This window comes from Chiloscyllium plagiosum, unplaced genomic scaffold, assembly GCF_037043375.1.
Source record: "Chiloscyllium plagiosum isolate Xiang-an unplaced genomic scaffold, Cpla_swu_hap1 HiC_scaffold_42, whole genome shotgun sequence".
Taxonomy (NCBI): Eukaryota; Metazoa; Chordata; class Chondrichthyes; order Orectolobiformes; family Hemiscylliidae; genus Chiloscyllium; species Chiloscyllium plagiosum.
Window position 1 is genome coordinate 19,153,711 of NW_028270180.1, and position 999,570 is coordinate 20,153,280.

General features: G+C 44.1%; 3 protein-coding genes across 4 annotated transcripts in view; all 3 read left to right on the plus strand.

The window, feature by feature from the left end:
- The first annotated feature begins 13,428 nt into the window (after positions 1–13,428).
- Positions 13,429–18,354, plus strand: LOC122542437 (maestro heat-like repeat-containing protein family member 1). The gene has a single exon (XM_043680128.2). The coding sequence runs from the start codon at positions 13,429–13,431 to the stop codon at positions 18,352–18,354; it is 4,926 nt and encodes a 1,641-aa protein (XP_043536063.2).
- An 82,650-nt stretch (positions 18,355–101,004) lies between these two features.
- On the plus strand, positions 101,005–974,422 carry LOC122542619 (nuclear receptor ROR-alpha A). 2 transcript variants are annotated; one of them, XM_087982159.1, is made up of 11 exons: positions 101,005–101,316; positions 555,101–555,130; positions 887,993–888,078; positions 914,717–914,858; positions 938,003–938,389; positions 945,630–945,751; positions 945,860–945,992; positions 950,271–950,378; positions 956,756–956,866; positions 964,990–965,102; positions 965,893–974,422. In XM_087982159.1, the coding sequence occupies exons 1-11, from the start codon at positions 101,163–101,165 to the stop codon at positions 966,055–966,057; spliced, it is 1,551 nt and encodes a 516-aa protein (XP_087838285.1). In that variant the 5' UTR covers positions 101,005–101,162; the 3' UTR covers positions 966,058–974,422. The 2 variants fall into 2 exon arrangements, with proteins under 2 accessions (XP_087838285.1, XP_087838286.1); XM_087982160.1 differs by lacking the exons at positions 101,005–101,316; positions 555,101–555,130 and adding an exon at positions 782,184–782,301.
- Positions 974,423–995,159: 20,737 nt separating this feature from the next.
- Positions 995,160–999,570, plus strand: part of ice2 (interactor of little elongator complex ELL subunit 2) — a 166,322-nt gene continuing 161,911 nt past the window's right edge. The window contains exon 1 of the mRNA XM_043680584.2: positions 995,160–995,200. Coding sequence (XP_043536519.2) covers positions 995,187–995,200 — 14 coding nt within the window. The 5' untranslated portion in view covers positions 995,160–995,186. The remainder of the gene's footprint in view (positions 995,201–999,570) is intronic.

Consider the following 999,570-nt stretch of genomic DNA (forward strand, 5'->3'; position numbering starts at 1 on the left):
CTCTTCCCACTCCTGAATCCTTTATCAGCAGCACCCCCACACCTACCCCCAGTCCTGAAGAAGAGTTACACCTGAAATGTTGACTTCTCTACCTCCTGATGCTGCCTGGCTTGCTGTGTTCTTCCAGCCTCGAGCTTGTCTACCTAGAAGGAAGATGAAGCAGTCAGCTTGGCAGAAAGGTTCTATCTTTTTGAATCTTCCAAACTAAGAGAGAGTAGTAATTAGAACTTACAAAGTTTAGGCTCAGATCTATGACAAGATCAGTATGGTCGATTTGGAAAGGAAATGTCCCCACAGTCTACTGTAAAGAAACTGGAAGTGGTTCTGTTAAGGAGAAACCAAACTGGACTGTAGGCTCTGTTTGTTTTTATTTCTTCTTTGATGTGATAAAGATTGGCCCGAACATTGAAAATAATCCGCAGACCCATGTGAATATGCTACACTGACTTCATTAACCAAACAAAAAAATCTGTCAAGCCTCAACAATTGTTCCTTGTCCTCTTCCTAATAGCATACAAATAAATCAGGTTCCATAGGCACTTCCCATGAATGAGTGCATCCCCGATAATTCGACTCATTGCAATTATTACTGAGCTCTTGCATGGACAGCCATACTAAATAGCCTTTCTCTATCTCATCTTATGACGCAACAATTATCCAATCATTGGCTTCGATCATAAAGCCAAGGATAAGGTTTACAATAAATGCCCCTACAATTGCCGTGTTGCGATTCCCTGGCTACTAAAGGGCCCAAGGGTCTCCACCACTGCTCAAATATCAGGAAAGTGGGTAGCTAATCATGTCATTCCATGCAAAACCTGCCTACCACCCAATTCCCAAGGTAGGGAATATGATATTCAACCTTTGAGGTTTACTATTCAGTACCTATTTCCTTACACACCTCTCCACATTAAGGAAGAAATTGCATTTGTGTTGCACCTTCAGATCATTGGTACCTCTCACGTTGTTTCAGTGCTTCTTTCCTGTAGGTTCAAGATGGCGGCAATGGAGTAGGCAGCAGCATGGGGCAAGAGAGACCTCATGTGGAAATACACCAGTGTGGAGTGATTACAGGCTGTAGGAGGCCCCAGTGTGGAGCGATTACAGGCTGTAGAAGGCCCTGGTGTGGAGCGATTACAGGCTGTAGAAGGCCCTGGTGTGGAGCGATTACAGGCTGTAGAAGGCCCTGGTGTGGAGCGATTACAGGCTATAGAAGATCCCAGTGTGGAGCGATTACAGTCTATAGGATGTCCCAGTTTGTAACGATTACAGGCTGTAGAAGGTCCCAGTGTGGAGCGATTACAGTCTATAGGAAGCCCCAATGTGGAGCGATTACAGGCTATAGAAGGCCCCAGTGTGGAGTGATTACAGGCTATAGGAGGTCCCATTGTGGAGCGGTTACAGTCTATAGGAGGTCGCAGTGTGGAGCGATTACAGGCTATAGGAAGCCCCAATGTGGAGCGATTACAGGCTATAGGAGGTCCCAGTGTGGAGCAATTACAGGCTATAGGAAGCCCCAGTGTGGAGCGATTACAGGCTATAGGAAGCCCTAGTGTGGAGCAATTGCAGGCTAAAGAAGGTCCCAGTGTGGAGCGATTACAGGCTATAGGAAGCCCCAGTGTGCAACGATTACAGGCTATAGGAAGCCCTAGTGTGGAGCAATTGCAGGCTAAAGAAGGTCCCAGTGTGGAGCGATTACAGGCTATAGGAAGCCCCAGTGTGGGGCGATTACAGGCTATAGGAAGCCCCAGTGTGGAGCAATTACAGGCTATAGGAAGCCCCAGTGTGGGGCGATTACAGGCTATAGGAAGCCCCAGTGTGGGGCGATTACAGGCTATAGGAAGCCCCAGTGTGGGGCGATTACAGGCTATAGGAAGCCCCAGTGTGGGGCGATTACAGGCTATAGGAAGCCCCAGTGTGGGGCGATTACAGGCTATAGGAAGCCCCAGTGTGGGGCTATTACAGGCTATAGGAAGCCCCAGTGTGGGGCGATTACAGGCTATAGGAGGACTGTAAGATTTATCTTTTAACTCTATTTCTTCATTTTCCCAATGTATACTGTGAAGAACGGTAATGTAAAACTTGTACCTTTTTGTTTTATTTCTCTATTTTTGTACCTGATTTATTTTTGTATTCAGGATTTGTAACGCGGTACTTTGTAGCTAAGGTTGTGCTGTGTGTTGGCGACACTGTACACTTTTCATTGTGCTCCTGTATTTGAGTACACGTGACAATAAAACCAAATTTTAATTCTACTGCACTGAATTGTCACTTTAGATTTGTTACAGTGGACCATCAAGGGTTGTTTTCTGATCTGATTTCAAGTTTGTTTGGAAATTGTAGATTATCTGTACAGCTCCCTTGAATTCAAGGGTCTTCTGACTCAGAGGGGGAAATTGATCCATGGCTTACAAGTTAGATTTCATCAGACAGCCTTCCAAATTACTACCTTTTCCTGCGTTCAGTGATAGCCTCCTTCACAGTTAAGCACACTCACCATTTTCTGCAGGTTTTGCTGTTGTGTTTGTGTTCCTGTCATTGACATATATTGAATGAGAACTGGTCCCAACACTGACCCCTGGGGGACATTGTTTGCATCCCCGCAGTCTGAATTAGCCACGAGTATCTGTTTCTGTGCTTGCATCAAATTCCTATTCATGCTACCACATGGCATTATGTTCAGTGCATATTCAGTTTATCAACAAATCGACAATGTAGTGCATCAATAAATACTTCCCAAAAATGTTTCCAGGCAGAAGATGCTAGGGGATATGGCATGGGACTCAATGATGCAGATTCTGTATTCAGACTTAAATAGTAATCAGATTAAAAGCCATCACTGGAGTATAAGACTTCTACTTACGCTCCATACTTTGTACAAAATTCAAATGTTGGTGCCATCCAAAGTTGATGGACTGTCAATTTTTGCAAACTACAGTGCACTGGTTAAAAAGTTAACAGCAAACCTCTGCATGTCACAAAGTAATTCTTCATTATTCTACTCCCATCGTCTATTTAAAGAATAAAGCTGTGAATCATCAGTCAGCTGATAGAAATAAAATCACAGACAAAACTTGTATTGATAAAGCACCTTGCTATCCGCAGCCCATTGTCTTTTTGAAACCTAGCCATCCACTCTCCAGGTAAAGAAATTTCTCTTCATCTCAGTCCTCAATACCCTGTATCTTAATCTATGACGCCTGGTTCTGGACTCACCGTTCATTAGAAACATTTACCTTGTTTAATCATAGAATCATACAGCATGGGAACAGACCCTTTGGTCCAACCAGTCCATGTCAAACATAATCCCAAACTAAACTAGTCCCACCTGCCTGTGCCTGCTTTGTATCCCACCAAAACCTTTCCTATTCCTGTACTTAACCAAACTTCTTTCAAATGTTGCAATTCTACCCGCACCCTCAGGAAGTTTATTCCACATGTAAAACACTCTCTATGTAAAAGATATGCCCCTCATCTCTTCTTTAAATCTCTCTCCTCTTACTTAAAAATGTGTCTCCTGGTCTTGAAATTCCCCCATCCTTAGGAAAAGACAACTACCATTAATTCTATCTATACTCCTCATTATTTTATAAACTTCTTGCAGGTCGCCTCTCAACATCCTATGCTTCAGTGTAAAACCTCAGCCTATCCAGTCAGAATCAAAACTTCCATACCCGGCAAAATCTTGGTAAATTGCTTCTGAACCCTCTCCAGCTTAATAATATCCTTCCTGTCAGATTTTATAGGTTCATATGAGATCCCCTCTCATTCTGCTAAACTTCATCGCATATAGTTCTAACAGTTCAGTTTCTCTTCATATGTCATTGAGTCATTCGGCACGGAAATGGACCCTTGGGTCCAACGGGCTCACACTAAACAGGTATCTCAATCTGACCGAGTCCCATTTGCCAGCATTTGGTCCATATCCCTCTAAACCTTTCCTATACATATACCCATCCAGACACCTTTTAAATGTTGTAATTGTATCAACCTCCATTATTTCCTCTGACAACTCATTCCATACACACTCCACCCTCTGCGTGAAAAAGTTGCCCCTCAGGTCCTTTTTAAATCTTTCCCCTCTCACCTTAAATCTATGGTCTCTAGCTTTGGACTCCTCCACCCTCGGAAAAATCCCTTGGCTATTTATCTTATCCATGCCCCTCATAATTTTTTAAACCTCTATAAGGTCACCCGTCAGCCTCCGATGCTCAAGGGAAAATAGCCCTAGCCTATTCAGCCTCTCCCTATAGCTTAAACCCTCCAGTCCTGTAGAAACCTTTTCACAAGCAGCTAAGAACTGAAGAGGTTGTGGTAAAATAAGACAGAAGATTGTGTGGTTTATGGGTAAGAAGTGCATCTGACATTCAGAAGAAAAACTCGAGAGGACACCACTGAGCAAAGTCCCCTCCTACCGAGAGAATCAAGATGGAATCACCAACTCTGCTTCAAGATTGTAGTTATGCATAATCTGGGATTTGGGTTGGAATATATTGGAGTTTTAAAAAATATAATGCTGGTTCTTCTCTTCTCTCAGGGGCAGTATGTTATCTATGGGTGGCGTGGTGGCTCGGTGGTTAGCACTGCTGCCTGACAGATCCAGGGGCCCAGGTTCGATCCCAGTCTTGAGTTTGCATGATCTTCTGGTTTCCCCCCATAGTCCAAAGATGTGCAGGTTAGCTGGATTGGCCAAGCTAATTTATCCAAGGATTTGAAGGCTAGGTGGATTAGCCATGGTAAATGTGGCATTATCAGGATGGGGTTGGAGGTCTAGGTGGATGCAGACTTGATGGGCTGAATGGCCTCTTTCTGCATTCTATAGTTTTGGGGCATTCTATAGTTTTGGGGGGAGGTATGGATAGAAGATCACATTACTAAGAGAAAAGATGAGGTCTCAAGGCAACACTTCATCTGAAAATATTCTGAATGGTTTTGGTCCCCATGTCCAAGGGGTCCAGAGAAAGTTCACTCAGCTGATCCCAGAAGGCGTGGAGGAATTGTCTTTTGAGGAGAGGTTAAGTAGTTTTGGCCTCTACTTGTTGGAGTTTAGAAGAATGAGAGGTGATCTTATTTAAAACATGCAAATGTCTTAGCAGGCTTCACAGGGTAGATGTGGAAAGATTGTTTCCCCTTGTGGGTGAGTCCATGGCCAGAGGAGATCATCTCAGACCAAGGAGTTACACATTTAAGATAGAGAAGAGAAGGAAGGTTGTGAATCAGTCGAGGCTAAGTCATTAAACGTAGAAACATTGAAGATAGGAGAAAGGGAAGGCCGTTTGGCCCTTCGGGCCTGCTCTGCCATTCATCACCATCATGGCTCATGGTCCAACTCAATAGCCTAATCCTGCTTTCTCCCCATAACCTTTGATCCCATTTGCCCCAAGTGCTAGATCTAGCCGCCTCTCAAATACATTCAGTGTTTTGGCATCAGCTACTTCCTGTGATAATGAATTCCACAGGCTCCACACTCTTTGGGTGAAGAAATGTCTCCACACCTCAGTCCTAAATGGCCTCCCCCAAATCCTCAGACTGTGAACCCTGTTTCTGGACACACCCACCAATGAGAATATCCTCCCTGCATCTACCCTGTCTAGTCCTGTTAGAAATTTATAAGTGTCTATGAGATCCCCCCTCATTTATCTGAACTCCAGTTAAAGCAATCCTAACCTTGTCAATCTCTCCTCATCCGTCAGTGCTGCCATCCCTTGAATCAGCCTGGGTAACCTTCGCTGCACTCCCTTGAGAGCAAGAGCATCCTTCCTCAGAAAAAGAGATCAAAACTGTACACAATATTCCAGCAGTGGCCTCACCAAGGCCCTGTTTACCTGCAATAACACATCCCTGCTCCTGTCCTCGATACCTTTCACAGTGAAGGCCAACATGGGTGGCATGGTGGCACAGTGGTTGGGCGGCATGGTGGCACAGTGGTTAGCACTGCTGCCTCACAGCTCCAGAGACCCGGGTTCAATTCCCGCCTCAGGCAACTGGCTGTATGGAGTTTGCACGTTCTCACCGTGTCTGCGTGGGTTTCTTCCAGGTGCTCCGGTTTCCTCCCACAGTCCAAAAATGTGCAGGTTAAGTAAATTTGCCATGCTAAATTGCCCGTGGTAAATGTAGGGAAATGGGTCTGGGTGAGTTGCTCTTCGGAGGGTCGGTGTGGACTTGTTGGGCCGAAGGGCCCGTTTCCACACTGTAAGTAATCCAATCTAATCTAATCTAATCTAGCATACCAGTCACTGAAGGTAGGCGTGCAGGTGCAGCAGGTGGTAAAGAAGATAATGTGCACAAGGACACCCAGCTCCCACTTCACACTCCCTTCTCCCAATGTACAGCCATTTAGGTGTATTAAAGGCTGGGATAGACACTTATTCACACCCCAGACACCTTGCCATGCAATCGCAGGACGTGTAACACGTGCCCATTTACTTCCTCCATCCTCACTATCCAAGGTCCCAGACACGCCTTCCAGGTGAAACAGCAATTTACCCACTTCACTCGATCCATTATAATTATGGATGGCACCGTGGCTGAGTGGTTAGCACTGCTGCCTCACAGCGCTAGGGACCTGGGTTTGATTCCAGTCTTGGGTGACTGTCTGTGTGGAGTTTTCACGTTCTCCCCACGTCTGCTTTGGTTTCCTCCCACAGTCCAAAGATGTGCAGGTTCGGTGAATTGGCTGTGCCAAATTGCCAATAGTGTTCAGGGATGTGTAAGTTAGGTGCATGTATCGAGGGTAAATATAGGGGAATGAGTCTGGGTGGGATGCTCTTGGGAGGGTCTGTGTGGACTTCTTCAGCCGAAGAGCTTGTTTCCACACAGTGGTGATTCTAATTCAAGTCTACTGCATTCGCTACTCATAACGTGGTCTCTTCTACACTGGGGAGATGAAACGCAGGCTGGGTGACCACTTTGTGGAGCACCTATGTTTTGTTTGAAAAAGTCACCACCAGCTTCCAGTTGCCTGCCACTTCAACACACCGCCCTGTACCCCTGACCAATGTCTCTGTCTCAGGCTTGCTGCAGTGCTCCAGCGAAGCTCAGCACAAGTTGGAAGAACAACATCTTAGTTTCCGTTTAGGGACCCTGCAGCCTTCAGGACTCAATGTTGATTCAGTAATTTTAGAGTCTGATTATCTTCTCCCATGAACTGTACCCGTGCCCACACCTCAGGCTCTGGGCTGCTTTCAGCACAGCCAACCCACTCCCACCCAGTCATGGCCCCCATTTACAGGTCTTTTTCCCCCGGTTTACCATTATCCATTCCTTTGCTCAGCTGTCTTTCCCTCCCTCTAGCCTTATCTCCACTGATTACTTATTCCTTTAGCCTTCCTGTTAAAGTACAGATTTGAGATGGCCCAGGGAATCCCTTGTGGACTCAACCAGTAAGCCTCTCTTGGTTCATCCCTCAGATCGTACTTTTGGTAACCTGGAATAAAAAAACCCCTTACAGACATTTTAGTTTAATTTTAGTCATCCCCTTTATTTACTAATAGCATCACTGTTACAACATAGCACTGATACCTATAAGCTAAACTAACTGGGTTATAATAACCCAGGAGAGTAGGATATCAGTTCTTCAAGAGCCCTGTCGGGCTACTCTGTTATACTATCACAGACTGAGTTCCTTTATACAAAAGGTTTACAAAAGCTGTACTATCACAAGCAGGCTTTCTTTATCCAAAACGTTAACAAAAGCACTGCAAGTTCTGAACTAGACAGATAACAGTGAAGCACAATAATTCGGGAGAGAAGTTAATTGATGCTGAGTTTTGTTTCGTGGTCAGAATGAAACACTGTTACTAATTTCACAAAGGAACAGCCCTGAATATTATCATTCGGTGTCCTGTTTACGGATTCACTGATGTTAAGGTAAATGTTCTTTAATTGCCTTACCCTCCCTGATTGTCTATTTTCTACTGTGCAGCAAATGAGTTCTATAATTCAACATTACATTTTAGTCTAAATGTTTAAGGACAAGTTTTAAGGTTATAGACTTTCTAATTCCTCCCCACCCCTGTCATAGATTCATATGGCACAGAAAAAGCCCTTTGACCCATTGAGTCTACACCAACGTAACTACCACAAAGCATGCTCTAATCCCAATTTCCTGCACTGGTCCCATATCCTTGAATGTTATATTTGAAGTACTCATCCAAATGTCGTCACCATGTAGACCACCTCCTCCTGGTTTCTACTAGTTCCGATGAAGGGTCACTGGACCCAGAACGTTAACTCTGCTTTCTTTTCACAGATCTGCTAAACTTCTCCAGCAACTTCTGGTTTTGATTCAGATTTTTAATCAGTAAGGAAATCAAGAGTTGTATGAGAAGGCAGGGGAATGGAGTTGAGGATTAATTGACTCATTGACTGACCAAGCAGACTCAGTGGCCTCCTATCCCTTAAAGAAGGTATGTCTGACTGTGCGGGACTTCCTCACTGCTGCTCTCGGTGTGTCAAGCTAGATTATTTGCTCACGTACCTGGAGGGTGACTGGAATTCTTTGAATGTAGTGTGTGCAGTGCATCCCATTTGCACGGGGAGTTGCAATGGTCCAGATCATCTGGGTCAGGATAGTGGAGGAAATATCCGTGTCCAGACCTCTTGAAAGTTCTGACAAACTGACTGTGTGGTAATTACTCAGGAAGTTGTAACTTCCATTTGGCAATTACCTGGCATCTGGAATCCAACCCGGGTGCCCAAGCCAGAGGTAGAACTGGAAACTTCAAGGCCTTTTGACTGACATAGAGTGTAGTTTGCTGGGGGCAGTTCAAGGATCTAGCTCCTTGGTCAACTACAAAACTCAACAGAGATGTTGCTTCAACTTTTAGATCTGTTCATAGCATTGAGCAATTCAAACTTATTCTAATGTAAAATTAGAAAAAAAGTGTTTGTTTTCAAACACCAGAGCAGAGCGAGGGATAATGAGGCAGACAGCAGAGTGAGGCAATGAGCAGTCAGCCAAGTGCCAGAGTGAGCAAGGATTGGTGAGACAGACCCCAGAGTGAGGGCAAGGGGCAATGAGCTAGACCCCTGTTGCGTCTACCACACAATGTGTTTGAACCGTTACATCTAGCGAATAAACTGTGAGTCATAAAATCTCCACAGTGTGGAAACAGGCCATTTGGCCCAACAAGTTCACATCGACCCTCCGAAGAGTAACCCACCCAGACCCATTCTCCTACATTTCCCCTGACTTATGCACCTTTCCCACACATCTCTGAACACTATGGGCAATTCAGCTTGGCCAATCCACCTAACCTGCACCTCTTTGGACTGTGGGAGGAAATTGAAGCACCTGGAGGAAACCCACACAGAGACAGTCACCTGAGGATGGAATTGAACCTGGGTCCCAGATGCTGTGAGGCAGCAGTGCTAACCACTGTGCCACCCTAAATTCAATTCTTAATAATAGTAAAGCAATAATTTTTGCTTATTTGACACAATTAATATTAGAACAAGAAATACACTATAAACTAACAATATACACCAATCTTAATTTTATGATTGTATACCCCCACACTAGAACTTGGCCAGGCTCCCTGTGCTGATGTCGCCTGGTCTTCCAATGGTTTCAGAGGTGCCTTCAGGTTCAGTCACCCACATCGATCAGACCCAACCAGATGTTGCCAAATTGATGGCAGGGTGGTCCTTAAGTGTCCATTACTGGAGGTGCTGGGTGCACGTAGCCTCCTTCAAATAAGTGTGCGAGGGGCTTCCGTGTCTGGTACACACCTTGATGTTTCCGATTGGTCCCGAGGACGATATGCCATTGTCCCATTCAAACCCAAATTTGGGCGTGTATTGTAGGGTCTGCTGCTGTCAAGTTTGTTTGCCGACTGTCTGTGGGCAACTGCAGCCTGTCTGGATTCTGCAGCACGAGGATTGACACAGTCACTTCAGTCAAGACTGGCTTCCATTTCCCAGCATGCTTTAGTCCTTGTCCACTTTATTAAATTCATCATACATTTTTCATTTTGAGTGGCCTGTCTGGCCACACCCCAGAGTGGGGGGCAAAGGGTAATGAGACAGACCGCAGGGTGAGGGCCAATCGGAGTGAGGCACTCTGGGTTAAATTCCTGTAACTCCTTCCCTCCCCTCCAACAGCATTATGGGTATCCTTACACCCTTGGGACTGCTCCAGTTTTAGAAGACAACTGATCCCTGCAAGCACAATTAGGGAATAAATGTTGAGTCAGACAGTGAATAAAAATTGAAAAAAAAGAAGCAAAAATGACAAAAAAAACCTACCAAGCACAGGGGGCAGCATGGTGCCTCAGTGGTTAGCACTGCTGCCTCTCTGCACCAAGGACCCGGGTTCAAGTCCAGCCTCGGGCGACTGTCTGTGTGGAGTTTGCACGTTCTCCCCGTGTCTGCTTGGGTTTCCTCTGGGTGGTCTGGTTCCCTTCCACAGCCCAAAGATGCACAGGTCAGGTGGATTGGTCATGCTAAATTGCCCATATATTCAGGGATGTGTGGGTTAGGCGCATTAGACAGAGGAAATGTAGAGTAATAGGGCATGGGTTTGGGTGGGATACTCTTCAAAAGATCGGTGTGGACCTGAAGGGCCTGTTTCCACACAGTAAGGATTCGATGATTCACAGGCCACAGCCATAGTGTTTGGTAATCAGAAGATATGATATTCTATCAGCATGGTACCTGAGTGTACAGCACAGTGACGAGTGGTTCTATTTTATCCTTAAGGAAACACTGATTGAAGACAAGTAAGTCAGCGCTGGATCCAAGACCTTGACATCCTAATTCCAAAAGTGCAGTGATCTTTTAAATTATTAGCATAACTTTATTGAATATTTGAGGCAATTACCCCTTTTTAAAAAATATGCAATGTGTGACTGAGTGACCCGTACCAGATGCAAACCATCTCCTTTTCCTGTGTTCTTTGTGAACTGTTGATTTATTCAGATATATGATTTAAGGTAAAGACGTTCTGTGTGGATATAAAGAGGTGACGAGATCATAAGATGATACTGTTGAATTGCTTCCCTGTGATTCACAAAAAACTTCAAAGTGGAAGTTGGAAAAGTAAAAGCAATACATTTATCTTCAATTCACATTGTTTTTGATTTGATTTATTCGTGTCACATGTACCTAGGTACAGTGAAAGGTTTTGTTCCGCGTGCAGTACAGATAGATCATACCATTCAAAGTGCATTAGAGTAATAGAATAGAGCGAGGAATACAATGTTACGGCTGCAGAGAAAGTGCTCAAAGAGTGAGATCAAAGTTAGATTTAAAATGTGAGAGTTCCATTTGTACGTCTGATAACAGCGTGGAAGAAGCTGTTATTGAATCCCTTGGTATGTGTGTTTAAGCTTTTGTATCGTCTGCCTGAGGGAAAAGTTGGAAGAGATTAGAATCAGGGTGAGAGGGGTCTTTGATGATGTTGGCTGCCTTTCTGAGGCAGTGAGAAAGGTAGATGGAGTCGATGGATGGAAAGTTGGCTTGAGTGATAGAGACAATAAAACTGCAGATGCTGGAATCCAATGTAGAGAAGCAGGGGCCTGGATGAACACAGCAAGGGTTATACTTGAAACGTCGACGCCTCCACCTCCTGATCGCTGTGTCCTTCCAGACCTTTGTTTGTCTAGTTTGCCTGATGACTGAGCTGTATTCACAACTCTCTGTAATTTCTCACAGCTCTTTGTCATTGGTGTAACCAGACATTTGATAATTCAGGAAATATTCCAGGGACCCGTGTTCAAATCTTGCCAAAGCAGACAGTGCGATTTAAAACAAAAAGAAATCTGGAATGAAGAGTCTAGTGATGATTATGAAACTGTTGTTGATTGTCATTAAATCCCATCCGGTTCACTAATGTCCTTTAGGGAAGGAAACTACTGTCCTTACCCGGTGTGACTCTAGACCCACAGTAACGTGGTTGAATCTTATCTGCCCTCTGGGCAATTAGGAATGGACAATAAATGTTGGCCTAGTCAGCAACACCCACATCCCATGAATGAGGAACAAACGGTTAACCAGTATGTGGAAAGTCATCACATCAAACTCGATTATCATTTTGGTCAACAGAGGCATAGCAGAAACAGCTTCCCCCCCCCCCCGCCATCTGAAAAGTAGAACGTTCCTATGAAACCTTTTGTAAGTTGAAATGGCATGAAGCGAAGACGGGAAAAATTTTGCTTTTTTTTCGGAAAAGTGAAAATACTTTTCGGATTTCTTTCAGTTAGAGAAAACAGGAACAAGTGTAGGCATTTTGTAAAAGCAAAATGGCGTAAAGCAAACGTTCGGATAATGGGGGATATCTGTAATGGTCCTTTATATAGCTTCACATTCCATTAACAACGTTTTCCAAACCAAACAGAGGCAGTAGGAGTCTTCCAGCTGTACAATTCTACTTCTGAGTTTCAGACCATGTTGACTTGTAACGTTACCGCCTCTGTCACTGGATTGTTCGAAGTATATTTCAAAGACAACTTTTACAAACCACCCACAATAGCATGAGCTGGTCAAGCTGAAGGGTGTCCTCACCAGTGAGGTCATTAATCTGATAGGTCATGTGACAGCTTGAGTCACAAGACATCACAATGAGATTCATGACTGCACGAAGACTCCATTTTGTCAGGCACAATGGCCTTTTTAAATAAAGGCGTTGATCGCTTGGACATCCAGCAATTCAACTTTGTGTTTGATCATGAAGAGAGTGAGGAAGAGTTTCTTCAATTGAAATCCTTCAAGATAATCCACAGTATTCAAAATTGAAAACATCAAGTCCTTTCATAACTCTCAGAATCAGAATCTGTAAGCGTAAGTCTGTGCAGGAATAGCAACCTAATCTTAACCCTAACCCTAACCCTAACCCTAACCTTATTGCAGAATCTCCCCCAGTAGGAGATGTGTTTCGGCTAACAACAAAACAGGAGCAGTCTTTTGAAAACTTGATGTGTGACACGGGCGCATGTTTATCGCCTGGAGATTCCATCCCAAAACGCTCCCCAGCAGATTTAATCTCTCTTGAACTAAATCTCGAGGAAAGTCACAATCCATAGGTAAATATACTTCTTGCTTAAGAAGAAATCATCACAAGTTCAAATATTGAACTGAAAGAGATGCAAATAATTCATCAAGATGGAAAAAAAATCTGCCAGTCTAACCATTTTATAACATCAGAATTGCGATTTGTAATTAATTCAATTCCCAAATTCTTTCATAGCAAAGGTGATCATTACTATTAGGAAGCACATTGGAAATTTGGCTTTGAAAAGGATTCAGGAAATAAACAAAACATTGATTCTTCGAAAATTCTACAGCCACAGTTGATAAAATAATTAAACAATGGCAATTATTTAGAAGTAGCCGAAGAATTCGATGAGCATTTCAGAAATACATTCAGCAGTGAGGTGTGTGCACACTTTGGTTTGTGAGTGTGTTTCTTATAGAAAGAAACTAGTGATTATGAGGTTGGAATCTTGGATGCGTGTGATCCTGGGCTTGTGTTCTGATAGCAGTGAGCTGGTTAGGCTGAGAGTGATCGATTCCTTACAGGAACTGGGCCACACCAAAAGAAAAAGAGTTCTACTTTTCCTTCGCAAGTTTCTAACCGAGCACCAATGTTTGCCATTGTTCCAGCGCATCACTCTACTGAAGAGCATCTTCGTGATAGCCAAGGACAGCTCTGTACACTTAGGTCGGCCACTGTCAAAAAAGCTCATCTCTTTGGCTTTGACAGAAATGACCAAATTATCAAACGTTACTGATGGACACAGGGAAACTGCCAGTAACCTCCTGCTTATTCTGGGCTGTAGTTTCCCCACTGAAGTTTTCACTGAGCTGCAGACAATGATCCATCGACAGATCCCAGCTAATTTTTACGTGATACTAACACTTGCAAACTTAAGTTGTGAGAACGTGTATTGCATTGTCCCATTGCTGAAACCTTTGATGGAAAAAATTCTCTTCATGCTGCAAATCGAGACATGCGAACGAATAAAGTGGGTGTTCTGCTATGCCTTCAGTCTTTTCAGCAAGAGCATCCTCACTTACATTTCAGACTCAGAGAAGACCCCACACCCTCCGCTGAGGAAGAATGCCTTCTACAATGAGTTTTCTGCTGCTTATGACGTTTTTTTCCATTACTGGTTGAAAGTGAAGGAATCCAAGGTGAACGTGGCGGTGGTTGAAGCAATTGGCCAGATTTCCTATCTGCTTCCTAACGACAAAGTGGAGAATGAGCTACCTGCACTAATTCCAACCATTTTATCCATGTACCAGAAAACAGTGAGTGATCTTTCTGTCACTAAGGCCATGTGTGGCATATTGCAAACTACCATGGAAAGGGATAGTAAAATGCTGGTGGCGCATCTGGATTGTCTACTGATGATTTTACATCAGCAGGTCTGTATTACTATGAATCAACCCACCAGCCCGTTATCTGAAGCCCAAAGAAATAAACTCCTTTGCTGCTTCAAACTCTTAACTCCAGCCTTCATTGACCAGTTACTAACATTCCTTTTCCTGGAATTGGAAATCAGCGATGAGCAGATTCTGTTGGGAGCATTGGCGATAATGAACTACCTGATCAGTAACATCCCTTCATGCCTGGAAAGTCAGAGGAGTCAGATCCTGATGAGTCTGGCGCTGCCGATGACAATGAGAAGTAACAGAGTGAAGGGAATACTTGCTCAGGTAATACACACCATGGCCACTCAAGGTTACCTGGAACTGAACAGGGGAGTGGAACTGATTGAGTTTATAATTGAACAGTGTGCGCTGCCCACTGTGGAGGACAAGAAAGGTATTAGCATCGGTGAAAGGAGAGAGGATTTCAGCAATGTTATTATAGACAGAGATGTAAAGAGGCAGTATGAAAAATTGGTGGAAGAACTGACCACAACTCTGAACATTGATAATCTTCTCTGGCCATTGCTATTGGAGTTTGTGATCCCAGTAAGGTACACCAATGCCTTAGCTCTTGTCTGTGGTTCCTTGGTGTACCTTGGAAAGAAGAAACAGGAAGCCGGAGCAACAGAGTTTGTTCTAAATTATGAGGAGCACGTGAACCTTCCAAATTGCCAGGCGTTACTCACACGGCTGTTGACCGTGGCTTCATCTCCTTATGAAGGGAATGGTCAAGGAATCCCAGCTCTGTCTTTACTGCAAGTCCTGGGTATTAACATTCATCCTGCGGCAGTGAAGGTCTGGGACAAAGAACTCCCAATTCTAACGAATTACCTTCAAGAATTTCCAGGGAATCAGCTGCTTCAGAATCAATGGGAAGAAAAATTGTTACACGTTTTGTGCCAAACGCTGGAGGAGATAGAAGATGAAGTGTGGATTGTCCAGCTGAGTGAAATGATGAGCAAATACCTTTATAGATTTTACCCTACCCCACAGCAGAAGGGGTTTCTCTATAAGTGTTTGGGGATAGTGTTGCAACTGACCCAGAACCAGGAAGTGGTGAAGAAGAAACTTCATGAGATGTTCCAGATTGTCTGTCATGGTGAAGATTTAGAAAGGGAGGGTGCAGCTATTGGAATTGGCCAGTGTTCCCACATCCACTTGGATATCAGCCTAACTATGTTGAAAAATTGTTCAAGGCTGAATATTTTTAAGAAGACTGCAAGCTTCTATCAGATAATGAAAGACCAAGGTAGCATTGAAGTAATGAAAGTGAAAAGCACGCTCATTTTAAGCTATGGATATGTAATATGGTTTTCGCAAAAGGAGCTCATCTTACCAAGATTAGAGACTGACATTCTACAAAATGTCCTTAACCATTTCAACATGAAGATTTTGGGAATGAAGGTTCAAGTCAAGGACACAACAATGAAGTTGAGTCTGATAAAGGCTATAACCCTCATGGCCAAGGTGATCCTACCAGTGAAAGACGAAGCTAGCTACAAGTTGGCCAGGAAAGTTGAGCTGGTGAGCTATCTGCAAGACTTCATCAAGGCTGAGCCTAGGGACACCATGAGAACGTCCATTCGGAAGGCTGCCATAGACGCTTGTGCAGTTCTTGTGATTGTGGAGCCTTTATTAAGTGACCATACAGAATTGGTTAGAGTGTGTTTGAATAGTGTTTTCAGCCTTCCATATATGAATGGCATCAATGCCAATGAAAGTAAGGACATGAACATAGCCAAGAAGCAGGAGCTTTACAATGAGACATTGGCATCACTTGAGAATTTTCTGAAGCAATTTCTAATTTTCCGCTTGTCACCTGACGGTCTTCAGTTTCTGTTCAAGAACATGATGTTTTGGATTGAGTCCAAAAAGAACTATGAACGAGAAAAATCACTGGAGATGGCCTTACACCTCTTGAACTTTTATCTGGAAGAAACTGACATTAATGACAAACCTCCATCTCACAACTTGGCCGCTGTAACTGGATATATTGTGCTTCGGTGTTCAGATCCATCAATAATTGTGAGGGAAAAAGCCATTGAATGTTTGTATCTATTGCTTCAAATACAGTTACAATTGGAAAGATTGCCTAGAAATCAGACAGATGAAGAGGTGAAACATCTGAAAGCTATCAAAGATGGATTAAAAGACACCAGCAGTGATGCCCTCTATTGTGTGTGCACCGATATTGGTAAAGTCCTGTCCAGATGTATGCCTCACAATCATGTAGACACTCTACTCTTCAGTCTTTCGGAAGGACTCAGTGACGAGCAGTTAAATGGCTCGTTTGTGGCTTCTATTGTTATGAACGTTCTCATAAGGAAGTGTGGAGCCATCCTTAATGACATCCCTGGGATAATCAAGGTTTTGTATGATCAGCTGCAATCCATCACAGAACCTCGGATAATTCGTGCGGTGATGCACATTATCTCGATTCTGGCTTCACAGAATGTGCTGATGATTTTGCCCTTTCTTCTCAAATACCAAATTCCATTCCATACGTACAATGGTGAGGTATGGCAATCTCTGCTGAATGACAATGTAGTTGCAAAGACTTCTGTGAAGTATCTGCTGGATAACTTAAAACTGCTGTATGACGATAGGAAAGAGCGCTTTGTTCAAAAGACAACACGATCAATAACCCAACAGCCATTTGTTGTTATGAGTGCTCTACATGCAATGATATGCAGTCCAAAATCAGAAAGTGTGATAAACATCCTGTACCCACAGTTGTTCTGCACCATTCTAATTTATCTCAGTTCCAGTGTGCAGATCTGGTACCCCAGCGAATTTCCAGGAATGCCAAAGGATTGGGAAACCTTCAGCCAGTTGGACGAGCCTGGCGGCAATGACGTCTTTAAATACGCTGTTGAGATACTGCAAGCCCTCCTGAAACATGGAAAGACCGAAGGTTCAAATGTTGCAAAGATGGGAAGTTGGGGCCTCATAAAGAGTCCAGAGAAGCACCACAAGGGAGTTATGCTGCTGGCCAGTGCAATGGCTACATGTGCTGTCCCTCACCTGATCAGCATTGTGGAGCAACTCATCCCTTTCCTTGCTAATGTCCATGAGAAACACCGGATCACCATAGCTGCCTTCTTTGCAGAGCTCTTAAATCACCCCGTGATGTTGGAACTGTCCCTCACTGACACTCTCGTGACCAGCTTGCTTCGAAGCTTGATTGATACGTCTCCCACTGTCCAGTGTCTGGCTCTGAAAGGTTTAGGAAATGTTGGAGCCTCTCAGAAGGTAGAAAAATATTCGACCAAATTGTTGTCTGCAATGATCGCAATGATACACAAGTACTCCGAAACCAACAAATTCATAACAGTTGAGGCAATGTCAAGCATTTCAAAGATCCTAGATCAGCTGCAGGGAAGTCTTGCAGATTCTATTCTGGTGGATGTGGCACTTACAATCCAGCCTCTCTTTGAACACAAGCAGGACCAACTGAGAACGACTGCGTTTAAAGTCCACGAGAAAATAATCCAATTCATCAAAGTTCAGCCTGACCCTGCATTAATGGAACACCTCCATTCAACCCTGATCAGCTTGTTGCTACATCTCAACGATGACAGCCAGGATGTGCGGAAAGCCTGCAAATCAGTGCTGCATTCGATGGGACCAATCATGGCAACAGAGGGCCCAAGCACTATGCTTCAAGAGCTCTCACTGGAGGAACCTGCACTGGATTATGAGGCATATTTAAGCGAGATCGCCAAGCAGATTAGCAAAGAATTGCCCGACAAGGTCACCTTCTACATAGCGAGCTGTGCTGCCTTTTTCAAAAGTGTACAACCAGAGATAAGAGAAAATGCTGTCACCTTGATAGGTTTGCTCATGTACAATGCAGCGCCAGATTATTCCACGTTCTCCGTCGACCCCATTTGTGAGGAGATCAATACTCTCCTGTTTGATCCAGTGAAAAGCGTCCGACTCAAAGCAGCTGAGGCTGTACAATACCTCTACATGTACTGAGGATCAAGCTCTGTGAGGTGTGATATCAAAAATGGCTGACAGGAAGACATCATTGCTATGGAAATAGCTTGGGCTGTTCTGTAGACAAGTTAAAGTCCCAGGTGGAAAGCTGCGAGTTTTTTTTTAACTACTTGAACCTCTGTAAAGGACATCACATGTGATAATCTGTAAAATCATTTACCAAAAGAACGATCTGAATTTATTTTAAATAATATTTTTGGATTAAATTATAAATTTATATTTTACTTCCTGCCTTTTAAAAACTGCTTGTCTCTCTTGGTTGAACTCCAGAGTTGGAGGGCATAGGTTTAAGGTGAGAGGGGAAAGATATAAAAAGGACCTAAGGGGCAACCTTTTCCCGCAGATGTTGGTACGTGTGTGGAATGAGCTGCCAGAGGAAATGGTGGAGGCTGGTACAATTGCAACATTTAAAAGGCATTTGGATGGGTCTATAAATAGGAAGGGTTTGGAGGGACATGGGCCAGGTACTGGCAGATGAGACTAGATTGGGTTGGGATATCTGGTCGGCATGGATGGGTTGGACCAAAGGGTCTGTCTCCATGCTGTACATATCTATGACTGTATGACTCTATTTATAGTTTTTTAAGTCCCTTCTTGGATCCTTCTCCCATTACATTCCAACATCCCTCGATTTCCTCCCTTCTGATCACGTGTTTGTATCAATCTTCAGTTTTGCCTCACAGGTAGTTTGCTCTCCTCCTTCCTGCCTCAGTCCATCGTTGTTACTTCCACTTCACACTCTGCAAGAGCTGTCCAGTTTGTTTTCTGCTTTGGCCACACAACCCTGCAGTTATTTCTCCCCTTCAAGCGGTGATCCAATTCACCTCATTCCAAATTATTGTGGAATCTGCATCTTCCTCCCTTTCCTGTGGATGGAAAAATGAAATCTCCTCATTTCTCCCCTCTGGTACTTTGGCAGATTATTTAACATCTGTGTTTTCTGGTTATATAACCTTTAATCATTTTTGCTCCTATCCAATTTTTCAAAACCATCTGTGATTTTTGCATGGTTCTGTTAGGTCTTCCATAACCTTCTCTGCTGCAAGGAGAAAATAAGATCCCAGGTGCCTCAGACATTACACATTATTAAAATCTCTTATCCGTAGATCTATTCTAATAAATCTCCCAAAAGGAAATGCAGTAAACTTTTTATTATCCAGTACCTATCGGACCAGCAATGTGTGAATTGATCAAATGTTCTGGATAATCAAGAGGCCCGCATAATCAATGTGAAAATCCATGCTTAGTAATGGAAGGTAATGCAGGGGTATACACACCACTGTTATACTTGATTTACACCTTAATAATAATGGAACTTTGCTTTAACTAAAACTTACCGGCAGAGAGCATTCTCACTCACACCCTCAACTGACTATTCCAACATTGCAGTGTTTGAAAGAAATTGACTCGAAATTGAATCAATCGTTGATATTTCAAGTAGCCATTCAATTGAACAAGTATACTTACATTGAGGTAATTAAATTTTAAAAAGGAAAATAATACATTAAACTTTACGGTCTTGGGGGTATATAACTTTTTGTCAGTTTATCAAGAGTGCCAGTTCATAAGGTACCAATTAAAACAAAGTTTGCTGGACCAATAAAACTTAGAAATGACGCTAACTGGTCCGACCAGTATTGTATCCCTCAGGTACAACCGACATGTTAATTTCAATTTCTTACTGTATCAATCTGATTCTTCCCTCTGGACTCCCTTAAATTTCTGCCATCTAAATCTTTACTGTCCTTTAGGCAAACCTGCAGTTGCCCTCTGTCTCTTGATATTATCTAAAGGACTAATTCTAACTCCTGTACCTGCCTGAATAAGAGTATCAATCCCAAAGGTGACACCCTCAACTCTCCAACTTGACTGTTCAACTTGGGCTCCGTGGGGTAACCCTTGAAAATCATCCAAAGCCACTTTCCCCTCGACTCTTGCAGTTATCTACTGGTTTACTCCCAAATGTACCCAGAATGTTTACTTGTAAACAAGGCCTCTGCTATTTGTTGAATAAAGACAACACAAATTTCCAATCACCTCGCATTTGCTCATATGTGCCCACATCCTGGTGAATCTATGCTCCTTCTCTCTCTTTTGTTCAACAACCTTCCTATAATGGCAAACGTTCCACAGTCGTATACCAATGATATATTACACCGGCTCTGATTCACTATGTTTTTTTATCGAGTTTATGAACCATTCATCACCTCAATTATTTCAATCATTATGTCATTTTACTTTGTTGTCTCTCCTCTGATTTAATTCCTGTGCTCGAATTTCTATCCCAATATTATTCATAATCTTTGCTGATGGAGTTGCCAAGCTTTGGACTTCTCAATCATGGAGAACTGTGGACTATCAGCTAATTGCATTCGAAGCTGTGATTGATAGATTTCCAGGCATTAGGAGAATTAAACAAATTAAGTGAATGTAATACAGGATTGCTTCACACAGAATGCATGAAAGTTCCAGTACAGTCATCCTTTAATCCACTGGGATCAAACTTATAATTAGATTCATTGAAAAGTTAACCTTAAAAAAAAGAGCTTTTTACAATGGACAGCTGTGGCCCAATGTTCCAGACATAGGAAAATACTGTGAGTTCCATACTATTCCTAGTACTACTAAAGAATATTTACAGAGTCTGCTGATATAAGGAATAAATTAACTGTATTTAAGAAACATCTTACTGTGGCTTCATCTTGTCACAAGGCTGCCGAAGCAAAGTCTTCTCACTGTGTCTCACTCCCAATGATGATGTAAGCTGTGTTGTATTATCATATCTCATAGACAAAGTTATCCCCTTATATACAATACCTCCTCCCAAGTCCGTTATACTACATGCTCCCCAAGTCTCTGACTCAGTTTCCTATATACAGCGACAACAATGATAGCAGTTTCACTCATTTACCCAAATCAATTTGGGACAGTGCAGTGACTCAGTGGTTGGCACTGCTACCTCACCTCAACAAGGACCTGGGTTCGATTCCTGCCTTAGGCGACTGTCTGTATAGAGTTTGCACATTCTCCCTGTGCCTGTGTGTGTGTGCTCTGGTTTCCTCCCGCAATCCAAAGATGGGCAGCTTAGGTGGGTCGGTCATGTTAAGTTACCATGTAGTGTCCAGGGACTTGCAGGCTAGGTGGAGGAGTTGTGCAATTGGCAGGGTTATGTGGGGTGGGTTACTCTTTGGAGAGTTGGTGTGGACTTGATGAGCCGAATGGCCTGCTCACACACTGTAGGGATTCTATTCTATTAATTTTAACTATCCTCAGCTTTTTTTGAAGAGATTGGGAATTTGAGTCCTCCATGTAGCCTGTTGGATTCTGCTGGGCAGAAGGAGAATTGACAGTTGACTTTGGTTCAGCAATCAGATTGTCATCTGCACCTCTTCACCAATGCGGTATTTCTCATCTGCTTGATAGTCCTGATGACTGCTTTGTCTATTTGGATGGTTGCTTATGGGTAGGACCTAATGTGTGTCTGCTTCCACCACATTGCACCATTTTTGATTTGAAGAAAGTAAAATCATAGGTTTGTTGGCCCAACTCTTTCTCAGACTCTCCTGCTCCTCAGATGCTGCCTGACCTACTGTGCCACACTTTTTGACTCTGACTCTCCAGCAACTGCAGTCCTCACTTTCTCTCATGTGTAGGATATGTCATAGCTGTGAATCTGATAGGAATCCCCTTTCTCCCTCACGGTTTGAAGTCATCATCCTGTCCACACGCCTCCCGAGAGAGTAGGGAATTTAATTTCTAGTCTTCCAACAATGCAGGGTTCACATGGAACTAAGGTTTTCTGGAGTGGAGTTGGACAATCGATCAGAATTGCTCTTCTTCAGCAATCCTTTCCCTGTAATGAATCCTCTTTCAGCTTCTACATTGGCTTGTGGGTAGAGACTCATCAGAATTTGCAGGAGGCCATTCAGCCTTTTCTATCCTGATGACACCACCATAGTCAGTCAAATCTCAGATGGTGATGAGACAGACTACAGATGGGAGATGGAAGACTTGGAAAGATGATGTACTGAGAACAACCTAGCTCTCAATGCTGGCAAAACCAAAGAACTCAATACTGACTTTTAGCAGGATGTTACTCATGCCCCTCTACACATTAACAGTGCAGAGGTGGAAAGAGTGGAGTCTGTCAACCTCCTGGGAGTGGTCATCCACACTAGTCAACAAAGATCTGACTATACTAATCCAATTTTCCAGCTTTGGTCCATAGCCCTAGAGGCTACTGTAACACATACTGCTCAAATGTGAGTTCTAGTCTCCCAGTGAGTGAAAGAATTTCACCTCTGAGCCTTTTACCCCTTATCTTAAATCTATACCCCCTGGTCATTGACCCTACTACTGAAGAAAAAAGTGCCCTTTTACCCATCTGTGCCCTATACCCCTCTTAATCGTATACACCTCAATCAGGTCTGATCTCAACCTTCACTGCTCCAGGGAAACAACCTCAGCCTATCCAATCTTTCCTCATATCTCAGGCCAGTCACCATGTTGTTAAATCGAAAGTGTAATTCCATCCTTCTTTATAAAGCAGTGACCAGAACTGCATGTAATTATGTCCTAATCAGTGTTTTATGTATTTTCAGCAAAACCTCCCTGCTGTTGTATTCTGTGCCTCAGCTAACATTTTTCACTGTTTTTGTAACAAGATACATGAGACAATAAATAAATCAAATAAAGGCACTTACACCTTCTTATGCCTTCTTAACCATTTTATCTACTTACCCTCTGCAATCTGTAGATATGCGCACCAAATTCCCTCTGATCTTCAGTGCTTTCCAGAGTCCTACCCTTATTCGGTTAATTGCTTATCTTGTTATCTTGTTAATCCCCAAGTGCATTAATTACCTCACACTTTTCCAGGTTGAATTTCATTTACCACTGCTATGCTGAGCAGACCAGTCAATGGGCATCATTGGTGAGATGGTAATTCGGACAAATCCATATGATCCGTGAATACCTTGAACTACTCATTGGCAAACTGTGGTCCAGTAACTGAGGTAACAAGGTCCAGAATTCCATTTTGTTGCAAAGATCTCCTTCAATGAAGTAACCACTGCTTCAATCTATGACGCTGCATATTTTTGCCTTCTATCCATCTAGTGTAGTGCTGAGGTACGACCAATAAGTTCATTTACAAGTACTGTATTATTGTATCAATCTGATTTTTCCTTCTGGGCTCCCTGAAATTTCTGCAATCTAAGTCTTTATTATCCTTTAGGCAAGACCATAATTACCCTCTGTCTCTTAATATTACCTAAAGGACTTACTTGAACTGCAAAGCCGCAGGCGGTACAGCTTCATATAATCTTTTCCAGTCAGGCACGGTGGCTCAGTGGTTAGCACTGCTGCCTCACAGTGCCAGGAACCCGGGTTTGATTCTGGTCTTAGGCAACTGTCTGTGTGGAGTTTGCATGTTCTCGCTGTGTCTGCGTGGGTTTCCTCCAGGTGCTCTGGTTTCCTCCCACAGTCCAAAGATGTGCAGGTTAGGTGAATTGGGCATGCTAAGTTACCATGTAGTGTTCAGGGATGTGTGGGTTGGGTACATCAGTTAGGGGGAATGGGTCTTGGTGGGGTACTCTTGGGGGATGGTGTGGACTTGTTGGGCTGAATGGCCTGTTTCCACACTGTAGGGGTTCTATGGATAACAACGTTGAGAGAGCTGGCCCGTTGAACAGAATATCTTGCTCTGGCTTGACTTTTTGTGATATATTTCAGGATTGTCAGAATGGAAGTGTGTCTCCACATCTCTGAGGGAGACCCTGAGCAGAATCTCCTGTCAGAAATCTGGAGCTCCCTTATTGCATTAAAAGAAAGACAAGGTGGGGTCATAAATTATGTGAGATTGCCATTCTTCAGAAAATAAACAGAAAGTGGAAGAAAATACCAGCAGGAGTGACGGTGGATAAATTATCAGGGTCAGATGGATTGCAGCTTGTACTGTTAGAGAACATAGAACAATACAGCGCAGAACAGGCCTTTTATCCCTCGATGTTGTGCTGGCCTGTGAACTAATCTAAGCCCATCCTTCCACACTATCCTACCATCATCCATGTGCTTCTCCAAGGATTGTTTAAATCTCCCTAATGTGGCTGAGTTGACTACATTGGCAGGCAGGGCATTCCACACCCTTACCACTCTCTGAGTAAAGAACCTGCCTCTGACATCTGTCTTTAAGCTATCACCCCTCGATTTGTAGTTATGCCCCCTCGTACAAGCCGACGTCATCATCCTAGGAAAAAGACTCTCACTGTCCATCCTATCTAATTCTCTGATCATCTTATATGTCTCTATCAAATCTCCTCTTAGCCTTCTTCTCTCCAATAAGAACAGACTCAAGTCCCTCAACCTTTCCTCATAAGACCTTCCCTCCAGACCAGGCAACATCCTGGTAAATCTCCTCTGCACATTTTCCAATGCTTCCACATCCTTCCTATAATGGGGCGAGCAGAACTATCCACAATATTCCAAGTGTGGCGACACTAGTGTTTTGTACAGTGGCAGCATGATATTACAGCTCTGGAACTCAATCCCTCTACCAATGAAACCTAATGCACTGTATGCCTTCTTCACAGCACTATCAACATGGGTAGCCAGGGAAGAAATAGTGGATGCTCTTCCAATCCTTACTAGACAGAGGTAAAGTACCAGATGATTGTAAGTCTGCAAATGTCCTGCCATTATTTTAAATGGCTGCAAATAATATGTTAAATAAATAGAGATTGGTCAATCTACCTCCAAATTATTCAAAACAATTCTGAAAGATTAGAGGAACTGTCACTTAGAAAGGCACCGATTAATCATGGCTAGGCAGCATCATTTTGTTCAGGGAAGGTCATGTCTTACCAACCTAATTTTTTGAGGAAGTAACTAAGGGAGTTGAGGACAGTGAGAGTTGAAAGTGGGTATATGAATTTTACTAAGGGATTTGACAAGGTCCTGGAGGACAGACTGATCAGAAAGAAGAAAACCCATGGGATGAATGGTGGACTGGTGAATTGATAATTGCCATTGTGACAGAAATAAAAAAACAGTAATGGTCAATGGATGTTTTTTCAAACAGAAAGGTGTTTGCAATGGCATTCCACAGGGCTCTAAGCTGGGTAACTCATTGTTTGTTGTATATATTAATGACTTGGACCTAAGGATTCAGTTTAAGGATATGGGATCAGCCATTTAGGACTGAGATAATTTTGACCTGATTTGTTATTACCGCATGTATTGAGATAGAGTGAAAAATATTGTTTTGATTGCTAGCCTACCTTACCTAAGTACATCAGGGTAATGCAGAATATAAAGGTACAGCTACAGAGAAAGTGCAGAGAAAGATCAACTCTGATATATAAGAGGACCATTTATAAGCCTGACAACAACAGGGAAGAAGCTGTTCTTGAATCTGTCGGTACTAGTTTTCAATCTTTAGTATCTTCTGCCCAATGGAAGAGAGTATAACTGGATGGGATGGGTCTTTAATGATATTTCCTGAGTGGGAAGCATGGATGGAGCCAATGGATGGAAGGCTGGTTTGTGTGATGGACCAGGCTGTGTCCACAACTCTTTGTAATTTCCTGTAGTCTTGGGCAGAGCTGTTGCTATATCAAGCTGTGATACATCCAGGTAGGATGCTTTCTGTGGTTCATCCATAAAAATTGATAAGAGTTGTTGTGAATGTGCTGAATTTCCTTAGCCTCCTGAGGAAGCAGAGATGTTGGTGCGCTTTCGTGACCGTTATGTTGATGTGGATGGACCAGGGCAGATCGATGGTGATATTTACTCCGAGGAACATGAAGCTCTCTCCACCTCAGCACCATTGATACATTCAGATTAGGAGAAATTTCTTCAGTGAGAGTGGGGTGTCTGTGGAATTCTCTGCCCACAGGAAACAGTTAAGGCCAAAATATTGAAAGTTTTCGGGAAGGAATTAGGGCTTCCCGAAAGGAACTAATTAGGAATTAGTTCTTAGGGCTAAAAGGGGAGAAAGCCGGAACAAGGAACTGAATTGGATGATCAGCCATGATCATATTGAATGACAAAGCAGGTTCTATGAGGCAAATAGCCTACTGCTACTCCTATTTTCTTTGTTAAATGTGTGAGACATAATTAGGAAATTTGCAGATAATAAAACGATTGGTCCTGTAGTTGATGGTGATGAATGTCATGTTAATGGAGTGCTGTACTGTCAGAGGTTCTGTCTTTCCAATGAGGCACTGAAGTAAGGTACTCAGATTGGTGTGAAAGATGCCATGGTTTCAACGATGAACCTAGGTATTTTCTCCAGTATCTCGGACAATATATATTTCTTAAGCAACATCACTGAAATAGAAATGATTATCTGGTCTTTGTCACATTGTTGTTTATGGGAGCCTGCAGTGTATAAATTGGGAGGTATGTTTCCTATATTACCCCAGCTTGGCCCATATCCCTCAAAACATTTCCTATTCATTTACTTAATCAAATGCCTATTAAGTGTTGTAACTGTACTTGCATCTGCCACTGGACATCCTGATGTTGTTGAAAAGGGCAATGTAGGTGCAGGCCTATCTTTATAGCACGGAGGTAGCCTCAGCCCTTGTACAATATTGGCAGGTCACCTTGACTTGCATTGTCTACAGTGATTGAATGTCCAGAGCAGATGGTGTGCTCATTCTATGTGTACAGCACCTCTTGCCTTGCCTTAGGGAGAGAATCTGGAGGCACAAGACTGATGCCAAAGACAATATCTGAAAGAATAAAACAGGACATAAATCTTAAGGAGTAGAGGTACCTGGGCATCAGTCCCCGATCTTAGGGTGTGGTATGGATGCTCAAAACAGCGACACATGGAATTAGTAGTATGATCGGAAACGTGATCTGCTGACACAACACAAGGTGATCTTAGGTTGATCCCCAATTTTCAATGTGGGCAGAATCACATGATTTCACTGCTAGTCTTGGCTTAATGCCTCGAAGTGGGGGGAGAAATATCTAGCCTGCATCTTTTATTAAGGGGAGCCAACTCCAAGATGGCATTCTTACCCGAATGAGGTAGTGGACTGACGGGTTCGAGTCCCACCACCAGGAACTGAGCACAGAATTGGAGGTGAGATTTCGGTGCAGTATTGAGAGAATGATACACTGTCGATGGGTGCAGATGGGAGTTTGAACTGAGGCTGCATTTTCTGTTTCCAGTGGATGTTAACGATCCTGTGACACAGATGGAAACATAGGAGAATCTTTTTTTGGTGGTCTGACCAATATTTATCCCTCAAGCAACATCACCGAAATGGTTAATCCAGTCGGTAACAGTTTGCAGGCACTTGCTTTTATGTTTCTGACATCACAAGGATAAATAAAAGCACTGAAATGTTTATGCATTGATGAAGCTGCTTTGTTCTAGCTGTGACAAATTTAAATATCTGTGTCAATCAAAGGGTAGCAGCCAATTACCGTGGTGCAACTGCCTTCATAGTTCTAATACGAAAGATTGCCCAAAAATGTCAAAACAAAAGGTGGAACTTGAAAGACAGAAGCTCAGCAAATGTCTACACTGTGTTTTCAATTCAGTCCTCAGTCAAAGAGTTGTGAGTTCAAGGCATGCTCCAGAGATGAGTCTATAATCTAGATTGCCTCTTCATTAAGCAAGGCCTTGGCTCATGGATTGGACCAGGCTGCATCTCCAGGTTCTTGGTTTGGTCTCAGAGAACTCACTTACCCAGAGTCCACCTGGATACCTACAGTATCACTGCCTTGCTTGGTTTGCTGTGAATTTGTGTGCTTTGCACTCCCCCATCCCTGCCCCGGGCAGAGAGGAATGTGCCTTTGCAAAGGAAAGAGATGCAGTGGATTTTGTCCAGGTTCATCCCAAGCAGCTCCATGATACAGTGCTCTACGATCTGTTCCCCAAGACAAGACGCACACCAAGACAAACATCGACTCCACCTGGAGGGCCATCAACTGGGTAAAGACACTCTTTGGTTCTGCCCAAAACTTGTTGGTTTTCCAGAGCAAGGAGTAGAACTCAACTGAGTGTAGCAGACTGACATGTTTCAAGGTCCAGGGCTATATGCTGAGGGATGCACTACAGCTTGGGGCACTGCTGCTAAGGCTCAGTGGAGAAAGACCACTGTCTGAGGTCTTCCTGCTGAAGTTAAAAGGGGATCTGTTCAGTTGTCAGACCCTCCCAGTGCCTAGAACATATGTAAATATAATCTTGCATAGTAGGAAATGTCTTTTATTGCTTGCTGGATAAATTCAAGCTCCAATGTTTGTTTCTTCATATTCTACCAGACAGAATGTAACTGCTTTAGTCACTATGTGTGTGTATATAAACATATTTTTTATAAAATACAGTATACTCTTGATATAAAAGAAAGAGATACCTGGCTTTCAGTACTGCCATTCAATGCAGACACAAAGCCAGGAAGTTTGTTCTGGTTATCTGCAGATCTCAGTCATGTCAAGGGAGAAGATAATCTTCAGCCAGGAGTCCTCCTACTGTAAGTCAATGGTAGCCTCTGATACCATTCTTGAGGGGTTGGACATGGGTCAGTCAGCAACTCAGGCCAGTCAGAGTCAGGATGCTCTCCACAAAAGAGGTGAGACAGCTTACCACCCATCTTAACGCTTTCTTTTTGGCTTCTTTTGTAGAATGAGCAAGGCAGGGAAGACTGGAGATAAATGTGGGTGGTACCAGTTTGCCAACTCAGGAGCAATTGGCAAGAATCATGCAGTGTGGCTCTGGATTGGCAGAGCTTTGTTTGTGTCCACAACATGCTGTTAAAGATGGCAAGGGTACAAGGCATGCTGGTAAATTCCAGAAGGTGGCGTGCTGTTTCAGGAACAGTGAGTGGTAAGATGTAGCTGGAATTGGCTTTGAGGAATGCCATTGGGGCAGGATAGGTAGTTAATGAGGTGAGCTTGGCAAGATATGGTCAGGTCTCACAGCAGAAAGCCCCAACTCAATTTGTACTTCACCAATAAAAAAGATAAGATTCAGCCCACCAATTGTGTTTCTCTCTTCACAGATACTCCCTGGCCAGTTGGACATTTCCAGTATTTTCTGTTTTTATTTCAGATTTCCAGCATATGTGGTGTTTTGCTTATGTGCTAACTGATGTACTATTCGGAGTGGAGAACCAGAAATGGTCCATGAGAAATTGTAAGACTTTCTGACATTAGTGCAGCTAATGTTGCATTTAGGTTTAGTTACATTCTACTGGAATCACAAAGAACAAAGAAACTTTACAGCCCAGGAACTGGCCCTTCGACCGTCTAAGCCTGAGCCAATCCAAATCTACAGTCTAAAGCTGTCGCCCAATTCCTAAGCATCTGTATCCCTCTGCTCCCCACCTACTCATGAATTTGTCCAGAAGCATCTTAAATGAATCTGCCGTACCTGCCTCTACTACCTCTGCTGGCAACACGTTCTAGGCACCTACTACCCTCCGTGTGAAGTACTTGCCACATGCAAGGAATCAATTAGGGAGATATGCAATTATAGGCTATGGGGTCTCAGTGGTTAGCACTGCTGCCTCACTGCACTAAGTACCTGGGTTCAATTCCAGCCTCGGGCGACTGTCTGACTGGAGTTTGCACATTCTGCCCGTGTCTGTGTGGGTTTCCTCCCACAGTCCAAAGAAGCACAGTTTAGGTGGATTGGCCATGGGAAATGCAGATTAGAGGGATAGAATGGGTCTTGGTGGGGTGCTCTTTGGAGGGGCTGAATGGCCTGCTTTCACACTATAGGGATTCTATAATGTCAATGTAATATCTTACTTTAAGATGAGTTTCCAACCAAATATCATCTAGACCTCCTACTTTCCTAACATCACCTGATTCCGATTCTGCTAAATCTCACATACTGATGAAACCTTTTTACATGCTTTTGCTATCTCTACACTCAGCTATTCCCCTACCTAGAGAAGATGAGGACTGCAAGTGCTGGAGATCAGAGTCGAAGAGTGTGGCACTGGAAAAGCACAGCAGGTCAGGCAGCATCCGAGGAGCAGGAGAGTCAACGCTGCAGGCGTCAGATCCTGACGAAGGGCTTATGCCTGAAATGTCGATTCTCCTGCTCCTCGAATGCTGCCTGACCTGCTGTGCTTTTCCAGCGCCACACTTTTTGACTCTATTTCACTACCTGTCTGGGATAATCCCGAGAAACCTTTTAAGATCCACCCTCCATAAAACTGAGTTCATCCAAACCTCTACCGCTTCTATTCTAATTCATATCAAATCCCATTTGCCCTTCTGCTTGTTGACCTATATTGGAACCCAGTCCTGCAGTTTTCAATTTTAAATTTCTTACTATTGTTCACCAATATCTGTCTGCCGTATTCCCCAGTTTGACAGCTTTCAGTAATGACTGCTCTCCTTCAACTCTGCCCTCCCTAAGTAATCACTCCACTGATGGACAGTGTGATTTAAGCTTGCCTAAGTCTTGAATAGCCTCCCCACACCTCTCCGTCTCTTTGCCTCACCTTCCTTCTTTCTTCCTTAAAACCTACTTCTGTGATTAAACACCAGCCCTCCTACCTTCCTAACTGGATCAGATTACACTCCCGTGAAGTACCTTGCAATTTTCTGCTGCATTTAAGGCCTCACATAAAGGCAAGGTGTTGGAGCAGTTTCTCATTTAAATCTCCTTTACTTTCTAAAGTAATTTCATTTTAAAAAGCAGAAGAATTGATATTTCACCATTTCCAAGACCTTAATTCATTTTATTTGGATAGTGTTTCTCTTTTATTCACTCACAGGATGTTAGCCAGCCAACATTTACTGCCATCCCTAGCCACCCTTGGGAAGATGCTCTTGAACTGCTGCAGTCCATGTGCTGTAGGTCAACCCACAATGCCCTTTGGGGAGGGAATTCCAGGATTTTGACTCAGCGACCCTGAAGGAACGGCGATATATTTCCAAGTCAGGCTAGTGAATGGCTTGGAGGGGAACTGGTAATCAATAATCTTCCCATACAGATCATTCTGCTATAACACACGTTTCATTAACTCTAATTCACTGTAACGTGAATGATGAATTGGGGACACTGTTTTTAAAGTGGGTGTTGGCTGTATCGTGATTACATTGCCAACACTTTAAGCGCTGAATCTAAACTGTGATTTTCCTATAATGTGGGATGGCACAAGAACACAACCATCATGTTATAAAAGAACTACCAGTAAATCTGCTGTCCTTGTCCTTCTAGATGGAAATGGTTGTGAATTTGGTGCAGTCTAAGAATCTTTGGTGAATTTCAACAGTGCATATACTGTCGCTACTGAGCATTGGTGTTGGAGTGTTTGTGGATGTGGTGCTAATCAAGCGGGCTGCTTTGTCCTGGGTGGTGTTGAACTTCTTGAGTGTTGTTGGAGCTGCACCTATCCCGGCAAGTTGGGGGGGAATATTCTATCACACTCCTGACCTGTGCCTTGTAGGTAGTGGACAGTCTTTGAGGAGTATGGGAGTTATAGCTGCAGGATTCCTAATCAAAAATTATTGGTCAAAGTCTGTGAATTTAACATTCTTTTGATGATTGTCTACAGATGCATTTTGAGAATCTGCACATCGAAATGTGCTGTGATCACAGGTAAACAAAAGAGAACAGCAGCCAGGTACCTTATCCTTAGAAGTAACTATACTTAGGGAGTATAATTAACTCTGTGTGCATTAACTCATTGCCAAGTTGATAAACAGTAAAGTGAAAGTTCCACCAAACTATAGTAACAGATACAGAAACAGAAAGTGGTGCAGAAACTCAGCAGGTCTGATTTTTTTCTTCGGATGCCAATGGAGTTCCTCCAGCACTTTCCAATTTTGTTTCAGATCTCCAATGTGTGTAATTCTTTGTTTTATTATAGAAGGAGAGATGGCCGTGTATCTGCATTACTAACCAGGTTTGGTGGGTGAACTTAAAATGAGCTCAATCGCATTGCCATCTCTGATTCGGGTATCACAGTGTCGGAATCTCTCCTTGCTTTATTAACAGTGTAATTAATTGGCTGCTTCACAACACCCAGATAATTGAGATAGCTGCAGGCAGATCCAAATTAGAACTGAATCAATCATCTAGTTTTCCTCTGTGTAGACCTTTTTTTTTTAATGATCTACATTTAACTGTCTATTAACCAATAAATGCATTCTGGTATGTAGACTGACTAGTTCAGGAAAAGAGCATTAAAGATAGTATTCCCCACAGAAATCATTCTTAATCATTACCATCAAGCTGAATGTGAAAATAATATCAGGCCTAGGGATTTTCATTCTCAGTAATGCACAGGTCAATTCCAGATTGGTTTTGCATAATCTAAATTAAACTGTGATATCTCTACAGTAATATGCTAATTTAGATGTGTGTCCCACTGTAAAGAGGTTATTGTATTATACCCATAAACAGTCTTGAATATTTTATAGACTTAATAGTTCAAAAGGACATATGATAGGGTAAGGAGTTATGTTGGAATGCAGAATAATTGGGGTCTCAATTTTAAATTTCTTGTCTTTGCACTCAAGTTGCTAAATCTGTAACCTGCTCCAATGCTACAACCTTCTGAGATCTCTACAGGCCTCCAGTTCTGAATCATGAACATCTCTGGTATTAATCACTTCACCACTGGAGGCTGTGTCTATGCTTGCCTGGATCCTAACCCCTGGAGACCCTCCATAAAGCTCAACGTCTCTCCTCCTTTGAGAAACTTCCCCCACCACCAAGGTTTTGCTCAGAAGTCTTAATGTCTCTTTACTGTCTGGTCATGCTTTTTTATATTCTTTTACATAATGTCACGGAGTTCTTTTACTATGGAGTCATATAGCACGGAAACTGATCCTTCAGTCCAGTGCCGAACAGAATCCCAAATTAAACTAGTCCCACCTGCCTGTTCCTGGCCTACATTCCTCCAAACCCTTCTAATTCATGTACTTATCCAAGTGTCTTTTTAATGTTGTAACTGTGTCTGTGTCCACCAGTTCCTCTGGAAGTTCATTCCACACATGAACCAACCTCTGTGTGAAAAGGTTGTCCTTCATGTCTTTATTAAATCTCTCTCCTCTCACCTTGAAAATATACTACCAGTCTTGAAATCCCCCATCGTAGGGGAAAACACACCTACTATTAACCCTATGTTAAAGGATGCGCTATAAATGCATTTGAAGGAGATAATGCTGGACAGAAGAGAGTATAAATGCCTATGGGAAATGTGAGAAAAGTGCCAAGAATTGCAGGATGAGAGAAAATATTTGTTAACTGTTATTATTTAAGTAGAACTTCTCTTATCCGTAAAAATGTACCTGGAAATCTATTGTCGGGCTGTAATGTTGCGGCTAAACAAGACATTGATGAGGCTCCATCTGGAGTACTGAGTACAGTTCTGGTCATCCTGCTATAGGGAGGATGTTATTACATTGGAAAGGGTCCCAAAAAGATTTGCAAGGATGTGACCAGGACTGGAAGGTTTGAATTATAAGGAGAAACTGGATAGGCTGGAGCATTTTTCCCTGGAGCATCGGATACTTATAGAGGTTTATAAAATCATGAGGAGCATGGATGGGATGAATAGCCAAGGACTTCTCTCTAGGGTGGGGTAGGCTGAAACTGGAGGGTGTAGGTTTAAGATGAGGAGGGAATAGATTCAAAAGGGACCTGAGAGACAACTGTTTCACACATGGATTGGTCCATACATGGAACAAGCTGCCAGAGGAAGTGGTAGAGATGGGTACAGTTACAACATTTAAAAGACATTTGGTCAGGTACTTGGATAGGAAAGTATAGGATAGTTTAGAGGGATATGGGCCAAATGCAGATAAATGGGACTAATTCAGTTTCAGAAACCTGGTAGGCATGGACACATTGGGTTAAAGGGTCTGTTTCTGTGCTGCATGACTCTATAGCTCTCTGCAATTTTATCTGAGAGAAGACAAAGGCCTTCAAATCAGGTCCAGCACAAGTTGACAGAATATATGGTAGAGCCTCCAAGATGAAACACCTTACTCCCAAAGAATAACTAGCAGTTAATTAGAATGGCCTCAATTTTACTCTAGTACCTAATGCAGTAATGTCCCAGCCAATGAGGCAAAGAAAATAATGTCTGATTCTCGGGCAATAAAGTTAGTCAAAATAGAACAAAAAGAAATGTAAATTGAGAATAAAGATTGGGCTGCTATTCCCAGTGTACTATGAAGGGTGTGCTGCATTGTTAGATGTTCTGTCGTTCAGGGGAGACAGCAAACCAAGTGTAGAGGATGCTATGGCAATATTTCACAAAATTGTAAGGGAGAGCTCCAAGGCCATATATCAATGTTTGTCCCCCCTCAAAACTATCATTAACATCGATGATCTGATTAATCTCACTTTGGATGGAATCTTATAGAGACCTAAAGCAAACCGATTGCAGCAAGATTTGTGGCAGAACTATGCGAGAAGTCATTGAGTGCCATTTTAACTTTGGGAGTAATTTCCTGCATCACTTACATGTTTGTCGAGCAGTGAGGCACGTTTCTGGCTGAAGTTTTAACATGAGTTTAAAATTAAGGAGGATTAAAACTTATTAAGCACCTTATTAGTTTGCATCATTACTATTCAGCTTCCTACCTTACTAAATGCATTGAACTAGTGAATTGTTGAGAGTGTTTAACAAGGAAGTCAAAACAGGTACTTGGCTACTACAGTTTGCTGTGAGCTATGAACCTCCACATTGGATATCACACAGCAACAATTTCATCTGCACCCTCTCCAGTGCAATCCCATCCTTCTGATTGTGTGGCAACCAGAACTGCACACAGTATTCCATCTGTGACTGAATCAATATTTTGCAGAGTAGTAACAAGACTTGCTTGCTCCTATATTCTACGTGCCAGCTAATGAAGGCAAGTTTCCTATATGCCTTCTTCACCACCTACTTGTACTGATGTGGAGGTGCCGGTGTTGGACTTGGGTGGACAAAGTTAAAAATCACACAATGCCAGGTTATAGTCCAACAGGTTTGTTTGGAAGCACTAGCTTTCGAAGCTCTGCTCGTTCATCAGGTGGTTGTGATTCTGTGTCTTATAATCCTGTTTTGCAACCACCTGATGGAGGAGCAGCACTTTGAAAGCTAGTAGCTCCAAATAAACCTGTTGGACTAGAACCTGGTGTTGTGTGATTTTTACCAGTACTGACACCTTGAGGGATCTCTGGACTTGTACACTCATGTTCATTTGTTCCTCAGTACTCCTGAGGAGCCAACCATTCAATGTGATTTTCCACCCCCTATTAGACCTCCCAAAATACATTACCTCACACTCATCAGGATTAAATTCCATCTGCCATTGTTCTGCCCAATTTACCAGCACATTATTGTCAGCCTGAGATCATCCTCCTCACTATCAACAACATCAATTTTTGTGGCATCTGCAAACTTGCTAATTATAGCTTTCGCATTCACATCCAAGCCTTCAACATGCATAAGAAATAGCAAGGGTCCCAGCATCAATGCCTGTGGTATACCGCTGTCGCAGGATTCCAATTAGCCATCCTCCAGTCATTTGCCACTTCACCTGTAGGTGGCGAAATACTAAATATCTCTTCCAGGCCCCCAACAATCTCTTCCCTGCTTCCCATAGCAGTCTGGGATACATCCCATCCGGTCCAGGGGATTAATGTACTTTGTGCCCACTAAAATGTCTAATACTTCCTCCTTATTAATCCTATCATGCTCTAGAATTTCACCATCTCAGCTGAAATCTCTAGCTACACTGTCTCTCTCCTTTGTGAATACAGATGAGAAATATTCATTTCAGGCCTCACCCCATGTCCTCTGGCTCCAAGTATAGATGCTCCTTTGGTCTTTAATAGGCTCCAGGCATTCCCTGGTAATCCTCCTACTCTTAGTGCAATTATAAAATGCCTTGGGGACTTTTCCTTGACACTGGCTGCTAAAGATATTTTGTGACCCCGCCTTGCCCTTTTAATTTCTTTTGAAACACGCCATACACTCATTACGCCCCTGAACAACCTCCCCTGTTTTTAATGCATTATACCTGACACACACTTCTTTCTTTTTCTTTATCAAACATTTGATATCCCTTGACATTCAGAATTCCCTGGATTTGCTGCCCTTGCCCATCACTCTTAGAAGAACACACTGGCCCTGAATTCTTTTGTACTACCTTTAAAAGAATCCCACTTTCCAAATGTTGTTATCTGCCAGTAACTGCTCCCAGTCTATGTTTGCCAGGTCCTGCCTAATAATTTTGAGATTGGCCTTCCCCCATCTTAGACACTTAACTTCTGCACTATCCTCATCCCTTTCCATCATGACTTTAAAACTTACAGAGTTATGATCACTATTCCTGAAATGCTAGCCATTTGACACTTCGACCACTTGACCGGATTCATTCCCTAAGATAAGGTCTAGTGCTGCCCCATCTCGAATAGCCATGAGGTGGATGTGCCGGTGTTGGACTGGGGTGGACAAAGTTAAACATCACGCACCACCAGGTTATAGTCCAATTGGTTTATTTGGAAGTACAAGCTTTCATGGCACTGCTCCTTCAGCAGGTAACTAGTGGCACAGGGTCATAAGACATAGAACTTACTATAAACTGTTTACTGTTACTATGATTCTGGACCACTAGCTACTCAACAAAGGAGCAGCACTCTGAAAGCTTGACTTCAAATAAACCCGTTGGACTATCACCTGGTGTTGTGTGATTTTTAACCATCTCTTTTAGGAAGATTTACGTACTGGCACAAAAACCTCCACTGGATGCACTTTAAATATTCCACCCTGTCTAATGTTTTCACACTAAGGTGGTCCTACTTAATGTCAGCAAAGTTGAAATGCCCTTCGGCCACAACCCTACTTTGCTCACATTATGTTATCGTTTGCCTCCATATCTGCTCCTCTATCTCCCTCTGACTGTTGGGAGGCCTGCAGTATAATCTCAGCAAAGTAATTGCCTTTCCTTTATTTCTCAGCTCTACCCAGATGGCCTCATTTGAAGAACCTTCAAGGTTATCCTCCTTATTTACTGGAGCGATGGTTTCTGTTATCAATAATGCAATCCCCAATCTCTCGTATATGGCCGTTCCCTCCTGCCTGAATGTTCTATACCTTGGAATGTTGAGCTGCCAGTCCTTTGCTTCCTTCCTTCCTTCAGTGGCTGTAACAGTATCATATTCCCATGTGCTGATCAGTGCTATAAGTTCTCCGGCCTAACCAGGCAGGCTCCTTACATTAAAATTGATACAGTTTAGCTCTCTGGTCCTCCCATGTGTTTTATCCTGCTCGTGTGCTCCTTGCCTACTGGACTGTTCTGGTATTCCTTCTGTAAGTGATTGGACCTCGCTCCTGACTTTACATCTACTCTGTGCCCTATTCCCCTGCTGGGTCAGTTTAAAACCTCCCTGACTGTATCAGCAAACCTTTCAGCAAAGTATTGAAGCCATTCTGGTTCAGGTGAAATCCATCCAGCTTATGAAAGTCCCACCTACCCTAGGCACTGTCCCAGTGATCAAAAAATGTAAGCCCCTCTCTTCAATACCATCCCTTTAACCATGCTTTCTGTCTTCTTATTCCAATACTCAGGAGAATGTGGCATTGGAAGTAATCTGGAGATTACAACCTTAGTAATCTTTCTCATTAATCTAACTCTCTAAACTCCTGTTGCAGGACTTAGTGTCATAGAAATGTACAGCATGGAAACAGACCCTTTGATCCAACCCGTCCATGCTGACCAGATATCCAAACCCAACCTAGTCCCACCTGCCAGCACCCGGCCCATATCCCTCCAAATCCTTCCTATTCATATACCCATTCAAATGCCTCTTAAATTTTGCAATTGTACCAACCTCCACCACTTCCTCTGGCAGTTCATTCCATACACGTACCAGCCTCTGTGTGAAAAAGTTGCCCCTTAGGTCTCTTTTATATCTTTCCCCTTTCACCCTAAACCTATGCCCTCTAGTTCTGGACTCCCATGCCCCTCATAATTTTGTAAACCTCTATAAGGTCACCCCTCAGCCTCTGACACTCCAGGGAAAACAGCCCCAGCCTGTTCAGCCTCTCCCTGTAGCTCAAATCCTCCAACCCTGGCAACATCCTTGTAAATCTTTTCATTTTCCTTTTTGCCTCATGTCGTTCATACCCGACTGCTGGCTGTTCACCTTCCCCCTTCAGAACGTCCTCCAGTTCTCTGAGACGTCGCTAACATTGGCAGCAGGGGAGCAACATACTAATTCAGAGTCTCGTTTGCTGCTACAGAATTGCCTGTCAGTTCTCCTTACAAACAAGTCCCCTATTGACAAAGCGCTCCCAGTTTTTATCTGCCCCTGCTGTGGATCACAATGGCTGTGGCTGCTGAAGGGCCACGGACACTATCCAACATGGTCTATCGGTTTGAGAGGGGAATGCCCATAGGGGCATCCTCCACTGCTCGCCCAGTTTTGCTGATGGTCACCCAACGTTTTTCTGTAGTCGTACTGGTGGAACGACCAGCTCACTAACCATGCAATCCATAGTGTTCCCAGCCTCAGGGATGCTCCATAGTGAGTCCATCTGCAGCTCCGCCCCTGCATACATTGTCACCATGGAGACTGGAAGTATCTCTCATTGTCCACAGATTGCAGGAGCATTCCATGGAACCAGGTTCTCTGCCATTGTGAACCTTAACAAGTACAAACAATAAACTCGGAAGCAATTACTCAATTTTACCCATTCCTCACCAAATCGCATGTCCTGCTCTTTCTCTCTCTCCCTAAACTAGCTAGAACAACAAATAGTAAGGACCTTAATCTCTCTCCCTCCCAGAACTACCTCACTTCATCCCTAAAGCTGGAGCCTAAACAGCCAATCCTCTTGCATTGCCTCACTTTTTGAGTCCGGATGTCACCTCAGGAGCTCTGCCTCTGGATTCAGTGGAGGATTGCTCTGCTCTGCTCCCATTGCTGCCCTGACTGAGCTTCATATGAGCCCTGCCCCTTCAGGCTTTTATCTGAAGCTGTGCTGTCACTGTTCACCCCCAAGTGCTCCAACTTGTTGTAGAGTCATAGAGATGTTCAGCACAGAAACAGACCCTTCAGTCCAACCTGCCCATGCTGACCAATATCCTAAATTAATTTAGTCCCATTTGCCAGCACTTGGCCCATATCCCTCTAAACCCTTCCTATTCATATCCCATCCAGACGCCTTTTAAATGTTGTAATTGTACCAGCCTCCACCACTACCTCTGGCAGCTTATTCCAGACACACACCATCCTCTGCATGAAAAGGTTGCCCCTTAGGTCCATTTTATATCTTTCCCCTCTCACTTTAAACCTACGCCCTCTACATTTGGGCTCCCTTACCCTGGGGAAAAAGTCTTGACTATTTACCCTAGCCATGCCCCTCATGATTTTATAAAGCTCTATCAGGACACCTCTACCTCCAATGTTCCAGGGCTTGTTCAGCTTCTCCCTATAGCTCAAATTTTCCAACCCTGGCTTGGAGATGCCGGTGTTGGACTGGGGTGTACAAAGTTAAAAATCACACAACACCAGGTTATAGTCCAACAAGTTTAATTGGAAGCACATGATGAAGGAGCAGCGCTCCGAAAGCTAGTGCTTCCAATTAAACCTGTTGGACTATAACCTGGTGTTGTGTGATTTTTTAACTTTGTCCAAACCTGGCAACATCCTTGTAAATGCTTTCTCACACCTTTTCAGGTTTCACAACATCCTTCCTACAGCAGGGAAATCATAATTGAGTGCAGTATTCCAAAGGCGGCTTAAGCAATGTCCTATAAGCCACAAAATGATATTCTGCATCCTATACTTAATGGACTGGTCACTAAAGACAAGTATATCAAATGCTTTCTTCACTACCCTGTCTATCTGTGACTCCACTTTCAAGGAACGAAGAACCCCTTGTTCTTCTGGGTGGTAGAAACCAAGGATTTGAAAGATGCTGTGAACAGAGTCTTGCTAAATTACTGCAATGCCTCTCCTAGATGATACACACAGCTGACCCTGTGCATTGGTGGGGAAGACAGCGAAGATTTATTATGGTGGATGGGGTGACAATCAGGCTACTTTGTCCTGCACTGGGTGGAGGGTTGCTGGAGATGCATTCATCTGGCACGTGGGGAGAATTCCTTTACCATCTTGACTTGTGCCTTGTGTTCAGGCTGAGAAAGTGAGTTACTGTGGGCAGCATTCCTAGCTCTTGTAGTTATAGTATTTATATAGCTAGTCCAAATCAGTTTCTGACTGCGGACGTTGATTGGAACAAAAAGACCAGCATGGATAAGTTAGGCTGAATGGTCTGTTCTTGTGTAATGCAAATTCTGCATATATCATTTCTATCAGATTCCTTCTCCTCTACCTTCCTTCACTGACAGTGTAAGTTGGATACCTTTCCCTCACTTGCTGCATTCACTGTGCCTGTCAAAGGATCCTTGCTACAAGTCTCAACCTTGGGATTAATGAGAGTGATTCACACACAGACCTTAATTATTCCCTGATTTTAACCACTGTTTGCTCCAGATGGAAATATTTGGTACGGGCGCCTGCTCTCCTGATGAAGGGCTTTTGCCCGAAACGTCGATTTCAAAGCTCCTTGGATGCTGCCTGAACTGCTGTGCTCTTCCAGCACCACTAATCCAGAATAAGATTTGCAGTTAACGTGTTACCTGGTTTTCAGAACACTGGGTGGCATTGTTTACTGTTAGAGCCAGGTTTTGAAGAGAACGACCTTAACAGCACAGGCTGTAAGATCTATGCAGCAAAAGTCATAACAGTGAGAGACATGTATATTTGCTCCACATGCAACAATAAGAATGGGGCAGAGAATTCTAAACGTTTGGGTTCAGTAGCAACATTTTAATTGTGCACTCCTTTATGGTATCTGAGAGCTGGTTGCTATCCCCCATGGCTTAGAACATAAGAACCAAAAGCAGGCCTAGGCAATTCAGAGCTGAAAATGTGTTGCTGTAAAAGTGCAGCAGGTCAGGCAGCATCCAAGGAGCAGGAGAATCGACGTTTCGGGCATGAGCCCTTCTTCAGGAAACATTCCTGAAGAAGGGCTCATTCCCGAAACGTCGATTCTCCTGCTCCTTGGATGCTGCCTGACCTGCTGCGCTTTTACAGCAACACATTTTCAGCTCTGATCTCCAGCATCTGCAGTCCTCACTTTCTCCTAGGCAATTCGGCCCCTCAATTCTGTCCCTCCATCTGATATGATTATGGCTGATCTCATCTCGGCTTCAACTCCACTTTCCTGACCACTCTCCAAAACCCTTCAACCCATTACTAATTAAACGTCTGTCTATCTCCTCCTTGACTTTACTCAAATGCCCACCACATTCTGGACAAGTGAATTCCACAGATTTATGACCATTTTAACAATAATAAATCAAATCAAATCAAATGTAAAAAATTGTAACATTTACATTTGCTACATAAATTTTAAAAATGGTGTTAGAGCGATCAACAGCGCAGATAAAGGCCCTTAAACCCATCGGACCAGCGAGACTTACGGATGTCTAGCTCTCTCGCGCTGCATAGTAGGATCGGAAGCTGCATATTAATGAGGTGAGATGTGCTGTTGATGAACCGATCAAAAGCCATAGCCCCCATTGCCAGGCATCTCACTGCTGTCTTAGTGAGAGTCTTGTCTCAACATCCGTAACGTTGTTGGAAAATGCAACGTGTTGCTCTCGATGTTGAGAATGGTCTCCCTCGACTTCTCACGCATTTGTCCCAATTTCCTCCATAGCATCATAGCATGCTGACCCTTCTCACCCTACTCATTCACCAAGGAAAACTACAAAATCTACACATTCGGTCTGTTTAGTACGAGTACATAGAATGCGATGAATTGTTCAATTTCAATTATTGCAGTTGGTCCCTCGTAACACTACGAATATCAAAATGAGTGTGTGGGATAAAGTATGTTGTTCTGTGCCAGATAATTTGCTCTTACAAATGTTAAATTAAAAAAAAACCTGTTCTAAGCAAGCTCTAATTGGGGGAGTTGGATACTCCAGTGTTGAAACACAATTCGTTGGCAAATAGTGCAAATGACAGCTTTCAAGTTTTGAGGCTAAACGTATTCGATGATCTATTCTTGGTTGGGACATGACTATTCAATAGACCAGATGTCCTTAAAAAAAACAACTTGTTTTTTTTGCAACAAAATATGCTTTTCACAGTTTGGCAGGATTATCACTTTAGTTAGCAAGATTTAAGTTAGTCGTCCCTCATTTCAAGAAGATATATTAAAGACCATCCAAATAATACTGTCAGTTTACAGGGGAACCCCACTCTGAACCTTGGCTGACTCGAATTTTCTCTCATGTCAATGACTATCATTGCTGTTACTCCTACTTTTTATCTGTCCCAGTGGAGATGTAATCGATTGCTGAATATAAACTCTCTGGAAGGAGTTCATGTGCCGCACTAGTAGTGACACTATTTCTGAGCTACAAGGCCTATGCTCTAGTTGCACCTGTTCCATAAGTGAAACAGCAACTCTGGGCAGATTGATTAGAAAATGTCTATAATGTCTCTGAGTTAGATTAGATTGAACATTTATTCAGTTGAGGGCTCAGGTTTGGATTGAAACGTATACCTGGTTAAGAGCTTATGATCTCAGGCTGACGTTTATCGCTTGGCCTGATAGTTAGAAGAGTCCAAAGTTAGAGGGCATGCGTTTAAGGTGAGAGGGGAAAGATTTACAAGGGAGCTAAGGGGTAACATTTTCACACAGAGGGTGGTGTGTGTATGGAATGAGCTGCCAGAGGACATGGTGCAGCCTGGTGGGCATCTCGGATGGGTGTTTGAATTGGATGAGTTTGGCCCAAATGCTGGCAAATAAGAGTAGATTTATTTGGGATATCTGGTCGGCGTGGCTGAGTTGGACCGAAGAGTCTGTTTCAGTGCTGTACATCTCAATGACTCTATAACCGCTTCAGCTGAAGATTAAAGTCAGTTGAATGTTAGGATCAGATCCTGGAGTGAGGGCAAGTATCTTGGTAGTGTTTTGGAGTCACCTACCCTTGTTCTTTTTTAAGTAGGGAATTACATCCGTTGATGCTCCACATTTAAATGTGGTGGTGAGGAGAAAGAATAGAAATGGAATTGATGCTTTCATTTTTCTATCAAATGCATAATTTCTAAATCTAGAGAACTTTAACAAATATGACCAATGTCAAAGAGCGTTTTGCATTTGGAAAGCACTTTTCAAAAGCTTGGTATATCCCAAATGTTTAGTCTCCTTGTAGCTGGTACTCAGCAACTCTTACTGCAGATGGATGTGAAGACTTCCTGATGGATGTTGAGGAGACTTCAAACTCTCAAAGGCAAATGCAACTTTGTTCAGGGCCAGGCTGAAAATATCACTGTACGAAGTTTCAGTAACACCACAATCCCTCTTGAAAGCTCCTTCAGGCTGCAGATTCCAAAGTGAAGATGGTCGACACAGACTCAAGTGACACTGAAACTGGTACAACTGTTTAATTGTGTTCCACTTTGTGTAATTGTTTGTTCATTATTAAACCTAGTGACTATAACATGGGATCACCTTTAACCTAATCCATCTGTCAGAAAGCTGATAGGATTGATTACTTTATTGACCATACATCTGCCTTGCTTTCAATGGAGAGTAAAATCCGAAAGACTGTAACATCAGCACGCATTCAATCCTGCAGGTTTACAGAATGCTGAATCAGGTTAAAATTATTCCTTACACTGCAACACTGTTCATTCTCATTTGCATATGTTGGAATGAGCTTCTAGCATCCTTGAAGAACTCACATGAAAGACTCTGATCACATCAGGTTAAACCACACAGTCATTACAAGTGGAAATTAATTGGAAATAGACCCTATCTGAAGATCCACTCTACAAATTACTAGCCCACTAGTTGGACTGCTGAAATTTGCCAAAACAGACAGAGCTACTTTGGACCAACAAACTGTAAATCCCTCAAACTTTCTTAACCCTGACTAATGCACTTAACCCCATCCCTGAATACTATGGGCAATTTAGCATGGCCAATTCACCTAACCTGCACATCTTAGGAGCAGCCAAAGGAAGCCCAGGCAGACATGGGGAGAATGTACAAATTCCACACAGACAGTCACCCGAGGCTGGAATTGAACCCAGATCACTGGCGCTGTGAGGCAGCAGAGCTAACCACTGAGCCACCGTGCTGCCATCTTTAGACTGTGGAAGGAAACCGGAGCACCTGGAGGAAAACCACACAATGTGCAAACTCTGCACACAGTCCCCTGAGGGTGGAATTGAAACTTGGTCCCTAGCATTGTGAACAATGTTATTATTGTATAAATCAGACAGCACTGCTAATCACTGAGCCACCATCCTGCCTAATCTATACTGATATGTTTGCCTTTTTAAAAATTCATTCATGGGATGAGGGTGTCACTGGTTTGGCCACCATTCATGATGAAGAGTTTTTGCCCGAAACGTTGATTCTCCTGCTCCTCGGATGCTGCCTGATGTGCTGTGCTTTTCCAGCACCATTCTAATCTCCAGTATCTGCAGTACCCACTTCCACTCAGCATTTATTGCCCATCCCTAATGGCCCAGAGGGCAGTTAAGAGCCAACCACATTGCTGTGCGTCTGGAGTCACATGTAGGTCAGACATTCCCTTCCCGAAATGATATTAGTAAACGGATAGTTTTTTTTTCCAAAAATCGATTCGTGGTTATCATTAGACTCTTAATTCCAAATACTTTTTGAATTCAAATTCCACCATCTGCTGTAGTAGGATTTGAGCCAGGTCCACAGAATATTGCCTGATTCTCCAGATTAATAGTCCAAGCATAATACCATGAGGCCATCACCTACCCTTTTCTCCAATGCTCCCCTTCCAAACCATGGAACCTCCATTAGACTGCTTCATGCTTATGGGCCAGGCCTTGTAGTGATTTGCCATTGCCTTCTGCAGGATGGCTGACTCTCCTGTTCTTGCTATTTATACTGACCCAATTCTCGCTCCCAGGTCACATAGTTTCCAATTGCCTCCCCCCTACTACCTCTGCAGTACCATAACTTATTTTTCCTAACCATGATTCCTGCTGGTTAACCAACTTTCTAATCATGCTGCTACATTTTCTCTTGCACTCCAGGCCTGAATATTTAAAACAAACACTTGTGGGAAACCTTCTATTGAAAGTCTTCTGAAAGCCCATAGACTCTCCACTTATCTGTGTGGGTGCAGCCCCATCAATATGCAGAAGCACAAACCAGGACAAATCAGCTTGCTTGATTGGTATATTATCATTGCAGTGACATCACCGAGTATCATCTACAAGATTACCAAAGCTTTTCCAACAGCATCTTCCAAACCCATGAACTGTACCATGACCTATAGGTACACATGAACACCACCACCAGCAAATTCCCCTCCAAAACACACCTCATCCTGACTTGGAAAGATATTGCTGTTCCTTCACTGTCGCTGAGTAAAATCCTGGGACTCCCTCCCTAATAATTGGCACTACTACACCTTACGTACTGCCAGAAGATTAATGGAGGCAGATCACCACCACCTTGTCCAGGGCAATTAACAACTGGCCAGAAATGCCAACCCAGCCAGCTAATTAGCCATCTCTTTTTTTAAAAAAAAAATGCTGTTAAAATCGATAAACTTGGGTTTAGGATGAAATGATTTCGGTGTTGACTGGATGTATTAGTTGGGTTGAGGGAGAATCGAGTACAGGATCAATTTGTATTCATGACACTGCCAAGAATCAACAACGGTTTAATATTGATGGGTATAGGGTTCCCTGCAAACTTCAGATGGCTGAAATTAATAAGGCCCAACAGCTCATAATGGCCTCAACAGGTCTATGTGCAGCAAGCTCAGAAACTAAGCAAACGCCAAAAATTTACTCTTTTTATGCAAAAATCATGGAGTCATAGAGATGTACAGCATGGAAACAGACCCTTCAGTTCAACCTGTCCACGCTGAGCAGATATCCTAAATTAATCTTGTCCCATTTGCCAGCACCCGGCCCATATCCCTCCAAACCCTTCCTATTCATATACTCATCCAGATGCATTTTAAATGTTGCAATTGTACCAGCATCCACCACTTCCTCTGGCAGCTCATTCCATGCACGTGCCACGTTCTGTGTGAACAAGTTGCCCCTTAGGCCCTTTTTAAATCTTTCCCCTCTCACCATAAACCTATGTCCTCTAGTTCTGGGCTCCCCCACCCCAGGGAAAAGAACTTGTCTACTTACCCTTTTCATGCCTCTCATGCTTTTATAAACTTCTATAAGGTCACCCCTCAGTCTCTGTCACTCCTGGGAAAACAGTCCCATACTGTTCAGCCTTTCCCTTTAGCTCAAATAATCTAACCCTAGCAACATCCTTGTACATCTATTCTGAAAGCTTTCAAGTTTCTCAATATCCTTCCTTTAGCAGGGAGACCAGAATTGCACACAATATTCCAAAAGTAGCCCAACCAATATCCTTTATAGCCACAGCAAGACCTCCCAACTTCTGTACTCAATGCTCTGACCAATAAAGGAAAGCACACCAAACATCTTCTTCACTGTCCTATCTACCTGCATCTCCACTTTAGCATAAAAAGTTAAGGAATCTCAGTCCATCAGAAGGGTACAGCCCCATGTCAAAATTAGTAGACTTTACAACACAAGAACGAGCCAGTGAACCAAATTGTCCATGTTTTCCATTAGCACAAGCAGGTAGGGTACTCATTGGAGCTTCCACGAATGAGAGGCAACCTTATTGAAAGATATGAGATTCTTAGGCATCTTCACAGGGTAGATGCTGAAACACCTTTTCTTCTTGTGGGAGAGTCTAGGAACCAGAGGGTCCATTTTCCTAGGGCGAGAGGGGAAAGATTTAAAAAGGACCTAAGGGGCAAATTTTTCACACAGAAAGTGATGCATTTATGGAATGAGCTGCCAGAGGAAGTGGTGGAAGCTGGTGCAATTAAAAGGCATCTGGATGGGTAAATGATTAGGAATGGTTTGGAGGGATATGGGCCAAGTGCTGGCAAATGGAAGAAGATTAATATAGGATATATGGTCAGCATGGACAGGTTGGACCAAAGGGTCTGTTTCTGTGCACATTTAAGACTGAAATGTGGATGAATTTCTTCTCTCAGAGGGTTGTGAATCTGTGAAATTCTTTACCACAGAGGGCTGTCAAAGCTGGGTCATAGAAGGCTGTTTGAATGGAGTTTTTATCAGAAAGAGAATCATGGGTTCTGAGTAAAGGCAGGAAACCGGAACTGAGGTCTATCAGATCAGTCGTGACCTCATGAACTGGCAGAATGGATTCAATGGACTGAATGATTGACTTCTACTTGTAAATTTTATAATCATCGCATCTAGCCACCTGTTTCCATACACCTTGCATCTGTCTTGATCGACAAATTTGCTTTAATTTCTGTCTCAACTGCTAACCCTGAAACTGAATTCTCTCGCCTCACAAGTCTCCAGCTTGTTCTAAATTGCTCATATTTAATCTGGTACCAATGATACTTTTGTTGTAGACAAATCGCCTCTTCCTAAACCCTTTCATGCATTTAAACATCTCTGTCACATCACTTGGTCGTCTGCATTGTTCAAAAGATGAAGGACTCGGCTTTTTAAAAAGCACAATACATCAGATGCTGAAGATCTCAAAGAGAAACAGCAAATCCTTGAAACTTTCAATAGGTTCGGTAGCATCCGCAGAGAGCAGTGGGTGAGGTTAACATTTCAGATTTACAGAGTTTTCCAGTATTGATTTTATATTTCTATTTCCCATGTTACAAAATGTTAATTGCACACCTCTACCCTCTCACACCAGTGACCATGCTCTACATCCTTTGCAGAGCCTCCGAGGGAACATTGCTTCCGATATATATTAGTTCAATGAAGGCAAGCGATGAAGGACAGAGGCAGCAGAGAAGGAAAGAAAATGAAGCAAATCCTGCATTCCAATTTCCACTCCTCCTGTCCCAGTGACTCACAGATTCGTGGGTCACAAAATAGCCTGTTCATGAAGACCCATGTCAGGAAATGAAGACCCAGAGTAGAAGTCACCCTCAAATTATGGTATAGCTATGACAAAAGCCAGGAAATTACACTAATCTATTATAAATACCAAGTTACTCCCCAGTGGAATTATTAGGCAGGCTTTTCCAGTTCAGGATGTAGCAGGGCCTAAGCTGGGAAGGTAATGTAATTAGGCAGGGATTGTGGCATTCCAGAATCCCACTGCCCTTCCACCTTCACCTGAATTCATTTCTGCGTCACTTTCCACTGTGAGACGAAACCAGAGCACCCAGAGGGAACCCACACAGACATGGGGAGAATGTGCAAACTCCACACAGACAATCGCCTGAGGCTGGAATTGAACCTGGGTTTGTGGCACTGTAAGGCTGCAGTGCTAACCACTGAGCCACTGTGCCACCCAGTGAGTAGCGACCCAGAGACCTCAAACATTCCTCTCATGTTAAACCTATCACACCTGGGACCATTCTCATGAACCTGCTCTGAACACGCTCTGAACACAGTACAGCCTTCCTGAGATATGGGGCCCAAAACTGCACACTATAATCCAAATGTTGTCTGACCAGTGCTTTATCGAGCCTCATAAGTGCATCCCTACTTTTATATTCAACTCCTCTCAAAATATATGCCATCATTGGAATTGCCTTCCTAACTACTGACTCAACCTGCAAATTTACCTTGAGAGAATCCCGGACTAGAACTCCTAAGTCCCTTTGCATTTCAGACTTTTGAATTTTCTCTCCATTTAGAAAATAGTCCATGCCTCTATTCTTCCCGCCAAAGTGCATGACCTCACACTTTCCCATGTTGTACTCCATCTATCACGTCTTTGCCCACTCTCCTAACCTGTCCAAATCCTTCTGCAACCTCCCTGCCTCCTCAATGCTACCTGTCTCTCTACCTATCTTTGTATCATCTGCAAACCTAGCCCTCAGTTCCTACATCTAGATCATTGATGTTTAGGGTGTAGGTTTGCTCGCTGAGCTGTAGGTTTGATATCCAGACGTTTCATTACCTGGCTAGGTAACATCATCAGTGGCGACCTCCAAGTGAAGCGAAGTTGTTGTCTCCTGCTTTCTATTTATATGTTTGTCCTGGATGGGGTTCCTGGGGTTTGTGGTGATGTCATTTCCTGTTCATTTTCTGAGGGGCTGATAGATGGTATTTAGATCTATGTGTTTGTTTACGGTGTTGTGGTTGGAATGCCAGGCCTCTAGGAATTCTCTGGCATGTCTTTGCTTAGCCTGTCCCAACCTCAACCCTAAACCTCAACCTGAGCTACAAACCTTCACAAACCTTGCAAAAATCATTGATGTATAAAGTGAAAAGTTGTGGCTCAAACACTGAGCCTTGCAGAACACCATTTGTCACTGGCTGCCATTTTGAGATGGACCCTTTAATCCCCACTCTCTGCTTTCTTGTTTTACAAGAGTGTTACCAGAGATGGAGGATACTAGAGAAGCTGCAATGTTCACCATAGAGCAGAGAAATATTATAGGGTGTTCAAAATCATATATAGTTTCGATATAGTAGATAAGGAGAAAATGTTTTGAGTGCCGATAAAGTAAATAAACAGAGAACACAGAAGTAAAGCCAAATAAAAAAGGTGAGATGAGAAACGTTGTGTTTTATTCTAGGCAGAAAATGTTTGCAATTTGGAGTGGGCCTGAAAAAGCAATGGAATAGTTTAATGCTACCATTGTTAGCGACTTGACGAGGAAGAATTTGCAGGGCTAGGGTAAAAGAACTGGAGTGTGGGACTAAATGGAAAGCTCCAAAGAGCAAGCAAGATTAAGGGGTGACCTTATAAATGCTTACAAAGTCATGAAGGGTATAGACAGAGTTAATGGTAGGGGTCTTTTTCCCAAGGACAGGAGGTTTCAAGATGGGGGTGGGGGGACATTTTTAAGGTGAGAGGAGAGAGATTTAAAAAAGGCCTGATGACCAATTTTTTTTTACACAGCGTGTGGTTTGCGTGTGGAATGAACTTCCTGAGGAAGTGGTGGATGTGGGCGCAATACATGAATAGAAAAGGTTTGGAGAGCCAGGAGCAGGCAGGTGGGACTAGTTTAATTTGGGATTAAGTTTGGCATGCACCGGTCGGACCGAAGGGTCAGTTTCCACGCTGTATGACTCTATCACTCTATGATCTCTGTGGGATAAAAGAATTCTTTCATCATCATAAGATTTGGTGATTTAATTTGCCAACACCACCCTGAATAATTCTGCTGTTTCTCCAAATGAAGGTCCATTATTTGCCTTTGAGTGTGCAGTTTTATTGATTAGATTAGATTACATTACAGTGTGGAAACAGGCCCTTCGGCCCAACAAGTCCACACCGACCCGCCGAAGCACAACCCGACCCATACCCCTACATTTACCCCTTACCTAACACTACGGGCAATTTAGCATGGCCAATTCACCTGACCTGCACATCTTTGGACTGTGGGAGGAAACCGGAGCACCCGGAGGAAACTCACGCAGACACGGGGAGAACGTGCAAACTCCACACAGTCAGTCGCCTGACTAATAAATGACATGTACCAGTTAATGTGCTTTGGTAATTGTGATATTCTCATTATACAGTTTTGATAATTGCCTTGTAAGGGAATGTATCTTTGTATTGTTTTAGTTCTGATGGCTGTATGATTTGGAACAAGGTAAAATGATTGAGCTGCAGCAGGTGTTGGAAACAGCTGCTCAACTCAAGCATTAAGAATACCAGCGATGTGCTGAGAGTGAACGCCCCCTTGGCGGTTGTATGTTCTGGTTAACTTATCAAAACTGGGTAACTTTTTGACTTTTCATCCTGTGGAAACTTTATCTGACAGACTCGATGATTGATGTTAGTTTGGCTCGTGTTTTCCAGCCTCACCTCAGACATGTCCTAGTATCTGTGTAACTTCCTGCGTATTTTATCGAGTTGAAATATTGTCTTCCACAGTAAAGAAGAAAAATGGCTTACCGGCACATTCCATAGCTGTTGTCAGGATAATCAATCATTTTAAATACGGGGAAGAAGGAAGCACAACCACTTTATACCAAATCTTTCTTGTACTTGCAGGCTATGCATAGTAGCATAATATATTATAGTTGTTACACGATAACTTTCATTTTTAAGTGGAGCTTTGCTTTTGTGTTTTACTGCAGGGAGCTGTTATTTCAAAAGCCTACTTTTTATTCCACCTACTTTTCTATAATGCATAATAAATCACAAACTTGGCTCAAGTCAAAGCTCTCAACTTGGAAAGTCCCACTAATGGTTATTTGTTTCTTTTAACACTTTTTTTTCATCTCGGGAAGTAGAAACAAAACCATTGTAATGGCAGCAAGCGTATTTCTGGTGTGGCGTGTTACAGTTCACATAGTCTGTGGAAATGCGTATTTTTACATGCATATTATGTGCTGCACTGTTCTACATTGCAGTTTGGAGCACTGGGTAGTGAAAGCAGGAGATCCAACTTTCTTTCCATCATATAATTGACCAGGGGACACTCCCACACATTGGAAGAGTTTGCAGGTTAATGCTTAGCCTATTTGGCCACATCATATGCATCATCCTTTGTCATTAAGTGGTTGGGTATGTGACAATACTATGGCTTTAAGAGGTGGATTTTATCCTAGGTTTTTTAAAGGGAGGTTTTAAGGCAGGGGTCTATTTGGAAAGCCAGTAAAGTAAACAGCTTGTGAGGTCTTGGGTTTCTTTAAAAGTTGGAACAATAGAAGCAGCCTGAATGGGTGGGGTCAAGCTCCCACAGAACAAGGAGTCTTAGTTTTAGGCTTTCAGCAGTTATTGCTGGGGTCTCAGCAGGGTTTGGAAGCTGCAATTCATCTCTCTCTGCTAGCTTCTCTTGCAGTTTTCTCTTGATGTTTTTCCTCCTGGGCTGCTGGAGTTGCATGTGAGACAATCTATTTTACTGACTTTGCATTTGCCAAGGGTGTGTTTATGGAATGTTACTATATTGGAACAGTTAATTAGCAATAATTACTGTATCTATTCTTTTGTTAAGCATTTCAATAGAGTTACAGCTAAGCCAATTCTTTCCTTTTCTTTTTTCTTTTGTTGTATTTTAACTGGGAATAAATTGTGTTTTGCTTAATATCAAGTAGTTTGACCATACAAATTCCATCTGGAATGCAACACCTTACACTTAACTTTAAAATAAGAAAAAATTATGATGTGGAGGTGCTGGTGTTGGACTGGGGTGGACAAGGTCAGAAGTCACGCGACACCAGGTTATAATCCAACAGGTATATTTGAAACCACAAGCTTTCGGAGCACTGTTCCTTTATCAGGTAAAGTCAAAGTCGGTATCTTGGATACCATCTTTATATATTGAGGGGGTTTGGTCTGGTCCATGACTTTGGGATGCTAATCTGGAGGTTGTAGTTCAGAGGAAAGGACACTACCAAGTGCGCCACAAAACCTTGGGATGTTTCTGAGTAGCTGCGTCCAATTTAGTTTTAATCAGTCCCTAAAATGTCCCACATAAAAGTACATACACCGCAATAAACCAGAAGGTGCTGAACACAGCTAGCAGGTCAGTCTGTTTACTGTACTTGAGAGACCATAGAAATTAAACTTTCTGAAATATTTGCTATTTGTTTGAAATAAAAGAATTGCATCATAGTGTTCTTGCTTGGGTGAAATCAAATTCTCTTGAAATCACGTAACCAGTTGAAAAGATTGTAGAATGTCACACTCAGAATTCAACTGTATTCAATCTTTCATTTATTGATTTAAAAACAGACACCTGGAATTTTCCCTATCCACAGAAATATCCATGTCGTACTGAATCAATTCGATCCAATAGGGAATTTTCACTAGTTGTGCTCATTCGTGGATCTTTGAGAAGGTTGCAAAGATTAAGATGGTTCTGGGTGTAAGGATATCAATAGTCGAATTTCAAAGCTTTGGGATGTTCATTCTGTTATAATTTGCCAATAAGTTGACTAATGCAATGGGTAGAAAGCCCTGTGTATGTTTCAGAAGTAGTTCCCAGTTAAATAAAACTAGGTTGCAAATGGGGAATGCTAAAGTGGAACCTTCTTGGGAACTGGACATGGGTAAAAATGTTGGGAAAATTCAGTGAGATGGCCAACAAGGAGCTTTTTGATGTAAAGAGGAAAAGGTACCTTTATCCAAGCAAGTGTTGAACTGCACGATGGGATTTCCACTAATGAGTAATGGGAGGCCTATTTTCATGTATTAGTATTATCTCATCATTACATAACCTCACCTTGTTAATATACACCTTCCAACCGGCAGAAAGGAACTAAATGCTAACAGTTTGCAACATGAAAATTAGGGCAGCTGCCTGGTGACTCAGACTGGCCACTTGTTTTTTTAGTCCTCCATTTTAGACAACAGTTACCGACATCTCAGGGCACACTTCCTGGGCACTAGATACACCCAAACCTCATACAAGGACCTTGGTATCAAATATGTGCCAGCCTCATTGCATCAACATGGAACATTTTCAATCCACTTTCAATATGCCTCTGCACTTGGGCGGCACAGTGGTTCAGTGGTTAGCACTGCTGCTTCCCAGCGCCAGGGGTCCAGGTTTGAATCCACCCTCGGGTGAATGCCTGTGTGGAGTTTGTATATTCTCCCTGTGTCTGTATGGGTTTGTTCCCACAGTCCAAAGATGTGCAGGTTTGGTGGGTTGGCCATGCTAAGTTACCCTGTCATGGCCAAAGATGTGTAGGCCAAGTGGAAAGCCGTGGGAAAGTGCTAAGTTACAGGTATTGGGTGAAATGCTCTTTAGAGGGTTGGCATGGACACAATGGGATAGGCATCATGTTGTGTGGCGGTATGCTACATCAATCTTACAGTGTCACCAGTCAGGGGAGTGGGTCACTCTCAATTCTCCAGCCTAAATGCAAACAGTCCACAATGGGCTGAATGGCCTGCTTCCAAATTCTATGTTTCATTGCTATACTTTGGAGCGCACTATCGCTTCCCAGTATAATGCCTCTGCCCGGACACTTTGTAAACAGGGACAGACATCAATTGCACCAGGTTGCAACGCAGGGCTCCTTGCTTACTCTCTTAGCACTCACTCACTTTGCTGACAGCATCTCTGTCTTGCCTTGCTTTTTTGTGCTTTTCCCCCTCAGCCAAAGACTCACTGTATGTCTGTGCTGCTCTACAGACACAAAGCCCCAGGCAACTTGTGGTCATGCAATGGGGTGGGTATCATGTTGTGTGGCAGTATGCTACATCAATCTTACAGTGGCACCAGTCAGGGGAGTGGGTCACTGTCAATTCTCCAGACCCAATGCAAACAGTCCTGGGGTTTGTGTTAATTAGCTGGGAGCTACACACCATTTAGTCAGGGGTCTGATCACTTGGCAGTCAGGGCTGTCCGTCGCTGTCAGTCCTGGGGATCAGTTCAATGCAAGTCCAGTGGGGTCATCGGGTCCACTGTTGTGGTCAGGAGATTGGGAAATCGATTGTGGGGATTGGAGGGCAGCATGCTGGGAGTCAGAAGGGGCAACAATTGTGAGGTGGGGGAGCTGCATTGGATACCATGAGGTGGGGGTGAGCGACAACCCCCCCTCCTCCCCCCCTCCCACCATGATAGGCATTCCTCAACTGTAGGGCCGGCCCTTAGGGGAGACCTAAAGATGGAAGTCCATGTGATGTGAGGGATCCAATGGAGGGTCAGTATTAAAACATTCCTGAAGAAGGGCTCATGCCCGAAACGTCGATTCTCCTGCTCCTTGGATGCTGCCTGACCTGCTGCGCTTTTCCAGCAACACATTTTCAGCTCATTATTCTTGGGCTGGTCAGAGAGTCCCATGAGATAAAGGGACAAGGAGATATGTTGTTGGGGAGGGTGCTTGTTTACCAGACTGAACCTATGACTCTCTGTGTCAAACACAACCTGCCTTCCACGCTCGTGCGACATGTCAATGTCCACTACATACGGAAAATGGCTGTGACCACGATGAGAGTGGATGGAGTCAGTATTTGTTTAATGTCTCAGCCCACAGGCTGTAGTCATGAGTGATGTGAGGTGCTCCAATGGGCAATTGCATTAATCAAGCACTGACACAGAACAAATTGAACTCATCTGTAATTACAGCTTTGTGCATGTGAAACTCGTGCATTAAGCAATTGTGTGGGGTAACAAATGCTGGTCACAGCAATCTAGACCACGTCTTTGCCATTGCAGATTGGAAATGGTCATCTCTGTGAGGCAGAAGTGATCACAGGAAACCTCAAAACTGGCAGCTGCCAGCCACAAAGATAAAACAAGATCTCAAAGCTAGCACAGACACAGAACTGATTCCTACTGACCGTCACAATATCCCACATTCTGCACAAAGGTTTCTCACTTTATTATGATGGACTTAGATTTTTAATTTTCACCTCCTGATTGGAATGAGGTCAGTCTCACAGAATATGAGTTCCTTGATTGGGACTGTGAATCTGACCCAATCAAGGAGCCCTGGCTGACAGATATAAAGAGGAGTGTCATGGGCTCTGCTCACTCTAGGAGCTGGCTATGAGCTAGCTGGATCAGTGTCATGTACTATGCACATGTAAATAAAGGGTGGCTTTACGATGACTCAGTGGTCAGCACTGCTGCCTCACAGCGCCAGAGACCCAGATTCAATTCCAGCCTTCGGCACCTGTCTGTGTGGAGTTGCACATTCTCCCCGTGTCTGTGTGGGTTTCCTCCGGGTGCTCCGGTTTCCTCCCACAGTCCAAAAATGTGCAGGTTAGGTGAATTGCCTGTAGTGTTAGGTGAAGGGGTAAATGTAGGGGAATGGGTCTGGGTGGATTGCTCTTTGGAGGGTCAGTGTGGACTTGTTGGGCCGAAGGGCCTGTTTCCACACAGTAAATAATCTAATCTAATTACCCAGAGGGCAGTTAGGGGCTAATCACATTGCTGTGGGTCACATGTAGACCAGAACAGGTAAGGACAGCAGTCTTCTGCCCTAAAGGAAGCTAGTGAATCAGACAGTTATTCCTTCACTATCAACAACAGTTATCATTAAACTAATAATTGCAGAAGTTTTCTTTATTGAATTCAAATTCAATTATGTCGGGATTTGAACCCCGATAGCCAGACCATTACCTCGCTCTCTGGATGAATAGCTTCTTGATAATACCACCAGACCATCCTCTCTCTCTGAGATGGGAAGAGGCCAAGGATGGGTGAGCTGTGTGGCTTCCTCCTTAAGTAGGAATCGATGTAAGAATGGGTGCCTGTATCTGCGTTGAAGTGTCAGCTGTGCCACCTGTGTGCCCTAGGAAGCTTTGGTTTGTGGTTGATCTCCCACTGTGTGCATAGTGAAGGGTAACCCCAGACCTGCAGTGTCTGACCAGGTGTATTGCTGGGCTTTAAGGATGGCCAAGCCTCCTGAGACATCCAGGCAGGGGCAGGTTTGTCCACCTGCAGTAAGTGGTAAAATATGAGGAATGGGCATAAAATATGGTGAATAGGAAATAAAACAAGTTAGGAATAATAGCATGAAAAATCCCAACAATTCCAGCACAGGGAAACCCTCTATGAAAGTCAGTAAAATTGGCACTGAGCTGATTTCTGGTAAAGTTCAGCCTCTGATTTCAAATGCACACTTTTTGCAAAAAATGCCGTTCTCATCTTTAGTCAAACCGCATCTGATTGTCTCTTTTAATCATAAATGATTATAATGCAAATTGTTCAAAAGGAATTGTGTTTTAAATACTGGCAATTGCACTGGTTCATGCAAAATTTTGCATTTGTTACTATGCAAATAAGTTTAAGAGGAAGCTTTTTGAAGATATTTCTCACAACTATTGCAATTTTAACCACAAGTTTTGCAGGAATCATCCAATGCACTGATGGTTATGAGGTTATCTGTCAAACGGAATGGTCTTTCATTCACGCCCAGAAAGCTGAGAAGGATTTGGGAGGGTGAATGGAAGGTAAGTAGCTGGTGTAAAGAATACCCCAAGATCCCACCCCTCAGATTAGAGAAGAAAGTACTGAGGGCAGAAATGAAAATCAAAGTCCATTGCAATAAAGCAGGATACCTTTGTTCAGAATGTGGGAATCAGTGAGGGAACCACAAAGTGATTGGAAAGCAGTCAACCAGGTGTACCGCATAGAATATGAGTTCCCTGATTGGGGCTGTTAATCTGGTCCGATCAGGGAGCCCTGGCTGACAGATATAAACAGGAGTGTCTGAGGTTCTGCTCACTCTGAGAGCTGGCTCTGAGCAAACTGGATCAGTGTCAAGTACTAGGCATGTGTGAATAAAGGGTGACTTGGTGATGGGTTACAGGTCTCTGTGGAGTTATGTCAAACCACATGGGGTTTGTTGGGCTTCTTAAGAATGAGTCCAAAAAGGGAACTCAAATGGAAAATACCACAGAGTTAATTCTAGCTTTAACTACGACTGGTGATCCAGTGGTAAAGAACTCATGGTGAGGTGAATAGGATAGATGAAAGATACAAAGGGGTTTCGTCGAAAGGGATAAGTCACTCAATTTGATTCAACTAAGGCAGTTGAACACATAACTATATAAAGGCTCACAAGAACTAGTCAAATTCTTTTACTGAAGGAGGATTTAGCTTTCTGTTCAGAGAGTTCATTGAAAGCCAAAGTGTTAGTAACTGGAATAGGTAGAGAGCATATCCCAATTCCATTGTACAAAGTGCAATTGGAAAGTGACTTGTTATCAGACAGGGCTAGCTAATATAAAAAAAAAAATCCTGTGAATGGAATGGACTTACCCTTGGGTAATAGTTTGGTAGAAGTGAAGTTTTCCCAAGATCACCGAAAACCCGAAGGATGTCAAAGAGACAGAACAGCTACAAGGCTTTTCATTCACCATGTGTGGTTACCAGAGCTATAGCTAAACAAAATCCGTCACAGAGTCAAAGTAATACCATCAGGAGAAAGTGAGGACTGCAGATGCTGGAGATCAGAGCTGAAAATGTGTTGCTGGAAGAGCGCAGCAGGTCAGGCAGCATCCAGGGAACAGGAGAATCGACGTTTCGGGCACAAGCCCTTCTTCTGAAGAAGGGCTTGTGCCCGAAACGTTGATTCTCCTGTTCCCTGGATGCTGCCTGACCTGCTGCGCTCTTCCAGAACACATTTTCAGCAAAGTAATACCATGGGCAGACGTTCGAGCAGCTGAAACTTTTCTTGAAGATGAGGACAATTTAAAGTAAGCATTTGACATGTCTTCGTTAATTGAAACTTAGAAAGCAGATCCTGCATTACAGTGTGGAATCATGCCCTTCGGCACAACAAGTCCACACCGACCCGTCAAAGTGCAACCCACCCATACCCCTACATTTACTCCTTACCTAACACTACGGACAATTTAGCGTGGCCAATTCACCTGACCTGCACATCTTTGGACTGTGGGAGGAAACCGGAGCACCCGGAGGAAACCCACGCAGACACGGGGAGAACGTGCAAACTCCACACAGACAGTCGCCCGAGGCGGGAATGAGGTCGAGCTGGGCTGAGGCTGAAGGAGTTCCATTGTGAAAGTTGAATTTTAAGAAGGAAGTGGAGACATTTTCACAAATCTACAGACAAAGAATGAATAGTTGTTCATCAGTGTTACTTAACAGATATCAGAAGAAGATATTGTGAGCAGCACATGAAATTCCTATCACATGACATGTAGGAATATTGAAACCTCAACCATTGATTAAGAGGCATTTTATCTGGCTCAGCATACATGAGGATATGGTGCAGTACTGTAAAATATGTCATACAATTTAGAGATTAAGGAAACCTCAACATATAATCAAGCTGGCACCTTTAATAATCGTGCCAGGTTTTGATGAACTATTCACCTGGGTCAATTCAGGAGAAAATTTGAAATGTAATAAAGAAATCACAATTTAAGCAAAGGACAAAGGTAATCGGAAGTTCTAATGCAGGAGTGTGGAATGCATTACCCTGCCATAACAAAAGGTAGGCAAGCAAAATCTGTTCAGTTCAAACAAAAAGTGACATGAATGTTCAGTATCCAACTGGATATTCATCGAAACCATTGGGTGTAAATTTTGATTCAAGACTAGAGTGGTGCTGGAAAAGCACAGCAGGTTAGGCAGCATTCAAGGAGAGCGAAAATCAACGTTTCGGACAAAGGCCCTTCATCAGGAATTTGCCCGAAACGTCAATTTTCCTGCTCCTCGGATGCTGCTTGACCTGCTGTGCTTTTCTAGCAACACTCTAATCTTGACTCCTGATCAGGGTACACCTGATCAGGTGTACCCGAGAACTCTGTGGGAATCTAGAGAAGTGATTGCTGGGCCTTTTGCTGAGATATTTGTATCATCGATAGTCACAGGTGAGGTGCCGGAAGACTAGTGGTTGGCAAACGTGGTGCCACTGTTTAAGAAGGGCGGTAAAGACAAGCCAGGGAACTATAGACCGGTGAGCCTGACCTCAGTGGTGGGCAAGTTGTTGGAGGGAATCCTGAGGGACAGGATGTACATGTATTTGGAAAGGCAAGGACTGATTCGGGATAGTCAGCATGGCTTTGTGCGTGGGAAATCATGTCTCACAAACTTGATTGAGTTTTTTGAAGAAGTAACAAAGAGGATTGATAAGGGCAGAGCAGTAGACGTGATCTATATCGACTTCAGTAAGACGTTCCACAAGGTTTCCCATGGGAGACTGATTAGCAAGCTTAGATCTCATGGAATCTCAGGGACAACTAGCCATTTGGATACTGAACTGGCTCAAAGGTAGAAGACAGAGGGTGGTGGTGGAGGGTTGTTTTTCAGACTGGAGGCCTGTGACCAGTGAAGTGCGACAAGGATCGGTGCTGGGGCCTCTACTTTTTGTCATTTACATAAATGATTTGGATGCGAGCATAAGAGGTACAGTTAGTAATTTTGCAGATGACACCAAAATTGGAGGTATAATGGACAGCAAAGAGGGTTACCTCAGATTACAACAGGATCTGGACCAAATGTTCCAATGGGCTGAGAAGTGGCAGATGGAGTTTAATTCAGATAAATGTGACATGCTGCATTTTGGGAAAGCAAATCTTAGCAGGACTTATACACTTAATGGTAAGGTCCTAGGGAGTGTTGCTGAACAAAGAGACCTTGGAGTGCAGGTTCCTAGCTCCTTGAAAGTGGAGTCGCAGGTAGATAGGATAGTGAAGAAGGCGTTTGGTATGCTTTCCTTTATTGGTCAGAGTATTGAGTACAGGAGTTGGGAGGTCATGTTGCGACTGTACAGGACATTGGTTAGGCCACTGTAGGAGTATTGCGTGCAATTCTGGTCTCCTTCCTATTGGAAAGATGTTGTGAAACTTGAAATGGTTCAGAAGAGATTTACAAGGATGTTGCCAGGGTTGGAGGATCTGAGTTACAGGGAGAGGCTGAACAGGCTGGGGCTGTTTTCCCTGGAATGTCGGAGGCTGAGGGGTGACATTTTAGAGGTTTACAAAATTATGAGGGGCATGGATAGGATAAATAGACAGTCTTTTCCCTGGGGTCAGGGAGTCCAGTACTAGAGGGCATAGGTTTAGGGTGAGAGGGGAAAGATATAAAAGATACCTAAGGGGCAACATTTTCACCCAAAGGGTGGTACGTGTATGGAATGAGCTACCAGAGGATGTGGTGGAGGCTGGTACAATTGCAACATTTAAGAGGCATTTGGATGGGTATATGAATAGGAAGGGTTTGGAGGGATATGGGTCGGTTGCTGGCAGGACTAGATTGGGTTGGGATATCTGGTCGGCATGGACAGGTTGGACTGAAGGATCTGTTTCCATGCAGTACATCTCTATGACTCTATGACTCTGATCTCCAGCATCAGCAGTACTCACTTTCACCTATAAATTTTGATTGCTGTACTCAGGAAGTAGTAATGTTGTACTATGTACTAAACGTACAAGGAAATTCAGATGCATTCTGTACAACTAACTGAAGTCAATATCCTTTACAGTGTCCACAGTAGCATCAGGTCCAAACCTTTCAAACTGTGCTCTGGAGATTACAATATTGTCCAGTGAAGGGGAGAGGAAGACAAAACAAACAGCCCCTGTACAGCTAAAAAAATACAAAATGGTTATTGAACCTCCTTTAGGATCCAATGTGGATCAGTCTAAGAAAATGCCAGTGTTTCTCAGAGTGTTTGATGCAGGTTTTGAAGTGAGGATCTGGACCTACATTCAAATAAAGTAGGAAATCCATTGAATGTAAGGTGCAGGAAATTAATATGCAAGTAGAATGATCATAGAATTCCTACTGTGCAGACAGAGACCATTGCCAACTCTCCACCTTATCCCGGCATATTCCATGGCTTACCCACATAGCCTGCACATCTTTGGACTGTGGGATGAAACCAGAGCAAACTCACACAGACATGAGGAGAGTGTATAAACTCCACTCAGACAGCTACTGAAGGCTGGAATTGAGCCTGGGTCCCTGTCACTGTGAGGCAGCAGTGCTAACCACTGAGCCACCATACTGCCCAAGCCTGAATATGGATCCTGGGAATCAAATTCCTCACCCTGATTGTTGCTTTGATATTCAGTTTAATGGGAAAAAATGATTTGATAGATTTTGATAAAGTCAAAGGGTTAGAAGTTTTAAATTCTGTTGCTTCAAAGAAATGAATTTATTAGCTCAAAACAACAACTAGAAAATGGGCCTTTGAAAATAGATTTTGGAGTCTGATGTGATGATTCTGAATAATAGATGTGCCACTGAATCATAGAACCCTACAGCGTGGAAGCAAGCCAGTCAGCCCAACAAGTCCACGTCGACCTTCCAAAGAGCCACTAACCAGACCCACACCCCTAGCCTATCACTGCTAACCCACTTAGCCTGGGTACTATGGGCAATTTAGCACAGCCAATTCACCTAACCTGCATAATTTGGACTGGGGAAGGAAACCGACACAGATACAGGGAGAACGTGCAGACTTCAGACAGTTACCTGACAAGTGGAATTGAACCCGGGTCCCTGGCACTGTGAGGTAGCAGTGCTAACCACTGAGCCATCGTGCCAGCCCAAGATGTGTTTTTTAACCCAAATACTGATAAGCTGCTTGAAGCAATCAGTCTTCTAATCTGAGCAAGCAGACCTCAGTGAAAGCTGTGACAGGACCAGCTTAAAGTAGGGAAATGGGCCTGAAGGCAGATGTGAAGTAAAATGTTTCTAGTTCATATCTTGGCTATGGCTTTATTGATGTAGGAATGCTAAAGTATTTACATGAGTTAAAATCATAGGAAGAATCCAATTACTTTAATCCAAGAGCATTGATCTGGGACCCAGGAAAACTCAACTAATTTTAAACACTGAACAGTGGAATTCACTGCCGAACCAAATTAGTTATTTTTTTACCATTTCACGTGCAGATTTGGATATAGATATTGAGTGTTGGTTTATTAGATTAATGTTATTTTTATTTGGACCATATGCATTGACTAGATAGAAACTTTTCTTTTTGAGGAAATGTTTGAAAATTTGAAACTTAAGTTGTAAGATTGTTCAGGTAGATTCTATTGCTTTAACCAGTCACCGTAACAAGTGCTTGCATTGCTGGCAAAAATAATGAGCTAGTATATACTTTGCCCTGAAGGCAAAATCATAGAATCCCTACAGTGCAGAAATAGTCCATTCAGCCCATCAAGTCTGCACCGACCCTATGAAAAGCATTCCACCCAGAATCTACCCTTCCCTTGGCTAACCCACCTAATCTGCACATTCCTACACAGAGTGGGCAATTTTAAATGGCCAATCCACTAAACCTGCACATCTTTGGATTGTGAGAAGAGACTAGAAGCACCTGGAGAAAACTCATGCAGACGCAGGGAGAGTGTACGAACTCCACACAGTCACTGGAGGCTGGAATCAAACTCAGGTCTCTGGCACCGTGAGGCAGCAGTGCTAACCACTGAGCCACCGTGTAAAACATCAAGGACTTTAGAGTTGATAAAAGATTCTTAGACTTGTACAAGGGAGGGTAAGCGTGAATGGATGTAATTATTATTACGTTTTGCTTTCTGTGCGTCATGTATTAGTTGATGAAAACATGTTTTTTGAAATAATACTCAATGTTTCCCAAGGATGGAGACATGTAAAGAGCATATCTTTTATTTTCTTTATTTTAGCACTGTGGATTAATAAAGGAACATACTGCTTTAAGCCAAGGAGAAAGGAGAAAAAGCTGCTGTTTCAAAAATCATATTCCATGGAGCATATAGTAAGTTGTTTAAAATGTTGCATTTTTCTGGAGCAATGAGAGCTGAGAGAGATGCCAATTTGTAAGCGGTGCAAATTTTTTCTAATTTTATAAAATTATCACTTGATTTGATTTGATTTGATTTATTATTGTTGCATGTACCTGGGTACAGTGAAAAGTTTTGTTTTGCATGCGGTACAAGCAGATCATATCATACAAAGTGCATCAGGGTAATAGAACAGAGCGAGGAATACAGTGTTTCAGTTTTAGAGAAGATGCAGAGAGAGAGATCAACATTAGGTTTGAAATTTGCGTGGTCCATTCAGACAGCTAATAACAGCGGGGAAGAAGCTGTTGGTCCATGTGTTTAAACTTCTGTATCTGCTGCCCAATGGAAGAGGTTGGAGGAGATTATAACCGGGGTGGGAGGGGTCTTTGATGATGTTGGCTGCCTTCCCGAGGCAGCGAGAAGTGTAGATGGAGCCAATGGATGGAAGGTTGGCGTGCATGGTGGACTGGGCTTTGGGATGAGGTATTGACGTGCTTTAAGTGAAAGGCAAAGCTGTGGTGATTGTCATAAATCCCAATGTCCAAGTTACAAGTTTATGTACAATAAGCATTCAATCCACGTGGAGTAATTGTAATGGCAAATTCAAAATGATCTTGCCAAGGTCTTTATGTTTGTTTTAATTCCCTTTTTGGATATGGTTAATGACAAGGCCAACATTTATTGTCCATCCTCAGCTTCCTGAGAAGGTAATGGTGAATCAACTCCATCACCATTTTCGAGGGCAGCTAGAGTTAACTGTTTTGGTAAAGACTCTGTTAGCTTTACAGCCTATTTGCAAGGCAGAGTGACACTAACAGTGGGAGTTTTATTCCCACACTGGTTAAGGTTACTGTGAAGAACTCTGCTTCTTAACCACTCTCCTTGCCTGTAGTGCAGTGACCCTCAGATTAAAACATCACCAGTCACCTCTCAGTAAGGGGCCAGTCCTTTGTTCCCAGATTCTGGATTAGTGGTGCGGGGAAGAGCACAGCATATCAGGCAGCATTTCACTGCTCCTCGGATGCTGCCTGAACTGCTGTGCTCTTCCAGCACCACTAATCCAGAATCTGGTTTCCAGCATCTGCAGTCATTGTTTTTACCTTTGTTCCCATATAGCTATGGTACTTGTACATTTAGAGCTGAAGTTAGGTTTATATTAGCATGGGTAAATATGGAAAGTTGAGCTGAAAATGTGTTGCTGGAAAAGCGCAGCAGGTCAGGCAGCATCCAGGGAACAGGAGAATCGACGTTTCGGGCATAAGCCCTTCTTCAGGAATGAGGAAAGTTTGTCCAGCAGGCTAAGATAAAAGGTAGGGAGGAGGGACTTGGGGGAGGGGCGTCGGAAATGTGATAGGTGGAAAGAGGTCAAGGTGAGGGTGATAGGTCAGACTGGGGTGACCTATCCCACTGGGGCGGAGAGGTCAGGAAGAAGATTGCAGGTTAGGAAGGCGGTGCTGAATTCGATGGATTTGACTGAGACCAGGTGGGGTGAGGGGGAATGAGGAAACTGGTGAAATCCGAGTTCATCCCTTGTGGTTGGAGGGTTCCTAGGCGGAACCCCAGTCACCCCAGTGGGATAGGTCACCCCAGTCTGACCTATCACCTTCACCTTGACCTCTTTCCACCTATCACATTTCCGACGCCCCTCCCCCAAGTCCCTCCTCCCTACCTTTTATCTTAGCCTGCTGGACAAACTTTCCTCATTCCTGAAGAAGGGCTTATGCCCGAAACGTCGATTCTCCTGTTCCCTGGATGCTGCCTGACCTGCTGCGCTTTTCCAGCAACACATTTTCAGCTCTGATCTCCAGCATCTGCAGACCTCACTTTCTCCTTAAATATGGAAGGTTCACCTGTAAAGGGTTGCAATCTGATATCTTCATGGTCACTTGCACCAAGGTTTAATTCATCGCTTTTTCAGAGGATTGAATCCAAATTCTCAAATTTTCCTCTTGGGCTTGTTCTTTGGATTATAAGAGAAGGTTTCTGAACTGCCAGGAAAACAGCACAGCCACTATACATCGTACACTTGGTCTAATATAGGAATCTGCTGCTCAATCTCGGGCAGTCTTTTGGGACTCAGAATGTCTTATTTCCACTCTGGGTCAATGGCTGATGAGTCCAGGTATGTCCTATGCTCAAAAAGCAGGCCAAACCATTCCAGCCAATTCCATCAGTCTACTATTGATCATCAGCAAAGCATCATTGCCTGTGCTATCAAGCAGCACTAACCTAGCAATAACCTGCTCACTGATCAATTTGGGCTACTTGGCTCCTGACCTTATTAAAATATTGGCCCAAACATGTTCAAAAGAGTTTAAATCAAGGGGTGATATTGGAGTGATTGCCTTTGCCAGCATTTAACTGGGTGTGACATCAGAGAACCCTAGCAAAACTAGAGTTGAAGGAAATCAGGGAAAACATCCATGATAGAAAGTTGTTGTGGTCATTACCTGTCAATCATCTCTGTCCCAGTACATTGCTGCAGAATCGTGTTCTAGATCTAACCATCTTAAGCTCTTTAATCAATCATAGAATCATAGAATCCCTATAGCAGGCCATTCGGCCTATTGAGTTCACACTGACCCTCTGAAGAGCATTCTACCCAGACCCCCCGCCCCCTTGCCACCCTATTTCTGTGACCCTATGTTCCCCATGGCTAGTCCACCTAGCCTGGACACTTTTGACCAATTTAGCATGGCCAATCCACCTAACCTGCACATCTTTGGACTACCTTCCAATGTTAGGAAAGAATTGATAAGACTTGCTGATGATAGCACAATGTCCCAGCACTGAAGATGTCCATGTCTATCATTATAGAGGTCTACGACACAGGAAAAAGGCCTTTGATCCATTGAGTCTGTACCAGAAAAAATAACCATCACACTATTTGAATCCCATTTTCCAGCACTTGGCCCACAGCCTTGATTACTTTCACGGGTGCACATTTGAACACTTCTTCAATGTTATGGGGGTATCTGCTGCCACCACCCTTACAGGAAGAGTTCCAGGTTCCAACTGCCCTCTGGATGAAAGCATTTTCCCTCACATCCTCTCTAAACCTTCTGCCCCTTCCCTTAAATCCCCGGTCATTGATCCCTCCACCAAAGGGAAATGTTCCTTCCTGTCCACCCTCACAATTGTACACATCTCAATCATGTCCCACCTCAATGTCCTTTGCTCTAAGGAATACAACTCTGGTCTGTCCAATCTCTCTCCATAAGAGAAATGCTCCAGCCCAGGTAAATCTCCTTGGTACCCCCTCCAGTGGGATTGCATCCTTCCTATAATGTGGATTCCAGAATGGCACACAATACTCTGGCTGTATGTAGCAGCAAGACCCGGGCAGCATTTGTAGCAAGAAACGATTGCACCACACAAATGTCAGTCAATGACCATCAGATGCATTGGGACACTACCAATTGTAAGTTTTCCCCTCAGCCGCTCACCTGTCCCAACTTGGAGCTTTATCGCTTTTCCTTCATAGATCCAAGCTCAAAATCCTGGAACTTCCTTCCAAGTAGCACTACGGGTCCAGCTATAACCAGATGGACTGCGGCTATTCAAGAAGATATCTCACCACCACATTAATGAGGGCAATGAGGGAAGGGCAACAGACACTAGCTTAGCTAACAATGCCCACAACCCATGGAAGAATGAAAGAAATGCCCAACCAAACAGCATTGGTCTTGATTGATATGAGGCTCAACGTTTGGCGCGTTGGTTTGATAGGGCTCAATGGCTCTTTTGGCAATAGATTTGGATTAGCTAGTGAAGGCACCACTGATGGTACTTTTGTAGTGCTTTGAGGTGTCTGCTGCAGGTTGTCCAATCTCTGAAGCATCTAGCAATGCTGGGTAACTGATGCGTGATAGACCATAAACCTAGTCTCGTTTCGAGACCCTGATCCTCAAATGCTATCTCCTTGAGGTAGCTAAAGTCTGGGCTGGCACTTTGGAGGTTTTTGGGGAATTTCGTCATCTCTGCCTGCCTCCATCGATTTTGATCCTGAGCCAACAAAGGAATAGTGATAAATCTCCAAGTCAGGAGGATGTGCGGCTTTGAGGGTACCTTACAAGTGGTAGTGCTTCTGAGGATTAAAAATTAGTCCACAGTTTCCAAGACCTTGTCAATGATCTCAATCCACAGAGAGAGGTGTTGGAGCTGGTTGGAAGAATCATAGAGTCATAGATTTGTATAGCACAGAAACAGATCCTTCAGTCCAACTCGCCCATGCTGACCAGATATTCTACATTAGTCTAGTCCCACTTGCCAGTACTTTGCTCATGTCCCTCTAAACTCTTCCTATTCATGTGCCTATCCAGATGCCTTTTAAATGTTGTAATTGTACCAACCTCCACTCCTTCCTCTGGCAACTCATTCCATACACGTGAAAGTTTTACCCCTTAGGTCCCTTTTAAATCTTATTCCCTCTCACTTTAAACCTATGCCCTATAGTTTTGGACCCCTCTATCCTGGGGAAAAAGACCTCCATATTCAAACCTCTAACATTCCAGGGAAAATAGCCCCAGCATATTCAGCTCAAACTGTCCAATCCTGGAAACAGAATTGAATGCAGTATTTCAAAAGTGGCCTAACCAACGAGGTTTCTAATTGTCTAGATAATTATTGAAAGGCCCATTTTCCCAAAAGCTTTGAAAAAGGAGTCAACATTGACTTCAAGCTCGGTTTCTGGGTGAATACTGACACACGTTTTGCAGGCATGCAATCAGAAACTCAAAGAATGACACTGGAGTGAAGTTGGTTTTGGAATGAAGCTAGCCTAGGTTGTAGAGTGTCCCATCTATTTTCTTGATTATTTCTACGTCTAAGAATATTTTTCTGTGAGGTGAATTGCAAGATTGTAGCAAGGCAAAAGGAGCTGAAGGAATCACTAGCTTTCGGAGTGCTGCTTCTTCATCGGGTGGTTGTCCTGATCAATGGCGCTCCGAAAGCTAGTGCTTCCAATTAAACCTGTTGGACTATAACCTGATGTTGTATGATTTTTAGCTTTGTACACCCCAGTCCAACACTGGCATCTCCAAACCAGAAGCAGTTGGCAGAGATAAAAGCTTTTGTGAGGTGGAGAAATGGTTTTCAGAGCATTTGATGCAGCTCCTTATATTTCTCTTGGGTTTGCCACACAGTGAAGGTCTTGTTCCTCTTGATGTGTGTGAACATGCAAATGTGAAAGGACCTCTCTGATCACTGGGAGGAGGGAAAGCTGCTTGAGGACTATCCTTGCAATGATATTCCACCCTGCAAACAACAGGAAGGCACCTCCGCAGTGACAGCGATCTCTTTCTGAATATATTCATGATCACAGTATCCACAAGAGATTTCAGCATGTGTTTCTCTTTCCAGTGAATGGATGTAAGGTTGTGTAGGAATATATCTTCTTCATTGTAAGAAGAAGGAAAGGAAATAAACCATCAAACTGTCTGTGACCTTAATCTAATTAAGTCAAATCTTGTTTGGTCAGGCTCTGTGCGAGGTGAGATTGTTTACACTGGTGGATTTCCTTTGTCTCTGTTTTTGCCACTGCAGGAAGTATTTCAAAGTAGGTCAGCTTTAATTAATCGAGAATCATGTCTTCTTATAATCTGTCTGCTAGCTGGGACATTAAACAAGTGTATAACAAGGCTGGGACCCAAAGTTCTTCACTTTTCATATGTCACAATGATGTGTGTTAAGGGTTTCTTGGTCTTCATGAAGTTTCCTCTTCATAACGTTTCCAGAAACTGTGATGTCTTGAAATATGGAATGATGAAGATGTCCTTTCTCAATCATGGAGAGCTCCGCAAGAAATAATTCTACAGCAGAAGGTTAATAAGCTAATCGATCAAATCAGATTTCATGGCAGCATATCCCTCCATGAATTTCGCATAGAGTTGCAGGATTTTCCCAAGTGCTGACTAGTGGAGGCAATGGTGAGACAGTTGGGAACTGCCAAAATTCCCAACGTCCAGAATTCGTTTCTTCCCAACTTTATGCCGTAAGGTTCAAGCAATGATATCTGAATCTCATGAACAAGCAGTGACAACACACTACTTATGTGCATTTGTGTCTCTTTAATAATTAAGCTCACTTCATTTCCATGCGTTCCCCACTCTCCCCAACTTCCCCAAGAAACTATATCGAGCCAGTTTACAAGGTGAAAGTCAGACCACTTACTTGGTGGTGACAGCTCTCCACTTTGATCTCCAGCTCCGTCATCTCCTGCACCTTTCATGGGCACCATCACCTTCTACCTTTCCTCCTCACAATTGGGAACTGCCAAACCACCAGCCTCGCTACATCATCGTGGCTGCTTCCAGAATAGCAAGCTATGGCAGATGGAGTTCAACCTGGATAAATGCGAAGTGATATATTTTGGAAGGTCAAATTCGAATGCTGAATATAGGATTAAAGGCAGGATTCTTGGCAGTGTGGAGGAACAGAGGGATCTGGGTGTGCAAGTACATAGATCCCTCAAAATTGCCACCCAAGTGGATAGGGTTGTTAAGAACGCATATAGTGTTTTGGCTTTCATTAACAAGGGGTCAAGTTTAAGAGCCACGAGGTTTTGCTGCAGCTCTACAAGTCCCTGGTGAGACCACACTTGGAATATTCTGTCCAGTTCTGGTCGCCTGACTATAGGAAAGATACATAGGCTTTGGAGAGGGTGCAAAGAAGGTTTACCAGGATGCTGCCTGGACTGGAGGGCTTGCCTTACGAAGAGAGGTTGAATAAGCTCGGACTTTTCTCTCTGGAGAGAAGGAGGAAGAGAGGAGACCTGATCGAGGTGTACAAAATAATGAGAGGAATAGATAAATCAATAGCCAGAGACTTTTCCCCAGGGCAGGATTGACTGGTACGAGAAGTCATAGTTTGAAGATATTAGGAGGAAGGTATAAAGGAGACGTCAGAGGTAGGTTCTTTACGCAGAGAGTTGTGAATGCATGGAATGCGTTGCCAGCTGTGCTGGTGGAAGCAGAATCATTGGGGACATTTAAGCAACTGCTGAACATGCACGTGGATAGGGGAGCGTAGGTTAAGTTACTATATTTGACATTAGGATTAAATCTCGGTATAACATCGTGGGCCAAAGGGCCTGTTTTGTGCTGTATTTTTCTATTTTCTATATTCTATTTCAGCCCTTCAGCACTTCAGATTGCTTTATTAATTATCATTTGCTCACTTTCCAGTTCCATTGAAATTCACACCAACTCTGGCTTGCATTGCCTTTTGGTGCATCGGATACTCAGTGGAAACTTCCAGGCATGTTGCACTTGCACTGGCTGTTAGCAAAGAGAAAGGCAGGCAGTCGCATATTGCAACACTGAACAGTCAAGGGACAGAATCATTGCTGTACAGTTCCATGTTACATCAATTTCACACCCTCCAACATGCGCCAGTGGCTAATGCAGCTGACACACTGCATGTGCTTTAACCACTGGCCATGCCTGCAAATTATATGGGATCAGTACTTAATGGGGTCAACGCAAACTATTCTCAGTCACAGTTTATTACCACTGTCGGTCAAGGAGCTTTTCAAGTGTGGTCCAGGGAATCGGCCATTGGCAGTCCTATTGCTGTCCAGTATTCACTGTCTCTGCTCTCTGGATTTGGGCTATGGCAAGTTCTGCAGGTCAGGTCCAACCAGTTCAGATATTACAGCTAATTCAGTCAAGGGGTTGCAGAGACATCAACCTAGGGGTTGGGCCATGTTCAGTCCTGGTTATTTGAGCAATAATGGTCAGGGACTTTTTAAAATTCAGTCTTGGGATGTGGGCATTGCTGTCCAGCTGGCATTTATTACCCGCCCCTAGTTGCCCTTGAGAAGGTGGTGTTGAGCTGCCTTCTTGAACCCCTGTTGTCTACATAGTGTAGGTTGGCCCAAAATGCCCTTAGGAAGGGAATTTCAGGACTTTGACCCAGCGACAGTAAAGGATCGGCAATATATTTCCAAGTCAGGATGGTAAGTAACTTGAAGCGGAATTTGCAGGGGGTGGTGTTCTCATGTATATGCTGCCCTTGTCCTTCTAGATGGAAGTGGTCTTGGTTTGGAAGGTGCTATCTGAGGATCTTTGGTGAATATCTGCAGCGCATCTTGAAGATAGTACACACTGTTGATACTGAGTGTTGCTGGTGGAGAGAGTGGATTTTTGTAGATGTGGTATGGGCTGCTTTGTCGTAGATGGTGTCAAACTCCTAGAGTGTTGTTGGAGCAGCAATCATTCAGGCAAGTGGGGAATATTCCATCACATTCCTGACTTGTGCCTTGTAGATGGTGGACAGGCTGCGGGGAGTCAGGAGGGAGTTACTTGCTGCATCTGACCTGTTCTTGCAGCCACTGTGTTTATGTGGTGAGTCCAATTGAGTTTCTGGTCAATGGTAACTCCCAGGATGTTGATAGTAGGGGATTCAGTGGTGGCAACACCATTGAATGTCATAGGGTGGTGGTTAGATTGTACCGTATTGGTGATGGTCATAGTCTGGCATTTGTGTGGCATGAACGTTACTGCCTATTTGTCAACCCATCCATGGATATCTCCCAGATATTGTTTAATTTGAACATGGACTACTACAATGTCTGAGGAGTGATGCTGACCATACTGCAATCACTTCTGACCTTATGATGGAGGGAAGGTCATTGATGAAGCTGCTGAAGATGGTTGGGCTTAGGACTCTATCCCAAGAAACTCCTGCAGAGATGTCCTGGAGCTGAGATGACTGACCTCCAACAATCACAACGATTTTCCTATGTGCCAAGTATAATGCCAACCAGCAGAGAGTTGCCTCCACTACCCATTGCTAGGGCTCTTTGATGCCACAAGCGGTTGAATTAGACTAGATTACTTACAGTGTGGAAACAGGCCCTTCGGCCCAACAAGATCCACACCAACCCGTTGAAGCGCAACCCACCCATGCCCCTACATTTACCCTTTTGCCTAACACTACGGGCAATTTAGCATGGCCAATTCACCTACCCTGCACATCTTTGGACTGTGGGAGGAAACCCACGCAGACAATGTGCAAACTCCACACAGTCAGTCGCCTGAGTCGGGAATTGAACCCGGGTCTCTGGCACTGTGAGGCAGCAGTGCTAACCACTGTGCCACCGTGCCACCCACAAGGTGAATGCAGCCTTGATGTCAAGGATTGTCACTTGCACCTCACCTCCAGAATTCAGATCTTCTGTCCATGTTCGAAACATGTTGTGAGGTCAGGAGTTGAATGACTCTGACAGAACACAAACTGGGTGTCACCGAGCAGGTTATTGCTGAGCAAGTGCTTCTTGTTAGCACTGTTGATGACACCTTCCATCACTTTACTGATGATCAAGAGGGGACTGACGGGGCAGTAACTGGCCGGATTGGATTTGTCCTGCTTTCTGAGTGCAAGACAAAACAGGGCAATTTTCCACATTGTTGGGTAGGTGCCAATGTCGTAACTAATAAAAGGATTGGATATGAATATGGGAAGCCTGAAAGCTGATGGTGCTGATTGGGACAGCCACACAGAGCACACATGTAAATTGGAAGGGAGGGGGTTTAATCCTGACTCTCATTTAGAACCTGCAACTCACTCACAAGAGCACAAACTGGATAATGTGCCATTTTCAACAATCATCAACTGCATTACAGAGGAGAAAATTGACGGCCGAAATACTCACAATTGTCTTGAATGATTTTAATTTTGGTTTTCAGGGGCAGGAAGGACATGTTCACAATGTGATGCCTTGTTAGAGGCAATTGCGTTGATCAGGGATTCATGGAGTCAGTGATGAGACATATCTGCCATCAAACTACACTCGAAGTGTAGCTCATGCATTGACCAACAATGTACAATAAAAATCTTGGCCTCAGGCTGTTGTCGCTATGTTAATCATAATTGAATCTGGTCATCTCTTTGAAACTGATGTGATCATGGGTGAACTTAGAAGTGCAGTCTGTGGTCGCCAATTCATAAATATATACCACAGGCCTCATTGATGCACAGTGCCTCAGAGCTGCTACCATTATCCATTGAACTGTAAATATGTAAGAATATAATCGAATATAGTCAATGGCACATTTCTTGGTTGTTGTTGGTGGTGAGGGGGAAATGGTATCTATGAGGGTGTAATCCTGCAAGACATATATTTTCTTCGTGTTGTTTGGTAAAAATGTCTTACACTACAAACATCAGAATAAAGTAAAATTACTTAGAGGACCACATACCTTTTATTCACTCACGGGTTATGAGCATCATTGCTTGGGCCAGCATTTATTGCCCACCATAATTGCTTTTGAGAAGGTGGCGATGAGCTGCCTCTTGAACTGCTTTAGTCCATGTGTTATAGGTTGACCTACAATGCCCTTAGGAGGGACTTCCAGGATTTTTCCTCATTGATGCTGAAGGAACACAGGAGCATTACATTAGATCCTTCTGGTTGATACTTACCCTGGTGGGGTGCAGAAGAACATTGGCTCTTGCCCGCCCTGCTGCAAGTTTTGTTTTCCTTGAAATAGGGTGTAAACCAGCGCTGCTATCCAAGGCTAGGCCAGGTGGGTCTTGTAGTGAGGCCTTATAGACTGTTCTGCATGATAGAGGAAAGTCTTCCTCTCCACCACCCTGTCCACCAGTACCTCCAGGTCACTGTCCAAAAAGCAGGACTGTCCAAAAAGCAACTTTCTATTTTGGGCCATGTCCTCAGTAATTATAGCTAAGTACCACAGTGTGACAACCAGCTCCTGACTTGCACCTTTAAATATTTTGCCAGTGGTGCGAAGAACACCCATGACTACCTCATGACTACATGCGCCAGGCATCAATGAGGCTGTGTGGATAATGAGAATCGATGTTTCAGGCAAAAGCCCTTCAGATTATGTTGCCTGACCTGCTGTGTTTTTCCAGCACCACACTCTTGACTCTAATCTGCAGCATCAGCAGTCCTCACTTTTGCCTGTGTGGATAATGCATGAGCTGAAGAGTAGACAATGATGTGAAAAAGTTAACATGGACCATGTTGGGACTTTCAACATGAATCTCACTTAAAATGACACTTTGTCAATAAATGGGAGAACTCACCCCATAAAGTCATTATAACCAACTTGGTATTTTGACAATATTAAGAACAATGAAATGATCCGATGTTTTGGAGTATAAATAATAATCAAATTGAACAGTTGGGGGAGAACTGCCAAGCCACCAACACATGCAGACTGCCTGGAGAGTAGCTCTCTTAAAGGTACCTTTATCTATAATGTGCCCTGTGAAACAGAAACCCAGGAAGAAGAAAAGAAGACTGAGGAAGATAGAAAGAGAAGATTCGACAGCTGGCTGGTTTTAAAATTTGAATTTTTGGTAAATCACAATCGGGAGTTTTATTGGATCAGTATTGTCGAGGGGGATAGTAAATGATAGGTTAGGGAAAGGAGTTGTCAGTAGATGTTAGTTAATTATTCTCTGTTAGACTTAAAGAATAAAGTTCTTACATTTTTGTACATTGGGGAAAGTTCTTTGCCTCTGGAATTTTCACTGATAACAGCATGGGGTGAATGACTTAGGAGTCCATAGGACTATAAGATTTAGAAACAGAATTAAGCTGTTTGGCCAACTGAGTCCGGTCAACCATCCATTCATGGCTGATATATTTCTCAACCCCATTCTCCTGCTTTCTCCTCATAACGCTTGATCCCTTTACTGATTAAGAATCTATCTCCGTCTTAAAGACACTTAATGACTTGGTCTACACAGCCTTCTGCGGCATTGAGTTCCACAGACTTACCACCCTCTGGCTGAAGAAATTGCTCCTCATCTCAGTTCTAAATTGTTATCCCTTCACTTTGAGGTTGTGCCCTTTGGTCTTCATCTCTCCTCAAAAGTTTGAAGCCTTTCTCCCTTTGGAATATGCCTCTATTCCTCCTACCAAAGGACATAACCTCATACTTTCTCACATTGTCTTCCATCCGCACTTCTTTTCCCACTCTCCTAGCCGATCCAAGTCCTTTTGCAATCTTTCCCTCCTCAACACCATCTGCCCATCCATCTATCTTTGTGTCATTTACAAACCTATCAATAATGCCTTCAGTTCCTTCATCCAGATTGTTAATGTATAATTTGAGTAGCTGTAGTCCCAACATTGACCCCCTGCAGGACTCCACTAGTACCAGCTGCCATCTTGAAAAATACCCCTTTATCCGTACTCTCTGCTATGTCCCAGTCAACCAATCTTCCATCCATGGCTATACCCTGCCCCTAACACCATGGGCTCTTATCTTATTTAGCAGCTTCCTGTGTGACATCTTTTCAAAGGCCTCCCAGAAATTCAATTAGATCATACCCATTACTTGCCATTTGTCTAACCTTCTCAAAGACTTTGAACAGTTTTGTCAAGCTCAACCTCCCCTTGACAAAGCCGTGCTGACTCAGCCCTATTCCCTATTTTACCATGCACTTCCAAGTACTTTGCAATCTCATCATTAATATTGGAATCTAAAATCTTAATAGCTGCAACACTTATCTCTGCCCCATGACTCTTTTGAAGTCATGGTATGCTACTGGTGTCTTCCAACCTGAAGACTGATACAAAGTACCTGTTCAGTTCCTCTGCCATTTCTTTGTTGCCACTATTACTTTTCAGCCTCATTTTCCAGTGGCCCAGTATCCAATCTTGCCTCTGTGATGATGTTATGGCTTTAAGATGTGTATTTTGTTCTGGTTTTTTGATGAAGAGAAGTTGAGACAAAGGTGATGAGTGGCACATTCCAAGCCAATCCAGTAAACAGCTTGTGTGGCCTTGGATTCCTTTTTAAAAGTTGAAACAATAGAAGCAGTAAAACCAGGATTTTAATTTAGAGGTTTGCTATATATCTCTCCCTGCTACAGAAAAATGTTTGGGTTCTCTCTCTCTCTCTGAGTTTTCTCTTGATGGTCTTTCCTCCTGGACTGGAGAATTGCATGTGAGACAATCTATTTTACTGAATTTGCCTTACCAAGGGTGTGTTTATCGGATGTTACTGTATTGGAACAGTTGCTGTTTCGTAATTAAATCATCTATTATTTTGTTAAGTTTTCCAATACAGTTAAGGTATTCCAATTTTTCTTTCTTTTGCTTGTATTTTAATTATAGTGTAAGATTAAAAGTGTGTTTTGCTTCAAGCCTGGCAGTTTGACTAAACAAATTGCATCCAAACACAATGCCTTACACTTGTCTTTAAAAATAAGAAAAAATTGGGGTTTAGTCTATCTTCTTAATATATTTTGAGGAATATTTATTCTGGACCATAACACCTTTCATAAATCTGAAAAGAAACTCTTGCCAACTTCTTTTATATTACAAGCTAACTTACCCTCATACTTCATCTTCTATCGCTTTATTGATTTTTAGAATTATCCTCTGCTGGTTTTTAAAGGCTTCCCAATCCTCTAGTTTCCCACTACTCTTCACCCCATTGTATTTTTTTTTCTTTTGTTTTTATGCTGTCCCTGACTCCCTTTGTCAGCCTTGGTTGCCTCATCCTCCGCTGAGTCTATTTCTTCTTCCTTGGGTTGAATTTCTGCTGAGCATCCCGAGTTATCCCCCAGAAGCTTCTGCCACTGCTGCTCCATCATCTTCCCTGCTAGACTCCCCTTCCCGTCAACTCTGGCTAGCTCCTACTTCATGGAGTTCAATCTGGATAAATATGAAGTGATTAATTTTGGAAGGTCAAATTTGGATGCTGATAGCAAAGTTAAAGTTAGGATTCTTGGCAGTGTGGGGGAACAGCAGGATCTTGGGGTCCATGTCCATAGATCCCTCAAAATTGCCACCCAAGTTGATAGCGTTGTTAAGAAGGTGTATGGTGTTTTTGCTTTCATTAACAGCGGAATTGAGTTTAAGAGCTGTGAGGTTTTGCTGCAGCTCTATAAACCCTAGTTAGACCATGCTTGGAATATTATATCCAGTTCTGGTCGCCTCATTATAGGAAGGATGTAGATGCTTCAGAGAGGATGCAGAGGAGGTTTACCAGGATGCTGCCTGGATTGGAGGGCTTCTGTTATGAAGAGAGGTTGAGTGAGCTCGAGCTTTTCACACTGGAGAGAAAAAGGAAGCAAGGTGACTTGATAGAGGTGTACAAGGTAATGAGAGACATAGATAGAGTAGATTAGATTAGATTCCCTACAGTGTGGAAGCAGGCTCTTCAGCCCAACAAGTCCACACCAACCCTCCGAAGAGTAACCCACCCAGACCCATTTCCCTCTGACAAATGCACCTAACACTATGGGCAGTTTAGCATGGCCAATTCACCTGATCTGCACATCTTTGGACTGTGGGAGGAAACCAGAGCACCCAGAGGAAACCCACGCAGACACAGGGAGAATGTGCAAACTCCACACAGACAGTCACCCAAGGCTGGAATCGAACCTGGAACTCTGGTGCTGTGAGGCAGCAGTGCTAACCCCCCACTGAGCCACCGTGCCACCCCAAGAGACTTTTTCCTCAGGACAGAAATGGCTGACATGAGGGGGCATAATTTTAAGGTGATTGGAGGAAGGTATGGGGGAGATGTCAGAGGTAGGTTATTTATGCAGGGAGTGGTATGTGTGTGGAATGCACTGCCAGCAGTGGTAGTAGAATCAGAGACATTAGAGATATTTAAGCAACTGCTGGACAAGCACATGGATGGCAGTAAATTGATGGGTGCGTAGGTTGGGTTGACCTTAGATTAAGATAAATGATCAGCTCAATATTGTGGGCCAAAGGGCCTGTACCGTTCTTTGTTCTCTATGTTCTGTGCTCTATGTCCTTCCTCATCCATGAATCGCAAAATGCTAGCATCCAAGTTCAGTGGGTAATAGGGATGACAAATGGAATGTAGGCCTTTATTTCAAAAGGAATGGAGTGTAGTGGTTGGGAAGTTTCGCTAAAACTATATGAGGCTCTAATCAGACCTCAGCATGCTGTTAGCAATGTTGTGTCCCCTACCTAAGGAAAGATGTACTGGTATTGAAGGCCGTCCAGAGAAGGATCATTCGGCTGATAGAAGGCATGGACTGCATATTAGGTGAGCTGGAGTAGTTTGGGCCTATAATTATTGGAGTCCAAAAGAATGAGAAGCAACCTCATTTAAGTATACAAGATTTTTTTTGAGGACTTCACAGCGTAGATGTTTCCAGGATTGGAGGGTTTGACCTATAGGGAGAAGCTGAATAGGCTGGGGCTAATTTCCCGAGAGCATTCGAGGCTGAGGGGAACCTTATAGAAGTTTATAAAATCGTGAGGGGCACGGATGGTATGAACAGGCAAGGTCTTTTCCCCAGGATGAGGAAAGTCCAAAACTAGAGGGCATGAGTTTAAGGTGAGAGGGGAAAGATTTGGAAGGAGACAAAAGGGCAGTTTTTTCACACAGAGACTGGTGTGTATCTGGAATGAGCTGCCAGAAGAAGTGGTGGAGGCTGGTACAATTACAACATTTAAAAGGCATTTGGATGGGTATCTGAATAGGAAGGGTTTAGAGGGATGTGGGCCAAATGCTGGTAAATGGGAGGAGATTAATTTAGGATATCTGGTCGGCATGACCAAGTTGGACTTAAGGGTCTGTTTCTGTGCTGTACATCTCTATGTCTGTGTGACTCTATGCAGAAAGGCTGAGGGGTCACACATTAAAGACCGAGATGAGGAGCTATTTCTTCTTCCAGAGGGTGGGGAATCCGCGGAATTCCAAATTGCAGATGGCTTTTGAAATTGGGTTATTAAGTATATTCAAGGCTGAGATAGATAGGTTCTTTTCAGTAAAGGAATCAAGCATTTAGGGAAAAGGCCAGAAAGTGGAATTGAGGCTTTTCAGATCAGTCTTGATCTCATTGAATGATGGAACAGATGTAATGGGCTGAGTGGCCCCCTTCTGCTCCTATGTTGGATGGTCTTGGGTGCACCCACCTTTCTAACGCCCACTGTGATTACTAGCCTGCAATCAGAATCCTTATCAGCTTGCAGCATCTAAAGAAAATGAAAGAATATATTGGGGTGTGGGGTAAATGAAAAATGGACCAGGACTTTGTAGTAGAAATTGCCCTTTCAGAAAGCTGAAAGCGGAGGAACTGTTGGATTTTGTCGTGGCAAAGCAGTAGAAATAATAGTCGATGGAGTGTAAATGTGGAAGGCTATAATAAGCAAAAAGCATTGAGGTTCTGAGACGGTGGTGGATGGGTGAGGCTATAATTACTGACAAGGTGATGGAGACAGTTGATGATCTGATGATTGGAGTGTGTTGGAGTCCCAGGTGAAATAAGGGAAGATGTATGGGAAGCACTACTGAGAAGATATCACAACAGATGCAACTGTGATAAAGGAACTAGGGGAACCAAATTGGGTCCTTGCAGGAAATGTGTGGAAGAAAGTATAATCAAGCTAATTGTGAAACTCAAAGAGCATATTTTAAATAATGGTGTACATTATCTCGATGGTGAGAGGTTGCATAGGTCTGAGATGCAGAGGGATCCGGGTGCATGAATTGCAAGAGAGTTTAATTTCAGATAGTTTGAGTAATCAGGAAGGCTAATAGAATGGTTATGGCTTATTGTGAGGGGAATTGAATGGAAGCGTAGGGAAGTTGTACTTCAGTTTTCACAGTGAATTGTTAAGACCACAATTGGAGTACTGTGTGCAGTACTGGTCAGAATATCAGTGAAAATATGTTTCTAGTCTAGCTTGAAGGTGGTGGTGGAGTTTCTACAAGGAATGGAGAGCCATGTGGTGGTGGTAATTGAGATTAGATTAGATTCCCTACACTATGGAAACAGGTCCTTCAGCCCAACAAGTCCACACCAACTCTCTGAAGAGTAACCTACCCAGACCCATTCCCCATATTCACCCCTGACTAAGGGCAATTTAGCATGATCAATTCACCTAACCTGCACATCTTTGGATTGTGGGAGGAAACCGGAGCACCTGGAGGAAACCCATGGAGACACGGGGAGAATGTGCAAACTCCAAACAGACAGTCACCCGAGGCTGGAATCGAACCTGGGATCCTGGTGCTGTGAGGCAGCAGTGCTAACCACTGTACCACAGTGCCGAGATGGCGGTGAGACACACAGTGTGATTGGTCCTAGTTGGGATGGGAGTAAGGAGTACAACCATTAGAAATAGGAGTAGACCATTCAGGTCTTCAAACCATCTCCACCATTCAATACAACCATGGCTGATTTGATGACCTTCCTCTGGTAGGTACAGGGAATGCTGGAAGACTAAAGAAATTGAGGGTTTGGTTAAGAAAAAGAAGGAAGCATATGTCAGGTATAGACAGGATAGATCAAGTGAATCCTTTGACGAGTATAAAGGAAGTAGGAGTATACTTAAGAGGGAAATCAGGAGGGCAAAAAGGGGACATTAGATAGCTTTGGCAAATAGAATTAAGGAGAATTCAAAGATTTTTTACAAATACATTCAGGACAAAAGGTTAACTAGGGAGAGAATAGGGCCCCTCAAAGATCAGCAAGGCGACTTTTGTGTAGAGCTGCAGAAAATGAGGGAGGTACTAAATGAGTATTTTGCATCAGTATTTACTGTCGAAAAGGATATGGAAGATATAGAATGCAGGGAAATAGATGGTGACATCTTGCAAAATGTCCAGATTACAGAGGAGGAAGTGCTGGATGTCTTGAAATGGTTAAAGGTGGATAAATCCCCTGGACGTGATCAGGTGTACCCGAGAACTCTGTGGGAAGCCAGAGAAGTGATTGCTGGGCCTCTTGCTGAGATATTTGTATCATCGATAGTCACAGGTGAAGTGCTGGAAGACTGGAGGTTTGCAAACGTGGTGCCACTGTTTAAGAAGGGTGGTAAGGACAAGCCAGGGAACTATAGACTGGTGAGCCTGACCTCAGTGGTGGGCAAGTTGTTGGAGGGAATCCTGAGGGACAGGATGTACATGTATTTGGAAAGGCAAGGACTGATTAGGGATAGTCAACATGGCTTTGTGCGTGGGAAATCATGTCTCACAAACTTGATTGAGTTTTTTGAAGAAGTAACAAAGAGGATTGATGAGGGCAGAGCAGTAGATGTGATCTATATGGACTTCAGTAAGACATTCCACAAGGTTCCCCATGGGAGACTGATTAGCAAGGTTAGATCTCATGGAATACAGGGAGAACTAGCCATTTGGATACAGAACTGGCTCAAAGGTAGAAGACAGAGGGTGGTGATGGAGGGTTGTTTTTCAGACTGGAGGCCTGTGACCAGTGGAGTGTCACAAGGATCGGTGCTGGGCCCTCTACTTTTTGTCATTTACATAAATTATTTGGATGCGAGCATAAGAGGTACAGTTAGTAAGTTTGCAGATGACACCAAAATTGGAGGTATAGTAGATAGTGAAGAGGGTTACCTCAGAATACAACAGGATCATGACCAGATGGGCCAATGGGTTGATAAATTGCAGATGGAGTTTAATTCAGATAAATGTGAGGTGCTGCATTTTGGGAAAGCAAATCTTAGCAGGACTTATACACTTAATGGTAAGGTCTTAGGTAATGTTGCTGAACAAAGAGACCTTGGAGTGCAGGCTCTTTGAAAATGGAGTCGCAGGTAGATAGGATAGTGAAGAAGGTGTTTGGTATGCTTTCCTTTATTGGTCAGAGTACTGAGTACAGGAGTTGGGAGGTCATGTTGCGGCTGTACAGGACATTGGTTAGGCCACTGTTGGAATATTATGTGCAATTCTGGTCTCCTTCCTATCGGAAAGATGTTGTGAAACTTGAAAGGGTTCAGAAAAGATTTACAAAGATGTGTCCAGGGTTGGAGGATTTGAGCTATAGGGAGAGGCTGAACAGGCTGGGGCTGTTTTTTCTGGAGCGTCAGAGGCTGAGGGGTGAAGTTATAGAGGTTTATAAAATTACGAAGGGCATGGATGGGATAAATACGCAAGGTCTTTTCCCTGGGTTCAGGGAGTCCAGAACTAGAGGGCATAGGTTTAGGGTGAGAGGGGGAAAATATAAAAGAAACCTAAGGGGCAACTTTTTCGCGCAGAGGGTGGTACGTGTATGGAATGAGCTACCAGAGGAAGTCGTGGAGGCTGGTAAAATTACAACAATTAAGAGGTATTTGGATGGGTACATGAATAGGAAGGGTTTGGTGGGATATGGGCCGGGTGCTGGCAGGTGGGACTAGATTGGGTTGGGATATCTGGTCGGCATGGACGGGTTGGACCGAAAGGTCTGTTTCCATGCTGTACATCTCTATGATTCTATGGCTCTACTTTCCTAACTTCTCTTCATAACCCTTGATTTCCCAATAGATCAAGGATCTATCTATTTCAGTCTTAATATGTGAAATGCCTTTAAGGGGCATGCTTATCATGTCTTCGCCACATCATCACTTGTGAACTAAAAGTATATGTGTGTTATGATCAAGGCCAGACCACTCAAAACATTCTTAAGCAGGCAGTAAGTGTACAGCGAAAATTACTCAGGGTAAGCTAGCTAGGTGGACTACTAGATTGTGAAACAGACAAAAATCTATTCACAATATCACGCAATGAAACACAAAGAACAGAATAAGGAACCCCCTACAGAACTCAACCTATCCAACTAGACTGAATTATGCTGTTCCAAATATACACAACAGTCCCAATGAGCAAACTCCCTTTAAAAACCAGTATAAATGGAACTCGTGCTGACAGGTTGAAGTTGAAGGGCAGAAAATAGAGAGAGTTTTCGCACAGCTCCCTGTTGAACTTCCCAGTTCAAGACTGAACTAAAACTGCTTAGCTCAAGTCTAGCTAAAGAGCTAAGTGGACGGCACGGTGGCACAGTGGTTAGCACTGCTGCCTCACAGCGTCAGAGACCGGGGTTCAATTCCCGACTCAGGCGACTGACTGTGTGGAGTTTGCACATTCTCCCCGTGTCTGCGTGGGTTTGCTCCGGTTTCCTCCCACAGTCCAAAGATGTGCAGGTCAGGTGAATTGGCCATGCTAAATTGCCCGTAGTGTTAGGTAAAGGGGTAAATGTAGGGGAATGGGTAGGTTGTGCTTTGGCGGGTTGGTGTGGACTTGTTGGGCCGAAAGGCCTGTTTCCACACTGTAAGTAATCTAATCTGACTACTCCTGTCTCTTTATAGAGGTCACTTCTAAAAAAAAATGACCACTTTGGCCTGAAGTCTCATCTGTTTACATATAAGCAAAAGGCCTCTCAAAAACATTTTCATCTCTGTACCAAACCAAACTGATCGGAGCCCGGCCTGGTTTATTACCCCTCTGAAACAAATCAAAGACAGAGTCTCCTTGAGCCAAGGAACAGCTTTTAGAAAAATAAAGGAACTAGCTTTGTGACACAGGTCTCAGTCACGGTCTTACTGACTCCACTTGCAGCATGTCACACTGAGGGAAGTATGATATAATACATCCAAACTGCATAACTTGAGCCGAGACTGTGCCTGTGTGTTAGTATACATACGCAGGTACAAGTTGTTCTTAGAAAAGTTAATCGAATCCTTCAGAACTATATGACTTATGTCCTTTTCATTAAATATCACATTCTGATAGTCAAAGATTATCAGCGATCAGGATATATCATTTGATTGCAGTGGTACTGCTCCAAACACCAATATCTACTTATTAAAGAATCCTCACTGGAGGTTATCCAGCCCTTAAACTTAAAACAAACTAAAGGGTCGGGGATAGACTTATCTTATTTCTATTTATAGTTCAAGATGTATCAAGCAAGAAGACTTCTATCAATGTTATGAAAGTCAAAAAATAAGTTTTAGCCAGTTTCCTGGCATAGAAGTTGAGGTGTAGCGGTTAAAAGATGTTTTCTTTATTTAAAAGACAAATTATTTGCTAAATTCTTCATTAGACTTTAAACTAAAGATGGATAGCACTAATTTAACACACCCTTTCTGTTTGAAAGTGTAGTGTTTTAAGTGCTAAAAAGAGATGTTATAGCCTTAAGAAGCTTACTTGTGTGCAGTGGTCAGTTGGTTTGGTCAGTCAGCTTGGATTCTTGAAATCGTCTATTTGATGGATAGTGATGATCCAGCAGTTGCAGGATTTCAAGTTTGCATAGAACTTAACATTGTAACCATTCTTGAGATTCAACACCATCCCTCTCCCCATCTGGTAAAAATTAATCATAGAATCTCTACAACGTGGAAGCAGACCATTTGGTCCATTGGGTCCACAACACCCCTTTGAAGAGCATCCCACCCAGACCCACACCCCATCCTTAGAACCCTGCATTTCCCATGGCCAATCCACCAAGCCTGCACATCCCTGGACACTATGGGCAATTTAGCATGGTCAATCCACCTGACCTGCACATCGTTTGGACAGTGGGAGGAAACCAAAGCACCCAGAGGAAACCCACGCAGACACAGGGAGAATGTCCAAACTGCACACAGACAGTCACCCAAGAGTGGAATTGAACCCAGGTCCCTGGTGCTGTGAGGCAGCAGTGTTTTAACTGAGCCACTATGAGAATGAAAGGTAATGAAATATCTCTTCAAACATAGAAGAGAAAGGGAAAGATACACAGCCAATGAGCAGGTAAAGATCTGCTAAAATTAGTCACTGGACAGAGACTGTGAGTCAGATATCCAGTTCCTAAAAACAACAAATGCTGGAGATCACAGCGGGTCAGGCAGCATCCATGGAGAGAGAGCAAGCTACTGTTTCGAATCTAGATGACTCTTCATCAGAGCTGAAGTGAAGTATGGAGGGGATAGTATTTATGCTACAGTTGGGTGGAGGGGAGGGTGGGGTGAGTGTGTGGGTGGTGGCTGAAAAGTGCTGGGAGAGAAAAGATGTTGATGGTTCAGATTAAGTGATTGGAACGTGAGAATGGCAGAACAATGGTAACTACCAGACTGGAAACAACAGACAGTCCCTCAGGTGTTTGGGGGGCGGGGGGGGGGGGGGGGGGGGGGGGGGGGGAGGGGAGAGAGAACACATGTTGACAGAGAATGTAACAAATAAAACTGAAACCAAGGTAAGAAATGGGAGGTGGCTTACAATCTGAAGGGTTTGAACTCCATATTAAATCCAGAAGGCCGTCAAGTGCCTGGTCTGACGATGCGTTGTTGTTCATCCAGTTTGTGTTATGATTCACTGGAACATTGCAGCATGCCGAGGACGGACAAATCCTGGATACCAACAAAGATTCCTAAGATATACCGCCAGCTTAGATTGGACAATGTCATTATAAATTGCAGTACTACATTGTGAAGGAATGCAGAGGCCAATGCAGAGCAATGTATTACAGGCCAACCACGTACACAGGAGGATAACTCCAACAATGATGATTAAAGGATGAAGCTGAGGGACAGCAACCTGTAACAAATCAAACAAGTTGTCAGAATAACTCTCACCTCTCCTGATCAGCAGAATGTATTGTCAAACCTCCAAGCTGTTATCAAAGTTCAAATTATTAATCTCATTTACTCTGTTTTACATATTGACATGACTGCTGAAGTAATGACATGTGCCTATGTACAACAATGTGTAATAGTTTGATTAGATTAGATTCCTTATAGTGTGGAAACAGGCTCTTCAGCCCAACCAGTCCACACCAACCCTCCGAAGTGTAACCCATCCAGACCCATTTCCCCTCTGATAAGTTAGCATGGCCAATGCACCTGACATCTTTGGACTGTGGGAGGAAACCGAAGCACCCGGAGGAAACCCACGCAGACACGGGGAGAATGTGCAAACTCCACACAGTTGTCCAAAGCTGGAATCGAATCTGGGACCCTGGTGCTATGAGGCAGCAGTGCTAACCACTGAGCCACTGTGGGATTTCTTTACTTTGGAAATGGGAGAATGTGGTGTTATGGCTCATAGCAGATATGTAATATGACTTTAATGGACATGTTTGTAATGTTATCACTATATCATGGCATGTGGCGTAAAGCTCTCAGTTTCCATCCTACTGAATCCTCTTGCAGAATGACATACTGAGGTAAGTTTGTTGCAGTACATTCAAATTGCCTAACTTGAGCCCAAACAGACAATTTCTGTGATTGTAATGCACATATGTAGATGATTTGATTTATTGTAGTCACATGTACCTAAGTACAATGAAAAGTTTTATTTTGTGAGCAGTACAGGCAGATCTGAGCAAATTGGCACATACTGATCATAGAGTGCTTAGACAAGGTTAGAACTGCTCAGGTGCGCAAAGCAAGACCAACATTAGCAAGATAGTTTGAAGTTATTCACCAGTCTATTAACGGTGGGGAAGAGGCTGCTCTTGAACTTATTGGTGCATGTGTTCAAGCTTCTGTAACTTCTGCCTGATGGAAGAGGTTGTAGGAGAGCATTACCAGGGTGTGATGGGGCTTTGATGATGTTGGCAGCCTTTCCACAACAAGGAGAATTGTAAATGGAGTCCATGGGTGAGAGGTTAGTTTCCGTGATGGTCTGGGCTGTGCTGTACTGGGAACTGTAAAAGAAGTTAATTAAAAGACAACATAAATTAGTGGAAACAACTCTAAAGAGATACAGGAGCAGAGGGATCTGAGTGCGTATGTATAGAGATCATTGTAAGTGGCAGGACAGATAAAGAAAGTAATAATTAAAGCATACAGTACCCTCAGCTTCACTAATGGAGCATAGAGTACAAGATCAAAGAGGTGATATTGAATTGTATGTGACACTTGTTGGACCTCAGTTACAGTAGTCTGTACAGTGCTGGGCACCACACTATAAGAAGGATGTGAAAGCATTGGAGAAATTGTAGAAGTTATTTACAAGAATGGTTCCAGGTATGTGGAACTTCAATGATGAGAATAGATTGAAGAAGTTAGAATTGTTCTCCTCAGAGAGAGAAAGGCTAAGGGGAGATCTGAGAGAGATAGAATGGTATGTAGCGATATAGGAAAAAAAAGCAGGAGATTGGCACTATGTAATGATGCACATTTTATGAACTAGTGCTGGCACAATAGGCTGGCTGGATTCCTTCTACACTTAAACATTTCTGAGATTCTCTGACTTAATTCATAGAGATGTTTAGCACGGAAACAGACTCTTCACTCCAACTTGTCCAAGTTGACCAGATATCCTAACCTAATCGAAGCCCATTTATCAGCATTTGACCCATATCCCTCTAAATGTTTCCTATTCATGTCATCCAGATGCCTTTTAAATGTTATAATTGTAACAGCCTTCACTACTTCCTCTGGCAGCTCATTCGAATCACAGAACTGGAATCCGGGTTTGATTCCAGCTTTGGGGGACTGTCTGTGTGGAGTTTGCAAGTTCTCCCTGTGTCTGTGTGGATGTGCTCTATTTTCCTCCCACAGTCCAAAGATGTGCAGGTCAGATGAATTGGCCATGCTAAGTTACCCATAGTGTCCAGGAATGTTAGGTGCATTAGTTAAAGGAAATATCGAGTAATAGAGTAGGGAATGAGTCTGAGTGGGATACTCTTTGGAGGGTTGGTGTTGACTTGTTGGGCCAAAAGGCTTATTTCCACACTGTAGGGATTCTGTGAAACCCTCCAGCCCTGACAACATCCTTGTAAATCTTTTCTGAACCCTCACAAGACTGCTTCAGGACTCTACCTGAGACATGTCGCCTTTGTACGTTACAAGTACATATGGCAATGGATCAGAACTCTGAAGTATTCATCAATTACTTTTTAATTCCTTAATATGTTGTTTTTAAAGGGAGGACTGCTACTGAAAAAATAAAGCCACAGATTTGAATTCAGTGACTTTCTGGTAAAGTTCTATTTGAATACCATGGAAGCCTTAAACAAGGAAATTTGAAAAGGTCACGGGAGAGGCTCACTGCCTCTCCCCTCACGGCATAAATCTTTTGTAATCATTCTAGACTCCAAAAATACACATGGACAGGGGTTAAAATGTCAGTTTCAACTCTACTGCAGTATACTAGTGAATTATCTCATGAGCACTTGGCTGGGTTTGAGCATTAGCTTGCCGTGAGGGTTACATTAAAAGAACTATCTCCTAGGTTCCTCCCCCCAGTGTGTTGTAGGTTAAGACCATCTCTAACTTTGTGAGAAGATTTGTAGCTCGGGTGCTTGTTGTTGTGGTTCTGTTCGCCGAGCTGGAAGTTTTTGTTGCAAACGTTTCGTCCCCTGGCTAGGCGACATCATCAGTGCTTGGGAGCCTCCTGCGAAGCGCTTCTTTGATGTTTCCTCCGGTGTTTATAGTGGTCTGTCCCTGCCGCTTCCGGTTGTCAGTTTCAGCTGTCCGCTGTAGTGGTTGGTATATTGGGTCCAGGTCGATGTGTTTGTTGATGGAGTTTGTGGATGAATGCCATGCCTCTAGGAATTCCCTGGCTGTTCTCTGTCTGGCTTGCCCTATGATAGTAGTGTTGTCCCAGTCGAATTCATGTTGCTTGTTGTCTGCGTGTGTGGCTACTAAGGATAGCTGGTTGTGTCGTTTCGTGGCTAGTTGAGGGCTCCCAAGCACTGATGATGTCGCCTAGCCAGGGGACGAAACGTTTGCAACAAAAACTTCCAGCTCGGCGAACAGAATCATCTCTAACACTGTGCTGCAAACCATTTTCAACAGGGATCAGGACAAAGGAACTTTAGACAGACACCAAAATCAAGGATCTCAAAGATTGTCTGTTCAACTTGCAATGCGACCTGAAACCTCCACCACAACAACAGTTTGGAAGTGAAACTGATCCATATATCTGTTTTTAAAATTCATTTTTCAAAGGTTCCATACAATGTGGAAACAGCCCGTTTGGTCCCTTGAGTCTACACTGAACCACCAACTCCCTACCCCATCTCTGTAACTCTGCATTTTCCATGGCTAATCCATCTAGTCTGCACATCCCTTGACACTATGGGGAATTTAGCAGAACCTAACCTGCATATCTTTGGACTGCAGAAGGAAACCCAGATGGAACGATAACAGACACAGGGAGAATGTGCAAACTCCACACAGGCAGTCACCCGAGAGTGGAATCAAGCCCGGGCCCCTGGTGCTGTGAAGCAGCAGTGCTAATGACTGAGCCACTATGCCACCCTTATCATGTCAAGCTCACCTGTTATCTGTTCATGTGCTTTGTTGGTATTTCGTCTCATGTTTAGTAATTTGGGTCTGGGAAAAGATTTCCAGAAGGGAAATCTCATCCCCTCATCCTTTGCCATTCCAATGATAAAAGGCCTAGCACTCTCAACCTATCCTCGTACAACCTATTCTCCATTCCAGGCAACATCCTGGTAAATCTCCTCTGCACCCTCTCCAAAGCTTCCACATCTTGCCTAAAATGAGGCAGCCAGAACTGCACACACTACTCCAGCTGTACAGGACCTTGGTAAGGCCACATTTGGAGTTTACCAGGATGTTGCCTGGAATGGAGAATAGGTCGTACGAGGAAAGGTTGAGAGTGCTAGGCCTTTTCTCATTGGAACGGCGAAGGATGAGGTGTGACTTGATAGAGGTTTATAAGATGATCAGGGGAATAGATAGAGTAGACAGTCAGAGACGTTTTCCCCGGGTACAACAGAGTGTTACAAGGGGACATAAATTTAAGGATGGAAGGTATAGGGGGGATGTCAGGGGTAGGTTCTTTACCCAGAGAGTGGTGGGGACATGGAATGCGCTGCCTGTGGGAGTGGCAGAGTCAGAAACATTGGTGACCTTTAAGCGGCAATTGGATAGGTACATGGATAGGTGCTTAAGCTAGGACAAATGTTCGGCACAACATCGTGGGCCGAAAGGCCTGTTCTGTGCTGTATTGTTCTATGTTCAATGTTCTAAGGGAAGGGATTATTTTCTAAGTTAACTATTCGACAACCAACTGAAGGGTTGGTTGAATAAGGAAGATGAACCTGGGGGTTCAGCAGCCTGGGGCTTCCCATCTGGAACTGTAGCCAATTGGGGAAACTCACCCACAGTCTTGGTAACAAGAGAGCTAATGTCATCAGCTATCCTGCTGATATTGGTCTGTATATCAGGAAAATCCACAGGTCCTCCCTGAAACAATGCCATGGGATCTTTTATAGAGTCCCTGCCGAATCATAGAATCCCTACAGTGTGAAAATATGCCTTTCGGCCCAAGTTCACACTGAGCCTCAGAAGTGTATCCCACCCATGCCCATTCCCCTAAATTTACCCCTGACTAATGCACCTAACCTACACATCCCTGAATACTATGGGCAATTTAACATGGCAAATTCACCCTAACCTGCACATCTTTGGATTGTGGAAGGAAACCGGACCACCCGGAGGAAACCCACACAGACACGGGACAAATGTGCAAGCGCCACACAGACAGTCACCCAAGGCTGGAATCATACCCAGGTCCTGTGAGGCAGCAGTGCTAGCCACTGAGCTACCATGCCACCCCTATCACTGTGTTTGAGACTAATGAGACTCTAGGTGGATCCTAGAATGCTGAACATGTCCACTTGTCAAACATATTAGTTCAGAAATTGTAACTTCAGATATTTCAAGCTTTGCTACATTCATAATTTTCAGTTAAGATGCATCTTGCATATTGATATTGTTTCTGATGGGCTACATCATAGACTCAGAACCCAGGATGTAAATTGGAGGCTTAAGCATTTACTGTGTGCAAATTGCTGGCATTAATTTTCCCAGCAATTAGAGACTGGGAGATATGAATTAGAGTTTTAAAATGACTTTCTTTTGATTCCTAACTACATCAACTGAAAATAAATAACAACGTTATGTCAATAAAAACCAAATGAATGATAGATGCTGTAAATCAGAAACAGTGTTCTCAGGAGAGGTGACTCAATCCAAAACATTAACTCTGATTTCTTTCCACAGATGCTGCCAGACCAGCTGAGCTTTTCCAGCAATATCTATTTTTGTTAATTCTATGTCAATGTTTTCTGTCATGGGTGCCACAGCTGTACATACACAGGTGTAATTCTGTAGTGGAACTGCGTATGTCCAGATGGATCACAGTGGTCGTTTTAAATGGCAACATCTTTCACCTGAATTGGGAGCACACATGCTGACCTATTATGTCCACCTAAGCAAGGAAGTGGCACCTCACTTCATGTCCAAATAAAATACTTATTTTGGCATTCAAAATGAGACTTAAACCCTGAACACTGATTGAAATGTGAGTTCAATGGCTGTTAGACCCCATTATTTCCGCACACTGTATTAATGTGTGTTTAAGGTACAGGATATGATGATGACTTACTTTTAGCTGGTAACGAATATCGTCCAGAACTAGAGGTTTCGGGTGACAGGGGATAGATATAAAAGAGACCTCAGGGTCATCTTTTTTCACGCAGAGGGTGGCTTGTGTATGGAATGAGCTGCCAAAGGAAGTGGGGGAGGCTGGTACACTTACAACATTTAAAAGGCATCTGGATGGGTATATGAATAGGAAAGGTTTGGAGGGATATGGGCCAGGTTCTGGCAGGTGGGACTACATTGGGTTGGGATAACTGGTCAGCATGGGCAAGTTGGACCGAAGGGTCTGTTTCCGTGCTGTACATCTCTATGACTCTATTGTTACTCAAATGCAAGAATCATACCCACTAAGCTATAGCCATTAAGATACAAAGTTAGAGCAGAGGTGAACTCCTTTACCCTTCTCTGTCATTCAATGAGATCGTTGCTGATCCATTTTTATTTCAACCTCCATATTCCCATCTGCACTGATAATTTTAATATGCTTGGGCCCTACCAGGAATCCATTCATTTCTGTCTTAAATATATTTAATGATCCTATCTCTGAGACAGACAGTCACTCAACCTTCTGAGGGAGAAAAAGATTCTCCTCATCTCTGCTCTAAATAGGTGACCTCAAATTTGAAAATAGTGCCCCCTAGGTCTGGACTTAACCACATGAGGAAACATTATTTCCACATCCACTTTGCCAAGATCATTCAGGATCCTGTACACTTCAATCAAGTCATCCCTCACTCTTCTAAACTCCAGTATAAGTAATAAGCCTGAAACGTCGATTCTCCAGCTCCTTGGATGCTGCCTGACCTGCTGCGCTTTTCCAGCAACACATTTTTCAGCTCTGATCTCCAGCATCTGCAGTCCTCACTTTCTTCCAGTATAAGTAAGCCCAGTGTGACCAATCTTTCCTCATAAGACAACCTACTCATTCCAGGTATCGATCTCGTAAACCTGTTCTGAACCGGCTCCAATGCGTTTGCAGAAACAGAAATTGCTGGAAAAGCTCAGCAGGTCTGGCAGCATCTATGGAGAGAAATCAGAGTTAATGTTTCGGATTGAGTGCCCTCCCTCAGAACCAAAGTGTTTACATCCTACCTTAAATATGATGATCAAAACTACACACAGTCTTCAAATGTCGTCTCACCAATGCGCTGTATAACTAAAGTATAACATCCTTACTTATAAGTTTAATTCCTCTCATAATAAAGGATAACATCCCATTAGCCTTCTTGATTACATACTAAACCTGCACTATGTGACATCTGCACTAGAACACATGGATACTTCTACACTTCAGAATTCCACAGTTGTTCCTCAATTATACAATACTCTGCATTTTTATTGTTCCTGTAAAGTGAATCACCTATCAAGTTTTTGTCCACTTACTCAACCCATCTATATTTTTTCTTCACAACATATTTTCCTAACTATCTTGGCATGGTCTGTTAATTTAACTACCATTCCTTCACTCCCTTCATCTAGATTATTGATGTAAATTGTAAAAGGTTCAGATCCTAGCACAGACCCCTCTTTAACTCCAGTTATCTTGTGTGGTCAATCTATATGAAGATCCAATGCTGCACACTCCCTGTTTACTGACAGCCAGCCAAGTAGATATCTATGCTAATATTTTACAATCTATACCATGAGTTTCTATTTTCTTATCAAATGTTTTCTGAAAATCCAAGTACAGTATGTCTACATATTCCCCTTTATCCAAAGTGTGTGGTACTCTGTCAAAGAACTCCAATAAGTTGATTAAACATGATTTCTCTTTTACAAAACATGAAGGGAAAAGGTTTAGAGGGATACGCACCAAATGCTGGCAAATGGGTCTAGATTTATTTCGAACATCTGTTCAGCATGGACAAGTTGGAGTAAAGGATCTATTTCCATGCTGTCTTGTCCTGATTACCTTGAAGTTTTCTAATTCTGCTGCTATAATTTCTTTAATGATTGCTTCTCAACACTTTCTCCAGTCAGACATCAAGTTATCTGGCCTATGTTTTTTTCCTGCCTTTCAGATAGAGGGATTTAAACTTGGTATGTTCCAGTCTGATAAACCTTCCTTGAATCAAGGATATTTTGTAAAATTTAACACCAACGCATCTACTAACTCATTTAGCCACCTCTTTTAAGATCACAGGATGATGTCCATTAGGATAGGTGACTTGTTAGCTTGCAGCACCATCAACTGTCTTAGTATCACTTCCCTCATAATTGTATCTTCACCAAGTTCCTCACTTCACCAGCAACCTCCCCACCCTCCCCCTCTGATCTACAGCTATTACTGGAATGTTTTTATATCATCTATAGTGAACGCAGAAGTAAGATATTTATTCATTTCATCTGTCATTTCATTTCCTGATTATCTATTGTTAATACACCACTCTCACTCTTCGGAAGACTAACACTCTTACTTTTATCCTGCTTCATGGAGAAACGCTTGCTGTTTTAACATTCTCATATTCAAACTGCTACCTTCTAATTAACATTTCAGCCATTCTCTGAGCTGACACTGTTATCACTGAAGTATCTTCTCCAAGGTTGGCTGCAACATAGGTTAAAGAGCCCCACACACAATTTATGATGGAGAGTGACCTTTCCAGACATCAACAAGTATTGTTCTTTGATACTATCTTCTGAGATGGCAAGAGCTATGGGTTAAGGAACATTGCCGAGAGTGTGGTGCTCGAAAAGCACAGCAAGTCAGGCTGCATCCAAGGAGGAGGACAATTGACGTTTCGGGATATCGCAGTAATATTGTCGAGAGTGGGATGCTGTAGCCCTTTGGGCTTATGCCCGAAACATTGATTCTCCTGCTCCTCAGATGCTGCCTGACCTGCTGTGGTTTTCCAGCAGCCACTCTCGACTCTGATCAGCATCTGCAGTCCTCACTTTCTCCTTACTACAGTAATATTTTTTAACGGGCCAAAATATGAAGGGTGGAACTTAAGTTGAAATTCAGCTGGGATGATAAAAGGGTTGCTGGCACAAGAATAAAAGGGGCTGATAACAGGAGAAGTAAGAACAAAAGATAGGTCATAGAGGTGTACAGCACGGAAACAGACTCTTCGGTCCAACTCATCCATGCCGACCATGGAACATATAACGTTACAGTGCAGTACAGGCCCTTCAGCCCTTGATGTTGCACCAAGCTGTGAAATTAATCTGATGCCCATCTAATCTACACCATTCCATTATTATCCATATATATGTCCAATGCCCTTTAAACATCGGCGAATCTATTACTGTTGCAGGCAAGCCGTTCCACACCCCTATTACTCTCTGAATCAAGAAACTACCTCTGATATGCGTCCTAAATCTATCACCTCTTAATTTAAAGCTATGTCCCCTTGTGTTAGCCTTCACCATCCGAAGAAAAAGGCTCTCACTGTCCACCCTATCTAACTCTCTGATTATCTTATACATCTCAATTAAGTCACCTCCCAACCGTCTTCTATCCAATGAAAACAGCCTCAGTTTCTACAGCCTTTCCTTGTAAGATCTTCTTTCCATACCAGGCCACATTCTAGTAAATCTTTTCTGAACCCTTTCCAAAGGTCCCACATCCTTCCTGTAATGCAGTGACCAGAACTGCATACTCCAGGTGCGGCCTTACCAGTGTCTTGTACAGCTGAAGCATGACCATGTGGCTCTGAAACTTAATCCCCCTAATCAATAAATGCCAACACATCATATGCCTTCTTAGCAACCCTATCAACCTGGGTGGCAACTTGCAGGGACTCATGCACCAGGACACCAAGATCTTTCTGTTCATCTACAGTGCCAAGAATTTGACCATTAGCCCAGTAATCTGTATTCCTGTTACTTCCTCTGAAGGACCAGATATCCTAAATTAAACTAGTCCCATTTGCCAGCATTTGGCCCATATCCCTCTACACCCTTCCTACTCATATACCCATCCAGATGCCTGTTAAATGTTGTAATTGTACCAGTCTCCACCACTTTTTCTGGCATCTCATTCCATACACACACCACGCTCTGTGTGAAGAAGTTGCACCTTAGGTCCCTTTAAAATCTTTCCCCTCTCACCCTAAGCTTAGGCCTTGTAGTTTAGGGCTTTCCTACTCTGGGTGAAAAACTTTGGCTATTCGCCCTATCAATGCCTCTCATGATTTTATGATCCTTTACAAGGTCAACATCCAACACTCCTGGGAAAATAGGCCCAGATTATTCAGCCTCTCCCTATACCTCAAGTGTTTCAACCCCAACAAATCTTGTAAGTCTTTTCTGAATCCTTTCAAGTTTAACAACATTTTTCCTATAGCTGGGAGACCAGAACTAAATGCAGTATTCCAAAAGTGGCCTAGCATGACATCCCAACTCCTATACTCAGTGCACTGACTAATGAAGGCAAGCGTACCAAATGCCTTTTACACTACACTGCCTATCTGTGACTTCATTTTGAACCTGCACCCTAAGGTCTCTCTGTTCGGCAACACTCCTCAGGACCCTACCATTAAATTTATAAGTCCTGCCCTGATTGGCTGACCAAAATGCCATTCTAACTGAATTTCAACTTAAATTTCACCCTTCTTATTTCGGCCCGTAAAACAATATTACCATGATATCCAATGTTCATTCACCCACAGCTCTTGCCATCTCATAAGATAGCACCAGAGTTTAATATTAGTTGATGTCTAGAACGGGCACTCCCCATCATAAATTGTGTGTAGAGCTCTTGAACCAATGTTGCAGCCTTGGAGAAGATGCTTCAGTGATAAAAGTCATGAGCAAAGTAATGAGAAATCACCATCATTTTTCTTCCATTATAAGTGGTTCAATTGCAGTAACATGCATTTCCATGGAATCATGGAATCCTACAGTGTGGAAGCAGGGTATTTGGCCAAACGAGTCCTCACCAACCCTCCAAAGAGCATCCCACCCAGACCCACCCCCCCATACCCTATAACCCTCTATTTCCCATGGATACTATGGGTAATTTTGCATGGCCAATCCACCTAGCCTGCACATCTTGGGATTGTAGGAAGAAACTGGAGCACCCGGAGGAAACCCATGCTGAAAATGCAAACTTCACACAGACAGCCTCCCAACTGTGGGATCAAAGCCACAACCCTGGTGCCGTGAGGCAGCAATGCTAACCATTGAACCACTGTGCCACCCCCTACAATTCTATACTTTCTTCATGTTCATAAAACACCCCAAATAACTTTGCTTGAAATTATGAAATGAAATTTGACACTGATCCACACAAGGAGAAGTTAATGATCAACGAACTAAGAGTTTGGCTTCAAAGAGCATTGTAAAGGAAGGGAAGGAGGTGAAAAGGTTCGTGGATGGACTTACAGAGGTAATTGCTTGTGGTTCCAATAGATGGAGACACCATGTTCTCTAGGTGGAATATTTAAAACACACATAAGGCAAGTTGAAAAATTACAAGCTTTGGAGGAAGTCCAATGAAGGTTCATAAGGTTGATCCGAGGTATGGAGGGATTTCCTTATGAGGGGATGTTCAGTATGTTGGGCTTAAACTCATTGGAGTTGTGAATAATGAGAGGTGATATTATTAATACATAGAATTCTGGTCTCCCTCCTGTTGGAAGAATGTTGAAAGGGTTCAGAAAAGATGTTGCCAGAGTTGGAGGGTTTGATCTATAGTGACAGGATGGGGCTGTTTTTCCTGGAGCGTTGGAGGCTGAGGGGTGACCTTATAGAGGTTTATAAAATCATGAGGGGTATGGATAGAGTGAACAGTTAAGGTCTTTTCCTCAGTGAGAGGAGTCCAAAACTAGAGGACATAGGTTTAAGATGAGAGGGGAAAGATGTAAAAGGGACCTAAAAGGCAACTTTTTCACACAGAGGGTGGTGCGTGTATGGAATGAGCTGCCAGAGGAAGTGGTGGAGGCTGGTACAATTGCAACATTTAAAAGGCACCTGGATAGATATATGAATAGGAAGGGTTTAGAAGGATGGTGCCAAGTGCTGGCAAATGGGACAAGATTAATTTCAGATATCTGATTGTCTTAGCTGAGTTGGACCGAAGGGTCTGCTTCCGTGCTGTATCTCTCTATGACTCGATGAGTCTAAGTTTCTCAGGGAAGCTCCCCCAGGACGGTTTTGAAGAGATTGTTTCCCCTTGTGGGAGAGGCTAGAAACAGACAGCATCATCACAGGGTACAGGAAAAATAGATATAATTAGATTACTTATAGTGTGGAAACAGGCCCTTCAGCCCAACAAGTCCACACCGACCCACAACCCACCCCCCTACATTTACCCCTGCCCCTAACACTACGGGCAATTTAACATGGCTAATTCACCCAACCTGCACATTTTTGGACTGTGGGAGGAAACCCACACAGAAACAGGGAGAATGTGCAAACTCCACACAGACAGTCACCTGAGGCAGGAATTGAACCTGGATCTCTGGCACTGTGAGGCAGTAGTGCTAACCACTGTGCCACCGTGCTGCCCAGAGAAGAATAGCTAATCTGTGGAATTCTTTATAGCTGGGGTCTGTCAGGGTAGTGTTAAGTATATTCAAAATTAAGATAGATTTTTCATCAGTAAGTGAATCGAGGATTATGGTGTAAAGGCAGGACAGTGGAGTTAAGGATTGTCAGATCAGCATTGGTCCCATAAATAGTGGAGCATAGTTGATGGGCTAACACTCCTATATCTAATAAAGGAGCAGAAATCTCAGAGGATTGTAGGGCTAGAAGAGGTTTCAGAGACAGCGAGATACCAGAACATTGGGAGATTTGGAAACAAGGATGAGAAGTTTAAAAGCAAGAATCTTATTTCTGAGACTTTAGTTAGAACCTTCCAATCAAACTCTGCCTCATAAACGTTTGTTGCAAGATGACATGCCAGAAAAATTTAAATTAATTAATTGGAGTTTTTTAAAAAATCATCAAATCCATTCCAAATGGACCAGAAACATTGAATAAATGATAGGGGAAGCTTTACCAACTGTAATTGTGCCTATTGTTAAATTGTCAGTATGAAAATTTCATCGATTTCAATGATGATAATATTAAAGTACATCTGATGAGAATTTACAATAATTCATGCACTCAGTTTTAGTGCTGAAAGATGGTAAACTATTTTAAAATGATTCATGCAAGGGATCAAATTCAATTGTTACTGAGAATACTGGAGGAACTCCAGCAGGTCTGGCACCATCTGCTGAGAGAGAAACAGAGTTAACATTTTGGTGCTATTATGGGGCAGCACGGTGGCTCAGTGGTTAGCATTGCTGCCTCATAGTGCCAGGGACTAGTGTTCAGTTCAACCTTATATTATATTCCCCTTATATCTGTGTGGGTTTCCTCTCACAAAGATGTGGGGCAAGGGTGCATTGGCCAAAGGAAATCACCCAGAGTGTCCAGGGATGTGCAGGCTAGGGTGGATTGGCTAGAGGAAATCACCAATAGTGTCCAGAGATGTGCAGGCTAGGTGGATTGGTCTTAGGAAATCACCTATAGTGTCCAGGAATGTGCAGGCTAGGATGGATTAGCTATAGGAAATTGCCCATTGTGTCCAGGGATGTGCAGGCTAAGTGGATTAGCCATGGGGAATGCAGGGATAGAGTAGGGTGGCAGGTTTGGATGCGATGTTCTTTGGAGGGTCGGTGTGGCCTTGATGGGCCAAATGGCCTACTTCCATGCTGTAAGGATTCTATGAACTGCAGGTTCCAAAGAAGAGTCATACTGGATTCTCTCTCCACAGCTGCTGCCTGACCCATTGAGTTTCTCCAGCATTATACAGTTGTGCAGCACGTTCTCTGTGTTTGACACAGTCCTGCTGTATCTTGCTTTCAAGACTTGGCATTTTGTGTGGAGAGTCCCATTGTTTTACAAGCAGCTAAAAGTGAGACATAAATCTTCATCCTGAGATCCTGTAAAGTTGTTGCATTTGGTAGAAATCTGTCTGACCAAAGGACGGCGAGTGATGAACTAATTGGGATTATTATCATAAGGTATGTGTGTGTGTATATATATCCTTTGTATTACTTGAAAATTAAGTCAATTGACATTTATACATTTAATCAAGTAATTTCAATTCAGGCTTTCACATTATGTATTCATGAGGATTTCTTTCCTCTCTGTGTATTTTCTATTTAAAACGACTTTTCCAGAATGTCACGCACCTGAGACAGGTAAGTCTCAGGTGTTCCACAGCTATTGGTGGGGTGACACTGTTTCCCATTCCATTCCAGCTCAGGAACCAACACTGCATATGTCCAAACCAGGCCAAAATAAAAAACCCTGCAGATGCCCGAATACAAAGTAGACAAGCGGGAGGCTGGCAGAACAACGCTACCTGTCTTGCTTTAGTCTTCCACCTTCCTACTTTGCATATATCCAAAAAAAAGCAGAGAAGGCTGGGGAGACTTCAGGAAAGTGTCCGGGCGACTCGGCCCCTTTAATACACACAACTTTATTTTTGTTTTTAAAAATGCATTAAAGCTCGCCAGCAGCTTTGCGTTATTTTGACTTGGGGTTCGCTCTATGTTCTGAAAGTCGCTCAGAATCGCACACCCAGGTGCAACTATCCCAGAAGAACGGCCAGCAATGTTACCGCTGGTACAAGCAATATTTCAACAGATGTTTCTTGTTAATTATTCCTATCGTGTATGAGAGAGAATACCGCTTCATTTTCAATCCCTGAAGAGGCTTTAGCGCAGATCACAGGTCCAGGCTTAAGCAGGCGCAAGTCTGAGCTGAATTTGAACTGAGAGTACCACTTTGAGAGAGTTCCTGAGGCTGGGTCGCTGAACTGAGAGAGAGAGAGAGTGGGACTGACAACTGGAAGAAAGAAGCCTTAAGTGGAAACCTGAGCTCAGTTTCCCACCTCCCCTAACCACACAGAGTTTGTGTGTTTGTATTCGAGAAGGGGAAAGCTTTGTTTTCAAAAAAAAGAGGAGGGGTCGGTGTGATTAGAAGGTTGGCAAGATGAAGCCTTGTCTCAAACTGATAAAATGAACTATAATGTTAAGAAAATAGTTTAACTCCAAGAGGGAACAGACCCTGACACACGTTGTGGAAGTAATTGCATTTTTAAAAATATTGTTATGAAATGCCCCTTTGGTTTCATTTTCTCTCTGCTACTTGGAGGGGGGGTTAGAGTCTGCGGGATGATTTTGTTTTAAATGGAGCAGATTTTGTATTGCGTGCCTTTCACCCAGTGAGTCGAGATGACGTGTTCCTGGTGCCTATGTAATGCTTTGCTGAGTGCTCTCAGTCTGTTTCTGTAACCACTGTTCCCTCTGCCTGCTCCTACCTGTCAGTCCCCCTCTCTCCCTGCTGTATATAGTCAGGCTGGGAGAAGATTGGGAGACTCCAGTCCACCCACTCCCCTCCTGCGTCCTGTCCTTCCCTCCCCCCCCCCACCCCACCACCATCAACATCTCCCGGTGACTCCCAGGCTTTATCACCGCGCCTCAGCAGCGACCTGCAAACCGCACACCCAATAAAACTACAACATGGAGACCGTCCAGCCAGCACCAGCACCAGCCACAGCCGCCGCCGCCAGCCCCGAGTCGGCCGGCTCCAGAGGCGGACACAGCGTTCCGAGAGGCGGCGGCGGTGAGCACGGAGCGCCCGCCCGCCGCCACAGCTGCTCCAGCACCAACCGAGGTAACCGAGCCCCCTCCCCCAGCCACCCCCGGGGGAAGTGGGGGGTGGTCCCCGCATTGAGGGAGGGACAGGAGGGAATCCTAGCCTCCCCACCAACCCAGCTCCTGCAGCATGGGGGGAAGGGGGGAGTTCTGTAGGGCGGAGTATACAGGTTCTGGATCATTGGGGAGGGGGGCTGGGCTGGGCTGGGTGTATAGGGGAAGGTGAGGGGGGGGAAACAGAGGTGAAGGGTAAAGTGAGGGGGGTAGGGTAAAGTGGGGAGGGGGTCAGGTGCAGAGTCCTGATTTGGGATGGATGCAGGACCCTGGGTAGTGGAGTGGGTGAGGGGGTGCAGGGTCCCTGAGTAGTGGGGTGGGTGAGGGGGGGTGCAGGGTCACTGGGTAGTGGGGTGGGTGAGGGGGGGTGCAGGGTCACTGGGTAGTGGGGTGGGTGAGGGAGGTGCAGGGTCACTGGGTAGTGGGGTGGGTGAGGGGGGTGCAGGGTCCCTGGGTAGTGGGGTGGGTGAGGGGGTGCAGGGTCCCTGGGTAGTGGGGTGGGTGAGGGGGTGCAGGGTCCCTGGGTAGTGGGGTGGGTGAGGGGGGTGCAGGGTCCCTGGGTAGTGGGGTGAGTGAGGGGGGTGCTGGGTCACTGGGTAGTGGGGTGAGTGAGGGGGGTGGAGGGTCACTGGGAAGTGGGGTGGGTGAGGGGGGTGCTGGGTCACTGGTTAGTGGGGTGGGTGAGGGGGGTGCTGGGTCACTGGGTAGTGGGGTGGGTGAGGGGGTGCTGGGTCACTGGGTAGTGGGGTGGGTGAGGGGGTGCTGGGTCACTGGGTAGTGGGGTGGGTGAGGGGGTGCTGGGTCACTGGGTAGTGGGGTTGCAGGGTCCCTGGGTAGTGGAGTGGGTGAGGGGGTGCAGGGTTATTGGGTAGTGGGTGTGGGGGTGCAGGGTCATTGGGTAGTGGGGTGGGTGTGGGGGTGCTGGGTCACTGGGTAGTGGGGTGGGTGTGGGGGTGCTGGGTCACTGGGTAGTGGGGTGGGTGTGGGGGTGCTGGGTCACTGGGTAGTGGGGTGGGTGAAGGGGCTGCAGGGTCACTGGGTAGTGGGGTGGGTGAGGGGGTGCAGGATCCCTGGGTAGTGGGGTGGGTGAGGGGGTGCAGGGTCCCTGGGTAGTGGAGTGGGTGAGGGGGTGCTGGGTCACTGGGTAGTGGGGTGGGTGAGGGGGTGCAGGGTCCCTGGGTAGTGGAGTGGGTGAGGGGGTGCAGGGTCCCTGGGTAGTGGAGTGGGTGAGGGGGTGCTGGGTCACTGGGTAGTGGTGTGGGTGAGGGGGTGCCGGGTCACTGGGCAGTGGGTGGGTGAGGGGGTGCAGGGTCCCTGGGTAGTGGAGTGGGTGAGGGGGTGCAGGGTCCCTGGGTAGTGGAGTGGGTGAGGGGGTGCAGGGTCCCTGGGTAGTGGAGTGGGTGAGGGGGTGCCGGGTCACTGGGTAGTGGTGTGGGTGAGGGGGTGCCGGTCACTGGGTAGTGGGGTGGGTGAAGGGGTTCCGGGACTAGTTTGGGGTGGGAGTGGGGTATAGGGTGGGTATTGTTTGGGCTAAGAGACCCCCTGGAGAAGGGGGTATGTGTCCCGGGTCATGGTGGGAGGAGGGGGGGTATGGGGTGTCGCAGTTGGGGAGTGGGTGCTGTCTGGGATTTGGGGTGAAGGGGGTGGGGAGTGTCAGGTTATGTCTCTCATTTCCCAGCCCCCTCGGGTACTGCCCGTCTGCAGAGACGCCCCCCTCCTCAGCGCCCATCCCGGGGAGAGAGGGTGGTGTGTGTGGGCAGAATCTATCCCGGATCAAGTGGAGAAGCCCCCTTGACACTCAGTGAAGGGGCAGCGGTGCGGCCCTCCCTCTGTGTCCGGTGGAGTGGCCCCGAGTCCCGGGCACTGAGCGGCCCCAGGGAGGGAGGAGCAGCAGCCGGGTTCAGGTTGTACAATGACAGCGGGGGGAACGGCGCTAGCGGAGCCCGCTTCGAACACATCCCTCTGCCCCCCCTGCTGTTTGTTGCATCTGGCGGGTGGGGGGTGATGGCTGAGGTTTATTTACATTGTGGTTAACGTCGGGGAGATGAGTGACAACTCATTGCGATTCCGGCTCCCAGAACTGAAACCTCTCACAGCCATGGGAGTCCTGGGTTGGTCCTAAATCGGAGCCCGGGCCATTCAATGCAAACTATTTGGGCTGCACCTTGCATTGTCACTGAATATCCTTCACCCGGCAGCCGACACTCTTCACTTTAAAATCTGTTGATTGCAAATTGATGGGGCGATTTGTCTGCAAATGTAATGCTGTTTATAACTCACTTGCCATTCTCAAAGCGGCTGACTGAGAGTTGACTTGGATGCTGCTGTGTTTTGAGCGGTAAACAATGATATTAATTGAGACCGGGCACTACCCCCTCTCTCTTCATGGGGCGTGTGTTTGATGCCGTGATTTTACTGAAAAGTCTACATGCACTTTCTGACATACGCTCCCTTTGTAAATTGTGTATTAGCTGTTTTATTATAAAGTTGCATTTTGCTGATGATTGTTTACAATAACTGCCATTGGAAGGTTGTGGTAATCTTGGGATGTCTTTGTGGATCTGTTTGGGATATGAACATTGTTTTTGATGTGTTGGGGAGTGAAAGCATTGGGGGTCTGGATCGACGTAAAGTCGGTCCCTCTTTCATTTCAACGTTTTTCAAACAAATTACCTGTGCCCACAATGTGATGGCGTTCTAGAATAAGTTGAAATACTAAAGGATAAGATTTTGAAACTGTTAGGTAGTTAAGTAATAACTAACTGAAGGACTAACAAGAACACAGCATTCAAGATATTGAAACTGTATAATAAAATGTTTTAAGCAAATAAATTACAGGATAAAGATTGTTTAGGTTGTGAAGTTGATATGTTGTTTTAAATTCTCTGCGGAATATGTGCTAATGTTGTGACTGGGATTGAGGGCCTGATATTTGTCAGTATCCTGAATATTCTAAAATTCAGGTCGACCAGTGATTGCAGGTCACAACGTTTGTTCCCCCATCTGAGACAACTCCTATTCAACCCCTGCAAATAAAGGCTTTGCATAGGGAACGGGGTTTTGAGTACTGGAGAGGGTGCAGAGGAGATTTACCAGGATGTTGCCTGGGCTGGACAGTCTCACTTATAGAGAGGTTGGACAGACTGAAGTCGTTTTATTTAGAGCAGAGGAGATTGAGATGGGGTATGACTGAGATGTAGGAAATGATGAGGGGCACAGACAGGAATAAACATTTCCCCTTGCTGGAGGGATCACTGACCAGGGGATATAGATTTAAGGTAAGGAGTTCTGTCACTCTGTGACAGAGGCTTAGAGGGGATGTAGGGAATAACTTTCTCACCTAGGATGGTGGGAATCTGGAACTGACTGCCTGTAACGGGTGGGAGAGGCGGAAACCCTCATGTCATTGAAGAAGCATTTAGATGTGCACTTGCAATGCCAGGACACAAGGCTATGGGCCAAGTTCTGGCAAATGGGATATTTAGCTGGTTGGTTTTGACCCGCGAGGACATTAAGAGCGCTTTCTGTGCAGTAGATCTCTATGACACTGCTGTTAGGACCCGTGTAGCAGAGTAGTAATGCTCGCACCTCTAGACCAGGAGGCCACCTGCTGCAGAGGTGTGCAATGACATCTCTGAACAGGTCGTTCAGGAAATATCTGGAACACTGTTGTTGGCGGTGGAAGTTAGTCAATGCCTCTATGAGGAAGTTGTTAGCACGTTAGTCTATACAGGTGAAGTAGGGGCTAATACCATATACACTGGATGGGTTAAAATCAGACCCCCAAGCGAAGTAAGGTGATCTATTTACGGGAGAAAAAACCTCGGGTTTCTGCAATTAATACGATCTCTTCATCAGCTGTTTCATAGAATTTGGATATTGCCAAGTGCATACGAAATTACTCGGCTCCCACTCGAAGCGCTACCTCATAGCCATCTCCCGACAAAACGAGCAAGTGTACAAGATTATCGCTGGCCACACTTCGATGACTAGCAACTTTTCATTTAGTAAGATCCAAGCAAACGCCTACAATTGCGACACAAGCCTGTATTTGCGGCAATGAATCCATTAATCTCAATTATTCCACAAGTCAGTGGGGGTAGAACGGGGTTTGCATCTTTAAATCTTGGAGCCACTTTTGCACAGCGGGGCCCCTCTGATAAGCGGCGGCGCGAGTAATGCGTACCAGGCTGGTAGCTAATGTGTGCTGCAGCATTTGCTGGGGGTCTATTTACAATTAGCGGTTTGTAAACACTGCTATCTCCAAAGGACATAAAGTCACAGTTTGGAGCCTCAGGTTGAAGGGGATTTTAAGAACATCTATGCGCTGGGAGTGTCCCACTCAGTTGTTCTGTTCACTCGGATAAGTTTTAGCTCAGTCGAATACAGAGGACGAAGTTTAAAAGTCACACAACACCAGGTTATATAATTTAACTTTTTTTTTTAAAAAAAATTGTTCACCCCAGTCCAACACCTACACCCCCACATCATGCATTAGAGAGGAAATAGTGAAGAGAACTATGTACTGTGTAAATCGATCGATTTAACGCAGCGTGATGTTTTAATTTCTTCCTGGGATGAGTTTGACGGATTTCTGTTTTGACGCACTCTGTGAATATAAACATTTTATTCGCACGATTTCGGGCATTTCATCCTCTAGTCAGCTTTTTCTAGAGGGGCGTTTTTATGGATTCTGAATCCCACCTTTCTAATCTCTCTTTCTCTTTGAAACCCAGGAAGGTTTCTGGTGGCCTGTTTGGCTACATTTATACAGAGCAACATGAGACCAAGATGTGAAGGGAAGGTCGGTCCAGGGGATATTGTAGGGTCAACACTTGTGCCCTGATTTTAAAGAAAACTGAATAATTCTGACAACCAGGGAAATCCACCGAACCCAAATAAAACCACTCGTTTCTTAATTCTGCATATTTAAATTTATGAAGAATCTGTTTAGTAACCAGAGCTTTACGTTCTTTTCAACCTCAGGTGATGCTTTAATGTGAAACTGATCTAAAAAAAATACGTTTGCTGACAATATTGTTGATATATTGGCGGGGAGGGAAATAATGTTTGCTTTTGAAAAATCGATTCCTTGAGGTAAACACTTGGTGTAAATTATTATGGTCTTTCTCTGGAGCTGTTTGCAAACCGCGAGCTGCTCTCTCCGTGGCTCTGTTTCTGTGATATCTGTTGCATTATGTAAGTCTTCACTTCCAAATAATTATTTTCAAACTAATGAACTGGTCCTGACATCTAAAAAGAAGTTTTAATTGACAGGCAGAAGAACATAATTGAGAAACACAGAGAGAGAGAGAGTCCGCTTGCTTTGTGATAACGGCACAAGGTGTTGGCTGTAGTTTGAAACAAGTTAAAAATGGAGAATTGAAAGATCTGCGGATACTGTAACTAAAACAAAAACAGAAATTGCTGCAAAAGCTCAGCAGGTCTGGCAGCAGTTGTGGAGAGAAATCAGAAATCAGTTTTGCAGCAATTTCTGATTTCTCTCCACAGATTTCCTGGAACGTCAGAGGCCGAGGGGTGACCTTATAGAGGTTTATAAAATCATGAGGAGCATGGATAGGGTAAATAGGCAAGGTCTTTCCCTGGGGTGGGGGAGTCCAGAACTAGAGGGCATGGGTTTAGGGCGAGAGGGGAAAGATATAAAAGCGACATAAGGGACAACGTTTTTTTCATGCAGAGGGTGGTGAGTGTATGGAATGAACTGCCAGAGGAAATGATGGAGGCTGGTACAACTACAACATTTAAAAGGCATCTGGATGGGGACGTGAACAGGAAGGATTTAGAGGGATATGGGCCGGGTGCTGGCAGGTGGAACTAGATTAGGTTGGGGTATCTGGTCAGCATGGACTAGTTGGATTGAAGGGTCTGCTTCCATGCTGTACAATCTCTATGACTCTATGCTGCCGGACCTGCTGAGCTTTTGCAACAATTTCTGTTTTTGTTTAAGAATTAAGCCTGTCGGTCCTGTTCAGAGAGTCCCCTTTCTCCTCAGAGTGTAATTCCTAACCATACTGAAGTGTTCTAGTTTGCCTTTCTGCACTAGTTCCATCGCAAATCATTTATCTCTTAACAGTTCCTCTCACTGGGATAGACTGGGTGAGATCTTATTGGTAAATTTATTTGAAATTTATAAGTTTGACATAAAAATGACAACCAGATTGGTGCTTAATAACAAGAGGAGACTAAATATGCAATATTTATGTTAGATTCTACAATGTTTGACATGTTAATCGGAAAGAATAAAAAGGCATTTTATTGAATACACATGATGTGACAGTGAGTCCATTGATATAAAGAGCAAGTTTCATCTTGCAGTTTATTTCTGATGTTTTGTAATCTCTACACAACGTGCAGCAATTGCTGCAATGAATTTTAACTCCAGATTATTTTCTACCACTCAGTCGTTAGCACTTTCAGCCGTGAGGGAGGAAAAGGGCTGCGGCCTTTTTCTTTGTTCTTAAAACATGGATGATGAGCCAATATTTAAAGAAAAAACGACCCGCACTTATTAAGAAAACCATTTTACACTTTATTTAGTGCCTTTCCTGATCACTGGATATTTCAGTAGCCACTGAGATGCTTTTGAAGTGTGAAGTGGAAAGTAATATATGTACACTACAAACATCAATAAGCAGTGATATTTTGTGTGGCTTTTGCTTTATATATTAGTAGTGGTCAGAATGCTTGAGATGTCTCCTCTGTGCCTTTAAAATTGTGCTGTGGGAGCTTTCATATCCCACTGCGAGGGCAAACATTGTTTAATGTCCTCGTCTGAGAGATGTATCTCTGACAGTGCCAGAGCACTGTTGTGGACCGTCAGCTGTGAATTTGTGCCCCAGTATCTGGAGTGGGGCCAGAATTCAAGGAGCACGAGGAGAGATTAAAGTCTGTTTGCAAGTGGAGAACAAGTGTGGGGAAGGATTTCTAAGCAGTGGGAACATCTCACCTCTGAGTCAGAAGGGTTTGAGGTCAGCTGAGAGAACAGATAACGGATGTCATTTTAACATCCCATTCAAAACACAGCATCCGTCTCGTACGGTTTTGGTGGAGTTTGGCACTAGGGTGTCGGCCTTACTTTTAACATCCAAAACCTGGATTTGAATTTTGAGCCCGCACTCTTCCAACATGAAGGTGAGAGTGCTGTCCGTTTGGATACGGAGGGAGGGGAAGGCCTTAATTCATGACACTGGCTGGCAAGTGAAAGATCGCTTGCTTGTCATTCATTTAAGGTGGACTTCAGTCAGGCTTTGAGGCCCTCCCCAGTTAAGCTGGCTACAGGAGTGGGTGGAGGTGGCCCAATCTAGATGTGTCTCCTCTACATTGGCCCGTCAATTGTGAGCATTTCTTCAATTGAAAAGAGTTTAATTTGCTAAGAGGACATCTCTTTATCTGCAATGGTGCTGTGTACCGGAATGGGGAGGCCTTCTGTTTGGTTTCCCCTTTCGAGCGTCCTCGTAATCTAATTTAGGGAAAGTTACTGCTACCTATCTGCTCCATTTCTATTTGACATCGATGATAGGGTCCCAACCCAAAATCCTTGTATCTTATTTATTTATGACTTCAGGACTTCCCAAAGCACTTCACAGTTGAGTTCTGTCAAAGTGCAGTCATAAATTTGAAATGTGACAGCCAATTTATGTATATTAAAATCTCATGAATCAGAATATAACAAATTCCCAAAAGGGGATTCAAAAAGTAGACATAGAGAGGGGACAAGGGAAATGCAGGGTAACAGGGATAGGGTGGGGGTGGGAGGGGGGTGGGATGCCTCTTTGGAGGGTAGATGTGGATCTGGATGTAAATTTGCTCACTGAGCTGGAAGGTTCGTGTTTAGACATTTCTTTACCATACGAGGTAACATCATCAGTGAACCTCTGGTTTAGGTTTCCTAGGGCTGGTGATGCCATTTCCTGTGTTGGTGATGTCACTTCCTGTTGTTTTTCCCAAAGGGTAGTAAACGGGGTTCAAGTTTGTTGATGGAGTTCCAGTTGGAATGCCATGCTTTGAGGAATTCTCGTGTGTGTCTCTGTTTGGCTTGTCCTCGGATGGATGTGTTGTCCCAGTCAAAATGGTGTCCTTCCTCATCTGTATGTAGGGATACTCTTCTCCAAACTCTGTACGTGTGGACTGTGGGCAGAATGGCCTGCTTCCACATTGTAGGGATTCCATGTGGGGCAATCTAGAATGAGAGGTCATGGTTATAGGATGAGGGGGTAACAGAACTCAAACAGAAATGAGGAGAAATTACTTTTCTCAAAGGGTGTAAAGCTGTGAAATTCACTATCCCAGAGCGTGATGGATGCTGAGACATTGAGTAAGTCAAGGAGGAGATAAACACATTTTAAATTCATAAAATGAAGGATAATGGTGAGTGGGCAGGAAAGTGGAGTTGAGGGGATCAGTCATGATCAATGGTAGAGCAGGTTCAAACAGCTGAATTGCCTAATCTCACTCTCATTCTTACATTCTAAATGATTAACTAAAGTACTCCACCTAGATTCTGAGCTTGAGTCTTTTGGAGTGGGATATAATCATCTACCTCTGAGACCAGAGAACAGCAGGTGAGCATCGATTGACAGCCATGTAGTACTTATCCTGAGAGCATTCGTCAGCTGTTTGTTCAGCAACATAACCAGCATACTATGGGATGTGATGATCATGTAATCTACATGCCATTTTCGTGCAATATAGAGAGAGTGCTAAATGGCTAGAGGTACTATTCTTTAAGGGTGAGCTATTCAATGTAGGCAGTATCTGCTGACTTAGATTGACATTGCTTAAGCAGGGGAGTTCTCTTGAAATGCAAAAATTGATTCATAATCTTCATCTCATTGCAAACAACCAGCTCCATAAACAGCATCATAGCTACCTAGTGTGCTCACACAACACCATATGTCAAAAAGTAATTGACCATAAAGTGCCATTGGACATTCTGAGGATATGAAAGTTCTCTCTTTCACTCTAATTATAAGTGCTGCAGTTGGTACCAGTTTTTAAAAGTGGTGTAAATAGATAGCACTGAGTGATAGTGGTTGCAGGTACTGCTGACTGGCCTTTGGTTGTTGAATATTTGTCAAGTTAGATGAGAGCTCATTGTTGTATCAGTTCTTTTAATTGATGGACCTTAAAGGTGATTCAGTTCACTGCTGTACTATTTTTAAACTTGTACCATGTTGACTTGTCTTAGACTGCAGTCGGTGTGCAGCGGCACTGGTGTCAGAAGGCCTCCACTGCAGGATAAGCTTTGCATTGGAGTAATTGTAATGAAATACACTATGTGACATGCTGATGGAATGTGAAAGATGCGCTTTCTACTTGGGAGACAATTGGTAAAAGTTGGAGTAGTGAGGACTGCGGATGCTGGAGAATCAGTTGTGGATAAAACGTGGAGCTGGAAAAAACGACCTGATGAAAGGTTCCGACCTGAAACATCGACTCCCACTCTCCGCTGATGCTGCTTGACCTGCTGTGCTTTTCCAGCTCCACTCTTTATCCACTATAATTGGTAACATTTGCCCAGATTGGGTTATATACTGTGTTTTTTTTTACAATGAAATTACACTCAAGTTTCTATTCCCATTCATTAATGTGCATCTAAATCTTCAATCTTCCATAAAGTAGCACAGATGAGAAACCTGTTTGGTTGGTGACTGTACTTGGCATCGGAGGAGTGGGAGATATTTCTGAATAGGCTGAGTAGAAAATGATTTGGAGGAGCTGGTGTTGGACTGGGGTGTACAAAGTTAAAAAACACACATTGGAAGCTAGAAAACCTGTTGGACTATAACCTTGTGCTGTGTGATTTTTAACTGTGTTCAGAAATGTTGCTACAAATCTCTGGAGTAGATGGGACCCAGCTTTAGACATAGAATCCCTTGAGTCCAGGCTCCCTGGCTCAGAGATAGGAACACTGCCACTGCATCATAAAAGCCCTTTTCACAGAGGAGTGGGAAGCAAGTTGTACTTATAACTGGCTGATTGAATGCTCATTGTCTTTTCAATTAACCTCAATTGAAGGCTTTATCTGCTCTTAGTACATAAGGCATGTGAAATGCAATCAATTGAAGTCCAACAGATAAGTCCTTTTCTGGTTGTAACACACTGAATTTGAAATTATTCAATCCATATTCAAAGAATGTGCAGCAGCAGTTGAAGCAGCCCTGCATTGTGCTTCGATTTACCGTAGGTACAGGTGATTAATACAGGATTTATGTGACCATGCGTTCAGTGCATGAGTAGTTTTGAGTGCAATTTGAGAAGTGTACTGAGTAAGCTCAGTTGGCTGAAAGACGACAGCAAATTGACTCTGAATTATCTTCTGAAATGGTCTAGTGATAAACTGGCTGAAAAAAGGGAGATGGGCAGCACAGTGACTCAGTTAGCACTGCTGCCTCATGGTGTCAGGGCCCTGGGTTCAATTCCAGCCTCGGGCAACTGTCTATATGGAGTTTCCACATTCTCCCTGTGTCTGTGTGGGTTTCCTCCAGTTGCTCCAGTTTCATCCCACAGTCCAAAGATGTGCAGGTTAGGTGAATTAGCCATGCTAAATTACCCTTAGTGTTCAGGGATGTGAAGGTTAGGTGGATTAGCCAGGGGTAAACATCGGGTAATAGAGTAGGGGAGTGGGTCTGGGTGGGTTACTCTTTGGAGGGTTGGTGTGGACGTGTTGGGCTGAATGGCCTGTTTCCACACTGTAGGGATTCCATGAGAAAAGATTTACAAGATTGAATTTTTGCAGTGCCTCTCTTCTACATCTCTCCCTCTTTTGATGGTCCACATTGACCTTAATGGGCTTTGCATATAAATTAATCAGTTGAAAAACCAGTGTGATGCAATGGTGAAAATTGCCACAGGTGATTTGGTGATGGGGAAAGCCATTCAGTTGTGTGTAGCAGCACTTCCAGATATTTGAAAACCAATATAAAATTGCAAGGACAGTCTGCATGGACCTAGGCATTAGAAGAACAAATGCATATCCTGCCCTGTCAACGCAGAAAAGTCCTCCTTACGAACATTCAGGCATTTGTGGCTAAATTGGGAGTGTTTTCTCACAGACTGGTCAAGAAACATTCTGATATATTCACCAAGTTGTATCTTATTGTTCATGTATTAGGCTGCTTTATTGTAATCCCTGGGTATGTCTACTCCCAATGTCAGCACTGATCCACCAGACCTGGCAGCAGAATGGTAGACAGTCAGGAGGAGGTGGTCCTGGGGGAGTCTACAATGTTCACAGCCGACCCTTCAAAATCTCATGTGGGCAAGGAAACCACCTGTTCATTGCCACGTACCACCTTCCCTCAGCTTGTGAATGAATACTCCTCCGTGTTGAACAGCACTCGGATGAGGAACTTGAGCGATGCACGAGGGCAGAATGTTCAGAACTGAACTTCAATACCCATTCCCCACAGTGGCTTGGGGGTACCACTTTTAGCAGAGCTGACCCAAGTCGAGAAGAATATATCTTCCAGACTGGGCCTGTGTCAGGTGGGGAGAAGAGGAAAGAATGACCTTTTCCTGACCATCTACCTATCATAGATTCATCTGTCCATGACAGTATTGGTAGGAGTAACCACAGCACAGTCCTTGTGGATCTGAAGTCCATTGTCACACTGCAGACTATTGATCATGTTAGATGTGTTAAATGGAACAGAATCTGTACGGAACGAAGTGACCTCACAGCCAATAGATCAGGTGGTAGCCTAGTATTTTCACTGGACTGGCAATCCAGGGGACATAGATTCCAACCCCACCATGGCAGATGGTGAAATTTGAATCCAGTGAAAATCTGGAATTAAAATGCTATCCTAATGGTGATCATTGAATCACTGTCAATTATCCTTAAAAACCCATCTGGTTCAGTAAGGCTGTTTAGGGAAGGAAATGTGCTGTCCTTATCTTGTCTGACCTGCATGTAACTCCAGACCCATGGTGAAGTGGTCTCCTCACAGCCATCTGGACAATTCAGGATTGGTTCATTGCACTGTCAAACGCTTTGCTTTGAAATAATCATTGATTAAAAACGCCAAACTTTACAGGTTACTAATTTAAACCAAAGTATAAAGTGGAAATCCACTTTTGAAGGTCTAGTTAGCTAAGAGTAAAAAAGGGGAGGTTGCCATAATCCCAATGGACCTTGAGTTGCTTTCTCATTAGAGAGAGACAACTGGTGGTGGATTAACCTGAGGGTCACTGTGCCCCAGGCGAGGGGAGAGGCTGAGAAGGAGAGCCCTTCATGGTAACCTCAGCTGGTGTGGGAATTGCACCCACACTGTTGGCATTATTCTGCATTGCAAACCAACCATTCAGCCAACTGTCCTAACAGCAATCTTTATGGAATGTATCTCTAATTCAGGTTTCATGTTGATTGTCAATTTCCTTTGCTCCATCATAAATGTCATGACTTTGACTATCCAAGTGCAAAGCTCTATAAAACTCTCCACTTCTCTCACAATCTCCCTTCTTTAAGACACTTCTTAAACCCCACCTCTCAGTGGCCAATAATGTTTCCATTGAAGTAACTTGGGATGTTTTCCCACACTAAAGGTTCTATATAAATGAAAGGTGTTCTTGTTGTAATTTGCAAACAGTGTGCCACTGAGAGACCCAGCAATTATTCTGCCCTTTTTTTTTCCTAAAAGGGACCTGAGGGACAACATTTTCACACAGAGGGGGTTGCGTATATGGAATGAGCTGCCAAAGGAATTGGTAGCGGTGGGTGCAGTTACAACGTTTTAAACGACATTTTGAAAAGGCACATGGATAAGAAAGATTTAGAGGGATAAGGGCCAAAAGCAGGCAAATGGGACCAGTTCAGTTTAGGAAAACCTGGTCAACATGGATGAGTTGGACCAAAGGGTCTGTTCCTATGCGGTATGACTCTATGAAATATAATGCTGCATTGTTGTGCACTTTTACAAAGCAAAGTGCTCCGTTTCTTTTTAAGAAAAGTTGTCATAATTAGTTTTCAGATTTAATTAGAGTCTAAGTCTCAGTCGTGTTGACCCAGTAAATAAAATAGAAAAGGGGAAAAAAAAACAAACTGCACACCTTTCCTCCTAAAGGAGACCAAGTCCAACCTATTCCTGACGAAGGGCTTTTGCCCGAAATGTCGATTTTCCTGCTCCTTGGATGCTGCCTGACCTGCTGTGCTTTTCCAGCACCACTCTAATCCAGACTCTGGTTTCCAGCATCTGCAGTCCTCGTTTTTACCAACTTCATACTGTACCGCTGTACAATATTTTTAAGAGCATTTGGTGTCGGCATTAGTGCTAGTTTTTCAACAGAGGCCATGCACTGCGATCTAATTACCTGGCTCCTCACCCCGAAATTTAGATTTTAAAAATGTGTAAGAAGCAAGTGCTTTTTGAAAGAAATGTATTGTTATGTGTGAGGGGTGAAGGTGGGTGGAATAATCATTTAAACGTCCTCCTAAATTCGGGGGACAAGAATGCCTGGCAGGAAGCCTTTACTCTTGCGTCTGAATCCGATGTGTGAATGGATCTGCACTCCCCAGGTTGAGGATTTCTACATCATTTCTGCACAGGGACCAGCAAAATTTGGATAAAGTATGACACAAGCAACATATTTTAGAATGGAAAAAATCATAAAAGTTTGAAGTGCAAGTGAGTAACACCCATGTCATTTTAGGTAAAAAACAATGACTGCAGATGCTGGAAACCAGATTCTGGATTATTGATGCTGGAAGAGCACAGTAGTTCAGGCAGCATCCGAGGAGCGGTAAAATCGACATTTCGGGCAAAAGCCCTTCATCAGGAATAAAGGCAGAGAGCCTGAAGTGTGGAGAGATAAGCTAGAGGAAGGTGGGGGTGGGGAGAAAGTAGCTTAGAGTACAATGGGTGATCAGTGTGGACTTCAACAGTTTCCTCATTTCCCCTTCCCCCACCTCACCCCAGTTCCAAACTTCCAGCTCAGCACTGTCCCCCCATGACTTGTCCTACCTGCCTATCTTCTTTTCCATCTATCCACTCCACCCTCCTCCCTGACCTCTCACCTTCACCCCCTCCCCCACTCACCCATTGTACTCTAAGCTACTTTCTCCCCACCCCCACCCACCTCTAGCTAATCTCTCCACGCTTCAGGCTCTCTGCCTTTATTCCTGATGAATCCAGCTTCTCGGATGCTGCCTAAACTGCTATGCTCTTCCAGCACCACTAATCCAGACCCATGTCATTTTAGCTTGCCTGTGAGCTGTTACACTAAGTCAAAATTCTATTTAAGAGAAGTGATCTCATGCCCATGGGTTGAATATTTTTATTGTTTGTTCATGGATTCTGGGCATCACTGGGTTGGCCGAGTACGCATGGTGAAATCTGCCCCTCTGTCAGTATGGTCTAAGGTGGTCCTGTGCACCAGAATGACCAGTATTATCAAGCCACCTTATTGGCATTTGTTCAAGTCGCTGATACCAAATTGTGAAAGATGCCAATGCAAAGTCTTTGGCACAAAATTGCGTTGATATGGGTAAACAGCTTAGGTTTATTATGTACTATTTAATAGCTTGTTTTATGGCATCTGAGTTACGTGGTGGTCTTTCTGAGACATCAGACTTACACTTGACAATACTGTTAGCTACATAGACTGGAACAACAATTTAGAGAACACATTGGTTAACTCCTGCCAGGCTCAGTATTTTTTAAAATATCCATTGGCAGAGCATATCTGATGGTATTACTTATTTAAGTGATAATTGATTTATGCACAAGGTCAGTGTTTATTGCTTGTCACCCAACTGCTCTCAAGAAGTTAAAAATCTCACAACACCAGGTTATAGTTCAACAGGTTTAATTGGAAGCACACTAGCTTTCGGAGCGACGCTCCTTCATCAGGTGATTGTGGAGGGCTCGATCGTAATGCAGAATTTATAGCAAAAATTTGCAGTGTGATGTAACTGAAATTATACATTGAAAAATTGATTGTCTGTTAAGCCTTTCATCTGTTAGAATACAGTGATAGTTTCACTTCTTTCATGTGTAAATCACAAAACCCTTTTTTTTTAAAGTTGCATTCTCGGGTTAGCTGTTAACAATGGTGATAGCTAGACAATATGTTGAAGGTGTTAGCCCCCTGTGTTCCCTGTCTATGACCTGATGTTTAGATTGATTCCAATCTAAAAAGGTGAGATAACAGAGTTTTACATAAATTCATGCAGTTTTTGAGCTCATAATTCTACATGAATGTATGTGGTTTTTGAGCAAAGTGCAATGTAACTCTGAAAGTACCAAAAAAAATATTCACCACACAAAATATGTCTGTGCATGTGGGTCTTTGTCTGTCTGTGTGTGTGTCTGTCTGGGGTGGGGTGTGTGTGTGTGTGTGTGTGTGTAGTGAGTGCAGAGTGTCTTAAGTCTGTGAGGGGGTGCATGTGTGGGAATCGGTGTGTATGCGCGTCTGTGTGTATCTGTGTCCGTGTGTGTGTGTAGGTGTGTTTGTAGGTGTAGTGCAATGATGATCACCTGTAATGTGACATGAACCCAAGGTCCCGGTTGAGGCCCTCCCTATGGGTAACAAACTTAGCTATCAGCCTCTGCTCGGCCACTTTCCTCTGCTGCCTGTCCCGAAGTCCACCTTGGAGGATGGTCACCCGAAGGTCCGAGGCTGAATGCCCTGGACCACTGAAGTGTTCCCCAACTGGGTGGGAACCCTCCTGTCTGTTGATTGAATGGGCACCGCACAACATCCGTTGTCGTAGCCTTTGCTCGGTTTCCCCAATGTATCATGCCTCCGGGCATCCCTGCCTGCAACGTATAAGATAGACAATGTTGGCTGAGTCACATAAGTACCTGACATGTACACGGTGGGAGGTGTTCCCACGCGTAATAGTGGTATCTATGTCCACAATCTGACACGTTTTGCAGTGTCCACCATGACAGGGTTGTATGGAGTTGTCCTGAGAGCCAGGCAGTTTGCTACGGAAGACCTTTAAAGAACCGCCAAACCTCAAACAGATCATTGTTCGTAGCAAACTGCCCGGCTCTCAGGACAACTCCATAATACCCTGTCATGGTGGACGCTGCAAAACGTGTCAGAGTGTGGACATAGATACCACTATTACACGTGGGAACACCTCCCACCGTGTACATGGCAGGTACTCATGTGACTCAGCCAACATTGTCGATCTTATACGTTGCAGGCAGGGATGCCCGGAGGCATGGTACATTGGGAAAACCGAGCAAAGGCTACGACAACGGATGTTGTGCGGTGCCATTCAATCAACAGACAGGAGGGTTCCCTCCCAGTTGGGGAACACTTCAGTGGTCCAGGACATTCAGTCTCGGACCTTCGGGTGACCATCCTCCAAGGTGGACTTCGGGACAGGCAGCAGAGGAAAGTGGCCGAGTAGAGGCTGATAGCTAAGTTCGGTACCCATAGGGAGGGCCTCATGTCACATTACAGGTGATCACCATTGCACCACACTCACACACTCACACTCACACTCACACTCACACTCACACTCACTCACACACTCACCCCAGACAGACACTCACACACTCACCCCAGACAGACACTCACACACTCACCCCAGACAGACACTCACACAGACAGATAAAGACCCACATGCACACACACATTTTGTGTGATGAATCTTTTTGGTACTTTCAGAGTTACATTGCACTTTGCTCAAAAACCACATACATTCATGTAGAACTCTGAGCTCAAAAACTGCATGAATTTATGTAAAACTCTGTTATCTCACTTTTTAGATTGGAATCAATCTAAACATCAGGTCATAGACAGAGAACACAGGGGGCTAACACCTTCAACATATTGTCTAGCTATCACCATTGTTAACAGCTAACCCGAGAATGCAACTTTAAAAAAAAAGGGTTTTGTGATTTACACATGAAAGAAGTGAAACTTTCACTGTATTCTAACAGATGAAAGGCTTAATAGACAATCAATTCTTCAATGTATAATTTCAGTTACATCGCACTGCAAATTTTTGCTATAAATTCTGCATTACGATTGAGCCCTCCACAATCACCTGATGAAGGAGCGTCGCTCCGAAAGCTTCCAATTTAAACCTGTTGGACTATAACCTGGTGTTATGTGATTTTTAACTTTGTACACCCCAGTCCAACACCAGCATCTCCGAATCATGGCTCTCAAGAAGGTGATGGTGAATGCTAGTGCTGAAAGGAGCAACTTCCAGGAATTTGACTCAGTGATAGTGAGAGAATGGTGATAGGATCCAAACACGTGGTATTGTTCTTTTAAAAATGTTTTCATGGGATGTTTGCTTAAGACAGCATTTATTAGTGCATTTCACTGCCAAGCCCTTTGCTTTGGAATTATCGTTGTGCAAAGCATTGCTCCTTAGCTGACCTTCAGGTTGATATGCAGCACAGACTGTTTGGATGGATATCTCTTCTGTTTATTTGGTAGTGGAGCTTAAGCTTGGAGCACTGAATACGTTGACCATCTTCCTCAGAAGCCTTGAGGTTGTTCATGGTGTTTAGGTGTGTTACAGTGGCATCATGGATAGTCGTGAATTCAGATATGTTTTAAGGGCAGGTCATCGACTGCAGATTTGGGTTAGTGGCTGAATTTGAGTTCTCAAGACAGAGAATGTTCTGTTTTGTGAGCACAGAATAGTCAGGAAAGTGGAGAGGGTTAAAATGTCAAGCATCCTTCATTAGTACAAAGGGGATGCAGATAGAATGGCATGACCATGCAGATCCATTTGGTCCTGGTCTGATTTAATTATGAAGGGGCTGAATGGCCACCTAAAAATCTAATGTTCCTGTCCACTGCATGTTATTCTTGAGTTGATGTCCCGTGTGAATAAAGTGAGAATAATTTTACTACCTCAAGACTTTGTGTTTGATTGCACCATTCTGCTTTTTTCATCTGCAGCCAGGTGTGGAGAAGGTGGGATGGAGTTGGTGGATTTTTACAATGGACACTGCATCACTTGAGATTGAAATTTCTGCTAAGGAGACTGGAGTCTTGAGCTCACTTGAATAGAATTGAATACCCACAATGTGGGAGCAGGCCATTCAGCCTATCGAGTCCACACTGACCCTCCGAACAGCATCCCTTCCAGAGCCACCGCACACCTGTAACCCTGCATTTCCCATTGCTAACCCACCTAGCCTGCACATTGTGTGCAATTTAGCGCGGTCAATTCACCTAACCTGCACATCTTTGGACTGTGGGAGGAAACCGAGTACCGGGAGGAAACCGAGCACCAGGAGGAAACCCACGCAGACACGGGGAGAATGTGCAAACTCCACATAGACAGTCGCCCAAGGGTGGATTCAAACCGGGGTCCCTGGCTCTGTAAGGCAGCAGTGCTAACCACTGAGCCACTGTGCCACCTCAAAATTATTTGTGTCAAAACTGTTTCTGAAATTGTTCGGATCAGTAATTGTTAATGTGAATTGGAGTCTGCATTTCCACAGGCTTCTCATGCTTATGTGCTATTGAATAAATAATTGGATGAAATAGAAGATACGAGATAGATATGAAGACAAAAAAAAACAGAAGCATAAAAGGCATTGAAAGGTTGAGATGGGGTGAAAATGCAATTATATTGATCTTGGAAAGCTGGAAGTAGTGGGTTTATTGTATCTGGGGCACCAATCCCAAATAAATACTCAGATGTCCAGCAGTACAGAAAAGTAATGTATGGTCTAGAAGTGGAAGTTATCCAGGGATCAATGTGCTGGCCCTTAACCCTCGGATTAATGGTATAGTAATTCAAGACTGAACCGAATTCTGTGAAGATTCTGATGTGTTAATGCCCTGGTTTAAGTTAATACTTTTGGGTACTGTATGTTTTTCATTGGAGCAATCAGTAGAAATTTCTAGTAGGTTAATATTAAAATGGTTTCTATAATAAGAAATATGATTCTAAGTAGTATCTCTGCAGATTCCCAGACATTCTTCATGTAAGCATTGCAAGTCTATACAATTACCTCTATTTGAATCTAAGTCTGAATTTGCAGAGTCACATGATTCTCAGATTCTTTTCTACGTAAAACCTGCAGAATGATGCAGGAGTGTTTTATATTGGACGAGGACACATCAGTTCTGGTGTGGGGCAAAGACTGAAAAGCAACAGAGGTGAGTCTATTGACGACATGTAGTTACAGATCGTGGACTGCTCCAATTTCATAGAATCCGGCAATAGTGTGGAAACCGGCGATTTGGCCCATTTGAGTCCACACTAACCCTTCAAAGAGCATCCCACCTCCTTACCCCTGTATTTACCATGGCTAATCCACCTAGCCTGCATATCCCTGGACACTGTGGGCAATTTAGCATGGCCAATCCACCTAACCTGTATGTCTTCGGACAGTGGTAGGAAATGGAGCACCCGGAGGAAACCCAAGCAGAGGTGGAAGAAGGTTTGTGTGGAGTTTGCACAGTCACCCCGAGGGTGGAATCGAACCCGGGTCACTGGTGCTGTGAGGCAACACTGCTAACCACTGGGCGACCCAAGCTAGCTGAGATGGGCGAAGAACAAACCTATGATTCTTTCAATGTTGAAATACTGCTTTGGAGAAAATCCTAAATTTTGTTTCAGACATTCCAACTAGATTCGGTTCTGCAGAGTTAATGAGGCATGCACTATTCAGTACAATTCTGGTCGAATTAATGCCAGATTTAGGTGCGTTGTAAGCAGCCAGGTTTTTAGGTGAGTATAAATGGTTTAGTATGCTGGAGTGGACCTATATTGATAAAGTGCTTAGCCATGGTAAAATAATTCTCATTTGTATATTGCCTTTAATGAATTACAATTTAGGGCGGCACAGTGGCTCAGTGGTTAGCACTGCTGCCTCGCAGCACCAGGGTCCCAGGTTCGATTTCCGGCCTCGGGTGACTGTCTGTGAGGAGTTTGCACGTTCTCCCTGTGTCTGCGTGGGTTTCTTCCCACAGCCCAAAGATGTGCAGGTCAAGTGAATTGGCCATGCTAAATTGTCCATAGTGTTAGGTGCATTGGTTAGAGTGAAATGGGTCGGGGTGGGTTACTCTTCGGAGGGTCGGTGTGGACTGGTTGGGCCGAGGGGCCTGTTTCCACACGGTAGGGAATCTAATCTTAAATATTCCATCATGCTTCATAGGAGCATTATCAAAATACATTGAACACTGCATCTTACGAGGAGATATTTTTTACAGACAGCTGATGCTTGGTCAAAGAAATAGCTTTTATGTGATACCTTGAAGTAGGATAGAGGGGTGGAGATGTGGTGAGATTTAGGATGAGAATTCTTGAACTTAGGTCTAACAGTTAAAACTTGTCAGGTAGAGAAGAAAAATGATGGAAATTGTGAATATACAAGAATCCTCTTCACAAAAGAAGACACAAGTTACATACCAGAAATCGAGAGTAACCAAGGGAACTAAAAAGCAAAGCAATTAGTTAATATCAGCAGAGAAAATGTGTTAGAGGAACTTATAAGTATGAAAATATGTGACAAAAATCTGATACCTGACTTAGTGTCCTTAAAATCCTCTAGATTCGAGAATGGTCCTACCTGATTAGAAAATTTTTAAATTTGCTGTTCAAGAAAGAAGAGAGAGAAATCAGTAGCTACAAATCAGACATCCTGACATCTGTTGTCAGCAAAAAGGCTTAAATCTGCTATTAAGGAAATCTTAACAATGCACTTTGAAAAACAAAGCGTGATCGAGCAATGTCAACATGGTTTTGTGGAGGAGAAATCGTGTTTCACAAATTTATTCAGTTATTTTTGAGGAAAATGTATAACTGTAGAAAGGTCAATAAAGGGAGATGCTGTAGTCTTGGATTTCCAAAAGGAGCATTCTACACAAAAGGGCAATTTACGAGGTAAGAGGCGAGCGGTGATGCTGGTGCTGGTCAGGCAACATCTGAAGAGCAGGGTTTAGAGGGATATGGGCCAAGTGCTGGCAAATGGGACTAGATTAGGTTAGGATATCTGGTCAGCATGGACAAGTTGGACTGAAGAGTCTGTTTCTGTGCTGTACATCTCTATGATTCTATGACCCTATGACTGATAAAGACAGGCTAAGTGAATGGGCCACAAGTGAGTAGTTGGAGCATTATGTAGGAATTCTGAGGTTATTTTCTTTTTGATAAGAATAGAAAAGCAGGAAACTTTTAAAAACTGCAGTCATAGAGCACTGAAACAGAGAGTCCATGCCGACCACAATCCCAAACTTAACTAGTCCTATCTGCCTGCGCTTGGCCCATATCCCTTCAAACCATTTCCTATTCATGACCTTATCCAAATGTCTTTTAAATGTTGTAACTGTACCTGCATCCATCACTTTCTCTGGCAATTCATTCCACACGTGAATCACCCTCTGTGTAAACAAAAAAGTTGCAATTTATGTCCTTTTTAAACCTTTTTCCTCTCACCTTAAAACTGTGTCCCCTAGTCTTGAAAAAGGCCATTGCCAATCGCCTTACCTACATCCCTCATGATTTTATAAACCTCTATAAGGTCGCTGCTGAACCTTCTATGCTCCAGTGTGGGAAAAAAAAAACCCAGGCTATTTTTATATCTCAAACCCTCCATTCCCAGCGACACCTTGGTCAATCTCTTCTGAGCCCTCTCCAACTTAATAATATCCTTTCTATAACAGGGTGACCAGTACTCCAGAAGAGGCCTCACTAACGTCCTGTATAACCTCAACATGACGTGCTAGCTCTTACATTCAAAGGTCTGAGCAATGAAAGCAAGCATGCTAAATGTCTTCTTACCCACCTTGTCTACATGTGATGCAAATTTCAAAGGATTATGTACCTGAACCCCTGGTTCTCTCTGTTCTACAGTATGTTATGCAGTTATACGTTATCCTGAAAAAACTTTGTCAAATACAGTTTCTCCTCTGATCAACTTTGGTAGCCCCTAGACATAACTTTAAATTGAGGGGTGATAGATATAGGATAGATGTCAAAGGTAGTTTCCTTACTCAGTGAGTAGTAGGGGATTGGAATGCACTGCCCACAATAGTAGTAGACTCACCAACATTAAGGGCATTTAAATGTTCATTGGATTGACAATTGATGAAAATGGAATAGTATAGGTTAGATGGGCTTCAGGTTGATTCCACAGGTTGGCGCAACATTGAGGGCCGAAGTACTGCGTTGTTATGTTCTGTGTTCTAGACATGAAGGACTTGACCTCTGCAGTCATGGAGCTGCAAAAACAGTGATGACCCCATAGAGCTGACCAGTGTCCCCTCCCTGGAGTGTAGTTGGGAATATTCACTGACTGTGACTGGTCCAACTATACTATTCATTGTGGCCAAGCCCCTGGACTTAGTGGAGTATGTCTGGAACTGGATGCCAGTGTCCTTGGATGATAGCGCCCTTGGATTGTACCCTGACATACTGTTGGGTGGTGATCAACACTGAAGCACTTTGCAAGCTGAAGTTGCCAGGTACCTGCTCAGACTTCCAAATCAAGAATTTTCAACTTCCAGTTTACTCTGAGCGGGTGGCCTGTTAGGAAGCTGCGTATTAGCAAGGTGAGATGTGCAGCTAATAAAGTTGTTCACAAGCAAGAATCCCATTTAATAGGCGACTTGCTGCTGCCGAGTGAGAATCTCACCCCAATGCCTGGAATGTAATTATTCAACGAAGTGAGTTGCTCTCAAAGTCATTTTGGTTTGGTGATAGCTCAGTGGTTAGCACTGCTGCCTCACAGCGTCAGGAACCTGGGTTCAATTCCAGCCTCAGGCAACTATCTGTATGGAGTTTGCACATTCTCCCTGTGTCTGCGTGGATTTCCTTCCAAAATCCAAAGGTGTGCAGGTTTGGGTGGTTAGGCCATGCTAAATTGTCCCAGAGGGATGTCTAGGTTCAGTGGATTAGCCATGAGAAGTATGGGGTTATGGGGATTGGGACTGGGATGCTCTTTGGAGGATTGGTGCAGACCCAATGGGTCAAATGGCCTCTTTCTGCACTATACGATAATGATGATGTCAAAGTAGCTCTCACTTAGACTTCTCACACAATTCTACCACATTTTCTACCAATGTCCTCATCATTCAGGCTCCTATAAGTATTCGCCCATTGTCAAATTAACTTATGACTTTTGCTGTTCGAGGGAATGAGAAGTGAGGTTATTTGTGCGAGAAAGGGTGAGGCCATGAAGATATTTGAGAATGAGGATGGGAACTTTAAAATTAAATTGTTCACTGGACTCCAAGGTACACTAATTACAAAGCTTCAAGATGATGGATGAATTAAAGGGACCCGCGGGTCAACTTTTTCATGCAGAGGGTAGTGTGTATATGGAATGAGCTGCCAGAGGAGGTAGAGGAGCTGCCAGAGGAGGTACAATTACAGCATTTAAAAGGCATCTGGACGGGTAGGATTTAGAGGCCAAATGCTGGCAAATGGGACTAGATTAATTTCGAATATCTGGTCGGCATGAACGAGTTAGACTGAAGGCTCTGTTTCCGTGCTGTACGTCTCTATGACTCTAACCGGACTCAGTGCAAATTAGGAGTTGAGGAGCAGTGTCTTGGATAAGTTAAATTATGACCTGGAGGTGAGTTATCAAGAAATCTCTGATGAACGTACCATCAGCTGATTGGAGAATCCTGTAGGAACCTAGGAACAGACAACTGCACTTTCACTTTCAGTCTGTGTCTGGTGGTACATGGAGCTTTAAATCATTTTTTAAATCCTGTTTTGCAAAAGAAAACCCTTATTTTAAGGGGTTATACATTCAGCAATTACTTTTGTGCAATGCTTTAAGTTTGTTTTATTTACAGTCCAGTCGAAAACCTTAAAATAATTGGTCGGTCAGTTGAGGAGTAGGAAGAGATCCTCTGGTGCCATCATTGGCAGGAATGTGTAATTACAATGACATGGATTTGGCCAGTTCCCATAATAAACGTGGGTGTAGGAATTTATCACCCTCAAGTTGACAAAAAAAATGTAACAACTGCAAAAAAAAAAGCTCTCATAGGTGGGACGTGTACCCAGACACACTTTCTCTTGTATATACACTGACAGATTTCCTGTTGTGTTTTGGATGATGAGTCAGAAAATGTGTTAAACTGTGAAGCTTGAAATGTTACAGGAAGTACTTGTCCTGTTTACAAAAAATTCACACTGTGCAAACCGTTCAATACATCTAGCAGCTCTTTCAAGGTGTTCTATCCAATTCTGATGATGCTCTGTTATGTAAGGGATAGGAGAGTTCCAGCCTGCCACGCACAATGTGCTACTCTGCTACAATTCCATTTTGCTATCTAGGTCTAATTGTTATGGTAATTGGCATATATATGTTACTTAGGTTTTAATAGTTGTTTGGACACAGTTTAGATTGGCACATGCCTGTCAGATACAAGATCGAGTTAGAAGTGTGGCTGAGGTGTACGGTAGTTTGACATCTTTATTTCAAGATATACTTTAATTCATAAAACAATATATAAATACAGTAGTGCCTCGACATATGAATGACCCCATTCACGAACAAATCGGTTTATGAACAGGATTGTACGTAAAATTTTGCTTCAACGTACGTATGAAATTCAAGGTATGAACGAAGGTAAGAACGCAAAAAGCCCGTGTGTGACCAAGTGGTTTCATTGTTTTGCTTTGCTTGTTGAATGCAAAAGCTCTTGGGCCCTCATTCAGGGCCCTTGATCTCATTCAGTTCGTCTTTGGCGCGTGCGCTGTGAACAGCCGTCCAAGCATTCTTACGCCATCCGAACAATGGGGAAAAACTGATTCAGTTCGCGAACTTTTCGGTTCGCGAACTGGGTCCCAGAACTGATTAAGTTCGTAAGTTGAGGCGCTACTGCACATAGTCACTAAAGCAGTTCAGTTCTGTACAGTAGCATATGAAGAAAACAAACAAACATTGAAGTTTGCCTTTATCCAACAAACAAACCAAAGGCATCTCTTACTTGTGCAAGGTTATATTTATATATAATTGAAGTACCTGGAGGGTCCAATACCTGAATAGACTCCCATTTAACTTCAGCAGAATGACCTCAGACAGTGGTCTTTCCCCACTGAGCCTTGGCAGCAGCTGCCTCAAGCTTTAGTTGCGTCCCTCAGCACGTAGACCTGGACCTTGGAAAGTGCCAGTCTGCAGCACTGTTTTGAGGTCTAATAGGGAAGTGATGTTCTCACTGGATACAATACTGGTTAAGCCACAGTGGAAGTGCTGTGTACAGTTCTGGTCACAACACTACAAGAAAGATCTGATTGAACTAGAATAGGCACAGAGGAGATTCATGAGGATATCGCCTGGATTGGAGAATTTTAGATATTAGGAAAGATCGGACAGGCTAGAATTGTTGTCCATGGAACAGAAGAGTTTGAGGGGAAATTTTAATTGATGTGTCCACATTGAGTAGTCCATAATTCTATCATGGAGGATAGAATATATCTACTTGGTAGCAAATGAGCTTGAGAGGAATTTCTTTAACAAAGATTGCTAGGGATCTGGAATCAGAACCAGACCCTCTACTAATGTTAAGTACTATAATACTTTAATATTACTAATAGTAAAGTACAATAAGTACTCATAAATGCTTGATGCGCTGTGATTTACAGAACTCCAAGATCCTGCTGGGGAATAGGCTGTGGAAGCAATGAAAATGAGTATTCATCACTTGGGAAAGCATGAATCTTTAAAGTTTCAGCCCTGGGACAGTGAAACAACCATTTCTTGCCTCAACATAGGAAGTAAATAATCTCTGAACCTCTGCTGTTGCAAAAATACATCTAATTTAGATCTTCACACTACACATGCATATTTATTAATTCTGGTAGAATAATATTAGGGGAATTGAGAGGATGAATCTATAATGGTGGCTCAGTGGTTAGCACTGCTGCCTCACAGCACCAGGGACTCGGGTTTGATTCCAGCCTTGGGTGACTGTCAGTCTGTGTGGAGTTTGCATGTTCTCCCTGTGTCTGTGTGGGGGTCCTCCCACAGTCCAATGGTGTACAGGTTAGGTGAGTTGGCTGTGCTAAATTATGCCATAGTATTCAGGGATGTGTGGGTTGGGTGCATTAGTCAGGGGTAAATGTAGAGTAATGGAATAGGGTATTGGGTCAGGATGGATTAATCTTCAGAGGGTCGGTGTGGACTTATTGGGCCAAGTGGTCCGTTTCCACACTGTAGGGGTTCTATCGGAAATAATTAAAGGCTTGTTTTATTGTAAAAGAGAAAACTGGAGGAAGACCTGATGTCCCTGAATCCAGGAGGACACTTGCCATGCAAGTAGATGTGTGTGTGTGTGTGTGTAAGCCATTCTGCTGGAGTCACCATGAGGCTCTGGTTGATCACAGACTCTGCTTCTTGTACCATTAGCTGTGTCATGTCTGACCATGTTCACCTTCCAAGGCTACCAGTCCTGGAGAGAGTCTCAAACCTGGAGCTTTGGACTCCGAGGCACAACTCTGCCATTTTGAATATGATAAAGGAGTTTGATTATGTGGGTATGGAGAAATTGTGTTCTCTTTCTAGTAGGTCTAGACAAATAAATATCAGATGGACACTTTTGGCTCAAGTAAAGGCAGTAGAAAGAGCTTGCAAGGAACGGTGAGAATATGTTACTGGCTGCTACAAGCAATGGTTGAAATGATATAAGGAGAGGCTGGGTGTACAAATAGGGAGAAAAATAGAGACAAGGGAGACAGACAGCAAGATAGAAATAGAATAGGAGGAGGCTCATGTGGAATCGAAATGCTAGCAGATTAGGTGAGCACAATGGTCTTTTAATATGCTTTAGATGCTCCATAACCAATCATTTATTTTATTTTTGTGGCAAAGACCCTCTGATCATCCTCTCCCTCCCTTCTGTCTCACTCTGAATGAGCGTTTTCTCTTTTTGCAAGTGAAAGTTTGAGTAAAACCTCGTCACAGCCTGTGGGAGAACACGTTTTGACTTTTCGGCTGGAAAAATAATTGCATGTTTGTAAAAGTCATTATTCTTTTTGAAGGTGTGTAATAAACAGAATAGAACACACCTGCTATAATAATTGCCCTTTGATTCAATTCTTTCTGTGAGAGGTTGACCCCTCGCTCCCTCAAGTATAAAAGAACAATTTTCTATTTTGCTTTGTAATTTTACCTCAAATAGTTGTATATTTCAGCCTCCATTTCGTTTTCAATCATTTATGAAATCAAATTCATGAATATTGTTAAGAAAAGCCGAGAGTATAGGGAAATTCGGGTCTGGCAGCGTTTGTGGAGAGAAAAAACAGTGTTTAAGTTTCGGGTCCAATGTGATTCTTCCATTCCAACGGTGCAGTCAGAAATCATCCCATCTGAATATCTCACAGCTTGGTCGGGCAACTGCTCTGCACAAGACCACAAGAAATTAGCCCAGTCCATCTCACAAACCAACCTTCTATCCATTGACTCTGTCAACACTTCCCGCTGCCTTGAGAAAGCAGCTAACATAATCAAAGACCCCTTCCAACCAGTTATGACATTGTCCATTGGGCAGAATTTACAAAAGTTTGAAAATATGTACCAACAGATTCAAGAACAGCTTCTTCCCTGCTGTTACCAGACTTATGGTCCTCTCATATATTAGAAGTGACATTTCTCTGCACCTTCTCTGTAGCTGTAATTGTATTCTGTTCTATTACTCTTATGTAAGGTATCATTTGTTTTGATAGCACATAGAACAAAACTTTTCACTGTATCTCGTTACATGTGGCAATAATAAATCAAATCAATTTCTGCTGAGACTTCTTTTACCATCAGTTCTTAATTTGGATTTTCAGCATCTGCAGATGCTGGGGACCAGAAGGTCATAGTGAGATGGGGAATTGAAGTGACAGGAGGTCTGGAAGCTCAGGGTCGCATTCACAGCCTCAGCTGACGCATCTGCAGTGTTCTGATGTTGTTGATAAATGTTGTTCCAGCTTGCCCAAGTTTGCACTGAGCAGATAATCCAGATGTACAGTGATTTTCCACACTCTCTCTCTTTTATTTTAAGAAACGGAACTCCTGTTTTTCATGATCTCTGGGTGTTCTGCTATCCTTCAAGGTCAATGACGTACAGTCGCTGTTCCAATTTGGGTAACCTCCATATAGGCTCAGATGCAGCAATCGGGTAATGATAGTGGCTGGTGAGTCAATGATCGCGGGTGCACCCCCTTTCTAGTTATTTGAAAAATCCTTTGTATTTTTGGTAGCACTTCAGCCCCATGCTCCTGATCGTGGGTATCGGGTGTGGGCAGATTGGAAGACCTCCTCATGGGTTTGCTCCTGGGCCTGGTCAGGCTGGCTACAGACAGGTTCAGGCAGTGGGCTGTGCAGGGGGTCATCTCTGCCAACTGTCTGTCCCTGTTCCATGGTTTAAGTTTGTGCCTGGCTGTCATTTGGAGAGGGAGCTTGTGGTGTGCATCAATGCTGTCAATGCTTTTACAGAGATTTGTGGACGGAGTCGGGGGATACATTGCTTTATTTCCCCATCCTACAGCGTCTTGATTTTGTCCCTTCCTGTTCTCCCTGCCCTTGCCCTCATCTTTGTTGGATTGTTTAATGGCATTGATGTAAATATTCAGTTTACTACACTGGTGATTTACCGGTGCTTACCAGTTTCTATTTAATTCATTGGTGGGATGTGGGTGTCACTGGCTGGGCCGAGCATTTATTGCCCGTCCCTAGTTGCCCCTTGAGAACGTGGGGGTGAGCTGCCCTTTGAACCACTGCTGTGGGTTGACTCACAATGCCCTTAAGGAGGGAATCCCAGGATTTTGACCCAACGATAGTGAAGGAACGGCGATGTATTTCCTAGTCAATATGCTAAGTGGCTTGGAGGGGAACTTTGAAGATGATGGTATTCCCTGCTGTATCTGCTGCCCTTGTTCTTCTGGATGGAAGTGATTGTAGGTTTGGAAAGTGCTGCCTGAAGGTCTTGGTGAATTTCTGCAACACATCTTGGAGATGGTGGCAGCAGTGTGTACTAAGCGTCGGTGGCGGAGGGAGTGGATACTTGTGAACATAGTGCCAATCAAGCGGGCTGCTTTGTCCTAGGTGGTGTCAAGCTTCTTGAGTGTTGTTGGGGCTGCACCCATCCAGGCAAGTGGGGAGTATTCCATCACACTCCTGACTCGTGCCTTGGAGATGGTGGATGGGCGCTGGGGAGTCAGGAACTGAATAACTTGCTGCAGGATTGCTAGCCTCTGAACTGCTCTTGTAGCCTCTGTGTTGGTGTGATGAGTCCAGTTGTGTTTCTGGTCAATGGTAACCTCCGGAATATTGATCTTAAAAACAAGAAAAGAAAGTAACAGTGATTTTGATGGTGGGACGTTCTCTGCTGTGTGAGATAACATTTCTGGGTAGAGAAACCAGAATAATCAGGGGGTGCTGATTTAAGGTGATTGGTAAGCAAGCAAAAAGCTACGTGAGAAAAAAAAACATATTCATGCCAAGAGTGGTTAGGATTTGGAATGCATTGTCTGTTCGGGGAGTGGACACAGATTCAGGAGCAGCCTTCAAAGGTAATTGAAGTCATTTTAATCAACCTGTTCAGAGACAAATAAAGGGAAAGTACTGTGGATGCTGGAAATCTGAAACAAATACAGAATGCTGGAGGAACTCAGCATATGTGGAGAATGAAACAGAATTAAAGTTTTGAATCAATCTTCAATCAGTCATTCAATGAATCAAACATTATTCTTTGATTCAATGAAACAAACTTAATTCATACATTTAATGAATCAAACTGCATTTATTCAGTCATTGAATCAAAAATCATTCATTCATTCAATGAATCAATCTGCATTCTTTCATTCATTCATTCATTCAACATTTCTTCTTCGGAACTCATGCAATGGGGACTTGAACCTGGAGGTACTGGTACTACCCCTGCTATTGAAGGAGAGCACTTGCATAAGTAAATTGTGGGGATTGATTGGATTGTTCTTTGAAAGAGTTTGAGCAGACTTGACAGGTTGAGTAGTTTCCGTGTTTGTGTGCTACCGTCTTAATAAAGAAACAAAAGATGTGTCTTCAGGAGTTGTAAAGGGCAATAGCAAAATCAAACCAATTGTAACAAAGGGAGGGAATGGCCCAGTAGTCTTATTGCTGACCTATTAATCCAAAGACCCGGGAATGTTCTGGGGGCAAAAGCAGAAATTGCTGGAAAAGCTCAGCAGGTCTGGCAGCATCTGTGGAGAGAAATCAAAGTTAGTGTTTCGGGTCTAGTGACCCTTCCCCAGAATGTTCTGGGGACCTGGCTTTGAATCTCACCATGGCAGATGGTGAAACATGATTTCAATAAAAATCTGGAATCCGAATGAATCCATTGTCAGAAAAAAAAAGCCATCTAGTTCACTGATGTCCTATTAGGCAAGGAAACTGCCATCCTTACCTGGTATGACCTACATGTGACTCCAGACCCACTGCAATGTGGTTGACTCTTAATTACCTGGGAGAAAGTGAGCACTGCTGATGAAGGGCTTATGCTCGAAACATCGATTCTCTCGCTCCTCGGATGCTGCCTGACCAATGATGCTTTTTCAGCGCCACACTCTTCGACTCTGACCCTTAATTAATCTTTAGGATGGGTAATAAATGCTAGTCTAGTCAGTGACACTCCCATCCCATGGATTAAAAAAAATTCTGAAAAACAAATGGCTTTCTTCTGAAATTGCTGGACTCTACAACCTGCCACAGACAACTTCCAGTTCCCAATCGAAAGATGAAGTGCTGTTCTTTGAGTTTCTATTGAGCTTTAGTGGAATAATTTAAAAAGCTGTGACTGGGAGGCCACATGAGATGGACAATTCAAGTGACAAGGGACTGGTTGCTCAGGGGAACACCTACAAGATTCAGCCACTGCATTGGGCAAAATGATCACTCAAGCTGCTTTTTGACCATCCCAGTGTGGAGAGCACCACATTGGGAGCAGCCAATGCAGCACATTTAACTGAAAGAAGCAGGAAAGTTGCTGCTTCATCTGTATGGAGATTGTTGGGTAGGAAGACAGATAAGTGTCACATTTCCACAGGTTGCACAGGATGTGCTGAGGGTAGTGGTTATGTTATTGGGAGTGATAGATGAGTATCCCCTCATCTACTCTTCCATGGGTGAACATTACGAAGGAGCGTGGGTTGGATAATTGTGTGACATTTTCAATTGCCAGTATTGTGTCCAGCAGCTTTTAACTTGGACACAAGTCTAGCTCTTTCCCACAGTATAATATGCCATCAGTAATAAATAAAAGTATCCAGCAATCTGCAATTTTATAAACAAAAGGCAGGAAACAGCATCTATGACCAGAAAAAGCGACCAATGCTTCATCAGGATTGTTGCAAGCTCTGAGTTCAGATTGGTGGCAGCAGTATGATTTAATCTCTAACATACATATGACACGAAGGCTCTTTAGATTGTGACTGGTGCAGTGAAACAGCTGTGAGTGAACTGAATTTAAGAATGAGTGTGTGTTCACAGCTAGTTTATAACATGAACAGCTGTGGGATCTATTTATATATGCCTGAGTTTTTTTTGTTGAAAAGTTACTGTTTGATCCGTTTTGCAATTAAATTGATCTAGGTTTGTAGTTTAACTTTTCTCTTCCAGTATTCAGCACCTCGAGTTTGTACCGTCTTACAGCACAGGTAAAGAACTCTATGCATGCATTTGAAAGAATGATCCAAAAGTCCCACTCTTCCGTCTTTCCCCCCCTTTTTTAAAGTGTTTAATCCAGATTGAAAATTACTACTGAAACTATTTTCACTGTTATTACAACTCTCTTGCAGCCCATCACAAACCACCTTACATCTCAAAGATGAAGACTGTAGGGAAATAGATGGTGACATCTTGCAAAATGTCCAGTTTACAGAGGAGGAAGTGCTAGATGTCTTGAAACGGTTAAAAGTGGAAAAATCCCCAGGACCTGATCGGGTGTACCAAGCTATAGAAGTGATTGTTGGGCCTCTTGCTGAGATATTTGTATCATCGATAGTCACAGATGAGATGTCGGAAGACTGGAGGTTGGCAAACATGGTGCCACTGTTTAAGAAAGGTGGTAAAGACAAATCAGGGAACTATAGACTGTGAGCCTGACCTCCGTGGTGGGCAAGTTGTTGGAGGGAATCCTGAGGGACAGGATGTACATGTATTTGGAAAGGCAAGGACTGATTCGGGATAGTCAACATGGCTTTGTGCATGGGAAATCATGTCTCACAAACTTGATTGAGTATTTTGAAGAAGTGACAAAGAAGATTGAGAGCAGAGCAGTAGATGTGATCTATATGGACTTCAGTAAGGCGTTCGGCAAAGTTCCCCATGGGAGACTGATTAGCAAGCTTAGATCTCATGGAATACAGGGAGAGCTAGCCATTTGCATACAGACCTGGCTCAAAGGTAGAAGACAGAGGGTGGTGGTGGAGGGTTGTTTTTCAGACTGGAGGCCTGTGACCAGTGGAGTGCCCCAAGGATCGGTGCTGGGCCGTCTACTTTTTGTCATTTACATAAATGATTTGGATGCGAGCATAAGAGGTACAGTTAGTAAGTTTGCAGATGACACCAAAATTGGAGGTGTAGTGGACAGCGAAGAGGGTTACCTCAGATTACAACAGGATCATGACCAGATGGGCCAATGGGCTGAGAAGTGGCAGATAGAGTTTAATTCCAATAAATGCGAGGTGCTGCATTTTGGGAAAGCAAATCTGTTGGAATATTGCGTGCAATTCTGGTCTCCTTCCTATTGGAAAGATGTTGTGAAACTTGAAAGGGTTCAGAAAAGATTTACAAGGATGTGTCCAGGGTTGGAGGATCTGAGCTACAGGGAGAGACTGAACAGGCTGGGGCTGTTTTCCCTGGAGCTCGGAGGCTGAGGGGTGACCTTATAGAGGTTTACAAAATTATGAGGGGCATGGATAGGATAAATAGGCAATGTCTTTTCCCTAGGGTCAGGATGTCCAGAACTAGAGGGCATAGGTTTAGGGTGAGAGGGGAAAGATATAAAAGACACCTGAGGTGCAACTTTTTCACGCAGAGGGTGGTACATGTATGGAATGAGCTGCCAGAGGATGTGATGGACGCTGGTACAATTGCAACATTTAAGAGGCATTTGGATGGGTATATGAATAGGAAGGGTTTGGAGGGATATGGGCCGGGTGCTGGCAGGTGGGACTAGATTGGGTTGGGATATCTGGTCGAGATGGACGGGTTGGACCGAAGGGTCTGTTTCCATGCTGTACATCTCTATGACTCTATGAATGGTGCTTTTCACAATCTATCTTCCAGTTTGCACAGTTTTTAACCTATCATGTGCTGGATTGATCGGTGTGGAATAAGGATTTGAAAAAAAACCCATTGTCTTTGTGAATTGAAACTTTGCCCAGGGTTACTACAAGAAGTGTCAGTGTACAGAGTTGCTCACAGTGATAAGGAGAAGAATAAAGACTTTGGAACTGAAGAAATGCGGGCATCATTGAGTCGCAGAGATGTACAGCACAAAGGCAGCCCCTTCAGTCCAACTCGTCCATGCCAAAGGTATCCCAAATTAATCCGGACCCATTTGCCAGCATTTGGTCCATATCCCTCCAAGCCCTTCCTATTCATATACCGGTCCAGATGCCTTTTAAACGCTTTAATTGTGCCAGCCACCACCACTTTCTCTGACAGCTTATTCCATACACTCATCACCTTCTGCATGAAAAAGTTGCCTCTCAGATCCCAAATATATCTTTCCCCTCTCACCTTAAATCTATGTTGCTCTAGTTGTGGACTCCCCCACTCTGGGGAAAAAGACCTTGTCTATTCACCCAACCCATGTCCCTCATGATTTTATAAACTTCTATAAGGTCACCCCTCAGCCTCTGATGCTCCAGGAAAAACAACCCCAGCCTATTCAGCCTCTCCCTTTAGCTCAAAACCTCCAACCCTTGTAACATCCTTGTAAATATTTTCTGCACCCTTTCAAGTTTAGCAACATCTTTTACTACAGCAGGGAGACCAGAATTGAATGCAGTATTCCAAAAGTGGCCTAACCAATGTCCTGTACAGCTGTAACATGACACCCCCAACTCTTATAGAGGTTTGACTTTAGAAGTGAACCAAGCATATTGCTTAAACGGTGACACACCAGCAGTTTCCTCAGACCCCTTCTCACTGGGAAAGTATCTCATCAGTTAGTTGGGGTGTGTGGGGTGGGGGGGAGGGGGGGTGGTGGAGGTGAGTCTGGGGATTGGGATTTTCTGTCTTTTACTGGATGGAAATTAGGCAGTTCTTCATTGAGGCCTACTTGACCATGCAACATGATCATGTCTGATCATCCAACTCAGTCCCATGGTCCCAATTTCACCTCCCCCCCCCCCCCCCCCCCCCCATAGCCTTTGATCCCTTTAGCTCAAAGAACCATATCTAATCGTTTCTTGAGAACAATCAATGTTTTATCCTCAACTGCTTTCTGTAACAAAGAATTCTCCCCCGATCTCCAGGTGAAGAAATTTCTCCCCACCTCAGTCCGAAATGGCTGACCTGCTATCCTTAGACTGTGATCCTTGATTCTGGACTAGCCAGCCACTGGGAACATCCATCCTCTGTTTCGGCTGTTTGATCCTGTTATTGGGCCTTCCTAATTGCTCTTTATTAAAAAAAAATTCACTTGTGGGACTTGGGTGTCGCTGCCTGGCCAGCATTGATAGCCCATCCCTAGTTGCCCCTTGAGAAGGTGGTGGTGAGCTGCCGCCTTGAATCGCTGCAGTCCACTTGTGGGTTGACCCATAATGCCGGTAGGGAGAGGATTCCAGGATTTTGACCCAATGACTGTGAAGGAATGGTGGTATGTTTCTATGTCAGGATGGTGAGTGGCTTGGAGGGGCACTTGCCCTTGTCCTTCTAGATGGAAGTAGTCCTGGGTTTGGAAGGTGCTGTCTAAGTATCTTTGGTGAATTTCTTGGGAAGATACTGTGCATCATCACAGCAATCTGTGGTCAAGTTGGCACACCCAAAATGTTGTTAAGGAGATTGTAGCAGGATCAAAATCCTGAAACTGTGAAGAAATAGTCCAGATCAGGACAGTGTGCCAATTATATAGCATTGACAACAGGGAGATTCCACTTGACCCAACTTACCATCTATTTTTTATGTTTCACAGATGCTAGCTGATCATAGAGTCATACAGTACAGAAGAGGCCTTTCTGCCCATCAAATCTGTACCATCAAAAATGTACTACTATCTATCCTGGTCCTATCGTCTTGAATGTCATGACACTTCAAGTGCTCATCCAAGTACCCTTCAAGGTTGTGAGGCTCCTGCCTGAATGACCCTCACCAGGCAGTGCATTCCAGACCCCAAAAACCCTCCTAGATGGAAAAGATTTTCCTCAAATCCCCTCTAAACCTCCTCCTTTTCGCTTCAATATTTAGGCCCCCATGTTATTGACTCTTCGATTAAAGGGAACGGCTGCTTTCTGTTCACCTTGTCTGTTCCCATTATAATTTTATACCCCTCAATCAGGTTTTCCCCCTCAACCTTCTCTGCTTTAAAGAAAACAATGAGTTTATCCAGTCTCTCTCCATATCTAAAGTGCTCCATTTCAAATGACATCCTGGGAATCTCTTGGGCACTCCCTCCCAGTCCAACACATCTTCACTGTAGCGTGGTGACCAGAACTACAGCTGTGGTGTAACCAAAGTCCTATACATCTCCAACATTATCTCTCTGCTCTTATAAACTCCACCATGACTGACAAAGGAAAGTCCCCCATCATGCCATCTTAACCACCCTATTTACCAGTTCTGCCATCTTCAGGGATCTATAGCTGAATACCCTTATGTTCCTCTGAGCTTCCTAATGTCCTGCCATTAATCGAGTACCTTGTTTTCTTCCTTCTTTCAAAGTGCACTATAGAGTCATAGAGATGTACAGCACGGAAACAGACCCTTCGGTCCAACCTGTCCATGCCGACCAGATATCCCAACCCAATCTAGTCCCACCTGCCAGCACACAGTCCATATCCCTCCAAACCCGTCCTAATCATATACCCATCCACATGCCTTTTAAATGTTGCAGTTGTACTCGCCTCCACCACTTCCATACACGTACCACCCTCTGCATGAAAAAGTTGCCCCTTAGGTCTCTTTTATATCTTGCCCCTCTCCCCCTAAACCTATACCCTCTAGTTCTGGGCCCTCCCATCCCAGGGAAAATACTTTGCCTATTTATCCTAACCATGCCCCTCATGATTTTATAAACCTGAATAAGGTCAGCCCTCAGCCTCCAACGCTCCAAGGAAAACAGCCCTAGCCTAGTCAACCTCTCCCTACAGCTTAAATCCTCCAACACTGGCAACATCTTTGTAAATCCTTTCTGAACCCTTTCAAGTTTCAGAAAGTCTTTGCGATAGGAAGGAGACTAGAATTGCACGCAATATTCCAAAAATGGCCTTACCAATGTCCTATACAGCTGCAACATGACCTCCCAACTTCTGTACTCAATACTCTGACCAATAAAGCATACCAAACGCCGCCTTCACTATCCTATCTATCTGCAACTCACTTTCAAGGAGCTATGAACCTGCACTTCACCTTACATTTATGAGGGTTATATTCCATCTGCTACTGATCTGCCTATCTAACTAGTCTGTTTGCATTCTGCTATAATCTAATACCTTCCTCCTCACTGTCAACAAACATGGCCAATCTTTGTGTCATCTACAAACTGTGAGCTTTCTCTCTCCTCCTTAATCTCCTCCTATCACCATAGTCTTCTGTTACTTTCTCCATCAAATATTCATCGACTTCCTTCCAAATATACCTATGCTATTAGATGTGATTTACAATAAGGTATTTTATCTAATGTTGCAATGCTGATGTTACATAAGCAGCATAAGAAACTAGATATGGACAACGTGGTATTGAAAAATCCAACAGATGGATGGCTATTAGCAGGCATATCAGTGCCTGGTCTAATATTAAGCTACTACATTACATCAGAACAGTATGTTTTCAATAATGTTTCTGCTTCAAGTGATTACCCAGAGTTGGATGAAATCTGAGATCCCTAAATCCTCGGTCATACGCTGTGGTACAGTAATAATGTCATGACCGGGTCTATTTCTTTTGAATTCCCTATTACCTGTTGATTTTTTTTTCACCCTAGCTTACTCTCCAATCGCTCTGCTGTAGCTTTCTGCAGTCTTTCTACATTTAAATAATATTCAGTTCCTCTATTCTTCCTGTCAATGTGCTTCACATTTCCCACATTATAGTCCATCTACCAAGTTTTTTATCCACTCACTTAACCTGTCTGTATCCCTCTGCAGACTCTTTGAGTCATTATCACCACTTGCCTTCCCACCTGTTATTGTGTAATCTACAAACTTGGCTTGTGGACATTTACTTTCTTCATGAATGTGTATTTTCATGTGTTGCCATTAACTTCAGCCCCAACACTAATCCTTGTGACACTCCATTAGTTATAGGTTACCATCCTGAAAAGGCTCTCTTGACTCAACTCTATCTTCTCTCCGTTAGTCAATCCTCTAATATTCTACTGCTATAGTTGCAGGTTCTCATTGAGTAGCCTAATATATGTTACCTTATCAAATGTCTTCAGAAAACCCAAATATATTTCCTTTTCACTTTACTTATACTACTTAAGAACTCTAAGAACATAAGGAATAGGAGCAGGAGTAGGCTTCTGGCCCATTCAGCCTGCTCTCCCGTTCAATAAGATGATGGCTGATTTTTTTTTTCTCTTGGACTCAGCTCCACTTACTCGCCTGCTCAGCATAACCCTTAATTCCTTTTACTGTTCAAAACTCTATATCTATCTTTTCCTTAAGAGCATTCCACGAAGTAGCCTCAACTGCTTCACTGGGCGGGGAATTCCACAGATTCACAACCCTTTGGGTGAAGAAGTTCCTCCTCTACTCGGTCCTTAATCTGCTCCCTCTTATTTTGAGGCTCTGTTCCCTTGTTCTAGTTTCACCCACCAGTGGAAACAACTTCCTTACTTCCATTTTACCTATTCCCTTCATTATTTTATATGTTTCTATAAGACTTCTCTCCCCCCCCCCCCCCCCCCACCCCAACACTACCACTTCTAAATTCCAATGAGTATTGTCTCAGTCTACTCAATCTCTCCTCATAAGCCAACACTCTCAATTCTGGAGTCAGCATAGTGAACCTCCTCTGCATCCCTTTCAGTATCAAGAATATTTGGGATTATTTCCCTTTCATGAAGCAATATTAACTCTGCTGGTTCATCTTAGATATCTCTAAATTCTCTGCTTAGATTCTTTATAATAGACACCAGCATCTTCCCAATAACAGTTGTTAAGCTAACTGGTCTGTAGTTACTTGCTTTCTTTTCTCCTTTCCTTTTTAGTGTTACTTTGGCAAATCTTGGGGACTTTTCCAGCATCTAAGAATACTTGGGAGATCACTATCAGTGCAACCAGTATCTCTGTAGCTACTGCATTTAATATCCGAGGATACAGGTCCAGACTTATCAGTCTTTAGCCCCACTAGTTTCTTTAGCACTTTTTCTCGAGTGATAATTATTTCCTCTCCTTTTATGTCCTTGATCACTTAGTAATTTTGGAATGCTATTATTATCTTCTATTGTGAAGACTGGTGCCAAGTATTTATTCAACTCCTCTGCAATTTTCTGCTTCCCCATTATTATTTCTCTATCTTCAGTCTCCAAAGGGTCTTTGTTAGCTTTGTCATCTCTCTTCCTTTTTATGTAATTGAAGAAACCTTTTCTGTCTGTCTTGAGATTACCTTCAGGTTATAGATTCTAACACCCTCCTCGTCAGGTAGAGGATATAAAAGTTTGAATACGTGTGCAATCAGATTCAAGAACAGCTTCTTCATCGCTGTTATCAGACTTTTGAACAGAGCTCTCAAATGTTAATGTAGATCTCTCTCTTTGCATCTTCTCTGCAACTGTAGCACTGTATTCTGCACTCTGTAAATTAAACAAAATTTTGCGTAAAGTTTACCTTTAAAGTTTATTTTCTCTCTTTATTTTCTTTGGTCATCCTTTGTAGCCTTTTAAAAAATGTTCCAATCTTCTAGTTTACCACTAATCTTTGCCTCACTGTATAATTTTCCTTTCAATTTCATGCTACCCTTTAACTTTCTGGTTAAATATGCTTAGATAATCCTCTTCCTAGAAATCTTCCTCACTCAGGAATATATCTTTGCTTTGAGCCATGATTTGTTAACGTTGAATGTCTGCTATTGTTCCTCAACTTCTTCTTCAGTCCTCTCCAGCCTGCAGTATTCTCATTCCTTTGTAATTATCCTTAATAAAGTTTAGCACAGTTGTTTTCAACCCAAATTTCTCCCTCTCAAACTAAATACTAAATTCGACCATGTTATGGTCACTCTTTCCTCGGGGGTTGTTTACTCTGGCATCACTTATTAAACCTGCCTCATTACATATCATCAGCTCCAAAATAGACTGATCCCTGGTTGGATCTTCAATGTATTGTTTGAGAAAAATATCCTGAATATGGTTGGGTATCCTTCCTCTTTGCTTCCTCTATCAATCTGACCATTCCAATCTACATGAAAGTTAAAGTCACCAATGATTAATGTATTGCTTTTGTTACATAATCTCATTATCTCCTGATTTATTCTCTGATCCACCATATAGCTAATGTTAAGGAGCCTATACACTCCTCTTAACAGTGTCATCTCCCCCTCTTTATTTCTTATTTCTGCCCATCTAGAACCTACATCTTCTCAACCAAGACCATTTAATCTTATCATACTTATTTTGACCCATACTAATAAAGCTACCCCACCACCTTTCTTTCCTGCCTGTCCTTCTGAAAATTCACATGTGTAGCTTTGACCTTGTAACTAATCTCTAGTGATTATAAGATCATACTCATTAAACTGTACTTGTATTGCTAATTAATCTGCTTTATTTGTGTCATTAATTCATTTATACCATGCACATTCAAGTTAACAGACTTTATTTTTGCAGTTTAAGCACTTCGTCCCTTTTTGACCCTATTTCCTGCTATTTTTCGATGTTTATATACTCTGTCCCTTGCAGTCCCACACTGGGTATCATTATCCAAATAGCTGTCCTGTAATACTGTCTTTTTCTTTGTAATATATAAATATGCCCCCTTGTCTTGAAATCCCCCACCCTAGGGAAAATACATCTACCATTCACCTTATCTATACTCATTATTTTATAAACCTCAAAAAGTCACTCCTCAACTTCCTACACTCCAGGGAAAACAGTCCAAGCCTATCCAGCCTCTCCTTATAACTGGTAGCATCCTGGGAAATTTCTGCTGAAGCCTCTCCAGTGTAATCGTATCCCTACTATAACAGGGTGACCAGAACTGGACACTGCACTGCAGAAGAGGCCTCATCGATGTCTTGTACAACCTCAATATAACATCCCAAACCCGATACTCAAAGGTCTGAGTAGTGAAGGCAAGCATGCTAAACACCATCTTAACCATCCTATCTATATGTGCTGCAAACCTCAAAGAGTTATGGATCTGAACCCTTAGGTTCCACAGCAATGCCTGAGGCCCTACTTTTAAGTGAATAAATCTTGCCTTTGTTTGTTTTACATTTAGAGAATGCAATTATCTTGCATTTAGAGAAATTGAACTCCTTCTGCTAGTCTTCAGCCAATTGACACAATTGATCAAGAGATCTTTGTGATCTTGGAAAGCTTCTTCACTACCACCAATCTTTGTGTTATTCATAAACCTGTTAACCATGCTTTCTATATTCTCATCTAAATAATTTATAATTTTAAAGACTCCTTTGACTTCACTTTCCTCAAGAATTTCAGTCTCTTTCTTTCCTGATAGTTAACATTCCTCAATTTACGCAGATGACACCAGAACTATCTCATTTTGTCCCAGTTTTTCTAGTATCCAAAGATGTGCAGGTTAGGTGAATTGGCCATGCTAAATTGTCCATAAGTCTTCAGGGTTGTGTAGGTTAGGTGCATTAATCTGGGGTAATGGTAGAGGAAGGAGTAGGGTAAGGGAATGGGTCTTAATGAGTTACTCTTCGGAGGGTTGGTGTGCACTTGTCAGGCTGAATGGCCTGTTTCCACACTGGGGATTCTAGGATTCTATGATACGATGAGTACCTCTGTACCTTTCTGTAAGATGGAGATCCGAACCGAGAAGACCTTGCTAATTTGAATGCTTCAATGCATGACAAGCTGGTGTGTGGGGGGAGCCGGGTGAATATGTGATCTCAGCTGGCTGGAAAGCTAGTTTGCAATGGAGAAAGTGAGGACTGCAGAGGCTGGAGATCAGAGTAGAGTGTGTAGTATTGGAAAAGCACAGCAGGTCAAGTAGCATCCGAGGAGCAGGACAATCGACATTTTGGGCAAGAGCCCTTAATCAGGAATGAGGCTTTTGAGCTGAGGGGGTGGTGAGATAAATGGGAGGGGTATGGGGCTGGGGGGGATCGTAGCTGAGAGTGTCCTGGGTAAATGGAGGTGAGGGTGATGGTGATAGGTAAGAGAGGCGGTTAGAATTGATAGGTGGGAAGGAAGATGGACAGGTAGGACGGTCATGAGGGTGGTGCTGAGCTGGAAGGTTGGAACTGGGATAAGGTGGGGGGAGGGGAAAATGAGGAAACTGGTGAAATCCACATTGATGCCGTGTGGTTGGAGGGTCCCAAGGCAGAAAATTAGGCCTTCTTCCTCCAGGCACTGTGTGGTGAGGGTGGGGCGATGGAGGAGGCCCCGGACCTTCATGTCCTTGGTGGAGTGGGAGGGGGAGTTGAAGTGTGGCAGCCATGAGGTGCTGGGGTTGGTTGGCGTGGATGTCCCGGAGATGTTCTCTGAAGCGCTCTGCAAGTGGGCGTCCTGTCTCTCCAATGTAGAGGAGACCGCATCGGGAGCAACGGATACAATAAATGAAATGTGGAAGTGCAGGTCAAACTCTGATGGATGTGGAAGGCTCCTTTGGGGCCGTGGATGCAGATGAGGGGGGAGATGTGGACACAGGTTTTGCAATTCCTGTGGTGGCAGGGGAAGGTGCCGGTGTGAGAGGGTGGGTTGTTGGGGGGGGGGGAATGGCGTGAACCTGACAAGAGAGCTGCGGTGGAAACAGTCTTTTTGGAAAACGGGATAAGGTTTGGGAGGGAAATATATCTCTGGTGGTGGGGTCCATTTGTAGGTGGCGGACATGGCGGAGGATGATGCAATGTATATGGAGGTTGGTGGGGTGGAGCTTGAGGTCCAGGGGGGTTCTGTCCTTGTTGCAGTTGGAGGGGTGGGGTTCGAGGGTGGAGGTGCGGGAAGTGGATGAGATGCGTTGGAGGGCATCATCGAACACGTGAGAGGGGAAATTGTCGTCATTAAAGAAGGAGGCCATCTGGTGTGTTCTGCGGTGGAATTGGTCCTCCTGGGAGCAGCTGTGGTGGAGGTGGAGGAATTGGGAATAAGGGATAGCAACACCAACAGCTGAGGTTCAATTTGGCTGAAGGTCCCTCTCCCCTCACCTGAGGCTTGGTGACCCTTGGGTTAAACCACCACCGATTTTTTTTTTTTCTCTCTCTCTCTCTCTCTCTCTCTCTCTCTCTCTCTCTCACACACACTCTCCAGTAACGTATTGTCTGGTAAGACAATGGTGACTACACCTTTTATTTTACAGGATGGAGAGCTGGTGGAGGGAAAATGTATCAATTCTGTCTTGTGGTCCTTACTTTTATTTTAATGTGGAGAATCAGAATGTGGACGTTGTACAGAGTTGCCAGAGTAGGATGTGAGAGACTTTGCACTTCTGTGTATTGAATTGGGATTGATGCTTAAAAACAAAGACCTGACAATACCAAATGTTGTAGATATGTGACTGAGCTCATCCCTTCATCCTTCATCCTTTCAGGGGGAGGTAATGGCCTAGTGGTATTGTTGCTGAACAATGAACTTAGAGACCCAGTAATGTTCTGGGGATCTGGGTTTGATTCCCACCAAGGCAGATGGTGGAATTTGAATGGAGACCATGTATTTTAAAAAAATTCATTCACACATATGGGCATCACTGGCTAGGCCAGCATTTATTGCCATTCCTAATTGTCCAGAGGGCAGTTGAGAGTCAACCACATTGTTGTGGGTCTGGAGTCTCACGTAAGTTAAGAATGGCAGATTTCCTTTCCTAAAGGACATTAATGAACCAGTTAGGTTTTCCCAACAATTGACGATGGAGACTCGGTCATCATTAGATTCATAATTCCAGATTTTAAAAAAATTATTGACTTCAAATTCCACCATCTGCCATGGCAGGATTGGAGCCTAGATCATCCAAATTTTAGCTGGGTCCCTGGAATTAATAGTACCTCCAAGTCATTGCCTCCCCTTTCTGTAATACATATCTCTGGCCTGAACTTAACGCTTCAGTTGCTGAGACTCTCAGCTGTGCCTTGGAAAATCCTGTGCTTCACTGTTCCAATGCTCTGCCATCCTATACATCTTATAAACATCAGCTGGTCAAAACTCTGCTGCCATACATTAAGCAGAATCTCAGTCTCACTCGCACTCTGTCATGACAACACTATGTTCCTTTTCCCATAAGAAGAAGGCCATTCAGCCCAACCTTCCCATTCAGTGAGATCATGGCTGATCCGGTAATCCTCAAATCCCCACTTTCCTGCTTTTCCCCCTTGTGCATCTCCCTCATCTCTCCCTTGGTGCTTTTACTTCAGCATCCACACCTCTAATGCTCTCTGTTTCCTTTTGTTTTGTAAGTGGGCGGCACGGTGGTACAGTGGTTAGCACTGCTGCCTCACAGTGCCAGAGACCAGGGTTCACTTCCCGCCTCTGGCGACTCTCTGTGTGGAGTTTGCACATTCTCCCCGTGTCTGCATGGGGGTGCTCCAGTTTCCTCCGGGTGCTCCGGTTTCCTCCCACAGTCCAAAGATGTGCAGGTCAGGTGAATTGGCCATGCTAAATTGCCTGTAGTGTTAGGTGAAGAGGTAAATGTAGGCGAATGCGTCTGGGTGGGTTCCGCTTCGGCAGGTCGGTGTGGACTTGTTGGGCCGAAGGGCCTGTTTCCACACTGTAAGTAATCTAATCTAATCTAATCTAAGACCTTCTTAAAAATTAATGTGTGGCGCTGGAAAAGCACAGCCTGTCAGACAGCATCCAAGGAGCAGGAGAGTCAACATTTAGAGCATAAGCTCTTCATTAGGAATGTCAGCCTGACCAGCTGTACTTTGCCAGCGCTACATGTTTTGATTCTGTTCTGTAGCCTCACTTTCACCTGGACCTTCCTAAAAGCCAACTTCTTGGGCTAAACCTTTGATCACCCTTCCTAGGTTTGGGCTCTGTTTCTCTGACTGCTACTCTCAGATACCCATAGGAACAAATTTTAATGTTCAAAATGGTGCATAACCTCATGGTGTTTACTTAACTGTTGATATTAGTTGATAAAACTTTTATTTATCTTACTAATGCTGTGATCGGTAATTGTTCAGACAGTTTATTCTGCTGGATACTGGTTTTCCTTTAAATGTTTCACTGCCACGTTCACAATGAACAAAGAGGCTGCTGCCTGCAACTCACTGTTCAGTTCTGGACACAACAGCTCAGTCATTTATCACTAAGCTGGGTTACGTACCCAGAGGTGGAAAAGATAGCTGTTATTTTCAGAGCCATTTGTCGTTGCTTTTTTTTTGTGAAAAGGGGTTGAGTTGCCAATTTTGAGAGTCCTTGAGCAAGTACTTTGCAAAAACAAAAATGAAGGAAGAGCCTTACTGGTGAAGGGGAATTGCTTTAATCATCCCTCATTCCTCGTTTTAACAAAGACAGCTGCATGCGGTTAAAGGAATAATGTATTTTGAATGAAGGGACTTTCATTTCTGTGGCAGATTTCACAACACATGTATCATTAAACAAAAACACTTGTCCATTGTACGGACTGTTGGGAATGTGGAGATATGAGATGGCTGATTGTGGGATCTTGCTGTGTCAGATTGACAGGTGGTAAGCAATCAGATTATTTTATTGCCTCTGGCTTGCTGCAGTCCTCCAGCAAGGCTTAGTGCAAGCTGGAAGGACGTCATTTCATTTTCTGCTTTCAGATTCGATATCAAGTTCAATAATTTTAGGGCCTGAACACCATCTCCCATGTCCTTTTACCCACCTAACACCTCAGGCCCTGTCATGACATGGGGTCATTGCAGTACGGCCACCCCATTTTCACCTACTCATTGTCCCCATTATCAGCTCTTCTCCTTCCCTGGCTTACCAGCATCTATCATTTTATCTGCCAAACTGTCTTTCCCTCTCTGGGCTCCATCTCCCTACTCCCTACTCCCATCACAACGTTTGTCATTAGCATATCTCCCAAATTTTCCTCAATATTATCACTTCTGAAAGAGGGGCTGCTGGACTGAAATGTTAACACTGTTTTCTGTCCATAGAATTTCTCCACAACAATGTTTTTGTTTCAGAATGCACGGTGGCACAGTAGTTAGCACTGCTGCCTCACAGTGCCAGAGACCTGGGTTCAATTCCTGCCTCAGGCAACTCTGTGTGTGGAGTTTGCACATTCTCCCCGTGTCTGCGTGGGTTTCCTCCGGGTGCTCCGGTTCCCTCCCACAATCCAAAAATGTGCAGGTTAGGTGGATTAGCCATGCTAAATTGCCCATAGTGTTAGGTGAAGGGGTGAATGTAGGGGAATGGGTCTGGTTGGGTTGCACTTTGGCCGGTTGGTGTGGACTTGTTGGGCCAAAGGGCCTGTTTCCGCACTGTAAGTAATCTAATCTAAAATAGTGTTATTGAGCAATGAAAATTGGCCTCAACATGTGGAGAGAAAGTTTTTGCTCTTCTTTGAATTATGGTATGGATCCTTTGCATGACCTGAAGGTCAGGACCTTGGTTAAAGTCCTCTCTGATTTAAAAATGTACCTCTCGTGTAGTGCACTCCCTGCACTGTCCTGAAGTGAACCCATGACCTTCTACAATGTAAAACCTCCTGCAACAGCGAACCCCCTCTCCCAAAGTCATAGGGGCAGCACGGTGGCTCAGTGGTTAGCACCAGGGTCCCAGGTTCGATTCCAGCCTCGGGCGACTGCCTGTGTGGAGTTTGCACATTCTCCCCGTGTCTGCGTGGGTTTCTTCCGGGTGCTTCGGTTTCCTCCCACAGTCCAAAGATGTGCAGGTCAGGTGAATTGGCCGTGCTAAATTGCCCATAGTGTTAGGTACATTAGTCAGAGGGAAATGGGTCTGGGTGGGTTACTCTTTGGAAGGTCGGTGTGGATTTGTTGGGCCGAAGGGCCTGTTTCCACACTGTAGGTAATCTAATCAGAAATACAACATGGAAACAGATTCTTCGGTCCAACTCGTCCTTGCCAATCAGTTATCCTAACCTAATCTAGTCCCATTTACCAGCATTTGACTCCTATCCCTCTAAACCCTTCCTATTCATCTACCCATCCAGATGCCTTTTAAATGTTGTAATTGTACCAGCCTCCACCACTTCCTCTGGCAGCTCATTCCATACACGTACCACCCTCTGTGTGAAAAAGTTGCTCCTTAGGTCCATTTTATATCTTTCCCCTCTCACCCTAAACCTATACCCTCTAGTTCTAGACTCACCCACTCCAGGGAAAAGACTTTGTCTATTTATTCTATGCATGTCCCTCATGATTTTATAAACCTCTGTAAGCCATAGAGTTGTACAGCATGGAAACAGACCCCTCGGTCCAACTCATCCATGCCAACCAAAATTAATCCAGTCCCATTTGCCACCATTTGGCACATTTCCCTCTAAACCCTTCCTAGTCATATACCCATCCAGATGTCATTTAAATGTTGTAATTGTGTCGGTCTCCACCACTTCCTCTGGCAGTTCCCAAGGATAATTAAACAGATTTTATTCATGTAAGAGTCCCGTGCAATGTGCGAGGCGTTAGAGGTCTGTTGGATTGAGAAGCCATCAGTTTTGTCCAGTTGCACAGAACATTAGGAAGGTATTTGCACAGTAATTAAAGAATTGAAAGACCAATTCAGGCACTGGAGACCAGCTCTTCTCCAGTAAACAGACTAGATCACTGACACATTACTGATTTACAAATAGTCCGATAGCCACTGAAAATGTATCATTGGACTGATTGGAAAATATATAAAGTATGTTGCATTAAACTAAGGATAGATTTTCAGCAGGACTAATTCTATTTATATATAGAGTTATAGGGGCATAGAGATGTACAGCATGGAAACAGATCCTTTGGTCCAATTCGTTCATGCTGACCAGATATCCCAACCCAATCTAGTCCCACCTGCCAGCACTTGGCCCATATCCCTCCAAACCCTTCCTATTCATTATACCCATCCTGATGCCTTTTAAATGTTGTAATTGTACCAGCCTCCACCACTTCCTCTGGCAGCTCATTCCATACACGTACCACCCTCTGTGTGAAAGGTTGCCCCTTAGGTCCCTTTTATATCTTTCCCCTCTCACCCTAAACCTATACGCTCGAGTTCTGGACTCCCCCACACCAGGGAAAAGACTTTGCCTATTTACCCTATCCATGCCCCTCATGATTTTGTAAACCTCTATAATGTCACCCCTCAGCCTCCAACACACCAGGGAAAACAGCCCCAGCCTGTTCAACCTCTCCCTTCAACCCTGGCAACATCCTTGTAATCCTTTTTTTCATTGATTCATGTGATTTTGGCCAATCACGAAATTAGCTCTATTCAACCAGTTGGACAACAGCAGAGATTGTGTTGATGTTGTCTTTTTATCATTTTGTTTGCCAGCTCTGCTTTTTCTCTCTTTCTCCCCCGACCCCCACACCTCTCTCCAGGAAAAAAAGTGCTTAGAAGATTATGATCAACAAACCCTTTCCATGAAGTCCCTGTTCCACTGAATGTGACAATGAGGCAGCACAATCTGCAAACCTATCCATTAATGATGTGAAAGCGCACCCCCCCCCCTTCTCCCAGTTTGCTGCTGAGGTGAATGAGTTGGTTGTGTGGCTGGGGATGGTTAGCAATGCTGTCACTGACCAGACTGCCAAGGGCTTTTGCTGCCTTTGTGCCTAATGAAGTTGCCATAGGAACAAGGCTGCGATTAAATAGGAAGTTTGAAGTGAATGGAATGCTCTTTTTTTTTAAACCAAGTGTAAAGCTAGCCAAAATAAAGTATTGAGTATGATGTTACCTGTGGTACTGGCAAGGAGTGTAACAGAAGGAGTTGTAAGCGCTGATTTCAGGTAGAACTGTTTATAGGAGAAAGTGAAGTCTGCAGATGCTGGAGATCAGAGCTGGAAATGTGTTGCTGGAAAAGCGCAGCAGGTCAGACAGCATCCAGGGAACAGGAGAATCGACGTTTCGGGCATAAGCCCTTCTTCAGGAATGGGGAAAGTTTGTCCAGCAGGCTAAGATAAAAGGTAGGGAGGAGGGACTTGGGGGAGGGGCGTCGGAAATGTGATAGGTGGAAAGAGGTCAAGGTGAGGGTGATAGGTCAGACTGGGGTGGGGGCGGAGAGGTCGGGACCTTCCCGACCTCTCTGCCCCCACCCCAGTCTGACCTATCACCCTCACCTTGACCTCTTTCCACCTATCACATTTCCGACGCCCCTCCCCCAAGTCCCTCCTCCCTACCTTTTATCTTAGCCTGCTGGACAAACTTTCCCCATTCCTGAAGAAGGGCTTATGCCCGAAACGTCGATTCTCCTGTTCCCTGGATGCTGTCTGACCTGCTGCGCTTTTCCAGCAACACATTTCCAGAACTGTTTATACGTTGAGTCATAGTGTTGTACAGCACAGGAACAGACCCCTCAGTCCAACTCGTCCATGCTGACCAGAAATACTAAATTAGTCTAGTCCCATTTGCCAGGACCTGGCCCAAGTCCCTCTAACCCCTTCCTATTCATATACCCATCCAGATGCCTTTTAAATGTAACTGTACCAGCCTCAAGGCATCAGTATATTATATAGCCAACCCATTTACACATCCTTATGGTCCCCATTTTCAGCTTCCCTGGCTCACCTACATCCACAGTGGCTCAGTGGTTAACACTGCTGCCTCTCAGCGCCAGGGACCTGGGTTCAATTCCAGCCTCTAGTGACTGTGTGGAGTTTGCACGTTCTGCCTGTGCCTGCGTGGGTTTCCTCCAAAGATGTGCAGTTTAGGTGAGTTGGTTGTGTTAAATTGCCCATAGTATTAGGGATGTGTAGGTTAGGGGAAATGTAGAGGAATGGTTCTGGGTGGGTAACTCTTCAAAGGGTTAGTGTGGACTTGTTGGGCCTAATGCCCTGTTTCCACACTGTGGGGATTCTATAACATCCCTTTGTCTCCCAAACTGTCATTCCCTCTGTCTGGGCTCCATCTCTGCCCATCTGCTCACTTGCCTTATCCCCTCAACAAGCCCCTGTCTTCAGGATATATGCCACAGTTTCCTAGCTACTATCAACTCTGAAGCATGGTCACTGGACTTAAAAATGTTAACTCTGCTTTCTTTCCTCAGATGCTACCAGACCTGCCGAATTTCTCCAGCAATTTCTGTTTTTGTGTCAAGATGTCATTCCTGGGTAAATAAAACAAATGTCCATCAAGCTTCCTGACTTCAGCTGGTAACTCTAATGTTTGTGTTCAGATTGCCGAATTTGCATCTCAGCTCTGCCGGAAACATATCCACCCCAATCCGGTACGAGAAATTCGGTTAGCTCAGATGGTTACAGGTGTGGTGCTATTAATGCCACGGACGTGGGTCCAGTCCCCATACTGGCCAGGTCTGTGGCTGCAATTTGAAAGTTATGGATTCACACTTGCAGTGTGCGCATTTGTGGCACAGTGGCTCAGTGGTTAACATTGCTGTCTGACAGCGCCACGGACCTGGGTTCAGTTCTAGCCTCGGGTGACTGTCTGTCTGGAGTTTGTACATTCTCCCCGTGTCTGCATGGGTTTACTCCGGTTTCCTCCCACGGTCCAAAGATGTGTAGGTTCGGGTGAATTGGCCATGCTAAATTGCCCATAGTGTTCAGGGATGTGTCGGTTAGGTGCATTAGTCAGGGGTAAATGTAGAGTAGTCGGGTAAGGGAATGGGTCTGAGTGTGATACTATTTGGAGGGTTGGTGTGGACTTGTTGGGTTGACTGTTGACTGTTTCCACACTAAGGGATTCTATGATAAGACCACATGTTACAATGATATCACATTTAGTGACTCTTGTTATGAATAACTCTGACTTGCTCTTATGCACTGAACAACTTTTCATTAATAGAATTGGAATGGCTCAGAGGAGGCCAGTCATCCCATCATACTGCGGCAGTTCGCTTACTAGTGCCAATCTTCTGCCTGTTTCCCATAATGTGCACACCATTTCTATCCAAATACTCATACACTGCCTCCCTCACCTTTCCATCTGCTCAATCTTTGATACATGGTCACACACACCAGCATTTCAACACGTCGTGCCATGCTTCTACCTTCAGGATAGATAACGTGGGTGCCACATCATAGGAAAAATGTGAAATCATTGGACAGAGTGCAGATAGGATTTACAAGAATGGCTCGAGGAATGAGAACCTTCAGTTATGTGGATAGTTTGAAGAAGATTATTAGTTTGTCAAAGTGTATAAAATACTGATGGGTATAGATAGTTAGTGGTAGTTGTCTCTTCCCTAGGATTGGGGATTTCAAAAGTAGGGGGCACATTTTTAGAGTGAGAGACAAAAGATTTTAAAAAAGACATGAGCAGATTTTTACACCGAGGGTGGTGCACGTGTGGAATGCATTTCCTGAGGAAGTGGTGGATGTGTGTTCAATTGCAACATTTATAAGACGTTTGGATAAGTACATGAATATGAAAGGCTTGGAGGGACGTGGGCCAGGAGCAGGCATTTGAGACTCGTTTAGTTTGGGATTATGTTCAGCATGGACTGGTTGCACTGAAGGGTCTTTTTTCATGCTGTGTGACTCTAAGGTGAGATTCCTCCTTGGAACGAAGAAGGCTGAGAGATTTGATAGATCCAGGAAGAAACCGCTTCCACTTGTAAAATGAGAGGACATAGACACATAGAAAGCCCATGACTGGGTGGCACGGTGGCTCAGTGGTTAGCACTGCTGTCTTGAGGTGCCAGGGAGCTGGGTTCAATTCCAGCCTCGGGCGACTGTCTGTGTGGAGTTTGCACATTCTCCTCGTGTCTGCGTGGGTTTCCTCCGGGTGTTCCGGTTTCCTCCCACAGTCACAAAGGTGTGCAGGTCAGGTGAATAGGCCATGTTAAATTGCCCATAGTGTCTAGGGATGCGTAGGCTAGGTGCATTAGTCAGGGGTTAATGTAGAGTAAAAGAATTGGGGAAATGGGTCTGGATGGGTTACTCTTCGGAGGGTCAGTGTGGACTTGTTGGGCTGAAGGGTCTGTTTCCACACCTTAATGATTCTAATTCTAATTTTAAATACAGAGAAAACAAGGGTGATGTGATGTAAAGCTTTTCACCTGGAATGTAGTTAGGGTCTAGAACATACTGCCTGGAAATTGAGGCATTCAAGAGAGCATTGGATGATTATTTGGCTAGAAATGTGGTGTGCAGGGATCTTGGGGGAAAAGCCAGGAGATTGGCACTACAGAATAAAGCTGTTGCAGTTGCTTATGGGCTGAATGGCCTCCTCCCGTACTGTGACAGTTCTAATAGTTACCTGACGAAGGAGCAGCACTCTGAAAGCTTGTACTTTGAAATAAACCTGTTGGATGATAACTTGGTGTTGTGAGATTTTTAACTTTGATTAAAGAGAGTCAAGTTGTTCAGTGTATACAAACAAGAAGTCATATGTATATTCATAAAAGTGATCGCATTATGACATCAAGTCTTATTTGGATCATATTGGCAAAGCATTAACTATGCCAGTTCCCCTTGAGGAAAGATGTGATCATGTCTGTATTGCTGCAACCTCCTAATGATGGAGCTCTCTCAATACTGTTAGGTAGGGGCTGTTGATCGAGTGATGGGGAACATGTAATCAGTGTGTAGGAGTTTTGTGGTGTGTAAGTTTAAACAAAACTCTAATAACAAAGGATGTGCTTAGACCAGCATTTAAACTTTAGCGATTAATGATGACATCGCGTACACTTTATCTATTATATTTCAACACTTTACAAATAATTCTCAAGTTGTTTTTATTCATTTAGTGGTTCTACACAAATGGAAAGTGCTGCTATCATTGGCTTAGTGAAGTGATATTTCTAGAGAATTCACTTAAGGTAATTTCCTTATCTTGTTCCATCACCATCTTGTAGACATATCTCACTGATCTTTGTAAAGTGTTGCAATATAATAGATAAAGTGTCATCATTAATCACTAAACTTTAAATGTTGGTCAGACAGAATCCAAGAACATCGTTTGTCATCAGAATCTTGTTTAAACTTTCACACCATGAAACTCCTGCACGCTGATGACTTGTTCCCCATCTACATTATAGGTCCAATTTCCACCTGATTTCTTTTTATATTTTGTAACCAACTTGTCCAGTGATGGTATTGTACACCTATGGGTGTGTGGGACTTAAACCAGGATTCCTGGTATAGAAGTAGGGACACTAGCACTGCGCCAAAAAGCCTATCAAAAATGCACTATTTTTAAAATCACAAACCACAGCTCATAATGTTTGGAAGGATTTGAACACGAGTCACCAGAACATTACCTGGGTCTCTGGATTAATAGCCCAGTGATGATACCACCAGACCATTGCCTCCCTCTCATACAGTTGGCCCGCCCTTAACATAAAACCATCACCCTACCTCCCCCCTATTATTTGGCTTTTGGCACACCTGGCAGACCTTACTCAATGATAACAGCCAAGGGACTCTCTGTGCGCATTCATAAACACACAAGATAATCCAGTGATCTTCAGGCTGGCTAGAATCCCAAACATAAATGAAGAATCTAACATATTGAAGAAGAGAGATGAAGAATGGAGCAGAAATGCATTATGACAGGATGAATGAACAGATAGAAAAACTTGACCATGAGGGGTAAAAGTGGCCCCACGCATTGACTTGTTCAAATACACTGAAAGATAACCTTGCACTCTTTCATAATCAAAATGCTTTGGATTATTTCCAGCTATCCTTACCTTTAGTTGACACCACAATCAGAAAGTCTCAGAGCAGGTGTGCAAAATCTGGAAAGAATGAGTTTGTAATTTTGTGTTGCACAACCCGATGCAGAGACCTATAAACTGTGCAACAGACATCAACACGCTCTGATATTTTTTTATAGATCTCTCCCAGGTTCAAATTGCAGGTTTCTGTCACTGAAATACCGCCACAAAGGTTGCAAATATATTCTGCTCAAGCATCTTTGTCTATATTCCTTTATCTTATGGAAATATCATTTCACTAAGCCATTGATAACAGCAATTTTCATTTGCATAGCACCATTTAACAAATAAAACTGATTTAGGAACTCGTTGTCACTCCGTCAATCACCCCTGCCTAACAGTGCTGTGGAAGCTCCATCATTAATAGATTGCAGCAATACACCAGCTGATCTCATTTTTCTCAAGGGGAGCAAACATAGTCAGTGCTTTCCCAGCATGTCCCAAATACAACTTTATGTATCTCAATAGTAACACATTTGTGGATACTTTTACCGAATAAATTTGATTTAAGAGACCAGGGCTGTTGCGTATCAATGTTGTAGCTGGACCTAGACTCTGGTTGGTATGGAGGATTTGAAAGAGGATACCAATTGGGTAACATGTTGGCTAACAGTCGCTTGATGGGTACTTGTGCCAAAGGCACTTGGCACAGCTTCTGCCTTTACTATGAAGCACAGTTCAGTTCTCGATGACTCCCATCCTTCATGTTAATGAAGCAGTCCAGGCAGGAATGCATCCTTTGCTAGCAAGAAATTTAGACAATGTGATAGGAGCCCAAAGTTTGCAACACTTGTCAGTGCGTGTTTCATGAAAATTGATGGGACCCACAGGCAGCAGTGCTAATTTTAGCAAAAAAAAATTACCTAAGTGATTTTGTTCATTTACTGGTTTCCCCAGATGCTTCCTTCGGTGTAGCATAAAGATGTCTCGATTTGAATTGAACAAGAGTATATTTTGTGAATACCCTGAATATGAAAGGACTGTATAAGAAATAGGTTTTATGACAAAAAGGAAATGGTGAGATTAACAATGGTGAGCAGTTTACAGGCCGAACTGGAATGCTTAAAAGTCATTTTATACCACGTTGTTTCCTTTTAAAGATTATTCCAGGATAATCCACCAGGGAACAGTAATATCATCCCAGAATTAAATGGATAGAAAGGAAGACAGCAACACTTTCTGTAGTAATTTTAAACCAATCAAAAAAAGCTTGTAAATTTAGATTCCAAGATTGGAGGCTGGTATAATGCATGGGGAGTAATGATTATTTGTACCTTCCCCTTCCGAGGATAAGTTGTCCTATACTTTGCCAGTCAATGCTGACCTTTGGCTTCTGTTTAAGGCAGAACTGCAGGTCGATCTGTCTGATAGGTTTTACATCTTTTAAACATACTGTAGGGACCAAATGTTTAGTCTCTTGATACAACCTGGCTGGACAGAAAAGTGATTGCTTAACTACATTAGCATTCACAGAGTTATACAGCACAGAAACAGACCCTTCGGTCCAACTTGTCTGTGACAACGTGATATCTTAACCTGATCTGCCAGCATTTGGCCCATATCCCTCTTAAACCCTTCCTATTCATATACCCATCCCTATGCCTTTTAAATGTTGCAATTGTACCAGCCTCCACCACTTCCTCTGGCAGCTCATTCTGCACGATAAAGTTGCCCCTTAGATCCCTTTAAATCTTTCCCCTCGCCTTAAACCTATGCCCTCTAGTTTTGGACTCCCCTACCCTGGGAAAAAAAATACCTTGACTATTCACTTTATCAATGCCCCTCATGATTTTACAATTCATAAATTATAATATAACCCCTCAGCCTCTGCTACAGGGAAAATAGCTCCAGCCTATTCAGCTTTTCCCTATAACTCAAACCCTCCAACCCTGGCGATATTCCTTGTAAATCTGTCAAGTTTAACAACATCTTTCCTGTAGCAGGGAGACCACAATTGAATGCAGTATTTCAAAAGTGCTTCAGCGAGGTATTGTCACAATAAAAACGCTTCCTTTTCAATTTCAAAGTACACCAAGGTTGAAGCACAAAATCCAGGCTGATGCTTTAGTGATATAGTGTGGAAATGTTGAATCCAACTGATTAACCCAAAAAGCAACCATTGAACCAAAGCCCTTCTTTTCTCTGAGGTAGATCTTTGAAGGAAATCAAGGTTGCTAAAGAGAGGCAGTGGTGATGTCACAGGATTAGCATTCCAGGACCCCCCCAGGCCAATGTTCAGGAGGAATGCGTTTGAATACTACCATGGCAGATGGTTAAAGTTTGAATTCAGTGAAAACAAGAAGTCCCAAGTTTGTCCAATGGTTATTGTTAAAAATCCAACTGGCTCCTTATGAAGGGAAGGAAACCTGTTGTCTTTACCTGGTCTGGCCTATATGTGACTCTAAACCCACAACGGTATATTTGACTCTCAACTGCCCTCTAAGGAAGTAGGGTTTTGCAGTACATGTTGACCTGGGCTTATTGTGCTGCAATGGTAGTGTCACTACTTCTGGACCTGGAGACCTGGTTTGAATTCCACCTACTCCAGAGATGTATCAGAGCATCTCTGAAAAGGATGTTTAGAAAATAAATAAATGTTAATCTAGCCTTCAGCATCCACACCTCATGAATGAATTGAAACAAGATTCTCGCCAACCTTTGTCCTTTAACCAATAAATGATAAAAAGACATGTGCATGGTATCGTTTGCTGTTTGTGGAATCTTGCTGTGTGAAAATGGCTGCTCTTGTTGCCCACCACTACGGCAATGACTGCACTCAAATGTGTAAACCTCAAGTCGTCCTGAGAGCTCCTTCAAGACCGTTTCATTGGAGGATAGACAAAGGAAGGAAAATCAAAAATGTCAATAGATGATGAGGATTTCGAATGGAGCCACAGACCATGAGGTGATCTCCATTGACAGAAATATTGTCCTTCATAAATCAAAAGAAATCAGATGTTCATCGCATTTAAAGGTGTGACGGGAACATTGTCCTGATTTAAGGTTTACAGGTTAAGAACATTGCCATGATGATGATCCAAAATCTGAGGGGGAAATGACAAATAATAAAACTTAGGTAAAGCATGCAAAACATGAAAGTATATAAAATGTACACTCTAGTTGAACTCACATATTAGACTACCAGACTTGGCATTAGAGGAACTGATTATATCAGTGAATAGACAGTAACCCTGATTAGACCCTGATTGGTCCCTTCCCACAACTGCTTTATTGGTACATCGATGGCAACCAGCAGCACCTGATTTAGATCCAACTTGGAATATTGTGAGCAGACCACACCTTATGTTGGCCTTGGAGGGAGTACAATGTGGGTTTAGAGGTGATATCTGGACTTTGGGTGTTAGAGGAGATATTATACAAATTAGGCCTGCTTTCTATAGAAATTACAAGGCTAAAGGGTGATCTGATCAAAGCCTTCAAGATATTAACAGATAAAGACAGGGTAGATAAAGATAAACTATTTCCACTGGTTGGGGATTCAAGAACTGTGGGGGCATAGTCTCAGAATTAGGGCCAGATCATTCAGGAGGGATGTTCGGAGTCACTTGTACACTTAGAGGTTGGGAGGGGTTTGGAACACTCTTTCACAAATGGCAGTGGCTGAATCAGTTATTTATTTCAAATCTGGGATAGATACTGTGACGATACTGTGACCTTAAGATTTGGAGGAGCCAGTGTTGGACTGAGATCGGCTTAAAAATGTGTTGTTGGAAAAGCGCAGCAGGTCAGGCAGCATCAAAAGAACAGGAGAATCGACGTTTCGGGCATAAGCCCTTTTTCAGGAATGTTGGACTGAGGTGGACAAAGTTAAAAATCACTCAACACCAGGTAATGGTCCAACAGATTTATTTGGAAGCACTAACTTTCAAAGCAATCACCTGATGAAGAAGCAGCCCTTGAAAGCTAGTGATTCAATATAAACCTATTGGACTATAAAATGGTGTTGCTTGTGACTTTAAGAGGGATGTTTTGTCTTGGTTTCTTTGAGAGAGGGGTTGGGGACAGGTGGAAAGCAGTCTATGATAATTTGAGGGGCCCTGGGTTTTTAAAACAAAATTGGAATAGTAGAAGCAGCCTGAGTGGGTGTGGTCAACCTCCCATGGAGCCAGGATTTTTAGTTTAGCTTTCAGTAGTTGCTTATTGTGGTCTTGAAGTGGAAGCTATTTTTTGCCTCTTTTGGTTATGGTTAGAGGCTGGCAGTTCTCTTATTAGGCTGCTGTTTGCATGTAAGACAAAATTTGTTCTCTGAATTTGTCTTTTCGCCAAAGGGTGTGTTTATGGGATGCTACTACATTGGAACAGTTAACAGTTACTATATCTATTCTGTTCAGTTTTTCCATAGATTTAAATTATTCTAAGTTCTTCTTTTATTTTTGTTGCGTTTTAAATATAGTGTTTGAATAAGTTATGTTTTGCTTGAAGTCTTGTTTGGCCAATCGAATTGCACCTGGAACACAGCACTTTATTTTGCCTTTAAAATAAGAAAATGTTAGGATCTAGGCTACCTTCTTAAAATACTTTGATGTGGTCTGGTCTGGTCCATAACAATACATTTTCATTAAGTAAGGGTATTAATGGATATGGAACAAAGGCAGGTATATGGAGTTAGGCCACAGATCAGCCATGATCTCATTGACAGGCAGAGCAGGCTTGAGGGTCTGAATGGTCTACTTATGTTCCTATATTCCTAACCCATGGCTTTTATTCTGGGCGTCCTTTGAAAAAAAATCATCTTCTCTGCTTCACTGGGCAAAATACAAGAGCAAGAAAATTATGGCAGAACTGCATTTAATGTTAGTTCAGCCATTGCTAGAGTACTGTGTACAGTGCCCTACAGCTAGAGGATGAATGGTGGGAAGGAGATTCTTCAGGAAGTCCCCTAAGCTGAAATGGTTCAACTATGAAGAGAGACTAGATAGGCTGGGGTTGTTTTTGTTGGAGCCATGTACAATGGCCAAATGGCCTTTTCTGTGCTGTAAAAACTTTGACTCTATTCCATCTTTCTAAGAATCTGAAATAAAAAAAATTGTGTGAAACGTACAGTAATTCTAAACTCAGCCGAGGATTGAGGGTTCTGAGTAGTAGAGTCATAGAGATGTACTGCAATCACGAATCATGAATCAAATAACCAATGAGTCGGTTAAGAGAGCATAGGAGACATTCGTCCAATATAAATGATGACAGAAGTAGGTAATAATAGATGATGTGGGACGGGAAGATTCAGGGATGCAATTAGCAAGTACCTTTACGAACAGTTTAAATAAAAGGTAAGAGCCTTTTCGATGTCCAATAGCTAGTCATCTGTAGTGAACTGCAGCAAATTTTCTTCCTTTGTGGCATATCAGCATTGTAGGCTGGGCCAACATTTATTGCCCATCCCTAACCACCCCTGAGAAGGTGAAGAGCTGCCTGCTTCAATTGCTGGAGTCCATGTGCTACAAGTAGACCCACAGTGTAGTTCGGGAGGGAGTTATAGGATTTTGACCCAGCGACACTGAAGGAATGATGATATATTTCCATGTCAGGACGGTGAGTGACTCTGTGATGCTGGAGTCATACAGCATGGAAGCAGACCCAACCAGTCCATGCTGATGATAAACCCAATCCAAACTTGTCCCACCTGTCTGAGCTTGGTCCATATTCCTCCAAACATTTCCTGTTCATGTACTTATCCAAATGTCTTTTAAACATTGTAACTGTACCAACACCTGACACTTCTTCTGGAAATTCATTCCATATATGGACCACTCTCTGTGTTTTTAAAAAAAAGGTGCTCCCATGTCCTTTTTAAATCTTTCTCCTCTCACCTTAGAGGGGAATTTGTAGGCAGTGGTGTTCCCATGTATCTGCTACCCCCTTGTCCTTCGAGATCAAAGTGATTGTGTGTTTGGAAGGTGCTGTCTAAGGAGTCATAGAGTCATAGAGATGTACAGCATGGAAACAGACCCTTCGGTCCAACCCGTCCATGCCGACCAGATATCCCAACCCAATCTAGTCCCACCTGCCAGCACCTGGCCCATATCCCTCCAAACCCTTCCTATTCATACACCCATCCAAATGCCTTTTAAATGTTGTAATTGTACCAGCCTCCACCACATCCTCTGGCAGCTCATTCCATACACGTACCACCCTCTGTGTGAAAGGTTGCCCCTTAGGTCCCTTTTATATCTTTCCCCTCTCACCCTAAACTAATGCCCCTCTAGTTCTGGACTCCCCCACCCCAGGGAAAAGACTTTGCCTACTTATCCTATCCATGCCCCTCATAATTTTGTAAACCTCTATGAGGTCACCCCTCAGCCTCCGACGCTCCAGGGAAAACAGCCCCAGCCTGTTCAGCCTCTCCCTGTAGCTCAAATCCTCCAACCCTGGCAACATCCTTGTGAATCTTTTCTGAACCCCTTCAAGTTTCACAACATCTTTCCGATAGGGAGGAGACCAGAATTGCATGCAATATTCCAGCAGTGGCCTAACCAATGTCCTGTACAGCCGCAACATGACCTCCCAACTCCCGTACTCAATACTGTGACCAATAAAGGAAAGCATACCAAACGCCGCCTTCACTATCCTATCTACCTACGACTCCACTTTCAAGGAGCTCTGAACCTGCACTCCAAGGTCTCTTTGTTCAGCAACACTCCCTAGGACCTTACCATTAAGTGTATAAGTCCTGCTAAGATTTGCTTTCCCAAAATACAGCACCTGACATTTATCTGAATTAAACTCCATCTGCCACTTCTCAGCCCACTGGCCCATCTGGTCCGGATCCTGTTGTAATCTGAGGTAACCCTCTTCGCTGTCCACTACACTTCCATCTGCAAACTTACTAACTGTACCTCTTATGCTCGCATCCAAATCATTTATGTAAATGATGAAAAGTAGAGGGCCCAGCACCAATCCTTGTGGCACTCCCCTGGTCACATGCCTGTGGAACAATCCTTGTTCCAATCCTAATTACTTTGTCGTCTGTTGCTAGTCTAGAGAAAAAGAAATGACTATCGAGCTATCAAATAGCCTTCAGCACATCGAATCTCTCTGTCCAAAGCGTGTTGTTCAAAAGAAAAGTATAATTGAATTTTCGGTGTATTGTTGTGTGTTGTTCAATATTACCCTTTGGTGACATGTCAGGATAAAGTTCTAATCTTCTATCATTGTGAAGTCTTGGTGAATTTCTGCGGTGCAGCTTGTGAAAAGCACACACTGCCACTACTGAATGTATGGGAATGAATGTTTGTAGATGTCGCGCCAATCAAGTGGGCAGCTTTGTCCTGAATGCTGTCAAACTTCTTGAGTGTTGTTAGAGTTGCACACATCCAAGTGACGAGTGTTGCGTCACACTCCTAATTTGTGGACAGGTTTTGGAGATTCAAAGATCAGTTACTTGTTGCAGAATTCCTGTCATCTGACCTACTTTTGTAGGCACAGCGTTTATGTGGTAAGTCCAGTTCAGTTCTTGGTCAATGGGCACCTGCAGGATGTTGATAGTAGAGGCTTCAGTGATGGTCATGAAATTTAATGTCAAGGAGCATTGATTAAATTGTCAGTCCGTGGAGATGGTCACTGCCTGGTAATTGATTGGTATGAATATTACTTGCCACTTGTCAGCCCAGACCTGGATATTGTCCAGATCTTGTTGCATTTGGATATGGACTGCTTTAGTAGCTGAGGAATCGTGAATGGTGCTGAACACTTGCAATCATCGGCAAACATCCCCACTTCTGACCTAATGATGAAGGGAAGGTCATTGATGAAGTAGCTGAAGATGGTTGAGCCTAGGACAATACCCTGAAAAATGGCGCTCTTGTGGGGCAGTAATAGTGTCCCTACCTCTAGACTAGAAGGCCTGAGTTCATGTTCCAGCCTGCACCTGAGGCGTGTAATAACATCTTTGAACAGATTGATTATAAAGCGTTTTTAATTGCAAATTATACTTCATTCATAATAAAAATCTTGATGTACGTACACAGTACAAAAGCAGTTCTATACAGACTTTGCTGAAAAGAAAAACCAAACTTAGGAATTTGATCTTTCCCTGAAGTTCCAAATACGAAGACGTTTCCTACTCGTGCAGGATGCTAATACGTACATCAAGACAGTGAGCGGATCTGATGACTGAATGGACCCTTGTTGGACTTTGGCAGAAAGACCTCAGACAGTGATCTTTCCCCACCTTGCCTTCAGCAGCAGCTGCTCTAAGCTTCACTGTGTCCTTCAGCGCATTGTCCTGGACCTTGGCATGTGCCAGTCTGCAACACTCGGTTGGGGTCAACTCCTTTCTCTGGAAGACCAATAGGCAGACCAAAGAGGGTCTTTCACTGAGTTGATGGTCCTCAAGGGTCAGTTGATGTTTGTCTCAGTGTACGTCCTGGGGAACAGACCGTGGAACACAGAGTCCCATGTCTCGGTGCTGCTGGGGACGAACCTCTACAAAAAAAACACTGCGTCTCCCTCCAGACTTCCTTTACAAAAGGCACGTTCGAGAAGGAGATGTGTGACAGTCTCTACCCTCTTCAAGGGCGTCTGATGGTGCAAGAGAGTGTGGGCATGCATGAAGGATGTCACAGGTAGTACGTTTCTTTAAAATTCTGCCTTGGTGCTTGTTGGAGAGGTCTGGTGTTGAAGGAATTTTGCCAAATGATTTTGACAATAAGGTTAATTATGAGGTGTTTAAGAATCAACAGGACTGTATTTGCTATTATTGGCACACAGGTAGTCTTGTGTAGTGGCTTCACCAGATTGGCACCTGATGAAGGACTTTTGCCCAGAACGTCGATTTTCCTGCTCCTCGGATGCTGCCTGACTTGCTGTGCTTTTCCAGCACCACCCCCTCGACTCTGATCCCCAGCATCTGCAGTCCTCACTTTTGCCTTATTTTTAGGTATGCCTGGTGTCGCTCCTGGCATTCCCTCCTGCACTCTCTCTTGAACCAGTGCTGATTCAGTGGCATGATGGTGATGGTAAAGTAGGGGATATGCCGGGCCATGAGCTTACAGGTTGTATTGGAGTACAATTCAGCTGCCGCTGATGGCCCACAATGCCGCTTGGTTGCCCAGTCTTGAGTTTTTAGATCTGTTCGAAGTTTATCCCATTTAGCACAGGGATAGTGCCACACAACACGATGGAGAACATTCTCAATGTGAAGATGGGTCATAGAATCATAGAGATTTACAGCATTGAAGCAGACCCTTCGGTCCAACTCGTTCATGCCGATCAGATATCCCAACCCAATCTAGTCTCACCTGCCAGCACCCGGCCCATATCCCTCCAAACCCTTCCTATTCATATACCCATTGAAATGCCTCTTAAATGTTGCAATTATACCAGCCTCCACCACATCCTCTGGCAGCTCATTCCATACCCGTACCACCCTCTGTGTGGAAAAAGTTGCCCCTCAGGTCTCTCTCTTATATCTTTCCCCTCTCACCCTAAACCTATGCCCTCTAGTTCTGAACTCCCCCACCCCAGAGAAAAGACTTTGCCTATTTACCCTATCCATGCCCCTCATAATTTTGTAAACCCCTAAGGTCACCCCTCAGCCTCAGACGCTCCAGGGAAAACAGCCCCAGCCTGTTCAGCCTCTCCCTATAGCTCAAATATTCCAACCCTGGCAACATCCTTGTGAATCTTTTCTGAACCCTTTCAATTTTCACAACATCTTTCTGATAGGAAGGAGATCAGATTTGCACGCAATATTCCAACAGTGGCCTAACCAATGTCCTGTACAGCCGCAACATGCCCTCCCAACTCCTGTACTCAATACTCTGACCAATAAAAGAAAGCATACCAAACGCCTTCGACTGAGGAACAGCTATGTGGTGGTCGCTCAGTGATAGGTGCCTCTGTGGCAGGCAGATTGGATAGGATCAGGCTAGAGTCTAAGAGTGTGGCACTGGAAGTGCACAGCCAGTCAGGCAGCATCCAAGGAGCATTCTTCAGTATTCTCCGGCTGTGCTTTTCCAGCGCCACGCTCTTCAACTCTGGCCTCCAGCATTTGCAGTCCTCACTTTCTCCGAGGATCAGGTTAGGTAAGTTTTTTTCCCCTTTTGTGGCAGATCCACAGGCCCAGTTATGCAGAGTAGTCCATTAAGACCCGACCAGTTTGGCCAATAGTAGTGGACGCTGAAATCCCCCACCCAGAGTACATAATGTGTCCTTTCCACCCTTAGCGCCGCCTCTAGGTGAACACAGAGTAGTACTGATTAATCAGCCATGGGGATAGAGGAAACAGTGTAGTGGCATGTGGTATTTAGTGAGAGGTTTCCTTGTCTATATTTGACCTGAAGCCATTAGTCTTCATTGGCTCTAAAGTCCATGTTGAGGATTTCTTCCTCACTCTACAATACTGTGTTGTCTCCTCTGGGATTTTGATGGCATTGTCATGGACAATGGTGTGGAAGGTATGTGAATATGAGTATGTCAGGCTGTTGCTTGACTAGTCTGTGAGACAGCTTTCCCATCTGGGGTCTATTGTAAAGAGGAGTTGCCTGATGTCCAGTTTCATTCCTTTATACTTTCCTAGCGGTTGCATGTGTGAGTGACTTGCTCGGTTATTTCAGAGCACAGACTCAACAATGCTGTGGGTTTGGAGTCACTTGTAGGACAGATGGCGAAAGGCTGATGGCTTTTCTTTCCTTAATGAGAATTGCCAGTGAGCGATTTACGACAAGATCATCATTTGCCTTTTCAAAGCCTTAGTACAATTTGAATTCCATAAAAAAACTATCTGCAGCAATGTGATTTGAACCTGGATCCTCAGGATATTACCTGGGTTCTCTGGATTATGAATCCAGTGCCAATACCCATGTGCCCTCAGCTGTGGAATTCTGTATCCCAGACTGTGGTGGACACTGGAACATCGAATACATTTAAGGAGGAGGTAGACAGATTTTTAATTAGTAACGGGGTGGAAGGGTTATGGGAAGCGGGCAGGAAAGTGGAGTTGAAACAGAGATGAGATCAGCCATGATCAGATGAAATGGTGGAGTGGGCTTGAGGGGTGGAACTGCCTATTCTTGCCCCTAGTTGTTATGATGGTGGTCGAAGTATATGTTTTATATCGGAAATTTGACCCTCCAATCTATCTGTTCCTTATCCCCTTCTAATCTGCTGGATCGCACACTCTGTCTTTACACTTTGGTACTGTTCAGTGTTCCTGAAGTTCTGTGAAAGGCTCCATCCAGAGCTTACCTTTGCTTGGTTCATGAACAAAAAAGGGAATTACCTTCCTGACTGCTAAACCAACCCTCCTGTGTGGCTACACCCAGTAACCACCACGGCTGCAAAATACACTGATGCCAACATTCAACAAACCCAGGAATAATTGGATTATGGACGAGAGGACAAAGAGGAGGGGGCCATGTTGCCTCTTGGCATTTCCCTTCCGCCATCCTCTAATCAACATTCAAGAGATTGAGTTGAGGAGGAACTCATCAATGATGGTAACAGCGGGTTCACCACACTCTCAGAAATCTTTCATAAACACAACGCAACGGCATACAAGTAAACAAAACTCATTTTTGTCTGACAATCCAGCGAGCCTGTGTATTGAAGTGTGACATCTCCAGAAGAAACAATTAAAACTTTTGGAATGGAGAAAAGCCATAATTGTTGCTAGCAGGCATCTCAGTCAATGCCAACTTGTCTTGCCTTAAGCATTGCCAGAGCATCTTTTATCAGATGAGTGGTGTAATCTGCAAAACTTAGAACGCGTGCTGAATCTTACAGATCCTGTTCATGAATAGCCCTATCTGCTTTGCCCATCTAGAAGACCTTCAGTACTCTAAACCTACCTCGATGGCCAAATGGTGACATCTACCTTTGTGCTCTCTCCACAGAACAATCTGAAACGTCAGGACTTGAGAGCACCCCGAACCAAACTCCCTGGATGTATATGAAAGTTCCCAGTCACTGCCACTGTATCAGGCGGCAGCACAGAGACAGAGCCAACTGACCCATCTCAATCCAGTCAGATCCCTAAGTGGAAACAAAAGAAGGAATTACCACTGACTGAATGTGGTTAGAAAAGAGGTTGAACAGTGGGTGTGGTGGGTATGAAGATCACTGGGTTTAACTGAGGGCCTGGAACACCATGTGCAGAATGTTGAGAGACCATGTCGGTTAAGAATTGGTGATGGGGATATATTCATCGCCAAGAAGAGGTCTCTACCTCACATTCCTAATGCGATGGAGCAAAAAAGGTTGTCTGGATATTTGTTGAAGAGTCAACAAATTTGTTGGGTCGCTTTATATGATAGTTTAGATCAGAGTGGTGCTGGAAAAGCACAACGGGTCAGACAGCATCCGAGGAGCAGGAAAATCGACATTTCAGGCAAAAGTCTTTCATCATCAGGAATGATGAAGGGCTTTTGCCTGAAACATCACGTTTCCTGGTCCTCAGATGCTGCCTGACCCGCTGTGCTTTTCCAGCACCACTCTGATCTAAACTCTGGTTTCCAGCATCTGCAGTCCTCACTTTTGCCTCGCTTTAAATAGTATATTAGTCCCTGGATCCAGAAGCTATGTTGTAAGTTTCCTGACTACTGCTTGCCTGATATCTAGAGAGTGTGGCGCTGGAAAAGCACAGCAGGTCAGACGGCATCCAGGGAGCAGGAGAGTCAACACCGAATCAGGCTTATGCCCGAATCGTCGACTGTCCAGCTCCTCGGATGCTGCCTGACCTGCTGTGCTTTTCCAGCACCACACTCTCGACTCTGATCTCCAATATCTGCAGCCCTCACTTTCTCCTAGCCTGATATGTAGTCAGTCATCGTGTAATCTTGGACTGAGGACAGTTAACCATAATGCAGGTCTTTCTTTATTGGCAATGTCATGTAGCTGCCTTAAGTTTGAATTGTCGCCCAAAATCTGCCATTCTTTGTCTGTCTCTCTCATCTTTTTAAGCTTTTAGCCCTACTGTCATGGCCCACCCTGTTCCAAATGCTTCTTAATGGCCTTCACAATAATGGAAAGTTTAACTTCGGAAACATTCCTGGTTGTCAGGTTGGGTACAGTTGTGGCGTAAGGGGTTGAAGTTTGACCACATAATGTGTTATAATGGGGCACAGGATATGTCATCACAGGAAGTGATGCAATGTCACATGATCTTGTTCCCTTCCATAGCCGCCTGGTAAGTTGACGCTACAGTAGGATGTTTCTTTCAAGAAAGCTAATGTTTTCCTTAGCTCGATCAACATGTTCTGTAAGCATTCTTCAGAAATGTTCTTTAGCAGCCTTGTGAGACCAATAATACGATGAGAATGTGGACCAGTTTCCTGGTCTCCTACTTCCATTCATCCCAAGCCCCGGACATTAACTGGATAGTAAAATCATCATCTGTGGTGTTAGTAAGACCCTGTCCCTTGGAAAATCCTGCTTCCCAGGAGGTTGAAAATGAGAGCTGGCTCATAGCCCAGAATTGAACTTGTCTCCTAATTCCCACTCCCATGTGTTTGACATTTGCCAATGGGGAATCCCCAGTGTGCAGCGAGTATTGATCAGATTGTGTCCTCGCTCTGAATTCATATTCACTGCACAAGATTGTCTTGTATATCTGTCCTGAAGAAGGGTTACACCCGAAACACCGACTTCTCCAACTCCTGATGCAGCCTGGCTTGCTGTGTTCTTCCAGCCTCCTGCCTGTCAACTTTGTTTATCAGGGTAAGCTGCAAGTCTAGATTAGAGTGGTGCTGGAAAAGCACAGCAGGTCAGGCAGTATCCGAGGAGCACGAAAATCGACATTTCGGGCAAAAGCCCTTCATCAGTAATTGACGTCTCCCTTCATTAGGAAGGGCTTTTGCCTGAAATGTCAATTTTCCTGCTCCTTGGATGCTGCCTGACCTGCTGTGCTTTTCCAGCACCACTCTAATCTAGACTCTGATCTCCACCATCTGCAGTACCCACTTTTTCCTAGGGTAAGCTACAAGTTCAGCCTTGAATCACACGTGGCTTACTCAACTTTCTATTGAGTCATCAGAAAAGTTGGGTGGTGCAGTGTCTAATATTTTGACAAGTTCCCAAGAAGGCAATGTGGTAACCAAAACTCATTGCTGCTTCTTGGTGCTCGTACTGGAATTTCTTCTCACTGTGCCAGTGAAACTTCTTAATTCACAAAACAGTTGCTTCATAACAGGAAAAGGCTTATCTAGATTTCTGCTGAGTTCCCTTAATGAATTTCTAAGGGCGTTTTGTTCCATTTATTGACCAGAGCATACCCAGTGCCTGATAAAGGCAAAATATTGCAGATGCTGGAAATCTGAAACAAGCACAACGAATACTGGAGAAACTCAGCAGGTCTGGCAACATCCGTGGAGAGAGAAACAGAGATAATGTTTCAAGTCCAATTCTTCTTCAGAATGGGTAGTTCTAAAGAAAGCTCATATATCTAGTGCCTGTTGACTTTGGTGAGTCATGTTGCGACCACTTTGAATATGTTCTAACTTTCACTACACTTAGAGCTTCTTGCGTGTAGAGTTCAACATGGAGGCAAAGCATATGGTAGTATTCAGGAGGAGTTTTCCTCGCCAATGTTTGATTCCATGTGACATCATGGAGTCAAATGTACACTTCCAGCACCTTATCTACCTTGCATGAATGAAGCAGATGAGGCTTTTACAACATTCTTGTATTTTAGTTGTCACTCCACTGAGACTCTTTTTTTTTAAATTCCAGTTTTATTAATATCAAATCAGAGAATGGTTATATACAAAAGAAGACCATTCAGCCCACTGCCATGGTAGGATATCAACTTGTGTCTCAGACTGTTTGAATGCTAGTCCAGTAACATCGTCACCATGCCATCATTCCCATGGTTTATTCAGATTAAAAATCCTAACCTTCCCCGATTTATCTCAAAATGACAGTCAGAATCCTGAACAAGAGCAGAAAACTCAGCAGGTCTGGCAGCATTTGTTGGAGGGAAGGCAAAGTTAATGTTTCCAGTCCAATGACCCTTCTTCAGGACTAGACAGGCTCTTCTTTGTGCTCGGCACAAGATTTCTGCAGAGGATGATCTTCTGAAAGAGATGCCATTAGCCTTTACGTTGAAGTAAAAGACATTTAAGAGCATGGGAAGTAGTGATTGTGTCAGTATTCTCTGTGGACCTCATTAGCTACTCAATTTTTTTGAGGGTTGTACTGACATGGTAGAAGAGAGAAATTAAAACATTTGGATTTCGGCATGCATTTTCGAAAACATAACACTTTCCCCCAATATATTGAAGCCTGTTAAAATTCTGCTAACCAAAAACAAATTACTGCCAGAGGGAATCAAATTATTTGAAATGAGAGCTCCAAGTATAGACTTCAGGGCAACTTTACAGAGTAATGTTTAAAATCAACACATTAGCATCTCTTCCTGTGAAAATTTTGTTAGGGGAAATGGTAAAAGAGTGGCAACATTGCACTGTTTCCAAGATCAGCAATTGTGATGCTTATTTTGTCTAAGTACTGGATGATTTCTTCCCAGGATATACAAACAAGCAGAGAAAACATCACATTCGTGTCACAGCCAAAGTTTTCTTGATTTGAGAACCAGGTTCTTGTTTGGAAGGTTATCATTAAAGAATGGCTGACTATACCTGGAGATTACAGATCAATAAAAGCAAAACGCTGTGGATGCTGGAAATCTGAAACCTGAAACAGGTACAAAGTGCTGGAGAAACGCAGCAGGTCTGGCAGCATCGATGAAGAAAGAAACAGAGATTCAAGTCTGGTATGACTGCTGAGGAAGTGAACAGTTTTGGAATTTTTTTAGTTAGAAATCACACAACACCAGGTTACAGTCCAACAGGTTTGTTTCGAAGCACTAGCTTTCGGAGCGCTGCTTCGTCATCAGGTGGTTGTGGAGTGTAAGACACAGAATTTATAGCAAACGTTTACAGTGTGATGTAACTGAAATGATATATTGAATGGATTGTTTGTTAAGTCTCTCATCTTTTAGAATGACCATGTCGGTTTCATAAGTAAATTCCAGAACTTTTTTTAAAGTCACATTCTCAAGATATCTTTAACAATAGGTGCCATGTCAGCTCAGATAATACATTGGAGGTGTGGGGTTATAGTCAATCTGTCTGCGCCCCAATGTTCAGACTGATCCTATTTCTAGAAAAGGGATTTGTAGAATCTTACATGGATTCATGCAGTTTTTTAACGGACTTTTGACAGTGGCAAAAGTCTAGTGCAAAAGACAAAGTGATTGTTAATGTGGAGAAAAAGAGAGAGATATGAAATGGACGTCAAAGAGAGAGATCCTCCCTACTGTCAGTAAAGTAAAGAAACAAGCATAACAAGACTGAGGACAGGGGTAAGGAGGAAACAATGTCAGAGAAACAGAGAACAGACACAGTGTGGTCAATTTCTGAAGTTATGGAATTCAATATTGAAGCTGTAGGTACGTAAAAGGGAAATTAGGTATCGTTCCTTGAACTTCCTTTGTGCTTAATTAGAACAATGTAGCAAGCTTAGGACAGGAATGTTAGCAAAAGAGCAAAGTGGTTTATTGAAATGATAAACAACTGGGAGGTCAGGGACATACCTACAGACAGAACAGAGGAGTTCTGCAAAGCTGTCTCCCACATTTACAGATCAGTCTGATCATCATAATTTGTGAAAAAGATACTGAAGATCTGAAACATAGTAACTTTGAGCTGATCAGAGTGAACATAGATTTGCGAAGAGTAGGTCGGGTGTGATTATAGAGTTGATATCTCAATCCTGAAAGTAACTATCTCTTTCTCTTCATTTTCCATTCAATTCTGTCTGTCCATCTTTTTCTCCTTTATTACTTTTCGTAGTAACTTTAACATTTCAAGGCACCGCTAGATATCTTGAAAAGTCAGGACCAAAGGACTTGTGTAACTCCCATTGCTGGATGAAGGGGGCAGAGATTTTTAAATGGTTCTTCAGACTTTGAAAATAAACTGCAAATTGGACTTAGCTGATGGGGCTACCTTTTGCTAACCAGAATGGAGGAAATTCCCTCTGCAATGGTATCGATTTGGGATCTGTTGGTTCACTCCCAATTTGGTCTAATGGTGAATTATTAACCTTGGAAATCAGTGGTGTTAAAATAAAACAATTTGTTTTAACCTTTTTAATGTTTTTCAACAATTCATTCAACTAACAGTTTAAACGTCATATACAGATATTGTTTTAAGCTTCTAACAGTAAACGTTCAGCTGGCTGAAAAGAGTATATTTTCCCTTTTCCTGGCTACCGTCAGTTCTGAAGAAGGGTCACTGGGCTGGAAACCTTAACTTTGCTTTCTATCCACAGATACTGCCAGACCCTAGTGTGTTTCTCCAACAATTTGTGTTTTCGTTTCAGGTTTCTAACATCCGCAGTTCATTGTTTAGGTTTTTAGTGTTTAAGTCACCGTGACATCTCTCCCAGATATGCCCCGTTGGAGAAGTAGTAATGTAGCTCCTCTGATTTATTTGGTATCTCTTGGTGTTTTATGTAGATGTAAACATTCTTTGGCACTATTTAAAGAAAGTGTTTAATTCTCTATTCTGTGTGGGATGTTTTTCTGCTCAAATGGCTGTCATGTTTGGTACATTACAACTGTGCCTGCACTTCAAACATTTTCGTTTAGAGTCATAAATCATACAATTGTGTAGCATGGAAACAGACCCTTTTTGGTCCAACCTGTCCATGCCAACCAGAAATCCTGAATTAATCTAGTCCCATTTGCCAGCATTTGGCCCATTTCCCTCTAAACCCTTCCTATTCATATACCCATCCAGATCCCTTTTAAATGCTGTAATTGTACCGGCCTCCACCACTTTCTCTGGCAACTCATTCCATACCCCACTACCCTCTGCGTGAAAAAGCTGCCTCTTAGGTCCCTTTTAAATCTTTCCCCTCTCACCTTCAACTTATGTCCTCTCGTTTTGGACTCCCCTATCCTGGGGAAAAGACCTTGGTTATTCACTCTAGCCACGCCCCTTATTATTTCATAAAGCTCCATGTTGTCATCCCTCAGCCTCCAATGCTCCACGGAAAACTGCTCCAGCCTATTCAGTCACTCCCTGTCGCTCAAATCCTCCAACCCTGGCAACATGCTTGTAACTCTTTTCTGTACCCTTTAAATTTAAAAATATCTTTCCTATAGCAGGGAGACCTGAATTGCATGCAGTATTTCAAAAGTGGCCGAATCAATGTCATGTACAGCTGCAACATGACCTCCCAACTTCTATACTCAGTGTCAATAAAGACAGGCACACCAAACGCCACCTTCATTACCCTATCTACCTGTGACGCCACCTTCAAGGAACTATGAACCTGCACCCCAAGGTCTCTTTGCTCAGCAACACTCCCCAGGGTCCTACAATTAGGTGTATAATGGCACAGAGTTCTTTTGTGCATCCTGAGGATGTGAAATGTGCTGTACAATTGTAAATTCTTTGAGTTTATCTCCTCACATTATTTTTCAGAAATTGAAGTTATGATGAGTGGGTAGGGAAAGAAAGACCCTATACAGACAAAAAGCAAAACTAATGTCATTTACAAAATACTTTGCAAGAACTATAACAAACACTACATTGGACAAATAGGCAGAAAACTAGCCACCAGGATACATGAACATCAACTCGCCACAAAATGACATGACCCACTCTCACTCGTATTCTTACACATAAATGAGGAAGGACCCCACTTCGTCTGGGACAACACATCCATCCTAGGACAAGCCAAATAGAGCCACGCATGAGAATTCCTGGAAGCATGGCATTCCAACCGGAACTCTATCAACAAACACATTGACTTGAGTCCCATTTACCACCCGCTGAGAAAAAGAACAGGAAATGACATTACGAACCCAAGCAAACCTAAACACACAAATAGAAAGCGAGCTACAGCACCAGTGCTTCATTCGGAGGCTCACTGATGATGTTACCCAGTATGGTGATGAAACGTCTGAAAATGAACCTTCCAGCTCAGCGAGCAAACCTACATTCACAGATAGACCTATCTAAAATCTAAATGTAAGAACATTTTAGATGTGGTGTTCCAGCTGCTGGATCAAACATAAGGAAATTGAGACTATACAATTCATGAATGCTCATCTGTTGCATTCAGAAACTCATGACCTGTGAATGGACGAAGCTTCTGATCTGACAGTTGGGCTTCATGTGCCTGTACCCAGCTACATTTTTCCAGTAGTACACTATAAAACTATATTAAGGGCTGATAAGTATGGGCTCCTTTGGACTAGTACAAGGGCCCAAGAATTGCGAAACATAGCAACCAGATTTTATTCGTGCAAGTGGTAATCTAATCAAACCTGGACATGACTATGGAAAGCACAAGGCGAACCTTCTCGGTTTTATCTGCTTTAATGGATCAACAAAGAGTTCAAGAAATTGATTGCACCGGTAATCACGTGGGGTGTTTCCAGGGAAGTTTTGTTTTAAATTGGTGGAGTTGCAGAATTATACAATAAATGGCAGAACCCTTCGGGGCATTGAGGTACAGAGGGATCTGAGCGTACATGTCCACAGATCCCTGAAGGTGACAACACAGATGGATAAAGTGGTCAAGAAGGCATACTTGCCTTCATCAGTTGGGGCATTGTATATAAAAGTTGGCAAGTTATGTTACAGCTGTACAAAACTTCACTTGGGCCTCATTTGGAATATTGCATACAGTATTGGGCACCACACTACTAAAAGGACGTGGATGCTTTGGAGAGAGTGCAGAGAAGGGTTACCTGGATGTTGCCTGGTCTAGAGGGTGTTAGTTATGAGGAGAGGTTGGATAAATTCATTGTTTTCACTGGAAAGGTGGAGACTGTGAGAGGTGACCTGATAGAGGTATACAAAATTATGAGATGCAGTGATAGGGTGGATAATCAGAGGCTTTTTCCCAGGGTGGAAAGGTCAACAACAAAAGGGCACAGGTTCAAGGTGAGAGTCATAGAATCATATAGAAGTACAGCACAGGAGCAGACCCTTTGGTTCAACCTGTCCATGCCGACCAGATATCCTAACCTAATCTCGTCCCATTTGCCAGCACTTGGCCCATATCCCTCTAAACTTTTTCAATTCATATACTCATCAAGATGCATCTTAAATGCTGTAATTGTACCAGCCTCCACCACTACTTCTGACAGCTCATTCCATACGTGCATCATCCACTGTGTGAAAAAGTTGTCCCCTAGGTCCCTTTTATATCTTACCCCTCTCAACCTAAACCAATGTTCTTTAGCTCTGGATTCCCCCACGCCAAGGAAAAGACCTTGTCTATTTTTCCTATCCATGCTCCTCATGATATTATAAACCTCTATAAGGTCACCCCTCAGCCTCCGACGCTCCAGGGAAAACAGTCCCAGCCTATTCAGCCTCTCTCTATTGCTCAAACCCTCCAACCCTGGCAACATCCTTGCAAATCTTTTCTGAACCCATTCAAGTTTCACAACATCCTTCTGAGAGGAAGGAGACCAGAATTCCAAAAGTGCCCTCACCAATGTAACCTGGGGGCGGGGGGGGAGGGGAGTTACAGCACAGTGAGTAATCTGAAAGTTGCGTAACATTTCAGAGAACATCTCCGGGACACATGCACCAATCAACCCCACCACCCTGTGGCCAAACACTTCAACTCCCCCTCCCACTCTGCCAAGGACATGCAATTCCTGGGCCTCCTCCATCGCCAAATTCTAGCCTGGAGGAACAGCACTTCTTCTGCCTTGGGACCCTCCAACCACACGGGATCAATGTCGATTTCACCAGTTTGCTGATCTCTGCTCCCTCCACCTTATCCCAGATCCAACCCTCCAATTTGGCACTCCCCTCTTGACATTCCTACCTGTTCATCTTCTGTCCAACCTATCAGCATCACCCCCATCTTCATTTACCAATTGCATTCCTAGCTACCTCCCCCGGCCCTACCACTCTCCCATTTATCTTTTGCTCCCCCACCCAGGCCCTCCCCACCTTCCTGAGAGGGAGAGGTTTACGGGAGAAATGTTGGGTAAGTCTTTCATACAGAGGCGGGTGGGTGGGTCCTTGGAACTCACTGCCAGTGGAGGTGGTGGAAGCAGGCATGTTAGTAATGTTTAAGGCATATCTTGATAGACAAGTGAACAAGATGCAGGCAGAGAGATTGCGCATGGGCAATAAGGAGCGGTTCTAAATAAGGAACAGGAATTGATGCAGGCTTGGTGGGCCTATTCCTTTGCTGTTTCACACATTGCAATGGTCAATACACTTTTGCAAAACATTTCATTGGTTGCAAAGCACTTGAAGTTGCAATAGATGTCAGAACTTGCATTTGTGTCTTTCTGTCTTTTTCTGCCTAGCATTTTCTCTTGCCACTTTCTGTTTCCCTTTTTTTTCTTTCTTTGCTCTCTTTTTCTCTTTCTTTCTCCTGAAAGTCACCATTCATTTCTTTTCCTCCAGTACAGATTTGTCGATATTAGCTAAAGCTGGTTTCTCATTGAGCGCAATGCGCTGGCCAGGTTAATTCGGATTCCCTGAATGAAGCTGATCAAAAACTGTGAACATTTGTCAGTTTTCCTCACGTGTTTGAATGTAAGCAGAAGAACAGAGTCCTAAAAATGCACGTTAGTTTGAGTTGCATTTAACTGAGAAATGAATTTTCATAAATGCAACATTTAGTGGTTCTTTGCCTAATGCTGAGTGTTGCCAACAACGTGGGTTCAATTCTCGCACTACACTCTCCTCCTTAACCTTGCCTGGAGGTGTGGTGACCCTCTGGTTAAACGAACACCAGTTATTGCTCTCATGAGAGAGCAGTTCTGTGGTCTGGTGGCTTTACCTAATGCCAGCAGACTATAAACTCTGTTTCGCACCATTTGAGGATCTTTGGTAAAAGCCAATTATGTTGTTTTAGATCTGTGTGTATAATGGGGAAAGGTCAGGTGAAGTATATGTGCCTACAAAGTGTTACTTATCATGATCCCTGTGCAGATCTATAAACCAAATGTTTCAACTGACCCCCAAACAAACAAATTATTGAACCAGATTTCACTTCTTGCAACTTTAGATTAACACTTAGATGAGATTAGATTCCCTACAGTGTGGAAACAGGCCTTCGGCCCAACAAATCCACACCGACCTTCTGAAGGGTAACCCACCCAGACCCATTTCCCTCTGACTAATGCATCTAACACTATGGACAATTTAGCATAGCCAATCCACCTGCACATCTTTGGATTGTGGGAGGAAACCAGAGCATTCAGAGGAAACCCACGCAGACACAGGAAGAATGTGCAAACTCCACACAATCGCCCAAGGCTTGAATTGAACCTGGGTCACTGGTGCTGTGAGGCAGCAGTGCTAATCACTGAGCCGCCGTGCCGCCCATTAATGGTAAAGGCCTGGGGAGTGTTGCTGAACAAAGAGACCTTGGAGTGCAGGTTCCCATTTCCATGAAAGTAGAGTCACAGGTCGATAGGATAGTGAAGAAGGTGTTTGGTATGCTTTCCATTATTGGTCAGAGCTTTGAGAATAGGAGTTGGGAGGTCATGTTGCAATTGTGCAGGACATTGGTTAGGCCAGTTTTGGTGCAATATTGAATGCAGTTCTTGCCTCCTTCCTATCGGAAGGCTATTGTGAAACCTGAAAGGGTTTAGAAAAGGTTTACAAGGGTTGGAGGATTTGAGTAAGGAAGAGGCTGAATAGGCTGGGGCTCTTTTCAATGGAGCTTTGGAGGCTGAGGGGTGATCTTCTCGCGTTTTATAAAATCAAGAGGGGCATGTATAGGATAATCAACAGACAAGGTCTTTCCCCTGGGGTGGGGGAGTCTAGAAGTAGAGGGCATAGGTTCAGAGTGAGAGGGGAATGATATAAAAGGGACCTAAGGGGCACCATTTTCATGCAGAAGGTGGTATGTTTTTGAAATGAGCTCCCAGAGGAAGTGGTGGAGGCTGGTACAATACAACATTTAAAAGGCATCTGGATGGGTATATGTTTAGGAAGGGTTTTGTGTGATATGGGCCAAGTGCTGGCAAATGGTGCAAGATTAGGTTATGATGTCTGATCTGCATGGATGAGTCAGACTGCAGGGTCTGTTTCTGTGCTGTACATCTCTATGACTCTGTGACTAATCGCAATTAAACATAAATTAACAAGCGAATCACAAACTATAAATTGCTCATGGAATAGCAGGCAGCAAACAGTAAATCTCATTGATCTTTTTGTGTCAACTTGAGTCACAGGGTTCTTCTGAGCTCAGACCTTCATCGGGCACAATTCCAGCCCCTTTCCTTCAGGAATCTAAACTCTGGGATGTCTGCCTAATTATTGCACACCTTAATTTAGCTGGAGTAAGACTGTAGTCTCGCATGTTTCTATTCTGATTGTCAGATACTTGAAGGTAGTCAAATACTTAATACACTTTCATGATACTAATGTTGTCCATTATTGTGAGAGAATTGACCACCTCAAATTTCTCAGGTGGCATGGTGGCTCAGTGGTTAGCACTACTGCCTCACAGTGCCAGTGCTGAATTCAATTCCAGCCTCGGGTGACTGTCTGTGTGGAGTATGCACATTCTTCCCGTGTCTGCGTGGGTTTCCTCCGGGTGCTCTGGTTTCCTCCCACAATCCTAAGATGTGCAGGTCAGGTGGATTGGATGTGCTAGATCGCCCATTGTGTAAAGGGATATGCAGGCTAGGTTGATTTACCATGCGAAATGCAGAATGATGGGGTGGGTCTGGGTGGGATGCTCTTCAGAGGGTTGGTGTGGACTTGATGAGCCGAATGGGCTACCTTCATACTGTCGGGATTCTATGATTTGTGCTGACTCTTCACTGAATATAGAGAACAGTGGACTATCATTTCAATATGCTCAGTGTTCATTAAAACCTAAGCTTCGGTCATCTCGATTTTGGTATCGTTATTAATGTGGGGTGGAATTTCCCTCATTGTAGTGTGGTGTGAGCAAAGGTAGGAACATTGGAAAATTATTGAAAGAATGAAAAAAATTTAGGATCTCAACACTGAGAAAGCGTGTTTGTAAGCCTTACATTTCAAAATCCTGCTGTTGGGCAACTATTTTATTTCTGCACATCTGCACCTTGTAATTTCCCAACTCCCCTTATTTATCCAATTCTCCTCCCCATCTCCCAAGAAACAGACTCCCAATGTGTAAGTTAGAACAGATCTCTGGCAGGGCGAACGGGAGGACTGCAGATGCAGGAGATTAGAGCCCTCATTCCTAATGAAGGAGTTTTAACGAAACGTTGACTTTCCTGCTTCTTGGATGCTGCCTGATCTGCTGTGCTTTTCCAGCACTGCACTCGACAGATATCTGGCAACCCAGCTTTCCCATTGCTTGTTCTTGTTACCTAGCGGTGTCATCGGCACAATCTCCCTGCATGGTTCGTGGGCATAATGCACTCCTCCTCATCACGAGGTAAGAGAAATGAGCAGTCAAGAGGGTGAACATGTTGCTGCAAGGTCCTGTGCAGCATCAGTGTCACCACTAGGTGGCAGCAAGAATGACGGCAGTGGTAGGGGCCAATTCTCAGTAGAAAGCTAAGCCATTGTGGACAATAGGAGGGCATTGGGATTTCGCAACGGAGAGGTCTTGCAGATAACAATCACTCTGACCTCTCCATGGGGAGCATGTAGGCATAGGAATTTCCTGGGATAAAATGGGCATGTTTTTGAAGGAAGTGAGAATAGAGCTTTCACCAACTTTCAATCTGCTCTAGACTCTGGGGAGGTGTCAGAAGGCTGGAAAACTGCAAATATTACAGGCTTGGGCAAGAAGGATCTTTCGGTTTAACTTCAGTGGTGGGGAAGCTTCTAAAAGCAATTATTCTGCAAAGAACTGGTAGTCACCGGGAAAAAGGTGAGTTCATTAGGCTGGACTTCCAAAGGGGACCTTGTATTTAACTAATTTACTGGAGTATTTTGAAGAAGTAACAGAGAGGATAGATGAGGGTAATGCTATGGATCTGGTGTACACGGACTTCAAGAGGCATGTAATTTAAAAAATCCATTTGTGGGACTTGGGTGTCACTGGCTGGCCAGCATTGATAGCCCGTCCCTAGTTGCCCCTTGAGAAGGTGGTGGTGAGCTGCCTTCTTGAATCGCTGCAGTCCACCTGCTGGGGGTTGACCCACAATGCTCTGAGGGAGGGAATTCCAGGATTTTGACCCAATGATTGTGAAGGAACGGCGGTATATGTCCAAGTCAGGGTGGTGAGTGGCATGGAGGGAAACTTGCAGGTGGTGGTGTTCCTTCTAGATGGAAGTGGTCGTGGGTTTGGAAGGTGCTATCTGAGGATTTTTGGTGAAATTCTGCAGTGCATCTTGTAGATAGTGCATTCTGCTGCTACTGAGCGCTGGTGTTGGAGGGTTTGAATACATTGGTTTAATACAGTGCCATACACTGGCCTTGAGGAAGGTTATAGGTCATTGATATAAAAGTGACAGTAGCAGCTTGTGCAAGCTACCCTTCACCCCTCTCACTAGTCACTTCCATTATTGATAGTGGATATTAGAAGTTAGTTTTATTTCTGTATTAGTACATGGCCTGTAATTAGCCCTTGACAGGTCTGTAGCTGAGCAATTACTGTATTGATCATTAGTTATGTTAGAGGTGGTGTGTTTCATGCAGGTATTTTGGACTTGCCATCGAGGGCATTTTGTGATATTGGTTAGCAGCAGGTATTACACAGTCAGCTGCTCACTTGGTGCCTGACTTCATTGTTCACAGACAACAAACACAGACATCGCTGGAAAAGCGCAGTAGATCTGGCAGCATCTGTAATTCTGAACTCATTCTATTGGGGAAAGAAGTAGACTGCCTTTTTCATCATTCTCTGTGCGGACTGTATATCTGATATCATTTATATCAGCATATATATGTACATAATGTTAATTTATACATTATCTATGCACACTGCATATCAACCAAACAGTTCTGAAGAAGAATTGTAACAGACGCCAAATGTTAACTCTGTTTTTCTCTCTCCACAGATGCTGAGTTTCTCCAGTGCTTTGTTTGTTTTTGTTCACCACCAATGCTTACACATTTTGTACTGTCCAGTATTGCATGTTCATTGTCTCTGATGCACTATATCTGTGTGCAATGTGTTCTGTTTGTGCACTTGTGCTGTATATATTCTATATTTTGTATGGTTTTATATGTACAAATTTTTGTTTGTGATTAATTCTGTACATGCTTACAGGGGTGGCACGGTGGCTCAGTGGTTAACACTTTTGCCTCACAGCACCAGGGATCCAGGTTCAATTCCATCTTCAGGCGACTGTTTGTGTGCAGTTTGTACATTCTCCCCGTGTCTATGTGGATTTCCTCCAGGTGCTCCGGTTTCCTCCCACAGTCCAAAGATGTGCACATTAGGTGGATTGGCCATGCTAAATTGCCCATGGTGTTCAGGGGTGTGCAGGCTAGGTGGGTTTGCCATAGGAAATGCAGGGTTATAGGGGTAAGGTGGAGTGGGATGGGGGAGTTGGTCTGGATGGGATGCCCTTTGGAAGGTCTGTGTGGACTCAATGGGCCAAATGGCCTGGTCCCACAGTTCAGGGATGGTGAGAGAAGAATCCACAAAGATAAAAGATCCTAAGGGGTGTATTGCAGACTATCAAATAGCAGAAGGGAATTGGAGGACAGTAAAGTGAGCAGTAGTCTCAGTATGTTAATTGTGGATGACATCAACTCCTTCCAAATAAACTAGAAGGAAGAATTCAGACAAGGAAGAAAAGATGTTGAGTTTTTGCAGTGCAGGCAGGACTGGATCCTCACTCAGCCTGCTAAAGAATCCCCGCCACATCTTTGAGTAGTGCATCATAATAGAGATTCAGGGGCGGTATTTAACTCTCTCACAGTGATGTAACAGCCAGGATCTTCCCCACTGACTGTGACACTAACTAAACTTGATTCGGAGATGGTGGACTATAACCTGGTGTTGTGTGATTTTTAACTAAGTAAACTTGGTGTGACAATGCTGTGGCTTTAAGAGGTGTATTTTGTTCTGCTGTTCTTTTAAGAGAGAAATTAAGCAGTGAGTAACAACAAAAACAGCTTGTGAGGCCTTAGGTTTTTTTTAAAAAATTGAAACAATAGAAGCAGCCTGGATGGGTGTGGCCAGCTCCCACAGACGAGGGTTTTTTTTTAAGCTTTTGTATTTTGCAAGCTGCTGGAATCCTGAAGAAGTGGAAGCTATTTCCCTCCCTCTCAGTTACAGCTGGAAGCTGGGGTTTCTATTCCTATTGCAGACTGCATGTGAGAAAATCTGATTTCTGAATTGCCTTTTTACTAATGGGTGTGTTGATGGGATGTTACTATATGGAACAGTTAATTAGTAATAGTTACTGTAGCTATTATTTGGTTATGTTTTCCAATTGAGTTAAGTTATTATAAGTTGTCCTTTCTTTCATTGTATTTTAACTTTGGTGTTTGAATAAACTGTGTTTTGCTTAATGTCGAGTAATTTAACAAATCACATTACATCTGGAACACAGCACTTTACACTCGCCTTTAAAATAAGAAAATTTTCGAGTCTAGGCTACTTTCTTAATATATTTTGAGTGGATCTGGTCTGGTCCATTGTGCCACATGAATGCAATCAGTCCTGACAACAATGAACATTGATGGTCAATAGAAAGTAAATCACATTGGACAAGAGCCATCGTATTCCAGGTAATAGATTAATGTGGTGATAGAAGATTGGCTAACTAATAGGAGAGAGAATTGGGATAAGGAAGGCATGTTGTTCAATCAATAAGCACATCGACCTGGACCCAATATACCGATCACTGCAACGGACAGCTGGAACTGACAACCGGAAGCAACCGATTCAAACCACTACAAATGTCAGAGGAAAGATCACAGAAGCGCATCACAGGAGGCTCCCAAGCACTGAGGATGTCACCTAGAAACGTCTGCAACACAAATTCCCAGTTCGGCGAACAGAACCACAACAACGAGCACCCGAGCTACAAATCTCCTCACAAACTTTGAATTGTTCTATATTCTTAGAAAATCATTATTGTATTTAAAAGCCTGTTGGATTCAACTATTGAATAAGGTTTGGATAAAGGAGAATGAACTGTGCGAATGGAAGGTGGCATTTTTTTTTAACAGAAATCAGATAAACTTTTTCGTAATATCAATACCCGTTTATTACAATAGTGTAACCCGGGGAATGGTTTGAATGGGATACAACACAGCGTATGAATTTTAAACTCTTCTCCTTGATCAAACTAACCAGAGAGGTGTGAAGAAGCCTTTAAGATGCTTGCTTTCATCGGTAAAGGCGTCGAGTATAGGGGATGGGATGTCTTGTTGCAGCTGTACAGTGAGGCTACCTTTGAAATACTGCGTGCAGTTCTGGGCACCCTATTATGCAAAGGATATTCTTGACCTAGAGAGAAGTTAGAAAAGACTTACCTGGATGCTACCTGGACTGAAAAGTTTGAGTTATTAGGCGAGGTTCGATAGGCTCGTACTTTTTTCCCTGGAGCGTAGCAGACTGAGGGTAACCTTTTAGAGGTTTACAAAATCGTGAAAGGCATAAATAAGGTAGACAGCCAACAGCTTTTCCCCCATTTTAGGGGAGTCGAAAACCGAAGGGCAGAGGTTTAAGGGGAGAGGGGAGAGATACAACAGGGTCCAGAAGGGCAATTGTTTCACACAGAGGGTGGTGAGTGTCTGGAACGGGCTGCTCGAGGTAGTCAGAGCGTCATAGAGATGTACAGCACGGAATCAGACCTTTCAGTCCAACTTTTCTATGCCAACCAGATATCCCAACCCAATCTAGTCCCATCTGCCAGCACCCAGCCCATATCCCTCCAAACCCCTCCTCTTCATATACCCATCCAAATGCCTCTTAAACGTTGTAATTGTACCAGCCTCCACCACTTCCTCTGGCATCTATTTCCATACATGTACCACCCTTTGCATGAAAAGGTTGCCCCTTAGGTCTCTTTTATATCTTTCCCCTCTCAACCTAAACCTATGCCCTTTATTTTCAACCCCAGGGAAAAGACTTTGTCTATTTGCCCTATCCATACCCCTCATAATTTTGTAAACCTCTATAAGGTCGCCCCTCAACCTCCGCCACTCCAGGGAAAACAGCCCCAGCCTGTTCAGCCTCTCCCTATAGCTCAAATCCTCCAACCTTGGCAACATCCTTGTAAATCTTTTCTGAACCCTTTCAAGTTTCACAACATCTTTCCGATAGGAAGGAGACCAGAATTGCATGCAATATTCCAACAGTGGCCTAACCGATGTACAGTGGTGGAGCCAAATACAATTTAGTCATTTCAGAAACATTTAGACAAGTGCATGGATGGGATAGGTGTGGAGGGATATGGAGCGAATGCCACAGGCAAATGGGACTAGTTTAATTGTCCTGGCGCTGTGACCCTTCTTCAGAACACTCACGTGAACAGAAACATCTCCAATTCAGGATGATCGGGAAACTGCCTAAATCTATAAGTGAACTCTGATTGTCCAAAATACGCCGGTTCAGAATCTTTCTTCCAAGTTTTAGGATTTTAAAATAAAACCAAGCTGTTTGAGATATAATGACACTCCTCTGCAGAACATGGGACTTGAACCAATGTCTCCTGGCTGAGGTCTCCGGGAGACCTTCTTTGAAACTTTGCTTATATTTTGAGCTCTGCTTTTATGTATAGTTATGAGGGTTAGATGTAACTCAATCGCAGCATGTTATTATAAATCATACCAAGTTATTCCTCTGAGAGTGTAGCCAGTAATCGTGAAACTGTTCAGCCCTCCGATAATAACGAAATAACATGTTTAAGCAAAAAACCACAGAACTTTGTTATTACTAACATTCTTACAAAAGTCTGTTTAAAGGGATACAAATTGTTAATGGAAGTGCTTCATTTAAAGGTACATTTGTCTTTGTTAATAAATTCAATTAAAATGACTCCAGATTCTGTGAATGCTTTCATTAAAGGCAAATTAGGTAGTTGCCTCTTGTAATTAGAGTCATAGAGTCATACAGCATGGAAACCTTTGGTCAAACCAATCCATGCCAAACATAATCCCAAACTAACCTAATCCCACTTGCCTGGTCTGGCCCATATCCCTCCAAACCGTTTCCATTATCTACTTACCGAATTGCCTTTTAAACATTGTAACTGTACCCACATCCACCACTTTCTCAGGAAGTTCTATCTTCATGTGAACCACCCTCTGTGTAAACAAAAATTGTTCACATGTCTTTTTTAAGTCTTTTTCTCTCACCTTAAAAGTATGCCCCCTGGTCTTGAAATCCTCACCATAGTGAAAAGGCACCTACCAATAACCCTAACTATTACCGCTCATGATTTTATAATAGGAGGGACTTAGATTAATTTAGAATATCTGGTCGGTATGGACGTGTTGGACTGAAGGGTCGGTTTCTGCGCTATACAACCTTATGACTCTATAAGGTCACTTGTCAACCTCCTACGCTCCACATTGTCAATAAAACATTGTCCTTTTTAAGGAGACACCAGGTTCTGCCAGTAAAACATGAGGAGACTGATCACCAGGTTCACTTCCTGCTCCCACACTGTTGCCTCTCATTGCTCTTGAAGAATCTATCCTTGGTCCCTTTTTTGGTTTTCCCAACATTTGGTTGAAGAGAAGCTCTTGTTATCCAGTATCTGATGTCAATCAGTCTGCCAATAGAGATGGTGGTGAGCCACCAGTAAACATGGGGATGTAATGGTATTGTTGCGAGACTATCAATCTAGAGACCCAGGTGTAATGCTCTGTGGAACCGTGTTCAAATCCTGTCATGATGGAACTTTAACTCAATAAAAGAAATCTGGAATTCAGAGTCTAATGATAACCATGAAACCATTGCTGAATATCAGGGATAACCCGTCTAGTTCACTAATGTCTGTTTAGGGAAGGAAACTGCCATCTTTGCCTGTCTTGGCCTACTGTGATTCCAAAACCCACATTGATGTCATCTGGGCACTTAGGGGTAGGCAATGAGAAATAGGAGCAGGAGTAGGCCATCTGGCCTGTTGAGCCTGCTCTGCCATTCAATAAGTTCATGGCTGGTCTTTTTGTGGACTTAGCTCCACTTACCCACCCTCTCACCATAACCCTTAATTCCTTTACTGTTCAGAAATCTATCTTTGACTTCAAAACATTCAAAAAGGTAGCCTCACTGGGCAGAGAATTCCACAGATTCACAACCTTTAGGGTAATGAAGAAGTGCGAGCCTAGGTAGTGATACCCATATTGTGTGAATCAATAAAGGGGACATTATATAAATGAAGAAATAGAAGGACTAAGGATAGATTCTCCAAGAGATATCAGAAGCAATGATGTGAAGAAGGATGTGAACCATTTTTTGTCTTTATTCATTCACGGGATGTGGATGTCACTGGGTAGGCCAGCATTTATTGCCCATCCCTAATTGCCCAGAGGGCAGTTCAGAGTCAACCACATTGCAGTGGGTCTGGAGTCATATGTAGGTCAGACCTGGTAAGGATGGCAGTTTCCTTCCCCAAAGGACATTAGTGAACTAGATGGGTTTTTCCAAAAATCAACAGTGGTCTCATTGTCATCATTACATGCTTAATTCTAGATTTGTTTAAAATTGAATTCAATTTTGAACCAAGGTCCCTGGAACATTAGCTGGGTCTCCTCATGTTTTAATAACGAAATCTGGTGCTCATTCAACTGGGCTGTTTCTTAGTGACCAAACCCAGAACCCCTTTAAACTTTTACAAATGCAGTCTAGTGCCAATTTAAACTACATTATCATTGAATAACAGTCAGTTTTTGGTGAATTACTGTGCTTCGAGCACCAAGTGTTATTCAGCACTGTTTGGCAAACTCTCTGAAAGACGAGTCATGCTTGGCCAAACTTGTAGAATTCACTTGAGGAATAGTTGAGGATATTTACAAGAAATAGAGTACATGTGGTTTATGTGGATTTTCAAATAGTGCTTGTGAAATTAATACGTAAAGAGGCAATGATTATAAAAAGGGCACAGGTTATTAAGGGAAAGGTTGAACTTGTAGAAGACTTTATTAAGGTTGCAGATTTTGAGTGATAAATGGTCTGCTTACATTCTGTAGCATTTTAGAATTCATTTACTGCATGAGACTTCAACGTGAAATAAGTGCAGTAAAAACTGAAAGAATTGCGGATGGTGTAAATCAGAAACAAAACCAGAAATTGCTGGAAAAGGGTAACCCTTCCTCAGTTCTGAGTTCTGAGTTCATAAACATTAACTCTGATTTCTCTCCACAGATGCTGTGGGACCTGTTGAGTTCTTCCAGCAATTTCTGGTTTTGTTTCTAAAATAATTGCATTGTTTTAAAGCCATAAATCCCTCTCATAGAGTCCTACAGCACAGAGACAGGCCATTTGACCCAAACTGGTCCATGCTGACCAAAATGTCCGTCCTCATTAATCTAATTTTCCTGCACTTGGCCCATATCCTTCTAAATCTTTCCTACCCATGGATTTGTCCAAATGCATTTTAAATGTTGTTAAAGTACCCGCCTGAACCACTTCCGCTTCCAGCTCATTTAATATGCGTGCCACCCTCTGTGTAAGTAATGTTGCCCCCCAGGTTCCCTTTTATTCATTTCCCCCCAACTTTAAACTGATACCCTCTAGTCCTCTTCCCCAACCCTGGGAAAAAGACTGAGTGCATTCACTCTATCTATACCTCTCATGATCTTATACATTTCTATAAGATCCCCCCTTAGTCTCCTATACTCGAAAGAACAATTCCTAGCTTGTCCAATCTCATCCTATTACTCAGGCCCTTGAGTCCTGGCAACATCCTTGTGAATTTCTTCTGCACTCTTTCCAGTTTAATAACATCCTTCCTATAGCAAGTTGACAAAAACTGAACACAATACTCCAAGAGCAGCCTCATCAATGTCCTGTACAATTGCAACATAACTTCCCAACGTCTATACTCAATACCCGGACTGATGAAGGCCAGTGTGCCAAAAGCCTTCTTCACTGCCTTGTCCACCTGTGACCGCACTTTCAGAGAACTGTGAACCTGAACTCCAAGATCCCTCTGTTTCACTATATTCCTTAAGGCCCTACCATTCACCATGAAACTCCTACCTTGTTTAGGCTTTCCTAAATGCAAGACCTCACACTTATCTATTAAACTCCATTTACCATTTCTTGGCCCACTCTCCCAGCTGCTCAAGGTCCTGCTGCAATTTCTGATAACCTTCCTCACTGTCCACGATGTCGCCTACTTTAGTGCCATCAGCAAACTTACTAATCATGCCTTCTACATTCTCATCCAAATCATGGATATAGATAACAAACAGCGCTGGGCCCAGCACCAACCCTGAGGCACTCCACGAGTCACAAGCCTCCAGTGCGACAACATCCTTCCACTATTACCCTCTGCTTCCTACCATCAAGCCCATTGTGTTTCCAATTTGCCAGCTCTCCCTGGATTCCATGCAAAATAACTTTCCAGAACAGCCTACATGTGGAACCTTACTGAAATCCATATAGACTGTGTCCACCCTCGACCTGCCTCGTCAACCTTCCTGGTCACGCCATCAAAGAATGTTCCTCAGACACCAACTCCTGCCATCTCAGACAACCCTCTGATTCTGAAGCACTGAGATGAGTTTCTAATTCTATATCCATACTGTCTCTATGGCTATCTACTCTACCTTACTTACCCAACTCTGTCCATGCCTTAGTTTATCTCCAGCTGACTCCCTTATTTCTGGCTTTTGTTATCTTTGGTTTGAGGTTATCTGCGATTCTGCTGCCTTTGTCCTAACCTGCACCAAATCCTGTACACCCGTCACTCATCTGCTCAGTGACATACATTAGCTCCCATTTAAGCAAAACATCCATTCTGAAATTCTCATCCATGCTTTCAAATCCCTCCACGGCTATACTCTCCCTGTATATGCAATCTCCTCTAGCCACAACCCTCTGCGATCCACACTTTCCTAATACTAGCCTCTTGACCATCTCTGTTTCTAATAGCTCCATCACTGGTGGTAGCCTCTGTGGTCCTAAACTCTAGGATTACCTCACTACGCCTTGCTTCCCATCTTCAAAATGCTCCTTTAAGCTTCCCTCCTCAACCAAGCATTTGACTGTCTGCCCTCCTTATGAGGCTCGATGTCATCCTTGGTCTTAATGCACATGAGAAATGCCTTAAAGCATCTTATTATATGAAAGATGCTATTTGAATGTAATTGTTGTTAATTTGATAGACCCTGAAACATGACGAATCGCCTCCCAATGATTCACCGTGACAGCATGCCAATTTTGTACCATTCATTTCAATGGTTTCAATGAACTCCGTGCACTAACCACAGCATTGACAGGCTGCCTGTAACTACTCAGACCTTCCTAAAAGGGGGACTATATCATGGCTTGGAGCTGGGAAACAATAACGAGCAGAACAATACAGCAAGAATATGTTCCAAGATTTTTAGAGTGTTGGACTGGAGGAACCATAGACTCCCTACTGTGTGGAAGCAGGCCATTCAGCCTCATTGAGTCTGCGCTGACTCTCTGAAGAGCATCCCACCCAGTGCCAACCCATTCCTGTAATCCTGCGATTTCCCATGGCTAGCCCCCACCTAGTCTGCTCACCCCTGGACACTGTGGGCCAGTTAACATGACCAATCCACCTAGCCTGCACAACTTTGGACTGTGGGAGGAAACCCACACAGACACGAGAGAATGTTCAAACTCCACACAGACTGTCGCCTGAGGTTGGAGTTTTACCTGGGTCCCTGTACTGTGAGGCAACAGTGCTAACCACTGAGCCACCATGCATTAGAGGATGTGGAAAGGAGGAGGTGGATGCAGGGAGTAAGGAGACCTTCCAGACACACATTCAGAAAGGAATGGGTGCAGATAGCAGTGAGGGTCACACAGAAATCATACCCCAAAAGCCTGAATGCAGTGCAGCAAGAATTACAATGACCTCCTATGAATGGCCAAGATTTAATTATTACATCTAATCAACCATACCCCAAATCTCATACTGCTCATAGTCACCACCAGCTCCTCACTCACCAATTGGCAATCTACATTACTCAGGACTTATGCCCACCATTCAGGTTTTGACCAACCCTCACAGATGTTGTTGGCAAGTGCATCTGCATGGGAGGGGGTTCTGCTGGCCATTATTGCAGTGGGCAATACACCAAGAGTGCAGCTGTATTCATCAGAGATGATAGTGCCCATGTGCCTAATCTTATTTCTCATGGTCTACCTCTCCCTCATCCCACGCTGCTGTCTGGTATGGAAGCTGCCATAGCGTCACCATGAACCTCTTACTTTCCCTGGAACTAGGACCACAACCTGACCCTTGTGTTTTGTCCGCCTTCCAGATGCTTGAGAGGTACAGCCTAGCCAGGTGCTGGTGGAGCTACAGCTATAAGGTTATGATGACGACCCTGTGGCGCTGTCAGAATGTCATACTAAAGAAATTGAGGGTTTACTAAAGAAATTGAGGATTTGGTTAAGAAAAAGAAGGAAGCATATGTCAGGTATAGACAGGATAGATCGAGTGAATCCTTAGAAGAGTATAATCGAAGTAGGAGTATACTGAAGAAGGAAATAAGGAGGGCAAAAAGGGGACATGAGATAGCTTTGGCAAATAGAATTAAGGAGAATCCAAAGGGGTTTTACAAATATATTAATGACAAAAGGGTAACTATGGAGAGAATAGGGCCCCTCAAAGATCCTTTCCTGAAGAAGGGCTTATGCCCGAAACGTCGATTCTCCTGTTCCCTGGATGCTGCCTGACCTGCTGCGCTTTTCCAGCAACACATTTCCAGCTCTGATCTCCAGCATCTGCAGTCCTCACTTTCTCCCCTCAAAGATCAGCAAGGCGGCCTTTGTGTGGAGCCACAGAAAATGGGGGAGATACTAAATGAATATTTTGCATCAGTATTTACTGTGGAAAAGTATATGGAAGATATAGACTGTAGGGAAATAGATGGTGACATCTTGCAAAATGTCCAGATTACAGAGGAGGAAGTGCTGGATATCTTGAAATGGTTAAAGGTAGATAAATCCCCAGGACCTGATCAGGTGTACCGGAGACCTCTGGGGGAAGCCAGAGAAGTGATTGCTGGGCCTCCTGCTGAGATATTTCTATCATCGATAGTTACCAGTGATGTGCCAGAAGACTGGAGGTTGGCAAACGTGGTGCCACTGTTTAAGAAGAGTGGTAAAGACAAGCCAGGGAACTATAGACTGGTGAGCCTGACCTCGGTGGTGGGCAAGTTGTTGGAGGGAATCCTGAGGAACAGAATGTATTTGGAAAGGCAAGGACTGATTCAGGATAGTCAACATGGCTTTGTGCGTGGGAAATCATGTCTCACAAACTTGATTGAGCTTTTTGGAGAAGTGACAAAGAAGATTGATGAGGGCAGAGCAGTAGGTCTCATGGAATACAGGGAGAACTAGCCATTTGGATACAAAACTGGGTCAAAGGTAGAAGACAGAGTGTGGTGGTGGAGGGTTGTTTTTCAGACTGGAGGCCTGTGACCAGTGGAGTGCCACAAGGATCGGTGCAGGGTCCTCTATTTTTTGTCATTTACATAAATGATTTGGATGCGAGCATAAGAGGTACAGTTAGTATGTTTGCAGATGACACCAAAATTGGAGGTGTAGTGGACAGCGAAGAGGGTTACCTCAGATTACAACAGGATCTGGATCAGATGGGCCAATGGGCTGAGAAGTGGCAGATGGAGTTTAATTCAGATAAATGTGAGGTGCTGCATTTTGGGAAAGCAAATCTTAGCAGGACTTATACACTTAATGGTAAGGTCTTAGGGAATGTTGCTGAACAAAGAGACCTTGGAGTGCAGGTTCCTAGCTCCTTAAAAGTGGAGTTGCAGGTAGATAGGCATTTGGTATGCTTTCCTTTATTGGTCAGAGTATTGAGTACAGGAGTTGGGAGGTCATGTTGCGGCTGTACAGGACATTGGTTAGGCCACTGTTGGAATATTGCGTGCAATTCTGGTCTCCTTCTTATCAGAAGGATGTTGTGAAACTTGAAAGGGTTCAGAAAAGATTTACAAGGATGTTGCCAGGGTTGGAGGATGTGAGCTACAGGGAGAGGCTGAACAGGCTGGGGCTGTTTTCCCTGGAGCATTGGAGGCTGAGGGGTGACCTTATAGAGGTTTACAAAATTATGAGGGGCATGGATAGGATAAATAGGCAAAATCTTTTCCCTGGGGTCGGGGAGTCCAGAACTAGAGGGGATGGGTTTAGGGTGAGAAGGGAAAGATATAAAAGAGACCTAAGGGGCAACTTTTTCACGCAGAGGGTGGTACATGTATAGAACGAGCTGTCAGAGGATGTGGTGGAGGCTGGTACAATTGCAACATTGAAGAGGCATTTGGATGGGTATATGAATAGGAAGGGTTTGGAGGGATATGGGCCAGGTGTTGGCAGGTGGGACTAGATTGGGTTGGGATATCTGGTCGGCATGGACGGGTTCGACCGAAGGGTCTGTTTCCATGCTGTACATCTCTATGACTCTATGGATGTCAGCCCTAACTCACTCTCTCAGCCATCAGTTTGTGTGCTGACATTAACTTAGAGGGTAGCATGGAGGTAGGATTTGCACCAATCGTAGGTTCTGGAGGACAGTTCACATGAGTTCTGATGCAGAGGGTTCTGCCTTTTAGTCCCTACTGCTGCCCGTTGGACTGATGAATTCAGACTACTGCTGTCCAAAGCCCTTGATGGTGTAGTCTGCAGCCTGGACTCTCAGGGCGAGAGCTGTTTCAGGTCATCCTCTAATAACATCCTCCACTTCCTTTGTCAGAGGCAGCTATCCAGAACCTGTGCTGGGTAACACTGCGTAGATTAGATTACCTACAGTATAGAAACAGGCCCTTTGGCCCAACCTGCCCACTCCGACCCTCCGAAGAGTAACCCATCCAGAACCATTCCCTTCCCTATATTTACCCCTGGCTATGGGCAATTTAGCATGGTCCATTCAACTAACCTGCACATGTTAGATTAGATTAGATTACATTACAATGTGGAAACAGGCCCTTCGGCCCAACAAGTCCACGCCGACCCGCCGAAGCGCAACCCACCCATACCCCTACATTTACCCCTTACCTAACACTACGGGCAATTTAGCATGGCCAATTCACCTGACCTGCACATCTTTGGACTGTGGGAGGAAATCGGAGCACTCAGAGGAAACCCACACAGACACGGGGAGAATGTGCAAACTCCACACAGACAGTTGCCTGAGGCAGGAATCAAACCCGGGTCCCTGGCGCTGTGAGATAATAGTACTAACTACTGAGCCACCATGCCACCATGCATAGGAACACTAGCACAGGTAAGGGGGCAAATGCTGAGGGAATGCACAAGGGTGAAAAGTTAACTTTTCTTCAATGCAATTTGACACAACTTCATTTACAAGCCTGGTCCAGAATGTTCATTTTATGGTGGCTTTCATATTTGCATTGTGACCAAGTGGATGTGGTAAGTTGTCAAAATTAGGAGAGCAGGTAAGATATGGGTGAAGAGGGAATTGGGATGGTGGTTGCTGAGTGATGCTTGGATACATTCTTTACTGATGTTCCAACCAGAGAAGAATGTCTCCCCTCCCTTTATCTTCTTCCTCAGTGCTGAGCCAGTGGCAATAGGTGTCTGCTTAACATGGGGATGTGCAACAGATCTCTGTGAATATTGACTCTTGTTCAGCCATGTAAAGTCATCATAGTCCCACTCTCCTGTTAGAGAGAGAGAAAGAGAGAAGAATTCTTAAGATTGTGAAAGATAAGTGTCTTGAAGTCAGTATGCAATTGTGATACACATTTGGTTTGATTTTTCTACAATTGGCACTGACTGCGGTAAAATGTATTCCATTTAGAATTCTCTCTACAATTGAAGGTGTCCCAGCTAATGTGGGCTTTAATAGAATGAGAGATGATTTCATTGAAACATGTCTGATTTTTAAGGGTCTTGACAGGGTCAACGCTGAGAGGATGGTTCCCCTCATACGAGGGTCCAGGACCAGAGGGCACAGTCTCAGAATAAAGGGACACCAATTTCTGACTGAGATGAGGAGGAATTTCTTCTCTCAGAGGGTTGAGAATCTTTGGAGCTTGTTGCCAAAAAGGCCTGTGGGGGCAGAGTCCTTGCACATATTTAAGGCTGAGATCGATTCTTGATCAGTTGGGGAGTCAAGCGTTTCAGGGAGAAGAGGGTAAAGTAGCTGAAAGGATTGCCGGATCAGCTATGATTCTACTGAATAGTAATGCAGACTTGAGGGGCCAAATGGTCTACTCCTCTTCCTTTTTCCAGTAGTCTATGGTCTTATTGTTGCAGAAATCTCTAATTTCAGCCTGGAAAGAAACAACAGACGCTATAATCCTCTTCGTAGTCACTGGCAATGCGATCTATCCTCTGCTGCCACACAGCAGATGGGAGATTTCAGTAAAGATGTTCTTATTAGAGTAGATATTTTGTGTACATTATTTAGATAGGAAAATTATCCCTTAAAAACACTGGCTGAAAATGGTCTCTTAGTGAGAACCTTCATCTTCTGCTTCCCCACTTTTCCAGCAGCTTTTTGTCCTAATGTATAGAGTCATAGAGTCAAACAGCATGGAAACAGACCCTTGGGTCCAACCAGTCCATGCTGAACATAATCCCCAACTAAACTAGTCCCACCTGCCTGCGCATGGCCCAGATCCCGCTAAACATTTCCTATTCATGTACTTATCCAAATGGCTTTTAAACATTGTAATTGTACCCGCATCCATCACATCCTCTGGTAGTTTATTCCACATATGAGCCACACTCGGTGTAAAAAAAAATGTCCCTCATGTCGTTTTTGAAATCTCTCTACTCTCACCTTAAAAATATGGAGAAAATGAGGACTGCAGATGCTGGAGAGTCAGAGTTGGAGAGTGTGGTGCTGGAAAAGCACAGCAGGCCAGGCAGCATCTGAGGAGCAGGAAAGTCGACGTTTCGGGCTTAAGCCCTTCATCAGGAATGAGGCTTGTGGGCCAAGGGGGCTGAGAGATAAATGGGAGGGGGATGGGACTGTGGGGAAGGCAATAGGTAGATGAAGGTAAGTGGGAAGGTGATAGGTCGGAGAGAAGGGTGGAGCACATAGGTGGGAAGGAAGATGGACAGGTAGGACAGTTCAAGAGGGTGGCCTGAATTGCAAGGTTGATACAGGGATAAGGTGGGGGGAGGGGAAATGGGCAAACTGGTGAAATCCACATTGATTCCATGTGGTTGGAGGGTCCCAAGGCGGAAGATGAGGTATTCTTCCTCCAGGCATAGAGTGGTAAGGGTGTGGCGATGGAGAAGGCCCAGGACTTGCATGTCCTTGGTGGAGTGGGAGGGGGAGTTGAAATGTTCAGCCACGGGGCGGTGGGGTTGTGTCAGTGTCCCAGTGGGGTTAGTGCGAGTGTCCCAGAGATAGTCTCTGAAACGATCTGCAAGTTGACGTCCTGTCTCCCCAGTGTAGAGGAGACTACATCGGGTGCAACAGATACAGTAGATGGTAGGACAGATAAATTTCTGTCAGGAACTTTAAAAACCTTAAAAATATGCCCTCTAGTCTTGATATCCCCCCTTCAACTTATCCATGCCCTCATGATTTTATAAACCTCTATAAGGTCATCCTTCAAACTCCTACACACCACTGAAAACAGTCCCAGCCTATCCGGCCTCCCCTTATAACTCAAACCCTCCATTCCCGCCCACATCATGGTAAATCTCTTCTGAATTCTCTCCAGCTTAATAGTGTCCTTCTTCTAACGGGCGACCAGAACTGCACACTACCCCAGAGGAGGCCTCACCAATGTGGTCATGCTACATTCTAAAGAGGGACTGATCTGTACCCATGAGGTCACTTGCATCTCTTGCAAAATCATTCCCTGTAAACAGTCGCAAAATTAAAACCTACAAAGCACCAAATACTTACAGAATCTTTGCATCAGCCAGACAAAACTTAAAACATGATGAAGGGGGACTCACCTGTGGGCAGTTAAATGATCACTTTAAGTCGGATTAGTGGAGTTCAATGCTGAAGTTTAGAGAGGACATCAGATTGAACGGTCAATTCGAAAGTGGCACAGCTGGCATAAGACCAGCTAGATAGGGCTGCGCGGTGGTGCAGTGGTTAGCATTGCTGCATCACAGCCCCAGGGACCCGGCTTCAATTCCAGCCTCAGGCGACTGTCTGTATGGAGTTTGCACATTCTCCTCGTGTCTGTGTGGTTTTGCTCCGGTTTCCTCCCACAGACTAGAAGATGTGCAGGTCAGGTGAAGTGGCCGTGCTAAATTGCCCATAGTGTTAGGCACATTAGCCCGAGGGAAATGGGTCTGGGTGGGTTACTCTTCGGAGGGTCGGTGTGGACTTGTTGGGCCAAAAGGCCTACTTCCACACTGTAGGCAATCTAATCAGATATTTTGATTTCCTGCTCTGGATGATTGTTATGCACGTCATGCTTTCATCACCATTTCACCCACGTGGTGTACCTGAGCTGCAGACCAAACTTTAATGGCACTTGATTTGATTTATTGTCCCGCACACCGAAGTACAGTGAAAAGCTTTGTTTACGAGCCGTGCAGGCAGATCATCGTCAGCAAGGGCATATAGATGATAAGGTGAAAAAGAAACTTGGACAGAGGCATGCAGGTTACACTGCGCAGGGTGGACGCCAGGCAAGAACAACATGTGCAAGGTGCGAGGAGCCAGTGTTGGGCTGGGTTGGACAAGGTCAAAGATCACACGACACCAGGTTATCATCCGAAAGGTTTAGTTGGACAATAACCTGGTATTGTGTGATTTTTAACATTAACAAGATCAGCATTATTTGAAGTTAGGGAGTCCATTAGTCAGTCTGGTAATGGCAGGGAAGAAGCTGCTCTTGAACCTGTTGGTGCATGTGTTCAAGCTTTTGTATTTTCTGCCTGATGGGAAGAGGTTGTAGGAGAGCATTATCGGGGTATGATGGCTCTTTGATGATATTGGCAGCCTTTTCCGTGGCAGTGAGTCATGTAGGTGGAGTCCATGGATGGGAGGTTGGCTTCAGTGATGGCCTGGTCTGTGCACACCACCTTCTCTAGTCTCTTACAGTCCTAGGAAGAGCAGTTGCCGTACCATGGACAGTATGCTTTCAATGGTGCAGCTGTAAAACTTGATGAGGGTCCTTATGGACATGCCAAATTTCCCGAGAAAGAAGAGGCATTGTTGTGCCTTCTTGACCATTGCATCTGGATTGTCAAGTCCAGGTCAGGTTGTCAGTTATTGTCATTCCAAGGAACTTGACGCTCTCCACCTTCTCCACTTCAGTTCTGTTGGTGTAGATGGAGGGGTGGGGGGGGGGCGTGTTCTCCTAATTTCTTTCCAAAGTCAATGATTAGTTCTTTAGTTTTGCCGACATTGAGAGAGAGGTTGTTCTCATCGCACCACAACACCAAGCCATCTATCTCCTTTCTACATTCTGACCCAATAAAACATGTATCTAAGAGAGATCCTGTTCACTTAAATAACAGGTAATACCTTTTACAAAGAATGTCTTGCTCACCCAAAAGCCCTGTTTTGCAAGACATAAGATTGTACTTTTAATACAAAAAGGAAGTTAAACAAATGGTAGAAATATAAAATTAAATTGAAAATTCTGGAAATACTCAGCAGTTCAGGCAGCATCTGGTGACAGAGAGCAATTAACAATCCAGATTAATCGTCTTTAGTTAGAAGTGGAAAACATTGGGAGATGTGGTAGATTTTAACAAAGTATTGGGATAGCGATGGAAGGGTTGCAGAAGAATAAAAGGTGGGGGGGGGAACAATTGTGTGAAAGACAGGCAAGATTAAAGAACAAAACAAAAAGGATGATTTTACGAGGTAAATAAGACCATAAGAAAGAGTAACAACAGTAGGCCATTCAGCCCCTTGAGCCTGTTCTGCCATTTTATTTTGGGATCAGGAATGATCCGACTTCCCTCACCACCACTTTCCCAATAATCCGTGATTCCCCAATTGATCGAGAATCTATCTCAGCTTTGAATTTCCACAAGGACTCTGCCCCCATAGCTCTCTGTGGCAAGGAGATCCAAAGATTCACAACCCTCCTCCTTTTCTCAGCCTTAAATTGGTGCCCCTTTATTCTGAGACTATGCCCTCTGGTCCTAGACTCGCCCATGAGGGGAAGCACCTTGTCAAACCCCTTAAGAACCCTGTACGTTTCAATGAAATTACCTCTCATTTATCTAAACTCCAGATAGTGGTGTTCCAACCTACTCATAAGACAATCCCTCCATAACAGGGATCAGCCTGGTAAACCTTCTCTGAACTGCCTCCAATGAAATAAATTGTTACAGCACAGAAAAAGCCAGTTGTTGCATTGTGCCTGCCTCTTATATAACTTAGTGCCAATTTCCTGTCTTTTCCCCAAATCCTCTGCACACCATCTTTATCTGAATAACCATCCACTGCGCTATTGAATGCTTCAAATGAACCAACCTCCACACATTTCCATTTCCATAACTTAACTATTCCTTGTGTAAACATTTTTCTTTCCTCATATCACCCTTGGTGCCTCTGCACTTTGCTCTAAATCTATGCCACTTTTGTTCTTGTTTCTTTTTATGAGTGGGAACAGCTTCGCCCTGTCAACTCTATCCTGCCCACTCATGATTTTGAAAACCTCTCTCAGATCTCCCCCTTAGCCTTCTTTGCTCCAAGGAGAACAGTCCCAACGTCTTCAATCTAGCCTCATCACTGAAGTTCCTCATCCGTGGAACCATTCTTGTAAAGCCCTTCTGCTTTGTTTCCAATGCTTTCATGTTCTTCCTATAATGTGGTGCTTAGAACTGTACACAATACTCCAGCTGAGGTTGAACAAGGGTCTTGTAGACGTTCAACATCACCCCCTGCTCTTGTACTCTATGCCCCTATTTATAAAGCGGAGAAGACTGTCTGCTCTCTCTAACCATCTGGCCTCATGCCTAACTGTGTGATTGTTCTGCTTTTTAATTCATTAGTTTTAACCATGTGACCTCATTTGATCCACTTTCTACAATATCATCTTACTTTTATTGGTGTAATCCCTCCTCCATTATTATACCCTTCGCCATCTCTTCTGAAAGCCTTGTAACCAGAAATATGTAACCATATTTTCACTAATAGCTATGATAGCATATAAAAAAAACACACACACAGAACTGCGGATGCTGGAAACTGAAACAAAAACAGTAATGGGAAGGTGGGAGGGGTCACAGGGACATGTTGGGGGTGAAGGAGGAGTGGAGAGTGCTGGAAAAGCACAGCAGGTCATGCAGTATCCGAGGAGCAGGAGAATCGACGTTTCGGGCAGGAGCCCTTCATCAGGAAAGGAGGAGTGGAACAGGGTGTCCTGGAGTGAACAGTCCCTGTGGAAGGCTGACAAGGGAAGACAGGGGAATAAGTGCCTGGTGGTGGCATCCAGCTGGAGGTGGTGGAAATAGCAGCTAATGATCCTTTGGATGTGGGTGCTGGTGAGGTGGTAAGTGAGGACACGAGAGACCCTATCAGTGTATGTGGGAGGGAAGAGAAGGGGTGAGGGCCAAAGTATGGAAGATGGGTAGGACATGGCAGAGAAGCCCATTTAACAACGGCGGTGGGGAATCCTCAGTTGAGGAAGAAGGTGAACGTTATGGAGGCCCTCCTTATATAAACTTGCATCATTGGAATAGATGTGACAGAGTCAGAGACAGAGAAACTAGCAGAAGCAAACAGAGTCCTTACAGGGGGCATTATGAGAATGGATACTCAAGGTAACTGCGGGAGTCAGGGGATTTGTAGTAGAGATTGGTGACCAGCCTATTCCCAGAAATGGGTGCCAAGGAAGGGAAGGGAGGAGTAGAAGATGGACCAGGTGAAGGTGAGAGCGGGGTGGAAATTTGAAGCTGACTAGATAAACTTTTCCAATTCCGAACGAGAGAGAGGAGACCAGCACCGATGATGTCATTCGATGCACCAGAGAAAGAGTTGTGGGGAGCTTTCAAAAGCGAATTTGACAAAAAACTTGAAGGCGATATCAGGACAGACGTAGAGAGAGTGGAACTAACTTGATTGTTCTTTTTAACAGCCAGCACGTACTCAATAGGCTGCATCCCTCTGTTTGTTCTGTGATATTCTATGTTTTGAAATGGATGCTGATACTAATACTGTCAACAGCTTGGGCCTCTTTTCAAAGGAAAGATATAATGGCAGTGAAGGCAGTTGAGAGATAGTTCACCAGGAAGGGAGGGATTTTCATATGAGGAAAGATTGAGTAGATTGGTCCCATGCTGACTGGGATTAAGAAGAACGAGACGTAACTTTATTGAGACATGCAAGATTCTTAGTGGACTTGACAAGGTAGATGTGGAAAGATTGGTTCCCCTGTGGGGAGTATAGGACCAGAGTGCATAATCTCAGATTAATGGGTTGCACATTGAAGACAGAGATGAGGAAGTTTTCTTTTCTCAGAGGGTCGAGAATCTGTGAAACTTTCACTGCAGAGAGCTGCTGAGGCTGGGTCGTTAAGTATATTCAAGGCTGAGACAGAGGCAAGTTTTAATCAGGAAGGGAATCAAGGGTTATAGGGAAAAGGCAGGAGAGTGAAGTTGGAGATGATCAAAACAGCCACGACTTCATTGCATGGCGGAGCAGGCTCAGTGGACTGAAGGTCCTACTCCTGCTCTTACATATTACGGCCTTATGGAAGGGACACTGGTCTTGCCAACTCAACACTTACTGCATTTATATGTTGACACTGTAAGCCCTTCACAGAGAAAGTGTGAAAGAAAATGTGACACTGGGACAAAGGAGAGATTAGGATGGGTGACCAAAATCTTGGTCAAGGAGGTAGGCTTTGGTAGGATGAGGTTTATTGTCACATGTACTCACATGAGCACAGTAAAAAGTTTACAAGTCGTCACTTATGGCACCATCTTAGGTTCAAAGGTATGGAATTAAGGAACACCTTGAATGGAGAAGTGGAAAGCTTTTAGGATGAGAATTCTGGAATGTAAGATGTGGGCTGCTCGTAATAAAGTCCGTCAGTGATGGGGTAGACGGGGGAGGATACAGAGGCTCTTCAAGAGGCCCCAGAGTTGGACTAATGTGGAGTCTTTGGAGGGTTGGAGGGTTGTAAGGATGGAGGACGTTACAGAGATTATAGGGTGGGGAAATGCTGTGGAATAACATATCATAATTAAACAGCTGAAAATCCCATGAACAAATGTTTCTCTATTTAGCGGATTGTATTCAATATACTATTTATAATCTTTATGGCTGTCATTGAAGATGCAACATTGCCAGAAGTTGCTAAAAGATGGCAGCTAATGATGTTAAACAATATGCAATTAACTAAAAATATTGATGGCAGCTAAAATACCAATTATTTCCAGATTTCTTACGCATATAGCAGTGTAAACTCACTGCTATATTTTTCATTGAGATGCTCAACGTATAATTTTCATAGAATCATAGAATCCCTACAGTGTGGAAACAGGCCTTTTGGCCCAACAAATATTATTTTGTTCTGACTGGATTGGGACTCTGTAGCATGTACTAATGAGTCACACTGATCACATTGAAGAAATGCAATCATTCCCAGTGGACTGCGGTCTGATAATGAGAGAAGTGACTATAGCAAATTGAACCAGTTATCTCCTGTATCTGAGCAACATTTCTTCGTGAGAGACCCAAAGCAAATTCTGTCTATAATAATTGTTGCATTCTCCTGATGTTTTTCAGTGTTACATTGTATATTTTCCTCAGCTCCAATAGCCTACACTGGACTTATTGGTGAATCCTCAATATCTATTAAATATCTATTAAATTAGAGAAACAGGAGCATAAAATTCAGCTGTAGGTTTTGATGCCACATTGAGTTTGCTTGCTCCTTGACCAGTCAGTCTCAAACCCACAGTCATGTGACAAAAAAGCTAAAATCAAATGGACTGTCTTTGGGAAGGCAGTCAACATCATCAAAGAACCCCCTCCTACCCTGGTTATAAGCTCTTCCTACCTCTTCAGTCTGGCAGAAGCTATGAATACTTAAACACATGTCATCACTATTATTAGACTTCTGAATGGACCTCTCACATTCTAAACTTAATGTTGACCTCGCTCAAAATAGGCTCACTGTTGAAGAAAGTGTGGGAAGCACTGTGTTAGACCTTACATTATTTCGGACTTCAAAGCAGAAATTGCTGGAGAAACCCAGCAGGTCTGGCAGCATCTGCAGAGAGAGAAAAATGTGGTTAACGTTTCAACTTTTTGTGAGAACTTCTATTCTGATGAAGGGTCACTAGACTCAAAACGGTAACTCTGTGAGACCTGTTGAGTTTATCTCACAATTTCTGTGGTTGTTCCCAATTTCTAGCGTCTGTAGTTCTTCATTTTATTTCATTACATCAGCCTTATTGAACCATAAACAGATAAATGAGAAGTAATAAAAAATGTTTTGAGTAATTTTAGATTTCACTATATCTCTTCAGTTTACAGCAAATAACACATTTCTTCTCCTTTGCGAATGTTTGATGTTAATCTAAAGCTAGAAACATGAAATAAACTCATTTAGACGTATGTGTCACTATGCTTTTTATGGAGAAACTGAACTGTGTCCACCTCCGATGGTTTTAGAGTGACAGTTGATTTAGAATAGATGTAAGTCACGATGTGGAAACAAATTGTTTGACCCTGTTCCACATCAATGCTAAATTTGTAAGCAAATGAACACATATATTTGCACTTTCACAAATCCTTTCATTATCAAAGTTAAAAATCACACAACACCAGGTTATCGTCCAATAGGTTTATTTGGAAGCACATGCTTTTGGAGCACCATTCCTTCATCAAGTGGTTGCAACCACCTAATGAAGGAGCAGTGCTCTGAAAGCTAGTGTTTCCAAATAAACTTGTTGGACTATAACCTGGTGTTGTGTGATTTTTAACTTTGTACACCCCAGTCTGACACCAGCACCTCCAAAGCATACCTTTCATTATCAGTTGCTTTATACTAAGGCTAGCTGATTTCAAAAGAGGAGACAGTCATAAATTTATGTTTCCTTTGTTACTATAATGAAATAAAATTAGCATTGTGTGTTTCTGCTACTTGCACTGTCACAGCCCCATCAAAGATCTGAATTTAGTGAGCCCTATTAGGCCACTTTTTAGTTTTTCAAATAACCTAACATCATAACAACCTACAAGCAAAGCGTTATTCTTGAACAGGATAATGGCTAGTTTATTACACAACAATTGCTAGGGATTACTGAGCAAAGTGATATGGTTTAGTTTGCCTGTTCCCCATATCTCTGCTCACCATTTTGAACAAAATAATCATCCAATCCCCTCTTGCTGGTCCTCACCCTTAACAATTTCTCCTTCGAATCCTCCCACTTCCTCCAGACCAAAGGGGTAGCCATGGGCACCCGTATGAATATCTGCAAAGACCGTTCCCTCTGTGACTACCTGGTCAGGTCCACGCCCCCCTTCAACCCACCCTCCCATCCTGGCACTTTCCCCTGCCACCGCAGGAATTGCAAAACCTGCGCCCACACCTCCTCCTGAGCCTTCCACGTCCATCAAAGTTTTACCTGCACATCCACCAATATAATTTATTGTATCCGTTGCTCCCGATGCAGTCTCCTCTACATTGGGGAGACTGGACGTCTCCTAGCAGAGCGCTTGAGAGAACATCTCTGGGACACCCGCACCAATCAACCACACCGCCCTGTGGCCCAACATTTCAACTCTCCCTCCCACTCTGCCGAGGACATGGAGGTCCTGGGCCTCCTTCACCACTGCTCCCTCACCACCAGGCGCCTGGAGGAAGAACGCCTCATCTTCCGCCTCGGAACACTTCAACCCCAGGGCATCAATGTGGACTTCAACAGTTTCCTCATTTCCCCTTCCCCCACCTCACCCCAGTTCCAAACTTCCAGCTCAGCACTGACCCCATGACTTGTCCTGACATGTCCTACCTGCCTATCTTCTTTTCCACCTATCCACTCCACCCTCCCCCCCGCCCCTGACCTATTACCTTCATCCCCTCCCCCACTCGCCTATTGTACTCTATGCTACTTTCTCCTCACCCCACCCTCCTCTCACTTATCTCTCCACCCTTCAAGCTCTCTGCTTGTATTCCTGAAGAAGGGCTTTTGCCCGAAACGTCGATTTTATTGCTCCTTGGATGCTGCCTGAACTGCTGTGCTCTTCCAGCACCACTAATCCAGAATCTGGTTTCCAGCATCTGCAGTCATCGTTTTTACCTCAATTGAACCTGCCTCCACCACATTATCCAGGCAGTACATTCCACACCTTAACTACTCGCTGAGTAAAAAGGTTTGCCTCACATCACCCTTGCTCCATTTGTGCATCACTCTAAATCAATGACCTCTTAGTTTTGTTATGTTTATGAGTGGGAACAGCTTCTCCCAATCTACTCTATCCAGTCTGCTCATGATTTTGAAAACCTCCATCAAATCTCCTCTCAGCTTTCTTTTCTCCAAAAATAACAGTCCCAACTTCTTAAATCTATCTTTATTACTGAACCTCATCCCAAGACCCATTCTTGTAAATCACTTCTGCACTGTCTCCAAAACATTCACATCCTTCTTATGATGTGATGTCCACAGTTGTATACAATGTTCTAGCTGAGGTCTAACAAGTGTCTTATCCAAGTCCAATATCTCCTCTTTGCTTTTGCACATTGTGCCTCTGATGAAAAAAATTGCCCAATATGCTAGAGATCTCCCTGCCTTCATTCCTGATGAAGGACTTTTGCCTGAAACATCGATTTTCCTGCTCCTTAGATGCTGCCTGACCTGCTGTGCTTTTCCAGCACCACTCTAATCTAGATTCTGATTTCCTGCATCTGCAGTCCTCACTTTTGCCTAGAGATCACAAAACACAGCTCGAAGTGAAATTGACAAATAGTTTATTGCAAGCGATATCACTGGAAGAGAAACTGACTGGACTGACACAGAACTGACTGTAGAGGTAGATCAGATTTCTCTTCCCAGAGCTGAGGATGAGACCAGTTTTATAGTAATGCGCACAATGAGGCTGATTAAGAAATGGGAAACTACAATGTATCTGGTAATGGAGTAATCGAGTTACAAGGATGCAAAGTGGAAAACAGCTATTGGATGAATGCCCTGTTCCTTCACACAATGCAACATCCTGACAGTATCATGGTTCCATTCCTCTTCACCGGTAGGTGTTAATATCTCATCTGAAGTGGTGAGGTGCTTCCATTGCCCTGTTCCTGGAGCATGTCCTTGCTGGTGCCTCTCTGTCTGACCTGCTCTTTGTGTGGCTTTGGTGTTACTAGGTTGTGAAACTGCCCTTGGGGCTTTGAGGTATCTGTGGTGCTTTGTCATTGTCAGTGAGCTTAAAATGTATTCTTGTGTCTGCGTGGGCTGTCTGATTTGGCTTGTGAGTCTGTTTGGGAATCCTGGGTGTTTTTGGTACAGTTTGGCCAATTTGCTTTTGTGGGCCTATCGTGGGTTAAATGATCTTTTCCCACAGCTCCCTATTAATAAAGCCATCATACCTCTGATTATGAGTTGGGACATCATGTTGAGGTTGTACAGGATGTTGGTGAGGCCTCTTCTGGAGTTCTGGTCGCCCAGTTATAGAAAGGATATTATTAAATTGGAGGGGATTCAGAAAAGATTTACCGGTATATTGCCAGGGTGAGAGGGTTTGAGATCTAAAAATAGATGAGGACTTTTCTCACTGGAACGTAGGAGGTTGAGGGGTGACCTTATTACGGTTTATAAAATCATGAGGTGTGTAGATAAGGTGAATGACAAGGGTCTTTTCCCTAGGGTGGGAGAGTTCAAATTTAGGGGGAATATTAGCAATTTTTGAGAAGATTTGTAGCACAGGTTGATGATACGTAGGTAAGTTAGCTCGCTGAGCTTGGAAAAAAGAACCAGAACTGACATCACCTATCTTAAGAAACCAAGACCTATAAATAGAGAGGTGGGGCATACCACCAGCACTTCACCGGAGACTGTCACTGATGATATTACCTAGTTATGGTGACGAAACGTCTGAAAATAAACCTTCCAGCTCAGTGAGCTAACTTCCATACTTAGGTGGAATATTTTTTAAGTGAGAGGATAAAAGTTTTGAAAAGGATATGAGGGGCAACATTTTTTTGAACTCTGGGAGTGGTTTGTGTGTGGAATGAGATGCCAGAGAAAGTGATGGATGCATGTACAGTTACAACATTTAAAAGACATTTGGATAAGTTCATGAACAGGAAAGGTTTGGAAGGATATGGGCCCAAGTGTGGGAAAATGGAACTAGTTTAGTTTGGGAACATAGTGGACTGGTTGGACCGAAGGGTCTGTTTCTGTGTTATATGACTCTATGACTGCTCTCTCCACCTGTCCTGCCACCTTCAATAGTCTGTGCACATAAATGATTAAAATTTCAGTCATGGCAATGCTCAAGTGTGGCCCTTCTATTGAACCTGTTAGTTTCAAGCATTTTTCTTGTAAACCAACAAAGTTAATAAGTCGTTCTGTATAATTTCTATTTCTTTAAAATCCATTAATTATTGGAAATACAGTTACTTTTGGGTGATGAACCAGATATTCTTATTAAATATGCTTATTTAGTCATGAAGTTTTTGATAATAGTGATAAACTCATTTTCAGCTAGATTAACAAAACTGTGTAAAATATAAATCTCAAATATTTCAAGGAATCTTCTTTAACATTAAAACATCTTGAAATGTTGCTTCTTGCACTGGATCATAAATGATTGTATGTTGGGAGTATCCAAATAAATGTCAGTAAAAATGCAAAACCATAACTTCATTTTAATAAAATAGTGCAATTTTGAGTGAAGTTTGTTCCAGATGATCAATGTGTACAAAGTAGAAACCTACAGCAAGCATTATTCTTAAACAGGTTAATGCTTAGTTTATTGCACAACTATTGCTAGGGATTACTGAGTATAAAATTCTGTGTGGGTTTCCTCCGCGTGCTTCGGTTTTGCCCCGCAGTCCAAAGATTTGCAGGTTGGGTGGACTGGCCATGCTAAATTGCCCCATAGTGTTCAGGGATGTGTAGGTTGGGTGCGCTGACCATGGAGGTGCAAGGTTGCAGGATCTGGGTGGCACGCTCTTTAGGAGGAACAGTGTGAACTCATTGGGCTGAGTGGCCTGTTTCCACCCTAGAGATTCTATTGCTTTTAATCGCTTTGGCTGCTTCTTCAAGAGAAGGTTTAATTCATTTTAAACATGTATGTTAACCATTCTCTTAGAAGCAGGGGACTAGACAGAAATGCAATAATTATACATAAAAAGCAAACACAGATATGATTAATATGTTGGAAATCTTAATGTTTCGAAGTCTGGATTCAATGTAAATTACATTTTATAATTCATTAAAATGCTCCCAAATTTTCTTTAATTGGTGAGTGGAGAGAGTGGTGTGTTAATTTAGTCAGAGGAGTGTGAATTTTAAATAATGCAGTGATAGCTCGTGGCATGGTTTGTGTCACTGTTCCTTATGTTTACAAACAAACCAGCAAGTACTTGCTGAGTAGTTTGTCATTTTGCCTCTGAAATTGTTATTTTCCTTGTTCATTCCAGGATTGTATGCATTGGTGACAAGGTCAGCATTTACCATCTGTCTCGGCACATCCTTGATGTGGTGGTGGTGGGAACACTGAGTCAACTTCTTGAACTGCTGGAGATATACTTGCCATTCTGCTGAGAATGCACTGAGGGAGAAAAATGTATATCCAGATCCCAGATAGTGTAAAACATGGGCGTGCTGTTGGTCCTATGTACTCACTGTCCATGTTCTTCTGGATGGGAGAGGTCACAAGCTTTTCAGAGGGGGTATCACTGAGGCACTACCAGATCAGTACTGCTGGTCAGGAATTAAAGAACAAGGGCTGTTTGGAGACCTCTCTAAGGTCTGGAAATGATGACAGAAGATATTTGTACCTGGATACAACTGTAAGATATGGGAGCAGAATTAGGTCATTCAGCCCATAGAGTCTACTCTGCCTTCTATCATAGCTGATATATTTCTCAACCAATCTCCTGCCTTCCCTCCCATAACCCTAGATCTCCTAACTCATCAACAACTTATCTATCTTTGTCTTAAATGTACTTTGTGACTTAATCTCCACAGTTTTCTGAGTTCCACAGATTCACCAGCATCTGGTTGAAGAAATCCTCCCCATTTCAGTTCTAAAGGGTTGTCCCTTCACTCTCAGGCCTTTTCCTTGGATCCTAGTCTCTCCTCTTAACAGAAATGTCTCCATGTCCACTCTATTCAGGCCTCTCAGTGTTCTATAAGTTTCAATGAGATTCTCCCTCATCCTTTTAAACTGAATTGGGTACAGACCCAGAGTCCTCAACCACTCCTCATATGCCAGGATCGTTGTTGTAAACCTCCCCTGGATCCCTTCCAACATTAACACATTCCTCCTTAGATACGGGGCCCAAAACTGCTCACAATATCCCAAATGTGAAATTTGTACCACTTTGACAGAATGCAGAACTGGGCTGAAAAGTGGCAGATGGAGTTCAATCTGGAAAAGTGTGAAATGATTCATCTTGGAAGGTGGAATTTGAATGCAGAATACAGGGTTAAAGGCAGGATTCTTGGCAGTGTGGAGGATCTTGGGGTCCACATCCATAGATCCCTCAAAGTTGCCAGCCAAGTTGATAGAGTTGTTAAGAAGGCATATGGTGTGTTGGCTATCATTAGCAAGGGATTGAGTTTAAGAGCCACAAGGTTATGCTGCAGCTCTATAAAACACTGGTTAGACCACACCTGGAATATTGTGTTCAGCTCTGGTCACTTCATTATGGGAAGGATATGGAAGCTTTAGAGAGAGTGCAGAGGAGATTTACCAGGATGCTGTCTGGAATGGCAGGTCTTATGAAGAAAGGTTGAGGGAGCTAGGGCTTTTCTCATTGGAGTGAAGAAGGATGAGAGGTGACTTGATAGAGGGTACAAGATGATGAGAGGCATAAATAGGGTGGATAGCCAGAGACTATTTCCCAGGGCAGAAATGGCTATCATGAGGGGCCATAGTTATAAGGTGATTGGAGGAAGGCTTAGGGGAGATGTCAGAGGTAGATTCTTAAACAGAGAGTGGTGGGTGCACGGATTGCACTGACAGCGGTGGTGATAGAGTCAGAGATATTAGGGACATTTAAGTGACTCTTGAATAGGCGCATGGATGATAGTAAAATGAAGGGTTATATCGGTTAGTTTGATCTTAGAGTAGGATAAAACATTGAAATCCGAAGGGTACTGTACTGTGCTGTACTGTTCTCTGTTCTATCTTCACTATTGTCACGACTAAGTATGGAAACAAATCAGAACTTGTGTTTTAAGCAGATGCTCATAGGAAACCCTCATCTGTCACTTTCAGGTTTGGCTATTTTGAAGCTCTTCTGGGTGATCTCCCATTCTCCATCTCCCATTAACCTCAACCCACCTAACAGTCTGCTGCCTGCATTCGATCTCAATATCGGGTTAGGGTTAGTCTGTCAGGGTTATTTTGCTCCCGTGAAATCTGCAATCTAAAATTCCTGCCACTTGAAACACCTTCAAAACCTTATCACGTCTCTAATATCCTACTGACTCCCACCATTGAATGCATCATTCATCTAACTCTGGCTCGGTGTTCACACTTTCACCACTAATGGCCGTTCCTTTGCATCCCTCGGTCTTGTAGAATATCCTCAAGACTTTCCTTGAAGACTAGAGTAGCGCACTGTGGTGGCATGTAACCCATGATGTTTGACTGTAAGGTTTGCACCATCCTGTGCTCCACACTCTTGCCAATGGACATTTTTCAAGCTTACCCAATCCAATTAGAAAGCGAATAATTATTTTTTCATGATCACAGAAGGCTGTGGAGGCTGGGTTGCTGAGTATATTCAAGAAACAGACTGATGCGTTTTTACACGTTCAAAGGATGACCAAGAGAAAGTATGCTGTTGAGGTAGAGGATCAGCCATACTCATACTGAACAGTGGAGCAGATTGGATAGACCCAGTAGCCTACTCCTGCTCCTCATTTCAATGATTCTATGGAAAACTAAAGTTCTCCGTAAAATTATGGACTTGAACTCTGTTCAAAAACCAGTTTTCTTACATGTAACACTCGAACCATGGTAACGTGGTTGACCTTTAAGTGCTCTGTGAAAGGGTTTAGCAAGATGTACCAAGTTGCTCCAAATGCCAGCTGAATAGCAACAGTTCAACTGGGTGACTGACTGACACCTTCAGTTAGTAATGGGTAACAAATACTGGGCTTGCCAGCAAAGCCCACATCCCACACTAAGAATTGGAAAGATAAAGGAAGTTAAAAACATTTAATTTGTATCAGATTTCTGAGAAGCAATTGCATTTTCTTCTGGAAACTGGATTCCAGCCCCATGCTTTACTGAAGATGGTGGCTTCTCCTTCGGGTCCAGAGCAGCTTGAACCCTGCCAGTGTGTGGAGCTGGAACAGCTGTTCAAGTTTGCTTGGGGACATTTGGAGATGATGGATTAATCAATGTTGCGAACGGAATCTATGGGGTTTTTATATTGTAATTGACTTGCATAGTGTCACCTGAAACCAATCTGTGAAAAATGTAAAGGTTGGTACAGCTGGAAAGACACAGCTGTTCATTTTCACCCCATTCCTGCTCCTTGTGTGTTTCCCCTTAATTCATTTTCATTTCTTTGGTGCATTTTTAAAAAAAATCCCCATTTTTTTGTCAGATTCCCAGTGTACCAGGCTGATGATACTCCATCCTTGATGCACTGCAGATTGATGCCTTTCCTCTTCCATGTCTTTCCCATTTCCCATTCTACTCCCAAATTGATCCCTCACTATCTTCCACAGTTGGTAAAAGTCCAACCAACTACATTTCATTGACATTATTAACTGTCACCTTCCCTTGATCACTGTATTGGCATTGTCAAGTAATGAAGTGATTATTGTAATACTTAACATTATGGCTTGACTGAACTTGACTAACATTGAAAGTTAATTATAGGAGAGGCTATCATTAATTTGCCTTGTCTTATGCTGTCTACCTCTCTTAGACTTCCATCCGTTAGTCTCTCTCTCTTCCATAGTTTCACACTGTCTCTCTTTTCCTGGCATGATCTCTTGTGGTGGCTTACTCTCCTAGCTTGTCAATGATGTCTTTCTCTATTACACTCATTCTATCTTGCTCACTCTCTTTTTCTCTCTTTGTGTCAAAAGTGTCATGCACCTCTTTGCTTTCTTTTTGTTCATTCGTGAATGTGGGCATCGCTGGCCGGGCCAGCATTTATTGCCTAACCTGAGTTGCCCCTTGAGAAGGTGGGGGGTGAGCTGCTTTCTTGAACCGCTGCAGTTCACCTGCAATGGGCTGACCCACAATGCCCTGAGGCAGGGAATCCCAGGATGTTGACCCAGCGACACAGAACAACCGGTGATATATTTCCAAGTCAGGTTGGCATGCGTGTTGGAAGGGAACTTGCAGGTGGTGATCTTCCTGTATATCTGCTGCCCTTGTCCTTCTAGATGATAGTGGTTGTGGGTTTGAAAAGTGCTGTGTAGGGAGCCTTGCTGATTTTCTGCAGTGCATCTTGTAGGTGGCAGATTGGCAGGAACAAGTGAAGAAAATGAAACATGTGTCCAGAGGAAATGTGAATCCCTGCATTGGCAACTATCCAAATTCAAAATAATTGAACAAAGAAAGAAACGAGCAAAAACAAGAACAAAAATGAACAAGAGTGAATCTAAATGGAAGCAGAAATTGCTGATTCTATCTTCAGTCTACTCTCAGTCATCTGTGTGGTGATAGAGGCATCATCAACGGTGCTAACAAGTACTACTCTGGTCACCCTGTTATAGGAAGGTTTTATTATATTGGAGAGGGTTCAGAAAAGATTTACCAGAATGTTGCCATGAATGGGAGGGCTTGAGTTGTAAGGGTAAGCTGGATAGGTTGGAACTCTTTTCATTGGCGCGTAGGAGTTTGAGGGGTGACCTTATAGAGGTTTATAAAATCGTGACGGGTATAGATAAGGTGAACAGCAAAGGTCGTTTTCCTATGGTGGGGGATCTCAAAACTAGGGGGTATATTTTTAAGTAAGAGGAAAAAGAGTTAAAAAGGGACCTGAGGGACAATGTTTTCATACAGAGGGTGGATTGTATGTGGAATGAGCTGCCAGGGGAAGTGGTAGGTGCAGGTACAGTTACAACATTTCGAAGACATTTGGACAAGTACCTGAATATGAAAGGTTTAGAAAGATAGGCCAAATGCAGCAAGTGGGACAAGTTTAGTTTGGGAAACTTGGTCGGCATGGAGGAGTTGGACCGACGCGCCAGTTTCTGTGACGGTAAAGTTGAAAAAAGCTAGGTTTTGAGGTTCAATGTAGCAGGTCAAGGTGGAAAATGGAAATGATAAGTGACAGGAAACTCAGGATGAAACTAATGGCAGGAAAGGTGGTGTTCTGCAAAGTGATCACAGGGTCTACATTTGGTCTCCCCACTGTGGAAGGGGCCATAATGTGAACAGCGGGTACGGTACACTAAATTGAAACAAGTATTAGTAAATAGCTTAAATGCAAAATGTTGTGGATGCTGGCAATCTGAAACAAATAATGCAGGAGACACTCAGAAGATCTGGCATTGTTTGTGGAGAGAGAAACAGAGTTAATGGTTTGAGTCCAATGTGATTCTTCACCTTCAAGCTGTAAATTGCTCTTTCACTTGGCATGGTGGCTCAGTGGTTAGCTCTGTTACCTCATAGTACCAAGAACCTGGGTTCAATTCCTGCCACGGGTGACTGTCCGCATGGAGTTTGCACATTCTCTCCGTGTCTGCGTGGATTTCCTCCGGGTGCTCCGGTTTCCTCCCACAGTCCAAAAATGTACAGGTCAGGTGAATTGGCCATGCTAAATTGCCCGTAGTGTTAGGTGAAGGGGTAAATGTAGGGGAATGGGTCTGGGTGGGTTGCGCTTCGGAAGATCGGTGTGGACTTGTTGGGCCAAAGGGCCTATTTTCACACTGTAAGTAATCTAATCTAATCTAAAAGCAGGTCAGAGGTGAGGAATCCTGCAGCTGGTAACACACCTCTGATTCCCCAAAGCCTGTCTACCATCTCCAAGGCACAAGTCAGGAGTGTGATGGAATACTCCCTGGAAGGGTGCAGCTCCATCAACACTCAAGAAACAAGGCATCATCCAGGGCAAAGCAACCTGCCTGATTGGTACCACAACCTCAAACATTCATCCATCTATCACCCACGCTAATCAGCAGCAGTGTGCACCATCTACAATACACACTGTCGAAATTTACACAATCTCATGAGATAGCACCTTCCAAACACATGACCACTTCCATCCAGCAGATGCATGGGAACACCACCACCTGAGAGTTCTCCTCCAAACCACACTCAATCCTAACTCGGAAATATATCATCATTGCAATATATTGTCATTCCTTCACTGTCACTGGCTTAAACTCCGGGAGCTCCCTCCCTAACAGCACTGTGGGTGTCTCTGCACCAAATGCACTGCAGCGCTTCAAGAAGGCAGCTCACTACCACCTTCTCAACAGTAACTCGGAACAGACAATAACTACTGGTCTAGCCAGTGATACCCACGTCCCACAAATAAAAATAAACTTCTTAAAACCTACTTCTTTAATCAAGCTTTAGGTCACCTGCCATAATAGCTCCTTATTGGCTCGTTGCCATATTTTGATTTATGTTTCAGTGGAGTGCTTTGGGACTTTGTATTGGTTACAAGTGTTGCATACGTACAAATGGTTGTTGAGCTTCAGTCTCCATGTTGAGCAAAGGCTGAGGAGAAGACTGGATGGACAGACCAGCCTGTGGCTCTTTCTGAGAGGTATTGCCGCAGGCCTGTGCGCGGTTAGTCAACTTCCAGTTTTCAATCACAGGCTGCACATAACCTGAGGAACTGGTGGCATTGAAGGGGAGGGGGTTGGATCAAAGGATTGAAGGGTACCTGATTTCATTCTGTTTATAACAAACCAAATGATGATGTCTTCCAGGCTAATTACACAGTACAGCTTCGATAAGCAACACATTCCTTACCAATGTTAGAAAGACATTTGTACTGTGCTTTATTTCGAGGATGATGTGACAGCATCCTGTGTGAGAGGAACAGGGCTACAGATGACAGCAAGTGTCATTTAATGATGTTTCGAATTCTGTTCAATATCTTGTTGGATGGAACATTGATGAGTCAGGAACGCAATCTGAAAGGCCATGTTCAGTTCACTCAAAGACAGCCCCAGGTGCATCCATTTCATTCAAAACAATGATATGAATGACCCAAGCGCACTTTCCAGGTTAAGCCGCACTTTATCTGCACTTCACTCAATCTCGTCTACTGCATTCGCTGCCTACCATGTGGCCTCCTCTACATTGGGAAGACAAAGTGTAGACTGGGTGACCGCCTCACAGGACACCTACATTCTGTCCACAGAAGAAAGACCCTGAACTTCCAGTTGCCTGCCACTTTAAGACCCCACCCTGTTCCCCTGACCAATGCCTGTGTCTCAGGCTTGGTGCAGTGCTCCAGCGAAGCTCAGCACAAGTTGGAAGAACAGTACCTCATTTCCCACCCTGCAGCCGTTTGGACTCAATATCACGTTCAATAATGTTAGGGCTTAATCCCCCTTCTCCCATGTCCTTACCCCAACCCCACACACCAGGCTTTATCATCACATGGTCTGCAATTACACACAACCCATTGTTAGCCGCTAATTGTCCCCACTCATTCTCCCAGGCTGATTGTTATTGATTGCTTTGTCTGTCCAACTGTTCATCTCTCTCTTTGGGGTCTGTCTCCACCTATCATTTACTCCTACCCCTTCCCTCCCACCCTATCTTCTGCTTAAAAAACAATGTTTTCCCAGCTCCCATCAGTTTGAGCAAGAGTCAGTAGACCTGAAACGTTAACTCTGATTTCTCTCCCTAGACCTGCTGAGCTTTTCCAGCAATTTCTGTCTTTGTAATTAAATTGCTCAATTGAAGATATGAAGATTCTCTTTGAAATCCAGAAGGTATCTGTTGTCAGTAGGAAAAGAGGTAGCAGAGATTCTCTTCACTGTCCTTAGTTTCTCTTTGTACCAATATAGGTACCTGCAAAAGATGAAAATCCAAATTTCTTTCTGGTACTTCCACAATTTTCAGGACAGAGTGCAAGGCCAAACTGAATAAATGTATCATACGGATGCAGGAAGGTCTAACAAATTCATTTATTTAAAGAGGCAGCATGGTGGCTCAGTGGTTAGCACTGCTGCCTCACGGCACCAAGGTCCCAGGTTCGATCCTACCCTCGGGCGACTGTCTGTGTGGAGTTTGCACATTCTCCCTGTGTCTGTGTGGGGGTGCTCCGGTTTCCTCCCACAGTCCAAAAATGTGCATGTCAGGTGAATTGACCACGCTAAATTGCCCATAGTGTTAGGTGCACTAGTGAGAGGGAAATGGGTCTGGGTGGGTGACTCTTCGGAGGGTCAGTGTGGACTTGTTCGGCTGAAGGGCCTGTTTCCACACTGTAGAGAATCTAATCTAATCTTATTCGGTTGTCAAAGTAAAATTGAGAAAGGTCAGCCAGTACAGATACTGTTCCAGTCAAGATGGGCTTTAGCAGGATAAACGATCCAAGAAAAATTGGTTACGCTATTGAAAGGTTCAATAATCTTAATAATCTCAAACGAACCAACAATATCAATTAGAAAAGGAATGTTAATTCACCCCTGTTGTTCTTGAGGACATGATATTGTGTAAACACCACAAACTGGCATTAATATATTGAAAGGAACAGAGTAGAATGGAATAGCCTTTATTGTCACATGTACTCAATGAGTATAATGAAAAGTTTATAAGTCACCAATTCTAACGCTGACGTAGATACAGAAGGGCGGCACGGTGGCACAGTGGTTAGCACTGCTGCCTCACAGCGCCAGGGACCCGGGTTCAATTCCCGACTCAGGCGACTGACTGTGTGGAATTTGCACGTTCTCCCCGTGTCTGCGTGGGTTTCCTCCGGGTGCTCCGGTTTCCTCCCACAGTCCAAAGATGTGCAGATCAGGTGAATTGGCCATGCTAAATTGCCCTTAGTGTTAGGTAATAAGGGGTAAATGTAGGGGTATGGGTGGGTTGCGCTTTGGCGGGTCGGTGTGGACTTGTTGGGCCGAAGGGCCTGTTTCCACACTGTAAGTAATCTAATCTAAAGTACTTAGACACAGCTTCTTTAGTTTCAAGATCTTAGGCAATAGAGAAGTAACATATCCAGCTTTACAGAAATAAAAATATAGTCCAACAGAGCACACTTTGGTGCAAGTGGTTGTCAATCAAAGTGACTGTTGTTTTTGAGCTGCATGACGTGTGGTGAGGACTACTCTTGAGATACTGGCCGTGTTACAGTGTGACAAACTCTAAGTACTTTTGTACTTATACCAGCATCTTTCACAATGGATTATTGCCAGAAAGTAACGTCATCAATGTTAATAATAATCTGATAATCAGAGACCTCTTAAAAGTTGAATTACCATGGTGTAATTTAATCTTTGTTACTTAGTTTGTTAAGTAATTCTGTCCATTAATTGTTATAGAAACTGCCTGATAACCCTGACTACATCTATTTATATCCATCATCGCTCAGGCAGTCAACATACCTTATTAGTTTGTTGACAATTTTTACAGTCCAAAGATGTGCAGGTTAGGTGAATTGGCCATGCTAAATTGCCCATAGTGTTAGGTGCATTAGTCAGAGGGGAAGTGAGCCTGTGTAGGTTAGTCTTCGGAGGATCGGTTTGGACTGATTGGGCCGAAGGGCCTGTTTCCACAGTGTAGGGAATCTAATCTAATCCTTGTTCATCTGGGCAAGTTGCAAGAGGCATACAAACAGTGTACACTGATTGGTAGGTTAAGTAAGTGTAGATTAGAGTGGCGTTGGAAAAGCACAGCAGATCAGGCAGCATCCAAGGATCAGGAAAATCGATGTTTCAGGCAAAATCCTTTTGACCTGGGCAAGGAGTTGGCAAATGGAGTATAATGTGGGAAAATGTGAAGTTGTTTATTTTGGAAAGGAGAACAAAAGAACTTAAATGGGAAAAAAAACCTGCAGCATGTGACATCACAAAGGGACTTGGGGGAACTCATGCACGAAACACAAAGATCGCACGCATGCAGCAGATAATCAGGAAGGCTAATGAAATATTGGTCCTTATTTCAAGGGGCTTGGAGTCGAAGTGTAGGGAAGTCTGACTGCAACTGTACAAGGTGCTGGTAAGACCACATCTGGAGTACCGTGAGCAGTTTTGAGCCCCTAATCGAAGGAAAAATATTATTTCATTGAAGGCAAGGTTCAGAGAAGGTTCACTTGGCTGATTCCAGGTTCTGGAGTAATTGTCTTCTGAGGAGAGGTAGAGTAAGTTAGGCCTGTACGCATTGGAGTTTCGAAGAATGAGAGGCAACCTTATTAAAACATCCAGGATTCCTAGGGATTTGATAGAGTAGATTCTGAAAGGATGTCTCCTCCTGTGGGAGAGTCTAGGACCTGAAGGCATAATCTCAGAGCAAGCGATTGCCCAGTTGGGATAGGGATGAGGGAGAATTTCCTCTGACAGAGGGTGATGAATCTTACCACCGAGAGCTGTCAAGGCTGCGTTATTAAGGCTGTCGAAGGCTGGGATAGACAGATTTTCAAGCAGTAAAGGAATCAAGGGTTATGGAGAAAAGGCAGGGAACGTTGAACTGAGGGTTGAGATCAGCGATGATCTCAGTGAATGGCATAGCAGATTCAATGGGCTGAATGGCCTATTTCTGCTACATGTTATGGTCTCATCCCACCATAGTGGCGGGTAGAATTTAAGTTCATTGAATAAACCTGGAATACGAAGCACTAGTTCCAGTGATCGTTCCCGTGACAACTACTGAAAATTATAAAAACCCATCTGGTTCCATAATGTTGCAGAGGGGAAGGAATCTGCTATCCTTACTCAGACCGGCCTACGTGTGACTGTAGACCCACGACAGTCAGGTTGACTATAAACTGCCCTCCGAAATGGTGTTTCAAGGCCCCTAGGACAATTGGGGATGGGCAACACAAGCTGTACTTACCAGTGCTACCTATGTCCCATGAAAGAATACATTTTTAAAAAAGAGTTATTATTGTTAGAACTTGGTTAAGCTCTGCCTTAAGGATTCAGCAAGAAAGGTTTATAGTGTTTTCTATCTGTTTCCTTTTTATGATAATTCCTGGGAAGAATGCTTAAGGGCTCCAAATGACTCACATAATTCGGGAGACACCATTTACAATGATCATTAGATGGATAGATACAAATGTTTTGTTGCTTGTATTTGTGAAAATACAGTAAAATGTGCACAAGTCACCACAAAAACAGCGGCATTTAATTGCACAATTTGTACGTAAAGAAGAATGAGCAAAGTTAAGGCAAATGTTATTTTTTTGTTCATTCCATGGCCTCTTGATCCCGCTGCTGAGGACAGGGGTCTGTCGAAACTGCTGAGGACCGGGGGTCAATCGAAACTGCCGAGGACTGAGGTAATTGAAACTGCCGAGAACCGGGGCCAGTCGAAACCACTGAGGACTTGGGGCCTTCGAAACTGCAGAGGACTGGGGCCATCAAAATGGCTGAGGACTGGGGTCGCCGAAACTGCTGAGGACTGGGGGGGCCTTCGAAGCTGCAGAGGACTGGGGCCATCGAAATGGCTGAGGACTGGGATCGCCGAAACTGCTGAGGATGGGGGGGCCTTCGAAGCTGTGGAGGACTGGGGGGGCCTTCGAAGCTGCGGAGGACTGGGGTCACCGAAACTGCTGAGGACAGGGGGGGGGGGGGGCCTTCGAAACTGCGGAGGACTGGGGTCACCGAAACTACTGAGGACGGGGTTGGGGGGGGGGGGCGGCCTTCGAAGCTGCAGAGGACCAGGGGCCATCAAAACTGCTGAGGACTTGAGGCCTTCGAAGCTGCAGAGGACCAGGGGCCATCAAAACTGCCATTGGATAGTCAAATTTCTCTGTGCATGGGAAATCATGTCTCACAAACTTGATTGAGTTTTTTGAAGAAGTAACAAAGACGATTGATGAGGGCAGAGCGGTAGACGTGATCTATATGGACTTCAGCAAGGCTTTCGACAAGGTTCCCCATGGGAGACTAGTTAGCAAAGTTAGACCTCGTGGAATACAGGGAAAACTAGCCATTTGGATACAGAAGTGGCTCAAAGATAGAAGGCAGAGTGTGGTGGTGGAGGGTTGCTTTTCAGACTGGAGGCCTGTGACCAGTGGAGTGCCACAAGGATCAGTGCTGGGTCCATTGCTTTTCGTCATTAATATAAATGATTTGGGTGTGAGCATAAGAGATATAGTTAGTACGTTTGCAGATGACACCAAAATTGGAGGTGTAGTGGACAGTGAAGAAGGTTACCTCAAATTACAATAGGATCTTGATCAGATGGTTGAATGGGCTGAGGAGTGGCAGATGGAGTTTAATTTAGATAAATGTGAAGTGCTGCATTTTGGGAAAGCAAACCTTAGCAGGACTTATACACTTAATGGTAAGGTCTTAGGGAGTGTTGCTGAACAAAGAGACATTGGAGTACAATTTCATAGCTCCTTGAAAGTCGCAGGTAGATAGGATAGTGAAGAAGACATTTGGTATACTTTCCTTTATTAGTCAGAGTATTGACTACAGGAGTTGGGAGGTAATGTTGCGGCTGTACAGGACATTGGTTAGGCTACTTTTGGAATATTGTGTACAATTCTGGTGTCCTTCCTATCAGAAGGATGTTGTGAAACTTAAAAGGGTTCAGAAAAGATTTACAAGGATGTTGCCAAGGTTGGAGGATTTGAGCTATAGGGAGAGGCTGAACAGGGTGAGGCTGTTTTCTCTGGAGTGTCAGAGGCTGAGGGTGATCTTATAGAGGTTTACAAAATCATGAAGGGCATGGATAGGATAAATAGACAAAGTCTTTTCCTTGGGGTGGGGGAGTCCAGAACTAGAGGGGAAAGGTTTAGGGTGAGAGGGGAAAGATATAAAAGAGACCTAAGGGGCAACTTATTCATGCAGCTGCTGGTGCGTGTATGGAATGAGCTGCCAGAGGAAGTGGTGGAGGCTGGTACAATTTCAACATTTTAAAAGCGTCTGGATGGGTATATGAATAGGAAGGGTTTGGAGGGATATGGGCCGGATGCTGGCAGGTGGGACTAGATTGAGTTAGGATATATGGTCGGCATGGGCGAGTTGGACCGAAGGGTCTGTTTCCGTGCAGTACATCTCTATGACTCTATGACTGGGTGACTGTCGAAACTGCTGAGGACCAGGGGCTGTTAAAACTGCTGAGGACGGGGGGGGGGTCTGTTGAAACCGCTGAGGACTGGGGCCTGTCCAACTGCAACTGCCACGCTTCAGCCATAGAAAAAAGAAATGATGAATTTGATATAAAAAGTGAAATTAAGAAATAATAATAATAAAAAAGGATGTGGCTAGTTAGTGGAAAGAAAGTTGACAGGCCAAGGGCTTGAATACTACTTAACCTGTCTTCTCCGCCATCTTGAAAAAGAATGTTGATTTGAAACTATTCTGTGGGAACTTCCAAGTGAGAAGAAAAGATCTAGAGAAGATTCTAGAAATTTCTTCCAATAGCAAGCATCACTGGTTTAAGGTAACAATGACGATGTCACTGAGCAATGCAGGATCTATGTCTGAAGGTGAAATGAAACCATAAGTAACCTTTGTTGGCCTTTCACATCTCAGAAGGAACAACATCTCACTCTGTGATATGATATTTGTGTCATAGAAACAGCAAAGATGATTTCATCAGGGAATTAATTTGCTTTGAATATGCTGAGAGACTGTTAGGTCACAGTTATGGTATTCAGGGACGTTTACAATCCCTTGAACGAAATAAGATGGTGGCACGCTACCAGACATTTCATCCTTTCTTTACCCTCAACAGCTGAGGAATTTAGACTTTTTGCATTTTAGACACTAAAAGGTAAAGGAATGCTGAACACCCAACAAAAGGTGAGTGGCGGTGCATTTCGGGAGAAGAACGTTGAAAGACAATGTTCTAGAGCAATGTATATGTGTGCAGATCATGGTAAGAGACAGGATGGGTAGAGAGAGCAGTAAGCAAAGCATACAGTGCCCTTGACTTTATTTGTAGGGCATAGAGTACAAGAGCAAGGAGGTTATCTTGAACTTGTATTAGACACTTGTTAAACTTCAGTTGGAGTATTGTATACAGTTCTGGACTCCATATTGTAGGAAAGATGGGAACACGTTGGAGAGAGAGCAGAAGCGGTTTACAAAAATGATTCCAGAAGTGATGAACTTCAGCGATGTTGATAGGTTGAAGAAGTTAGGACTGTTCAACTTGGAGAAATGAAGGCTGAGAGGAGATCTGACAGATGTTTTCAAAGTCATAAGCAGGCTGGATAGAGCAGACAGGGAGAAACTGTTCCCACTCGGAAAAGGAACTAAAATGCGAGGAGCATAGATTTAGAGTGATGGGAAAAAGGACCAAGGTGAAGTAAGGAAAAACATTTTCACTCAGTGAGTAGTTAGACTATGGAATATTGTGTCTGGAAATGAGGAGGGTGCAGGTACAGTCGAGGCATCAAATAATCTTGGATAAAAATGATACATGAAGGTATGGGGGAAACATGGGAGATTGGTAATGATGCTCATTTAATGATGCTGGTTATAGAGTTATAGAGTCTGACAGCACAGAGACAGGCCCTTTGGCCCAAACTGGTCCATGCTGACCAAAATGTCCATCCATTTCCCTGCACTTAGTCCATACCCTTCTAATCATTTCCTATCCATTTATTTATCCAAATGCCCTTTAAATGTTGTTAATGTACCTGCCTCAACCACTGGCAGCTCATCCCATATGCATACCACCCTCTGGGTAAAAAAGTTGCTCCTCAAGTTCCCTTTTCTTCTTTCCCCTCTAACCTTAAGCTGATGCCCTCTAATCCTCAATTTCCCAACCCTGGGAAAAAGACTGAGTGCATTCACCCTACCCATTGCCTCTCATGATCTTACACACTTCTATAAGATAACCCCTCAGTCTCCTACACTCTAAAGAAAAAGTCCGACTTTTCCCAATAACTCAGACCCATGAGTCTTGGCAACATTCTTGTAAATTTCCTCTGCACTCTTTCCAGTTTAATAACATCCTTCCTATATCAAAGTGTCCAAACCTGAACAGAATACTCCAACTGCGGCCTCACCAATATCCTGTACAAATCCAACATAACTTCCCAACTTCTATACTCAATGCCCTGACTGAAGGCCAGCGTGCCAAAAGCCTTCTTCACTGCCCTGTCTACCTGGGACTCCACTTTCAGAGAACAGTGCATCTGAACTCCAAGATCCCTCTGTTCCACTACACTCCTTGAGGCCCTACCATTTACCATGAAACTCTGACTTTGATTTGACTTTTCAAAATGCAAGACCTCATACTTATCTATCAAACTCCATTTGCCATTTCTCAGCTCACTCCCCCAGCTGCTCAAGGTGCTGCTACAGTTTCTGATAACCTTCCTCATTGTCCACGATGCCGCCTATTTTAGTGTCATCAGCAAACTTACTAAACATGCCATGTACATTCTCATCCAAATCATTGATATAGATAATGAACAGCAATGGGCCCAGCACTGACCCCTGAGTGACACCACTAGTCACAGGCCTCCAGTCCGACAAGCATCCTTCCACTATTACCCACTGCTTCCTACCGTCAGGCTAATTGTGTATCCACTGCTCAGCCCCCACCCCTCCCCCACACCACCGGATTCCATGCAATCTAACCTTCCGGTGCAGCCTACCATGTGGAACTTTATCAAAGGCCTTACTGAAATCCATTTGCCCTCATCACGTCATCAAAGAATGTAACAAATCTTTGAGGCATGGTCTCCCACTCACAAAGCCATGCAGACTATTCCTAATCAAACCCTGTCTTTTCAAATGCATGTATATCTTATCTCTCAGAACCTTCTCAAGTAATTTACCTATCACAGATGTTCGGCTTACTGGTCTATTGTTCCCAGGTTTTCCTTTGCAGCTCTTCTTGAATAAGGGCACAACATTCCCTACCCTCCAATCTTCTGAGACCTCACCTGTGGCTAATGATGATGCAAAAATATCAGCCAGGGTCCCTGAAATTCCTTCTCTAGCCTCTTGCAGTGTTCTTGGATATATCTGGTCAGGACCAGGATTTATCCACCTTCCTGCATTCTAATACATCCAACTCCTCCTCTACTGTGATATGGACTGTCTCCAAGATATCACCATTAACTTCCCAAGTCTTTATGTCTTTCTTCATGGTAAACACAGAGGAGAAATATTCATTGAGGGCCTTGCCCATCGCCTGCATTTCAGCACATTCTTGAGGGGTCCTACTCTCTCTCTAAATATTCTTTTTCCTTTAATATACTTAAAGATCCTCTTTGGATTCACCCTAACATTCAGCTCCCTTTTTGCCCTCCTGATTTCCGTCTGGTGCAGGCATGATGGAGTGAACGATCTTTTTCTGTACTGCAACATTTCCATTCTTCTGTGATTTTCTTTGTAGACTTAAAAATGGATACGTTTGCAAAATATCTGATACGTAGCTTTATTGCATGTTCAGCAAAGAAATTTGGATGCCCATAAAGAATCTTAGCAAATTGTATACATGCATCATACAAAGCATGCATCATGGCTTGATATGGCAACTGCTCTGCTCAGAACCGTAACTACAGAGAGTTGTGAACACAGCCCAGTCCATCACGCAAACCAACCTTCCATCCATTGACTCTATCTACACCTTTCACTGCCTCAGGAAGGCAGCCAACATCATCAAAGATCCCTCCTACCCTGGTTGTAACCCCTTCCAACTTCTTCCGTCAGGCAGAAGATGCATAAGCCTAAACACGTACCAACAGATTCAAGAACAGCTTCTTCCACATGATTATTACTCTTCTGACTGAACCTCTCACATTTTAAATCTAACGTTGATCTTGCCCTTTCTGCACCTTCTCTGCAGCTGTAACATTGAATTCCTCGCTCTGTTCTATTACCCTGATGCACTTTGTATGGTATGATCTGCTTGTACTGCATGCAAAACAAAACTTTTCACTGTACCCAGGTACATGCAACAATAATAAATCAAATCAAGATAAAATAAAACTTTTGGGGTTGATCTTAATCCTGTTCAGATCCTTCATTGGGATGATGTGAACTTTGGAGTATAGCTAATAGGTTTGATTCAGCGTTAGCTCACACATCATGCTCAACAATGCTTGCCAAAAGGCTTGGCACTTTGATTTATATTAGTTGCTGGTATTTAATGCTAAAGTAGGTCTTGAATGAAGCAATAGTGTTTCCTGCTGTTATCAGCTGAATGTCATTACCTCAGGTAGTACAATAGGTCAGAAAAAAGTATTTGCAAGTCTCCTGTGAGTTTACCAATGGGAGCCTGTGCAGTAAAACTCTCTTCTCAAGCATCTTAGGGACTGGCAGCATGTGCTCCTACACAGACAGACACCCCTTTTGGAACTGTCTCACTTGCTTCCCTCAGAACCATTGGGGCTGCGGTCTAGAGGCAGGCAGCGGTGAAGCCTAGATAAGCTGCACTGCAGTCTACCCAGTGCAGCCTGTAAAGGAAAACACTTTTGTTAAATTGTTTGAAGCTTCGATAACTGTATATAAACAGATTAAATTGTTAGAATTTTCGATAACTGTAAATAAACAGGGGTTGATGATTCCCTGAGGCGAGAGAGAAGCATAGTGGAAATGATCGGCAGCGCTAAACCCTGTTGTACTGAGTGCCCCCTCAGAAGGACAGCTACTGGATTTGCTATGCTGTATGGAAAAACTCTTGAAGCACAGATGGGAGAGCTGAGGTGCTAGAAAGGAGAACAGTGGAATCCTATCATCCAGATTTAACAAACTAGACTTTTTGGGAGACAGTCATCATTCCAATGTAGAGCATCATGACCTTTCAGAGTACCCCAGACTCCAAACGAATTGCCTAGGAAGTTGAATTTTCTGCTGGGAAATTTCCTGTGTCTAGAACCCTCCAAACATCTCTATTGTAAATGGATATATTCTGATGAACATAACAAAAATAGTGGCTTAGAAAATGCTGAAATATTAAACACTTTGTCGAACTCCTGAGTAGATGTTCAACATCTCATTCTTAATGCGTACATCCCCACCGACACCACCCCCAGTATTCACACTTCCCATCCATGTCGATTTATGTCCGATTTTCCAATCTTTGCATGTATGCGTTGCTGGATTTGGTGTGATTTAGAGTGAGTTAGTTCTGATTTTCATTAAATGCTGCTTATTATTTATTTGAATATTTGGGGACATCCACAGTGCTGTTTGGAGGGAGTTCCAGGATTTTAACCCAATGACATTGAAGGAAAGGTGATATATTTCCTGAAGAAGGGCCTGTGCCCGAAACGTCGAATCTCCTGTTCCCTGGATGCTGCCTGACCTGCTGTGCTGTTCCAGCAATAAAGTTTCAACTTTGATCTCCAGCATCTGCAGACCTCACTTTCTCCTCGATATATTTCCAAGTCAGGATGGTGAGTGGCTTGGAGGGGAATTTCCAGGTGGTAGTGTTTCCATGTATCTGCTGCCCTTTTTCTTGGAAAGTGCAGCCACAGCAGCTTCCCTTCACGTTACGTACTTTGGAATTCCAGCATGATGGAAGGAAATGGCAAGTGGGACCGATCACTGAGAACTGCCTTGGTCAGTGACTGCACCAACAGGCGTAGCAAGGCAGGACTGCGGTGAGGGTGCAAGTGGGTGGTAAATGAATGGACACAGCAAGCAAGCAAGGAGTCCTCAGGTTGTGGTCCTTCCAACGCCAGCTGCAATGTAAGTCTGTACTTCCTAAATGACCTACCAGGTGTGATGATGCCACTCCTTTAACAAGATTATGTTGTCATTTTATTTTTTATTCAGAGAGGCCAATTTGATTATAACTAATGGATACTGCCTCAGGCAAAAGGCTTTCGAGTTTAAAAAAAGCACTTGTACAATGAAAAGGGGAATGGCCAGTTCTCCCGGCTCAGCTTTTCTCTGTTTTGGTTTGGTTTCAGCAGGCAGTCAGTTCATAAAAGCTGCTGGTCCAAGGAACAGCTCCATGGAAGAAGGTGTTCCATGCTGAATCCCTCTGTCATCTCTCTCTCTCTCTCTTCTGTAAAACCCTGTGTTTGATTTTACATTTTTTGCCAAGGGGTGTTTATGGGGATTGTTGCAGGGGTTTGGTACAGCATCATTAAGTTAGGATGATCTGTCGGGTTTTCGAATAGGTTGAGTTATTCTGTTCTCTTTTGCTTGTGTTCATTCGGTAATCTTGCAAATAAATTCTGTTTTGTTTAAAGCTAAGTGGTTGAGCCAGCTGCATCCCTCCTGGAATATCCGCGTTACACCTGCTTAAAACAACAAGCAAAGTTAGAGTCTGGGCTACTTTCTTGAGATTTTGAGGGGGGCTGGCCTGGTTCTTAATACAGCAGTTTGAAGCGTTGGCATGATGGTCTCCAGGGGTTTGCAGGTGTCAGATGCCAATGTCCATGGATGAGCGGCGTTTGTGACTGGAGTCCCTGGATATATCCCTGACCTTGTAGTGTTGGCTATTTGCAGGTATTCCCCAGGTATCCAATTTGATTTCCATATCAAGGTTTCTTAATGCCTGTGCTGTTTGACATGTTTGGTCAGGTTGAAAGCTTGATATTAATGGAATGGATTGTGGCATTATCGAGGGTTATTACATTAGATTAGATTACTTACAGTGTGGAAACAGGCCCTTTGGCCCAACAAGTCCACAGATACACCCCATCTTAGAGATACAACTGTTCCTTGTAATACTGTGTTGAAAACATGCACACAACAAATAAGATAATTAGAAATAGGAACAGGAGGAGGCCATTTGGCCCCTCAAGCCGAAGCGTAACCCACCCAGACCCATTCTCCTACATTTACCCCTTCACCTAACACTACGGGCAATTTAGCATGGCCAATTCACCTAACCTGCACATTTTTGGATTGTGGAAGGAAACCGGAGCACCTGGAGGAAACCCACATAGACATGGGGAGAATGTGCAAACTCCACACAGACAGTCGCCTGAGGCAGGAATTGAACTCAGGTCTCTGGCGCTGTGAGGCAGCAGTGCTAACCACTGAGCCACCGTGCCGCCCACCAGCTTCAATCCCTGTCAATTGCCGATTTGCTGATGCCTAGCGAGAATCTTGTCTCACCACTTGGCAAATGCATAAAAGATGCAACAAAATGCTCTGGACACTGAGATAGGCCTCACTAGACTTCTCGGACAATTCAGCTGCCATCACCTATGTTGCTCATTCTCCTTTAACAATTCTGTTATCTGTTTCTGCCATATATCTTGGACTGTGTCTGTATTCTTGTTGTGAATTGTTACTTTCTCAAATTACTTCAGTTCTATCAGTCCTCTTCAGAATGTTTATCTTCAGACCATGACATTTTTGAAGTCAGTACACAATGTATTTGGGTTTGATTTTTCAACAATTGCTACTGACTGCAGTATAATTGATTTTATTTAGAAATCTCCTGACGATTGAAGGTGTCACACCTAACGTGGAGTTTAGAAGAATGAAAGGTGATCTCATTGAACATGCCAGATTCTTACGGGATTTGACAGGGTAAAGCCTGAGAGGATGTCTGCCCTCCTGGGAGAGTCCAGGACCAGAGGGCATAGTCTCAGAATAACCGGGTGTCAATTTCAGTCTGAGATGAGGAGGAATTTCTTCTCTCAGAGGGTTGTGAGTCTCTGGAATTCCTTCCCACAGGGAACTGTGGGGGCAGAGATGTGGTGTATATTTAAGGCTAAGATAGATTCTTGCTCAGTCAGGGAATCAAGAATCTAGAGGAAAATGGAGGAACGTGGGTGTGAGGGATATCAGGTCAACCGTGGTAGAGCAGGCTTGAGGGGCCAAATGGCCTCCTCCTGTTCCTATTTCTAATTGTCTTATTTGTTGTGTACTCTGTTTTCAACACAGTATTACAAGGATCAGTTGCATCTCTAAGATGGGGTATATCTGTAGTTGCACTTTCACACTGCAAGATATAATTTCCCAGTGGGAAGCCAAAGTTAAATAGATCCAACTGAAATTATTACTTTTCACTCTGTATTCATACTGCAAATGCGAATGCATATTCAGAGCCTTCTGGTTCTAAACAGCGTTTATTTACTTTCCTGGGCTTTAGCTGGACAATAAAGTTCTTGTATTAATCTGGAACGATTCATTCTTTGCACCTACACTTAGATAAGCTCGTGGTCACTCTGTGAGAAGTGGCTCTGCCAGTTTTCAGGGAATATCCTCGAAAGTCCTGGAGCTCATAGCATGCCGTTCCTTTCTGGAAATCAATCATTACCGATTTATTTCTTGGTAGAGTTTGGGGTTGTCCAATACAGTGTGAGTTCAATGTGGCCACAGGCCAACAGTTTGCAACATTCGGGCTACACTGTTCAATAACCTTTAAAAAGCGGGTTTAAGATTTGTGATAAATTTGTGACAGTAGGCAGTATACAAACATTGGGGTGTCTGAGGTTAAGATAAAAGTGTTGTGGAGTAGCTGCACGGGAGGGGTCGCAGATTGGGAAAAGATAAAACACCACAAACATCGACAATGTATAAAAGATCAGTCAGGCTGTCTGAGGGTGAAAGGATCAGTCGCTGTTTCAGCCCATGCACTCAATGGGCGATCCATCTTTTGTCTTTACAGATGTACACTGATCTGCCATGTATTTCGCGTGGTTCAGTAGCACAACAGTCTGTTTCCAGACAAGTAATCCAGAGCCTTAAACCAATGATACAGACATATGAGTTCAAAGTGCACCATGATGTTCAATTGCTAATCAACAGGGGGGTCAGTTAGCTGGACAGCTGCATTGGAAACGGTGCAGAAGAGACTTACCAGGATGTTGCCTGGTCTGGAGGGAAGGTCTTATGAGGAAAGGCTGAGAGACTTGGGTCTGTTCTCATTGAAGAGAAGAAGGCTAAGAGGAGATTTAATAGAGACATACAAGACGATCAGAGGATTAGATCGGGTGGACAGTGAGAGTCTTTTTCCTAGGATGATGACGTCAGCTTGTATGAGGGGACATAGCTGCAAATTGAGGGGTGATAGATTTAAGACAGATGTCAGAGACAAGTTCTTTACTCAGAGAGTGGTAAGAGTGTGGAATGCCCTGCCTGCCAATGTAGTTAACACAGCCACATTAGGAGCATTAAAACAGTACTTGGATAAGCACATGGATGATGATGGGATTGTGGAGGAGAATGGACTTAGATTAGTTCACAGGTCGGTGCAACATTGAGGGCCGAAGGGCCTGTCCTGCGCCGTATTATTCCATGTTCTATAGCATGTTTGAAATGCAGCTTGATGCCAACATCATGGGTTCACTTCCCACACCAGCTGAGATTACCATGAATGACTCTCCTTCTCAAACTTTCCCCTCACCTGAGGTGTAGTGACTCTCAGGTTAAACTTAACACAATACGTCTCTCTCTCTCTCTAATGTGAGAGCAGCCTAGGGTCTGGTAGGATTATGGTGATGTTACCTTTAATTAAATAATAGCTTGTGTCAGTATTGTTGTCTATGAAACTACCAGATTGCAACAAGAAAAACCTATCTGATTTACTAATGCCCTTTAGGAAACTAAATCAAGCGTATTTGTGAATCCAGACCCAGAACAGTCTGATTGACCCTTAAGTGCCCTGTATAACGGCCAAGTTAGCCTCAGTTATATTCCAGGAAGTGAATCAATGCTACTTTCTCAAGGATAATTCCGGAAGGACTATTAATACTGCCCTTATTGTTACACACACGTATGTAAATAGCAAGCTCTCCACTGATTGGGTTCATTACTTATACAAAGGTAGTTGGTTGTGATGTTTGGAGACCAATCATCTCAGTCTCAGGACACCACTGCAGGAGTTTCCCAGGGTAGATATTTTCCAAATCCAGAGATATTCTTACACAGCTCTAGGACAGTGCAATTTGAATATAGGACTCCTGTCTCAGAGATAGGGATTTACTGCTCCACCTCAGGCACCTCTTAGAGTTACTCAAGATATTGCTATCTTATACTCAGTCTGTTCAGAGATGTTATAACATATGTTATGGAACAGGTGTGATTTAAATCCAGACCTTCTGGCGCAAAGGTAGGGTCACTACTGTGAGAATCCCTAAGATTTACTTAAGGTAAGATATTGGTCTCAACCATCTTCAACTGATTCATCAATTACCTTTCTTCATTCATAAAATCGGAAGTAGGTATATTTGCACATGATTGAGTCATGTTGTGTGTATTCATATCCCCTTAAGAAATGGAGCACCATACAACCATGTGCATGAGGATCTTGTGGTGCAGAGGTAGTGTCCTTATCTCTAGGCCAGAAGGCACGGAGTCAAGTCCATCCTGTCCTGAATGTGTGTCATAACATATTTGAATAGGTTAATTAACAATCATTACAACCATGTGCAGCAAGACTTGGATAATTTTCAGGAGAAATTGAGGTCTGCAGATGCTGGAGATCAGAGTCGAGAATGCGTTGCTGGAAAAGCACAGCAGGTCAGACAGCATCCGAGGAGCAGGAGAATCAACGTTTCGGGCCAGAGCCCTTCATCAGGAATGAGGGCTTTGGCCCAAAACGTCATTCTTAATAAAGGGCTCTGACCCGAAACATCAATTCGCCTGCTCCTCAGATGCTGCCTGACCTGCTGTGCTTTTCCAGCATCACATTCTCGACTTGGATAGTATTCAGCCTTGGGCTAATAATGGACCAGTAATTCATGCCACACAATTGCAAGGCATCTCTAAAAAGATAGAGTTTAATCAACTCCCCTTGACATTTCATAGTATTATCATCGCTGAAATCTTCACTGCAAACAATCTCGGGTCACCATTGTTCAGAAATCCAACTGGACCAGCAGTCAAAACACTGTGGTGACAGCAGTAGCTCAGCAATTGGGATTTCAACCACAAATAATTAATCTCCTGACTCCTCAAACACTGTCAACCATCTACAAGGCAGAATCAGAATGCGATGGAAAACTCCTCACTGCTTTGAGTGCAGCTCGAACAACACTCAAGAAGCTGAACACTATCTAGGCTAATAGCATTGCGAGAAATAAGTCCATGGCATTGTGAATCACATGTGCCTTGTATCCAGGTAGAAATTCTGATGGCTAAGAACTTTCTTTTATTTTGGAAGGAAGTGGACAGTTTAAATCACAATTATTTACAACCTGACATGCTCAACCCCTTCCTGGGACTTTGGGGACCTGCAGTCTAACCATCATTTAACAATGAATGATGCTGTTGCCATTGGCTCCACGTGTGAACACATAGCAACGTGTTTCTGCAAACAACTGGACCTCCTCTAACATCATTTCATCCAGGCCTGCCATTTGGCAGGCTTTGACACAGCTCAAATGACTCCCTTGATGTTGTCCTAAATTAAAGATGCCGTCCAAAACGTAACAATCTTATAAGCCTCACCTTTACAATAATTATTCACAGATGATTAGAAATAAAGAGAAAACATGGAATCCCTACAGTGTGGAAGCATGCCATTTGGCCCATTAAATCCATACTGACCCACCCACCCCATATTTCCCTGGACAATGCGGACAGTTTGGTAAAGTCAATCCACATAACCTTCCCATCTTTGGACTGTGGGAGGAAACCCACACAGGCACAGGGAGAATGTACAAACTCCATACAGAAGTTGTCTGACGCTGGAATTGAACCCAGTTCCCTGGCACTGTGAGGCAGCAATGTTAACCGCTGAGCCAACATGAGTGAGGGAGCTGTATACAGGTGTATGTAGTAAGAGAAACACATGAGAGACAAAATAGTAATATAACACATTTCCACCCAAGTTATTACAGTACAATATAATTACCATTTCAGGCTGATCACCATCCCAGCTTTGACAGATAGAAATTAGAATAGGGTGAATGTTTAAACATAAAAGTATTTTAAGCACCCATCAATTTCCTATAATGTTTTTATATCAAATATACTCTTGCTATGGTTAGCTGAATCACCGACTTTTTGCAAAAGAATTGACTAATTTCTACAAAACCAAACACTTTGCCGGATCAAAACAGACATGATTGACAGCAAAGTAAGCAGCTTCCAGCAAGTAACAAGCAAATATTACACAAAAGCACCAGACCGACCAAAATAAAAAATCCAGCCTTTTAAGTTATTCTGTCGTTCAGTGAGATCATGGTTAATTTGTGCATCAATTTCATTTACCTGACCTTGATGCCCTTTCATAACAAATTGCATTGAACTTCAATTGACCCAGTGGATCTCGAATATCTTTGGACAATATGTACCATACTGTACATGTGCTGTGGGGGCCATGAATGATGTGCACTATGGTAAGAAATCTGGGAGAGTCCCATGAGAAGTGAAGGGTAACTTTGGGACATTGTAACATTGGGAAAAATGCAGCCAGTTATTCCCAGAGTTCCAGTTGTTGAGAGGGGATTCTTTCTAGGCAGCGGGAAGATACCCATTAACAGGGATTACTGCTTATTATCAACCTCATTAACTGGATGTACGTTTGCTCGCTGAGCTGGAAGGTTCATTTTCAGATGTTTCGTCACCATATGAGGTAACATCTTCAGTAAGCCTCCGGATGAGGCACTGCTGATGTTTCCTGCTTTCTGTTCATATGTTTGGGTTCCTTGGGATTGGTAATGTAATTTTCTATTGTGATTTATTTCCTGTTCTTTTTCTCATAGGGTGGTAAATGGGGTCCAAGTCAATGTGTTTGTTGATAGAATTGCAGTTGGAATGCCATGCTTCTAGGAATTCTCGTGCGTGTCTCTGTTGGGCTTGTCCTAGGATAGATATGTTGTCCCAGTCGAAGTGGTGTCCTTCTTATCTATATGTAAAGATATTAGTGAGACAGGGTCATGTTGTTTTATGGCTAGTTGATGTTCATATATCCTGGTGGTTAGTTGTCTGCCTGTTTGTCCAATGTAGTGTTTGTTACAGTTCTTCCACAGTATTTTGTAAATGACATTAATTTAGCTTGTTGTCTGTATAGTGTCTTTCAAGTTCATTAGCTTTGTTTTAGTATGATGGTCGGTTTGTGGGCTACCATAATGCCAAGAGGTCTGAGTAGTCTGGCAGTCATTTCCAAGATGTCCTTGATGTAGGGGAGAGTGGCTAGGGTTTCTGGACATGTTTTGTCTGTTTGTTTGGGTTTGTTGCTGAGAAATCTGTGGACTGTGTTCATTGGGTACCCATTCGTTTTGAATACACTGTATAGGTGATTTACCTCTACTCTGCATAGTTCCTCTGTGCTGCAGTGTGTGGTGGCTCATTGAAATAATGTTCTAATGCAGCTTTGTTTGTGGATGTTGGGATGATTGCTTCTGTAGTTCAATATTTGGTCCGTGTGTGTTGTTTTTCTGTAGACACTGGTTTGACGTTCCCCATTGGCTGTTTGCTCTACTATGACATCTAGGAATGATGTTGTTCTGATTTGGAGATGCCGGTGTTTGACTGGAGTGTACAAAGTTAAAAATCACACAACACCAGGTTATAGTCCAACAGGTTTAATTAGAAGCACTAGTTTTTGGTTCCACAACTACTTGGTGATGGAGCAGCGCTCCGAAAGCTAGTGCTTCCAATTAAACCTGTTGGACTATAACCTGGAGTTGTGTGATTTTTAACTCAGTTTGTTGTTGTTTTCCTCCTCTTTAGTGAATTTTATGCCGGTAAGGGTATTATTGATGGTCTTGAAGGTTTCCTCTAATTTGTTTTGTGAAGTGATGACAAAGGTGCCATCCATGTAGCAGACCCAAAGTTTGGCTTGGATGTTTGGCAGAGCTGTTTGTTCAAGTCTCTGCATTACTGTCTTTGCTAAGAACCCTGAGATCGGAGGTCCCATGGGTGTTCCGTTAGTTTGTCTGTAGGTTTGTTGTTGAAGGTGAAGTGGGGGATAAGGCATAGGTCCACAATTGACAATACTATCCTTGCAGATGAAGCTGGTGGTGTCTGGTGTATGTGTCTTTGGGTCTTGTAATAGTGGAGTCAGTGTTTCCTTGGCCAGGCTGATGTTAATGGATGTCAACAGGGCTGTAACATCAACGGAGACCATTATTTCATTCTTTTCTATCTTAGTGTCTTTGACAGTCTTCAGGAATTCTTGGGTGGAGTGGATGGAGTGGCGTGAGTCTTCTACTAAGTGTTTTAGTCTTTGGTGTAGCTCCTTGGCTAATCTGTAAGTTGGTGTTCCAGGTAGTGAGACTATGGGTCTGAAGGGATTCCTGGTTTGTGAATTTTGGGTAATCCATTGAAGCGTCGTGGGTTGGATCCATCTGGTTTCATTTTTTAGAAGAGGAAATTAATGAATTTGATAAGTGTGACCTTTCCTATTGAATGTTACCCATATGTGGTTTTGATGCCCCTTTATTTTTGTTATTTTCTTTTTACCTGTTTATGTAGCTCTATCAATGTGAGGTGGCACGATGGCACACAGCACCAGGATCCTAGGTTTGGTTCCAGCCCCAGGCGACTGTCTGTGTGGAGTTTGCACATTCTCGCGTGGCTGTGTGGCTTTCTTCCGGGTGCTCTGGTTTCCTCCCACAGTCTAAAGATGTGCAGGTTAGGTGGGTTGGTCATGCTAAATTGTCCATAGTGTTAGGTGTGTTGGTCAGAGGAAAATGGGTCTGGGTGGGTTGCTCTTCAGAGGGTAGGTGTGGACTGGTTGGGCCGGTGGTGGGGTGGAGGGGGGGGGCGGGGTGGTGGTGGGAGGGAGGCCTGTTTCCACACCCTCGGGAATCTAATCTAATCTAATTGGCTGGATTCCCACTTTTTCTTGCATTTTTACGAGACTTTCATTTTAGTTTAATACCTTATCTTGTTTGTTGGCTATGACTGTTTAAATATACAAGTAAGACTTTTTCTCGAAATAGGTTTATACAATTGCAGTACGGTACTGCGGTCAATTTATTTGTCATTGCTTTGAAGTTTTTCTTACTTAAATTTCAAAGGCTTAGTCTGAATGCGAAAAATAAAACACTCAGTGGAGCAGTTGCATGCATCATACTGGGGGTATTAATGTAATATTAATACAGAGAACGCTGGAGAAACTCAGCAGGTCTGGCAGCAGCTGTGAAGAGAAAAGCAAAGTTAACGTTTCGGATCCAGTGTGACTCTCTTCTTCACATTCCTGAAGCGTTCACGTCTGTGAACTTGCATATGCTTTTGGCAATCTTTCTGGAAACTGGAATGTGTAATTTGAGGAAGTCTTATGAGGCCATAACCTTTTTTTTTCAATGAATTGAAGTAGATTCCTTCCTTCATGTTCATAGACTCAAAGGGACTGAAAACCAAGTTGACTCATTAGCTCTGCCACTAATGGAAATAATAAAATTAAAATTCCCTTATTTTAGTCCTCAGGATATTCAAGCAATAAGCTCTAATAATAGCTTTTAAAGTTTGAAGGTCTTTCCAATTCCCTCTGAGACCGTAACTGGTATGTAGATGATTTAATTTGCTTTATCTTGAAACTGCTTTATTATATTCTTTAAGCTAATAACTGCTATCAGTGTGTTCAGAAACTTGTCTTTACTATCCCCAGGCTGTTGGATGTGTACATATATACTGTCCCTGAGGTTGTAGGTTCTTTATCTCTAAGTTAGGCTCTTCCCTACTCGAAACACTCTTTTATTTACATCTGGACATTTCTGGTTACTAAATACAGCTCTCTAGTGTCATGTCTAAGGTCTTTCCCGTATCATGCTTCCTCTTCTGTTCTGGTATCTTCAGTTGATGCCAGAACCTCGTCATAAGTACCAGAATTTGTGCATATCCTTATGTTACAGTAACTACTCACCGCCTTTTGAAATGATGGGTAAGTTGATCTCTGTCAGAGTGAATCTCTCTGGGATAATCTGTATCTGGTGAAAACCTGAATGGAGGTTCAGATACTATCTTTGCACTCATTTTCCTTAAAGTAGTTACTTCAGGGAATCAGGTAGACAAATCCAGGAGGTTTAAATGATAATAGTACTCCATTTTAATTTTTGCATCTCTCATAATCCATTAGAATCCTACTTAAAAGGCTCATCTAAAGCAGACATTAAGATCATTGGAGCTGGTTTCGAGAGCTTCCTAACCACTCGACATGAATCTTACATAACTCGTTCATAATCCTGGCCAATAAAAGTGCCTCATTAATTTAGCTTGAGGCTTGTTTATTCCAAAACCAAAAGTAACCAGCTCTAAATCTCAATTCTTAAAATTTCTTTCTGGTAGCCAGGAGGAACAGCAACATAGCAGTCCACCGTCCCCTCCTCATTCACTGGCCTCGGATGAAATCTCCCCTTTCCCATCAATGTATCATTTTTAGGTAATAATATTCAGGGACTCTTACTGACTTTGCCTCATCTCACGCCCCCAAAACCGAAAGAACTACGGATGCTGGAAATCAGGAACAGAAATTGCTGGAAAAGTTCAGTGGTCTGGCAGCATCTGTGGACAGAAATCAGAGTTAACGTTTCGTTCCAGTCACCCTTCATTAGAACTGATTGCCATCAGTTGTGAGAAAGGGTCACTGGACTCGAAACGTTAACTCTGATTGCTGTCTATCTGCTGAACTCCTCCAGCGATTTCTGCATATTAGGGTCTGCTTCAGTATACAAGGCTTTCCCTAATAAATCTACCTCACTATTTATGTGGCATGGCTGAAAAAAGACACATTCATATTGTCTTGTCTTGTACTCATCAGGACAATTTGCTAGAATGCCAATGCAAAGGTGAATAACATTGTCTGAGAGAAATCAACTGGTTGCTTGGCAAGTGGACTTTGATTAGTAGATCATTGCCATGGAGAATGCACCAGTTGAATAATTACTGACAGTTAATTGCTGAGCTTGATTTAAATTTAAAGCAGGTAGTTTAACTCTGTCTGGTCAACCCTGAGAAATGAAACAGAAATTAATTGTCAGTTAAATAGGGCAGAGTGTATGAAAATATTCCTCTGGCCTGACTGTGTATTTAATATATGTGACATCCTGCACAAACAAATGAATCACCCTTTGAGCCCTACTGACAATCTTCAATTTGTTGTTCACACAATCAGGGCAATCTAGTAAGTGTTGTCCAGTTGTGGAATCACAGATAATGTTAGGCATTATGTTCAGAATTTTGCAAGTACAGACTGGTTGGGTATAGTTAGCCAGGAGCTTGCCTATTGTGAATAGCTAAAGGGTCATGCCTTTTGATAAGATTCACCAGTCTTTGGGACGTATGGCCTACTAGGAGTTGAGGGATTGGCTTAGGAGGAGAGATTGAGTAGACTGGGATTATATTTATTGGAATTTAGATGAATGAGAGGTAGATCTTATGGAAGCATATAAATTAATGAAGGGAATAGATAAGTAGAAAGGATGTTTCCACTGGCAGGTGAAACTAAGACAAGAGGGCATAGTCTCAGAATTTGGGGGAACAGATTTAAGACTGAATTGAGAAGAACTTCTTCACCCAGAATCTGTGGAATTCCCTGCCCAAGAAGTGGTCGAGACTTCGTCATTGAATGTTTTTAAAGCTAAGATAGATTTGTTTTGAACAATAAACAATTAAGGGATACAGTGAGAGATCGGGTAAGTGGAGCTGAGGCCACAACAAGATCAGCCATGATCTAATTGAATGGTAGAGCAGATTCAAAGGGACAGGTGGCCTACTCCTGCTCTTAGTTCTTATGTTCTTACTATGTTCTTATATCTGATGTAGTGATTGCAGTGAGGTCAACCAGGTGGGCCTCATAGAATATGATTTCCCTGATTGGGGCGTTAACCTGGTCCAATCAGGGAGCCCTGGCTGACAGATATAAAGACAACTGTAGCCGGAACGTGTGTAGGGGCGGGCTGCCTTAGAGTGGCCGGAAGGTGGGAGGGACGGGGGCTTGCTGGGTCTGTATTGTATGCACTGTTTATGTAATCGGATTAGCTTTTTATGTACAAATGTCATTGTCGGTGTCTTTTGTATGTGGAACTGGGATTTGAGGTTTGTCCTCATCTCCCTGTAAACTGGTTGAGCGGTAGGGTTTGGGGCCTAGCTTTGCTCCTCCTCTCCCTTGTAAAATTGCTTGTTTGTATACAGCTGTAAACGTTAGCTGTTTTTTTTTGTAAACTGTTTTGTAATTTGTTTAATAAAATATTATAAAGACAACTGTCAGAGGTTCTGTTCACTCTAAGAGCTGGCTCTGAGGACACCAGGCCAGTGTCAAGTACTGTGCATGTGTAAAAAAAGGCTGACTTGGTGATGGGACTAAAATTCCTCTATCACATTACCCATTTGTGTGAATGGCAGTTTGGCTGGTCAGTAGTATTGTGTTATTGGGGAGCATGGCTGGTGTTGCTCCTATATCGTAGCAGTGTGAAACAGTTTGCTTCACCTGTAGAGTGAAGGATAAGATATCTAAAAGAAGTGAGCAACAGTTCAAAGAACAAGGTGGTAGATATACCTTCTTCTGGAATAAGTTAAAAATCATGCACCACCAGCTTATAGTCCAACAGGTTTATTTGGAAGTGCTAGCTAGTTAGCTACCTGATGAAGGAGCAGTGCTCTGAAAGCTAGTGCTTCAAAATAAACCTGTTGGACTATAACCTGCTGTTGTGTGATTTCTAACTTTGTCCACCCCAGCCCAACACCAGCACCTTCACATCATTCTTCTGGCAAGGTAAGCTCGAAGAACAGCAGTGACTCCATGGGGTTGTCTTAGCCATACAAAAAAAAGAGTTGTCTAATCTCTGCAAGCCCCTTGTGGGATAAATTAGTGCCTCATGACTCTAACACAGAAGCAGTGGGCCAGCCTCAACTCTTGAAGTATTGATGAGACCAACAAGGCATCCGACTTCCCCCTTGGTCAGTCACTGTCATGTGTCCGAAAGGGAGAGAAATTGATTCTCCTTGGTGACTCACCATAGAAACGTGTGGAAAGGTGTGATTGACCAAGGAAGTGTTCGGAAAGAAAATATTAATGGCGTCCTCCTCAGGCCAAAAGCCTTGAATGTGGTCGGGTCATAGCAACCACCCTATTTCATTAGAGAGACAAATATAAGCCACCCTTACTTCAAATACTGGCACCTGTTTGGCCAAGTCAGATCTGCCTCAGGAAATTCAATGTCTATGGACTCAAAGACTCTGGGATGAAAGACCTACTCAGTCAGTGTATCACTGTCAAGTTGATGAAGTTCAACGAACAGGAGCCATAGAATGTCCACAGCCTGTGCTCTGCCCTTAAATCCATCATCAACAACGCTTGAGCGGAAACTCTTGGTTTCTGCACCAGGCAACACTAAGAATCAGGAGATCGGAGAGCTCTGAACTCGCAAGGTCAAGTTGAAATATCACCGAGACTGGAAAGAAGGCAGATCCGCAGACAAATGAAGGCTAACGTCCAACAAAAGCACCTGGATCTGAAAAAAAAACAGATAATGAGTGGAAAGAGCAGAGAAAACCACTATCCACTGACAGCCAAAACGTGTGGGCTTTCCCCAGCACACTCAAGACCACCTATAATCCAAGGACTTGATCCACTGAGAACTAAGAATTAGTTCTTGATGTGAATGCCTTTAAGCTTATTTCAATGTGGTTGACTCTAAACTGCCCTCTGGGCAATTAGGGATGGGCAATAAATTCTAGCCTAGCCAGTGATATTCTCATCCCATTAATAAATAAAGGATATTATTGTAGCTACCACCATCACAGCACAACACCAGCCCAACAAGAAATTTACGAGGCCATCCCAAGAGGTGAAATCCATCAAGGTCACCAGTACAGACTTAATCTGTGCCAAAGTACTGAAGTAAGGCAGAGAAGTATTTGCCGCAAAAACATATGACCTCATTTCTCCCACCTGGAAGGTGGAGAGCATGTGTGTGTACAGAGTGAGGTGCCAGAGGAAGTGCTGGAGATTGGCATAATTACAACATTTAAAAGGCATCTGAATGGGTATATGAATAGGAAGGTTTTAGAGGGACATGGGCCAAGTGCTGGAAAATGGGACTAAGATTAGGTTAGGATATCTGGTCGGCACGGATGAGTTGGACTGAAGGGTCTGTTTTTGTGCTGTACAGGTCTATGACTGTCATGCTCTGACCAGTGGTTGAAGAGCTCCTCCCAGAGTTACAGTGTTGATTCCATCCATCAAGACACAATGGGCACAATCTTCACAGAAAGACAGGTCCCAGGAAAATGGAGAGAGTGCACTTGCAAACTCAAAACATGGCCTTCCATGACCTTGCAAAGAAGGTTAACACTGTAAACCAGCGTGGATTATGGAGTGTGCTCCACAAATTTAACTGCCAATAAAAATTTGTCACTGTCTTCTGCTTGTTGAACAACGACAAGCAAGCCACCATCCTCACCAACAGTTCCACCATAAACCCCCAAAACGAGTGCGATTGGGTCAAGCAAGGCTGTGTCATCGCTACCAACACTATTCTCTGACCTCCACACTGCAACACTCCAGCCCACCTCCATGAAACTTCGCACTTCAAGCCCCCTCAGGAGTGGAGTGTCTCTGGAACGTGAGTGGAAAATTGCTCAACTTAACGTTGCCACAATTCCAGATCCAAGACTACCCCAAGCTCTGTCATTGAGCTTCAGATGATACCTTTGTGTGTACCCAGTCAAAGATGGAGCTCCAAACCTTCATCACTGAGACTTATAAAACAATGGGCCTTCGGCTATACATCCAAAAGACAAAAGTATTCAATGATGGATAAGCCCAACGTACGTGGCTCAGTGGTTAGCACCGCTGCCTCACAGAGCCAGGGACCCGCGTTTGATTCCATCCTCGGGTAACTGTCTGTGTGGAGTTTGCACATTCTCCCTGTGTCTGCGTGGGTTTCCTCTGGATGCTTCGGTTTCCTCCCACAGTCCAAAGATGTGCAGGTCAGGTGAATTGCCCATGCTAAATTGTCCATAGTGTTAGGTGTAGGGGAATGGGTCTGGGTGGGTTGCTCTTTGGAGGGTCAGCGTGGACTTGTTGGGCCAAACAGCCAGTTTCCACACTGTAAGGACGCTAATATAATATCAATGTAAAAGCATTCGCAGCAATCTTCTTCCAGACTCCTAAATAGATGATCCATTTCGACCTCCTCCAGTGGTGCCCAGCATCACAGATACCAGTCTGTAGACTATTCAATTCACTCCACAATGACACTCAGTTTGGGTTCCACCAAGGCCACTCAGCTCCTGCCCTCTTTACAGCCTTGGTTCAAACATGGCAGAACAGTTGAATTCCAGAGGTGAGATGAGAGTGATAGCCTTTGACGTCAAGGCTACATTTGACCGAGTGTTGCATCAAGGAGCCCTAGCAAAATTGGAATCAATGGGTATTGGGGACAAACTCTCTGCTGGGTAGAGTCATACCTGGCAGGTAGGAAGATATTTGTAGTTGTTGAAGGTCAGACATTTTCGGCTGCGGGACATCTCAACAAGAGTTCCTCAGGGTAGTGTCCTTCAGCCATCTTCAGCTGCTTCATCGATGACCTTCCTTCCACTATAAGGTGAGAAGTGGGGATCTTCGCCGAAGATTGCACAATGTTCAGCACCATTTGCAATTTTTTTAAAAACTGAAACAGTCCATGTTCAATTAGATCAAGATCTGGACAATATCCAGACTTTGACTAACCGGTGGCTCAAGTCTGATGGAATACTCTGATACTTCCATCAGAGTTGGATTCCAACTCTGATGGAATACTCCCACTTGCCTGGATGGGTACAGCTCTAGCCACACTCAAGACACTTGACACCATCCAATACCTCATTCCTGATGAAGGGCTTTTGCCCAAAACATCGATTTTCCTGCTCCTCGGATGCTGCCTGACCTGCTGTGCTTTCCAGCACCACTCTATTCTTGACTCTAATCTCTAGCATCTGCAGTACCCCCACTTCTGCCACCATGCAATACAGCCCTCTTGATTGGCACCACACCCACAAATATTCATCCCTCCACCACTGAGGCACAGTAGCAAGTGTATTATATCCAAGATGCACTGCAAAAATTCACCAAAGATTCTTAGATAGCAGCTTCCAAACCCACGACCACTTCCATTTCGAAGGACAAGGGCAGCAGATACATAGAGATACCATCACGTGCAAGTTCCCGTCCAAGCCCAGTTGATGGATGTTGCAGGTTACAGAAGGACATAGATAAGCTGCAGAGCTGGGCTGAGAGGTAGCAAATGGAGTTTAATGCGGAAAAGTGTGAGGTGATTCACTTTGGAAGGAGTAATAGGAATACAGAGTACTGGACTAATGATAAGATTCTTGATAGTGTGGATGAGCAGAGAGATCTTGGTGTCCATGTGCATAGATCCCTGAAAGTTGCCACCCAGGTTGATGGGCTTGTTAAGGAAGCATATGGTGTGTTCACTTTATTGGTAGAGGGATTGAGTTTCGGAGCCATGAGGTCATGTCGCAGCTGTACAAAACTCTGGTGCGGCTGCACTTGGAGTATTGCATACAGTTCTGGTTGCCATGTTATCGGAAGGATTAGATTTGCTACATGTGCAAACAGGCCCTTCGGCCCAACAAGTCAACACTGACCCTCTGAAGAGCAACCCACCCCCCTGTGCCTAATGCACCCTACACTATGGGCAATTTAACATGGCCAATTCACCTGACTTGCACATCTTTGGACTGTGGGAGGAAACCGGAGCACCCGGAGGAAAACCACACAGACACGGGAAGAATGTGCAAACTCCACACAGACAGTCACCCAAGGCTGGAATTGAACCTGGGACCCTGGTGTTCTGAGGCAGCAGTGCTAACCAGTGAGCCACCATGTTGCCCCCAAAACCTTTCTCTTTTTAGTCCATAGTTGCTTACATATTTACCTACAAGTTTTCACAACTCTCTTATTATTGCTTTTCCTGCTTTATCTAGTGCTCTCACCTTTAAAATGTGCCCCATGAGTCTTGAAATCCCCCATCCCAGGGAGAAGAAATCTACCATTAACTCTATCTATACCCCTCATGATTTTCCAAACCTCTACTTCTCCAATTCAATATTTTGTGCTGTCACCTCAGGTACAACTGTGTTTTTAATCCTTGCTGTTAACTCTACCTTCAGCTTTCATGCTAATGTTAGTAACCTAACCTTCATTAATAGTTGCAAGCCACTCAGGAATAAATCTCCTCTCAAGGAAAAGACTCAGCAAGTAACAAAGTCACTCTGCTTTTCGATAGATACCAGTAAAATTCACCATGAAATGCAATTAGTCTAAACTGTAGTGAATTCTAGCACCATTTGTGGATTCAAAATCTCACAATTTTATTATGCTGTTGGTCAAGACCAGTCACCAATTTATTTTAAAGGTCAAAAAATGTGAAAACCCATTTATTTACTGAGAGAAAGAAGCCATAAGATATTACATTCTAAACGGAAAGAGTTTAAGAAACAAAGCAAACACAAAATGCTATTTTTGATAACCATCTATTTTCCGAAAACCCAGGGTTGACATAAGCTGGTAAAAGTTGACATGAATTGATAGGCAAATTGCGGTCAATTGTACAGTCCAAATTAAAAGGCATATAAAATTAAAATAGATCTTGCAAATTGGCTCCAGCAATTCTCTCAACTTACATGTCATCAATCTCAGTCACAAAGTCCTTCAAAACTATGACATCCCCATGAAGAATTTCTGCTCCTCTCCTTTTAAGACTAATACTATCTCTATTTTCTTTACCAAAGGGGAGACTTGAAACATTAACCTTGTTTTTCTCATCACCGATGCTGCCAGACATGTTGAGTTTCTTCAGCACTTTGTTTTTGTGTGCTTTCTCAGTTTACCTATTTAATGTCCCTTTCCTGTCAAAGTATACAAGCTTTGAAATTGCACATCCCATCACAATTCACAATGTAAATTAAACCAGTTATTTTTAAAACAGTTTGTACTGTCATACAGCATGGAAGCAGACCCTTCAGTCCAACTCGTCCATGCCGACCAAGTTTCCCAACTAAATCAGTCCCACTTGACTGCGTTTAGCCTATATACCTCTAAATCTTTCCTATTCATGAACCCATCCAAATGTCTTTTAAATAATGCAACTGCGCCTGCAGTTCCACTTCCTCTGGCAGTTAATTCCACATACGGGCTACTGTCTGTGTGAAAAAAGTTGCCCCTCATGTCTCTTTTAAATCTTTCTCCTGCCATCTTAAAAATATGCCCCCTAGTTTTGAACTCCCCCACCCTAGGGAAAGGTCCTTGGCTATCCACCTTATCTCTGCCCCTTGTGATTTTACAAACCTCCTTAAGATCAGTCCTCAGCCTTCTATTCTCCGGTGAAAAATGTCCCAGCCTATCCAGAATATTTTTAAGAAGCCATGGGTGGGTTGGAGGTGTAATGGGGGAAATATAAACCGAGAGCCAAAGAAGATAATGTTTGGGTGAAATGACTAAACTTTCAATTATAGGACGTTGGAAGGATCTTAAAGCTAAAGAATGCCAAAGGACAGGATTTGGTGTGATTTTTGATTTGATTTATTTTTGTCACATGCATCTGGATACAGTGAAAAGTTTTGTTTTGCATGCAGTACAGGCAAATCATACCATACAAAATGTGTTAGGGTAGTTTGCAAGGCTCAATGTTGGGACCACAATTTTTCACTTTATGCATAATGATCTAAATGAAGGAACTGAGGGTATTCTGGCTAAGTTTGCAGACTATACAAAGATAGGTAGAGGGACAGGTAGCATTGAGGAGGCAGGGAGACTGTAGAAGCATTTGGACAGGTTAAGAGAGTGAGCAAAGAAGTGGCAGATGGAGTATAACGTGGGAAAGTGTTAGGTCACAAACTTTGATAGGAACAATAGAACTATGGACTATTTTCTAAATGGGGAGAAAATTCAAAAGTCTGAAGAGCAAAGAGAGTTGGGAGTTCTAGTCCAGGACTCTCTCAAGGCAAACTTACAGGTTGAGTTAGTGGTTAGGAAGGCAAATGCAATGATGTTATTTATTTTGAAAGGGCTTGAATATAAAACCAGGGAAGTACTTCTGAAACTCTGTGAGGCTCTGGTTAGTCTACATTTGGAATATTGTGCACAGTTTTGGGCCCCATATTTCAGGAAGGATGTATTGGCCCGAGAGTGTATTCAGAGGAGGCTCATGAGAATGATCCCAGGAGTGAAAAACTGAACATATGAGGAACATTTGAGGACTCTGGGTCTATATTGGATGAACTTTAAAAGGATGAGGAGGATCCAATTGAAACATAGAGAATACTGAATGGCCTGGACAGAGTAGATGTTGGGAAGATGTTTTCATTGGTAGGAGAGACTGGGACCCGAGGGCATAGCCTTAGGAGGTAAAGGGAAGACCTTTTAAAATGGAGATAAGTAGAAACATCTTCAGCCAGAGCGTGGTGAATCTATGGAATTTATTGCAACTGAAGGCTGTGGAGGCCAGGTCATTGAGTATATTTAAGACTGAGATAGATGGGTTCTTGATTGTCAATGGGATCAAGGGTTATGGGGAGAAGGCGGGAGAATGGGGTTGAGAAACATATCAGCCATGACTGAATGGCGGAGCAGACTTGATGGGCTGAATGGTCTATTTTCTGCTCCTTTGTTTTATGGTAACAGAACAGAGCAAGGAATACAATGTTATGGCTGCAGAGAAGGTGCACAAAGAGCAAAATCAACATTAAATTAAAAGATTTGGGAGGTCCATTCTGAAGTCTAATAACAGTGGGGAAGAAGCTGTGCTTGAATCTGTTGGAAAGTGTATTTAAGCTTTTGTATCTTGCAGATGAGGTTGGAAGAGAGTATAACCAGGGTGGGACGGATCTTTGATGATGTTGGCTGCTTTCCTGAGACAATGGGAATGGAGTCAATGGACGGAAGGTTGACTTGTGTGTTGGACTGGGCTGTGTTCACACCTCTCTGTAGTTTCTTATGGTCCCGGGCAGAGCAGTTGCCATACCAAGCTGTGATGATTGCGGATCCGCTGCTTTCTATAGTGCATCTATAAAAAATGGTAAGATTCTTTATGGACATGTCAGATTTCCTGAGGAAGTAGAAGAAGCATTGATGTGCTTTCTTGACTGTAATGTCAACTTGGACAGGTGAGTGCAGAGACGCAGGTTCTGGAACCAAGGAATCTCTGAAACAGCACAAACAACTCCTACCCACTTGAATGACTTTCTAGATTGCTGGACTCCATCTGACAAAGTATGTTTACAGAATGGGAATCTATGGGTTCACCAGTTGGAAAACGTCTTGAAATGATTTTCCGCTGAGGTTTCTACTTGCCTATGTGTTTTATCAAGTGCTGCAGCTTATTAATCAGGCCCAGCAGGTAAATGTAGTGATTGTTGTCACCATATCAGTGGGTGAAGCAGGGTTAGGGTAAACTGCTTGATTTGTACTTTGCAATGAGTCCTGCCTCTCTCCCGTTGGGCACTAAAACAACAAGAAATGTTTTAAAAATATTTCCAGCAAGCGACTAGGAATGCTATTTATTGCAAGTACAGAAGTAATCAAACTTTGCTTCAACTAACCTTGGCTACATTCTATTGGATCAGTGTCTAGTTTGGTTTACTTACCTCAGGAAAGAACTAATGATACAGAGCATGTGAAATGCATGTTCACCTGAATGTTCCATGGGGTGGCAGGATAATCTATCTTATGAGGAGAAATTCGTAAATCTAACCATGTATTTTCTAGACGTTCAAAAAGTGACAGGAGATCTCATTGAAACCTACAGAATATTTGCATGTAGGTGGACAGGGTAGATGCAGGTAAGATGTCTCCCTTGCTGAGGAATCTACAACCAGGGGACACAATTTCAAAATGAGGGAGATGAGGAGCAGATTACTGCGGATGCTGGAATCAGTACTGGAAACAACAAATACTGGAGATCACAGCAAATCAGGCATCATCTGTGGAGAGAGAGCAAGCTAACATTTCCAGGCCAGATGACACTTTTAGACTCAAAACGTTAGCTTGCTCTCTCCCTCTGGATGCTGCCTGACCCACTATGAATTCCAGCATTTGTTGCTTCCAGTCAAGGGAGGAGATTCCTTTTTTGACTTGTAGAGTTGCAAATCTTTGGAATTTTATACCCCCTCGGGCTGTGGAAGCTTATTCATTGAGTACGTTTTAAGTAGAGATTGAGACATTTCTAAATATTAGTAACATGAAGGGAAATGGGGTTAGTGTGGGAAAAAAGGCATTGAAATGAATTTTCAGTCACAATTGTGATGATTGACAGATCAAGCTCAATGGGCTGATCATTGTGTTATACAATCCCTACAGTGTGGAAGCAGACCATTTGGCTCATCAAGTCCACATCAACCATCCCACCCAGACCCTGTATTTCCCATGGCTAATCCACCTAGCCTGCACATCCTTGAACACTGTAGGCAATTTCCCAAGGTCAGTCCACCTAACCTTTGGATTGTGGGAAGAAACTGGAGCAAACCCACACAGACACGGGGAGAATGTACAAACTCCACACAGAGTCGCCTGAGGCAGGAATCGAACCTGGTCCCTGATGCTGTGAAGCAGTGCAAACTACTGAGCCACGGTGCCGCCTGTAATGGCCTCCTCCTCCTCCTGGTCCAATATACATAACGTAATCATCAACGTTTACAGCAACAGTGGGAAGCCATTCAGCTTAGTGTGTCCATATCATCAACAAAGATCCTAATACAGTAATCTCATTGTATAGCTCTTGGCCCACAACCCTGGAGGCTAGTTAGCTTAGTTGGGTGGATGGCTGGCTTGCAGCGCAGTATGATACCAACACCATGGGTCCAATTCCTGTACTCAAGAGATTATCATGAAGGACTCTCCTTCTCAGCTTCTCCCCTCACCTAAGGTTTCGGATCCTTAGAATAAACTACCAGCAGTCATGTCTCTCTCTCACTCCCACTCGAATGAGAGAGCAGCCCTATAGTCCAGTAGGATTATGGTATCTTTATAATATGTATGTACTCTTCTGTGACTTGGAATAAGATTTTTACAGCAGCTCCACATTCTAATAAGTTTGGCTGCAGATTGGCAATGTGGTTCAGCCTGATTTTAACTCCTGGTGCTGAGCTGGAGGCCCATTGGATTCTCATTGGCAGTCCTCACGTGAAAGTTGCCACTCAGTCACTTGCCCATCTTGAATGGAATGGCTGACAGAATGCTGGTCTGAAATTACACTACTGGCATGGAGAGACAAGACTGCCAACTTCAAGGAGAGCTTGGGAGGGGGTGATTTTACAAGAGTCTCAATGCTGGAGTGAGAGGAAGGTTCTGGGAATTTCCTTGTGTTCACAAGGGCTGAGTAGAACCTTTCAGTTTCACTAAGAAAACCTTTCTTCACTTCTGTTGTTCAATAGAATTTTCCCAACAATTAATCTAATGGGAATAGCATTCACTTGGACCTCAGTCAGGAATGGATTAAAACCTAAATCCTGGAGAATTCCTCATCAACTTCCAACAGCAGCACTGTTTACACAAAAGGCATGTGGCAATGGCTGGGAAAATGCTGCTGCTGTATTTTAATAATTTTCCACTTCCAGCTTTTTCCGAAGAGTACACTTCCCAGTTTCCTACATGGGAGTAAGTCATGGGGGAGTGAATAAGGAGTGAAATCCAAAATTGTATCTCCAGTTTTGAAAATCAGATGTGGTTGCCAGATAAAGATGGATTATATTGTTTCATCAATATTGAAATATATCCAATTGTCCGAAATAATTAAACAAACTTCTATTTTAATCTTTTTTTTTAACATAAGCAGTCCATGAAATTGTTTAAAACAAATACTGTTTTTTATTAATTCGCCCTCTTTGTTCCATTATCGCTTGTCCACTGGTCTTTTCAGACTCTCCTTAAAGATTGATCCGATTAATCAAGCCTTTCAGTCATCTCTTCCTTTGGCCTGGTAGAAATGTTTTGTCCAATTACACTTCATGTGAAAATGCCTTATGTATTAACAAAGCTAAAGGCACTACATGAATGCAAATTGCTGTTGTTAGAAGCTGTACTTGCTTGTGAGAAATGTGTTTAGTCACTGCTGTTCTTGTGGTGGAAGAAACTAAATTACTGCATTAAATCTGCAGTCACCTCTCGGAATGTGTTTCTCCTATTGCAGTGCAACCAAACACTGAGCCACAGTTCGACCATCCTTAGCGTGGCACTGCCAACCAACCTGTGTCCACAGCAAGTGAGGGATTGTACCAAGTGTTTAAACAACGATTACTGTGTCCAGGAGTCATTGTGTGGTTGACATGCGTGCCTCAGATTAGAATGACAAATAATAAACAAGGTAGCAGAATTACAGCAAAGAGCATATGCTACTAATTTACCAGAATGTCTGGCCTTGTTATTACACTCATTAACTTTCCTCGCTTCACCACTATCCACCCTTAAAGGAAAATTGAGTTAATTAACACCTTACGTTTTAAGAGAAAAAAACATTAAAAGGTTCACTGTTACTACTGAAGCTAGTTAGTTGAAAGTCTGTCATAAGCATTGCCAGTGACACTATGACGGATCGATTCTTAACTACTGTAGACAGTGACTGATGAGCACTAAATCCACATATGCCCCATGCTTTTCTAAAGGAATTCTGCTTACCTTTATTCCTGTAGAAACATTAAAGATGGACATATACCCCCTCTCTCTCTCTCCCTCTCCCTCTATCCCCTCCTCTCTCTCTCTCTCCCCCCCTCTATCCCCCCTTCTCAATCTCCCTCGATCCCCCCTTCTCTCTATCGCCCCCTCTCTCTCTCCCTCAACCTCCGCCCCGCCCCCCCCCCCCCCCTCTCTCTCCTTCTATACATTCTTTTTGTACTTATTCATTTGCAGGATGTTGGTGGAGCTGGCTGGGCTATCATTTATTACCCGTTCCTAGTTGCCCCTTGAGAAGGTGGTGGTGAGCTGCCTTTTTGAACTGCTGCAGTCCACCAGCTGTGGGTTGACCCATTAAGGAGGGAATTCCAGGATTTTTCACCCAGCGACAGTGAAGGAACAGCAATGTATTTCCAGGTCAAATTGGTGAGTGGCTTGGAGGGGAATTTGAAGGTTGTGGTGTTCCCATACATCTGCTACCCTTGTCCTTATAGATGGAAGTGGGCCTGGGTTTAGGTGGGATAGTACAGAGGCAGAGCTGAGTGAAAAAGAGGCAAGGGGGTGAATATATGCTCCTGGTTAACGGCCTTTGAAATGGAGAAAATAGGTCGGTCCTGTTAATTATGAGGTATGAACGCACAAATAACCTTCTCCCTGATACTCAGTTTAGCTTTCGGCAGGATCACTTGATGCCAAATGTGACCAAAAGAGCTGAGTTCCAGAAGTGAGGGGTGAGTGGCTGCCTTGGACATGAAGGCAACATTTCATTGACTGTGGAATCAAGGAGCCTGCTAAAAATTTTGAAGTCAAGAGATTCAGGGACAAAAGCCATTCTCTAGATGGACTCTTGTCATACACAGGGGAAGATGGTTGGTGGGTATTGGAGACCAATCATTTCAGCTCCAAGGCATCCCTAGAGAAGTTCCTCAGGGTAATGTTCCCAACCTGTTGTCAACTGCTTCATCAATTACTCTCCCTCCATCATAAGGTCAGAAATGGAATATTTGCTGATGTCCAGTAGCATTCACAACTTCTGAGGTACTGTATCTATCCCTGAAGGCAGCAAGATGTGGATAACGTTTAGGCTTGAGCAGATTAGTGATGAGTAATATTTACGCCACATGTCAGCCTAATGATGTCTCGAACAAAAGAAAGAATCTAATCTTGTCTCCTTGGTGTTCAATGACATTGCTTTCACCGAATCCCCATCAGCAACCTGGTGGACTTCAGAAACATAATTGAACTAGCCTGATAAATCCTCTGGCTGTGGAATAATGAAAGGCTGGAAATCTCTGGTGATTCTTCAAAGCCTATTTGACATTTACAAATAAATGCTCTCTATTTGCCTGGATGAGTGCAGCTCCAACAACACTCAGGAAGCTTGACACCATTCGGGACAAAGCAGAGTGTCAGAAATGTGCAGCATTGAGAACATGCAATAACTTACCAGCCCCCTTCGACAGCACCTTCCAAACTTGCAACTCCATTACTTTGAAGGAGAAGAGCAAAAGATCCATTAGAACATATGCAACTTCCTCTTCAAACCACATACCACTCAGTCCTGGAATTCTACTGCTATTCCCTCACTGAAACTGGGTCAGAATCCAGGACTTCCCTCCCTGACAGCACCGTGGGTGTATCCTCTCCACGCGGATTGCAGCAATTTAAGAAGGCAGCTCATCGCCACCTTCTCAAGGGTAATTTATTTGAGTTTATGTACAAGCCAAATGCGAATTTACATTTATTGCAGACCTAAAAATCATTTCAGGTGCCTGGTGACATGTCCTGGATCTTTCAATATTCAGTCCCACTGAGAGTCAGAATTTGTAAAGCTAACCTTGAAATTCTGTGTGGCGACAGGATAAATGAAACCAGAATGTTGTGTTAGGATGTGTTGAAGCTCCAGCGGGATCCATATTTCTAAATGCATATTGTTCCTTCTTGTAGCTCACTCTGTGTAATACTCCAGGTCATTTGTTATAGCCTTTAACAGCAAGATTTACTCACATGGGCTTGCAATGTACAGACACTGTGCACCACCTAGCTAACGGCCTGCCTGGGAATTCAGATCACTGAATCACAGTTCAGCTCCATTAATCAAACTTTTAGAGTCTTAGTAAGCAAGAGAGGCTGGGTAGGCTGGGGCTTCCTTCCCTGGAGTGTAGGAGGCTGAGGGGTGACCTTATAGTGGTTTATAAAATCATATGGTAGATAGCCAAAAGCTTTTCCCCATGGTAAGGGAGTCTAAAACTAAAGGCCATAAGTTTAAGGTGAGAGAGGAGAGATACAAAAGGGTTCAGAGGGGCAATTTTTTTCACACAGAGGATGGAATGGACTGCCAAGGTAGTGGTGGAGGCGAGTACAATTTTGCCAATTAAGAAACAATTGGTACGTGGATGGGATGGGTAGAGAGGGATATGGACCAAACACAGGTAAATGGGGCTGGATTAATTGTGAAAACCGGATGGCATGGGCAAGTTGGACTGAAGGGCCTCTTTCCATACTGTAAACCTCTCTGACTGTAATAATTGAGCCACCTGACCAACATACAACATGGACTTTCCCCTTCCAGCCATAAACCCCTCCCTCCCGCCTTCGTAGCAATTTCCTGGGCACGCATGTGTGTTCCAGGACACCGGACCTGACTGTTCTGAAGGACGCTGACTAAGAAGCCCCTGTCTGGAGCACCATTCAAATAGGAACTGGGAGGAGCCTGTGGGCAGGGGAGACTGACTCAGAACACTCGAAGTGAAGAACAGCACCCAGCTCACTCTGCCCGCTGCTATGCTGCTGCCGAGGTGGAGGGAGAAGGAGAGGCAGCCAGAGGCAGGAGGTGTCATACTGACAATGAAAATGGCAGCCAGTTTCCCATGCTTAGCTCTCTCTGATCAATCCAGTTGGCAAAGCAAACAATTCCAAGCATTTGCAAATTGGCCCATTGAATCCAGATTGTGGATCAGTCTAAACAGTATCAAATTTCACCTCTGTCCCTATAGCCTAGCAACTTTATTTCTCTCATGTCTATCTGAAATCCTTTTTGAAATCAGATGATAGGCTTAGATGAAGTAAGACCATAAGACGTAGGAACAGATATTAAACCATTTGGCCCATCGAGTCTGCTCCACCATTCAATCGTGGCTGATAACTTTCTCAAGCCCATTCTCCCCAGAACCTTTGATTCCCTTGACAATCAGGAACCTATCTTTGTCTTACATATACTCAAAAACCTGGCCTCCACAGCCTTCTTTGGCAATGAATTCCATAGATTCACCACTCTCTAGCTGAAGAAGTTTCATCTCCATTCTAAAGGGTCTTCCCTTCACACTAAGGCTGTCCCCTCAGGTCCTCGTCTCTCCTGCAATGGAAAGATCTTCCCAACATCCACTCTGTCCAGGCCATTCAGTATTCTGTATGTTTTAATTAGATCCCCCTCATCCTTATAAACTCCATCGAGTGTAAACCCAGAGTTCTCAAATGTTCCTCATATGTTAAGCCAATCATGAGTGGCATGGTGGCTCAGTGGTTAGCATTACTCCCTCACAGCACCAGGGACCCAGGTTTGATTCCAGCCTCGGGTAACTGTATGGAGTGTGCAAATACTCCCTATGTTTGTGTGGATTTCCTCCAGGTGCTCCGGTTTCCTCCCACAATCCAAAGACGTGCAGGTTAGGTGAATTGGCCATGCTAAATTGCCCATAGTGTTCGGGGATATGTAGGTTAGATGCATTAGTCAGTAGAAATGTAAAGTAGTAGGGGAATGAATCTGGGTGGGATACTCTTTGCAGGGTTGGTATGGACTTGTTGGGCCAAATGGCCTGTTTCCACACGTAGTGATTCTGGGATCATTCTTGTGAGCCTGTTCCAGGGCCAGTACACCCTTTCTGATGTATGGGGCCCCAAAATTGCTCACAAATTTCTTAACATGATCTGACCAGAACCTTATAAAGCCTCAGAAGTACTTCTAGTCTGCTCAAAATAAATGCCAACATTGTTTTTGCCTTCCTAACTACCAGCTCAACCTGCAAGTTTACCTTAAGAGAATCCTGGACTAGGAGTCCCAAGTCCCTTTGCACTTCAGATTTCTGAATTTTCTCCCCACTTAGAAAATAGTCTATGCCTCTTCTTCTTCTTACCAAAGTGCATGACCTCACACTTTCCCATGTTGTAGTCCTTCTGCTACTTCTTTGCCCATTCTCCTAACCTGTCTAAATCCTTCTGCAGTCTTCCTATTTCCTCAATACTACCTGTCCCTTCACCTATCTTGGTATCAACTGCAAATTTAGCCAGAATGGACAATAGACAATAGACAATAGACAATAGGTGCAGGAGTAGGCCATTCTGCCCTTCGAGCCTGCACCACCATTCAATATGATCATGGCTGATCATCCTTAATCAGTATCCTGTTCCTGCCTTATCTCCATAACCCTTGATTCCACTATCCTTGAGAGCTCTATTCAACTCTTTCTTAAATGAATCCAGAGACTAGGCCTCCACTGCCCTCTGGGGCAGAACATTCCACACAGCTACCACTCTCTGGGTGAAGACGTTTCTCCTCATTTCTGTCCTAAATGGTCTACCCCGTATTTTAAAGCTGTGTCCTCTGGTTCGGCACTCACCCATCAGCGGAAACATGTTTCCTGCCTCCAGAGTGTCCAATCCTTTCATAATCTTATATGTCTCAATCAGTTCCCCTCTCTGTCTTCTAAACCCAAGGATATACATGTCAAGTCGCTCCAGTCTTTCAGCGTAAGGTAATCCCACCATTTCAGGAATTGACCATGTGAACCTACGCTGCACTTCCTCAATAGCCAGAATGTCTTTCCTCAAATTTGGAGACCAGAACTGCACACAGTATTCCAGATGTGGTCTCACCAGGGCCCTGTACAGCTGCAGAAGAACCTCTTTGCTTCTATACTCAATCTCTCTTGTTATGAAGGCCAGCATGCTATTAGCCTTCTTCACTACCTGCTGTACCTGCATGCTTGCCTTCATTGACTGGTGTACAAGAACACCCAGATCTCTTTGTACTGCCCCTTTACCTAAATTGATTCCATTTCGGTAGTAATCTGCCTTCCTGTTCTTGCCACCAAAGTGGATAACCGTACATTTATCCACATTAAACTGCATCTGCCATGCATCTGACCACTCACCTAACCTGTCCAGGTAACCCTATAATCTCCTAACATCCTCCTCACATTTCACCCTGCCACCCAGCTTAGTATCATATGCCCTCAGTTCCTTCATCTATATCATTAATCTGGATGAGCAACACTCCAAAAGCTTGTGATTTTAAATAAACCTGTTGGACTATAACCTAGTGTCGTATGACTGCTAACATTTATAGTGTATGAGAGGTGTGTGGTTGACTGGCATATAGTATGTGAGGTAGGGATGTTGCCATGGTAAGTGCACTAGCTAATGATGGTTGACAGTTAACTGCCAAGCTTTGTTTGAAGTTCAAACCAAGCTTGTTGCCCCAAATCAAGGCATTATGCTGAGAATATCACAAATTGATCAGCTCCTTTTCGGGACATACCACACCTCTGACCAAAATACCTTCATAGCAGTACAGTTGAGATGAAGAACTCTATATACAGTGGCTCAGTGGTTAGCACTGCTGCCTCACAGCACCAGGGTCCCAGGTTCGACTCCAGTCTCAGGTGACTGTGTGGAGTTTGCATGTTCTCCCTGTGTCTGTGTGGGTTTCCTCCGGGTGCTCTGGTTTCCTCCCACAGTCCAAAGATGTGCAGGTTAGGTGAATTGGCCATGCTAAATTGCCCCAGAGGTTTAGGTACATTTGTCAGAGGGAAAAGGGTCTGGGCGGGTTACTCTTCGGCGGGTCGGTGTGGACTGGTTGGGCTGAAGGACTTGTTTCCACACTGTGGGGGATCTAATCTAATCTATATCTCAGGAATGACACAGTTGAATAGACACACTTATTTCAATTGAAATGTCATAGTGCCAATCCGTTTTTAAAAAAAGGCACTTGGGTAAAACTGTCATGAGGCATTCCTTCCATGAATTTTATCTCATTCAAAGTGGTTGAATTGACCATAGCTTGCATTGCTACCTGTGTTTGTGAGTGTTTGATATTATCCGCTCCTGTGACAAGAGTTAGAGGACTACTGACCTGTGTGCTGCCTCCTGTTCTGTGGCTTCACATTTTTTGTGTTTCAAAAAATTCACTTTATTCACAAAGAGAAATCTCTTTGTCACAAATGCAGTTCGGTTCTGCACAGTCTGTTTATTGGCCTTACGTTCGGTCTACAGTGCTGCGAGTTTCAGAACAGATTTCACGACTGTTAATTGTGACTCTGCGTTGATACGGGCAGCTTTAAGGGAAGTGCAAATAATTTTTACGCAGCAATTTGTAAGAGTTTGTGTGGAAGTGGATGCGGTCGTAATTGCTGACACGCTGCCAAAGCTTTTCGCCTTGCCCTCAGGACAAATGCAAGAATGCCAAATTTAAACAATGGCAACCAATTATGCTACAGGAGAAAAGGGTGCTGATAGGCTGGCAAGTCAAGTCTAATTGCTTTCTCCATGGTGATGCCTCAGCCAACGGAGAACTGTATGCTCCCTACGTTCCCTAGTAATATAAAAAGAAAGTTGTAAGGTTTGAACATATTCCTATTGTACCCAGAGAAGGGGCCCTTGCTTGCAAAATGTATGTTATTTCAAGCAGACATTAATGAACCTTGCTATGATTTCAACTGATTCACCCATATTATACATTTTTGCCATTGTTTGAAACTATAAGACCACGTGATATAAGAGCAGAATTTGGTCTGTTAAGTCCACTATGCCATTCATGGCTGATATGTTTCTCAACTCTATTCTCCTGCCTTCACCCCATAACCTTTGATCCCCTTTTGAATCAAGAATCTATCTATCTCTGCCTGAAATACACTCAGTGACTTGCCCTCCACAGCCTCCTGTGGCAATGCTGAAGAAATTCCTCCTCATCTCAGTTCTAAAGAGTAATCCCTTCACACTAAGGCTTTATAACTGCCAACAAATTAACCATAAGAGAGTCCTGAACTGAGATTCCCAAGATCCTTTGTGCTTCAGATTTCCAAAGCCTTTCCACAACTAGAAAACAGCCTCTGTTGTTCCTACCAAAGTGCATAACCTCACATGTTCCTGCATTGTATTCCATCTGCCACTCCTTTTCCACTATTCAGGCCTGTCCAAATCCTTCTGCAGCCTCCTGGCTTCCTTAACACTACCTGTCACCTCACCTACCTTTGCATCATCTGCAGATTTAGCAACAATGACCTTAGCTCCATCATTCAGATCGTGAATGCATAACATGAATAGATGTGGTCCCAACGCTGACTCCTGCGGAACTCCACTAGTCACCAGTTGCAGTCCTGAAAAAGACCCCTTTATCCCCACTCTCTGCCTTCTGCCAGTCAGCCAATCCTCTATCCATGCCAGTACCTTAACCCTCACAGTATGGACCCTGTTATTATTTAGTAGCCTCCTATGCAGCAACTTGTCAAAACCTAACGTCCTTGCGTTTGTCTTGGAGGAGGGTAAGCCAAAAGGTTTTAGCAACCTGTCTGTTCAGCAATATATCAGTATTTAAGTTCTGTAACACCAGGTGACTATTCAATAGTAACTTTTAAAAGAAGATAATTGAAGGTGGTCACCTCTTGAGTTTGTTATTTTCCATATATAAATGGGTATAGTACAGTCATTCAAATTGCAAATTTTAAATCTTAGAAATCAGCCATCCCAACACAAAGCCCTGAGACATTCTAATTAGCATATTTTACCATTATGACTGGGTTCCATTCTTGTATGTGTTCATAAATTAACTTGTATGCAATTTGGAACTCAATGCAGTAAATGTAAACTAGCCATTCATAAGTTTGAGCAAATATTTGCATGTTGGATCTTTAAAGTTAATATTAATACTTTTAAGTAATTCATAATTACACATGTTCATAAGTTAGATGTTCATAAGTCAAGGCCTTCCTGTACATTCACCAATACTGACATAGTTTGAAGAAATATCCAATGTATTTCTATCCTTTAACTGATCTCTTGTTCTCAGTAAAGTCCGTTGCCAGGAGAAATCGTTCAGTGAAGTGCTAAAGCATTGCAGTCATAGAGATGTACAGCATGGAAACAGATCCTTCGGTTCAACTTATCCATGCCGACCAGATATCCTAAATTAATCTAGTCTCATTTGCCAGCATTTGACCCATATCCCTCTCATCCCTTGCTATTCATATACCCATCCAGATTCCTTTTAAATGCTGTAATTGTATCAGCCTCCACCACTTCCTTTGGCAGCTCATTCCATATACACACCACTCTCTGTGTGAAAATGTTACTCCTTTCGGTCCCTTTTAAATCTTTCCCTCTCACCCTAAACCTATCCTCCCTAGTTTTGGTGTCTTTGATCACAGGGAAAAGACTTTGTCTATTTACCCAATCCATGACCCTCATGATTTTGTAAAGCTCTAGAAAGTCACCCCTCAGCCTCTAACACTCTCTCAAATTCTTATTGTTCGTTGTTGCGGTTCTGTTCGCCGAGCTGGGAATTTGTGTTGCAGACGTTTCGTCCCCTGTCTAGGTGACATCCTCAGTGCTTGGGAGCCTCCTGTGAAGCGCTTCTGTGATCTTTCCTCTGGCATTTATAGTGGCATTTATATCCACCACTATAAATGCCCGGAGGAAACATCACAGAAGCGCTTCACAGGAGGCTCCCAAGCACTGAGGATGTCACCTAGATAGGGGACGAAACGTCTGCAACACAAATTCCCAGCTCGGCGAACAGAACCACAACAATGAGCACCCGAGCTACAAATCTTCTCACAAACTTACTGTTCTTTTTCTGCAGGCAAATGCAAATTACTTTCCATGCTTGTGTTGTGCAGTAGGATTGCAGACGTTCTTCCCATAAACACATTAGTAAATCAGATGGGTTTTATTTATGACAATAGGTATAGTCCCTGAAATAACTCTTCAGAAGGTGCCATTCCGTCACCAATCACCTGTTATTTACAAATGCATAGCCTTTGACAGTAGCACTGCCCCTCACCGAGTCAGGCATTCAGGGCTCAATATCCCTGACATTCATCTTCCTTTGTCAGCCAGAGATCGCTGATTGGATCAGCCCCAAACAGGGAACTCATATACTATGAGACCCAACTGGCTGGTCACATTGTGGACAGGATGCTTAGACTTGGTTATTATTCCCAAATCCACAAGTGCTGAAGTCCAGAAGGAAGAGGAGCAACAGGCGCATGGGAACACCATTACCTGCAGTTTCCCCTCCAAGTCCTACATCAACCTGACTTGGAATTATATTATTATTCTTGGGAAACTGTCTTTCAATTCCACATTTAGATACTTTAAATCAACCTTTTCAGAGACATTATGACAACTCTTCTGGAGTTGGTGTGTCTTGAACCCAGGTCTCTTTGACCAGAGGTAGAGACAGTACCACTGTGCCACAAATCCCTCAACAATTCAGAACTTATTGATTGATGCCAGCTTTCACCAGCTGATCTAGTAGGTTTTACTATTAACCTGGACCTTTGGATTACTAGTTCACTGACATTAATACCTGCATAACAGCCATAGGTGCCTGGTATTGTAAGGTTTGCTGACACACTTATAAGAGTCATGCAGCACAGAAACAGACCCTTTGTTCCAACCAGTCCATGCCAACCATAATCCCAAATTAAACTGGTCCCACCTGCCTGCTCCTGGCCCATATCCTCCCAAACATTTCTTATTCATTTCCTTATCCAAATGTCTTTTAAACATTATAACTACACCCACGTCCATCACTTTCTCTGGAAGTTCATTCCACACACACGAACCGCTTTCTATGTAAAAAAAGTTGCCCCTCATGTCTTTCTTTAATATCTTTCTCCTCTCACCTTAAAAATATGCCCCCTCATCTTGAAATCCCCCACCCTAGGGAAAAGATACTGTCATTCACCTTATCTATACCCCTCATGATTTTATAAACCTGTGTAAGGTCACCCCTCAACCTCCTATGCTCCAGCAAAAAAACTCCCAGTCTCTCCTTATAGTACAAACCCTCTGTACCCAGCAACATCCTGGTAAATCTTTTCTGATGGATTGAGTTTGATTTGATTTATTGCTGTCACATGTACCTAAGTACAGTGAAAAGTTTTGTTTTGCAAGCAGTACAGGCAGGTCCTAGCAAACAAAGACATACAGATCATAGGGTGCTTAGACAGAGTGAGGCGTACAAGGTTACGGCTGCACAGGAGGTGCACAAAGCAAGATTAACATTGATCTTGCGAGAGAGGACCATTCATCAGTTTAATATCAGCAGGGAAGAAGCTGTTCTTCAACCTGTTGGTACATGTGTTTAAGCTTCTGTATCTTCTGCCTGATGGAAGAGGTTGGAAGAGAGGAGTGCCAGGGTGAGAGGGGTCTTTGATGATGTTGGTAGCCTTTCCATGGCAACAAGAAGTGAAAATGGTGTCCATTTGTATTTCAATGGCTCTTCTCCACCAGTTGTCTCTGCTAAACCCCACTTACTGACTATATTCATCTTTACTGTGATGGTCATTGACACAATGTAGACTGGAAGGTAAAAATTAGTACTTTTACATATTTGTTTTTCAATGGTGCTCATCAATCATTTAGCAACCTAAACAAAATTAACATAAAGTATGTTTATTGATGAGAAATAACATTGTACAATGGCAGGAGAAGTTTAAAGATCATGAATAAAAACATGCACCTGCTAACAAACTAAATTTTTACATTTCTGTCAATTATAGAACATTGAATATTACAGTGAAGTACAGGCCCTTCGGCCCTCGATGTTAAGCCAACCTGTGAAATCAATCTGAAGCCCATCTAACCTACATTATTTCATTCTTGTCCATATGCCTATACAATGACCATTTAAATGCCTGTAAAGTTGGCCAGTCTACCACTGTTGCAGGGACTGCATTCCCTGCCCCTACTACTCTCTGAGTAAAGAACCTACCTCTAATATCTAACCTATATCTATCATCCCTCAATTTAAAGCTATGTCCCCTCATGCTAGCCATCACCATCTGAGGAAAAAGGCTCTCACTGTCCACCCTATCTAGCCCCCTGATTATCTTATATGTCTCAATTAAATCACCTCTCAACCTTCTTCTCTTTAATGAAAACAGCCTCAAATCCCTCAGCCTTTCCTTGTAAGACCTTCCATCCATACTCGGCAACATCCTCGTAAATCTCCTCTGAGCACGGTGGCTCAGTGGTTAGCATTGCTGCCTCATAGCACCAGGGTCCCAGGTTCAATTCCAGCCTCAGGTGACTGACTGTGTGGAGTTTGCACATTCTCCCTGGGTCTGCGTGGGTTTCCTCCGGGTGCTCTGGTTTCCTCCCAAAGATGTACAGGCCAGGTGAATTGGCCACACTAAATTGCCCATAGTGTTAGGTATGTTAGTCAGAGGGAAATGGGTCTGGGTGGGTTACTCTTCGGAGGGTCGGGTTGGGCTGAAGGGCCTGTTTCCACACTGTAGGGAATCTAATCTATAATGAGGTGACCAGAACTGTATGCAGTACTCCAAGTGTGGCTGCACCAGAGTTTTGTACAGCTGCAGCATGACTTAATGGTTCCAAAATTCAATCCCTCTACCAATAAAATCCTAATGCGCTGAATTCCTCTTTTTTCTTTAACCAATAACTTACTGGGTATTAATTGTTTATTCATGCAAAGTGACAAATTCCTATACCAATGCTCTGTTAATGCCAAGATCCCAATTCACCTTGCCATAATGATCTTTGATGTGAACTACATACATGTTAAATCAGAGTAACATTACACTTCAAATGTAGGCAGATGTGAGTGATCAAAGCATAGAATCCCTATCATGTGGAAGCAGGCCATTCAGCCCATTGAATGTACACTGATCCTCTGAAAAGCCAGACTCAACCCATCCTATAACTCTATATTTCCCATGGTTAACCTACCTACCCTACACATCCATGGACACTATGGGCAATTTAGCATGGCCAATTCATCTAACCTGCACATCTTTAGATTGTGGGAGGAAACTAGAGCACCTGGAGGAACCCCACTCCTTGGGAGTTAGGAGATGCAGGCACACCTACCTTGAGCCACCATGCCACCCTTGATGATATACAAATTGATATGTTAAAAGGTCCTTGCATTGCAATATTGGGAGCTCCACAGGGGGCAACACTAAATACTTCCTCCTGCTGATGGGGGTGATCTGATTGTAGTCACCACATGCTATAAGTTGATTTGGTGTCAAAGGGATTCTTTAACTTCTATCTGCATTGATGCATCCAGCCACCATAGCCTTGAGCAAGATATCATTTATCATCTATAGGCAGAGTCGGTGAGTTAAAATTAACTTACTTTAACTGACATCCGATGAATTGATGAGTGTTAGTCTGCAAGGGGCATGAAAATGTAAATGAAGATTTTTTTAATTAGCGAAGATCTGTCTGCTGTAAATTGGGTTCATCGAAGACCCTTTTTAATCGGATGCCATTTTTGGTTTTCACCTTTCTAATCAAGCTTGCTGACAGCGGGAGAAAACACCGTCAGTAATTTGAAAGAAATTAACAGACAAAGCCTCCACTGAAAGTATTAGAGCAATCTCTCTCTCTCTCCCTTTCTCTCTCCGTTCCTATTGTTTGAATACACAGAGGCTTTACATTAGATCAGGTGTCTCATTCATTGATCCGACTCATAATTCATATTTTTCTGGTCTTCACATGAATAATACATAGGCACCTCAGTATGTTATTTTTAGAATGTTAAACTTCTGGAATGCATAAGTAATGAGGTGGGAAAATCCTACTGAATAATGACTGTGTCTTATTGAATGGCCAATTGCATCATACCTGCCCAAAGTAGATTAGCAGGAAGTTATAAAGTCATAGAGATATACAGCACGGAAACAGACCCTTTGGTCCAACTCGTCCATGCCGACCAGATATCGTAACCTAATCTATTCCCATTTGCTAGCACTTGGCCCATATCCTTCTAAACCCTTCCTCTTCATATACCCATCCAGATGCCTTTTAAATGCTGTAATTGTACCAGCCTCCACCATTTCCTCTGGCAACTCATTCCATACACGTACCACCCTCTGCGTGAAAACTTTGCTCCTTAGGTCCCTTTTATATCTTACTCCTCTCACCCTGAACCTATGCCCACTAGTGCTGGACTCCCCCACCCCAGGGAAGGACCTTGTCTGTTTCTCCTATCCATGCCCTTAATAAACCTCTATAAGGTCATCCCTCAGCCTCTGATGTTCCAGGGAAAATAGCCCTAGCTTATTCAACCTCTCCCTATAGCTGAAACCATCCAACCCTGATCACACAGCACAGAATATGGCCACTATGAGCATTTTGGCTGTGGGGTGTTCGCCCATTCTCCCCATATCTGCATGGGTTTCCTCCAGGTGCTCCGGTTTCCTTTGATGGTCCAAAGATGTGGAGGTTAGGTGGATTGGCCATGGGATAGTGTCCAGGGATGTGTAGATTAGGTGGATTAGCCAGGGGATATGCAGGGTTATAGGGTAGGGGGTGTATCTGGGTGGGATGCTCTTTCAGGTTTCACAACACCCTTCTGATAAAAAGGATTGCACACAAATTCCAAAAGTGGCCAAACCAATGTCCTGTAGAGCCGGAATATAAAGAACAAAGAACAAAGAAAATTACAGCACATGACCTCCCAACTCCTGTACTCAATACTCTGACCAATAAAGGAAAGCATACCAAACACCTTCTTCACGATCCGATCTACCTGTGACTCTGCTTGCAAGGAGCTATGAACCTGCACTCCAAGGTCTCTTTGTTCAGCAACACTCCCCAGGACCTTACCATTAAGTGTGTAAGGTGAAAGTGAGTACTGCAGATGCTGGAGTAAAAAATGGTTAGTGTGGACCCGGGCTGATTGGCCTGTTTCTACACTGTAGGGATTCTGTGATACCCTGTGCAATTTACTTGGGCTAAACATCCTACTCTGTCCTCCTGATGTCAGATTCTTTCCTTCCCCATCTCTCATCCAATGTCTACCATTTTGTTTTCCCTCCACCTCCTGTATTTAAACCACAATTTCTGAGTTTGTTTTATTCATTCAACCTTTACATGATCCTGAATGACTGTTATTACACCTTTGTCCATTCTGCACCCCATACCCCCCCGCCCCCCCCCCACCCCTATCTAGACATTTATTATTTTTAAGCAGCTGTGGTTGGTGATTCCTCTTTTCTGTCAGGACTCTCATCCACAATGGCATCAGGTGGTGCCCATCGTAAATGTTTGGAAAGGGTGGTTTCTTACTCCAAATCGCTTGGTTTCTTATACCCTGTGCAGTGTGCTTCATAACTACACCATTTTGACCCTGCAACACTCAACCAGTTTGAGAATCAGAAAATGTCTACAGTGAGGAATCAGGCCATTCAGCCCATTGAGTCCACACCGACTCTCCAAAGAGCATCCCATCCAGCCCCATACCATATCCCTGTATATCCCATGGCTAACCTATCTAGCCTGCATATTCAGCAAGGCCAATTCACCTAGCCTGCCCATCTTTGTGGGAGGAAACCAGAGCACCGAGAGGAAACCCACACAGACACGGGGAGGATGTGCAAACTCCATACAGACAGTGTGCCCGAGAGTGGAACTGAACCTGGGTCCCTGGTGCTATGAGGCAGCAGTGCTAGCCACCATGCTAGTCTGGAGCAAGTTATCCAGATAATCCTTCTGTACCGATGTGGCTAACTCGGATGATTCTTCACTGTGGATATACATGGCAGAGATTTCTAGTGTTGATATGTTTACCTGGGACAGACATACTCTGACTGTAAAACCTGGCAGTTTAGACATACAATCTTCTGCTGTTTGTGATATAACTTATCATGTGACAGACAGCTGAGCTGCTCGAGGGCGCAACAAAACTCAAGGCCATTAAACCATGTCTTCCAGTCACGTTTAAAGACTTGCACTAAAAACTGGAGCTCAGGAATTATATGGTGTGTCTTTCGCAACATGTAATCAAAGAAAAATATTCACTGGCAGTTTGATGCAGATCCTTCAGCCTCAACAGCCGTAGTGTTCCATTTTTTCTTGAAGTATGGGCATTGTTGCCCATTCCCAATGGCCCTGTGAAATGGATGGCTTGCCATTCAGAGGGCAGTTGAATGCCAATCACATTGCTGTACATCGAGAGCCACATGTGAGCCAGACGGGGTAAGATTAGATTAGATTAGATTAGATCAGATCAGATTCCCTACAGTGTGGAAACAGGCCCTTCAGCCCAACAGGTCCACACTGATCCTCAGAAGAGTAACACCCAGGCGCATTTTCCTCTGACTAATGTACCTAACACTATGGGCAATTTAACGTGGCCAATTCACCTGACCTGCACATCTTTGGACTGTGGGAGGAAACCGGAGCACCTGGAGGAAACCCACGCAGACACGGGGAGAATGTACAAACTCCCCACAGACAGTCGCCTGAGGCTGGAATCGGACCCGGATCCCTGGGACCCTGGCGCTGTGAGGCAGCAGTAATAACCACTGAGCCACCGTGCCACCCCAAAAGGGTGAGGATGGCAGATTTCCCTGCCTAAAGGAAGGGCATAGTGAACCCGGCAGGTTTTTAACAAGTATTGAAAGAGGCCAGCTTTGTGTTTGGATTTGATGATTGCATTCAAATGCCGTGATGGAATTTGAACCAATATCCCCAGAAGCACGAGCGAATGGCTTTGACGTAAAAGTTACTGGTCTGGTGACACTACCAACTTGCCACCATCTTCTCAGTATTCTGGGTTTGACAGAATAATGCGGGTACCTGAGGTTTAATGGATCATTCACGTTTGGCCCCGTGATTAACTCCTGCTGTGACGTCCCTGAGATGAGTGACCTCCATCAACCCGAACCATCGCACTTTCTACTTTTGGGGGTCGGGTATAACTCCATTGTTTGCACGGCTGGTCTGTGATGCCAATAGCGTGGGTTCAATTCCCACAGTGGCCAGGGTTACCAAGAAAATCTCAGTTTCTCAACCTCTCCCTCGCCTGAGGTATGGTGACTCTCAGGTTAAAACACCAGCTCTCTAATAGGAGCGGACCCTCTGGGACTGTGGTACCTTTACTTTTTACTAAGTTTGACTCCACTGAATGGAAAGTTTTCCTCCAATTCCCATTTTTAAAAAAAGTCTTCATTTTGTGGGATGTGGGTGTTGCTGGATGGCCAGCATTTATTGCCTGTCCCTAGCTGCCTTGAGAAGGAGATGGTGAGCTACCTTCTTGAACTGCTGCAGTCCACCTGCTGTGGGTTGACCCACAATGTCATTAGGAGGGGAATTTTAGGATTTTGACTCAGAGACAGTGAAGGAACGGCAATACATTTCTAAGTCAGGATGGTGAGTGGCTTGGAGGGAAACTTGAAGGTGGTGGTGTTCCCATGTATCTGATGCCTTGTCCTTCTAGATGGAAGTAGTCGTGGGTTTGGAAGGTGCCATCTGAGGATCTTTGGTGAATTCCTGCAGTGCATCATGTAGATAGTACACACTGCTGCTACTGAGTGTCAGTGGTGGATGGAGTGGATGTTTGTGGATGTGCTGTCAGTCAAGTGGGCTGCTTTGTCCTAGATGGTGTCAAGCTTCTTGAGTGTTGTTGGGGCTGCGCCCATTCAGGCAAATGAGGAGTATTCTGCCTTGTGCCTTGTAGATGGTGAACAGGCATTGAGGAGTCAGAAGGTGAGTTACTCGCTGCAGTATTCCTAGCTTCTGTTCTGGTCTTGGAGCCACAGGGTTTATGTGAGGAGTCCAGTTAAGTGGGGGATTCAGTGATGGCAACACCATTGAATGTCAAGGGGTGGTGGTTAGATTGTCTCTTATTCATGATTGTTGTCTGGTATTTATGTGGCATGGCTGTTACTTGCCACTTGTTAGCCCAACCTAGATATTGTCCAGATCTTGTTGTCTTCAGATTTGCTGGAGCATAATGATGCTATGCTCAATTGAATGCTCCTTTTAATATCAAGAGCAGTGATTCTTAACGTACCTCTACTGGAGTACTTTGGTTGTGGTGATGTAGTAATGGTACATAACAAAATCAGGACCGAGTGTGGACTTGAACTCCCAGCCTCAGTGTGGACTAGAAATCCCGGCCTCAATGTGGACTTGGACTCCTGGCCTCAGCATGGACTCGAACTCCCGGCCTCAGTGTGAACTCAAACTCCCGGCCTCAGTGTGGACTCAAACTCCTGGCCTCAGTATGGACTCAAACTCCCGGCCTCAGTGTGGACTCAAACTCCTGGCCTCAGTGTGAACTCAAACTCCCGGCCTCAGTGTGGGCTCAAACTCCCGGCCTCAGTGTGGACTCAAACTCCGGGCCTCAGTGTGGACTCGAACTCCCGGCCTCAGTGTGGACTCGGACTCCTGGCCTCAGTGTGGACTCGGACTCCTGGCCTCAGTGTGGACTCAGACTCCTGGCCTCAGGGTGGACTCAAACTCCCGGCCTCAGTGTGGACTCAAACTCCCGGCCTCAGTGTGCACTCATACTCCTAGCCTCAGTGTGGACTCAGACTCCTGGCCTCAGGGTGGTCTCGGACTCCTGGCCTCAGTGTGGACTCGGACTCCTGGCCTCAGTGTGGACTCAGACTCCTGGCCTCAGTGTGGACTCAAACTCTTGGCCTCAGCATGGACTCAAACTCCCAGCCTCAGGATGGACTCAAACTCTCGGCCTCAGTGTGGACTCAAACTCCCGGCCTCAGGGTGGACTCAAACTCTCGGCCTCAGTGTGGATTCAGACTCCCGGCCTCAGTGTGCACTCAGACTCCCGGCCTCAGTGTGGACTCAAACTCCTGACCTCAGTGTGGACTCAGACTCCTGGCCTCAGTGTGGACTCAGACCCCCAGCCTCAGTGTGGACTCAAACTCCTGACCTCAGTGTGGACTCAAACTCCTGGCCTCAGGGTGGACTCGGACTCCTGGCCTCAGTGTGGACTCAGACTCCCGGCCTCAGTGTGGACTCAAACTCTCGGCCTCAATGTGGACTCAAACTCCCGGCCTCAGTGTGGACTCGAACTCCGGCCTCAGTGTGGACTCAAACTCCTGGCCTCAGCGTGGACTCAATCTCTCGGCCTCAGTGTGGACTCAAACCCCTGGCCTCAGTGTGGACTCAAACTCCTGGCCTCAGTGTGGACTCGAACTCCTGGCCTCAGTGTGGACTCGAACTCCTGGCCTCAGTGTGGACTTGGACTCCTGGCCTCAGTGTGGACTTGGACTCCTGGCCTCAGTGTGCACTCAGACTCCTGGCCTCAGTGTGGACTCAAACTCCTGGCCTCAGTGTGGACTCAAACTCCCGGCCTCAGTATGAACCCAAACTCCTGGCCTCAGTATGAACTCAAACTCCCGGCCTCAGTGTGGACTCAGACTCCTGGCCTCAAGGTGAATCCTGGTTTGGTCTGAGTTGGAAAGACCATAATTCTGAATTCTTTTTCTCCATTTTTCTAATTTATTGTTGGACCTTTCATTTCTTAATTTTTCTAATTCTTTCCTTAAGAATCTGTACCTAGCTATCTTTGTGCCTAAGTTGCCTGAGGTAAGTGGTGATTTGTAACCTTTCACTGTACTCATTTGAGTACATGTGACAATAAAGCTAATTGTAATTCTCCTTGGAAGTGTATTGATGGTCAATACAGGATGCTACTGTTGTGACTGGTCTTAGATAATGGCAGCTGAGAGGGAAGCAATGGTGACTAGGGAATAATGATTGAAAAGGATGATATTAATCTTCTTGATATTTAAGTTTTGAAATGAATGATGATTCAGCGCTGATGAGCAGAATGATGAGGGGGTCAAGAGTGTTGGTGGTGAGATGGAACAGGATGTTTTCAACATCATGTTACATGGTGCTTTTTGATAGCGTCACTGAGGAGATATATACAGATCAGAGTCAGGAGTGGAACAAGAATAAGTTCTGATGCATTAAACACAGTGAGTGACTGATGAATCAGTTAGTACTCACATTTTCTAGTCCATTGTATAACAATAGGGGCAGCACATAGCTATATAAAAGTTGAATCAATGCTGGGAAGGACACAGACAGACTGTGAGATATGTTGCTGTAGGTCACCAGCGCATTTGTTTTCCAAACTCTGCAAGCAGAAAAGAGACAATGGTCTGTCCAAGATCCATTCCAAAGTGTTCTGGAGTTGTAGCATACTGTGTGTGACTTTGCAGATCCTTGTCAATTATAGATCATCAGGTGCACCTTCATTGATGGATGATCAATGGTGGGAGAATCATCATCAATGGGTGATCAATGGAAGGAGCGCCCTTATTGATGGGTGACCAATTAAGGGTGCACCGTTATTGAAGTGTGATCAATGGAGGGAGCACCGTTATTGATGGGTGACCAATTAAGGGAGCACTGTTATTGATGGGTGATCAATGGAGGGAGCACCGTTATTGATGGGTGACCAATTAAAGGTGCACCGTTATTGAAGTGTGATCAATGGAGGGAGCACCTTCATTGATGAGTGATCAATAGAGGGAGCACCCTTACTGATGGGTGATCAATGGAGCGAGCCCCCTTGTTTATGAATGATCAATGGAGCGAGCACCCTTATTGATGGGTGATCAATGGACGGAGCACCTTATTGATGGATGATTAGTGAAGGGAGCACCCTTATTGATGGTGATCAATGGACGGAGCACCCTTATGAATGGGTGATCAAAAGACGGAGCACCCTTTTGATGGGTGATCAGTGGAGTGAGGACCCTTAATGATGGGTTTTCAATGGATGGAGCACTTTCAATGATGGATGGCCAAAGGATGGAGAACTTTCATTGCTCAGTAGGCCATCCTGGCCAGTGGTGTTGGTGCCTTGAGAATGAGGCATGCCTTTCTATGATTGGCACTGCCAGGCACAAACCTGATTGCACAAAACTTTAGCACCCCACATATTAGCACTGCCAAACCAAGGCAGGGAATGAAACATTCCTCAAAGTGTCTTTGGGTAAAGAGACAAACCAGTTACATAAGAATTGCACGTGGTATCATCCTTTACAAAGTACATGCATCATCCAAAAGCAAAATATTATGGACACAGGATCTGTGAAACAAAAAGAGAAAGTACAATGTTTTTCCAGCACGTTCTGCTCAGAAGTCATACTAACTCATGTTGGCAGGTTTGCTTGAGATGGAAGTGAATGTGTGCCATGTGCAGTTGGCCACAGTGATATTGTGCATTATACTCTGCCTTGTCATGAGGCCATAAACTACTTTGCAATGAGTCTGTGCAGCATCCCAGGGACACTGCCTTTTCTCCCAGTTAACCTTAAGACTGCTTCTGGCTTCTAAAGGTCTCGAGTGCACTGTTTGATCAAAACAAAAAAACTTTCTGCCATTAGCTCTGTTAAAGCACTTTAAGCCCAACTGCTGTTCAGACCATCATCGTCTAGTTTGGCTGTTCCTCCAGCTGACAGTTCTTACAGTTTGTCATAATGAGATTACCAAGTTAGCAGAGACTTCAGGGCACTTTTGTGACCTAACCTGCCCTTGTCCACTGGGAGCTGTCAAAATGAAATTTGGGTTATTAGTAAGACAGATCGGCAAAGCTTTACCTTGTCTGTCAGAGCGGGAATATTACTGATGTATGAGAGATGACTATAGACTGCTCCAACTCATTTCTTCATAGTGTACTTCTCTATATAGAAGGCAATCACATACTGTCCTATGTCTCCAGAGAGAAAAATTTTCAATACAATCTCTTGCATTTGTGTTTGAAATGTGTAAATGGGCCATTTGCTACAGCTGTCAGGCTCCCAGATCTCAACTGGCACAGACAAGTTTGTTTTGAGCATTTGATTTGCAACTGTTTCTACCTTCTCAGAGTAGGATTCATTGAAACGTTGCATGGAGACTTGTTGATGGGCCAGAGGTTTTATCAGAACACTCTGGCAAGCCACTGAGAGGGGCCTACACTGGCTTTCAGTGAGGAAAGCTCAACCTGCCAATGGGATAGTAGCAGGTATTAAGATTCTCTTATCCATTACAGTCTGATGCCAACAACTCTAATACACTGTCAGTGGAAGAGCACTCCATGAGTGCTGTGGGTCCAACTTTAATGTATGTGATCACAGGAGGACCCAGTGTGAATGTGAGTGACCACTACATTCCCTACAGCAGTGGAAACAGGCTATTCAGCCCATCGAGTCCACACCGACCCTCCGAAGAGCCATCCCACCCAGATCCATCCAATTCCTGTAACCCTGCATTTCCCCAGGGCTCACCCACCCAGCCTGCGCACGATGGGCAATTTAGCATGGCCAATCCACCCTAATCTGGATTGAGAGAGAAAATCGGAGCACCCGGAGGAAGTCCACGCAAACACGCGGAGAATGCGCAAACTCCACACAGACAGCCACCCGAGGCTGGAATCGAACATGGGTCCCTCTCACTGTGAGGCAGCAGTGCTAACCACTGAGCCACTGTGCCACCCCACCCCATGATGGGGCGAGGGAGACGGGATTTTGAGGATTGAGCGCTCGCAGAAAGAGGGCATGTGTAAGTGAAAAGTATAAACCTCTGCCCAGGATTCAGTTGCACCCTTCCCTGAGGTGACAGGCTGCTGACAGAGTGAGCACATAAGGTTACAGACACGCCTGCAGCTGGCTTAATCATAAAGTCATGCGGCACCAATGCAAACCCTTTGCTCCAACCAGTCCATGCCGAACGGAATTCCAGACTAAACTAATCCCACCCGCCTAATCCTGGCCCATTTCCCTCCAAACCTTTCCTATTCTTGTACCTTTCCAAATGGCTTTTAAATGTTGTAATTCTGCCTACATCCACTGCTTCCTCAGGAAGTTCATTTTACATGCTAACCACCCTCTATGTGAAAAAATGAATGCCCCTCATGTCTTTTTTAAATCCTTCTCCTCTCACCTTAAAGGTGTGCCCCTAGTTTAGAAATACCTCATCCTCGGGAAAAGACAACTATCATTAACCTTATCTATACACCTCATTGTTTTAGAAACATTCATAAGATCACAGACACTTAGGTTCTTCATTGCTGACTTAAAGTCCTTAGTGTGTGCCAGGGTGAGAAGGTCAACCTGGGGCATCCTGCCCGGAATGTAATTCTGATGGAAATCTGTTTGAGTTACGTGTGCCACCTCTTCATTTATTTATGTTCAGCTTGTCACCTCCGGGCTCACCATCTCCAGGAATGGCAGACTCCGGCCGTAGTGTGAATTGATGAAGGTTAAACCCAATTAGTCAAATCAAGGCATTTCCCCATTACACTTCCACACTCTCAACAATCACGACCACTTAAATAATTCATCACGGGTTTGTGTTACTGAATGCTTTGGTGGAGAGGTTTTCTTTAGTATGCCAGTCGACAGAACATTAGAGCTGGATGGCAGATTCCTGTTGTGAATAAATTCACAAGTGTCTTACCTTGTTCAATTTTCTGTTGACTGTTGGAAAGCTTAGTATGATGGTCATTCACCAACTCCAGATTATCACTTAGTAATCTGTCTGGATTTATGTCATGGTTGGAAATGCATGAATCTAAATATCGCAGTGAGGTAACTGAAGCAGCGTGATACCTAATACCTGTCTCGATGTATCCTGACACCTGCCACAGCCGAAAGCACAACAAGATCAAATGAAATACTCTAATTAATTGTATATCATGCAACTAGAAGCTGTCTCTCTAGCCTGACATACCCTTCAAAATATCCCCGACACAGCAAATGATGTGAGCGAAAAATACTAATGGGGTAAAGTTACGATTGATTTGGAAACATTACCCAGAAGATATCAGTGTTCACTAGCTGATGGTGAACAATGCTGATAGGCCAGACTATGAACATACAGGGCGAGAAATGAGAGCTGGAACTTTCCTAGTTTAACTTTGTGTTTTGTAAAATGAGATTCACCTGATCTGACACAGCAAGCATTGTTTAATGTGCACCTCTTTGGCTCTCAGTAGTGCATACCTTACTCACCTCATTCTCCTGAACCACTAACCCTTCCAGCCCTCTCTGCTTCCTCCTCACTAAGTGGGGGCACTTCCTCGTCTCTCCTGCTCCTGCGTTACCACTAACTGCTTTGTCTGACTGGAGGAAAGTTGGGCTCCCCCTGCCCACTACTCCTGGACTGATGTCTCCACATCCCCTTGACTGAGCGACTTGCAACCCCGGACTGGTTGTACTTGGTCTGCATGGGTGGCTCAGTCCCCAGTCTGCTAGGGCATGGAGATCCGGACTGTGGTAGGAGCAAGAATCTGGTGAAGTGTGGCCATTCCAATGGAGTGGGTGGAGGTGAATCTCCTTCACTGACCCTCGGACTGGCTATTTCCTCCTACTCTTCACCTCACTAAGTTCTTTGACGTCCACTCGTAAATTGCATTGCACGCAGTGTGTTTTCTGCAAGGTGTAGCGTTGACATAGCAAGCTGCTCGTACAGTGTTTCCGACCATGGCAAGCTGCCTGCCCCTTCTTCCAGTGCAAGCCACAGAGACTCTGACAGTGATGTGACCCGCACAGAAGCGGGCAACTTGTGAGGCAAAGCTGCAGTTATCGAATGCCCAGAGAGAAAGTGGTATGAAGCTGACAGAGGCTGGCTCCCTCCAAGTAACGAGACAAAAAAAAAACTGTACATGCTTGAATCCAAAGTAGACAGGCAGGAGGCTGGAAGAACACAGCAAGCCAGGCAGCAGCAGGAGGTGGAGAAGTCGACATTTCGGGTGTAACCCTTCTTCAAGTAAACACAGGGTGAGTGACATCTCAGAATGCCAGCTCAGATTGATAAGGTGCAATGTGGCCCTTCACACACAGGCAGTCTGGCAGAAGGATGCCAGTGGTAAGTGAAGGAACATGTCAGAGGCTGGCATCCCCTCACAAAAGGGTGATTCTTCGCTTCTTCTTAATCTTCTTCCCACCTTTGTCGCAATTGCTCTCACTAAACCAGACGTTTCAAGCATAAGATCTTCATCAGGAGCTTACGCCCGAAACGTGGACCCTCCTGCTCCTCAGATGCTGCCTGAGCTTTTCCAGCACCACACTCTCGACTCTGACCTCCAGCATCTGCAGTCCTCACTTTCTCCCAGAGAGGGGACAGTCCACTCCAACACAAAACAGGACAACCTAGCAATCAAAAGGCAGTAAAACAACCTCTCCAATTAACAAGCTGAAAAACACAACCCAATAAAGACTATTCACTAGACAGAAAAGATAGCACCAATCCACAAATATTAGTAATTTGAGGAAACAGAGGTGGCATAAAGTCCCTCAGTGAAAGTGTAGAAAACTTTGATGAAGAGGAAATTGAGCAGTTCAGGCCTGGACTCGCTAGAGCTGAACAGGATGAGAATAGGAGTTGGGATGTCATGTTGAGGTTGTACAGGACATTGGTGAGGCTTCCTCTGGAATACTGTGTCCAGTTCTGGTCGCTCGGTTATAGGAAGGACGTTATCAACCTGGAGAGGGTTCAGAAAAGATTTACCAGGATGTTGCCAGGAATGGAGGGTTTGAGATATGAAAATAGGCTGGAAAGACTTGGGACTTTTTTCACCAGAGCATAGGAGGGTGAGGGGTGATCTTATAGAGGTTTATAAAATCATGGGGGGTATAGACAGAGCGAATGACAAAGGTCTCTTCCCTAGGGTGGGGCAGTTGAAAACTGGAGAGCATATTTTTAAGGTGGGAGGGGAAAGATTTAATAAAGGCACGAGGGGCAACATTTTTACACAGAGAGTGGTTCGTGTGTGGAATGAACTGTCAGAAAAAGTGATGAATGCAGATACAGTTGCAACTTTTAAAAGACATTTGGGTAAGTTCATGAATAGGGAAGGTTGGAGGAATATGGACCAAGCACAGGCAGGTGGGACTGGTTTAGTTTGATGAGGTGGTCATTGTGAAATTGTTGGACTAAAGGGTTTGTTTCTGTGCTGTACGACTCTGTCTAACTGAGGTAGATGCTAAAGGGGGTTGACTAAGTAGACATAAAGAGGATGTTTCCTCATGTGGAAAAATCTAGAACAAGAGGTCATAGGTTTCCACTAAGGGATGAAATCTAAAACTAAGATGAGGAGAAATTATTTCTCTCAAAATTACACAACACTGGGTAAATTTAAGGAGGAGAGAGACAGATTTTTAATTTGTAAGGTAAGGGAAGGATGGGCAGGAAATTGGAGTGCAGGCCGAGATTAGATCAATCACGACCATATGAAATGGTGGAGCAGGGTTGAGGGGCAAAAGTAACCCGCTCTTGATTCTGATGTTCTTATTTACAAAATACATCTGGTGTTTTTCTTGTTTTTTCATTAAGCCTGAGGTATGTGATTACAAATTGAAGATTGGAACTCTCAAATGTAAAAGGATACATTACAGGCAAGGCAGCAGTTGCAGTTAGAGGGCCAGAGAATCTAGAGATCAAGAGTTCAAATCACAAATTAAGAAATTACACACGAAATATAGCCTAACAGAACAGTCAGCCAGAGCAGTCCATGCCAGTGTTTGTTTATTTATTTGTTCAAGAGATCTGAGTGTTGATGGCAAGCCCGGTATTTGTTGTCGATCTGTCAATGCTGTTGGGAGCAGTTAACAATCAACCACATTCTAATGGTTCTGCAGGCCAGATCAGATATAGATGGGACTGAACCAAGTCTTTTATTGCAACTGTCAATGATAATTTCATGGTTAGCATTCCAGATTTTTTTATTAATGAATTTGAATTTAAATTCTATAAGTTGCTTTTTATGTGGGATTCAAATGTATTCCCAAAGTTCTGCATTGGTCCTAACCTTAACCCTCTCACATTGTTAGTCCAGCTTTAACATTACATCATATCCGTTTTTTTTTATTCATTCATGGGATGTGGGCATCGCTGGCTAGACCAGCATTTATTGCCCTTCCCTCATTACCCAAGGGGCAATTAAGAGTCAACAGTATTGCTGTGGGTCTGGAGTCGCATGGAGGCCAGACCAGATAAGGATGGCAGCTTCCTTCCCTGAAGAATATTAATAAATCAGATTGGCTTTTCCAACAATTGGTATTGTTATCAGTAGACTCCAAATTCCAGATTCTTTATTGAATTCACATTCCACTATCTGCTTGGCAGGATTCAAATCCAGGTCCCCAGAACATTACCTGGATCTCTGGATTAACAGTCCCACGATAATACCACTAGGCCATCATCACCCATCTTTATGTTCCATTTTATGTTCTTCCTAGCTTTCCTAATTTAAATCTACCATCATACCATGTCTTTCCTCCTTTCAATGCTTGTCTAGTCCTTTAAATGCATTTGTACCATTTGCTGTAATTATGCTCTGTGATAATGAGTTGCAAATCTCCACCTCCTCTGGCTAAAGAGAATCCTTTGGACTTCCCCAGTAGGTTTCTTGAGGACTGTCCTCCATTGAACTATCGAATTCATGTATGAGCTTTCATCACAAACATTCAGTGTGAAATATGGCAAATTTTCATTGGAACTTATTAAATTTGACAATACTGCTCAGAAATGGAGTCTGTCCCTTCAACCAGTCTCGCGGCAGCCCCACACAATGGAAATGGACTTTTAGCGCTTTCTCATATTCCAGCCTTGGGCAACTGGCGGTGTGGAGTTTGCACATTCTCCCCGTGTCTGCGTGGGTTTCCTCTGGGTGCTCCGGTTTCCTCCCACACTCCAAAAGATGTGCAGGTCAGGGTGGATTGGCTTTCCTAAATTGCCCATAGTGTTAGGTGCATTAGTCAGAGGGAAATGGGTCCTGGTGGATTACTCTTCAGAGGGTCGGTATGGACTTGTTGGGCCGAAGGGCCTGTTTGCACACTGTAAGGAATCTAATCTACTAAACTGCTCAGTGTAAGCAAAGAAGGATTACTCTGGGAGGTGGTTCTCCAACATAATCTTCGCTAAGTAACCAGGGATGGTCAATGAATATGTTATTGACGGCGACACAAACTAATGAAAAGAATCTGATGTGCTTTGGCATGTTTTTCTATAGTCTTACTCTGAGTGGAATGTGTGCTGAGCATCTCTGTGCAAATTGTATTTGTCAGATGAAGCTTGGACCTGATAGTAAACATGTAACCTTTGACCCAGTTGTGTCTGCCGCTGATAAAGCTGAATTTTCCTGTTTTTCCTGGCAGGAGCCTTCAAGCATGAGTGGAATATTGATTTCAGCAGCGCTCGCATTGTTTCTGTTTTGGATCTCTTTTACTCTGAACTGAGATCTGATCGCACTCACCAGCTCAGGCAAATCCATGAGAAAGATCAAGGCCATATGTTCCAAGGCACATTGTCATAAAATGCAGTTTTATTCACAGGCTTTTGAGGTTTACATCACAGTTATCCCATTTGCCTGTCATTGTGGATTGTGTTTTAGTTTCTTTAAGACCATAAGACACAGGGATAGAAGTAGGCCATTCAGCCCATCGAGTCTGCTCTGCCATTCAATAAGATCACAACTGATCTGACAATCCTCAACTCACTCTCCTCTCTTTTCCTTATAATTTTTCCTCATTCCTTTACAAATTAAAAATCTCTCAGCTTTGAATCACGTAATCACTCAGCGTCAACAGTCCTCCAGGAAAAAGAATTTCAAAGATCCACTATCCTCTGAGAGAAGAACTTCCTCCTCATCTCTGTCTAAAATGTAGAACATAGAACAATACAGACCCTTCGGCCCTCCATGTTTGTGCCAGCCTGTTATCCTACTCTACGCTCAAAATATGCAACATATTATTCTGAGATTGTCCTCTGGTCCCAAACTCTACCACAGGGGAAACAACTTTTATCATCTCCTCTGTCATGTTCTCTTCACGGTACTCCAGCTGTGACCGGATTAGTGCCCAGTATAATTTTAACAAACCTTCCTGATGAAGGGTTACAGCCCAAAATGTCGATTTTCCTGCTCCTCGGATGCTGCCCGACCTGCTGTTAATTTCCAGCAACACACTCTCAACTCCCTATGTTGATATTCCATTTCCTTTTGAAATGAAGGTGAACCTTCCATTTGCCTTCCCTTTTACTTGCTGAACTTAGCTTTTGACTCCCATATCCTTCTGCTCTGTTGCTTTCTGCAGTCTTTCTCCATTCAAATAAAGTTCCATTCTATTCTTCCTGCCAGAGTGCATAACCTCACATTTCCCCATATTATAATCCATCTTGCTCACTCACTGAACCATCTATATCCCTCTATAGACTTTCTGTGTCAACCTCACTACTCCATTTACCAGCTATCTTTGTGTCACCCGCAAACTTGATTATAGTTTCTTTGGCTTTGTTACTCTTTTATTACTCTATATCTTGTTGTGTCATACATCCCGCGACCAAAGGCTGAAATCACGGGTCCCAGTGCCTCATCTTTCTGGGGTCCCTGAATCAAGCCTACCCCGCCACTGTCATCGACAAGAGTAAGTAGCCTTACTTTGATACAAAGTTCCATGGCCAGTGGCTCACTGGTTAGCATTGCTACCTCACAGCACCAGGGACTTGGGTTTGATTCCACCCTGGGGCGACTGTCTGTGTGGAGTTTGCACATTCTCTCCATGCCTGTGTGGGTTTCCCGCAGGTGCTCTGGTTTCCTCCCACAGTCCAAAAATGTGCAGGTTAGGTGGTTTGGCCATGCTAAGTTGTCCAGAGATATATAGGTTAGGTGGATTACCCATGGAAAATGCAGGAGTTATAAGGTAGAGGGAATGAGTCTGGGTGAGATGCTCTTCAGAGGGTCAGTGTAATCTCGATGGGCCAAATGGCCTGCTTCTACACTGTAGGGATTCTAAGATGATTATCTTTTGTTATTGTCAGGCACTGCCTCTGAATCATCATAAATAACATGAACATCGGGATTACAAAAAGGCCTGGACACACCTGGTTCACCTTTGACCATCCAGTTTATAGATAGATAGATGACTAATCAATTGCTATCCGTTATTTCTATGTAGTTAATGATTGTGATATGCACTGCCTGAATGACTGGGAAAGCAAATGCAATGGTCATTTTAAGGGCAATTGAAACATAAATATTTTCAGAGAATATACAGAGTGGGATTAATTAGAAAGCTTTTACAAGGTATTGGTGCAGGCAATGAGATCCAAACTGAATTAGGATTAAGAATCCCTACAGGGTTGAAGCAGGTCATTCAGCCCATTGAGTCCAAAGGACAGCCCACCCTGACACCCCCCCGACCTGTAACCCTGCATTACCTATGGCCAATCCACTTAGACTGTACATCTCTGGACATTATGGATTATTCCCATGGCCAATCCACACTAGCCTGAACATCTTTGGACTGTGGGAGGGAACCAGAGCACCCAGAGGAAACCAATGCAGGCACAGGGAGAATGTGCAAACTCCAAACAGACAGTCGTCCAAGGGTGGAATTGAACCCAGGTCCCATGAGGCAGCAGTGCTAAACACTGAGCCACCGTGCCACTCTTGAGTTAAAATAAATTAGCACTACAATAAATCCTCGGTATCTGCAAAATCATGAATTAGACAATCCACGCCAAGCAAAGCTTTGTGTATCCGTGATTTTAACCTATTTTTAACTTAAATGAGCTCTGCGCCCGGACCTTCCATCATTTGCGAGGGTTCTCAGGAAAAGAACCCTCATGGATATTAAGGAATCCCTATTGACCTGTGTTGCATAATTCTATGACAATTGGTTTTCACAGATCAAGACAGGGACGGAACAAAATCCACATGGCGGAATGTTTGTAGGTCATTAATGTACCACCTTCGTTGGGCTCCTAACTCTAATTCATAAGGTTCTGAATCCAAGTCCCTCTCAAGAAATTGATGGCAAATACCACTGTTTGCAGTCCAGGGGTGTGTTTTCACAGCAGAGTTAATTAGGTTCCTCAGATGGACATAAAATATCCCACGTGAAGAAGCATTGTAGTGTTTTTCTCAACATGACAAGGAAACAAATGGTCCGGTAAATGTTACTTTGCTGTTTGTGGAAGCTTACTTCGGTCTCAAACCTACAGCAATGACTGCTCTTTGTACATTCTTCACTTGGTTTAAAGTGCATTGTGATGTCCCCATTAGACGTGACAAGTGAAATAACTGCAGAGAGGCCTGTATCCCATCCCTAAGTCAGCCTTTATTTACACGTGCAGAGTACATGACACTAACCCAGCTAGCTCCTGGCTAGTCTTAGAGTGAACAGAACCTCTGACATTGCTGGGTTGTTTTTCATTTTCCCCACACTTCCGCCTAAGAGTGGTAATGCTTATTTTTCCCCAGTACCCATGTCGTGTGTGTGTGGGTGTGGGACACAGTGAAGAACAAACAACTGAATAAATTGTTACTCATGTTCCACCACCAGGAAGAAAGGAAACACCAGAGTGGCCAGTCACAAGTAGTGCCCTTCACATCGAAGGGGACACTCCTATTTATATTCTTTCTCTTTGTTTCTTTTTTTAACCAAAAAGCAGAAACCAACAGTATCAGTAACACACTGACTGTAGCACCAGCCAGCACAGAGTCAGTCCCCTAAACTGAGAAGACTCTAAATCTCCTGTTTTTTTTTTAAACTCTATATCTCCTGGTTGTATGTATTTTTCTTTTCTTTTTTTCCTATTTTTCTCTTACGTTACCCGCACACTACCACCTAACAGTGGTAGTGCTTATTTTTCCCCAGCACCCATGTCGTGTGTGTGCAGGCGTGGGACACACTGAAGAACAAACAAGTGTATAAATCTTTATTTATATTCCACCACGAGGAAGAAAGGAAACACCAGAGTGGCCAATGTTAAGCTGTGCCCCTCTCGACAAAGGGGACATTCCTGGGTTTTTTTCCTGGTTATATTATGTTTTATTAAACAATTACAAGAACAGTTTACATAATAGTTTACAAAAAAGTTAACATTTACAGCTGTACACGAAGAAACAGCAATTTTACAAGGGAGAAGAGCACCAAAGCCAGACCCCAAACCCGACCGTTCAACCAGTTTACAGGGAAATAAGGACAAACCTCAAATCCCAGTTTCAAACATTACAAGACAACAACAATGGCATTTGTACATAAGGCAATCCAGTTACACAAAAAAAAAGTGCATACAATACAGGCCCAGCAAGCCCCCGTCCCTCCCACCTTCCGGTCACTCTAAGGCAGCCCGCCCCTACACACCTTCCAGCTCTCGGTCCACCCCATGCCCCTTCCAGTTCTCGGTCCGTCCTGACACACCTTTCGATCACCTCTAGGACAGCCCGCCCCGGTATCCGCCCGGGGTGACAGCGGTCAGGACGGCCTACCCACCTTCCGGCTTCACTAACCACCCTCAGCACCTTTCGACCACCTCTGGGGCAGCTCACCCCAGTATCTGCCCGGGGTGACAGCGCTGAGGACGGCTACCCGCCTTCTGGCTCTCCATCTGCCCCTATGTACCATTGGGCTCTCACCCACCCCAATGCGCCGTCCGGCCAGTGGGCTACCCTGATACACCTTCCAACCACCTCTAGGACAGCCCGTCCCCTTCCCCAGGGATGACAGCGTGTAGGGTAGCCCACACGCCTTCCAGATCTCAGCCTGCCCCTACGCGCCTTCTGGCTCTCGGCTGCTCTGACACACCTTCCGACCACCTCTAGGACAGCCCATCCCGATTACCCCTTCTTGGGACGACAGCACTCAGAACAGCCTTCCCACTATCCGGCTCTCAGGGCGACAACTTTCAGGACAACCCATGAGCCTCCCAGCTCACAGTTAGACCTCCAGACCCAGGGACACACAAGATAGTGCAGGTGATAACCCAACAAGAAACATGATAGAGTTAATTGTAAACAAACAGAGTGCTTTCTGGCACACAGAGTCCAAATAGAGTCTTTAGAAAATATAGAGTCCACTCCAGTTTACGACATGCGTTGTCAGAAGTGGAGTCCACTACAATTGCAGAGTCAATCGCTAAAAACAGGGTACATAACCAAGGGCAGAGTCCAATCCCAAAGGCAGCAAATGCACACCCCACAGCACACAGGTGTTCAGTCTCCATGGAGCCCTGGCACATCCTTGGAGAGCCAGGGCCACTCACAGTACATTTTAAAGGTGGTTAACTCACAGGGGTTTTGGTCCACTCCTGAAGGCAAAGTCTTCTCCCAAACTCCAGGATACAGCAAGTGCTCACCTCCCAGCACACACACACATACATACATACATACATACATACATACATACATACATACACAGGTGTTCAATCTTCAGAGGCCCAGTCCCAAGGCTAGGCCTCCCCACAGGAACAGCTCCTCTGCTGAAAAGTATGTCTTCCACAAGGGCTCAGTCCAAACATCAAAAAGTGAAGACACATACAAAAAACAAAGAAAACTAGAGTCCAAGCCCTACCACAAAAATCAACATTTGTCCTTTTCTCAAAAAGTAAAAAAAAGAGTAACACACAGGCTGTAACCAGCCAATGAAACAATTCCCTAATGAAAACTGAGTCACACCTGAAACACATTGTGTGCATCAGGAGTTTAACAATCAGTCCTCACTAAAGGAATACCAGTTAACAAACTGGCTAAATAATTCAGTCAGTTCAGGAATCAGGTTTTCCCCCTCCAAAAAATAGGGAAGCGGAAACCAACAATAACACACTGACTTTGGCCCAGAGAGCACAGAGTCAGTCCCCTAAACTGAGGAGACTCTAAATCTCCAGGTTTTATTTACTCTAAATCTCCTGGTTGTATGTCTTTTTCTTTTTTTTTTTCCTATTTGTTCTCTTACGTTACCCCCACACTACCGCCTAACAGCAGTAGTGCTTATTTTTCCCCAGCACCCATGTCGTGTGTATGCAGGCGTGGGACACAGTGAAGAACAAACAAGTGCATAAATCTTTATTTGTATTCCACCACGAGGAAGAAGGGAGGACCAATGACAAGCAGTGCCCCTCTCAACAAAGGGGACATTCCTGTTTCTTTTGTTTTTCTTTTCTCTTTTTCTTTTTTTTTCTGAACCCCCACACTACCGCCTAACTGCGGTAGTGCTTATTTTTTCCCCAGCACCCATGGTGTGTGTGTGCAGGTGTGAGACACAGACATTCCTGTTTCTTTTTTTTTCTTTTTTTTTTCTATTTTGTTTTTTATTTAACCCCCACACTACCACCTAAGTGCAGTAGTGCTTATTTTATCCCCAGCACCCATGGTGTGTGTGTGCAGGTGTGAGACACAGACATTCCTGTTTCTTTTTTTTTTTTTTTCTTTTTTTCTTTTTATTTAACCCCCACACTACCACCTAAGTGCGGTAGTGCTTATTTTATCCCCAGCACCCATGGTGTGTGTGTGCAGGTGTGAGACACAGACATTCCTGTTTCTTTTTTTTTTTTCTTTTTTTTTCTTTTTTTATTTTTTGTTTTTTTTTTTCTTTTTTTTTCCCCTTTAACCCCCACACTACCACCTAAGTGCGGTAGCATCCAAGTTTATATATATATTTTTTTTTTTTCTTTTTATTTAACCCCCACACTACCACCTAAGTGCGGTAGTGCTTATTTTATCCCCAGCACCCATGGTGTGTGTGTGCAGGTGTGAGACACAGACATTCCTGTTTCTATCTGTCAGCCAGGGCTCCCTGATTGGACCAGGTTAACAGCCCCAATCAGGGAACCCATATTCTATGAGGTCCTCCTAGCTGACCTCATTCCATTCACTACAACCAACACTGCATAAGTACAAATCTTTTCCACTTCCAAGCTCACTAGGCTTACCATAAATCCAGTTTCAAATCACTCCTACGGTATCTCAATTTTTTTTTCATAGAAGCAAATTTATTGAAGGTTCATTTGACTGAATCAATATGAGCTGAAGGAGTCGATTGTATCATCTTATCATTCAGTCACTGACATCACGTGTGCCTCCTGTAAACTAGTGAGTTAAAAATCACACACACCAGGTTATAGTCCAACTGGTTTATTTGAAAGTAGAAGCTTTCAGAGCGCTGCTCCTTCGTCAGGTAGCTCGTGAGGGTATTCAGGGAAACAAGTCTGAGGAAGTGTTTATACCTGCTAATGAATTATAAAGATTGTCTTTGTGACCTTGTGAGCAGGAACAACTGAACTGCATTCTCAGTCTCTCCCTCCACCCTCCACTTGGGCAGCACGGTGGCTCAGTAGTTAGCACTGCTGCCTCACAGCACCAGGGACCTAGGTTTGATTCCTCCTTCGGGCGACGGTGTGTGGTTTGCACGTTCTCTCCATGCCTGTATGGGCTTCCTGTGTGTGTGCTCCAATTTCCTCCGACAAAGATGTGCACATTAGGTAGATTAGTGGTAATAAATTGTCCATAACGTCCAGGGATGTGTACGTTAGGTGGGTTAGTTATGGGAAATGCAGGGTTGCAGGGATAGGTGAGTCTGGGGTGGGATGCTCTTTGGAGGGTCCGTGTGGACTTGATGAGCCAAATGGCCTGTTTCCACACTGTAGGGGCTCTATGATTAAAGTGTCACAATTTAGGAATGGGACTGTGATTTGCTTGCACGTTTACGGAGCTCCTAATCTTACTTGCCAGCTCATTTTCCATACTCACGTCAATTGACTTTTTTTGTCAACCTTCTCACAATTCATAGTCCTAACATAGTCCTTTGCAACAATTCCTTATTTTCCATACTCCTAAATTCAGAACTGGCATTATCTCTCTTCATAGAAATAATCCATTATCTCTGTAAACCATCAGTGAATTTCCATTTCACTGGTTCCATTAATTTACTATTTTTCCAATAATGATGTCGTCTGACCTGTAACCAGTGCTCCGAATGCCAGATATTGTCTGTTTACGGTTAATATTATCTGCTTGTTTACTCTTCTGTGCTACATAATATAAACTGCAAAAGCAAGGACTTTATTTGCTTTAATGCTGTTATCTACATATGCTCCCACCTTTCATAACACATACCCCCTACAGCAAGCACTCAACTAATTGAGCGTTATTAGCTCATTTGTTATCTCGTCAATTTTAAATGTTACTGCATAAACTAAACGCTGCTCTGTTCTTTAACAACACAATTCTTCTGCAACTGAAGTGAGCGGCACGGTCGCACAGTTGTTAGCACTGCTGCCTCACAGCGCCTGAGACCCGGGTTCAATTCCCGACTCAGGCGACTGACTGTGTGGAGTTTGCACATTCTCCCCGTGTCTGCGTGGGTTTCCTCCGGGTGCTCCGGTTTCCTCCCACAGTTCAAAGATGTGCAGGTCAGGTGAATTGGCCATGCTAAATTGCCCGTAGTGTTAGGTAAAGGGGTAAATGTCGGGGTATGGGTGGGTTGCGCTTTGGCAGGTCGGTGTGGACTTGTTGGGCCGAAGGGCCTGTTTCCACACTGTAAGTAATCTAATCTAATCATATCCAGAAACAAGATTGCTACCCTGTGAATGCACTTCTCTTCCTGCAGACTCTCACAATTTTCATCAGGTTACTGTCTCCAGGTGCCTAGGGTGGTGTCATCATCAAGTTTCAATACATTCCTAAGTCTGGATCCATTACCGACAGGGCTGCGTTTGTGCTAGTGACTGTACCCCGGCTTCAGTTCACAGATGTTAATGCAATGGGTTTGGAGAACACAGCTTGGGAGAATGAGGGGATAGGAAAGGCTGTGGGGGAGTGGGAGTGTGGGGAGGGGGTGTGAGAGTGGGGGCAGGGGGTGATAGGATTGTGCAAATGTCAGGGAGGGTAAGAGTGTAGGGAGGGAGGGTGAGAGTGGGGAGGGGGATAGGTCTGGGGGAAGGGGGTGATCGTGGAGGGGGAGAAGGGCTGAAATTGTGGGGAGGAAGGTGACCGGTTGAGAGTGAGGGGAGGGGGCTGAGAGTGTGGGGGTGAGGGGATGAGAGAATGGAGGTGAGAGTGTGCAGGTGAGGGGATAAGAGTGTGAGGTGAGGGGATGAGAGAATGGGGGTGAGGGGATGAGAATGTGGGGGTGCGGAGATGAGAGAGTGGGGTGAGGGAGATGAGAGTGTCTGGTGAGGGGAAGGGAGTATGGGGCTTGGGTTGAGAGTTTGGGGAGTGAGAGTGTGAGGAGGAGTGTGAGAGTTTGGGGAGGGGTGTGCGAATGTCAGGGGAGGGTAAGAGTGTGGTGAGGGAGGGTGAGCATGGTGGGGAGAGGGCTGAGATTGTGGAGTAGAAGATGAGAGTGTGGCGTGAAAGGCGACAGTGGGGAGGATGGTGAGAGTGTGGGGTGAGGGGTTGAGAAAGCATGGGGAGTGTGTTGAAGAGGATGGGAGAATGTGGGGAGTGAGGGTTGAGATTGTGGGGGTGAGGAGTTGAGAGATTGTGGATAGATGGGTGAGAGCATGCGGAGTGGGGTGAGAGCGCGTGGGGAGCAGGGTTGGGAGTGGGGTTGGGAATGTGGGGAGGAAGGTGAGAGAGTTTGGGGACAGGGGTGAGAGGGTGGGGCCGAGGGTTTGAGAGTGTTAAGGGGGGTGAGAGAACGTAGAAGGGAGGAAAGGCAGGTGCTTTCTAGGTCTCTGTCCCACACCCTTACACCCTCACTCCAGCGAATGTACTCACTTCTCGCTGCTGAGCCTCATTTCAAAATTGCGCATCTACTCTGCACATGTGCAAATGACATCATTGAAATTTTACATTGGATGTAAAGGGTCTTGGAATTGTGTGCATACGCATTTCTGGATTAAATCGCGCGTGCAGTTACACCTGCATTGTGAGTGTCAGCAGATGCTGTCTCACATTGATGGTAAATAAGGGCAGATCCTGATGTACAACCAGCCTCTGATAAATCTCTGTTCACCCATTCTGCCTTTTGTCCATAACCATCCATTTTGTTAGATGTTTCCTAATGGTGTGCACCACAATTGCTGCCACAATCCATAATCATTGACTGTCTCTCGCAGAAGGAGCTCTTTGATATTGGCTGTTGAAAGTAGCAAAAAGTTGGGAAATTTCACTGGTTACTTGAAACAAACATTTTGATGATGACGGTACAAGTGTTCATGAAATCTTCTAACCCCCAAAATCAAAGAAAATGTTTGTTGTTCTGTCTGAGCCTGTCATCACTCACTGACACTGAGAGATGCATGAGGCAAATTCTGTCTCTCCTCACCATTATCCAGCACAGGAGGGGTCACCGCATCTATTCTGTCTGGAGAAACATCACTCGCTGGCTTAGTCTTCTAGGACATATTGATGTACAAGGATATCACTATCATAGAGTCTTGGAGTCATAGAGATGTACAGCATGGAAACAGACCCCTCGGTCCAATTCGTCCATGCCAGCCAGATATCCTAAACTAATCTCGTCCCATTTGCCAGCACTTGGCCCATATCCCTCTCAACCCTTCCCATTCATATACCTATCCAGATGCCTTTTAAATGTTGTAATTGTACCAGCCTCTACCACTTCCTCTAGAGGCTCATGCCACACACACGTACCACCCTTTGTGTGAAAAAGTTGCCCCTTAGGTCTCTTTTAAATCTTTGCCCCCTCAACCTAAATCTATGCCCTCTAGTTTTGGTCTTCCCTACCCTAGTGAAAAGATCTTGACTATTCACCCTGTCCATGCCCCTCATCATTTTATAAATCTCTATAAGGTCACTCCTCAGCCTCTGATGCTCCAGGGGAAATAGCCCTGGCCTATTCAACCTCTCCCTGTAGTTCAAATCCTCCAACCCTGGCAACATCCTTGTAAATCTTTTCTGCACCCTTTCAAATTTCCCAACGTCTTTCTTATAGCAGGGAGACCAGAAGTGAATGCAATATTCCAAAAGTGGCCTAACCAGTGTCCTGTACAGATGCTACATTCAATGCTCTGACCGATTTTACACAATGCGAATACCTTGTCCCACTCCAAATCCAAAACCACAGAACACCCTTCCTTAAAGTTTCATTGAATGGTTGCCAGATATATTCTGAGCATGTGGTGTGTTTCCTGCTGCTCGAACCGACACCCTTAAATCCTTGCAAAATATGGTGTGTTCCCCTCGTGAAAATTTCTGGAGGAAACACAAAATGACAGCTCAATGAAACTCTGAACTGTACATTAATAATTATATATGACTCAGACCTTTCGGCTAGTTTAAGTTGCAGACTTAGGTTTGTCAGATATAATTCTGAAAATATCCGATTTCCTGATAGCATAGTGAACAGGATTGTTCACGTTTGGAAAATTACGATATGGATTATGTTCTAATACCTGATTTGTGTTGCTTTATATTGGTCATGTGCACATATGCTGCCATTCACCTTTGGGTGGCGCAGTGGCTCAGTGGTTAGCACTGTTGCCTCACAGCACCAGGGTCCCAGGTTTGATTCCAGCCTCGGGTGACTGTCGAGTTTGCGTATTCTCCCCGTGTCTGCATGGGTTTCCTCCGGGTGCTCTGGTTTCCTCCCACAGTCCAAAGATGTGCAGGTCAGGTGAATTGACCATGCTAAATTGCCCATAGTGTTAGGTGCATTAATCAGAGGGAAATGGATCTGTGTGGGTTACTCTTTGGAGGGTCGGTGTGGACTGGTTGGGCCTGTTTCCACGCTGTAGGGAATCGAATCAAATCTAAAATTTCAACCACTATGGGAGTAATCTAACCATTCTATTAAAAAACGTTCCCTGTCTAGTGTTTTCAGCTATTGCTGCATTTTCTCACCTAAACCATGAGTCAGGTGATGAGTGGTGCCAACAAACTAGTCTCATGTTCCTCTGAACCCATGGGTTGGCTTTATTTCCTTGATATAACTAAATACCCGAGGGTACTTGGCAACCATGTTGGCTTATGAATTTCTCTTCTATGCTAAACGTGTGTTCCAGTTCAATTTCAGTATTTTTAACCAGTGCCTTCTAAGCAAGGCTATTTCCTCTGTCTCTCACGAAGACGATAGAGAATTTTGCCCAGATTTGTTTTGCAGGTGAATACCACACTACCCCTACTGAGGACGTTCCCTCCTCCACAACTTCTGAATGCTACGGTGACTTAGGTTTTGACAGTATGGAGATTCATGAATCACATTGACGGATGCAACAACTGGGGCTCCACAACGTGCAACTTAGACTGCAATGCTCCGTGAACTTACGTTCAATATCCTTGTCCTTCTCGTCATAAAGATTTGAACTGACCCCTTATTTACCAGTCGCTATTCATCAACCATATACTGTGACTGTCGTTTCCTTCCATCCATTTCTTCTCCGCAAGCTTTGGCATCTTATTTTTCTGTTTATCATCTTCCAACATGACTTGGTAGGATGATTCCTCCTCTATAAGCTGGAGAACTTTGCCTAGACAAATGGGCCACTCAATACCCAAATGCTGAATTAAGTACCAGTATAAGGATTCCGTATCTGCCTTTGTTGGAGTATTTGGCTTATTCAACTACAGTTTGATTTACTCCATCAATGACTGATGGTTGTAAACTTTCATCCATTTTAGTCATGTTCCATCATATCGATCATTCAATGGTGGGTTGACAAGCTATGTCAAGAGTTAGCAGTGACAGCAACTTTGTGTTCTTCTTAAATCGCACATGAATCTCTCCTTTAATCCTGCAAAATTACAATGGATGCACAGCTTTCACAAAACCACAATAAAATCTCCAGCATCCTCAATGGGCAACATTACTAGTAACTTTCCTGTGATCTCGAATGACTAGGAGCTGTAGCGTTGCTCAAGCTTGCACAAGAGTAAAAGTCATTAATAGGGTCGTACAGGACGGAAACAGGCCCTTTGGTCCAACTAGTCCATGTCGATCATGTTCCCAAACTAAACTAGTTCCATTGCCTGTGTTTGGCCCATATTCCTCCAAACCTTTCCTAATCATGTCCTTATCCAAATATCTGTTAAATGTAACTATATCCACATCCATCACTTCCTCTGCCAGTTAATCCCACACACGAAACAATCTCTGTGTAAAAACATTGCCCCTCTTTCTTCTCTAACCTTAAAAACATGCCCCATAGTTTTGAGCTCCCCTACCCTAGGGAAACAACTCTTGCTATTCTCCTTATCTGTACCTCTCATGATTTTATAAACTTCTATAAGGTCACCCCTCAACCTCGTATGCTCCAGTGTAAAAGTCCCAGCCTATCCAGCCTCTCCTTATAACTCAATCCCTCCATTCCCAGAAACATCCTGGTAGATCTTTTCTGAACCCGCTCCACTCTAATAATATCCTTCCTATAGCAGGGTGACCAGAACTGGACACAGTATTCCAGAAGATTCTACTAGTAATACCTTCTGATGCAGCAATCTTTGTAGCTCAGTCCACCCACATGTGCAAACCACAGAAATGGGACTAAAACTATTTATCAGCAGAAAATAAATCCCAATTTTTCCAGTGCTTTGCCGAAAGGCTCTCACCAACAGTGAGATCTTTGCAGGACTGACATTAGACACAGTATATACAGCACCTCGGAAGTCAACCCCTAACTATGATCAGGAGGGAGCTGAAAGTATTCAAGCTGAAAGTAGCTGGCCCATGACTCCTATTTATTTTAACTTTCAAGGAAGCTTTTGACTTCTTTCTTAAACTTTAAAGAAAACAGGCGTTTGGTTCATGTAAAAACATGTCGTCCAACTTAACAGAATTCAGCTATAACGTGCGTTTCGTTAACGCAAATTCGCTGTAACGCAGTCGACGAATTGGGGACACTCTCTAAAGCGCAAACTTTTAAAACGTGTGTTGGCGGTAACGCGATTACATCTTTAAGCACTGCTTCTAAAGCGCGATTTTTCTATCAAGTGGGTTGCACGAGAATGAAACCATCACCTTACAGAAGGACTATCTGTACCTTGGAATGACATAAAATAAACATAAATATAACAGCAGCCACAGAAGGGTGTTACTACGGTTAGCAAAGCACATAGGATCCTTTGGCTCCTCCAACAGAGGGATTCAGAAGAAAGATAAGAAACTTCAGCTGAATCTTTGCTAAATTCTATTTCAGCCACAACTAGAATACTGCATCCAGTTCTGGTCACCACATGTTTTGGAAGGATGAGGGTCCTTGAGACTATGGAGGAGAGTTGTGTTCAGAGTCCCTTCTGAGTTGCACAGCTACTTGGAGGTATCGCATATGGCGATCAAAATGCTGACCAATTGACATCTGCTTCCAGAAGCCACTGTCCCGCACAGTCCTCAGAGATCAGTGCAGTGTTGAGAATAATTAGGGAATATAGGTTGTGTGATGTCATGGAGCTGCTGTGCAATGCACCTTTAAGAAACATGATTGTCATATCCTCGCTGTTATAGCATGTGACCCACAGATGTAAAGGTCTCCATCTTCATCTGGGCCACTTGAAGCCTGACATCTTGTTGTGCTACTGTTTGTCACTGAAAGCTTGGTATCAGCCCAGATGCTGAAGTGCTTGTCTCTGTAATGCTACGAGCCGTAATAAACATCAATTAAATCTTTCAGTATGAAGTTATCTTTGTATAGTCCTTATGTAATGGCAGCAAATGTACAAATATCTTGCTAGTATCAATAACTGACATCATGGTTACAGATCATAATGGCAGCACATTGGTAAACAGCTGTGGCTTCTTATAGAAAAATCAATGGCAGATACTTGGAATCCTCACTGAAGATCAGATAGCCTTGAATTTAAAGCATCCCAATTTCAGTGAGTACAGATCTACAAATTAAAATAAATTAAATCAGTGGCAGATACTTGGAATCCTCACTGAAGATCAGACGGCCTTGAAATTAAAGCATCCCAATTTTAGTGAGTACAGATCTACAAATTAAGCACCTAAAGGGCTTCCTGCTTAAAATATGAATTCTGTTAAGCTGGAAGACGTTTTCACAGGAAGAAAATGCTTGTTTTCTTTCTTAAAGTTTAAAAAACAAGTCAAAAGCATCCTTGAAAGTTAAAATAAATAGCAGTCATAGGCCAGCTGCTTTCAGCTTAATTATAGAGCTTTCCTGATCATAGTTACAGCTTTGAAAATGAACTTTTCTGACCTCAGGCATGTTACCTGTAGACAGAGGTCAGTTGGTTCTGTTACCTTGTCTCTCTACAACTCAGCACCAGTACAGAGGGAACCCTGCGTGAGTTCACTATATTTACCTGGTGTGAATATTGTTTGGTGGTACAAAAGAGGGGAAAATAAAAGTACAAAAGAGAAGAAAATAAGCCCTATGTTCTACTAAATTAAAAAAAAGGCAAAGACCTTCAATAAGAAATGAAGGGCAAATATTTAATTATAGAATAGGCAGCAAGTGATCTCTTTACTGAATTAAAGCACCAAGTGCAGCTTTAATTTGTAGATAACCTGATGTGTTCCAAGAACAGATCTCTGTAAATCTTACTTGCTAGCAGCAAGGAGGGGCTTTGCAGAATTAATGCATCCAGCCTTTCCACAGAAGGTCAGAGCCATCAGAAAAGATTTGGAGTACTCAAAGACCTGCTCAAGTTACAAATTAACTTCAGCATTAACAGACTCCAGCTCATGCCTACTTACAGAATGCTTCAGAGAACATCTCCAGGACACATGTATATCCGCGTTCCATAAAGACCGTTCCCTCCGTGACTCTAGTGTCAGGTCCACGTCCCAAACCAGCCCGTCCTCCCCTCCTGGCACCTTCCCCTGCCACCACAAGAAGTGCAAAGCCTGCGTCCACACCTCCCCCCTCACCTCCATCCAAGGCTCCAAAGGAGCCTTCCACATCCATCAGAGTTTCACCTGTACTCCCACATATGTCATTTACTGTATCTGTTGCTCCTGATGTGGTGTCCTCTACATTGGGGAGACAGGACGCCTAATTCCGAAACACTTCAGAGAACACCTCCGAGACACCCGCACCAACCAACCCCACTGCCCCGTGACCGAACACTTCTACTCTCCCTCTCACTCCCCCAAGGACATGTAAGTCCTGGGCCTCTTCCATCGCCAAACCCTAACAACCCGGTGCCTGGAGGAAGAGCGCCTCATCTTCTGCCTTGGGACACTGCAACCATATGGGATCAATGTGAATTTCACCAGTTTCTTCATCTCCCCTCCCTCCACCTTAGCCAGTTCCAACCTTCCAAATCAGCACCACCCTCTTGAACTGTCCCACCTGTCCATCTTCCTTCCCACCTATCTGCTCCGCCCTCCTCTCCAACCTATCACCTTCATCTCCACTTTCATCTACCTATAGCATTCTCAGCTACCTTCCCCCCACAACCACCCCACCCCCCCTCCCATTTATCTCTCTGTTCCCTTGGCCTACAAGCCTCATTCCTGATGAAAGGCATGTGCTCGAAACGCTGATTCTCCTTGGATGCTGCTTGACTGGCTGTGCTTTCCCAACGCCACACTCCCAACCCCAGCTCATATTTAACAGAAATCGTATAGATGGGTTTTTCACAAGATACTACAACAAAAGGTTGTGACACACTGTGAAGAGCTCTCAGAGGCTATTGAATAGATAATCACTTCTTCGCCAAATGAAACCTTCAGGAAGGATCTTCAGGGTAAAAGGGCCATTGACACCTCGAAGATACATGGCATTGTGAGGCCATTCTGGCAGGTCAGCAACAATTATGTGCATGAGGTGCATCAAGCAGAAAGGTACACAGAAAGGTAATGGATGTGTTTTGTTGTATCTATCCAAATACTGTCCAGCTTTCTCTTCACCAACTGCAAAGCGTGTGGCAGCAAAAGACATTGGGCATGTGTAAGAAAACCAGTTCGAAAGGCAAAGCCAGGTTCCAGAATGAAACACAGGTGCCCCACAAGACAATGCAACACCCACAACACTGGCAGCAAGGCAAATCCTAAGAGTTACACAAATACAACCATGTGCAAAGTCAACTGAGCAGGAAGCAATTTTCGGAACATGACGCAGTTCACCATACTGTCAGCCTCACACATGATGTCAATGGTATAAGGTGATTAGGGGTTTTTACAACCATTAACATCATCTGCCCCGAAAAAGCAGGCAGATACATAATAAAAACTAAAATCAACATAGGAATTAGGTGAAAGTGAGGTCTGCAGATGCTGGAGATTAGAGTCGAGAGTGTGGTGCTGGAAAAGCACAACAGGTCAGGCAGCATCCGAGGAGCAGGAAAATCAACCTTTCAGGCAAAAGCCTTCATCAGGAAAGGGACTGGGAGCCTCGGAGGGGTGGAGAGATAAATGGGAAGGGGTTGGAGCTGGGGGGAAGGTAGCTGAGAATGCAATAGGTGGATGGAGATGGGTGTAAAGGTGATAGGTCAGAGGGGAGGGTGGAGTGGATAAGTGCGAAGGAAGATGGACAGGTGGGGCAGGTCATGAGGACGGTGCTGAGCTGGAGGGTTGTAACTGGGGTAAGGTGGGGGGAGGGGAAATGAGGAAACTGGTGAAGTCCACATTAATGCCCTGGGGTTGAAGTGTTCCGAGGCAGAAGATGAGGCGTTCTTTCTTCAGGAATCGGGTGATGAGGGAATGGCAGTGGAGGAGGCCCAGGATCTGCATGTCCTTGGCAGAGTGGGAGGGGGAGTTGAAATGTTCAGCCACCAGGCGGTGGGGTCAATTGGTGCAGGTGTCCCGAAGATGTTCTCTAAAGCACTCTGCAAGGAGGTGTCCTGTCTCCCTAATGTAGAGGAGACCGCATCGGGAGCAACGGATACAGTAAATGACGTGTGGATGTGCATGTGAAACTTTAATGGATGTGGAAGGCTCCTTTTGGGCCTTGGATGGAGGTGAGTGGGGAGATGTGGGCGCAGGTTTTGTAATTCCTGCGGTGGCAGGGGAGGGTGCTGGGCGGGAAGGTGGGGGGCGTGGAACTGACGAGGTCGTCACAGAGGGAACGGTCTTTATGGAAAGCGGATAGGAGTGGGGAGGGAAAATATATCTCTGGTGGTGGGGTCTGTTTGTAGGTGGCGGTAATGGCGGAGGATGATGAATCTATATGGAGGTTGGTGCGGTGGAAGGTGAGGACCGGGGGGCTTCTGTCCTTGTTGCAGTTGGAGGGGTGAGGTTCGAGTGCGGAGGTGCAGGACGTGGATGAGATGTGTTGGAGGGTATCATCATCCACATGGGAGGGGAAATTGCGTTCTTTAAAGAAGGAGGCCATCTGGTGTGTACTGTGGTGGAACTGGTCCTCCTGGGAGCAGATGCAGAGGAATTGGGATTGCGGGGTAGTGTTTTTGCATGAGGTAAGGTGGGAAGAGGTGTAATCCAGGTAGCTGTGAGAGTCGGTGAATTTGTAAAAAATGTCAGTGACAAGTTGGATTCATTAATGCAGATGGAGAGGTCCAGGAAGAGGAGGGAGGTGTCAGAGATGGTCCAGGTGAATTTAAGGTTGGGGTGGAATGTGCTGGTGAAGTTGATGAACTGCTCAACCTCCTCATGGGAGCATGAGGTGGCGCCAATGCAGTCATCAATGTAGCGGAGGAAAAGGTGGGGAGTGATGCTGGTGTAACTCCGGAAGTTAGACTGTTCCACGTAACTGACAAAGAGACAGGCATAGCTGGGGCCTATGCGGGTGCCCATGGCTATCCCTTTCATCTAGAGAAAATGGGAGGATTTGAAGGAGAAATTGTTGAGGGTGGGGACCAGTTCAGCCAAACAAATGAGAGTGTCAGTGAAAGGGTACTGGTGGGAACGTTAGGAGAGGAAGAAACAGAGGGCTTGGAGGCCTTGGTCATGTGGATGGACATGTAGAGGGACTGGATGTCCATGTTGAAGATGAGGCATTGAGGGTCAGGGAAACGGAAGTCTTGGAGGAGGTGGAGGGCGTGTGTAGTGTCCTTAACATATGTGGGAGTACCTGGACCAGAGGAATAGGATAGTATTGAGCGAGGTGGAGATGAAATCAATGGAGCAAGAGCAGGCTAAGACGAATGGTTGGCCAGGATAGTCAGGCCTGTGGATCTTGGGTAGGAGGTAGAACGGGTAGTGTGCGGGGTTCCTGAACTATGAGGTTGGAAGCTGTGGGTGGGAGATTCCTTGAGGTGATGAGGTTGTGTATAGTTTGGGAGATGTTGGTTTGGTGATGGGAGATGAGGTCATGGTCGAAGGGGCAGTAGGAGGAGGCGTCTTCAAGTTGGCAACTGGCTTCAGCGGTGTAGAGGTCAGCATGCTAATCTACCACTGCACCCCTCCCCCCTTGTCCACTGGTTTGATGGTGAGGTTGGGGTTGGAGCAGATGGAGTGGAGGGATGCACGTTGTGAGTTCACTGATTTGATGGAATTAGTGCCAGCTAGCATCCTGAAAGACATGTCACTCTGCAAGTACTCAAGAAACAGTCTGTCAGTGTAAAATGAGGCACTAATTCTGTGCAATGGTACATTCAGGCCATAGCACCAATCCACAAGCTTAGCATGGCTTCATAAAATCCTCTGTCCTTGTGGATCCCAACAATCCAGCAGCAGCAAGGCCAGTAGTATCCAAAGATCTTGGTACAGTAACTCCAGGTTCAAACCACATTTACTGTGGTGGAACTGAGCACCTGGATCACAACTGAATCAGGCTCTGCTTTGTCTGGCTTGCTCGTCACCTCCTCAAAGAATCCTGACAGATGTGTCACGCATGACCTTCCCTTGATGAAGCCGTGTTGACTCAGCCCCAGATTACCATGCACTTCCAAGTACTCTGCAATCTTGTACCACTCATTCTCCTGTAACATGCAATTTGTTAATGCGAACTCGGTGTAACACGATTGATGAATTGGGGATGCTGTTTCTAAAGCACAAACTTTTGAAGCGTGTGTTGGTGGCAACGCAATTACATCACCAACACTTTAAGCACTATTTCTAAAGCGTGATGCTCCTACAATGAGGGATTGCTCAAAAACACAACCATTGCGTTATAGAAGGATTACCTGTACTTAATCTTAGTAACGATTGAGGTCAGCCTTACCAGCCTATAGGTTCCTGTTTTCTGTCTCTCTCCCTTCTGATAGAAGGTTGTTACATTAGCCATTTTCCAGTCTCCAGGGTCCCTCCCTCGCTGACTCCAATGATTCCATTGGCGGTGAGCAGCAGATGTGATCTACTTGGTTTTCCAAAAGACCTTTGACAAGGTGCCACACAGGAGGCAGCAAGATAAGAATCCATGGTATTAGGGAGAAATATATGGCATACAGCAGAGAGTGGGAATAGGAGAAAGTGAGGATTGCAGATGCTGGAGATCAGAGTCGAGAATGTGGTGCTGGAAAAGCACAGCAGGTCAGGCAGCATCCAAGGAGCAGGAGAATCGACGTTTCGGGCATACGCTCTTCATCAGGAAATTGGGAATAAAGGGGTCGTTTTCAAAATGGCATCCAATGGCTGGTGGAGTTCCGTAAAGGTTAGTATTGGGATTATAGCTATTCATGTTATATAGTAATGATCTGGGCTAAAGGAACTGAAGGCCTTTTTGCTAAGCTTGCAGATGACACAAAGATAGGTGGAGGGACAGGTAGTGTTGGGGAAGCAGGGAGGCTGCAGGAGGACTTGGACAGCAACGAACCACACCACAAATTGGAGGAACAACACCTCATCTTCCACCTTGGCAGCCTATAGCCTGGAGGAATCAACATTGAGTTCTCCAATTTTAAATAACCTCCCATACCATCCCCCGACTCCCTTCCCAGCCCCTCCCTCTCCCTTCCACACCTCCCAGCTACCTACTGGATTCATTCCTCCCATTAACCAACCAGGTCATACCCTCTACCTGTCTTCACCTATCCCCACTTCACCACCCTGCCTACCCCTCACTTCCCCTACACCCACCCCCAGTCCTGAGGAAGGGTTGCAACTGAAACATCAGCTTCTCCAACTCCTGATGCTGCCTGGTTTGCTGTCTTCTCCCAGCCTCCTGCTTGTCTACAAAGTACTTGGACAGGCTGGGAGAGTTGATAAAGAAGTGGTGGATGGAATACAATGTGGGGAAGTGTGAGGTTATGCACTTTGAAGGGAAGAATAAAGGTGCACATTGCCTTCTAAATGGGGAAAAGCTTTCAACATCTGGTATACAAAGGGACTTGGGAGCCCTGGTTCAGGATTTGCTTAGGGTTAACGTGTAGATTCAGTTGGTAGTTAGGAAAGCAAATTCAATGTTAGTATTCATCTTGAGTGGGTGAGAATACAGGAGCAGAGATGTACTGCTGAGGCTGTATCAGGCACTGGTCATATCGCTTTTGGAATATTGTGAGCAGGTTTGGGCCCCATATCTAAGGAAAGATGTCCTCTTCAGAGTGCATTTACAGGATTGATCCTGGGACTGAAAGACTTGTCATATGAGGAGCGGTTTAGGACTTGTACTCAATGGAGTTTGGAAGGGTGAGGGAAGATCTCACTGAAATTTATAGAACACAGAGAGGCCTGGATAGAATGGACATGACAAAGATGTTTCCACTAATCGGAGAGACTAGGACCCAAGGACGCAGCCTCAGAGTGAAGGAATGGCCCTTTAGAACTGAGTTGAGGAGTAATTTCTTCAGCCGGGGGGAGGGGGGGGTGTGATCCTATGGAATTCATGGTCACAGAAGGCTGTGGAGAATATTTTAGACAGAGATAGATGGATTGTTGATTGGTAAAGGGATCAAGGGTAAAAGGGAGAAAGCAGGAGATTGGAATTGAGAAACATATCAGCCATGATCCAAATGGTGGAGCAGACTCAATGGGCTGAATGGCCTCATTCTGCTGCTATATCTTACGGTCTTTTAGGTAAACTTGAATGTGATTTTAAGGTTAATCTGTGACACTTTGGCAAGTGTGATCAGTTGTACTCAGCACTACTACAGGTGAACAACTGTAAGAATTGCAAAAGACTGTAATTCAGGGATGCGCTAACAGTATTAAAGGAGTACTTGAGAACATTCATTTATTTTGCATGTGAGGCACGTCAAACATAACCGCTTCAGCAGTGGAGTCTCTCCTGGTACACAATGTTCCATCCAATCATTGGACAAAAATAGCAACAGACCTATTCACTCTGTACAGTGAAGATGACATCTTCAAATTTCCTTTTGTTCAATGAGTACAGCCATTGCTGACACGATGAGTGCTATTTTTGGTTCACTCGACGTAGCAGAACAGATAGCGAGTGATAAGAGACTGCAATTTAGTGTCAAACTGTTTCAAGGTTTCTACTAATTGGAGATTGACCCCAAATGGTCTAGGATTATTTAATCTATGGAGAAAGTGAGGACTGCAGATGCTGGATTATCTAATCAATGATCATTGAGTGTTGAGCAACAAAGCGAGATTTTCACATTGCATTGCTAAGCTTACACCAATGGGAAAGGAACACCGTCTCCAGCGTCATTTTTGCTCAGATGTCAAGTGCGAATGCTCCTGCCCAGCATGCAATTGCCTAACCGTTCAAAACCACGTTTTGTTCTTGTTCAACAACAGGAGAATAAAAGGCCAAGGAGCAGCTACAGCACTATCATAACTGTGCACTGGGCAGATTGTGAGTCAGTTGCAAATTTTTGGATGCCAATAAAGGTTTCCAGAATATGTAACCAACCCAAATTGTACAAAGCCATTCCTGATGATGGTGCTGCATTGTGGGAAATGGGAACAGAAGCTACTCAGACCAGTGTAAGAGACACCAATCGTGCACAGATAGAGTGAGGTCAAATGCTGTGGTGGTGATGATTGTGCGATGATGTTGAGTGACAGCAACCAACAGCAAGTTCCCCATTTGTGGGCGGCACCGTGGCACAGTGGTTAGCACTGCTGCCTCACAGCGCCAGAGACCCGGGTTCAATTCCTGCCTCGGGCGACTCTCTGTGTGGAGTTTGCACATTCTCCCAGTGTCTGCGTGGGTTTCCTCCGGGTGCTCCGGTTTCTTCCCACAGTCCAAAAATGTGCAGGTTAGACGAATTAGCCATGCTAAATTGCCCGTAGTGTTAGGTGAAGGGGTAAATGTAGGGGAATGGGTCTGGGTGGGTTGCGCTTCGGCGGGTCGGTGTGGACTTGTTGGGCCGAAAGGCCTTTTTCCACACTGTAAGTAATCTAAAAGAAAGACACCAAGTTGTCAAATACATGTAACAGAGAATCACACATACTCCTTCAGATGGTATGTACAATCGCCAGATCAGTTGTCTCCAAAGCATTATATTGAAATTTGAATTATTAATCTTGTTCCCCATTTGTATAGTTATCAAGTTGAACAACATGTGGTTATTACATATCTGTTTGTGATATTTATTTTTCTTCAGAAAGGGAAGAATGTTGTGTTCTGTCTCACAGCTCGTAAGTCAACATCACTTTAAGAGACATGCTCGTCACTGATTCACAGTATGTGACCCAAGAATATAAAGGTCTCCAACTCCATCTTTGCTAGGACCCACCTGAAACATGGCATATTGATGGAAGTGTGCTCACTGTTTGTGACTCCATGCCTTAGTGTTAGCCCAGACACCGAAGTGCCTGTGTCTGTAATATGTGTATATATTAGGAGCTGTAGTTAACACCAATTGAATCTTTTAGTGCTACATTATCCACATCTAGTTCCTGTGCTACAAGAACAAATGTATGTGTTACTTTATCAGGTTTCAGAAGTCCATGACACAGTGGTGGATTTACCACAAATGAGGGATTTTAGCTTCAAGTTTAGGTTGGAGAAAACCATGGGTTGGATAGTTTGTTAGAAACTATGGCAGTCATTGATGTGGTAGACACAGAAGGGTTGTTCCCATTAGCTGATAATAAAACGACAAGGGAACACAGGCTACATTAAGACAAAACATACAGAGACAGTGGTGGGAGGTGGACAGGGTGCTATGAGAGAGATCTTATTTTTATGCCGTGAATAAGAATGATTTGGAAGCCACTGCCATCTAGAATGGTGGAGGTGGAGATGATTAATGACTACAAAATGAAATTAGGGAAGTCACTTGAAGGAAATTACCTTGCCGGGCTATGAGGATAAAATGTGGGAGTAGGGCTCGCTCGATTGCTCTCCAGAGAGGCTGATTGTCCTCCTGCCCTGTATCGACTCTAGAGGTGACGCACTGGGGCCAGCTTGAGAATGTAGAGTGAGGGGTCTGGGGTTGAGATGTAGGTGAACGCACCATCCTTCTCAGCTAGTTTTCGCTATGAGACTTTGAGCTGCTTCTCACATGGTATCCAGGAGGTGGTGCCACACTCCTGCTGCTGATCTCTTGTGCCACCTGTAGTGACCACACTTCCTCAGCCAACTCTTTTCAACAGTTGACATTCCCTTGGGAGCTCAGCACATCCAAGGCGGCTGTTGTAAAAGTCTAATGCAGCTGATCACCTCCTGTTGCAACTTAAGTTGCTTAAGTATATATTTGACTAGTGGGTTTAAAACTGCACAATACAGATGGGTCATCACACCCATGGACCGCCAAGTTACGTAAGCTGTGTCACAGACAAAAATGCTTCTCATATTATTGACTTTTCCATACATTCTTGCCCTCTACTGTGCTGCCAGAACATTTGAATGTGAAAATCCAAGGCACATACTCCTTGGTGTTCTGACCAATATTTGTCCCTCAACTAGTGCCATGAAAGACAAATTATCTCATCATTAGCTCGTTGCTCTTTGCTGGACCTTCCGCACTTCCTTAGTTCAGAAGTTCTCTCATTGGCAGCACATTTCTTTGGGATGCCTGCTATGACTTACTTGCTACAGAAATACAAATTCAGCTTTTGTTCAGCCCTGCTGTTCTTGCTTCTTTCTTAGGGATTGGACCTCCATGAGTACATTCCACAAAAACACACACCTGACTTGGACTCTCATTTGACAGTTCACAGAATCATACATGACAGATGAGGTCCCTTGCCCTTTGGGTCTGTGCCTACACTGGTCCCATGTTCCCACACCAGTCCTGTAAGCTTGCAATCCCTACAGCGTGGAAGCAGCCATTAGGCCCATCGAGTCCACACCGGCCATCTGGAGATCATCCCCCTCAGACCCAGTCCCGTACCTTACCAATGGCTAACCCACCTAGCCTACCCATCCTTGAACACCAAGGGCAATTTAGCATGGCCAATTCCCCTAACCTGCATTTCTTTGGACTGTGGGAGGAAACTGGAGCACCCAGAGAAAGCTCTCATAGACATGGGGAGAATGTGCAAACTCCATTCCGGTAGTTGCCCTCGGCTGGAATTGAACCAGGTCCCTGATGCTGTCAGGCAGCAGAGTTAGCCACTGAGCTACTGTGCTGCCCAGTTGGATAATGTTGGATGAAAACATGCTGGTCTCGCTGCCTGTGTCACAGATATGATCCTGATTTTTAGATATTCATTGTAGCTTTCTCTACATACTCTGTAAGATTGAAGGGGGTGTCAGTTAGTTGGGTGACCAATTCGTTATGCCAACAATGTGGGTTCAATTCCCACACTGTCTGAAATTACCATGAAGGAATCTCCTTTACAACCTCTCCCCTTACCTGCGGCATGGTGACCCTGGGGTTAAACCCCACCAGGTGTCTCTCTCCAATGAGAGAGCAGCCCTATGATCTGCTATGACTGTGGTGACTTTGCCTGTTAGAAATCAGCTACATTTTCTTGCGGGGCATTTTGACAGCCTTTTTATTAATAATCCAGAACAAGAAATAGCTGCTGGAGAAGATAACCTAACGGAAACTTTCCTGCACATTTTTAAAGTCTTTCTTTACAGAGGCACACATTGCAAACATAAACAAACCCAACAACCACAGTTTGAGTCTGTGTCTGTTTACAGGCAGCAGTAAGTTTCCCAGTTAATGCCAACCACCCACACAGAATGAAACTCAATTAATAGATTCCCTTTTCCCTCTTTCAATCAAAATGAGAGGTCACATTACAGCCAAAATTACAAACTGAACAAAACCGTGCACACTCCATATTTTATGCAAAGCATTAACTTTTGAGATATCCCTCCCTCCATAAACCCTGGTGATTTCTTTATAAACACATTTGCTTTTGTAAAAGGATGACTTGCCTGTAATAATTTAATTTGAGAGTTTTCCTCACTCCAGAATTTGTTTCAAGCCAACGAGGGCATCCGTAACGTTTTCTTATTCACACTTTTTGCAGCTTGCACACTATCCCACAATGATCATAATGGTTGTTTATGTATGCCTGTGTGCAAAATCTCCCTTCATATTTTTTGACACAGTGGATTGCCTGTACAAGAGCCTGAGTTTTAGCCAGAAAGGTGTTTTGAACAAATGTGCCTTGTATTATTTTCTTAGCCTCCCAAGCTGAAGGACAACGTTTTCCGTTCAGAAATAATTTGTAACCAGCTGCAATAAAATAGTAGGAAGATTAGCATGGGAAGCATAGAACATAAAACATAGAACATAGAAGAATACAGCGCAGTACAGGCCCTTCGGCCCTCGATGTTGCGCCGATCCAAGCCCACCTAACCTACACTAGCCCACTATCGTCCATATGCCTATCCAATGCCCGCTTAAATGCCCATAATGAGGGAGAGTCCACCACTGCTACTGGCAGGGCATTCCATGAACTCACGACTCGCTGAGTAAAGAACCTACCCCTAACATCTGTCCTATACCTACCCCCCCTTAATTTAAAGCTATGCCCCCTCGTAATAGCTGACTCCATACATGGAAAAAGATTCTCACTGTCGACCCTATCTAAACCCCTAATCATCTTGTACACCTCTATCAAGTCACCCCTAAACCTTCTTTTCTCCAATGAAAACAACCCCAAGTGCCTCAGCCTTTCCTCATACGATCTTTCTACCATACCAGGCAACATCCTGGTAAACCTCCTCTGCACCCGTTCCAGTGCCTCCACATCCTTCCTATAGTATGGCGACCAAAACTGCACACAATACTCCAGATGTGGCCGCACCAGAGTCTTATACAACTGCAACATGACCTCAGTACTCCGGAACTCAATTCCTCTACCAATAAAAGCCAGTACGCCATATGCCTTCTTCACCGCACTATTTACCTGGGTGGCAACTTTCAAAGATTTGTGTACATGGACACCAAGATCCCTCTGCTCATCCACACTACCAAGTATCCGACCGTTAGCGCAGTACCCCATCTTTTTATTACTCTTACCAAAGTGAATCACCTCACACTTAGCTACATTGAACTCCATTTGCCACCTTTCTGCCCAGTTCTGCAGCTTATCTATATCCCGCTGTAACCTGCCACATCCTTCCTCACTGTCAACAACTCCTCCGACTTTCGTATCATCCGCAAACTTGCTCACCCAACCTTCTAACCCCTCCTCCAGGTCATTTATAAAAATGACAAACAGCAATGGTCCCAAAACAGATCCTTGCGGAACACCGCTAGTGACAGCACTCCAAGATGAACCTTTGCCATCCACTACTACCCTCTGTCTTCTTCCAGCCAGCCAACTCCTAATCCAAACCTCCAACTCACCCTCAATGCCATACCTCCGTATTTTTTGCAGTAGTCTACCATGGGGAACCTTATCAAACGCCTTACTAAAATCCATATATGTTATAGACCAGATTGAATCCCCTCAAAATATATCAAGGAGATAACCTAAACCCTAAATTTTATCTTATTTAAAGGCAAGTGTAAGGTCCTGTGTTCCGGAGGTGATTTATTTGCCAAACAACCAGGCTTTAAGTAAACACACACTTTATTCTTACACTACAGTCAAAATACAAATGCAAAAAGAAGAATTAGCATCACGTTAATTCTATTAAGAGGCTTAATAAAATAATTTATTATTTAATGCTCATCAACTGCTCCAATATAGCGCATCCCATAAACACATCCTTGGCAAAGGCAAATTCAGCAAAACACATTAACCTCACTTGTCATCTCCTCCAGATCAGGAGGACAAACACCAAAAAAATGAATCGAGCAGCACAGAGAGAACTCAAGTTTTTTGCAGCAGCAGCAGAGAGAGCTGCATCTAGCAGCTCTGAAAAACCCCAACTACAATAACTGAAAGCAAAAACTAAAACCCTGGGTCTGTGAGAGCATCACTCTGCCCATTTATGCTTCTTCTGTCTAATTTGTTTAAAAACCCCTAAACTTTTTTTTCTGCTTTCCATGGAGCAGACACCTCAGCATCAGATGGATTATGCCGCTTTTCAAGAGAAACAAGACAGAACAAACCCCCTCTTAAAGACACATTTTGTCACTAAAAAGGACTCATTTATTATGGATGGGCACTGAAGTCTGCATTTTCTGGGTATAATTTTTCTAACCTTTCCTTTACCCTGAAAATATTATTGATTTTAAGGTGCTTCATCATATAATGTCAATCAAAACCAGCATTTGGATTAGTCTGGAGCCCAAGCAGCTCAAATGATCAATCAAGCCTTTCAATTGCCCGGTCTTTTTCTTGGTAATAACTTCATTTTTTTTTTCTCTGTGGTGAGGAATGGTTTGGATATAATGGAGATTCAATTCCCCCACAATATGGGGGTGTAAGCAAAATTAGAAATCACTGGATGCTAAATGTATAGAATATATATATAATATATATGATAAAAGTGAGTAAGATGAAGCAGATAAGAAGTTAAAAATCAAACAACACCAGGTTATAGTCCAACAGGTTTATTTGGAAGCACTAGCTTTCGGAGCGTTGATTCTTCATCAAGTAGCTGTGGAGTAGGACCGCAAGACACCGAATTTATCGCAAAAGGTACAGTGTCATGTAGTTGAAATATATTAAACAAACTTAGATTAAGTTTTCATCTTTTAGAATGGTTTTGCTCATTTTGGTTCTTTAATATGTAAATCCCAGAACTCCTTTCAAGTCACATTCTCAAGATAATTTCAGGTTTTCTAAATGTGCCATCTCAGATCTGAAGAAAACCTGAAGTTATCTTGAGAATGTGACTTAAAAAGAGTCCTTGGATTTACATATTAAGAACTGAACCAGCAAAGTCAGTCTAAAAGATGAAAGACTTAAGCTAAGTTTGTTTAATGTATTTCAGCCACATGACACCGTAACGTTTTGCTATAAGTTCTGTGTCTTATGGTCCAACTCCACAACCACCTGATGAAGGAGCGCCGATCCGAAAGCTAGTGCTTCCAAATAAACCTGTTGGACTATAACCTGGTGTTGTGTGATTTTTAACTTTGTACACCCCATTCCAACACCGGCTCCTCCAAATCAGATAAAACGTGCTCATGAGCGATGTCAGGTTGATAAAACAAATGAAATGTTGAATGTACAATGGCAGGGCATCGGTTTAGCTCCATTGATTGGGTCATTGGCTTACAGAGTGGTGTGATGCCAACAGCATGAGTTCAATTCCCATCACCAGTTTGAGGTTACCATGAAAGACTCTCCTCAACTTCTTAGGCAAAAGTGAGGACTGCAGATGCTGGAAACCAGAGTCTAGATTAGAGTGTTGCTGGAAAAGCACAGCAGGTCAGGCAGCATCCGAGGAGCAAGAAAATTGAAGTTTCAGGCAAAAGCCCTTCATCAGGAATCCTCAATCTCTCCTCAACCTCTTCCCTTGCTTGAGGTCTGGTGGGCCCTCAGGTTGAATCACCACCAGTTGCTTCTCTCTCTAATGAGAGAGCAGTCCCTATGGTCTGGTAAGACTATGGCAACACAACTACAACTTGGGGAAAGTGAAAATGGAAATAAGAGAATCGAAGAGTTGGAGTAAAGAAAATCTGGCAGCTAGCATCAAAGGAAATTCTAAAGTCTCCTATAGGCATATAGAAAGTAAGAGAAGCCAGCTGTGGACCATAAAGGAGAGACATTGAGGTAGAGAATGAGGCTACAGTAGCAAATGCAATTTGCTTCATCAAGGAAGAAGATGCTTTTGGGGACATCATGAAAGAGGAGATAGTGAACACACTGGATGGGCTAAAAATCAATAAAGGAGAGTGATTAAAAAGGCTGGTTGTAATTGAAGTGGATCGGTCACCAGGATTGTGTGGAATGCATCCAAAGTTATTGAGGGAAGTAAAGACGAAATTTTGGATGCCATAACCAGCCATAATTTTACAATCCTCTTTAGATGCAGAGGGCTGAAGAATTTATGTTATGCCTTTATTCAAAAAAAACCATTGTAAGGATAAATTAATGAAATGATGGGCTTCAGTGAACTGAAAACCCATGACCACCTGCATTTAGGCCTTGATGCCTGAAAGGTTCCATAGAGCTATCTGAATTGATCGCCTACTGAAATTGAATTTCTTCTGTTGCTTTTGTCTCTGTACCCACTTTGGCCAGGAGTCCTCTCCCTGCCACGTGGAGCTTTTAATCCATCTCCAAAACTCTCCCTGCACCTACACCCACTCCCTCTACCTTTAATCTGCACTTGATCTCTTCAAAAAACTTTCCAATCTGATAGGAGCCACTCTAATGTCTCTGTCTAAGATGTCTCCCCTTGTCTTTGCTACTCTCCATTCTCTCGGATCTAACCCCGATCATATGAGCAAACCTGCTGATAAGGGAGGGTGCTGTTGTCACCTGGCCAGTCAGACTGTACCTGGCAGAGGCTGAGTTCCAACTCTCAGACACTTCTTCCTATCTCTCCCTGGATCGTGACCCTACCATTGAACGATACGTTGTCCATTCCAGGACCTGATCTCTGGAGATCTCCCTCGATACCATTGCATCTCATGCTCCCCCACCCCCCCCACAGCCTGCTTCTGCCTTCTTCCCAAGCTCACAAACAGGGACGCACTGGCAGACTCATTATCTCAGCCTCTTCCTGCCCCACTGGACATTTTCCTTCCAAATTCAATGTGATATTCCCCCTTTGTTCAGTCTCTATCTACTTTGTGATTCTTTTGATGTTTACGATGGCTCTACGATTTCTGGTCCGAGCCTCCTCCTCTTCACCATGGATATCTAAGCCCTGTGGATGTCCAGCCCCATTAGGATAGACTGAAGACTGTCCACTTTTAGAGTCATAGAGATGTACAGCACGGAAACAGACCCTTTGATCCAAGCCGACCAGATACCCTAACCCAATCCAGTCCCCTTTCCCAGCACCTGGCCCATATCCCTCCAAACCCTTCCTATTCATATACCCATCCAAATACGTTTAAATGTTGCAATTGTACTAGCCTCCACCACTTCCTCTCGCAGTTCATTCCATACACGCACCACCCTCTACTTGAAAATGTTGCCTCTTGGGTCTCATTTATATTTTTGCCCTCTCACCCTATGAGGGTGAACAATAGGGTAAACCTATGCCCTCTAGTTCTGGACTCCCCCACCCCAGGGAAAAAACTTTATCTATTCACCCTGTCCATGCCCCTCATGATTTTATAAACCTCTATAAAGTCACCCCTCAGCCTCTGATGCTCCAGGGAAACACAGTCCCAGCCTGTTCAGCCTCTCCCTGTAGCTCAAATCCTCCAACCCTGGCAACATCCTTGTAAATCTTTTCTGAACCCTTCCAAGTTTCACAACATCTTTCCGATAGGAAGGAGACCAGAATTGCACGCAATATTCCAACAGTGGCCTAACCAATGTCCTGGACAGCCGCAACATGACCTCCCAACTCCTGTACTCAATACTCTGACCAATAAAGGAAAGCATACCAAACACCTTCTTCACTATCCTATCTACCTGCGACTCCACTTTCAAGGAACTGTGAACCTGCACTCCAAGGTCTCTTTGTTCAGCAACACTCCCCAGGACCTTACCATTAAGTGTCTCAGACCTGCTAGAGACCTGCACAGTCTCCATCCACCACTTGCCTCCTCCACTTGTTCTCGCTTTCAGCCTCAGCATGGATTACATCCTGGACAGCACCTTCACCACTCTGCTCCCACCCCAGGCCTAAAACACCCAGACATTCCTGGAGCTTCCTCTTCCCCTGACCTCTCCTGGCTAACAGATGGATTTTGCATCCGTAAGGGAATCTCAAAGGTTTTGGGGAAAAGACAGTAAAGTGAACTCGAGGATATATAAGGTATTGGTGAGGCTGCACCTGGAATATTGTACGCAGTTCTGATCTCTTTACTCGAGGAAGGATATACTGGCTTTGGAGATGGTGCAGAGGAGGGGTCATCAGGTTAATTCTGGAGATGAGGGAGTTACCCCATGAGGAGATGTTGTGCTGCCTGAGACCGTACTTGCTAGAATTTAGAAGAATTGGAGGGGATCTGATATAAACATATAAAATTATGAAAGGGATAGAAAAAATAGAGGCAGGCAAGTTGTTTCCACTGGTGGGTGAGGCTAGGATTAGGGGACATGGCCTCAAGATTAGGGGGAGTGGATTCCAGACAGAGGTGAGGTGAAACTGCTTTTCTCAGAGAGTAGTGAATGTGTGGAATTCTCTGCCCAAGGAAGCAGTAGGGACAGCTTCATTAATATACTCAAGACACAGTTGGAAGGGTTTTTGCATGGTAGGGGAATGAAGGATTATGGGTATAATGCTGGTAGGAAGAGCTGAGACGATGGATAGATCAGCCATGATCTTAATGACTGGGGGAGCAGGCTCGATGGGCCAAATGGCCTACTCTTGCTTAGCTATGATGTGATTGAATGGTGGAGCTGAGCTCAATGGGCTGAATGGCCTACTTCTGCTCCTATGTCTTGTGGTCTTATCCTTCATCCCTTCACTGCTTCTGTGGTTCCTTCCCAGTCAGTAAGTGCCTTTCCCTGTTTCCTGCTTTCACAGCTCTATGTGGTACCAACATAAGGAACTCCCATTTGTATGAAAACTTGCCCTTCAGCCATTAGCTAGGAGAAAGTGAGGACTGCCGATCAGAGTCAAGCGTGTGGTACTGGAAAAGCACAGCAGGTCAGGAATCAACTTTTCGGGCGTAGGCCCTTCATCAGGAATCAGGCTTATGCCCAAAATGTTGATTCTCCTGCTCCTAGGATGCTGCCTGACCTGCTGTGCTTTTCCAGCACCAAACTATCGACTTTGGCCATTAGCTGCCCCAATCCGGTGGGTGTGCCAAATGGGGTCGTGAGATGGCCCAAGGGCACAGGCTGCCTTGGCCCACATGCCTGGAGAACTGTGATTGGAGACCTGGCAGTAAACATCAAAAAATCCATGCCAGTGAGTATAGCACGTACTAACTCCCACGTGGATAAAGACGTCAACTCACTAGCTCTGCCTCTTCTTTTTTTTGAGTTTCTGAATCATTGAGGTCTTCGATGTGGGATAGAAGGGGAGTTAAGTGCAGCAAGCTCTGGCATTTCTGAGTCACAAGTATAGACAGGTAGGCCTCCTGCCACCTGGCAATATGTTACTTCACCTCAGCTGAATGGGAAGAGTTCAATTGCTGACATTTATCTCAATGGAAAGAATCTGATTCTCTTTTTGGGTCTTGCCTGATTAATTTCACCCGCCAACCATTCCTCTCTCCATAAAGAGTTTTGGAAGAGTCTGCCTATGGATACAAGGTTGGCTGAGTGACAGGGAACGGAATGTGTATGGGCATGCTTGATTTTTGACAGGAGAATAACAATAAATGAGACTCCTCCGCAGGGAGCAGTGCAAGGATCACTGATTTTCTTCACTTGTGTTAGTGACCTTGACAAGAGTGAGTATGGCCCAATTTCAAAGTTTGTCAACGTTCCAGTGCTTGGAAATATAGTGAATCATAGAATTCCTGCAGCGTGGAAGACAGACATTCAGCCGATCAAATCCACACTGACACTCCTAAGAGCACTCCAACCCCAGACCCAACCCACCCTATCCCCGTATTTCTCATGACTAATCCAGCTAACCTGCACATCTTTGTACTGTGGGAGAAAGCCTGCGCAGACACAGAGAGAATGTGCAAACTCCACACAGACAGTCACCTGAGGTTGGAATTGAACCTGGGACCTGGCGCTGTGAGGTAGCAGTGCTCACCACTGTGCCGCCAGTGAACTTGGGGAAAAGTTATGAGGGGACATTGTGAGGCTGGTGGGATGGGTGGATGAAATTTTAATGCAGGAAAGTGTGAAATAATACTTTGCATTTGGGAGAAGAATACAAAATAAAGGATCCAATTGTAAAGGGGTCCGGGCATAGAGGGATTTGGAGATGGATATGCACAAATGATTGTAGGTCAGGTTGAGGATGCAGTTTAAAAAAAGTATGTTGGACCTTCCTTGCACAGGTAGAGATGTGCAATACAAAAAGAAGGAAGTTCAATTTGTGTTTCGTTAGGGAACCAAAAATTACAAAGGCGTGTGTGTGTGTCTCTCCAAAACTTCCCAATGATTCCCATGAACAGCTCCAGGGATGAGGGACTTACGTTATCTGGATCAATTGGAAATGCTGGGGTTCTTCTCAATGAAGATTGCAAGGAAATTTGATAAGACATGTTTGTAATTGAAAAGCTTTCAGACAGACTCGACAGACGGAATCTGTCCCTGTTAGCAAAAGTATCAAGAAGCAGAGGTGAACACAATGGACGACATGGTGGCTCAGTGGTTAGCACTGTTGCCTCACAATGCCAGGGACCTGGGTTTGATTCCAGCCTTGGGTGACTGTCTGTGTGGAGTTTGCACATTCTCCCCGTGTCTGTGTGGGTTTTCTCTGGTGCTCTGACTTCCTCTCACGATCCAGAGATGTTCAGTTTAGGTGGATTGGCCAAGCTAAGTTGCCCATTGTGTTCAGGGATGTGTAAGTTAGGTACATTAGTCAGGGGTAAATGTTGAGTAATAGTGTAGGGAATGGGTCTGGGTGTGATGGTCTTCGGAGCATCGGTGTGGATGTGTTTGGCATAAAGGCCTGTTTCCACGCTGTAGGGGTTCTATTTTTTTTTTAAAAAGGCTGAATAGTAAAGAAACAATGGGGAAGTGCATTTAAAAAAAAACTTCCTTACATGGCGAATGGTTCAGATCTGGAATGCATTGCCAGATTCAGCAATGGCTTTCAAAAAAGATTTGGAGAGGCAGTTGGAGAGAAAAGAAGCTTGAGGAAAAGAAGTGGGACCAATGATTTGTACTTCCAGAGAACCCGCATGGGACAAGATGGGCTGATTGGCCTCCTTATATACAAAAACCATTCCATAATTCCAATGACAACGTAATTAGAGCTGTTGGCATCAGACTGGCGTTGCCTGTAGTGTCCCGGGATGTACAGGCTTGGTAGATTGACCATGCTATATTTCCTTAGGCGGCACAGTGGCACAGTGGTTAGCACTGCTGCCTCACAGCGCCAGAGACCCGGGTTCAATTCCCAACTCAGGCGACTGACTGTGTGGAGTTTGCACATTCTCCCCGTGTCTGCGTGGGTTTCCTCCAGGTCCTCCAGTTTCCTCCCACAGTCCAAAGATGTGCAGGTTAGGTGAATTGGCCATGCTAAATTCCCCGTAGTGTAAGGTAAAGGAGTAAATGAAAGGGAATGGGTGGGTTGCGCTTCGGCGGGTCGGTGTGGACTTGTTGGGCCGAAGGGCCTGTTTCCACGCTGTAAGCAATCTAATCTAATCTAATCTAATCTTTGAATTCCATTGATGTGCTGGTTAGGTGGATTAGCCGTGGGAAATGCAGGGTTACAGAAATAGGATAGGGTGCTAGGTCTGGGTGGGGTGCTCTTCGCAGGGTCGGTGTAGACTTGACTGGCTAAATGGCCTGCTTTCACACTGTAAGGATTCTATGCCCTCAGTTTCTCTCTATCTACTCGGGACCATCCCCTCATATTCTTGAATACTTGATCAAATCTCCTGCCAATCTTCACTTCCCCAGGAGAATAGTCTCAATGTCTCCAGTTAGCTAAAACCTCTCAGTACAGGAACTATTCTGATGGATCTCATCCCTTCGGTAGTTTCACAACCTTCTAAAAAAATAATAAAAGTTGAGGCTAAACCACTGTCACATAAAAACTTAGCATAGCCTCCTTGATTTTCTACTCTATGCCCCTATTGATAAAGCTCAGAATGCTGTATGATTTATTAACTACACTCTCTACCTGGCCTGCCACCTTCAATGATTTATGTGCATTCTCATCCAGGTCCCACTGCTACTGAATTCCCTTTAGAATTGTACCTTTTTAATATATCGTCCATGATCTACCAACCAAAATGAATTACTTTGTATTTAGAGTTATAGTTTTACAGTAAAGGAAGAGGTCCTTCATCCCACTGAGTCTGCAGTGGTCATCAATTTACCAAATATCCGCATCTACCTACTCTAGTCCCACTTTCCAACTCATGGCTCTTGACCCTTGACCTTTTATGTTATGGCATTTCATGTGTTCATCTAAATGCTTCTTCAAAATTGTGTTTGTTCCCACCTCAGTCATGATCAAATGGCACAGCAGACTTGATGGGCCAAATAGCCTAATTCTGCTTTTATATTTTATGTTATGATTTGTTCCAATCTATTATTATCCTCTGCCTCAGAATTCTCTTCACACTTCATTTCAAAGGCTCTGCCTCCCTACTTTGAGAAATTCATCACTTTGAGAAAATCATACTTCAAGTACAAATTTACTTCTCCACAGGAATTCCTGGGATTTGCCTATTATTTCTATTCCAATTCTATCTTGTACTTCAACAGAGACATCTTATCTTGTTCTCATTCTCCCTGTGTTTAACATCTGGGCTATTTTATAACCTGGCAGTCACTGAGTCCTCTATTCTTGGTGTCACCCCACAGGATGTCCCGTTGTTCCATTAAGTTTTTTTTTAAAGATTAGATTAGAATCTGCCTCCAACACTACCCTGACACCTACCACTCCCTGTGTAAAAGAACTTGCTCCTCACAGTTCCATGAGTTGTAGGTTTCACTGGCATTTGCTCTCTATTTCTAATTATCCTTGATGTGAGTTCCTTGCTTGGCATTTCAGAGGGCAGCTGTTGAGAGTTAAATCCATTGCTGTGGATCTGGAGTCACATGGAGCTCTTACCAGCTAGGGATGGGAGATTTCCTTCTCTGAGGGCATTAGTTTGGTTGCCCTGTTATAGGAAGGATGTTATTAAATCGGAGGGGATTCAGAAAAAGATTTGCCAGGTTTCTTTGGTTCCCTTATTTAAGGGAAGGTATAAATGCATCTGAGGTGGTCGAGAATAGGTTGAGTACTCATACCTGGAATAAGTGTGTTGTCTTTTGAGGAACAGTTGGACAAACTGGGGTTGTTTATACTGGTGTTTAGAAGAGTGAGGGGTGACTTTATTAAAGTGTATAAGAAGCTAAACGTGATAGCATGGATTTGGAAAGGACTTTTCTGCTTGCGGATCATTCCAGGACTAGGGGGCACTGTATTAAAATTAACATTTGCCTGTGTCGGGCGGAGATGAGATTTGTTTTTCCTGGCAGACAGTTATGTGACTTTGGAACTCTCTGCCTCACAGGGCAATGGAGGAGGGGCATCAAATTAGTAAGGTGCTTTGATTTGTGTTAGGCAGAGGAATCAAGGACCACAGACCCACCATGATCTTGTTGAATGGTACAACATGCTCAAGAGTCCAAATGGCCTACCTCTGTTCCTGTTTAGTCTATTCCGAGTTTTATTGGATTTATTAATGACCACCTCACCAGGAATCTTGAAAATGCATTTTGCCCGAAACATCGATTTTCCTGCTCCTCGGATGCTGCCTGAACTGCTGTGCTTTTCCAGCACCGCTCTAACCCAGATCCTGGTGAATTAAGGAAGCCTGGATTTCACACTAGCTTCCCTTGCTTGCTCCTCACAGAAATGTAGGATTTTCTATCTCAGAGGATTTACAGTTTAAAGGGGGGGTACCACAACAGCTGAATAGAACACCGATAGGTAGGAACATATGTTATGGACCAGGTCAGACCCCCCTCAAAATGTTTTAAGAAGATAGCCTAGAGTGTAACTTCTTTTTAGGAAGGTGTGTAGTGGATATCTCAGGAGTGATGCAGCTGGTCAAACCACTCAGTTTTAAACAAAACAGAATTTATTTAAACATTACGGATGAAACACAAACAAAAGAAAACAGAATTTAGAATAACTTAACTTATTTGATAACCGAACTGACACAATATCGCATCTTAACAAAGCTGTTCCAATCTCTGCAACATCCCATAAACACACCCCTTGGCAAAAGGTAAATTCAAGCACAGGGTCTTACTGACAGGAGAGGTTTCAGAGGGAAAGACCAGGCAAGACCACTGTTGAAACATGGAGCCTCGTTTCACTGTAGCTACTCCTCTGGGTCCCCAGCAGGTTTTCTTGACTGCCTGCTGAACTAAACCAAACTAGAAAGAAAAATTCCTGAACTGGGAGAACTGACCACTCTGCTGCCATTGTTTTCAAGAAGATATTTCCAGACAAATCGGAACCTCTGTCTTTACGACCCCTCTCGAAAATAACCAAGGACAACATAACCTTGTTAAAGGGGCAGCACCGTCACACATACAGACTGCACTAAAGCTGTTACTCCCATCACTGGTCATCCAAAGATCTTTGTGGTTTAAAGGAGGAAATTAAATGTGGGTTAAACATCTTCTACTGTAATTTAAGTGTGTACAGAGTAGATTATTAATCACAGGACTGGGTTCAAGTGTATAATTTTGTCCTAGAGTGATAAAAGTCTTTTTCATACCCACAGTGTCTCTCCAAATATTGACATTACCGAACAGTGGTTTCCGATTGCAATGCTTTTGAAATATCCATTGCATCAGAATAATCATTATTCAGTCTTCACAAATTCCATTACTAGCACAGCAAGGTAGTGGTGATGGAAATGTAATTCTCAATAGCTGGAGCATGGCAGAAATAGAGCTACAAAATTGGGAGAGGTGACAGCCACATCAAAGTCACAGTACACCAGTGGCATCCAGGAGCCATGGCAGAATTTAAGTCAATGAGCGAAACGGGGTAGTCCCCACCAGTTGGAGCCATACCTCATGCAAAGGATGACTGTTGTGATTGTTCAAGATCAATTATCTCAGTCCAAATAACATTGCTGTGGAAGTTCCTCAGGGTGTAAATTTTTTTATCTGCCTCTTCAGTGATGCTGTTACATGCCTCTGGAGCAGGTGGGTCTTGACCCCAGGCCTCAGTTCCTCAGAGTAAAGCGCAAGGCCCAGCCTTCTTTGGCTGCTCCACCAGAAGGTCAGACCTGAGGATGTTTATTGATTATTGCACAATGTTCAACACCATTCAAATACTGAGGTAGTCTGTGCCCATATAGACAAAGACCTGGACGTTATTCAATCTTAAGCTAAAATGTGAGAGGTAATCTTTGAATCACACAAGAGTCAAGTAATGACCATCTTCAAATGAAGTGAATATAATTTCCGATTGGTTTTCAATAGCATTGCCATCACTGAATCCCCAATATTAACAGCCTGAGGACTACCATTGACTAGAAGCTCAACTGGGCTGTACACATAAGTGGGCCCTTTGATGCAGTGTTAGAGTTTCTAAGACTCTGAGCTACAAGTCATGGGTTCAAGTTCTATCTACTCCAGAAATGTGTAACAACATCTCCGAACAGGTTGATTAGAAAATATCTATAAGTAACGACGTGAACCAGTCAGAAACTGTGAACTCTGTGGTCAGGAGCTCAGTGCCTGACTCCTAAAAATCTGTTCACCAATCACAAGGCAGGAGTCAGGACTGTGATGGAATATTTACCACAGACTGGGGTGAGTATTTTTCTAAGAAGCCCAACAAAATCTAGGTTAAAAATGCAAATTGCTGGGAAAACCCAGCAGGTCTGGCAGCATCAGTGGACAGAAAGTAGAATTAATGTTCTGGATCCACCAACCCTTCTTCAGAAATCAATCTTGATCAAAATTGATAATTTGGTCAGCCCATTGTACATGACACATTAAATGCTTTTAGTCTGAGTCCATGCATACACTTTTCAATTGAAGTTTTATTTCAATAAAAACATACCCAATTTCAGTCTGACTCTTCTCCATATATATTTTGATAATTAACTAATTGGTTTGCTGCAACTTTGCCTTGTTAATTTTACTTTTAGGTACATTTAGTTCTCCTATACTTTGTAAATGCGATTTGGCTGTTATGCACTTTGTGAATTGTGGTTTTCTTGCTGTTACGCGATTCCATCCCCCTGTATTACATGCCGGCTGTGATTTATTCTGTTGCCACATCTATTGCAAGAGGTTGTCTGTCATCTGTGTGTGTGTATTTTTTTTGCTTCTCTCTGCAGCCAGGACGTGTGTTGAACTGGTGTGGACAAAGTTAAAAATCACACAACACCAACTTATAGTCCAACAGGTGTATTTGGAAGCACTAGCTTTCGGATCGCTGCTCCTTCATCAGGACTATAACCTGGTGTTGTGTGATTTTTGACTCTGCAACTAAGGTACAGGAAGCAAACATTGGAATATTTAGCTGGAATGCTTACTGGGATCATGCATGGAGTTGGGGAGAAGTTGCAAGGTGACCTTATAGAGATTTATAAACTCATGAAGTGTATGGAGAATGTGAATGGCAGGTGTCTTTTCCCTAGGATGGGAGATTTTGAGACAAGGCGGATAGTTTTAAGATGAGAGGAGAAAGATTTTTAAAAGACATGGGGCAATTTTTTTTATATAGACAGTAGTTTATGTGTAGAATGAACTTCCAGAGAAAGTGATGGATGCAGGTACAGTTACAACATTTAAAAGATATTTAGATAAGTACATGAATAGGAAATGTTTGCATGGTCAGCATGGATGAGTTGAACCAAAGGGTCTGTTTCCGTGCTGTATGACTCAATGACTCTTAACTGCCCTCTGAAATAACCAAACAATTGTATTCAATTCAAGGACAGTGAACCTCGAATCCCATGAAGCAATAAAAAAAGTCTACTTTGGCCAGATTAATTGACTTGTTTTAATGTATTCTCACCATGGCTGTGTTTCTGGTTAAAACAGTATATCCACATCTTCCCTTGAAAAGATAATAAAGTAATGACTCCAAAACTCTACAGTGTGTTATTCAATCCCATTCCTTCCAGGACAGGCCGGTTTCCATTCCATCAACTGCACTTATTTAAAGGTGACACCAACGTACTGTGCTCAATAGTCAGGAATATATTTACAATGTGTTGAGATATGTGTGAGGGAGACCACTGTAGTAATATCCTTTCCTCCTGAATGTGAGGTTAACTATAATTATGTAAAGCACATATACGGTGTAGCAGTGAGTCTGAATTCAGCAGAATATGCACTGAAGGACTAACACTGCAAGTGGTTATGAAGAAAAATATTCCAGGTTGAAGCTCGCTCTGTAATGCATAGAAATTCACCAATGAACCACTAAATCTTTTAGCAATAAAAATATTTTCCTCCTTGATTAATTCTATCTGGCAATTCTCGCAGCACTGTCTGCTTTATCATTAAACTCCTGCTGATTCACCCTCTTATCCACTTAAAGGAAGAAAGATTAAGCCTCAGAACTTTAATGTTTTCATGTTATACTTTCCAGAGTCACAGTTGAGCCAGTGCACCTGGCACGTTGACAATTTCTTTTAAAATAAAAATCAGCCAATTTTAGCTGGTCGTTAGTAGTCCAAGCACAGCGTCGCAGATAAATGACTGTCTACCTTAAGTGTGGCAGCAGATCTTCGTGCAACATTCCTGAGAGACTGCAGCACTACAACAAACCTTAGCAATCACAGGGAAGAACAGCAGTCTTTCCATCAGCCCTGACCAACATCAAGGTCACCTTCAAAACAAACGCCTCTTTCTTGCTCTCTCCTCCACACCACTCCATCTCTTCCTAAGCTTGTCTACCGTATGACTGCTCTTACTGAAAAAGTGAAGTTCAGCACCTGTGGTGTAAATGGTCCTGCTTCGAGAGTCATCGGACTGCGAGCCAGATATACAATCTAAGCTTTGTCCAATAAAGCTCCCAAAATAATTACCTCATCTGTTTCTGCGACCGTTACACTACAAATAACCTTAGAATCCTCATACTGAACTATCATAATACTTTGAATACAAATACTGTTACAATCCTTGCTTTACAAAGCTAAGCTTCATTTTAGACATTGAAGACTTTGTAGACTTTGAAGAAAGAATTGATAAAATTTTTCAGAAAGAATGCTCCAGTCTGAAAAGTCGAATCTCTTGCTCCTCAGATGCTGCCTGACCTGCTGTGCGTTTCCAGCACCATGCTTTATCCACTCTGACTCTCCAGCATCTGCAGTCCTCACTTTCTCCTCGACTTTGAAGAAAACCAATGGAACGTGATGGCCTGGTATTATTATCACTGGACTGTTAATCCAGGGGCCAGATAGTGTTCTGGGGACTCAGGTTTCAATCCTGCCATGGTAGATAGTGGAATTTGAATTCAATAATAAAAAAAACTGGTATTAATAGTCTAACTGTTGGAAAAACACATCTGGTTCACTAGTACCATTTAGGGAAGGAAGCTGCCATCCTTACGTGGCCTGGCCTACATGTGACTCCAAACCCACAGCAATGTGGTTGACTCTTAACTGCCTTCTGGGCAATTAGGGATGGGCAATAAATGCTGACCTAGCTAGTGATGCCCACATCCTGTGAATGAATAAAGTCAAAAAAAGCACTTTGTAGTTGTTGGAGTTGGAGCCTATTGTCTTGTACTCATCAGGACACTTAGCAAGAACACCAATTTTAGGGGAAAATTAGAACTTATAATCTATGTGAGAAAGGTGTTGATTGAAAGGCATTTTACTTGAACCTGTACTTGAGGTAGGAACTACTGAAAGGTGAGAAAAAATTGGTTAGATATTTGAAACATGGGACGGTACAGGACGATGAACGCAAAGAGGACAATGAAATTGGTTTCAAGTTAATACAGTAAAGATTAAAATAAAATGGGTAAAGTGGCCTCTTTCTGTGCTAGGGTTCTATGGCTCTTGTAATTCAAGCATGTACAAATACTAATTCAATAAAAGATTTGGCTTAGCAACACACATTTTCAAGGCCATTTGTGTTGCAAAATCATAGTCCTGAACAGGCTCAAGGTTAGAAAAGTTGTGAAGATAGAAGCTCTGGTTTGTGCTAAGAACGACAGAGAGAAGAAAGTGAGATAATAAGAAAAAAGAGTAAGCCCCTTTGGGAAACCGCCAGACAGTTAAGGTCTGGCCAGGCTTTCTGTCAACTATTGATTACCCATCTATTATTCACACCAAAGTTCCCTGTTAAAGTACAAATGAGCTATCTCAGTGAAAGCAAGTCGAACTATCACCTGCATAGGACATCCATTCTAAAACAAAACAAAACACATCAAAGATTCTGCCTGATAGATTCTTGACCGACCACTCTTTTTTTCCAATATACAAAAGAAAAAAACAATCAACAAAGGAGAGCCAAGAATATATTTATGAACTGCCTATCTTTAAAATGCATACGGAAACTTTTCAAGGTTTTGAGATAATTTTAAAAATGAGTTTGACAGCAGAGGAATTAAAGTTTGAGAAAACAGGATATACAAAATAATCGTGTGGTATTTGAGAACTTGAGTATTGCTGAAAAAACAGTGACTTTGTCAAAGCTTTTTGTCTTGCACTGATCAAGACAATTCACAGGAAATACCGAGGTAAAGATTGAACTGATGTTTATTCTGTGTGAGAGGAATGTGCAAATTAGATGGCCGGTGGACTCCAAATGGTGGAGGCAATGCCATGGAGATGTGCTAGTTGATGGTGATTGATAGTCAACAACCAGGTTTTGTTTAAATTTTAATCCCTGCAGGTTGACTCCCAATGGTGAAGGCTTTGTCCAGCAAAATGAACCAGAAAATGGCTGCCACCAATTTTATTGAAGTTGAAATAAGGGCACTGTGTGGATAAGCTCTTTCTGACTGCAATGCACAGGGCCTTGTATGTCAATTTACAAACACTCTGATATATGTAAGCACTACAAACCTGACTGATGGTCCTAAGTTGGTTGTCAGTGTAGTACTTTACAGTCACAGGGTTATCCAGTAAATGCTGTGATTGCAGATTCTCATCGAATGTTGCAGGTTTTGCATTCGGCTGATTATGTATGACTAACATCTTGCTTGTTACAAACAGCCAAAATTTCTATTTGAAGTTAACCTCTAATCTTTGGGGCAGACAGCCTACATACATGATATCAAGCCAACAATGACATTCATACACCCCATGTCTGTCATTTCTGTGATAGGTAGAGCATCTTTTGCCTTGCATGCTGTTACAGGCCACGACTACTGTGCAGTAACAGAGTGCAGCAACGAGCTTCACCTGTTTCTCGAATGTTTGAGACATCTTACCCCTCAGAGTCTCTGAGGTAGACCAAGCAATTTTCAGGACAAAAGATGACAGTCCGAGTTATACAGTTTGGGTGATGCACAACAAGACACGATCTGATCAGAAAAGAAAAACAAGGAACTGTGGATGCTGGAAGCACCACCAGGAGTTGCTGGATTGAGTCAGCAGGATTGGCAGCAAGTGTGGCAAAAAAGCCGAGTAAGCATTTCAGGTCCAGTGACCATTCTTTTGAACCGAATGATATCCATTACCCTGAGGAATGGCTTTGATGCACCTCTTTCAGCAGCAAGTTTGTAAACTCAACAAATGTCATTAAGGCCAATCTTAAAGGAGATTTAGGAATCTCAGCTTGTATACTAAACAGTGAGGGTAGATTGGCAGGAGACAGGATTAGAGAACCTCTTGATTAATTTCTCAACTAAAGGATTGAGGGAAGGGAGCTGAATTGACTGCTCCACTTTAAATGAGCGTAGGATGGAGCCCATTAAGATCCACCACTATGTTCATGCCCAGATGCAATTGGAAAGGGAGCACATAGTGTATCTGGCACACTAACCCTGGTTGTTAATAAGATGATTGGGTTCATTTTAAAATAAAACCATACAGCTTCTTGCTAGGGTGCATCAATTCTTCCTCCAACGCCATCTTGATTTAGACCCACTCGTCTCTCCCACTTGTGTTGTTCATGTAACACTGTCCCTGGCTCACAGTTTTGTCAATTGGGGATTTGGTGTTTGCGTTTATTTATAAAAATACAGCTGGGTTCCTCTCCACTGGGTGGAAGGCTCTTAGGCAGAAAAGGGGTCGAGAAGGGGAAGATGGAAACTGGTGTTTGAGGTAAACTATAGATTTACAAGAAAACACTTGAAAGTCGTTGGTTTCCTTAGTCAGCATGGGGATATCGGTCAGTTAAAGATGGTAGCAGATGATTAACTTTAATTCTTCAGATAAAGAAAGCAGAAGGTAATTCCTTTATCAAACAGAAGCAAAGCACCTGCGGACTATTTAAACTGACATGGTTGAGTCATGGTGAATGATCATGAATTATGATTATTCACAGAGTTTTCTCGGTTGAAGCAACATGGGTAGTGCAACAATGGGATTGAAATGCAGGCTCAGGTCATTTTCCAAAGGAAGGAAAATGCAAGGTATGACTTTGGCTTTATCCTTAACCAAGAAAGAGTCAAGTATTTGAATCAATATTTCTGAGGGTGAATATATGTGACAATGCTGTCACTTTAAGAGGTTATTTTGTCCTTTTTTTGGAAGAGAAGTTGTTAGGCAGAGGTACTGAGCTGTATAGAACATAGAACATAACTGCGCCTTCGGCCCTCAATGTTGCGCCAACCTGTGAAATCAATCTACAGCCCATCTAACCCATACTGTTCCATAACATGAGTGCTTCACTGGAGGATTGCTAATGATGTCACCTAGTATGGTGACGAAACGTCTGAAAACAAACCTTCCAGCTCAGCGAGCAAATTTACATCCAGTCGAGTAGCTTGACCAATCATATTGCATCTGGAACACAGCACTTCACACCTACCTGTAAAATAAGAAAATGGTAGGTTCTGGGCTGTCTTCTTAAAATTTTTTGAGGGGTTCTGGTCTGGTCCATAACAAATGATAAAGATGAAGAGCAAGAAAATATTGTGTTCGGAGTGAAGACTTGAGTCGGTCCAGGAGTATTTTATTTGTTGATTCATTGAACTGTCCAATATTAGATAGTGACTGCACTTCAACACTGTGTGGCATTGATTGGCTTGAATAGTTATTTGGAAATCTGGACAAAGCAAATAAACATAGCACCAAGGAACATGCAAGCACCACCTGTCTTCGATTCAGGGCTGAATTTTTGTTGCTGTCTTTAGTGAGAGCTGTGCACTCCTATGAAATTGCAGGACTGTGTCATTTCACAAACTTAATGACATCCAAAGTGACATCCCATAATTACTAAGTAAGTCTTCAAACAAAAGGGTGAAATGCAATTGGATGTGAAGAGTGATAAAGTGCATGTATTCTTAGAGTCATAGATTTGTGGGCATCTATGTATTTATGGGTGGCACATAGTTCAGTGGCTAGCACTGCTGCCTCGCAGTGCTGTGGACCTGGGGACCTGGCCGCAACCCAAAGGACTAGCCACACTACCATACATCAAGACCATTTCTGAACTGACAGCCAGACTACTGCGACCACTAGGACTCAGAACAGCACACAAAGCAACAGCCACTCTCAGACAACAACTCACCAGAACGAAGGACCCGATACCCAGCATGAGCAAAACTAATGTAGTGTACAAAATCCCATGCAAGGACTGCACAAAACACTATATAGGACAAACAGGAAGACAGCTAACGATCCGCATCCATGAACACCAATTAGCCACGAAACAACACGACCAGCTATCCTTAGTAGCCACACACGCAGATGACAAGCAATATGAATTCGACTGGGACAACACTACTATTATAGGACAAGCCAAACAGAGAACAGCCAGGGAATTCCTAGAGGCATGGCACTCATCCACAGATTCAATCAATAAGCACATCGAGCTGGACCCAATATATCGACCACTGCAACGGACAGCTGGAACTGACAACCGGAAGCGGCAGATTCAAACCACTACAAATGCTGGAGGAAAGATCACAGAAGCGCTTCACAGGAGGCTCCCAAGCACTGAGGATGTCACCTAGACAGGGGACGAAATGTCTGCAACACAAATTCCCAGCTCGCCAAACAGAACCACAACAACGAGCACCCGAGCTACAAACCTTCTCCCAAACTTTGAACACCTACGGGCGAGAGACGCTAAGACAAGCCAGGAAATGGGAATCCTGTGCCAACCGCCTAAGCGCCACATACGAACAACTCCGGTTCCTGCATGAATGCCGAAAGAATCGAATCCTTCCACCATGTGTCAGATACAGACCACCATGTGTCAGATACAGACCACCAGTCAACAACCCACAAGCCAGGGACACAGCCAGACAGAACGGATTCAGGATGATCCAGGTAATGATTACAGACGCACACAACAGACTTCACAAATACAGACAAGAAATTGCGCGCCAAAAATCGTTAATTTCAGAAACCACCAATCAGGAATGGACCCGGACCATAGAACAGGCCGTCACCATAGGACAGAACAGGACCACACACCGCACTAAACGGCACTAAAAGAAAAAATGGCCAAACTAACACACAACAGAGAGGACACCACAACACACACCTGGGTTAGAAACCTCTCCCACAGACAGCTCACAGACACGGAAAGAACAATACTGGCCAAGGGACTCAACTACAACCACAGGGACGCCAAGACAGCAGACTTCCTAGCAGCACTAGAATGCACACTCAGGAACAATGGACTGACAGAAGAGACACAACAAACAGTGAGACAAAGTATTGTACCCCTGATAACAAGGAAAAGACAAACACATAGCCTCAACACCAAGGAGAGGGAAGCACTAAAATTACTAAGAAACGATAAGAACATAATCATACTACCAGCAGACAAAGGCAGAATGACGGTCATCCTGGACAAAGCAGACTACATCCAGAAAGCACAACAACTGCTTGCAGATACCAACACCTACCAAAAGAGGGAGTTTGACCCCACCCCACAGCTCACCAATAGGATAAACAACACACTGAGGAACCTACAAAAAAACGGACAGATAACCAGGTTTGTGCACAAACCAGGCATCCCACTCAGACCCATAGTATCACTCCCAGGGACACCATCACACAAACTGGCTAAAGAACTACAGCAGAAACTGAAACACCTGATCAGTGGATCCAGACACTCTATACAGTCAACACAGGAATTCTTGGACATCATCAGAGATATACACATAGACAAGGAAGAAACAATGGTCTCATTCGATGTAACAGCACTGTTCACCTCTATCGACAAAACCCTAGCCAGAGAAACAATAGCCAACCTGCTGGACATACAGAACAGACAATAAGACGGGGAACCTATCAACAAAGAGGGCACACTCAAACTACTGGACCTGTGCCTCACATCACACTTCACATTCAACAACCAAATAGATGAACAAATCAACGGCACACCCATCTCTGGACTCATAGCAGAAGCGGTAATGCAAACGTTAGAACAATCAGTCTTACCGCAAATTCAACCCAAACTCTGGGTCAGATATGTGGATGACACCTTTGTAATAATTAAAAACACAGAAATAGAGAACACACACCGGATCATCAACGCCACACTCACAGGAATCCGATTCACTAGAGAGGAAGAAAAGGACAACCAACGCCCATTCCTAGACGTGATGGTACAGAGAACACCGAACGGAGAATTCACCACAAAGGTATACAGGAAAGCCACACACACAGACCAAGTCCTGAACTACGAAAGCAACCACCCCAACATACACAAAAGAAGTTGCATCAAGACACGATTCAAAAGGGCCACAACACACTGCAGTACACCAGAACTGCAAAAAGAGGAAGAAGAACATCTCTTCAATGTATTCCCCAAAAATGAATACCCGCGCAATTTCATCAACAGATGCCAAAGGGAAAGACAACGGAACAAGGACATGCCACAACCCAAAGGACTAGCCACACTACCATACATCAAGAGCATTTCCGAACTGACAGCCAGACTACTGCGACCACTAGGACTCAGAACAGCACACAAAGCAACAGCCACTCTCAGACAACAACTCACCAGAACGAAGGACCCGATACCCAGCATGAGCAAAACCAATGTAGTGTACAAAATCCCATGCAAGGACTGCACAAAACACTACATAGGACAAACAGGAAGACAGCTAACGATCCGCATCCATGAACACCAACTAGCCACGAAACAACACGACCAGCTATCCTTAGTAGCCACACACGCAGATGACAAGCAACATGAATTCAACTGGGACAACACTACTATTATAGGACAAGCCAAACAGAGAACAGCCAGGGAATTCCGAGAGGCATGGCACTCATCCACAGATTCAATCAATAAGCACATCGACCTGGACCTAATATACCGACCACTGCAACGGACAGCTGGAACTGACAACCGGAAGCAGCAGATTCAAACCACTACAAATGTCAGAGGAAAGATCACAGAAGCGCATCACAGGAGGCTCCCAAGCACTGAGGATGTCACCCAGACAGGGGACGAAACGTCTGCAACACAAATTCCCAGCTCGGCGAACAGAACCACAACAATGAGCACCCGAGCTACAAATCTTCTCACAAACCTTGAACCTGGGCTCGATCGCAGCCTCGGGCAACTGTGTGGAATTTGCACATTTACCTTGCATCTGTGTTGGCCTCCTCTGGGTGCTCCAGTTTCCTCCAACAGTCCAAAGATGTGTAGGTTAGGTGAATCGGCCATGCTAAATTGTCCATGGTGTTCAGGGATGTTTATGTTAGGTGCATTAGTCAGGGGTAAATATAGGATGATAGGGTTGGGAATGGGTGTTGGTGGATCATTGTTCGGAGAGTCGGTGAGGAATTGTTGGGCCAAATGGCCTGTTTCTACACTGTAGAGATTCTATGTACAACACAGAAACAGACCTTTTGATTCAACTCATCCACACATAAACTTGTATTCCCGAGATCTGGACATTATCTGTGAAGGACTAGGTGAGTTTCTCGTCAAGAAATTTGAGCAGTATTACAGGTCAGTTAGCTCAGTTGGCTGGAAGGCTGATTTATGATGCTTATAGAGTAGATTCAATTCCTACTACTTGTTGAGGTTACCATGAGGATCCCACCTTCTCAACTTTGCCGTTTGCCTGAGGTAGAGTGACCCACCAGCTCCGTGTAATGAGAGAACAACTCAATGATCTGGAAAGCCAGTGCTGACTTTACCTTTTATAGACCTCTGCTGATGGCTGATAAGAAGGGGATTATGTGCTGTTAATCTTGTGAAATAACTCCATATAGGCCAGTATCCCGTCACCAAGTCACCCTTTATTTACTAGTGCACAGTACACTGGCCAAGGCCAGAAAATTCTTCATTCCTGAAGAAGGGCCTGTGCCCGAAACGTCGAATCTCCTGTTCCCTGGATGCTGCCTGACCTGCTGTGCTGTTCCAGCAATAAAGTTTCAACTTTGATCTCCAGCATCTGCAGACCTTACTTTCTCCCAGAAAATTCTGAGTCAGTCCATAACTGAGGAGATTCAAATCTCCTGGTTATGGGTATATTTTCTTCCTTTTTTTCTTTTTTTTTTGTCGTGATGGTTGTGGCTGCTTGTGCAGCTGAATACAGCCCAATGAAACAAACCAAAATCACAAAACAAAGGAAGGCAATGTCTCCTAGTCAAGAGGACTTTTCCCCAAAGTAACACTGGCTGTGGCCAGCCAGCTCTGAGTCAGTCCTCAACTGAGGAGATTCTAATAAGGAAACTGACAACCTTATCTGGTCTGGGCTATGGATAACTCCAGACCCACAGCAATGTGGTGGACTCTGACCTGCCCCCTAGGCAATTAGGGGTGGGCCTCATCCTGTGAATGAATTTTAAGAAAGGTATTTTATTCTAGATAGCTCCTTGTCTGCCCTTTTCCACAGCCAACTCAAAGATATTATGCTCACTGATCCCTAATGTTCCACAAGTGACACTTGATGAGTTTGCCCCACCTCATTCTCCAGAACTGGAACTTTATTGAAAATTCATTTTTGTGGGATGTGGGCCTCGCTGGCTGGCCAGCATTTATTGTTCATCCCTAGTTTCCCTTGATGATGTCAAGAAATCTCTGCAAATGACTAAAAATATCTCCTTTGTTACTGGACCAGAAACATCCCGATCGAGAAAACTTCCTGACTATAGCTCTCCCCTCTCTTGCCTTTTAACCCAACATAATCTGGCGAGTACTGTTTTGTGTTACCTTCGAGGAGAAAGTGAGGACTGCAGATGCTGGAGATCAGAATCGAAGAGTGTGGTGGAACAGCACAGCCGGTCAGGCAGCATCCAAGGAGCAGCAGAGTTGACGTTTCAAGCATCCCTGATGAAGGGCTTACGCTCGAAATGTCAACTGTCCTGCTCCTCAGATGCAGCCTGACTGCTGTGCTTTTCCAGCACCACACTCTTCGACTGTGTCACCTTCTGTCAGATGAAGAGATTATAGGGAATAAATCAGAAAAATCAGGGTTTTCCCTGGCCAATACTCAGCCTTCAATAAACAGATACTGATCAAATATCTCATTATTGTTTGTGGGTCCTTTCTGAACACCAATTGGCTGCCACGTCTCCTTCTGTTATGGACCAGGCCAGACCCCCTCAAAAGGTTTTAACAAGGTAGGCCAGGCTCAAACATTTTATTTTTTTTAGGCAGGTGTAAACTGGAGTGATACAGCTAGTCAAATCGCTCAGCTTGAAACAAAACAGAACTTATTTAAACATTACAGATGAAACACAAACAAAAGACAACAGAATTTAGAATAACTTACCTTATTTGATAACTCAACCGACACGATATCGCAACTTAACGAAGTTGTTCCAATCCACGCCACATCCCATAAACACACCCCTTGGCAAAAGGTAAATTCAAACACAGGGTCTTCTGGACAGGAGAGGATTCAGAGGGAAAGTTCAGGCAAGAAACATCTGTTTTGCATGGAACCTCTTTTCACTGTAGTTGCTTCTCTAGGTCCCCAGCAGCTTTCTGACTGCCTGATAAAACTAAACGAAGCTAGAAATAAATCTGAGCTGGGAGAACTGGCCACTCCCCTGCCATTGTTCAACCATTTCCAGACAAATCCGCGCCTCTGCCATTACAACCCCTCTGGAAAAAAAACAAGGACAATATAACCTTGATAAAGGGGCAGCATCATCACACTTACAAAGCCATAAAGTCGACATTTCAAAAATAACTCATTGCAACATGTGATGGGATACCCTGAGAAAGTGAAAAATATTTTCTGAATTAGAAATTTGTCCGTCAGACACGGTTTAAAAAAATAGTCACTACCCTTATTAAATATGCTTGTCGTTGATTTAGAAATTGATGCAATTCTCTGCTCAGATATCTTTCCCCCAATCAAACTGTTTAGAGATATTATTACAAACCTCTTGAGCAGGTGGGACTGAATTCAGGTCTCCTAGCCCAGAGGTAGAAACACCACCAGTCCTTTGTTAAATAAACTTTGACCAGAAACTCAACTGGAACCTCTCCCCCCCAAAGAAATCACAGTGTCCACAATAGCAGGTCAGAGACAAGGAAGTCTGTAGTGAGTAATTCACCTCCTGACTCCCCAAGCCAGGTATCATCCTGACTTGGAAATATTTTTTAAGTGGATTCCCAACAGTGTGGAAACAGGCCCTTCGGCCCAACCAGTCCACACTGACCCTCCAAAGAGTAACCCACCCAGACCCGTTTCCCTCTGACTAATGCACCTATCCCTCTGGGCAATTTAGCATGGCCAATTCACCTGACCTGCGCATCTTTGGAATATGGGGGGAAACCGGAGCACCCGGAGGAAACCCACACAGACACAGGGAGAATGTGCAAACTCTACACAGACAGTCACCTGAGGCTGGAATTGAACCTGGGACCCTGGTGCTGTGAGGCAGCAGTGCTCACCACTGAGCCACTGTGCCACCCCACATATATCACTGTTCCTTCACTGTCACTGGGTCAAAATCCAGGAATTCCCTCCCCTATGTAGGTCAACCCACAGCAGATGGACTGCAGTGGTTCAAGAAGGCAGCTCACCCCCACCTTCTCAAGGGGCAACTAGGGACGGGTCGCCCTCAACATCCTGCAAAAATGAATTTTTAAGAAGTGGTCAGCTTAAAAAGTAGTCAATTTTCAGAGGAGATATTTCACTATCTCAGGAGCCCCTGGATGTCGATATTTTCCCTAACCAAGTTGTTCAGAAGTTTTATTGTACACCTCTGAAGTCGGTTGGAGTTGTTACTGGCAAAAAAACATAGAAATTGCTGGAAAAGCTCAGCAGGTCTGGCAGTATCTGTGAGAGAAATCAGACTTAATGTTTCATATCGAGTGACGCTTCCTCAGAGGTTGGGAGTTGAACCTGGGTTTGTTGGTTCGGAAGTAGAGACAATGTTGCTTCACCACTAGAGCCACTTCTAGACCCCAGTTCAATGTCTCAGTCGGGTATTGCTCTCAACTGCTGTGAGTTTTGAGAGACCATACTTTTAAATGTGAATGTACTCCAGCTGCTATGTTTACTTGCAGCCCTCTTACATGTGATTCCTTTTTCTGTCTCCCTACCAGTTTTATACAACATTTATTGAAAGAGAGGAGAAAAGAGAGAGAGAAACACCAGCAAGGCAGGTGCCTGACTCACCAGCAGTTGCTATTTATTACAAGTAATTATTTTCATTGAACATTTCAGGCTAAAAATCGCTGCTCTGGGACAGAGTGTAACCATGGCACTTCAGCAGGATTTTCTAAAGTACAATAGCGCCCATTGGTGGAATGTATAATATCGTTCAAGGACAGAGGATGATATAACTCAAGAGTCAGTCTGGGACACGTAGCCTCTAAATTTTGCCGCAAAATGTCTCTTTAACAAGGCACACGGTAAAAAAAAAACAATTGAATTAAACAGAAGCAGGAGGAGGCCATTCAGCCCTTTCATCCCTGCACCACAATTCAATATGACTGTAGCTGATAATTCTATCTCAGTGCCATAAATTGGAGAGCGTAATAACGTAAGTTTTTTTGCAAACAAAGTAACAAACTGCTGTTAGAATGTAACCGTTGTGGTAGAAAGGTTAAGTGTGGCAGTGAATGTAAGGATGCGTTACAGGTTTTAGATTATCAATCCCTGAAAACTTTCATCTGATACCATATCTATGAGACACGTCCCTCTTGCCTTCCTGAAATTAGCTGTTTATTTACTGTCACCCTCCCGACCTGCAGTACACATGCTGTCTCACCTTCTTTAAACAAAATAAAGATTTTTTAGCCAAGCTATTCAGATGTTTTGGATCAGAATAACAGCATTGTAATGAGAATTACTGGTTCAGCGTTGATGTGCAGAGTGTGCTGTAAGTGTATCAGAGATGTGGCATGAGGGGTCCTGTGGACTGGCACACTCCATGGGCATTTGATATATTATTGTCACAGGTACCTCGGTACAGTGAAAATTTTGTTTTGCATGCAATATGGGCAGTCCTGGAGAAACTCAGCAAGTCTGGCGTCACCCGTGGAGAGAGAAACAGAGTTAATGTTTCAAGTCCAATGAAGTTTAATGCAGTGAAGTCTCCATCTTATGATCAGGTTAGAAAAACAGGAGGTGGAGGAAGTGAAGGATAGCTCAGGTAGGGGAGTGTAGGGCTGTAACCTGGAGAGGCATGTAAAGTAAAGTCTTAGCTGAGTAGGTCAATGGACTTTTTTTTTCTGCTGTGTTGAATATACAGCAGGAATAATAGCATTGGAGTAGACTTGCCAATGCTGGTAACTCATTTAATTTGACCATTGAAAGGTAAAAAATCACTTTTCCTGTTCTAATATGGTCTGTTAAAATCAGAACATCTGAGGGGTCTGGATATGATGCTTACCAACAGCAAAAATTGAATTCCAATAATCATCCTTCCATTCTCTCCCCTTTATTGTTACTTAGATTGCATTTCTTCAGTGTCGTGACTGTAACAAGGGCAGCCAGGTAGACCTCATAGAGTATGAGTTCCTTGCTAATTAACAAAGTCAACAAGATCAGGTTACACCCGTTGGAAGGTAAAGGGAGGGCAATCAAAGGTGCCCTGATTCCCATGGCTGTACCAGAGCTTAGCTCTTTCCTTGTGCTGGTGATTTATCATGGACAGTTTGTACATAGCTGAAAAATGTGTTGCTGGAAAATTGCAGCAGGTCAGGCAGCATCCAAGGAGCAGGAGAATCGACGTTTCGGGCATGAGCCCTTCTCCAGACTTATGCCCGAAACGTCGATTCTCCTGCACCTTGGATGCTGCTTGACCTGCTGCGCTTTTCCAGCAACACATTTTTCAGCTCTGATCTCCAGTATCTGCAGTCCTCACTTTCTCCCAGTTTGTACATAGCCTGGTCTCCAACCTGGCACCTTTGCATCAACTCTTTATAGAGGGTCAGCCTTGGAAAATGTCACATTGCCAAGCCATAGCTTTCAGGGAAATGAAGAAACAACTATCATCCTCTCAGGTGTTGGCACACTATGACCCCGAATGAGACCTGGTATTGACATGCAATGCCTCCCTGTAGCATTAGCCTATAGGTGTTCCAATGGAGAGGAATGCCCAATAGTGAATGCATTCAGGACTTTGGCTAATGCAAAGCGTAAATATGGTCAGATAGAGAAGGAATATTTGGCAGTCAAGATGTTCCACCAATACTTTTACAGATGTAAATGTTATAACAGTAATGCACCACAAACCCCTGCTGAGTCTACTTAAAGATAGCAAGGTATTGCTGCCTATAGCTATACGCTGAATTGGGCTGTAATACTAAGTGTGTTTAATTACAAGTTGGAACACCTTCCAGGAGGCCAACTCACGAATGTGGATGCATTGAGCCACCTCCCACTGGCAGATACACCCCCAGGGGAACCACCATGGGAAGAGTCCGTAATGGCTTTACATTTTCTGGACACACTTCCAGTCACAGCTGACAATATCAGACTTTGGAAGATCCAGTCCTGGCAAAACTAGAGCAGCTGGTGGTGATGGAGGAAACCAAAAGGCCATCACAACCAGAATTGAAACATTTTGCACCCGGAGAGACCAGGTCACCGTAGAGGATGGTATATTACTATGGGGAGCAAGAGTGATTGTCCTGAGCAAAGGTCACTGCCAGATACTGGCTGAACTCCATCAGGGTCATCCAGGGGTCTCCAAACTGAAGACATTGGTGAGACCTGGCCAGGATTGGATGCAGAAATAGCTGCATTGGTTGGCCAGTACCTCGAGTGTCAACAAGGATAAAAATTACCTCCAGCAGCTTTCCCACATTCTTGGGAATGGCTGAGTAAACCCTGGAATCAGTTACACCTCGACTATGCAGGTGCTTTCATAGGCTCAATGTTCTTAGTCATTGTGTATACTCACTCAAAGCTGTTGGAGTACATAGAGTCCACTTGTCAAACACAGGGATAACAATAGAAAAACTGCAAGCATCTCTTGCAATACACAGACTCCTGGAAGTGTTGGTCACAGATAACTGGCCATCGTGTACCAGCAAAGAAATCTGAGTATTTCCTAAGGTAGAATGATATTCATCAAAAAAGGACAGCTTCCTACCATCCATCATCCAATGGTTTGGTAAACTTTGAAGGCAGACTTAAAGAGCCAGCCAACAGCCTCACTAGAAATCAAACTGTCCCAGTTTCTGTCTGATTATAGGACCACCCCTTATGCAACTATAGGAATAGTCCCAGCAGAATTGCTATTTGGGCAAAGATTCCACACAGGGTTAAGTCTGATTTTCTTGAACCTGAGGGGGAAGATGAAATGGCATCAGCAATGCCAATGCCAGACAGCAGACTCTGCTGAGCTGGAGAAACAGTTTACTACAGGGGACGAAGTTTGGTGTAGGAACCATGGGAATGGCCCTGCATGGGTACGAGGCGTGGTCAATGCAAGGTCAGGTCCAGTGACATACAAAGTCTAGATCGGTGTGACGGTCCTGAACAAACACTTGGACAATATGAAAGCTGCAAACTCACAAATGGGGCTGGAGTAATGCGTGCCCGGCTCCTCGACAGCCTTTCCTGGCTGTTCCAGTACCTGTGGGTTCTCCTTCTCCATCAAGCATTGAAGAAACCTCGGAATCTGAGATGGACACAGCAGATGTCGCCACTTTAATGTTTTGGCTGCCTGAAGAGGAGAGTACATTTCTGGTTGTGAGTTTGCTCGCTGGGCTGGAAGGTTTGTTTTCAGACATTTTGTCACCATGCAAGGTAACATCATCGTCAGAGGCTCAGTGATGACATTACCTAATATGGCGATGAAACATTTGAAAACAAACCTTCCAGCTCAGCGAGCAAACTTACTACCTGAACCTCAACCTGAGCTACAAATCTTCTCAAAGATTGCAAATGAATTATTTCCGGGATGCTCCAGGTGCAAGAGGGGAGCTACTGTGTGTTACATGTGGCCTGTATCAGAGGCAAAGTTGGAGGAACATAACGCCCCATGAGGAGCTATAAAAAAAACCCAGCCCTTGTCCATGGACTCAGAGGGGGAAGGATGTAGTGGCTGTAATGAAGTCAGCTATCTGGATCTCATAGAATATGGGTTCCCTGATTGGAGCTGTTAAACTGATCCAATCAGGGGGCCCTGGCTGACAGATACAAACAGGAGTATCAGAGGTTCTGTTCACTCTGAGAGCCAGCTCTGAGGGAGCTGGATCAGGGTCAAGGACTCTCCCCTTGTAAATAAAGGGTGACTGGGTGATGGGATACTGACCTCTGTGTAGTTATGTCAATCAGTATCTACATCTTTCCAGTCAGTGAGTCACCCGTATAGAACACAAGGTTAGCACAGCAACTATATTTAGTGAAACCTAACCATAAGCCCAGTTAAAACGTCCTGCCTACTGCAGTGAATGGGAAAAGCAAGAAGCCGACACATCACCTCTGATTTAGACCTCACATGCAAATCGCTCCATAATAAAGTGTTACAGCCACCCTCAGACATCGTAGTGATTGTAAAGATATTACAATCAGTCAGGGCTGTTGTGATCTTCACAATTTCATATGTATCAGTGTCTGTAAGCCACCTGGTAGTGAGAAGTGAGCTTTCTTGCAGGGGCATGTGATGCAATGGTAATGTTGCCAAGTTAATAACCCAAAGGTGTCGGCTGTTGCTGTGGGACCATGGGTTCAAATCCCTTGGAAGCTTATAGATTATAATTTCTGCTAATATGCCTGGAATTGGAAGATTGTCTCAGGAATGGTGCTGTGAGCCTATCTATTGGGGCAGCACAGTGCCTCACTGTTTAGCACTGCTGTCTCACAACGCTGGCTCCATGTGGAGTTTGCACATTCTCCTTGTGTCTGCGTGGGCTTCCTCTGGGTGCTCCTGTTTCCTCTCACAGTCTAAAGATGGGTGCTGATTGGTTGGGTCATCGTTGGCATGCAGATGTGGCAGGAATAGTTAACTGGCAGGGTGGGTTGGCCATGCTAAATTGCTTATGGCATCCAGGGATGTGCAGGCTAGGTGGATTAGCCATGGGAAATGCAGGGTTACAGGGATACGATAGAGGGGGTGTGTCCAAATAAGATGCCCAGTGCAGACTCAATGGGCCACATGGCCTGCTTCTACGCTCGGGGGGGGGGGTTCCATGATTCTATTCTATTCTATGACTTGTAGATTGTTGAAAAATCCAACTGGTTTAGTAATAGAATACATGTGACGACAGGCCCATAGTAATCTGTTGACTCTTCAATGTCCTCTGAAATGCCCTAAAAAACCATTTGGTTCAAGGGCACTTAGGGATAGGCAGATGAGATACCCACAGCCCACACAAGTGAAGAAACATTCACATATGAAGTTGCGGACACAGATATTTGATTATAACTTCCTTAGAATGATTTTAAGCAGCTAAAACAGCAGCCTACATGGATGTGGCACTTTCAAGATAGTGAATAGCAAAATCAGTTAATGGAAGAGACAAGGACTCAAAGCAGGAATAGGATGGATCCTTAAAACACAGCTGAAAACAGAGCTTTTCAAGGAATGCAGAGAGCTGGCAAGGTCAAAGAAATCGCAATTTGCAAAATGCGAAGAGAAAGAGCAAGAGGAGGAAAGAAGGAAAAAATGCTTATCGTTCATGTCCTTGGAACATCCTAACGCACTTCTCATCCAGTGAACGTTGTCTGAAGTGTGATGACTGGGTAGAAATGCGGCTGGCACTTTGTAAATGAAATGCAAGGTCTATGTAATGTACAACTGACAAGCAGCAGACTCATGCTGCAGCAACCTGCGGGCGTGGGTCTCAGGTTAACATGTCCAACTTAACGTGGTCCAATTTGAATCTGCTCTTGGACAACATTTATCAAATAATCCCGACTGTATTAAGCCATTTGAAGATTAGCAGTTGGTCTTGTCTTATGCAGATTCCAAAAGCCAAGTGTAATATCACAAAACATAATGTCAGTAAAAGAAACCAAAACAATATTATCTCCATTTCATTGGGAATAAAGGGATTGTGGAGAATGCTAATTTGCTGCATTTCAAGAAACACCCTGAATACCTGCTTGGGCTCAATAAAATTAAAAATCACACAATACCCGGTTATAGTCCAACAGGTGTATTTGGAGGTACAAGCTTTCAGAGCGCTGCTCCTTCATCAGGAGGGTAACTCACTGTGAGGTGGGTAACTCACTGCAGGAGGGTAACCTGGTGTTGTGTGATGTTTAACTTGTCCATCCCAGTCGAACACCGGCACCTCCACATCATGGTTTAAGTAAGATTGACAGTTAACTATTCCTGCCACATCTGCATGCCAACGATGACCCAACCAATCAGCACCTAATTCTCCCTTTGTAAGTGATTGGTTGCACAATGTTCTGCACCGTTTGTCACTCCTCAGGTACTAAAGCAGTTCATGTCCAAGCAGAATAAGTTCTGGCTAATATCCAGGTTTGGACTGACACGGAGCAAGGAACATTCATGCCACACAAATGCCAGCCAATGAGTATATCCAACAAGAGTGAACCTAACTATCGTCCCACTACCAACATCCTGGGGGTTACCTTTGGCCAGAAACTAAACTCAATCAGCCATATAAATACTGCACTGCGAGAGCAGGTCAGAGACTGGGAAGCCTGCAGTGAGTTACCCACCTCACAGTGAGTTACCCTCCTGCAGCGAGTTACCCACCTCACAGTGAGTTACCCTCCTGCAGCGAGTTACCCACCTCACAGTGAGTTACCCTCCTGCAGTGAGTTACCCACCTCACAGTGAGTTACCCTCCTGCAGTGAGTTACCCACCTCACAGTGAGTTACCCTCCTGCAGCGAGTTACCCTCCTCACAGTGAGTTACTCTCCTGCAGTGAGTTACCCACCTCACAGTGAGTTACCCTCCTGCAGCGAGTTACCCTCCTCACAGTGAGTTACCCTCCTGCAGTGAGTTACCCTCCTCACAGTGAGTTACCCTCCTGCAGTGAGTTACCCCCTCACAGTGAGTTACCCTCCTGCAGTAAGTTACCCACCTCACAGTGAGTTGCCCTCCTGCAGTGAGTTACCCACCTCACGTTTTCCCAAAGCCAGCCCACCATCTACAAGGCGCAAGTCAGGAGTGTGATGGAATATTTCCCATTTGCCTGGAAGAGTGTAGTTTCAACGACACTTGAAAAGTTGAATACCATTCGGGACAAAGCAGTCCATTTGATTGGTAGAACATTCACAAAAATCTATTCCATCCACCGTTAATGCACAGTGGCCACAGCGTGGAGGACGTACAAGATGCACTGCAGAAATTCACCGAAGATCCTCAGACAGCACCTTCCAAACCCATGACCACATCCCATCAAGAAGGACAAGGACAACAGATACCTGGGAACATCACCACCTGCAGGATCCCCTCCGTGTCACTCACAGGAAATAAATTACCATTCCTTCACTGTCGCTGGGTCAAAATTATGCAATACTTTCCCTAACGGCATTGTGGGTCTCTCTCCAGCCAATAGACTGCAGCGATTCAAGAAGAAAGCTCACCACAACCTTCTTAAGGGGCAACTAGGGACGTGCAATAAATGCTGGCCCAGATAGCAATGCCAATGTCCCATGAGAGATTTTTTTAAAAAATCTGGTGCTTTGCTTCCTTGTCTTAATGAGTTGAAAGCAAAATGCTTCGATTTTTGCATCTTCTTTTCATAAAGTTTAAATTCTGTACTGCAAAGCAATTTATTAAAGTGAAGAAACCATTTCTAAGCTTTGGTTATTTTCTTTTTAACAAGAGATTACAATTCCTGCTGTTTAACTTTACCTCTCTGACTGACTGTTCTCTATTCTTTCTCCGCACTTTCATTTTAATATGGGAGTACCTCCTGGCGATACTGCAAGTTGCACCGCTGGGAGCTGAGATTCCAAGAAACCATCAGATACTTCCTTTAGCCTGGAACATTAAACAGAATAGGGAGACAAAAGAATAAAACCGAGTGGCAGGGTATTTTAAATCTCAGTTCAATGAAATCTTTGAAGTGATTGCTCAGTTTATCTGCTCCCATTCCTTGTGGGAAAGTGTCAGAAGTGAGCAGAGACCTGAACTGGAAAAGCACATCAGTCTTTAGTTGCTTACGGAATCCATTTTCTTAAATGTTTTTGAGTTCCTCCCCTTGAAGGAAACAAAAAGGAGCCATGTATAATTCGACTTTTGAAGGAACTCCATATTGTTTCCATTGTATTCACATTCTCTATTGTAGTGCTGTACATTATGGTAGTGGATTTCCATCCTGTAATGTGCAGCAACTGCATGAGGATAGTAAGTGCCTGGACATTGCCTGCAACTCCATCAAACCAATGGTATTACTTACTCAACCTACTCAATGGATAACACACTGTCCCCTGAATGAGAAGGGGACCATCATCCAGACTGAGGCTCCAGTCCCATGCTGAAGGAGTGCAGCATTTTCAGAGGCGTTGGCTTTTGGATGAGCATTTTAGAAACTGAGATCCCATACCATTGCAAGTCAAATAAAGGATTTCAGCGTTATTTGAAAATAAACTGGGCAGCTTTCCTGTGATCTGACCACTGTGTTATTCTTCAGCTGAAGTCACACAACACCAGGTTAGATTAGATTCCCTACAGTGTGGAAACAGGCCCTTTGGCCCAACAAGTCCACACCCACCCTCTGAAGAGTAACCCACCCAGACCCATTTCTCTATGACTAATGCACCTAACACTACAGGCAATTTAGCACGGCCAATTCACCTGACCTGCACATCTTTGGACTGTGGGAGGAAACCGGAGCACCTGGTGGAAACCCACGCAGACACGGGGAGAATGTGCAAACTCCACACAGACAGTCTGGAATTGAACCTGGGACCCTGGTGCGGTGAGGCAGCAGTGCTAACCACTGAGCCACCGTGCCAGCCCAAGTCCAGCAGGTTTATTTAAAATCACAAGCTATCGGAGCACTGCTCTCTCGTCCACTCCACCATTCCTTCAGTGTCGCTCAGTCACACTGGCAAAGGGTGATCCTTTGAATGTGGAGACTAGTGGGTAGACAGCAAAGACAATGGGAACCCTATCCTTGTATCCAGAAGGTGGCACAGTGGCTCAGAGACAGAAACTGGGAGGATGGAATGCAATCCTCGCAGGAAGCAGGGTGTCAGAAGGTGTAGTAGAGGTAACTGTGGGAGTCAGTGTGTTTTGTAATAGATATTTGGTGGGCAGCCTGTCTCCAGAAAGAGAAATAGTGAAGTCAAGGCAGGGAAGGGAAGAGTCAGAGATGGACCAGATGAAGGTGAGAGAAATGGAGGCAAAACTCTTGAATTTTTCCAATTCTGAACGAGAGCCGGAAACAGCACCAAAGACATCGTGAATGTATCGGAGAAAGAGCTGTGAGTGAGGGCCCATGTAGTACTGGAGCAAGAATTGCTCGACATATTGTTTAAGTCCTGCCCTGCTTTGCCTTACTGATTCTATGACTCTATATCCCACAAGGACCAGGCATGGCTGGGACCCATGTGCGTACACGTGGCCACATCTTTGACTTGGAGAAAGTGAAATGAGTTAAATGAGAAGTTGTTCAAAACAGGAGCAAGTTCGGACTGCAGATGCTGGAGATCAGAGTCAAAACGTATGGTGTTGGAAAAGGACAGCCTGTCAGGCAGCATCTGAAGAGCAAGAGAGTCAATGTTTTGAACATACACTCTTCATCAGGAACTTGGGGGGTGGGGACCAAGGGGACTGAGAGATAAATAGGAGGGGGAGTGGGACTGGGGGGAAGGTAGCTGGGAATGCGATGGGTCGATGAAGGTGGGAGGGGTGATGGTGATAGGTCGGAGAGGAGGGTGGAGAGGATAGGTGGAAAGGAAGATGGACAGGTGGGGACAGTTCAAGAGGGTGGTACTGAGTTGGAAGGTTGGACCTGGGATGAGGTGGGGGGAGAGGAGATGAGGAAATTGATGAAATCGACTTTGGTTCCATGTGTTTGGAGGGTCCCAAGGTGGAAGATGAGGCATTTTTCCTCCAGTCATCAGGTGGTGGTGGAGGAGGCCCAGGACTTGCTTGTCCTTGGTGGAGTGAGAGGGGAGTTGAAGTGATCGGCAGTGGGGTCGTTTGGTGCGTGTGTCCCAGAGATTATCTCTGTAATGTTCTGCAAGTTGGTGACCTGTCTCCCCAATGTAGAGGAGATCACATTGAGAGCAAGTTCAGCCAAGCGAAAGAAGGTGTTGTTCGAGGCTGTGCATGTACACATGTACTCGGCTAGAAATTACTTTGGGATGACCTGACATCAGATAAATCTAAAAGTAAAAACTGTATTTTTTTAAAAATCAACCAACATTTTACAAAGACACTTTAGATACAACAGAAGCATCTGGGGTAAAATCCAAGCTATGTCCTCGAGTTTGATTTTCAATTTCTAGCTCCTTGTTGTGGAGGAGCTGGTGTTGAATGGGGTGGACAAAGTTAAAAATCACACAACACCAGGTTATAGTTCAACAGGTTTGAGATGACCTGTTGGATTATAACCTTGTTGTGTGTGAGTTTTAGCCATCTCCCTGTTGTAAGTCAGAACGTCAATTGAAAGGTTCTACCTATTATGGGCTGTGTATTCTACAGATAAGGGGTGGTGTCACATCACAGGATTGTTTGTAAAATGAGACCAAGAAACTCGAAGGGAGAAAAAGCAATGGAATTGCAAATGTTGGAAATGCACAGCAGGAGTTCATGTTCTGTAATGTGGTGGAATCAGTCGACGTAGAGTCAGAGATGTACAGCACAGAAACAGACCCTTCGGTCCAACTCGTCCATGCCGACCAGATATCCCAACCCAATCTAGTCCCACCTGTCAGCACCTGGCCCATGTCTCTCCAAGACCTTCCTATTCATATGCCCATCCAGATGCCTTTTAAATGATGCAATTGTACCAGCCTCCACCACTTCCTCTGGCAGCTGGTTCCATACACGTGCCACCCTCTGCATGAAACTGTTGCCCCTTAGGTCCTTTTACATCTTTCCCCTCTCACCCTAAACCTATGTCCTCTAGTTCTGGACTCCCCAGCCCCAGGGAAAAGACCTTGTCTATTTATCCTATCCATGCCCCTCATAATTTTATGAACATCTATCAGGTCACCTCTCAGCCTCCGATGCTCCAGAGAAAACAGCCCCAGCCTGTTCAATCTCTCAGCTCAAATCCTCCAACCCTGGCAACATCCTTGTAAAACTTTTCTGAACCCTTTCAAGTTTCACAACATCCTTCCGATAGGTCTCAAATGTAAATTCCTTCTTATGAGGAAAGGTAAAAATAATCAGCAATTTTCATGCTAGTTTGAGTTATTTTTAAAATTTGTTTATGGCGGTGAATAGAATGTACATCAAGCAGCTGCTTGAGCTGAGATGGTATCAAGATTCCTGAGCTGAAAATGTGTTGCTGGAAAAGCGCAGCAGGTCAGGCAGCATCCAGGGAACAGGAGAATCGACGTTTCGGGCATAAGCCCTTCTTCATTTCCTGAAGACGGGCTTATGCCCAAAACGTCGATTCTCCTGTTCCCTGGATGCTGCCTAACCTGCTGCGCTTTTCCAGCAACACATTTTCAGCTCTGATCTCCAGCATCTGCAGTCCTCACTTTCTCCTCAAGATTCCTGAGGGTTGTTGGAGGTGCATCTAAGGAAGCAAGTGGTGAGTATTTCATCACAGTCTTCACTGGATGGACAGGCATTGGAGAGAGAGGAGGTGGGTACGTGCTACAGAAATATTACTCTCTGACCTGCTCTTGCAGCCACAAGTGTTTGGGAGGTTGATCCAGTTCAGTTTCGGGTCACCTCCAAGAATTTGTTGGTGTCGGATTCAGTGATGGTAGTGCAATTGATTGCCACGAGGCAATCATTACATAAAAACCGAAAGACTTGTAAATCAGAAACCAAAGCAGAAGTTGCTGGAAAGTCTCAGCAGGTCTGGCAGCATCTGTGGAGAGAAATCAGAGTTAACCTTTCGGGTCTGCAGACTCTTCCTCAGAACTGATGTGGCTAGGGAAATGTTGGTTTATATGTAGAAGATAGGATAGGAGAGGGGATAAGGAGTAAACAATAGGGGGGTGGAATAGAGCCCAAAGAGGGAGAATAGCAGTTGGACAGACAAAGGAGTCGATAACAATCTGGGAAAGTGAATAGTTGTTAATAAGGACTGTTACTGACTAATAATAGGTGGTGTGTAATGGCAGACTGTGTGATAACAAGGCCTGGTGTATGGGGTACGGGGTCAGAACATGGGAGAGTTCAGGCACTAAAATTATTGAACTCGATATTGAGTCGGGAGGGCCAAAAATAAGGTGTTGTTCTTCCAACTTGCGCTGAGCTTTGTTGGGATCCAGCTTGCCCTGTAGCAAGCCTGAGGCAGTGGTGTTGGCCAGGGAACAGGGTGATGTGTTGAAGTGCCAGGCAACTGGAAGTTCAGGTCTTTTTTGTAGATGTTCTGCGAAGTGGTCACCCAGTCCAAGCTTTGTTTCCTCAACGTAAAGGAGACCACATTGTGAGCAGCGAACGCAGTAGAATGTGGGAACTGCTGCTTCACCTGGAAGGTATATTCAATATCCAAGAGCCCAAACATACCTTCCAGGTGAAGCAGCACTTTACCTGCACTTCTCATATTGTAGCCTACTGCATTCACTGCTCACAATGTGGTCTCCTCTACAATCATCGATTAACATCCCCAACTCTGACATTATGATGGAGGGAAGATCATTGATGAAGGTGGTTGGGACGAGGAGCCTACCCCGAGGAACTCCTGCAGAGCTGTCCTGGAGCTGAAATTACTAACCTCCAACAACCACAATCATCTTATTTTAGATTAGGTGCGACTCCAGTCAGTGGACAGCTTCTCCACTGATTTTCATTGACTCCAGTCTTGCTTGGGCTCCTTGATATTACACTCAGTCAAAATGCTGCCTTGATTTCCTACCTCTGGAATCCAGCTGTTTTATCCACACTTGGACCTAGCCTGTAATCTAGTCAGGTGCTAGTTAGTCCATACTGAGCATCAGTAAGCAGGTTATCTCTCTTTAAACATCAGTTGATAGCACTGTCAACATGCCTTATATCATTTTGCTAATGATTGAGAATCGATTGATAGGATGTTAAGTGGCAAGGTTGAATTTGCCCTGCTTTGTGGACAGGACATACCTGGACATTTTTCCCCACTGTTGGGTAAATATCAGTGTTGTAACTGTGTTGGAACAACTTCGCTAGGAGCATTATCATCATCACTATCATCGCCATCATCATCATCACCAGTCCCTCGCTGATGGGGTGTGACTCTCTCCCACTCTCGGGTGAGTCTGTAGGTGGCTGTACAGCCCGATGCAGCTACCCCAGGCTCTGTTACACTGGGGACAGAAGGTGTCATGGGAAGGGGGTGGGTGGGGCTCCTTTTGCTGTTGCCCTGCCCCGGATTCCGCTTTTTCCCGATGGTGAGTCTCGAGGAGCTCGACGCCTTCCCGGATGCTCCTCCCTGACTTTGGGACGGTCTGAGGCCAGTGATTCCAAGGTGTCTGTGGGAATGCTGCACTTCCCCAGTGAGGCCTTGAGGATATCCTTGAGGCCTTTCCTCTGTCCCACCTGGGGCTGGCCTGCCGTTTCGGAGCTGGGAGGAGAGCACCTGCTCGGGGAGCCTCGTGTCGATCATGGGGACGGCGTACCCAGCCTGTCGCAGACGATTGAGGGAGGGGTCAGTGCCTCGATGGTGGGGATGTTGGCCTGGTTGAGGACTCTGGTGTTGGTGCGTCCCAGTGGATTGTCAGGATCTTGCTCAGGCAGAGTTGGTGGGACTGCTCCAGCACCTTGAGGTCCCTGCTGTAGACAGTCCACATCTCAGAGCCATACAGGAGGCTGGGAACCACCACAGCTCTGTACACCATCAGATTGGTGTTGGATCTGATATTGTCCTTGGACACCCAAAGGCAGCCGAAGGCTACACTAAAACACTGAGGCACCTCTTCATCAGCAGCTGCTTTGGTTGACAGGACATTCCTGAGGTATTGGAAGTAGCTAGGGGCATAAGGGACAGCACGTCTTCAGTACAATTGCTGGAATATTGTCAGAGCCCATATACTTGGCAACATCCCGTGCTTTCAGCCATTTCTTGATGTCATGTAGAGTGAATCGAGTTAGGTTACATATTAGGATTTGTTAAAAATAGTCATTTCGCGTTACTGAAGGGTTTAATTGTGAGCAAGATGTCTGAACCTTTATCATTGTCTCAATGCTTTCTCTCACTGACAATTTTAAAAAGAAAGAGCAGGGTTAATGGTAGCCATTACTTTGCTCGTTCATTCTTTTGGAATGAGATCCTTCTGCCAAAACATGTTTTTTTATGCATCCTCCTCTAAAACAAATGTTTTAAATTATTTTAACAGGGTCTTTATCAAACATAGGAGCTAACTGTTAAAATAGCAACAGTATTCATTGTAACTCAGTTGATTTTCATGTCATGCATTTTTAGTTCGGATGAAGTATTTACTTGTATTGTTAGAGAAACATTGTTAATCACCGTATTGGCTTACCTGCTGTTTTGAAAAGCATTATCTTAATTTATCCACAGCCTTGGCATATAATTGCATAGTTTTCACTTTGAAAAAGATTCTTACTTTGTCAACTTGCCATTTTGTCAGGAGAAGTTAAGGATTAAGATATCTGATTTATACATTTTTTTTCTTCTTCACAATGAAAACAGTCAAATTTTTCAAGGACATAGCTCAACTGTAGTTGAGAATTATTTCCTCTGTCCCTAAGTCATGACTGATGTTCTGTCATTTGCCTACAGGGTACTATATACGATGTCACTGTTAAATTGGGACCAGCACAAATTGATCTTCTGTGACATTCAGTCTTGGCAGTTACTCCAGTGAAACTGTGAAACAATTAAACAGAGGTCAGATATTTCAGGCTTTAATGATCTGCTTCTTGGGTGGCTGGAGTGACATAGACAGATAATATTGTTCTCAATTGTAGATTTACTGGGGTGCGGGGCAACTTTTAAGGTGTGATTCACTTTGCAAATGTGATTAGGTTAGCACACCATTGTAAATAATATCCTGGAAGCTGGTGTGTGACGCTTGAGAGAAGCAGGGTATTGGAACTTGGCAAAGAAAATGCTTCCTCTGGATTGTCACTCAGTCTTGTACAATGATGAATGACAATAGCCTGGATTGACAGATCAGTGTCAGTGCTGAGCACGCTGGTGTTGCCTGTGAAGATTTCCAGGACCTGATCTTAGTGTAATTTTTTAAGCTCTATCTTCCAATTCTGGCTGAAGCTTCCAAAGGTCAACATAGGGTGGTGATGGGAAGATCATTGAGCAAGAAGAGACAGAAGATGAGAGGACATTTTCATGATAATAGCTGCTGTATTCAGGTAAGTTTATAAAGGTCCAACCTACAGCAATGAGTTATTGGATGGATGGAACTGGGTATCAATAGGTTCTATCTGGCTTGTAGAACCCCCCAACATGGCTGGAACTCTATCATGGACAAGGACAGCTTTCTGCTCCCCTCATTGTCCTCCTCAGAACATTGCTCCCACTTCCCCAGTTCGTCAACATCTAACACATCCCCTCATTGCCATCCTCCAATTGTGAAAAGCACAGCCACCACCACTCCCCCCCACCCCCCACTCCCACTACCACCACCACCACCCAGGACCAGTCCAAGCAATGGAACTGCATCTTCAGCAGCCCAATCAGCTGACCCACGATGGCCTGGTCCAGGTATGGGTAGCATTGTATCGGTACTCTGCATCATCTAAGAAGTTGTGCAGTGGTGTCATCAGGCCTGGTGGCAGTGGGTAGCCCTTTTTCCCCAATAACCAGGCTTGTCAGGCACCTGGACCCTAAAGCACACTGGGTACACGAGGGTGCTCCAGGGTATAGGAGCCGTGGCAGCTGCCAAGGTAGCAGACACATAACTTCAGGCGATCACAGATGACCTGAACATTTAAGGATTGGAGCCCCCCCCCCCCCTCCTGCTGTGGTAAGGCCCTCTCAGTGCCCTCTGTCTGCACCTGGGACAAGACAGCTATGTTTCTGAATCCCACTGTCCAGGGTACAGCATTGACCTTGCCATTGAGAAACAAAATGAACTGCAGTGATCTAGCACAAATCAATCCCTGGCTTAATGCACGGCTGAGAGATGCCCCACAGCTCCCCCCACCACTCCCTGGAAGGAGCCAGTCACAGAGACGTTCAGAGATGCTATCACCATCACAGCCGCTGGGAGAGGGTGACCTCCCAACACCTGCAGGCCTCAGGCCTCACCCCGGTAACCAGCACAGTTCTGTCACAGCGTCCCAGAAAATATGGACCCGGCACTGACTACACTTTGGTAATCCCAAGGGAATGGAGTCAGGACTGAAGAGCTTTGGCAGAGCCATGCTTCCTGATGTACCATGTCAGTGTGATGTCTTCCTGGGCTGGGTGCCTCTCACCCTTTCTGGGTGCTGCTCTGGGCTTGATGTTGGCCCTGAAAGTCCGTGGTAGCCTGTGAAATCCTGGTCTCTTATAAAGTAATATTGATACGTTTGATCTAGTCCATTTTAAACCTAGTTTCTCTGCCATTTTAATCTCTGCACAGCAACCACTTTAATTTTAGCTAACAGTCCCTTATGCAAAACCGTATGAGTATCTTTGGAGAGCCTGTACAAAAAGATAGTGCCTTTGCTAATTTTACATTTGCTTTTATTTCTCTTTGTGTTATAGCAATTTAAATATTTCATTTTGCCTGTTATGTGAAAAAGTATAAATCAATTTTGATGCAGTTGTCACTGAACTGATGAATTGTGACTGGCCTTAAGGCCTTGCAAAAGCAAAAATGTAAATGCAGGATATCTGAAGTACAAAAAGAAGCCCTCAGAAATTTCTGGAACTACTCAGCAGGTCTGGCAGCATCTGGGGAGAGAGAAACACAGTTAACATTCCTAACTTGTGATCTATCGGCTGTGCAATGTTCAGTTTCAACAATAAAGCTCTGCGTACTGCAGAGAACTTCAATTAAGCTTACATCAGGTTCTGCGGGAAATATTTCTGTCTACATTTTACCTTCAGATACGAGATTTGTAAGGAATGGTGGAGTTTTTAATCAGAGGTAACGTCTGAAATGGAAAGCATCACTCTTGTTAGTTGGTAATAAAACATGACTCTTAAATTCTGATTTCTTCAAACTGTTAGAAGTATACAGCACTTCTAACAGTGAAACTAGATGCTCAATGAGAATGGTTAACATGATTGTCAGAAAAATTCTTTATTCATTTTTTTAAACGTCAGGTTTTGAATACAAGTGCCTGCCTGAAAAACTCTGCAGCTTGATGACGTTGGATATTTCAGGAGCTCGATTTCATGGAATTAGAAACAGGCTGAAACATCTGAAATGGAAACAGAAAGTGCTGGAAAAACTCAGCAGATCTGGCAACTTTTGAGGACGGAGAGGAAATCCAAGTTAGTGTTTGACTCCTCCTTGGAAGAGGAGTCTGGCTGGACTCGGAACATTACCTCTGTTTTTTCTCTTTGTTCACGGACGCTGCCAGATCTGTTGAGTTTCTCCAGCACTTCCATTCCTTTTTAAGAAACAGGTATCTACAAATTTGTCACTGTAATGAAAAATGCATAATTATATTAGAGGGGGGCACAGTGGCTCTGTGGTTAGCACTGCTGCCTCACAGTGCCAGAGACCCAGGTTCGATTCCAGCCTCGGGTGACCGTCTGTGTGGAGTTTGCACATTCTCCCCGTGAGTGTGTGGGTTTCCTCCGGGTGCTCTGGTTTCCTCCCACAGATTTGCAGGTTAGGTGGATTGTCCATGGGATATGCAGGGTTACAGGAATGGTTGGGAGGGTGGTTCTGGGTGGGAGGGTTGATGTGGAATGGGCAGTCTGGCCTGCTTCCATGCTGTAGGAATTCTATGAGATCAATGTTGAATGATATATAAAATTTGACTCTGAAATGTAATTATCATGTAAAGGGAGTGTGGAAAGGATATAAAGTGGGTGTTGGAACAGATACCGCTCATAATTCAGTCAAGGATTGATCAGCATGTGTGTTGAGCTCAGAAAAGGAGCCCAGAGTTTTGTTGTAAGTGTCACTGTTCATGTATGTATATGCAAAATCTGTGACCACTAACACTCAATATTCTAAGCCCATTCATGGTAATTTAAGGAGTAAACTATATACAGTAGCAATTATGTATATTCCTTCACTCCACTTCACTAACTTGCAGATACATAGTGCCCTCAATGTAGTATTTTGAACTAAAGTTCTTCACAAGAGTGTAAACAAGAAACATTGAAACTGAGATGTTCAAGGAGACATTTGGATAATGAATAAAGATTACTGTCAAAAGGTAGATCTTAAGTATTTTAAGCATTGTCTTAAGCAAGAGCTCAACGTGGAAAAGTTAAGCCAGGAAATTTCAGAACCTAGAGACAGAGTAAGTGAAGGCATGCCAACAGCCTGGTGAGTGAAGGTAACTAAGGATAGGGCAGAATTGGAGGAGTGCATAATTCACAGAAGGATATAGGGCTGGAGGAGGGTTCAGAAACAAGGAAAGGCTTTAAACATCAGGATGAGAATTTTAAAGTCAAACTTTTAGTGGACTGGTAACCAAAGTAGATCAGTCAGCACAGGAGTGAGGAGCGAGCAGAGCGCTTTACAAGTCAGGACCTGGCCAACAGAGTTTTGTATGAGTTTAACTTTAAAATGGGAGGCTAGTTGAGAGACGATCGGAAGTCTGGAAGTAATAAAAGCTTGCTGTGAGATTTAAGTGGGATGAGACTAGGATGGAAAGGGTTGACACTTTCAGATATTGCATGATAGCAGCTGCAGTATTGTGATCAGGAAATAACTGGGAACGCCTAACGCACCTACATACTTGCCAATGTCTAGTTGTTGAGTAGCATGTATAATATCTTTTGGAAATCACGATTCAAAAAATGATTGCCATCAGACAACTTAGGATCCTTGTTAAAAAAAACTGTGGATGCGGTAAATCAGAAACAAAAAACAAAATTGCTGGAAAAGCTCAGCAGGTCTGGCTGCATCTGCTTTTCCTCTTTGTTCACGGACGCTGCCAGATCTGTTAAGTTTCTCCAGCACTTCCATTCCTTTTTAAGAAACAGGTATCTACAAATTTGTCACTGCAATGAAAAATGCATAATAATATTGGAGGGGGGCACAGTGGCTCTGTGGTTAGCACTGCTGCCCACCCAGGTTTGACTCCAGCCTCGGGCAACTGTCTGTGTGGAGTCCTCAGAATTGGGTCGATGATAACCTTCTATCCCGTACTGAGGTACAAATGGAAGTTTGAGGTTTACTTGGGTAAGAGGTCAATCTTTGGTTTCATTAAAGCAGTATAAAGCATTCCTGGTGAAAAACAATGTTGTGAAAACGGGTGACAGTTCCCCAGATCTTTTATTAAGTATTGTTCAGTGTATTAGAACAGATGCAATGGTGCTCCATCTTAATATCTTGTGAAGAACTATGAGTGTAATGTAGATGAAGCTATCAAATCTGCCCTTTCTGTAACGCAGAATGAATACACTTGCATCATATTTCAAAGTCTCTATTTTTGGTTGGTGTCTCTTCCATTTTTTGTATTATTTTATGATCCAGCACTAGTATTCAAAGCTCATTTGTCAAACAGCTTTCCCCATGAGGATTCCTATTCAAGATGAATTTTATTGTGAATAAGACAGGAAAACATTTTAAATGTAAATGTATGGTTGTGACTGCACATTCTCCTCACATGAACTGTTCCCGTGAAAGGTATGATAAATGATAAATTATACCCTTTGTTGACATGTTCATTGGGTTATTTATGGCTCATTAATTGAATTGAAAGGCTTTGTTGGCACAGCAGGGATCTGGTACTCTGTTTGCTTTACTGTGAATGAGGACAGTTTGTACCAGTTTGGGCTTATCTGTTCAGGCACTTTGCTGGGATGAAATTGCACCTTCAAATGAAATTGTGCCTTTTGCTAAAAGTAAGGCAGGATTTTCCGAACTTCAGGATGCTTTGACGGTTATAATGGTTTTGTTTACATACAACATGCAATATGGTAATAGGGAGTGGGAAAGTAGTACAAATATCAGCTGATGTGAGGGTTAATGCTCAAGTAAGGATTCACGTTAAAGATATGATTGGGAATGGACTTAGTGTGAGAGTTTGGGTTGAAGTTGGGTTCGAGTTAGGTCTGTGGTTCATTTGAGAACTGGGACCTGGTTATGGTAAAGGCTAGGATTAGCGCTGTGGTTCGAGTTGGGGCTGAGGTTAGAGATTATATTTGGTCCAGGTTTAGCTCAGTAAGTTACCTGAGTCTGTTATATTTTGACAAATGGTGAGGTTTGCTGCTCTTGAATTCCAGAACATGTCAACAAGCCACAAAACTTGTCATTTATCAAACCTTTCACAGAAGCCGTTCATGTGAGAAGAACAAGCAATTTATATTTAAAATGCACTCCTGTCTTTATATTTACACTAAAATTCATTATTGCAGGGCTGTGGTGAGGGCAGTGGCGTGGAACTAATCGAATTGCTCTTTCAACATGGTGGCATAGGTAAGATGGGCTGAATGTCCTCCTTCTGTGCTACATGACTTTTGTATTGACTGATGTAACCCAATTTTTAGTTAAAATGCTGGAATACAAACTAGCATGCAAAAGTTTCAGACAATACATATTTTGTTTCCAATGTGATGACTCTGGAAGCAGTGGACCTTTATCTAAATCTATGAACAAATGTATTGTCTCATGGACTCAAGAACAGAAATACAGGGGTGCAGTGAAAAGTGTATAATGTTGCCACACAAGGTGCCATTTTAGATACAAAGGTACCCAGGTACAAAAAAATCTCAATACAATGGAGTAAGAGAATCAGAGTTAAAAAGTTAAACATAGCCTTTGTAGAAACATAAAGTGACAAGGTAATAGTTAACATTAAAGTCCTTCTTAATTTAAACTGGAAAGATAAAGTAATTTCGTTAAATGTTCAGCAATCTTTGATGAGTCCTCTGCTTGTCTCACTCGCCAGGAGACCTCAGCTGCCTGTTCTGATATTTCTCGGGTTGGTAGTTACTCTTGCTCTGAGGTGATCGAGGGGTAATTCGGGATTTAAAAAAATCAAGCCAGACTGCTTTTGAGGCTGGCATAGCACACTCTGGAGACAAAGCAGAGCAAAAGATTGATGAATACCATAAATTAGAGGGTGGACCTCAGTAGGCCTTTGCAGTCTGTGTCGGAAAGAGATTGGACATATCAAAGTGAGAGCCAACTACTTAAGGCAAGGAAAGTAGGGCAATGGAGGAATATATCATAGAATCATTCAGTATAGAATGGCCCATCAAATCAGCACCAACAAAATCTACTGTAGCCCCACTTTCCATCACTTATAGAGTCCCTAGAGATGGAAACAGACCCTTCGGTCCAACCCGTCCATGCCGACCAGTTATCCCATCCCAATCTAGTCCCACCTGCCAGCACCCGGCCCATATCCCTCCAAACCCTTCCTATTCATATACCCATCCAAATGCCTCTTAAATGTTGCAATTGTACAGCCCACAGCCTTGAATGTTACAAAATTTCAAATACTCATCCAAGTACTGTATAATAGCTTTGAGGATTCCCAGGCAGTTCATTCCAGATTCCCACCATTCTCTGGGTGAGAACGTTTTCCTCAAATGCTCTCTAAGTCAACTGCCTTTCAACTTAAAATTATTATTCACCCTTCAATGAAACTGTTTCCTACCCACTCTGTCCATGCCCTCATTGTGTTGTACACATCAATCACATCCCTCCTCAGCCTTCTCTGCTCTGAAGAAAACAACCTGAGCTTATCCAGTCTCTCTTCATCGCTAACTGTTCCAGCCAACAGCAGGTGAATCTCCTCTGTACCCACTTCATAGCATCACAGTGTTTTGCAGCCTTCCAGATTCAACATCTAGTTTAGACATTTTAAATCATACCCTATGTCCCTCAATATTTTTGTCAGACAGAACAATTCCTTTTCTGAATGCTTCTGTATTCTCAATCCAAGGTGGCGTTACCAGCCTGGTAGGTGGCGTTCAGGGTCCTGAGCCTGTCTGCTCCAGGTTGGCCACATCCTTTCTCTTCTCTTTTTGTCTTCTTTCTGATTTTGATTCGTCATCTTCATCTTCCTGTTGGCAGTGGAGGAGGGGTCATCACAGGGGAGGCTGGAGCAGGACTCATGGTGAAGGCTGTGACTGCAGTGGTTGCTCATGGTTCAGATAGGCCTGGAGGAAGGATTGGGCAGCTTTGGCTGTGTGGAGGGCCTGGATTCAGATTCCTAGTGATGCTCAGCCTGGATTGAGATTCCTAGTGATGCTCAGCCCGGATTGGGACTCCTAGTGATGCTCAGCCCGGATTGGGACTCCTCGTGATGCTCGGCCCGGATTGAGATTCCGAGTGATGCTCAGCCCGGATTGGGACTCCTAGTGATGTTCGGCCCGGATTAGGACTCCTAGTGATACTGGGCCTGGATTGGGACTCCTAGTGATGTTGGGCCCGGATTGGGACTCCTAGTGATGCTTGGCCCGGATTGGGACTCCTAGTGATGTTGGGCCCGGATTGGGACCCCAAATGATGTTGGGCCCGGATTGGGACTCCTAGTGATGTTGGGCCCGGATTGGGACTCCTAGTGATGCTGGGCCCGGATTGGGACTCCTAGTGATGCTGGGCCCGGATTGGGACTCCTAGTGATGCTGGGCCTGGATTGGGACTCCTAGTGATGTTGGGCCCGGATTGGGACCCCGAATGATGTTGGGCCCGGATTGGGCTCGTAGTGATGTTGAGCCCGGATTGGGACTCCTCGTGATGTTGGGCCCGGATTGGGACCCCGAATGATGTTGGGCCCGGATTGGGACCCTGAATGATGTTGAGCCCGGATTGGGACTCCGAGTGATGCTGGGCCTGTATTGGGACTCCTAGTGATGCTGGGCCTGTATTGGGACTCCTAATGATGTTGGGCCCGGATTGCGGCTCCTAATGATGTTGGGCCTGGATTGGGACTTCCTAGTGATGTCAGTGAGACAGGGGCTGCAGTTTTGGCTGCATGCTGGGCACGGATCAAGACTCCTAACAATGTCTGTCTGACTGTGGGAGCAGAGCCAGGAATTCATGGAGGATCAGCTGGACCCAGAATGAGGATTCATTGTGGCTTGGAGACTGGAACACTTCACAGAAACCCCAGAGATCTTAAGGAAACCCGGAGCTGAGCTGTAAAGTTAAACATTATTGCTTATTTTTCTGCTTTTATATTTTTCTGTCAGTTGAACATAAGTTGAAGATCTATTGACGCAATTTCTTTTTGTTCACTTTGTATTCCAAAATTATGGTGACAAAACACTTTTCACTGTATTTTCTAAAATACATGTCACAATGAAATCATTCAAATTCAAATCCTTCCGACAATGCGGTGACCGGAAATGCACACCGCACTCCTGCTGTCGCCCAACCAAAGTTTTGTATAAAACTCCAACATCACCTCCTTGCTTTTATAATCTGTGACACGGCTGATAAAGGCAAGTGCAGAGAATGTAGGAACATAGGAATTGGAGTAGGCCATTCAGCCCCTCAAACTTGTTCCATCACTCAATGAGATGGTGGCTGATCTGTGGCCTAACTCCGTAAACTTGCTTTTGGCCGATGTCGTTTTGGTTGACAAAGACATTACCCATCTCAGATTTAAAACTAACAGCTGATCCAGCATCCACTGAGATTTGTGGAAGATCTACCAACTTTTATGTCTGGAAATGCTCCCTAACATATCTTCTGAAAGGTCTGGACCTAATTTTCAGATTATACCCCTAGATCTAGAATCCCCAAGCAGAGGAAACAGTGCATCTTTTCTGTCTTTCCTGAACGTACCTTGTCTGTTCCTGTTGCTATCTTAGTTAAAGCTTCGTAGCTTCTTGAGCAGTGCTTTGAAAGCTAGTGCTTCCAAATAAATCCTGTTGGACTATAACGTGGTGTTGTGTGATTTTTAATTCCCCAGTCTAACACCGCCACCTCCTTATCATGTTCTTATCTTGAAGTCTTTGATAAGATCACCCCTTAACCTTCAAAATTCTAGAGAAAGCAGACCTAATTTGTATCATCTCTCGCATAACCTGACCCCCTGAAGTCCAGCTATCATTCTTGTAAACCTACATTGCACACCTTCCTAAGGTGTGCTGCCCCGATCTGCTCAGAGTTACCAAGTGGGGTCTAACCAGGCTTTTGTATAAGTGCAATGTAACTTCTGCATCAGTTCTGAGGAAAGGTCACTCAATCAGAGACATTAACTCTGATTTCTCTCCACAGATGCTGCCAGTGCTGAGCTTTTCCAGCAATTTTTGTTTTTGTTTCTGATTTACAGCATGTCCAGTTCTTTCAGCTTTTGTAACTTCTGCATCTGTGTACTCCAGCCCTTGAGATATGAAGTCCAGCATTCCATGAGCTTTCTTGATTATTTTCTGTACCTGTTTGTAACATTTTAATGACCTAGGAATCTGAGCCTCCAACCTCCATTGTATTTAACTTTATACCATCTGGTAAGAACTCTGATCTATCCCTTTATCAATCCAAAACGAATAACCCCACATTTGCTTACATTGAGCTTACCTTGAGCTTCACCTGCCATAGTTTTGCCCATTCACTTTGTCTATCAACATCCCTTTGTAACTTTACACTATTGTCGACGCTGTCTACAATGCTGCTGAACTTCCAAAGACACTCGTAATGAGTCAAAGGACTTATAACTTAATGGTAGGGTCTTCAGTAGTGTTGGTGAACAAAGAGATGTTGGAGTGCAGGTTCATAGCTCCTTGAAAGTAGAGTCGCAGGTAGATAGAATAGTGAAGAAGGTGTTTGGTATGCTTTCCTTTATTGGTCAGAGTATTGAGTATCGGAGTTGGGAGGTCATGTTGCGGCTGTACAGGACATTGGTTAGGCTACTTTTGGAATTTTGCATGCAGTTCTGGTGTCCTTCCTATCAGAAAGATGTTGTGAAACTTGAAAGGTTTACAAGGATGTTGCCAGAGTTGGAGGATTTGAGCTACAGGGAAAGGCTGAACAGGCTGGGACTGTTTTCCTCAGAGCGTTGGAGACTAAGGGGTGACCTTATGTAGGTTCATAAGGTCATGAGGGTCATGGATAGGATAAGTAGACAAACTCTTTTCCCTGGCGTGGGGGAGTCCTGAACTGGACGGAATTGGTTTAGGGTGAGAGGGGAAAGATATAAAAGGGACCTAAGCAACAACTTTTTCATGCAGAGGATGGTATATGTATGGAATGAGCTGCGAGAGAACTGGTGGCGGCTGGTACAATTACAGCATTTAAAAGGCATTTGGATGGGTATATGAATAGGAAGAGTTTGGAGAGATATGGGCCGGGTGCTGGCAGGTGGGGCTAGATTGGGTTGGGATATCTGGTCGAAATGGACGAGTTGGACTGAAGGGTCTGTTTCCGTGCTGTATATCTCTATGACTATGACTCTGACTTTATTTGGTGCAGTTCTGCAAAAAGAGACCGTTGGATACAATTAAAACTCATGGATTTGAAGGCAAATTGTTGACCTGGTTAGGAGATTGGTTGGAGGGTAAAAGACAACAGAGAGATTGCATATGTACTCAAATTGGAAGAAAGTCGTGTCCCACAAGTACCTGTGTTGGGACCTTAATGATTCACTACATTTATTAATGACTTTAGATAACACAGTAGAGGGACATATATTCATGTGTGCTGATGACAAAAAGATTGGTGGCTTATAAATACTACAGACAGAAACATAACATTACAGAGTCATTGATAGATGATGTGAGGAGACAAAACTGTAGCTGATGGATTTCAGTACCGTTAGGCATGAAGGCATTTATTTTGCTCGAAAAGTAACAGATCTGAGTAATTTTTAATGTTCAGAATCAGAACACTGGACTTCCAGAGGTACTTAGCGGTCCATTGTACACAGATTATTAAAAAGTACTGGTCAGGACAGAAGTAAAATCAAAAATCCTTCTCAGATATAAAATGGAGGAAGTGTTCCTTTGGCTATGTAAAGCTCTGATTTGAACGTTTCTCATATTTTTGGGCATTTCACTTTAAGGACATACTGACCATGTGAGGAGTAAAATGTTGATTCATCGCAATGTAAGTTATGAGGAGAGTTCATATAAACATATTTCATTTTCAGATAGCCCAAGGTACTTCATAGGAGACTTAACAAGCAACATTTAAGCCGATCCACCTAATGTAATATTCTGGATGAGTAATTGGAAGCTTGGTAAAAGAGGTAGGCTTTAAGGGGTGTTTTAAAAGAGAAGAGTGAGTTCTAAAGGAGAGCAGGTTTAGAGTAAAGTCCAGAATTACAGAGAGAAAGGGCAGAGTGTGGTTATTCGTGAAGGGGGACGAAAAACACACACACATACACACACACTCGCGCACACAAACGCAGACACACACACAAACGCAGACACACGCGCGCGCGCACACAAACACACACACACACGAAAACACATACACACAGGCAGCCAGGAGTCACATGACACCAGGTTGTAGTCCAACAGGTTTATTTGAAATCACAAGCTTTCGGAATGTTGCTCCTTCGTCAGGTGAAACCTGGTGTTGTGTGGCTTCTGATTTTGTCCACCCCGGTCCAACACTGGCACCTCCACATCTCTCTCACACACACGCAGACAAACACATAGACACTCACACAAACACATACTCAATCTCGCAGACACACACGTGCACACACTCTCACAGACACACACACAGAGAAACAATCACAGACATACATAAACACACACTCATACAGACACACACACTTACACAGACACACATACACTTACATGCACATAAACACAGACACCCACATACACTCACCCAGACACACACTCATACGCAGGCATTGCATTCTGTGGTCAAGCTATCCATTTCATAGCAAAATACACTTTATTCATATACAATAATTAAAATACAACAAAAGAAAGAAGAAATTGGAATTACTTAACTCTACTGGAAAATTTATCACAGCGATAGGTTATTTAACTACTAAACAGTAATTGTTTCAATATAGTCACATCCCATAAATATACCCTTGGTAAGGCAAATTCAATAAAATAGATTTTCTCATGGGCAATTCTCCAGTCCAGGAGGCATCAAGAGAAAAGACTGAGAGAGAGAGAGAGAGTAGCAGGGGGCTTCCACACCCGGCTTCAAGTCCCCAGCAACTACTACTGATAAACTAAAGTAAATAACCCTGGGTTCAGTGGGAGCAGGCCACACCCATTCAGTCTGCTTCTATTGTTCCAATTTTAAAAAACCTTAAGGCCTCACAAGCTGTTTACTTTATTTGAATCAAATAGACAGCTCCCCTCATATGTCTTAAACCCTCTCTTCAAAACATTCAAATCTCTCATCGAAAACATTACTAGACATACAGATAACATCTTTATAGATAACTTTTGTCAATCAAATGAATGCAGGTGCAAAATGGGGAGATTGGGGATTCAGCTCATGGTACAACTGGTTAATCAATACGGCTATATGTGTTGCTATTATTTTAGTTGGTCTTTTTGTTGGTATTGCTGTTGTTAAATGTATCATTGCTAAAATATTAGCTTCAATTGACAACATTGATTCCACTCAGAAAATCCTTCTTCTCCATTTAAATGAAGACGAGGAAACACCATTGCCTGCCCTGTGGTCCCTCCTGGGAGAAGGAAGAAGAGCTATGGCAGTCTTTGGCTGCCAGTGAATTGGATTAATTCAATCCATGCGTTCGCATTTATGATGTGGTCATGGAATGACCAAAGTGGGGAGATGAGGATTCAAATTTTGGATCCTCGCTGTTGTCAGAAGAAACAAATATGTGTAGGTTTTTATTAACGACAAAATGGCTTTTCAGTTTAAAATAACACAACAAAATGGCTTCAAGTTATGATTTGACAATTGTGAACCGGTACTGCTGCTTTGCTGAATTAGCTGAAATAGAAGATAAGGCAAACAATGGAGTTTTCATAAAATGATTATGAGCCATTAATTGACCACTCAAACTAACCTTGAACTGTTAGCATGAAATGACGATTTATGTAAAACAAGAACCGTTTCCCAGGAAATATCATTGGATTAGCCTGTTGTCAATCGTGTCATCATATTACAGTTGATTGGTCTTTTCCTGTAATTAAGGCTGTAAAGTCTCTCAAAAAACATATACAAATATTTACTGTTCAATTGTAATTGTGCAATTTTGCCATGGAGCACAGAAGTTTTAACTTTTGTGTTGCTGGACAGAATTGCGTCAGGCTGCCTTACTTTATTAAACTAATGACCTTGTTTCGTACAGATCGCATTTTGTTGATTCTTTTGACCAATTTTGAAACCAAGAGGCCCTCTGGAGGGGTCCATATCTTCACCCACAAATGTCTTAAAGCCTCTCTTCAAAAAAAGGAGAAAATACATCTTTTAAAGCCATAGAATCTTGACCACTCACACGCACACTCATACCCTCACACATACACAACCACACACTCGCACACTCACACACATTCATCTCCACACACACACTCACACTCATACACGTGCACACACTCATACACACATATTAACACTCAAACACACACAGAAACACACACACTTAAAAACACACAGACACACACACACTTATACACACGCACTGTCTGTCTGTCTGTCTGTCTGTCTCTCTCTCTCAGGAACCCCACCATCCTATCTAATTAGGATTAGAAGATTCTGCCCCAATGATTGGCATGTGGGAACCATTTGCCCAGGATCAGAAGAAACTGCAGCGAGTTGTGAACACAGCCCAGTCCCTCACACAAGCCAACCTTCCATCTATTGACTCCATCTACACTTCCCACTGCCTCAGGAAGGCAGCCAACATCATCAAAGACCCCTCCCACCCCAGTTTTACTCTCTCCCAACCCTCTTCCATTGGGCAGAAGGGACAAAAACTTAAACACATGTATCAACAGATTCAAGAACAGCTTCTTCCCTGCTGTTATTAGATTTCAGAATGGACCTCTCAAATTTTAAATTTAAATGTTGATCTTGCCCTTTATGCACCATCTCTACAGCCATAACATTGTATTCCTCGCTCTGTTCTATTACCCTGATGCACTTTGTATAGTATGATCAGCCCGAAATGCAAACAAAACAAAACTTTTCACTGTACCTAGGTGCATGTGACAATAATAAATCAAATCAAATCAAAACATCAACCTAAGTCCTCTCAGAATCTCGTATGTTTCAAGAAGATACATTGCAAACTTTAAAATGTCATTGCACATAGACCAAACCCTACTCAACATTCCCTCATAGCACAACCTTTTCATTCAAGGAACCAGTCGAGGGAACATTCTCTGAAGTACTTCTGTTGCAAGTAAGTAAAACTGCACATAGGATGCTAAATGCAATTTCACTAATGCCCTAAACCTCCTTATTTTTAATACTCCAACCCACTTCCAGCAATGATATTTGCAAATACATTGTGCATTTTTTGAGCAAAATACAATCTGCAGGCAGCTGACACATGTAATATTTCATACATCCCACTTAGGAAATAGAACCAGTCTGACTCAGGATTGCGTTACAGGCAGACTCTGACTTCACACCTTTAGTAAATTGTCTGAGCTGACATGTCACCTTTTGTTATACAACCTTAAGTTATCCCGCAAAGGACATGGATAAGCACACGGATGATGATGGGATAGTGTCGGGGGACAAGCTGAGAAAATTTCATGGGTTGGCGCAACATTGAGGACTGAAGGGAAGATTCTGCGCTGTATTGTCCTATGTTCTAAAGAGCAATATTCCATTTCACTTCCTAATTACTTGTTGTACACACGAGTATTTTTTGATTCGTGATTAACACCCAAATCCCTCTGCTCTGCAGCATTCTGCAGTATCTCACCATTTATGTAATATCCTGCTTTTACGTTCTTCCTGCTAAAGTGACGAACCTCACATTTTCCCACGTGATATTTCTGCCAGATGTCTCTCTACTCCTTTAACCTAATTGTATCCATTTATCAACTCTTTGTATCTTTTTTTCACAATTTACTGTCACACGCATATGCAAAGCAGTAGCAAATTTGGCTATGATGCAGTTGGCCCCTTCATCTTTGTCATTCAGAAAGATTGTGGTCCTAGCACTAATCCCTGTGGCACGCAACTAGTTAGAGTTTGCTAATCTGAAAATGATCCATTTATTTGGTTTGCTGTTTGTTAGCCAATCTTCAATCCATGCGAATATATCACCCCAACATCATTGGTTCTTAGTCAATAGATGTGGAGCTGAAAAGCACAGCAGGTTAGACAGCATCGGGCCAAAACCCTGGACTCTCCGGCCCCTTGGATGCTGTCTAACCTGCTGTGCTTTTCCAGTTCCACATCTGGCATGGTGGCTCAGTGGTTAGCACTGCTGCCTCACCGCACCAGGGTCCCAGGTTGGATTCCAGCCTCGGGCGACTGTCTGTGTGGAGTTTGCACATTCTCCCTGTGTCTGCATGTGTTTCCTCCCACAGTCCAAAGATGTGCGGGTCAAGTGAATTGGCCATTCTAAGTTGCCTGTAGTGTTAGGTGCATTAGTCAGACGGAAATGGGAATGGGTGGGTTACTCTTCGGAGGGTCGGTGTGGACTTGTTGGGCCGAAGGGCCTGTTTCCACACTGTAAGGAATCCAGTTATCTCTTGACTCTGAGTTCCAGCATCTGCAGTCTTTAGTGTCTCCAAATCATGAGTTCCTATCTTCTACGGAAAGCCTTTTATGTGGCATTTTGTTGGATGCCAAAAGGGATCGAAAGATTTGGGGAGAAAGCAGAAACACAAAACTGTGTCGGAGGATCAGCCATGATCACATTGAATGGCGACTGGCCTTGAGGGCTGAATGACCTCCTCCAGCTTCTATTTTCTTTCTGCCTTCACTCGGGTAGGTGTCCTGCCCTCAGGAACTGCTAGCCAATCTGATTGGCTGACAGGTCCACCACTCAAGGCATCACCAAAGCTCAATCCTAGCACTGCTGGTAGTGTAGGAGGAGTCCTGAAGAGAGTCACTGCTGTGGACAAAGGTAATTCTGAGGGTTTTATGTTTGGGACAGATACAAGGGGCTGAGGGGTGGGCAGCTTCTTTCAGGTAGGAGTTACAGAAGCAAAGCTGAAATGGCATCTTATGATCCCCCCCCCTAGCCCCCAGTGCACCCTGAATAAGCTGCCCCTTTACCCTGCTTCGTCCCATAGGTATTCAAAGCATGGCTGCGTAGCCAGGTTCCACTGCCTGTGACTGTCATATTGTAACATGAGCAGCATGTTTTCAGAGTCAGTCTTTGGCTTTGGGATATTTGGTTACGTATGGTGAATGATTGCCAATTCTAGCAGCTCTCTACCATAGAATGCCTACAGCATGCAATGAGGCAATTTGGCACATTAAGTTTGCACCAAAGACCATTTCACAACCCACCTCCCTCACCCTATCCCTGTAACCCTGCATTCCCTATAGCTAATTCACCTAACCCAGGGCAGCACAGGCAACTTCCCATCGCCAATCCACCCAGCCTGCACATCCCTGGTCACTATGCGGCAATTTCCCATGTCAAATCCATCTAGCCTGCACACCTGTGGGAGGAAACTGGAGCACCCACACGGACACGGGGTGAATGTGCCAACTCCACACAGACAGTCACCTGAGGCTGGAATCGAACCTGGGACCCTGATGCTGCAAGGTGCTTGTTGTGACCAATGCTAACTCAATAGACTGCAAGGTCTTTCTCTTTTCTGTTGATCTCAATGACTATGACACTGCATAAAGGAGAAAGGAATAGATGAATATGTTGATGGGGTAAACTGAAGGATGGGTGGATTTTCAGTTGAAGCATGAGCACCAGTATTAGCCTGTTGGGCTGAGTGGCCTTTATCTGTGATATGAATACCATACTATACGACAAGGAGTTGGGACAAGATGGAGTTTTGGACGTGGGTGGTGGTTCGCAAATATGATATTTTGAAAGTAAGATAAACTTGCAATTTATGGAGTACCTTTCACAACCTTTGTATTTCACAGCTAAGAAAGTGCTTTTGAAGTGAAGCCATAAGAAATACTGCAGCAAATTTGCCAACATCCAAAGCGCGTAAACATCAGTGTGATAATGACCTGGTGATCTGGTTTTGTGATGTTGGTTGAGAGATGGACACTGATCAGAACATCAGGGATAAGCTGCTTCATCAAAATGCCACAAGGGGATTTTTTTTACCTCCACCAGACACAGCAGACAGCCCCTCGGTTTAGTGGTTCAGCTGAAGACAGGGCCTCCAACTATGCAGTGTGCCCTCAGTGGAGTGTCAGTGAGATGTTTGTTCTCAAGGATCTGGAGTGGGACATGAAGTGGGGCTCTGTGTGGAGTTTGCACATTCTCCCCATGTCTGCGTGGGTTTCCTCCGGGTGCTCCGGTTTCCTCCCACAGTCCAAAGTTGTGCAGGTTAGGTAGATTGGCCATGCTAAATTGCCCATAGTGTTAGGTGCATTAGACAGAGAGACATGGGTCTGGGTTACCATTCGGAGGGTCAGTGTGGACTTGTTGGACCAAAGGGCCTGTTTCCACACTGTAGGGAATCTAATGTAAAAAAAGAGTCAGTGTACACATATATCAGTTAAAATAGGTGCCAAAAGGGACAGGTAGATGTGACTGACTCATTTAAGCACAGGAGGACTTTGTTTCTCTTGCACTTTGTTGGAAATAAGGGCATGGAAGTAGAGGGTTGGTCTCATGAATGAAAGTGGATTCAGAGAGGGTATGAGGTGAGTATGAGGAGGTGATAATGAAGCTGGGTAACTGAACATTCCTTCCCCAAGTAGTTAAACTGGTGAACATCTACTCCAAGGAGGCGATAGTGCATTGAACAATGTACTGCCTGGAGGGGCTTCTATTTGGTACAGGAATCAGACAGTACACCCACACGGTGGTACGACCTGAGGCAATGATTATAGAATGTGAGAATGTTGTGCAGGTAAACGCGTATGACAAGATTTGTCCATTGGTAAGGCCTCTTCTGGAATACTGTGTCCAGTTCTGGTCACCCTGTTATAGGAAGAATATTATTAAGTTGGAGAGGATTCAGAAGACATTGACCAGGCTGTTCCTGGGTGTGGAAGATTTAAGTTATAAAGGAAGGCTGGATAGGATGGGATTTTTTTCACTGGAGCGTAGGAGGTTAAGAGGTGACCTGAGAGAAGTTTAAAAAAGGGGTATTGATAGCATGGATGATAGGTGTCTTTTGCCTTGGATGGAGGATTTCAAGAGTAGAGGGCTAAGGTGAGAGGAGAGAGATTTACAAAAACAAACATGAGGGGCAAATATTTTACACAGAGAGTGATTCATGTGTAGAAGGATCTTTCTGAGGAAGTGATGGATGTAGGTACAATGACATCATTGAAAAGACATTCAGATAAGTACAAAGATAGGAAAGAGGGATATGAGCCAGGAGCAGGCAGGTGGGACTGGTTTAGTCTGGGATTATGTTGGGCATGGACTGGCTGGATCGAAGAGTTTGTTTCCGTGCTTTATGACTCTATAGCTCTATAACAGAGTCAGTTCCATGCAATTGAAGTGCTGCGGCTGTGCAGATGCTGCAGCTGGTGAAGAAGGCAAATGGAATGTTGGCCTTCATTGTGAGAGGATTCAAATCCAGGAGTAGGGATGCTTGCTGAAATTGCACTGGGCCTTAGTGAGACCCCACCTGAAATATTGTGTCTCCTCATCTGAGGAAGGGTGTTCTGGTTGAGGAGAGAATGCACTGAAGGTTTACCTGATGGATCCCTGGGATGCTAGGACTGACATAGGAAGAGAGACTGGATTGGTTTGGACCACGTTCGCTAGAGTTTGGAAGAATGAGGTGGGGAATCTCAGAGAAACATATAAATTTCTAACAGGACTGGACAGGGTAAATGCAGGAGGATGTTTCCGATGACTGGGGAGTCCACAACCAGGGGTCACAGTCTAAGGATATGGGTCGGGCTATTTCAGACTGAGATAAGGAGAAATATCTTCATCTAGATAGTGGGGTGCCTGTGGAATTCTCTGCCACAGAAAGCAGTTGAGACCAAAGCATTGAATGTTTTCAAGAAGGTAAATATAGTTCTTCGGGTTAAAGGCATCAAAGGATACATAGAACGTAGAACATTATAACGTAGTACAGGCCCTTCGGCCCTCGATGTTGCGCCCGTCCGAGAAACCAATCTGAAGCCCAATTATCTTACAATATTCCATTATCATCCTTTTGTTTATCCAATGACTATTTAAATGCCCGTAATGTCGGCAAGTCCAGTGTTGTTGCAGGCAAAGCATTCCACACCCTTACTACTCTCTGAGTAAAGAACCTACCTCTGACATCTGTCCTACATCTATCACCCCTCGATTTAAAGCTATGTCCCCTCATGCTAGCCATCACCATCCCAGGAAAAAGGCTGTCACTGTCCACCCGATCTAATCTTCTGATCATCTTGTATGCCTCTATTTAGTCACCTCCTAACCTTCTTCTCTCTAACGAAAACAGCCTCAAGCTCCTCAGCCTTTCCTCATAAGACTTTCCCTCCATAACAGGCAGCATCCTAGTAAATCTCCTCTGAACTGTTTCCGATGCTTCCACATCCTGCCTAGAATGCAGCAACCAGAATTGTACACAATACTCCAAGTGTGGCCGCACCAGAGTCCAGCTGCAACGTGACCTCATGGCTCTGAAATCCAATCCCTCCACCAATAAAAGCTAACACACTGTATGCCTTCTTAACAACCCTATCGACCTGTGTGGCAACTTTCAGGGACCTGTGTGCACATGGACACCAATATCTCTCTACTCATCCACTCTACCAAGAATCTATGGGGGAGAAAGCGGGAACAGGGGACTGAGTTGGATGATCAGCCAGAATCATTTTGAATGGTGGAGCATGCTCGAAGGGCTGAATGGCCTACTCCTATCTTTTATGTTTCTGTGCCATTAGCTCTGTGCAGCTGGAGCCCACAAGCACCAATTGTCTGCGCGAGAGCAGGGAGCGTGCTGGTGATTAGACACACCATGGTGCTGTGCTAACCTAACACAACACAGTCTCAGGAAGAGAGATTAAGCAGCTGGAAGGTGAGCAGTCACTGGTGCCTGTTAGAGTCCAGCCCTGTTACCTGAGAACCACTTGCAGACAAAAGAAAAAACAGGAAGGCTTCCAGGATGATTAGAAGCTGCTGTTGCCCTCCAAGCTAAATCCCATTCGAAATTTTAACTATATCGCTATTCCTTTACTGTGGTTGGATCAAAATTGTGAAACTCCCCTCCTAACAGCGCACAAATCTGTATACCCAATGAACTGCAGTAGTTCACCACACTCCCTTTGGAAGGACAAGTACAGTTGGGTAACAGACGTTGATTTTCCCATCAGTGCTATCATCACTTAAAAGCACAATTATGGAATCCCTACAGTGTGGAAGCAGGCCATTCGGTCCATTGAGTCCACACTGTTCCTCCAAACAGCATTCCCTTGACTATCCCCACCTAACCTGAACACTCTGGGTAATTTAGCATGACCAATCCACCTAACCTGCACATCTTTGGACCCTGGGAAGAAATCAGGGCACCCAGAGAAACCCCACAAAGACACAAGGAGAATGTGCGAACTCCACATCTGCATAAAGTGGCACGATGGCTCAGTGGTTAGCACAGCTGCCTCACAGCACCACGGTTCAACTCCAGCCTCGGGCGACTGTCTGTGTGGAGTTTGCACATTCTCCCCGTGTCTGCGTGGGTTTCCTCTGGGTGCTCCGGTTTCCTCTCACAATCCAAAGATGTGCAGGTCAGGCGGATTCATCAGGGGAAATATAGAGTAATAGGTTAAGGGAATGGGTGGGTTACTCTTCGGAGTGTTGGTGTAGACTTGTTGGGCCAAATGGTCTGTTTCCACACTGTAGGGATTCTATGATCCCACACGGAGGCTGGAATTGAACCCGGGTCTCTGGAGCTGTGAGGCAGCAGTGCTAACCACTGTCACCCTACCTAAATCAGAACCCATTAATTTTAGCAGTGTATATCGCAAGAGGGGTTAGCAGTCACTGAGTTTCAGAGATGGAATGATATTCCCTAAGGGAGGCACTTTCATCCATGAGATGGATAATTCAAGTTGGGTCCTAAGGATTCCTCCAGGCACTATCCCAATGCAGCAATGTCCATTTGTCACTGACAAATGGAGATAGATTAGAGTCAGAACTGCAGCTTTTCAAAAAGTGGGGTGGATATTGAGGTGGGCAGATTAGAAGACATGAGCTGAAAATGTGTTGCTGGAAAAGCGCAGCAGGTCAGGCAGCATCCAGGGAACAGGAGAATCGACGTTTCGGGCATAAGCCCTTCTTCATTCCTGAAGAAGGGCTCATGCCCGAAACGTCGATTCTCCTGTTCCCTGGATGCTGCCTGACCTGCTGCGCTTTTCCAGCAACACATTTTCAGCTCTGATCTCCAGCATCTGCAGACCTCACTTTCTCCTCAAAGATTAGAAGACATGTCCACTGGGATGTTAGTCCAATTCTATATATATCTCTCACTCCTTATCCCACCCAGCCCTGTGTCCTTCATATCCACAAATGAGTCCTACATCACTCTTGCCTACTTACCCAGTACCAAAAATTGACAGGATTTATGAGCCATTTAATAACATTAGCCATTGTTTGAGATGGCCATGAAACTGTCACAATAGACAATCATTCACTTTCCAATTGGAAAAAGAACCTGTTCCACTTCGGCATAAAGCTGTCAATCCAACACACAACCCATATACATTCCACAGGAGTTACTAAGTAATCATAAAACTGTCAAAATCATCAAAATAGGGATTCAAAAAGCCTCCTCAAAAATAATCTTCTTTGCAGCTCGTAAAACTATGAATCAAAATGAAGGTCACTGCTTTCTTGACAGTGGTATCTCCAACTCCTGCTGAATTGATGGGGTTTGGAGCTCAGCCAAATATTCATAATGAAATTCCATGGCAAAATTGTGTCAACAATTAAAGCCTCCAAAGTAGTGGCACAGATGGTCATTTATTGCATGACTTCAAAGGCTAAATGGATGGCTGATCTGACAGTAAATTTAAAAAAAAAATATTAAAACAGAGTTGAATTGACAGGGGAGATCTGAAGATCAATATAGCTTAATGCAGAAGTGCACCTTATCCAATGGACAACATACTTTAATTTATCTCAAGATTTTTCCACTTCCACAATGCCGAGCCATTTAATGATAGCCCACTTTTTCTAGGCAAATCACGAGTTAATTATCATGCAGGATTGCATTATGATCTTTAATTTCATGCTTCTATCTCTTTTAAACGGGCTTTAAAAATGTAGGTGGAGACCCAATTCTGGGAGTTCAATACCATTCCCATGGCCATATCTTTTCGAACTTACCTCTCAAAAGGTTCCAAACTGCCTATTATTATTCCCATACAGTTCACAACTCCTCTGAAAAGCCTGAATCTCATTGTCTACTCAATGGAGATAGTGTGAACTGCAGATGCTGGAGCAGTCAGTTGATAAAGTGTGGTGCTGGAAAAGCACAACAGGTCAGGCAGCATCCAAGGAGCAGGAGAGTCGATGTTTCAGGCTTAACCCTTCATCAGGACTTGACTACTCAATGCGCCCATTTCCATGAACATGGCAGTTTGGAGTTAGTCGAGAACTCTAGTTGTAAAGGGTCTTGCATTGTTCAGATTGCCGCTTGTAGGTCTGATACTGACCTTTCTGATGCTAGGGGTAGCTGGCCATGGGAATGGAATTGAAATCCCAGAATTGGGTCTTTGCCTGCATTTTTAAAGCCCATTTAAAAGAGACAGAAGCATGAAAACCTGGTCCTAAGTGTATGATAAGGGGACAACATTTACTGAGTATCACAGGAGGAGGAGCAGTCATCTGTACATGCCAGTTGGAGATTTCATACATTGTGAAAACAGAAGGGTGAAACAGCTTTGACCATCACAATATTAGGCTTCTTTTATCTGTCAGTGACATGATGTAATCAGATTTCTTTCCAATGTGCAAAAAAAATTAACCTAACAGAACGTGGATTCTTAGTAAATTTTAATAGAAATTATTTATATGAATTAGATTACAAAGTAATAATAACAATAGATCATTTATCTTTCAGCTTCACCATATTGTTCTCAAACTTAAACAGTTCAATTATTTGAATTATACAGTGCCTGGATATAGAAAATCCTACCAAAAATACAATAAACTTTAAAGTTATGTATTATATAGAGTTAATGAGCAGAGATGATAATGTTATAAAAACAGCCAACAATATTATATAAATCATATCAGACAATTTGGTCTGTGGTCTTGAGGATAACAAGGGCTCATGTTTTTGTTTCATTTCATTAGTTATGTTGGTGTGATCTAACCAGAATCGGCCTTAGTTGTGTGAAAATTAAGGCAATTTTAGACCTGTGAGTTACACCCAAAACCACGCGCATTCATGTTTTAAATGATTCACTCCGCCTTTTCTTTAAAAACGTTTTCAGGAAGTATAGAATGGGTTGTTCACAGATAGAGGAATGGATGGACTTATTAAAAATACTTGCGCTTGCTCATTAAGCTATTTTTAGCTCTTCTAATAAAACTGTACCCAGCAATTACTCTTGAATATATCAATGAATATTATTATGAGACAAAAATAAACTGTTACATTCTATTATGTTGCCTGACTGCCTTGGAGACTTCATATTAACTTATACAAATACATTTTAGTAGAAATCTGAGGCTTAACCTAATCAATTTAATTTAAAGTGCATTTGGACGCAACTAGAAAATTAATTTTGAAGTCAAAACTCTGCCCACAATGTTTCTTACTGTCTGATGCTCTTCCTCTTTGTCTCAAGAAAAAACAACAATAATTTCGTAGCTGGTTCAGAAAAAAATCTATCTGTGAATGTTTCTTTCTTATGTAAAAGGTAGTGCAAGATGAGAAATCTGCTGATAAAGACAGAGATTGTATTTATAAAAGCAAAGGTTATGTTGCCATAATCCCGGAGCACCATAGGGCTGCTCTCGCATGAGAGAGACATGACTGGTGATGGTTTAATCTGAGGGTCGTCGAACCTCAGGCAAGGGGAGAGGTTGAGAAAGAGAATTCTTCAGAACAGAAATAACTGGAGTAACTGAGCAGCATCTATAGACAGAAAAACAAGAGTTAATGGTTTTGCCGTTTTGTCAGAACTTGACTTGAAACGTTACGTCTGTTTCTCTCTCCTGCTGGACTTGCTGATTTTCTTCAGCATTTTCTGTTTTTGTTTCAGACCTCCAGTGTCTGCAGTTCTTTGATTTTTTTTTTCGATTTACGGGGCGGCACGTGGCTCAGTGGTCAGCACTGCTGCTTCACAGCGCCAGGGTCCCAGGTTCGATTCCAGTCTTGGGCAACTGTCTGTGTGGAGTTTGCACGTTCTCCCCGTGTCTGCGTGGGTTTGCTCTGGTTCCTCCCACATTCCAAAGACGTGTAGGTCAGGTGAATTGGTCATGTTAAATTGTCCACAGTGTTAGGTGCATTAGTCAGAGGGAAATGGGACTGGGTGGGTTACTCTTTGGAGGGTCAGTGTGGACTTGTTGGGCCAAAGGACCTGTTTCCACACTGTAGGGAAGCTAACCTATATAAAGTCCCATCAGATATACAGCCTCTCGCAAAGTACTTTTGAGACAGTTTTGTTTTCTTGGAAAACTTAAAGTTGAGTCACTACTTCTGGTCATTCATGTTTGTAGATATCAACATTGGCACTTTATTGACTCAGAAAGACTCAAAGAACTGAATTAGCTATGAATTAGTGCGTGCTGGCTAACAGGCCTGTCTCTCATCTCATCCTTTGAAATTGAAAATGATAACGTAGGAAAACAAATACGGTTCATAGTGTATTACATCTATTTAACAATTTTCTAAATTGCTCTAGGTTAGGGACCCGGGCTGACTTGCTCACGCAAACATGTGTGTATTAAGGGATTTTTACTTGCTTTCCAATTAAAGTCTGCTTTAATAGAAATACTGCCTTTCAAATGACATTTTGCATTTCAGGGATCTATATTCCCTCAATATTAAGAAAGACTGGTTAGCTGTCAGCAAAGTCAAGGGGATCCACGGGGAAATTGAGGAGAAATTCAGGCGGGTGAAGAAGAATGGAAAAAAACGATCTTAGATTTATATAGCGACACTCACAACCTAATGACATCCCAAGGGGCTTTGCAGTCATTAAATAAGTATGTTTGAAGGGTGCGAGATTACAGCTTTACGTCTCAACCATGCTGTACCTGAGCTGAGAGCAATTCATAGTTTCAATGTCAGATAATGTAATCATTCAATATTTGATGGGTGCAGTTGTTCTCTTTATTATTCCTGGCATATAGGTGTTGCTGACTAAATTTGTTGCCCTTATTGGATTGTCCTTGAGAACATGATGCTGCGTCACCTTCTTGAAGTACATACACATTGGATAATGCACCAAATATAACGATTGAATTCCTCTCTGCATCCCTAGGGGAGAACACATCGCTAGAGAAAGTAGGAAGGCGAGCAGAGTATGTATGGATCCTGCAGGAGTCGGTATTGTTGTGCTGCTGTTGCAGTGGAATTGGTGAGGCCACATTTGGAGTGCAGTTTTGGTCTCCTTATCTAAGGATGTTCTTGCTACAGAGGGAGTACAGTGAAGATTTGCCAAATTGGTCTGGGATGGGCAGGACTGATGTATGAGGTTAGGATTGAGATTGATGTATGAGATTGAGTCGGTTAGGATTGTATTCTCTGGTGTTCAGAAGAATGAAGGGGTATCTCACTGTACAAAAGGACCAGACAGGTTAGATGAGGAAGGATGATGGGGAAGTCCAGATCCATGATAGTTTAAGGGTAAAGAATAAACCTTTTAGGGCACAGATGAGGAGAAATTTCTTCACCCAGAGAATTAGTATTAGCTTTATTGTCACATATATTGTGACATGAGTAAAGTGAAAAGTTTACAAGTCGTCACTTGCGGGGCCATCTTAGGTACGAAGGTACCAAGGTACAGATTCTTAAGGAAAATATTAGAAGAATAAACAAGTATAAATCCCAGCAATAAATTAGGAAAATAAAGAAATAAGAGTTCAGAATAACAGTCCTTTCAACCCAAACTGCGCCAGGCTTCACCTCAAGGCCGGGAGTTCAGGGCTACACAGAGGCCGGGAGTTTGAGTCCACACTGAGGCCCAAAGTTTGAGTCCAAGCTGAGGCTGGGAGTTTGAGTCCACACTGAGGCCGGGAGTCCGAGTCTACATTGAGGCCGAGAGTCCGAGTCCACATTGAGGCCAGGAGTTCGAGTACACACTGAGGCTGGGAGTCTGAGTCCACACTGAGGCCGGGAGTTTGAGTCCATGCTGAGCTGGGAGTTCAAGACCATGCTGAGGTCGGAGGTCTGAGTCCACGCTGAGGCCGGGAGTTCGAGTCATCACTGAGGCTGGGAGTCTGCGGTGGCTTTCACCCTGAACGTCACTGATACCACCTGACGATGGGAGGTAAAAAGAAATAAAAAGCAAAAACACAAAAAGAGATAGAAAGAAAGAAAAGAATTGGACTGAGTGAACGTGCTCTGGCTCAGGAGTCCTACTAAGCCACATCATGGAAGAGACATTGGTAATACGCCACCATCATTGGTAAGCCTGTGGAAATCATCACTACAGAATGTGGGAGAGGTCAAAACAGGGATCAAGGGATATTGGGGGGAGGGCACGGTTAGGAAATTAAGCTCGATGATCAGGCATCATCATATTGAATGGAGTAGCAGGCTCAAAAGGTTGAATGGCCTACTCCTGCTGCTATCTTCTACGTTAACTTCCCACTCCATCAAATGAGTCCATGCTTAAGAAAGCGAATGTAATGTTGTCGTTTATCTCAAGAGGGTTGGAATATAAAAGCAGCGATGTGCTTCTGAGACTTTATAAAGCTCTAGTTAGGCCCTATTTAGAATTCTGTGTCCAATTTTGAGCCCCACACCTCAGGAAGACATACTGGCACTGCAGCGTGTCCAGCGGAGATTCCACGGATGATAGGCCTAACATATGATGAACAGCTGAGGATTCTGGGATTGTATTCATTAGAGTTTAAAAGGTTGAGGGGAGATCTAATATAAACTTACAATATAATGCATGGCTTAGAAAGGGTGGACGTTGGGAAGTTGTTTCCGTTAGGCGGGGAGACTAGGACCAGTGGGCACAACCTTAGAATTAGAGGGGTTCAATTTAGAACAGAAATGAGGAGGTATTTCTTCAGCCAGAGAGCGGTGGGCCTGTGGAATTCTTTGCCATGGATCGCAGTGGAGGCTGGGACATTAAATGTCTTCAAGGCAGAGATTGATAGATTTTTGATCTCACAAGGAATTAAGGGTGACGGGGAGAGTGCGGGTAAGTGGAGTTGAAATGCCCCATCAGCCATGATTAAATGGCGGAGTGCATTTGATGGGCTGAATGGCCTTACTTCCATTCCAATGTCTTATGGTCTTATGGCCTAGTACAGGGAACTGATCCATACCTGGGAAGTATACTTTGCTTTGGGTGATACGCTTCAAATCACCAAAATTGCTGTCTGGATAATTGAGGAAAAATAAAATTGCAGAGGTTTGTGGTTTGCCTGGCTCAGCCTCAGTTTTTGCATTGTCATTGGTATTTACATGTTTATCATTACCATTGGCTGTCTTTACACAGCATTTATTTACACTCAGCTCATGGGTAAACAATGAAAACAGGATAACGGTTATTATTAGGCATTAGGAGCAACAAGCTCCTCTGGAGATTGTACAGGCGAGACCTGAAACAGGGACTCAAATGTGAATAGATGGACTTCTGAAAAACAGCAGCTCCCTCTAGCGAGTGCTATTTTTTAACAGAGCCAGAATACCTTCAGCCTGGATTCAAAATCTAAACTTTGCTCCCCTGAATCAAAAGCTCCAGATTTCTGTGTTGATCTTGATGCATCACAACTGCAAAATATTTACAGCACAGAAAGAGGCAACAAGGTACCTTCTGTTCTTATTGAGCCCAGCTACGGTCACTGGGCTGTAAATTCTGTACCAAAAAAGAATCAAATCGATAATCTGACCCAGAGACTCAGAGGCTGCATTGGATTCACAGTGGGTTACTGCTGTGGAGCTTGTGGTACAATCTCTCAGTGAAGTTTGGATCCAGCCTGCTGGATTGTTTCCAGTGTACTCTGATTAAGGGCCCATTGTGTAATTTGAGGAAATCACCAATGAAAGATTAATTTGCGTGTGATAAATTGATCTTGGAGTTACAGGGAAAGCACCGTAACCAAAGTAATAGCATTACGCCTCTTGTCAGATTTTAAAAACTGAAGGCTTTGGAGATTGAACTGTGTGCTAAAGGATTTTAGATCTCCAGGGACTGAGAATAAATTTACCTCAGACTACATTTATCCTTCTCTCAGCCCATCCTAACTGTTAAAGTGTTCAAGATGTTTAGCAGTGCAAATCCATCCATAAATCTTCCCTCCTTTCTACTTATAAGTATTTCATAAAAACAAACCTCTTTGACCAAACTTAATGTCTCCTTCTGTAACTTCACGTCAAATGGCATCACATAAGTGCTTGGGATTGCTTTATGGTGTTGAAGGGGCTATTCAAATGCAAGTTGTTGCTGCAAGTGACATGGCTATCGCAGTCTGCCAAATTGTTCTTACCAGTTCTGATCCTCAGCCCATACTTCATGAGAAGTTGGCAGATAGTTGGTGACCATGTCTAGACAACATAATCACTCCCACGGAAGGGAGATACGTGTGCAGCCTGAAGTGCTCCGTCAGGCTGATATTAAAATATAGTGCTGAGGTTTATCAGTCCCCCACATCTGGTGTACCTGTCCTTAGAATTTGGTGGGATGGTCTCAGAAACAGCTTGACTTCACATTTAGCCTTTTGCTGTTCCTGTCCTGAGAAAATTTAATGGTCTCCTCAGTCTGTAACAAACCCATTCTGAATATTGTTTGGGGATGTCCAATGGAACAGTTTGTGGGGATTTGTACTGGGTCTATTTTGCGTTGCATCTTTGCTGGGAAAGACTTATTTTGACTTATTCATTCATGGGATGTGGGCACTGCTGGCTGGGCCAGCAATTATTGCCAAATCCTAGTTTGATTGACAGCTCCATTTGGTTATACTTTGTGGTTATACATTGTTCATCCCTGGATACCTTGAGAAAGTGGTGGTGCTGTCTTGAACTGTTGCAGTCTATTTGGTGCATTCACAACATCATGGAGAGGGAATTCTAGAAATTGACCCAGCAACACTACAGGAAAGAGAGAGAGAGAGAAAGATACAGAGTTACAGAGGAAAGTAGTTATTGAGAGATAGAGAGATACAGTGGGAGATAGTTATTGAGTAATAGAGAGAGAGAGATACTGAGGGGGATAGTTATTGAGTGATAGAGAGAGAAATACAAAGGGAGGTAGATATTGAGTGATAGAGAGAGTTACAGAGGGAGGTAGTTATTGAGTGATAGGTACAGAGGGAGATAGTTAATGAGTGATAGAGAGAGAAATACAGAGGGAGGTAGATATTGAGAAATAGAGAGAGAGAGTTACAGAGGGAGAAAGTTATTGAGTGATAGAGGAGAGTTACACAGCAAAATATTATTGAGCAATAGAGAGATAGTTACAGAGTGAGATAATTATCGAGAGACAAAGACTCTGGATGGTGCGTCACTTGGAGGGGAACTTGCAGGGGGTGGTGTTCCCATGTATCTGCTGCACTTGTCCTTCTAGATGGAAGTGGTCATGGGTTTGAAATGTGCTGCTGAAGGAGCTTTATGGAAGAGTTGAGAAAGTGTTGCTCTGTATTTAATCTGACAGTTTAGTTAGATCACCAGACCATACTTCAGCTTCACAGAGTGATTATGGCACAGAAAGTAGCCATTCAGCCCATTGAGCTAATGCTAACTCCTTGTTGAGTAATCCAGTCTGCCCTATATTCACACTCTACCTCTACAATCGCGCAAGTTCATTCTCCCAAGTGTACATCCAATTTCCTTCTAAAATCTTCTTGGCTTGCACCTTCCTTGTGGGCAAAGGAAGTTCAAAGTCATTATCACTCAGTGTTAAAAAAACTTCTTCCTCGCAATCCTCACGTATCTCATTGCTGGTTTTCTGTGACATAAAATTTAAAGAATCCTTTGTAGGATCAAACTAAAGCAGAGAACTGTGGATGCCAAAGATCTGAAACAAAACTAGAAATGGCTGGAGAAACTCAGCAGATCTGGCAGCATCTGTGGAGAGAGAAACACAAAGTTAACATTTAGGTCCTTCTTCAGAACTTAGAGTAGCTAGAAACAGTGGAGTTGGTGCTGACATGAGAGGGTCAGTGGGGTGTGGTGGGAATAGGGAGTGAGCAGATAGGTGGAAACAGGGTTCAGAGAAAGAAAGAAAAAAAATCAGGAAGACAAAACAATGAGTGATAGCAAGCCAGGGAAAAAGAAAAGTTGAAAGTGGGAACCATGATTAGGTGAGAGTGTGTTGGCTGTGCTCAAACCAGCCTATGTCATGACAGGGCCTGGGGGTTAGTGAAGAGCATAGAATCTCTACAGGGGAAAGGTGAGGGTTGCAGATCAGAGTCGAGAGTGTGGTGCTGGAAAAGCACAGCAGGTCAGGCAACATTCGAGGAGCAGAAGAGTCGACGTTTCAGTCAGAAATCCCTACTGTGTGGAAGCAGGCCGTTCTGCCCATAGATTTTACACCAACCCTCTGAAGAGCATCCCACCCATACCCATGCCACTACTTTATCCATGCATTTCCCATGACCGATCCACAAAACCTTTGGACGGTGGGAAGGAAGCTGGAATACTCAGAGGGGACCCACACAGACACAGGGAGAGCATGTAAAGTCCACACAGACAGTCTCCCTGAAGCTGGAATTGAACCCAGGTGGCTGGCACTGTGAGGCAGTAGTGCTAACCACTGAGCCACCGTGCATCCCTGATATAATTATGTATTTTTCTTTACAATGACAAATTTGTAAATACCTGTTTCTTAAATAGTGCTGGAGAAACTCAGCAGATCTGGCAGCATCTGTGGAGAGAGGGAAAGAGGAGGTCATGTTGCGACTGTACAGGACATTGGTTAGGCCACTGATGGAGTATTGCGTGCAATTCTGGTCTCCTTCCTATTGGAAAGATGTTGTGAAACTTGAAAGGGTTCAGAAAAAATTTACAAGGATGTTGCCAGAGTTGGAGGATTTGAGCTACAGGGAGAGGCTGAACAGGCTGGGGCTGTTTTCCCTGGGGCATCGGAGACTGAGGGATGATCTTATAGAGGTTTACAAAATCATGAGGGACATGGATAGGGTAAATAGGCATAGGTTTAGGGTGAGAGGGAAAGATATAAAAGAGATCTAAGGGGCAACGTTTTCACGCAGAGGGTGGTACGTGTATGGAATGAGCTGCCAGAGGAAGTGGTGGAGGCTGGTACAATTACAACATTTAAGAGGCATTTGGATGGGTATATGAATAGGAAGGGTTTGGAGGGATATGGGCCGGGTGCTGGCAGGTGGGATGAGATTGGGTTGGGATATCTGGTCGGCATAGATGGATTGGACCGAAGGGTCTGTTTCCATGCTGTACATCTCTATGACTCATGACTCTATGACAGAGGTAATGTTCGGAGTCCAGCAAGTCCTCTTCCAAACCCCAAAGTCTCTCCAAGGAAGAGTCCAGCTGGATTTGAAACGCTAACTCAGATTTTCTCTCCTCAAAAGCTGCCAGTTCTGCTGAGTTACCCCAGTGCTAGCCACTGAGCCACTGTGCTGCCCATGACACGGACAAAGGCGTTCACGTTGTTTGGAAGATTGCATTCTTCACAAGATGATAAACATTAGATCATTTTGAACTGTCAATGACTTGAGTTGTTATTTGGCAGCTGGGTATTTCTCTTCCCTTGTTAAACTGGTGAGTGATGATCAATAATTGCTGTCAGTGGCAGGTGGATCCCTGGAAAAAAACACAGCTTCCCCCCTTCAAATCCTCTCAACAGTCACACTTCATTTTGCCACAACCACCACAAAGAAGAAGAGTTAGCTAATTGTCTTTTTACAAAAAACTAAAGCTAATTGCAGTCTATGTGTGGAGCCTGAGTTCTGACACCCACGTTTAGATGCAAAAAGCTTAAACAGAAGTGTTTCATATTCCATATGTATTCCTGAAGAAGGGCTTATGCCCGAAACGTCGATTCTCCTGCTCCTTAGATGCTGCCTGACCTGCTGTATTTTTCCAGCACCACATTTTTCAACTCTGGTACTCCAGCATCTGCAGTCCTCACTTTCTCCTATATTCAATACGTACTCCGGACACAGATGGTTATAGCTGCACATGAGCTACACATAATGGAAATTATATAATGCAAGGTTCATTTTGGATAAATGCGAGGTATTGCACCTTGCTACAACAAATAGGGACAGGACATTCACAATTAATGATAGAGCCTTGGGTAGTGTTGTAGAACAGCAGGTGAGAGTGTGTTGGCTGTGCTCAAAGCAGCCTATGTCATGACAGGGCCTGGGGGATAGTAAAGAGCATAGTGTCCCTACAGGGAGAAAATGAGGCCTGCAGATGCTGGAGATCAGAGGGGTCTGGGGGTACATTAGATAAGTGTTTGACGTTTGTGTCACATGTAAACAGGGCAGCTACGAAAACATTTAACACACTTGCCTCCATAGCTCAATTACTCTGAGTACAGGAGTTGGAACGTCACGTTGAGGTTATGCAGGATGTTAGTAAGGCCTCTTCTGGCCTACTGTGTGCAGTTCTGGTCGCCCTGTTATAGGAAGGATTTTATTAAACTGGAGAGAGTTCAGAAAAGATTTACCAGGATGTTGCCAAGTATGTAAAGTTTGAGTTATAAAGAAAGGCTGAATAGGCTGGGACCTTTTTCACTGGGGTGTAGGAGGTTGAGAGGTAACCTTATAGAGGTTTATCAAATTGTGAGAGGTATAGATAGGGTTAATGGTAGGTGCCTTTCCCTAGGATGGGGGAATTTCAAGACTAGGGGGCATATTTTTAACGTGAGAGGAAAGATTTTAAAAAGACATGAGGGGCAAATGTTTTACACAGAGGATGATTGGCATGTGGATTGAACTTCCAGAGGAAGTGGTGGATGCAGGCACAATAATGACATTTAAAAGACACTTAGATAAGTACATGAATAGGAAGGGTTCAGAGGGAAATGGTCCAGGTGCAGGCAGGTGGGACTAGTTAAGTTTGGGAAAATGTTCGCTGTGGACTGGTTGTACTGAAGGGTCTGCTTCTGTGCTGTGTGAGTCTATGACTGGGTTTGAATTGGATCATCTTCCACATTTATCTGGTGTTCTCGATACACTTGGCATTCCCAACCTGTCATCGGAGACTTTAAATGCTTGCAACTGTAATTTACATTGACTTCACATAAGAATGAGAAATAGGACGAGACAGTTCACCCACATCTCTGGGCATGCTGTTATGGACCAGAACAAACCTCCTCAAAATATTCAGCAGATAGTCTAGACCCTAACCTTTCCTTATTTTAAGGGTAAATGTAAAGTCTTGCATTCCTGATGCAATTTGATTGGTCCAACTACCAGGTCTGAAGCAAAGCACACTTTATTCATCCACTATAATTTAAAAAATCAAAAGAAAGTAGCAATTGGAATAACTAACTCTATTGGAAATCTTAACAGAATAATAGATACAGTAACTATTACTAATTAACTGTTCCAAAACATCCCATAAACGAACCTTGACCAAAAGCAAATTCAGACACATGCAAATCCTGTAGCAGCAGGACAACCTCCAGGTTATGGCTGTAACTGAGAGAGGGGAAAAATAGCTTCCACTTCTTCAAGACCCCAACAGTAACTGCTGAAAGCTAAACTATAAACCCTGGTTTTGTGCAAGTGCGACTGCACCCATTCAGGCTGCTTCTATTGTTTCAATTTGGTAAAAAACCCCAAGACCTTACAAGCTGTTTACTTTTCTAGTCCTGGAGAAGGGTTATCCCTGAAGCATTGACGTCTCCACCTCCTGGCTGCTGCCTGGCATGTTGTGTTCTTCCAGCCAGCTGTTTATTTACTTTCTTACTGACTGCTCAGTACCTCTCATTCAATCTCTCTTTTAAAAAAAAGCCAGGATAAAATAAGCTCTTAAAGCCACAGCATTGTTACAATACTCCACATACACACTACAACCACAGACACAGGCACACGAGACATACCAGTATCTCAGATACCCACATGGTGCATCTGCTCTCCTTTTACATGCCTCTGCTTTCTGCACCTCAATGCTACTCGAGTGGGGGGGATACTTACCTTCTTCCTAGACATTCCTTCAAACAGCTGAGACTGTGGTGAGCTCAGACCGGGCTGAGCAGGGCTGGTGTCCCAGCCTCCTGGGGGAAGAGGAAGTCCTACTTCTGTGCCACCCCTTTCCCACAAAGCAGGGCACTGATCTCCCCAGGTCAGGGGGCAAATGTCAGGAGCCGTGCACTCCAGACTGACAGTGCTTGACCGGGTGCACTGCGGGCTTTTCAAGTTGGGGTGGGAGTAAGGGATGAGGTGAATTCTGGGTAAATGCTGAGTGTCAAGTTGTTTTGGAACTGGCATGTAGTAAGTTGGGGATGGAATTGGGGTACGTAAGGATGGGATAGGTAGTTAATGAGATGCTTTTGGTGAGAGGTTTACAAAATTATGAGGGTCATGGATAGGATAAATAGACAAAGTCTTTTCCCTGGGGTCAGGGAGTCCAGAACTAGAGGGCATAGGTTTAGGGTGAGAGGGGAAAGATATAAAAGAGACCTAAGGGGCAGCTGTTTCACGCAGAAGGTGGTACGTGCATGGAATGAGCTGCCAGAGGATGTGGTGGAGGCTGGTACAATTGCAACATTTAAGAGGCATTTGGATGGGTATATGAATAGGAAGGATATGGGCTGGGTGCTGGCAGGTGGGACTAGATTGGGTTGGGATATCTGGTCGGCATGGACGGGTTGGACTGAAGGGTCTGTTTCCATGCTGTACATCTCTATGACTCTATAAACCCACCAAAAAGACTCAACGCACTCCAGACTTTGCCAAAACAAATTAGATTCAACCCACTATTTCCTGTCTGCTAACCAACCCTCAATTCATTCTGCTATATTTCTAACATCCCCTTTGCCTTTGCATGGTAACATTAAATGGGGCTTTATCAAAGCTTTGTGAAAAATCCAAATATTCAGTATCCTATCTGAGGTTCCCCCTCATCTATTCTAGTTGCTATGTCCTCAAAACTCCAGTACACTGTCAAAGAGTGCAGCATTTGCCCTCCTGTGGATGTTAGGTTAATCAGTTGACAGTTCCCCATTTTCTCCCTCCTTTTTTTTATTCAACAATAGAATTACATTTGCCACCCTCCCATCGGCTGGGGATTTTCCAAAAAGTATGGAATTTTGGAAGATGACCACCAAACATTGATTAATTTCTTTACATTTCTCCTTCTCAAAATGAAAGATTAGTGAAGACAGTGTAGGCCCCTTATTGACTAAATTGCTGATGGAGAACAATTAAGCAATTACCCTTGGAGAGAGAAACTGGGTTAATATTTTGAGACAGAGATCTTTCTTCAAGACTGCACTTGCTGGACCTGAAATGTTAGCTCTGTTTCTCTCTCTGTCAGACTCACTATGTTTCTCCAGAAATTTCCATTTTTGTGAAGACAGAACATGAGCAGTTGTTTAAATAAACAAAGAACTGCAGATGCAAGGATAGTTGTTTAATTGTTCTCACATCTTTGTTCTCTATTACCAATTTAGTCTATAAGGGGCTTACATTGTCTTCACTAACCTTTCTTCTCATAAACTTTCTGAAGCTCATATATTTCTTGCAAGTTTATATTTTTTCCGGTATGAATTAACCTCTCGGTTCTCCTTTACTGAATTTGAACATGCTCCCTGTTCTGAGGCTTACTACTTTTTAAAGCAATCTTGTATGATTCTTCTTTGGATTGAATGCAATCCTTGATTACTTATGTTAATCATGGTGGGGCCTTTGTTTCCAGTTGTGTTCTTTCACCAAAAAGGAATGTGCAAACTGTTACAGTGTTAGCATTCATTCCGTCAGTATTAACCATTGCCTATCCACTGGAATGGATTTAATGAATATGGAATGTGGAATTCATTGCCGCAGAGTGCAGTGGAGGCCAGGACGCTAAATTTCTTCAAGGCAGAGATTGATAAATTCTTGATGTCACAAGGAATTAAGGGCTACGGGGAGAATGCGGATAAGTGGAGTTGAAATGCCCATCAGCCATGATTGAATGGCGGAGTGGACTCGATGGGCCGAATGGCCTTACTTCCACTCCTATGTCTTCTGGTCTTATGGTCTAAGTCACCCAGTCTATCATACACAACGTATCCCTTATACATTCAAAGTTTGCTTTGTTTGGATTTATCTTTGGATCAGACTTCACTTTCTATCCCAATGAAGAATTCTAACATGTTATGATCACTTCTTTCCTAAAGGATTTCTTGCAGCAAGGTTATTAACTAACCCCTTCTCATTGCACAAGACAAGATCAAGGAAGGCCTGTTCCTGAGCTGGTTCTCAATGTACTAGTCTTTAAAAGAACTCTGTATGCACTCCATTCATCTACTACTATTATTGTAAATGTAGGGTAGAAAGCAGAGTTAGTATTTCAAGTCTTCTTCTGCTTTCTCTGCACAGATGCTGCCAGACCCGCTGAGTTTCTCCAGCAATTTCTGTTTTTGTTCCCGATTTCCAGCGACCACAGTTCTCTGCTTTGTTTAAGTGTTTGAGAATCATGAGAGACATTAACTAGAGAAGATAAGATCAAGGGAATGCAAACAGTTACTGGAAAGAACCCAAGTACAGCAGCCAACTGAACAAGGAAACCAAAAGTAGAAACTGGGTAAATCTTCATTGAGGCTTGAGATAATTTCAGAAATCAGGCGTGTTGAATGATTACTGCTGATAGCTGTGATAAGACCATTTCAAATAGTTTATACATAGTGGAAAATAGTTTGATTATTGTTTTCCTTTTTGTGTGTAATATGTTCAGTTACTCATTGTGACAGTAAACAAACTGTAAAAAAGTAAAATTTATGGTCTTTCAGGATGGCTTTCACTCTGGCATCTGACTTGTTTGGTCAACTGCGTTCATGACAAATTGATGGTTCATTTCTTTCTTTGACATCCATTCAATTTAAGAGCAATATCCAAATCATTAAAAGCGAGTACAGAGGAACCTCGATTATCTGAAGTACAGGGGCGGGGAATATTTCGTTCAGTTAATCGAATGCCGGATAACCTCGTTTAGCCGAGTATCAGAACCTTGTGGTCTCTCCGGATAATCCAAAACTTGGATAATTGCATGCCGGATAATCGAGGTTCCTCTGTATATGAAAGCGCTGAGCCTAAAAACAGTGCAGGATACTAGATGGGTTGGAATTTCAAAAATACTTTTGACTATGAGATCAAAGGACCGCAAGAAATAGGAACAGGAGTGGGCCATTTGGCCCCTCGAGCCGGCTCCACCATTCAATAGGATCATGGCTGATCCAATAGTCCGCATGTCCACTTTCCTTGATTCCCCTAGTGACCAAGGAATCTATCTATCTCAGACTTAAATACACAAAAGGACTATACCCCCACAGCTCTCTGTAGTAAGGAATTCCAAAGAGTCACAACAATCTGAAAGAAGAAATTGTTACTCATCTCAGTTTTAAATTGGCACCCCTTACTCCTGAGATTATGCCTCTCTGGTCCTAGATTCGCTCATGAGGGGAAAGCAGTTACCCTGTCAAGTCTTTTAAGGATCACCTCTTATTCTCCTAAACTCTGGACAGTAGAGACGCAACCTTTTCTCATAAGACAATCCCTCCATACCAGGGATCATCCTCAAGAGCGTTCTCTGAACTGCTTCCAATGACATGATATTTTTCCTTAAATAACGGAACCAGAACTGCTCACAGTACTCCAGATGGGGTCTAACCAGCACCTTAGACAGTTGAAGCATGACTTCCCTACTCTTATACTCCAACCCTCTTGAAATAAGGACCAACATTCTATTCGCCTTCCTAGCTTTTGGAGCACTGCTTTTTCATCAACCACCTGATGAAGGGGCAGCGCTCCGATAGCTTGTGCTTCCAAATAAACCTGTCGGATTATAACCTGGTGTTGTGTGATTTTTAACTTTATTTTTGTGTCATTTGCAAACTTGACTGCATTCACTTCCTTCCTCCAAGTCATTAATATATATTGTAAACAGCTGTGGACCCTGCAGTGATCTCTGTGGAAGCCCACTGGTTACAGCTTACCAACCTGAAAAAGAACCTCTTATTTCCACTCACTGTTCCATGCTAATTAGCCCAATTTTCTATCCATGCCAGTATACTATCTCAAACACCATCGGTTCTTGGCCCTTTGTGAAATACTGTCTGGAATGCTTTCTGGAGGTCCAAATACAATGAATCTAATGGGTCCCCTCTATCCACTCTGGTAGAGATTCCTTGGAAAACTCGACTAATTTTGTCAGAGATGATTTCCCATTCATGAGGCCACGCTGGAATTAGCAAGAAATAGGTGGAAATGTTTTGGACTTGGTCTTTGGAGAATGAAATACCCCTTAAGGGACAAACAGAGGGAACTTTTCTGTTGTTTTAAAAGTTAAACTGGGGACCTTTTCTCTAGTTTAGAATACATGTTGCCAACACAATAATGTTTACAGAATGTCACTATGAGTTTACTTGTCATGCAAGTTGAAGTTTTATTGTGTGATCCTTCTAGACGATCACTGGAAGTGTTTGCTAAGTTACTGGTCTCAAGCTGCATTCTAACAGCTACAAATACTCCTCTAAATTACACAACCCTCCAGGTACACACACCCTGACCTGGAACTGTACTGCTATTCCTTCATTGTTATTGGGTCAAATTCCTGGAATCTACTTCCTAATGGCACTGTGAGCACATTTGCTCCAGATGGACAATTGTTTTTCAAAATGGTAATTTAACACAAATTTCGCAAGGTAATCATGACTTGAAGATGCCGGTGTTGGACTGGGATGTACAATGTTAAAAATCACACAGCACCAGGCTATAGTCCAGCAGGTTCAATTGGAAGCACTAGCTTTCGGAGCACTGCTCCTTCATCATCCTGATAAAGGAGCGGTGCTCCGAAAGCTAGTGTGCTTCCAATTGAACCTGTTGCACTATAACCTGGTGTTGTGTGCTTTTTAACTTCTCAAGGCAAATTAGGAATGGACGAAAAAGCTTTGCTTGCCAACAATAATTACATTTCAAGAATAAACAAAAAGATATAAAAAGCAGGGAAGTGGGATCAATTGGAGAACTCTATCAAAGTTTGGCACAGGGACAATATGTTGAAAGACCTCCTGCATTGTATCATGATGGATATGTTCACAGTTATTAGGAACTCTGTTAGATTTTGCTCACTTCAATTTTACCTTTTTACCTTTTCAAATGAGGTGAAATACCTTTCAACTCCATCCTCTGTAAATGTAGGCATTAATTGTAGATTTCTATTTTAAAATAACCCTTATTGAGGTCAGAACCATCCTCTTAACTATGACCTCACTTCCTTCTTTTTCCCTGAGCTTCTGTCCAGACTAGTATTGTTATCGGATTTCCCTCTCTCTTTGGGTTTCAACATTTTTAAAATTCCATTTCCATTTCCATTTTCTTTTCCATCTCTTTTCATTTCTTTCCATTTTTCTTTCTGCTTTTGTGCCAATTCAAACTTTTACATTTCTGATTATACTTTCCTTTATTTCTCCTTTTTTTCGGTTCAGTCTCTACTTTTCCGACTTCTCCTTCTTCTCTTCTAATTAAAGTTTTTTTCTCTCATTTTCACTTATTTCTTGTTAATTCCAATAATAATGCACCAATTCAGATCTCCCCCCCCCTTTCATCTCTAAATGCTGGGCGAATATTTCAAGCTTCTCGTCCTTGCAAGACTTGTTTCTGCCTGAAATTTGTTTGCTAACTTTGTCAGTTTAATCTAAGTAAAAGATTTCTAATAAGCCACTACTGCTAGAAAACTCTTATCAATAGTAAAAGGAGGAAAGAACACATAAGGTTCTAATGGCTCACTTCCTTTTCCCTTTTCCAGCTCAGCAATGTTTAATCTCCAAATGCCTTTCCTGGAGAGTGTTGTCCTCCAGAACATCCCCATAGACAAAGCTAGCTGAATCTTCCAGTCTTGAGTAAAGCCTCATGAACATGGTCTCTTCAATCCAATTGTAAACTCTGTGATGATGCGGCTCAAAGTCATGTTGTCCTCGGTATTTTTTTCACAAGGTTGTAAAAGCATAGGTTCTGATAGTCTGGAGTTGAAGGGTTCGTTTGATTATAGCTAGCAGATACTGCCTCAGGCAAAAGGATTTAAAGTTTTTTTTAAAAAAAACACTTCTACAATGAAAGGGGAGTGGCTAGTTCTCCCAGCTCAGCTTTCCTCTGGTTTGATTTGGTATTTGGCGGTCTGGCTACTCACTGACAGCAGTCAGGGAGTTTTAAAGCTACTGGACCAAGAAGCAGGTCCATGCTGATCCTCCCTGTCTTTGATTTCTCTCTTGTAAGATCCTGTGTTTGATTTTACCTTTTGTGCCAAGGGGTGTTTATGAGGATTCTTGCAAGTATTTGGAACAGCATCATTAAGTTGGGATAATCTGTTGGGTTTTCGGATAGTTTAAGTTATTCACTCTTTTGTTTGTGTTTCATGTGGTAATCTTTGAAATAAGTTCTGTTTTGTTGAAAACTAAGTGGTGTGACCAGCTGCATCCCTCCTGGAATATCCGCGTTACACCTGCTTGAAACAACTAACAAAGTTAGGGTCTGGGCTCCTTTCTTGAAATATTTTGAGGGGGTCTGGCCTGGTCCACAATAGATCCCATCCACATTCTGAATGGTGAACTATCAAGTTTGTTACATTTAACTCTTTCTCTCTCTCTCTCTGTCAGATTGTTGTAAACAGATTGTCCCTGTAAGGTTCAGGATCCCTTAAGCAGCCTGTAACCTGATCGTACAACACTTCTCTTCCCAAAACCATCCATTCTTAGAATTAGAATTAGATTCTATTGTCATGTGTACTCAGGTTTAGGAATACATGAGTGCAGTGAAAATCTTAGAACCTTAGAATCTCTACAGGGTGGAAACAGGCCCTTCGGCCCAACAAGTCCAACCTACCCGGACCTATTCCTCTACCCTATTATTCTATATTTACCCCTGACTAATGGACCTAATCTATACATCCCTGAACACTATGGGCAATTTAGCATGGCTGATTCACCTAAACTGCACATCTTTGGACTGTGGGAGGAAACCGGAGCACCCGGAGGAAACCCACACAGACATGGGGAGAATGTGCAAACTCCACACAGACAGTCACCTGAGGTTGGAATCGAACCCGGGTCCCTCGTGCTGTGAGGCAGCAGTGTTAACCACTGAGCCACAGAGGCAACCCCTAAAAGTGTCAAAGTTGCCATTCTTCGATGCCATCTTAGTTTCAAAATTGCAATTATAGAAACAACGGTAGAAGTAAAGGAAAACTAAGAGGTGGAAAATCCATCCAGCTATCAAAGTCTAAGTCTTATCTCCATAAAGGTGTTTGGAATGCTCAGCCACTAACGCAGGCACTTGGGCCTAGCATAGACTGCCTCATTATCTGAGGAGTTACAATTGGAGCTCAACACTAGAGCAATTATCAGCAGACATTCCCATTTCTGAACTTAAGATAGAGGGCAGGTCATTGACAAAGCAACTCTGTAAATGTAAAGGGCTCTTGTGACACAGTGGTAGTGTCCCTAGCTCTGAGAACTCAGTTGAATTCCACCTGCCATAGTGGTGTATAGTGACATCTCTGAACAGGTTGATTAGAAACAAGAGTGTGATGCTGGAAAAGCACAGCAGGTCAGGCAGCATCCGAGGAGCAGGAGAATCAACATTTTGGGCATGAGCCCTTCATCAGAAATGAGGCTCATTCCTGATGAAGGGCTTTTGCCCGAAACGTCGATTCTCCTGCTCCTCGGATGCTGCCGGGCCGGCTGTTTTTTTCCAGCACCACACACTCGACTCTGATCTGCAGCATCTGCAGTCCTCACTTTGTCCAGGTTGATGAGAAAAAAACAGGTTAATAAAAAAAAGACATCTCTAAACAGATGGATGAGGAAAATATGTATTCTGTAAATCTAAGCTTGTATAATTATCAGGGGATCAGCTGCAGATTTTATTCATTGTGAATGTCGGTAGATACAAAGGACACTTATGTGATATGAATTCGGCCGTGTTTTTTTTCTGAACAGGCAATGAGAGCAGTTGGGAAGTGGAATATGTTCCGACACTGAGATATTCTTTTTTAAAAAAACAGAAATTACTGGAAGGGCTGAGCAGGTCTAGCAGTGTGTGTGGAGAGAAATCAGAGTTAATCTTTCAGGTCCAGTGACCCTTCCTCAGAACTGGTGGTACATAGGAAGCTGATGGTAACTAGGTTCCCTCTGGAACACCCTGGTTCACTCTTCCTTCACTCCCAACACCCCTCCTTCCCCCAGCCCCATGCATCTTGCCCTGCAACCACATAAGGTGTGGCACCTGTCTGTTTACCTCCTCCCTCCTCTGTATCCAAGAGCCCAAACACACCTTCCAGGTGAAGCAGCATTTCACCAACACTTCCCACAATCTAGTCTACTGCATTCGCTGCTCACAATGTGGTTGGCTCTACTTTGGGGAAATGAAGCCATAGACTGGGTGACCACTTTGCAGAACATCTACGTTCTGTCTGCAAAAGAGACCCTGCGCTTCCAGTTGCCTGCCTCTTCAACACCCCACCCTGTTCCCCGGCCAATATCTCTGTCTCAGGCTTGCTGCAGTGCTTCAGCGGAGGTCAGCGCAAGCTGGTAGAGCAACATCTCATTTTCCACTTGAGAACTCTACAGTCCTCCAGACTCAATATCGAGTTCAACAATCTTAGGGCTTGAGGCACCTTCTCCCATTGTCTTACCTCAAACCCCACAGACCAGGCCTTGTTATCACATACTCAGCTGTTACACAACAGCCTCCATTAACAGCTATTCACCCTCTTAGCCAGATTGTTATCCACTCCTTTGTCGGTCCAACTGTTATAGAATCGTAGATTCCCTACAGTATGGAAACAGGCCCTTTGGCCCAACACGTCCACACCGACCCTCCAAAGAGTAACCTACCCAGACACATTCCCCTACCCTATTATCCTACATTTACCCCTGACTAATACAAACTAAACTATACATCCCTGAACAATTTAGCATGACTAATTCTCCTAATGTGCACTTCTTTGGATGCTTCTGTTGCTTTGGGCTCTGTCTCCACTTGTCATTTATTTCTTACCCCTTCCCCCCCACCCCATCTTCTCTATAGAAACCAACATTTTTCTAGCTACCATCAGTTCTGAGGAAGGGTTATCGGATCCGAAAGGTTAACTCTGATTTCTCTCCACAAATGCTGCCAGACCTGCTGAACCTTTCTAGTAATTCCTGCTTTTTTTTCCGCCGAATCCTAGCATCTGCAGTTCTTTCAGTTTTTTTAAAAAAATACCCCTCCCATTGGACTAAGTGTGGACAGGACTGATACATTCCGTGTGTTAAAAGTTCTACAATTGCATCTGATGAACCTTCATGACAGTGTAGTGTTTTTGTTGACATGAGTCCCTAATATTAGATTAAATTACCAACAGTGAGGAAACAGGCCCTTTGGCCCAATGCTTCCACGCCGACGTCCAAAGAGTAACCTACTCAGACTCATTTCTCTACATTTACCCCTGACTAATGCACCCAACACTATGGGCAATTTTTTAGTATGGCCAATTCACCTGACCTGCACATCTTTTTGGAATGTGGGAGGAAACTGGAGCAGATCCGCTCAGAGAATGTGCAAACTCCACACAGTTGACCGAGGCAAGAATTGAACCCGGGTCCCTGACACTGTGAGGCAGCAGTACAAGATTAGATTAGATTCCCTACAGTGTTGAAACAGGCCCTTTGACCCAACAAGTCCACACACCCAGACCCCTTTTCCTCTCACTAAGCACCTAACACTACGGACCATTTAGCATGGCCAATTCACCTGACCTGCACATCTTTGGACTGTAAGAGGAAACCGGAGCACCCCCGCACAGACACGGGGAGAACGTGCAAACACCACACAGATAGTCACCCGAGCTGGAATCGAACCCGGGTCCCTGGTACTGTGAGACTGCAGTGCTAACCACTGAGCCACCACGTATGTGTAACAGTAAAGCAGCAAACAACTTGATTTCAAAGTTTCAAAGTTAGTGAAAGAACCTTTTCTCTAGGATTGTTTTCTCAAGGTACATCACCAGCCACAGGTAAAGGTGTAGTTCTCTCTACAGCAATATTAATGCAGTTTGAAACCTTTAAATTTAGAATTCCTAATTATATTTGAAAGGAAGATGAAAGTGAAGAGGAATGCATTATCAATCCTCTTATTTAATTAGAATTTCATCTTTCACACACCACTTGAGCAGAGGCTCAGTGGTGATAAATGTACCAACCCATTTTGCTCAATATCCAATCGCATTGTCTAGCAGGTCCCCTGCTGCTTCAGGTAAAAAATGACTGAAATGGAGAAGGATAATTAGCAGAAAGGTATTTTTAAAACCCTTCAAATCCAGTGCAGGCCACCATGGTACAGAACTGAAATCAACTCTGCCAATCCGTCCTCAATCCTGCCGGTTAGGGCAGTCAACTCAATGACCTTCCTGTCTTCTGCCCTCAAAAGGGAAGAGTTGGATTGATGTAATGCCTTTCAGAACATCAGCATGTCCCAAAGTGACTTACAGTCAATGATCTACTTCTGGAGCGGAGTCAGTGCTGTAATCGTGAAAACGTGGCAGTCAGTTTGCCCGTGACAAACTCCCACAAGCAGCCATGCGATAATCACCGGATCTGTTGCGTTGACATTGGTTTAAGAATAAATGTTGGTCAGAACACTTGGGAATAATCTTTTTCCCTGCTTTGAGCCTGTGCTGGGGGTTCTTGTACATCGACTTGATAAGGCTCTAATTTAGTATCTCGTTTGAGGACAGCACTTCAGACAGGTGCAGTTTTCCTCCAGTTTTATTCATTCACAGGACACTGGCTGGGCCAGCATTTATTGCCCATCCCTAAGAGCAGTTAAGAGTCAACCACAATGCTGTGGGTCTGGAGTCACATGTAAGCCAGACCAGGTAAGGATGGCAGTTTCCTTCCCTGAATGACATTAGTGAACCAGATGCGTTTTTCTGACAATCAACTCATGGCCATTATTAGATTCTTAATTCCAGATTTTTATTGATTTCAAATTCCACCATCTGTAGTGGCAGGATTCAAACCGGGGTCCTCAGAACACTACTTGTGTCTCTGGATTAACAGTCCAATGATAATACCACCAGCCTATCACCTCCCCAGTGCTCCCCAAGTAATGCATTGAAGAGACTGCCTAGATTATGTGTTTATGTTCATGGAATGAGACTTGAACTCACAGCTCTCTGACCCAGAAGTAATGGTGCATCTTTCTGAAATCGAGGATAATTGAATTCTGGATTTCCTCAAGTTCAACCGTAACTTTAGAGGTTAACCATTAACAATAGCTTGATGCATGGATAGTGCAAAGAAGCATCGCAAACTGCCTCACAGGAAAGTTAGAGAAGAAATTATTACACCGAGCCCCTTGAAGACTTATTCGGTCAAACGGCTGAAAGCTTGGATAAAGAGAATAGACTTTAAGAGAACACAAAGTGGAGAATGTCGAGAGACCACCAATGGAGAATGATTCAGAGCTGGCACAAATGGCCAACATTAAATGAGCTTCAATATCTTGGAGGGTTGAGGGATTGGAGAAAATATTTGCAACCTATCACAGTTTGATATCCACTGTTATGGGAGGATGGTCACTGAGGCTGTCTGTTGAATCAGAGTTAACTACTAATATGGGCTAGACCAAACCCCCTCAACATATATTAAGAAGACAGTCTCGAACCAAGCTTTTTCTTATTTTAAAGGTAGATTGTGGGTGCTACAATCCCAATGCAATTTGATTGGTCAAACTGTCAGATTTGAAGCAAAACACACTTAATTCATACACTATTGTTAAAAAAATAAAAAAAAGGTATAAAGGAATTGGAATACCTTAGCTCAATTGGAAAACCTAACAGAATAAAAGATGATTTAACAGCTAAACAGTAACAGTTCCAATGTTGTAACATTGCATAAACACACCCGTGGCAAAGTCAAATTCAGAAAAACAAGATTGTCTCACACACAACTTCAGCAGTAGGAAGAGAACCCCAAGCTTTCAGCTGTAACCAAGAGAAGGAAACAAAAAACAGCTTCCCCATCTTCAAAACCTCTTGAAGAGCAACTGCTATTGAAAAACTAAAAAAACTAAAAATCTAGGTTCTGTGGGAGCTGGTATCACCCATTCAGGCTGCTTCTATTGTTCCAATTATAAAAAAAGATCCATGGTCTCACAAGCTGTTACATTAAGGGTTTTCCATAACAGCACAGTACATCTGACTTAAAACCTCTGACCAACAAAAAGACCAAGGACAAAATGCATGTCTTAAAGCCATAGTATTGTCACAATACATTTCCCTTTTGCCAATGTATCAGTGGCCTTGCATCAGTGCGAGACCCAAATCTTTTAGTGGTTTTCAACGAGGTAATCAAGAGAATAGTTGAGGGTAGCTCAGTGGAAGTTGTCTGTATGGACTTTAGTAAGGCATTTGACAAGGCTAGTCTTGAAGGTTAGGTTGCATGGGATCCAGGGAGCGCTCGCTAATTAGATTCAAAATTAGCTTGGTGGTAGGAAGCAGAGGATGATGGTTGAAAGTTGTTTCTCAGATTGGAGGCCTGTGACTAGTGGTGTACCACAGGGGTCAGTGCTGGAACCTTTGTTATTTGTTATTTATATAAATGATCTGGATGTGAATGTAAAAGGAATGATTAGTATGCTTGCCAATGATAATAGACAATAGACAATAGACAATAGGCCATTCAGCCCTTCGAGCCTGCACCACCATTCAATATGATCATGGCTGATCATTCCTAATCAGTATCCTCTTCCTGCCTTATCTCCATAACCCTTGATTCCACTATCTTTGAGAGCTCTATCCAACTCTTTCTTAAATGAATCCAGAGACTGGGCCTCCACTGCCCTCTGGGGCAGAGCATTCCACACAGCCACCACTCTCTGGGTGAAGAAGTTTCTCCTCATCTCTGTCCTAAATGGTCTACCCCATATTTTTAAGCTGTGTCCTCTGGTTCAGCACTCACCCGTCAGCGGAAACATGTTTCCTGCTGCCAGAGTGTCCAATCCTTTCATAATCTTATATGTCTCAATCAGATCCCCTCTCAGTCTTCTAAACCCAAGGGTATACAAGCCCAGTCGCTCCAGTCTTTCAGTGTAAGGTAATCCCGCCATTCCAGGAATTGACCTTGTGAACCTACACTGCACTCCCTCAATAGCCAGAATGTCTTTCCTCAAATTTGGAGACCAGAACTGCACACAGTACTCCAGGTGTGGTCACACCAGGGCCCTGTACAGCTGCAGAAGCACCTCTTTGCTTCTATACACAATTCCTCTTGTTATGAAGGCCAGCATGCTATTAGCCTTCTTCACTACCTGCTGTACCTGCATGCTTACCATCATTGATTGGTGTACAAGAACACCCAGATCTCTCTGTACTGCCCCTTTACCTAAATTGATTCCATTGAGGTAGTAATCTGCCTTCCTGTTCTTGCCACCAAAGTGGATAACCATACATTTATCCACATTAAACTGCATCTGCCGTGCATCTGCCCACTCACCTAACCTGTCCGGGTCACCCTGTAATCTCCTAACATCCTCATCACATTTCACCCTGCCACCCAGCTTTGTATCATCAGCAAATTTGCTAATGTTATTGCTGATACCATCTTCTATATCATTAACATATATTGTAAAAAGCTGCGGTCCCAGCACGGATCCCTGCGGTACCCCACTGGTCACTGCCTGCCATTCCGAAATGGAGCCGTTTATCACTACCCTTTGTTTCCTATCAGTCAACCAATTTTCAATCCAATCTAGTACTTTGCCCCCAAAACCATGTGCCCTAATTTTACTCACTAACCTCCTGTGTGGGACTTTATCAAAAGCTTTCTGAAAGTCCAGGTACACTACATCTACTGGATCTCCCTCGTCCATCTTCAGAGTTACATCCTCAAAAAATTCAAGAAGATTAGTCAAGCATGATTTCCCCTTCATAAATCCATGCTGACTCTGTCCTATCCTGTTACTACTATCCAGATGTGCTGTAATTTCATCCTTTATTATGGACTCCAGCATCTTTCCCACCACTGAGGTCAGACTAACTGGTGTATAATTTCCTGCTTTCTCTCTCCCACTTTCTTAAAAAGTGGTATAACATTAGCCACCCTCCAATACTCAGGAACCGACCCCGAATCTATCAAACTCTGGAAAATAATCACCAACGCATCCACGATTTCTCGAGCCACCTCCTTCAGTATCCTGGGATGTAGACCAGGAGGCCCCGGTGACTTATCAACCTTCAGACCTAACAGTCTCTCCAACACCAAATCCTGGTAAATATAAATTCCCTTAAGTTCAGGTCCTTCAGCCACTGTTACCTCAGGGAGATTGCTTGCGTCTTCCCCAGTGAACACAGATCTGAAGTACCCATTTAATTCTTCTGCCATTTCTTTGTTCCCTGTAATATATTCCCCTGTTTCTGTCTTCAAGGGCCCAATTTTAGTCCTAACCATTTTTTTGCCTTGCACATACTTAAAAAAGCTTTTACTATCCTCCTTTATATTTTTGGCCAGTTTACCTTTGTACCTCATTTTTCCTCTGCGTATTTCCTTCTTCGTAATCCTCTGTTGCTCTTTAAAAGCTTCCCAGTCCTCAGTTTTCCCACTTATCTTTGCTATGTTATACTTTTTCTCTTTTAACTTTATATGTTTCTTTACTTCCCTCGTCAGCCACGGCCACCCCTGCCTCCTCCTGGGATCTTTCTTCCTTTTTGGAATGAACTGATCCTGCAACTTCTGCATTATACACAGAAATATCTGCCATTGTTCCTCCACTGTCATCCCTGCTAAGATATTGCACCATTGAACTTTGGCCAGCTCCTCCCTCATAGCTCCATAGTTCCCTTTATTCAACAGAAGTACTGTCACTTCCGACTGTACCCTCTCCCTCTCAAATTGCAGATTGGAGCTTAATGTATTATGATCACTACTTCCCAATGGCTTCTTCACTTCGAGGTCTCTGACCAATTCTGGTTCGTTACACAATACCAGATCCAGAATTGCCTTCTCCCTGGTCGGCTCCAGCACCAGCTGCTCTAAGAATCCATCTCTGAGGCACTCCACAAAGTCTCTTTCTTGAGGTCCAATACCATCCTGATTCTCCCAGTCTACCTGCATGTTAAAATCCCCCATAACAACTGTAGTGACATCTTTGCGACAGGCCAATTTCAGCTCCTGATTTAACTTACATCCGACATCCAGACTACTGTTTGGGGGCCTGTAGATGACTCCCAAGAGGGTCTTTTTACCCTTAGTATTTCGCAGCTCTATCCACACTGACTCTACATCCCCTGACTCTAGGTCCCCCCTGCGCAAGGGACTGAATATCCTCCCTTACCAACAAGGCCACCCCACCCCCTCTGCCCGTCAGTCTGTCCTTACGATAGCACGTGAAGCCTTGAATATTCATCTCCCAGGCCCTGTCCACTTGAAGCCATGTCTCAGTTATCCCCACAATATCGTATCTGCTAATTTCCAAAAGAGCATCAAGCTCATCCATCTTATGTCTAATGCTTCGTGCATTCATGTATAGTATTTTTAATTTGTTACTGCTCTCACCCTTCCCATCAACCCTTATTTCACTCAACCTTACAGCATGATCCCTTTCCGAGTTTTCTGCCTCATTGGTACAGTTGTCTTTCTTGACTTCTCTTGTTCTAACTTTCCCTTCAATTTCCTTTTTAAACATCCAGTTTGTCCCCTCCCCCCTGCTACTTAGTTTAAATATAGCGGTGTTGCAGTAGAAAACCTGCCTGCCAGAATGCTGGTCTTTAACCTATTAAGGTGCAAACCATCTCTCTTGCAGAATTTACGCTTACCACAAAATGCACCCCAGTGATCCAAGAACTTAAATCCTTGCTTCCTGCACCAGTTCCCCAACCACACGTTCAAGTCCATTATCTCCCTGTTTCTGGCCACACCAGCCCGAGGAACTGGAAGCAAACCGGAGATAACCACCTTGGACGTCCTGCTTTTCAGCCTTCTTCCTAGTTCTCCGAAGTCCCGCTGTAATATGTTCCTCCTCTCCTTCCCGACATCATTTGTGCCGACATGTACCACCACCTCTGGCTCTTCACCCTCGTCCTTGAGGATTTCCTGCACTCTGTCCGCGATGTCTTTCACTCTGGCACCAGGAAGGCAACACACCATCCTTAAATCCCGTCTGTTGCCACAAAAACCCCAGTCAGTTCCTCTCACGATGGAGTCCCCTTTTACCACGGCTCCGTGCGATGTCCGACTCTTCCGCTCTGCCTCTGCGCCAACTTTTGATTGACAGACCTGGCCGCCTTGCGAACTGGCAGTGTCATCAGCCTCTACTGTTTCCAAAAGCTTCAAATTGTTCCTGAAGTACCTGTCAGGGTCTCTTGCACCTGTCTCCTCTCTGCCTTCCTCATCGTCTGCTCTCTTCTGCTCTCTTCTGGCATGATTGGTGTAATAACCTCGCTGAAGGTCTTGTCCAGAAAGATCTCGTTCTCTCGGATGAGCCTAAGGTCCTCGAGTTCTTTCATCAGCGCTGCAATATGCTCGGTCAATAGCTGAATATGCACACACTTTCCACACATATTCGAGCCACTCTAATAGCAATCACTTACCTTCCCGACCGGCTTTGCGCTCCGCCTGAACTTCCACCCAGCTCCCGCCGCTCTCTGCTGAGGAGGTATTATTAGAAAGGAAGGTCATCAAAAATCACAAAGGGATCTTGATCAGATGGGGAAGTGGACTTGTAATTGGTAAATGCAATTGAATACAGATAAGTGTGAGGTATTGCACTTTCAAAAGCCAAACCAAGGTAAGACTTGTACAGCAAACGGCAAGGTCCTGAGGAATGTTGTGGAACAGAGGGACCAAGGAGTACAAGTACATCGTTCTTTGAAAGCAGTATCAGAGGTAGACAGGCTGGTGAAGAAGGCATTTAACATGCTGGCCTTCATCGGTTAAGGTATTATGTATAGGAGTTGGGATGTTATGTAACAGTTGTGTAAGTCATTGGTAAGCTACATTTAGAGTACTGTGTACAATGTTGGTCACCCTGTTATAGGAAAGACATAGTTAAACTGGAAAGAGTGCATAGAAGATTTACAACGATGTTGCCAGGACTAGTAGGCCTGAGTTATAGGGAGAGGTTGGCCAGGAAAGGACTTTATTCCTTAGAACGTAGGGGAATGAGGGGTGACCTTATTGAGGTGTGTAAAATCAGGAGGGGCATAAAGAGGATGAATGCATAAAGTCTTTTTCCCCTGAGAGGGTAAATTGAAAAATAGAGTGCATCAGTTTAAGATGAGAGGGGAAAGATTTAGGAAGGACCTTAGGGGCAACTTCTTCACGCAGAGAGTGGTGCGTATGTGGGAATGGGCTGCCAGGGGAAGTGTTTGAGGCAGGTACAATAGCAACATTTTAAAAACATTTGGGTAGGTGCATGGATGGGAAGGGTTTTGAGGGATATGGACCAAATGCAGGCATTGGCAACATGGTCAGCATGGACCTGTTTGGGCTAAAGGGCCTGTTTCCATGCTGTGTGACTCTATGACTCAATGAGCTTGTCTTCTCCATGGCACATTGCTCCAATCACTGTGTCTACTTTGATTTCTGCGCAGCACATGCCAACTCTGCCCCACACTGCAACGAAAGCAACTCCAGTCCCTCAGTTGCAGTGTTACTGATTCATAAAGTGAGTGTGTGGCATTCCTAGCAGAAGACACAACACCTTCAGTCTGGAGAGGTTGCTGTGACAAGTAATCTCAACTTGCCATTGGAAAAGCAAAGGGTAGCAACGGAGCACCGAGGGGTCTCTGTTAAGGGTGTGGCTGATGCCTCTGGTGTGCGACCCATGCATGTGAGCACAGCATCCTTATAGTACAGTCCCGCTGCCTCACAATAGTGATAGAGTTGGACCAACTCCTCCCGTCTGTGGAACTCAGTGAGGTGGAGGTGGGTAGATCTGGGGACTCGGGAACACAGTTACCCAGCATTTGTAAGGAACTTTCAGATGGTTTGCTTTTAAAGTCTGTTAAGGATCAACAGTTTCGATAGGGTAAATTAGTTCATTGGACAGAAAACTTCCATTTACATATAGAAGTGGCGGAGGCAGCAATTTGTCTCCAGCTGAAGAGTTCCTTGGGACCCATTCCTCCTCACCTGGGCCATGTCCCATCTAAAAGAGCCAGATGATTGGTGAGCACTGCCACCAGGTAAGGGCTACTCACAATTTCACTCTCTGTGTCAACATAACCTAGTTCTAGGGACTGGTACTTCATGCAATTTCAACCATCCATTTGAATCATTCGAGCCAATGAGAACTCCAAATTTCAAAATGATGTCACCCCCTTGTTCACGCCCAGCTCGAGGTCAGCTAACACTGTGTAAGAATAGACCCCTGCTGCATTTCCTACACAGTTTGGGGCAGCAGGCAGTTGGTAGCCTTGTAACCGTGAACATTAATTTGGCTTTTTTGTCCTTGTTCGGGATTGTTTATGTGAGAGGTTCAGAGCTGTCCCAGCTAAATTTGTTAAAAATGTCAAACTTGGCCGTTCTCCTCATGAGGGTCCCCCAGTTCTGGAATAGCCTCCTGTACGCTGCACAAACTGTCAATCATCAGGGAAACGGCCCCTACCTTCAACTATATAACAAGCAGAAAAGAAAGGCAGAAAGCAACCTAAAAACAACTCTTCTCGCAAGAAAGAGCTTTTCCAAATACTATTACATGCAACCCCGATTCTTTATGCACCCACCACTTATCATTCATAGAATCCCTACAGTGTGGAAGCAGGCCATTCAGTCCATCAAATCCACACTGACGTTCCAAAGAGCATTTTCTGGTTTAGTGGTGCTGGAAGAGCACAGCAGTTCAGGCAGCATCCAATTTTGAAGCTCCTCGGATGCTGCCTGAATTGCTGGGCTCTTCCAGCACCACTGATCCAGAATCTGGTTTCCAGCATCTGCAGTCATTGTTTTTACCTCGTTCCAAAGAGCATCCTACCCAAACCCCACCTGCCCCCACCCTATCTCTGCATTTTCCATCCACTCCAGTGATACTCAGTAGCAGCAGTGTGTACTGTCTGTGAGATGTACTGCAGAAGTTCACCCATGCTCATTACACAGCACCCGCCAAATCCGTGATCACTTACATCTCAAAGGACAAGGGAGGCAGAGTAATGGGAACACCACCACCTGAAGGTTTCCCTCCAAGCCACTCACCATTCTGACTTGGAAATATATTGCCGTTCCTTCAGTGTCACTGGGTCAGAATCCTGGAATTGCATCCCTCAGGGCATTGTGGGTCAACCTTTAGCTTTTGGATGCAACAGTTCAGGAAGGCAGATCACCACCACCTTCTCAAGGGCAACAATAGATGGACGACAAAAGCTCGCCCAGCCAGCAATGCCCATGCCCCCCATGAGTAAATGTCAAACAATGCTACAAACCTTGGATGGCAGACAGTGTGTCATGATTGGTTCTACACTGTGTGAAGATTTGCCAGAAATTCCCTGGATGGAACCAGGCTCTGTCTGATGTCATGTGCCTGGCTGGTGTTGGACTCTCTCTTGCTCCATCTGTGGATCACACACTTTCTGCTGAACTTTCCAATGGACCCAGCATTTTGCTGTGCAAACCTAACAGCATTCTGCTATACGCTGCCCCTAACACTCTGAGCTCTGTGTTACTAAAACAGTGTGTAATCTCAGGCAGGCAAAAGTGAGGGCTGCAGATGCTGGAAACCAGAGTCTAGATTAGAATGGTGCTGGAAAAACACAGCAGGTCAGGCAGCATCTAAGGAGCAGGAAAATCGACGTTTCGGGCAAAAGCCCTTCATCAGGAATGGAGGCCTCCAGCACCACCCTAACCTAGACTCTGGTTTCCAGCATCTGCAGTCCTCACTTTTGCCTCGTGTGTAACCTCACCCTAAGGAAAGCCGTCTCTTGCTGTCCTCGCTTCCTGGCCTGCCCTGCGGTCACTGTGTACCTCAGCTCTCTCCTTGGGCATGCACACTGCGTCAGTGTCTGAGCCGGGAGCTGTGAGTGTGAAGTCCAAAGGCTGGGGCTGGGTCTTCAGCATGTTACTCCATCACCTGGCCAGGTTGTAGATCTTGTGTATCTGAATGGAAAAACGATACTAGTGTACGGTTTCGGTGCAAGAAGATGTGGTAAGATGATCATTTTTTTGAGGTTTTTGCAGGTTATGTATCAGACGAGAGCATGTGGCCAGGGGATGTGGGAAATGAAAAGGAGGCTGATGTCTTAGGATATTGTCTCCTTCAGTTATTCCAGCCAAATGACTGTTCATAGCCTCAGCAATGGGTATCCCAGCACTGACCCACACTGCCTTCCCATAGAATCCCTATGGTGTGAAGCAGGCCATTCGGGCGTTGCGTCCATACCCACCCTCCAAAGAGCGATCCCACCCAGATTCACCCTACTCCCCTATCCCTTTCACCCTCCATTCCCCATGGCTAACACACCTTGCTTGCATATCCATGGATACTATGGGTAATTTCCCATGGCCAATCCACCTAACCTGAACACCTTTGAGCTGTGGGAGGAAATGGAGGAAATTGTATGTCATTCTGTCCTGTCTGAGATGGGGAAGCAGAACACTGAGTGTGGTGAAATGTTTCTGGCTAATGTGCCTGTGGTTGACCCAAGCTGTGAGATGTAGCTAAGTCTGTGAAGGGGAGTTGCTGGATGTGAATGTTAGACTTGATTTTAGGTAGTTGTGGTGATTGCTGTTCGGTGAGTAATGCGGGAGTTGTGATTAGAACAGTGCCTGAGGTGGGTGGCACGGTTGGTAAGACATGGCATTTGAAGATGCATTCACTAACCTTGGCCACGTGTGTGAAGTTATTGTATTTCTGTGGAACTGCATTGCGGTCCTCTGTGGAGTAAGTGAGGACTGCAGATGCCGGAGATCAGAGTCGAGACTGTGGTGCTGGAAAAGCACAGCAGGTCAGGCAGCATCTGAGGAGTAGGAAAATCGGCATTTCAGGCATAAGCTCTTCATCTTCTGCTCCTCGGATGCTGCCTGACCTGCTGTGCTTTTTCAGCACCACACTCTCGACCTTGACGTCCTCTATGTTTGACACCTGGCACTGCCAACCATGCCTATCTGGTGCCACTACCTTTTGAGCCCTTACCTGGCCCAGAGTGGACACAGTTCCTACATTCTGCATTAGAATCCACAGCCTCCCATACTATTGCTTCTCTTCATTCACAGGATTTGGGCATCACTTGCTAGGCTAGCATTTTGGGCAATTCAGAGTCTTGTCAGGACTTATGCAATTGAATGTATGGCCTTGCCTAGTACTGTAGAACACAGAGACCTCGGTTCAGGTGCATAATTCTTTGAGGTTTGTGTCATACATTGATACGGTGGTTAAGAAAGCATTTAGAATGCTTGCCATCGCTGCTTAGACCTTTAAGTACAGGAGTTGGGATTTTGGTGAGGTCTCTTCTGGAGTACTGTGTCCTGTTCTGGTCACCCTGTTATAGAAAGGATAGTATTATGGATGTAGGTTTGCTCGCTGCGCGGCAAGGTTCATTTCCAGATGTTTCAATACTCTACTAGGTAACATCTTCAGTGGGCCTCAGGCGAAGCAATGCTGAAAATTCCTGCTCTCTATTATATGTTTGGGTTTTTTTGGGTTGGTGATGTCATTTCCTGTGGCGATGTTATTTCGTGTGGTGAAGTCACTTCCTGTTCCTTTTCGCAGGGGGTGATAGGTGGGGTCTAACTCGATGTGTTTGTTGATAAAGTTGTTGGAATGCCATGCTTCTAGGAATTCTTGTGCGTGTCTTTGTTTGGCTTGTCCTAGGATGGGTGTGTTGTCCCAGTCGAATAGTGCAGTGCTATTCTGTTTATTTTCCTGACATAGGATTCACTTGCTGGATGCCACCTCATCCCTGCTCCAGCTACAATATTCCTCTCCTTTTGAGGTACTATCCAGTTTTGAGTAGTGACTAACTTTAACTGGTCCTCAAAAATCATGGCATTGGGCCCCCTGCTCATACACCCTCGGGCGGACTGTCTGTGTGGAGTTTGCACATTCTCCCCGTGTCTGCGTGGGTTTCCTCCGGGTGCTCCAGTTTCCTCCCACAGTCCAAAGTTGTGCAGGTTAGGTGGATTGACCATGGGAAATGACCTACAGTGTCAGGGAAGTGCAGGGTTTTAGGGATGGGGTAGATGGGAAGGGGCTAGGTGGGAGGGTTGGTGCAGACTCAATGGACTGAATAGCCTGCTTCCACACTGCAGGGATTCTATGATAAATACGGTCAATGAGCAGCAGAGTGCTGACTCCACACAGCAATTATTCAAGCGAGCAACCAGCACAAAGCTAGTTAAAATCTGGAATTGAGCGTCTAATGATGACCATGAATCTGTTGTCGATTGTCGGGAAAAATCCACCCATCACTCATGTCCTTCAGGGAAGGAAGCTGTTGTCCTTACCGTCCCTACATGTGACTCCAGACCCACAGCAACGTGATTGACTCCCAACTGCCATCTGGGCTATTAAGGATGGGTAATAAATGTTGGCCCTGACCAGTCATCGCCTGCATGTTATGAATGAATAGAATAAAGGCAACAACAGGTAACTGCTTCACACAAATAAGAACACTTTACGATTGTAATATATACACGCATCGGTTTCTGGAGACAATCTCGATTAAATCGCACACAGTTTGTTGATCCGTTGCTTCCCTAGTCTACCGTGATAAATTCGTATTGCTAATATTTTGTTTTTGACAAATATTAATCAAATTAGCACATCCACTGCCTGCATGCTCCAGCTCTTATCAGCCTTTGTGGTAGCTGAAAACATGACCTCTTTATTTTTATCATACAACCGTTTCGATCTTTTGTTGAAAAACACCACAGCTGTGGTTTTTCACGAGGGTTTCTGTTCCTTTGCGTCCTTGATCATTTACAGTTAAGGCGATATGCTGCACTTATGAAACAATTTTCATGTATTCGAGGAGGAGGCCCTGAATGCAGATACAGAAACAGATCTATAGGTTGTGAGCGTGATATGATCTGCTCAAGTTCATTATCTTCAGTTCAGCAACACTCACATGGGCGGCACGGTAGCACAGCAGTTAGCACTGCTGCCTCATAGCGTCAGAGACCTGGGTTCAATTCTCGCCTCAGACGACTCTCTGTGTGGAGTTTGCACATTCTCCCCGTGTCTGCGTGGGTTTCCTCCGGGTGCTCCGGTTTCCTCCCACAGTCCAAAAATGTGCAGGTCAGGGTGAATTGGCCATGCTAAGTTGCCCGTAGTGTTAGGTGTAGGGGAATGGGTCTGGGTGGGTTGCGCTTCGGTGGGTCGGTGTGGACTTGTTGGGACGAAGGGCCTGTTTCCACACTGTAAGTAATCTAAGTAACTGAAAAGCCTTTCACAGAGGAAAAATCTCCAGCAAGTATCCTGTCAGCCTCCTCCCCCTCTTTCTGCAGGAGTTGAAAACAGCCTCTGGCTGCACATTAGGCCTATACCTGTAATTAGACAAACATGGTGGCTCAATGGTCAGCACTGCTACCTCACAGCGCTAAGCACCCGGGTTCAATTCCAGCCTTGGGCAACTGTCTGTGTAGAGTTTGCATGTTCTCCGTGTGTCTGTGTGGGTTTCCTCCCACAGTCCAAAGATGCGCAGGTTATGTGGATTGGCCATGCTAAATTGTCCATAGTATGCAGGATAAGTGCATTCGTCAGGGGTAAATATGTAGGGGAATAGGTCTGGGTGGGTTACTTTTCGGAGGGTTGGTGTGGAATTGTTGGGCTGAAGGGCCTTTTTTCCACACAGTAAGGATTCTTTGACCATCTCCAACAGGATCCCAGCTGAACTTTCAAAGGTCTTAAGCTCAGTTTTAGCCTGACCATGACTGCCTCAACTAACAGCAGAGAAACAGAAGAGAGAATATAGTGTGAGGAGAAACATTACAGCATTCCACGTGGAGAAGATTATAAAGGCCGTGCTCACCAACACCAAGAGAAAACTTCTCTGCCATAAGGTCTGGTTAGACCAGGAAAGCAGTGCACTAGGTTTGATTTTTCCTCAATTTCTTTGAGCTCATTTAAGCTCATGGAGTTATTTAGCACGGAAACAGACCCTTCAGCCCAACTTATCCATGCTGACCAGATATCTGAAATGAATCCAATCCCATTTCCCAGCATTTGACCACAATATCCCTCGAAACACTTCCTGTTCATATATTCATCCCGAAGCTTTTTAAATGTTGTAATTGTTCAGCCTGTTCCTCTCACTCAAACCCTCCAACACTGGCAACATTCTTGTAAATCTTTTCTGAACACTTTCAAGTCTCACAACATCTTTCCTGTAGGATGGAGAACAGAACTGCGTGCAGTATTCGAAAAATTGGCCTAATCAACATCCTGTACAGTCACAACATGACCTCCCAACTCCTATACTCAATGCTTATCATACCCAATGACTCACCGTAAACAATTTCCAATCCTCCTCGCTCTTGTGATGTTGCTTCCTCAAAAACATATAAAGTAGGCCATTCAGCCCTTTGAGCCTGCTCCACTATTCAATATTATCATGGCTGATCATCTTATTCAGTCCGCTGTTCCTGCTTTCACCCTTTTAATCCCTTCGGCCCTACGAACTATACCTAACCCTTTCTTGAAAGCCTACAATGTTCTGGTGTCAACCACTTTCTGTGGCAGAGAACGCCACAGGTTCACCACTGGCTGAGTGAAGAAACTTCTCATCTCAATTCTAAATGTCCTCCTTTGTATCCTTAGACTGCAAACTCTGGATTTGGACTCTCTGCTCATCGGAGAGTCCTTCACAAAATGTCCAAGAGATTGGTCAGGCAGAATCTTACAGAAAATTTACAGGTAATAGCATAAGCAGATAAGCCATGAAAAACACACACACAAGCTTAGTTATTGGTTCTGAACCAGGAGACACATTGTGATGGGTAAGGCTGCTATGATACTATTGGGTTGGAAGGTTGTTCTATCATTAAATAGAGAGTTGACTAGTGGTGGTTTAACCTGAGGGTCACCATGCCTCAGGCAAGGGGACAGGTTGAGAAGGAGAGTTCTTCATGGTAACCTTAGCTGTGTGGGAATTGAACCACACTGATAGCATCACTAACCAACCAACTGAGCTAACCAAACCCTATTGGGCTCATGCCCGAAACATTGATTCTCCTGCTCCTCGTATACTGCCTGACCCACTGTGCTTTTCCAGCACCACACTCTCAACTCTGATCTCCAGCATCTGCAGTCATCACTTCCTCCCCCTTGAGGTGACAGAACCCTTCGACAACATCTCAGTTAGGCCTCAGGTATATTGTGGACATTTCAAAGTTCAGGAATGATATAAAAAACATTCATCTAAAATTCATTCTTGGGATAAGGGCTTCACTGGCTAGGCCAACATTTATTGCTCATCCCCAACTGCCCAGAGGATAGTTAAGAGTCAACCACATTGCTGTGCGTCTGGAGTCACATGGAGACCAGACCAGGTAAGGATGGCAGTTTCCTTCTCTAAAGGACATTAGTGAACATGATGTTGTTTTTAATAGAACAAACAATTGACAGTAGTTACACAATCAACAATGGATTAATTAGACTCTTACTTTCAGATTTTTATTGAATTCACATTTCACCATCTGCCACAGCGAGGTTCAAACCTGGGTCCCCAGGATATTAAAAATGTGTTGCTGGAAAAGCGCAGCAGGTCAGGCAGCATCCACGGAACAGGAGAATCGACGTTTCGGGCATAAGCCCTTCGTCGATTCTCCTGTTCCCTGGATGCTGCCTGATCTGCTGCGCTTTTCCAGCAACACATTTTCAGCTCTGATCTCCAGCATCTGCAGACCTCACTTTCTCCCCAGGATATTACCTGGATCTCTGGATTAACAGCCCAGCGATAATACAATTGGACCAGCATCTCCCCACATGCATTACAAAGTCACTTGGTTGATGGGGAGGTGAACAGTTACAATTTTGGACACCTATTGAGGAGTTGGAGGTTCTTCTACCTCAGAATATTGCAAGATTATGACAATATACATAGTGATACTTCGCTTCCACATTGGAAGATTGGAGGGTATATTTTTAAGAAAATATTGGAATGAAGCGAAAGTGATGCGATGGAATATTTCTCCACGGAATGTGGAATTGTGTGTCACAAAGCTGTGGTATTTACTGACACTCAGTAACAAATTGTAAGTGCAATACTCAAGGATTGCCAGCGCTGTGCAATATAACCCAGCAGGAATTGAGAGACACAAGGAAAACATTGTCAGAATAACGTCCTTTAGTTCCGAAGAATTGGCTGGATTTGCCGCATCAACTCCCGCTAGCCTTTAATATAATTTTTTTTGACATTTTCTTTTCGAATGCTTACATTTTACTTTCCGTTGTCTCAAGTGTTCCAAAATCTCAATCACAGAATGGTTTGTTGAAATAACATCATTCACATTTCATTGGACTCGAGGGCACAGCTTTAGGGTGAGAGGGGAAAGACATAAAAGGGACCTAAGCGACAACTATTTCACGCAGAGGGTGGTGCGTGTATGGAATGAGGTGCCAGAGGAAGTGGTGGAGACTGATACATTACAGCATTTAAAAGGCATCTGGATGGGCATATGAATAGGAAGGTTTTAGAGGGATATGGGCCAAATGCTGTCAAACGGGAGTAGATTAGGTTAGGATATCTGGTCGGCATGGACAAGTTGGACCAAAGAGTCTGTTTCCGTGCTGTACATCACTATGACTCTATGACTCTTAACTGAGCCTTTCAAAAGGAGAATATGTGTGTGTCTGTATGTGGGTGGGTGTGATTGTGTGTGTATAAGTGTGTGTGTCTGTGTGTGTGTGGGTGTGGGTGTGTCTGTGTGTGTGGGTGTGTCTGTATGTGTGGGTGGGTCTGTGTGTGTGGGTGTGGTTGGTGTGTATGTGTGTGTGTGAGTGTGTGTGGGTGTGTCTGTGTGTGTGTGAGTGTGTAGATGTGGGTGTGTCTGTGTGTGTGTGCGTGCGTGGGTGTGGGTGTGTCTGTATGTGTGTGTGGGTATGTGTGTGTGGGTGTCTGTGGATGTGTGGGTGTCTGTGTGTGGGGGGTGTGTGTGCAGTGTGGGTGTGGGTGTGTGTTAGGTGTGTGTTGTGTGTGTGGGCATGTGTGGATGTGTGTGGGGGGTGTGTCTGTCTGTGTGTTTGCGTGTGGGTGTGTCTGGGTGTGTGTGGGTGTGTCTGTATGTGTGAGTGTGTGTGTGGGTGTGCCTGTGTGTGTGTGTATGTCGGTGTGCATGTGTGACTGTGTGTGGGTGTGGGTGTGTCTGGGTTTGTGGGGGTGTGGGTCTGGGTGTGGGCATTTGGGGTGTGTGTGTGTGTGTGTGTGGGTGGGTGTTGGTGTGGGTCTGTGTGTGGGTGTGAATGTGTGTGTCGGTATGTGTGGGTGTGGGTGTATGTGTCAGTATGTGTGTGTGTGTGTGGGTGTAGGTGTGTGTTTGTGCAGGTGTGGGTGTGTGTGGAAGTGGCTCAATGTTACTCATCAAGAGGAAATCTCTGTGCGATGAAAAAACCTGATGAAGATTCTGACATTTCCAATTTAATTTAGGCTTGTGTTAAATTATTCATAGCAGTATTTCTGCATTTTAGAGGATTGTGTTAGATAGCAGAAAATTGAATTGAATTGAATTTATTGTCATGTGTACCGAGGCACAGTGGAAAGCTTTGTCTTGCGAGCAATATAGGCAGATCACATAGTTAAATAGCATAGATAGTAAATAATAGGTTAACAGCGGCAAAAACAAAAACACAGGTATAGGCGAATGGTAAGAGTTTGTGAGTCCATTCAGTATTCTAACAACAGTAGGGTAGAAACTGTTTTGAAACCGGCTGGTGTGTGTGTTCAGGCTTCTGTACCTCCTCCCCGATGGTAGAGGTTGTAGAAAAGCATTGCCAGGGTGGGATGGATCTTTGAGAATGCTGGCGGCCTTTCCTTGACAGTGGGCCTGGTAGATGGATTCTGTAGATGGGAGGTTGGCCTTTGTGATTGTCTGGGCCGAGCTCACCACTCTCTGTAACCGTCTCCGATCTTGAATAGTACAGTTGCCATAACAGGTAGTGATACATCCAGACAGAATGCTCTCGATGGCGCACGTATAAAAATTGGCAAGGATATTCACCATCATGCCAAATTTCCTCAGCTGCCTGAAGAAAATGAGGAATACACTAATTTCTGCAACTATTGTCTTTTTCCCATTTCTTCTTCTGTCTAAATCAATTGCTTGCTTTGAGCACATTCTCCTCATTGATCCTCTGTATAAACCCCCATACGATTCATGTGCCAGTCATTATTGTACATTATCCCCCTGCCTATACATTCACTGTGGCTTTTGAAATTCTCATCCTCGTTTTCAAATTAGCCAATGGCTGTCACCCCACATTGTCCTCACAAGTCTTCCCGCTCCAAGATATCTGTGCTCTGCCAATGCTGGCCCCTTGCATTTCACCGATTTTTGTTTCTTCACCATCAGGGTTCCAGCCTCAGCCTACCAGGCCCCAAGCCTCTGGAGATTCCTCCCTACATCTTTCCATCCACCTGTCTCTCCTCCTCCGAGACACTCCTTAAAACCTACCTGTAAGTTGTTTGCCAGTTGAGAAATCTCCTTCGGGTTCTACATGACCCTTTCCAGCTGGCTATAAGACCATAAGGTAGAGGAGCAGCATTAGACCATTCAGCCCATCGAGTCTGCTCCGCCAATGGATCAGGGCTGATAGGTTTCTCAACCCTATTCTCCTGCCTTCTCCCCGTAACCCTTGATACCCTTTACCAATCAAGGACCTTCCTATCTCTGTGACTTGGCCTCTACAGCCTTTGGCCGCAATGAGGTCCATAGATTCACCAACATCCAGCTGAAAAAATTCCTCCTCATCTCAGTTCTAAGGTGTTTCCTTTCACTCTGAGACTGTGCCCTCAGGCCCTGGTCTCTTCTCCTAGTGGAGACATTTTCTCCACTCTATCCAAGCCTCTCACTATTCTGTAAGTTTCAAGAAGCATTGATCTACTGTGTTAAGTTCTGGTCTCCCTGCTGTAGGAAGGATATTGTGTAACTTGAAAGGGTTCAGAAAAGATTGACAAGGAAGGTTTGGAGGGTTTGAGCTACACGGAGAGGCTGCATAGGCTGGGGCTGTTTTCCCTGGAGCGTTGGAGGCTGAGGGGTGACCGTATGGAAGTTTATAAAATCATGAGGGACATTGATAGGGTGAATAGACAAGGTCTTTTCCCCAGGGTAGGGAAATCCAAAAGTAGAGGGCATAGGTTTAAGGTGAGAGAGGAAAGATTTAAATGGGACCTAAGGGGCAAGCTTTTGACAGAGGGTGGTATGTGTATGGAATGAGCTGCCAGAGGAAGTGGTGGAGGCTGGTACAATTATAACATTTAAAAGGGATCTGGATGGGTACATGAATAGGAAGAGTTTAGAAGGAAATGGGCCAAATGCTGGCAACAGGGACTGGATTAATTTATGATATCTGATCAGTATGGACAAGTTGGACCAAAGGTTCTGTTTCCGTGCTATACATCTCTATAACTCGACAATACTTCCAAAACAACAGATGTATACTTCAGAAAAATTTGGAAAAGTCCACTAACCATCTGTTTTGTCCTGCTGAGGCTCTTCTGGCTTCGTATTGTGACTCAACTATTCTTGAACTAATGCAACAAAAAGTAGTAGATGAGTCAACTGAAAAACACTGTTATGAATGCAAGTTGTTTTTTTTTAAATTCATTTGCGGGAAGTGCATATCACTTCCTTGGCCATTGTTTTACCCATCCCAGAGGGCAGTCAATTGCGGTGGGTCTGGAGTCACGTGCAGGTCAATCCAGGTAAAATGTCTTCCCTAAAGGACATTAGTGTCCCAGGTGGGATTTTCCTGACAGTCAATACTAAATTCTGTTGAAACTAAACAATTGATGACAGTTTCATGCTCATCATTAGACAGTTAATTCCAGATGTTTATTGAATTTGAATTTCACCATCTGCTGTGGATTAACAGTCCCATGAAAATGCCAGTAGACCATTACCTCCCATTTTGGCTGGGTTACCCAACTTGTGCTGCTGGAGAGAGGCATAGCTCAGTGATGTATGCACCTTTGACTGTTTTATCCATTTTGATTTTTTTTCCCCAAGTATTGTCCTTATACATTTGTGTGTCAACAAAATCTCAAGTTATTGGCCGGGGCAATTGATCTCGATGGATGATGTCAGTGAGCTGAATGACAACACTTGTTAGTCCTGGTCGTGATTAATTTTAATTGAATCTTTGGCATTTTCAAACTCAGCAGCATTGTGGAGCTTAACCCTCCCACTGTGCATCCTACTATTCACATTCATCCATTAAATAAAAAACAGACAGAAAATGACTTTAATTGAGAATAAATCTCATAATTCCCCATTTATACTTCTTTGTGACTATTACCACCTCTCTAATCTTAACCTCAATTCTTTATGACAAATCGGGTACATACTTTGAAATTAATTTAATCTTAGATAGGTTTAATCTAAGAAAAACTGAGGGACAAGGTGTAATGTGATAATTAAATATAATTTACCGCGAGATGGAGAAAAGAGCCTGTATTTATTTCTTTATACTTTTCAGGATATCCTTAAATCCTTTACAGTTGAAAACACTATTGAAGTGTAATTACATTGTATTGGCTCAACTGCTCTCCGCTGTAGGAAAGCTGTTGTGAAACTTGAAAGGATGCAGAAAAGATTTACAAGGATGTTGCCAGGGTTGGAGGGTTTGAGCTATAGGGAGAGGATGGGGCTGTTTTCCCTGGAGCATTGGAGGCTGAGGGGTGACCTTATAGAGGTTTATAAAATCATGGGGGGGCATGGATAGGGTGAATAGTCAAGGTCTTTTCCCTGGGGTGGGTGAGTCCAAAACTAGAGGGCATAGGTTTATGGTGAGAGAGGGCAGATTTAAAAGGGACCTAAGGGGCAACTTTTTCACGCAGAGGTTGGTGCATGTATGGAATGAGCTGCCAGAGGAAGTGGTGGAGGCTGGTACAATTACAACATTTAAAAGGTACCTGGATGGATATATGAATAGCAAGGGTTTAGAGGGATATGGGCCAAATGCTGGCAAATGGAACTAGATTAATTTAGGATATCTGGTTGTTAAGGATGAGTTGTACGAAAGGGTTTGTTTCCATACATGATTGTATGCTTTATGCTCTAGTTCAGATATGAAGTCTGACAAGGCGTTTATTAATCTGTGATCTCATAACATGTAAAGGCTATTCTGAAGGCATGGTATGAGAAATATCCTGAAATATCCTGAGGTGATAGAATTGGATAGCACCAAGATGGTGGTTTTACAGTCATAGAGATGTACAGCATGGAAACAGATCCTTCCGTCCCACTCATCCATGCCAATCAGATATCCTAAACCAATCTGGTTTCATTTGCCAGCATTTGGCCCACATTCATATACCCATCCAGATGCCCTTTAAACATTGTAATTGTACCAGCCTCCACCACTTCCTGTGGCAGCTCATTCAATACAAGCACCACTCTGTGCGTGAAAACATTGTCGCTTAAGTCCCTTTGAAATCTTTCCCCTCTCATCCTAAACCTATGCCCTCAAGTTCCAGACTCCCCCACCCCAGGGAAAAGACAATGTCTATTTACCCTATCCATGCTCCTCATGGTACTATAAACCTTTATAACGGCACTCCTCAGCCTCCGAAGCTCCAGGGAAAACAGCCCCAGCCTGTTCAACTTCAGTTTGGAAAGTGCTCCCAAGAGAGCCTTGATGAGTTATCGCCATGCATCTTGTAGATGGTGTACACTGCTGCTACTGTGCAGGAGGGAAAGATTAAGGTGGCTCATGGAGTGTCTAAGAGTAGGACTATTTTACCTGAAAAAGGTGTCAAGCTTCTTGAGAATTCCTGATGCTTTGCTCATCCAGGCAAGTGGAGTGCATTCCACACACTGCTGCATTGGGATTTGTAAATGGTGGACTGGCTTTGAAAGTCAGGAAGGAAGTTACTTGGGGCAGAATTCCTAACTCTGACTTGTCACCACAGTATTTATTTGGATGGTCCAGTACAATTTCTAGTCAATAGGACCTTAGATGCTGGAAGTGGAGGATTCAGCAATGGTAACACCATTGAATGTTAAGGACAAAAAGAATCGCAGGTGCTACAATGTGGAAGCAGGTTATTCAGCCCATTGAGTTCACATCAACACATGGTGGCTCAGTGGTTAGCACTGCTGCCTCACAGCACAGGGACCCAGGTTTGATTCCAGCCTTGGGCGACTGTCCGTGTGGAGTTTGTACAGTGTGTCTGTGTGGGTTTCCTCCCACAATTCAAAGATGTATAGGTTAGGTGAATTGGCTATGCTAAATTGCCAATAGTATTCAGGGATGTGTAGGTTAGGTGCATTAGTCAGTGGTAAATGTAGAGGTATGGGTTTGAGTGGGATACTCTGAGGGTTGGTGTGGACTTGTTGGGCTGAAGGGCCTGTTTCCACACTGTAGGAATTCTCAGAGCATCCCATCCAGTCCCACCCCCATTACCTTATCCCTATAACCCTGCATTTCTCATGGCTAACCCATCTTGCCTGCCAATTCCTGGAAACTATCGGCAATTTAACATGGTAATTTCACCTAACCTGTACATCTTCAGACTGTGGGAGGAAGCCAGATGAGTCCCACATGGTTGCAGAAAGAATGTGCAAACTCCACGCAATCACCTGAGGCTAGAATCAAACCCAGGTCCCTGGTGCTGGGAGGCAGCAGTGCTAACCATTAAGCCAATGAACCGTGCTACAATCTTTTTTTTTAAATGAGCACTCAAATGGTGCAAATATTACTTTGGCAACGATCATTGTCACTATTCTTTCCAAATTAATGTAAAGGCAGTTCTCAGATTGCCAATGGGTTCTGTTCTGGAACTACAGGAAACATTGGTGTGTTGGGTCTTTAAAATCCTGCATGGGATCACTTCTATAAATATGAATGTTCTTAAGTCAGACGTCTATAAATCGGGGACCTATGTACAGGAGAGAAACCTACAGCAGCAGATTGATCCCAGTTCGATCTCACAGTACACAATGAGATATTCAATCATTGATTTTACAGCATAGAAAAAGATCAGGCAGGCCATTGTTTCTATTGCCAGCTCTTTGAAGGAGTTATCTGTTTTCAACCACTCTATGCTTTTCCCATATCTGTCACACCATCGTTAAATCATGTGATGTGTTGTGAATAGTCATTATCTTTAACAACAGTTAAAAGGTACAGAATGTTATCTGATTCAATTTACTGCTTAGATTACACAGAACAAAGCAGTTATCGCATAGAGATACACAGTCAAGAAATTGTCAGGGCTGCAGAAAGGTTAAAATGATGATAGTTAAGGCTTAATACATTTCTGAAAGTGCTGTGTGCAATTAAACAAAGCATGGGTCCAATGGATAGCTAGGTGCTGGGGCAATGGCTGTGGGAGCATGATGAGGGAATTTTATGGACCCTGCAAGAGTAGGAAATTTGGCAGGGTGACTGATAGACACGGAGATTTAATTTCCCCAATTGGGGGTTAAGGTACAGAGATGTAGGCAGTGGCATGTCTTGGCTCAGGGAAACCTGCAGTCAGTTCCTACGGTGTAATACATATGCCTGATCCTTATTTTCAAAAGCTATTGGAATACCTGTCCTAGTTTCATGATCAAGTCATCAGTGCATGAAAGCCTGATGGCATCTGGTTCTCATACATCTGAAGATGGCCTACACCAGTTGACTTTGTATGGTTTGGAGGTGGAGAAGGCTGGAGGGGCTGAATGGTCTACATCTGTTCCAGTATTCTACGTGGCAGTGTTCAGTGGTTTTCCTTTTTGGATTCTGCGGCAGAGCAGAAGAATGGCGACACGCAAGGAAGTCCATTGTCACTGAGAGTGACCTCAGGACTGAGACTGAGAATGATCAATGCCCTTCACAATGCATCACCGCGAACATAAGAAATGATAAGAACAGAATGAATAGGAGCAGGAGTAGGCCATTTGGCCCATCGACCCTGCTGCGCCATTCAATGAGATCATGGCTGACCTTTATGTGGACTCAGCTCCACCTACCCACCCGCTCACCCTTCATTCCTTTGCTGTTCAAACATCTATCTTTGCCTTAAAAGCGTTCAACGAGGTGCCTCAACTGCTTCCTTGCGTAGGGAATTCCATAGATTCACAACCCTTGGGTGAAGAAGTTCCTCCTCAACTTGGTCCTAAATCTGCTCCCCCTTAGTTTGAGCCTATGCCCCCTAGTTTTGGTTTCACCTGCCAGTGGGAACAACCTCCCTGTTTCAATTTTATCTATTCCCTTCCTAATTTTAGATGTTTCTATGAGAAACATTCTTCTAAACTGGGAATAAACTGGCAAAGAAGAAAGCGAGGGCTGCAGATGCTGGAGATCAGAGTCGAGAGTGTGGTGCTGGAAAAGCACAGTGGGTCAGGCAGCATCCGAGGAGCAGGAGAATCACCGCTTCAAGCATAAGCCCTTCATCCGGAATGTGGGGTGGCCCCAAGGGGGCTGAGAGATAAATGGGAGGGAAGTGGGGCTGGGGGGAAGGTGTCCCACCCAGTTGGTGAGTACAAGACTGGACATTGACATGGTCATTCAACATAGAATGGACACAAAAACACAGCATTGTCTCTTCCAAATGATAGAATGTTCCGGACTCACCCAGAACCATCAATAAGCTGAGGTGTGCTGGTATGTGTAACTCTCTGACTGAGCTCACCACAACAAAAAAATACTATGGTGCACACAGGAATCAAGTGAAGCCAAAGTAAGAGGAAATATTGATAAGTGAAATTTAAAATTTAAAAATACCCATTGTGTTGCCAATGAGTATTAGTCAATAGCAATGGCTGGCCATGATTAAGAGACTCTTTACTTGTTCAAGAGACCCTTTAATTGCCCCTCAACCTAGTACCTGTTGAATTGTCAGTTGAAGGTAAATTTCATCATTGAAAATCCTACCTCATCTCAAAATTGCATTTCAGCCAACATTTTAATTATAATCTCATGGGAATCACTATGAGAGTGAAAAAGGTTCGCACTCCTATTTCTACCAATAGGAATGGCACCCCATTGTTAAAATTCTGCCCAATATTTCTGCTTCAAAAGTAATGTCAATTCTTCACAAGGAAAATTGTTGAGAAAGGTTGAAAGGTGACCTTATAGAGGTTGATAAAATCATGGGGATACAGATAAGGTGAATGGCAGGTGTCTTTTCCCTAGAGTGGGGATTTTTAAGTTGAGAGGAAAAAGATTTTACAAAGTCACGAGGGGCAAATATTTTAGCCCAAAGAGTGTTTCATTCATGGAGTGAATTTCCAGGGGAAGGGGTGGCTGCAGGTACAGATTAGATTCCCTACAGTGTGGAAACAGGCCCTTCAGCCCAGCCAGTCCACACTGACCCTCTGAAGAGTAACCCACCCAGACCTATTCCCTTCTTACTAATGCACCTAACACTATGGGTAATTTCGCATGGCCAATTCACCTGACCTGCACATCTTTGGACTGTGGGAGGAAACCAGAGCACCCAGACACAGGGAGAATGTGCAAACTCCACAAAGACAGTCACCCAAGGCTGGAATCAAACCTGGGACCCTGGTGCTGTGAGGCAGTAGTGCTAACCACTGAGCCACCCTGCCGTCATTTACCAAGTTTAAAATACGTTTGGATAAGTAGATGAATAGGAAAGGTTTGGACAAATATGGGCCAAGCACAGGCAGATGGAACTAGATTAGTTTGGGATTATGGTCAGCCTGGACTGACTGGACCAAAGAGCCTGTTTCCTTGCTGTATGACTCTATGAGTTCAAAGATGTGCAGGTTAAGTGGGTTGGCCATGCTAAACTGCCCACAGTGGAGACAGTGAGGTCTGCAGATGCTGGAGATCAGAGCTGAGAGTGTGTTGCTGGAAAAGCACAGCAGGTCAGGCAGCATCGGAAGAGCAGGAGAGTCGATGTTTCGGGCCAGAGCCCTTCGTCAGGAAGGACTGAAGAACGGCTCCGGCCCAAAACGTCAACTTTCCTGCTCCTCAGATGCTGCCCAACCTGTTGTGCTTTTCCAGCAACACACTCTCTAAACTGCCTATGGTGCCTAGGGATGTGCAGGCTCGGCGGATTAGCCATGGGAAATGCAGGGTTACAGGGCTAGGATAGAGGAGTGGACTTGAGCTAAAAGGCCTGCTTCCAAACTGTAAGGATCCTATGATTCTATGAAGGCTTCATTTTATCCAGTTTTTGATTAACTGTGGACTTTTATAACTTCTTGTTGATGCAGTCACTGACGTGTAGCAACACTTACAATAGAACAACGTCTGCACTGCACAATTCTGATGAGGGATTATACTAGATTTGAAACATTACCTCTGTTTCGCTCTGCACGAATGCTGCTAGACCTGCTGAGTTTCTCAAGTGTTCTCTGTGTTTGCTGCAGTAGACCTAATCTTTTCATATCAGCTCAAAATCCTGAAATCCGCACAAAGTAACTGACTTTTGACCTTACTGTTCGAAAGTAATAAAATATTCTCACTCTCAAGTCGGGAGCTACCTCTTGATCTCGATTTTCATTAAAGGCAAGAATTATTGAAACTTTATTAAGTTAAGGAACAGCTGGCCCAGGAACAACGTGTTGAAGGACAGATTTCTGAGAAAACCCTTATCTGTGGCAGAACCTAAACAAAAAAAATCAGAATCCATTTAGAATTAGAGTTAATCTTCACTGTCACATATACTCAATGAGTACATTGAAAAGTTTATATGTCGCCACTCATAGTACCATCTTTGGTACAAACGTACCTAGATACACTCTTTAGTTACTAGATCTTAGACAATAGAGAAATAAATTGAGATTACTTAGATTTCATTAGATTACTTACAGTGTGGAAACAGGCCCTTTGGCCCGACAAGTCCACACCGACCCGCCGAAGCGCAACCCATCCATACCCCTACATTTACCCCTTTACCTAACACTGGTCAATTCACCTGACCCTGCACATCTTTGGACTGTGGGAGGAAACCGGAGCACCCGGAGGAAACCCACGCAGACACGGGGAGAACGTGCAAACTCCACGCAGTCAGTCGCCTGAGGCGGGAATTGAACCCAGGTCTCTGGCGCTGTGAGGCAGCAGTACTAACCACCTTAGGTTGGCATAAAACAATTGTTTCATATAATCAGTAAGGTGGGAACCTGTGATTATACTGAATTGGCAAGAAAATGCAACCGTATACAAACATGAATGCTTCAAGGGAACAGCTTCTGTCTTTTTGTTCAGTTTTCCTCCCTATCCTAGTGGATTCCACTCACCAATCAGCAGGATTTCCTCTGTCAGTGTCTCTGATCATAGCGAAAGTGCTCAGTGATCAGTTGTGAGAAGTCATAGATGAATCGAGTGGTCACCTACTTTACCATCGAGAGTGTGCTGCTGGAAAAGCACAGCAGATCAGGCAGCATCCCAGGTGCAGGAAAATCGACGTTTCGGGCAAAAGCCCTTCATCGAGAATGAGACCTCTATTCCTGATGAAAGGCTTTTGCCCGAAACGCCGATTTTCCTGCTCCTCGGATGCTGCCTGACCTGCTGTGCTTTTCCAGCACCACATTCTCAACGCTAATCTCCAGCATGTGCAGCCCTCACTTTCACCTACTTTACCATGGCTGGTGCAGTGTTCTGTGTGAGATCAGCGAACCCCATTCTCCACAGTCAGCCCAAAAATCCAACTCTCATCGTTGATGCGTAAACCGTTTCCCAGGATGGGAAACTGGAAAAAGGAAAAAATGTTGAGTTACTTATCGAATCCTGTCACGGGCTATCGTAACCATTAATCAAGCCTTTGCAGAAGTATTCCCCTGGACAAATATGGAAAACTGGAATATTTGATTTGATAAATTAAAGGGTATTGTGGCTTTAAAAATGTTACGTTGCTGTCATTTTTCACGGTTCCTGTGAGAACATCTGACAGACTCTGCAGTGAATATAACCTAGAAATGGATTAGACTCTGAAAAATGACACAAAGTCAACCAATCCACCCACTGCCTCCTATTGCATGGGAATTAACATGTGGTTGACCTGGGGTCACAATCCACTAATGGACCATTTAGATAGGTGCAGATTTAAATATTTTACATGCATTTTTTCAGCCTTGACATCGTTGTTGGTACTCTAACCTCTCTGTCAAAAGGAACAAAACTGTACTGTAGTACAGTATCGAGGGCACTGGCTTAGGGACAGACTTTGTGATGAGATGCTAACTCAAGGACCAAAATAAGTTTAAACGAAGCAGATTATCTGGCCATTATTATATTGCTATTACTGGGAGCTTACTAATTTCAAATTGTCAACTGCACTTCCTATGTTACAAGAATGACAATATTTCCATTTTATTTTGTGGGATGTGAAGTACTTTGGGATTCCCTGAGATTGTGGACAGTATTATATGAGTCTTTTTTTTAAGAGATAGATTGGATTCGGTTGGATCAAAGTGTCCAATGCTGCTTGGGGATATTCAGTCTGTGTACATGGATAGCTGTCTTGTTGGTCTGCAAATGATAGCCATTCATTTTGATTGTCACATTGTATCTGCTGAGCCTATCCATGGTCAGTAGGTGGAATGCAATTGTAAAAACATATTGTTTATTTTCTCTTGATTTCCACTGAAAGAACAGTGTTACATTTGCAAGTGGTCAGTGGCTTGGAGGGTACCCTGCAGGGGGTGGGGTTACCATATATCTGCTGCCCTCATCCTTCCGGATGGTAGAAGTTGTGGGTTTGGAAAATGCTGAGTTACTACAGTGCATCTTGCTGACAATTAATTGGTGATAAAGAGAATGAATGTTGAAGGTGGTGGATAGTTGCACCAATCAAACAGCTGTTTTGTTCTGGATTGATGTCAAGCTTCTTGAATATTGTTGGAGTTCCGATGAGCCAGGCTATTGGAGAATATTCCACCACACCCATGACTTGTACCTTATAGGTGGTGGACAAATACTGGATAGACAGGAGATAGAACAAAGAACAAAGAAAATTTACACCCCAGGAACAGGCCCTTCAGCCCTCTAAGCATGAGCCGATCTAACTGTACTGTCTAAACCTGTCGGTCAATTCCGAAGCATCTGTTTCCTCTGCTCCCCACCTACTCATGCATCTGTCCAGAAGCATCTTAAATGAATCTACCGTGCCTGTCTCTACCACCTCTGCAGAATTCCTGGCTTCTGACTTCCTTTTGTAGCCAATGTTGGTTCATATCAGTTTCCAGTCACTATTAATGTCAGGATGTTGGTAGTGAGTGATTAGGTAATAGTAATGTCATCGAACAGCAAGGGGTGATGGTTCAATTTACTCTCGTTGGAGATGGTCATTACCTGGTGCTTGTGTGGCATAAGTGCTACTTGCCACTTATCAGCCCAAGACTGGATGTTGTCCAGAGCTTGCTGCGTATAAACACAGACTACTTCTGAGGAGTTACAAACAAAGCTAAACACTGCACAATACTCAGAGAACATCCCCGCTTCTGACCTTACAGGAAGGTCATTGATGAAGCAGCTGAAGATGGCTGAGCCTAGGAACCACCCTGTGGAACGCCGGAAGTTTCCTAGGGTTGAGAAAATTGACCTTCTACACCGCGACCATTTTCCTTTGTGGTTGGTAAAACATCAACCAGTGACAGTTTTACCAACTGTCCATTGTTGGTAAAACATTCCAGTCCAACACCGGCATCTCCAAATCATAGATTAGGTTAGGCTATCTGGTCAGCATGGACCGACACGTCTGCTTCCATGCTGCACATCTCTATGACTCTATGCCCTCTAGATTTGGACTCCCCCACCCCAGGGAAAAGACCTTGTCTATTTATCCTATCTATGCCCCCCGTGATTTTACAAACCTCTAGAAGGTCACCCCTCAGCCTCCAATGTGCCAGTGAAAATCATCCCAACCTATTAAGCCTCTGCACATAACTCAAACCTTCCAGCCTTAGTAACATTCTTGTAAACCTGTTTTGCACCCTTTCAAGTTTAATAACATCCTCCCTATAGCAGGGCAACCAGAATTGTACACAGTACTCCAAATGTGGCCTCACCAATATCTTGTACAGTTGTAAAGCCGCATTTGGAGTACTCCTTATAATTCTGGTCGTCTTGCTCCAGGGAGGGTGTTTTTAAACTGTAAAGGGTGGAAAGATTCAGTTTAATCAAACTTCAGGCAGGACAGTGGGGTAATTAAGACAGTGCAATTTTTGTCAATGTATCCCAATTTAAACGGTCTGTAATGGGATTTTAAAAATGGGCATTTTGATAGTAGTTTTATGCATTCAGTCAGCCACTCCAGTGTCTGAGGCAGTGAAAGATGTACATTCATGCAAGTTTGTTCTATCTTTATATCGGAGGAAAAGATTAAGTAATCTTTTACACTTCAACCAGCCACAAACATTTGCAGCAAAGCCAGACTTGAAAATAAGTTGGTACTCCAAGTGTTAGCATTGTTGGATGCATGATAATAGTTTTTTGGTGTAGTTTTTCCGTTGGTTTTTTAATATTTCTGTATTTTAATAAAATATCGTACCTTGGTGTGCTTTATCATTCAAAATTTAAGGACCTTATTGAATTCTGCAAGGCTTGCCTTCAATTCAACCCTATGGCTGCTATTTTTTGCCAGTTCCTCCTTGCTCATGACAATGTGTTGAACAGAGCAAGATAAGAATTGTGGGCAACATGATCAGTTTGTTATTGCTGTGCAGAGGGGTGTGTCTTTCGATGAACAATTGTTTGTGCAAAAGTTAAATATTTCACTGCAGTATGTGATTGAGGAAAGTGTTAGAAATAATGATGAAATGTGCTAATGTGGCTATTTTTGTACAGTATGTTGAAGCTGAGCTGATTCAAGCTGAAAGCTCCTTTTTGACACTTCTTTATGTAATAACATTTGAATTGTGTGTGAAATAGGAAGTCAGATGAGTAGCACAAACACAGGATTTCTTAGAATATTAGTGCTTTGTTTTCAATGGGTGATGTGATGGAGCATTATTATTCACAAGGGAATTGAATAAATATTTAAATGTGTAGCATTCAAAAAGATGCAGAAATAGGAAAGGATTGCATCGGTGTAAAACTGGAATCTCCAAAAGAGCAGATGAATTGCTTTTGAATTGCAGACATCATTGTTCTGCTATAGCTCTGGTTGAAATGCCAACAGAAGTGGGCATGGTAGTTCAGTGGTTTGCACTGCTGCCTCACGGCACCGGGGGCCCAGGTTCAATTCCAGCCTCGGCTGACTGTCTGTGTGGTGTTTGCACGTTCTCCCCGTGTCTGCGTGGGTTTCCTCCGGGTGCTCCAAGCATCTAGAGGTTATGTGGATTGGCCATGCTAAATTGTCCAGGGATGTGCATGCTAGATGGATTAGAGGTGGGAAATACAGGGGTACAGGAATGGCAGTGGGTGTGATGCTTTTTGGAAGGTCAGTGTGGGCTGAATGGCCTGCTTCCACATTGCAGGGATTCTATATGAAACACGAAAGCATGAGTGGCCTTCTCCTGTAAACTAATTTCCATTTTTTGTTTCATGTCCACTTCATCTGTCTTGCCTGCTATCAGTGCTATCAAAAAACTTTGCCTAGCGCTGCTGTTGTGGTTCCCGATGAGTTGTTGCAATGACGAGGGCTGGAAGTCAAACTGCTTTCCAAGTGGAGGTGACACAGGATCACTGGGGAAAAATTACATGCATCGAGAATGTGGTGCTGGGAAAGCGCAGCATCTGAGGAGCAGGAGAGTCAATGTTTCAGGCAAGAGCCAGTACTCCACTGATGAACTCCAACATGGCCAATCCGTGATCAGAACCATATTATTAATACACCAGGCCATGTTCTTTGCACACAGAAAGGATTTGTACCACACACTACACCTGTTTCAACTCAACAGGATACTTGACAGCCGGTGCCTGGTTCATTTCTTAGGACATTGCCCTGAACATACAGAGTTAACCTGCATGGTTTAAAATTTAAACAAAGTCTGACAGTTAACTGTCAATCATCATCAGTTGGTGCATTCTCCATGCCAACGCCTCTGCTCATCAAAGTCCAACCAAACAGTACTCTTCTCTTGTACAGTGTAAATGTTGGGTTTCCCATTGAATTGGTATCCTTGTGAATTGACCTGATGATCACAAGACCAACAGCTTTGACAAAATGTTTTCTTTTAGCAATGCTCAAATCTATTGATCTCTGTCTTTAAATGTTCAAAGACCTGGCCTCCGCTGAATTCCAAGGGAAGACAGTTCCGCAGTCTCACAAGCCTCACAGAGAAAGAAATTCTCCTCAGCTCCAGTTAAAATGCTCATTGCAAAAGTGTCTCCTATTTCGAGTGACTTCGACAAGGGGAATATCTTTTTAGCATCCATCCTATAAAGTCCCCTCAGGATCTTATGTGTTTCAATGAAATCACCTCTCATTCTTCTAAATTCCAAATGGGTACAGACCCAATCGATCCTGTAAGTCTCTTGGTTGTCATGTCAATGCACACATTCCTGGTTATTTAACTCTACTCCATCGAATGTCCACCTCTCCTCCTCAACTTTTAACATCATCATTCCTTGAATGCTTTCATGCCTCTCAAACTCTTCAGAAACATTTTACCATTTCTCTCCTCGTTCACAAGTGCATCAAAGCATAATCCTACATAACAGCGGTGATGACGATTCTGAAATGCCCTGTACTCCACTGGTGGAAAAGGACTTTATTATAAACATATGAACAAGAAGCAAGACTAGGCCATTTGATCTTTCAACGAGGTAAAAACAATGACTGCAGATGCTGGAAACCAGATTCTGGATCAGTGGTGCTGGAAGAGCACAGCAATTCAGGCAGCATCCGAGGACAGGCAAAATCGACGTTTCGGGCAAAAGCCCTTCATCAGGAATAAAGGCAGAGAGCCTGAAGCGTGGAGAGATAAGCTAGAGGAGGGTGGGGGTGGAGATAGAGTAGCATAGAGTACAATAGGTCAGTGGGGGAGGAGATGAAGGTGATAGGTCAGGGAGGAGAGGGTGGAGTGGATAGGTGGAAAAGGAGCTGGGCAGGTCGGACAAGTCCGGACAAGTCAAGGGGATCATGTTGCTGGAGGTTAGAAACTAGGATGAGGTGGGGGAAGGGGAAATGAGGAAACTGTTGAAATCCACATTGATGCCCTGGGGTTGAAATGTTCCGAGGTGGAAGATGAGGCGTTCTTCTTCCATGCGTCTGGTGGTGAGGGAGCGGCGGTGGAGGCGGCCCAGGGCCTCCATATCCTCGGCAGAGTGGGAGGGGGAGTTGAAATGTTGAGCCACGGGGCGGTGTGGTTGATTGGTGCGGGTGTCCCGGAGATGTTCCCTAAAGCGCTCTGCTAGGAGGCGCCCAGTCTCCCCAATGTAGAGGAGACCGCATCGGGAGCAACGGATACAATAAATGATATTAGTGGATGTGCAGGTAAAACTTTGATGGATGTGGAAGGCTCCTTTAGGGCCTTGGATAGAGGTGAGGGAGGAGGTGTGGGCACAGGTTTTACAGTTCCTGCGGTGGCAGGGGAAAGTGCCAGGATGGGAGGGTGGGTCGTAGGGGGGCGTGGACCTGACCAGGTAGTCATGGAGGGAACGGTCTTTGCGGAAGGCGGAGAGGGGTAGGGAAGGAAATATATCCCTGATGGTGGGGTCTGTTTGGAGGTGGCAGAAATGTCGGCGGATGATTTGGTTTATGCAAAGGTTGGTAGGGTGGAAGGTGAGCACCAGGGGCGTTCTGTCCTTGTTGCGGTTGGAGGGGTTGAGTCTGAGGACGGAGGTGCGGGATGTGGACGAGATGCATTGGAGGGCATCTTTAACCACGTGGGAAAGGAAATTGCGGTCTCTAAAGAAGGAGGCCATCTGGTGTGTTCTATGGTGGAACTGCTCCTCCTGGGAGCAGATACGGCGGAGGCGGAGGAATTGGGAATACGGGATGGCATTTTTGCAAGAGGTAGGGTGGGAAGAGGTGTAATCCAGGTAGCTGTGGGAGTCGGTGGGTTTGTAGAAAATGTCAGTGTCAAGTCGGTCGTCACTGATGGAGATGGAGAGGTCCAGGAAGGGGAGGGAGGTGTCAGAGATGGTCCAGGTAAATTTAAGGTCAGGGTGGAATGTGTTGGTATTTCCCCCTTTCAAAAAGATCATGGTTGATCTGATTCTAACCATGACTCTACAAGTCTTTTCCCTGGAGTCGGGGAGTCCAGAACTAGAGGGCATAAGTTTAGGGTGAGAGGGAAGAGATATAAAAAGACCTAAGGGGCAACCTTTTCACACAGAGGGTGGTATGGGAATGGAATGAGCTGCCAGCGGATGTGGTGGAGGCTGGTACAATTGCAACATTTAAAAGGCATCTGGATGGGTATATGAATAGGAAGGGTTTGGAGGGATATGGGCCGGGTGCTGGCAGGTGGGACTAGATTGGGTTGGGATATCTGGTCGGCATGGACGGGTTGGACTGAAGAGTCTGTTTCCGTGCTGTACATCTCTATGACTCTAATCCTGTTTTTAATTCATTCATGGGATGTGGGTATCACTGGCTAGGCCAGCATTTATAGCCCATCCCAGAGGGCACTTGCGAGTCAACCACATTGCTGTGGGTCTGGAGTCACATGTAGGCCAGACCAGGTAGATTCCTTCCCTAAAGGACATTAGTGAAGCAGAAGGGATTTTCCTGACAATTAACAATGGAATAATGGTCTTTATCAGACTCTTAATTGCAGATACCTATTGAATTAAAATGTTCTGTTATGAGCTGATCAAAGGCAGTCGAGAAATGCAAATCTGTTTTTGTGCTTTCATTGACGAAGTGTCCGATCGCCATCCTTTATCAGTTTCCCACTTCCTGCTGTCCTTCTTGAACATTTCGCTTGCTGAGAAACACAATACAATGTGAGTTATTTGGGTTAACTAGCACACCGCTTCTGAAGTCTCCTCTACATTTTTGGGAATACGCAACATCACTTGCTAATATTAGTCCGTCCCAGAGTCCCTGCAGTGATGTGATCCTACTTGGTGGTGCAGTGCAGTACTTCGTGAACATCGGGAGATGCAGATTCTCTTCCACACATCTGTTGAGTCTGGGACCTCAGCCAGATAGTGGGGGGGGGGGGGGGGGGGGCGGTCCCCTGAGACGCCTTCCACACCCAATGGGGGAAGAATTAACAACACAATAATGTTTCATTATATCTATCCCACTCCTAGCTCTCAGACAGCAAAATGATTGTATCTTGGACTGATTATTGTTGCTAATGCCCTCCAGTATTACAGGGCTACTTAGAACCTATAGATTGGCTAGCCATTTGTTATTGAAGCAGTTTATTTGTTTATTTGTCAAAGCGATGTTGGTGAAGCTGGAAAGGGTACATGTGGGCATCATGATGGCTCAGTGATTAGCACTGCTGCCTCACAGAGTCAGGGACCTGGGATTGATGCCACCCTCAGAAGACTGACTGTGTAGAGTTTTCACGTTCTCCCCGTGTCTGCAATGGGTTTCCTCTGGGTGTTCCGGTTTCCTCCCACAGTCCGAAGATGTGCAGGTTCGGTGAATTGGCCATGCTAAATTGCCCATAGTGTTCAGGGATGTGCAGGCGAGGTGGGTTGGCTGTGGGAAACGTTAGGTTAAGGGAATTGGGTGGGGGGGGGGCTGGGTCTGGATAGGATGCCAGTCGGAGGGTCAATGCAAACTCAATGGGCTGATTGGCCTCTGCCTGCTCTCTCGGGTTTCCATGATTCCATCCCAATCTCAATTACTTTTCTAAATGAGTGGCTTTCAGGGTCATTTTGAATGGTATTCAGACAATCAAATGGGAATCTAATATTTACGGTACCTGTCTAATGGTCCAGAGGTTGCGAATTGGGTAGTTTGTTTCGTGATTATCAGTGAAATAACCTGGAAAACTGTCGGATTGTTTTAGTTGGACCAGGATACTATGTTGCTAGGAGGAGCTGGCACAGTTTCTGAGTTTGTCTGAAGAACAAGTATAGACTTATAATTTTTATCAATATCCTTGGGGATGTGGGCCTTGCTGTGCAGCCACAGATATCCACAGCACAGAAAAAAGGCCCATCAAAGCTGTACTGCTGAAAAGCAACCACCTAACTATTCTAATCCCATTTTCCAGCACTTGGCCTCATAGCCTTGTGTGTCTTGGTATTGCGAATGCACATCTGAATACACCTTCAAAGATCGGAGGGATCCTGCCTGCTCCAACTTTAGCAGTGAGTCCCAGTGAGTCATATTGCTAGTTTTTATTGTCCATCCCAATGCTTTTGAGAAGATGATGAGGCATCTCATTGAACTGCTGCAGTCCATCCTCATGTAGTTACACCCACAGTGTCTTTAGGGAGAGAAATCCTGGATTTTGACCCAATAGAATCTGCCTCATTAGGAGCTCAAACATTTTAGACCACTGCTCCACCACTGTGAAAGAGGCCTACTGCTCCATCTCCCATCCTCATTTTGGGAACTGCGACCACAATGCCGTGCTTCTTCTCCCGGCTTACAGGCAAAAGCTCAAGCAGGAGACCCCCCTCGCGGATATAGGTCCAGTGCTGGTCGGAGGAGGCAGAGGATCAACTCCGGTGCTGTCTGGAATCGGCTGATTGGACCATGTTCAAACAGTCTGCAGGTGCCTTGGACAAGTACTCCACCACCATCACAGAATTTATCAGCAAGTGTGTGGAGGACTGCATACTGAGGCAGTCAACCCGGGTGTTCCCCAACAGGAAACTCTGGATGAATCAGGACATACAGAACCTGCTAAAAACCAGGCGTGAGGCCTTCAGATCAGGAGACCCACTCAAATATAGGGAATTCAAGTATGACCTCCGCAGAGCCATTAAGACAGCCAAGGACCAATACCGATCCAAACTAGAGACCCAGACAGACATCTGGCAAATACAGCAAGGACTGAATTACATCACAGGTTCTAAAAAGAGACAGTGCAAGATAGTAGACGATGACACACCCCTCCCAGATCATCTCGATGCCTTCAATGCTCACTTTGAGCAGAATTTCGGCGGAGAGGTAACACCTATTCTGACAAGTCCTTACGAACCTATCCCAATACTCACTGCATCAGAGTCAGGTCAGTTTTCCTTCGTGTGAATTCAAGGAAAGTGATGGGACCAGACAGAGTACCAGGCTGTGCACTCAGAGCATGCACAGATCAACTGGCAGAGGTCTTCTCGGACATTTCCAACCTCTCCCTGTAGCTGTCCCTGCCTGTTTCAAGATGCCAACATCATCCCTGTGCCTAAGAAGGCTCATGCAGCATGTCTCAATGACTACCACTCAGTGGCCCTAAGTTCGGTGGTCGTGACGTGCTTTGAAAGGCTGGTCACGGCATTAATTAACTCCAGCCTCCCCACTACTCTTGTCCCACTCCAATTTGCCTATCAGACCAACAAATCCATGTCAGATGCCATATCACTTGCCCTTCACTCCTCCCTAGAACATCTTGACACCAAGAACAGCTGCATAAGAATCCTACTCATTGACTACAGTTCAGCCTTCAACACTATTATCCCCTCGAGAGTGATTACTGAATTTAGTGATCTCGGACTAAGCCCCACTCTCTGCAACTGGATCCTCAGTTTCCTGACCCACAGGCCACAATCAGTGAAGACTGGGGACAATATTTCATCATCACTAACAGGCAACACTGGAAACCCCCAGGGGTGCATATTCAGCCCTCTACTGTACTCACTGTATACCCATGACTGCGTCGCCAAACACCAGACTAATGCCATTTACAGGTTCGCTGATGACACCACCATAGTTGGTCGAATCTCAGATGGCGATGAAACAGACTATAGACAGAAGGTGGAAGATCTGGAAAAATGACGCACTGAGAACCTAGCTCTCAATGCCATCAAAACCAAGGAACTCATTATTGACATTTGGCAGGATGTTACTCATGCCCCCCTACATAGTAACAGCACAGAGGTGGAACAAGTGGAGAGTGTCAAGCTCCTGAGAGTGGTCATCCACAACAAGCTTTCTTGGACTCTTCACATGGATGCACTGGTTACAAAGGCCCAACAATGTCTCTTCTTCCTCAGGCAGCTGAGGAAATTTGGCATGATGGTGAATATCCTTGCCAATTTTTATACGTGCGCCATCGAGAGCATTCTGTCTGGATGTATCACTACCTGTTATGGCAACTGTACCATTCAAGTTCGGAGACGGTTACAGAGAGTGGTGAACTCGGCCCGGACAATCACAAAGGCCAACCTCCCATCTACAGAATCCATCTACCAGGCTCGCTGTCAAGGAAAGGCCACCAGCATTCTCAAACATCCATCTCACCCTGGCAATGTTTTTCTACATCCTCTACCATCGGGGAGAAGGTACAGAAGCCTGAACACACGCACCAGCTGGTTTCATAACAGTTTCTACCCTACTGTTGTTAGAATATTGAATGGACTCTCAACCTCTTACCATTCGCCTGTACCTGTGTTTTTGTTTTTGCCGCTGTTTGCCTATTATTTACTATCTATGCTACTTAACTCTGTGCTCTCAAGACAAAGCTTTTCACTGTGCCTCGGTACACGTGACAATAAATTCAATTCAATTCAATTCAATTCCACAAAGCTCTGAGTCAGGATTGTGTGGGAATTGAAGGGGAATTTGCTGGTGGCATTCCCATGCACCTCATGCCATTGGCCTCCTTGGCATTGGAGGGACATATCAGATTCACACCAGTGACATATCAGGTCAGGCAAAGTGGCTGGAGGCTGTTGCCTGACGGTAAAGAACCAATCATACTTGCTATGGAGGATGGGCAGCTTGGTTGGCTGGAAAGCTGGCTTATGATGCAGAGTGATGCCGACTGTGTAGGTTCAATTCCTGCACTGGCTGAAGGACTCTACTTCTCAACCTCTTCCCTTGCCTGAGTGAGGTGACCTTGGGCTGTTGGTGGCCAAGTGGTGGTGTTGTTGCTGTACAATTCATCAAGAAACTCAACTAATGTCCTGAAGTCAAATCCGTTTGAGTTCATATGTGGGATGTGGGAGTCGTTGGTTGTGCCAAAATTTATTGCCCATCCCTAGTTGCTCTTGAGCAGATAGTGGTAGGCTGCCTGCTTGAACCACTGCATCCCATGTGCGCTAGGTAGACCCATAATGCCCTTAGGGAGGGAAATTCCAGAATTTTGAGCCAGTGACAGGAAGAACCAGCGATATATTTCCAAGGTGAGTGGCTTGGAGGGGAACTTGCAGATGGTGGTGTTCCCATGTACCTTGCTGCCCTTGTCCTTCTAGATAGAAGTGATCATGGGTTTGGAAAGTGCTGTCTCAGGCTCTATGGTGAATTTCAGTAGAATAGAATAGCCTTACAATAAATAATTTGGAATTAAAAGTCGAATGATGACTATGCAGTCATTGTTGATTGTCAGAAAAAGCCATCTGACACACTAATGTCCTTCAGGGAAGGAAATCCGCTTCTTATTTTACCAAATGAGCTTGGCATTGAGAGAACTTGACATGGAAACCAGAGCGGGTACCTGGCAGATTTAGCTTACTGCTTACTCGGAATGACCTTCATGTTGCTATTGGCCAAACCCTAGCCCAGAGTGTGATCCATGGGCACCAGCCATGCACACACACACTCCACACACATCAGCATGCAACATCTGGCAACCTTTCATGCTGACACCTCTCCGATGCACTGATTGAGCATTCTGGAAGCACAGATATGCACTGGAAGACACATTGACAGCCAGCATTGGGAGACTGCAGCAGGAACACTTTGTATACAAGGGACTGACACCAGGCTGGCGGATTGGACCAGGCTTGCTGCCTTAGCGCTCGCTCACTTAGTGCTTACCAATGTGAATGCCTTGCCGTGCCATTTGGCAAATCAGCAACCAAGGCAGCTTCCTTGCTGGTCAGGTCATAGGGGGTGGACATCTGGCTGTAGGGCAGTCTGCTACACCAATCTGACACCCACACTATGTGCCAGAACCTTATGCAGTCATCTCAAGGGTGTCTTAAGAGGAGACCTCTGAGGGACGTATGTGGGCTTCCTCCTGAGGCCTCCTGGCACTGCCCTCTCTCCTCCTGGGGATGGGGCTCTGGTCTGGGGTCAAGTATCCTTGGCCCCTTTCACCATACCATTAGTCCTCAGTGGCTTGGGAAATGGAGGGTAGGAGTGTAACACATCTCCAGCATCCCTGGATGGTGCTGGGCCTGGTCTCTATAGCTGCTGCCAATCTACCCGCCGCATGATTTACAGCACTCTGCTGCTTCCAGACAATGAGGGGGCCATTGTGTCCCAGATGCATGTCAGGCACGCTACTCCCTTCTCTACATTCAGATAAAATCTCTGACTGATCCCACAGGACCCTCTCCTGACAGGCACCTAGTGTCTGTAGGATTGTAATGAGGGCAGCCTGCTGGAAGTCATAGAATATGAGGTGGCGGCACAGTGGATCAGTGATTAGCACTGCTGCCACACAGCACCAAGGAACTGGGTTCAATTCCACCCTCAGCTGACTGTCTGTATGGAGTTTGCACATTCTCCCCGTGTTTGTGTGGGTTTCCTCCGGGTGCTCCGGTTTCCTCCCACTGTCCAAACAGTGCAGGTTAGGTGGATTGGCCACTGGAAATTGTCCAGTGTCCAGGGATATGCAGGCTAGTTGGATTAGCCATAGGAAATGCTGGGTTGTGGGGATAGGGTGGGTCTGGGTTGAGATGCTGTTCACAGGATCAATTTGGACTTGATGGGCTGAATGGCCTGTATCCATACAATAGGAATTCTATGATTAAAATGTGAGTTCCCTGATAGGAACTGTTAGTCTGGTCCAATCAGGGAGCCCAGGCTGACAGATAAAAAGGATGAGTGTCAGAGATACTGAACCTCTGAAACCTGTCTCTGTACAAGGCAGTCATAGTCAAGGACTGTTTATATGTAAATAAATATTGACTTGGTGATGAGGTACCAGCCTCTTGGGAGTTATCTCAGTTTCCGACAGATTTCCGAGTCCCAGCTGCCTGGACTGTTTCTTCCTCAGCCGGCGTCCCTACCTCCGAGCTAGGAAGCCTGGATTGAAGGTTTGGATCTGCTCCAAAGGTGTGTAATATCCTCTCTGAACAGCTTGGGCAGAAAATATATTTAAAAAAGAAAGGAAACCTACCACCTTTACCAGATCTGTCCCGAAAACCAGAACCACAGAAATGTGGGCAACTCTGAACTGCCCTCTGAGAATGGCCTAGAAAGTCACTCAGTTCAAAGGGAAATTAGGGATGAACAACTAGTTGTCAGCAAAGCCCACATCCCATGAAAGTAATCTTTAAACAGTGGAGAATATAGCTTTCTCACTTAACATAGAAGATCATTCAGGGTGCATCAAATGATTGAGACTGAACACCACTGATTGAAATGGGAGTTCAATGGCTGTTAGACCCCATTATTTCCGCACACTGTATTAATGTGTGTTTAAGGTACAGGATATGATGATGACTCACTTTCAGCTGGTAATGAATATCGTCCAGAACTAGAGGTTTTGGGTGACAGGAGATAGTTATAAAAGAGACCTCAGGGACATCTTTTTTCACGCAGAGTGTGGTGTGTGTATGGAATGCGCTGCCAGGGAAGTGGTGGAAGCTGGTACAAATACAACGTTTAAAAGGCATCTGGATGGGTAAATGAATAGGAAGAGTTTAGAGGGATATGGGCCAGGTGCTGGCAGGTGGGACTACATTGGGTTGGGATATCTGGTCAGCATGGACGAGTTGGACTGAAGGGTCTGTTTCCGTGCTGTACATCTCTATGACTCTATCTGCTTCTTGCCCACAAAATTGGAGTGTGGTTATCTGTTTAACATCAGAGAAGTGAACCCATCCTCATTGAATTTGGGGGGCCATAATATTTTTAAGTTTCCTGCCTTTGTTTCCGAGACAATATCTAAGTAAAGGGAGAATTTTGATCGCTACATGTTTAATTGTAATACCAACACATTGCCTCAACTGATTTGATTAATGTTCTGCTGAATTAGTTCACAAGACACCATTTTTGCTTTGTAGGATCTTTATGTCTTCGGCTTCCTGCGTGCCATGCGGAGGGTGTGTTTTGTTAAGTCCCAATGACTGCATAATCTCCAGTGCCTGAAGAGCACATCACTTTTGGTTCAGCAAATAATAAAAGTTGTTGAATTTGCAATTTACTTCACCAGCTATCGTAGACGGATGATACTGTCAAAGGGCATCTGTCGAGTTGACTGGGGTTTCCCACATTGTCGTATGTTGAGTCTTGTGGTGAGATCTCTTATCTTTAATAACTGTGCTTCTAGTTGCAGTGCACTTTAAATTGGAGTGTGTGTGTGTGAGATGTGTGAAAACTTAGTATGGTCACAGGCAAATTGGGTTACATTCAAGTGACATGGGTTCTTTCAAACTAGCTCCCATCTCAAGCCTTATTTTTGCTATGACTGTGCATCCAGGTTTGAGCTTCTGGGAAGTTAAGACAGGTTGAAACGACAGCTCAATTTGAGAAAGGGAAGTCGAGAATGGTTGTAGTTCATATTTCAGCGTGTCGAACTCAATAAACTTGTCCTAACCGGAAACTCTGTTACCTGCTCACACCTCGAAAAAATTGGCTGATGCGGGTCGGAACATCTCAGAAAGCAAAGATTAAGTGAGCAGGTTAAGAGTTATTGTCTAACTTCGTTGACTGCTGACTACACTGCTGGTCGCTGCAGTGCTGTCCACTCAGAACCTTACCAACAGTTATATTTACCGAAGTTTAGACTGCATGTTTCACACAGCCTTTGTGCAAGTGCAGAGAAAGCAATTTTTAAAGCTACCTTACATCTCCTGAGCACTAGGCAGCAGACAGTATTATGCAGATCATGACCACTGCCTGTTGCAGTGTAGTTAGTGCCTCAAGGTTTTATACAATAGAATGGATATATCACCATGTGGTATGGCAACTGCTCTGCCCAGGACCGGAAGAAACTACAGAGAGTTGCGAACACAGCCCAGTCCATCACACAAGCCAACCTTCCATCCAGTGACTCCATCTACACTTCCCACTGCCTGGGGAAGGCAGCCAACATCATCAAAGAGCCCTCCCATCCGGTTATAACCTCTTCAGTCAGGCAGAAGGTACAAAAGCTTAAACAGGCTCAAGAACAGCTTCTTCCCCGCTGATATTAGACCTCTCAACGGACATCGCACATTTCAAATCTAATGTTGATCTTGCTTTTCGTGCACCTTCTCTGCAGCTATAACTTTGTATGCCTCGCTCCGTTCAATGATCTTTGTGTGGTGTGATCTGCCTGTACTGCACAGTATCTAGCTACATGTGACAATAATAGATCAAATCAAATCAAGAACACAGATGCAGATAATACCAGGACTCAGACTGCTTGGTATGAACCTGCTTCAGATCAGGGAGCAATCTGTTGAGGCCTTTTTCTGGAGAGGGAAAGATAGAATCATCATACAGAAAACTTACTGTCCAGACATGAAGTTTTTAAACAGCAAATCTGCAGCAGCAGAAAAATATTAAAATAAAGAACTGCGAATGCTAGAGATCTAAAAAGAACAAAAAACAGAAACTGGAGATCTGGCAGTACCTGCGGAGAGAAAACAGAATTAAAGTTTCCAGTCCTGTGAGTTGTCACTTCCTGAAGAAGGGGTCACTGGATTCAAAATTTTTCTCTCTCTCCACAGACACTGCCGGACCTGCTGAGTTTCTCCAGCACTTTCTGTTTTTGTTTGGGTTTGATAATGTCAACTATACTTCTTGGTCTGACCAAGAGAAGAGATGAGAGATAAAGGAAGATAACATTGTATTCCATCCATATAACATTGCACCCAGTGGGCCAGTGGACACTGCTAGTACTCAGACCCATCTTGTTAATTCCCCCACCCAGGTTCTACACACATGAACATTCCTGTCAGGTCTCTAGCTGAGCCTGCAACTCGATCTTCCTTTACAGCAATATACACACAAAGTTCTGAATTCTATACACAAACCCTATCAATGGCCATCAGTGCTATACAAAGCTTTCAAAATGGAAGCCATTGAACAAAACTGGGGCACTCACTTGCTTGTAATTTCCTGTCAACTGTTAGTTAAACCACTTGTCAATGACCAAACTTAGAAGCCAGTGTTCAGTTTGCTGTATAGTCATAGGAAAATATAACCCTCTTCATTTTCATTTTGAGTAAAACCGATGTACCAGCAGCCTTTTCCAGTGACACAGCTAGTTTCAGTCACGACCAAACAGTACTGAGATGATTGAAAGGATACTTCTCATCTTCATGATCGATGCTCAAGGGAGGTTTAATTCCGGGCAAAAACCGATGAAAAAAAAAATCTCCATGCTGACAGGAAGGAGCTGTTGTCAAACAGCTGGCATGAAATCTGTTTCAGTGCATGCAGCAAATAGGTTTCATTCAGTTCCTTGCATAGGCTTCTCGCATTTTTAGAAGCAGTTCATTCTGTGATGGGACAGTGACAAGACTGTTAAGCTGAATGGCACCAAACCCTAATTTGGGGCGTATTCTCAAGTCAATGGTTAATGTACTCAACCGTGGAGTCACAGAGGTGTGTTGAGTGGGCACCGAGGTGCTTCAATTCCTGTTGGTTTTTTCTTCGAGGGGTAAAGCTTCCAGGAGTTACTTAGGAAATAACAGTGATGCTGGGTGGAAAAGAAAGGGGGTGAAAAGTCGCCTGAAGATACGGAGAGTCATAGAGATGTACAGCACGGATGTTTGGTTTGAGGAAGGGGGAAGAGAAGTTGTAAGGGTAGGGGTTTTTAGAACTGGTATGGCCCAGATCAATGACAGGAGAGCAATTTTTCCCCATTTGTACCAATTCAGATTGAATTTGCAACGGTTGGTCCCGGACATTCACTGGCCAAGTCTAAATACAGGCCATTCAGCCACTCACTTAATCAAATGACACACTAAAAGGTTCACATCTTATTTGTAACTGCTCGGATTAAATTGAACGCCTCTCCTCGACTTTTCAGTTGCTGCCACCATGTGTGTCTCAAACACGCATGTAAGGCTTTCGATTTGCTGATGGTACAGGAAATTTACTGTGGCTGGCCATTGAGTCGAGGAGAGAGAGAGAGAGGTTCTGCGAGAAATGACAAAACACAAATGCTTACACGACGGTTTAAATCGTCAGTTGGCTTCTGAAAATGCAGAGCTTCATGCAGGCTGAGAATTGCTTCAGCACCCGCCTTAAATGCGTAACGTTTCTGCTACAGGAGGCATGAAGAGAAATATTCCATTTGCAGTCGTGGGCCTCTCTTAAAACTCTGTATGGCCCCATGGGAAAAAGTACCATGATCAGAACACTGGCCCATGATAGAATAGAATCCCCACAGTGTGAAAACGGGCCCTTCAGCCCAACAAGACCACACCAAGCCTCCGAAGAGCATCCCACCCACAGCCATTCCCCTACGTTTACCCCTGACTAATGCACCTGATCTACACATCCCTGAACATTATGGGACAATTTAGCATCGCCAATTCACCTAATCTGCACATCTTTAGACTGTGAGAGGAGACCCACACTGAGACAGGGAGAATGTGCAAACTCCACACAGACCATTGTCCAAGACTGGAATCGAACCCAGCTCCCCTAGTGCAGTGAGGCAGTAGTGCTCACCACTGAGCCACCGTGATGTATAGAGCATTGTGCATTCACACTGAGTGGAGGTTTTTCTCACAAGCCTGGCAGTGATTGGGTTGTGGGGAAAGTGAGGGCTGCAGATGCTGGAGATCAGAGTCGAAAAATGTGGCGCTGGAAAAGCACAGCAGGTCAGGCATTGTGTACACAGTAGCCATAGCCACATTTGGTACGTTGAAGGTTTTGTTCCAGGGTTTGGGAGTTATTACTGAATTTGTGCCAGCGAGCTCTGGGCATGTGAGTTGAATTAGTGCCCTAATGGACCATCGTTTCTTTTTAATACTCAGATCTTTCAGCCAGACAACATGTACTCTAAAAATGTCGAGCAAGCTCCACTGAGTGCGCTGTTTGATTTCAGAGCATTGTAAAATTGTAATATTCTGCAAATTAAACCCAACTGTGAATTGTTCCATCTTGCATAATGATTAAATCTTTCTGTGGTACAAAGCAACCTTCTCAGAAAAATACAGATAACGATCTGAAACATAGAGAGGAATGCCAAAGACAGAACGTTTTTTTTAATGATTCTGTGCACGCAGCTATAATGATAGCTATCAAGATGGACCACAGAGGGTACATGCACAGCTGACCATCATCGAGCTGGCCACTCCAGATCTGTCTGCTCACATGTGTCTGTCTATCATGATGGTTATATAGTTCTGATATGGTTAACTCTGTCTATATAGCTTGCCATTATTCATGGCTCCTTCATGACCATCATTGATTCATGGGTATTACCTCAGTTATCATTATTGCCCTGTTAGAATCATAGAATCTCTACAGTGTGGAAGCAGGCCATTCACTTCATTGAATCCACACCAACCCTCCAAAGAACATCCAACTAAGATTCACCCCATCCCTGGAATTTCCCATGGCTAACCCACCCAATTTGTACATCCATGGACACTATGGGCAATTAGCATGGCCAATCAGCTAACCTACACATATTTAGACCATTCTTATTCTGAAATTTCTTTTCCTTTAGGTACGTGGTTTTAACTTTGCACTTAAGTTAGTGCATCAGCCTCTTCAATCGCCACTTTATAATTATGCAGAGAGCAAAACAAAGGCAGGTGCTATCTCAACCAATGTATTCTATGTAAATTACCAAAGTCTTACCAGACAGCAGGGCTGCTCTGTCATTGTAGAAGGGGATAACTGGTGGTGGTTTAACCTGAGGGTCATTATGTCTCAGGCCAGGGGACATGGTGAGAAGGAGGACCGAACCCACATTGTTGGTATTATGCTTATCAATCCCTGTCCCTGAGTAGAGCTAATCAAATCAAATTATCAGCAGCAATTTTGATGGAGACTCACATTTATATTACAGCCCAGGACAAGATCATGTAGATCTTATAGCCCAGGACAAGATCATATAGATCTTATACCCCAGGACAAGATCATGTAGATCGAACAGCCCAGGACAAGATCATGTAGATCTTATAGCCCAGGACAAGATCATGTAGATCTTATAGCCCAGGACAAGATCATGTAGATCTTATAGCCCAGGACAAGATCATATAGATCTTATACCCCAGGACAAGATCATGTAGATCGAACAGCCCAGGACAAGATCATGTAGATCTTATAGCCCAGGACAAGATCACGTAGATTTTATAGCCCAGGACAAGATCACGTAGATTTTATAGCCCAGGACAAGATCACGTAGATATTACAGCCGAGGACTCCCTCCTCCCTCCTCCCTCCTCCCTCCTCCCTCCCTCCTTCCTCTCTTTCCTTTGTTAGTCTTAGAGCAGGGAGGCTGTTGTCCTTTGTGCAGCAGTTTTTTGAAAGGCATGATTGAATGTTTTTAGTGTTCTCCTTGAGTGGCAGGGCAGGCTTGAAGGGCTGAGTGGCCTACCTTTGTTCACATGAATTAGTCAGCCTACCTGATGGAACAGATGCCTGTGAATGGTCCTGTTCCTGAGGCAGACTCTGCTGACTGGCAGCAGTACCTCAGGCTGGAGGCACTCACCTTCCAGGGCAGCTCCTTTTACAAAGCTGAGGGGGAAACTGGCTGCCACGTCCCCTGACCTGAGATGAGGTGAGCTCTGCTCTGCATCTACAAAGTGCTGTTTCCTCTGTTTACACGATAATTTTCAAGCTTTTGGAAGATTGTGGCCGAAACCTTTGTGTGATCCCACAACCCCAGTGCACCATTTGGATGTTGTCACGAAGTGTTGGAGCTCAGCCCATGATGGAGAGTGGTAATGGAACAAAACACCAAGCAGCAGCAGTCTGGAGATAAAGTGTAAGCACACTAAACCTGAAAGGGTTCAGAAAAGATTAACAAAGATATTGTCAGGGTATGGAGAGGCTGAACAGGCTGGGGCTATTTTCCTGGAGTGTCAGAGGATGAGAGGTGACCTTGTAGAAGTTTGTACAATGGATAGGGTAAATCGACAAGGTCTTTTCCCCGGGGTGGGGGGGGGAGTCCAAAACTAGAGGGTGAAGGTTTAAGGCGAGAGCGGAAAGATTTAAAAGGGACGTAAGGGGTAACTTTTTCATGCAGAGGGTGGTGTGTGTATGGAATGAGCTGCCAGAGGAAGTGGTGGAGGCTGGTACCATCACAACATTTAAAAGGCATCTGGAAGGGTATATGAATAGGAAGGGTTTAGAGGGATGTGGGCCAAATGCTGAAAAATGGGTTTAGATTAATTTAGAATGTCTGATCGGCATGGATGAGTTGGACCAAAGGGGGATCTGTTTCATTCTGTACATCTCTATGACTCTGTTACAGTGGACTTATTCCAACACGTGCAAAGTTGGCTTTAATGTCACTCATATTCCTGTCATTTTAGGATTCGTTCCATTGTATATTTTGATGAGAACCATGTTGGAGAGATGTATTTTTGCACACATTTAAGAATTCTATTGCAAATGGGACTGTTAGTGCTTCCCTTACAAAGGCAAAATGCCCTGGGTGCTGAAATCAGAAGTAAAAGCAGAAAACGCTGGAAGCATTCAACAGGTTGGGTAGAATCCGTGGAGAGAGAAATAAAGTTAAGCCAATGACATTTTCACCCAACAGTTATGACCTTCTGAATATTTCCAGCACTTTCTGTTTTCAGTTCATTAATGTTGCTGTCCAGCTTGAGATTTCATTGGCTACAGAGATCGATTGGACCAAACCTCAGTCATTGAATAAATTGTGCTTGGGAATATTGCCTCCTTGTTTTCCCCAAAATATATGAAAGCACAGTAGCAGTGATATCTTGGGAAAAATGTCACAAAATCCTGTGCCCCATCTGGCTGACCAAACTGGGATACATAACAGACCTTAGCAAAGTAGCTGCAAGACAGTGTAATGTATGGAATTGTACCAACCAACAACGGAATAGTCATATTACTATCTGACTCAGAATGTTAGGTGTTGCATTTAGGTAAGGCAAACCAGGGCAGGACTTACACAGTCATGGTAGGGCTCAGGGGAGTGTTGCTGAACAAAGAAACCAAAGATACATAGCTACTTGAAAGTGGAGTCGGAGGTAGACAGGCCAGTGAAGAAGACATTCAGCATGCTTGCCTTTATTGGTAAGAGCATTGAGTAGAGGAGTTGGGAGGTCACGTTGAGGCTGGACAGGACATTGGTTCGGCCACTTTTAGAATACTGCATACAATTCTGGTCACCCTGTTAAAGGAAGGATGTTGAAAGGGTGAAGAAAGAATCGATAAGGATGTTGCTGGGGTTGGAGGGTTTGAGCTGTAGGGAGAGGCTGAATAGGCTGTGGCTGTTTTCCCTGGAGCGTCGAAGGCTGAGGGGTGACCTTGTAGAGGTTTAAAAAAATCACGAGGGGCATGGATAGGATAGCCAGACAAAATCTTTTCCCCAAGGTAGGAGAGTCCAAATCTGGAATACTGCATACAGTTCTAGTTGCCACATTACCAAAAGGATGTGGATGCTTTGGAAAGGGTGCAGAGGGATGTTCACCAGGATGTTGCCTGGTATGGAGGGTGGTAGCTGTGAAGAGAGTTTGAGTAGGTTTTCATTGGAAAGATGGAGGTTGAGGGGGACCTAATGCGGTCTACCAAATCATGAGAGGTATAGACAGGGTGGATAGCAAGAAGCTTTTTCCCCAGAGTGGGGGATTCAATTACTAGGGGTCACGAGTTCAAAGTGAGAGGGGAAAAGTTTAGGGGAGATATGCGTGGAAAGTTCTTTACACAGAGGTTGGTGGGTGCCTGGAATGCGTTGCCAGCGGAGGTGGTAGGGGCAGGAACAATAGCGTCGTTTAAGATGTATCTAGACAAATACATGAATGGGCAGGGAGCAGAGGGGTACAGATCCTTAGAAAATAGGCGGCAGGTTTAGATAGAGGATCTGGATCGGCACAGGCTTGGAGGGCTGAAGAGCCTGTTCCTGTGCTGTAATTTTCTTTGTTCTTTGATCTTAGAGAGCAGAGGTTTGAGGACCTGAGGGGCAATTATTTTATACAGTGGGTAGTGTGAGCTGCTATAGTGTTTTAAAAAAAATTCTCAAGGTCAGGTTCGTAGGAGAGTAGTCTGACACAGAACAAACGACCAAGAGGCGAGTCTGCTAGAATATGAGCATTTTATTCCCCGCAGCGTCGCCACAACCAGGTCTCATACTTACAATGGGTCTGGCTTATATTCACTCTACATGTTACCGGAACTGGGAGCCGTCAGTTCTCGTAGAGCGGTTGCCAACAACCCACGCTCGGCGGTTAAACGTAACCCCGGAGCAGACTCCCGGGTCTGGCTTATACTCACTCTACATGTTACCGGAACTGGGAGCCGTCAGTTCTCGTAGAGCGGTTGCCAACAACCCACGCTCGGCGGTTAAACGCAACCCCGGAGCAGACTCACCGAACTGGAGACTTTTCCAGCTGATATACTCTTTTCCAGATATAAACATTCATGTGAACAGCAGAGCAAGGCTAAAAAACACATTCCATTCTGGTTACATACAGATAAGAAGATTCACACGGGGAGGTGTGTAATAAGATTCACACGGGACTAAGCAACACCTCCATTCCGGTTAGATTCACACATGTATTGGGACATAATTTTACACCACATTCCACTGCTTGGCCCAATACATGTGTTACATTATGCTTAATTCAGTTCAATTCGTTTCAGTTAATTTCAGTTCAGTCAATTCAGTGTAGTTCAATTCAGCTCAGTTCAGGTCTGTTCAGTTCAATTCAATTGTGTTCAATTCAGTTCCGTCCATTTCAATTCAATTTAGCTCAGTTCCATTTTGTTCCGTTCAATTTGATTCACTTCAGTTCCACTCAGTTCAGTTCAGTTCAATCCCATTCAATTCTGTTAACTCCGCTTCAGCTTTTTGGACATGCCCACATCCTCCGCTGTACCCCAGGCAAGGGGTTCTTCGGCAGGACTGGAATCCTCTCAAGGGTGGACAGCAGCGACCCTGGGGTTCCTCCGGTCGCCCCCCACCATTTCTCAAACAAACTGCCACGTCATGCCACGGTCCATGCCATCCCGGGACGGTCGGGACCTCCACAGTTTGTTCTTCTGGTTTCTTAGTCTTTTTCCAAAACATTGTTCTGTATCAAAATCTCTCCTCAATTGCGTTTGACCCTGCTCGCTGCGAAAAAATTCTCAAGGTCAGGTTCGTAGGAGAGTAGTCTGACACAGAACAAACGACCAAGAGGCGAGTCTGCTAGAATATGAGCATTTTATTCCCCGCAGCGTCGCCACAACCAGGTCTCATACTTACAACGGGTCTGGCTTATACTCACTCTACATGTTACCGGAACTGGGAGCCGTCAGTTCTCGTAGAGCGGTTGCCAACAACCCACGCTCGGCGGTTAAACGTAACCCCGGAGCAGACTCACCGAACTGGAGACTTTTCCAGCTGATATACTCTTTTCCAGATATAAACATTCATGTGAACAGCAGAGCAAGGCTAAAAAACACATTCCATTCTGGTTACATACAGATAAGAAGATTCACACGGGGAGGTGTGTAATAAGATTCACACGGGACTAAGCAACACCTCCATTCCGGTTAGATTCACACATGTATTGGGACATAATTTTTAACCGTTTCACCACATTCCACTGCTTGGCCCAATACATGTGTTACATTATGATTCACACATGTATTGGGACATAATTTTACACCACATATAGGAACTGGTAGAGGCTGGTACAATTGCAACATTTAAAAGGCATCTGGATGGTTACATTGATTTAGAGCGATATGGGCCAAACACAGGCAAATGGAACTAGTTGGGTTTAGGATATACAAGTTGGAACAAAGGGTTTGTTTCCATGCTGTATGTCTCTAGGACTGGTTGTGATAGATTGCGTTGAGTATGACTCAGACGCACCTTGAGCAGGATGAAGTTAAATACTGAGAGATTGTTTCCACTGCCTGGGGAATTTAGACAACAGTTTCAGGTTAAGGCACCGACACTCAGGACTGAGCTGATGTTTCTGCACTCCAAGAACATAGAACATAGAACAATACAGCACAGAACAGGCCCTTCGGCCCACGATGTTGTGCCGAACATTTGTCCTCGCTTAAGTACCCATCCATGTACCTATCCAATTGCCACTTAAAGGTCACCAATGATTCTGACTCTGCCACTCCCACAGGCAGCACATTCCATGTCCCCACCACTCTCTGGGTAAAGAACCCACCCCTGACATCCCCCCATACCTTCCACCCTTCAACTTAAATTTATGTCCCCTTGTAATACTCTGTTGTACCCGGGGAAAAAGTCTCTGACTGGCTACTCTATCTATTCCCCTGATCATCTTATAAATCTCTATCAAGTCACCCCTCATCCTTCGCCGTTCCAATGAGAAAAGGCCTAGCACTCTCAACCTATCCTTGTACGACCTATTTTCCATTCTAGGCAACATCCTGGTAAATCTCCTCTGCACCCTCTCCAAAGCTTCCACATCTTGCCTAAAATGAGGCGACCAGAACTGCACATAGTACTCCAAATATGACCTTACCAAGGTCCTTTACAGCTGCAACATCACCTCACGACTCTTGAATTCAATCCCTCTGCTAATGAACGCTAATACACCATAGGCCTTCTTACAAGCTCTAGCCACCTGAGTGGCAACTTTCAAAGATCCATGAACATAGACCCCAAGATCCCTCTGCTCCTCCACCTTACTAAGAACCCTACCGTTAACCCTGTATTCCGCATTCTTATTTGTCCTTCCAAAATGGACAACCTCACACTTGACAGGATTGAACCCCATCTGCCACTCCTCAGCCCAGCTCTGCATCATATCTAAGTCCCTTTGCAGCCGACAACAGCCCTCCTCACTATCCACAACTCCACCAATCTTCGTATCGTCTGCAAATTTACTGACCCACCCTTCGACTCCCTCTTCCAAGTCCTTAATAAAAATTACAAACAGCAGAGGACCCAGAACTGATCCCTGCGGAACTCCACTTGTAACTGGGCTCCAGGCTGAATATTTGCCATCTACCACCACTCTGACTTTGACCGGTTATCAAGTTCTCTATCCAACTGGCCAAACTTCCCACTATCTCATAAAAACTCTAACCATCACCCTCCGATGTTTAACGGTAATACCATCATTGAATACTTGACTTTCACCATTTTGGAGGCTACCATTGGACAGAAGCTGGACATGTTGCAGTTGTATAAGACTCTGGTGCGGCCACATCTGGAGTATTGTGTGCAGTATAGGAAGGATGTGGAGGCACTGGAACGGGTGCAGAGGAGGTTTACCAGGATGTTGCCTGGTATGGTAGGAAGATCGTATGAGGAAAGGCTGAGGCACTTGGGGTTGTTTTCATTGGAGAAAAGAAGGTTTAGGGGTGACTTGATAGAGGTGTACAAGATGATTAGGGGTTTAGATAGGGTTGACAGTGAGAATCTTTTTCCACATATGGAGTCAGCTATTACAAGGGGGCATAGCTTTAAATTAAGGGCGGGTAGGTATAGGACAGATGTTAGGGGTAGGTTCTTTACTCAGCAAGTCGTGAGTTCATGGAATGCCCTGCCAGTAGCAGTGGTGGACTCTCCCTCATTATGGGCATTTAAGCGGGCATTGGATAGGCATATGGAGGATAGTGGGCTTGTGTAGGTTAGGTGGGCTTGGATCGGCGCAACATCTTGGGCCGAAGGGCCTGTACTGCGTTGTATTCTTCTATGTTCTATGTTCTATGAACAAGTGATTTAAGCACTGTGACTACAAAATTAGGTCAGAGGCTAGGAATTCTGGTCTCCCCAGTGCCTATCCACCAAAGTACAAGATGTTAGTGAGGAGTGTGATGGAATACTCCCCACCTGCTTGGATGAGTGCAGCTCCGATAACTGCTTTGACACCATTAAAAATGAAGCAGCCCACTTGATTAACACCTTATCCACTATCTTCAACGTTTACTCCCCTCACCACCGATGCACAGCGTCAACAGTGCGTACCATTTACAAGATGCCCTGGAGTAATTCAACAAAGCTCCTCCAATAGCACCTTCCAACTCATGGCCCACCTGGGAGGACAATGGCAGCAAGTTCACCTCCTCCTATCTACTGTACTCAGAAATACATCACCAATCCTTCACTGTCATTATATTAAAATGTCGGGATTTCCTTCCTACCACTAGATGCAGGGGCACGGCCTCAGAATAATGGGGAGCAGATTAAAGACTGAGTTGAGGAGGAACTTCTTCACCCAAAGGGTTATGAATCTGGAATTCCCTGTCGAGTGAAGCAGTTGAGGCTACCTCATTGAATGCTTTTAAGGCAAAGAAAGATAGATTTTAGAACAGTAAAGAAATTAAGGCTTATGGTGAGTCAGTCAGTAATGAGTCCATGGAAAAGCCAACCATGATCTTACAGAATGGTGGTGCAGGCTCGAGGAGCCAAGATGGTCTACTCTTGCTCCTATTTTTATGGTCTAATGTGCCAAACTGTGTTTATCCCTACATTCCCAAATGCTGGAACTCCCCTCCTAACAGCTCTCCACCCCAAGCACTGCTGTGGTTCAAAAACGCCAGGTCACCTCCACCAGGGCAATGGAAGGTGGGCAAATCAATGCAGGTCAGGCCAGGGATGACCATAACTTGAATGAATCTTAACAAATTTCTGGCATTTGTATATTCTTCTGGTTTTGTTATGTTGGAGGCCGGCACTTTCAATCCAGAGAGTTTTCAGTTTGAGTTGCAACAGCATAGTTCATTTCTTAAAATTCCAGGAACCAAGAGTTCGTGTTGTCAAAGAAACTATGAAACTGTCAGGTTGTCGTAAAAAGCCCAACTGGAGACAGAGCTTCCATACATGCTTGGCCTACCCTGTATTTGATTTGAATCCCACACCACAGTGGTTGACTCCAGATTGGTCTCTAAATGGACTAAGCCAAACAGTTTTAACAAGCTGCTCATTGAATGTAGACTGTTGGGTTCCGGAAGCCTTAGGGATGGGAAATAAAAGTCAATTTTCCGATCTAAACCCAAATCCTAACAGTAAATGAAAAAGTTTGTGCGAAGATTTGTAGCTCGGGTGCTCGTTGCTGTGGTTCTGTTCGCCGAGCTGGAAGTTTTTATTGCAAACGTTTCGTCCCCTGTCTAGGTGACATCCTCAGTGCTTGGGAGCCTCCTGTGGTGGCTCTGTGGTGTTTCCTCCGGCATTTATAGTGGCCTGTCCCTGCCGCTTCCGGTTGTCAGTTTCAGCTGACAAAATCCCATGCAAGGACTGCACAAAACACCATATAGGACAAACAGGAAGACAGCTAATGATCCGCATCCACGAACATCAACTAGCCACAAAACGACACGACCAGCTATCCCTAGTAGGCACACACGCAGACGACAAGCAACATGAATTCGACTGGGACAACACTACCATTATAGGGCAAGCCAAACAAAGAACAGCCAGGGAATTCCTAGAAGCATGGCACTCATCCACAAACTCCATCAACAAACACATCGACCTGGACCCAATATATCAGCCACTACAGCGGACAGCTGAAACTGACAACCGGAAGCGGCAGGGACCGGCCACTATAAATGCCGGAGGAAACACCACAGAAGCGCTACACAGGAGGCTCCCAAGCACTGAGGATGTCACCTAGACAGGGGACGAAACGTTTGCAACAAAAACTTCCAGCTCGGTGAACAGAACCACAGCAGTAAATGAAAAATAAACTGCATTTCTGCTATTTTTTTAAACCAGCCAGTTTGTGGCATTATTGATGATATCAGGTAACTTCACTATGGGGTAAAGTCTACAAATGGGCACTTGGGATGCATTGGAATATCCCCACCTCTGGGCCTAGGAACTGGGGTTAAGCCCTACTTGCATCGAGAGGTGTGACATCACAGCTCTGAACAAGTTGATTAGAAAATGTCGGGAACTTCCATTTGAGTGTGAATGTTTAAGGAACACAGGAGCAGGCCATTCAGCCCTTGAGTTTGCCTTTCCATTCTGGATCATGGCTGATCATTAACCTCAATGCCATCTCCCTTAAGGTCAATTGTATTTCCTTAAAGATCTATCAATCTCTGTCTTGAATTTTTGTAATGACCATGCTCTCCTGAACTGAGGTCCATGCCCCAGTCAAGCTGCGACTGAAAACTCGATTCAGGAAGTCACAACCTGAACATGTCTTTCTGCCATTATTTCCAGGGGGTGGGGTGGTGTGAAATGGAGGCATATTTCGCACCTCCATGATTGCACAGTTACACGGTAGAAATTTGCAGCTGCTGTGAATCAAAAATAATTATCATTATTCGGATTTTTAACACATGACTGTCTTTCAATATTTCAGGAAAAGGCCTAAAGCACCAGAATCTTTAGCAGCACAGAACTGTATGATTCTGTGAGCTATTTGGAAAAGTAGAGTGGTCTTTTGGTACTTCTTTGTGGGAGGATGGCTGCCCTTTTGGGATTGTTAACAGGAGATGAGGTTGTGTAAATAAGGGGGATGAGGTCTGTGCAACTATCAAGCAGTCAAGACATTTGCACGCCCAAAGAGTTACACGTTTTTTTGCAGTTGACAGTAAAGTGCTTGCTAATTCTCTGTTCGTTGAATTAATTGACAGTTTCAGGTTTTCTTTATTCGTTCATGGTACATGGCCAGTAATGACTGCCCATTCCTCGTTAGAATCATAGAATCCCTACATTGTGGAAGCAGGCCATTTGGCCCATTGAGTCCACACTGACTCTCTGGAGAGCATCCCACTCAAATTCACCCTCCTACCCTATCCCTGTTTCACATGGCTAACCCACCTAGCCTGCACATCACTGAACACTATGGGGCAAATTAGCACGGCCAATCCACCTAACCTGCACACAGAGTCATAGAGATGTACAGCAGGGAAACAGACCCTTCGGTCCAACCCGTCCATGCCAACAAGATATCCCAACCCAATCTAGACCCACCTGCCAGCATCCGGCTCATATCCCTCCAAATCCTTTTTATTCATATACCCATCCACATGCCTTCTAAATGTTGCAATTGTACCAGCCTCCACCACTTCCTCTGGCAGCTCATTCCATACCTGTACCACTCTCAGCGTTGCCCCTTAGGTCTCTTTTATATCTTTCCCCACTCACCCTAAACCTATCCCCTCTAGTTCTGGACTCCCCCACCCCCAGACGAAACCCACGCAGACACAGGGAGAGTGTGCAAACTCCACACAGCCAGGTGCCCAAAGATAAAGAGAAGATAGTAGTGAGCTCCCTTCTTGAAACACTGCTGTCCATTTAGTGTATGTGGACCCACAATGCCATTAGGAAGGGACTTCCAAGATTGCATTACAGTGACAATGAAGGAACGGCGATATATATCCAATAGCGAATGGCTTGGAGGTCCCAGGTATCTGCTGCCCTTGTCCTTATAGATGATAATGATCGCAGTTTTGAAAGGTGCTGTCTTTGGAGCCTTGCTGAATTTCTGCAGTACATCTTGTAGATGGTACACACTGTTGTTACTGAGTGTGTGCAGTGAAAGGAGGGGATGCTCAACGATGTAGCACCAATCACACAGTCTTCTTTGTCCTGGATGATGTCAAGATTCTTGAGTGTTGATGGAGCTGGAATTTAGCAATGGTGATGGCATTGATTGGTGAAGGGTAATGATTAAATTCTCTCCTGTTGAAAATAGTTATTGCCTCGAACTTGTTGGCACAAATATCACTTGTCACTTGTCAGCCCGAGCCTGGATATTGTTCAGATCTTGTTGCATATGGACTGCTTCAGTATCTAAGGAGTCATAAATGGTGCTGAACATCATGCAATCATCAGCTAACATTCCCACTTCTGACCTTGTGATAGAGGGAAGGTCATTGAGGAAGCAGCTGAAGATGGTTGAGCCTAGGACACTACCCTGAGGAACTAGGGCCTTTATGATGGAGTGGTAATGTCTGTGCTGCTGAGCCAGGAGACCTAGGTACAAGTCCCATCTGTTCCAGTGGTGTGTAACATCTCTGGGTAGGTTGGTGAGGAAAGCATTCATACTGAGGAAGTCCTGTTGAAATGATTGACCTTCATCAGCCATCATTCTTTCCGGTCAGTATGATTCCAGCCAGCAGAGTTTTCCCTCTGAATCCCATGGACACTAGATTAGATTAGATTCCTTACAGTATGGAAACAGGCCCTTCAGCCCAACAAGTCCACACCAACTCACCAAAGAATAACTCACCCACACCACTCCCTATCCTATATTTACCCCTGACTAATGCACTTAACACTATGGACAATTTACCATGGCCAATTCACCTAACCTGCATATTTCTGGATTGTGGGAAGAAACCGGAGCACCCAGAGGAAACCGGCACAGACTCAGGAAGAACATGCAAACTCCACACAGACAGTCGCCCGAGGTGGGAATTGAACCCAAGTCCCTGGCACCGTGAGGCAGCCCCACTAATTCTGAGAGGTTATAAAGACGTTATCTGGTTTTGAAAGGGGAGGAGTGGTTATGACTACAAATGTTTGTTTTTCTAAAGGATGAGTTATTTGAAAGAATTTAAATAGTATTCATGAGAATTATTTGTCAAGTGAAATCTGCTGTAAAGATTCATTATTTTGTTTCATCCTGGAGTGGTATCTGAGCTCTTCCCATTTCTGTTACTGTGAGCATGGCTATTGAGGATTTAAAGGCATGGGCTTGGTACGAGTTGTCTACCTATGGTGTAGGGGCTATCAAAGTACCATGGGAGTATGGGTTGGTGTGGGCTGCTATGGGGGCATTGGGTAGCAATGCCATGGGTTGGCATCAACGTTCCAGAGAAGTGTAGGCTGAGTGAAAGGGTGTGGGAGGTGAAGGCTAGATGGGTGTCTTGTTTTGTTATACTGAGGACAAAGTCCCAGAGCACCTAGCAATCCAATCCATTCACATATCCCCCTCCTTGGCCCATGGGAGTGCCACACACTAGCATTGGTCACCCACTCCTTTTAGCATCCATCCCTCCTGCCAACACCCAGCTGGATTGAAAATCCAAATATCTGGAACATTTATTCCCCAGTCAGGTTTGCAGAATATGGAACTGGTGCACCTCGACCTTCAGTACAGAATTACAAAAGGCATCTTTGCACTATGCTCTGGGCTCTACGAGCATCATGACTACATAGTCTGTGACTCATGAGACAAAGTTGATTGTGCATGTTTCATTTCCAAACAGGATAAATTGAAACATAGCATTGGGCTGTTGCACTTGCAAAGAGTTTACGTTACGGCTTAGGTACAAGCCTAAGTGTTTGCCTTAACAATTTCTGATGCGGAATACCTTAACCAGTTCTGCTCTACTTGCAATGATCACTGCTGCAATTGGTGGTCAGCCTGAAACTGCACTATTGGCAATGTCATTAAAAATAAATCATCTTTTTAGGTAAAGTATATGGCCTTGAATCTTCGGCTCAATTCCAAGAACTCCTTGTTTTGGAAAGATAATGAAAATGGTTAACTGGAAAATGATTAAGCACACAGAACATCAAACAGCTTATATTTGTACTATCTGTCATGTTTTGGTTCTCCAGTAGATGCTATGTTCAAATGTCCAATATTCGAATGATTTGATGTGTCCTTCAGTGGAATTGTTCAAGTCAAAGAAACTTACTTGTCAAATTAAACTCTAAACAATTTAATTATTTCCAGACGAAGTGCCAGTTTGAAACTTAAAGCTTTATGATAATATAGATGAATAAAATTGAACATATTATAGAATCCTGACTGTGTGGGAGCAGGCCATTCAGCCCATCAAATCCACACTGACCCTCTGAGGAACATCCCACCCTATCCCTATAACCCTACATTTCCCATGGCTAATCCAACCAGCCTGCACACGATGGGCAATTTCCCATGGCCAATCCGCCCTAACCTGCACATCTTTGGACTATGGTAGGAAACCCAGGCAGACTATACAAATTCCACACAGACAGTCACCCGAGGTTGGAATTGAACCCGTGCCCTGAGTGTTGTGAGGCATCAATTATAATTACGGAGCCGCCAGTGATGTGTTCACTAAGAGAAGGATGTCTAGATCCTTAACGATTTGAGGGATCGGTGAATCCACAGAAATGTGAAGATGGAATGGATCCTCAGTGCCATGAAGAGTGATCAATTTCTTCTGATATTTTAGTGAATGAATCATTATTGTTACCATGATCAGAGTATGATGGGGAGTGGAGTTAGTGGGCGTGGATTAGACAATATAGATTTTTTTGTCATCACAGGCACACACAGCAGCTACAAGATACAAGTATGTAATGATATGTTTGGGTAAGATAATCATGTATGTTATTGTGAATATAATTAGATATTATATTAATGTGTACTAACTCAGAATATTAATGACTCAAACCTGTTTGGGTAGAGATATGGGTAATTAAATATGTAACCTTTTGATTATTATCTGTGATATAAATGCTGTGTTCTTGTCATTATGGTTTGAGCTCTGTGTCATTATCATCATGTGTAAGTCTCCCATTGATGCATGAGTAAATACTTAAGGAACCTTCTAGTCTGAAAGGAAATAAAGGGTTAAAGACACCCTTTCAGAGAATTACTTGAAGTAGTTTCTCACTCCACTTCAGAGCTGATCCCTGAAGTTCTACCCATGGCCCCTGCTTTCATTATCATCCTTATCCTGTCACTCAGAAACATGAAAAGCACAGTGTACATTTACATATGTGGTTCACAGTGTCCAGCTCTACCTCAGAACCGCCTCTCTCCTCCCCTCCTGTGTTGCTATATTATCACACTGACACCCAGTACAACATGAGTAGAAATAGCCTCCAGTCGATGAAGTCTGGAGCCCTCGTTTGCAGTGCTCACGGCAAACTCTGCTCCTGGACCACTGATTCCATCCCTGACCCTGGTAGCGGTCTGAGATTAAGACAGCCCGTTCACTAGGAGACATAGAGCAGATATTTCCCCTTGTGGGGCAAGCTGGAACGAGAGGGTTAGGACAAGGGTTGGCAGATTTAAATCAGAGATGAGGAAAAATTACTTCTCACAAAAGGGTCGAGTAACTGTGAAATTCACCAGAGTGATGCGGATGCTGGCACACTGAATACATGTAAGGAGGAGAAAGACAGACGTTTAGTTAATAATGGGTTAAAGGGTTGGGGGGGAAATTGGAGTTGTGGCCAAGATGAGGTCAGCCATGATTATATTAGATGGTGGAGCTGGCTCAAGGGTGAATTGCTTACACCTGTGCCTAATCTGTTCACAAATTTAGTAAATAGGTTTTTTTTCTAGGTTTTATTTTACAAGAGAGGATGCTTCCCTTTGTGGGACGGTGGAACCTTTAACAAATCTTGAATAGTTTTTTTAAACTGTCAATCAAAATGTGAAATCGCCAACCCCTCTCCCACTGAGATAAGAACATTTTCAACTTTTCATAAACACTAAAGCATTCATAATGACTTACATTGTGATCATAGCCACAGAAAAATGTTAGCAGTGCACACTGTTGAAACTACTGAAGAATATGGCCATTTGTCTTTTAGCCTACACTGAAGGCCTGTCACTCAATAGCATTTTTAATCTCTAATGTCCTTTTCCCAAATTTTAAAAGGCAAGACATTTCATGAACTTATACTTAAACATATGTTGACCGCTATTCACCAGTGTTGATTCTACCCCATAAGCTTTTGACTCTCACATTGCAAAGCTCTAATGTAACCTGGGACTAGAATTTCTTGACTGAGGTGCGTCGCAAATATCCAAACTCTGCAGGTTTGTTAACATAAAGGGCACTAGAACACACAATTTCCAGCATTAGGAAGGCAGGGAAAGGATTGGAAAGGGGCTGTTGGTTCAGGAAAAAGATTGGAGAGTGGACACAAGGTCAGTTACTGAGGGGAGTTACTTACAAGATGTGCTTCTGTAATTGCAGAATTCCTCCCAGTTATTAAACCAACTCTACCCACACCTCACTCTCTCCACTCAGACCCCCCGCCCACACCTCACTCTCTCCACTCAGACTCCCCGGCCCACACCTCACTCTCTCCACTCAGACCCCCCGTCCACACCTCACTCTCTCCACTCAGACCCCCCGCCCACACCTCACTCTCTCCACTCAGACCCCACGCCCACACCTCACTCTCTCCACTCAGACCCCCCGTCCACACCTCACTCTCTCCACTCAGACCCCCCGTCCACACCTCACTCTCTCCACTCAGACCCCCCGCCCACACCTCACTCTCTCCACTCAGACTCCCCGGCCCACACCTCACTCTCTCCACTCAGACCCCCCGCCTACACCTCACTCTCTCCACTCAGACCCCCCGCCCACACCTCACTCTCTCCACTCAGACTCCCCGCCCACACCTCACTCTCTCCATTCAGCTCCCCGGCCCACACCTCACTCTCTCCACTCAGCTCCCCGGCCCACACCTCACTCTCTCCACTCAGACCTCCCGCCCACACCTCACTGTCTCCACTCAGACCCACCGCCCACACCTCACTCTCTCCACTTAGCTCCCCCGCCCACACCTCACTCTCTCCACTTAGCTCCCCCGCCCACAACTCACTCTCTCCACTTAGACCCCCCGCCCACACCTCATTTCTCCACTCAGACACCCACGCCCACATCTCACTCTCTCCACTCAGACCCCCCACCCACACCTCACTCTCTCCACTCAGCTCCCCGGCCCACACCTCACTCTCTCCACTCAGACCCCCCGCCCACACCTCATTTCTCCACTCAGACCCACCGCCCACACCTCACTCTCTCCACTCAGACCCCCCACCCACACCTCACTCTCTCCACTTAGCTCCCCCGCCCACACCTCACTCTCTCCACTTAGACCCCCCGCCCACACCTCACTTTCTCCACTCAGACCCCCTGCCCATACCTCACTCTCTCCAGTCAGACCCCGCCCACACCTAACTCTCCCCACTCAGACCTCGCCCACACCTCACTCTCTCCACTCAGACCCCGCCCATACTTCATTCTCTCCACTCAGACCCCCCGCCCACACCTCACTCTCCTCACTCTGACCCCGCCTATACCTTACTCTCTCCACTCAGACACCGTCCATGCCTCACTCTCCCCACTCAGCCCCCCATCCATACCTCACTCTCTCCACTCAGCCCCCCCGCCCATACCTCACTCTCCCCACTCAGACCCCGTCCATACCTCACTCTCTCCACTCAGACCCCCTTGCCCATACCTCACTCTCCCCACTCAGACCCCGTCCATACCTCACTGTCTCCACTCAGCAACCTCGTAATACCGCACATTCCCCACTCAGCCCCCCTTCCAACCCTCACTCTCCCCACTCAGCCACCCGCCCATACCTCACTCTCCCCACTCAGCCCCCCATCCATACCTCACTCTCCCCACTCAGCCCCCCCATCCACACCTCACTTTCTCCACTCAGCCCTCCGCCCACCCCGCACTCTCTCCACTCAGCCCCCGCACATACCTCACTCTCCCCACTCAGCCCCCCACCCATACCTCACTCTCCCCACTCAGCCCCCCCATCCACACCTCACTTTCTCCACTCAGCCCTCCGCCCACCCCTCACTCTCTCCACTCAGTCCCTGCCCATACCTCACTCTCCCCACTCAGCCCCCGCCCATACCTCACTCTCCCCACTCAGCCCCCCCGCCCATACCTCACTCTCCCCACTCAGCCCCCCCGCCCACACCTCCCTCTCCCCACTCAGACCCTGCCCACACCTCACTCTCCCCACTCAGCCCCCCCATCCGCACCTCACTCTCTCCAGTCGGACCCCGTCCATACCTCACTCTCTCCACTCAGCCCCCGCCCATAACTCATTCTCCTCATTCTGCCCCACCACCCATACCTCACTCTCTCCACACAGCCCCAGCCCATACCTCACTCTCTCCACACAGCCCCACCCACCCATACCTCAGTCTTCCCACTCAGCCCCCCCCCCCATACCCCACTCTCCCCACTCAGCCCCCCCCACCCATACCTCACTCTCCCCACTCAGCCCCCCCACCCCATACCTCACTCTCTCCACTCGGCTCCCTGCCCATGCATCATTCTCTCCACTCAGTCCCCCTCCATTTCAATACCATCTCACAACCCGTAATACAGTATTAATAATGAGAGGACCTCAGCAGCCATTACAGCTCATACACACTTTGTATTGGGAGAAATTACCCAAAATCAACAAATTTCATTTCAGTTACTGCATCAAAGTTAGGAGCATAAATTTCTTCCTGATGAATGGCTTTTGCCCGAAACGTCGATTTTCCTACTCCTCGGATGCTGCCTGACCTGCTGTGCTTTTCCAGCACCACACTCTTGACATAAATGTCTTCCAGTCAAACACAGAGCTGGATGGAGCCCTCATTTTCAGTCATAGGGCCATACAGTACCGAAACAGACCATTTAGTCCTAACAGTCCATACTGAATGTTACCACAAACCACATTAATCCCACCTGTTTGCTTCTGGCCCATATGCTTCCAAACCTTTCCTATTCAAGCGTCTTTTAAACATCCTCACTCCGAACTCTGTTCCCAAGCTACTGATTTCATTCCTGTCCCTGGCAACAGTCTGGACTTAAGACAGTCTGTTCACAAACTCAATACATATAGAGAGGATGCTTCGCTTTGTGGGACACTGTAATTGTTAGCAAATCTTGAAGAGTCTTTTTAAACTGTCAATCAAACATGAAGCCACCAACCCCTCTCCCAATGAGATAAGAGCACTTTCAACTTTTCATACTCATTTAAACATTCATAATGACTGTGGACGTAATCATAGCCACAGAGAAATTGAACGTTATTGAAACTATTGAAGGAGATGATTATTTGTTTTCTAGTCTACACCGAAGGCCTGTCAATCAAACCAGTCATTTAACAGCTTTTTAAATCTCTGTTTTTCAAGTTTTAAATGGCGTAAGATTTAATTCATTCTCACTTCAACATATGTGACCCGCTGTTCAAGAATGTTTATTCTTTGCTTCACTTTTAACTCTTACATTGCCGGTTATAGCCCTTGGAAAAGCAAAAGTGTGGTATTTTATGACTGACTGCAAATGACCCAGCTGTATTTGTGGTAGGGGAGTCATGCAAAAAGACAATATCTATTGGTCTATCATAAGATTGTAACACACATTTGATCAAAACATATTGAAGGTGTGATACTAAAGAGTTAATTTGCTCTACTGACCTGCAAGAAATTGAATGCCCTGGGGATAGGGTGGTGTGTCTTTGTCTTATAGGTGGAGTGTGGGAGGTTCACATTCCCATTCCTTGCCATTCAGGAATAATTTACATTGTTTTCACCCCCTATTCAGAAGTCTATAAGAACATTACAGTTGGAATTTGACTACTCCCCTATAGTTTCAAAAAAATACAATTCACACCAGATCTGGCCATTAAGGGGTGATTTGCATTACATTGTTTCTCTAGGTGAGGTGGTCACTGCATTGTATCTTGAGTGGCATGTGACTGTGAGGGAGTGACTGGGGGTTGTCTTGTGGCCATTACTGACTGTGATGTAAAGATTTTGTATAAAAGGAAGGACTGTTTCCTTTGTTCGGGGAGAGCTTTTGCCATGATCCCGTTAGCCCTGCGAGGTGTGTGTTAAAGGTTCCTCCAGAGAGAGAAACGCCTGGCAAGCATGGCAAGGAGTGTTCAGAGTTTCTCCAAAGCTTGTATTATACTGTGCTTCATAACATTTGGTTGTTGTTCACAGAAGTTGGCATGTTGCAGTTGCATCAAGTGCATAAAACCTCGGGGGAAACAAAGAACTTAACAAAAGGATTGAAATGTGTGTATTCAACCAACAAAACAATTTTTACGTAAATAAATAAATGTAGCCACAACGATCAAGTCCAGTTCCTCTGAGATGTAATGACAAATGTGCCATTATTATTTAGAAAATTCCTACGGTATCTCTGAGTTGCTTCCTGGGCCTGTTGGTTTAGATAGTGACCTACTTGCTTGGGCTTTAGTCTCTCGCAGAGCACTGTGCTTTTGATCAGCTCCAGTTCATTCTTTGAACTGTTATAGGGAGCTTGTGGTTGAGGCTATTAGGAAATCTGCCAAGCAGTGTATAGTGGAACAAGTAACCTCCATTTGGCCTGAAGCTATGGGACAAGCTTTATTTAACAGAGTGCATTGACACCAGCAACTGGCTGACCTGCTGCTCAATCTTCCAAATCACCTACATGTAAAGTATGGCACTGACTGCTCTGTAGATAATCTCTTTAAAAGTCTGCCCATCAGACACAGGGATTCTTATGTAGAGAATAGGAAAGCTGTTAGAATTTGGGAATTTCTGCTTTTGCATCCCTGCACCTTTTAACCATTAGAGATGTGGACAGACACCCTGTAATGTTCCACGTGGATAAGCAATTTCAAGTGGATTGGTGATTATGGAAATGGGAACAGGTCACATCACACTGTGCTGAACTTTGACCCAGAAATAAGGGAAAGTTGTAATCACCATTAAATATCTGTGCAATCTGTCATTGCTTTTAAAGGTTTGGAAAGGGTGTTTAACAGTTTGCTTCAGTTGTAAAGGTATCAATTGTAACTTTCTTGAGTAACAGGATTTGAGTTGAAGGGAGAGGCTGGTTAGGCTGGGGCGATGTTCCCTGGAGCATTCAGGGGCTATGGGGTGACCTTATAGAAGTTTATAAAATCATGAGGACATTCAAAGTTTGTGAGAAGATTTGTAGCTCAGGTACTCATTGTTGTGGATCTGTTCGGCGAGCTGGGAATTTGTGTTGCAGACATTTTGTCCCCTATCTAGGTGACATCCTCAGTGCTTGGGAGCCTCCTGTGAAGCGCTTCCGTGATATTTCCTCCGGCATTTATAGTGGTTTGAATCTGCCGCTTCTGGTTGTCAGTTCCAGCTGTCCGCTGCAGTGATCGGAATATTGGGTCCAGGTCGATGTGCTTACTGACTGAATCTGTGGATGAGTGCCATGCCTCTCGGAATTCCCTGGCTGTTCTCTGTTTGGCTTGTCCTATAATAGTAGTGTTGTCCCAGTTGAATTCATGTTGCTTGTCATCTGCGTGTGTGGCTACTAAGGATAGCTGGTCATGTCGTTTCGTGGCTAGTTGGTGTTCATGGTGTACTGCAGTGTATTGTGGCCCTTTTGAACAGTGTCTTGATGCAACTTATCCTGAGGGCATGGATAGGGTAAATAGACAAGACCTTTTTCCATGATTAGGGGAGTCCAAAACTACAAGGCATAGGTTTAAGGTGACAGGAGAAAGATTTGAAAGAGACCTAATGGGCAACACTTTGGGACCAGTGATCATAATTCTATTAGTTTTAAAATAGTTATGAAAAAGGAGAAGTCTTCCATAAAAATTAAAGTTCTAAATTGGAGTAAGGCAAATTTTAATGGCGCGAGACAAGAACTTTCAAAAGTTGATTGGAGTAGAGTGCTTTCAGGTGAAGAAATGGCTGACAAGTAGGAGGCTTTCAAAAGTGTGATAGCAAGAGTCAGAGAGCCATCGAGCCCTACAGCACAGAGAGAGGCCTTTTGGCCCAAGCTGGTCCATGCTGACCAAAATGTCCATCCTCTTTAACCCCATTTCCCTGCACTTGGCTCATATCCTTCCAATCCTTTCCAATCCATGTATTTGTCCAAATGCCTTTAAAATGTTGTTAATGTACCCGCCTCAACCACTTCCACTGGCAGCTCTTTCCTTATGCGTACCACCCTTTGTGTAAAAATGTTACCCCTCAGGCTCCCTTTTATTCTTCCCCTCTAACCTTAAACTGATGCCCTCTGGTCCTTGATTTCCCAACCCTGGGAAAAAGACTGAGTGCATTCACCCTATCTAAGCCTCTCATGATCTTATACACTTCTTTAAGATACTCCCTCAGTCTCCTATGCTCTAAAAAAAAAGTCCCAGCTTGTCCAATCTCTCAGACCGTTGGGTCCTGGTAACATCCTTGTAAATTTCTTCTGCACTCTTTCCAGTTTAATAACATCCTTCTTATAGCCAGTTGACGAAGACTGAACACAATACTCCAAGTGTGGCCTCACCAACATCCTGTACAATTGCAATATAACTTCCCAAATTCTATACTCAATGCCTGATTAATGAAGGCCAGTGTGCCAAAAGCCTTCTTCACTGCCTTGTCTACCTGGGACTCCACTTTCAGAGAACCGTGCACCTGAACTGCAAGGTCCTTCTGTTCCACTACACTCCTTAAGGCCCTACCATTCACCATGAAACTCCTACCCTGATTTGACTTTCCAAAATGCAAGACCTCACACTTATTTACATTAAATTCCATTTGCCATTTCTCGGCCGCTTCCGCAGCTGATCAGTTTCTTGCAACCTTTCTCTCTGTCCATGATACCGTCTATTTAATGTCATCTGCAAGCTTACTAATCATGCCTTTTCAGAAGCATTATGCTCCCATTAGAGTGAAAGGTAAGGCTGGTAAGATTAGAGAACAATAAATGAATAAAGAAATTGACATTCTAATCAAGAATAAAACAGAATCATTTATTAGATCTAGACAACTGGGATCAAATGAATCTCTTGAAGAATATAGGAGCAATCTTAAGAGGGAAATCAGGAAGACAAAGTGGGGATATGAGATAACCTTGATAGATAAGTTTAAGGATAATCCAAAGAGAGTCCACAAGTAAATTAAGAGCAAAAATACAACCAGAGAGAGAATTCAGCTCCTTAAAGATCTACAGGGTCATCTTTGTGTTGAACCTCAGGAGATGGGAGAGATATTACATGAATATTTCACGTCACTTTTTTACTGTGGAGAAAGAAATTAAGGCTAAAGAACTCTGTGAAATAGATATTGACGTTTTGAAAACAAGTTCACGTAACAGAAGGGGAAGTGCTGGAGATCTTAGAAAACATAAAGGTGGATAAATGTCCGGGACCTGATCAAGTTTTTTGAAGAAGCAATGAAGAGGATTGATGAAGGCAGAGCGGTGGATGTGATCTATATGAATGTAAGGCGTTCAACAAAGTTCCGCATGATAGACTGGTTAGCAAGGTTAGGTCACACGGAATACAGGGAGAACTAGCCATTTGGATACAGAACTGGCTCAAAGGTAGAAGACAGAGGGTGGTGGTGGTGGAGGGTTGCTTTAAAGACTGGAGGCCTGGGACCAGTGGTATGCCACAAGGATCGGTGCTGGGTCCACTGCTTTTCATTATTTATATAAATGATTTGGATGTGAACATAATTAGTAAGTTTGCAGATGTCACCAAAATTGGCAGTGTAGTGGACAGCGAAGAGGGCTACCTCAGAGTACGACAGGACCTTGATCAGTTGGGCCGGTGGGCTGAGGAGTGGTAGATGGAACTTAATTTAGATAAATGTGAGGTGCTGCATTTTCAAAAGACATATTAGTATAGGACTTATACACTTAATAGTAAGGTCCTGGGGAGTGTTGCTGGACAAAAAGACCTTAAGGTGCAGGTTCATTGTTCCTTGAAATTGGAGTCTCAGGTGGACAGGATAGTGGAGAAGAAGTTTGGTATGTTTTCCTTTATTGGTCAGTGCAATGAGTATAGAATTTAAGAGGTCATGTTGCGGCTGTCGAAGACATTGTTTAGGTCATTATTGGAGTATTGTGTGCAATTCTGGTCTCCCTATTAGAGGAAAGATGTTGTGAAACTTGAAAGAATTCAGAAAAGAATTACAAGGATGTTGCCAGGGTTAGAAGGTTTGAGTCATAGGCAGAGGCTGGGGCTATTTTCCTCTGGAGCATGAGAGGCCGAGGGGTGACCCTATAGAAGTTTATAAAATCATATGAAGCATAGATAGGGTGAAAAGCCAAAGTCTGGAATGAGCTGCCAGGGGAAGTGGTTAGGCTGATACAATTACAACATTTAAAAGGCATCTGGATGGGTACATGAGTAGGAAGGGTTTAGAGGGATGTGGGCCAAAATCCAGAAAATGGGACGAGATTAATTTAGAATATCTGGTCAGCATGGATAAGTTGGACTGAAGGGTCTGTTTCTGTGCTGTACAACTTTATGACTCAATAAGAGCAGGGAGGTTATGTTGGAAAAAACAAAAAAACTACAGATGCTGCACATCAGAAACAAAAAAGGAATTGTTGGAAAAGCTCAGCACTGTGGCAGCATCTGTGGAGAGAAATCAGGGCGAGCGTTTCAGGTCGAGTGACCCTTCCTCAGAAGTTGTGTTGGAACTGTGAGGTTATATTGGAATTATGGTGTCATGTTGAACTGTGATGTCATGTTGGAACTATGGTGTCATGTTGGAACTATGGTGTCATGTTGGAACTGTGATGATATGTTGGAACGGTGATGTCACGTCGGAACGGTGATGTCATGCTGGAACGGTGACGTCATGCTGGAACGGTGATGTCATGCTGGAACTATGACGTTATGTTGGAACTGTGCAGGGTTTTTTTTAGGCCATAGCTGAGTACTGTGTGTGCAGTCCTGTTTTCCGTACAATAGGAAGGATGTGCATATACTGGATGGGGTGCAGAGGTGATTCACCAGGATGTTGCCTGGGATGGAGCTCTCTCATGATGAAGAGAGGCTGGATAAGGTCAGGTTGTTTTCTTTGGAACAGAGAAGGTTGAGAGAGAAGCTGATAGAGGTGTATAAGGTTGTGGTGGGGCATGGTCAGGGTGAATAGGGAGCCACTGATACCTTAGTTGAAAAGTTAAGAACAAGGGGCATCATTTTAAGGCAGGAGGTTTAGAGAGCATTTGAGGAAGCATTTTTCACCCAGATGATGGCAGAAAGCTGGAGTGTACTGCCGGGGAGGACATAAATTCTATGACTTCTTTTCCTCATGACTGATAATCGTGTTGTGTTGATAACTTGCTACATATTGTGAATTTATAATGTTTCACCTGTGTAGTGGACAAGAACCACAATGTATCCTGTTTTGGAAGCTATTTGGATAAGCATGTGTATGGATCTAAGCACAGATTGCACAGAGTTGCAGGGTACAGTCAATAGCCATATGTATCATATATTGACTTGGCTATACTCTTCCCTTAACACTGTGCTCTGGGAGCTTATAGATCAGTCACAGTTGTTAGGTAGAACTCAAGATGGACTGAAAAGTACACAGAATGTCAAATCCTTGAGGGTCGACACATTCAAGTGATTAATGTGTTTGTGTGAAAAGTCCTCTCAGCCATTTTAGCAGAGGTGTTATTAATTGAGTAGTGGCATTAATCATTGAGAGAGGAGGAATCAATTATGGAGAGAGGAGATGTTAATTATTGACACGGGAGATGCTAATTATTGAGATAGAGAAATTAACAACGAGGACTGGAAATTTTAGTTATTGAGAGTGGAGATGTTAATTATTGAGAGTGCCTGAGTTAATTATTGAGAATGGAGACGTTAATTATTGAGAGTGTAATGTTAATTATTGAAAGAGGAAATCATTATTGGGAGTGGGGATATTAATTATTTTGACTTGTAGATTTAATTATTGAGAGTGCAGATGTTCACTATTGAGAGTGAAAAATGTGAATTTATGAGTGGAGATGTTAATTAGTGAGTAGAGTGATAATTATTCAAATTGGAAGTGACAATTATTGAAAGTAGAGATGCTAATTATTCAGTGGAGTGTTAATTATTAAAATTGGTAGACAGTTACTGAAAATAGTAATATTAACACCATCTCTATAAATAATGAACTATTGAGCAAGGTAGGTTTTTTCCAACAGTGTAGCGATTAATTAGTAATAGTAGAGGAACAAATTATTGAGAGTAGATTTGATAATTATTGAGGGTGGTGAAGTTAATTATTGAGACAAGATTTGTTAAGAGTTGCATCAGTGATAGTAATTATTGAGAGAGGTGATGCTCATTAATAGGAATACAGCTGTTAATTATTGGAATAGGAGGAGAGAATTATTGAAGAAAGATCTTTCTTACTCTAAATTGTGGATTAAATCTTCAGACTGGAAAAAGTTAATTATTTATGAGGTGGAATATTAATTATTGAAAGTGAGAACGTTAAATATTGATAGAGAATGATGAATATTCATGATTGAGAACGATAAATATTGACATAGAATTTTGAATATTGAAATTGAGGAATATTAAAGATGATGGAAGATGTTACTTTCTGAGATTGAGAATTTTCTTTATTGATAATGGGGAATGTTAATTATTGAGTGAGAATTTTAATTATTGACAATGATGGATGTCAATTGCTAATAAAAGAAACGTCTTGCGAAAATTTCTCATCTTTCATCAGGACAACTGCAAGAATTCCAAATTTCAAATAATCTCTTGTCAGAGAAAAGAAGCGATAATTAGCTGACAAGTTGTCTCTGATTGGCTGATGAGTTGACATGGAGGAAGGGACAGGAAATTAGACGTTTCCCAAGTTCCTGCAGAATTAAAAATGGCACAAGACCTAAGTATGCTGCTTATGTTTGCACAGAACAGACTCCTGTGTATAGATGTATTCCTTTAGCAAACATAAATGAGCCATGTTATATTCTCAACTGGAAATACTGACCCTGGAGGGTGTTCAGAAGAGGTTTATGAGAATGTACTGAGGAATGAAAAGCTTAACATATGAGGAACATTTGGGGACTCTGGGTTTATATTTGATGGAGTTTCGAAGGATTGGGGGGAATTGAATTGAAACATACAGAATACTGAATGGCCTGAACAGAATAGATGTCGGGAAGGTGTTTCCATTGGTAGGAGAGACTAGGACCTGAGGGCACAGCCTTAGAGTAAAGGGAAGATCTTTTAGAATGGAGATAAGGAGAAACCTCTTCAGCCAGAGAGTGGGGAATCTATGGAATTCAATACCACAGAAGACTGTGGAGGCCAGGTCATTGAGTATATTTAAGACTGAGATAGATGGCTTCTTGAGTGTCAAGGAGATCAAAGGTTACGGGGAGAAAGTAGGAGAATGGGATTGAGAAACTTACCAGCCATCATTGAAGGGCGGAGCAGACCAAATGGGCTGAATGGCCTATTTTCTGCTCCTATGTCTTATGGTCTTATGGTAATGTTAAATTGGTTGATAGTATAGCTCTTAGAGCAGTCAGTGTTGTTCCAGTGAATGCTACGTAATCATGGAATCACATTTAACAAGAACAATTTGTTTCCGGTTTTGTAAGCATGACTGGGGCCTGCTGGGTCAGGCATTCTGCTGATTGGCTGATCAAATTAAACGGCATATCCCTTTAGTTGTTTGTAATAGACAGAATGCACACAATCAGCCCTGACCACCAACAGAACAGACTGTCTACTGTTAGACATAATTCTGAATGGGCAACACTTTTGAACAATCGCAAGTGCCACAATAGCTCACCAAAAAGTTAATCGGTTGAAGTTACAACATAGCTCATTTATTCTCATTATAAGCAACAAATATTCATAGTTTTCTCTACAAACTATATGGATATGTTAACATTAACGCTTTGTGCATTTACAAACTTACCTGAGAGTTTGAGGAGCCTCTTGCTCCTTCCTTCTTTCTCCATGGCAGTACCTCGATAATCTGAGTTGAATTGTTATATTGAATTGTGAGCAGCTGAAATTTAGCATTCTTACACGTGTCCTGATGAGTGCAATATGTAAAGATTTTCAGCAAGTCTGCACTCTCGAGGGACAGCAGGTTAATTATTGATGCCAGATATTAATTGTTGAGACAGAGGATGTTAATTATTGATGGTGGATAATATATTGATTATTGATGGTGAGAATGTTAGCTATCGAGACTGGGGTGAGTTAATTATTGAGGATGAAAAGGTTAAATGTTCCCAGTGAGAAATGTTAATTATTGACAGTGTGAATGTCCACTGTTGATGATGGAGAAAGTGAATCATTGAGAGTGGAGACTATTGCCAATTAAAGGTGTGAATCTTAATTGTTGAATGATGAGTAGGTTATTGATTGAAAATTGAGTGTGCTAATTATTATGAATGAGACTGTTGATTACACACAGTAGTGAATGTTAATTATTGTTGGTGAAGGATTTTTTTAACGTTGTGTCATTAACTATTTAAGGATTGAAAAAGTGATTGTGAATTCTTACAAGTTGTGACATTAATTAATGAGATGGGAGGTTTTAATAACTGATAGTAGAGGTGTTAATTATTGAGAGTGGAGATTTCACTTATCCACTTATCCATGTATGTTAATTATCATGATTGGACAATGTTAATTATTCTGATTTGCAGATTCAATTGTTGAGAATGCAGTTGTTAATTATTGTGAGTTTTGGATATTATTTTTAAAATTTAAGGTCACAATTTAATTATTATAGGTGAAGGTGTTAATTACTCAATGTTATGGTAAGTATTGCAAGTGAGTGAATGTGTTAATCTGTTGGAACAGAAATGTTAAACTTTTGAAAATGAAGTGGATAGTTATTGATGTGGAGATATTAATCCATTCAAATAATCACATGATTGTACATTGGTGTCTTAACATTTTAAAAACAACAGGTTGACTTCACCTGATGAAGGAGCAGCACTCCTAAAGCTTGCGATTTCAAATAAACCAGTTGGACTATAATCTGACATTGATGTTGTCTTAAAATTTCATTTCAAATAATATTGGATGAATGGTTAGTTGCGGACTATGTCTGAGACTGTTGACAGTCACATGATTTCGCAAAGTTACTTGCAGTAGTTTCAAGCAGACAATCTTTTTCAGTGCAAAGTTATGAAAGGATTGTCTAAGTTTGATGCCTTTGATTTCTGTCGATAAATTGATAATAAGATGGTATTGGTGGTGTGGAATTCTGGCTGGGAATGTCTTAGAATTGGGAGATGTATGTCTAGATATTCAATGATACAGTAGCTATTTTTGGGCACAACTTTGGCATTGGTAGCAGCAATTCAGTGGATGTGGAGTGTTCATTTATGACATTCTAGAAGCAAGGATTCTACCGTTTCAATAAAGACAGCGTAAGAGACAGGCAGGGTTGATGTCTGAAAACAAAGTGTTAGGCCCCTTTGCAAAATTGATCTGCCATGCTGGGCCAGTTCACTTCAGGACAATTAGCATATTGTCTATTCAGTGGCTCCTTAAAAATACAAGTGGAGGCTCTCACCCACAGGGAAGTTTTTAACAAGAATCATTAACTGAATGAGGAGCAGGGATGTGCAGCAGTCTCATGTTCCCGATCACAGCCGTGCTGAAGACTGTTACTGGCACTAGCTCATATGTCTCTTCCTGACAATCATTCCCTCACGTGTCCTGATGGCCCCTTCTCCTGATTGACGGGCATGGCCTGATTTGCGGATTCTTGCCCGTATTCCCATCCTGTGGGATGTTTTGTGACCCCAGGAAAATGGTGTGAATAGCACGTCCACTCTCAACCATCCCACGTTTCCATTGTGTCGCTGGGCATTTCGGAACACTAGCTACTTCTACAACCTGTATTGATAGGAGACATCATCTACAGCACTTCAGACGATCCATGATTCACAGGAGAAGAACAGCCTCAAGCGGGGAACCTAAACAAAGCAGGCACCCCTCCTGGATAGTTTTCCCTGGAGCATCGGAGGCTGAGGGGGACCTTGTAGAAGTGTACAAAATCATGAGGGGTGTGGAGAGGGTGAATAACCAACGTCTATTTCCCCAGAGTAGGGGAGTCCAAAACTAGAGGCTTAAGGTGAAAGGGGAAAGATTGAAACCGTTCTAAGGGTCAACTTTTTCATGCAAAGGGTGGTGCGTGTATGAATGAGCCACCAGAGGAGGTGGTGGAAGCTGGTACAATTGCAGTGTTTAAAATGCATCTGGATGGATATATGAATAGGAAGGGTTTAGAGGGATATGGGCCAAATGCTGGCAAATGGGATGAGATTGATGTAGAATATCTGGTCGGCATGGATGAGTTGTACCAAAGAGTCTGTTTCCAGGCTATACATCTCCATGACTCGAAAAAATCTGTTTTGTTTTCTGTTTCAATAGATTGTGTTTTGTATGTCAGGGATATGTTTACTGCAATGATTGATTACAGAGCTGAAATGTAACTTAGCCATTAATTTGGTCACTGTTACACAAGTGTCGACATGTATTACAAAGCCTTTTTTGCCAATGGAGGAAGTGCTGTAGTGCATTTGAAACTACAGAAATGCTTCTACCACATTTTGGATTGATATTTAAATGTTTAGGTAACCTTGAGCCTTTTGCAAGGTTTGTGAAGGTTTGTAGCTCAGGTTGAGGTTTAGGGTGTAGCTTTGCTCGCTGAGCTTTAGGTTTGATATCCAGATGTTTCATTACCTGGCTAGGTTAACATCATCAGTGGCGACCTCCAAGTGAAGCGAAGCTGATGTTTCATGCTTTCTATTTATACCTTTCTCCTGGATGGGGTTCTCCTAGGATTCCAAAGTAGCACACAAACCCACCAACACTCTCAAACAAAAACTAACAAACTTAAAAGACCCAGTACAACCCATGGACAAAACCAACGTCATCTACAAAATTCCATGCAAGGACTGCCACAAACACCACGTAGGACAAACAGGCAGAAAGTTAGCCACCAGGATACATTAACACCAGCTAGCCACAAAAAGACACGACCCTCTCTCCCTCATAGCCCTACACATGGATGAAAAAAACCACCAATTCGACTGGGACAACACATCTATCCTGGGACAGGCTAAGCAAAGACATGCCAGTGAATTCTTAGAGGCCTGGCACTCCAACCACAACGCCATAAACAAACACATAGATCTAGATGCCATCTATCAGCCCCTCAGAAAACGAACAGGAAATGACATCACCACAAACCCCAGGAACCCCATCCAGGAGAAAGATATAAATAGAAAGCAGGAGACAACAGCTTCGCTTCACTTGGAGGTCGCCACTGATGATGTTACCTAGCCAGGTAATGAAACATCTGGATATCACACCTACAGCTCAGCGAGCAAACCTACATCCTAAACCTTCAGCTTATTTAAAAAAGTGCCCTTGTTTTGAACATTAAGCACCAGCTGTACTCAATTGATTGACTGGCAATTTGCATCAAAATGGGCGTTGAAGAAATATTCTACACCTTCTTGTAATTTTATGTGATTAATTTGTTTCGTTGCCTTTCTTTTGGATTGATTCCAAAACATGCATTTTGAAACCTGTATGATTGCCATGTCAAGGATTAGATGAGATTACATTACAGTGTGGAAACAGGCCCTTTGGCCCAATATGTCCACACCGACCTGCCGAAGCGCAACCCACCCATACCCCTACATTTAGCCCTTACCTAACACTACGGGCAATTTAGCATGGCCAATTCACCTGACCTGCACATCTTTGGAAAGTGGAAGGAAACCAGAGCACCCGGAGGAAACCCACGCAGAAACGTGGAGAATGTGCAAATTCCACACAGTCAGTCGCCTGAGGCGGGAATTGAACTCAGGTCTCAGGCGCTGTGAGGCAGCAGTGCTAACCACTGTGCCACCGTGCCGCCTACTAACAGGATATATGTTGGGCTCAATTTTCCTTAACCTTCCATTTTGGAAATATATTGTCCGATGCATCCCTGATTGGAATTATTCCACCATTTGTGCCTTGAACTCTGGAATCCTCTCTGCTTGTTTTGTTATTCACTTGTGGGATGTGGGCGTTGTTGGTTGGGCCAACATTTATCATTGCCTTGAGAAGGTGGTGGTGAACTGCCTTCTTCAGCCGCTGCAGTTGATGTGTATTGGTAAACGTTTGGTAAAGCAAACAAGGGCAGCACTTATCCAATTATAGTTCTACAATGAAAAGTAGGGCCTTGTACAGTGCTTTTGAACAGAGAGACCTAGAGGTTCAGGGACATAATTCTTTGAAGTTTGCATCACATATAGACAGGGTGGTTAAAGAGGCATTTGGCACGCTTGCCTTCATTGCTCAGACCTTTGAGTATAAGAGTTGGGACGTTATGTTGAGATTGTACAGGAAATTGGTGAGGCCTCTTCTGGCGTATTGTGTCCAGTTCTGGTCGCCCTGTTGTAGCAAGGATATTATTAAACTGGAGAGGGTTCAGGATAGACCGACCAGAATGTTGCCAGGTATGGAGGGTTTGAGTTATAAGGAGAGGCTGGTTAGGCTGGGACTTTTTTCACTGGAGCGTAGGAAGTTGAGGGCTGACCTTATAAAAGTTTAAAAAATAATGAGGGGCATAGATAAGGTTAATGGCTGGTGTGTTTTCCCTCGGGTAGGGGATTTCGAAACTAGAAGGTCTATTTTTAAGGTGACGGGAGAAAGATTTAAAAAATACATGAAGGATAGTTTTTTTTGCACAGGGAGTAGTTTGCATGTGGAATGAACGTCCAGTGGAAGTGGTAGATGTGGGTACAGTTACAATGTTTAAAAGATATTTAGATGAGTACATGAATAAGAAAAGTTTGGTGGGATATGGATCAAGTGCAGGCAGGTGGGATTAGTTTACTTTGGGATTATGGACAGCATAGACTGGTTAGACCGATGGATCTGTTTCCGTGCTGTATGACTCTATGTGCTGTCAGTCGACCCACAATGTCCTTGGGCGGAGTGGGGTGTGATTTCCAGGGTTTTACCCCTGTTACTATATATCTTTAAAATGTCTCATTGTATGTGTCTTTGTGGTAAATTCTTTTGACAATGCATCTTGAGGTATTTTACTACAATCACAATGCTGCAGACATGTAAACCAGAGGGAAAAACCAGTAAAAAAATCTCTAAGATGTGGAAATGAATGTATTGGTCATACTGGAGCAGTGTTGTGAGCTTTGGATCAGTATACATCATTCACAAATTTTAATGAATGAACTGGCTTTATTGTCACATGTGCTCAAATGAGTACAGTGAAAAGTTTACAAGTTGTCACTTTATGGGTTTCACTAGTTTTTCCTTATTAGTTTTGAAAATGCTGTACTCTGACTGCCTTTAGCTTGCTTGAGTTGGGAACTAAAATAGTCATTGGCAACAAGGCTGGAGGCTGTGACTGTGTGGAGATAATAGCTGTTTGGATGAATCATTCGCTATGTTTACTCTCTTCAATTTACAAGGTCAGTGCTGATACCTGGGCTGTTTTCCCAGCAGTGCTCTACTGACCCACTTTGATGTAATCCCTTCACACCATCTCAGTAGACTGAAAGGGAGCAGTTGGAGAGCCATGAGTGATTTTCTGCTGCTGTTGTCAGGCTTCACTGTGGATTAATTTCATGTCATTACATAAGGATAATGAAGCCCGCTAATCTCTTTACAACATGCAACTCTATCCATTTGGAATTAGGAATGCTACATGCTGTGGCAAGGCTTTCCATATACCAGTGGGGTCACCATCCATCTCGGCTATATTCACTGAGGCGCAAAGACTCTCACTTCAGGAGGCAAATTTGACAAATGTGTGTTCCCATAAATGGCGCAGAATGAATTGTGACTTGGAAAGGTCCAGCACATTCCAAACCCACATGGAACGAACAGAGCCCAAAACACCAGGAGGGTACACTGCATGTGGCAGTCTGGTTCGGTATTATCATTACAGAGCCTCCCATCCAATCAAAGAGACGTTTACTCTCATTCACAATCTTTTTTATAACTAATAACTGAACAGAAAGATGTACTGAAACGATTTGCCTCCTTGTATGTTGAGATTAATCTCTAATTCCTGGAGATTTCACAACGATATTGGAAAGTTGATAACTTTTAGGTAAAATCATAAAATCCGCCCATTTAATTGTACACTTGTAAAGTAAAATCACTGTATAATCCATAACACCACCGCTCTGATTTTGTAAGTACCCGAAACAATATATCTCAATCATCAGGTCTGACTGTGCATTTAAAGTTACATTTGTTAGAAGAGATGATATGGATCACTTAGGTACATTATAAGTAGGGCCAGATGTAGACCATTTAGCTGCTTACTCCATTTGATAAGATTGTGGCTGATCTTTTCGTGTTTCGAATTCCACACTCCTATTGATTTAACAGCACAGCGGCTGGTATCCCATCACCAAGTCAACCTGTATTTTCTTGTGCACACTGACACTGACTGTGGCCAGCCAGCTTGGAGTCCGTCCCTGAACTAAATCCCCGACTTATATATTTTTTTCAGAGTCAGTCCTCAACTAAGGAGATTCGAATCTCCTGGTTATATTTTCTTTCCACTGCCACACAGCAGTTATACTCCAGCACCCATCGTTGTGTTTGTGTAGGTGCAAGATGCAGTGAAAACACCAAATGTAAGTAACTTGATCATTACTCCACCGCCAGGAAAAGCACTTATGTGGCCAAGGAACCAGTGACAAGCAAAGCCCAGGGCCAATGCTTCTGTGAAATCCCCTGGTTATTATTTTTTTCTTTTTTTGTGAGAGACACAAGGTGCACAAATCTTTATTCACTTTCCACCACCAGGAAGAAAGGAAACACCCGTGTGGCTTGTGACAAGCACTGCCCTTCACAGCAAAGGGCAATGCTGTGTGATCAAACAAGTGAAGGGGAGGGTAGGAATTAAATCAAAATAGAGTTGGAGGGGGAAATAATGCACTCCACTCCCTGCGGCGCCCACCTCTCCCTGAACAATTCCAGGGTGTTGGTGGACACCGCGTGCTCCTAGGCCCTAAAGTAACCGCGGAAGAGGGGCAGGCAGTCGGCCCTAACGACCCCCTCCACGGCCCGCTGCCTGGACCTGTTAATGGCCAGTTTGGCCAGGCCCAGGAGCAGATCCACGAGGAGGTCTTCAGACCTGCCCTCCCTCCTCCATACCGGGTGCCTGAAGATCAGGAGCGTGGGACTGAAGTGCAACCAGAAACAGAGAAGATTATCCTGATTATATTGTTTTTTTTTATGTTGGACACTCCATTTATTTTTGCTTTTTTTATTTTATTTTTAACCCCCACACTACCGCCTAACTGTGGTAGTGCTTATTTTATCCCCAGCACCCATGGTGTGTGTGTGTGTGTGCAGGTGTGAGACACAGTGAAAGACACAAAGTGCATGAATCCTTATTCAATTTCCACCACCAGGAAGATAGGAAAACACCCGGGTGGCCAGTGACAAGCAGTGCCCTTCACATCAAAGGGCAGTGCTGTGTGATCAAACAGTGAAGGGGGAGGGTAGGGACTAAATCAAAATAAAGTTGGAGGGTAAAATAATGTACTCCACTCCCTGCGGCGCCCACCTCTCCCTGAACAACTCCAGGGTGTTGGTGGACACCGCGTGCTCCTTCTCCAAGGACACCCGGGCTCTAACATAACCGCGGAAGAGGGGCAGGCAGTCGGCCCTAACGACCCCCTCCACGGCCCGCTGCCTGGACCTGTTGATGGCCAGTTTGGCCAGGCCCAGGAGCAGACCCACGAGGAGGTCTTCAGACCAGCCCTCCCTCCTCTGTACCGGGTGCCCGAAGATCAGGACTGTGGGACTGAAGTGCAACCAGAAACAGAGAAGATTATCTTGGTTATATTGGTTATATTGGTCAGCCAGGCCTTCCTGATTGGCCCAGGTTAACAATCCGAGTCAAGGATCTTATAGTCAATGAGATCCATTGGATCCAGTCACGACACCTATCTACCCCAATGATCCTTGATTCCCTGCCTAACAAGACGCTATTCACCTTTGTCTTAAAAATATTTATTATCCCACCTTTCCAGTCTCCTGAGACAGAGAGTTCCAAGTTGTGCAGTCCTCAGAAGTAAAACCCCTCAGCTCTGCTCACTAATTTTGAAATAGTGCCTCCTAGTTCTGGAGTCAAGATGAAACATCCTTTGCATGTCTACCTTGTTAAGACTGTTCAGGACGTTATTTGCTTTTGTCAATTCACCCTTCACTCTTCTAAGCTTCAGTGAAAGCAAGTTCAGTTTTTCCAATAAGACAACCCAGTAAAGCTAGTAACTCAGTAAAACTCCTCTGAATAGCCTCCAAAGCATTTACATCCAAGTAACGAGACCAATATTGCTCAGGATATTGTATCCCAAATAAAAACTGAAAGAACTGCGGATTCTGTAAATCAGAATCAAAAATTGAAATTGCTGGAAAAGCTCAGCTGGTCTGACAGCATCTGTGGAGAGAAATCAGAGTTAACGTTTCATGTTGAGTGACCCTTCTTCAGAAGAGTTTTGCTCAATCACAGTGTAATGACCAATGAGGGTTACAGAAACGCATCAATTACACATTGCATTGTTGTCCTGATATTACATGTGATTCTCCCTTCCCCCCTCACTTCCTTAGGGTGGAATGGTGGTTCGGTGGTGAGCTCACAGAGATCAGAGTTGAGCGACTGTCTGTGCGGAGTTCACACATTCTCCTTGTGTCTGCCTGGGTTTCCTCTGGGTGCTCCGGTTTCCTCCCACAATCCAAAGATGTGCAGATTCGGGTGGATTGGCCATGCTAAATTGCCCCATAGTGTCCAAGGATGTGTAGGCTAAGTGGATTAGCCATGGGAAATGCAGGGTCTCAGGGAGAGGGTGGGGTCTGGGTCTGGAGGGGGATGCTGTTTGGAGGATAGGTGCGGATTCGATGGGCCAAATGGCCTGCTTCCATACTGTAGGGATTGAATGTTCCTGGGTTTTCCATACTTTTTCATGAAGCCAGCAGTACATTAACTAATGTGTCCACTGTTGAAGCTGACAAATGTCAAAGCACAGGTGTAGCTATAGAGGCATTGTCATTGACTGAGAGACAATGACTGTGTTGAGTTGATGTCAAATTCATTAAAAGTTAAATTATGTCCAAAATTACATTGCAATAGGTAATAACTGCTATATCCCCTGATTGCCATTCAGAATTCTTTGATTGCCGTCATGTCCCATTGTTTTGTAAAGTTAGATTGAAAGGAAAGATGTGTTGTTCTTCGATATCTGCCCTACTACGATGGGCTGTGGATAATGTGGAGCCTGACAGATATTCCTTTTTCTCTGTCATTTACCTCCCTTTAGCATGTCCCTTACCCTCCCACTGCCAAGCCATCTAATATCAGTCAACTCACCACAAAGAAGACTGAAAACAACAAGTGCTGGAGATCACAGTGGGACAGGCAGCATTGTGGGAGAGAGAGCAAGCTAACATTTCAAGTAGAGATGATGAAGCCCCACCTTGACTGGAAATATTAGCTTGTTCTCTCTGCATTGATGCTGCCTGACCCGCTGTGATCTCCAGTATTTGTTGTTTTCAGTACAGACTCCAGCATCTGCAGTAATTTGCTCACTGCTGAACAGAGGTTGGATGTGGAATTCCCTTGATCATTTCATCCTGATGTTGCCTTAGTAACATGCTTCATGGTGCATTTCTTCACTCAGTCTTATTTTTTTCCCCCAAAGTGGCACTTTAAAATAACTTGCAACTGATTAGAGTTCAAGGAAGCAGAATTTTCTGGGAAAATAATGCTGAATTTAAAGTCTGCAGAAATTACTGCAAGGAGACATCTCGTGAGTTGCAACTTACCTCAAATTGTTGGTCAAGGTAGTTGTTAACCTTGGAAAATGACAGCTCACCCTCAAATTGACCTTGTGGTTTCAAGAAAATTTGGGATTTGCATGCTTAATAAAATTTTCTTTTTGAAAAGGTAGTGTTGGTATTTCTTGTTGTATTCCTTAATGCAAAATGACTATTCTCTTGCTGAATAGTGGCACAGGTTCAATTTACAGGAAAATCACAAACAGGTATACGTAACAGATGTTGCAAAGTGTGGTGCTGACAAAGCACAGAAGGTCAGGCAGTATCCGAGGAGCAGGAGATTTTAACGTTTTGGGCATAAGACCTTTATCAGGAACGTGGGGGTGGGGGTGTGGAGGAACAGATACATACATACCAGACACATTGATAACTTGCAGTTACAGAGCAATATGTGTAAACATTCAAAGGCAGATTGTTGTTAGAGTGACCATGACTGCTGGTCATCCTGCAACATTTTCAAACAGCAAGAGAACGATATTTAATAACAAAATGGCCCTCTCGATAATGGGATTTACGTTCCTGCAATTCAACCTCTTCGGCCCAGACACACAAAGCTGAAACCATCATCTCACTCCGGAATCATACAATCCCGACAGTGTGGGAGCAGGCCATTCAGCCTGTTGAGTCCAAAGAATATCTCCATTCCTGTGACCTTGCACTTCCCATGGCCAATCCACCTAACCTGCACATGTTTGGACTGTGGGAGGAAACTAGAGCACCCAGGGGACACCCCATGCAGAAACAGGGAGAATGTGCAAATTCCACACAGACGGAAGCTGAAATTGAACCTGGGTCCCTAGTGCTGTGAGGCAGCAGGGCTAAGCACTGAGCCACCATAGAAGGTAGTATCATTTTATTATTTAACACTTCCATTTATTTTCTCATTTTCTTTCCTGTCCCTTTTTCTTCTTCATTATCCAGTACTTCTTCTCCTTTATTTACTTCTCTCTATTGCTGATCTGACTCTAATTCACCGGATTTGGGGAAAGGGCAGGAAAGTGGACATGAAGAATTTTGGGTTGGCCACGATCCTATTAAATGGCGGAGCAGGCTTGAGGGGTTGAACAGTCTACTCCTGCTCCTATTTCTTACGGTCTTACGGATTTCTTATTCTGTTGGTGTGTATTTATCAGTCCTTTCAATCTCATTTGTTAAAGAGAGCAGACGTTGCTTGTCATGCTCCACAGTCTATGATGTCTGTTATTGTGCCATTACTGCGTTGCCAACAATCTGCAATGCAAAACACATTTAAGCATGATAGCCAACTTGGGAATATGCTGTGAAATACTCTGCTCCAGAGGTATTGTGGACATAGCAAATGGAAAGACCGCTGTGCCTTTCAATGTCTGCATTTGAAGCTGACTAAAAATTGAAAGACCTGTGGATGCTGTAAATCAGAAATGAAAACAGAAGTCGCTGGAAAAGCTCGGCAGGGTCCAGCAGCATCTGGGGAAGGGTCTCAGGACCCGAAACGTTAACTCTGATTTCTCTCCACAGATGCTGTGAGTCCTGCTGAGCTTTTGCAGCAATTTCTGTTTTTGCTTTGATTTGAAGCTGCCCTGATTTCACATTTCGACTTGTATCAGGAGCATTACATAGGACTCACTGTCAGCTACAACTCATATACTGGCTTGTGACAGTAAGACTGCACTAATCGGGATACAACACAGGAAAAAAATGCCGTCATGCAAAAGTCATTTATTATTTTGTTTGAAAGGAATTTTGGAACTGGACAGGCACCATTCAAACTCTTGAGGTGTTTATTCAATTAGATAATGACTGATCTGTATTTGAATTCCACTTGTCTGCCTTCCTTCAGTAATCTTTAAAATTGGGGCTATTGTCAAGCGATTAGTTTACAGAGCAAAATGCTTCCAGCAGAGTGTCATGCTTCAAATGATCCAAGGTAAGATGGAGCATGTGATCTTTATCACCTCAGGCCAAAGGCTAAGATATATAGGAAAGACCTGATGATACAAAGAAATTTAAGAAACTAAGTTGCTCAGACCTTTGGGTTCAAGAGTTATGTTGAAGTTACTCTTCTGGAATACTCTCTCCAGTTCTGGTCTCTCCACTTCTGGATATTATTAAGCTGGAGAGGGTTCAGAAGAGATTTTGTTGCCATGAATGGAGGGTTTGAGTTATAAAAATAGGCTGGGACTTTTTCACTAGAGCACGGGAGGTCGAGTGTTGACTTTATAGTGGTTTATAAAATCATAAGAGATATAGATGAGGTAAATGGTAGATGTCTTTTCCCTAGGGTGGGGATTTCGAATGCTCTCCTACAACCTCTCCTGTCAGGCAGAGGATACAGAAGCACTAACAGAAGCACCAACAGCTTCTTCCCTGCCATTATTAGACTGATGAATGGATTCTCTAACCTCAAGGAAGTGTTGATTTTCTTAATGTTGATCCCAGTGTAACCCTATGTGTCTCACTCTGTCTATGCACCCGATAACTTGAATGTCCCTGTTTACTGTGATCTGCCTGTACTGCTCACAAACAAAGCTTTTCACTGTACGGAACAACAATAAATCTAATCAAATGAAGACTAGGGGACATATTTTTAAAAGAGAGCAGTTCGTGTGGGATGAATGTCCAGAGGAAGTAGTGGATGTAGGTACTATTACAAAATTTAAAGGACATTTGCATGAATACATGAATAAGAAATGTTTGGAGGGATACGGACCAGGCAGGTGGGACTAGTTTAGTTTGGGATTATGGTTGGCATTGACTGGTTGGACCGAAGGGACTGTTTCCATTTCCTGTATGACTCTTTAACCCTATATAAGGAGGCTACAAAAACATATAGTTGTGACAAATTGAATATAATGTAGGAAAATGTATAAAATAAACATGTTATTTAAATTGTAAGAGGCTGCACAGGTCTGAAATGTAGATGGATCTGGGCATCCTTGTGTATGAATCACAAAAGGTTAGTTTGGAGGTACAGCAAGTAATTCGGAAAGTGAATAGAATATTATCATTTATAGAGTAATACATTTAGAGAGTAAACAGGCCCTTTGGCCCACCATTTCTGCGCCAACCAACAAATACCAAACTATACTAATCCCATTTACCTGCACTTGGTCCATAGCCTCCTGTGCCCTGGCATTTTAAATGCTCATCCAGCTGCTTCTTAAATGTTGTGAGAGTATCTGCCTCCAGTACTCTGACAGATTGCTCACTCCATGTATCTACTACCCTCTAGACCAAAAGAAAGTCCTTGGATCTTCTCTAAACCACTTACTCCTCACCTTAAACTTATGCCCTCTGATTTTAGACACGTCTGTAATTGGGAAGAGATTCTCATGGTTGATGAAGCAGGTCAAGCAGGATCTGAGGAGCAAGAAAGTCGACATAACCCTTCTTCAAGAGATTCCAAACTAAACTAGTCCCACCTGAGGAGGAGGGTGGGAGTGGGGATCAGGGGAAGGTAGCTGGGAAGGCTATTGGAGGGCACTAGCTATTAGCATGAGAAAGAAGGAGGTTGAGGAGGAACCTGATTGAGGCCTACAAAATCATGAAAGGTGTAGACAGGGCAGATAGCAAGTAGTTTTTTCCCCAGAGTGAGGGACTCAATTGCTAGTGGTCACGGGTTCAAGGTGAGAGGGGAAAAGTTTAAGGGAGATATGCATGGAAAGTTCTTTACCAGATGGTGTTGGGTGTCTGGATTGTGTTGCCAGTGGAGGTGGTAGAGGCGGGCATGATAGCATCATTTAAGATACATAGAACATTACAGTGCAGTACAGGGCCTTCGGCCCTCGATGTTGCGCCAACCTGTGGAACCAGTCTGAAGCCTATCTATCCTATACTATTCCATTTTCGTCCATCTGTCTATCCAATGACTACTTAAATGCTCTTAAAGTTGGCGAGTCTACTACTATTGCAGGCAGGGCATTCCACACACCTACTACTCTTTGAGTAGAGAACCTACCTCTGACATCTGTCCTATATTTATCACCCCTCAATTTAAAGCTATATACCCTAGTGCCAGCCATCACCATCTAACGAAAAAGGCTTTTGCTGCCCACCATAGCTAATCCTTTGATTATCTTGTATGCCTCAATTAAGTCACCTCTCAATCTTCTTCTCTCTAATGAAAACAGTCTCAACTCCCTCAGCCTTTCCTCTTAAAACCTTCCCTCCATACCAGGCAACATCCTAGTAAATCTCCTCTGCACCCTTTCTAATGCTTCCACATCCTTCCGATAATGTAGTGACCAGAACTGTATGCAATACTCCAAGTGTGGCCGCGTCAGAGTTTTGTACAGCTGCAGCATGACCTCGTGGCTCCGAAACTCAATCCCTCTACCAAATAACCACCAAATGCCTTCTTAACAATCCTTTCAACCTGCGTGGCAACTTTCAGGAATCTATGTTCATGGACACCAAGATCTCTCTGCTCATCCACATTACCAAGAATCCTACCATTAGCCAATACCCTTTCTTCCTGTTGCTCCATTGAAAGTGAATCACCTCACACTTTTCCATATTAAAGTCCATTCGCGACCTTTCAGCACAGCACTGCAGCTTATCTATGTCCCTCTGTAACCTGCAACATCCTTCAGCACTATCTACAACTCCACCAACCTCAGTGTCATCCACAAATATACTAACCCATCCTTCTCCGCCTTCATCTGGGTCATTAATAAAAATGACAAACAGCAGTGGCCCAAAACAGATCCTTGCGGTACACCACTAGTAACTGAACTCCAGGATGAACAATTCCCATCAACCACCATCCTCTATCTTCTTTCAGCTAGCCAATTTCTGATCCAAACCGCTAAATCACCCTCAATCCCATGCCTCCGCATTTTGTGCAATAGCCTCCCATGGGAACCTTATCAAATGCCTTACTGAAATCCATATACACCACATCAACCGCTTACCCTCACCCACCTGTTTGGTCACCTTCTCAAAGAACTCAATAAGGTTTATGAGGCACGATCTACCCTTCACAAACCGTGTTGGCTCTCCCTAATCAAGTTATTCCTCTCTAGACGATTCTAAATCCTATCTCTTATAACCTTTTCCTACACTTTACCTACAACTGAAGTAAGGCTCACTGGTCTGTAATCACCAGGGTTGTCTCTACTCCCCTTCTTGAACAAGGGGACAACAATTGCTATCCTCCAGTCTTCTGGCACTATTCCTGTAGACAATGATGACATAAAGATCAAAGCCAAAGGCTCTGCAATTTCCTCCCTGACTTCCCAGAGAATCCCAGGATAAATGCCATCTGGCCCTGGGGTCCAATCTATTTTCAAACTTTCCAGAATTGCTAACACCTCTTCTTTGTGAATCTCACATACATGACAGATACTAGACAGATACATGAACGGGCAGGGAGTGGAGGGATACAAATCCTTAGAAAATAGCAGACAAGTTCTGAATCGGCGCAGGATTGGAGGGCCAAAGGGCTTGTTCCTGTGCTGTAATTTTCTTTTTGTGTTCTTTGTTAATGCAGATGTGGGTGATAGCGATAGGTCGGAGGGGAGCGCGGAGGGGATAATTGGGAAGGAAGATGGACAGGTGGGATTAGTCAAGAGGGCGGTGCCAAGTTGGAGGGTTAACCCCTGTTTTGTAAAGTTGTAAAAAGACTTCCTTGCTCCTGTATTCTATGCCCTAGCTCCAAGTGTTATCACAAGCGGAACTGAGTCAGCAACTACAGAAGTTATGCTTCAGTTACACAGGACACTGGTAAGATCACGTCTGTGCACAGTGTTAGTCATCCTTACTGAAGACAAGATGTTAAGTGTTGCAGGCAGTTCAGTGAAGGTTTACCAGACTAATATCCGGAAAGAGTGGGTTGAGTTCTGTGAAAATTTGGATGTGTTAGGTTTGTATTCACAAGGGTTTACAAAAGTAAAAGGTGACTTCATTGAAATGGGTGAGATGTGGAAAGGATATTTCCTCTTATGGCGAGAATCTAGCATTGTTTAAAAATCAACTTATAGCAGAGAATATGTGAGATTTTCTTTCTCCCTCAGAGAATTGTAAAATCCTACAGTGCGGAAAGAGGCCATTCGGCCCATTGAGACAGCACTGACCCACTGAAGAGCATCCCGCACAGACACAGCCCTCCACCCTATCCCCACAACCCTGTATGTACCATAGAGTTATAGAGTCATAGAGATGGAAACAGCATGGAAACAGACCCTTCGGTCCAACCCGTCCATGCCGACCAGCTATCCCAACCCGATCTAGTCCCGCCTGTCAACACCCGGCCCATATGCCTCCAAACTCTTCCTATTCATATACCCATTCATATACCCATTTAAGTGTTGCAATTGTACCAGCCTCCACTACTTCCTCTGGCAGCTCATTCCATACACGTACCACCCTCTGTGTGAAAAAGTTGCCCCTTAGGTCTCTTTTATATCTTTCCCCTCTCATCCTAAACCTAATTCTGGACTCCCTGACCCCAGGGAAAGACTCTGTCTATTTATCCTATCCATGCCCCTCATAATTTTGTAAACCTCTACAAGATCACCCCTCAGCCTCTGACGCTTCAGGGAAAACAGCCCCAGTCTATTCAGCCTCTCCCTATAGCTCAAATCTTCCAACCCTGGCAATATCTTTGTAAGTCTTTTCAGAACCCTTTAAAGTTTCACAACATCCTTCTGATCAGAAGGATACCAGAATTGCACACAATATTCCAACAGTGGTCTAACCAATGTCCTGTACAGCCACAACATAGCCTCCCAACTCCTGTACCCAATATTCTGATCAATAAAGGAAAGCATACCAAATGCCTTCTTCACTATCCTATCTACCTGCGACTCCACTTTTAAGAGCTATGAACCTGCACTCCAAGGTCTCTTTGTTCAGCAACTCTCCCTAGGACCTTACCATTAAATGCATAAATCCTGCTAAGATTTGCAAACTCAAAATGCAGCACCTCAAATTTATCTGAAATAAACTCCATCTGCCCCTTCTCAGTCCATTGGCCCATCTGATCAAGATCCTGTTGTAATCTGAGGTAACCTTCTTCGCTGTCCACTACACCTCTAACTTTTGTGTCACCTGCAAACTTACTAACTATACCTCTTATGCTCACATCCAAATCATTTATAGAAATGACAAAAAGTAGAGGACTCAGCACCGATCCTTGTGGCACTCCACTGGTCACAGGCCTCCAGTCTGAAAAACAACCCTCACCACTACCCTCTGTCTTTTCCCTTTGAATCAGTTCTGTATCCAAATGGCTAGTTCTCCCTGTATTCCGTGAGATCTAATCTTGCTAATCAGTCTCCCATGGGGAACCTTATCGAACGCCTTACTGAAGTCCATATAGATCACATCTACTGCTCTGCCCTCATCAATCCTCTTTGTTACTTCTTCAAAAAAACTCAATCAAGTTTGTGAGACATGATTTCCCACGCACAAAGCCTTGTTGACTATCCCTAATCAGTCCTTGCCTTTCCAAATACATGTACATCCTGTCCTTCAGGATTCCCTTCAACAACTTGCCCATGGCTAAAGAGATTGTAGTCATTGACATTTTCTTCCTCAAAGGTGGTAGAAGCAGTCTTTAAATATTTTTAAGGCAGAGGTAGATAGATTTTTAATAAAATCTGAAAGAATTGTGTATGCTGAAAATCAGAAACAAAAACAGAAATTGCTGGAAAAGCTCAGTGGGTCTGGTTGCATCTGTGGGGAGAAATCAGGGTTAACGTTTTGGGTCCTGAGACTCTTTCCCAGAACTGGAATTCTTGAAGAACAAGGGGGTGGACCATTATCGGGGTAGGTTGGAAAATGAAGTCGAGGTAGCAATCAGATTACTGTGACCTTATTGAATGATAGAACAGGCTTGAGGGACCGAATAGTCTACTCCTCATTCCTATGTCCATGTGTTGGTGCATCTCTTAAAGGCATACTGACCATGAGCCATCACACCACATCCCATGCTCCCCAGTCTCAGAGTTTTATCCTGCCCAGTTTTTCTTTCTCTGCACATGTATTATCTTCCTCTTGTTAACACTGAACCACGTAGTTCTGATTTTAAGTTTACGTCCACTTTTCAGTTTAAGATCTCCCAGCAAGAAAATGTTTCCACTCCAACTATCCTATTAAGTTGGCCAGTCCAGTGTACACACTGCCTCAGATCAGCAGAAACTAACAAGGGGCAGGAAGTACAGTATACCGATAATTTCTAACTAATCGCATGGAATCAAGGGAATGATCCAACTGAGCAATTCTCAAATTTTGAATGAGTAAATAGTTTAGTGAGGTCCCACTAAACTATCTTCGGAAACATTAACAATAAACATTAATGGAAGGTCTGAGCTATAACGCGAGGCTGGATTGGCTGTGTCTTCTTTCACTGGAGCATCAGAAGTTGAGGGGTGATCTTGTGGAAGTTTATCAAGTCATGTAAGGTAGAGCTATAGTGAATGGCAGGTGTCTCTTCCCTAGGGTGGGGAATTTCTAGAGTAGGAGGCATTTTTAAAGGCGAGAAGAGAAAGGTTTAAAAATGACCCAAGGGACAACTTTTTTGCGCGGAGAGTGGTTCATGTGTGGAATGAACATTCAGATGAAGTGATGGATGCCAGTGCAGTTACAATGTTTAAAAGACATTGAGATAAGAACATGAATAAGAAATGTTTGGAGGGATATGGGATTAGTTTTGTTTGGGATTATGATTGGCATGGACTGGTTGGACCAAAGGATCAGTTTCTGTGCTGATGGACTCTATTAAACTAAAATCCTTGAAACAGTTTTCAGCTTTCAGGGACTGCTTGATACTGCGTCCCTAAAACATTATTGATGAGGTTTCACTGGACTGTCACTCCAGGCAGCTGTAATTATGGTTGCTAGACAATATTTCCAAGTACACTTTACTGGTGAGCCAGCATTTCTCAATCTTTCACAGTCCGCATGTCTTGATAGGTTGGTTTACATTATGCGTAGAAAGTTTCACCTTCAATGTGATGACTAAGATGATTGATGCCCCAATCCCTAGCAGGTCATACCCTCAAACAGAATCTTTAAATCAATTCTACAGGCAGCTCAAGTAGAAGAGAAGGAAGCAGTGAAGCTCAGAATGGTTCCAGCGGCGAAGGAGACCATTTGTTGCACTGAGTCAATGCCAACTCTCGAGCAAGATCAACTCAGCCAGTTTCACGCCCCCATCCTTTCTCCTTCACCTGACAAATGTTTTATTTTCAGATGCTGTTCTGATTCCCTTTGGAAGCTCCAATTGTGTCTACTCAGCCACACAACCCAAAGACAACATCCCACATGGAGAAAGTGAGGTCTGCAGATGCTGGAGATCAAAGTTGAAACTTTATTGCTGGAACAGCACAGCAGGTCAGGCAGCATCCAGGGAACAGGAGATTCGACGTTTCGGGCACAGGCCTGAAGAAGGGCCTGTGCCCGAAACGTCGAATCTCCTGTTCCCTGGATGCTGCCTGACCTGCTGTGCTGTTCCAGCAATAAAGTTTCAACAACATCCCACATCCCAATCAGTTGTCGTTTACAAGAACTTTCTCTCATGTGGGCTCAACGTTTGTAGTTCTCTCAATCACTGAGTGTCCTCATGTTCTCAATCCTTCCAAGTGGAACAGTTCCACCTTATCAACACTGTCTAAGTCCCGAAAGAACTGCAGATGCTGGAAATCAGAAACAAAATGGAAATTACTGGGAAAGCTCAGCAGGTCTGGCAGCACCTGTGCAGAGAAATCAGAGTTAAAGTTTCAGGTCCAGTGAGCCCTCCTCAGAACTGATGGTAGCTAGAAAAAAGTTGGTTTTGACACAGAAGATAGGGTTGGGGGAGGGGGTAAGGAGCAAACAATAGGTGGAGGCACAGCCCAAAGAGAGAGAAGAACAATTGTCAGACAAAGGAGTGGATAATGATCAGCCTGGGACAACGATTATCTATTAATGGCAGCACGGTGGCTCAATGGTCAGCACACTGCCTCACCGCGCCAGGAATCCAGGTTCAATTCCAGCCTCAGGTGACTTTCTGTATGGAATTTGCACATTCTTCCTGTGTCTGTGTGAGTATCCTCGGGGTGCTCCGGTTTCCTCTCACAGTCCAAAAATGTGCAGGTCAGGGTGAATTGACCAGGTTAAATTGTCCGTAGTGTTCAGGGATGTGTAGGTTAGGTGCATTAGTCAGGGGTAAATGTAGAGTAATTGGGTAGGGGAATGGGTCTGAGAGGATTACTTGTCGGAGTGTCAATGTGGACCTGTTGGGCCAAAAGGCCAATTTCCACACTGTAGGGATTCTGTGATTCTATGATAAACAATTAGTGGCTAACAATAATTGTGCGTAATAGCAAACCATGTGAAAACAAGGCGTGGTGTGTGGGGGTTGGAGCAAGGACAAGGGAGAAGGTGCCTCAAGCCCTAATATTGTTGAACTTAGTATTGAGCCCAGAAGGCTGTAGAGTTCCCAAGTGGAAAACGAGATGCTGTTCTTCCAGCGTGAGCTTTGCTTCGCTGGAGCACTGCAGCAAGCCTAAGATAGAGATGTTGGTGAGGGAAAAGTTTGTGTGTTGAAGTGAAGTATCTAAATCTCTTGTGATTTTGAACACCTCTATCAAATCCCATCTCAATCATATCTTTTTCTAAGGTGAATAGACCTAGCTACTCCAATTTAAGTGAGGAAATCATGTGGGACTTTGACGAGAGCATATCTGGAAAACATTGCATGTTTCTGGCCTCTTTACCTAAGGCCTATTTGTTTGGAGGAATTGAAACGGGAGTTCTTTTGATTTTGATTCTGGGATGAGAAGGCTGCTCCGTTAGGAGAATGTGTTTCTATTCCCTGAAACTAAAACAAAAGGAGAAATCATCAAATTAAAATGTATAAAGTCTTTGGACAGTTTATCATCCAAAATTTCTTGTCCATCCGTTCTTTATGCATCAGGTTGGGTTCAACTGGTAACACGTTCAGCTTTCAATTTAAAGCAGTCGTGGGTCTACATGCAAAATAGCTGCTGCATTTCTCGACATAACACGTACAACCACAGCTCAGAACCTCTTCACTGGTTGGAAAATGCTTTGAGATGTTAAGGTTATGTAAGGTACTACAGGAGTGTAAGCTTTTATTTTCTTTCACCGAGCTGTAAACCTTGCATGCACCTTTCTGTACCCTGATCAAGGCAGTACTGAGCTTTTGACAGAATTCTGAAAAAGCTCCCCAACCTACAACTTTGGTTGTTTTTTTTTCTCCTCACTTCTGTTACCAGACCTGCTGAACAGTTCCACCATTTTCCTCTTTTCATTTCTAAGATGTCTAAAATTGCAAGAATACCAGAAAAAAAACTCCATTGTTTTGAAATGAACATTGCATCTAAAAAAAAAACATATTCTCTCACTGGGAAAGGAGGCTGAGTATTGCTGATGAGGAAGTTAATTGGCCTTGAGAAAATATTGCTGTTCCAACATTTTGGATTGTTGTAGTCTTTCTATGCCCGGATAGTATACCTTGAGTAAACCACTATAGGGCACATTAGCAGACAGCTAACAGTCAGCCGTAATACCGTATGCTGACAGATATTTCCCCAGTATTGATATTAGCTTTCCACTGCTTGAACTTAAATTCATCAACTCCAATGAATCATAGAATCCCTACTGTGTGGAAGCAGGCCATTCAGCCAATACCAAACCCTTCAAAGGGCACGCCACCCAGAACCACCAACCTACCCCAGTAATTCCCGTGGCTAATCCACCTAACCTGCACATGCTTGGACTGTGGGATGAAACCAGGGCCCCCATGAAAACCCATGCAGACACAGGGAGAATGTTAAACTCCAGATAGACAGTCACCTGAGGGTGGAATCAAACCCAGGTCGCTGGCACTGGAAGGCAGTAGTGCTAACCACTGCTGCCCAATGGTAGGATCTGACCCCGCACTTTCAGAGTGTTAGGTTAGGCTCCTACAGTAGTCGTGCCACTATGCCACCATCTCCCATTTCTATAAATCACTGCAATAACGTGAAAGCAAATGTTGCGGATGCTGGAAATCTACAACAAGCCAAGGAGAATGCTGGGGGCACGCAGCAGATCTGGTAACATCTGTAGAGAGAGATAAGCTGAGATAACATTCTGAGTTTGGCATGACTAGAAATCATTGTTCTTCTGAAGAAAAATCTGACAATTATCCTTGCTTTTTAACCCACACAACAATCCAAACTTCCACTTCTTATTAGTAAAGACGTGGTTCACCTCTTCTTGATATTTCCCATGTTTCTGCATGATATATGACCAGCCTCAAACAGTCTTGTAATTCCTTCCTTTCAGTTTTAGGGAACTTTTCTATCACATAAAATTTCATTGCATTTAGTCCAGCTGATCCAATACATTGTTCCATTTCCATTTCCCTGCTGTTGAAACTGGTCTCAGATACTTGAAGGTCCATGAGACATTTAACTGAGAACCTATTTTGCTCTGTCAGATAGTCTCATAGCATTATTTGGAGATGAAGGGAGGTTCTCCCCGGAATTCTTGCCGTTTATCCTTATTTAACAGGCACCTTGTCAAAGGTCTGCTGGAGACGACGAGCAACTCAGTTTCTCAACGGGTAGTGAATGCGCGGAATTCCTTACTGCAGGTGCCTGTTGAGGCTGGGTCACCAAGGCTGATAGATTTTTGATCATTCAGGAGAATGCAGGGTAATGGGGAAAAGCAGGAAGTTGGGTTGAGGATCAACCACTATCTCATTGAATGGTAGAGCAGATTCGAACGTTGAAGAACAAGGGGTTGCCTTATTGAAATATGCAAGATTCTTGGAGGGTAGATGTGAAAAGGTTGCTTTCACCTGTGAGAGAGTCTAAAGCCAGAGAGCATAATATTAAAGGAAGGAGTTGCAGTTTCAAGACAGAGATAGGAGCAGAATCAGACCATTTGATCATGGCTGATATATTTCTCAACCCCATTTTTCTGCCTTCTCCCTGTAGCCCTTGATCCCCTCACTAATCAAGAACCTATCCATCTCAGCTCAAATACACTCAGTTACACAGCCTCCATGATGGCGACGGGTTCCACACATTCCCTAGCTGGAGAAATTCCTCCTCATCTCAGTTCTAAAGGGTTGTCTCTTCACTCTGAGTCCATGCCGTCGGGTCCTAGTCTTTCCCTACTGGTGGAAACACCTTCATGTCCACTCTTCAGATTTTCAAAGCTTTTCCCTCTCTAGAAAATAGCCTATGCCTCTATTCTTCCTACCTCACACTCTCCCACACTGTCTTCTATCTTACACTTCTTTGCCCACTGTCCTAGCCTTTCCAGGTCTTTCTGCAGCTTCCCTGCTTTCCCATCACTACCTGTCCCTCCACCTATCTTTGTGTCATCTGCAAACTTAGCAACAATACCCTCAGTTCCTTCGCCCAGATTGTTCATGTATAACATCAATAGCTGTGGTCCCAAGGCAGACCCCTGTGGAACCACACTAGCCACTAGCTGCCATCCTGAAAAAGACCATTTATCCCCACACTCTGCCTTCTGCCAGTCAGCCAATCCATGCCAGTACCTTGTCCCTAACACCATGGACTCTTATCTTATTTAACAGCCTCCTGTGCGGCACCTTGTCAAAGGTCTGCTGGAGATGAGGAGCAACTCCGTTTCTCAAAGCGTAGTGAATGCGCAGAATTCCTTACTGCAGGTGCCTGTTGCGGCTGGGTCACCAAGGCTGATAGATTTTTGATCATTCAGGAGAATGTAGAGTAATGGGGAAAAGCAGGAAGGTAGGCTTGAGGATCAACCACTATCTCATTGAATGGTAGAGCAGATTTGATGAGCTGAATGGCCTACTCCCATGTTTTAATTAACATCACCAAAGACAAATTGATCTGATCCCTGTTGCTGTGTGCAGACTCTTTCTGTGCCCTATGAAGTACATTTGAAAAGTAACATTGAAAAGTACTTTGGCATACCTGTGCGGTTCTGAAAGCTTAATTTCTTGACAAGTCTTTGTGGCTTCTGTTCCCAGAGCACAGTCGACCCACAACAGATCAAAGGGCAGTCATTGTGCAAGCTGGTATTGTAAATGTTTCTGATTTACCTGTGGGTCTTACATTTGCAGTTGGGAAGGATCGAGAGATTTTTCCAAATCCTTCACTGATACTGAAATGCAACATAAACCTCCCTCAAACTGAAATGTCCTTCATTCCCCAAATGTCTTGTTGCCAGTAATGAGTTACAACACAGAGCTACTGAAGGATTTCAAAAGCTTTTGGAAATTTTTTTTTTTGCAGCACTTACGATGTGGCTTTTTATTTTGTCAATTTCGGAGAAAACTTGACACCTGACTGAGGCATTGGAGAACACTTCAAAGGTGTTTATGAAACTATCCTTGCAGTTTTACAGGAAAATAGTCTGTGGTTGGTCACAAGGTTACTGTATAATATCAACACACCACCCAAAATAGCAAACCGTCTCACCACATTTTCAACACAGACGGTAAAGCACTCTCTGAAGAAGAGCAATATTCATGTCATGCCAGAGCTTCTTAGCGTTATTTGGTACTTGTGGATTGTGAGACAGGTCATAAGGTCACACAAAACCCATCTTTCATGCCTGAGAGGTCTTTGGAAAGGGGAGAGCTGAAAAGGAGAGAGTCGTGTTTGGTTCCATTTATAAATTCAGCGCTGGAGAAACAAAGTTGACTCATTTGTCAGGGAAAATCATAGCGTTATTTCAAATTGTAATCTGGATCGAGTCTCATCACTTCTGTTGCTGCAGTAGTTTCGTTAGAGTTGGCGAACTTGGCTTGTTTGGAATCTCAGGGAGAAAGGGAGGACTGGAGATCAGAGTCGAGAGTGTGGTGCTGGGAAAGCACAGCAGGTCAGGCAGCATCCAAGGAGCAAGAGAAGGGCTTATGCCTGAAACGTTGATCTTCCTGCTTCTCGGATGCTGCCTGACCTGCTGTGCTTTCCTAGCACCACACTCTCGACCTAGATTGGAATCTCAGTGTGATTGTGTGGCCAGTAAATGAGCTAATGAGGTTGTATTTTAACCATTACCACAATCCCCATTAGGGATCTATAAGACAATTTTTTTTTCAGGATGTCACTGTCTAGGTCAACATTTATAGCCCATCCCTAATTGTCTGGAGAGCAGTTTAAGAGTCAATCACATTGTTGTGGGTGTGGAGTCACATGTAGGCCTGACCCCAGGTAAAGACGGCAGTTTCCCTCCCTCAATGACAATAGTGAACCAGATGGGTTTTTCCTGACAATTGACAATGGTTTCACAGTTAGCATTAGACTTAATTCCGGATTTTTTTATTCAATACAAATTCTACCATCTGCAAACCCAGGTCCCCAGGATGTTACCTAGTTCTCTGAATTAATAGTCCAGTGATAATGTTACCAGACCATTACTTTCCCTAATTATGCACAAATGAACCGAATCACCCAAGATTTCACTTGCTTTAACTTCAACATACATCAGAATCAATACAAATTTAACATGGATTAAATCACAAATTAGAAATGGATCAAACAAAGAGATTTGTCACAGAGATAGTAGGTAGTCCACTCTTCCTGTAGGGTGGTAGTTTCAGCCATACTGTTCTTCCAAGCAGAATTCCATTGCTTTCTTTTAAAAGATTAGTCAATTGCCTTCTGGCTACAGTTTCCAAGTATACAGGGTTCCATCCATGGAATTTCCCACATATTGGCACATATCGTTCTGGTACCTCATCTCCTCTCCTCTCTCAGTGTCTGTCTATCTACAACACAGCCTCCAAATTTTAACTTTCTTCCTGTTCAAACTGCTTCCGGGTCACTGTTTGCCAAGAGGTTTCAGGTTGACCAAGAATATTCTGAAGTTGAAGGTGCTGGTTTTAGACTGGGGTGTACAAAGTTAAAAATCACACAACACCAGGTTATAGTCCAACAGGTTTATTTGGAAGCACACTAGCTTTCGGAGCGCTGCTCCTTCATCAGGTGGTTGTGGAGTATAAGATGGTAAGACTGTGGAGTATAAGATGGTCTCTTACCATCTTATACTCCATAACCACCTGATGAAGGAGCAGCGCTCCGAAAGCTAGTGCTTCCAAATAAACCTGTTGGACTATAACCTGGTATTGTGTGATTTTTAACTAAGAGTATTCTGCACTCTTTTAATGATTTCATTTCATTGATTTGATGTCAGTGATGGCTCTTGTCAAGTTCAAGTTGGAGTAGGAGATTCAAGTTCATGATAGAAAATGTGTCTGAATAATCAGCAGCTAATAAACTCTTTGAGCTCACAACATAGAGAGCAGAAAAGTAGAGTGGACAGCTGTTACCTGACCTGAAAGGCAGTATAATTCTTGTTCTTATATCATTTGTCAATCAATAATTTCTGGAATGTTCATGAAAGCAGCTCACCCCTACCTTCTCAAGGGCAACTAGGGGTGGGCAATAAATGCTGGCCCAGCCAGTGATGCTTACATCCCACAGTCAACCAAAAAAAAAATTAACTTTTTAAATTGTTACGTCATGAGAGGCAAGTCACATCTCAGACTGACAACAACATTTGCTGGTCTTTTTTAAAATTCAATTGTAGGGTGTGGGCATTGCTGGTTAGGCCAGCATTTATTGCCCAATGCGAACTGCCCACAAGGCAGTTAAGAATCAACAACATTTTTGTGGGTCTGGAGTCACATGTAGGCCAGCCCAGGTAAGGATGGCAGGTTCCTTGCCTGAGGATTTTAGCACATCAGATGGGCTGTTACCCCCAACAACCAATAACAGGCTCGTGGTCACCATTAATTCCAAATTAATATTGAATTCAAACTCCATTGCGGTAAGATTCGAACCCATTTCCTGGGTTGATAGGTCGAGAGATGATATCACTAGGCCATCACCTCACCATTTGTACAACAATCTAAAACATCCAAAGATGCCTCACAGAGATAAGATCAGCCAAACAGTGACACTGAGTTACTGAGGGGTATTTGCTTGGGTACCACAACCTCAGTCAAAAATGTAGGTTCTGAAAAGCATCTTAGAAGGAGTGATAGATGCAGAAAGGTGACATAGCTTAGGGAGGGAGTGCAAGATCAGCGGTGGCACCAGCTGCTGGATGGTATGTGCTCCTCCCTGTCCATCCCCACCCCTCCCCCACCACATAAACCCCAAACCAGTGGCTTTGACATTCAGGTCTGCCTGTCACCTAGCAACCAACACACTTCTCTCTTCTTGCCTGACCTGTTCCATCCCCATTTAGGAACATGCTCTGGATATTTACAGGAATTTGCCATTTCTCAGTGTCAGGAGTCACGGCTGGCAGCATATATGCCATACAGTCACAGAGATGTACAGCACAGAACCAGACCCTTCGGTCTGACTCATCCATGCTGACCAGATATCCCAAATTAACCTACTCCCATTTGCCAGCACTTGGCCCATATCCCTCTAGACTCTTCCGATTCATATAACCATCCAGATGCCTTTTAAATGCTGTAATATACCAGACTCCACCACTTCCTCTGGAAGCTCATTCTATACACACACGTGTAAACCTTGCGCCTCAGGTCTCTTTTAAATCTTTCCCCTCTGACCTTAAACCTATGCCCTGTAGTTCTGGATTCTCCCACCCAAGGAAAAGACCTTGTCTATTCACCCTATCCATGCCGCTGTATAAGATCATCCCTCAGCCTTCGATGTTCCAGAGAAAACAGCCCCAGCCTATTCAGTCTCTCCCTTTAGCTCAAATTCTCCAACCCTGGCAACATCCTTGTAAATCTTTTCTGAACCTTCTCAAGTTTCACAACATCCTTCCTATAGGAAGGAGACCAGAAGCGCACACAATATTCCAAAAGTGACCTAACCAATGTCCTGTACAGCCACAACATGACCTCCCAACTCCTATACTCAATACTCTGACCAAAAAATGAAAGCATACTAAATGCTTTTTTCACTATCCTATCTACCTGCAACTCTACTTTCAAGGAGCTATGAACCTTCACTCCAAGGTCTCATCCTCACTGGCCAAGTGAAGGCCTTAAGTGGATAATTAATGGGCACTTATAATTAGAATCCCTACAGCGTGGAAACAGGCCCTTCATCCCAACAAGTCCACACCAACCGTCTGAAGACTAACCCACCCAGACCCATTCCCCTATCCTATCACCTATATTTATCCCTGACTAATGTCCCTAACTACACAGCCCTGAACACTATGGACGATTTAGCACGGCCAATTCACCTGACCCACACATCTTTGGACTGTGGGAAGACACTGGAGCACCCGGAGGAAACCCACGCAGACACGGGGAGAATTCACACGGACAGTCACCTGAGGGCGGAATCGAACCCGGGTCCTTGGCGCTGTGAGGCAGCAGTGCTGACCACTGAGCCATCATGCTGCCAGGATTTAACTGGAACCGGGAGAGCCCACCCCTACAAAGCGCCAGACTCAACAGACGTTTTTGTTAGATGGTCTGGTGGCACTCAGAAGGGGTGAAGGACAACTGACCCTCAGAATAACTAAGCCCGTTGTTTAATTTGCACACCTTCTGTTCCAGCAGTTTCCAGGACTTGACTCACCGTTAGCTCCTACTAAAGCTCTCGTGGTCCCAGGACACTGAATTTGCAATTTGAAGGAAATCTGTCTATGGTGCCCACTGGGGAAACTATATCAGGGTCACTCTGAAACAGTGCCAATCTAGCAATTGGCTTTTCGACACAAGGTGCTGTCTTATATCCAGTTTCTATATTTGTCTTGGGATGAGGATTTAAATGAAGAATAGTTAAAAGGACTTGTCAAGGTGAAATAAACTGAAATTACTTTTAGAACCACAGGGAAAATCTATGACCTGAAGAATTAATGTCAACAGCTTTAACTCATTGTCAGGTTTCTCAGAAGGTTTAACTTGTCAGCATAGATAGAAGGGACTTTTGGCAATGTAGACTCCATTGTCCTACTTTCTTTAAAAAGGAAATTGGTGTCGATTTGCTTCAGGGAGCCCCCAGTCATTACCCATCTTGAGATGAGAGAGTTACCATCATATTATTCCACTTGCTTGCCATGTTCGCTTTATACTGTTAAATGTCAGAAAGGAAAATAAATAGGGCTGGAGTTATATAGTGCCTTTCACGACCTTGGGATGTTCCAAAGCATTTTATAATTAATTAAACAAGTTCACTCTTGCAATAGATAGCCAATTAGCAGACACTAGGGCACCAAGTACATTAATGAGACAATGCCCAGGTAATTCTGTATTATAGATAAAAAACAAAAGAACTGCGGATGCTGTAAATCAGAAACAAAATCAGAAATTGCTGGAAGAGCTCAGTGCGTCTGGCAGCATTCGTGGAGAGAAATCCGATTAATGTTTCGGGTCAAGTGACCCTTCTTCAGAACTGGGGAAGTTCTGAGGAAGGATCACCGGACCCGAAACATTAACTCTGATTTCTCTCCACCGATGCTACCAGACCTGCTGAGCTTTTCCAGCAACTTCTGATTTTGCTTCTATAATATTGATGCTGTTTAAAGAATAGATATTGGCCATTTTCTTTGGGATATGTTGCCTGAGAGGATTGACAGGGCATCAGAACAACAATACTCCTGACAGTGCAGCGCCTCCTCGGTGCAACATTGGAGTATCAGCCTAGATTTTGTCAGCAAGTTCTGAAGTAAAAGTTTGAACCTATGACTTTCTGACTCAGTGGTAATAGTGCCACCACTGAGTCACTCCTAGCCAGTGAAGACTAAGGGTATGGCCCATTCATTCTTGGGTGATCACATTGATTGGTGTTGCTTAGGCAGAGCAGAACGTCAGAGGGACCTTGCTGAAGGTAGCAGGGTGGAGTGATAAGGTGGTTGAGAAGGGATCTGTGTTTTTTTAGTTTAGATACCCTACAGTGTGGAACAGGCCCTTCGGCCCAACAGGTCCACACCGACCCTCCGAAGAGCAACCCACCCAGACCAATTCCCCAACATTCAACCCTGACTAATGCACCTAACACTATGGGCAATTTAGCATGGCCAATTCACCTGACCTGCACATCTTTGGACTGTGGGAGAAACCGGAGCACCCAGAGGAAACTCATGCAGACACGGGGTGAATGTGCAAACTCCATACAGACAGTTGCCTGAGGCGGGAATTGAACCCAGGTCCCTGGCAGCAGTGCTAACCACTGAGCCACCGTGTTATCTGCCTTAACTGGCTGAGGCAGACAAAAGCAGGGAAGATTATGCTGGATACTGCGTAAAATGCTGGCCAGGTCACAAGTGGAGTACTGTGCGCAGTTCTGGTCAGCACATTATAATCAGGGTATGATTGTATTTGAGAGGTTGCACAGGAGATTCACAAGATACTGCCCAGGCTGGAGGCTTTGAGCTATGAGGAATGGTTGGATAGACTTGGGGATATTTTTCTGGAGAAGTGAGACCTAATAGAGGTGGGCGGCATGGTGGCACAGTGGTTTGCACTGCTGCCTCACAGCACCAGAGACCCAGGTTTAATTCCAGCCTTGGGTGACTGTCTGTGTGGAGTTTGCACATTCTCCCCGGGTTTGCTCTGGTTTCCTCCCACAGGCCAAAAATGTGCAAGTCAGGTGAATTGGCCATGCTAAATTGCCTGTAGTGTTGGGTGTAGGGGAATGGGTCTGGGTGGGTTGCGCGTCAGTGTGGACTTGTTGGGCCGAAAGGCCTGTTTCCACACTGTAAGTAATCTATATGTTTATTCGGGATACAGTCAGGAAGACATTTTTCAATTATAAGAGGGGTCAAGAATTGATGGTGGGGGGGGGGGGGGATGTGGAGATTGATAGTAAGACGTAGAAGTTCAAAAGGAAAATTGTGGAGAACTTTCTTTTACTCAGAGGGTGGTGAGAGTCTGGAACACACTGCATGAAAGGCCAGTTAAGTCAAAACCCTTGTAATATTTAAGCAATATTTAAATATTCATTTACACTGTCTATGGGCCAAGAGCTGGAAAATGGGATTAGTGCAGTCAGATTTCTGTTGACTAGCAAGCATACACTGGACCAAATGGCTCCCTTCCATGGTGTAAAGGCCTATGAATAATTGAGAACAGTATGTTCACCCTCGACCGGAGATAACCGTATTGTCAGATTTACGTCATTATGGATAAGGGCAACAAAAATTGAAATATGAAAAATGTTAACTTGAGGAGCACAGTTTTGGTGAATTGAGAAGAATCTGGTCCAGGTGGATTGGAACCAAAGATTGGCAGGTAGAAATTCAAAGAGAAGATTAGTTAGGATCTGGTGACACACGTTCCCATAAGGGTGAGAGAACAGCAGGCAAAGTTAAGGAAGTATAGGTGTTGGTGTTCCACTTAGCGTTTTGTTTAGAGCGATTCACCTGAAGTGCTCCTAGCCACCACAAAAGATTTCATGGTGAAAATTACCTTCAACAAACAAATTATATGAAATAAATAATGTGCCAGAAGTCAACATGCCCACAAAACTGGCATTTTTATTCTCCCCCTCTCTTTATTCGTTCATGTATTCATTTCTGGCTGGTCCAGCATTTTGTTTTTGTTCATTCGCAAGATGTGAATGTCACTGGCTGGGCCAGCATTTATTACCCATCCCTAACCACCCAGAGGGCATTTAAGCATTAACACCATTGATGTGGGTCTGGAGTCACATGTAGACCAGACCAAGTCGTTTCCTTCCCTAAACAGCATTAGCAAGCCTGGCAGGTCATCCCCATCAGTGGATTCACAGTCATCATCATAAGACTCTTAATTCCAGATTTTTATTGAATTCAAATTTCACCATCTTCTTGTGGCAGGATTTGGACTGACCAGATCATTACCTGAGTCTCTGGGTTAACAATCTAATGATAATAGCACTGGACCATGGCCTCCTGTAATGTTTTTTGGCCATCCCTATTTGTCACTTGAACTGATTATTTACTGGGGTCTTTTCTAGAAGACAGCCAACCATATTGTCACAGGTCTGGGGCCACATATAGGCCAGACCTGGTGAGGTTCACAGATTTTCTTCCCTGAAGGGTATTAGTGAACCAAGCAAGTACTTAACAACAATCAATAGTGATTATAGAGTCACCATTAAGCTAGTATTTCTTTCCTTTCCAATTATCAGATTTTCATTGATTCAAATTTCAGTATTTGTCATGTTGGGATTTGAACACATAACTCAGAGCATATGCTGAGTTTTTGATTTGATTTATTATTGTCACATGTAACTAGGTGCAGTGAAAAGTTTTGTCTGGCGTGCAGTACAAGCTTTTTTTACAATATATGTTAATGATATAGAAGATGGTATTAGTAATAACATTAGCAAATTTGCTGATGATACTAAGCTGGGTGGCAGGGTGAAATGTGAGGAGGATGTTAGGAGATTACAGGGTGACCTGGACAGGTTAGGTGAGTGGTCAGATGCATGGCAGATGCAGTTTAATGTGGATAAATGTATGGTTATCCACTTTGGTGGCAAGAACAGGAAGGCAGATTACTACCTCAATGGAATCAATTTAGGTAAAGGGGCAGTACAGAGAGATCTGGGTGTTCTTGTACACCAGTCAATGAAGGCAAGCATGCAGGTACAGCAGGTAGTGAAGAAGGCTAATAGCATGCTGGCCTTCATAACAAAAGGGATTGAGTATAGAAACAAAGAGGTTCTTCTGCAGCTGTACAGGGCCCTGGTGAGACCACACCTGGAGTACTGTGTGCAGTTCTGGTCTCCAAATTTGAGGAAAGACATTCTGGCTATTGAGGGAGTACAGCGTAGGTTCACGAGGTCAATTCCTGGAATGGCGGGACTACCTTACACTGAAAGACTGGAGCGACTGGGCTTGTATACCCTTGAGTTTAGAAGACTGTGAGGGGATCTGATTGAGACATATAAGATTATTAAAGGATTGGACACTCTGGAGGCAGGAAACATGTTTCGGCTGATGGGTGAGTGCTGAACCAGAGGACACAGCTTAAAAATACGGGGTAGACCATTTAGGACAGAGATGAGGAGAAATTTCTTCACCCAGAGAGTAGTTAGTGGCTGTGTGGAATGCTCTGCCCCAGAGGGCAGTGGAGGCCCAGTCTCTGGATTCATTTAAGATTGAGTTGGATAGAGCTCTCAAGGATAGTGGAATCAAAGGTTATGGAGATAAGGCAGGAACAGGATACTGACTAAGGATGATCAGCCATGATCATATTGAATGGTGGTGCAGGCTCGAGGGGCAGAATGGCCTACTCCTACACCTATTGTCCATTGTCTATTGTCAAGTGGATCATACCGTACAAAGTGCATCAGGGTAATAGAACAGAGTGAGGAATATAATGTTAAGGCTGCAGAAAAGGTGCATAAAGGGCAAGATTTGGAAATTTGAGAGGTCCGTTCAGAAGTCTAATAAAAGAAGCTGTACTTGAACCTGTTGGTGTGTGTTTACATTTTTATATCTTCAGCCCGATGGAAGAGGTTGGAAGAGATTATAACCGGGGTGGGAGGGGTCTTTGACGATGTTGGCTGCCTTCCTGAGGCAGTGGGAAGTGTAGATGGAGTCAATGGATGGTAGGTTGGCTTGTGTGAGGGACTGGGCTGTGTTCGCAGCTCTCTGTAGTTTCTTCCAGTCCAGGGCAGAGCAGTTGCCATATTAAGCCATGGTACCATCCTGATAGGATGCTTTGTATGGTACATCTATAAAAAGTCCTTATGGACATGCCGAATTTCCTTAGCCTCCTAGGAAGCAGAGACATTGTTGTGCTTTCTTGACTGTAGCAACAACATAGGTGGCCCAGGACAGATTGTTGGTGATCATCATTCCTCAGAACTTCATGTTTTTGAACACCTCCACTTCAGCTCTATTGATGCCCTCCATCTTGTTTCCTGAAGTCAATGACCAGCTCTTTTGTTTTGCTGATGTTGAGGGAGAGATTGTTATCTTTACACTGAAGTCTCTGACTTAACTTGTTAAGTAACAATACCATTGCACTAGTAACTCTGTATTGCGACCAATAATTCACCAAAGCCAATTCCTTGATTTGATGTGATTTATTGTAGTTACATGTACCCAAATACAGTGAAAAGCTTTGTTTTACAAGCAGATCACAGCAAACAAGGACCTGCAGATCATAGGATACCTCGACAGAGCAAGGCTCACAAGGTTACAGCTGTACAGGAATTGTGCAAAGCAAGATCAACTTAGCAAGACCAACATTATTTGAAGTTGGAGAACATTATTAGTCACTTTTAGGGGTTTAGATTTTACATTTAAAAGTGCAGAATGATTATGAGAAGATCTGCCATAGGGAGCTCACAAAGTGTTGCCAGTGTCAGTGCCTCTTTGGAATTTGAAAGGCTTCAAAATCAAGCCTATTTTAGGAACATTAGCACGGAAGAAAAGCTTTTAAAAGTTTTTGAACATTTGTCTAATTGACCGAAAACAGTGACCAGTGTACCTTACCAGTTAATATCCTAGCACAGCACTTTTAAAATCACATTCAATCGCTTTAATTTGGGTCGCTTACTGGGAGCGCTGATCTAAAATGCTGACTTTGTGTGGGATACTGGTCCTACTACACCAAGTTGCCATTCTGAAGCACAACAACATTTGCTTTTTAATGCAAAAGAATTGCACGCCACAGAACATTCTGCAGTTCATGCAAATTGTGGTTCACTTAGCGCGTATACACAGAAACTTGAGCAAACAACATTTGAAAAGTCACATGATTATGAGCTCGGCTTTCTCCTAGATTGTTGGTCATGCCACAAGTAAAACTCTTGATCACAGAGGTTGAAATGAAGCAGGTAAAGGAGACTCATGATAAATGTTGGGTTCGAACCAACATAAAAAATAGTAGCAGAAGTAGACCATTCAGTCCCTTGAGTCTACTTTGCCATTCTATACAATCATGGCTGCACTTCTTTCGTGCTCAGCTGTCCATGCTCCCCATATCCCTGATTCTCTGAGAGACCATAAAATCTATCAATCTCAGACCTGAGTGTACTCCATGATGTAGCACTGCCTGAATGAGACAGCTCCGAAGATTCACAGCCCTCTCAGGATCGAGTTGAGGAAAAAAATATCTTCCCGCATTAATCTGAGGCCACATTTCCCAACTGGGACAAGTAACCTGTCAGTGTGTCCAGCCACTTCAGAATCTTATCATTTCAATGGGATTGCCTGTAATTGTTCTTAACGTCAGAGAATATGGTTCCAGTTTACTCTGTCTCTGATCAGTCCTTCATCCCAATCCAGTGAACGTTTACGCACTGCTTTTTAATACAAGGATATCCTTTTTTAGAACATGGAGACTAAAACTGCACACTACATTTGACCACATCCTTGACAATTTTGGCAAAATTTATTTCTCCTTGTGCTCCAATAGCTTTGCAGTTTACGCCAACATTTATTTACCTTCCTATCATTTTCTGCAATTTTTAAAATCCATTCATAAAACGTGGGCATCACTGGCTAGGCCGGCATTTATTGCCAATCCCAGAGGACAGTTAACAGTCAATCATCTTGCTGTGGGTCTGGAGTCACATATAGACCAGACTAGGTGAGGATTGCGGTTTCCTCCCCTAAAGGACATTGTGAACCAAATGGTTTTTCCTGACAATCGACAATGGATTCATGGTCGTCATCAAACTCTTAATTCTAGATCTTTATTGAATTCAAATACCACCATCTGCCATGGCGGGATTCAAGCCAAGGTCCCCAGAACATTACCTGGGACTCTGGATTAACAGTCCAGCGATAAAACCATGAGCCAATCACCTGTCCTTGCTCACCTCTTGTTTGCTAATTTCTGTTTTTCCTGTATGAGAACAATCAAATCTTTCTGAACACTGCCTTTTTGACTTTTGAAAATTATGTGTTTCTGTTCTTACTGCTGAAATGGATGTGCTCCCACTTCCCCACGTTGTACTCCATCGCCCTATGGGGCTTTGTTAAGTCAGTTGGCCAGACAGCTGGTTGGTGATGCTAACAGTGTAGGTTCAATTCTTGGCACTGGCTAAGGTCACAGTGAAGTATTCTCCTTCTCAAGCTGTTCCCCTTGCCTGTATGTTAAACCACCACTAGTTGTCCTTCTCTAATGGAAAAGAGCAGGACTATCATGATGTTATCTTGACTACATCTGCCACTCTCCCAGCCTGTCTAGCTATCTTTGCATTGTCTTCCTGTCTTTGTAATATCAGCAGACTTCGAAACGTCACTCTCAGGTTCTTTAATATGAATTTTCATTCTCGGGTTAGGATCGCGGAGAGGGGACAGCTCCACAAACCCCACTCTGGGAAAAAGTGACCTGGAACTTGAGATTTTTGTTCTGGGGCATTGGGGCTCCCTGTGAGTCCCAGATAAATGTAGAGGTTGCTGGTTGAGGCGGCAGGCTGGGGGGATCTGACCCAGTGTTGCATTGAAGTTTTAAGGTAAATAATAAAATTGAAAATATACCTCCAGCTCTCCCTCTCACATCCCTTCACTCCCCCATACACTTCCCCTAAACTCTCCAACCCATGCCACCTCATAGCTCATCATACCCCATAACCCTTTGTACTCTGGATGCCAATCTATGCCATGGCACCCAGCACGTGGTCTCTTTTCCCTTTCCTACTAACCTAGGCCCCATTCCAATTTCCATAATCCCATACCTTCCATATCAACTTTTGACCATTTATAGCCTTGTGCCAACTTAGTGTCAACTCTTTGGCCTGACAATTATCATGCCATCTTGCCCAGTTTCCACGATGGGCACCCTTCAGGATACATGCTGAGATATAATAAAGTAAGATTCTAAGGGTCTACATTGAAGAAAATGCTCTCATTCATACAGCCTCATTTGTATTTCTTCAATTTAACAATCCCTTATAACAGAAACATTTAATACAATTGCATAAATCTTAAATACAAGAATTAGAATTCATAGTCCCACTTCAACCACTTGGAGCTGTCAATAAAAATATGAGATGATAGTGGCCCCACTGTGATAGTGGGAGGTTGTGAAGTCAGTCAAGCAGCACTTGTCCAGTAGTGATGATCCTCAGGTATATGTCAGCAGAAGGATTGGAATAGTAATCAATGCGTTTTTTCCAACTCCAGGACAGGAGTTATAAGTGTCTTTAGGCTTTGACAGTGTCTTTTGATAGTGCTATTTGATACTTTGACAAATCCTCTCAATAATTACCTTAGTTTGTTCCAATGAGTTAATGCACCTCTTCTGCACATTAATGTCCACTTTTATCAATCCCAAAGAACACCTCATCTTCTGCAAAGAGTAGCTGATGTACCATGAAGGGAAACTTGTCCTTTCCTAAAGGGCACCTGATCCAAAAGCTGCCCCAGGATCATATCCAAAGGCATTTTCGCTATGCCTCTCCAAAATATAATCTATCTTTCCTAAGGACTCCTCAAATTTTAGTTCTGTTCCTACCAGGTCTCATCTGTACAGATCAGGTTTCTCACCAGAATCACATGACTGCAAGCATCCATTGATCTATAAAGTAGCCTCCATGGATCATGAAAGTTCAAATCCTAATCCACCCTCCCAGTTCCTGTCTTCACGAAAATTACAGGTGCTGTGTTCAGAGGCAGGTCTTTGACATTTTCCACTTGACTCTAGTCCAGGCCTTTGAGGCCTAAATGCTTTTTCTTAAACCATTTTCTTAAACCAAGCCTTTTTCCTCAGATGGTGATGGGTGGCACGAGGAGATATAGCTTTAAATTGAGGGATGATAGATATAGGAGAAAGTGAGGACTGCAGATGCTGGAGATCAGAGCTGAAAATGTGTTGCTGGAAAAGCGCAGCAGGTCAGGCAGCATCCAAGGAGCAGGAGAATCGACGTTTCGGACATGAGCCCTTCTTCAGGAATGAGGAGAGTGTGCCAAGCAGGCTAAGATAAAAGGTAGGGAGGAGGGACTTGGGGGAGGGGCGTTGGAAATGCAATAGGTGGAAGGAGGTTAAGGTGAGGGTGATAGGCCAGAGTGGGGGTGGGGGCGGAGAGGTCAGGAAGAAGATTGCAGGTTATGAAGGTGGTGCTGAGTTCGAGGGATGGGACTGAGACAAAGTGGGGGGAGGAGAAATGAGGAAACTGGAGAAATCTGAGTTCATCCCTTGTGGTTGGACAGTTCCTAGGCGGAAGATGAGGCGCTCTTCCTCAAGCCGTCGTGTTGCTATGGTCTGGTGATGGAGGAGTCCAAGGACCTGTATGTCCTTGGTGGAGTGGGAGGGGGAGTTGAAGTGTTGAGCCATGGGGTGGTTGGGTTGGTTGGTCCGGGTGTCCCAGAGGTGTTCTCTGAAACGTTCCACAAGTAGGCGGCCTGTATCTCCAATATAGAGGAGGCCACATCGGGTGCAGCGGATGCAATAAATGATGTGTGTGGAGGTGCAGGTGAATTTGTGGCGGATATGGAAGGATCCCTTGGGGCCTTGGAGGGAAGTAAGGGGGGAGGTGTGGGCGCAAGTTTTGCATTTCTTGCGGTTGCAGGGGAAGGTTTCGGGAGTGGAGGTTGGGTTGGTGGGGGGTGTGGACCTGACAAGGGACTCACGGAGGGAGTGGTCTTTTTGGAACGCTGATAGGGGAGGGGAGGGAAATATATCCCTGATGGTGGGGTCCGTTTGGAGGTGGCGGAAATGACGACGGATGATACGATGTATATGGAGGTTGGTGGGGTGGTAGATGAGGACCAGTGAGGTTCTGTCCTGGTGGCGATTGGAGGGGCGGGGTTCAAGGGCGGAGCAGCGGGAAGTGGAGGAGATGCGGTGGAGAGCATCGTCGATCACGTCTGGGGGGAAATTGTGGTCTTTGAAGAAGGAGGCCGTCTGGGTTGTTCGGTACTGGAACTGGTCCTCCTGGGAGCAGATGTTGGAACTGGTCCTCCTGGGAGCAGATGTGGAACTGGTCATCCTGGGAGCAGATGTTGAAACTGGTCCTCCTGGGAGCAGATGTGGAACTGGTCCTTCTGGGAGCAGATGGATAGATATAGGACAGATGTCAGAGGTTTTTTCTTTACTCAGTGAGTAGTAGGGGTGTGGAACACACTGCCTGCAACAGTAGTGGACTTGCCAACTTTAAGGGCATTTAAATGGACATTGGATAAACATTTGGATGAAAATGGAATAGTGTAGGTTAGATGGGCTTCAGATTGGTTCCACAGGTTGGTGCAACATTGTACTGCGTGGTGTAATGTTTTATGTTCTAATGCCAACATTTACATCTTTGCAATGACAATGCATACTCGTATAAAAGTCAAGTTTCTAAGGATACGTTTTTAATCAAAACAGAGGACTTCTGAAATGTCCATGAGTAACATGTTGGAGGTGTGGAAATTCATCCTCTTCTGTCATCTCATGATTGCAGAGTTGACTAAATTGGAGACTGTTTCTGCTAACCCAGTCCCCAAACGTAGTGCACATCAGTATGGTAGCAGCCTCAACATCACGTATTGACATGTATAAGCACGAGGAACTGAACAATTATCCTGAATGATGTACTCTTCAATACTTCACCAAATAGATTTGTAACAGGGCAAGATGTCAGCAGGAAATAGGTTTGAAGTACAAAGATTTTGGATGTTTTGGCTGAATGCCTGGAAGGGTTGATATTTACATGTGGTCGATCAACACTTAAGCATTATCAGTGCAAAAGTTGCAATTGTTTTTGTTAAAAAGTATTGTAAACAAAATTGGTTTATTTCTGATCTATTCAAGTGCAATTTCTCCCCTTGCTTGAGGTGTGGTGACCCTGAGGTTAAACCACCACAAGTCTCTGTAATGGGAGAGCAGTCCTACGGTCTGGTAGGACAATGACAACTTCATGTTTACCTTAGTCAAGTACTGTTGAAATGCCATAAACCATAAAAGAGAGAAATGCATTGCTGTCTTTGATCTAAGGTTTTGTGCAATTGAAGTACGTGTTCACTCTTCTTATACGTCTATGTTTTCTCCTGTTATTCTGCATTTGAAGGTCAGTATTGAACACTTCACCGTGCAAAGTTATGCTTCATATAAACTTCTCTGTGGTTATGTCCTGCTGAGCATTTCATTGAGAAGTGAAGGATCATCTCCCAGGTGTAATTCATATATTTTGATACCTGTGTCCTGATTTCTGAAAGTCCTCAAAGACTAATAGATTGTCAACATCAAGGTTACAAATCTTTATTAAGGACTCTTGCAGTGCAGCGGTAGTGTCACTATTTCTGGGCCACAAGGCCTGGGCTCCTTGTTCCTGTAACACTTCTGTGCAGGTTGGTTAAAACGCATTGACAAATCTTTTATCTTAAAGGCCATTAATACTAATGAACCTTCTGCCCACTCAACACCAATGTGTCTGCTCAGCAGAAGGCAATTCTGAAAGGCGAAGAACTTTAAGGCAGTCTTTCAACAACGCATACATTCAAAACATGTTCATGTCCAAGTATTTTCTGTGTGTGCAGGAATCCTGAACTGTTGAGCCAGTTAAACTAATCATGCTGGAAATGATCCTTACCTTAAACAGCAAAGAACTGCACTTTGAGATTTGAGATTTTCCTAAATATCCGTGTCTTAATTTATCACTTTGCGAAGTGACTGCTTTAGGTTCAAACATTTCATAAATTGACCATCATTCCATAATATCTGTGAGCTAGCATTCCAGTTCTTCCCTAGAAATGGAACAAAAGTATCCATAGAATCCCTACAGCGTGGAAACAAGCTATTTGGCCTCACAAGTCTGCACTAACCCTCTGAACAGTAACCCACCCAGACCCATTCCCCTACCCTCTTCCCCTCGGTTTACCCCTAACTAATGCACCTAACCTACACATTCCTGTGCACTATAGGCAATTTAGCATGGCCAATTCACCTAACCTGCACATTTTTTAGACTGTGAGAGGAAGCCCATTCAGACACAGGGAGAATGGGCAAACCATACACAGACAGTCTGCCCAAGGCTGGGATCAAATGCCGGTCCCTGGTGCTGTGAGGCAGCAATGCTAACCACTGAGCCACTGTGCAACCCCTATATTTGTAACTGCAATCGGAAGAGGGTAATGTTCTAGAGACTTAGTTTCAAATCCCTGCCGTGGTAGAATTTGATTTTTTTTCTGAAAATCTCTGGAATTAAGGGTCTGATGATGATCATATTGATTATCAGGGGAAATCCCATGCTGTTAATCGATGCCCTTCCATCCTTACCTGGTCTGGTCTACATGGGACTGCAGACTCACAGCAATGTGATTGACTCTTAACTGCCTTCTGGGCAATTAGAGATGGGTAATAAATGCTGCCTGGCCAGTGATGCCTACATCCTGTGACTGAATAAAGAAAATTGTTGGTGTTGGCCATGGCTTATTAACACCACATTTTTAGATAGAGTCAGACAGCTAGGAAACAGACCCTTCAGTCCAACTAGACCAAACTAAACTAGTCCTATCTGCCTGTGCTTGGCCCATATCCTTCCAAACATTTCTTATTCATGTACTTATCCAAATGTCTTTTAAATGTAACTATACCTGCATCCATTACTTCCTCTGAAAGTCCATTCCATGCATGAGCCACTCTCTGTGTAAAAAAGTTGTCCCTCATGTGTTTTTGAAATTTTTCTCCACTCACCTTAAAAATATGCCCCAATATTGAACACCCCTCCCCACCAGGGAAAAGACAATTGCTATTCACCTTATCTATATCCCTCATTATCTTCTAAATCTCTTTAAGGTCACCCCTCCACCTCCTATGCTCCAGCTACTCTTTATAGCTAAAACTCTCTATTCCCAGGAACATCGTGGTCAATCTTTTCTAATCCTCTGCAGCTTAATCGTATCCTTCCTATAACTGGGCGACCAAAACTAGGCACAGTATTCCAGAAGGGGTCTCACCAATGTCCTGTACAGCCTCAACATGACGTCCCAACTCCTATACTCAAAGGTCTGAGCAATGAAGGCAAGCATGCTAAACACCTTATTAACCCCCCTGGCTACCTGTGATGCAAACTTCAAAGGATTATGTACCGAACCCCTAGGTCTCTCTGTTCAACAACACTACCCAGAGCCCTACCATTACTTATGTCAATCCTGCTCTTTATTTTACCAAAATGTAATATCTCACGTTTATCCAAATTAAACTCCTTGTGCCACTCCTCAGCCCTTTGACCCAATTGATCAGGGTCCCTTTGTAATCTGAGATTACCTTCTTCACTGTCCACTATACCACTAATTTTGGTGTCATCCGCAAACCTATTAACCACGTCTTCTATCTTTTCATGCATAACTTGACTCGAGATCCTGAATTCAGGTCCCACTCCACCACACTCCAGCCCTGTCTTTTGGATAGAATGTTAAACACAGGACCTTGCGCGGTGGATCCAAATGATTCAACCACACTATTTTGGAGAAGAGCAGTCTGCTGACCGGGGCTGTATTTATCCATCAAGTATCGATGACAAACAAAAAACAGAATGCCCTGATATTCCGATGATCAGTAGCAGTTGGAAAATGCACGGGGACTGTGTGGAATTCCCGCCCCGGCTAACTCCGACATAATTGCCCAGGAAACTGAAAATTCCGGTTCATTTTGGACCCCCCTGCCCCCAACAGCTGTCCCTTCAAATCTAAGAATTTGGAGGTTTCTGAAATTCTTCAGCTTTGTTGTTAATGTTAGAGGAGTACAAACCTATGCTAACTCCTGGGTAATCATTAAATAGAATTCCTTGGCTCACCATCGACACTTCCTCAACTACACTGCCCCCAGTCCATCTCAGCACCCCATTCCCCCAGACTAGATATCCCCTCAAAACAATTGGACCTGCCCTAACGCCCTCCCTCACCACACTTGACCCTCTTTCAAAGGGATGCCACACATCCTTCCTGGTCCAACACAATGTCCATTCCCCATCCCATTCCCCCCCCCCTGCAAAAAGCCTGACTACCCTCCAAACCTTGAAGGTCCACGCCTGCTCCCCCTAAACTATCCCCATGGCTCCTGACCATCCCTTAAGGCTACACCTGACCAATCATGTTCTCCCCATTGACTTGCAGAATTGAACTGACCGTCCCCACTACCCACCTTTGTCACCCCGCCCCTTGATTCAGCATCCGACCTGAGGACCACCTCACCACCTGCCAGCCCACCACCTCCCACCTGACCCACGCCACCCTTCCCACCTTCCACACTATCGTTCTGCCACTGTTACCAACATTTCTTGGATGAGAATATGGGAGACATGGTTTGTCAATGCAGGCAAATGGGGCTAGTTTAGTTTGAGAAACCTGGTCGACATGGATGAGTTGGACCGAAGAATCTGTTTCCGTGCTGTATAACTGTATAAGAGTGTACCAGCTAACATCTCACCTTCCATTCGACTCACCTAACAACTCGACCTGCCATGCTGCAACCTCAATCGCCTAATGTTCTACTCACCTACCATCTGACTACCACCTTGCCTAGGCTTCCAACACAGTCGGCTACCAACTCAACCGCCTTACTGTTCTTCCAACCTACCAACTCACCGAACCTGCCAACCCAATTCCAGATGTGCAGGCTGGATGGGTTGGCCATTCTAAATTGCCCATAGTGTCCAGGGATGTGCAGACTAGGTGGGTTAACCAAGGGAAATGCAGGATTTACAGGGATAGGATATGGGTCCTGGGGGTCTGCTCTTCAGAAGGTTGGTGTGGACTTGATGGGCTGAATGGTCTGCTTCCACACTGTAGGGATGACACCATTCTATGACTCACATCTCCCTTGTGCTCACCCACTCACTAACATTCACATTGGACATTTAAACCTACCTGACAGCAGCTAGTGGGTAAAAGAAGAACTTCACTTATCCCATTCCCTAGTTTAGGACTGCAACAGGACTCCTTGAGGGACTCCATGTTCGCTGTTTCGGGCTAAGCTGGACTGAGAGCAACCAGCAAGATCATGCAAGGCAGAGAAAAGGCGGAGGAAGGTTTAAGTGAAATGGCAATCCAATAATGATTACTGCTTCTTGGAGGATCGAGGCAATACCTTTTAGTGATGCTGTCTGTGGGTGGCACGGTAGCTCAGTGGTTACCACTGCTGCCTCACAGCACCAGGCACTCAGGTTCGATTCCAGCTTCGGGTGACTGTCTGTGTGGATCTTGCATGTTCTCGCCGTGTCTGTGCACAGTCACAAAGATATGCAGGTTAAGTGAATTGGCCATGCTAAATTGCCCATAGTGTTAACGTGCATCATTCAGAGGGAAATGGGTCTGGGTGGGTTACTCTTCGGTGGGTCAGCTTGGACTTGTTGGGCTGAAGGGCCTGTTTCCACACCGTAGGGAATCTAATAATCTAGTTTATATTGACCAAGGCAAAAGGGAGGACCTTCCCCTACTCCCCACCTCTCCTGCACCACTGTCCTTCAAAACAGGACCTTCCAAGTCCATCTGAGAGAGCAGACGATGTCTAGATTTAAAATCTCATGTGCAACACTGCACTGAAATGTCAGCTTATATTTTGTCAAGTCTCTGGAGTGCAAGTTGAACTCATGAGATTGTGAGTGGCATCGACTGAGCCACTGACTGGGAAAAGTGTGTCAGCCAGAAATTTCCCAACAGTCGGAATTGAAAATGCCTGAACAGCAACAAGGGAAAAAAAAAATCAGGCAAACTTCCATACTGGCATCTTTCTCTCTCAACTACACAGCCATGCACCCAGGATACACTGCTGCATAAGTCTGGGGCCTGAGCTTTTCTAACGATCTACCCTATTCTCATTTTGACAGGGAGTGAATTTTCAGCTCCTTTTATATTTAAGAAGCTTTTTTTTCTGGCCATGCTGAATAAATTCAACAATAAAATGATTGCCCCATCAGAAAGTTTAACTGCTTTAAAGGAGAGTTGTCTTTTTCTGAGCTTGTGCTGTTGATTTTCATTGTTTCCTGGAATCAAAAAGGCAAATGGCAAACAGCAGCCTTGTTCAGAGAGCAGAGGGCAGAAAAAGCCCAGTAATCCTATCCCCCCTCTCCGTCCCTTAACAATAGGGCGGCACGGTGGCACAGTGGTTAGCACTGCTGTCTCACAGCGCTAGAGACCCGGGTTCAATTCCCGCCTCAGGCGACTGACTGTGTGGAGTTTGCACATTCTCCCCGTGTCTGCGTGGGTTTCCTCCGGGTGCTCCGGTTTCCTCCCACAGTCCAAAAATGTGCAGGTTAGGTGAATTGGCCATGCTAAATTGCCCGTAGTGTTAGGTGACGGGGTAAATGTAGGGGAATAGGTCTGGGTGGGTTGCGCTTCGGCAGGTCGGTGTGGACTTCTTGGGCCGAAGGGCCTGTTTCCATACTGTAAGTAATCTAAATCTAAATAGCGTCTGATTGTCAGCTACACTGGAGGCCTGTGAACAGAAGGGAGTTGCATTTGCACAGTATTATTCTGTGCCAGAAATTATTTGGGTGCAGAAACCAGCCAGGAAGAAACTACCTTTGTGTCTTTTAATAAACAAAGCAAGTGCCACATTTTTAAAAAAATTCCAGTAGCTTTTATAATCACACTTTTGCCAGCAATGAAATATATTTGGAGCTTATTGCATTTGAGTGAATTACAAACAAAAGCCAGGATCTGATTCCAGGCTGGACTGTCAGCACATAGAATCCCTCCAGCGTGAAAACAGGCCAGTTGGCCCATCAAGTCTACACCAACCCTCTGAAGAACATCCCACCCAGACCTATCCCTTATCCAGCACACATTTAGACTGTGGGAGGAAGCCTATACAGAAAGTCCCCCAAGGGTGAGATTGAACCCAGGATCCTGGCACTGTGAGGTAGCAGTGCTAACCACTGAGCCATTGTGCTGCTGCTATCTTCTTTCTGAATGAGTCTACAGGGCGTACCTGAGGAAAAACACTTAGTATTCTAATAAGAAGAGGCAATTATCTCAACCCTGATGTAGTGATGTAACAATCAGGTATACGATCCATTAGTACGGTGGACTTTGTTACTAAGAGGACGCCCAGGATAAAGATCCTAAGATGCTCTGCTTTTCCCCACCCAAATCCTTATGAGAATATCGGATTGGGTGGAACTTCATGCAGTCCTCAGTATTAACCCTTATAGATTCATTATCTGAATCATCATCTGGCCATGAAGCTTTTACCAGAATTAGCATGTATCCTGTATATACTTACCTCACCATTATGTCATCTATCCCCAAGTCTCTAACATCACAAATTCCAACAATCTGGAGGTTTCGCTACTCTATCAGAACTATGATTTGGAGATGCCGGTGTTGGACTGGGGTGTACAAAGTTAAAAATCACACAACACCAGGTTATAGTCCAACCGGTTTAATTGGAAGCACACTAGCTTCGGAGCAACACTACCACCTGATGAAGGAGCATCGCTCCGAAAGCCAGTGCTTCCAATTAAATTGTTGGACTATAACCTGGTGTTGTGTGATTTTTAACTTTATCAGAACTAGTTCTCATCAGATCTGGAAGGTTGGTAGATCTTGAGCTTGAGGAATATTGACCTTGATTCCCTTTTGAACCCTTTACAGTGTGTCCTCACTGGGACCTGTTACCTCTGGGACATCCATTGCAGATGATAATATTCCAGCTGACCCTGACAGCTGGTCCATTTGAAGCATCCTTAATCTCCTGAATTTCCTTCATAGGAGAACGCTTTCCGACTGAAACAAATAATTGTCCCATAACATCCTCCAGGGGACCTTAAGGGGTGGCACGGTGGCTCAGTGGTTAGCACTGCTGCCTCACAGTGCCAGGGAACTGGGTTCAGTTGTGGCCTCAGGCAACTGTCTGTGTGGAGTTTGCACATTCTCCCCGTGTCTGTGTGGGTTTCCTCCCACAGTCCAAAGATGTGCAGGTTAGGTGAATTGACCATGCTATATTGTCCATAGTGCTAGGTATAGGGGAATGGGTCTGGGTGGGTTGCTCTTCGGAGGGTTGGAGGCCAAAGGGCCTGTTTCCACACTGCAGGAAATCTTGCCTAATCAAAAACCTTTAACCTCAGGAATCCCAAGGCACAAATATTTGCTGCTTTTTTTTTTTGCAGTCTCCTGGATTTCTGAGCCAGATAATTTATTATTGACAGTGTTCTGAAGCAATGGACATTGGTGATTTCACCTCATTGATGGCTTTCATGAAGTAAGCATGGACTGCAATGGTGCAATAGAGGATGTTGCCAGGAATAGAGGGATTGAGTTATAAGGAGAGGCTGGGACTGTTTTCACTGGAGTGTAGGGTGTTGAGGGGTGACCTTATAGAGGATTATAAAATCATGAGGGGTATTGTGTCTTTTCCCAAGGGTGGGGGATTTCAAAACTGTAGGGTGTATTTTTAAGGAGAGAGGAGAAAGATTTAGAAAAGACACGAGGGACAACGTTTTTACACAGACAGTAGTTCGTGTGTGGAATGAGCTTCCAGAGGAAGTGGTGGATGTGGGTACAGTTGCAACATTTAAAAGACATTTAGATTAATACATTAGTAAGGAAGATTTAGAGCGATATGGGCCAAGCGCAGGCAAGTGAGACTAGCTCAGTTTAGGATTATAGTCGGCATGGACTGGTTGGACTGAATGATTCTATTTGTTCCCCGAAGCAGTTTGCTCTGTGTGAGCAATTCCAATTAAAGATTCATCAATGAACTCAAAATGGTCATACTGCTCATAATTTTTCTCCTAATTTCCAAAACGTCATCATTTCTGGTATCTGAACTTTATTCTTTCCAGATGGTAGAACTGGAAAACATTCCTGCCAATCCTGTATAGTCATAGATTTCCATCCTGCTGACCATATGAATCAAGTATTTTATGTCAACATAGGTGTTGTCAATGGATTCTGCCTTGTTTTTGGCATCATCAAATAAATTATCTCCTGCTTGTCTCTTGACCAGTTAGAACATAGAACATTTAATGGTATAGCACAGTCGGCCCATGATGTTGTGCCAAGCATTTATCTTAATCTAAGGTCAATCTTAACTACACACCCCTCAATTTACTACTGTCCATATGTTTGCACAGTAATTGCTTAAATGTTCTTAATGTCTCTGACTCTACTACCACTTCTGGCAGCGCATTCCATGCACCCACCACTCTCTGCAGTTGTTGAACAACTGTTTGTTTTCAATTACTAACATTTCCTTAACAGGCTGTTCCTTAACCAGTTGTTGTCAGGCTGCCATCTCTTTGAACAGGCTTGACAATCTGATAGATGTCAGTTATAACTAGTTGAATAATTAAGACACATACTCACGTATATTTTCTCCTCTTATGTTATGACACGGGGTAAACCCTCCTGTTTATTTTAACCCAGCAACACAGAAAAGATTTATCCCATGCAAAAATCTGTGAAAATTCAGTAGACCAAGAACCAGTTAAATTAACAATAATAACTTTATTTCTTAAAGTATAACAGAGAATAATTAGTGAACAACTATTTACAACTCCTTCCTCTAATCTATCTTTTACCTTCCCCTTCTACAATTCTAGGCCGATAAAATCCCTGATTAAGATTTACAAAACAAAACTTTTTATCTCAAAACCAGGCAGCCTCCTGTTCTTCTCTTGTTTTCTTTTCTTCTTCTTGGGGATTCTGTTTCACAAGTTACTGATCGATAAAGGTAACTTTAAGGGAGCTATTTTTTCGGCAGTCTCTATATGCTGGCTTGGCAGTTCTCCTCTCAACTGTCCAATTCTCCCCAAAACCCAAAGCATCGGATTGTGTCATTGGTTTTTAACATTGTCAGTATACTAAATTCAAACTTGATTGGGATTTGGTATAATTTAAACTGATTGGCCGAATTCAAATTTGTTCTTGTCTCATAGCAACTCAGCCAGTCCTATCTGTTCTGAACCAAATTTTACATTGTAAATCCTCCAGCACTTGGTGTGCTTGCCAAATCCTTCACTCTCTTAAAGAAACAAGACACTTCTACACCTTCATAACACCTCCCCCTTAAGAAAAGATGAACCATCATAATGAAAAGATGGCTTCATTTTTTTTCTTTTTTTTTAAAATGCATTACCCTAACATACAGATAACTTTAACATAAGTTCACCTTAACATCTTCCTATATACCTGTATATATATAAGATTAAATAAATACAAATCTCACCTACACTCAATCAGTTAAATCCACGATAACGCATCTGCAATTACATTCTTCCAACCAGCAACATGTATGATTTTTAATTTAAAATTCTGTAACATAAGACTCCAACAGAATAGTCTCATCTTCTTGTCTTTAAAGCGTTCTAAGAACGTAAGTGGATTGTGATCCGTGTACACAACTGTCTCTGACACATTATTCGTGACAGACACATTAAAATGCTGTAAGGCCAGTACCAAACTCAATAGTTTCTTTTCGATTCTGGAGTATTTTCTTTGGTGGATGTTGATCTTCTTCAAAAAGTCACCAACTGGCAGTTCAATGCCATCATCAACTTCCAGTAGGACTACAGCTCCAACTCCTATCGATGGTGACTTGAAAAGGTTTTGAAAAGTTTGGTGGAGCTAAATCTGGTTTGGTGTTTAATATTGCTTTCAAATGGTCGAAGGCCTCCCGGCATTGTTCTATCCACCGAAACTTTGTGTTTTTCTTCAGCAAATTGGTTAACGGTACCACTACACTGCTGATGTTTGGAACAAACTTCCAATAGAATCTGCAGAGTCCTAAAAATCCACACAACTCTTTTTTCAAGAAATTCCTTGATGGCCTTCGTCTTTGCGTTCCGTGGGGTCAACCTTCCATGACTGATGTTAGGACCCAAGAACATCTCCTCTGCTTTCGCAAATCGTGTTTTATTTAAGTTTATCCCCAGTTCTGCTTCTCGTAGTCGTTCAAAGAACTCTGCCAACTGTACCATGTGATCTTTCCAGGACTTACGAAAGATCACGACTTTATCCAAATAGTCTCTACAGTTTGTTAACTCAGCCACAACTCTGTTCATGAGTCTTTGGAATGTGGAGAGTGCATTCTTTATTCCAAGGGGCATCACTTTAAACTGATATAGCCCATTTGGGGTTACAAATGCAGAAATTACTTTCGCCGTCTCTGATAAAGGTACCTGCTAGTAACCACGCATTAACTGGGTGACTGGCTTGTCCGACTTTCTCGATACAGTCCTTCAATCTAGGAATTGGATATGAGTCTGATTTTGTAACAGCATTGACCTTCCAATAGTCCATGCAGAATTGTTGCGTCCCATCTGGTTTGGGAACTAAGACAATCGGCGAATTCCACTCAGTCTGGCTTTGTTTTTAGATTTTTTTTAGATTACATTACAGTGTGGAAACAGGCCCTTCGGGCCAACAAGTCCACACCGACCCGCCGAAGCGCAACCCACCCATTTACCCCGTCACCTAACACCACGGGCAATTTAGCATGGCCAATTCACCTGACCTGCACATCTTTGGACTGTGGGAGGAAACCGGAGCACACCCACGCAGACACAGGGAGAACGTGCAAACTCCACACAGTCAGTCACCTGAGGTGGGAATTGAACCCGGGTCTCTGGCGCTGTGAGGCAGCAGTGCTAACCACTGTGCCACCGTGCCGCCGACGATGATGTCCTCGTCGAGCATGGCCTTCACCTCCATCTGGACCTGTCTGACTTTGAAAGGATTACGCCGATAGGGGTGTTGTTTTATCGGAGCAGTATTCCCTATGTCTACTGCATGAACAATAGCATTAATCCTCCCCATCTGATTCTTACATATGTCCTTATACTGCAGTTACAAATCTTTCATCTGCGCTCTATGTTCCTGAGACAGATAGCTTACCAAACTATCCCCCTCCTCAAGGACTTCTTCATTTTTGAATCTATTTTTAAAAATCCACATCATCTGGATTTGATTCCTCACTCTGTGAGGCAATAGCTAACACCTGTTTCTCCAGCTCTTCCTCTCTAGTGTAATATGGTTTCACCATGTTCACGTGACATACCCAATCCCCATTTTTTCCTATCTGGCATCTTTACTAAATAGTTCACCTGACTCAACTTTTTCTCAATTTGACAGGGACCAGTAAACCTGGCTTTGCAGGGATCTCCTATCACTGGTAACAGTACTAACACATTATCCCCTCTGGAGAAGTCTGAATCTCAGAGTTTTTAATCTGCCACCTGCTTCATTCCACACTGTGCCTTCTTTAGGTGCTGTTTAGCTAACTCGATTTAGTCTCTCCCTCACCTCCAATGCATAATCTAAGTGTGCCACCTCTGACTATGGTCCTGTCAATTTTTCTTTCATTAATTTCAAGGGGCCTCTCACTTCATGACCAATATTGACTCAAAGGGAGTGAACTGAGTCGATTCATTTTGGTCATGTCTAATGGTAAACAATACGAATGAGATACCTTTATCCCAGTCATTTAGGTAATCCTGACAGTACGCTCTCAACATTGTCGTCAAGGTCTGATGTCATCTTTCTAAAGCTCCCTGGGATTCAGGATGATACGCACTGGATTTAAAGTGCTGTATACCTAAGCTATCCATGACCTCCGTAAACAGCCTAGCAGCAAGTTTTGACCATTGGTCCATCTGAATCTCTTTGGGTAGCCCATACTGTGTGAAGAAAGCTACTAACTCTTTTATTACCCTTACTGTCTTGATACTCCATAATGGAATTGTCTCCGAAAACCTGGTAGCCACATCTATTATGGTTAATAAGTACTGGCTCCCACTTTTAGTTCTCGGGAGGGGACCTAGACAATCAATTATAACCTGCATGAAAGGTTCTTCAAATGTGGGAATTGGCCACAAAGGAGCTGGTTTAATTGCCGTCTATGGCTTACTTACCATTTGGCATGTATGACACATATGGCAAAAGTTAGCCACACCTTTGTTCATTCAAGGCCAATAAAAATGTTTTTGTACCTTAACCTTAGTCTTTCGTACCTCTAGGTGACCTCCTACAGGCAGTTCATGTGCTACCGGCAACACAATCTGGTGCGCGTTAGCCCATTTCTCCTCTACACTAACCTGCTGTGGTCTCCATTTCCATCTTAGGATTTTATATTTCAGATAATAACCCTCCAGAATATTCCCTGCCTCCTTTTCGGAGTACGCATCCACATATATATCTTTTATCACCTTATCTTGCTGTTGCAAGTCCCTTAGCCTTTCAGGACTAAACACTTCTGCCTGGCCCTCTGCCTGTTCAGGTTTTTCCTGCACCATTACATCAAACAGGGTGTCCGCTAACTGAACCTCAACTCCTTTCTCTTTAGTTTTTGCTCTGTGCTGTGACTTATGATAGTGGGATCTGGTTCTTACACACTCTGGGAAAATACCAGGATATTTCTGTTTTAACTCCTCAGTTTCTTGGTCTTCTTTGGGCTTCTCCACAACAAGGGGTGTCACTCGCGCTATGGACCGTGCTCAATCATTCCTAAGAACAAACTGAATTCCTGGAACTGACGCTCCGTCAATCACTCCCACTGTAACTTCCCCACTCTTGGGTTGGTATCCAACCTGATCTTACATAGGGGAACATTAAATTCCTGCCCATCTATCCCACAAATTAACAGCAACTGGTTAGATCCTGTGTCTCTCAAAATTATAACTTCTTATCTTTCTCCCACTGTTCTTTCTAGGTAAACTTTACCCACAGAGGCAAATTGTTTGTAGAGATCAGGTACTAACTCCATACCCAGCCCCTGTCTATGCTGTGCACTCTCCTGCAGCTCCTCGGCTCATCTTGGGGTCTCCTTTATTACTTTTCACTAATGCCACTGGCTTAGCATCTTTTACCACATCTTTTACCACAGTGTCTTTCTTTAACGACAAGCACTGTGACTTTACATGTCTCACTTTACCACAGTGGAAACATCTGAGGCCTTTTATCTCCTTTTGACCCTCTTGGACTTCTTTAACGTGTGGTAAATTCTTACCAGTGCGCTCAACTCTTGCTTTCGTAGTGTAGGATCTCCCTTTTTATCAACTTGTATCCTTCACAGGATGAAATTCTGGCCAGAAGCTTGTCTTATGCACCAACATGTTTTCATCTGCTAATTCTATTGTCCTTCTCACTCCCTGAACTTTCTGTTCCTCCACGTGAATTCTTACCATCTCTGGAAGTGAGTTTTTAAACTCCTCCAGCAGAATAATCTCTCTTTGAGCCTCAAAGATCTTATCTATTGTCAAAGCACATACCCATCTATCAAAATGACTATGTTTAATTCTTTCAAGCTCAGCATCAGTCTGACCTGGTTCCTTCTTTTGTTTCTCAACTGCTGTCTATACGTTTCTGGTGCCAATTCATAAACACTTAATCTAACATGTTTAACCTCTTCATAATCTCTTGACACTTCATCTGACAGCGCAACAAATACCTCACAAGCTCTGTCTAGCAGTTTAGTCTGAACGAGCATTACCCATAAATCTTCCGCCCACTCCTGCCCAACCAGTTTTTCAAATGAAATAAGGAAGTCTTAATCTTTCTCATCAAAATGTGGCAGAGTTTTGACATATTTATGTATGTCTTCTCTTATAATCTCCATCTGTTAACTTGACTTTGCTGACTAAGTCACGGCTTCTCACGTTTAAAGTCTCTCTCTTTTTACTCAGTTAAGAACTTTCTCTCTCTTTCCCCCCCTCTCTCTCTCTTCTCTCTCTCTCTCCCTTTCTTCTCTCTCGCTTTGCTCAGCCATGAACCTTCTCTCTCTCTTTTTCCTCTCTCTCTTTCTCTCTCTCTTTCTCTTTCTTCTCTCCATTTCCTTTTGTCTCTCCCTCTGTCTTTCCTCTTTCTCTTTGTTTATCTGCTAACTCCACTTTCTGCAATTCTAATTTCAGTTTTTCTACCTGTACTGCACTTGTCTGTTTCTCTGACACACCTAACTGTTTGAGTAACTCCCTTACAATTTCAGCTTTATTTTTGCCCTTGGTTAAACCCAAATCTAACTTATTTGCTAATTCTAAAAGTATGGCTTTTTTCTTTCCTTCTAATGTTTCTTGGCAAATTTGAGAATCATCTTCAAATCCTAGAACTTCTTTAGCAATTTTAAGAGCCATTTCTCTCACTTTTAATTAATTACAAGTCATTGAAATTAAACACATTTTCTCACCTTTGTTTTATTTAAAGATCTAGCATACTAACCTGCAAATGTTTAAATCTTCTGGGATTTTTCATATCTCCAAATCTATTCAAATTTGTCTAAACCAGTTCAAAACCCGGACGAGCCCCCATACTGTACAACATGGGGTGAACCATCCTATTTATTTTAACCCAGCAACACAGAAATTATTTATCCCATGCAGTAATTTGTGAAAATTCAATAGGCCAAGAGCCAGTTAAAGTAAAAATAACAGCTTTATTTCTTAAAGTATAACAGAGATTGGGATTTAGTATTTTCAGGGTATAATTTAAACTGCTTGGCCAAATTCAAATTTGTTTTTGCCTCATAGCAACTCAGCCAGTGCTATCTGTTCTGAACCAAATATTACATTGTAAATTCTCCAGCACTCAGTGTGCTTACTAAGTCCGCAACTGCCTTAAAGGTACAGTACACTTCTACATCCTCATAACACTTGAATAACCTTTGTTTTGCAGAGTTGCTGGTAGCATAACCATACTCTTAAGTAGTATACCTCCTGGACCATGTAGTTGCACTGTTGAAGGCTGTGAACAGTTTTTTTTCATGTATGGTACACAATTTCATAATATAACAACACTTACCTGGGCATCACGATTAACATTAGTGGCTTGTTCATTGACAGAAATCACTCTTGTCAGAATGAATTAGTTGGGTCACCAATTTCCCTTGGGAATACATTGAATGAAATCTTCTTAGCCACTGAAGATTCACTTCCTGACTGAAAGGTGTCTCCCCTGACTTACTGAGTGCTCCTACACCCTATTGCCAGGAGATTTTGTCCACTGGGACAGGCAACCATCTCATGCATTCAACCAGAATACATCTCAGAGGATCACCTCTCTTGCTCTCTCATTGCTCACTCGTGCCTACCTAGATGCTCCCATCATCTCTGTCCTGTGTGCTTTGGACTGCCTTTCCACTTTGCTCTCCCCACCCCACCCCTCAGCCAGAGCTGAAAGGCCCATAGCACTTCAGTTCTGACTTGCTCGGTAGCACAGACACAAAGCTAGGCAGCTTGTCATTGTTGTCAACAGGCATCAGTCAGGGTGTAGACATATTGCTGTATGTCAGGATGCTACATCAATCTCATCCCTGGAGCATGACTGAGATAAACACACTTGCAGGTGCTTAAACCAAATGGCACCAAGCAGAAGTGGGGCAATCATCAGTCAGCCAAGGGAGTCTATTCGGGGATGGATATTCAACTAATGGACCCTGTGGTTAGGATCCTCTCCATACAGGGGCTGAGAGACCAAATGTTGAGCACCCCACCATCCAATTTGGTTTCTTCCTGCCCTATTTCCACTGGAATGAGACAAAGGAAGGGATTGAGTGAGCTGAAAATGGATGGCCCAGCTGTTGGCAGGTAGGGGGATATGCTGTGAGGTGCCCCAAATGAAAAAGTAGGCAGATGCAGGGTTAGTGGTGTGGGGAAAGTGGGTGGGTGAGAGCAAGTGAGGGAAGATGTTACAATAGTGAGCCTGTACATCTCCACCTTTTTAGAATCATAGAATCCCTTCAGTGCGGAGGTAGGCTGTTCAGCCCATTGAGTCCACACCAACCCTCTGAAGGGCATCCCACCCAGATGCAAGTTCTATCCCTGCTATCCTGCATTTCCCACAGCCAATCGACCTAACCTGCACGTCTTTGGGAGGAAACTGGAGTACCTGCAGGAAACCCACACAGACACAGGGAGAACGTGCAAACTCCACACTGTTATGAACCAGGCCAGGCCCTTCTCAAAATATTTAAGGAGGTAGCCTAGACACTAACATTTTCTTATTTTAAAGGCAGATGTGAAGTGGGTGTTCCAGGTGTGATGCAACTGGTCAAACCACTTGGCTTTAATCAAAGCACAATTTATTTCAACACTACAGTTGAAATGCCAACAAAGGAAAATGGAATTTAGAATAACTTAACTATAGGAAAACTTAATCAACCCAATACAGTAACTACTACTAATTAACTGTTTCAACATAGTAACATCCCATAAACACACCCCTTGGCAAAAAGGTAAATTCAAACATAGATTCTTACAGGCAGGAGGGAACAACATGCAGAGAGAGATTTCAGAGAAAGTCCGAGGAATCCTTTACTGAAGATTGCAACTCCCCTGGACTCACACATCTTGTGATTGCTACAGCAAAAACAAACTGAGAAAAACTTGAACTGGGAGAACTGTACACTCCTCTTCCATTGTTTAGCTGTTACTCCCAGACTCTTCAGCACCTCTACCTTTTTTACCTCTTTTCAAAAAAATTAAGGACAAAATAACCTTTTTGGTAACACAGACAGTCACCCTAAGAATCAAGATTAGAGTGGTGCTGGAAACGCACAGCAGGTCAGGCAGCATCCAAGGAGCAGGAAAATCGATGTTTTGAAGGGCTTTTGCCCGAAACATCAATTTTCCAGCTCCTCGGATGCTGCCTAACCTGCTGTGCTTTTCCAGCACCACCCTAATCTAGACTCTGGTTTCCAGCATCTGCAGTCCGTGTTTTTACCCTAAGAATCAAACCCATGTTCCTGGCACTGCGAAGCAGCAGTGCTGATCACTGAGCCACCATGACACCCCAGTGTTAATTTACGTACAGTGCACTGCCTATGGTGAGAGGGAAGACATGACAAGATTGGTACCGTAGGGGTGTGGTACATAGGCAATGTTGTGAGTTGGGGAAGAGAACGTGAGCAGTATTCCTTGAAGAGAAATGCTCCATGAAGCTGATCGATTTCTGGGAAAATTCTGCCCATTGTTTGACTGATGTATCCCTCTTTTACAAAGGCCAGGAACCGTTTGTGTCCCTGAGGTTTCCTTGCTCAAGTGGTCTCTCATTTAAGATTGAGATGAGGAGAACCCTTTCTTCTCTGGGAATGTTGTGGGTTTTGAGAACAATCTTCCCCGGAAGCAGTGGGTCATTGAGTATTGAAACAAATAGATTATTGACCAGCAAAGAGATGGAGGGTTATCAGAGGCAGGTAGGGATGTAGAGTCGTGGCCACAATTAGATCTGCCAAATTCTGATTGTGGAACTAAAGGGCCAACTCCTTTTCCTAATTCATTGCATTGTTTTATTTGTTTATATATCTCAGCTAATGGTGCAAAGTTACAGCAACATGAAAGCAGGATGCTAGGTTTGGAGAGGAGGTTTTTTCTTGCATAGAGTTGCAACTGTTATTAATCATTTCAGCTGCATTTGACGTTCAGCCACATAAGGAGGTCATAGGGTGAATGCACAAAAACTCATGTCAAAGGGGTCAGTTTTTAGAAGCATCATAAAGGAGGAAGCAGAGGTAGAGAGGTCAAGAGGGAACTCCAGACTTCAGTTCCCAGGGATGACTGTCAAATGTGAGCTGGTATAGAATCGCAGGTTCAGAACTGTGGGAGCGCAGCGATCTCGGACAGTTTGTGGGTCTGAAGGAGGTTGCAGAGTCAGGGAACAATCAAACTGTGTAGGGATTTGAAAAATTTGGATGAGAATTTCAAAGTGTTGCCAGACCTAGAGGCAAAGTATGTCAGTGATCACAGTGGGCGATGGGTAAATTGCATTTGAAGGACACATAATGAAGTTCAGTGCACAGATTAAAGATTTTACAGCAACCACAGTGTCTTTAACCAGGGTGGGTGACATAATCAGAGGTTTTTATACTGGTCATCATGCTCATACTGGTGAGATAAATTCAGCCGTGATAAAGTCAGATAATGAGATTTGATTGTGACGAAGAAATTAAGGACCCTCATTCTTTATTTTCCACAGGATGTGGTATGCAGTTTGTTTAGCCTGACTTTTTCCAGCCAGGATTGGAATGTTCTGAGGGAATATAAGACTGTTGGATAATTTACTGCATTCGTTTGTTGAGATCTAATTCTGTTTCATCAAGAGTTTGAGGAATTTGCCATCTTGTTGACATTGTGCTGGTGAAGACAAGGAAAGCAAACACAGCGGGGAATTTAGTGTAAGATTTATAGCTGCTAAAGGCTTTGTCAGTTCTGCAATGCTTGCTGTGTCCTTTTTGCCATTACGAGTAAGTCAGTGCTAAGATAAACTGGAGTCAATGAATCAATCCCAAGGAAAGAGTGGGGGCCTACTGATCCCCCAGGAATTGATGCTGCTCAACTCCTGGAGGACACCAGCGACTCAGTGCATGGTAGCATCCACAATTTGTCATCTTAACCAAGGGTTACTACGTACCTAGAAGTAGCGTGGAAAAGGAAATGCGGTAAATTCACAACTAAGTCAGGAGGAGAAGGAGAAATTAAGGGGACGAAAGATTAAATTGAGAGAGAAAAATAGAGACAAAATAGAAAAATAAAACCAAATTAGATTTGGCATTTTAAAAATCTCTAAAGCCAGCTTACTGCCTGAAAGAAGGAGATTGTTCCATTTCTAGACCATAGAGAGTGATTACCAATGTACCAACACTGCACTAATACATCATTAATGGATTTGCACTATTACGGTCTACCCTAACTTTCTGTGGTCAGTTACCCCGTTGTGTCCAGGGATGTGCAGATTAGGTGGGTTAGTCATGGGAAATGTGGGTTAACGGGGATGGGATGGAGGGTGGAATGTGCTTCAGAGGGTCAGTGCAGACTCAATAGGCCATATGGCCTCTATCTACACTGTTCGGATTCTATGAAGTCTATGTGTTGAATGGGTAAGCTATATACAAACTTGCAGCTCATTAATTATAGCAGGGAGTCTAAGTTGAGCTGTGATTTCTACCAAACAAGCATTGGAGTATGTAAATCAACCAGCATACGCTGGAGAAACACAGCTTTGAATTTGCTGGCTGATTTCGAAAGATATGTCATCATATGCTGTTTTCTTCAGCAAGAGCCAACTTACTAAGTTGCTTCTGGTCTATGTTACCGAGTTATATATTTAATATCATCATAATAGAAGCTGGAGTAAGCCATTTGGCCCGTTGAGCCTGCTCCCCCAGTCATTAAGATCATGGCTGATCTATCTACCATCTCAGCTCCTCCTACCTGAATTGTCCCCATAATCCTTCATTCCCCTACCACGCAAAAACACATCCAACTGTCTCTTGAATATATTTAATGAAGCTGTCCCTACCGCTTCCTTGGGCAGAGAATTCCATAGATTCGCTACTCTCTAGAAAATGCAGCTCCTCCTCAACTCTGTCCTAAATCTACTCCTCCTAATCTTGAGGCCATGCCCCCTAGTCCTAGTCTCACCCACCAGCGGAAACAACTTGCCTGCCTCTGTCTTGTCTATTCCATTCATGATTTTCTATAAAGTTTCTGTAAAATCCCCTCTCCCTCTAAATTCTAGCAAGTACAGTCCCAGGCGGCTCAATCTCCCCTCATGGGGTAATCCTCCTCACCTCCGGAATTAACCTGGTGACCCGCCTCTTCACCACCTCCAAAGTCAGTATATCCTTCCTCAAGTAAGGAGACAGAACTGCACATAATACTCCAGGTGCGGTCTCACCAACACCTTGTACAATTGCAGCAGAACCTCCCTGCTCTTAAATTCAATCCCTTTAGCAATGGAAGCCAATATTCTGTGTGCTTTCCTGATTATTTGTTGCACCTGCAAATCAACTATTAGCAATTCATGTACGAGAACTCCTAAGTCCCTCTGCACAACAGCATGCTGCAATCTTTCACCATTTAAATAATACTCTGGGCTACTATGTTTACTTACAAAATGGATAACCTCATGTTTACCAACGTTGTATTCCATCTGCTAGACCCTTTCCCATTCACTTAACCTATCTCTATCTCTATCTCTCTGCAGACCGTCCACATCCTCTGTAGAGTTTGCCTTTCCACTCAATTTAGTGTCATCGGCAAACTTGGATATGTTACACTCAGTCTCCTCTTCCAAATCATTTATATATATATATATATATATATATATATATAAAATATGAACAGTTACGGGCCCAACACCTGATGAAGGAGCAGCGCTCCGAAAGCTAGTGCTTCCAAATAAAACTATTGGACTATAACCTGGTGTTGTGTGAGTTTTAACTTTGTACACCCCAGTCCAACACCAGCTCCTCCACATCATGACAAAATAGTTACTCAAGGCCTCAGCCATTTCAGTATTACCCTCAACATTAATTCCCCGTTCTCATCCTGCAAGGGACCCACGACTACTTCAGCCACCCTTTTCTTATTTATTTAGAAAAACATTTCCTCCCTGGTTTTATATTCTATGCTAGTTTGCCTTCATAATCTATCTTTTCTTTCTTTATTTCTTGCTTCGTGGTTCTTTGATGCTTTTAAAGTTTTCCCAATCTTCCTGTTTCCCACAACTCTTGCCTTCTTTGTAAGCCTGAGCTTTTAATTGGATGCCTTCCTTTATTTCCTTGGTTATCCAAAACTGGCTCTTCCTGCCCTTGGCTATCCTTGTTTTTGACCGGAATATACTTTCCTTGATCACTGTGAAAAATCTCTTTGAAAGTCCTCCACTGTTTCTCAACTGTTTCACCATAAAACTTATGTTCTCAGTCTAATTTAGCCAACTCCTTCCGCATCTCATTATAGTCTCCCTTGTTTAAGCATAATATCCTGGTTTTAGATTACACTGTTTCACCCTCCATTTGGACCTGAAATTCCACCATAGAGGATCCTTAACTATGAAATCATTCATTTTACCTGTCTCATTACACAGGACCAGATCTAATATTGCACGCTCCCTTGTCGGTTTGGTAAAATGCTGTTTAAGAAAGTTATCATGGATGAGTTCTATGTACTCCACTTCAAGACTTCCTCTACCGACTTGATTCAGCCAATCAATGTTAAAGTCCCCCATGCCTACTGCCGTTCCATTCTTACGTGCGTCAGATGTTTCTTGATTGATCGCCTGTGCCATTGTAGCATTATTATTGGGTAGTCAACAGACTACTCCCACCAGTGACTTCTTCCCCTTTCTATTCCAGATCTCCACCAAAATGAATTCAACATTTTGTTCCTTAGATCCTATTTTGTCTCTCCCTATCACCCTAATCTCATCCTTCATTAAGAACATGACCCTACCTCCCTTACCTTCCTGCCTATCCTTCCTAATAACCTGATATCCTTGGATATTCAATTCCCAGTCATTACCACCCTGCTACCATGTTTCTGTAATGGCAACTAAATCATATCCCTTTGTGCTGATTTGCACAACAAGTTCATCAACTTTGTTTGGAATTCTACGGGCCCTCAGATAAATTGCCCTTATACCCATTGTTCCTTTAGAATCTAGTAATCTCCCTGTCTTTTGCATATGATACTGTCACCCAATTTTACTTTTTTCTTTTCTCACTCATGCTCTGGTCTCTACATTGTTTCCTTCTGCCTTTCTGGCTGCTCTCCCACACTCTTGCCATTTTAGTCTACCCTTTCTCACAGTCTCTCTGCTCGTTGCATCTGTCTGTACACCAACTGCTGCATCTTCTGACCTGACGCTCTGGTTCCCACCTCCCTGCCAACCTAGCTTCAAGCTTCCCCAATAGCTCTGGCAAACCTGTCTGCAAGGATGTTGGTCCCCCTCGAGTTCAGGTGTAACCTGTCCCTTTTGTACAGGTCAGAAGAGAACCCAATGATCCACTAATCTGAAACCCTGCCTCCTGCACCAAGTCTTCAGCCACGCATTTGTCTGCCATATCCTCCTATTCTTGCCCTCAATATCAAGTAGCACAAGCGGCAACCCTGAGGTTACTTCCTTGAGGCCCTTCTTTTTAGCTTCCTTCCTAACTCCATAACTCACTTTTCATGACCTTATCCCTTTTCCTAGCTATGTCTTTGGTACCAACATGTACCACAACTTCTGGCTGCTCATCTTCCCCTTTACAAATGCCATAGACTCAAGATATCCCTGACCCTGGCACCTGGGAGGCAACATACCATCCGGGAGTCTTGCTCGCGTCCACCGAATCTCTTGTCTGTCCCCTAACCAATGAATCCCCTATCACTATCACTCCCATATTCTCCCCACTTCCCTTCTGAGCCATAGGACTAGATTCAATGCCAAAGGCCTGGTTGCTGTGGCTTTCCACTGGTAGGTCATCCACTGATACAAGCCTTTTCTGTCTTTCTTGTGTATATTAATGACGTCCCTCAGAGTGATCTACCTTCAAGTTTTTCCAATACTCCCTCCCTCATAATTCAGTACTGAATCTAGCAATCACTTTCCATGCCTGAACAACACCTAAAGGATATGAATGCTTCACTTTGACAGAAAGTCCTGAAAAAACATAGCATGTCTGGCAGCATCTGTGGAGAGAGAAATGTTTCAAAACCAATGTGAGTCTTCTTCGGAAGTGGAGAATCTCAGTCATATTGGCCTCGAAACATTAATTTGTTGTTTTATCTTCACAGACTTGCTGAGTTTCTCCGGCGCTTTCTGTTTTATTTCAGATTTCCAGCATCTACAGTGTTTTGCTTTTGTTGGAATGATTCTCTTGACTCTAAAGATATTTTTCTGTGTTCCAATTTGGCCATAACGGTGTTTGATTGAGAACTCTTTAAACAAGACCTTGCCAGTTGTGTTCAAATGATGTAGGGTTTGGAAGAACTGAATAGGAAGATTCTGTTTCCATTGACAGGAGACAGTAAGCCAAAGAGACTGATTAAAAGTAACTGGCAAAGCATTGAGAACAGATGATGAGAAATATTTCTACTCAGCAAATTGTGATCATTTGGAAGAGTGGTGGGAATGGTTTCTACCATGTAACGTTCTAATTATTGTTGTCTATCCTCTGTTGGCTTCATATAGTTATTTGTTTAACACGTTAATGGTTTCATATGTCCTAGTGCTCTCTCTCTCTGTCCCTTCATAGCCTTTACGTTTATTGCACATTCCTTGAGTCGCATTTATGCAGGACTCGTATCCTCCCATATTTATGTTCCACTGAACCTCTGCAAAATCCAACCATACATACATGGTAACAGGAACAGGAGGAAGCCATTCGGCCCTTTGAACCCCGTCTGCCATTCAATATGGAAACAACTTGCCTGCATGCTGTGGGTATGGGGTCCTTAGTCCTAGCACACCAACCAGCAGACACACTCTATCAGCTACTTCCCAGGACTAAGGAGCCCCTTACCCATGGCATGAAGGACCAATGTAGTACACAAAATCTCCTGCAACAAGCACTACATCGGCTTTCTGTGGCAGAGAATTCCATAGCCTTACCATTCTCCTCAGCCTAGTCTGAAATAGCTTATTCCATTTCAAAACAGCAGGCCAGCCCCAGGTGGGACAGAGGAAGGGCCTCAGGGATACCCTCAAAGCCTCACTGGGGAAGTGCAGCATTCCTACAGACACCTGGGAATCACTAGCCCCAGACTGTCCCAAGGTTGGGGAGGAGCATCCGGAAAGGCGTAGACCTCCTCGAGACTCGCCGTCGGGAAAAAGCAGAATCTGGGGGGAGCAGCGTAAAGAGCGCGCTGCCATATCAACGCCCCACCCACCGCCTTTCCATGGCCACAGCCTGCCCCCAGCATAACACAGCCTGGGGTAGCTGCATCGGTCTGTACAGCTACCTACAGACTCACCCTGAGAGTTGGAGGGAGTCACTCCGTCTCTGAGGGAACGCTGATGGTGATGATGACTCCATTTCCCTAATCTCTGACCCTTGGTTCCAGACTCCCCAGTCATTGGGAACAAATGTCCTGCATTTAACCCTGTCTAGTCGTGTTAGAACCTTATAGGCTTCTATGCGACCCCCCTCATTCTTCTAAACTCTAGTGAGTATAGTATCTCTACAGTGTGAAATCAGGCCATTCAGCCCATTAAGTGCACACTGAACATCCAAAGAGCATCCCACTCTGACTCACACACCCCACCCCCATTGCCCTTTTCCTGTAATTGTGCATCTCCAGAGCACCTGGAGGAAACCCACGCAGACACAGGGAGAATGTGCAAACTCCACACAGACAGTCACCCGAGGGAGAAATTGAACCCATGTGCCTGGCGCTGTGAGGCAGCAGCGCTAACCACAGCACCCATCCAAACCAATCCAATCTCCCTTCACACGTCCATCCCAGGGATCAGTGTGGCAAACCTTCCCTGCACTCCCTGTGTAGCCAGAATATCCTTCTTCAGATAAGGAGACCCGAACCGCACACAGTACTCCAGGTGTGGTCTCACCAAGACATCCTTGCTGCTGCATCCTGCACGTGATAACATGTCTAATGGTAAAAGTCCAAACTAAGTCAATCCTTATGGTAGGCTCAGGCCTTTGCTCTTTGAACCTTAGCACAATTATTGCTTGTGTTCTCTCTGCCTTTCTGACCTAGTTGCTCTGCTGCCACCCTTGATACAGTTGAGATCATCTAAAACCCTGTTGCCCACATTCTAACCTGCACCAACTTCCAGTTACCCCTCACCTCTGTGCCATCGATGTTGGCCTTCACCCCAAAGGGAATGGAATGTAAAATTAGGGAGCTATTACTGAAACGATACAAGGCACTGGGAGAAAGTGAGAGCTGCAGATGCCGGAGATCAGAGTCGAGAGTGTGATGCTGGAAAAGCACAGCCGGTCAGGGAGCATCTGAGGGATTACTGATGAAAGGCTTAGGCCCGAAACGTTGATTCTCCTGCTCCTCGGATGCTGCCTGACCGGCTGTGCTTTCCCAGCACCACACTCTCTATAAGACACTAGTCAGGCCACAGCTGGAATAATATGAACAGTTTTGGGTCTTTTACCTAATGAAAGAGCATGGTTAGGGTAAATAGACAAGGTCTTTTCCCTGGGGTGGTGCAGTCCGGAACTAGAAGGCGTAGGTTTAGGGTGAGGGGGGAAAGATTTAAAAGGGACCTAAGGGGCAACATTTTCACACGGAGGGTGGTACATGTATGGAATGAGCTGCCGGAGGAAGTGATGGAGGCTGGTACAATTACAACATTTAAAAGGCATCAGGATGGGGATATGATAGGGAAGGGTTTAGAGGGATGTGGGCCAAGTGCTGGCAAATGTGACTAGATTAATTTAAGATATCGGGTAGGCATGGACCGAAGGGTCTGTTTGCGGGCTGTACATCTCTAGGATTCTGTGAAAGATTGGAGGCTACACTGATACCAAGTATGGAGGGAGTGTCTTGTGAGGAGCTTGTACTCACTGGAGTTTAGAAGAATGGGTGACCTTATTGAAATGTAGAAGGGCACTTGATAAGCCAGTGTTGTTGTTGAGAGGCTGTATCCCTTGTGGGAGATTCTATGACCACATACCTCAGAGTATGTGGTAACCCAGTTACTACAGAGATGGGGAGAAGTTACTCTCCCAGAGTTAGGCAGTGGGTGGAATTCTTTAAATCAAGGAGTGTAGAAAATGGGTCGTTAAGTATATTCAAGGCTGTGAGAGACAAATCTTTAATCAGTAACAGCGTCAAAGGTTCTGGGGGAAAAGCAGCAAAGTGGGGTTGAGGATGATCAGATCAGCCACGATCTCAACCTTTTCATGTTTCTCTTTGAAAAAATCTTTCCACGGCTCTGTCTTGGTCTCGTGTTGCATCTTAGGTTGTGTCAGCCATGACCACATTGCGGTCACTGTCACTCATGTAGAATCACAGGTGGAATTATCCACGCCTGCTCAGAAAGATTCATTAATTGAGCAGAGGGTAAGAATATTGAGTTTCCTAACTGCGGATGGAATAAAGTTCTCAAAGTTTCAACCTGATTATGGTAGGGAACCTCTTTCTCATTCATCAGCATGTCGGGAATACTCATGCACACCCCAGCCGTGGGAATTACACTCATCGTCATAATCTCATTTGTTAAAGGAAGGAAACAAGTATATTCCCAAACCTGACTATGTATATGAGGTGTGTGCCTGGTGGTGTGCACTACATTGTTCCAACCATTCCAGCATGGATTTTCCTGAGACTCCAGGTCATTTAGATTAGACCACCTTCCTGTGGTCACGGCTTACAGACTGGCTCATAGCAGAAAATTTCTCCGGGGGTAGACGGTATTGGGCTATCCAAGCCACTAAAGCTTCATAATAAATGGTCCAAATGAAAGACTTAGAGCTGAGCAAACGAGCTCAAACGTTATATGCTGGAGATGTCTGCCAGCTGTTAAGATCAAAGCCAACTTATATGGGTCTACCTTTGACTCATCTCACCCTTAGTTGGAAGCCTCTAAGATTTCTGGTTGCGATGAACATTCAGAGACCTGATGGTGTCTAGCCTGCTGATTTTCCCATTTGGTCTCCACTGGAACTCAGTTGCATGTGTGAGAGCCACCACCAGTGCCTTTCAGATACTGCAATATTGGCAGCTGAAATTAGAGGCTACACTTTCAGGGCAGGAGGCATTTGACAGAGCTGCCTACCACTCAAGCTTTTTTATTAATCCATTCATGGGGTGTGGGGCATTCCCGTCTAACAAAGCTTCCATCGTCTGCCCCTATTGCTCTGCAATGCCTCAGGGATTCCAAAAACTCATCTGCCTCTGACGTTCCAAAAAGACATCCAAGCCCCAGCATTTCAGAGATGAAGACCAGACTACTCCAACCCCTTGGCATCATAGTAGCCCACAAACCCACCAATACACTGAAATAGCAACTGATGAACCTAAAGGACCCTGTACCAACAACCAACAAAACCGAATGTCATTTACAAAATACCCTGCAAGGACTGTAACAAACACTTCATCAGACAGACGGGCAGAAAACTAGCCACCAGGATACACGAATACCAACTAACCACCAAAAGACATGATCCACTACCACTAGTATCCTTACGTTCAGACAAAGAAGGACACCACTTTGACTGAGTCAACACATCCATCCTAGGACAGGCTAAACAGAGAATGCATAGGAATTCCTTGAGGCCTGGCATTCTAACCAAAATTCCATCAATAAACACATCAATTCAGACCCCATTTACCAACCTCTAAGAAAAAGAACCAGAAATAATACAACCACCTTAACAGACCAAGACACATAAATAGAAAGTGGGACAGAACATCAGCGCTTCACCGGAGGCTCACTGATGATGTTACCTAGCATGGTGACGAAACATCTGAGAACAAACCTGCCAGCTCAGTGAGCAATCTCACAACCTGATTGTCCAGTATCCTCACTCAATGAAGCATGGCTCTGTCTATCCGCGAAGGGACCTTGCCACAGCTGACCCAACCTCATCCTCCTCCTGCTGCTCACTCACTACTCCCTGTCCAAAACTTTGGTGGTAGTCCAGCTGAGGGGAATGTGCTATGGCTGCTGGGTGGTGCCGAAGTGGGATGTTTTCCTTCAGATTCTATCGTGGCCCACTCTGCTTTGCTAAGAGGATGGTTGAGAGAGCTCAGGCTCTTCAGTATATGCCCCAGCATTACCAACACCGTAGATGACAGTTGTCAAAGAACCACAGTATGCATTTGGTCTGGAGTTTTCTCAATGCGTTTCATCTCATCAGAAGGCAGTCAAATGACCCTAGTTCTCATGATCTCACCATTATTGTAAGCCTGCATCCTCATTAGAAACAGGGTCACCTTGTTGGTGTCATACTGATCAGGTCCATCATATCACTCTCCATTTGAAACATCTCGCAGTTGTTACAAACTCAATTTTTCTACAGGATGAGGAGATAATATATGAGGAGTCCACCCCACCCCACCCCCATTTATTGCTGCAAGGCATTAATATGAATTCTCCACTTCTCAATGAAGAAGCTTTCTCAATACAGTGGGAAAGCGACTGCCTAACGGCATTACCTCAAAACTATTAACACTGGGGACCTGAGTTCAAATCCTACCATTGAATTTGAATTCAATGGGAATTTCAGAGGCAGACCATTCTTAATTGTTGAGGGAAATCCCATTTGTTTCAACAATGTCCTTTAGAGAAGGAAACTCCTTATTTGGTCTGACCTATCTCTGACCCCCAGACCCCACAGCAAAGTGGTTGATTGTTAACTCCCCTCTGGACAATCATGGCTGCCATGTTCACATTCTGTGAATGAGGAAAAAGGGAAATGAAACCTGCCTCCCATCTGGGAGGGTGGCAGATCTTCCGATGGTCACCTCCTCTGCCAATGTCAGGAAGGACAATGGTCTGCTCAGCTCCTGCACTTGCTGCCACATACAGAGACCGTCAACTGGGTGTTTCCTGCTGCTTGGCTTTCAGATCTGTCCAGGTCATTGAATCATTGACAACATCAGACTCGACACTGTACACTACTGGCAGTGAAGAGCTGCTGGCCAATGGCTTGGCCAACACACCTTGGATGTGGGCAATTTGCCTCATGAGAACAGAAGCCATGAACTTAGGCAACTAATTGTTAGAGGAAGGATGCTATTAAACTGGAAAGAGTGCAGAAGAAATTTACAAGGATGTTATCAGGACTCAATGGGCTAGAGTTATAGAGAGAGGTTGAACAAGCTAGGACTTTTTCCTTTAGAGCATAGGAGACTAAGGGGGGAATCTTATAGAAGTGTAGAAGATAATGAGAGGCAAGGATAGGGGAGATACACTCAGTCTTTTTCCCAGGGTGGGGAATCGAGGACTAGAGGGCATCAGTTTAAGGATAGAGGGGAAAGAATAAAAGGGAACCTAAGGGGCAACTTTTTTACACAGAGGGTGGTACACGTAGGGAATGACCTGCCAGTGGAAGTGGTTGTGGCAGCTACATTAACAACATTTTAAAAGCATTTGGACAAATACATGGATAGGAAAGAATTAGAAGGATGTGGGTTTAGAGTGGATGGACATTTTGGTCAGCATGGACCAGCTTGGATCAAACAGCCTGTCCTCCGTGCTGTACGACTCTATGGCTCTTTGACTCTTTAATTTCCTGATGTGTATCCCATCCGCTTGTGGTTTCCATGGGAATTGTACAGCCTCAGAGTGAAGGTCCGACCCTTTAGCACTTTTAATGTTGATCTCGCTCTCTCTGCACCTTCTCTGCAGCTGTAACATTGTATTCCTTGCTCTGTTCTATTACCCTGATGCACTTTGTATGGTATGATCTTCCTGTACTGCATGCAAAACAAAACCTTTCATGTACGTAGATACGTGCGACATTAACAAATCAAATCTAATCAAAATGAGGAGGAATTCCTTTAACCAGAGGGTAGTGAATCTGTGGAACTCATTACCACAGAAGGCTGTGGAGACCAACTTAAGAGGGTTGGTTTGCGAAGAGAGATTGAGTAGTCTGGGACTATAGTCAGAGAGATGTAGAGTCATATAACATGGAAACAGACTGTTCGGTCTCATTGCAATTCAGAAGAATGAAAGGGGATCTTAGAGAAACATATAAAACTATGAAGGGAGTAGATAAGATAGAAGCAGGGAGATTGTTTCCACTGGTGGGTGAAACCAGAACTAGGGGACACAGCCTCAAAATAAGGGGGAGCAGATTTCGGACTGAGTTGAGAGGGATCTTCTTCACCCAAAGGGTCATGAGTCTGTGGAAATCCCAGTGAAGCCGTTGAGGCTGCCTCACTGAATGTTTTTAAGGCAAAAACAGATAGATTTTTGAACAGTAAAGGAATTAAAGGTGACGGTGACCGGGCAAGTCATTGAGTATATTTAAGACAGAAATAGATAGGTTCTTGATTGATAAGGAGGTCAAGGGTTATGGGAAGAAGCCAGAAGAATGTGTTGAGAAACCTTCATGTTAGAATCACAGAACAGGCTTGATGGGCTGAACAAACTAATTATGCTTTTATATGATTCTTTGGTCTGCCTTATTCTAGACTTATCATGACCTTTTTCACTTCACCACTTGGCACAGCATTGGTAAAACTATTTAAGTTTTGTTTGGATCAACCAAATAAGACATATGACTTATTGCCTACATCCCTTTGTATGTGATCAACACAGCGTCACTGTCAACTTAATGACGAAAAGCTGCAGTAATCTTGATTTGGAGGTGCCAGTGTTGGACTGGGGTGGACAGATAATGGACTATAATCTGGTGCTGTGTGACTTTTAGCTGTAATCTTGAGCTGCTTTTTCATGCAATGTTTCCAAACCCAACAAAATCATCAGAAATAGCCTCTATCCCTTTGCACTCCTGCTACTGTCTGATCAGAACAAAGAGATCCTTCATTGAGATTTCTGCTGAACTGCGCACTTCTGCATTTACACAAAATTCAGATGTTTATCTAAAATGAGCTTTTTTTTAAAATCTCTGGTTAACTTTATCCCTTGAAGTCCTTCCACTAAGTCGTGGGAGAGATCTTGTGGTGCAGTGGTAGTTCCCCTACCACTGATTTGGGAACTCCAAATTCAAACACCAGCCCAGATAAATGAATAGGAAGAGTTATGGACCAATTGCTGACAAATGGGATTAGTTCAGATTGGGATGTCTGGTTGAAGTGGATGAGTTGGACTGAAGGGTCTGTTTCCGTGCTGTATGACTCTTTGACTCGAGACCCATTTTCCAGCGCTTGGTCTACAGCCTTGTGCGCCGTGGCACTTCAAGTGATCACCTTATTACTCTTTAAATGTTGTAATCATTGCCACCTCTTCCATCCACCCTTTCGGGCAGAGAATTCCAGACATCCACCACTCTTTTGATGTGAAGTGTTTTCCTCAAGTACGCTCTAAACCTTCTTGCCTTTATCTTACGTCTATGCCCCTGGTTATTGACCCTCGACTGAAGGAAAAAAATTCTCCCTATTCACCTTATCTATTTCCCTGACCATTTTATACACGTCAGCTTGTCGCCTATCTTGGTCATCATTGAAAGAGGGTTTGAGTACAGAAAGAAGGAAGTCTTACTGCGTGTGGCTATACAGAGCCTTGGTCAGACCACGTTTAGCTAAGGAAAGATATACTTGCCATCGAGGGAGTGTGACAAAAGCTCACCAAACTGATCCCTTGAGGGCAGGTCCCTCATATGAGAAGTGATTAGGGCCTGTATTTACTGGAGTTTTGAAAAATGAGAAGGGATCTCCTTTAGATGTATAAAATTCCGACAGGGCTGGACAGACTGGACACAAAGATGGCGTTCCCGCAGGCTGAAGAAGGATCCAGAGTGAGGGAAGGTGGTTTGCGGATCACTTGAGACTGAGATGAGGAAGCATCTCTTTGCTCAGAGGGTTGGGGAATTCTCTACTGCAGGAGGCCGAGTCACTAAATATGTTTGAGAAAGAAAGAGATAAACATCTCGAAGCTAAAATGGATATTGGTAGATTGCAGTAGTATGACATTGAGGATTACCTGCAGTCATATTGAATGGCAGAGTGGGCTTGATGGGCCAAATGGCCTACTCCCGGTCCTATTTTCTATCTTTCTTTCAGCATATCCTGACGGCTGATTTGCAGTGTGATGCAGACAGCGTGGGTTCAATTCTCACACCAGCTGAGGTTACCTTGAAGGACTCTCCTTCATTAACCCCTCACCTGAGGCATAGTGACCCTCAGGTTAAGCCACCACCACTCATCTCTCTCTAATGGAAGAGCAGCCCTATGATCTAATAAGACTATGGGTGACTTCACCTTACCTTCAAAGTAATTGTTCTAGAGCATTCTGGAGTACAACCTTATCAAGCCCAACTTTGTATTTGCCATCAACTTGTCCACCCTCTCACTGAAGAGATAAGAATATTTTTGCATTAAACATCCCTTGAGCAGTGATTGGTAGGTACCAACTGTGTATATTGGAGAACCAGAAGAGGGCGGTCTACTCATTTCATCATCATTTACTGTATATGATCAATGTTGCGCTTGGTCATACGGGCCAGCAGAGGGAGCATTGCTGTGCTGTCAATAAGTTTCCAAATCCAGTTTTCACCAAATGGACCAGGATTCATGCTTTTGGGAATTTTGAACAGCCGTAATCTACAATCTCTGTCTTAATTGGTTTAACTTTGCTAGCTCAAAGTTTCAGGTGGTCTGCTAAGAATTATGAGTCGGAGTCTACCGTATAATCGTTAGAGTCCCGCAATATGATCATTGGCGGATATTGTCTCAACTCCATTTTTCAGCTCCTCTCCTTACCCACAATCCCCCTTCCCCATAGCCAGTCTTGGGCTTCAATGAGAGAAGAAAAAGCTTCCAATATTGTTCAAAGTTGGGACCTCTAGGTTACAAAGATTGAGGAAACACATTGAGGAAAGAAATGTCTCCTCATTTCAGACCTAAATGATCGACTCCTTATCCTGTGTCATCAGCCAAGGCAAACCATTAACATGTACCTCGTAAAGCCCTTTCCAAATCTTGTATGTTTCAATGAAATGGCCTCTCATTTCTTTTATAAACTTCTGAAATTATAGGCTCAGTTTAGTTAGCCTCTTATCATAGGCAACCCTTTACATCAGCAACTGAAGAGCTGCTTCAAGTTAAGGGGAGGCAATGGCCTAGTGGTATTATCACTCAGCTCTTCCTCCAGAGACTGAGTAATGTTTGGGAACCTGTGTTCAAATCCTGCGACAGCAGATGATGGAGTTTGGGTTTCTATGAAAATCTGGAATCTAGTGGTAACCATGTTGTTTGTCAGAGGAAAGTCTCTATTTAGTTCCACAGTCCTTCAGGAAAGGAAATTACTGGTCTGGCCTGTATGTGACTCCAGGCCCACAGTGGTTGACTCTTAACTCCTAGCCAACAATGCCCTTATGAATGAATTATAAAATGGTTTCACTGTGCTGACTCCAATGCCAATATATCCTTCTCTAGGGATGGAGAATCTCTGTGTAGACAGTACTGGAAGTATAACTTGCCACAACCCTCTGCAGCTGTAGCAAGAATTAAGCAGAAACAACGTTTATTATGTACCTGAAGTCTGAGGCAGTTGCACTCTTTGAAGCATCTAAACCAATCTAGACATTTTCATAGAGCAGCACATTCTGAAACCAACCAGTGAGCAGGTTGTATTAGAATTAGTGTAGTGTAATGAAACTCAGTGGTTAGCACAGCTGCCTCATAGGGATCCAGGTTTGATTCCAGCCTCAGGTGATTGTCAGTGTGGAGTTTTCACATTCTCCCCGAGTCTGTGTGAGTTTCCTCCAGGTACTCCAGTTTCCTCCCACAGTCCAAAGATGTGCAGGTGAGGTGGATTGGCCATGCTAAATAACCCACAGTGTTCAGGGATGTCCATGGCTAGCTGGATTAGCCGTGAGAAATGCAGGGTCATTGGGAAAGGGTGGAGGGCTGGAGCTGAGGGGGAGCTCTTTGGAGGGTCGGTGCAGACGGGCTAAATGGTCTCTTTCTGTCGAGATTCTATAAAGTCATGACCTCAGAGTGAAGGCACTTCCAGGCTAACAGTGACTACAGAGTAACCGAATTTCATATCAAGTTTGAATGAGAGAAGAGAGGGTCAGATTTTAAACTTAAATAAGGACAATATTTGACCATGATAACTGAGCTAACTGATGGGTGAGGAGATAGGTCAATTGGAAAAGTGGTAGCAGACATTTAAGGGGAGACTTTAGAATATTCAGAATATGTCAAATTGCCACAGTCCTGGACGGCTGCTCTGTCATTAGAGAGAGTCAATGTCTGGTGGTTTTAACCCGAGGGTCACCGCACCTCAGATAAGGGGACCAGCTGAGAAAGAGGGACATTCATAATAACCACAGTTTGTGTTGGAATTGAAGCCGCATTACTCTGCATCAGAGACCAGCGATCCAGCCAACTGAGCTAACTGATGCCCCACTTACCGTAAGTGGGTTTCCACTGGAAAGAAATGTTCCAAAGGTTTAAGCCACTGTCATTGGTTATCTAAGAAGGTTAAGGAGAAAAACATATAATTGGACAAAGATATAAGGCAGGTCTGATGATTGCTCAGAATATAAAGAATTGCAGAGAACAACTAAATGGTTAATTGGGAGAAATGATGTGGAGGTGGTGGTGCTGGACTGGAGTGGGCAAAGTTAAAAATCACACACACCTATGATCCTGCCCCACTAGCTATCTGACACAGCAGCAGTGCTCTGAAAGCTTGTATTTCCAAATAAACCTGTTGGGCTATAACCTGGTGTTGTGTGACCTTTTTTAACTTAATCGGGAAAAGTAATTAGAGTATACAAGAAAGCTAGCTAGAGATATAAAAAAATAGATAGCAAGAGTTTCTACAGGCATCTGAAAAGAAAAAAAGTAAATAAAATAATTTTTGGGTTACTAGAGAGTGAGAATGGGGAGTTAACGGTAGACAGTAAGGAAGTGGACAGTAAGAAAGTGAACAAATATTTTGCTTTTTTTACAGTAAGAAATGCAAGATGATTCGGGTAATCGCTGTAAATCAGCAAGTGGAAGGAAAAGAGAAATTTGTTGAAATTATGGTCACTAGAAAAGCAGGAGGGAGCAAACTGATGGGTCCTGATGGACATTGTCCCACGTCATACAAGAGGTGACTAAAGAGGTAGTGGATGCATCAATTTTCTGGAGCGTTTACAAAAATGGAAAGTTTCCTGATTGACAGAATGTGGCAAGTGTTGTCTTGCACGGGTCTCTGCTGGGACCTTAACTTTTCAAATTGTTTATCAGTGACTCAGATGAGGGCAGGGAAGGCATGATAGTTACATTTGCAAATGAAACAAAGAGAGGCTGGAAAGTACATTGTGAAGAGGATTTAAAGAGGTTTCAGACAGTTAGAGGCAGGTTGGATAAATGGCCAGAGATTTGGCAGATGGAGTGTAATATAGGAAAATGTCAATTATTTTGCTTTGTCAAGAAGAATAAAGAGCAATATATTATTAAACAGAGAATGACAACTTTCTGAGTTTTAGAGTGATCTACGTATTCTAAAGCATGAGTCACAATGCAGATGCAGCAAGTAATTAAGAAGGCAAATGAATCTCATCCTATATGATGAGAGGAATTGGACACACAAGTTAATGTGTAATGCTGAAGTCATGCAGGACAGTGGTAAGTGGCACAGTGGCTCAATGGTTAGCAATGCTGCCTCATAGTGCCAGGAACCCGGGTTCAATTCCAGTTTGCACGTTCCCCCAGTGTCTGTGTGGGCTTCCACCTGGTGCAGATTAGGTGAATCGGCCATGCTAAATTGTCCATAGTGTTCAGGCTAGATGGATTAAACATGGGGACTACAGGGAGGTGAGTCTGAGGGGGATGCACTTCTGGAAGTCACTGTGGACCTCACTGACCTGCTTCTACACTGTGTTGATTCTATGAGTACGCAGCTGGAATACTATGTGCGGTTTTGGTATCCTTATTAAAAGAAGGAGGTTAATATATTGAGGAGGTTAATGAGATTGATACCCGGAATGAGTGGATTGTCTCATGCAGAGTGCTTGGACTTGTTTCCACTGGGGTTAGAAACAGTGAGAGCTGATGTGACTGAAGAGTGTGTTTGACCCTGAATGGTTTTGACAAGGTGGATAGCGAAATGATGTTTCCTGTCTTGGGTGAGCCCAGACCCCCTGTTAGGTTTCAGGGGCACCCTCTTAGGACAGACAGGAGGAGAATGTCTTTTCTCTGATTCTTGTGCAACTTTGAAATTCTCTGCCTCAGCGGGTTCTCGAAGATGAGACATTGACCGTTTGCACGATGGAAGTGGATAGATTCTCGTTAGGCAGGGAAATGAATGGGGTTGGGGGCAGGAGTGGTGATGAATGGAAATGTGGAATCTGAAACACAAACAGATCAGCCATAATCATATTAATGCCTCCCTGCCAACTTCCCAAGGCCAGGATTGGCAACAAATGCAGGTCTAGCTAGCATTGCCAACAACCCATGAAAGAATAAGCTAGTAAAGCCTGAAGCATTGGAATTTCCTGCCTTATATACTCTCCGCCTTTCTCTCCTGAGGGAAGACAGTTGTTAAAGCTACTACTTCCACCAATCCTTTGGTCGCTTATCCCATTATCCTCTTCGACATCTCAGTGCCATATTTTGTTTGGCAACACGATTGAGCAGAATCTTGTCTGTATGAAGGTTGCACATTCTCCCCGTGTCGGTGTGGGTTCCCTCCGGGTGCTCTGGTTTCCTCCCACAGTCCAAAGATGTGCAGGTTAGGGTGGATTGGCAATGCTAAATTGCCCATCGTGTTCAGGGATGTGTCTGTTAGGTGCATTAAGTCAGGGGAAATGTAAAGTAATAGGGTAGGGGAATGGGTCAGGGTGGGATACTCTTTGGAGAGTCGGTGTGGACTATTGGGCTGAATGGCCTGTTTCCACACTGTAGGGATTTGATGATTCAATGAAGAAGTCTTCTCAATCAACACATCTGTTCCCCCCACCCCCACTGCAGACTCAGGATTGGTTTTGAAAGACTCCCAGATGAGTAATATGAGAAAGGATTGAGATGTTCTCACTGATGTACTTGCAATCATTTTACGGCCACTGATTTTCCATTGTGCTCCTGTGGTTAATGTCTGGCAGGACTTTACCAATCGATATGCAAATATACTGTCTCTGGAAAACCCCTGAGACTCAACATGCATTCCTCTAACTGATGGGTTATTATCTGTTTAATGTCTGCCAGTTCAGAAGCTGCAGGCATTCAATTAAACATTACTATACTATCTGTCAGTACATATGGAGCATAAACAGCAGGATAGGTGCACTGTAAATTCACTGTAAATTGATTCTATCATTAGTCTTTGTGTGTGTGGCGTGTGCCCGTGTATGTGTTTATATGTATTTACATATGTGTGTGTATGTGTGTCTGTGTTTGTGTATACATGTGTATGTATGTGTGGTGTGTGTGTGTTTATCTATGTGTGTTTAGTGTGTTGGTGTGTTTACCTATGTGAGTTTAGTGTGTGTGCGTGTGTGTGTGTGAATTCATTCAAATAAATTTCACAATTTGATTTAGCCTGAATGGCTCACACTGAGAATGAAATCTTATTATCTTACACAGTGGACAGGTAAGGTCATGATCAAACATTAGCTGTTGATTGTACAACATTCCGGGAAGATTACAAATTTCAGTTTTCAAACACATCAGCCGGCTGACAGAAGATTAAGTACTGGAGGAGATGGTGAACCGTGACAATGCTTGTTCTGCCTGGCATATTGTTTACAGATGTTTTGTCAATTTGTTTGGAGCCCGATTCCTCTGACTTAGATTGAAAAGCTGCCAACATTCCTTCCATCTCCTGCATGACGCATTCATCAAGCACGTCTTTCCCTCATCTCCAGCTTGAGCATCCAAAGGAACCATTCCCATAATGGTATCCTTGTCTGCTCTGCTACAACACTTTGACCCTTTCCCATAATGCCTTTCTCTCAGCAAGCGTGGTAAATACAACCATTGCCCTTTGATCTCTTCTGTTCACAGCTTCCAAGGAGTTAACCACTTCTTCAAGGGTAACAATGGCTTGCTTGTATTTTTGTCAATTTGCTATATTCTATTTGTTGCTCAACAGTGTGGTCAGCTTTGCACCGGGGAGATCAAACATAGCCTGGTTGACCTTTCTGTGGTACACCTTTGTTCTGTTCACAAGCATGACCCTGAGCTTTCAACTGCTGATTGTTTTACTTCTCTGCATTGTCCCCCTCTGGTCTTCAGCTGCTGGTTCTGTTGAGAAATAGTCACAGTTCGCAGTCTCTGGCAGCATTGTGAACCTCAATGTGCACGAGGTGACGTTTTCCGAGACGGATTCAGAAACCGTCATCCCTCTCCTTCAAACCTTACGCAAATGCCAACACCATCCCTGTCATGAAACAAAGGAAGTCATAGAATCCCTATTGTGTGAAAACAGGCCATTTGGCCCAACAGGTCCACACCAACCCTTGGAAGGGTATCCCATCCAGACCCATTCCCCTATCCTATTATTCTACGTTTCCCCTAACTAATGCATCTCGCCTACACATCCATGAACACTATGGGCAATTTAGCATGGCCAATTCACCCTAACCTGCACATCTTTGGATTGTGGGAGGAAACCCCTGCAGACACAGGGAGAGTGTGAAAACTCCACACAGACAGTCGCCCAAGGCTGGAATTGAACCCAGGTCCCTGGCGCTATGAGGTAGTAGTGCTAGCCACTGCGCTGCCCCTGAAAGCAGTTGACAAGCATGTCCTTTACTGCTATAAGGAAGAGTAATGAATATTTTGCATCAGTATTTAATGTGGAAAAGGATATGGAAGATATGGGAAAACAGCCCTGACTTACACTGCCTCTCCCTATAGCTCAAGCCCTCCAACCCTGGCAACATCCTTGTAAATCTTTTTTGCACCCTTCCAAGTTTCACAACAATTTTCCTGCAGCAGGGAGACCAGAACTGAATGCAGTATTTCCAAACGTGGCCGAACCAATGCCCTGCACAGCTGCAGCATGACCTCCCAATGCCTACACTCAATGATCAATAAAGGCAAGCTTATACCTAAAGCCTTCTTCACCACCCTGTCTATCTGTGACTCCACCTTCAAAGAGCTATGAACCTGCACCCTAAGGTCTCTTTGTTTGACAACACTCCCCAGAACCCTACCATTAAGTGAATAAGTCCTGACCTGATTTCAATACAAGATCATTTGCATCTTTCGAACATGAAGTTAGATTTCAGGTATGGAATAAGAAACAGTGGGAACCCAACATATTGTGACATGTAAAGAGTAGAAAAATTAGTAAGATGATCCAGCTTAATATTTTGCCAGCAATTGTCTGTCAAATTTTCATTTGAGAACAGCCCCTGTTGATCTGCAGCTCCATATTAAAGACTAAATGCTGAAAAGGGGGACATGTACATATCACATTCTTGGAGCTCTTTATGAACTCACTGCTTGAGCCCAAGATAGTATATCTGAAATAGGTTTCCATAGCGGCTGATGGTCAACTGTACTGCTCTGCACTGGGCTGAGTCAAGGGTTGGGAGATGAAGGTCAGATTCTGTACTAGCCACAACACGCACACCCACACAACTTTTATAGATAGCAGGACTACGTGGAACATCAACTGGGATTTCTGCTTAGCAGAAACCACTTGATTTAAGTGAATTGTTTTTGACCACTGTGTCAGAGGTTGAGAAAACATTTCACCAGATAGAGAACATCCCCTCCTTTGCCCCCCATCGCCAAAATCTTGCCTTTCGACTTTCAACTGAACAGACAACAGTTCCTTGTGAATAAAGAGATAAAACATTGTTTTAGTTCCATTTTGAGATTAAATGTATTACTGCTCATGATTTGAGCAAAATATCATATAATCCCCACAGTGTGGAAGCAGGCGCATCTAGTCTACACCAACCCCCTGAAGAGCATCCCACCATGACAACCCCTGTACTTCCCATCACTAATCCAGTTAGCCTGCACACGATGGGCAATTTAGCACGGCCAACCCACACACCTTTGGACTGTAGGAGGGAACCAGAGCACCCAGAGGAAACCCACACAGACACAGGAAAGAATGTGCAAACTCCACACAGACAGTCGCCAGAGGGTGGAATCAAACCCAGGTCCCTGGTTCTGGGAGGCAGCAGTGCTAACCACTGAGCCATATGAAATATGGACAATAGTTCTCACGCACGGGCCAGTCAATAAAAGAAGGAGGTGAAACTGATGAAATATTAGTGAGAAACGCAGCTCATTCTAAAACTGAGCTTTGCAGTATCAGAGAAAGCCAGTTTTAGAGATCAGGAGTTTGAAAATTTGCAAGGACTGAAGATCAGGCACAGAATGAGATTAACCGAGAGCAACAAAGTAAATATACCATGTATGAGAGTTGGCAACTGAAAGTAGTTAGCATCAGTCATTCTGTAGCTAACGTTCCCAGGTCCTCACATCATTGCCTGGTGAAGCTCTGCAATTAACTAACACAGCCCAACTTTCTTCAAATGAATCACTTGGAAAAAAAAACCACAGGTTCCATATGAGAAGCCAATCGATTCAGACAGTACTAAGAGTGAGTAAGGGGAGGAACATAGTCAGAATTTTCTGTCATAGACTCATCAAGATATACAGCATGGAAACGTGCCCTTCGGTCCAACTCATCCATGCTGACCAGATATCTTTAATTAATCCAGTCCCATTTGCCAGCATTTTGCTCATATCCCTCCAAACCCTTCCTATTCATATACCCATCCAGATGCCTTTTAAATGCTGTAATTGTACCATTCTCCACCACTTCCTCTGGCAGCTAATTCCTTACACGCACCACCCTCTGCATGAAAAAGTTGCCACTTCAGTCCCTTTTAAATCTTTCCCCTCTCACCTTAAACTTATGCCCTCTATTTTTGGTCTCCCCTACCCTTAGGAAAGGACCTTAACTATTTACCCTATCTGTGTCCCTCATGATTTTATAAACCTCTATAAAGTCACCCCTCAGTGTCTGATGCTCCAGGGAAAACAGCCCCAGCCTCTTCAGCCTCTACCTATAGCTCAAATCCCCCAACCCTGGCAACATCCTTGCAAAGCTTTTTCTGAACCCTTTCATGTTTTACATCTTTCCGATAGGAAGGAGACCAGAATTGAACACAATATTCCATTAGTGCCTGTATAGCTGCAACATGACCTCCCAACTCCTATACTCAACGCATTGAACAATAAAAGCAATATAACAATGAGGCTAATGGTGCGTGCTGCTATTTTGTACAAATGGCTCAGTTACTCTAGATGAAGGGGGGTGGTGAGTATGCGTGTTTAAACATGATATCCAAAAAATCTATTTTCCTTTCTCTGCTGTCAATGAAACACAAGCAGCATCTCATTTTTGAGTTCAACACTGAAGATGCTGTAAGAACATGGTCACAGGTTTGCTGTACTTTCATGGTCTCTGCCTCTTGGTCAAATGACTTGCTTGGTTTGTCTCTGTGTGAGCAGGTTGGAATGCAGATTCCGGGATCACTCAACGTGACCCTTTACAGCTATTAAAAATTAATTTGTTTGTGTGTTTAGTCAAACATTGATACCCTCTCTAACTCATGATTCTTCCATTGAACATGATACGAACACACAGCAGCAGAGATAACGATTTCTTCGGCCAAATGGCACTTTTGATGGACCAGTCTCTGATGCAGTGGCCTTCTTGTGAGTGTGTGGGAGTGTCAGGAGTCGCTAATTGAAAGGTTCTGCTTGTGAATGGGGGGAGGGGGGGGGTTGCGTGAGAAGTCACGCAAATCCAAATCAGAGAAATGCCTGAACTTTGAAAACAATGAAAGAATGGGGCAAAAGGTGAAATACTGTGGAAGAATTGATAGCCAGGCAGAGCCAATACATGATAAACAAACAATAGAATATTCCAGCAGGATCAATGAAAGAATCTTGAAAGCAGTCTGTCAAGGCCTCATGCAGGCTGCAGGTATGATGCTTACAGTTTATAGTCACCTTTGATTATTGCCATCTCTTGACTATTAATCCAGAGCCCCACGGAATGTTCTGAGGACCTGGGTTCAAATCCTGCCACAGCAGATGGTGGAATTTGAATTCAATCCAAAATAAAAGAGTCTAATGATGACCATGAACCCACTGCCAATTTTTGGAAAACCCCATCTGGTTTGCTAATGTCCTTCAGGGAAGGCCTAAAAATGAGTCCAGACTCACATCAATGTGGTTGACTCTGAACTGCCCTCTGGGCAATTAGGGATGGGCAATAAATGCTGGCTTGGCCAGTCCTGTAAATGAATTTTAAAGAAGTATGTTTTCTTGTATATTCCATCCTACATTTTGGTTAACGCTCAATGGCCTGTAAATGACTTCCACTAGTGATTCCTCTCTTGTACAATTCCTCATCTCCACTTAAATTAATTCTTCACCTGATGTCCAGAACCAAGATCATCTTGAATTATTCCACTACTGCCTGCTTTGATTAACAGCACTACCCTCCACCTTTTGTAGTGCATGTTCTTCTTCAATGTCATACATCCCTCAATTATCTGTACCTACTCCTGTCATCCTGTAGCCATGCCTCTGGAAAGACTATCATATTTATTTACTTAGTCTGTTAATTTGTTTATCTTGGTATGAATGCTGTGCACATCTAGGTACAGAGCATTTAGTTTTGTCTTTGTTGTTTCCATTGTTATGTCCTGATCTGTACTCTTACAGGCAGGGGAACGTTTGGAAGATGCTGTTGGAGGAGCCTTTCGGGATGGCATGGTGGCTCAGTGGTTAGCACTGCTGCCTCAGGGATCCAGGTTCAATTCTGGGTGGGGTTTGCATGTTTTCCCTGTATCTGCATGGGACCCCTCCGGGTGCTCTGGTTTCCTCCCGCAGTCGAAACATTGGCCATAGTAAATTGTATATAGAGCCCAGGGATGTGTAGGCTGGATGGGATAGGGTAGGAAGCAATTTGGAGGCTTGATGCGAACTGAATGGCCTGCTTGGGGTTTTATTATTTCTGTAAGTTGCTGCGGTGAAATATTGTACATTTGATAACATGTATCCTTCGATGCACAGTCTTTTCCTGTCAATATTTTGATGACTTCAATCAGATCACCCTTTAACCTCCTAAATCCTAGAGAAATGCATATTTTGTCTAATGTCTTCTTATAAGTTAACTCCTGAAATTCAGGTATATTTCTTGTAACCCACAAAGTCCAATATATCCTCCCTAAGACGTGGTGCCCAAATTTGCTTTCAGTGCTCCAAGTGGGGTCTAGTCAGGGTAACAACAGCATAACTTGTGCATCCTTATATTCCAGTCATCTGGATATAACAGCATTCCATTAGCTTTCTTGATTATTTTCCGCACCCTCATTGGTGGCATTTTAAAGATCTAGGCAGCCAAGTCTCTTTGGACATCCATGTATTTAACTTCATGCCATGTAGAAAGCACCCTGATCTATTCTTTCTCAGTCCAAAATGGATAACCTCATTCTTGCTTACATTGAACTCCATTTGCCACAGTTTTACCCTTTCACATAGAAACATAGAAGATGGGAGCAGGAGGAGGCCATTTGACCCCTCGAGCTTGAACCACCATTCATCACCATTATTGTCCAACTCAATAGCCTACCCCTGCATTCTCCCCATAAACATTGATCCCATTTTCACTCTGTCTATCAATATCCTTTTGTAATCTTAAGTTATTGTCTACACTGTCTACGATGCTGCCTAACCTTGTGTCCTCAGCAGATTTGGGCACATGACTTTCTACCCCATTATTCAAGTCATGAGTAAATAATGACAATAATTGCGGCCCTAACATAGAACTTGTGGAGCACCATTGGTCACATCCTGGCGGTTTGAGTACATACCTATTATCCCTATTATTCTGTTACCTGCCACTTGGCCAATTTCTCAACTGTGATAGGAATTTGCCCTCAATTCCACTGGCCTGTACCTCAGTTAACAGTCTCTTTATCCAATGCTTTCTGGAAGTCCATATAAACAACATTCATACATACTCCCCTGTCCACTACTCCGTTACCTCTTCAAATAGATTTGACGAGATTTGTCAGACATAGCTTATCTGTCCTAAGTCCATGCTTGCTCTCCATGATTAACTGAAAATGTTCAAGGTGTTCAGTTATCCCATCCTTGATTTTGGACAGATGTTCGGCTAACTGGTCTGTAATTCCGTGGTTTTCCTCTTCTACCATTCTTAAAAAGCAAAGGGACATGTGCAAGATTCCTATCCAGAGGGACAACTTCTGTATATATCGATCTCTGGATAGTAGTTCAGGTGTTTACAGTGGACACCCCTATTTTCTTTAACACACTTGGATGGAAACTATCAGGTTCTGGAGATTTGTTACTCTTTAATTCCATTCATTTCCTCCTCACCAATGTTTTACTTAATGATAATTTAATTCAGTCCCTGTTTCCGATCCACCATTAATTTCCTCAGGACTTTTGGCAAGCCATCTTCCTTTACTAATATCGAGACTATTCACCAAATCTGCCTTTTCCCCGATAGTCATTGAAAATATCTCCACTGTCTCTCCATTGTAGGCTTCTGACTAGCTCCTTTCCCCTTATGTAACTGTAACATTTCTTGTTATTGATTTTGATGTCCTTTGCAAGTTTCCTTTCATCATCCCTTGAAGTAGTTCTTGTTATCTGCTCAGCAGCCCTTTGCTGACCGTTCTACCTTTCTCATTCAGCAGGATATGTGCTGCAGTTTGAACTTTTGTAAGCCCTTTGTCTTGCAAAGGGTGACATGGTGGCTCAGTGGTTAGCACTGCTGCCTCATAGGGCCAGAGTTCACTGTTCGATTCTAGCCTCAGGTGACTGTATGTAGTTTGCATGTGCTCCCTGTGTCTGTGTGGGTTCCGTCTGGATGCTCCAGTTTCCTCCCACAGATGTGTAGGTTAATTGGATTGGCCATGGGAAGTGCAGGGTAACAGGGATAGGGCAGATCTGGATGGAAAGCTCTTCAGAGGTTTAGTGTGGACTTGATAAGTTGAAGGCCAGTTTGCAAACTCTCAGGATTCGATAATTCTCTCTTTTGGTTTTATGCTATTCTTTGTCTCTTTGGCCTTTGGCCCAAACCCCTTAATATAGTTGCTTAACAAAAAATTAACTATCTTAGATTTAAAATTAACAACTGATTAAGCATCCAGTGTCATTTATGAAAGAGAGTTGCAAACATCTACCACCCTTGATGTGTATCACGGAATCTGTCCAGTGTGGAAGCTAGCCATTTGACCCACTGAGTCCACACCGACCCCCCGAAGAGCATCCCACCCAGAACCACCCTATTCCGATGGCTAATCCACCCAACCTGCACATCCATGGGCACTATGGGAAATTTCCTATGGCCATGGGCACCAAAACTGCACAGCTTTAGGCTATGGGAAGAAACCTACACAGGTTTCTTGTGGGCGGCATGGTGGCACTGTGGTTAGCACTGCTGCCTCTCAGCGCCAGAGACCCGGGTTCAATTCCCGCCTCAGGCGACTGACTGTGTGGAGTTTGCACATTCTCCCCGTGTCTGCGTGGGTTTCCTCCGGGTGCTCCGGTTTCCTCCCACAGTCCAAAGATGTGCAGGTCAGGTGAATTGGCCATGCTAAATTGCCCGTAGTGTTAGGTAAGGGGTAGATGTAGGGGTATGGGTGGGTTGCGCTTCGGCGGGGCAGTGTGGATTTGTTGGGCCGAAGGGCCTGTTTCCACACTGTAAGTAATCTAATCTAAAAAAGACACGGGGAGAATGTGCAAACCTCTGCACAGTCAGCCATTCAAGGGTGGAACTGAACCTGGCTCCATGACGCAGTACTGAGCTGTGTAGGAGTGTTTCCTAATGTCTCTCCTGAATGGTCTGGCCCTAATTAGAACATAGGATGTTGTGCCGACCTTTTGTCCTACTCTAAGATCAAACTAAGCAACACAGCCCTTCATTTTACTATCATCCATGTGCCTATCCAAGAGTCGCTTAAATGGCCCTCATGTATCTGAATAATTCACAGATTATGCCACCAGTGCCTACAAGTGACTCCAGACACCCACAGCATGTGGTTGACTCACAACTGCCCTCAGGGCAATTAAGGGTGGGCAATAAAAGCTGGCCTAGACAGCGACAGCCACATCGTGTGAATGAATTTTCAGAACATACCATTGATGTCTTGTCACTGGTAGTCAGTGAAGAGTTGACATCCTAGAGGCAAGAAATTAGAATTACAAATTATTGAACAGGCTGGGGCTGTTTTCCCTGGAGCGTCGGAGGCTGAGGGGTGACCTTATAGAGGTCTACAAAATTATAAGGGGCATGGATAGGGTAAATAGACAAAGTCTTTTCCTTGGAGTGGGGGAGTCCAGAACGAAAGGGCATAGGTTTAGGGTGAGAGGGGAAAGATATAAAAGAGACCTAAGGGGCAACTTTTTCATACAGCTCCTGGTACGTGTATGGATTGAGCTGCCAGAGGAAGTGGTGGAGGCTGGTACAATTTCAACATTTGAAAACCATTTGGATGGTTTTATGAATAGGAAGGGTTTGGAGGATTATGGGCTGGGTGCCGACAGGTGGGACTAGATTGGGTTGGGATATCAGATTGACATGGATGGGTCGGACTGAAGGGTCTGTTTCCATGCTGTACATCTCCATGACTCTGTGACTCTAACTCACGAAAAGTGCAGGGGGTTGATTCAGTCAGAGTCGAGTTAGACTGTAGCATCACCAATGCAATTTCTGTACCCTCCATTCAGACAGCGTTGAGCACCTGTTTGATGCATGCACTTTGTGGTAGCCAACATTGCGTGTATGTTTGTGTGGGCCAGACTGCAAGGTTGCCACAAAGCCACCGCAATGTCACCTGTATCCCTGTGCTGGGTACTGTGCAGGTGCATCTCTGTCACGGTGAACAGAGGAAACAGAGAAACATCGGTCAATGGAGCCTCTCAACGTCTGAACTAGCACCTCCTGTGAGTCATTACGAGGTCGAGGCACCCGTAGCAATGTCGAGCAGGGTGCTAACTTGGGAAACCCCCCAACTCTTCGATAAACTTTTTAGGGCTTTCCAGTAGTTTCCAGCACCCGACATCAAACAGGTTCATTTTTGCAGCCATCAGCCAATCAGAGCAATGAATCATTCTCGTTATCTGTCATCTGCGAACAAGGCGTTTGTCCTGCCATTGGTGGGTTTTTTTTTATTTGTCTTTGACATCTGCCAGTCAGCAGATGGATAAAGGCAAAGGTTGCTCGCAAGCTCATCCTTTCTGTTCCGAAGCATCAATTAATTTCCGAAAATGATAAAGGATTGCATTTCTAAAGTGCCTGTATTAGTGCAGTGACCTCTCAGAATGTCACTGCAGTTTCAACCAAGGGTGCCTGCTTGAATCTCAGTTAGTTAGAGACAAAAAAAACTGCAGATGCTGGAATCCAAACTAGACAGGCTGGAAGAACACAGCAAGCCAGGCAGCATCAGGACATAGAACATAGAACGTTTCAGCGCAGTACAGGCCCTGCAGCTCTCCATGTTGCACCGACCTGAGGAACCAATCTGAAGTCTATCTATCCTACACTATTCCATTTTCATCCATTTGTTTATCCAATGACCATCTAAATGCCCATAAAGTTGGCAAGTCTAGTACTGTTGCAGGCAGTGTCTTCCATGCCCCTACTAATCTGAGTAAAGAAACTACCTCTGACATCTGTCCTATATGTATCACCCCTCAATTTAAAGCTATGTCCCCTAGTGCTAGCCATTACCATTGGAGGAAAAAGCCTCTCACTGTCTACCTTATCTAACTCTCTGATTATCTTGTACGTCTCAATTAAGTCACCTCTCAACCTTCTTTTCTCTAATGAAAACAGCCTCATGTCCCACAGCCTTTCCTCATAAGACCTTCCCTCCATATCAGGCAATATGGCAATATCAATCTGCGTGGCAACTGTCAGGGATCTATGCACATGGACACTGAGATCTCTCTGCTCATCTACACTGCCAAGAATCTTAACATTAGCCCAGTACTCTGCATCCTGAGGTGGAGAAATCGACTTTTCAGGTGTAACCCCTTTCTTTGGGACCTCAATTAGTGGCCGTATTTTCCACTTTGATGAATCCACTCACTATTTCCTTTCAGACAGTGAGCATATCTTAACTTTTTTTTTATTTGATTTGACTTGATATTGTGGCATGTACCTAGGTACAGTGAAAGGTTTTGTTTTGCGTGCAGTACAGGCAGATCATACCATACAAAGTGCATCGGGTAATAGAACCTGGAAGACAATGTTACAGCTGCAGAGAAGGTGCACAAACAAGGGGATTGACATTAAATTTAAAATTTGACATAAAATTTGACCAATTATGTTTCAATCCCTTGTGAATAGCAGGGAAGCTTCACATGTAATATTCTCCAACATACTTTGGAGAACTTTGCACTACAGAAGGAGGCCATTTGACCCATCATGTTTGTGCTAGCTCCCATGAGAGCTAACCAGCTGGTCCCACTCTCCAGCCCTATCTCCAAGCCTTCTAAGTTCATCCCTTTCAAATATATATCCAGCTCTTTTGAAACCTCCTCTGGAATTCCTCTTCCCCACTCTCCCAGGCAGCACATTCTAAATCCTAACAAGTGAAGGAATTTCTCCTCATCTCACTAAGAGCTCTCTTGCTGACAATCCTGAAATTGTGACCCCTAGTTACTGACGTAGCAACCAGTGGGACCAAAATATCCTTCTTTATTCCATCAAAAATTGTTCAGAACTTTGAACACCTCAATAAAGTCACCTCTTAATCTTCACTGCTCCATGAAGAATAAGCCCAATCTGTCTAAACTTTCCTTTATTTATAATTTCTTGTGTCAGTCTAATAAATCTCCTTTAAATTCTCTCCAGGGCTTTAACATCCTTTCTGATATAAGGTGCCCACACAGCGGCCCGGTGACTCAGTGGTTAGCACTGCTGCCTCATAGCATTAGGGACCTGGGTCCGATTCCAGCCTCGGGTGACTGTCTGTGCGGGTTTGCTCTGCTTTCCTCCCACTGTCCAAAGATGTGCAGGCCAGGTGAATTAGCCATGCTAAATTGTCCATAGTGCTAGGTGCATTAGTCAGAGGGAAATGGGTCTGGGTGAGTTACTCTTTGGAGGGTCGGTGTGGACTTGTTGGGCCGAAGGGCCTGTTTCAACACTGTACGGAATCTAAACTAAACACAATACTCCAAATGTAGTCTGACCAATGATTTGTCAATGTGTAGCATCACTTCCTGGCTTTTATACTCTTTGCCTCTATTTATAAACACTAGGATCCTATGAGGCTTATTAACTACTGTTTCAACTTGCACGGCCAGTTTCACTGAATCATGCACATGAACCTCAAAGTCCCTCTGCTCCTATACGCCCTTCAAAGTTGTACCATGGAGCCTGGATTATCTCTCTATGTTTCTTTTACCAAACTGCATTACCTCACATCTCTCTGCATTGAAATTTATCTGCCTGATGCTGCCCATTTGGCCAACCTGTCAATGTCTCTCTGAAGCTGCTCCATATCGTCCTCACAATTCACTATTCTCCCTAGCTTAGTATCACACACAAATTACAAGATATTGCCCTTTACACCCATCTCCAAATCATTTATTTCAATCAGGAAAAACAAGAGTCCGAACATTAATCCCTGAGGAACACCACTTTCAACTCACCTCTAACCTGAGAAATGCCCATCTATATCTGCTCTTGATCTTTTAACTAACTTCTAATTCATGCTGCCAATGAGCTATCAATCCCAAACATTTTAAATTTGTTAACCAACCTGCCATGTGGCACTATTTTCTGAAAGTCCAAATATACAACATCCACAGCACTACCCTCATCTACTCCCTTTGTCACCTCATCAAATAATTCAATTAAATTTCATGGAATTATAGGATCCCTTCAGTATGAAAGCAGACCATTTGACCCATCAAGTCCACACTGACCCTCTGAAGAGCATCCCATCCAGACCCAATCGCTGTAACCCTGTATTTCCAATGGCCACTCCACCTGACCTGCACATCTTTGGACTGTGGGAGGAAACCGGAGCACCAGAAGGAAACCCACGCAGATGCTAAGATCATGTGCAAACTCCACACAGACAGTTGGCTGAAGTTGGAATCGAACCCAGGTCCCTGGCGCTGTAAGGCAGCAGTACTAACCACTGAGCTGTCGTACTGCCAAAAGTTGTCAGGCATGATCTGCGCTTGACAAAGCCATGTTGAATGTCTACTTCTAACTTATTTTTCTCCATGTGTATATTTATCTTATCTTGAATAATGACGTCCATCAGCTTTTCCATCACTGATATCAAGTTGAAAGCTCCTGGGTTATCCTCTGCTCCTTTCTGAAACAACTGCATCACATTTGCAATCGTCCAGTCCTCTGGGACTAATCCTATGATCAGAGAGGCCTGGAAAATTTCTGTCAATGGCTCCGCAATTTGCTCCCTTAACTCTCTCAGCAATCTAGATGCACCCCATCTGACTGTGGTGACTTCTCCACCGATAGTGCTACCAACCTGTTTAGCTTCTCTTCCTTATCTCTCACTCACTGCTCAGTTGCTTAGCACCCACATTTTCAATTGGGCCATTGTCACCATCTTCCAATTTGGTAAAGCCAGAGGCAAAATATTAATTTAGTACTTTTATCATGTCTTCTCCTACAGTGAGCAGTTTACCTTGCATGTTCCTTATGGGCCCTACTCTATCCTTCACTCATCTCTTATGCTAATATATTTGAAGAACATTTTCCCATTTAGATTAGATCCCCTACAGTGCGGAAACAGGCCCTTTGGCCCAACAAGTCCTCACTGACCCTCCAAAGAGTAACCTACCCAGACCCATTTCCCTCTGACTAATGCACCTAACACTGTGGGCAATTTAGCCTGGCCAATCCACCTAACTTACGCATCCTTGAATGCTATGGACAATTTAGCCTGGCCAATCCATCTAGCCTGCACATTTTTGCATTGTGGGAGGAAACCGGAGTACCCAGAGGAAGCCCACGCAGACACGGGGAGAATGTGCAAACTCCACACAGACAGTCACCCGAGGCTGGAATCGAACCCAGGCCCCTGGCATCGTGAGGCTGCAGTGCTAACCACTGAGCCACCGTGCCACCCTTTGTTTCAGCACAGCCTGCCTTCTTTTACACATTCTTCCTCTCAGCCTTCCTTATTCCAGCCTTTGCCTCTCTCCTGAGTTTGAGATACTCTCCCCAGTTTCTATTCATTGCTTTTCATTGTGGCAAGTTGAACTCTGGCCAGACGCAGGGAGATGGGAGACTCTCGGCTTTTGCCTTTCTCGCATGCAGAATGTTGTGGAGGTGATGGGAGTCTTGGTCAGCCGCTATGGTAGTGACAGGAGTCACATGTTCCCTCTTTAGGGAAGACCTCACTGCATAAGGTTCCCTCGAACCCTTAGCAGGTCAATGCTGGACTCGACCCAATGCAGGACCAAGAGTCCCAGGGAAGGTGGGGAAGGCACAGAAATCCCATTCTCCAGCTAATCAGAGGCCATCAGCTCTATTGAGCAAGAAAGCTAAAACACTGCAGATGATGGAGATCTGAAACAGGCACTGGGAATGCTGGAGAAACTCAATAGACCTGGCAGAGCTGTGGAGAGAAAGCAGGATTAACCTTTTGAGTCAGGTATGACTCTTCTTCAGAGCTGAAAGGGGTCGAAAAATTGTGGTTTTGGCAAATACATTCTAACAGGACTAGATAGGGTCAATACAGGAAGGATCTTCCAAATGACCAGGGAGTCCAGAACCAGGGGTCACAGTCTAAGGATATGGTGTCGATCGTTTGGGACTGAGATGAAGAGAAATTTCTTCATCCTGAGAGAGGTGAGCCTGTGGAATTCTCTGCCACAGAGAGTGGTTGAGGCCAAGCAAACAATGTTTTAAAGAAAGATTTATAGAGTTCTGAGAGCTGAAAGCATCAAAGCATCTTAGGGAAAATGGGACAAAAGGGACTGAGTTGGATGATCATCCATGATCATGTTAAATGGTGGAGCAGGCTTGATGGGCTGAATGGCCTCCTGCTGCTCCTATTCTCTACGTTTCTAAGAGAAATGTGCAGGAGGAGTGAGGAGAACATATAGTGTGGATGCACGGAGCAAAAGACAAAAGAATTGTTAATTTTTGTAAGAAAGAACTAAAGATGTAAAATGGATGTAAATTAGGGTGAAAGGGAGAGAATGGGTCCTTTCTACTGAGAACAAAGTAAACAAGGCACAAAAAATACAGGTCTTGAGGTCTGGGAGTTTGGGGAGGGGGATACAGGAAAAATGGCAGACATAAATACTTTGAAGTTGAAGCTCTGTATTAACCAGCACTGACCAGTGGCCGGAGACAGTTCTGGATCCCAGGCTAGAGATCAGTGCTGGTGGGCGGGCTGGTCGTGAGGTGAAGGTCCAAGGGGGAGGTTCAACAGCCAAACCAGGAGTTAGGCAGGCAGGCAGCGGACACCTACCTGCCGACGCTGAGTCTTCCTTTCAGGCACTAGGTCAGGGTGTCCATATGGTGGACCTGTGCCCAGTGTCTGGTGAACACTAACAGCCTCAGAATCAGGCACGTGTGAGGGCCTCAACTCCCCATGGCCACGGCGACTGAATCAGCAACATAGCGTTTCCGCAACTAGCCTCCCAAATGTCTTCCCTTGCCACCAAACCCATCACAGGGGTTAGCAGCATGACTCCATCCATTGTTCCAATCACTGTAAATATCGGGCACTTGCCCAATACAAAGCATTGGGTGTCTTCTCAAAAGGTCTGACTGCTTTTAATCAAATTGTGAAATTGATATAGTATAGAACATCCTGTACAAACTTCAGTGAGCCTCCTTCAGTGAAGCATTGGTGGTGTAGCCCACTTTCTGTTTATATGTTTGGGTTTTCTTGGGTTGGTGATGTCATTTCCTATGGTGACATCATTTCCTATGGTGATGCCATTTCCTATTCTTTTTTCGGGGTTGGTAAATGGGATCCAAGTAAATGTATTTGTGATAGAGTCGCAGTTGGAATGCCATGCTTGTAGGAATTCTCGTGCATATCTATGTTTGGCTTGTCCTAGGATGGATATGTTGTCTCTATCAACTCCATCTCTATCAGCAAATTGACTTGGCTCCCATTTACCAACCCATTGAGAAAAAGAACAGGAAATGACAACACCATAGGAAATGATGTCACCACAGGCAATGACATCACCAACCCAAGGAAATGCAAAATATCAATAGAACGCGGGCTACACCACATGTGCTTCATCCAGAGGCTCACTGATGATGTTACCTAGTATGGTGATGAAACATCTGAAAATGGCCCTTCCAGCTCAGCGAGCAAACCTACATCCAGAACCTACACCTGAGCTACAAACCTTCTCAAAACTTGTCATGCTGTACAAAGTTTCTGCTGTACTGGAAAGTAACCCAAACATCTGAGACTCCTTCATAGTTTGTTTTCTTTTTCTATATGTTAAAGGTGCTGTAAAAATGCAAATTATTGTTGTACCGAGCTCATCCTTCTCAGCCGGGCATGTCAAGACTGGAGATGGAGCAGGAAGTTGTCAATTTTACAATATTCAGCAACATTAAACAGCCCAACCTCCCTTCCCAGCTCCCATTCCCAATTGTCCCATTGATCATTATGACTTGCATTTAGATAGTGCTTTTCACAAACTCCAGACCTCCTAATGTGCTTTGCAGATAATGGAAAACTTCCACATTGTTGTAATGGAGGAAGAGGGCAGTCAGTTCATTCACAGCGAGGTACTGGCAAAGTGAGGGCAAAAGTTCTGTTTATGTGATGCTGGTTGAACGATTAATAGGAAACACAAGCCACTTGTACCAATCTTTTGCAAAATAATGCCGTGAAATCTTACACCTGAAAAGGCAGCCGAGACCTTGGTTTGATACCTTCACTGAAAGATGGCATCCCTGTCATTTTGTCACTCCCTCAGTGTTGGAATTCAGAGCAAGCTACACACCAGTCAGCAATAGGGAACATCTTCTCAGTGGAAGTAACGCACTCACCCATCGCTTTCTTTCTCTTGCAGGTATTTCAGTCACAAAGAAGACGCACACATGTAAGTAGATGCTCACCTTGTTCAGTCTTTCTGGGACCAACTTTACCCTGGTGGCAAGGCACGTGCTGTGGGGGGAGAGAGTGGGGAGTAGGGATGGAATGGTGGAAGCTAGAGACTGACTATTCAGTGTATCCGAGTGGCAACCATATGTAGTTACACAAGGTTGATTGTCTGTGTGGAGTTTGCAGGTTCTCCCCGTGTCTGGATGGGTTTCCTCCCACTGTCCAAAGATGTACAGGTAAGGGTGGATTGGCAATGCTAAAGTGTCCAGAGATATCTAGGTTGGGTGGATTAACCACAGGAAATGCAGGGTTACAGGGATAGGGTTGAGTAGGAGTGGGTCTCGGTGTGATGCTGTTCAGAGGGTCAGCATGGACTCAATGGGCAAAATGGGCTGCTTCTGAATAGTAGTGATTCTGTGATTCTTTGTACTGGCTGTCTACTGGGGATTGGAGAGGTCCCAGTGTTAACACTGAATGCTAATAATATGCTATCCATGTGTAGCGAACTGCAAATCAGATGGAGTGAATTGTATTTCTGATTAGTAAATGCCACTGATTGTACACTCTGAACATGCTCACGGACTCGGCGTGTGATTTTTAACCTTACGGTGCACTTGGTGATCGAATGGTTGACTGAAATGTTGAGCAAGTACTATTAGACCCTGTGGTAGCTACGTCTTCAGTCAGTAAGTGGTGGAATATCTTTGTTAAATAAATGAAAGCTGGCTGAACACAACAACTTGTATTTTGCGTGAAGTGATTTCCTCTGCAGAGAGCAAAAATAGTGTGACTGTATCTTCAGCTGAAACGAGTCAGTGTTGTGTACTGATGCTCTGTGTTTCGACAGGTACTGGTGCAAACCACCTGTTGATTTTTTTTAATGATCTGTGGTAAAAAATAATACCAGGAATATTTAGTCCAAAGATGTGCAAGTTAGGGTGCATTGGCCAAGCTAAATTGCCCATAATGAACAGGGATGTGTAGGTTAGCTGCATTAGTAAGGGGTAAATGTAGAGTAATAAGGTAGGGGAATGGGTCTGGGTCGGTTAATCTTCAGAGGATCAGTGTGAACGTTTGGGCCGAATGGCCTGTTTCCACACTGTAGCGACTCTGTTAATCCCCAAATGACCACGCAAGTTCATTTTTTACTGCTATCCAGAATAAAAGATACCTTCACTGGCTTTCTTCAATAAACTCAAAAATAACTAATTTCTTAAAAAGACTGGTTAACTCCCAAGTATAGTATGGGATTAAAATTATATGGTCTTTTAATCTCAGATCAGACATGCTCGCACAACAGAAAAGATACACAGACTTGCGGATCCCTGCTTACAGGAAGGATGTTGTGAGACTTGAAAGGGTTCAGAAAAGATTGACAAGGATTTTTGCCAGAGTTGGAGGATCTGAGCTATAGGGAGAGACTGAAAAGGCTGTGGCTGTTTTCCCCGGAGTGTCAGAGGCTGAGGGGTGACCTTATAGAGGTTTCTAAAATCATGAGAGGCATATACAGGGTGAATAGACAAGGTCTTTTCCCTGGGTAGCAAGGCTCCGATACTAGAGGGCATAGGTTTAGAGTGAGAAGAGAAAGATTTAAAAGGATCGAAGGGACGAGGCTGGTACAATGACAACATTTAACCGGCATCTGGATGGGTATATGAATAGGAAGGGTTAAGAGGGATATGGGCCAAATGCTGGTTAATGGGATGAGATTAATTTAGGATATCTAGTCGGCATGGACGAGTTGTCCATCTCTATGACTCAATGAATGCTGCCTGAATAGAAACGCATGTGCATAATTAGGATAAAGGTTTTGCTCATATGTTTCATTTCTGAAGAGACACTATCCTCACATTAGGTGGCTTGCTGAGTTCTTGCTTCTAGAATTGATTTTGTTGTCGCTCTGTGTGGTTTGTAGCATTTTGGAGAGTTGGGGAAGTCTTGATGTTATTGCTTACAATGAATTGAAAATTTCACATTTTCCCTCGATTCTGGAGAGGACCCAGTTACCTTTCTGTGACTGTGTTACAGAATCTTAACATGAGATTTGATTTGATTTATTGTACCTAAGTACGGTGAAAAGTTTGGATTTGCGACAGTACAGGCAGATCATAGGGTGCTTAGACAGAGCGAGGAGTATAGCTGCACAGAAGGTGTACAAAGCAAGGTCAAAATAAGGTTTGAAGTTCGACAGGTCCATTTGGCAGTCTAATAACGACTGGGAAGAAGCTGTTCTGGAACTTGTTGGTGCGTGTTCAGGCGTGTGTGGGAGGGGTCTTTGATGATGTTGACAGCTTTACCGTGGCAACAAGCCGTGTAAATGGAGTCCATGGATGGAAGGTTCATGGATGGTCCGGGCTGTACACACCACCTTCTGTAGTTTCCTACAGTGCAGGGCAGAGCAGTTGCTGTACCAGGCCGTTATGTACCCGGATAGAATGCTTTCTATGGTGCATCTGTAAAAGTTGGTGAGGTTCTTTATGGACATGCTGAGTTTTCTAACACCGCTGAGGAAGACGAAGCATTGTTGTACCTTCTTCACCATCATACCTATGTGGGAGGGCCAGGACAGATTATTGCTTATTGTCACTCCGAGGAACTTGATGCTCCGGGTCTCACTCCCCACGCCCTGCTCCGGGATTCACTCCCCATGCCCTGCTCCGGGATTCACTCCCCAAGCTGTGCTCCGGGACTCACTCCCCAAGCCCTGCTCTGGGATACACTCCCCATGCCCTGCTCCGGGACTCATTCCCCAAGCCCTGCTCTGGGACTTACTCCCCAAGCCCTGCTCCAGGACTCACTCCCCAAGCCCTGCTCCGGGACTCACTCCTCAAGCCCTGCTCTGGGACACACTCCCCATGCCCTGCTCTGGGACACACTCCTCAAGCCCTGCTCTGGGACACACTCCCCATGCCCTGCTCCGGGACTCATTCCCCAAGCCCTGCTCCGGGACTCACTCCCCAAGCCCTGCTCTGGGACACACTCCCCATGTCCTGCTCCGGGACTCACTCCCCATGCCCTGCTCCGAGACACACTCCCCACGCCCTGCTCTGGGACACACTCCCCATTCCGTGCTCTGGGACCCACTCCCCACGCCGTGCTCCGGGTCTCGCTCCCCACGCCGTGCTCCGGGACTCACTCCCCACGCCCTGCTCTGGGACTCACTCCCCACGCCCTGCTCTGGGACACACTCCCCATGCCATGCTCTGGGACTCACTCCCCACGCCTTGCTCTGGGACAAACTCCCCACACCCTGCTCCAGGACTCACTCCCCACGCGCTGCTCTGGGACCCAGTCCCCACACCCTGCTCTGGGACTCACTCCCCACGCCCTGCTCCGGGACACACTCCCCACGCCCTGCTCTGGGACTCAGTCCCCACACCCTGCTCTGGGACACACTCCCCATGCCGTGCTCTGGGACTCACTCCCCACGCCCTGCTCTGGGACTCAGTCCCCACGCCCTGCTCCGAGACTCACTCCCCACGCCCTGCTCCGGGACCCACTCCCCATGCAGTGCTCTGGGACCCACTCCCCATGCCCTGCTCTGGGACACACTCCCCAAGCTCTGCTCCGGGACTCACTCCCCACGCCCTGCTCCTGGACTCACTCCCCAAGCCCTGCTCCATGACTCACTCCCCAAGCTCTGTTCCGGACTCACTCCCCAAGCCCTGCTCAGGGACTCACTCCCCACGCGCTGCTTTGGGACTCAGTCCCCACGCCCTGCTCCGGGACTCACTCCCCACGCCCTGCTCTGGGACACACTCCCCATGCCATGCTCTGGGACTCACTTCCCACTCGTTGCTCCAGGACTTTCTGCCCATGCCCTTTATGCATTGCTGTTCTGACCACAAGAGTGAATACTTCATGTTTTGCCAGATTAAACTCCATATTCCATCTTGTTGCCCACTCATTTAACTTGTCTGTTCACTTTTGCTGCCTGTCTCAGTCCTTCTTACAGCCTACATTCCCACCGAGCTTCACATCGTTGGAAAACTTCGAGGCATTACTCTCGGTGTGTTTGTCCCTGATCATTTATATGGGCTGTAAGTGGCTGAGACCCTAGCATGGACCCCTGTGGCACCTCTCTGCTCATAGTCACAGCCTTGAAAATGCCCTACTCATGCATTTTTGTATTTGCTCGATTGAATTGCTCTAAATCCATGATTCCATACCTTTCGTGTGGCACCTTACTCATGGCCTTTTGCAATACTGGATATTTCACGTCCACTGGTTTCCCTTTATCACGGTCACATTCACAGGAAAACCTGTAAAACTTTGTCAAAATGAGAATTCCCATTCATGAAACCATATTAACCGTGCCCGATCATGCTCGGATCTTTCCAGGTGGATTGATAAGATACTTCCCTAATAATAGATTCCAGCACTTTCTCAATGACTGACTTCAGGCCGTGGTTTCACTTTCCCTCTCTCCCTCCTTTCCCGAGTGGTGGTGTTACATGAGCGAACTTCCAATTGACTGGGGCTGTTTACCCTGGAGTGTTGGAGGCTGAGGAATGACCTTACAGAGGTTTATAAAATCATGAGGGGCATGAATAGGATAAACAGACAAGGTCTTTTCTGTGGGATGGGGAATCAAAACTAGAGGGCATAGGTTTAGGGTGAGAGGGGAAAGATATATAAGGGACCTAAGGGGCAACGTTTTCATGCAGAGGGTGGTGTGTGTATGGAATGAGCTGCCAGAGGAAGTGGTGGAGGCTGGTACAATTACAACATTTAAAAGGGACCTGGATGGGTATATGAATAGAAAGGGTTTAGAGGGATATAGGCCTTAGTTTAGGATTAATTTAGGATATCTGGTCAGCATGGATGAGTTAGACCGAAGGGTCTGTTTCTATGCCCTGTATCTCTCTGATTCTATGACTACAATTGATCCAAATTCTAGGGGGATATGGAAAATCATAGCCAGAGCATCCACATTCTCTTGTAGAATTGTAGGTTGTAGGTTGTCAGATATTTGTTGGATATTAATCTCTTAAATTTCTCAATTGCTGTTTTCCACAGGGAAACTGTCTGCAATATTACAGAGGATCATATAGGGATCTCTCTGCAATTTAAACAAGAGATCATGAGGGAATCTGTCTGCAATATTACAGGAGATCATAGGGGAATCTTTCTGCAATATTACAGGAGAACATGAGGGAATCTGTCTGCAATATTACAGGGATTATGAGGAAATCTGTCTGCAATATTACATGGGATCATGAGGGAATCTGTCTGCAATATTACAGGGATCATGAGGGAATCTGACTGCAATATTACAGGGATCATGAGGGAATCTGTCTGCAATATAACAGGAGATCATGTGGGAATCTGTCTGCAATATTACAGGGGATCCTGTGGGAATCTGTCTGCAATATTACAGGGGATCCTGTGGGAATCTGTCTGCCATATAATAGTGGATCATGAGAGAATTTGTCTGCAATATTACAGGGATCATGAGAGAATCTGCCTGCAATATTGCAGGGGATCATGAGGGAATCTGTTTGTAATATTACAGGAGATCATGAGGGAATCTGCCTGTGTGGTAATTGGAGACCCTGAGGGAAGCTCTCTGAATTAACAGCAGAGATAAAGGAAATGACAAACATTCAGGGTAGCAGCACGTGAACCAATTGCACCAGATTCCCCACTCCTCCTTGGTCTTTTCTTGGAGCTAACATCAGACACTCAGGTTCACATAATGGGACGGGTTGCTGAAAAGACGAAGAGAAATGGGCTGATGATTTATTGTATCCTGTAATCATGATGTACAAGTCTCCGTGATGGTTCCTGCGGGTATTTAGGAGCTCCATGGTTGAGTGTGAGCAACCTGAATTGATTTATCAGTGATTTATGGAGAGTCTCTGAACGATTTGGGCACCGGGAAACTAGTTTGGAACAAGCAGTTTGTTGTATGCATTCCCTCTAAGGAAATCACTCCACGTTTGAACAACAAGCAGTTTTGCTGCAACTGATGAAGAGTTGCAATCTTTGACAGATGCATCGGTGCCTTTTCAGTCACGGCCTTTTTAACTGAGTCAGTTTTGCGGAATGCAGTTGTTTCGGGGTCATGGGTACTTGATTGGAAACCCCGTGGTCGAAATCAGCAGAAAGTCAAATCAAAGTCTTTGAAAGCCTGGTTACTGATGGTCTAACAGCAGATTCTCATGGAAACCTTTCAGGAAGTTAAATCTATCCCTCCCGCCCTGTCCCGCCTCTCTGACCAACAAACGGGCCAGCCCTGTATTGTGTCCCCATGTGACTGAGACATGACTATGGCACCAATCCTGATGTCACAGAGTGTGACCTGTACCAATCCTGGTGTTAAAGTGCTCCCTTTACTCTGATTCTGAGACTGATTGTTGAGTATCCACGCAGGGCACACTGACCTTCCAATGGAGCTGAGATACATCATTGATCAGACGCCTGATTAACTGGAATTGATCTTGCTGAGATGCCTCCAGGTGTTACGGCAGCTCTGAAGAAGCTTTCCTTTGTCCACCTTATTGATTTGCTGTGAATCTTTATTACCTTTGTACAGAAGCAGAAAAGAATAAACAGGGAGTTGCCTTATTATAGCAGCCTTTAGCAATCGAGAGATGATGAGTTATTGAAAAAAGCAGACAGTCAATAAGTCCCATATTCCCATAGTGTGTTGTAAAGAAATGGATTCTGAAATCTAAATGGTCTTTGCATCTTAATTACTGGCTCAGCTAGAACTTTTGAGGAATGAAGCATCAGATCAGACTCCGTCTGAGTATCGAAGCCAAGTATTATTTTAATTCACCAGCATCTTTTCCATGTACGTTACGGATAAAGAGTTTCAAGTGGCAGGATAGATTTATCTCTGATGGAGAGGCATCGAAACATTAGCTTGCTGTCTCTCTATGGATGCTGCATGACCCGCTGTGGTCTCCAGCATTTATTGTTTTCCAGCATCTGCAGTAATTTACTCCTAGAATAGATTTAGACTTAGATTTATGTTTTATTGTCTCATGTACTCAAGTGCAGAGTACAGGCGTACAGTGAAAAGTGTACCATGTTGCCACACATGACGTCATCTTGAGGGCAAAATACCTCGATATAAAATCTTAGTTACAGAAATAGAAAAATAAAGAAATAAGTTAACAAGTTCAGCATACAATCTTTTTGGCATAAAACTGGAAAACTAAAGAAATTGTGGGGTAGTGTGGTGGTTCAGTGATTAGCTGCCTGGTTCAATTCCCACCCCGGGTGACAGTCTGTGTGGAGTTTGCACATTCTCCCCGTGTCTGCGTGGGTTTCCTCCCACAATCCAAAGATGTGCAGGTCAGGTGAATTGCCCATACCGTTATGTGCGTTAGTTGGGGGGAATGGGTCTGGGTGGGTTGCTATTGTCTATTATGGATACTTTCAGTAAAGAGCTGGATAGAGCTCTTAAGGATAGTGGAATCAAGGGTTATGGGGATAAGGCAGGAACAGGATACTGATTGAGGATGATCAGCCATGATCATAATGAATGGTAGTGCTGGCCGACTCCTGTACCTATTGTCTATTGTCTCTTCAGAGGGTCAGTGTGGATTTGTTGGATCAAATGGCCTGTTTCCATACTATAAGTAATCTAATACAGGTTTCTCCTGCTATCCAAAAGTCGAGCGTTCCTATGAAACCTGTCATCAGCTGAAATGGCGTAAAGCGAAGGAGCGTTCACTTATGTGTAAAAGTGACTATCCTCTGATTTCTTTCAGATGGCAGAAACAGGTACAAATGTAGCTCTTTCATAAAAGCGAAGCAGCGCAAAGCAAACCCTCAAAAAGTGAGGGCTACCTGTAAACTTAAAAGGTCAAACATTACACTCTTTTCTTGGGCCTGCAGATGTGCTGAACTGGGTTTTATCCCCAAGGGGGCTCGCTCTCCCTTATGCTAGGTATCCTTTCACCCTGCGCTGGGCTAAGCTGCTCGTTGGATGCTGCCTGAATTGCTGTGCTCTTCCAGCACCACTGATCCAGAATCTGGTTTCCAGCATCTGCAGTCATTGTTTTTACCTCTAAGGTGTGACCGTGTTTACCAGCCACTGGCTGCTGCTGCTGCTGCTGCTGCTGGCCTCTGGCCACTGTTGGGCACTCCAGGCTTTCCACTACCACTCAAGAGACCTCATCCCGGACCTCCCTGTTGCTGACCCTCCATACATGTCAGAATGGACCAGAGGGAACTAGGTGAAATATGTAGATGTGGCTTTGTGGGAGGAGAACAGGCAGACAACATACTGATGGTAATTATGTGGAAAATGAAAGGAGGGTGTTCAGAAATGTTTACACAAATACAGAGCCCCCTCATGTGACTCTAGATGTGACCCTCATCTGCTGATGATCTAGATACTTTTGAAGCATAACTACACTGCAGTAATATCAGAAACATTTCAAAATATCGGTTCCACAGACAGTTTATAAGACCAGGCTAACAGCAACATGTTAATTCAGTGTCAGTGGTAAGTATTAGCCCATAGCATTGGTAATCGGAAAGTACAAGAAATGGGGACTGAAACATATTGGAAAGATCAATATGTGAAAAATTTCCTCCCTCCTGATTTTCATCCTGAACAAAAAACACAATGCTCAGCGCAAAATACCAACAGCACAGATTCTGAGAAATTTAAGGAAAAGTATTTAGATCGTCAGGTGATGTGAGTGTTGCTGGCTGGGCCAAGGTTTATTGCCCTAATTGCCCAGAGGGCTGCTTAGATCCAATCACATGAAGGGTCTGGAGTCACATGAGGGGCTCTGTAATATTTCTGTACACCCTCCTTTCATTTTCTACATAATTACCGTCAGTAACTAAGAAAAGACCATTCAGTTCATCAAGGCATTAGCTTCACTAACATGAGGAGGTGATCTTTGACTTTCAGAAAAGTTCTAAAGGGGCTGTTTGAACAATCAAGTCTCTGCCTGTTGATCCACATAGCCTGCAATTTAGCATGACTAATCCATTTAACCTGCACACTTTTGGACTGTGGGCAGAAACCCACACAGACACAAGGAGTATGTACAAACTCCACAGGGACAGTCACCTGAATTGAACCCGGGTCCCTGGCGCTGTGAAGTAGCAGTGCTAACCATTGAGCCAACGTGCCACTCTCTATGAGGGCAGCTTAGCTTCGTCCCTTCTACGGCAACCTGAACGTGCTTCATAAAAACCAACAGAACTGCAGATGCTGGAAGTCAGAAACAAAGTCAGTAATTGCTGGAAAAGTTCAGCAGGTCTGGCAGCATCTGTGGAGAGGAATCAGGGTCACTGAGAGGACCCGAAACATTAACTCCTTCATCAGCGCTCCAAAAGCCAGTGCTCCCAACTAAACCTGTTGGACTATAACCTGGTGTTGTGTGATTATTAATTTTGTTTCCCCTCCCCAGTCCAACGTCAGCTCCTCCACACCTTGAACACCTCTATCAACTGCCTTACAACTTCCTTCTCTTTAAAGGAGAAGGGTCCAAACTTTGCCAAACTTTCAATGTGACTGAAGGTCCTCATCCCTGGAATTATTCTTCTCAATGTTTTCCCCTCTCTGAACTTTCACTATCCTTCTGAAAGTGCAATGTATGAACTTAACAGTACAAAATTATCCAGTTCAGGTTGAATTAGTGTTTTTCCCTTTGTACAAAGGTTCACTATAATTTATTTTTTTTAAATGCTTTCTCAATCTTCCCTGTCACCTTCAACAATATGTGACCACAGACCTCTTCGCCTCTTTGTTTTTTTCACTCACGTTAGATTTGCATCCTTTATATTAATTATCCTCACTCCTTATAATAAAATGTATCACTTTACACCTCTCTGCCAAATCCACCTTCCAGTCCGGGGCTCCATTGCTTTCTCCCTCACAGTCCTCAATACTTCCAAGATTTGTGTAAACTGCAAGATTTGAAATTATGTTTTATCCCTGGGGAACGCAACCATCCAGGAAATGTAGGAACATTTGGATTGGTACATGAATAAGAAAGATTTGGAGGGATTTGCGCCAGGAGCAGGCAGGTGGGAGTGGTTTAGTTTGGGATTATGTTCGGCATAGACTGGTTGGACCGAAGGGTCTGTTTCCCTGCTGGATGACTCCATGACTATGACTATGTGGCAGAAAGCTTGGAAAACAGAGATGTGCCAGTGAAATGTTTAGTTGGGTAATAAATACTCCAGAGCATTTGAAATAGGATAGTGCAAGAAAGAGTGACAGAAACATGCAAACAGATCGTTTCATTAAAAATGCCCTCATTCCTGACTTTTCCCCTATTCCCCTTATTTCTCCCACTTGTTGGAGCCTTATAGAATATGCGGGGCTGGAAAAGCACAGCCGGTCAGGCAGCATCTGAGGAGCAGAAAAGTCGATGTTTTGGTCATAATTCCTGATGAAGGGCTTGTACCCAAAACATTGACTCTCCTGCTCCTCAGATGCTGTGTGACCTGCTGAGCTTTTCCAGCACCACACTTTTTTACTGATCTCCAGCAGCTGCAGTCCTCACCTTCTCTCAGCCTTATAGAATATACCCAGTCGAGGAAATGTGCCTCTATTTCTTCTTAGCTCAGGTCTGTCTTTGAGTTTCTTCCAGTCAGGAAAAGAAAATCTATTAATCACTGTTCCCTGTTCCCTATATCCAAGTTCATGCATATACAGCCAATATCCCTTTTATTGTGTACCTTTGATTTATTTTGGTAAGTTTATTATTTACTACTCAGACAAATGTTTTTTTGGAGATCCATGTGTACCATATCAACCAGTTCTGAAGAAAGGTGACTGGCCAATTGCTGGAAAATGGGACTGGATTAGTTTAGGATATCTGGTCAGCACGGACGAGTTGGACTGAAGGGTCTGTTTCCGTGCTGTGCGCCTCTATGACTTGAAATGTTCTCTCCACAGATGCTGCCAGACCTGCTGAGTTTCTCCAGGAATTTTTGTTTTCGTTTCAGATTTCGACATCCACAGTTGTAGAGTCATACAGCACAGAAATAGACCCTGTGGTCCAATTCTTGCTTTTCCTCACAGAATACCCTGATTAACCCTCTCGGTTACCTATCAATCGAATTGGTTAAACATGAGCTAAAGACAGAGAATGCTGGGAACAGCAGATCTGGCAGCATCTCTGGGGAGGGAAGCATAAAGTAAAGTCCATGACCTTTCCTCATATCTGTGAACATCTGCATAAGTGGTGACTCATTAACTGTGCTTTCTAATATCTTCTCTCGATCAATTTTTAGCCCATTCAACTTTGAAACTGCCTCCTCTTTCACTCTGACGTTTGAGCATCCTCTTCTTTGGTGAATGCATTTCCTACCTCAGTAGCTCTCCATTTCAGCTCTTCGGTCCCTTACTGTTTCTTTAACCACCCTTTTCCAATTATATGCCAAGAGGGGACTGTTGAATTTCCTTCATCTTAGCTGCCAGATTCCATACTTACACTCTCTTTGCCTCTCTCTTTTTTTTAACACTTCCCATCAGATCTTCTCATATTAACTTCTGTTCTCTCTTTATTGTCAACATTGGAGCTCTGGATTGGTTTACTTCACCTTTTCCTCCAACCATCTGTTCTTTGATTACAGTTTTGCCCTCCATTCATTGATGCCAATTTTCCCAGGCCAGATCCCTTCTCATAGGCCCAACCATCTTCAGCTGCTTGATCAATGACACAGCACAGTGGTTCAATGGTTATCACTACTACCTCACAGCGCCAGGGACCCGGGTTTGATTCCAACTTCGGGTGACTGTCTGTGTGGAGTGTGCACATTCTCCCCGTGTCTGCGTGGGTTTCCTCCGGGTGCTCTAGTTTCCTGCCACAGCCCAAACACATATGGGTTAGGACGGATTTGCCATGCTAAATTGCCCATAGTGTCCAGGGATGTGTAGGTTAGATGGATTGGCCATGGGAAATACAGGGTTACAAGGATGGGATGCTTTCCAAAGGGCTGGTGTGGACTTGATGGGCTGAATGGCCTGTCTCCACTCTGGAGGGACTATATGATTCTATGAGCTCAGAAAGTTGGGATATTTGACAATGATTGCACATGTTCAACACCATTCACGACTCCTCAAATACTGGAGCAGTCCATGTCCAAACACACCAATGGCTGGACAATATCCAGGTTTTGGCTGAAAAGTGGCAAGTAACATTCACGCCATACAAATGCCAAGAAATAACCATCTCCAGTATGATACAGCATACCCACCACCCCTTGATATTAAATGGTGTTACCATCAGTGAATCCTTCAATATCAACATCCTGGGGGTTATCACCACATAAATACAGCAGCTATAACAACATGTCAGAGGCTAAGAATGCCACGGCAAATGACTGTCCTCCTGACTCCCCAAAGCCTGTCCACCATCTGCAAGGCACAAGTCAGGAGTATGATGGAATACTCCCCACTTGCCTGAATGAATGCAGGTCCAACAACACTCTCGAAGCTTGACACCACCCAGGACAAGCAGCCCCCTCTTGATTGGCACCACATCCACAAACATTCATTCCCTCCCACAGCGACACCCAGGAGCAGCAGTGTGTACTATCTACAGGAAGTGCTGCAGAAATTCACCAAAGATCCTTGGACAGCACCTCCCAAATGGCACGGTGGCACAGTGGTTAGCACTGCTACCTCATAGTGCCAGGGACCCGGGTCCAATTCCCACCTCAGGCAACTGTCTGTGTGGAGTTTGCACATTCTCCCCGTGTCTGCGTGGGTTTCCTCCGGGTGCTCCGGTTTCCTCCCACAGTCACAAAGATGTGCAGGTTAGGTGAGTTGGCTATGCTAAATTGCCCGTAGTGTTAGGTGTAGGGGAATGGGTCTGGGTTGGTTGCTCTTCGGAGGGTCGGTGTGGACTTGTTGGGCCGAAGGGCCTGTTTGCACACTGTAAGTAATCTAATCTAAACCCATGACCACTTCCATCTTGAAGGACAAGGGCAGCAGGTACATGGGAACACCACTCCTTTCACATTCTGCTCCAAGCCACACACCATCCTGATTTGGAAAAATATCGCCATTCCGTCAGTGTCAAAATCCTGGAAATCTCTCGTGTTATGGGTCTAGCTACACCTAATGGGCTGCATTGGTTCAAGAAGTCAGCGCGCCATTCTGAATACCTTGCATTCAGGAGTATTTCACACCCAGTCCTAGCCTGTTTCTGGGTCAGTCCTCCATTATTGCTCCACAGTCATATTAGCACAGGAAGCTCACAAATCATTTCTTACACTTGGTGTCCTTGAATCCCCTCTCTGAAAACCTCTACCTATATCCTTCTTCATGGCGTACCTTAAATTCTCCTTCTTTGACCAAACAATTGCTCACCTGTCTTAATATTTCCTCATATTAATTATCATAATTTATCATTCTGTGCATAAAAAAAGTCTTGTGGTGTTAAAAATGTTGTTTAAGTTCAGACTGTTGTTAGCCAATATGTAAAAGGACAGTAACCAAGTAACAGTGACAAAATATGACAACTTGTCACCCAAACCATGTACCCACACTACTTAAAATAAAAACAAAGAACTGTGGATGCTGGAAATCAGAAACTAAATCAGAAATTGCTGGAGAAACTCAGCAGGTCTGGCAGCATCTGTGGAGAGAAAGCATAGTTAACGGTTCAGGCCCAGTGACATTCAGAAATGTTCAGGAAACTCAAAGGGAAAAAGACCCTTGTCACTTACCTGATCTTTGCCCCTCACGATTTTATAAACCTCAATAAGGTCAGCCTTCAACCTCCTACGCTCCAGTGAAAAATGTCCCACTCTTTCCCAGTCTATTTTTATAACGCAAGGTGTCCATTCCCAGCAACACTCTGGTAAATATTTTGCTGAACCCTCTAAGTTTAATAATATCCTTCCTGTAACTGGGCAACCAGAACTGGGCACTGTACTCCAGAAGAGGCCTCACCAACGTCCTGTACAACCTCAACATGACGTCCTAACTCCTATACGAAAGGTCTGAGCATGCTACGTGCCTTCTTAATCATCCAATCGATGTGTGACGCAAATTTCAAAGACTTATGTACCTGAGCCCCTAGGTTTTTTTTTTAAAGATTAGATTACTTACAGTGTGGAAACAGGCCCTTCGGCCCAACAAGTCCACACCGATACACAATCCGCCTGTTCCCCTACATTTGCCCCATTCGCCTAACACTACGGGCAATTTAGCGTGGCCAATTCACCTAACCTGCACATTTTTGGACTGTGGGAGGAAACCAGAGCACTTGGAGGAAACCCACACGGACACGGGGAGAACATGCAAACTCCACACAGTCAGTCGCCTGAGGCGGGAATTGAACCTGCGTCTCTGGCGCTGTGAGGCAGCAGTGCTAACCACTGTGCCACCTTGTCACCCACCAGGTCTCTCTGTTCTACAACACTCCCCAGGGCCCAACCATTAATTGTATAAGCCCTGCCTTTCCTTGTTTTATCAAAATGCAATATCTTACATTTACCCAAATTATCTCCATCTGCCACTCCTCAGCCCATTGACCCAATTGATCGAGATCTCTTTGTAATCTTAGATAATGTTCTTCACTGCCCACTGTGCCACCAATTTTGTGTCATCTGCAAACCTACTAACCTTGCCTTCTAAATTCTTATGCAAATTATTTGTGTAACTGACAAACAAAAGTTGCTGGGGTTTTTACAGAATGAACGGCCATTTAGTTATCACTGGTCGGTTTATAAGAGTTTAATTTGCTTATAGTGAAAGGTCAGTAGTACAGAGTGACACTGTTTTGGGCAATCACTGGCTCAAGATATTTAAGAGGGATTTTTAATGTAGAGGAACTGTGAGTATACATAAAGAGCTTTCACTTGTGGCTTTCTAACCCAAGTCTGTGTGGGTAATGCACAGAGTCGAACAGAATTGATGGTGGTAATATAGCGTTGGGTTGTATCACAACCTTCTGCAATATTCTGTCGAATAGCTGTTTTGTACAAACCACATGCACACTATCTTGATCGAGAAGTGATATGAACAATATGTATTTATCTTTGATGTGACTTCACAAGAACTCTTTTATCTGCACCAAAGGAAAACTTGGACTCGTTCAGCACAAAAAGAAATGTAAACAAGATTTCAAAAAGTGCCAACAAGACAAATCCCAGTACATAGAACCTTGCATTACAGTGATGTAAAGATCACACACACACACACAGACACACACAACAACTAGCGGAGTGGAAACTTCTGAACTGCAATAAAACAACACAAAGTCGAGAGAGCCTGCATCAGATGGCAGATCAGTTTGCACTTCCCCACATCAGTATTTCATTTGTCAACCTGTCCATTCTTATCACTTAGCCATCCAGATCTTTGTCTCTGAGTTCTCCTGAAAGCTTACTTTCCCACCTAGCTCTGTACCTACAGCAAGCTTGAATATATTACTCTTGGGACCCCACATCCTTCTCAGTGCTGTGGCTAAATTACCACAAGCTACCTTTCATTCAGCTACTTATAAGAAATCTCACAATCAAGTACTGAAACAATAATTGAAACTTTACTGCATATAGTAACTAAAATAAGACTCCTTAAGTAAGCAAGTTAAGCCTTGATTGATTGATTTATTGTTGTCAGATGTACTGACATACAGTGAAAAGTGTTGTTTTACATCCTCTACAGGCAGATCATACCATACAAAGTGCATCAGGGGAGCAGAACAAGGTGGAGGATACAATGTCACAGCTGCATAGAAGTTGCAGAGAGAGAGAGAGATAGCAACATTAACTTTTGCCAAAGTCTAATAGCAGCGGAGAAGAAGCTGTTCTTGAATCTGTTCCTAATTGTGTGCAAACTTTTATATCTTCTGCCAATGGAAGGGGGTGGTAGAGAGTATAACTGAGGTGGGAGGGGTATTTGATTTTGTTGGTTAAATTTCTAAGGCAGCAGGAGGTGTAGACAAAGTCAATGGATGGAAGGCTGGTTTCCATGATGGACTGGGCTATGTTCACAACTCTCTGTAGTTTCTTGCATTCTTGGGTAAAACAGTTGCCGTACCAAGCTTTCTATGGTGCATCTGTAAACATTGGTAAGAGTCCTTGTGGCCATGCAAAATGTCCTTAGCCTCTTGAGGAAGGAGAGAAGTTGTTGTGCTTTCTTGACCATCGCATCCAGGTGGATGGTCCAGGACAGACTGTTGGTGATCGTCACTCCTAGGAACTTGACGCTCTCGACCATCTCCACCTCAGCTCCATTGATACAGACCCAGACTCCGCTTCCTGAAGTTAATGACCAGCTCCATCATTTTGCTGACGTTGATGAAGCAATTGTTGCCTTTGTACCATGATGCTGAGCACTCAATCTCTTTCCTGTATTCTGTCTCGTTATTGTTTGAGATCTGACCTACAATGGTGGTGTCATCAGCAAACTTGCAAATGGGGTTGGGGCAGAATTTGGCCACACAACTCAACCTGGATATTACTGAACTAATGGTGGAATTTAGCTACAATTCCAACCAACATTGTTTGTCTCTGATACCCAGGTTTGATTCTTCTGCAGCGTTGTTCTTCGGAATTCTGCTGTTGGATTCTTATAATGCTTTATTCTCCTTCAGCTCCAGAATGTGATATTATTGATGATTCTTTAGAAAAAGAAAAATGCATACAGTGTGGAAATAGGCCTTTCAGCCCAACCAGTCCACACCAACCCTCTGAAGAGGGACCAACCCAGACCCATTCCCCTACACTATTACTTTACATTTACCACTGACTAATGCAATTAACCTACACATCCCTGAACACTGTGGGCAATTTAGCATGGCAATCCACCTCCCATGGATCATGGGAGGAAACCCATACAGACACAGGGAGAATGTGCAAACTCCACACAGTCGCCTGAGGCTGGAATCAAATCCAGGTCCCTGGTGCTGTGAGGCAGCAGTGCTAACCACTGAGCCAGCGTGTCACCCTGGAGTGTTAACTGGAGGAGCAGAGAGGGTGAAGGCTACAGAGAGAGTAAGGTGGACTTTTGCAGCGATTTCAGTAATATCAGTTTAATATCAATTTATTCAGTATTTTCTAATTGATAATCCAAGGCAGCGCTGGAGCACAGCGGCATTATCCACTTTTCACTGTGCCTAGGTACAAGTGACAATATATTAAATAAAATAAATCTAAGAATTTGAAACACAAACTACGTTCATTGCGTCTCAATACGAGTTGCTGAGATAATTTCAAAAATGACACCAGATTCTGAATCCCTGCATAACATGGCAAGCATTCTATGTCCCAACCCATTAAATTAGCCATTGTAAGTTTACATTCAATCGAGGAGGTCCCAGAAATTCTCTCCCTTAAGTTCTCCCCCCAAAGAGCCAAGTTCAAACCACTGCACCATGATCTTCACCATAGCAACAAGGTTTGCTTCAAATCTGCCCCACAGCCAGGGATGGTTAACAGCTATCATCTGTTGACACTAAACTGATCCTCTCTCCAGCCAAACATCACTCCCCACCACACACACCTCCACACAAACACACACACACACACACACACACAAACACACACACACACACCCCACACATACACAAGTGCAGATGCACAAACACACACACAAACACACGCACACATGCACATGCACAAACACAAACACCCACACACACACCCACAAACACACACCCTCCCCCCACACACGCACAAACACACATGCGCACATGCACAAACATGCACACACACAAACACATACACACACCCTCCCCACACACAAACACACGCACCCACACACACCCACACACACACACACACCCACCCACAAACACACACGCACCCACACACACACAAACACACACACACAAACACACACACCCAACGCACGCACTTGCACAAACACGCACACACACACCAAGGAGTCCAAAGTGCAGTGACAATGGACATGTTTATCTGCATGTTGTCATCTGCCTATGAGTAATGACTAGGAGAAAGTGAGGACTGCAGATGCTGGAGAGTCAGAGTTGAAAAGTGCGGATCTGGAAAAGCACAGCCAGTTAGGCAGCATCCAAGGAGCAGGAGAGTCAACATTTTGGGCATAAGCCCTTCATCAGGAATTCGAAACGTCGAATCTCCTGCTCCTCGGATGCTGCCTGGACCTGTTGTGCTTTTCCAGCGTCACAGTTTTTGACTCTGAATAATGGCACCTTCCCTCACATAGCTCAGCAGCTTTCTGTCCTGTTGTTACTGCCTCTCCTTGGCGTGAGGATTGGTATTCAACGCGGTTATGAAAGCATCTTCCTTGAGCATCAATGGGACTTGAACACAGAGTTTCAGACTCAGGTGTGAGGAAGCTATCGTGATTGTTGTGATTATAACGAGGTCAGCCAGGTATGTCCACTGATTGGAGAAAGTGAGGACTGCAGATGCTGGAGATCAGAGCTGAAAATTTATTGCTGGAAAAGCGCAGCAGGTCAGGCAGCATCCAATGAGCAGGAGAATAGACGTTTCGGATTCCTGAAGAAGGGCTCATGCCCAAAGCGTCGATTCTCCTGCTCCTTGGATGCTGCCTGACCTGCTGCACTTTTCCAGCAATACATTTTCAGTTCGTGTCCACTGATTGGGGCTGTTAATCTGGTTAATTTGGCTGACAGGTAAGAACAGGGGTGTCAGAGGTTCTGTTCACTCTGAGAGTTGTCTCAGAGGGAGCTGGATCAGTGTTACATACTGTATGTTTGTAAAGGGTGACTTGGTGACATAATACCAGCCTCTGCACAGTTCTTTTGATACCCAGTATAACACACCGTGGGTGGCACGGTGGCATAGTGGGTGGCACGGTGGCACAGTGGTTAGCACTGCTGCCTCACAGCGCCAGAGACCCGGGTTCAATTCCTGCCTCAGGCGACTGACTGTGTGGAGTTTGCACGTTCTCCCCGTGTCTGCGTGGGTTTCCTCCGGGTGCTCCGGTTTCCTCCCACAGTCCAAGGATGTGCAGGCCAGGTGAATTGGCCATGCTAAATTGCCCATAGTGTTAGGAAAGGGGTAAATGTAGGGGTATGGGTGGGTTGCGCTTTGGCGGGGCGGTGTGGACTTGATGGGCCGAAGGGCCTGTTTCCACACTGTAATGTAATGTAATCTAATCTAATCAAAAGGTTGCACCAAAACTTTCAAAAGACACCGGCAGTCACATTTTAAAATAATTTTGTTTTCATTTACTGAAGAACTAACTAATGAATTCAAAGCCAAATAGACCTTTATGCTTGTCTATTGTCACTTTCAATCCAAAACCAAGCTTGTGACCCACTGGCAACATTGGCTGGAAATGCTTGTTCGCTGTGATGTACTTGTGATCGATCATCTAAAATAGATAGATTATATAAGACAGCCCAGATTAATGCAGATTTTGTGGTTGGATATAAGCAAATATGTTTAAGTGGGATAAAAACAAGAGTGCTGGAGAAATTCTGGCATCGTTTGTGGAGAGAGAAACAAGGTTAACAAAGAAGGACAAAACACTACAGCTCAGGAACAAGCCCTTCGGCCCTCCAAGCCTGCACTGACACATTTTGCCCTTCCATACCAAAACTGTCTTCATTTACAGGATCCGTATCCCTCTATTCCCTTCCTATTCATGTACTCATCCAGGTGCTTCTTGAATGCTGCTATTTCATCTGCTTCCACCACCTCCTCTGGCAGCACATTCCAGGCACTCACCGCCCTTTGTGTGAAAAACTTAACTCGCGCATCTCTTTTAAACTTCCCTCCTCACACCTTGAACCCATGTCCCCTGGTAACTGACCCCTCCATCCTGGGGAAAAAGCCTCATATTTTCCACTCTATCCACGCCATTCACAATCTTATGAACTTCTATCAGGTCGCCCCCTCAACCTTCTGCGTTCCAGTGAAAACAACCCCAGTCTATCCAACCTTTTTTCCTAGCTAAAATCCCCCAAACCAGGCAACATTCTTTTCCACACCCTCTCCAAAGATTCCACATCCTTCAGGTCGTGTGGTAGCATTTCAAAGGGTTGGTTTAGTTCAGTCGGCTGGGTGGTTAGTTTGTGAAGCAGTGAGATTCTAACATGATAGGTTCAATTCCCATACTGGCTCCGGTTACCTTCTGCAACTTTTCCCCTCACTTGAGGTATGGTGACCCTCAGGTTAAGCCCCCATCAGTTGTCTCTCCTGAATGAGAGAGCAGCCCTCTCTTGTGACACAACTGTAATGTTTCAAGTCTAGTGAGACTGTTCTGAAGAAGGGTCACTGGACACGAAGCATTAACTCTGTTTTTCAATCTCCAAGGATTCTGCCAGACCTGCTGAGTTTCTCCAGCAGTTGCTGTTTTCATTTTCAGAATTTGCTTTAATATATTGGAAACGGCGTGATAAAAGAAGGTCAAGTTAAGCAATATTGGGGTTGCAATTTGTGTAAGAATCACTGACCTTGCTGAAGACAGAATTTCTGCCGAAAATGTGTTGCTGGAAAAGCGCAGCAGGTCAGGCAGCATCCAAGGAACAGGACAATTGACGTTTCGGGCATAAGCCCTTCTTCAGGAATGAGGAAAGTGAGAAATGAGGACAGAATTTCTGCCTCCAATCTCCAGGCCGAAGGTTCCCTTTAGTTGGTGTGGCTAGAGCTAACTTCAAAAGCTTGTATGACTAAGAGCAACATTTATTGTTTGAATCCTTGCAGCTGAGATGTTTTCAGTCATTTTCTACCACTGCAGGTGTTTCCTTCAATGTGCCCGTGTATCAGCAAATGGTCTGTCTGAAGAGTATGGTACTGAGTAAAAATGGGTGAATAGAGGGGCTGTCAATGTTTCTTTGATGAGGAACTCAGTGAAACCCAGGGGGCAGTGTGCAAGACGATGCCAGTGACAGAGCAAGTCGGAGAGTGAGAAAGCTAGGCCTGAGAGCTATTGGGTTGCCAGACACAGTGCAAGTTGAGAAATGTTTCCACACTCAAAATGCCTCTGGCGAAAGATCTATCTCCTGAGGGGGATGATAAGAGGAAACATAAGAACAAAGGTTTTGGTGCGAAGCCCCAATTCTAACGTCACATATGTCGAACCTCTCGCTTGCTCCAAGATTTCTACAGTGTTCAGGCTGTCGTCTGATATTGCGGATGCCCCACTGTACATTACTAGCCCATTGGTGGAAAGGCCAGGCTAATTGGTCGCCCTGCTGTGGGGAGCATTTTGTTAAGCTTGAGAGGGTGTAGTAGAGATTTACAAGGATATTGCCAGCACTGGACAGATTGAGTTATAGAGTCATACAGCACGGAAACAGACCCTTTGGTGCAGTCAGTCCATGCCGACCGAACTAAACTAGTGCCACCTGCCTGCGCTTGGTCCATATCCCTCCAAACCTTTCCTATTCATGAACTTATCCAGGGAGACACTGGATAGGCTGGGACTGGTTTTTGACTGAAATGTCAGAGGCTGAGGGGTGACCAAATAGAGCTTTATAAAATCCTCTCTCACTAGCTGCCTGAGGAAGGAGCTGGGGCTCTAAATGCTTGCATTTTCAAATAAACCTGTTGGACGATAACCTGGTGTTGTGTGATTTTTGACTTTGCGAAAGTGAGGACTGCCGATGCTGGAGATTAGAGTCAAGATTAGAGTGGTGCTGGGAAAGCTCAGCAGGCCAGGCAGCATCCGAGGAGCAGGAAAATCGATGTAATGATGAAGGGCTCCTGCCCGAAATGTCTATTTTCCTGCTCCTCGGATGCTGCCTGACCTGCTGTGCTTTTCTAGCACCACTCTTTTTCACACAGAGGGTGGTACGTGTATGGAATGAGCTGCCAGAGGAAGTTGGAGAGGCTGGTACAAATGCAACATTTAAAAGGCATCTGGATAGGTAGATGCATAGGAAGGGTACAGGAGGATATGGGCTAACTGCCAGCAAGTGGGACTCGGTCAGATTTGGACATTTGGTCAGCACAGAATAAGTGGACCGATAGGGTCTGTTTTCATCCTGCTTGACTCCATAGCAGAAAGCTGTTCTTTCAAAAGAAGAGACAAAAAAGCTGCAGATGCTGGAATCCAAGGTAGACAAGCTTGAGGCTGGAAGGACACAGCAAGCCAGGCAGCAGCAGGAGCTGGAGAAGTCAACATTTCAGGTATAACCCTTCTTCAGGACTAAAATGAAGATTAGATTCCCTACAGTATGGAAACAGGCCATTCGGCCCTGAAGGTTGGTGCCTTGGGTTGGGTAAGACTCTCTGTACCACTGGGCATCGAGGAACTGATTGGGGGATACGGATTCACTTCTCTGAGATCTGGATGGCAGAAGGGAAGGACGTGTAGCTGGACAAGACTTGGTGGGGGATGTGGGCAGGGGACGGGCAGTTGTCACTGTCCCCTGTCCTTACCCAGCTGGTTTATGTTAACTTCTTTGAACATCCTAGTGGTATTGAATTACTTGTTAGAATTGTCAAAGAAAATGTTGTAATATTAAAACAAAATGGTGATCACTGATACCTGTAAATGATCAACATTCATAGAAATCATAGAATTCCAACAGTGTGGAAACAGGCCCTTTGGCCCAACAAGTCCACACCAACCGTCCGAAGAGTAACACACCCAGACTCATTCCCCTAAATTTCTTCCTGATTAATGTACCTAGCCCACACATCCCTGAACACTATGACAATTTAGCATGGCCAATTCACCTAACATGCACATCTTTAGACTGTGGGAGGAAACCAGAGCACCCAGAGGAAACCCACACTGGGGAGAATGTGCAAACTCCACACAGACAGTCGCCCAAGGCTGGAATCGAACCTGGGTCCCTGGTGCTGTGAGGCAGCAGTGCGGTCCACATTGAAGGAAGTTGCAGAAGAGGAAGGGATACATACCACTTAAATTGTGTTTCAGCCTTGATTACATTATGTTCTAAAGGCAAGGTGTTAAAAGAAGGTCATATTTCCAATTCTCTTCATTTTAAGGTAAAATCGAAAGGGTTGTGCAGTTTATTAATAGCTCTGCCTGACCACAGGTATGGATGGCCCACCTACTGCTGGGGTACAAAGCATAGATCAAATGTTATTGAAATGCACGATCCTGGTTTAATGTTTTTTTCTTTTTTTATGAATGTGCAGTCACAGGTAGACAAGATAGTGAAGAAGACATTTGGTACGCGTGCCTTTATTGGTTAGTGCATTGAGTATAGGGGTTGGGAGGTCATGTTGCAGCTGTACAGGAGATTGGTTAGACCACTTTTAGAATATTGTGTTGAGTTTTGGTCTCTATCCTTTTGGAAGGATGTTGTGAAACTTGAAAGGGTTCAGAAAAGATCTACAAGGATATTGCCAGGGTTGGAGGGTTTGAGCTATAGGGAGAGGCTGAATAGGCTGGGGCTGTTTTCCCTGGAGCGTCGAAGGCTGAGGGGTGACATTATAGAGGTTTATAAAATCATGAGGGGCATGGATAGGATAAATAGATAAAATCTTTTCCCTGGGGTGGGGGCAGTCCAGAAAAAGAGAACATAGGTTTAGGGTGAGAGGGGAAAGATTTAAAAGGGATCTTAGGGGCAACATTTTCCTGCAGAGAGTGGAATGGAATGAGCTTCCAGAGGAAGTGGTGGAGGCTGGTTAATAGAACTTTTCTGTAGATTAGTCTATTGATGGCCTTCTAAGTAATTGTTAATCTCTGTTGTTTTTACTTTGTTACAGCAAATATCTCAAAATCTAATATCATATCAGGTGATTCCATTAAGTCACCGAGAACTTTTTAAAATGTATTTTTATTGAGAAAAGATTTATTTTTTATGAAGCTACAAAATAATAGCAACAATAAGCCAACAACGCTATTCTATATATATAAGTGTGTGCGTATGTGTGTCTGCGTGTGTGTGTGCGCACGTGTATGTGTGTGTGTCTGTATGTGTGTGCGTGTGTGTGTCTGTGTGTGTGCATGTATGTGTGTCCGTGTGTGTGTCTGTGTGTGTATATAAAAGGAAAATTTAAAAAACATGCAAAACAAACAAAACTATACTCATGCAACAGTCCAGTAGAAGTAACAAATAAATAAATAATGCTACTCAGCGCAACGAAACAATAACACCAGACCTTCAACTGCATTGAATATAACACCCACGTTTCTTCCTCTCGGGATACCAAGCTCACTAAATCAGATCGTCACAGCTACACAAAAGCCCCAATTAAAATGGTAGACAAACCTGCGTCTAGGTAATTCTGAAGTAACTTTTTAAAAAGTGATCAGTCTCTATAGGCATTGTGGCTTTTGCCCCTCAGGTGGACAGAACAGAGTCTACGTCATGGCTCGACAGTGTCAAGACAGCCATGAATGTGAAACAGATAGGCATTGCCACATCGTCCTCTGACCAAGTTGGCACCCCCTCCCCCCCCCTCTCAGGTTGAAAGGTTTGAGGAGGTGATGCAGAGATTCTGAGTACATAGGTCCCACCATTTTTGTATTGATTTTATCTGATTTATTATTGTCACATGTACCTAGGTACAGTGGGAAGTTTTGTTTTGCGTGCAGATCATACCATACAAAGTGCGTTAAGGTAATAGAACAGAGCGAGGAATACAATGTGACAGCTGCCGAAAAGGTGCACAAAGAACGAGATCAACATTAAACTTAAAATGTGAGAGGTCCAATCAGAAGTCTAACAACAGCGGTGAAGAAGCTGTTATTAAACCTTTTTGTATGTGTAAAGGAACTTTTATATTTTCTACCCGACTGAAAAGGGTGAAGGAGAGTATAACCAGAGTTGCGGGGGGGGGTGTTTTTGATTATATTGGCTGCTTTCCTTAGACAATGGGAAGTATAGACGGAGTCAATGGATGGAAGGCTGGTTTGTGTGATGGACTGGGCTGTGTTCATGACTGTCTGTAGTCTCTTGTGGTCTTGGGAAGAGCAGTTGCCAAACCACACGTATGGTGCTTCCAGATCAAATGCTTCCTATGGTGCATCTATAAAAAAAATAGAGGTAGTTCTTGTGGAAATGCTGAATTTCCTTCGCCTCCTGAGGAGGTAGAGATCTTGTTATGCTTCTTTGACCATCGCATCAACATGGGTGGACCAGGAGAAAGTGAGGGCTGCAAATGCTGGAGATCAGAGTCAAAGAGTGTGGCGCTGGAAAAGCACAGCAGGTCAGGCAGCATCCGAGGAGCAGGAGAGTCGACGTTTCAAGCATAAGGTCTTCATCAGGAATGGGTGGACCAGGAACTTAACGCTCTCTCCCATCTCCGTCTCAGCTCCATTGATACAGACAGGGGTGTGCCCTCCACTTCGCTTCCTGAAGTCAATGACCAGCTCTTTCGCTTTGTTGATGTTGATGGAGAGGTTTTGCTGCCTCTACAGGAATCCTTTGGGCTGATAACTTTTGACTAGTATTGGTGAGCTCTTGTCAGACTCTCAGAATAGGAGGCTTCTCAACCTTTCAGGGATGCCCTGGATTCTCCAGGAATTTACAGGGATAATCTAGCTTCCTGTTCTGTCCCCTTCAATATCCATGTCCCAATCTATGTGCAGTTCTATCCCTGTAATGACTAAGAGATTGTTCATATTTATTCATATTTGTGCTGTCAGTTCATTACTCTTATCTGGATTAGTGGTGCTGGAAGAGCACAGCAATTCAGGCAGCATCCAAGGAGCAGCGAAACCGACGTTCGCTGCTCATCAGGAATAAAGGCAGAGAGCCTGAAGCATGGAGAGATCTGCCTTTATTCCTGATGAAGGGCTTTTGCCCGAAACGTTGATTTCGCTGCTCCTTGGATGCTGCCTGAATTGCTGTGCTCTTCCAGCACCACTAATCCAGACTCTGGTTTCCAGCATCTGCAGTCATTGTTTTTACCTAGTTCATTACTTTTGCCGTGTGTACTCACATACTTCAGTTTTGGCTTTTTATCATTTTTTATGCACTCAGCTATCTATTGATTTCCTCTGAGTTTGATACTTTTGGCACGGTGGCTCAGTGGTTAGCGCAGCTGCCTCACAGCGCCAGGCACCCAAGTTCAATTCCAGCCTGGAGTGACTGTCTGTGTGGAGTTTGCACATTCTCCCCGTGTCTGCGTGGGTTTCCTCCGGGTGCTCTGGTTTCATCCCATAGTCCAAAGATGTGCAGGTTAAGGTGAATTGGCCATGGGAAATTACCCATAGTGTTCGGAGATGTGTAGGTTAGATGCATTAGTCAGAGGAAATATAGAGTAATAGGGAATGAGTCTGGGTGTGTTACTCCTTGGAGGGTTGGTGTGGACTTGTTGGGCCAAATGGTCTTTTTCTATGCTGTAGGAGGTTCTATGGTCCTATTCATCTCTGTTAAAGTCTGTTTCTCATTTCCCGTAATAATATCTTTCTCTTTTGCCTTGTTTCTACTCCTGGATTTACCACATCTTCCTAAATTTGACCCTTTGCCTACAAGATCTAATTTAAAACCTTTTCACCTTCCCTCGTTAACAGCTTACCAGAATGCTCCATTTCAGTTCAGTTCAGGCATAGACCATCCCAATAGTACAACCCCCACTTTCCCCAGCACCAGTCTCCCACTGAATAAAAAGGCAACTTGTTATCTAAATTCAAAATGCTTCAGGGTAGAGGGAACTGGGAGTCCTTGAGCACAAGTTTGCAGAAAGCTAGCATGCAGGGCACAGTTACCATAGACTTACTGGACCCTATGGTTTATCTCTCATTAGAAAAAAAGTTGGTCGTTTAACTTGAGGATTATCAGACTAGGGAGAGGAACAGTCCCCATGATAACCTCAGCTGGTGGAGAAATTGAACCCATACTGTTGGCATCATTCTCCAATGCAAGCCAGCCATCCAGCCAACTGAGCTAACTGTCTCCCCTTGCAGCATGGAATAAGGAGGGTGAATAGAATTTTGGCATTTATTGCTAAAGAAACAGAATATAAAAGTAGTTGCGACTTTACAAGGCTTTCGCAAGACTGGATCTGGAGCATACAGATTTGGCCCCCTTACTTAAAGAGGAATATAGTTACATTGGAGCCAGTTCAGGAAGGCTCTATGTGATCAATTCCAAAGCTGGAAGTCTTGTCGTCTGAAAAGAGACTGGGCAGTTCAGGCCTACACTTCTTAGACTATAAAAGAATGAGAGAAGATCTAACGGAGGTACCTCAGATGCTAAAGGGGATTGGAAAAGTAAATGGAGAGAGGATGCTTCCTCATTTGGGGCGATCTTGAATGGGAGGTCACAGTTTTAGGATAAGGGGTAATAGATTTAAAACAGAGATAAGGTGAAATTACATCTCTCAAAGGGTCATGAATTGGTGGAATTCACTATCCCAGAATGTGGTGGATGCTGGGACACTCAATGATCACCACGTTACCAAAAGGATGTGGACGCTTTGGAGAGGGTGCAGAGAAGGCTTAGGAGGATGTTGCCTGGTATGGAAGGTGCTAGCTATGAAGAGAGGTTGAGTAGGTTAGGATTGTTTTCATTAGAGAAAAGAAGATTGAAGGGGGACCTGATTGAGGTCTACAAAATCATGAAGGGTATAGACAGGGTAGCTAGAGATAAGCTTTTTCCCAGGGTGAGGGATTCAATAACGAAAATCATGCTTTCAAGGTGAGAGGTGAAAAGTTTAAGGGGGATACACACGGCAAGTACTTTACACAGAGGGTGGTAGGTGCCTGGAATGCGTTGCCAGCAGAGGTGATAGAGACAGGCGCGGTAGATTCATTTAAGATGTGTCTGGACAGATGCATGAGTAGGTGGGGAGCAGAGGGATACAGATGCTTAGGAATTGGGTGACAGGTTTAGACAGTAGACTTGGATTGGCTCAGGCTTGGAGGGCCGAAGGGCCTGTTCCTGGGCTGTAAATTTCTTTGTTCTTTGTTCTTTGAATAAGCTTAAGGAGGAGATAGATTTTTAATTGGTAAGGGTTAAAGAGTTATGGGGATGGGCAGGAGAGTGGAGTTGAGGCCGAGATTAGATCAGCCATAATTGTATTAAATGGTGAAACAGTGTTAAGTGGCTGAATTGCTTACTCCTGCTCCAGTTCTTATGTTATTATGTAAAGACAGTGGCCCAGCCAGTATTTTATAAAGATGTGACTTCTTGCCCTTTTTTCTCTAGCTATACATTCCTAGTACTTTTTTTTAAAAACGGCCTTAACTATTTGTCCAAAACCCCATGGAACTGCGGATGCAGAAAATCAAAAATAAAAACAGAAATTGCTGAACAAACTCAGCTGGTCTAGCGGCATCTGTGGATAGAAATCCGAATTCGCATTTCAGGCCCCATGATCTTTCTCCAGTTCTGAGTCTTTCCAGCAATTTCTGTTTTCTATTTGTCCTCCCATTCCCAACAATTGGCTTATGTACATTCCCAGGTCAGACTAGTTTTCAAACTAAGTTCATAAGGTTCACCATATTCTTGAAGAACATAATATAAAATGCAATCTGAGGAAGGGTCACCGGACCTGAAATGTTAACTCTGCTTTCTCTCCACAGATGATGCCAGACACGCTGTGCTTTTCCAGCAATTTCTGTTTTTGTCGCATATTTTATGTTGTTTTATTCAGCAAAACTAGGGTTGTGAATTCATTATAGAGTCATAGAGATGTACAGCACGGAAACAGACCCTTCGGTCCAACCCGTCCATGCCGACCAGATATCCCAACCCAATCTAGTCTCTCCTGCCAGCACCTGGCCCATATCCCTCCAAACCCTTCCTTTTCATAACATAGGCCAGGGGTTTAGTGTTCTGTGCACTAGGTGTTGGGACAGGAAATTTCAGAAGTGACCAATTCCCCGCGGCTGAGAACACTGTTTGGAATCAAACACCAATTAAATGCAGCAAACTTTTGTTTTAACTGGCACCTTAATCAACTGGCACAAATTTATCCTTGTGTATTGCGATCTGCCGTGATGCTTTGCATGCTGTAAATAAAGTGTAATCATGATTTGACACTCCTTGCATTGCGTTTCTATTACTGTGTGCTTTCACCTTGGTTTTAGGAGGTGGGTTAATGTGATTACATTGTTTGTTTTGAGGAATGTTGATGTCTAGAAGCTTCGCTTGGTCAGGGTTTCCTGCGGTTCGGCGTGCCTCCTGATTATCCGGAATATTGGGTCAACCGACACACTCATGATCCTGTAGCTTCTGGTTAATAAAAAGAGATTTGCAGATGAAGAGCTTCTGTGGAGTCTCCTGTTCCTCAGATGCTGCCTGACCTGCTGTGCTTTTCCAGTGCCACACTTTTCGACTGTGTACTTAAGAGCTGTCCAGAAAATCTCTCTAAGGATTTGATTTGATTTATTATTGTCACACGTACTTTGATACAGTGAAAATTATTGTTTTGCATGCTCACCAGACAAATCATACCTTACCTAAGTACATCAGGGCAATAGAGCAGAGTGCAGTATATGGTGTTACAGCTGCAGAGAAGTTGCAGAGGAAGATCAACTCTAATATATGAGAGGTTCATGTCCTCACAGTAATAAAATAATGATTCTGTATGAAAGATAATAAACTGGATGATAGCATTATAATTATAGAATGATACTAACAGCAGCAATGGTATTGTTATCTGAGATCTCTGGCAGTGCTGTTGTAGGAATTGTCAGTGTGATTACAATGGGAGATGGTGATGAGTCCATCGCTATCTATTCTCAGCAGTCATGATTTGGAGATGCCGGTGTTGGACTGGGGTGTACAAAGTTGAAAATCACACAACACCAGGTTATAGTCCAACAGGTTTAATTGGAAGCTAGTGTGCTTCCAATTAAACCTGTTGGACTATAATCTGGTGTTGTGTGATTTTTAACTTTATTCTCAGCAGGAACTAGAAAGGTTCGTTCCAGACACTGGGTGAAAAGGTGGGTTTCCTGCAGATACTGAACGATGACAGAGTTCCACCCAGTGGTACTGACCACCCATAAAGGCTGAGTGTTACATTCCAAAACCTAGCATTGGCCGTGCACAGCAGATACATCCAGTAGTGAAGACAGTCTCCTTCAGCCTGTATGGTGCAGGAGGACTTGCAGTTTATGGATTGCTGGAGGTGCTGCCAGTGAAAGACTTTAAAGAAGTGACTCATCCCTTGCTCAGAAGGGGAGAGGGGGAAGGGTTGGTGTGGCGGGTGGGGGGTGGTGGTGCATGGTCTATTTCTATTTTAATTCTTTCTCAATGGGCATCACTGGAAAGACCGGACATTGTTGCCCAACCCTAATTGCCTCTTGAACTGAGTGTCTTGTTCAGCCAGGGGGCAGTTATAGCATCATAGACCTGTATAGCACAGAAACAGATCCTTTGGTCCAACTCGTCCATGCGGACCAGATATCCTAAATTAATCATTCCCATTGCCAGCACTTGACCCATATCCCTCTCAACCCATCCTATCAAATTTTAAATGTTGTAATTGTGACCATTTCCACAGTTCCTCTGGCAGCTCATTCCATACACGCACCACCCTCTGCATGAAAAGGTTGCCCCTCGGGTCCCTTTTAAATCTTCACCCTCTCATCTCAAGCCAACGCCCTCTAGTTTCGGACTCCCCCACCCAACGACCTTGACAATTTACCCTAAAAATGCCCCTCATGATTTTATAAACCTCTATAAGGTCAGCTCTCAGCGCCCGACGCTCCAGGGAAAATAGCCCCAGCCTACTCAGCCTCACCCTATAGCTCAAACTCTCTAACCTCGGCAACATCCTTGTAAGTCTTTTCTGAGTCCTTTCAGGTTTCACAACATCTTTCCTCTGACAGGGAGAGCTGAATCGAATGTGTATCCCAAAAGTGGCTTAAGCAGTCCTGTACAGCTGCAAAATGATCTCCCAACTCCTCCACGTCATGCACTGACCAATAAAGGCAAGCATACCAAATGCCTTCTTCACCACCCTGTTTACCTGTGACTCCAACTTCAAGGGAGTATGAACTTGCAACCCAAGGTCTCTTTGTTTGCCAACCCTCCCCAAGGCCCTGCCATTACATGTATAAGTCCTGTCCTGATTTGCCTTTCCAAAATGCAGCAGCTCACCTTTATTCAAATTAAGCTCCATCTGCCGCTCCTCAAATGCACTCAGTCTTTTTCCCAGGGTTGGGGAATCAAGGGCTAGAGGGCATCAGGTTAAGGTTAGAGGGGAAAGAATAAAAGGGAACCTGAGGGCAACTTTTTTTACACAGAGAGTGATACGCATATGGAATGAGCTGCCAGGGGAAGTGGTTGAGGTGGGTACATTAACAACATTTAAAAGGCATTTGGGAAAAAAACATGGATAGGAAAGGATTAGAAGGATATAGACCAAGTGCAGGGAAACGGGGATAGCATGGATGTACATTTTGGTCGGCATGGACCAGTTCGGGCCGTGCTGTAAGACTCTATGGCTCTATTCCAACATCTCCAGTAATTTTCCCCCACATTGTGTTTAATCAGCTAATGTGGGGCTTTCCAGTGCAAAAAGAACTGATGATAAAGATAAACTCACAATAATTTTACAGACTGGAGACACTGTCAGAACACATGAGTAGACAGAGGAAGATGCTGGCTGCCTGAAGAGGTAGCTTTCAGTTCAGTCAGGAGAAAGGCAGAAAGATAGAGATGAACACTAGCCAGGCAGAGATAGAGGCAAGAGCTGTTCAGCCACATGCGTTCTCAGACATGACCTTGTGGAAAGCCAGAGCACCGGGAAAATCTGTGGAAAAGAAAGAGAGAAGATTTTAAATGGTTTGGCAGGGATAAAGCAAGAGGGCGAAAGAGAAGTAAACAGAACTAAAGATAAATTTTGGAAGATGATGATGAGGATTGAGGACACAATCAATCGAGGAGGATGGGGAGGCAATGGCCTCATTGTATTTTTGCGAGACTATTAATCCAAGGATGTGGGTTCAAATCCTGCAACGTCGGTTTTCCTGCTCCTCGGATGCGGCCAGACCTGCTGTGCTTTTCTAGCACCACTCTGATCTAAACCCTGGCCTGTATGTTACCCCGGCAAAGTTAGTTCTTAACTAGCCTCTGGGCAGTTGGGGATGGGCAATAAACACTGGCCTGGCCAATGACACCCACATTGTGTAAATTAATATTAAGAAAGAAAAAAATACTGTGCGAAATGGCTGGATGCAAGAGTTCCCAAAAGAACAGAAATCCACACAATCATTCAGATCAGGAAGAGATTGAGATATAAACTCAGACCCATCAATCTGAAACCTGATACCAGAGAACAAAGTAACATCAACCCACTCAAACTATGCAAGAAGGAGCTTTTCTGATAATTTGGAAGGAAATGAATACTCCATGTAAAGTACTTTGAAACTATGCGAAGTTATATAGGGAAACCGCACACACACACATACAGATACATATTCATATACACAGACACACACTCACACAGATACACACATGGACATACAAACAGTACACACACCCAGACATCACACAAACACAGATGCACAAACACACACACTACAGACACACACATAAACACCCACCACACACACACACACACACACTATATGCACACACTGCATATACAGATGACCACACACACTACATACATACACATATACCACACTACACACACACACAGAGACACACACAGAGACACACACGCACACACAGACACACAGATACACACATGGATATGCGCACACTACACACACTTAGACATCACACAAACACACACACTACAGACACACACAACCAGATAAATAAACACTCACCACATGCACATTATATGCACACACACTGCACATACAGATGCATGCACATATTACATACATACAGACATACAACATACACACAGAGACACACACTCACAGATACACACACACTACACACACTCAGATATCCCACAAACACATATACACAAACACACACACTACAGACACACAGAGACAGATACATAAATGCCCACCACACACACACACTATATGCACATACACTACACATACAGATGCACGCACACACTACATACATACATACACACACACACACACACACACACAAGCTGTGTCCCTGTGGTGATCCTCTCAGCCCGTGGTTGAGCTGTTCTGAAGAATGCAGAGTATCTCAGTAGACCATCAGGTAAATGAGTTAGGGGAACATTACACAGCTGAAACTGAGTTAAACTTAGGAGGAAATCAGCAAAGATGAGAACACGAGATACTCTCTTGGTAAGTGATGCAGGGTGGCCAGGGTTGATACAGCCAGCAACTGAGCAGTACTAATCTGTCAGGCTTTATATCTCACTAATAGATACTTTAATGTGAGGCTGGATCTGACTACAAGGCAATGCAGGAAGACCTTCTCCAGAAGGTGCACAAAGGTGGCATTGGAATGGGGAAGCATAAGCCCAAAGCCAGATCAGCTGTGTGGGAAATACAAAGAATACGCAACCAAAGAAGGAGGTGATACAATCAGTCTTACTCTAAGGTGCGGCTGAATTCCTGAAAGGCATGACTTTATGTGAACCAACTTTAAGTCAAACATAGGTGAGCAAAGGAACCAATGTAAAAGATGGAATTAGGTTCCATCAGATCTTCCGTTTCAAAAAAAGATAAAACATAGCACCCAATAAGTTACATTGCTCAATTAAAACCATTAAAATAATTTTAAAGTATGCAGTAAAGATGTAGCTTTCAATTTGCATAGAATTTGTGAAATGCTGTGGTTCCTGCCTTTGTCTTGTTTACTTGTTTCCTGTTCCACAATGCAGTGGTTATTCCTCCAGCCAATTTGCCAACATTTTCTGGAACGTTATCCATCAGATCCTCCAGTCGTTGGAAAGAAATTCCAGAGCGACACTGCAAAATTCAAGAAGCTGTTTCTATCAAAGATTTTTTTAAAAAGTGCCTGTCGAAGTGGCTTCTCACCAGTTCCACTCACAGAGTCAGACAGGTTTACAGCATGGAAACAGACCCTTCGGCCCAACTTGTCCATACCGACCAGTTTTCACAATTAATCTAGTCCCACTTGCCTACATTTGGTCCATAGCCCTCTGAACCAATCCCATCCATGCACCTGTCTAAATGTTTCTCAAATGTTTCTCAATGTTTCTTTTTGGCGACACAGTGGCTCAGTGGTTAGCACTGCTGCCTCACAGCGCCAGGGACCTGGGTTTGATTCCACCCTTGGGTGTCTGTATGGAGTTTGCACATTCTCCCCGTGTCTGCGTGGGTTTCCTCCCACAATCCAAAAATGTGCAGGTTAGGGTGAATTGGCCATGCTAAATTGCCCGTATTGTTAGGTGCATTAGTCAGGGGTAAATATAAGGTAGGGAAATAGGTCTGGGTGGGTTACCCTTTGAGGGTCGGTGTTGGCTAGTTGGGCCGAAGGGCCTGTTTCCATACCTTAGGGAATGTAATCTAAATGACAAAATTGTATTTGTTTCCACCACTACCTCTGGCCAGGCAGCGTCAGGGGGTGGAGAAGTCGACGTTTTAGGTGTAATCCTTACACCTGAAATGTCACCTTCTCCACATCCTGATGTTGCCTGGCCTGCAGCGTTCCTCCAGCCTCCTGCCTGTCTGGATTCCAGCAGGTGCAGTTTCTTTTGTCTCTACCACTTCTACTGGCAGCCCGTGTGAGACACTCTGTGAAACAGAATTGCCCCTCTGGACCCTTTTATACCTCACCCCTCTCTCCTTAAACCTATACCCTCTAGTTTTAGACTCCTCTATCATGGGGAAAAGCTGTTGGCTATCTACCTCATGATTTTATAGACCTCTGTGAGGTCACTCCTCAGTCTCCTATGCTCCAGCGAAAAAAGTCCCAGCCTATCCAACCTTTCCTTACAACTCAAACTTTCCAATCCAGGTAGCATCCTAGGAAATCTTTTCTGCACTCTCTCTAGTTTAATAATACCCTTTCTTTAATAGGGCGACCAGAACTGCGTCTTTTCTGATGAAGGGCTTTTGCCCGACATGTCGATTTTCCTGCTCCTCGGATGCTGCCTGACGTACCGTGCTTTTCCAGCACCACTCTAATCTTAACCAGAATAGCATACAATATTCCAAATGTGACTTCACCGGCTGCAACAAGACGTCCCAACTCCTATACTCAATGCTCTGGCTGATGAAAGCAAGCATGCCGAATTCTTCACCTCCCTGTCTACCTACAACTCATGCCGGAGCTTTGGCAATTCACAGGTAGAGAATTGTATGAAGTTCAACATGATTACAGGCCCTACTAACTGTTAATGTAAAACAACATTAAACACAGCAACGCTAATTAAGTCCTTAGTGTAGCCATTGAATGATCACCCAGCCGATGACAAATTGTGGAAACCAAGTTATTGACACACAGTTGAAAATGTTATAGCTTCAAACCACTGCTCAAAATTCTCTTTGATTTGAGAGCTACAGTACAATTTCTGTTCACTAAAGCAATGGACATTTGAAAGGGGAAAACATGTGACAATTGAGTGCAATTCAGAGAATATAAGAATTTACTGAAAAGTATGGACTCAGGATCAACCTATTGTCCAATGGGAACAGAATGGTCAGGAGAATCCGCGCCCACCCCACAAAATGCTGAAAGACAAAGGAAGATCGAAAACTTGCTTCATTGTCACTCCAGTTCCCACATGTCAAGGTTGACTTGAAATTCCTTGCAGATTTGTTAAATGGAAGGAAGTATAAAGCAACACTGCCAAACAAGATAGTTCCTCCTAATCTATTGATGCTGGCAGCAAGAGTCAATAGATGTGAAGCTGGAAAAGCACAGCAGGTCAGACAGCATCCGAGGAGCAGGAAAGGAAACGTTTCATTCATCCTGACGAAGGATTTCGGCCCGAAACATTGACTTCCCTGCTCCTCGGATGCTGTCTGATTTGCTGTGCTTTTCCAGCTTCACATCTGTTGACAGTACCTCCTGGTCACTTGGAGGAACTACGTCAATGCTTAATTAGCGTTACTGTGTTTAATGTTGGAGGAACTACGTCAGTAAGAAGAAAGTCAGCACTTCAACAAACATGCCAGATTCCTGCACGGGCTGTTCAATGGACAAACATTACATGACACCAACATCATCGACCTCACTAACCAGCGACACAACTTCACTAACCAACGAGGCAACATCACTAACCAGTGAAACAACTCCAGCAGCATCATTAACTAGTGAGACATCAATAATATCACTAACCTGTGAGACATCTCCAGCAACCTCACTAAACAGTGACACAACTTCACTAAGCAATGAGGAAACGTCACTAACCAGTGAGACAATCCAGCAGCATCACTAGCTAGTGAGGCATCAATAATATCACTAACCTGCAAGAGATCTCCACCAACCTCACTAACCAGTGGCACAACTTCACGAACCAGTGACACAACTTTACAAACCAGTGAGACAACTCCAGCAACATCACTAACTAGTTTGACATCAACTATATCATCAGTAAGTGTTGCAGTTTTAGCAAAACTGAGCAAGATTCCTATACCCTAGCAGCAACAATCATCAGGAGCTAATGTGAGCAATGAATGCCACAATAGAGGCACAAAATCCTACCACATACACTTTACCTCAATAATGTTTTCCTGAGAAAAGTAAACAAGCCATGAAAAAAACTCTTAATGGCTTCAGTTTATTTATGAAAATTTACTGCAAATTTGCTTTGGAGAAAAAAATAAATGATTGGAACAACAGCATTGATACAGAGAGACAATATGTTTTGGGAGAAAGAAGGATTTATTTTGTATCATTAGTGAAAAGCTTGAGACACAACATTATGTGAATGCACATTCTGAGATGTCACTGCCCAATGTCACACTCCCATCATGTGCTGAGTAATGATCTATCAGCCCATCAGCCACTTAGACAGCAGCGAGAAATATACTTAATCCAGCCCAAGCAGTCTATAGTGTAATTGCATTTTATTTATGGGAACCAGAACACATAACAGTGGTAGTGGATAATGAAATAACTAGGGGGAGGGGGGAGGTTGTATAGACATAAAACTCTTTTGGAGGTCCCCCATTACAAAGCCTCTTTGTTCCATCTAAGATGAACAGCATAAGGAAATAAATGCAGCAAAGGCAATGGACCCTAATAATATCCTGGATGTAATCTTGAAGATTTGTGCTCCAGAACTAGCTGCACCAAGGGCCAAGTACAGTCTACAACACTGGGACCCTTCCAATACAGGGGAAAATTGACCAGCAATGTCCTGTGAGCCAAACGCAGCACAAACTCCATTCATTAACTTAATCATTTGCTCCCTCAATCACCAGAGCACAGGGACAGCAATGTGTATTAAGGTGAGTCTATGTGATATTTCAGTAACTCAGCAAGGTTCCTGTGAGAGCATCTTCAAAACCCATGAGCTTTACCACGTGCAACCACGTAAAGGGCAACTGATGCATAGGAACCTTCTTAGCTATAAGCTACCCTCCAGGTCCATTATCATTCTGATTTTTGTGCGCCATTATAATTTCTTCCCTGTTAATGGTCAAAAGGCTAAAACTCCCTGTCACACCACGACAGCTGCAAATCCAACATTATTGGGACGGCAACCACATGGTCATTCAACAACAACTTCTGGAAGAATATCAGGGGTGGGCTGCTCACATCCGAGGAAAGACGAGCGAATAAAAGACATCAATGGGACCATTCCCCAGGAAGGATACATTAACTTTAATGGTGGTGCAACACAAGCACAGCAAAATGAGTCCAAACAAGATTCATTTCAGAGAACCAATCCAATTCTCTCAAGAATAGAAGGTTAAAGAGTCAACTTAGTGAGGTTTCTAAGATGATAAAATAATTGCACATATTAGCTAGACAGCAAATTTTATCTCTTACAGATTAAAACACAACAGGATGACAAACCTATATCTGGTCAGCAGGCCACACATTAATGCAAGAATGGAACAGGCAAAAGGAGATGAATGGCATCTGCTGCTAGTGTTCAAGGAACAGGAGTGAAGGGGAATCTGCAGCACAGTGAGTGTTAATGGTGTTCACTGTGAATTAAGGAGGAACAAAGTGTGTGTTAATGGTGCTGAATGTCAGTGAGGCAGAAACACAGTGAGTGTAAATGTGTTCAGCGTGAATGAAGCATGAACACAGAGAGTGTTAATAGTGTTCAGTGTGAATTAAGCATGGCCAAAGTGACTGTTCATGGTGTTCAGTGTGAATCAAGCAGGAACGCAGTGAGTGTTAATGGTGTTCAGTGTGAATTAAGCAGGAACACAGTGAGTGTTAATGGCATTCAGCGTGAATGAGGCAGGAACACAGTAAGTGTTAATGGTGTGCAGTGTGAATGAGGCAGGAACACAGTGAGTGGTAATGGTGTTCAGTGTGAATGAGGCAGGAACACAGTGAGTGGTAATGGTGTTCAGTGTGAATGAGGCAGGAACGCAGTAAGTGTTAATGGTGTTCAGTGTGAATGAGGCAGGAACACAGTGAGTGTTAATGGTGTTCAGTGTGAATGAGGCAGGAACACAGTGAGAGTTAATGGTGTTCAGTGCGAATGAAGCAGGAACGCAGTGAGTGTTAATGGTGTTCAGTGTGAATGAGGCAGGAACACAGTGAGTGGTAATGGTGTTCAGTGTGAATGAGGCAGGAACGCAGTAAGTGTTAATGGTGTTCAGGGTGAATGAAGCACAGATGACTGTTCATGGTTTTCGGTGAGCTTGAAGCAGGAAAACAGTGAGAGCTAGTGGAATGAAATGTGAATGAAGCAGGAACACAGTGTGTGCGGGTGGTATTCAGTGTGAATGAAGCTGGAACACAGTAAGTGTTAATTGTGTTCAGTGTAAATGAATCAGGAACACATTGAGTGTTAAAGGTGCTGAGTGTGAATGAGGCAGAAGCACAGTGAGTGTTAATGGTGTTCAGTGTGAATGGGGCAGGAACACAGTGAGTGCGAATGGTACTCAGTGTAAATGAGGCAGAAACACAGTGAGTGTTAATGGTGTTCATTGTGAATGAGGCCGGTACACAGTGAGTGTTAATGGTGTTCAGTGTGAATGAAGCTGGAACACATTGAGTGCTAATGGTGTTCAGTGTGAATGATGCAGGAACACAGTGAGTGCAAATGGTACTCAGTGTAAATGAGGCAGAAACACGGTGAGTGTTAATGGTGTTCATTGTGAATGAGGCCGGTACACAGTGAGTGATAATGGTGCTGTCTATAAATGAAGCAAGGAATACAGTGAGAGTTAATGGTGTTCAGTTTGAATGAAGCAGTAACACATTGAGAGTGAATGGTAATGAGTGTAAATGAATCAGGAACACATTGAGTGTTAAAGGTGCTGACTGTGAATGATGCAGAAACACAGTCAGTGTTAATGGTGTTCACTTTAATGAACCAGGAAAACAGTGAGTGTTAATGGTGTTCAGTGTGAATAAAGCTGGAACTCAGTGCGTGTTAATGGTGTTGAGTGTGAATGAAGCAGTAACAGAATGAGTGTTATTTTTGTTCACTATGAATGGGGCAGGAACTCAGTGAGAGTTAATGGTGCTGAGTGTGAATGAAGCAGAAACACAGTGAGTGTTAATGGTGTTCAGTGTGAATGAAGCTGGAACACAGTTAGTGTTAATTGTGTTCAGTGTAAATGAATCAGGAACACATTGAGTGTTAAAGGTGCTAAGTGTGAATAAGGCAGAAACACAGTGAGTGTTAATGGTGTTCACTGTGAATGAACCAGGAACACAGTGAGTGTTAATGGTGTTCAGTGTGAATGAAGCTGGAACTCAGTGAGTGTTAATGGTGTTGAGTGTGAATGAAGCAGTAACAGAATGAGTGTTATTTTTGTTCACTGTAAATGGGGAAGGAACTCAGTGAGAGTTAATGGTGCTGAGTGTGTATGAAGCAGAAACACAGTGAGTGTTAATGGTGTTCAGTGTGAATGAAGCTGGAACACAGTGACTGTTAATGGTGTTCAGTGTAAATGAATCAGGAACACATTGAGTGTTAAAGGTGCTAAGTGTGAATAAGGCAGAAACACAGTGAGTGTTAATGGTGTTCACTGTGAATGAACCAGGAACACAGTGAGTGTTAATGGTGTTCAGTGTGAATGAAACTGGAACTCAGTGAGTGTTAATGGTGTTCAGTGTGAATGAAGCAGGGATGACTGTTAATGGTTTTCGATGTGAATGACATATGAACACCATGGGTGTTAGTGGTATTCAGTGTTAATGAAGCAGTAACACAGTGAATGTTTATATTCTTCAGTATGAATGGGAGGGATGTCTGTTAATAGTTTTCGGTGTGAATGAAGAGGGAACACAGTGAGTCCCAAAGTAATTAAGTGTGAATGAGGCAGGAACACAGTCAGTGTGTGTAGTATTCAGTGTGAATGAAGCAGGAACACAGTGGGAGTTAATGGTGTTCTGTGTGAATGAGGCAGGAACACAGTGAGTGTTAATTGTGTTCAGCATAAATATAGCAGGAACACAGTGAGTGTTAATGGTGTTCAGTGTGAATGTAGCAGGAACACAGTGACACTTAATGGTGTTTAGTGTGAATGAAGCATGAACTCAGTGAGTGTTAATGGTATTCAGTGTGAATGAAGCAGGGATGACTGTTAATGGTTTTCGATGTGAATGACGTAGGAACACAGTGAGTCCCAAAGTAATTAAGTGTGAATGAAGCAGGAACACAGTCAGTGTGTGTAGTATTCAGTGTGAATGAAGCAGGAACACAGTGGGAGTTAATGGTGTTCAGTGTGAATGAGGCACAAACACAGTGAGTGTTAATGGTGTTCAGTGTGAATGCACCAGGAACACAGTGAGTGTTAATGGTGTTCAGTGCGAATGATGCAGGAACACAGTGAGTGTTAATGGTGTTCAGTGTGAATGAAGCAGGAACACAGTGAGTGTTAATGGTACTGAGTGTGAATGAAGCAGGAACACAATGAGTGTTAATGGTGTTCAGTGTGAATGAAGCAGGAACACAATGAGTGTTAATAGTACTGAGTGTGAATGAAGCAGGAACACAATAAGTGTTAATTGTGTTCAGCGTAAATGAAGCAGGAACACAGTGATTGTTAATGGTGTATAGTGTGAATGAGGCAAGTACACAGTGAGTGTTAATTGTGTTCAGTTTGAATGAAGCATGAACACAGTGAGTGTTTATGGTGTTCAGTGCGAATGAAGCAGGAACACAGTGAGCGTTAATGGTGTTCAGTGTCAATGATGCACAAACACAGTGAGTGTTAATGATGTTTACTGTGACTGAACCAGGAACACTGAGTGTTAATTGTGTTCAGTGTGAATAAAGCAGGAACACAGTGAGTGCGTGCCATATTCAGTTTGAATGAAGGAGGAACGCAGTGGGAGTTAATGGTGTTCAGTGTGAATGAAGCATGAACACAGTGAGTGTTAGTGGTGTTCAATGTGAATGAAGCTGGAACACAGTGAGTCTTAATGGTGTTCAGTGTGAATGAAGCAGGCACACTCTGAGTGTTATTTGTGTTCATTGTGAATGAACCTGGAAGACAGTGTTAATGGTGTATAGTGTGAATGAGGCAGGGAAACAGTGAATGTTAGTGGTGTTTAGTGTGAATGAAGCAGGGACACAGTGAATGTTAATGGTGTTTACTGTGAACGAAGCATGAACACAGTGAGTGTTTATGGTGTTCAGTGCGACTGAACCAGGAAGACTGAGTGTTAATTGTGTTCAGTGTGAATGCGGCAGGAACACAGTGAGTGTTACTGGTGTTCAGTGTGAATGAAGCAGGGACACAGTGAGTGTTAATGGAGTTCAGTGGGAATGAATCAGGAACACAGAGAGTGTTAATGGAGTTCAGTGTGAATGACGCAGGAACACAGTGAGTGTTAATGGTACTGTGTGTGAATGAAGCTGGAACACAGTGAGTGTTAATGGAGTTCAGTGTGAATGACGCAGGAACACAGTGAGTGTTAATGGTGTTCAGTGTGAATGAAGCAGGGACACAATGAGTGTTTATGGTGTTCAGTGTGAATGAAGCAGGGACACAGTGACTGTTAGTGGTGTTCAGTGTGAATGTAGCAGGAAATCTGTGAGTCTTAATGGTGTTCAGCGTGAATGGAGCAGGAACACTCTGAGTGTTATTTGAGTTCATTGTGAATGAACCTGGAAGACAGTGTGAATGGTGTATAGTGTGAATGATGCAGGGAAACAGTGAGTGTTAGTGGTGTTTAGTGTGAATGCAGCAGGAACACAGTCAGTGTGTGTAGTATTCAGTGTGAACGTATCTGGAACACAGTGGGAGTTAATGGTGTTCAGTGTGAATGAAGTAGGAACACATTGAGTGTTAATGGAGTTCAGTGTGAATGTAGCAGGAACACAGTGACACTTAATGGTGTTTAGTGTGAATGAAGCATGAACACAGTGAGTGTTAATGGTGTTCAGTGTGAATGAAGCTGGAACACAGTGAGTGATAATGGTGTTCAGTGTGAATGAAGCAGGAACACAGTGAGTGATAATGGTGTTCAGTGTGAATGAAGCAGGAACACAGTGAATGTTAATATTGTTCAGTTTGAATGGAGCAGGGATATCTGTTAATGGTTTTCGGTGTGAATGAAGAGGGAACACAGTGAGTGTTAATTGTGTTCAGTGTAAATGAAGCATGAACACAGTGAGTGTTAATGGTGTTCACTGCGAATGAAGCTGGAACACAGTGAGTGTTAATGGTGTTCAGTGCGAATGAAGCTGGAACACAGTGAGTGATAATGGTGTTCAGTGTGAATGAAGCAGGAACACAGTGAGTGATAATGGTGTTCAGTGTGAATGAAGCAGGAACACAGTGAATGTTAATATTGTTCAGTTTGAATGGAGCAGGGATATCTGTTAATGGTTTTCGGTGTGAATGAAGAGGGAACTCAGTGAGTGTTAATTGTGTTCAGTGTAAATGAAGCATGAACACAGTGAGTGTTAATGGCGTATAGTGTGAATGAGGCAGGGAAACAGTGAGTGTTAGTGGTGTTTAGTGTGAATGCAGCAGGAACACAGTGAGTGTTAATGGTATTCAGTGCGAATGAAGCAGGGATGACTGTGAATGGATTCCGGTGTGAATGAGGTACGAACACCGTGAATGTTAGTGGTATTCAGTGTAAATGAAGCAGTAACACAGTGAATGTTTATATTCTTCAGTTTGAATGGAGCGGGGATGACTGTTAATAGTTTTCGGTGTGAATGAAGAGGAAACACAGTGAGACCCAAAGTAATTCGGTGTGAATGAAGCAGGAACACAGTCAGTGTGTGTAGTATTCAGTGTGAATGAAGCAGGAACACAGTGGGAGTTAATGGTGTTCAGCGTGAGTGTAGCAGGAACACAGTGAGTGTTAATGGTGTTCAGTGTGAATGAAGCAGGAACACGGTGAGTGTTATTGGTGTTCAGTGTGAATGAAGCAGGAACACAGTGAGTGTTAATGGTGTTCAGTGTGAATGCGGCTGGAACACAGTGAGTGTAAATGGTGTTCAGTGTGAATGAGGCAGGAACACAGTGAGTGATAATGGTGTACAATGTGAATGCAGCAGGAACACAGTGGGTGTTAATGTTGCTGTATGTTAATGATGGAGGAACACAGTGATTGTTAATGGTATTCAGTGTGAATGCGGCAGGAACGCAGTGAGTGAGAATGATTTTCATTGTGAATGCGACTGGAACACAGTAAGCGTTGTTGGTTTTCAGTGTTAATGAAGCAGGAACACAGTGAGTGTTAATGGTGTTCAATGCGAATGAAGCAGGAACACAGCGAGTGTTAATGGCGTTCACTGCGAATGAAGCTGGAACACAGTGAGTCTTAATGGTGTTCAGTGTGAATGCGGTAAGAATGCTGTGAGAGCTAATGATGTACAATGTGAATGCAGTAGGAACACAGTAGGTGTTAATGTTGCTGAGTGTGAATGTAGCAAGAACACAATGTGTATTATTGGTGGTCAGTGTTAATGTAGCAGGAACACAGTGAGTGTTAAAGGTCCAGAGTGTAAATGAGGCAGGAACACAATGTGTGTTAATGGTGTTCAGTGTGAATGAAGCAGGAACACAGTGAGTGTTAATGGTGTTCAATGTGAATGCGGCAGGAACACACTAAGTGTTAATGGTGTTCAGTGTGAATGGTGCTGGAACACAGTGAGTGTTAATGGTGTTCAGTGTGAATGTAGCAGGAACACAGTGAGTGTTAATGGTGTTCAGTGTGAATGTAGCAGGAACACAGTGACACTTAATGGTGTTTAGTGTGAATGAAGCATGAACTCAGTGAGTGTTAATGGTATTCAGTGTGAATGAAGCAGGGATGACTGTTAATGGTTTTTGGTGTGAATGAGGTACGAACACCGTGAATGTTAGTGGTATTCAGTGTTAATGAAGCAGTAACACAGTGAATGTTTATATTCTTCAGTATGAATGGAGCAGGGATGACTTAATAGTTTACGGTGTGAATGAAGAGGGAACACAGTGAGTCCCAAAGTAATTCAGTGTGAATGAAGCAGGAACACAGTCAGTGTGTGTAGTATTCAGTGTGAATGAAGCAGGAACACAGTGAGTGTTAATGTTGATCAGTGTGAATACAGCAGGAATACAGTAAGTGTTAATGGTGTTCAGTGTGAATGAAGCAGGAACACAGTGAGTGTTAATGGTGTTCAGTGTGAATGAAGCTGGAACCCAGTGAGTCTTAATGGTGTTCAGTGTGAATGTAGCAGGAACACAGTGAGTGTAAATGGTGTTCCATGTGAATGAAGCCTGAACACAGTGAGTGTTAATGGTGTTCAGTGTGAATAAAGCAGGAACACATTCAGTGTTGATGATGTTCAGTGTTAATGAAGCTAGAACACAATGAATGTCAATGGTGTTCAGTGTGAATGAAGCAGGAACACAGTGAGTGTTAATGGTGTTCAGTGTGAATGAAGCAGGAACACAATGAGTGTTAATGGTGTTCAGTGTGAATGTAGCAGGAACACAATGAGTGTTAATAGTGTTCACTGTGAATGAAGCATGAACACAGTGAGTGTTCATGGTGTTCAGTGTGAATGTAGCAGGAACACTGTGACTATTAATGGTGTTCAGTGTGAATGAAGCAGGATCACAGTGAGTGTTAATGGGTGTTTACTGTGAAGGAAGCAGGAACACAGTGAGTGTTAATGGTGTTCAGTGTGAATGAACATGAACACAGTGAGTGTTAGTGGTGTTCAGTGTGAATGTAGCAGGAACACAGTGAGTGGTAATGGTGTTCAGTGTAAATGAAGCATGAACACAGTGAGTGTTAATGGGGTATAGTGTGAATGAGGCAGGGAAACAGTGACTGTTAGTGTTGTTCAGTGTGAATGCGGCTGGAACACATTGAGTGTTATTGGTGTTCAGTGTGAATGCGGCTGGAACACAATGAGTGTTAATAGTATTCAGTGTGAATGAAGCAGGGATGACTGTGAATGGATTCCGGTGTGAATGAGGTACGAACACCGTGAATGTTAGTGGTATTCAGTGTAAATGAAGCAGTAACACAGTGAATGTTTATATTCTTCAGTTTGAATGGAGCAGGGATGACTGTTAATAGTTTTCGGTGTGAATGAAGAGGGAACACAGTGAGACCCAAAGTAATTCGGTGTGAATGAAGCAGGAACACAGTCAGTGTGTGCAGTATTCAGTGTGAATGAAGCAGGAACACAGTGGGAGTTAATGGTGTTCAGCATGAATGTAGCAGGAACACAGTGAGTGTTAATGGTGTTCAGTGTGAATGTAGCAGGAACACGGTGAGTGTTAATGGTGTTCAGTGTGAATGTAGCAGGAACACGGTGAGTGTTAGTGGTGTTCAGTGTGAATGAAGCAGGAACACAGTGAGTGTTAAAGGTGTTGAGTGTGAATGCGGCAGGAACACAGTGAGTGTTATTGGTGTACAATGTGAATGCAGCAGGAACACAGTGGGTGTGAATGTTGCTGAGTGTGAATGTAGTAGGAACACAGTGAGTGTTAATGGTGTTCAGTGTGAATGTAGCAGGAACACGGTGAGTGTTAATGGTGTTCAGTGTGAATGTAGCAGGAACACGGTGAGTGCTAGTGGTGTTCAGTGTGAATGAAGCAGGAACACAGTGAGTGTTAAAGGTGTTGAGTGTGAATGCGGCAGGAACACAGTGAGTGTTATTGGTGTACAATGTGAATGCAGCAGGAACACAGTGGGTGTGAATGTTGCTGAGTGTGAATGTAGTAGGAACACAGTGAGTGTTAATGGTGTTCAGTGTGAATGTAGCAGGAACACGGTGAGTGTTAATGGTGTTCAGTGTGAATGTAGCAGGAACACAGTGAGTTTTAATGGTGCTCAGTGTGAATGAAGCAGGAACACAGTGAGTGTTAGTGGTGTTCAGTGTGAATGAAGCAGGAACACAGTGAGTGTTAAAGGTGTTGAGTGTGAATGCGGCAGGAACACAGTGAGTGTTATTGGTGTACAATGTGAATGCAGCAGGAACACAGTGGGTGTGAATGTTGCTGAGTGTGAATGTAGTAGGAACACAGTGAGTGTTAATGGTGTTCAGTGTGAATGATGGAGGAACACAGTGAGTGAAAATGGTGTTCAGTGTGAATGAGGCAGGAACACAGTGAGTGTTAATGTTGCTGTGTGTTAATGAAGCAGGAACACAATGAGTGTTAATGGTGTTCACTGTGAATGAAGCATGAACACAGTGAGTGTTAATGGTGTTCAGTGTGAATGATGGAGGAACACAGTGAGTGTTATTGGTGTTCAGTGTGAATGTAGCAGGAACACAGTGAGTGGTAATGGTGTACAATGTGAATGCAGCAGGAACACAGTGGGTGTTAATGTTGCTGAGTGTGAATGAAGTAGGAACACAGTGAGTGTAAGTGGTGTTGAGTGTGAATGCGCAGGAACGCAGTGAGAGATAATGGTTTTCACTGTGAATGCAGCAGGAACACAGTGAGTGGTAATGGTGTTCACTGCGAAGGAAGGTGGAACACAGTGAGTGTTAATGGTGCTGAATGTTAATGAAGCAGGAACACAGTGAGTGTTCATGGTGTTCAGTGTAAATGAAGCAGGAACAAAGTGAGTGTTAATGGTGTTCAGTGTAAATGAAGCAGGAACAAAGTGAGTGTTAATGGTGTTCAGTGTAAATGAAGCAGGAACACAGCGAGTGTTAATGGTGCTGGGTATAGAAAGAAGAAGGAACACTGTTAGTGTTTCTGGTGTTCTGTCTGAAAGAGTCAGTAAAAGAGTGAGTGTTAATGCCGTTAAGTGTGAATGTAGCAGGAACACAGTCAGTGTTAATGGTGTTCAGTGTGAATGTACCAGGAACACAATGAATATTAATGGTGTTCAGTGTAAATATAGCAGGTGCACAATGAAAGTTGATGGTGCTCAGTGTGAATGTAGCAGGAACATAGTGAGTGATAATGGTGTTCAGTTCGAATGAAGCTGGAACACAGTGAGTGTTAAAGGTGTTCAGTGTAAATTAAGCAGGAGTGTAGTCAGTGTTAATGGTGTTCAGTGTGAATAACGATGGAACACAGTGTCTGTAAATAGGTTTCTGTGTGTGAATGAAGCAGGAACCCAGTGAGTGTTAATGGTCTTCTGTGCAAATGAAGCAGGAACACTGAGTGTGAATGGTTTTCAGTGTGAATGAAGCAGGAACACTGTGAGTGTTAATGGTGATCAGTGTGAATGCAGCAGGAACAGAGTGAGTGTTAATGGTGTTCAGTGTGAATGAAGCAGGAACACAGTGAGTGTTAGTGGTGTTCCGTTTAAATGAAGCAGGAACACAGTGAGTGTTAATGGTGTTAAGTGTAAATTGAGCAGGAACAGAGTGAGTGTTAATGGTGTTCAGTGTGAATGAAGCAGGAACACAGTGAGTGTTAGTGGTGTTCAGTTTAACTGAAGCAGGAACACAGTGAGTGTTAATGGTGTTCAGTGTGAATGTAGCAGGAACACAGGAAGTGTTTGTGGTGTTCAGTGTAAATGAAGCAGGAACACAGTGAGTGTTAATATTGATCAATGTGAATGTAGCAGGAACACAGTGAGTGTTAATAGTGTTCACTGTTAATTAAGAATTGCACAGTGAGTGCTAATGGTGTTCAGTGTTAATTAAGCAGGAAGACAGTGAGTGTTAATGGTGTTCAGTCTGAAAGACTCAGGAAAAGAGTGAGTGTTAATGGTGTTCGGTGTGAATGAAGCAGGTACACAATGAGTATTCATGGTGTTCAGTGTGAATGTAGCAGGAACACAGTGAGTGTTTGTGGTATTCAGTGTTAATGAAGCAGGAACACCGTGTGTGTTAATGGTGTTCAGTGTGAATGAAGCAGGAACACAGTGAGTGTTAATCCTGTTCACTGTGAATGAAGCAGTTGCGCAGGCATTGTTAATGGTGTTCAGTGTGAATAACAATGGAACACAGTGAGTGTAAATAGTGTTCTGTGTGTGAAAGAAGCAAGAACACAGTGAGCGTTAATGGAGCTGAGTGTGAATGACGCAGGGACACAGTGAGTGATAATAGTGTTCACTGTGAATGAGCAGAGTGTTAACGGTGCTGTGTGTGAATGAAGCAGGAGCACAGTGAGTGTTAATGGCATGCTTTGTGAATGAAGCAGGAACACAATGAGTGTTAATGGTGTTCAGTGTAAATGAAGCAGGAACAGAGTGAGTGTTAATGGTGTTCAGTGTGAATGAAGCAGGAACACTGAGTGTTAATGGTATTCAATATCAATGAAGCAGGAACACAATGAGTGTGAATCGTGTTCAGTGTGAATGAAGCATGAACATACTGAATGTTAATGGTGTTCGGTGTGAATGATGCATGAACACAGTGAGGGTTAATGGTGTTCATTGCCAAAAGCAGGGACAGTGTGATTGTTAATGATGTTCACTGTAACTGAACCGGGAACACAGTGAGTGTTAATTGTGTTCAGTGTGAATGATGCAGGAACACAGTGAGTATTAATGGTATTCAATATAAATGAAGCAGGAAGACAATGAGTGTTAATCGTGTTCAGTGTGAATGACGCAGGAACAGAGTGAGTGTTAATGGTGCTGTGTGTGAATGAAGCAGGCACACAGTGAGTGTTAGTGGTGTTGTGTGTGAACGAAGCAGGGACACAGTGAGTGTTAATGATGTTCCGTGTGAGTATAGCAGGAACACAATGAGTGTTAATGGTGTTCAGTGTGAATGAGGCAGGAACACAGTGAGTGTTAATGGTGTTCAGTGTGAATGGAGCAGGAACACAGTGAGTATTAGTGGTGTTCAATGTGAAAGAAGAAGGAACACAGTGAGTGTTAATGGTGCTGAGTGTGAATGACGCAGGAACAGAGTGAGTGTTAATGGTGCTGTGTGTGAATGAAGAAGGCACACAGTGAGTGTTAGTGGTGTTGTGTGTGAAAGAGGCAGGGACACAGTGAGTGTTAATGATGTTCCGTGTGAGTGTAGCAGGAACACAGTGAGTGTTAATGGTGTTCAGTGTGAATGAGGCAGGAACACAGTAAGTGTTAATGGTGTTCAGTGTGAATGTAACAGGAACACAGTGAGTGATAATGGTGTTCAGTGTAAATGAAGCAGGAACACAGTGAGTGATAATGGTGTTCAGTGTGAATGAGGCAGAAACACATTGAGTGTTAATTGTGCTGACTGTGAATGTCTTCGAGGAGAATGTCAGGACTGCAGATGCTGGAGATCAGAGTTGAAAGTGTGTTGCTGGAAAAGCGCGGCAGGTCAGGCAGAATCCAAGGAACAGGATAATTGATGTTTCGGGCATAATCCTGAAGAAGGGCATATGCCCGAAACGACAATTATCCTGTTCCTTGGATGCTGCCTGACCTGCTGCGCTTTTCCAGCAACACATTTTCAGCTCTGAGTGTGAATGTAGCAGGAACACAGTGAGTGCTAATGGAGTTCAGTGTGAATGTAGCAGGAACACAATGAGTGTTTAATCATATTCAGTGTGAATGGAGCAGGAACACAGTGAGTGTTAATGGTGTTCAGTGTGAATGTAGCAGGAACACAGTAGTGGTAATGATGTTCAGTGTGAATGGAGCAGGAACACAATGAGTGTTAATGGTGTTCAGGATGAATGACACTGGAACACAGTGAGTGTAAATAGTGTTCTGTGTATGAATGCAGCAGGAACATTGACATGTAATGTTGTTCAGTGTGAATGAGACAGGAACACAGTGAGTGTTAATGGTGCTGAGTGTGAATGACGCAGGAACAGAGTGAGTGTTAGTGGTGTTCAGTGTGAGAGAGGCAGAAACACAGTGAGTGATAATGGTGCTGGGTATGAAAGAAGAAGGAACACAGTGAGTGTTAATGCTGTTCTGTGTGAATGAAGCAGGAACACATTGAGTGTTAATGGTGCTGTGTGTGAATGAAGCAGGCACACAGAGAGTGTCAGTGGTGTTTTGTGTGAAAGAAGCAGGGACACAGTGAGTGCTAATGGAGTTCAGTGTGAATGAAGCAGGTACACAGTGAGTGTTTATGGTGTTCAGTGTGAATGTAGCAGGAACACGGTGAGTATTAATGGTGTTCAGTGTGAATGACGCAGGAACAGAGTGAGTGTTAATGGTGCTGTGTGTGAATGAAGCAGGCACACAGTGAGTGTTAGTGGTGTTGTGTGTGAAAGAAGCAGGGACACAGTGAGTGTTAATGATGTTCCGTGTGAGTATAGCAGGAACACAATGAGTGTTAATGGTGATCAGTGTAAATGTCACAGGAACAGAGTGAGTGTTAATGGTGTTCAGTGTGAATGAGGCAGGAACACCATGATTGTTAATGGTGTTCAGTGTGAATGGAGCAGGAACACAATGAGTGTTAGTGGTGTTCAGTGTGAAAGAGGCAGGAACACAGTGAGTGATAATGGTGCTGGGTATGAAAGAAGAAGGAACACAGTGAGTGTTAATGCTGTTCAGTGTGAATGAGGCTGGAATACATTGAGTGTTAATGGTGCTGAGTGTGAATGACGCAGGAACAGAGTGAGTGTTAATGGTGCTGTGTGTGAATGAAGCAGGAACACAGTGAGTGTCAGTGGTGTTGTGTGTGAAAGAAGCAGGGACACAGTGAGTGTTAATGGTGTTCAGTGTAAATATCACAGTAACATAGTGAGTGTTAATGGTGTTCAGTCTGAAAGAGTCAGTAAAAGAGTGAGTGTTAATGGTGTTCAGTGTGAATGACGCAGGAACACAGTGAGTGTTAATGGTGTTCAGTGCGAATGATGCAGGAACACAATGAGTGTTAATGGTGTTCAATGTGAATGTATCAGGAACACAGTGACACTTCATAGTGTACAGTGTGAAGGATGCAGGAACACAGTGAGTGTTAATGGTGTTCAGTGTGAATGCAGCAAGAACACAGCGAGTGTTAATGGTGTACAGTGTGATTGAAGCCGTTACACAGGGAGTGTTAATTTTGTTCAGTATGAATGAAGCAGGAACGCAGTGAATGTTAATGGTGTTCAGTGTGAATGAAGCAGGAACACAGTGTGTGTTAATGGCATTCAGTGTGAATGCAGCAGGAACACATTGAGTGTTCATGGTGTTCACAGTAACTGAACCAGGAAAACAGTGAGTGTTAATGGTACTGTGCATGAATGAAGCAGGAACACAGTGAGTGTTAATTATGTTCACTGTGACTGATCCAGGAACACAATGAGTGTTAATGGTGTTCAGTGTGAATGAAGCAGGAACACAATGAGTGTTAATAGTACTGAGTGTGAATGAAGCAGGAACACAATAAGTGTTAATTGTGTTCAGCGTAAATGAAGCAGGAACACAGTGATTGTTAATGGTGTATAGTGTGAATGAGGCAAGTACACAGTGAGTGTTAATTGTGTTCAGTTTGAATGAAGCATGAACACAGTGAGTGTTTATGGTGTTCAGTGCGAATGAAGCAGGAACACAGTGAGCGTTAATGGTGTTCAGTGTCAATGATGCACAAACACAGTGAGTGTTAATGATGTTTACTGTGACTGAACCAGGAACACTGAGTGTTAATTGTGTTCAGTGTGAATAAAGCAGGAACACAGTGAGTGCGTGCCATATTCAGTTTGAATGAAGGAGGAACGCAGTGGGAGTTAATGGTGGTCAGTGTGAATGAAGCATGAACACAGTGAGTGTTAGTGGTGTTCAATGTGAATGAAGCTGGAACACAGTGAGTCTTAATGGTGTTCAGTGTGAATGAAGCAGGCACACTCTGAGTGTTATTTGTGTTCATTGTGAATGAACCTGGAAGACAGTGTTAATGGTGTATAGTGTGAATGAGGCAGGGAAACAGTGAATGTTAGTGGTGTTTAGTGTGAATGAAGCAGGGACACAGTGAATGTTAATGGTGTTTACTGTGAACGAAGCATGAACACAGTGAGTGTTTATGGTGTTCAGTGCGACTGAACCAGGAAGACTGAGTGTTAATTGTGTTCAGTGTGAATGCGGCAGGAACACAGTGAGTGTTACTGGTGTTCAGTGTGAATGACGCAGGAACAGAGTGAGTGTTAATGGTGCTGTGTGTGAATGAAGCAGGCACACAGTGAGTGTTAGTGGTGTTGTGTGTGAAAGAAGCAGGGACACAGTGAGTGTTAATGATGTTCCGTGTGAGTATAGCAGGAACACAATGAGTGTTAATGGTGATCAGTGTAAATGTCACAGGAACAGAGTGAGTGTTAATGGTGTTCAGTGTGAATGAGGCAGGAACACCATGATTGTTAATGGTGTTCAGTGTGAATGGAGCAGGAACACAATGAGTGTTAGTGGTGTTCAGTGTGAAAGAGGCAGGAACACAGTGAGTGATAATGGTGCTGGGTATGAAAGAAGAAGGAACACAGTGAGTGTTAATGCTGTTCAGTGTGAATGAGGCTGGAATACATTGAGTGTTAATGGTGCTGAGTGTGAATGACGCAGGAACAGAGTGAGTGTTAATGGTGCTGTGTGTGAATGAAGCAGGAACACAGTGAGTGTCAGTGGTGTTGTGTGTGAAAGAAGCAGGGACACAGTGAGTGTTAATGGTGTTCAGTGTAAATATCACAGTAACATAGTGAGTGTTAATGGTGTTCAGTCTGAAAGAGTCAGTAAAAGAGTGAGTGTTAATGGTGTTCAGTGTGAATGACGCAGGAACACAGTGAGTGTTAATGGTGTTCAGTGCGAATGATGCAGGAACACAATGAGTGTTAATGGTGTTCAATGTGAATGTATCAGGAACACAGTGACACTTCATAGTGTACAGTGTGAAGGATGCAGGAACACAGTGAGTGTTAATGGTGTTCAGTGTGAATGCAGCAAGAACACAGCGAGTGTTAATGGTGTACAGTGTGATTGAAGCCGTTACACAGGGAGTGTTAATTTTGTTCAGTATGAATGAAGCAGGAACGCAGTGAATGTTAATGGTGTTCAGTGTGAATGAAGCAGGAACACAGTGTGTGTTAATGGCATTCAGTGTGAATGCAGCAGGAACACATTGAGTGTTCATGGTGTTCACAGTAACTGAACCAGGAAAACAGTGAGTGTTAATGGTACTGTGCATGAATGAAGCAGGAACACAGTGAGTGTTAATTATGTTCACTGTGACTGATCCAGGAACACAATGAGTGTTAATGGTGTTCAGTGTGAATGAAGCAGGAACACAATGAGTGTTAATAGTACTGAGTGTGAATGAAGCAGGAACACAATAAGTGTTAATTGTGTTCAGCGTAAATGAAGCAGGAACACAGTGATTGTTAATGGTGTATAGTGTGAATGAGGCAAGTACACAGTGAGTGTTAATTGTGTTCAGTTTGAATGAAGCATGAACACAGTGAGTGTTTATGGTGTTCAGTGCGAATGAAGCAGGAACACAGTGAGCGTTAATGGTGTTCAGTGTCAATGATGCACAAACACAGTGAGTGTTAATGATGTTTACTGTGACTGAACCAGGAACACTGAGTGTTAATTGTGTTCAGTGTGAATAAAGCAGGAACACAGTGAGTGCGTGCCATATTCAGTTTGAATGAAGGAGGAACGCAGTGGGAGTTAATGGTGGTCAGTGTGAATGAAGCATGAACACAGTGAGTGTTAGTGGTGTTCAATGTGAATGAAGCTGGAACACAGTGAGTCTTAATGGTGTTCAGTGTGAATGAAGCAGGCACACTCTGAGTGTTATTTGTGTTCATTGTGAATGAACCTGGAAGACAGTGTTAATGGTGTATAGTGTGAATGAGGCAGGGAAACAGTGAATGTTAGTGGTGTTTAGTGTGAATGAAGCAGGGACACAGTGAATGTTAATGGTGTTTACTGTGAACGAAGCATGAACACAGTGAGTGTTTATGGTGTTCAGTGCGACTGAACCAGGAAGACTGAGTGTTAATTGTGTTCAGTGTGAATGCGGCAGGAACACAGTGAGTGTTACTGGTGTTCAGTGTGAATGAAGCAGGGACACAGTGAGTGTTAATGGAGTTCAGTGGGAATGAATCAGGAACACAGAGAGTGTTAATGGAGTTCAGTGTGAATGACGCAGGAACACAGTGAGTGTTAATGGTACTGTGTGTGAATGAAGCTGGAACACAGTGAGTGTTAATGGAGTTCAGTGTGAATGACGCAGGAACACAGTGAGTGTTAATGGTGTTCAGTGTGAATGAAGCAGGGACACAATGAGTGTTTATGGTGTTCAGTGTGAATGTAGCAGGAAATCTGTGAGTCTTAATGGTGTTCAGCGTGAATGGAGCAGGAACACTCTGAGTGTTATTTGAGTTCATTGTGAATGAACCTGGAAGACAGTGTGAATGGTGTATAGTGTGAATGATGCAGGGAAACAGTGAGTGTTAGTGGTGTTTAGTGTGAATGCAGCAGGAACACAGTCAGTGTGTGTAGTATTCAGTGTGAACGTATCTGGAACACAGTGGGAGTTAATGGTGTTCAGTGTGAATGAAGTAGGAACACATTGAGTGTTAATGGAGTTCAGTGTGAATGTAGCAGGAACACAGTGACACTTAATGGTGTTTAGTGTGAATGAAGCATGAACACAGTGAGTGATAATGGTGTTCAGTGTGAATGAAGCTGGAACACAGTGAGTGATAATGGTGTTCAGTGTAAATGAAGCAGGAACACAGTGAATGTTAATATTGTTCAGTTTGAATGGAGCAGGGATATCTGTTAATGGTTTTCGGTGTGAATGAAGAGGGAACACAGTGAGTGTTAATTGTGTTCAGTGTAAATGAAGCATGAACACAGTGAGTGTTAATGGTGTTCACTGCGAATGAAGCTGGAACACAGTGAGTGTTAATGGAGTTCAGTGTGAATGACGCAGGAACACAGTGAGTGTTAATGGTGTTCAGTGTGAATGAAGCAGGGACACAATGAGTGTTTATGGTGTTCAGTGTGAATGAAGCAGGGACACAGTGACTGTTAGTGGTGTTCAGTGTGAATGTAGCAGGAAATCTGTGAGTCTTAATGGTGTTCAGCGTGAATGGAGCAGGAACACTCTGAGTGTTATTTGAGTTCATTGTGAATGAACCTGGAAGACAGTGTGAATGGTGTATAGTGTGAATGATGCAGGGAAACAGTGAGTGTTAGTGGTGTTTAGTGTGAATGCAGCAGGAACACAGTCAGTGTGTGTAGTATTCAGTGTGAACGTATCTGGAACACAGTGGGAGTTAATGGTGTTCAGTGTGAATGAAGTAGGAACACATTGAGTGTTAATGGAGTTCAGTGTGAATGTAGCAGGAACACAGTGACACTTAATGGTGTTTAGTGTGAATGAAGCATGAACACAGTGAGTGTTAATGGTGTTCAGTGTGAATGAAGCTGGAACACAGTGAGTGATAATGGTGTTCAGTGTGAATGAAGCAGGAACACAGTGAGTGATAATGGTGTTCAGTGTGAATGAAGCAGGAACACAGTGAATGTTAATATTGTTCAGTTTGAATGGAGCAGGGATATCTGTTAATGGTTTTCGGTGTGAATGAAGAGGGAACACAGTGAGTGTTAATTGTGTTCAGTGTAAATGAAGCATGAACACAGTGAGTGTTAATGGTGTTCACTGCGAATGAAGCTGGAACACAGTGAGTGTTAATGGTGTTCAGTGCGAATGAAGCTGGAACACAGTGAGTGATAATGGTGTTCAGTGTGAATGAAGCAGGAACACAGTGAGTGATAATGGTGTTCAGTGTGAATGAAGCAGGAACACAGTGAATGTTAATATTGTTCAGTTTGAATGGAGCAGGGATATCTGTTAATGGTTTTCGGTGTGAATGAAGAGGGAACTCAGTGAGTGTTAATTGTGTTCAGTGTAAATGAAGCATGAACACAGTGAGTGTTAATGGCGTATAGTGTGAATGAGGCAGGGAAACAGTGAGTGTTAGTGGTGTTTAGTGTGAATGCAGCAGGAACACAGTGAGTGTTAATGGTATTCAGTGCGAATGAAGCAGGGATGACTGTGAATGGATTCCGGTGTGAATGAGGTACGAACACCGTGAATGTTAGTGGTATTCAGTGTAAATGAAGCAGTAACACAGTGAATGTTTATATTCTTCAGTTTGAATGGAGCGGGGATGACTGTTAATAGTTTTCGGTGTGAATGAAGAGGAAACACAGTGAGACCCAAAGTAATTCGGTGTGAATGAAGCAGGAACACAGTCAGTGTGTGTAGTATTCAGTGTGAATGAAGCAGGAACACAGTGGGAGTTAATGGTGTTCAGCGTGAGTGTAGCAGGAACACAGTGAGTGTTAATGGTGTTCAGTGTGAATGAAGCAGGAACACGGTGAGTGTTATTGGTGTTCAGTGTGAATGAAGCAGGAACACAGTGAGTGTTAATGGTGTTCAGTGTGAATGCGGCTGGAACACAGTGAGTGTAAATGGTGTTCAGTGTGAATGAGGCAGGAACACAGTGAGTGATAATGGTGTACAATGTGAATGCAGCAGGAACACAGTGGGTGTTAATGTTGCTGTATGTTAATGATGGAGGAACACAGTGATTGTTAATGGTATTCAGTGTGAATGCGGCAGGAACGCAGTGAGTGAGAATGATTTTCATTGTGAATGCGACTGGAACACAGTAAGCGTTGTTGGTTTTCAGTGTTAATGAAGCAGGAACACAGTGAGTGTTAATGGTGTTCAATGCGAATGAAGCAGGAACACAGCGAGTGTTAATGGCGTTCACTGCGAATGAAGCTGGAACACAGTGAGTCTTAATGGTGTTCAGTGTGAATGAAGCTGTAACACAATGAGTGTTAATGGTGTTCAGTGTGAATGCGGTAAGAATGCTGTGAGAGCTAATGATGTACAATGTGAATGCAGTAGGAACACAGTAGGTGTTAATGTTGCTGAGTGTGAATGTAGCAAGAACACAATGTGTATTATTGGTGGTCAGTGTGAATGTAGCAGGAACACAGTGAGTGTTAAAGGTCCAGAGTGTAAATGAGGCAGGAACACAATGTGTGTTAATGGTGTTCAGTGTGAATGAAGCAGGAACACAGTGAGTGTTAATGGTGTTCAATGTGAATGCGGCAGGAACACACTAAGTGTTAATGGTGTTCAGTGTGAATGGTGCTGGAACACAGTGAGTGTTAATGGTGTTCAGTGTGAATGTAGCAGGAACACAGTGAGTGTTAATGGTGTTCAGTGTGAATGTAGCAGGAACACAGTGACACTTAATGGTGTTTAGTGTGAATGAAGCATGAACTCAGTGAGTGTTAATGGTATTCAGTGTGAATGAAGCAGGGATGACTGTTAATGGTTTTTGGTGTGAATGAGGTACGAACACCGTGAATGTTAGTGGTATTCAGTGTTAATGAAGCAGTAACACAGTGAATGTTTATATTCTTCAGTATGAATGGAGCAGGGATGACTTAATAGTTTACGGTGTGAATGAAGAGGGAACACAGTGAGTCCCAAAGTAATTCAGTGTGAATGAAGCAGGAACACAGTCAGTGTGTGTAGTATTCAGTGTGAATGAAGCAGGAACACAGTGAGTGTTAATGTTGATCAGTGTGAATACAGCAGGAATACAGTAAGTGTTAATGGTGTTCAGTGTGAATGAAGCAGGAACACAGTGAGTGTTAATGGTGTTCAGTGTGAATGAAGCTGGAACCCAGTGAGTCTTAATGGTGTTCAGTGTGAATGTAGCAGGAACACAGTGAGTGTAAATGGTGTTCCATGTGAATGAAGCCTGAACACAGTGAGTGTTAATGGTGTTCAGTGTGAATAAAGCAGGAACACATTCAGTGTTGATGATGTTCAGTGTTAATGAAGCTAGAACACAATGAATGTCAATGGTGTTCAGTGTGAATGAAGCAGGAACACAGTGAGTGTTAATGGTGTTCAGTGTGAATGAAGCAGGAACACAATGAGTGTTAATGGTGTTCAGTGTGAATGTAGCAGGAACACAATGAGTGTTAATAGTGTTCACTGTGAATGAAGCATGAACACAGTGAGTGTTCATGGTGTTCAGTGTGAATGTAGCAGGAACACTGTGACTATTAATGGTGTTCAGTGTGAATGAAGCAGGATCACAGTGAGTGTTAATGGGTGTTTACTGTGAAGGAAGCAGGAACACAGTGAGTGTTAATGGTGTTCAGTGTGAATGAACATGAACACAGTGAGTGTTAGTGGTGTTCAGTGTGAATGTAGCAGGAACACAGTGAGTGGTAATGGTGTTCAGTGTAAATGAAGCATGAACACAGTGAGTGTTAATGGGGTATAGTGTGAATGAGGCAGGGAAACAGTGACTGTTAGTGTTGTTCAGTGTGAATGCGGCTGGAACACATTGAGTGTTATTGGTGTTCAGTGTGAATGCGGCTGGAACACAATGAGTGTTAATAGTATTCAGTGTGAATGAAGCAGGGATGACTGTGAATGGATTCCGGTGTGAATGAGGTACGAACACCGTGAATGTTAGTGGTATTCAGTGTAAATGAAGCAGTAACACAGTGAATGTTTATATTCTTCAGTTTGAATGGAGCGGGGATGACTGTTAATAGTTTTCGGTGTGAATGAAGAGGGAACACAGTGAGACCCAAAGTAATTCGGTGTGAATGAAGCAGGAACACAGTCAGTGTGTGCAGTATTCAGTGTGAATGAAGCAGGAACACAGTGGGAGTTAATGGTGTTCAGCATGAATGTAGCAGGAACACAGTGAGTGTTAATGGTGTTCAGTGTGAATGTAGCAGGAACACGGTGAGTGTTAATGGTGTTCAGTGTGAATGTAGCAGGAACACGGTGAGTGTTAGTGGTGTTCAGTGTGAATGAAGCAGGAACACAGTGAGTGTTAAAGGTGTTGAGTGTGAATGCGGCAGGAACACAGTGAGTGTTATTGGTGTACAATGTGAATGCAGCAGGAACACAGTGGGTGTGAATGTTGCTGAGTGTGAATGTAGTAGGAACACAGTGAGTGTTAATGGTGTTCAGTGTGAATGTAGCAGGAACACAGTGAGTGTTAACGGTGTTCAGTGTAAATGTAGCAGGAACACGGTGAGTGTTAATGGTGTTCAGTGTGAATGTAGCAGGAACACAGTGAGTGTTAAAGGTGTTGAGTGTGAATGAAGCAGGAACACAGTGAGTGTTAGTGGTGTTCAGTGTGAATGAAGCAGGAACACAGTGAGTGTTAAAGGTGTTGAGTGTGAATGCGGCAGGAACACAGTGAGTGTTATTGGTGTACAATGTGAATGCAGCAGGAACACAGTGGGTGTGAATGTTGCTGAGTGTGAATGTAGTAGGAACACAGTGAGTGTTAATGGTGTTCAGTGTGAATGATGGAGGAACACAGTGAGTGAAAATGGTGTTCAGTGTGAATGAGGCAGGAACACAGTGAGTGTTAATGTTGCTGTGTGTTAATGAAGCAGGAACACAATGAGTGTTAATGGTGTTCACTGTGAATGAAGCATGAACACAGTGAGTGTTAATGGTGTTCAGTGTGAATGATGGAGGAACACAGTGAGTGTTATTGGTGTTCAGTGTGAATGTAGCAGGAACACAGTGAGTGGTAATGGTGTACAATGTGAATGCAGCAGGAACACAGTGGGTGTTAATGTTGCTGAGTGTGAATGAAGTAGGAACACAGTGAGTGTAAGTGGTGTTGAGTGTGAATGCGCAGGAACGCAGTGAGAGATAATGGTTTTCACTGTGAATGCAGCAGGAACACAGTGAGTGGTAATGGTGTTCACTGCGAAGGAAGGTGGAACACAGTGAGTGTTAATGGTGCTGAATGTTAATGAAGCAGGAACACAGTGAGTGTTCATGGTGTTCAGTGTAAATGAAGCAGGAACAAAGTGAGTGTTAATGGTGTTCAGTGTAAATGAAGCAGGAACAAAGTGAGTGTTAATGGTGTTCAGTGTAAATGAAGCAGGAACACAGCAAGTGTTAATGGTGCTGGGTATAGAAAGAAGAAGGAACACTGTTAGTGTTTCTGGTGTTCTGTCTGAAAGAGTCAGTAAAAGAGTGAGTGTTAATGCCGTTAAGTGTGAATGTAGCAGGAACACAGTCAGTGTTAATGGTGTTCAGTGTGAATGTACCAGGAACACAATGAATATTAATGGTGTTCAGTGTAAATATAGCAGGTGCACAATGAAAGTTGATGGTGCTCAGTGTGAATGTAGCAGGAACATAGTGAGTGATAATGGTGTTCAGTTCGAATGAAGCTGGAACACAGTGAGTGTTAAAGGTGTTCAGTGTAAATTAAGCAGGAGTGTAGTCAGTGTTAATGGTGTTCAGTGTGAATAACGATGGAACACAGTGTCTGTAAATAGGTTTCTGTGTGTGAATGAAGCAGGAACCCAGTGAGTGTTAATGGTCTTCTGTGCAAATGAAGCAGGAACACTGAGTGTGAATGGTTTTCAGTGTGAATGAAGCAGGAACACTGTGAGTGTTAATGGTGATCAGTGTGAATGCAGCAGGAACAGAGTGAGTGTTAATGGTGTTCAGTGTGAATGAAGCAGGAACACAGTGAGTGTTAGTGGTGTTCCGTTTAAATGAAGCAGGAACACAGTGAGTGTTAATGGTGTTAAGTGTAAATTGAGCAGGAACAGAGTGAGTGTTAATGGTGTTCAGTGTGAATGAAGCAGGAACACAGTGAGTGTTAGTGGTGTTCAGTTTAACTGAAGCAGGAACACAGTGAGTGTTAATGGTGTTCAGTGTGAATGTAGCAGGAACACAGGAAGTGTTTGTGGTGTTCAGTGTAAATGAAGCAGGAACACAGTGAGTGTTAATATTGATCAATGTGAATGTAGCAGGAACACAGTGAGTGTTAATAGTGTTCACTGTTAATTAAGAATTGCACAGTGAGTGCTAATGGTGTTCAGTGTTAATTAAGCAGGAAGACAGTGAGTGTTAATGGTGTTCAGTCTGAAAGACTCAGGAAAAGAGTGAGTGTTAATGGTGTTCGGTGTGAATGAAGCAGGTACACAATGAGTATTCATGGTGTTCAGTGTGAATGTAGCAGGAACACAGTGAGTGTTTGTGGTATTCAGTGTTAATGAAGCAGGAACACCGTGTGTGTTAATGGTGTTCAGTGTGAATGAAGCAGGAACACAGTGAGTGTTAATCCTGTTCACTGTGAATGAAGCAGTTGCGCAGGCATTGTTAATGGTGTTCAGTGTGAATAACAATGGAACACAGTGAGTGTAAATAGTGTTCTGTGTGCGAAAGAAGCAAGAACACAGTGAGCGTTAATGGAGCTGAGTGTGAATGACGCAGGGACACAGTGAGTGATAATAGTGTTCACTGTGAATGAGCAGAGTGTTAACGGTGCTGTGTGTGAATGAAGCAGGAGCACAGTGAGTGTTAATGGCATGCTTTGTGAATGAAGCAGGAACACAATGAGTGTTAATGGTGTTCAGTGTAAATGAAGCAGGAACAGAGTGAGTGTTAATGGTGTTCAGTGTGAATGAAGCAGGAACACTGAGTGTTAATGGTATTCAATATCAATGAAGCAGGAACACAATGAGTGTGAATCGTGTTCAGTGTGAATGAAGCATGAACATACTGAATGTTAATGGTGTTCGGTGTGAATGATGCATGAACACAGTGAGGGTTAATGGTGTTCATTGCCAAAAGCAGGGACAGTGTGATTGTTAATGATGTTCACTGTAACTGAACCGGGAACACAGTGAGTGTTAATTGTGTTCAGTGTGAATGATGCAGGAACACAGTGAGTATTAATGGTATTCAATATAAATGAAGCAGGAAGACAATGCGTGTTAATCGTGTTCAGTGTGAATGACGCAGGAACAGAGTGAGTGTTAATGGTGCTGTGTGTGAATGAAGCAGGCACACAGTGAGTGTTAGTGGTGTTGTGTGTGAACGAAGCAGGGACACAGTGAGTGTTAATGATGTTCCGTGTGAGTATAGCAGGAACACAATGAGTGTTAATGGTGTTCAGTGTGAATGAGGCAGGAACACAGTGAGTGTTAATGGTGTTCAGTGTGAATGGAGCAGGAACACAGTGAGTATTAGTGGTGTTCAATGTGAAAGAAGAAGGAACACAGTGAGTGTTAATGGTGCTGAGTGTGAATGACGCAGGAACAGAGTGAGTGTTAATGGTGCTGTGTGTGAATGAAGAAGGCACACAGTGAGTGTTAGTGGTGTTGTGTGTGAAAGAGGCAGGGACACAGTGAGTGTTAATGATGTTCCGTGTGAGTGTAGCAGGAACACAGTGAGTGTTAATGGTGTTCAGTGTGAATGAGGCAGGAACACAGTAAGTGTTAATGGTATTCAGTGTGAATGTAACAGGAACACAGTGAGTGATAATGGTGTTCAGTGTAAATGAAGCAGGAACACAGTGAGTGATAATGGTGTTCAGTGTGAATGAGGCAGAAACACATTGAGTGTTAATTGTGCTGACTGTGAATGTCTTCGAGGAGAATGTCAGGACTGCAGATGCTGGAGATCAGAGTTGAAAGTGTGTTGCTGGAAAAGCGCGGCAGGTCAGGCAGAATCCAAGGAACAGGATAATTGATGTTTCGGGCATAATCCTGAAGAAGGGCATATGCCCGAAACGACAATTATCCTGTTCCTTGGATGCTGCCTGACCTGCTGCGCTTTTCCAGCAACACATTTTCAGCTCTGAGTGTGAATGTAGCAGGAACACAGTGAGTGCTAATGGAGTTCAGTGTGAATGTAGCAGGAACACAATGAGTGTTTAATCATATTCAGTGTGAATGGAGCAGGAACACAGTGAGTGTTAATGGTGTTCAGTGTGAATGTAGCAGGAACACAGTAGTGGTAATGATGTTCAGTGTGAATGGAGCAGGAACACAATGAGTGTTAATGGTGTTCAGGATGAATGACACTGGAACACAGTGAGTGTAAATAGTGTTCTGTGTATGAATGCAGCAGGAACATTGACATGTAATGTTGTTCAGTGTGAATGAGACAGGAACACAGTGAGTGTTAATGGTGCTGAGTGTGAATGACGCAGGAACAGAGTGAGTGTTAGTGGTGTTCAGTGTGAGAGAGGCAGAAACACAGTGAGTGATAATGGTGCTGGGTATGAAAGAAGAAGGAACACAGTGAGTGTTAATGCTGTTCTGTGTGAATGAAGCAGGAACACATTGAGTGTTAATGGTGCTGTGTGTGAATGAAGCAGGCACACAGAGAGTGTCAGTGGTGTTTTGTGTGAAAGAAGCAGGGACACAGTGAGTGCTAATGGAGTTCAGTGTGAATGAAGCAGGTACACAGTGAGTGTTTATGGTGTTCAGTGTGAATGTAGCAGGAACACGGTGAGTATTAATGGTGTTCAGTGTGAATGACGCAGGAACAGAGTGAGTGTTAATGGTGCTGTGTGTGAATGAAGCAGGCACACAGTGAGTGTTAGTGGTGTTGTGTGTGAAAGAAGCAGGGACACAGTGAGTGTTAATGATGTTCCGTGTGAGTATAGCAGGAACACAATGAGTGTTAATGGTGATCAGTGTAAATGTCACAGGAACAGAGTGAGTGTTAATGGTGTTCAGTGTGAATGAGGCAGGAACACCGTGATTGTTAATGGTGTTCAGTGTGAATGGAGCAGGAACACAATGAGTGTTAGTGGTGTTCAGTGTGAAAGAGGCAGGAACACAGTGAGTGATAATGGTGCTGGGTATGAAAGAAGAAGGAACACAGTGAGTGTTAATGCTGTTCAGTGTGAATGAGGCTGGAATACATTGAGTGTTAATGGTGCTGAGTGTGAATGACGCAGGAACAGAGTGAGTGTTAATGGTGCTGTGTGTGAATGAAGCAGGAACACAGTGAGTGTCAGTGGTGTTGTGTGTGAAAGAAGCAGGGACACAGTGAGTGTTAATGGTGTTCAGTGTAAATATCACAGTAACATAGTGAGTGTTAATGGTGTTCAGTCTGAAAGAGTCAGTAAAAGAGTGAGTGTTAATGGTGTTCAGTGTGAATGACGCAGGAACACAGTGAGTGTTAATGGTGTTCAGTGCGAATGATGCAGGAACACAATGAGTGTTAATGGTGTTCAATGTGAATGTATCAGGAACACAGTGACACTTCATAGTGTACAGTGTGAAGGATGCAGGAACACAGTGAGTGTTAATGGTGTTCAGTGTGAATGCAGCAAGAACACAGCGAGTGTTAATGGTGTACAGTGTGATTGAAGCCGTTACACAGGGAGTGTTAATTTTGTTCAGTATGAATGAAGCAGGAACGCAGTGAATGTTAATGGTGTTCAGTGTGAATGAAGCAGGAACACAGTGTGTGTTAATGGCATTCAGTGTGAATGCAGCAGGAACACATTGAGTGTTCATGGTGTTCACAGTAACTGAACCAGGAAAACAGTGAGTGTTAATGGTACTGTGCATGAATGAAGCAGGAACACAGTGAGTGTTAATTATGTTCACTGTGACTGATCCAGGAACACTGAGTGTTAATTGTGTTCAGTGTGAATGAAATAGGAACACAGTGAGTGGAAATGGGGTTCAATGTGAATGATGCAAAAACACATTGAGTGTTCATGGTGTTCTGTGTGAATGAAGCAGGAACACAGTGAGTGTTAATTGTACTGAGTGTGAATGACCCGCTGGAACACAATGAGTATTAATGGTGTTCAGTGGGAATGAGGCAGAAGCACAGTGAGTGTTAATGGTGTTCAGTGTGAATGCAGCAGGAACACAGTGAGTGTTGATGGTGTACAGTGTGAAAGAAGCCGTTACACAGTGAGTGTTAATGGTGTTCAGTGTGAATGATGCATGAACACAATGAGTGTTAACTGTGTTCAGTGTGAATGCAACAAGAACACAGTGAGTGTTAATGGTGTACAGTGTCAATGAAGCCGTTACACAGTGAGTGTTAATGGTGTTCAGTGTGAATGCAGCAGGAACACAGCGAGTGTTAATGGTGTTCACTGTGAATGTAGCAGGAACACAGTGACACTTCATGGTGTTCAGTGTGAATGAAGCAGGAACACATTGAGTGTTAATGGTGTTCAGTGTGAATGCAGCAAGAACACAGCGAGTGTTAATGGTGTACAGTGTGATTGAAGCCGTTACACACGGAGTGTTAATTTTGTTCAGTGTGAATGAAGCAGGAACACATTGAGTGTTCATGGTGTTCACAGTAACCGAACCAGGAAAACAGTGAGTGTTAATGGTACTGTGCATGAATGAAGCAGGAACACAGTGAGTGTTAATTATGTTCACTGTGACTGATCCAGGAACACTGAGTGTTAATTGTGTTCAGTGTGAATGAAATAGGAACACAGTGAGTGTTAATGGGGTTCAATGTGAATGATGCAAAAACACATTGAGTGTTCATGGTGTTCTGTGTGAATGAAGCAGGAACACAGTGAGTGTTAATTGTACTGAGTGTGAATGACCCGCTGGAACACAATGAGTATTAATGGTGTTCAGTGGGAATGAGGCAGAAACACAGTGAGTGTTAATGGTGTTCAGTGTGAATGCAACAAGAACACAGTGAGTGTTAATGGTGTACAGTGTCAATGAAGCCGTTACACAGGGAGTGTTAATGGTGTTCAGTGTGAATGAAGCAGAAACACAGTGAGTGTTAATGGTGTTCAGTGTGAATGCAGCAGGAACACAGCGAGTGTTAATGGTGTTCACTGTGAATGTAGCAGGAACACAGTGACACTTCATGGTGTTCAGTGTGAATGAAGCAGGAACACATTGAGTGTTAATGGTGTTCAGTGTGAATGCAGCAAGAACACAGCGAGTGTTAATGGTGTACAGTGTGATTAAAGCCGTTACACAGGGAGTGTTAATTTTGTTCAGTGTGAATGAAGCAGGAACACAGTGAGTGTTAATGGCGTTCAGTGTGAATGCAGCAGGAACACAGTGAGTGTTAATGGCGTTCAGTGTGAATGAAGCAGGAACACAGTGAGTGTTATGGTGTTCAGTGTGAAGAATGCAGGAACACAGTGAGTGTTATTGTTGTTCAGTGTGAATGAAGCAGGAACACAGTGAGTGTTAATGGTACTGTATCTGAATGAAGCGGGAAGACAGTGAGTGTTAATGATGTTCACTGTGACTGATCCAGAAACACTGAGTGTTAATTGTGTTCAGTGTGAATGAAATAGGAACACAGTGAGTGTTAATGGCATTCAGTGTAAATGCATCAGGAACACATTGAGTGTTAATGGTGTTCAGCGCAAATGATGCAGGAAAACAGTGAGTGTTAATGGTGGTCAGTGTGAATGTTGCAGGAGCCAAGTGAGTGTTAATGGTTTTCAGTGTGAATGTTGCAGGAACACAGTGAGTGTTAATTGTGTTCACTGTGACTGAACCAGGAACACTGTGTGTTAATCGTGTTCAGTGTGAATGAAATAGGAACACAGTGAGTGTTAATGACTGTGACTGATCCAGGAACACTGTGTGTTAATCGTGTTCAGTGTGAATGAAATAGGAACACAGTGAGTGTTAATGGGGTTCAGTGTGAATGATGCCGAAACACAGTGAGTGTTATGGTGTTCAGTGTGAAGGATGCAGGAACAGAGTGAGTGTTATTGTTGTTCAGTGTGAATGAAGCAGGAACACAGTGAGTGTTAATGGTACTGTGTCTGAATGAAGCGGGAAGACAGTGAGTGTTAATGGTGTTCAGTGTGAATGAAGCAGGAACGCAGTGAGTGTTAACGGTGTTTAGTGTGAATGAAGCAGGAACTCAGTGAGTTTTAATGGCTTTCAGTGTGAATGCAGCAGGAACACAGTGAGTGTTAATGGCGTTCAGTGCGAATGATGCAGGAACACAATGAGTGTTAATGGTGTTCAATGTGAATGTATCAGGAACACAGTGACACTTCATAGTGTACAGTGTGAAGGATGCAGGAACACAGTGAGTGTTAATGGTGTTCAGTGTGAATGCAGCAAGAACACAGCGAGTGTTAATGGTGTACAGTGTGATTGCAGCAAGAACACAGCGAGTGTTAATGGTGTAAGTGTGATTGAAGCCGTTACACAGGGAGTGTTAATTTTGTTCAGTATGAATGAAGCAGGAACGCAGTGAATGTTAATGGTGTTCAGTGTGAATGAAGCAGGAACACAGTGTGTGTTAATGGCATTCAGTGTGAATGCAGCAGGAACACATTGAGTGTTCATGGTGTTCACAGTAACTGAACCAGGAAAACAGTGAGTGTTAATGGTACTGTGCATGAATGAAGCAGGAACACAGTGAGTGTTAATTATGTTCACTGTGACTGATCCAGGAACACTGAGTGTTAATTGTGTTCAGTGTGAATGAAATAGGAACACAGTGAGTGTTAATGGTCTTCAATGTGAATGATGCAAAAACACATTGAGTGTTCATGGTGTTCTGTGTGAATGAAGCAGGAACACAGTGAGTGTTAATTGTACTCAGTGTGAATGACCCGCTGGAACACAATGAGTATTAATGGTGTTCAGTGGGAATGAGGCAGAAGCACAGTGAGTGTTAATGGTGTTCAGTGTGAATGCAGCAGGAACACAGTGAGTGATGATGGTGTACAGTGTGAAAGAAGCCGTTACACAGTGAGTGTTAATGGTGTTCGGTGTGAATGATGCATGAACACAATGAGTGTTAACGGTGTTCAGTGTGAATGCAACAAGAACACAGTGAGTGTTAATGGTGTACAGTGTCAATGAAGCCGTTACACAGTGAGTGTTAATGGTGTTCAGTGTGAATGCAGCAGGAACACAGCGAGTGTTAATGGTGTTCACTGTGAATGTAGCAGGAACACAGTGACACTTCATGGTGTTCAGTGTGAATGAAGCAGGAACACATTGAGTGTTAATGGTGTTCAGTGTGAATGCAGCAAGAACACAGCGAGTGTTAATGGTGTACAGTGTGATTGAAGCCGTTACACACGGAGTGTTAATTTTGTTCAGTGTGAATGAAGCAGGAACACAGTGAGTGTTAATGGTGTTCAGTGTGAAGGATGCAGGAACACAGTGAGTGTTAATAGTGTTCAGTGTGAAGGATGCAGGAACACAGTAAGTGTTAATGGTGTTCAGTGTGAATGCAGCAAGAACACAGCGAGTGTTAATGGTGTACAGTGTGATTGAAGCCGTTACACAGGGAGTGTTAATTTTGTTCAGTGTGAATGAAGCAGGAACACAATGATTGTTAATGGTGTTCAGTGTGAAGGATGCAGGATCACAGTGAGTGTTATTGTTGTTCAGTGTGAATGAAGCAGGGACGCAGTGAGTGTTAACGGTGTTTAGTGTGAATGAAGCAGGAGCGCAGTGAGTGCCAATTGTGTTCAGTGTGAATGAAGCAGGAACTCAGTGAGTTTTAATGGCTTTCTGTGTGAGTGCAGCAGGATCACAGTGAGTGTTAATGGCATTCAGTGCGAATGTTGCAGGAACACAATGAGTGTTAATGGTGTTCAGTGTGAAGGATGCAGGAACCCAGCGAGTGTTAATGGTGTTCAATGTGAATGTAGCAGGAACACAGTGACACTTCATGGTGTTCAGTGTGAATGAAGCAGGAACACAGTGAGTGTTAATGATGTTCACTGTGACTGATCCAGGAACAATGAGTGTTACTTGTGTTCAGTGTGAATGAAATAGCAACACAGTGAGTGTTAATGGGGTTCAGTGTGAATGATGCCGAAACACAGTGAGTGTTAATGGTTTTCAGCGTGAATGAAGCAGAAACGTAGTGAGTGTCAATTGTGTTCAGAGTGAAGGTAGCAGGAACACAATGAGTGTTTATAATGTTAATGGTCTTCGGTGTGAATGTTGCATGAACACAGTGAGTGTTAATGGTGTTCATTGCCAAAAGCCGGGACACAATGTAAGTGTTAATGATGTTCATTGTGACTGAACCGGGAACACTGTGAGTGTTAATTGTGGTCAGTGCGAATGTTGCAGGGACACAATGAGTGTTAATGGTGTACAGTGTGAATTTTGCAGGTACACAGTGAGTGTTAATGGTGTTCAGTGTGAATGTTGCAGGAACACAGTGAGTGCTAATGGTGTTCAGTGTGAATGAAGCAGGAACAGAATGAGTATTATTTTTGTTCATTGTGCATAAGGCAGGAACACAGTAAGTGATCATGGTGCTGCGAGGGAATGAAGGCGGAACACAGTGGGAGTCAATTGTGTTCAGTGTGAGTGTAGCAGGAACCCATTGAGTGTTAATGGTGCTGAGTGTGAATGAAGCAGGAACACAGTGAGTGTTAATGGCGTTCAGTGCGAAGGATGCAGGAACACGGTGAGTGTTAATGGTGTTCAGTGCGAATGAAGCAGGAACACAGTGAGTGTTAATGGTGTTCAGTGCGAATGAAGCAGGAACACAGTGAGTGTTAATGGTGTGCAGTGTGAATGCAGCAGGAACACAGTGAGTGTTAATGGCATTCAGTGTGAATGCAGCAGGAACACAGTGAGTGTTAATGGTGTTCAGTGCGAAGGATGCAGGAACACGGTGAGTGTTAATGGTGTTCAGTGTGAATAAAATAGGAACACAGTGAGTGTTAATGGTGTTCAGTGTGAATGAAGCAGGAACACAGTGAGTGTTAATGGTGTTCAGTGTGAATGAAGCAGGAACACAGTGAGTGTTGATGGTGTACAGTGTGAAAGAAGCCGTTACACAGTGAGTGTTAATGGTGTTCAGTGTGAATGATGCATGAACACAATGAGTGTTAACGGTGTTCAGTGTGAATGCAACAAGAACACAGTGAGTGTTAATGGTGTACAGTGTCAATGAAGCCGTTACACAGTGAGTGTTAATGGTGTTCAGTGTGAATGCAGCAGGAACACAGCGAGTGTTAATGGTGTTCACTGTGAATGTAGCAGGAACACAGTGACACTTCATGGTGTTCAGTGTGAATGATGCATGAACACAATGAGTGTTAATGGTGTTCAGTGTGAATGCAGCAAGAACACAGCGAGTGTTAATGGTGTACAGTGTGATTGAAGCCGTTACACACGGAGTGTTAATTTTGTTCAGTGTGAATGAAGCAGGAACACATTGAGTGTTCATGGTGTTCACAGTAACCGAACCAGGAAAACAGTGAGTGTTAATGGTACTGTGCATGAATGAAGCAGGAACACAGTGAGTGTTAATTATGTTCACTGTGACTGATCCAGGAACACTGAGTGTTAATTGTGTTCAGTGTGAATGAAATAGGAACACAGTGAGTGTTAATGGGGTTCAATGTGAATGATGCAAAAACACATTGAGTGTTCATGGTGTTCTGTGTGAATGAAGCAGGAACACAGTGAGTGTTAATTGTACTGAGTGTGAATGACCCGCTGGAACACAATGAGTATTAATGGTGTTCAGTGGGAATGAGGCAGAAACACAGTGAGTGTTAATGGTGTTCAGTGTGAATGCAACAAGAACACAGTGAGTGTTAATGGTGTACAGTGTCAATGAAGCCGTTACACAGGGAGTGTTAATGGTGTTCAGTGTGAATGCAGCAGGAACACAGCGAGTGTTAATGGTGTTCACTGTGAATGTAGCAGGAACACAGTGACACTTCATGGTGTTCAGTGTGAATGAAGCAGGAACACATTGAGTGTTAATGGTGTTCAGTGTGAATGCAGCAAGAACACAGCGAGTGTTAATGGTGTACAGTGTGATTGAAGCCGTTACACAGGGAGTGTTAATTTTGTTCAGTGTGAATGAAGCAGGAACACAGTGAGTGTTAATGGCGTTCAGTGTGAATGCAGCAGGAACACAGTGAGTGTTAATGGCGTTCAGTGTGAATGAAGCAGGAACACAGTGAGTGTTATGGTGTTCAGTGTGAAGAATGCAGGAACACAATGAGTGTTATTGTTGTTCAGTGTGAATGAAGCAGGAACACAGTGAGTGTTAATGGTACTGTGTCTGAATGAAGCGGGAAGACAGTGAGTGTTAATGATGTTCACTGTGACTGATCCAGGAACACTGAGTGTTAATTGTGTTCAGTGTGAATGAAATAGGAACACAGTGAGTGTTAATGGCATTCAGTGTAAATGCATCAGGAACACATTGAGTGTTAATGGTGTTCAGCGCAAATGATGCAGGAAAACAGTGAGTGTTAATGGTGGTCAGTGTGAATGTTGCATGAGCCAAGTGAGTGTTAATGGTTTTCAGTGTGAATGTTGCAGGAACACAGTGAGTGTTAATTGTGTTCACTGTGACTGAACCAGGAACACTGTGTGTTAATCGTGTTCAGTGTGAATGAAATAGGAACACAGTGAGTGTTAATGACTGTGACTGATCCAGGAACACTGTGTGTTAATCGTGTTCAATGTGAATGAAATAGGAACACAGTGAGTGTTAATGGGGTTCAGTGTGAATGATGCCGAAACACAGTGAGTGTTATGGTGTTCAGTGTGAAGGATGCAGGAACAGAGTGAGTGTTATTGTTGTTCAGTGTGAATGAAGCAGGAACACAGTGAGTGTTAATGGTACTGTGTCTGAATGAAGCGGGAAGACAGTGAGTGTTAATGGTGTTCAGTGTGAATGAAGCAGGAACGCAGTGAGTGTTAACGGTGTTTAGTGTGAATGAAGCAGGAACTCAGTGAGTTTTAATGGCTTTCAGTGTGAATGCAGCAGGAACACAGTGAGTGTTAATGGCGTTCAGTGCGAATGATGCAGGAACACAATGAGTGTTAATGGTGTTCAATGTGAATGTATCAGGAACACAGTGACACTTCATAGTGTACAGTGTGAAGGATGCAGGAACACAGTGAGTGTTAATGGTGTTCAGTGTGAATGCAGCAAGAACACAGCGAGTGTTAATGGTGTACAGTGTGATTGCAGCAAGAACACAGCGAGTGTTAATGGTGTACAGTGTGATTGAAGCCGTTACACAGGGAGTGTTAATTTTGTTCAGTATGAATGAAGCAGGAACGCAGTGAATGTTAATGGTGTTCAGTATGAATGAAGCAGGAACACAGTGTGTGTTAATGGCATTCAGTGTGAATGCAGCAGGAACACATTGAGTGTTCATGGTGTTCACAGTAACTGAACCAGGAAAACAGTGAGTGTTAATGGTACTGTGCATGAATGAAGCAGGAACACAGTGAGTGTTAATTATGTTCACTGTGACTGATCCAGGAACACTGAGTGTTAATTGTGTTCAGTGTGAATGAAATAGGAACACAGTGAGTGTTAATGGGGTTCAATGTGAATGATGCAAAAACACATTGAGTGTTCATGGTGTTCTGTGTGAATGAAGCAGGAACACAGTGAGTGTTAATTGTACTGAGTGTGAATGACCCGCTGGAACACAATGAGTATTAATGGTGTTCAGTGGGAATGAGGCAGAAGCACAGTGAGTGTTAATGGTGTTCAGTGTGAATGCAGCAGGAACACAGTGAGTGTTGATGGTGTACAGTGTGAAAGAAGCCGTTACACAGTGAGTGTTAATGGTGTTCGGTGTGAATGATGCATGAACACAATGAGTGTTAACGGTGTTCAGTGTGAATGCAACAAGAACACAGTGAGTGTTAATGGTGTACAGTGTCAATGAAGCCGTTACACAGTGAGTGTTAATGGTGTTCAGTGTGAATGCAGCAGGAACACAGCGAGTGTTAATGGTGTTCACTGTGAATGTAGCAGGAACACAGTGACACTTCATGGTGTTCAGTGTGAATGAAGCAGGAACACATTGAGTGTTAATGGTGTTCAGTGTGAATGCAGCAAGAACACAGCGAGTGTTAATGGTGTACAGTGTGATTGAAGCCGTTACACACGGAGTGTTAATTTTGTTCAGTGTGAATGAAGCAGGAACACAGTGAGTGTTAATGGTGTTCAGTGTGAAGGATGCAGGAACACAGTGAGTGTTAATGGTGTTCAGTGTGAATGCAGCAAGAACACAGCGAGTGTTAATGGTGTACAGTGTGATTGAAGCCGTTACACAGGGAGTGTTAATTTTGTTCAGTGTGAATGAAGCAGGAACACAATGATTGTTAATGGTGTTCAGTGTGAAGGATGCAGGAACACAGTGAGTGTTATTGTTGTTCAGTGTGAATGAAGCAGGGACGCAGTGAGTGTTAACGGTGTTTAGTGTGAATGAAGCAGGAGCGCAGTGAGTGCCAATTGTGTTCAGTGTGAATGAAGCAGGAACTCAGTGTGTTTTAATGGCTTTCTGTGTGAGTGCAGCAGGATCACAGTGAGTGTTAATGGCATTCAGTGCGAATGTTGCAGGAACACAATGAGTGTTAATGGTGTTCAGTGTGAAGGATGCAGGAACCCAGCGAGTGTTAATGGTGTTCAATGTGAATGTAGCAGGAACACAGTGACACTTCATGGTGTTCAGTGTGAATGAAGCAGGAACACAGTGAGTGTTAATGATGTTCACTGTGACTGATCCAGGAACAATGTGTGTTACTTGTGTTCAGTGTGAATGAAATAGCAACACAGTGAGTGTTAATGGGGTTCAGTGTGAATGATGCCGAAACACAGTGAGTGTTAATGGTTTTCAGCGTGAATGAAGCAGAAACGTAGTGAGTGTCAATTGTGTTCAGAGTGAAGGTAGCAGGAACACAATGAGTGTTTATAATGTTAATGGTCTTCGGTGTGAATGTTGCATGAACACAGTGAGTGTTAATGGTGTTCATTGCCAAAAGCCGGGACACAATGTAAGTGTTAATGATGTTCATTGTGACTGAACCGGGAACACTGTGAGTGTTAATTGTGGTCAGTGCGAATGTTGCAGGGACACAATGAATGTTAATGGTGTACAGTGTGAATTTTGCAGGTACACAGTGAGTGTTAATGGTGTTCAGTGTGAATGTTGCAGGAACACAGTGAGTGCTAATGGTGTTCAGTGTGAATGAAGCAGGAACAGAATGAGTATTATTTTTGTTCATTGTGAATAAGGCAGGAACACAGTAAGTGATCATGGTGCTGCGTGAGAATGAAGGCGGAACACAGTGGGAGTCAATTGTGTTCAGTGTGAGTGTAGCAGGAACCCATTGAGTGTTAATGGTGCTGAGTGTGAATGAAGCAGGAACACAGTGAGTGTTAATGGTGTTCAGTGCGAAGGATGCAGGAACACGGTGAGTGTTAATGGTGTTCAGTGCGAATGAAACAGGAACACAGTGAGTGTTAATGGTGTTCAGTGTGAATGAAGCAGGAACACAGTGAGTGTTCATGCTGTTCAGTGTGAATGGAGCAGGAACACAGTGAGTGTTAATGGTGTTCAGTGTGAATGAAGCAGGAACACAGTGAGTGTTAGCGGTGTTCAGTGTGAATGAAGCAGGAACGCACTGAGTGTTAATGGTCTTCAATGCGAATGATGCAGGAACACAGTGAGTGTTAATTGTGTTCAGAGTGAATTTTGCAGGAACACAGTGAGTGTTAATGGTGTTCAGTGTGAATAAAATAGGAACACAGTGAGTGTTAATGGTGTTCAGTGTGAATGAAGCAGGAACACAGTGAGTGTTAATGGTGTTCAGTGTGAATGAAGCAGGAACACAGTGAGTGTTGATGGTGTACAGTGTGAAAGAAGCCGTTACACAGTGAGTGTTAATGGTGTTCAGTGTGAATGATGCATGAACACAATGAGTGTTAACGGTGTTCAGTGTGAATGCAACAAGAACACAGTGAGTGTTAATGGTGTACAGTGTCAATGAAGCCGTTACACAGTGAGTGTTAATGGTGTTCAGTGTGAATGCAGCAGGAACACAGCGAGTGTTAATGGTGTTCACTGTGAATGTAGCAGGAACACAGTGACACTTCATGGTGTTCAGTGTGAATGAAGCAGGAACACATTGAGTGTTAATGGTGTTCAGTGTGAATGCAGCAAGAACACAGCGAGTGTTAATGGTGTACAGTGTGATTGAAGCCGTTACACACGGAGTGTTAATTTTGTTCAGTGTGAATGAAGCAGGAACACATTGAGTGTTCATGGTGTTCACAGTAACCGAACCAGGAAAACAGTGAGTGTTAATGGTACTGTGCATGAATGAAGCAGGAACACAGTGAGTGTTAATTATGTTCACTGTGACTGATCCAGGAACACTGAGTGTTAATTGTGTTCAGTGTGAATGAAATAGGAACACAGTGAGTGTTAATGGGGTTCAATGTGAATGATGCAAAAACACATTGAGTGTTCATGGTGTTCTGTGTGAATGAAGCAGAAACACAGTGAGTGTTAATGGTGTTCAGTGTGAATGCAACAAGAACACAGTGAGTGTTAATGGTGTACAGTGTCAATGAAGCCGTTACACAGGGAGTGTTAATGGTGTTCAGTGTGAATGAAGCAGAAACACAGTGAGTGTTAATGGTGTTCAGTGTGAATGCAGCAGGAACACAGCGAGTGTTAATGGTGTTCACTGTGAATGTAGCAGGAACACAGTGACACTTCATGGTGTTCAGTGTGAATGAAGCAGGAACACATTGAGTGTTAATGGTGTTCAGTGTGAATGCAGCAAGAACACAGCGAGTGTTAATGGTGTACAGTGTGATTGAAGCCGTTACACAGGGAGTGTTAATTTTGTTCAGTGTGAATGAAGCAGGAACACAGTGAGTGTTAATGGCGTTCAGTGTGAATGCAGCAGGAACACAGTGAGTGTTAATGGCGTTCAGTGTGAATGAAGCAGGAACACAGTGAGTGTTATGGTGTTCAGTGTGAAGAATGCAGGAACACAGTGAGTGTTATTGTTGTTCAGTGTGAATGAAGCAGGAACACAGTGAGTGTTAATGGTACTGTGTCTGAATGAAGCGGGAAGACAGTGAGTGTTAATGATGTTCACTGTGACTGATCCAGGAACACTGAGTGTTAATTGTGTTCAGTGTGAATGAAATAGGAACACAGTGAGTGTTAATGGCATTCAGTGTAAATGCATCAGGAGCACATTGAGTGTTAATGGTGTTCAGCGCAAATGATGCAGGAAAACAGTGAGTGTTAATGGTGGTCAGTGTGAATGTTGCAGGAGCCAAGTGAGTGTTAATGGTTTTCAGTGTGAATGTTGCAGGAACACAGTGAGTGTTAATTGTGTTCACTGTGACTGAACCAGGAACACTGTGTGTTAATCGTGTTCAGTGTGAATGAAATAGGAACACAGTGAGTGTTAATGACTGTGACTGATCCAGGAACACTGTGTGTTAATCGTGTTCAGTGTGAATGAAATAGGAACACAGTGAGTGTTAATGACTGTGACTGATCCAGGAACACTGTGTGTTAATCGTGTTCAGTGTGAATGAAATAGGAACACAGTGAGTGTTAATGGGGTTCAGTGTGAATGATGCCGAAACACAGTGAGTGTTATGGTGTTCAGTGTGAAGGATGCAGGAACAGAGTGAGTGTTATTGTTGTTCAGTGTGAATGAAGCAGGAACACAGTGAGTGTTAATGGTACTGTGTCTGAATGAAGCGGGAAGACAGTGAGTGTTAATGGTGTTCAGTGTGAATGAAGCAGGAACGCAGTGAGTGTTAACGGTGTTTAGTGTGAATGAAGCAGGAACTCAGTGAGTTTTAATGGCTTTCAGTGTGAATGCAGCAGGAACACAGTGAGTGTTAATGGCGTTCAGTGCGAATGATGCAGGAACACAATGAGTGTTAATGGTGTTCAATGTGAATGTATCAGGAACACAGTGACACTTCATAGTGTACAGTGTGAAGGATGCAGGAACACAGTGAGTGTTAATGGTGTTCAGTGTGAATGCAGCAAGAACACAGCGAGTGTTAATGGTGTACAGTGTGATTGAAGCCGTTACACAGGGAGTGTTAATTTTGTTCAGTATGAATGAAGCAGGAACGCAGTGAATGTTAATGGTGTTCAGTGTGAATGAAGCAGGAACACAGTGTGTGTTAATGGCATTCAGTGTGAATGCAGCAGGAACACATTGAGAGTTCATGGTGTTCACAGTAACTGAACCAGGAAAACAGTGAGTGTTAATGGTACTGTGCATGAATGAAGCAGGAACACAGTGAGTGTTAATTATGTTCACTGTGACTGATCCAGGAACACTGAGTGTTAATTGTGTTCAGTGTGAATGAAATAGGAACACAGTGAGTGTTAATGGGGTTCAATGTGAATGATGCAAAAACACTTTGAGTGTTCATGGTGTTCTGTGTGAATGAAGCAGGAACACAGTGAGTGTTAATTGTACTGAGTGTGAATGACCCGCTGGAACACAATGAGTATTAATGGTGTTCAGTGGGAATGAGGCAGAAGCACAGTGAGTGTTAATGGTGTTCAGTGTGAATGCAGCAGGAACACAGTGAGTGTTGATGGTGTACAGTGTGAAAGAAGCCGTTACACAGTGAGTGTTAATGGTGTTCGGTGTGAATGATGCATGAACACAATGAGTGTTAACGGTGTTCAGTGTGAATGCAACAAGAACACAGTGAGTGTTAATGGTGTACAGTGTCAATGAAGCCGTTACACAGTGAGTGTTAATGGTGTTCAGTGTGAATGCAGCAGGAACACAGCGAGTGTTAATGGTGTTCACTGTGAATGTAGCAGGAACACAGTGACACTTCATGGTGTTCAGTGTGAATGAAGCAGGAACACATTGAGTGTTAATGGTGTTCAGTGTGAATGCAGCAAGAACACAGCGAGTGTTAATGGTGTACAGTGTGATTGAAGCCGTTACACACGGAGTGTTAATTGTGTTCAGTGTGAATGAAGCAGGAACACAGTGAGTGTTAATGGTGTTCAGTGTGAAGGATGCAGGAACACAGTGAGTGTTAATGGTGTTCAGTGTGAATGCAGCAAGAACACAGCGAGTGTTAATGGTGTACAGTGTGATTGAAGCCGTTACACAGGGAGTGTTAATTTTGTTCAGTGTGAATGAAGCAGGAACACAATGATTGTTAATGGTGTTCAGTGTGAAGGATGCAGGAACACAGTGAGTGTTATTGTTGTTCAGTGTGAATGAAGCAGGGACGCAGTGAGTGTTAACGGTGTTTAGTGTGAATGAAGCAGGAGCGCAGTGAGTGCCAATTGTGTTCAGTGTGAATGAAGCAGGAACTCAGTGAGTTTTAATGGCTTTCTGTGTGAGTGCAGCAGGATCACAGCGAGTGTTAATGGCATTCAGTGCGAATGTTGCAGGAACACAATGAGTGTTAATGGTGTTCAATGTGAATGTAGCAGGAACACAGTGACACTTCATGGTGTTCAGTGTGAATGAAGCAGGAACACAGTGAGTGTTAATGATGTTCACTGTGACTGATCCAGGAACAATGTGTGTTACTTGTGTTCAGTGTGAATGAAATAGCAACACAGTGAGTGTTAATGGGGTTCAGTGTGAATGATGCCGAAACACAGTGAGTGTTAATGGTTTTCAGCGTGAATGAAGCAGAAACGTAGTGAGTGTCAATTGTGTTCAGAGTGAAGGTAGCAGGAACACAATGAGTGTTTATAATGTTAATGGTCTTCGGTGTGAATGTTGCATGAACACAGTGAGTGTTAATGGTGTTCATTGCCAAAAGCCGGGACACAATGTAAGTGTTAATGATGTTCATTGTGACTGAACCGGGAACACTGTGAGTGTTAATTGTGGTCAGTGCGAATGTTGCAGGGACACAATGAGTGTTAATGGTGTACAGTGTGATTTTGCAGGTACACAGTGAGTGTTAATGGTGTTCAGTGTGAATGTTGCAGGAACACAGTGAGTGCTAATGGTGTTCAGTGTGAATGAAGCAGGAACAGAATGAGTATTATTTTTGTTCATTGTGAATAAGGCAGGAACACAGTAAGTGATCATGGTCCTGCGTGAGAATGAAGGCGGAACACAGTGGGTGTTAATGGTGTTCGGTGTGAATGATGCATGAACAAAATGAGTGTTAACGGTGTTCAGTGTGAATGCAGCAAGAACACAGCGAGTGTTAATGATGTTCACTGTGAATGTAGCAGGAACACAGTGACACTTCATGGTGTTCAGTGTGAATGAAGCAGGAACACATTGAGTGTTAATGGTGTTCAGTGTGAATGCAGCAAGAACACACCGAGTGTTAATGGTGTACAGTGTGATTGAAGCCGTTACACACGGAGTGTTAATTTTGTTCAGTGTGAATGAAGCAGGAACACAGTGAGTGTTAATGGTGTTCAGTGTGAAGGATGCAGGAACACAGTGAGTGTTAATGGTGTTCAGTGTGAATGCAGCAAGAACACAGCGAGTGTTAATGGTGTACAGTGTGATTGAAGCCGTTACACAGTGAGTGTTAATTTTGTTCAGTGTGAATGAAGCAGGAACACAATGATTGTTAATGGTGTTCAGTGTGAAGGATGCAGGAACACAGTGAGTGTTATTGTTGTTCAGTGTGAATGAAGCAGGGACGCAGTGAGTGTTAACGGTGTTTAGTGTGAATGAAGCAGGAGCGCAGTGAGTGCCAATTGTGTTCAGTGTGAATGAAGCAGGAACTCAGTGAGTTTTAATGGCTTTCTGTGTGAGTGCAGCAGGATCACAGTGAGTGTTAATGGCATTCAGTGTGAATGTTGCAGGAACACAATGAGTGTTAATGGTGTTCAGTGTGAAGGATGCAGGAACCCAGCGAGTGTTAATGGTGTTCAATGTGAATGTAGCAGGAACACAGTGACACTTCATGGTGTTCAGTGTGAATGAAGCAGGAACACAGTGAGTGTTAATGATGTTCACTGTGACTGATCCAGGAACAATGTGTGTTACTTGTGTTCAGTGTGAATGAAATAGCAACACAGTGAGTGTTAATGGGGTTCAGTGTGAATGATGCCGAAACACAGTGAGTGTTAATGGTTTTCAGCGTGAATGAAGCAGAAACGTAGTGAGTGTCAATTGTGTTCAGAGTGAAGGTAGCAGGAACACAATGAGTGTTTATAATGTTAATGGTCTTCGGTGTGAATGTTGCATGAACACAGTGAGTGTTAATGGTGTTCATTGCCAAAAGCCGGGACACAATGTAAGTGTTAATGATGTTCATTGTGACTGAACCGGGAACACTGTGAGTGTTAATTGTGGTCAGTGCGAATGTTGCAGGGACACAATGAGTGTTAATGGTGTACAGTGTGAATTTTGCAGGTACACAGTGAGTGTTAATGGTGTTCAGTGTGAATGTTGCAGGAACACAGTGAGTGTTAATGGTGTTCAGTGTGAATGAAGCAGGAGCAGAATGAGTATTATTTTTGTTCATTGTGAATAAGGCAGGAACACAGTAAGTGATCATGGTGCTGCGTGAGAATGAAAGCGGATCACAGTGGGTGTTAATGGTGTGTTCGGTGTGAATGATGCATGAACACAATGAGTGTTAACGGTGTTCAGTGTGAATGCAGCAAGAACACAGCGAGTGTTAATGGTGTTCACTGTGAATGTAGCAGGAACACAGTGACACTTCATGGTGTTCAGTGTGAATGAAGCAGGAACACATTGAGTGTTAATGGTGTTCAGTGTGAATGCAGCAGGAACACATTGAGTGTTAATGGCATTCAGTGTGAATGCAGCAGGAACACAGTGAGTGTTAATGGTGTTCAGTGCGAAGGATGCAGGAACACGGTGAGTGTTAATGGTGTTCAGTGTGAATGCAGCATGAACACAGTGAGTGTTAATGGTGTACAGTGTGAATGAAGCAGGAAAGCAGTGAGTGTTCATGGTGTTCAGTGTCAAAAGCAGGGACACTGTGAGTGTTAATGATGTTCACTGTGACTCAACCAGGAACACAGTCAGTGTTAATTATGTTCAGTGCAAATGAAGCAGGAACACAATGAGTGTTAATGGTGTTCAGTGTGAAGGATGCAGGAACACAGTGAGTGTTATTGTTGTTCAGTGTGAATGAAGCAGGAACACAGTGAGTGTTATTGTTGTTCAGTGTGAATGAAGCAGGAACACAGTGAGTGTTAATGGTGTTCAGTGTGAAAGAAGCAGGAACACAGTGAGTGTTAATGGCGTTCAGTGTGAATGAAGCAGGGATCCCTGTTAATGGTTTTTGGTGTGAATGAAGCAAGAACACAGTGAGCGTTAGTGGTCATCAGTCTGATTGAAGCAGGAACACAGTGAGTATTAATGGTGTTCAGTGTGAATGAAGCAGGAACACAGTGAGTGTTAATGGTGTTCAGTGTGAATGAAGATGGTACCCAGTGAGTGTTAATGGTGATCACTTTGAATGAAGCAGTAATGCAGTGAGTGTTTGTCGTGTTCTGTGTCTATGTAATAGGAACAGTAAGTGTTAATGGTTTAGAGTGTGAATGAAACAGGAACACAGTGAGTGAATATTAATCGTGTTCAGTGCAAATGAAGCTGAAACACAGTGAGCGCTAAATGGCGTTCAGTGTGAATCAAGCTGGAACACAGTGAGTGTTAATGGTGTTCAGTGTGAATGAAGGAGGAACAGAATGAGTATTATTTTTGTTCAGTGTGAATGGAGCAGGAACACAGTAAGTAATAATCGTGCTGAGTGTGAATGAAGACGGAACACAGTGAGAGTCAATGGTGTTCAGTGTGAGTGTAGCCGGAACCCGTTGAGTGATAATGGTGTTGAGTGTGAATGAGGCAGAAACACAGTGAGTGTAAATGACGCTGCGTGATAAAGAAGCAGGAACACAGTGAGTGTTAATGGTGTTCAGTTCGAACGAAGCTGGAACACAGTGAGGGTTAATGGTGTTCAGTTTGAATGAAGCTGGAACACAGTGTGTGTTAATGGTTTTCATTGTGAATGAAGCAGGTATACAGCAAGTGTTCATGGTGTTCTGTGTGAGTGTAGCAGGAACACAGTGAGTGTTCATGGTGTTCAGATTGAATGAAGCAGGAATACAGTGAGTGCTAATGGTGTTCAGTGTGAATGCAGCATGAACACAGTGAGCGTGAATGGTGTTCAGTGTGATTGTAGTAGGAACACAGTGATTGTTAATGGTATTCATTGTGAATGAAGCAGGAACACAGTGAGTGTTCATGGTATTCAGTGTCAAAAGCAGGGACACTGTGAGTTTTAATGATGTTCACTGTGACTGAACCAGGAACACAATGAGTGTTAATGGTGTTCAGTGTGAATGAAGCAGGAACAGATGAGTATTATTTTTGGTCAGTGTGAATGGGGCAGGAATACAGTAAGTGATAATGGTGCTGAGTGTGAATGAAGACGGAACACAGTGAGAGTCAATGGTGTTCAGTGTGAGTGTAGCCGGAACCCATTGAGTGATAACAGTGCTGAGTGTGAATGAGACAGAAACACATTGAGTGTTAGTGGTGTTCAGTGTGAATGATGCAGGAACACAGTGAGTGTTAATGATGCTGAGTGTGAATGGAGCTGGAACACAAGGAGTGTTAATTGTGCTGAGCATGAGTGAAGCTGGAACACAGTGAGTGTTAATGGTGCTGATTGGGAATGTGGCAGAAACACCGTGAGTGTTAATAATGTTAATAGTGTGAATGAAGCAGGAACAGAATGAGTGTTATTTTTGTTTAATGTGAATAAGGCAGGAACACATTAAGTGATAATAATGCTGAGTGTGGATGAAGACCGAACACAGTGAGTGTTAATGGTGTTCAGTGTAAATGAATCAGGGATCCCTGTTAGTAGTCTTCAGTCTGATTGAAGCAGGAACACAGTGAGTATTAATGGTGTTCAGTGTGAATGAAGCAGGAACACAGTGAGTGTTAATGGTATTCAGTGTGAATGAAGATGGTACCCAGTGAGTGTTAATGGTGATCACTGTGAATGAAGCAGGTACGCAGTGAGTGTTTGTAGTGTTCTGTGTCTATGTAATAGGAAAAGTAAGTGTTCATGGTTTAGAGTGAGAATGAAGCAGGAACACAGTGAGTGAATGTTAATCGTGTTCAGTGCAAATGAAGCTGGAACACAGTGAGCGCTAAATGGTGTTCAGTGTGAATCAAGCTGGAACACAGTTAGTGTTAATAGTGTTCAGTGTGAATGAAGCAGGAACACAGTGAGTGTTAATGGTGTTCAGTGTGAATGAAGCAGGAACACAGTGAGTGTTAATGGTGTTCAGTGTGAATGAAGCAGGAACACAGTGAGTGTTAATGCTGTTCAGTGTGAATGCAGCATGAACACAGTGAGTGTTAATGGTGTACAGTGTGAATGAAGCAGGAAAGCAGTGAGTGTTCATGGTGTTCAGTGTCAAAAGCAGGGACACTGTGAGTGTTAATGATGTTCACTGTGACTCAACCAGGAACACAGTCAGTGTTAATTATGTTCAGTGCAAATGAAGCAGGAACACAATGAGTGTTAATGGTGTTCAGTGTGAAGGATGCAGGAACACAGTGAGTGTTATTGTTGTTCAGTGTGAATGAAGCAGGAACACAGTGAGTGTTATTGTTGTTCAGTGTGAATGAAGCAGGAACACAGTGAGTGTTAATGGTGTTCAGTGTGAAAGAAGCAGGAACACAGTGAGTGTTAATGGCGTTCAGTGTGAATGAAGCAGGGATCCCTGTTAATGGTTTTTGGTGTGAATGAAGCAAGAACACAGTGAGCGTTAGTGGTCATCAGTCTGATTGAAGCAGGAACACAGTGAGTATTAATGGTGTTCAGTGTGAATGAAGCAGGAACACAGTGAGTATTAATGGTGTTCAGTTCGAATGAAGTTGGAACACAGTGAGTGTTAATGGTGTTCAGTGTGAATGAAGATGGTACCCAGTGAGTGTTAATGGTGATCACTTTGAATGAAGCAGTAATGCAGTGAGTGTTTGTCGTGTTCTGTGTCTATGTAATAGGAACAGTAAGTGTTAATGGTTTAGAGTGTGAATGAAACAGGAACACAGTGAGTGAATATTAATCGTGTTCAGTGCAAATGAAGCTGAAACACAGTGAGCGCTAAATGGCGTTCAGTGTGAATCAAGCTGGAACACAGTGAGTGTTAATGGTGTTTAGTGTGAATGAAGGAGGAACAGAATGAGTATTATTTTTGTTCAGTGTGAATGGGGCAGGAACACAGTAAGTAATAATCGTGCTGAGTGTGAATGAAGACGGAACACAGTGAGAGTCAATGGTGTTCAGTGTGAGTGTAGCCGGAACCCGTTGAGTGATAATGGTGTTGAGTGTGAATGAGGCAGAAACACAGTGAGTGTAAATGACGCTGCGTGATAAAGAAGCAGGAACACAGTGAGTGTTAATGGTGTTCAGTTCGAACGAAGCTGGAACACAGTGAGGGTTAATGGTGTTCAGTTTGAATGAAGCTGGAACACAGTGTGTGTTAATGGTTTTCATTGTGAATGAAGCAGGTATACAGCAAGTGTTCATGGTGTTCTGTGTGAGTGTAGCAGGAACACAGTGAGTGTTCATTGTGTTCAGATTGAATGAAGCAGGAATACAGTGAGTGCTAATGGTGTTCAGTGTGAATGCAGCATGAACACAGTGAGCGTGAATGGTGTTCAGTGTGATTGTAGTAGGAACACAGTGATTGTTAATGGTATTCATTGTGAATGAAGCAGGAACACAGTGAGTGTTCATGGTATTCAGTGTCAAAAGCAGGGACACTGTGAGTTTTAATGATGTTCACTGTGACTGAACCAGGAACACAATGAGTGTTAATGGTGTTCAGTGTGAATAAAATAGGAACACAGTGAGTGTTAATGGTGTTCAGTGTGAATGAAGCAGGAACACAGTGAGTGTTAATGGTGTTCAGTGTGAATGAAGCAGGAACACAGTGAGTGTTAATGGTGTTCAGTGTGAATGAAGCAGGAACACAGTGAGTGTTAATGCTGTTCAGTGTGAATGCAGCATGAACACAGTGAGTGTTAATGGTGTACAGTGTGAATGAAGCAGGAAAGCAGTGAGTGTTCATGGTGTTCAGTGTCAAAAGCAGGGACACTGTGAGTGTTAATGATGTTCACTGTGACTCAACCAGGAACACAGTCAGTGTTAATTATGTTCAGTGCAAATGAAGCAGGAACACAATGAGTGTTAATGGTGTTCAGTGTGAAGGATGCAGGAACACAGTGAGTGTTATTGTTGTTCAGTGTGAATGAAGCAGGAACACAGTGAGTGTTATTGTTGTTCAGTGTGAATGAAGCAGGAACACAGTGAGTGTTAATGGTGTTCAGTGTGAAAGAAGCAGGAACACAGTGAGTGTTAATGGCGTTCAGTGTGAATGAAGCAGGGATCCCTGTTAATGGTTTTTGGTGTGAATGAAGCAAGAACACAGTGAGCGTTAGTGGTCATCAGTCTGATTGAAGCAGGAACACAGTGAGTATTAATGGTGTTCAGTGTGAATGAAGCAGGAACACAGTGAGTGTTAATGGTGTTCAGTGTGAATGAAGATGGTACCCAGTGAGTGTTAATGGTGATCACTTTGAATGAAGCAGTAATGCAGTGAGTGTTTGTCGTGTTCTGTGTCTATGTAATAGGAACAGTAAGTGTTAATGGTTTAGAGTGTGAATGAAACAGGAACACAGTGAGTGAATATTAATCGTGTTCAGTGCAAATGAAGCTGAAACACAGTGAGCGCTAAATGGCGTTCAGTGTGAATCAAGCTGGAACACAGTGAGTGTTAATGGTGTTCAGTGTGAATGAAGGAGGAACAGAATGAGTATTATTTTTGTTCAGTGTGAATGGAGCAGGAACACAGTAAGTAATAATCGTGCTGAGTGTGAATGAAGACGGAACACAGTGAGAGTCAATGGTGTTCAGTGTGAGTGTAGCCGGAACCCGTTGAGTGATAATGGTGTTGAGTGTGAATGAGGCAGAAACACAGTGAGTGTAAATGACGCTGCGTGATAAAGAAGCAGGAACACAGTGAGTGTTAATGGTGTTCAGTTCGAACGAAGCTGGAACACAGTGAGGGTTAATGGTGTTCAGTTTGAATGAAGCTGGAACACAGTGTGTGTTAATGGTTTTCATTGTGAATGAAGCAGGTATACAGCAAGTGTTCATGGTGTTCTGTGTGAGTGTAGCAGGAACACAGTGAGTGTTCATGGTGTTCAGATTGAATGAAGCAGGAATACAGTGAGTGCTAATGGTGTTCAGTGTGAATGCAGCATGAACACAGTGAGCGTGAATGGTGTTCAGTGTGATTGTAGTAGGAACACAGTGATTGTTAATGGTATTCATTGTGAATGAAGCAGGAACACAGTGAGTGTTCATGGTATTCAGTGTCAAAAGCAGGGACACTGTGAGTTTTAATGATGTTCACTGTGACTGAACCAGGAACACAATGAGTGTTAATGGTGTTCAGTGTGAATGAAGCAGGAACAGATGAGTATTATTTTTGGTCAGTGTGAATGGGGCAGGAATACAGTAAGTGATAATGGTGCTGAGTGTGAATGAAGACGGAACACAGTGAGAGTCAATGGTGTTCAGTGTGAGTGTAGCCGGAACCCATTGAGTGATAACAGTGCTGAGTGTGAATGAGACAGAAACACATTGAGTGTTAGTGGTGTTCAGTGTGAATGATGCAGGAACACAGTGAGTGTTAATGATGCTGAGTGTGAATGGAGCTGGAACACAAGGAGTGTTAATTGTGCTGAGCATGAGTGAAGCTGGAACACAGTGAGTGTTAATGGTGCTGATTGGGAATGTGGCAGAAACACCGTGAGTGTTAATAATGTTAATAGTGTGAATGAAGCAGGAACAGAATGAGTGTTATTTTTGTTTAATGTGAATAAGGCAGGAACACATTAAGTGATAATAATGCTGAGTGTGGATGAAGACCGAACACAGTGAGTGTTAATGGTGTTCAGTGTAAATGAATCAGGGATCCCTGTTAGTAGTCTTCAGTCTGATTGAAGCAGGAACACAGTGAGTATTAATGGTGTTCAGTGTGAATGAAGCAGGAACACAGTGAGTGTTAATGGTATTCAGTGTGAATGAAGATGGTACCCAGTGAGTGTTAATGGTGATCACTGTGAATGAAGCAGGTACGCAGTGAGTGTTTGTAGTGTTCTGTGTCTCTGTAATAGGAAAAGTAAGTGTTCATGGTTTAGAGTGAGAATGAAGCAGGAACACAGTGAGTGAATGTTAATCGTGTTCAGTGCAAATGAAGCTGGAACACAGTGAGCGCTAAATGGTGTTCAGTGTGAATCAAGCTGGAACACAGTTAGTGTTAATAGTGTTCAGTGTGAATGAAGCAGGAACACAGTGAGTGTTAATGGTGTTCAGTGTGAATGAAGCAGGAACACAGTGAGTGTTAATGGTGTTCAGTGTGAATGAAGCAGGAACACAGTGAGTGTTAATGCTGTTCAGTGTGAATGCAGCATGAACACAGTGAGTGTTAATGGTGTACAGTGTGAATGAAGCAGGAAAGCAGTGAGTGTTCATGGTGTTCAGTGTCAAAAGCAGGGACACTGTGAGTGTTAATGATGTTCACTGTGACTCAACCAGGAACACAGTCAGTGTTAATTATGTTCAGTGCAAATGAAGCAGGAACACAATGAGTGTTAATGGTGTTCAGTGTGAAGGATGCAGGAACACAGTGAGTGTTATTGTTGTTCAGTGTGAATGAAGCAGGAACACAGTGAGTGTTATTGTTGTTCAGTGTGAATGAAGCAGGAACACAGTGAGTGTTAATGGTGTTCAGTGTGAAAGAAGCAGGAACACAGTGAGTGTTAATGGCGTTCAGTGTGAATGAAGCAGGGATCCCTGTTAATGGTTTTTGGTGTGAATGAAGCAAGAACACAGTGAGCGTTAGTGGTCATCAGTCTGATTGAAGCAGGAACACAGTGAGTATTAATGGTGTTCAGTGTGAATGAAGCAGGAACACAGTGAGTATTAATGGTGTTCAGTTCGAATGAAGTTGGAACACAGTGAGTGTTAATGGTGTTCAGTGTGAATGAAGATGGTACCCAGTGAGTGTTAATGGTGATCACTTTGAATGAAGCAGTAATGCAGTGAGTGTTTGTCGTGTTCTGTGTCTATGTAATAGGAACAGTAAGTGTTAATGGTTTAGAGTGTGAATGAAACAGGAACACAGTGAGTGAATATTAATCGTGTTCAGTGCAAATGAAGCTGAAACACAGTGAGCGCTAAATGGCGTTCAGTGTGAATCAAGCTGGAACACAGTGAGTGTTAATGGTGTTTAGTGTGAATGAAGGAGGAACAGAATGAGTATTATTTTTGTTCAGTGTGAATGGGGCAGGAACACAGTAAGTAATAATCGTGCTGAGTGTGAATGAAGACGGAACACAGTGAGAGTCAATGGTGTTCAGTGTGAGTGTAGCCGGAACCCGTTGAGTGATAATGGTGTTGAGTGTGAATGAGGCAGAAACACAGTGAGTGTAAATGACGCTGCGTGATAAAGAAGCAGGAACACAGTGAGTGTTAATGGTGTTCAGTTCGAACGAAGCTGGAACACAGTGAGGGTTAATGGTGTTCAGTTTGAATGAAGCTGGAACACAGTGTGTGTTAATGGTTTTCATTGTGAATGAAGCAGGTATACAGCAAGTGTTCATGGTGTTCTGTGTGAGTGTAGCAGGAACACAGTGAGTGTTCATTGTGTTCAGATTGAATGAAGCAGGAATACAGTGAGTGCTAATGGTGTTCAGTGTGAATGCAGCATGAACACAGTGAGCGTGAATGGTGTTCAGTGTGATTGTAGTAGGAACACAGTGATTGTTAATGGTATTCATTGTGAATGAAGCAGGAACACAGTGAGTGTTCATGGTATTCAGTGTCAAAAGCAGGGACACTGTGAGTTTTAATGATGTTCACTGTGACTGAACCAGGAACACAATGAGTGTTAATGGTGTTCAGTGTGAATAAAATAGGAACACAGTGAGTGTTAATGGTGTTCAGTGTGAATGAAGCAGGAACACAGTGAGTGTTAATGGTGTTCAGTGTGAATGAAGCAGGAACACAGTGAGTGTTAATGGTGTTCAGTGTGAATGAAGCAGGAACACAGTGAGTGTTAATGCTGTTCAGTGTGAATGCAGCATGAACACAGTGAGTGTTAATGGTGTACAGTGTGAATGAAGCAGGAAAGCAGTGAGTGTTCATGGTGTTCAGTGTCAAAAGCAGGGACACTGTGAGTGTTAATGATGTTCACTGTGACTCAACCAGGAACACAGTCAGTGTTAATTATGTTCAGTGCAAATGAAGCAGGAACACAATGAGTGTTAATGGTGTTCAGTGTGAAGGATGCAGGAACACAGTGAGTGTTATTGTTGTTCAGTGTGAATGAAGCAGGAACACAGTGAGTGTTATTGTTGTTCAGTGTGAATGAAGCAGGAACACAGTGAGTGTTAATGGTGTTCAGTGTGAAAGAAGCAGGAACACAGTGAGTGTTAATGGCGTTCAGTGTGAATGAAGCAGGGATCCCTGTTAATGGTTTTTGGTGTGAATGAAGCAAGAACACAGTGAGCGTTAGTGGTCATCAGTCTGATTGAAGCAGGAACACAGTGAGTATTAATGGTGTTCAGTGTGAATGAAGCAGGAACACAGTGAGTGTTAATGGTGTTCAGTGTGAATGAAGATGGTACCCAGTGAGTGTTAATGGTGATCACTTTGAATGAAGCAGTAATGCAGTGAGTGTTTGTCGTGTTCTGTGTCTATGTAATAGGAACAGTAAGTGTTAATGGTTTAGAGTGTGAATGAAACAGGAACACAGTGAGTGAATATTAATCGTGTTCAGTGCAAATGAAGCTGAAACACAGTGAGCGCTAAATGGCGTTCAGTGTGAATCAAGCTGGAACACAGTGAGTGTTAATGGTGTTCAGTGTGAATGAAGGAGGAACAGAATGAGTATTATTTTTGTTCAGTGTGAATGGAGCAGGAACACAGTAAGTAATAATCGTGCTGAGTGTGAATGAAGACGGAACACAGTGAGAGTCAATGGTGTTCAGTGTGAGTGTAGCCGGAACCCGTTGAGTGATAATGGTGTTGAGTGTGAATGAGGCAGAAACACAGTGAGTGTAAATGACGCTGCGTGATAAAGAAGCAGGAACACAGTGAGTGTTAATGGTGTTCAGTTCGAACGAAGCTGGAACACAGTGAGGGTTAATGGTGTTCAGTTTGAATGAAGCTGGAACACAGTGTGTGTTAATGGTTTTCATTGTGAATGAAGCAGGTATACAGCAAGTGTTCATGGTGTTCTGTGTGAGTGTAGCAGGAACACAGTGAGTGTTCATGGTGTTCAGATTGAATGAAGCAGGAATACAGTGAGTGCTAATGGTGTTCAGTGTGAATGCAGCATGAACACAGTGAGCGTGAATGGTGTTCAGTGTGATTGTAGTAGGAACACAGTGATTGTTAATGGTATTCATTGTGAATGAAGCAGGAACACAGTGAGTGTTCATGGTATTCAGTGTCAAAAGCAGGGACACTGTGAGTTTTAATGATGTTCACTGTGACTGAACCAGGAACACAATGAGTGTTAATGGTGTTCAGTGTGAATGAAGCAGGAACAGATGAGTATTATTTTTGGTCAGTGTGAATGGGGCAGGAATACAGTAAGTGATAATGGTGCTGAGTGTGAATGAAGACGGAACACAGTGAGAGTCAATGGTGTTCAGTGTGAGTGTAGCCGGAACCCATTGAGTGATAACAGTGCTGAGTGTGAATGAGACAGAAACACATTGAGTGTTAGTGGTGTTCAGTGTGAATGATGCAGGAACACAGTGAGTGTTAATGATGCTGAGTGTGAATGGAGCTGGAACACAAGGAGTGTTAATTGTGCTGAGCATGAGTGAAGCTGGAACACAGTGAGTGTTAATGGTGCTGATTGGGAATGTGGCAGAAACACCGTGAGTGTTAATAATGTTAATAGTGTGAATGAAGCAGGAACAGAATGAGTGTTATTTTTGTTTAATGTGAATAAGGCAGGAACACATTAAGTGATAATAATGCTGAGTGTGGATGAAGACCGAACACAGTGAGTGTTAATGGTGTTCAGTGTAAATGAATCAGGGATCCCTGTTAGTAGTCTTCAGTCTGATTGAAGCAGGAACACAGTGAGTATTAATGGTGTTCAGTGTGAATGAAGCAGGAACACAGTGAGTGTTAATGGTATTCAGTGTGAATGAAGATGGTACCCAGTGAGTGTTAATGGTGATCACTGTGAATGAAGCAGGTACGCAGTGAGTGTTTGTAGTGTTCTGTGTCTCTGTAATAGGAAAAGTAAGTGTTCATGGTTTAGAGTGAGAATGAAGCAGGAACACAGTGAGTGAATGTTAATCGTGTTCAGTGCAAATGAAGCTGGAACACAGTGAGCGCTAAATGGTGTTCAGTGTGAATCAAGCTGGAACACAGTTAGTGTTAATAGTGTTCAGTGTGAATGAAGCAGGAACACAGTGAGTGTTAATGGTGTTCAGTGTGAATGAAGCAGGAACACAGTGAGTGTTAATGGTGTTCAGTGTGAATGAAGCAGGAACACAGTGAGTGTTAATGCTGTTCAGTGTGAATGCAGCATGAACACAGTGAGTGTTAATGGTGTACAGTGTGAATGAAGCAGGAAAGCAGTGAGTGTTCATGGTGTTCAGTGTCAAAAGCAGGGACACTGTGAGTGTTAATGATGTTCACTGTGACTCAACCAGGAACACAGTCAGTGTTAATTATGTTCAGTGCAAATGAAGCAGGAACACAATGAGTGTTAATGGTGTTCAGTGTGAAGGATGCAGGAACACAGTGAGTGTTATTGTTGTTCAGTGTGAATGAAGCAGGAACACAGTGAGTGTTATTGTTGTTCAGTGTGAATGAAGCAGGAACACAGTGAGTGTTAATGGTGTTCAGTGTGAAAGAAGCAGGAACACAGTGAGTGTTAATGGCGTTCAGTGTGAATGAAGCAGGGATCCCTGTTAATGGTTTTTGGTGTGAATGAAGCAAGAACACAGTGAGCGTTAGTGGTCATCAGTCTGATTGAAGCAGGAACACAGTGAGTATTAATGGTGTTCAGTGTGAATGAAGCAGGAACACAGTGAGTATTAATGGTGTTCAGTTCGAATGAAGTTGGAACACAGTGAGTGTTAATGGTGTTCAGTGTGAATGAAGATGGTACCCAGTGAGTGTTAATGGTGATCACTTTGAATGAAGCAGTAATGCAGTGAGTGTTTGTCGTGTTCTGTGTCTATGTAATAGGAACAGTAAGTGTTAATGGTTTAGAGTGTGAATGAAAGAGGAACACAGTGAGTGAATATTAATCGTGTTCAGTGCAAATGAAGCTGAAACACAGTGAGCGCTAAATGGCGTTCAGTGTGAATCAAGCTGGAACACAGTGAGTGTTAATGGTGTTTAGTGTGAATGAAGGAGGAACAGAATGAGTATTATTTTTGTTCAGTGTGAATGGGGCAGGAACACAGTAAGTAATAATCGTGCTGAGTGTGAATGAAGACGGAACACAGTGAGAGTCAATGGTGTTCAGTGTGAGTGTAGCCGGAACCCGTTGAGTGATAATGGTGTTGAGTGTGAATGAGGCAGAAACACAGTGAGTGTAAATGACGCTGCGTGATAAAGAAGCAGGAACACAGTGAGTGTTAATGGTGTTCAGTTCGAACGAAGCTGGAACACAGTGAGGGTTAATGGTGTTCAGTTTGAATGAAGCTGGAACACAGTGTGTGTTAATGGTTTTCATTGTGAATGAAGCAGGTATACAGCAAGTGTTCATGGTGTTCTGTGTGAGTGTAGCAGGAACACAGTGAGTGTTCATTGTGTTCAGATTGAATGAAGCAGGAATACAGTGAGTGCTAATGGTGTTCAGTGTGAATGCAGCATGAACACAGTGAGCGTGAATGGTGTTCAGTGTGATTGTAGTAGGAACACAGTGATTGTTAATGGTATTCATTGTGAATGAAGCAGGAACACAGTGAGTGTTCATGGTATTCAGTGTCAAAAGCAGGGACACTGTGAGTTTTAATGATGTTCACTGTGACTGAACCAGGAACACAATGAGTGTTAATGGTGTTCAGTGTGAATAAAATAGGAACACAGTGAGTGTTAATGGTGTTCAGTGTGAATGAAGCAGGAACACAGTGAGTGTTTCTGGTGTTCAGTGTGAATGAAGCAGGAACACAGTGAGTGTTAATGGTGTTCAGTGTGAATGAAGCAGGAACACAGTGAGTGTTAATGCTGTTCAGTGTGAATGCAGCATGAACACAGTGAGTGTTAATGGTGTACAGTGTGAATGAAGCAGGAAAGCAGTGAGTGTTCATGGTGTTCAGTGTCAAAAGCAGGGACACTGTGAGTGTTAATGATGTTCACTGTGACTCAACCAGGAACACAGTCAGTGTTAATTATGTTCAGTGCAAATGAAGCAGGAACACAATGAGTGTTAATGGTGTTCAGTGTGAAGGATGCAGGAACACAGTGAGTGTTATTGTTGTTCAGTGTGAATGAAGCAGGAACACAGTGAGTGTTATTGTTGTTCAGTGTGAATGAAGCAGGAACACAGTGAGTGTTAATGGTGTTCAGTGTGAAAGAAGCAGGAACACAGTGAGTGTTAATGGCGTTCAGTGTGAATGAAGCAGGAACAGAATGAGTGTTATTTTTGTTTAATGTGAATAAGGCAGGAACACATTAAGTGATAATAATGCTGAGTGTGGATGAAGACCGAACACAGTGAGTGTTAATGGTGTTCAGTGTAAATGAATCAGGGATCCCTGTTAGTAGTCTTCAGTCTGATTGAAGCAGGAACACAGTGAGTATTAATGGTGTTCAGTGTGAATGAAGCAGGAACACAGTGAGTGTTAATGGTATTCAGTGTGAATGAAGATGGTACCCAGTGAGTGTTAATGGTGATCACTGTGAATGAAGCAGGTACGCAGTGAGTGTTTGTAGTGTTCTGTGTCTCTGTAATAGGAAAAGTAAGTGTTCATGGTTTAGAGTGAGAATGAAGCAGGAACACAGTGAGTGAATGTTAATCGTGTTCAGTGCAAATGAAGCTGGAACACAGTGAGCGCTAAATGGTGTTCAGTGTGAATCAAGCTGGAACACAGTTAGTGTTAATAGTGTTCAGTGTGAATGAAGCAGGAACACAGTGAGTGTTAATGGTGTTCAGTGTGAATGAAGCAGGAACACAGTGAGTGTTAATGGTGTTCAGTGTGAATGAAGCAGGAACACAGTGAGTGTTAATGCTGTTCAGTGTGAATGCAGCATGAACACAGTGAGTGTTAATGGTGTACAGTGTGAATGAAGCAGGAAAGCAGTGAGTGTTCATGGTGTTCAGTGTCAAAAGCAGGGACACTGTGAGTGTTAATGATGTTCACTGTGACTCAACCAGGAACACAGTCAGTGTTAATTATGTTCAGTGCAAATGAAGCAGGAACACAATGAGTGTTAATGGTGTTCAGTGTGAAGGATGCAGGAACACAGTGAGTGTTATTGTTGTTCAGTGTGAATGAAGCAGGAACACAGTGAGTGTTATTGTTGTTCAGTGTGAATGAAGCAGGAACACAGTGAGTGTTAATGGTGTTCAGTGTGAAAGAAGCAGGAACACAGTGAGTGTTAATGGCGTTCAGTGTGAATGAAGCAGGGATCCCTGTTAATGGTTTTTGGTGTGAATGAAGCAAGAACACAGTGAGCGTTAGTGGTCATCAGTCTGATTGAAGCAGGAACACAGTGAGTATTAATGGTGTTCAGTGTGAATGAAGCAGGAACACAGTGAGTATTAATGGTGTTCAGTTCGAATGAAGTTGGAACACAGTGAGTGTTAATGGTGTTCAGTGTGAATGAAGATGGTACCCAGTGAGTGTTAATGGTGATCACTTTGAATGAAGCAGTAATGCAGTGAGTGTTTGTCGTGTTCTGTGTCTATGTAATAGGAACAGTAAGTGTTAATGGTTTAGAGTGTGAATGAAAGAGGAACACAGTGAGTGAATATTAATCGTGTTCAGTGCAAATGAAGCTGAAACACAGTGAGCGCTAAATGGCGTTCAGTGTGAATCAAGCTGGAACACAGTGAGTGTTAATGGTGTTTAGTGTGAATGAAGGAGGAACAGAATGAGTATTATTTTTGTTCAGTGTGAATGGGGCAGGAACACAGTAAGTAATAATCGTGCTGAGTGTGAATGAAGACGGAACACAGTGAGAGTCAATGGTGTTCAGTGTGAGTGTAGCCGGAACCCGTTGAGTGATAATGGTGTTGAGTGTGAATGAGGCAGAAACACAGTGAGTGTAAATGACGCTGCGTGATAAAGAAGCAGGAACACAGTGAGTGTTAATGGTGTTCAGTTCGAACGAAGCTGGAACACAGTGAGGGTTAATGGTGTTCAGTTTGAATGAAGCTGGAACACAGTGTGTGTTAATGGTTTTCATTGTGAATGAAGCAGGTATACAGCAAGTGTTCATGGTGTTCTGTGTGAGTGTAGCAGGAACACAGTGAGTGTTCATTGTGTTCAGATTGAATGAAGCAGGAATACAGTGAGTGCTAATGGTGTTCAGTGTGAATGCAGCATGAACACAGTGAGCGTGAATGGTGTTCAGTGTGATTGTAGTAGGAACACAGTGATTGTTAATGGTATTCATTGTGAATGAAGCAGGAACACAGTGAGTGTTCATGGTATTCAGTGTCAAAAGCAGGGACACTGTGAGTTTTAATGATGTTCACTGTGACTGAACCAGGAACACAATGAGTGTTAATGGTGTTCAGTGTGAATAAAATAGGAACACAGTGAGTGTTAATGGTGTTCAGTGTGAATGAAGCAGGAACACAGTGAGTGTTTCTGGTGTTCAGTGTGAATGAAGCAGGAACACAGTGAGTGTTAATGGTGTTCAGTGTGAATGAAGCAGGAACACAGTGAGTGTTAATGCTGTTCAGTGTGAATGCAGCATGAACACAGTGAGTGTTAATGGTGTACAGTGTGAATGAAGCAGGAAAGCAGTGAGTGTTCATGGTGTTCAGTGTCAAAAGCAGGGACACTGTGAGTGTTAATGATGTTCACTGTGACTCAACCAGGAACACAGTCAGTGTTAATTATGTTCAGTGCAAATGAAGCAGGAACACAATGAGTGTTAATGGTGTTCAGTGTGAAGGATGCAGGAACACAGTGAGTGTTATTGTTGTTCAGTGTGAATGAAGCAGGAACACAGTGAGTGTTATTGTTGTTCAGTGTGAATGAAGCAGGAACACAGTGAGTGTTAATGGTGTTCAGTGTGAAAGAAGCAGGAACACAGTGAGTGTTAATGGCGTTCAGTGTGAATGAAGCAGGGATCCCTGTTAATGGTTTTTGGTGTGAATGAAGCAAGAACACAGTGAGCGTTAGTGGTCATCAGTCTGATTGAAGCAGGAACACAGTGAGTATTAATGGTGTTCAGTGTGAATGAAGCAGGAACACAGTGAGTGTTAATGGTGTTCAGTGTGAATGAAGATGGTACCCAGTGAGTGTTAATGGTGATCACTTTGAATGAAGCAGTAATGCAGTGAGTGTTTGTCGTGTTCTGTGTCTATGTAATAGGAACAGTAAGTGTTAATGGTTTAGAGTGTGAATGAAACAGGAACACAGTGAGTGAATATTAATCGTGTTCAGTGCAAATGAAGCTGAAACACAGTGAGCGCTAAATGGCGTTCAGTGTGAATCAAGCTGGAACACAGTGAGTGTTAATGGTGTTCAGTGTGAATGAAGGAGGAACAGAATGAGTATTATTTTTGTTCAGTGTGAATGGAGCAGGAACACAGTAAGTAATAATCGTGCTGAGTGTGAATGAAGACGGAACACAGTGAGAGTCAATGGTGTTCAGTGTGAGTGTAGCCGGAACCCGTTGAGTGATAATGGTGTTGAGTGTGAATGAGGCAGAAACACAGTGAGTGTAAATGACGCTGCGTGATAAAGAAGCAGGAACACAGTGAGTGTTAATGGTGTTCAGTTCGAACGAAGCTGGAACACAGTGAGGGTTAATGGTGTTCAGTTTGAATGAAGCTGGAACACAGTGTGTGTTAATGGTTTTCATTGTGAATGAAGCAGGTATACAGCAAGTGTTCATGGTGTTCTGTGTGAGTGTAGCAGGAACACAGTGAGTGTTCATGGTGTTCAGATTGAATGAAGCAGGAATACAGTGAGTGCTAATGGTGTTCAGTGTGAATGCAGCATGAACACAGTGAGCGTGAATGGTGTTCAGTGTGATTGTAGTAGGAACACAGTGATTGTTAATGGTATTCATTGTGAATGAAGCAGGAACACAGTGAGTGTTCATGGTATTCAGTGTCAAAAGCAGGGACACTGTGAGTTTTAATGATGTTCACTGTGACTGAACCAGGAACACAATGAGTGTTAATGGTGTTCAGTGTGAATGAAGCAGGAACAGATGAGTATTATTTTTGGTCAGTGTGAATGGGGCAGGAATACAGTAAGTGATAATGGTGCTGAGTGTGAATGAAGACGGAACACAGTGAGAGTCAATGGTGTTCAGTGTGAGTGTAGCCGGAACCCATTGAGTGATAACAGTGCTGAGTGTGAATGAGACAGAAACACATTGAGTGTTAGTGGTGTTCAGTGTGAATGATGCAGGAACACAGTGAGTGTTAATGATGCTGAGTGTGAATGGAGCTGGAACACAAGGAGTGTTAATTGTGCTGAGCATGAGTGAAGCTGGAACACAGTGAGTGTTAATGGTGCTGATTGGGAATGTGGCAGAAACACCGTGAGTGTTAATAATGTTAATAGTGTGAATGAAGCAGGAACAGAATGAGTGTTATTTTTGTTTAATGTGAATAAGGCAGGAACACATTAAGTGATAATAATGCTGAGTGTGGATGAAGACCGAACACAGTGAGTGTTAATGGTGTTCAGTGTAAATGAATCAGGGATCCCTGTTAGTAGTCTTCAGTCTGATTGAAGCAGGAACACAGTGAGTATTAATGGTGTTCAGTGTGAATGAAGCAGGAACACAGTGAGTGTTAATGGTATTCAGTGTGAATGAAGATGGTACCCAGTGAGTGTTAATGGTGATCACTGTGAATGAAGCAGGTACGCAGTGAGTGTTTGTAGTGTTCTGTGTCTCTGTAATAGGAAAAGTAAGTGTTCATGGTTTAGAGTGAGAATGAAGCAGGAACACAGTGAGTGAATGTTAATCGTGTTCAGTGCAAATGAAGCTGGAACACAGTGAGCGCTAAATGGTGTTCAGTGTGAATCAAGCTGGAACACAGTTAGTGTTAATAGTGTTCAGTGTGAATGAAGCAGGAACACAGTGAGTGTTAATGGTGTTCAGTGTGAATGAAGCAGGAACACAGTGAGTGTTAATGGTGTTCAGTGTGAATGAAGCAGGAACACAGTGAGTGTTAATGCTGTTCAGTGTGAATGCAGCATGAACACAGTGAGTGTTAATGGTGTACAGTGTGAATGAAGCAGGAAAGCAGTGAGTGTTCATGGTGTTCAGTGTCAAAAGCAGGGACACTGTGAGTGTTAATGATGTTCACTGTGACTCAACCAGGAACACAGTCAGTGTTAATTATGTTCAGTGCAAATGAAGCAGGAACACAATGAGTGTTAATGGTGTTCAGTGTGAAGGATGCAGGAACACAGTGAGTGTTATTGTTGTTCAGTGTGAATGAAGCAGGAACACAGTGAGTGTTATTGTTGTTCAGTGTGAATGAAGCAGGAACACAGTGAGTGTTAATGGTGTTCAGTGTGAAAGAAGCAGGAACACAGTGAGTGTTAATGGCGTTCAGTGTGAATGAAGCAGGGATCCCTGTTAATGGTTTTTGGTGTGAATGAAGCAAGAACACAGTGAGCGTTAGTGGTCATCAGTCTGATTGAAGCAGGAACACAGTGAGTATTAATGGTGTTCAGTGTGAATGAAGCAGGAACACAGTGAGTATTAATGGTGTTCAGTTCGAATGAAGTTGGAACACAGTGAGTGTTAATGGTGTTCAGTGTGAATGAAGATGGTACCCAGTGAGTGTTAATGGTGATCACTTTGAATGAAGCAGTAATGCAGTGAGTGTTTGTCGTGTTCTGTGTCTATGTAATAGGAACAGTAAGTGTTAATGGTTTAGAGTGTGAATGAAACAGGAACACAGTGAGTGAATATTAATCGTGTTCAGTGCAAATGAAGCTGAAACACAGTGAGCGCTAAATGGCGTTCAGTGTGAATCAAGCTGGAACACAGTGAGTGTTAATGGTGTTTAGTGTGAATGAAGGAGGAACAGAATGAGTATTATTTTTGTTCAGTGTGAATGGGGCAGGAACACAGTAAGTAATAATCGTGCTGAGTGTGAATGAAGACGGAACACAGTGAGAGTCAATGGTGTTCAGTGTGAGTGTAGCCGGAACCCGTTGAGTGATAATGGTGTTGAGTGTGAATGAGGCAGAAACACAGTGAGTGTAAATGACGCTGCGTGATAAAGAAGCAGGAACACAGTGAGTGTTAATGGTGTTCAGTTCGAACGAAGCTGGAACACAGTGAGGGTTAATGGTGTTCAGTTTGAATGAAGCTGGAACACAGTGTGTGTTAATGGTTTTCATTGTGAATGAAGCAGGTATACAGCAAGTGTTCATGGTGTTCTGTGTGAGTGTAGCAGGAACACAGTGAGTGTTCATTGTGTTCAGATTGAATGAAGCAGGAATACAGTGAGTGCTAATGGTGTTCAGTGTGAATGCAGCATGAACACAGTGAGCGTGAATGGTGTTCAGTGTGATTGTAGTAGGAACACAGTGATTGTTAATGGTATTCATTGTGAATGAAGCAGGAACACAGTGAGTGTTCATGGTATTCAGTGTCAAAAGCAGGGACACTGTGAGTTTTAATGATGTTCACTGTGACTGAACCAGGAACACAATGAGTGTTAATGGTGTTCAGTGTGAATAAAATAGGAACACAGTGAGTGTTAATGGTGTTCAGTGTGAATGAAGCAGGAACACAGTGAGTGTTAATGGTGTTCAGTGTGAATGAAGCAGGAACACAGTGAGTGTTAATGGTGTTCAGTGTGAATGAAGCAGGAACACAGTGAGTGTTAATGCTGTTCAGTGTGAATGCAGCATGAACACAGTGAGTGTTAATGGTGTACAGTGTGAATGAAGCAGGAAAGCAGTGAGTGTTCATGGTGTTCAGTGTCAAAAGCAGGGACACTGTGAGTGTTAATGATGTTCACTGTGACTCAACCAGGAACACAGTCAGTGTTAATTATGTTCAGTGCAAATGAAGCAGGAACACAATGAGTGTTAATGGTGTTCAGTGTGAAGGATGCAGGAACACAGTGAGTGTTATTGTTGTTCAGTGTGAATGAAGCAGGAACACAGTGAGTGTTATTGTTGTTCAGTGTGAATGAAGCAGGAACACAGTGAGTGTTAATGGTGTTCAGTGTGAAAGAAGCAGGAACACAGTGAGTGTTAATGGCGTTCAGTGTGAATGAAGCAGGGATCCCTGTTAATGGTTTTTGGTGTGAATGAAGCAAGAACACAGTGAGCGTTAGTGGTCATCAGTCTGATTGAAGCAGGAACACAGTGAGTATTAATGGTGTTCAGTGTGAATGAAGCAGGAACACAGTGAGTGTTAATGGTGTTCAGTGTGAATGAAGATGGTACCCAGTGAGTGTTAATGGTGATCACTTTGAATGAAGCAGTAATGCAGTGAGTGTTTGTCGTGTTCTGTGTCTATGTAATAGGAACAGTAAGTGTTAATGGTTTAGAGTGTGAATGAAACAGGAACACAGTGAGTGAATATTAATCGTGTTCAGTGCAAATGAAGCTGAAACACAGTGAGCGCTAAATGGCGTTCAGTGTGAATCAAGCTGGAACACAGTGAGTGTTAATGGTGTTCAGTGTGAATGAAGGAGGAACAGAATGAGTATTATTTTTGTTCAGTGTGAATGGAGCAGGAACACAGTAAGTAATAATCGTGCTGAGTGTGAATGAAGACGGAACACAGTGAGAGTCAATGGTGTTCAGTGTGAGTGTAGCCGGAACCCGTTGAGTGATAATGGTGTTGAGTGTGAATGAGGCAGAAACACAGTGAGTGTAAATGACGCTGCGTGATAAAGAAGCAGGAACACAGTGAGTGTTAATGGTGTTCAGTTCGAACGAAGCTGGAACACAGTGAGGGTTAATGGTGTTCAGTTTGAATGAAGCTGGAACACAGTGTGTGTTAATGGTTTTCATTGTGAATGAAGCAGGTATACAGCAAGTGTTCATGGTGTTCTGTGTGAGTGTAGCAGGAACACAGTGAGTGTTCATGGTGTTCAGATTGAATGAAGCAGGAATACAGTGAGTGCTAATGGTGTTCAGTGTGAATGCAGCATGAACACAGTGAGCGTGAATGGTGTTCAGTGTGATTGTAGTAGGAACACAGTGATTGTTAATGGTATTCATTGTGAATGAAGCAGGAACACAGTGAGTGTTCATGGTATTCAGTGTCAAAAGCAGGGACACTGTGAGTTTTAATGATGTTCACTGTGACTGAACCAGGAACACAATGAGTGTTAATGGTGTTCAGTGTGAATGAAGCAGGAACAGATGAGTATTATTTTTGGTCAGTGTGAATGGGGCAGGAATACAGTAAGTGATAATGGTGCTGAGTGTGAATGAAGACGGAACACAGTGAGAGTCAATGGTGTTCAGTGTGAGTGTAGCCGGAACCCATTGAGTGATAACAGTGCTGAGTGTGAATGAGACAGAAACACATTGAGTGTTAGTGGTGTTCAGTGTGAATGATGCAGGAACACAGTGAGTGTTAATGATGCTGAGTGTGAATGGAGCTGGAACACAAGGAGTGTTAATTGTGCTGAGCATGAGTGAAGCTGGAACACAGTGAGTGTTAATGGTGCTGATTGGGAATGTGGCAGAAACACCGTGAGTGTTAATAATGTTAATAGTGTGAATGAAGCAGGAACAGAATGAGTGTTATTTTTGTTTAATGTGAATAAGGCAGGAACACATTAAGTGATAATAATGCTGAGTGTGGATGAAGACCGAACACAGTGAGTGTTAATGGTGTTCAGTGTAAATGAATCAGGGATCCCTGTTAGTAGTCTTCAGTCTGATTGAAGCAGGAACACAGTGAGTATTAATGGTGTTCAGTGTGAATGAAGCAGGAACACAGTGAGTGTTAATGGTATTCAGTGTGAATGAAGATGGTACCCAGTGAGTGTTAATGGTGATCACTGTGAATGAAGCAGGTACGCAGTGAGTGTTTGTAGTGTTCTGTGTCTCTGTAATAGGAAAAGTAAGTGTTCATGGTTTAGAGTGAGAATGAAGCAGGAACACAGTGAGTGAATGTTAATCGTGTTCAGTGCAAATGAAGCTGGAACACAGTGAGCGCTAAATGGTGTTCAGTGTGAATCAAGCTGGAACACAGTTAGTGTTAATAGTGTTCAGTGTGAATGAAGCAGGAACACAGTGAGTGTTAATGGTGTTCAGTGTGAATGAAGCAGGAACACAGTGAGTGTTAATGGTGTTCAGTGTGAATGAAGCAGGAACACAGTGAGTGTTAATGCTGTTCAGTGTGAATGCAGCATGAACACAGTGAGTGTTAATGGTGTACAGTGTGAATGAAGCAGGAAAGCAGTGAGTGTTCATGGTGTTCAGTGTCAAAAGCAGGGACACTGTGAGTGTTAATGATGTTCACTGTGACTCAACCAGGAACACAGTCAGTGTTAATTATGTTCAGTGCAAATGAAGCAGGAACACAATGAGTGTTAATGGTGTTCAGTGTGAAGGATGCAGGAACACAGTGAGTGTTATTGTTGTTCAGTGTGAATGAAGCAGGAACACAGTGAGTGTTATTGTTGTTCAGTGTGAATGAAGCAGGAACACAGTGAGTGTTAATGGTGTTCAGTGTGAAAGAAGCAGGAACACAGTGAGTGTTAATGGCGTTCAGTGTGAATGAAGCAGGGATCCCTGTTAATGGTTTTTGGTGTGAATGAAGCAAGAACACAGTGAGCGTTAGTGGTCATCAGTCTGATTGAAGCAGGAACACAGTGAGTATTAATGGTGTTCAGTGTGAATGAAGCAGGAACACAGTGAGTATTAATGGTGTTCAGTTCGAATGAAGTTGGAACACAGTGAGTGTTAATGGTGTTCAGTGTGAATGAAGATGGTACCCAGTGAGTGTTAATGGTGATCACTTTGAATGAAGCAGTAATGCAGTGAGTGTTTGTCGTGTTCTGTGTCTATGTAATAGGAACAGTAAGTGTTAATGGTTTAGAGTGTGAATGAAACAGGAACACAGTGAGTGAATATTAATCGTGTTCAGTGCAAATGAAGCTGAAACACAGTGAGCGCTAAATGGCGTTCAGTGTGAATCAAGCTGGAACACAGTGAGTGTTAATGGTGTTTAGTGTGAATGAAGGAGGAACAGAATGAGTATTATTTTTGTTCAGTGTGAATGGGGCAGGAACACAGTAAGTAATAATCGTGCTGAGTGTGAATGAAGACGGAACACAGTGAGAGTCAATGGTGTTCAGTGTGAGTGTAGCCGGAACCCGTTGAGTGATAATGGTGTTGAGTGTGAATGAGGCAGAAACACAGTGAGTGTAAATGACGCTGCGTGATAAAGAAGCAGGAACACAGTGAGTGTTAATGGTGTTCAGTTCGAACGAAGCTGGAACACAGTGAGGGTTAATGGTGTTCAGTTTGAATGAAGCTGGAACACAGTGTGTGTTAATGGTTTTCATTGTGAATGAAGCAGGTATACAGCAAGTGTTCATGGTGTTCTGTGTGAGTGTAGCAGGAACACAGTGAGTGTTCATTGTGTTCAGATTGAATGAAGCAGGAATACAGTGAGTGCTAATGGTGTTCAGTGTGAATGCAGCATGAACACAGTGAGCGTGAATGGTGTTCAGTGTGATTGTAGTAGGAACACAGTGATTGTTAATGGTATTCATTGTGAATGAAGCAGGAACACAGTGAGTGTTCATGGTATTCAGTGTCAAAAGCAGGGACACTGTGAGTTTTAATGATGTTCACTGTGACTGAACCAGGAACACAATGAGTGTTAATGGTGTTCAGTGTGAATAAAATAGGAACACAGTGAGTGTTAATGGTGTTCAGTGTGAATGAAGCAGGAACACAGTGAGTGTTAATGGTGTTCAGTGTGAATGAAGCAGGAACACAGTGAGTGTTAATGGTGTTCAGTGTGAATGAAGCAGGAACACAGTGAGTGTTAATGCTGTTCAGTGTGAATGCAGCATGAACACAGTGAGTGTTAATGGTGTACAGTGTGAATGAAGCAGGAAAGCAGTGAGTGTTCATGGTGTTCAGTGTCAAAAGCAGGGACACTGTGAGTGTTAATGATGTTCACTGTGACTCAACCAGGAACACAGTCAGTGTTAATTATGTTCAGTGCAAATGAAGCAGGAACACAATGAGTGTTAATGGTGTTCAGTGTGAAGGATGCAGGAACACAGTGAGTGTTATTGTTGTTCAGTGTGAATGAAGCAGGAACACAGTGAGTGTTATTGTTGTTCAGTGTGAATGAAGCAGGAACACAGTGAGTGTTAATGGTGTTCAGTGTGAAAGAAGCAGGAACACAGTGAGTGTTAATGGCGTTCAGTGTGAATGAAGCAGGGATCCCTGTTAATGGTTTTTGGTGTGAATGAAGCAAGAACACAGTGAGCGTTAGTGGTCATCAGTCTGATTGAAGCAGGAACACAGTGAGTATTAATGGTGTTCAGTGTGAATGAAGCAGGAACACAGTGAGTGTTAATGGTGTTCAGTGTGAATGAAGATGGTACCCAGTGAGTGTTAATGGTGATCACTTTGAATGAAGCAGTAATGCAGTGAGTGTTTGTCGTGTTCTGTGTCTATGTAATAGGAACAGTAAGTGTTAATGGTTTAGAGTGTGAATGAAACAGGAACACAGTGAGTGAATATTAATCGTGTTCAGTGCAAATGAAGCTGAAACACAGTGAGCGCTAAATGGCGTTCAGTGTGAATCAAGCTGGAACACAGTGAGTGTTAATGGTGTTCAGTGTGAATGAAGGAGGAACAGAATGAGTATTATTTTTGTTCAGTGTGAATGGAGCAGGAACACAGTAAGTAATAATCGTGCTGAGTGTGAATGAAGACGGAACACAGTGAGAGTCAATGGTGTTCAGTGTGAGTGTAGCCGGAACCCGTTGAGTGATAATGGTGTTGAGTGTGAATGAGGCAGAAACACAGTGAGTGTAAATGACGCTGCGTGATAAAGAAGCAGGAACACAGTGAGTGTTAATGGTGTTCAGTTCGAACGAAGCTGGAACACAGTGAGGGTTAATGGTGTTCAGTTTGAATGAAGCTGGAACACAGTGTGTGTTAATGGTTTTCATTGTGAATGAAGCAGGTATACAGCAAGTGTTCATGGTGTTCTGTGTGAGTGTAGCAGGAACACAGTGAGTGTTCATGGTGTTCAGATTGAATGAAGCAGGAATACAGTGAGTGCTAATGGTGTTCAGTGTGAATGCAGCATGAACACAGTGAGCGTGAATGGTGTTCAGTGTGATTGTAGTAGGAACACAGTGATTGTTAATGGTATTCATTGTGAATGAAGCAGGAACACAGTGAGTGTTCATGGTATTCAGTGTCAAAAGCAGGGACACTGTGAGTTTTAATGATGTTCACTGTGACTGAACCAGGAACACAATGAGTGTTAATGGTGTTCAGTGTGAATGAAGCAGGAACAGATGAGTATTATTTTTGGTCAGTGTGAATGGGGCAGGAATACAGTAAGTGATAATGGTGCTGAGTGTGAATGAAGACGGAACACAGTGAGAGTCAATGGTGTTCAGTGTGAGTGTAGCCGGAACCCATTGAGTGATAACAGTGCTGAGTGTGAATGAGACAGAAACACATTGAGTGTTAGTGGTGTTCAGTGTGAATGATGCAGGAACACAGTGAGTGTTAATGATGCTGAGTGTGAATGGAGCTGGAACACAAGGAGTGTTAATTGTGCTGAGCATGAGTGAAGCTGGAACACAGTGAGTGTTAATGGTGCTGATTGGGAATGTGGCAGAAACACCGTGAGTGTTAATAATGTTAATAGTGTGAATGAAGCAGGAACAGAATGAGTGTTATTTTTGTTTAATGTGAATAAGGCAGGAACACATTAAGTGATAATAATGCTGAGTGTGGATGAAGACCGAACACAGTGAGTGTTAATGGTGTTCAGTGTAAATGAATCAGGGATCCCTGTTAGTAGTCTTCAGTCTGATTGAAGCAGGAACACAGTGAGTATTAATGGTGTTCAGTGTGAATGAAGCAGGAACACAGTGAGTGTTAATGGTATTCAGTGTGAATGAAGATGGTACCCAGTGAGTGTTAATGGTGATCACTGTGAATGAAGCAGGTACGCAGTGAGTGTTTGTAGTGTTCTGTGTCTCTGTAATAGGAAAAGTAAGTGTTCATGGTTTAGAGTGAGAATGAAGCAGGAACACAGTGAGTGAATGTTAATCGTGTTCAGTGCAAATGAAGCTGGAACACAGTGAGCGCTAAATGGTGTTCAGTGTGAATCAAGCTGGAACACAGTTAGTGTTAATAGTGTTCAGTGTGAATGAAGCAGGAACACAGTGAGTGTTAATGGTGTTCAGTGTGAATGAAGCAGGAACACAGTGAGTGTTAATGGTGTTCAGTGTGAATGAAGCAGGAACACAGTGAGTGTTAATGCTGTTCAGTGTGAATGCAGCATGAACACAGTGAGTGTTAATGGTGTACAGTGTGAATGAAGCAGGAAAGCAGTGAGTGTTCATGGTGTTCAGTGTCAAAAGCAGGGACACTGTGAGTGTTAATGATGTTCACTGTGACTCAACCAGGAACACAGTCAGTGTTAATTATGTTCAGTGCAAATGAAGCAGGAACACAATGAGTGTTAATGGTGTTCAGTGTGAAGGATGCAGGAACACAGTGAGTGTTATTGTTGTTCAGTGTGAATGAAGCAGGAACACAGTGAGTGTTATTGTTGTTCAGTGTGAATGAAGCAGGAACACAGTGAGTGTTAATGGTGTTCAGTGTGAAAGAAGCAGGAACACAGTGAGTGTTAATGGCGTTCAGTGTGAATGAAGCAGGGATCCCTGTTAATGGTTTTTGGTGTGAATGAAGCAAGAACACAGTGAGCGTTAGTGGTCATCAGTCTGATTGAAGCAGGAACACAGTGAGTATTAATGGTGTTCAGTGTGAATGAAGCAGGAACACAGTGAGTATTAATGGTGTTCAGTTCGAATGAAGTTGGAACACAGTGAGTGTTAATGGTGTTCAGTGTGAATGAAGATGGTACCCAGTGAGTGTTAATGGTGATCACTTTGAATGAAGCAGTAATGCAGTGAGTGTTTGTCGTGTTCTGTGTCTATGTAATAGGAACAGTAAGTGTTAATGGTTTAGAGTGTGAATGAAAGAGGAACACAGTGAGTGAATATTAATCGTGTTCAGTGCAAATGAAGCTGAAACACAGTGAGCGCTAAATGGCGTTCAGTGTGAATCAAGCTGGAACACAGTGAGTGTTAATGGTGTTTAGTGTGAATGAAGGAGGAACAGAATGAGTATTATTTTTGTTCAGTGTGAATGGGGCAGGAACACAGTAAGTAATAATCGTGCTGAGTGTGAATGAAGACGGAACACAGTGAGAGTCAATGGTGTTCAGTGTGAGTGTAGCCGGAACCCGTTGAGTGATAATGGTGTTGAGTGTGAATGAGGCAGAAACACAGTGAGTGTAAATGACGCTGCGTGATAAAGAAGCAGGAACACAGTGAGTGTTAATGGTGTTCAGTTCGAACGAAGCTGGAACACAGTGAGGGTTAATGGTGTTCAGTTTGAATGAAGCTGGAACACAGTGTGTGTTAATGGTTTTCATTGTGAATGAAGCAGGTATACAGCAAGTGTTCATGGTGTTCTGTGTGAGTGTAGCAGGAACACAGTGAGTGTTCATTGTGTTCAGATTGAATGAAGCAGGAATACAGTGAGTGCTAATGGTGTTCAGTGTGAATGCAGCATGAACACAGTGAGCGTGAATGGTGTTCAGTGTGATTGTAGTAGGAACACAGTGATTGTTAATGGTATTCATTGTGAATGAAGCAGGAACACAGTGAGTGTTCATGGTATTCAGTGTCAAAAGCAGGGACACTGTGAGTTTTAATGATGTTCACTGTGACTGAACCAGGAACACAATGAGTGTTAATGGTGTTCAGTGTGAATGAAGCAGGAACAGATGAGTATTATTTTTGGTCAGTGTGAATGGGGCAGGAATACAGTAAGTGATAATGGTGCTGAGTGTGAATGAAGACGGAACACAGTGAGAGTCAATGGTGTTCAGTGTGAGTGTAGCCGGAACCCATTGAGTGATAACAGTGCTGAGTGTGAATGAGACAGAAACACATTGAGTGTTAGTGGTGTTCAGTGTGAATGATGCAGGAACACAGTGAGTGTTAATGATGCTGAGTGTGAATGGAGCTGGAACACAAGGAGTGTTAATTGTGCTGAGCATGAGTGAAGCTGGAACACAGTGAGTGTTAATGGTGCTGATTGGGAATGTGGCAGAAACACCGTGAGTGTTAATAATGTTAATAGTGTGAATGAAGCAGGAACAGAATGAGTGTTATTTTTGTTTAATGTGAATAAGGCAGGAACACATTAAGTGATAATAATGCTGAGTGTGGATGAAGACCGAACACAGTGAGTGTTAATGGTGTTCAGTGTAAATGAATCAGGGATCCCTGTTAGTGGTCTTCAGTCTGATTGAAGCAGGAACACAGTGAGTATTAATGGTGTTCAGTGTGAATGAAGCAGGAACACAGTGAGTGTTAATGGTATTCAGTGTGAATGAAGATGGTACCCAGTGAGTGTTAATGGTGATCACTGTGAATGAAGCAGGTACGCAGTGAGTGTTTGTAGTGTTCTGTGTCTCTGTAATAGGAAAAGTAAGTGTTCATGGTTTAGAGTGAGAATGAAGCAGGAACACAGTGAGTGAATGTTAATCGTGTTCAGTGCAAATGAAGCTGGAACACAGTGAGCGCTAAATGGTGTTCAGTGTGAATCAAGCTGGAACACAGTTAGTGTTAATAGTGTTCAGTGTGAATGAAGCAGGAACACAGTGAGTGTTAATGGTGTTCAGTGTGAATGAGGCAGCAACACAGCATGTGTTAATCTTGTTCAGTCTGAATTAATCAGGAACTCAGTGAGTGTTAATGGCGTTCAGTTGGAAGGAGGCAGGAACACAGTGAGATTTAATGGTGTTCAGTGTGGATGCAGCATGAACACAGTGAGTGTTAATGGTGTTCAGTGTGATTGTAGTAGGAACACAGTGATTGTAAATGGTATTCATTGTGAATGAAGCAGGAACACAGTGAGTGCTAATGGTGTTCAGTGTGAATGCAGCATGAACACATTGAGCATTAATGGTGTTCAGTGTGAATGCAGCATGAACACAGTGAGCGTTAATGGTGTTCAGTGTGATTGTAGTAGGAACACAGTGATTGTAAATGGTATTCATTGTGAATGAAGCAGGAACACAGTGAGTGTTCATGGTATTCAGTGTCAAAAGCATGGACACTGTGAGTGTTAATGAAGTTCACTGTGACTGAACCGGGAAAATAGTCAGTGTTAATTGTGTTCAGTGCAAATGAAGCAGGAACACAATGAGTGTTAATGGTGTTTAGTGTGGAGGATGCAGGAACACAGTGAGTGTTATTGGTGTTCAGTGTGAATGAAGCAGGAACACAGTGAGTGTTAATGGTGTTCAGTGTGAATGAAGCAGGAACACAGTGAGTGTTAATGGTGTTCAGTGTGAATGCATCAGGAACACAGTGAGTGTTAATGGTGTTCAGTGCGAATGATGCAGGAACACAGTGAGTGTTAATGGTGTTCAGTGTGAAGGATGCAGGCACACAGTGAGTGTTATTGGTGTTCAGTGTGAATGAAGCAGGAACACAGTGAGTGTGAATGGTGTTCAGTGTGAATGAAGCAGGAACACAGTGAGTGTTAATGGTGTTCAGTGTGAATGTAGCAGGAACACAATGAGTGTTAATGTTGTTCAATGTGAATGTAGCAGAAACACAGTGACACTTCAAGGTGTTCACTATGAATGAAGCAGGAACACAGTGAGTGTTAATGGCGTTCAGTGTGAATGCAGCAGGAATACAGTGAGTGTTAATGGTGTTCAGTGTGAATGATGCAGGAACACAGTGAGTGTTAATGGTGTTCAGTGTGAATGATGCAGGAACACAGTGTGTGTTAATGATTTTCAGTGTGAATAAAGCTGGAACGTATTGAGTGTCAATTGTGTTCACTGTGAATGTAGCAGGAACACAATGAGTGTTTATAGTGTTCAGTGCGAATGAAGCAGGAACACAGTGAGTATTAATGGTGTTCAGTGTGAATGAAGCAGGGATCCCTGTTAATGATTTTTGGTGTGAATGAAGCAGGAACACAGTGAGCGTTAGTGGTCTTCAGTCTGATTGAAGCAGGAACACACTGGTGTTCAGTTCGAATGAAGTTGGAACACAGTGAGTGTTAATGGTGTTCAGTGTGAATGCAGATGGAACCCAGTGAGTGTTAATGGTGTTCAGTGTGAATGAAGCAGGTACGCAGTGAATGTTTGTAGTGTTCAGTGTCTATGTAATAGGAACGGTATGTGTTAATGGTTTAGAGTGTGAATGAAGCAGGAACACAGTGAGTGAATGTTAATCATGTTCAGTGCAAATGAAGCTGAAACACCGTGAGCGCTAAATGGTGTTCAGTGTGAATCAAGCTGGAACACAGTTAGTGTTAATGGTGTTTAGTGTGAATCAAGCTGGAACACAGTGAGTGCTAATGGTGTTCAGTGTGAATTAGGCAGGAACACAGTGAGTGTTAATGGTGTTCAGTGTGAATGCTGCTGGACCACAGTGAGTGTTAATGGTGTTCAGTGTGAATTAGGCAGGAACTCAGTGAACGTCAAGGGTGTTCAGTGTGAACGCAGCAGTAACGTAATTGAGGCAGTGACACAATGATTGTCAATGGTGTTCAATGTAAATGAGGCAGGAATACAGTGAGTGTAAATGACGCTGCGTGTGAAAGAAGCAGGATCACAGTGATTGTTAATGGTGTTCAGTTTGAATGAGGCAAGAACACAGTAAGTGTTAGTGATATACAGTGTGAATGAAGCAGGAACACAGTGTGTGTTCCTGGTGTTCAGTGTGAATGAAGTTGGAACACAGTGAGTGTTAATGGTGTTCAGTTTGAATGAAGCTGGAACTCAGTGAGTGTTAATGGTTTTCATTGTGAATGAGGCAGGTATACAGCATGTGCTAATGGTGTTCTGTGTGAATGAAGCAGGAACACAATGAGCGTTCATGGTGTTCACTATGAATGAAGCAGGAACACAGTGAGAGCTAATGGTGTTCAGTGTGAATGCAGCATGAACACAGTGAGCGTTAATGGTATTCAGTGTGATTGTAGTAGGAACACAGTGATTGTTAATGGTATTCATTGTGAATGAAGCAGGAACACAGTAAGTGTTAATGGTGTTCAGTGTGAATGAAGCCGTTACACAGTGAGTGTTCACGGTATTCAGTGTCAAACGCAGGGGCACTGTGAGTGTTAATGATGTTGAGTGTGAATTTTGCAGGAACACAGTGAGTGTTAATGGTGTCCAGTGTGAATGAAGCAGGGACACAGTGAGTGTTAATGGTATTCAATATAAATGAAGCAGGAACACAGTGAGTGTTAATGGTGTTCAGTGTGAATGAAGCAGGAACACAGTGAGTGTTAATGGTGTTCAGTGTGAATGAAGCAGGAACACAGTGAGTGTTAATGGTGTTCAGTGTGAATGAAGCAGGAACACAGTGAGTGTTAATGCTGTTCAGTGTGAATGCAGCATGAACACAGTGAGTGTTAATGGTGTACAGTGTGAATGAAGCAGGAAAGCAGTGAGTGTTCATGGTGTTCAGTGTCAAAAGCAGGGACACTGTGAGTGTTAATGATGTTCACTGTGACTCAACCAGGAATACAGTCAGTGTTAATTATGTTCAGTGCAAATGAAGCAGGAACACAATGAGTGTTAATGGTGTTCAGTGTGAATGAAGCAGGAACACAGTGAGTGTTATTGTTGTTCAGTGTGAATGAAGCAGGAACACAGTGAGTGTTAATGGTGTTCAGTGTGAAAGAAGCAGGAACACAGTGAGTGTTAATGGCGTTCAGTGTGAATGAAGCAGGGATCCCTGTTAATGGTTTTTGGTGTGAATGAAGCAAGAACACAGTGAGCGTTAGTGGTCATCAGTCTGATTGAAGCAGGAACACAGTGAGTATTAATGGTGTTCAGTGTGAATGAAGCAGGAACACAGTGAGTATTAATGGTGTTCAGTTCGAATGAAGTTGGAACACAGTGAGTGTTAATGGTGTTCAGTGTGAATGAAGATGGTACCCAGTGAGTGTTAATGGTGATCACTTTGAATGAAGCAGTAATGCAGTGAGTGTTTGTCGTGTTCTGTGTCTATGTAATAGGAACAGTAAGTGTTAATGGTTTAGAGTGTGAATGAAACAGGAACACAGTGAGTGAATATTAATCGTGTTCAGTGCAAATGAAGCTGAAACATAGTGAGCGCTAAATGGCGTTCAGTGTGAATCAAGCTGGAACACAGTGAGTGTTAATGGTGTTCAGTGTGAATGAAGGAGGAACAGAATGAGTATTATTTTTGTTCAGTGTGAATGGGGCAGGAACACAGTAAGTAATAATCGTGCTGAGTGTGAATGAAGACGGAACACAGTGAGAGTCAATGGTGTTCAGTGTGAGTGTAGCCGGAATCCGTTGAGTGATAATGGTGTTGAGTGTGAATGAGGCAGAAACACAGTGAGTGTAAATGACGCTGCGTGATAAAGAAGCAGGAACACAGTGAGTGTTAATGGTGTTCAGTTCGAACGAAGCTGGAACACAGTGAGGGTTAATGGTGTTCAGTTTGAATGAAGCTGGAACACAGTGTGTGTTAATGGTTTTCATTGTGAATGAAGCAGGTATACAGCAAGTGTTCATGGTGTTCTGTGTGAGTGTAGCAGGAACACAGTGAGTGTTCATGGTGTTCAGATTGAATGAAGCAGGAATACAGTGAGTGCTAATGGTGTTCAGTGTGAATGCAGCATGAACACAGTGAGCGTTAATGGTGTTCAGTGTGATTGTAGTAGGAACACAGTGATTGTTAATGGTATTCATTGTGAATGAAGCAGGAACACAGTGAGTGTTCATGGTATTCAGTGTCAAAAGCAGAGACACTGTGAGTGTTAATGATGTTCACTGTGACTGAACCGGGAACACAGTCAGTGTTAATTGTGTTCAGTGCAAATGAAGCAGGAACACATGAGTGTTAATGGTGTTTAGTGTGAAGGATGCAGGAACACAGTGAGTGTTATTGTTCAGTGTGAATGAAGCAGGAACACAGTGAGTGTTAATGGTGTTCAGTGTGAAAGAAGCAGGAACACAGTGAGTGTTAATGGCGTTCAGTGTGAATGAAGCAGGGATCCCTGTTAATGGTTTTTGGTGTGAATGAAGCAAGAACACAGTGAGCGTTAGTGGTCATCAGTCTGATTGAAGCAGGAACACAGTGAGTATTAATGGTGTTCAGTGTGAATGAAGCAGGAACACAGTGAGTATTAATGGTGTTCAGTTCGAATGAAGTTGGAACACAGTGAGTGTTAATGGTGTTCAGTGTGAATGAAGATGGTACCCAGTGAGTGTTAATGGTGATCACTTTGAATGAAGCAGTAATGCAGTGAGTGTTTGTCGTGTTCTGTGTCTATGTAATAGGAACAGTAAGTGTTAATGGTTTAGAGTGTGAATGAAACAGGAACACAGTGAGTGAATATTAATCGTGTTCAGTGCAAATGAAGCTGAAACATAGTGAGCGCTAAATGGCGTTCAGTGTGAATCAAGCTGGAACACAGTGAGTGTTCATGGTGTTCAGTGTCAAAAGCAGGGACACTGTGAGTGTTAATGATGTTCACTGTGACTCAACCAGGAACACAGTCAGTGTTAATTATGTTCAGTGCAAATGAAGCAGGAACACAATGAGTGTTAATGGTGTTCAGTGTGAATGAAGCAGGAACACAGTGAGTGTTATTGTTGTTCAGTGTGAATGAAGCAGGAACACAGTGAGTGTTAATGGTGTTCAGTGTGAAAGAAGCAGGAACACAGTGAGTGTTAATGGCGTTCAGTGTGAATGAAGCAGGGATCCCTGTTAATGGTTTTTGGTGTGAATGAAGCAAGAACACAGTGAGCGTTAGTGGTCATCAGTCTGATTGAAGCAGGAACACAGTGAGTATTAATGGTGTTCAGTGTGAATGAAGCAGGAACACAGTGAGTATTAATGGTGTTCAGTTCGAATGAAGTTGGAACACAGTGAGTGTTAATGGTGTTCAGTGTGAATGAAGATGGTACCCAGTGAGTGTTAATGGTGATCACTTTGAATGAAGCAGTAATGCAGTGAGTGTTTGTCGTGTTCTGTGTCTATGTAATAGGAACAGTAAGTGTTAATGGTTTAGAGTGTGAATGAAACAGGAACACAGTGAGTGAATATTAATCGTGTTCAGTGCAAATGAAGCTGAAACATAATGAGCGCTAAATGGCGTTCAGTGTGAATCAAGCTGGAACACAGTGAGTGTTAATGGTGTTCAGTGTGAATGAAGGAGGAACAGAATGAGTATTATTTTTGTTCAGTGTGAATGGGGCAGGAACACAGTAAGTAATAATCGTGCTGAGTGTGAATGAAGACGGAACACAGTGAGAGTCAATGGTGTTCAGTGTGAGTGTAGCCGGAATCCGTTGAGTGATAATGGTGTTGAGTGTGAATGAGGCAGAAACACAGTGAGTGTAAATGACGCTGCGTGATAAAGAAGCAGGAACACAGTGAGTGTTAATGGTGTTCAGTTCGAACGAAGCTGGAACACAGTGAGGGTTAATGGTGTTCAGTTTGAATGAAGCTGGAACACAGTGTGTGTTAATGGTTTTCATTGTGAATGAAGCAGGTATACAGCAAGTGTTCATGGTGTTCTGTGTGAGTGTAGCAGGAACACAGTGAGTGTTCATGGTGTTCAGATTGAATGAAGCAGGAATACAGTGAGTGCTAATGGTGTTCAGTGTGAATGCAGCATGAACACAGTGAGCGTTAATGGTGTTCAGTGTGATTGTAGTAGGAACACAGTGATTGTTAATGGTATTCATTGTGAATGAAGCAGGAACACAGTGAGTGTTCATGGTATTCAGTGTCAAAAGCAGAGACACTGTGAGTGTTAATGATGTTCACTGTGACTGAACCGGGAACACAGTCAGTGTTAATTGTGTTCAGTGCAAATGAAGCAGGAACACATGAGTGTTAATGGTGTTTAGTGTGAAGGATGCAGGAACACAGTGAGTGTTATTGGTGTTCAGTGTGAATGAAGCAGGAACACAGTGAGTGTGAATGGTGTTCAGTGTGAATGAAGCAGGAACACAGTGAGTGTGAATGGTGTTCAGTGCTGAGTGTGAATGGAGCTGGAACACAAGGAGTGTTAATTGTGCTGAGCATGAGTGAAGCTGGAACACAGTGAGTGTTAATGGTGCTGATTGGGAATGTGGCAGAAACACCGTGAGTGTTAATAATGTTAATAGTGTGAATGAAGCAGGAACAGAATGAGTGTTATTTTTGTTTAATGTGAATAAGGCAGGAACACATTAAGTGATAATAGTGCTGAGTGTGGATGAAGACCGAACACAGTGAGTGTTAATGGTGTTCAGTGTAAATGAAGCAGGGATCCCTGTTAGTGGTCTTCAGTCTGATTGAAGCAGGAACACAGTGAGTATTAATGGTGTTCAGTGTGAATGAAGCAGGAACACAGTGAGTATTATTGGTATTCAGTGTGAATGAAGATGGTACCCAGTGAGTGTTAATGGTGATCACTGTGAATGAAGCAGGTACGCAGTGAGTGTTTGTAGTGTTCTGTGTCTATGTAATAGGAAAAGTAAGTGTTCATGGTTTAGAGTGAGAATGAAGCAGGAACACAGTGAGTGAATGTTAATCGTGTTCAGTGCAAATGAAGCTGGAACACAGTGAGCGCTAAATGGTGTTCAGTGTGAATCAAGCTGGAACACAGTTAGTGTTAATAGTGTTCAGTGTGAATGAAGCAGGAACACAGTGAGTGTTAATGGTGTTCAGTGTGAATGAGGCAGCAACACAGCATGTGTTAATCTTGTTCAGTCTGAATTAATCAGGAACTCAGTGAGTGTTAATGGCGTTCAGTTGGAAGGAGGCAGGAACACAGTGAGATTTAATGGTGTTCAGTGTGGATGCAGCATGAACACAGTGAGTGTTCAAGGTATTCAGATTGAATGAAGCAGGAACACAGTGAGTGCTAATGGTGTTCAGTGTGAATGCAGCATGAACACAGTGAGCATTAATGGTGTTCAGTGTGAATGCAGCATGAACACAGTGAGCGTTAATGGTATTCAGTGTGATTGTAGTAGGAACACAGTGATTGTAAATGGTATTCATTGTGAATGAAGCAGGAACACAGTGAGTGTTCATGGTATTCAGTGTCAAAAGCATGGACACTGTGAGTGTTAATGGTGTTCACTGTGACTGAACCGGGAAAATAGTCAGTGTTAATTGTGTTCAGTGCAAATGAAGCAGGAACACAATGAGTGTTAATGGTGTTTAGTGTGAAGGATGCAGGAACACAGTGAGTGTTATTGGTGTTCAGTGTGAATGAAGCAGGAACACAGTGAGTGTGAATGGTGTTCAGTGTGAATGAAGCAGGAACACAGTGAGTGTTAATGGTGTTCAGTGTGAATGCATCAGGAACACAGTGAGTATTAATGGTGTTCAGTGTGAATGAAGCAGGAACACAGTGAGTATTATTGGTATTCAGTGTGAATGAAGATGGTACCCAGTGAGTGTTAATGGTGATCACTGTGAATGAAGCAGGTACGCAGTGAGTGTTTGTAGTGTTCTGTGTCTATGTAATAGGAAAAGTAAGTGTTCATGGTTTAGAGTGAGAATGAAGCAGGAACACAGTGAGTGAATGTTAATCGTGTTCAGTGCAAATGAAGCTGGAACACAGTGAGCGCTAAATGGTGTTCAGTGTGAATCAAGCTGGAACACAGTTAGTGTTAATAGTGTTCAGTGTGAATGAAGCAGGAACACAGTGAGTGTCAATGGTGTTCAGTGTGAATGAGGCAGCAACACAGCATGTGTTAATCTTGTTCAGTCTGAATTAATCAGGAACTCAGTGAGTGTTAATGGCGTTCAGTTGGAAGGAGGCAGGAACACAGTGAGATTTAATGGTGTTCAGTGTGGATGCAGCATGAACACAGTGAGTGTTCAAGGTATTCAGATTGAATGAAGCAGGAACACAGTGAGTGCTAATGGTGTTCAGTGTGAATGCAGCATGAACACAGTGAGCGTTAATGGTATTCAGTGTGATTGTAGTAGGAACACAGTGATTGTAAATGGTATTCATTGTGAATGAAGCAGGAACACAGTGAGTGTTCATGGTATTCAGTGTCAAAAGCATGGACACTGTGAGTGTTAATGGTGTTCACTGTGACTGAACCGGGAAAATAGTCAGTGTTAATTGTGTTCAGTGCAAATGAAGCAGGAACACATGAGTGTTAATGGTGTTTAGTGTGAAGGATGCAGGAACACAGTGAGTGTTATTGGTGTTCAGTGTGAATGAAGCAGGAACACAGTGAGTGTGAATGGTGTTCAGTGTGCATGAAGCAGGAACACAGTGAGTGTTAATGGTGTTCAGTGTGAATGCATCAGGAACACAGTGAGTGTTAATGGTGTTCAGTGCGAATGATGCAGGAACACAGTGAGTGTTAATGGTGTTCAGTGTGAATGAAGCAGGAACACAGTGAGTGTTAATGGTGTTTAGTGTGAAAGATGCAGGAACACAGTGAGTGTTATTGGTGTTCATTGTGAATGAAGCAGGAACACAGTGAGTGTGAATGGTGTTCAGTGTGAATGAAGCAGGAACACAGTGAGTGTTAATGGTGTTCAGTGTGAATGCATCAGGAACACAGTGAGTGTTAATGGTGTTCAGTGCGAATGATGCAGGAACACAGTGAGTGTTAATGGTGTTTAGTGTGAAGGATGCAGGAACACAGTGAGTGTTATTGGTGTTCATTGTGAATGAAGCAGGAACACAGTGACTGTGAATGGTGTTCAGTGTGAATGAAGCAGGAACACAGTGAGTGTTCATGGTGTTCTGTGTGAGTGTAGCAGGAACACAGTGAGTGTTCATGGTGTTCAGATTGAATGAAGCAGGAATACAGTGAGTGCTAATGGTGTTCAGTGTGAATGCAGCATGAACACAGTGAGCGTTAATGGTGTTCAGTGTGATTGTAGTAGGAACACAGTGATTGTTAATGGTATTCATTGTGAATGAAGCAGGAACACAGTGAGTGTTCATGGTATTCAGTGTCAAAAGCAGAGACACTGTGAGTGTTAATGATGTTCACTGTGACTGAACCGGGAACACAGTCAGTGTTAATTGTGTTCAGTGCAAATGAAGCAGGAACACATGAGTGTTAATGGTGTTTAGTGTGAAGGATGCAGGAACACAGTGAGTGTTATTGGTGTTCAGTGTGAATGAAGCAGGAACACAGTGAGTGTGAATGGTGTTCAGTGTGAATGATGCAGGAACACATTGAGTGTTAGTGGTGTTCAGTGTGAATGCATCAGGAACACAGTGAGTGTTAATGGTGTTCAGTGCGAATGATGCAGGAACACAGTGAGTGTTAATGGTGTTCAGTGTGAATGAAGCAGGAACACAGTGAGTGTTAATGGTGTTTAGTGTGAAAGATGCAGGAACACAGTGAGTGTTATTGGTGTTCATTGTGAATGAAGCAGGAACACAGTGAGTGTGAATGGTGTTCAGTGTGAATGAAGCAGGAACACAGTGAGTGTTAATGGTGTTCAGTGTGAATGCATCAGGAACACAGTGAGTGTTAATGGTGTTCAGTGCGAATGATGCAGGAACACAGTGAGTGTTAATGGTGTTTAGTGTGAAGGATGCAGGAACACAGTGAGTGTTATTGGTGTTCATTGTGAATGAAGCAGGAACACAGTGACTGTGAATGGTGTTCAGTGTGAATGAAGCAGGAACACAGTGAGTGTTCATGGTGTTCTGTGTGAGTGTAGCAGGAACACAGTGAGTGTTCATGGTGTTCAGATTGAATGAAGCAGGAATACAGTGAGTGCTAATGGTGTTCAGTGTGAATGCAGCATGAACACAGTGAGCGTTAATGGTGTTCAGTGTGATTGTAGTAGGAACACAGTGATTGTTAATGGTATTCATTGTGAATGAAGCAGGAACACAGTGAGTGTTCATGGTATTCAGTGTCAAAAGCAGAGACACTGTGAGTGTTAATGATGTTCACTGTGACTGAACCGGGAACACAGTCAGTGTTAATTGTGTTCAGTTCGAATGAAGCAGGAACACATGAGTGTTAATGGTGTTTAGTGTGAAGGATGCAGGAACACAGTGAGTGTTATTGGTGTTCAGTGTGAATGAAGCACGAACACAGTGAGTGTGAATGGTGTTCAGTGTGAATGAAGCAGGAACACATTGAGTGTTAGTGGTGTTCAGTGTGAATGATGCAGGAACACAGTGAGTGTTAATGATGCTGAGTGTGAATGGAGCTGGAACACAAGGAGTGTTAATTGTGCTGAGCATGAGTGAAGCTGGAACACAGTGAGTGTTAATGGTGCTGAGTGTGAATGAAGACGGAACACAGTGAGAGTCAATGGTGTTCAGTGTGAGTGTAGCCGGAACCCATTGAGTGATAATGGTGCTGAGTGTGAATGAGGCAGATACACAGTGAGTGTAAATGACGCTGCGTGTGAAAGAAGCAGGAACACAGTGAGTGTTAATGGTGTTCAGTTCGAACGAAGCTGGAACTCAGTGAGGGTTAATGGTGTTCAGTTTGAATGAAGCTGGAACACAGTGTGTGTTAATGGTTTTCATTGTGAATGAAGCAGGTATACAGCAAGTGTTCATGGTGTTCTGTGTGAGTGTAGCAGGAACACAGTGAGTGTTCATGGTGTTCAGATTGAATGAAGCAGGAATACAGTGAGTGCTAATGGTGTTCAGTGTGAATGCAGCATGAACACAGTGAGCGTTAATGGTGTTCAGTGTGAATGCAGCATGAACACAGTGAGCGTTAATGGTGTTCAGTGTGAATGCAGCATGAACACAGTGAGCGTTAATGGTGTTCAGTTTGATTGTAGTAGGAACACAGTGATTGTTAATGGTATTCATTGTGAATGAAGCAGGAACACTGTGAGTGTTCATGGTATTCAGTGTCAAAAGCAGGGACACTGTGAGTGTTAATGATGTTCACTGTGACTGAACCGGGAACACAGTCAGTGTTAATTGTGTTCAGTGCAAATGAAGCAGGAACACAATGAGTGTTAATGGTGTTTAGTGTGAAGGATGCAGGAACACAGTGAGTGTTATTGGTGTTCAGTGTGAAAGAAGCAGGAACACAGTGAGTGTGAATGGTGTTCAGTGTGAATGAAGCAGGAACACAGTGAGTGTGAATGATGTTCAGTGCGAAGGATGCAGGAACACAGTGAGTATTAATGGTGTTCAGTGTGTGAATGTTGCAGGAACACAGTGACACTTCATGGTGTTCATTGTGAATGAAGCAGGAACACAGTGAGTGTTAATGTGTGCAGTGTGAATGTAGCAGGAACACAGTGAGTGTTAATTGTGTTCAGTATGAATGAAATAGGCACACAGTGAGTGTTAATGGTGTTCAGTGTGAATGATGCAGGAACACAGTGAGTGTTAATGGTGTTCAGTGCGAATGATGCAGGAACACAATGAGTGTTAATGGTGTTCAGTGCGAATGATGCAGGAACACAGTGAGTGTTAATGGTGTTCAGTGTGAATGATGCAGGAACACAGGGAGTGTTAATGGTGCTCAGTGTGAATGATGCATGAACACAGAGAGTGTTCATGGTATTCAGTGTCAAAAGCAGGGACACTGTGAGTTTTAATGATGTTCACTGTGACTGAACCAGGAACACAATGAGTGTTAATGGTGTTCAGTGTGAATGAAGCAGGAACAGATGAGTATTATTTTTGGTCAGTGTGAATGGGGCAGGAATACAGTAAGTGATAATGGTGCTGAGTGTGAATGAAGACGGAACACAATGAGAGTCAATGGTGTTCAGTGTGAGTGTAGCCGGAACCCATTGAGTGATAACAGTGCTGAGTGTGAATGAGACAGAAACACATTGAGTGTTAGTGGTGTTCAGTGTGAATGATGCAGGAACACAGTGAGTGTTAATGATGCTGAGTGTGAATGGAGCTGGAACACAAGGAGTGTTAATTGTGCTGAGCATGAGTGAAGCTGGAACACAGTGAGTGTTAATGGTGCTGATTGGGAATGTGGCAGAAACACCGTGAGTGTTAATAATGTTAATAGTGTGAATGAAGCAGGAACAGAATGAGTGTTATTTTTGTTTAATGTGAATAAGGCAGGAACACATTAAGTGATAATAGTGCTGAGTGTGGATGAAGACCGAACACAGTGAGTGTTAATGGTGTTCAGTGTAAATGAAGCAGGGATCCCTGTTAGTGGTCTTCAGTCTGATTGAAGCAGGAACACAGTGAGTATTAATGGTGTTCAGTGTGAATGAAGCAGGAACACAGTGAGTATTATTGGTATTCAGTGTGAATGAAGATGGTACCCAGTGAGTGTTAATGGTGATCACTGTGAATGAAGCAGGTACGCAGTGAGTGTTTGTAGTGTTCTGTGTCTATGTAATAGGAAAAGTAAGTGTTCATGGTTTAGAGTGAGAATGAAGCAGGAACACAGTGAGTGAATGTTAATCGTGTTCAGTGCAAATGAAGCTGGAACACAGTGAGCGCTAAATGGTGTTCAGTGTGAATCAAGCTGGAACACAGTTAGTGTTAATAGTGTTCAGTGTGAATGAAGCAGGAACACAGTGAGTGTTAATGGTGTTCAGTGTGAATGAGGCAGCAACACAGCATGTGTTAATCTTGTTCAGTCTGAATTAATCAGGAACTCAGTGAGTGTTAATGGCGTTCAGTTGGAAGGAGGCAGGAACACAGTGAGATTTAATGGTGTTCAGTGTGGATGCAGCATGAACACAGTGAGCATTAATAATGTTCAGTGTGAATGCAGCATGAACACAGTGAGCGTTAATGGTATTCAGTGTGATTGTAGTAGGAACACAGTGATTGTAAATGGTATTCATTGTGAATGAAGCAGGAACACAGTGAGTGTTCATGGTATTCAGTGTCAAAAGCATGGACACTGTGAGTGTTAATGAAGTTCACTGTGACTGAACTGGGAAAATAGTCAGTGTTAATTGTGTTCAGTGCAAATGAAGCAGGAACACAATGAGTGTTAATGGTGTTTAGTGTGAAGGATGCAGGAACACAGTGAGTGCTATTGGTGTTCAGTGTGAATGAAGCAGGAACACAGTGAGTGTGAATGGTGTTCAGTGTGAATGAAGCAGGAACACAGTGAGTGTTAATGGTGTTCAGTGTGAATGCATCAGGCACACAGTGAGTGTTAATGGTGTTCAGTGCGAATGATGCAGGAACACAGTGAGTGTTAATGGTGTTCAGTGTGAAGGATGCAGGAACACAGTGAGTGTTATTGGTGTTCATTGTGAATGAAGCAGGAACACAGTGAGTGTGAATGGTGTTCAGTGTGAATGAAGCAGGAACACAGTGAGTGTTAATGGTGTTCAGTGTGAATGCATCAGGAACACAGTGAGTGTTAATGGTGTTCAGTGTGAATGATGCAGGAACACAGTGAGTGTTAATGGTGTTCAGTGTGAATGTAGCAGGAACACAATGAGTGTTAATGTTGTTCAATGTGAATGTAGCAGGAACACAGTGACACTTCATGGTGTTCACTATGAATGAAGCAGGAACACAGTGAGTGTTAATGGCGTTCAGTGTGAATGCAGCAGGAATACAGTGAGTGTTAATGGTGTTCAGTGCGAATGATGCAGGAACACAGTGAGTGTTAATGGTGTTCAGTGTGAATGATGCAGGAACACAGTGTGTGTTAATGGTTTTCAGTGTGAATAAAGCTGGTACGTATTGAGTGTCAATTGTGTTCACTGTGAATGTAGCAGGAACACAATGAGTGTTTATAGTGTTCAGTGTGAATGAAGCAGGAACACAGTGAGTGTTAATGGTGTTCAGTGTGAATGCAGCATGAACACAGCGAGTGTTAATGGCGTTCAGTGTGAATGCAGCAGGAACACAGTGAGTGTTAATGGTGTTCAGTGCGAAGGATGCAGGAACACGGTGAGTGTTAATGGTGTTCAGTGCGAATGAAGCAGGAACACAGTGAGTGTTAATGGTGTTCAGTGTGAATGAAGCAGGAACACAGTGAGTGTGAATGGTGTTCAGTGTGAATGAAGCAGGAACACAGTGAGTGTTAATGGTGTTCAGTGTGAATGCATCAGGAACACAGTGAGTGTTAATGGTGTTCAGTGCGAATGATGCAGGAACACAGTGAGTGTTAATGGTGTTCAGTGTGAATGTAGCAGGAACACAATGAGTGTTAATGTTGTTCAATGTGAATGTAGCAGGAACACAGTGACACTTCATGGTGTTCACTATGAATGAAGCAGGAACACAGTGAGTGTTAATGGCGTTCAGTGTGAATGCAGCAGGAATACAGTGAGTGTTAATGGTGTTCAGTGCGAATGATGCAGGAACACAGTGAGTGTTAATGGTGTTCAGTGTGAATGATGCAGGAACACAGTGTGTGTTAATGGTTTTCAGTGTGAATAAAGCTGGAACGTATTGAGTGTCAATTGTGTTCACTGTGAATGTAGCAGGAACACAATGATTGTTTATAGTGTTCAGTGTGAATGAAGCAGGAACACAGTGAGTGTTAATGGTGTTCAGTACGAAGGATGCAGGAACACGGTGAGTGTTAATGGTGTTCAGTGCGAATGAAGCAGGAACACAGTGAGTGTTAATGGTGTTCAGTGTGAATGAAGCAGGAACACAGTGAGTGTTAATGGTGTTCAGTGTGAATGCAGCATGAACACAGCGAGTGTTAATGGCGTTCAGTGTGAATGCAGCAGGAACACAATGAGTGTTAATGGTGTTCAGTACGAAGGATGCAGGAACACGGTGAGTGTTAATGGTGTTCAGTGCGAATGAAGCAGGAACACAGTGAGTGTTAATGGTGTTCAGTGTGAATGAAGCAGGAACACAGTGAGTGTTAGCGGTGTTCAGTGTGAATGAAGCAGGAACGCACTGAGTGTTAATGGTGTTCAATGCGAATGATGCAGGAACACAGTGAGTGTTAATTGTGTTCAGTGTGAATAAAATAGGAACACAGTGAGTGTTTAGGGTGTTCAGTGTGAATGAAGCAGGAACACAGTGAGTGTTAATGGTGTTCAGTGTGAATGAAGCAGGAACACAGTGAGTGTTAATGCTGTTCAGTGTGAATGCAGCATGAACACAGTGAGTGTTAATGGTGTACAGTGTGAATGCAGCAGGAACACTGTGAGTGTTCATGGTGTTCAGTGTCAAAAGCAGGGACAATGTGAGTGTTAATGATGTTCACTGTGACTCAACCAGGAACACAGTCAGTGTTAATTATGTTCAGTGCAAATGAAGCAGGAACACAATGAGTGTTAATGGTGTTCAGTGTGAAGGATGCAGGAACACAGTGAGTGTTATTGTTGTTCAGTGTGAATGAAGCAGGAACACAGTGAGTGTTAATGGTGTTCAGTGTGAAAGAAGCAGGAACACAGTGAGTGTTAATGGCGTTCAGTGTGAATGAAGCAGGGATCCCTGTTAATGGTTTTTGGTGTGAATGAAGCAAGAACACAGTGAGCGTTAGTGGTCATCAGTCTGATTGAAGCAGGAACACAGTGAGTATTAATGGTGTTCAGTGTGAATGAAGCAGGAACACAGTGAGTATTAATGGTGTTCAGTTCGAATGAAGTTGGAACACAGTGAGTGTTAATGGTGTTCAGTGTGAATGAAGATGGTACCCAGTGTGTGTTAATGGTGATCACTTTGAATGAAGCAGTAATGCAGTGAGTGTTTGTCGTGTTCTGTGTCTATGTAATAGGAACAGTAAGTGTTAATGGTTTAGAGTGTGAATGAAACAGGAACACAGTGAGTGAATATTAATCGTGTTCAGTGCAAATGAAGCTGAAACACAGTGAGCGCTAAATGGCGTTCAGTGTGAATCAAGCTGGAACACAGTGAGTGTTAATGGTGTTCAGTGTGAATGAAGGAGGAACAGAATGAGTATTATTTTTGTTCAGTGTGAATGGGGCAGGAACACAGTAAGTAATAATCGTGCTGAGTGTGAATGAAGACGGAACACAGTGAGAGTCAATGGTGTTCAGTGTGAGTGTAGCCGGAACCCGTTGAGTGATAATGGTGTTGAGTGTGAATGAGGCAGAAACACAGTGAGTGTAAATGACGCTGCGTGATAAAGAAGCAGGAACACAGTGAGTGTTAATGGTGTTCAGTTCGAACGAAGCTGGAACACAGTGAGGGTTAATGGTGTTCAGTTTGAATGAAGCTGGAACAAAGTGTGTGTTAATGGTTTTCATTGTGAATGAAGCAGGTATACAGCAAGTGTTCATGGTGTTCTGTGTGAGTGTAGCAGGAACACAGTGAGTGTTCATGGTGTTCAGATTGAATGAAGCAGGAATACAGTGAGTGCTAATGGTGTTCAGTGTGAATGCAGCATGAACACAGTGAGCGTTAATGGTGTTCAGTGTGATTGTAGTAGGAACACAGTGATTGTTAATGGTATTCATTGTGAATGAAGCAGGAACACAGTGAGTGTTCATGGTATTCAGTGTCAAAAGCAGGGACACTGTGAGTGTTAATGATGTTCACTGTGACTGAACCGGGAACACTGTCAGTGTTAATTGTGTTCAGTGCAAATGAAGCAGGAACACATGAGTGTTAATGGTGTTTAGTGTGAAGGATGCAGGAACACAGTGAGTGTTATTGGTGTTCAGTGTGAATGAAGCAGGAACACAGTGAGTGTGAATGGTGTTCAGTGTGAATGAAGCAGGAACACAGTGAGTGTGAATGGTGTTCAGTGCGAAGGATGCAGGAACACAGTGAGTATTAATGGTGTTCAGTGTGAATGTTGCAGGAACACAATGAGTGTTAATGATGTTCAGTGCGAATGATGCAGGAACACAGTGAGTGTTAATGGTGTTCAGTGTGAATGAAGGAGGAACAGAATGAGTATTATTTTTGTTCAGTGTGAATGGGGCAGGAACACAGTAAGTAATAATGGTGCTGAGTGTGAATGAAGACGGAACACAGTGAGAGTCAATGGTGTTCAGTGTGAGTGTAGCCGGAACCCATTGAGTGATAATGGTGCTGAGTGTGAATGAGGCAGAAACACAGTGAGTGTAAATGACGCTGCGTGTGAAAGAAGCAGGAACACAGTGAGTGTGAATGGTGTTCAGTTCGAACGAAGCTGGAACACAGTGAGGGTTAATGGTGTTCAGTTTGAATGAAGCTGGAACACAGTGTGTGTTAATGGTTTTCATTGTGAATGAAGCAGGTATACAGCAAGTGTTCATGGTGTTCTGTGTGAGTGTAGCAGGAACACAGTGAGTGTTCATGGTGTTCAGATTGAATGAAGCAGGAATACAGTGAGTGCTAATGGTGTTCAGTGTGAATGCAGCATGAACACAGTGAGCGTTAATGGTGTTCAGTGTGATTGTAGTCGGAACACAGTGATTGTTAATGGTATTCATTGTGAATGAAGCAGGAACACAGTGAGTGTTCATGGTATTCAGTGTCAAAAGCAGGGACACTGTGAGTGTTAATGATGTTCACTGTGACTGAACCGGGAACACAGTCAGTGTTAATTGTGTTCAGTGCAAATGAAGCAGGAACACATGAGTGTTAATGGTGTTTAGTGTGAAGGATGCAGGAACACAGTGAGTGTTATTGATGTTCAGTGTGAATGAAGCAGGAACACAGTGAGTGTGAATGGTGTTCAGTGTGAATGAAGCAGGAACACAGTGAGTGTGAATGGTGTTCAGTGCGAAGGATGCAGGAACACAGTGAGTATTAATGGTGTTCAGTGTGAATGTTGCAGGAACACAATGAGTGTTAATGATGTTCAGTGTGAATGATGCAGGAACACAGTGAGTGTTAATGGTGTTCAGTGTGAATGAAGCAGGAACAGAATGAGTATTATTTTTGTTCAGTGTGAATGGGGCAGGAACACAGTAAGTAATAATGGTGCTGAGTGTGAATGAAGACGGAACACAGTGAGAGTCAATGGTGTTCAGTGTGAGTGTCGCCGGAACCCATTGAGTGATAATGGTGCTGAGTGTGAATGAGGCAGATACACAGTGAGTGTAAATGACGCTGCGTGTGAAAGAAGCAGGAACACAGTGAGTGTTAATGGTGTTCAGTTCGAACGAAGCTGGAACACAGTGAGGGTTAATGGTGTTCAGTTTGAATGAAGCTGGAACACAGTGTGTGTTAATGGTTTTCATTGTGAATGAAGCAGGTATACAGCAAGTGTTCATGGTGTTCTGTGTGAGTGTAGCAGGAACACAGTGAGTGTTCATGGTGTTCAGATTGAATGAAGCAGGAATACAGTGAGTGCTAATGATGTTCAGTGTGAATGCAGCATGAACACAGTGAGCGTTAATGGTGTTCAGTGTGATTGTAGTAGGAACACAGTGATTGTTAATGGTGTTCATTGTGAATGAAGCAGGAACACAGTGAGTGTTCATGGTATTCAGTGTCAAAAGCAGGGACACTGTGAGTGTTAATGATGTTCACTGTGACTGAACCGGGAAAATAGTCAGTGTTAATTGTGTTCAGTGCAAATGAAGCAGGAACACAATGAGTGTTATTGGTGTTCAGTGTGAATGAAGCAGGAACACAGTGAGTGTGAATGGTGTTCAGTGTGAATGAAGCAGGAACACAGTGAGTGTGAATGGTGTTCAGTGCGAAGGATGCAGGAACACAGTGAGTATTAATGGTGTTCAGTGTGAATGTTGCAGGAACACAATGAGTGTTAATGATGTTCAGTGCGAATGATGCAGGAACACAGTGAGTGTTAATGGTGTTCAGTGTGAATGAAGGAGGAACAGAATGAGTATTATTTTTGTTCAGTGTGAATGGGGCAGGAACACAGTAAGTAATAATGGTGCTGAGTGTGAATGAAGACGGAACACAGTGAGAGTCAATGGTGTTCAGTGTGAGTGTAGCCGGAACCCATTGAGTGATAATGGTGCTGAGTGTGAATGAGGCAGAAACACAGTGAGTGTAAATGACGCTGCGTGTGAAAGAAGCAGGAACACAGTGAGTGTGAATGGTGTTCAGTTCGAACGAAGCTGGAACACAGTGAGGGTTAATGGTGTTCAGTTTGAATGAAGCTGGAACACAGTGTGTGTTAATGGTTTTCATTGTGAATGAAGCAGGTATACAGCAAGTGTTCATGGTGTTCTGTGTGAGTGTAGCAGGAACACAGTGAGTGTTCATGGTGTTCAGATTGAATGAAGCAGGAATACAGTGAGTGCTAATGGTGTTCAGTGTGAATGCAGCATGAACACAGTGAGCGTTAATGGTGTTCAGTGTGATTGTAGTCGGAACACAGTGATTGTTAATGGTATTCATTGTGAATGAAGCAGGAACACAGTGAGTGTTCATGGTATTCAGTGTCAAAAGCAGGGACACTGTGAGTGTTAATGATGTTCACTGTGACTGAACCGGGAACACAGTCAGTGTTAATTGTGTTCAGTGCAAATGAAGCAGGAACACATGAGTGTTAATGGTGTTTAGTGTGAAGGATGCAGGAACACAGTGAGTGTTATTGATGTTCAGTGTGAATGAAGCAGGAACACAGTGAGTGTGAATGGTGTTCAGTGTGAATGAAGCAGGAACACAGTGAGTGTGAATGGTGTTCAGTGCGAAGGATGCAGGAACACAGTGAGTATTAATGGTGTTCAGTGTGAATGTTGCAGGAACACAATGAGTGTTAATGATGTTCAGTGTGAATGATGCAGGAACACAGTGAGTGTTAATGGTGTTCAGTGTGAATGAAGCAGGAACAGAATGAGTATTATTTTTGTTCAGTGTGAATGGGGCAGGAACACAGTAAGTAATAATGGTGCTGAGTGTGAATGAAGACGGAACACAGTGAGAGTCAATGGTGTTCAGTGTGAGTGTCGCCGGAACCCATTGAGTGATAATGGTGCTGAGTGTGAATGAGGCAGATACACAGTGAGTGTAAATGACGCTGCGTGTGAAAGAAGCAGGAACACAGTGAGTGTTAATGGTGTTCAGTTCGAACGAAGCTGGAACACAGTGAGGGTTAATGGTGTTCAGTTTGAATGAAGCTGGAACACAGTGTGTGTTAATGGTTTTCATTGTGAATGAAGCAGGTATACAGCAAGTGTTCATGGTGTTCTGTGTGAGTGTAGCAGGAACACAGTGAGTGTTCATGGTGTTCAGATTGAATGAAGCAGGAATACAGTGAGTGCTAATGATGTTCAGTGTGAATGCAGCATGAACACAGTGAGCGTTAATGGTGTTCAGTGTGATTGTAGTAGGAACACAGTGATTGTTAATGGTGTTCATTGTGAATGAAGCAGGAACACAGTGAGTGTTCATGGTATTCAGTGTCAAAAGCAGGGACACTGTGAGTGTTAATGATGTTCACTGTGACTGAACCGGGAAAATAGTCAGTGTTAATTGTGTTCAGTGCAAATGAAGCAGGAACACAATGAGTGTTAATGGTGTTTAGTGTGAAGGATGCAGGAACACAGTGAGTGTTATTGGTGTTCAGTGTGAAAGAAGCAGGAACACAGTGAGTGTGAATGGTGTTCAGTGTGAGTGAAGCAGGAACACAGTGAGTGTGAATGGTGTTCAGTGTGAATGAAGCAGGAACACAGTGAGTGTGAATGGTGTTCAGTGCGAAGGATGCAGGAACACAATGAGTGTTAATGGTGTTCAATGTGAATGTAGCAGGAACACAGTGACACTTCATGGTGTTCATTGTGAATGAAGCAGGAACACAGTGAGTGTTAATGTGTGCAGTGTGAATGTAGCAGGAACACAGTGAGTGTTAATTGTGTTCAGTATGAATGAAATAGGCACACAGTGAGTGTTAATGGTGTTCAGTGTGAATGATGCAGGAACACAGTGAGTGTTAATGGTGTTCAGTGCGAATGATGCAGGAACACAATGAGTGTTAATGGTGTTCAGTGCGAATGATGCAGGAACACAGTGAGTGTTAATGGTGTTCAGTGTGAATGATGCAGGAACACAGGGAGTGTTAATGGTGCTCAGCGTGAATGATGCATGAACACAGAGAGTGTTCATGGTATTCAGTGTCAAAAGCAGGGACACTGTGAGTTTTAATGATGTTCACTGTGACTGAACCAGGAACACAATGAGTGTTAATGGTGTTCAGTGTGAATGAAGCAGGAACAGATGAGTATTATTTTTGGTCAGTGTGAATGGGGCAGGAATACAGTAAGTGATAATGGTGCTGAGTGTGAATGAAGACGGAACACAGTGAGAGTCAATGGTGTTCAGTGTGAGTGTAGCCGGAACCCATTGAGTGATAACAGTGCTGAGTGTGAATGAGACAGAAACACATTGAGTGTTAGTGGTGTTCAGTGTGAATGATGCAGGAACACAGTGAGTGTTAATGATGCTGAGTGTGAATGGAGCTGGAACACAAGGAGTGTTAATTGTGCTGAGCATGAGTGAAGCTGGAACACAGTGAGTGTTAATGGTGCTGATTGGGAATGTGGCAGAAACACCGTGAGTGTTAATAATGTTAATAGTGTGAATGAAGCAGGAACAGAATGAGTGTTATTTTTGTTTAATGTGAATAAGGCAGGAACACATTAAGTGATAATAGTGCTGAGTGTGGATGAAGACCGAACACAGTGAGTGTTAATGGTGTTCAGTGTAAATGAAGCAGGGATCCCTGTTAGTGGTCTTCAGTCTGATTGAAGCAGGAACACAGTGAGTATTAATGGTGTTCAGTGTGAATGAAGCAGGAACACAGTGAGTATTATTGGTATTCAGTGTGAATGAAGATGGTACCCAGTGAGTGTTAATGGTGATCACTGTGAATGAAGCAGGTACGCAGTGAGTGTTTGTAGTGTTCTGTGTCTATGTAATAGGAAAAGTAAGTGTTCATGGTTTAGAGTGAGAATGAAGCAGGAACACAGTGAGTGAATGTTAATCGTGTTCAGTGCAAATGAAGCTGGAACACAGTGAGCGCTAAATGGTGTTCAGTGTGAATCAAGCTGGAACAAAGTTAGTGTTAATAGTGTTCAGTGTAAATGAAGCAGGAACACAGTGAGTGTTAATGGTGTTCAGTGTGAATGAGGCAGCAACACAGCATGTGTTAATCTTGTTCAGTCTGAATTAATCAGGAACTCAGTGAGTGTTAATGGCGTTCAGTTGGAAGGAGGCAGGAACACAGTGAGTGTTCAAGGTGTTCAGATTGAATGAAGCAGGAACACAGTGAGTGCTAATGGTGTTCAGTGTGAATGCAGCATGAACACAGTGAGCATTAATGGTGTTCAGTGTGAATGCAGCATGAACACAGTGAGCGTTAATGGTATTCAGTGTGATTGTAGTAGGAACACAGTGATTGTAAATGGTATTCATTGTGAATGAAGCAGGAACACAGTGAGTGTTCATGGTATTCAGTGTCAAAAGCATGGACACTGTGAGTGTTAATGAAGTTCACTGTGACTGAACCGGGAAAATAGTCAGTGTTAATTGTGTTCAGTGCAAATGAAGCAGGAACACAATGAGTGTTAATGGTGTTTAGTGTGAAGGATGCAGGAACACAGTGAGTGTTATTGGTGTTCAGTGTGAATGAAGCAGGAACACAGTGAGTGTGAATGGTGTTCAGTGTGAATGAAGCAGGAACACAGTGAGTGTAAATGGTATTCAGTGTGAATGCATCAGGAACACAGTGAGTGTTAATGGTGTTCAGTGCGAAGGATGCAGGAACACAGTGAGTGTTAATGGTGTTCAGTGTGAAGGATGCAGGAACACAGTGAGTGTTATTGGTGTTCAGTGTGAATGAAGCAGGAACACAGTGAGTGTGAATGGTGTTCAGTGTGAATGAAGCAGGAACACAGTGAGTGTTAATGGTGTTCAGTGTGAATGCATCAGGAACACAGTGAGTGTTAATGGTGTTCAGTGCGAATGATGCAGGAACACAGTGAGTGTTAATGGTGTTCAGTGTGAATGTAGCAGGAACACAATGAGTGTTAATGTTGTTCAATGTGAATGTAGCAGGAACACAGTGACACTTCATGGTGTTCACTATGAATGAAGCAGGAACACAGTGAGTGTTAATGGCGTTCAGTGTGAATGCAGCAGCAATACAGTGAGTGTTAATGGTGTTCAGTGTGAATGATGCAGGAACACAGTGAGTGTTAATGGTGTTAAGTGCGAATGATGCAGGAACACAGTGAGTGTTAATGGTGTTCAGTGTGAATGATGCAGGAACACAGTGTGTGTTAATGGTTTTCAGTGTGAATAAAGCTGGAACGTATTGAGTGTCAATTGTGTTCACTGTGAATGTAGCAGGAACACAATGAGTGTTTATAGTGTTCATTGTGAATGAAGCAGGAACACAGTGAGTGTTAATGGTGTTCAGTGTGAATGCAGCATGAACACAGCGAGTGTTAATGGTGTTCAGTGTGAATGAAGCAGGAACACAGTGAGTGTTAATGGTGCTAAGTGTGAATCAAGCTGGAACACAGTGAGCGTTAATGATTTTTGGTGTGAATGAAGCAGGAACACAGTGAGCGTTAGTGGTCTTCAGTCTGATTGAAGCAGGAACACAGTGAGTATTAATGGTGTTCAGTTCGAATGAAGTTGGAACACAGTGAGTGTTAATGGTGTTCAGTGTGAACGAGGCAGCAACACAGCATGTGTTAATGGTGTTCTGTGTGAATTGATAAGGAATTCAGTGAACGTTAAGGGTGTTCAGTGTGAATGCAGCAGTAACATAATTGAGGCAGTGACACAATGATTGTCAATGGTGTTCAATGTAAATGAGGCAGGAACACAGTGAGTGTAAATGACGCTGCGTGTGAAAGAAGCAGGAACACAGTGATTGTTAATGGTGTTCAGTTTGAACGAAGCTGGAACACAGTGAGGGTTAATGGTGTTCAGATTGAATGAAGCTGGAACACAGTGTGTGTTAAAGGTTTTCATTGTGAATGAAGCAGTTATACAGCAAGTGTTCATGGTGTTCTGTGTGAGTGTAGCAGGAACACAGTGAGTGTTTATGGTGTTCAGATTGAATGAAGCAGGACTACAGTGAGTGCTAATGGTGTTCAGTGTGAATGCAGCATGAACACAGTGAGCGTTAATGGTGTTCAGTGTGATTGTAGTAGGAACACAGTGATTGTTAATGGAATTCATTGTGAATGAAGCAGGAACACAGTGAGTGTTCATGGCATTCAGTGTCAAAAGCAGGGACTCTGTGAGTGTTAATGATATTCACTGTGGCTGAACCGGGAACACAGTTAGTGTTAATTGTGTTCAGTGCAAATGAAGCAGGAACACAATGAGTGTTAATGGTGTTCAGTGTGAATGAAGCAGGAACACAGTGAGTGTGAATGGTGTTCAGTGTGAATGAAGCAGGAATACAGTGAGTGTTAATGGTGTTCAGTGTGAATGCATCAGCAACACAGTGAGTGATAATGGTGTTCAGTGCGAAGGATGCAGGAACACAGTGAGTGTTAATTGTGTTCAGTGTGAATGTTGCAGGAACACAATGAGTGTTAATGGTGTTCAATGTGAATGTAGCAGGAACACAGTGACACTTCATGGTGTTCAGTGTGAATGAAGCAGGAACACAGTGAGTGTTAATGTGTGCAGTGTGAATGTAGCAGGAACACAGTGAGTGTTAATGGTGTTCACTATGAATGAAACAGGAACACAGTGAGTGTTAATGGTGTTCAGTGTGAATTGAGCAGGAATACAGTGAGTGTTAATGGTGTTCAGTGTGAATGATGCAGGAACACAGTGAATGTTAATGGTGTGCACTGCGAATTCAGCTGGAACACAGTGAGTGTTCATGGTGTTCAGTGCGAATGAAGCTGGAACACAGTGACTGTTAATGGTGTTCAGTGTGAAAGAAGCAGTAACACAGTGAGTATCCATGGTGTTCAGTGTGAATGGTGCTGGAACACAGTGAGTGTTAAAGGTGCTCAGTTCAAATGAAGCTGGAAAACGATGTGTGTTAGTGGTGCTCACTATGAATGAAGCAGGAACACAGTGAGTGTTAATGGTGTTCAGTTTGTATGAGGTAGGAACACAGTGAGTGTTAATGGTGTTCAGTGTGGATGAAGCTGGAACACAGTGAGTGTTAATTGTCTACAGTGTGAATGATGCAGGAACACAGTGAGTGTTCATGGTGTTCACTATGAATGAAGCAGGAACACAGTGAGCGTTAATGGTGTTCAGTTTGTATGAGACAGGAACACAGTGAGTGTTAATGGTGTTCACTATGAATAAAACAGGAACACAGTGAGTGTTAATGGTGTTCAGTGTGAATTGAGCAGGAATACAGTGAGTGTTAATGGTGTTCAGTGTGAATGAAGCTGGAACACAGTGAGTGTTCATGGTGTTCAGTGTGAATGACGCAGGAACACAGTGAGTGTAAATGGTGTGTAGTGCGAATGAAGCAGGAACACAGTGAGTGTTCATGGTGTTCAGTTCGAATGAAGCTGGAACACAGTGAGTGTTAATGGTGTTCAGTGTGAATTGAGCAGGAATACAGTGAGTGTTCATGGTGTTCAGTGTGAATGTAACATGAACACAGTGAGAGTTAATGGTGTTCAGTTTCCAGTGAAGCTGGAATACAGTGAGTGTTAATGGTGTTCAGTGTGAATGAAGTTGGAACACAGTGAGTGTTAATGGTGTTCAGTGTGAATGAAGATGGTACCCAGTGAGTGTTAATGGTGTTCAGTGTGAATGAGGCAGGAACACAGCATGTGTTAATGGTGTTCTGTGTGAATTGATAAGGAATTCAGTGAACGTTAAGGGTGTTCAGTGTGAATGCAGCAGTAACATAATTGAGGCAGTGACACAATGATTGTCAATGGTGTTCAATGTAAATGAGGCAGGAACACAGTGAGTGTAAATGACGCTGCGTGTGAAAGAAGCAGGAACACAGTGATTGTTAATGGTGTTCAGTTCGAACGAAGCTAGAACACAGTGAGGGTTAATGGTGTTCAGATTGAATGAAGCTGGAACACAGTGTGTGTTAAAGGTTTTCATTGTGAATGAAGCAGTTATACAGCAAGTGTTCATGGTGTTCTGTGTGAGTGTAGCAGGAACACAGTGAGTGTTTATGGTGTTCAGATTGAATGAAGCAGGAATACAGTGAGTGCTAATGGTGTTCAGTGTGAATGCAGCATGAACACAGTGAGCGTTAATGGTGTTCAGTGTGATTGTAGTAGGAACACAGTGATTGTTAATGGAATTCATTGTGAATGAAGCAGGAACACAGTGAGTGTTCATGGCATTCAGTGTCAAAAGCAGGGACTCTGTGAGTGTTAATGATATTCACTGTGGCTGAACCGGGAACACAGTTAGTGTTAATTGTGTTCAGTGCAAATGAAGCAGGAACACAATGAGTGTTAATGGTGTTCAGTGTGAATGAAGCAGGAACACAGTGAGTGTGAATGGTGTTCAGTGTGAATGAAGCAGGAATACAGTGAGTGTTAATGGTGTTCAGTGTGAATGCATCAGCAACACAGTGAGTGTTAATGGTGTTCAGTGCGAAGGATGCAGGAACACAGTGAGTGTTAATTGTGTTCAGTGTGAATGTTGCAGGAACACAATGAGTGTTAATGGTGTTCAATGTGAATGTAGCAGGAACACAGTGACACTTCATGGTGTTCAGTGTGAATGAAGCAGGAACACAGTGAGTGTTAATGTGTGCAGTGTGAATGTAGCAGGAATACAGTGAGTGTTAATGGTGTTCAGTGTGAATGCATCAGCAACACAGTGAGTGTTAATGGTGTTCAGTGCGAAGGATGCAGGAACACAGTGAGTGTTAATTGTGTTCAGTGTGAATGTTGCAGGAACACAATGAGTGTTAATGGTGTTCAATGTGAATGTAGCAGGAACACAGTGACACTTCATGGTGTTCAGTGTGAATGAAGCAGGAACACAGTGAGTGTTAATGTGTGCAGTGTGAATGTAGCAGGAACACAGTGAGTGTTAATGGTGTTCACTATGAATGAAACAGGAACACAGTGAGTGTTAATGGTGTTCAGTGTGAATTGAGCAGGAATACAGTGAGTGTTCATGGTGTTCAGTGCGAATGAAGCTGGAACACAGTGACTGTTAATGGTGTTCAGTGTGAAAGAAGCAGTAACACAGTGAGTATCCATGGTGTTCAGTGTGAATGGTGCTGGAACACAGTGAGTGTTAAAGGTGCTCAGTTCAAATGAAGCTGGAAAACGATGTGTGTTAGTGGTGCTCACTATGAATGAAGCAGGAACACAGTGAGTGTTAATGGTGTTCAGTTTGTATGAGGTAGGAACACAGTGAGTGTTAATGGTGTTCAGTGTGGATGAAGCTGGAACACAGTGAGTGTTAATTGTCTACAGTGTGAATGATGCAGGAACACAGTGAGTGTTCATGGTGTTCACTATGAATGAAGCAGAAACACAGTGAGCGTTAATGGTGTTCAGTTTGTATGAGACAGGAACACAGTGAGTGTTAATGGTGTTCACTATGAATGAAACAGGAACACAGTGAGTGTTAATGGTGTTCAGTGTGAATTGAGCAGGAATACAGTGAGTGTTAATGGTGTTCAGTGTGAATGAAGCTGGAACACAGTGAGTGTTCATGGTGTTCAGTGTGAATGACGCAGGAACACAGTGAGTGTAAATGGTGTGTAGTGCGAATGAAGCAGGAACACAGTGAGTGTTCATGGTGTTCAGTTCGAATGAAGCTGGAACACAGTGAGTGTTAATGGTGTTCAGTGTGAATTGAGCAGGAATACAGTGAGTGTTCATGGTGTTCAGTGTGAATGTAACATGAACACAGTGAGAGTTAATGGTGTTCAGTTTCCAGTGAAGCTGGAATACAGTGAGTGTTAATGGTGTTCAGTATTAATGAAGATGGAACACAGTGAGTGTTAATGATATTGAGTGTAAATGAAACAAGAACACAGTGAGTGTTAATGGTGTTCAGTGCGAGTGAAGCTGGAATACAGTGAGTGTTAATGGTGTTCAGTGTGAATGTAGCAAGAACACAGTGAGTGTTAATGATGTTATGTGTGAATGAAGCAGGAACACAGTGAGTGTTAATGGTGTTCAGTGTGAATGAAGCTGGAACACAGTGAGTGTTAATGGTGTTCAGTGTGAATGAAGCTGGAACACAGTGAGTGTTAATGGTTTTCATTGCGAGTGAAGCTGGAACACAGTGAGTGTTAATGGTTTTCATTGCGAGTGAAGCTGGAACACAGTGAGTGTTAATGGCGTTCAGTGTGAAAGAAGCTGGAACACTGTGTGCGTTAGTGGTGTTCAGTGTGAATGTAGCAGGAATACAGTGAGTGTTCATGGTATTCAGTGTGAATGAAGCAGGAACACAGTGAGTGTTCATGGTGTTCAGTGCGAATGAAGCTGGAATACAGTGAGTGTTAATGGTGTTCAGTGTGAATGAAGCAGGAACACAGTGAGTGTTAATGGTGTTCAGTGTGAATGAAGCAGGAACACAGTGATTGTTAATGGTGTTCAGTGTGAATGAAGCTGGAACACAGTGAGTGTTCATGGTGTTCAGTGCGAATGAAGCAGGAACACAGTGTTTGTTAATGATGTTCAGTTCGAATGAAGCTGGAACACAGTGAGTGTTAATGGTGTTCAGATTGAATGAGGCAGGAAGACAGTGAGTGTTAATGGTGTTCAGTTTGTATGAGGTAGGAACACAGTGAGTGTTAATGGTGTTCAGTTTGTATGAGGCAGGAACACAGTGAGTGTTAATGGTGTTCAGTGTGAATGAACCTGGAACACAGTGAGAGTTAATGGTGTTCAGTGTGAATGAAGCAGGAACACAGTGTTTGTTAATGATGTTCAGTTCGAATGAAGCTGGAACACAGTGAGTGTTAATGGTGTTCAGATTGAATGAGGCAGGAAGACAGTGAGTGTTAATGGTGTTCAGTGTGGATGAAGCTGGAACACAGTGAGTGTTAATTGTCTACAGTGTGAATGATGCAGGAACACAGTGAGTGTTCATGGTTTTCAGTGTGAATTGAGCAGGAATACATTGAGTGTTAATGGTGTTCAGTGTGAATGTAACATGAACACAGTGAGTGTTAATGGTGTTCAAAGTGAATGAAGCTGGAACACAGTGAGTGTTCATGGTGTTCAGTGTGAATTGAGCAGGAACACAGTGAATGTTAATGGTGTGCAGTGCGACTGAAGCTGGAACACAGTGAGTGTTCATGGTGTTCAGTTCGAATGAAGCTGGAACACAGTGAGTGTTAATGGTGTTCAGTGTGAATGTAGCTTGAACACAGTGAGTGTTAATGGTGTTCAGTATTAATGAAGCTAGAACACAGTGCGTGTTAATGGTGTTCAGTGTGAATGAAGCAGGAACACAGTGATTGTGAATGGTGTTCAGTGTGAATGAAGCAGGAATGCAGTGAGTGTTAATGGTGTTCAGTATTAATGAAGATGGAACACAGTGAGTGTTAATGGTGTTCAGTGTGAATGAAGCAGGAACACAGTGAGTGTGAATGGTGTTCAGTGTGAATGAAGCAGGAATACAGTGAGTGTTAATGGTGTTCAGTTCGAATGAAGCTGGAACACAGTGAGTGTTAATGGTTTTTGGTGTGAATGAAGCTGGAACACAGTGAGTGTTAATGGCGTTCAGTGTGAAAGAAGCTGGAACACTGTGTGCGTTAATGGTGTTCAGTGTGAATGTAGCAGGAATACAGTGAGTGTTCATGATATTCAGTTGGAATGAAGCTGGAACACAGTGAGTGTTAATGGTTTTTGGTGTGAATGAAGCTGGAACACAGTGAGTGTTAATGGTGTTCAGTGCGAATGAAGCTGGAACACAGTGAGTGTTAATGGTGTTCAATGTAAATGTTGCAGGAACGCAGTGAGTGTTAATGACGTTCAGTGTGAATGTAACATCAACACAGTGAGTGTTAAAGGTGTTCAATTCAAATGAAGCTGGAAAACGTTGTGTGTTAATGACGTTCAGTGTGCATGAAGCATGAACACACTGAGTGTTAATGTTACGTGTGAATTCAGCAGGAACGCAGTGAGTGTTCATGGTGTTCAGTGTGAATGAGACAGGAACACAACATGCGTTAATGGTGTTCAGTGTGAATGAGGCAGGAACACTGTGAATTAATCAGGAATTCAGTGAACGTTAAGGGTGTTCAGTGTGAATGCAGCGGTAACATAATTGAGGCAGTGACACAATGATTGTCAATGGTGTTCAATGTAAATGAGGCAGGAACACAGTGAGTGTGAATGGTGTTCTCTGTGAATGTAACAGGAACACAGTGTGTGTTAATGGTATTCAGTGTGAATGAAGCTGGAACACAGTGTGTGTTAACGGTTTTCATTGTGAATGAGGCAGGTATACAGCAAGTGTTAATGGTGTTCTGTGTGAATGAAGCAGGAACACAGTGAGTGTTCATGGTGTTCACTATGAATGAAGCAGGAACACAGTGAGTGTTAATGCTGTTCAGTGTGAATGAAGCAGGAACACAGTGTTTGTTAATGATGTTCAGTTCGAATGAAGCTGGAACACAGTGAGTGTTAATGGTATTCAGATTAAATGAGGCAGGAACACAGTGAGTGTTAATGGTGTTCATTGTGGATGAAGCTGGAACACAGTGAGTGTTAATTGTCTACAGTGTGAATGATGCAGGAACACAGTGAGTGTTCATGGTGTTCACTATGAATGAAGCAGGAACACAGTGAGTGTTCATGGTGTTCAGTGCGAATGAAGTTGGAACACAGTGACTGTTAATGGTGTTAAGTGTGAATTGAGCAGGAACACAGTGAGTGTTAATGGTGTTCAGTATGAATGAAGCAGGAATACAGTGAGTGTTAATGGTGTACAGTGTGAATGTAGCACAACACAGTGAGTGTTAATAGTGTTCAGTTCGAATGAAGCTGGAACACAGTGAGTGTTAATGGTGTTCAGTGTGAATTGAGCAGGAACACAGTGTGTGTTAATGGTGTTCAGTGTGAATGAGGCAGGTATACAGCAAGTGTTAATGAGGTTCTGTGTGAATGAGGCAGGAACACAGTGAGTGTTAATGGTGTTCAGTGCGATGTGAGGAGGAACACAGTGAGTGTTAATGGTGTTCAGTGTGAATGAAGCTGGAACACAGTGAATGTTAATGGTGTGCAGTGCGAATTAAACTGGAACACAGTGAGTGTTAATGGTGTTCAGTGCGATGTGAGGAGGAACACAGTGAGTGTTAATGGTGTTCAGTGTGAATGAAGCTGGAACACAGTGAATGTTAATGGTGTGCAGTGCGAATTAAACTGGAACACAGTGAGTGTTAATGGTGTTCAGTGTGAATGTAGCAGGAACTCAGTAAGTGTTAATGGTGTTCAGTGTGAATGTAGCAGGAACACAGTAAGTGTTAATGGTGTTCAGTGTGAATGAAGCAGGAACACAGTAAGTGTTAATGGTGTTCAGTGTGAATGTAGCAGGAACACAGTAAGTGTTAATGGTGTTCAGTGTGAATGAAGCAGGAACACAGTAAGTGTTAATGGTGTTCAGTGTGAATGTAGCAGGAACACAGTGAGTGTCCAGGGTGTTCAGTGTGAATGGTGCTGGAACCCAGTGAGTGTTAAAGGTGCTCAGTTCAAATGAAGCTGGAAAACGTTGTGTGTTAATGGTGTTCTCTATGAATGAGGCAGGAACACAGTGTGTGTTAATGTTGTTCAGTTTGAATGAGGTAGGAACACAGTGAGTGTTAATGGTGTTCAGTTTGTATGAGGTAGGAACACAGTGAGTGTTAATGGTGTTCAGATTGTATGAGGCAGGAACACAGTGAGTGTTAATTGTCTACAGTGTGAATGATGCAGGAACACAGTGAGTGTTAATGGTGTTAAGTGTGAATTGAGCAGGAATACAGTGAGTGTTAATGGTGTTCAGTGTGAATGTAGCAGGAACACAGTGAGTGTTAATGGTGTTCAGTTCGAATGAAGCGGGAACACAGTGAGTGTTAATGGTGTTCAGTTTGTATGAGACAGGAACACAGTGAGTGTTAATGATATTCAGTGTGAATGAAGCAGGAACACAGTGAGTGTGAATGGGTGTTCAGTGTGAATGAAGCAGGAATACAGTGTGTGTTAATGGTGTTCAGTTCGAATGAAGCTGGAACACAGTGAGTGTTGATGGTGTTCAGTGTAAATGTTGCAGGAACACAGTGAGTGTTAATGGCGTTCAGTGTGAATGTAACATCAACACAATGAGTGTTAAAGGTGTTCAATTCAAATGAAGCTGGAAAACGTTGTGTGTTAATGGCGTTCAGTGTGAATGAAGCAGGAATACACAGAGTGTTAATATTACGTGTGAATTCAGCAGGAACACAGTGAGTGTTCATGGTGTTCAGTGCAAATGATGCTGGAACACAGTGAGTGTTAATGCTCTTGAATGTGAAAGATGCAGGAACACAGTATGTGTTAATGGTGTTCAGTGTGAATCAGGTAGGAACACAGTGAGTGTTAATGGTGTTTAGTGTGAATGAAGCAGGAACACAGTATGTGTTAATGGTGTTCAGTGTGAATCAGGTAGGAATACAGTGAGTGTTAATGGTGTTCAGTGCGAATGTAACAGGAACACAGTGAGAGTTAATGGTGTTGAATGTGAAAGATGCAGGAACACAGTGAGTGTTTATGGTGTACAGTGTGAATGAAGCTGGAATACATTGACTGAGTGTTTTGTGGCACTGAATGTGAATGAAGCTGGAATACAATGAGTGTTAATTGTGTTCAGTGTAAATGAAGCAGGAACACAGTGAGAGTTAAAGGTGTTCAATGTGTATGAAGCTGGAACACTGTGTGTGTTAATGGTGTTCATTGTGAATTGAGCAGGAACTTAGTGAGTGTTAATGGTGTTCAGTGTGAATGTAGCAGGAACACAGTGAGTGTTAATGGTGTTCAGTTCGAATGCAGCTGGAACACAGTGAGTGTTAATGGTGTTCAGATTGAATGAGGCAGGAAAACAGTGAGTGTTAATGGTGTTCAGTGTGGATGAAGCTGGAACACCGTAAGTGTTAATTGTCTACAGTGTGAATGATGCAGGAACACAGTGAGTGTTAATGGTGTTCAGTTCGAATAAAGCGGGAACACAGTGAGTGTTAATGGTGTTCAGTGTGAATTGAGCGGGAATACAGTGAGTGTTAATGGTGTTCAGTGTGAATGATGCAGGAACACAGTGAGTGTTAATGGTGTTCAGTGTGAATGATGCAGGAACACAGTGAGTGTTAATGGTGTTCATTGTGAATGCAGCATGAACACAGTGAGTGTTAATGGTGTACAGTGTGAATGATGCATGAACACAGAGAGTGTTCATGGTATTCAGTGTCAAAAGCAGGGACACTGTGAGTTTTAATGATGTTCACTGTGACTGAACCAGGAACACAGTCAGTGTTAATTGTGTTCAGTGCAAATGAAGCAGGAACACAATGAGTGTTAATGGTGTTCAGTGTGAATGAAGCAGGAACAGATGAGTATTATTTTTGGTCAGTGTGAATGGGGCAGGAATACAATAAGTGATAATGGTGCTGAGTGTGAATGAAGACGGAACACAGTGAGAGTCAATGGTGTTCAGTGTGAGTGTAGCCGGAACCCATTGAGTGATAATGGTGCTGAGTGTGAATGAGGCAGAAACACAGTGAGTGTTAATGATGCTGAGTGGGAATGAGGCAGAAACTCCATGAGTGTTAATTATGTTCAGTGTGAATGAAGCAGGAACAGAATGAGTGTTATTTTTGTTTAATGTGAATAAGGCAGGAACACATGTAGTGATAATAGTGCTGAGTGTGGATGAAGACCGAACACAGTGAGTGTTAATGGTGTTCAGTGTGAATGAAGCAGGGATCCCTGTTAATGGTTTTTGGTGTGAATGAAGCAAGAACACAGTGAGCGTTAGTGGTCTTCAGTCTGATTGAAGCAGGAACACAGTGAGTATTAATGGTGTTCAGTTCGAATGAAGTTGGAACACAGTGAGTGTTAATGGTGTTCAGTGTGAATGAAGATGGTACCCAGTGAGTGTTAATGGTGTTCAGTGTGAATGAGGCAGGAACACAGCATGTGTAAATGGTGTTCTGTGTGAATTAATCAGGAATTCAGTGAACGTTAAGGGTGTTCAGTGTGAATGCAGCAGTAACATAATTGAGGCAGTGACACAATGATTGTCAATGGTGTTCAATGTAAATGAGGCAGGAACACAGTGAGTGTAAATGACGCTGCGTGTGAAAGAAGCAGGAACCCAGTGATTGTTAATAGTGTTCAGTTCGAACGAAGCTGGAACACAGTGAGGGTTAATGGTGTTCAGTTTGAATGAAGCTGGAACACAGTGTGTGTTAAAGGTTTTCATTGTGAATGAAGCAGGTATACAGCAAGTGTTCATGGTGTTCTGTGTGAGTGTAGCAGGAACACAGTGAGTGTTATTGGTGTTCAGATTGAATGAAGCAGGAATACAGTGAGTGCTAATGGTTTTCATTGCGAGTGAAGCTGGAACACAGTGAGTGTTAATGGCGTTCAGTGTGAAAGATGCTGGAATACTGTGTGCGTTAATGGTGTTCAGTGTGAATGTAGCAGGAACACAGAGAGTGTTCATGGTGTTCAGTGCGAATGAAGCTGGAACACAGTGAGTGTTCATGGTGTTCAGTGCGAATGAAGCAGGAACACAGTGACTGTTAATAGTGTTCAGTGTGAATGGTGCTGGAACACAGTGAGCGTTAAAGGTGCTCAGTTCAAATGAAGCTGGAAAATGATTTGTGTTAGTGGTGTTCACTATGAATGAAGCAGGAACACAGTGAGTGTTAATGGTGTGCAGTTTGTATGAGGTAGGAACACAGTGAGTGTTAATGGTGTTCAGTTTGTATGAGGCACGAACACAGTGAGTGTTAATGGTCTACAGTGTGAATAAAGCAGGAACACAGTGAGTGAATGTTAATCGTGTTCAGCACGAATGAAGCTGGAACACATTGAGTGTTAATGGTGTTCAGTGTGAATGAAGCTGGAACACAGTGAGAATTAATGGTGTTCAGTGTGAATGAAGCAGGAACACAGTGTTTGTTAATGATGTTCAGTTCGAATGAAGCTGGAACACAGTGAGTGTAAATGGTGTTCAGATTGAATGAGGCAGGAACACAGTGAGTGTTAATGGTGTTCAGTGTGGATGAAGCTGGAACACAGTGAGTGTTAATTGTCTACAGTGTGAATGATGCAGGAACACAGTGAGTGTTCATGGTGTTCAGTGTGAATTGAGCAGGAATACAGTGAGTGTTAATGGTGTTCAGTGTGAATGTAACATGAACACAGTGAGTGTTAATGCTGTTCAAAGTGAATGAAGCTGGAACACAGTGAGTGTTCATGGTGTTCAGTGTGAATTGAGCAGGAACACAGTGAATGTTAATGGTGTGCAGTGCGAATGAAGCAGGAACACAGTGAGTGTTCATGGTGTTCAGTTCGAATGAAGCTGGAACACAGTGAGTGTTAATGGTGTTCAGTGTGAATTGAGCAGGAATACAGTGAGTGTTAATGGTGTTCAGTGTGAATGTAACTTGAACACAGTGAGTGTTAATGGTGTTCAGTGCGAGTGAAGCTGGAATACAGTGAGTGTTAATGGTGTTCAGTATTAATGAAGATGGAACACAGTGAGTGTTAATGATATTCAGTGTGAATGAAGCAGGAACACAGTGAGTGTGAATGGTGTTCAGTGTGATGAAGCAGGAATACAGTGAGTGTTAATGGTGTTCAGTTCGAATGAAGCTGGAACACAGTGAGCGTTAATGGTTTTTGGTGTGAATGAAGCTGGAACACAGTGAGTGTTAATGGTGTTCAGTGCGAATGAAGCTGGAACACTGTGTGCATTAATGGTGTTCAGTTTGTATGAGACAGGAACACAGTGAGTGTTAATGATATTCAGTGTGAATGAAGCAGGAACACAGTGAGTGTGAATGGGTGTTCAGTGTGAATGAAGCAGGAATACAGTGAGTGTTAATGGTGTTCAGTTCGAATGAAGCTGGAACACAGTGAGTGTTAATGGTGTTCAGTGTAAATGTTGCAGGAACACAATGAGTGTTAATGGCGTTCAGTGTGAATGTAACATCAACACAATGAGTGTTAAAGGTGTTCAATTCAAATGAAGCTGGAAAACGTTGTGTGTTAATGGCGTTCAGTGTGAATTAGGCAAGAACACAGTGAGTGTTAATGGTGTTCAGTGCGAATTAACAGGAACACAGTGAGAGTTAATGGTGTTCAGTGCGAATGTAACAGGAACACAGTGAGAGTTAATGGTGTTCAGTGCGAATGTAACAGGAACACAGTGAGAGTTAATGGTGTTCAGTGCGCATGTAACAGGAACACAGTGAGTGTTAATGGTGTTCAGTGCGAATATGACAGGAACACAGTGAGTGTTAATGGTGTTCAGTGCGAATGTAACAGGAACACAGTGAGAGTTAATGGTGTTCATTGCGAATGTAACAGGAACACAGTGAGAGTTAATGGTGTTGAATGTGAAAGATGCAGGAACACAGTGAGTGTTTATGGTGTACAGTGTGAATGAAGCTGGAATACATTGACTGAGTGTTTTGTGGCACTGAGTGTGAATGAATCCGGAATACAATGAGTGTTAATTGTGTTCAGTGTAAATGAAGCAGGAACACAGTGAGTGGAAATGGTGTTCAGTGTGAATGACGCAGGAATACAGAGAGTGTTAATGGTGCTGAATGTGAATAAATCCACCACACTGTGAGTGTTATTGATGTTCATTGTGAATGAAGATGGAACACAGTGATGGTTAATGCTGTTCAGTGCAAATGATGCTGGAACACAGCGAGTGTTAAAGGTGTTCTGTTCGAATGAAGCTGGAAATCATTGAGTGTTCATGGTGTTCAATGTGAATGAAGCTGGAACACAGTGAGATTTAATGGTGTTAAGAGTGAATTGAGCAGGAACACAGTGAGTGTTAATGGTGTTCAGTTCGAATGCAGCTGGAACACAGTGAGTGGAAATGATGTGCAGTGTGAATGAGGCAGGTACACAGTGAGTGTTAATGGTGTTCACTGTGAATAAAGCTGGAACGCAGTGAGTGTTAATGGTGTTCCGTGTGAAAGTGGCAGGAACACAGTGAGTGTTAATGATGTTCAGGGCGAATAAAGCTGGAATACAGTGAGTGTTAATGGTGTTCAGTGCGAATTAACAGGAACACAGTGAGAGTTAATGGTGTTCAGTGCGAATGTAACAGGAACACAGTGAGAGTTAATGGTGTTCAGTGCGAATGTAACAGGAACACAGTGAGAGTTAATGGTGTTCAGTGCGCATGTAACAGGAACACAGTGAGTGTTAATGGTGTTCAGTGCGAATATGACAGGAACACAGTGAGTGTTAATGGTGTTCAGTGCGAATGTAACAGGAACACAGTGAGAGTTAATGGTGTTCAGTGCGAATGTAACAGGAACACAGTGAGAGTTAATGGTGTTGAATGTGAAAGATGCAGGAACACAGTGAGTGTTTATGGTGTACAGTGTGAATGAAGCTGGAACACAGTGAGTGGAAATGATGTGCAGTGTGAATGAGGCAGGTACACAGTGAGTGTTAATGGTGTTCAGTGTGAATGAAGCTGGAACGCAGTGAGTGTTAATGGTGTTCCGTGTGAAAGTGGCAGGAACACAGTGAGTGTTAATGATGTTCAGTGCGAATAAAGCTGGAATACAGTGAGTGTTAATGGTGTTCAGTGTGAATGAAGCAGGAACACAGTGAGTGTTAATGGTGTTCATTGTGAATGAAGCAGGAACACAGTGAGTGTGAATGGTGTTCAGTGTGAATGAAGCAGGAATACAGTGAGTGTTAATGGTGTTCAGTATTAATGAAGATGGAACACAGTGAGTGTTAATAATATTCAGTGTGAATGAAGCAGGAACACAGTGAGTGTGAATGGTGTTCAGTGTGAATGATGCAGGAATACAGTGAGTGTTAATGGTGTTCAGTGTGAATTGAGCGGGAATACAGTGAGTGTGAATGGTGTTCAGTGTGAATGAAGCTGGAACACAGTGAGTGTTAATGGTGTTCAGTGCGAGTGAAGCTGGAACACAGTGAGTGTTAATGTTACGTGGTAATTCAGCAGGAACTCAGTGAGTGTTAATTGTGTTCAGTGTGAATGAAGCTGGAAGGCAGTGAGTGTTAATGGTGTTCAGTGCGAATGTAACTTGAACACAGTGAGTGCGAATGGTGTTCAGTGCGAATGAAGCTGGAATACAGTTAATGTCAATGATATTCAGTGTGAATGAAGCAGAACACAGTGAGTGTTAACGGTGTTGAATGTGAATGATGCAGGAACACTGGGTTTTTGTGGCACTGAGTGTGAATGTAGCCGGAATACAATGAGTGTTAATGGTGTTCAGTGCAAACCGCAGGAACACAGTGAGTTTTAATGGTGCTGATTGTGAATGCAGCCACAACACAGTGAGTGTTATTGATGTTCAGTGTGGTTGTAGCAGTAACACAGAGAGTGTTAATGGCGTTCAGTGTGAATGAAGCTGGAACACAGTGAGTGTTAATGGTGTTCAGTGCGAATGTAACAGGAACACAGTGAGTGTTAATGGTGTTCAGTGTGAAAGTGGCAGGAACACAGTGAGTGTTAATGGTGTTCAGTGCGAATGTAACAGGAACACAGTTTTAACTTTGTTCAGTGCGAATGTAACAGGAACACAATAAGTGTTAATGGTGTTCAGTGCGAATTGAGCAGGAACACAGTGAGTGTTAATGGTGTTCAGTGTGAATGAAGCATGAACACAGTGAGTGTTATTGGTGTTCAGTGCGAATGAAGCTGGAACGCAGTGAGTGTTAATGGTGTTCATTGCGAGTGAAGCTGGAACACAGTGAGTGTTAATGGTGTTGAATGTGAAAGATGCAGGAACACAGTGAGTGTTTATGGTGTACAGTGTGAATGAAGCTGGAATACATTGACTGATAATGGTATTCAGTGTGAATTAGGCAGGAACACAATGAGTGTTAACTGTGTTCAGTGCGAATAAAGCTGGAATACAGTGAGTGTTGATGGTGTTCAGTGTGAATGAAGCAGGAACACAGTGAGTGTTAATGGTGTTCAGTGTGAATGAAGCTGGAACGCAGTGAGTGTTAATGGTGTTCAGTGCGAGTGAAGCTGGAACTCTGTAAGTGTTAATGGTGTTCAGTGTGAATTGAGCAGGAACACAATGAGTGTTATTGGTGTTCAGTGTGAATGAAACAGGAATACAGTGAGTGTTAATGGTGTTCAGTTCGAATGAAGCTGGAACACAGTGAGTGTTAATGGTGTTCAGTGTGAATGACGCAGGAATACAGTAAGTGTTAATGGTGTTCAGTGTGAATGTAGCAGGAACACAGTGAGTGTTAATGGTGTTCAGTTCGAATGAAGCGGGAACACAGTGAGTGTTAATGGTGTTCAGTTTGTATGAGACAGGAACACAGTGGGTGTTAATGATATTCAGTGTGAATGAAGCAGGAACACAGTGAGTGTGAATGGGTGTTCAGTGTGAATGAAGCAGGAATACAGTGTGTGTTAATGGTGTTCAGTTCGAATGAAGCTGGAACACAGTGAGTGTTGATGGTGTTCAGTGTAAATGTTGCAGGAACACAATGAGTGTTAAAGGTGTTCAATTCAAATGAAGCTAGAAAACGTTGTGTGTTAATGGCGTTCAGTGTGAATTAGGCAGGAACACAGTGAGTGTTAATGGTGTTCAGTGCAAATGATGCTGGAACACAGTGAGTGTTCATGGTGTTCAGTGCAAATGATGCTGGAACACAGTGAGTGTTAATGCTCTTGAATGTGAAAGATGCAGGAACACAGTATGTGTTAATGGTGTTCAGTGTGAATCAGGTCGGAACACAGTGAGTGTTAATGGTGTTCAGTGCGAATGTAACAGGAACACAGTGAGAGTTAATGGTGTTGAATGTGAAAGATGCAGGAACACAGTGAGTGTTTATGGTGTACAGTGTGAATGAAGCTGGAATACATTGACTGAGTGTTTTGTGGCACTGAGTGTGAATGAAGCTGGAATAGAATGAGTGTTAATTGTGTTCAGTGTAAATGAAGCAGGAACACAGTGAGAGTTAAAGGTGTTCAATGTGTATGAAGCTGGAACACTGTGTGTGTTAATGGTGTTCATTGTGAATTGAGCAGGAACTTAGTGAGTGTTAATGGTGTTCAGTGTGAATGTAGCAGGAACACAGTGAGTGTTAATGGTGTTCAGTTCGAATGAAGCTGGAACACAGTGAGTGTTAATGGTGTTCAGATTGAATGAGGCAGGAAAACAGTGAGTGTTAATGGTGTTCAGTGTGGATGAAGCTGGAACACAGTAAGTGTTAATTGTCTACAGTGTGAATGATGCAGGAACACAGTGAGTGTTAATGGTGTTCAGTTCGAATAAAGCGGGAACACAGTGAGTGTTAATGGTGTTCAGTGTGAATTGAGCGGGAATACATGAGTGTTAATGGTGTTCAGTGTGAATGTAGCATGAACACAGTGAGTGTTAATGGTGTTCAGTGTGAATGAAGCAGGAATACAGTGAGTGTTCATGGTGTTCAGTATTAATGAAGATGGAACACAGTGAGTGTTAATAATATTCAGTGTAAATGTAACATGAACAAAGTGAGTGTAAATGGTGTTCAGTGCGAGTGAAGCTGGAATACAGTGAGTGTTAATGGTGTTCAGTGTGAATGTAGCAAGAACACAGTGAGTGTTAATGATGTTATGTGTGAATGAAGCAGGAACACAGTGAGTGTTAATGGTGTTCAGTGTGAATGAAGCTGGAACACAGTGAGTGTTAATGGTTTTCATTGCGAGTGAAGCTGGAACACAGTGAGTGTTAATGGCGTTCAGTGTGAAAGAAGCTGGAACACTGTGTGCGTTAATGGTGTTCAGTGTGAATGTAGCAGGAATACAGAGAGTGTTCATGGTATTCAGTGTGAATGAAGCAGGAACACAGTGAGTGTTCATGGTGTTCAGTGCGAATGAAGCTGGAATACAGTGAGTGTTAATGGTGTTCAGTGTGAATGAAGCAGGAACACATTGAAAGTTAATGGTGTGCAGTGCGAATTAAGCTGGAACACAGTGAGTGTTCATGGTGTTCAGTGCGAATGAAGCAGGAACACAGTGACTGTTAATAGTGTTCAGTGTGAATGGTGCTGGAACACAGTGAGCGTTAAAGGTGCTCAGTTCAAATGAAGCTGGAAAACGTTGTGTGTTAGTGGTGTTCACTATGAATGAAGCAGGAACACAGTGAGTGTTAATGGTGTTCAGTTTGTATGAGGTAGGAACACAGTGAGTGTTAATGGTGTTCAGTTTGTATGAGGCAGGAACACAGTGAGTGTTAATGGTGTTCAGTGTGAATGAACCTGGAACACAGTGAGTGTTAATGGTGATCAGTGTGAATGAAGCAGGAACACAGTGAGTGTTAATGGTGTTCAGTGTGAATGAACCTGGAACACAGTGAGAGTTAATGGTGTTCAGTGTGAATGAAGCAGGAACACAGTGAGTGTTAATGGTGTTCAGTGTGAATGACGCAGGAATACAGAGAGTGTTAATGGTGCTGAATGTGAATAAATCCACCACACTGTGAGTGTTATTGATGTTCATTGTGAATGAAGATGGAACACAGTGATGGTTAATGGTGTTCAGTGCAAATGATGCTGGAACACAGCGAGTGTTAAAGGTGTTCTGTTCGAATGAAGCTGGAAATCATTGAGTGTTCATGGTGTTCAATGTGAATGAAGCTGGAACACAGTGAGATTTAATGGTGTTAAGAGTGAATTGAGCAGGAACACAGTGAGTGTTAATGGTGTTCAGTTCGAATGCAGCTGGAACACAGTGAGTGGAAATGATGTGCAGTGTGAATGAGGCAGGTACACAGTGAGTGTTAATGGTGTTCACTGTGAATAAAGCTGGAACGCAGTGAGTGTTAATGGTGTTCAGTGTGAATGAAGCTGGAACGCAGTGAGTGTTAATGGTGTTCCGTGTGAAAGTGGCAGGAACACAGTGAGTGTTAATGATGTTCAGTGCGAATAAAGCTGGAATACAGTGAGTGTTAATGGTGTTCAGTGCGTGTGAAGCTGGAACACAGTGAGTGTTAATGTTACGTGGTAATTCAGCAGGAACTCAGTGAGTGTTAATTGTGTTCAGTGTGAATGAAGCTGGAAGGCAGTGAGTGTTAATGGTGAGCAGTGCGAATGAAGCTAGAACACAGTGAGTGCGAATAGTGTTCAGTGCGAATGAAGCTGGAATACAGTTAATGTCAATGATATTCAGTGTGAATGAAGCAGAACACAGTGAGTGTTAACGGCGTTGAATGTGAATGATGCAGGAACACTGAGTTTTTGTGGCACTGAGTGTGAATGTAGCCGGAATACAATGAGTGTTAATGGTGTTCAGTGCAAACCGCAGGAACACAGTGAGTTTTAATGGTGCTGATTGTGAATGAAGCCACAACACAGTGAGTGTTCTTGATGTTCAGTGTGAATGTAGCAGTAACACAGTGAGTGTTAATGGTGTTCAGTGTGAATGAAGCTGGAACACAGTGAGTGTTAATGGTGTTCAGTGCGAATGTAACAGGAACACAGTGAGTGTTAATGGTGTTCAGTGTGAAAGTGGCAGGAACACAGTGAGTGTTAATGGTGTTCAGTGCGAATTGAGCAGGAACACAGTGAGTGTTACTGGTGTTCAGTGTGAATGAAGCTGGAACGCAGTGAGTGTTAATGGTGTTCACTGTGAATGAAGCATGAACACAGTGAGTGTTATTGGTGTTCAGTGTGAATTGAGCAGGAACACAGTGAGTGTTAATGGTGTTCAGTGCGAATGAAGCTGGAACGCAGTGAGTGTTAATGGTGTTCATTGCGAGTGAAGCTGGAACACAGTGAGTGTTAATGGTGTTCACTGTAAATGAAGCATGAACACAATGAGTGTTAATGGTGTTCAGTGCGAACTGAGCAGGAACACAGTGAGTGTTAATGGTGTTCATTGCGAGTGAAGCTGGAACACAGTGAGTGTTAATGGTGTTGAATGTGAAAGATGCAGGAACACAGTGAGTGTTTATGGTGTACAGTGTGAATGAAGCTGGAATACATTGACCGATAATGGTATTCAGTGTGAATTAGGCAGGAACACAATGAGTGTTAACTGTGTTCAGTGCGAATAAAGCTGGAATACAGTGAGTGTTGATGGTGTTCAGTGTGAATGAAGCAGGAACACAGTGAGTGTTAATGGTGTTCAGTGTGAATGAAGCTGGAACGCAGTGAGTGTTAATGGTGTTCAGTGCGAGTGAAGCTGGAACTCTGTAAGTGTTAATGGTGTTCAGTGTGAATTGAGCAGGAACACAATGAGTGTTATTGGTGTTCAGTGTGAATGAAGCAGGAACACAGTGAGTGTTAATGGTGTTCAGTTCGAATGAAGCGGGAACACAGTGAGTGTTAATGGTGTTCAGTGTGAATGAAGCAGGAACACAGTGGGTGTTAATGATATTCAGTGTGAATGAAGCAGGAACACAGTGAGTGTGAATGGGTGTTCAGTGTGAATGAAGCAGGAATACAGTGAGTGTTAATGGTGTTCAGTGTGAATGAAGCTGGAACACAGTGAATGTTCATGGTGTTCAGTGCGAATTAAGCTGGAACACAGTGAGTGTTCATGGTGTTCAGTGTGAATGGTGCTGGAACACAGTGAGCGTTAAAGGTGCTCAGTTCAAATGAAGCTGGAAAATGTTGTGTGTTAGTGGTGTTCACTATGAATGAAGCAGGAACACAGTCAGTGTTAATGGTGTTCAGTTTGTATGAGGTAGGAACACAGTGAGTGTTAATGGTGTTCAGTTTGTATGAGGCAGGAACACAGTGAGTGTTAATGGTCTACAGTGTGAATAAAGCAGGAACACAGTGAGTGAATGTTAATCGTGTTCAGCACGAATGAAGCTGGAACACAGTGAGTGTTAATGGTGTTCAGTGTGAATGAAGCAGGAACACAGTGTTTGTTAATGATGTTCAGTTCGAATGAAGCTGGAACACAGTGAGAATTAATGGTGTTCAGTGTGAATGAAGCAGGAACACAGTGTTTGTTAATGATGTTCAGTTCGAATGAAGCTGGAACACAGTGAGTGTAAATGGTGTTCAGATTGAATGAGGCAGGAACACAGTGAGTGTTAATGGTGTTCAGTGTGGATGAAGCTGGAACACAGTGAGTGTTAATTGTCTACAGTGTGAATGATGCAGGAACACAGTGAGTGTTCATGGTGTTCAGTGTGAATTGAGCAGGAATACAGTGAGTGTTAATGGTGTTCAGTGTGAATGTAACATGAACACAGTGAGTGTTAATGCTGTTCAAAGTGAATGAAGCTGGAACACAGTGAGTGTTCATGGTGTTCAGTTCGAATGAAGCTGGAACACAGTGAGTGTTAATGGTGTTCAGTGTGAATTGAGCAGGAATACAGTGAGTGTTAATGGTGTTCAGTGTGAATGTAACTTGAACACAGTGAGTGTTAATGGTGTTCAATGCGAGTGAAGCTGGAATACAGTGAGTGTTAATGGTGTTCAGTATTAATGAAGATGGAACACAGTGAGTGTGAATTATATTCAGTGTGAATGAAGCAGGAACACAGTGAGTGTTCATGGTGTTCAATGTGAATGAAGCTGGAACACAGTGAGATTTAATGGTGTTAAGAGTGAATTGAGCAGGAACACAGTGAGTGTTAATGGTGTTCAGTTCGAATGCAGCTGGAACACAGTGAGTGGAAATGATGTGCAGTGTGAATGAGGCAGGTACACAGTGAGTGTTAATGGTGTTCACTGTGAATAAAGCTGGAACGCAGTGAGTGTTAATGGTGTTCAGTGTGAATGAAGCTGGAACGCAGTGAGTGTTAATGGTGTTCCGTGTGAAAGTGGCAGGAACACAGTGAGTGTTAATGATGTTCAGTGCGAATAAAGCTGGAATACAGTGAGTGTTAATGGTGTTCAGTGCGAGTGAAGCTGGAACACAGTGAGTGTTAATGTTACGTGGTAATTCAGCAGGAACTCAGTGAGTGTTAATTGTGTTCAGTGTGAATGAAGCTGGAAGGCAGTGAGTGTTAATGGTGTTCAGTGCGAATGAAGCTGGAACACAGTGAGTGTTAATGGTGAGCAGTGTGAATGTAGCATGAACACAGTGAGTGTTAATGGTTTCCAGTGAGAATGAAGCTGGAATACAGTGAGTGTTAATGGTGTTCAGTGCGAATGAAGCAGGAACACAGTGAGTGTTAATGGTGTTCAGTGTGAATGAAGCAGTAATACAGTGAGTGTTCATGGTGTTCAGTATTAATGAAGATGGAACACAGTGAGTGTTAATAATATTCAGTGTAAATGTAACATGAACAAAGTGAGTGTAAATGGTGTTCAGTGCGAGTGAAGCTGGAATACAGTGAGTGTTAATGGTGTTCAGTGTGAATGTAGCAAGAACACAGTGAGTGTTAATGATGTTATGTGTGAATGAAGCAGGAACACAGTGAGTGTTAATGGTGTTCAGAGTGAATGAAGCTGGAACACAGTGAATGTTAATGGTGTACAGTGTGAATGAAGCTGGAACACAGTGAGTGTTAATGGTTTTCATTGCGAGTGAAGCTGGAACACAGTGAGTGTTAATGGCGATAAGTGTGAAAGAAGCTGGAACACTGTGTGCGTTAGTGGTGTTCAGTGTAAATGTAGCAGGAATACAGAGAGTGTTCATGGTATTCAGTGTGAATGAAGCAGGAACACAGTGAGTGTTCATGGTGTTCAGTGCGAATGAAGCTGGAATACAGTGAGTGTTAATGGTGTTCAGTGTGAATTAAGCTGGAACACAGTGAGTGTTAATAGTGTTCAGTGTGAATGGTGCTGGAACACAGTGAGCGTTAAAGGTGCTCAGTTCAAATGAAGCTGGAAAACGTTGTGTGTTAGTGGTGTTCACTATGAAGGAAGCAGGAACACAGTGAGTGTTAATGGTGTTCAGTGCGAATGAAGCAGGAACACAGTGACTGTTAATAGTGTTCAGTTTGTATGAGGCAGGAACACAGTGAGTGTTAATGGTGTTCAGTGTGAATGAACCTGGAACACAGTGAGAGTTAATGGTGTTCAGTGTGAATGAAGCAGGAACACAGTGAGTGTTAATGGTGTTCAGTGTGAATGACGCAGGAATACAGAGAGTGTTAATGGTGCTGAATGTGAATAAATCCACCACACTGTGAGTGTTACTGATGTTCATTGTGAATGAAGATGGAACACAGTGATGGTTAATGCTGTTCAGTGCAAATGATGCTGGAACACAGTGAGTGTTAAAGGTGTTCTGTTCGAATGAAGCTGGAACACAGTGAGTGGAAATGATGTGCAGTGTGAATGAGGCAGGTACACAGTGAGTGTTAATGGTGTTCAATGTGAATGAAGCTGGAACACAGTGAGATTTAATGGTGTTAAGAGTGAATTGAGCAGGAACACAGTGAGTGTTAATGGTGTTCAGTTCGAATGCAGCTGGAACACAGTGAGTGGAAATGATGTGCAGTGTGAATGAGGCAGGTACACAGTGAGTGTTAATGGTGTTCACTGTGAATAAAGCTGGAACGCAGTGAGTGTTAATGGTGTTCAGAGTGAATGAAGCTGGAACGCAGTGAGTGTTAATGGTGTTCCGTGTGAAAGTGGCAGGAACACAGTGAGTGTTAATGATGTTCAGTGCGAATAAAGCTGGAATACAGTGAGTGTTAATGGTGTTCAGTGCGTGTGAAGCTGGAACACAGTGAGTGTTAATGTTACGTGGTAATTCAGCAGGAACTCAGTGAGTGTTAATTGTGTTCAGTGTGAATGAAGCTGGAAGGCAGTGAGTGTTAATGGTGTTCAGTGCGAATGAAGCTGGAACACAGTGAGTGTTAATGGTGAGCAGTGCGAATGAAGCTAGAACACAGTGAATGCGAATAGTGTTCAGTGCGAATGAAGCTGGAATACTGTTAATGTCAATGATATTCAGTGTGAATGAAGCAGAACACAGTGAGTGTTAACGGCGTTGAATGTGAATGATGCAGGAACACTGGGTTTTTGTGGCACTGAGTGTGAATGTAGCCGGAATACAATGAGTGTTAATGGTGTTCAGTGCAAACCGCAGGAACACAGTGAGTGTTAATGGTGCTGATTGTGAATGAAGCCACAACACAGTGAGTGTTATTGATGTTCAGTGTGGATGTAGCAGTAACACAGAGAGTGTTAATGGTGTTCAGTGTGAATGAAGCTGGAACACAGTGAGTGTTAATGGTGTTCAGTGCGAATGTAACAGGAACACAGTGAGTGTTAATGGTGTTCAGTGCGAATGAAGCTGGAATACAGTTAATGTCAATGATATTCAGTGTGAATGAAGCAGAACACAGTGAGTGTTAACGGCGTTGAATGTGAATGATGCAGGAACACTGAGTTTTTGTGGCACTGAGTGTGAATGTAGCCGGAATACAATGAGTGTTAATGGTGTTCAGTGCAAACCGCAGGAACACAGTGAGTTTTAATGGTGCTGATTGTGAATGAAGCCACAACACAGTGAGTGTTATTGATGTTCAGTGTGGATGTAGCAGTAACACAGAGAGTGTTAATGGTGTTCAGTGTGAATGAAGCTGGAACACATTGAGTGTTAATGGTGTTCAGTGCGAATGTAACAGGAACACAGTGAGTGTTAATGGTGTTCAGTGTGAAAGTGTCAGGAACACAGTGAGTGTTAATGGTGTTCAGTGCGAATGTAACAGGAACACAGTGAGTGTTAACTGTGTTCAGTGCGAATGTAACAGGAACACAATGAGTGTTAATGGTGTTCAGTGCGAATTGAGCAGGAACACAGTGAGTACTAATGGTGTTCAGTGTGAATGAAGCTGGAACGCTGTGAGTGTTAATGGTGTTGAATGTGAAAGATGCAGGAACACAGTGAGTGTTTATGGTGTACAGTGTGAATGAAGCTGGAATACATTGACTGACAATGGTATTCAGTGTGAATTAGGCAGGAACACAATGAGTGTTAACTGTGTTCAGTGCGAATAAAGCTGGAATACAGTGAGTGTTGATGGTGTTCAGTGTGAATGAAGCAGGAACACAGTGAGTGTTAATGGTGTGCAGTGTGAATGAAGCTGGAACGCAGTGAGTGTTAATGGTGTTCAGTGCGAGTGAAGCTGGAACTCTGTAAGTGTTAATGGTGTTCAGTGTGAATTGAGCAGTAACACAATGAGTGTTATTGGTGTTCAGTGTGAATGAAGCAGGAATACAGTGAGTGTTAATGGTGTTCAGTGTGAATAAAGCTGGAATGCAGTGAGTGTTAATGCTGTTCAGTGTGAATGAAGGTGGAATGCAGTGAGTGTTAATGGTGTTCAGTGCGAATTGCAGGAACACAATGAGTGTTATTGGTGTTGAGAGTGAATGAAGCAGATACACAGTGACAGTTAATAGTGTTCAGTGTAAATGTAATAGGAACAGTAAGTGTCAATGGTGTTCAGTTTGAATGTAGCAGGAAAACAGTGAGTGTTAATGGTGTGCAGTGTGAATCAAGCTGGAACACAGTGAGTTTTAATGGTGTTCAGTGCGAATGACGCAGGATCACAGTGAGTGTTAATGGTGTTCAGTGTGAATGAAGCAGGAACACAGTGAGTGTTAATGGTGTTTAGTGTGAATGAAGCAGGAACACAGTGAGTGTTAATGGTGTTTAGTGTGAATCAAGCTGGAACACAGTGAGTACTAATGGTGTTCAGTGTGAATGAAGCAGGAACACAGTGAGTGTTAATGGTGATCAGTGTGAATGAAGCAGAAACACAGTGAGTGTTAATGGTGTTCAGTTCGAATGAAGCGGGAACACAGTGAGTGTTAATGGTGTTCAGTTTGTATGAGACAGGAACACAGTGGGTGTTAATGATATTCAGTGTGAATGAAGCAGGAACACAGTGAGTGTGAATGGGTGTTCAGTGTAAATGTTGCAGGAACACAGTGAGTGTTAATGGCGTTCAGTGTGAATGTAACATCAACACAATGAGTGTTAAAGGTGTTCAATTCAAATGAAGCTAGAAAACGTTGTGTGTTAATGGCGTTCAGTGTGAATGAAGCAGGAATACACAGAGTGTTCATGGTGTTCAGTGCAAATGATGCTGGAACACAGTGAGTGTTAATGCTCTTGAATGTGAAAGATGCAGGAACACAGTGAGTGTTAATGGTGTTCAGTGTGAATGAAGCAGGAACACAGTGAGTGTTAATGGTGTTTAGTGTGAATGAAGCAGGAACACAGTATGTGTTAATGGTGTTCAGTGTGAATCAGGTAGGAACACAGTGAGTGTTAATGGTGTTCAGTGCGAATGTAACAGGAACACAGTGAGAGTTAATGGTGTTGAATGTGAAAGATGCAGGAACACAGTGAGTGTTTATGGTGTACAGTGTGAATGAAGCTGGAATACATTGACTGAGTGTTTTGTGGCACTGAGTGTGAATGAAGCTGGAATACAATGAGTGTTAATTGTGTTCAGTGTAAATGAAGCAGGAACACAGTGAGAGTTAAAGGTGTTCAATGTGTATGAAGCTGGAACACTGTGTGTGTTAATGGTGTTCAATGTGAATTGAGCAGGAACACAGTGAGTGTTAATGGTGTTCAGTGTGAATATAGCAGGAACACAGTGAGTGTTAATGGTGTTCAGTTCGAATGAAGCTGGAACACAGTGAGTGTTAATGGTGTTCAGTTCGAATGAAGCTGGAACACAGTGAGTGTTAATGGTGTTCAGTGCGAGTGAAGCTGGAATACAGTGAGTGTTAATGGTGTTCAGTGTGAATGTAGCAAGAACACAGTGAGTGTTAATGATGTTATGTGTGAATGAAGCAGGAACACAGTGAGTGTTAATGGTGATCAGTGTGAATGAAGCAGGAACACAGTGAGTGTTAATGGTGTTCAGTTCGAATGAAGCGGGAACACAGTGAGTGTTAATGGTGTTCAGATTGAATGAGGCAGAAAAACAGTGAGTGTTAATGGTGTTCAGTGTGGATGAAGCTGGAACACAGTAAGTGTTAATTGTCTACAGTGTGAATGATGCAGGAACACAGTGAGTGTTAATGGTGTTCAGTTCGAATAAAGCGGGAACACAGTGAGTGTTAATGGTGTTCAGTGAGAATTGAGCGGGAATACAGTGAGTGTTAATGGTATTCAGTGTGAATGTAGCAGGAACACAGTGAGTGTGAATGGTGTTCAGTGTGAATGAAGCAGGAATACAGTGAGTGTTAATGGTGTTCAGTGCGAATGAAGCAGGAACACAGTGAGTGTTAATGGTGTTCAGTGTGAATGAAGATGGAACACAGTGAGTGTTAATAATATTCAGTGTAAATGTAACATGAACACAGTGAGTGTAAATGGTGTTCAGTGCGAGTGAAGCTGGAATACAGTGAGTGTTAATGGTGTTCAGTGTGAATGTAGCAAGAACACAGTGAGTGTTAATGATGTTATGTGTGAATGAAGCAGGAACACAGTGAGTGTTAATGGTGATCAGTGTGAATGAAGCAGGAACACAGTGAGTGTTAATGGTGTTCAGTTCGAATGAAGCGGGAACACAGTGAGTGTTAATGGTGTTCAGTTTGTATGAGACAGGAACACAGTGGGTGTTAATGATATTCAGTGTGAATGAAGCAGGAACACAGTGAGTGTTCATGGTGTTCAGTGCGAATGAAGCAGGAACACAGTGACTGTTAATAGTGTTCAGTGTGAATGGTGCTGGAACACAGTGAGCGTTAAAGGTGCTCAGTTCAAATGAAGCTGGAAAACGTTGTGTGTTAGTGATGTTCACTATGAATGAAGCAGGAACACAGTCAGTGTTAATGGTGTTCAGTGTGAATGAAGCAGGAACACAGTGAGTGTTAATGGTGTTCAGTGTGAATGAAGCTGGAACACAGTGAATGTTAATGGCGTTCAGTGTGAATGAAGCTGGAACACAGTGAGTGTTCATGGTGTTCAGTGCGAATGAAGCTGGAACACAGTGAGTGTTCATGGTGTTCAGTGCGAATGAAGCAGGAACACAGTGACTGTTAATAGTGTTCAGTGTGAATGGTGCTGGAACACAGTGAGCGTTAAAGGTGCTCAGTTCAAATGAAGCTGGAAAACGTTGTGTGTTAGTGATGTACACTATGAATGAAGCAGGAACACAGTGAGTGTTAATGGTGTTCAGTTTGTATGAGGTAGGAACACAGTGAGTGTTAATGGTATTCAGTTTATATGAGGCAGGAACACAGTGAGTGTTAATGGTCTACAGTGTGAATAAAGCAGGAACACAGTGAGTGAATGTTAATCGTGTTCAGCACGAATGAAGCTGGAACACAGTGAGTGTTAATGGTGTTCAGTGTGAATGAAGCTGGAACACAGTGAGAATTAATGGTGTTCAGTGTGAAAGAAGCAGGAACACAGTGTTTGTTAATGATGTTCAGTTCGAATGAAGCTGGAACACAGTGAGTGTAAATGGTGTTCAGATTGAATGAGGCAGGAACACAGTGAGTGTTAATGGTGTTCAGTGTGGATGAAGCTGGAACACAGTGAGTGTTAATTGTCTACAGTGTGAATGATGCAGGAACACAGTGAGTGTTCATGGTGTTCAGTGTGAATTGAGCAGGAACACAGTGAATGTTAATGATGTGCAGTGCGAATGAAGCTGGAACACAGTGAGTGTTAATGGTGTTCAGTGTGAATTGAGCAGGAATACAGTGAGTGTTAATGTTTTTCAGTGTGAATGTAACTTGAACACAGTGAGTGTTAATGGTGTTCAGTGCGAGTGAAGCTGGAATACAGTGAGTGTTAATGGTGTGCAGTGCGAATGAAGCTGGAACACAGTGAGTGTTCATGGTGTTCAGTTCGAATGAAGCTGGAACACAGTGAGTGTTAATGGTGTTCAGTGTGAATTGAGCAGGAATACAGTGAGTGTTAATGGTGTTCAGTGTGAATGTAACTTGAACACAGTGAGTGTTAATGGTGTTCAGTGCGAGTGAAGCTGGAATACAGTGAGTATTAATGGTGTTCAGTATTAATGAAGATGGAACACAGTGAGTGTTAATGATATTCAGTGTGAATGAAGCAGGAACACAGTGAGTGTGAATGGTGTTCAGTGTGAATGAAGCAGGAATACAGTGAGTGTTAATGGTGTTTAGTTCGAATGACGCTGGAACACAGTGAGTGTTAATGGTTTTTGGTGTGAATGAAGCTGGAACACAGTGAGTATTAATGGTGTTCAGTGCGAATTAAGCTGGAACACTGTGAGTGTTAATGGTGTTCAGTTTGTATGAGACAGGAACACAGTGGATGTTAATGATATTCAGTGTGAATGAAGCAGGAACACAGTGAGTGTGAATGGGTGTTCAGTGTGAATGAAGCAGGAATACTGTGAGTGATAATGGTGTTCACTTCGAATGAAGCTGGAACACAGTGAGTGATAATGGTTTTTGGTGTGAATGAAGCTGGAACACAGTGAGTGTGAATGGTGTTCAGTGTGAATAAAGCTGGAATGCAGTGAGTGTTAATGCTGTTCAGTGTGAATGAAGGTGGAATGCAGTGAGTGTTAATGGTGTTCAGTGCGAATTGCAGGAACACAATGAGTGTTATTGGTGTTGAGTGTGAATGAAGCAGATACGCAGTGACAGTTAATAGTGTTCAGTGTAAATGTAATAGGAACAGTAAGTGTCAATGGTGTTCAGTTTGAATGTAGCAGGATCACAGTGAGTGTTAATGGTGTGCAGTGTGAATCAAGCTGGAACACAGTGAGTGTTAATGGTGTTTAGTGTGAATGAAGCAGGAACACAGTGAGTGTTAATGGTGTTTAGTGTGAATGAAGCAGGAACACAGTGAGTGTTAATGGTGCTAAGTGTGAATCAAGCTGGAACACAGTGAGTGTTAATGGTGTTCAGTGTGAATGAAGCAGGAACACAGTGAGTGTGAATGGTGTTCAGTGTGAATGAAGCAGGAATACAGTGAGTGTTAATCGTGTTTAGTGTGAATGAAGCTGGAACACAGTGAGTGTTAATGGTGTTCAGTGTGAATGAAGCTGGAACACAGTGAGTGTTAATGGTGTTCAGTGTGAATGCAGCAGGAACCCAGTGAGTGTTAATGGTCTTCAGTGTGAATGAAACTGGAACTCAGTGAGTGTTAATGGTGTTCAGTGTGAATGAAGCTGGAACACAATGAGTGTAAATGGTGTTCAGTGTGAATGAAGCAGGAACACAGTGAGTGTTGATGGTGTTCATTGTGGATGAAGAAGGAACACAGTGAGTGCTAATGGTCTGCAGTGTGAATGAAGCAGGAACACAGTGAGTGAATGTTAATCGTGTTCAGTGTGAATGTTGCAGGAACACAGTGAGTGTTAATGGTGTTCAGTGTGAATTAAGCTGGACCACAGTGAGTGTTAATGGTGTTCAGTGTGAATCGAGCGGGAATACATTGAATGTTAATGGTGTTCAGTGTGAATGTAGCATGAACACAGTGAGTGTTAATGGTGTTTAGTGTGAATGAAGCTGGAACACAGTGAGTGTTAATGGAGTTCACTATGAATGAAGCAAGAAAACAGTGAGTGTTAATGGTGTTAAGTGTGAATTGAGCAGGAACACAGTGAGTGTTAATGGTGTTCAGTGTGAATGTAACATGAACACAGTGAGTGTTAATGGTGTTCAGTGCGAGTGAAGCTGGAATACAGTGAGTGTTAATGGTGTTCAGTATTAATGAAGATGGAACTCAGTGAGTGTTAATAATATTCTGTGTGAATGAAGCAGGAGGACAGTGAGTGTGAATGGTGTTCAGTGTGAATGAAGCAGGAATACAGTGAGTGTTAATGGTGTTCAGTATTAATGTGAGATGGAACACAGTGAGTGTTAATAATATTCAGTGTGAATGAAGCAGGAACACAGTGAGTGTGAATGGTGTTCAGTGTGAATGAAGCAGGAATACTGTGAGTGATAATGGTGTTCACTTCGAATGAATCTGGAACACAGTGAGTGATAATGATTTTTGGTGTGAATGAAGCTGGAACACAGTGAGTGTTAATGGTGTTCAGTGTGAATGAAGCAGGAACACAGTGAGTGTTAATGGTGCTAAGTGTGAATCAAGCTGGAACACAGTAAGTGTGAATGGTGTTCAGTGTGAATGAAGCAGGAATACAGTGAGTGTTAATCGTGTTTAGTGTGAATGAAGCTGGAACACAGTGAGTGTGAATGGTGTTCAGTGTCAATGAAGCAGGAATACAGTGAGTGTTAATCGTGTTTAGTGTGAATGAAGCTGGAACACAGTGAGTGTTAATGGTGTTCAGTGCGAGTGAAGCTGGAACTCTGTAAGTGTTAATGGTGTTCAGTGTGAATTGAGCAGGAATACAGTGAGTGTTCATGGTGTTCAGTTCGAATGAAGCTGGAACACAGTGAGTGTTAATGGTGTTCAGTGTGAATGAAGCTGGAACACAGTGAGTGTTAGTGGTGTTCAGTGTGAATAAAGCTGGAATGCAGTGAGTGTTAATGCTGTTCAGTGTGAATGAAGGTGGAATGCAGTGAGTGTTAATGGTCTTCAGTGTGAATCAAGCTGGAACACAGTGAGTACTAATGGTGTTCAGTGCGAATGAAGCAAGAACACAGTGAGTGTTAATTGTGATCAGTGTGAATGAAGCAGGAACACAGTGAGTGTTAATGGTGTTTAATGTGAATGAAGCAGGAACACAGTGAGTGTTAATGGTGCTAAGTGTGAATCAAGCTGGAACACAGTGAGTGTGAATGGTGTTCAGTGTGAATGAAGCAGGAATACAGTGAGTGTTAATCGTGTTTAGTGTGAATGAAGCTGGAACACAGTGAGTGTTAATGGTGTGCAGTGTGAATGAAGCTGGAACACAGTGAGTGTTAATGGTGTTCAGTGTGAATGCAGCAGGAACCCAGTGAGTGTTAATGGTCTTCAGTGTGAATGAAACTGGAACACAGTGAGTGTTAGTGGTGTTCAGTGTGAATGAAGCAGGAATACAGTGAGTGTTAATGGTGTTCAGTTCGAATGACGCTGGAACACAGTGAGTGTTAATGGTGTTCAGTGTGAATGAAGCAGGAATACAGTGAGTGTTAATGGTGTTCAGTTCGAATGACGCTGGAACACAGTGAGTGTTAATGGTGTTCAGTGTGAATGAAGCTGGAACACAGTGAGTGTTAATGGTGTTCAGCGTGAATGAAGCTGGAACACAGTGAGTGTTAGTGGTGTTCAGTGTGAATAAAGCTGGAATGCAGTGAGTGTTAATGCTGTTCAGTGTGAATGAAGGTGGAATGCAGTGAGTGTTAATGGTGTTCAGTGCGAATTGCAGGAACACAATGAGTGTTATTGGTGTTGAGAGTGAATGAAGCAGATACACAGTGACAGTTAATAGTGTTCAGTGTAAATGTAATAGGAACAGTAAGTGTCAATGGTGTTCAGTTTGAATGTAGCAGGAAAACAGTGAGTGTTAATGGTGTGCAGTGTGAATCAAGCTGGAACACAGTGAGTTTTAATGGTGTTCAGTGCGAATGACGCAGGATCACAGTGAGTGTTAATGGTGTTCAGTGTGAATTAAGCAGGAACACAGTGAGTGTTAATGGTGTTTAGTTCGAATGAAGCAGGAACACAGTGAGTGTTAATGGTGTTCAGTGTGAATGAAGCTGGAACACAGTGAGTGTTAGTGGTGTTCAGTGTGAATAAAGCTGGAATGCAGTGAGTGTTAATGCTGTTCAGTGTGAATGAAGGTGGAATGCAGTGAGTGTTAATGGTCTTCAGTGTGAATCAAGCTGGAACACAGTGAGTACTAATGGTGTTCAGTGCGAATGAAGCAAGAACACAGTGAGTGTTAATTGTGATCAGTGTGAATGAAGCAGGAACACAGTGAGTGTTAATGGTGTTTAATGTGAATGAAGCAGGAACACAGTGAGTGTTAATGGTGCTAAGTGTGAATCAAGCTGGAACACAGTGAGTGTGAATGGTGTTCAGTGTGAATGAAGCAGGAATACAGTGAGTGTTAATCGTGTTTAGTGTGAATGAAGCTGGAACACAGTGAGTGTTAATGGTGTGCAGTGTGAATGAAGCTGGAACACAGTGAGTGTTAATGGTGTTCAGTGTGAATGCAGCAGGAACCCAGTGAGTGTTAATGGTCTTCAGTGTGAATGAAACTGGAACACAGTGAGTGTTAGTGGTGTTCAGTGTGAATGAAGCAGGAATACAGTGAGTGTTAATGGTGTTCAGTTCGAATGACGCTGGAACACAGTGAGTGTTAATGGTGTTCAGTGTGAATGAAGCAGGAATACAGTGAGTGTTAATGGTGTTCAGTTCGAATGACGCTGGAACACAGTGAGTGTTAATGGTGTTCAGTGTGAATGAAGCTGGAACACAGTGAGTGTTAATGGTGTTCAGCGTGAATGAAGCTGGAACACAGTGAGTGTTAGTGGTGTTCAGTGTGAATAAAGCTGGAATGCAGTGAGTGTTAATGCTGTTCAGTGTGAATGAAGGTGGAATGCAGTGAGTGTTAATGGTGTTCAGTGCGAATTGCAGGAACACAATGAGTGTTATTGGTGTTGAGAGTGAATGAAGCAGATACACAGTGACAGTTAATAGTGTTCAGTGTAAATGTAATAGGAACAGTAAGTGTCAATGGTGTTCAGTTTGAATGTAGCAGGAAAACAGTGAGTGTTAATGGTGTGCAGTGTGAATCAAGCTGGAACACAGTGAGTTTTAATGGTGTTCAGTGCGAATGACGCAGGATCACAGTGAGTGTTAATGGTGTTCAGTGTGAATTAAGCAGGAACACAGTGAGTGTTAATGGTGTTTAGTGTGAATGAAGCAGGAACACAGTGAGTGTTAATCGTGTTTAGTGTGAATGAAGCTGGAACACAGTGAGTACTAATGGTGTTCAGTGTGAATGAAGCAGGAACACAGTGAGTGTTAATGGTGATCAGTGTGAATGAAGCAGGAACACAGTGAGTGTTAATGGTGTTCAGTGTGAATGAAGCAGGAATACAGTGAGTGTTAATGGTGTTCAGTTCGAATGACGCTGGAACACAGTGAGTGTTAATGGTGTTCAGTGTGAATGAAGCAGGAATACAGTGAGTGTTAATCGTGTTTAGTGTGAATGAAGCTGGAACACAGTGAGTGTTAATGGTGTTCAGTGTGAATGAAGCTGGAACACAGTGAGTGTTAATGGTGTTCAGTGTGAATGCAGCAGGAACACAGTGAGTGTTAGTGGTGTTCAGTGTGAATAAAGCTGGAATGCAGTGAGTGTTAATGCTGTTCAGTGTGAATGAAGGTGGAATGCAGTGAGTGTTAATGGTGTTCAGTGCGAATTGCAGGAACACAATGAGTGTTATTGGTGTTGAGTGTGAATGAAGCAGATACGCAGTGACAGTTAATAGTGTTCAGTGTAAATGTAATAGGAACAGTAAGTGTCAATGGTGTTCAGTTTGAATATAGCAGGAAAACAGTGAGTGTTAATGGTGTGCAGTGTGAATCAAGCTGGAACACAGTGAGTTTTAATGGTGTTCAGTGCGAATGACGCAGGATCACAGTGAGTGTTAATGGTGTTCAGTGTGAATGAAGCAGGAACACAGTGAGTGTTAATGGTGTTTAGTGTGAATGAAGCAGGAACACAGTGAGTGTTAATGGTGTTTAGTGTGAATGAAGCAGGAACACAGTGAGTGTTAATGGTGCTAAGTGTGAATCAAGCTGGAACACAGTGAGTGTTAATGGTGTTCAGTGTGAATGAAGCAGGAACACAGTGAGTGTGAATGGTGTTCAGTGTGAATGAAGCAGGAATACAGTGAGTGTTAATCGTGTTTAGTGTGAATGAAGCTGGAACACAGTGAGTGTTAATGGTGTTCAGTGTGAATCGAGCGGGAATACATTGAATGTTAATGGTGTTCAGTGTGAATGTAGCATGAACACAGTGAGTGTTAATGGTGTTTAGTGTGAATGAAGCTGGAACACAGTGAGTGTTAATAGGAGTTCACTATGAATGAAGCAGGAAAACAGTGAGTGTTAATGGTGTTAAGTGTGAATTGAGCAGGAACACAGTGAGTGTTAATGGTGTTCAGTGTGAATGTAACATGAACACAGTGAGTGTTAATGGTGTTCAGTGCGAGTGAAGCTGGAATACAGTGAGTGTTAATGGTGTTCAGTATTAATGAAGATGGAACACAGTGAGTGTTAATAATATTCCGTGTGAATGAAGCAGGAGGACAGTGAGTGTGAATGGTGTTCAGTGTGAATGAAGCAGGAATACAGTGAGTGTTAATGGTGTTCAGTATTAATGTGAGATGGAACACAGTGAGTGTTAATAATATTCAGTGTGAATGAAGCAGGAACACAGTGAGTATTAATGGTGTTCAGTGTGAATGAAGCAGGAATACTGTGAGTGATAATGGTGTTCACTTCGAATGAAGCTGGAACACAGTGAGTGATAATGGTTTTTGGTGTGAATGAAGCTGGAACACAGTGAGTGTTAATGGTGTTCAGTGTGAATGAAGCAGGAACACAGTGAGTGTTAATGGTGTTCAGTGTGAATGAAGCAGGAATACAGTGAGTGTTAATCGTGTTTAGTGTGAATGAAGCTGGAACACAGTGAGTGTGAATGGTGTTCAGTGTGAATGAAGCAGGAATACAGTGAGTGTTAATCGTGTTTAGTGTGAATGAAGCTGGAACACAGTGAGTGTGAATGGTGTTCAGTGTGAATGAAGCAGGAATACAGTGAGTGTTAATCGTGTTTAGTGTGAATGAAGCTGGAACACAGTGAGTGTTCATGGTGTTCAGTGTGAATGAAGCTGGAACGCAGTGAGTGTTAATGGTGTTCAGTGCGAGTTAAGCTGGAACTCTGTAAGTGTTAATGGTGTTCAGTGTGAATTGAGCAGTAACACAATGAGTGTTATTGGTGTTCAGTGTGAATGAAGCAGGAATACAGTGATTGTTCATGGTGTTCAGTTCGAATGAAGCTGGAACACAGTGAGTGTTAATGGTGTTCAGTGTGAATGAAGCTGGAACACAGTGAGTGTTAATGGTGTTCAGCATGAATGAAGCTGGAACACAGTGAGTGTTAGTGGTGTTCAGTGTGAATAAAGCTGGAATGCAGTGAGTGTTAATGCTGTTCAGTGTGAATGAAGGTGGAATGCAGTGAGTGTTAATGGTGTTTAGTGTGAATCAAGCTGGAACACAGTGAGTACTAATGGTGTTCAGTGCGAATGAAGCAGGAACACAGTGAGTGTTAATGGTGATCAGTGTGAATGAAGCAGGAACACAGTGAGTGTTAGTGGTGTTCAGTGTGAATAAAGCTGGAACACAGTGAGTACTAATGGTGTTCAGTGCGAATGAAGCAGGAACACAGTGAGTGTTAATGGTGATCAGTGTGAATGAAGCAGGAACACAGTGAGTGTTAATGCTGTTCAGTGTGAATGAAGGTGGAATGCAGTGAGTGTTAATGGTGTTTAGTGTGAATCAAGCTGGAACACAGTGAGTACTAATGGTGTTCAGTGCGAATGAAGCAGGAACACAGTGAGTGTTAATGGTGATCAGTGTGAATGAAGCAGGAACACAGTGAGTGTTAATGGTGTTTAGTGTGAATGAAGCAGGAACACAGTGAGTGTTAATGGTGCTAAGTGTGAATCAAGCTGGAACACAGTGAGTGTGAATGGTGTTCAGTGTGAATGAAGCAGGAATACAGTGAGTGTTAATCGTGTTTAGTGTGAATGAAGCTGGAACACAGTGAGTGTTAATGGTGTGCAGTGTGAATGAAGCTGGAACACAGTGAGTGTTAATGGTGTTCAGTGTGAATGCAGCAGGAACCCAGTGAGTGTTAATGGTCTTCAGTGTGAATGAAACTGGAACACAGTGAGTGTTAGTGGTGTTCAGTGTGAATGAAGCAGGAATACAGTGAGTGTTAATGGTGTTCAGTTCCAATGACGCTGGAACACAGTGAGTGTCAATGGTGTTCAGTGTGAATGAAGCAGGAATAAAGTGAGTGTTAATGGTGTTCAGTTCGAATGACGCTGGAACACAGTGAGTGTTAATGGTGTTCAGTGTGAATGAAGCTGGAACACAGTGAGTGTTAATGGTGTTCAGTGTGAATGAAGCTGGAACACAGTGAGTGTTAGTGGTGTTCAGTGTGAATGAAGCTGGAACACAGTGAGTGTTAGTGGTGTTCAGTGTGAATAAAGCTGGAATGCAGTGAGTGTTAATGCTGTTCAGTGTGAATGAAGGTGGAATGCAGTGAGTGTTAATGGTGTTCAGTGCGAATTGCAGGAACACAATGAGTGTTATTGGTGTTGAGAGTGAATGAAGCAGATACACAGTGACAGTTAATAGTGTTCAGTGTAAATGTAATAGGAACAGTAAGTGTCAATGGTGTTCAGTTTGAATGTAGCAGGAAAACAGTGAGTGTTAATGGTGTGCAGTGTGAATCAAGCTGGAACACAGTGAGTTTTAATGGTGTTCAGTGCGAATGACGCAGGATCACAGTGAGTGTTAATGGTGTTCAGTGTGAATTAAGCAGGAACACAGTGAGTGTTAATGGTGTTTAGTGTGAATGAAGCAGGAACACAGTGAGTGTTAATGGTGTTTAGTGTGAATCAAGCTGGAACACAGTGAGTACTAATGGTGTTCAGTGCGAATGAAGCAGGAACACAGTGAGTGTTAATGGTGATCAGTGTGAATGAAGCAGGAACACAGTGAGTGTGAATGGTGTTCAGTGTGAATGAAGCAGGAATACAGTGAGTGTTAATCGTGTTTAGTGTGAATGAAGCTGGAACACAGTGAGTGTTAATGGTGTTCAGTGTGAATGAAGCTGGAACACAGTGAGTGTTAATGGTGTTCAGTGTGAATGAAACTGGAACTCAGTGAGTGTTAATGGTGTTCAGTGTGAATGAAGCTGGAACACAGTGAGTGTTAATGGTGTTCAGTGTGAATGCAGCAGGAACCCAGTGAGTGTTAATGGTCTTCAGTGTGAATGAAACTGGAACTCAGTGAGTGTTAATGGTGTTCAGCGTGAATGAAGCTGGAACACAGTGAGTGTTAGTGGTGTTCAGTGTGAATAAAGCTGGAATGCAGTGAGTGTTAATGCTGTTCAGTGTGAATGAAGGTGGAATGCAGTGAGTGTTAATGGTGTTCAGTGCGAATTGCAGGAACACAATGAGTGTTATTGGTGTTGAGTGTGAATGAAGCAGATACGCAGTGACAGTTAATAGTGTTCAGTGTAAATGTAATAGGAACAGTAAGTGTCAATGGTGTTCAGTTTGAATATAGCAGGAAACAGTGAGTGTTAATGGTGTGCAGTGTGAATCAAGCTGGAAGACAGTGAGTTTTAATGGTGTTCAGTGCGAATGACGCAGGATCACAGTGAGTGTTAATGGTGTTCAGTGTGAATGAAGCAGGAACACAGTGAGTGTTAATGGTGTTTAGTGTGAATGAAGCAGGAACACAGTGAGTGTTAATGGTGTTTAGTGTGAATGAAGCAGGAACACAGTGAGTGTTAATGGTGCTAAGTGTGAATCAAGCTGGAACACAGTGAGTGTTAATGGTGTTCAGTGTGAATGAAGCAGGAACACAGTGAGTGTGAATGGTGTTCAGTGTGAATGAAGCAGGAATACAGTGAGTGTTAATCGTGTTTAGTGTGAATGAAGCTGGAACACAGTGAGTGTTAATGGTGTTCAGTGTGAATGAAGCTGGAACACAGTGAGTGTTAATGGTGTTCAGTGTGAATGCAGCAGGAACCCAGTGAGTGTTAATGGTCTTCAGTGTGAATGAAACTGGAACTCAGTGAGTGTTAATGGTGTTCAGTGTGAATGAAGCAGGAACACAATGAGTGTAAATGGTGTTCAGTGTGAATGAAGCAGGAACACAGTGAGTGTTGATGGTGTTCATTGTGGATGAAGCAGGAACACAGTGAGTGCTAATGGTCTGCAGTGTGAATGAAGCAGGAACACAGTGAGTGAATGTTAATCGTGTTCAGTGCGAATGTTGCAACAACACAGTGAGTGTTAATGGTGTTCAGTGTGAATCAAGCTGGACCACAGTGAGTGTTAATGGTGTTCAGTGTGAATTGAGCGGGAATACATTGAATGTTAATGGTGTTCAGTGTGAATGTAGCATGAACACAGTGAGTGTTAATGGTGTTTAGTGTGAATGAAGCTGGAACACAGTGAGTGTTAATGGAGTTCACTATGAATGAAGCAGGAAAACAGTGAGTGTTAATGGTGTTAAGTGTGAATTGAGCAGGAACACAGTGAGTGTTAATGGTGTTCAGTGTGAATGTAACATGAACACAGTGAGTGTTAATGGTGTTCAGTGCGAGTGAAGCTGGAATACAGTGAGTGTAAATGGTGTTCAGTATTAATGAAGATGGAACACAGTGAGTGTTAATAATATTCCGTGTGAATGAAGCAGGAGGACAGTGAGTGTGAATGGTGTTCAGTATTAATGTGAGATGGAACACAGTGAGTGTTAATAATATTCAGTGTGAATGAAGATGGAACACAGTGAGTGTGAATGGTGGTCAGTGTGAATGAAGCAGGAATACTGTGAGTGTTAATGGTGTTCACTTCGAATGAAGCTGGAACACAGTGAGTGATAATGGTTTTTGGTGTGAATGAAGCTGGAACACAGTGAGTGTTAATGGTGTTCAGTGTGAATGAAGCAGGAACACAGTGAGTGTTAATGGTGCTAAGTGTGAATCAAGCTGGAACACAGTAAGTGTGAATGGTGTTCAGTGTGAATGAAGCAGGAATACAGTGAGTGTTAATCGTGTTTAGTGTGAATGAAGCTGGAACACAGTGAGTGTTAATGGTGTTAAGTGTGAACTGAGCAGGAACACAGTGAGTGTTAATGGTGTTCAGTGTGAATTAAGCAGGAACACAGTGAGTGTTAATGGTGTTCAGTTCGAATGAAGCTGGAACACAGTGAGTGTTAATGGTGTTCAGTTTGTATGAGACAGGAACACAGTGAGTGATAATGGTGTTCACTATGAATGAAACAATAACACAGTGAGTGTTCATGGTGTTCAGTGTGAATTGAGCAGGAATACAGTGAGTGTTAATGGTGTTCAGTGTGAATGTAACATGAACACAGTGAGTGTTAATGGTGTTCAGTGCGAGTGAAGCTGGAATACAGTGAGTGTTAATGGTGTTCAGTATTAATGAAGATGGAACACAGTGAGTGTTAATGATATTCCGTGTGAATGAAGCAGGAACACAGTGAGTGTGAATGGTGTTCAGTGTGAATGAAGCAGGAATACAGTAAGTGTTAATGGTGTTCAGTATTAATGAAGATGGAACACAGTGAGTGTTAATAATATTCAGTGTGAATGAAGCAGGAACACAGTGAGTGTGAATGGTGTTCAGTGTGAATGAAGCAGGAATACAGTGAGTGTTAATGGTGTTCAGTGTGAATTGAGCGGGAATACAGTGAGTGTGAATGGTGTTCAGTGTGAATGAAACTGGAACACAGTGAGTGTTAATGGTGTTCAGTGCGAATGAAGCTGGAACACAGTGAGTGTTAATGGTGTTCAGTGTAAATGTTGCAGGAACACAGTGAGTGTTAATGGCGTTCAGTGTGAATGTAACATCAACACAGTGAGTGTTAATGGTGTTCAATTCAAATGAAGCTGGAAAACGTTGTGTGTTAATGGCGTTCAGTGTGAATTAGGCAGGAACACAGTGAGTGTTAATGGTGTTCAGTGCGAATGTAACAGGAACACAGTGAGTGTTAATGCTCTTGAATGTGAAAGATGCAGGAACACAGTACGTGTTAATGGTGTTCAGTGTGAATTAGGTAGGAACACAGTGACTGTTAATGGTGTTCAGTGCGAATGAAACAGGAACACAGTGAGAGTTAATGGTGTTGAATGTGAAAGATGCAGGAACACAGTGAGTGTTTATGGTGTACAGTGTGAATGAAGCTGGAATACATTGACTGACTGTTTTGTGGCACTGAGTGTGAATGAAGCCGGAATACAATGAGTGTTAATTGTGGTCAGTGTAAATGTAGTAGGAACACAGTGAGTGTTTATGGTGTTCAGTGTGAATGACGCAGGAATACAGAGAGTGTTAATGGTGCTGAATGTGAATAAAGCCACCACACTGTGAGTGTTATTGATGTTCATTGTGACTGAAGATGGAACACCGTGATGGTTAATGCTGTTCAGTGCAAATGATGCTGGAACACAGTGAGTGTTAAAGGACTTCTGTTCGAATGAAGCTGGAAATCATTGAGTGTTAATGGTGTTCAATGTGAATGAAGCTGGAACACAGTGAGTGTTAATGGTGTTAAGAGTGAATTGAGCAGGAACACAGTGAGTGTTAATGGTGTTCAGTTCGAATGCAGCTGGAACACAGTGAGTGTTAATGATGCGCAGTGTGAGTGAGGCAGGTACACAGTGAGTGTTAATGGTGTTCAGTGTGAATAAAGCTGGAACGCAGTGAGTGTTAATGGTGTTCAGTGTGAATGAAGCTGGAATACAGTGAGTGTTCATGGTATTCAGTTCGAATGAAGCTGGAACACAGTGAGTGTTAATGGTGTTCAGTGTGAATGAAGCTGGAACACAGTGAGTGTTAATGGTGTTCAGCATGAATGAAGCTGGAACACAGTGAGTGTTAGTGGTGTTCAGTGTGAATAAAGCTGGAATGCAGTGAGTGTTAATGCTGTTCAGTGTGAATGAAGGTGGAATGCAGTGAGTGTTAATGGTGTTTAGTGTGAATCAAGCTGGAACACAGTGAGTACTAATGGTGTTCAGTGCGAATGAAGCAGGAACACAGTGAGTGTTAATGGTGATCAGTGTGAATGAAGCAGGAACACAGTGAGTGTTAATGGTGTTTAGTGTGAATGAAGCAGGAACACAGTGAGTGTTAATGGTGCTAAGTGTGAATCAAGCTGGAACACAGTGAGTGTGAATGGTGTTTAGTGTGAATGAAGCAGGAATACAGTGAGTGTTAATCGTGTTTAGTGTGAATGAAGCTGGAACACAGTGAGTGTTAATGGTGTGCAGTGTGAATGAAGCTGGAACACAGTGAGTGTTAATGGTGTTCAGTGTGAATGCAGCAGGAACCCAGTGAGTGTTAATGGTCTTCAGTGTGAATGAAACTGGAACACAGTGAGTGTTAGTGGTGTTCAGTGTGAATGAAGCAGGAATACAGTGAGTGTTAATGGTGTTCAGTTCCAATGACGCTGGAACACAGTGAGTGTTAATGGTGTTCAGTGTGAATGAAGCAGGAATACAGTGAGTGTTAATGGTGTTCAGTTCGAATGACGCTGGAACACAGTGAGTGTTAATGGTGTTCAGTGTGAATGAAGCTGGAATACAGTGAGTGTTAATGGTGTTTAGCGTGAATGAAGCTGGAACACAGTGAGTGTTAGTGGTGTTCAGTGTGAATAAAGCTGGAATGCAGTGAGTGTTAATGCTGTTCAGTGTGAATGAAGGTGGAATGCAGTGAGTGTTAATGGTGTTCAGTGCGAATTGCAGGAACACAATGAGTGTTATTGGTGTTGAGAGTGAATGAAGCAGATACACAGTGACAGTTAATAGTGTTCAGTGTAAATGTAATAGGAACAGTAAGTGTCAATGGTGTTCAGTTTGAATGTAGCAGGAAAACAGTGAGTGTTAATGGTGTGCAGTGTGAATCAAGCTGGAAAACAGTGAGTTTTAATGGTGTTCAGTGCGAATGACGCAGGATCACAGTGAGTGTTAATGGTGTTCAGTGTGAATTAAGCAGGAACACAGTGAGTGTTAATGGTGTTTAGTGTGAATCAAGCTGGAACACAGTGAGTACTAATGGTGTTCAGTGTGAATGAAGCAGGAACACAGTGAGTGTTAATGGTGATCAGTGTGAATGAAGCAGGAACACAGTGAGTGTGAATGGTGTTCAGTGTGAATGAAGCAGGAATACAGTGAGTGTTAATCGTGTTTAGTGTGAATGAAGCTGGAACACAGTGAGTGTTAATGGTGTTCAGTGTGAATGAAGCTGGAACACAGTGAGTGTTAATGGTGTTCAGTGTGAATGCAGCAGGAACCCAGTGAGTGTTAATGGTCTTCAGTGTGAATGAAACTGGAACTCAGTGAGTGTTAATGGTGTTCAGTGTGAATGAAGCTGGAACACAGTGAGTGTTAATGGTGTTCAGTGTGAATGCAGCAGGAACCCAGTGAGTGTTAATGGTCTTCAGTGTGAATGAAACTGGAACTCAGTGAGTGTTAATGGTGTTCAGCGTGAATGAAGCTGGAACACAGTGAGTGTTAGTGGTGTTCAGTGTGAATAAAGCTGGAATGCAGTGAGTGTTAATGCTGTTCAGTGTGAATGAAGGTGGAATGCAGTGAGTGTTAATGGTGTTCAGTGCGAATTGCAGGAACACAATGAGTGTTATTGGTGTTGAGTGTGAATGAAGCAGATATGCAGTGACAGTTAATAGTGTTCAGTGTAAATGTAATAGGAACAGTAAGTGTCAATGGTGTTCAGTTTGAATATAGCAGGAAAACAGTGAGTGTTAATGGTGTGCAGTGTGAATCAAGCTGGAAGACAGTGAGTTTTAATGGTGTTCAGTGCGAATGACGCAGGATCACAGTGAGTGTTAATGGTGTTCAGTGTGAATGAAGCAGGAACACAGTGAGTGTTAATGGTGTTTAGTGTGAATGACGTAGGAACACAGTGAGTGTTAATGGTGTTTAGTGTGAATGAAGCAGGAACACAGTGAGTGTTAATGGTGCTAAGTGTGAATCAAGCTGGAACACAGTGAGTGTTAATGGTGTTTAGTGTGAATGAAGCAGGAACACAGTGAGTGTGAATGATGTTCAGTGTGAATGAAGCAGGAATACAGTGAGTGTTAATCGTGTTTAGTGTGAATGAAGCTGGAACACAGTGAGTGTTAATGGTGTTCAGTGTGAATGAAGCTGGAACACAGTGAGTGTTAATGGTGTTCAGTGTGAATGCAGCAGGAACCCAGAGTGTTAATGGTCTTCAGTGTGAATTAAACTGGAACTCAGTGAGTGTTAATGGTGTTCAGTGTGAATGAAGCAGGAACACAATGAGTGTAAATGGTGTTCAGTGTGAATTGAGCGGGAATACATTGAATGTTAATGGTGTTCAGTGTGAATGTAGCATGAACACAGTGAGTGTTAATGGTGTTTAGTGTGAATGAAGCTGGAACACAGTGAGTGTTAATGGAGTTCACTATGAATGAAGCAGGAAAACAGTGAGTGTTAATGGTGTTAAGTGTGAATTGAGCAGGAACACAGTGAGTGTTAATGGTGTTCAGTGTGAATGTAACATGAACACAGTGAGTGTTAATGGTGTTCAGTGCGAGTGAAGCTGGAATACAGTGAGTGTTAATGGTGTTCAGTATTAATGAAGATGGAACACAGTGAGTATTAATAATATTCCGTGTGAATGAAGCAGGAGGACAGTGAGTGTGAATGGTGTTCAGTGTGAATGAAGCAGGAATACAGTGAGTGTTAATGGTGTTCAGTATTAATGTGAGATGGAACACAGTGAGTGTTAATAATATTCAGTGTGAATGAAGCAGGAACACAGTGAGTGTGAATGGTGTTCAGTGTGAATGAAGCAGGAATACTGTGAGTGTTAATGGTGTTCACTTCGAATGAAGCTGGAACACAGTGAGTGATAATGGTTTTTGGTGTGAATGAAGCTGGAACACAGTGAGTGTTAATGGTGTTCAGTGTGAATGAAGCAGGAACACAGTGAGTGTTAATGGTGCTAAGTGTGAATCAAGCTGGAACACAGTAAGTGTGAATGGTGTTCAGTGTGAATGAAGCAGGAATACAGTGAGTGTTAATCGTGTTTAGTGTGAATGAAGCTGGAACACAGTGAGTGTTAATGGTGTTAAGTGTGAACTGAGCAGGAACACAGTGAGTGTTAATGGTGTTCAGTGTGAATTAAGCAGGAACACAGTGAGTGTTAATGGTGTTCAGTTCGAATGAAGCTGGAACACAGTGAGTGTTAATGGTGTTCAGTTTGTATGAGACAGGAACACAGTGAGTGATAATGGTGTTCACTATGAATGGAACAATAACACAGTGAGTGTTCATGGTGTTCAGTGTGAATTGAGCATGAATACAGTGAGTGTTAATGGTGTTCAGTGTGAATGTAACATGAACACAGTGAGTGTTAATGGTGTTCAGTGCGAGTGAAGCTGGAATACAGTGAGTGTTAATGGTGTTCAGTATTAATGAAGATGGAACACAGTGAGTGTTAATGATATTCCGTGTGAATGAAGCAGGAACACAGTGAGTGTGAATGGTGTTCAGTGTGAATGAAGCAGGAATACAGTGAGTGTTAATGGTGTTCAGTGTGAATTGAGCGGGAATACAGTGAGTGTTAATGGTGTTCAGTGTGAATGTAGTATGAACACAGTGAGTGTTCATGGTTTCCAGTGAGAATGAAGCTGGAACACAGTGAGTGTTAATGGTGTTCAGTGCGAATGAAGCTGGAACACAGTGAGTGTTAATGGTGTTCAGTGTAAATGTTGCAGGAACACAGTGAGTGTTAATGGCGTTCAGTGTGAATGTAACATCAACACAGTGAGTGTTAATGGTGTTCAATTCAAATGAAGCTGGAAAACGTTGTGTGTTAATGGCATTCAGTGTGAATTAGGCAGGAACACAGTGAGTGTTAATGGTGTTCAGTGCGAATGTAACAGGAACACAGTGAGTGTTAATGCTCTTGAATGTGAAAGATGCAGGAACACATTATGTGTTAATGGTGTTCAGTGTGAATCAGGTAGGAACACAGTGAGTGTTAATGGTGTTCAGTGCGAATGAAACAGGAACACAGTGAGAGTTAATGGTGTTGAATGTGAAAGATGCAGGAACACAGTGAGTGTTTATGGTTTCCAGTGAGAATGAAGCTGGAACACTGTGAGTGTTAATGGTGTTCAGTGCGAATGAAGCTGGAACACAGTGAGTGTTAATGGTGTTCAGTGTAAATGTTGCAGGAACACAGTGAGTGTTAATGGCGTTCAGTGTGAATGTAACATCAACACAGTGAGTGTTAATGGTGTTCAATTCAAATGAAGCTGGAAAACGTTGTGTGTTAATGGCATTCAGTGTGAATTAGGCAGGAACACAGTGAGTGTTAATGGTGTTCAGTGCGAATGTAACAGGAACACAGTGAGTGTTAATGCTCTTGAATGTGAAAGATGCAGGAACACAGTATGTGTTAATGGTGTTCAGTGTGAATCAGGTAGGAACACAGTGAGTGTTAATGGTGTTCAGTGCGAATGAAACAGGAACACAGTGAGAGTTAATGGTGTTGAATGTGAAAGATGCAGGAACACAGTGAGTGTTTATGGTGTACAGTTTGAATGAAGCTGGAATACATTGACTGACTGTTTTGTGGCACTGAGTGTGAATGAAGCCGGAATACAATGAGTGTTAATTGTGGTCAGTATAAATGAAGCAGGAACACAGTGAGTGTTAATGGTGTTCAATGCGAATGACGCAGGAACACAGAGAGTGTTAATGGTGCTGAATGTGAATAAAGCCACCACACTGTGAGTGTTATTGATGTTCATTGTGACTGAAGATGGAACACAGTGATGGTAAATGCTGTTCAGTGCAAATGATGCTGGAACACAGTGAGTGTTAAAGGACTTCTGTTCGAATGAAGCTGGAAATCATTGAGTGTTAATGGTGTTCAATGTGAATGAAGCTGGAACACAGTGAGTGTTAATGGTGTTAAGAGTGAATTGAGCAGGAACACAGTGAGTGTTAATGGTGTTCAGTTCGAATGCAGCTGGAACACAGTGAGTGTTAATGATGCGCAGTGTGAGTGAGGCAGGTACACAGTGAGTGTTAATGGTGTTCAGTGTGAATAAAGCTGGAACGCAGTGAGTGTTAATGGTGTTCAGTGTGAATGAAGCTGGAACGCAGTGAGTGTTAATGATGTTCAGTGCGAATAAAGCTGGAATACAGTGAGTATTAATGGTGTTCAGTGTGAATTGAGCAGGAACACAGTGAGTGTTAATGATGTTCAGTGCGAATAAAGCTGGAATACAGTGAGTGTTAATGGTGTTCACTGTGAATGAAGCTGGAACGCAGTGAGCGTTAATGGTGTTCAGTGCGAGTGAAGCTGGAACATAGTGAGTGTTAATGTGGTAATTCAGCAGGAACTCAGTGAGTGTTAATTGTGTTCAGTGTGAATGAAGCTGGAAGGCAGTGAGAGTTAATGGTGTTCAGTGTGAATGAAGCAGGAATAAAGTGAGTGTTAATGGTGTTCAGTATTAATGAAGATGGAACAATGTGAGTGTTAATGATATTCAGTGTGAATGAAGCAGGAACACAGTGAGTGTGAATGGTGTTCAGTGTGAATGAAACAGGAATACAGTGAGTGTTAATGGTGTTGAATGTGAATGATGCAGGAACACTGAGTTTTTGTGGCACTGAGTGTGAATGTAGCCGGAATACAAGGAGTGTTAATTGTATTCAGTGTAAATGAAGTGGGAACACAGTGAGTGTTAATGGTGTTCAGTGCAAATGCCGCAGGAACACAGTGAGTTTTAATGGTGCTGATTGTGAATAAAGCCATAACACAGTGAGTGTTATTGATGTTCAGTGTGAATGTAGCAGTAACACAGTGAGTGTTAATGGCGTTCATTGTGAATGCAACAGGAAGACTGAGTGATAATGGTGTTCAGTTCGAATGAAGCTGGAACACAGTGATTGTTAATGGTGTTCCGTTTGTATGAGACAGGAACACAGTGAGTGTTCATGGTGTTCACTATGAATGAAACAGGAACACAGTGAGTGTTAATGGTGTTCAGTGTGAATTGAGCAGGAACACAGTGAGTGTTAATGATGTTCAGTGCGAATAAAGCTGGAATACAGTGAGTGTTAATGGTGTTCACTGTGAATGTAGCATGAACACAGTGACTATTATTGGTGTTCAGTGCGAATGAAGCTGGAACGCAGTGAGCGTTAATGGTGTTCAGTGCGAGTGAAGCTGGAACATAGTGAGTGTTAATGTGGTAATTCAGCAGGAACACAGTGAGTGTTAATTGTGTTCAGTGTGAATGAAGCTGGAAGGCAGTGAGTGTTAATGGTGCTCAGTGTGAATGAAGCAGGAATACAGTGAGTGTTAATGGTGTTCAGTATTAATGAAGATGGAACAATGTGAGTGTGAATGGTGTTCAGTGTGAATGTAGCAGGAACACAGTGAGTGATAATGGTGTTCAGTTCGAATGAAGTTGGAACACAGTGAGTGTTCATGGTGTTCACTATGAATGAAACAGGAACACAGTGAGTGTTAATGGTGTTCAGTGTGAATGAAGCTGGAACACAGTGAATGTTAATGGTGTGCTGTGCGAATTAAGCTGGAACACAGTGACTGTTAATGGTGTTCAGTGTGAATGTAGCAGGAACACAGTAAGTGTTAACGGTGTTACGTGTGAATTGAGCAGGAACACAGTGACTGTTAATGGTGTTCAGTGTGAATGAAGCAGGAACAGAGTGAGTGTTAATGGTGTTACGTGTGAATTGAGCAGGAACACAGTGACTGTTAATGGTGTTCAGTGTGAATGAAGCAGGAACAGAGTGAGTGTTAATGGTGTTCAGTGTGAATGAAGCAGTAACACAGTGAGTGTCCATGGCGTTCAGTGTGAATGGTGCTGGAACCCAGTGAGTGTTAAAGGTGCTCAGTTCAAATGAAGCTGGAAAACGTTGTGTGTTAATGGTGTTCAGTATGAATGAAGCAGGAACACAGTGTGTGTTAATGGTGTTCAGTTTGAATGAGGTAGGAACACAGTGAGTGTTAATGGTGTTCAGTGTGATTTGAGGAGGAACACAGTGAGTGTTAATGATGTTCAGTGTGAATGAAGCTGGAACACAGTGAATGTTAATGGTGTGCTGTGCGAATTAAGCTGGACAACAGTGACTGTTAATGGTGTTCAGTGTGAATGTAGCAGGAACACAGTAAGTGTTAATGGTGTTCAGTGTGAATGAAGCAGGAACACAGTAAGTGTTAATGGTGTTCAGTGTGAATGAAGCTGGAACACAGTGAGTGTTAATGGTGTTCAGTTTGTATGAGGTAGGAACACAGTGAGTATTAAGGGTGTTCAGTTTGTATGAGGCAGGAACACAGTAAGTGTTAATGGTGTTCAGTGTGAATGAAGCAGGAACACAGTAAGTGTTAATGGTGTTCAGTGTGAATGATGCAGGAACACAGTGAGTGTTAATGGTGTTCAGTTTGTATGAGACAGGAACACAGTGAGTGTTAATGATATTCAGTGTGAATGAAGCAGGAATACAGTAAGTGTTAATGGTGTTCAGTGTGAATGTAGCAGGAACACAGTGAGTGTTAATGGTGTTCAGTTTGTATGAGACAGGAACACAGTGAGTGTTAATGATATTCAGTGTGAATGAAGCAGGAACACAGTGAGTGTGAATGGTGTTCAGTTCGAATGAAGCTGGAACACAGTGAGTGTTAATGGTGTTCAGTGTAAATGTTGCAGGAACACATTGAGTGTTAATGGCGTTCAGTGTGAATGTAACATCAACACAGTGAGTGTTAAAGGTGTTCAATTCAAATGAAGCTGAAAAACGTTGTGTGTTAATGGCGTTCAGTGTGAATGAAGCAGGAATACACTGAGTGTTAATGGTGTTCAGTGTGAATGAAGCTGGAACGCAGTGAGTGTTAATGGTATTCACTGTGAATGAAGCTGGAACACAGTGAGTGTTAATGGCGTTCAGTTTCAATGCAGCAGGAACACAGTGAGTGTTCATGGTGTTCAGTGCAAATGATGCTGGAACACAGAGAGTGTTAATGGTGCTGAATGTGAATAAAGCCACCACACTGTGAGTGTTATTGATGTTCATTGTGACTGAAGATGGAACACAGTGATGGTTAATGCTGTTCAGTGCAAATGATGCTGGAACACAGTGAGTGTTAAAGGTGTTCTGTTCGAATGAAACTGGAAATCATTGAGTGTTAATGGTGTTCAATGTGAATGAAGCTGGAACACAGTGAGTGTTAATGTTGTTAAGAGTGAATTGAGCAGGAACACAGTGAGTGTTAATGGTGTTCAGTTCGAATGCAGCTGGAACACAGTGAGTGTTAATGATGTGCAGTGTGAATGAGGCAGGTACACAGTGAGTGTTAATGGTGTTCAGTGTGAATAAAGCTGGAACGCAGTGAGTGTTAATGGTGTTCAGTGTGAAAGTGGCAGGAACACAGTGAGTGTTAATGATGTTCAGTGCGAATAAAGCTGGAATACAGTGAGTGTTAATGGTGTTCACTCTGAATGAAGCATGAACACAGTGAGTGTTATTGGTGTTCAGTGCGAATGAAGCTGGAACGCAGTGAGCGTTAATGGTGTTCAGTGCGAATGAAGCTGGAACACAGTGAGTGTTAATGGCGTTCAGTGTCAATGCAGCTGGAACACAGTGAGTGTTCATCGTGTTCAGTGCAAATGATGCTGGAACTCAGTGAGTGTTAATGGTATTGAATGTGAAAGATGCAGGAACACAGTATGTGTTTCTGTTGTTCAGTGTGAATCAGGCAGGAACACAGTGAGTGTTAATGGTGTTCAGTGTGAATGAAGCTGGAACGCAGTGAGTGTTAATGGTATTCACTGCGAATGAAGCTGGAACACAGTGAGTGTTAATGGCGTTCAGTGTCAATGCAGTAGGAACACAGTGAGTGTTCATGGTGTTCAGTACAAATGATGCTGGAACACAGAGAGTGTTAATCGTGCTGAATGTGAATAAAGCCACCACACTGTGAGTGTTATTGATGTTCATTGTGACTGAAGATGGAACACAGTGATGGTTAATGCTGTTCAGTGCAAATGATGCTGGAACACAGTGAGTGTTAAAGGTGTTCTGTTCGAATGAAACTGGAAATCATTGAGTGTTAATGGTGTTCAATGTGAATGAAGCTGGAACACAGTGAGTGTTAATGTTGTTAAGAGTGAATTGAGCAGGAACACAGTGAGTGTTAATGGTGTTCAGTTCGAATGCAGCTGGAACACAGTGAGTGTTAATGATGTGCAGTGTGAATGAGGCAGGTACACAGTGAGTGTTAATGGTGTTCAGTGTGAATAAAGCTGGAACGCAGTGAGTGTTAATGGTGTTCAGTGTGAAAGTGGCAGGAACACAGTGAGTGTTAATGATGTTCAGTGCGAATAAAGCTGGAATACAGTGAGTGTTAATGGTGTTCACTCTGAATGAAGCATGAACACAGTGAGTGTTATTGGTGTTCAGTGCGAATGAAGCTGGAACGCAGTGAGCGTTAATGGTGTTCAGTGCGAATGAAGCTGGAACACAGTGAGTGTTAATGGCGTTCAGTGTCAATGCAGCTGGAACACAGTGAGTGTTCATCGTGTTCAGTGCAAATGATGCTGGAACTCAGTGAGTGTTAATGGTATTGAATGTGAAAGATGCAGGAACACAGTATGTGTTTCTGTTGTTCAGTGTGAATCAGGCAGGAACACAGTGAGTGTTAATGGTGTTCAGTGTGAATGAAGCTGGAACGCAGTGAGTGTTAATGGTATTCACTGCGAATGAAGCTGGAACACAGTGAGTGTTAATGGCGTTCAGTGTCAATGCAGTAGGAACACAGTGAGTGTTCATGGTGTTCAGTACAAATGATGCTGGAACACAGAGAGTGTTAATCGTGCTGAATGTGAATAAAGCCACCACACTGTGAGTGTTATTGATGTTCATTGTGACTGAAGATGGAACACAGTGATGGTAAATGCTGTTCAGTGCAAATGATGCTGGAACACAGTGAGTGCAGTGTGAATAAAGCTGGAACGCAATGAGTATTAATGGTGTTCAGTGTGAATGAAGCTGGAACGCAGTGAGTGTTAATGGTGTTCAGTGTGAATGAAGCTGGAACGCAGTGTGTTAATGGTGTTCAGTGTGAAAGTGGCAGGAACACAGTGAGTGTTAATGATGTTCAGTGTGAATAAAGCTGGAATACAGTGAGTGTTAATGGTGTTCAGTGTGAATGAAGCTGGAACGCAGTGAGTGTTAATGGTGTTCAGTGTGGATGAAGCAGGAACACAGTGAGTGTTAATTGACTACAGTGTGAATGATGCAGGAACACAGTGAGTGTTAATGGTGTTCACTATGAATGAAACAGGAACACAGTGAGTGTTAATGGTGTTCAGTGTGAATTGTGCAGGAATACAGTGAGTGTTAATGGTGTTCAGTGTGAATGTAACATGAACACAGTGAGTGTTAATGGTGTTCAGTGCGAGTCAAGCTGGAATACTGTGAGTGTTAATGGTGTTCAGTATTAATGAAGATGGAACACAGTCAGTGTTAATGATATTCAGTGTGAATGAAGCAGGAACACAGTGAGTGTTAATGGTGTTCAGTGTGAATGAAACAGGAATATAGTGAGTGTTAATGGTGTTCAGTTCGAATGAAGCAGGAACACAGTGAGTGTGAATGGGTGTTCAGTGTGAATTCAGCAGGAACGCAGTGAGGGTTAATGGTGTTCAGTGTGAATGATGCTGGAACACTGTGAATTAATCAGGAACTGAGTGAACGTTAAGGGTGTTCAGTCTGAACGCAGCAGTCACATAATTGAGGCAATGACACAATGATTGTCAATGGTGTTCGATGTAAATGAGGCAGGAACACAGTGAGTGTTTATGGTGTTCTCTGTGAATGTAGCAGGAACACAGTGAGTGTTCATGGTGTTCACTATGAATGAAGCAGAAACACAGTGAGTGTTAATGGTGTTCAGTGTGATTTGAGGAGGAACACAGTGAGTGTTAATGGTGTTCAGTGTGAATGTGGCAGGAATACAGTGAGTGTTCATGGTGTTCAGTGCGAAAGAAGCTGGAACACAGTGAGTGTTAATGGTGTTCAGTGTGAATGAAGCTGGAACACAGTGAGTGTTCATGGTGTTCAGTGCGAATGAAGCTGGAACACAGTGAGTGTTAATGGTGTCCAGTGTGAATGTAGCAGGAATACAGTGAGTGTCCATGGTGTTCAGTGTGAATGATGCTGGAACCCAGTGAGTGTTAAAGGTGCTCAGTTCAACTGAAGCTGTGTGTAAATGGTGTTCACTATGAATGAAGCAGGAACACAGTGAGTGTTAATGGTGTTCAGTTTGAATGAGGCAGGAACACAGTGAGCGTTAATGGTGTTCAGTGTGAATGTAGCAGGAACACAGTGAGTGTTAATGGTGTTCAGTGTGAATGAAGCTGGAACACAGTGGGTGTTAATGGTGTTCAGTGTGAATGAGGCAGGAACACAGTGAGTGTTAATTGTCTACAGTGTGAATGATGCAGGAACACAGTGAGTGTTCATGGTGTACACTATGAATGAAGCAGGAACACAGTGAGTCATAATGGTGTTAAGTGTGAATTGAGCAGGAACACAGTGAGTGTTAATGGTGTTCAGTGTGAATGTAGCAGGAACGCAGTGAGTGTTAATGGTGTTCAGTTCGAATGAAGCGGGAACACAGTGAGTGTTAATGGTGTTCAGTGAGAATGAAGCTGGAACACAGTGAGTGTTAATGGTGTTCAGTGTAAATGTTGCAGGAACACAGTGAGTGTTAATGGCGTTCAGTGTGAATGTAACATCAACACAGTGAGTGTTAAAGGTGTTCAATTCAAATGAAGCTGGAAAACGTTGTGTGTAAATGGCGTTCAGTGTGAATTAGGCAGGAACACAGTGAGTGTTAATGGTGTTCAGTGCGAATGTAACAGGAACACAGTGAGTGTTAATGGTGTAAAGTGTGAATGAAGCTGGAATACATTGACTGAGTGTTTTGTGGCACTGAGTGTGAATGAAGCCGGAATACAATGAGTGTTAATGGTGTTTAGTGTGAATGAAGCTGGAATACTGTGTTAATGGTGTTCATTGTGAATTGAGCAGGAACATAGTGAGTGTTAATGGTGTTCAGTTCGAATGAAGCTGGAACACAGTGAGTGTTAATGGTGTTCAGATTGAATGAGGCAGGAAAACAGTGAGTGTTAATGGTGTTGAATGTCAAAGATGCAGGAACACAGTGAGTGCTTATGGTGTACAGTGTGAATGAAGCTGGAATACATTGACTGAGTGTTTTGTGGCACTGAGTGTGAATGAAGCTGGAATACAATAGTGTTAATTGTGTTCAGTGTAAATGAAGCAGGAACACAGTGAGTGTTTATGGTGTTCAGTGCAAATGACGCAGGAACACAGAGAGTGTTAATGGTGCTGAATGTGAATAAAGCCACCACACTGTGAGTGTTATTGATGTTCATTGTGACTGAAGATGGAACACATTGATGGTTAATTCTGTTCAGTGCAAATGATGCTGGAACACAGTGAGTGTTCAAGGTGTTCTGTTCGAATGAAGCTGGAAATCATTGAGTGTTAATGGTGTTCAATGTGAATGAAGCTGGAACACAGTGAGTGTTAATGGTGTGCAGTGTGAATGAGGCAGGTACACAGTGAGTGTTAATGGTGTTCAGTGTGAATAAAGCTGGAACGCAATGAGTGTTAATGGTGTGCAGTGTGAATGAAGCTGGAACTCAGTGAGTGTTAATGGTGTTCAGTGTGAAAGTGGCAGGAACACAGTGAGTGTTAATGATGTTCAGTGCGAATAAAGCTGGAACACAGTGAGTGTTAATGGTGTTCAGTGCGAGTGAAGCTGGAACACAGTGAGTGTTAATGGTGTTCAGTGCAAATGAAGCTGGAACGCAGCGAGTGTTAATGGTGTTCAGTGCGAGTGAAGCTGGAACACAGTGAGTGTTAATGTACATGGGAATTCAGCAGGAACTCAGTGAGTGTTAATTGTGTTCAGTGTGAAGGAAGCTGGAAGGCAGTGAGTGTTAATGGTGTTCAGTGCGAATGAAGCTGGAACACAATGAGTGTTAATGGTGTTCAGTGCGAATGCAGCTAGAACACAGTGAGTGCTAATGGTGTTCAGTGCGAAAGAAGCTGGAACACAGTGAGTGTTAATGGTGTTCAGTGTGAATGAAGCTGGAGCACAGTGAGTGTTAATGGTGTTCAGTGTGAAGGTAGCAGGAATACAGTAAGTGTTAATGGTGTTCAGTGCGAATGCAGCTAGAACAGAGTGAGTGTTAATGGTGTTCAGTGTGAATGAAGCAGTAACACAGTGAGTGTTAATGGTGTTCAGTGTGAATGAAGCAGTAACACAGTGAGTGTCCATGGTGTTCAGTGTGAATGGTGCTGGAACCCAGTGAGTGTTAAAGGTGCTCAGTTCAACTGAACCTGATAAACGTTGTGTGTAAATGGTGTTCACTATGAATGAAGCAGGAACACAGTGAGTGTTAATGGTGTTCAGTTTGAATGAGGTAGGAACACAGTGAGTGTTAATGGTATTCAGTTTGTATGAGGCAGGAACACAGTGAGTGTTAATGGTGTTCAGTGTCATTGAAGCTGGAACACAGTGAGCGTTAATGGTGTTCAGTGTGAATGTAGCAGGAACACAGTGAGTGTTTCTGGTGTTCAGTGTGAATGAAGCAGGAACAGAGTGAGTGTTAATGGTGTGCAGTGTGAATGAAGCTGGAACACAGTGAGTGTAAATGGTGTTCAGTGTGAATGAAGCAGGAACACAGTGAGTGTTGATGGTGTTCATTGTGGATGAAGCTGGAACACAGTGAGTGCTAATGGTCTGCAGTGTGAATGAAGCAGGAACACAGGGAGTGAATGTTAATCGTGTTCAGTGCAAATGAAGCAGGAACACAGTGAGTGTTAATGGTGTTCATTGTGAATCAAGCTGGACCACAGTGAGGGTGAATGGTTTTCATTGTGAATGAGGCAGGAATTCAGCAAGTGTTAATGGAGTTCAGTGTGAATGAAGCAGGAACACAGTGAGTGTTAATGGTGTTTTTGTGAATGAAGCGGGAACACAGTGAGTGTTAATGGTGTTTTTGTGAATGAAGCGGGAACACAGTGAGTGTTAGTGGTGTTCACTATGAATGAAGCAGGAACACAGTGAGTGTAAATGGTGTTCAGTGTAAATGTAGCAGGAACACAGTGAGTGTTAATGGTGTTCAGTTTGTATGAGACAGCAACACAGTGAGTGTTAATAGTGTTCACTATGAATGAAACAGGAACACAGTGAGTGTTAATGGTGTTCAGCGTGAATTGAGCAGGAATACAGTGAGTGTAAATGGTGTTCAGTGTGAATAAAGCTGGAACACAGTGAGTGTTTATGGTGTTCAGTGTGAATGTAGCAGGAACACAGTGAGTGTTAATGGTGTTCAGTTTGTATGAGACAACAACACAGTGAGTGTTAATGGTGTTCAGTGCGAGTGAAGCTGTAATACAGTGAGTGTTAATGGTGTTCACTATGATGAAGCAGGAACCCAGTGAATGTTAATGGTGTTAAGTGTGAATTGAGCAGGAACACAGTTAGTGTTAATGGTGTTCAGTGTGAATGTAGCAGGAACACAGTGAATGTTAATGGTGTTCAGTGTGAATGTAGCAGGAACACAGTGAGTGTTAATGGTGTTCTGTGTGAATGAAGCAGGAACACAGTGAGTGTTCACTATGAATGAAGCAGGAACACAGTGAGTGTTAATGGTGTTAAGTAAATGAGGCAGGAACACAGTGAGTGTTAATGGTGTTCAGTGTGAATGTAGCAGGAACACAGTAACTGTTAATGATGTTCAGTGTCAATGTATCAGGAACACAGTGAGTGTTAATGGTGTTCATTGTGGATGAAGCTGGAACACAGTGAGTGTTAATGGTCTTCCGTGTGAATGAAGCAGGAACACAGTGAGTGAATGTTACTCGTGTTCAGTGTGAACGAACCAGGAACACAGTGAGTGTTAATGGTGTTCAGTGTGAATGTAGCAGGAACACGGTAAGTGTTAATGGTGTTCAGTGTGAATGGAGCAGGAACACAGTAAGTGTTAATAGTGTTCACTGTGAATGAACCCAGTGAGCGTTAATGTTCGTCATTGTGAATGAAACTAGTACACAGTGTGTGTTAATAGTGTTCTGTGTAAATGTAGCAAGAACAGGAAGTGTTAATGGTTTTCAGTATGAATATAGCAGGAACACAGTGAGTGTTAATGGCGTTCAGTGTGAATGAGGCAGGAACACAGTGAGTGTGAATGGTATTCAGTATGAATGAAGCAGGAACTAAGTGAGTGTTAATGGCGTTCAGTTGGAATGAAGCTGGAAATCATTGAATGAGTGTTAACAGTGAGTGTTAACGGTGTTCAGTGTGAATGGATCAGGTACCCAGTAAGTGTTAATGGTGTTCAGTGTGAAAAAGCTGGAACACAGTGATTATTAATGGTGTTCAGTGTGAATGAAGCAGGAACACAGTGAGTGTTAATGGTGTACAGTGTGAATGAAGCAGGAACACAGTGAGTGTTGATGGTGTTCACTGTGAATGTAGCAGGAACACAGTGAGCGTTAATCGTGTTCAGTGTGAATGAATCAGGAAGGCAGTGATCATTAAGGGTGTTCTGTGTTAATGCAGCAGTAACATAAATGAGACAGTGACACAGTGATTGTCAATGGTGTTCAATGTAAGTGAAGCAGGAACACTGTGAGTGTGAATGATGCTGCGCGTGAAAAAAGCAGGAACACAGTGAATGTTTATGGTGTTCAGTGTGAATGAGGCAAGAATACAGTGAGAGTTGATGGTGTACAGTGTGAATGAACCAGGAACACAGCGAGTGTTAATGGTGTTCAGTGTGAATGAAGCAGGAACATAGTGAGTGTTAATGGTGTTCAGTTTGATGGAAGCAGAAACACTGAGTGTTAATGGTTTTCAGTGTGAATGAAGCTGGAACACAGTGAGTGTTAATGGTATTCAGTGTGAATCAAGCTGCAACACAGTGAGTGTTAATGGTGTTCTGTGTGAATGAAGCTGGAACACAGTAACTGTTAATGGTGTTCAGTGTCAAAGTAGCAGGAACAGAGTGAATGGAAATGGTGTTCAGTGTGAATGCAGCAGGAACCCAGTGAGTGTTAATGGTATTCAGTGTGAATGAAGCTGGAACACAGTGAGTGTAAATGGTGTTCAGTGTGAATGAAGCTGGAACACAGTGAGTGTTAATCGTGTTCAGTGTGAATGAAGCAGGAACACAGTGAGTGTTAATGGTGTTCAGTGTGAATGAAGATGGAACACAGTGAGTGTAAATGGTGTTCATTTTGGATGATGCAGGAACACAGTGAGTGTCAATGGTGTTCAGTGTAAATGAAGCAGGAACACAGTGAGTGTTAATGGTGTTCAGTGTGAATGAAGCAGGAACATAGTGAGTGTTAATGGTGTTCAGTTTGAATGAAGCAGAAACACTGAGTGTTAATGGTTTTCAGTGTGAATGAAGCTGGAACACAGTGAGTGTTAATGGTATTCAGTGTGGATGAAGCTGGAACACAGTGAGTGTTAATGGTGTTCAGTGTGAATGAGGCAAGAATACAGTGAGTGTTAATGGTGTTCAGTGTGAATGTAGCAGGAACACGGTAAGTGTTAATGGTGTTCAGTGTGAATGGAGCAGGAACACAGTAAGTGTTAACAGTGTTCACTGTGAATGAACACAGTGAGCGTTAATGGTCGTCATTGTGATGAAACAAATACACAGTGTGTGTTAATAGTATTCTGTGTAAATGTAGCTAGAACAGGAAGTGTTAATGGCTTTCAGTATGAATGTAGCAGGAACACAGTGAGTGTTAATGGCGTTCAGTTCGAATGAAGTTGGAAATCATTGAATGCTAATGGTGCTCAATGTGAATGAAGCTGACACACATTGAGTGTTAACATAGTTCATTGTGAATGCATCAGGAACCCAGTAAGTGTTAATGGTGTTCACTGTGAATGTAGCAGGAACACAGTGAGTATTAATGGTGTTCAGTGTGAATGACGCAGGAACAGAGTGAGTGTTAATGGTGTTCAGTGTGAATGAAGCAGGAACACAGTGAGTGTTAATGGTGTTCAGTGTGAATGAAGATGGAACCCAGTGAGTGCTAATGGTGCGAATAGCAGGAACACAATAAGTGTTATTGGTGTTGAGTGTGAATGAAGCAAGTACACAGTGACAGTTAATAGTGTTCAGTGCAAATGTAATAGGAACAGTAAGTGTTAATGGTGTTCAGTGTGAATGAAGCAGGAATACAGTGAGTGTTAATGGTGTGCAGTGTGAATCAAGCTGGAACACAGTGAGTGATATTGCTGTTCAATGTGAATGAAACATGGAACACAGTGTGTTAATGTTGTTCAGTGTGAATGAAGGTGGAACACAGTGAGTATTAATGGTCTACAGTATGAATGTAGCAGGAACACAGTGAGTGTTAATGGTGTTCAGTGTGAATGAAGCATGGAACACAGTGAGTGTTAATAGTGTTCAGTGTGAATGAAGCTGGAACACAGTGAGTGTTAATGGTGTTCAGTTGGAATGAGGCAGGAACACAGTGAGTGTTAATGGTGTTCAGTGTGAATGAAGCTGGAACGCAATGAGTGTTAATGGTGTTCAGTGTGAATGAAGCTGGAACACAGTGAGTGTTAATGGTGTTCAGTGTGAAAGAAGCTGGAACGCAATGAGTGTTAATGGTGTTCAGTGCGAATGAAGCTGGAACATAGTGAGTGTTAATGGTGTTCAGTGTGAATGAAGATGGAACGCAGTGAGTTCTAATGGTGTTCAGTGCGAATAGCAGGAACACAATGAGTGTTATTGGTGTTCAGTGTGAATGAAGCAGGTACGCAGTGACAGTTAATAGTGTTCAGTGTAAATGTATTAGGAACAGTAAGTGTTAATGGTGTTCAGTGTGAATGAAGCTGGAACACAGTGAGTGATAATGGTGTGCAGTGTAAATGAAGCAGGAATACAGGAAGTGTTAATAGTGTACAATGTGACTGTTGCAGGAACACAGTGAGTATTAATGGTGTTCAGTTTGAATGAAGCAGGAACACTGTTCATTGTTTTCAGTGTGAATGAAGCTGAAACACAGTGAGTGTTAATGGTGTTCAGTGTGAATGTAGCAGGAACACAGTGAATGTTAATGGTGTTCAGTGTGAACATAGGAGGAACACAGTGAGTGTTAATGGTGTTCAATGTGAATGTAGCAGGAACACAGTGAGTTTTAATGGTGTTCAGTGTGAATGAAGCTGGAACACAGTGAGTGATAATGGTGTGCAGTGTGAATGAAGCAGGAATACAGGAAGTGTTAATGGTGTACAGTGTGACTGTTGCAGGAACACAGTGAGTGTTAGTGGTGTTTCGTGTGCATGAAGCTGGAAAACAGTGAGTGATAATGGTGTTCAGTGCTATTGAAGCATGGAACACAGTGACTGTTAATCATGTTGAGTGTGTATGAAGCTGGAACACTGGGAGTGTTAATGGTGTGAAGTGTGAATTAATCAGGAACTCAGTGAACGTTAAGGGTGTTCAGTGTGAATGCAGCAGTAACATAACTGAGGCAGTGACACAATGATTGTCAATGGTGTTCAATGTAATTGAGGCAGGAACACAGTGAGTGTTAATGGTACTGAGTGTGAATGTAGCAGGAACACAGTGAGTGTTAATGGTGTTCAATGTAAATGAAGCAGGAACACAGTGAGTGTTAATGACGCTGCGTGTGAAAGAAGCAGGATCACAGTGAGTGCTCATGGTGTTCAGTGTGAATGAAGATGGAACCCTGTGAGTGTTAATGGTGTTCAGTTCGAATAGCAGGAACACAGTGAGTGTAAATGGTGTTTAGTGTGAATAAGCAGGTACGCACTGAATGTTAATAGTGTTCAGTGTATATGTAATAGGAACAGTAAGTGTGAATGGTTTTCAGTGTGAATGAAGCTGGAACACAGTGAGTGATTAATGCTGTTCAGTGCAAATGAAACATGGAACACAATGATTGTTAAAGGTGTTCAGTGAGGATGAAGCTTGGACACAGTGAGTGTTAATGGTGTTCAGTGTGAATGAAGCTTGGAACACAGTGAGTGTTAATCATGTTCAGTGTGTATGAAGCTGGAACAATGTGAGTGTTAATGGTGTGAAGTGTGAATGAGGCAGGTACACAGTGAGTGTTAATGGTGTTCAGTGTGAGTGAATCTGGAGCACAGTGAGTGTGAATGGTGTTCAGTGTGAATGAAGCAGGAACACAGTGAGTGTTGATCGTGTTCAGTGTAAATGAAGCAGGAACACAGTGAGTGTTAATCGTGTTCAGTGTGAATGAAGCAGGAACACAGTGAGTGTTAATCGTGTTCAGTGTGAATGAAGCATGACAACAGTGAGTGTTAATGGAGTGCAGTCCGAATGAAACAAGAATATCGTGAGTGTTCATGGTGTTCAGTGTGAATGAAGCAGGAACACAGTGAGTGTTAATGGTGTTCAGTGTGAATGAAGCTGGAACACAGTAAGTGTTAATGGTGTTCAGTGTGAATGAAGATGGAACACAGTGAGTGATAATACTGTTCAGTGTGAATGAAACATGGAACACAGCGAGTGTTAATGGTGTTCACTTTGAATGAAGCAGGAACACTGATTGTTCATAAGGTTCAGTGTGAATGAAGCTGAAACACAGTGAGTGTTAATGGTGTTCAGTGCGAATGAAGCTGGAACACAGTGAGTGTTAATGGTGTTCTGTGTGAATGAAGCTGGAACACAGTAACTGTTAATGGTGTTCAGTGTCAAAGTAGCAGGATCACAGTGAGTGTAAATGGTGTTCAGTGTGAATGCAGCAGGAACCCAGTGAGTGTTAATGGTATTCAGTGTGGATGAAGCTGGAACACAGTGAGTGTTAATGGTATTCAGTGTGGATGAAGCTGGAACACAGTGAGTGTTAATGGTTTTCAGTGTGAATGAAGCTGAAACACAGTGAGTGTTAATGGTGTTCACTGAGAATGAAGCTGGAACGCAGTGAGTGTTAATGGAGTTCAGTCCGAATGAAGCTGGAACACAGTGTGTGTTCATGGTGTTCAGTGTGAATGAAGCAGGAACACAGTGAGTGTTAATGGTGTTCAGTGTGAATGAGGCAGGAACACAGTGAGTGTTAATGGTGTTCACTGTGAATGTAGCAGGAACACAGTGAGTGTTAATGGTGTTCAGTGTGAATGAAACAGGAACATAGTGAGTGTTAATGGTGTTCAGTTTGAATGAAGCAGAAACACTGATTGTTAATGGTTTTCAGTGTGAATGAAGCTGGAACTCAGTGAGTGTTAATGGAGTGCAGTCCGAATGAAACAAGAATATCGTGAGTGTTCATGGTGTTCAGTGTGAATGAAGCAGGAACACAGTGAGTGTTAATGGTGTTCAGTGTGAATGAAGCTGGAACACAGTAAGTGTTAATGGTGTTCAGTGTGAATGAAGATGGAACACAGTGAGTGATAATACTGATCAGTGTGAATGAAACATGGAACACAGCGAGTGTTAATGGTGTTCACTTTGAATGAAGCAGGAACACTGATTGTTCATAAGGTTCAGTGTGAATGAAGCTGAAACACAGTGAGTGTTAATGGTGTTTCGTGTGTATGAAGCTGGAACAATGTGAGTGTTAATGGTGTGAAGTGTGAATGAGGCAGGTACACAGTGAGTGTTAATGGTGTTCAGTGTGAGTGAATCTGGAGCACAGTGAGTGTGAATGGTGTTCAGTGTGAATGAAGCAGGAACACAGTGAGTGTTAATCGTGTTCAGTGTGAATGAAGCAGGAACACAGTGAGTGTTAATCGTGTTCAGTGTGAATGAAGCATGACAACAGTGAGTGGTAATGGTGTTCAGTGTGAATGAAGCTGGAACGCAGTGAGTGTTAATGGTGTTCAGTGCGAATGAAGCTGGAACACAGTGAGTGTTAATGGTGTTCAGTGCTATTGAAGCATGGAACACAGTGACTGTTAATCATGTTGAGTGTGTATGAAGCTGGAACACTGGGAGTGTTAATGGTGTGAAGTGTGAATTAATCAGGAATTCAGTGAACGTTAAGGGTGTTCAGTGTGAATGCAGCAGTAACATAACTGAGGCAGTGACACAATGATTGTCAATGGTGTTCAATGTAATTGAGGCAGGAACACAGTGAGTGTTAATGGTACTGAGTGTGAATGTAGCAGGAACACAGTGAGTGTTAATGGTGTTCAATGTAAATGAAGCAGGAACACAGTGAGTGTTAATGACGCTGCGTGTGAAAGAAGCAGGATCACAGTGAGTGCTCATGGTGTTCAGTGTGAATGAAGATGGAACCCTGTGAGTGTTAATGGTGTTCAGTTCGAATAGCAGGAACACAGTGAGTGTAAATGGTGTTTAGTGTGAATAAGCAGGTACGCACTGAATGTTAATAGTGTTCAGTGTATATGTAATAGGAACAGTAAGTGTGAATGGTTTTCAGTGTGAATGAAGCTGGAACACAGTGAGTGATTAATGCTGTTCAGTGCGAATGAAACATGGAACACAATGATTGTTAAAGGTGTTCAGTGAGGATGAAGCTTGGACACAGTGAGTGTTAATGGTGTTCAGTGTGAATGAAGCTTGGAACACAGTGAGTGTTAATCATGTTCAGTGTGTATGAAGCTGGAACAATGTGAGTGTTAATGGTGTGAAGTGTGAATGAGGCAGGTACACAGTGAGTGTTAATGGTGTTCAGTGTGAGTGAATCTGGAGCACAGTGAGTGTGAATGGTGTTCAGTGTGAATGAAGCAGGAACACAGTGAGTTTTGATCGTGTTCAGTGTAAATGAAGCAGGAACACAGTGAGTGTTAATCGTGTTCAGTGTGAATGAAGCAGGAACACAGTGAGTGTTAATCGTGTTCAGTGTGAATGAAGCATGACAACAGTGAGTGGTAATGGTGTTCAGTGTGAATGAAGCTGGAACGCAGTGAGTGTTAATGGTGTTCAGTGCGAATGAAGCTGGAACACAGTGAATGTTAATCGTGTTCAGTGTGAATGAAGCAGGAACACAGTGAGTGTTAATCATGTTCAGTGTGTATGAAGCTGGAACACAGTGAGTGATAATACTGTTCAGTGTGAATGAAACATGGAACACAGCGAGTGTTAATGGTGTTCACTTTGAATGAAGCAGGAACACTGATTGTTCATAAGGTTCAGTGTGAATGAAGCTGAAACACAGTGAGTGTTAATGGTGTTCAGTGCGAATGAAGCTGGAACACAGTGAGTGTTAATGGTATTCAGTGTGAATCAAGCTGGAACACAGTGAGTGTTAATGGTGTTCTGTGTGAATGAAGCTGGAACACAGTAACTGTTAATGGTGTTCAGTGTCAAAGTAGCAGGATCACAGTGAGTGTAAATGGTGTTCAGTGTAAATAACGTAGGAACACAGTGAGTGTTAATGGTGTTCAGTGTTAATGAAGCGGGAACACGGTTAGTGTTAATGGTATTCAGTGTGGATGAAGCTGGAACACAGTGAGTGTTAATGGTCTTCAGTGTGGATGAAGCTGGAACACAGTGAGTGTTAATGGTCTTCAGTGTGAATGAAGCAGGAACACAGTGAGTGTTAATGGTGTTCAGTGTGAATGAAGCTGGAACACAGTGAGTGTTAATGGTGTTCAGTGTGAATGAGGCAAGAATACAGTGAGTGTTAATGGTGTTCAGTATGAATGTAGCAGGAACACGGTAAGTGTTAATGGTGTTCAGTGTGAATGGAGCAGGAACACAGTAAGTGTTAATAGTGTTCACTGTGAATGAACACAGTGAGCGTTAATGTTCGTCATTGTGAATGAAACAAGTACACAGTGTGTGTTAATAGTGTTCTGTGTAAATGTAGCAAGAACAGGAAGTGTTAATGGTTTTCAGTATGAATGTAGCAGGAACACAGTGAGTGTTAATGGCGTTCAGTGTGAATGAAGCAGGAACACAGTGAGTGTAATTGGTGTTCATTTTGGATGATGCAGGAACACAGTGAGTGTTAATGGTGTTCACTGTGAATGAAGCAAGAACACAGTGAGTGTTAATGGTCTTCAGTGTTAATGAAGCAGGAACACAGTGAGTGAATATTACTCGTTTTCAGTGCGAATGAAGCAGGAACACAGTGAGTGTTAATGGTGTTCAGTGTGAATGAGGCAAGAATACAGTGAGTGTTAATGGTGTTCAGTGTGAATGTAGCAGGAACACGGTAAGTGTTAATGGTGTTCAGTGTGAATGGAGCAGGAACACAGTAAGTGTTAACAGTGTTCACTGTGAATGAACACAGTGAGCGTTAATGGTCGTCATTGTGATGAAACAAGTACACAGTGTGTGTTAATAGTATTCTGTGTAAATGTAGCTAGAACAGGAAGTGTTAATGGCTTTCAGTATGAATGTAGCAGGAACACAGTGAGTGTTAATGGCGTTCAGTTCGAATGAAGCTGGAAATCATTGAATACTAATGGTGCTCAATGTGAATGAAGCTGACACACATTGAGTGTTAACATAGTTCATTGTGAATGCATCAGGAACCCAGTAAGTGTTAATGGTGTTCAGTGTGAAAAAGCTGGAACACAGTGAGTATTAATGGTGTTCAGTGTGAATGAAGCCGAAACACAGTGAGTGTTAATGGTGTTCAGTGTGAATGAAACTGGAACACATTGAGTGTTAAAGGTGTTCAGTGCGAATGAAGCTGGAACGCAGTGAGTGTTAATGGTGTTCAGTGTGAATGAATCAGGAACACAGTGAGTGTTATTGGTGTTCAGTGCGAATGAAGCTGGAACACAGTGAGTGTTAATTGTGTTCAGTGTGAATGAAGCAGGAACACAGTGAGTATTAATGGTGTTCAGTGTGAATGAAGATGGAACACAGTGAGTGATAATACTGTTCAGTGAGAATGAAATATGGAACACAGCGAGTGTTAATGGTGTTCACTTTGAATGAAGCAGGAACACTGATTGTTAATGGTTTTCAGTGTGAATGAAGCTGAAACACAGTGAGTGTTAATGGTGTTCACTGAGAATGAAGCTGGAACGCAGTGAGTGTTAATGGAGTTCAGTCCGAATGAAGCTGGAACACAGTGTGTGTTCATGGTGTTCAGTGTGAATGAAGCAGGAACACAGTGAGTGTTAATGGTGTTCAGTGTGAATGAGGCAGGAACACAGTGAGTGTTAATGGTGTTCAGTGTGAATGAAACAGGAACATAGTGAGTGTTAATGGTGTTCAGTTTGAATGAAGCAGAAACACTGATTGTTAATGGTTTTCAGTGTGAATGAAGCTGGAACGCAGTGAGTGTTAATGGAGTGCAGTCCGAATGAAACAAGAATATCGTGAGTGTTCATGGTGTTCAGTGTGAATGAAGCAGGAACACAGTGAGTGTTAATGGTGTTCAGTGTGAATGAAGCTGGAACACAGTAAGTGTTAATGGTGTTCAGTGTGAATGAAGATGGAACACAGTGAGTGATAATACTGATCAGTGTGAATGAAACATGGAACACAGCGAGTGTTAATGGTGTTCACTTTGAATGAAGCAGGAACACTGATTGTTCATAAGGTTCAGTGTGAATGAAGCTGAAACACAGTGAGTGTTAATGGTGTTTCGTGTGTATGAAGCTTGAACACAGTGAGTGTTAATGGTGATCTGTGCGAATGAAGCTGGAACACAGTGAGTGTTAATGGTATTCAGTGTGAATCAAGCTGGAACACAGTGAGTGTTAATGGTGTTCTGTGTGAATGAAGCTGGAACACAGTAACTGTTAATGGTGTTCAGTGTCAAAGTAGCAGGATCACAGTGAGTGTAAATGGTGTTCAGTGTGAATGCAGCAGGAACCCAGTGAGTGTTAATGGTATTCAGTGTGGATGAAGCTGGAACACAGTGAGTGTTAATGGTATTCAGTGTGGATGAAGCTGGAACACAGTGAGTGTTAATGGTCTTCAGTGTGGATGAAGCTGGAACACAGTGAGTGTTAATGGTCTTCAGTGTGAATGAAGCAGGAACACAGTGAGTGTTAATGGTGTTCAGTGTGAATGAAGCTGGAACACAGTGAGTGTTAATGGTGTTCAGTGTGAATGAGGCAAGAATACAGTGAGTGTTAATGGTGTTCAGTATGAATGTAGCAGGAACACGGTAAGTGTTAATGGTGTTCAGTGTGAATGGAGCAGGAACACAGTAAGTGTTAATAGTGTTCACTGTGAATGAACACAGTGAGCGTTAATGTTCGTCATTGTGAATGAAACAAGTACACAGTGTGTGTTAATAGTGTTCTGTGTAAATGTAGCAAGAACAGGAAGTGTTAATGGTTTTCAGTATGAATGTAGCAGGAACACAGTGAGTGTTAATGGCGTTCAGTGTGAATGAAGCAGGAACACAGTGAGTGTAATTGGTGTTCATTTTGGATGATGCAGGAACACAGTGAGTGTTAATGGTGTTCACTGTGAATGAAGCAAGAACACAGTGAGTGTTAATGGTCTTCAGTGTTAATGAAGCAGGAACACAGTGAGTGAATATTACTCGTTTTCAGTGCGAATGAAGCAGGAACACAGTGAGTGTTAATGGTGTTCAGTGTGAATGAGGCAAGAATACAGTGAGTGTTAATGGTGTTCAGTGTGAATGGAGCAGGAACACAGTAAGTGTTAACAGTGTTCACTGTGAATGAACACAGTGAGCGTTAATGGTCGTCATTGTGATGAAACAAGTACACAGTGTGTGTTAATAGTATTCTGTGTAAATGTAGCTAGAACAGGAAGTGTTAATGGCTTTCAGTATGAATGTAGCAGGAACACAGTGAGTGTTAATGGCGTTCAGTTCGAATGAAGCTGGAAATCATTGAATGCTAATGGTGCTCAATGTGAATGAAGCTGACACACATTGAGTGTTAACATAGTTCATTGTGAATGCATCAGGAACCCAGTAAGTGTTAATGGTGTTCAGTGTGAATGAGGCAAGAATACAGTGAGTGTTAATGGTGTTCAGTGTAAATGTAGCAGGAACACGGTAAGTGTTAATGGTGTTCAGTGTGAATGGAGCAGGAACACAGTAAGTGTTAACAGTGTTCACTGTGAATGAACACAGTGAGCGTTAATGGTCGTCATTGTGATGAAACAAGTACACAGTGTGTGTTAATAGTATTCTGTGTAAATGTAGCTAGAACAGGAAGTGTTAATGGCTTTCAGTATGAATGTAGCAGGAACACAGTGAGTGTTAATGGCGTTCAGTTCGAATGAAGCTGGAAATCATTGAATGCTAATGGTGCTCAATGTGAATGAAGCTGACACACATTGAGTGTTAACATAGTTCATTGTGAATGCATCAGGAACCCAGTAAGTGTTAATGGTGTTCAGTGTGAAAAAGCTGGAACACAGTGAGTATTAATGGTGTTCAGTGTGAATGAAGCCGAAACACAGTGAGTGTTAATGGTGTTCAGTGTGAATGAAACTGGAACACATTGAGTGTTAAAGGTGTTCAGTGCGAATGAAGCTGGAACGCAGTGAGTGTTAATGGTGTTCAGTGTGAATGAATCAGGAACACAGTGAGTGTTATTGGTGTTCAGTGCGAATGAAGCTGGAACACAGTGAGTGTTAATTGTGTTCAGTGTGAATGAAGCAGGAACACAGTGAGTATTAATGGTGTTCAGTGTGAATGAAGATGGAACACAGTGAGTGATAATACTGTTCAGTGAGAATGAAATATGGAACACAGCGAGTGTTAATGGTGTTCACTTTGAATGAAGCAGGAACACTGATTGTTAATGGTTTTCAGTGTGAATGAAGCTGAAACACAGTGAGTGTTAATGGTGTTCACTGAGAATGAAGCTGGAACGCAGTGAGTGTTAATGGAGTTCAGTCCGAATGAAGCTGGAACACAGTGTGTGTTCATGGTGTTCAGTGTGAATGAAGCAGGAACACAGTGAGTGTTAATGGTGTTCAGTGTGAATGAGGCAGGAACACAGTGAGTGTTAATGGTGTTCACTGTGAATGTAGCAGGAACACAGTGAGTGTTAATGGTGTTCAGTGTGAATGAAACAGGAACATAGTGAGTGTTAATGGTGTTCAGTTTGAATGAAGCAGAAACACTGATTGTTAATGGTTTTCAGTGTGAATGAAGCTGGAACACAGTGAGTGTTAATGGAGTGCAGTCCGAATGAAACAAGAATATCGTGAGTGTTCATGGTGTTCAGTGTGAATGAAGCAGGAACACAGTGAGTGTTAATGGTGTTCAGTGTGAATGAAGCTGGAACACAGTAAGTGTTAATGGTGTTCAGTGTGAATGAAGATGGAACACAGTGAGTGATAATACTGATCAGTGTGAATGAAACATGGAACACAGCGAGTGTTAATGGTGTTCACTTTGAATGAAGCAGGAACACTGATTGTTCATAAGGTTCAGTGTGAATGAAGCTGAAACACAGTGAGTGTTAATGGTGTTTCGTGTGTATGAAGCTGGAACAATGTGAGTGTTAATGGTGTGAAGTGTGAATGAGGCAGGTACACAGTGAGTGTTAATGGTGTTCAGTGTGAGTGAATCTGGAGCACAGTGAGTGTGAATGGTGTTCAGTGTGAATGAAGCAGGAACACAGTGAGTGTTAATCGTGTTCAGTGTGAATGAAGCAGGAACACAGTGAGTGTTAATCGTGTTCAGTGTGAATGAAGCATGACAACAGTGAGTGGTAATGGTGTTCAGTGTGAATGAAGCTGGAACGCAGTGAGTGTTAATGGTGTTCAGTGCGAATGAAGCTGGAACACAGTGAGTGTTAATGGTGTTCAGTGTGAATGAAGCAGGAACACAGTGAGTGTTAATCGTGTTCAGTGTGAATGAAGCAGGAACACAGTGAGTGTTAATGGTGTTCAGTGTGAATGAAGATGGAACACAGTGAGTGATAATACTGTTCAGTGTGAATGAAACATGGAACACAGCGAGTGTTAATGGTGTTCACTTTGAATGAAGCAGGAACACTGATTGTTCATAAGGTTCAGTGTGAATGAAGCTGAAACACAGTGAGTGTTAATGGTGTTTCGTGTGAATGAAGCTTGAACACAGTGAGTGTTAATGGTGATCTGTGCGAATGAAGCTGGAACACAGTGAGTGTTAATGGTATTCAGTGTGAATCAAGCTGGAACACAGTGAGTGTTAATGGTGTTCTGTGTGAATGAAGCTGGAACACAGTAACTGTTAATGGTGTTCAGTGTCAAAGTAGCAGGATCACAGTGAGTGTAAATGGTGTTCAGTGTGAATGCAGCAGGAACCCAGTGAGTGTTAATGGTATTCAGTGTGGATGAAGCTGGAACACAGTGAGTGTTAATGGTATTCAGTGTGGATGAAGCTGGAACACAGTGAGTGTTAATGGTATTCAGTGTGGATGAAGCTGGAACACAGTGAGTGTTAATGGTCTTCAGTGTGAATGAAGCTGGAACACAGTGAGTGTTAATGGTGTTCAGTGTGAATGAAGCTGGAACACAGTGAGTGTTAATGGTGTTCAGTGTGAATGAGGCAAGAATACAGTGAGTGTTAATGGTGTTCAGTGTGAATGTAACAGGAACACGGTAAGTGTTAATGGTGTTCAGTGTGAATGGAGCAGGAACACAGTAAGTGTTAATAGTGTTCACTGTGAATGAACACAGTGAGCGTTAATGTTCGTCATTGTGAATGAAACAAGTACACAGTGTGTGTTAATAGTGTTCTGTGTAAATGTAGCAAGAACAGGAAGTGTTAATGGTTTTCAGTATGAATGTAGCAGGAACACAGTGAGTGTTAATGGTGTTCAGTGTGAATGAAGCAGGAACACAGTGAGTGTTAATGGCGTTCAGTGTGAATGAAGCAGGAACACAGTGAGTGTAATTGGTGTTCATTTTGGATGATGCAGGAACACAGTGAGTGTTAATGGTGTTCAGTGTGAATGAAGCAAGAACACAGTGAGTGTTAATGGTCTTCAGTGTTAATGAAGCAGGAACACAGTGAGTGAATATTACTCGTTTTCAGTGTGAATGAAGCAGGAACACAGTGAGTGTTAATGGTGTTCAGTGTGAATGAGGCAAGAATACAGTGAGTGTTAATGGTGTTCAGTGTGAATGTAGCAGGAACACGGTAAGTGTTAATGGTGTTCAGTGTGAATGGAGCAGGAACACAGTAAGTGTTAACAGTGTTCACTGTGAATGAACACAGTGAGCGTTAATGGTCGTCATTGTGATGAAACAAGTACACAGTGTGTGTTAATAGTATTCTGTGTAAATGTAGCTAGAACAGGAAGTGTTAATGGCTTTCAGTATGAATGTAGCAGGAACACAGTGAGTGTTAATGGCGTTCAGTTCGAATGAAGCTGGAAATCATTGAATGCTAATGGTGCTCAATGTGAATGAAGCTGACACACATTGAGTGTTAACATAGTTCATTGTGAATGCATCAGGAACCCAGTAAGTGTTAATGGTGTTCAGTGTGAAAAAGCTGGAACACAGTGAGTATTAATGGTGTTCAGTGTGAATGAAGCCGAAACACAGTGAGTGTTAATGGTGTTCAGTGTGAATGAAACTGGAACACATTGAGTGTTAAAGGTGTTCAGTGCGAATGAAGCTGGAACGCAGTGAGTGTTAATGGTGTTCAGTGTGAATGAATCAGGAACACAGTGAGTGTTATTGGTGTTCAGTGCGAATGAAGCTGGAACACAGTGAGTGTTAATTGTGTTCAGTGTGAATGAAGCAGGAACACAGTGAGTATTAATGGTGTTCAGTGTGAATGAAGATGGAACACAGTGAGTGATAATACTGTTCAGTGAGAATGAAATATGGAACACAGCGAGTGTTAATGGTGTTCACTTTGAATGAAGCAGGAACACTGATTGTTAATGGTTTTCAGTGTGAATGAAGCTGAAACACAGTGAGTGTTAATGGTGTTCACTGAGAATGAAGCTGGAACGCAGTGAGTGTTAATGGAGTTCAGTCCGAATGAAGCTGGAACACAGTGTGTGTTCATGGTGTTCAGTGTGAATGAAGCAGGAACACAGTGAGTGTTAATGGTGTTCAGTGTGAATGAGGCAGGAACACAGTGAGTGTTAATGGTGTTCACTGTGAATGTAGCAGGAACACAGTGAGTGTTAATGGTGTTCAGTGTGAATGAAACAGGAACATAGTGAGTGTTAATGGTGTTCAGTTTGAATGAAGCAGAAACACTGATTGTTAATGGTTTTCAGTGTGAATGAAGCTGGAACACAGTGAGTGTTAATGGAGTGTAGTCCGAATGAAACAAGAATATCGTGAGTGTTCATGGTGTTCAGTGTGAATGAAGCAGGAACACAGTGAGTGTTAATGGTGTTCAGTGTGAATGAAGCTGGAACACAGTAAGTGTTAATGGTGTTCAGTGTGAATGAAGATGGAACACAGTGAGTGATAATACTGATCAGTGTGAATGAAACATGGAACACAGCGAGTGTTAATGGTGTTCACTTTGAATGAAGCAGGAACACTGATTGTTCATAAGGTTCAGTGTGAATGAAGCTGAAACACAGTGAGTGTTAATGGTGTTTCGTGTGTATGAAGCTGGAACAATGTGAGTGTTAATGGTGTGAAGTGTGAATGAGGCAGGTACACAGTGAGTGTTAATGGTGTTCAGTGTGAATGAAGCAGGAACACAGTGAGTGTCCATGGTGTTCAGTGTGAATGAAGCAGGAACACAGTGAGTGTTAAAGGTGTTCAGTGTGAATGAAGCTGGAACGCAGTGAGTGTTAATGGAGTGCAGTCCGAATGAAACAAGAATATCGTGAGTGTCCATGGTGTTCAGTGTGAATGAAGCAGGAACACAGTGAGTGTTAATGGTGTTCAGTGTGAATCAAGCTGGAACACAGTGAGTGTTAATGGTGTTCAGTGTGAATCAAGCTGGAACACAGTGAGTGTTAATGGTGTTCAGTGTGAATCAAACTGGAACACAGTGAGTGTTAATGGCGTTTCGTGTGAATGATGCTGGAACACAGTGAGTATTAATGGTGTTTTGTGTGAATGAAGCTGGAACACAGTGAGTAATAATGGTGTTCAGTGCGATTGAAGCATGGAACACAGTGACTGTTGATCATGTTCAGTGTGTATGAAGCTGGAAAACTGAGAGTGTTAATGGTGTTCAGTGTGAATAAAACTGGAACACAGTGAGTATTAATTGAGTTCAGTGTGAATAAAGCTGGAACACAGTGATTGTTCATGGTTTTTCGTGTGAATGAAGCTGAAACACAGTGAGTGATAATGGTGTTCAGTGAGAATGAAGCTGGAACACAGTGAGTGTTAATGGTGTTAAGTGTGAATTGAGCTGGAACACAGTGAGTGTAAATGGTGTTCAGTGTGAATAAAGCAGGAACACAGTAAGTGTTAATGGTGTTTCGTGTGAATTGAGCCAGAACACAGTGAGTGTTAATGGTGTTCAGTGTGAATGAAGCTGGAACACAGTGAGTGTTCATGGTGTTCAGTGTGAATGAAGCAGGAATACAGTGAGTGTTAATGGTGTTCAGTGTGAATGAAGCTGGAACACAGTGAGTGATAATGGTGTTCAATGCGATTGAAGCATGGAACACAGTGACTGTTAATCATGTTCAGTGTGTATGAAGCTGGAACACTGGGAGTGTTAATGGTGTGAAGTGTTAATTAATCAGGAACTCAGTGAACGTTAAAGGTGTTCAGTGTGAATGCAGCAGTAACATAACTGAGGCAGTGACACAATGATTGTCAATGGTGTTCAATGTAATTGAGGCAGGAACACAGTGAGTGTTAATGACGCTGCGTGTGAAAGAAGCAGGATCACAGTGATTGTTAATGGAGTTCAATGTAATTGAGGCAGGAACACAGTGACTGTTAATGACGCTGCGTGTGAAAGAAGGAGGATCACAGTGATTGTTAATGGTGTTCAGTTTGAATGAGGCAAGAACACAGTGAGTGTTAGTGATATTCAGTGTAAATGAAGCTGGAACACAGTGAGTGTAAATGGTGTTCAGTGGGAAAGAAGCTGGAAGACAGTGAGTGTTAATGGTGTTCAGTGTGAATCAAGCTGGAACACAGTGAGTGTAAACGGTGTTCAGTGCGAATGAAGCTGGAACACAGTGAGTGTTAATGTTATTCAGTGTGAATGAAACTGGAACACTGAGTGTTAATAGTGTTCAGTGTGAATGAAGCTGGAATACAGTGAGTGTTAATGGTGTTCAGTGTGAATCAAGCTGGAACACAGTGAGTGTTCATGGTGTTCAGTGTGAATGAAGCAGGAATACAGGAAGTGTTAATGGTGTACAGTGTGACTGTTGCAGGAACACAGTGAGTATTAATGGTGTTCTGTTTGAATGAAGCAGGAACACTGATTGTTAATGATTTTCAGTGTGAATGAAGCTGAAACACAGTGAGTCTTAATGGTGTTCAGTGCGAATGAAGCTGGAACACAGTGAGTGTTAATGGTGTTCAGTGTGAATGAAGCTGGAACACAGTGAGTGTTAATGGTGTTCAGTGTGAATGAAACAGGAACACAGTGAGTGTTATTGGTGTTCAGTGTGAATGAAGCAGGAACACAGTGAGTGTTATTGGTGTTCAGTGTGAATGAAGCAGGAACACAGTGAGTGTAAATGGTGTTATGTGTGAATGAACCTGGAATACAGTGAGTGTTAATGGTGTTCAGTGCAAAAGAAGCAGGAACACAGTGAGTGTTAATGGTATTCAGTGTGAATGAAGCAGGAACAAAGTGAGTGTTCAGTTCGAATGAAGCTGGAAATCATTGAATGCTAATCTGTTCAATGTGAATGAAGCTGAAACACAGTGAGTGTTAACAGTGTTCAGTGGGAATGCAGCATGAACCCAGTAAGTGTTAATAGTGTTCGGTGCGAATGAAGCAGGAATACAGTGAGTGTTCATGGTGTTCATTGTGAATGAAGCAGTAACACAGTGAGTGTTCACGGATTTCAGTGCGAATGTAGGAGGAACGCAGTGAGTGTTAATGGTGTTCAGTGTGAATGTAGCAGGAACATAGTAAGTGTTAATGGTGTACTGTGTGAATGAATCTGGAACACAGTGAGTGTTAATGGTGTTCAGTGTAAATGAAGCAGGTACACAGTGAGTGTTAATGGTGTTCAGTTTGAAAGAGGCAGGAACACAGTGAGTATTAATGTTGTTCAGTGTAAATGAAGTAGGAACGCAGTCAGTCATAATGGTGTTCAGTGTGAATAACGATGGAACACAGTGAGTGTAAATAGTGTTCTATGTGTGAATGAAGCAGGAACACAGTGAGATTTAATGGTCTTCTGTGCGAATGAAGCAGGAACACCATGAGTGTTAATGGTGCTCAGTGTGAATGTAGCGGGAACACAGTGAGTGTTAATGGTGATCAGTATGAATGAAGCTGGAACACAGTGAGTGTTAAAGGTGTTCGGTGTGAATGAAGCAGGAACACAGTGATTGTTAGTGGTGTTCAGTGCGAGTGAAGCAGGATCACAGTGAGTGTTAATGGTGTTCAGTGTAAATAACGTAGGAACACAGTGAGTGTTAATGGTGTTCAGTGTTAATGAAGCGGGAACACGGTTAGTGTTAATGGTGTTCAGTGTGAATGAAGCTGGAACACAGTGAGTGTTAATAGTGTTCACTGCGAATGAATCTGGAACTCAGTGAGTGTTAATGGTTTTCAGTGTGAAAAAGCGGGATCACAGTGAGTGTTAATGGTTTTCAGAGTGAATGATGGAGGGACACAGTGAGTGTTAATGGTGTTCAGTGCGAATGATGCTGTCATACGGTGAGTGTTAATGGTGTTCAGTGTGAATGAAGCAGGAACACAGTGAATGTTTATTGTGTTCAGTGTGAATAAGGCAAGAATACACTGAGAGTTGATGGTGCTCAGTGTGCATGTAGCAGGAACACAATGAGTGTTAATGGTGTTCAGTGCAAATGTAGCAGGAACACAGTGAGTGTTAATGGCGTTCAGTGTGAATGTAGCAGGAACACAGTGAGTGTTAATGGTGTACAGTGTGAATAACGATGGAACACAGTGAGTATAAATAGTGTTCTGTGTGTGAATGACGCAGGAACACAGTGAGTGTTAATGGTGTTCAGTGTGAATGTAGCAGGAACACAGTGAGTGTTAATGGTGTTCAGTGTGAATGTAGCAGGAACACAGTGAGTGTTAACGGTGTTCAGTGTAAATGAAGCAGGTACACGGTGAGAGTTGATGGTGCTCAGTGTGAATGTAGCAGGAACACAGTGAGTGTTAATGGTGTTCAGTTTGAATGAAGCAGGAACACAGTGAGTGTTAATGGTGTTCAGTGTAAATGAAATAGGAACGCAGTCATTGTTAATGGTGTTCAGTGAGATTAACGATGGAACACAGTGAGTGTAAATACTGTTCTACATGTGAATGAAGCAGGAACACAGTGAGTGTTAAAGGTGTTCAGTTTGAAAGAGACAAGAACACAATGAGTGTTAATGGTGCTCAGTGTGAATGTAGCAGGAACATAGTGAGTGATAATGGTGTAAAGTGTGAATTTAGCAGGAACACAGTGAGTGTTAATGTTGTTCAGTGTGAATAACGATGGAACACAGTGGGTGTAAATAGTGTTCTGTGTGTGAATGAAGCAGGAACACAGTCATTGTTAATGGTGTTCAGAGTGAATGTAGCAGGAACACAGTGAGTGTTAATGGTGTTCTGTGTGTGAATGAAGCAGCAACCCAGTGAGTGTTAATGGTGTTCAGTGCAAATGAAGCAGGAACACAGTAAGTGTTAATAGTGTCCAGTGTGAATGTAGCAGGAACAGAGTGAGTGTTTATGGTGGTCAGTGTAAAAGAAGCAGTTACACAGTGAGACGTCTTGCTCACTGTGAATGTAGCAGGAACACAGTGAGTGAAAATGGTGTTCAGTGTGAATTAAGCAGGTGCATAGCGAGTGTTAATGGTGTTCAGTGTGAATAACGATGGAACACAGTGAGTGTAAATAGCATTCTGTGTGTGAATGAAGCAGGAACACAGTGAGAGTTGATGGTGCTCAGTGTGAATACAGCAAATGCGCAGTCAGTATTAATGGTGTTCAGTCTGTATAACGATGGAACACAGTAATAATGGTGTAAAGTGTGAATGTAGCAGGAACACGGTGAGTGTTAATGGTGCTGAGTGTGAATGAAGCAGGAACACAGTGAGATTTAATGGTCTTCTGTGCAAATGAAGCAGGAACACAGTGAGTGTTAATGGTGCTCACTGTGAATGTAGCAGGAACACATTGAGTGATAATGGTGTTCTGTGTGAAAGAATGAGGAACACAGTGAGTGATAATGGTGTTCTGTGTGAATGAAGCAGGAACACATTGAGTGTTAATGGTGCTGAGTGTGAATGACGCAGGAACACAGTAAGAGTTAATAGTGTTCAGTGTGTGAATGAAGCAGGAACACAGTGAGATTTAATGGTCTTCTGTGCAAATGAAGCAGGAACACAGTGAGTGTTAATGGTGCTCACTGTGAATGTAGCAGGAACACATTGAGTGATAATGGTGTTCAATGTGAATGCAGCAGGAACACAACGAGTGTTAATGGTGTTCAGTGTAAATGAAGCTGGAACACAGTGAGTGTTAATGGTGTTCAGTGTGAATGAAGCAGGTACACAGTGAAACTTGGTGCTCAGTGTGAATGTAGCAGGAACACAGTGAGTGTTAATGGTGTTCACTGTGAATTATGCAGGAAAGCAGTCAGTGTTAATGGTGTTCAGTGTGAATAACAATGGAACACAGTGAGTGTATATAGTGTTCTGTGTATGAATGAAGCAGGAACACAGTGAGATTTAATTGTCTTCTGTGAAAATGTAACAGGAACACAGTGAGTGTTAATGGTGTCCAGTGCGAATGAAGCAGGAACACAGTGAGAGTTAATGGTGTTCAATGTGAATGTAGCAGGAACACAATGAGTGTTAATGGTGTTCAGTGTGAATTAAGCAGGTGCACAGTCAGTGTTAATGGTGTTCAGTGTGAATAACGATGGAACACAGTGAGTGTAAGTAGTGTTCTGTGTGTGAATGAAGCAGGAACACAGTGAGATTTAATGGTGTTCAGTGCAAGTGAAGCTGGAAGACAGTGAGTGTTAATGGTGTTCAGTGCAAATTAAGCAGGATGAGTGTTAATGGTGTTCAGTGAGAATGTAGCAGGAACACAGTGAGTGTTAATGGTGTTCAGTGCAAATTAAGCAGGATGAGTGTTAATGGTGTTCAGTGAGAATGTAGCAGGAACACAGTGAGTGTTAATGGTGTTCAGTGTGAATGTAGCAGGAACACAATAAGTGTTTATGGTGTTCAGTGTAAATGAAGCAGGTACACAGTGAAACTTGGTGCTCAGTGTGAATGTACCAGGATCACAGTGAGTGTTAATCGTGTTCAGTGTGAATGTAGCAGGAACACAATGATTGTTAATATTGATCAATGTGAATGAAGCAGGAACACTGTGAGTGTTCATGATGTTCAGTGTGAATGAAGCTGAAACACAGTGAGTGTTGATAGTGTTCAATGCAAATGAATCTGGAACTCAGTGAATGTTAATGGTATTCAGTGCGAATGTAGCAGGAATACAGCAAGTGTTAATGGTGTTCAGTGTAAATGTAGCAAGAACACAGTGAGTGTTAACGGTGTTCAGTGCGAATGAAGCTTGGAACACAGTGAGTGTGAATGGTGTTCAGTGTGAATGAAGCAGGAACACAGTGAGTGTTAATGGTGTTCACTGTAAATAAAGAAGGAACTTAGTGAGTATTAATGGTGTTCAGTGTGAATGCGGCAAGAACACAGTGAGTGTTAATGGTGTTCAGTGCGAATGAAGCTTGGAACACAGTGAGTGTTAATGGTGTTCACTGTGAATGAGGCAGGAACACATTGAGTGTTAATGGTGCTGTGTGTGAATGAAGCAGGAACACAGTGAGTGTTAATGTTGTTCAGTGTGAACGAAGCAGGTTAATGGTGTTCCGTGTGAGTGTCGCAGGAACAAAGTGACTGTTAATGGTGTTCACTGTAAATTAGTCCTTGTAGAGGGAGGAAGAGAGCTCCTTCAAGGAAGGCATCCTTGTAAGAGGATTCGCAGGAGGTTAAAATCAACTAGGAGAAAGTGATATCTGCAGATGCTGGAGAAGTAGGGCTCATGCCCGAAACGTCGATTCTCCTGCTCCTTGGATGCTGCCTGACCTGCTGCGCTTTACCAGCAAAACATTTTCAGCTCCGATCTCCAGCATCTGCAGTCCTCACTTCCTCCTTCATTATAAGTGAAGCAGGAACACAGTGAGTGTTAATGGTGTTCAGTGTGAATGAAGCAGATACACAGTGAAACTTGGTGCTCAATGTGAATGTAGCAGGAACACAGAGAGTGATAATGGTGTTCAGTGTAAATGAGGCAGGAACGCAGTCAGTGTTAATGGTGTTCAGTGTGAATAACAATGGAACACAGTGAGTGTAAATAGTGTTCTGTGTGTGAATGTAGCAGGAACACAGTGAGTGATAATGGTCTTCAGTGTGAATGTAGCAGGAACACAGTGAGTGTTATTGGTGTTCAGTGTGAATGAAGCAGGAACACAGTGAGTGTTAATAGTGTTCAGTGTGAATGAAGCTGGAACACAGTGAATGTTAATGGTGTTCAGTGTGAATGAAGCAGGAACACAGTGAGTGTTAATAGTGTTCAGTGTGAATGAAGCTGGAACACAGTGAATGTTAATGGTGTACAGTGTGAATGAAGCAGGAACACAGTGAGATTTAATGGTGTTCACTGTAAATGAAGCAGGAACACAGTGAGAGTTAATGGTGTTCAATGTGAATGTAGCAGGAACACAATGAGTGCTAATTATGATTAATATGAATGTTGCAGGAACACACTGAGTGTTTATGGTGTTCAGTGTGAATTAAGCAGGTGCACAGTCAGTGTTAATGGTGTTCAGTGTGAATAACGATGGAACACAGTGAGTGTAAGTAGTGTTCTGTGTGTGAATGAAGCAGGAACACAGTGAGATTTAATGGTGTTCAGTGCAAGTGAAGCTGGAAGACAGTGAGTGTTAATGGTGTTCAGTGTGAATGTAGCAGGAACACAATAAGTGTTTATGGTGTTCAGTGTAAATGAAGCAGATACACAGTGAAACTTGGTGCTCAGTGTGAATGTACCAGGATCACAGTGAGTGATAATGGTGTTCAGTGTGAATGAAGCAGGAACACAGTGAGTGTAAATGGTGTTCAGTGCAAATTAAGCAGGAAGACAGTGAGTGTTAATGATGTTCAGTGTAAATGAAGCAGGAACACAGTGAGTGTTAATGGTGTTCAGTGTGAATAAAGCAGGAACACAGTGAGCGTTAATGGTGTTCAGTGCAAATGAAGCAGGAACACAGTGAGTGTTAATGGTGTTCAGTGTGAATGAAGCTGGAACACAGTGAGTGTTACTGGTGTTCAGTGATAATGAAGCCGGAACACAGTGAGTGTTTATGATGTTCAGTGTGAATGAAGCAGGAACAGTGAGTGTTCATGATGTTCAGTGTGAATGAAGCTGAAACATAGTGAGTGTTAATAGTGTTCAATGCGAATGAATCTGGAACTCAGTGAATGTTAATGGTGTTCAGTGTAAATGTAGCAGGAACACAGTGAGTGTTAATGGTGCTGAGTGTGAATGACGCAGGAACAGAGTGAGTGTTATGGTGTTCAGTGTGAATGAAGCAGGAACACAGTGAGTGTTAATGGTGTTCAGTGTGAATGAAGCTGGAACACAGTGAGTGTTAATGGTGTTCAGTGTGAATGAAGCAGGAACACAGTGAGTGTTAATGGTGTTCACTGTAAATAGAGAAGGAACTTAGTGAGTGTTAATGGTGTTCAGTGCGAATGTAGCAGGAACACAGTGAGTGTCAATGGTGTTCAGTGTGAATGAGGCAGGAACGCATTGAGTGTTAATGGTGCTGTGTGTGAATGAATCATGAACACAGTGAATGTTAATGGTGTTCAGTGTGAATGAAGCAGGAACACAGTGAGTGTTAATAGTGGTCAGTGTGAATGTAGCAGGAACACAGTGAGTGTTAATGGTGTTCAGTGTGAATGAAGCAGGAACACAGTGAGTGTTAATGGTGGTCAGTGTGAATGTAGCAGGAACACAGTGAGTGTTAATGGTGTTCAGTATGAATGTAGCTAGAACACAGTGAGTGTTAATGGTGTTCAGTATGAATGTAGCTAGAACACTGTGAGTGTTAATGGCATTCAGTGTGAATGTAGCTAGAACACAGTGAGTGTTCATGGTGTTCAGTGATAATGAAGCCACAACACAGTGAGTGTTAATGCCGTTCAGTGTGAATGTAGCAGTAACACAGAGAGTGTTAATGGCGTTTAGTGTGAATGTAGCTAGAACACAGTGAGTGTTAATCGTATTCAGTGTGAATGAGACAGGATCACACTGAGTTTTAATGGTGCTGGGTATGAAAGAAGAAGCAATAGAGTGAGTGTTTCTGGCGTTCAGTCTGAAAGAGTCAGTAAAAGCGTGAATGTTAATGCCGTTAAGTGTGAATGTAGCAGGAACAACGTGAGTGTTAATGGTGTTCACTGTGAATTAAGCAGGTGCACAGTGAGTGTTAATGGTGTTCAGTGTGAATGAAGCAGGAACACAGTGAGTGTTAATGGTGCTGAGTGTGAATGACGCAGGAACAGAGTGAGTGTTAGTGGTGTTCAGTGTGAAAGAGGCAGGAACACACTGAACGATAATGGTGCTGAATATTAATGAAGCAGGAAAACAGTGAGTGTTAATGGTGTTCAATGTGAATGAGACAGGAACACAATGAGTTTTAATGGTGTACAGTGTGAATGTAGCAGGAACACAGTCAGTTTTAACGGTGTTCAGTGTAAATGAAGCAGGTAACTGTAAGAGTTGATGGTGCTCAGTGTGAATGTAGCAGGAACACAGTGAGTGTTAATGGTGTTCAGTGTGAATGAAGCAGGAATACAGTGGGTGTTAATGGTGTTCAGTGTAAATGAAGCAGGAACACAGTGAGGGTTAATAGTGTTCAATGTGAAATAAGCAGGAATGCAGTCAGTGTTAATGGTGTTCAGTGTGAATAACGATGGAACACAGTGAGTGTAAGTAGTGTTCTGTGTGTGAATGAAGCAGGAACACAGTGAGATTTAATGGTCTTCTGTGCAAATGAAGCAGGAACAAAGTGAGTGTTAATGGTGTTCATCGTGAATGAAGCAGGAACACAGTGAGATTTCATGATCTTCTGTGCAAATGAAGCAGGAACACAGTGAGTGTTAATGGTGTTCAGTGTGAATGTAGCAGGAACACAGTGAGTGTTAATGGTTTTCAGTGTAAATGAAGCAGGTACACAGTGAGTGTTAATGGTGTAAAGTGTGATTGTAGCAGGAACACAGTGAGTGTTGAAGGTGTTCACTTTGAAAGAGGCAAGAACACAGTGAGTGTTAACGGTGTTCAGTGTGAATTAAGCAGGAACGCAGTCAGTGTTAATGGTGTTCAGTGTGAATACCGATGGAATACAGTGAGTGTATATAGTGTTCTGTGTGTGAATGAAGCAGGAACACAGTGAGATTTCATGATCTTCTGTGCAAATGAAGCAGGAACAAAGTGAGTGTTAATGGTGTTCATCGTGAATGAAGCAGGAACACAGTGAGATTTCATGATCTTCTGTGCAAATGAAGCAGGAACACAGTGAGTGTTAATGGTGTTCATCGTGAATGAAGCAGGAACACAGTGAGTGATAATGGTGTCCAGTGTGAATGGGGAAGGAACAGTGAGTGTTAATGGTGTTCAGTGTGAATGAAGCAGGTACACAGTGAGTGATAATGGTGTTCAGTGTGAATTTAGCAGGAACACAGTAAGTGTTTATGGTGTTCAGTGTAAAAGAAGCAGTTACACAGTGAGACTTGGTGCTCACTGTGAATGTAGCAGGAACACAGTGAGTGAAAATGGTGTTCAGTGTGAATAACGATGGAACACAGTGAGTGTCAATAGCGTTCTGTGTGTGAATGAAGCAGGAACACAGTGAGAGTTGATGGTGCTCAGTGTGAATTCAGCAGATGCGCAGTCAGTATTAATGGTGTTCAATCTGAATAACGATGTAACACAGTGATAATGGTGTAAAGTGTGAATGTAGCAGGAACACAGTGAGAGTTAATAGTGTTCAGTGTGAATGAGGCACGGACACAGTGAGTGTTAATGATGTTCAGTGATAATGAAGCCGGAACACAGTGAGTGTTGATAGTATTCAATGCAAATGAATCTGGAACTCAGTGAATGTTAATGGTATTCAGTGCGAATGTAGCAGGAATACAGCAAGTGTTAATGGTGTTCAGTGTAAATGTAGCAGGAACACAGTGAGTGTTAACGGTGTTCACTGCGAATGAAGCTTGGAACACAGTGAGTGTTTCTGGTGTTCACTGTAAATAAAGAAGGAACTTAGTGAGTGTTAATGGTGTTCAGTGCGAATGTAGCAGGAACACAGTGAGTGTTAATGGTGTTCTGTGCAAATGAAGCATGAACATTGAACCATTCCTGCTACTTAATGGTGATCGGTGTGAATGTAGCAGGAACACAGTGAGTGATAATAGTGTTCAGTGTGAATGCAGCAGGAACACAACCAGTGTTAATGGTGTTCAGTGTAAATGAACGCAGGCACACAGTGAGAGTTGATGGTGCTCAGTGTGAATGTAGCAGGAAAACAGTGAGTGTTAAAGGCGTTCAGTTTGAAAGAGGCAGGAACACAGTGAGTGTTAATGGTGTAAAGTGTGAATGTAGCAGGAACACAGGAAGTGTTTATGGTGTTCAGTGTAAATGAAGCAGGTACACAGTGAAACTTGGTGCGCAGTGTGAATGTAGCAGGAACACAGTGAGTGATAATGGTGTTCAGTGTGAATTATGCAGGAACGCAGTCAGTGTTAATGGTGTTCAGTGTGAATTACAATGGAACACAGTGAGTGTATATAGTGTTCTGTGTGTGAATGAAGCTGGAACACAGTGAGATTTAATTGTCTTCTGTGCAAATGTAACAGGAACACAGTGACTGTTAATGGTGTTCAGTGTGAATGAAGCAGGAACACAGTGAGTGTTAATGGTGTTCAGTGTGAATGAAGCAGGAACACAGTGAGTGTTAATGGTGTTCAGTGTGAATGTAGCAGGAACACAGTGAGTGTTAATGGTGTTCAGTGTGAATGTAGCAGGAACACAGTGAGTGTTAATGGTGTTCAGTGTGAATGTAGCAGGAACACAGTGAATGTTAATAGTGTTCAGTGTAAATGAAGCAGATACACAGTGAGAGTTAATGGTGCTCAGTGTGAATGTAGCAGGAACGTAGTGAGTGATAATGGTGTTCAGAGTGAATGATGCAGAAACACAGTGAGTGTTAATGGTGTTCAGTGTGAATGTAGCAGGAACACAGTGAGGGTTTATGGTGTGCAGTGCAAGTGAAGCAGGTACACAGTGCGTGTTAATGGTGTTCAGTGTGAATGTAGCAGGAACACAATAAGTGTTTATGGTGTTCAGTGTAAATGAAGCAGGTACACAGTGAAACTTGGTGCTCAGTGTGAATGTACCAGGAATACAATGAGTGCCAATATTGATCAATGTGAATGTACCAGGAACACAGTGAGTGTTAATTGTGTTCACTGTAAATTAAGCAGGTGCACAGTGAGTGTTAATGGTGTTCAGTGTGAATGAAGATGGAACACAGTGAGTGTATATAGTGTTCTGTGTGTGAATGAAGCTGGAACACAGTGAGATTTAATTGTCTTCTGTGCAAATGTAGCAGGAACACAGTGAGCGTTAATGTTGTTCAGTGTGAATGAAGCAGGAACACAGTGAGTGTTAATATTGATCAATGTCAATGTAGTAGGAACACAGTGAGTGTTAATGGTGTTCAGTGTGAATGAAGCTGAAACACAGTGAGTGTTGACAGTGTTCAATGCAAATGAATCTGGAACTCAGTGAATGTTAATGGTATTCAGTGCGAATGTAGCAGGAACACAGTGAGTGTTAATGGTGTTCAGCGTAAATGTAGCAGGAACACGGTGAGTGTTAATGGTGTTCAGCGTAAATGTAGCAGGAACACGGTGAGTGTTAACGGTGTTCAGTGTGAATGAAGCTGGAACACAGTAAGTGTACAGGGTGTTCAGTGTAAATGAAGCAGGTACACAGTGAAACTTGGTGCTCAGTGTGAATGGAGCAGGAACACAGTGAGTGTTAATAGTGATCAGTGTAAATGAAGCAGGAATGTTGTGAGTGATAATGGTGTTCAGAGTGAATGAAGCAGGAATACAGTGAGTGTTCATGGTGTTCAGTGTGAATAACGATGGAACACAGTGAGTATAAATAGTTTTCTGTGTGTGAATGAAGCAGGAAGACGGTGAGATTTAATGGTGTTCAGTGCAAGTGAAGCTGGAAGACAGTGAGTGTTAATGGTGTTCAGTGTGAATGTAGCAGGAACACAATAAGTGTTTATGGTGTTCAGTGTAAATGAAGCAGGTACACAGTGAAACTTGGTGCTCAGTGTGAATGTACCAGGATCACAGTGAGTGATAATGGTGTTCAGTGTAAATGTAGCAGGAACACAGTGAGTGTGAATAGTGTTCAGTGTGAATGAGGCACGGACACAGTGAGTGTTCATGATGTTCAGTGATAATGAAGCCGGAACACAGTGAGTGTTGATAGTATTCAATGCAAATGAATCTGGAACTCAGTGAATGTTAATGGTATTCAGTGTGAATGTAGCAGGAATACAGCAAGTGTTAATGGTGTTCAGTGTAAATGTAGCAGGAACACAGTGAGTGTTAACGGTGTTCAGTGTGAATGATGCAGGAACACATTGAGTGTTAATGGTGTTCACTGTAAATAAAGAAGGAACTTAGTGAGTGTTAATGGTGTTCAGTGCTAATGAAGCAGGAACACAGTGAGTGTTAATGGTGTTCAGTGTGAACGTAGCTGCAGCACAGTGAGTGTTAATGGTGTTCAGTGTGAACGAAGCAGGTTAATGGTGTTCCGTGTGAGTGTCGCAGGAACAAAGTGACTGTTAATGGTGTTCACTGTAAATTAGTCCTTGTAGAGGGAGGAGACCCCTCCTTCAAGGAAGGCATCCTTGTAAGAGGATTCGCAGGAGGTTAAAATCAACTAGGAGAAAGTGAGGTCTGCAGATGCTGGAGAAGTAGGGCTCATGCCCGAAACGTCGATTCTCCTGCTCCTTGGATGTTGCCTGACCTGCTGCACTTTTCCAGCAAAACATTTTCAGCTCCGATCTCCAGCATCTGCAGTCGTCACTTTCCCCTTAACTGTAAGTGAAGCAGGAACACAGTGAGTATTAATGGTGTTCAGTGTGAATGAAGCAGATACACAGTGAGTGTTAATGGTGTTCAGTGTGAATGAAGCTGGAACACAGTGAGTGTTAATGGTGTTCAGTGTGAACGAAGCAGGTTAATGGTGTTCCTTGTGAGTGTCGCAGGAACAAAGTGACTGTTAATGGTGTTCATTGTAAATTAGTCCTTGTAGAGGGAGGAAGAGAGCTTCTTCAAGGAAGGCATCCTTGTAAGAGGTTTCGCAGGAGGTTAAAATCAACTAGGAGAAAGTGAGGTCTGCAGATGTTGGAGAAGAAACGCTCATGCCCGAAACGTCGATTCTCCTGCTCCTTGGATGCTGCCTGACCTGCTGCACTTTTCCAGCAAAACATTTTCAGCTCCGATCTCCAGCATCTGCAGTTGTCACTTTCCCCTTAACTGTAAGTGAAGCAGGAACACAGTGAGTGTTAATGGTGTTCAGTGTGAATGAAGCAGGAACACAGTGAGTGTTAATGGTGTTCAGTGTGAATGTAGCAGGAACACAGTTAGTGTTAATGGTGTTCAGTGCAAATGTAGCAGGTACACAGTGAGTGTTAATGGTGTTCAGTGTGAATGTAGCTAGAACACAGTGAGTGTTAATGCCGTTCAGTGTGAATGTAGCTAGAACACAGTGAGTGTTAATCGTATTCAGTGTGAATGAGACAGGATCACACTGAGTTTTAATGGTGCTGGGTATGAAAGAAGAAGGAACACAGTGAGTGTTTCTGGTGTTCAGTCTGAAAGAGTCAGTAAAAGAGTGAATGTTAATGCCGTTAAGTGTGAATGTAGCAGGAACACAGCGAGTGTTGATGGTGTTCAGTGTGAATGAAGCAGGAACACAGTGAGTGTTAGTGGTGTTCAGTGTGAAAGAGGCAGGAACACAGTGAGCGATAATGGTGCTGAATGTTAATGAAGCAGGAAAACAGTGAGTGTTAATGGTGTTCAATGTGAATGAGACAGGAACACAGTGAGTTTTAATGGTGTTCAGTGTGAATGTAGCAGGAACACAATGAGTGCTAATATTGATCAATGTGATTGCAGCAGGAACACAGTGAGTGTTAATAGTGTTCAGTGTGAATGAAGCAGGTAACTGTGAGAGTTGATGGTGCTCAGTGTGAATGTAGCAGGAACATAGTGAGTGATAATGGAGTAAAGTGTGAATGTAGCAGGAACACAGTGAGTGTTAATGGTGTTCAGTGTGAATGAAGCAGGAATACAGTGGGTGTTAATGGTGTTCAGTGTAAATGATGCAGGAACACAGTGAGGTTTAATGGTGTTCAGTGTGAATGAAGCAGGAATACAGTGGGTGTTAATGGTGATCAGTGTAAATGAAGCAGGAACACAGTGAGGGTTAATAGTGTCAGTGTGAAATAAGCAGGAATGCAGTCAGTGTGAATGGTGCTCAGTGTGAATAACGATGGAACACAGTGAGAGTTAATAGTGTTCAGTGTGTGAATGAAGCAGGAACACAGTGAGATTTAATGGTCTTCTGTGCAAATGAAGTAGGAACTCAGTGAGTGTTAATGGTGTTCAGTGCGAATGAAGCAGGAACACAGTGAGTGTTAATGCTGTTCAGTGTGAATAACGATGCAACACAGTGAGTGTAAATAGTGTTCTGTGTTGAATGAAGCAGGTACACAGTGAGTGTTAATGGTGTTCAGTGTGAATGTAGCAAGAACACAGTAAGTGTTTATGGTGTTCAGTGTAAATGAAGCAGGTACACAGTGAAACTTGGTGCTCAGTGTGAATGCAGCAGGAACACAGTGAGTGTTAATGGTGTTCATTGTGAATGTAGCAGGAACACAGTGAGTGTTAATGGTGTTCTGTGTGAATGAGGCAGGAACACATTGAGTGTTAATAATGCTCAGTGTGAATGTAGCAGGAACACAGTGAGTGTAAATAGTGTTATGTGTGTGAATGAAGCAGGAACAGTGACATTGAATGGTGTTCAGTCTGAATGAGACAGGATCACAGTGAGTGTTAATGGTGTGCAGTGTGAATGAGGTAGGAACACAGTGAGCGATAATGGTGCTGAGTGTTAATGATGAAGGAACACAAGAGAGTATTAATGGTTTTCTGTATGAATGTAACAGGAACACATTGAGTGTTTATGGTGTTCAGTGTAAATGAAGGAGGTACACAGTGAGTGTTCATGGTATTCGATATGAATGTAGCTGGGACGCAGTGAATGTTAATGGTGTTCAGTGTGATTGATACTGAAACGCAGTGAGAGTAAATAGAGATCTGTGTGTTTGAAGCAGGAACACAGTGAGTTTTAATGGTGCTGAGTATAGAAAGAAGAAGGAACGCAGTGAGTGTTTCTGGTGTTCAGTCTGAAAGAGTCAGTAAAACAGTGAGTGTTAATGGCGTTCAGTGTGAACGTAGCAGGAACACAGATAGTGTTAATAGTGTTCAGTGCAAATGAAACAGGAACACAGTGAGTGTTAATGGTGTTCAGTGTGAATGTAGCAGGAACACAGTGAGTGTTAATGGTGTTCAGTGTGAATGTAGCAGGAACACAGTGAGTGTTAATCGTATTCAATGTGAATGAGACAGGATCACAGTGAGTTTTAATGGTGTTGGGTATAGAAAGAAGAAGGAACACAGTGAGTGTTTCTGGTGTTCAGTCTGAAAGAGTCAGTAAAACAGTGAGTGTTAATGGCGTTCAGTGTGAATGTAGCAGGAACACAGTTAGTGTTAATGGTGTTCAGTGCAAATGAAACAGGAACACAGTGAGTGTTAATGGCGTTCAGTGTGAATGAAGCAGGAACACAGTGAGTTTTAATGGTGTTAAGACCATAAGACCATAAGACATAGGAGTGGAAGTAAGGCCATTTGGCCCATCGAGTCTACTCCACCATTTAATCATGGCTGATGGGCATTTAAATTCCACTTACCCGCATTCTCCCCGTAGCCCTTAATTCCTTGTGACATTAAAAATTTATCAATCTCTGCCTTGAAGACATTTAGCATCCCAGCCTCCAATGCACTCTGCGGCAATGAATTCCACAGGTCCACCACTCTCTGGCTGAATAAATTTCTCCGCATTTCTGTTCTGAATTGACCCCCTCTAATTTTAAGGCTGTGCCCATGGGTCCTAGTCTCCCCGCCAAACGGAAACAATTTCTTCATGTCCACCCTTTCCAAGCCATGTATTATCTTGTACGTTTCTATTAGATCTCCCCTTAACCTTCTAAACTCCAATTAGTACAATCCCAGGATCCTCAGCTGTTCCTCGTATGTTAGACCTACCATTCCAGGGATCATCTGTGTGAATCTCCGCTGGACACGCTCCAGTGCCAGTATGTCCCTCCTGAGGTGTGGGGCCCAAAACTGGACACAGTACTCCAAATGGGGCCTAACCAAGCCCCATTTAGTGTACTCAGTAGCACATCGCTGCTTTTATATTCCAACCCTCTTGAGATAAATGACAACATTACATTCGCTTTCTTAATCACGGATTCAACCTGCACGTTTACCTTTCGAGAATCCTCGATTAGCACTCCCAGATCCCTCTGTACTTTGGCTTTATGAATTTTCTCACCATTTAGAAAGTAGTCCATGCTTGTATTCTTTTTTCCAAAGTGCAAGACCTCGCATTTGCTCACATTGAACTTCATCAGCCATTTCCTGGACCACTCTCCCAAACTGTCTAGATCCTTCTGCAGCCTCCCCACTTCCTCAGTACTACCTGTCTGTCCACTTAACTTCGTATAATCGGCAAACTTCGCTAGAAAGTCCCCCTAGTCCCTTCATCCAGATCATTAATATATAACGTGAACAGTTGCGGCCCCAACACTGAACCCTGTGGGGCACCGCTTGTCACTGGCTGCCATTCCAAAAAAGAACCTCTTATCCCAACACTCTGCCTTCTGTCAGACAGCCAATCCTCAATCCATACCAGTAGCTCACCTCGAACACCATGGGCCCTTACTCAGCAGCCTCCCATGTGGCACCTTATCAAAGGCCTTTTGGAAGTCTAGATAGACCACATCCACTGGGTTTCCGTGGTCTAACCTACTTGTCACCTCTTCAAAGAATTCTAACAGGTTTGTCAGGCATGACTTCCCCTTACTAAATCCATGTTGACTTGTTCTAATCCGACCCTGTTCTTCCAAGAATTTAGAAATCTCATCCTTAACGATGGATTCTAGAATTTTACCAACAACCGAGGTTAGACTAATTGGCCTATAATTTTCAATCTTTTGTCTTGCTCCTTTCTTGAACAATGGGGTTACAACAGCGGTCTTCCAATCACCCGGGACTTTCCCTGACTCCAGTGACTTTTGAAAGATCTCAACCAATGCCTCCGCTATTTCCTCAGCCACCTCCCTCAGAACTCTAGGATGTTGCCCATCGGGGCCAGGAGATTTGTCAATTTTAAGACCTTTTAGCTTTTCTAGCACTATCTCTTTTGTAATGGCAACCATACTCAACTCAGCCCCCTGACTCCCTTTAATTGTTGGGATATTACTCATGTCTTCCACTGTGAAGACTGACGCAAAGTACTTATTAAGTTCTCCAGCTATTTCCTTATCTCCCATCACTAGCCTTCCAGCATTAGTTTGAAGTGGCCTTATCTGCAGCCTTCCGAGTTTGTCTTATCTCCGCTGCTGCTCGCACTTAAAATCAGTGTGAATGAGCAGGAACACAGTGAGTGTTAATGGTGTTCAGTGTGAATGACACAGGAACAGAGTGAGTGTTAATGGTGTTCAGTGTGAATGACACAGGAACAGAGTGAATGTTAATGGTGTTCAGTGTGAATGACACAGGAACAGAGTGAGTATTAATGGTGCCGTGTGTGAATGAAGCAGGAACACAGTGAGTGTTAATGGTATTGTGTTTGAAAGGAGCAGGAACACAGTGAGTATTAATGGCACTAAGTGTGAATGAAACTGGTACACAGTAGTTTTTTATGGTGCTGAGTATGAATGAAGCTGGAACACAGTGAGTGTTAATGGTGTTCAGTGTAAATGTAGTCGGAACACAGTGAGTGTTAATGGTGTTCAGTGTGAATGTAGTCGGAACACAGTGAGTGTTAATGGTGTTCAGTGTGAATGATGCTGAAACACAGTGAGAGTATATCGTGTTCTGTGTGAATGAGGCAGGAACACAGTGAGTGTTAATGGTGTTCAGTGTGAATGAAGGAGGAACACAGTGAGGGTTATTGGTGCTGAGTCTGAATGAGGCCGGTACACAATAAGTGTTAATGGTGTTCAGTGTGCATTAGCAGGTGCACATTGTGTGTTGGCAACATTTAGCAAAGTGACTAGTAGCATGGCCAGTATGTATGATGCTTCATGTTAACGTCCCTGGACTGCAGATTGTTGTCTTTGTGTTTAGATATTTTCTAATCGGTCTTTTCAGCGATGTAATTACATTTCTGTGGAGCAGGTGGACCTGGAACCCACACTTCCGGGCTTAGTGATTGTAAATTACTACAACACCAGAGGACCCCTAATGTTCTCAGTCTGAATTCAAGTCCGGGCATACACCATATTACTCAATGATTACAACTTGTTCCATTGATCCATATTGAAGGCATTCATGAAGAACATACACGCATCTGCATGCTAAATCATTGATGTGAAGGCATTGGAGAAAGTGCACAAAAAGATTTGCCAAAATGTTTCAGGAAGTTCAGTTGTGAAGACAGATTTGAGAAGCTGGAGCTTCGGGGAATGATGGATCAAAGGAAAACTTCCAGAGAGAGAATGTACAAGGTTTGAAATGACCAGCCTGAGAGCGGGTTAGTGACAGTTCATTTGCAACATGCAAAAGACACCGAGACCGTTACCTGAAAAGGAGGAATGTGACGGATTACATGGGAAAGAGGGGGAGAATGGCACAAAGTGAACTGCTCATTCAGAGAACCAGAGGAGATAATGGGTAGAATAGCTCCCTTCTACACTGTAACAATTCAATCTTTCAGTACAGGCCTGGCTCAGTGGTGAGCACTGATGCCTCTCAGCGCCAGGCACCTGAGTTTGACTCCAACTTTTAGATTAGAATCCCTACAGTGTGGAAACAGGCCATTTGGCCCAACCAGTCCACACTGACCCTCCAAAGAGTAACCCACCCAGACCCATTTCCCTCTGATTAATGCACCTAACACTGTGGACAATTTACAATAGCCAATTCATCAGACCTGCACATCTTTGGATCATGGGAGGAAACCAGAGCACCCAGAAGAAACCCACACAGACACAGGGATAATGTGCAAATTCCACACAGACAGTCGCCCGAGGCTGGAATCAAACCCGGGTCCCGGGCGCTGTGAGGCTGCAGTGCTAACCACTGAGCTACAGTGCTGCCCCACTTCTAGTGACTGTATGGAGTTTGAACATGCTCCCCATTTCTGTGTGGATTTCCCCGCACAGTCCAAAAATGTGCAGGTAAGTGGATTGGCCATGCTTAAAATTGCCCTGTCGTGTTGGGGAGAGAGTGGTGGTCTGGTTGGGATGATCTTGAATTTAATTTAATTGAATTTATTGTCACGTGTACTGAGGCACAGTGAAAAGCTCTGTCTTGCGAGCAAAACAGGCAGATCATAGAGTTAAGTAACATAGATTAGTAAATAATGGGTAAACAGCAGCAAAAACAAAAATACAGGTATAGGCGAATGTTAAGAGTTTCTGAGTCCATTCAGTATTCTAATAACAGGAGGGTCAGTGCAGACTCAGTGATCAAATGGCCTCTTTCTGTGCTGTAGGGATCCTATTATTCTGTCAATGCAGTGAATTCAAAGAGTACAATTGCAAAATTAATAATAAACATTGCCTTGCCCTAATCAGGAAACAGAATCTTTGTTCCTGCCAACAGAAAATACATCAGGCTTCTAAATCTCTTACAAAGAGTCTGCAATTTTACATTTCTTGCTTTTTCTTAAAATTGGTTTGCGAGATACAGCCATCATTGGCAGGGCCAGAAATTATTGTCCATCCAAAATTGTCTCAAAGCAAAGAGATTAGCTGCTTTCTCGAAAACTGACAAGGTTGTTATGGAATTAAGAGTTCACTGTGTTGTTGTGGAGCCTGGAGTCAGACCAGAAAAGAAGCTGTTTATTCCTTGATCCCATGCAACAGCTCAAAAGTAAGTATGCAGGCTCCATTATGTGTGGGCCAGGCAGTAAAAATAATTTGGCAGTCCGTACATTTAAATACGCTGTGGAAGTGGTGGGTCAGTGTTATTATCACAAGACTATTAATCTATTAATCCGATTGCGTGCAGTTCTGGTCTCCTTCCAATTGGAAGGATGTTGTGGATCTTGACAGGGTTCAGAAAAGATTTACAAGGATGTTGCCAGGGTTGGAGGATTTGAGCTATAGGGAGAGGTTGAACAGGCTGGGGCTGTTTTCCCTGGAGCCTCAAAAGCTGAGGGATGACTTTATAGAGACTTATAAAATCATGAGGGGAATGGATAGGATAAATAGACAAAGTCTTTTCTCTGGGGTGGGGGAGTCCAGAACTAGAGGGCATAGGTTTAGGGTGAGAGGGGGAAGATATAAGAAACTTAAGGGGCAACTTTTTCCACGCAGAGGGTGGTGCGTGTATGGAATGAGCTTCCGAGGAAGTGGAGGCTGGCACAATTACATTATTTAAAAGGCGTCTGGATGGGTATATGAATACGAAGGGTTTAGAGGGATATGGGCCAAGTGCTAGCAATTGGGACTAGATTAGGTTTGGATATTTGGTCGGCATGGATGGGTTGGACCAAAGGATCTGTTTCCATGCTGTACGTTCTATGATCTATTAATCCTAGGGACTTGAGTTCAAGTCCTGCTGTGGCAGATGATGGAAACTGAAGGCAATTTTCAAAAATCTGGACTTAAGAGTCTAATGATGGCCATTGTTGATTGTTGGAAAAATCCATCTAGTTCCCTTTAGGGAAGGAAACTGCCATCCTTACCTGGTCTGGCTTACATGTGACTCCAGACCCACAGGATTGTGGCTGACTCCAAAGTGCTGGCTGGACAATGATGGATAGCCTAGCCAGCAATGCCCACGTCCTGTGAATGAATCTTAGTGTGGTCACATGTACCTAAGTACAGCAAAAAGCTTTGTTTTGCCAGCAGTACAGGCAGATCATAGCAACAGGGACATCCAGATTAGATACCCTACAGTGTAGGAACAGGCCCCAACAAGTCCGCACTGACCCTCCAAAGAGTAAACCACCCAGACCCACTCCCCTACATTTACCCCTGACTAATGCACCTATCACTATGGTGCAACTTAGCATGGCCATTCATTTGGATTGCAGGAGGAAACCCACACAGACATGGGGAAAATGTGCAAATTCCACACAGAACAATCGCCTGAGGTGGGAATCGAACCCACGTCCCTGGTGCTGTGAAGTAGCAGTGCTAACCACTGAGCCACCGTGCCACCCCTAAGAGCATAAGGTTCCTTATGACAGAGCGAGGCATACAGGGTTACAACTGCACAGGAGGTGCACAAAGCAAGATCAACATTAGCAAGATCAGCACCTGAGTCGACCTCAGGCTGGTGGGTTTCCAGCAAGTCGGGGAGGGTGGGTTTTACAGTAGTTGGATGGTCTTTCCAGGGCTTTTGCCCGAAACGTCGATTTCGCTGCTCTTTGGACTGCTGTGCTCTTCCAGCACCACTAATCCAGAATTTCTATTTACCCAATTGAAAGCAAATTCCCCCTCACTGCCTTGGTGTGATTTTCTCTGGAACCCTGTGCTCAGATTGCACTAATATATAATGGCCATGTTGTTGCCAAGAGGAAAACAAATGTCCAGAAGGACGCGAGGGAAATCGAAGTGGGAAGGCAGCTTTGGAGTGGTGCTGGAGCACGGTGGAGTTAGCTGCATTACCTCCTGCTGACTGCAGCGTAGTGCCTGGGAGGCAGGTTCCTGGGCTGAATGAGACTTTTCTGTCGAAGCTGCCAATCACTGACAGTGGGTGGAGAGCGACCAGATGACTGGATCACGTGGATTTTCAGATGGTTGTGTTGTCGGGCAATGCTGTAGCAGAGCATAGCTGCTGAAAAGGCAAAGAGAGAGTCTCGGGCATGATCTAAACCCTTGGCCGCGCAGTCATCAAATGATGTATATTCTGTGCTCAGCCATGAAAGGTAGGTAGCAATTTTGTCAACGCTGCTGTTCGGTGGCAGCTCCTAGAGAGTGTGGGCTTCAGGCAGCCTGATTAAAGATGGTTCATCCTCAGATTGACGACTTGCTCCCGTTTGGGTCCTGCTGTGCTCAGTTCCTGTTGAGCCGCAGCGCAGGGGTGGAAGAGGAATCCAGGCTTCATTTCATACAGAACACCCAGAGAGAGAGAGAGAGAGAGGAGGGGGGGTGCCGGCAGCTCAGGATCGACAGCAATTTCTGAGCTTTCGAGGTGCCCCCAGCTTCCTTGCACAAAGCCACTGAGTGAGTGGTTCCAGGGAGGAGGATGCTTGAACGAGCTGTCAGCTTTTTTTTTCGTGAGGGAGGTGGGGAGGCTGGGTCAGCTCCTGTGTGTGGGGAACAGTGTGTGAACTTGCTTTATGACTTCATCTGTCTGCTGGGGGACACTGGCATGCTGTCAGTGCAGTGACATGAAGCAACCAAACCAAGGAGATCTGAAACTGTATTAGACTGGGCGGTTAACCCTGAAACTATTTGCTGTCAGCTTGTGCTTCAAGAAGCAGGATAAAGAGATTTTGGGTTTGAGCAGTAAAATACAAGGTTTGGAGTAATGTGCTGCAGATACATCAGTCTTAAGCTATGGCAGAATGTAGTTTAAAGTATTTGAGGTTGATATAATGAAGACAGAGGGAGAAACAAGTGTGTCGACCCCAGTTGTGGACAGAAGGCACAGTCAGTTCTGTTTGATGTAAATGGTCATTGTCCTTTGAACTCTGAACTTCAGAATCTCGGACGGCCTGGATATTTTGTAAAGGCGAGGAAGCCGGGGATGACATTACAGATTGCATTTTGTCAGCGCAGAGTCACACTCAACTGGAATAATACCTCAGAGAGTCATGGCTTTGTCGGGAGCATCACAGACCCCAGCACATGGCGACCTCTGTCGCCTGTTCCCTGATCTGAGTGCCTGTCAGAAGAAATGATGAACTGAGACAGCAGCTTCATAAAAACATCCCTTCTAGTTTCAGATGCTGTAATGGTGTGTGCGTTGTCTTGGAGGTGAGAGATCTGGACTGGGGGAGGTGGAGAGCTGCCGACTATATTGTGTGACGGTTACACCTTTTGGATTATTTCTATAAACAGTTATCAGCAAATAGGGCATCAAATTTTCAATGCCCCGTCAAACAAGCAGATGACCTTTATCCCATAGACACACCCCAATAGCATGGGTAATAAAAGCTGTTCATGTAGTTCATCCATCCCAAGATCTGGGTCTGTACCATCTCTGCACTCCATTTCCCTCCGTTAGAACTATTTGTCTTCCCTCCACCTTAAAATTCAGTTCACCCTCTAGCCCCATCCTGTCATGCAAACTATCCCAAGTCCTCTTAGCATACATGAGCCCTTGGTTTCCCAGTGCTTTCAATTAGAAAGATTCATATCCTTGTCTTTGAATCACATCTTGCCCTAACTCATCCCCCACCCAACTCCAACTCTCCAAACCCTCCCTTCCTTGCTGCAGTATTGGTGTCAGCATGTACAGATGTCTTGGATGCTGTACTCTGAAATTCACTTCCCAAACCCCTCCATGTCACGACCACCCTCTCTTCCTTTAAGACTCTCCTAAAACTCTGCTACTTTGACCACGCATTGATCTAATAGCTTTTTATTCTTGGTTCTTTATTATACCTCTGAGAATTCTTTTCATTTCAATCTTTATAAATTGTAATTCATTGTCGTGTTAAGAATACCCACTGACTCAATGTGGACAGGAAAGGGAGACGCACTGTTGGTTTAAATAGTGAGCTCTTTGATTAACTGTCATTTGCTGAGTGTATTAAACAGTAGAGAGAGTGAAAAGAAGACCTTCTCTTTGGATTAGTTGAAGCAAAATCGTAAACTCTCGTCTTTGCAGACGGATTTCTGACTATGTTCTGGACACTAGCAGGAGTAGATTTGTCTCCACTTTTATTCCTTTCCTCTGCATCGCAAACGTTAGCATTGAGCAGTTCTGTAGATGTTACAGTGCATGAAACAACTAGCCACATTCCCTCCCCTCTGCCTTGACCCTAACCCGCAGCCTTAGCAAAGAGCTCCCTCTACCATACAAGGGTACCATTTTTCCTTTCTCCCCAACAATGCCAATTGTCTCCCATTCAACAGCCTTATAATCAACAGATAGAGGATATATTTATCCCGTCCAGTTAGACTATATTCCAAAGCAGACTGCCAAATCTGTTATGATTTAATTTGGGGCAGCACGGTGGCTCAGTCATTAACATTGCTTCCTCACAGCCCCAGTGGCCTAGGTTCGATTCCAGCCTCAGGCGACTGTCTGTGTGGAGTTTGCACGTTCTCCCCGTGTCTGCGTGGGTTTCTTCCGGGTGCTCCGGTTTCCTCCCACAGTCCAAAGTCATGCAGGTTAGGTGGATTGGCTATGAGAAATGCAGGTTTGTAGGGATGGGGTAGGAAGTAGGTCGCTCTTTGAAGGGTTTGTGTGAACTCAATGGGCCAAATGGCCTGCTTCCACACTGTGGGGTTTTTGTGATCTGGTTTGTAGAGCTCTTGTGGGGACAGTGGTAGTGTCCTTACCTCTGAATCAGGAGGTCTGCATTCAGGTCCCAGACTGCTCTGCAACTGTGTAATAACATTCCTGAACAGAGTGATTGATTCGGTCAGTAATATATGTACACATTATTTCTAACACAACGTATTAGCAAGGTAAATGTGGTCAATAGACTGCGATGGAACCCCACAGGCACATGAAATAGCAATTGCATTTCACAGATGTCCTGCCTCCATTGGGGAAAAACAGCAGTGGGTCATTGTTGTGTTGCGTCACCATAATCTTACCAGACCATAGGGGCTGCTCCCTCAATACAGAGAGAAGTGACTGGTGGTGATTTAACCTGAGGGCCACCAGACCTCAGGTGAGGGAAGAGATTGAGAAGGAGAGGTGCCGGGGCAAGAGATTAGTTAGCTCAGCGATTCTGAATGAAACGAACAGCATGAGTTCAATTCCTGCGCCAGCTGAGGTTACCATGAAGGACTCTACTTCACAACCTCTCCCCTCGCCTGAGGTGTGGTAGCCATTGGGTTAAACCACCACCAGTTATCTCTCTCTAATCAGTGAGTAGCTGTATGTTCCTCTGGGACTATGGTAACTGTACCTTTTTTTAAACCGAGGGTCATTACATCAGTCTCTCTAATCCGTTTCCTATCTTATGCATGTTGAGTGATGAGTTAGTAATAGGAGATCAAGTTCGGCTGCAAGAGTTAGGGGGCCATTAAAATGAATTTTGGTGGTATTTGCTCGTGGAAGGATGTTCTTTACTGGTGGAGGAATGGCTTTTATAAGAGAGTTGGAGCATTTGAGGAAATCTTTAACACTGGAATTAGGGTACTAAAGGAAAAGGTTCCAATGGTGCAGTTATAGAGTAATCGAGGGATGGACTTTTGTTGGATAGTTTCGACATAGAGACATGGGAGGGATAGGGAACCAGTGGGATGGTCTTCACTGGTTAAGTGATATGCACTGTGTACCTTCATGAAAATTCAAGCTGTCATAGAGGCATACTGCATGGAAACAGACCCTTCGGTCCAACCATGCTGAACGTAATCCCAAACTAAACTAGTCCCACCTGCCTGGCCCTGGCCCATATCCCTCCAAACATTTCATATTCATGTACTCATCGAAATGTCTTTTAAAAGTTGTAACTGTACCCACATCCACCACTTCCTCTGGTAGTTAATTCCACACACGAACCACTCTCTGTGTAAAAATAATTGCCCCTCATGTTTTTTTTTATTTTTCCCCTCTCACCTTAAACCTATGCCCACTAGTTCTGGGCTCCCCCACCCTTGGGAGAAGACCTTGGCTAGTCACCTTATCTAGGCCCCTCATAATTTTATAAACCTCTACAAGGTCACCCCTCAATCTCTTACGCTGTAGTGAAAGAAGTCCCTGCCTATCCAACCTCTCCTTATACCTCAAGCCCTGCATTCCTGGCAACATCCTGGTAAATCTCTCTGAACCCTCTCCAGTTTAATAATATCCTTGCTCTAATAGGATGACCAGAATTGGACACAGTCCTCCGGAAGAGGCTTCACCACCATCCTGTACAACCTCAGCAAAATCAAATTGAGATAAAATTATTTTCCATTTAATTCTAATTAGCCAGACCTGTTTCAGAGGCTGTCTAGAATTCAATGTAATGATTTTTTCTTTAGATTAGAATCCCTACAGTATGGAAACAGGCTCTTTAGCCCAACGGGTCCACACTGACCCTCCAAAGAGTAACCCACCCAGACCCATTACCCTACCCTATATCTACCCTGATTAATAGTGATTAATGCGCCTAGCACAATGGACAATTTACATGGCCAATTCACCCCAACCTCCACATCTTTGGATTTGGATTGTGGGAGGAGACCCACACAGACACGGGTTGAATGTGCAAACACCACACAGACAGTCACCCAAGGCTGGAATCGAACCTGTGACCCTGGTACTGTGAGGCAGCAGTGCTAGCCACTGTGCTGCCCCATTTTACAATATGAATTGTGCCCACCCCTTCAATCAGAAATAAATCTTATCAAAGCTGTCGACTGTAATTCCAGAAGATTATCAAAGGAAAATGTAATGAAAAACCAAATTACTTAAAAATCTGGTTTTAGTCATGAAATTAAACTTGCTGAAAAAATCAGAAGGTAATAGGGGTTTTGAGGAAACCTGTGGTACACAAGTAATAGCACACAAAGTTCATACAACAGTTATCCTTGGAAGGCATATCATGTGATCTGAGTTAATAATTAGCCTTATTACACAAAGGACCAGAAATCTCTGTTCTATACCGAGGTAGAATTGGTTGCATTGTTCGATCACTGCTGTACAGTAAGCCTAGGGCAAGGTAAGGAGGCAAGCCTCACTATTTCTGCCAGGAAGTGGAGCAGGAGCCTTGCCAGTCAATGGGACAGTAATAAAACTGCATGCCAATAATTGTGCAGAGATGTTTATTTTAGTAATCATGGCAGTAATGATTTGCAATAATTGTGGCAGCATTCATTGTGGTAATAGTGGCAGGCGTGATTGCAAAGCGTGTAGCAGTAATCATTGCAAACATCAGTGCAAAAAAGTCTGGAAGTAATCATTGCAGTAATTATTAGAGTGATTTTGGCAGCCATTACTGCAGTATTTGTGTCAATGGCCATTGCAGTAGTTGTGGCAATGATCATTGCAAAAAAACTGTAGCAGTAATCATTGCAAACATCAGTGCAAAAAAAGTCTGGAAGTAATCATTGCAGTAATTATTAGTGATTTTGGCAGCCATTACTGCAGTATTTGTGTCAATGGCCATTGCAGTAGTTGTGGCAATGATCATTGCAAAAAAACTGTAGCAGTAATCATTGCAAACATTGTGAGAGTAATCATTGCAATAATGCTGGAAGTAATCATTGCAGGAATTGTGGCAATAATCATTGTACTAACCGTGACAGTGTTCACTGCAGTAATTGACTATGACAGAAACCATTGCAGAAGTTGTTAGAGTAATCATTGCAATAATCGTGGCAGTACTACTGCAATAGTTGTGGTGGCAATAGTTGGGAGAGCAAGCGTTGCAGTAATTATGATATTAATCATTGCAGTAAATGTGGTTTGCAGTCATTTCAGAAACTGTTGGAGCAATCGTCGTGGTGATCGTTGCACAAATTGTGACCGTAATCAATAGTGGCAATAATTGTAGGCGTAATCATTGGAGTAATCTTTGCAGGGATTGTGGCAGCATTCATTGATGTCACTGTTGTACAACATGTGGAAGTAATCATTGAAGTATTCGTGATGCAATCATCCCAGTTGTTGTGGCAGCACCATTAAAGCAATGATTGAAGTCTCCAGTGCAGTACTCATTGCAGTAATCATTTGAGTAATTGTGTTACCAAACAAGCTAGTGATTGTTATAATACATATAGCAATAATTCTGTTTGTCACCACAGCAGTAATTGTGGCAAGAAACATATTAGTAAATGTGGATATAATTGTGGCTTGAATCATAATTGTGGCAGTAATCGTGGTGGTAATTTCAAAATAGTGGCCAGAATCTTTCATAACAGGAAACGTGATGCTGGTTTATGACACTTGTTTTCTAAGCACCTTGTTGTATGAGTGTGATACACAGGCAATTCGCAACTACCAAAAAGGGAAGCTCAATAACTTTTATCTTTGTAGAATGTGGTGTATTCCACGCATCTTACAAAAGGATACAACCATGAATTTAACAGTCGCCTCAAAGGTAAAACTCCCAGGTATGTTTCCATTCACAAGATGTCTTCATTGACTCAGTCATGTGAACAGGATGGAAGATAATCGCATGTGCAAGAATTTTCTCAACGGGAACACCTGCATTGAGGGAACTTGTATAACAAGGAAATGCTAAACATCGATTCACACAACTGGGAAATACTAGGACTTGAAGGTGCCGGTGTTGGACTGGGGTGGACAAAGTTAAAAATCTCACAACACCAGGTTATAGTCCAACAAGCTTATTTGGAAGCACTAGCTTTCAGAGCGCCGCGTGACTAGAGAGGGTGCGGAGGAGATCTTGCCTGTGCTGAAGACTTTTAGTCATTGAAGACAGGTTGGACAGACTGAGGTTGCTTTCCTTGGAGCAGAGGAGACTGAGAGGCTCAATTGAGATGTAGAAAATTATAGGGGGCGTAAATGGAGTAGATAGGAAGGAACATCCCCCCGCCCCTTGATGGAGGGATCAATGATGCAGGGCATAGATTTATGGTAAGGGACAGAAGGATTGGAGGTGATGTGAGGAAATCCTTTTCACCCAGAGGATGGGGGGGGATTCTGACTGCCTGTAACGGGGAGAGAGGCACATCACATTCAGATGTGCATCTGTAATGCCAAAGCATAAAAGGTCATGGGTCAAGTGCTGGAGAATGGGATTGGAGTAGTTAGATGGATGCAGACTCGATGGGCCAAAGGGCCTTTTTACCTTGCTGTAGATCTCTGACTATGACTAGCTGATGTCAGAGGAAAATGGAACACCATTTGTGAGCCGCTGTTGTGCCACCATGATGAGAAATGGCTATGGGTGCCAACATTGAAAGAACAACAATCAAGTGGTAACCGCCTCATACATACAACGGGTGGCAGAACCCACTTCTCATAGATTGCTCTCTTCATTCGTCAACAAAGCTGTGGCATACGTAGACAATCCCCAATGCATTTGATTTGGTGCAAGTCCAAGACTTTCAGCAGATAAAGAACAGGGAATATGTCAGTGATTTTACCAATATTTGTGGCTAGAGCTGTGTCTGTAACCATAAGAAGCAAGCATCATGGTGATACTGGCAGCATACCATTGACACGTTTTAATTTAAGATTAGAATCTTCCATTGCAGTCTGCTCAGAGTTCTGCATTGCTTTCATTTCAAATTGTAATTTAGTAACCTACAGAATGACCACAACACTCCAATGCAACGGAAGAAAAGTTCTAGAGAAATGTAAGAAAAAAGAACTCCTGTGCGCAGCAAGTAGTTAAGGTCAGGAATGCACTGCCTGTAAATGTGATGGGTATTAAGAGGATATTGGATGATTGTTTGTAGAGAAATGGGATATGGGCGAAAGGCAGGAGATTGGCAGTGGGTAATAGAACTAGTGCAGACACAGTAGACTGGCCTCCTCCTGTGCTGTGACAATTCTGTGATTCTCTGTGTGAGAAGTGATTTATTTGTCAAAGGCAAGACTCTGCAGGTGTGGGAACTTAACAGCATAACACAGTTACAAGGAGCCTTCGGAACCAGTGAATGGCTTTCATCACAATAAACAGGAATAAAATTGCAAGTTGTGAATTAAGGACCTTGCACCCTTCACATAGGGATGGAACATCTGTGTCCCTGCTTAAATAGAGCTGAGGCAGTTATCATTGGAAAAAGTTGCATTTGTAAGAAATCCCATCAAAGTGAATTTATTGCATTACCAATTTGCTTGCGTTTTGGCTTCAGAATATTACAGTAGCGTGTTCAGTCCTTGATTAGTCATCAATTCATTTTATTTCTTCTGTGGGTCACGTCCACCATTCAATTCCCAAATCTAATTGATCTCAAGATGCTAGTGGTAAACTCTCTTTTTAAAACCCAATGCAGGAATGTCGGGTAGGGAGGGAGTTTAAGTCAGGAATTTCAAGATTTGGACTCAGTGACAAATGGGTAATGTTTCCAAGTCAGGGCGTTCTGTGAGCTGGAGAGAAATTTGGAAGTGGTAATGTGCCCCCAACATTCCCCATCCTGGTGGCGTAGGTTAGAGGGGAGGAAGTTGGTTAATGTTGTAGAACAAAGAGACCTGGGGGTTCAGGTGCATAAGTTTGCGTCACATGTAGACAGGGTGGTTAAGAAGGTGTTTAGCACACTTACCTTCATTGCTCAGACCTCGGAGTATAATGTTGAGGTTGTACAGGATGTTGGTGAGGCCTCTTCTGGAGCACTGTGTCTGGTTCTGGTCACCCTGTTACAGAAAGGATATCGTTAAACTGAAAAGGTTTCCCAGGATGCTGCCAGAAATGGAGGGTTTGTGTTATAAGGAGAGGCTGGATAGGCTGGGACTTATTTCACTGGAGCACAGGAGGTTGAGGTGTGGTGTAATAGAGGTTTTTAAAATCATGAGGGGCATAGAAAAGGTGAATGGCATGCATCTTTTCCCTAGGATGGGGGATTTCAAGACTAGGGCATATTTTTAAGGTGAGAGCAGAAATATTTAGAAAAGACCTGAGGGGCAACTTTTTTTACACACAGGGTGGTTGGTGTGTATAATGAGGAAGTGGTGGATATGGGTATAGTTACAACATATAAAAGGCATTTGGATTAATACATGAATAGGAAATGTTTGGAGGGATATGGGCCATATGCAGGTAGGTGGGACTAATTTAGTTTGGGATTATGGTAGGACTGAAGGGTCTACTTCCCTGCTGAATGACTCTGCAAACTACAGTCAGTGTGTGTGTGTGTGTGTGTGTGTGTGTGTGTGAGAGAGAGAGAGAGAGAGAGAGAGAAAGAGGAGTGATACTGCTTAGACCTCAGTCCATTTAGTATGCATGCAAACTCAGGAAGTATTCCATAATTTGTTCAAGATGGACATAGCTGCCAGTAATGTATCAGCTCCTGCCATACCTTTTTGTTTTGGAGGATAGTTAGATCCGTTGGCTGGAGGCAGGTTTGTGTCATAGAATGTGGGTTCAATTTCCACCCCAACTGAGGTTACAATAAAGGACTTGTACCGCCTTCTCTTAACTAAAGCATGGTGACCCTCAGGTTAAATCATCACCACTCGTTTCTCTCTCTTTCCCTCGAATGAGAGAGGAGTCCTGTGGTCAGGTGACAAGATGGCATCTTTGCTTGCATGCTTTACGAATCTAAAATTGAGACGTTATCTTGGTGATGATACAACTCAGGTCTACTTGCATGTCAGACTGCAGAAGCAGCATGTAATTGAGCGATATGGTCCCAATATCCAGCAGATCAGATCTAAGCTCTGCAGTCCTGCCACATCCAGTTGTGAATGGTGGTGGATAAATAAAAACCAATAAGAAGGTGATCCTCCACAAAAAGCCCCCCTCCTCGGTGATGACAAGAGTCCAGCACATCAGAGATATTGGAAGCATCCATCTGAAGCCATATGTGCTGAGTTGTTGATCTATCTCCGCCTCCTCCAGAGGGTCCACCTCAACCTGTCCACCCCCTCACCCACTCCAACCTCCTGCCCTCACCACATGTAGCCATCCGCTCCAACCCCAACCTCACCATCAACCAGCAGACAAAGGTGGGGGGGGTGGAGCGCGGCACAGTGATAGCTAGGCGCCCGACCTCAGGCGCCAACTTGAAGACACCTCCTCTGACTGTCTCCTCGACCACGACGCCCCCCCCCCCATCACCAAACCATCATCTCAGAAACCATCCACAACCTTATCATCTCCAGAGATCTCCCATCCACAGCCTCCAACCTCATTGTTCCCAAACCTTGCACTGTCCAGTTCTACCACCTGACTCAAAATCCACAAACCTGACTGCCCCTGTCGACCGATCATCGCGGCCTGCTCCTGCCCCACTGAAAGTATCTCCTCATACCTCAACGCTGTCCTGTCCCCCTTGGTCCAGGATCTTCCCACATACATTCAGGACACCATCCTCGCCCTCCACCACTTCCATGACTTTCAATTCCCTGACCCCAACACCTCGTCTTCACCATGGACATACAATCCCTACACACCCCTATCACCAAGGCCTCCAAGCTCTCCGTTTCTTCCTCTCCCACGGACCCAACCAGTCCCCTCCACCGACACATACGTTCAATTGGCGAACTGGTCCTCACCCTCAACAACGTCTCCTTCGAATCCTCCCACTTCCTTCAGACCAAAGGGGTAGCCATGAGCACCCACGTGGACCCCATGCGTCTTGATGGGATATGTGGAACAGTCCCTCTTCCGCAGTTACTGGCACCATTCCCCACCTTTTCCGTTGCTACATTGATGACTGTATTGGCGCCACCTCATGCTCCCATGAGGAGGTTGGAACAGTTCAATAACTTCCAGTCTGACCTGAATCATCTGCACATCTCCCTCCTCTTCCTGGACCTCTCTGTCTCTGATCACCAACTCAACATGGACATCTATTTCAAACCCACCAACTCCTACAGCTACCTGGACTACACCTCATCCCACCCACCCTTTTCTGTAAAAATGCCATTCCTTACTCACAATTCCTCTGCCTCTGCTGTATCTGCTCCCAGGAGGTGCAATTCCACTCCAGGGCAACCCAGGTGGCCTCCTCTTTCAAGGACTGCAATTACCCCTCCCACAAGATCAACAATATCCTCCAGTGTATCTCCTCCACTTCCTGCACCTCCGCCCTAGAACCCCACCCTTCCAATTGCAACAAGGATAGAAGCTACCCCCCCCCACCCCCGGTCCTTACCTTCCACTCCACCAATCTCCAGATACATCGCATCATCCTCCGCCATTTCTACCACCTACAGTCAGACCCCACCGCCACGGATATATTTCCCTCCCCACCCCCATCAGCGTTCCGCAGAGACTATTCCCTCCCTGACTACCTCGTTAGGTCCATGCCACCCACCGACACGCTCTGCCCTCTCAGCACCTTCTCTTGTCACAACAAGAGGTGTAAAACCTGCACCCACACCTCCCCCCTCACCTCCATCCAGGGCCCCAAAGGATCCTTCCGCATCCGGCAGAGATTTTCCTGCACATCCACACATGTCATCTACTGTATCCATTACTCTCGCTGTGGTCTCTAAATTGGAGAGACAGGGCGACAATTTGTGGAACATTTCAGGGAACATCTCTGGGACACACGCGCCAACCAACCCCACCGCCCTGTGGCCGAACACTTCAACTCCCCCTCCCAATCTGCCAAGGACATGCAAGTCTGGGCCGCCTCCATCATCCAATCCTAGCCACCCAACAGCTGGAGGAAGAAGACCTCATCTTCCGCCTTGGGACCTTTCAACCACACGGCATCCACATCGACTTCACTAGTTTCCAAATCTACTGTCCCCCCACCTCATCCCAGATCCAACCCTCCAACTCAGCACCGCCCTCTTGACCTTTCCATCTTCTTTCCCACTATCCGCACCACCTGCTCCTCCGACCTATCACCACCACCCCCCCCCCACCTGCATTTACCTATCGCCTTCCTACATTCCTTCACCTCCCAGCCCTGTCCCCTTTCCCTGTTAATCTCTCGGACCCTTTCACTTATCCCCCACCTCTCCACATTCCTGATGAAGGGCTTATGGCCAAAACATCGACTCTCCTGCTCCTCGGATGCTGCCTGACCTGCTGTGCTTTTCCAGCGCCACACTTTTTGACTCTGATTCTCCAGCATCTGCAGTCCTCACTCTCTCCCAGCATCACAGACGCCAATTTAATTCATATCGAGAAATAGCTGGAGGCAATGTGCAAGGAGCCCTGACAATATTCCGGCAATAGTACTGAAGACTTGTGTTTCCGAACTTGTCACACTCCAAGCCAAGCTCTTTCTGTCCAGCGACGGAACTGGCGTCTATCTGTAATGTGCAAACCTGCGCAGAAGACCAACATAGTCCTTCACCAGTCTGCCAGTCTGCTGCACATCATCTATAAAAAGCAGGGTGGCCAGTCACCATGGCTCCTTTCACAGCACCTTCTGAGACCAACCAAAAAAGACAAGGACAGCAAGTGCTTGGAATCGCACCACCTGCAAGTCGCACTCCAAGTCATCCACCGTTCTTACTGGGAACTTAATCTCCTTTCCTTTATTAACACTGGGTCAAAAATCCTGGAACTCTCTTCCCTATTGACGTACCTACTCGATCAGACAGCAGCGGTTCAAGAAGGCAGCTGTCCACCACTTTTTAAAGGCCAGTTAGAGACGAAAATTCAATGCTGGAGCAGCCAATGATACCCCCACGCCCATGATCGAGTAGCAGGAAAAAAAAATCATACAATTGCTCTCCATCCCGATATTAGCAGCTCCTCTTCCTGACCATTATTCATTGATCGATGTGGATGTTGTGCCGTGACAGGTATGGGGTTGAAAGCAACTTGTCTCACAGTTAAATAGCTGCGTAGATTCCAATGTAGGTAATGGCATCTTTTACAAAGTTCTTGGTGATTTTAAGTGCCCAACAAAAGGGTAAGGAGCAAGAGAGAGAGAGAGAGAGAACCTCATCAAGAAAACCACACAAATAAAGAACAGAGGAACCTTCAAAACACCGGCAGCTTGCAATGATTATTGGGCCCATTGAACAAATGTTTCTTTCTTCCTGTTCAAAGCAATGCATTTGACGCAGAGATACAATAAGTTCTCTTAGATCTTAATAACGAACATGGTCATGTGCGTGAAACATGATGTTGAGAGGCCCATGATGTTTAGACAGATTACAGAACAATTTCAAAAATCGAAAATGGGTAAGTATTTGGGCTTTTATTTTGAAAGGGGATAGCAATTAGAGAAACGTCAGTGATGGGACGAATAGTCTCATTCTGCGGTTGAGTTTGAAATGGAAAAGCCAGAGCAAAACTGTCAGTCGATTGTTTTAAGTTCAACATAAACAAACCAAAAAGCAACAGCTTTTAGTATTACTCTGGGGAGCATTAACAATCCTGATCCTGCCATTGTCGTCATCTGTGGGCAGTGATGGATACACCACACACAATCCATTTAAAACGGAATATCTTCATTTAATGCATAGCTATGAAGACCAATTCTTGCGAGGGGGGGTCTGTCACAACCACATGACACTGTCACATGGCATAGTGGGTGGTCGTTTTTGGTAATGGTCTGGTTGCCAAGCCATTGATGGTCTATAGTGATCAACGGAGAGGTGGTGGTGGCTGCCATTTTCCTCTCTCACCAGCTGGTGACTCCCTGGTGGGACCGTTGATGTTTCAGGCTTTTGTAAGATTCCTGTCAGCTTTGTCAAGGTGGAGACTTGTAGGTCCTGCTGCAGTCAGCCCACTGTGTAGGGAGCACTTGGCTATGCTTCCAGTTTCTATCCTGCAGACATGCTTGTGTTAACGGAGTCACTAATCAACACACAATGCTGGAGAAACTCAGCAGGTCTGGCAGCATCAGTGGAGAGGGAAATGGAGTTAATGTTTCTTGTCTGGTTTGACCTTCTTCAGAAGATCTTTTGGTCAAACTCGTCCATGATGACCATGTTTCCGAAACTGAATTAGTCCCATTTGTCTTTGTTAGGCCCATGTCCTTCTAAACCTTCCCTACCCTTGGAGCTGTCCAAATCAGTAGGAATTTGGGCCAAATGTAGGCAAATTGGACTAGTTCAGTTTAGAAAAACTGGTTGGCATGGACAAGTTTAGGCCAAAAGACCTGTTTCTACGCTGTATGACTTAATGACCTGGAGCTGATAGTGGGCTCTCAACGTTATCTCTGTTTCTCTCTCCACAGATACTGCCAGACTTGCTGAGTTTCTCCAGCAATTTGTTTTTTTTTCCAGTTTTCCAGGATCCGCAGGGTTTTGCTTTTATCCAACAGGGTGGCGTTCTTTCATAGAATCCCTCCAGTATGGAAGCAGGCCATTCAGCCCGTCAACTCCACACTGACTCACCAAAGAGCATCACACCCAGAGCCGCTGCCCTGCCCTATCACCCTGCCTTTTCCATGGGCACTCCACCTAACCTGCACATCCTTAGGCTATAGGAGGAGACCAGAGCATCCACAAGAAAGGGGGAGAACGTGCAAACTCTGCACAGTCACCCACAGGTGTGATCAAACCTGAATCCCTGGCGCTGTGAGGCAGTAGTGAACATTACAGTGCAGTACAGACCCTTTGGCTCTCGATATTGCGCCGACCTGTATTCTGAAGCCCATCTAACCTACACTATTCCATTTTCATCCTTGTGTTTATCCAATGACCATTTTAAATACAAACCACTGAGCACCATGCCAACCCATGGTTGATGAGTGTCAACTTGGGAGTTCTGTCTTTAACAGGATCACTGCATTCATGATTCTCTGTCTCAGAGTGAAAATGAAAACTATTAAGCTCTTTTCACTAATAGCTACAAGTTGTCTTATTGTCATATTGTACACTAAATCTGTCCTGATGCTGAGGATCAGTAGGTGAGTTCATATGGCCTAAATGTCAATGGATTAGCTCTGGGTGGAACTTTAATGAGTAGAGCTGTTTACGCCTGGTTTTGTTCTTGTCTGGCAAGTGTGTTTAAGTAGTCCACAGCCATCACTAATATCGATTAATTAATTTCAATATCTGGGATCAAAACGGAGAGAGCAGAATTGAAATCAAAAGAAGACCAGCAGTTGGCTTGTCTATAATTCATCAGTACAGTGTGGAGATTATCTGACATCAACTTGTACTGAGAAATACAACCCACTCACCCCTTGGTGTGGAGATGGTGGACTGGTGATAATATCAGAGTATTAAAGGTCTAAACTATATAATGGACTCGGGGAAGCAGAGTCAAATCTGACAGCCACTAATGGAATCTAAATTCAGTTTTTTTTAAAAACTAATTTGGAATTGAGAGCTGGCTCCAGTTATGGTGACCATTAGTTACGTATTCAAGATGGAGCTAATATCTTTATACAAGGAAGTCAGCCTTATCTCTTTTCAAGTTTAAAAAACCTCTGCTAACATCAACCAGAAAGACCAAGTGTACCTGCTCACCTTCAATATTTTCAGACTGTGAGGGCACAATATAAAGTAGATTATTAAATCTTTTATTTTTAAAAAGTTCTTTTTTTTTTAACTGCATTTTACTCTTAACATATATACTATTTTATTTAGTTTTTTGGGGCCTTTGTTACGTATTTATTATTTGTGAGATTTGTGTGCATGTACGTTCTACACTTGTCTGGTCACAACACAGGGCAAGGTGAATGGAAACCATTACAAACTGTATTTGGGGGGGGGGGTGGGGGGTGGATGTGGAAATGACAGCAACACAAAGCTGTGGTAAATAGAAGGAATTGGCTCATAGTCCGTGCTGTAAGTTATGGCATAAATGTCATCTGAGATTTAAGACAGCCCCATTTTTACATACTCAGAATTTAAATCAGCCCATCCTTTCAGTCTTGGCATGCTCAACTTGCCCCCTACAAATTGATACAGCACAGTGACTCAGTGGTTAGCACTGCTATCTTTACGGTGCCAGGTTCGATTCCAGCCTTCGGTGATTGTGCAAACTCCACTAAGGCGTTCTGCGTGGGTTACCTCCGAGTGCTCCGGTTTCCTCCCACAGTCCGAAGGTATGCAGGTTAGGTGCATTGGCCATGGGAAATTGCCCCTAGTGTGCAGGCTAGGTGGGTTAGCCATGCTAAATGTGGGATAATAGGGTAGAGGTCTGGGTGCGGTGCCCTTCAGAGGGTCACTACAGATTCAATGGGCCAAATGGCCTCTCTCTGCCTTGTCGGGATTCTAAAAGCGCATTTTATATATTAGTGCCTTGTGACTGGGAACAAAAGATCAGACTGGCATTAAAAGCTGTGTGACAAAAGCAGGCAGGAGTTTAAGACATGAATCCTCTTTGAGCCAGATGCTACTGACAATGAGTTTAATGAGCTTTAAATGCTTTGATTGTAGTTATAAATATATTGCATGGTTACTTTATTGAATAAATAAAATTCACATTAATGGAACACAAATTGCCTTGTTTTGAATCATGTAATTTGCAACTATCTACTAGCTGCTTAATTTTAAATTTTGTGTGTAAATCAGCCCCGTTAGTGGAAGGATTACCCAGACTTCTAAGGTGGCCTTTACGCAAGCATCTGGAGCTATCTTTGGATGAGGAGAAAGTGGGGACTGCAGATGCTGGAGATCAGAGTCAAAAAGGGTGGTGCTGGAAAAGCACAGCCAGTCAGGCAGCATCTGAGGAGCAAGAGAGTCGATGTTTCGAACGTAAGCTCTTCATCAGGAATGATGATGGGCTTATGCTCAAAACGTCGAATCTCCTGCTCTTCGAATGCTTCCTGACCGGCTGTGCTTTTCCAGCGCCATCCTTTTTGACTCTAATTTTGATCCAGTTAAAACTAATGATTCATTGGCGATGTGTTCTCATCCAGCACCAATGCCTCTGCGTCCCCACAATGCCTCCATTTTTGCATGTGAGTGTTGCCCCTCAGTAATGTCAAGTTAAATCATGGCATCATTTTCCACATGCACATTGATGGTGCCCAGCTTTACCTCACTGGCCCTATCTCTAAATGTACACCCTGCTTAGCCAGTATCCATGACTGGCTGATCAGGAACTGTCTCCAGTTGATCAGTTATTTGGAGATTCAAGCTATTGTCCTGGGAAGGAGTCAGAAACCTTATTCTTTTGCCACCCCATTAATCTGTCTCCTGGGCAACTGTTGGAGGTGGAACTACACTGTTTTCAGATTGATGTTCTATTTGCCCCTGACGTAAGCTCCATCCCCATCACTGGGAAGATGGTCTGCTTCTACCTACATGATATCAGACTGCTGTAACCTTGCCTCACTGTTCCTGAAGCCCACCCCTCCCATTTGTCGTTACTTGATTGTGCTGACAAAAGACACATTTTGTCGTAGCATTTTCTCTTACACTCATCAGGGACAATTTGCAAAAGATACCATACTCAATGAGAAGAGAATGTTTGCAGAGTGAACTCTGGTAGAGGTGCTGCCCAGGAGAATGCACCAGTTAATGATGACAGACGGATAACTGACAAGCTCTGTTTAAACTTTGAGAAAAGTAGGTTGACTCTGATTGGCTAAGACGTTGGCTTGGGATATGACTCAGAGAATGGCTGACACCCACTGTTGCTTTGAAAAGGACAAGGCCATTTGTGTTAATACATGCAATTTTCAGTGCAAATAAGTACACCATATTCTGAGTCTGACTGACAATTCTGAATTAATTGCTGCCATCATTCTTCATACGTTCAGGATTATGTAAGAAATATTGTCTAATAGCTTGATTATTCTAACACAACACAATTCGCTTTCATCCTCAGCTGTGTTATTTTTACTTGTTTATTGGAATAACTCTGGTAAGAGGTGTTGCTAAGGAGAATGCACCAGGAAATGATGACAGGCAGTTAACTGCCAAGCTCTGTTTAAATTTTTAATTGCTTCATTGCTATGCCAGTATTTGCTAGCAATCCTAATTGCTCTTGTGAAGGTAGTAGTGAACCTGCTTCTTGAACAGCAGCAGTCCATGCAAGACAGGTATACTCACTGTATCTGTAGGAAGGAGCTCCAGGATTTTGGCCCATTGACAGTGAAGGAACAGTGATGTAGGTCCATATCAGGATAGTTTGTGGCTTCAAGGGGCAGCTATCAGGTAGTTGTGTTCCCATACAATTGCTGGCCTTGTGTCTATAGGCAGGAGAGATTCCAGGAGTCTTGGAATGGCTGCTGCACTCCTTTCTGTATGTGGTACACACAGCTGCCAAACTGCAAGAGTAGGCCAGAAGAACACAGCAAGCCAGGCAGCATCAGGAGGTGGAGAAGTCAATGTTTCCTCCTCTTCAGGACTGGGGAACCCTTTCTAAAGGGTTGAGTGTATTTGAATTCCATTCCCCAAAAGGCAGTGGATTTGGTATCTTTAAATATTCTTAAAGCAGAGGCAGTTGGATTCTTGAATGATTTTATGGTCACTTGTAAGAATAGAGTAAAATACAGTGAAAAGCTTTCAACTGTTGCTACAATTTGGTGCCATTTTGAATAATTGAAGAACAAGGAGGAGATAAGGAATGATATAGCCTCAAAGAGAATCCATCAGTATTAAGCTAGCTCGTCACCATCAATAATGGCCCACGCCGCCATCCCTCCTCCACTGCCATCTATCAGACAAGTGTCAAAGTTGCTGATTTTTCAGGTGCTATCTTTCACCCTTAGCACGTTTCTCCTCTGCCAGTGCCTCCCTGTTGCTGCCCGCTCCATACCAAACTAATGCCTGAGTCACAGACCTCGCCTCTGGGCCCACCTCGTCAATGTTGCTGTGATGCACAGCTGCCACCCCTTCACCACTCGACCCAACCAATGACGAAGTCGCCAATACTCAGGCACCATTTTTTTTGCCACTGGGTCTACCTCACTGATGTAACCTCTGCCAATCTAGCAGCTGCAGATTTTCTGATGCCAGGTCCCATGCTCATCTGGGAAAAGTGATTAAGGGCCCGCTCGCTATCCTCCGGGCTGGGGCCCGCTCACTCTCCTCTGGACTGGGGCCCATCACAATGTCCACATTAGGCTCTCTCGAGGCCTGTGTGCTGGGCTCTCACCACCATCACCAATGCTATCCAAGTTCAAGAGGTAAGTTAAGGTACAGAGAGAAGAAAAGCGGGGGATATGTGGGAGTCAAGGTTAAAATCAGATCAGTCATGATCTTATTGAATGGGGGAGCAGATTTAAAGGCCTAGTAGCCTATTCTTGTTCCTTACTGATGTTGTTTGTAAGTGAGGGAAATATTACTTTGCCGTTTATCAAGCCCAAACTGAAGTGTTGTATCTGTGGACCTGAACTGCTTCAGCATCTCCAGAGTTACGAATGGTGCTAGATGTTACGGTCGAGGGCAGATCATACATGAAGACACGGAAATCAGGTCACATCCATTATGTGTGACGGTTCAATATGTGAGCTTGGCTTTTCAAGATCCAAACTGTATTTTTTTTAAAAAAAAGCACAAAGTGGGCTCACGGTTAGGTGTGAAGCAAGGGCTAGTGTGATCTGCGTGTTTGTTGAGGGACACTCGATGGTAAGTAATGGAGCACGTAGGCTCGCCAACCCCTCCCCCACCTCTGGATTGACTTAAGGATGAAGGCTCATGATCTGTGGTAAATTCTGTTTCTCTTGGAAGATGCCTGCAGTGGGATTGAATCTGTGGTCATGGAAAGCTTGGCAGGCTCTGAATCTGCCGTCAGCCACCTACAGGGGAGCTCAGTGCTTGGGGGATGGGGTGAACTCAAGTCACTCTTAAAGAGGCACGCGTAATGTTTCAGCCATAATCCCAGCACAGATTGTTCTCTTTTTGCTTAGCCATCTTTTGTTTACTTTAATATTTATTCAAATAAATGTAGCTTGATATCTGACTCCCTAGATACTTTAATCAGCCTGTTCAGAGCTTAGTACACATCACTGGCTCAGTGGTTAGCACTGCTGCCTCACAGCACCAGGGACCCACGTTCGATTCCAGCCTCGGGTGACACACTCTCTGAGTGCATGGATTTCCTCTGGGTGCTCTGGTTTCCTCCCACAATCCAGTGATGTGCAGGTTAGAGTGGATTGGCCATGCTAAATTGCCCCATATGGTGTCCAGGGATGTGCAGGCTAGATGGGTGGGTTATAGGGATGGGGTGGGTCTGGATGGGATGCCCTTCGTAGGATCATTGGGCTGAATGGCCTGCTTCCACACGGTAGGGATTCTGTGATTCTAGAACAAGGGACCCCCTGGCTCAGAAGAGGGACACTACCACCCCACCATAAGCGTCCAGTCCCTAGCTATTTATGTTTTAATCAACCTGTTCCGAGATGCGATTACATACATCTGAAGCAGGTGGGTCTTGAATCTAGGCCTCTGGATCCAGAGGTGGGGACTCTGAAACTGTGCCACAAAAGCCCTCTCCTGTGTTCTCTGCAGTCATTGTGGAAATAACCACTGACTGTGATGTTACAGTCACTGATGTTACACAGGAATCATGTAATTCCAGGTGTGTTCTGTCTCATTTGGTGATTAATCACTGGAACCATGTTCACTTTAGAATAGATAAGCACTTTGTAAAGGGAAGCATTTCAATTTGCTGTTGGTTAGGGAAAGAAGAGTAGCAACAGCTGTGCCTAGTTTTAATTACGTGCACAGAGCGCGGTGAGTGTGGAGCCAGCCGTTCGAGCAGCAGCACTCCTCGAAAAACCCCAACCGCTCAAAACATCAGCAGCTAGATCGACTGTGTTCAGTCCAGTTTGTTACAGTCTCTATAACATAGCTGTGTTTGCAAAGGTGGATTGGTATTAATTGGCAGCAGAATGCATAAGGAGACAGAGAAGCTTTCTTCATCAGTCCTTACACACTGGTTGCAAATGTTTATTTTTGAAGATGCAGCAGGATAAATTGCAGTGTCCAGCTGTCAACTAAAATGTCTTGCAGTAACTGAAAGTGCCCAGCTCCAGCCTACAGTGCCCAGCTCCAGCCCGCAGTGTCCAGCTGTAGCCCACCGTGCCCAGTTGTAGCCCGGAGTGTCCAGCTCTAGCCCACAGTGTCCAGCTGTACCCTGCAGTGCCCAGTTGTGCTGTTTGTCTAACCAGTTTTGCTATTTGAACATTTTGTATTTGATTCGTTGCACTGCTGTGTTGGGTAACAAAGAGTCTAAATCTTTAATTTGTGCAAAACTGCAGTTTTAAAATTCTACAGTTGTGATCAGGTTTGTTTTCAAAAGTTGCACGGAAACAGCAGTGTTATTAAGCTGAAACCTGATCCTCCGTAAATGACTCAGCAAGGCCCTTTCTGTTGGGTGCATGTGAGTAGCCAACGTAGTGCAACTTAGCACTTGGAAATGCAACTTGATGAGAGCTCTGGAGTTGTTAGAATGAGTTAGTCAGAGGAAGGAGACAGGTCTTGGTTGCTTTTCTCTAAACAAAGCAGCTGATTGGTGAGTATTTCTAAATGTAACATGAAAGTAAGCATTCAGTTTGTGTTCCGGTCTCCACTTTTTTCTCTCTTGGTTTTCTTACAAATAGGTGTAAGATTGTTCATCATGTGTCCATGAAGGAAGAATTTTGTGTTCAGAATGGGGATTCATCAAGCTTAAAGAGCAGGCATGTTATCCTGATTTAATTCGTAATTTAAATAACTAAAATGCAGTGAGGTGGCAGGTTGGTGGTGTGTTGCAGCTGCAGCATGTGGGAACTGCTGGGCACCAAGGTGATCCACAGCAAACACACTTGGAGCAAATGTTTGCAGATCAAGCCACTTTGGAGCTGAGTTGAGGAACTCACGTTTGAACTGTAGACATTTAGGCAGGGAGAAAATTACCTGGACACTTTTTGATTTGATTTATTATTGTCACATGTACCTAGGTATGGTGAATGATTTTGTTTTGCTTGCAGTACATTAGATTAGATTACATTACAGTGTGGAAACAGGCCCTTCGGTACAACAAGTCCACACCAACCCGCCGAAGCGCAACCCACCCATACCCCTACATTTACCCCTTACCTAACATTAGGGCAATTTAGCATGGCCAATTCACCTAACCTGCACATCTTTCGACTATGGGAGGAAACCAGAGCACCCGGAGGAAACCCACGCAGACACAGGGAGAATGTGCAAACTCCACACAGTCAGTCGCCTGAGGCGGGAATTGAACCCAAGTCTCTGGCGCTGTGAGGTAGCAGTGCTAACCACTGAGCCGCCGTGCCGCCCACTAGATCATATCATACAAAGTGCATCAGGGTGATAGGACAGAGCGAGGAATACAATGTTACGGCTGCAGAGAAGGTGCACAAAGATTGAGATCAACATTACATTTAAAACTTAATGCTGGAGCACTTTGTTCCAGGATGTGGACAGGCTCCTTAGATTAGGAAGTTTGAACTTGATCAAGGGCAAGAGGGAATGGTTGTCAGTGAAATGTGTCCCCCCCCAGCTGAGGGGTTGGATCACTGGGCTAGCTTTGTTCTTCATTGTGCTGTCTCTGGCCTTCATTTTAGGTTCTTCTCGCTGACCTCTCCTACCGGCCAATCTTCCTTCCCACCTATCCGCTCCACCCTCCTCACTGACCTTTCACCTTTGTCCCCTTTATCCCCATCTCCATCCACCTATTGCACTCTTAGCTACCTTCTGCCCAGACCCATCCCCCTCCCATTCATCTCTCCATCCCGAAGGCTGTCAGCCTCATTCCTGATGAAAGGCTCCTGCCCGAAACGTCGATTTTCCTGCTCGGATACTGCCTGACCTGCTCTGCTTTTCCAGCACCACTCTAATCTTGACTCCAGCTCCATTAGCCTGACCACTGTGTGCTATCATGTAGTAAGAGGGAACATGAACAGGCTTCACTGAACAGAGCAATACAGAAAGATTGATAAGGAGGGCATTGTCTAGAAACCTGAAGACTCTGCCTTTATCTCTGTGTTCTGCCATCACTACGATACAGATTTTTTACCACATCCTGACGCTCTGGTTAACTCTTTACTGCACAAAGGGGTGAGTGGGTGCCTCCATCAACAGCTTCCTTTCCACATTAGATACCATTTCATACCCCACCCCAACCTCACCCTCTGCCATTTCACTCCTGGCGTTCCCTCTCCCACCAATCTCTGCACCAACAACATCCCATCTCGTTCCATCACGGCATTCCCCCCCCTCCCCATCTATCCTGTCCCTGCCCTGAATCCCTGATGTACCGTTAGACCGTTAGCTGCTCTTGTACTCCTGGAACTTAGACTCTGGGAATGATTTGCAGTCCCTGCCCTGTCCAGTACAACCACTGGTGCAGAAGTCGCATTGCCTTGCAAAGACCACTCCTTGCTGCATGAAGTGACTATCCGGTAGCCAGAGCGATGGTGTTAAACTTGTCACTGACTCTGCAGGTGGCAAGAGAAAAACCACCATCCTCTCCCTCCTCCACCCCCCACCCCACCTAAACAATCCTTAAATTCATGGCCTCAGTCTCTGTCCTTCCCTCTATGTCTCTCTCCCTTTGTCTCTTCCTCTTCAGTTTCTCTCCCTAGTTCTCATTGATGTCTCTCTCTTGTGCTGTCTCTCTTTGATTCCCTGTCTATTTGTTACTGTGTCTCTCTCTCTCTCTCTCTCTCTCTCTCTCTCTCACTGTCTCTCTCTCTCGCTGTCTCTCTCTCTCTCGCTGTCTCTCTCTCTCTCTCTCGCTGTCTCGCTCTGTCCTTCACTGCCTTTCATTCTTTCACTATCCCTGTCTCTGTTCCTCCGAATCCTTGAATAGGAAGGGTTTGGAGGGATATGGGCCGGGTGCTGGCAGGTGGGACGAGATTGGGTTGGGATATCTGGTCGGCATGGACGGGTTGGACCGAAGGGTCTGTTTCCATGCTGTACATCTCTCTGACTCTGTTATTCTACCTGTTACACTCTGTCTCTACCTACGTGTAGTGTTTCTAACCACTGCCCTCCTCTAATCAAAAAAAAGGACTCTGTGGTATGTTGATAAGTTAAGGGTTTTCTATTTTTTTAAGTCATGTGATTTGTTAAAAACATTTTTCCTTTGTCATTTACCTAAGTTAAGCTTAAGATTAAAAGTAGCAGGAGATCTCCGACCTGTGTTATGCGCCTCCTGCTCAATGTGGGAGCTCAGGGGCACGGCTGGTGTCCCTGACTCCTTCACGTGCAAGAGGTGTGTCCAACTGCAGCTCGTTAGGCCCCATGACAGCTCTGGAGCTGTGGATGAAGTCATTTTGGATACTGCTGGGGGAGATGGCTCACCAGGGGAAGACAGCAGTAGCCAGGGTCATGGCACTGTGGCTGGCTCTGCTGCGCAGAAGGGCAGGAAAAGAATGGAAGGGCTAGAATCATTGGGGATTAAATTGTAAGGGGAGTAGATAGGCGTTTCTGTGGTTGAAAACGAGACTCCCTTATGGTATGTTGCCTCCCAGGTGCACGGATCAGTGATTTCTCGGGTCGGCTGCAGAAAATTCTCAAGAGGGAAGGTGAACAGCCAGCTGTCGTGATGCATACATGCACCAATGATATAGGTAAAAAAAAAACTGGATGAAGTCCTACAAGCAGAATATAGGGAGTTAGAAGCCAAGTTGAAAAGTAGGACCTGAGAGGTAGTAATCTCAGGATGGCTACCACTGCCACGCGCTAGTCAGAGTAGAAATGAAAGAATAGGCAGGATGAATGCGTGGTTTGAGAGATGCTGCAGGAGGGAGGGGCTCAGATCTTTTGGGACATTGGGACCAGTTCTGGGGGAGGTGGAACTATTACAAATTAGATGGTCTGCACCTGGGCCTGACTGGAACCAATGTCCTTGAGTGCTTTTCCTAAACTAATGTGGCTGGGGGGGTGGGAACCAAATGAGGAGGTTACTGGACAGTAAGGAGGTAGTAACTAAAGCCTGTAAGGAACTTGATGTGAAGTCAGCGTGACTAAGCGGAATAGTAGACAGGGAGCAGATGATGAACACAAGGGGACTGGTTATCTGAGGTACATTTGTTTTGATGCAAGAAATGTAATAGGTAAGGCAGATGAACTTAGAACTTGGATTAGTACCTGGGAGTATGATATTGTTATTGCTGAGACTCAGTTGAGGGAGGGCATGATTGGCATCTAAATATCCCAGGATATGGATGCTTCAGGTGGGATAGAGAGGGAGGTAAAAGGGGTGGAGGAGTTGCATTACTGGTCAGAGAGGGTATCGCAGCTGTGCTGAAAGAAGGCACTATGGACGACTCAAGCAGTGAGGCAATTTGGGCAGAGCTCAGAAATAGAAGGGTGTGGTAACAATGTTGTGGCTGTACTACAAGCCTCCCAACAGCGAGCATGAGATAGAGGTACAAATATGTAAACAGATCATGGAAAGATGTAGGAGCAACAGGGTGGTAGTGATAGGAGATTTTAATTTTCCCAACGTTGACTGGGATTCACTTAATGTTAGAGGTCTAGATGGAACAGAATTTATAAGCAGCATCCATAAGGGTTTTCTAGGCAGTATGTAAATAGTCCAACTCGGGAAGAGGCCATACTGGACCTGGTGTTGGGAAATGAGCCCGGCCAGGTGACTGAAGTTTCAGTAGGGGATTACTTTGAGAATAGTGATCGCAATTCTGTAAGTTTTAGAATATTCATGGACAAAGACGAGAGTGGTCCTAAAGGAAGGGTGCTAAACTGGGGGAAAGCCAACTGTACCAAAATTCGGCAGGAGCTGGGGAGTGTGGATTGGGAGCAATCAAGGTAACTCTGCATTTGGGAGGATTTTAAAGAGAGGTTGATTAGGGTGTAGGACAGACAGATCCCTGTGAAAATGAGGAATAGAAATGGCAAGATTAGGGAGCCAAGGATGACAGGTGAAATTGTGAGATGAGCTAAGAGGAAAAAGGAAGCATACATAAGATCTAAATGACTGAAGACAGATTGAGCTTTGGAAGAATATTGGGAATGTAAGATGAATCTGAAATGAGGAATTAAGAGGGCTAAAAGGGGTCATGAGGTATCTTTAGCAAACAGGGTTAAGGAAAATCCCAAAGCCTTTTATTCGTTTATCAGGAGCAAGAGGGTAACTAGAGCAAGTGTTGGCCCACTCAAGGACAAAGGGGGAAAGTTCTGTGTGGAGTCAGGGAAAATGGATGAGATTCTTAATGAGTACTTTTGCTTCAGTATTCACCGAGGAGAGGGGTATGACAGATGGTGAAGTAAGGGAGAGGTGTTTGGTTACTCTAGGTCAACTCAGCATAAGGAGGAAGGAAATGTTGGGTATTCTAATAGACATCAAGGTGGACAAGTCCCCAGGTCCAGATGGGATCTATCCCAGGTTACTGAGGGAAGCGAGAGAGGAAATAGCCGGGGCTTTAACAGCATCCTTAAACATGGGTGAGGTCCCAGAGGACTGAAAAATTGCTAATGTTGTCCCCTTGCTTAAGTAGGGTAGCAGGGATAATCCAGGTAATTACAGACCTGTGAGCCTGATGTCAGTGGTAGAGAAGCTGCTGGAGAAGATACTGAAGGATAGGAGCTATTTACATTTGGAAGAAAATGGCCTTATCAGTGATAGGCAGAATGGTTTTGTGCAGGGAAGGTCATGGCTTACCAACTTATTAGAATCCTTTGAGTAAGTGACAAAGTTGTTTGATGAGGGAAGGGCTGTAGATGCCATATACATGGACTTTGGTAAGGTGTTTGATAAGGGTCCCCATGGTAGGCTGATGTGAAGTCTCATGGGGTCCAGGGTGTTCTAGCTAGATGGATAGAGCAGTGGCTGGACAACAGGAGACCGAGTAGTAGTGGAAGGGAGTTTCTCAAAATGGAGACCTGTGACCAGTGGTGTTCCACAGGGATCCATGCTGGGACCACTGTTGTTTGTCATAAACATAAATAATTTGGAGGAAGGTGTATGGGAGGTCTGATCAGCAAGTTTGCAGATGACACTAAGATTGGCGGAGTAGCAGATAGTGAAGGAGACTGTCAGAGAATATAGCAAAATATACATAGATTGGAGAGTAGGGCAGAGAAATGTCGAATGGAGTTCAGTCCGGGCAAATGTGAGGTGATGCATTTTGGAAGATCCAATTCAAGAGCGAACTATACAGTAAATGGAAAAGTCCTGGAGAAAATTGATGTACAGAGAGATCGGAGTGTTTGGGTCCATTGTACCCTAAAGGTGGCAACACAGGTCGATAGAGTGGTCAAGAAGGCATACGGCATGCTTTCCTTCATTGGACGGAGTATTGAGTACGAGAGTTGGCAGGTCATGTTACAGTTGTCTTGGACTTTGGTTCGGCCACATTTGGAATACTGCATACAGTTCCGGTCGCCACGTTAACAGAAAGAAGTGGATGCTTTGGAGAGGATGCAGAGGTGGTTCACCAGAATGTTGCCTGGTACGGAGGGCACTAGCTATGAAGAGAGGTTGAGTAGATTAGGATTATTTTCATTAGAAAGATGGGGGTTGAGGGTGGACCTGATTGAGGTCGACAAAATCCTGAGAGGTATAGTCAGGGTGGATAGCAAGAAGCTTTTTCCCCAGAGTGAGGGACTCAATTACTAGGGGTCATGAGCTCAAGGTGAGAGGGGAAAAGTTTAAGGGAGGTATGCATGGAAAGTTCTTTACGCAGAGGGTGGTTGGTGCCTGGAATGTGGGAGTTGGGCAAATAACGCTATTTAAGATATAATACACGAATATACAGGGTGCAGAGGGATACAGAACCTTTGGAAATAGGTGACTGGTTTAGATAGAAGATATGGATCGGTGCAGGCTTGGAGGGCCGAAGGGCCTGTTCCTGTGCCGTAATTTTCTTTGTTCTTCCCTCTGAGTGAATATCTTTTCTGTTTTTCTCCTTGTTTTGTCCCTTTTCCCCACCACTCTCCCTCTCTCTACCTCACACTGTCTTTTCTTTATCCCTCTGTCCTCTCCCTATATCCTCTTCTCTTTTTTTATGCCTCTTTAATTGCTTTCACTATCTCTCTGTCTCTGTCTGCCTCTGGATCTGTTTATCTATTTCTCTCCATCTCTACCCGTCTCTCTCGCTCTCTCTCCCTCGTTCCTCTCTCTCTTTCTACTTTGCTCTCCTTGTCTCTATTCCTCCAGTGCATATGGACATGTGGGTAATTTTCTCACAGGAGCTATGCTTGTCAAGACCCCTATCCCACTTGACATGAGCCAACACAATAATTAACTTGTGATTTTCTAATTCCACAACAAAATTGTGAAAACGATAACTCCCACAATATTTGTCACACAAAGTATAAAGATCAGTGCAGCTGAAAGTCTGCAGTGTTGCAGGTCGGGAGACAATTTTCACCTTGAGTCTTCGCTTCCTAACAGCAAGACAGGCCTAAGTGGAACAGTGCTCCTGAAACAACTCAAACATGAAATGATTGCCTTCGTGGCGGTCCCTTTCACAACTGTGTCATATTGTGACGCTATTTCTATATGTATGCACTTTACCTGATTGAAGGTGGAAGAGTTGAAAAGACCAAGCTGAGGTTATTTGTGAACAAAACTGAAATTGCTGGAAAAGCTCAGCAGGTCTGGCAGCATCTGTGGAGAGAAATCAGAGTTAACTTTCAGGTTCTGAGGAAGGGTCACTCGACCCTAAACATAAACTCTGATTTCTCTCCACAGATGCTGCCAGACCTGCTGAGCTTTTCCAGCAATTTCTGTTTTTGGTTCTGATTGACAGCATCCGCGGTTCTTTCGTTGTTTACGAACTTATTTGTGATTTGTTTATGCTGTTTTGTAAATTAGATTAGATTCCCTACAGTGTGGAAACAGGCCCTTTGGCCCAACCAGTCCATACCGACCCTCCATAGAGTAACCCACCCAGGCTCATCTCCCTCTAACTAATGCACCTAACATGATGCGCATTCTAGCATGGCCAGTTCACCTGACCTGCACATCTTTGGACTGTGGGAGGAAACTGGAGCACATGGAGGTAACCCATGCAGACACAGGGAGATTGTTCAAACTCCACACAGACAGTCACCCGAGGCTGGAATCGAACCTGGGACCCTGGTGCTGTGAGGCAGCAGTGCTAACCACTGAGCCACCATTCATTCATTCATGATCAATTGATTTTCAGAATTCTCGGTTGATTGCTTGATCATGTTTTAGAGTCATAGAGATATACAGCATGGAAACAGACCCTTCGGTCCAACCTGTCCATGCTGACCAGATATCCCAACCCAATCTAGTCCCACCTGCCAGCACCCGGTCCATATCCCTCCAAACCCTCCCTATTCATATACCCATCCAAATGACTTTTAAATCTTGCAATTGTACCAGCCTCCACCATATCCTCTGGCAGAACATTCCATACATGTACCACCCTTTGCGTGAACAAGTTGCCCCTTAGGTCTCTTTTATATCTTTCCCTTCTCATCCTAAACCTATGCCCTGTAGTTCTTGACTCCCCCATCTCAGGGAAAAGACTTTGCTGTATTTATCCTATCTATGCCCCTCATAATTTTGTAAACCTCTATAAGGTCCGGGGAAAACAGCCCCAGCCTATTCAGCCTCTCCCTATAGCTCAAATCCTCCAAACCTGGCAACATTCCTGTGAATCTTTTCTGAACCCTTTCAAGTTTCACAATATTTTTCCAATAGGCTGCTGTTGTGGTGTTTACAAGTTAAATTGGTGATTATCAGAGTTGGATGCGGATTTTGAATGATGAAGAATTTGAAAAGTGAGTGCAGTGGGTATAGCTTCAACTGATGCCGGCACCGAGGGAGAGATCACGTGGACAGAAAGCTCAAATTGTTTCTGATTATGAGCTGGATATTCTGTTCAATTGCAGCCATCTGTTGTACATGGCTTTGACTTGCCTGTTGTGTGGCAGCTTTTCTGAGTGCAGTAGACGTGCCATTAGTGAGAGGAATGAAAAGTGGCTACAAGCAGGTGAGCTCTGTTTGCATGGCAGACTGTGGTCCTGATATTAGGTTTTTGAGCATCTGTTGTGAGTTCCTTCCTGCGCTGGATTACAGAGAGACCAGTGGCACTGTTGCACGACACACAGTCTTCAGTGAACACGTTTACCACATTCCCATTGGAAATTCAACTCAACTGTGGGAAGAAATAGTGACCTTTTGACTTTTGTCATAGAGATCCACAGCACAAAATAAAGCCTTCAGCCCATCTACTGTGAAAACTGTTCTAATTACAATTCTTTGTCAGAATGAGTTATCTGTTGAGATGGGCAAAGGGATTTCATTCCCATTTCATTTACCAGTGTTACAATGTTCATGTCTAGGAATAGGTGCACAAAGATGCTGCTCTGCTCTGCTGGTGAGTTATGTTTAAGTTGACTCTCCTGTGACTATTGTGGGGGCTTAGATTTCTAGGTGAGAGGGGAAAGATGTAAAAGAGACCTACGAATCAACTTTTTCACACAGAGGGTCGTGTGTGCATGGAATGGGAGACAGTGAGTCTGCAGATGCTGGTGATCAGAGTCAAGAGTGTGTTGCTGAAAAAGCACAACAGGTCAGGCAGCATCCGAGGAGCAGGAAAATCGACGTTTTGGGCTGGAGCTCTTCATCAGGAATGGAATGTGTAAGGAATGAGCTGCTAGAGGTAGTGGTGGGGGCTGATACAATTACAACATTTTTAAAAGGCATCTGGATGGGTATGTGAATAGGAAGGGTGAGAGGGATATGGGCCAAATGCTAGCAAATGGGACTAGATTAATTTTGGCTATCTAGTTGGCATGGATGAGTTGGACCAAAGGGTCTGTTTCCGTGGTGTACATCTCTATGACTCTAAGTGAGAATCTATCCATCTCCCCTTGACATTCAATAGCACTATCACCACTCAATCCCCAACACTTGTGAATCTTTCCCCTCTCGCCTATGCCCTCTAGTTGTGGACTCCTCTACCTTGTTGGAGGCCATCATTGCTTGGCATTTATGTGGCAGGAATATTATTTGCTACTTAGCTCAAATGTAAATGTTGGACGGGTCTAGCTCGGCATGGATACGATTTTTGCAGTGAGGAGCTCTGAGTGGTACTGCTCATTTTCCGATGGGCAAATATGCCTTCAGACCTTACGACGGAGTGAAGCTCTCCCCTTTAGGATGTGCCAGCAAGTTGAAATATGTGCTGGCCTTGCAGCATCTCCTGGCCCATGTGGGACCAGCCAGCAGTTCACAGTGGAACTATCCAAACACTGAGACAGCATTGAGCTGATTTGCAACCTAATCGGACAGGAGCTGAACTTTGCATTGCAATTCTCTCAGCTTAAAAAAAATACTAAATGTGTCTTTCCCCAAAGGATTTATTTATTTTCCAAGCAAGGAGACTGTGTAGATATGGTATGAATTGTCGACGGGGATTCACACCACTTCATTGGATAATTTGAATGCAATATTTAAAACTGACTGATCTTGATCTGAGAGCAATTTGCATTGTTAGAAGCATAAAGTCGTTAAGTGTCTATTAGTCGCTGGGGGTGAGTGTATTCATTGCGATTAGATATTGCAACAACAGCAAGACAGCCTGAGCTGATGGTCAAATGTTACACTCCAGTGTACCACACCTTTGAAACCAGCATTTCTTCTGACAGTGCCACTCAAGATTATCATGTCTTTGAGACTATTTCATGTATGTACACTGTACACTGGCAGGACACAAGGCTGGGGTGTGGGAACTTGTAACACTTTGTGACCTGGAGCCTGAATCGTTGTCAGTGGATGAGCCACTTTCTCAGCCACAGGGCAAGCTCTTTTCTAGCTATCCCACTTGCCTGAGAGGGCATATGAGTGAATGGGAAGGCCACTTGATTATTGGGACCTGATTCCCATCAATGTGGTAGCAGGCCATTCAGTCCATTGGGTATACACAGACCCCCTGAAGAGCATCCTACTTACCCCCACTCTGTCCCTGTAGCCCTGCATTTCCCATGGCCAACCCACCTAGCCTGTACATTCCTGAACACTATGGGCAATTTATCTTGGCCAATCCATCCTAACCTGCACATCTTTGGACTGTGGGAGGAAACCAGAGCACCCGGAGGAAGACAGGGAGGCTGGAATCGAACCCGGTCCCTGACGCAGTGAGGCAGCAGTGCTGACCACTGAGCCACCGTGCCAGAACAGAGTGAAAGGTTTCCTAGCGTCCAAGGGAATGGCTATGGCTAGAGTGAGAGTTTTCTTTTACTTATATTCCACCACCAGGAAGAAAGGAAACAGCAGAGTGGCCAGTGACAAGCAATGCCCTTCTCATCAACTTCCCTGTGAAGCCCACCTCTCCCTGAGCAGAGAGTTTGTTTTATTATCTGGATCAAAGCAGGCTCTCATAGCTGAACACAATGTGTTTGAGCTTCCCATGTTGCAGAGCTCTGATGGAACATCATGTTGTAAATGTATACTCTGAGGCTTTGGTGTTGGCCTCAGCATGTACTAGCTGTTATGGGGATCGGTCAACAGGTGTTAGCCACTGGGAGCTGTGCTTCAAAAGTGGGCAGAGAGTATGAGAGAGGCACGCTCAGTGTCAAGGGAGGCCCCTGCAGGCTCATGAAAAGATGACTCACAAAAGAGTTGCTTAGCAACCAACAACAAAACCATTCAAAAAGGACACCTATTGAAAACAGGACTTCACCGACAGGACTAAGTTTGAAGTGGTGCTGGCAGAGTGCTGTAGCTCATTGCGAGTGCTTTTATCTGAAGTAAGTCTCCATTTGAATTTCACCACCCTGTCTGTCAACCCAGCGTTACACGTCAGATCATGAAGAAAAACTGGGTGGAGGTTAAATCTTGACATTGCAAGCTCGCGGATTATAATTACTGTGTGGTGGTTGGGAACAGAAACAACAGGAGGCCGTTTATCACAGCTCCCCATTCCAACATTTTGTTACAGTCAAGGTTTTAGATAGTTATGATCAATGCCTACCTTTGCTCCATACCCCAACAAATTAGTACCCAGTAAGAATCTTATCACAGCAGCCTTAAGGACTCCAATTTATCTGGAATGCCAAAGAAATTTTGTATGATAAGGTGCGTCCTAATTTTACCCCTGCCTAACTATCTCCACTTCTAAGATGGTACTCTCTTTCTGATGGCATCCACAAAGCAAATATATCTGATATTTATCATCATCTGTGCTAATAAGTCACTTGATCATTATAGCCATCGTTGGATCACCTTCAATTTTCTGAACTCAAAAGAATGTAAATCTGTGAGAGATGGATAATAAATACGGTGTACAGGAACTCTAACTGTACACAGGAAACAGGGATAAACTGAATACAGGGACACACTGCACATGGGAATCAGAGATACAGAGCCACATTGCACACTGGAATCAGGGATAAACTGTATAGAGGGACACACCGCACACTGGAATCAGGGATAAACTGGATATAAGAACACACTCACTGTGCACACAATACATAGGAACACCGTATGCACAGTGTATATTGTGTATAGGAATAGCCAGTACACAGACTACACATACAAATGCAATGTACAGAGACTATGCACCCAGTACACTGTAAAAGACACATGGCACACAGGAGTACACGGTACACGTAAATACATGTATGTAGGAATCAGGAATAGATGCTACACAGGAAAAGTAGGTACACCATATTACATAGGAACACACACTGCGCAGGAATTAGGAATAGACTGTAGACAGGAAAAGTTGGTGGGCCCATGTTACACAGAAACACTGTCACTGCAGGGGAAGTCCACTGCACACAGGAATAATGCTTTAGCAATAAAGTAACGCACACAGGAATCAGGAATTGACTGTGTATAAAAATCAACAGAGAAAAGGTACACAGAAACATAGACATGGGGAACACACTGCACACATGACCACACTCATTGCACACAGGGAATACGTGGCACATGAGAACACAATGTATGCTGGAACTAGGAACTGATTGTGTACATTGAGTACATGGGAACACACATGATCCAGACAGGAATTCATGTTGTGTACACAATAATGAAGAATACCCACTCGATGCAGTGCACAGGGACATACAAGCTACACAAAAGGGATACACACTACAGGAATATGGTGCTAACAGGAATGAGGAGTTGACCACACAGGATTAGCTGGTACATAGGCGATATACAGGAACACACTGCATAGAGGAACTCACTGCACATAAGAACACACAGTACACAAACGTGCACACAGCAATCAGGATTAGACTGCTCAATCAAAATAAACAGACACATGCACACAGAAACACATTACTGTACACATTACTTTACACACTTTTCAAAGCAATACACTTGCTGTACACAGGGAAATTAGTGCTTCTGACTTCACATTAATAATTGGCAATATTAAAGAGACACTAAGGCAGTTGGGTTTGCTTTTACGAAAACCTGGTAACAATAGAAAAGGATAATGTAGATGTTTCGACAGGATTTGTTTATTTACAGTCAAGAGAATACTGCATGATTTTGATGATCTAAAACAATATTCTGTCTCAATAATTGAGTTGCTCATCACTTCTGTTCATATTACAACAGCTTTAATGTAATAAAGGATCTCAGTGCCCTTTGCAGGAGCATTAGCAGCCAAAATGTGACACTGAGCCATTGTGAGGAGATCCTTGAAAAATTGGGCAAAGACTTGAGTCAAAAAAGCAATGTTAAAGGAGGTGTGTGTGTGTGTGAGAGAGAGAGAGAGAGAGAGAGAGAGAGAGAGAGCCAGTTGAGTGAGAATTCCAGATGATTTAATCTTGGCTTGATTAAAACTGGGGATACCCAAAAGGTCAGAATTGGAGGAGCATGGAAATCTTAGACGGTTATAAAGGGTAATCTTATCAGCTGCAAAATGAAGAGAGAGATTAGGAGGAATTAGTTCTGGATAGAAGTTTATTAGGACTTATAGGGTGTCTGACCAAAACATGTGGGTTACATACGGTCCATGATAGATTTGAAAATAGAAATGAATAATTTTAAGAAAATCAAGAGTCAGAAAGAGTACAAGGATAGGCCAGAGAATAGATTTGAATTGGTAGCAATTGCAGAGATGGCAGGTTGATCATTTGCCTTGTACAATGTAGCAATCTAATTCACTTCAAAACTCAGCCATTCATCTCTGAGGTAAAACCGAAACAGATGGCACACATTGGAAATCTGTAATTTACAAGAGGAAATACACAGAAGATAGTACTGATTAGTCAGAACGTGCTGCAGAACCAACTAACAACTTGTCTTTGGGGTAGGGGTAGTTGCCGCCAACAACTTCTTGCTAAAACCAACCTGTTTGAACATTTTGTGAGTACCCATAAGGGCCACAGACCTGCTAGGCCAGAGGTACTGACACTACCAGAGCACCACAAGTTTACAAATGGGTCTAAGGGCTTATTCAGTTCACAAAAAAAAAACGATCCACAAGTGAGTCTTCACAAGGCGAAGCACTTGTCTTCTTAAGGTATTGTTTATTCCATGACGCCATTAGGTGCAAGTTCCATTGCCTAGTTAAATACAATAGCTACAAGAGGGTGCAGAATATTCTCAAGGGGGAGAGGGGCCAGCAAGAGGTCATTGTCCACATTGGAACCAATGCCATAAGAAGGGAAGAGGTTGAGATTCTGAAGGGTGATGACAGAGAGTTAGACAGGAATTTAAAAAGGAGGTCCTCAAGAGTAGTAATATTTGGATTACTCCCGGTGCTACGAGCTAGTGAGGGCAGGAATAGGAGGATAGAGCAGATGAATGCATGGCTGAGGAGCTGGTGTATGGGAGAAGGAGTCACAATTTTGGATCATTGGAATCTCTATTGGAGTAGAAGTGACCTGTACAAGAGGACGGATTGCACCTAAATTGGAAAGGGGCTAATATACTGGCAGGGAAATTTGCTTGAGCTGCTTGGGAGGATTTAAACTAGTAAGGTGGGGGAGGGTGGTGGGACCTTGGGAGATAGTGAGGAAAGAGATCAATCTGAGACTGGTACAGTTGAGAAGAGAAGAGAATCAAACAGTCAGGGCAGGCAGGGACAAGGTTGGAGTAATATATTTAACTGCATTTATTTCAATGCAAGTGGCCTAACAGGGAAGGCAGATTAACTCAGGGCATGGTTAGGAACATGGGACTGGGATATCATAGCAAATACAGAAACATGGCTCAGGGATGGGCAGGACTGGCAGCTTAATGTTCCAGGATACAAATGCTACAGGAAGGATAGCAAGGGAGGCAAGAGAGGAGGGGGAGTGGTGTTTTTGATAAAGGATAGCATTTCAGCTGTGCTAAGGGAGGATATTCCTGGAAATACATTCAGGGAAGTTATTTGGGTGGAACTGAGAAATAAGAAAGGGATAATCACCTTATTGGGATTGTACTATAAACCCCCTAATAGTCAGAGGGAAATTGAGAAACAAACCTGTAAGGAGACCTCTACCATCTGTAAGAATAATAGGGTGTTATGGTGGTGGATTTTCACTTTCCAAACATAGACTGGGACTGCCATAGTATTTAGATGGAGAGGAATTTGTTAAATGTGTACAAGAAAATTTTCTGACTCAGTATGTGGATGTACCTACTAGAGAAGGTGCAAAACATGACCTACTGTTGGGAAATAAGGCAGGGCAGGTGACTGAGGTGTCAGTGGGGGAGCACTTTGGCGCCAGCGACCATAATTCCATTAGATTTAAAATAGTGATGGAAAAGGATAGACCAGATCTAAAAGTTGAAGTTCTAAATTGGAGAAAGGCCAATTTTGACGGTATTTGGCAAGAACTTTCAAAAGCTGATTGGAGGCAGATGTTCACAGGTAAAGGGACGGCTGGAAAACAAGAATCCAGAGAAAGTATATTCCTGTCCGGGTGACATGATCAGAGGATCCCCACGTGTGGTGAACATTTCATAACCAACCCTGATATCTCTTCTTTGTTGGTGGTACATAACGTCTTTACCCCTGTCCACAGTGATAATTTGCAGCAATACAGTAGGTCAAACATAAGCAGTTGCCACTCACTCTTGGCCGTGGTCTCATGGGGAGCTGCAGCTCTCTATGCCCAGGCCTTATAACCCCAAGAAAGATCCTTCTTAACTGTGCAGTCTATCTTGAAGCATCATGCACCGGTTGCCAATATCCATTTGGTTGCCCCTGAAAGATCAACACTCCTGTGCCTAGCGTTGAAACACCCACAGCTACGGCAATTGGAAAGGATGGTTCATAGCATGCCAAAGTGGTTTGGAGTATGCCAGGAAGTCTTTGGATGTATGGCCATGTATCTTCAGAAAGCATCTTCCTTTGAGTCCCAGCGCCATCCTTGTGCCTTCTAGCGGAGGTCTCGCAAGGATTCAGTGGGCGTGGCTAAGTGAAAGCAACAACTCTGCCAACTTACCAAAACAGGAAACCTCTGCAGGTCATGCACCTACTTTGGATCGGAAAGCTTTGAAAAGGCCTTCATTTTCTGTAGGCCTGACCTTCTTCCATCCTCCTCAACAATGTGTGCCAAGGTGTGAGTAACTTCCTTAGGAAATTTGCACATTTTCTTGAGGGTACGTCTTTCAGCCCGTGAACATTTTAATATTGCACGTAAGCCAAGTTTTATCCCTTGACAAAGATGCCGAGCTTTCTATTTGAAAAGCCAATAAAGTAAACAGTTTGTAAGGCCTTTTTTTTTTTGAAAAGTTGGAACAATAGAAGCAGCCTGAATGGGTGTAGTCAGATTCACACAGAGCCAGGATTTTTTAGTTTTCACTGTTGTGGCTGGGGTCTCAGCGGGGTTGGAAGCTGCAACTCATCTCTCCCTGCTGCTTCACTCTCTCTGAATTTTCTCTTTATGGTTTTTATGAGCTGCTGGACTCAAATGTGTGTTCTGATTTTCCTTTTGCCAAAGGTGTGTTTATGGGATGTTACTACATTGGAACAGTTACTGTTTAGCAGCTGATTTATCTATTATTTTGTTAAGCATTTCAACAGAGTTACAGCTAAGCCAATTCTTTTCATTATTCTTTTCTTTTGTTGTATTTTATCTACAGTGTATGAATAAAGTGTGTTTTCCTTTATATCTGGTAGTAGAGGCAGGCAGAATTACAATGTTTAAAAGACATCTGGATAAGTACATAAATAGGAAAGGTTTAGACAGATATGGGGCAGGAGCAGGCAAGTGAGAATAGTTTAGTTTGGGATTATGTTCGGCATGGACTGGTTGGACCGAAGGGTCTGTTTCCATGCTGTATGACTCTGTCATGTGATTTCCTGATGATGTATTATGTCAGCATTCTCTTCTGTTTGACAGTTGTCAAGTTGTAATGTAACTTGTAGAATAACTGTCACATTAGGAGTTACTCCACTTGTACCATGACTGTAGGCTGTGACTTCTGTTTCTCTAGCCATTATATTAGATCTGATAGGACGGTGAAATTCACCCCTGCACCAAGCTTAAATTAATATGGTATTCATTGACTTAAACAGGTCGTGCCAAACTCCAGTCATTTCAATTATTGATTTCTCCCTTTTGGGTACCTTTTCCAATGGTGATTCTATTGTTTTAGCATCTTTGTATGAGTAAGCATTTGGTGTTTTGCTGCTCTGAAATTGATTCTTAAGTCTGCACACTTTCTGGAAGTAACCTGTACCTTTGCAGATGCAACATCCTTTGGTCATAGGTAGGCACTGATGCTTAGTATCTGTTGCAAGGCCTATTCATTGTGTTGACCTATCACAAATGTCTGTAGAGTGTACGTAGCCTATAGAGTGGATGGATTCTGTTGCCATCCTGTGACAAGGATGCCCTTTGCCTCTCCGGATTTGTTTGTGAGTCGTCCTTGTTTCTGCTTATCGTGCAATTTGAATAGCTTTCTCCAAAGCCAGATCTTCTTTGGACTGGAATTGATGTGACAATAATTCATCAATACTTCCAACAACACTCAGCACTGCTGCCTGGCAATACCAGGGAGCCGGGTTCGATTCCAGCCTCTGGTGACTGTCTGAGTGGAGTTTGCATATTTCTCCCCGTATCTGTGTGGGTTTCCTCCAGGTGCTTCAGTTTCCTCTCACAGGCCAAAGATGTGCAGGTTAGGGTGGATTGGCCAGGCTAAATTGCTGATAGTGTACAGGGATGTGTAGGTTGGATGATTACCCACCAGAAATGCAGGGTTACAGGATAGGAAGGGGTGAGTATGGGTGGGATTCTGTTTGGAGAGTGGTGTGGACTTGATGGGCCAAATGGCCACCTTCTATAATGTAGGGATTCTATGAAATTGGTCTCTTTTGTATTTTGATTTCAAACCTTCACTCTTTTCAACTAAACTGTACAGGCCATTAATGAAATAATTTTCAAATTTCCCTGGATACTTAAATCTGCTAAATCTTGCCCCTGATGTTTCCACTACATGCCGGAAAAAGGGGGACAGGCTGGAAGCCAATGGGAAGGTGTAGATTACAGACCACATGCTGCATTTTACAGGGATACTGTATGTAAGCCAGTGGTAGGCTGTAAAATCCAGCCCAATTTCACTTTCTATTTTAATGATGTGGCAACCAGATTTTTAATCATGCTAATGACAAAGGGATGACTGTAGATAATGCGATGGTAAATTGGATAGGCACCAATCTTAGAGCACTGCCTGAATTTCTGACTGAAAATGGGCAGGGGTGGGGGAGTGTTACACAGGGTGGAGTTGCTCATAATGATTTTAGAAGTTTTTTTGTTTAATTCATTCACAGAGTTGCTGGCTAGGGCAGCTTTTAATTGTCCATTCCTGAAGGCAGTTAAAGATCAAGCAAGTCTGGAGTTACACATAGACCAGACCAGAAAAGATTGGTTGTCTCCTTCTCCAAAGGACATTAGCAAACCATAATATATGTGGAAGTATAAATCCCAGAATCCCTACAGTGTGGGAACAGATCCTTCGGCCCAACAAGTCCACACTGACCCTCCGAAGGGACACCCACCCAGACCCATTCCCCTACCCTGTTACTCTACATTCACCCCTGACTAATGCCCCTAACCTACACATCCCTGAACACTGTGGACAACTTAGCATGGCCAATTCATCTAACCTTTGGACAGTGGAAGAAAATGCATACAGACACAGGGAGAATGTGCAAACTCCATACAGACAGTTGCCCGAGGGTGGAATCGAATCCAGGTCCCTGGCACTGTGAGACAGCAGTGCTAACCACTGAGCCACCCTGCTATTATGGTTTCTTTTAGCAATGGATTCTTCATGAGAAGTGATCTAGTCAACCAAACTGCAAGGGCCCAGCTGCCTCGTTGTGGATGGTCCATGCAAAGGGTTTTCTTCAGATGCTTGGGAGGTGTCATCTTCACTGACAGGAAGGAATCCCAAATCCCACAATACGGGTGGCACAGTGGCTCAGTGGTTAGCACTGCTGCCTCACAGCGCCAGGGACACAGGTTCGATTCCAGCCTCGTGTGGAGTTTGCACATTCTCCCTGTGTCTGCGTGGGTTCCCTCCCACAGTCCAAAGATGTGCAGGTTAGGTGAATCGGCCGTGCTAAATTGCTCCATAGTGTTCAGGGATGTGTAGGTTAGATGCGTTAGACAGGGGTACATATATAGGATAATAGGGTTGGGGAATGGGTCTGTGTGGGTGTAGACTTGTTGGGCCGAAGGGCCTGTTTCCACACTGTAGCAATTCTAAGATTGTGAAGATTCTAAGAGACCTCTACACTCTGGGATAGTTCCCCAGCCCCGAGAAGGGCCTCCAATCAGTTCAATTACTTCCCTCATCCGTGAATCCTTGATGAAAAGGGAATCCATCAAAATGTGAACTCTGGGGGAAGAATTTGGAGTTATGAGGCCATCTGGGGTAAACCTTAATACTGGGGATTGAGAAAACTGTAAAACAGAAGGCATGGAAAGGTCATGGGAAGATTGGAATTCAGGCTTTAAAATGAAAAGCTTTGATATTAAGCAGAAGAGGTCTAGAGTAAGGTTTATTTAACAATCAAAAGGTACTGGCAGACAGATCATGCCAGGAATCTCAGGAAGATGGCATTACATCTAAAGAAGAGACATGGCAATTGAAAAGCTCAAATGGGGAATTGCTTTGGCAGTGCACTCAGGCAGAGACCAGATGCTGGTTTTATTTATTAATTTACAGGATGTGAGCATAGTTGGCACTGCCAGGATTGATTGCCCATCTCTAGATGCCTTTGAGAAAGTGATAGAAAGCCAACTTCTTCAACCTGTGCACTTCACGTGGTATAGTTCATAGAATCCCTACAGGGTGGAAACAGGCCATTTGGCCCAACAAGCTCACACCGACCCTCTGCAGAGTATCTCACGCAGACCCAATCCCCTACATTTACCCCTGATTAATGCATCTAACCTAAACATCCCTGAACATTATGGACAATTTTTAGCATGACCAATTCACCTAACCTACACATCTTTGGACTGTGGGAGGAAACCGGAGCACCCGGAGGAAACGCATGCAGACACGGGGAGAACGTACAAATGCCACACAGACAGTCGCCCGAGGCTGGAATCAAGCCTGGGTCCCTGGCGCTGTGTGGCAGCAGTGTCACCCTACCCAGTTGTACCCAGAGCACTTTCAGGGAGGAAGTTCCAGGATTTTGAAAGTGAAGAAATGGTGATATGCTTCGCAGTCGGGCTGGTATGTGGCCTGAGTGGAACTAGCTGGTGTTCCCTTGAATCTAATGCCCTCAGCCTTCTGAAATTGCTAGATTGCTGTAAGGTTGCTGCAGATGATACACGTTGCTGCTATTATGCCTTGATGGGGGAGTGAGTGCATGTCTGAAGTGGTGGATGGGCTATTGATCAAGTGGACTGTTTTGTTCTCCATGCTATCAGTCTTCTTGAGTGTTGTTGGAGCTGCAGTCGTCCAGGGGGTATTCCATCCCACTCCTGACCTGTGTCTTGTAGATAGTGGACAGCTGGTGGGGAGCCAGGGGTTGAGTTTCTTGCTGCAGGATTCCTAGCCTCTGATCAGCTTTTGTAGTCACATGATTCTTTTGACTCCAGTTCATTTTCTGGTCAATGGTAACACCAATATTGTCCAAAATTTTCAGGTAAATTCTACACAAGGAAGGAATAGTTTGCCCATTGAATGCTGTTATATAGTCATAGAGTCATAAAGCATGGAAACAGACCCTCCGAGTCCATGCTGAACATAACCCCAAACTAAACTAGTCCCACCTGCCTGCTCCTGGCCCATGTCTCTGCAAACGTTTTCTATTCATGTACCTATCCAAATGTTTTTTAAACGTTGTAATTGTGCTCACATCTACCACTTCCACAGGAAGTTCATTCCACACGCGAACCACCCTCTGTGTAAAAATAAAATTGTCTCTCATGTCTTTTCTAGTCATGATCTGGAGATGCCAGTGTTGGACTGGGGTGTACAAAGTTAAAAATCACATAACACTAAGGTTATAGTCCAACAAGTTTAATGGGAAGCACACCAGCTTTCGGAGTGCCGCTCCTTCATCAGATGGTTGACAAATTGTGCTTCCAGTTAAACCTGTTGGACTATAACCTAGTGTTGTGTGATTTTTAACTATGTCTTTTCTAAATCTCTCTCCTCTCACCTTAATGTGCGCCATAGTCTTGGACTCCCCCATCCTACGGAGAAGACACCTCCCATTAACCTTATCTTTGCCTCTCATGATTTTATTAACCCCTGTAAAGTCGCCTCTCAGCCTCCTATGCTTCAGTGAAAATAATCCTTTCAGGATAATGTGCGTTTGACAATAGGTGTGATTGAGCTCGGTAGTCAATGAGGGGTGCTAGGAAGAATAAAAGCTTTCAAGTTGATACTTAGATGCAAGGTGTCAATTCTCAGATCATTTTACAAAACAGAATGCCTGTGCAATGACACTGTTGGAGTTCCGAGCGAAGAGATGTTTTCCATTGGTGGTGTACGGAATATGAAAAAATCATTTTTTCCCTTCTTTTCTGGTGTATATTAAAATATCATTTACATGTTCTAACATTTTAATTTGAAGTAAGGCTAATCTGTTAATAGTATGCTAATTGCATTCTTAAGGTTAAGGATGGAAGAATAAACCATTGATTAAGTATCTTAAGCACATTTCAAGATGGACTTCTGGGACACCATGTATCACTTCGGGAGGAGGGAGCCAATGACGTTGCATTGTTAAATACATTTAGTAATATGTAAAAATTGCCATTTGGTTTCCCTCTGCACCATCTGACTCTCAGATGTGAAACCTAAGATTGTTTCTATTTTAATTATGAATGGTTTTGAAAGAATGGATACTGAGATTCTGTGCTTCCTAGTGCAGAACACAACAAGAGGCAATTAGAGTCAGCTCATCATAAAGTAATCAAGTAAAGAATTCAATGTAAATGTGGAAGTTATTAGCAGAGGTGCACATTGTAGGAATAATTGAAAGATATTGTATGAAGGAGTTGGCAGTGTAGAATTGAATGAGGAGGAGACTTCAGTGGAGCATGGGGCAGTGGTGATCTCGTGGTCCTATCACTGAACTTTTAATCCAGCGTCCCAAGTAATGTTCTGGGGGCCTGGGCTTAAATCCAACCATGGCAATGGCGGAATTTGGTTCCAATAAAAATCTGTATTTAAGAGTCAAATGACTGTGAATTCATTGCTGATTGGCAGAAAAAAAAGCCCATCTGGTTCACTGATGTCCTTTGGAGAGGATATTGCCGTCCTGAAGGCAGTAAGGGACTGCAGATGCTGGAAGCTGGAGTCAGTAGATGTGAAGCTGGAAAAGCACTGCAGGTCAGAGAGCATCCGAAGAGCAGGACAGTCAACATTGCAGCCCAAATCTGCTCCACATCTATTAAAACTGCTGTCCTAACCTGGTCTGAACCTATATGTGACCCGCAGCAATGTGGTTGACTCTTAATTGGGGATGGACAACAAATGCTGACCAGTGACACCCACACAGACAAATAAAAACACCGGCTTTGACCTGTGGGGCTGAATGGTGTGTATTGTAGTCCCTGCAGTACGGGTCTTGAGATGATTTGTGACTGTTCCAACATCTTCTCCCACCCCAGCAACCCCCGCCTCAAAAGAAATAGCTGAGCACCTTCTAGTGACACTCTGCAATCTGAGAGTGAATTGGACGGGAAGTTGAATAACGTCGGTTTTGCATATTTGCGTTGTGTGAAAGCGTGAACTCGACGTGTGAAGATTAGTCTTGAACTCTCTGCCAGTGGTTGGAAAGGGTGCAAACACTGCAGGCAGCTCTATGTATCCTGTGCTTTCATTTGAGCTATATTTAGTCAGACCGAGCCAACTCATTATCAGACTCAACTAATCGGTGGGTTCGATTACAGAACAAATTAGGGAGGCTGGGTGTGTCTTAGATACAGCAAGCGAATACCATTAATAACCACCGGAATTGGCATGCACACAGGTTGTAACAAATACAGTTATGGCCATGATGTGTGCGAGAGTGATGCTTCCATAACCAGTGAGACGATAGAAAGAGTTTCTACTTATGAACTGTTAAAGTAGTACTGTACAGTGTTGAGTCAGAGAATCTTAAACACGCAATCAAACGACCATTAAACAAATTAACCACTGATGCATTTTTTCAAAAAGCTGACATCAGCAGGCAGCCAGGAATTAATAAAATTCTGCGATTTTTTTTTTCTCTCTTCTTTCCCTTCATGGATGGGATACAACAGAAAATGACAAGATAAAAGGAGTATTCTGATAGAATTTGTCCTTTCTGTATGGGATGTGTGTGTATGTTCTCAGAAAGGTAAGGGTGAGGAATCTATATCCAGGCAACCACTGAAGTCTGCTTCTGTCAGCAAGTTTTTTTCTAAGGAACCGGTTTAGAGATGTTATTATACACCAAGTGGGACTCGAAGCCAGCCCTCCCAGTCTAGGGGTACGGACACTATTACTGTGCCGTAGAAGGCTATAGAGAAGCATTGTCGTATTGATATTATATAATTACAGCTTTTTTTCTCTCTTCTGGGGAATTTGTACTCTCAACTTTAAGCAAAAGCTAATTTAATAACAAAACAGCAAAGGCCCACAAACAACAATGCAATAAAAACCTACAGATCTATTTTGTGATTTAACAACAAATCATTCTTCAGACGCTGGTGTCACTGGTCAGATGAATATTTACTGTCCCGAGGGCAGTTAAGTGTTAGCCATAGACCAGACCAGGTAAGGTTGGCAGATTCCCTTCCTGAAAGAGCCCCAGTGAACCCTAAAGAGCATAAGGTCAAAGAGTCATAGTCATAGAGATCTATAGCACAGAAACAGACCCTTCGGTCCAACTCGTCCATGCCGACCAGATATCCCAACCTCATTGAATCCCATTTTCCAGCACTTGGCCCATATCCCTCTAAACTCTTCCTATTCATATACCCATCCAGATGTTGTAATTGTACCAGTCTCCACCACTTCCTCTGGCAGTTCATTCCACACACACACCACCCTCTGTGTGAAAAAGTTACCCCTTAGGTCCCTTTTCTCTCTTTCCCCTCTCAACCTAAACCTATGCCCTCTTGTTCAGGACTCCCCCACCCCAGGGAAAAAACTTTGTCTATTTACCCTATCCATGCCCCTCATGATTTTGTAAACCTCTATAAGGTCATCCCTCAGCCTCCGACGCTCCAGGGAAAATAGCCCCAACCTATTCAGCCTCTCCCCTATAGCTCAAACCCTCCAACCCTGGTAACATCTTTGTAAATCTTTTCTGAACCCTTTTTCTTTATTTTTATTATCCCACACTACCGCCTAACTGCGGTAGTGCTTAATTTTCCCTTGCACCCATGTGTGTGTGTGCAGGTGTGGGGCACAGTGAAAAACACAAGGTGCAGTTTCCACCACCAGGGAGAAAGGAAACACCCGAGTGGCCAGTGACAAACAGTGCCCTTCACATCGAAGGGCAATGCTGTGTGATCAAACAGTGAAGGGGAGGGCAGGGATTAAATCAAAATAGAATTGAATGGGGTTCTGAACATCCTTCACAAGTTTCACAACATCCTTCTGATAGGAAGGAGACCAGAATTGGATGCAATATTCCAAAAGTGGCCTAACCAATGTCCTGTACAGCCACAACATGACCTCCCAACTCCTATACTCAATACTCTGACTAAAAGGGAAAGCATACCAAATGCTGCCTTCATTATCCTATCTACTTTCAAGGAGCTATGCATCTGCACTCCAAGGTCTCTTTGTTCAGCAACACTCCTCAGTAACTTCCCATTAAGTGTATAAGTCCTGCTCTGATTTGCTTTGCCAAAATGCAGTACCTCACATTGATTTTCCTGTCCTGACAACCAACAACAATTGCTGAAAATGTGTTGCTGGAAAAGCGCAGCAGGTCAGGCAGCATCCAAGGAACAGGAGAATCGACAGGAATTCCTGAAGAAGGGCTTATGCCCGAAACGTCGATTCTCCTGTTCCTTGGATGCTGCCTGACCTGCTGCGCTTTTCCAGCAACACATTTTCAGCTCTGATCTCCAGCATCTGCAGCCCTCACTTTCTCAACCAACAACAATTCCATAGTCATCACAAGACTCAATTCCAGATGTTTTATCAAAATTACTTTTAATCCCTGGGATGGTATGGGTCTTGGTGGTTAATATTACTGCCTCATAGTGCCAGGGATCCAAGTTCCATTCCATCTTTGGCTGTTTGCATGGCGTTTGCACATTCTCCCCATGTCTGCGTGGGTTTCCTCTGGGTGCTCCGGTTTCCTCCCACAGTCCAAAGATGTGCAGGTCAGGTGGATTGGCTATGCTAAAATGCCCATTGTGTTCAGGGTTATGTGTGTGCTGGGTGGGTTAGCCGTGGGAAATGTAGGAGGAGTGGATCTGTGTGGGAGCTTCTTGGAAGGTTGGTTTGGACTTGAATGGCCTCCTGTAGGGATTCTATGATTCTTTCTTTCTATGAGAAAGGTGCAATGTGTGTACAAATTCTAAATGCAAAACATGGAGTTTCTAGTACATTCACATATGTCACACCTTGGAGCTGAAGAATAGACTTAAATTGCTTGTGTAATTCTTAGCACATTTTGGAATATTTAATAAGTGATATCCAGTAGCACAATCACATTGCAACAACGTGACCAATCAGAGTCTAGTGTCCTGGCTCGAAGACAAAGATTGACAGTTAACTTCCTGTACCACCAGATCAACAAAGACCAACCAAGCAACACCCTCTTCTCATGCTCTTGAGGTATACAAAATCATGGGGGGAAAGAATAGGTCTTTTTCCTCGGGTGGGGGAGTCCAAAACTAGAGGACACAGGTTTAAGGTGCAAGGGGAAAGATTTAAAAGGGACAACTTTCCAAGCTGAGGGTGGTATGTATATGGAATGAACTGCCAGAGGAAGTGGTGGAGATTGGTACAAATACCCATCCAGATGCCTTTTATATGTTGTATATGAATGGGAAAGATTTAGAGGGATATGGGCCAAATGCTGGCAAATGGGACGAGGCCAGATTGGGATGTCTGATCAGCATGGAAATGAAAATTGATGTCCTTTCTTTTTGTAAGTCTGTTTCCAACAGAGTTCTGGATGTAAAGATGAGATTCCCACTAGGGAGTGGCATGGTATCTTTAACGGGGATTACTGATCCCTGTCACTCTCATTAAGAATGAACCTTGCATCAGCTTCCTGTGGGGCGGATAGAAACTAGAAGCTACAAATTCCCAAGATAGAAGTCAGAGCGGTTACCTGGCAACACCAGTTTGCTGCTGGTTCCTCCAGACCTCCATCTTGGACAGCTGGCACCAATGTCTCAGGGCAAGCTCCAGGGCATTGGTCACATGCTGCACGCCCATGGACCTCTGATATGTGCCATCTCCCTGCACCATCATGGCATATCTCCAACTGATTTCCAATATAATTCTGTACGTCAGTGCCACACGTTGGAGCACACCAGCAATTTGCTGTGATACTGGACTGGCGCCTAGCTCACAGAGTGTACCGGGCTGCATCTCGGGGATGCCCACTCGCTCGTTCTCTGAGCGTTTGCCTAAATAGCTGCTCACAGTGTCCCGGCCTTGGTTTTTTTTGCACTTTGACCCCTCATTTGGAGACCTCCAGTGCTCCCCGCTCAGCACAGACACGAATTCAGGTAGCCGGCCATCAGTCAAGGGCCGGCTATCGTGCGGTATTAGGAGAAAGTGAGGACTGCAGATGCTGGGGAGTCAGAGTCAAAAAGTGTGGTGCTGGAAAAGCACAGTAGGTCAGGCAGCATCCGAAGAGCAAGAGAGTCGATGTTTTAAGCATAAGCTCTTCATCACGAATGTGGGGAGGCCCGAGGGGGCTGAGAAATAAATGGGAGGGGTTGGGGAAGAGCTTTTGCTCGAAATGTCCACTGTCCTGCTCCTCGGCTGCTGCTTTTCCAGCACCACATATCTTGCGATACGTCAGTCTGCTCCCTTGGTCTCACTCCTGTGCCATGTACTTATGTGGCAAGCAGACCATATGAGCTTTCAGCTCGCTGCCACGTCTCAAAGACCAGCAGCGATCATGGTACGATGGCGTTTTACACTCCATTTGAGAGTGAGACAAATCAGTCCGCAAAGTGTGTTGTAAACTTATATAAGGGCAATTAGCAGCACGTGAAAACAGAGCAAGTTAAAGTGAATTGGCAAGTTTGTTTGAGGGATAGATCAGTGGAGATGCTGTTGCAGGCAGTAAAGTTAGATATTAGATATTAATGTTAGGAGGAGGCAATGGCCTAGTGGTATTATCGCTGCACTGTTACCCTAGAGACCCGGGTAATGTTCTGCAGACCTGAGTTTTAATCCCGTCATGACAGGATGTGGGGGGATTTGAATTCAATAAAAATCTGGAATTAAGAGTTGGAAAAACCCATCTGGTTCACTAATGTCATTCAGGGAAGGAAACTGCCATCCTTACCTGGTGCGGTCTACATGTGAGCCCAGACCTACAGCAATGTGGTTGACTCTTAACTGCCCCTGGACAATTAGGGATGGGCAATAAATGCTAACCCAGCCAGTGACACCCTCATCCCATGAATGAATTTTTAAAAAGTTAAAAAAATAACGTTCCAGTGAGAAAAAAGAAGTACCAAACAGTCCTTCGATAAGCACATGGATGATGATGGGATAGTGTAGGGTGATGGGCTTAGATTAGTTCATAGGTCGGCGCAACATCGAGGGCCGAAAGACCTGTTCTATGCTGTATTGTCTTAAGTTCTAAAGGACAGATTCATCATTGGTGGTTAACTAACAAAAGACTGAGTTCATATCAAACTTCAAGACAAAGCACAGCAGCGCCTCTAATACCTCAGGAGGTGAAAGAAATTTGACATGTCCAAGAATTCTTACTTTTTTTAATGGATGCTCACAGAAAGCATTTTATCGGGAGGCCATGGATTGGTACGGCAACTGCTCTGGTCAGGACCATAAGAAATTCAGAGAGTTGGGTGAATACAGTCCAGTCCCTGACGCAAGCCAACCTTCAATCCATTGACTCCATCTACACTTCCCACTGCCTCAGGAAGGCAGCCACCACCATCAAAGACCCCTCCCCCCCCGGTTATAATCTCTTCCAACCCTCTTCTGTCAGGCAGAAGATATAAAAGTTTGAACATATGCACCAACAGGTTCAAGAGCTGCTTCTTCCCCGCTGTTATTACACTTTTGAGTGGACCTCTCAAATTTTAAATTTGATGTTGATCTTGCTCTTGGTACACCTTCTCTGCAGCTGTAACATTGTATTCCTCGCTATTATCCTAATGCACTTCATATGGTATGATCTTGCTGTACTGCAGTCAAAACAAAACTTTTCATGTACCTCAGTAAATGTGACAATAATAAATCAAATCAAGTCAAATAATTGTACAAAGTTGGAGGGTAGGTCAAGAAGGTGAAAAGGTTATCAGGAGTAGGCAAGCTGGTGGAGTGAAAGAGATCAATCATGAATTTATAAAATGGAAGAGTAGCAGCTTGAGAGGCAGAATGGCCTATCTTTGCAGCTAACTTGTACATTTGTAGCTGATGTTGTCACAGCTAAGATACACCACGACTGAGTTAATTCTGCCCGTATTGCTCCCAAGACAAAGCTTATCACTGTGCCTCGGTACATGTTCAATTCAATTCCTACCACATCCAGCTCCAATGTTGAGTCTAGTAGGTATTAACTAAAAACAAAGTCACCATAATCCCACATTCTCATTCGAGAGAGGCTACTGGTGATGGTTTAATGTGAGGGCACCATGCCTCGGGTGAGGGACAAGGTCAAGATGGTGAGACCTTTGTGGTAACCTCGGTCACTACAGAAATTGAACCAATGTTGCTTTCAGTCACTCTGCATCATAAGCCAGCCACTGAGCTCACAAACACCCAGGGGTCAAATATATTTGAGTAGAAGTGATCACCAGCAGCAGACCAGAAGTACCAGAGAGTCGGGGGCAGAGGGTGAGTGTAGTCACCATCACTAAGGAGAAGGTGCTGGGAGAGCTGAAGGTGGATAAATCACCCAGACCAGATGGACTGCACCCCAGAGTTGTGAAGGAGGTAGCTGAGGAGATTAGAGTGGTGTTGGAAAAGCACAGCAGGTCAGGCAGCATCCGAGGAGCAGGAAAACCAATGTTTTGGGCAAAAGCCCTTCATCAGGCTTTTGCCCGAAATGTTGATTTTCCAGCCTGACCTGCTGAGCTTTTCCAGCACCACTCTAATCTTGACTCTAATCTCCAGCATCTGCAGTGCCCATTTGGCTGAGCTGAGGGGATTGTGCAGGCATTGGTGATCATCTTTCAGGAATCACTGGAGTCAGGAAGGGTTCCAGAGGACTGGAAAATGGATAATGTAACACCCCTGTTTAAGAAGGAATGAAGTCAGAAGGCAGGAAATTATAGGCAAGTTAGCCCGACCTCAGCCGCTGGTAGGATTTGAGAATCCATTATTGGGGATGTGATTGAGAAGTACTTGGAAGTGCATGGTAAAATAGGGCTGAGTCAGCACGGCTTCATCAAGTAGACGAAAAATCTGTCTGAATTTTTTGAGGAGGTAATGAGCAAGTGAGACAAGAGTGTGTGGATGTGATTGATTTGGATTTCCTGAAGGACTTTGACAAGGTTCCACACAGGAGGCTGCTGAGGAAGATAAGAGCCCATGGTGTTAGGGGCAAAGTACTGGCATGGATAGAGGATTGGCTGACTGGCAGAAGGCAGAGAGGGGGATAAAGGGATCTTTTTCAGGATGGCACCCAGTAACTAGTAGAGCTCCACAGGAGTCCATATTGGAACCAACAGCTATTCACATTGTACGTTAATGATCTGCCCGAAGTTTGCAGATGAGACAAAGATAGGTAGAGGGACGGGTAGTGTTCAGGAAGCAGAGAGGCTGCAGAAAGACTTGGACAGGCTGGGAGAGTGGCCAAAGAAGTGGCAGATGGAGTACAATGTGGGAGAGTGTGAGGTTATGCACTTTTTGGCAGGAAGATTAGAGGCATTGACTGGCTTTGGAAATCTGAAGCACAAAGGAATTTGGGAGTCCTAGTTAAGGATTCTCTTAAGGTTAACATGCCGATTCAGTTGGCAGTTAGGAAGGCAAAGGCAATGTGAGCATTCATTTCGAGAGGGCTAGAATACAAGAGCAGGGAAGTACTGATGAAGCTGTATAAGGCTCTGATCAGACTGCATTTGGAATATTGTGAGCGGTTTTGGGCCTCGTATCTAAGGAAGGTGTGCTGTCCTGGGAGGGGATCCAGAGGAGGTTTACAGGAATGATCCAGGGGATGCCGGGCTTGTCGTATGAGGAGCAGTTGAGGACTCTGGTCTGTACTCGGGGTTTGGAAAGATGAGGGGGGAGCTCATTGAAACTTAGCGAATATTGAGAGGCCTGGATGCAGTGGATGTGGAGAAGATGTTTCCATTGGTAGGAGAGACTAGGACCCAACCATCAGAGTGAAGGGATGACCATTTAGAATTGAGATGCGGTGGAGTATCTTCACCAGAGGGGAGTGAATCTGTGGAACTTATTGCCACAAAGGGCTGTGGAGGCCAAGCCATTGAGTGTCTTTAAGACAGAGATAGATAGTTTCTTGATCAGTAAGGGGATCAAACGTTATGGGGAGAAGGCAGGAGAATGGGAAACGTTTCAGCCATGATCGAATAGCAGAGCAGACTCGATGGGCCAAAGGGCCTCATTCTGCTCCTATATCCTTTGGTCTTCTCATTTGTAGCTCCAATTTTCAGGATAAGGTTACATTGGCACACTGAGCGAGGTGGGAGATGGGAGATAGGTTTGGTTCATAATTTTGGTTGTTTGCCTTGGTACACTTTTGCATTTGAGGTTTATTTTTAATGTGTTGGCAAGACCAACTTACTTTTTCCTGTGTCTTCTTCTGGTGGCCAGAACCACACTTACAGCTTGAAAACACATGTGCACTTTTACTTTCAAGCAATCTGGGAGAGTTTCCAAAAAGCCTGTCTCTCTAATTAGTTTGCAGTCACAGCCCAGTGGTAGCTGACTAAGATTATTTTCCTCTGCTTGGACGACGTGTCCATGCAACTATAAGACCCAGCGACACTGGCTGTGGTATTCTGTGTCCTCAGACTTGCTTTGGGAGTGCGACAACATTTTTTTAGAAGATTGTTTACGTGCATTCCATGCACATTGCATCAGATGTGTGCTTAGTACGTTATAAATACAAAGCAACTGCACCCTTGGCACTGTTTACTGAATGAGTGTTACCTTAGATGTCCCCTTGAGGTTAGGTAATGAGTTTACTGCATTGCACCTAAATAAAGTTCCCTCCAGTTTTAGGCTGAGGGGAACTGATATAATAGAGAAAACCCTACCTCGTTACAACAAAAAAAAGTGTGCATAACAAAATATTGCTGTAAAAAAATGCATTCTTCAAATGTTGCCAGTATTTTTCCTTTTTAAATTTGGGTAGCTAGCTGTGCAGGTTTTATGGTAGCTACTAAGCAGATCTGTACTTTAAATCACTGCTATCCAGCAATCGGATTATGAGATGTCAGGTTGACCGTCTGTGTCGACGGCTCATTGGTACAAATCCTTGTTGGCGTAGCTACGTGGTGTCACAGATTAGTAGAATGTCAGTGAGCGTCAGCGATTCTCCCAGTCGCTGAGGTAGAGACAGAAAGGTTTACTTCTTTGCACCGTTATCACACAGGAAACAGAGACGCCAATTTGAAAGCAAGAATCCACCCACATCAACGAAATAATTCTCTCTTTTGCTGGTGGAGGGATAAGTACAGTCCATGCAGGAGAGACGGCTCCTTTTCAAATCATGTAATTTCACATTCGCCTGAGATGTAGGCCTCAATTATTTATTTATTCATTTTGTGGGATGTGAGCATCACTGGCTGGGCTCAGCATTTTACTGCCCGTCCCTAGTTGCCTCCCCCTTGAGAAGGTGGGGGTGAGCTGCTTTCTTGAACGGCAGCAGCCCACTTGCTGTGAGTTGACCCACAATGCCCTTGGGGAGGGAATTCCAGGATTTTGAACCAGCAACAGGACACCTATATATTTCCAAGTCAGGGTGGTGAATGGCTTGGAGGGGAACCTGCAGGGATTGGTGCTCCCATGTATCTGCTGTCCTTGTCCTTCAAGATGGAAGTGGTCGTGGGTTTAGAAGATGCTGTCTGAGGATCTTTGGTGAATTTCTGCAGTGCATCTTGTAGATAGTACACACTGCTGCCACTAAGTGTTGGTGATTGAGGGGGTGGATGCTTGTGGAAGTGATGCTAATCAAGTGGGCTGCTTTGTCTTGGGTGGTGTTGCATTTCTTGAGTGTTGGGGCTGCATCCATCCAGGCAAGTGGGGAGTATTCCATCACACTCCTGACTTGTACCTTGTAGATGGTCGATAGACTTTGGGGAATCAGGAGGTGAGTTACTTGCCACAGTATTCCTAGCCTCTAACCTGCTTTTGTAGCCACTGTGTTTATGTGATGAGTCCAGTTGAGTTTCTGGTCAATGGTGACCCCCAGGATGTTGATAATGGAGGATTCAATGATGGTAGTAGTAACAATCTATCCAACCATGCTGTACTCCCTCAGAACTGCCTTTGCTGTCAGTGGGTGGCACGGTGGCTCAGTGGTTAGCACTGCTGCCACACAGCACCAGGGACCCGGGTTTGAATCCAGCCCGTGTCTGCGTGGGTTTCCACCGGATGCTCCAGTTTCCTCCCACCATCACAAAGGTGTGCAGGTCAGATGAACTGGCCATGGGAAATTGCTCATAGTGTAGGCTATTAGTCAAGGGTATATGTAGGGGAATGGATCTGGGAGGGCTACTCTTCAGAGGATCGGTGTGGACTTGTTGGGCCAAAAGGTCTGTTTCCACACTGTAGGGATTCTAATTCATATCTGGTGGTCAAGTTTTGGATAAGTATTTGAACCTATGGTCCACCTACGCAGAGGCAAACTGCTCTTTGTTATACACCAGGAATGCAGTTGGTGAAGGATAGAACTGGAGCCAATCTTTCCACATGCAGTTATTGATTAGCAGACTTAATAATTAAAAGTCCATATCGCCCAGCTCAATTTTATGAGTTTATCCTTATTTCAGGGAATTAAGTGAAGTATCGGTTGGTCATTGTCACACAATTATTTTACAATTAAGACAAGTCGTTGGGTCACACCATACATTTTTAGCGGGTTTCACTGTATGTGGTGTAGTGAAGAGCTAAGCACTCTGATTGGCAGGCTGTTTTTATTCTCAGCAATTTCTCAATCAAAATGACACTACACAAGATGTTCCAGGAAGCCTCCCCGGTAACACTTGTTTCTGAGACTCAGTGAGTCAGAAGGTGTGCATTAACAGACACAGAGAGCCGTTACATACAGCCTCACTTTGCGCGATTGTGATAGACAGTAAATGGCTCTGAGCTGCACTGTTCCATGTCCTCGACCCCTTGCTTTTTAAATCAAATCTGTCATATTCCCATCAAGTGAAGGTACAAGTTGTGGAAGCAAGCTGGCCTTGAGACTATCTTTATAAGTGGCTCGCACAACCCAAGTATCAGAATAGTGCCCTCCACAGAATTGTTGAACCTCAGTTCTGATTATCCATTCAATTACAGAGTCCTGAAGAGGAGAATCAGATTGTATCTTTCAGAAACATCACAGAATTAGGTAAAAACATAGAAAATAGGAGCAGGAGTTAGCCATTTGACCCTTTGTGACTGCTCTGCCATTCAATATGATCATGGCTGATCATTCAACTCAATCCCCTGTTCCCGCTTTCTCCCCAAACCCTTTGATCCCTTTACCTCTGAGAATGATATCTAAGTCCTCCTTAAAAACATTCAATGTCTTAGCCTCAATCGTTGTTTGTCGGGGTGAATTCCGCAAACTCTCCGTTCTCTGGGTGAAGACAGAGTCCTAAAGAGCCTCCCCTTCTCCTGAGAGTGTGCGACAGGGAGCCAGGAAATTGTTACAGTACAAAATGAGGCCTTTCGGCCCATCGTGCCTGTAAACAGTGCCAATTTCTTGCCTTTCACCCGCGTCCTTTACTCAAACCCAGGCCTCACGTTAGGGACATCACCGTTGCACCATAAGATCCTGACACTTTGGCGATGATGGTATTTTCGAATCAGCCTGTCCACAATGTTATTACACACCGCTGGAGTAGGTGGGACTTGAGGCCCAGAGTAGGGGCATTACCACCGTGTCAAAAGATTTCTGTGCAAATAATCCGACAAAGTCCCTCTTGAATGCCTCAGTTGAACCTATCTCCACCACATTTCCAGACAATGCATTTTGTACTCCAACTACTCATTGAATGGGAAGATTTTACCTCACATCACCCTCGTTCCTTTTGCTCGTCAATTTAAATCTCTCTCGGTTCTTCTTTCTTCTCAAAGATCTTAATGTACGGTGAACTACAGCAGCCGCCATTTTGAAGGCAAATGTAAGAACAGCATGGCAAGATCCCGCCGCAAACTCTGAGTTGGATCACCAGCTTGCCTGTTTTTGAGGGAGAGAGGTGATTGAGCAGGGCCCGGGGAAAGCAGCAAGCTCATCTTCTGATGAGAGACAAGAGGTGGGGTCTCCAAAACGCTGGCCCCTTCCATTGTGTTGCACTCTTCCCAGTAACATACTGGAGGGTCAGTCTAGGTGGTGCACTCCAACCACAGTAAGGCTGCACTTGAGAGCTGACACAAATAACTTTTATTGAATGGCGTGCCAGTCATGATGGACTTTTTGTGTATTATTTAACCTATTTTTCTAATCAACCTGTTATGACACAGCTCTGGAGCAGGTGGGACTTGAATCCAGAGCTCCCAGTCCAGAGTTACAGACACTACCATTGTGCCACAGGAGGGCCACTAAAGGCTTGTCTGAGATTTGAGGCCGCGACTTCTCGCATTCCTGCGATGACCCCCCAGGTCATCTCCTCCAGCCCTGAATCACCCTCCTCTGGTGTTGAGAGTGTGTTGCTGGAAAAGCACAGCAGGTCAGGCAGCATCCGAGGAGCAGGAGAATCGACGTTCCAGGCATGAGCGCTTCATCAAGAATGTGTCATGGTGAAGGACTCTGGCCCGAAACGTTGATTTTCCTGCTCCTCGGATGCTGCCTGACCTGCTGTGCTTTTCCAGCAACACACTCTCAACTCTGATCTCCAGCATCTGCAGACTCCACTGTCTCCCTCCTCCTCCTCTCTGACCTATCACCTTTATCCCACCTCCATCCACCTATTGCACTCTCAGCTACCTTCCCTCCAGCCCCACCCCCTCCCAATTATCTCTCCACCCCCGCAGCTCCCAGCCTCCTTCCTGATGTAGGGATTTTGCCTGAAAAGCGATTTTCCTGCTCCTCGGATGCTGCCTGACCCGCTGCGCTTTTCCAGCACCACACTAATCTTGACTTCTTGCATTCAGTTCACTTTTGCCAAAGCACACATTATACCACTAGGACCAAGTTAAAAGCACAGCAGGTACTGAGCTTTACTCAGCAGACATAGAATGCCGCAAAATCTGAAAAACTCAGCAGCTCCAGCAGCATCTGCTGGAAAGAGGTCAGGGTTAACGTTTCGGGTCCAGTGACCCTTCTAGTAGTTCTGAGGAAGGGTCGCTGCACCCGAAACGTTAACTCTGATTTCTCTCCAACTGAGCTGCCAACCTTTTCCAGCAATTTCCAATTTTGTTTCTGGTTTCCAGCATCCACAGTTCGTTCGGGTGTTGTTTCGAGGTGGATTGCTGATCCTCTGCAGCAGCTAAACTGTTAAAACACAGCCAAGCAAGCTGTCTGACTGCTGCAATATACTTTTCCACAAACTGTCCTGGAATGGTTTATTTGGTTTAGGCCACAGACTGTGTGCAATTACGCAATTTCCATTTGGTAAAGTACATTGATCTGCCGTTAAATCTGTGAATTGGAGCAAAGGATGTAATTGGTCCTCTTGAATATTGACTGCAGTGAATGAGGTCAGCTAATCAAGCCGAAAGAGGAGGGGCCATGAACAAAATAGTTTTAATGATGCTTGTGTACAACTAGTTTTGCTGTTGTACACTCCCTGCAGTCTGGGGAAGGAAACCCCATGACTCCCAGTGGTCACTGAGCTTGGGAAGCTGAATCAATCAGTCGTCCTGTCCCCACAGCCCGAGTAAATATTTATAGAAATCTGACGTTCTTTAAAATTTAATCCGCATGTAAATTCCATTTCGATATTTCAAAAGCCATTGCATTTTCCAATCAAACTATTCCTAAAATAACATTCCAGATCTTTCTGTCACTGCCATTCAATTTAGCAGAGAAATCTTCTCCCCAAATTGTACGGCACAGAATGAAGATATTCAGCCCGTTATTTGTGCTGCCAGGGACCCGGGTTCGCTTCCCATCTCGGGCGACTGTCTGTGTGGGGTTTGCGCGATCTCCCCACATCTGCGTGGGTTTGCTCCGGTTTCCTCCCATAGTCCAAAGATGTGTGGCTCAGGTGAGTTAGGTGCATTAGTCAGAGGGAAACGGGTCTGGGTGGGTTATTCTTTGGAGTGTCGGTGTGGACCTGTTGGACCGAAGGGCCTGTTTCCACACTGACTGGAAAGTAATCTAAAATATCTTGTTGGTGCCACTCCTCTTGGTTTTTGCTCAAAGCGTTGTTATTTTTATTCCCCTTGAAGTGTTTATTCAATTCCTTTTTGAATGCTATCATTGATTCTTCCTTCAGAAAGTGCATTGCAGATTGCACCACCAAATGCTGGTCATCGCTGTTGCTTTGTTCATTTTTCAACTGAGGGAAATGACATTAAGGGCCAACCTCACTTTCCAATCATATTGTGGTATTTTACTCTGGAATATTTTCTCATGCACAATCTCTTGACTGACTGTTTCAGGGGTAATGCCTGAATAGTCCCGTCTAACGGTTTTGGAAACTTCATTTCCATTCTCTCCATCCCAGCGAGGTGCCAAAGACAGTGGCTGCTTTCCTGTATATTCACGTGTTTGTCTCTTCGTTTGTGGTTTTGTTTCAGAGGATAGGTGCGGCTGATATTCAAATATCAAAAGCAAGTTTTTATTGCACTGTGTTGAGATTTCCCCAGTGCTTTCAGCCAAACGAAGTCTGCTTTCCTGCTGTGGTTTCTCTTTAACAGCTTTCCTTTGCCATTGTTATGCCTTCTTAAGTGTAAGATCAATGTCTTTCTCAGAGTCATCAAGTCATACAGCACGGAAACAGACCCTTCAGTTCAACCAGTCTCTTCTGACCATAATTCCAAACTAAACTAGTCCCGCCCGCCTGCATTTGACCCATATCCCTCCAAACATTTCTTATTCATGAACTTATCCAAACGTCTTTTAAACAATGTAATTGTACTCTCACCCAAGCACTCCCTCTGGAAGTTGATTCCACCTTCTGTGTTTTAAAAAAAAAAGTTGCCCTCATGTCCTTTTTAAATCTTTCTCCTCTTTCTTTGAAAATGTGCTCCCAGGTTTTGAAATCCGCCAGCCTAGGGAGCAGAACCCAGCCATTATCTATACACCTCGTGATTTTGTAAACCTCTGTAAAGCCACTCCTCAGTCTTCTACACTCCAATGAAGAAAGTCCACATCTATTTTCAAAGCTGAAACCTTCCATTCCCAGTAACATCCTTGCAAATCTTTCCTGAACTCTCTTCATCCTAATAATATCCTTCCTGTAAAATGGGCTACCAGAACTGGACACAGTATTTTAGAAGGAGCCTCACCAAGCTCCTGTACAACCTCAACATGACATCCCAACTCCTATACTCAATGGTCTGAGCGATGAAGGCAATTGTGTTAAAGGCCTTCTTCACCACCTTGTCTATATTTGGCACAAACTTGAATATGGAGCTGTCAGATATCAGTGGAGATGTCTTGTACCATACAGATCTGCAAGGCCCTGAACTGGGCTGAAAATACTAACCGCTTCCTCCTCTTCAATACAATTCAAATTTCTGAAAATGGGCAATGTTGATTGGTTCTTGAGAACATTCCAGGATCTCTTGCTGACTCATGCAAAATGAGTGTGGAGAATATCTTCTCCATCATGCATGGGGGGATCTCCAGGAACCTGCCACCTGGATTCCCAGGTCTATGAGTGGATCCCATGGGACTTGGCAGTAGACTCCCATTGGGTACCAGAGGGTTTTCTGATTGGATTCCAGAAGTCCTTATAAGTGAGTGAATTAATGAGAAAGCTAAGTGAATCTTTGGGTGAGTATACATTGAAGTGTGAGGAGAGATTCACAGGAATCTGGCAGTTAGTCATGCAATGATTTACAATTGAATCAAACTAATGGTGTCTGAATGGGTTCCTAACATCTGAAAGTGAATTGTGTGTGTATCTCTGGAGGTGTGTTTGCAGGAAGGGGTGTCTCCATCTGTGTGTATGTTTCTGTGGATGTCTATCTGCATGTGTGTGTTATTATTATTATTAGATTAGAATAGATTCCCCTATAGTGTGGAAACAGGCCCTACGGCCCAACAAGTCCACACCAACCCTCCGAAGAGTTACCCACCCAGACCCATTTCCCTCTGACTAATGCACCGAACACTATGGGCAATTTAGCATGGCCAATTCACCTGGCCTGCACATCTTTGGACTGTGGGAGGAAACCTACACAGGCACAGGGAGAATGTGCAAACTCAGTCTCTCTGTCTCTTTCTCTCTGTGGAAGTGTGTTTGCGGGGTGGTGTCTGTGCGTGTGTGGGTGTAAGTGAAATGTGAGCGTGGGGAATTGACTGTTGGGGGTCTGATGTTGGAGTAGTATCAGTTCATTGCACAGTGAGTGTTACATGAATTCTGCACTCCACCTTATTCTGAGCAATTAACTCCAAAATAGTTTTGCTTGGAGTAGTTGCCTCTGACTTTCAGAAGCTGGAATGTGAGGGTTCAAGCTCAGATCTATTTTGTATCCCATAGTAACACAGATAGTAGGAGCAGGAGTAGGCCATTCAGCCCTTCAAACTTGCTGTGCCATATATTATGATCATGGCTGATTTTCACCCCATATCCTTTGATCCCTTTAGCCCGAAGAACCATATCTAATGGCTTCTTAAACACATTCATCTTTTTGACCTCAACTGTTTTCTGGGGCAGAGAAGTCCCCAGGTTTTCCACTCTCTGGGTGAGGACATTTCTCCTCATCTCAGTCCGAAATGGCTGATCCTGCATTCCTTAGACTATGTGGCCACCCTGGTTCTGGGCTCCCTGGTGTCGGAGACATTTTTGCTGTGTTTATATCGCACATGGAGTGAGAGCGCTGAGCGAGCTAGTGGTTCTCACAGAGAGCAGAGTCTTACAGCTTAGTGCCCATGGCGAGAATTTGATGTGATCCCCCCCCTTCCCTGCGGCTGATTGCTCCATGCCTTCCTGTACTGGGCACAGGAGGTTCGGTACTTCATGATACCTCGCTTTCTGAGTTACCTTGATCAAAACAACCCTGTCTGCCAACACGTGGTGTTGTGGCTTCTTTAATCAGGCTGTTTTGCAGAAGACTAGTTTTATGTGGTGAGAATATCAGCCTTTTCTTTAGAATTTTATTGTCCCAATCACAAAGCTGCTAGCCCCATCTCCAGTTCCAGCACCACTGCAAAGTCAGAGATGTGCAGCACGGAAACAGACCCTTCGGTCCAACCCGTCCATGCCGACCAGATATCCCAACCCAATCTAGTCCCACTTGCCAGCACCTGGCCCATATCCCTCCAAACCCTTCCTATTCATATACCCATCCAAATGCCCTTTAAATGTTGCAATTGTACCAGCCTCCACCACTTCCTCTGGTAGCTCATTCCATACACGTACCACCCGCTACATGAAAAAGTTGCCCCTTAGGTCTCTTTTATATCTTTCCCCTCTCACCCTAAACCTATGCCCTCTAGCAATAGATTCCTCCACCCCAGGGAAAAGACTTTGTCTATTCACCCTATCCATGCCCCTCATGATTTTATAAACCTCTATAAGGTCTCCCCCAACCTCCAATGCTCCAGGGAAACAGCCCCAGCCTGTTCAGCCTCTCCCTATAGCTCAAACCCTCCAACCCTGGCAACATCCTTGTATCTGCCGTGATTGAATGGCAGAGACAAAAAAAACTGTACATGCTTGAATACAAGGTAGACAAGGTGGAGATGGGTGATGCAGTGGTAATGTCAAAAGGCTAGTAATGCGGAACCCCAGTCTGGTGGTCTTGAGACATGGTTTCAGATCCTACTGTGGCCAATGGAATTTGAAATTAATTTTAAAAAAACTGTAATTAAAAAAAAATACAAGGTAGACGAGCAGAAGGCTGGAAGAACTCAGTCAGCCAGGGAACTTCAGGGGGTGGAGAGGTCAAACGTTGACTTCTCCACCGCCTGATGCTGCTATGGTTGAATGGCGGAGAAGAATCGAAGGGCTGAGTGGCCTCATTTCCACTCCTATGTCTTGTGGTCACACTATCAAACCCGTTTCGACAATCCATCTGCCGGAGGATCCAATCAGACAAAGAGAAAGGGCAGATGTTAAACTGGGCACGAGATAAGTGGGTAACATCGTGGCTGTAAGGGAGAATGGGTGGATTGGTATGGCCAGTGGGAGGAATGCCTCTGAAAGCCAAAAAAAAAAAATCGGGACAGAGACAAGCCTCATTGCATTTTCCTCCCAATACTATAGTCCTTGCTGTCCTGCTCTCTCTCCTATTCTCCGTCAATGTGAATGAATGATTTTATTGTCACAGGTTCTTTAAGGTCAGAATATAATGAAAGGCAGTGAAAAGCTTTCATTTGTTGCTATGCTTTGGCGCCATTTTGAATCATTTACGAATGAGGACTTTGGAAAAAAAAGAGGAGCTGAAAGACAGCCTTGAGCCAGCGTATCATCGATGATGGCTGCGCTACCATTTCCCCCACCACTTCGTCGCCCTCTACACTGGACCCAGTCATTGTCAAAGGCGCCATCTTTCCCCCCTGGATCATCACATTGTTGAAAAGTACAACAAAATATCATTCCCCTCTCCCCATTGATTCTTTGTTTTGTGGATAACTGCAAACCATCAGAAATCCAAACAAACAAGAGCCCATGACGCGTCTTCACCTTGGAAGCGTCAATTCACAAAAAAAAAAGTTAGCATTCAACGTATCACTTTGCCTCATTTCCATTGACTGAGAAATGGGGGGGGGGTTCACTTTTGACTTCTTTCCCCTCATACAAAACCAAACTATGGGTTAATCAAAGACAGCCAGTGTGGTTAGTTAAAACGAATTGACAAATTTTATGCAGCTTACTTTGAAGTGGTGAAGGATAAAACAGAAGACATCTTCACATACTGTTGCAACCATCAGTTAACAGAGAAGCACCTTAGAAGCACGTGGCTCCTAATCTCAAACTCCAAGTTCAGTTTGTGCTACTTTATAAAGATCGAGTTAATCCCCCAGTTAATGCCCACCCCTTGCATTCCAATTCAACATAATTACTATGGGAAGAGCAATGATTGGATCAATAAAGGACAGGCTACAACGGTGGGTCTGGGTGGATTACTCTTCGGAGAGTCAGTGTGGACTTAATGGGCTGAATGGCCTGCTTCCACACTGTAGGGATTCTACGATTCATGGAGGAGATGGCATTTATGTGTAAGGGTGACAGTGGCCTAGTGGTATAATCAATAGACTGTTAATACAGAAATGCCGCTAATCTGCCGGAGTTCCGGGTTCACATCCCACCATGGCAGATGGTGGAATTTGACTTCAAATCAGAATCTGGAATGAAGAGTCTGGGTGGGTTGCTGCTTGGAGGGTCAGTGTGGACTCGATGGGCCGAAGCTCCTGATGAAGAGCTTATGCTTACAATGTCGACTCCCTTGCTCCTCGGATGCTGCCTGATCGGCTGCGCTTTTCCAGCGCCAAACTGGAAAATCCATCTGATTCGTTAATGCCCTTTGGGGAACGAAATCTGTCATCCTTACCTGATCTGGCCAACATGTGAGTCCAGACCCACAACAATGTGGTTGACTCTTAACTGCACTCTGGGCAATTAGGGATGGGCAATAGATGCTAGCCTAGACAATGTTGCCCCCATCCCATGAATAAACAAAAGAAAATGTCCGTTTTGGGTGGAATTTTAAAAACAAGGCTCATAAGAGACATATTTGAAAAATTCAGATATTAGAGGAAATATCACGGCCAGGATAGGCAACTGATTGAGGGATTAGAGTATGGGGTCAATTGGGTGTTGTTCATATGGAAGTAATTAGGGTGAGATGCTCAGGAGTCAGTGTTGAGATAAATCAGTTTTGTCTGGAAGGTCGGACGGCTGAGGACTGTGTATCCAGGAATTAAGTGTCTGGGTAAATGGATCAGCTATTTCAGTTGAGGTGGGATTGAGCTGGGGTTCGCCGGGGATTAGGTTCTGATGGAAATGAATGATGCTTGGATGAAAGGGTGTTGGGGTGATGAACCCAAGGGGTCAATGCTGGGCCCACTTCTCAGAATGTGGAACACAATCTAAACCTGTTGAGATGATATGACCAGAAGAAATGGGAACAGGATTAGGTCATTTAGCCCCTTGAGCTTGCTTTGCCATTTAGGCTGATCCCCACGGGGTAAAAACAATGACTGCAGATGCTGGAAACCCAGATTCTGGATTAGTGGTGCTGGAAGAGCACAGCAGTTCAGGCAGCATCCGAGGAGCAGTAAATTCCTCATGTCAACTTTCCTGTCCTTTCCTCATAACCTTTATCTGATCAAGAATCTAATGACCTCATCCTTAAATATACACAAGGGCAATAATTTCTTCTGTGCTGTAAAACTGTGTGGTTCTACATTAAGATAATTAGAATGCAGGAAAGATTAGCTCTGCAACGTTTTGGCTAATATTTTGTTGCTCAAGCAAGTTAATTAAAACACATTACCATGTCATAGTGCTGTTTATCAACCTTGATGTCTGTAATTTGACTGGTGTGTTCCCTACATTATACCAATAGACATTAGAATTCAATAGAGAAGGCCTTGAAGTTATGGAAGGTCTGATAGAAACACGTGTTTCTTTCCTTCCTTTATAATCCAGGTGTAAGTAAATAACAGTTAATATACCTAAATGTCAAAATGTGTGGCCACTATACAAACTTTACACCTTATTTGTTTTACTCTTTGATTTTGTAAACAAGACTCAGAAATTTGATGGTTTCAATTGGCCAAGTTTGGTTTCCCTGGAAACAAACCCAGAAATTGTTGGAAAAGCTCAGCAGGTTTGGCAGCATCTATGGAGAAAAATCAGAGCCAATATAGGAACAAATTACTGCAGATGCTGGAGTCTGTACTGAAAGCAACAAATGCTGGAGATCACAGCGGGTCAGGCAGCATCCATGGAGAGAGAGCAAGCTAGGATTTGCAAGGATGTTGCCAGGGTTAGAGGATTTGAGGTACAGGGAGAGGTTGAATAGGCTAGGGCTGTTTTCCCTGGAGCACGGAGGCTGAGAGGTGACATTATAGAGGTTTATAAAATCATGAGGGGCATGGTTAGATTAAATAGACAAAGTCTTTTCCCTGGGGTAGGGGAGTCCAGAACTAGAAGGCATAGGTTCAGGGTGAGACGGGAAAGATATAAAAGAGACCTAAGAGGCAACTTTTTCACGCAAAGGGTGGTATGTTTATGGAATGAGCTGCCAGTGGAAGTGGTGGAGGCTGGTACAATTGCAACATTTAAAAGGCAACTGGATGGGTATATGAATAGGAAGGGTTTAGAGGGATATGGGCCGGGTGCTGGCAGGTGGGACTAGATTGGGTTGGGATATCTGGTTGGTATGGACAGGTTGGACCGAAGGGTCTGTTTCTGTGCTGTACAGCTCAATGACTCTATTATGTTTCAAGTCAAGATGACTCTTCATCAGAGCTGAAGTGAAGTATGGAGGGGGCAGCATCCCCCAATTCCACTTGCCCTCAAGTCTGGCAGGAGACACATCATTGTTCTGCCATTTTCACATTCCAATCACTTAATAAAAACTACTAACACCTTTTCTCCACCAGCACCCTACACCCACTACCCCCACCACCAACTCCCCGAACAATAGTGTCAGTGCTGTCCCTCCACTCTTCACTTCAGAGTTAACATTCCGGGTCCAGTGCCCCTTCCTCAGAGCTTAGTGTCCTGGGAGTGGCTCACACACTTCCTGAACAACTCGCAAGTCAGAAAGCCAAATGGGATCACCATTACTGCACATGCTCTTTAACGCCTCGTGCATTCTGGGATCCAACACACTACCAGTATACACTGAATCATTCAGATAACTACTTCCATGTTGATTTTCTGTAGCCAGCAATGTTTTAAAGAAGATTGGCAATGCTGTGAAAGATTCTGTAACTGTGAAGTTGGCATACTCATGACAGAACCTCTTGTGCTCTGCAATTTTGGCTTGCTGTGACAAAAAGAGAAATTAGCATTGAAGCAATTCCATTTACAATGAACAAGATTGCAGCAAGAGGTGACAATGAACAATGACATTGTGTTGCATCTTGTTTACATTAAGCCCAAGGGCAAGTGTTTACCTTGCACAGAAACTTCCTTCCATCCCACTGCACCCGACCCCATCAGCATCTCCACAATTCCTTTCTCCCTCGTGTACTGTTCTCCTTTGAATGAATCTGCACTGTTCACCTCCGAATCAAGTCCCACGTTTTCACCGCAATCACTAGGAAATCTTTAAAATCTCCACACACACTTAACAGCAAGCTAAGGAAGGGGTGTGGCACATACACTGTATAACCAAAGGAAATTTTTCTGCCATATCTACAGGCATTCCTAAAGTGCATCTCTGCTAATCGATAACTTTTGCGGCTACTCATGTGACAGTCAGCAGCCAATGTATATAATTCAAGGTACAACAGCAGTGAATCTCTGGGTTCATGGAGGTGTTTGAGGGAGAATTCTGTATTCCTCTTCTCACTGTGAATTAAGATGCGGTTTCCCTTTAGAAAGCAGGTTTTTCCAGCACGTCATTGCCTGCACTGTCAGTTCAGAGTAAGTGCCAAAGCCCTGTCGCCAGGATGCTTAGTCTAAGAGATGAACAATCAAGAACCTGCACAGTTTATCACTGTATTCTAACAGATGAAAGGCTGAACAGACAATCAATTTTTCAATGTATAATTTCAATTACATCACACTGCAAATTTTTGCTATAAGTTCGGTGTTACGATCGAGCCCTCCACTATCACCTGATGAAGGAGCGTCGCTCCGAAAGCTAGTGTGCTTCCAATTAAACCTGTTGGACTATAACCTGGTGTTGTGTGATTTTTAACTTTGTACACCCCAGTCCAACACCAGCATCTCCAAATCAGTTTATCATTGACTGCAAAAATAAGTTACATGCTTAGAACCCAAGCTTTTTTTTTTTGAAACAATGTGTTTATGTGAGTTTCTCAGCATTTATTCTGACAAAGGGTCACCAGACTGGAAATGTTCACTCTGCTTTCTCTCCAGATGTTGCCTTGACCTGTGGAGTTTTGGCAGCAATTTCTGGTTTGGTTTCTGATTTCCAGCGTCTGTAGTGGTATGGGGTTTTTGAACCAGCATTTGTTGTCCAGATGTAATTGCCCTTCGGAAAATGACAGTGAGCTTCCACTCTGATCCTTAGGGTGTTAGGGATGGAGTTCTGGGATTTTTACCCACCAACAATAAAGGAACAATAATATGGTTCAAAGAAAGACAGGTGCGTGTGAGGAATGAGCTGCCAGACGAAGTGGTGGAGGGTGGTACAATTACAACATTTAAAAGGCATCTGGATGGGTATATGAATAAGAAGGGTTTAGAGGGATATTGGCCAAGTGCTGGCAAATGAGACTAGATTAATTTCAGATATCTGTTGGGCATGAACGAGTTGGACTGAAGGGCCTGTTTCTGTGCTATACAGCTCTATGACTTTATGTGTATCTTGAATTAAGTTATGAATGTTTTTGAGTTTCTGCTGAAGTTTCTACTTCGATGGAAGGGCGTGTTTCTGTGATGTATGTCTCTATGGCTCTGTACATCTGGCTACAGATTCATACCTTGGATCTATAATTCTGCTAATAGAACAATGTCATCTCAGCCTTTTCGTATTCTAGTTTTCCAGGGAGAATTATTCCTGTCTAATAATGATGATGTGTGTCTTGGGGGTGTTGGTGATGCATTAGGGGTTTTGAAATGCAAATGATGATGCTGCCCTTGTGTTTGTATGTTTGAAAGATGCTGCCCGCCAAGGTGGTTTGAGTTAAAAGGAGAGGCTGGATAAGATGGGACTTCACTCACTGGACCGTAGGAGGTTGAGATCTGACCTTACAGAGTTTAATAAAATCAGAGAGTTACAGATAAGGTGAATGGCAGGTGTCTTTTCCCTAGAGTGGAGGATTTCAAGACCAGGGGTCATATTTTAAGGTGAGAGGAGAAAGATTTAAAAAAGTCAAGAGGGGCAACATTTTTGGAAAGAAGGTAAAAGCAAATTACTGCGGATGCTGGAATCTGAAACCAAAAGAGAAAATGCTGGAAAATCTCAGCAGGTCTGGCAGCATCTGTAAGGAGAGAAAAGAGCTGACATTTCGAGTCTAACTGACCCTTTGTCAAAGCTTTGACAAGGGGTCAGTTAGACTCGAAATGTCAGCTCCTTTCTCTCCTTACAGATGCTGCCAGACCTGCTGAGATTTTCCAGCATTTTCTCTTTTGATTTTTGGAAAGAGGGTAGCTCCTGTGTGGAATGAGCGTCCAGAGGAAGTGGTGGATGCGAGTACGGTGACTATATTTAAAACATATTTGGATAAGTAGATAAATAAGAGAGGTTTGGAGGGATATGGGCCAAGCGCAGACCAGTTAAGTTTGGGATTATGGTCGGTACGGATTAACTGGACTAAAGGATCGGTTTCTGTGCTCTATGATTCTATCTATGAGTTGTTCCGACTGGCGAGTGATATTTGAGATTCAGATACTCTTTAGATTAACAGTGATATAATTGCTTCTGATCAAAGTGTGCCTTTAATCTATAGTGAGTGGTACAGTCAACCCAGTCATTGCCAATGACCAGGGATGTTGACATCTCTGCTACATATTCTTTCTAGTCTGCAGTAAGTTCAGGTATGTATCTTGGATTGCTACACTACACCATCAGGGCTGCATACTCAATAATGTTTCCAGACTGCAAGTGCTATAGACACCCCTAACAAATAACATTCCAGATTCAAGTTCCATTTTCAGCCCCTTTCTTCCTGATAAGTGACGGCGATCGGAATGTTTACGTTTACTGTAGTAGCTAATTAAACATGCTCGTTTTCTTCAAACTACAGCACATAACTTTCACCGAAAGATTAATCCAGATTAGGGACGGCATTCAAATTATTTCATTTTCTGACGTAAAGATATCCTAAAACAAATGTGACAATTGTTTGAGTGAATGATTGTCTACCATTTCTTTCTCTCTCCCGCACTCTTTAAAAACACGGTCAGCATAAATTTTACTTGTGTAAAGATTTCGGCAGTTATAGAGTCATAGAGATGTACGGCATGGAAACAGACCCTTCAATTCAACCCGTCCATGCCGACTAGATATCCCAACCCAATCTAGTCCCACCTGCCAGTACCCAGCCCATATCCCTCCAAAACCTTCCTATTCATATACCCGTCCAAATGCCTGTTAAAAGTTGCAATTGTACCAGTCTCCACCACTTCCTCTAGCAGCTCATTCCATACACGTACCACCCTCTGCATGAAAAGGTTGCCCCGTAGGTCTCTTTTATATCTTTCCCCTCTCACCCTAAACCTATCCCCTCTAGTTCTGGACTCCCTGACCCCATGGAAAAGACTTTGCCTATTTAACCTTTCCATGCCCCTCATAATTTTGTAAAACTCTATAAGGTCACCCCTCATCCTCCAACGCTCCAGGGAAAACAGCCCCTTTTCACCCAATAGTTTTCAAAACGCAACTGAGTAGAAGCTGAGAGAATCTGGAAATAAAATTGCCAAAATTCAATTAATTAGACAGGAGTAATTCTTCCAATGCTAAAATTGGTGGCACGGTGGCTCAGTGGTTAGCACTACTGCATATCGAGCGAGATCAACATTAACTTTAAAATGTGAAGGGTCAATTCAGAAGTGTAATAACAGTGAGGAAGAAGCTGTTCTTGAATCTGTCGGTACATGTGTTGAGGCTATTGTATATTCTGCTTGATGGAAGAGATTATAACCGGGCTGGGTGGGGTCTTTGATGTTGGCTGTCTTCCCGGGGCAGCAGGAGGTGTAGATGGAGTCAATGGATGAAAGGCTGGTTTTCCTGATGGACTGGGCTGCGTTCACAACTCTCTGTAGTTTCTTACAGTCCTGAGCAGAGCAGTTGCCGTATCAGTCATGATACATCCTGGTGGAATGCTTTCTATGGCGCATCTACAAAAACTTGGGGAGAACTCTGCAGCTAAACTTGTTGCAGAAACTGAGGCCTTCAGTTAAAAACTTCAATGAAAGCTCAGAAACATTCAGAAAGTCAGTGCAAGAGATAGATTTACATCCTACTGTCAAATATATAAATTTACCTGTTTCAAAGGTAAATCGAAATTGATCATTGAAAATTTCAGTAGTTGTGAGCAAATGTTTTGTTTTTGGAAAGCGTTTTGACTGATTCTGTCACTGAGAGATAACACCTCACCGTGTCATCTATCATGCTATACCAGGGAGCTGTGAAAAACTGGCTGCCAAATTAATATTGAAACTTTTAATACCTTACTGTCTATTGACTTAAAAGAGAAATTTAATAGGCAAGTATAGATATATGAAATGTAAACAGCAGCTCTTAATAAAGCATGCAGACAGTAATACCTTATTAGAGGCGTGTTGAAAGATTACAATAACAGTGTACACGATAGACTTAATGACATTTGGTTTTGAAAATATTCCCAGACTGTTCTGAGAGTTAAATTGAGTTCGCCGAGAATGGGAAGCCATGTATATTAGAATGTGAAGAGTTTACTATAAAGAAGAAAGTTTTAATGTGAGCATATCTAGCTGCAATATATCTTTTGATAAATGCAAGGTGTTGCATTTTAGGAGGGGGGGGGGGTCAAAGCAATGCATGACTTACACAGTCAATGTTACAAAACAAAGAGATCTCTGGGTACAGGTTCATACTTCCTTGACAGTGGAGTCACGGGTAGATAGGATGCTGAAGAAGGCCAGAGCACTGAGTATTGGAGTTGGAACGTCTTGTTGCAGCTGAACAGACATTGGTAAGGCCACATTTGGAGGACAGTTCTGGTTGCCCGACCGGAGAAAGGATATTATTAAATTAGAAAAAGTGCAGAAAAGATTTACTAGGATGCTACCAAGACTGGGAGGTTAGAGTTATAAGGGGAAGTTGGTTAGGCTGGGACTTTTTTCTCTGGAGAGTAGGAGACTGAAGGGGGACCTTATAAAGGTTTTATAAAATCATGAGAAGCGTAGATAAGGTTGATAGCCAACAGCTTTTCCCCACAACAGGGAAGTCAAAACCTAAAGGTGTAGGTTTAAGGTGAGAGGGACGAGATACAAAAGGGGCAAGTTTTTCACACAGAGGGTGGTGAGTGTCTGGAAACAGGCTATGTTGGTAGGTAGTGTTGGAGGCGAAGACAATTTAATCATTTAAGAAGCATTTGGACATGTACATGGATGGGATAGGTGTGGAGGAATATGGACCAAATGTAGACAATGGGACTAGTTTGATTGTGAAAACTGGGTGGCATGGACAAGTTGGACCGAAGGGCCTGTTTCCATGCTAGAACACCTATGACTTGATTGTGTTACATGTTTTGATATGAATTTTCCTATTGACATTTGTGAATTTAAAAAATACTGTGCTTTAAGCACCTTTTAACACTGTTTAAAAGATATTATCACTTGAGCAGAAATTAAATATGTTTAAGGCAGCTTGTAATTGTGGTTGAGATGGTCCCACTCAGCATATGGAACCAAAGCAGAGTTCAAATGCCACAGAATTCACAATGAAGTTTCACTCTGAGCGAAGCTAACCCAACAGCCCTGGCAACATCGCAGAGTTTAAATGAAAGTCATGCTTCATCTTTCTTCGTAGACCACTAGATTTTGACACGTCAACAAGGGAACGACATTGGGTAGATTTCAGTGTGCCAACCATTACAAGTTCAGAACAGTCCCCTCGATGATTTGAAATGTGCTGAGGATGAATGTCTTCATCCAGAGAGTGCAGAGCCTGAGAGTGGGTTTTGTGCCACAGAAAGCAGTTGAGACTAAACAGTTCAATGTTTTCACAGAATCCCTACTGTGATGGTAAAGGCCATTCAGAGCAACCCTTAACTCCGCATTGACCGTGGCTAATTCACCTAATCTACACATTTTCAGTAAAGAATTTGGATACAGTTCTTAATGCTAAAGAGATCAAAGGGTATGAGGGTGAAAGTGGGAGCAGGGTATGAGTTGGATGATCAGCCATGGACATATTGAATGGCAAAGCAGACTCAAAGGGCCGAATGGCCTACTCCTGCTCCAAATTTTCTTTGGTGTTAGAAAAGAAAGAAATCCCAGTCAGACTGTTGGTAAAAATTGCACGCTTTCATTTCTACTTTGAATTGGGAAATCTCTCCACATCCAACATGAGGGAGATGAGGCAAGAAGGACATTTCCTAAGTTGGTGCAAAGGATGAGGAGCTTTAATTATGTGTGTATAGCAGAAGCTACATTTATTAATGCACAGGACCCTGTTCTTTGCAAACAGAAAGAACTACACTGTACTTGTTCCAACTTAACAACCTAGGTGGCAGCTTTTGGCTGGTTCACTTCTGAGGGCAATGTTCTGTCTAATCAGATTGAGCCTGCCTGGTTTAAATTGTAAACAACACCTGGCAATTAACTATTAATCAGAATTATTGGATTTATTCTCCATGGCAATACGTATCCCAGTCAAACTCCACTTGCAAAAAAAAATCATCAATCGACTCTCAAACAGTAATGGTGGTTTGAATTGGTGTTATTGTAAATTTTTGTGATGGGTGACGCAGTGGCTCAGTGGTTAGCACTGCTGTCTCACAGCGCCAGCGACCCGGGTTTGATTCCAGCCTCGGGCGACCTTCTGTGTAGAGTTTGCACATTCTCCCGATGTCTGCCTGGGTATCCTCTGGGTGCTCTGGTTTCATCTCGCAGTCCAAAGATGTGCAGGTTAGGTGGATTGGCCATGCTAAATTGCCCATAGTGTTCAGGGATATGCAGGCGAGGTGGATTGGCCATGGGAAATGTAGGTTTAAGGGGTGGGTCTGTGCTCTTTGGAGGGTCAGTGTGGACTTGATGGGCTGAATGGCCTGCTTCCATACTTTATGGTTTGTATGATTCTTCTAAACTCCAAGGTGCAATTTTGACAAAATGTGTTTTTTATTTAGCAGTACTCAAGTGATGCAGCGAGACTAGGGAAGCAAGGATTGCTCTCAGGGAAGGTCTTGCCATAGAGGGAGTGCAATGGAGGTTCCCCAGACCCATTCCCACAATACTGGGACTGGTCTATGAGGGTAGATTAGGTAAACTGGGCCTATATTCTCCTCAGTGCATTTCAAATCACTGACAAGTCTGTGCTGAACTTGTAAATGCTGGCACATTGAAATCTGCCCATTATCAGTCTCTTGTAGACTTGTCAACATCTAGTGGTCTATGAAAGGAGATTAAGCAGAACTTCCACTTAATTCTGCTGTGTTGCCAGTTTTGAAGAATGTGAGGTGATCTCATTGAAACCTATAATATATTTAAGGTATAAACAGGCGAGTCTAGGATCAGGGAGCACATTTTTAAAATGGCAGTGAGATGAGAATTTTTCTTTCCCAGACAGTGGTGAATCTTTGGAATTCTCTCCAGGGGTGTGGAAGCTTAGTCCTTGGTCTTTGAGTGTACTTTAACTAGAGGATGATTTATTTTAATCAACGAAATTAAGGGTTGTGGAGATAGTGTTCAATCAGTCATGATCATGTTAAATGGGGGAGTATGCTCAATGGGCAGAATGGCCTACTCCTGTTCCGAGGGATAGACTGATGAAACTAGTATAAGACGCCGAGGAGGCCACAGCTGGAGTATAGTGTGCCATGCTGGTCGACACATTACAGGAAGGATATAATTGCTCTGGAGAGAGTGCAGGGAAAATTGACGAGAATGTTGCCAGGGCTGGGGAATTGTTGCTATGAGGAGAGATTGGGGAGGCTGAAGTTGTTTTCCTTGGACCAGAGATGGCTAAAGGGGTGACATGATTGAGGGGTAGAGATGCTTGTGGCACAGTGGTATTGTCCCTACCTCTGAGCCAGGAGGCCTGGGTTCAAGTCCCACCTGCTCCAGAGGTGTGTCATAACATCTCAAAGCGGGTGGATTAGAAAATATCTGAAAGGGGAGTGGGATTGAGTATCTGCCAGGGCTCTTACTGGCAGCAGATGGCATTAACATCAACAGCAGCAGATTCACAGTGAACTGCATACTGCCCCCTGTAAAAACGCCATCCCATATTCCCAATTCCTTCACCTTTGCTGCATCTGCTCCCAGGAGGACCAATTCCAATACCGAACAACCCAGATGGCCTCCTTCTTCAAAGACCGCAATTTCCCCTCCGACGCGATTGACGATGCTCTCCACCGCATCTCCTCCACTTCCCGCTCCTCTGCCCTTGAACCCCGCCCCTCCAATCGCCACCAGGACAGAACCCCACTGGTCCTCACCTACCACCCCACCAACCTCCAGATACATCGTATCATCCTTCGTCATTTCTGCCACCTCCAAATAGACCCCACCACCAGGGATATATTTCCCTCCCCACCCCTATCAGCGTTCCGGAAAGACCACTCCCTCCGCGACTCCCTCGTCAGGTCCACACCCCCCACCAACCCAACCTCCACTCCCAGCACCTTCCCCTGCAACCGTAAGAAATGCAAAACTTGCGCCCACACCTCCCCCCTCACTTCCCTCCAAGGCCCCAAGGGATCCTTCCATATCTGTCAGAAATTCACCTGCACCTCCCACACATCATTTACTGCATCCGCTGCACCCGATGTGGCCTCCTATACATTGGGGAGACAGGCTGCCTTACTTGCGGAACGTTTCAGAGAATACCTCTGGGATACCCGCACCAACCAACCCAACCGCCCCGTGGCTGAACACTTTAACTCCCTCTCCCACTCCACCAAGGACATGCAGGACCTTGGCCTCCTCCATCGCCAGACCATGGCAACACGACGCCTGGAGGAAGAGCGTCTCATCTTCCACCTAGGAACTCTCCAACCACAAGGGAGGGATGCAGATTTCTCCAGCTTCCTCATTTCCCCTCCCCCCCACCTTATCTCAGTCCCAACCCTCAGACTCAGCACCGCCTTCTTGACCTGCAATCTTCTTCCCGACCTCTCCGCCCCACCCTCTCTCCGGCCTATCACTCTCACCTTAACCTCCTTCCACCTATTGTATTCCCAACGCCCCTCCCCCAAGTCCCTCCTCCCTACCTTTTATCTTAGCTTGCTTGGCACACCCTCCTCATTCCTGAAGAATGGCTTATGCCCGAAACGTCGATTCTCCTGCTCCTTTGATGCTGCCTGACCTGCTGCGCTTTTCCAGCAATACATTTTTAAGAACTGCATACTTCCACCACTATGTGATAACATTATTATGGGCGGCACGGTGGCTCAGTGGTTCGCACTGCAGCCTCACAGCGCCAGGGACCTGAGTTCGATTCCCGACTCGGGTGACTGTCTGTGTGGAGTTTGCGCATTCTCCCTGTGTCTGTGTGGGTTTCCTCTGGTTTCCTCCCACAATCCAAAGATGTGCAACTCAGGTGAATTGGCCATGCTAAATTGCCCATAGTGTTAGGTGCATGAGTCAGGGGTAAATGTAGGGGTCTAATTAGATTAGACTCCCTCCAGTATGGAAACAGGACCTTCGGCCCAATAAGTCCACACTGACCCTCTGAAGAATAGCCCACCCAAACCTATTTCCCTACATTTACCCCTAACATTACGGGAATGGCCAATTCACCTGACCTGCACATCTTTGGGCTGTGCGAGGAAACCGGAGCACCCGGAGGAAACCCACACAGACACGGGGCGAATGTGCAAACTCCACACAGACAGTCGCCTGATGGTGGGAATTGAACCCAGGTCCCTGTGAGGCAGCAATGCTAACCACTGAGCCACCGTGCCACCCCAGTAGACAGATAGATCGGAGGAGTGTGTTTCCCTTGGCAGAGAGTTCAAAAACTAGGCGTCATAGATTCAGTTGAAGTGGCGGAAGACTAGAGGCATCATGAGGAAACACTTTTCTACACAGAGGGTGGTGGGTGCCTGAGCTGGTGGTGGAGGCAGAGACCCTAACCTCTTCCAAAAAATACTTGGATCTGCATCTTAAGTGCTGCAAGTTGCAGGGCTATGGACTGTGTCCAGGAAAATGGGATTAGAAAGGGATCTGGTTGTCTTTGGGTTGGCAGAGGCAAGATGGCCCCCTTCTGTGCTGAATCATTTAGAGTCATAGAGTCACTCAGCATGGAAACAGACCCTCCAGTTCAACTTGTCCATGTCTACCAAGTTTCCCAAACTAAACTAGTCCCATTTACCTGTGTTTGGCTCATATCCCTCTTTCCTGTTTATGCAACTGTCCAAAACTCTTTTAAATGTTGTAACTGCATTACCACTTCCTCTAGCACTTCATTCTGCACAACAACCACCCGTCGGTGTGAAAACGTTGCCCTTGAGGTCCATTTTAAATCTTTATCCGCTCACCTTAAAATTATGCGCTCTAGTTTTGACCTCCGCCCGCCTTAGAGAAAAGACCTTATCCATGTCCCTCATGCTATAATTAACCTCTATATGGTCACCCCTCAAAGTCCTACGCTCCAGTGAAAAAATGTCCCAGCCTATCCAGCCTCTCCTTTACAACTCAAGTCCTCCAATCCTTGCAACATCCTGGGAAATCTTTTCTGAACCCTTCCTATAACTGGGAGATCAGAACTGGGCACAGTATTCCAGAAGAGGCCCCTCCATTGTCCTGTATAACCTCATTGTGACTTGCCAACTCATATATTCAATGGTCTGAGCAATGAGTTAGTGCAAAGGGTCTGTTTCCGTGCTTTATAGCTCCATGATTATAAAATAAGGTTGGGTTTACTCGGATTTTCTTGCCAGTATTTTCTCATGTTCTCTCTTGCCTTCCTAATCTCCTTTTTAATTTCACCCCTGACACTTTCCATCTATTTCTCTGGGCTTCAGACAATATTGGTATCTGATGTAAAGTAATTTTACAAATATGACGCAATCCAAATATAATGTGCAGCAGGACTTTCATGAACAAAACCTTACTGTTACCTTGTGCATGTTATGCAGTTAAACTTTGGAAATACTTGCAGTCAGTGTTATTGATTAAAGGTATGCGGCAGATCAGTTGCCAGTATGTGCTACCACAGGGGGTTGATTCCAGTCTGTAGTTTTGCATCTGTTTTTCCGTCTCAACGTTCCAAAATTGTTGTTTACTTAATTTAGAACTTTTAGTCTCTACTTTTAGACGTTTCCATAACTCCACTGAATTGTGATTAGTCTTATCAAAAGGCTCTCACATTGATATCCCTTCAAACTTCCCAGCATTCTTTCCGAAAACTAAGTCCACAGATGCCCCTTTCTCCTGTGGGGTTGCTAGATACTGGCTTTTAAAAAAAAAGTCCACCAAAAAGCAGTTTAAGGGTTTTGCATCCCCTGCACTTCCAGTGCCGGTTTTATTTCATTTCATTCATTCATGAATGGAAAGTGGGTATCACTGGCAGGGCCCATCTCTCGTTGGCCTTCCAAAGGCATTGGTGAACTGCCTTCTTGAAAGACTGCATTCTATTTGCTGAAGGTACACCGACCGCGCTGTTAGGGAGGGGATTCCAGGATTCTAACCCAGTGACTGACTGGAAGAATGGCCATATATTTCTCAGTCAAGATGGTGAACGGCTTAGGCAACTTGCAGGGAGCAGTATTCCCATTTGCCTGCTGCCTGTGTCCTTTGAGGTGGAAGTACAAAGTTAAAAATCACACAACACCAGGTTATAGTCCGGCAGGTTTATTTGGAAGCACTAGCTTTCGGAGCGCTGCTCCTTCATCAGGTAGTTATGGATACTCCACAACCACCTGATGAAGGAGCGCCGATCCGAAAGCTAGTGCTTCCAAATAAACCTGTCGGACTATAACCTGGTGTTGTGTGATTTTTAACTTTGTGCACCCCAGTCCTACACCAGCATCTCCAAATCAAAAGATGGAAGTAGTCATGGGTTTGGAAGGTGCTGTCTAAGGAGCCCTGGTGAATTTCTGCAGTGCATCTTGGAGATAGTACACACTGCTGCAACTGAGCATTGGTGGTGGAGGAAATGGGTGCTTGTAAATCTGCAGCCAATCGAGCAGATTGCTTTGTCCTGGATGATGTCAAGCTTCTTGAGTGTTGTTGGAGCTGCACCCATCCAGGCAAATGGGGAATATTCCCCATTAGTGGGCGGCACGGTGGCACAGTGGTTAGCACTGCTGCCTCACAGCGCCGGAGACCCGGGTTCAATTCCCGCCTCAGGCGACTGACTGTGTGGAGTTTGCACGTTCTCCCCGTGTCTGCGTGGGTTTCCTCCGGGTGCTCCGGTTTCCCCACAATCCAAAGATGGGTAGGTCAGGTGAATTGGCCATGCTAAATTGCTCGTAGTGTTAGGTAAGGGGTATGGGTGGGTTGCGCTTCGGCGGGTCGGTGTGGACTTGTTGGGCCGAAGGGCCTGTTTCCACACTGTAATGGAATATAATGTAATGTAATCTAATCTAATTCCTTCACTCCTTGTAGATGGTGGGCATGCTTTGGGGGAAGACATGGAGTGAGTTAGTTGCTGCAGGAGTTCTTGCCACTGAACTGCTCTTGTCAACATTGTGTGTATAAGGCAAATGCAATTCAGTTTCTGGTCAATGATAACCCCCAGGCTGTTGATAGTGAAGATTCAGCAAAGATAATGCTCCATTGTCCTGGGAGTGTTTGACTGGGGACTGTGTAGAGATAGCTTTACAAGGTATGGTAGTTGGATTCTCTCTGAAAATGTCTGTTGGCTGGCACTTGTGTGGTAGACATGTTACTTGCCACTGGATATTGTCTGGGGTTTGCTGAATTTCAACATGGGCACCTTCAATATTGGGGTGGCGTGGTGGCTCAGTGGTTAGCACTGCTGCCTCACAGCACCAGGGTCCCAGGTTCGATTCCAGCCTTGGGCGACTGTCTGTGTGGAGTTTGCACATTCTCCCCGTGTCGGCGTGGGTTTCCTCCGGGTGCTCCGGTTTCCTCCCACAGTCCAAAGATGTGCAGGTCAGTGTGAATGATGTGAATTGGCCATGCTTAATTGTCCATAGGGATAGGTGCATTAGTCAGAGGGAAGTGTGTCTGGGTGGGTTACTCTTGGGAGGGTCGGTTTGGACTGGTTGGGCCAAAGGGCCAGTTCCCACACTGTAGGGAATCTAATCTAATATCTGAAGATATGTGAATGGTGCTGAACATTGTGCAACCATCAGAAAACAGTCCTGCTTCTGACCTTATGATGGAGGGAAGGTCATTGATGAAGCAGCTGAAGGTGGTTGGGCCGACGACACTACTCTGAGGAACTCCTGCAGAGATGTCCTGGAGCTGAGAGGGCTAATCTCCAATACCCACAACTATCTTCCCATGTCCCATGTATGACTCAACCAACAGAGTTTTCACCCCAATTCGATTGGCTCCTTAATGTCAAGACTAATCACTCTGACCTCACCTCTGTAACATTTTGTTCATATTTGAATGATTGTTTGAATTAATATTGGAGTAAATCAAAATCCTTTTTTATTCCTGTCCAGATTTTTATTTGTTTTTTAGAAAGCTGCCTAAGTGCTTGCTGTTCTCTCCCTCTAATTGTTTAGGAGTCTATAACACTGGCTCAGTGGTTAGCAATGTTGCCTCATAGCACTAGGGACCCAGGTTCGATTCCAGCCTCAGGCAACTCTCTTGAGTGGAGTTTGCACATCCTCCCCATTTCTGTGTGGGTTTTCTCTGGGTGCTCCGGTTTCCTCCCACAATCCAAAGATGTGCAGCTTAGGTGGATTGGCCATACTAAATAGCCTATAGTATCCAGGAATAGGCAAAGTGAGTTAGTCATGGGGAATGCAGGGTTACAGGGAAAGGTTAGGGGGAGTTGATCAGGATGAGATACTTTTCAGAAGGTTGGTATGGACTAAATGGCCTGCTTCCACACTGTAGTACTTCTAAGATTGTTCCTACATTTTTAGCACCCATTCAATTCAATTCCGCAAGTTGGGTGGCACAGTGGCTCAGTGTTTAGCACTGCTGCCTCACAGCACCAGGGACCCAAATATGATTCCAGCCTCAGCTGACTGTGTGGAGTTTGCACATTCTCCCTGTGTCTGCGTGGGGTTTTTTCCATGCGCTCCGGTTTCCTCCTGCAGTCCAACGATGTCCCAGTTAGGTGGATTGGTCATGCTGAATTGTCTCATGGTGTCCAGGGTGGGTTAACTGTGGGAAATGCATGTTTATAGGGTAGGTGAGTGGGATGCTCTTTGGAGAGTTGGTATGGACTCGATGGGCTGAATGGCCGCCTTCCTCATTCTAGGGATTCTGTGAATGTTGTTACGATGAGGAAAGGGTGATGGAGGCAGATTCATTCATGACTTACAAGAGAGAATCAAATAAATGCTTGAAGCAGAATAATGTATCGAGGATGAGAAAGGAGTAGGAGAAGCTCTTCCAAAGAGCTAGCACAGGCACAATGGAATGAATGGCCTCATTCTGCACTGTTTCTTTCTGTGGTCCTATGACTTTTTAAGTACTTTTCAAAAAAACCATAATATTGCATCTAATGAAGTCCTTGCACTATGTTTGTTGCAACTATTGATTTACTTAAGGAGATTATGGTGTAATATCCACACTGCCATCTGACAGAGATTCTCCTGATGAGAGTTGCTGGACTGGATTCGTTTGATGTTCTTGTGATTAATGTAAGCTGCAGGGTATATATCATTAACAGCAAAACATAAGGCTTCCTGTAATTTGGTCCACATTTTACAAGTTGTTGCTGATAGATCTGGTTCCCAGGCCTTGGTTCGATGAATGGTGCCCAAACATAGGAAAGCTCCCAGTTCGAATCTTCTCCCTATAGGTGATACAATGCATTATTATCATGAAGCCAATCAACTTGAATTGAATTGAATTTATTGTCACGTGTACGGAGGCATAGCAAGTTGGGCGGCAGCTTTGTCTTGCGAGCAATGCAGGCAGATCACAGACTTAAGTAGCATAGAGAAGTAAATAATAGCTAAACAGTGGCAAAAACAAAAACACAGGTACAGGCGAATGTTAGGAGTTTGTGAGTCCATTCAGTATTCTAACAACAGTAGGGTGGAAACTGTTTTGAAACTGGCTGGTTCGTGTGTTCAGGCTTCTCTACCTTCTCCCCAATGGTAGAGGATGAAACAGGCAGGGACAGTGGCCTGCTACAGGGAGAGGTTGAAGGTGTCCGAGAAGACCTCTGCCAGTTGACCTGCGCATGCTCTGAGTGCACTGCCTGGTACTCCGTCTGGTCCCATCGCTTTCCTTGGATTCACACAAAGAAAAACTGATCTGACCTCTGATGCAGTGACTTGTCCGCCGAAATTCTGCTCAAAGCAAGCATTGAAGGCACCGAGATGATCTGGGAGGGATGTGTCATCGTCTGCTATCTTGCACTGCCTCTCTTTAGAACCTGTGATGTCATTCAGTCCTTGCCATAGTCACCGGGTGTCTGTCTGGGTCTCTGGTTTGGATCGGTATTGGTCCTTGGCTGTCTTAATGGCTCTGCGAAGGTCATACTTGGATTCCTTATATTTGAGTGGGTCTCCTGATCTTTAGCAGGTTCCATATGTCCCGATTCATTCAGGGTTTCCCACAGGGTTTGTAGTGTCATAGAGATGTACAACATGAAAACAGACCCTTTAGTTAAACTTGTCCACGCCGACCACATATCCTAAATTAATCTCGTCCCATTTGCCAGCATTTGGTCCATATCCCTCCAACCCCTTCCTATTCATCTACCCATCCAGATGCCTTTTAAATGTTATAATTGTACCAGCCTCCACGACTTCCTCACTCCATACACACACCACCCTCTGAATGAAAAAAATGCCCCTTAGATTCCTTTTAAGTCTTTCCCCTCTGACCTTAGAAGGGGGGGGGAAGATTAATAAAAGGTTTGAAAACACGTACCAACAGATTCAAGAACAGCTTCTTCCCTGCTGTTATCAGACACTTGAATAGACCTCTGAAATATTAATATTGATCTCTCTCTGCACCTTCTCTGTGGCTGTAACACCGTATCCTGCACTCTGTTCTGCTGATACATTTTGTATTGTACAATCTGTCTGTATAACACACAGAACAAAACCTATCACTGTATGTCGCTAAATGTGACAACGATAAATCAATCAATTAATCGTACGCCCTCAAGTTTTGAACTCCCCTACTCTGGATCTTAATCCACTGGATTTCATCTGTCAACCAGAGGCAATCATCATAGAATCATGCAGCATAAAGGGAGGCCATTTGGCATACTATACTCATGCTGTCTCTCAGGAAGAGCTATTCAATTGGTCCCAATCTTGACCATTTCTCTTTTCAAGTATTGCTTCTGGAAGTTCCTATTGAATCTGTTCCCACCGTCCCTTCAGATTCCAGCTCACAACAATTCACTCTGTCAAAACATTGTCCTCGTAACGCTATTTTACCTCAGAAAGCTGATGTGACTTTTACAATTTGAAAATGAACAAAGGAGGATTCCCAGGAACAGAAACAAAGAGTAGTCAAAGTGTGTGGTGCTGGGAAAGCACAGCCAGTCAGGCAGCATCTGAGGAACTGGGGAATCGACGTTTCAGGCAAAAGCCCTTCATCTGGAACGTCATTCCTGATGAAGAGCTTATGCCCGAAACGTCGACTGTTCTGCTCCTCGGATGCTGCCTGACTGCTTTTCTGGCACCACACTCTTCGACTCTGATCTCCAGCATCTGCAGTGCTCACTTTCTCCCAGAAACAGAGAGTAGTTTAGATTAGATTACTTACAGTGTGGAAACAGGCCCTTCGGCCCAACTAGTCCACACACTAGCCGCTGAAGCGCAACCCACCTAGACCCATTCCCCTACATTTACCCCTTAACCTAACACTACAGGTAATTTAACTTGGCCAATTCACCTAACCTGCACATTTTTGGACTGTGAGAGGAAACCCACGCAGACACAGGGAGAATGTGCAAACTCCACACAGACAGTTGCCTGAGCCAGGAAATGAACCCGGGTCTCTGGCACTGTGAGGCAGCAGTGCTAACCGCTGTGCCACCCACTATGTCTACTTTGTCAACCCCCTTTAGCATCTCATATGAAGAGGGAGAGAAAGAGGATGGGAGGCGGGGATTGAACCCGGGTCTCTGGCACTGTGAGGCAGCAGTGCTAACTACTGTGTCACCATGCCGCCCACTTTTACAGTAGTTTTACAACACTTGACAGCAAATGCTGACTGTAGGGCCAAAGAGTAAATCTGAGAGACCATATTCCCATCTTCTATGATTAAGAAGGATCTGGAGGGATATGGGCCGGGTGCTGACAGGTGGGACTTGATTGGGTTGGGATATCTGGTCGGCATGGACGAGTTGGACCGAAGGGTCTGTTTCTGTGCTGTGCATCTCTATGACTCTATGACTATATTCTCCATGCATGCAAATTACCAAGTGAACTCATAAACCCTTCCTATTGAGATAGCTAAGTAAGAATTTAGGGTTGTTGGTTTATGCATCTGTACATCTTGCATGTTGAGGCTTGGAGGGGTACCAGTCATTGTGAGCACTATTTGCAATGCACAGGAATAACTGGTTCATCTTGGATTCATTTGCAGTTACAATTGAAGGATTTGGGAGTAAAACTCACTGACTGGAAGAGGGAGAGAAAGAGGATGGGAGGAGAGAGAGGAGGAAAGGATGGGGAGCAGGAGAGATCAGGAAGAAATGAGGGAAGGCTTTTAAAAAAAAAAGAGGGGGCGAGAAGAGGGAAGGGAGATGAAGGAAAAGAACGGGGATAAGGGCCAGGAGAGGGAGAAAAGAAGGAGAGGGGAGGAGTGAGAAGATGAGAGAAGAGAGGGAGAGGAAGTCAAGTTGTTGGGAAAGGCAGAAGGGGAGAGGGAAGGAGGGAAGATGTAGCGGAGTATGTAGCAGAGTATGGGAGGAGGACAATATCAGACAAACAGGATCGTGAATTAGAATCCCAGCATTGCAGATGGAGGCCATTCAGCACATCAAGTCTGCACTGACCCTCCAAAGAGCACCCCACCTTGACCCACCACCCCCCAGTCCTATCACCATAACCCCACAGTTATCATGAGCAATCCACCTAATCTGCACACATTTGGACTGTGGAAGGACACCTCCACAGACACGGGGAGAACGTGTAAACTCCACACAGTCACCTGAGGTTCAAATTGACCTCGGGTCCCTGGTGCTATGAAACAGCATTGCTAACCACTGTGTTGCCCTCGAGGCATCCAAGATGTTTTGACTACACAGTGAAATTGCCCTTGGGTTGACTGACGACATTATCTAGCAGCTCAGAATAGTGACAGTGTGGGTGTACAGACTGAGATCACTCAGACACATGGTTTTAATACGCACTTTCTTGGGAGCATCCACACTCGGGAGCTATCTGCCAGTCTGCCTTGACAATGAGTCACACAGGCAAAACCCCAAACACCGACTAGTGAATTGAACTCTCCTGCCAAAGCTGCCTCCTTCCTCTCTCCTGGACACACCTCACCACATCACTCCTTGGGAATAACTTGCCGTAACTGGCCTTCTCTCCCCTTCAGGGCAGTGGATGTTTCATTGACCACTCATGACTGTCTTGGATATTATGCAGAAATAGTTTGCCAGTTTGGATTCATTTCCACAAATATCAACAGTAGGGCTGAATCCAATTTGTTCACATTGACAGAGCCTGCAGTTGCTCAGTGAATAGGGGTCTCCTGTGGCCTGGAATGAGTAATAGTGAGCAGAGGCAATCCCTGGTGATGAACTCTCACTCCCATCTAGTGAGCAGTGAAGCCTGTCCATGTGTTGTTCCCGAAATTAGTTGTCAATGTGTGGCATTATTCTTATCTCTAGAATAATGACATTGATTGGAATGTCTGATATTTTTCTGTCTATATTCCCAATAGGATGGAATTGTATTGGAGGCAGTACAGAGAATGTTCACTACGTTAATTCCAGGGGTGTAAGGTTTGTCTTACGAGGAGAGTTTGAGCGGTTTGGGCCCATCATAGAATCAGACACTACAGAACAGGCCCTTCAGTTAACAGTTTTTCTTGGTGCAGACTCTAAGTCTACAATGGACCCACTTTCCAGCACTTGGCCCATAGCAGGCAGTTTTATTGACAAATATGGGCACGATGCCATCTCAGTTGGTTGCAACGTTGTTGGCAGTCATGGTGCGTTGATGTGTGGCTTTAGTGGAACTCTCCAATTGTATGTCATTGGGGGGCGACCCTTTACTTTGCACAGTTAAACATGCCGAAGCATCTTGGAGTTACAAGACTGCAACCACAGGCGAGAGTGCTTTGGGGTTGGGGGACGGTTAAGGGGAGTGGTTTGAGGAGTCCCGCAGCACATTCCATCCTTGTGCCTGGTGCTTCTGAAATGTTGCAGTCAGTGGGACCGAGCGTGTAAGATGGATGATATTGGGCTAGGTAGCAGTATCTCCTTCCTGAAGGAGGGAGGACAAAACGTTGAGTTCTTCGATTTCAAATAGCGTCCCTTCTCTCCCCCCACTCCCCACCCCCCCCACCCAAACTCCCTTCTAAGCCCCTCCCCTTCCATTCCTCCCAACCACCTACTGGATTCATTGACCAACCAGGTCATACCCTCTGCCTGTCTTCAGCTATCCCCAATTCACCATCCTGCCCCCTCCACCCCCTTTACCTCCACACCCTCACACTTTTTATTGCTCGCAAGACAAAGCTTTTCACTGTGCCTTGGTACACGTGACAATAAATTCAATTCAATACAATTCTATCCACCCCCCAGTCCTGAAGAAGGGCCCATAACGTCAACTTCTCCCACTCCTGATGCTGCCTGGCTTGCTGTGTTCTTCCAGCCTCCTGTCTGTCTACTACAGAACCACATTGGCAATGATCCTTAACTCTGGCCAAATTGATTCTGTCCTTGAACCCCGTGAGACACCCTTTCTCCAGCACTACAATGCTCTCCTATCCAATACTGCTACTCGTTCTCCTTTCCTTTCCTTTCTATCTTTTCTGACCCAGAATATTTAATATCAGTCTTACCCTTCCTAAAGCCAGAACTCTGTTGCCACCACAAGATAGGCAGCATGGTGGCTCAATGGTTGGCACTGCTGCCTCACGGTGCCAGGGATCTGGGTTCAAGTGCACCCTTGGGTGACTGTCTACGTGGAGTTTAAGCATTCTCCCTGTGTCTGTGTGGGTTTCCTCCTGCAGTTCAAAGGTGAGCAGGTTTGGTGGGTTAGCCGTGGGATGGGATGGATCTCCGTGGGACACTTTGAAGGGTCGGTGCAGACTTGATGGGCTGTATGGTCTGCTTTCTGCACTGTCGGGATTCTATGACATTATAGTTCCCCATAGGAGAAAGTGGGGGCTGCAGAGTCAAAAAGTGTGGCGCTGGAAAAGCATGCCAGCCAGGCAGCATCCGAGGAGCAGTGGAGTCGATATTTAGAGCATAAGCTCTTCATCAGGAATGCGATCATAATTCCCCATGTCTGTAGCTCCCTGATGTTATTTCTGATACTCTGTGCATTCATACAGATGCAGAGTAACCCCCCGCACACTTGATTAATTTTTTCCCATACTCTGACTTCACCGATGAACTTGCTATTCCCTCGATGCTAGTCCTATCTATCTCGTCCAAGAATTTAAAGAACCCCGTACTCTTTTCTAATACTCTGTCTTGGTTCCTGTATGAGAGGGATAGGGTTCCACCTCAATTGTAAAGGGACTACTATCTTTGTGGGGAGATTTGCTAGTGCTAATCAGGAGGTGTTATGCTAGTCAGGTGAAGGAGGGGATTGGGGAGAGAACCAAAGAGATAGTGAGAAAAGAGAAGTTTACGACTAGTACAGTAGAGAAAAGGAGCAAGTTTAACTAATCAAGGGAGGCTAGAACAAGGCAGAGAATGAGATAGGACTGCTAAGTTAAACTGCATTTATTCCAGTGGAAGAAGCCTGACAGGGAAGGCAGATGAACTTAGGGCTCAGTGTTTGGGAACGTGGGACTGGGATATCACAGCAATCACAAGAGAAGTGGCTCAGGGATGGACAGGACTGGCAGCTTAATGTTCCAGGGTCTAGATGCTACAGGAAGGATAGAAGGGGAGGAATGAGAGGAAAGGGAGTGGCGTTTTTGGTTAAGGATAACATTACAGCTGTACTTAGGGAGGATATTCCTGGATGATCGTCCAATGAAGTTGCATCAGTGGAAGTAAGAAATAGGAAGGGGATGATCACCTTGTTGTGACTGTACTGTAGGTTCCCTAATAATCAGCGGGAAATAGAAAAGCGAATATGGAAATTTCACATATCAAGAAGAAAAGTAAGGTTATAATGAAAGAAGATTTTAACTTTCCCTTCATAGATTAGGACTGCCATAATGTCAAGGGCTTAGTTAGAGGGGAGTTTGTTAAGTGTGTATAAGAACATTTCTTATTCAACATGTGGATGTATCTACTAGAGCAGGATCAAAACTTTCCCTTGGGAAATAAGCCAGGGCAAAATGACTGAGGTGTCAGTGGGGGAGCACTTTGGGCCAGCGACTATAATTCTATTAGTTTTAAATTAGCGATGGAAAAGGATAGACCTGTTCTAAAAGTTAAAGTTTGAAATTGGCATAAGGCCAATTTTGATGGTATTAGGCAGGAACTTTCAAAAGTTGATTGGGAGAGGCTGTTTGCATGGTTGGAAAGTGGGAGGCTTTCCAAAATGAGATAAGGTGAATTCAGAAACAGTATGTGTTAGTGCAAAGAGCAAGGTAGGGAGATGTAGAGAATGCTGGATGTGCTGTAGATCTCCATGATTCTGACACTCTCCATTTGATGCATTAATGACAAAACACCAGGCTCATTGGTGTTCCAACCCCCAGATTTTCACCATCAGAGGGTAGAGAAAGAGAAGGAAGTGATTTGGGATAAAATTACCAAAGGCAGAGAAGAGCAGACAGAAGTCGACAACGAGGTCGAGAGAACGGTGAAGGAGAATCCAGACTAAGAAATATAGTGGAGTTGAGGTGGGACATATGATCGGGAAGATTACTGCATTGGGGTAACACCATGGGAAGGGTTTTGAAGACATGACTGATGTTGAATTCCACCCTGAAGCTGAGAGAGGAGTGCATCCACAGTGAAAGTGATGCACTCTGTGTCTGATTCTGGTTCCGATTGACAGTAAAGAGATGGTTTGGAGTGGAAAGGAGAGGAGGAAACTGGGGAGAAGTGAGATGCTGGTGTCCAGGATGTACTCTCCTTGTGCGTGTGCATCTTCTGGCTCAGCTGAGTGACTTCGGATTGGAGTCAGCCCGAAGTAGGTTGTGTGTCCAGGAAGTTTGAGCTTATCCTCCCTGTGGGTTTCAGAGAGGCCATCACACATTCCAGTTCGCAGGGAAAGGTGGAGGTGGCAGGAGACTGGCACACAATCCCTGTCCCTCTATCCCATGGAAAGCTCACACCTGGGGGATGCTGTGCTCAGAGTGATCTCCACATTCCCTCCAAATTCTCCACACACTCTCACATACAGACAGATGCACACGCTCACACACACACACACTCTCACGCATACACTGTCACACACAGATACACACATACTCTCTCTCACTCACTCGCACTCTCTCTCTCTCACAGATACCCACACACACTCTCACACTCTCACACTCTCACACACACACACGCTCACACACACACGCTCTCTCTCTTGCACCCACACACACACACACACACACACACACACACACACTCTCTCACACTCACACATGCACACACACTCTCTCTCTCACACACATACAGACACACACTCTCTTACACACACATAGACACTCTCACACATGCACTCTCTCTCTCTCACTCACTCACTCACTCACTCACTCACTCACTCACTCACTCTTTAACCCTGCTGTTAGCGGTGCAGGAGAGGTAAGGAGTACCATGTGTTCCCATTCACAGAGCTGGTTGAATGAATGAGTGCGACTTTCAGATTCCCAGGAAAGAGCTGCACTGTCAGTGTGCTGCCATGGTAACTGCAGTGCAGGCAAGTTCATCAGAGCACTCGAACACAGGAAGCGCACGGCAGCGAGCACAGATCAGCTGCAGTGATATGAAGCTGCCCTTTCTGTTTCCTCAGAGACACCTGCCTTTATAGGACAGCATGTGGTTTCCTCACTTATCAAAGTAGCCAGGTTGATTCATCCTTTACAGCTTCGTCAGCAATCTTTGTAGAAATTCTGCACATCAATTTAAACTGCCACACTGCACCAAGCTGACAATGTGATGGTAACAGGACTCCCACTACACACAGAATGGAACAAACAGTTTGCAATCTCAACACACTCTCTCACACACAAACACACACACTCACTCATACACCCACTCACACTCTCACACATTCATACTCACACTCACACTCTCTTACAAACTCAAACTCTCACTCTCACAAACACACACATGCTCTTTCACACTCACTCATATATCCACTCATGCACTCTCACACATTCTCACACACCTCACACACGCACACACGCACACAACACACCCTCACACACGCACACAACACACACACACTCTCTCTCTCACTCTCACACACATACTCTCACACACACAGACACTCTTACTCACACACTTTCTCTCTCACACACAGGCACACATATACTGTCGCTCACATATACACACACACCTCTCTCGCTCGCGCTCACACACACTTTCTCCGTCTCTCACACACGCATATACTTTCTCAACACACACTCTCTCTCTCCCATACACACACCCTCTCTCTCACACACACACGCGCTCTCACACACTCTCTCTCTCACATACGCGCACACACATACTTTCTCAACACACACACATACACTCTGTTTCACTCACGCATATACTCTCTCCCATACACACACCCTCTCTCACACACACGCTCTCTTTCACACACACACACACACATGCACATTCTCTCACACACACAAGATCTCTCAAGCACACACTGTCTCACACACAAACATACTCATATGTATACACACACATTCTCTCTCTCACACACACTATTTCACACATAAACATACACACACACACGTACATATCCTCAAAGACACACACAACCACTCACGCACACAGGCATACACTCTCTCTCACACACAGAGACACACTCTCACTCTCTCTCATACACAGACACGATCTATCACATACACACGCTCCCTCATACACACACTCCCTCATACACACACTCCCTCATACACACACTCCCTCATACACACACTCCCTCATACACACACACACATACATACACCCCATAGTAATATGTTGCACATGTACACTTTCCCTCAGGTGCTATTAGGGGCACTTCCCATGATCGATGTGGACATAACAAGATGTGAAAGGCAAATAGCTAACACCAAAGTATGATCAGAATATAATAACAGGATGTGAGGTTTTGTGGACAGGGAATGCACTTGCGTGTTGGTGAGTGAAAGATGCACCTGCATCACACACAGACCCATCAGCCTCCCCTAAGGAGATGGGCTAGTCTCTGCCTCAGAAGACAGGGAGGGGGGAGAGTTGGAGGGGCAGGTGTTCATGCTATCAAAACACCCTTTACATTTTGATAACTCTTTGCATCAGCTTACTCCTCTAAATAGAAGGCACTTTCGATCAAGCAGTGGAAATGCAGAGTTACTCAGTTTCGTAACCCAAAGCATATAAAATGAAATTTGAGGTTTTGATTGTTGACCAGGATTTTACAGCGAGTTATGGTGCGATGTGTTCTTGATAGCCACTTAACGTACACTCAATAATTCAGAGGCTTGTCTGACTATATTTTATTCCCTTTTGACTTGTTTGATTTCTAAACTGAAAGAAAACAGTAAAGTTTCTCTTTGCAGCTTATTATGAAACGTCCACTTAAAAAAGGAGACCTTTGGGAACATTTGTGTATTCTCCATCAGGGGCAGATCCCTTGAAGAATAATCTGCCTTTTGAAATACAGCTGCTAACTGCACAAGATTGCAATGTTAAAACTGAGCCAAAATCAACGAGGTAAAAGCAATGACTGCAGATGCTGGAAACCAGATTCTGGATTAGTGGTGCTGGAAGAGCACAGCAGTTCAGGCAGCATCCAAGGGACTTTCTCCCCACCCCCACCCTCCTCTAGCTTATCTCATCACGCTCCAGGCTCACTGCCTTTATTCCTGATGAAGGACTTTTGCCCGAAACGTCGATTTCGAAGCTCCTTGGATGCTGCCTGAACTGCTGTGCTCTTCCAGCACTAATCCAGAATGAGCCAACATCAAGTTGAACAGCCAACATATTCCATAGAAGGGTCACTGGACTCTAAATGTTAGCTCTGTTGCTTTCTCCGCAGCCGTGGCCAGAGTTTCTTCAGCAATTCCTGCTTTTGAGGTTATGAAGGATTTTAACAGAGTCAGTACTGCCAATGAGATAAATCAGATGATGCAGGTTAAAGGTCATGAGCTAAAGAATCAGAGTGGGGGTTATGAGAACTGGTTTTACACAGTCATTTCTTAAGATCTGGATTGCATAGCATGTAAGTGGCGATGGCATGCTGGCTCAGTGATTAGCACTAATGCCCAGTAGTACCAGATACCTGGGTTCGATTCCACCCTCGGGTGACTGGGGGGAGGGGTTGTACTTTCTCCCCATGTCTGCTTGGGTTTCCTCCAAATGCTCCAGGTTCCTCCCATTGTCCAAAGGTGTGCAGGATTAGATAGGCTGGCCATGCTAAATTATCCATAGTGTCCAGAGATGTGTAGGCTAGGTGGATTAACCATGGGAAATATAGGGTAAAGGTCTGGGTGGGGGTTCCCTTCAGAGGGTCAGTACAGACTCAATGGGCCAAATGGCCTGCTTCCACACTGTAAGGATTCTATGAAAGGTGGGAACAGGTTGAGCATGATCTTCTAAGAGGCAGTTCAATAGATAATTTATTTTTAATTTTTTAATGGATGTGGGCATCATTGGCAAAACCAATCTTTCCTACCCTTCCCTTGAACTTTGTCTTCTGAAATGATGCAATGAGGAGTTATCCACATGGCTGTGAATCAGATCAATAAGTAGGGCCAATTTTCGTTCCCTATGGGACGTTAACAAACGGCCAGCAATCGAAGCTTTCAATGTCACTGAGATTAGTGTTATACTCCAGGAGCATTTATTGACGTGAAGTTCAATCAGTGGTGACCTGCACCCCCGAAACATTATCATGTCTTTCTGGATCGCCAATCCAGTGACGTTATTGCTGTGCTGCTGAAAAGGAAACATTATGGAGAAGGAATAGAGGTTACAGTGGGCTCAATGGTTGTGATGCAAGTTGGTAAATTCTCTCCAACCGACTAAACCCGAGCTGTATCAACAGGAACACGAGAGAATGTCCTGATTATATTTCGTACACACACTGTCAGTTCAATTCACACCAAATGACGCATACTTACTGAATATTTTGATTCAAATGATAGATGCTGATTGATCTGAGTTGACAGTTGGGCTCTTTATTGAAAGTCATGAAATTTCAGTCGTGGAAAACAAAAATGAGAAATAGCTTTCACTGACACAGCATTTTGCAGAATCTCAAGATCTCTCGAAGTGAACCACAACTAAAGAGATACTTTTTGGAAGAGTGATCACAGTTGGACTGTAGGCAATTAGTACACAGCAAGGTGGCACAAACATAATCATCAGTTAATCTGTTTTTAATGATGTTGATTGAGGGAAAAGTAATGAGCAGGACACTGAAGAAAGCAAGTGCAATTTCAGCATTTATTGCAAAAGGAACAGAGTATGAAAGTGTCACTGCAATTGTACCAGGTATTAGTGAGTTAAAAAAATCACACAGCACCAGGTTATAGTCCAACAGGTTTAATCAGAAGCACACTAGCTTTCAGAGTGACGCTCCTTCATCGTTTGGTTGTGACCCACTACCACTTGATGAAGGAGCTTTGCTCCGAAAGCTAGTGCTTCCAAATAAACCTGTTGGACTATAACCTGGTGCTGTGTGATTTTTAACTTTGTCCACCCCAGTCCAACACCGGCACCTCCAAATCGTGAGGTATTAGTGAGATGGCATCGGTGGATCTGTACATCTTTTGGTCCCTTTGCTTGAAAAGGGATGTAGTTGTATCGGAGACGGTTCCAAAAGGTTCACTGAATTAATTCCAGAGGTTGAGGAGTTTGTCTTTTGAAGAGAGATTGAGCAGTTTAGGCCTGTACTCTCTGGTGTTTGAATAAATGAGAGGAGATGTAGTTGAGGTGAATAAGATGCGATTGATAATGTCAGAGGGTGTTTCCTCCTGTGGCTCAATCTGGAGGGAGAAGCCACTGATGAAAAGTCACTGGATTTGAAACATTAGCTCTGCTTTCTTCCCATTGATTCTGCCAGGCCTGCTGAGTTTCTCCAGCGATTTCTGTTTTTAGGACAGACCCAATTTACAGCCCATTCAGTCTACACTCATTCATCAGCAAAGAAATGGAATAGGCCACCAGTGTTACCAAGCGACACCTGCTCAGCAGTAACCTGCTCAGAGTCGTGCAGTTTGGGTTCTGCCAGGGCCACTCCGCTGAATTCCAGGGGAGAGAGGAGAGTGTGGCATCTAGGAGCCCGAGCAAAACTGGAGTCATTGGGGAATCCGGGTAAACTCTCTGCTGGTTGGCGTCCTACCTGGCATATAGGACGACAGTTGTGGTTGTTGGAGGTCAATCATCTCAGCTCCAGGATGTCTCTGCAGAAGTTCCTCAGGGTAGTGTCCTAGGCCCAACTACCTTCAGCTGCTTCATCTTAAGGCCAGACAGAGGGTTGTGTACCGATGATTGCACAGTATTTAGCACCATTCACGACTCCTCAGACACTGAAATCCTCCTGTCCCGTTTGACCCAGACCTGGACAATATCTAGATTTGGCCTGATACAGCAAGTAACTTTCAAGCCGCATGGTGCCAGGTAATGACCATATTCTAAACAACGGAATCTAACCACCACCCCTTTCACCCAAGTCTCCCATCATCAGCATCCTAGGGGTTACCATTGGCCAGAAACTGAACTGAACCAGCCGTATAACACGATGGCTGCAAGAGCAGGTCAGAGGCAAGTAACTCCACTCCTGCCTCCCTAAAGCCTATCCGCCATCCACAAAGCTCAAATCAGAATCCAGTGAAATACAAGGGATGAGTATATCTCAAGAAGCTTGACACCATCTACAGAAAGGAGAAAGTGAGGTCTGCAGATGCTGGAGATCAAAGTTGAAACTTTATTGCTGGAACAGCACAGCAGGTCAGGCAGCATCCAGGGAACAGGAGATTCGACATTTCGGGCACAGGCCTGAAGAAGGGCCTGTGCCCGAAATGTCGAATCTCCTGTTCCCTGGATGCTGCCTGACCTGCTGTGCTGTTCCAGCAATAAAGTTTCAACCATCTACAGAAAAGCATCCCACCTGATTTGTACCCCATCCAACACGATTCACTTCCTCCACCACTGATGCTCAGCAGTGCGTACTAAGGTAACTCCACTGAAATAACTCATAAGTCCCCCTTTATTTACTTGTGGAGAATCTTTGCCACTGATCCAGCTCTCTGAGTGAACAGAACCTCCCCTGACACTCCTGTCCTTATAGGAGAAAGTGAGAACTGCAGATGCTGGAGATCAGACTCGAGAGTGTGGTGCTGGAAAAGCACAGCAGGTCAGGCAGCATCTAAGGATGCTGTGCTTTTCCAGCACCACACTCTCGACTCCGTATGTCAGCCAGGGCTCTCTAATTAGTCCAGATTAACAGCCCCCAATCAGGGAACTCATATTCTGTGAGGTCCACCTGGCTGACCTTGTTACAATTGCTCCACGGACAAGATACACGGCAATAATTCACCAAGACTCTTTGAAACAGTACCGTCCAAACCCCTTGACCACTACCATCAAGAAAGGCAGTCGATACATGGAGATAATCCCACCTGCAAGTTCCTTCCAAGTCACATGGTCTCAAAACGATGTTATCTTCCCAGTGCTGTCATTGGTCAAAATCACGGAACTCTCTCAGAGCATTGTGGGTGTGCTGACATCCCCAAGTATTGCAACCGTTCAACAAGCCAGCTCAGCGTCAACCTCTTCAGGTCAGTATAGAGTCATAGAGATGTACAGCACAGAAACAGACCCTTCGGTCCATGCCGACCAGATATGCCAACCCAATCTTGTCCCATCTGCCAGCACCCGGCCCATATCCCTCCAAACCCTTCCTATTCATATACCCATCCAAATGCCTTTCAAATGTTGCAGTTGTACCAGCCTCCACCACTTCCTCTGGCAGCTCATTTGGGTGGGTCATAAATGCTCACCTAGCCAGTGATGCCCACACATTCCATGAACAAATCAGTTTAAAGGGCTTGTCGATGAATGCACCATGTTGAGTGTCATTAATGACTCAAAGCGGCTCAACTCTCGTTGCAGCAAGACCCAGACAACAGCCAGCTCGGGTTGATCAATGGCAAGCAATATTCGCACCACACAAGTGTCAGGCAATGGGTTCGTCCAACAGGAGAGAGTCTAACCATCTCCCCTTGACATTCAGTGATCTTATCCAATGATCCGCACCTTGGAAGTTGTCATTGACCAGAAAATAACTGAATCAGCCCTTATAAACACAGTGGCTACAAGAGCAGATCAGAGGCTAGGAATTCTACGGAATGTAACTCACTTCCTGACGCCCCAGAGTCTCTCCACCATCTACAAGGCACAAGTCAGGAGTGTGATGGGATACTCCCCACATATCTGGATGGGTGCAGCTCCAACAACACTCGAGAAGCTTGACAGCATCTGGGACAAGACAGCGAATTTGGTTAGCATCCAGCATCACCTTCCATGACAGGCACACAGTGACAGCAGTGTGCACCATCTCACTCACGAGGGCTTCATCAGTTTCCAACCCTACAGCCTCTACTATCCAAGGACAGCAGGCATGTGGGAATGCAAGTATCTGCAGGCTCTCCTCAGACTCATCCTGGCTTGAAAATATTTCACTCTTCCTTCATTGTCACTCTGTCCTAAACTGAGAACTCCCTTTTTAACCAGCATTGAGGTTGCATGTGTACCATTCAGTAAGGCATCTCACAACCACCTCCTCAATAGGATGGGCAATAAATGTCCATCCAAACCCCATGACCTCTACCATAGAGAAGGGGAAGGGCAGTCGATACATGGGGACAACACCACTTGCCAGTGATGCTCATATGCTGTGAAAGAGTAAAATAAGGTATTACCATTCTCATAGTGCAACAGTCCTTCCAGACTGCCCCTATGACAGTGCAGCACTCCCTGTGTACAGAGTCTGTGATGGTACAATACTCCATCTGTACTGCCACTCTGACAGTACAGCACTCCCTCTGCACTGCCCCTCCAACAGTGTAGATCCATACTGCCCCTCAGATAGAAAAGGCCCCATGACATTGTAACACTCCCTCCTCTGATAGCTCTCTCAATCATGGGTTGGAATATCAGCCAGTATCACAGGCTCAAGTGTGACTTGAACTCATAAACTTTAACTCAAACACGAGGAAGCATCACTGATTTGATTTCCTGTTAGTTTGATATTGTGGCCCCCACCGGCAGGCTGGAATGTGCCAATATTACATGGAATAGAACGTAGAGCAGCTCTCCAGTCAGACATAGGTTCGGGACTACTTGTGACAAGTGCACTGTCTCTGTGCTGGGGATGGAACCATTTATATTTCTCAGGTTTGACCAAAAGGAAAGTGAGAAAGTGAGCACTGCAGATGAAGGGCTTATGCCTGATATGTCGATTCTCCTGCTCCTCGGATGCTGCCTGACCGTTTGTGCTTTTCCAGCGCCACACTCTTCCAAACTGACAATTGTACCTGACAATTGAGGCAGAGACACAGACACTTTGCAACTGTAATGCAAGCTGCTTTTTTTTCCCCTCTTTGCAATGATAGAAAGAATCAGACAGCAGCGAGTGGCAATGAAAATTCAAGGCAGACTTTTCGATAGGAACTTTAAAAGCTTCAGGGAGTAACAATATTAACCAGGATCAGCAAGGGGCAGCTGCTGCAGTTTTGGAACCGATACTTTCGTACTTGAGTAGTTTTGGTCAAATCATTTCTGTGCTTGTCCATTTCGTCTCTCGGGAGGGTGAGGCTTCAATGTCGCCTTCCTGCTAGTCAGACTGAGGACTGTCATCACGTTTCTCAGCTCTGGAAATACACAGTCAGTCAACTGGGAAAGAGGAATTGCAACTCTATAATCTGAGGTGTCACACTGGTCAGTTACACTGTTGGTAATGGACCTGATTAGAGGTGAGAGTGTGGTGCTGGAAAAGCACAGCAGGTCAGGCAGCATCCGAGAAACAGGAGAATGGCCGGTTTTATCGCTGATTAGAGGGCATGGCAGCAATAACAGTGACTCACCTCCATGATAGCTACCCTACCTCTGGACTAGGAGGGCTAGATTCAAGTCGCGCCTGCTCCAGAGGTGATTCATAACATCTCTGAACAAGTTGATTTAAAAAGATACCTTTACAAGCAGGGATCCATTAGGGTCCACAGTCGTTTGTCATTTATACAAATGATTTGGATGAGAATATAGGAAACAGGGCTAGTAAGTTTGCAGATGACACCAAAATTGGTGGTGTAGTCGACAGTGAGGAAGGTTATCTAAGACCACAATGGGATCTTGATCATTTGCGCCAAAGGGCTGAAGTGTGGCAAATGGAGTTTAATTTAAATAAATGCGAGATGTTGCATTTTGGTAAGACGAACAAGGGCAGGACTTATACAATTAATGGTGGGGCCCTGGATACTGTTGTAGAACATAGAGACCCAGAGGTTCAGGCACATAGTTCATTGAAATGTGCACTACAGGCAGACAGGGCGGTAAGGAAGGCATTCAGCACACTTGCCTTCATTGCTTGCATCATTGAGTAAAGGAATTGGAATGCCACACTGCAGCAGTTGTATAGAACATTGGTGAGGCCACTTTTAGAGGGAGATGGGCCAAAGGCAGGCAAATGGAACTAGTGTAGTTTGAGGAACTTGATCGGCTTGGATGAGTTGGACCCAAGGGTCTGTTTCCGTGTTGCATGACTCTATGACACTGAGTTACCTGCAGCAGGTCAAACACAGAAAGAGCCATCTAGCGACCCTGAGCTGTCATGTCGCCACGTGGGAACTTGGGAATGTGTTCTTAACAGATCAGTGTGTTTTTCTTAAGCCTGGTTCCCAGCAGCTTCTCGGGTGACATCTGTGACACTGGGCTCAACTCAGGTGTTTGAGCTGAAATATTACGAAATGAAACCTCGCGATTTTAGCATGCTGCCAGATTTGCAACTTGCGACTTTGCAAATGCAAATTGCACGTAAACTACAGCTTAACCGAATGACATTTTCCAACTGGGCTTTGCAGCTGCCCTTTGGGAACCTCAATAACCGTTTTCAGAGCTACACTGCCACCTCTTGCTGTCTCCTTGTAACTGCAGAAGAAAAGAAAGCTGGCCGGATCTTAACAGGAACTGCCCTGCAGGGATTGACTGGGTGATGCCAGGAGAATGTTTCCTCTTGTGGTCATCCAGAATGAAGGGTCACAGTTTCAAAACCTAGGGATCTCCCACTTAGGACTTAGGAATATTTTTCTGTTGAGGCATTGTCGGTCTGTGGAATTCTTTTCCTCAGCCCCCGCAGTGGCTGGGTCGTTCAAGGTTGAGGGACTGATTAAGTCGACAGAGGATTTGTGCATGGTGGGGGTGAGACAGGAAAATGGAGTAGAGGCCACAATCGAATTGACCAAGAGCTGATCCATACAGCACTGCAGATTCGAGCGACTGAAATGTAACTTCTAACTCGTACATTCTTGTCTGTGTGGAGTTAGAATTTAGGATTAGCTTCATTGCCTCATGTACTCACATGAGGAATCGCCACTCACGATGGCTAGGTACAGACTCCTACATCTACATTCTCAGGGAGAAAAGAATTAGAAAAATAAAGAAATAAAAAGTTCAGAATAACAGTCCTTCCTGCCCAGTCCACAATGGCACCTAACCTCCAGGCAACAGCAGCCCTGGTTCCATTCCGCACCGGGCCCTGACTCCAGGCCGCACCGGGCCCTGACTTCATTCCACACCGAGCCCTGACTCCAGGCCACACCAGTCCTGATTCAAGGCCGCACCGTGCCCTGACTCCATTCCACACTGAGCCGTGCCTCCAGGCAGCACCAGCCCTGACTCCAGGCCGCACCGGACCCTGACTCCATTCCACACCGATTCCCCTGACTGCGCCTTGAGACTATAGAGGTTGGGAGACCGCTCTGGAATCATCTTGACGCCAAGTGTCCACGCTGAGGCCACGCCGGGTCAAGAGAGTGCCATGTCGGGCCACCAGCACCATCAGACTGGACTGAGAGCAGAGGGTCCTTTGAGGGGGAGGTGCAGAGAAGAAAAGGAGAGAAGGCCAGAAAATGATTGGGGAAACAAGACTGTAATGAATAAAGTTCTGTCCAGTGAAGCTAATTTCGATAAATCATCCCATTAGCCAAGTGAATCTCTGACTTGCCTCCAATGACAAAATATTATGGAGTGTTCCTGCAACAAAAGTAACTCAGAGCTGGTCATTGAGAGATGAGCAGATAGACAGCTGATATGTCAGGGGAATCTGGTGACAATGTGACAACCCAGAGAATGTGAGGACTGCAGATGCTGGAGATCAGAGTCAAAATGTTTCGAGCATAGGCTCTTCATCATTTCAGATAAAGGGCTTATGCCCGAAACGTCGACTCTCCTTGTCCTCGGATGCTGCCTGACCAGCTGAGCTTTTCCAGTGCCACACTTTGTGGCAAAGTAACAAGCATGATTCCAAGTGCTTACATTTGGAAGTCAGGCTGAAATAACTCCACAGAGGTCAGTGTCCCATTACCAAATCACCCTTTATGTACACGTGGAGAGTCCTTGACTCTGGCACAGCCTCATCAGAGTCAGCGCCCAGAGTATAAGAACCCCTGACCCTCCTGTTTATTTTTTTTTAATTTTTTTTTAAGCATGTCACGTCGGTAAATGGTGACCGGGGGAGACCTTGTGAAATTGTTTCCATTGTCTGCTGAAATGACTCCACAGGAGCCGGTATCCCATCACTAAGTCATTCTTCATTCACACGTGAAGAATCCTTGACCCTGACCCTCCTGTTTAGATCTGTCAGCCAGGGCTTCCTGATTGGACCAGATTAACAGCCCAATCAGGGAACCCATATTCTATGAGGTCCACCTGGCTGTCCTTGTTACAGTCACTGCACAGAGTATGGTCTGTTTGTAATGGGGATGTGGGTGCGATCTATTTGTAATGGGGATGTGGGTGCGGTCTGTTTGTAATGGGGATGTAAGTGCAGTCTGTTTGTAATGGGGATGTGGGTGCGGTCTATTTGTAATGGGGATGTGAGTGCGGTCTATTTGTAATGGGGATGTGAGTGCGGTCTGTTTGTAATGGGGATGAGAGTGTGGTCTGTTTGTAATGGGGATGTGGGCGTGGTCTGTTTGTAATGGGGTGTGGGTGTGCTCTGTTTGTAATAGAGATGTGGGTGTGGACTGTTTGTAATTGGAATGTGGGTGTGGCCTGTTTGTAATGGAGATATGAGTGTGGCCTGTTTGTAATGGAGAGATGGTTGTGTGGCCTGTTTGTAATGGAGAGATGGTTGTGTGGCCTGTTTGTAATGGGGGTGTAGATGCGGTCTGTTTGTAATGGGATTGTGAGTGTGATCTGCTCTCACAGGAAGAAATATGTTTGCAAGGAAGGTTTAGTAAATAGAAGTAAGTCCATGAGAGTCAGGTATGTTGTAGTTACCTGCACAATCCATCACCCCAGATCTTTAAGCTAAGTGATTTCAAGCTGCACGTTGATTGGTTGTGCTTCTGGTCATGAGTCCAAAGGAGTTCCCAACCCTAATGTGCAGTGTCACGGGATGCACACACGTGTAAACGACCCTGGACAGTGCTGAGAGAGCAGACCCTACGTATGCATGGACACATAGGTGCACAGTACTCATTGACTGGATTTTCCAGATCGTGGTAAAGCCAGGGTCATTGGGAAAGATCACAAGGATCTCTCAATCTCGGCAACATGGACTCTCCATTTCCCATTGCAGTTTCAATCTAACAGCAAATTAGGGGGTCTCCATGCATCGAACAACAGTGATGTCATTCAAACAACCTGGCAGTGAAATATTACCATTGGCAGCAAACCAGTAATCTTAAATATAAAACCCAAAAATAATAGAGTGGATTTCATGTTTCTTGACTGCGTGGGTTTCCTCCGGGTGCTCCGGTTTCCTCCCACAATCCAAAAATGTGCAGGTTAGGTGAATTGGCCGTGCTAAATTGCCCGTAGTGTTAGGTGAAGAGGTATATGTAGGGGAATGGGTCTGGGTGGGTTGCGCTTCGGCGGATCAGTGTGGACTTGTTGGGCTGAAGGGCCTGTTTCCACACTGTAAGTAATCTAATCTAATCTTGACAGAGTGAGGCCTGTGGAACAAAAACCAAGTGTCAGTTTGCTCTCAGGTTGGCTGCCTGTTTGGCCAGTCACATGTCAGATGGTCAATTAGTGACCATTCAGCAGGAAGAAGGCCAACTAGAAAGTCAAAGGTCGTCTCCGTTCCCCAGTCAGGAGTGTAGGCAGGATGCCATCCAGCACAGGGGTAATAGTCACAAGCAGGGGGTAGGCTACAAAAGCCAGTTGATCTCTGACTTTCAATAAAGACTGACTCTAAGTATATAAAAGAGGCACTGTCACTTTCCCCAGCGAAATCTGCTGAGAAGTAACAGCAAAATGGGAGAACATGAGGACTGCAGATCAGAGTCGAAACGTGTGGCATCCTGAAAAGCACAGCCAGTCAGGCAGTATCCGAGAAGCAGGAAAGTCGACACTTTGGGCATAAGCCCTTCATGAGGAATATGGGGAGGTGGGGGAGTAGGTGGGGTGAGGGTCGGTGCGGCTCATGCCTGAGACGTCAATTCTCCTGCTCCTGGGCTGCTGCCTGACCTGCTGTGTTTTTCCAGCGCCACACTTTTCCACCCGAGTAACAACAAAACACTGTAGATGCTGGAAGCCTCAAGTATAAATAGAAGTTGCTTGAGTTTGTGAAGAGAGAAACAGAGTTCACATTAACCTTTTTCAGATCGCTGGCCGGGTACTGTTAACGATGGCCGTGCTAGGAGGCCTTTCCTTTGCCCTTGTGATGCCTCGTCTGTCGCAGTCATCACGGGGCACTCTGAAACTGCTGAAGACCATAGGATTTAGGAGCTGGAGTAGACCAATCAGCCCCTGAGTGTGCTGTGCCATCAATGAGATCATGGCGGATCTGGTCATCCTCAACGCCACTTTCCCACCTTTTACTACAACCCTTGATTCCCTTTGTTGGTTAAAAATCTGTCTGTCTCATTGAATGTGCCTAATGACCCAGCCTTGACAGCCCTCTGTGGTAAAGATTTCCGCAGATTAATAACCTCCTCACTTCTGCCTTACTCTCAGATTATACCCTCTGGCTTCAACTGTCCCACACAAGGGGAAGCAGCTTCTCAGTATATACCTTGTCAAGTCCCCTTAGAATCTCATATGTTTCAACGAAATGGCCTCTCATCCTTTATCATCTTCTCTGCCTCATGTCTGACGTCCTAAAACTGCAGTGGACAGTGAAAACTTGCAGATAACTGGGTCTTTAGCAAGTACAAAAGTTTGCAACCTCATTTCAGAACGTTGGTGAGCAACTGATTTCAGCACCCACTTGCTATCTGGGACTGGTAGGATTACCAACCCAACATCACCACACTTTGTTTTTCATTTACGAGTCTGCCTGACTTGTGGGTTTCAAATCCAGATCAATATTTAGTGAATTTAATAATTGACACACAGTCTACATGGATTTCAGTAAGGCCTTTGGTAAGGTTCCACATGATAGGCTGCTCTGGAAGGTTAGATCGCATGGAATCCGGGGGGAGCTGGCAAATTGGATACACAATTGGCTTGTTGGTAGGAAGCAGAGGGGAATAATGGAAGGATGCTGTTGGATTGGAGGTCTGTGACTAATGGAGTGCCCCAGGGGTCAGTGCTGGGCCCAGCGCTGTTTGTTATCTGTATCAATGGTTTGGATGAGAATGTACAAGGCATGATTAGTAAGTTGCAGATGATACTAAAATAGGCGATATCGTGGGCAGTGAGGAAGGTGCTCAGAAATTGCAGCAGGGCCTTGATCATTTGGGGAAGTGGGCTGAGAAATGGCAAATGGAGTTTAATAGATAAGTGTGAGGTCTTGCATTTTGGAAAGTCAAATCAAGGTAGGAGTTTCATCTTGATTGGCAGGGCCTAAAGGAGTGTAGTGGAACAGAGGGACCTTGCAGTTCAGGTGCACGGTTCTCTGAAAGTGGAGTCCCAGGTAGACAGGGCAGTGAAGGAGGCTTTTGGCACACTGGCCTTCATCAGTCAGGGCATTGGGTAGAGAAGTTGGAAAGTTATGTTGGATTTGTACAGGGTGTTGGTGAGGTTGACTTGGAGTATTGTGTTCAGTTTTGATCACCTTGCTATAGGATGGATGTTATTAAACTGGAAAGAGTGCAGAAGAAATTTACAAGGATGTTGCCAGGACTCAAGGGTCTGAGTTATGGGGAGAGGCTGGACAAACTAGGACTTTGTTCTTTAGAGAGTAGGAAACTGAGGGAGAATCTTATGGAAGTGATTAAGATCACGAGAGTCATGGATAGGGTGAATGCACTCAGTCTATTTCCCAGGGTTGGGGAAGCTAGGAGGAGAGGGCATCAGTTTAAGGATAGAGGGAATAGAATAAAAGGGAACCTGAGGAACACCATTTTTACACACAGGGTGGTACACGTGTGGAATGAGCTGCCAGTGGAAGTGGTTGAGGCGGGTACATTAACAACATTTAAAAGGCATTTGGACAAATACACGGACAGGAAAAGTTTAGAAGGATATGTGCCAAGTGCAGGGAAATGGGGTTAGTGTGGACGGACATTTTGATCAGTAGGGACCAGTTAGGGCCAAAGGGCCTGTCTCCGTGTTATCGGACTTTATGACACTATGACATGTACACAAATCCAAAGATGTACAGGTTGGGTGAATTGGCCATTCTAAATTATCTGTAGTGTCCAGGGACGTGCAGGCTGGGTGGTTATGGGGTGCTGGATCCAGGTGAGGTATTCTTCAAAGGGTTGGTGCAGACTCGCTGGGCTGAATGGCCTCTTTCTGCGTTGAAGGAGATGAAGTTAGAAACCGAGAAAGCAAACTTTAATTTGCTTAATTCTTTTAAAAATGTGTCGAATTTATTGTCACAGTGGAGAAATTTGATTTGATTTGATTTATTATTGTCACGCACCTACGTACAGTGAAAGATTCTGTTTTGCTTGCAGTGCAGACAGACCATAATCATACAAAGTGCATCAGGGTAATGGAACAGAGCGAGGAATGCAATATTCATATGCAAAGAAAGTGCACAAAAAGCAAGATTTGACATTCCGTTGATATAAAACAATGCTTTTGGAGTGAATAAGATAGATTGGCTGCAATAATTCTGCCATTGACCCACATTCCACATTTCCATGAACCATTATTAGTTTAATGTTCAAAGTTTGGGAGAAGGTTTGTAGCTCGGGTGCTCGTTGTTGTGGTTCTGTTCGCCGAGCTGGGAATTTGTGTTGCAGACGTTTTGTCCCCTGTCTCGGTGACATCCTCAGTGCTTGGGAGCCTCCTGTGAAGCGCTTCTGTGATCTTTCCTCCGGCATTTATAGTGGTTTGTCTCTGCCGCTTCCGGTTGTCAGTTCCAGCTGTCCGTTGCAGTGGTCGGTATATTGGGTCCAGGTCGACGTGCTTATTGATTGAATCTGTGGATGAGTGCCATGCCTCTCGGAATTCCCTGGCTGTTCTCTACTATTATAGGACAAGCCAAACAGAGAACAGCCAGGGAATTCCTAGAGTCGTGGCACTCATCCACAGATTCAATCAATAAGCACATCGACCTGGACCCAATATACCGACCACTGCAGCGGACAGCTGGAACTGACAACCGGAAGCGGTAGAGACAAACCACTATAAGTGCCGGAGGAAAGATCACAGAAGCGCTTCACAGGAGGCTCCCAAGCACTGAGGATGTCACCTAGACAGGGGACGAAACGTCTGCAACACAAATTCCCAGCTCGGTGAACAGAACCACAACAACGAGCACTAATAGTTTAATGTTTTCAAAGACTTTTACATGAAAACAAAATGTGTAAGCATGAGAGCTCTTAGTGATTGCATTGATTTTCCATTGATTTGCCTCTAAGAAGACATCGACAGAGTCCACTTCACAGAAGCTGAGAATTATTGAGAGCAACTCAAGTAGGGGTTGCACAGTGCTGCCTCACAGCACTGGGGACCCGGGTTCGATTCAAGCCTTGGACCACTGTCTGTCTGAAGTTTCCATGTTTCCCCTGTGTTGGGTTTCCTCCCACAGTCCAAAGATGTGCAGGTTAGGTGATTGGACTTGCTAAATGCAGGGTTACAGGGATGGAGTGAGTCTAGGTGGAGTGCTCTGTGGAAGGTTGGTGCAGAATGAATGACCTCTTCCTGCACTGTAGGGATTCTAAAACATATTCATAACGTCATGTCCAAGTATGGACTCCATTGTCTTCCATTCCAGTGATGGTGAATGGTGACTGTCTCCACTTCCCTGCTGATGCAACATCTAGGCCACTCTATCGTTCTGAAAGAAGTGGTTTTGTTCAGCTAGAATTGATCCAACACTATTGGTGCTCATCCTCAATTCTGCTCCCTCATGCATTCGCCAAACGTCCTTAAGCAATCTGACCCCATGATTTTGTTTCTTACCTAAAAACGAGTAGTTACCTAACACTGTCAGTCAGGGTGTTCTGCATTAAACAAAAACTTACTGTCTGGCTTGACACCTTCAGAAATCTTGAAAGCCATGAATTGACCCACATTCCACATTTCCATGAACCATTATTAGTTTAATGTTCAAAGTTTGGGTGAAGATTTGTAGCTCGGGTGCTCGTTGTTGTGGTTCTGTTCGCCGAGCTGGGAATTTGTGTTGCAGACTTTTCGTCCCCTGTCTAGGTGACATCCTCAGTGCTTGGGAGCCTCCTGTGAAGTGCTTCTGTGATCTTTCCTCCGGCATTTATAGTGGTTTGTCTCTTCCGCTTCCGGTTGTCAGTTCCAGCTGTCCGCTGCAGTGGTCGGCATATTGGGTCCAGGTCGATGTGCTTGTTGATTGAATCTGTTTCACAATGACGTTTTTACATGGGCAATGATGAGCAGGATATTAGATCGTTCTGTGGTGAGAAAAGATTTGCTTTGGAAATGGTTTGAACGACATAAAAACTAAGGTTGTGATCAAACATGTTTTATTCTGTTCCAGCTCAAATTGAAATTATCCCATGCAAGATCTGTGGAGATAAATCGTCAGGAATCCATTATGGCGTCATTACATGTGAAGGCTGCAAGGTAGGTAATAGCCCACTGTTTGTGGAACATTGAGGAATTTGGGGAAAGTGTCGTGAAAAAATGTGGAGGGTCAGTGTTATAGAATTTCCTAGTGTTTTTGGTAAATCACCGCAAAGAAGGAATTATCCATGCAAGAAAGCCTAGAATGGGGTGGCTGAGTGGTTAACATCAACACCTCCCAGCGCCAGGGACCCGGGTTCGATTCCAGCCTTAGGCGACTGTCGCTGTGGAGCTCGCACGTTCTCCCTGTGTCCGCATGGGTTTCCTCCAGGTGCTCGGATCTCTCCCCACAGTCCAAAGACATTTGGGTTAGGTGGATTGGCCATGCTCAATTGTCCAGGGATGTGCAGGCTAGGTGGATTAACCATGAGAAATGCAGGGTGGGTCTGGGTGGGATGCTCTTTGGAGGGTTGGTATGGGCTGAATAGCTTGCTCCCACACCGTAGGAATTCTATGATTATTAAAGGGAATGTGACAGCACGAATGGAAAATTGTTTATGCAACATTTCACAGCCAAAGTGCTTGTGAAAAACGTGTAATTTTGATTTGGCGATGCCGGTGTTGGACTGGGGTGTACAAAGTTAAAAATCACACAACACCAGGTTATAGTCCTACAGGTTTAATTGGAAGCACACTAGCTTTCGGAGTTATTTTGACAACATGATAAACTGCAGGAGCTGGACACAGCAAGTTTCCACAAACAGCAATGGCATGACTGAGCAGATAATCTGTTTGACAGTAGGGGTTGGGAGATACATGTTGATGATGACAGTGGAATTCAAAATGTAGGAAAGCTTTTGACACAGTGATTGTGACCCTATCTCTGAGGCAGGAGACCTGTGCTCAAATCCCAGAATTATGCAATACCATCTCCAAACAATTTGATATGGAAAATGTCCGAAATTGTGTTTGTGTTGACCTAACTGATGTCTTCAAAGTTGAGATAAGAGCAGTAAGCATGATTTTGGTTGGTTTGGGAGATGATTGAGGGCACAAATTAAACACAGCCATTAAAAGGTTTAAAAAAATTTAATTTGCACATGGAAGGCTTTCCCACACAGTTATAGTCATAGAGTAATACAGCATGGAAACAGACCCTTCAGCCCAAACTGGTCCATGCTGACCATGGTGCCCACTCGGCGAGTTCTAATAGCCCACGTTTGTTCCATATCCCTCTAAACCCATCCCATCCATGTGCCTATCCAAATGTTTTTTTAAATGTTGTTATTGTACCTGCCTCAACCACTTCCTCTGGCAGTCCAGTCCATATATGCACCACTCTCTGCGTGAAGATATTGCCCCTCAGGTCATAGTCCTGAAGATTTACAGCACGAAAACGGACCCTTCGGTCCAACCCGTCCATGCCGACCAGATATCCCAACTCAATTTAGTCCCACCTGCCAGCACCCAGCCTATATCCCTCCAAACCCTTCCTATTCATATACCCATCCAAATGCCTTGTAAATGTTGCAATTGTACCAGCCTCCACCATTTCCTCTGGCAGCTCATTTCACACATGTACCATCCTCTTCGTGAAAAAATTGCCCCTTAGGTGTCTTTTATATCTTTCCCCTCTCACCCTAAACTTATAGCCTCTAGTTCTGGATTCCACTACCCCAGGAAAAAGACTTTGTCTATTTATCCTATCCATGCCCCTCATGATTTTATAAACCTCTATAAGGTCACCCCTCAGCCTCCAACACTCCAGGGAAAACAGCCCCAGCCTATCCAACCTGTCCCGACAGCTCAAATCCTCCAACCCTGGCAACATCCTTGTAATTAGTTACATTGTTTTGGAACTTATAGGTCTTTCCTAAATCTTTTCCCTCTCACCTTAAACCCATGCCCTCTAGTTTTCAGTTCCCATCCCTGAGCAAAATACCTGCATTCAACCTATCTATGTTCCTCATGATTTTATACGCCTCAATAAGGTCACCCCTCATTCTTGTTGAAGCAGACACCAGCATAGGTTTACAAACAATGGGCCGTGTCTGATGAGGCAACTGAAACAGTGGTCAGGAAATGCCCCAGGCTGTTGTGTATGCAGACTTCCGTTAAGCATTTGATAAAATCCCTCATAGCAGGCTATTAGCTCAACGTGAAGTTCATGAAATGTAAGGCAGATTATCTATCTGCTTAGAATATTGACAATTTCTTGTGAACGAAGGGTATCAGGTGATGGGGACAAAGGTAGAGCAAGTTGCAGATCAGTCATGACAACATTGAATGGCACAACAGGTTGGTACACTGCACCCATATACAATGAAGGAGCAACTCACTGCAGAAGCTGGAATCTGAACTGAAAACAACAAATGCCAGAGATCACAGTGGACCAGGCAGCGTCCACGGAGAGAGAGAGAGCAAACTAACGTTTCTAAACATTAGCTTGCTTTCTCTCCATGGATGCCGCCCTGACCCAATATACAATTTTGTTTTTACAGAGGAGATTCTTATAAAAGAAACATTAAAGTTGTGAGACTGAGGGCTGGGATGAGTCGAGTTTAATTATGGAGAAAACACTTCCATGGATTTGATGGGTTGGCCTCTGTAACATTCTATGAACTGCATGAAGCACATAATTTCAAAACGTTTAAATCAGAAGTGCTTTGCTTCAATTCAGTCGGTTAAAAATTCCTACTTCCCTTTGTTACTTATTTTGTTCAGATCAATAAATTGATTCAAAATGCTAAATTAATGTGAACAAATTCAAATTATCAGTAAGGTATGTTTGCAATTTTCAGAGCATGTTTTTAAATATACAGTTGGTTGTAAATCGGTTTTGTTACATTAGTTCACAAACCGTTCAGACATCAGTTATGTTTGTCAAAACCCCAATATTCATCAAAGGTACTACCACATAGTCTCCCGTCAGACTCCGCATCAACTCGACAGTCTTCCTGGTAAAGGTTGGGGAACCAATCCTACTGCTTAATGACAAATATCTGCAGCTATTAATCTCTCCGATATCCTTAAAAACAAAAAAGGAGCAAGAGTAGGCTATTCGACGTTTCGAACCTGCTATGTCATTCAGTATGATCATGGCTGATCATCCAACTCAATAGCCTGTTGTTTTTACCCATGCCCTTTGATCCCTTTACCCCAGAGAACAATATCTAATTTCTTTTCGAAAATATTCAATGTTTTGGCCTCAACCGCTTTCTAGTTCCGAGAATTCCACAGACTTATCATTCTCTCTGGGTGCAGACGCGCCTCCTCATTTCAGTCTTTGTTGGTCTATCCCAAGTCCTTAGACTGTGACCCCTGGTTCTGGGCTCCCTGATCTTTGGAAATACCGTTCCTGCATTTACCCTGTCCAGTCCTAAAGTTATAGAGATGTACAGCACGGAGGTAAACCCTTCAGTCCAAGTTGTCTGTGCCAGCCAGATATCCTAAACCGATCTAGTCCCATTTGCCAGCAGTTGACCCATATCCCTCTAAACCCTTCCCAGTCATTTACCTTTTCAGATGCCTCTTAAATGTTGTAATTGTACCAACCCCCACCACTTCACTGGCAGTGCATTCCATATCCGCACCATTCTCTGTGTGAAAAAGTTGCCCTTTCGATCCCTTTTAAATCTTGCTCCTCTCACCTCAAACCTATGCCCTTTAGTTCTGGATTCCCCTCAGCTGGGGAAGAGGCCTTGTCTATTTACCCCCTCCATACCCCTCATGATTTTATAAACCTCTATAAAGTCACCCCTCAGCCTCCGCGTGCCAGGGAAAACAGCCCCAGCCTGTTCAGCCTCTCCCTTTAGCTCAAGCCCTCCAACCTTGGTAACATCCTTGTGAATCTTTTCTGAAACCTTTCAAGTTTCACAACACCTTCCCTGTTAGAACTCTGTAGATTTCTATGAGATTCCCCCCCTTCATTTTTCTAAACTTCAGTGAATATCGACTAAACCCTTCTGTAAGATTAGTTCACCCAGTGTACGCCCAGAAGAGGGTGCTTGATAGGTCGGGAAAACAAAATTACTGGTAAATGACATGACTTTTCTATGATGTGGAGGTGCTGGTGTTGGACTGGGGTGGGCAAAGTTAAAAAATCACACAACACCAGGTTATAGTCCATTTATTTGGAAGCACTAGCTTTCAGAGCACTGGTTCTTCAGGTAGCTGTGGAATTTATGGTCCTGCTCCAGTAACTACCTGTCGAAGGAGCAGCGCTCCGAAAGCTAGTGCTTCCAAATAAACCTGTTGGACTATAACCTGTTGTTGTGTGATTTTTAACATTATTTTTTCTAGCTCAACTGCATTGAGCATGGTGTGCAATAAAAATTATCCGAGGCCCCTTTGTAGTTGGGGCAAGTAAATAAAGCCTGAAGTAAGAAGGAATAGTAACCTACCAATGCAATTCTCTTCAATTGCTCATTCTTTGATAAGCATTATATTTTGGGCACAAGATCAATTTGTCACTGATTTACAATGGCACCAGGGTCCCAGGATCGATTCCAGCCTCGGGCGGCTGTGTGTGTGAGTTCCCTCTGGGTGCTCCGGTCTCCTCCCACAGTCCAAAGATGTGCAGGTTAGGGTGGATTGGCCATGACCGTGTTAGGTGCATTAGTCAGGGGCAAAGATAGGAGCAAGTGAGGTCTGCAGATGCTCGACCAGAGTCGAGAGTGTTTTGCTGGAAAAGCACAGCAGGTCAGGCAGCATCCCAGGAGAATCGACGTTTTGGGCTGGAGCCCTTCATCAGCAATAAATCAGGGATAAATATTGGGCAGGGAAATGAGTCTGGTGGGTTACTCTTTGGAGGGTCGGTGTGGATTTGTTGGGCCGAAAGGCCTGTTTCCATACTGTAGGGAATCTAATTTAATCTAATATTTGTGCTGAGAGTTCATCTGTGGTTCAAGAATGGAGTGAAAGCAAAAGGGCATTCAAACAATTTCAACAAGTGATTACACTTCCCTGTGGACTGGGAGAACATATCTCTCTCTGACTGGGACAGCTTCCATTGTGAGATTGAAACTAGAAACCACTCCAACGTAATCCACTTGAGCAGAATATTAATGACTACCCATAGAAACCCAAATAAATATTCAAGAGGGAGGCCAGATGATGTTCTGGAGCTGGACTGACTGAATAATCTAGTTTTTCAACTCTCTTCCCACTCTTTTGTCTTGTTTATTAAACCACGTTTCTCTGATCTTTGTGAAAGTTATGTCAAAGTAAAGTTTGCAAAGCCGGTTTAACTGTGCTGCTTATATGAACTGTAAGCACTGTTTTACAAAGCTTGGCTCCAAAATTAGTTCAGTTCCAAATCAGTCACCGCGGCTTGGAATTTCTCGGCTAGTATGAACCGTAATTGGGCAACTGACTGACTCACTCTTTAATTAACCTTGCATGCTTCCAAATGCAACTATTTTTAATGGACACAAATTGAAAAGACACTTTATCTCTGAGCTTAGTGGGAGCGAATTTGTTTCTTATACCATCATAGAATCACAGAGATCAAATCCAACCACAGTAGGGCGGCATGGTGACTCACGGTTAGCACTGCTACCTCACAGCACCAGGGAGCGGGTTCAATTCCACCCTCGGGTGACTGTCTGTGTGGAGTTGGCATGTTCTCCCCGTGTCGACATGAGTCTCCTCTGGGTGCTCTGGTAACCTCCCACAGTCCAAAGATGTGCAGGTTAGATGGATTGACCATGGGAAATGCAGGGATACAGAGATAGGGTGGAGTCTGGGATTGGATGGGATGCTGCTCGGTGGGTCAGCACAAGGCTGAGTGGCCTGGGACTCTCTGGTTCTATAATGTGACCATCCTGAGACAGTCAACCATCTTTAAGCCACTGGAAATGCTGAAAATAGGAGTCGGCCACTTGGCCCTTTGAGCTCCCTCCGCCCGCTAATGGCTGATCATCCGACTCAATAACGTGTATCGGTCGTGCTGCTATAACACACGTTTTGTTAACGCAAATTCGCTAGGAAGCAATTGACGAATTGGGGACATTGTTTCTAAAGTGCGAACTTTTAAAACGTGCGTTGGCGGTAACGCGAGTACATCGCCAACACTTTAAGCGCTGTTTCTAAAGCACGATTTTTCTATAACCCAGGGTTGCACAGGAACGGAACCATGGTGTTCTAGATGAGCGAACTGTACACAATTTTCTTGCACATCCTTTGATCCCTTTAGCCCTAAGGGCTACATCCAACTCCTTCCAATACAGCGTTTTAGCCTTGACTGCTTTCTGTGGCAGAGTATTCCACAGTCTCACCACTGTCTGGGTGAAGCAGTTTCTCCACATCTCAGTCCTGAATTTGATAGTGAGCTCTGGTCTACAGAGGGCTGATCGATGACCTGTTTCGCATCTGGCTCTTGAATCCCTTCAGTGTGGTGAGAACTGTGCACCAATGCTGAGAGTCTCACATCCATCGAGGACAAGGTAGAAGGTACCTTCAGTGAGACTCTCCAGAAACGAGCAGAATGGGTCCGTTTCACCCTCGCTGCCACAGCCCCTGCTAACATGCCAGCTCACTGAGGCGGGGGCACCCAGAGCCCACTCACTCTACACGGGCTGTCCCTGAACCTCCACTGAGACTCGACTTCCCTCGTTACTATTGACCCACCTTTGAACCCAGCTGATATGGATTATCACAGCATCCATTTGGACAAATCCTGAAATACCAAACGTTAGCAAATAAAACCATACAATAACATTGTTTTCAATTTGATTTGATTTGATTTATTATTGTCACATGTACCCAGGTACAGTGAAAAGTTTTGTTTGTGTGCAGTACAGACAGATTGTCCCATACAAAGTGCATCAGGGTAATAGAACAGCGCGAGGAATACAATGTTACAACTCAGAGAAGGTGCACAGAGTGAGATCAGCATTAAATGGGAAATTTGAGAGGTCTAATCAGAAGTCTGAAAACAGCAGGAAGAAGCTGTTCTTGAATCTGTTGGTCCATGTGTTTAAGCTTTTGTATCTCCTGCCTGACAGAATAGGGTTGGAAGAGATTATAACCGGGGTGGGAGGGGTCTTGATGATGATGGCTGTGGGAAGTGTAGATGGAGTCACTGGATGGAAGGTTGGCTTCTGTGATGGACTGGGCTGTGTTCACAACTCTTGGCACTTTCTTATGATCCTGGTCAGAGCATTGGCCGTACTAAGCTGTGATATGCAGAGAAAACTGTACTCGCCCTTCTACATCCGCCTCAGTGCTGGTTTTCTGGGAGCCTCTGCCAAATCGTCTCTGACAATGTGCCATCCCAGTGGATGGTGGTAGGCTGCTGCTTTTCACTGGCAGAGGCTGGGCCAGATGACCCTTGGAGGGCTCCCTCGAGCAGCTTTGAGGGCCTGGCATTGGGACTGCACTGTCCCTGTCAGGGGAAAGCAGTGATCTGTAGTGGCTGTCTGACCAGCGAAAGCAACATGCAGTGGAATAGGGACGTGCTGAAGTCGGATGGGGGCCCTGCAAGCCCAGAGCAATCCCCATGGCCTGCTGGAGTGCGCATTATTGGGCGTGCTGTGTGAGATCTAGCTGACATTTGCGGCTACGAAACGTTCAAGGGTTTCCATGGCAACAAGCATGGATCTCATAACTTCTGTCTGAGCTTCCAAAATGAAAGTTGAGGCATTGGCACTGCTATTGGGAATTGCCCATCTTTTCCAGGCTGGAACGAATGAGCTTCAAGCTCTGAACCAGTCCCTGAGGTAAATTGGAGCCAATTCTGCATGAAGTGGAGTTGCCCTCTGCTATGGTCTTGGCAGTTACTCAGTTCGGGCCAATTAGAGAAAAGCAACAGAGGCTGACTTGAGAGTGACACCTAAATTCCACAAAAGAACAATTTCTTTTTAAAAGAAAGGAAGTGACCGAACTGGTGATCAGTTATAGAGTCATAGAGTTATACAGCATGGAAATAGGCCCTTCGGCCCACACTGGTGCACGCTGACCATGGCGCCCACACAGCTAGTCCAATTACCTGCATTTGGTCCATATCCCTTGAAACCCTTCCCATCCATGTACCTGGCTAAATGTTTTTTAAATGTTGCTATTGTACCTGCCTCAACTTCCTCTGGTAGCCCATTCCATATACGCACCACTCTCTGTATGAAGAGGTTGCCCCTCAGGTCCTTCCTAAATCTTTCCCCTTCCTGTGGGGCGGCACAATGGCTCAGTGGTTAGCACTGCTGCCTCACAGCACTAGAGACCCAGGTTCAAATCCACCCTTGGTGACTGTGTGTGGAGTTTGCACATTTTCCCCGTGTCTGTGTGGGTTTCCTCTGGGTGCTCTGGGTTTCTTCCCACACTCCAAAAGATGTGCAGGTTAGGGTGGATTGGCCACGCTAAATTGCCCATAGTGTTAGGCGCATCAGTCAGAGGGAAATGGGTCTGGGTGGGTTGCTCTTCGGAGCGTCGGTGTGGACTTGTTGGGCCAAAGGGCCTGTTTCCACACTGTAGGGGAATCTAATCTAACCTAAAAAAGATTTTGAGGCTCATTGATGTAAAATGATGAACTGTGCACCATACAAGTAGAAGGAGAAAAACATGGATAGTGGCCAGGTATCAGAACCCACTGACCATCACAGGATGTTACAGCTCAGAATGAGGCCAATCGATCCATCACATCTGTCAGCTCCAAGGTATAGACTTCACCTGGTGAAGGAGCAGCGCTTCGAAAGCTTGCGATTTTAAAGAAACCTGTTGGACTGTAAACTGGTGGCGTGTGGTCTTCTAGCTCTGAGGAAGAATAACTCAGCTGGTTCCACTCTTTCACCAAGATGGCGGCGGCAAAGTAGGAAGTGTTCGGGCTCTGGGACCGTCTGTTTCTGTTCAGGATGAGACAGGATAGGTGCAGGGAGGATGTTCCCGATGGTGGGTGAGTCCAGAACCAGGGGTCACAGTCTGAGGATAGAGGGTGAACCCTTTAGGACAGAGATGAGGAGACATTTCTTCACCCAGAGAGTGGTGAGTCTGTGGGATTCATTACCACAGGAAGTAGCTGATACCAAAACACTGAATGTATTCAAGAGGCGGCTGGAGATAGCACTTGGGGCAAATGGGGTCAAAGGTTATGGGGAGAAAGCAAGATTAGGCTATTGAGTTAGATGATCAGCCATGATGGTGATGAATGGTGGAGCAGGGCCGAATGGTTTTCTCCTATCTTCTATGTTTCTATCACCAGGCCTGCCACATCTTTCTTTTTAAAAATTATCATTTTCTAACATCAAAACTCATCTTACCTGCTTTTGGTGGCTGTGGTGGAGAATGCGGTGTGGATCCGGCCATTCCTCATGGCCATTACGGCCATCTCCTGGTCGGGGTGGGGGGGAGTCCTGCCACGTGTGGGCTGCATCTGTGACGATGAGGTCCAGGTCCAGGATTCCAATGGCCCAGAATTTCTTACAGCGTCTGCTGCACCATCTTCAGCATCATGGTGGGTCCATGTCCTGAAGCTCGGAATTGAAATAAGATGGACCTTGTCTATATGTTGCCTTTTTCAAAAATATGTGTAAGTTGTTATGAAAACAGCGCTGGAGTGTGGCGACTTAAACACTTTTCACTTTACACTTAAACATTTTGTAAAGAAAACAAGTGCCAATAAATTACTATTCCATTTTCCCTTCAGCCTTGCGATTCTTTTTGTGTTTCAGATAATTAGCCAGTTTATTATTTTTTTGAAAATTCCCATTGAAATGGCCTCCACTTCACTTCCAGATTCTAACCACCGACTGCTTCTTGAGTTTAATACCGTAAATCATTGTTCTTTGATGCACCAACCTTCCGACATTGGAAACACCTTCTCCCTGGCGACGTTTTTTGATTCATTTTTGGGATGTGAGCATCACTATCTATGGCCCGTCCCTAGTTGCCCCTTGAGAAGGTGGTAGTGAGCTGCCATCTTGAACCGCTGCAGTCCACCTGCTGTGGGCAGACCCACAATGCCCTGAGGGAGGGAAAGCCAGGATTTTGACCCAGCGACCTTGGAGTTCAGGTGCATGGTTCTCAGAACGTGGAGTCACAGTCGGGCATTGAGTATCGAAGTTGAGAAGTTACGCTGCAGTTGTGCAGGACGTTGGTGAGGCCGCACTTCAGTTTTGGTCACCTTGCTATAGGAAGGATGTTATTAAACTGGAGAGAGTACAGAAGAAATTTATAAGGATGTTGCCAGGTCTGAGTGGTCTGAGTTATAAGGTGAAGTTGGACAAGGTAGGACATTTTTTCTTTCGAGCATAGGAGACTGAGGTGGGATCTTATAGAAGTGGATAAGATCATGAGAGACATGGATAGGGTGAATGCACTCAGTCTTTTTCCCAGGGTTGGGGAATCAAGGACTAGAGGGCATCAGTTTAAGGTTTGAGGGGAAAGAATAAAGGGAACCTGAGGGGAAACCTTTTGACACATAGGATGGTACGCATATGGAATAAGCTGCCAGCAGAAGTGGTTGAGGCGGGTGCATTAACAACATTTAAAGGGCATTTGGACAAATACATGGATAGGAAAGTATTAGAAGGATATGGGGCCAAGTTCAGAGAAATGGGGTTAGTGTGGACAGACATTTTGGTCTTAGCGAGTTTTGAGTAGATTTGTAGCTCAGGTTGAGTTCTGGATGTAGGTTTGCTCGCTAAGCTGAAGACATTTCGTCACCCTACTAGATAACATCTTCATTGGGCCTCAGGCGAAGCAGTGTACATGATTCCTGCTTTCAATTGATATGTTTGGGTTGGTGATGTCATTTCCAGTGGTGATGTCATTTTCTGGGTGATGTCATTTCCTGTCTTTCTCTCAGGGGGTGGTAGATGGGGTCTAACTCCCTGTGTTTGTTGATAGAGTTCCAGTTGGAATGCCATGCTTCTAGGATTTCTCATGCATGTCTCTGTTTGGCTTGTCCTAAGATGGATAGATTGTCCCAGTCGAAGGACTCTATGACAATGAAGGAATGGCGATATACAGTCGGCCCAGATCTCTTGATTTCAAAATCTTCCATCAAATTACTTCTTCTTAATTCTCTTCTCCCTGAGGAGATCAGTCTGGGATTCTGAATCAACCCTCACAGCTGAGGTTCCACTTCCCTAGGACCACTTGCGTGAATCTTTTCTGTAGCCTTGCTATTGCCTTTACGTCATCCTTAATGTGTGGCACTCAGGACTAAAGTCCCTGTTTCTCCCCCACCACGGTGCAAACAGTCTATGAATATGACTGTGGACTCCTTAAAACCTACCTGTTTGACCAAACATCAGCACTTCCATCTTTGTGTGGTTTGGTGTTAAATTTACTTGGCTGCTCTTTGGTGCATCTTAGTGACTATTACACTAAAGGTATGATATAGATACAAGTTAGTATCATGGAATTTTACATTACTGAAGGAGGCCATTTGACCCAGCATGTCTGCACCAGCTCCTGAAAGAGCTACCCAGCTAGCTCAACTCTCCAACTCAACCTCAGTGGCCCTCTAACTTCACCAGTTTCAAATATATATCCATCTCTCTTTTGAAACCTCCTAAAATTGTTTGGGCCTGCCATTTTAACAGTGTCCCCAAGCCCAGACTGTACCCAGTGTCCCTCACTCCTTGGCGTGTCCTGGATCTGTTGTGTGCTGAGGGGGAGCTGTGTGGACCTGCTGCATACACTGAGCACCCAATCAGCACTGGCTTTGGGAGATCACTGTTCATGCAGCTTTATCTGTCAATATTGTCACAGGGACAGACCCAACCACAGCTCTCTCTGTCAACATTGGCAAAACTAAAGAACTAGTCTTTGACTTTAATAAGAAAAAAGGAGAACACACCCTCATCTACATCAACGGAACTGAGGTTGAGAGGGTGGAGAGCGTCAAGTTCCTCAGTGACAATAACCGACAACCTGTCCTGGACACCCCACGTAGATGCGATGGTCAAGAAGGTAAAACAATACCTCTTCTTCCTCAGGCGGCTCAGGAAATTCAGCATGTCCGTAAGGACCCTGACCAACTTCTACAAATGCACCGTTGAGAGCATACTGTCCGGGTACATAACGGCCTGGTACAGCAACTGCTCTGCCTAGGACTGTAAGAAACTCCAGAAGGTGGTGTGCACAGCCCAGACCATCACAGAAGCCAACCTCCCATCCATGGACTCCATTTACACAACTCGCTGGCGTGGAAAGGCTGCCAACATCATCAAACACCCATCGCTCCCCGATAATGATCTCCTACAACCTCTTCGGTCAGGCACTAGGTACAGAAGCTTAAACGCACACACCCCTACAGGGTCAGGAACAGCTTCTTCCTGGCTGTTATTAGACTGGTGGATGGACTCTAACCTCAAATAATGCTGACCTTGCTAACGTTGATTGCTCTTGGATGCCCTGTGCAATGTAACCTGTATGCTTCTGTCGAAGTCTTTTGGTCTGTATGTCCTTGCTTACTGTGATCAGTGTGTGCTGCTTGTAAACTAAACTGTTCACTGTACTTCGGTACACATGACAATAAATAAATCAATCAATCAAAGCTGGGGCTAAGGATCACGAGCTAAAACTTTAGGTAGAGAAAAGGAGCAGGAGTTAGGCCATTTGGCCCTTTGAGCCTGCTCCACCATTCAGTACGATCATGGCTGATTATCCAGTTCACTCCCCTGTTTCCACTTTTTCACCTATACCCTTTGATCCCTTTGCCCGAAGAATTATATCTGTCTTCTTCTGATTTTCCCTGGCAGAGAATGCCACAGAAATTCAGGATGAAGACATTTCTCCTCGTCTCAGTCTAAAATGTAACCTGTAGACTGTGACCCCTGGTTCGGGATACCTGGGTTGTCAGAATTATTTCTTCTGCGTTTGTGCGATCAGTGCCAAGCTCTGATGCAGTCACAGGGTCTACAACTGAGTGAGATCAGCTGTGCTCTCACTCTAAAAGGATCCCGTTTCTCCCTCAAACAATCCAGTCGGACAATGATTGGTCACGACAGTTTTCAAAACTTGAGGTGGGGATCACTGTGGGAAAAGGTTCAGGAGGCACTGAATCAAAGAAGGGAACCTTCGGTGTTATGCCCCACTCTTTTCACCACATTCCAAAACGCATAATGACCAATGAAGTCAGGTGGCTCGGTGGTTAGCACTGCTGCCTCACAGCGCTCGGGACCCTGGTTCGATCCCAGCCTCAGGGTGACTCTCTGTGTGGAGTTTGCACATTCTCCCCCGTGTCAGCGTGGGTTTCCTCCGGATGCTCCGGTCTCTTCCCACAGTCCAAAGATGCAGGTCAGGTGGATTGGCCATACTAACTTGCCCATAGTGTTCAGGGAGGTGTAGGTTAGGTGGATTAGTCAGGGGGAAATGCAGGGTTACTAGTCAGAAGGGCATGGATCCTGGTGGGATACTCTTCGGAGGGTTGGTGTGGATTCGATGGGCCAAAAGGCCTGTTTCCGCACTGTAGGGATTCAATGGTAAATCCTCTTAGAATATAGTGACTGTTGTAACATTGGAAACACGGCATTCAATTTACACACAGCAAGATACACAGCAGTTACCTGATTGCAATGGTGCTGATTGAGGGTCAGGTTTTGTCCAGAATACCAGAGAGAATTCCCACCTTCTTCTTACAGTGACGACGCCTTGCTACCTCTGACAGTGTTGCATTTCCTCAGTGCTGCTGTCAACTTGTGTTCAGCTCTCCCTAGGGCGAGAATACTACCTGAAAGCTGACAACTGACTTGATAAAATCAAACAAGTGGAAAAAGCAAATTTAAATCCGGTACAGACAATAGCTTGAGGACTGCAAGCCATTAGGTGAAATTGGGGAAGGAGAGGCGAATGAGAATTAGGTTTATTGTCACGTATAGATCAGAGTGGTAACTGGAAAAGCACAGCAGGTCAGGCAGCATCCTTGGAGCAGGAAAATCGACGTTTCGGGCAGGAGCCCTTCATCAGGAATGAGGCTGGGAACTTCCGGGGTGGAGCTCCTCATGATCTGTCCTACCTGCCAATCTTCCTTCCCAGCTATCCCCTCCACCTTCCTCTCCAACCTATCACCTTTACCCCCACCTCCATCCACCTATTGCACTCTTAGCTATCTTCTCCGCAGCCCCACACCCCCCTCCCCTTTTATCTCACTACCCTGAAGGCTCCCAGCCTCATTCCTGATGAGAGGCTCCTGCCCACAACGTCAGTTTTCCTGCTCCTCGGATGCTGCCTGACCTGCTGTGCTTTTCCAGCACCACTCTAATCTTGACTCTAATCTCCAGCATCTGCAGTACCCACTTTCGCCTTATTGTCACGTGTACTCGAGTGTACAGAAGATCAGGAGCACAGGAAAAGTGTGCAATATCCCAACACACAGCACTACCTTAGGTACAAAGAACCTCGGTTCAAAAAAACAGAGAGAAAAAGATATGTAAGCTCGGTGGATTATCCATGGGAAATGCAAGGTTACAGCGATAGGGTGGGGAAGGTAGTGAGTCTGGGTGGGATGCTGTTTGGAGGGTCAGTGTGGACTCGATGGGCTGAATGGCCTGCTTCTGTAGAGATCCGATGATATGGCTCAAGTCAAAAGTCACATGATACCAGGCGATAGACCAACAGGCTTATTTAAAATCACAAGCTATTGGAGTGCTGCTCCTTCATCCCCATTTTAACAACAGGTCAGGAGAGAGTGCCTTACACTATGTATATGTGTTATGTAGAGTAAGTTAGGAAAATAAGAAATAAAACTCAAGAGGTAGGGTTGTCAGAAGTGCATCTGCTGGGTGGCTGTGATCGGCAGGCCAGGGGAACAAACTCCGAGCGATTGAAAACAGCTTCCTCATTCTTCACCTCACCAATGCTTCACTGTTCATTACCGTCTCAGTGAGGAAGCCTCTGCAATGCTCTGATATTGTTGTTACTCTATCAACACAGGATTTAATACAAACAGAAGGATTTAGTGAGGCATGCCATTAAAGACGAGGGATGATAAATCACTCCGCTGTATTAAGAATAAAGCGGCCCCGCCAGTCACGGGCTATTCCCCTGCAAATGCACATTTGGAAGAAACAGCTTGACAGCTGACAGCTGCCTTTTCCCCTAATTAAACAGCCAGTGACTAACTAATTAAAACATATGGGCCTATTGGGGCAGATCAGTATGATAATTAGCTGTTAGTGTCAATTCATTTAGCTGATATTATCAGTCGGCCAAACAAAGTCAAATTTGAACTCATCGTTTTTATTTGTAATCAGAGCTCTCTGCATTCACCACAGTCTGGTGCCATATCTACTGCCCATCTCATGATGGGGAGGCGCAGATAATGTTGGAAGTCACATGACATCAGGTTTATTTAAAATCATGAGCTTTCGGAGCGCTCCAGTAGCTTGTGATTTTAAATAAACCTGTTGGACTATAACCTGGTGTCATGTGACCTCTTGGCCCATATCATCAGATCAGAGCGGTGCTGGAAAAACTCAGCAGGTCAGGCAGTATCCGAGGAGCAGGAAAATCGACGTTTCAGGCAAAAGCCCTTCATCGGGAATAGCGAAACGTCGATTTTCTTGCTCCTCGGTTGCTGCCTGACCTGCTGTGCTTTTCCAGCACCACTCTGATCTAGACTCTGGTTTCCAGCATCTGCAGTCCTCCCTTTTGTTGTCTCATCAGGTCCCAACATTGAGGAATTTGGCCATTTGGCCCATCGGGTTCACACTGACCCACCAAAGAGCATCCCACCCAGGCCATCCGCCTCCCCCCCCCCCCCCCCCCCAACTATCGCGGTAACCCTGCATTTCCTATAGCTAACCCCCCTAGCCTGCATGTCCCTGGACTCTATGGACAATTTAGCACGGCCAACCCACCTGACCTGCGCATCTTTGGACTGTGGGAGGAAACTGGAGCACCCAGAGGAAACCCACACAGACACGGGGAGAATGTGTAAACTCCACACAGACAATTGCCTAAGGCAGGAATTGAACCAACTCCCTGGAGCTGTGAGGCAGCAGTGCTAACCACTGAGCCACCCTACTGTGATAGAATTTGAACTTCCATATTACTAGTCAATGGACAAAGCTACGTTGGCAGTCTCCCCCCACCCTTTGTGAAGAGAGGGGATGAAAGAGCAGCCCTCCAATAGCTTGTGATTTTAGATAAACCTGTTGGACTATGACCTGGTGTCATGTCACTTCTTGACATGGCCAATATCATAGGATCCCTACATTGCAGAAGCAGGCTTTTTGGCCCATCGAGTCCAGACTGACCCTCCAAAAAAGCATCCCACCCAGACTCACCCCACCCCCGCCCCCACGCTCAATCCTATCGCTGTAGCCCTGCATTTCCAATGGCTAACCCACCTAACCTATACATCCCTGCACTCTGTGGGCAATTTCCCATGGCCGAACCACCTAATCTGCGTATCTTTGGACTGTGGGAGGAAACCGGAGCACCCGAAGGAAACCCACGCAGACACGGGGAGAATGTGCAAACTCCGCACAGTCACCCGAGGCTGGAATCGAACCTTGGTCCCTGGCGCTGTGAGGCAGCAGTTAGACAGCAGTGTCACCCTAAAAATACAATAGAATATTGTATTTCGCTGACAGAATTAGGAATGACCAGAGCTCAGTTAGATTTGTCATATTTGATTCTTGTCAGACAGTGCTTTTGTTTGAAGTTTTGACCAGACGTTGGTTCACAGTCTTGTTTAGACCAAGATGTGGTGGAATGGGGATGAGTACTGGGCTGATTGTGTCGATTCCAGCAGATACTGTAAGTTATTGGGAAAATTATATTCCTTTCCACATCCTGTGCCTGCCTTTCCCAGACCCATCATTGTTTGGCAGCTATGCAGAACATAGAACAATACAGTGCAGAACAGGCCCTTCGGCCCTCAATGTTGTGCCGACCCGTGAACTAATCTAAGCCCATCCCCCTACACTATCCCATCATCATCCATGTGCTTATCCAAGGACAGTTTAAATCTCCCTAATGTGGCTGTGTTGACTACATTGGCAGCTAGGGCATTCCACGCCCTTACCACTCTCTGGGTAAAGAACCTGCCTCTGACTTCTGTCTTAAATCTATCACCCTTCAATTTGTAGCTATGCCCCCTTGTACAAGCCAACATCATCATCCTAGGAAAAAGACTCTCACTTTCCACCCTAACTAATCCTCTGATCACCTTGTATGTCTCTATTAAATCCTCCCTTAGCTGCCTTGTCTCCTCATAAGACCTTACCTCCAGACCAGGCAACATCCTGGTAAATCTCCTCTGCACCTTTTCCAATGCTTCCGCATCCTTCCTGTAATGGGGCGACCAGAACTGTACGCAATATTCCAAGTGCGGCCGCACCAGCGTTTTGTATAGTTGCAGCATGACATCACAGCTCCGGAACTCAATCCCTCTACCAATGAAACCTAACACACCGTGTGCCTTCTTAACAGCACTAATAACCTGGGAGCTGAAAATGTGTTGCTGGAAAAGCGCAGCAGGTCAGGCAGCATCCAGAGAACAGGAGAATCGACGTTTCGGGCATAAGCCCTTCTTCAGGAACCTGAAGAAGGGCTTATGCCCGAAACGTCGATTCTCCTGTTCCCTGGATGCTGCCTGACCTGCTGCGCTTTTCCAGCAACACATTTTCAGCTCTGATCTCCAGGTTTCCTGAAGAAGGGCTTATGCCCGAAACGTCGATTCTCCTGTTCCCTGGATGCTGCCTGACCTGCTGCGCTTTTCCAGCAACACATTTTCAGCTCTGATCTCCAGCATCTGCAGACCTCACTTTCTCCTCAAAGATAATAACCTGGGAGGCAATTTCCAGGGATCTATGTACATGGACACCAAAATCCCTCTGCACATCCACATTACCAAGAATCTTTCCATTGACCCAGTATTCTGCCTTCCTGTTATTCTTCCCAAAGTGAATCGCCTCACATTTATCTGCATTGAGCTCCATTTGCCACCCCTCAGCCCAGTGCTGCGGTTTATCCAAGTCCTCCTGCACTCTGCAACATTCTGCCACACTGTCCACTACTCCATCGACTTTAGCGTTATCTGCAAACTTACTAACCCATCCACCTATGCCTGCGTCTAAGTCATTTATAAAAATGACAAACTGCAGTGGTCCCAAAACAGAGCCTTGTGGCACACCACTAGTAACCAGACTCCAGGCTGAATATTTTCCATAAACCACCATTCACTGCCTTATGACAGAAGGCCAGTTTCTGATCCAAACTGCTAAATCACCCTCAATTCCATGCCTCTGCATTTTCTCCAACAGCCTACCATATGGAACCTTACCAAAAGCTTTATGGAAGTCCATGTATACCACATCAACTGCCCTACCCTCATCTACATGCATGGTCACCTTCTCAAAAAACTCAATGAGGTTTGTGAGACACGACCTGCCTTTGACGAAACCATGTTGACTATCTGAAATCAAATTGTTGCTTGCTGGATGATTATAAATCCTATCTCTTATATTCTTTTCCAAAACTTTTCCTACAACAGATGTAAGGCTCACTGGTCTATAATTACCTGGGTCATCTCTGCTGCACTTCTTGAACACGCCACAACATTTGAAATCCTCCAGTCCTATGGTACCAAACCTGTAGACAATGACGACTCAAAGATCAAGGCCAAAAGCTCTGCCATCTCCTCCCTAGCTTCCCAGAGAATCCTTAGATAAATCCCATTCAGCCCAGGAGACTTACCTACATGCACACCTTCTAGAATTGATAACGTCTACTCCTTACTAACCTCAATCCTTTCTGTTCTAATAGCCCGTATCTCATTCTTCTCCTCTACAATATTCTCCTTTTCCTGAGGGAAAACAGATGGGAAATATTCATTTAGCATCTCTCCAATCTTCACAGGGTCCACATACAACTTCCCACTTCAGTCTTTGACTGACCCTATTCCTACCCTAGTCATCCTTTTATTCCTCACGTACCTTTGGAAAGTTTTAGAGTTCTCCTTTATTCTACCTGCTAAAGACTGCTCATGTCCCCTCCTTGCTCTTCTTAACTCTCTCTTTAAATCCTTCCTAGCTAATCTGTAACTCTCCATCGCCTCACCTGAACCATCTCGTCTCAACGTCAAATAAGCCTCCCTCTTCCGCTTAACAAGAGATACAATTTCTTTAGTAAACCACGGTTCCCTTACCTTATCACTTCCTCCCTGCCAGAGGGAAGTAAAATTATTGTTCTGAGACCAATATGAGCGTTCTTCAGATTCATACCGGAAGAATCATACCAGACTTGAAATGTTAACTCAGTTTCTGTCTCCACGGATACTGCCAGACCTACTGAGTTTCTCCACCATTTTATGTTTTATTTTCAGTTCTCTGGCATTCACAGTTTTTCTGTGTTTGGTGTCTCTGGCTATAAAAAGGCAGAGTCTAATCCAAACCTCCCTCTTTTGACATTTTGGGGATTCAGTATTGGGTTTCCACTACCATGGGCAAAGTCACTCCCTGTCCTCCACTGTAAATGGCTTACCTTTCCGTTCAAGGACTGGTCCTCTTTCTTTTTTATGGACTGCCTCTGCTACTGGAAATAGCTTCTCCCTTGATTTTGATCCAACCATAGTGAAAGAACAATGATATGGTGTTAAGTCAGGGTGAGGCGTGATGGGGAATTTCCTGGTGGTGGTGTTCCTGCACATCTGCTGCCCTTGTGCTTCTCGATGGTAGAGGTTGTAGGTTTGGAGAGTCCTGTTGGTGGGGTCCTGCAGTGTATCTTGTATACAGTACAGGCATCAGCCATTTCTGGCCGGTGATGCTGGTGAAGGGGACTGCTCTCTCTAACATAGCAATGGGCCTTTTGAGGCATTGATCCAGACAAATGTGAAGTTCTGCATCACACTCTTGACTTGTGCCTTTTCAATGGTGAATAGGCTTTCACTGGTCAGAAGGTGAGACCCCCTCAGAATTCTCTTCACTTCCTCTGACGAAGGAGCCGCGCTCAGAAAGTTTGTGGTTGTAAATAAACCTGTTGAACTATAACCTTGTTGTCGTGCGACTTCTGACCCCAGTCCAACACTGGCATCTCCACATCAGAATTCTCAAGCACTAGTTTGCTCTTTTTATTTGATTATTCACAGTTTGTTGGCATCGCTGACAAGACTAGAATCTATTGCCCATCCCTAATTGCCCTTGAGAGCAAGGTGTCCTTGAACTGCTGCTGCCCATATCGTGTATATACATCCCTGATGCTGTGAGGGATTTAGACCCAGTGATACCAAGTCAGAGTAATTTGTGTGTGTGTGTGTGTGTGTGTGTGTGTGTGTGAGAGAGAGAGAGAGAGTTGGGGGGAGGTGGGGTGGGTTTCAAGTAGGTGGTAGAGGTCACAATATTGGAAGGTGCTGTTGGAGGGACCTTGGTGAGTTGTTGTCGTGCGTGCTGGAGCTGGTGCACACTGCTGTTGGTGATAGGGATGACTGTTGAGAGTGATCAATGTAGTGCCAATATGTTGGGCTTCTTTATCCCTGATGGTATTGAGCTGCTTGAGTGTTGTTGGAGCTGCACTCATCCAGATGTATTCCTTCACACTCCTGGCATGTGCCTGTAAGTGGTGGATTGGTTTTGGGGCAACAGGAATTGAGTTCTTGCTGCAGCCTCTGACCTGCTCTTGTAGCCACAGTATTTATATGAACAGTCCAGGTCAGCTTCTGGTCAATGGTAACCCCCAGGATGCAGCGATGGTCATGACATTGACAGGCAAAGGGTGATAGTCAGATATTCTCTTGGAGATGGTCATTGCCTCCTTGATGCTTGTGTAGTATGAGTGTTACCCATCAGGGCTTTGTCGAGGTCTTGATGCATTTGAACAGACTGCTTCAGTACATGAGGAGTCACAAATGGTGCTGAACATTGTGCGATCATTGGTGAACATCCCCACCTCAGGGTTTATGATGCAGAGAGCATCTTTGATGAAGCAACTAAAGATGGTTGAACCTAGGACATGCCAATATTCCATTTATTTTGGTTTTGCCGGGGCTCATTGATGCCTCTCCCAGTGACGTATCGGTCAAAGGCCATCATTCTCACCTCCCCTCTGGAATTCAGCTCTTTAGAACATGTTTGGACTAAAACTATAATGAGGTCAGGAATCAAGATGGCCCTGGCAGCACCCAGTTTGAGTTCAGTGAGTGGGCTATTGATGTGTGAGTGCTGCTTGATCGCACTGTCGATGATGATACCTGTCATCACTTTGCTGGTGATCGAGAGAAGGCTGGTGGAGTGTTAATTTGCAGGATTCGATTTGTCCTATTTACCATGTCCAGGCCTTATCAGGGTAACGTTCCATGTTGGTGTGCAGGAACGGTTTAGTTATGGGTATCATTAGTTCTGAAGCGCAAACCTTCAGTCCTGTAATCCAGGGTGTTGTCAGGGCCCATAGTTTTTGCACTATCTGAAATCTTCAGCTGGTTCCTCATCTCACACACAATAATCAAACTGGCCAAAGACTGGCACCTGTGGCATCATGAGGAGATCAAAATGCATCTGCACTTTCAGCTGCAGATGACTGCGAATTCTGTAGCTTTGCCTTTTGCAAACCTTGGGGAGTTGGGGGTGAGACCATTAAGTGGGCATTAGTTGCCTACTTGGGCCTTTTACTCGCAGCAGGACAGGAAAGCTATCCATGGGTCTTTCCTGATAGATCGTAATCATGGCAGAGGCCCACAGGTGGCAGGATTTCCATCTGGCACGTCCTGCCTGCCTGATTAACCTTAGTCCTAACCCTGACCCTGTCCTGCCTGATAAACCTTAGCCCTCACCTTAACCCTGTCCTGCCTGATTAACCTTAGCCCTCACCTTAACCCTGTCCTGCCTAATTAACCTTAGCCCTCACCTTAACCCTGTCCTGCCTGATAAACCTTAGTCCTAACCATAACCCTGTCCTGCCTGATTAACCTTAGCCCTCACCTTAACCCTGTCCTGCCTAATTAACCTTAGCCCTCACCTTAACCCTGTCCTGCCTGATAAACCTTAGTCCTAACCATAACCCTGTCCTGCCTGATTAACCTTAACCCTCACCTTAACCCTGTCCTGCCTGATTAACCTAAGCCCGAACCCTAACCCTGTCCTGCCTGATTAACCTTAACCCTAACCCTAACCCTAACCCTGTCCTGCCTGATTGACCTTAGCCCTAACCCTGACCCTGTCCTGCCTGATTAACCTTAGCCCTCACCTTAACCCTGTCCTGCCTGATTAACCTTAGCCCTAACCTTAACCCTGTCTTGCCTGATTAACCTTAGCCCTAAGCCTAACCCTGTCCTGCCTGATTAACCTTAGCCCTAAGCATAACCTTGTCCTGCCTGATTAACTTTAGCCCTAAGCCTAACCCTATCCTGCCTGATTAACCTTAGCCCTAACCCTAACCCTGTCCTGCCTGATTAACCTTAGCCCTAAGCATAACCTTGTCCTGCCTGATTAACCTTAGCCCTAAGCCTAACCCTATCCTGCCTGATTAACCTTAGCCCTAACCCTAACCCTGTCCTGCCTGATTAACCTTAGCCCTAAGCATAACCTTGTCCTGCCTGATTAACCTTAGCCCTCACCTTAACCCTGTCCTGCCTGATTAACCTTAGCCCTAAGCCTAACCCTGTCCTGCCAGATTAACCATAGCCCTCACCTTAACCCTGTCCTGCCTGATTGACCTTAGCCCTAACCCTGATCCTGTCCTGCCTGATTAACCTTAGCCCTAACCCTAACCCTGTCCTGCCTGATTAACCTTAGCCCTAAGCCTAACCCTATCCTGCCAGATTAATCATAGCCCTCACCTTAACCCTGTCCTGCCTGATTAACCTTAGCCCTAACCCTGACCCTGTCCTGCCTGATTAACCTTAGCCCTCACCTTAACCCTGTCCTGCCTGATTAACCTTAGCCCTAACCTTAACCCTGTCCTGCCTGATTAACCTCAGCCCTAACCCTAACCCTGTCTTGCCTGATTAACCTTAGCCCTCACCTTAACCCTGTCCTGCCTGATTAACCTTAGCCCTAAGACTAACCCTGTCCTGCCTGATTAACCTTAGCCCTCGCCTTAACCCTGTCCTGCCTGATTAACCTTAGCCCTAACCCTAACCCTGTCTTGCCTGATTAACCTTAGCCCTAAGCCTAACCCTGTCCTGCCTGATTAACCTTAGCCCTAAGCCTAACCCTATCCTGCCTGATTAACATTAGCCCTAAGCCTAACCCTGTCCTGCCTGATTAACCTTAGCCCTCGCCTTAACCCTGCCCTGCCTGATTAACCTTAGCCCTAACCCTAACCCTGTCTTGCCTGATTAACCTTAGCCCTAAGCCTAACCCTGTCCTGCCTGATTAACCTTTGCCCTAAGCCTAACCCTGTCCTGCCTGATTAACCTTAGCCCTCACCTTAACCCTGTCCTGCCTGATTCACCTTAGCCCTCACCTTAACCCTGTCCTGCCTGATAAACCTTAGCCCTAACCATAACCCTGTCCTGCCTGATAAACCTTAGCCCTAACACTAACCCTGTGGTAAAAACAATGATTGCAGATGCTGGAAACCAGATTTCTGGATTAGTGGTGCTGGAAGAGCACAGCAGTTCAGGCAGCATCCGAGGAGCAGCGAAATCGATGTTTCGGGCAAAAGCCCTTCATCAGGAAGCCATTCCTGATGAAGGGCTTTTGCCCGAAACGTCGATTTCGCTGCTCCTCGGATGCTGCCTGAACTGCTGTGCTCTCCTAACTGTAACCCTGTCCTGCCTGATTAACCTTAGCCCTAACCCTAACGCTATCCTGCCTGTTTAACCTTAACCTTACCCCTAACCCTAACTCTGTCCTGCCTAATTAACCTTAGCCCTAATCCTGACCCTAACTTGCCTGATTAACCTTAGCCATAACCCTAAATCTAACCCTGACCCTATCCTGCCGGATTAATCTTAGCCCTAATCCTAAATCTAACTCGGACCCTATCCTGCCTGATGAACCTTCACCTGAAACATAACCTTAACTCTTACTCTAACCTTAACTTGAACCCCAACCCTAATCCTAACCTTAACCCTAACTCTAATCCCTAACTATATCCCTATCCTAACCTTAACCCTAAAATAAACTCTAATCCTAACTATAACCTTAAGGTGAACCCCAATCTTAACTCCAACTCTAACTCCATCCCCAACCCTCACCCTAACATTAACCTTCACGCGAATACTAACCCTAATCCTAACCCAAACCCTAACACTAACCCAAACTATCTTGTCTCCAAATTTGCTTTGAGAGAGGACATTAAGTTCTCCAACTTTGGCTGTGTGTAGCATCCTACTTTCGTTCACATAGTGTGCTGTGGACCATCGGTGTCATCTTCATAGTTGGATGCACTGCTCTCTATCTTTTGTCCACATTCAGTGGTAAATCAGCTGCAAGGTTTTGCTCCCTGTACAGAAGCCAAGGGAATGCAACTCTCTCTATGACCCTATCGGTCATAGTCTTATCCCGTTATCCTCATTGTCTCTCTCCTGCCTCCCCCAGCTTTTAATCTGTGTCACAAGGCTTTTTACAATAACATGCATTTTTATTTGTGATAACTTTTTGTATGCTTACTTGAGGAAGGATGTAATTGCATTGGAGGCAGTTCGGTGGAGGTTCACTCAGTTAATTCCAGAGCTGAAAGGCTTGAGACATGAGAAATTGAGCAGTTTAGACTAATATTCTTTGAAGTTTAGAAGGATGAGAGGTATATGAGATGCTAAAGGGGGCTGACAAAGTAGACATAGTGGGCGGCACAGTGGTTAACACCGCTGCCTCTCAGCGCCAGAGACCCAGGTTCAATTCCCACCTCAGGCGACTGTCTGTGTGGAGTTTGCACATTGTCTGCGTGGGTTTCCTCCAGGTGCTCCAATTCCCTCCCACAGTCCAAAAATGTGCAGGTCAGGTGGATTGGCCACGCTAAATTGCCCGTAGTGTTAGGTGAAGGGGGTAAATGTAGGGTATTGGGTCCGGGTGGGTTGCTCTTTGGAGGGTCGGTGTGGACTTGTTGGGCCGAAGGGCCTGTTTCCACACTGTAAGTAATCTAATCTAAACATAGAGAGGATGTTTATCCTTGAGGGGTAACTTAGAAGAAGAGGGTCATAGGTTTAGGACAAAGGCCGACAGATTTAGACAGAGATGACGGGCAGTTACTTCAAGCAAAGGGTCATGAATCTGTGGAATTCAGAGTCTGGCAGACGCTGGTACACCGAATACTTTGAAGAAGGAAATAGAGTTTTCGAATCATAGTCATACAGCACGGAAACAGACCCTTCGGTCCAACCCGTCCATGCCGGCCAGATATCCCAACCCAATCTAGTCCCACCTGCCAGCACCCGGCCCATATCCCTCCAAACCCTTCCTATACGCAGACGTGTATGGAATGAGCTGCCAGAGGAAGGGGTGGAGGCTGGTACAATTACAACATTTAAAAGGCATTTGGATGGGTACATGATTAGGAAGGACTTAGAGAGATATGGGCCAAATGCTGGCAAATGGGGCTAGATTGGGTTCGAATATCTGGTCAGCGTGGACGAGTTGGACCGAAGGGTCTGTTTCCATAATGTACAACTCTCGGACTCTTAAGTTGAATCGCATTGAAATTAAGTGAAAGTAGATTTAAAACGACGTGTGTGACAGTTTTCTTTTTTTAATGAGTAAAAAAAGTGTCTGGAATAATTTACCAAGAAAAGTAACAAATTAATCTGAAATAAGACCATCGAGTCAGCCCCACCATTCAGTGAGTGATCTGATAACCCTCCACTCCACCTGCCTGCCTTTTCCCCCTAACCCTTGATTTCCTTCCTGATTAGAAAGATCTGTCTGTCTCAGCCTTGAACATCCTGACTGACCTAACCTTGGCAGCCCTTTGTGGTAAGGAATGTCACAGTTTCAGTCCCTCTGAGGGAAGAAATTCCTGCTCTTCTCTGTCTTCAATGCGCGACTTGTTGTTCTGAGATTCCACCCTCAGGGTCCTAGACTCTCCTGGAGAAGCAACTTCTCAAATAGATATTTAAATTGGAGAAGAAAGTGAGGTCTGCAGATGCTGGAGATCAGAGCTGAAAATGTGTTGTTGGAAAAAGTGCAGCAGGTCAGGCAGCATCCAGGGAACAGGAGAATCGATGTTTCGGGCATAAGCCCTTCTTCAGGAATTGGAGAGTCCATGTACCAGTTGGATTGGTTCTGCTTCGAAGGGCTGAATGGCCTTTTCACATAGAATCCCTACAGTGTGGGAGCTGGCTACTCGGCCCATCGAGTCCACACTGACCCTCCCAAGGGCATCCCAAGCAGACCCTGTAAGCCTGCGTTCACCATAGCTGACCCGCCTAACCTGCACGTCCCTGGACACTGTGGGCAATTTAGCATGGCCAATCCCTACAGTGTGGGAGCTGGCTACTTGGCCCATCGAATCCACACTGACCCTCCCAAGGGCATCCCACGCAGACCCTGTAAGCCTGCGTTCACCATAGCTGACCCGCCTAATCTGCACATCATTGGACTGTGGGAGGAAACCAGGGTACCTGGAGGAAACCCACGCAGACAGTGTACAGACTGCACACGGACAGTCGCCCGAGGCTGGGATCGAACCCGGGCCCCTGGCACTGTAAGGCAGCAGTGCTAACCACTGAGCCACCGTGCCACCCCAGTAGTCCTGTAGCCTTATCATATTGACAATGCTGAACAAAGAATAGAAACTGGAGTCTGTCCATAAAGAGGGTGAAGCTGGATTTTAGTGTGAGACTGTGTCTGACGTGAATGTTTTATTTGTACCGAAGGGTTTCTTCAGGAGAAGCCAACAGAGCAATGCTACCTACTCATGCCCTCGACAAAAGAACTGCCTCATCGACCGAACAAGCCGCAATCGATGCCAGCACTGCCGATTACAGAAGTGTTTGACAGTGGGAATGTCTCGAGATGGTAAGCTGTCTACAGTCACTCTACTTTATCCAGGCTGTGCCTCCCCTGTACTGACAGTATTTCACACAAGTGAGCTTAAGCGGTTGCGCAAGCACATGAGCCACGTGTTCCACTGGCCATTAAATGTCATGGTAACGAAAGACTAGTAAGTAAGGCCACCGTGAACACTGTAAAAATCCGTAATACTGCGGATGTGGGAATCGGAAACATGTACAGAGAGGGCTGGAGAAACTCAGCAGGTCTGGCAGAGAGAAACAGCTTTAAATGTCGAGTCTTCTTCAGAACTGAAAGGTGTTCAAAATCTTTTGACAGAAGCGGAGAGATTTAGTGCATGAGACAAATGAATTGAAAACCGTGCCACATTTTATCCATAATTGTTCTACTTCTGTTTTCACTCTAAATAGCTGAAAAATATGCTTCTCTAAATAGCCGAAAAACCTCGTGAAAGGTCAATACTAAGAGCTACTTAAGTGTTGAGAAAAGAGCAGAGAAGGTGGTATTCATCCTGAACACGTATTTATTATGCTTGAATTATGCAAAAGGATGGTGAGGGCTCTTGTGGTACAGTGGTAGCGGCTCTGCCTCTGGACCAGGAGATCTGGGTTCATGTCCCACCCATTCAGAAGTGTTTAATAATATCTCTGAACAGATTGGTTAGAAAATAACTATAAAAGGTTGGTGTAATGGCTAGAACTGCTGTTAAAAATGATAAAATCGCACTGTAGCTGTAAAGATCCACAAGATAAATCCAAAAAAGTTATGTTATAATTTTTCAGAGTTTATTGATCACATTTTGTTCTTGAAGAAAATCTTTAAAGGCAATGATGTTCAAATGTTACGCTTTAAAATCAATTAAAATTGTAGACTGTAAAGAGTTATGGTATGTGTCTGTTAGACCTTCAGAACAAGGAGAGGTTTGGTCACAGAGTCTTTTCATGTGGGAGATGCTGCAGTGATGCAGTTAGTAAATGGTTCTTGGCTGGACAGGAAAACCTGCCAGGCTTACTGGCCGACGGAAGCACATTAGCAGGATTTCGGGTTTGCTATAATCAAACTGTGTGACTGCGTTGTGAGCTAGCTTCAGTCACCATCGGGTCCTGAGGTGAGACTTGAACCAAGAGTTTCTGGGCCAGAGGTAGGGATCCTACCCACCCAACTCCCTCCAGAATACAGTGACCTGTACAAGGGCCGAATTTGCTGGGATAGGCACTTACAATGTACAGTCAGGTTTTGCCAGGCCAGTTCTGAAATGTTGTGGCTCACCGTCTGCTTCAAAATAATTCATAGAAACATAGACAGTAGGAACAAATGAAATAACTCCACAGAGGCTGGTATCCTGTCACCAAGTCAGCCTTTACTGACATGTGCACGGTATGTGACACTGACCCAGCTAGCTCAGAGCCAGCCCCTGACATTCCTGTTTCTATCAATCAAGAGTGCGGTGCTGGAAAAGCCCAGCAGGTCAGGCAGCATCCAAGGAGCAGGAGAATTGACATTTCGGGCAAAGGCAAACATTTTGCCCGAAATGCAGACTCTCCTGCTCCTCGGATGCTGCCTGACCTGCTGGGCTTGTCCAGCACCGCACTCTTGACTCTAATCTCCAGCATCTGCAGTCCTCACTTTCGCCCTGTTTCTGTCTGTCAGCCAGGGCTCCCTGATTGGGCCAGGTTAACAGCCCCAGTCAAGGAACTCACATTCTATGAGGTCCACCTGGCTGACCTCGTTCCAATCACTAGACAGGAGTAGGCCGTTCAGCCCTTCAAGCCAGCTCCAGTATTCAATACGATCATGGCTGATCATCCAACTCAGTCCCTTGTCCCTTTTTTCTCCCCCCTAGCCTTGATCCCTTTAGCACCGGGAACTATATCTGTCTCAAAATGAGACAGTGAGAGTCAGAATCAGAGAATTGTTATAGCACAGAAGAAGCCATTTGGCCCATTGAGCTTGCACTGGTTCTATCACTTTAGCGTCAACTCCTGCCCGTTCCCCATACACCAGTGCCCTGTTTCTATCCGAATAATCATCCGAATGTCCCTCTTGAATGTCTCACCTCACTCTGCCTCTGCCATGTCTCTGGTGCATTCTATCCTCGGCCTAGTTTCTTCTCAACTCGCCCTTGCTTAGTTTCCACAGCACTGGTATTCCCAGGTTTACTCGGTCAGGTCAGTCCTTTTTAAATATCAGGAATTATCCCAGTACTGTAATAGTGGGAGAGGCCAATGTCACTCACTGGCCTACTCTGGGTGGAATTTACTGAAGACTGTTTGAATGGGACATGAGGCTGGAGGAGAAGGCCGAATTTGGTAAGGGCGTACTGTTAATGGATGATGGTACTGCATTGGAGAGAACTGAAGCAGGTTACACAGTAAAGAAACAGCAGGAGGTGAAATGTGCTTCTTTAGCAAGTCGTCAAGTCACAGTTGCATATGTCTGATAGTGTTTTTGACCTGGATTTCTTTGCTAAGTTGGGAGTTCTTTTAAAACTGAAGGCCAGGTCTAAATTCCCCAGCTGCAATCCTGGGTTTTCTGTTATTCATGGGACCCCTTAAGGTTGCAAGTTGGGCTAAACTGCAGCCTGCAGTCCTGACTGGGCAGAGATAGACGTAGCCTGCTCCAGTGCAGTTTTCCTAGATTTGGGTCAGCTTTATAAGGGGTTATGGTCCCGGCGTCTCAAAACCTTCAAGTTTAATTAAGCTTGAAAAGTCGGCCTTGTGCCTCCCAATGTTATGCCCTCTTTAACTACCAACACAGCTGTCATGTCACCACACCCCCAGCCCCCTCATCACCACCACCAGCCATCAACATATGCCTCCAACAATTCCAAGTCTTCAGCCCTCCCAAAGTCAATCCATTCCCATTCACCTTCCATAGACCACATAGAAACAATCAACACTATAATGATAGTAGAATGTGTGTAAACTTTAAAAAGAATGGGTGACACGGTGGCTCAGTGGTTAGCTCTGCTGCCTCACAGCACCAGGGTCCCAGGTTCGATTCCAGCCTCGGGTGACTGACTGTGTGGTGTTTGCACATTCTCCCCGTGTCTGCGTGGGTTTCCTCCGGGTGCTCCGGTTTCCTCCCACAGTCCAAAGATGTGCAGGTCAGGTGAATTGGCCATGCTAAATTGTTCATAGTGTTAGGTGCATTAGTCAGAGGGAAATGGGTCTGGGTGGGTTAGTCTTCGGAGGGTCAGTGTGGACTGGTTGGGCCGAAGGGCCTGTTTCCACACTGTAGGGAATCACATCTAATCTAAAAAAAAGTCCCGCATTCAAAAGTTTCCACTATAAAAAGCTCCCTTCTGCTGAAGGCAATAAAAGTGTCAATCACCCAGAGTTTTCAAAGTTTCAATCACTTAAACTGCAGGCACTTGAAACCCCTTAATTAAAGATTGTGAAATGGATTACAGGGATCAGACAGCCATGACTCTAAATCAAGAGGGGGCTCAGGTGTTTCCTGGGCAGAATGGGTGTCTGGGCTCCCAGCCAAGCTTCGCTGTCTAGTCATGGCTGACATTCCAGACGTCCATGTCCAGACCTGAGCAGTCAAGGAGCTGTTTCAAAAATGGCGGCAACAACAGAGATCTCTAACCAGCTGCCAGACCCATTTATGATTGGATAGACCCGGTGCTTTCCTGTTGTTAATTGACCAGGCATCACGAGATGGAATTCAGCTCGCTGCCTCAGTCCCGGTCAGTAATGGTACCCATTTCTGGGACTGCCATCACCATGGCCGTTGAGTTCCATGGAGTGAGTGAGAAGGTGTCAGTGAAAAAAATCAACTTTTGTCACCCCAATAAATCCTCCCAAACACAAGGGAAAACCTCCAGAATCCCAACCTGAAAGAATGCATAAAGAATTTAAATATCGGTTGCAGTATCAGACACATACTAAATGTGTTGTAGTTTAAAGGAGATTTGAAGCATAGAATCCTGACAGTGTACAAACAGGCCATTCAGCCCACACTAATTATCCTACCCAGACCCACTCTATACCTGTCACCCTGCATTTCCCATGGCTAATCCAACTAACCTGTACCTCCCTGGATACTATGGGACAATTTAGCATGGTCAATCCATCGAACTGGCACATCTTTGGACTATGGGAGAAAATCCACACATGACACGGGGAGAATATGTAAACTCCACACAGTCACCTGAGGGTGGAATCAAACCTGGGTCCCTGGTGCTATGCGGCAGCTAACCACCATGGTGCTAACCACCATGCCGAAACATGTACACAAGTTGCACCATTTCGGGACTAATGAATCACATTCCCTCAAAGCTTAAAAATCACAAAAGGAAGGAAAATTATGAACAGAATTCACTGGAATTTTCTGAAGGTCTTTCCCTCGGTGCTATCCCTTTAAAATTTTAAAGTGGGAATGGTCAGGGGGAGGGGAGATACAGTTTAAACCATATTAGCTCAACTCAAACTGAGTGGGCAGACAGACTGGACTGACTGACCTATACATCCCTGGAAATGCCCACCGTCCATGATTTTAACAGGCAGCAAGGAGAGCCGCCCAAAACTGTTCGGGTCCTTTACCCATGGCTGTCATTGCCTCACAGTGACCTCAGGCCCCCACTGTAACTTTATCACCTGACCTGGAGGGCTTTCTCAGCTTTTAACAACCTGCAGATTTCTATTCCCAAATGTTCCTGGTTAAACCCATATCCCCAGTGCATTAATCTGAGGTTCCATATTACTAGTCCAGAGACTAGTAATACAGTAAAATAGATGCACCAAGCCATCCCATTAACGTTTCATTAATAGGAGTATAGAGTACAAAAGCAAATCATGTTACAATTGCATAAGCCACTGGATTGACCTCAGCTGGACTGTTACATCCACACTTAGAGTCGTAGAGATGTACAACGTGGAAACAGACCCTTCGGTCCATGCCGACCAGATATCCCAAACCAATCTAGTCTCACCTGCCAGCACCCTGAGGAAGGATTTTGTCAAAGTGTTAGATAGGATGAATGAAAGATTCATAAATACAGTTCCAGGGATGAGAAACTTCAATCATGTTAATAGATCGCAGGGACTGGGAGTGTTCTCCTCAGAGAAAGGGAACTGGAGAGCAGGGAGTTAAGGAGAAACTGTTTCTACAAGTGGAAGGATCAGAGAGTTTGAAGGTATGGATTGAAGGTAACTTTTCCAGAGTACTGTGTCCAGTTCTGGTCACTCCGGTATAGGAAGGATATTATTAGAGCTGGAGAGGGTTCAGGAGATATTTACCAGGATGTTGCTGGTATTGGAAGGTTTGAGTTATATGGGTAGAGGCTGGATAGGCTGGAGCATAGGAGGTTGAGGGGTTTATAAGATCATGAGGGGTTTCGATAAGATGTCTCTTCCCGAGGGTGGGGTAGTTCAGTACGAGCATGCATATTTTATTGCGAGAGGCAAAAGACATTTTGAGGGGCTTTCTTTTACACAGAGTGTTTCATGAGTGGAATGAACTGCCAGAGGAAGTGATGGATGGGGGTACAGTTACAATGGTGGAAAGACATTAAGATAAATACATGAATAAGAAATGTTTAGAGGGATATGGGCCAAGCATAGGCAAGTCTAGTGAGCTTTGAGAAGATGTGTAGTTCAGGTTGAGGTTCTGGATGTAGGTTTGCGCACTGAAAAAAAAACCTTCCAGCTCAGCAAGCAAACCTACATCCACAGGCAAGTCTAGTTTGGAATTATGGTAGGCATGGACTGGTTAGAATGCTGGGTCTATTTTGTATGACTCTATGATTCTATAACTCTGACTCTAAGACACTATGACTCTATAACTCAACGACACTATAACTCTGTGACTCTATGACTCTATAACTTGATGACACTATGACTCCATGACTCTATGACACTCTAACTCTATGATATTATGACTCTAAGACTGTGTCTCTGTATGTTATCAAAGAATAGGTTTCTCATGTTTAGAATCTGGAATGTACTACATGAGAGTGTGGCAGAGGCAGGTTCAATTGGAACTTTCAAAAAGGGGTTGGGTCATCAACTGAAAAAAACATTTCTCGAGTTACCGGAGGAAAGCCGGGGGGTGAGACTCGGTGAGTTGCTCCTCCAGAGGGGGCCAGTACCGAGATGATGGCTCGAATGGTGTCCTTCTGTGTCAAAACCAAACTGATTCTTCCAACCCTGTTGCTGTACCACTTTCTGCTGATTGTGGGCAACTTTGAAGGAGCATGTGATAATGAGACCTGGGAACATCCAGTCCTTGGAATTCTGCTTTTAACTCACCCCAACTCCAAACAAAAAAACAACACACACACCGAGTGAACTTCAGGGCTGATTTAATTTAAAGTCTCCTTTAATTTTACATTTTGTGTTTTGAACAGTTTTGTTCAAATGGTTGCGATGTAATTGAAGAAGACAAGCTAGAAAGGGAGATGGGGATCTGGAATACTCTGAATATCGCTCAATACGAAAACAGCCCCCTGATACTGAGAAACCCCTTTAAGTCTGGTGTCCAAATCAGCACTTTCTCCACAAACGCAACAATTATTCAGATGGAATTATTACCTCTCGTCTTGATAATTTTAATATTCACTTTACCTTCAGAGTGCTTATTTCAGGGCTCTCGCTGTTAGTTAAAGAACCCAAGTAATACAGTCAAATGCACTAAGATCAGGTTAAAGCCAAATACCAGAAGACATGTGTATTGAGCAAGCTAGTCCAAATCTTTCTGCAACCCTGGACATATCGAAATTGAAGTTAGTATAACCTGTTGACAGGTGACCTCGGTTATAATGGCTTGGATTTTCCAAGAGCCATGCAGTCATTTCTCCAGAGTACAGGATCTTGGTGAATCTGTATCGGAGCACTCTGAGAGAATTCTCTGGGAGGTTGATTTTTCACTGAGCGATTTCCTTATACCTGGAGCCCCCAACCTGACTACCTCCATCTAAATCCGATAATTTGAAAGGTTCCAATGAAGTTAAATGGAATGTTTATTCAGGAAATGTTAGCATATTAAATACACGGTCTAATCCCTGAATAAGTACTCAACTGACCCCATACTAACCTCACGCAGCCTCAACTACATATCCCTTAAACACCCCCAGACCCTGACTAGATCCTGCATCCTTATGTCACCTAAAGCATTATTCGCCTCCCTCCAGCCTGACTGGACACCCACACCTCTGTTCCCCACCTTCCCAATGCCACTGGAGCTGAATCCCTCACCCAAACACAGCCAGACCTAGCCAACCATTCCACTCTCCACTGGAACTGTCCCAAACCCCAGACCGCTGCTGGACCAGAACAACCCCCAACCTGACACTGACTCTAGTCCCACTACCACCACCACACCCACCCCTGCCCCTCCGAGGTAGACATGATTCTTTGTACCCACAAGAATCTACAGTGCACCATTCACCTTGCCCCTTTACAATCTTACAGCCTGCAACCATACCCAGAATTCTTAGCTGGTTCCCTATACCCTCTGATCACCTGTCATTCCATCCCTGTTCCACAAACCTCTGGCCATCTACTCTGTCGCCCATCTGGCATTTTATCCTCTACCACAAGAACTGTATTACACCCTAACCCAATTGCACCCAAACCCGATTACACAATAACCCTGTTACACACTAATCTTATCTCATCCTAACCCCACCAAGCCTGAAAGCTATTATACCCTAGGGGAGGATGTAAGGACTGCAGATGCTGGAGATCAGAATCAAGAGTGTGGTTTTGGAAAAGCACAGCTGGTCAGCCAGCATCCGAGGAGCAGGAGAACCGACGTTTCGAGCATAAGCTCTTCATCTGGCTCATTCCTAATGAAGGGATTATGCCCAAAACGTCAATTCTCCTGCTCCTCAGATGCTGCCTGACCTGCTGTACTTTCCAGCACCACACTGTCGACTGCAAATACACCCTGACCCGATCACACCCTGACCCGATCACACCCTGACCCGATCACACCCTGACCCGATCACACCCTGACCCGATCACACCCTGACCCGATCACACCCTGACCCGATCACACCCTGACCCGATCACACCCTGACCCGATCACACCCTGACCCGATCACACCCTGACCCGATCACACCCTGACCCTATCACACCCTAATCTGATCACACCCTAACCCTATCACACACTAATCTGATCACACCCTAACCCTATCACACCCTAATCTGATCACACCCTCACCCTATCGCACCCTAACGCGATCACACCCTAAATCTATTCCACAATAACCCTATCACCTCCTAACCCTATCACACAATAACCCTATTACACAATAACCCTATCGTACTCTAACCCTATCGCACCTTGCCCTCCGAGCACCCTAAGATTATACTTACCTGATAAGACGTACAGTTTGACAGCAGCTGTCAAATTGGCTGCCAGTTCCTTACACTATCAGGATATGGACCGCTGTGAAAAGGGGCATGGATCACCTTCCTGTGACTGTCCTACACTATGACAGGACTGTCATAAAGGCATTGTGGCCCCCAGTTTCTGAGGGAGCCCCCGAGTGGGCAAAAATGCAGAGCTCTGTTCTTTCACGAAAGAGGAGGGACTGAGTTTCAATCTGCGTGTGATCACCACACCTTTGGATCATCCTGCCCATTGTTTAACCGAGTGAAACCATTGGGATTCTTTGCAGCATGATGCGGATAATTCAGCAGGTTAGCAAAGGGCTGGAAATGGAACTTGTCCCACGGGATTCTTTCTGAAACTCTTGTGTCCCACAGTAAAGCTGTCACTTTTGAAGCTAACAATGCCTGTGTGTGGTTTTATTTGTAAGCTACTTTTAATGCAGAGAGCGTAGTTTATTTACAGAAGAAGTTGGCAAAAGTGGGGTGTGGAGACCCCCCCCCTGACCTTTTTTTCGCTAAACATCCTGGTGCAAAGTGGACCACCTTCTTAAAATGTACAGGAAGAAGAAAGGATGCAGAGGGTCTGGTAAACAGAATACCGAACAGATCTGACCACCCCTGGCAGTGTCCTTAATCTTAATGTCACAGTGGTAACCTGCTCATGGATGGAAGAAGATGGATTCTGCTGCAGAAGTTAATGGAATGGCTTTTCTTCATTTCAACAGGTAAATAACCTCCGCTATTTCTTTTATGCCGTGCGGGAGAAACGATAGCAAGTTGCCCTTGGGTGCCTTTGTAAAATGAAATGGTTTACACACGCACAGCGTACTGAAAAAGGTTGAGGAGACCGTTGTAGAATTTCAGGTAACCAAGGCTGGCAAATTTAGTGACACTTGGTGCTTCGAAAATATATGGATAAAATCAAAAGGAAAGTGGTTTGTTCTAATAATACAGAGCAGTCGTGTGGGAGGGAACAAATACGCAAACAAAAATTGCTGGAGAAACTCAGCAGGTGTGGCAGCATCTGCAGAGAGAAATCAGAGTGAAGGTTTCAGGTCAAGTGACACATACTTAGAACCTGCAGTACGGAAAGGCTTAGGTTTATAAAAATCAGAATTGGATTTAGAGTGAATGGTGATAAGAAATAATAAAGATCAGAACTCTTGGGGCAAAATTGTTGGACAGCATGAAATGTGAAGATATGTAGGGAATGAAAAGTAATGTTCTCATCATGAGGGATTTTAATCTTCATATAGACAGCATAAATCACGTTGGAAATACGTAGTTTGTGAGTTCAAACAATATATTGAAGACAATTTCAGGGAAACTATTTCGTTGAACCAATCACAGGAGAGGTTATTTTCGATCTTAAGCAAAAGCAAAATATTGTGTACACTGGAAATGCGAAATAAAATCGAAGAGTACAGGAGAAACTCAGCAGGTCTGGCAATACTTATGGAGAGAGAAACAGAGTTGATGCTTCTTGTCCAATGTGACTCCTCTTCAGAACGTCCAAATCAAAGGAAAGTCATGCTGGACTCGAAACATCAACCCTGCTTTCTCTCTGCAGCTGCTGCCGGACCTGCTGAGTTTCTCCATTGCCTTCCACTTTAAATTTATATTTTAGACCTTGTTCTGTACTAATGCTAAGTTCTGAATTCCTTAGGGTAAGGAGTTTTCTGGGGAAGAGTGATCATAACTAAGTTTGAGACTGACATGTCTATGTTTGAAACTAGAGCATTGAACTTAAAGCCAGTTGAATAAGTATAAAGGGGAAAATTGACTGAGGAATTTTGATTTGATTTGATTTATTGGTATCACAGGTACAGTGAGAAGTTTTATTTTGCAAGCAGTACAAGCAGATCACAGCAAACAAAGACACACAGGTGCTTATACAGAGTGAGGCATACAACATTCTAGATGCCCAAGAGGTGTACAAGACTAAGGTCAACATGAGATTTGAAATTAGAGAGGTCCACTCAGCAGTCTAATAACAGCAGGGAAAAAGCTGTTCTTGAACCAATGGGAATGTATAACCAATGTTCGATGTTTAGTGAGATGTTTCACAATTCTTAACACATGTACATTTCATTGAGAAATGAAGCTTCCACAGGAAATTAAAGAGATTAAGATCCGTATTGGATAAAAAGAAAGGGCTCGTGATGTAGAGTAGCAAGCCTGAGGATTCAGAGAGTCTGAGAAACTAGCCCGGGGTGACTTGCAAAAATATAAGGGAACTGGCAAGGAATATCAAAATTAAGCTTCACTAAGTAAGTTAAAACAGAGTGGCTAAAGTTAGAATGGCATCCTTTCAGTCTGAAACAGGAGAAATTATCACTAGGAGAAAAGAAATTATAACGTTTTTAAGCAAATGTTTTGTGTTTGAATTCACAGTCGAAAGTTAAAAACTCAGAATAATGTACAAACCTACAAGTAGGAAAATAAATAGGCCATTCTAACTCTTGAGTCTGGCTCTGTCATTCAATAAGCTCAAGGTATATCTGTCTGTGTTTTGAATATCATATTCCCATCTGTATAATGGAGTTTAATTTAGATAAATGTGAGGAGCTGCATTTTGGAAAGGCAAGTCAGGGCAGGACTTATTCACTTCGTGGTAAGGATCTGGGGAGTGTTGCTGAACAAAGAGACCTTGGAATGCAGGTTCATAGTTCCTTGAAGGTGGAGTCGTAGGTAGATAGGATAGTGAAGAAGGCATTTAGTATGCTTTCCTTTATTAGTCAGTGTATTGAGTATTGGCATTGAGAGGTCATGTTGCGGCTGTACAGAACATTAGTGAGGCAATTTTTTGAATACTGCATTCAATTCTGAACTCCCAACTATCGGATGTTGTGAAACTTGAAATGGTTCAGAAAAAATTTACAAGGATGTTGCCAAGGTTGGAGGGTTTGAGCTACAGGGAGAGGCTGAATAGGCTGGGGCTATTTTTCCTGGAGTGGCAGAAGCTGAGGGGTCACTTTCTAGAGGTTTATGAAATCATGAGGGGCATGGGTTGGGTGAAAAGCCAAGGTCTTTTCCCTAGCTGGGAGCAGTCAAAAACTACAGTGCATAGGTGAAAGGTGAGAAAGGAAAGATTTAAAAGGGGCCTAAGGGTAACTTTTTCACACAGTGGGTGCTGCGTGTACAGAATGAGCTGCCAGAGGAAGTGGTGGAGGTTGGGTACAAAAGGCATCTGGATGGGTACATGAATAGAAAGGTCTAGAAGGATATGGGTCAAATCTTCCATTAACCGTATTATTTACTTGATGTCCCTCCATACTTAATATTCTGCGATTCATTGACTCGAAAATCTAACAGTTCTGTGGCTCGGAGTTCAAATAAATTGGTTAAATGTAATTTCCCTTTCACAAAACAATACTGGCTTTTTCTCGTGACTTTGAGCTTGTCTAAGTGCCCAGATCCTTAATGATCTCAAAGGAAAGTGGAGAATCATGGCTCCAATGAGTGTGAAGAACTTGAAATAATTAGCAAAGAAAGATACTGCACAAATTAATGGCCCTCAAAGTTGACAACCTGATGGTTGACATCCTAACTTTGTAAAGACGTCAGTGCAAAGAGAATGGATGCACTGGTTGTGGTGTCTAAACATTCCTAGCTTCTGGAATGGTCCCAATGGTTTGGAAGCTCACAATTTGTACTGCTATCTAAGAGAGAGAGAGAGAGAGAGAGAGAGAGAGAGAGGAGAATGACAGGGTCTGCAAGCCATAAGCATAATGTCAGCAATTGGGAAAATGCTGCAGTTCATGATAGTAACATATGAGTCAGGAGTAGGCCATTTGGCCCCTCAAGCCTGCTCTCCAATTGAATAAGATGATAGCTGATCTGATTGGACTCTTCATAACTGTTCTCTTCCTGGTGGACCAAAGACCTGTCCAATTCAGCCTTGAGTCTGTGACTGAGTAACCAAGTCTCCACTGTTCTCTGGGGAGGGACATGACAAAGATTCTGAGGGGAGAAGAAATTCCTCATCCTTTCAGTCTTAAACAGGAGCCTCCTTATCCTGGAACTATGTTCCTAATTATGAGATTCCTCCATGCAAGTGATAGCACAGCATTTCCAAAATTCTAATATGGCTCAACAGAATCTACGCGTTTTTAAGGAAGGAAAAACATGTTTGATAAAATCCTCCACGGGATTATTTTTAAGGTGTAACTGTGAGGATGCATAAAGGGCAACTAGTGATGAAATTCAATTTTGAAAAACCATTGAATGCGATGCCATATGAAAGATAAGGACTTGAGTTAAGGTAATATATTAGCATGCAAGGAGATCAACTAAAGGACAGGAAACTGAGACCAGAAATAAGTGGGTCAAATTGTCAGGTTATTACTAATGGAATGCTGCAAGGATCAGTGCTGGGGCCTCAGCGATTTGCAATTTTTATTAATGGCTTAGATCAAGGGGCAGAGTGTAAAGTAATAAAGTGTGCTGATGGCACAAAATATTAATATAGTGGGGTTTGAGTGACCTTTACCAGAAAAACAGAAAGTTAATTTGAAAGTACAACAAGCAATTTGCAAAGCAAATCAGTGTAAAATCAGTGAGGGTGACCGGCTTCGATTGCACAGGGAGGTTTTGCTGAGACTACACCAGGGGTTTTCTGGACAGGCTAGGACTCCTTACTGAAGGCAGGATATGCACTTAGCTTAGAGCAGATACAATGAAGGTTCTCTCAATCGATTCTTGGGATTGAAGAGTTTTTCTGTGAGGAGAAATTAAATCAGGTGGACCTATATTCTACGAAGTGCAGAAGAATAAAAAGTGATCTCATTGAAACATTGAATTGCTTATTCTCCACAACCACCTGATGAAGGAGCAGCGCTCCGAAAGCTAGTGCTTCCAAATAAACCTGTTGGACTATAACCTGGTGTTGTGTGATTTTTTTAACTTTGTTGACCCCAGTCCAACACTGGCTCCTCCAAGTCATTGAAGCATATATTCGGAGAGGGCTTGACAAGCTACACGTGGGGTCAAGATTAGAGTGGTGCTGGGAAAGCACAGCAGGTCAGGCAGCATCCGAGGAGCAGGGAAATCAATGTTTTGGGCAAAACCCCTTCATCAGGAATCCTGATGAAGGGCTTTTGCCTGAAACGTCGATTTTCCTGCTCCTCGGAAGCTGCCTGACCTGCTGTGCTTTCCCAGCACCACTCTAATCTTGACTCTAATCTCCAGCATCTGCAGAACTCACTTCCGCCAAGCGACATGTGGAGATTGATTCTTCTCTGGCTGCAAATGTGGAACGAGGGAGAATGGTCTGAAGTTTTGGAAGGAGGCGAGCAGAATTTCTGAATTGCGAAAGTTCTTTAGCTCAGAAAGCTGTTGATGCTCAGTGTTTGAGTACATTTGAGGCTGAGGATTGGCCGGTTTCCAGCCTCTGTGAAGACATGAGATTGTGAGGGGAATGACATTGAGACTGAATGTCAACTACGATGGTATGGAGTGCTGGAGTCAGCTCAAGGAACCATTTGATCCAGCTATCGAACTGCTGATATTCTTATGAGCATGCGTCACCCTGGACTATTTAAATAGAGGTATGGAGTACAAAAGCAAGGACATTATGCAAAGCTTCATAAAGCACGGCGTCAGCTTCCACTTAATAATGATGTATTGAATCCCGCCTCAGTGGCTGATATGCAGCACATTCCCTGAACAAGATCCACCAATGGACATTCTTCACAAGGGATCAAGGAAAGTCACTTTCTTTTGACAAATCTCACCTGTCAATGGCCATTCAGCCCATCAAGTCTGCACCAACCCTGTGAAGGGCATCACCCCACCCATCCCCCTAACCTGACATTTACCATGGTTAACCCACCTGACCTGCACATCTTTGGACTGCGGGAGGAAACCGGAGCACCCAGAGGAAACCCACACAGATGCGAGGAGAATGTGCAAACTCCACACAGGCAGTCATAGAATCCCCACGGTGTGGAAGCCGGCCGTTTGGCCCATCGCCGACGAAGTGCATCCCACTCTGACCCACATCCCTGCCCTATCACCCTGCATTTCACATGGCTAACCCATTTAGTCTGCACATTCCTGGGCACTACGGGGTAATTTCCCATGGCCCAATCCATCTAAGTCGCTCATCTTTGGACTGTGGGAGGAAACCGGAGCACCAGGAGGAAACCCACGCAGTCACGGGGAGAATGTGCAATCTCCACACAGACAGTCGCCCATGGCGGGAACTGAACCTGGGTTCCTGGCGCTGTGAGATAGCAGTGCTAACCACTGAGCCACCGTGCCATGCCTAACAAAGGAGTACCAAGCATTGGCTGGTAAACAAGCAACTGTGTGGCAGACAAGAATTCTACCGCGAAACCACCAATGCGAGCACCTAAAGCTTGAATCAAACCTGGGCTAATGGCAGTCTGAGGCAGCATGCTAATGCCACCCAGAGAGAGTGGTGCCAAAGTGAGAGTGGTTCTTGCTAAACCGGATAAACTAGTGACTCCACACAGCCAGTATCCGCCTCCCCCCCCACCCCACCACGAGGACTTCACAAACCCCTTCATGGAGAGGCACAGACAATGCTGCACCTTCCCGAGAAGTGCCCCCTCTACAGGTGGAGTGGCAGATGAATCACTCTCAACTCAGCAAATGTAGTGGTCATCGCTTGGCTCAGGAGTCTTGCATTTGTTAAAATAAAGTAGGAGAAAGTGAGGACTGCAGGTGCTGGAGATCAGAGTCGAGAGTGTAGTGCTGGAAAAGCACAGCAGGTCCAGGCAGCATCCGAGGAGCAGGAGAATCGACGTTTCGGGCATAAGCCCTTCATCAGGAATCATTCTGCAGTCCTCGCTCTCTCCTAGAAAAGTGAAAGGCAGCAAGAGCTTGCTTTGTGAGACATGAGCGTCACTGGTAAGGTCAGCATTTATCACCCGTCTCTCCCTGCCCTTCGGAATGTGCCTGGACAGACACTGCCCTCCAACAGGCTGCTTTTTCAAAGGGTCAGCACGACAATGACAGGAGCACGCATTTATAAAGCATCTTTAACAACGTAGGCCAGCAAACATAGGGGTGAATGGGTGAATTTTCAGGCTAGAACATGGAGGAGCTTTGAATTGGTCAAGTCAAGAGTTAACAAAGGCATAGCTGAGGATCTCAGTGTCAGGATGAGCTGAGGCAGGGGATAGACAATTGGCCAACTGTTCTCCTGTGCTATGAGAGTCTATAAACCTGCCAAGTCAACAGACAATGTCCCCCGCCCCCACAGGCTGGCTTTGAAGGGAGGCTGATGTCACTGTGGAAATGGTGAGCACTTCAAATGACTGCCTACCCATAATACCTGTGGAATTTTTCCCATATAAATTCATGCTTCCTCTCTTTTTGGCTTATGAAAGGTTTCGTAGGGACGCTCTACTTTTGGATAGCGGGGGGGATACCTGGACTCTAAACATAATCTGCATCTCTGCTGTGACATTGGGGGAATGGATTGTTAGCAGAGACTGTGAAAAATGGCCTCCAAGTCTCTTCCCGCCTTGGCAGGCTCTCCCGTTCGAATTTGGCCAAGTGAATTTTGACATGTTGTGTTGTGAATTGAGTGGATGTTATTATTATTAATATGATGGTTTATTTCCCCTTTCCCAGATTCGGGTCCGGAGGAGACGAGATGGCTGCGGCAGAGGTAGAGAGGAGACAGCATGGGATGCGGAAAGGGGGAGCCCGCAGTGTAGACCGCCCAGTGGCCAGCTCCTGCCAGCCTTCGAAGAGCTGGTGTTCTCATGGGGGAGAAGAGTTGCTCTTGGCATGAGCCACTGGGGTCTGCCGTAGGTCCAAGACTGGGTTTGTCAAAACCCCCGAGAGTTTGCCCATTTTCATCCTCCCACAGTGTTGGCAAACACTGAGCCAGTTGGTGAGATGTGACATCATTTTGCCCGTTGGGCATGCAGTGCCAACAGACTGCAGGTGGTACTCCTCTGTTTACCCGATTCAGCGCTTACGACCCGAACTTTAGTCTTGGCCTTCCAAGTACAGCTGAGTTCGGAATCTGAGGGCAGATATAGACAAAACAGAAAAATGCTGGAAGTACTCACAGGTCTATCCATCTCTGTGCAGTGAGAAACAATGTTCAAAGCCTGTAGAATTCTTACAGGGTGGAAAGAGGTCGCTCAGGCAAGAGTGAGGTCTGCAGATGCTGGAAATCAGAGTCTAGATTAGAGTGGTGCTGAAAAAGCACAGCAGGTCAGGCAGCATCCGAGGAGCAGGAAAATTTGATGTTTCGGGCAAAAGCCCTTCATCAGGATGACTTTTCCTGTTCCTCGGATGCTGCCTGACCGGCTGTGCTTTCTCAGCACCACTCTAATCAAAGAGGTCGCTCAGCCCATCGAGTCTCACCAACCCCCTGAAGGGCAACCAACCCTGACTCAGACCCCTATCCTATCTCCATGACCCTGCATTTCCCATGGCTAACCTACACACTAATTGACCAGGGCCAATCCACCTAATCTGTGGAAGGAAACCAGAGCAAACCCACGCAGACTCAGGAAGAACATGTAAATTCCACGTAGACTGAGGCTGGAATCGAACCTAGGTCCCTGGCGCCGTGGGGCAGCAATGCTAACCACTGAGCCGCCCTAAATTGATGACTCTTGGGTCAGATTGGGGATTGCCTCAGGGGTGCAACACCTTTAAAAGAAAGAAGTGAGGAGGATTGTTTTCTCTCTCAGAAAGACTGGATCTGTGGAATTCTTCACAACAGAGGGCTGTCGAGGCTGGGTCATTCGGTATATCCAAGGCTGAGAGAGACAGGTTTTTAATCAATAAGGGAATTATGGGTAAAAAACAGGACACTGGAGTTAAGGATTATCAGAGCATCCATGATCTCATTGATCTCTGCCCTTTTACCTTCTAGCTTCTTATCACCTAAGTTCCAGAACAGCCCTTCCTGTTGAAACAGTGATTTATTAGGCACTTGTGGATTTCTTCCAATTTAATATTTACTACCCATCAGGTAGTCTGCTGTCCATTGGGATTGGTCAGTTGCTTCGCTGACCATCTCCGTTCACTCCACAGGGATGACCATAAGCTTTCAGCCTTGTCCATTTACTTTTCTGTCACACTCCACCGTCCTCACCTCCCTCACACCACCACCCCCTCCCCCACTCCCAACTTTCTATCCTTGACCTCCAACACTGTTCCGGTGAAACTTGTTGGAAATCTGAGAAACATCCAAATCTTAGCACTCGGCATTTTACAGCTTCCAAACTCCGTGAGTCCATCAACATTAGGTCAGACCCCTCACATTTTTTGTTGTGTGGTAGAAGCAGTTGCTGGTGATCATTTTCACGTTTATATCTCCTCCTGGTGCATCTTGCCAGCTCTCTTTCCCTTATCATCCTTTTGCCATTTAATCTCTCCTCACTGCTTACCCCTCACCAGCCTATCACAGACCTTCCCGTTTGGTCTTTCTGATATATCCCTTCCTCTCGCCCGAGATTAAAACGGTCACATGGGCTGAGCAACTCCCAGTCTACCAATGATGTGCCAGTATCAGACTGGGGTGGGCAAAGAGAGAAGACACCCGCCACCGGGTTATAGTCCAACAGGCTTACATAAAAACACAAGCTTTCGGAGCGCTGCTCCTTCGTCCCCTCTTTTCACAAATGCTGCCAGAATGGCCCAATATTTCCTGAATTTTCTGTTTTATTTAAATCTGCTCCTGTTTTCCTCACACTTGCCAAAGGTTGGGAGCTCACAATGGGAATCTCTCCTGTTTCATGGAAAATAATTGGATTGTGTGTGTTTTTGTGTGTGTGCGTCTTGGCTTGTTCTGGTGCAAGCAAGCAGAACTGAATAAATATCGTATTTAAATACTTTCTGTCTAAATTTCTTTCCAGTGTATGTTACTTGAGAGAAAACATCAGGTTGACCAATCAGGAACGTGGTATTGGAAGGGTGTTGCCACCCAATTAACAGGGCCAAAGGGTTGGTTTGCATAAACTAGGAGAAAGTGAGGGCTGAAGATGCTGGAGGTCAGAGTTGAGAGAGTGGTGCTGGAAAGGCGCAGCAGGTCAGGCAGCATCCGAGGAGCAGGAGAATCGACGTTTCGGGCAAAAGCCCTTCATGAGGATGGGCCATTCCCAAAACGTCGATTCTCGTGCTCCTCGGATGCTGCCTGACCTGCTGCGCTTTTCCAGCACCACACTCTTGATTCCTGTTTATATAAACCACCAGTTAGCCTGAACTAGAAGCAGCTCTTATCTAACATAATGTATAGGTGCTTCTTCTATAACACAATGGTTGTGTTCTCGTACAACCCCGTGTTACAGAAAAATCATGCTTTAGAAACAGTGTTTAAAGTATTGGCAATGTAATCGCATTCCCACCAACACACATTTTAAAAGTTCACACTGTAGAAACAATGTCCCCAATTCATCAATCGCATTACAGTGAATTCGCATTAAAGGAAACGCATTATAGCATAGCGACCTGTAGTTCATTATATTATGGCTATCATGTAATGAGTATTAGTAAGATGGGAACTCTTGTGGTGCGGTGGTAGTGTCCCTACCTCTGAGCCAGGATGCCCAGATTCAAGTTCTACTGACTCCTGTGGCATGGAGGGTTGGTTGGATGCAGAGCAATGCCATCAGTGTGGGTTCAATTCCCGCACTGGCTGAGGTTACCTGCAAAGACCCTCCTTCTCAACCTCTCCCCTCACCTGAGGCACTTTGACCCTCAGGTTAAACCGCCAACCAGCCATCTCTCTCTAATGGGAGAGCAGCTCTCTGGGACTTGGATGACTCATCTCCAAAAGTGTTTCATGATGGGTTGATTAAAGCTATCTATACAAGTGCAACGATCATTGTGAATAAGATTTTTGGAGATATGTGAGACCCCCAAATGTCCCCCGCCCAACCTGAGCCAGGATGATATTGTCAGACTGCGGGGCGCTTAATTCAGTTTCCAAACTTTTCCAAAGCTTCAATTGCCTCACACAACAGGGGAACCCTTGCTCGTGTTAAAGTTAACTTCACTGGCCGTGTGACCCACCAGAAACACTCTCCCTCCTAGCCTGCAGGGATAACCATGATGATTAACTCTGGTTGTACAGTGATATTAACGATATCTCGAATGCTACATACCCCTCATATCTTATCAGATCTAAAACCTGGATCATCAATTCAGCAAATGTATAACATCAGATTGTTACAAACTTTAAACCTGTGTGGAGTCCATGTTGATGTTTGTGTGTGTGTGTGGGACTGTATACACACAAGGAGGTGTGTAAGGTGCACATTCTTTCTACAAATAAAGGCTACTTTCCAAACTTTGCTTCTGTTTTTATTTTCCCAGAAACCTTATGTGTAAAGTTTATCAAATGCAGTCAAATTGTAGGTGTAATTTTGCACAATGCAGACCAACTCACACCATCGAATCACTATGAAATCCTACCTCGCTTTAACAGAAAATATACTATTATTCCTCTTGCTTTAAACACCCTCAAGGAACATCACAGGTAAGACTTTTCATGAACACTGCTGATGGTGTGCAGTCAAACCTGCAATTAAATTTGCAATGAAGTCGAACAGAGAGGGTGTAAAAGTAAATGTTTTAGGTGAGAGAAGTGGTGAATTGTTTTCCTGGGTTGTGAAATGCATTTGTTCCAAACAGCAGGTGGACATTGAGGAAGCGTTTAGATGGGTGCAGATGATGGAGGGAGAGAGAGATGAAGGAATATAGGAACTGGCCATCCTGTTTGGATTAGGTACTGTTCATGCAGAGAAGAACCATCAATGCAGAATTCTTAGTGAACATTTGTCTAAACCTAATTAACTCGTGGCACCAGATGCTAATACCGGGCTAACATAAGCAAGGTACCCATTGGCTTCAATACAGCACAAAATGAGCACATTCCTATTACCAGGCGATGTCTCCAGACTTGAGTTGTATTCAGAGAAAATGGTCTCCGCCTCTACCCCTGCATTCTTGCTACCTGAAGGCAGGCACTCAACGTTTGGCTGCAGGGCCAGACGTTACTTTCACTGCCACAAGCAGGCGCGACAGCATCAGGTTGGCAGGACATGGTCATCATGCCAACCTCTGAAACCACACAGCATGAGTGGAGCGGTAGAAATCAGCGGCTCATTTTGAGATGGCCAACTGGTGACTGGGTTTGCTAACAACCCAAACATCCAATCGCCTGCAGTTCTTTTTATTTCAATGCCCCGCTACATTTGATTGGGCGTCAGAGTGGGGGAGTGTTGTGGCACGAGGGGAGTTGAAAATGCCTACCACCTGGACCATGGCAGCAGTCCAAATGGTTGTTTAATCTCATTTGGAAGCGCCAGCGTTGGACTGGGGAGGACAAGGTCAGAAATCCTGATTCCACCTGACCAAGGAGCAGCGCTCCGAGAGCTTGTGATTTCAAATAAACCTGTTGAACTGTAACCTGATGTTATGTGACTCCTGACCTTGTTTAATCTCACTTGTTTACATTTTCTGCTGTGAAAAATTAAAGACTCGGAGAGCCACGGACTCTTAAACCTGTAACTGTGACCAACACCCTCTATGTGGCATGACCTCTCTGTTTTTGGCCTCCTGGCCTACAATCCTTGGCTGGACATTGAGCCCTACCCCCCAGCCCTGGTCCCTTTTATGGGCCTCCTGGCTGCTGGATGGCTACTAATTGGCCTTCTAATGTTTGGCGGGCTAGGACGGAGTGAATGGACCAATTAGATTTCTATCCAACACCCTCCCCTCTCTGAGAAAGGTCAAATCTCACCTGCTGTATCTACTAATGTACTGTCTTTATACTGGCCAGATATCTTTGCTTTTGTTCTTCAAACTGAAATAAAGAATGCCACAGGAATTAGCCTAAAGATGATTAAGACAATAAAGTTCTGCCTGAGCATCAACTTCATTGAATGGCAGAGTGGACTCCAGGGGCTGAATGGTCTGTTTCTGCTCTGACATCGTCAGGTCACAGTTCAGTGAGAGTCTGGTGAGATCCCAGAATTGGACTTTGGCCGTGCTGCCCGTTGGACTGGGCACCATTCCGTGTCAAGGTTCCTGCGTGAAGAATTGATGAGATACTGGAGGCTTCTCGAAGTCTGGTCCCAGGAAGAACCAGGAGAGAAGAGGAACAATAAGCAGATAGCGTCGAAATGAATCATGACAGTCGATAAACCTGTCTCTCAGTGACACTCCTCATGCTCAATTTTAACATGGGCAATAGTTCCTTGTAAGTTTTGCAAATGGTAAACATTCAACCTTCGGGGTTTCTGACTACTTTCAAGCTCAAAGTGTGACTTTTATTTATATCGCACTTTTACCAAGTTGTGCAGTTCCTAAGCACTTTCTAATCAATGAAGTATTTTCTGAGTTTTCATGATTGCTGTGTCATGAACAAAATGTTGCAACCAATTTGCTCACAGCCAGCTCTCACAAACTGCAAAGCAATAAATGGGCAAATATATATTTTTAACCATGTTACTTAAACGTTTAGTATTGATGTGGAGGTGCCGGTGTTGGACTGGAGTGGACAAAGTTAAAAATCACACAACACCAGGTTATTGTACTCAGATTTTCTGTGTCCTATGATCCTGCCCCACTAGCTACCCGATGAAAGAGCAGTGTTCCGAATAAACCTGTTGAACTATAACCTGGCGTTGTGGGATTTAATATTGACAAGGATGTTGGGTGGAACTCTGCACTGTTCTGTTAAATAGCACGTCAGTGTTTTTCTGAGAGACTGGGAATGGAGTGTCAATTTAACATCTCATCTGAAAGACACTGCACCCTCAGTCCTTCACTGTTGAGCGTATGCTCAGGACTATGGGACATAGATTGTGGAATTTTTCCCCAATTCTTATCAAATTTTCTATCAAGATTTGAAATAACAGCAAGGAACTGTTGTAAGTGCAATCAAAGCTCCACATACTCAAAATTACACACTAGTTATTAATGGATTTAATGTCCTTAAAACCTTGAAGCTAGTTTCAGATGAGATTCTCTATTGCTGTGCTTCCTAAATTCCTGCCCTCTATAACCCAGTTTGAACATTTTTGGGATTCTTCAGCAAGACTGGGGAGAGTTGAGGTGGGGGTTGGTGGGGAGGCTTTAAGTGGTGGGAGGGGAAGGATGTTCAGAGCAAGAGCAAGGGGAATTCCATGATGACCATTGCTGTTTCAGAGTTCGCTGGTGATCCACCCGGGGGGGGGGGGGGGGGGGAGAGAAGGGTGTGTGTGTGTGTGTGTGTGTGTGTGTGTGTGTGTGTGTGTGTGTGTGTGTGTGTGTGTGTGTGTGTGTGTGTGTGTGTGTGTGTGTGTGTGTGTGTGTGTGTGTGTGTACTCTTACATGTGTGTGCGTGCACACTCTCACATAAGTGTGTGTGTGCGTGCACACTCTGACATAAGTGTGTGTGTGTGTGTGCGTGCACACTCTCACATAAGAGTGCGTGTGTGTGTGCGTGCACGCATGTATATGTGTGTGTCTTTGTGCGTGCGCACAGGCGAGTGTGTACCTGTGTGTGTGTGTACACTCAGACAAGTGTACATATGTGTTTGTGCGAGTGTGTGTGCGTGCACGCATGTATATGTGTGTGTCTTTGTGCGTGTGCATGTATGTGTGTGTGTGTGTACGCGCGCAGGTGAGTGTGTACGTGTGTGTGTGTGTGTGTATATATGTTTATTTATAACCTGGTGAGATGTTATTAGAGGAGCATCATATAAACTCCCTGTTTCCCAAAGTGTACTTAAGTGCAGCCGATGGTGATGAGATTAGCTCTGTTCTGCAGACAAGCCGGAGACGGTGCCTCATTCAGAGGTTTGTGTGCTTTCTTGCAGCTGTCAAGTTTGGTCGGATGTCCAAGAAGCAGAGAGACAGCCTGTATGCTGAGGTCCAGAAACATCGTCTGCAGCAGCAACAGCGAGACCACCAGCAGCAACCTGGGGAAGCAGAACCCCTGACTCCAACGTACAATGGGCTGACAGAACTGAACAATGACCTCAGCAACCTTTACATGGATGGGCACACTCCAGAAGTGGGCAAAGCTGACTCAGGAATGAACAACTTCTATCTGGACATTCAGCCATCCCCAGACCAGTCCGGTCTAGACATCAATGGTATTAAACAGGAGCCCATATGTGAATACGCAGCGGTCCCTGACTTTTTTCCATACTGCTCCTTCACAAACGGTGAAAGCTCTCCCACTGTCTCAATGACAGAACTAGGTAAGCTACAGCCCTGAAGCAAAGGGAGGCATAATGACAAAGCATCTCTTTCTCGTTCATGGGGACGTGGCAGTATTTATGACCCATATCTAAATGCTCCTCAAGGAAAGGTGTTCAAAAGAGAACTGCACTTACAGGAGCCATGATGGCCTAGTGGTATGATCGCTGGCCTGTTAGTCCAGAGACACAGATAATATCCTCAGGATCCAGGTTCAAATCCTGCCGTAACAGATGGTGCACTTTGAATTCATTACAAATCTGGAATTAAGAGCGACCATGAAACCATTGTCGTAAAAACCCATCTGGTTCACTCATGTCCTTCAGGGAAGGAAGCTGCAATCCTTACCTGGTCTGACCTACATGTGACTCCAGACCCACAGTGATGTGGTTGACTCTTGAACTGCCCTCTAGGGCAGTGGGCACTAAATGCTGGCTTAGAAATTGATGCCCTTATCCTGTGAATGAATGAAAAAGATAAAAAGGAGTGTGAGAACAGCAAGTTCATGAACTCATTGGATGCTCAAATGGCTGGTCTCAGATACATTGACATTGGTGGAAGTTTCTGACTGGGAAGAAGGAGTCTTTGAGAATCTGACACTCGTCAGAACCTTTCTGCTATTTCTCCCCTGGCCATGGATAATGGCTCTGTGTCTAAACACTGCTGCACCCCACCCAGGGGTCTGTATCTGGAAGATCTGATCAACAGAACACGTCCCAAAATTTATATTGTCCTTTCAGAAAGGTTTCACCTTGATTCAGGATAGAATTTATATCCTTTGGGACTTTGAACCTAAGATCATTTGTGTGATTGCAAAGTCTACCCCCGGACAGGCCAAATATTAATCAAGTTCAGTCAGTAATAGGGCAAGCAAATAAAATGTTGCCCTTTATTTCAAAGTGATGGAGTGAAGAAAAACGTCTTGCTAGCTTGTCTAGCGGGCGGCACGGTGGCTCAGTGGTTAGCACTGCTGCCTCACAGTGCCAGGTACCTGGGTTCGATCCCAACCTTGGGTGACAGTCTGTGTGGAGTTTGCACATTCTCCCTGTGTCTTCGTGGCTTTCCTTCGGGTGCTCCAGTTTCCCCTCTCAATCCAAAGAGGTGCAGGTTAGGTTAATTGACCATGCTAAATTGCCCATAGTGTTCAGGGCTCTTCAGGTTAGGCGCATTAGAGTGTGTTGCTGGAAAAGCACAGCAGGACAGGGAGGAGCAGGAGAGCCGAGATTTTGGACAAAAACCCTTCATTCCTGATGAAGGGCTATTGCCCGAAACGTCTACTCTCCTGCTCCTCGGATGCTACCTGACCAGCTGTGCTTTTCCAGCACCACACTCTCGACCCTAAACTCCATGATCTGCAGTCCTCACTTTCGCCTAGGTTAGTCAGGTGCATTAGTCAGGGGTTAAATGTTGGGGAATGGGTTACTCTGCGGAGAGTCGGTGTGGACTTGTTGGGCCGAAGGGCCTGTTTCCACACTGTAGGGAATCTAATTCTAATTCTAAATTATTCAAGCCATCAGTTTAACCACACCAAGAATATAGCAAAGAGTTTTGATCCCATTGTATGTGGAAAGATATTAGCATTGGTGACAGTCGAAAGAAGTTTCATCCCAACTATGGAAGGATTTTCTTATGAGGAGATGTTGCGTAGATTGGCTCCTCTCCTGGCACAGTGGTAGTGTCCCTATCCCTGGACTGGGAGGCCTGCGTTCAAGTCCTACCTGCTCAAGAGGTGTGTAATAACATCTCTTGATTAGCAAAATAGGTTAGTTTTTTTTATAGAAAAGTGTTTAGATTGGGAATGTACTCACTGGAGTTTAGAAAAATGAGAGGAATCCTTATTTAATTGTATCAGATTCTTAGGGGGCTTGACAGGGCAGATAGAGAGCAATTGTTTTCCCTTGCAGGACAGGGCATTACCTCAGAATAAGGGGTTATCCATCAAAGACAGAGTTGAGGAAGAATTTCTGCTCTTTGAAGGTAGTGATTATGTGGAATTCTTTACCACAGAGGGCTGTCAAGCCTGGCTCTTTAGGTATGTTCAAGGCTGAGAGAGACAGATTTTTAATCATTGAGGGGATCGGGGTTATGGAGAAAAGGCAGGAGAGTGGAGTTAAGGATTATCAGATCAGCACTGATTTCATTGAATAGCAGAGCACTCTCAATGGGCTGAATGGCCTACTTCCGCTCCTCCATCTGATGGTCTGAGGGTCTCGATGAATCATTGTTTCATGTGGTCCAGCAAATTATGCAATGTCAGGTGCTCCTGTACTCTGCTGAACCATCTTCTGAGCGCCCCGCCTCCTCCACCCTCTCCTCTAACGAGTGAGAGTGGGCTTCCAATTCACTGATTTTGGAAACCATCCATTCTTCTGCCTCTGCCAACATACCCTCACTTTACTCCAATTTCCCTTCATTCTCCCTCCATGGGACATTTAGCCTCTTTGACTTTATTTCCATTGAACTCCTGACAACTCAATTTCTCAACTCTGCCCTTGTTACAATCTTCTCCCATTGTGTTTCTGACAGATTGAACATCCTCCTCTATTTCAGGGTCCTCCTTTGATCGCCTCTCTTGCCTTCTTCTGTCTGCCTGTTAAACTACCCCACATCGTGCAATCCTAGTGACCTGTCCTCGCCAACATAACTTCCTGTTAAATGACTCTCTCTCTCTCTCTCTCTCATGCTAGCCTCTGTCACATCACCCTCAGTTTCACCATCCATAGTTAGACTGGAACGGATTTCTTTAAAATGGTGAGTGAGACCCAGTGCAGAAATCACATCCCCATTTCTGACAGATCTCTGCCTCTCCTAATGTTATAAAGCTGCACCTGGTCACCCCTCAGCCTCTGATATTCCAACAAAACAACCCACGTTTGTTCTGCCTCTCCATGTAGCTAATACACTCTTAACACAGCTTACCACAGGCAACATGCCTGGTAAACCCTTTTTGCACCCTCTCCAAATCCTCCACATCCCTCCTATCGTGTGGCAATGGGAACCATACACAGTACTCCAAACCAAAGTCTCAAACAGTTATAACATGACATGCAAACCTCTGTACTCAACGCTGCGACCAACGAAAGCAAGCATGCCATTTGCTTTCTTTCCCAGTTGTGATGCCATTTTCAGGGAGCTATGGACTTGCATCAGGATCCCTCTGAGTATCAATGTTCCACGGTCTCCTAACGTTCTTCTTGCTTTTGACCTCCCAAAGTGCGCCATCTCACGCCTGTCTGCCTTAAACTCAATTTGCCACCTCTCCGTCCAAATTTCCAACTAATCTTTATCCTGCGACATCATTTCATAGCCTCACTGTCCACAGCCTTACCAATTTTCTTGTCTGCAATAAATATTGTTGCCAGTTCCTTTGGTTTCCCTTGCGCGAGACTCTGTAACTGGGGGCATAAAATCCCAGCAAGGGCTCACTCATTCAAGAAGGAGATGAGGAGGAATGTATTCACTCGGAGATAGTGAATCTGTGGAGTTGCATAAGACCAGAGGACATAGGAGCAGAAATTAGGCCATTCAGCCCATCGAGTCTCCACTGCTATTCAATCGTGGCTGCTAAGCATTTTCAACCCCATTCTCCCACTTTCCCCTGTAATGTTTCATCCACTTTACAGTCAAGAACGTATCGATCTGTTTTGAAAATACTCAACGGCCTGGCCTCCGCAGGTCCCTTGAAGTTAGTGCTGAGTTCAAACAAGTCCAATTCTGGATGATGCGGAGGTCTTCCCCCTTGGGGTGGGAGTCACAAATCAATAGGTGTAAACATATTTAACAGAGTTTCTAAGTTCTGTGTAACTCTCATGATCTGAAACACCTTAAACCGCCTGCTTTTTTTAAAAAAAAATAACCTATTTTAGCCTGTTCAGAAACATTATCACACAGCTCTGGACCAAGTGGGATTTTAACTTAATCCAGAGGCAGGGACACTACCACAGCACCACGAGAAGTTGTTGCATGTAGTTTCAGTAGTTAATTGTTGACCTTTGCCTGAAGGCTATGAATATTTGGCTAAGTTTGCTACAGGTCTCTCAGCAGAGAATTCTGAGTTAACGTTGTGATGACAATCTGCAGAGAGGCTACTAACAATTAGAAGTAAGAGCAAATGTTTCTTTTTAAGGTGATATAAAGCTTTGATGCATTCATGAGTAGGAGTTTTCAAGTCTTTCAAGTGAGTTGTATGTTTTTTTTTAAGTTTATTTATTTTTCATCTCCACATGGCTCCTGAAGTTTGCCCGTGGTGGAAATTTGATGAATTTGCATTGAGTTGGCAAGGGGTATATGAGAGGCAAAAGTGAGGACTGCAGATGCTGGAGATCAGAGTCAAGATTAGAGTGGTGCTGGAAAAACACAGGAGGTCAGGCAACATCCGAGGAGCAGGAAAATCGATGGTTCAGGCAAAAGCCCTTCATCAGGAATGAAGGCCTGAAAAGAATTACAGGCCCTTTGTCCCTCGATGTTGCGCTAACCTGTGGAACCAATCTGAAGCCCATCTAACCTATACTATTCCATATTCATCCAAATGTTTATCCAATGACCATTTCAATGCCCTTAAAGTTGGCGAGTCTACTACTGTTGCGCCCCGACTACTCTCTGAGTAAAGAAACTACCTCTGACATCTGTCCTATATCTATCTCCCTTTGGCTTATGCTCGAAATATCGATTCTCCTGCTCCCCGGATGCCGCCTACCCACTGTGCCCATCCAGCACCACACTCTCGACACTGATCTCCAGCATCTGCAGCCCTCACTTTCTTCTATGTCTATCACCCTTCAATTTAAAGCTATGTCTCCTTGTGTTAGCTATCACTATCTGAGGAAGAAGGCTCCCACTGTCCACCTTATCTAACCCTCTGCATATCATGTATGTCTCAATTAAGTCACCTCTCAACTTATCTAATGAAACAGCCTCAAGTCCCTCAGTCTTTCCACATAAGACTTTCCCTCTGTACCAGACAACATCCTAGTAAATCTCCTTGCACCCTTTCCAAATCTTCCACATCCCTCCTATAATGTGGTGACCAGAGGTGTACACAATACTCCAAGTGCAGCCGCACCAGAGCTTGTACAGCTGCAAAATGACCTCCCGAATCTCAGTCCATCTACCAATAAAAGCTAACACACTGTATGCCTTCTTAGCAAAAGGCAAAAGTCTCAATTAGAGTGGTGCTGGAAAAGCACAGCAGGTCAGGCAGCATCCAAGGAGCAGGAAAATCGACGTTTCGGGCATGAGCCCTTCATCAGGAATGAAGGCAGGGAGCCTCCAGGGTGGAGAGATAAATGGTGGGGTGGGGTGGGGGGGGCGCTGAGAAGAAGGTAGCAAAGAGTACAGTGGGTGGATGGGGGTGGGGATGAAGGTGGTAGGTCAGAGGGGAGGGTGGGGGAAGGTAGCAAAGAGTACAGTGGGTGGATGGGGGTGGGGATGAAGGTGGTAGGTCAGAGGGGAGGGTGGGGGAAGGTAGCAAAGAGTACAGTGGGTGGATGGGGGGAGGGATGAAGATGGTAGGTCAGAGAGGAGGGTGGGGGAAGGTAGTAAAGAGTACAGTGGGTGAATGGGGGTGGGGATGGAGGTGATAGGTCAGAGAGGAGGGTGGAGCGGATAGGTGGGAAGGGAGATTGGCCGGTAGGACAGGTCATGGGGATGGTGCTGAGCTGGAAGGTTGGAACTGAGGTAAGGTGGGAGGGGGGGAAATGAGGAAACTGGTGAAGTCCACATTGATGCCCTGGGGTTGAAGTGTTCCGAGGCGGAAGATGAGCTGTTCTTCCTCCAGGCATCGGGTGGTGAGGGAGCAGTGGTGGAGGAGGCCCAGGACATGCATGTCCGCGGCAGAGTGGAAGGGGGAGTTGAAATATTGGGTCACAGGGCGGTGGGGTTGGTTGTGCGGGTGTCCCGGTGATGTTCCCTAAAGCACTCTGCTAGGAGGCGTCCTGTCTCCCCAATGTTGAGGAGACCGCATTGGGAGTAACGGATACAATAAATGATATTGGTGGATGTGCAAGGGATGTATGAGAGACAATAAGAGCGTGACTGGTATTGAATTAAAAATGGATTTGCTCATCACTGGCTGGGATGTTTCCCATCCCTAGCTGCGCCTTGAGAAGGCAGAGGTGTGTGCTGCTTTCCGTCAAAGGTATCAGAAGCCATGAGAGATTGTTGAGGGCTGAAGGGTCTAAAGTCTTTGAAATCAGTTTGTAAAAGTCCCAGAGAACCCAGACGAAGCTGCGAAACAGCTCACCGCTCATCAGTTCCTGTATCCTCCTGGCATCTGCTGCCTGAGCCCAAGATCATCTCGCATCTGCACTCTTTTCTGGTACAAAGATCTTGCTTCACAGAGCCATAGTTTATCAAGTTGAGTCTGATGCTCGAGGAATCAAGCCTTGGTGATCAAAATCTGTCCCACTATTCCTGTCGCATTACCCCTGTCATATTTCTCAATTTCACTGGGCCAGCTATGCTGGCTGTGGTACACAGCAATCCCGCTCTACTGAAAATGTAATATTTTTGGATTTTTCGGTTGAATAGTTACTTGAAACAAGAGACAATACCAGGCTCCAGGGAGATTGTGATGTTAGGATTAGTTTTTGGTTCACACAGGAAGCTAAAGATTGTAGAACCAGCGCAGGAATAGTGGGCTGAATGGCATTTGGTGGCACAGTGGTTAGCACTGCTGCCTCACTGTGCCAGGGACCTGGGTTCGATTCCAGCCGCGGGCATCTGTGTGGAATTTGCATATTCTCCCTGCGTCTGTGTGGGTATCCTCCAAAGATGTGCAGCCGAGGTGGATTGGCCTTGCTAAAGTGTCCAGGGATGTGCAAACCTAGGTGGATCAGGGAAGTGCAGGGTTACTGGGTGGGATGCTGTTTGGAGGGTCAGTGTGGACTCAATGGGTTGAATGGCCCGCTTCCACTCTGCAATTGACTGTTCTCAGTGTATATAATACCAGCTCTACTATGATACAGTGGCCACAGCAGCAGCCATGCTAGGTGTGTGGGTGCCTCATTAACAGTTGGAATTTAGGATACATTAAATTGTTAAAGGTTGTCAACTGATGACGTTTGCTTCGTCTTTTCATACACAGCACTGCTGCTCCCAGCGAAATACCTTCTGCAAGCCATTCTACCTCCTTGCAAAATTCTGACAATGATGTGCTTAGAATTGTTGGCCCTAACCCTAATTCTCTGACCATTTGTTGCTTTTATGAGTGCTCCATAAATTGCTGCATATTTTGCCCTGCAGAGCACCTCGCACAGAACATCTCCAAGTCCCACATTGAGACCTGCCAGTACCTGCGGGAAGAGCTGCAACAGATAACATGGCAAGACTACGTGCAGGAAGAAGTGGAGATTTACCAGAATAAGGTAAGGGGGAAGCACGAGTGCCAGGTCAAAACGGTGAGTACCACGGGTGACACCCGTGACTTTCCTCCGCCAAGCGCCCACGTTCACGTGATAATCTTTCTCGTGCAGCCCCGGGAGGTGATGTGGCAGCTTTGCGCTATCAAAATAACTGAGGCGATTCAGTATGTGGTGGAGTTTGCGAAACGGATCGATGGATTCATGGAACTGTGTCAAAACGATCAGATTGTACTTCTGAAAGCAGGTACTCATCCTTGTCAAAGATAGGCCCTTTACGGGTTTTTACAGGCTTTGTTTTCTCTCGAACTGAGAAGATTAAGAGCGCTTCAAGTGGTTAAAAGACCATTTAGATAAGTATGTGAATAGGAAAGGGTTGGAGGGATATGGGCCAGGAGCAGGCAGGTGGGACTCGTTTAGTTTGGGATTATGTTCGGCATGGACTGGTCGGACCAAAGGGTCTGTTTCCCTGCTCTGTAATAGAAAGGTTGGATTAACATGCAACAATGGGTAAAATTTAATGCCCTCTAAACTGAGGCAGGGTGAGATGTGGGGTGGACAGTTAATTACATGGGAGGATGGTAGGTGGGGACCCCCATCATCTACCCACCTCCGCCTTGATAAAATCACTCCTCCTGTCCCACCGCGACGTAGGTATTTAATGCCGACAGATTGACCTCAACTCAAACTCCGATGTTTCTCTCTGTCCGGGAAGCCCATAATATTAGCCCTATCCTGTTCGCTGACAGGCTTCTAAGTGGGCCCTCATTCCAAGGGCCTGATGAAGGGGCCTAACATTGGGACCTCAGCTGCCCAATTACCCTCCTCTCTCTTCTACGATCCCCCCCCCCCCCCCCCCACAACCCCAGGCCATCTTCAGTTACCTGTGGTATGGGTTTCCCGTTGATCCTGGTGCGTGCGCTCCCCACAGTCGACCCTGCCTGCAATGGGCGGCTATCGGTCTCCAGTCCTCTAGCAGCTCCCGTAGACGGGCCTGCACTCCTGAAGCAGTCGACATCAGTGGATCGTCCCCAGATGTGGTGACACATGACTTTCACTGGCTATCCAGCCAGTAGGCAAGACTGGCTATCCAGCCAGTAGGCATTAAACACTGAGTGTTGTTTTACTCATTAGAAACAGAGACAATAAATAGAGATAATCACAATTAACTCACTTTGGGAACTCAATAATACTCCTTTAGACTCAAAAGGTTATGGAGCACAGAGAGGTCCTTTGGTCCATTGATTTGAAATCTACACTGGTCCCACTTCCCAACACTTGGCCCATAGCCTTGCATGTAAGAATGTTTTAAGTGCCCATTCAAGTATTTTCTAAAGCTTATAAGGTTTTCAGCCTCTACTGCCCTCACTTCCTTCTGGGAGAGAAATGTTTTTTTTTCCTCAAATCCCCTCTGCTCTTCATCTTATGTTATGCTGCCTCATTACTGGCCCTTCAGCCAAGGGCAGCAGCTGCCTTTTAATCACCCTGTCCGTGCCCGTCGTACTCTCAACAGCTCAGTCTGTTCGCCCCACAATCTTCTCTGCTCTGAAGGAAGCAACTCGAGCTTATCCGGCCTCTCTCCCTCGCTAAACTGCTCCATCCCAGGTAGCATCCTGGTGAATCCTCTCCACACCCCTGTCCAGTGCAATCCCGTCCTTCCTATAGTGCAGTGATCAGGACGACACACAGCGCTCCAGTTTCAGTTGAAAACTGGTGGAAGTGACTAAGATGAATGTCATTTATTGGGAAACTAGGTCAGTACATGACAATGAAAACGGTGCATAGTTAGAATGATAGGGTTGGGCTTAATATGATAGTCAAGATTAGAGTGGTGCTGGAAAAGCACAGCAGGTCAGGCGGCATCCAAGGAGCAGGAAAATCGACGTTTCAGGCAAACACCCTTCATCAGGAATTCCACTCTAATCTTGACCCTAACGTCTAGCATCTGCAGTACCCACCTCCACTTATTATGATAGTGTTAAGAATAAGCTGATAGGATTAGGTTTAGAATCATAGAATCCCTACAACGTAGAAGCAGGCCGTTCAAGTCCACAGTGACCCTCCAGAGAGCATCCGGCCCAGAACCAACCCAGTCCCTGTAACCCTGCATTTCCCATGGCTAACCCACCTAGCCTGCACATCCCTGGACACTATGGGGCAATTTATCCTGGCCAACCCACCCTAACCGGCACATCTCACGGAATCCCTACAGTTACTGGGCTGTAATTGGATGCACAAGCAACTAAAAAAAAAGAAAAATCAAATAGAATCAGTGGCTGGGTTTCTGTTTTTCCTAAAAGGAAACAAAAATAGAATCCCTACAGTGTGGAAACAGGCTCTTCGGCCCAACAATCCACACCAACCCTCTGAAGAGTAACTTATCCAGACCCATTTCCCTACTCTATTATTCTACATTTACCCCTGACTAACCAACGCACCTAACCTACACATCCCTGCACACTATGGGCAATTTAGATTAATTAATGACAGTATGGAAACAGGCCCTTTGGCCCAACACCGACCCTCCGAAGAGTAACCCATCCAGACCGATTCCCCTACATTTATCCCTGACTACTGTATCTAACACTACGGGTAATGTAGCCTAGCCAATCCACCTCACCTGCACATCTTTAGACTGTGGGAGGAAACTGGAGCACCCAGAGGAAACCCACACAGACACGGGGAGAATGTGCAAACTCCACACGGACAGTTGCCCGAGGTTGGAATTGAACCCAGGTCCCTGGCGCTGTGAGGCAGCAGTGCTAACTGCTCAGCCACGTTGCCATGCAACACTGCGTCAGCTTAGGCTATCAGTAGTTAAGGATTAGGTTGTTTGGGTTAGTTCAGTTGGCTGGACATTTGATTTGCAATGCAGAATAATGCCAACAACATGGGTTCAATTCCTGCACGGGCTGAAGTTAGCATGAAGGACTGTCTTTCTCAAACCACCCCACCCTGCCTGAGGCATGGTGACCCTCAAAGTTAAATCACCGGCAGCCATCTCTCTCTCTCTCCCTTCAATGAGAGAGGAGCCCTATGATTGGTTATGAGTACAGTGACATTACCTCAGACTGAGACATGAGGGTTTAGGTGAAGTTGATCAGTTTAGACAAAGATGTGAATAAAGAGATCCATCTGATCTATAACCTAAGTGGCCTATTGTTTTTCGTTTGTGTGCAATTCTGGTCTCCCTCCTATCGGAAGGATGTTGTGAAACTTGAAAGGGTTCAGAAAAGATTTACAAGGATGTTGCCAGGGTTGGAGGATTTGAGCTACGGGGAGAGGCAGAACAGGCTGGGGCTGTTTTCCCTGGAGCTTCAGAGGGTGAGGGGTGACTTTATAAGGGTTTATGAAATCATGGGGGGTATGGATAAGGTGAATAGGCAATGTCTTTTTCTCAGAGTAGGGGAGTCCAAAACTAGAGGACATAGGTTTACGGTGAAAGGAGGAAGATATAAAAGGGACCTAAGGGGCAACTTTTTCACACAGAGGGTGGTGTGTGTATGGAATGAGCTGCCAGAGGAAGTGGTGGAGGCTGGTACAATTACAGTATTTAAAAGGCATCTGGATGGTTTTATGAATAGGAAGGGTTTGGAGGGATATGGACCAAATGCTGGCAGATAGGACTAGACTTTGGATATAAGTTTGCTCGCTGAGCTGTAAGGTTCGTTTTCAGACATTTCATCACCATACTAGATAATATCATCAGTGAGCCTCCGGTACAGCACTAGTGGTTTGGCCCACTTTTTAATGGCCGCCATCCATCCTAGCACAAGTCAAACAGAGACACGCGTGAGAATTCCTAGAAGCATGGCATTCCAACCAGAACCCTATCAACAAACATATCGACTTGATCCCATTTACCATCCCCTGAGAAAAAGAACAGGAAATGACATCACCACAGGAAATGACATCACCAACCCAAGGAAACCTAAACACATAAATAGAAAGCAGGCCATACCACCAGTGCTTCATGATTAGATTACTTACAGTGTGGAAACAGGCCCTTCGGCCCAACAAGTCCACACCGACCCGCCGAAGCGTAACCCACCCAGACCCATTCCCTTAATTTACCTCTTCACCTAACACTACGGGCAATTTAGCATGGCCAATTCACCTAACCTGCACTTTTTTTTGGATTGTGGGTGGAAACCGGAGCACCCGGAGGAAACCCACGCAGACACGGGGAGAATGTGCAAACTCCACACAGTCCGTCGCCTGAGGCAGGAATTGAACCAGGTCTCTGGCGCTGTTAGGATGTTACCTAGTATGGTGATGAAACGTCTGAAAATGAATCTTCCAGCTCAGTGAGCAAACTTGCATCCAGAACCCCACCCCGAGCTAGAAATCTTCTCAAAACTCGCTGAGACTAGATTTATTCAGGATATCTGGTCAGCATGGATGAGTTGGACCAAATAGTCTGTTTCCGTGCTGTACATCTCTTCGACTCTATGGCTGTATGCTGTCAATTCCAACAAAGATCTCATCGACTTGTGAACTGATGACATGTCCTCCACATTTACAGGTTCTTTAGAAGTTGTGTTTGTCCGAATGTGTCGAGCCTTTGACCCACAGAATAACACGATTTATTTTGATGGCAAATATGCTGGTCCAGATATCTTCAAATCATTAGGTAAGGTGTAAATATCCCTGGCACTTAGACAGACATTAATTCTTTTAAAGCATTGTTTAATATTCTAATCCTTTCAGCTGAATAACCACGTTGCACTTTATTTTTTTCTAATTTAAATGGATCAGTTCTAATTTTCGGTGTTCCTTGCTCATCAAATATTTCCTCTTGTCGAGAAATCTAGAATTTTAGGATAAGGGGTGGGTGACAAATTTAAAACAGAGGTACGGAGGAATCACTTCTCCCCAAGGGTTGTGAATCTGTGGAATTCACCACACGAGAGTGAGGCAGATACTGGGACATTGAGTAAATTTAAGGAGGAAGTAGATTGATTTGTAATGAGTATTAGGTAGAAGAGTTATGGGGAGTGGGCAGGAAAGTGGAGTTGAAGCTGAGATGAGACCAGTCACGATCGTACATTAATAGCAGAGCAGGCTCGAGACCTACTCCCTCTCCTCTTTATGGTGTTCTTATGTTTCCCCCACTGGAATAGCCCCTTCCTTCTGAACATGGATACCCCGTGCCTCCATTCCCTTACCCCTGACTGCTCATTCACCCACCCATATATTCATTGACCCATTCACTCACTGAAAACCTCGAAAGCTGTAAGAGTGTGTCCGAACGCGACAGGCCAATGTCATGGAAACGGGACGCATCCTCCCTCTTTGACAGTCTTTTCTTGACTCTCCCGTCGTCTCCGTGGATGCTGCACTCAGCCAGTCATGCTTCACAGCCGAACGTATGGGCTGAAGATGTTTTCACTGGTGCTAACAATACATCATCATCACTATCAGTGGTCCCTCGCAAACAGGAGTGACTCTCTCCCACTCTCACGGTGAGTCTGTAGGTGGCTGTACAGCCCGATGCAGCTACCCCAGGCTCTGTTACACTGGGGAGAAAGTGAGGTCTGCAGATGCTGGAGATCAGAGCTGGAAATGTGTTGCTGGAAAAGCGCAGCAGGTCAGGCAGCATCCAGGGAACAGGAGAATCGACGTTTCGGGCATAAGCCCTTCTGTTACACTGGGGGCAGGCAGTGGTCATGGGAAGGGGGTGGGTGGGGCATTGGTGTGGCACCGCGCTCCTTTCGCTGTTTCACCCCGGATTCCGCTTTTTCCCGATGGTGAGTCTCGAGGAACTCAACACCTTCCCGGATGCTCCTCCCCCACTTTGGGATGGTCTGGGGCCAGTGATTCCCAGGTGTCTGTGGGAATGCTGCACTTCCCCAGTGAGGCCTTAAGGGTATCCCTGAGGCCCTTCCTCTGTCCCACCTGGGGCTGGCCTGCTGTTCTGGAGCTGGGAGGAGAGCACCTGCTCAGGGAGCCTCGTGTCGGTCATGGGGACGACGTGCCCAGCCCATCGCAGCCGATCGAGGGAGGGGTCAGTGCCTCGATGGTGGGGATGTTGGCCTAGTCGAGGACTCTGGTGTTGGTGCGTCCCAGTGGATTGGCAGGCTCTTGCTCAGGCAGCGTTGGTGGGACTGCTCCAGCACCTTGAGGTCCCTGCTGTTGACAGTCCACGTCTCGGAGCCATACAGGAGGCTGGGAACCACCACAGCTCTTTATACATTCAGCTTGGTGTCGGATCTGATATTGTTGCTCTCGGACACCCTTTTCCTCAGGTGGCTGAAGGCTGTGCTAACACACTGAGGCAATGCTGGATCTCTTCGTCAATAACAACGCACTGACGCCAACTGGAAGATCTGGGTCCCGATTTCCTGGACTAGGAAAAACTCTATCTCCAATGGTGCAGCCTCAATCATCTCTAACATACATCCGGAATAGTTCCACAAGTGAAAGACATGAGGCTTGTTGCAATGTGAAAACACTATTAATATAAACCTGATCCATCAGTCCCGAAGGAATCTCTGTAGGTTTAAGTGTATTATGGTGCGACCTTGCAGGAGAGAGGCCATTGTGAGCAGTGGAAGGAGCCGATGAAATCTTCGTTTTGACAGTTATGAGTTGAAATGAAAAATGACTGCGGTCAGTTTAAAATCTACTGACTGCAACAAAGTGATCCCCGGAACTCAAAGCAGATACGAAAAATGAATGCTTCCATGAAATAATAAGCCCGAGTAATGGGCTCCATTGTAACAGTTTTTAATCTGAACAGTTCGGGTGTGTATTATAAGTCAACAAATTTCAGTACTTGTAACCCACTTTCAGTCGGGGTGACTGTGTGGCAAGTGTCTCGGGAAACGGACATGAACATCATAGTTTGTCCAAGGAGCTTCTGTCGCCATCGGTTTTAGGCTGTAGCTACGTGACACTCCCAAACTGTGAGTCTCAAGCTCCAGTGAACCCATGGGACTGGTATTGTGTAGGAGCTTTGGGAAGTGGAAGGGTCATCTTTGTATTGCTTAAGGGGATTCACTCGAGTATTTACAGCAATGCCAATGTTGTCAGGCCGAAGGAAATTTTAACAAAGCGTATACTTTATTGGGGCTATTCACAGTGCTGTCACCTCTCTTGCGAATTCCACAGCGGCATTCATCTTCAGGAGGATGGGACGACCAGATTAGACAGTAGTCGAACTTTGTGGTGCTGGAAAAGCACAGCCGGTCAGGCAGCATCCGAGGAGCAGGAGAGTCGACGTTTCAAACATTACCTCTTCATCAGGATCTCCATTCCCGATGAAGAGCTTACGCCCCGAAACATCGACTCTCCTGCTCCTCGGATGCTGCCTGACCGTCTGTGCTTTTCCAGCACCACAATCTTCGGCTCTGTTCTCCAGCATCTGCAGGCCTCACTTTCCCCAGAGTAGGCAGCAGCCAAATGCTGTGATGGGATGTGGAAGCACTTTCAGACTGTGCGGTAATATGTGTTCAGGGGGGGGCTGGAAAAGACGAGTAGGCTGGGAAAACAGAAGGTTCTAATGCACATCTTCAAACACATTCATGTTATTGGAATGAGGCCTGGATCAGTCTGGCAGGAAGGTAAGCGGTGGAGGGACCACATGCACATCAGAACCTTTCTCCTCAGAGGACACTGAGTGGTCAGCAGCTTGTTTCCTCCCACGGCCCCATCCCTCTCAGTAAGGGATGACTATTCTACCCACCCTGGGGCGGCACAGTGGTTAGCACTGCTGCCTCACTGCACCAGGGACCTAGTTTTGATTCCAACCTCTGTGCAGTCTGTGCGGAGTTTGCACATTCTCCCCGTGTCTGCATGGGTTTCCTCTGAGTGCGCAGGTTTCCTCCCACAGTCCAAAGATATGCAGGTTAGGTGGATTGGCCATGCTAAATTTCCCATTGTGTTCAGGGAAGTGCAGGCTAGGTGCGTTAGTCAGGGGTAAATGTCAGGTAGGGGAATGGGTCTGAGTGAGGAACTTTGGAGGGTGGGTATGGACTTGTTGGGCCAAAGGGCCTGTTTCCACACTGTAGGGATTCAGTGGATTCCTTGCTGCACAAACTGAAGGGTGTTCAGTAAGAGTACTGAGTCACGCTATCAGCAACCCAATGACTAGCTCGAAGATGACCCTCACGGTGACACAACTCCTGTTCTAACCCTCCCAGAGGGCAGTGATAGAGTTATTTACTGTTGTCATGCGCCCAGTCCCCAGAGGGTAGCTTATATCTCCAAAGATGTAGGGATCCCTTTTGTGGGCAAAGCGACTGGAACCATGGCGACTTCCAGGTTTTTTTAAACAATTCCTTCATAGGATGTGGACACCGGCCAACATTTATTGCCCATCCCTAATTTCCCCAAGTTCATTTAAGAGTGAACCACATTGCTGTGCATCTGGAGTCACATGTAGGTCATTCAGGGTAAGGACAGCAGATTTCCTTTCCTGAGGAACATTTGTGAACCAAATGGGTTTTTGCAACAGTAGAATGTGTTTGCATGGGGCAAAAGTGAGGACTGCAGATGCTGGAAACTAGAGTAGAGATCAGAGTGGTGCTGGAAAAGCACAGCAGGTCAGGCAGCCTCGGAGGAGCAGGAAAATCGACGTTTCAGGCAAAAGCCCTTCATCAGGAATGGGATGCTTCCTGATGAAGGGTTTTTGCTCGAAACATCGACTTTTCTGTTCCTCGCATGCTGCCTGACCCGGTGTTTGCATGGGCACCATAAGACATAAGCATTCCAAATGTTTTTTTTTAATTAAATTCAAATCTAACACTTCCCCAGAACGTTAATCTAAGTTTCTGGACTGCTAGTCCTGTGACATTGTCACCAAACCATCAAATGTCCACATATTTTCCTCAGAGATGCAAGACAGTCTTTGAGTTGCCTCATGCCCGATGGGCATGAATCTCTTCTGATTGAAAGGGTGAGCTTTGACCGCTTTTTGTGTGAAGCCATCGATTTCCCCAGGTCTGTGGGTCTGTGCAGTAAATGTGGCTTCACTGTGACCAAGTGGAGGTCTTTGCAAACACAGTGCTAATCGCTTGGGAGAGACAACGTGTGAAATCATGCAGATGTCACCAGCAGACCCCAGGGCGGAGGCGGAGGTAAATAGATTCAGGGCTCTAGTGATTGCGATAACGAGTGACGATGCTTTCCCAGTTGCTCTAACAGGGAGAGAGCAGCTCCCTGTTCCTAGAGGTTGAAGATGTCATCGCTGAACATATGAGCCTTCTGAGGCACTGAAGGTTTATGTTGAGGAAGCTGATTCTCCTTGTGGTCTATCCTGGTGAAGGATACCATCTCGTTCATGCTGCAGCTCTGTGATAGGCCTCTCTATCTTTATCGCTGCTGGGGAGATAGTAGCTGCAATTGTCATAAGTGATGATCACCACCCACGTTGATGCTATGGTCAAGAAAGCAAACGCCTCCACTTCCTCAAGCGGTTAGGGAAATTTGGCACGTCCGTAAAGACTCTTGGCAATATTTATAGATGCACCGTAGAAAGCATTCTATCTGGATGCATCACGGCTCGCCACAGTAACTGCTCTGCCCAGGAATGTAAGAAACTACAGCGAGTTGTGAACACAGCCCAGTCCCTCACACAGGCCAGCCTTCCATCCACTGCCTCCATCTACACTTCCCACTGCTCAGGAAGACATCATCAAAGACCCCTCCCACCCCGTTTATAATCTCTTCCAACCTCGTCTGTCAGAAAGAAGATATAAAAGCTTAAACACACGGACCAACAGATTCAAGAACAGCATCTTCCCCGCTGATTTTAGCCTTCTGAATGGACCTCACGTTTTTGAATTTAATGTTGACATCATTCTTTGTGCACCTTCTCTGCAGCTGTAACATTGTATCCCACTCATTATTCTAATTCACTTTGTTTGGTATGATTTGCTTGTACTGCACGCAAAACAAAACTTTTCACTCTACGTAGGTACACACGACAATAATAAGCCAAAGCAAATCAATGCTGCTGAATGTATTGATGTAGATCTGGCTGCTCTCCTTGATCCAATTCCCTCACAAACCCTCGCACTTTCCACCTCCCACCACTCAGCATATTCCCTCCCTCTCGCCCATAGCAAGCCATGAGAGGGAGGGGGGATGGTAGGCAATGAAGTAAGTGGAGAAACAGTCAGGGTTTAGAAGAGGGAAGCAGGGAGACAGGGTGAGAGCTGGGAGGGAGGATGTAAAGGTCCAGAGACGGAAACAATGGTTGGAAGAGTTAGGAGTGGGAAGCAGCGAGTTTTGGAGGGAAGGAAATGAGAGAGAGAGAGAGACAATTGCTGGACAGAATCCACTGGAAAGGGGGATCAGTGAGTGTGAGGGTCGAGGAAGAAAATGGTGAAGCAATAGTTTGATTTTAAAAAAAAAGACTGACCATGCACAGTAACCGCGCAAAAACAAAAATGGAGGCTGCTCTGAAATGAAAATGTTCAATTGGAATGTGTTTTCAGCAGGGGATACCTGCACAGCGAATCAAAAACAACTCTGGCTCAAAAATATTGAAAGAGGGAAAGAGCCAAAAAAAGGCAAATTAACATTTTTAAATTGATGTTTTTAAAATCGCCAAGGACAGATTATGAGCTGGTGAGATTTTACCTTTTCTAGTCATAGAGTTTACAAGAACGATTATCAAGTTGTCAAAAGATGCTCATACCTTTTAATTGCAGATTTAGCATTCCACAAAGAATTTAATTAAAGGGTAAAATGTCAGTTGTGTGAAAAAAATCATGGAGTGTCATAATAAAACAGTGGATTAGCCATGTGGGGCAGAGTTACTGGCTAACACTCATCATTCCAGCCCCACCAATGCATTCGTCAACAAGCCACTATGTAGGTTGAAGCACCCCTTTGGAGATCCTCCCAATCTTTCAATATTATCACAGGTTTCGCACTACGTGTGGCATTCTGCGTTTAGATCATGACTGACATTTATACCAACCTAGATGAGTACCAGAGACCTGGTCCCTTAAGGCATGTGTTGATTTGCTGTGTGTTTCACCTGTTCTAATATCCTGGCAGGTTGTGACGACTTGATCAACTCCATCTTTGAATTCGGTAAAGGTTTGTGTATGTTGCACCTCGTGGAGGACGAAATCGCCTTGTTTTCTGCCTACGTGCTGATCTCTGCAGGTGAGCTCTGCGTGACATAGCGACATAAGAATCGGGGCAGAGGTAGGCCTTGAAGCCTGCGCTGCCATTCAATAAGATCATGGCTGCTTGTGTTCAGAATTCCACATTCCCATCTGCTCCTGATATCCCTCAATCCCTCCTGATAGCCCAACAATAATTGACCTCCGCCTTAAAAAATATTCAAAGACGGCACCTCCATCGTCGTCAGAGGGAGGTAGTTTCAAAGGCAACACCGTTTGGGAGAAAACAAAATCTCCTCAGCTCTGTGATAGAGTGATGTGGAGGTGCCAGTGTTGGACGGGTGTGGACAAGGTCAGAAGCCAAACAACTTCACTTGAAAAAGGAACGACACCCTGAAAGCTTGTGATTTCAAATAAACCTGTTGGACTAAAACCTGGTGACATAGAGATGTACAGCATGGAAACAGACCCCTCGGTCCAACTCGTCCATGCCGACCAGATATCCTCAAATAATCTAGTTCTATTTGCGAGCATTTGGCCCATATCCATCTAAACCTTTCCGATTCATATACCCATCCAGATGCCTTTTAAATATTATAATTGTACCAGCCTCCTCCACTTCCTCTGGCAGCTCATTCCACACACCACGCTCCGCATGAAAAAGTTGCCCTTTAGGTCCCTTTTAAATCTTTCCTCTCTCACTCTATGTCCTCTAGTTTTAGACTCCCGTACCTTGGGAAAAAGACCCTAGCCATTCACTCTATCTATTATAGAGTCATAGAAATGTTCTGCACGGAAACAGACCCTTCGGTCCAACCTGTCCGTGCTGATCAGATATCCCAACCCAATCTAGTCCCACCTGCCAGCATCCAGTCCATATCCCTCCAAACCCTTCCTATTCATATACCCATCCAAATGCCTTTTAAATGTTGCAATTGTACCAGCCTTTAAAAGGCATTTAGATGGGTATATTCTCCTCATGATTTTGTAAACCTCTACATGGTCACCCCTCAGCCTCCAAAGTTCCTCCTTAAAGGGTGACCCACTAATTTTCTCTTCTCACCCACAAGAGGAAACCTAATTTCTATATCCACCTTGTCAAGACCATTCAATATCTTATACCTTGCTGTTCTAAATGCCGATTTAAATAAGTCCAACCTAAGACAACCTGCTCATTCCCAGGAGTCAGTAAACCTCCTCTGAACTTGGCTCTCATGTATTCACCTTCTTCCTTTGATAAGGAGACCAAAAATGCACACAATATTCAAGTTGTGGTCTCACCCATGCCCTCCATAGCTGAAGCATAACATCCATACTTTTTATTAGTGTCCAATTTTTTCTTGGTATAGTGTTTTATTCGCTTTCTTGAATTACTTGCTGTACTGCCCACTAACTTTATGCGACTCCTAATCAGAACACCTAGCTCCCTCTGCAGTTTGGAATGTTAAAGTAGTTTTCCATTTAAATAATACGCTGCTTTTTCATTCTTTGTGCCTGGGTAAGCAATGGCACATTTTTGCATGTTATGCCCCAGCTTCCACTCACTCAGCTACATCTGCCTCATGTCACCTTCACAATCTCAGCTCCTACCTTTGTTTCAGTCACTCTGTATCACCTGCAAATTTAACCACCATACCTTTGTTTCCGTCATCCAAGTCATTCAGTGTTAAAGTTCTATGTCATTTTAGTTTTAAGAATACGAGGCTCCAGCACAGACTCCTGAGGGACCCCACATCATACCAATCAGGGAGACCCATCTCTGCACACTTTCTGTGAGCTTATACCTTCTGCAATAAATGTTGATGTGGTACACTGTCAAATGCTTTCACAAATGCATCCACACCCTTTGTGCACCATGTATACTGCACCTTCAAAGAACTCCAATAACTTGGTTAAACGTGATTAAACTTTCACAAAACCATGCAGACTCTGCCCGATTACCTGTGTTTCGTTTAGTGCCCAATTATGACCTTCTAACATTACTCCCCACGATTGACTAAAGTAGTAAACCCTCATTTAATTACTTTGTTCCAGTCATTTCACCCCATTACTTCTCTGCCACTCATTTTCCTTCATGCTTTGTGCACTGTTCAGTGATTCAATTGATCCGTATTTGATATTGTGAGTCTGTTTATTATTGACGCTCACTGTGATTGATTGATTAAATTTGGCTGTAGACTCAGAGGAAAGGTCAACAAATTGTGCAAAAGAGCTTGAAGCATGGATTGGATGTTTTGAATCACTGCAAATAAATAATTGCACATGTGAAAATGAGTGTCATTGTTGTGCAGTTCTGATATGTCAAATATGCAGCATTTCGTCAGATGTGAATTTTTGCAAGGTGTAATGCTGACCAAAGATTAGCAATGGCTAATCTGATCAGTGAGCAATCCTTTCAACTACTGGAAAATTTGGCACTGCCATCAAATCTATGCCTGATTCTGTGAAACCATAATCCTTCTTGAGAGACTGATGCACAGATTTATTAGCCAGAACGCCAGGCACATGACCCACAGTGCCATTTCCACTTAGAGTCATGGAATCATAGAGATGTACACCAAGGAAACAGACCCTTCGATCCAACCTGTCCATGCCGACCAGATATCATAAATTAATCGAGTCCCATTTGCCAGCACTTGGCCCAAATCCCTCTCAACCCTTCCTATTCATGTATCCATCCTGATGCCTTTTAAATGTTGTATTTGTACCAGCCTCCACCACTTCCTCTGACAGTTCATTCTATACACGCACCATCCTCTGTGTGAAAAGGTTGCCCTCTAGGTCCCTTTTAAATCTTTCCTCTAAACACATGCCCTCTAGTTCTGGACTCCCCCACCCCGGGGGAAAAGGTCTTGTCTATTTACCCTGTCCGGACCCTTCATGATTTTATAAACCTCTATGAGGTCACCCCATAGCTCCAGGGAAAACAGCGCCAGCCTGTTCAGCCTCTCCCTATAGCTCAAACCCTTATTTTTCCTGTTTCTCCATTTGAAGGACAGCTGAGATGGGCAGGTGACAACATATAGCTCTGTGTTTCCTCGTTTATTTTGTCACAAATCTTGACTGTGTTAAGATTTGTTGACAACTCCCATGTTTAAAGTACCCCATTCATTTCAGTGGAAGGCAGTAGTGTCGTGGGTCAATAAACCAGACTGTTATGTTCTGGGGGCGAGAGTTCAAATTCTACTGAGGCAGGTGGTGAAATCTGAATGCAGTAAAAAGCTAACCCAGTATTGTCCATATAAACACTGTTGATCGATGTTTAAAAACCCATCATGTGCTTCAGGGAAGGAAACCCTTACCTAGTCTAGCCTGCATGTGATAGCGATGTGTCTTTAACGGTGAAGGTTGGCTAATAAATGCTGACCCAGCCAGCAAAACCATGAATGAATGCATAAAAACTCCAAGGAACTTTATAAGGAGCATAATGAAACATAACTTGATGTCCAGCCACATAATGAGCTAATAGTTGAGCTACAGTTTGGGCAGAGATTTTAAGTGCACCTTAAAGGAGGGAACAGAGATAGAAAGATAGTGAGGGAACTCCAGAGCTTAAGGCTGAAGGCACCAACTGTGGAAACCGGTGAAAATTGAGGGGCTAGAATTCGAGATGCCCAGAGATCTTGCCAAGGTCTGCTGGGTGGATGAGATTACAGAGGTGAGGAAAGCCAGGACAATGGAAGGAATTAAAAATAAGGATGGGAGTTTGAAAAGGAATCTGTTGCTTGACCGGGAAAGAGGGAGCAGAGTGTGATGCCAGCGCTGATTGTTGGACTAAGCTGCAGGTAAAGTGGAGAATTCGGTGCAAGTGCGAACTCAGTGCAGACAGGGAGAGGAAGCTGGATTCTGAGCTTGTTTTTAAATGATGTTCCTGTTGCTGGTGTGTATTTTTCTTTGGTCTCTAAGCTAGAAAGATGCATCCCACTGTTAGTTCACAAAATGTATTACTTAAACAAGGCAAACTAATTAATCAATAAAATAATTGACTTAAAAAAAGTAACAAATTAACAAGCCAAATAAATAAATATGGCTAGACAGATATGGTGATGCGTTGTGTCTGTAGTGTAAGAGATGCTGCGTAGACCTGAATGACTCTGTTTGCAGTAAGTACCAGTACCTCAAACAATATCAGTTCTGGGTTGTTGGCCCATGCTACTTGCATCAGAGAGAGGGAGAGCTCCTTGGACATTTTATTCCAGAATGCACTCACTCCTCAGGTTAAGCAGAACATTTGAGTTGGGCAGTGGTCAGGGAGTTCAGGCTGTGAATCTGAGTCCAGCAGATCAGGGCATCCAAAATATAGTGAAGTTAGAATCGCTATAATGCGGAAGTAGGCCATTCAGCCATCAAGTTCATCTTCTGAAGAGCATCTCGCCCCATTCCGGTAACCCTGCAGCCCCATGGCTTACCCACATGAAAGCATAGCCAACCCCCGCCCCCCCCCCCCCCCCCCCCCCCCCCAGCTTGCACATTTTTGGGCTCCGGGAGGAAACTGGAGGACACAGAGGAAATCCACGCAGACACGGGGAGAATATGCAAAATCCACGCAGACAGCCGGCTGGAATTGAACCCAGGTCCCTGGTGCTGTGAGGCATCAGTGCGAACCACTGAGTCACCACACTGCCCCACAGAGGAACCTTGGCCAACAGGAGTGGGAGGTATGAAGACTCTGTGTGGGTGAGGACAGGGACTGTAGAGTGAATGCGCAAACTGACCAGGCTGCAGGAAGCCATTCGAGTGGAGCAAGTGAAAATATACCTGGTCATGATAGTTAGTGGAAATCATGCTGTTCTGTATAGCTATGAACAGAGCTTCAGAGGCTGTGTTATTGACCCTTGCCAGGATTAAAGATGCTTCCTTGTAGCTGAAGGTGAATTTGGAGTGGAAATGAGAGGATCATGGTCCATACAGGAACCAATGATTTCGATATATCAAGGAATGGTGTTTTGCTGAGACAGTTTGAGGACTACAGTCCAAATTTAAAAACAATGCCTCAAATGATTCCTGAGCCACATACTCAGTACAGAGATAGACGGATTTGCTCGTTAACTTTGTGGGTGAAGGAAGGCTATGGGAGGCAGGGGTCAGTGCTAGGGAAAGATGGGGAGGGGAGGCGTTTGAGACGATTGATATGGTCAAGCTTGTCAAGTGTTGGAGATGTGGGTGGCACGATGGCCCAGTGGTTAGTGCTGCTGCCTCACAGCACCACGGACCTGGGTTCGATTCCAGCCTTGGGTGACTGTCTGTGTGGAGTTACACATTCTCCCTGTGTCTGCGTGGGTTTCCTCCAGGTGCTCTGGTTTCCTCCTGCAGTGGGGGTTTAGATTTAGCCATACTAAATTGTCCAGGGATGTACAGGTGAGGTGAATTAGCCATAGGAAATACAGGGTTACAGGGATAAGGCTGGGGATGGGTCTGGGGGGGATGCTCTTTGGAGGGTTGGTGTGGATGGTCTGAATGGCACCTCCCTGCGCTGTCACAATCACATAGGATGTGGTTTTAATGGAATCTTTTTTGGGACTGTGATAAGGACTAAGGCAATGATGGGATAGTCCAGATTATAAAGATTGTGTATAGATTGAGTACAAACTGGGTGTTACATGGCAGCTGGCTACAGCAAACGTTTGACATTTGGTAAGGGAATACACTGGGGATGAGATGTCTGGAGATTGGATGTTAGATATTAGTTGGCAATGGACTATGTGCATATTAAGAGTTAAAACAGACTGGATATGGACCGTTCATGGTTTGGATACAGATTAGATATAAGTACAGTGCAACTACAGACCAGGTGTAGGCTGTGTGTGGACCAGGTGTAGGCTGTGTGTGGACCAGGTGTAGGCTGGGTGTGGACCAGGTGTAGGCTGGGTGTGGACCAGGTGTAGGCTGGGTGTGGACCAGGTGTAGGCTGGGTGTGGACCAGGTGTAGGCTGGGTGTGGACCAGGTGTAGGCTGGTTGTGGACCAGGTGTAGGCTGGGTGTGGACCAGGTGTAGGCTGGGTGTGGACCAGGTGTTTGCTGGGTGTGGACCAGGTGTAGGCTGGGTTTAGACCAGGTGTAGGCTGGGTGTGGACCAGGTGTTGGCTGGGTGTGGACCAGGTGTTGGCTGGGTGTAGACCAGGTGTAGGCTGGGTGTGGACCAGGTGTAGGCAAGATGTAGACCAGGTGTAAGCTGAGTGTGGACCAGGTGTAGGCTGGGTATGGACCAGATGTAGGCTGGGTGTAGACCAGGTGTAGGCTGGGTGTGGACCAGGTGTAGGCTGGGTGTGGACCAGGTGTAGGCTGGGTGTGGACCAGGTGTAGGCTGGGTGTAGACCAGGTGTTGGCTGGGTGTAGACCAGGTGTAAGCTGGGTGTGGACCAGGTGTTGGCAAGATGAAGACCAGGTGTAAGCTGGGTGTGGACCAGGTGTAGGCTGGGTATGGACCAGGTGTAGGCTGGGTGTAGACCAGGTGTTGGCAAGATGTAGACCAGGTATAAGCTGGGTGTGGACCAAGTGTAGGCTGGGTATGGACCAGGTGTAGGCTGGGTATGGACCAGGTGTAGGCTGGGTGTAGACCAGGTGTAGGCTGGGTGTGGACCAGGTGTAGGCTGGGTGTAGACCAGGTGTAGGCTGGGTGTAGACCAGGTGTAAGCTGGGTGTAGACCAGCTGTAAGCTGGGTGTGGACCAGGTGTAGGCTGGGTATGGACCAGGTGTAGACTGGGTGTGGACCAGGTGTAGGCTGGGTGTAGACCAGGTGTAAGCTGGGTGTGGACCAGGTGTAAGCTGGGTGTGGACCAGGTGTAAGCTGGGTGTGGACCAGGTGTAGGCTGGATATGGACCAGGTGTAGGCTGGGTGTGGACCAGGTGTAGGCTGGGTGTGGACCAGGTGTAGGCTGGGTGTGGACCAGGTGTTGACTGGGTGTGGACCAGGTGTAGGCTGGGTGTGGACCAGGTGTTGACTGGGTGTGGACCAGGTGTTGACTGGGTGTGGACCAGGTGTAGGCTGGGTGTGGACCAGGTGTTGACTGGGTGTAGACCAGGTGTAGGCTGGGTGTGGACCAGGTGTAGGCTGGGTGTGGAGCAGGTGTTGACTGGGTGTGGACCAGGTGTAGGCTGGTTGTGGACCAGGTGTAGGCTGGGTGTGGACCAGGTGTAGGCTGGGTGTGGACCAGGTGTAGGCTGGGTGTGGAGCAGGTGTTGACTGGGTGTGGACCAGGTGTAGGCTGGGTGTGGAGCAGGTGTTGACTGGGTGTGGACCAGGTGTAGGCTGGGTGTGGACCAGGTGTAGGCTGGGTGTGGACCAGGTGTAGGCTGGGTGTGGAGCAGGTGTTGACTGGGTGTGGACCAGGTGTAGGCTGGGTGTGGAGTGTGCTTAAACTACAGCAAGGCAATGCGCTGTGACCACAGTGGAGATTTGATACAGGCTTGCTCCAACCTGGATGTTAGACATGGAGAGGATGTGACCCCGAAACCTTTTTCTTCACTAATTCCCGGGATGTGGACATCACTGGCTGGCCAGCATTTATTGTTTGTGTCTTGATGCTATTGATTTCATAGCAATTGGTGTAACGGAGTAGCTTTCAGAGGGCAGTTGAGAGCCAACCGCATAGCTGTGGGTCTGGAGTCACATGTAGGGGGGGCCAGACCAGGGTAAAGATGGCAGTTTCCTTCCCTGAAGGGCATTAGTGAGCCAGATGGGTTTTCCCCACAGAAAAATCAATAGTTTCAGTCGACTGAATTCCAGATAATTTTATTTAAAATTGAATTCAAATTACAAAATCTAACGTAGCAGTATTTGAATCTAGGTCCCCAGAACATTAGCTAAGTTTCTGGATTCACAGTGTAGAGTTAACATAATTAGGCCAATATCCTTCCCGTACTGGATCCAGAGTAATGCTGGATGTCCGACTGGGTGTTAGGCACTGGCTATTTGCCAACTATGGACTCGGTGCTGTGTATTAGGTGTGGCATCACTGACAGTTTCACGGAAGTGCTGAACAATGGGCTGACTGAGTTCCGAGCACAGACCAGGTATCCCTTTGGAGATGGGGACCACCAGTAATGCATCCTCAATCTCCCACTGTGTGTCAGAACGGCAATGAAAGCAATTTGAGAAAATAATTAGGGAGAAGCTGATGGCTCAATTGCTGTGTTCGTTCTTTCATTGTCTCTCCACCCAGATCGTCTCTGGCTCCAGGAGAAGATAAAAGTTGAAAAACTGCAACAGAGAATTCAATTAACGCTCCAGCATATTTTGCAGAAACATCACAGAGAGGATGGCATTCTGACAAAGGTAATCAAAAAGTTCAAGGCTGCAGGGATATGAGGGAAGAGAGGATTGGCTGGATTGCTCTTCAACTGTTCAATGGGCTGAATGGCTTCCTTCTGTTCTGCATTTGAGAGATTTCTACCCAGAACCTCAAAAATAAAACAGATAGCTGCAAAAGTATGAGGTTGACAAAATGTTAAAAGCTAGAATCTCAAACACAATTCAGAAACCTTTGCCAAATGGTCTCTTTCTGCTCCTATATCTTATGGAGATCTTAACACAGGGAGAATGTATAAACTCCACACAGTCACCCGAGGGTGGGATCGAACCCGGCCTCTGGCATTGTGAGTCGGCAGTGCTAACCACTGTCACCCACGTTTCTTGTGCTCTTCTGAGTATTTGTGGATCAGATTGATAAATCCCCTGCAAAGTAATATGGACTGTGCATGTACTACTCCGGGATTGAATGTTGCTGACCCACCAGGTCCTTGAGGACCAGATGAATGAGTTCCATACCTTAGACCCAGTTTAATGGGAAGAGCCATTCAGTCCACAGAGCTTATGTTGGTCCTTTAAAAGAGCCATTCAGTCGGACCAACCCACTGCCTTTTCCTCAGACACCAGCAATATTCTCCTCTTTACATATTCATCCAATTCCCTTTGGAACGTAACAATTAAATCCACACGGGGATGGGGCTCAGCCCTCGTGCTGTGAGTAGGATCTGTGAGAATCATTCTGCAGATTTACCTCTGCTTGTCCAGTCTTCACAATGTTTGCTAATTGTTTTTACCCTTGCTTTCCCTCTTTCCCCAGCTGTTATCTAAAGTGTCTACGTTACGAACACTGTGTAATCGGCACATTGAGAAGCTGTCCTCGTTCAAAGCAATACACCCGGACATTGTGCGGGTACATTTCCCTCCGTTGTATAAGGAGCTGTTCAGCTCCGAGTTTGAGCAAATGATGCCGACGGATGGTTAGATATTGTCATCAGAGGAGATCGAAACCCTGGGAAGTACCTGCATCAGATAATTGAAGATATTTCACATTTTCCCCTTGCTGCACTGCAGTGGCTGTGCACAAGTCCAGGAGATTAATGAAGCAACAAATTTCTTGGGTGGGGAGTTTAGGGGATGGGGCAGGGGGGGGTGAATTAATATTAGTTTCTTCGTGAAAGTTGAACTTGTTTTTCTCATGCATTTAGTTTGTGTAGAGCACAGCGCACAGTGACATTATAATGCTGAGAAGCTAATTTAGAGCAAATCTTTTACAGGGTATATAGAGTAAATACGTGAACATAACAGTTATTATCAGTATATCATTTTAAACTTGATGTGCTGTGAGACAAAATATGAATCTGCAATTTAAGCACTTTTTTCCCAATTTGTACATGATATGTTGTATTTATTAGTTCTGTTAATAGGACGTGCACAAGAAATACAAGTTTAACAGTTGAGTATATGGAGGGAGGTTTGGAGTTTTAGATGCTGCTTTAAGGTTGATATTTGTTTATAGTAGGAATGCCCACATACTTAGTTTGATTTACAAACGCACTCCAATTTCCATAGTCTGTGCGGCTGATTATTGTCTCATTGATTCAGATGAAGAATGGTGCGATGAAGGGTAATGGAATCAAAATGATTTATAAAAAACGAAGCCTTGTCTGGACCATTTTAGAGAGAGTTCTATTTTTATAACCCTGGTATGAATATTAGGAAGCACTTAAAATATTCCTGCAATAAAAGAGACGTGATTTGTGCAAGACAATGTTTTTTTGTAAGGCAAGCCAACAATAGAAAGAAGTGTTATTTTCTAAGAGCTTGGTGTTATTTTCTTGTGAGAATATGTCTGGTCCTAGTGAAATCTTTTCGATTAATGTGCCACAGTGTAAGTATGTTTCTGCTAATGAAGCAACACAAGTCTTTTTAATCTTGAAATGGAGGTTTCCTTGTGAAACAACATTCCAAAAAAAAAACGCAAAAATGTAGAAACATTTAAAGTAAGTGTTTATATGTGTGTGTGTGTCTGTGAGAGAATGATGAGTCTGTGTCACTGTTGCTTTTTGCACATTAACTTCATTCCTTGGTAGTGCAATATGTACAAAGGGTACTTGCTAGTGTACATTTAACCCCTCAGGGAAGATAAACAAAAACGTGTTTGTACAGTCTCTTATCCTGCTAAGGGCTGTTGAGTAGATCACTCTGTGTGTCTGTGTGTGAGGCAGTCAGTCTGGCTCTAATCCTGGAGTGAGTCTGGATTCAGGAGTCAGGCCACTGTTTGTTTGAAATGCTCCATAACTGTGCGACACTCCTGACAATTCTTGTCACTGTGAAAGACAATCCAGAATCCTGATTAAATGATAAGAATCCTAGGAAGAAAATCTTGAAGGCCCGACAGAAATCAGACGGAGGGTTTGAACTTTTTTTTAGCTCAGGGATAACTTAGATTATAATGAAGGTGTGGAATGGTCAGTAGTTCCTGTAACAGTAAACACAGCAAAGGCATTCAGACCCTTAGAAGTTGCAAACTGAATCAACAAGAATATTGCTTACAATTAATATTGGAGGCAATTTATTGGACAGTGTCTGGAATCCACTAGAGTTATTACAGGCAGTTGTAATTTTGTTTTTGTAGAGGGAGAGCTGTTAATGAAGGCTTCTATGGAATACTGGCTGACCCTGGATTTGCAATCAGAGCAATCAAAAGATTTGATCTGCTCTTTTCACCATTTACTGATGCATGTTAAATGAGAGCACATGTAGGTCCCTATCTTTCTCATGTTCACCAACACTGCATCAGCTCGAACGGCATTCTAGCATTTTCCGTCTCCCCTAGTCCAGGAAACTGACGATATGGGCATTTCCAAATTTAGACCCAAGATCCCATCTGGAAAAAGAGGGAATGGTTAAGTCAGTGCGGAGAATCGATTTGCATCTTGGATCCATCTGATACCCACTCCCGGGACAGAGGATCCAGATCCCGGAGACGAATATGACCAATCCGTGCGATGGGGCACTGTGAGGGGGCAAGGGTGGCAGGTAGACTCAGCCCTGCAGAGGAGTCCGGTCACCAGCGTCAACCTTATCTCCAAGAAACCAACCCTAAGTGGAATGAGCAAGTCTGAGCCACGCAGGTTTAGAGCTGTTTATCACCGAAGTGCAGCTCTCAATTAGAGGAGGCTGCAATTCCCCAGGAATTTAGATGGGGCTTTACAACAAGGGTCACCACCTGGGCATTTCCAGAAGATTTTATTCCGTACTGATTCCTCCAACTGTTCTCTCCTGCTACCCCAACCCATCTATCCCCATGCCTGCACACCTGCTGTTGCGCCCACCCCCCATATCCCTCCTCATGGAGCCTGGACCCCTTGATGCCACCCTTGCCCCCTCACAATGCTCCAGTGCACTGACTGGTCATATCGCCCCCTCCTGGCTCACAGTGTCAAGTGAAAGGGCTCTTCATTGCACATGTGGATAGTCTGTGACAGTCAACCAATCATAGAATCCCCTACTCCTCACTTTCTCCATAGAATCCCCTACTGTGTGGAACGAGGCCATTTGGCCCATCACCTCCACACCAACTCTCCAAAGAGCATCCCACCCTATCCTGGTAACCCTGCATCTCCCATGGCTAATCCACCTAACCTACACATCCCGAGACACTATGAGGCAATTGAACATGGCCAATCCACCAATCTTTGGACTGTGGGAGCACACAGAGGAAACCCACCTAGACACAGGGAGAATGTACACAGTCCACACAGACAGTTGCCCGAGGCTGGAATCAAACCCAGGTCCCTGGCACTGTGCGACGGCAGTGCTAACCACTGAGCCACTGTGTTGTCCCACTTGGCATTTAACTGCACACCAAATATTTTCTGTAACTCAGAATCAGAAGTGTTCAAAGATAATGTGAAAACAGCCCCCATTCCTCTATCTGTGTACAATGACATATTTGTTCCTTCAGCTGTCTGCAGCAGCACACAGCGAATAGTATTTAATTCCTGAATCTCTCAAAGCAATCTGGAGCAATAGCAACTCATCATTCATTAGAAGCCAATACTACCCATATTCTTCTAATTACTGTTTCCATTTCTGTCCCACTCCTGGGGCTTGAACTCAATTTTCTGGCCCATTAGGTTGTTGTGACTGTGTGACCTGTGATCGACAGAAGTCCGAACACGTAGTTCGAAGTTTGCCCCTCTAGCTTCCCAAAGGTGACCTGCCTACCTCAATGAGAAGAGGTCCTCATTGTGGGCAGTCCATCTTGTAATGGGTTGAAGAGAATTCTCCTCCACCGAAAGCACTGGAGACTGGGTAGTAGGATTTATTGAAGACAGAGTTAGTTGGAATGTTAATCAACAAGAATTATGGAGGGCAGAAAAGAGTGTGGAGCTGAGACCACAACCAGATTAACCAGGACCTTTATTGACTGGGGAAGCAGACTCAAAGGGCAGATTGACCCACACTGCTCCTCAGTTCTGTGTTTCCACAGTCACCTGCTCCTCAGTCCTGTGTTTCCACAGTCACCTGCTCCTCAGTCCTGTGTTTCCACAATCACCGGCTCCTCAGTCCTGTGTTTCCACAGTCACTGGCTCCTCAGTCCTGTGTTCCCACAGTCACCGGCTCCTCAGCCCTGTGTTTCCACAGTCACCTGCTCCTCAGTCCTGTGTATCCACAGTCACCTACTCCTCGGTCCTGTGTTTCCACAGTCACCGGCTCCTCGGTCCTGTGTTTCCACAGTCACCTGCTCCTCAGTCCTGTGTTTCCACAGTCACCTGCTCCTCGGTCCTGTGTTTCCATAGTCACCTACTCCTCGGTCCTGTGTTTCCACAGTCACCTAAGAGTCCAGCACCTTTAATACAAGAACAGAAAAGTAAGCAACAATACTGCAAGTAAATATAGAGTCATACAGACCATCGGTCCAAACCAATCCACGCCAGCCATAATCCCAAACTAAACTCATCCCACCCACCTGTCCTTGGCCCATATCCCTCCATACTTTTCTTATTCATGAACTTATCAAAATGTCTTTTAAACGTTGTAACTGTACCCGCATCCACCACTCCCTCTGGCTGTTCATTCCACACCTGAACCACTCTTTGTGTAAGCAAAAGTTGCCCCTCATGTCTTTTGTAAATCTTTCTCCTCTCACCTTAAAAAAGATGCTCCCTAGTTTTGAACTCCCCACCCTGGAGAAAAGATAACTGCCAGTCACCTTATACATGTCCCTCATGATTGTATACACCTCAGTGAGGTCACCCCCTTAAATTCCTACGTTCCAATGAAAAAAAAACTCCCAGCCTCTCCTTATAACTCAAACCCTTCTTTCCCAGCAACGTCCTGGTAACTCTTTGGTGAACCCTCTCCAGTTTAATAATATCCTTCCTATAGCAGAGTGACCAGAACTGGACACAGTGTTCCAGAAGAGGCCTCACTAATGTCCTGTACAACCTCAACATAAAATCCCAACTCCTGTACTCAAAGGTCTGAGCAATGAAGGCAAACTCCTCCTTAAACACCCTATCTATGTGTGGCACAAATTTCAAAGAATTATGTACCCAAATCCCTAGGTCTCTCTGTTATACAATACTACCTAGGGCCCTTTATTTAAATGTATATGTCCTGCCCTTGTTTGTTTTACCAAGAGCAGAATTTACACATTTAGAAGTAGGGTCTTGGATAATGTTGTGGAACAGAGAAACCTACGGATTCAGATGTATAATTCTTTGAAACTTTACCAAACAAAGAGACTGCAAATAAGCAATAAATTGAGCAAGCCTCCCCAGAGATATTTAAACATTCACATGAATCACCTATATTCAATCATTGCTGAGAGTGGGATTTCAATGCTGGCTGTACACTTCATGAACTGAGATGGGTGAAGCTACTGGAAGCAGGCAGTGAGTAAACAGTTAAAGTCACCATAGTCCCCACAGACCATCAGGCTGCTCTGTCACAAGAGAGAGAGATGACTGGTGGTGGTTTAACCTGAAGGTCACCGTGCCTCAGGTGAGAGGAGAGGGTGTAAAGGTCCTTCATGCTAATAGGCAATAGACAATAGGTGCAGGAGTAGGCCATTCAGCCCTTCGAGCCTGCACCGCCATTCAATATGATCATGGCTGATCATTTCCTAATCAGTATCCTGTTCCTGCCTTATCTCCATAACCCTTGATTCCACTATCCTTGAGAGCTCTATCCAACTCTTTCTTAAATGAATCCAGAGACTGGGCCTCCACTGCCCTCTGGGGCAGAGCATTCCACACAGCCACCACTCTCTGGGTGAAGAAGTTTCTTCTCATCTCTGTCCTAAATGGTCTACCCCGTATTTTTAAGCTGTGTCCTCTGGTTCGGCACTCACCCATCAGCGGAAACATGTTTCCTGCTGCCAGAGTGTCCAATCCTTTCATAATCTTATATGTCTCAATCAGATCCCCTCTCAGTCTTCTAAACTCAAGGGTATACAAGCCCAGTCGCTTCAGTCTTTCAGTGTAAGGTAGTCCCGCCATTCCAGGAATTGACCTCGTGAACCTACGCTGCATTCCCTCAATAGCCAGAATGTCTTTCCTCAAATTTGGAGACCAGAACTGCACACAGTACTCCAGGTGTAGTCTCACCAGGGCCCTGTACAGCTGCAGAAGCACCTCTTTGCTTCTATACTCAATTCCTCTTGTTATGAAGGCCAACATGCTATAAGCCTTTACTACCTGCTGTACCTGCATGCTTACCTTCATTGACTGGTGTACAAGAACACCCAGATCTCTCTGTACTGCCCCTTTACCTAAATTGATTCCATTGAGGTAGTAATCTGCCTTCCTGTTCTTGCCACCAAAGTGGATAACCATACATTTATCCACATTAAACTGCATCTGCCATGCATCTGCCCACTCACCTAACTTGTCCAGGTCACTCTGTAATCTCCTAACATCCTCATCACATTTCACCCTGCCACCCAGCTTTGTATCATCAGCAAATTTGCTAATGTTATTGCTGATACTATCTTCTATATCATTAACATGTATTGTAAAAAGCTGCGGTCCCAGCACAGATCCCTGCGGTACCCCACTGGTCACTGCCTGCCATTCCGAAATGGAGCCGTTTATCACTACCCTTTGTTTCCTATCAGCCAACCAATTTTCAATCCACTCTAGTACTTTGCCCCCAATACCATGCGCCCTAATTTTACTCACTAACCTCCTGTGTGGGACTTTATCAAAAGCTTTCTGAAAGTCCAGGTCCACTACATCTACTGGATCTCCCTGGTCCATCTTCAGAGTTACACCCTCAAAAAATTCAAGAAGATTAGTCAAGCATGATTTCCCCTTCATAAATCCATGCTGACTCTGTCCTATCCTGTTACTACTATCCAGATGTGCCGTAATTTCATCCTTTATAATAGACTCCAGCATCTTTCCCACCACTGAGGTCAGACTAACTGGTCTATAATTTCCTGCTTTCTCTCTCCCATCTTTCTTAAAAAGTGGTATAACATTAGCCACCCTCCAATCCTCAGGAACCGACCCCGAATCTATCGAACTCTGGAAAATAATCACCAACACATCCACGATTTCCCGAGCCACCTCCTTCAGTACCCTGGGATGTAGACCATCAGGCCCTGGGGACTTATCAACCTTCAGACCTAACAGTCTCTCCAACACCAAATCCTGGCAAATATAAATTCCCTTCAGTTCAGGTCCTTCAGCCACTGTTACCTCAGGGAGATTGCTTGTGTCTTCCCCAGCGAACACAGATCTGAAGTACCCATTTAATTCTTCTGCCATTTCTTTGTTCCCCGTAATATATTCCCCTGTTTCTGTCTTCAAGGGCCCAATTTTAGTCCTAACCATTTTTTTGCCTTGCACATACTTAAAAAAGCTTTTACTATCCTCCTTTATGTTATTGGCCAGTTTACCTTCGTACCTCATTTTTCCTCTGCGTATTTCCTTCTTAGTAATCCTCTGTTGCTCTTTAAAAGCTTCCCAGTCCTCAGTTTTCCCACTTATCTTTGCTATGTTATACTTTTTCTCTTTTAACTTTATATGTTTCTTTACTTCCCTCGTCAGCCACGGCCACCCCTGCCTCCTCCTGGGATCTTTCTTCCTTTTTGGAATGAACTGATCCTGCAACTTCTGCATTATACACAGAAATATCTGCCATTGTTCCTCCACAGTCATCCCTGCTAAGGCATTGCACCATTGAACTTTGGCCAGCTCCTCCCTCATAGCTCCATAGTTCCCTTTATTCAACAGAAGTACTGTCACTTCCGACTGTACTCTCTCCCTCTCAAATTGCAGATTGAAGTTTATTGTATTATGGTCACTACCTCCTAATGGCTCCTTCACTTCGATGTCCCTGATCAATTCTGGTTCGTTACACAATACCAGATCCAGAATTGCCTTCTCCCTTGTCGGCTCCAGCACCAGCTGCTCTAAGAATCCATCTCTGAGGCACTCCACAAAGTCTCTTTCTTGAGGTCCAATACCATCCTGATTCTCCCAGCCTACCTGCATGTTAAAATCCCCCATAACAACTGTAGTAACATCTTTGCGACAGGCCAATTTCAGCTCCTGATTCAACTTACATCCGACATCCAGACTACTGTTTGGAGGTCTGTAGATGACTCCCAAGAGGGTCTTTTTACCCTTAGTATTTCGCAGCTCCATCCACACTGACTCTACATCCCCTGACTCTAGGTCCCCCCGCGCAAGGGACTGAATATCCTCCCTTACCAACAAGGCCACCCCACCCCCTCTGCCCGTCAGTCTGTCCTTACGATAGCACGTGTAGCCTTGAATATTCATTTCCCAGGCCCTGTCCACTTTAAGCCACGTCTCAGTTATCCCCACAATTTCGTATCCGCCAATATCGTATAACCCCAGCTGGAGCAGGAATTGGACCCACACCATCGCATTGCATTGCAAACCAGCCATCCAACCAATTGAGCTAGCCGTGCACAAAAACAAAGGATATACAAGGACGTAGGAACAGGAATTGGCCCCTCAGGCCTGCCTCACCATTTGATGAGGGATGGAAAAATTGCACAAAGAGGGGCATATGCCTTGCTTCCATCCCTCTCCCCCATTGAAGAAGTCAGCAGCGTACTCACCAATTCAGAACAGGCCTGCCCCATGGTCATAAAGCACCGCCCCCCAGTGGCTGGGAGTCGCACTGTCTGTATCTGGCAGCCAGGACGACAGACAAGGCCATCCAGGAGGCCTGAGGGGGACTCCAAATCCAGGCCTGGAAGGGACATGAGGCAGGAAGAGCTTTTTGACTTTTCTTGTTTCACACTTTTATCAATTATTTGTTACAAGAACACCCAGATTATTTGTTAGCTCCCCCCCCCCCCCCCCCCCCCCGCCCACAAAGAAACAGAACTTCTCAAAAAGAATAATTTTACTCAACAATAAATTACCAACTGGCCTCAGTAATTACTTTCAGACAGTGCAAATCCACAGCTGAAGTTAGTCTGCCGACTTTGCAGAATGCTGTTCTGAAGATTGGGTAATGCCAAGTTATTAACATTGATTTTAAAAGAAATCTTTCAGCTGAGTAGACCATCTGAGATCGATTTGGACTTGAATAATAAAGCTACCTGGGATGGGGCACTTGTGACATCGTGGTAGTGCCCCCACCTCTGGACTAACGAGTTCCATCTGCTCCAGAGGGGTGTAATAACATCAGGTTGATTTGACTAAATATAGTGGTTAGCACTGCTGCCTCACAGCACCAGGGCCCCAGGGTCGATTCTAGCCTTGGACGACTGTCTGTGTGGAGTTTGCCCTTTCTCCCCCTGTCTGCGTGGGTTTGCTCCGGTTTCCTCCCACAGTCCAAAGATGTGCAGGCCAGGGTGAATTGGTCATGCTAAATTGTCCATAGTCAAGAGGGGAATGGTTCTGGGTGGGTTACTCTTCGGAGGGTAAATGTGGACTTGTTGGGCCGAAGGGCCTGTTTCCACACTGTAGGGAATCTAATCTAAAACAATTCAGTGTGAATAGAGCTTGTGTGGTACCGTGGTAGTGTGCCTACCTCTGAGCTAGGAAACCTGAGTTCAAGTCCCATCTGCTCCAGAGCTGTTCAATGGTGTCTCTGGTCAGATTGATTGTAAAATACAAAGGAAAAATAAGGCAACCTGCAGCTAATGCATCTTCTGTATTACTAATCTGAATTTGTTCTTGAATTCGAAGCACAGTCTCACTTCAGATATGGAATCCAAGCACTGATGGCTTGTTCCCCACTAGAATGGTGAAAGGATGCAGTGTGTAATATTCATTTTGTTTCAAGTGTCACTGCTTTTCTTAACAACTGCCCTAAACCTTTACTGATGGTAAACCTTTATCTACATAAAATGATACTTATCAACCATTCACAGCTATAGTTCTTTGTGCATAGACACGCTACAGGTCAAATGTACACCTCAACTTTACTAATGCATTTTTCCCTTTCATGGTCACTTACCTCTAATAGATGACCTCTATGTCACAGCACCATTGTTCCATCAATATTCCTTATCATGCACCTACTGTCTGCCCTCAGCAATCATAAGCTTCCCAAGAAGTATCCATAGAGGTGTTCTCTGATAGTTCCTATGAGCAATAGAGTCAGTCTCTTTTTTCATTAACAGAATATCGACTTTAGAACACTTCAAAACAATTTTTAGCGCGCAAGCGATTTTTCAATCACGAGCAATAAAAATGAATATTTTATACGGCGAAAACGTTGAAAGGTTTTTTTAAAAAAAATATTTTTAACTAGATATTTGTTTGAGTTGCTGTGTATTTTAAACTCATCCAAACAATGGCCTGGTATTTTGTCGTTAACATGTCAGAACTCAGCGGACTGCTTCTCTCTCTCTCTGTGTCCTTTATGTGTGTGTTACTCCTTCCCCTTTGTGAAGGAGCTGTTCTGTGTTGTGGGTTTGGGCCTACGTGGACCTTTCCAGTTGTACTATATCTTCCCAGTCGAAAGAAATGCGTTAATAGGGCAAGCCCAGACAAGGCTTTTACTGTTTGTGTCAGGTGGGAAACTTTCAAATAGGATTTAATCCTCTTTTTATGGAATTTTAGCAATTTTCTTGTCTCCAAAGTACCGATAATAATAATAGATAAAACTCTAGCCATAACACCATGTTGAGCAATAAAATATAAAATTAATCACTTTCTGTGCATAGTAAGACTTAGACTTGAGCGTGTGAATGCAACCTGTTATTTATCACTTTCTTCCTTATAAATGACTGACTCTTTTGTTTCTAACTAAAAACGTTGCAGTGGCCCATTTGGAGTCTCTCCTCGCTCTCTGCTTTTCTCTCGCAATATTTAAAGTTCTATCACCCTGTATACAGCTATCTTTTTAAAGTTCTCTGTTTGTTTCTGTATAGATAAGAGAGGAAATGGTATTATCAAGCTGCTCAGTGCAAATATTTACCTGTTTATTAAAGACTGCATTATTATAAGTGTATTATATCTCTTTCAGTATATGCGATCTTAGCCATAGTTACAAACTAGGGTGTGCTATTTTGTGTTTTCTGCTGTGTGGTGATAGACAAGTTGCTTTGTGAACAAATACCTTTATTCCTAAACAGTGCCATCCTTCGGTCACCTTACTTTCACTGAGTAGATCAGCCACAGATAGGTGCATCTAGAGGACTAGACTTGGGATATGTCCAAGGACTGAGGAAGCCAGTCCTTTTTTGCCAAGGACAGTGTCAATTTCCTTTCATTGTATCTTTCCAGATTCTCTTTAACTACAGTCTGCCTATCCTAAATAGTCTTGCTCCTTCACTGATTCCTAAATAAAGAAGTATTTTGATTTGTTTTGTAAATAAAACTGTAAAAAATATAAGAGATTTAATGTTGTCTTTTAAATACCCAGATTTTCATTCTAATATGAATGTTGTTATATTGTACTTAGAAATGGTTATCTTTAATATTACCTTTAATAAAAACTGCAGGCAACACATCAATTTTAGATGTGCTTTATGTGCGGTTATCCTATAATAAAATTATTGCTTATAATGGGCTCTGCCTGATGTCTTTTTATTTCGATCCTACTCACTCTGTTCACAGTAACTTGGCTCAATGTTGCTGATTTTGTGCTGAATTCTAACTCTTTGGATCTCATCCTAACTGAGGGGGTACCTTAGCCTTGTCCTGAATTTGCCTTTTTAACCACCTTAACTGTCTTAAATACAGCCCGAGGGTGCCTCAGTCTTTGCGGCCCATCATGTCTACCCCTGCCTGTCCCCGTCTGTCTATTTTCTCCTCTCTGTCGGCAGTGGGGAGGACATTAGTAAATAAGGTTTGTGAGAAGATTTGTAGCTCGGGTGCTCGTTGTTGTGGTTCTGTTCGCCGAGCTGGGAATTTGTGTTGCAGACATTTTGTCCCCTGTCTTGGTGACATCCTCAGTGCTTGGGAGCCTCCTGTGAAGTGCTTCTGTGATGTTTCCTCTGGCATTTATAGTGGTTTGTCTCTGCCGCTTCCGGTTGTCAGTTCCAGCTGTCCGTTACAGTGGCTGGTATATTGGGTCCAGGTCGATGTGTTTGTTGAGAGTATCTGTGGATGAGTGCCACGCCTCTAGGGATTCCCTGGCTGTTCTCTGTTTGGCTTGTCCTATAATAGTAGTGTTGTCCCAGTCGAATTCATGTTACTTGTCATCTGCGTGTGTGGCTACTAAGGACAGCTGTTCGTGTCGTTTCGTGGCTAGTTGGTGTTCATGGATGGGGATCGTTAGCTGTCTTCCTGTTTGTCCTATGTAGTGTTTTGCACAATCCTTGCATGGGATTTTGTACACTACGTTGGTGCAAGGACTGCACAAAACACTACATAGGAGAAACAGGAAGACAGCTAACGATCCGAATCCATGAACATCAACTAGCCACGAAACGACACGACCAGCTATCCTTAGTAGCCACACACACAGATGACAAGCAACATGAGTTCGACTGGGACAACACTACTATTATAGGACACGCCAAACAGAGAACAGCCAGGGAATTCCTCGAGGCATGGCACTCATCCACAGATTCTATCAACAAACACATCGACCCGGACCCAATATACCGGCCACTGCGGCGGACAGCTGGAACTGACAACCAGAAGCGGCAGAGACAAACCACTGTAAATGCTGGAGGAAACATCACAGAAGCACTTCACAGGAGGCTCCCAAGCACTGAGGATGTCACCTAGACAGGGGATGAAACGTCTGCAACACAAATTCCCAACTCGGCGAACAGAACCACAACAGTTAGCAAATAAGCTTGCTTCTTTCAGAAAGGGAAGGCTAAAAGGGGGCTTATAGACATATACAGCACAGAACCTGACTCTTCGGTCCAACCTGTCTGTGCCGACCAGATATACTAATTAATCTGGTCCCATTTGATTAGATTAGATTAGATTTCCTACAGTGTGGAAACAGGCCTTTCGGCCGAACAAGTCCACACCAACCCTCCGAAGAGCAACCCACCCAGACCTACTCCCCTAAACCCAACAGTACGGGCAATTTAGCATGACCAATTCACCTGATCTGCAAATCTTTGGACTGTGGGAGGAAATCGGAGCACCCGGAGGAAACTTACGCAGACACGGGGAGAATGGGCAAACTCCACACAGACAGTTGCCAGCACTTGGTCCATATCCCTCTAATGTTCCTATTCATACAAACATTCAAATGACTTTTAAATGCTGTAATTGTACCAGCCTCCACCACTTCCTCCGGCAGCTCATTCCATACACGCACCACTCCTAGATGAAAAGGTTGCCCCTGAGGTCCCTTTTATATCTTTCCCCTCTCACCCTAAACCTATGCCATCTTGTGGGACTTATTTCAAAAAGCACAGAAGAAGGTTATCATGTCTGTGTTGACTCTTTAAAGGAAGTCATGCTTAGTCCTACGTTCTTCATATGTTACCTTTGACCCTTGACATTCACAAGTCCCTATTTAACCCCTTTTTTTGACATTATTTATGGAAACAGCCCTTTTCAGGTCGAGCTTTTCAGATCTCCCAATGTGAATTACATGCTCTTCATCTCCCCCTCTAGAGTATTTACCGATGATTTTAAATCCATGACCCCGATTAGAAACCCACGTCAAAGGAATTTTATTTTATCTCCCTCTTGAAACCTCTCATCACTCTATTAGGTCATAGGACCATACAGCACGGAAACAGGCCCTTCAGTCCAACCAGTCCATGCCGAACATAATCCCAAACTAAACTAGTCCCACCTGCCTGTGTCTGGCCCATATCCCTCCAAACCTTTCCATGCATCTGTCCAAGTGTCTTTTAATCGTTGTGACTTCCTCAGAAAATCCATTCCACACACAAACCAGTGTCTCTGGAAAAGATTTGCTGCTCATTTCCTTTTTAAATCTCTCTTGCCTCTCATGATGCCTCTCATGATTTTATAAACCTCTATAAGGTCAACCTCTGAGACTCCAGTGAAAATAGTCCAAGTCTATCCAACCTTTCTTCCAATCTGTTCTAGAGGAACGATTTAACATCTTCCACCTTCTCAAAACCGAAGACCCTCATTCCTGGCATGGTGGCACAGTGGTTAGCACTGCTGCCTCACAGCGCAGAGACCCGGGTTTAATTCCCGCTTGCACATTCTCACCGTGTCTGTGTTGGTTTCCTCCGGGTGCTCCGGTTTTCTCCCACAGTCCAAAGATGTGCAGATTAAGTGAATTGGCCATGCTAAATTGCCCATAGTGTTAGGTGAAGGGGTAAATGTAGGGGAATGGGTCTGGGTGGGTTGCGCTTCGGCGGGTCAGTGTGGACTTGTTGGGCCGAAGGGCCTGTTTCCACACTGTAAGTAATCTATCTATCCTGATGAACCTCACCTATGCCCTTTCTGAAGCCTTACCACCCTTCCTAAAGTCTCTTACCTGAGGGAGGTGATGGGATAGTGATAATGTCATGGGACTATCAGTCGTGAAAACCAGACTAATGTTTTAGTGATCTGGGTTCAAATCCCACCACAGCTAACAATGAAATTTGAATTCAATAAAAATTTGGAGTAAAAAATGGTGATATAAAATGAAGAACTGTGGATACTGGAGATCAGAAACAAACAAAAACAGAAAGTGCTAGAGAAACTCAACAGATCTGGCAGCATCTGTGGAGAGAAAACAGAGTTAACGTTTCGAGTCCAGTGACCCTTCCTCAGAACTACTATCAGTGACTCATGTAACCACTGCCAATGGTTGGTAAAAACCCTAGATAGTTTAGTAACATTCATTAGGGAAGGAATTTTGTTATCCTTACCCAGTCTGGCCTACATCTGACCCTTAATTAGTGATGATCAATAAATGGAAGTTTAGCCAGAAACATCCGTGATTGAATTAAAGAAAAATACACATGTCTAACCATGATCTTTTAAATTTCAGCATACTTCAAGTGTGGAGCAGTAGAATGCCACTTTGAATCATAGAGTCATGCAGCACAGAAACAGACCCTTCGATCCAACCAGTCCATGCTGACCATAATCCCACGGTAAACTCATCCCATCTGTCTGCTCCTGGCCCATATCCCTCCAAATGTTTCCTATTCATGCACTTATCCAAATGTCATTTACAATGTTGTAACTGCACCCGCATCCACCACTTTGCCTGGAAGTTTGATCCACACATGAACCACTCTGTGTAAAAAAGTTGCCCCCTTGTCTTTTTAAAATCTTTCTCCTCTCACCTTCAAAATACTCCCCATTGTTGAAATCTACTACCCTAGGGAAAAGCCTGCATGATTTCATAAACCTCGATAAGGTCACCCTGCGACCTCCTATGCTCCAGTGAAAAAAGCTCCCAGCCTATCCAGCCTCTCCTTATAACTCAAACCCTCCATTCCCAGCAACACCCTGGTAGATCTCTTCTGAACCCCCTCCAGCTTAACAATATCCTGCCTATAATAAGGCCACCAGAACTGATGATACTATTTGAAAAGAGGCCTCACCAATGTCCTGTACAACCTCAACATGACGTCCCAACTCCCATACTCAAAGGACTGAGCAATGAAAGCAAGCGTGCTAAACGCCGTCTTAACCACCCTGTCTGCCTGTGATGCAGAATGTGTTTAAACTCTATACCAGTCGTACTTATTCCTAGAGACCCTGTCTTCTCATCTTGTCCCAGGGCTGATATAATGGAATTCCTCAAACTATACCAGCGATTCCCTCTCTCTCTATAATATTGTGAATTATGGCTAATTACCCACTTGTTCTTTTCATTTTTTATTGCTCCACCTACTAAATCCAAATGGGATTAGTGGGCGGCACGGTGGCACAGTGGTTAGCACTGCTGCCTCACAGCGCCAGAGACCCGGGTTCAATTCCCGCCTCAGGCGACTGACTGTGTGGAGTTTGCAAGTTCTCCCCGTGTCTGCGTGGGTTTCCTCCGGGTGCTCCGTTTTCCTCCCACCGTCCAAAGATGTGCAGGTCAGGTGAATTGGCCATGCTAAATTGCCCGTAGTGTTAGGTAAGGGGTAAATGTAGGGGTATGGGTGGGTTGCGCTTCGACGGGTCGGTGTGGGCTTGTTGGGCCGAAGGGCCTGTTTCCACACTGTAAGTAATCTAATCTAATCAAATAATCATCTGTTCCCTTGTCAACGTGCCCTGCTACCTTTGTGAATTTGTGTACCTGAAAGAATGCGCAACAAGGTCTCTCTTTATCTTTACAAAATCCTGCCAAGAAACAAGATCATGGCTGAACAATCTCATCCTGTCCCTGTCTCTCCCGAGATCCAACTGCCAAGTTTCAATCCATTTCACCAACCTGCTTCTGTCTTCCTGAAGCTTTAAACCTATTGCTATCTACTGCTTTGCCAAGTTTCATGTCATCTCCAAACTTGATACAGGTGGCTCAGTGGTTAGCACTGATGCCTCACAGGGAGAAAGGGAGGACTGCAGATCAGAGTCGAAGAGTGTGGTACTGGAAACGCACAGCCAGTCAGGCAGCATCCGGGAAACAGGAGAAAGAGGCCTGATGAAGAAGGGCTTACATCCAAAACGTTGACTCTCCTGCTCCTCGGATTTTGCCTGACCTGCTATGCTTTTCCAGCACCACACTCTTCAATTGCTGCCTCACAGCGCCAGGAACCCAGGTTGAATTCTACCCTCAGGTGACTGTCTGTGTGACATTTGTACATACTCCCCGTGTCTGTGTGGCTTTCCTCCGGGTGCTCTGGTTTTCTCCCACAGTCCAAAGCTGTGCAGATTAGGATAGATTGGCCATGCTAAATTGCCTATCGCATTCAGGTGGATTATCCTGGGTAAATGTGGGGTTATGGGTATAGGGTAAGGGTTTGGGTCTGGTTGGGATGATCTTCAAAGGGTTGGTGTAGACTTAGAATCACAGAGATGTGCAGCACGGAAGCAGACCCCTTCGGTCCAACCCGTCCATGCCGACCAGATATCCCAACCCAATCTAGGCCCACCTGCCAGCACCCAGCCCATATCCCTCTAAACCCTTCCTATTCATATACCCATTCAGGTACCTTTTAAATGTTGTAATTGTACCAGCCTCCACCACTTCCTCTGGCAGCTCATTCCATACACATACCACCCTCTGTGTGAAAAAGTTGCCCCTTAGGTCTCTTTTATATCTTTCCCCTCTCACCCTAAACCTATGCCCTCTAGTTCTGGACTCCCCCACCCCAGGGAAAATACTTTGCCTATTTACCCTATCCATGCCCCTCATAATTTTATGAACCTCTATAAGGTCACCCCTCAGCCTCTGACGCTCCAGGGAAAACAGCCTCAGCCTGTTCAGCCTCTCCCTACAGCTCAAATCCTCCAACCCTGGCAACATCCTTGTAAATCTTTTCTGAACACTTTCAAGTTTCACATCTTTCCGATAGGAAGGAGAACAGAATTGCACGCAATATTCCAACAGTGGCCTAACCAATGTCCTGTACAGCTGCAACATGACCTCCCAACTCCTGTACTCAATACTCTGACCAATAAAGGAAAGCATACCAAATGCCTTCTTCACTATCCTATCTACCTGCAACTCCATTTACAAGGAGCTATGAACCTGAACTCCAACTTGATGGACCGAATGGCCTCTTTCTGCACTGTAGGGATTCTGTGATAGCCATCCAAGAGCACACCAAAACAAACAGCTTCCCATGATAAAGACCTGCCATCCACCACCATCTCTGTTTCCTGTCACTGAGCCAATGCTTAAATGTTCTCAATGACACTTGGGTAAATAGTTTCCAACTCGCAATAACTATAACATTTCTCTGTTAAATCAAAGAATTTAGTCAAATTGATTAGACATGGTTTAACCTTTAATGAGCTGACCCTGTTTGATCACCCTTTGCCTTTCTAAATGAAATGGTACACGTTACAATGGTATCACCGTAATGTTGCACCTAATCCAGAGCTCAAGCTATAGCTGCAGTGGCATCAGTTCAAATCTCATAGAAACACAAACAATAGGAGCAGGAGTAGGCCATTCGGCCCTTCGAGCCTGCTCTGCCATTCAATATGATCATGGCTGATCACTCAAATCACTCCCCTGTCCCCGCTTTCTCCCCTGTACCCTTTGGTCTCTTTAGCCTGTTTCTAATTCCTTCTTGGAAATATTCAGTGTTTTGGTCTTAACTAGTTTCTATGACAAGGAATTCCCACTCTCTGGGTGAAGAGATTTCTCCTCATCTCAGTCTTGAATTGCCTCAGTGTATCCTGAAACTGTGACCCCCAGGTCTGGATTCCCCAGTTATCAGGAATATCCTTCCTGCCTTTACTCCTGTCTCACCACAGCAGTCTGGAGAATTTAAATTCCATGGATTAACAAATCTGGAAGATAAAGCCAATAACAACAACCCAGGAAACCACTAACTGTTGTGGAAACCCATTCCAGTCAGCTTTGCTGTTCAGGGAAAGAAATCTATGTCCTTATCCCTTCTGGCCCTACATATAGCTTCAGACCCATGGCAATGTGAGTGACTCTTAAATACTCCCTGAAATGGCCAAACTGAAATGGCACTCAGTTATGGGCAAATCATTTCGGATATGTTGATTATGGATACAACTGGACAGATCATTGGGTGTCAGAAGAGACCTTCCCAATGAAACCTGCCTGAATGATAGCACAATGAAGGGTATGGAGGTTAATTAGAGTAGGACAACTTCAAGGGCCAAAGGGCCTATATTGAGATGTTCTCTGAAACACTGAGGGAGAAAATTGGGATGAATCAAGCAGCAGCCACACTCTTGCCTCCTAATTTCTAGTCACCATCCCAGTCACTGGCTATCAATATTCCTGGATATCTCCTGGCCCACCAGCAGCCCGGACCCAGCAGAGGCAGAGAGTCTGGAGGAGATGGTGCAGGTAGCCCTGCACATTGATGCCATTACTCCATGAAGTCTTGAGTCTGGACAAACACGTGGAAGAACCTTCCTGCTGATTACCAATGACCAGCCTCCCTCGGCTGATGAATCAGACTGCTCCATGTTGAACACATACTGAGGGTGGGAAAGGGATGTACTTTGGTTGGGGGACTCAAAGCCCATCAGCAACTGTGCCTTGGTAGCACCACTGCCAACAGAGCTGGCTGACAGCTGAAGGACACAACACTGGGCCGGTGACAGGTGGCAAGGGAACCAATAAATGAGAAAATCCAGTTTGATTTCACATCCAACACTTCACCCCTCACAGTTGCATCTATCTGTGAAGGTATTTGTAGGAGTGACTTTACCTCAAAATCCTTGTGGAGGCAAAGTCCTGTCTTCACACTGAGGATAGCCTCTATGACATGTGGTACTCTCATCATGACTCAGAAAACATATAGCAATCAAAGCTGGCGATCACAAGGCATTGGGGTCAGTTAGCAGTAACAGCAGTATGTCCCACACACTGCCCTAACATCAATGCCAAGGGGATCCACTGTGTTTGAATGAGGAATGCAGGAGTCTATTCCTCTAAAAATGATGTATCGACCTGGATGGAGTACAACTCAGGTCTCCAAGAGAAGGAAGAAGCAACCATAGGCAGCTCCGCGATCCCACAGCCAATAAATCGTTCCAAGCTCTTCAGCCTATCCAAATCCAGCTGTGTGTGCTGATGGAGGACTCGCCACAAATATCTCTATCCCCAAAGGTGGGGCGCCCAGCACATCAGTGCAAGAGACAAACCTAAATAACTACCCAGCCAGAAATACTGAGTGGAAGATCCAACTCAACCTCATCATGAGGTGGTCTCCAACCCGACAAATTCCAATGTGAAAACTGGCTCGTGAGTGCTACACCCTTAGGAAACCTGCACTGCCTTCCTGATGGTCACCATTCTTTCATCCTCTGCATCTTCTGTCATCGTGGGCTGGGCTGCTCATGGAACGTTACCTTTGCAAATCTCTCAGACTCCTGAAACCGCTGCAGTGACTCCGGTGTTCCTCACAATCTCGGAGCTTAAGCTGACGTGGTCATCCAGGATACATGGGATTTGCCAAAGAACAGATGTCCATGAAATATACCCCTCCACTGAATTGATCAATTCACCAACACTGAGTAATAAAAACTCAACACTGAACTCCAAAATCTAAGACATTGAACCATAAGAAAATTACCTCTGAAAGAGTGAGCTATTGAAATAGTTAAATGTGAACTGAAAAATCCGAAAGTAAAAGCGTTGAGTCTGAAACACATTGAGATCTATCGTCAAATGAATTTTAATAGTGAAAAAAAAGTTTGGGATGTCACAAATTAATCCACCACTCCTTTCAAGACCGTGAGAAGAGTTTTGCATTTGTTTTCATTTTCTCCACATTCATACATCACTAAGGAGGCTAAAACATGAAGGGTTCAGTCAGAGAGACACAATGTAGCCTTGACTTATAGTCAGGAGAAAGTGAGGACTGCAGATGCTGGAGATCAGAGCTGAAAATGTGTTGCTGGAAAAGCGCAGCAGGTCAGGCAGCATCCAAGGAGCAGGAGAATCGACGTTTCGGGCGTGAGCCCTTCTTCAGGAATGAGGAAAGTGTGCCAAGCAGGCTAAGATAAAAGGTAGGGAGGAGGGACTTGGGGGAGGGGCGTTGGAAATGCAATAGGTGGAAGGAGGTCAAGGTGAGGGTGATAGGCCGGAGTGGGGTGGGGGCGGAGAGGTCAGGAAGAAGATTGCAGGTTAGGAAGGTGGTGCTGAGTTCGAGGGATTTGACTGAGACAAGGTGGGGGGAGGGGAAATGAGGAAACTGGAGAAATCTGAGTTCATCCCTGTGGTTGGAGGGTTCCTAGGCAGAAGATGAGGCGCTCTTCCTCCAGCCGTCGTGTTGCTATGGTCTGGCGATGGAGGAGTCCAAGGACCTGCATATCCTTGGTGGAGTGGGAGGGGGAGTTGAAGTGTTGAGCCACGGGGTGGTTGGGTTGGCTGGTCCGGGTGTCCAGAGGTGTTCTCTGAAACGTTCTGCAAGTAGGCGGCCTGTCTCCCCAATATAGAGGAGGCCATGTTGGGTGCAGCGGATGCAGTAAATGATGTGTGTGGAGGTGCAGGTGAATTTGTGGCGGATATGGAACTTTGAGGGAAGTAAGGGGGGAGGTGTGGGCGCAGGTTTTGCATTTCCTGCGGTTGCAGTGGAAGGTGCCGGGTGTGGAAGTTGGGTTGGTGGGGAGTGTGGACCTGACGAGGGAGTCACGGAGGGAGTGGTCTTTTTGGAACGCTGATAGGGGAGGGGAGGGAAATAGATCCCTGGTGGTGGGGTCCGTTTGGAGGTGGCGGAAATGACGATGGATGATACGATGTATATGGATGTTGGTGGGGTGGTAGGTGAGGACCAGTGGGGTTCTGTCTTGGTGGCGGTTGGAGGGGCAGGGCTCAAGGGCGGAGGAGCAGGAAGTGGAAGAGATGCAGTGGAGGGCATCGTCGACCACGTCGGGGGGGAAATTGCGGTCCTTGAAGAAGGAGGCCATCTGGGTTGTTCGGTATTGGATATGGTCCTCCTGGGAGCAGATGCGGCAGAGACAAAGGAATTGGGAATATGGGATGGCGTTTTTACAGGGGGCAGGGTGGGAGGAGGTGTAGTCTAGGTAGCTGTGGGAGTCGGTCGGTTTGTAGTAAATGTCCGTGTTGATTCGGTCGCCCAAGATAGAAATGGAAAGGTCTAGGAAGGGGAGGGAGGAGTCTGAGACGGTCCAGGTAAATTTGAGGTCGGGGTGGAAGGTGTTGGTAAAGTGGATGAACTGTTCAACCTCCTGTGGGAGCACGAGGCGGCGCCGATACAGTCATCGATGTAGCGGAGGAAAAGGTGGGGGGTGGTGCCAGTGTAGCTGCGGAAGATGGACTGTTCCACATATCCTACGAAGAGGCAGGACCCTGGTGCTGCTGTCTCATCAGAGTGAGCCACCTGGTGGTGGTTTAACCTGAGCGTCACCATGTCTCAGGCAAGGGAAGAGGTTGAGATGAAGAGTCCTTCATGGTGACTTCAGTCGGTGTGGGGATTGAACCCACGCTGTTGGCGTCACACTACTTCACAACCCATCTTCCATCTGTGAACAAACCAATACTCTGTATAATCATAACAAGACATCCTTGCTCCTGTATTCCAACCCCCCCCCCGCCCCAGCAAACCTTCCGCCCCGACCTCAAATTTACCTGGACCGCCTCAGACTCCTCCCACCCCTTCCTAGACCTTTCTATTTCTATCTCGGGCGACCGAATCAACACTGACATTTACTACAAACCGACCGACTCCCACAGCTACCTAGATTATATCTCCTCCCACCCTGCCCCCTGTAAAAACGCCATCCCATATTCCCAGTTCCTTCGTCTCCGCCGCATCTGCTCCCAGGAGGACCAGTTCCAATACCGAACAACCCAGATGGCCTCCTTCTTCAAAGACCGCAATTTCCCCTCAGACGTGATCGACGATGCCCTCCACCGCATCTCCTCCACTTCCCACTCCTCCGCCCTTGAGCCCCGCCCCTCCAATCGCCACCAGGACAGAGGTAGGTCCTCACCTACCACCCCACCAACCGCCATATACATCGTGTCATCCGTCGTCATTTCCGCCACCTCCAAATGGACCCCACCACCAGGGATATATTTCCCTCCCCTCCCCTATCAGCATTCTGAAAAGACCACTCCCTCCGTGACTCCCTCGTCAGGTCCACACCCCCCACCAACCCAACCTCCACTCCCGGCACCTTCCTCTGCAACCGCAAGAAATGCAAAACTTGCGCCCACACCTCCCCCCTTACTTCCCTCCAAGGCCCCAAGGGATCCTTCCATGTCCACCACAAATTCACCTGCACCTCCACACACATCATTTACTGCATCCGCTGCACCCGATGTGGCCTCCTCTATATTGGGGAGACAGGCCGCCTACTTGCAGAATGTTTCAGAGAACACCTTTGGGACACCCGGACCAACCAACCCAACCACCCCGTGGTTCAACACTTCAACTCCCCCTCCCACTCCACCAAGGACATGCAGGTCCTTGGACTCCTCCATCGCCAGACCATAGCAACACGACGGCTGGAGGAAGAGTTCCTCATCTTCCGTCTAGGAACCCTCCAACCACAAGGGATGAATGCAGATTTCTCCAGTTTCTTCATTTCCCCTCCCCCCACCTTGTCTCAGTCCCAACCCTTGAACTCAGCACCACCTTCCTAACCTGCAATCTTCTTCCTGACCTCTCCGCCCCCACCCCCACTCCGGCCTATCACCCTCACCTTGACCTCCCTCCACCAATCGCATTTCCAACGCCTCTCCCCCAAGTCCCTCCTCCCTACCTTTTATCTTAGCCTGCTGGATACACTTTCCTCATTCCTGAAGAAGGGCTCATGCCCGAAACGTCGATTCTTCTGCTCCTTGGATGCTGCCTGACCTGCTGCGCTTTTCCAGCAACACATTTTCAGCCAAGCAAATGAAGACAAGCATTTCGTATGCCTTCTTCACCATCCAATGTAATTGTGCTGATACCTTCAGGGATCTAGAGGCTTGCACACCAAGGCCCCTTTGTTCCTCAGTACTCCCTAATTCATTCTGACTTTCCATTCACTATTAAACCTCCCAAATGCATTACCTTGCGCTTATCAGGATTAAAATCCACCTGTCGTTGCTCTCCCAAATTTACCAGCTGATTAATATCAGACTGTAGCCTGAGACCATCCTCTTCACTATAAACAACACCCATCAATTTTCATGGCATCTGCAAACCTACTAACTATACCTTCTACATACACATACAAGTTGTCAATATGCATAACATATTTTAAGGGTCTCGACACTGATCCCTGAGGTACACCGCCGGTCACAGGCTTCCAATTGCAAAAGCAACCCTCTGTCCCTTTGCCTCCGGTTTGGGACAGAATTTGCCAACTTGCCCTGCATCCCATGGGCTCTTCCTTTGGCCTAGACTTCATGTCAAAGGCCTCACTGAAGCTCATGTAAACCACATCAACTACATTACCCTCATCCGTATATTTAATCACTCTTCAAAAAACTCAATTAGTCAGAGAAAATGACATCACCCACCTTAAGAAACCAAGATCTATAAATAGAGAGGTGGGACATACCACCAGCGCTTCACCAGAGACTCTCACTGGTGATGTTACCTAGTCATGGTGACAAAAAGTCTGAAAAGTCTTCCGGTTCAGTGAGCAAACTTACATACTTATCATCAACCAGAGCTACAAATCTTCTCAAAAATTGCTAAGACAGACTCTCCCTCTAACAAATCCAAGCTGATTATCCCTTATCAGTCCCTGACTTTCCAAGTGTTGATTCCCTCAGAACTTTTTCCAATAATTTCCGAATACCTGCTGACAGACAACTGGTCTCTAATTACCTGCCCTATCCCTGCTGCCCTTCTTGAACATAGGAACTGCATTAGCTATCCTCCACTATCCTCCAGTTATCTGACGCTTCACCTGTAGCCAGTAAAGTATTAACTATCTCTGCCAGAGCCCCAGCAACCTCTTCCCTTGCCTCCCATCACAGCCTGAGATACATCCCATCAGGCCCTGCAATACAAAGGTAAGAAATATTAAGACCTCACCCACATCCTGCGGTTCCACACACAGATTGCCCCTTTGATCCCTAACAGGCCCCAATCTTTCCCTTGCAATCCTCTTGCTCATAATATACATCTAAAATTCCTTGGGGCTTTTCTTAATCCCAGCTGCCAAAGATATTTTGTGACCCCTCTTTGCCATCCTTTGTTTTAACCGTCCCCTACATTCAGTGTACACCTGAATGGTCTCCCCTGTTTTTAATGTCTTGTACCTGACATAAGTTTCTTACTCTTTCTTTATCAAACTCTTGATATCCCATGACATCTTGGGTTCCTGGACTTCCTGCCCTGGGTCCTTCACTCTTAGAAGAACACACTGGCCCTGAATTCTCATTATATTAATTTTTTAAAACTCCCACTTTTCAAATGTAGACCTACCTGCAAGTCACTGTTCCCAGTCTACGTTTGCCAGATCCTGTCTAATGATTTTGAGATTGACCTTCCCCCACTTCAGACACAACTTTTGCACGATCCTTATCCTCTTCCATTATGACTTTGAAACTTACAGAGTTATGATCACTATTCCCAAAAATGCTAACCATTTGACTCTTCTGAGGAAGTTGAAATGCCACAGAGGGGTCAGTTCCATGCTTTACTTCTCTTTCAGGACACATTGGGGAACTCAAGGGTTAAACATTCCACTACCAAAGGATGAACTGCAGTATCAATTGAAAGCCTGTACTCTTACAATACGGACAGGACATCTCAGTAGGGGGGAGGCTGACTGAATCTCAAGCATTGAACCTAGTGGAGCCAACATGTGGATTCCCTTGTAGCGTCAGACAGAAGTACTTGCCCTTTCCAGACAAGACTGGTAGCCTTGGCCACAACCCTGCTTCCCACTCCCATTGTCTTTTTCCCCTCCACATGAGCATAGGTATGTGAATCCCTCATTTATGGCAGGCAAAACCCTTCAGCCTTAACCTTTTCCCATCAACACATAATCATGAAGAATAAGACAATCAGTTTCTGTAATCCATTCACATGTTATCACAGGACATGGACATTCATTGGGCCTTTGAAAATTCATAATTACCTACTTTAAACTATGTGATGACAATTGCCCATGTGACTGATAAACCTATGTTTAATTCCTATAAAATATACTGTCTGTGTGTGTGTAGGGCAGAAATTTGTGGAGAAGTGTCACCACAAGGAGACATATGGCTACTTTGTGGACATTTTGAATCTCTCACCGACTGTCCAATAAAAAAGCTACTGCTGTTGTACAGAAAACTTGTGTTGTCCGGATTTGTGGAACACAGCAGACATCGACCACGTGACCAGATTAATTCCCTGGGATTGGGTCTAGTACTGTCCCATCTCGATTAGGACGATCTACATACTGACACGAAAACCTCTCCTGGATGTGCTTTAAATATTCCATCCTGTCTACTCCTTTCACACTAAGGTGATCCCAGTTAATGTTAGCAAAGTTGAAATCCCCTCCTGCTATAATTCTATTCCTCTCAAACCTCTCTGCGATTTACCTACTCTGCATTTAACTCTGGTCTCCCTGCTGTAAGAAAGATGTTGTTAAACGTGAAAGGGTTCAGAAAAGATTAACAAGGATGTTGCCAGGGTTGGAGGATTTGAGCTATAGGGAGAGGCTGAATAGGCTGGGGCTGTTTTCCCTGGAGCGTCGGAGGCTGAGGGGTTTATAAAATCATGAGGGGCATGGATAGGGTAAATAGGCAAGGTCTTTTGTTCCCAGGGAAGGGGACTCCAAACATGGAGGGCATAGATGATCTGGGATAGTCAGCTTGGATTTGTTAGAGGGAGAGCCTGTCTTAGCAATGTGAAAGGGACCTAAGGGGTAACTTTTATTATGCAGAGGGCTGTGTGTGTATGGAATACGCTATGGAGGAAGTGGTGACATTTAAAAGGATGGATTTATGAATAGGAAGAATTTAGAGGGATATGGGCTAAGTGCTGGCAAATGGGACTAAATTAATTTAGGATATCTGGTCGGCATGGGCGAGTTGGACTGAAGGGGATGTTTCCGTGCTGTACATCTCTATGACTCTATGTATGATCCTCTATCTGCCTCTGACTATTGGAAGACCTGTCATATAATCCCAGCAAAGTAACCACCTTTTTTTATTTCTAAGGTCTACCCAGATGGCCTCATTTGAACGCCCTTCTAGGATATCCTCCAACACTACTGGATTGATGGTTTCCATTGTCAATAATGCAAGGGCCCCACCTCTCATATATGGCCGTTCCCTCCTGCCTGAACGTTCTATACCTTGGAATGTTGAGCTGCCAGTCCTGTGCTTCCTTCCTTCAGTGGCTGTAACAGTATCATATTCCCATGTGCTGATCAGTGCTCTATGTTCATTGGCCTTATCAGGCAGGCTCCTTACATTAAAATTGGTACAGTTTAGCTCTCTGGTCCTCCCATGTGCTTTATCCTGCTCGTGTGCTCCTTGCCTACTGGACTGTCCTGGTATTCCTTCTGTAAGTGATTGGACCTCGCTCCTGACTTTACATCGACTCTGTGCCCCCTTCCCCTGCTGGATCGGTTTAAAACCTCCCCGACACTGTGAGCAAATCTTCCAGCAAGGTATTGAAGCCATTCTGGTTCAGGTGAAATCCATCCGGCTTATATAAGTCCCACCTACCCCAAGCACTGTCCCTGTGGATCCACAAAAGCACCAGCCTGACCTACCTTCCTATCCCTGCACTCGATACCTTTATAATATACAGCAAATATATAATGTACAGCAAATACTTATTCCAGTCAAAAAGGAGTTCCTGAAGAAGGGCTCATGCCCGAAACGTCGATTCTCCTGCTCCTTGGATGCTGCCTGACCTGCTGCGCTTTTCCAGCAACACATTTTCAGCAATTGACAACAGTAAACAGGGAAATGGCAGATAATTTAAACCAGTGTTTTGCATCTGTCTTCACAGTAGAGGACATTATAAACATTACCAAAATTAAGAGATAGGCAAGGTGCTAAAGGGAGGAAAGGTCTTGTAATGGTTTCTATCACAAGGGATGAAGTATTTGTCAATCTAATTCCAGACTTCACTTGATTCTCAAAGCATTCCAGCAATTTGGAAAACTGCCAATGTGATGCAAACACAAAGTGCTGGAGATCACAGTGGATCAGGCAGCATCCACAGAGAGACAGCAAGCTAACATTTTGAGTCTAGATGACACTTCCCCAAAGCATGGACTCAAAACATTAGTTTGTTCTCTCTTCACAGATGCTGCCTGACCTGCTGTGATTTCTAGCATTTTTGTGTCTTTGATACAGATTCCATGCTACAATCCAATGTCCCAACTGCTTCAAGAAGACCACCATCAACCCAGTGCCAAAGAAAACACATGCAATGTGCCTTAATGACTTCTGCCCAGTGACCCTAACCTCCGTAGTCATGAAATGCTTCAAGAAGCTGGTCACGGCCCACATCAACTCCCGTCTCCCCGTCTGCCAGAGAGACGCAGGTCCACAGTGGGCACTATTTCCCTCGGCCTACACTCATCTCTGGAACATCGAGACAACAAGGACACCTACATCAGGCTCCCATTCAGCAACTAAGCTCTGCCTTCAACACCATAATCCCCACCAGACTAATTGCAAAACTCTGAGACCTAGGTCTTGGCACTGCCCTCTGCAATTGGGTCCTCAGCTCCCTGACCCACAAACTGCGATCAGTGAAGATAGACAACAGCACCTCCTCTGCAATAACCCTCAACATTGGAGCCTCCCAAGGATGTGTTCTGAACCCCCTCCTCGACTCCCTGTACACCCACGACTGTAACGAAATTCCATACAAGCACCATCTACAAGTTTACTGATGACACCACCATGGTAGCACGGTTATCAAACAGTGATGAGTCAGAATGCAGGATGGAGATAGAGAGCTTGATGTCGTTGTGCAATGATAACAATCTCCCTCTCAATGTCAGCAAAAGAACTGATCATTATCTTCAGGAGGAAAGGAGGAGGACACTACCCTATCTAGATAAACGGAGCTGAGGTGGAGGGGGTCAAGAACGTCAAGTTCCTCGAAGTGATAATAACTAACAATCTATCCTGGACATCCCATGTAGATGCAACGGTCAAGAAAGCACAACAACGCCTCTTCTCCTCAGACAGCTTAGGAAATTTGGCATGTCCATAAAGACCCTCACCAACTTCTACAAATGCACCATAGCATTCCATCCAGGTGCATAATGGTCTGATATGACAACTGCTGTGCCCAGGACTGTAAGAAACTACAGAAGGTGGTGTGCATAGTCCAGACCATTACGGAAGCCAACCTCTCATACGTGGATTCCATTTACACAGCTCGCTGCCTTGGAAAGGCTGCCAGTATCAGCAAAGACCCATCACACCCCGGCTTTGCTCCCTTCCAACCTCTTCCATCCTCTTCCATCAGGCAGACGATACAGAAGCTTGAGCGCATGTGCCAATAGGTTCCAGAACAGCTTCTTAGCTGCTGTTATCAGACTACTGAATGGACCTCTCCAACCTGAAACCTAATGTTCATCTTGCTTTGTACACTGCCTGTGCAGCTATAACCTTGCATGCCTCGCTCTGTTTAAGCACCCTATGATTTGCATGTCCTTGTTTGCTATGACCTGCCTGTAGAGCTCACAAAACAAAACTTTGCACTGTACTTAGGTACACACGACAGCAGTAAATTCAATCAAATCTGCAGTAATTTGCTCCAACTATGTCCCTAATCAAGAAGGGAGACAGATTGTGGTTCAGTGCTTTATCGTGTGCGGTGTTTGTTGTGGATTCACTATTTTAAATGTTTGCAGATATTGAAACTTTGACATTTATCATTTTCAAACTTGTTGCTTCATCCCAGATCAACAGGACAAGAGGGTTTCAGTGAGGGATCAGCCACTACATCATCTCTATCAAATTAATTTATTGAACTGGAATCCTCACAGAGGAGTGTTGTGGGGGACTGGAGCCTCAGGCAGGCTCCTGTGTATTGTGGCCCGGCGTTTTACAGAGTTCAGAGCAGGTTGTGTGAACATTGTAATCTTTGTTGTAATTGTTATTGAATGTGGGGTTTCTCTCGGGCGGAACGTTTCTCCGCGGACCCTGGGAGCCGGGGGAAGAGGTTAGAGCGCGGACTGGAAGATGGCGCTGTCCTGGTGAGAGGGAGAGGCTCTGGGGGGGGGAGAGGGGGAGGAATGGGGGGAGAGAGAGAGGGAGGAATGGGGGGGGAGAGAGGGGGAGGAATGGGGGGGGAGAGAGGGGGAGGAATGGGGGGAGAGAGAGAGAGGGAGGAATGGGGGGGGGAGGGGGAGGGAGGAATGGGGGGGGGAGGGGGAGGGAGGAATGGGGAGGAATGGGGGGGAGGGGGAGGGAGGAATGGGGGGGAGGGGGAGGAATGGGGGGGAGGGGGAGGGAGGAATGGGGGGGAGAGAGGGGGAGGAATGGGGGAAGAGAGAGGGAGGAATGGGGGGGAGAGGGGGGGAGGAATGGGGGGGAGAGGGGGGGAGGAATGGGGGGGAGAGGGGGGGAGAGAGGGGGAGGAATGGGGGGGAGAGAGGGGGAGGAATGGGTGGGAGAGAGGGGGAGGAATGGGGGGGAGAGAGGGGGAGGAATGGGGGGGAGAGGGGGAGGAATGGGGGGAGAGGGGGAGGAATGGGGGGGAGAGAGGGGGAGGAATGGGGGGAGAGAGGGGGAGGAATGGGGGAGAGAGAGGGGGAGGAATGGGGGGAGAGGGGGGGAGAGAGGGGGAGGAATGGGGGGGAGAGAGGGGGAGGAATGGGTGGGAGAGAGGGGGAGGAATGGGGGGGAGAGGGGGGGAGAGAGGGGGAGGAACGGGGGGGAGAGAGGGAGGAACGGGGGGGGAGAGAGAGGGAGGAACGGGGGGGGAGAGAGAGGGAGGAACGGGGGGGGGAGAGAGGGAGGAACGGGGGGGAGAGAGGGGGAGGAACGGGGGGGGAGAGAGAGGGGGAGGAACGGGGGGGGAGAGAGAGGGGGAGGAACGGGGGGGGAGAGAGAGGGGGAGGAACGGGGGGGGAGAGAGAGGGGGAGGAACGGGGGGGGAGAGAGAGGGGGAGGAACGGGGGGGGAGAGAGAGGGGGAGGAACGGGGGGGGAGAGAGAGGGGGAGGAACGGGGGGGGAGAGAGAGGGGGAGGAACGGGGGGGGAGAGAGAGGGGGAGGAACGGGGGGGGAGAGAGAGGGGGAGGAACGGGGGGGGAGAGAGAGGGGGAGGAACGGGGGGGGAGAGAGAGGGGAGGAACGGGGGGGGAGAGAGAGGGGGAGGAACGGGGGGGGAGAGAGAGGGGGAGGAACGGGGGGGGAGAGAGAGGGGGAGGAACGGGGGGGGAGAGAGAGGGGGAGGAACGGGGGGGGAGAGAGAGGGGGAGGAACGGGGGGGGAGAGAGAGGGGGAGGAACGGGGGGGGAGAGAGAGGGGGAGGAACGGGGGGGGAGAGAGAGGGGGAGGAACGGGGGGGGAGAGAGAGGGGGAGGAACGGGGGGGGAGAGAGAGGGGGAGGAACGGGGGGGGAGAGAGAGGGGGAGGAACGGGGGGGGAGAGAGAGGGGGAGGAACGGGGGGGGAGAGAGAGGGGGAGGAACGGGGGGGGAGAGAGAGGGGAGGAACGGGGGGGGAGAGAGAGGGGGAGGAACGGGGGGGGAGAGAGAGGGGGAGGAACGGGGGGGGAGAGAGAGGGGGAGGAACGGGGGGGAGAGAGAGGGGGAGGAACGGGGGGGGAGAGAGAGGGGGAGGAACGGGGGGGAGAGAGAGGGGGAGGAACGGGGGGGAGAGAGAGGGGGAGGAACGGGGGGGGAGAGAGAGGGGGAGGAACGGGGGGGGAGAGAGAGGGGGAGGAACGGGGGGGAGAGAGAGGGGGAGGAACGGGGGGGGAGAGAGAGGGGGAGGAACGGGGGGGGAGAGAGAGGGGGAGGAACGGGGGGGGAGAGAGAGGGGGAGGAACGGGGGGGGAGAGAGAGGGGGAGGAATGGGGGTGAGAGAGAGGGGGAGGAATGGGGAGGAATGGGGGGGAGAGAGGGGGAGGAATGGGGGGAGAGAGGGGGAGGAATGGGGGGGAGGGGGAGGGAGAGAGGGGGAGGAATGGGGGGGAGGGGGAGGGAGAGGGAGGAATGGGGGGAGGGGGAGGGAGAGGGAGGAATGGGGGGGAGAGAGGGGGAGGAATGGGGGGGAGGGGGAGGGAGAGGGAGGAATGGGGGGGAGAGAGGGGGAGGAATGGGGGGGAGGGGGAGGGAGAGGGAGGAATGGGGGGAGGGGGAGGGAGAGGGAGGAATGGGGGGAGAGAGGGGGAGGAATGGGGGGGAGAGAGGGGGAGGAATGGGGGGGAGAGAGGGGGAGGAATGGGGGGGAGAGAGGGGGAGGAATGGGGGGGAGAGAGGGGGAGGAATGGGGGGGAGAGAGGGGGAGGAATGGGGGGGAGAGAGGGGGAGGAATGGGGGGGAGAGAGGGGGAGGAATGGGGGGAGAGAGAGAGGGAGGAATGGGGGAGAGAGAGAGGGAGGAATGGGGGGAGAGAGAGAGGGAGGAATGGGGGGAGAGAGAGGGAGGAATGGGGGGAGTGAGAGGGAGGAAAGGGGGGAGAGGGGAGGAATGGGGGGAGAGAGAGGGAGGAAAGGGGGGAGAGAGAGGGAGGAATGGGGGGAGAGAGAGAGGGAGGAATGGGGGGAGAGAGAGAGGGAGGAATGGGGGGAGAGAGAGAGGGAGGAATGGGGGGAGAGAGAGAGGGAGGAATGGGTGTGAGAGAGAGAGATGGAGGATGGGGGGAGAGAGAGAGATGGAGGAATGGGGGGAGAGAGAGATGGAGGAATGGGGGGAGAGAGAGATGGAGGAATGGGGGGAGAGAGAGATGGAGGAATGGGGGGGAGAGAGAGAGGGAGGAATGGGGGGAGAGAGAGGGAGGAATGGGGGGAGAGAGAGGGAGGAATGGGGGGAGAGAGAGGGAGGAATGGGGGGAGAGAGAGGGAGGAATGGGGGGGGAGAGAAGGAGGAATGGGGGGGAGAGAAGGAGGAATGGGGGGAGAGAGAGGGAGGAATGGGGGGAGAGAGAGGGAGGAATGGGGGGAGAGAGAGGGAGGAATGGGGGGAGAGAGAGATGGAGGAATGGGGGAGAGAGAGAGATGGAGGAATGGGGGAGAGAGAGAGATGGAGGAATGGGGGGAGAGAGAGATGGGGAGAGGAGAATGGGGGGTGAGAGAGATGGAGGAATGGGGCGAGAGAGAGAGAGGAGGAATGGGGCGAGAGAGAGAGAGAGGAGGAATGGGGAGAGAGAGAGGGAGGAATGGGGGGAGAGAGAGGGAGGAATGGGGCGAGAGAGAGAGAGGGAGGAATGGGGGGGAGAGAGAGAGGGAGGAATGGGGGGAGAGAGAGAGGAGGAATGGGGGAGAGAGAGGGAGACTGGGGAGAGAGAGAGGGAGGAAGGGGAGAGAGAGGGAGGAAAGGGGGGAGAGGGAGGGAGAATGGGGGAGAGAGAGAGAGGAGGAATGGGGGGAGAGAGGGGAGGAATGGGGGGGAGAGAGAGGGAGGAATGGGGGGAGAGAGAGGGAGGAATGGGGGAGAGAGAGGAGGAATGGGGGAGAGAGGGAGAAGGGAGAGGGAGGAATGGGGGGAGAGAGAGGGAGGAATGGGGGGAGAGAGAGGGAGGAATGGGGGAGAGAGAGAGGGAGGAATGGGGGAGAGAGAGAGAGGGAGGAATGGGGGGGAGAGAGAGGGAGGAATGGGGGGAGAGAGAGAGGGAGGAATGGGGGTGAAGAGAGGGAGGAATGGGGGGAGAGAGAGGAGGAAAGGGGAGAGAGAGGGAGGAATGGGGGGAGAGAGGGGAGGAATGGGGGGGGAGGGGAGGAATGGGGGGAGAGGAGAGGGAGAATGGGGGGAGAGAGAGGGGAGGAATGGGGGGGAGAGAGAGGGAGGAATGGGGGGGAGGAGAGAGGGAGGAATGGGGGGGAGAGGAGAGGGGAGGAGATGGGGGGGGGGAGAGAGGGGAGGAGGGGGGAGAGAGGGGGAGGAATGGGGGGGGAGTGAGAGGGGAGGAATGGGGGGGAGAGTGAGGGGAGGAATGGGGGGGAGAGAGAGGGGGAGGAATGGGGGGGGAGAGAGGGAGGATTGGGGGAGGAGGAGAGAGGGAGGAATGGGGGGTGAGAGTGGGAGGAATGGGGGGAGAGAGAGAGAGAGGGAGGATGGGGGGAGAGAGTGGGAGGATGGGGGAGAGAGGGGAGGAATGGGGGGAGAGAGAGGGGGAGGAATGGGGGGGGAGAGGGAGGGGGGAGGAATGGGGGGGGAGAGTGAGGGTGGAATGGGGGGGAGAGAGAGGGGAGGAATGGGGGGAGAGAGAGGGTGGAATGGGGGGGAGGAGAGGGAGGAATGGGGGGAGAGAGAGGGAGGAATGGGGGGGAGAGAGAGGGGGAGGATGGGGGGTGAGGGGGGAGGAGTGGGGAGGTCGGGGGGGAGAGAGAGGAGGGAGGAATGGGGGAGAGAGAGGGAGGAATGGGGGAGAGAGAGAAGGGAGGAATGGGGGAGAGAG

Coding starts and splice junctions, on each gene's coding strand:
- LOC122542437 (XM_043680128.2), top strand. CDS start 13,429: ATGAGGTTGGAATCTTGGATGCGTGTGATCCTGGGCTTGTGTTCTGAT.
- LOC122542619 (XM_087982159.1), top strand. CDS start 101,163: ATGGAGACCGTCCAGCCAGCACCAGCACCAGCCACAGCCGCCGCCGCC. Junction 914,859..938,002: donor AGTGGGAATGTCTCGAGATG/GTAAGCTGTCTA, acceptor GCTTTCTTGCAG/CTGTCAAGTTTGGTCGGATG. Junction 965,103..965,892: donor AGGATGGCATTCTGACAAAG/GTAATCAAAAAG, acceptor CTCTTTCCCCAG/CTGTTATCTAAAGTGTCTAC.